This window comes from Bos mutus, chromosome 12, assembly GCF_027580195.1.
Source record: "Bos mutus isolate GX-2022 chromosome 12, NWIPB_WYAK_1.1, whole genome shotgun sequence".
Lineage (NCBI taxonomy): Eukaryota > Metazoa > Chordata > Mammalia > Artiodactyla > Bovidae > Bos > Bos mutus.
In genome coordinates this window covers 1894588-3048020 of record NC_091628.1, presented here as the reverse complement: position 1 = coordinate 3048020, position 1153433 = coordinate 1894588, and the positions used below count along the sequence as shown (strand labels likewise).

Sequence of the window (1153433 nt, the reverse complement as noted above, 5' to 3'; positions counted from 1 at the left end):
TTCTGATATGGATTCCTTTTATTTGTTTTTCTTCTTTGATTGCTGTAGCTAGGACTTCCAAAACTATGTTGAACAATAGTGGTGAAAGTGGACACCCTTGTCTTGTTCCTGATCTTAGCAGGGATGCTTTCAGTTTTTCACCATTGAGAACAATGTTTGCTGTGTGCTTATCATATATGGCTTTTACTATGTTGAGGTCACTTCCTCTATGTCCATTTTTTGAAGAGTTTTAATTATAAATGGGTGCTAAATTTTGTCAAAGGCTTTTTCTGCATCTATTGAGATTATCATATGGTTTTTATCTTTCAATTTGTTAATGTGGTGTATCACATTGATTGATTTGCATATATGGATGTTTTCTATACCCTCGAAATAGTTCATCACTCCTCTGTCACAACACTTGTCACACTCACCTCATTGCTCCATTTACTTGACTGTCTTTTCTCCAGTGTATAGAATAAGCCCATGGATCCCTGACACTTGCAGAACTTAGCCCAAGGCCTGGTATCTGGAAGGTAAACAATAAAAATTGTTGACTCATTCAAGAATAAATAATTGTTACATGGTTAAGAAATCACCAGAACTGGAAAGATTGAAATACTGGTCCATCTAATTTCCAAATCACTCTTCTTTCAATGTACATACTGGCTCCCAGCTAATTGTGGATAAATTGAAAACAAAATTGTCCATTCTGTCATCCTTGAGTTAGAATAGTGGGAGTCAGTCAGTTCAGTTGCTCAGTCATGTCCAACTCTTTGCAACCCCATGGACTGCAGCACCCTAGGCTTCCCTGTCCATCGTCAACTCCCATACTCAAACTCATGTCCATCGAGTCAGTGACACCTTCCAATCATCTCACCCTCTGTCATCCCTTTTTCCTCCTGCCTTCAATCTTTCCCAGCATCAGGGTCTTTTCCAATGAGTCAGTTATTCACATAAGGCAACCAAAGTATTGGATTTTCAGCTTCAGCATCAGTCCTTCCAATGAATATTCAGTACTGATTTCCTTTAGCATTGACTGGTTTGATCACCTTGCTGTCCAAGTGACTCTCAAGAGTCTACTCCAACACCACAGTTCAAAAGCATCAATTCTTCAGTGCTCAGCTTTTTTTATACTCCAACTCTCACATCTATACATAACTACTGGAAAAACCTAGCTTTGACTAGATGGGCCTTTGTTGGCAAAGTAATGTCTCTGCTTTTTAATATGCTGTCTAGGTTGGTCATAGCATTTCTTCCAAGGAGGAAGCGCCTTTTAATTTCATAGCTGCAGTCACCATCTGCAGTGATTTTGGAGCCCACGAAATAAAGTCTGTCACTGTTTCTGTTGTTTCCCCATCTATTTGCCATGAAGTGGTGAGACCAGATGCCATGATCTTAGTTTCCTGAATGTTGAGTTTTAAGCCAGCTTTTTCACTCTCCTCTTTCACTTTCATCAAGAGGCCCTTTAGTTCTTCTTCGCTTTCTGCCATAAGGGTGGTGTCATCTGTATATCTGAGGTTATTGATATTTCTCCCTGCAATGTTGAGTCCAGCTGGCACTTATCCAGCCCAACATTTCTCATGATGTACTCTGCATATAAGTTAAATAAGCAGAATGACAATATACAGCTTTGACGTACTCCTTTCCCAATTTGGAAACAGTCTGTTGTTCCATGTTCATTTATGACTGCTGCTTCTTGACCTGCATACAGATTTTTCAGGACGCAGGTAAGGTGGCCTGCTATTCCCATCCCTTTAAGAATTTTCCACCATTGGTTGTGATCCACACAGTTAAAATTGTTGGCATAGTCAATAAATCAGATGTTTTTCTGGAACTCTCATGCTTTTTCGATGATCCAACAGATGTTGGCAACTTGATCTCTGATTCCTCTGCCTTTTCTAAATCCAGCTTGAACAACTGGAAGTTCACAATTCACTTACTGTTGAAGCCACACTTGGAGAACTTTGAGCATTACTTTGCTAGCGTGTAAGATGAGTGCAATTGTGCAGCAGTTTAAACATTCTTTGGCATTTCCTTTCCTTACCTTGACATTTTCCAATCCTGTGGCCACTGTTGAGTTTTCCATATTTGCTGGCATATTGAGTGCAGCACTTTCTCAGCATCATCTTTTAGGATTTGAAATACCTCAACTGGAATTCCATCACCTCCACTAGCTTTGTTCATTGTGATGCTTCCTAAGGCCCACTTGACTTTGCATTCCAGAATGTCTGGCTCTAGTCCATTGTTCACACCATCATGGTTATCTGAGTCATAAAGGTCTTTTTTCTTCTGTATGTTCTTGCCACCTCTTCTTAATGTCTTCTGCTTCTGTTAGGTCCATACCATTACTGTCCTTTATTGAGCCCATCTTTGCATGAAATGTTCCCTTGGTATCTCTACTTTGCTGGAAGAGGTCTCTAGTCTTTCCCATTCTATTGTTTTCCTCTATTCCTTTGCACTGATCACTGAGGAAGGCTTTCTTATCTCTCCTGTCCTTTGGAACTCTTCATTCAATGGATATATCTTTCTTTTTCTCCTTTGCCTTTAGCTTCTCTTCTTTTCTCAGCTATTTGTAAGGCTTCATCAGACAACCATTTTACCTTTTTGCATTTCTTTTTCTTGGGGATGGTGTTGATCACTGCCTCCTGTTCAATGTCACAATCCTCCATCCATAGTTCTTCAGGCACTCTATCAGATCTAATCCCTTGAATCTATTTCTCACTTCCACTGTATAACCATAACGGATTTGATTTAGGTCATACCTGAATTGTCTAGCGGTTTTCCCTACTTTCTTCAATTTAAGTCTAAATTTCAAATTCAAATTTTAAATAAGACTTCAAATTAAGTCTCATCCAGCATTAAAATCTACTGTTTCTTAAATCTAGCACACAATAGGAGCTCAGTAAAAGTTTATTGAATAAATAAACCTGGTCCTGGCATATGGGTAGCTGCTGGCTCCTCACATAGGTTGACAGTTAGCAACCTATAAAGTGTGTTTTACTCATATTGTGATTCATAGGCCAGTAGGATTGGTATCAGCAGGAAATGTGTCAGAAACACAGAATCCCAGGCCCCACCCCAGACCTACTAAACCATAATTTGCACTTTATCAAGATACCCAAGTGCCCAGTGTACATGGTAAAGTTTCAGAAACACTACTCTAGAATATACAATGTGTATGGAGAGGTGGATCCCACTCAAGGGATTTGCAATTTAAGTTACAGAGAAAAGTTCTCCCAGTCATAAAATACAGTAGAGTAGCACCATGAAAAAACATTAATGCAAAGGAAGAACAGCATTGTTATAAATCAAAAATCATAAGTGAAGTGAGGTCGCTCAGTCGTGTCCGACTCTTTGTGACCTCATGGACTGTAACCTACAAGGCTCCTCTGTCCATGGGATTTTCCAGGCAAGACTATTGGAGTGGGTTGCCATTTCCTTCTCCAGGGGATCTTCCCAACCCAGGGATCAAACCCTGGTCACCCGCATTGCAGGCAGACACTTTACCATCTTAGCCACTAGGGAAGCCCAAAAATCATAGAGAACATAATGCAGTATTTCAAGGAGGCCTTCTTAGGCAGAGGACACAGAGCCATCCATACAGGTGCTGTGTTTAAAAGACTGGTAGTGAGCTCCCTGCCCGGCATACCTGCCTTTAAATCATAATGAAGACAGGCCTCAGAAAATCCATGTTGCTGGCTTCGTATCACAACTCAAGATGAACATTTGTATAATGGATATGAGTCAGGATCTGGAAGTAAACAGCCTACGGTCAAATCCCACCTCAATCACCGACCAGCTCAGTGATCTTGACATTGGACACATTGTTTAAATCTCCGTTCCTTTTTGGAAAATGAGACAATACAGGTACCTAACTCAGAGAGTTGCAATGAGCATGGATGAAACAATCCCTGAAAAGCACTTAGCAGGACGTCTGGCACAAATAAGCACCCAATGAAAACAATTATGTAGTTACATAAATGTAATCATTATTGAAATATGTAGGCAGCTGGCTTAGTTTGGCATGGCTCCCCTGTCCCGACAGGCTGATGGGTGGCCTGGGCTGTCCCATCGCTGCTTCTATCTTCCCACCCCCAAGTGCGGCTATTCGTCTCCTGGTCAGGGATCAAGAACTAGGGCATAGCTGACCTTCTTAAGCTTATGTGAAAATACTATGTGTAGAAATATTTGTGCATGTTTCTTTGAAAATGTTCATAGCTTTTACGAGATTTTCAAAGGCATTGATGGCCTCAGAAATGAGTATTCTAAATGAGGTGGGATGGCACGTCAAAATTGGGTAGCAACCACAGACTTGAATTTGATCCTGACTTCACTAGCTGGGTGACTTTTTTAAAGGTATCTTCTCATCTTTAAAGTGCAGATAATAACCCCACCTTAATGACATCATTTCCTGTGAGAGACTGTGTCAGAGTCTATTGAGATGCTGTATGAAGTGGTACTCCAGTTGTAAAAGGTGTTAGTGACAGACATTATTATTAGTGATTTTTCCAACATCTTCCACTCCAAGGAAACATGCTCTCAGGGAACATCCCCCTTCAAGAGCCACCAGTCAGGTAAGCTTGGTAGGGAGTTTCAGTGCCCACAACCTGCACCCCTGGGATGTTTACAGGGATGCACATGGCTGAGTGGAGAGAGGTAGAAGCAGCAGCAGAGGAGTGGCTCAAAGAACTGTTGCTTGGGCAGGAAGAGGGGATGTGGGGCATCTGGCTCGGCCGTGGGGGGTTGCGATAGTCACGTCTCCGGACAGGTGTCAGGCAGACAGGCCCAGGCGGGGCTGGGTATTTTCTCTTCAGCAACCACATCTCCAGGCAGCCTTGCTATGACATTTCCATTTATCAACAGCAAAAGTGAGTGGAATAGAGAATCCAGGAGTCAAAAGACTACTTCTTTCATTAGAAGAGGTCCGAACAAAGCAGTATAGAGAAAGGAAGGGAAAACAAGCTCCATGAGTCGATCAGGACGTCAGCCTGGCTTTGAACCTAGACATTTCCACACTGTAATCAAGTGCGTTGTCAGGAAGCCATGAGTGTGTGGCTGAGGTGCAAATGAAAATGAGACTGCAAGGGGTGTGATAACAGCTCTACATCCCAACACTTTCATCTCAGAGGACTCTGGTGCAGCAAATGCATTTGCCAGCAGCTTCCCTGCCTTGCAGGCAGGAATCTAGCTGGAAGACCGCAAAACAGAAACTGTCCAGAAGTTAGATTCTGCATACATGCCAGAGGGACAAGAGTGGGCCAGCCCTGCACCAAGCACAAAGATGACTGCAGAGTTTTTAAGGACGTGTTATAGTCTTAATCTTGTTCTTAAACAACTCATTCCAATCAACCAGGCTTTCCCAGCTACCATTCCTTCTGAATTTCAAAGAGGGAAATGTAGGCTTTCTGTGTCTTCCCCTGAATGCTCTCAAGTCAGAAATATGGATATTAAATCAGTTCCTGAAGAAATGACATCGGAGAGCTATTTAAAACTTCCGATTCTTGATAATATGGAAAAATAGATGATGTTGGGTGTTTTCTGTCTCTAGGATTGAATCATGTTTATGTCAGCCCATGTCCACGTAGAGCTGATGTCTATGTTCTGGCGTTTTGTTTGCACTTCTTCTCTCTGAGTTTTACTGCTTGAACAGTGGTAGTAATGAGAAAAAACATATTTGTCTCTCGTAACTGTCAGAGATGACACAGAGAAGCAAAAGGAATGTGGGCGGTGCTGTTTTGTTTCTAATTAATAAGGGTTTTCAAGCATTTATGTATAAAAAAGAAGTTGACTTTCAAAAGGTTGAAATCCATTGCCCTGTTCAATGTTTTTCTTTAAGGGGAAAAAAAGGTAAATTTTTATGTAAAAGAAATATTGTGTGTGCAATTCAATGGAATGATAGGGATGGCTAGAAATAAAATATGAAAAAAATTAAATCACCCAAGTACCATAAAGCAATGCACAGCTGAAGGTACCTTATTACTTTATATTATACCTTCTCATTCTGAATAACTACTGTTATATAATATGAATCATTGATGTTTAATAATAGAAATAACCACAGTCAGATACCAAATCAAGGAGAAAAGATCTGCACTTTGAAAAAAGAACTCTCTTAATGTACATGCCACATAAATGTTCAGGGCTTGAGCTCTGAAAGGGATCCTGTGGTGGGAAGCTATTGAGAAAAGCAGTTCTGAGCTACAGAAGTGGGGGTGGGGGCCGATCCAGTTCCAAGTCTGGCTGTTTCTCAGTTGAAGTAAGTGACACTATGAGAGCACATCTAGCCCAGCTGTGTGTGTGTGTGTGAATACCACCACACACTGACACCCTCTCTGGTTGCCTAGTAGCAGCTGGCAGAATTCAATATGCAATGTGTCCATCCATCAGAAATACCTGCTGAAGTGTCTAATGAGAAGAGAGCTCTGTATTACTCATCTTACGGGAATAAAAAATAACTAGACTTTATGACTCAAAGACACAAAGCAAAACATAGGAATATCGCTAAGAACATCTCTCTACAGGATAGCGTAGCAACAAATAGAAGGTATTCATATTGCAAAATATATCACATTAACAGTGCAAAGTCAGGAAGTAAAAGGGATGTCCAATACAGTGTTTAATAATCATCATAAAAAGAAGAGAATATACTCCTGATGCAGTTGTTGGTTCAAACATTTATTATGTTTTCCTGAAAGAGCAGAGGTTTTAGCAGATGAGAAATGGAAATGTATGAGAATTCACAGGTGAATGGAATATGTTGGTCAAAGTTACCATATCCAGAATTTAATCAGTCACCAGTAGTAACAACAACAAAAAAAAGTTATAGACAGCAATTCAAAGCAATGGGATTCTCTTGTTTCATGTAACAAAAAGCCTAGAGGTAGGCAGCTGCTGGTATTAGTCCTGCAATTTCAGAAGATAAAAGCTGGAATTTCTGTGATTTGGGGGATCTTGTCCAGCTATCACAACATGGCTGCTGCGGTTCCAGTCATCATAACTTCATTCAAGGCAACAACAACAACGCCAACAAGAATGAAAGGAAGACAGAGGATGGGAGGGGAGGAAAGAAGGACTGATTAGTACTTACGGTGTATGCAATATATGTCACTTATACTAGGAAGAAGTAAAAGTTTTCCCTGACTCCCTTCTGGACTTCTGTTTGTATTTTATTGGGTAGAATGGTTTCTCAGAACTACAAAGGGATTCTGACAAGGTGAGTCTTGAGTTTTTCCGGTCTCCAGAATGGCTGGCAGAGAGTTGAGGAATATCTTATGATAGTCTACCAAAAGTTGATGCCTGCCATAACTGGACAGACAAATAAGGGAACACACAGGTGATGGAGATTCACTTGAGGGACTGAAACCATCTAGATGGTATTTTGAGAGGTTTTACAAAGCCCTCCAAAAAAGCACAAAAGTAAATTGTGGGTAGAAATAACATCTAGCATATCTTGCTTACAAAAACATTCACACCCTCATAATACACTTTCACACTTTTATGCACTGGAAAATTTCTACCCATGACAGAAGAGCGGCCATCTCTGAAACAGGATATGGCAATAATTTGCCAGGCTGCACACAGGAATTCTACAACACAGGTTAAGCAAGCAAAGAGAAACCACTTTCCCCAGAGCAAAACTACAAAAAGAGTCATAATACTAGAATATATCTACTTAAAGAATCTCCCACAGAAGTTCCACATTTCACCTTCTCTCTCCTCCCATCTGTTATCAGATAGGTGACATCTGTCTTTTGTAATGCCCAAGCACTTTGTTTGGGGATGTTTTATTTGCTTTCAGGCACATCCTGCTGGGAACCTATGTCCTAAACCTGAAATGAGGGGGAATTGTAGGGGGTTTTGCTCTCTGTTTGCTCCATGTCAGTGAAATCTTTGCGTTGGGAATTTTGAGACTCCTCACAACCTGTGATTTAAAGTATTCCTATCCCAGTTTGAAAGGTGGGCAGCCTGAAGATTAGAGGAGTTAGCTGACTGAGAAGGAATATCATGGAGGAGCGGCCTGGGCACCAAACCAAGCCTGTCAGACCATAGACCCCGCTGCAGTTTCTCCTGAGCACCTGTGACTCCAGAAGTCTAAGAGACTAGCCCAGAAATGCAGCACTAGTAAAACTGCTGGATTATGTTAGATGTTGAATAAGTGGAAGAGACCAGTTCTACTGTGGCCTCAAGATCAGATGAAAGCAGTCACTCAGTGGTGTCCGACTATTTGCAACCCCATGAATTGCAGCACGCCAAGCCTCCCTGTCCATCACCAACTCCCGGAGTTCACTCAGACTCACGTCCATCGAGTCAGTGATGCCATCCAGCCATCTCATCCTCTGTCGTCCCCTTCTCCTCCTGCCCCCAATCCCTCCCAGCATCAGAGTCTTTTCCAATGAGTCTACTCTTCGCATGAGGTGGCCAAACTGCTGGAGTTTCAGCTTTAGCATCATTCCTTCCAAAGAAATCCCAGGGCTGATCTCCTTCAGAATGGACTGGTTGGATTCCTTGCAGTCCAAGGGACTCTCAAGAGTCTTCTCCAACACCACAGTTCAAAAGCATCAATTCTTCGGCGCTCAGCCTTCTTCACAGTCCAACTCTCACATCCATACATGACCACAGGAAAAGCCATAGCCTTGACCAGACGGACCTTTGTTGGCAAACTAATGTCTCTGCTTTTGAATATGCTGTCTAGGTTGGTCATAACTTTCCCTCCAAGGAGTAAGCGTCTTTTAATTCATGGCTGCAGTCACCATCTGTAGTGATTTTGGAGCCCAAAAAAATAAAGTCTGACACTGTTTCCACTGTTTCCCCATCTATTTCCCATGAAGTGATGGGACCAGATGCCATGATCTTCGTTTTCTGAACGTTGAGCTTTAAGCCAACCTTTTCACTCTCCACTTTCACTTTCATCAAGAGGCTTTTGAGTTCCTCTTCACTTTCTGCCATAAGGGTGGTGTCATCTGCATATCTGAGGTTATTGATATTTCTCCCAGCTATCTTGATTCCAGTTTGTGTTTCTTCCAGTCCAGTGTTTCTCATGATGTACTCTGCATATAAGTTAAATAAGCAGGGTGACAATATACAGCCTTGATGTACTCCTTTTCCTGTTTGGAACCAGTCTGTTGTTCCATGTCCAGTTCTAACTGTTGCTTCCTGACCTGCATACAAATTTCTCAAGAGGCAGATCAGGTGGTCTGGTATTCCCATCTCTTTCAGAATTTTCCACAGTTTATTGTGATCCACACAGTCAAAGGCTTTGGCATAGTCAATAAAGCAGAAATAGATGTTTTTCTGAAACTCTCTTGCTTTTTCAGTGATCCAGCGGATGTTAGCAATTTGATCTCTGGTTCCTCTGCCTTTTCTAAAACCAGGTTGAACAACTGGAAGTTCGCGGTTCACATATTACTGAAGCCTGGTTTGGAGAATTTTGAGCATTACTTTACTAGCATGTGAGATGAGTGCAATTGTGTGGTAGCTTGAGCATTCTTTGGCATTGTCTTTCTTTGGGATTGGAATGATAACTGACCTTTTCCAGTCCTGTGGCCACTGCTGAGTTTTCCAAATTTGCTGGCATATTGAATGAAGCACTTTCACAGCATCATCTTTCAGGATTTGGAATAGCTCAACTGGAATTCCATCACCTCCACTAGCTTTGTTCGTAGTGATGCTTTCTAAGGCCCACTTGACTTCACATTCTAGGATGTCTGGCTCTAGGTCAGTGATCACACCATCGTGATTATCTGGGTCGTGGAGATCTTTTTTGTACAGTTCTTCTGTGTATTCTTGCCATCTCTTCTTCATATCTTCTGCTTCTGTTAGGTCCATGCCACTTCTGTCCTTTATCGAGCCCATCTTTGCATGAAATGTTCCTTTGGTATCTCTAATTTTCTTGAAGAGATCTCTAGTCTTTCCCATTCTGTTGTTTTCCTCTATTTCTTTGCATTGATCGCTGAGGAAGGTTTCTTATCTCTTCTTGCTATTCTTTGGAACTCTGCATTCAGATGTTTATATCTTTCCTTTTCTCCTTTGCTTTTCACTTCTCTCCTTTTCACAGCTATTTGTAAGGCCTCCCCAGATAGCCATTTTGCCTTTTTGAATTTCTTTTCCATGGGGATGGTCTTGATCCTTGTCTCCTGTACAATGTCATGAACCTCATTCCATAGTTCATCAGGCATTCTACCTATAAGATCTAGGCCCTTAAATCTAGTTCTCACTTCCACTGTATAATCATAAGGGATTTGGTTTAGGTCATACCTGAATGGTATAGTGGTTTTCCCTACTTTCTTCAATTTCAGTCTGAATTTGGCAATAAGGAGTTCATGGTCTGAGCCACAGTCAGCTCCTGGTCTTGTTTTTGCTGACTGTATAGAGCTTCTCCATCTTTGACTGCAAAGAATATAATCAATCTGATTTCAGTGTTGACCATCTGGTGATGTCCATGTGTAGAGTCTTCTCTTGTGTTGTTGGAAGAGGGTGTTTGTTACGACCAGTGCATTTTCTTGGCAAAACTCTATTAGTCTTTGCCCTGCTTCCTTCCGTATTCCAAGGCCAAATTTGCCTGTTACTCCAGGTGTTTCTTGAGTATTCCAGTCCCCTATAATGAAAAGGACATCTTTTTGGGTGTTAGTTCTAAAAGTTCTTGTAGGTCTTCATAGAACCATTCAACTTCAGCTTCTTCAGTGTTACTGGTTGGGGCGTAGACTTGGATTACTGTGATATTGAATGGTTTCCCTTGGGAACGAACAGAGATCATTCTGTCATTTTTGAGATTGCATCCAAGTACTGCATTTCGGACTCTTTTGTTGACCATGATGGCTACTCCATTTCTTCTGAGGGATTCCTGCCCGCAGTAGTAGATATAATGGTCATCTGAGCTAAATTCACCCATTCCAGTCCATTTGAGCTCACTGATTCCTAGAATGTCGACATTCACTCTTGCCATCTCTTGTTTGACCACTTCCAATTTGCCTTGATTCATGGACCTGACATTCCAGGTTCCTATGCTATATTGCTCTTTACAGCATCAGACCTTGCTTCTATCACCAGTCACATCCACAACTGGGTATTCTTTTTGCTTTGGCTCCATCCCTTCTTTCTTTCTGGAGTTATTTCTCCCCTGATCTCCAGTAGCATATTGGGCACCTACTGACCTGGGGAGTTTCTCTTTCAGTATCCTATCATTTTGCCTTTTCATACTATTCATGGGGTTCTCAAGGCAAGAATACTGAAGTGGTTTGCCATTCCCTTCTCCAGTTGACCACATTCTGTCAGATCTCTCCACCATGACCCACCCATCTTGGGTTGCCCCACGGGCATGGCTTAGTTTCATTGAGTTAGACAAGGCTGTGGTCCTAGTGTGATTAGATTGACTAGTTTTCCATGAGTATGGTTTCAGTGTGTCTGCCCTCTGATGCCCCCTTGCAACACCTACCACCTTACTTGGGTTTCTCTTACCTTGGCCGTGGAGTATCTCTTCACGGCTGCTCCAGCAAAGAGCAGCCATTGCTCTTTACCTTGGACGAGGGGTATCTCCTCACTGCCGCCCTTCCTGACCTTCAACGTGGGATAGCTCCTCTAGGCCCTCCTGCACCTGCACAGCCACGGCTCCTTGGACGTGGGGTTGGTCCTCCCGGCCACCGCCCCTGGCCTCGGGCATGGGTAGCTCCTCCAGGCCGCCACCCCTGACCTCGGACGCGGGGTAACTCCTCTAGTCGCCGCCCCTGACTTCGACGCTGGGTAGCTCCTCTCGGCTGTTCCTGCACCGTCGCAGTCTGGTACTCTTGGCCACTGCCCCTGACCTCGGACATGGGGTAACTCCTCTTGGCTGCCACCCTTCAGGCATAGGGTCCTCCCGGCTTTTAAGGAAAAAGTAAAAATGAATGAAATCTTTTCCGACTTTGAAAACACCAAGCCAGTATGAATCAAGCCATTGTGGTCACCTGAAAACCATTGTGTGCTTCACAGAAAGTAACCAGGCTCTACTATGGACAAACCTAGCCACGCTAGGGAAGTCCCTGACTATTGGCAGGGCATGAGTTAACAGGATCCCATGGAAAGACTGGGGGCTTTAAATAATATGGCCCTGAATGCAGCGCCTCACTCTCTGCATCACCAGTCAACACCCGCAGTTAGTAGCTGAGTTCTCAGTCTTCATCTCCTCTTCTGTGCAGTAGGCTTCCCAGTGTCTACCCAGTTGAGATAATACGTGCAAAGCACCTTCACAGTGCTTGATGCAGACTGCTGATACTCTAGAAGGAGAGCAGGCTTGAATGCTTGAGTCTTCCGGTAGCACAATGGTCTCCACACGGTTTAGCCACAGGCTGAGGACCTTTCAAGGTGAGACCTCAAAGTGGGATGAGGGAAACTGAGTCAGCAAGACAGTTCTCTCCACCTGGCCAGCCCAGGACAGCGCAGTCCAGGGCTCAGTGCTACCTGAACAACACATTACCACGGTGTCAGGAGAGTCTGAGCCCAGAACGTGGTAGAAAGAGCAAAAGATTAAGGCTGTTGAGAGGAGGAGAGGTGAAAGGGAGACTCAAGGGAACATGCTGCTGCTGCTACATTGCTTCAGTCATGTCCAACTCTGTGCGACCCCATAGATGGCAGCCCACCAGGCTCCCCCATCCCTGGGATTCTCCAGGCAAGAACACTGGAGTGGGTTGCCATTTCCTTCTCCAATGCATGAAAGTGAAAAGTGAAAGGGAAGTCGCTCAGTCATGCCCGACTCCTAGCGACCCCATGGACTGGAGCCTACCAGGCTCCTCTGTCCATGGGATTTTCCAGGCAAGAGTACTGGAGTGGGTTGCCATTGTCTTCTCCAGGAACATAAGTCTTGCTAACTGAATTGACCTTTTCCAAGTTACCTTGGTTTGGCTTCCTCGCCTGTAAAATGGGGTTAATGTTAATAATATCGTCCTCATAGAGATGTTTTGAGCATAAAGTGAGTTAGTAAATGTGAAGAAGCACTTAGAACAGTATGCTAAAAAAGAACAAAATAGATAAGCCAGGAAGATCAAATGGTCCCCAAAGAAGATGAGGTGTTAAGATATTTTTAAAGCCTTAGAATCATACAAAGTTATGTTACTCTCAATAGCGGAGTGGGGTGGAATGGAATTGTTAGTGTGAACTAGGAAATGGGTGAACAAGCCGTGGAAACCTGGCAGTTGAAAGCCAGAGATGCTTTAGGATGGATTTAGGGGTAAAGCCAGCTTTTGGAGGGGGTTATTTGGGGTTTTGTTTGTTTGTTTAATTAATTTATTTATTTTAATTGGAGGCTAATTACTTTACAATATTGTGGTGCTTCTTGCCGTACATTGACATGAGTCAGCTATGGGTGTACATGTGTTCCCCATCCTGAATCCCCCCTCCCCATATCCCATCCCTCAGGGTCATCCCAGTGCACCAACCCCAAGCACCCTGTCTCATGCATCAAACCTGAACTGGTGATTTGTTTCACATATGATAATATATACTTTTCAGTGCTATTCTCTCAAACCATCCCACTCTTGCCTGGAGGGGGTTATTTGGCTAAATAATTCTTTGTTGTTGGCTGTTCTGAGCGTTGCAGAATGTTTGGCAGTACCTCTGGCCTCTACTCACTGGATGCCTGTAGCCCTCCCACCTCCAAGTCTTGGCGATCAAAAATGTCTCCACACTTCACCTGCCCTTGGGGTGTGGGGAACAGAGAAAGGAAGGGGCTGCAAAAATCACTCAGTTGAAAAACACTGCTTTCCAATGCAGAGACCAGGGTATGTTTCAAACCACAAAGAAACAAAACATATAAATAGTTTCAATTTCTTGTCACGTCAAGCTTTTCTTTTTCATATCAATATAGAGGAAAAATGCCAAAATTGCAAATGGTAAACAGGAAAAGGAAACATAGCAATGACTGTCAACTTGAAAGGAGGGGAATCAGCAATTCTTTGTTGCTGTTTTTCTGTGCAGTAGTGCGAGTAAAGACAACTGGGGGGAAACCTTGAACTGTACTTTTATTTAATTTCAGAATATGACCAAACTAATAATAAATAGTAATAATCTCTATTTACAGAATAGAAAAATTCATATTAGCTTGAAAGCAAATTTCCAACCAAGAATTGTGAAAAAACTCAGTTGGCTTACAGTAGTGTGGGCAGCAAGAAGAAATGAATACGACAAGAAGTCCCTGATACCTTCAGCTTATCTTTTGTTTTTTCAGATGTGATGCATTTGAGTCTTTCAATTGTTCTTACCTCCTGGTTTGCTTTCAGTATGAAAACTTTAGAATTCAGTCATGAAATACTGCACCCCAGTTGCTCCTATTTTAAAACAGTTTCTGCAGAGTTGATATTAGTATAGTTTAATGTTTTACGCATAAGTTCAAAAAATAAATAATTCAACCCCATATCTTCACTTAGTCACATATTAAAGAAATATAATTTATAATAAACATCTGCTTTCCAGTAATAGTGTAACAGACGGCAAAGAAAATTGGGTGTGAGAAATGACATACACACATGCATATATGTAATTAAACCTTAAAAGAATAGCTAAGTGATTTTTTTTTAATATCAGTCTAGGGATTAATAACATTCAAGTCAGTGTCAGCTCTTATAAAAGCACCATCTTAACTCTATGGCCTAGCCCAGTGACAGCACCTGTTAAGGTCTCTTTCTAGACAGTGCTCTGAAGTACATGCTGAGGGTGCTACATGCAAACAAAACAACTGGTCAGCTCAGATGGAGGGAAATCAATACAATTGATTATTTGGCATTGTGAGCACACTCTCCAAAAACGGTGATCACGTTTAATTTTCACTTTCCAATTGTTCGCTTTAAATTGCTTTGATAAGAACTTACAGGAAATTACTACAGCAATTGCTGTGTTATCTTTATACCAAAATATATGATGCTTATATTTTCTTCTGTCTCTTATCAAATATGCCCCTGAAGAAATAATGGATATTTGAAAAACTAATTGCTGGACTTTCTGGAAAATTCCCCAAAGATAAGGACTTTAATTTTAAAAATATCCATAGGTTAAAACCAATAAACCCTGGTGTAGAGCATGTTGCAAATGAGGTCAGACTCTTGAGTTAATTCTGAAATAAGCTGTTTATTTTGGTTTTGTTCCATGACTATAGATTGCAGCTTCCACCCACGTCAGCCAAATCAAAACCACAGATGTTAGTCCAAGACTGCTCTCTTGGATTAATGAATTAATTCAAGCCCGTGACCATTACTGGAAAAACAACTCAAAATATACCTACCCTAAAACATGACCCAGTAATGGGGAAAAAACCACCCCACAGGCCTTGTTCTTATGATTAATCAATAATGCTGCTGTTGTTTGTTTGAGTAGGGTGGGGGGGAAGCAATATAGTTGCCATTTTAAATTACAATAAAGGAAGGAAAATTCTACATGTGGCTCTAACTCAGCCTCAGATTACTAGTTACAAAGTATCTTTTTTGGTTCAGTCCTGTGAACCCTGTTGTGATCTATGTCCACCAGTATCCACTGTCCCTGGAATTTTCCCAAGAATTGTCCCAAGAATACTGGAGTGGGTTGCCATGCCCTCCTGAAGGGATCTTTCCCACCCAGGCATCGAACCTGTGTCTCCTGAATCTCCTGCTTTGCAGGCAGATTCATCACCAAGCCACAAAATATCTCTGCCTCCCTATAAATCAGCAAGGCCAATCAGCACACACGGCTTATAGAGTCATAGTTAAGTTATAGCCAGCCTCAGTCAGTTGTTTAAAGCCTTTATTAAACAGGATTTGAAATGCCATTTGTTGAGAGATGACTCAGATTATAGAGTTCCAAATGGTAAAAAAGTTATAACAGTGTAGGGAGGTAGAGCATCCATATTCTATAGAATGAAGCTCCAAATGACCAACAAAACCTTTATTGAAAAACAGTGAAAATCAATATTTCATTCTATACCATAAACATACTATAACCATAGATATCTGGCACCCAAACACGTGAGTCTTAAAGCAAACTGACAATACATAATATTTTGAATGCTGCAAAGAGATGATGATAAAAACAGAAAAGAAGCTTTTAGTGTTGATTAGGAAGTATCTTGGAAATGACTTCATCTGTTGGTAATTTTGGAAAAAAAAAAAAAAAAAAACCAGCCATATTATCTCACCTTAGAGGTCGTGCAAGTTGTTCATTCACCACATTACTTTTATGAAAATGAGACTAAATAACAAGAACATGTGCTGGTATTAGGGATTCCTTTTTAAAAACAATCTTATCATCCATACTGTTTCTACCCACTTTCCCAACTTACTGCATTCACATCTTTAATGTTCACCATAATTGATGTTTAAAATATTTAACTCAAGGCACTGTAAGAGTCTGAAAAGTCAATTTGTGTTTAATATGCCTTGTTTATTAAAGCATAAAATTAGAAAATACATTTTCAAAAACGTGTTCAGAAGGTATGATTGCAGCAAAGAAACAGAAGTTGGGATGATAGAGACATAATCAGATGGCTTATATTCAGCCATGCCAGAAAACTGAACAGTGACCAAATATTTATAGTTCTGTGCAGAGCTCTTTTCAGTCAAGCTGCTTAAATTTGCTCTCCATCAATGATTCTCCACCTCAGTGTGCAGGAGGAGACAGGATGTGGGGGCAGGGTAGGGACTAATGAACAGGACATGTCAAATGCCCAACTGCATGCTGCTGCTGCTGCTGCTAAGTCGCTTCAGTCGTGTCCGACTCTGTGTGACCCCATAGACGGCAGCCCACCAGGTTCCCCTTTCCCTGGATTCTCCAGGCAAGAACACTGGAGTGGGGTGCCATTTGCTTCTCCAGTGCATGAAAGTGAAAAGTGAAAGTGAAGTTGCTCAGTTGTATCTGACTCTTAGTGACCCCTTGGACTGCAGCCCACCAGGATCCTCCGTCCATGGGATTTTCCAGGCAAGAGTATTGGGGTGGGGTGCCATTGCCTTCTCCAGCCCATAGCTCCTCTCAAATATATCTGATTCTAAGGCAGAGGGGATCTTGTGTAGACCTGTGTAATGAGTAACCCAAGTGATTCTGCCCATGAATGAAGCTTACATTAAGAAATGCTGTTTGATTTGCATTTATCTGATAATGAGTGATGTTAAGCATCTTTTCATGTGTTAGCCATCTGTATGTCTTCTTTGGAGAAATGTCTGTTTAGTTCTTTGGCCCATTTTTTGATTGGGTCGTTTATTTTTCTGGAATTGAGCTGCAGGAGTTGCTTGTATATTTTTGAGGTTAGTTGTTTGTTAGTTGCTTCATTTGCTATTATTTTCTCCCATTCTGAAGGCTGTCTTTTCACCTTGCTTATAGTTTCTTTTGTTGTGCAGAAGCCAGTCCAGGTTTGATGCAGAATACAGGAAGCTTGGGGCTGGTGCACTGGGATGACCCAGAGGGATGGTATGAGGAGGGAGGCGGGAGGGGGGTTCAGGATGGGGAACCTGTGTACACCCGTGGCGGATGCATGTTGATGTATGGCAAAACCAATACAATATTGTAAAGTAATAAATAAATAAACGAATGAATAAAAAAAATGCTGTTTAGACTTCCCTGGTAGTCTAGTGGTTAAGACTCCGAGCTTCCGCTGCAAGGGGGAGGGGTTTTATCAGTGTTTGGGGAATTAAGATGCTGCAGGCTGCACGGCCAAAAGAGACAAAGATACAAAAGAGAAGGAACTGCTGCAGCATTCTGCCTGACACTCAGGAAGCCTTGCTTACATCCTTAATAACTCTCTACCAAACACTCTCAGGAATGCACATTCCCCTTAAAAGATTCCTCCTTATTTCTTATCATTTCCTCAGGGTATCTTTCCAGTCTCTGCTTCTCGAATCTCCTTGAATCTCTCCCTGCCTCATTTCCTTCAGCTGGACTTGATAGTTTGGACTGTCCTTTACTTCCTGAAACTGAGCTTGCCTGATCTGAAGATTCTAGTTCCCCTGAAAATGCAATTTTCTGCAAGGTACAGACAGTTCTGTTCTTCTTCAGTATAGCTGCTAAGACAAATTTATGACATTATTATTCTGAAAAAGGCAGAGTGGTGTAAGACAAACAACCTGGGGCTGGAGTCAAGTGACTTAAGTTTGCATATTGATGCTTCTAATTCTGACTCAGGATATTGGGAAAGTCATTTTATGCTCTGACCTCGTCTCCTCATCTGTAAAATAAGTCAAATAATGCCTACCTCTTAGGACATTAGTTTGGGTTAAATGAGATACAGTCTGTAAAAACTCCTTTGGAGATTATAATTTCCTATATAGGGCTTCCATCATAGTGCAGTTGGTAAAGAATCCACCTGCAATGCAGGAGACCCCAGTTCGATTCCTGGGTTGGGAAGATCCGCTGGAGAAGGGATAGGCTACCCACTCCAGTATTCTGACTCCAGTATTCTGGCCTGGAGAATTCCAGGGACTATACAATCCATGGAGCCACAAAGAGTCGGACATAACTGAGCAACTTTCACTTTCACATATAGATATTGGAGTATTAGATAAAATTTGAGATATTTTTGCAAAGCAAGACAAAAACCAGCCTATGATAATTTTGAAATCTTCATCTCATATGAAACAAAATATAGAACGTCTAGCTTCTTTTTCATGAAGGGTAAAAAGCATAAGTGTTGAGTGTTAGTTGCTCAGTCGTGTCCAACTCTTTGTGACCTCTGGAGTCGCAGCTTGCCCAGCACGTATGTCCTTGGAATACTCCAGGCAAGAATACTGGAGTGGGTTGTATAATAATTTAGTTCTTTAGACATCAATAATGCTAATCCTTTAGCGACTCAGAGATCAACTGTTCTGGATATGCTTCCTTTTTCCCCCCGCCTTTCTTCCTCTGTGCCCAGAATGTGGTCCATGCCCACCACGCTCCTGGGCTCTCTTGCTGGCCGCCTTCTGAGCAAGGCTGGCTAACAGAGAGACACAGGAGATGGTTGGCGGGAGAAGAAGCTGGCATGTTTCTTCCACATGCATTCTGTTTTCTACGGTGGCAACTGTGTCCGTTCATTCTGACAGCAACCCTCTCCCTGCACAGTCTCAAGGCTCACTGGGGTCTGGTTTACATATTTGCTTTCCTCAGCCTCTGAGTCAGGGCGAGGTAATGACTTCCTGCTTCAGTCCTGAGTGGACCACCTGCTCATCCTTCATTTGTTCTCATTTGATTCCAGCCTGCACATTCCTTTAAGTATTCCCTTTATTAAAGTTTTCTCATTTGAACCATCAGTAATGAATTCTGCAGGGACCCTGATTGATACACCAGTGTAGTCGTAAGCCAACTACATGCTGAAATTTTTGAAGGACATGGATTTAAGTTCAGTTTTATGATCAGGGTTTTTTGTTATTGTGGATTATTTTCCATCTTATTCTTAGTCATAAACAGACATTACTGTTAATATTGAATTGTTTGCCTGGGGCAACATGATAAAAATGTTATTGCCCTAAAGCTAAATAGAAGCAAATTCTCTCTCCTGAAGAATCTCTCTGAAGTTTCTTGTTACCATGGGGTACTCTGGCTTTGGAGTGTTTTTATTTTCTTTGTTGTGTTTAAAGACACATGGAAGTTTTCCAGTGGAGGGGAGGTATTGTTTCCTATTACTAAGGTGGGGTGAGAGATGCTTTCTTCTTTTTAAATAAATGTTTGTAGGTTTTTTAAATGGATTAAGGTCCTTCAATATTTTTATGAGGAAAAAATTTAATGAAGAAGTTATTAACAGTGGAAAATAGGCTTTCTCAATTACAGAGTAACTTTTTCCCAATGGTTTTCTTAATATTTATATATTAACATTATAATGACTCAATAGAAATTATACAACTTGGAGCCATTATTGTGAAAAAAAAAAGAGCCACTAAAATAATATCTCCATCTTACAGACAGACTCAACACGTGGTAATGGCTCACAGGGAGCCAAATTCAAATTCAGGAGAGGCATGAAGTTGTGTCATGGTCTACCAGGCCGGGTAAGGAATATTCATTTCATAAAGAGCCAAGTAAACAGTTACAGAAACAGGAAAAGTCTCTCTAGACTCAGTGTGTGCACAGGCAATTATTAAAATATGGATTATGGAAGACTCTTTTGTTCCTTTTCTCCAGGTTTCCCCTTTTAATAAGAACAAAAGTAAATCAAACGCGTATGCACAAAGACACAGAATATATTCTAATAACTTTGAGGACTCTGTTTTAATCGACTAAAAGGATCTATTTCAGAGTAGAGAAATGACATCTGGAGACCCCTTCATTCTATCTGGGTGTTACAGCTGAGATGGGCCTGTGTCAAGCAAGCTAAGAACAATACGTGCTGTTCTGATGCCTGAATATTAGAGGTGCAGCAATAACAAGCTTGCAGAGCTTCAAGGAGCAGAAGCGATTTCAACCTTAATAACCCCCGTGGCATTTTTCAATTTTCCAGGCTGCCAGTCAAATGAATGCATGTCTGGGGCAGAGAGGAGACAAGAAAGGGGAAAGATTAACCTCTGAGATCCATGATATAAACTCCATTGGCTAAAACTGGTCATGTGTTCGAAAACAAACACAGATAGCAATAACTCTCTCTATACCCTGAGCTCAGATGTTAGAAGAAAGGTTCTAGGAGAGAAACTGGTATCTTCGGGATTGCCTGGCTGAAATAATCTTGGAATATTAATCATTCTTAGTTTCTTCTTCCTCTAGATTGAAAGCAGCTCAGCAGTCTCCTCCTAATCTTCAAGCTAATTAGTTCAAGAGATAATTCTTTAAAAACCATAAACTGTCTTTTCAAATGAGAAAAGTTTGCAGAAAAGGCAGATCTGCCCCTGCCCAAACTGCTGGATCTCACCAAAGTGAGAAAACAGAACTCTTGGTATGGCACCTTCCCCATACACAGCCCTTCCCCTGGCTTCCTTTCTCCGTAGGGAAATTAGAAACTCCCTCAGAAGGTGAAGATCTTGTAATTACAGGTGCTGTAAGAAAGCTAAGATTGCTTCTTTTGCCAAAAGAGCAAAATACAGATTATCTGCAGAATGAACTTGCTCCAAAGAAGGAGCCATTGTGCAGATGTCTCACCACATCTTGACTTACTTACATTTTCTGGTATCAAACACTTTCAAATCTTTCCAAGTGTATCTTGAAGCTCTGCCTTTACTTTCAGTGCTCCTCCCAGAACCTTTGGGCAAGCACTGAGCATTCCGAAAATAAGACAAGGAACCACCCATTTCTGGAGTAAGGTCCTGGCAAGTAAGAGGGAAAACCCTGAGGAAGAGTCTGTTGATTCTGTCAGAAATCACAGGTCCCGGTCCTCAAGCCTGGGACAGTGTCCCACACTCCTGCAAGTCTGAGTTCCCCTTATCTGATCCTTTTTCATTAGTTCATCTATTTGTCTACTAATTTATTCATCTGTGAAATATGTCTGATGAATATGCACATCACCAAAGAGAGTCTGTCCCACCTTCATCTAATTCTTGTCAAGTGATTGTAACAGTGTCCCACCTGGCCTCTTTTGCCCACCCAATTACCCTTCTAATCCATCCACACTGCCCCCATACCAGTGATATTTTCAAACGCAGCTCTGCTGTGTCATCCACTGTCTAAAACCATCACAGCCTTACACTCACTGCAAGATAAAGACCAACACTCTTAAGATGGTGCACAAGGTCCCTGGGACTTTCCATCTTTCTTTCTTCCTTAAATAATCTTTTAATTTGGAATAATCTTAGATATGCAGAGAAGTTGAATAGGTAGTGGAGAGTTTCCATACACAGCCACCTCAGTTTCACTTTCCTCTAATGTCACCATCTTCTGTGACTGTGATGTGTTTCTCAAAACTTAGAAACTGACATTAGTATGTTACTATCAACTAAACTCCATACATTACTTAGATTTCACCAGTTTTTCTACTAACGTCCTTTTTCTGTTCCTGGCTCCAAGCTCCAATCACCCCGCCCTTCCTCTATGTGCTTGCCCCACATACGGCCTTTACTCATGTCACTGCATCACTTAAAACCTTCTCTTACCCTCACTCTCCCCCCAGCCCTCTTCACTATGTGCTTTCTGTCCACTATTCAGATCCCAGTTCAGAAGTCACCTCCTCAGAGGAACCTCTCTGAAGTCTGGGTCTCGGGCTGGTTTCTGTGTATGTATCTTTATACAACCACGTGTCCTCCCTTTATAACACTTTCTCTTTAATGTGATTATTTAATTTTGTCCCTATTTGTCACAAGACTCTAAAGACCATGAAAGCAGAAAGTGGGTCTGTTTTTCTTAATCTTTATATCCCCCTAGATTTAGCATGGTATGTGGCATATCATATGTATTCAAAGGATATGTTGAATTAATAAATGAATAAATGACTGAAAGAGAAAAGTTAAGTGATAATAGGAGGAAACACATTACAGAACATCAAAATGAGTAACCCAGGCAATACAGATGATCACAGAGCTTCAAAAGAGCGAAAGATCTAAGTGAGTTCATTTTAAGCAAGGAAATGGTATGATTGGTGTGACATGTTATAAAAATAATAGAGCAATAGGGGGTATGGGTTGGTTAAGAAGAAGCCAGAAAGTTAAAAAAAAAAAAAAGTTAATAATCTAGCTAAGAAACACTGAGATCTCAAACTAAGACAGAGGTATGCTGCTGCTGCTGCTGCTGCTAAGTCGCTTCAGTCGTGTCCGACTCTGTGTGACCCCATAGACAGCAGCCCACCAGGCTCCCCCGTCCCTGGGATTCTCCAGGCAAGAACACTGGAGTGGGTTGCCATTTCCTTCTCCAAGACAGAGGTATAGAGAAAGGAAATACTGAAGAGGTCAACTCAACAAGCACTTGGCGGTAACATATATTAGAATAAGAAATCCCCAGGGGATTAAACAGCTACAAAAATTAGTTGAGTGAAAAAAAGGCATGGATATCTGGAATACAGTGATAATACTTCCAGGTTGAAATAAAGGGCTCGTGATGGAAGCAATGGAATAAAAACTTGGATAGATAAATTCTGCTTTTGAAAAAGTCAAGGAGATTGGACTTTATTCTATTAGTAATGAGTCATTAAGCAACAGTGACATGATGAAAAGGAGATATAGGATGAAGAGAATTTAGACAAAAGCAGGTTCATTGAGAAACTGATGAAGAAACCTAAGCACGTGCTTTAGAGTGTCAGCATTAGAAATAAAGAGGAAGTGACATACCCACCACATTCTATGAAAGAAGATCGATTTACAGGTGCCTAAATCAGCGTCCAGGTACTATAGGCACAGAGTGTTTTATTCTGAATAGCTTCATTTGACTTACTCTTCTTTCTAGAGAAAGCACCCTGGAAGACTAGTAGGCTTTACATAGCCATAAATATTCATTGAAAACCCTTCATATGACAAGTACATGGAGCATACAAAAAACGTACGTATGTAATTCTCCCTTGGACTTTCAGTTTTAGTCCTGCTTTCAGGAGAAATGCATGCATGTGATATATGTCTGTGGTCATGAACCTCCACGACGACCCCCGCGATCTCCAGTTCACGCTCTCCAGCTCCGCCCAGTTCACGCGCTGCGTAGGCCCCTCCCTGTCGCACTGGGATGGACTGGGAAACCAGTGACCACGGCAGAACTGACGGCTTAGCATTTCCCAGAGGACACATAAAAAACAGCATCTTCCGTTTTGGCTTTCTCTCCTTCCTCAGATGACTCACTCTGGGAGAAACCAGCTGCTGCGTCATGAGTGCGTTCAGGCCACGTGTGAAGAAGTACCTGGGGTAGAAGGGAAGCCTCCGGACAACAGCCAGCGAGGAACTGAGGCCCGCCAACGACCACACCAGTGAGCTTAGAACTGGATTATCTGGTTCCAGACAAGCCCTGCTGCACAGCCGCTGCTGCCAACAGCCTGACTGCAGTTGGAGACTGTGAGCCTGAACCCCCTCCCCGCTTAAGCAGCTCCCTGCTTCCTGCCCCTGAGAAGCTGTGAGAGAGAATAAATGTTCGTTGTTTCAAGCTGCTAAATTTGGGGGTAATTTATTACACAGCAATAGATAACCAAAGCAACTTTATACTACTGAACATTGAAAACTAAGCAAGGGAATCATGTTTCCATTTTTGTCCTAGCTGCTAAGAGATATAAGCCAAATGTTATTTCTGATTGTGGTTGGTTTTCTCAGTCAATACTTGTTGATTTATCTTCTTTTCACCTCCTTTTATTTTTTGTTTCCCATCCACTGTCCACTGGTTTTTATTTTATCCTTCTTACTCATTTATTGTAAAGCTTCTAAAATCTTTTTGGATATAGATGCACAGTAAAACAGCAAAGTAAGAACAGTAGATATTAAGATAGGGTTCCAAGCACTATCAGAGGGATCACAATCTCATTGGAGTGAAAAGTGATCGAGCAATGTGGCACAGTATATTACTAATGTTCAAGCAAAGATTGCTGTTAGAATTCAAAGAAAGGGGATACCAGGAAAGTTATATTTTCAGTCAAGTTCCCCAGGAGCAGACTTTGAGATAGGATGTGCATTATGAAAAAGCTCTCAAAATAAACTGCTAAGGAAATGAGGAAAGTAAGACAGGGAAGAGGAAGAAGCTATTTCAAAGTCTCATTGAAGATGACTCCAACCAGGTCCTGCATGAGAAGGCTGGAACGTGAGAACACTTCAGAAAGAGGCCTGAGCTCCCATGCTTCTCTACTGGTCACCCACCGGCCCAGGGCCTCTAAAGGACAGGGATGCTCCCAGCACACCCCCTCTTAGGGCCCCTTGAACATGCAGGCAAAGGCGCTGCAGCAGCTTGAGGGAAGTCCTCTAGAGACCCAGAAGCTGTCAGTGGTCCAAAGAAAGAGCACGCTGAAACCAAATGAGGACACAGAAACGTTGAAGTGATCTGAGGGCAACTGCCTAGAGGATTGAGGTCTGCTCTGTTAGGGAAAATTCCATTCAAGGAGTGGCTCATGACCTGTAAGGAACCTCATGGAATACACTGAATTGGGATAGACATGAAGGAGAAAGTATTACAGAATCTAAGTGGTAAAATACTTGCTTGGCGACTCAGATGGTAAAGAATCCACTTGCAATGTGCGGCGGGGGGATCAAAGTTCCATCCCTGAGTCGAGATCTCCTGGAGAAGGGAATGGCTACGCACTCCAGTATTCTTGCCTGAGAATTCCATAGACAGAGGAGTTTGGTGGGCTACAGTTCAGTGGGTTGCAAAGAGTTGGATCTAAGTATAACAACTAATCCCAATGACAAAGGAGACAAAAGCTCTCAGGCATTCTAGAATGATTTGGTATTATAACTTAGACTCTTTATTTATTTTTCACCCTATTTTTAATTCCAAGGCGGGATCTTAGGCCTATCTCTTATTTAGGTTATTAAAATACAATCATTTTCTTTAGCAAAAAGGTAGGGAGAGGTTTAAAAAAAAAAATCTCATGCTTCTTCTAAACCTTAGCAATGCTATATTTTCACCCATTCTGTTTCTAAAATACAAATACAGAACAAAGCTCTAAGCTAAATCTTAAACAAAAAGAAAGCCTGGTGGAAGAGGATGAGACTCCCTAAAGTGTTTTAAGACTCCCTCTTCTATTATTATCATTATCCCTGGGCTGCTGAAATTTGGAAACCATTTCAAATACAAGCTGTTTAATAATATGTCTCTCTCTCTCTCTTTTTTTTTTTTTTTTTCAGAATGTATTACATTTACCAACCAGTAAAGTGCTGCAATAGCTTTTCCTTCTATATACACTCTAGGATATAGTCTAACTTTATCTGGAGTTGGGCATGAAGGCATAAATCATTAAGCCCCTGCTTGCCTGATCAAGAGCTTATCTTTCAGAAAAATCAGGCATCCAGGGGCTGCTGTTCACAGAAGCTCTATTTTCTGGCTCTCCATCAGGATTGCAGACACTTCTCCCCAAGGATTCATCAACTGCCAAACAAAGAGGAAGGCAGGTCAATGATACCAAAATCTGCAGCTTCAGCAGCTTCTAAAGCTCCCAACCAGAAAAAAAAATAAAACAAAGAGAAAGACTGAAAAAAACACAGATGCAAAGGAACTATAACAAATGGTCTTAAAATTCATAGGTTGCATTGTGGAAAGGAGACTCTTAGAACCCTACAACAAGCATCTGGTGCTCTAATGATGGACTACCAACCAGCCTAAGGAGATACTGGCCATGATTGTTTTAGTAGCTAAAGTCCAGTTTTGTATGCCATTCTGTCATTTTGACAAAAGAAATTCTTCATGACACCTTTTGTCATGTTATCATGACTTAAATGTGGATGAGCCGTACTGAAAGCGTCACATCTACAGGATGTAGGCACTGCCTTCTGGTTGAATATTTCTCTTTCAATTTGTTCCCAGATACCCTTGCACTTTTGCAACCCCAATTTTTACCCACAAAATGTTAGGATCCTACCCAAAACAGGAACTACTGCATTGAGAGTTGCTACTTATTTTACAGGTGAGAGAGCTGTGACTGAGAGAGGTCAGACAAGCCTGCTCAAGGCCAGTCAAAGCCTGCAGTCACCTGTGTTTCCATCCAGAGCTCTTCCAGCTACACCACAGTTCAACTAAGAAGGTAATAGACAAATTTAAACTGCAAAGTGGTTCTGTGTAAGATGTAAAGAATCTTTTGAAGGTGAGACATAGGCAATGAAACTTGGATCAGTTCAGTTCAGTTCAGTCACTCAGTAGTATCTGACTCTTTGCAACCCCGTGGACTGCAGCACACCAGGCCTCCCTGTCCATCACCAACCCCCGAAGTTTACCCAAACTCATGTCCATTGAGTCGGTGATGCCATCCAACCATCACAGATGAGAGGAAAAGCAAACCCTATCACTTCAGCTCCAAATGACAGAATGCCATGGTCAAGGCCGGTCAGGGCTGGACTGAAGAACCACAACCAGCTGGGGCTGGAGGCAGAAAGTATGGGGTGTGGGGTGACTGAGTGAGTGGGGTGGCTGAGCTAGGTTTCTCAAGCCTCCTGTGGATCAGAGCGAGTGGGGTGGCTGAGCTAGGTTTCTCAAGCCTCCTGTGGATCAGTGAATTTGAATTAACAGGTTCCAGGACATAGGGGCTGCCCTCGTGCCATCTGGCTCTTGGGAAATTAAGGTGGGTGCCTAATAGCCAGGGAAAGCTACCATTTTTTCAGTGGTCATGTAAAGATGTGAGAGCTGAACCATAAAGGAGGCTGAGTGCCAAAGAACTGATACTTTCATATTGTGATGCTGGAAAAGACTCGTGAGAGTCCCTTGGACTCCAAGGAGATCAAACCAGTCAATCCTAATGGGAATAAATCCTGATTATTCATTGGAAAGACTGAGGCTGAAACTGAAGCCCCAGTAATTTGGCCACCTGATACGAAGAGCTAACTCACTGGAAAAGATCCTAATGCAGGGAAAGATTGAGGGCAGGAGGAGAAGGGGACGACAGAGGATGAGATGGTTGGATGGCATCACTGACTCGATGGACATGAGTCTGAGCAAGCTCGGGAAAACAGTGAAGGACAGGGAAGGCTAGGTGCTGCAGTTTGTGCAGTTGCAAGGAATCGGACATGACTTAGGAACTGAACAACAGTAATAATCCTGGAGTGTGGGAGCTCCATAAGGGAAGTAGAATGCAGACGTTACCAATTGTTCTGAGAAGGGAAACTCACCAGCCTTTAACCATGGCCTTAAAGTTGGGTGAGCAAACCATCTCTGAAATATTTGCTACAAGTGGTAATGAAAAAAAGTATTATCCTGCGTCAAAACCACAGGTACCCACAGAAGCAGCTGTGAATAAATGAAAACAACAACACCATCAAGAATCAAAAAGCCTAGGGTTGAGTCTCTGTCACTCATTTGTTATGTGGCCTTAGACAATTCATTTAACTTCCTCTGGACCTCAGGCTCTTCATCTGTGCATTGAGAATTCACATAATTCACCTCATAGGACTGTGGTAGAGATTAAATATAATAATGTATATTTAACAAATACACATATTTCATGCTTACATAAAATATATACTTGTAAACAAATTAATTTTCACCCTATTCACAGATATTATGTAAATGGAATGGTATCAAAATATTTTTAAAGAACCATAGTCTTATCGCTACATATACGCACAATCCTTCTAGCTCTCAGGGAGTGTCTTTTTACTACCAAATAGACAGAGCTATAAATTGTAGATTCTTGATATGATAGATCAGGATAACTCCTTCCAATGTGTTGTGTTCTATTGCCTCAAAATAATAAACTGCCAAGACAATATCATGCATCATATTACTGGCAGATTATTCAGTGAAACTCCCAAGGAAAGGAACTTGCAGCTCACAGACAGATGCTAAGTTTCGTCCTTTGTTAACTCATCCTTCTTTGTAAAGTCCTGAGTTTCACAGAGTAAGAAAAAACTTAAAATAATCAGAAAAAGACATGATTCATGAAAACACTCCAAGTTCTTGGAAACACAAAACTTTAAAGTTATCAGAAGTAAAAGCAAGATAAAAATAAATCAATTTGAACTTAGAAGGACTACGTTGGGGGCAAAGATTTATAAGGGGTATCAAGGAGTGGGAGTCTGACTATAAAACATTCGGAGTTCTTTTCCAGACTTCAGAAGTTCTCAATGATTCTCAGTTCCTTTTTTTCAGGAAGCACCCTGCTTTTGATATCAATAAAAGAGACTCAAATGGGCCCATAACTGAGTCTTTCTCATTAAAATCCCTTCCCTCATCAGAAAGGGCGGTAGAGCAGACCCCCAAGGAAGGAAAAGGTCTGTCAGTTAAAACCCTTGTTCACATTCTCTCAAATGCTGAAAAGGGTTTTCCAGGAAGACCTCAAACGTTTCCAAGAGACAGAGCTTTTCTTTTGTGTCTTTTCTCCACAGAAACAAGACTGGTGAATTCCTCTATTTTTTCAAAGCACCATAGTGTGTACACTTTTTAAATGCTTATAAAGCAGTAGTCTGCATAGCACAGTTCCCGAAGAACTGATACTAATGAAGTCCATCCCAAGCATAAATTTCCACTCCTTACTTACAAATCCCAAATATTTAAGAGTATCCACTTACAAATGCATAAAAGTTGTCATTGTGTGTTTACTTGCCTACTCTGTAACCTTGAAACTCCTGGAAACCTTCCAGTAGCCTAGTCCAAGTGCATGTATTCTCTTACCACTCAGCTGGTTACTCCTCCTATATCAGTGGCCAGATAATAGGAAAGAACAAATCTGACTCCATATTACATCCATTTCTTTTACTTTAACCTTTGTACTATATTGCTTTTACTTTAAGAATATTGACTATATCCTAAAATATACAGGATAGCCCATTCTCAAGCTTCTGACCTTTAAGGGTATGACACTTTTGCATTCATACAGAGATAAAAAATTGCAAAATAGAGAATAACTTTTGTCTTAGTGCAGGTTTACAGGAACCTCATGACCTGACCTACTTGGACAGCTGCAAGAACAAAGAATTCTGACACTAAGAAGTTTGCAATAACAAACCAAACAAACAAACACCATCTCTCTTTAGCATAGAAGAAGCCTGAGTTCTGACTTGGGTAAGATGATTCTCTAGGACACTAGGTGGCCATCTTCTCAGACTTCCAGCTTCCCAAATAAAGTCGCTATTCCTTGCCCCAACACCTCATTTCCTGATTTACTGGCCTGTCGTGGGGCCAGCAGAATGAGCTTGAACTGAGTAATAGTCACACATTCACTTCTGGTGACACATCCAGTCACTGGTGAGGGGCATTAGACTAGCGCACTTGGCTTAGACAAGTCGGGACTTTGTGCTGAATCATGTGTGAAGGGGTTGGCAGGGCACACATTAAGTTTTAAAATGGCCATTGGGTAGGAACCCAGCAGGGTCTGTTAGCAGTGTCATGAGTACTGCACTTAGCATGTTAATACAGGTTTTATTTAATCATCAAATACCCATGAGGTATTTACTACTATTCTCATTTTATACATGAGATGACAGTTGTGGGAAGAATTAGTAATATTCCTAAAAGATCAGTGATATGCCCAATGTTACATCATTTTTCATAGTGGAGCCAGAAACTATACCTAAGTTGGTCTGATTCCAAAACCTTTGCAATTACCTGGTGTGCTGAACTTTGCAGTAAAACCTTCAGCAGATATGGTTTTTGTTGGATCATCATCATGAGTTGCTGTTGAATCATTGATTCGATTTCTTTGGAAGCTCTTAGCAAATAACAGGTGAAAGATACTGATCTTGGACAATTTTCAGTGAATGTGTGTTAGTCACTCAGTTGTGTATGACTCTCTGCGACCCAATGGACTGTAGCTCGCCAGGCTCCTCTGTCCACAAAATTCTCAAGGCAAGAATACTGAAGATTCCCTTCCCCAGAGAATCCTCCTGAATCAGGATCAAACCTGGAGTCTCCTGCATTGCATGTGGTTTCTGTGCCATCTGAGCCACCAGGGGCGCCCCAGACTCTTTTAGTTACTCCTAAACCAATTCAGTCAGATTCACCTATACTGAGACTGTTCAATGAAATGCCTGTATGAAAAAACAAAGAGAACTACAGCCTTGCCATGAGACACTGAGAATAGTAGAGTTATTAGGAGGAAATACCAAAATATCATTGATTCGCGGGAGAAAATGTTCCTGTTCTGATCCTTGCATGCTAATACTACAGATGGACCCAGCTTAGCTGAGGCATGCTCTGTGCTTCAGCTGTTTACTTAAGCAGCACCAGGTTCTCAGAAATAGTTGCTATGCCAACCAGCCCCGGGACTATATATACATTCATGACCAGGGCTTATTCTTTGGGCTTTGTTACCTCTCTTTCAGAAGTTTGAATTGCTTATTGCTAAACTGCTTGCATTCATGCATTACTGCCTCTGATAGTCAGAGAGCTTCCTTTTCTCCAGCAGGAGAAAAGCCCAAGTGGAGGTTTGTAGCCTGTGTAGAGCAACCTTCTGACGTCACAATTTTATAGTCAGGGACCAGACTGCTCTTTTTCCCCAGGTTTCTGAAGATTTGGTATTTAGATGATAAAGGGCAGTGCCTTTGGTCATCTATTATTAACTGTCACATGTATGCATTGCCATGGAGGTTCTCAGAGGGGGAATAAAGTGTGCTTTGAGGTGCCATGATTATCATGCTTTTTTAATTTCTTTGCCACATTTTTAATGGGGCATATTTCAGAACAGCATTAGCCAACAAATTTGTCCAATCAATCCAGCTCAGGTCTCTTGCTACAGCTGTATTTAAATAAACCTGTAATGCTGAAAGCTGAAGAGAGAAAGCTCTTTAATTACCTTTTCTCCTGTTTATGTTACTTTGATGGCTTTTGTTCAAATGCCTCTGAATTTTCAATCTGTTTATTTTCTAATTATTGGATGACTACATGCAGCACTACCATTTCAATTAGATTCTGATGGCTGATAAAGCCATTGTTGACAGGGAGTGCACAAATGAATTTGCTTAAACCAGATTAGTGATGTTTGTGTTGCTGCATTTAAATAAAACCAAATATCCTGGTAGCAATGTGATCAAATGTAGAAAAATTTTTGTAAAGAAAGAAAAAGCAGTTCTGTGAGAAATCAGGTTTTCAACAGAGAAGCTGTTTCCTGTTAAGACATCATTTTAAATCCCCAAGTATGCTGCCAGTTCTTCAAACAGATTACAAACCCAAAAAACAATCATATAATCTCTTCTAACAAGACATTTGCAACTAGATAGATTGCTTTAAAGGAGAAAGAAGTAGAAAGAAAGTCAAGATCTAACTACTGATAATGCATGCTAAATCCATTTGAATTGATAAGGTAGAGAAAGCATGGTGATAAAGCTTAAGGGGTGAAGACTTTATGTTCTGCCCAAGAGATCAATACTTCTGGAAGAAGAAAACTTGGAAACATTTCCATCTCCAGTTTACATCTGAAATATACATGACAGATGAGGCAAAGAAGAAACAGACAGGCTATTTCCCTGGAACCCACCCTGCTCCAGCCCTGCTCAGGCTTGCTTTGTTACTGATGTAACAACTGTGCGAATGACAATCTTGAAGTGTTAAAATATTTGCAAAAAGGAATGAAAATCTGCTGTTTCTCTCAAGTCATTAAAGCAAAGCCAGAGGGCCTAAATAAAACAGAACCATGTGTCAAACTGAACAGAAACTAACATCCGTGCAGAGCGAGTCACCAGCCATCCCAGCGCTCAGCTCCATGTCGTGATACAGCCTCCCAGCTTGGAACTCATCGCCCACCCAGCTGGTCGAGGGCAGAGCTGTGGTAAGGACCCTGGAGTGAGTCCCATGACTGTGCTCTTGCCATCTGGTGATGGCCGGTGATCTAATTTGATTTCATCTTATATTCACTTGCTGAGCTGTGCTGTGCTGAGTCACTCAGTTGTGTCTGATTCCTTGCAACTTATCTGCTATTTTCTTTGCCCTCTTCATTGAGCAGATGCTGAGGTGTTCACCAAGAAAACTCAGCAGAGTTGGAAGTGAGCGAGAAGCACTGCCCACCCTGTACATGTTCACAAACAAAGCCTGGTGTTAGATCTTGGGGACAACAAAGCCCAGAGCGGTTGGCTATGCTTCTCACCTTTCAATCATACATTTTGATATAACAGTAAAACCAGCTAACAGGGGCTTCCCTGGTGGCTCAATGGTAAAGAATTGGCTTGCAATCTAGGAAACGCTGGTTCAGTCTTTCAGTTGGGAAGATCCCCTGGAGAAGGAAACGTCAACCCACTCCAGTATTCTTGGCTGGAAAAACCCATGGATAGAGGAGCCTGGTGGGCTACAGTCCATGGGTTGCAAGAGTTGGACACAACTTAGGGACTAAACCACCACCAGCTAACAACTAGATAGACTTTTCTCTATGTGAGGCACTTTCCTAAGCACTTTACAGACAGCTCATCTAATCATCATCACAAACGTTAGGGGCTCATTTCCACCACCCCCTTCTCACAGATAGGGAACAAGGGACAGAAAGAACTCTCATCTGCTTAGTAAAAGAGCTGGATTCTGACCTAGGCAATCTTGCTCCAGAGTCCACACTGAGCCCGAGTGGGCAGCACGTGACCCTGCATCATGCACGTGTAAGCGGTACTTACATCTAATTGTGTATCTCTGGCCAGTGGAACACTGAAACAAAATTGCTTTTCTATTACTTGTTTTTCATGACTATTGCTGCTGATAGTTGGCCTGATAAAAATGTGTTTCTAATTGTTATAAAGTATAGAATTTACAACATTTCCCTATGCCAAATTTATAGATAATATATTTATACCCTGTTTCACAAGTAAATTGCCTATATACTTTCACACTAAAGGAAAGAACTCTCTGAAAGTAACATCCGCTTGTAATGTATCCTATACCTACTGTTCAAATGTGTAGAGCATTTCATTTGGTCCTCACAGCAAGTTCATGAAGTAACATAGGTGTTATTTTCTCAGAGTGAAAAGCAAAGAACCACGCATGGGAAAATCAAAGACAATAATCAGTCAGATTAGTTCCAAAAAATACAAGAAGGAAAATGACAGATGTAGTGATTGATGAAGTTGGTTTGCCCATAACAACTGTTGAATAAGTCAGACAAACTGCTTAAGATACTAGGGAGAGGTCTGTAAGCCCATTAAGACTATTGTGTTCTGAATACCATTCCATGGGCTGCGCGGGGGTTACATAAGGAGAAACCAAACTCTTTAACCTTCAAAGACTTATAATTTGAAGAGATACACACTTAAGTCCATGTAAAGAAGAAAAATATTTAACACAGCTCCATCTCTCTCTCTTTCTTTTTTCAATACTTCACAGCTTTTGGGATCTTAGTTCCTCAATCGTGTCCCCAGACCTGGAAGCACAGAGTCCTAACCACTGGACTGCCAGGGAATTTCCAACACAGCTCCATTTTATCTCCTGATAAAATACTTGAAAAAAGTGCCTGTCTGCTAATCAAATATCCAAATTATTTACAGGATTATTGTTAAAGTGTTAAAGCTATTATTGAGGGAAGAATAAATAGCGCAGTGAAAGCACTGGGTAAGTTTCTCAAAAGGATGCAGAGGATTTAACATTGACGGGTAGAATGAAGCTGCAGCCAGAGGAGCTGTTGTAACTCGCTTGCTGCTAGAAGTCAGGAGTCACTTTAATAAAAGTTTCTATTGTGTGAACTCAGAACTGAGATCTGAAATGCAGGTAATGATGGATCTTGAGGGTAGGTAGCATGTAGGAAGAGTAAGCACTGAACTCTCTTGATTTCTTGTTCGGCAGTAAGGTTGTGTTGCAGAAAAGGAGTTTTATGATGATAAAAATTCTATACTGTATTTCTAGTTTGAAGGTTACTGCCTTTACCTGTTGTGATCTTAGTTGCACATTTTTGACTGTTGTGCTGTGCTGAGTTGCTCATTGCTCTGACTCTTTGCAACCCCACGGACTGTAGCCCACCAGGCTTCTCTGTCCATGGGGATTCTCCAGGCAAGAATACTGGAGTGTATTGCTGTGCCTTCCTTCAAGGTATCCTCCCAACCCAGGGATTGAATCCAGGCCTCCCACATTGCAGGTGGATTCTTTACCCTCTGAGACACCAGGGAAGCCCATGAATACTGGGATGGGTAACCTATCTCTTCTCTAGGGGATCTTTCCGACTCAGGAATCAAAGCAGGGTCTTCTGTATTGCAGGCTTGCAGAAGATTCTTTACCAACTGAGCTACCAGGGAAGCCCTTGATAGACATAGCTTATTCATCTCTCTTATTTGACCCCTCCCTCCTACCCTCTTACTCACAATACACTTCAAACATTTATGGTAATGAAGTAAAACAAATTCCAGTGGACTGGGTCAAGGTGTACATGTGAGAGCTGACTGAGGAAAAGAAAGAGCCGATTCTTATCAGCGTGTTATGACAGAACCGGGCAGACATACCACACGTACCCAGGAGCTAGACCCAGGGATTATTTCAGAGGTCACACCAAAACAGCTGCATTTCTGCTTTTAATTCCAATTACATATGACAGTTTACCTCAACATAACCTACAGATAAATTCAGAACCTGAGAAGGTGTAATAGTTACACATCTTGTCAGAATTTTGTTTACTACAAACCTTACAGTCTTACTGTTAAGCAGTGTATGGCCTTAAAACACTATGCCAATTTCTCTGAATTTTCTTTATCTGTAAGGGATGGGATTGAACTGGGAAGAGATGTAAACTCCCAAATCAGCTAAAACTGCGATTCTAGGCACTGTGACATGCAGAAATGATCTTTCAATACATTGTGTTACCTTAGCATGCTTCAGCCAGCTCTTCTCTCATTGTGTGATAAAGAGATGCCCTCCAGAAAGCAATACTATTGTTTAATACTTGAACTCACAAACATTTATTTTTGCTGTATCATTACTAGCATTTTATTTATATTTTAATGTTTTTTTTCCTTGTCATCAAATATAGTTGTTTCTTCACATTGAATTCTCAGAAGGAAGAAAGAAAGCTTATATTCTGTTTCAAGTCAGTTTCATCTTTTAAGGCTTGAAATACATGGCATGTTAAGTCTCACATGGATGTATTGATAATCAAAGTATCTAGGGAAAAATCAAGCCACCCCTCTCTTCTCATCTACCCTTCTGTTAGAGGAAATGTAACAAAGGGAGGGGAGGAGAAACAAGGAAAATAGAAAAAACGCTTTTCAAGATTTTGAACTAATCACAATCAAAATAAAGTGCTTACAAACGTCCTTCCCTGTAAACACAGGATGCTGAGAGTCTAGCCTGTCTTGAGAGCGTGTTTCTTGCCCCTCCTGCTCCATGCCGATTGCTCTGTGCAGCTTCACCCCTGCCCTCCTCACCGTGATTGCCTCCCTCAGCTCTGCCTTCCTGGTGCTCTGCCTGCCCTCCACACCTCTGCTCTGATTGCTCTGTCTCCCCGTGGCTCCCTCTAAGCTGCCCTGCTCCTCCGTTATCTTCTTCTACTTCAGTAACCCTTTCCGTGCGCTCCGTTTCTCCCCCTGCCCTCCAATCACTCTTGTGATCTTTCTGGCCCATGAAGCTTTTGCTGTGATCGCTTTCCTTGATTTTTCTCTGATTTCTTTGCCCTCTCTGGCTTTCTCTGCTTACTTTAGAACTCATAAAACCTTTAAAGGTTCAGAGATTAATTTCAGTTTGGATAAGCACCCAAACTTGTGAGTGCTTATGCCAATTCTTTACTAAAACTCTGGATCTAAAAATCTCACTGGGAAGGTGAGCATTATAAAAGTTCAAGTACTTGGAATTTTATCAAGAGAATAATTTCCCCTCAAATACTAGCCTTTCTGCTTCTAATTCTGGGTACAAAGAAAAGAAGATGGCCATTGTTTACTGTGCATAGTGTATCATCTTTCTTTGCATGTGGGCTCTATATAAGATTAGAAAACCTAGGAGGGTGCTGAGAAGGAGCCCAAGCAAGCACTTTTTTAAATTCATTCAGTATAGGTTTATTAAATGCCTACTACATGCTGCTGCTGCTGCTGCTGCTAAGTCGCTTCAGTCGTGTCCGACTCTGTGCGACCCCATAGACGGCAGCCCACCAGGCTCCCCCATCCCTGGGACTCTCCAGGCAAGAATACTGGAGTGGGTTGCCATTTCCTTCTCCAATGCATGAAAGTGAAAAGTGAAAGTGAAGTCGCTTAGTCGTGTCTGACTCTTAGCGACCTCATGGACTGCAGCCTACCAGGCTCCTCTGTCCATGGGCTTTTCCAAGCAAGAGCACTGGAGTGGGGTGCCATTGCCTTCTCCCTACTACATACTAGAAGTGCACAAAGCTATACTTCAATCTCAATGAAATAATCATAGATTGACCTTCCATAAATACATTTTATAAACTGTGTATATTGTAACCATAAATTATATAGGAAATGTAAAAACTATTATACCATGTCTCCCTACCACTCTTATTTCACTGTCCAGAATTTAAAAATTAGATATTGGTATTTACGGGCTTCCCTGATGACTCAGCGGTAAAGAATCTGCCTGCAATGCAGGAGACCACTTAATGCAGGAGACCCGATTCGATCCCTGGGTTGGGAAGAAGCCCTAGAGAAGGAAATGGCAACCCACCCCAGTATTCTTGCCAAGGAAATCCCGTGAACAGAGGAACCCTGCAGCGTACAGCCCATGGGGGGCTCAGGAGTCAGACACAACTTAGTGACCAAACCATCACCACCACTGTTATTTACTTTCTGTTGAGGTAGGAATTGCTAGGTAGTCAGAGTAGGACTCTGAGACCTCGGTCTTATTTTCAGTAAACATCCTGCTCCATTAACTTAAAACTATACCCTTTGTCCCAAATTCCTGGAATGTGTCCTTGGTCTGATAAATGATCAGCGCTCAGATCCAGGGAAGGGCGGTAATTCACTTCTGTTCCATATGCCTGAGGGAAAAACAACTGGTGATCGTTAATCTTAAACCCATACATCTGGTTGATTGTGAAATGAAAAAGGGTGGTGACTTAATCTGAGGATCAAAAGAAGCCATAAAGATATAAAATTAAGCATCTTGACCTTTAAACTGATGGGTTAAAAATGACATATTTTAAGGATAGGAGCCAACCAAAAATGTACAGATTAATATTAGTAAAGATAAAAAACTGCTGCAATCCCTGACTTTTGGGGGACTCTTTACCCCCTCACAGTGTCTATGCTGAGACTTTTGTACCTTCCTTCTCTCTAGTAAATCCTATTCACTTGCTACCATGAGCCTTTGTGTGTCCATGAAGTTCATTCTTCGGCTCCACAAAGAGGAACTTGGATTCCCATGTCACGGTTACCTTAAAATATGTATTTCCATCATCCCTATCACAGAGCAGCTTAGGTACTTTTAAATCTAAAGTTTTCCCTCATTCTGTTACCAAACAAAGTTTGTGTGCCTGACATACTGCTGCTGCTGCTAAGTCACTTCAGTCGTGTCCGACTCTGTGTGACCCCATAGATGGCAGGCCACCAGGCTCCCCTGTCCCTGGGATTCTCTAGGCAAGAACACTGGAGTGGGTTGCCATTTCCTTCTCCAATGGATGAAAATGAAAATGAAAAGTGAAAGTGAAGTCGCTCAGTTGTGTCTTACTCTTTAGCGACCCCATGGACTGCAGCCCACCAGACTCCTCCGTCCATGGGATTTTCCAGGCAAGAGTACTGGACATACAATAAGTCCAAATAATCTGAAACATGGGAATTTAGAGCACAGGAAGGCCTGCTGCTGCTGCTGCTGCTGCTAAGTCACTTCAGTCGTGTCCGACTCTGTGTGACCCCATAATCGGCAGCCTACCAGGCTGCCCCATCCCTGGGATTCTCCAGGCAAGAACACTGGAGTGGGTTGCCATTTCCTTCTCCAATGCATGAAAGTGAAAAGTGAAAGTGAAGTCGCTTAGTCGTGTCCGACTCTTAGCGGCCCCATGGACTGTGGCCCACCAGGCTCCTCCGTCCATGGGATTTTCCAGACAAGAGTACTGGAGTGAGGTGCCGTTGCCTTCTCTGCAGGAAGGCTTACTATGGGGCAAAGCACGGAGAACAAGTAGTTAATGCTCAAAAACACCTACCTCTCTGATGCTTTGTGAGGGAGAAGTTTTTACAGGCAAAATGTGGGGTATGGGGTGCAGAGTGTGTGACTTCCTTCTGATTGGCTGGTGGTGAGGTGATAGAGAAGTATCCCAGGAATCCTGTGCTCAGCCTGAGGTTATCATCCTCCACCTGGATGAGGGCCTTGGGTCTACAAAATAACTCAGAAGTGTTATTATATACTCCCCTGGGTATATATTGTATACTCCCCTGGGTATATATTGTATACTCCCCTGGGTATATATTGTATACTCCCCTGGGTATATATTATATACTCCCTGGGTATATATTGTATACTCCCCTGGGTATATATTGTATACTCCCCTGGGTATATATTATATACTCACCTGGGTATATATTATATACTCCCCTGGGTATATATTGTATACTCCCCTGGGTATATATTGTATACTCGCCTGGGTATATATTATATACTCGCCTGGGTATATATTGTATACTCGCCTGGGTGGCCTCAGAACCCAGCCCAAAGCAGCACTCTTTCTTGACTGCTCCTGCCTTGTCTCTGCATCCCCTCCCTTCCACGATTAATAACTATTTGAACCTGCCCTTTGGAAGTCATGGAAGATCAAGGAAGCCTATTTCCTACAAACAAGAAATGGGACATAGAAAGGATTTGACCCACAAGTTCCACAGGGTCCTGCTTGGTTTCAATTTCTTCCTTTCCTGGTCAAGTCCCTACCACAAAGAATGAGAAATGAATAGGGTGAAATCATAATTCTTTTGCTTGATGCCTCCATCCATTATGTAGTACAATTCTTTGTTTAGCTTTTATTTTTACATTCTGTAGGAAAGTTGGAAAACTGATTTTTTATAGCCAACATTAAGTCAGATTGCATAGTCTGAAAATATCTGAAATGCTAAGCCAAAAAGTAAACTCTATCTTCTGTCCTACTAATATATGGGCATTTGCTCCTGTATCCCTTTGTTATAGGAGTCCCAAACTCATGAGTCACGTCTGTCAAAAGATCTGTTTCACTTGCCTGTAAAATATTTGCGAAATCTGAACGTGAATTCTACAGCAGACTGGTAACTGCCACTTTGCCATTCTCTCCAGTAATATCTAGTCATCTACTGCCCTATTTCACACATAACGCACCTAGTTCCATAGGCATTTGTATTTGTAATTCATAACTGAGTATTAAAAGGGAGGTGAGATGTGGAGGGACATGAACTTTTGATAATAAATAACTCAATACACCCTAACAACAGGTTTGCTTGAAATGTCGTGGGAAAATGTAAACTTTGATTAGGGCTCAGTCTCCCACAACTTCTTCATATGGGTTTCTTGATAAGTCCCAAAAGAGCCTTATGCAGTGTTTGGGATGAGTGGGTCTGCAAAGAATTCTCTTTTAGTTGAAGCTGGCAGGAATAAGAACTTTCTTCCAAACATGGGGATATTGCTTTCCATTGCTAACTTTGGTTTCAGGATCGGGAAAATAATGTTTATAGGAAATCCCTTAAGTAAAATTGCATAGGTTGTCAGGCTCTTTTATGATACGGTGAAGTAATGCCTGAGTATGTAGGGCAGTAAGATTACAATTTGTCCATATCCTTAATTCCAGCAGAATCTTACATAGAAAGTATCACTGACAACTGCAAGTTCCTTCAGAAAATCAAGGGGCCAGAAATAAGTTGAATTTACACTGGCTATGCTGCTTCTGAATTCGCCCTGTGGAGCCACCTTGTTTAATATCAGTATCAAATGGAGAAGGCAATGGCACCCCACTCCAGTACTCTTGCCTGGAAAATCCCATGGACAGAGGAGCCTGGTAGGCTGCAGTCCATGGGGTCACTAAGAGTCAGACACGACTGAGCGACTTCACTTTCACTTTTCACTTTCATGCATTGGAGCAGGAAATGGCAACCCACTCCAGTGTTCTTGCCTGGAGAATCCCAGGGATGGGGCAGCCTGGTGGGCTGCCGTCTACGGGGTCGCACAGAGTTGGACACGACTGAAGCGACTTAGCAGCAGCAGCAACATCAAAAGTATTGTTGCTACTATACTTCCTACTGTTTTGGAAGCAGTCAGAGTGTGGTATACAGGACAGGATTAACTTTGCCCAGATTTAGGTTTGGCCGTTGCCCTCAGCACTGGGAGGTAATTTCTAAACCTTAAGAATGTCCACTGATAAGAGTATCTTTGTTGGGGGTGAGGGCGGGGTGCAGGGCGGTGCTAGATAGTCTACACTAACAAAATGACTTGTGGTGGAGAACCTTGTCCACGTGGCCTCAGCTCAACCCCTGGATGGGCTGGAGACTAAGGTCAGCCACAGGGACGGTCATCTGTCACATAACTGAGCCCCAACAACACTCTGGACGTTAAAGACCGGGTAAGCGTCCCTGTTGGCGAAGCACATGTGTCGAGACACCGTGTTGAGAAAAATAGGCCCTGTCCACATAGCCCCTCTGGGAGAGGACCACTGGACGCCCCAGCTCTTGTGTCCTGGATCCCCCTCTCTGCAGCTCTTCCCTCTGCTGACTGCATCTGCATCCTTCCCTGTGACAAACGCAGACCATGAATATCACAGCTATTCTGACTTCTCCAAGTCTTTCCAGTGAATTGTTGAACCTAAGGACAGTCTTACAGACCCCTGAAATTGCAGGTGGAGAAGGTTGAATGAGAATCTGAGAAGGTTGAATGAGAATCAGAATGAGAATCTGCAATACTTTAGAAATTCTACAGTGACTTTCTCAGTGGTCCAGCCCTACAACGCCAACTGTTGTCAGAAGACAGAGCCCCTCAGACTTTCAGCCTTTATCTAGCTCACAGAAAAGCATCTAGGCATCCAAGCAGAGTAGCCTAAGCTTTCAAGCAACAATACGTGGATTCTTCCTCTTTCCAACTTAAGGCCCACAAAGAGAAAGGAAAGGCAGCCAACTCATCTTTTCTTCATTTTCAACACCTTATTCAATAAGTTTTCCTAAAGCTGCTTCTCAGTATCATCTCATTAAGGAAAAAGATAATTATGATATTAATGCCTTGCTTCCAGTACTGAGTGAAGCCACAGGCATTTAACTTCACACTTCAAAGAAGTGGGTACCAATATAAACCTGACACCTATTATTCAAATGCAAATCTCAGAGTGAGACTGAAAACTCAGTTTCTTTTCATTTCTGACTACAAAGAGCAGATGGCATTTTCAGTGAACTGATCTCAAACTGCCTGTGGGACTGGAGGGAAAACACAAGGATGTGTATAGCTCCACCTTCGAAAGTAACATATTATATTTGGAAAAATATACATCCAGACTAATTCCACCCCTGATACTAATAACATGCTGCCAAACACTGGGAAAGCTTTTACCCCTACCTATCACTTTCCTCCTTAGGATGAAGTTTCAAACCCTAGAACAGAAACACAGAAAGCCTGCTGGTACACACCCAGGCTTTCCTCTCTCCGAGTATATCTTCTACAAAATAATCACAGGGCACAGCCAATGTGGAACCCGGTACAGACACCAGGGCGGCTACGGACGCCTACTCCTGCTACTTATTGAAGTAGTTATCGAGTACCTGTCACTGTGCGGAGCACAGTCGTTACCTCCTTCCATCCTCCCTACAGCCCTGGAGGGAGGAGGTGCTATTCTTCTTATTTTATAGAGATGAGGAATCCAAAGTTTAGAGAGAGTCAAGGACCTCTGCAAGATCACAAATCTAGCAACTGGGAAAATCAGCCTTCCAGCCCCACTCTGTCCACCTCAAAACAGTTTTTTAATTGATGCACATTCGGTGCTTTGGTTAATTAAAGATTCTGATTCTAGCAATTTATCTTCTGGATCCTTAATGGATTGCCAGTTTTCAAAGAATTAAAGTACAGTAAAATATCCTCAAGATTAAAAATACTCAAATTATGCAGAATATAATCAAATTGTTCTTGGATGCTTCAGATGATCCTTTACGTACTGGTAACGTCTCAGGTGCATCAACCAGCAGAAGAGTGATTGTGCTAATGAAGTGTAGGTCAGAAGAATAACATATAGATCAGCTTCCACGTACATATAATCATTACCCTAATTCTCACAAATACTTTTGCAGAGTTCATGATGTAGCAATCTACTAACTTTTATTCAACACAAGTTAACAAATCTTCATCCAGTGCTTTCTGTGTGCCAAATCCCAAGGTAAGCTCTAGGCAGCCATAAGAGTGATATAGTGTCGGTTCTTAAGGAGGACACATTCTGAATTTGGGACAGTGTATTATCCTCCTTGCAACAGAATTACCTTGGGGCTTGCCACAGAATTACCCTGACAATATTTAATTTAATTAACTATGAGGCTTCCCTGGTGGCTCAGACGTAAAGCTTCTGTCTGCAATGCAGGAGACCGGGGTTCTATCCCTGGGTTGGAAAGATCCCCTGGAGAAGGAAATGGCACCCCACTCCAATACTCTTGCCTGGGAAATCCCATGGACATGGAGGAGCCTGGTAGGCTGCAGTCCATGGGGTCGTGAAGAGTCGGACACAACTGAGCGACTTCTCTTTGAGTGGAATAGTAATAGCAGCAGATGTACATTTTTTAAAATGACAATTGGTATGTTCACTGATATTGTAAAGTGACTACTGTTCTCTTTCTTCTCCTCTCCTTTATGTTATCTTTTTCAATGAGCTATAGTTTTTACCTCACACGTCACCCAAGCTCTTTTTGAAACTTTCTCTCTCTCTTACACACACATACATATCTTAGTAAATAAATCATTGTTGGTTGTGTTTATGGTATTATCTAGTATCTATCAGTGTTGCAAAAATCCCTCTTATGACACTTGGGAGGGAAGAGAAGCAGGGAAAAAAAGCAGAAGGAAGAAAGGAAAGAAGCATAACCTTCCCTTTGGCAGATGTCTGGGAAAAGGAGACCCTTTATGAGATCACTGCATCAAAAGGAAGTAAGAAGTTTCCAGGCTGCCAGTCACGAAGCCACCAAAACTCACTTCTAATGAAAAAAGAAACTGTTAACTCCTGCACTGTTGTGAAATACTTACCAAAGACACCTTCCCTGCTAAGTGTCATTCATTTCAGGAGTGAAATGCTGTAACAGAGAAAAACGCCCAGGGCAACTGGGAACCGGGAAGTGTGTGGTTCAATTGTCCCTGTAGGGGAGGGAAAGCGTCTTTCCTTGACAGCTACCCCTACTTAACTACTGTGCAGTCAGCCCTCCCCTGCATCAGAGAAAATTCAGCCTTCCAGCGGATTCCCTGCCATCTGCCTGATGACTATCAGCCTGCAGTCAACACACCTTGAATGCTTAACATCCTCAGCAATCCCAAGGGCTGCCTCTGGGGGGCAATTAGAAGATCCATGGGAAGAAAATCTTTACTTTGCCACTTGGCTTCTGTTTCCAAATTTAGTTGAAATTCTGGAAGACAACATTCAGCTAATTGTTCTTTCCTCATTTTTTTTTCTTCACCTTGATGCTTTTGGGGTATCCATAGCCAACAGCCACGGAAGCTGAGGGGGTGACAAATGGCCATCAGGAAGACTCGAGTCCCCAGAAAATCAGCAGAGGGTAGTAAATTGACAGTGGGGGGGGAGGAGGGTAGGAAGGAATGAAAACAGAACAGAAGAAGCTCAGGTTTTGGCCCCAGAGCTCCACCAGGTATGTGCCAATTTATTCACCCTGAAATCTAAGCGATTCCAGATGGAAACATTTTCGTTTGTTTTTATTATCTCTTTACTTTATTGGGATTTAAGTAGTTAGTATTTGAAAGTTTCCTTGTATAGGGCTAAGAAAGAAGTTAAGACAATTACTCAGAATGTATGGAGGGAAGTAGGGGAGCTTTAATCACTTAGATCACTAGAGTAATCACTTAGATCACTAGAGTATAAGACTCAGTAAAGTCAAGATCTGCTCTTCCAAAATGTATTCTCATGAGAAAGAAAAAAAAAAAAAGGACAATTTTTTTTTTTTTTTTAATACAAAACACATGACTGGTCTTGAGTACAATCGAAACATGTCTCCCTCATCCATTCGGGCCCTAGCAATACCCAAAGCTAAATGACAGTCCACCAGTTCAGTCCAGGGCCTGAAAACTTAGATAATTGCTTGGCACCTTCAAAGTTTGAAAAGTCTTGTGAAAAGTGGTATGGCTGGTAGAAAGAGTTTTTAATTCAGCCATTATTGTCCTCCCTGCTACATTTTTGTCTCCGGGTAATTTCTGTCTAATTCCCGTTGTTGCATGATTTCTGTACATTTGAACTAATAAACCCTTAAAACTCTTCAATTCAGATCCACGTTAAGATTCATAGCCTACTCGCTTTCCTAAGGCACCCACTTAAGGAGGTCATCAGCTCAAACATATATAATGCCTATGAACAATGGCATTTTTCAATACCGTATTTAAAATTACACTAAAGTTGAAACAAAATCTTCCTAGTTAAAATAGGAAGTGGCCTGGTTTCAACAAAATACGTATTCAACCATTCAACCATACTGTACCTATGTTCCAAGGACAGTTTTTTACCTTCTTAAAGACATTTTAAAATGCAGTGGACATTTCCTGTAACATCTTAACATGGTTTTCAATCACTTTCATGCAGAATTAAACTTAGATTGACTTTACAATCAATACTCAGTATCCTTTTTTCCTAGATTTTTTGGAGACAAGAAGTAGTTCTCTACATTGAAAATAAGAGATTTTTTGCATTCAGTTCAGTTCAGTTCAATTCAGTCACTCAGGCATGTCCGACTCTTTGTGACCCCATGAATCACAGCACGCCAGGCCTCCCTGTCCATCACCAACTCCCAGAGTTCACTCAGACTCACGTCCATCGAGTCAGTGATGCCATCCAGCCATCTCATCCTCTGTCATCCCCTTCTCCTCCTACCCCCAATCCCTCCCAGCATCAGAGTCTTTTCCAATGAGTCAACTCTTTGCATGAAGTGGCCAAAGTACTGGAGTTTCAGCTTCAGCATCAGTCCTTCCAATGAACACCCAGGGCTGATCTCCTTCAGAATGGACTGGTTGGATCTCCTTACAGTCCAAGGGACTCTCAAGAGTCTTCTCCAACACCACAGTTCAAAAGCATCAATTCTTTCGTCCTCAGCTTTCTTCACAGTCCAGCTCTCACATCCATACATGACCACAGGAAAAACCATAGCCTTGACTAGACGGACCTTTGTTGGCAAAGTAATGTCTCTGCTTTTCAATATGCTGTCTAGGTTGGTCATAACTTTTCTTCCAAGGAGTAAGCGTCTTTTAATTTCATGGCTGCAGTCACCATCTGCAGTGATTTTGGAGCCCCAAAAAATAAAGTCTGACACTGTTTCCACTGTTTCCCCATCTATTTCCCATGAAGTGATGGGACCAGATGCCATGATCTTCATTTTCTGAATGTTGAGTTTTAAGCCAACTTTTTCACTCTCCTCTTTCACCTTCATCAAGAGAAGAATTTCTGTTTTGAAGATGCAAATACCTATATATGTGGAATCTAAAATCTGACATAAAAGAACCTATCAACAAAGCAGAAACAGACTCACAGACATAGATAACAGACTTGTAGTTGCCAACTGGCAGAAGGTTGGGAGAAAGATGGACTGGGAGGTTGAGGTTAGCAGATGTTAGCTCTTGTATATGGAATGGATAAACAAGATCCTACTGTATAGCTCAGGGATACGTTCAATATTCCATGATACTGGAAATAGCATAACAAAAAGATTATAAATAAGAATGAATGTATATGTGTGTGTTTATGTTTGTGTATCTCCATATACATGCATAACTGAATCTGTTTGCTGTGCAGCAGAAATTAACATTATAAAACAACTCTACTTCAATTTTTAAAAATTTAAAAACAAAAGAATTTCTACCTGTCAGAATCCGAATCAAAAGGAACAAGCATAATAACTTTCTTTTAACTGAAAAGTGAGTGAAAGACCTCAAGAGTATGACTTACACATATCAACTCTCAGGTCAGAGTCCTGGAACAGCAAACAGCCTGTTTCCAGCCTCTAGATCCCAGTTGCATTATTTGAGATTCCCTCGTTAGTAGCTCCTAGAAGCTGGAAGTGAGTTCCAGAGATGTGACTGATGCTTTGAACTCAGTAGGTTTCTGCAGGATGAAATTTTACACCAGGGTTCCAATTAGAACCTAAGGCTGATTACTTACATTCATAGACCTCCTGTCTAAATCCCAGCTTTCCTCATCACTTGATCGATGTTTCTTCACTAGATGATTGACTGTGGGAGCATTTTAGTGATTCTTCCTCAGAGATCTTCTTTCTATTGCTTTTGGGGAAGCTCCAACGGCTTTGCTTTAGCAAACAGAGAAGCTGGTAGTTCTGGAGCCTCCCTGCCTCCATTTATAACCCGACAGAACCACTTTCAGCAGTACCATCTTGAGCAAGTTACTAACCTTCTCAAAGTCTCAGTTTCCTTATACATCAATGTAAATACTTAACACACTGATCTTAAGGAGTCCCTTTGAAAATTAACTGTATAAAATATCATAACTGTATAAAATATTCTAAGAGTAACTGTATAAAATATTATATAAAGTTATATATAATATATAACTGTATCAATATTATAACTGCATAAATGTTTATAAAATACTATAAAATATATAGTACATACTATAGTAAGAACTCAAAATATGAGATACTATAAGCTTTTATTATTGTATTATTACATACATTATATATGTGTTTTATATATTATTAGGTTTTTCTGGTTCACTGGAGTCTCACTGGGGTATAACACAAATTACAGCATAACCTAACACACCCTTGAAAATCTCCCTAAGGTAGTATGAGCACTTTTGAGTACAGAGCTTTGAAAAGACACAGCATTTATAGCAAATGTGGTCAGTGCCCTGTTGATATCCTCTTGTGTGTCTTAAATCACTTACTGCGTGCAAACACCTAGAACTCTCTGCCCAAGGAGTTTCCATCAGTCTGTGATCACACTGAAGAGTTGATGTCAGGTTAGCCACTCTGGAGAGTTAATGTCACTCAGAATTTTCAATCAATGACAATCAAGGAAGTAATAGGTTAATGTCACGTTTTCCTTGGCCGTCAGTTGGAATAAATGAAATATGTTCACACTGACCTCCAGATTCCCCTTAAGGAACTGAGCTCCAGACGTCCTCAGAGATGGATGAAACTGCTCAGAAGACAGATTTAATTGTGTTCATCTTCTTCTCTACTATCCCAGTATTTGCTGGGATGACCTCCTAAACACATCACTTACGCCCAAATCCTTGTCTCTAAGTCAGCTCCCAGGAAACCAAGAAGAGCTCTGGATAAAACCATTATAGTCATGTTTTCATTCAATGAGTGTGGAAATATTATGTTGTCTTTTGCTTGGTGGTTTAGTCACTTAGTCTTAGTCAGACTAAGTTGTGTCTGACTCTTGCAACCCCATGGACTGTAGCCCGCCAGGCTCCTCTGTCCATGGGATTCTCCAGGCAAGAATATTGGAGTGGGCTGCCATTTCCTTCTTCAGGGAATCTTCCTGACCCAGGAATCAAACCAGATAAGATCAGTCGCTCAGTCGTGTCCGACTCTTTGCGACCCCATGAATCACAGCACACCAGGCCTCCCTGTCCATCACCAACTCCCAGAGTTCACTCAGACTCACGTCCATCAAGTCAGTGATGTCATCCAGCCATCTCATCCTCTGTCGTCCCTTTCTCCTCCTGCCCCCAATCCCTCCCAGCATCAGAGTCTTTTCCAATGAGTCAACTCTTCTCATGAGGTGGCCAAAGTACTGGAGTTTCAGCTTTAGCATCATTCCTTCCAAAAAATTCCCAGGGCTGATCTCCTTCAGAATGGACTGGTTGGATCTCCATGCAGTCCAAGGTACTCTCAAGAGTCTTCTCCAACACCACAGTTCAAAAGCATCAATTCTTTGGTGCTCAGCTTTCTTCACAGTCCAGCTCTCACATCCATACATGACCACAGGAAAAACCATAGCCTTGACTAGACGAACCCTTGTTGGCAAGGTAATGTCTCTGCTTTTGAATATGCTATCTAGGTTGGTCATAACTTTCCTTCCAAGGAGTAAGCGTCTTTTAATTTCATGGCTGCAATCACCATCTGCAGTGATTTTGAAGCCCAGAAAAATAAAGTCTGACACTGTTTCCACTGTTTCCCCATCTATTGCCCATGAAGTGATGGGACCGGATGCCATGATCTTCGTTTTCTGAATGCTGAGCTTTAAGCCAACTTTTTCACTCTCCACTTTCACCTTAATTAAGAGGCTTTTTAGTTCCTCTTTACTTTCTGCCATAAGGGTGGTGTCATCTGCATCTCTGAGGTTATTAATATTTCTCCCAGCAATCTTGATTCCAGCCTGTGCTTCATCCAGCCCAGCCTTTCTCATGATGTACTCTGCATATAAGTTAAATAAGCAGGGTGACAATATACAGCCTTGATGTACTCCCTTCCCTATTTGGAACCAGTCTGTTGTTCCATGTCCAGTTCTAACTGTTGCTTCCTGACCTGCATACAAATTTCTCAAGAGACAGGTCAGGTGGTCTGGTATTCCCATCTCTTGAAGAATTTTCCACAGTTTATTGTCATCCACACAGTCAAAGGCTTTGGTGTAGACAATAAAGCAGAAATAGATGTTTTTCTGGAACTCTCTTGCTTTTTCCATGATCCAGCGGATGTTGGCAATTTGATCTCTGGTTCCTCTGCCTTTTCTAAAACCAGCTTGAACATCAGGATGTTCACGGTTCACATATTGCTGAAGCCTGGCTTGGAGAATTTTAAGCTTTACTTTACTAGCATGTGAGATGAGTGATATACCCCACACCCAAGGTAAGAGAAACCCAAGTAAGACAGTAGGTATTGCAAGAGGGCATCAGAGAGCAGACACACTGAAACCATACTCACAGAAAACTAGTCAATCTAATCACACTAGGACCACAGCCTTGTCTAACTCAATGAAACTAAGCCATGCCCTTGGGGCAACCCAAGATGGGCAGGTCATGGTGGAGAGATCTGACAGAATGTGGTCAACTGGAGAAGAGAATGGCAAACGACTTCAGTATTCTTGCCTTGTGAACCCCATGAACAGTTCAAAAAGGCAAAATGATAGGATACTGAAGGAGAAACTCCCCAGTTCAGTAGGTGCCCAATATGCAACTGGAGATCAGGGGAGAAATAACTCCAGAAAGAATGAAGGGATGGAGCCAAAGCAAAAAGAATACCCAGCTGTGGATGTGACTGGTGATAGAAGCAAGGTCCGATGCTGTAAAGAGCAATATTGCATAGGAACCTGGAATGTCAGGTCCATGAATCAAGGCAAATTGGAAGTGGTCAAACAAGAGATGGCAAGAGTGAATGTCAACATTCTAGGAATCAGCAAACTGAAATGGACTGGAATGGGTGAATTTAACTCAGATGACCATTATATCTACTACTGCAGGCAGGAATCCCTCAGAAGAAATGGTGTAGCCATCAAGGTCAACAGAAGAGTCCGAAATGCAGTACTTGGATGCAATCTCAAAAATGACAGAATGATCTCTTTTCGTTTCCAAGGCAAACCATTCAATATCACAGTAATCCAAGTCTATGCCCCAACCAGTAATGCTGAGGAAGCTGAAGTTGAATGGTTCTATGAAGACCTACAAGACCTTTGAGAACTAACACCCAAAAAAGATGTCCTTTTCATTATAGGGGACTGGAATGCAAAAGTAGGAAGTCAAGAAACACCTGGAGTAACAGGCAAATTTGGCCTTGGAATACGGAATGAAGCAGGGCAAAGACTAATAGAGTTTTGCCAAGAAATTGCACTGGTCATAACAAACACCCTCTTCCAACAACACAAGAGAAGACTCTATACATGGACATCACCAGATGGTCAACACCGAAATCAGATTGATTATGTTCTTTGCAGCCAAAGATGGAGAAGCTCTATACAGTCAGCAAAAACAAGACCAGGAGCTGACTGTGGCTCAGACCATGAACTCCTTATTGCCAAATTCAGACTGAAATTGAAGAAAGTAGGGAAAACCACTAGACCATTCAGGTATGACCTAAATCAAATCCCTTATGATTATACAGTGGAAGTGAGAAATAGATTTAAGGGCCTAGATCTGATAGATAGAGTGCCCGATGAGCTATGGAATGAGGTTCGTGACATTGTACAGGAGACAGGGTTCAAGACCATCCCCATGGAAAAGAAATGCAAAAAAGCAAAATGGCTGTCTGGGGAGGCCTTACAAATAGCTGTGAAGAGAAGCAAAAAGCAAAGGAGAAAAGGAAAGATATAAACATCTGAATGCAGAGTTCCAAAGATTAGCAAGAAGAGATAAGAAAGCCTTCTTCAGTGATCAATCAAACCCAGGTCCCCTGCATTACAGGCTGACTCTTTACTGACTGAGCTACAAGGGAAGCCCTGCTTCTTGGTTGAGGACCTAGCAAAGTATTATAACTGACTTGGTTTAGAGGCTATACAGTACTTGCATGTACTTATATTACTCACGTGTATGTGTGCATTCTTGAGACTGTAGTGAGGCTCAACCATGTGGCTCTGCCTTCTCACTCCAACTTCTAGAAGTTGCTCCAGTTTTCTGAGAAAGTCATTTAGTATATGGATCTTAATTCTCCCTCTTCTCTTCCTTTCTTGAAAAACTGACCTCAAATAGTAGCTGGGGCCAAACCAGATACATAGCTTTACATTTCTGGGGAAAGAGGGAAGGCAGCCCAAGGGTATGAGAACTAGGCAGGACGAGGAGAGCTGGAAGTCAGGAAGATGGACTGGAGTGCATGTTTGAACCTAAGTGCTGCATATATACCATAGAGATCAGGGTTTCTAAATAGTATTTTCTACTAAAAGAGACTATTAAATCATATCCTGGCTTCTCAATGATCTTGTGGCTGGAGAAAAAGAAGTCCTCCAGGAATGATGGGGCTGCATCAGAACTATACAGTGGTCATCTTAGCTCTTACTGGTCAAGTCCAGGGCATTTTGAGCATCAATAGAAAATAATATCACAACTAATTATAACCATTGAAGAAAATACAAATCTGTGAGTTCATGCTGATCTCAACTAATGAATTAAATTTGATGAAAAACAGGATATTTACAAAAGCTTGAAGCATCTCCCACACAAAACACTTCTTAATTACAAAAGGAAAGAAGTAACATTACTGTGGAGAATCCTGGCAAACACCACCTAACTCAAGTGTTCAAATTTAATATCACTAATAACAGAACAAGTCAAAATTAGGCACCACCCTGTGATAGGTTGCATAAGAAATTTACTGCTGTGATATTCCTGCTGAAGACACATCACATAACACGAAAATAATCAGAAGGAAATATCAGTAAAACACAGAACAGAAGGACATTGCACAAAATATCTGACATTCACAAATGTTAAGGCCAATAAAAGTTGAGGAAGAACTGAAGAACTTTCCTAAACTGAAGGAGACTAAGAGATACAAAATCAACATAGTAGTCTAGCCTAGATTCTTTCCACAATGGACATTATGGGAAAACTTAAATGGGGTCTGAAAGTTAAGTGCTAGCAATGTTAATTTTCTGATTTTGGTGGCTATGATTTGATTTTATAAGGAAACATCCTTATATATAGGAAATACACGCAGAAGTATCATGTAGACCACTTACTCATAAATGATAGAGAAAAAATTATATATATTCACTATTCTTAAAATTTTTTTCTGTAAATTTGAAAATTTTTCTACTTTGGTAGACAGAGAAAATACCTATAGTTACCAATACTTGGAGAAAGTGAAACAAGTGAAAGCAAAAGTCTGTCAGTCGTGTCCAACTCTTTGCAACCCCATGGCCAGAATACTGGAGTGGGTAGCCTTTCCCTTCTCCAGAAGATCTTGCCAACCCAGGGATCAAACCCAGGTCTCCCACATTGCAGGCAGATTCTTCATTAGCTGGTTCCGCCCCAAAATATCAGTTAACCACTAGAAGACTCTAGTCTAGAAGCTCTACCAACAGTATGCAGGTTTTGTCAGTTTTCAGTGCCTCATACCAAAGCATGAATGATCAACCAAAGATCACTAAACTCTTTAGAAAAGCTTACAACATGCCCAAACAAACCAACAAGGGAAAAGTGATCCAGGCAAAAATATACATAGGAAAAGAGCATTGGTTCGTTTTTTTTGAATAATACCTGTGGAGCCCTCACAAAGTCCACACACTAGAGGAGATGTTTTTTGAATGAGTTCCCCCATTTCCAACACAAGTTTTCAATTTCCCCATGTTCTTTTACATACTCTCCCCAGATAGCTGAAATTTACTAAAGCTATCACTGATTGCTATTTTTAAGAGAGTTGATAAAGCTGCAGATTACTCAAGTAGTAATTACCACATAGGTAACTACTAGATAATTTAGAACACCTAGGTAATTCAGAATCAGACAGACTCGGGTTCCAATCATAATGTGCTAGATTTCCTTCCTGTCTCTTCTCTCCTCATCTGCAAAATGGGGATAATATGGTTGTGAAGAGTAAATGAGATTATATCCACAGCTTAGCCTAGCACATAAAAGGTACTCCTGCAATGATGCTATTGATGGGATTTTTATTATTCACCATTAGCTTTTCATAATCTCAAGATAAGTAGGTCTTTTTGGAAGAGGCCTCAAGCTCATCATGTGTCTCAATCATGTTCTGTCAAAGAACATCCGTGACCCGTGTCTACTGACCACTCTACTCGTGACACCCATTCCACCAATCAGTATCGATGACCCAATTTCCTAGTTATTACAGGAAATTGTTGTAATTTCCTGTTGTCTCTCAGCATCAAACCCGACCTTGTGTACTCTGTTTGGCATCACCAGGGCTGAGACTTGAAGACCTTTTCTCCTCCTTTGCCAGCAGCTCCACGTTATGCTCTCCCACAAGGGGATGCTAGAGGGAAGTTGTTCCTTCCTGTTTGCATCCTGCTTCCATTCTGATTTTCTGTTGTCACGTTACTTTTCTCTGCCATCTCACTCTAACAGCCCTTCTTCACCCTGACGGTTGGTTCCAGTAGAGCTGTTGATTCCACTGTGCAACCCTCAAAGGACCAGCCTCAACACATGACTCAGGGGCAGCTATACAGACCCCCTCTCCAAGCCATTCAATGTTAGTAATCCCAACCTCCTCCCTCCTCCTGCAGTCTGGAGTTGCACTTACTGCTCCCTCTGGGCCTTTTGATTTCGGTAGTACCTATTAACAATAGGTGTTGAACAATTCTTTAAATTCTTTTTATTAAAATAGTGGTTGCATTTTTTACCTCCTGTGTGGACTCAGAGTAGTAAACATGGGTTGTGCATCCTTCTTAGAGTTCCCTTTAGACTCCATCCTAAGGTCCCTTCTGGGAGTAATCTTGAGCCATAAGCTTAGTTCCACACCAACCTGTTCAGTGGAAGTGTTTCTCAAGTAACTTTGATCTCAGTGACTGTTCGGGCGAACCACACCTCCCTCAAGGTAACACTTACCACCCCTTCTAATCTTCCATTCAGGTCCACTGGTCCCTTAGACAAGGCGTGTGTGCTTTACCAGGCTGCCAGTCACTTATTTATAGTCTGCCATTCATAGTCTCCCACTGAGATCACCTGTAAAAGGTTCTTGACTCAGACTAATAACATAGCTGACTGCTAAAACCAAAATTAGTAGACAGAGATGGGCAAATTCATATGTATCATGTTTTTATTCTGCCTCTCTTCCATTTCTCTATCTCCAGGTCACTCCAAAGATGTCACCAGTGTTTTCCCCAAACATCATTTTCATCTTGGCACTCCCTTCCTCAAGCAGGTATGTATGATGACTCCCTATTGCCTTGCAGATCAAGAGTAAACTCCTAAATTAGACCCTGGGTATCATTAGAATGCTCCAACAAATTAGACTGACTACAGTTTCTAGTCTTGAACTGACGTTTCCAGATTGTAGGTCTGATCATTTTTAAAAGAAAGAACTAGTCACAGTCTATAGGTATTCCCACTGGGGGAATAGGGTGCCCAGGAAGTGGGCACAGATCCAGCCAGTCTCAAAGCCAACACTCTGGAATGTGGTGTACGGGGGAGAGGGCAGACAGGATGCCAAGTCTCCACAGTTCAGTTCAGTCACTCAGCCTTGTCCGACTCTTTGCGACCCCATGGACTGCAGCACGCCAGTCCTCCATGTCCATCACCAACTCCTGGATCCTACTCAAACTCATGTCCACTGAGTTGGTGATGCCTCCCAACCATCTCATCCTCTGTCATCCCCTTCTCCTCCTGCCTTCAATCTTTCCCAACATCAGGGTCTTTTCAAATGAGTCAGCTCTTTGCATTGTGGCCAAAGTATTGGAATTTCAGCTTCAACATCAGTCCTTCCACAGAATGTGATAAAGTCTCCATGCTGCTGCTATTGCTAAGTCGCTTCAGTCGTGTCCGACTCTGTGTGACCACATAGATGGCAGCCTACCAGGTTCCCCCATCCCTGGGATTCTCCAGGCAAGAACACTGGAGTGGGTTGCCATTTGCTTCTCCAATAGGTGAAAGTGAAAAGTGAAGTCGCTCAGTCATGTCCAACTGGTAGTGACCCCATGGACTGCAGCCTACGTCCATGGGATTTTCTAGGAAAGAGTACTGGAGTGGCTTGCCATTGCCTTCTCCGAAAGTCTCCATAGAATCTGCATAAAGTCCAAGAGGGAATCCCTCCAGAAATGGTGCAAGCCTCTTGGAAGAGCCTGAAGTTCTTCTGATCTCAGTCACATGCTCTTAGGGGCCAAAGCACATCTTCAGGAGTATTGGTGGCCCAGGAAATCTTTCCCTGACACTGGGAAGGCTGTTATGCCCCTTTATAGAAGGCCATTTGTGTACAGTAAATGAAGTTCTTTACCTACATTAAAAGAACTTGAATATTTTGCCTATCTCAGTGGGCATTTTCATTAGCTAAACATATCTATCAGATAAATTAGTATAAAATGACTTTTTAAAAAATACTTATTAAATATATATATGACGGTCATCTTACATAATAAGCTACAATCTTGAACTGATGAATGGTCACTTTTTAGGTTTTATTGCATTATATGTTACCTACAAGAAATATTATCTGTGCCTAATTCATAAGTCTAAAGATGTTGTTCAAGCTATATCTATATGATGCTAAGTAGCCAGCTAAAACTAGGAAATTCAGTCAAATGTCTGCATTTCTGTTCTACATGATATCAAACACCTAGATATTTAAAGATACCTGGACAATTGACATGTCTTAAAGATCAGCCTAAGGAAGGACATGTAAAATGTATTCACACATTTTTAGTGTTCCTACTGAATTTTTACTTAGCTAATTATAATTTTGCTTTAATGTTAAATATTATGTTTGGGTTTTTCCTTAGAAGTTGACTTTTACTAAATTATCCTTATTTTTGATGTGCCTGTCATGACTTTAAATACATTAGCCATCATTCATTTCAACATTTTTTCTCAGTTACAGTCTTGCCATTTACTCTATTTTAGCTGTTTCATGATTAGGATATGGCATATTTCAACTTTTTCACTCTCTTTATTTCTCAAGGATTTATGTTCTTAGCTTGATTTCTTACTTAATATTACAAACTCCTCTGATTTCGGGAATCTATATAAATACTGAGTGCAAAATGAGGGTTATAATCAAAGGAAAGCTTCTGTTAACCTGATTTCACCAAAAAATGAAGATCTGATGAGCAGGGTGGAGGTGGGCGGTACTGCCTATTTAAATCAGTGGCCCACATTGTAAGCTTCACATGTGCCACACACAAGATACTTTAAAATTTCTACTTCTTTCTGTGAAATAAAATATGTTTACTACACATGTATTACTGAAATGCAGTTTATTCATACTTGAACGTGAAGAATATACTGCTGTTGATGACTTATCTGGAGGTGGTACATGTAAGTAGCAATGTATTTATTTTTGTAAATGTCCTTTAGCCCACACTGCTGGCCAAACTTCAGGTTCAGCTTCATTTTACATGTTTCTTAAAGAAGAATTACTCTTACTTAAAAATAAATAAATTCTTAACAATCAGTAATAATTACTTCTATTTATATTTCCTTGGAACATATCATATATTGTATAACTGAATTTAAATACATTCTCAGATGACTAAAATGCCACTCATTTCAGAAGTCCTCTGGAACATGCCTCCCCCAAGAATATCAAGATGTAATTAAGATAAAATACAAACTCTTTTACCCTTATCGTCAAGGCCCTGCCTGATCTGTCAATTACTCATCAATTACTACTCCCTTGTTCATCAATAATATATCCCAGCCATACCAGTCTTCATTTTACATGCTATTCCCTCTACCGATAAGGGGAACTATAGCTTCCCTGATGGCTTCCCTTCCCTGATAGCTCAGTTGGTAAAGAATCCACCTGCCATGCAGGAGACCCTGGTTCAATTCCTGGGTCAGGAAGAGCTATTGGAGAAGGGATAGGCTACCCACCCAAGTATTCTTGGGCTTCCCTTGTGGCTCAGCTGGTTAAGAATCTGCCTGCAATGCAGAAGACCTGGGTTCGATCCATGAGTTGGGAAGATCCCCTGGAGAAGGGAAAAAGGCTACCCACTCCAGTGTTCTGGCCTGGAGAATTCCATGGACTATATAGTTCACAGAGTCATAAAAAGTCGGACACGACTGAGTGACTTTCACTTTCACTGACAATAAGGCTGTTCCTCCAAGTCTTTGCATGGCCAGTTCCTTCTCTTTTGTCACCTCTTACCTCAAGTGTTACGTCCTTGGAGAGGCTGTCTCTAAAATCCCAGCTGCTCTGGGCTCCATTGCCTTGGGTCCTGACGTTATCTGCATCTGACATCAGGGATATCCTTGCTGCTGCCTTCCGTAGGCTGAGTCCCCGGTTGACCTCACTATTATTATTAGCTTGTGCCTTTTCATCCTTTCTGACCATCCAAGTCTGGTCCTTGGATTCTTTCCAGATTCCTGATTTGTTCTCCCACTCTCTGCTGGGAGAACCTGCCTAAAATTTTGAAACGTTTATCTGTGGCCTTAATGCTTGTCTTCCTCCCACCAACACCTTCTGTCTCAGAACTACATGTGGTTCCCTGTACCCTCTTGCCTTGTTTCCACAAAAAGGCCTTTCTAAAGCTTCTTTTCTTTAAGCTTCACTCACTAGATCAGAATTTTTGGCTTCAACCTAGGAACTGATTGAACACTCACCTCCTTAAGAAACAGGCTGAGCATGAGGACTGTTCTCTTACTTCTCCAACATTCCTTGAGATGGTAAATTCCCTTGACTCTCTAGTTTTCCTTGATATTTTCGGGAACTTCATTTCTAGAAATAAATGGTTTCTTCTGAATTTTATCAGGACACCAAAACATGATTCATGCCACTTAATGCAGGCAAAGCATAGAGTGAAGTGGTCAGTTGCTTGAGTCTGGGTTCAAATCCTGGCTGTGCCACTTGCTAGCCATGTGAACCTGGAGGCATTTGTGATGATCTCTGAGCCTTACTCTCCTAAGCATAAAATGAGGGGAATAAAATAATCTTCCTGAAAATATTGTTGTTAGGATTCCGTAAGATAAAGCAAGTGTTAATATCTATGTCACACATGCTCACACACTACAGAGGTGCAGAATGATACAACCATATGGAGAGGAATTTGCAATATGTAACAAAACCTCATGTGTATTTTACCTTTTAGTACACTGTTACGCCTATAAGTACAGCTCTACAAGTAGAGTACAAGTAAGCACCAGGTTACTTGTCAAGGCTTTGATAGCAAAGTGTTGAAAAAATTTAAATGTGCCACCAGAGAAGGCTGACTAACACAACAGACACCATGCAGTTGTGAACAGAGTAAGAAGTACATCTACGAACTAATATGGAGAGATTTCTATGATATATTAAATGAAAAGCAGAGGAAAAGGATATTATATATATAAAACCTTTACCATAAGACAGAAAACCAGAAATATATGTATCTACACACACACATGGGTTTCCCTGGTGGCTCAGATGGTAAAGAATCTGCCTGCAATATGGAAGACCTCAGTTTGATCCCTGGGTTGGGAAGATTACCTAGAGGAGGGCATGGCAACCCACTCAGTATTCTTGCCTGGAGAATCCCCGTGGTCAGAGGAGTCTGGCTGGCTACAGCCCATGGGGTCACAAAGAGTCGGACACGACTGAGCAACTAAACACAGCATAGTACAGCATACACACACATATAGAGACACTCGTATATACTCACACATATGTGCTACGTGCGCTGTGTGCTTAGTCACTCAGTCATGTCCAACGCTTTGCAACCCTACGGACAATAGCCCACGAGGTTTCTCTGTTAATGGGAATATCCAGGCGAGAATACTGGAGTGGATTGCCATTCCCTCCTCCAGGACATCTTCCCAACTCAGGGATCAAACCCAGGTCTCCTGAATTGCAGGCATATTTTTACCAGCTAAGCCACCAGGGAAGCCCACGAAAACTGGAGTGGGTAGCCTATCCTTTCTCCAGGGGATCTTCCCAGCCAAGAATGGAACCAGGGTTTCCTGCATTGCAGGCAGATTCTTTACCAGCTGAGCTACCAGGGAAGCCCATATCTGGCAATCCACTCTAGTATTCTTGCCTGGGAAATCCCATGGAGAAGCCTGGTGGGCTACAGTCCATGGGGTCACAAAAAGTCAGACATGCTTAATTACTGAGTATGCACACATATATACATACATATACATGTGTGTATATACATACACACATACACAGTACTGTTGGTGGGGCTTTATCAGGTACATCCAAATTGTGGGACTTTCTACTGGGCATCTGTCTTAGAATCTTCAAAAAATATTGATAGCACAATTAACAAATTAGGCAAGGGGAACTGTACTAAGTGAATGGAGACCAAAGAGACAAGATAATGAAATATAATATGGGATCCTTTTTTGGACTTTGAATTCAACAACAAAAAATAGCCATAAAGGACATTATTGGGACAATTGGCGGAAATTTGCCTATGGACTGTATGTTACAATATACCATCATACCAATGCTAAATTTCTTGGATATGACCATGATAGGGTGTTTTTGTTCTAAGAAAATATATGCTAAAGTAGTTAGAGATGAACTCTCATGATTCTACATGAACCTAACTTTTCAACTTTAGGCCAAAAAAAAGAGAGAGGGAAAGCAAATGTGCAAAATGTTCACATTATGCTTTCAGCTATTCTGCAGGTTTGAAATTTTTCAAAATAAAAATTTGGGAGGTAACCTCCCAAACAAACAAACTAAAAAAGATCTGTGCCTGCCAGCTATTACTATCTCTGATTCTCCCAATCTGGGAGGCTGTGAAAAGGAAACCTGGAATAAATACATATGGCTGATAAATAAAAAAGAAATCGTGTACTGGGATCTATTTTCAGCCTACTGAAGCATGTCATTTGATACTTATTCATTTCCCATAAGATTTGCCCAAACAAATAAAATTGCCTCCAACTTTAAAAAAGGAAGTAAGACTTTCTCCAAGCTTCCCTGGAAAGAAGCAGTTAAATCTTATCCTTATTTTACCTCCCTCTTATTTAGTGATGTGTCTTGGCGGAAACTCAAGGCAAGTATATCTCCAGCCAGCCTCTGGAAAAAACGCAGAAAACGCTGCCTCTCGCTCCCATGAGTTATGCTGGGGAACTTGCTGCTTTCCAGCCTGCCCATCTCAATTGGGCTGACAAAGCACCAGGCCAAGAAGCAGACCCCTAGGTAGCTGGGTCTATATTATTTCAGATTTTAAATACTGAAAGCAAGACAGAAAGCCTTTCTCCCAGGTCAAGGAGTGGGAAGTATAATTTGCAATAGATTAAGCTTGCCGTATCTGGGGAGCATTTAAAGGTCTATAGGCCGTTCCTTTTAAATTCCCGGTACACAGCTGACCTAACAAAACACCTTTGCTATGCTATGCTATGCTAAGTCACTTCAGTCGTGTCCGACTCTGTGCAACCCCATAGATGGAAGCCCACCAGGCTCCCCCGTCCCTGGGATTCTCCAGGCAAGAACACTGGAGTGGGTTGCCATTTCTTTCTCCAATGCATGAAAGTGAAAAGTGAAAGTGAAGTCACTCAGTCGTGTCCGACTCTTAGCGACCCCATGGATTGCAGCTTAACAGGCTCCTCCGTCCATGGGATTTTCCAAAACACCTTTAGACACTCCTAAATTACATACTTTTAAAAAATCTTTTTCCCAGATATATAATATTTGCCCCACAAGATGATGAAATGACAATTTGCAACTGGTCTTCTCTTTTCGTTTCTTTCAAGACTTAAAAGCCTGTGTTATTTCTATTGCAGGACTGTGTCCAGGCTTAGAGAGACACCCTTTGTAACTGGTTAAAAGCTCCAGAAGGTCTCTATTGAAACAAAATGTTGCTCATATCCCAATCTATCCCAGGAGGAATAAATCCCACAAAAGCACCTAAAGAAAACCATTTTAGAGTTACTACTGTGTTACATTAGCTGACAAGGGAGAGATGATTACATTTATAGATTTGTTTTTTCCTTTTACAGAGGCAGTCTCTATGCAGCTGAAGAATTGTGTACTTTCACCACTGGAATTTGAATTCAGCTAATGAGAACTAAGAGTAAAATGAAGATGCCTTGCAAGGCTCCTTGGTCTCGGCCCTGTACACTGGCCATAAAATTAGGCTGCCTCCCTTCCCTTTGGGGCTACAGCCCTGCTCTATAAATGCATTTCAAACCTATAAAAATATTAAACTTCCTTAAAGCATTCATCCTAAGCTAATTATGAAGCTGAAGCTATTAATACAGAGAAAATTATAAAATAATATCTTATATTTACATGGTGTTACATACCTCTGTGTTTGAGAGCACAGTCACAGACATTATCTCTTAATCCTGGAAACTCGTGAGGTAGATTGAGCAGTTCATTTTTCCATTAGGCAGTTAAAGCAATGCAGCAAGACATCATGCTCGATGCTGAAACTTTATGTCTACCATTTATCAGAACTGAACAACTCCGACTTGAGAGAGAAAGCAAGCGGAAGAGAGAAGCACCCGATTCTGTCACTGTCTAGCTGTGTGACCCAAAGGAAATGATCCAGCCTCTCTGAGCTTCAGTTTCCTCAGCTGCAAAGTAAGGGAAATAACTATCTCTTAAAAATGGGTAGGTAAATTTTTATGACAGTTAAATCCATTTTTTTACCCTACACTCACAAATGATAACTATTTGGGACTTCCCTGATGGTCCAGTGGTTAAGAATCTGCATTGCTATGCAAGGGACATGGGTTCAATCCCTTGTCAAGGAACTGAGATCCCACATGTCCTGGGGCAACTAAGCCTGTATGCCACAACTGAGAACCCACTCAACCAAATAAATAAATAAATATATTTTTTAAATGATACCTATTTATGTACTAACTCATTCAATGACTTTTAGTGTTTTCCTGAGGATCGTGTAGTACTGAGGATTGTACAGTAGTGTACTATTTATAACTGAGAAAAAAAAAAGCCACATATAAGTGAACTCACACATGTTCAAACCATGTTACTCAAGAAAGTGTTAGTTGCTGAGTTGGGTCCAACTCTTTGTGACCAAATGGACTGTAGCCCTCCAGGCTCCTCTGTCCATGGAGTTCTCCAGGCAAAAATACTGGACTGGATTGCCATGCCCTTCTCCAGAGGATCTTCCCAACCCAGGGATCAAACCCATGTCTCTTGCATGGCAGGCAGATTCTTTACCAGCTGAGCCACCAGGGGAGTCCTCAAGGGTCAATGGTAATCTGTACTTCAAAACAACAAAATACTTTAGTGTAAATGTGTGACTGCTTCGTTAGCATAGCTTCTTCATTTCCCATCAGCCCCTAGTCTCCATTTGGAGATAGTTCTAGAGATTTTCCAAACAGAATGAGGTCCAAAAGCATTATTGATAATGCTGAGGCATCTGTAAAGGGCACACTGTGGCCAGGAGGGAAGACAGGCTTGGAATAAAACTGACACATGGCACACAGATTGCAGTGAGAGAAAGAATCCAGACTCCTGATGACTGTACTGAACCTGCAGGTCGAGACTTATCTGAAGCCCCCCTACCTTGGGATCTTCAGTAATGAACCAATACATAGAACCAATACAATTCTATTTATTTCTTAAACCAGTTGGAGTTTTGCCATCTATTTCTTTCCATCAAAAGATTTTATCTAACACAAGTGCCAGTGAAAGACTCAAAACAAAGAAGTAACATTTCATTAAAATATTACTGACAGCAACTGGGAAAAGAATGTACAGGAAGAGGCCAGAAGTCAATGGAATAGCCTTTCATCAAATTCTAAGCAAAAAGGGAAGACAAAGAATGAGCTGTATATCTTGTTATACAAAAAAATTATTTGTACTTCCCTGGTGGTCTAGTGGTTAAGAATTCGTCTGCAATGCAGGGGGCATGGGTCTGATCCCCAGTCTGGGATGACTCCACGTGCCTTGGGGCACCTAAGCCCATGCACCTCAACTACCAAATCCAGAGTACCCTAGAGCCTCTGCTTTGCAACAAGAGAACCCACCATAGTGACAAGCCTGAGCATGGCCAAGAAGAGTAGCCGCCACTCACCACAACTAGAGAAGGCCTGCACTCAGCAATGAAGACCTAATGCAGCCAACAATAAAACTAATTAATTAAAAAATGGTCAAGTAATATTTTTCAAGGCAAAAACAAGTTGCAAAACAGTATAATATAATCTTGTTTTAATTATTAAAGCCTTCAGTATTTATATGCTTATGTGTCATTTCATATTTTGCTATTATATTCTGTCTGAATTTTTTAATGAGAATTCTTCTGTACAATTTAAAGAAAGAAAATTTAAGCAATAATGACCAGTGACTCAACAATGTGGTCTTGAATGGAAAGGATGAATTGGAAAGACATCTGGAAGTCAGTCTATTTAAAGCCATCCTTATATTCTGTCTGAATTTTTTAATGAGAATTCTTCTGTACAATTTAAAGAAAGAAAATTTAAGCAATAATGACCAGTGACTCAACAATGTGGTCTTGAATGGAAAGGATGAATTGGAAAGACATCTGGAAGTCAGTCTATTTAAAGCCATCCTTTTAAGAAAAGTTGTAGCCCCACCTCCTACATGATTCTTCTCTGGAATACCCCTGTCCAGGATTATTTTTCTCCTTTAACTCCTAATTCTTTCTTTGGATGTTTATTCAGTCTTTCCCACATTCTGCCTTGTGCTGAAGATTACATTTTCATGAATGTATATCTCCAAATGGATATCATCTACAAGAATCTTGGTTTCTGTCATATTAACAGCTCCACCGTGTCTAGCTCTGTGCTTTGTATATAGTAATTATTCACATATTTCCTGGTTTGCTGAGTGCTCTTTTCAGCGCACTACACCACCCACCTTGTTCCCTGTTCCCCAGTCAAACCCCAACTATTCCTCAACCCAACAGTGAAGCAGGCCTGGAAATCTCCTGAGAATGCTTTAGGAGATGCTGTCCTGCAGTGTTAGAACTCTCTCAGTTTCTATCAACAGTTTTCAAACTGCCTCTGTATCACTTTCACGAGTCTCTTTCTATCTGGAGAGGCCAAGATTAAGAATCAAGGTAACTAAGAACCTGTGAGGCACAGATGGAAAAAGTAGGTTGGTGCAGGAAGATGACATTGAAGAAAATACATGAGTCAACTACAAAGTGGAACTTGCCAAGAGCAGTTGCCAGTGACTGAAAAAGCAGTTGCCAGTGACTGCTGCAGCGGCTGACCTTCAGCACTGCCTGAGAAGAGTCAGGGTGGAGAGAGGCAGTCTGTGCTCCAGGGAAACTGGTGGGAAACGTCTTAAGATAATGAGATAGTTTCAGAAACTGACTTCATAATCCCTATCCTTGCATCTTTTCATATCTAGAAAATCGCTAAATCCCTTCATGTGACATCAGCTGTTCATGACTAGCAGAAAACATTTTGTAAAGGAGACACTGAACTTCCTCTTCCCCTTCAATTGATGGCATTGAACTTCCCTTCACCAAAATCTTACATATTGACCTTCCTCTACTCCTTCTTTGGAGAAGTCTCTCAGACCTATTTTAGGTGATGTCTCCTGGGCTGCAGCCTTCATTTTGCCCCCAAATAAAACTTAACTCACAACCCTCACATTGTGCATATTTTTAGTCAACACATGTCTGAAGGAAGATAGTTAAAGTTCATTCTCAAAAAAGTAGAATTGATAAAGACATCCATTTGAGAAAAGCAATAGGACAGAGGACATGACTAGAGGCTTTGTACCAGAAACCGGGATCCAAGTAAATAAACTGTCCTCAAATGACTAGAATAAACATTACAAACAGATCTGATCTGGTTGTGTTTTGTTGTCAAGGTCATTTACTCAATATATTCATTGAGTTTCTATATCTATGAAGCACTGTGATCAGTACTGAGACAGTAGTAAACAAGACAAGCATGATCTTGCCCTCATGAAGCTTTGGTTCTAGTGAAGGATAAAGACAAGTGAACTATTAATTGCAATACAGTATGAAGGTGCAATATTGGGAGGGCAACACTCACATTGTAGTGGGTGTCCTTGGACACTTAAATTTTGCCCTGAAGGGCATTTCATGAACTGCACCACTGGGAGGTGCTCTGGACAAGAAATATAATGGGCATTATGGACTGAATCTGTGGTGTTGGAGAAGACTCTTGAGAGTCCCTTGGCCTGCAAGGAGATTGAACCATCCATACTAAAGGAAATCAACACTGCATATTCATTGGAAGAACTGATGCTAAAGCTGAAGCTCCAATACTTTGGCCACCTGAGGAGAAGAGCTGACTCATTGAAAAAGACACTGGATGCTGAGAAAGATAGAAGGCAGGAGGAGAAGGGGACAACAGAGGACAAGAAAATTGTAAAACTGGAATCCAAGTTCTTGTTAGCTGAGCCAAAGAATGAACTTCATGAATACTCACTCACTCACATTAGCAACTGATAAGGATTTATTAAAGAGAAGGAAAGTACAAAGCCCTCAGCATAGACACTGAGAGGGGGAAAAGAGTCCCCGAAAAGGTAGGCATTACAGTAGTTTTATATCTTTACCAGTAGTAATCTGTACATTTTTGTTTGGCTCTTGTCCTTAAAGTACATTATTATTATTTTTGCTGGATTTTACTTGGTTTTCTTAATATAAATTTATTTATTTTAATTGGAGGCTAATTACTTAACAATATTGTAGCAGTTTTGCCATATATTGACATGGATCTGCCACGGGTGTACATGTATTCCCCATCTGAACTTCTCTCCCACCTCCCTCCCCATCCCATCCTTCTGGGTCATTCCAGTGCACCAGCCCCGAGCACCCTGTCTCATGCATTGAACCTGGACTGGCAATTCATTTCACATATGATAACATACGTGTTCCAATGCCATTCTCCCAAATCATCCCACCCTAGCCCTCTCCCACAGAGTCCAAAAGACTGTTCTATACATCTGTGTCTCTTTTGCTGTCTCACATAAAGGGTTATTATTACCACCTTTCTAAATTCCATATATATGCTTTAGTATACTGTATTGGTGTTTTTCTTTCTGGCTTACTTCACTCTGTATAATAGGCTTCAGTTTCATCCACCTCATTAGAACTGATTCAAATGTATTCTTTTTAATGGCTGAGTATATGTGTATATGGCTCCATTGTGTATATGTACCAAAGCTTTGTTATCCATTAGTCTGCTGCTTTGGGGTACATGTGTCTCTTTCAATTCTGGTTTCCTCGGTGTGTATGCCCAGCAGTGGGATTGCTGGGTCATAAGGCAGTTCTATTTCCAGTTTTTAAGGAATCTCCACACTGTTTTCCATAGGGGCTGTACTAGTTTGCATTCCAGAGGGTTCCCTTTTCTCCACACCCTCTCCAGCATTTATTGCTTGTAGACTTTTGGATCGCAGCCATTCTGACTGGCGTGAAATGGTACCTCATTGTGGTTTTGATTTGCATTTCTCTAATAATGAGTGATGTTGAGCATCTTTTCATGTGTTTGTTAGCCATCTGTATGTCTTCTTTGGAGAAATGTCTGTTTAGTTCTTTGGCCCATTTTTTGATTGGGTCATTTATTTTTCTGGAATTGAGCTGCAGGAGTTGCTTGTATATTTTTTAGATTAATTCTTTGTCGGTTGTTTTGTTTGCTATTATTTTCTCCCATTCTGAAGGCTGTCTTTTCACCTTGCTTATAATTTCCTTCATTGTGCAAAAGCGTTTAAGTTTAATTAGGTCCCATTTGTTTATTTTTGTTTTTATTTCCAAATTTCTGGGAGATGGGTCATAGAGGATCCTGCTGTGATTTATGTCGGAGAGTGTTTTGCCTATGTTTTCCTTTAGGAGTTTTATAGTTTCTGGTCTTACGTTTAGATCTTTAATCCATTTTGAGTTTATTTTTGTGTATGGTGTTAGAAAGTGTTCTAGTTTCATTCTTTTACAAGTGGTTGACCAGTTTTCCCAGCATCACTTGTTAAAAGAGATTGTCTTTTCTCCATTGTATATTCTTGCCTCTTTTGACTTAGATAAGGTGTCCTTAGGTGCATGGGTTTATCTCTGGGCTTTCTATTTTGTTCCATTGATCTATATTTCTGTCTTTGTGCCAGGACCATACTGTCTTGATAACTGTAGCTTTGTAGTAGAGCCTGAAGTCAGGCAGGTTGATTCCTCCAGTTCCATTCTTCTTTCTCAAGATTGCTTTGGCTATTCGAGGTTTTCTGTATTTCCATACAAATTGTGAAATTATTTGTTCTAGCTCTGTGAAAAATACTGTTGGTAGCTTGATAGGGATTGCATTCAATCTATAGATTGCATTGGATAGTATACTCATTTTCACTATATTGATTCTTCCAATCTGTGAACATGGTATATTTCTCCATCTATTTGTGTCATCTTTGATTTCTTTCACCAGTGTTTTATAGTTTTCTATATATAGGTCTTTTGTTTCTTTAGGTAGATATATTCCTAAGTATTTTATTCTTTTTGTTGCAATGGTGAATGGAATTGTTTTTTACTTTCTCTTTCTGTTTTCTCATTGTTAGTGTATAGGAATGCAAGGGACTTCTGTGTGTTAATTTTATATCCTGCAACTTTACTATATTCATTGATTAGCTCTAGTAATTTTCTGGTGGAGTCTTTAGGGTTTTCTATGTAGAGTATCATATTGTCTGCAAACAGTGAGAGTTTTACTTCTTATTTTCCAATCTGAATTCCTTTTATTTCTTTTTCTACTCTGATTGCTGTGGCCAAAACTTCCAAAACTATGTTGAATAGTAGTGGTGAAAGTGGGCACCCTTGTCTTGTTTCTGACTTTAGGAGAAATGCTTTCAATTTTTCACCATTGAGGATAATGTTTGCTGTGGGTTTGTCATATACAGCTTTTATTATGTTGAGGTTGTTCCTTCTATTCCTGCTTTCTGGAGGGTTTTTATCTTAAACGGATGTTGAATTTTGTCAAAGGCTTTCTCTGCATCTATTGAGATAATCATATGGTTTTTATCTTTCAATTTGCTAATGTGGTGTATTACGTTAATTGATTTGTAGATATTGAAGTATCCTTGCATCGCTGAGATAGAGCCCACTTGGTCATGATGTATGATCTTTTTAATATGTTGTTGGATTCTGTCTGCTAGAATTTTGTTAAGGATGTTTACATCTATGTTCATTAGTGATATTGGCCTATAGTTTTCTTTTTTGGTGGCATATCTGTCTTGTTTTGCTATTAGGGTGATGGTGGCCTCATAGAATGAGTTTGGAAGTTTACATTCCTCTGCAATTTTCTGGAAGAGTTTGAGTGGGATAGGTGTTAGCTCTTCTCTAAATTTTTGGTAGAATTCAGCTGTGAAGCCATCTGGTCCTGGGCATTTGTTTGCTGGAAGATTTCTGATTACAGTTTCAATTTCCATGCTTGGGATAGGTCTGTTAAGATTTTCTGTTTCTTCCTGGTTCAGTTTTGGAAAGTTATACTTTGTCCATTTCTTCCAAGTTTTCCATTTTATTGGCATATATTTGCTGCTGGTAGTCTCTTATGATTCTTTGTATTTCTGTTTTGTCTGTTGTGATTTCTCCACTTTCATTTCTAATTTTGTTGATTTGATTTTTCTCCCTTTGTTTCTTGATGAGTCTGTCTAATGGTTTGTCAATTTTATTTATCTTCTCAAAGAACCACCTTTTAGCTTTGTTGATTTTTGCTATGGTCTCTTTTGTTTCTTTTGCATTTATTTCTGCCCTAATTTTTAAGATTTTTTTCCTTCTACTAACCCTGGGGTTCTTCATTTCTTCCTTTTCTAGTTGCTTTGGGTGTGCTGCTGCTGCTGCTAAGTTGCTTCAGTCGTGTCCGACTCTGTGCGACCCCATAGACGGCAGCCCACCAGGCCCCGCCGTCCCTGGGATTCTCCAGGCAAGAACACTGGAGTGGGTTAGGTTATTTGACTTTTTTCTTGTTTCTTGAGGTATGCCTGTACTGCTATGAACCTTCCCCTTAGCATGGCTTTTACAGTGTCCCATAGGTTTGGGGTTGTTGTGTTTTCATTTTCATTCGTTTCTATGCATTATTTAATTTCTTCTGTGATTTGTTCGTTATTCAGCAGCATGTTGTTCAGCCTCCAGATGTTGGAATTTTTAATAGATTTCCTCCTGTAATTGACATCTAATCTTACTGCATTGTGGTCAGAAAAGATGCTTGGAATGATTTCAATTTTTTTGAATTTACCAAAGCTAGATTTAGGGCCCAGGATGTGATCTATCCTGGAGAAGGTTCCATTTGCACTTGAGAAAAAGGTGAAATTCATTGTTTTGGGGTGAAATGTCTTGTAGATATCAATTAGTTCTAACTGGTCTATTGTATCATTTAAAGTTGTGTTTCCTTGTTAATTTTCTGTTTAGTTGATCTATCCATAGGCATGAGTGGGGTGTTAAAGTCTCCCACTATTATTGTGTTATCGTTAATTTCCCCTTTCATACTTGTTAGCATTTGTCTTACATATTGTGGTTTTCCTATGTTGGGTGCATATATATTTATAATTGTTATATCTTCTTCTTGGATTGATCCTTTGATCATTATGTAGTGTCCTTCTTTGTCTGTTTTCACAGCCTTTATTTTAAAGTCTATTTTATCTGATATGAGTATTGCTGCTTATGCTTTCTTTTGGTCTCTATTTGCATGGATATCTTTTTCCAGCCCTTCACTTTCAGTCTGTATGTGTCTCTTGTTTCCAGGTGGGTCTCTTGTAGACAACATATATAGGGGTCTTGTTTTTGTATCCATTCAGCCAGTCTTTGTCTTTTGGTTGGGGCATTCAAACCATTTACATTGAAGGTTATTATTGATAAGTATGATCCCTTTGCCATTTACTTTGTTGTTTTGGGTTCGAGTTCATACACCTTTCTGTGTTTCCTGTCTAGAGAAGATCCTTTAGCATTTATTGGAGCTTTAGCTTGTCTGTAAAGCTTTTGATTTTTCCTTTCATATTTGAATGAGATCCTTGCTGGGTACGGTAATCTGGGCTGTAGGTTTTTCTCTTTCATCATTTTAAGTATGTACTGCCATTCCCTTCTGGCCTGAAGAGTTTCTATTGAAAGATCAGCTGTCATCCTTATGGGAATCCCCTTGAGTGTTATTTGTTGTTTTTCCCTTGCTGCTTTTAATATTTGTTCTTTGTGTTTGATCTTTGTTAATTTGATTAGTATGGTCTTGGGGTGTTTTGCCTTGGGTTTATCCTATTTGGGACTCTCTGGGTTTCTTGGACTTGGGTGACTATTTCCTTCGCCATTTTAGGGAGGTTTTCAAGTATTATCTCCTCAAGTATTTTCTCATGGCCTTTCTTTTTGTCTTTTTCTTCTGCGACTCCTATGATTCAAATGTTGAGGCATCTAACATTGTCCCAGAGGTCTCTGAGGTTGTCCTCATTAAAATTAAAAGAATTCTTTTAATTAAAAGAATTAAAAGAATTCTTTTTTGTTTTTTCCTCTCTGCTTCATTTATTTCTACCATTCTATCTTCTACCTCATATATTCTACCTTCTGCCTCTGTTATTCTACTATTGGTTCCCTCCAGAGTGTTTTTGATCTCATTTATTGCTTGGTAGGCTGCAGTCCACGGGGTCGCTAGGAGTCAGACACAACTGAGTGACTTCACTTTCACTTTTCACTTTCATGCATTGGAGAAGGAAATGGCAACCCACTCCAGTGTTCTTGCCTGGAGAATCCCAGGGATGGGGGAGCCTGGTGGGCTGCCGTCTATGGGGTCACACAGAGTCGGACACGACTGAAGCGACTTAGCAGCATTGCATTATTCATTATATATTGACTCTTTTCTATTTCTTCTAGGTCCTTGTTAAACCTTTCTTGCATCTTGTCAATCCTTGTCTCCAGGCTATTTATCTGTAACTCCACTTTGATTTCAAGATTTTGGATCATTTTCACTATCATTACTTGGAATTCTTTATCATGTAGATTCCCTATCTCTTCCTCTTTTGTTTGGTTTGGTGGGCATTTATCATGTTCCTTTACCTGCTGAGTAAAGGATTTCTCTGCCTTTTCATCTTGTTTATATTGCTGTGTCTGGGGAGGCCTTTGCATATTCTGACAGTTTGTGGTTCCTCTTTATTGTGGAGGTTCTTCCCTGTGGATGGGGTTGTACTGGTGGCTTGTCAAGGTTTCCTGGTTAGGGAAGCTTGTGTCAGTATTCTGATGGGTGGAGCTGGATTTCTTCTCTCTGGGGTGCAATGAAGTGTCCAGTAGTGAGTTTTGCGATGTCAGTGGGTTTGGTGTGACTTTGAGCAGCCTGTATATTGCAGCTCAGGGCTAAGTTCCTGTGTTGCTGGAGAATTTGCATGGTATGTCTTGCTCTGGAACTTGCTGGCCCATGGGTAGTGCTTGGTTTCAGTGTAGGTATGGAGGCTTTTGATGAGCTCTTATCAATTAATGTTCCCTGGAGTCAGGAGTTCTCTGCTGTTCTCAGGTTTTGGACTTAAGCCTCCTGCCTCTGGTTTTCAGTCTTATTCTTACAGTAGCCTCACGACTTCTCCATCTCCTTTCAAAGACAATGGGCTGCCTTTCTGGGTCCCTAATGTCTTCTGCCAGCATTCAGTAGTTGTTTTGTCAAATTTGCTCACTGTTCAAATGTTCTTTCAATGAATTTGTGGGGGAGAAAGTGATCTCCCCATCCTATCCCTCCATCATCTTAGGACCACCCCCAAAGTACATTATTTTTAACCAATCAGTTTAAAGGTAAAAATGGTTTAACAACATCTTTATGGATCCTCTTGATCCTTGAAATAAGTTGCCACCATTTTTCCTGCCCCCTGGCTGTTTTACAATGGATCAGTTGGATGGGCTTAAGATTAGTGAAGTCACTCAGTCATGTCTGACGTTGTGACCCCATTGACTGTAGCCTACCAGACTCTTTGGTCCATGGGATTTTCCAGGCAAGAGTACAGGAGTGGGTTGCCATTTTCTTCTCCAGATTAATGATCACCAATTGTTTTTCCCTCAAGTATATGGAACAGAAGTTAATTACTGCCCTTTCTTGCTGACTGCTTAGCAATTTCTACCTCAATTGGATGGAATCACTGACTCAATGGACATGAGTTTGAGCAAGCTCCAGGAGATGGTGAGGGATAGGAGACCGGGTGTGCACAGTCCATGCAGTCACAAAGAGTCAACTGACTGACTGTTTGTGTCTATCTGAAATTTAGGTAAAGCCCCAGCCCCCAAGGTACCTACATTTAGAGGCAGAGTTTTTATGAATGTAATTAAGTTATTAAGGTAAAATGTTCAGTTCAGTTCAATTCAGTCACTCAGTCATGTCCAACTCTTGCAACCCCATGAATTGCAGCACTCCAGGCCTCCCTGTCCATCACAAACCCCCAGAGTTCACTCAGACTCACGACCATTGAGTCAGTGATGCCATCCAGCCATCTCATCCTCTGTCATCCCTCTCTCCTCCTGCCCCCAATCCCTCCCAGCATCAGAGTCTTTTCCAATGAGTCAACTCTTCTCATGAGGTGGCCAAAGTACTGGAGTTTCAGCTTTAGCATCATTCCTTCCAAAGAAATACCAGGGCTGATCTTCTTCAGAATGGATGGATCTCCTTGCAGTCCAAGGGACTACTCAAGAGTCTTCTCCAACACCACAGTTCAAAAGCATCAATTCTTCGGCACTCAGCCTTCTTTACAGTCCAACTCTCACATCCATACATGACCACTGGAAAAACCATAGCCTTGACTAGATGGAACTTTGTTGGCAACGTAATGTCTCTGCTTTTGAAAATGCTATCTAGGTTGGTCATAACTTTCCTTCCAAGGAGTAAGCGTCTTTTAATTTCATGGCTGCAGTCACCATCTGCAGTGATTTTGGAGCCCCCCAAAATAAAGTCTGACACTCTTTCCACTGTTTCCCCATCTATTTCCCATGAAGTGATGGGACCAGATGCCATGATCTTCGTTTTCTGAATGTTGAGCTTTAAGGCAACTTTTTCACTCTCCTCTTTCACTTTCATCAAGAGGCTTTTTAGTTCCTCTTCGCTTTCTGCCATAAGGGTGGTGTCATCTGCTTATCTGAGGTTATTGATATTTCTCCCAGCAATCTTGATTCCAGCTTGTGCTTCTTCTAGCCCAGCCTTTCTCACGAGGTACTCTGCATATAAGTTAAATAAGCAGGGTGACAATATACAGCCTTGACATACTCCTTTTCCTATTTGGAACCAGTCTATTGTTCCATGTCCAGTTCTAACTGTTGCTTCCTGATCTGCATATAGGTTTCTCAAGAGGCAAGATCTGGTATTTTCATCTCTTTCAGAATTTTCCACAGTTTATTGTGATCCACACAGTCAAAGGCTTTGGCATAGTCAATAAAGCAGAAATAGATGTTTTTTTGGAACTCTCTTGCTTTTTTGATGATCCAGCAGATGTTGGCAATTTGATCTCTGGTTCCTCCTCCTTTCGAAAACCAGCTTGAACATCTGGAAGTTCACGGTTCATGTATTGCTGAAGCCTGGCTTGGAGAATTTTGAGCATTACTTTACTAGTGTGTGAGATGAGTGCAATTGTGCGGTAGTTTGAGCATTCTTTGGCATTGCCTTTCTTTGGGATTGGAATGATAACTGACCTTTTCCAGTCCTGTGGCCACTGCTGAGTTTTCCAAATTTGCCGGCATATTGAGTGCAGCACTTTCACAGCATCATAAGGTATAATGAAGTCATTATTATAACCCAGGTGGCACAGTAATAAAGAATCTGCCTGCCAATGCAGGAGACAAAGGAGACAAGGGTTCCATCCTTGGGTCAGGAAGATCCCCTGGAGAAAGAAATAGCAACCCACTCCAATATTCTTGCCTGGAGAATTCCACAGACAAAGGAGCCTTACAGGCTACAGCCTATGGGATCACAAAAGAGTCGGATATGACTGAGCACACACACACACACACACACACACACACACACACACACACACATGGGTGGAGCCTTCATCTGATGGGATTAGTGTCCTTAGGGAAAGACACTTGAGTGGAGAGAGCTCGTAATCTTGAAAGGGACTATCTACAAGCCAGGAAGAGAGATCCCACCCGAAACCAATCCTGCCAGACTTTTGTCTGGGACTTCCAGCCTCCAGAAAATTTCTGATTTTTAGCCACCTAGCTTGTGGTATTTTGTGATGTCAGCTCTAGCAGAGTAATTCAATGGGGAAATCACAGATCATTATAGGAGCACCAAAGGGTTCATAGAGTCCTCCTAAGAGAAAATGAAATTTAATATTAGATCCCCAGAATGAGTATGAGTTAGCAAGTCAAGAGGAGAGATGGTAGAGGAGCTGAGGGACAGTGTTGTGTGGAAATGCTTCCCAGGCAAACAGAGAAGCACCTGCAGAGAGCAAGACACATTCACAGTCCACCCTAAGTGGGAGAGGTGCAGTTGAGGAAGGACTAGCAGGACACAGTCACACAGGTCTTTTATAAACGTTTGTAAGAAGTTGGATTTTACCCACAGATCATAAAAATGCTATTGCATTCATAATATCATAAAAATTAACAATAACTGGAATCTTTTGTTCTATGTAAAACAATTTGCAATCTGGAAGGAAATTTCACTTTTGCAGTTTTTCAATCATTTGCTCAGTACCACATGGTTGGCCTTCAGTGACATTTGTTTAATAAATGATGGATTTAGGCCTTTTCTGAGGATATCATGATGCTCATCTTACAATTGAATATACCCATGGTTCCAAATCAAAAGGTTTTTTTAATGACCTCTTATCAACATGATAAGGGGGTCTTTCTCTAAAGAGATTCATGTTAAAACTCTGCCCTAAAATTCAGCCTTACAGTTAGTCAGGTTGCCACCTAAAATTCAGCCCTTGCATTATCAGACCAGCCAAACAGTATTGGATTTGTAAAAGTCAGGTTTTAACCATCCACTCTGGCCTCCAGAACAATTCTGTGTATTCTTGCTCCTTCTGTAAGCTGCCGATCCTTGGATAAGTGTGACCATTACAGTTTTACATTTCTCATCCTTCTGGAAAACAATAGCTAAAACATCAGAGTATAAAATAATGTTTTGTTCTGGGGTCTGCCAAGCGTGTCAGGTCAAATTCTCCTTTATTGGCCTTCAAATTGTCTTTTGAACTCCCCTAATAATATTGTACCACATTTGGTCTTCGGGAAAACAGGCTTTGAAGACAAGTGTTGATGGACCCTGACTGCCTGCTCTTTAGCAAGGGAGACAGGTACACTCTCATCTTGGGGTCCCTGGTCCTCCTCCAGTCCGTCCACAGCACTGTGAACTCACAAATGCTAGAAGTCCACTGCCTGCTAGATACACCTCAGTCTCAGCATTTGGGAAAGATGGCTAGCTCTCAGAAATCTTGAAAATATTTTCTTTCATATTGCCCATTTTTTTAATATGTGTCTGATCCACAGGAAGAAGCTCAATATGATAAAACTAAGAATAAGAGCTATGGGATGAGGAACATCACAACCCAAGCCTCAGGTCAAAAATGTGAGCAAACCCCTAGCCCCACCTGGCACCACTGCTGACCGGACTGGCAGTAAGAAGTTATTTGGAGGAAAGGTGTTTCCGTGATCAATAATCTTTGAACATTCTATTCACAAATACCAGGCTTACATCTCAACAAGAGTCTTCCTGAGAAAGCAAGATGTCCAAATTGCTTCAGAAACAGCTGTCATTCAACCCTGATGAAATGCTAGAGAAAGATTGGTGAGTGCAGCTCTCCTGAATTCTTCAGCATTCTGTGTGAAGATCGCTCTGGCCGAGTCACTGGATCCATTTCACATAGAAATGGTGTTACCTACCTTCCCTCCCTGAGTAAACGGCTCTCACCTCAGCGCAGGGTTCTCTCTGCTGGAATCCTGACGGTGCTCTTTCTTTTGGAGCAGCTACCAGCCTTGCCATGAAATTAAAAGACGCTTACTCCTTGGAAGGAAAGTTATGACCAACCTAGATGGTATATTAAAAAGCAGAGACATTACTGTGCCAACAAAGATCCATCTAGTCAAGGCTATGGTTTTTCCAGTGGTCATGTATGGATGTGAGAGTTGGACTGTGAAGAAAGCTGAGTGCCGAAGAATTGATGCTTTTGAACTGTGGTGTTGGAGAAAACTCTTGAGAGTCCCTTAGACTGCAAGGAGATCCAACCAGTCCATTCTAAAAGAGATCAGTCCTGGGTGTTCTTTGGAAGGAATGATGCTAAAGCTGAAACTCCAGTACTTTGGCCACCTCATGCAAAGAGTTGACTCATTGGAAAAGACTCTGATGCTGGGAGGGATTGGGGGCAGGAGGAGAGAGGGATGACAGAGGATGAGATGGCTGGATGGCATCACCGACTCAATGGACGTGAGTTTGAGTGAACTCCGGGAGTTGGTGATGGACAGGGAGGCCTGGCATGCTGCAATTCATGGGGTCACAAGAGTCGGACATGACTGAGCGACTGAACTGAACTGAACTGAACCAGCCTAGCCACCACCAGTCAAGGACAGAATCCCTACTGGCCACCTTTTCATTTTCACTCATCCTTGTCTGCTTGTCTGTCTTGGGTCAGGCTCTCTGGAAACACACCCTGAGATGAGATTTGCACTCAGGTTTATTTGAGGATGCGGTTAGGACTGACGCGTCCACAGGAGTGAAGGATGGAAGTGATGGGAAAGGATGTATGGTAGAGGAAGGCAATGCATTGGGAGATGGTCACACAGGGGTCCATCCTACAGAGACCACTGAAGCTAGCATGGTCCCTCAGAGTTGTCCCAGTTGAGGCAAGGGGGCCAGGGCTTTGGATTTCTAAATTGGCAGGTTCTTAGAGCAGGAGTGCTCCAGGAAGGGGTCATGGTCTCAGGCAAGGTAGTTCCAGCAGACAAAAGTGATTCCTGGGGAGGCACTCAGCTGTGAGCCTTCAGCAGCAGCACCCCCAGAATCTGGGGCCCTGGTGCTTGAAGGGGCACATGGGTGGGGACCCACAGCATTCACTACACTCTCTCACCTGACAATCTGAAGGGCAGCAAGGGGTGGAGGGGGTCTGGCTTAGGGTGATGAAGTCATGTTTTCTCCCCTCTGCATTTCGATGGGCATCCCCTGTTCATTCTTCCTCCCTCCTAAACTCCGGTGGTACATTAGGGAAATGCCCCAAGGGGGTCTTGTTTCGACTTCTTCAAAGTATCAGACTAAGGCAGGCAGCTTAGGCCAAGGGGCTTGTGGTTTTAAGTTCTGCAGTGCTTAGTGAAGTAAAGTCGCTCAGTCGTGTCTGACTCTTTGCAACCCCATGGACTGTAGCCTACAAGGCTCCTCTGTCCATGGAATTTTCCAGGCAAGAGTACTGGAGTAGGTTGCCATTTCCTTCTCCAGGGGATCTTCCCTACCCAGGGATTGAACCCAGCTATCCCACATTGAAGGCAGACGCTTTACCATCTGAGCTACCAGGGAAATCTCTAAGTACTTAGATAGGTTTAAATATATTATGTAATGTTTTTTACAAAATTCTAATGCTTCTAATTTCTCTTGCTAGCTTTTAACTGCAAAATGCATAGGACTTCAGCTACATTCTGGTCCAATCAATTTTTGTCCACCATCCAAGAAGCCTTACAGACATTGTTTCTATGGGAAAATGTATATTGAGTTCCAGCTACTCAGTTCAAAAGAAGTCTTGGAACATTGCCCAGGTGGAGAATGCCACCCAGGTAGTGGCTGAAATGAGCACGCCACAATTGTCAAACCCTTCAAACACACAGAGGGAGACCAACCAGCCCATTAAAAGCCAGAGCTGCTCAGACTGGGGCTGGAGGGCCCAAGTATTGTTCTCGTCAATTTCTCCCCAACAAATAAATGCAGTAACACGCATTCCAAGACAAGGGAGGCTGACTCAGGAGTTCGCTCACTGTCAAGGAATCGCACTTGATCACTGGGACAAGCACACCTTGTCCAAGCAGCTCAACTGTCATTACCAGTTCGGTCTAGTCCCTGCTCCCTCATCTCCAGCACTCTCCCGGTCCCCTGCGAAGGGGACCAGCTCTGAGACAGGATGCGGGCTGCAGAGGCAGCTGGGGAAGGCGGCAGCCTCCACCTGCAACTCGCTCCCTATGGTCTGGGAGCTTGAAATGTCCCTTAACTCTCCTTGGCTCTTTTACCTGTGAAACAGACTGCAAACAGCCTTTTCCAGGAAGACTCAATGTTCAGTCACTAATCAGAGAAAAACCCGCCCTCAAAGGAGACACAGAACTCAGCACAGTCTCTGAGGAGTGCCTTTCTTTCTTCCTCAATGTGCGAGTGCCTGCTAAGTCACTTCAGTGGTGTCTGATTCTTTGCGAACCTAGGGACTGTAGCCCACCAGGCTCCCCTGTCCGGGGATTCTCTAGGTGAGAACAGTGAAGTGGGTCGCCATGCCCTCCTCCAGGGGATCTTTCTGGACTCAGGGGTTGAACCTGCATCTCTTATGTCTCCTGCATTGGCAGGTGGGTTCTTTACCACGAGTGCCACCTGGGAAGCCCTTCCTCCTCAAAGAGGGTCAAGATATCTGCGGTTGGAAGCCCTCTGATTCCTTTGAGCAGTGTTCACAATCGCAGGTGCTCAGCAGGCAGGGCAGCACCACGAAGGAAAGCAGAATTGGGAGATGCTCCCAGAGCAAAGATGCAGGCTAAATAAGTACCATTCATCACCTCCCAACAGTCAAGGAGTTTCAGATCCTGTCAATTCATCCCATGTGAGGGAGATGATGTGATTTACAAGTTCAAGTGCCCCAGTGGTTTGATTTGCATAAGCAAAGACTTTGGGGGCATGGAAACAAAGGATCAGTGTGCAGGACACGAGTATATTAGCATAGAGCATTCTGATTTCCAGACAGCCCAGGCCAGGCAGACAACCCCCACCCTCCCCACACGCGCTGAATTTACAGAATTTGACAATTTCTCATCTATGGTAAGGAGAGAGGGTAGGGAGTTGGGGTGTGGAATGAGGTTTGTGGAAAGCCTCTCTTCTTAAGCACAATAATTAGTCTTCCCTCCCTTCTCCCACTCTTTCTCTTCTGACGTTCATTCCAAGGCAGATATACTCCACCTGATAAAACTGGGAGAGGCGGTCATCACCATTTCAAACACTGGAAAGCACAGGTGGGAGCTCTACCCTCTTCAGTACACACAGACACACACCCACACCCACACCCACACACACGTATTTATTTGTATCCTGTTTTATCATTCATTCATGGAATGTTGATTCTGCTGTGCTGTGTTTAGTCACTCAGTTGTGTCCAACTCTTCAATTCAGTTCAGTTCAGTCACTCAGTCGTGTCCGACTCTTTGCACCCAACTCTTGGAGACCCCATGGAGAGTAGCCCACCAGGCTCCTCTGTCCATGGGGATTCTCCAGGCAAGAATACTGGAGAGGGTCAGTTAGGAAACTTGGAGTCTTGGGTTTAGTCCTGACTTTGCCACATTTGCTCTCTGGGCAGGTCACCTGTGTCCTCTGCATCCCAGTTTTCTCCTCTCTAAAATAGAGACGAAAAATAAATAAATAAATAAAATAGAGATGGACCAGAAAACCTCTAGGCTTCCTTCCATCCTTAACATGAAAGAAATGAGTAAGACAGCCCAGTGCATGGTCATAGCAGACAGGCTCAACCACTGGCCTGTGAGGGCTGAAGACCACGGGGAGTGTCCCAGAAACTCCACCTTAAGCTTGCTGTTACCTGTCACTGTAAGAGTGTGTCACCTACCCTCCCTGAGCGAGTCTCTACTCCTTTGAAAGAAAACTGTCGACAAATGTGTCTTAGGGCTGTTGGGTGAGTTAAATATAGTACTTCTATGTGAACAGCACTTTGCAAATTATAAATGCAATACACTGTTACTAATGTGTTAACTCAGATGAAATTGAAATACCAAGTACTAACAGCAGGATGTTGTGAAGCAGCCCTTTAATCCATTGGTTTTCAGGGGAGTGGAGTTGGGAGTGATTTTACCCCCCAGGAGACATTTGGAGGGTCGTAGAGACGATTTTTTTTTTTTTTTTTTTGTCACACCCAGGGACAGAGGACAGAGTCTATTGGCATCTGCAGGATAGCGGCCAGAGATACTGTTAAATGAGCGTGGAGCACCAACACTTAGATCCCAAAAGCACCATGACAGTGCTCCAGCCAAAAGCAGTTTCCCTGAGAGATTTCATCACCAAGCTCTTAGCTGTAAGATTTTGGATGAAGCTTGTCTTATAACCAAAACACACCATACTTGGAAGGGCAGAAAAATCATGAGCATGAAAATAACTCTGTAAAGGATGTACTTTTTTACTGGGGTCGGGGGAAGAAAGTCAGATCTCTGAAACACATTTATTACATGTAATTTGGCAACAAGAGTTATAGAAAGAATGTATGCAGATTGTACAAGGCATCAGTTAGACTGTGGGCTGAACTCTTTGAGTCAGAATGTATTCCATCCTGTGCAAAAGAGTCACTCATTCTCTCTGGAAATCTGCCAATCTAAAGGTCTGCTGTGACAGACAATGTAAGAGTTTAAAATATCTGCTTTAATTGATATTTTTTTCAGTTACTGTTTAAAAAAATGTTTGGTCACTCGCCAGGTGTTAAGAATTTGAAGGGAGAGTAGTTCCACTGAATGTCTGTTGAGCATTTCTGCTGGAAACATTGCTTTCAACCCAGGCTGAACAGTGAACGTGATTCTGTTGGATCTTTAGTGGGCTGATAGTTTTAGTCTCCAACTGGTTCAACACCTCAGATGGAGAAAAATAAATTCTGAAACCAGAAACTTTTATTTCACATTTAAATAGCAATGTTTTTGTCCCAAAGGAAAAAAATATAACTTTAAACACATTTGAATTATTTCTCACCATAATGACTTAAGGAGGATGGTACCATAAATGCGGGGGAAAAAACTGTAAGGAATAAAAAAGCTTTGAAAATGAGATTAGAACTCACAACTTTTAAGTTATTGAAGCTAATACCAACAATTCTGAAAATACAATAGTTACCCTCCCTACACCTACTCCTTAAACTTGGCATTTTTGTGTTCCATGTTACTCCAATATGTTCTCTGAAAGGTTTTTTGGGTTTGTTTTTTTTTTTTTGAATCACAGTGACTTGGTAGACGAGGGTGTTGCAGTGCTGACCCATTCCCTCTTGACTTGACATGATCAGACCAGATTTGAGGCCTTGGGCCTGGTGTTAAAGTCTCTGACTCCTGACACTCTTGACGGAGCTGAGAGTTCTTTCTTTTCCCTCTTGAAATTGTGTGGGCCCTGGCACGGACCCTGTCCACTGAGATGAAGGGCCTGGCAGTGAAATCGAGTAGTGGAGGTGAAGCCCTTGTGAAACACACTGCAGAAGCTTCATGGCTTTGAGGCGAACAGAGGTCACTGCTCCTGGGAGCTCGGTGAGGAGGCACTGGCCACACCTTAGGAAGCCCTGGTTCCGTAGCGCGCCGGCCACTGTGGGCTCTTCACGAGGAGGCGGCTGATTAACGTATATGCAGGTAACACTCCAGAGTTGTCCTGTGTCTGAATATAAACTTGGCCCTTTTGAAATGGCATGAAATTGTCAAGTCACTGGGGTGCCATTTTTTAAATTCCTTCTACAATGAACTAAGTGGCACCTCCCGAGATTTACCCCATGTTCAAAAAGTGTTCTTATAATTAAAGGATAGACTCTCCTGATAAAACTTTATAATTTAGGTCCCAGAAGAATCCAACTATTGGGGGCTTGCTTTTGTCCCTGTTCTTCCCCTAGGACCTAGGTGAACTCTGAAACTCTCTAATTAACAGTTGATGATAAAAACTTTGTGAAAAAGCATTATTCTACGATTTCCTAACATGCATGCACACATATACATTTTCTTTGTAGAACTCACTTTTGAGGTTTCTGGTTAAAGACAACCCCAGCTTCAAAAAGGCCTTTTGGTTTGAGGCAGCAAGAGAAGAGCTCAGGAGGTGCCTCTCAGAACAGTCAGATTGTTTTCATTCAAGACCGAGATATGGGAACAGCTGAAGGCGGAGGGAAGGAGGTTTATTCTCCACTGACATGCGGATGTTCAAAGTGAAGACCTTCTCAGTGCTGCCTAGGTTGGGAAATAAGTGAAGTGAATGTGTTAGTCACTCAGTTCAGTTCAGTTCAGTCGCTCAGTCGTGTCCAGCTCTTTGCGAACCCATGAATCGCAGCACGCCAGGCCTTCCTGTCCATCACCAACTCCCGGAGTTCACTCAGACTTACATCCATTGAGTCAGTGATGCCATCCAGCCATCTCATCCTCTGTCGTCCCCTTCTCCTCCTGCCCCCAATCCCTCCCAGCATCAGGGTCTTTTCCAATGAGTCAACTCTTCACATGAGGTGGCCAAAGTACTGGAGTTTCAGCTTCAGCATCATTCCTTCCAAAGAAATCCCAGGGCTGATCTCCTTCAGAATGGACTGGTTGGATCTCCTTGCAGTCCAAGGGACTCTCAAGAGTCTTCTCCAACACCACAGTTCAAAAGCATCAATTCTTTGGTGCTCAGCTTTCTTCATAGTCCAACTCTCACATCCATACATGACCACTGGAAAAACCATAGCCTTGACTAGATGGACCTTTGTTGGCAAAGTAATGTCTCTGCTTTTGAATATGCTATCTAGGTTGGTCATAACTTTCCTTCCAAGGAGTAAGCGTCTTTTAATTTCATGGCTGCAGTCACCATCTGCAGTGATTTTGGAGCCCAAAAATATAAAGTCTGACACTGTTTCCACTGTTTCCCCATCTATTTCCCATGATGTGATGGGACCAGATGCCATGATCTTCGTTTTCTGAATGTTGAGCTTTAAGCCAACTTTTTCCCTCTCCATTTTCACTTTCATCAAGAGGCTTTTTAGTTCCTCTTCACTTTCTGCCATAAGGGTGGTGTCATCTGCATCTCTGAGGTTATTGATATTTCTCCCGGCAATCTTGATTCCAGCTTTTTTCTTGATTCTTCCAACCCAGCCTTTCTCATGATGTGCTCTGCATATAAGTTAAATAAGCAAGATGACAATATACAGCCTTGACATACTCCTTTTCCTATTTGGAACCAGTCTGTTGTTCCATGTCCAGTTCTAACTGTTGCTTCCTGACCTGCATACAGATTTCTCAAGAGGCAGATCAGGTGGTCTGGTATTCCCATCTCTTTCAGAATTTTCCACAGTTTATTGTGATCCACACAGTCAAAGGCTTTGGCATAGTCAATAAAACAGAAATAGATGTTTTTCTGGAACTCTCTTGCTTTTTCAATGATTCAGCAGATGTTGGCAATTTGATCTCTGGTTCCTCTGCCTTTTCTAAAACCAGCTTGAACATCAGGAAGTTCACGGTTCACATATTGCTGAAGCCTGGCTTGGAGAATTTTGAGCATTACTTTACTAGTGTGTGAGATGAGTGCAAGTGTGTGGTAGTTTGAGCATTCTTTGGCATTGCCTTTCTTAGGGATTGGAATGAAAACTGACCTTTTCCAGTCCTGTGGCCACTGCTGAGTTTTCCAAATTTGCTGGCATATTGAGTGCAGCACTTTCACAGCATCATCTTTCAGGATTTGGAATAGCTCAACTGGAATTCCATCACCTCCACTAGCTTTGTTCGTAGTGATGCTTTCTAAGTTAGGGGACCTTAAATAAGCAGGGAGGAACTTTCCCTGAGAAAGCAGTACCATCCCTGGTAGGGCCACCTACACAAGCTGGTTTTGTTAGCACAATTGGCACAGAAGCGCCTCAGAACCAAGCCTCTGGGAGAACAATCACCTAGAATAACAAAGAGATACAGGGAGGAAACTCATCTTAGTGAAAATGATGTTTATTCAAAAATACTTCCAGAGGCTATCACACTTCAAAGAGTAAAGATACTTTTTTCTCTCTGCAACAAGGAAATTGAGCCAGTCACACTGTTAGAGCAGTAGTGGCAAAGGAGGCTTGGCCAGACCTAAGAGGTAGGCAGGAGCGTGTAAGACCCTGAGGTGCCGTTCGCGGTCTCTGCTGAGAGTGAGGGATTCTGGGAAAAGAGGCGCAGCAAGCATCCCTACAGTGTCTGCCTCAGAACAGTAAGACAACGTCCTGAGACCAAAGCATACCGGCTCACCCTCGCCTAGGTTTTATATTGAAAATAATTACCAGTATACATCTGACACAGAAGTGCTTTAAAATAGAACGAAATGAGCTTGATAAATATGAAAGGGCAAGAAGGTATACCTAATTATTTCTATTCCCTTTGCTAATAACTTACCCTTTGTGGCTCCCTCTGTTTCTCAAATCTGAAGTTGTTATATGGATCAAAACAAAGTCAATTTTTAAAAAAGACTTTAAATAAATGACTTTACTTTTTAACTTTATTTAAATAAATAAAAAAGACTTTGAGTAAAGGAAGAAAAAGAGTCTGTTTAAAGAAATATATTCTGAGACACATTTGTTTAGTTTCTTCATTCCCTACCCTGATATTAAGCCAATGTTACACACACTCTCCTAGTGAAATGTTTAAGATAAAACAAGATTTAATAAATGTTTCCAGTTTATCTGAGAACAATCACCCTTCTCCCTCTGTCTCTTCATTCACTACATTTTTGCACATAAGGAACGCCATATCTGAACAATCCATTTTAGAAATAAACAAAGTTCTGTGGGTGGCTGATCTCAGATTGGGTCTGAGATTCATCTTCATATCAACACTAATCTGTGTTGTCTTCCAGTCCTGGTGCTTCCTCAGCCTCCAGTGGAAGGCATTCCCCTAGCAAACAGAAGATCCATCTTTCAGTTGTCCCAGAAGGTTCTTTCTCAACATGAATGTTTTCATGAGTACTTTGTATCCTGTTGACTATAACCCTATTACCTCAATTGGGACCAGATGTTGTATGTTGTGAAAAACTAATATTCATCTCAAAAATTTCATTTAGATCATTGTACGTGAAAACTGAGAGATAAATGCAGGGCTAAGGCAATAGAGTGCAAAAACATGGAAAAATTCTGAAATAGCTTATTCTTGCTATGCACTTTATCTTCTGGAAGTAAAAGCAGCAAACTTTGCCAAGAATTGATTAGGAATTAATTATAAAAGTCTCTGATCTAAATCAAATAATAAATAATATGAAAATAGAATTATTTTCATATAATGAAAACTATACTTTCCTGGGTATATCTGTTTTATTACATAGTATTATATACATTCTTAATAGCACTCTATGCTCATCAACATCATTTACTTTATACACATTTTTAGTTCAACTCTACGTCTAATGACACAGGATTCCAAACATGCACAGTTTTAAGGAAAAATCCATCTTTGGTAAACTGCCCAGTAGACACTAATAATGTCAAATATTTTTAAAAGCTTACCAAATAATGGTAGACTTTTTAGTTATGATTAAAGTTTTGAAACAGAATGCCTAATACATATTGACCAACCCAGAGAAATTGTTACAGGATTCCAGAACAGTGAGGTGCTGTTAGGTGGTGCTCTTAGATGTTCACCAAAGGCTGTTCATTACTCAAGATCAGGAAGTAATTGTGAGGCTGCAAAAGAAACGGAGTGTGCCCATTATTCAAAAAGGATATTTGAATTCAGGTGTCAAAAATTTGATTGGCATTAGTTTTAGGATGTCCCACTTTTGCATTCCAATCCCCTATGATGAAAAGGACATCATTTTTTGGTGTTATTTCTTTTTTCAGTGTTAGTTCTTTTTTTAATGTTAGTTCAGATATGCAGATGATACCACTCTAATGGCAGAAAGTGAAGAGGAACTAAAGAGCCTCTTGATGAGGGTGAAAGAGGAGAGTGAAAAACTGGCTTAAAACTCAACATTCAAAAAAGAAAGATAATGGCATCTGGTCCCATCACTTCATGGCAAATAGATGGGGAAACAGTGACAGACTTTATTTTCTTGGGCTGCAAAATCACTGTGGATGATGACTGCAGCCATGAAACTAAAACATGCTTGCTCCTTAGAAGGAAAACTATGACAAACCTAGACAGCATATGAAGAAGGAAATGGCAGCCCACTCCAGTATTCTTGCCTGGAGAATCCTGTGGATGGAGGAGCCTGGTGGGCTGCTGTCCATAGGGTCGCACAGTCAGACACAACTGAGGCGACTTAGCATGCAGGCATATGTGCATGCATTGGAGAAGGAAATGGCAGCCCACTCCAGTGTTCTTGCCTGGAGAATCCCAGGGATGGAGGAGCCTGGTGGGCTGCCGTCTATGGGGTTGCATGGAGTCGGACATGACTGAAGCAACTTAGCAGCAGTAGCAGCAGACAGCATATTAAAAAGCAGAGGCATCACTTTGCCAACAAAAGTCTGTCTAGTCAAAGCTATGGTTTTTCCAGTAGTCACGTATGGATGCGAGAGTTGGACCATAAAGAAGGCTGAGCACTAAAGAACTGATACTTTCAAATTGTGGTACTGGAGAAGACTCTTGAGAATTGTTTGGACTGCAAGGAGATCAAACCAGAAAATCCTAAAGTAAATCAACCCTTAATATTTATTGGAAGGACTGATGCTGAAGCTCCAATACTTTGGCATCTGATGCAAAGAACAGACTCTTTGGGAAAGACTCTGATGCTTGGAAAGAATGAAGGCAAAAGGAGAAGAGAGCAGCAGAGGATGAGATAGTTAGATAGCATCACTGACTCAATGGACATGAATTTGAGCTAACTCTAGGAGATAGGTGTTACAAGAGGGCATCAGAGGGCAGACACACTGAAACCATACTCACAGAAAACCTGTCAATCTAATCATACTAGGACCACAGCCTTGTTTAACTCAATGAAATTAAGCCATGCCCGTGGGGCAACCCAAGATGGGTGGGTCATGGTGGAGAGATCTGGCATAATGTGGTGAACTGGAGAATGGAATGGCAAACCACTTCAGTATTCTTGCCTTGAGAACCCCATGAACAGTATGAAAAGGCAAAATGATAGGATACTGAAAGAGGAACTCCCCAGGTCAGTAGGTGCCCAATATGCTATTGAAGATCAGTGGAGAAATAACTCCAGAAAGAATGAAGGGATGGAACCAAAGCAAAAAGAATACCCAGCTGTGGGTGTGACTGGTAATAGAAGCAGGGTCTGATGCTGTAAAGAGCAATATTACACAGGAATCTGGAATGTCAGGCCCATGAATCAAGGCAAATTGGAAGTGGTCAAACAGGAGATGGCAAGAGTGAATGTCAACATTCTACTAGGAATCAGCAAACTGAAATGGACTGGAATGGGTGAATTTAACTCAAATGACCATTATATCTACTACTGCAGGCAGGAATCCCTCAGAAGAAATGGAGTAGCCATCATGGTCAACAAAAGAGTCCGAAATGCAGTACTTGGATGCAATCTCAAAAATGACAGAATGATCTCTGTTTCCAAGGCAAACCATTCAATATCACAGTAATCCAAGTCTATGCCCCAACCAGTAATGCTGAAGAAGCTGAAGTTGAACAGTTCTATGAAGACCTACAAGACCTTTTAGAACTAACACCCAAAAAAGATGTCCTTTTCATTATAGGGGACTGGAATGCAAAAGTAGGAAGTCAAGAAACACCTGGAGAAACAGGCAAATTTGGCCTTGGAATACGGAATGAAGCAGGGCAAAGACTAATAGAGTTTTGCCAAGAAATTGCACTGGTCATAAAAAACACCCTCTTCCAACAACACAAGAGAAGACTCTATACATGGACATCACCAGATGGTCAACACCAAAATCAGATTGATTATATTCTTTGCAGCCAAAGATGGAGAAGCTCTATACAGTCAGCAAAAACAAGACCAGGAGCTGACTGTGGCTCAGACCATGAACTCCTTATTGCCAAATTCAGACTGAAATTGAAGAAAGTAGGGAAAACCACTAGACCATTCAGGTATGACCTAAATCAAATCCCTTATGATTATACAGTGGAAGTGAGAAATAGATTTAAGGGCCTAAATCTGATAGAGTGCCTGATGAACTATGGAATGAGGTTTGTGACATTGTACAGGAGACAGGAATCAAGACCATTCCCATAGAAAAGAAATGCAAAAAAGCAAAATGGCTGTCTGGGGAGGCCTTACAAATAGCTGTGAAAAGAAGAGAAGCGAAAAGCAAAGGAGAAAAGGAAAGATATAAACATCTGAATGCAGAGTTCCAAAGAATAGCAAGAAGAGATAAGAAAGCCATCTTCAGCGATCAATGAGCGAAGAAATAGAGGAAAACAACAGAATGGGAAAGACTAGAGATCTCTTCAAGAAAATCAGAGATACCAAAGGAACATTTCATGCAAAGATGGGCTCGATAAAGGACAGAAATGGTATGGACCTAACAGAAGCAGAAGATATTAAGAAGAGATGGCAAGAATACACAGAAGAACTATACAAAAAAGAGCTTCACGACCCAGATAATCACGATGGTGTGATCACTGACCTAGAGCCAGACATCCTGGAATGTGAAGTCAAGTGGGCCTTAGAAAGCATCACTACGAACAAAGCTAGTGGGGTGATGGAATTCCAGTTGAGCTATTCCAAATCTCACATGCTAGTAAAGTAATGCTCAAAATTCTCCAAGCCAGGCTTCAGCAATATGTGAACCATGAATTTCCTGATGTTCAAGCTGGTTTTAGAAAAGGCAGAGGAACCAGAGATCAAATTGCCAACATCCATTGGATCATTGAAAAAGCAAGAGAGTTCCAGAAAAACATCTATTTCTGTTTTATTGACTATGCCAAAGCTTTTGACTGTGTGGATCACAATAAACTGTGGAAAATAAGACATGGGAATACCAGACCACCTGATCTGCCTCTCGAGAAATTTGTATGCAGGGCAGGAAGCAACAGTTAGAACTGGACATGGAACAACAGACTGGTTCCAAATAGGAAACGGAGTACGTCAAGGCTGTATATGGTCACCCTGTTTATTTAACTTATATGCAGAGTACATCATGAGAAACACTGGGCTGGAAGAAACACAAGCTGGAATCAAGATTGCCGGGAGAAATATCAATAACCTCAGATATGCAGATGACACCACCCTTATGGCAGAAAGTGAAGAGGAACTCAAAATCCTCTTGATGAAAGTGAAAGTGGAGAGGGAAAAAGTTGGCTTAAAGCTCAACATTCAGAAAACAAAGATCATGGCATCTGGTCCCATCACATCATGGGAAATAGATGGGGAAACAGTGGAAACAGTGTCAGACTTTATATTTTTGGGCTCCAAAATCACTGCAGATGGTGACTGCAGCCATGAAATTAAAAGACGCTTACTCCTTGGAAGGAAAGTTATGACCAACCTAGATAGCATATTCAAAAGCAGAGACATTACGTTGCCAACAAAGTTCCATCTAGTCAAGGCTATGGTTTTTCCAGTGGTCATGTATGGATGTGAGAGTTGGACTGTGAAGAAGGCTGAGTGCCAAAGAATTGATGCTTTTGAACTGTGGTGTTGGAGAAGACTCTTGAGAGTCCTTTGGACTGCAAGGAGATCCAACCAGTCCATTCTGAAGGAGATCAGCCCTGGGATTTCTTTGGAAGGAATGATGCTGAAGCTGAAATTCCAGTACTTTGGCCACCTCATGAGAAGAGTTGACTCATTGGAAAAGACTCTGATGCTGGGAGGGATTGGGGGCAGGAGGAGAAAGGACGACAGAGGATGAGATGGCTGGATGGCATCGCTGACTCAATGGACGTGAGTCTGAGTGAACACTGGGAGTTGGTGATGGACAGGGAGGCCTGGCATGCTGCAATCCATGGAATCTTAAAGAGTCGGACATGACTTAGTGACTGAACAACAGCAACAAAATTTTAGAATATTTGACAAGGGAAATGTCAACTATCTTGATATTTGAGCCCATATAAAAGGAACTTGAAATTTTGGACAGGCATAAAATCATCAAAGAAGACCTCAGCAACTCTTGGTTGGGCTGTCTCAGTTTAGCCATGCTGTTATCTCTATGTGTGCGTGTGTGCTAAGTCATGTTAGTCGTGTCTGACTGTTTGCGACCCTATGGGCCATACGGCCCACAGTCTCCGCTCTCCATGGGATTCTCCAGGCAAGAATACTGGAGTGGGTTGCTCTAGGGGATCTTCCCAACCCAGCAACCGAACCCTCATCTCTTACATCTACCTTCATTGACAGGCAGGTTCTTTACCACTATCACCACACGGGAAGCCCTATTACCACTATGGTATTGTAAAAATTCAAATAAATATTGAAAGTATTTTTCCTCACCTGTTTCTGTCTGGTAAAAATATTCATGAAGAACTTAAGTATTGGAGCCATGCTTAAGTGGTAGAGAATTATGTGATAGAAGTTAATTATTAGAATTAATAGAACTAAGATATCTGATACAATCCCCTCTATTTAACAGATAAAATATTCAAATCTGGAGAAGCTAAATGCTTTTTCTAAGTACACATGGGGACTCAGTGGGAGACTGTTAAACTTGAGGGTGGGGGTCTTTGAAACTGCACTGCGGTGGGCATCCCACATCCACCACTTGGTGACTGTGGAATCATAGTTTTTCCCTTCATTACTCTTTCTTGGGTTTTATTTCAACTTCTTCCTTTGTAAAACAGACATAATAATAGTAGAGTGGAAGCCCTCTTATTTAGCATTACAAAGACAAATGTATCAAAATGTAAGCAGTGATGTGTTAAGAAATCCACACTAAATTGTTTATTTTTCATCTAAAGCATATTTACCCACCTTTCATATAGGGTCAAGGTCTTTTGAGTTCTCTTAACTGGTCTAATAATTAATTGACCAAGACAGATTAACAAGAGAAAAAGACTAATTTAATTCATAGACACAGAGCTCTCATTGAAATAGGACCCCTGAAGTGAACAAAGTAGGCTGTTTGTATATTATTTTTATACAAAGAAAAAAAGTATCTGTGAAAGAGGCTTGTGCTTGGGAAGCAGACTAATGAAGAAGTAATAAAGCCTGTTTATAGCTTTCTTAGCCTTGAATTCCCTAACTTTGTTTATAAGAAATCTCTCTATCCCCCTGGTATAGGAAGGACACTTTCACATGGAAGATTTATTTCCTACTTTCAGGGGAAATGTGGAGGGTAAGAGTGTTTTCTGTATCTTTTTTTACCAACTGCTTCTCAAGTAATTTTAATTCTAAATAATCTCTATGCCATTGAGGTATATGTTGGGGCAGCCTGCCCTTGGCCCTAACACAGGAAATCCATAAATCCTTGTATGTAGATATCATTCTTTCTTCTCTACATTTTTTTTCCACATTGATATTCAAAATTGACTTTGGAAGAAAAAAACAAAATTAACTTTGATTCCCTGTTAAGTTATATTAATAAAAATTACTAGTGGATTACATTATATATCCAGTGTTAGTTACAAGAGTAAAGACTGGTGATTAATTCTAGAATCATGCTAAATACAGTCCCTGTAATATAATAAAACTTTTTTATTTTTTGAGTTAGTCTATAATTTTCTCACAACTAAGATGCATATAGTGTGAGTCAGATACTGTATGCCACTGATTCTAATCTGCACACTTACCCACATTTTAATATCTTGAAGATCTGGATGCTCTCTTACTGCCCATGGCATGTCATAATTACTGTGGACCAGGTGGCAGTCATAACATACAAAGCTGGTGCACATTTACACTCCTTAAACATATCAATATCAAAATTCAGAAGTGACAGTAACTTGAAGAGAATCACAGAATCAATAGATCAGTCATTTGAGGAATCAGTAGCGATCTCAGTGGCCCAGAGCACCATACAACGGTATGGAAAATTACAAGCACCAACAAATCTGACTTGAAGTAATTCAAAAGAATTTGAAGTTTTAGGAAAAATACTCAATTCCTTTCACTTTTATTTTTGTTTTTTGCGTATTCACAAGAAGGTCGTATGATCAAAACTACAGTGTAAAGTGTACAGTTCAGTTCAGTTCAGTTCATTTCAGCTGCTCAGTCGTGTCCGACTCTTTGCAACCCCATGAATCGCAGCACGCCAGGCCTCCCTGTCCATCACCAACTCAGGCACCAATCATATCCGACTCTGTGCGACCCCACAGACTGTGGCCTGCCAGACTCCTCTGTTCTATGGGATTCTCCAGGCAAGGATACTGGAGTGGGTTGCCATTCCCCTCTTCAGAGATCTTCCCGATCCAGGGACTGAACTGGGGTCTCCTGCACTGCAGACAGATTCTTTACTGTCAGAGCCTATATGTTTAACAAATATAAAGAACTGTCATTAATATTATATAAAGATTAAAATGATGCTGACTATAATGCAAAAACTAGTACCAGAGTAGCATTCCGATCATAAACAAGTGTAGTAATGGGTCAGATATAGGAGGCATTTGGGTTTCAGCAATGGATCACAAGCAGTTCAAGGCTGTGCTCCCTGAAAAAGGAACTCACAATGTGAGTCTCATTCATGATAACCCAGCTGTCTGACTGGGGACAAGTTAGGGTTTTTGTTGATTTTATTTTGCCCTCACCAGGAAGCATACAGGGGTCTTTGTTCCCCAACCAGGGATCAAACCTGTGCCCCCTGCACTGGGAGCATTGTGTATTAACCACCAGACCACCAGGGAAATCTTGGAACAACCTCTTGACTGCAGTGTGGTGAGCTGGAGTCCAGGTGGCAATCCATCTGTGCTAAGAAGGCAGAGATCAGAGTTGGAACAGCTGGAATCTATAGGACCAGGACCCCAGAAGCAGAAGATATACACAGTAGGGACTTTAAATGGTGGACAGAAGATTCCTCATATACCACATGACCAAAGGCTGTGCTGTGCACGGTCAAACTGATATCACAGAAGGCTTCCAGAAAGCAGCTGCTGCAGGGTTAAACCTAGAAAAGAGATAATAGTGGTCAATCAGTGCTTGTTAAAATTTCACTAGCACTTTGGATATCCTCCAGGACAACAAAACACTGCCTTTTAGAAGTAAGACCTATGCCTTTTTCCATATCTACCCAAATAAAATCTAAAACCAAACCCTGACAAGATCTCCTGGAAGACAAAGTGCAGAAATTGAGTCCCATCAAGTGAGAGGCTGGAAAACCCCTCCAAACATCTTTCCAAACATTTATCCTAACAAAGCAGATTACTAAGGCCAAGACTATAAAGTCAAAGATGACCAGCCAGTAATTGAACTGCCCACCAAAATAAAATCAACATTTTCCAGAATCTCTACAATGTGCTATCAAAGATGACTACTGAATAACCAAATCCATAAAGAAACAAGAAAACATGAGTCATATTCAGCAAAAAAAAAAAAAAAAAGCCAAAATAATTCATCCCACGCAGATTACTCATGTGTTGGATTTAACAAAGACTTTAAAGCAGCAACTGTAAATATGTTCAAAGAGCTAAAGAAAAGTTGTTTTAAAAGTAAAAGAAAGTATAGTTAGCCATAAGTAAATAAATAGGAAATCTCAGAAGAGAAATAAAAATTGTAAGTATAAATTGTACAACTTCAAGTAAAATGACTAAAATGAGAGAATGGAGGTTAACAGTATCTTAGAGCTGGCATGCGAAAGAATTAGTGATAGTGAAGATATACAAAAAGCAATAATTCAACCTGAAAAGCAGAGAGAAAATATTGAAGAAAAACGTACAGAGCCTCAAGAGGTCTTAATTATTGCAATTGGAAAATGATAGATAGACGATAGATACAGACAGAAGAAAGAAAGGATGCGGGGGAGGGAGTGAGGAAGAGCATGATTTGAAAAGAGAAATGGAGAAACAGACTTATCTCTATTTACAGACCATATAAGTTTCTCTACATAAAATTTCAAAGGAATCTACAAATTTTTTGAAATTGATTAATGAATTTATTAATAGCTAGCAAAAGTTTAACATATAAAAATCAATTACATGTCTATACCCCAGCAAAAAATTGGAAAATTGAATTAATTGAATAAATTTAATTTGAAAAGCACATGATCTCTATACTAAAAACTGCACAGCATTATGGAGAGCCATTGCAGCAGACTAATTGGAGAGAAATATACAGTATTACAAGTCCAAGTTCATAAACTAGAAGGCTTGATATGGTATACATTCTCCTCAAATTTGAATTACAGATTCAAGCAATTTTACTTGAAAGTCATAGTAATAGACATTAGTAAGCTCATTCTAAAATTGATATACAAATAAAAGGACCTAGAATAATGAAAACAATTTCAAAATCAAAGAACAAACTAGAATAATCACACCATCTCATTTTAAGACTTACTAAAAGTCACAATAGTCAAGACAAGATGGTAATGATATAATGGCAGACAAACATCTCATGAAAATAAAATAGAGTCCAAAAACCTATATACATATGTGTGGCCAACTGAATTTTCACAAAAGCCAAAATGTCATCAAATAGAGAAACATATTCACTTCATCAAGAGATGCTGAAACCAATAGATATCTGTATGGAAAAAAAAAAACAACAACAACAAAGAATCTTGACCCCCTAACTCACAACATAAATAAAATTAATTTAATAAAATTCATACTTAAATTTAAAAGTAAAAACAACAAAATTCCTAGAGGAAAATATAGGAGAAAATCTTTGTAAATTTGCTATAGGCAAAGATTTAGTAAACCAAATACAAGTGATGATTGACACGTTGGACTTCACCAAAATTAAAAATTCTGACAGAGGTAGATCAGAGTAAGGCAAGGGCAGCCAAATCATGCATGTTCAGAGTCAGTTTCTGTCTTTTTTAAAAGTTTGATATTTTGCTCATCATGAGCTTTCTATATTGTTTAATTTTTAAAATATTGGATTTTTTTTTTTTTTTTTGAGTACTTAGTTTCCAGCATCCCTTTAACTTCTGTGCCTGAGACAAATGGCTTGTTCTCCTCACCCTTGTCCAGGCCAGATCCTGTCCTTCCTACGTTCTGAACTCTGTATCCTCAAGTCACTGGGACCCACAGGCTGGCCTTTGGTTTTCTCTCCCAGTTATGTAGTCAGAACACCCTTTCCAGTTCATTACCTGGGGCAGTTATAGAAAGCACCTCAGCTCCTTTTCTTCTCCTGGAATCACTCTCCATTTCTCATCTTCCAGTGGGTAAGAATCATTTTTTACATGTTTTATCTAGTTTTCTACTAGCTTAAGAAGGGAAGGTAATTCTGGTCCTCAGCTCCATTATACCTGAAGCAGAAGTACTTACAAGAGTTTTGAAATGTATTTTTATACTTAGTGTTTGTACGGTTTAAGTGAATATGGCAAGCTTCTCAATATACCTCAATTTATACTGGTTTAGAAGAGATAGTTATACAAAAAAAATGTTAAGTATTACTAATCTTTAATTTATATTAATATTTTGCAGGTGGCCTAGTGACCATTAATTTTTATAATGTTGCCTTTTATTAAGCCTAAAAATATGTGGTTATTACTTGCAAGAATGCTGTGGAAAGTACACCAAACTTAAGTTATAGACAACGTTGGAGTGTGTGACATATGACTGTTGGAAAGAACCAGAAGTTTCCGGGTTCCTTGAATGACAATGAAGTTATTTCTGTCTCACATGTGAAGATGTAGTCCATCTGTATGAAGCAGGCTAGAGACACAAAAAATTTGTATTCTTGCCTCTATTGCTATGAAACTTTGAAGATGTCTTATCTTTACTTCCCAATTCAGGGATAAAGAAATAAATTCCAGGAAGGTGGACTAGACTTAGAGGGAAAGGTCGGTTGCTCTCAAACTGCTGGTCTCTGGTCTAGAATCAGGAGATGAGGGTGGGAACTGCCAGGAGGACAAGGAAGCTTCAGGTTCCTGCCTATGAAATGAAGATCAGAGACAGCGGGAGGTTAGAGGCATCAGCTCATATAATCCTCAGACCTGAGAGTGGAAGGAATAGCTTGTGACCCAGCAGCTGCTGCCCACCTGCCCATTCAGTTCAGTTCAGTTCAGTCACTCAGTCATGTCCGACTTTTTGCGACCCCATGAATTGCAGCATGCCAGGCCTCCCTGTCCATCACCAACTCCCAGAATTCACTCAAACTCACGTCCATCAAGTTGGTGATGCCATCCAGCCATCTCATCCTCTGTCGTCCCCTTCTCCTCCTGCCCCAATCCCTCCCAGCATCAGAGTCTTTTCCAATGAGTCAACTCTTCGCATGAGATGGCCAAAGTACTGGACTTTCAGCTTTAGCATCATTCCTTCCAAAGAAATCCCAGGGCTGATCTCCTTCAGAATGGACTGGTTGGATCTCTTTGCAGTCCAAGGGACTCTCAAGAGTCTTCTCCAACACCACAGTTCAAAAGCATCAGTTCTTCGGCACTCAGCTTTCTTCACAGTCCAACTCACATCCATACATGACCACTGGAAAAACCATAGCCTTGACTAGACAGACCTTTATTGGCAAAGTAATGTCTCTGCTTTTGAATACACTGTCTAGGTTGGTCATAACTTTCCTTCCAAGGAGTAAGAGTCTTTTAATTTCATGACTGCAGTTACCATCTACAGTGATTTTGGAGCCAAAAAAAATAAAGTCTAACACTGTTTCCACTGTTTCCCCATCTATTTCCCATGAAGTGATGGGACCAGATGCCATGATCTTTGTTTTCTGAATGTTGAGCTTTAAGCCAACTTTTTCACTCTCCACTTTCACTTTCATCAAGAGGCTCTTTAGTTCTTCTTTACTTTCTGCCATAAGGGTGGTGTCATCTGCTTATCTGAGGTTATTGATATTTCTCCCAGCAATCTTGATTCCAGCTTGTGCTTCCTCCAGCCCAGCGTTTCTTGTGATATACTCTGCATATAAGTTAAAAAAGCAGGGTGACAATATACAGCCTTGACTTACTCCTTTTCCTGTTTGGAACCAGTCTGTTGTTCCATGTCCAGTTCTAACTGTTGCTTCCTGACCTGCATATAGGTTTCTCAAGAGGCAGGTCAGGTGGTCTGGTGTTCCCATCTCTTTCAGAATTTTCCACAGTTTATTGTGATCCACACAGTCAAAGGCTTTGGCATAGTCAATAAAGCAGAAATAGATGTTTTTCTGGAATTCTCTTGCTTTTTCAATGATCCAGCAGATGTTGGCAATTTGATCTCTGGTTCCTGTGCCTTTTCTAAAACCAGCTTGAACACTTTGCTGCTGCTGCTAAGTCGCTTCAGTCGTGTCCGACTCTTCACACCCCATAGACGGCAGCCGGTCAGGCTCCACCGACCCTGGGATTCTCCAGGCAAGAACACTGGAGTGGGTTGCCATTTCCTTCTCCAATGCATGAAAGTAAAAAGTGAAAGTGAAGTCGTTTAGTTGTGTCCGACTCTTCACAACCCCATGGACTGCAGCCTACCAGGCTCCTCCATCCATGGGATTTTCCAGGCAAGAGTACTGGAGTGGGGTGCCATTCCCTTCTCCCAGCAGGCCTTAAATATTTCATCCAGAGGGAGAGGTCATTTCACTCTAGTGTGATCAACAGCATACACTTACTATAGAGAGCAGTAACCATATAACAACAATTAAGAAATTTGTACTCATAAATTTTCTCCCTAAGGAATAAGATATTTAAATTAGTTTAGATTAAGAAAGCTATTTTTTTACTTCCTCTTACTCACCAACCATAGAGCAGGCTTCAGCATCTTCAAGCATTGCAGCAATAGGCTTATTGTAACACAAATATGAAAGAAACTGCCACTCTGCAAGGTGTAAAAGACCCATTCTTTCTTTCTTTTTTTTTTTTTTTAGTAAATTTATTTCTTTAGATAATATTGGTTTGCATCAAGTCACATAGTATTTTTGCTTGGAAAAATAAAGTTGTTAATCTAATAGAAAGTTCCTAATTTCACACTGATAGATGAACATTACTCTAATTAGATCTAACTAAATATACTTGGAGCATAATCTCAACTGTAATTTTCTTTTTACTTATTGAAAAATGCAAAATCTAATTTTTTTTAAACAAATTTACACATCTTATAAAGGCCTTGACATATGGTTTGAGTCTCTGGATTCTCTTTGCTATACAGGAAAAACTAAGACAACATTGTAAAACAACTATACGCCAATAAAAATCAATTTAAAAAATAAAAAAATTTGCCAAATCATGGGTGACTGTGCTAACTGATTAGAAAGTATTTCCAGTGAGGAAATTGGTGGCAGTAAATATGTTCCAATGGTCTTCTGAAAACATGTGATTGTTGAATTAAAGAGGCCAATTCATTCCTAAAATGATTCCATGCTCTCCCTGCTGATGCTGCCAGCCTCCTGCCAGTTGTGATGTATTTTATGATATAGACCAAGGGAGCTGGACAAGGATCACAAATTAATTTCCTTCCCAACAAATGACAAAACATACCATGAAAGCAGTGACCACTGGGTCTTGTCTTCTACCCCAGAGAAAACAGTTTCTCCTCTTTGACAACTGCTTTAAACTTGGAACGAACTCAGCAGTTCTTGCCTCTGTGGCCACAACTGTCTAAGCCAGGTCTGTAAACAGAATGCTTGGAGAAGACCGCACAGCACCTCTGATCCAGACCTCCCAACTTAGACAAACCAATCAACGCCCAGGAAACTGTATGACTTGCACAAAATCAGCATAAATCAAAGACATACAACTCACACACTTATCCAATTATGAGAGTCAGGGGTACCTTTCTTACTTGCCTTATCCTGTCTACACAGCTTAAAGGTAAGTTTGTTGTTGTTCAGTCGGTAAGTTGTGTCCAACTCTTTGCAACCCGTGGACTGTAGCCCACCAGGTTCCTCTGTCCATGGGTTTTCCCAGGGAAGAATGCTGGAGTGGGTCACTATTTCCTCCTCCAGTGCATCTTCCTGGACCAGGGATCAAACCTGTGTCTCCTGCGTTGCAGGCAGATTCTTTACCACTCAGCCACCTGGGAAGCCCCAAAGATAAGTATATTTTTATCCAAATTATGAAACTACCTTGCAAATATGTGATCAGGCTTCTAAGAGAGCCAACTAAAAACTCTAACTTAGTAAACATAAAATTAAATAAATTGAATTTGTAAAAAGATCAAGCCAAGGAAAAAGCAGGTATTAATTCCACCACAAAACACTTGAGTGTTTATAATGGACAAGGGTGGGCTAGGTTGTAAGGAGGCTAAGGGGGAATATGAAAGAAATTTAAGATAACCTTTAGCATCAGCTATATATTGCTGCCAAAACCAAACAAGACAGAAAATGAAGCTGAGCATGTTAAGAACAATTTATCGTTGTTTATTTATCAATTTATCATCAAATATTTCGGGATTTTGGGGGCTAACCACGCAGTTCTTCCAATCTCAACTGGACTCTGTGTCTGCAGCAAGCTGGTGGCTTGACTGGAACAGTGTACCCTGATGACCTGGGCCCTAAGTACGAAAGCCTGAAGTGACAGATGCCTGGGCCTCTCTCCACTTGCTCTTTCATCCTGGGCTTCTTCACTGCGGCCGAGTGCTGCAAAGGAGCAAAAGCTACAGTCTTCTTGAAACCCCCACAGCACTGATTCTATTATGCTCTGTGGGACAATAGAAGGAGAAAAAGTCCAGCTCAGATGTAAGTGAAGAGTATACGTTCTAGTTGGTTATCTATTTTATATACAATAGTGTGTAGGTGTTAGGAGAAGGCAATGGCAACCCACTCCAGTACTCTTGCCTGGAAAATCCCATGGATGGAGGAACCTGGTAGGCTGCAGTCCATGGGGTCACACAGAGTCGGACACGACTGAAGCAACTTAGCAGCAGCAGCAGTGTAAGTGTCAATCCCACACCCCTAATGCGTCTATCCTCCCTTCCCTTTTGGTAACCATAAGTTTGTTTTGTCTATGGGTTTATTTCTGTTTTGTATGTAAGTTCACTCATATTTTCTGAAGGTTCCACATATAAGTGATATCATATGATATTTGTCTTCCTCTGTTTGGCTTGTGTGTGTGTGTGTGTTAGTCGCTCCGTCGTGTCCGACTCTTTGCGACCCCATGGACTGTAGCCCACCAGGCTCTCTGTCCATGGGATTTTCCAGCAAGAATATTAAAGTGGGTTGCCGTTTCCTTCTCCAGGCTGTTCGGCTTACTTCACTTAATATATGATAAGCTCTGAGTCCATTCATGTTACTGCAAATTGCACTATTTCATTCATTTTTATGGCTGAGTAATATTCAGTTGGGTGCTTCCATGTCTTGGCTATTGTAAATAGCATTTCAGTGAACATTGGGATGCATGTATCTTTTCAAATTATGGTTTTCTCTAGATGTATACTTAGAGTGGGATAGCAGGATCATATGACAGCTGCAAGCCAGACTTCAGCAGTATGTGAACCGTGAACTTCCAGATGTTCAAACTGGATTTAGAAAAGGGAGAGGAACCAGAGATCAAATTGCTAACATCCACTGGATCAACGAAAAAGCAAAAGAGTTCCAGAAAAACATCTATTTCTGCTTTATTGACTATGCCAAAGCCTTTGACTGTGTGGATCACAACAAACTGTGGAAAATTCTGAAAGAGATGGGAACACCAGACCACCTGACCTGCCTCTTTGAGAAATCTGTATGCTGGTCAGGAAGCAACAGTTAGAACTGGACATGGAACAACAGACTGGTTCCAAATAGGGAAAGAAATATGTCAAGGCTGTATATTATCACCCTGCTTATTTAACCTATACGCAGAGTACATCATGGGAAATGCTGGGCAGGAGGAAGCACAAGCTGGAATCAAGATTGCTGGAAGAAATATCAATAACGTCAGATATGCAGATGACACCATCCTTATGGCAGAAAGCAAGGAAGAACTAAAGAGCCTCTTGATGAAAGTGAAAGAGAAGAGTGAAAAAGTTGGCTTAAAACTCAACATTCAGAAAACGAAGATCATGGCATCTAGTCCCCATCACTTCATGGCAAATAAATGGAGAAACAGTGGAAACACTGGCAGATTTTGCTTTTTTTGGCTCCAAAATTACAGCAGATGATGATTGCAGCCTTGAAGTTAAAAGACGCTTACTCCTTGGAAGAAAAGTTATGATCAACCTAGACAGCATATTAAAAAGCAGAGACATTACTTTGCTGACAAAGGTCCATGTAGTCAAAGCTATGGTTTTTCCAGTAGTCGTGTATGGATGTGAGAGTTGGACTATAAAGAAAGCTGAGCACCAAAGAATTGAAGCTTTTGAACTGTGGTGTTGGAGAAGACTCTTGAGAGTCCCTTGGACTGCAAGGAGATCCAACCAGTCTATCCTAAAGGAAATCAGTCCTGAATATTCCTTGGAAGGACTGATGCTGAAGCTGAAACTCCAATACTTTGGCCACCTGATGTGAAGAAGTGACTCATTTGAAAATGCCCTGATGCTCAGAAAGATTGAAGGCAGGAGGAGAAGGGGACGACAGAGGATGAGACGGTTGGATGTCATCACCGACTCAATGGACATGAATTTGAGCAAGTTCAGGGAGTTGGTGATGGACAGGGAGGCCTGGCATGCTGCAGTCCGTGGGGTCACAAAGAGTCAGACACGAATGAGCGACTGAACTGACTGATGTTTAGGTCATTAAGGAAGCTCCATACCACTCTCCGTAGGGGCTATACCAATTCACATTCCAAGTAACAGTCTAGGAGGGTTCCCTACTCTCCATACCCTCTCAGCATTTGCTATTTGTAGTTTTGATTTACATTTCTCTAATAATTAGAGATGTTGTGCATCCTTTCATGTGCCTAATGGCCATCTATATGTCTTCTTTGGAGAAATATCTGTTTAATTCTTCTGCCCATTTTTTGATTGGGTTGATTTTTATTTTCTTGATACTGTACTGTATGAACTATTTGTATATTCTGGAGATTAACTGCTTGTTGATGGCATCATTTGCAAATATTTTCTCCCATTCTATAGGTTGTCTACAGTCATATAACCCTAAATGTGTCCAATATCATCTCATCTCAGAAGTTAAGGTGGGTCAGGCCTGGTTAGTACTTGGAAATTCAGTTCAGTTGCTCAATCGTGTCCAAGTCTTTGCAACTTTATGGACTGCAGCACACCAGGCTTCCCTGTCCATCACTAACTCCCAGAGCGTGCTCAAACTCATATCCATTGAGTCAGTGATGCTACCCAACCATCTCATCCTCTGTCATCCCCTTCTCCTCCTGCCTTCAGTCTTTCCCAGCATCAGAGTCATTTCAAATAAGTCAGTTCTTCGCATCAGGTGGCCAAAGTATTGGAGTTTCAGCTTCAGCATCAGCCCTTCCAATGAATATTCAGGGCTGATTTCCTTGAGGATGGACTGGTTGGATCTGCTTACTGTCCAAGGGACTCTGAGGAGTCTTCTCCAACACCACAGTTCAAAAGCATCAATTCTTTAGCACTCAGCTTTCTTTATGGTCCAATTCTCACTAATACATGACAACTGGAAAAACCATAGCTTTAACTAGACGGACCTTTGCTGGCAAAGTTATTTCACTGCTTTTTAATATTCTGTCTAGGTTGGTTATAACCTTCCTTCCAAGGAGCAAGTGTATTTTAATTTCATGGCTGCAGTCACTGTCCGCAGTGATTTTGGGCCCAAGAAAATAAAGTTTCTCACTGTTTCCATTGTTTCCCCATCTATTTGCCATGAAGTGATGGGACTGGACGCCATGATCTTAGTTTTTTGAATGTTGAGTTTTAAGTGAACTCTTTCACTCTCTTCTTTCACTTTCATCAAGAGGCTCTTTAGTTCTTCTTCACCTTCTGCTGTAAGGGTGGTGTCATCTGCATATCTGAGATTATTGATATTTCTCCCGGCAGTCTTGATTCCAGCTTGTGCTTCATCCATCCTGTCATTTCACATGATGTGCTCTGCATATACATTAAATAAGCAGGGTGACAGTAAACAACTTTGACATACTCCATTGCCAATTTGGAACCAGTCTGTTGGCCCATGTCTGGTTCTAACTGTTGCTTCTTGACCTGCATACAGATTTCTCAGAAGGCAAGTAAGGTGGTCTGATATTCCCATCTCTTGAAGAGTTTTCCACAGTTTATTGTGATCCACACAGTCAAAGGCTTAGGTGGAGTCATAAAGAAGAAATAAATGTTTTTCTGGAACTCTCTTGATTTTTCTATGGTCCAATGGATGTTGGCAATTTGATCTCTGTTTCCTCTGCCTTTTCTAAATCCAGCTTGAACATCTGGAAGTTCATGGTTCACATACTGTTGAAGCCTGGAATGGAGAATTTTGAGCATTACTTTGCTAATGTGTGAGATGAGTGCAATTTTGTGGTAGTTTGAACATTCTTTGGCATTGCCTTTCTTTGGGATTGGAATGAAAACTGGAAGTACTTGGAAAAAACTCTTGTTAATATCTGGAAAGAATCTGCTTCCTATTTCACCTGGGTTTTTGAAGGAATTCAGTTTCTAGCACTTGAAGAATTGAACCTTCATTCTCTTGCTGGCTGTCAACTGAGGGCCACTCAACTCCTAGGAGCCTCTCTCTAGTCCTTCCTGGTGGGTCCCTGTATCTCAAAGTCAGAACAGTGCATGAAGTCTTCATCACACCTAGACCCTCTACCTTTTCCTTCTGCTGCATCTCACTGCCTCCTCTCCTGCCCCATCTCTTTGACTACAGCCAGAGAAGGGTCTAAGGGATCATGTGATAAGACTGAGACCACCTGAGTAATACAGGATTCCTCCCTTATTTTAAAGGTCTGTAACTTTAATTATGGCTTCCCTGGTGGTTCAATGGTAAAGAATTCATCTGTCAATGCAGGAGACACAAGTTCAGCCTCTGGGTCACGAAGATCCCCTGGCAAAGGAAATGGCAACCCACTCCAGTATCCTTGCCTGGAGACTTCGATGGAGAGAGGAGCCTGGCGGGCTACAGTCCATGGGGTTGCAGTAGAGTCAGACACAACTATGTGACTAAGCAACAACAACTTTAATTACACTTGCCAAATTTTTATTGCCCCATAGTTTAACACAACACAGATTCCAGGAATTAGAATATAGATATCTTTGTAGGCTATTCTGCCTACCACAGGTACAGAGGTCCGAGGAAAGTGAGACCATGAGGGTTAGGGCTAGCAAGTGTTCAGAGACAGGAAACAGGAGCTGGCTTTTAAGTGATGCAGGAGAGGTGCTCTTTTTGTTGGGGAGGAGGAAGTAAGTGCTCATGGGGGAGGCTATTCCAGTTAGTAACAAGAATTGCACAAGTAAAGACCCACGGAGAACTATAAGGCTTTTGTGGTAAACGACAATGAGGAGAAGGATGGGCTTGTGGAAGCAATTAGTGGGAAGACATTTTAGAATGCAGGTTAAATTTAGCTGGTGGGAAACCATTAATGCCACATAGAGGAATTTGTATTTTATGTTACAGGCAACAGGAAGTCATTACATTTTTTAGAGAGAAGTGAAAATTAAAATGATCTTCTGGAAAAAAAGAATGCCACCAATGTATAGCAAAGACAGGACTGAGGAGGGCAAGAAGAGGGCAGAGTACATTAGGGGACTATGAAAGTCACCCAACTGTGCTGCAATAAGGGGGGATGGGCTTCCCAGGAGGTGCTGGTGATAAAGACCCTGCCTGCCAATGCAGACGTGGGTTGGATCCCTGGGACGGGAAGATCCCCTGGAGGAGGGCATGGCAACCCACTCCGGTATTCTTGCTGGAGAATCCAGTGGACAAGGAGCCTGGCAGGCTACAGTCCATAGGGTCACAAAGAGTTCAACACCACTGAAGTGACTTGGTAACCACGCACTCAAGGGTAGCTAGAAAGGAAGGGAACTTGGCAAGAAATCTCCGGAAGAAGAAACAGCTGGACTCTCAGATTGATTGAAAGTTGCATGTAAGAGGAAACTATGATCTCAGAAAAATGGTGAGGGGTGGGGGGAACCTACTACAAAGAGGAAACTGAGTGCAGCTAAGCACTAAGCGGGGTCCAGGCTGGGGAGAACACTCTGCCCTCACAGGGAGGGCCTGGGCTCAGCGTCCTGCCCAGCCTTCCGGTCCTGCCATCTTCCTGCAGGTTAAGAAAGGCCCGCCTGAGTCCCCCTGACTTCAAAAGCCACATCTCCAGGTGCAGGAAATCAGAGAGACTTTTCCCCTCGAAAAGTTCCTTTTAATATTTGGAGTTATTTTCCAAACAGTGCTTTAATTAGTGTTTTTAATTTCTGCATGTAATGAAAAATTTACAGCTCCATGGTTGCTTCTGAGAATTCTATGTGTTTGTGGGAGAGCTTTTTTCTTTCTTCCTGTTTTTATAATGCAAGATTTTTATAGACTCAAAATCCTCTGAACTTTAATCTTTGGGGGCATCTCTGCATCTCAGAATTGATGTATATAATAATAATAAAAAATATCCCTGCTGTACTAGAGGATGGATTAAGAGATCACTCTTGAAGGCACTTCTTAATAAACATTCTTTGGCAGGCCTGAGATTTACAGGGGCCATCATCAAAGCAGCCATGTAAATGGGGACATATTGACAACTTTCCCCCATAAAGGCAAAGCAAAAAGGATTTACACGCTTCAACCACAGCTCTCTAGGGAACTCAACAAGGGACTTATTTTGTTTCTCTTTTAATAGCTCCTCTTGGGTACTTTATGGACCAGTTCTCTCATCTCAAGTGTCTGATCCCAAGACATAAATTAATTTTAGGTGCACCTTTTATCCACCTTGTCTGCTAAGGCAATATTCACTATTTGTTTTGGTTGCCATGGAGATAATTGACTTCCTGCTGTGGCAGAAGTCTTGTTTGGGGGTATTAAAGGGGTTCGGGTCCAAGGATTCTTTAATATCCACACAGTGAGGAAAGCCATTTCATCAATGGAGTATTTTTATACATCACCCACTTATAATTGGAATAATTTTTTTATCACCTTATGAAATTTCCTTTTTTATTTTCCATCACTTCCTTTTTTAAGGTTTAACCTCTACTCTCCAAGGTGCTGACTAAAACCACAGCAAAGGGCAAACAGTCCATTTATTACTGTTTTGTAAGATGGTTGGACATAGCCTCCCAGCAGAATATTATCTGAAAAAACAGCTGAAAAATCTGAGAAAATGGTGGATTATAGGACCCCATTCAGGCTACATTTTATTAAGGCAAGAAACACTTTGAATACCAATTCATAAAATCAATCTCCCAGTGACCCACTCAGGCTGCTGCAGATTGGGTCCCTCTAGAGTTTATGTACTAGCTCTGATATTTACAAAGGCAATTGTTGGATTCTCCTGTAAACCATTAGAACAGGCAGCCTGAAAGCCTTTTCAACTACTATGAGAAAAATTAAGAAAGTTTTAAAATACTCTCTTTAAGGTAAACAATAAAATGATAAAATATAACATTTTACACATATTCCCTCTCACCATCCACATTTTAACTGCTACTACAGTCATGAACATTTGCATAACAAATTATAAAAAGATCTTTAAAGGCATTTAAAAACATAAATACTAGAAACATACCATATTTGTTGCATTCCACAAAAATGATGTTTGAAAATCATATGAGTTATGGTATTTCTACACATATATTTACAACACCCAAAAAAGTACCTTAACAATTATCCACAGGACTAATATTTTTGCTAAAATAATTTTTTGTTGTAGATCAAAATGCTATTACTGTAAGAAAAAAATTAAATCAATGATCAGGATGAGAATGCTTAGGAGCAGTAATAGTGAACAAAACTCTAAGAACCCACTTCAGTTGTTTTAAGTGCACAGCACAAAATCAATTTGCTATGACCCTGAGAATCAGCCTTCTTCACCACATGACAACAAAAGAAATGGGGATGAAAATAAATTAAAGTAGGTTCTTAAAAGTCTTTTTTGCCTTCCAAAGGTTTCAGGGTCTCTTTGAGCTATGAAACTTTTAAAGGCAGCTCTCTGAATGTTTATCAATATCGTTATATATTCTTACAGTAATAGCTTTTAGGCTGACCCTAGAAATTCATGATTCACTTTCTGATTCCTCTTTCATTCTTATTATTGGCTTATTCCACAAATGTTTTCTGAGGGAGTATCATGAACATAGCACTGTGCTAGGCAAAGGAGGGGAAGAAAAATAATGGACACAGTCCAGACACGCACTCGGTAAGGATAACACAAGGAGGATAATTGAGTGTACACGCCCAGAAGAAAAATTGTCAACAGCACCCAAAGTGGAGGGGCTGCTCCCCTACAGTGTTCCCATATGTAGACTCGTATAAGGCTGCTGATTCTCGGAAAAGGGAGAACCTAGTAGTTCGTCTGATTTACTGATGACAAAGCTATCCTTTAAAAAGGACTTGATAAAGGACAGAGGCTGGATATGCTACTCCAGATCTTTCTGATCCCTAATGCAAGCACTAAACCATTGACCTATATGCTTCCTTAGTGAAAGTTTTATACTTGACTTTAGTGATGGCATTTGTGGGACCAGGAAGGTATTAGACACGTGTAGGAGAGGAAAAGTTATTTCAAAGGAAAAAGCATGTACGTAGGGAGGCCAGGATGCATTGAGGCAGATAATAACTAAGTCTTCCAAGGCACTCATTTGCTGGCGCAACTCTGTTCTGAGTCCATTCTATAGGTTAACTTGTTCCATCTTCACAGTGACACCCTCATTCTTCAAGGAGAGTAAGTACTATTCTCATTCCTTCTGTCTAAATGAGAAAGCTAGGCTGAGACCTAAGTCCTGTCCACAGTCAAAGCTCCTCCGTGGCGGAGAGGACCAGAGAGTCCCACCCAGAGCCGGGCCCACGCCCCAGGGCGTGCCCCACCACCCCGAGACCGCTGGGGGGACCCGGCGAGAGGGCCGGGAGCACGGGAAAGGGAGCGCCGGCCAGGCCAAGGGCGCCACCCCCGCCGCCCTCTCTAGGCCCCAGGAAGTGACATTTTCCTTCCCTTTTTTCTCTTGAGCAGGGATAAGCTAAACTCAGCTTTGTGCCTCAGAAAGATAACCCTTAAACAAAGAGGAGCTTGGATTGAAGGGCATAAAATTTGGAGGACTTTTCCTTCTACAAAAGCATATTTATAAATAATCCTCCTCACACATACACGCCACACACAAATCTCACATAATCTATTGCACATACACACGCATATTCCACATACACTAAACACATACACCAAACACACACATATACACACAAACACACATGACAGGCACACATACATGTACCACACAAACATTCACACACGTCCCACGTGTGCACATAAGAGCAAACACACACACACCTCATGGAACACATCCACTCGCCCACACGCACGGGCCGCATGTAAACCACACACATACACACACATTCACAACACAAGCACACTGATTGCACGCTCACATCCATCCCCTGGCTTCTATTATGAAGTAAATAAGTTCAAAAGGGCAATGCTAAGATTTCTTTATATCACTTATTTTCTCTTCTCTGAACACAGACTGGACATTGTCAGCAATCCTGAGCCCGCAGCAAAGAGATGTTGCAAACCTCCTTTTCCTTCTATTTCGAATGACCTGCCATTGGTGTTCTCCAGATTAACTTGGATACTTTCTGAGCTCAGTAAGCATGCCGGGGGGGGCTACCCTGAAGGACCCCAAAATGGACCTCGGGCAGCACTGTCCTCAGCTATTGCTTATGTCTTAAATTAAGAAAAAAATATAAAACAGAGGAAGGGGACATGGGTGTACCTATGGCTGATTCTTATTGATGTTTGACGGAAAACAACAAAATTCTGTAAAGCAATTATCCTTCAATTAAAAATATATGTAAATTTTAAAAAAGAAAAAAAAACAGTTCATTTGGTTTCCTGAATTTTATCTGGTTTTCTATTTAAAAATTGTCTTGTCTTAAGCCTGGACAAAATCAGTGTATAGAACAGGACAGTGACTCTAGCCTGCCAAGGGACCCTCCCCCACCCATGAAGATATGTGGACTAATTTTTGCAATTTTCTTAATGTCTAATTTTCTACATTTCTTGTATAATTAATCCACAAGTATAATATTCATCATTTAAAATAATAATATTTCCATATTTAAACAAAATAAAAGCATATTTTTACTCAAAATAACTGCCACCTAGATAGTAAACTATATTCCTATTGTGATTCATGCTTGTACACTTCTTTAAGCCTTCAGGAAATTCTGGAAAGCAAAATATTTTTCAGCGCACACAATTTTGGTTTCACTTAGGGACCCTGAAAAACACATCCTTTAGAACACACAGAAGGCACTTACAGTAAATGTGGTCCAGGAGATACAAAACCCCTGTTTAGTCTGAATGGAAGATCACATTTTCATAGGTTAAGGTCAAATTACATCAGTTTCTTTCCAGTAAAAAAAAACAAAGGATAAAAATACAATGTTAATGTATTTAAAACCTCTGAGACACAATATCATGATATCTCAGGATAATTTACTGAAGTGAGACTGATAAGGTGCAGCAGCTGTAAATACCCAGAGTTGTGCTTAGGAGAAAAGGATTTCCAGAATAAACCATTTGCAGGGAAAATTCAATCTAGCATCCTTTATTTTGAGAACCTACATTAAGGGGGAAGGAAAAAACCTCCAATATATATCAGTGCAGAGTCTTCACCCTCTATTATAAGTACGGATAATTTGAGTTGCTGCAGTAATTTAGGATTTATGACCAATATATAACCCTAGGAAATCATTTCATTGAAATAAACAACCAAAGTGATTTCTTTTTGTTTCTTCTCTCTCCTCCCTTTTTCCTCCTTGTCTGTCAACTGTCCAGTATCCAGTGTCTACAACACTGCAACAAAAATATGTTCAAGAAGCATTTCCTGAGCCCCCAATCTGCTAGGTATGAATGAGACATAAAACTGCAGGAAACTTCATATTTGCCCTCAGTGAGGCTGAAGTCCAGCAGGAGAGTTAAGACACCTATGGGAATACCTGAAAACAAAAGCCCACTTACAAGGATGAGCAGGGTGGTACAAACTGCTTTAGCAGAGCTGAAGTCGAGATTTGCCAGACTACAGGCTAAAGAAGATATACGCCCAATGCCAACGATGGCAGATGAAATTCCCATTTCAGGGACATAAAGTTTAAGTCTGTTGAGGGACGTTTTGGCAGCAGCAGCAGATGTTTGAGGCCCTGTGCTAGAAACAGGGACACTTAATGACTACAGGTGGTTATCATACCGAAATGACAAACAGCAATAACAAAAAAAAATCCAAAACAATCAGAGTGGCTTCTGCTAGATGGGCTGGCATATTTTCAAACACTGAAAAAGGTTGATCATCAATTATCTTTCAAGTTGATTTTCTTTTTTCTGTATGTTGGTGAAGTGCTTTAATGAACATCCACACCGTTTTAGTGGAGTTGGGAGTCTGTGCTTTTCAGAAAAGCAAGTGAGGTTGTTGCTAAAGGCCAGCTAAGTGTTTCTGCCTGAGGGGGCACAGCAGAGGACTCAGAAATCTCCTCTGGGTCTGGGATAATAGCAACAACTATCAAAGCAAGAGGGTTTTGGTTCTTGGGGAGTTTTCCAAGTGGGATTTTATGGAAGACTCTATCAGAGCCCTTGAGGCTCTTTCTGAGTTCACAAACATCCCTCCTGCTCCCCTTCGCATCCGCAACCCGATCTTCCTGCACAGAAGCACATCCAGAGCTATAACATAGAAGAGCCAAATTTGATCAGAGACATCCCTCTCTCCCTGACCAATGAGAAAAGCTCCACTATCAATATTTCTGCTGAAGTCTGAGCAGCCCAGAGCCTGTAGGTTAGGTAAACACATTCAGAATCGCCAGCCTCCAGGAGAAATAGCACCCTGACATTTACAAAACACCTATCACATACCAAAGCCTTACATACATTTTTTTTTCTCTAAACAATAATTCTGTTAGAGAAATTAACAGAATTTCCCTAACAATAATTCTGTAGGGTTAACTACTGTTACTCCTTTTTCATAGGCCTCAAAGGCAAAGTAATCTGCCCAAGACAACATGTAGAGCGAGCGGTGAGACTTTCTGACCCCAGACCATTGCTCCTCTCTGTTCTAGGACTGGAAGGAAAATCCACAGGTGAATTATAAATTTCAGTTTTCAGTTCAGTCCAGTTCAGTCACTCAGTCATGTCCAACTCTTTGTGACCCCATGGACTAATGCATGCCAGGCTTCCCTGTCCTGTCCATCACCAACTCCCGGATGCTCAAACTCACGTCCATCGAGTCGGTGATGCCATCCAACCATCTCATCCTCAGTTGTCCCCTTCTCCTGCCTTCAATCTTTCCCAGCATCAGGGTCTTTTCAAATGAATCAGTTCTTCACATCAGGTGGCAAAGTATTGGAGCTCCAGCTTCAACATCAATCCTTCCAATGAATATTCAGGACTGATTTCCTTTAGCATTGACTGGTTTGATCTCCTTGTAATCCAAGGGACTCTCAAGAATCTTCTCCACCCCACCATTCAAAAGCATCAATTCTTCGATGCTTAGCTTTCTTTATAGTCCAACTCTCACATCCATAAGTGACTATTGGAAAAACCATAGCTTTGACTAGATGGGACCTTTGTTGGCAAAGTAATGTTTTTGCTTTTTAAAATGCTGAACAAAAGGTTGGTCATAGCTTTTCTTCCAAGGAGCACGTGTCTTTTAATTTCATAGCTGCAGTCACCATGTGCAGTGATTTTGGAGCCCAAGAAAATAAAGTTTCTCACTGTTTCCATTGTTTCCCCATCTATTTCCCATGAAGTAGTGAGACTGGATGCCATGATCTTAGTTTTCTGAATGTTGAGTTTTAAGCCAACTTTTTCACTCTCCTCTTTCACTTTCATCAAAAGGCTCTTCTTCGCTTTCTGCATAAGCGTGGTGTCATCTGCATATCTAAGGTTATTGATATTTCTCCCGGCAATCTTGATTCCAGCTTGATTCCGGCTTGCTTCATCCATCCTGGCATTTCACATGATGTACTCTGCATATAAGTTAAATAAGCAGTATGACAATATACAGCCTTGACTTACTCCTTTCCCAATTTGAAACCAGTCTGTTCCATGTCCAGTTCTAACTGTTGCTTCCTGACCTGCAAACAGGTTTCTCAGGAGGCAGGTCAGGTGGTCTGGTATTCCCATCTCTTTCAGAATTTTCCACAGTTTGTTGTGATCCACACATTCAAAGGCTGTGGGGTAACTGACACAAATCCCAGTTTAAGCAATGTAAAACCATGGTGCTCCAGTAAGTACCACTGCATTGCGCCAACCCCGAGATAAATTGAACAAAACCCCTGGGGAGCCCAGACCACATTATTCTAGGTTAGAAGAAGCTGAGGAGACAGCTCAGCCTGGGACATCGTAACCTTAACCAGATTAATGATTCCCTGCCCACAGGGTCAGGGTAATGGAGTCTTGCTTCTCCTTTCACAGGCATGAAGTCCTCTCATAACCTCAAACAAGGGCTTGCTGACTGTCTCATTCACACACAGTGCCTACCAAAATGTACTGGGTGGAAACTTGAACCCAGGCAGGTTACAGCTTGTTGACTTTTCCTTATGAGCAGTTAGTCTAAAAACAGATTTCAAGCAAAATATGGACATTCAAAATTGCTGTGCCATCCTTTATGAAATAAATGCTATTTACCCCAGAATTACTGAAATCTCATTGACTTGAAATGGGCTGACCCCAAGACATAGGGATGAATAGAAATGAAAGATGAAAGAATCTGCCCTGAAGAACGATCATCTTATTCTCCTACCACCTGTGATCTGGAATGGACTAGATCCTGGATTAGGCAAATTTCCCAGTACCTCATAGGGAACGTACTCTCACTTTACCTCTTCTTCTGTGCAGCAGTCGTGTTCCGAGTAAGATGGGTGTTGAGGTGTATATGGAATGCAGGGAGATGACAAAGAAGAGGAGGCGATTAATCCTTTCAATCATTCATTTCACAAGTATCTGAGAACCGCACTTGTACAAGCTGGGGATATTAAGCAAAACAGTCGACACTCCCTGCGCTTACGAAGATCACATTCTAGTGAAGGGAAAGATGACAAAAAAGAACAAATAAATATGCAGCATGTTAGACAGTAAGTGCTAAGGAGGAAAAATAAATAGAGGGTCATAAAAAGTCTGGTGGTGCAATTTTACATGAAGTGACACGCTAACCTGGGATCCCATGTAACCCACATAAAGACTCCCAATTGGTGGAACTATCCTAACCTGGTATGGTAGACTTAACGTCAGTTAGTGCGTGAGTTTCCTAAGGCTGCTTTAACAAAGAATTACAAACTGAGTCAAACAACAGAAATGTACTGCTTCATGGGTCTGGAAGCTAGAAGTCTGGGATCCAAGTATCAGCAGGGTTGCATCCTTCTGAAGACTGTGAGAGAGAATTGTTCCGGACCTCTCTCCTGACCTCCTGGGCTCATCAATGGCGTCCTTCCTGTGGCTCCACACTGTCCTCCCTGTCAGCGTCTCTGTGTGTGTGTCTGTCTCTGTCCAAATTTACCCTTTTTCTGAGGACACCAGTTATACTGGATTCAAGCCCACCCTGATGATTTCACCTTACTTTGATGATCTGAAGATCCTGGGCTTCCCAGGGGTGTTAGTGGTAAAGAATCGCCTGCTGATGCAGGAGACCTGAGGGACATGGGTTGGATCCTGGGGTGCAGAGCTGGACATGACTGGCGTGACTGAGCACACATGCACAGGTCCTGGGGCTTAAAAATGTAACGTCTTCTTAGAGGGACGCAGCTCCACCCAGAAAACTGGGTGAGTATGAAATGTAATGTCTTCTTAGAGGGACACAGTTCCGCCCAGAAAACTGGGGGAGTGTGAAAGGTAACGCCTTCTTAGAGGGACACAGTTCCACCCAGAGAACTTGGTGAGTATGAAATGCTTTAAAAAGGAAATTGTAAAGTCCTGACAATAGCACTTGGAGAGAGGAAGCATATAAGGGGTTGACTATACTCATCAGGGAATGGTAATGATGCCTGCTTCTATATTTAATAAAGGCTAATTTCAGCCTACAAACATTTGTAATGAATTATTTAATGTAACTTGGCAAAAATATACCCATTGAACACAGATGTTGTCTTCTGTTGCTATTGGATTTGGCTATAGAATAAGAAACGAATTAGTGATCTCTTAGGGACTAGAGCAGCAGAAAATTGGACAGACATCGGTCTCCCTAGCCCAATCACAGCAACTGAGCACACACTGGGCTAGTACCTGTGCTAGCAGCAGCTCAGCATTGCCTCCTGGGTTCCCTAATAAGCATATTTTCTTTTCACAAAGTGTATAAAATGTTATCAAGCTAAATTTTTCCCTCTGCCAACAAGTTAGGGATAATGTGCACCATGTGAATCAAGCTGATCACATAAATTAAGCCTTTAAAGCACAATATCTGAGCATTTCCCAACTGAACATTACTTTTCTGTATAAATTAAAAATGTCTAAAAGGGGGTTTATTAGAAGGAAACTATCAAAGCTTTTCATGAACATGCTTTCTCTTTTGATCTATATAATTTTCAAAAAGTGTTAGACATATCATGATTTCTAGAACAACTGGAATTTTAAATATAAGAATCAGAAGGAAAAAATGCAAATAGAAAAGACATTATTTTCGAAGCCATGTGTATTTCGCTGCAATTAGTCATTAAGCAGAGGAAATGAATTTCGGTAAAATGCTTGCATTATCTAACACTTTATCAACCAGAAAGCTCCAGAAAAAAAGCATTTCTAATATCCCCCAACACAAATCTTCAATCTGTTAACCACAGGACTACAAGAAGGTTGTTATTTGCTTTCTTACTGGTTTAGGAGGAGAGAGAAAATTACATCTTTGCATCAGTGAGCTTTTTCAAACAATGGTGATTTACATGTCAGTCTCCTGATTATTAAATATTATCTATGTGATTTCCATCCACATCCAATAGAAAAAATTTTAATCACAGATGATATTTTAGAAATACTATGTACTTTGAATTTACATAGAGCCTTGGAGAAGATCAAAGTCCTTCCAAAGTATGCTTGTGGATCACTGAGCCAGAACAGCTCTGAAGTGGTCATTTATTTCCTAGCCGTCTCCTCAAGCACGTCAATATTAAAATATCAAATATTAGCAGACTTTTCAGATTCTAGTCTTAAAGAACTCAGCCCATGTGAGACAAGTTAACAGTGCCTCTTTGGGCTCAGGAAATTACCAAATAATACACACAGTGTTCTTAATATGTCCAGGTGGGTGACCATGAGCAGCAATGGAGAAACAGCTGCTGTCTGAGTGGAAACCAGGGAAAAATAAAGTTCATCTCCTTTGAAAGTTTAACCCATCAAGTTACTGGACCACAGAATATTCAAACGATACAAAGTCAAGTATGTTACTTTGCAAGGACTTCCATAACAAACCACAGAGTGGGTGGCTGAAACAACAGAAGTCTATTTTCTCATAGTTCTGGAGGCTGAAAGTTCAATGTCACGTTCTGGCAGGGTTGGCTTCCTCTGAAGACCATGAGAGAAGAGTGTGTTCTAAGCCTCTCCCCCGATTTGCAGATGGCCCCCTTCTCGTTGTGTCCTCACGTGTCCCTCCTTGCAGGCACACCCCTAGTGTCTCTCTTTCTCTGCATCCGAGTCTTCTAAGGACATGAGCCAGATTTCAAAGGCCCATCCTAACACCCTCATTTTAATTTAACTACCTCTTTAAAGGTCTTATCTTCAGATAAAGTCATCTTTTGAGATATTGGGTAGTAGGACCTCAATGAATGAATTATGAAGTGAAACGACGCTGCCCATAACAGCAAAAGATGGGCATCATCTATTGAGCTCAGCCATCATGACTCCACTGGGCATAAAGCTTTGCATACTCTTCCCACTTGAAGGACGGATGCAGGCACCATCTTATTCAACTGCACAAGCTACGGCTGTGTGATCTGCCTGGCAAGAGAAGACTGAGCACAATATGGACTGTTAACGTAGCATCCCGCCTGCAGCATGTGAGGCTGCCAGTCTCTCCCTTCTACTCTTGAAATGAAGAGGAAATGCAATGTGGACAATGAGAGTTAAGGCTTTAGAAACCTCAAACTAGAATACAGAGTCCATTGGGAGATTTCAAAACTTTGCCTAGCACAGTGTTTGGTACAATCAAGAGCTCCCTGAATTGTATATCTCTAATAGGTTGTCCTCTATCATTCCCCTTGCTTATATCTTTCAGCAGTGACCCCTATCAAAACAGAGATAAATCACATTCACTAGATTTCCCCAGTTTTAGGCATCCATCATACTATTGACCCTGGAGCAACACAGGCATTAGGGCCATTGACTTTCCACACACTAGAAAATCTGTACGTAACTTATAGTTGGCCCCTCTGTATACACCTTTCCCCATATCCACAGTTCCACACCCGTGTACTCAACCAGCTACAGATCATGTAGTTCTGCAATATTTGCTACTGAAAAAGTCCATGACTAAGCGGACTCGTGTACTTCAAACTGTGTTGTTCAAGTGTCAACTCTCATTAGAGCCTGCTGATGAGTGAATATACCTCCTCCTCTAGAGGCAGCTTCAGAGCTACCCCAGTCACAGGTCAAGCAAGTTGCATGCTTCCTAAATCACCACCTTTGGCTTTTCCGAGTGATCTGATTCAAATTGCCTGCCCATTCTTGCTAGGAGACAGGCAGTTTAAGCTTATCACTCACAGGTTTTCACTTTTCTCCCCACTACTCTGTGTTGTCTTATTAACTAGTTGAAGGAGACAACTCTAAACAGGATGGACTTTCCATTGATCAGCTTTGCTTCTGGTTTGATTCATCTGAATACCAATCAAGGAAGGGCCTTCACAGGAGTGCAGCCAGCTGGCAGTAAGGGCTTACGTGCTTTTTCACTTTCTACAGTACAGGGTAAATCTTGTTTCTTCTAACAAAATACCTGACATTTATTACATTTCTCACAAAATGTCCTAATTAGTAGGTGAACATGTGCTCACTTACAATGTAAGTTACACGATTATGACTGAAAGGCAACCATGTCCACATGCATTTTTATTGCTACCATTGCCATGGTTCAGGGGCAAGTATCCACCTGCAATGCAGGAGACACAGGAGATGTGGGTTCAATCCCTGGGGGAAGATACCCTGGAAGGGGAAATGGCGACCAACTCCAGTAGTATTGTCTGAGAAATCCCATGGACAGAGGAGCCTGCAGGGCTACAGTCTGTAGTGTTGCAAAAGAGTTGGACGTGACTGAGCACAGCACAGGAACACATGCAGATGTAAAGTCTGTGTGCCTTCTAGGTCCTGTTTCCTGCTCTTAGGACTGCTGAACTCCCTTCATTTGCTGAGATTCCCAGGGAAGAATCATTAGAGACCTCTCCTAACAGTAAGAGGAATCTCAGTACCAGCTCGGCTCCCCTGGCCCTCCTCTCTCCAGCTTCCTGGAAATGAAGGTTATCCCACTTTGTTGAAAGATCTACTGTCCCTGCCTTGCCCTGTGGGTTACAAGGGAGAGAAGAGAGAATAATCAAAATCAAAGGTTGGATGCTGTTTCCAGAAAGGCATTCTCAGATTACAAATTATCTAAAGGGAAAATTTCACTCAACCAGTGATTCGTTCAGCTCTGTGAAGCTGCAGATGTTCTAAAAGGACTCTTTCCTAAAGATCACCAAACCTTGAATTTTTCCTGCCAGAGAGGAGCTGATCGTCATGGATACCCGTGTTATTACCAGACATTAAGAAGGAAGGTGAACTCTGTTCTTTCCTCATAAAACACATTTTGTACCTTCCCTTCTTCTTTTCCACTGAACCCACTATGGTTACAAGTACAAGCTATGACTCTGGAGATGGAAAAATCTGATACCGTCAGCACAAGTGGAACAAAATGAAAAAGGAAAAAAACATACACCCATCTGGACTTCCATATGCTCTGTAGCCAGGAGGCTAATATAATTCCTTGAATGTTGGTTATAAAGCAATGTGCTATGGATAACTGCTATGCACTGAGCTTATTTAGACAAGTGTTCTTTCTACTCAATAAACCTTTGAAAGGATTAAAGTACAATCAGTCCCAATTATCTACCCGTAAGTCCTTCCCTTCTACCCGAGCTTGGACCATACCCTACAACCGGTCCCTGTTTTCATCCTGGTCTGAGTCCCCATCCACTGAACCAGGTGACAGGGTGTAAGGAGAGACATGAATTCAGGGAAGGTTGAGAAGTTGATCATGACAAGGCTGCTGGGCACATGGCCAGGCAGAGAGCTGCTGACAAGATTTCCCTAACAAGATAGCAGCCAGGCTGCGTATGGATTTTAACTCTGAGCAGCAGGAACCCTTCGGAATATGTGATGATTTTTTTAAAGCAATAATCCTGGTGCCAGTGTGGACAGTGTGCACAAGAAGAGAAAAAGGATGAAGGGACAACTCATCTGATGGGATTGCCATGGTCCAGCAGAGAAATTAGGAGGCCTAAATGAAGGCAACTCCAGGAGGCATGGAAGGGAAAAACCAAATTCAGTGTTGTTCTCAGAGTAATACCTTGGGAAAACACACTCCCTTCTCCTCAAAGAAAGAGAGCAAAAGTTAAACCCCTAATCCTTCGGGAATCTTTGCAGCCCCTGTTATAGAAAGAACAATATTAGGGACTCTTTTAGTGCCTGTTGAAAAATCTGAGGAAAAAAGTAGGGAGAACCTTAAAAATATAAAACTTATCTCTTTATATTATATGAGCAACAGTCATTAATGTTCTAATTTCTCATATTAACCTAAAAATTACTTCATTATTATTTCAAAAAAATCATATTTTTTGTAAATTTTATCCTGTTATGCTGAATATAAAATTGCCCTTGGTTTTTCATTCCTTTTCATTTTGTACTGATGACACCTCAGATTTCCACCTACTTCCAAAAGCTCAGTAACAGCCTTCAATATACTTCATAATAAAATTAAAACTAAATGGATTTCAACAATCTAGCTTAAATGTTTTTATGTCCTCTTTTATATACATCCTTTTGCGACCCCATGGGCTGTAACCTACCAGGCTCTTGCGTCCATGGGATTTTCCAGGCAAGAATACTAGAGTGGGTTGCCATTTCCTTCTCCAGGTTTTATATACATCCTTTAAAGTTGGACTCTACACAGTGGGTTTTGTGTCAATCATTCTTTTAAAAAGGAGGGGATTTTTTAAAGATACTTTTCCCCCTTAAAATTTAACCTTCATGCAAAGAAAGTGGAGTCACTCAGTCATGTCCAACTCTTTGCAACGGCATGGACTGTAGCCTACCAGCATCTTCTGTCCATGGGATTTTCCAGGCAAGACTACTGGAGTGGGTTGCCATTTCCTTCTCCAGGGGATCTTCCCAACCCAGGGATTGAACCCAGGTCTCCTGCATTGCAGACAGGCACTTTACCATCTGAGCCACCTCATGCAAAAATCTAGTCAAAACTATTTTTACAGGAAAGAAATGTAAAGACCAACAATGCAGCATGGGTAAATGAATACTATCATAAAATTATTTACAAAGACAGCACTGTTCTAACCAAACTCTCTGTTGTTCTACACTTGGAATAATGGTGGGTTTCAACGATTTTACCTTTAGAAAGGATAGACCAGCTTAGAAAGGATAGGCTGGCTTAGCTGAACACTACTTTGTAGGTCAGCAGGTTCAAGGTCATCCCTTAGAATCAGCTTCCCAAGCACTCTAGAGTGTGATGTGATTTAGATAACCATACCAACCTCATGCCCAGATGCTCAGGGACCCATGTCCAGGATACAGGAGAGTCTAGTCTTAGACATTAGAGGTGGGTGGGAAGACAGAATTGAGGGACGTATTTTAAAACAAATAACAATTTCAAAAGGGGTGGGGGGAATCGCCTTATGTCCTCACTGAAGCTTCTTGGGAAGCCTGGACACAAACTCACTTCATCAGAGAAGCAGATGTTTCTGATTTCTAAGCTTTTTTCTTGTTATGAAAATAAGCACAGGTTTAAAGAGAGCCGTGTTTGTGAGGCCATGACGTGGAACATGCATCCCGCAGGTACAGCAGCAGAAGCCCTCACCTGTTTTCTGATGGGCTGAGCAGAGAGACAAGCTCTCGGGAAGTAAACAACCTTGTCAGTTCACTAAGAAAGCAGCAGACCAGCTGTCACTCTATTGCACAACACTTAGTTTTTAATTTTATCCCGAAGACACAAAAGCAAGCATCCAATATCACCTCTCCTTTCTCCTAAGTAACACAATGGAACTAAGATTCTCTGAATCTGAAGAGAAAAATGTAATCAGAGTAACTAGAATAGGGAGAAAATTTTTAAATATATATATATATATATACACACACACACATAAGGGAGAAGGAGGCAGCAGCCACTCACTCCGAATGGGATTTTCAGTGGATCTTCCCAATCATGCCTGGAGTCTTTCTAGGCAGCTTCCACTTTCACCAGTATAACCCACATTTCAAAAGCAAATTGGATACCTGCATGAACAAGCAGGCAGTTAGGCAGCTAATTACTGTTTGCAATTCAATTACCTAATTACTGTGGGCAAGTGCAGGGTGTCTGTGAAAGCAAACAGTCCCACCCACAAATACTGCTGATTTGATTAAGGAGGCTTAGGGGCAAAGAACTATGTTCACTGCTAGTGCCTAATAGGCTCAATCATTTTCCCCCTGGGCCCAGGAAGGTCCTGGTTAAACACTCCTGGGAATGGAGTGGGGAAAGACCACCCAAGCAGACCTCACGAGCGTCTCCCCATGTCAGGCTGACACTAAGCTGGAACTCTACCTCACCACTCAAAGAGTGGTTCACGGAGCAGCACCATCAGCATCTTCTGGGAGCTTGTTCGGGAGACAGAACCTCGGGCTCCACCCCAGACCTGCTGAGTTAGAAGCTGCATTATTTTACGATGCCCAGGTGATTCATATGCCCTGTGCATTTAAGAAGCACCACTATAGAGGGCTGCTCAGGAAGCAACGCTGCCCTTGACTCTCATTTTGCAGAGTTAGGTTGGGGAGTGGGGAGCGGTTGAGTGTTGTCCTAAGAAGGCTTCCTTTCAAATGAGATCCAGGATGGTAGAAGGAGGTGACCAGTCATTATTCAGCCACCACGAGCAAGCTTGAAGCTTCAAGAAAAATCCAAAAGTGGCGACTTTTCAGGAACAAAACCTGCAAATGCTAATACTGAAAGTTCTCAGCCCATGCCCTGGGAGGGAGCAAAGGCCATGGAGCCCCTTCCCCCTCCCCAAAGGCTTTCACCCTTCACTCCATGAGCGTCCTCCCCTCGTCTAGGAGCCATTTGATTGGTGACATCTGTCTTCATCTGGGACTACATGTTCAGCTGTAGAATCCTTCTGTGAATGTCCTCAAGCAGGACTTGGAGCCCAGTTAATCAGTGCCATCGGCCTCCCCAGACGGGCACCTAAGAGTGCTCTACCTTGAGGTCTCTGCCATCTCCACAGAGGCGGCCACACTGACGTCTTGACCTGGGTGGTGCTGAGAGCATGGTCGCGCAGCCTCAGGAAGAGGCTTTTCCACTCCCAGATAGACTGCTGCAACCACCTCATCAATCTTGCTCACTCTGCATGGTCCTGGACCCTGAGAGCAAGCCGTTTCAGGTGAAATGGTGCAGTTTGTCTTCATGATCGAAAGGAAAAGCATTGCACAGGAACCAGACACCTGACCCGCCACTTACAGCTGGCAACCTTGGGTTCAGTCTCCTCATCTGGAAAATGAGAGGATGGGACTGGGTGGTCTCCTTAATTCCCTTCCAGCTCCTACAGTAATTTGTCTTCATCCTCCCATACTTGGGCTCACAGCTTCTAAGTCTCCCTCTGGACTCCCCATGGAACGCATGAGACCTTCCATTTCCCAGTGTGGTTTCTCAGCTCTCTCCCAGCTACACTTTCTTGCTATTAATTTCACCCCGTTCAGAGCTTCCTTCACTAACTGTTCCACTGGGCACCTTCCAGGAAGCAGTGCTCTGCAGTACTAGCAGCTAATTTAAACGCGTGAATTTTCCCATGGAGTATTTGGACTTGAAAGGAGACCTCCTGCCTTAGCACAAAGAACTCAGTTTCTAATGATGAAATTTTAAACTTGCTCCCTTGATAAAGAAACTGTGGCGTTTCTACACATAGCCAAGCATTAGGCACGAGGTCACAAAACACAGTCTGGCTCTTTTCATTCCAGCAGCTGAGGCTCTGAGAGATGAGTTCACTTGCCCAAGGAGATACTGCCAGGATTAGAATGAACATTTTCTGAATCCCAACACAGTGAGAAGGTTCATCTTTTTTACTGTTACTGTTATTAAAGCATCTGCAATTCGAGGTATCAGCACTTACCCTGAGATCACTAAATTTGTCTCCCCAAATGTCGATGGAACACCAGATCTCAGGAAGGAAAAGGATGTCATTTTAGGACTTCTTCTGTAAAGGAAACAAGAAAGTAACTTTCACAATAATGCTTTACAGTAGTGATCCAAATGAAAGCTGCGTTTGTGCATCCTCAGTCGCTTCGGTCGTGTCTGACTCTTTGCAACTCCATGGACTGTAACCCACCAGGCTCCTCTGTCCATGGGATTCTCCAGGCAAGAATACTGGAGTGGGTAGTCATTCCCTTCTCCAGGGGATCTTGTCGATCCAGGGATCGAACCCGCATCTCTTATGTGTCCTGCATTGGCAGTTAGGTTCTATACCACTAGCACCACCTGGGAAGCCCAAAGGAAAGCTGCTGCTGCTGCTGCTAAGTCGCTTCAGTCATGTCTGACTCTGTGTGACCCCATAGACGGCAGGCCACCAGGCTCCCCCGTCCCTGGGATTCTCCAGGCAAGAACACTGGAGTGGGTTGCAATTTCCTTCTCCAATGCATGAAAGTGAAAATGAAAAGTGAAGTCCCTCAGTCGTGTCCGACTCTTAGCGACCCCATGGACTGCAGCCCACTAGGCTCCTCCATCCATGGGATTTTCCAGGCAAGAGTACTGGAGTGGGGTGCCATTGCCTTCTCCTAGTGGGCTCTTAAAATCATTCAATAACCCAGTGGGAAAAGGCAATGTTGCTGGAAGTACAGAGATTATCACAAGAGACCAAGACAGAGAAGAGGAGACAGTGAAACCTCAGGGACTCCAACTGTCATCCATTGGAGTTAATGACTTTGCATCTTTGTTTGATGTTGGATTGGATGATCTCAACATTTCTGTCATACTCTGAAAGGTTTTTTGAAGAGTGTAATAGGTAGAAATAATGAAATAATGTAATAGGTAGAAATAATTAATCGACCCCAAAATGAATATTAAAGTAAAAGTAAAGTTAGTTGCTCAGTCGTGTCCAACTCTCTGCGACCCCATGGACTGTAGCCCACCAGGCTCCTCTGTCTATGGAATTTTCCAGGCAAGAATACCATAGTGGGTTGCCATTTCCTTCTCCAGGGGATCTTCCCAACCCAGGGATGGAACCCAGGTCTCCAGCATTGCAGGCAGACTCTTTACTGTCTGAGCCACCAGGGAAGCCCAAAATGAAGATTAGTAGGAATAAATAAATGGTCTGACATGCTGTTGTTGTTCAGTTGCTCAGTCATGTCCTACTCTTTTCAACCCCTTGAACTACAGCACACTGGGCTTCCCTGTCATTCACCATCCCCCAGAGTTTGCTCAAACTCAAGTCCATTGAGTCAATGATGCCATCCAACCATCTCATCCTCTGTCATCCCCTTCTCCTCTTGCTTTCAATCTTTCCCAGCATCAGGGTCTTTTCCAATGAGTCAGTTCTTCATATCAAGTGGCCAAAGTATTGGGGTTTCAGCTTCAGCATCAGTCCTTCCAATGAACATTAGGGTTGATTTCCTTTAAGATTGACTGGTTGGATCTCCTTGCAGTCCAAGGGACTCTCAAGAGTCTTCTCCAGCACCACAGTTTGAAAGCATCAATTCTTTGGTGCTCAGCCTTCCTTATGGTCCAGCTCTCACACCCATAGATGACTACTGGAAAAATCATACCTTTGACTATATAGATTGCTATTGGCAGATTGATGTCTCTGTGTTTTAATATGCTGTCTAGTTTTGTCATAGCTTTTCTTCCAAGGAACAAGCGTTCTTTTAATTTCCTGGCTGTAGTCACCATCTGACATGTGGATCCATATAAATGGCTGTACAAGGACAGGATGAAGTGCAGCCATTGCGTAGAAGCTCTGATTTTTTTTAAATCACTGATTTCAATCAATCTCATATGACTTAGAAAGGATTAATTTGAGTCCAAGCAGAATGAACATGTTTATTTTTACAAAAATTAAGAAAACTTGCAGTCTTATTCTGCATGGTTATGCCACTTCTAGAGTTGCATTTCATTTTGATGCCGTACCTATGTGGATGCAGCATCATCCACATATGGATGTGGACAGGAGAAAGTAGCCAGAATGGTGAAGAGAGTCTGGACTTTGTTTTGTGAGGAATGATAGAAAGATGCAGAATGTTTAGTCTGAGGAAAAAAAGGTTCTGCATGGCTTCATGACTACATGAAGGGCTGTCATTTCAAAGATGGTTGGCACTATTCCGTGCAGCCCCAGCAAGTGGAGTCGGGGCCGGTGCAAAGGAGATGCAGAGCAGGAGGGCTCTGAGCGGTCAGGGGCATCCGAGCACAGAGCGGGCGCTTCAGGGGGTCAATCACCAGAGCAGCCCAAGTGCTTCTGCTTGTTCTCCTTTGGAAAGCATCCAAGCATCAGATGAGTGAATGAACAAGGTGACCCTTTCCAGCTAAGAGTCTGTGAAATGGAGGGAGGAGCTGGACAAAAAGGGAGCAGGGATGAGCACATACCAGGTGTGTATTACTGCTTTAAATGAAGGGAAGAACAGGAAATCATTCATTTTCACAGAGGAGTGTTTTTAGTCTATTTCGCTAACATACATGGAAGGCACTTCTACAGCATTACAATAATTAAGGCACTCTTGATGTCACTGATACAGCAAGGTTATCACCTATTAGTAAGTTTTATTTTTCACTAATGAGATACAAATGTATCTTGTGTTTATAACTAGAAAACTCATTTTTTTCCATACCTAATGTGTGAATTCACTCCACGTGCCATATTTAAAGTTGTCATATCTCATTAGCAAACTTTATTTTTACTTGACTGGTTGAAAACTCATCATGTTAATGGCAACTCTCATTACTTTATGAAGAAGTGTCTATTTGCTCTGTATTCATTCTAAGTTTCTTTGTTGCTGCCAGTGTAACTATAATTTATTAAGATATGACTGTATTCAGTGGTGTCACCATCTGTGTTATTAATATGAAAGCAAAACAAAATCTGCTTCTTTTATCTTATAGCTACCGCTGCCCCCACCCCCAAATCTAATGATCCCCTTGTTTTGACTCACCCTAGAGGCATGAATTGTTTCTTGATTTTAAAAGCTTCCATTTGGAGAGTGTTTGAAGTTCACCACTTCTTTATAGACACAGGAGAAATCACTAAAACTCTGACAAAACACATCACAGTCAAATGTGCAGATGTCTACAACTATTAATTAGCACAGATATTGGAATTATCAGAAAATACCATTCCTCTGCAGTTTGTATCACTATAGTCTATTTTGAAATTGTGCTATATTACACCCCAATAAAATCCTGGAGACAGAGAAGAAAGAGATTCATTAAAAAGTGATTCATTAAAAAGAGATTCATTAAAAAGTGATAATTTTTAATAATTAAAAGAATAAACCACTAATTCTTTTTAAGAAAAGGAAAAAAGGAAGCAGTGATTTTTGGACAGCTAAGGGATAAAATAAGGCCCCTGAATGTTACCAAGAAAGGGAAAAGCACCTACCACAATGTTGGAGAAAGGTCAAAGGGGATGTGAAGACATCAGAGGCCATTTTTACCTGCTTTTTAGTTCATCCTGGGTTATAATGAGGCCAGTAGCATATTGGGCACCTACCGACCTGGGGAGTTCATCTTTCAGTGTCCTATCACTTTGCCTTGTTATACTGTTCATGGGGTTCTCAAGGCAAGAATACTGAAGTGGTTTGCCATTCCCTTCTCCAGTGGACCACATTCTGTCAGAACTCTCCACCATGACTGGTCCGTCTTGGGTAGCCCTACATGGCATGGCTCATAGTTTCATTGAGTTAGACAAGGCTGTGGTCCGTGTGATTAGATTGGTTAGTTTCTGTGATTGTGGTTTCAGTCTGTCTGCCCTCTGATGCCCTCTCTCAGTGCCTACCATCTTACTTGGATTTCTCTTACCTTGGACGTGGGGTAGCTCCTCTTGGCCACTTGCCACTCCAGCACCCTGCAGCCACAGCTACTGACCTTGGATGTAGGGTATCTCCAATATGCTACTGGAGATCAGCGGAGAAATAACTCCAGGAAGAATGAAGAGATGGAGCCAAAGCAAAAACAACACCCAGTTGTGGATGTGACTGGTGATGGAAGCAAAGTCTGATGCTGTAAAGAGCAATATTGCATAGGAACCTGGAATGTTAGGTTCATGAATCACGGCAAATTGAAAGTGGTCAAACAGGAGATGGCAAGAGTGAACGTCGACATTCTAGGAATCAGCGAACTAAAATGGACTGGAAAGGATGAATTTAACTCAGATGACCATTATATCTACTACTGTGGGCAGGAATCCCTTAGAAGAAATGGAGGAGCCATCATAGTCAACAAAAGAGTCCAAAATGCAATACTTAGATGCAATCTCAAAAATGACAGAATGATCTCTGTTTGTTTCCAAAGCAAATCATTCAATATCACGGTAATCCAAGTCTATGCCCTGACCAGTAATGCTGAAGAAGCTGAAGTTGAACAGTTCTGTGGAGACCTACAAGACCTTTTAGAGCTAATACCCAAAAAAGATGTCCTTTTCATTATAGGGGAGTGGAATGCAAAAGTAGGAAGTCAAGAAACACCTGGAGTAACAGGCAAATTTGGCCTTGGAGTACAGAATGAAGCAGGGCAAAGGCTAATAGAGTTTTGCCAAGAGAACACACTGGTCATAGCAAACACCCTCTTCCAACAACACAAGAGAAGACTCTACACGTGGACATCACCAGATGGTCAACACTGAAAGCAGATTGATTATATTCTTTGCAGCCAAAGATGTAGAAGCTCTATACAGTCAGCAAAAACAAGACTGGGAGCTGACTGTGGCTCAGATCATGAACTCCTTATTGCCAAATTCAGACTGAAATTGAAGAAAGTAGGGAAAACCACTAGACCATTCAGGTATGACCTAAATCAAGCCCTTATGATTGTACAGTGGAAGTTACAAATAGATTTAAGGGGCTAGATCTGATAGACAGAGTGTCTGATGATCTATGGACATTCATGACATTGTACAGGAGACAGGAATCAAGACCATCCCCAAGAAAAAGAAATGCAAAAAAGCAATATGGTTGTCTGAGGAGGCCTTACAAATAGCTGCGAAAAGAAGAGAAGCAAAAAGTAAAGGAAAATAGGAAAGATATTCCCGTTTGAATGCAGAGTCCCAAAGAATAGCAAGGAGAGATAAGAAAGTCTTCCTCAGTGATCAATGCAAAGAAATAGATGAAAATAATAGAATGGGAAACATTAGAGATCTCTTCAAGAAAATTAGAGACACCAAAGGAACATTTCATGCAAAGATGGGCACAATAAAGTGCAGAAATGGTATGGACCTAACAGAAGCAGACGATATTAAGAAGAGGTGGCAAGAATACACAGAAGAACTGTACAAAAAAGATCTTCATGACCCATTAACCACCATGGTGTGATCACTCACCTAAAGCCAGACATCCTGGAATGTGAAGTCAAGTGGGCCTTAGGAAGCATCACGATGAACAAACCTAGTGGAGGTGATGGAATTCCACTTGAGTGATTTCAAATCCTAAAAGATGATGCTGTGAAAGTGCTGCATTCAATATGCCAGCAAATTTGGAAAACTCAGCAGTGACCACAGGACTGGAAAAGGTCAGTTTTCATTCCAATCCCAAAGAAAGGCAATGCCAAAGAATGCTCAAACTACCGCACAATTGCATTCATCTCACACACTAGAAAAGTAATGCTCAAAATTCTCCAAGCCAGGCTTCAGCAATACGTGAACCCTAAACTTCCAGATGTTCCAGCTTGTTTTAGAAAATGCAGAGGAACCAGAAATCAAATTGCCAACATCCACTGGGTCATCGAAAAAGCAAGACAGTTTCATAAAAACATCTATTTCTGCTTTATTGATTATGTCAAAGCCTTTTGGAGAAGGCAATGGCACCCCACTCCAGTACTCTTGCCTGGAAAATCCCATGGATGGAGGAGCCTGGTAGGCTGCTGTCCATGGGGTCACTAAGAGTTGGACACGACTGAGGGACTTCACTTTTCATTTTCACTTTCATGCATTGGAGAAGGAAAAGGCAACCCACTCCAGTGTTCTTGCCTGGAGAACCCCAGGGACAGGGGAGCCTGGTGGGCTGCCGTCTATGGGGTCGCACAGAGTTGGACATGACTGAAGTGACTTAGCAGCAGCATCCAAAGCCTTTGACTGTGTGGATCACAAAAAACTGTGGAAAATTCTGAAAGAGATGGGAATACCAGACCACCTGACCTGCCTCTTGAGAAACCTGTATGCAGGTCAGGAAGCAACAGTTAGAACTGGACATGGAACAACAGACTGGTTCCAAATAGGAAAAGGAGTACGTCAAGGCTGTATATTGTCACCCTGTTTATTTAACTTATATGCAGAGTAAGTACATCATGAGAAATCCTGGACTGGATGAAGCACAAGCTGGAATCAAGACTGCCCACAGAAATATCAATAACCTCAGATATGCAGATGACACCACCCTTAAGGCAGAAAGTGAAAGAAGAACTAAAGAGCCTCTTGATGAAGGTGAAAGAGGAGAGTGAAAAAGTTGCCTTAAAGCTCAACATTAAAAAAACTAAGATCATGGCATCTGGTTCCATCACTTCATGGCAAATAGATGGGGAAACAATGGAAACAGTGGCTGACTTCATTTTGGGGGCCTCCAAAATCACTTCAGATGGTGACTGCAGCCATGAAATTAAAAGACATTTACTCCTTGGAAGGAAAGTTATGACCAACTTAGACAGCATATTAAACAGCAGAGACATTACTTTGCCAACAAAGGTCCATCTAATCAAGGCTATGGTTTTTCCATAGTCGTGTATGGATGTGAGAGTTGGACTATAAAGAAAGCTGAGCACTGAAGAATTGATGCTTTTGAATTGTGGTGTTGGAGAAGACTCTTGAGAGTCCCTTGGAGTGCAAGGAGATCCAACCAGTCCATCCTAAAGGAAATCAGTCCTGAATATTCATTGGAAGGACTATGCTGAAGCTGAAACTCCAATACTTTCACCACCTGATGTAAAGAGCTGACTCATTTGAAAAGACCCCGATGCTAGGAAAGGTTGAAGGCAGGAGGAGAAGGGGATGACAGAGAATGAGATGGCTGGATGACATCACCGACTCAATGGAGATGGGTTTGGGTAAACTCTGAAAGTTTGTGATGGACAGGGAGGCCTGGCGTGCTGTGGTCCATGGGGTCGTGAAGAGTCAGACACAACTGAACTGAACTGAACTGAATGAAGCCAATTGCCAAAGAAAATCGTCATGTCAGCTCATATCTGGGCAGACTGACAGAAGAGGGGCCCTGGGTCATCCCAGTGCAATCAGACCCTCTCCCTCATAAAGACCTTTATGCTGAAGAGCTACTCTGTCCCTCAGTAACCCTTCAGAGCCTCTCAAGAAACATTCTTCAAGAGATTATTCTCGGGGAGTTCAGTCCATTTAAATAACCTGAATTTTCAAGCTCATGTCTTTCTCTTGATCACTACCATTTTTACCAAGTTTCTGGCACAGGGGAAGGAGCAAGAAAGTCCAAAGTGAAAGTGGAAGTCACCTAGTCGTGTCTGACTCTTTCCTACCCCATGGACTATACAGCCCATGGAATTCTCCAGGCCAGAAGACTGGAGTGGGTAGCCTTTCCCTTCTTCAGGGGATCTTCCCAACCCAGGGATTGAACCCAGGTCTCCCACACTGCAGGCAGATTCTTTACCAGCTGAGCCACAAGGGAAGCCCAAGAATTTGGAGTGGGTAGCCTATCCCTTCTCCAGCAGATCCTTCCGACCCAGGAATCAAACCAGGGTCTCCTGCACTGCAGGTAGATTCTTTACCAACTGAGCTATCAGGGAAGCCCCAAGAAAGCCCAAAGCCCACAACAAATAGGACAGTCATGTTCCTAACCCTTGGAAGCCACTGACCCTCACTGGACCTCCTCCCCACCAATCACAGCTGCCAGAGAAACACAGCCCCAGTCCAGGTCAGCCTGCTTTGACAGCCCGTGTCAGACAGTTAGTGACCTCTGAGGAAATGAGGAAAGTTACTTGAAACTTTGCTCAGTGCTGTCTAGAGATGGGTAGAGGTGAAGGGGATTATTTTTATATTTTTTATTTCATTTGACTTTCCAGACACAACTGAAAGTTATCAAAGTAAATATCACATTGGTCAATGCACAAAAGAAGAAATCAAGGCAAGAAGAAATTCAGGCTTTTCATAGTTATTGGTGTCACTCAACTCTGGCTAGTAATTCAAAGGTCAGATGGTGATAAACAAAATTAAAATTAGAACTCCGGTGCCCAAATCCCTTATTGAAAGCTCTTCAGCCAAGTCAACTGCTGTCTTTCCAATACTATTTAATTCTCTTCAAAAAAATCTATCAATTCCGCATTAATTCCAGAAACTTCTAAATTCTGATGAATCAGTCAAGTCCACAGAAACTCAATATTTTTAGGTTAGACAGGTCAGTAAATAATTACATGATTTTTTACTGTAGATAATAATAGAAGTTTAAAGAAGATGCTGGAAGAACACAGTAGGAAAAAAAAAAAAAACCTCTTTATTTTGTCTGAGGATGTCAAATGTAGTAATATTTGAACTAGTTCTTAAAATACAAGAGTTCCCAAAGTAGACAAGAGGCAAGAAATGTCCCCGAAGAAAGCACAGGGTAAATAAAGGCAGAAAAATATACAGACCTCAGGTGTTCCGAAGGAATGATCAAGGAATCAGAGCTGCTACATGGGAGCTGGGCTGTCAAGGTGGCTGTTTGCTGGTTAGTCAGCCCCGAGCGCCGAGAAGGACCCTCTAGAGACAGTGAGTAATGACTGTTATCAGCAGCCTGTTCGGAGCAGAGTGCCAGGTTGCAAATCACACTCTATTGACACGCCAGCATGAACTGAGAACAGCAAGGCCCCTTTTGCTTATATTATTACTAACCCTCTTCTCCCAAGCTGACATCATCACTTCACCTCCCCTTCTACATGATCCTGGAGGTCTCCCATGTGCGTAACTGAACATCCACAGCAAGTTCTCTATTTGCAGTGAATGGAGTCATTCATCCCGTTCCAGGATCTTCATTATAATTGCATGACATTCTCACTGTGGGCTGCCTTAGGACAGCCAGCTCAGGGCTGGCATGAGGCAGCGGCTGGTAGAGCCAGCTGCTAATATGTCCAGCTTTGATGCACAAAGTGAATGGGAGTTTAAAAAAAATTTGATGTCCATTGTCATCGCGATTCATCTTCTTCCATCAGCACAAGGACTTCCCAATGATGCTGTCTGACTTTTGGGGAAAAGCCCTATGGTCAAGCTGGAGGGACAGGGCTGTCACTGACAGTCAGGGCTCCTCTGAGGTCCCTGCTTCGGACACTGTGTTCCAAGCTCAGCCGAGCCAAAGTTGGCCTGCACAGGGCTAAGAAAGCTTCCATAAAACAGAACCTGAGGCCTCCTCCTCCCACTAAGAGAAGAAGGAAGCAGTGTAAATGACTGTCATTTTCTTTTTCTGTGGTACCAGAGCATGGAGAAATATCACAAACATGAGGCAGGGGAAACGGGAGATCTTAATCCTGAGCTGCTGAATTCACAGAAGCTGAAAACCACAATAGGTAAGTTCACACCCAACACCGCTTGGCATTTCACCTGGTGTTTTCAAGAATCTTGGGAGCAAGGACTTTGAAAATACAGCCATTTCATCTGCAGACAGGCACAGACTGCCTGAAACCTTGGGATGGAGCTATGGAGCTCTGAGTGCCTGTATCTGTGAGGATCCAATCAGAAAAGCAATGTATTGCTGGGATTTGACTTACAAAATTGAGGGAGCTGGTAAATAGTCTCTGAAAAGCTATTGTCTCTGCATCTAATGCTGGAGCTTGATGTCCAGAGGGCAGGAGGCCCAGAAGGGAAGGTGGATGTAAAGTGGGCAGAGAAGACGAGCTGGCACCGGGTGGAGACACCGGGTGGCACCTCACTGTCCCCCGCAGGAGAAAAATGAATCCTTCTTACAAGGTCGGACACACTCTTGGCTAGGAGTCAGAGAAACTGCAAAAGGACCAGGGGAAGATGGAGCAATCATAGACCAAGGGGTGGACAAGCAGGCGTGAACCTCTGTGCAGAGTGACAGAAGACCCGGTGACCCTGCTCAGCCTTCTGAGCACAAAAACTATCCGGTCGTTGAAATTACAGTTGTGCCCCCTAAAGCTTGCACAAAAGTGTCTCTTGTGCCACCTTGATTAGATGCACACAAGGAGGAGGATTCTGCAACATGGTAGGCAGCCCGGTCAAGCCGAAATGCTGCACAGCAAGCACATACCTTTAGAACTGACTTTGGGACTCGAACTGAAGGTGGATGACGTATAGGTGTTGTGTTACTTTCTTGGTGCTTATAATAAAGTGTCACAACCTGGGCAGCTTGAAACGACAGAAATGTATTTTTTCGCAGTACTGGAGGCTAGAAATCCAGAATTGCAGTGTCAGCAGTGCCATGTCTCCTCCAGAGGCTTTTCCACAGCCCAGAGAAGAACCCTTTCTTGCTTCTAGTTTCTGTGGTTGTCAGCAGTCCTCTGTGTTCCTTGGCTCATGGCGCATAACTCCAGTTAAGCCTCTGTCTTCACTGAGGTCTTCACTGAGGTCCCAGGTTCTCTGTGTGGCTTCTCCTCTTCTCTCAGGGACACCAGCCATGCTGGGTTTAGGGTGCACCCTAATTCAGTCTGACCCGATCAATTGTAAGGTAGCTAATTACATCTGTAGTTGGGCTTCCCTGGTGGTTCATATGGTAAAGAATCTGCCTGCGGTGTTGAAAACCTCGGTTCAATCCCGGGTCAGGAAGATCCCCTGGAGAAAGGGATGGCTACCCACTCCAGTATTCTTCTTGGAGAATTCCATGAGCAGAGGGCCCACCATAATTCAGTCTGTGGTGCACGCATGCTCAGTCGTGTCTGACTCTCTACAACCCTGTGGACTGTTGCTCGCCAGGGTCCTCTGCCCATGGAATTTTCCAGGCAAGAATGCTGGAGTGGGTTGCCATGCTCTAGGGGCTGTTCCCGACCTAGGGAGTGAACCCACATCTCTTGGCGTCTCCTGCATTGGCAGACGGATTCTCTACTTGGAACCTGATTGTAATGTAACTAATTATATCTGTAGAGACCTTTCTAAACTTTCAAATAAGGTCATACTCTAAGTTTCTGCATCAACATGAATTCTGTGGGGGACACTATTTAACATAGTACAGGTATCATAAGGGAAAATCTAGACCAGGAAATAAATGGAAATTTTAAAACAGAGAATTCAACCCAAGAAGAGCAGCCTCATTCCAAAGGATCATGTGTTCAGAAATGCGTCAGGATCCCAGTGGGACCCTAAATCTGTGGACCTTGGAATTCAAACATATCTAGAAGACTGGGAGGCATGCATTTATTGTTATTTATTTCCTCATAGTATATACCTTAGTCTTATTCAAATAAAAAAATCTAGGCTCAGATAGGTTAAATAATATGACCAAGTCTATACAATCAGAAAGGAGTAGGGTAGAATTTGAACTTAGAACTGCTAGCTTCCATAGGATATCTTCTATTATGGACATCTTATAACAATAAATAATACTGAGTGAATATTAACAAACTTTTCCAGACCATCTCTTACTGATTCTTCAATGTTTATATTAAGTATTGCATCCTTTCTGCAGACTCCCCTGACTGCACTTCTTCCACTGACCTCCCACATTTTGATCACAGTTCCAAGAATGCACTGATTCCATTGTTCTGAAGTTAACTATTTTCATACCTGTTTCCTGTCTCCTGCATGAGTACAATTGTTATCATTGCAGTATTCCTGCACCCAGCCCAGTGCCTGGCATATAATACGAGTTCCAACCCTAATTGATTGAAGTTTTTCAGAGAAGAAGCATCACTTTCTAAAAATTTCTGGGAATGTTGTGTCTATATCCTCCCCCGATATACTATTTTCAGACTTTTAGAGACTCTGAACTTCTCTCATATGCCAAATAAAATACTTCTACTGCAATGCAAATTTTTATTTCTCTTCTTTTTTCTGAAAAGATATAACTAGTCTTGAAAACTTCAGAAAAAGTAGCAGGTAATTTTATGTGTCTATTTTTCTTTCTCTGGTTAATAATCTCACTTCCATAACCTAATTTTATGATTTTTTTGAAAACCTGTTACCTGTACTTATGAACACACATAAATGCTTTTCATTTCACTTTTGTTTTTAGATCGTTTCAGAACCTTTAGAAATCCACATTAATCCCAGCCATGCTTTGGTTCTATTTCTCTCATGTATCTTCTCTACTTCTTGCTACTTTGATCATATCTCTAGGAAAAAGCATCTGTGCAAGCTTTCTAGATCAAAGCAATCCTTCATCAGACTCACTCACTTCCCAGGGAAACACATCACCATGAAAACTGCCCCAAAGTAGAGGAAAAAGGCAAGGCGAGATTTACTCAGGACCACCACCTAATTTTAGACTCACTGATTCCCCTGGGCCTTTCAGCAACTCAATTTTATTTTTATTTATCTAGTAGCCTTCAATTTGCTCTTTGTTATCCACAGTAGAGGCTACAAGTCAGATCCATTTATTGTAGCTCATGACCAACTCTCATTTCATTAAATATTTCAGTCCATACCTGGCCATGTCCTAGATCCTGGCAATCAATGTGTATACCACAGGCCAGCATCTCCCAGGAACTTGTCAGAAATGCAGCATGTCTGGCCCCTCCTCAGATCTACTGTGTCAGAATCTGCACTTTGACAAGCTCCCAGTTGATTCATACACAAAAATTTGTATTAATTTTTGAGACCTATATCCCTAGATAATTGGAGGTGACTGTGAGTTAGAGGTAATAAATGTAGATGGCATTGAAAAAAAAAAAAAAACTATTCTGGAATCTCTGAAACCCTGGTTCTTCTGTATTTCTACCTATGTGATCTTTGGAAAAACACACAGCATTTCTGACCCCCAATTTCCTCAACTGTATATAAACACTGTAAAGTAATCCAAGAGCCAGTTGCATCAGAGTCGTAAGTGCTACTCTATAACTACTAAAGCAGAATTTCTCAGAGATTTACACCTTTAACAAGTTTTGAGGTGACTCTAATTGCATGTTAATTTCAGAGGGTCACTGTTACCAATGCATGCAGAGAACTACCTTTTCAATCTTGACATCAATGCTAATGACATGCGGGCCAGTTCTAGTAATGCAGAGGACGGGGATTTAAATAATTCTGACTAAATTGGTGTCTAGACTGTGTTTCATCTTCCTTCTTTAGTCTCCATCATACAAGAAGTGGTAGTGTTTCCTCAAACTGACTCATCGCAGGAGGACTGCTTTACGGAAGAACTCAAAGACTGACAATCATTTGAAAACATTCTGGCAAGACAAAGGCATGTGGTGCCTAGAGAGTTATTATTATCAGTGGCTATTCACTGCTCTTCTGATTTGTCTAAGAATACCGAAAAGGTTTCCAGGGAGATGTAGCTCCCTACTTTCTCCTTCGCAAGATGTTTCTACACCTGGCGGTTAAATAAGATGCCGAAAACCAAGCACTCCCTTCTCACTGCTGTGCAAGCTTTCTGGATCAAAGCAATCCTTTCAGCAGTCCTATGCAATTAAGCAGTTAGAGAGCAAAAGGATGGAAATCAACAGTTGGTGAGCCTCTCCTACATGCCAGGCACTATCCAGTACTAGTTATCCTATGGTTGCAGATACAGAAAAGAAAAAAAAGTATAACCTTAGTAGCCAGGGGTTTATTTACTGCATTTTACAGATAATGATGAAAATTGGCATTGGACACATTATACTTTATTTTCAGGCATACGTTTGATTCTGAGCTTTATTAGCTCATTCACACATGCTCAGTCACTCCTATCCGGCTCTTTGTGACCACATGGAATGTAGTAGCCTGCCTAGGAATTTTCCTAGGTAAGAATGCTGAAGTGGGTTGCCATTTCCTACTCCAGGGGATCTTCCTGACCCAGGGATTGAACCTGCATCTCCTGCATTGGCAGGCAGATTCTCTACCACTGAGCCACCTGGGAAGCCCCAGTCAGGTCATTAGAAAAACCTAAGAACTAATAGTCCAGCAGTGTTCAACTGACAATTCATTCACCATCTAATCCCATTTATAGTTTTCAATCTCATAGCATCATGCAAATTAATTCATGAGATGCTGTTTAGTGCTGGGTCTGCTCTCTGGGCCTTGACAGGCAGGGTGAAGGAGGGTTAATACCAAATGATGATAACACCTAGGAAGACTGCCTCACATCCTGCTCTAAGATGGGGTTGGTACAAACAAATGAGTTGAGACCACACGAGTAAGGAACATGTACTCGGAGACGGACTCTGGAAACTTCCACTGATAACTGGCTGAGGGGGACAGACAAGCACAGGAAGGATCTTAGCCTCCTGAGGTGGAGAGCTGAGCATCACAGGAGAAAGATCAGATAAGCGCAGGACAGACAGCAGGGCAGGTCAAGGTCTAGTCAAGCGAACAGGAGGGCCCCCATTTGGTGGCAGCATAGCAGATATGCAGGGGAGACCTGGGAAGACGGGATATATTGTGGAAAGCCTTGAATGTCAAGCCAAAGAGTGTGTCATATATTCAGGAGGTTTTGGAGCAGCAGAGCATTTGACAAAAGCTACACTTTAAAAATCACTCTGCCAGCTCTGTGTAGGGTTCCTGGAGGAGAAAGAAAGATAGAGCTAAGAAAGGGGGCTGTGAAAGTGTTAGTAACTCAGTCATGTCCAACTGTTTGCGACCCCATGGACTGTAGCCCACCAGGCTCCTCTGTCCATGGGATTCTCCAGGCAAGAAATACTGGAGTGGGTAGTAATTCCCTTCTCCAGGGGATCTTCCCAACCCAGGGATTGAACCCAGGTCTCCTGCATTGCAGGCAGATTCTTTACAGTCTGAGCCACCAGGGAAGCCCCTAGGAAGGGGCCTGTAGCCAAACCAAAGCCCCTGAGTGGGTGAGAGTAGAAAGCGCAGCTGATGGGAGAAACAGAATGTGTGCACCTCGCCGGGGACTGAGTGTCACCAGGAAGGCAGACAGCACTGAGCAGAGGCCACCTGTGACCCTTGACATCAGCTGGATGGCATTTGTATCCCAACTCACTCAGCTACCACACCTCTTTGAATTTGAAAGCTTATTTGTAATGGGGAAAAATTAATTGTACAGAGCTGTGAGAGGAGGAACAGAGCAAACTTGTGAAATGTCTCGTTCCGAGTGCTCTTGATACCATGGCTTCCTCCTCTCCCCATCCTTTTTACTTAAAACACAGGGTGTGTTGGGTGGGGATGGAGTGGGAGGTTGGGGTTAGCAGATGTAAGCTATTTTATATGGGGTAGATAAACAAGGTCTTACTGTATAGCACAAGGAACTATATTCAATATCCTATGATAAACCATAATAGAAAAGAATATTTAAAAAGAACAACCCAATCAAAAAGTGGGAAAAAGACCTAAACAGACATTTGTCCAAAGAAGACATATAGATGGCTAATAAACACATGAAAAGATGCTCAAATTCACTCATTATTAGAGAAATGCAAACCAAAACCACAATGATGTATCATCTCACACTGGTTCGAATGACCATCATCAAAAAGTCTACAAACAATAAATGCTGGAAAGGGTGTAGAGAAAATGGAGCTTTCTTACACTATTGCATACTGGGAATGCAAACTAATACAGCCACTATGGACAACAGTGTGAAGATTCCCTAAAAAACTGGGAATAGAACTGCAATACGACCCAGTAATCCCACTGCTGGGCATACACACTGAGGAATTGAAACCAGAATTGAAAGAAACATGTACCCCAATGTTCATCACAGCACTGTTTACAATAGCCAGGATGTGGAAGCAACCTAGATGTCCAACAGCAGATGAATGGATAAGAAAGCTGTGGTACATATACACAATGGAGTATTCCTCAACTATAAAAAGGAACGAATTTGAATCAGTTCTAATGAGGTGGATGAACCTGGAACCCATTATACAGAGTGAAATCAGAAAGAGTAAGACAAATACTGTATATTAACACATATATATATGGAACTTAGAAAGGTGGTACCAATGATCCTACATGCAGGGCAGCAAAGGAGACACAGATGGAAAGAACAGACTTTGGGACTCAGCAAGAGAAGGTGAGGGTGGGATGATTTGAGAGAATAGCATTTAAACATGTCCATTACCATATGTAAAATAGATGACCAGTGCAATTTTGATGCATGAAGCAGGGCACCCAAAGCTGGTGCTCTAGGACAACCCAGAGGGATGGGTGGGGAAGGAGGTGGGAGCGGGGGTCATTATGGGGGGACACGTGTATACCAGTGGCCGATTCATGTTGATGTGTGACAAAACCCATCACAATATTGTAAAGTAATTATTCTCCAATTAAAATAGGTTAATTAATTTTAAAAGAATGTATGTGTATGTATAGCTGTATCACTTTGCTGTACAGCATAAACTAAATCAACTATATTTGAATTACAAAATGTAGACCCTCATAAATCTGCCTTTTGACATGATCCACAAAGATTTCCATTCACAGTTAAGTCTGAGAAGAATTACCCTATGCTCCCAATCCAAGTTCCCCAGCTTTTCTCTGACTCTTTAGCTTTGACTCCCTGCTTCTTTCCTCTGCCTCCCATCCTCCAAGAAGAAATGGAGAAATGAAGGGAAAAAATACTGTAGAGCCTGGAAGAATGTCCTCTGACTCTAATGTTATAACACTAATTTTTCTCTTTTGTTAAAACTGTCACTAGAAGGCATTTTAAAACATTTCTGAGAAGTAAGTTTCAAAAATGTTTGAAGAAAAATGACTTTTAAAGACAGATTTAGTTGACAGTTTTTCTGCTGTGTTTGTAGGAAGTGGGAACTGTCTCGCTATTTTATTGGCACACCTGCAGCAAAATTTTTAGATTGGCTGATAAAAGGAAAAGACAGGGCTCCAGTGACAGCAGTAATCCAATTTTATAAGGTAACAAGCAGGACCTGTGGCTGAGAGAGGAGAACCTTTGATTTTGTGGATTAAGGATCAAGCTTAGTCCTGAACGCCTGTGCATTTGGCTACCATTCAAACCAAAGCTTTTAGGCTCTTGACGTTGTGAAACAACACAGTAAAGGATCAAAGGACAGAGATTTATTCACAAGTGAGGGTTAGTTCAGGCTCTGGCAATGTAGGTATTCCCTGCATAACATCTGCAAGCATGGGGAAACTGCTAAGCTGGTGAGCCAGAGGCTCAAGGCAGCAAAAACAGACATTCTGACACAAAGCGAGACGACAGCACCATGATCTCCAAGCCTCAGGCTTGTAAAACTGTGTTCATGATGAGAACACAAAAGCCACAAAACAAAGAGCCCTGGATCAACACCTCAGAAATTCACCAACATGGATCCAGGACTCTTCACCAGAACAGTCCTCCAAATACTTTTCAGTAGTAATGGGAAAAACTTCTGGAATCTTCTAACCCTGATGAGAATTTGCAACCAATAAAACATCCCCTGATTTTATTTCAGTCTTAATAAGTGAGGACTCCATGGAATACAAAGTATATGCAGTTGAGTGGGTAGTCTATCACATTTAACATAATTTCATATTAGTGACAGCACAATTACGATAGAGAATGAAGAACTAGGAATGTGATAGTCCAAGTAAATTGAAAGCTACGTTTAAGTAATTGTGTGGTTGTCAATATTGATAATGTTAATTTACATTTATTAAGCAATGGACTGTTCTTACAAAATGTTACTGTAAGAGTAGTAGATAATTTCCACTATACAGATGTTAAAGGGACTCCCTTGGTGACTCGGACAGTAAAGAATCCACCTGCAATGCTGGAGAGCTAGGTTCAATCCCTGGGTCAGGAAGATTCCCTGGAGAAAGGAATGGCCACCCACTCCAGTATTCTTGCCTGGAGAATTCCATGGACAGGGGAGATTGGCGAGCTATAGTCCATGGGGTCACAAAGAGTCAGACACAACTGAGCAACGAACACTTCCCTTCAATTCAGATGTTAAAACTGAGACAGAGAGAGGTTAATATCTTGTCCAACAATACACACAGCTAACAAAAGATGAATCTGCACATTATATTTATATCTTTCTGGCTCCCAACTTCTATCCACTAATTTATATTGTCTCCACTAAGTCATTTCACCTGTGCCTCACTTTCCTTACCTATAAGGAAGTCTTCATACAAGTCTTCATTTTATATGAAGACTATGCAGTATCCCATGTCCTTTTCTACCCTGACATCTTTGGTTCTCTGTGAGGCTAGGTTAGTCAATTTACATAATGCAAGACATTGTGATGGTTAATTTTATGTGTCAATTTGGCTAGGCTATGATATCCAGCTGGTTGGTCAAAACTAGTCCAGATAATGTAAAGAAGGTATTTTTTAGATGTGATTAACATTTATAACCAGTTGCCTTTAAGTAAAAGAGATGATCCTCAATAAGGTAAATGGGACTTATTCAGTCATTTGAAGGCCTTAAGAGAAAAACTGAGACTTTTCACAGAGAGAAAGTATTATGCCCCAAGACTGTAGCATAGAAACTCTGCCTGAGTTTCTAGTCTTCTAACCTACCTTACAGAGAAGGCAATGGCACCCGACTCCAGTACTCTTGCCTGAAAAACCCCATGGATGGAGGAGCCTGATAGGCTGCAGTCCATGGGATCGCTGAGGGTTGGACATAACTGAGCGACTTCACTTTCACTTTTCACTTTCGTGCATTGGAGAAGGAAATGGCAATCCACTCCAGTGTTCTTGCCTGGAGAACCCCAGGGACAGGGGAGCCTGGTGGGCTGCCGTCTATGGGGTTGCACAGAGTCGGACACAACTGAAGTGACTTAGCAACCTACCTTACTGATTTTAGACTCAAGACTGCAGTTCTTACCTGAGTTTTTAGTACAATAACCTGCCAAACAGATTTAAAACTTCCCCCCACAATCCTGTAAGACAGTTTCTTAAAAGAAAAAAACTATATACATAATTTTTATTATAATTATTTTTTTCTGAAGGTTTTAATTCTCTGAAGAACCTTAACTAATATAAGTGATAGGAAATCATTTGTAAATATTAAATACAGTGTTTTTCAATCATTTGGCCTAAATGAGAGTTCTAAACACAATCAAAAGCAGGTATATAGAAGAGTGACATTATTAATATGGAAGAATTGACCTGCCAGGAGATTGATTTTGAACTTCTCAGGCTTCAGAATTGCAAATAAATTCCTATTGTGTATAAGCTACCCAGTCTGTGATATATTTTAATAACAGCCTGAGAAGACTAAGAGAAAAGACTAAAGAACTACAAGACAGAAAAAAACTAACAAAATGGCAATAGTAAGTCTTTTTCTATTAATAATTGCTTTAACTGTAAATGGATTATACTCTCCAATCAAAAGACATAGAATGGTTTAATTAATTTAAAAGCAACCAAAAAAAAAATCTAATTCTGTGCTGTTTACAAATTCTACATTTAAGGACACTCATGGGCTGAAAATGAAAGGATGGAAAACATATTATGTGCAAATGGTAACCAAAAGAAAGCAAGAGTGGGCATAATTATATCAGACAAAATAAACTTTAAGTTGAAAATTGTCTAAAGAGACAAAGATAAAACATCATACAATGATAAAAGATATATTATTATAACATTATACAATGATATATCTTCTTCACAAGACTATATAACAATATATTAACATAACATCAGAGATAACTCAACATCAGAGGTGGATATACATAAATACATAAAACAAACATTGACAGAACTGAAGAGAGACATAGACAGCAGCTCAATAATAGTAGGAGCTGTCCATACCCCACTTTCAATAAGGGATAAAATATCCAAACAGAAGATTAATGAGGAAACAGACTTGAGCAAGGCTAAAGGTCAAATGGGCCTAAAGGAATATACACAATGTTCCAACAAACAGCAACAAAATATATATTCTTCTCAACCACACATGGAGTGCTTCTAGAAGAGATCACATGTTAGGTCACAAAACAAGTCTTAACAAACTTAAGAAGATTGAAATCATAGCAAATATCTTTCCAACCACAATGAAAACCAGTAACAGACAGGAATCTAGAAAATTTATAGTATGTGGAAATTAAGCAACACACTCTTATACATTAGGATAAAGAAGAAATCAAAAGGGAAATTTTTAAATACCTCAAAAAAAATGCAGCATAACAAAATTTATGGGATATGGCAAAAGCAGTACTAAGAAGGAAGTTTATAGGGATAAAGGTATGCAGTAAAAAAGAAACAACAATTTCAAATATATAACCCAATTTTACAACTCAGATAATTATAAGAACAAACTAAGCCTAAAGTTGGCAGAAGGAAAGAAATACCAAAGATTAGAGCAGAAATGGAAAATAGAAAAACAACAGAAGTCAACACAGCTAAGAGTTGTTTAAAAAAAAAACAACAACAAAATTGACAAACTTTTAGCTAAACTGACCCAGAAAAAGAGAAGATTAGAATAAACAAAATCAGAAATGAAAGAAAAGATATAAACTGATGCCACAGAAATAAAAATGATGCTGAGACAACTATAAACAATTACATTCCAACAAATTGGATGACCTTGAAGAAATGGATAAATTTCTAGAAACATGCAATCTACCAAGATTGACTCATGAAGAAATAGAGAATCCAAACACACTCATAACTAGTAAGATTGAATCAGTAATCAAAGAGAAGTCCAAGACCAGATGACTTCACTGCTAAAGTCTACCAAATAAGTAAAGACAAATTAACACCAATTTTTTTCAAATTCTTCAAAATATTGAACAGAGCACACCTAAACTCATTTAACATGAGCAGCTAATGCTGATATTAAGCCAGAAAAGACCCTTTTTGTTGTTATTCAGTCACTAAGTCAAATCCGAATCTTCGCAACCCAATGACCAAATCTTTGCAACCCAATGACCAAATCTTTGCAACCCAATGACCAAATCTTTGCAACCCTATGACCAAATCTTTGCAACCCTATGGACTATAGCATCCCAGGCTTCCCTGTCCTTCACTGTGTCCCAGAGTTTACTCAAACTTATATCCATTGAGTTGGTGATGCTATCTGAGCATCTTATCCTCTGTCATCCCCTTCTCATCCTGCTTTTAATCTTTCCCAGCATCACGATCTTTTCCAATAAGTCAGCTCTTCACATCAGGTGGCCAAAGTATTGGAGCTTCAGCTTCAGCATCAGTCCTACCAATGAACAGTCAAGGTTGATTTCCTTTAGAATTGACTGGTTTGATCTTCTTGCTGTCCAGAGGACTCTCAAGAGTCTTCTCTAGCACTACAAGTCGAAAGCATCTATTTCTCTATAGAAGAAGCAAGAACTACAATCCCACAGCCTCAAACATGAAAACAATAATCACAGAAAACTAACCAAAATGAACACATGGAATACAGCTGTGTAACTCAAGGACGCTATGAGCCATGTTGTGCAGGGCCACCCAAGATGGATGGGTCATTGTGGAGAGTTCTGACAAAACACAGTTCACTGTAGATGGGAATGGCAAACTACTTCAGTATTCTTGCCTCAAGAACCCCATGAACAACATGAAAAGTCAGAAAGATATGACACCAGAAGATGAGTCCTCCAGGTAGGAGGTGTACAAAATACTACTGGGAAAGAGGAGAGAAATAATTCCAGAAAGAATGAAGAGCCTGGGCCAAAGTGGAAACAATGCTCAGTTGTGGGTTTGACTGGTGGTGAAAGTAAAAATCTGATACTGTAAAGAACAATATTGCATAGGAACCTGGAATGATAGGTCCATGAGTCAAGGTAAATTGGATGTGGCCAAGCAGGAGATGGTAAGAATGAACATCAACATTTTAGGAATCAGTGAACTAAAATGGATGAGAATGGGCAAATTTATCTCAGATGACCATTATATCTGCTAGTGTGGGCAACAACCCCTTAGGAGAAATGGAGTAGCTCTCATGGTCAGCAAGAGTCCAAAATGCAGTACTTGGTTACAATCTCAAAAATGACAGAACAATCTCGATTGGTTTCCGAGGAAAACCATTCAACTTCACAGTAATCCAAATCTATGCCCCAACTACTAATGCCAAAGAAAAGATACTTTGAGGCCAATATTCTAATGTATACATATATATTTTTTTAACCCTCAACAAAATACTACCATACCAAATTCAACACACCTTAAAAGGATCATACATTATGACCAAGTAGAATTTATCCCTGGGATGTAAGTATGTTTCAACATATGGAAATGAATCAATGTGAAGGATACATCATATTAACAGAATGAAGACTAAAAATCACATGATTATCTTAATAGATATGGAAAAAACATTTGACAAAATCTGACACTCTTTCATCCTAAAAAGCCTCAACAAACTAAGAATAGAAGGATTAGACCTCAACATTATAAAGGGCATCCATGAAAAATCCGTAACTAACATTATACATAACAGAGAAAACCTCAAAGCTTTTCTTCTAAGATCAGGAGCAAAACAAGGATGCCCACTCTCACTGTTTCTATTCAACATAGTACTAGAAGTCCTAGCCAGATGATTAGTGAAGAAAAACAAATAAAAGGCAGCCATATCGGAAAAGAAGATGTAAAATCATCTCTGTTCACAGATGTTGTTGTTCAGTCACTAAGTCTTGTCTGACTTTTTTTCACAGATGAAATAATGTTACACATAGAAAATCCTAAAGATTACACACACACACACACAAATTAGGACAAATAAATTAATACAGCAAACTGGTAAGCTACAAAATCACTAATCAATTATGTTTCTATAAACTAGCAATAAATAATCCAAAAAGAAATTAGCAAAACTATTCTATTAACAATAACATCAAAATGAATAAAATACTTAGGATGAAACTTAACTAAGGACATGCAAAACCTGTACACTGAAAGCACAAAACATTGCTGAAAGAAATTAAAGAAGACACAAATAAATTGAAGGGCCTCCCGTATCCAATGATTGGAAGACTTAATATTATTAAAATGTCCATACTAACCTAAGTAGTAGTTGATCTACAGATTCAGTTCAATCTCTATCAAAACCCAAGGGTTTTTCCATGGAAATAGTGGGGGGCGGCAGGGTGGGGCGGGGGGAAGAATCCTAAAATGCATATGGAACCACAAAAGACTCTAAATAGCCAAAACAATATTAAGAAAGAGTAAAGCTGAAGGCCTCAAAATTTTTATTTCAAAATATGTCACAAAACTACAGTGATTGAAACTGTATGGTACTAGCCTATAGACAGACATAGATGAATGGAACAGAATAGAGAATCTAGAAATAAACCCATACATATATGATCAACTGATCTTCAACACTGGTGCCAAGAATACACAATATACAATTATTGTAGATAATAATATACAATGCATTATTTTTTTCAAAGGGTGCTGAGAAAAATGGATATTTAAACACAAAAGGATGAAAATGGATCTTTATTTCATACCTTACACAAAAACCAACTCAAATGGATTAAAGACTTAAATGTAAGATCTAAAATTGTAAAATTCCTAGAAGAAAACATAAAGGCAAAGCTTCTTGATGTTGGTCTTGGCAATGGATATGACACCAAAAAGCACAGAAAACAAAATAAAATTAAATAAGTGGGACTATATCAAACACAAAACTCTTCAAAGTAAAGAAAATAATCAAAAAGAGTAAAAGGCAATCTGTATAATTGGAGAAAATTTTTGCAAACTCTATGTCTCCGAAAGGATTAATGACCAAAATATTTGAAGAACTCCTATAACTCATTAGAAAAGAGAAAACAAATAATTGGATTTAAAAATGGGCAAAAGGTTTAAATAGACATTTATCCATAAAAAGGCATACATATAACCAAGTGTATGAAAAGATATTCAATATCACTAATCAGAGAAATGCAAATCAAAACCACAATGAGATATCATTTCATACCTGTTAAGATGGCCATTATAAAAATAAATAAATAAGACATAAAATAACAAATGTGGGTCAGTATGTGGAGAATTTCTATTAGCAATTCCTGTTGCTAATAGGAATGTAAAATGGTACAGCCATGGTGGAGAACAGTATGGATATTCTTCAAAGAGTGAAAAAGAGAACTACTATATGATCCAGTAACCACTTCTGGATATTTTATCCCCCACACACAAAAAAACTGAAATCAGAATCTCCAAGAGATGCATTCACTCCCACGTTTATTACAGCATTGTTTATAATGACCAAGAAGTAGAAACAAGCTAGATGTCCACTGATGAATGAATGAAGATTATATGCATACAATGGAAAATTATTCAGCCTTAAAAAGCAAGGACATCCTGTCATGCACTACAACATGAATGAAATTTGAAGACATTATGCTGATGGAAATAAGCAAATTCCAGAAGGGTAAATACTGCATGATTCCATGCAGAAAGTAGAATGGTGGTTTCAGGGCTGGAGAAGAGGGAAACTGGAAGCTGCTGTTCAGTAAGTGTAACGTTTCAGTCAGGCAAGATAGAAAAACTCTAGTGATCTTCTGCACAACATCGTGCTTATAGTTACTGCAATACTGTAGTGTACAATCAAAAATTTAGGACATTAGATCTCGTGTAATTTTTATTACAATTTTTTTAAAGGTAGGTATATGTTAAAATTGAAAGTAAAATCAAATTAGTGACAGGAATTATAAGAAGTGTAATTTTTGCCTCCAACCTATGGTCAGCCAAAGTCAAACCATGTATAGTTTTTTAAAAATAAATTCCATAATTTTGCACAGAAACTCCCTCCACTGTCCTTAGAAATCCATCTTTAAAATCCTTAACTCTGTTCTGAGATATGCCATTTGATTCTTGTCCTAAGTCTAAAAGTTTTATTCCGTACTCGCCCATGCCCTTAGCGTTCTCTTTATACTTTTTCTTTCTTGTACAATAAAAACGTTTGAATGGCTCTGAGACTTTACCATGCTATAAACCACTAACATTCCTTGGTATTGACCAGCAGATTGATGATCCTTAAACTTCATTATGAAACAACCAATTCAGTCAGCAAGATGGATATGTCATCAGATTTTATTCTCTTGGCTGTGCTTTCATTTTGTTACATAGCTCTTGCCTTTCAAAATGCATAAAATTAGTGTGGGTTTACCTGTGCTAGCCACATGTGGCTAGTTATATTTAAATTTAAATTATGTAAAATTATATAAAATTGAAGATTCTGTTTTCTAGTCATACTAGCCACGTTTCAAGTGCTCAGTGGCCACGTGTGGCTAACCATTGCTGTGTTAAGCAATGCAGATATACACAGGACATTTTTATCACTGCAGAAAGTTCTGTTGGACAGTGCTGCTCTAGATCCTTTTTCCACCCTCCAAAACCCCACCCCTAGTTGGCATATTAGCAGAACACTGAGCCTTTAAATAAATTCCACTTGTTTCATCTGAAAAGTGAGAATAACATTTCTCTGACTCAAGAAAGAGAGCTGACCCAGATTACTTTGAGGTTCCTTACTAGTGTGATAGCCTCATTCCTGCAAATCCACTAAGACTTGACCCTTTGTCAAGAAAATAGCTCCATTATAATAATGCTTCTCTGGAAAAAATCAAAATTGAATTACATCATCTCAGCTCACAGTCTCTTTGCCAAGAATGTAACCTACTTAAGTGTCAAAACTGCATTCCAACTTCACAGATTCCTTAATGGGTCCAATGTGGCAGGTGGTACTTAAACTGTATCTTTTCACACCCCAAGAGGCCTTGAAAACACTGTGATAAGAGAACCAGCCTCTCCATGAAGGGTCACAGTATTCCTACAAGAAGGCATCTGGGAAGCAGAACATTCATTTCAAAATGCAAACTATACAGTCCTGTAAGTAATTAATTGGGGAACATAAGTTATACTTGAACTAAAATGGAACCTTTGATTACACTTAATGTCTGGTGGATGATTAATGTTTAAACTGCTTCTGTTTGCTAAACAAGGGATTTGTCTTTTCTTACCATCTGAAAAATCTTGTTTAAAACACTTAGATTCAGAGATGTGATCATTTCTTTGAAACTTAGTGGACTGTTAAATTGAATTCATGTGTCCTTCCATGTTTCCAACCTATGCAAGAAACATGAAAATGGAAACTGATGGGCAAGGCCTGGACATGTTTCCACAACCACGGTGCTGATGCTTATTAATTCAAGTCAGCCCTGTACAAAGATCTACCACCTGGGCCAAGATAAACAGGGAAAGCAGACTTTGCTGCTTGGGCAACTTCCCTTCCACATCCAAAACAGAAGTTTCCTAACTTGGAATATTATTCACTATAACTGCAAGCTTCACTGAGACCATTATTTTAATAAGTCCCACGTCCCAGTGTCTATGGACTCGGAATGAAATCACGTCACCAACGAAGTTATTCCTTCTACCACTAGAAGAGGCCTGTGGCTGGCCTCAACACAATGACCAGAGCTCTATAAAAAGAAGCAGGACTTTGGATGCTAAAGTCAAGAACCCCTCTCTGGGAATTCCCTTTTTGTCCAGTGGTCAGGACTTGGTGCTCTCACTGCTCAGGACTCAGGTTCAATCCCTGGTCCAGGAAGCAAGGTTTCACAAGCTGGGCAGCACTCCCAAAACCAAACAGCAACAAACAAAGACCGTCTCTCACCCCCAACTTTTAATAGTTGAGATGTGATTAATAAACATGGATGGTGGACTCTAAGTGCTAAAAAAATGGCCAGTGATGTCTGAAATTGATTGCAATAAGACCCACCACTATTTGTTGTGGGGCCAATTTACACACATTCTTCCATTTAATATAAATAATCCTTCCTGTGGGTATGACTTACCCTATCTTGAGATGAGAAAAATGAGGCTCAAATTGGCTAAATATTGCTTGTGTTCAAGATAACAAAGTTAACATGTTACAGTATCAAAAGTAGAGCCCGGGTCACTCTGATTCAAAAAGCTTGTTCATTAATATTGCCCAGCTAGGAATGTCCTCCCATACTCTAGGCAAGGGCCACCAATTCTCCAATCAAGCCCCTGAAAGTGAAAAAGTGACACACCTCATCATTCTTTGGGAAGGACAAAATAAAGCTAATTTTAGAAGTCGATTGAAAAAGGATTAAGGTACTTCCTGTTAGACAGTCAACACAAGCAGCTCTCATTAGTACAAGGAAAAGCCAGTTTGTATGATAGGCAAAGGAAGCAGCCTCAGCTTTCTTTTGTGATTCTCAGCTGGGTTGCCCCTTTAAGAAGCTTAGCCCACGTAGTCACACTCATAGATCCTCCAAATCAAAACCTTTTTCAAAAACCACCCAGGAGAGATTCCTAATTACCGAGGAGTAAGACATATCTTCTCAGGAAAGAACATTGAAGAGGTTTCTCTGAAAGCCAGTGAGTTTCAACTTTTCAAGAGAAACCCATCTAGAGGGGTGATTTCACACAATTTGTGAGCTTTATTCAATTCCAGCAAACTTTTATTGGTACCTGCTCTATGTAGGAATTGTTCAAAATACTGCAGAAGAGGCAGAAATGTGTAGCGTGAGATAGCTGTCCACCAGAGGTTCACAGTTCATAGGGAAGGACAGATACACACCTAATATATATGGTCTGGCAGACAGTAGTAAGTTGCAAAATTGATCTCCGAACAAAATGCAAGAGGAGAGCAGGTCAGGGAAAGAATGATGCTAATGAGTGGGAAGGGTAGAGACAAGCTGAGAAGGGGTTGTAGAGAATGAGAGTTCTTTGGATAAAGAAAGGCAAGTAAGACATGGACGGGGGCTAACATCCCAAAAGCACCAAAGACAGCACATATGCATCCGAGAAATAGGGACAGCCTGGGAAGCTCGAACAGTAGCGTGACTGTGGGGAGCTGGAACGGGAAGGGCAATCAGCCAGGGAAGATACTGGAAGCCTAGTGCACTGCCGTCATCATCAGACTTCTCCTACAGACCCTTGCTGCTCAGGGTGCAGTTGAGGGGATTCCCTGGCGGTCCAGCGGTAGGACTTGGCACTCTCACTGCCCAGGGCCTGGGTTCAATCCATGGATGGGAAACTAAGATCCTGCAAGTCATGTGGTGTTGCCAAAAAAAAAAAAAGAGTGCATTTGAGAGACCAGCAGAAAATTGTTAGATGTTCAGAAGCCCAGGCCCCACCCTAGACAAATCACACCAGGATCTGCAATTTTTTAAGACCCCCCAGGTGAATTTTTGCACATTAAGATTTGAAAAACACTGCCAAGGATTGTGGGGATCCATTGAAAGTTTCTAAAAAAGGGGAGAAGTCTGACCTTAGCTGTGCTTGGTGAATACAACTTTGTGAAGCAACGTGGAGGGCACACAAAATGGCCATTTGATAAGCAGTTATTCAGTGACCACATTCTTCACAAAAATACAACCAGTTGTCTTCTGGAATAATAATTATTAAATGATACCCCAGTAGTCATAGCTCTATCACATTTCACTTTGATGTAACTCGGATATTAATTTTTTAAATGCCATTTATTCATCAAATGGGAAGATGAAGGGAAATCTGCTTGCTGCCAAAAGTAGACGTATTTTTCACTCTAATTAATAGATCTGGAATCTATGTAACCATGCTGTATGATTTTAGATGGTTCAAACCCTTCTAATGCTACCTGAAATCTGACAGCCAAGAACCCTGTAATATGAGATAAAAACTAATCAGGCAAGCCCAAAGCCCTAATTCCAGAATAGTCTGTAGCAACTCACACCCTCCCACATTCCCCAAACACTCATTTTGAGATAGCCAGGATAACCTTCCTCATTTCCTGCCCAGACAGTTGTGGAGTGTTGTAATTCATTGTTAGACAGTTGCAGCCTTCCTCCTTGGAAAAGAATACTTCTTGTCAAGGCTGCAGTCATTCTCAAAGTTTTAGTTTGTTTCTTCAACAGTGATGTACCCACCAGATGTTGAAATAGCCTAGCCCTAGAAACCTCAAAGACAGGCCACAGCTAACATGTGCATCCCTGCTTAGAGGTCAGTACTACAAACACCCTCCCTAGGTTACTTATAATCTCCTCTGCTTCAGCAAACAGTCTAAACCACTCCTGTTGGCAAATCCTGAAAATAACTCCTTACTAGCTGAGCAAACTTTAACCTTCCCCTACAAGCAGATAAGAAAATGCCACACAGCTAGAAGGCGAGGGGTAGCCAATTTTAATCCCCAACTATCTCCTGCCTCCACAAAACAGCCCTGCTATCTTCTGATCTTTACTATGAAACTGCGGAGACGAGAGGAGAGAAAAAGCTGAAAGAAGATAAAATCTCTCCACTCCGCATGTGTGCACGTGCATGTGTGCACACAGTCATGTGGGAGGGGGACAAGGCACAACCACATAAAGACAGAAAATCACCTCAGATGACGACGAGGAGGTGGGACTTGGGAGACTCTGGGGAGCAGAGATGATTAGAGTGAGTGGGCATGTTGGGAGAGGGCTAAGAGGTTAGATTCTGTACTTAGATTATTTGGGAAATGTTGGACTTTGGTCAAGGGAGGTTTGTTACTATGCCATGGTCTGTGATCTAGATATAACAGGTGACAAGTAGGAGGGAAGCATTTATTCTCTAAAACCACTTTTTCTGTGTTCATAATAACCTCTTGTTTGGCACTATTTTCATTTCTTAAGGCACCTTAGTGTTGGCAAAATGGGTCCAGAAGCAATTAGATCCCTCTAATTTCTTCTGTGAAATTGATGTTTAATAGCTATTTGGGGAGTTTCTCCCCAATAAAAATTCCATTTTCCCCCATTTCTATTTCAAGATCTCTGATAGTCATTAAATTTTGTTTGACAAGTAATGCCACAAGTAAAGCCACTTCTTAACTTCTTAAAATCAGTCACAAGCTCTATTCCTTGTGGTAAGAGGAGACAGTCTTTGTTCATTGGCACAGCCCGGAAATCCTCAGAAATCAGACTGCAAACGTCGGCTGGTCTGATGTAGTCAAAACCTCTCTGAATCCCTGTGAGCACCTCCTGCAGAGCAGGGGCTTTGCTAGGGAGAGGCTGCAAGAAGACAAATAAGGCATACAGCCTGTCTCACAAGCTTACATAATGTGAGGGAGACAATCGAAGAAAGGGTCATTTTAATCCAGGTTTATTCTACAAATCAATATAGGGGTGGCTACCCATGAAGGGTCAGAAAAAGCTTCTTGACCTGTTAGGGGGAAATCTGTCCAAAAGTCAGTTCTTAGGAGTTCATTCTGATGGAGAATTTCAGTAGAGCTGGAAATGACCAGGCAGGGTTAATCAGCTCTGAGACCAAAAGACAAATATCATACAATATTAGTTGCATGTGGAATTTTAAAAAAAGAATGATACAAAGGAACTTATTTACAAAACAGAAACAGACAAATAAAAAAAACATGGTTACCAAAACGGATAGCAGGGATGGAGGGGTGTGGGGGGGATAAATTAGGAGTTTGGGGTTAAAACATACACCCTACTATATATAAAATTGGCTTATCTGGTGATTCAGATGATAAAGAATCTACCTGCAATCCTGGAGACCCAGGTTCAATCCCTGGGTCAGGAAGATCCCCTGGAGAAGAGAACGGCAACCCACTCCAGTATTCTTGCCTGGAGAAGCCCATGGACAGAGGCGCCTGGTGGGCTACAGTCGGTGAGGTCGCAAATAGTCAGACACAGCTGAGCAACTAACACTTTCACTAGTTAGTCGGGACGCATCACTGTCTAGTGGTTTAGAATGAGCAAGGCCCACAGAGCTGGATGGACTGTCTGGATCTGAACCTGGCTCCCCATTTACCACATGCTAGACCTTTGACTCAACCTTTCTGTGCCACGGTTTCCTCATCCGGGAAATGGGGATAATCATAACATCTACCTGCCTCCTGAGAAACCTGTATGCAGGTCAGGAAGCAACAGTTAGAACTGGACATAGAACAACAGGCTGGTTCCAAATAGGAAAAGGAGTACATCAAGGCTGTATATTGTCACCCTGCTTATTTAACTTATATGAGGAGTACATCATGAGAAAGGGTGGGCTGGAAGAAGCACAAGCTGGAATCAAGACTGCCCAGAGAAATATCAATAACCTCAGATATGCAGATGACACCACCCTTATGGCAGAAAGTGAAGAGGAACTAAAAAGCCTCTTGATGAAAGTGAAAGAGGAGAGTGAAAAAGTTGGCTTAAAGCTCAACATTCAGAAAACGAAGATCGTGGCATCCGGTCCCGTCACTTCATGGGAAACAAATGGGGAAACAGTGTCAGACTTTATTTTTCTGGGCTCCAAAATCACTGCAGATGGTGATTGCAGCCATGAAATTAAAAGACGCTTACTTCTTGGAAGGAAAGTTATGACCAACCTAGATAGCATATTCAAAAGCAGAGACATTACTTTGCCAACAAAGTCTAGTCAAGGCTATGGCTTTTCCTTTGGTCATGTATGGATGTGAGAATTGGACTGTGAAGAAGGCTGAGCACTGAAGAATTGATGCTTTTGAACTGTGGTGTTGGAGAAGACTCTTGAGAGTCCCTTGGACTGCAAGGAGATCTAAAGGAGATTAGTCCTGGGAGTTCATTGGAAGGACTGATGTTGAAGCTGAAACTCCAGTACTTTGGCCACCTGATGTCAAGAGCTGACTCATTTGAAAAGACCCTGGTGCTGGGAAAGATTGAGAGCAGGAGGAGAAGGGGACGATAGAGGATGAGATGGTTGGATGGCATCACTGACTCAATGGACATGGTTTGGGTGGACTCTGGGAGTTGGTGATGGACAGGGAGGTCTGGCGTGCTATGGTTCATGGGGTCGCAGAGTCAGACACGACTGAGCAACTGAACTGAACTGATAGTTTCTACATCCTAGGATTGTCATGAGGAGTAAGTGAGTTAATATTTGTATGGTCTTTAGAATAGTGCTTAGCCCTTAGTAAATGTTTTAAAAGGTTATGGTAAATAAAAGTCAATATCATGAGCCCCTTCTCCATTCAATATGTATCAAGATAGGGGGTGAACCATAATTTATTCCAGATAATACCTGCTTTTCTATGGATGACATGACCTTTCTCTGGGGGAAAGAGACCATCTGTCTGAAGTAGCCTCGCTCTCTACTAAAAAAGGTCTGCTAGGATTATATTCCAATCAGACAGCTCCATGTTCCCTTCCCATCACTGAGTGAATGGCATTCATTTTCCTAAGATACTGGCCATGGCCATCATCTCCCTCTTGTAGGAAATATATAATCATCCAAAGGTAAGAGGTGGCCTCACTGTATGGGAATAGAGATTCCAGGATAACAAATCCTTAAACTACAGTCCTATATTTTTTTTTATCACTCTTCTCTTAAATTCAACACTGAAATTAATGACATTAATTGGTTTTTTTGTCTAATCTCAGGCTATAAAATTGATCATTTTAAATCTTCTGTTTTTTCTATTGGTCTCTACAAAAGTTAGCAAATAACCTTCCTTCTCTAGATGGAAATTCTTGTAAAAAATCTTTCTTAAAAATTTCACTTAGGCATCCCCATTATCCCCAGACTGACAGACTTCTACAAAACTAATTTCCCCGTGGTCTTATCAGAGGTCTGTACTGAAGCAGCAACCACATGGAAACTATTTATAAGCTGTATGAGGCAAGTAAATGCCAGGAAGCAAAATTGGCTGCCTTTAAGATTTTACACAGATATTCCAAGTCCCAGAGCTATTTCTTTTCCAAAATTTTAATAATTAGTCATTCTCTTAAGCTTCGACCCCAGAAAAAAAGGAAAAGAAGAAAGAACAAAAGCTCTCTTCGGAGGACTTTAGGACTGTATTAGCCTCCTTTGTCAGGCGGCTTAATAAGCTTTCCACTGAGAGGGTCAGGAGCCACAGCCACACACCTCCCGGGCCCACTGCAGATAAAAACTCAACTGACACTCACTGGAGTCCCTGACCTGAAAGTTCACACTCCCTGTGTGTCCAGACGGCCATTCTCCTGAGTGCAGGCTGACAATCCTGTCAAACGAGGCTACCACCAGCCTCATTTTCAATTGTGAGTAAAATCAGGATTTGAAGCCAGGTTTCTGAAGATCAGGCACAATGACATGAACTTGGTCCCCTAATAAATCACCGTGGGCAAGAGACCAAGTGCTCTATGATGCTGCTGGCAAGATGAATTCTATTTCAGCCTCATTCATCCCGTTTCGCCTCAGCTTAAAACTTTCCAAGAAGTTTAATCAGAGTTTTCAAAACTCCATGTTTATCCTTTGTTTAATAGCATTTTTTTGTTGTTGTTCCTTTGGGAAATCATCTTACAGATGGCCTCAGGAGGAAAATTATATATTTGATATTTATTCTGAGGGCTGTGGGTTCTCACAGGAGCAGAGTTTAGAGCAAAAATCTTATGTGGATTTAGGAATTCTGAGTGAAGAAAGAACAAAAATTACATATCAAGCCATTTTTGAGAGAGCAAAAATTATATATCAAGTCGTTTTGAAGTATTTTTAACATTTTACATTTTCTGTCCAGAAATGCTGAAAGTAAATAATAATGCCTGAAAATTACAATTTACCTTCTGAATTTGGCTTCATTGGAGCAGGTAATACTTAAGAAAGCATTGCCAGTAAATATTGAAACATCACGGAAATATTGATGTCTTACTCTGTGCTCTTCTTAGCAATTTTTAAATGGACCTAATGGTATAAACTCACCATTAAACCTGTAGAGTACAAATATTTCTTTCTGATCCTTAAAGGAGAGATGTGTGCTCACAAAGAAAAATCAATTTGTCAACCTTGTGTGTACACGACATTTTTCATTTTCCCGCTCGCTGAGAAGAAATGCAGACAACGCACGCTACTGAATGAAGCGACATTCAGAGAATTGTGATTTTTTTCATCACTGCCTTAGTCACTCTTAAAATTTTTATTTTAAATATTACATGATAATCATTTCCTACCTATTTGAAATCCAACCAGCGAAATTCCTTGCAAGGAAGCAAAATTTTCACCTTCTCAAATCACCCTTTTATGCTTATTGTCAAAATGATACATGTAATGGCATCAAAAAGGCTGAACAAGTAGAAAACTCAGGCTCTTTGGGTGATATTTTACAAATTGTATCCAAGTTTTCACTTGCCCTAAAGTCACTTTTTTTAAACCTTGAACTTGTTCTTTCCAGATGTAGCCCATCCTTAATTTCATGACCATATGATTCAAACTGCTGAACTAGAAGAAGCTAATTTACAGTCTCACATGGCTCAGTGGGTAAAGAATCTGCCTGTATTGCAGGAGATGCAGGAGACACAGGTTCGATCCCTGGGTCAGGAAGATCCCTGGAGTGGGGCATAGCGACCCACTCCAGTATTCTTGGCTGGAAAATCCCATGGACAGAGGAGCCTGGCAGGCTACTGTCCATAGGGTCATAAAGAGTCAGACGCAACCGAAGCAACTGAGCACACATGCACACACATCATGAAAGCAACATGTTTACCTCTTGAAAGAGGTAGTTGATTATTGATGGTTATTGCCTTCTATATTTAGAATATTCTTAGTCACATCTTGCAATGTGAAAAATGATTTGGGGAGAACCCTGCTGTTTTGCCCACTGAGCACCTTTTCCTGAAGTACCTTCATTTTTCTGAGTTTCTCAGCTTCCCTGATGTGGGGCAACAACAGACACCCCAGCCATCCAGCTTCAAGCATGTCATACTCTGGGAAATGAAGGTCTTGTTCAAATCAGGCCAGACCCAGATAATTCTTTCCTTTGTTTCTTGAAACAGAGTGCTGCAGGATCTGGCATCTTATTGCATTTCTAGTTGGAAAAACAGACTCAGAAAGGTCAGAGGAGTTAGGTTCCCTTAGCTATCAAGAATTTGAGTCTAAGTTGTGAAATACATGTAAATCAGTGAAGTTAGAATACACTCTCTCTCACCATATACAAAAATAAACTCAAAATGGCTTAAAGACTTAAACATAAGACATGACACCATAAAACTTCTAGAAGAGAACATAGGCAAGACATTGTCTAACATAATCATATCAATGTTTTCTCAGGTCAGTCACCCAAGGCAATAGAAATAAAAACAAAAATAAACAAATGAAACCTGATCAAACTCACAAGTTTTTGCAGAGCAAAAGAAACCATAAATGAAGCAAATAAATAAATAAATAAAATAACCTAAGGAATAGGAGAAGATATTTGCAAACAATGTGATTGGCAACGTTTTAATTTCCAAAATATGCAAATAGCTCATACAACTCAACAACAACAACAACAAAACCAACCCAAAAATGGGAAGAAGACCTAAGTAGATATTCCTCCAAAGAAGAAATACAGATAACCAATTAAATTAAAAGACACTTGCTCCTGGAAGGAAAGCTTTGACAAACCTGGGCAGCGTATTAAAAAGCAAAGATATTACTTTGCTGACAAAGATCCTATTTGTATAGTCAAAGCTATAGTTTTTGCAGTAGTCATGTACAGACTTGAGAGTTGGACCATAAAGAAGGATAAGCACTGATGAACTGATGCTTTTGAACTGTGGTGTTGCAGAAGACTCTTGAAAGTCCCTTAAACTGCAAGGAGATCAAACCAGTCCATCCTAAAGGAAATCCGTCCTGAATATTCATTGGAAGGACGGATGCTGAAGCTGAAACTCCAATATTTTGTCCATCTGATGTGATGAGCTGATTCCTTAGAAAATACCTTGATGCTGGGAAAGGTTGAAGGCAAAAAGAGAAGGGCTGGCAGAGGATGATTTGGTTAAATAGCATCACCAACTCAATGGACATGAGTTTGAGCAAACTCCGGGAGACAGTGAAGGACAGGGAAGCCTGGTGTGCTGCAGTCCACAGGGTCACAAGGATTCGGACATGACTCAGTGACTGAACAAAAACAGCAAGTCACACTGATGACACTGAGAGAAGAATATCATATGATAAACCAAAATGGGAAAGAATATTTCAAAAAGAATGTGTATATATATATATTATACATATATGTGTGTATATTTTATATATACATATATATGTATATACATACATATACACATATATACATATATGTGTGTATATTATATATATACATATATGTGTGTAATATATATGTATATATGTATAATATATATATATATTATATGTATGCGGCTTCCCAGGTGGCACTAGTGGTAAAGAACCCACCTGCCAATGCAGGAGACATAAGAGACCCAGGTTCAATCCCTGGGTTGGCAAGATCCCCTGGAGGAGGGCATGACAACCCACTCCAGCATTCTTGCCTGGAAAATCCCATGGACAGAGGAACCTGGCAGGCTATAGTCCCTAGGGTCACAAAGAGTCAGACACGACTGAAGCAACTTAGCATGCACACGTGCATATATATGTATAACTGAATCACTTTACTATACAGCAGTAGTTAACACAACATTATAAATCAACTATACTTCAATTTGGAAAAAAATAATTTGCATCTAATTGGTCTGCCCTCAAGGCTTGGATTCCATAAGGAGTTACCTTGCTGCTGCTTCAGACAGCAAACAAAATATAACGGTGAGGGTTTGAAGCTTGTATTCAAATCCCACCTCCGCCCCTTCCCAGTTTGGAAAAGTGAAGTAAGGCTAGAGATGGACAAGGCCCAAAAGACCTTTGGTTGTAAATATTGGAGAGTATGTAAAAAGCACTTGGCACAGTGCTTCCTGTGTAGCAAAGTGTTCAATAAGAAAGGGGCTATCAGAGCACGGCAAGTCCCAACCTGATTTAAGATACTCCACATCATACTGCCTTCAAAACATCTGTAGAGTTAAGATGCAATAGTCGCAGCTAGTTTTTTAGTCAACCAGGGCTTTAATAATCTTAATTAATAAAAGCATCTTTCATTAAAAGCTTACTACAGCCAGGCACCTTGATAAGCACTTTCTACCCAACATCTTCATTGATTCTCACAATCATGCAATGAGCTAGAAATTAAACCTGTTTTATAGCTGACAAGCCAAGGACTTGGAGCGGTTCTGTATACAGCCAGCTAGTTATATGGAGGAGTGGAGCTATAAACACAGGCTTTTACTATAGTTCTGTGAACTACCCTTTGATTATCTCCATAGCAGGATACGTAGTCACCTGTCTAAATGTGCCTGATCTATTTTTTCTTTGCTACATTAAAAAGATGGAATGCAAGCATTTCTACTCACTTCCTAGAAAATGTGACAACTGAGACTTCCCTTCCTTCCAAGAAAGGGAAGAGGCACAGAAACAGCAGCCTCAAGCCCAAAAGTCAGCCTCACCAATGACAGGCTGAGGGCCTGGTTGAAAGGCAGAAGCAGAAGTGATGAAGAGCATCACTTGGAAGCCAGCCTGCCTCGGAGCAAACCCCACTTCCACTGCTGACAAGCTTTGTGACCTTTGACAGGGGCCTTAACCTCTATGCTACTCAAAGCTGCCTCAGTTTTCCCTTCTGTAAAATGGAGGTAATATTAGCATCTACCTTATAGGGTTCTGAGGATGAACTGTTAAGCCACTTAAGAGTGTCTGGCCCAGAGTATATGCTTAGTAAGTGTGGGTTATTATTTATAGAATATTTGCAAGCTTTGGAGTGGGCAGAGCTATGTCACCAGGAGACCAAAATAGGCGACACACATACCCTCTGCTTGCACCAGCAGGTTCTCCTGTCGGGGCTCAGAGAAGCTCATTCCTGAAGGAGGAGGACATCACCAGCAGGTTCTTCTGTTGGGGCTCAGAGAAGCTCATTCTTGAAGGAGGACATCACCAGCAGGTTCTCCTGTTGGGGCTCAGAGAAGCTCATTCCTGAAGGAGGACATCACCAGCAGGTTCTCCTGTTGGGGCTCAGAGAAGCTCATTCCTGAAGGAGGAGGACATTTTCCCTCTACTCTTCCAGGTTCTTGGCTGAGAACTCCCGTGACAGAAGATTAGCAGGAGAAATGCAAACACATATTTAATATCATGTATACTTCTTGTACCGGAGAAGGCAATGGCACCCCACCCCAGTACTCCTGCCTGGAAAATCCCATGGATGGAGGAGCCTGGTGGGCTGCAGTCCATGGGGTCACTACGAGTCGGACACGACTGAGCGACTTCACTTTCACTTTTCACTTTCATGCATTGGAGGAGGAAATGGCAACCCACTCCAATGTTCTTGCCTGGAGAATCCCAGGGATGGGGGAGCCTGGTGGGCTGCCGTCTATGGGCTCGCACAAAGTCGGGCACGACTGAAGTGACTTAGCAGCAGCAGCAGCATACTTCTTGTACACTTGGGAGATATTCAGAGAAACTGAGCAACTCTCCAAAATGACCAAAGACACCACCTTAAAGACCATCTCCAGCTAAAGACAAAAGATGCTGGGGAGTAGGGGGATGGCCAGGTATGGGTGTTTACCAGGTAAAGAGCAGTAAACAGTTTATGCCACTTTGATTCCATGCATTCCCCACTGATAAGATTTTCTAGAGATTTGACCATCCTTCTCCTGGTACAAAGAAAACATACTTAGAAATGCCCTTATGCATGTAAATATCTCTTACAAAAGGGTAACGGCTACTTAGTCTTCAGAGTTTCCCCATGGTCTGCTCTTTCTTTAAAATAATCAGCCTTAAATAATCTTTACACCAAAGAGGAGTATTTGGGGGTAAGAAATCCTGCCCCACCTCCAACCCAATAGTACACCTGCAATCTCCGAGCTGGAATAATTCTGCTCTGCCCCTTTCAAGTGCCATGTGGGCCCACTGGAATTCCGGGGTCAGAAAGTCTAGTAAAGTCAGAGCCCACATGACTCAGAACTGGAAACTCCAGCTCCTGTCTTTCTCTCCCCTTCCCCCACTTCACTCTATTTTACTTAGTTCTTCATCTGTAAAATAAAACCACCACCCATCCCACAAGGCGTTATAAGATATAAGTATTAACTGAGATAATAAATAAAAAGCAACTAGCGTAGTGCCTAACACATAGTAGGTCATTTATGTGTTATGTGAAACGATTCATTTCCTCCCTTCTTTCCTTAAGCACAGGACAGCACTTACTAGACACGAAGGGGTTAATAAAAGGTAAAATCCTAATGGGAAGCAGCAAACCAGCTCTAGCACTAAAACACTACTGCCCATACCGTGCACACTGACTTATTCCTTCCCCAACTGTTTACTTCTCATGATGTTGAAAGGTCAGAGAGAAAAACTTCAATGTAGGAATAAAATGAGGATGTGATCGTAATGATCATTAATAATATCTAACTTCAGATACATTGGAAAAGTGCCTTCTGTTTCTTTAATAGAAACATCTATGCTTTTCTCTTTATGTCCCTAGAAAACTGAATAATAATTTATGCCTGTGTGTTGGGAGATTAGTCCTGCTGAAGTCATTTTGCATGCTCTCTTGCTAAGTCATGTCTGACTCTTCATGACCCCGAGGCTTATAGACCACCAGGCCACTGTCTATGGCTTTTGCAGGTAAGAATGCTGAAATAGATTGTCATTTCCTTCACCAAGGGATCTTCCTGACCCAGGGATTGAATCTGTGTCTCCTGCGTTGCAGCTGAAGTCACTAAACTCATTTAAGTCCACACAGCAGAAGGAGACTTTATGGAGGTCCTCTTTCATCGTGAAATGAGCATACATGTGGCATTGACAGAAGTGAAGGAGATGAAATCACTGAGGAATAAAAGAGAAAAAGCACCAGCATAAAAAATAATCAGATTTTACATATTAGTGGATAGAGACCAGCCATCTGTTTACCACACCCGCCGTGTGCCAACCCGAGGAAGGTCACGAGGAAAACCGCCAGAAGGGCCCCAGTGCATCAGAAACAGAGGCTCATGAAGGACCAGTTACATTGCAACACCTCACTCCTCAGCAGGACAGGTAATTTCTCACGCCAATCAGCCCACTGCTAGAGTGCTGAGGAGGAAAGAATCCCTGCTGCACACTTTCCTGTCTTTCCCCAGATTCTAAATTTTCACACAGAAATCATTTGCAAGCACATTCATCTCTAAGATTCAATGAATTCTCCCTCCCACCTCCCTTTGTTCCTTCAGTCCTGGGGGGATGCTCCAGGTAGACAGGGCCCAGAAGCGTGGCAGCCTGAGTGTGTCCCGTTTCAGGAGGATGAGTGATCCTCAGTCTCCTCCCATTAAACTTACTCGTTCTATCGTAGGATAAAATTTAAAGAGTCCTGGCTTCTTTGGAGTTCACTGCTCTCAGCACAGCCCTCAGGACACAGAGCCTGTAAATGACTTGGTGGTATCCTCTGTGCTCTGAGTATATAATTTCAGCAATCAGGGCTAGCTATTGGTATTTTCATATCATGATTTTTTTAGGCAGGATTCCTTGTTCCCAACCAGTAATATCAATCCCAATCTTGGTTACATTTCAAGAATCTATCTCAACGGTCAAATGCTGGTTAAATAGAGTGGATACAATATATGCATATCACTTTCTAATTAGTTCCCTTTTTTCCTCTTGATTATAAAATGTCATTGAAAGTATCCTTAAAGAAAGAAATGAGAGATATGTGTGTGCTGCTAAGTCGCTTCAGTCATGTCCGACTCTGTGCGACCCCATAGACGGCAGCCCACCAGGCTCCCCCGTTCCTGGGATTCTCCAGGCAAGAACACTGGAATGGGTTGCCATTTCCTTCTCCAATGCATGAAGGTGAAAAGTGAAAGTGAAGTCGCTCAGTCGTGTCCGACTCTTCGAGACCGCATGGACTGCAGCCTACCAGGTTCCTCCATCCATGGGATTTTCCAGGCAAGAGTACTGGAGTGGGGTGCCATTGCCTTCTCCGCAGATATGTGTGTAGTCCACACAAATATCTCTAGGTAGCTGGGTTTCACCCAAATGAACCCAGACACAGAAAATGTATCTGCATTAACTTATAAGAACAACTACTCTTTTCCTCTCTTATTGAAATGGGATTGCAGGCTAGGGAAGTCAGGGATGATTGATGTAGAGAATTTGGGGTTTAAACTGATACCAAGAGCACAAATGTGCCCAGAACTGCCTCTAACCAATACGATAAATGTGGACACATCCCACTCCCGCCTGACCCTGAGCAGAGGCAGTCCTATGAATTTCAGATCACACAGTGACGTCAGTTAGCGTTGTATGTTCCACAGACAGCACAGTCAGGAGAGCCTCCGTGTGCCCAGGGCACATCCTGCAGCAGAGTGAACCTGTGCTGGTAACAGGAACCATCCCAAAGGTAAGTCTTCAAAAAGGTGGCCTCTCCCCTGTCCTTCTGATTATGTGAGTGGAAGTGAAAGTTTCTCCCATGCATGGCAAAAAATCAAGGAAAAAATTACCACCATATGTCTTGCCAACATCGTCTCATGGATGGGGTGAGATTTTGAAGGCAGAGGGAATGATCACCTGGCTCTTTGTATCTGGGGCAAACCAGTTTCTTCTTCCCTGTTGGATTCATGCTTTGGGATACCCAGTGCTGCCATGAGAAGTACCAGTGCACCAAACAGCCCAACACACAAGCAGCTCATGTGGGAATGGCTTTAGCTTGTAATCAGATGTAAGAATTGAATGATCGTACTCTTTAAATACATGGGATACATTTTACCTTTCCAAATAAAAATTCTAACACATTACCTCTCACAAATGAAATAAACAAAAAAGTCATAATCAAGAAAGAAGTGAGAACCCACCCAAATAATTTCTTCTGAATCATCTATCTGCTCCTTTTCTCTTTTCCCCACCTTCCCAGAGTCTGTTGTTGCCCACGAGGAAATATGAATGCTGAAGCAAGAAGAAAAGGAAAACAGAAACATATATTTATGTAAACTTGTATTGATTCAACTAGGAAGAGACCCCACAGCTTTCAAGGTCTGAGTCACAAATCATTATGATCAGAAATGCTGATGTGCTAGGAATACACAAGGACTTTTGCTTGTTACCACGGCTCAGGCCTGTTGCAGAGCTAAAGTTGAGCTAACAAACACTAAATATAGTTTTGAGCCTCCATCTATCAGGTGATATTTTGGGAAGGGGAGAACACGGTGGCCGGCCATGAGCCCAGGCTTGTATATTCTGCTCCCCTGTAGTCACAGACAGATCCTCATTCGGGAAAATCAGAGGGAGGTCACATCACCTTTCCAGACATGAGAAAACTTTGTTCTTTCCCAGATGACCCAAAATGTTCTAATTATTGGTTATTCCCTCTGGTTGGTGATGCAGCCAGCAGGCACATAGAGTGCAGTGAACCCGCACGCGCACAGCTGTTATCTTTGACTTGTGGCCAAAGCAAAAACTGGAACTGAATTTACCCAGACAAGTGTAAAGGCTTCTGTTTAAAGCAGCCATTTTCTAAGCTAGATAAACAGCTTTGAAATGGAGAAGAAATGAATTCTTTTCTAGAACGTCTGAATCAAAGTGAGGTCAACATCTTGAAGACGAGATGTTAACATAGATTACCCACACAGGCTGCACAAGTCTCCAGGAGAAGAATCAGGCTGCTTCCATGCCTCCAGGCTGCCTGTGCGTCTACCTGTTTCATCGACTCGCTTTTTGTGTTTGGAAACAACCTTCTGCATTCAGGAAGGGGGCTATGTTGAGTTAGCTAGCACATGACATAAAGCAGCAAAGGACAGCAAACCACTGTGCTGGAAGCTTCCATGAGCTGGCAGGGGCATAAACCAGTGGCCTCTTTTGCCAGTAGCCCAAGAGTCCTTGTCTGGCAGTCAGAGGGCAGGATGAAACACAGTAGTTTCACTCTGGGCTTGAGTCAGTGATTCTGCCCTGTGAATTTTCACCAAGAGATGACATTAACAAATACCTCGCTTTTTACAGTAAGCAAAGGGACTGGTAAGAAATAGCTGCTGGGAGAAGCAGGGAAAAATCACCTTCCCTGTTCCTTAGACAAACTCCTTGTGCCTGTGCTAATCTGGCAATCCATCTTGCAATCACCAAGCAGAGCCGAGCAAGGCAGCAATTCGCACGGCAACAGTGCTCCTCAGAGCTTTTCATAGCGTGATGCCTATCGCGGCTGCTTATATTGGAGCAGCAGGTGGGTATAAAATAGCAGATTCTGATCCTACAGAAGCAGCGTCCCAGGGTAGAAGAGGAGATGATTTTTTTTTTCCAGTAGAGCAAATATGCATATCAATGTACCTGAATGGAGAGCAGGGTCCTGGTGAGCTGTCATCAGCAGCAAATTCATCTGTACTTCCATCTCAAGTGGTCTATTTTGGCAATAACAAGGCTCATGTAGCAAGGGTTTGAAAAGCCTACTTCTCGATCCCAACGGGGTTGCGGACCACGTCTGCAGTGCAGACAGCCCTCCACCTACTCTCAGCTTTTATGCGTTCCCCAGTTCCCTCTCTAAAATGGCACCAGTTTTCAAGGCCTTTCAGCACGATGCGGCCCAATGTAGTAAGGCACAACCAGGCGTCGTGGCCTGTTCTCAAATGCTCTATCATGAAGGCAGTCAGCTACATAATTGGTGTTGACTTCATAGCCAGTGGGCAGGGACAGTTATCAGAAGTCCATTGAACAAATGGATGGGATGTTTCAAACTTATGAGCATCAAACTTCTCCAAAAATAACAAGAAGTGACAGCTGAAGTCATGCTTAACAGAATTGGTTTTAAAATGTGAAATGGGTTTTAGAAGCAGCCCTGCCTTCACATTGGGTGTGAATGAGGCTTAGTGTGAAATATCACAGGAGGGGAAATCCCTGTCAAGGCCAAGGCTCCTGCTTTGTTCCTGCGGTTGACAAGTAGACATCTCTAGATGACACTTGAAAGGACGACAGCATGTGGGCAGCAGATGGGTGGGTGGCCGAGGCTGTGTGAAACTGCTCCAAGAAAGCCTTCCTGCCAACCTCTCCTTGTAACAGTTCCAGACCTGTTGCTTCTCTGGTAATTCGTTCATCAGAAGTCAGCAACAGAAATTGTGCCTTCACCTTCCTTGGACTGCTGGTTGGTTATCTGGTTCTCTCACCCTTCCACTCAACTCATGGTTTTCTCAGAATTCTCCAACAATCAAGTCAGCAAGCATGCTCTGTGAAAGGGCAGGTGGCGAATATGTTAAAAGTTAGCAGGGCGTACAGTGTCTATCCTGGAGAAGGAAATGGCAACCCACTCCAGTATTCTTACCTGGAAAATTCCATGGGCAAAAAGAGCCTGGTGGGCTACAGTTCATGGGGTTGCAAAGAATAGGACACGACTTGGCAACTGAGCACCCACAGTCTCTATCACAGCTACTTACTCAGCCCTTGTAGCAGGAAGCCAGTTACAACACAGACTAGACACAAATGAGTGAGTGTGGTCGGTTTACAATAAAACTTTATTTACAAAAATAATTTGGAATGGGAAGTTTAAGGAGGAGGGGATATGTGTATACATGTAGCTGACTCACACTGCTCTAGAGCAGAGACTAGCACAGCATTGTAAGCAATTATATTCCAATAAAAAAAGATTGAGGGGGCCAGATTTAGCCCCCAGCCATAGTTTGCAGACCACCTTCTCTAAAACACTGTTATCATAAACAAAACTGACCCTGGGAAATACTGTGAGTTTTCTGTTTCTCACCCACATTTCGGTAACCTGTGATAGATTGTTAAGAGTTAATTCCTGTGCCCCCCATCTGTTCAAGCCTCCCACTAGCCTTGTTTCTGAGCAGTCTCCTGCCATATTGACTGTTACAAGTTGAATTGTGTCTTTTCCAAACCTCAATACCTAGAATGTAATCATATTGGGAGATCAGGCCTCTAGAGGTGACTGAGTTAAAATGATTATGTTAAGGTGGTGCCCTGATCCAAACTGATTGGTTTCCTTTTCTGAAGAAAGGACCCCAGGGGAGCACAGGCAGAGAAAAGACCAAGCGAAGAGGCCACCTGCAAGCCAAGGAGAGAGGCCTCAGAAGAGACCAAGCCTGCCAGCACCTTGACCTTGAAGGTGCAGGTTCCCAAACTGTGAGAACACACATTTCTGTCTTGAAAGCACCCAGTCTGTGGTGCTTTGTGGAGGCAGCCTGAGCAGACTAATATGCTGACTCTGGGCCAAGCATGTGACTCCCTCAGGCCAGTGAGACAGGAAAAATACGACATAAGCAGAGCCTGGAAAAGTGGCTCTTGCTGCTCTCAAGACCTCTGCCAGTGACCCTGTGAGCAAGTCTGTGTTAATCTGCTGGATGGTCAGAAACACATGGCCAGTCCCGTCATCACCCCAGCAAGCAAGTCAACCCCAGAGGCAGCCACCTCCCTGACCAGCAACTACCCAGCAGTGCAGGAGGATGCAGCTGACCTGAGCAGGAGGACCAAGGAGCTGACCATGCTAACCACTGACCCACAGGCAACGGCTGGTGTTTGCAGCCACTAGGTTTGGGGGTAGTTTGTTACACAGACTAGATACCTGCTCTGTCATTAGCACCTTCCATTCTTCTCTACCCCAGCACTCAGACTGACCCCCCTGCTTCTGGCTCACCTGGACTGCTGCAAAGTTGCACTTCCCTCTCCCTCCACAAGCCCCAGTGGTTCAGTCTATGCTCATCCAGCCAGGACCCAGCTCTCTACTCACTGGCTGTATTCATTTCCTATTGCTGTGATGACAAAAACAAATGACCACACACTTAGAAGCTCACAGCCACACACTTTTATTATCTCACAGTTCTGTGGGTCAGAAGCTTGACATGGGGCTCCAGATTCAATCGAGGTGTCAGCAGAGCTGTGCTCATTTATTGGCGCCTCCAGGGGAGACTGTTTTCCAGCTCATTCAGACTGTTGGCAGAATTCAGTTCCTCACTGCTAGAGGAATGACATCTTTGTGGCCTTGCTGACTGTCAGCTAAGGGCCATTCCCAGCTTCTAGAGGCCACCCACATGTCTTAGCTCCTGGCTCCCTTCCTCCATCGTCAAAGCCAGCAAGATGGGTTGAATCCCTCTCAGAGTTAGACTCCACCCTGCATTTTCATCCATCACATTTCTCTGGAAAATTTCCACTCTTTAATGTCCATGGGATGAGATTGGATCCACCCTGATAATCCGAGAAGGACATGGCAACCCACTTCAGTATTCTTGCCTGGAGAATCCCATGGATGGAGGAGGATGGCAGGCTACAGTCCATAGAGTGGCAGTCGGACATGACTGAAGTGATTTAGCACATGTGCACCCAGATCATCCAGGATAATCTCCCATCTCCATAATTTTTATTGCATCTGCAATCACATTTTTATTACATCTGCAATCAATCACATCTGATTGTCCTAATCAAGATGGAGGAGTAGAAGGACATGTGCTCATCTTCTCCTGTGAGAACTCCAAAATTACAATTGGCTGCTGAACAACCATCGACAGGAGAATGTTGGATCCCACCAAAAAAAAAAAAAAAAAAAAAAAAGATACCCCACATACAAGGGCAAAGGAGAATCCCCAGCAAGATGGTAGGAGGGGTGAAATCGCATTTAGAATCAAACCCCATACCTGCCAGAGATGCTCAGAAGGCTCAAACAAAACCTTGTGCACACCAGGAGACCCCAAAGACTGAGCAAGGCCTGCCTTTGAGTGTTTGAGTGTCTCCTGTGGAGGTAAGGGTCAGCAGTGACCTGCGCAGGGACAGGGACACTGGGTGCAGCAGTCATGGGTATGGCATAAGCCTTCTTGGAGGAGGTCATCATTAACCCACCATAGAGCCGCCAGAACTTACACAAGCCAGTGGAAACAGACTCTTGGAGGGCACAAACAGCCTTGTATGCACCAGAACCCAGGAGTAAGGAGCAGTGACCCCACAAGAGACTGACCCAGACTTGCCCGTGTGTGTCCAGGAGTCTCCACTGGAGTTGTGGGTCAGCAGTGGCCTGATGCAGGGTTGGGGGCATTGAGTCAGCAGTGCATGCACAGGACTTTAGAAAGTGAAAGTGAAGTCACTCAGTCGTGTCCGACTCTTTGCAATCGTATGGACTGTAGCCTACCAGGCTCCTCAGTCCATGGAATTTTCCAGGCAAGAGTACTGGAGTGGGTTGCCATTTCCTTCTCCAGGGGATCTTCCCAACCCAGGGATCAAACCCAGGTCTCCTGCACTGCAGGCAGACGCTTTACCATCTGAGCCACCAGGGAAGCCCCAGGACTTTGGAAGAAGGACTTGATCATCTTCATTACCTCCACCATAGTTTGGTCTCAGGTCAAACAACGGGAGGGAACACAGCCCGGCCCATTAACAGAAAATTGGATTAAAGATTTACTGAGCATGACCCTGCCCATCAGAACAAGACCTAATTTCCCCCACAGTCAGTCTCTCCCATCAGGAAGCTTCCATAAGCCTCTTATACCTATCTCTCAGTGTGCAGACAGAATGAAAACCACAATCACAGAAAACTAGTCAAACTGATCCCATGGACCACAGCTTGTCTAACAATGAAACTATGAGCCGTGCCAGGTAGGGCCAACCAAGACGAATGGGTCATGGTGGAGAGTTCTGACAAAATGTGGTCCGCTGAAGAAGGGAATGGCAAACCACTTCAGGATTCTTGCCTTGAGAACCCCATGAACAGTATGAAAAGGCAAAAAGATATGACACTGAAAGATGAACTCCCCTGGTTGGTAGGTGCCCAGTTTGCTACTGGACATCAGTGGAGAAATAACTCCAGAAAGAATGTAGAGACAGAACCAAAGCAAAAACAACTCCTAGTTGTGGATATGACTGGTGATGGAAGTAAAGTCTGATGCTGTACAGAACAATATTGCACAGGAACCTGGAATGTTAGGTCCATGAATCAAGGTAAGCTGGAAGTAATCAAACAGGAGATGGCAAGAGTGAACATCAACATTTTATGAATCAGTGAACTAAAATGAATTGGAATGGATGAATTTAACTCAGATGACCCTTATATTTACTACCGCAGGCAAGAATACCTTAGAAGAAATGGAATAGCCCTTATAGTCAACAGAAGAGTCCAAAATGCAGTACTTGGGTACAGTCTCAAGAATGACAGAATGATCTCTGTTCCTTTCCAAGGCAAACCATTCAATATCACAGTAACCCAAGTCTATGCCCCAACTAGTAATGTTGAAGAAGCTGAAGTTGAATGGTTCTATGAAGACCTACAAGACCTTCTAGAACTAACACCAAAAAAAAAAAAAAAAGAAGAAGAAGAAGAAGAAGAAGATGTCCTTTTCATTATAGGGGACTGGAATGCAAAAGTAGGAAGTCAAGAAATACCTGGTGTAATAGGCAAATTTGGCCTTGGAGTAGAAAATGAAGCAGGGAAGGTGTTAACAGAGTTTTGCCAAGAGGAAAACTGGTCATAGCAAATACCCTCTTCCAACAACACAAGAGAAGACTCTACACATGGACGTCACCAGATGGTCAACACTGAAATCAGATTGATTATATTCTTTGCAACTGAAGATGGAGAAGCTCTATACAGTTAACAAAAACAAGACCTAAAGCTGACTGTGGCTCAGATCATAGACTCCTTAGTGCAAAATTCAGACTTAAATTGAAGAAAGTAGGGAAGACCACTAGAGCATTCTGGTACGATCTAAATTAAATTCCTTATGATTATACAATGGAAATGACAAACAGATTCAAGGGATTAGATCTGATAGAGCACCAGAAGAACTATAGATGGAGGTCTGTGACATTGTAGAGGAGGCAGTTATCAAGACCAACCTCAGGGAAAGGAAATGAAAAAAGGCAATATGGTTGTCTGAGGAGGCCTTACAAATAGCTGAGAAAAGAAGAGAGGCTAAAGGCATAGGAGAAAAGGAAAGATATACCCATTTGAATGCAGAGTTCCAAAGAATAGCAAGGAGAGATAAGAAAGATTTCCTCAGTGATCAATGCAAAGAAATAGAGGAAAACAATAGACTGGGAAAGTCTAGAGACCTCTTCAAGAAAATTAGAGATAACAAGGGGACATTTCATGCAAAGATGGGCACAAAAAAGACGGAAATGGTATGGACCTAATAGAAGCAGAAGATATTAAGAAGAGGTGGTACAATTAATGACCCTGGTAGTTTCACTCACCTATAAGCCATGCTGGAATGAAACATGCTAGAATGCGAAGTCAAGTGGGTCTTAGGAAGCATTACTACAAACAAAGCTAATGGAGGTGATGGAATTCCAGTTGAGCCATTTCAAATCCTAAAAGTCTATGCTGTTAAAGTGCTGCACTCAATATGGCAGCAAATTTGGAAAACTCAGCAGTGACCACAGGACTGGAAAAAGATAGTTTTCATTCCAATCCCGAAGAAAGGCAATGCCAAAGAATGCTCAATTGCACTCATCTCACACAGCAACAAAGTAATGCTCAAACTTCTCCAAGCCAGGCTTCCACATGAACCGTGAACTTCTAGACGTTCAAGCTGGATTTAGAAGAGGCAGAGGAACCAGAGATCAAATTGTCGACTTCTGTTGGATCATCAAAAAAGCAAGAGAGTTCCAGAAAAACATCTGCTTCTGCTTTATTGACTATGCCAAAGCCTTTGACTGTGTGGATCACAACAGATTGTGGAAAATTCTGAAAGAGATGGAAATACCAGACCACCTGACCTGCCTCCTGATAAATCTGTATGCAGGTCAGGAAGTAACAGTTCAAACTGGATATGGAACAACAGACTGGTTCCAAGTAGAAAAAGGAGTACGTCAAGGCTGTATATTGTCACCCTGCTTATTTAACTTATATGCAGAGTACATCACGCAAAATGCCAGGCTGGATGAAGCACAAGCTGGAATCAAGATTGCCAGAAGAAATATCAATAACCTCAGATATGTAGATGACACCACTCTTATGGCAGAAAGTGAAGAAGAACTAAAGAGCCTCTTGATGAAGTGAAAGAGTAGAGTGAAAAAGTTGGCTTAAAGCTCAACATTCAGAAAACGAAGATCATGGCATCCGGTCTCATTACTTCATGGGAAATAGATGGGGAAACAATGGAAACAGTGAGAAACTTTATTTTCTTGGGCTCCAAAATCACTACAGATGGTGACTGCAGCCATGAAATTAAAACATGCTTGCTTCTTAGAAGAAAAGCTATGACCAACCTAGACAGCATATTAAAAAGCAGAGACATTACTTAGCCGACAAAGGTCTGTCTAGTCAAAGCTATGGTTTTTCCATAGTCATGTATGGATGTGAGAGTTGGACTATAAACAAAGCTGAGTGCCGAAGGATTGATGCTTTTGAATGTGGTGTTGGAGAAGACTCTTGAGAGTCTCTTGGACTGCAAGGAGATCCAACCTGTCAATCCTAAAGGAAATCAGTCCTGAATATTCATTGGAAGGACAGATGCTGAAGATGAAACTCCAATACTTTGGCCACCTGATGTAAAGAACGGACTCATTGGAAAAGACCCTGATGCTGGGAAAGATTGAAGGCAAGAGGAGAAGGTGACGACAGAGGATGAGATGGTTGGATGGCATCACTGACTTGATAGACATGAGTTTGAGCAAGTTCCATGAGTTGGTGATGGACAGGGAGGCCTGGTGTGCTGCAGTCCATGGGGTCAGAAAGAGTCAGACACGACTGAACGACTGAACTGACAATCACATCAGCAGAAATTTTTTTTTTGTTCACATAGCATAGATTCTCACAGGTTCCAGGGGTTCAGATGTAGACATCTTGGACAAAAGTAGAGTCTGTTACTCTGCCCACCATGGGCAGCAACTTGTGGCAATGTAATCAGAGACAGTAGTTCTTACCAGCTCTCAGTTACAATGGGAATTTTTGAAAGGCTCACTCCAAACCCTGTGTGGTTACTTTCCCACTTAACCACCATCACTGCTACTCCATCATTCATTTATTCTGGACTAGTCTTCGCCCACATCTATGTACTCCTCCATGTCTGCAGCTCTTATCCATACTTGGTTGGAAATTAGGGTAGGTGGACTATGATTCCCTGAATATGAGGTTTCCAAGAATGGTGTCTGGATTCCCTCATGCCATTGTCTTGGGCAAGAAAGCTCTAACAGGAAGTCTTTTTTCTAGCCAACTGTTTCAAACTCTACTAAACTTACATCGGAGATTGTGTGCAAGAAAAAATGCCCATGTTATAGGCAATGTCACAATTTCCTACCCCTCTCTACTTAAAATTTTGCAGACTGGTTTATTGCAGTTAATTAGAGCTAGCAGAATCCATTCTGTATCAGTTAGGATGACTTCAACTGCAAGTAAAAGAAACCCTGATTTAAACTGGCATACACAATATGAAAAATTACTACTTCACATTACAAAAAGCACAGACACAGATAAGACTTCAGGGTTAGTTAATTCTGTGGCTCAGAAGAATAATTAAGGTTCGAATTTTGTTCTCTCTCTCTTCACCCTGCCATTCTTGGTATTGTCAAACTGGAACAAGATTTCTGCTGCACTTCCTGGCATCACATCCAATTACAACATCCAGAGGAAGGAGAGAGTGCCTCTTCTTGCGTTTGTTGTGAGGAAACATTTTTCTACAGTTTCCCCAGTAGACTTCCCCTGGTTTTATTAGCAGAACTGACGTTATTTTAAAGCAAGACAAGGGAAGGAGAGTGTAAGACGTCATCAAGCCCTTCCCCAAACACCCTTTCAAATAACAACTACTCCCCAGCACTGTCTTCCTGCACTCCCCTTTGGCCCTGCCGAGGCCCCATTCTCCTTAGTTTTCATCACCAAGTGTTTTGTTCTGTTGTTTGTGCATTTCTTTCCACATATACTATGACATCAACTTCATTGTGTAAGGAATCTGGAACTTTCTTACTCAACTAAAATAAGGCTTGGCCCATAATCAAGGCTTGGCCTCTATATTTGTTAAATAAACATGATACCCCTGGTACCAATCAGGCCCTTGGAACTGGAGATACGATCTGCTACCTCCTTGGGCTGCAGTGGGGAGGACCGGCTTCTGAACAAAAGTGGGCTTATGTTAAGGGTAGATGGGGAGAGGGAATGTTAGATAGGCAATAGACAACCTCACTCCAAACCCCATTGGGTTTCTCACCATCATCGCCTTCTAGTGGCCTGAAGAACCGTGAAAAGAGACTTTGGTCACTGCGGCTTTCAGAGGGATTCTCTGGTTTCAGGCACTCTTCCGAGATGAACCCGACTCACAGAAGCTTCTCTTCACAGATCCATTCATCCTAGCATCACTCAGAGTAGAAGGGAAGGTTACTGAGGCTGTCAAGTCCACTGACCTTTATTTAACCCTTTGCTACTTTAATATTTGTAACACTTTATATAATTTACCCATGTAACTCTGAGGATACACTTGTATTTTGGTACCCATCTCTCTGCTTGTATATATCAAAGTCAAGGAATTTATACTGATGCTGATTTCAGGCCAACACCATGGATTTTGTTTTAGCCTTCCCTCTTCCTCCAATAATGAGAAACCTGGTTTATTGCCTACTTTTGTTGTTGTTCAGTCGCTAAGTTGTTTCTGACTCTCTGCAACCCCATGGACTGCAACACACAGGGCTCCCTTATCGTTCACTGTCTCCTGAAATTTGCTCAAACTCACGTCCATTGAGTCAGTGATGCCATCCAACCATCTCTTCCTCTGTTTCTGCCTTCTCCTCCTGACCTCAGTCTTTCCCAGCATCAGGGTCTTTTCCAGTGACCTGACCCCTCACACCAGGTGGCCAAAGTATTGGAGCTTCAGCCTCAGCATCAGTCCTTCCAATGAATATTCAGGCTTGCTTCCCTTTATGATTGAATGGTTTGATCTCCTTGCTGTCCTAGGGACTCTCAAGAGTCTTCTCCAGCATGATAATTCAAAAGCATCATCTTCAGTGTTCAGCTTTCTTTACAGACCAACTGTCACATCCCTACAAGCATACTGAAAAAAATCATAGCTTTGACTTTACAAACCTGTGGCAGCAAAGTGATGTCTCTGCTTTATAATATGTTGTCTAGGCTTGCCATAGCTTTCTTTCCAAGGAGCAATCATCCTTTGATTTTATGGTTGCAGTCACTGTCTGCAGTGATTCTGGAGCCCAAGAAAATAAAATCTGTCACTGCTTCCACTTTTCCGCATTATATTTGCCATGAAATAATGGAACCAGATGCCCTGACCTAAGTTTTTTGAATGTTGAGTTTTAAGCCAGCCTTTTCACTCTCTTCTTTCATACTCATCAAGAAGTTCTTTAGTCCTCTTCACTTTTTGCCATTAGAGTAGTGTCATCTGCATATCTGAAGTTGTTGATACTTCTCCTAGCAATCTTGATTATAGCTTGGGATTCATCCAACCCAGCATTTAGTGTAGTCAATGAAGCAGATATTTTTCTGGAATTTCCTCACTTTCTCTATGATCCAGTGAATACTGGCAAATATGATCTCTGGTTTCTCTGCCTTTTCTAAATCCAGATTGTACATCTGGAAGTTCTCAGTTCATGTACTGCTGGAGCCTAGCTTGAAGGATTTTGAGGATAACCTTACTAGCATGTGAAATGAGAGCAATTGTACAGTAATTTGAACATCTTTTGGCATTTAGGATTGGAAAGAAAACTGACCTTTTCCAGTCCTTGGCCACTACTGAGTTTTCCACGTTTGCTGGCACACTGAGTACAGCACTTGAACAGCGTCAGTTTTTAGAATTTTAAATAGCTCAGCTGGAATTCCATCAACCTCCACTAGCTTTGTTCATAGTAATGCTTCCTAAGGCCCATTTGACTTCACACTCCAGGATGACTGGCTCTAGGGAAATGACCACACCATCTTGGTTATCTGGGTCATTAAGACGTTTTTAGTATAGCTCTGTGTATTTTTCTTCATCTTTTCTTAATCCCTTCTGTTTTTGTTAGATCCTTACCATTTCTGTCTTTTCTCATGCCCACTCTTGCATGAAATATTCCCTTGATAACTCCAATTTCCCTGAAGAGATCTTTGGTCTTTCCTATTCTGTTGTTTTCTTCTACTTCTTTGTATTGTTTATTTAAGAAGGCCTTTTTATCTCTCCTTGCTATTCTCTGGAACTCTGCATTCAGTTAAATATGTCTTTCCCTTTCTTGCTTGCCTTTCCATTCTTTTCTTTTCTCAGCTGTTTGTAAAGCCTCCTCAGACAACCACTTTGTCTTCTTGTCTTTCTTTTTCTTTGAGGTGATTTTGATCACTGTCTTCTGTACAATGTTATAAACCTCTGTCCGTATTTCTTCAGGCACTCTGTCTATCAGATCTAATCCCTTGAATCTATTCACCTTTACTGTATAATCATAATGGATTTTATTTAGGTTTATACCTGAATGGCCTAGTGATTTCCCTACTTTCTTCAATTTAAGTCTGAATTTTGCAATAAGGAGCTGATGATCTGAGCCACAGTTAGCTCTAGGTCTTGTTTTTGTTGACTGTATAAAGCTTTTCCATCTTCAGTTGCAAAGAATATAATCATCCTGATTTCAATATTGACCATTTGGTGATGTCCATGTGTAGAATGGTCTCTCATGTTGTTGCAAGAGGGTGTTTGCTATGACCAGAGTATTCTCTTGACAAAATTCTGTTAGCATTTGCCCTGCTTCATTCTGTACTCCAAGCCCAAAAATGCCTGTTACTCCAGTTATTGCTTGACTTCCTACTTTTGCATTCTAATCCCCTGTGATGAAACAGACATCTTTTTTTGGTGTTAGTTCTAGAAGGTCTTGTAGGTCTTCATAGAATCTTTCAACTTCAGCTTTTTTGGCATCAGTGTTTGGGGGACAGACTTGGATTACTGTGATGCTGAATGATTTTCCTTGGAAACAAATCAAGATCATTCTTTCATTTTTGAGATTACACCCAAGTACTGCATTTTGGACTCTTTTGTTGACTATGAGGACTACTCCATTTCTATTAAGGGATTCTTGCCCACAGTAGTAAATACAATGGTCATCTGAATTTAATTTGTCCATTCCCGTCCATTTTAGTTCACTGATTCCTAAGATGCTGATGTTCACTCTTGCATCTCCTGCTTGAGCAATTTACAATTTACCTTGATTCATGGACCTAACATTCCAGGTTCCTATGCAATATTGCTCTTTACAGCACTGGACTTTACTTTCATCACCAGATACATCCACAACTGAGTGTCATTTTGTTTTGGCTCAGCTGCTTCTTTCTTTCTGCAGCTATTCATAATTGTCCCCCACTCTTCCTCAGGAGCACAATGGACACCTTGAGACTTGGGGGGCTCATCTTCTGGTGTCATCTTTTTGCCTTTCATACTGCTTATGGGGTTCTCATGGCAAGAATACTGGAGTTGGTGCCATTCCCTCCTCCAGTGAGTCATGTTTTGTCAGAACTTTTTACTATGACTCATCAGCCTTGGGCATGGCTCTTGGCTTCATCAGTTCAGTTCAGTTCAGTTCAGTCGCTCAGTCATGTCCAACTCTTTGCAACCCCATGAACTGCAGCACGCCAGGCCTCCCTGTCCATCACCAACTCCCGGAGTCCACTTAAACTCATGTCCATTGAGTCGGTGATGCCATCCAGCCATCTCATCCTCTGTCGTCCCCTTCTCCTCCTGCCCCCAACCCCTCCAAGCATCAGAGTCTTTTCCAGTGAGTCAACTCTTTGCATGAGGTGGCCAAAGTACTGCAGTTTCAGCTTTAGCATCAGTCCTTCCAATGAACCCCCAGGACTGATCTCCTTTAGAATGGACTGGTTGGATCTCCTTGCAGTCCAAGGGACTCTCAAGAGTCTTCTCCAACACCACAGTTCAAAAGCATCAATTCTTTGGTGCTCAGCTTTCTTCATAGTCCAACTCTCACATCCATACATGACCACAGGAAAAACCATAGCCTTGACTAGATGGACCTTTGTTGACAAAGTAATGTCTCTGCTTTTGAATATGCTATCTATGTTGGTCATAGCTTTCCTTCCAAGGAGTAAGTGTCTTTTAATTTCATGGCTGCAATCACCATCTGCAGTGATTTTGGAGCTCAAAAAAATAAAGTCTGACACTGTTTCCACTGTTTCCCCATCTATTTCCCATGATGTGATGGGACCAGATGCCATGATCTTAGTTTTCTGAATGTTGAGCTTTAAGCCAACTTTTTCACTCTCCTCTTTCACTTTCATCAAGAGGTTTTTGAGTTCTCTTCACTTTCTGCCATAAGGGTGGTGTCATCTGCATATCTGAAGTTATTGATATTTCTCCCTGCAATCTTGATTCCAGCTTGTACTTCTTCCAGCCCAGCATTTCTCATGATGTACTCTGCATAGAAGTTAAATGAACAGGGTGACAATATACAGCCTTGACGTACTCCTTTTCTTATTTGGAACCAGTCTGTTGTTCCATGTCCAGTTCTAACTGTTGCTTCTTGGCCTGCATATAGGTTTCTCAAGAGGCAGGTCAGGTGGTCTGGTATTCCCATCTCTTTCTGAATTTTCCACAGTTTATTGTGATCCACACAGTCAAAAGCTTTGGCATAGTCAATAAAGCAGAAATAGATGTTTTTCTGGAACTCTCTTGCTTTTTCAATGATCCAGAAGATGTTGGCAATTTGATCTCTGGTTCCTCTGCCTTTTATAAAACCATCTTGAACAACTGGAAGTTCACGGTTCACGTATTGCTGAAGCCTGGCTTGGAGAATTTTGAGCATTACTTTACTAGCATGTGAGATGAGTGCAATTGTGCGGTAGTTTGAGCATTCTTTGGCATTGCCTTTCTTTGGATTGGAATGAAAACTGACCTTTTCCAGTCCTGTGGCCACTGCTGAGTCTTCCAAATTTGCTGGCATATTGAGTGCAGCACTTTCACAGCATCATCTTTCAGGATTTGAAATAGTTCATAGAGTTAAGTAAATACCTTCACTGCAGCAAGGCTGTGATCTGTGAAGAGGAGTGTCTACTTTATTATTTACCATGTAAGTGGATATGCAGTCTCATTTGTACAACTGTTGGACATGACTGAGCGACTTCACTTTCACTTTTCACTTTCATGCATTGGGGAAGGAAATGGCAACCCATTCCAGTGTTTGTGCCTGGAGAATCCCAGGGATGGGGGAGCCTGGTGCGCTGCTGTCTATGGGGTCGCACAGAGTCGGACACGACTGAAGCAACTTAGCAGCAGCAGCAGCAGTACATAATCAAATGTTTCAGGATTTCTAACACAAACCCTGTGAGAAGCATATTCACTAACTAGATTACAGCATTTATATAGTGTTACTTTGTCTTTGGTCTTACAATATTCAGTCAAAATACTGTTTTGCTAATTTACTGAGGTTCACTCTTTTCTAGCAGCAGGCCTCTTGACCGAAGGCTTATTCAAGCAATATGTGTCCCTTCTCATAGGCATGGGACTACTTTTTTCATATACAGATGACCTTAGAACAATGGGTTTTAACATCATGACCCCTTTCTTCTAATGGGGAGGCACATTTAAACACACTCTTAAGGTCCTACTTTTAGATCCTCAGCCTAAACAAGTGTCAGGTATATGTTGTTCTAGATCTTTAAATGTCTTCTTTATAAGATTAAACCTCTTAATTAAAGAAGGAGAATGGGCTCGAGTCCTGTGTATATTGCATTTATGCTTTATTATTTTTCTATACAATACTTTGGATGCCTGAGATGATCATTATAAATTTCTTTTTATTATTCTAAATTTGTATTATCCCCTTAAGTGGTATATTGGATTGCTACAGTTCACAACCTCCAGCCATAAAATACAAAGCAATAAAATCTTCTAATTAATGCACACATATGCAAAGTTTGTAATTAAATGCAAAGCTATAATTGGACCCAGTGCCCCATCTAACACGAAATAGCAATAGCAATGAACTAGAGTGGGGGAAAGAGCTGGAATATTCAGCATTGAAGTTGAATGATTATTTACAGTAACTTAAACAAAAAACATTATTCCATATTTTAGAAGAAATAGCCATAAAACCAAGAAGGAGAAAATTTGTCTCAACTTATCATTACATAGGAGGATAAGATCTACTATACTCATGACACACCAAGGTGGGGGAAGACTGTAGCAAATTTATAGATGTGGTAGCTAAGAAAATAAGCTCATCTATAGACTATAATCTGCCCACATATACTCCTACATAAGCACACACACACTTTCTCTCTCTTCCATTGGGAGCCTTAAATTCCCACTTCCTTTTGAGTTTTTGTCCTCCATATTTCTAAACATACATTATGCCTCTTGCTATTAATGCAGTTGTTCGTCTTTGACTACATGTTAAGGATGTAGTCAATGATAATTTCAAATGACAATTTCAAAAGATCCACAAATACACTTTTCACAAATACCTTGTTTACAAATTTTAAAAAACTAAAAATAATGATTTAGGAGTTCTGAACTTTATATGAAATGAAAAAAAAAACATTATTGTATTAATCTGGGGCCCTAACAGACCAAAATGGTTTCCCCTTTAGCCTTCTGATTGAACACTAACTGCCACCACCATCGCCACAGTTGCGAAGCAGTGTTCCGGAAATCATCTGTCGCTCCTCACTTTCCCTCTGCCTGAGGCACGTTAATCCATCAGTACGTCCTACTAGTCTGTCTCCAAAATGCAGTGTGAGTTCTCTACTGCCACAGTCCTACTCCAGCCTATTTTTATTGATTAGCTGGGCCACTGAAATTATCCCTTAACTGTTATTACCCAATAATCATTTTTCCCACCTTGGATCTATTCTCTATACTGCAGTGAGTGATCTTTCATAAATATTAACTTATAACTCCTCTCTAAAAGAATGGTAAAGGGTTTTTTTTTTCTTTTTTTTTTTCCCTTCTGAGGGCTCATCTTGACCCACACTTCACCACATTCTCTGAATGCAAGCCCACAACCATCCTTTGGTTCCTTTCTGCTCAGGGCCTTAACCCATTCCTCCCACTCTACACCTAGTGAGTTCCTACCCATCAGTCGCATCTCAACTCAGATGTCACTTCCTCTAAGAATCCTCCCTAACCTCACCAAGTGAGAAAAGAACATCTCACCTGTTCTCAAAACATAATACACTTTTTCTCCTTAACACTGATTATAGCTGAAATGCTACATTTACTTCAAAAATTATTTAATTACTGTCTTTCTATCCCTCCCCAACTGTACTAGTCAGAATTGTGTCCATTTGCATTCCATACAGCATCCTTAGCACCAAGGAGAGGACGCGTCTGGCACGTAGTAGGTGGTCAATAAATATTTATTCAGTGAATCCTGGATAGAAAAGGAATAGCCTGAGTATATGGCACTTCCACTTTTGTCTCCTTTATCAACCATCAACAGCAGGTGAAATAAAAATCCTGTCAGTGCATGTGAATCTCCTATTGTGATACCTGAAGTTCCACTGAGCTTCAGACAGATGGAAGGCCTGCAGCCAGCTCACAGAAGGGCTCTCAGGTTTGACCTGCATACCAAGCAGAGAGCAGGAGAACGCTCCAGGGCGGAGAGCCAGCAGCCTGTTGACATCCCTAAAATCCAAGACCAGCTCTGGCTTTGACCCTCTCACATCCAGTAAAAACATGGTCAAGATGGAGAGCAGGAACAGGCTGATTTCTTGGAATTATTCCAGAAAAGCTGAATATATGACCAATATTTGAATATATGACCATTTATCAGTCACTCTTCTATGACCTAATCATGTGCAATCATCTTTTCAGTCTCAAAAAGCAGGAAACTAACTGTTTCAATGGTAATTTTTCTTCTTTCTGCCATGTCCAGGTGACATATTTCAATAAGATAAAAATGAGGGTAGTGCTTTCCAAGTCTGTCTTTTCTAGCTCCCAGAAAACATCCTGACCTTGGAACATGGAGGCAGGAGAGTAACCAATCTGGAGAGGAGACACAGCACCTCCTAGAAGGAGCCAGGAGCCAAATACTGGGCCCAAGGTGTGCAATGAAGGCTCGCCTTCTATGGAATGGAGTGGCATGCAGGGATCTGGTCCCAGGGGCCTGGCTGGCAAAACAAGGCATCTCCAGGTGGCAGGATTTCTGGGCATCAGATGGTGCCTGAGGTGGACTGTGAAAGATGCAGTGCAAAGAAAAGGGACACTAGGAACCAGGCAAGTGGAATCAAGGTCCACAGCTGAGCAGATGGTCTGTGAATAGGGGAAGGGAGAGAACTGAAAAACAAAGAGGGTAAAGCTGACTGGGCTGACTCCCTCCCTCAGCACACTCACTTGTCCTTGAATCTTACTGAGACTCTATTTGCAGGCTCTTACTGAGTCATCTTGTGATCTTTGTCTCTTGAACGAACCTGCCAGGAAAACCTCCAACCCTGCATCAATTCGCCTATCTATCCTTCCACTCACATACCTGATCAGATATGATCATAGAACTCAGGAGAGAATTCTCGTGTGTAGAATGGCACAGTTCCTAATGAATGACCCCCTCCCTCATCTGAGCCCCCGCACGCCTAGTCACTTTTCACCAGATCCATCCAAAAATGTTAACACGTGAGCAGGCTCTTTTGCACACTCTCTTCTGCCCTCAAATTCTATTTCTAGCTTGACTCTCAGCCAACTGCACCTTCTATTCTACTGGGGAAACTGAAAGTCATAGAGTAAGAAATACCTCAACCTCCTGACCCTACTTGTTGACCTGAAAAGCTGTCTGGATCTTTGCTCTCTTCCTTTCCACCTCAGAAGAGATGGTTCTTCAGCTGCTGGAACCAAACCCCACCTGTGCACTCGGGATCACATTTTATCCAAGTCCTTATAGAACCTACTCCATCAAATGCATCCTCCTTTCATCTCCTGGGTCTTCAACTTCTGTGCGACTCACTGTTAACAGATAAGTCTCTCCCTGTTTAAAATAATTGTTATCCTTTTAACCCTTTCCTTCCCTACTTTCACAGGTGGCTTAAAAGGTTTTTTTATACCTAACGATTTCCACTTTGTCACCTCCTATTCACCTGGCAGGTTTCTGAGCTGGCACTAGTGATAAAGAATCTGCCTGCCAATGCGGGAGACATGAGATGAGGGTTCGATCCCTGGATTGGGAAGATCCCCTGGAGGAGGGCACGGCAACCCACCTCATTACTCTTGCCTGGAGAATCCCATGGGCGGAGGAGTCTGGTGGGCTACAGTCCATAGCGTTACACACAACTGAAGCGACTTAGCATGCAGGCATTCACCTGGCACAACTGAAACAGCTCTCACCAAATCAACAACCCCATGAACATTTTTCTGCCTGTATTTCACTCCCTGCATCTGACACCATGGGCCAACTTCTCTTCTCTCGGTTCCTGTGACTCCAGCCCCCTATCTCTCCATTCCTTTGTGGTCTGTCCTGCTGACTTCTCTTCTGCTCCTTTTCTCTTCTCAGCATTGCGTATTACTTCTAAGATCTCATCCACCGGCCATCACCCAACATTTATACACAGACGAATTTCAAATAACAATCCCAACCTCCTTAGTTCCAGATTCCTCCGTCCAACCTGAAGAACACAATTACTACCCCTATTAATGTTATTTGGGTAAACCAGGCCTGCAAGCTGTTTTGTGACCAGTGCCCTCCACTATTTGTGAACAGTGAACTTCTCGAGTGCCAAACTTCTCTCTTTCCAACTGAACAAAGGTGATTCTGTGTATCTGGGTTTGCGGGAAAAAAATAAAGGGCTGGATAAAGGAAACTTCCTTTGTACAACTATTAGATATGATTAAAAACAAACAAAAAGTACTTAATGTTCCCAAACCTTTCATTGGAGCAGGATGCAGCCACAACTTCTGATATGAAGACCACAAACCACTGCCCAAAAATGGAGAAACATATTTCACTTCAGTAATTATAGCCAGAGAAGTTAAAAGAGAAACTAGCTATTATATTTTAGACATTTTTAGCCTTCTCACACTTTACAGTTCTAGAATTCAGAGAGGATCATGTCATACAATTAAAGTCTCTCCATAAATATATGAAGCAATTATAAGATGTTTAATATGGTGCTTCACACAGAGTACATATAATACATGGTCACTGATGTTGTTATTCGCATTAATTTGATCATTATCTACCATAGTCCACTAGGGATATGATCAGAAAACAGAGCCAATCAGAAGTCTATCTTCTATTTAGGTGATAAAAACATAGACAGATATAGATGAAGGGCTTTTGTAGTCATCACATCACATTCACTTAGGAGCCTTGTGAGGTGGAAAGGTAATGTAATTATCCTAACTTTACATATAAGGAAGGTGACCCCAAAAGCAGATCAGTACCCCCACAGCAATCAGTTGTGAGGCTTGAACATGCAGTTCTGCCTTCAGATTCCTCATTTATTTCTTCTCTTTGAGACTGAGAGAAGGGTGCAAAGGAAACTGGGGGACATGGATGCAAAAGACATCAGGGGATGAGAGAGAGTTATAAGGGTGTTGTTTTCCAGGTTTCCTCTGTCCCTCAAACTGTACAAGGTATCAAGTTGTCAATTTATTAGTGAGTGTGACTCTTGAAATTTATCTCTTTACTTTATCATCCCTGTAAACTGTTTGAAAATAGACGTTAGCCTACATTCATGATTTGTTGCTTCTTGCACCAGCATGAAAAGTCAGGACACAGCACCATATCCTACAAAGGCTCAAACTTCTCTTTGAATTTATAATACTTGTTCTAAAAGGAAAAGTGAGATTCTGACAAGGATGGGTCAATTGCCCATCATGTTCTTGGCTTCCTGGCTGATCAGCTAGACCTTCCACAGTGCCAAGCATACGCTGACTGCCCTGGATCACCCAAGGTATGCTGGAGGCCTTAGGAGACCATATGTTAGGCATCTGACATATGCTTAAAAAGGAGCTGGTCATATTTCCAAAAAGGATTTCCATAATGTATCTTCGGCAATGCTAGAATCAGCCCTGCAGCTCATCATGTTTAATTCATGCTTAATTACATTTGAATTCGTGAACTTTCCCATGAAGCCTTCACAATCACACTCCCACTGTAGTAGTCTTACTTGCTGAATTCTTCTGTGCGTAAGCACAAATGTCAGTACCTTGTGAAGTCTCACAATTATGCTATTCACTGTCATTCCTCATCCAGCCAGGACTCAACATAATTTGATGCTGCTGCTACTGCTGCTAAGTCACTTCAGTCGTGTCCAACTCTGTGCAACCCCAGAGATGGCAGCCCACCAGGCTCCCCCGTCCCTGGGATTCTCCAGGCAAGAACACTGGAGTGGGTTGCCATTTCCTTCTCCAATGCATGAAAGTGAAAAGAGAAAGTAAAGTCACTCAGATGTGTCCGACTCTTAGCGACCCCATGGACTGCAGCCTACCAGGCTCCTCCGTCCATGGGATTTTCCAGGCAAGCATACTGGAGTGGGGTGCCATTGCCTTCTCCTGATAGCTGCACAATTATGAAAATACTATCAAGTAGACATCACACATGTGAACCTAGTGCTAAGCATTATTGTAATGAAGTCAGGGAAAAGTCATGAAATTCCTAGCCAGCCTGAACTTAACAGAACATGAAGTCATTTAACTTAATTGAAGGTATTCACACTGAGTGTTTCTAGTTCAGCAATGGAAATTCCACACAAATTAGAGCTGCTTAGGGAAGGACTGCCTCCAGAGTTGCTTTTCACAGAGACAACAAAATGACCAAATTTACCCTGGCCTTTCCTAGTCACTCTGTCTCCCTCTCTAAGTAGCATTTAATAATCTCCTACCACCATGTTTAAAGCAAGTCCTACAAAGTTCCATATCAGAAAGTCACGGAATCACAGCTGAAAGGAACTTAGCAGATGACCTCATCCTTGACGTTCATTTCACAGATGAGAAACACAGACCCAGAGTCTCCTAATATCACAGCTGCCGAGCAGTAACCTGGACCTGGGACTCAGATTTCCTGACGTCCAAGCCAGGAAATGATTTTCAACATGTACTAGGGCACATCTCCAAAATGGTAGCTGAATGTTACAAGTGAAGTCTGAAGCTTTGTTCCAACCTGACCAATGGGACACCAAGGTTCAAGTTTTGTCTCCTTCCCCACGCAGATGGACCCACCCCCCTAGTCCATTTTTATGCCTGAAATCCTCACCACTAGAAGTTCTTCTTTGTATTTAAACCATTGGGTTCCTAGGGGAATCTTCCTAAATAGAAAGAATGCATTAGACTGCAGAGGCTGGACCCCGAAATGGCCCAAGAAAGCATGGACTTCAAGTCAAGAATCAGGACCTGAATGAATGGCACAGAAGACAGATGATATTCAGAGGTAACAACTAAGGCCAGGGAGGATAACCTGGGCCTGGTGCACAGCCCTGGCAGGGACCTGGAGTCTGAAGGTCTGGGTAGTAAACACGCCTCTGGAGGGGCAGAGTGGGTGCTTATGATAGATGGGGGATGAAGGGACAGAGACTCTAATGAAGAGCACTGAAGCAGGCGCATGACCCATATCCACATACTAGGGCCCATGAAAAGTGACCAGTGACCAGCAGCTCCTTCTCGAGAGAAGCACCACACCTCCTAGCAGCATTTTACTTTTTCATTCCTTTCTCAGAAAAGGGAAGAAAACTTTTGCCTCTCCCTTAGCTACTTTGGCCTGAGGTTTTCTCTAACCGTCTATTAAATACAGGTGCTCATCCCTTAGCTAGAAAGGCCATGGTTTGAGAAAGTCTTCTGAGTTAAGTTCCCAAGCAAATCATCCTCCTCTCATCCTTTTGGTCCAAAGCTTCCTCAAGACAGCTTTGGTCAGTTTTGAAGTCCATCAAATACAGGAAATAAGCTGTAACTGCCTAGCAGCGCCTCTGTCTCCCGCCCCTTTTCTCTGCCTTCGTACCTTATCCATGGGGGCCACACACAGCGCTTACAGTGACACTTAGGTGTTCTGGGACCAGCCCTGCCCTGCTTTAAAATGGTTGAAGATGGAGTGAGTCAGGCAATTCCCGTAGAGGGGTAACCTCCACTGGGGGTGAGATGCTGTATTATGGGTCACTTTCTGGTGTGTATAAGTGAATCCACTGGGGAGGCCCTGTGCCAATCAATGAGAGTGGAGAGAAAAACCCTGGAACACAGGTCCTATTCTCCAGAGCTTCTGATCCAACATAGGAGAGACAGTATATGTGCAGAGATAGCCCACAAAATACCAAGATAGTGAGAGGAAAGGAGAGGGAAAGGGGGTGCATGAGAGGCGTGAGGGAAAAGGAAAATGAAAATGGGTGAGGGAGAAGGGCTGGGGCATGTGTCTCTAGGTAGAGGGTGGCACCAGTTAGGTGAGCACTGTGTTCCTGGCACAGTGCTGTGATTATATTATCTTATCTGATGGTGTTTGTGATTTAAATATAAAATCTCCAGGAAGAAACTGGAATAGTTAGTCGTCTCCTCAGTCTTACCTCTGGGAAATTAGAGGTAAGTCTTACCTCAAGGGAAAGGAAGTGAGCAAAGGTGCACCAGTTACAGATGACAAAGCAAAGCTGGGGCCTGTGGGTTTTGTTTTTTTCTTTGAACTTTGGCTGTGCTGGGTCTTCATTGTGGCTTGAGGGCTCAGCTGTCCTGTGGCGTGTGGGATCTTAGTTCCCCAACCAGGGATCAAACTGTTAGGTAGTCAGAATAGGGAAAAGGAGTCCAGAAAGGCGGTGGTTAAAAAACAAGGAAGGGAAAAGCCCGCGAAAACAGAACAAAGGAAGGTCTGAGGACTGGAGTAAGGACCTCGGGTAGAACAAACAGCACTCCTTGCTGGCCCAATTTACACAGGGCAGGCCCAGGGGGAGAAAAAAAACATGTAAAAAGGGGAACCAAAAGGCCAGGGGGTCTCTCTCTCCCATGCGTGCGCTCTTTCTCTCTTTCTCTTCTCTCCACGTCGGCACGCCCTCACGCCTTGAGGATGTATTTTCCTTTATTTTCGTATTTTCCTTTATTTTCTAAATAAAACTGATTAATAAATTTTATTTATTTTCTAAATAAAACAATGCTATAACATTGTCTGAGAGCAGTGACACGCTAAGGGCTTTAAAGTCCATCATTTCAAATTTTTGTTGAGATGAGACAGAACCAAGGAGATTACGCTCCCTTGACAAAACCTACTTACCTCCCCTGCTTTGGAAGGCAGATTCTTAGCCAATGGACAGTCAGGGAGTCCCAGGCCTGCAGTTTGATAGCAGTGACTCAGTGGCAGAAACTCTGCCTTACAGCACCTTCCTCTGGGAATATTATCTGTCATTCTGTCAGCCTGGCTGTCAGAGTCCCCTCATATCTGGACGGCACAGTTGCCCAATATCTGTATGTGGGTTTGCCTTGAATTGTAACTTCTCCCCTCCTGAGTGACCCTGCATTGTTGTCATTAGTGAGTGACCAAATCCTTACCCTTCAGCTTGTCAGCAATTCAAGTTTCCAGCATGCCGATGGGACAGACCACTGTGGACCTTTGGCCCATCTCTCCCAATACGCTCAGCCATTACAAGTCTCCCTCCTTTTCCTCCACATGCCCACCTGTTCCTCTGAGCACAAAGTCACTCTCAAGTGCCAAGAGCACAGTGGAATTGAGAGATTAGTGATGCAGAGGTGGTGGGAAAGTGGCCGGGAACAAGGGAGCAGGAACACTTCACGCTGAAGACTTTCTCACCCAGAGTCGGCCAGGCCTTTGTGCGCCAGCTTTGAAAGTGCTGGCCACGACCCACCCTGGGCTTGCCAAGATCAGAGATTCTATTGTGGAATGCTCTCTAGGCTAGGGGGAATAATTATTAACTGTGCCTTCCACAGGCTAGGATTATGCCAGGTGGAGAAAACCCTGGACTTTAATCTGCTCCATCTGAAATGTCAAATTGGGCTTAAACACTTCCTAGGGCTCTAAGTGCTGCTGGGAGAGTCAAGCTCTTGATGGCTGAGACCTTCTGTTCTCAGCTCACCCTTTTCTTTTGCATTTCCCCATTAATTAGAATTCTCGGCAAGGGAGAGGATAATCGTTCTGGTTATTATGTACTATCAACAGGCCATTTTCAAGCTTTTACCCAAAATTTAGTGATTAGACCTCAGTCAGCACACTTTCTGGTTATTCTCAGTTGGCCCTTCACACTTGCTGAGTAGACAATTGTCAGTCCTGTGGTTCTGAGATTGAGAAAATGTTAGGCCTCCTTCCACCCTTTATCTCTTTGCCAACAGAGCTCTGAGAGGGGAGGACCAAAGTGCAGGATAACTCACTTCCCTAAAAGAGACAGAGAAAGGCCTCCGGAGGTAAACAGGAAATGAGCTCAAAACAACATCTGGCCACTGGAGACAGCCAAGCACAACCAGGCTGGGAACACGGACCTTCAGAGAGGTGGATTGGTCCTGGTGCAGTTGTTTAGTCCTGTTTGGCGTTAAAACAAGGCCCGGGCTGAGGGGCCCCTCCAGATGGAGACTCGAGGGGGCGCCCGGCGCTGTCAGGCCGGCCTGCCTCGTCATGGCCATCACCGCCATGGGCGCTGGCCCGGTGCCTGGCAGGTTACCAACCCAACAGGAAATGCAGTTACCGCTCAGTCTGTCTCTAAGCTCCATCCACTGCTGGGAAGTCAGATTATTTTCCCAGTGTGACGAAGGCCTGTGTACCCCAAGTTCTGAGGAACAGTCAACACTGTAAAGAGAAGGCGTGCTCCATGCCCCGTCGCCTGAGCCGGCCCCACCCTGGCAAGCCCCTCTGTCGGCGCTCAGTTCAAACCACGCGAGACACGAGCCGCGGTGGGAGGCCGCCCCACCCCTGCCCGCTGCGGCTCTGGCTCCGTAACCAGCCTGAAACATCCCTTCGCTGCTTTCTTAAACCTCCTCCAGACCAGCTTGGGAGCCTGCTTTATTCTTCTCAGAAAGCCTCATTATGTGAGTAATAAGCATTTTCACACCCTCTTGGTGCTGTGTAACGTCATCAAGACCACTGTTGAGGTAGAGGTCCACCCTGGCTTGGTGGATGGATCACAGTACATTGTTCAAAATGCATACAAGCAAATATTTAAAACCTTGACTTGGGGAAATTCTCAATTTGTATTCTTAAGCGTAGAAAGCAATTTGTAAAACAAGGGTTTTGTGACTCCTTTTATACAAAAATAAGTATTTGTATATATGTTTTATCTATAAACTAAAACCTGTTATGGTTGGATGCTCTTGAGCAGGGAAGTGGAGACCAGAAAGGGATTGAAAGGTTATCTTCTTCATTTAATCTGTGCTTACATAGGTTTGGATCATTTATCATAGATGGTATAATGTGGTTCATATATAAGGCACTGCTGCTGCTGCTGCTGCTGCTAAGTCTCTTCAGTCATGTCCGTCTCTGTGCGACCCCATAGACAGCAGCCCAGCAGGCTCCCCCATAGACAGCAGCCCACCAGGCTCCCCCGTCCCTGGGATTCTCCAGGCAAGAACACTGGAGTGGGTTGCCATTTCCTTCTCCAATGCATGAAAGGGAAAAGTGCAAGTGAAGTCGCTCAGTCTGGTCGGACTCTTTAGGACCCCAAGGACTGCAGCCAACCAGGCTCCTCAGTCGGTGGGATTTTCCAGGCAAGAGTACTGAAGTGGGTGGCCATTGCCTTCTCCAATATAAGGCACTACTGAAAATTAAAATAAATTAAAATGTTGAACCTAAAATAATTTTTAAACAAATTTTAAAATATAAATATAAATATAAATAAAATATAAAAGATAAATATATCTTATCTAGATATATATCTTATCTAGATATATATCTTATCTAGATATATATCTTATCTAGATATATATAATAAAATAATATCTAGATATAAACATACAGATGTATAGATATAGATTTGGCCTCAAATGATCAAATCCTTTGATCCAGTCATTTCATTTCTAGTGATTGGTCCTAAGGGAAAAATTAAAGCTGTGCATAGTAATTAAGAACCCCTATTGCATTATTTTGAAAGTTAATTTTTGGTTCCATCGATGGAACACATGCACAGTTTAAACATGAAGCAGGTTATAAGACTTAAGCTGAACGTAGCAGCTCCTGCCTTCGTATTTCCCATCTCAGAGTCCATTCCACAGATTCCATCTCTTTCCACGTTTTTGATAGTTTTCTTCTGTATGCGTAACTCCATATTTTAAAGTAATATGTTTATCCTGCTACCTTTTGATTTATTCATTGTAGACATAACATAATCTTATTATGGTGTCTGAGGGGCTTCCCTGGGGGCTCAGAAGGTAAAGAATCCACCTGCAATGCAGGAGACCCAGGAAGATCCCCTAGAGAAAGAAACGGCAACCCACTCCAGTATTCTTCCCTGGAGAATCCCATGGACCCAGGAGCCTGGTGGGCTACAGTCCATGGGGTCCCAAAGAGTTGGGCGTGACTGAGCAAGTAAGCACACGCACACGCACACACAGACACACACACATATACACGGTGGCTGAGACTTCAACATTGCTGCCTCATCCTCAGCCCCATTCATCCTTGCTTCCCATCCCTTCTTCCTGTCAATATTATCTCATAATTGTTATTTTCTGTTATTATAGCTACACAAATACTGTACTGAGTCAACAAGTGTGCTACAGTTACATTTCCTTTCTTGTACATTATCTTTTCCTAAAGTTAATTGTTTCTCCTTTTCTCTGTAATTGTCCCTAATATTCTTCCAGTTTTTAACTAGATGTCGATCTAGATCAAGTTGTCAGCTCCTCCTCCCAAGCACATCTAAGGCTTTGTTTTCTTCCTTCTTGTTTTAGATTGTTGATGTTGTTATTTTCAGTCACTTAGTCATGTCCGACTCTTTGGGACCCCATGGACTTCAGCACACCAGGCTTCCCTGTCCTTACCAATCTCCTGGAGCTTGCTCAAACTCATGTCCATAGAGTCAGTGATGCCATCCAACCATCTCATCCTCTGTTGTCCCCTTCTCCTCCTGCCTTCAGTCTTTCCCACAGGATCTTTTCCAGTGGGTCAGCTCTTCAAATCAGGTGGCCAAAGTATTGGAGCGTCAGCATCAGTCCTACCAATGAATATTCAAGGTTGATTTCCTTGAGGATGGACTGATTTGATCTCCTTGCTGTTTTCCATGGCTACCCACTTTTCGGGGTCTTTCTCTGTTTACTCTCTATTTGCCTGAGCTCATCTTCCAGCTGCCTCCCAAGAAGGAAAACAGGGAAGATCCTTTTTTTTTTTAAGTATTCTCATGACTGGAAAATCTTTTATTATTTTTCTTATAATTTCCTCATCTTTGTTTTTATGTCTCTCTTACTAGTTTGATATTAGACTTTCTGGATTGATTTTCTAATTTTCTTTTCTTTCTTCTATTTTCTGTCCCCTTTGGTTCTATTTTCTGAGATCCTCAATTTCATCCTCTAGTCCTTTTATTGAATTGTGTATTCTGCTACCATATTTCTAATTTTAAGGGCTCTTTCTAATCCACTGTTTTTTTTTTATAGCCTCTTGTGTTTGTTTTATAGATATAGTATCTTTTATTGCTTTGAAGATATTAAATATAGATTTTTGTTTGTTTTCTTCTGCATTGTCTGTGTTTTATGGGAACTTTTTTACTTGTTTGTTTGTTGTTCACTTTAATGGTGGATGCATTCCTCAAATAAATAGTGATCCTTGGCTGAACATTCACATTTAAGGCTGGCAATTCCAAAGTTGCTGGTTAGAAGTTCAGTGTTCCTGAGTATGACTTGTCTATCAGTGGAGCATGGTGCACACTGGCATGACTTCTCCACCCATGAGCTAAACTGGATGATGTTTAGTTCTGAAGAAAACAAGGCTTTTGGTAAAAGAGAAATGTCAGTAGCTGGAGATCTCTTTATCTGGAAGAGTTATTTCTCAAAAAATTCTCTAATCCCTCACTGAGGGCAAGGGAATTTTGTGAAAGGCACCATAAAACTGGCTATTAGTGTTACCCAACCAAATGAGGGTCCACTCACTGGCACACAGTATAGTCCATCTGTTGATCCTGGTTTATGGCAAAGGAAAGTGCAGTGTTTAAGGCTCCACACAAGGAGTCCAAGACAACTAGTACTCAAAAAGCCCAGACTCCAGGATGGGTTTCAGCAAAGCATTTTTAAAGGCAAGATGAGGGGAGGACATCCCAGGCTATGTGATCGGCTCATACACAATTCTCTGACTGTTTGATGATGATGTCACAGGGATTATCATTATCAGTCCTCAGGCACCAGAAGACCTGGGGCCATGTGCTCATGGTCATCAGTAGAGTAGTTAATTTCTTCCATTTGGTGGGGATTTTAGCATTTGTAAAACAGTTCATTGGAAGGACTGATGTTGAAGCTGAAAATCCAATACTTTGGCCACCTGATGCGAAGAGCTGACTCATTTGAAAAGACCCTGATTCTGGAAAAGATTGAGGGCAGGAGGAGAAGGGGACGACAGAGGATGAGATGGTTGGATGGCATCACCAACTCAATGGACGTGGGTTTGGGTGGACTCCGGGAGTTGGTGATGGACAAGGAGGCCTGGTGTGCTGCAGTTCATGGGGTCGCAAAGAGTTGGACACGACTGAGTGACTGAACTGAACTGAACTGAAAACAGTTCAGGATTTGCACATCAGATACTATTATCTATGTACTTCAGAGAGGAGCTAAAGCAGAGGATATGGGGAAGGGAACTTGGGGGATGCTCCATAGGGTTCTGTTTAGCTGTATTTGCATTCAGAAAAGCAGTGGCAGGGAGGGGGAAGGTGCTGTGAACGTGGACGATTCCCAAAGATTATTGTGTTTTAATGGCCCTGCTTACAGCTCTGTGACCTGCCCCCTGCAAATGCTATGACTCTACTGTTACTAGGAGAGGGATGGACAAATTGACTGAAGAGGCAGGTCGAGTGTAGAGTCGGAAAGAACCAATATGTTACTGGGATGGTGTGCCTTCCTCCTCAGAATGTATGGGGCTGGAGCCTTCAGGAAGGCCAGTATAGTTTATTGACACTCAAGATTTCCTAAAGATGAATCCTACTCTTAGGACTAACTCTGACCAACATAAGGAGATAAAATGTTGTAAGCTGGATAAAAAGTACCAGGCAGCAGCCTCCACAGAGCTATATTGCTAAAATAAATCTTTCTGCTAGCTGGTCTGAAGCTCACTGTTTCTGTGTATTGAATTTCAGCCTATTTTTATAGTCATGCATTCCTATAAAGACGCTTATTACAGAATGCAACGACCTGATTAGGAAGAGTAGCTACAGAAAATGAATTATGCAAAGAAAAGAGCTTGCATTCTTAATAAACACACTTGTTAACAAATATGTAGCAAAGAAACAACAGGCTAAGAGCCACTACCCTAGAAATAAATGCTCGTTATTCTAAGAAGAGTATCATTTAGAAATAAACTGTATCATTTGGCAGACTTAGGTAAATGACATCTTAGGACTCAAGAAGATGAAAAGCAATAGCCCTTGTGCCATCACTGGAGAGAATGAAAAATGTCTTTGCTCTCTTCCTGAACTTTTAGTTCAAGCCATGCTCATGTTAGGATCAAGAAAAAAAATCACTTCCACAGCTTCCTTTCTACCTTGCTCAAAGAGATAAGGAGAAGCTTCCAAAAGAAATGCTCAGAGATGGCTCTGGCATGACCAATGCAAATTTGGGTTCCATAATACTGGTTTCTCCCACCTTGAGGGTAGTGATTTCTTGCTATGGAAAATTGAAATTTTGCTTCACTGAAATTCTCTGTATATGTAAAAAATCTTATATTACTCCAGGGAGGTAGGCTTAGTACAATCTCCAATAGACACTATATAGCAACTCAAATATTTAATAACCATAAAACCACATATCCACCCATGACTACCAATGCCTATATATTATTAGTCACCATAAGTGATTAAATACCTATGAAATGTCCTCAATTCTCTAGACTATAAATAAGTACCCCTACTGTATGCTGACACGTATACTTGCTCAATCCTAGCACTGCTACAGTCGTCTATTGGTATATCTAGTTCCTTCTAGACCCTTAGTTATGAAGGCATGAGTAGAGGAGCTGCTGCTGCTGCTAAGTCGCTTCACTCGTGTCCAACTCTGTGTGACCCCATGGACAGCAGCCCACCAGGCTCCTCTGTCCACAGGATTCTCCAGGCAAGAATACTGGAGTGGGTTACCATTTCCTTCTCCAATGGATAGAGCATCATCCATCATTATATATCCTGCCCAATGCCTAGCACACTGCTGGGTACATAGCAGATGCTCAGAAAATACCTACTGCATGAAAGAGTAGCTTGCTGCTGCTGTTGCTAAGTCACTTCAGTCGTGTCTGACTCTGTGCGACCCCATGGACTGCAGCCTACCAGGCTTCTCTGTCCATGGGATTCTCCAGGCAAGAACACTGGAGTGGGTTGCCATTTCCTTCTCCAACAGTAAGACAATAGTAAGAGTAGCTTACTATGTCTTTATTTAAAGCTCTTCATAAAGGTTGCCTCACTTCTCATTTCAGCCTCTAAATAATTGAGGGATAAGTGTGGAGGTACAAGGGAAGAAAGCATGGATAAGGATCAAATCATCAAATGAATCCAGCTCTTCACATATCTATACTTACTTTTGGATCTCAAATATTGAAAAAAACTCCAAGTATTTAAATGTTTTGAAAGAATGTAAGTTGATGCAATCCCCTTAGCAAGCAATTCAGCACTAGCTTTTAAAGTTGAACTAGTGTAGCCTACAACCCAGCAATCCCATTCCTACCCTCTTTAAGATCTATTGAATAAGTGCACAAGGGGACATGCACCTGAATATTTACTGCAGCTTTGTTCACACCAGAGAAATGGAAACATTTAAGTGTCAGTTGATAAGAGAATGTGGAAGAATGGTGAGTGAGCTGAAATGAACTAAAACTACACAAAACAAGGGGGAATCTTAGAAACATGTGATGGTTGATTTTATATGTCAACTTGGTCAAGCTATGGTGCCTGGTGGTTTCCTCAAACACTAGCCTAGATTTGCTGTGGAGATACTTTTCAGATGTGAGTTAAGATGTATAATCAGTAGACTTTAAGTAAAGCAGATTATCCACCATGATGTGGGTTGTTGTTCAGCCGCTCAGTGGTGTCTGCCTCTTTGTGACCCCATGGACTGCAGCATGCCGGCCTTCCCTGTCCTTCACCATCTCCTGGAGTTTGCTCAAACTCGTGTCTGTTGAGTTGGTGATGCCATCGAATCATCTCTTCCTGTCATCCTCTTCTCCTCTTGCCCTCAATCTTTCCCAGCATCGGGGTCTTTTCCAATGAGTTGGCTCTTCGCATCAGGTGGCCAAAGTATTGGAGTTTCAGCTTCAGCATCAATCCTTCCAATGAATATTCAGGACTGATTTCCTTTAGGATTGGCTGGCTTGATCTCCTTGCTATCCAGGGGACTCTCGAGAGTCTTCTACAACACTGTAGAAAGCATCAATCCTTCAGCACTCAACCTTATTTATGGTCCAACTCTTATATCCATACATGACTACTGGAAAAACCATAGCTTTGACTAGATGGACCTTTGTTGACAAAGTAATGGGCCCATGATGTGGGTCCATGAGTGGCCTGTGATGTGGGTGGGCCACATATAATCAGTTGAAGGTCTTAAGAGCAAAGATTGGCATTTTCCTGAAGAAGAATTCTGCCTCAAGTCTGTGATGTAGAAACTCTGCTGGAGTTTACATCTCCAGCCTGCCAGCTTGGTATACAAATTTCATATTTGCCAGTCCCTATTATCATATGAGTCAATGCCTCAAAATAAATAAAATTAAATATATATCTCCCACAGGATCTGCCTCTGTGGAGAACCTTGACTAATACAAGAAATAAACATCAGTGATAAAAGTATTTAAAACTACATCCAGTGGGACCATGTTACCATATTTATAAAGCTCAAAAAGAGAGAAGACTAACCAATGTAACGCTTTGGGATGTACACATATGTGGAAAAAATATTTTTACAAAGGAAAGGATAAGCCCCACATGTATGACTCCACACACGCTCTGTGCAGGGGGTCGGGGATGGGGCCCAGACTTCCATTCTGCGGGGTGTTGGTGATGTGCTAGTTCCAACATAGAGCAGCAGGCTTGTGAGTATTCATTCTATTATTTTTGTCTTATATTTTGTATGTATTTTAAAGGAAGAGTTTTATGAAGCAAATATTTTATGTTTAAAACTTTTAAAATAATGCGTTTTCTAGGCACCTATGTAAAAGAACATTGTGCTGAGTTCTTTTGGTTGGCTTAGCCACTGTTTTAACATAAAATATTTCTTCCTGGAAGCCTCTCTCTGTTCCTTTTTCTTTAGTAAAACTCTTTCCTCTTTTATCCTTGTCCCACTTATACTTTTCACAGCTTCTAATCCATTAACCACTCTGACATATGGATTTAAATGCCCTTCTTATTACACTCTGTTGGATTCCATTTCTCTGGGTCTGACTTCTCCAACTCTGCTTCATAATCAGTAGCTTTCCATTAACCTTGATTTCCAGCTCCTTCCTCTGGTGGCACTGCCAGCTCCCTCATGCTCACAGGGCCCAGGCTCTGAGCCACGTCCCAGGAGAGTGCAGTGTCTCCTGCTGACTCCTTGGGCTTTGGTTCTCTCTCCTTTGACCTTGTTCTTTTGCTTAAATAATTTCTCTTAGCCAAAAGTCCACACCTGTTCCTGTAAATTTCTTTCCTTCAATTCTCTCTTTGACCTTCTCTAATCCAGCTTTTACCCACTCCACTCCACTGAAGCACAGAACTACCAATTACCTCCTCCTGGGGGCTGAGCCTCTGGGCCAGCTGGGCCCCCTTGACCTCACAGCTGCCTTTGATCTTGTGAATCACTCTCCCTGAGTCCATTGATAACTCCCACAAGGACCAGGCAGAATGTGTTCTTTGCCCAGAAAGCAGAAGAGTAGCGAGCAGCTGGTTCAGGGCATTTTGCTTGCTCCACAGTAGTTCCCAGCTCAGGGAGGGGAGCCCGAACAGGAGAATCCTGTTTCATCTGAAAGGGTTGATTGTGCAGGCTGAAGAAACTTGAGGAAAGAAAAGAGCTGCTGATTATCAGAAATGCAAATCTTTCAAGTAATTTTTCATCAATTTATAAGTGGTTGAATAAACTGAAAATTCTGAGGGAATTTGAACTGGGGCCAGTGTTCACTGTAATAACTTGTCTTCTCTCTCACTTTTTTACCATTTTCTGAGCAGCATTATTTGGGATTTTATTTTATAACTAAATATGTGAGCAGCACATAGGGAATTATTTGTTTGCTTAGTGTTTGTTTAGATTTAGAAAGAGCTAGAAATAATCTTTTTTTCTCTGAAATCATACTTTGAAAAATCTTCCCAACATGGATGGACCTAGAGATTGTCATACTAAACGAAGTAAGTCAGACGGAGAAGGAAAAATATCCTGCGACACTCCTTATATGTGGACTCTAAAAAGAAAATATACAAATGAACTTACAAAACAGAAACAGTCTTCAGACTTAGAGAATGAATTGAGGGCTGTAGGGAAGGGAAAGATAAGGAGAAGGGAGAATTAGGGAGTTTGGGAGTGACATGCACACACTGCCATATTTAAAATGGATAACCAACAAGGACCCACTGTATAGCACAGGGAACTCTACTCAATGTTATGTGGCAGCCTGGATGGGAGGGAAATTTGGGGGAGAATGAATACACGTAGATGCATGGCTGAGTCTCTTCACTGTTCCCCTGAAACTATCACATTGTTAATCGGCTATACCCTTAAAACAAAATTAAAAAAAAATTTTAAATCTTCCTTTACGGTCCTTACAGTAATTTATCACATATGAAGACAGGATGTATTACTTATAATATAATTGTTTGGATTTGAGTTGATAATCTGTACTTGGACATTCAAGATAGACTCACAAATGTATATCCAAATTAGTATTACTAATTTACCTCTATAATTTCGTATACCTCAGGACTCTCTTCTCCCTTTGCCTTTACTATCCTCTTCCATATCTCTGCTCCTGTAAAGTTTTTTTGATTATTGTTTTTGTTTGTTTGTTTCCTGACTTAAAGACCTCCTCGCCCTCTCATTTCCTCTGGTCAAAATTCCTCCCGTTATTTGACCAGCAGTAGTGTTCGGCTTATACCCTCTCTGACCTTATTTTGTTTTGTGTATTTGCTATATTATATCTTTAACTTTTTATTTGGAAATAATTTCAAACTCATAGAAAAGATGCCAAAATAATACAAAGCATAATACCTTTTACACAGAGAAACAAATTTTAACATCTGCAATATTTGTTGCATCTTCTCCTTTCTATGCATGTGTTCTGTCTAATATTTCCTGTCTAAACTTGTTTCAAATAGATAGCATCTATCATGTCCCTTTATCCCTTAACATTTCAGTATAGATTTGGTAAGAATAAAGCTATCATTTTATGCATCATTGGTACAACTTCAGAAAATTTAACATAGATATGCTTTTTATCTAAAGCAGTCCATATTCCGATATTGTCAATTGTTCTAATAAAGTCTTTTATCATTTTTTGGAACCTCCAACACAGGATCCAGCTTAAGATCACATATTCCATTTAGATTGTATTTAATCAAAATCATGTCACTGCTTTGAATTTATCGTTACAACTAATAAGTAATCTGGAGGTAATCATATTAAGAATATATACAAATCCTGCTCTTCATCACACTCTTCCCTCTAGATTTAGTATCCAGTAATGATTCGTGCTCCAAACCAATCTTTTTATGGTAATTGAAAACTGGTGAATTTCTAACTCTACTCTTCCATCCACATTTATCTGTCTGAATTATTCTTTAAGGAAGAACTCTCTCTTTTCTCAATTTTTTACCATCTTATTATTATCAGCATAGGTTCATATATTCCTATTTTATTCAGTGGGTTACTACTCTTGATTACTGTGATGCTTAAAATTGTCTCAGATTTGGCCAGCAGAAGCCTCTTCAAGCTGGCTTGTGTGTGCTTTTGTTATGTCCACACATTTTTCTGGGTCTCTTCTTTACTTCTGCCATAACAAGATGGTCCAGGCTCATCTTGTATCTTCCTATCCTAGCCCTAGAATCAGCCATTTATTTATGCGTATCACAAATGTTACTTTAGTACCTGCATGTACCAAGCATTCTTCTGGGCTTCACAGATGAAGTTAATGAGATGAGACCAACATTAGTATTTCCCCCATATCTCACATGCTTCATCCTATCCCTGTGTGGGGAAGTACATGAATTTCTCACAGGTCAGATTGCTTATGATCTGACTGAGTAAAGTTACTTTCTTAAGTAATTTTCTGGTTATCTCAAAATTTCTCTCTTTGCTAAATCAGGAGCAGGGTGATTGTATGGGTCAGTAAGAAGTAACTGAGTCTAAGGCTGTTTTCAGCCAGCAAGGAGGGTTGCTGCAGGGGTTCCACCGTGGGAGGAGAGCACTCCCCAATGTCCCTGCTGTAGTGCCCACCTGCTGGGGACACTGTTGGATGGGAGAGCCACAATGTTGGCTTTCGCGAGCACAGGGTATGGGATCAATGTTTTAGGGAGGAAGTTATATGGCCAAGTCAGAGATCTGGATCAGTTTAAAGCAGCACGGTATAGTCCATATTTCATTTCCTGTGGAATTGGTTACCCATAGTCTACAGTTGTTTGAAAATATTAAATGGAAAATTCTGGAAATAAATACAATTTCCTGTCTTCTGACTAGCATGATGAAATCTCTGGCCAATCCCACCCAGTCCTTTCCGGACCTAAATCGTCCCTTTGCTGGGTGCGTCTGAGCTGTACACACCACCTGCCCATTAGCATAGGAAGAAACAGTATGCACGGGGCACTGTGATAACCTCGGTTTTAGGCATCGTGAAGGGGTTTTGGAACACACCCTCGCAGGTACAGTGGAGGGCTACCATACTGCTGAAGACCATGTGACTCTCCATCCTGCTCCCTGTGCTTCAGCCACAGAGCCTTTCTTGCCATTCATCAAAAAAGCCAAGCTCTGCAGGCTCTCTGTGTTCCCCACAGTTCCCATCTCTCACCTCCAAGACCCTCCCCTGTTCATTTCTTTAACATTACCTTTGCAAACTGATTAAAAGACATTTGCTCCTTAGAAGGAAAGCTATGACTAAGTTAGACAGTGTATTAAAAAGCAGAGACATCACTTTGCCAACAAAGGTCCGTATAGTCAAAGCTATGGTTTTTCCAGTAGTTATTTATGGATGTGAGAGTTGGACCATAAAGAAGGCTGAGTGCTGAAGAACTGATGGTTTTGAACTGTGATGTTGCAGAGTCTCTTCGACTCTCAAGAGCAAGGAGATCAGACCAGTGAATCCTAATGGAAATCCTGGATATTCATTGAAGGACTGAGGCTGAAGCTGAAGTTCCAATACTTTGGCCACCTGATTGGAAGAACTGACTCATTGGAAAAGGCCGTGGTGCTTGGCAAGACTGAAGGCAGGAGGAGAAGGGGACGACAGCGGATGAGATGGTTGAATGGAATCATCAACTCAGTGGGTTGATGAGTTTGAGCAAATTCTGGGAGCTAATGAAGGACAGGAAAACCTGGCATGCTGCAGTGAGTAAGGTCACAAAGAGCTGCACATGACTTAGCAACTGAACAATTATACACTGCACGAGATTCTTAAAGAACATGGCAAGGAGCTTGGGTTTTCATTCAAGGGCAAGAAACTCTTTACAAAAAAAAAGAACCATCATGATGTTTAAGGTAATTGACTATAGATGTACGTACCCTCTCACTCGAGCTAAGAATTTAACAACCTAGATGAAAATGTTAATACTCTCACCTCTGTAATCTAGAAGACTTCCTTGCAATCTGAAAACCTAGAAATGAACAAATCACTGCATAGAGATTCAGAATACATGAAATGTCCCATGGTGAGGCTTTAAGCAGAATCTCCTGCTTTATTTAGGGGTGCAGCTTCCTTCCTTGGTCATGCTGCTTGAAATTATTAGTGGACTGTTAGGTAGACTTAAGGGACTGTTGACAGTGTAATTTACAACATTTAGTATAGATGAAATGGGAATATTTTTCATACCCAGTTGTGCAAAGCTGAATGCAAAAGGCAAATGACTGAAAAGGTGTGTTTGTGTTAGTAATGTTTCATTTTGAACACCTTTCTCTCTAAAACCCCACTCACTTTTTTTATTTATCTGGAAAGTAGTAGAAAGCAGCAAAATATCCCTGAAGAAATGGAATCCTGGAAGCTTAAATATCTAGATTTTTAGAAATTTAGACTTTGAAAAAATATGTAATTAATCAATCTGATAATTGGATGGCAAAATAATCAGATTGTGATTGCTTTATTCACCAACAGGTAAAATTATTCATAGTCAAGATTGGAGAGATTAGCTAAAAAAAATAGATATGAAGAAACATTGTTATATGTTTTTTAAAATTATTTTTTCTGATTATAGAAGTAACATTCAAAAAGTAGGATGTCTTGAAATAAATGAAATAAGTTTGCTACACTCTCCTCATCCATATATACTATTATTACTTTGATATGTCAGTCAAAGAATTGAGGTCATACTGTAAAGAGAATTTTATATTCTGACTTTCATAATCATTTTCTATTATGAGTATTTCTTCTTATTAAATAATCTTCAATACATGATTTTGAGTGCATACATGTTATTTTGGCATGCATGTAACACCTAATATATTCAACAGCTTCCTTGTCTCAGGAAATTTAGATTGTTTCTGATTTCTAGTTAAAATGAATAATATTTTAAAGTTCTGATTTGAAAAGTGGCAGGTAGACTCCAAGCACTTTAGCCCTCTGCTTTCTCAAACCTGGCTAAAATATCAGTAAAAGGACATTAATCCACAAGGAAAAAAGAGCGTGCAAGAAGAGACCTCAGGAGATTAGAGATTTCAGGACAGTTTTTGGAAGCTAGAAAGTGTATAAACGAGAGTGACTGGCTTAGTGAAGAAGACAAAGAGGAGCCAAAAGGCTGCAGAAGAGGTAGCAGAAAGAAGCCAGCCAGTTGACCCAGCAAATGCTGAGAGGTTCTGCTCTTGGGAATATATTGCTATTAATAGTTCTTCCCTATGGGTACCCTTTTTTAAACATCTGTCTTTCTGCAATACCCGGTCAAGAATGACAGTCATTTTTAACCTTGACCAAGTTAAGGGTCAATGACCTCTCAAAGGGCAAGGTCAGAAGACAGAATTTTTGATCACTGGTTATTCAGGGAGAACCTTTACTTTTAATGTGAAGTAAGAAATAGGGAGTAGGCACACCCTATATTTTGATCTTCCCCTCTGCCCCCAGCTCCATCCCCCTATCCCTCTGTCCAGTTTCTCCTAAGTTCTCATTTGTAAGATAAATAAATATAATATACCTTTATAAGGTAACAACTTGCTTTTTCAGAATATTTAAGCAGTGTACAACTCTAACATTTCATTTCAGTAGACCCCACCTCTAAGCTTTTCCTTGCATGCAATGTAGATTTTATATCTATATATATAGATATACATATATATAATTTTATTCACTGTATATGTTGAAAATCTTTAAACATATACAATTTACTGAGTCATGGAAGAAACTATAAATCTATTTACGTGATTTTGAAAGTAGACCAGCTTGTACCAGGAAACTTAACATAAGCTACTGATGGTAAAATAAATGGGTTCTTATTATGTTCAAATCTGAGTGCTTGGTTTTTGACACTTGCCCTTGATGTTGGTAACACCACACTTGAAGATTTTCCACCTCCATGTGATCATAGCTCTTACATTACTGCATTTATTGCATAGCATTGTAACTATTTACTCAAAGACCTGTCTCACACACTAGCCTAGGAGATCACTGAGGCCAGAAACCATATTTCCACTCCTTCAACACATATTTTTTGAGCATCTGTTATGTATCACTGTGTGGCAGGGACAGGAAATACAAGGAGGAATAAGTAAACATGGTTTATTTCACCAAATGCAACATGGTCTGAACCCCAGACTGGTATGTTAATTAGCTATTTCCACTGTGATGCTCTATCACAAATCACCCAAAACATGGAGGCTTACAACCACAAGTTTGTGTTCTGCCCACAGGTCTCCTAGTTCTCTGTAGTTTGCTTAATCTGGGCCAGGCCTCAGCATACATTGTGCTTCAGGCCAAAGGTTGGCTGGAACTGGATCATTGTTGTGAGTTAGGTTCAGGTCTAAGTCATTTGTGTTCATTCTGCGCCTCAGACTTCTCAGAGCATGCTCTCCTCGAGGGGGATCACTGAAGCACAAAATGTCAAATGCATTAACATCCTCTGCTCCTTGACATCCATTAACTTTCCATTGACCAAAACAATGGAAAATGTCAGCGCAACCTCAATGCCAATGCAACGGAATGTGACCTCTGTGGAAGGGCACTGCCAAGTTCCATAGTCTGGTCATTATGGGGTGGATGTCAAGAATTGCAAGTGGTCTTTCAATCTACTCTACTAGATGACTATTTTGTTACACCAAACCATCCTACCTCCATTCATCACACTTTAAACAATTTGCTCAGTATTGTCTCCCTTTTCATCTGTAAGCGCCATAAAGATGGACATCTGGCCTGTTTTAGTATCTAGTCACTAACTTATCCTATACACAAAGAAAAGGCTCAGTAAATTAGTATTTGAATTGAACTGGTGGTGAGTGTCATGCTAGGGAAGTTCAGAGAATAAGAGATCATATGGAACATACGGTATACCGTATCATATGGTAGCATAGCGTTACCTGCTTAGTAGTATCACCTGAGGAACTTTAAAAACTGTGCCTCACTCAGCAAAGCAGAACATTCTAGTTTTAATCTGTGAAAGCAGAATGTTTCAGATGCATCCCAGGTGATTCTAACATGTAGCTAGGGATAAGAATCACTGATCTGGGAGCAGCTATCTTGGATTTGGGCTGTCAAGGACGAGTCTGTGAAGAAAGCATATTTAAACAGAGACTAAGACTGACGGGGCTTGCCGGGTGGAGCTAGTGGTAAAGAACCCACCTGGCCAACGCAGGAGACATGAGAAACCTGGGTTTGAGCTCTGGTTTGGGAAAATCTCCAGGAGGAGGGCACGGCCACCCACTCCAGTAGAACATTCCATGGACAGGATCCTGGCTGGCTACAGTCCGTAGGGTCACCAAGAATGGGACACGATGGGGGCAAATGCGCACGCACTTTCTGCGCATGCTCGTTGGCACCACAGGACTGCCAGAAGTTCGGTTTGACCCCGGTGGCGGAGGAGATGGCCGTGGAGGGAAGGCGTTTAGCAGAGGGGGTTGTATGCGAGAGGCACGGAGGGAAGAGGGCCTCCACTTGGTGTCTGGATCAGGGTGCAGTGAGGGATGTATGTGGAAACTAACAAATGTCACCCTGGGCAGAATTCTTACACAAAACGACCGGAAACGCTTAGGATTGGGGTTGGGGGCGCCTTCCCAGCCAGGAAGCAGGGGTTTCTCAGGAAGGGTTCTGCCCTGTCTGAGCAACTTCACTCAGCTACTTGCCAAGGTGAGGCTTTTGTTTAGTGCAGCTTTTGCCTGAGCGTATTTTTGTTGCTGCTGTTATGATGCTGAACTCTTTCCAACTTTTCTTTGTTTATGTAGCTCCAAGCGGCCATCTAATTTTGAGAATATGAGAATCTTTCCATGCAACGTTTTTGTCCAAGGTGACTGCTGAGCTACATTTTCATAGTAGGCAAGCAGATTTATTTTTGTTCATGTATCTGTATAAGAAATAATCATACCAAGAACATTTCTGCTTTTGAAAAATTCTCTTTAACATAGACTTCACGCAGCTCAGTAGTCTCCCTCTACAGATCCATATGATGAATCTATTTCAGACTATTTTTTAACCAATAAAAGCTTGTCGCTCTTGTCAAAATGATTTACCTTCTTTCATTCAATAATGAAAAATATTTATCCATCATGTTTTATTTCTTGTCTCAAGAAGCTTAGAGCTAAAATTGCAGAATTCAATATTAGCCCAGGCTTGGAGTATAATTCTCTTCCTGCCTATCACATTTGAATTCTTTCCCTTTATCTTTAGCAATTCTACTCTCCGTGTGTTTTTAGTGGTAATCTACCTTCAGTAGTCTTTTGAAGCAAGATTACAAATTACAGAACTCTTACTAGATGTTATGGCCAAAAAAAAAAAAAAAAGGGCATGTAAGACTCATTCACTGTCCAGGAATCTTCAACCTACTAAATATTCAGAAAGGAATTTCTCTTCCAATAAGTTTATTAATGCTGCTGCTGATGCTAAGTCGCTTCAGTCGTGTCTGACTCTGTGTGACCCCATAGACGTCAGCCCACCAGGCTCCCCCATCCCTGGGATTCTCCAGGCAAGAACACTGGAGTGGGGTGCCATTTCCTTCTCCAATGCATGAAACTGAAAAGTGAAAGTGAAGTCACTCAGTCGTGTCCAAATCTTAGTGACCCCATGGACTGCAGCCCACCAGGCTCCTCCATCCATGGGATTTTCCAGGCAAGAGTACTAGAGTGGGTTGCCATTGCCTTCTCTGGTTCATTAATGAAAGGCTTGTAATTTTCTAGACCTCAAATTATGTTGACAATAGGCCAAAACTAAAATTGTATTTCCTTGCATTCTATCTGAAAAATCAAGGTTATAGCCACTTTTATTCAAAATTCTTCCAATAGCATATACAGAATATTCTTTTCTGCAAAGACATATATGTGTGGATTACACACACCTATGAAAAGGCAGTAGTAGTTGATAGTGACCAATGTATCATTGTGAAGGTTGGCAAATATGAAATGCTTATTTGCAGCAGTTAAGAGTTGGAAGGTATATGGGCACTAATAATGAAATAAATGCATAAATAGTTGCTGCCTGCTGCCTTTTCTGCAGCTTTCCAGAGGAAAAAGGCATCAATTGAAATCAAATAATTTCAAGCCTTGTCATTTGCAACAGAGAATAAAATCTAAGAAAACTGAGTATTCTGTCCCAAGGAAGCAATGAAAATAGGATTCAATAAATCAGCAAATAGAGGCCTTCCAAAGAAAATAGGCCATTCCAGATCCCAACACCAGGGTTGTATTCTAATCTACCTCCTTTGAATAAGAAAAGTAATTTTTTTAAACCCTCTAAAAAATATTCCTTACCACAGTTCTACCTTCCAAATCTAATTAGCAATTTTATTACTTCATTTTATTAACATCTGTTAATCTTGAAAGACATATTAATGGCTTTGTAGTGATCCCTTTCTGTTCTGTATCTTTGAAGAAGAAAACTTATTTCTATTTACCAACGTGAAAGAAAAAGAGATATAAGGCAAGATACTTAGCATAGAAAATGTCATAAACTTCCACCTGAATAAGCAGAAGAGCAGACACGACAAGATTGCTTTGGTAAACAGCACCGTGTCATAGACCAGTCAATACATTTAATGCTAATTGTAATGTACTGTTGTCAAAAACTGTACTTATTCTCAAACTTAATTTCTGATTTATGTCATTTTACATAAAGTAATTCTGAAAAGCTAAAGCTTATTGCATTCAGTTCCTGCTAATGGGAGACTGACATGATGTAAGTATCTTCTATTTTGAGTATTTGAATATCAGGTTTGGTATTCTTTGTGGGTTCAGAGTGGACTGGTGTTTGCTCTGTCAACCTCTACCCACCCTAGACTTCCAGTAACACAGCTCAAAATACCAGTGAATCAAGACTGACAGGTCTTGACCTGAGCCGTATTTATAGAAAGCACTGGTTTGTCTCCAGAGGTAATATCCTTCACAAAGGCCTATAGAAATACTCATAATGCACTGTGGAGTGCCTCGGTCATTTTGTTCAGTAAGAGGTGCATTTCTAAAATAGGAGAATAGAAATTCAGTTTTTTTATTTGATTACAAGTCTCCAGTGAACTGTTGTGTGGTTGTTCCTTACACACCAGTTCCTATTCCTTGGGACAAAGATAGGAACTATAGGATACGGAGCCATAACATGCTGTTCTACAGAAGCTGGAAGGTATCACAGGGCCTTGCTGCTATGGATGTAGAAAAGTCCTGCCTGGTCAGAGAAACTGCATAATGCAAACTTGTGCTGAGCACTGGTTCTTGGTCCAGCCATCCCAATCTCTCTCTCTCTCTCCTCCCTGGCTCCGTTTCTTATTCTATTTAAAACTACCTGGTTCACATTTACCTTTATAGAAATTTCTGACTAGATAATTCACACCCTTTTAAGGGAAAAACATAGCAGAATGCCAGGTTCTATAAGACATTCACAGAAAAGAATCTAATAATTTCCTACAGTTATTCTTCTCAGCATGGTATGGAAATACATTCACTGCGTTAATTTTCTTTTCCTTCTCATTGCCAAAATTATTTGTTGCTGAAAACTGAGGTGTTGTATTATAGTTATTATTTATTTTGATTATTTTAAAAATTCAGTTTGATAGGAATCTTAAGAAGAAAAAAAAATCCCACAAAGTTTAAATGTGGTTACAAAAGGCAGCAGAGGAATTTGAAGAGAACAGATCTGATGAAAAAGAAAAATGGTTTAGCATTTTCAACCAACCTGAGTGGAATCAGTGAAAAGCAGGAAGTCTCAGAAGGAAACAGCAACAAAGTAAAAAGGGTTTATAAAAGAATAAATAGCCACTTCCAGAGTTGTGTTGAAAGGGATAAGGTGATATTTTTTTATCTGAGGCTATAATGAAAAGACCAGAATTACAGATTTGATGCCTCTATGGGAATCAAACTTTTCCAAGACAACAAACAGACTTTCTTCCCTGGCTAAGAATCTTGAAAAGACTTAGAAACATGGGCCTGATAATATAGAGTTGTTGATCACAATCTGTGATGGAAACAACACATAATAAAGGGTCAGGGTGATGATGATAATTGAGAACAGTCCCACAAACTAATCTGAATGGTTTTTAAAGCTGGAGCCTTCTTAGGCGATGACTACCTATAGATTATGAAATGAGTGGATTAGGATGTAGTCTTCACTGTTACTGCTGCTGCTGCTGAGTCACTTCAGTCGTGTCCGACTCTGCTCGACCCCATAGATGGCAGCCCACCAGGCTCCTCTGTCCCTGGGATTCTCCAGGCAAGAACACTGGAGTGGGTTGCCATTTCCTTCTCCAATGCATGAAAGTGAAAAGTGAAAGTGAAGTCGCTCAGTCGTGTCCGACTCTTAGCAACCCCATGGACTTCAGCCTACCAGGCTCCTCCGTCCATGGGATTTTCCAGGCAAGAGTACTGGAGTGGGGTGCCATTGCCTTCTCTGTCACTGTTACTAACTGTGGAGATTGTTCTGCAATCAGTTCTGCCTTGATTATTGTCAGTAGCCCAGGTGGCATGAGCAAATGGTGTGCTGCAGTGGGGAACCCAAGGACTCAAGGTGAGGCCTGAGCCTCTTTTCTCTTCTACTACCCAACCATTTAATGCCCTGTGTGGGGAAGCCCTATACATCCCCTATGTCTTAGTTTCTTCAACTTTCAGATAATAATAATAATACTTGCTAGTATTCACTTATGTATACTCTGCTGGGTTGTTATGAGTATCAAATTATATGAAAGAAGGAAAAAAATCTTAGAAAAGATTTAAACCATTGATAGATTTATTGATCAATGCTACCAGAGGTCATTCGTGCATCTCCTCAAAGCTCAGATTTCATAGCGATTGATAGCATGGATATTAATTTTATCATTTTCTAAACTTTGTCTCTTAACATATTCCTACTTAAAAATAGTAGATGAGATGAATTTTGCAAAGGGGACTTGTCTTTTACTCTTGTTTTATTTTGCTGTAAGTCTGAAAGTCCTATTGTTAGAGACTCGATTTTTAGTACTTGGGAGACTTAGAAAAGAAGTTCAAATTCAGAGACAAGTTTTAAATCCCTTTCACAAGTATTTCTGTGGTGGTGATAACAGTATTAACTGCATTGACAAAGACCTTGACTTCCTCTATGGTTATGTCAAATGCATGCTGTAGTTTGAAAAAGATAGAGCAATACTTTCTGGGAAAAGCCAGCTAGCCTCCGACAGGTTTGCACAGAGCGGGAGATCCTCAGTACAGTCTCCAAGGGTCTGGATCATGGATGCAGGTTGGAAATTCAGTATGTTCCTGAATAACTGGACTCAGGGGCATACTCAAACCAACACAACTCCTGAGTCTGACATAAGACTCCAGACCACCAATCTATTCACTTACAGCAAAACTGTCTCTCTCCATGGGTAAATCTAGGCAGGGCGATGCTCACCAGAAGATTGTCTGATGGGCATGAAATCAAAAGTTTGTGCCTAACCTGAATATCTGCTCTGAGATGCCTGCATGCACAGGCCAGGGCCTTGGGCTCATGGTTCAGGGCACCAGTCTTCTGGACAGGACTGGAGATGGATAGTCCATGCCCTCTTTGACTACCCTATTATTGACCTTTTTGTTGACTTAAGCTTTCAGATTAAGACATTTATTTTTTCCCCTTTGCCATATGAGTACTTTCTATTCCATTTTACCCTAGGAGGCATTCTACCTCTGTGAGGTCATCATATATCTTTGCTCTAATATATTAAGTGTTTGTTTCGTAGAAATACTTGGAAGGTGATTTTTCCAAGTTCCTGGGCCGCGCCTCACTGTGGCCACAGGCAACACTCCAGGTAACTTCTCACATTTCTCCAAACTTGCTCTGGATCTTTGAGCTCAGTTCGATACGGAATATCCACTATATCCTCTGAAATTTCAGTACCACTTTACAAGTTCATTCCTTTGTGCCCACTGGGTAGGGCTAGTGTTCGCTAAGAGAGCTACACCACCCAACTCAGTTAGACTGTAGGGCTTAAGTCATTTTGCTTGCATAGCCCTTCCCTCCAGTGGACAAAAATAGAGAAAGTGAATTATCCTCATTTTGCAAGAGTGACAGTGTTGAAATCAGTCTTCAAGGACTCATTTTGTTTCATGTGCTCCTAGTAGCTATAAGCCTTTCTCTTGACTAGCAAGATTTTATCAAATTAAAAAAAAAAAGTTATCAAAGAAAAATATTGTGTCCTTAATCACTATAATCACTATAAGATTTAAGCAACTACGCCATAACTGAATCACTTTGTTGTGTACCTTAAAATACCACAAATGGTAAAAACCAACTGTACTTAAATTTAGAAAAAACAAGCAACTATTCCAGCCCTAGATTCAATGGATTACATGTGTAATTGCAGCTAATATTTCTTGAGTACTTACTCTGCGCTAGGCTGAGTATTAAGCATTTTCTGTGGATTACTTCATTCAGTTCTTACAATGACCTTATGATATAAACAGTTGTGTGTTTGCATATTAAGTCGATTCAGTCCTGTCCAACTCTTTGCTACCCTATGGACTGTAGCCCACCAGACTCGTCTGTCCATGGAATTCGCCAGGCAAGAATACCATAATGGTTTACCATGCCCTCCTCCTGATCTTCCTGACCCAGGGATCAAACCAACGTCTTCTGCATTGACAGGTGGGTTCTTTACAACTAGTGGCACCTGGGAAGCCCTATAGGTAGTTAAATTATCCCATTTTATGGATGGTGAAATGGAAAGTAAAAACAGACGTAGAAGATGAAGCCAGGACATAAACCTGCTGATGAAATCTGAAGCAGTGTGGTGACAAGAGTGTTCATTTCCAAAAGCCTTTGTTTTTCCCATGGTACTTGTCTCTGAGTTAGCCTGATCCCAATGGCAAAGATAGATCTAGATATTTGCAAGTGCTAATCATCTTGGCAAGACCTGGGTGAATGAAAAGTGAAGTGTAGAAACTTGGGTTTCTTTGTTACAGGAGTTGTGTCAGGCCCTGCTTGGATCAGCTATGGTTCCCAGCAGACAAATTTCTCAGCTGCCACAGAGCCATAAACACAGATCTGGGATCTACCAATCAGTATTCTGAGCTGTTCAGGAGAATGTCATACAACTGAGAAGTACTGAATTAAGATTTGAACTGAGAGGCTTCCCTAATGCTCCAGTGATTGAGACTTCGCCTCCCAAAGCAGGGGGGTACTGGTTTTATCCTTGGTCAGGGAACTAAGATTCCACAAGCCTGGTGGCCAAAAAATCAAAACATGAAACAGACACAATATTGTAACAAATAAAATTACTTTTAAAATGGCCCCCCCACACACACACACAAAAGACTTGAACCAAACAAAGGGGTTTGTGCACTACAAAACCATAACTCAAAAAAATTGTCCAGCGTTTTTGAAGGCTCATAGTTTTCACATAATTTCCAGAACATTAGATATTTGCTGGTTGTGTATATGCACATTTTCTACTTCCAGACCTACGTTACTTGGGGACACAGTTTTCTCCTGAGAGCCCCGTGGAGAGAAACTTATGCCTCACCCAATACTCATAGGATTCAGTTCAGTTCATTTGCTCAGTCGTGTCCAACTCTTTGCGACCCCATGGACTGCAGCACTCCAGGCCTTCCTGTCCATCACCAACTCCCAGAGTTTACTCAAACTCATGTCCATCAAGTCAGTGATGCCATCCAACCGTCTCATCCTCTGACGTCCCCTTCTACTCTAGCATTCAATGTCTCCCAGCATCAGGGTCTTTTCAAATGAGTCAGTTCTTTGCATCACGTGGCCAAAGTATTGGAGTTTCAGCTTCAGCATCAGTCCTTCCAATGAATATTCAGGACTGATCTCCTTTAGGATGGACTGGTTGGATCTCCTTGCAGTCCAAGGGACTCTCAAGAGTCTTCTCCAACACCACAGTTCAAAAACATTAATTCTTTGCTGCTCAGTTTTCTTTATAGTCCAACTCACATCTATATATGACTACTGGAAAAACCATAGCTTTGACTATATAGACCTTTGTTGGCAAAGTATTGTCTCTGCTTTTGAATATACTGTCTAGGTTGGTCATAACTTTTCTTCCAAGGAGTAAGCATCCTTTAATTTCATGGCTACAGTCACCATCTGCAGTGATTTTGGAGCCCAAAAAAATAAAGTTTCTCACTGTTTCCATTGCTTCCCCATCTATATGCCATGAAGTGATGGGACTGGATGCCATGATCTTAGTTTACTAAATGTTGAGTTTTAAGTCAATTTTTTCACTTTCCTCTTTCACTTTCATCAAGAGGCTCTTTAGTTCTTCTTCACTTTCTGCCATAAGGGTGGTGTCATCTGCATATCTGAGGTTATTGATATTTCTCCCAGAAATCTTGATTCCAGCTTGTGCTTCATCCAGCCCAGCATTTCTCATGAAATACTCTGCATATAAGTTAAATAAGCAGGGTGACAAAATACAGCCTTGACGTACTCCTTTTCCTATTTGGAACCAGTCTGTTGTTCCATGTCCAGTTCTAACTGTTGCTTCTTGACCTGCCCTCAGATTTCTCAGCAGCCAGGTCAGGTGGTCTGGTATTCCCACCTCTTGAAGAATTTTCCGCAGTTTATTGTGATCCACACAGTCTAAGGTTTGGCATAAGTCAATAAAGCAGAAGTAGATGTTTTTCTGGTATTTTCTTGCTTCTTCCATGATCCAGCAGATGTTGGCAATTTGATCTCTGGTTCCTCTGCCTTTTCTAAATCCAGCTTGAACATCTGGAAGTTCACAGTTCACTCATAGGGTTAGAGATAGCAATGTATTTTCCTCCTAGAAAACCAGTAAGGACTTCCATCATAAAGGGCCCACAATCCCTGGGTGTACTGCTGCATCTTCAGTCACACTATTTGCTCATCCAGAGGAAGCCATTGTGCAGGCCAATGCCAGCCCCTGTGGGGACTCGGCCAGCAGTGATATCCAAGCACAACTCACCGAGGACTTCTGACCACTCAAACCCGTGAATTTCGCACCCACCATGTGCAGACCACTTTGCTATCAACCTTCAGTGTTTTAAGTTTTATAAAAGTACCCAAATACTGAAAATCATTTAGCCAGTCTGAAAATGTTAGATCCATGCTTCATATGTATATGAAATGTCACTTAGTCAAATAAATTGCGCTCTTGTGTCATTTGGACCAGGAACCATGCCTTTTAGAATCAGAAGGCACTCAACCCTCGAAACCGGTTGTTACAACTCCCTCCCTCATTCATCTTTCCCCCACATCCACATCCATCTCCAAGTCACCTCCTCTCATCCTCTACATACGAACACACACTTCATCAAAACAAACCTGTGGAGCAGCTATTCGCACGGCTACTCCATCATTAAGATCTATCATTTTCCAGCACCTTATGGTTGTAGTAGGATTCCCCCTCCCTTTGATGGATACTTGTTCAACATCTCTCACACTTGCCGACCCAAGAAATTCTTTCCTGGGAGAGGAGACAAAATTATACCTTCTTTTACAGTGAGTCAGCAGAGAAAATGAGATCACCCAACACACTGCAGCTTTTATTCAGTGAAGCCACATGCTCTCTCTTGAGAAACGATGGAAAATGAGCTGCCAGCTAAAAACTCCTAAAGAGTGTCACAATTACAACTTTTCACTGGTGCTCCTAGTGATGGTACTTCTGACCTAAGACAACTGAGACACTCAGACATACTCCTGAGTCTGCTCATTAGCCTAATGAGGATGGAGTCAGGCAAAGAGTTAATTTGACTAATTTAATCAGCATGCCCTTCGGTGTGTCTACTGGGAGAGCACCAAAGTGATGGAGACAAACACAGAAACACAGAGAGGAGAGGGATTTGCTGAACTGTGCTTGTGATTAGGCAAAGCCCTAGTTTGAAAACATAATAGAATCAAAGCTGGAAAAAGTCATAATGATTGCTTAGCCCAGTCATGTCAATTTAATTTTAATGAGGTTAAGAAATCATTATAAAAATAAAACTTATTACAAAATGAGTAATACATGGGAAAGCATTTTCAAAACTGTAAACTGCTATGTGTATGCTTATACAAAATATCATTGAATTGTTTTCCCAAACATTAAAGAAGAACTTAAGCAATGATTACATTATTACATATTTTCATTAAAGAAATACTGTAAATAAATGTCTTCCCTTTACATCCCCAACCTCTAAAAACTTGTTTCTTTAGCTGTGTGAACGCACTTCAGACTCAGTCATCTGATAAGGATATAGTTTGAAATTATTATAAAAAATTTTCTCCAAACTTCCTATTCTTGAAGAGCGCAGATGAATGTTATTTGATGATGAATGTAAATTTTAGTTTTACAAGATTTAGGGATTTTCGGTTAATACCTGGTGTAGGTGATTTATGCTTTTGATTAATGGTTTTTGATTTCTTTAAAGTTCCACCTTAAAATGAGCACTGTAAAATGTCTATTTAATGTTGGCAGTACTCCTGACAATGTGCCTTGATCTTACAATTAGAGATTAAGCCACAATTACTCATCAGATTCAGTAATTCTAAGAGAGTTGATTGAGGGTTTTTTTTCTGGACAATGGAATGTCATTTGCACTGATTATTTCATTATATTAATTTTCTCATCACTTTTCCTTTTTTGTTTTCATTTGAACACTATTAAGCAAGTTTCTTTTTTTTTTTTTTTTCCAAGAGGCTCAAGCCTAAGGGGATGAAAAAAGAAAATGAAGGGATTTCTTCAGTTAAAAAAAAAAGAGGAAAAGAAGAAAGGCTTTATAGGGATATTAAGCCATATAGCCTGTAAACTGGTCCTGTTACCTTTTTTCCTTGATAATAGTTTGTAGAATTAAAACAGAATGGGGAAATTTATACTTTGAGGGTGAATCTTTTAAGAAATTAATCTTCTATAATGTCCTTTCATTACAATTGCACTCATCTCACACACTAGCAAAGTAATGCTCAAAATTCTCCAAGTCAGGCTTCAATAGTACATGAACCATGAATTTCCAAATATTCAAGCTGGATTCAGAAAAGGCAAAGGAATCAGAGATCAAATTGCCAATATCCATCAGATCATCAAAAAAGCAAGAGAGTTCCAGCAAAACATATACTTCTGCTTTATTGACTATGCCAAAGATTTTGACAGCATGGATCACAATAAACTGGAAAATTCTTCAAGAGGTGGGAATACCAGACCACCTGACCTACTTCCTGAGAAATCTGTATGTAGGTCAGGAAGCAATAGTTAGAACTGGACATGGAACAAAAGACTGGTTCTAAATTGGGAAAGGAGTACCTCAAGGCTATATATTGTCACCCTGCTTATTTAACTTATATGCAGAGTATATCATGAGAAATGCTGGGCTGGATGAAGCACAAGCTGGAATCAAGACTGCTGGGAGAAATATCAATCACCTCAGATATGCAGATGGCACCACCCTTATGGCAGAAATCGAAGAAGAACTAAAAGCTTGCTTAAAACTCAACATTCAGGAAACTAAGATATGGCATCCAGTCCCATCACTTCATGGCAAATAGATGGGGAAGCAATGGGAACAGTGAGAAACTTTATTTTCTTGGGCTCCAGAATCACTGCAGATGGTGACTGCAGCCACGAAATTAAAGGACACTTGCTCCCTGGAAAGTTATGACCAACCTAGACAGCGTATTAAAAACAGCAGAGACATTACTCCACCAACAAAGATGTGTCTAGTTAAAGCTATGGTTTTTCTAGTATGTATGGATGTGAGAGTTGGACTATGAAGAAAGCTGAACACCAAAGAATTGATGCTTTTGAACTGTGGTGTTGGAGAAGACTCTTGAGAGTCCCTTGGACTGCAAGGAGATCCAACCAGTCCATCCTAAAGGAGATCAGTCCTGAATATTCATTGGAAGGACTGATGCTGAAGCTGAAATACTCCAATATTTTGAAAAGCTCCAATACTTTGGCCACCTGATGTGAAGAACTGACTCATTTGAAAAGACCCTGATGCTGGGAAAGATTGGAAGCAGGAGGAGAAGGGGAAGACAGAGGATCAGATGGTTGGATGGCATCACCAACTTGATGCACATAAGTTTGAGCAAGCCCCAAGGGTTAGTGATGGACAGGGAAGCCTGGCGTGCTGCAGTCCATGGGGTCTCACGGAGTCAGACACGACTGACTGAACTGAACTGAATGTCCTTCTTATTTGAATGATATTTTCACCATCAGGCCAAGTAATATATAATGTTCCTTTTCTGTAATTCTTAAAAATAATTTTTCTTTACTCAAATTATTGAATTTCCCTGGTGGCTCAGATGGTAAAGAATCTGCCTGCAATGCTGGAGACCCAGGTTTGATCCCTGGGTTGGGAAGATCCCCTGAAGAAGGGAAAAGCTACCCACTCCAGTATTCTTGGCTGGAGAATCCCCATGGACAGAGGAGCCTGGTGTGCTACAGTCCATGGGAGTCACAAAGGGTCAAACACAACTGAGCGATTTTCACTTCACTTCATTCAGTTATTGATACAGGTCCTATTATGTATACTAGGTATAAAGTTTATATTCTTGTGAGGGAGATAGATTTTAAAAATAAGCAAATAAATATGACTGTAAAATAGAAATGCAATAAAGGAAAATAATTGTTTTCATGAGAGAAAAAAGGGGATAAACTTTTTATATGTGAGTGTGTCAAGGATGGCCTCTCTGAGAGAGATAAAAAACAGGTGCAAGGTTAGACTCATCAAGGATGAGAAGAGGGACCAAAGTAATAAAGTATGTAAAAGATCCTGAAGCAAGAAAGACTTTGGTGGGTTCAAGAAATATCACAAAGATCAGTGTAAATGGAATAAATGAGAAAATGGTACAAGATGAGGCTGGAGAGCAGGCCGGTGTCCAGATTGGAATGATTGAAGAGTCAATAGAGAAGCTGAGGTCGACTCAGGTAGAGAAGCTGAGATAGTGAATTGAATGCAGGATTGAATTTCTCCACTTCCTCCTGAAATCCATTGTAAAATGACAAACAGAGAATGACTCTTTTATCAAAGACATAAACCCCCAAGAACAAAGAAAGATGCAAAAATTTTAAAGTCTGAAAGCATGTGAGCAAGTTGTATTTGATTTATCAACTCTGAGAAAGTCTGCAGTGGGGGAAGCCGAGAAATTACCCAATTTACCAAGTCACCTCTAGGCATGGAGTAAAGGTGAGGCTAAAAACAGAAGGACTGGTTGAAAGTCCATCAAGAATCACTGAGATTCTGTACCAGTCAGGAAGTGATTCAATACAGAGAATTAGATGCCTCAAAACTGTTGAGAAAATTAGAACAGCGCAGTTCAGAGAAAGCCGCGGCTACTTTTCAGACTTGCAGTCAGTCCTTTAGAAAACCGAGAAGCTTCAGAAACTTCAGAAAACTGCCAAGGATGATCACAGCTGTCTGAATCACAAAGCAGGTGGTTTTCAAGAAAATACTCCGAGGCAACTATAAAATCTCATGTTTGCTGAAGTCCACAAAATTGCCTGCAACTGCTAGAGGTCAATGATGTGGTTTCTACCTTTCTTATACCTCCCAGTCTTGCAGGCATGTCTCTTATTGGAAGACATGAATCCAGAAGTTGGCCAGCAAATAATTCTAGGAATGTAGTTCCTGGGCTTCTAGTTCCTGCAATACAAGCAAGATTTCAAAAGGGTCATAATGGCAGGGGGAACAAAAGAGTACCAAAGCTGAGTTGCTCCATCTCTTCAACATGGAGCCCCTCCCAGACCCCATTCCCCATGTGTGCAACTGAGCAACCACCCTTCTCTCCTGTAGGCAGAAGATGAAGGCTAGGACAAATGGTCTTTTGCAGCTGATGCTCAGTCACATCCAACTCTTTGCAACGCCACAGACTGTAGTCCACCAGGCTCCTCCGACCATGGGATTTCCCAGGCAAGAATACTGAAGTGGGTTGCCATTTTCTCCATCAGAGGATATTCCTGACCCAGGAACTGAACCCATATCTCTTACGTTGCAGGGTATCCTTTATTGCTGTGCACCAAGGAAGCCTGGTGGTCTCTTGACTGGAGCACTAGACTCAGCTGATGGCTGGGAGATCATTCTTAAGCCTGGAAGGTTAGAAAAAATGAACACATTAAATGTTGAGAACCAATCCCCAGACCTTTTCTCCCATTTAACCCCACGTTTAAGCCCCCAGGCCAGATTTTATAAAAGCCTTCCCTAGAAAACCTGACTAGCCCAAAAGATAAGGCCACAGAAAGCTCATATTAAGAATTTCTCCAGAAAAAGTGCCCCACATAAGCAAACAAAACCATGTAAGACAGAAGTTACAAAGGGAAGAGAAAAGTGTCAGAGACAAAAAGTAGCATCAAGTAGCCTTGGAGAGTAAAGAGGATATAGTTTTTATTGAAAAATATGTTAGCAGATCCAAAAAAGTTCTGCTTTTAGAAGTTTCTTGGTAGAAATTTTAGAAGACAGTTTAAAAAATATCTCAGAAGTTACAGTAAAAAGGCAAAGAGGTTTAAAAAAATAAAAGGAGAGAAAATATAGAGGATGATTCAAATAACAGAGAACTGAAGAAATTTTTTTAAAAAGAGAAGAAATTAGAGTGGGGATAGTTGAAGATAACGTACCAGAAATGAAAGACGCTGTACTTAACACAATGACTGAATACGTGCCGGGATACATCAGAACACTGGGGACAAAATCTTACAAATCTTTAAAGAGGAAACCAACACAGGACTTGGATTGCTAAGCTTCTTCTATAAAGAGTCAGGTAAAAAAATGTTTTAAGACACTGCAGGCCATACAATCTCTGTCAAAACTATGCAACTTTGCAGCTACAGTGTAACAGCAGATATAGACGATATGCAAATAAATATGCATGGCTATGTTTCAATAAAACTGTTAAAAACAAGCAGTATGGGGACATTCCTGGGGGCCCAGCTATTAAAAATCCATGTTTCCACTGCAAGAGGCTCTGGTTCTATCCCTGGTCAGGGAAGCAGGATTCTGAATGCTGCCAAAAAAAAAAGAATCAATAATGAATCAAAAATCAAAATGGCATCAGACTTTGCAATCAATAGATGGAAGACTTTGTTCATTCACTTAGCTATGTCTGACTCTTTGCAATCCCGTGGACTGCAACACACTAGGCTTCCCTGTCCTTTGCCATCTCCTGGAACTTACTCAAACTCATGTCCATTGAGTCAGTGATGCCATCCAGCCATCTCATCCTCTGTCATCCCCTTCTCCTCCTGCCTTCAATCTTTCTCAGCCTCAGAGTCTTTTCCAATGAGTCAGCTCTTCACATCAAGTAGCCAAAGGATTGGAGTTTCAGCTTCAGCATCAGTCCTTCCAATGAATGTTCAGGACTGATTTCCTTTGGGATGGACTTGTTAGATCTCCTTGCAGTCCAACAGGTCCAACTTGTAGTCTCGAGTCTTCTTCAACACCACAGTTCAAAAGCAGCAATCCTTCGGCACTCAGCTTTCTTGAGTAAGTTTGACTAGATGGACCTTTTTTGGCAAAGAAATGTGTTTCTGCTTTATAATACACTGACTAGATTTTTCATAGCTTTTGTTCCAAGGAGCAAGCGTCTTTTAATTTCATGGCTGCAGTCACCGTCCACAGTGATTCTGGAGCCTAAGGAAACAAAGTCTTTCACTATTTCCATTGTTTCCCCATCTATATGCCATGAAGTGATGGGACTGGATGCCATGATCTTAGTTTTTTGAATGTTGAGTTTTAAGCCAGCTTTCTTACTCTCTTCTTTCAAGCTCATCAAGAGGCTCTTTAGTCCCTCTTGGCTTTTTGCCATAAGGATGGTGTCCTCTGCATCTGAAGACTGGATAACAATTTTTCAACGTTGGTAAAATTTTGAAGGAAAAGTATTTTTCATGTAGAATTCTATTTGTAGACAAATTATCAAATAAAGTGAGAGGAGAATAAGGTCTCAAAAATGTTATTTCCCACTGACCACTTATCCAGAAGCTAACCAACAGTGGACTTCATCAAAATGAGAAAGAAAGTCAATAAAGAAAAAGACGTAGGATCCTGAATCCAGGAATTAATTTCTTAGATCTCAAATTATGGTAAGGCAAAATACCAAGCCTGCAAGTCATACAGCACAAAGGGAACCCATTCCAGACTGGAGCAGGTCACAGGTTTTGATAGAAGAAGCTTCACAAAGATGTAATTGAGAGAATATCAATTATGGTTATAAGGACACACCTCACCATAAAACTATCCAAATAAACAAAATGACTTATTAACTCCAAAAGGAACAGAAAGCTGTGCAGGAAGAAATGTAATCATTGATCACTGTATGCTCAAATCTGATTCTCAGAATCTCAGACTCATAATAAGCATTGATCCTATCCAATTATGATAGAGGAAATAAAGGCAAAAATTAAAATACAGCCTAATTAAATTAAAAGCTTTAAACAGCAAAAGAAACCATAGACAAAACAAAAAGACAATCTACTGAATGGGAGAAAATATTTGTAAATTATGTGACTGATAAGAGATTAATATCAACATATATAAACAGTGGATGCAACTCAACATCAAAAAAATAAAATAAAATAAAAACCCAATTAAAAAATGCACAGAACTGAATAGGCATTTTTACAAAGAGAGAATGCAGATGGCCAGCATGCACATGAAAAGATGCTCCACATTGCTAATCATCAGGGAAATGCAAATCAAAAGCACAATGAGATATCACCTCACACCTGTGAGAATGGCCATCATCCAAGAACACAAATAACAAATGTCGAGGATCTGGAGAAAAAGGAACTGTTGTACATTGTTGCTGGGAAGGTAAATTGGTGTAGACACTGTGGAAAATGGCATGGTGGTGTCTCATGAAGCTAAAAATAGACCACCATTGTCCATTTGCTAAATCCTGTCCAACTCTTTGCAACCCCATGGACTACAGCATGCCAGTCTCCTCTGTCCTCATCTGTCTCCTGGAGTTTGTTCAAACTCATGTCCATTGAATCAGAGATGCTATCTAACCATCTCATCCTTTCCTATCCCCTTCTTTTTTTCTTCAGTCTTTGCCAGCATCTGGGTCTTTTCCAATGAGTCAGCTCTTTGCATCAGGTATTGGAGCTTCAGCTTTCATACCAATCCTGACAATGAATATTCAGAACTGATTTCCTTTAGGATTGATTGGTTTCATCTCCTTTCTGTCCTAGAGACTCTCAAGAGTCCTCTAGCACCATAATTCTAAAGCATCAGTTTTTTGACACTCAGCTTTCTTTATGGTTCAGTTCTCACATCCATACATAACTACCAGAAAAATCATAGCTTTGACTATTCAGACCTTCGTTGGCAAAGTGCTGTCTCTGCTTTTTAATATGTTATCTAAGTTAGTTATAGCTTTCCTTCCAAGTAGCAAGTGTCTTTTAATTTCATGGCTACAATCACTGTCTGCAGTGATTTTGGAGCCCAAGAAAAGAAAATCTGTCACTGCTTCCACTTTCCCCCTTTTTATTTGCCATGAAGTAATGAGACCAATGGAGAAGGAAATGGCAACCCACTCCAGTGTTCTTGCCTGGAGAATCCCAGGGATGGGGGAGCCTGGTGGGCTGCCGTCTATGGGGTCACACGGAGTCAGACACGACTGAAGTGACTTAGCAGTAGCAGTGGCAGCAATGAGACCAAATGCCATGATCTTAGTTTTTTGAATGTTGAGTTTCAAAACAGCTTTTTCACTCTCTTCTTTCGCCTTCATCAAGAGGCCCTTTGCTTTCTGCTATTAGGGTAGTATCATCTGCATATCTGAAGCTGTTGATATTTCTCCCGGCAATCTTGATTCCAGCTTGTGCTTCATCCAGCCTGGCATTTCCCATGATGTACTGTGCATATAAGTTAAATAAGCAGAGTGACAATATACAATGATGTGCTCCTTTCCTAGTTTTGAATCAGTCAGTAGTCTGGTTCTGTTGCTTCTTGACTCACATACAGGTTTCCCAGGAGACAGATAAGGTTGTCTGGTATTCATGTCTTTAAGAATTTTGTTGTAATCCACACAGTCAAAGGTTTTAGCATAGTCAGTGAAACAGAAGTGGATATTTTTATGGAATTCCTTTGCTTTCTTCAAGATCCAATGAATGTTGGCAATTTGATCTCTGGTTCCTCTGCCATTTCTATATCTAGTTTGTACCTCTGAAAGTTCTTGGTTCACGTACTACTGAAGCCTAGCTTCAAGGAATTTGAGCATAACCTTGCTAGCATATGAAATGAGTGCAAGTGTACAGTAATTTCAACATTCCTTGGCATTGCCCTTCTTTGGGATTGGAATGAAAACTGATCTTTACGGTCGTGTGGCCACTGCAAATTTTCCAAATTTGCCGATATATCAAGTGCAGCACTTTAACAACATCATCTTTTAGGATTTGAAATAGCTCAACTTAAATTCCATCACCTCCACTAGCTTATATCATAGTAATGGTTCCTAAGGCCCACTTGAATTCACACTCCAGGATCTCTGGCCCTAGTGCATGACCACACCATTGTGTTTATCAAGATCATTAAGACTTTTTTGTCTAACTCTTCTATGTGTTCTTGCCATCTCTTCTTATTCTCTTCTGCTTCTGTAAGATCCTTACCATTTCTGTCCTTTATGTGCCCATCCTTGCATGAAATAGTCCCTTGATGTCTTCAATTTTCTTGGAAATATCTCTAGTCTTTCCTACTTTATTGTCTTCCTCTATTTCTTTGCATTGTTCATTTAAGAAGACCTTCTTATCTGTCCTTTCTATTCTCTAAAATTCTGTATACAGTGAGCTATATGTTTCCCTTTCTGTCTTGATTTTTGTTTCTCTTCTCTTCTCAGATGTTTGTAAAGCCTCCTAAGACAGTCACTTTGCCTTCTTACATTTCTTTTTCTTTGTGATGGTTTTGGTCACTAAATTCTGTACAATTTCACGAACCTCTGTCCATAATTACTCAGGCAGTTTGCCTACCAGATCTAATACCTTGAATCTATTCTTTACCTTCACTCTATAATCATAAGGGATTTTATTTAGGTCACATCTGACTGGCCTAGTGGTTTTACCTGCTTTCTTTAGTTTAAGCCTGAACCTTGCAATGTGGAGATCATGATCTGAGTCAGCCAGCTCTAGGTCTTGCTTTTGCTGACTATATAGAGTATCTCCATCTTTGGCTGCAAAGAGCATAATCAGATTTCAGTATTGACCATTTGGTGATGTCCATGTATAGAGTTGTCTCTCATGTTGTTTTGGAAGAGGGTATTTTCTATGACCAGTGTGTTCTCTTGACAGAATTCTGTTAGCCCTGCTTCATTTTGTACTCCAAGGCCAAACTTGCCTGTTACTCCAGGTATCACTTCTACTTTTGCATTCCAATAGAAGGTCTTATAGGTCTTCATAGAACCAGTCAACTTCAGCTTCTTTGGCATCAATAGTTGGGACATAGATTTGGATTACTGTGATGAGAATCGTTTGCCTTGGAAAAGAACTATTTTCTGTCATTTTTGAAGTTGCAACCAAGTACTACCTGTCAGACTCTTTTGATGACTATGAAGGCTATTCCGTTTCTTCTAAGAGATTCTTGCCCACAGTAGTAGATATAATGGTCATCCGAATTAAATTCACCCATTCCCATCCATTTTTAGCTCACTGATTCCTAAGACTTTGATGTTCAATCTTGCCATCTCCTGCTTGACCATGTCAAATTTGCCCTGATTCATGGACCTAACATTCCAGGTTCCTATGCATTATTGTTCTTTACAAAATTGGACTTTATTTTCACCCCAGGTGGCACAGTGATTAAGAATCCACCTGTCAAAGCATGAGATGCAAGAGACAGGGGTTCAATTCCCTGAGTCGGGAAGATCCTCTGGAGAAGGAAATGGCAAACTGCTCCAGTATTCTTGCCTGGAACACTCCATGAACAGAGGAAACTCATAGGCTACAGTCCATGGGGTCTCAAAAAGTCGGAGAGGACTGACTGTGTGAGCACACACATGCACACACCCTGTGACCCAGCAATTCCACTCTTAAGTGTTTATCAGGAGGATATCAGAACTTTATCAGCATAAGTTCTGCAAAGACTTTACTCAAATATACCGAGCAGCCTTGCTCACAATAGCACCGAAGGGGAAACAACTCAATGTCAACAGATAAATGGACAAACCATGATTTGTTTGACCAGGGGTTCACTGGAGAAAGAGAACAAATCATCACTTCCTTGACATAAGAGAACTACCATATAATCCAGCAATTCCAGTTCTGGGTATATATCTGAAAAAAGACACTAATTTGAAAAAATAAATGTACCCTGATGTTCATAGCAGAATTATTCACAATTGCCAAGATGTGGAAGCAGCCTAAGTAGACACCATCATCAACAGATGAAGTAGACACCTTCATCAATAGATGAAGGGATAAAGAATATGGAGTATATTTGTACTATTTCAGTCATAAAAAGAATAAAATTTTGCCATTTACAGCATCACATGGATGGATTTATAGTTCATTACTCTAAGGGAAATAATGCAAAGCAAGAGAAATACTGTATGAAATCACATGTGGAGAATCTAAAAAAATACAACAAATGTGAATATAGCAAAAAAAAAAAAAAAAAGCAGACTCATAGGTACAGAGGACAAAACAGTGGGAGACAGGGGCAATATAAGGATGGGGGAGTGGGAGGTACAAACTATTGGGTCTAAGATAGGTTCAAGGATGTATTGTACAACACAAGGGGTCTAGCCAATATTTTGCAATGGCTGTAAATGGAAAGTAACCTTTAAAAATAGTATATTTTTTTAATTTTTGATAAACACTTAAATTTTTTTTAAATTATAATAGAACTATGTGTATAGAAGAGATGGAGGAAAGAGACCACAGTGTGTGGGAGAGGTGGGTATTTGTGCAAAAGAGAACTAAAATTGTCTCTCACACTGTAAAATCAAACAATATGTAAAGCTGCAAAAGTTGTGTCACAGTATTCTGCATTAAGGGTGACAAGAGTCATTTAACAATTCTTTTGTAAGGAAATTTGGAAAACTCAGCAGTGGCCACAGGACTGGAAAATGTCAGTTTTCATTCCAATCCCAAAGAAAAGCAATGCCAAAGAACGTTCAAACTACTGCACAATTGCACTCATCTCACACGCTAGCAAAGTAATGTTCAAAATTCTCCAAGTGAGGTTTTAACAGTATGTGAACCGAGAACTCACAGATGTTCAAGTTGGATTTAGAAAAGGCAGAGGAACTAGAAATTAAATTGGCCAGCATCCACTGGATCAGTGAAAAAGCAAGAGAGTGCCAGAAAAACATCTACTTCTGCTTTATTGACTATGCCAAAGCCTTTGACAGTGTGGATCAGAGCAAACTGTGGAAAATTCTTAAAGAGCTGGGAATACCAGACCACCTGATCTGCCTCCTGACAAATCTGTATGCAGGTCAAGAAGCAACAGTTAGAACCAGACATAGAACAATGAACTGGTTCATAATTGGGAAAGGAGTACATTAAGGTTGTATATTGTCACCCTGCTTATTTAACTTATATGCAGAGTATATCATACAAAATGCCAGGCTGGATGAAGCACAAGCTGCAATCAATAACCTCAGATATGCAGATGACACCACCCTTATGGCAGAAAGTGAAGAAGAACTAAAGAGCCTCTTGATGAAAGTGAAAGAGGAGAGTGAAAAAGCTCACTTAAAACTCGACATTCAGAAAACTAAGATCATGGCATTCAATCCCATCACTTCATGGTAAGTAGATGGTGAAACAATGGAAACAGTGAGAAACTGTATTTTCTTGGGCTCCAAAATCAGTGCAGATGGTGACTGCAGCCATGAAATTAAAACATGCTTGCTCCTTGGAAGAAAAGCTATGACCAACCTAGACAGCATATTAAAAAGTAGAGACATTACTTTACCAACAAAGGTTTGTCTAGTCAAAGCTATGGTTTTTCCAGTAGTCATGGATGTGAGAGTTGGACTATAAAGAAAGCTGAGTGTCAAATAATTGATGCTTTTGAGCTGTGGTGTTGGAGAAGACTCTTGAGAGTCTCTTGTACTACAAGGAGATTCAACCAGTCCATCCTAAAGGAAATCAGTCCTGAATATTGATTGGAAGGACAGATGCTGAAGCTGAAACTCCAATACTTTGGCCACCTGATGTGAAGAACTGACTCATTTGAAAAGACCCTGATGCTGGGAAAGATTGAAGGCAGGAGAAGAAGGGGAAGACAGAGGATGCGATGGTTGGATGGAATCACTGACTCAATGGACATGAGTTTGAGCAAGCTCCAGGAGTGGGTGGACCGGGAAGCCTGGCATGCTGCAGTCCATGGGGTTGCAAAGTTGGACACAACTCAGCAACTGAACTGAACTGATGGAACAGTGTGACCCTTTTAAACTCTGAGTGTGTATAAAAATTTGGTTTTCTAAGTTAATGTTGGGGTTTTGCCAGTGGCTCAGACGGTAAAGAATGCACCTGCAGTGCAGGAGACCCAGGTCCAATCCCTGGGTCAGGAAGATCTTCTGGAGATGAGAATGGGAACAGACTCCAGTATTTTTGCCTGGAGAATTGCATGGACAGAAGAGCCTGATGAGCTACAGTTCATGGGGTTGCGAATGATAGAACACAACTGAGCAACTAACACTTTCACTACTTCTTTCAATTTAATTTTTAAGAATAATGGCTGTATTTCATCCATCTTCAGCATTCGCTGGATCAGTCTGAGGAGTGGGTCAGCGCCTTGCAGTGGGGATGCCACAGCCCCAATATCTGCTCGAAGTAAAGAGTTGCTTTATCAAATGCATCTCTTTTATCACAGAGGAAATCTATCTTTACAACCAAAGTAGACATTTCCTTAGGTTGCATTCATCAAGGTGGGGTTACGTGCTCATGACATAAGTACAAATGGTGAAGGAAATGAGAATCTAATCTTTGATGTCTAGAGTGGGAGGCAAATTCTGACACTGGGCAAGTGGGAGTCTGCGTAGGCAATCAGCAGCAAGTCTCACTCACTTTGAGTGGCTCAGTACATCCATCCACCACCATACCCCACAGAGGGCACAGCAGTGCCATTGGACATAGCCATACTAGCAGAAGTAGCAGCAATGCCTACCAAAGATTCAGTTCAGCCACTCAGTCACATCCGACTGTTTGTGACCCCATGGACCACAGCACGCCAGGCCTCCCTGTCCATCACCAGCTTCCAGGGTTTACTCAAACTCATGTCTATTGAGTCAGTGATGCCATCCAACCATCTCATCCTCTGTTGACCCCTTCTCCTCCCATCTTCAATCTTTCCCAGCATCAGGGTCTTTTCCAATGAGTCAGCTCTTCGCATCAGGTGGCCAAAGTATTGGAGTTTCAGCTTCAGCATCAGTCCTTCCAATCAATAATCAGGACCAATTTCCAACTTTCACATCCATGTATGACTATTGGAGAAACCATATCCTTGACTAGATGGACCATTTTTGGCAAAGTAATGGCTCTGCTTTTTAATAAGCTGTCTAGGTTGGTCATCAGAGAAAGCAATGGCAACCCACTCCAGTACTCTTGCCTGGAAAATCCCATGGACGGAGGGGTCTGGTGGGCTGCAGTCCATGGGGTCGCTAGGAGTCGGACACGACTGAGTGACTTCACTTTATTTTTTCACTTTCATGCATTGGAGAAGGAAATGGCAACCCACTCCAGTGTTCTTGCCTGGAGAATCCAGGGACGGGGGAGCCTGGTGGGCTGCTGGCTATGGGGTCGCACAGAGTCGGACACAACTGAAGCGACTTAGCAGTAGCAGCAGCAGGTTGGTCATTACTTTTCTTCCTAGGAGCAAGCGTCTTTTAATTTCATGACTACAGTGACCATCTGAAGTGATTTTGGAGCCCCCCCAAAATAAAGTCTGTCACTGTTTCCACTGTTTCCCCATCTATTTGCCATGAAGTAATGAGACCAGATGCTATGATCTTAGTTTTCTGAATGTTGAGTTTTAAGACAACTTTTTCACTCTCCTCCTTCACTTTCATCAAGAGGCTCTTCAGTTCTTCTTTGCTTTCTGCCATAAGCGTGGTGTCATCTGCCTATCTGAAGTTATTGATATTTCTCCTGGCAATCTTGATTCCAGATCATGCTTCATCCAGTCCAGCATTTCCGGTAACAGTACCCATATCAAAGGTGGTACCAAGTGGAAGCCTCAGTGCTGCCAGCAGACACAATAGTGTCTAACAGAGATTGCCGAGTCCAGCACAGAGACAGTCTACAGTTGCACTGTTTGATATGGTCACCAGGATCCACAAATGGATCTTAAACAAAAATTAATTAAAATTTAAAATTTATCCAGTGATTTGTCAATTACAGATAAAGTTTCCATACCCCAGCAGTTGTGCCTATGGAGGATTTCAGCTCCTGAGTTTCTACTCTTGCTATGGAAATATCTAAACCAAAAGTTCTGGGCCCTAAACTGTGACCTGGGGTGACTTACATCATAGATCTGGGAACACCAGTTAGGAAAGGCACAGCAGTGATAATGGGTCACAATACCCTTACTGAGATCAAGCCCAGAGTCTTTGGAGTGGGAGCACTGACTCCAAGACCCTAGACTGCCAGAGAACTAACCCTAGGAAGTATCAAATAGTGAGAACTCACACAAAGGAAACCACTTGAATACAAGACCTGACATCACCCGACCACCAATAGCACCCTGTGCTGGATGCCTCATCTAAGCAACAAACAAAACAAAAATACATACCCAGTCATCAACAGACAGGATTACCACCTCACTCAGCCTTGCCCATCAGAGGAAAAGCAAACAAACAAAAACTCAGCACAAATCTCACCCTATACGAAACTTACACAAACCACTGGACCAACCTCAGGAGGGCAGAAACCAAAAGGGAGAAAGAATCCAACCTTGAAGCCTGGGAAAGGAGAATGCAAACACAAGAAGTTAAAAAAAAATGAAAAGGCAGAAAAATATTACACAAATGAAGGAACAAACTAAAAACACAGACGTCCCAATAATTGAAGAGGAAATAGGCAACCTACCTGAAAAAGAATTCAGAATAATGATAGTAAAGATGATCAAAAACCTTGAAAACAAAATGGAGAAAATGCAAAAATCAATTAACAAAGACCTAGAAGAATTAAAGAATAAACATACAGAGACAAATGACACAATTACTGAAATTAAAAATACTCTAGAAGGAATCAATAGCAGAATATCTGAAGCAGAAGAACGAATCAGTGAGCTGGAAGAGAAAATGGTGGAAATAACTTCTGAAGAGAAGAATAAAGTAAAAAGATTGAAAAGAACTGAGGATAGTCTTAGAGACCTCTGGGACAATATCAAACACACCAACATTCAAATTATAGGGGTCCCAGAAGAAGAAGAGAAAAAGAAAAGGTATGAGAAAAATTTTGAAGAGATTAGAGTTGAAAATTTCCCCAACATGGAAAAGGAAATAGTCAAGTCCAAGAGGCACAAAGAGTCCCATACAGGATAAACACAAGGAGAACACCAAGACACATGCTAATCAAACTAACAAAGACTAAACACAAAGAAAGAATATTAAAAGCAGTAAGGGAGAAGCAACAAGCAACATACAAAGGAAATCCTATATACTTAAAAGCTGATCTTTCAGCAGAAACTTCACAGGCCAGAAGGGAATGGCAGATATATTTGAAATATTGAAAGGGAAAAATCTACAACCAAGATTAGTGTACCTAGCAAGGATTTCATTCAAAATTGATGGAGAAATCAAAAGCTTTTCAGATAAGCAAAAGTTAAGAGAATTCAGTATGACCAAACCAGCTTTACAACAAATGTTAAAGGGACTTACATAGTCAAGAAATACAAGAGAAGAAAAAAGATCTACAAAGTCAACCCCAAACAATTAAAAAAATGGCAATAGGAACATATATATCAATAATTGCTTTAAGTGTAAATGGATTAAATGCTCCAACCAAAAGACACAGACTGGCTGAATGGATACAAAAGCAAGACCCATACCTATGCTGTCTACAAGAAACCCACTTCAGACCTAAAGACATCTATAGTCTGAAAGTGAAAAGATGGAAAAATGTATTCCATGTAAATGGGAAGAGAAAGAAAGCTGGAGTAGCAATCCTCATATCAGTCAAAATAGACCTTAAAATAAAGATTACAAGATATAAGGAAGGACACTACATAGGATCAAGCAATCAATCCAAGAGGAAGACATAACAATTGTAAACATCTAGGCACCCAACATAGGAGCACCTCAAATCTAAGAAAAATACTAACAGACATAAAAGGAGAAATTGACAGTAACACAATAATAGTAGTAGACTTTAACACCCACTCACACCAATGGACAGATTACCAAAACAGAAAATTAATAAAGAAACACAAGTCTTAAATGATGCATTTGATGAGATGGATCTCATTGATATCTTCAGGACATTCCATCCAAATGCAGAAGAATATACCTTCTCAAGTGCACATGGAATGTTCTCCAGGATAGACCACATCTTGGGTCACAAATCAAACCTCAGTAAATTTAAGAAAATTAAAATCGTATCAAGCATCTTCTCCAACCACAATACTATGAGACTAGATATCAATTACAAGAAGAAAAAAACCTGTAAGAAACACAAACACAAAATTAGTAGAAGGAAAGAAATTATAAAGATCCGAGCAGAAATACATGAAAAAGAAATGAAAGAAACAACAGTAAAGATTAATAAAAATAAAAGCCGATTCTTTGAGAAGATAAACAAAATTGACAAGTCTTTAGCCAGACTCATCAAGAAAAAAAGAAGAATCAAATCAACAAAAGTAGAGATGAAAAAGGAGAGGTTACAACAAACAATGCAGAAATACAAAGGATTATAAGAGACTATTATGAACAAGTCTATGGAAATAAAATGGGTAACCTGGAAGAAATGGACAGATTCTTAGAAAAGTTCAATCTCCCAAGACTGAACCAGGAAGAATTAGAAATTATGAACAACCCAATTATAAGCACTGAAATTGAAGCTGTGATTAAAAAAAAAAAAAATCTCCCCAAAACAAAAGCCCAGGACCAGACGGCTTCACAGGAGAATTCTATCAAACATTTAGAAAAGAGCTAATGCCTATCCTGCTAAAACTCTTTCAAAAAATTAGAGGAAGGAATACTTCCAAACTCATTCTACAAGGCCACCATCACCCTGATACCAAAACCAGACAAAAACAACACACAAAAAAAGAAAACTACAAACCAGTATCACTGATGAACATAGATGCAAAAATCCTCAACAAAATTTAGCAGACAGAATTCAGCAACACATCAAAAATCTCATACACCATGATCAAGTTGGGTTTATTCTAGGAATGCAAGAATTCTTCAATATATACAAATCAATGTGATACACTATATTAACAAATTGAAAGATAAAAAACATATGATCATCTCAATAGATGCAGGAAAAGCCTTTGGAAAAACTCAGCACTCCTTTATGATTAAAGCTCTTCAAAAAAATGGGCCTAGAAGGAAACTAGCTTAACATAGTAAAGCCCATATATGATAAGCCTACAGCAAACATTATTCTCAATGGTGAAAAACTGAAAGCATCCCCCCTAAGATCAGGAACAAGACAAAGGTATCCACTTTCACCACTATTATTCATAGTTCTGGAAGTCCTAGTTAACAGCAATCAGAGAAGAAAAAGAAATAAAAGGAATCCAGATCAGAAAAGAAGAGGTAAAGCTCTCATTATTTGCAGATGACATGATACTCTACATAGAAAACCCTAAAGATAGTATCAGAAAATTACTAGAGCTAATCAGTGAATTTAGCAAAGTTGCAGGATTCAAAATCAATACACAGAAGTCACTTGCATTTCTCTATACTAACAATGAAAAATCAGAAAGAGAAATTAACGAATCAACCTCATTCACCATTGCAAGAAAGATAATTAAATATCTGGGAATAAACTTACCTAAGGAGACAAAAGAACTGTACACAGAAAATTATAAGACACTAATGAAAGAAAGATGACATAAACAGATGGAGAGAGATTCCATGTTCCTGGGTAGGAAGAATCAATATTGTGAAAATGACTATCCTACCAAATGCAATCTATAGATTCAATGCAATCCCTATCAAATTGCCAATGGTATTTTTCACAGAACTAGAACTAAAAATTTCATAGTTTATATGGAAATACAAAAGACCCCAAATAGCCAAAGCAGTCTTGAGAAAGAAAAATGGAACTGGACTCCATTCTTCCTGACTTCAGATTATACTACAAAGCTCCAGTCATCAAGACAGTATGGTACTGCACAAAAACAGAAATATAGACCAATGGAACAAGATACAAAGCCGAGAAATAAGCCCATGCACCTATGGGTAACTTATTTTTGACAAAGGAGGCAAGAATATACAATGTGGCAAAGACAGCCTCTTCAATAAATGGTGCTGGGAAAACTGAACAGTTACATATAAAAGAATGAAATTAGGACACTTCCTAACACCTACACCTACACAAGGATTGACTCAAAATGGATTAAAGACCTAAATGTAAGATCAGAAACTAGAAAACTCTTAGAGGAAAACATAGGCAGAACACTTGATGACATAAATCACAGCAAGATCCTCTATGACCCACCTCCTAGAGTAACAGAAATAAAAACAAAAGTAAACAAGTGGGACCTGATTAAACTTAAAAGCTTTTGCACAGCAAAGGAAACTATAAGCAAGATGAAAAGACAACCCTCGGAATGGGAAAAAATAATAGTAAATGAAACAACTGACAAAGAATTAATTTCCAAAATATACAAGCAGCTCATACAACTCAATACCAGAAATGCAAACAACCCAATCAAAAAGTGGGAAAAAGACCTAAACAGACATTTCTCCAAAGAAGACATACAGATGGCTAATAAACACATGAAAAGATGCTCAACATAACTCATGATTAGAGAAAGGCAAATCAAAACTACAGTGAGATATTACCTCACACCTATCAGAACGGCCGTCCTCAAAAAGTCTACAAACAATAAATGCTGAAGAGGGTGTGGAGAAAATGGAACCCTCTTGCACTGTTTGTGGGAATGTAAATTGATACAGCCACTATAGAAGACAATATGGAAATTCCTTTAAAAACTTGGAATAAAACCACCATATGACCCAGCAAACTAAAATTGAAAAAGACACATGTATCCCATTGTTCACTGCGTCACTATTTACAATAGCTAGAACACGGGAGCAACGTAGATGTCCATCGACAGATGAATGGATAAAGAAGTTGTGCTGTATTACTCAGCCAAAAAAAGGAATGCGTTTGAGTCAGTTCTGATGATGTGGGTGAACCTAGAACCTATTATACAGAGTGAAGAAAGTCAGAAAGAAAGATAAATATTGTATTCTAACACACATATATGGAATCTATAAAAATGGTTCTAAAGAATTTCCTTACAGGGCAACAATGGAGAAACAGACATAAGAGAACAGACCTATGGATATGGGGAGAGGGGAGGAGAGGCTGAGATGTGTGGAGAGAGTAACATGGAAACTTACATTACTGTGTGTGAAATAGATAGCCAACAGGAATTTGCTGTATGGCTCAGGAAACTCAAACAGGGGCTCTGTATCAACCTAGAGGGGTAGGGTGGGGAGGGACGTGGGAGGGAGCTTCAGAAGGGAGGGGATACATATACAGCTATGGCTGATTTGTGTTGAGGTTTGACAGAAAACAGCAAAATTCTTAAAGCAATTATCCTTCAATAAAAAATAAATTAAAAAAAATTAAAAATAAAATTCAGTTCCTTGGTCACACTAGTCATATTTTAAGTGTGGGGTCGTGAAGAGTCAGACATGACTGAGCGACTTCACTTTCACTTTTCACTTTCCTGCATTGGAGAAGGAAATGGCAACCCACTCCAGTGTTCTTGCCTGGAGAATCCCAGGGATGGGGAGCCTGGTGGCTGCCATCTATGGGGTCACACATAGTTGGACACGACTGAAGTGACTTAGCAGCAGCAGCAGCAGCCACTAGTTGCTACTGTACTGGTCATCATAAATCAAGGAAATTTCCATCTTTATAGAAAGTTTATTGTTTGAGCACTGGGCTAGAGCAAGGGAGAACTTCTTAAGTGATAAATCCACATTTTGTTGCAATGAGATGTATTTGTAGCTCATCTGCAGGCATCTCCAGGGATTCCTGGAGCTATGGTACAGACCCTTGGCCGAGATAGCAAAGAAATGTTCTAGCTAATGATTTATGGTACGCTGTTTAAAGCCCAAAATTGTCCTGGAGATACCCAGTGCCAGCTCGTCTGCCTTGTTTAATGACAGTGTATAGATTGATGGTTCCTCACCTGGTTTACTTGGTCACTCAGACTGATTTTGGCTGTGTCATCAGTGAGGCATGAAAGACCTCCAAGAAGACTTGTGCCTTGTCTTCCTGGAACAGATTACCTCATGTGACATTGGTGGCCCATGATCCTGAGACAGAACATATTCTTCACAACTGAGAAAAGGACTCTGAAAGCTGTGCCTAGGTGTTCCAGGCTCCCATACTGTTGCTTTGTGTTTTCTGGATCTTGGTACCATGGAGCCTTTGCTTGTCATAAATCATTCATGAGCATACCTTATTAGAGTCCTTCGAGTCCTTTCAATTATCTGACCCCAAGTAATTGGTGCAACCCATGGGCGCCAGTCAAATTTGGTCATTAACACATATAAAACATCCTCTGGACACTGCTAGAAATAACTAGACTGAACTTTACAAGGCTCTGGAGCTCGCACTCTAGCAGGTGTGAATAAGAAACGCCATGATACATAAAGATTTTGCTGTTTTCTTCACTCTTACATGTCAAACGGGAGTCATCAATGAAGTAATGTATTTTGACATGAATAATCAAAGAGATTATTTATGTTCAAATTCTTGGAAAGATCATTTTACCCCCTATACCTCAATTTTCTTTTCTGTAAGATGGAAACTTACAGAATTCATATCATAGAACTGTTTGAGGGTTGATTTGTATGACATGTAGTAAGTAAAATGCTGAGCATAAAGTAAAAACTCCAGAAATGTGAGCTTTTGCTATTTCTCTCTCAAACAAAGAGATCTCTTAATAATTAACATTCATAATAAACAGAGTAATACATCTCCTTAAAGATCTTATTGTCTGTCTTGGATCCTTTTTTTTTTTTTTTTTAATCCGGTAGCATTGTTTCAATTACCATACATCTGTTTTGTTTTCTTTTAAATATTTCACACAAACACATACTGTATCTGAGTAGAGTGCTACATCATCCAAACCCAAATATCATATTTGCATGTGCTCTGTTGATGAGCTTAGTTTTTATTAAAAAGCTATATTTTTATTCCATGCATGACACTTGCTCAGTGGGAAAATTATGAATGTAATTGTTAGGCCCCTAACTCAAAATTTTTCCCCTGGTGGTTAATCATGGTTTCTAATTCCAGTGGCATAAATGGCTTTCTAGCAATCTGCTGGTGTAATCTTCTCACTTTATAGTGAGATCTCACAGCTAATAAATGATAGAACTGGGACTCAAATCCAATCAGAACCATATAAATGCTGAAGTTATAAGAATATATACATGAAAAGATACATTTTGGGAGAGGGTATCATTAATGACAGAAATAAGAGATTGTGAAGAGATAAAAAATATTTTAGGAAATTGCTTGAACCAACTTATAGGATAAAGTTGCAGGAGAGAAAACAAAGTATAGGGTATTGTTCCTACTATTAAGGAACTCAGACCCCTGATTGGACTTGTCCTCTTCAAGCTTCTTTAAATCACGTGAAAGGGAACTAAAATAAAATTGTGATTCATTGTAAGGCTATCTCAAAGAAGAAAAGGAAATACAGCTGAGCCTCATGTAAAATATGTTGGAAATCAGAACGGTGCTAGGAATTAAGGCAGGTGCTTAATTAAGAGGTGCTCCCTCTCTTGATGATGAGTTCTCTAAACTCTACCTTTCATAAATCCTTCGCTCTGAGTTATTTGCTGTCTTTCCTGGTTTCCACTGCTCACATATCTGAACATGGCCCAATGCAGCCTGACTCTGAGCTCTAGGGTCCATCACCTCATTGAACAGCACTATGGTTGTCATTTCTGCCGGGCAGCATTCTCCTCACCGTTATAGTCACTCTGCATTGCCTGCCCTTAGCTCAGAAGCTCATCTGTTTATCAGTTTGGCTGGAGATTTGTGAGCACCTAGAGCTTTATGGGCCTGTGGAAAGTAAGCACCTCCAAATATATCCTTTATACATATAAATACACACACAATTGTTCAAGAACCACTTGAGGGCAATCGTTTAGGGTTAACCTAGTAGTGCCATATAAGGTATACAACGAATATGTAATGAAAAGGGACGTGCTCCAACATTCGCATGGTAATAGATATCCATGTGGGTGGAAGCTCTGGAAAGCCTGTATAGAGGAGGCGAATAGTAAGGGGTATCTTGAAGAATGAACATATAATGACATGGAAAGATGGTAAAAGGGGTGTTCCATTCAAGTAAAAGGGCATGAATGCATAAAATATTAAGTCTCATTCAAGTAACAGAATATTTGAACTGGAGCAAAGTATTCATATACAAATTTAATCAAAAAATATATTTGTGGGTGGTCCTAAGATGGCAGAGGAATAAGACGGTGAGACCACTTTCTCCCCCACAAATTCATCAAAAGAACATTTGAACGCTGAGAAAATTCCACAAAACAACTTCTGAATGCTGGCAGAGGACATCAGGCACCCAGAAAAGCAGTCCATTGTATTCAAAAGGAGGCAGGAAAAAATATAAAAGATGAGAGACAAAAGAGGTAGGGACAGATATCCTTCCCGGTAAGGGAGTCTTAAAAAAGAGAGAAGTTGGGGGGAGGAGCCAAGATGGCAGAGGAGTAGGACGGGGAGAACACTTTCTCCCCCACAAATTCATCAAAAGAGCATTTAAACGTCGAGTAAATTCCACAAAACAACTTCTGAATGCCGGCAGAGGACATCAGGCACCCAGAAAAGCAATCCAACTCTTGAAAGGAGGTAGGAAAAAAATATAAAAGACAAAAAAAGAGACAAAAGAGGGAGGGACGGAGTTCCGTCCCGGGAAGGGAGTCTTAAAAAGAGAGAAGTTTCCAAACACCAGGAAACCTTCTCACTGCCGAATCTGTGCCGAGCTTTGGAAGCACAGAGGGCAACATAACGGGGAGAAAAAATAAATAAACAATTACAACTCGAAGATTGCGAGTCCTACGGTAACTCCCCCAGCGGAGAAGCAGCGCAGACGCCTGCACTCGCCATTAGAAAGCGGGGACTGGGCAGGGAGGTGCAGCACGGGCTGCATCACTTAGAGTAAGAATCTGGCCTGAATACCCTGAGCACTATCTGAGCGAAATAATTTGGGCTAGCAAACCAGACTGTGGGATATCTACCACGCGAAAAGCCAGCCCCAGCCTAAGACACCGCTAGGCCCGCGCACGGAACAAAGAACTGAACAGAGATAGCTGGCTGCAGACCTTCCCCCTCCGGTGACAGGCAGCCAGAGCCGGAAGGGGGCAATCGCAGCCCCAGAGAGACATTATCTATAAAACTGTGAGCAGGCTTCTTTGCTAACTAAAACTTCTTGGGGGTCTGGACAGTCAACATCTGCCTGAGAAGGTGCGCCAGTTTTACACCCAGATAACCAAGTGGCGGGGAGGCGATAAGTCGCAGCATTGGCGCTCGCCAAACACCTCATCACTTGAGCTGCTCGGACCTGGGAAGAACACAAAACTCAGGCCCAACTGAGTCTGCGCCTCTGAGGACTGCCCGAGTGCCTGAACCTGAGCGGCTTGGACCTGGGAGGTACTTGCAGCCCAGGGCCAGCCTCGGATTGTTCCCGGCGGAACAACCTAGAGCCCGAGCAGTGTGGGCAGGGAGGCTACACGCGCCGTGAGCGGGGGCAGACCCAGTGTGGCTGAGGCACTGTGAGCGCACGCCAGTGTTATTTGTTTGCAGCATCCCTCCCTCCCTCCCCACAGCGCGACTGAACAAAGAGAAGAAATACAGCTCCACCCATCAGAACACCGACACAAGCTTCCCTAACCAGGAAACCTTGACAAGCCACCTGTACAAACCCACACACAGCGAGGAAAAGCCACAATAAAGAGAACTCCACAAACTGCCAGAATACAGAAAGGACACCCCAAACTCAGCAGTTTAAACAAGATGAAGAGACAGAGGAATATCCAGCAGATAAAGGAACAGGATAAATGCCCACCAAACCAAACAAAAGAGGAAGAGATAGGGAATCTACCTGATAAAGAATTCCGAATAATGATAGTGAAATTGATCCAAAATCTTGAAATTAAAATGGAATCACAGATAAATAGCATGGAGACAAGGATTGAGAAGATGCAAGAAAGGTTTAACAAGGACCTAGAAGAAATAAAAAGAGTCAATATACAATGCATAATGCAATAAATGAAATTAAAAACACTCTGGAGGCAACAAATAGTAGAATAACAGAGGCAGAAGATAGGATTAGTGAATTAGAAGATAGAATGGTAGAAATAAATGAATCAGAGAGAATAAAAGAAAAACGAATTAAAAGAAATGAGGACAATCTCAGAGACCTCCAGGACAATATTAAACGCTACAACATTCAATCATAGGGGTTCCAGAAGAAGAAGACAAAAAGAAAGACCATGAGAAAATACTTGAGGAGATAATAGTTGAAAACTTCCCTAAACTGGGGAAGGAAATAATCACCCAAGTCCAAGAAACCCGGAGAATCCCAAACAGGATAAACCCAAGGCGAAACACACCAAAGACACATATTAATCAAATTAACAAAGATCAAACACAAAGAACAAATATTAAAAGCAGCAAGGGAAAAACAACAAATAACACACAAGGGAATTCCCATAAGGATAACAGCTGATCTTTCAATAGAAACTCTTCAAGCCAGGAGGGAATGGCAAGACATACTTAAAATGATGAAAGAAAATAACCTACAGCCCAGATTATTGTACCCAGCAAGGATTTCATTCAAGTATGAAGGAGAAATCAAAAGCTTCTCAAACAAGCAAAAGCTGAGAGAATTATGCACCACCAAACCAGCTCTCCAACAAATACTAAAGGATATTCTCTAGACAGGAAACACAAAAATGGTGTATAAATTCGAACCCAAAACAATAAAGTAAATGGCAACAGGATCATACTTATCAATAATTACCTTAAACGTAAATGGGTTGAATGCCCCAACCAAAAGACAAAGACTGGCTGAATGGATACAAAAACAAGACCCCTACATATGTTGTCTACAGGAGACCCACCTCAAAACAGGGGACACATACAGACTGAAAGTGAAGGGCTGGAAAAAGATTTTCCATGCAAATAGGGACCAAAAGAAAGCAGGAGTAGCAATACTCATATCAGATAAAATAGACTTTAAAACAAAGGCTGTGAAAAGAGACAAAGAAGGTCACTACATAATGATCAAAGGATCAATCCAAGAAGAAGATATAACAATTATAAATATATATGCACCCAACACAGGAGCACCGCAGTATGTAAGACAAATGCTAACAAGTATGAAAGGAGAAATTAACAATAACACAATAATAGTGGGAGACTTTAATACCCCACACACACCTATGGATAGGTCAACTAAACAGAAAATTAACAAGGAAACACAAACTTTAAACGATACAATAGACCAGTTAGACCTAATTGATATCTATAGGACATTTCATCCCAAAACAACGAATTTCACCTTTTTCTCAAGCGCACATGGAACCTTCTCCAGGATAGATCACATCCTGGGCCATAAAGCTAGCCTTGGTAAATTCAAAAAAATAGAAATCATTCCAAGCATCTTTTCTGACCATAATGCAGTAAGATTAGATCTCAATTACAGGAGAAAAACTATTAAAAATTCCAACATATGGAGGCTGAACAACACGCTGCTGAATAACCAACAAATCACAGAAGAAATCAAAAAAGAAATCAAAATTTGCATAGAAACGAATGAAAATGAAAACACAACAACCCAAAACCTGTGGGACACAGTAAAAGCAGTCCTAAGGGGAAAGTTCATAGCAATACAGGCACACCTCAAGAAACAAGAAAAAAGTCAAATAAATAACCTAACTCTACACCTAAAGCAACTAGAAAAGGAAGAAATGAAGAACCCCAGGGTTAGTAGAAGGAAAGAAATCTTAAAAATTAGAGCAGAAATAAATGCAAAAGAAACAAAAGAGACCATAGCAAAAATCAACAAAGCCAAAAAGCTGGTTCTTTGAAAGGATAAATAAAATCGACAAACCATTAGCCAGACTCATCAAGAAACAAAGGAGAAAAATCAAATCAATAAAATTAGAAACGAAAATGGAGAGATCACAACAGACAACACAGAAATACAAAGGATCATAAGAGACTATTATCAACAATTATATGCTAATAAAATGGACAACGAGGAAGAAATGGACAAATTCTTAGAAAAGTACAACTTTCCAAAACTCGACCAGGAAGAAATAGAAAACCTTAACAGACCCATCACAAGCACGGAAATTGAAACTGTAATCAAAAATCTTCCAGCAAACAAAAGCCCAGGTCCAGACGGCTTCACAGCTGAATTCTACCAAAATTTAGAGAAGAGCTAACACCTATCCTGCTCAAACTCTTCCAGAAAATTGCAGAGGAAGGTAAACTTCCAAACTCATTCTATGAGGCCACCATCACCCTAATACCAAAACCTGACAAAGATCCCACAAAAAAAGAAAACTACAGGCCAATATCACTGATGAACATAGATGCAAAAATCCTAAACAAAATTCTAGCAATCAGAATCCAAAAACACATTAAAAGATCATACACCATGACCAAGTGGGCTTTATCCCAGGGATGCAAGGATTCTTCAATATCCGCAAATCAATCAATGTAATACACCACATTAACAAATTGAAAAATAAAAACCATATGATTATCTCAATAGATGCAGAGAAAGCCTTTGACAAAATTCAACACCCATTTATGATAAAAACTCTCCAGAAAGCAGGAATAGAAGGAACATACCTCAACATAATAAAAGCTATATATGACAAACCCACAGCAAACATTATCCTCAATGGTGAAAAATTGAAAGCATTTCCTCTAAAGTCAGGAACAAGACAAGGGTGCCCACTTTCACCATTACTATTCAACATAGTTTTGGAAGTTTTGGCCACAGCAATCAGAGCAGAAAAAGAAATAAAAGGAATCCAAATTGGAAAAGAAGAAGTAAAACTCTCACTATTTGCAGATGACATGATCCTCTACATAGAAAACCCTAAAGACTCCACCAGAAAATTACTAGAACTAATCAATGATTATAGTAAAGTTGCAGGATATAAAATCAACACACAGAAATCCCTTGCATTCCTATACACTAATAATGAGAAAACAGAAAGAGAAATTAAGGAAACAATTCCATTCACCATTGCAACGAAAAGAATAAAATACTTAGGAATATATCTACCTAAAGAAACTAAAGACCTATATATAGAAAATTATAAAACACTGGTGAAAGAAATCAAAGAGGACACTAATAGATGGAGAAATATACCATGTTCATGGATTGGAAGAATCAATATAGTGAAAATGAGTATACTAGCCAAAGCAATTTATAGATTCAATGCAATCCCTATCAAGCTACCGACAGTATTCTTTACAGAGCTAGAACAAATAATTTCACAATTTGTATGGAAATACAAAAAACCTCGAATAGCCAAAGCGATCTTGAGAAAGAAAAATGGAACTGGAGGAATCAACCTACCTGACTTCAGGCTCTACTACAAAGCCACAGTTATCAAGACAGTATGGTACTGGCACAAAGACAGAAATATAGATCAATGGAACAAAATAGAAAGCCCAGAGATAAATCCACGCACATATGGACACCTTATCTTTGACAAAGGAGGCAAGAATATACAGTGGATTAAAGACAATCTCTTTAACAAGTGGTGCTGGGAAATCTGGTCAACCACTGTAAAAGAATGAAACTAGAACACTTTCTAACACCATATACAAAAATAAACTCAAAATGGATTAAAGATCTCAACGTAAGACCAGAAACTATAAAACTCCTAGAGGAGAACATAGGCAAAACACTCTCTGACATACATCACAGCAGGATCCTCTATGACCCACCTCCCAGAATATTGGAAATAAAAGCAAAAATAAACAAATGGGACCTAATTAAACTTAAAAGCTTCTGCACATCAAAGGAAACTATTAGCAAGGTGAAAAGACAGCCTTCAGAATGGGAGAAAATAATAGCAAATGAAGCAACCGACAAACAACTAATCTCAAAAATATACAAGCAACTCCTACAGCTCAACTCCAGAAAAATAAATGACCCAATCAAAAAATGGGCCAAAGATCTAAATAGACATTTCTCCAAAGAAGACATACAGATGGCTAACAAACACATGAAAAGATGCTCAACATCACTCATTATCAGAGAAATGCAAATCAAAACCACTATGAGGTACCATTTCACACCAGTCAGAACGGCTGCAATCCAAAAGTCTACAAATAATAAATGCTGGAGAGGGTGTGGAGAAAAGGGAACCCTCTTACACTGCTGGTGGGAATGCAAACTAGTACAGCCACTATGGAGAACAGTGTGGAGATTCCTTAAAAAACTGGAAATAGAACTGCCTTATGATCCAGCAATCCCACTGCTGGGCATACACACTGAGGAAACCAGAAGGGAAAGAGACACGTGTACCCCAATGTTCATCGCAGCACTGTTTATAATAGCCAGGACATGGAAGCAACCTAGATGTCCATCAGCAGATGAATGGATAAGAAAGCTGTGGTACATATACACAATGGAGTATTACTCAGCCATTAAAAAGAATACATTTGAATCAGTTCTAATGAGGTGGATGAAACTGGAGCCTATTATACAGAGTGAAGTAAGCCAGAAGGAAAAACACCAATACAGTATACTAACGCATATATATGGAATTTAGAAAGATGGTAACGATAACCCTGTATACGAGACAGCAAAAGAGACACTGATGTATAGAACAGTCTTATGGACTCTGTGGGAGAGGGAGAGGGTGGGAAGATTTGGGAGAATGGCATTGAAACATGTAAAATATCATGTATGAAACGAGATGCCAATCCAGGTTCAATGCACGATACTGGATGCTTGGGGCTGGTGCACTGGGACGACCCAGAGGGATGGTATGGGGAGGGAGGAGGAGGAGAGGGTTCAGGATGGGGAACATGTATACCTGTGGTGGATTCATTTTGATATTTGGCAAAACTAATACAATTATGTAAAGTTTAAAAATAAAATAAAATTAATTAAAAAAAAAGAACTTAAAAAAAAAAAAAAAAACAAAATAAAATATAAAAGTTTAATTACAAAAAAAAAAAAAAAAAAGAGAAGTTTCCAAACACCAGGAAACACTCACTGCTGAGTCTGTGGTGAGCCTTGGAACCACAGAGGGCAACATAACCGGGAGGAAAAATAAATAAATAATTAAAACCCACAGATTATGTGCCCAACGGTAACTTCCAGCGGAGAAGCAGCACAGATGCCTGCATCCGCCACTAGCAAGCAGGGGCTGGGCAGGGAGGCACTGGGCTGCATTACTTAGAGTAAGGACCAGGCCTGAATGCCCCAAGGGCAATCTGAGGGAACTAAGGATAGCAAACCAGACTGTGGGATAGCTACCACGTGAAAAGCCCTAACCTAAGACACCGCCAGGCCTGCTCACAGAACAAAGGACTGACTAGAGCTACGCGGAAAGCCCTAACCTAAGACACCATCAGGCCCACACACAGAAAAAGGACTGAGCAGAGCTAGCTGGCTGCAGGCCGGCCTATCCCCCTCCAGTGCAGGCAAGGGCACCCAGAGCCAGAAGAGGGCAATCGTGGCCCCAGAGAGGCATTATCTACCAAACTGCAATCAGGCTTTGTTGCTAAACAGAACTTCTTGGGATTCTGGACAGTCAACATCTGCCTGAGAAGGTGCACTGGTTGTACACCCAGAAAACCAAACAGCAGGGACAGGGGAGGTAATAAGTTGCAGCGACTGCACTCACCAAACACCTGGTCACCTGAGCTGCTCGGACCTGGGAAGGGCACAAAACGCAGGCCCAACCAAGTCTGCATCTCTGAGGAGTACCTGAGTACCTGAACCTGAGCGGCTTAGACCTGGGAAGTGCATACAACCCAGGACTGGCCTCACACAGTTCCTGGCAGAGCAACCTAGAGCCTAAGCAGTGTAGACAGGGAAACCACACACACCATGAGCGGGGCAAACGCAGTGTGGCCGAGACACTGTGAGCACATGCCATTGTTACTTATTTGCACGACTGAGCAAGTGAGCCTAAAAAAGTGTCCACCACCGCCCCCTTGTGTCAGGGCGGAAATTAGACACTGAAGAGACCAGCAAACAGAAGAAGCTAAAACAGAGGGAACCGCCTCAAAAGTGACAGGTGCAATAGATTAAAACCCTGTAGTTAGTACCAAATACATAGGAAGGGGCCTATAGATCTTGAGAAATATAAGCCGGATCAAGGAACTATCCAAAAATGAACTGACCCCACACTGCCCACAACAACACCAGAGAAAGTCCTGGATATATTTTTACTGTTTTTACTATCATTTTTTATTTTTTTTTATTTTTAAGTCCTCTATTACTTCTTTAATTTTCATTTTTGTAATCTACTATTACTTTGCCAAAAAAAGAGACCCCATTTTTTAAACTTTTGTGAGTTTGTTTTTTTTTTTTCTTTAATATTGTATTTTTGAAAATCCAACTCTAGATTTTTAATCTTTGCTTTTCGGTATTTGTTATCAATTTTGTACCTTTAAGAACCCAATCTTCAGTACCTATTTTTACATGGGAATGAGATTACTGGCTTGACTGCTCTCTCCCGCTTTGGACTCTCCTTTTCCCCCACCAGGTCACCTCTATCTCCTCCCTCCCCCTTCTCTTCTCTACCCAACTCTGTGAATCTCTTTGTGTGTTCTGGACGGTGGAGAACACTTAGGGAACTGATTACTGGCTGGATCTGTCTCTCTCCTTTTGATTCCCCTCACCCCCTTATCCTGCTGGCCACCTCTGTCTCCTTCCTCCCTCTTCTCTTCTCTGTATAACTCCGTGAACATCTCTGAGCGGTCCAGACTGTGGAGCGCACATAAGGAAGTGATTACTGGCTAGCTTTCTCTCTCCTCTTTTGATTCCACCTCATCCCATCCTGGTCACCTCTATCTCCCTCCTCCCTCTTCTCTTCTCCATGTAACTCTGTGAACCTCTCCGAGTGTACCTCACTGTGGAGAAACTTTTCCTCTTTAACCTAGATGTTTTATCAATGGTGCTGTATAGATGGAGAAGTCTTGAGCCTACTGTAAAAATAAGACTGAAAACCAGAAGTAGGAGGCTTAAGTCCAAATCCTGAGAACACCAGAGAACTCCTGAATACAGGGAACATTAATCAACAGGAGCTCATCAAATGGCTCCATACCTACACTGAAACCAAGCACCACCCAAGGGCCAACAAGTTCCAGAGAAAGACATACTATGCAAGTTCTCCAGCAACACAGGAACACAGCCCTGAGCTTCAATATACAGGCTGCCCAAAGTCACTCCAAACCCACTGACATCTCATAACTCATTACTGGAAACTTCATTGCACTCCAGAGATAAGAAATCCAGGTCCACCCACCAGAACTCCGACACAAGCTTCCCTAACCAGGAAACCTTGACAAGCACCTGTACAACCCCACCCACAGTGAGGAAACTCCACAATAAAGTGAACTCCACAAACTCCCAGAGTACAGAAAGGCTACCCGAAACACAGCAATATAAACAAGATGAAGAGACAGAGGAATACTCAGCAGGTAAAGGAACAGGATAAATGCCCACCAAACCAAACAAAAGAGGAAGAGATAGGGAATCTACCTGATAAAGAATTCCGAATAATGACACTGAAAATGATCCAAAATATTGAAAAAAAAAATGGAATTACAGATAAATAGCCTGGAGACAAGGATTGAGAAGATGCAAGAAAGGTTTTAACAAGGACCTAGAAGAAATAAAAATAGAGTCAATATATAATGAATAATGCAATAAATGATTTCAAAAACACTCTGGAGGGAACCAATAGTAGAATAATGGAGGCAGAATATAGGATATGTGAGGTAGAAGATAGAATGGTAGAAATAAATGAATGAGAGAGGAAAAAAGAAAAACTAATTAAAAGAAATGAGGACAATCTCAGAGACCTCTGGGACAATGTTAAATGCCCCCACATTCGAATCATAGGGGTCCCAGAAGAAGAAAACAAAAAGAAAGACCATGAGAAAACACTTAAGGAGATAATAGTTGAGAACTTCCCTAAAATGGGGAAGGAAATAATTACCCAAGTCCAAGAAAACAGAGAATCCCAAACAGGATAAACCCAAGGTGAAACACCCCAAGACACATATTAATCAAATTAACAAAGATCAAGCACAAAGAACAAATATTAAAAGCAGCAAGGGAAAAACAACAAATAACACACAAGGGGATTCCCATAAGGATAACAGCTGATATTTCAATAGAAACTCTTCAGGCCAGGAGGGAATGGCAGGACATACTTAAAGTAATGAAAGAAAATAACCTACAACCCAGATTACTGTACCCAGCAAGGATCTCATTCAAATATGAGGGAGAAATCAAAAGCTTTACAGACAAGCAAAAGCTGAGAGAATTCAGCACCAGCAAACCAGCTCTCCAACAAATGCTACAGGATCTTCTCTAGACGGGAAACACAAAAAGGGTGTATAAACTCGAACCCAAAACAATAAAGTAAATGGCAGTGGAATCATACTTATCAATAATTACCTTAAACGTAAATGGGTTGAATGCCCCAACCAAAAGACAAAGACTGGCTGAATGGATACAAAAACAAGACCCCTACATATGTTGTCTACAAGAGACCCACCTCAAAACAAGGGACACATACAGACTGAAAGTGAAGAGCTGGAAAAAGATATTTCATGCAAATAGAGACCAAAAGAAAGCATGAGTAGCAATACTCATATCAGATAAAATAGACTTTAAAACAAATGCTGTGAAAAGAGACAAAGAAGAACACTACATAATGATCAAAGGATCAATCCAAAAAGGTGATATAACAATTATAAATATATATGCACCCAACATAGGAGCACCGCAATATGTAAGACAAATGCTAACAAGTATGCAAAGGGAAATTAACGATAACACAATAATAGTGGGGGACTTTAATACCCTACTCACGCCTATGGATAGATCAACTAAACAGAAAATTAACAAGGAAACACGAACTTTAAATGATACAATAGACCAGTTAGACCTAATTGATATCTATAGGACATTTCACCCCAAAACAATGAATTTCACCTTTTTCTCAAGCGCACATGGAACCTTCTCCAGGACAGATGACATTCTGGGCCATAAATCTAGCCTTGATAAATTCAAAAAAATTGAAATCATTCCAAGCATCTTTTCTGACCACAATGCAGTAAGATTAGATATCAATTACAGGAGAAAAACTATTAAAAATTCCAACATATGGAGGCTGAACAACATGCTGCTGAATAACCAACAAATCACAGAAGAAATCAAAAAAGAAATCAAAATATGCATAGAAAGGAATGAAAATGAAAACACAGCAACCCAAAACCTGTGGGACACTGTAAAAGCAGTACTGAGGGGAAGGTTCATAGCAATACAGGCATACCCCAAGAAACAAGAAAAAAGTCAAATAAATAACCTAACTCTACACCTAAAGCAACTAGAAAAGGAAGAAATGAAGAACCCCAGAATTAGTAGAAGGAAAGAAATCTTAAAAATTAGGGCAGAAATAAATGCAAAGGAAACAAAAGAGACCATAGCAAAAATCAACAAAGCCAAAAGCTGGTTCTTTGAGAGGATAAATAAAATTGACAAACCATTAGCCAGACTTATCAAGAAACAAAAGGAGAAAAATCAAATCAATAAAATTAGAAATGAAAATGGAGAGATCACAGCTTTCCAAAACTGAACATGGAAGAAATAGAAAATCTTAACAGACCCATCACAAGCACAGAAATTGAAACTGTAATCAAAAATCTTCCAGCAAACAAAAGCCCAGGTCCAGATGGCTTCACAGCTGAATTCTACCAAAAATTTAGAGAAGAGCTAACACCTATCCTACTCAAACTCTTCCAGAAAATTGCAGAGGAAGATAAACTTCCAAACTCATTCTACGAGGCCACCAGCACCCTAATACCAAAACCTGACAAAGATGCCACAAATAAAGAAAACTACAGGCCTATATCACTGATGAACATAGATGCAAAAATCCTTAACAAAATTCTAGCAATCAGAATCCAACAACACAGTAAAAAGATCATATACCATGACCAAGTGGGCTTTATCCCAGGGATGCAAGGATTCTTCAATATCCGCAAATCAATCAATGTAATACACCACATTAACAAATTGAAAAATAAAAACCATATGATTATCTCAATAGATGCAAAGAAAGCCTTTGACAAAATTCAACATCCATTTATGATAAAAGCTCTCCAGAAAGCAGGAATAGAAGGAATATATTTCAACATAATAAAAGCTATATATGACAAACCCACAGCAAACATTATCCTCAATGGTGAAAAATTGAAAGCATTTCCCCTAAAGTCAGGAACAAGACAAGGGTGCCCACTCTCACCATTACTATTCAACATAGTTTTGGAAGTTTTGGCCACAGCAATCAGAGCAGAAAAGAAATGAAAGGAATCCACATTGGAAAAGAAGAAGTAAAACTCTCACTGTTTGCAGATGACATGATCCTCTAACATAGAAAACCCTAAAGACTCCACCAGAAAATTACTAGAACTAATCAATGAATATAGTAAAGTTGCAGGATATAAAATCAACACACAGAAATCCTTTGCATTCCTATACACTAATAATGAGAAAATAGAGAAATTAAGGAAACAATTCCATTCATCATTACAATGAAAAGAATAAAATACTTAGGAATATATTTACCTAAAGAAATTAAAGACCTATATATAGAAAACTATAAAAGACTGGTGAAAGAAATCAAAGAGGACACTAATGGAGATGGAAAAATATATCATGTTCATGGATCAGAAGAATCAATATAGTGAAAATGAGTATACTACCCAAAGCAATCTATAGATTCAATGCAATCCCTATGAAGCTACCAACGGTATTTTTCACAGAGCTAGAACAAATAATTTCACAATTTGTATGGAAATACAAAAAACCTTGAATAGCCAAAGCAATCTTGAGAAAGAAGAATGGAACTGGAGGAATCAACCTGCCTGACTTCAGTCTATACTACAAAGCCATAGTCATCAGGACAGTATGGTCCTGGCACAAAGACAGAAATATAGACCAATGGAACAAAAATTGAAAGCCCAGAGATAAACCCACACACCTATGGACACCTTATCTTTGACAAAAGAGGCAAGAATATACAATGGAGAAAAGACAATCTCTTTAACAAGTGGTGCTGGGAAAACTGGTCAACCACTTGTAAAAGAATGAACTAGAACACTTTCTAACACCATACACAAAAATAAACTCAAAATGGATTAAAGATCTAAATGTAAGACCAAAAACTATAAAACTCCTAGAGGAGAACATAGGCAAAACACTCTCTGACATAAATCAGAGCAGGATCCTCTATGACCCGTCTCCCAGAATACTGGATATAAAAGCAAAAATAAACAAATGGGACCTAATTAAAATCAAAAGCTTCTGCACAACAAAGGAAACTATAAGCAAGGTGAAAAGACAGCCTTCAGAATGGGAGAAAATAATAGCAAACAAAACAACTGACAAAGAATTAATCTCAAAAATATACAAGCAACTCCTGCAGCTCATTTCCAGAAAATAAACGACCCAATCAAAAAATGGGCCAAAGAACTAAACAGACATTTCTCCAAAGAAGATGTACAGATGGCTAACAAATACATGAAAAGATGCTCAACATCACTCATTATCAGAGAAATGCAAATCAAAACCACAATGAGGTACCATTTCACGCCAGTCAGAATGGCTGTGATCCAAAAGTCTACAAGCAATAAATGCTGGAGAGGGTGTGGAGAAAAGGGAACCCTCTTACACTGTTGGTGGGAATGCAAACTAGTACAGCCACCATGGAGAACAGTGTGGAGATTCCTTAAAAAACTGGAAATAGAACTGCCATACAACCCAGCAATCCCAGTGCTGTGCATACACACCGAGAAAACCAGAATTGAAAGAGACATGTGTACCCCAATGTTCATCATAGCACTGTTTATAATAGCCAGGATATGGAAGCAACCTAGACGTCCATCAGCAGATGAATGGATAAGAAAGCTGTGGTACATATACACAATGGAGTATTGCTCAGCCATTAAAAAGAACACATCTGAATCAGTTCTAATGAGATGGATGAAACTGGAGCCTATTATACAGAGTGAAGTAAGCCAGGAAGAAAAACACCAATACAGTATACTAACGCATATATATGGAATTTAGAAAGATGGTAACGATAACCCTGTATGCGAGACAGCAAAAGAGACACAGATGCATAGAACAGTCTTTTGGAGTCTGTGGGAGAGGGCGAGGGTGGGATGATTTGGGAGAATGGCACTGAAACATATATGTTACCATATGTGAAACGAATCACCAGTCCAGGTTCAATGCATGATACAGGATTCTAGGGTCTGGTGCACTGGGATGACCCAGAGGGATGGGATAGAGAGGGAGGTGGGAGGGAGGCTCAGGATGGGGAACACGTGTACACCCATGGTGGATTCATGTCAATGTATGGCAAAACCAATACAATATTGTAAAAATAAATAAATAAGAAACAAAATTAAAAAAAAAAGAACGAGAAAAACTAATACCGTGTATTGATGCATATATATGGAATCTAGAAGGATGGTACTGATAAACCTGTTCACAGAGCAGCAATGGAGACGCAGACATAGAGAACAGACTTATGCACAAGGGTGGGGGAGAAGAGGGAGAGGGTGAGATAAACGGAGAGAGTAGTATGGATGCATTTATACTAACATATGTAAATCGATAGCCAATGGGAATTTGCTGCATGACTCAGGGAACTCAAATGGGGGCTCTGTAATAACCTAGAGGGGTGGCAATGAGCAGGAAGTGGGAGAAATTCAAGAGGGCAGCGGCATATGTACACCTATACCTACAGTTAATTCAGGCTGATGTATGACAGAAATCAAACCAATACTGTAAATAATGATCAGTCAATGATAAATATTTTTTAAAAGCTAAAAAAAGGTTATTTAGAAATTATCTAAAACGTCACACTTGAGAGAAAAAATAAAAAACTTAATATGCAGTCAAAATAAATAAATAAATTTGTAAAAGGTAAATCATAATTAAGGAGATTCCAGAACTTTATATTATAGAAAATGAATTTCATTTTAGAAGCAAATTTGGATAAAACATCTTTCAAAATTTTTTTTTTTGGAGATACATAGGGCGAAGGTTTGGTATTAGGACTGTTTGAAGATTGTCTTGGATGGTCCAGGACTGGAAAAAAGAGGAAAATTGATATCTACATCACATATTCTACTTCTAAGACACCAACCTTAGGAAATTATAAAAGAGAAAGACCAAGATTTATGTGCCAAAATATTCATGGCAGCACTACAAATAACCTAAAAGCCTGGAAATGATTTAAATACCTAACAACATGAGGTTCATTAATAAATTATGCATATCCAGATGTCATGTCATTAAAAAGAATGTTTCTGAAGAATATTTGGTGATGTGGGGGGAGGGGAGGTAGAGCTCCTCATTATATATTAAACATAAAATTCAAGGACAAAAATAATGTTTATGCATATGGTATGTTTAAAACTTAAACATCCAATCTTCAGAATTTTTATAATTCACTCTCTACTTCTCAAACAGAGGATGTTAACATTATTGTTTACATGTTTGATAACAGATGCAGCAAGCAAATATTGGTATCTTCTATATATGTTGAAGTAAATGTTAAGTTCCTGTAACAAAAAGTCACTAAAAATAGAAAGGCTTTCATAAGACAGAGGTTTATTTCTCTCCTGTAATTGTGTGGATAGTGTAGCCTTGTTGAGTAGCTTCTTTTTGAAAAGTCACTCAGGAAACCAGATTTCTTCTGTCTTGGTTCTTCAACTTCTTCTGGATTATCTTTTTTCTTGCATGATCAAAGCTGGGTCAATGCCACGTCTCTGTTCTAGCCTAAAGGAAGGAGCAAAGGGAACAGGTCCAATCGACTTTATTTTTAAGGATGTGCAGCAAAGTGGCTTCTGCTCGTTTCTCAGCAGCCAAAATGTGGTCACATGATCACAGCTAACTGTAAGGGAGTCTGGGAAATACAGTGGGAGGTGGTGTACCCTGTCACTTGAAGGAAGGACAGACGCTTGGGGACAATAAACTCTTCCACACCTGCCACTTCCCCAGGGATCCTTGATGAACTGTTCCCTCCAAATCAAAGGATTTTATTTTCTTTATGTCAGTAGTGTGAACCCTCTGTGACTTTCAGTAAACCAGTTATCCACTTTAGTTTACTACTCACCAGGCAAGTAGATAATCAAATAGAGCAAAGAGAACTCTAAGACCACAACTTAGGTGGGAAAAAGCATTTTTACTGTTTTATTTAAATCTCTTTAACTCCAAGATCCATGCCATTTGGCTGACAAGAAATAGCACTCTTTGGTGTCACTGGTCTCTTCTCCCCAGGTTGTGTCAAGGTTCCCCTGAGTTCCTGTGGTCATCAGTTGTCAGTGCACACCAGATGTAGGTTTCCTCCAAGTGCCTCTTTCTCACTGCTCACAGAGCCCAGGAGTATTTCTGTGGCCACATGTGCCTAAGACTCTGGAATCTTTCAGCATCAGTTCCTACCCCCTCCCCCAGCCCTACAGGGATCAGATCCCAGGACTGCTGCAGGCAAGGCCTTCAGTTCTGCTTTGACCTTCCCAGTCTTGTGTAAACCTTTCTCCTCTCTTGCAGTAACATTTGCAGAAATATTGTGAAAGCCTGAAGTCCAGACTGACATCACAAATGACAGAGACAGCTCTAGCTCTTCAGCAGGCTCTGCTTCCCACCCTGCATAATTTCTACCTGCTTAGAAAGGAAGAGGAGGGAAACAGCAAACACACACAAAGAATCACCAATCTGGCCACCAGCTTGCTGGAATTGTGTATATAATCAGAACCAATGAATTGCAGTATATGGACTATCTGTTTTGATTTGGCAATTTCTTTTCTGCTTGGGTCCTAAGTCAGATTTTGTCAGATTTTGGAGAGTTGGGGAGGTCAGTCAACCTGCACCTAAGTGATGATCCATGTCTGAGTTTCGGGAGGAGAAAAGGAGAGTGATGACAGGACATGTGAAAGAGGAAAGGTTTTTCAATGGCTGCACCTAAAGTTTGCCCCAGTCTAAGATGAAGAGGCTGTCATACAGCTTGGAGGGCATGTATTCATTATCCAAACATAGGCTGGCAGACAGATGTGGACAGTGTAAGGAGCCCTGAGCAGATCAGAGAAAAGGGAAAGATGGAAATACATAAATTTCACCCAAAACACACCTGGGGACAGGTAAATGAGTTCCTTTCTTTAGGCTTGTTTTTTATCTATATCCACCTCCTGAGATAATAGAATTCTTTGGCTTAAATGTTATTCCTCAGTTCTTTGCCTATCTGACTTCCCAAATATCAACATTTCAAATTTTTAGAAATACTTGACATTTTTTCCTGTTGATTTAACAAAAATCAGTGATTTTTTTTAATTTAAGAAAACTCATTTTAACACAGTGAAAACATGACAAGAAGCAGCATGCAGCCAAGTCCCTGTTAGCGGAAGGGCCACCATCTCAGCAGACACTTGGGAGGGCCTCAGACACCAATAAAACAAGGAGAGGAGCTCAATATTTTATGTCAGGAAACACTTCCTCTACATCCTCTGTGGGGAGCGAGCTCCGCCCGTGGCAAAGGTCATGAGGAAGGAGGCTTGACATACGCAAAGGCGGGATCAAGCCTCAGGAGTCTCCCTGGAAATTCTCGAGCAATCTACCCCCAAAACCAGAGTCTGCCTACTTTCTGCTTTGTGCTTTCACCTACACCTCTGACTTTATGGGGGGCTGTCCCCCACTACCTCTCTGAAAAAAGAGTTAGCTTACAGCTCCAGTTAATAATTCCTGGGTGTGACAGTGTTTAACCTACAAACTCCTTTGGAAATCCTCTAGCCTGCCTGAATAGGTTTTTCCGGCCACATGTGATTGTTCAGAGCCTCCCAACTGTGAGAGGCAGGAGATGTTCTAAACTGTCTAAATACAGATTCCTTTGAGCAGTTAAAAGATTGATTAGAAATTGTATTGGTGAAGGGATTTTCACTTGTTGGGCCAATGTTTGCTGCTAAGTTTCCATATCCCTTACCTGCTGTGTCCCTGGCAGTGTATTGATTAATATAGTTGGTGTAAATAGTAGCTTTAATGTTTGTAACCTGGGACCCTTGAGTTAATTCTTTTTCTTGTTATAGCCCACCACACCTTTGCTCTGTAGGAATGCAACTTTATCTAATGCTTTTTGGAGGCTGGCGCCTGACTTTAGAATAATCACCTTTAGAGAAAAAGGCCTCTGGGCCAGAAGATGATGCAAATCACCTAAACTTTTGCATATGATAAGTTTGCAGGAAGAAAGCCTGGCTTACTACATGACTCTACCCCTTCCCCCATTATCTTCTATGCATAACTTAAGGTATAAAAACTACTTTGGAAAATAAAGTGCGGGCCTTGTTCACCGAAACTTGGTCTCACCATGTCGTTCTTTCTCTTACCTTCAGGCTGAATTATTCAGCCTCTTTTCTCCACTGAATTTCCTCACTGAGCTATCCTTATTTCAGCCTCTTTTCTCCACTGAATTTCTTCACTGAGCTATCCTCATTCTATTACTCTTTATATCCTTAATTAACGTTTAATTAAGCAGTTGTTTCCTGATCCTCGCCGACGCCGTCCCCGCTTCGAATACCCTGGATCAGCTGGGGCTGGTCCCCGGCAATCCTCCCCTTTTCCTAAAAGTGAAGTTGTAGCAACTTTCCAAGATGCTTATGGCTGACATCTTTATTAATGATCTAGCAGAGACAGCAAATGGTACTTTAATGAAGTTTGCAGATGACACTACATTGAGAGCTGTTGCTAATAACAGTGAAGACAACACAGTAATAAATAAACCTGCAGTGGTTAAAAATACAAAGAAGGAAAAAAGGAAGAGATACAGAATATGTAATACATATATGACAGCAATCATAGAATATGCACATCTTATGATGTTACATGAAAGCTGCCATTTCCCAGCCCAAAAGGAGACCTATCTTGGGTTAAATACAAAACTATTGCCTTATGCAGAGAGGAAATCCCATGTCCCTTCATTCCAACTCTAATGGATCTGAACTTAGAATAGAATGTCTAATTTGGAGCCCTGTATTCAACTTGAGAAGGTTAAACAGCATCACTGGCTCAGTGGACATGAGCAAACTCCAGGTGAAGGACAGGGAAGCTTGGCATGCTGCCGGGCATGGGGTCACAAAGGGTCGAACATGATTTAGTGACTGTACAATAACAACATTCTATTTGAAAAAAAAATCAGAGAATAGAAAACAAAGCTGAACTGAGAATCACCAAGTATGGTGCAAATAAAAAGGTTAATGGGGATAAATATTTATAATTGCAAGACTAAAGAAATGTCTGCAATTATTTGGAAGGTACAAACACTACAAACAGCATTTATTTAGCCTGGAGAAAGTCTTAGAAATAATGAAGTTAAGTATCACATTATTTAAGAAATATCAGGAAACTTTTTTCTAATCCACAAAAGCTATTACATCTAAGCAATAGGTGCAAAGAACAGTTTTCCAGAACTTTCATTCTGTGGGGAAGAGGAGAAGTACTGGAAAGAATAGCAAGGTAGTTTAAGAGAAAAGAGCAAAGACAGGGAAATTAAGAGATCAAAGAGCAGGGAAATCAAGGCCTAAGAGCTCGGTAGCACCAACAAAGGCCCCTGAGGGCTTTGAGGTGGGGAGCTCTGAGCCAGATTACACAGCTAAGGGAATGCATTACAACACAATGAGGAAGATTCCTGATTTCCAGAACGCCTCCTTCCAGTCCTAGAAAGGAAGAGCAGAAAAGCTTCCATTCACATATTATGGGAAATGCTTAGAAGAGATTTCTGAACCATATTCCTGGTGTCCTCTACAATTTCTCCTGTGATGGCAAGTGACTTACTCATCAGAGCAGCAGGTGTACTGAAAACAGACAAAGCTTTCAAGACAATATTGATACTCTCTGACAACAATGAACTCAGAGTGCAGTCGTGACACTCTCAGGTCTGACAATTTCTCCTCCCATCCCGTCCAGATAGTTAAAAGAATCACAGGATAGAGCAACACACTACTGGCAGGCCTCAGACCTGCCACCTATTAAGTTACTTGACTCTTGTGAGCCTCAGTTTTCCCATCTATAAAAATGGATATTGTAATAATATCTAGAAACTGCCATTTGCCTACAAAATCCAAGAATCTTCCTAATCACCTAGATGAATGTTTCATAAACTATTGTGTGTGTGTTAGTCACTCAGTCATGCCCAATTCTTTATGATCCCATGGACTATAGCCTGCCAAGCTCCTCTTGGCCCATGGATTCTCCAGGCAAGAATACTGGAGTGGTTACCATATCCTTCTCAAGGGGATCTTCCCAACCCAGGGATCAAACCAGGGTCTCCTGCATTGCAGGCTGATTTTGTACCATCCAAGCCCCCAGGGAAGCCCCTCATAAACTATTAGTTTTATAAGTATTAGTTTTGTAAGTTAGGAAGTGGGCAATGGATAATATCAGACAGAGCTCTTGATCACATACAACAAAGCCAACTCTGTTGGTGATGAAACAGAGGAGTTTTCAAAAGGGATATTTAACAAGGACAAAGATGCTATGGGAAAATTGAATATTCACCTGCAAAAGAATAAGCCTAAATGCTTCTCTTATACTGCTCACAAAAAGATTAACTCAAAACAGATTTCAGACTTAAATGTAAGGCCTGACACCATAAAACTCTTAGAAGAAAACACAGGGAAAAGCTCCTCCGCATGAGTCCTGGCAATGATTCTTTTAAATAAATTTAATGAAAGAAATGAAAAAATGCAGAAACAAAGAAAGGCAGTCAAACAGGATGAAATAATAACAGTTAACTTATTAAACAAAGTCAAAGACATTTAGTTCCTCCTCAACAGCTATAGATAAATATTCTGTGTCATATCCTCTGAGCTATTCTGCAGACACTGAAACCCCTACCCAGGTGGAAGAAGTTACCAACATGATGACTAGACTATAGCTTTGACATTAGTTGCTCCATCTTATACAATTGCAAGAACTGGCCTCAAAGAAATGGGAACAAATTGATCCTGGAACTGAAGATTAGCTCTACTTATAACAATCAAGATGACACTGACCAGACCACTGCAGAACTAATTTCAAGGTAATCGTCAGAGCTGACTGTGCTGTTTTGCACATAGCTCCCTTGCTCTGCTTATACCCCCATAAAACTCCCCTTTAAAAGGTCTTGCCCCCAGTCGGCAGTGGGGAGTTGACTTTTGGACATTAGTCCACCTTCTCCTCAAGTTGCTGACCTCCTGAATAAAGCAATTCCACTCCTACCAACACTTGTCTCTCAAGTATTGTCTTTGGAGTGGCAAGCACCAGAACTTGAGTTCAGTAACACAAGGATAAATAAAAACTGTTAAGGATATTTGGTGATAATAATGAGATATGCCACACTTCTTTGGTGTCAGGACTCCTGTGTTCTGGCTGTGGAAAAAACAGCACCAGATATTGGTCACTGGCTCAGGTTGAATCCACGTCTTGTAGAATAACATACAGGCTGCAACCCAACCAGAGTGGTAACTGAGTCTTCATGGACCATCCCACTGAGCTACCAAGCCAGCTGTTTCTGGATGTCAGGGTACACAATAGGGCCGGTGAATCCCATGGCATGGGCACATTGGCTCAAGGCTTTTGATTTGAAATAAATTCTCTCTTCTGTAAATTCTGGTCCCAGCTAAGACCTTGTGAAAAGGCAATCTTCTTACACTGCACAAATGCATAACTACTGGGACCTTGCCTCCGAGAAGTTCTCTCCTGATCCTTTACCAGGCAGTGTAGAGGGCCAGGGAACACAATTCTCAAGATTCTTCAGAATCGCACACAGCAATCACAAGTAAGGCATTCCAGCCCAGCAGTCTTGTATCTCCTATCTCCCTATCTCCTCCTCCTTCCTCCTCCGCTCCTCTTTTTTTCCTTCCCGTTTTACTCCCTCCTCTTTCTTTTAGCCTCTTTGTTGTTATTCTTTTTCATTCTTCCTCTACCTTTTCTTATTCCTCCCCATTTTTCCTAATTCTTTCTTCTCCTTCTTCACTTTACACACTCTTTATCATTTTTGGAGTTTCAATCACTTACACTCTTTTCCAAACAGGGAGAAGCCCAATTCTTACCTAAATTTCCCAGGGCAATATTTATTCCATTCAATTCCCAAGCATACTGTAACTTAGAACATACAGGGGAGGAAAAAAAAAAAAACCTTTGAGACTATTACACTAAATTATTCTCTCTAGCATACAAACATTTCTCATTTGTCTTTATTTGAAAAGTTCAAGCTTTAATTCTTTCACTTAAAAAATTAGTTATTTAGATATGAGAGAAAGTGTTTTCAAATTCCTTAATACAATCTTCACAAATTTTCTCAATTTCTATCCAAGATAATCTTTCTTTCAAATAAAATCTTCTTTCACATCCATGGTCTCATTAGATAACTGTGTTTTAAATTGAGCATTTGATAGGCTTTTTTTTGGGGGGGGGGGGGATTCAGTATTTATTTATTTTTTAGCTCTTTTTATTTATTTATTTTTTAATTAATTTCTTTATTTTAATTGGAGGCTAATTACTTTACAATATTGTGGTGGGTTTTGCCATACATTGACATGAATCAGCTATGGGTGTACATGTATTCCCCATCCTGAACCCCCCTCCCACCTCCCTCCCCATCCCATCTCTCAGGGTCATCCCAGTGCACTAGCCCTGAGCATCCTGTCTCATGCATCAAACCTGGACTGGCGATCCGCTTCACATATGATAATATACATGTTTCAATGCTATTCTCTCAAATCATCCCACCCTCACCTTCTCCCTCAGAGTCCAAAAGACTGTTCTTTACATCTGTGTCTCTTTTGCTGTCTTGCACATAGGGTCATCATTACCATTTGATAGGCTTTTAATCTGTCTACATATTTCTGTGTTTGTTTACTGTGTCTGACTTAAGTACATATTTTCAAGAACAATACTTTCCTCTTAAGATATTTTCTTATATCTGTGTTGCTATTGTTATTGTTGTTTTACCTTTTTCTAACTTGTGCCAACAAATTTTACTTTGTGACTTTGATCTTTAGTAATACATCTATGATAAAAGTAATCATTATTTCTGTAATCTGACATCTTTCAAAAGCTTTGAAGCCCAAGTTTAAACATTCTCTGTTGATTGTCAGACATCTGTTTGTACTAATAATATGGTTTTATGCAAAAAGATAAAGAATTGCTTAAAATTTCAGCAAAGATTTTTCAATTGAGGCATAAATGTGAATGTTTGAAAGAAAAGGCAATTTATTACAAATAGAATATGAGTAGAAATGGTCTAAAATGGAAGGAAATTTTCTAAGAATAAGAAAAGGTAGCTGGAATGTGCACACATGCACACACACACACACACAAAGATATACATACACTCTCCTCTTAATCCTTCTGGGTTTTGAATTCCTTTGAGGCTATAAATAAAGCTATAGACTTCATCCCCAGAAAGAAATACACTGATACATGATATCCATGGACCCTAACTTAAAAACCCATCAAACCATCTCTAAGGAGTAATATTAGATAATTAGTCTAAGTCATAATACTCTCTTGCTCTCCTTCTGCCCCAAAGCCCCACTTGGGGCTGGTGCACTGGGATGACCCAGAGGGATGGTGCGGGGAAGGTGGAGGAGGGGGTTGAGGATGGGGAACTCATGTATACCTGTGGCGGATTCATGTTGATGTATGGCAAAACCAATACAATATTGTAAAGTAATTAACCTTCAATTAAAATAAATAAATTTATATTTAAAAAAATTTAGCACAATAGTTCCTTGGTACCCATGGGGTTTGGTTCCAAGACCTTTGTGGATACAAAATTTGTGAATACTAAGTCATTTGTATAAACTTCTATAGTATTTGTATATAATCTAAGCACAGCCTCCCATACAGTTTATTTATTCATTTTGTTTGTGTTTGTAATCGACATACAGCACTGTATAATTTTAAGGGGTATAGTACAGTATAATGATTTGAATTACATAACACTATGAAATGATTACCATGATAAATTTAGTGAACATCCATAATCCCATATAGATACAAAACAAAAGAAGTAGAAAAAATTTCTCCCCTTTGATGAGAACTCTTAGGATTTACTCTCTTAACAACTTTCATATATAACATACAGCAGTGTTAATTATATTAATCATGTTAATTATATTAATCATTACATCTCTAGTACTTATTTATCTTATAACTGGAAGATTGTACTTTTTGACTAATTTCATCTAATCTCCCTTCCCCTAATCCCCTAATACAAATCTGACCTGTTTTTCAAGAGTTTGTTTAGTTTTGAAGTACAACAAACCTAGAATATTATTTCAGTTCTTGATGCACAATATAATAATTCAAAATTTCTATACATTTCAAAATAATCACGATAATACATCTAGTATCATTTGTCACTATACAAATACATGACATAATTATTGACTATATTCCTGACATTGTACATTTCATATTCATGACTCATTTATTTTGTAACTGGAAAATAGTACAGCTTAAATCCCCTCTCCTGTTTCTCTCATGTCCTACCCCCACCCCGACAACCACCAGTTTGTTCTCTGTACTTATGACTCTGTTTCTGTTTAGTTAGGTTTTTTGTTGTTTGTTTTTTTAGAATCCACATGGAAAAGAAATCATAGTGTTTGTCTTTCTCTCTCTGACTTATTTCACTTAGCATAAACCCTTTACATCCCTCTTGTTGCAAATGGTAAGATTCTGTTCTTTTTTATGACTCGTAATCTATATATCTATATATACATGATAGAATATATATATATATATGTGTGTGTGTGTATGTATGTATCACATATTCTTTACCCATTCCTCTATTGGTGAGGACTTGGGCTGCTTCCACATCTTGGCTGTTGTAAATAATACTGCAATGAGCATAGCAGTGTGTATATCCTTCCTCTATAGAGTTTAAATCATTTCTAAAATGCCTCATACAATGTAAATGCTATATACAGTTTTAGCTACAATGTAAATGCTATGTAAACAGTTGCTAGTGTGCAGAAAATTCAAGTTTTGCTTCTTAGAATTTTCTGGTGTTTTTTCCCAAATATTTCAATCCAAGGTTGGTTGAATCTAAGGATGCAGAATCTGTAGATACATAGGGCCAACTGTATTCATCCTGACATAAAAGTAAGGTCACTAAAACCTATGGCTTAACCTTCTATCCATGACAACTGAGCAGTAAAATAAAGAAAGAATGAGTAAATGAGTGAATGAAACAAGCACAACTCAATATGGGTGTGACCATGTGAAAATACTGTGGGCTCTGGTTTGGAGAAAGTCATTCCAAGCAGACAGAGGTCCATCTAGTCAAAGTTATGGTGTCTCCAGTAGTCATGTATGGATGTGAGAGTTGGACTATGAAGAAAGCTGAACACCAAAGAATTGATGCTTCTGAACTGTGGTGTTGGAGAAGACTCTTGAGAGTCCCTTGGACTGCAAGGAGGTCAAACCAGTCAATCTAAAGGAAATAAGTCCTAAATATTTATTGTAAAAAGTGATGTTGAAGCTGAAGCTCCAATACTTTGACCACCTGATGTGAAAAGCCAACTCATTGGAAAAGCCCCTGATGCTGGGAAAGATTGAGGGCAGGAGAAGAAGGGGATGACAGAGGATGAGATGGTTGGATGGCATCACAGACTTGATGGACATGAGTTTGAGTAAGCTCTGGGAGATGGTGAAAGACAGGAAAGCCTGTTGTGCTGCAGTCCATGGGGTCACAAAGAGTCGGACATGATTGAGCGACTGAAGAACAAAACTCTAAGCAGAAGAGATCCTTCTGGGCGGAGGAAGAGGTGGTGGCATGAAGTGCCATGCTCTGTGTGGCCGTCACCAGTGTGAGGGGCAGTGGAGGAGATGGGGTCACTCAAGGTGATGGGGACGGAAGCAAAGCATGTAATGATTGCCATCTAGAATTTGCTCTGTGGAGAAAGGGCTTTACACAGTAGATTTTAACTGCTCAGTTTTGAATGCCAGACTGTGGAGAGTGCATTTGAGGAGGATAAGACCAGATATTGGAGGGAAAGACACCATTGGGAGATGGTTGCTGAAGTCCAAGACAAAGAAGATGAGAGACTGAACTAAGGCAGTGATGGTAGATATAGCAAGAAGAGGTGAAAACAAATTTTTTAAACATACAGTGAATAAAAAACACAGGACTTGGTAATGAAGTAGAGATTGGAAGTGATGGAAAAGTCAGTATACCTTCCTTCTTAGGGGCACTGGTGTTTCACAGAGGATTTAAATTGTAGAATAAACAGCTTTAGCATCCCAGAACCAGTCCATTGAGGACTTCAGGTGGTCTCATACTGAGTACACAGCCTCATCACATGACATTCTCCTTCTATGATGTGACAGTCAGACTGAAGTTAAGAAGCAGAAAAATTAAGGGGGATGAAATAAAGAAAGGAGGCTCACAAAGAGGTTGATACATCTATAAATGTCCTTGTAGTCTTTCATGTTACACTCACACACACAGACATACACACTGAGCCCCACAAATGCAGAGCGTCCCCATCAAAGTCATATGCCTACAGTTTGTTTGGCCAGGATTTCTGTGCTACATAAAATGCACTGTCATTGAGTGCCTAAAGTATGTTTTCTTTGATTTTCAAAATATGTTCTTTCATATTGACAAATTGCTCCCATAAGTGCTTACCCTAGTAAAATCACAGTTATGATTCATATGCCTGATTCTACTTCACTGAATTTTAACTCTATTTATAACTGATATATTTGGGGGATATTCTCTAATTTCTGGTAAATTCCCTCTTTTTCTCTTCTTTAAGTCACTGGCCAATTGAAAAATAGAGGAACCAGAAAGAAAAAGCAAAGAATGTGTGTATAAGAGTAATCTGAACCTGTATTAACTCTTGATGGTTATCACAGAGCCCTTCACCCAACTGCCTTCTCTCCATCAAGCACAGCACAGAAGGTGGCTACTGAGAGGATTTTGGCCCCCAGTAATATCCATTAGTGCTTCCCTTAAGCAATCCATATATAGAAATATATATAGTTAAAACAATGATTTTGTTTTTATTTGCTAATCCAATTACAAGCCTCCAAAGTTCCCACCTCCAACCAACTTGCTGTTCCTAAGCTCTTTCCATTAGGTTGAACCACACTAAATAACCTTTTTTAACATCAAGAATGATTGCATGTCAGCAATTTCATGTAGCTGAACTTAATGTTGTAGAAATTCTGGAGCCACTGATGTGTTCCTTCCTGAGATTGTAAGGAAGAAAAACATTCTGAGCCGCTCTCTCTATGAATGTACCTGTTGCAACACCTATGTGAATCCCTTGTTCCTCCTACACCACTTGAGGATCTTCCCTTTTGAAAAATTTGTCTGGAGTTGAAGGAGTAATGACAGATAGTCTGAAAAACTTAAGAGTTTGCTTGGAAAAGACCAAAGAAAAGCCCTCTGCAGCCTAACTTGTGACAGAGTCGGTGCAATAGTGCAGAATTCTCCTGCAGCTTCCCAGGACAACCCAGCAAGGCCTACAGCAGTCTTGTGCTGAGGACATGGTGCCCAGAATGCAGCAGTACGAGAATCCATTCCCTTTCACTAGACCCGAAGCACTGCCCTGGCCTCTAAGAAAGATTCTGCCCTCCTGCATGTAAAAAGAAAAAATATAGGTTTTTTAAAGATGTGGCTACCAAGAGAAAAATAAAGAATCCAAACTCTGAAGACCCTGATGGAAAAATTCACATCTGAGTTTAATAATCAATAGCGTAGGCTGCCATGCAGCTATCTTAACACACACTGTATGCTTGCAGGCTGTAATACAATCAACCTTTCATTTATATTTATGTGACCAGGAGGACTTTGTATTTGATGATTTTAAAAGATGCATGGACTCAGCTCTGTTTAATTCTGATGCATTGGTCTATTATCCACAAGAGGCCATTGGCTAAATTGTACTATTCACATGAGGGTCCATGATGGAAATTTATCAGAATGATAGAGAAATATTCAGATTTCAGTTTCCTTCAACAGCAAAATTTGAAAATATAAGCATATTGTGCTTCCAAATCGCTATCAGAACTAGATTTAAGAGAACTTCATTGTACAACAAATGCATTATTAAAACAGTTTGTTATGCTGCATTAAAAGAGAAGCAGCTTGACAACTGATGGAGCAGGAAAGGCCAGATCCACAGAATTGCAGCAGATGAAACCACAGAGTCAGAGAGTCAAATTCAGCAAGCCTGGAGGAGGCCGCTAACAATGAAGGAAGCTGGCATGTCAAAAAAAGAAAGCAGAGTTATTGAAGTTTTTATTTTGCTTCAATAATGCAAGATGTACTTAATTTTCTCAATGCTAATTCCATCTAGACAAGTCACTCCAGTTATCTAGGCCCTTTCATTCATTCAGCATCTACAGGTTGAGTATGTCAGTGAAGTGAAAGTCACTCAGTTGTGTCTGACTGTTTGCAACCCCATGGACTACACAGTCTATGGAATTCTCCAGGTCAGAATACTGGAGTGGGTAGCCTTTCCCTTCTCCAGGGGATCTTCCCAACCCAGGGATCAAACCCAGGTCTGCCGCATTGCAGGGCAGATTCTCTACCAGCTGAGCAACAAGGGAAGCCCAAGAATACTGGAGTGGGTAGCCTATCCCTTCTCCATTGAATCTTCCCAACCCAGGAATCGAACTGGGGTCTCCTTCATTGCAGGCAGATTCTTTACCAACTGAGCTATCAGCATGATAGTTATTATGATGGACAGAAATTTCAAGTGGACTACTCATAGTCACTGTCCTTAGGAATCTGCTAGCCCAGAGAGAAAATAGAACACCCTAGTTTAGTGTTCCTCTTGAAGGAGGTGAAAAGTAGCAGGAAATTCCTGGTTCCCAGTGGGAATTAGCATCAAAGAAAGGCATTTGGGGGCTGTGAGCCCCAGGGAGCATGTTCCCCTCTCAACATCCTTGTTTAGTGGGGCCTTTACGGGGCAAGATATGTATCTGCCATTGCTTTAAGCAGTGGTGATTGGTTTGCATTTAATCATTTTTGTGTGCAATCAATGACATGCATATTCAGGATGCTAGTCTTGATAAGTTAAAATAATCGACATTATACACAACACAGGGGATTAAAAATGCATTAGGCTTGGGGTCAGAAGGCCTGGCACTGAGTTCCATCTCTGCCACTCCGTGCCTATGCTACCTTGAAAAAAATCACTCCAGTTGCAAGGAAATCACAACTATGAAATGTTGATGGAATACTGAACGTCACTAGAGGCCTAAGTTTCTGTGGCTTAGTGGAACTGAGTCTTTGCCCACCAAGCCTAACCAAACAGCTTTAAACGAAGGCCACTTCGTTTAGAGCATTTTGACTTTGTCCCAGAGTCACATGTAGACTCTTTCCTGCCAAAGGCCACATGATCAAAATGGTGAAGCATATTTTGTTGTCTTGGGACAGTATATATTGAGAACTAAAGACTAAAGATCCGTCCATTCAATGGGGATAAAACATAATCCCTTCCCCTGCCTGCATCAGGCCAGATCAGGAGCCCCACAGAGAGCAGCTTTGAAGGGACAGGCGACTGCAGACACTTGAATCTGCAGGCTTCTTGTCAGGGGCGACTAACAGACTTTGCAAAGCAAACAAAAATTCAAGGTCTCTAAATACTTAAAAACTATCTTATGTTCTGCTCCCCTGCTTATCCATTCTCCATTAAAAATATTATAAACTTTCTTGGTGCTTTACATCAAGGCCATTAAAAGATATCTCCATAAACCCTCCATTTAAAGCCCATCACTACTATGGGCTTACTGAAAAAATCTCCAAAATTAAGTTCAAATGTGCAAACTTACTGATTAGAATCAATTTAATTAACCATAACATATGAAAACAAGCACAGTTTCTTCTTCTGGCATAAACTGTAGTTATCCAAAGGAATTTTTCATGAAGAACCAAACAAAATTGTAAATGGAAGACTGGGAATACTCTAAATAAAAGAAGCAAGTACTCCACCATCCACTTCCTGACTCAGAAGGGTTCCTCCAAGGTAGAGAGAAATAGGGCTCCCCAGGTGGTCCTCCTCGACTGGATACAGAGCCAAGCCGGTGAATGGGCGATGGGTAACTTCAGTGAGGACCACCCTAGCTCTTCACTGCGCAGACTTCACTCCGTATAACTTCCTTCTTGCTGCTGCTACTGCTGCTGCTAAGTCGATTCAGTCCTGTCCGACTCTCTGCGACCCCAGAGACGGCAGCCCACCAGGCTCCCCCGTCCCTGGGATTCTCCAGGCAAGAACACTGGAGTGGGTTGCCACCTCCTTCTCCAAAAGTGAAAGTGAACGTGAAGTCACTCAGTCGTGTCCGACTCTTTGCGACCCCGTGGACTGTAGCCCGCCAGGCTCCTCTGTCTATGGGAATCTCCTTCTTACATCTCCTTAAAATGTTTTGATTAGCTTCTCATCAGACTTTGCAAAGATGGGAAGTGACAAGTTACAAACTAACCACACTGGACCTGAATGAAAGGAGTCAAGGAGGACTGGGAAGCTGATAAAATATAAAATTTCTACCCTATCCTTTAGATGCAATGATAATATCAGTTCATTCTTTTCTACTCAGGGATGTTATGCATCATCAGCTCCCAGTCTCTGAGTTTTACAATTTTAATAATCCCTAACCAATAGATCTTCATTCTAAGTATAAAAATCCTAAGGATTTCTCTAACTGCTGGACAAGCAACTTGTGAGGGTTTTTTTTTTTGTCTCCTTTATGCACAAATGCTAATGTTATCAACAAAAATCAGGCTTGTCTCAGGAGAAAGGGAGCATAGGGCAGTATTTTAGCCCTGAGAGAGCTTCATTGTTTGAATACATTAATCCAATTAGTGACCCTTGTACCCTTCCAGCTAATTTTAAACCTCTATCAATAGGTGATTACCCCATATAATTTTAATGAAAAGAGTCAAAATTTGAGAAATAAGCAAGAGTGCACAAAAACGGAATGTGTGATTATTCTAACCAACATGAAAAAAAGCAATTTTAAGTTTTCAAACTCAGCATGTGTCCTCTCACAACTTTTGTGTCAGGGTTATCACTGAGCACACTGATAATTTAGCAGTTCTTTAAAGAGGCATCTTCCGAGGGCTCTGATACCACATCAGCTCTCTTTTTCCCTCTCACATCCCAAGGTCCATACACCAGACCATTGATCTGAGCAGATAGAGTCAAAGCAGACACTGGTAGCCCTGGGAGGGCTTTCCAAGGACTGTGGGAATTCCTATAGATGTTTGGGCATTCTTTTTTTTTTTTTTTAATGAGATAAAATTGACGTAACCTTACATTAGCTTCAGGTGTACAATGTAAATGATTCAATATGTGTATATACTGCGAGATGATCATCACAATCAGTTCACACCCATTGCCACATATAGGTACAAAATTTCTTTTTCTCTGATGAGATATTTCAAGATCCACTCTCCAAGTTCCTTTCAAACATGCGCTGCAGTGTTATTAACCATCACAGCGTGGCAGGGGCGAGGCGTTAGGACTGGACTGTGTCCCAGCCTCTCCTCCCTGCTTCCACTTGGGCTTTCTCTCCTTCGCCTAATGTGTCGCCAGCTTTTAGGTTTTGTCCAGGAGAATTTGTTCTACATGGAGCTGTAGATCTGGAGTTCCTCTATGTCACCATCCTGAACCAGAATCCCCCCGACAGTTTCTCTTTCTCCTTTTCTTTCTTTTTGGTTGCTCTGGGTCTTCGTGGCTCCCCACGGACTTTCTCTGGCTGTGGCGAGCCAGGGCCGCTCTTGGTTGCGGTGCACAGACTTCTCACTGTGCTGGCCTCTCATCTTGGGGAGCACGGGCTCTAGCAGTTGCAGCTCACGGGCCCTAGAGCCCAGGCTCAGTAGCTGTGGGGCCTGGGCTTAGATGCTCTGCATCATGTAGAATCTTCCTGGACCAGGGATCAAGCCTGTGTCCCCTGCATTGGCAGGCAGATTCTTATCCTCTGTACCATCAGGGAAGTACCCCACTATAGTTTCAAGAAAATAAGTTCCAGGTTCTCAGACTGCATTCATACCTTTTCCTGAGAAGGATTTGCCTGAGAATGTACCTGGATTCACCAATGGCCCCTTTCTCACTTTATGGAAAGTAAGCCAAGGCCTCACTCCCCAGCCCCTTTATAAAGATTATCAGGGGAGAGGACCTTCATTCATGACTCTGCAAGACACTCTAAGTTCTTATGACTTCCAGTCCTTTTTTCTTTTTATGTACTTCTGATAAGAATGAAGGTGGGCATTAAAAATGAAGAGCGCTTTGACCTAGCTCCACGGCCTGCAGAGCATTCAGTATTAGTTCCATTTTAAAAGGAAGACAGTGAGCTCTGAGAGGTAGTGTTCTGATGTCCTGCCTAAGAAAAATTTGCCTTTCCCCGTGTCATGAAGAATTCTGGGAAAAAACTAAAACCCTAAGAGATGTGGTGGTTGCCCCCATTCACAGCACAAGGGTGTCACTGAAAGTGGGCATTTCACAAGATGGCAGAGTAGAAGGACGTTTGCTCATCTTCTCCTGAGAGGAGCTAGATGCTGAGCAACCATCAAGAGGAGGACGCAGGAACCCACCAAAAGAAAGATACCCCATGCCCAAGGACAGGGAGACGCTGCAACAAGGTGGAAGCACGGGAGCAATCACATTTAAAGTCAAAGCTTATACCCTTCAGAGACACTTGGAGGGCACAAACAAATCTTGTGCGCCAGATTCTAATGCACATATACAGTAAGGTGGGGCTGATGATAATAAAAGTAAAATGCAATAACAGGGGAGTAAATTGATTATTTTTGCTTAATGACTTTACTTCTTCTATTTCCTGACTGTTATCAAAGGATTCATGAGGGAGGGGGGATTCATGAGGGAGAATCTGTTGACAGCAAGGTAAAAGAATATCTGTAGGAAATACTGAAGACAAAAAAGCAGTCCCTTCTTTTTATACATTGAAATATAAGCACTTTTTTCAGCTATTCTCGAGGCTCATCCCTAAGACATGTTATAAGCTGGGAAAAACGCAGCTTGCATCAGACAATAAAATGCACTATCAGCCAAAACAGAATGGGTTTGTGACACAGATCTCTTAAACGTTAAGTAGAATGTTTCTTAGGATTCCAAATTTTGCAAGGTGGATTAGATAAAACCCTCACATAAACCCCTATAAGATTTCTTTCAGAAATTGGTGTATATTATTAAATAGTGAAAGGGAAAGTCACTCAGTTGTGTCCAACTCTTTGCGACCCCGTAGACTATACAGTGCATGGAATTCTTCAGGCCAGAATACTGGAGTGGGTAGCCTTTCCCTTCTCCAGGGGATATTTCCAAACCAAGGACCGAACCCAGGTCTCCCACATTGCAGGCAGATTCTTACCAGCTGAGCCACCAGGGAAGTTTAAAACTATTTTATCTAGTCATATTTTAAAATATTTATTCTATCTTCATCTTATGAAAAATTTAATATTGCTACCTGTTAGTAATAAAAAACTATGCTACTGCCGGACTGATTCATTCTCAGAAGTTTATATACCTTTCTCTTTTTTTCATATGTAGAAACTTTGATCATAGTGTTAAACTAAAATGATGGGGTTATTATTTACTTATGTGTGTACCTGAATATAATTTAATTATAGCTAAAACACAGACACCAAAATATGACACATACACACACATACAACATAATGCATGTGCCCACACATTTACCTAAGTAATGCCATGACTATTATAATAATCTCTAATTTTTGTGAAATAATTTTACCTATACATTATACTACAATGTTACAAATTAAGTAATGAGAAACTATATATTGAATTATTTTGTTTGTATATCTTAGTACAAAATAGATAAATTAGACATATTAAATCAAAAAATTTAAATATAGAACTAATATTTTAGTAATCATTTTTATAAGATGAATTTCATACTTTTTCTTCAGAATGTCTGTTATATACTTGAAAAATCTACTTATTGATACATTTATTTAATTTCAAAATAAAGTCAGAGAGATATACAATTCTAGGAAAAGATGGAGTAGACACACTTCTCTATATTCCTCCAACTAAGTACAACTAAAAATTCAAGACATTATATAAAAAGCAAATAAGTAGCCTCTGAAAGGAAGAGAGAAGGCAGACCAGTGAGGGACCTTGCAATCTGTGGAACTGCACAATGATAATTTCCCTAGTTTTTCTGTTTGCCTTCTATATATTCTAGACTGAGCACAAGAGAAACCAGAAACATACAGGTACAGGGTTACAAAACTCCCCCAAACCTGCTTTCTACTCCAGGCAGATACTATGAAAAAAGTTGAGCTAGATCCTCACTCCCAAGATGTACCTCCCTGCTGTCAGGGTGGTGTCAGACAAAGCTAAGCAGGAACCCGTGGTGTTTACCATCACCCAGTGGTAAAAAGAGCTCCCACTGGAGGCAAGATGGGAATCTTAAACACCCACCCCGCCCAACAGCGATGAGGCGCCCTACCCCAGAGTGTTCACGGAACATAGACCTCTGCTGCATCTCACAGGGTATCCACCTTTGCCCACCAGCATGGTGTCAGAGGAGGTCTGCTAAAACAAAATATTTAAATGAAATCCAGCATCTCGAGACACAACACTCAAAATGTACAGAATACATAAAATTCAGTCATCATACCACAAACTAGGAAAGTCTTACCTCAGATGAGTTAATAAAAATCAATATACCCCAACACGAAGATGACACAGGTGGTGGAATTATCTGATAGAGATTCTAAAGCAGCCATGATAAAAGGATTTCAATTAGCAATTACAAACATGATTCAAACTAATTTTAAGAAATAGCAAGTTTCAGCAAAGAAATAGAAGATATAAAAAAGAACCAAATGGAAACTTTAGAACTGAAAAAAACAATAGCTGAGATTTTAAAAGCTCAATGTTGAAAACAGCAGCAAATGACTTGGAGAGGACAGGTGAAAAAATCAGTTGACTAAAACACAAAACAGTAGAAATTACCCAATCTAAATGAAAAATTAACTAATAACAGCACAGCCTTAAAGATTTGTGACTATAACAAACAATCTAACATTTCTGGTTTTGATATGTAAACGTAACCACTGGGAGAAACTGGATGAAGTGTGCCTGAGATCTCTCTCTACTGGTTTTGGAACTTTATGTGAGTCTATAATGACCTAAAAATATTTTAATTTTTTTTTAAAAAATGAAGTTAGACATCTTCTGAGATAAAGTAAGTCTGATTAAGTTCATCAGTTTAACAATGTGCATATGCTCTCTAAGTAAGCCCTATGTTGGTCATTAATGAGCTAAATTTTCTACTCCATGATTTATATGAAAAACTATTTAAGCCACAAGCTAAAACGAAAGTATTTTTGGTAACCTATAAGGGAAAAGAATTTGAAAAAATAAATATATAAGTATACCAAAAAAAGTATTTTATCAAATATATAATGTGGCAAAAGTGAAGTAAAATTAACAATATATTTATTTTCCCTATCCTTTCTGAATGTATATTTGATTTGGATAAATAGGATGCCTATACATTTTAAAGTAGTAAGTAAAATTAATTGTCATTTGATAGAATCTTTTTATACTGTACTTCCTAAAATTGAAAACTTAAGTTCAAGGAGACAAGGAAAATTACAACAAAAGTTTCCAAACTTAAGAGCATAATTATATATATTTAAACTAGTGGATATTCAATCATTATGATAATTAGATTCCACTGGATAATTTAAAAGAGTAATATAGTCATTTTATATTCAAATGTCAATGTTTAGAAAATACTAGAAATTGCACCTTTTTGCAATTAATAACATCTTCGAGGTCATTTTAAAAATGTGTAAAATGGAAAATATGCAAATAATATTTGAGGACTGTATATATAAGCCCAGTATCTCTCAGAACTGTCCTTCTTCCTCACTGGTCCTGCACGACTCTGGGTACTAACCATCTATCTCAACCACATGGCTACATAGCCACTCACAAATAGCCTCTCCTATTTACACTTTTTTCATAGTCACTACTGGACCCTTCCTAGAGTCAGTCTTAGAGTCAAGTGTTCTGAGTGTGGAGATAATATAGTAGACTTTCAATGCAATGCTAATCTAAACAAAAAGTGAAAGAGAGGATTAGCCAAGGAGAAATGCACACTTTTGACCTAGGACTGCTTCCAACCCATTTGATCTTTTTATGCTGGCTTTGTCAACTCTTGATCTCCTTTATAATTTAGTTTATTTTAAGAAAAATTTATAAAAATCTTCTATATACCAAATAGCCTACTTCATGCATACATAGAGGGGTAGGTAGATAATTGGATGGATAGCCTATATATCATCACATATATGTGTTTACATATATGATGGTATAGCCTATATATCATCACATATATGTATTTAAATATATGATATAATATATATATATATATAGCATCACTTGGCTTTTAAGAAGCTTACAGCTAACAGATTTCAGTAGATTTGAAACAATCTGGAGGACAGGTGCAATAACAGAATATACAAAAATAGTTTTTTATCTTATCAAATCTAAGATACTATGAAGTGTAAAAATGTACTATTATGTAAAGACTCATTAAGAAAAACTACTACCATTTAAATTATAATAATGCTTTCTTATCACTTTATAAGCAATATAAATGCTTTCTTATTATAAAAGCTTTATTTTATACTTACTGAAAGGACCTTTAAATGTACCATTTTATATTGCATATACATTGAAAGGAAAATATGAGATAAGTTGATTAATATACTCCTGAAATTTCTTCCAATTCAAAATTTGTCTTTTCAATATCATTTTTTGAGTCAGAGCTTTTCAAGTTTACATCTTTCAATGTAAAATAGAATTTTATTTCAAGTTGCTGATACTCTTTCTGCAAGTATCTGATGCTTTTTTCTTGACTTTATGGAGAAGTTGTCAACAAAAGATTTCAAACAAATAAGATTCATGATCCTTCTTTGAAAGTCTTCTTTAAATAGTGTGTTGACAATGAGGGTTTACAGTTGTCAGTCATGTTTCCATATATAATAACCAACTTTAAGCATGTGCATAAAAAATAACTATGTTATGACTGCTGCCTGCCTGGCCACCAGTGATCATAAGATACCAGCAGTGATAAAGTTCTCCTGATTTCAGAAATGATAGGATGTAGGGGGGGAATTGTTTAGATTGATTTAATATGATAGCATGAAGGAAAGAATCATTAATTTTCTCTGGGATTGTCTGGGTTGATTCTCACAGGTCACACCTGAACATGATTCTGATTCATTTGTTATTTTATTGCTGGATAAACCTCCATTGGAGAAGGCAATGGCAACCCACTCCGGTACTCTTGCCTGGAAAATCCCATGGACGGAGGAGCCGGATAGGCTGCAGTCCATGGGGTCGCTAAGAGTTGGACACGACTGAGCGACTTCACTTTCACTTTTCACTTTCATGCATTGGAGAAGGAAATGGCAACCCACTCCAGTGTTCTTGCCTGGAGAATCCCGGGGACGGGGGAGCCTGGTGGGCTGCAGTCTATGGGGTTGCACAGAGTCAGACACGACTGAAGGGACTTAGCAGCAGCAGCAAACCTCCATCAGACAGACAAGGAAGAGGGAGGAGAAATGTGGAAACATGAAGCAACTGGGGTATTAATGAGTTGGAGGAGATCCAACCAGTCCATTCTGAAGGAGATCAGCCCTGGGAGTTCTTTGGAAGGAATGATGCTAAAGATGAAACTCCAGTACTTTGGCCACCTCATGTGAAGAGTTGACTCATTGGAAAAGACTCTGATGCTGGGAGGGATTGGGGGCAGGAGGAGAAGGGGACGACAGAGGATGAGATGGCTGGATGACATCACTGACTCGATGGACATGAGTCTGAGTGAACTCCAGGAGTGGTGATGGACAGGGAGGCCTGGCGTGCTGCAATTCATAGGGTCGCAAAGAGTCGGACACGACTGAGCGACTGAACTGAACTGAACGGAACTGAGAGCTTAAGATGGTCTAAAAGCTAGAAGGAGCCTAGATCTCAAAATAAGAACATTAGACTTTGTTAGGTCAGCTATTATGAGCCACTGAAATTTTAAAATACCATTCCTATTGCCCAGTAAATGGATGGATTGCCAGAGAGTAAAGAAATCTTCTGACAGCAATAGATCAGAGGTGAGTGGGTGCTAAGACAACTGCAACCTCTCATCAATCCTATAAAGAACCAAAGCAGCACCTACAACATCTACACCCATGATGCATGAAACCCAGCTCCACACATTTCTGAGTAGACAAACTCATAAAGAGAATCTGGTGTTGGGGTGGATCTCTAGTGGTGATCCTTTCCTTTTGACCTTTCAGATCTCAATTAAGTCTAGTAGGCAAGAGAAAAATGCTGCTCATGCCAACCCGTCCCCAATTCAACCCAAGATGCATTAAATCTTTACAACTAAGAAAGGGAGTTTTATAGGTACTCTCCAGTAGGAGGCCAGCCATAAGAACTAGATAAAGTTCTTGTTTTCCAGAAAATATATTAATAACTCAACAAACATTTGCTGAAGTGGGAGGCAGAGAGCAGGGGGCAGAGAGAGGAAGGAAGAGGGGAAGAAAAAGAAGCAGGAGGAAGAAGAGGGAGAAAGAACCTTAAAAAGAGTCAGTATTTCAAATAGGAGATGCTATTTTCATTTTGAAAGCTTAGAACAGTTTTAATAGATAGTAGAGGAAGACATCTAAAAAGAATTTTTTCCTAAAGGGTGAGATTCTGGTAAACTTCTTCATGCCCCCTTCTTTACCCCAGCTATATTTACTCACATGAGGATCAGAATTAGGATTTATTTCATTTCTCCTCTGTATCTGAGCCTTCAGTTTTACTTATGTTAAATTTTTGCATCATTCCATAGGACCCTGAGACTCCATTCAATTTTTTCAATCTTTTTCTATGATTCAGGTTTGATCATTTTTATTAATCTACCTCAAGTTAACTAACTTCCCTCCATCATCTACATTCTATTGCTAAATGCATTCAGTAACATTTCAAAATTTTCAGGCATTGTATTTCATTTCTACAACATCCAAATGATTTTTCCTTCTGCTGAGATTTTTCTATATTTTCATTCATTGAAGACATATTTTTCTTTATATCCTTAAGCATAGTTAAATATTTACTTTAAAATTTTTGCTAATTCTAACATCTAGTTCATCTCAGAGTTTTCCTTTCTCTTAGAAAGGGTTACATGTTTCCAGTTCTTTAAAAGTCAAAATATTTAGGATTGTATCCTTGATATTGTAAGTATTATGTTTTAGAAACTGAATTTTTTCATATTCCTCTGAAGAGTGCAAAATTTTCTATTTTAGCAAGCAATTATTTTGTTGGAGTTGAAACAGGAATCTGAGTTCTTATTCACGGAGCTGAAGAATGAACTTCACGAACATGCTAACTGTTAAGGTAGCAAGCAAATCGGATTTATTAAAGAGAAGGAAAGTACAAAGCCCTCAGCACAGACACTGAGAGGGGGTAAAGAGTCACCAAAAAGTCAGACATTACTAGTAGTTTTCTATCTTTATCAGTATTAATCTGTACATTTTTGGTTGGCTCCTGTCCTTAAAATACATCATTTTTAACCAATAAGTTTAAAGGTCAGGATGCTTAACTTAGTCTTTATGGCTTATCTTGATCCTCAAATTAAGTCACCACCCTTTTCCATGCCTGGCCATTTTACAATGGACCAGTATGGGCTTAATGATGTATGGGCTTGATGATTAGCAGTTGTTTTTCCCTCAGGCATATGGAACACAAGTTAATTGTGTTAATTCCTGGAGCTGAGTACTGATAATTTATCAGACCAAGGACACATTCCAGGAATCTGGGACAAAGGGTATAGATTTAGGTTAATGGGGCGGGATGTTTACTGAAAACAGACAAGGTTTCAGAGTTCTACACTGACTGCCTAGCAATTTCTACCTCAGAGTCAAACTGAAAATACTGCCTTTTGCACAATACCTTAAAATTCAGTTCAGTTCTTTAATATTTTGACTAGAATCTGTCCCATGCATGGTTTGACAGTGAGTCAGACTTGGGCAGATTTTATTAAAAAAAACAAACTTGGGCATTAACGTCACAAACTCTCCAGAATTTCCTCTTTTTTGTCAATAGCTGTTGTTGCATGAATTTGTCCTCTGTTTCTTTAGGCCAGAGTTTTAGTTACATCTCAATGCCAACTTTGGCCTGCCCTCAGACTAAATACTATTGAAATAAGTAATTTGTCCATGTAGTTCCCTTTTTTAAGGTATCTGCTGCTGCTGCTAAGTCACTTCGGTCATGTCTGACTCTGTGTGATCCCATAGGCAGCAGCCCACCAGGCTCCCCCACCCCTGGGATTCTCCAGGCAAGAACATTGGAGTGGGTTGCCATTTCTTTCTCCAATGCATGAAAGTGAAAAGTGAAAGTGAAGTCGCTCAGTCGTGTCCGCCTCTTCGAGACCCCATGGACTGCAGCCTACCAGGCTCCTCCGTCAATGGGATCTTCCAGGCAAGAGTACTGGAGTGGGGTGCTCTTGCCTTCTCCGTTTTTAAGGTATCTAATCCTGTCCAGACCTGCCTGCTTTTGTTCACTCTCTCATGCCTTTAGGTCATTGGTTTTTCAGTTTTGTCCAGAACTTTCAGTTATTATCAACAGGAGGGTGAGGAATATCTCAAGCCACACTGGAAGGGGAAGACAGATTATGACTAATCCTACTTAGGATTTAGAATCACAACAAACTGGAAAATTCTTAAAGAGATGGGAGTACTAGACCACCTTCCCTTCCCTTGAGAAACCTGTATGCAGGCCAAGAAGCAACTGTTAGAACAAAACATGGGACAACTGACTGATTCGAAATTGGGAAAAGAGGACAGCAAGGCTGTATATTGGCACCCTACTTATTGAACTTGTATGCATGAATCTGAGCAAACCCTGGGAGACAGTGGAGGACAGAGGAGCATGGTATGCTGTAGTCCATGGGGTCACAAAGAGTAAGACACAACTTAGTGACTAAGCAAGAACTGAGACTTTGCTCTGGACGGGAACTGTGATAGGTAGATAGATGATAGAAAAATAATTTCATTTAATCGTACAAGAATCCTGGAAGAGAGGAACTGTTGTTGTTTATAGTTTACAGATAAGTAAATGGAAGTTAAGAAAGGCTGGAGGTCACACTCCAGTAACAGATTCAAACCCAACTGTTTTGGAGTCCAAAGCCCAAACTCTTATTTCTTTAAGGCGGAAAAGTAGTTCTCCCAACCAAAAGGTGCCCTGAGGCACCAAAGACTGCCCCAGGCAGGTTTCTTAATCAGAAGCCGGCTTTAAACCAAATAATTGCAGGTGCTTAGAAATTCATTTCCTTATTCACTTAAAGCAGTGTTCCCCAACTTCGCTTAACAGAAGGATCACCGGAGGGGAATCTCTGGCTACAGGTCAGAGACTTTGAATCAGTCTCCAGGGGCAAGGGTTGAAAATCCAAATATTTAACAGGCTCTCCAGATGAGTCAGTGTTTTTGCCAGTTTGAAAGCCCTCACTTAGAGGAATGAGCATCTGCCTGGTACCCAAACACTGTATCCACAACTGTGCTTCCTGGTGTAAATAATGCTGATGGGAGGAATCGCTAATTATCACCCAGAGCTTACCTCCGGCGTGGCAGGTGCTTTTCTAAATATTTTACATGTATTATCTCCTTTTCTTCTCTATAAAGAATCCTTTGTTGAGAATTCTCCCAACAAACCTGTAAGTCACTACCAATTTTATGAGGAAACTTTCCCACAATCATACCAGTAAGTAGAGGAGCAGGGTTAAAGTAGACTGTTTGAACCTCCCTCCCATCTCCCGTCCCATCCCACTGTTCTAGGTTGATACAGAGCCCCTGTTTGAGTTTCCTGAGCCAGACAGCAAATTCCTGTTGGCTATTTCACAAATGGTAATGTAAGCCTCCATGTTACTCTTTCCATACATCTCACCTTCCCTTCAAAAGGGAGGTGATATTTGTATACCTATGGCTGATTCATGGTGAGGTTTGACAGAAAACAATAAAATTCTGTAAAAGCAATTATCCTTCAATAAAAAATTCATTAAAAGAAAAAAAAAAGTAGACTGATTCTAAGACCAGTCTTTTTATTACTGCACTATTTCATTTCCACTTATCCAATCCGTCACAACCACTCCTAAAAAGAAGTCTGGGTAAATATGTGGCCACAATACATGTTTCCCAAGGGCCCAAGAATAAAATTCATAACTCAGCCTAGAAAGAGTCCCTTTTCCTTGTCTGATCCCACTGAAGCTGTGGGTTGTGCCCTGAATAGCATCAAAAGGTCCTGCTTCTTTGATTACTTTCAGCAAGAAGGTTGGAGAAGAGTAGGAAGGAGCCCTGGAAAGCACAGCCAGCTGATTCACAAGTTAGTTATTCCCACACACGTACCACAGCGGCCCCTGCACTAGGTTCCTGTGTATAAGCCAGATGAGGAGTTCACATTCTAAGGAAATAGGAAGACCATAAACAAGATGCCAACTACTACAAACTGACCCATTGACCATATGACAATTCTTAGGCTCTTTTATAGAAAATGCTGGCCACCAAAGAAGCTTCCCTGGTGGCTCAGACAGTAAAGCGTCTGCCTGCAATGTGGGAGACCCAGGTTCAATCCCTGGGTAGGGAAGATCCTCTGGAGAAGGAAATGGCAGCCCACTCCAGTATTCTTGCCTGGAAAATTCCATGGACTGAGGAGCCTGGTAGGCTACAGTCCATGGGGTCACAAAGAGTCGGACACAACTGAGCAAATTCATTTCACTTCACTTCACTTCACTTCAGAGAAGTTTCAGGTAGAGAGAGTCAGCTATTTCCTGACAGTAGGTTATGCGAAAACCAAGTCAGACCAATAGATGTTTATTAACTAAAATTTTGTTAGAAAAGCAAGTATTAGGATAAAATTCATATGACTTCTGTAGATTGAAAAAGGCATCCACTCTCCTCCCTTTGAAATGCTTTAACCACTAGCTACATGCAAGGCTCATTTTGGACAATGCCAAGTTTCAAGAGGCAAGATTCTGTCACCTGGATACCCTGACAGAGTCTAGAGTTCATGGCTACAAACCAGAACTTTAAAGTGCAGTCCCTGAGGGTGCAGTCACAAGATTGCTGGATTTGTATACCCTATTTATGCTGTTTACTAGACATTCATTGTATATTAAATACCTTAATTTCACAACTGACAGTTCATTTTCTAATATCCCCCACAGTAAGCAACAGGCTACATTTTATGCAAATAGAAATCTATTTCTGAATATCAATATGCTAATTAGAAACAATCTGTTGTTGATGGAGATGTGGATAACTGGAGGGCCTATGACAGTTACATCTGGAGTGTGGTCCTTTCTGATACTGTTATCTGACCCTTCAGCTGTATGTAATTAGCATCCTAGCTGACCATATCATGACCAAGCTTTTGAAATTAATCCCTGTATAAGAGCTTCCCTGGTGGCTCAGTGGTAAAGAACCCACCTGCCAATGCTCTTCCTGGGTCCAGAAGAGCCCCTGGAGAAGGAGATGGCAACCCACTCCAGGATTCTTATCTGGGAAATCCCATGGACAGAGGATCCTGGTGGGCAAAAGTGCAAGGGGTTGCAAAAGAGTCAGATGTGCTGTGTTAGTCAGTCAGTCATGTCAGATATGACTTAGCAACTAACCAACAACAATGGGCTTAACCTAAGTTTTACATCTCACAATATCAGACCGTAATGCTAAAGAACTTTGAAGATAATTGCAGATGCTAACAACAAAAAAGAAACTGTATCATAGAAACTATAATATTATATTATAGAGACTATAGTAAGTGCTATAAAGGAAGCCAAATACAAAGTGTGTGACAGTAAGAAGGGAACTCGTTTCCTCTCCCCAGGGCCCCAAGATGGAAGAGGTGGGGAGACTCAGGAGTCAGGAATCATCTTCCTGCTTTTTTTCTCCCCGTCTTACTGCCTCAATTGTCCAGAAGTACAAGCAGGGCAGAGCAGAGGCTGTTTGGAAAGCATAGGTAGTTGGAACCATGAAAGTTAGCCATCAGACACAGGTAACTTGCATGCCTGGAATCAACAGGAAAGCTTCCTGAAAACATCCCAACTCACACCTTCCCCAGCACCCAGCAGAGCTGAAGCTGTCATCTCAGTGGTCCTTAAGTGCCCAGATTCCTTCTTCTCAGAATGCAAACAGTTCTAGGCTCTCAGAGCCCGCGTCTCCCGCAAACTACCTCTAACCCTGTAGTCACTGCAGCTGCCTCCACCATTTCTCCTTAACTCCTTCCTCTATGCAACCTCATCTAACACTTCTCTACAGAAGCCATCTCTGGTCATTCATACCTTTGCAGCACAGTTTCTCCTCTGCTTCCTATTTCCTAAATCACAACAGTGAGCAGATTCTGTTCATTTTTATATCTCCACTAGTAGAGCTTTTTTTTCCACAACAAAAAAGTTATGTTTCATATGCTCATTATACAAAGAAATCAAGCAGTATGCAAAAGAATAAGGAATAAAGCAATAATCACCTTAAGTCCTACCACCCAAAGAAGTGTCAGTAAACTTTCAAATATCTTGCTACAAATAAATACACATAAAATTGTATAATTTTCCATATACAGGAACATATTATACATGTTAATTTTATCATAGCTGTATTTTCTAAACACATATTTTGGCTTGCTTCCACATTCATACATTTTAATATAATCAAACAAACATACATATATATAGCCAAGTTGTCTTTGTTTTTAATGAAAACATGTTATGAATTCTTCCTTTCATCTTGCTTTTATCACTTAACACTGCATTATGAAAAATCCTCCAAGACAATGGTTTAGATTTCTTTTTTTTATGTCCATGTAATATTTCATGACATCAATTACTAGTGTTTAACCATTCCCTTGATGAAAGGTATTCATTTGTTTCCAGATTCTGTTTGTTTGGCTTTTTTTTTGGGCACTATAAACAATGAATGAATACTTCTTTTACATATAACCTTTATATATGGTCACTTTTATTTCTTTGCCTGTATCAGGAAAATCTGCAAGCAATTAGGGATTGCTTTAAAAAATCTTACTACTAATCAATAAGACTACAACAAACATTCTAGATTATATCGCTGATTGTTTCTTAAACTTACTAAAAGTTAAATTAGCAGATTAGTGAGGTGGAATATTTTTACGATTCTTAAAGTACAGTGCCAAGTTTTGCTCCAGAAAGACTGTGGTGGTAGCCTTTTCGATCTTTCTAGCAACGTGTCAGTGTGCCTATCTCACATCTCCATCGCTAGTACAAGCCAGTCTCACTTCTTCACTAATGCTACCTCATAAAAGCAACCCCAATCACAATATCGTTTTGCATGTCCTCCTCTTTCGCCAAGATACTGACCTTTTAACACTCAGCTAGTGCTGAATGTTGAATTTATTTTTTTTAATGTGGCATTCTCTGTGAAGTACTTTTAGTAACTTTCAGAGCAAAAGGAATTCATTTTCCTCTGGAGCAGTTTTCACTATTGCTGATTACAATCTAATTTATATCCCCAAACAGCCAATAATTTTATCTTCCAAAGTAGATCAGCTTTATCCCTTGAGTGTTATAGCAGTGATGGATATAAACTATCATGATGGGGGTTGTCTTCTTGACAAAATACAGATAATATTATGCTGGGAAAGACTTAATGTCTTCCTTTCTTCAAGACTTTTGTTTCTCAAGAATATCTAGAAACAAAATATCCATGAGAATTTATTTATCCCAATGATTCTCAAAGTGAAAGTGCTATTTAGCTCAGTCATAGCTGACTCTTTGTGACCCCACAGACTGTAGCCCTCCAGGCTCCTCTGTCCATGGGATTCTCCAGGCAAGAATACAGGAGTGGGTTGCCATTCCTTTCTCCAGGGTATCATCCCCACCCAGGGATCAAACCCAGGTCTCCTGCATTGCAGGCAGATTCTTTACCATCTGAGCCACCAGGGAAGTCCATAAGGAAGGTTGAGCACCACAGAATTGATGCTTTTGAACTGTGGTGCTGGAGAAGACTCTTGAGAGTCCCTTGGATAGCAAGGAGATTAAACTAGTCAGTCCTAAAGGAAATCAACCCTGAATATTCACTGGAAGCACTGATGCTGAAGCTCCAATAATTTGGCCACCTGATGCAAAGATTCGACTCATAGGAAAAGACCCTGATGCTGGAAAAGATTGAAGGCAGGAGGAGAAGGGGGTGACAGAGGATGAGATAGCTTGGTGGCATCACTGACTCAGTGGATATGAGTTTGAGCAAACTCTGGGAGATAGTGAAGGACAGGGAAGCCTAGCATGCTTCAGTGTATGGGGTCACAAAGAGTCGGACATGACCGGGCGACTGAACAACAACAACAACAACAAATGATTCTCAAGCCTAAAGTCTATCAGAATCACCCAGAGAGCTTGTTAAATGGGCTGTTGCTGAGTCCCAACCACAGAGCTTCTGATTCAGTAGGGCTGGGACCAGGTTCCAGAATTTGCATGTCTAAAAAGTTTTCAGGTGATGCTAATAATGCTGGTTCATTAGCATTACTTGAGAACCACTGATGTCTCCTACCTTCCCCCATCCCATTTTGGTAACAGAGCCAAGTATTAAATAGGCCTTACCATGACGTCCTATTGAGTCTCTATAAAGTATCCTTCTTTTTCTTAGTTCTGTCCTCTGTGACAGTTAAGAGAAGCTGGCCAGTGCCTTCCTCATTATAACCTTTCATATCCTTGAAGGAGAATATTAAGTTTTCTCATTCTCCTTTCATCTGTCTAAAGTCCTGATTCTCTTGGCGTTTCCTCATAATCATATATCCACCTGCTCATCATTTTTATTGCTCTTCCCTGAAGCCCATTTTCAATTTCCCCCCCTTCCCACTCCTGTCCCCACCTCTGTTCCTAAGAGGATGTGAGGGGAAGGGGATGTGCCCGCAGAAACTTTTTGAATGCATAACTTTGACGGCTACTCTCCTAGGTCTTTTATGTAACTTCACAGGAACTGGTAACTTTTTTTTCTCAGTTTTTATTTTAAAAATTATAGTGTTACATGAAAGGGTAGAAAGTATTGGTCACTTTCTTCATATTTATTCAAACATAGTCAACTGCATCCTTTGGTACCAAAAATATTCATTTATTTAGTCCTCAAATATTGATTGAACACCTAGAAAGTGCCAGGCACTGTGAAGACTGTGTCTGGAGGATGTGGAGTTCCCTTTTGTTCAGCTGATTTTATTTAGGCAGGTCCTAATCACTTGAGAATGTGGAAAATGTTTCCACAACTCTACCAACGGTATGGCTGAAAAGATAAAATTTAGCCACTGACATGTGGTTTCTCTGGTGGCTCAGTGTAAAGAATCTGCCTGCTGAAGCAGGGTTCAACGTGGGTTCAATCCTTGGATTGGAAAGATCCCCTGGAAAAGGAAATGGCAACCCACACCAGTGTTCTTGCCTGGAAAATTCCATGGACAGAGAAGCCTGGCAGGTTACAGTCCATGGGGTTGCAAGAGAGTCAGACACGACTTAGCGAGTAAACAACGTCTACCATATTCATATAGAAATTAACCTAGATTATAATCAACTTTCCAGTATCTGAAAGGAGGTAATAATATTTTCTGTTATTCAAGTTGGAACGTTATCCAAAATAATCATTCTGTTTGTCTTTGATGTGTGTTCTGAAACGTGCACGTCACAGGGAGCACTGACTATGTCAGTCACAGATTGTGTCTGAAACCATCTTAGTCCTCAGACGGTGGAAGGAGAGTGACAAGTCTGTGCGGCTCTTTCATAAAAGCATGAATCCCATTCGTGAGGGCTCCACCTCATAACTTAAGCACTTCAAACAAGTCCCACATCCTAATACCATACAACTGGGCATTAGGATCTCAGCATAGGAACTGGGGGTGTGGGAGACACAAGTGCTCTGTTGATGGCAGAAGCATTTTTTAAAAGTTACTAAGTGATTTTCCCCTGCCCTGTACTTTCTGTACTTTGAGACAGCAAAAATGTGCATGGTGAACTGCATTGTGCATTCGTGCTATGCATTCTTGCATCACGCTTGCAGTGCTGGGACACAGGAGGGGGATGGGTACCGGTTAGCTAAGGAGTGTTCTTCCCACCTTACCCTGCGCGGAGTGCTCTGAATATGAATTGTTTAATCCTCTTACTACCAGTTATTCTGGCTTCTGATAAATGGACTTTGACTCCTAATGCCCAACAAAGTGTATGAAAATTAGGGTTCTGAACCTATCTCAAGGAAACAACAACAATAAAACCATCTCATGAAATGGAACAAAACACAAGTTTTATGGTAGCTTGAGTCTCCTTTAAGGAAAAGAATATGGAAAAGGAAAGAAAAATCTGTAGACAATGAGGGATTGGTGCAAATTCTTTGACCTAACAACAGCTGTGAGACGTCATCGCAGCTGATGCCAGTCTGTGGCTTCCGAGAATTTGAATAAAATGAGGACTGATTTCCAATGTGAAATACCAGTCCTGTTTCCTTAGGGGCTATGCTGATCCTTTCCTTTCTGATGTCAGTTCCATCCCTTCCAGGAATACATGGACCACACCCTGAGGGGAAGTGAGGCAGGAAGTGAGCCCAGAGGCAAGCCTCTCAACTTCACACCCTTCAAACTAATTGTGAAACTTTATATGAAAGTTCCAAATACAGTACTAGTGAATTAAGTTCAAGAAAACCTTATAATAATATTTTCATAGTCACCAAGCATAACTTGTTAAGAGTAAATTTGTTAATATATCTTTTCAAAAGTCAAAATCATTAGGAAATGTTATAATAGTACATTCTGAAGACACATTTGATAAAAATTTACTCCCATTCTTAATTTTAAGACTTCTAAAAATTAGGAATAGAAAACTATTTTCCTACAATAAATATCCTTTTCAAACCAAATAAAATACTGTAAGCCTTTCCACTGAAAATTTAGTGAAGCAAGAATGCCTACTATGATAATTGTACCCATATATGCTAAGTCACTTCAGTCATGTCTGCAACCCTATGGACTGTAGCTCACCAGGCTCCTCTGTCCACAGGATTCTCCAGGCAAGAATACTGGAGTGGGTTGCCAAGCCCTCCTCCCGGGGATCTTCCCAAGCCACGGATCAAACCCATGTCTCTTACATCTCCTGCACTGGCAGGCGGATTCTGCCCACCTGGGAAGCCCACTATAATAATTACTACACGAAAATCCCTCTTCTTTATTCAAAAATATATATTAAGCACATTTTTTCTAGGCATTGGGAGTATAACAATGAACAAAAAGAAGTCTGCTGTCTTGAAAGTTCTCACCCAACAAAAAGATATAAAGCTATAGCTATTGGAAAAGCTACACTTTTCACTTTATTGGAAAAGAGAAAGATAATTATTGTTACCTACAAATTATGTAAGTTTATGTACAGCAGTTTATATAGAAAATAGATAATAAACTGAAAATGAACTAGAATTAATAAGTGAAATTAACAACATAAACGCCCCCAAATTAATATTAGGAGGAAATGTTATGCACAAAGTAATAAGATAAAATAACTAGGTACCTTACCAAGGAATATGGAGACACCAGAATGAATGTGAAGAGTACTCCAAAATCATTGCAAACAACAACTGTAGCCATGAAAGTATAAGACATTTGCTGCTTGGAAGAAAAGCTATGACAAACCTAGACAGAATATTAAAAAACAGAGACATCACTTTGCCAACAAAGATTCGTATAGTCAAAGCTGTTTTTCCAGTAGTCATGTATGGATGTGAGAGTTGGACCATAAGAAGGCTGAGTGCCAAAGAACTGATGCTTTCAAACTGTGATGCTGGAGAAAACTCATGAGAGTCCCTTGAACAGCAAGCAGATCAAACCAATCAATCCTAATGGAAATCAACCCTGAATATTCATTGGAAGGACTGATGCTGAAGCTGAAACGCCAATCCTTTGGCCACCTGATGTGAAGAGGCAACTCATTTGAAAAGACCCTGATGCTGGGATAGATTGAAGGCAGGAGGAGAAGGGGGCGACAGAGAAAGAGATGGTTGGATGGCATCATTGAGTCAATGGACATGAGTCTGAGCAAGCTCCAGGAGATGGTGAAGGACAGGGAAGCCTGGTGTTGTGCAGTCCATGGGGTCACAAAGAGTTGGACATGACTGACTGAACAACAGCAATGCATGGTAGAGACCCCAAATGAATAACTCTCCCAAATGGCCAAAACCTTCATCTTAAATGCTATCTTAAAGTGTGTAGGGCTTCCCAGGTGGCACAGCTGGTAAAAAATTCACCTACCAATACAGGCGATACAAGAGATGTGGGTTCAATCCCTGGGTTGGAAAGATCCCTTGGAGTAGGAAATTGTAACCTTTAACTAAAAGCAAAAGTGGGTGTTGTGGGGTAGGGATCTGGGACTTCCAAGGGGAGGAAAACAATTCATGTGGAGAAGGAAAACCAAATGTTTGGTAAACAAATGTCTGCTGTTCCATGCAGAGATGGTGGGGCACAGAGAGGAAATTTAACAAAGAAGCCTTGCTGGGTTCCTCGCTGCCTACCACACCTGGTTAGTTCATAAAATATTTATCTACGTTGATAGCGCCCTTCCTGGAGCAAGTCCTCAATCTACATTCTTTTGGGCAGTTATAGGGAAGCCTGGAGTAAGAAATGGCAACCCATTCCGGTATTCTTGCCTGGAAAATCCCATGGATAGAGGAGTCTGGTGGGCTACAACCTGTGGGGTCATAAAGAGTTGGACTCAACTGAGCACATGTATGCAGACAAGGAAGGTCAAAAGTTCTTCTTTTGGGTCTTAAAAATAATCAGCCTAAATTAATCCTCATGCCTAAAGAATACATTTCAGAGTGGCAAATTTTGCTCTGTACATGTTATACTAAGTCACATATTTTATAAATTAAATGGTTATTTATATACAAAAATATATATGATACATTAAAAATATATAATAAAATATATGTATAAATAGTTTTGTGAATTTCACCTCAATAAAAATGTAAGTATACAAAATTACAGAAAAAAATACGGGTGTATAGCTCAGTTGATAGAGAATCTGCCTGCAATGGAGGAGACCCCAGGTCGATTCCTGGATTGGGAAGATACCCTGGAGAAGGGTTAGGCTACCCACTCCAGTACTCTTGGGTTTCCCTTGGGGCTCAGCTGGTAAAGAATCCACCTATAATGCAGGAGACCTGGGTTCAATCCCTGGGTTGAGAAGATGCCCTGGAGAAGGGAAAGGCTACCCACTCCAGTATTCTGGAGAATTCCATGGACAGAGGATCCTGGCAGGGTACAGTCCATGGGGTTGCAAAGAGTCAGACACAACTGAGAGATTTGCACACACACAACTTCCACTTCTATACATGAAATCATGAAAGAAGTCAAAGGAAAGGATGAACACACTTGAGCAGTGAAAATATGTATAATTTTGTGTGTCAGACTAAATAACAAAACCATACTATATGGATGGGATTCTGGAAGAATTTGAGTCATTATGTCACCAAACTTGTCCTTTTCCATTTGCAACTCTTCTCTGCCTTTCTAACAATTGCTAGAAAAAAGAAAAAAATATCAACTCCACTTGTTAATCTGACCTAGAAGAATATAAGACATATACATAACATTTGTTTCATAGCTTGCAACAGCATGAAATAGGCCTTTAGTATAGGGTTTATAAAGACACTATTTATGCCCACAAAGCATTGAATTTAAAAAGAAACAGTCTATAACAAGATTTGTCATAAGTCTTAGTTTGTTTCACCTATAAACAGATTTTATTAGATATTTATTTAGATACTGTGGCCAGATTGCTTTAGCTTTGAAATTAAGTTTCCAGGTTGGCAGTGGAGTTTTAAATACTTCAATTCTAGAAAGGCAGCAGCTTTTAACCTTTGTATTTCTCTTTTAAAAGCTAATTAGAAAATCAAATCCAAAAGGACTGAATCCATAAAACGTTGGCTTTGTAATACTGATGGAACAATTTAAGTCACCTGCTATTTTGGTGTCATCTCCTGATTAGTCACTGGAATGAGGTATTCAAAAAAATCTTAAAAGATTTTTAAAAATAATTTAGGAGCTCCACCACTTTTGTTAATGTTAGAAGCTTTTATTACTTGGAAAATTAAATCAGAACAGAGAAGTATTTTAGACTTTTTATCACCCCTGCTAAAGGTTTCCTTCATTTATTATGCACTTGATCAGTCGGTAAACTCTGGGGAGAGCTCCTGGCCGTGGTGTCAGCTGGAGCTGCAGAGCCTGCCCATTATCTCTGTGGGCGCCCTGATGCCCCGTGGGCACTCACCACAAACAGCTGGAGTCCACTGAGGGAAGAAAGCAGCACTAAAGCTCTTTTTTTTACCTCCAAAGGTGTTTCCAGCCCGTGAGCACTTGAAATGCTCAGCGACATTCAAAATTCCCCTTTCCTTCAGCAAAATGTCTGTTTACAGCTAGGACCTTCGACCTCCTCCAATGAGTCTAAAGTATCTCCTTTTATCTTAAATATGGCCAGGATCCTATGAAATTCCGGTGTGCAGGGAGACCCAGGCGTGCATGCCTCGGCGATGAGCTTCCCCAGTCAGCATCTCCATTTGAACTTTCCTCCCTTAAATACCAATCGTGTGGAGCATCTTTCTGGTTAATTTAATCCTCAAGAACAAACAGGTCTTTTTTTCTGTTGGACAAATGAAACTCCTGAAAGGGAGTGGGACCCTGTGGGGCCCTCCCAAGGACAAATCCTTTCCATGTCCCTGTTTCTTGTTTGTAAGAAATAGGCTTCCTTCCGGGTCCTTGATTTTCCCTGAGCTCCAAAGGGAAGGTTCAGACAGTTGCTGTGCAGGGATGAGAGGGGGTGCAGAAACAGGGGAGGAGGGAACAGAAAAATACAGTACAGCAACCCGAAACGTGTCCTGGAACCTCCTCAAGGGATGAAACAGTCGATGTGGAGCTGTGAGTCCTTCCACAGGAGCGAGGCCCTCCCCACCCCGGCTGAGGGTGACTACCTCAGGCTGAGCACGGTGAGCCCCAGACCATTGGAACCAGAAGGCTGATGGTTGAGATTCCTGGAATCCCACCACTACCTCGGCACCAACCAATCAGAAGAAAGTCACACACTCCCAACATTTTGCCCATAAAGCTCTTCCCTGAAAACCAAAGGGAAGTTTAGAACTTTAGATGAGCTTAGGAGAGGTGGATGTGCCAGTGTGTAATTTAAACAGTGTGTGCAGATGGCCAATGAGAGGAGGGGAAAGCAGGCTTACTCCTGAAGATGGGCCAGTCTTGGATCTAAATTCCCAGACCTTGAATACGTGCTGATCCTAGTGTGCAGGGCCAGGTTCAGGATATGGGTGGTCGCTGACGCCATGCCCAGAGGGGCCCTCTGTTCTGTGGGCAACAGGGAAGCCACTGAAGCTGGGAGGTTAGTGTGACTGGATCTGAGCCAGACCTTCTAGCAGTGGTGCGCAGAAGTTCTGGGACTGTTCCATTCACCCCAGTAGGGAGGGTGGGAGCCCCGAACTGAGGCCAGACAGGACAGAGAGCAGATTCAAATGTGCTAGGGAAGATAATCTACAGGATTTGGAGCCTGTTTGGACTTGAGGTTGAGAGGCGGAGACATTAAAGAAAACTTGTTCATTCATTCAATTCTGATTTACAGCCTACTAAGTACCAAGCTGAGGACTTCTGAGCCCTGAGGATAAAGCAGTGAATTAGACATTTGGGCCCTCATGAACTTATATTCTAATGAGGAAAAAAAGCAAATGGGTTTAAATGAATTTAGGATTCAATTTGTAGTTAATGCCCTTTCTATTAAATCCGTCTTCTCATATATCAGGCAGCATACAGGAGAAATGGACAAATTTCCAGAAAGTAAAACGAGCTCCTTAATTTAACATTCTGATGGTGATCCATAGACAGAGTATCTGAGTGCTGGAGAGAATTCAGGACTTGTTCTTCAATGCAGTTGGACCCTGTAAGGAAATCAGACATACGGGGGTCAAAGGAGTAACCAGGGCTGTCTCTCATGATCTTTGTGCCACGTGGCCAGCAGGGAGCACGAGGAACATGCTCGAGCCAGAGATGCAGTGACTCGTTCATTGTTCTACAGTTAGGTACACATTTGTTAGTTCAACAAATATCCATCATCTGACTGCTGGGCATATCGCACTGAAAAAGAGAAGGCAGACCCTCAATTCGTGGGACTTGCATTGCCTTAGGGAAGACAGATAGTAAACAGGTAAAGAAACTACATAAGATCAGTATAGAGCTACCTATTGCTGCTGTAATAAAATATCATAGACATAGTGGCTGAAAATGCCACAGATTCATGACCTTACGATTCTGGAGTTCAGAAGTCTGAAAATGGATCTTACCAGCTGAAATCAAGGTGCCAACAAGACTGCATTCGGAGACTCCATTTTCTCGGTGTCTCTAACTCTCAAGGCCCCTGCACGGCTGGCTCACGGCCCCCATCCTGCCCCAGCCTCACTCTGACCTCCGCCTTCTTTGTCTGTGGTCCTCCCTGACCCTGATCCCCCTGCCTCCCTCGTGTAAGGGCTCCTGCCCCACCCAGATAATCCAGCATCATCTCCTCAACTCAACTTGACTTGATCACATCTGCAAAGTCCCTTCTGCTATGCAAAGGGACAAACATATTGACAGGATCTGAGGATAGGATGGGATATCTTTGGGGACTGTTATTCATCCAACCAGGGTTTCCCAGGTGGCGCTAGTCTTAAAAAAAAAAAAAAAGCCTGCCTGCCAACGTAGGAGGTGTAAATGACATGGGTTCGATCCTTGGGTGGGGGAAGATCCCCTGGAGGAAGAAATTGCAACCCACTCCAGTATTCTTGCCTGGCGAGTCACAATTCATGGGGTCACAAAGAGTCAGACACGACTGCAGTGACTTAGTACACAGGCACATTCATCCAGCCACAGTCAAGTTCTGACTTCTATGAAAACGATAAAGCAGGGTAAGCAGACAGAGAGTACGACTGTGGAGAAAAGGAATAAGAGGAGAGGTCAGGTTGGGGGTCTGATTATATAAGGTTTTTAAAGTGTGGTTAGCACTTGGGAATTTATTTTCAGTGTGTGGGGAAAACTCTGGAGGACTGACCGGCTAAGTGTGGCATAATTTGATTTGCAGTTTTGAAGGTTTTCGTTGATGCTGTGTAGAGAAATTCTTAAGGAATTTTCTTCCAAAGAGGAACAGAAAAAAGGGACTGAAGGGCAATGTGTGGTCAAGGGAGGTGTTTTGTTGCTTTTGTTTTGATTCAGCTTTTCACATTGGAGATACACCGGCAAGTGTATGTGCCTGTGGGAATAGTCTAGAAAAGAGGAGAAGTGGGTAACGGGGAAGAGAAGGGGTTAAAAGTAGAGGGAACGTCCTGGGCTGGGCAGAAGGCCGTGGGGTCCAGGGCACAGGTGGTGGGTTAGCGCGCTGTGGGGGCAGAGACCGTTCTTCAAGTGGGGAAGGTGAAGCCTCAGGGAAGAGAGAGGTAGGGAGCCCAGTGCCCCACAACTCTTTCGCTGCTGTGATAAGAATCAAAGGCATCGCTGAGTGTGTGTGGGGGAGGGAGGGTTGGAAGGGGGGTGTTACAGGAGAAAAGTAAGTGTGAAATATTTGAGAGTTAGAGGGTGCACTGACTATGGAACTGTTGTGGGTTCCCTGTGCGATGCTGAGAGCCCCTTGAGGACATTCATTTAAAGCCAGCAGCATTCTGTGCATGCTTTTTTTTTTTCTAACCATTATCAGCTTCTTGGGAATAGTAAAGAAGAATGTGAAAAGTTGGATTTGATCAAGATTAGAGTTTTGAATGTGATCACAATGGAGAGAGAAAGTAAGAAGGGATTTGAGGGTGATGTAAGGGAACAACTATAAATACGGAGTCTGGCATCTAAGTTGTATAACGGAGAGAAGTGAGGATGTAGGACAGTGATGGGCAGCAGAAAGGGGTAGAGTCCAAGGGTGAAGGTCTGTGCTGAGTCACTTCAGTCGTGTCCAGCTGTCTGTGACTGAATGGACAAGAGCCCACCAGGCTCCTCTGTCCATGGGATTCTCCAGGCAAGAATAGTGGAGTGAGTTGCCATGCCCTCCTCCAGGGGATCTTCCCGACCCAGGGATCAAACCTGTCTCCTGTGGCTACTGCATTACAGGTGGACTCTTTACCGCTGAGCCACTGGAGAAGCCCCAGATAGAAGGTCTAAGGGGGTAAAAAAATTATTGATATGGAGGTATTAGAGTGAGATGAAAAAATAGGAGGTAATGATCAGAGAGGGATGCCTCAAATTGAAATTTTGAAAGCGATATATGTAACGGGTAACAAAGCACACCATGGGTTTGGATAACTAAGGTGCAATGGAAGGTAAGCTCATGAGAAGTAAAGACAAACTGTTGGACAAATTATCCCTAGATGTCTATATACATAAAAACACAAAGGATAATGTAATAGTGATAGGGATGCTTCCAGTAATTCTGGGCCTAAATCCTTCAACTAATTAGGCAAAAGATTAGAAAATGGTAAGTCATTATTAAAAAGAGGGTATCAAATAGTATAACTGAAGACATTGTGTGGAATCAGGGAGGCAGGAAGAATGATGGTCTGGATGGTAATGAAAAGTGTCTCCGCTCTAGGTCCCATGGTCCATGGGGTGGTGGAAGGAAGACAGCCATTATTTGAGAGGGCCTCAGCGACCGAAGTGACTTAGCAGCAGCAGCAGCAGTGAAAGCTGGGGTTTCCCAGGTGCCACTCGTGGAAAAGAATCGCCTGCCAGTGCAAGAGATGCAAGAGACCTGGGTTCGCTCCCTGGGTTGGGAAGATCCCCTGGAGGAGGGCATGGCAACCCACTCTAGCACTCTTTGCCGGAGAATCCCATGGATGGAGGAGCCTGGCAGGCTACAGTCCATGAGGTCGCAAAGAGTCAGACATGACTGAGCGATTGCGCAGTCACAAGGGAAAAGGCTGGCCTCAAGGAACAGCTAGGTATCCACAGGAACAAGAAAACGCAAGGCACTTTGAGGCTTAGGATTTAGGGGATTTTGCTGATGACACTGAGTTCTAGAGAACACAGACACCAAGTGTGGAGGCTCAGAGACTAGGAGCTGGGCTTGGAGAGACCTTCATAGACCTGGGCAGGGGTTGATGCTCTGGGCATCCATGGGATCCATCTGATGTTCTGTCCAGGCAGAGGCCAGCATCTTTCTGTAAAGATCCAGATAGCCTTTGTGGAACATAAGCTCTCTGTCAGGATGACCACTCAGCTCTGGCCTTGCGGCCTTAGATTCACAAACATGTGTGGGTGGCCGTTCCAGTAAAACTTCATCAGAAAAAGCAGGCATTCAGCCGACCCCTGCCTGAAGTGGCATTGGCTGAGTGCTGGGGACTGTTATCTGGGTGGCTTCAGGGATAAAGCAGGTGGAGGTCAGAGAGGGATCCTGGGAATAGTATTGTCAAGAGCAGTCCGTGTTATTCTAGGGCCCTGCACCCCACCAGTGGGGTGAGGGCTGGGGTTCTCTGGGGAACCTAACCTCTGTGTGGCCCACCCAGACCCTCTGAGGTCTCCTGGGTCTCGGCTAGACTAACAGCAGGTAAACAGTGTGCCCATCCTACAGGGCACAAGAAATGAGGGACAGCCATTTTTGAGGGAATGTTGAGTACCACTTGCGATGTTGACTTTGAAGTGTCTGTGAGACATCAAAGTAGAAACGACCCAGCAGACTAGGATCTGGAGCTCACAAGATTTCTGCACAGGATGTACAAATGAAGGCGTCCTCCTTGGGTAAAGGATAAATTGAAGTCTCACCCAGGCTCCAATTGAAGGCCATCTCCTTGGGAACATTTAGGGCAGGCAGAGATAGTCAGATTCAGAAATCTCCTCTGAGTCCTGAGGTTTGCAGTTTTATATACTGATAAAATCAAACCCGTGTTTTCTAAATCCCATCCTCATTTTGCGCTGGATGGGCACCAAGATTCTGAAGAATATAAGATGGGAAGTGTCCACTGATCAGATAAATGCACTCCTTGCTTGAGGTTGTGTAACCAAGGAATGAGTGCATGAAAAAAGTCTTGAAACTCCTGCAATTTTTCATAGAGCAGCACTGATTAATGAGTTAAGGGTTGAAATTCCCTCTCTCCTTTGGATGGCTCATTTTTCTGCCCATCATCATCACCTCTAGAAGACGACAAAGAAATGAAATTGTTTAACATTACTACCAATTAACATCTTCTGTGGAGAAGCTAATGGAAACTCTTGCATAAGTGGACGTTTTTAGGTTGTTTCTTTTTGGGCCCTGAGAACCCAGAAAATCAGTATGAGGTCATGGAAATGTGGTTTGTGCAGAGAATCTGAAGACCTGAATTTGAGATGGTTTAGGTACAAACACGGAGAAGGCAATAGCACCCCACTCCAGTACTTTTGCCTGGAGAATCCCATGGACGGAGGAGCCTGGTGGGCTGCAGTTCATGGGGTCGCTGGAGTCGGACACGACTGAGCGACTTCACTTTCACTTTTCACTTTCATGCATTGGAGAACGAAATGGCAACCCACTCCAGTGTTCTTGCCTGGAGAATCCCAGGGACGGGAAGCCGGGTTGGCTGCCGTCTATGGGGTCGCACAGAGTCGGACACGACTGAAGTGACGCAGCAGCAGCAGCAGCAGGTACAAACAAAAGATGTGACCTTGGGATCCTCACTTAACCTCTCTGCCTGCTAGTATTCTGACTTTGCAAGTGCCAACTGCATGCTAAGCATATGCCAGACACTTTGCATACCCCTTGCTTCATTTAATAATTCCTACCTAAAACAAGGTTTCTGTGAGAGCCATGGGAAATGGATACAAAAGCACTTTGTAAACCATAAAGCAATATTCTGGGCTTCCCTGGTGGCTCAGATGGTAAAGGATTGTCCTGCAATGCAGGAGACCTGAGATCAATCCCTGGGTCGGGAAGATCCCCTGGAGAAGGGAATGGCAACCCACTCCAGTATTCTTGCCCGGAGAATTCCATGGACAGAGGAGCCTGGAGGGCTGCAGTCCATGGGCTTGCAAAGAGTCGGACACAACTGAGTGACTAACATAGGCACACACACACACACACACACACAAAGCAGCATACCAGTGTAAGGCATTCTGTAACACTAATCGCTTGTTTTCAGTGGCCCTAATTGCCATAAAAATAACAGTCAATTTGCCCATGCCTGAAAGCCTCATTTTTTGGTTCAGTTTTCTTTGGTGTTGCTGTTTTCCCTCATTGTTCTCAGGTTAAGGAAACATCCCGTTTACTGCTTATGTTTTATACTAAAGTCACCAAATTCAGAAAAAGGGAAGGTGAAGTTCCAGAATTTTTCGGTGATCTGAGCTCCAGTCCTCTTACTAAACGTGCTGTGCCTTCTATAAAGCTCCAGTCTGCCGCCCTTTCTAAAGCTCCCCTTAGCAAAGTAAAGGGTTTGGAAAAGGCATCCACAGGGGTGCTCTTTTCTGGGCGGAGGAGGCACTGCCGTTAGAATATGACGGCATTCTCGCCTTATAATTTACACCTGCATTTCATGCATTTTATTCACTGCCAATAATTATTGAATAATTACTGTGTTCTCCCACTGCGGCCTCTCTTTGTACTCCCAAGTCTTCCTAGGGTTTCAGCTAGATTGTTGCCTTTTGAAAGTTTCTTTCCTTCTGAAAAGGAGGCAGGTGGCTTGTAATTCTTATTTTTGAGCCAAGCATTTAAATAGGCAAGCTACCCAGTAGCCTGTCCTGTCTCCCAGGTTTCTGTGTGTACTGATTACTGGAAGGATAACAGGAAGCAGTTAGTCCTAGGAAGTCACTTCTGCTTAAAGACCTTAAAATTCATGTGTTTGCGACTCCCATGTTACCTATTTTCATGTAGTATCTTCCAAATCTGCTAAGCTGATTTGAATTGAGATAAATTAGATCATTTGCAGCTCAACTTGCCTGCCAAATTCAAACTGGCACTTGAAGCGCTTTATCTGTGTTTGGGGGTTTGTTGGAAGACAAAACCATCAAGACATACACAGTGAAGGAGTTTGTTTGTTTTCCTGTATGGAAAACAAGTAAACTCCTGCTTCTTTTTGTTATTCAGTCCCTCTGCTGAAAAAAAAAGGTCCCAGTCACTTGGTTAGCCTGTTTTCATATACATCCTATAACTCAGAGCTTCCTGTCCTTTTGCCAGGAAAAAAACAACTTCAGAAATAATAGATGAATCTAAAGTACTAGCTGTAATCTGATGGCTTTATCCACGTGATCTTTTAGCTGTCACTTCTCCTGAGGAAATTTTTGTTAAGACCGGAATCTTTACTCATCACTCCTTTCTGTTAAAAACATATAATTACTCTTGGAAGGAACTTAAACTTTTGTTAGTCCCCTTAGAGTGCTTTCTCTGCATCCTAGTGTTCATTGGGGTTTTGCCGTGTACTTTATCACCACAGTGGATCTCAATAGGTGATGGTTTAATAAACAAGCCTCTCTTGAACCTTATTATTGAAAGCTAGTCTAGACTCCAAACCTTTGACTTAGTATTGGGCTGCTTTGTGTATTTATTCAACCTTTGAACTTGTAACCAAAATGACCCGAGCCCTGGTATTACAGGATAATTGAATACTTATTATTAGAAGGCAGCTTTCATTGGATAAATACAGATATTGCTCAAATGGGTGGTATAATGTAACACCCAGCACTTACTAAGGCAAAGCTGTTCACACTCATCTCTCAGTTAATCCTCACATCAAGGTCTCCCTAAAGAAGGCAGGTGGGAAGTAGGAAATAATCTGATGCTCTGTTTTGTATCACAGGAGACGAGCTACTTGAAATCAGTTTGGAAATCTAAGCTTGGGACACTCAGAATATCACCCTGTTCCCAGGAGCCTCCTCAGTATGAAGAGTTTCCAAGTGACTTTCCCATAGGAAAAGAGACAATAGAGTCATAGGCATGTCTGAAACTTCATTTTATGTTGTTGTAAATAGAGCCCTCCTTTAAACCATGTCCCTCTGTAAGCAATTTTGTCATGTCACCCAACCGTCTCTATCATAAAAATCTCAGATTTGGGAGATAACCAATCAGCAACCCAAGGCCCAGATTGCTATAAAATGTTTGATAAAGCTGAACCCTGTGTTCATTGGTCAACTTATTAATAGATACTGCACTAGGGGCTTATTATTAATAGATACTTATTAACTTATTATTAATAGATACTGCACTAGGGGCTGGTAGTAAAACAAATAAAGCTTGGCTCCTGCCCTCCCCAGGACCCTCAGGACTGCTAAAGTAAAACCAGAAACAAAATCTAGGAGATGAGTTAGATGAAGAAATGATAGATTTCAAGAAATAACCTGCACATGGCTAAGATTTTACAACACGAATACACAATCACACTTGCGTTGAGTCAGAGATATTATCTAATCCAAATACAGTAAATGGAAGAAGTTGGAGTAATTCACTGAGTTCACTTACTCATATATCATATATTTATTGTTCACGTACCTTTCTGTGCCCTCATAGAGATTACAGCATTTATTTACCAGTGTCTCTCAGCTTTCCCAGCTGTAAATACATCATCACATCCATTCATTTGCCTTCATCAAATTGTAGAGATCATCCTCAATTCATCTCTTTCCTTCAACCACAAACCTCCCCTGACCTCTCACTCCCAAAACAATTCAGAAACAAACTTGGCCAGCTCCAAAATACTCTGAATGTACCTCTGCCTCACAATCTCCACTCTCCCTGCTCTTGTCCAGCTCCATCGTCTCTTCTCTGGACTTTGGTGGAGTCCTAACTAATCGCCCTTCCTGTATGCTTTCCTCCCAAACCCAACACACACACCTTCCAGTTGTAGCACAGCAGCCAAATTTTTTAAAACAGAAATTGGTTATATATCAATTATATCTCAAATTTTTTTTAAAAGGAAACCAGATTATACTACTTATCAGTGTAAAGTCGCTTCCCTTTAATGGAATAGAATTCAAACTCCTTTTGGGGGGGTGATAAAATCCAATACACTCTAGCCCCTGTTTTTCTCTCCAGGCTAAGCGTCTACTGTTGTGGCCCACTCCAGGCCATTGTGGACTTTCTGTGCCCCAGAGTCACCCACTTCCTTCCCAACTTTGAGCCTGTGTATAGGCTGGTCCTCCTAAATGTGACATGGCTGCTTGGTCCCCTTATCACCCAGATCACACCACAGAGTCACAGCCCCAGTTGTCTTCCTTGAGCTCTTCCTTGACCACCATACCACCTCCAGTTTAATTCTCCACATAGCACTTATCATACTTGGAGGGTCCCCTTATTATTGGCTTTCATGATCTTGTTTGTCTTCTACCATTAAAATTATAGCTCCTGTTTTTCTATCATGTTTCACCGTTGTGCCTAAAACAGTGCCTGAAAATGTATCCAGTGCAATAAATGTTTGTGGAATAAAAGGATGAATGATGTCAGCTGGAAAAGGAGGGAAGAATGAGGAACTGGAGGAAGAGGGGCAGGGAGGAGAGACTGAGAGATGGAAAGATGTGGAGAGAGGCCGACAAAGCAGGAAGAAGAGTGAGAGCTAGAGACAGCGAGAGAAAGTAACTGAGACTCCAAGGACAGAAAGCAGTTTAAATACAGCAGGAGAAAAAAGTGGGGTGTGGAAGAGGCGGGGGGGAGGTGAAGAAGGGGCAATGAGCAGTGGGCAGATCATCAAGACGCCTGAAATCCAGGCAAAGGCATTTGTGTTTGATTCTATGGAACCCAATTAAGGTTGGAGCAGGGGAAGTGACAGGATCAGATTTGTGCTTTAGAAAGATCACTGTGGCTGCCGACAGAATGCATGAATTAGAAGAGAGGAGACAGAAGAAAAATTATGTTAACAGCAAGGAATGGTCAATGTGGCAGTTTAAACAAAGGGGAGTTAGAAAGCAAGGGTTTGGCAGTGTTTTTCTAGCACTGTCAGGGAAGGAGCAGTCAATCTGCGGTTGGAACACTGCGGCGAGTGCAGAGGAAGTATATAATGGTGGCTACGGGCCTGGGTCTGGAGGCAGACAGACCTGGCTTTAACCTCAGATCCATCACTCTGTAGCTCATGAGATCTAGTACAAGTTACCAATTCTAACTGGACAAGTTCCTTTCCTGTAAAGTAGGAATAAAACCTGTGAGCATGTGAACTGTTTAGGTCTCTGCCTATTAGGTCTGGATGCTAAATAAGTATTAGTTTTAACGTGACATAATTAGGTGTGCCATGTTATAGCCGTGAACCCTTCTAGCAAGTTACCCCATGACTGGGATGCACTACCTACACCCCATAGTCTGCACCTCTTTTAATGTGATTCTCTGCAAGTCAGCAGCTTGTTCGTTACTAACTCGACTTCCTACATACCTGACTCATTAGTATCCTGGCTGCCAGTAAAAGCATATTTCCCGATGAATATTAATAAGATAATACCCTGTCTACATTTAGACTCTTGAGTTTGGTTAGCTGGAGTCCTCGCTGGGAAACACCTGACTCAGAGGGGCGCGGCCTCTAAGGCTGTGCTGAGCCGCCCGGGGGAGTGGCCTCCGGCTGCCCTGGACGCGCGCCCCGCTGTGCACGTGGACTCCCCGCTGCTGTGACCAACCACTCTTGCACAGGGTAACTTCCATTGCTGCAAAAGTCTTATTTATCTTCCCCCTCCCTCCCTCCCACCTCCCGTTGAAGATGGATATCCACATGGAATAAGAAATCACCAGGGCTGTTTCACAGTTCCGCGCTTCAAATGGGTCAGGAGTGATGCCCGCCGAGGCATTTGATGTGTTTTTCTTTTCATCTGTCTTTGGGGGAAAGGTCTGTATGTTATAGATTGAACATTTTTAGAAATTTAATAGGCTCATTTAGAGATAAATATTTTAAACGGGCCCACCCATGAGTTGCTTTAACTATACCTTATTGCGGCATTATCACAGAGGCTTCAAACCTCAGGGGCCCAGAAACCTTTTAACACTCTGTTTAGTAAACGATAAACTTGGTTGATGATCTGAGTTCAGTCTCCCTTAGTGCAGATCAGGCTGCCGAGGCGAGTGATACTTGAGTCATTTGAATGTCAGTCTAAAAGCACGAAGGTCTCTGCCACACACCATCAGCGCCCCAGCTCATTTACACTTGTGATTGGCTTACTTCACAGCCCAGGGCCTTCCCCGAGCTGCTGTCATTCTGACCCCGAGGCCGCCCTTCACAGCCTCCTGACTCCAATCCCCACATCCTCTTTCAAGCGGACGCAGAGCAGAAGCTGACCTTGTTCCATCAACCACTTACCCACACAGACCCAGTTAATCTCTGGTTGCCAGTCAGTCTACCTCACTCCCCTCCTTGAATACTGTAGAATCTCCAGAAGGGATGCTTGGGCTGCGTTTGCCTCCACATGGGACGAGCTGTGGCTGAAACAGATGCTGTCTATGGAAGGATTTGAGGGCCCTGGAGACCAAACGCCTCTTCTTGTGGAGTGTCAGGGTGTGGGAACCTCCCTGACTCCTTTCCTTTGCTCCGCAGGGCTGCTTTCCAAGGATAAGAAATTCCTGAGTAATTAATCAATTGCTTCTAACCCAGGAGTCTGCCCTCGGACAAATTCCGCCAAAAATAAGGGGATATGGATGATAATGGGCACCAAGAAGGCATTGTGCATGTCTCAAGAGGGATGAGGGTGCTGGGTGCCTATGCATAGTGAGTGTCCCGGTGAGTTCAACCACGGCCGGATTTGGCTTCAGTCGGGGACACGAAAACATAAACCAGTTGGTGTTTCAACAAATGGAGGACAGAGTTTATAATGAGGACTGAGTTTAGCGGTCAGTGTTGAGAATGTTCAAAATGTATGCAGATCACTCGTAAGATGATAACAATTGTCTCCATGAGAGGCCTGTGTCGGCCCTGACCTGGACTTGATGAACTGCTCACCAATGGGCAGAGTGACACTTGGACTTGGGGAACAAGGTCTGAAAAGAAAGATGGCCTTGCTCATGGAAGGAGAGCCTCGAGCAGGGAGGAAGCTCAGTGGTCCCACACCCCTTCTGACCCCAGGAACAGCATGCCAGGGCGCCATCCCTGGAGTCTGTGAGGCCCACCCATTGTAACAACAGCTGGGAAGATACTTGGATCCTGTGGTAGGCAGAAGAAGGCTCCCACCACTCAATGCATCCATGTCCTATTCCCCGGAAACTTTGAATATGTTAAATCACATGGTAAAGGAGAATTAAAGTTACAGATGGAAAGTTAGGGTCCCAATCAGCTGACTGGGAGATGGGCAAGATTATTCTGGAATATCTGGGTAGCCAAATGCAGTCATAAAAGTCTTCAGAATTAGAAGAGGGACACAGAAGAGGAGGTCAGAGTGATGACTGCAGAAGGACATGGGCTTCCCTGGTGGCTCAGTGGTGAAGAATCTGCCCACCAATGCAGGAGACACAGTTTCAATCCCTGGACCAGGAAGATGCCCCATCGCAAGGAGCAAGTAAGCCCGTGGGCCACAACTATTGAGCCTGTGCTCTAGAGCCCGACCACAACTACTGAGCCGCGAGCCACAGCTTCTGAAGCCTGGACGCCTAGAGACCGTGCTCAGCGGCAAGAAAAGCCCCCTTGGTGAGAAGCCCACACACTGCAAGCAGAGAAAAGCTCACACACCAACGAAAACCCAGCACAGTCAACAACAACAAAAAAGACTGACTTTATTCCTATGGCTGCTTTTGCAGATGGAAGGAGGAGACCACAGAGGCAGGAAGAGTCTGCACTGGATTCTCCCCTGGAGCCACAAGAAGGAACACAGTCCTGTGGATGCCTTGACTGTGACCCATGAGACCCACACTGAACTTAAAACCCATAGAACGTGTAAAATAGTACACGTGTGTTGTTTTCAGCTGCTCAGTTTGTGACCACCTGTTACAGCAGCCACAGAAGACTAGTGCACATCCCTCCCAAGAGGGAGATCCAGATGCCCTCTCACCAGGGATAATTTGTCCAGAGTAGTGAATCATTTTTCAGTCTCTGAGGCAAGCACCTGCTCATCTTTAACCAAAAGCTAAAAGCTTCCCAATCCCACTCTCTCTTTTGGCATGTGGTGTGTAAACCAGCTCCTCCGCGGCTGCAGGCATTCAGCAGCCCTGCGTGGGCAGCTAAGGGAAGAGCATCCTTTATTGGAAGTCAATGTGAAACTTACCTTAGAACTTTTCAGCCTGCTACTTCAAAAGAAGAGCTAAACGCGAAGGGTGTTGTTAGCTATCCAACTGCTCAGCTTTAGGAAAACAAATTCAGAGACAAAACGTGTCCCATATCTCAAGTTTACCTTTATTGTTCCAAAGAATGGCAGGGATCTTAGAAGACTGTCATCTTAAAGCGCCATGTGTGGAGTTAGAGACGGAGTGGCAGTGTTAATGGAATTGCCTTGCTTTAGTAGGGTTAGGGAAAATCCTCAACATTATTTTCCTGCCGTTTTCTAAATTAAATTTATAAGAAATATTATGTATCCTGCTGTGCAGTGTGAAAGCTGTATTCTTGTAAAGGGCTTATAATCATATTAAAAAGCTGGAGGGTGAAGTTTGTTCATGCCATCAAAGTCACAAAGTAAAAAATAGAGTCTCACATTGTGCATTTTTATAATGGTAATACCTTTTGGCGTATAAAACACCACAAAGTGCTTTCCTGATACTGTTCCGTTAATCCTCAGAACATCCCCACTGGGGAGGTATATTTTTATCTCCTCTTTGCATATGGGAAAACTGAGGCACAGCGAGTGTCGGCAGTTTGCCTGGGCCTGCCGGTGGGTTGGCAGCACAGCTGGCATCGAAACTTCAGGCTCTTAGCCGAAGATGACTCACGCCGTTCGTCAGAAGACAGTCCTCTCGCTAATCTGCCTTTCTGCAGGTACAGATGCAGCTCCAGGAGGACTTCGGCATCGCTCAAATTTTATCTTCAGGTTCCTCAAAGGAAAAAGTCCTAGAGATAGATATTTTTGTTAATTCCAATATATCTGCTTAAAATATTCATGAACAGTCAGTAGCTTGGGGTGGAAGGGTTCAGAGCAGGGGCATTTTGCAAAGTGAGTGGGAACGTGGATGCTTGAGGAAACGCTGATGAGGACAGGGTCTGGAGAGCTGGAGCAGGACCGGCGGGGCTGGATGCTCCCACGGCGGCCCTCTAGCCGGGAGCACTGGTTTCCCGCAGACCAGGAGACAGCACTTTCAGGGAGTCACGGGCGGTCAGGAAGCTCCAGGCACAGAGGTCACTCCTCTTTTTCTGCAGACTTAGATTTCAGTCTGGCTCATGACAGCTTGGCATGCTGTCAACTAACTCTCAAGATCCCCAGTCTTGAGCATCTCGAGAGAACACTACAGTAACTTAAAATCTCTAGCTCTGCCCTGTGCCCTTGAAGAAGTGGGAGGGCCCAAATCCCCTTCTTCCTGCTCATTCCCATGGCCATGTGTCCCTGAGAGACAGAAACAAAGGCTTGAGCATCTTACGAACAACAGACTGAGTAAATGACGTTTTAAGCCCTGTCGTGCTGGACTTAGTCACTCAGTCATGTCCGACTCTTTGTGACCCCATGGACTGTAGCCCACCAGGCTCCTCTGTCCATGGGATTCTCCGGGCAAGAATACTGGAGTGGGTTGCCGTGCCCTCCTCCAGGGATCTCCCCAACCCAGGGATGGAACCCAGGTCTTTTGAATTGCAGGCAGATTCTTTACCAGCTGAGTTATGAGGGAAGCCCTTAAGCCATGTGCAGGCATGCATCTCATCATGTCACTCCTTCAGCCTCACTAGAACTAGACTAACCCTGCTGTTACACAAGAGAAGAGTTGTCCACTTAGGTCAAACTACTAGTGAGTGGTGGAGCTCGGATTCCATTCAGGGCTGACAGGACTTTCCTACCTGCTTTGAACCACCACACAGCTCCTTCACTGCTAACGAAGTTGTGTATAGTCAAAGCTACGGTCTTTCCAGTAGTCATGTATGGATGTGAGAGTTGGACCATAAAAAACGCTGAGCACCAAAGAATTGATGCTTGTGAACTGCGGTGTTGGAGAAGACTCTTGAGGGTCCCTTGGACAGCAAGGAGATCCAAACAGTCAATCTTAAAAGAAATCAACTCTGAATATTCATTGGAAGGACTGATGCTGAAGCTAAAGCTCTAATACTTTGGCCACCTGATGTGATGAGCTGACTCATCGGAAATGACCCTGATGCTGGGAAAGATTGAGGTCAGGAGGAGAAGGGGACAACAGAGGATGAGATGGTTGGATGGCATCAACAACACAATGGACATGCTGCTGCTGCTGCTGCTGCTGCTAAGTCGCTTCAGTCGTGTCCAACTCTGTGTGACCCCACAGATGGCAGGCCACCAGGCTCCCCTGTCCCTGGGATTCTCCAGGCAAAAACACTGGCGTGGGTTGCCATTTCCTTTTCCAATGCATGCAAGTGAAAAGTGAAAATGAAGTCGCTAGTCGTCTCCAACTCTTCACAACCCCATGGACTGCAGCTTACCAGGCTCCTCCATCCGCGGGATTTTCCAGGCAAGAGTACTGGAGTGTGTTGCCACTGCTTTTTCCACAATGGACATGAGTTTGAGCAAACTCTGGGAGATGGTGAGGGACAGGGAAGCCTGGAGTGCTGCAGTCCATGGGGTCTCGAAGAGTTGGACACGACTTGGTAAGTGAACAATAGCAACAGCAATTGCTCCCTCTGATATCCTGTGACTCTGCCAACCACAAATAGTGATGTACTCAGCATCATTTGCTATTTGTGTCTTTCTTTGGTGTTCCACCAACAAACCTGGTACACCTGCCGAATCTTGTTAGTTTAAGGACGTTTAATCCTCAACACCCTTTAATAAAAATATCAGGACATTGTCCCTAGGCCTTCTTTCTGAGAACTTATTTAAGACAGAGAGTCAATTCATTTGGACAATTGACACTTTCTATTCCTCTTCTTCCTTTGCCCACATGCTCTATGTGCCACTATCTAGGTTGCAAATGCTCAATTGTTCTGTGAGTTATTTATACAAAGAGTTGATTGACTAGCTGCACAAGAGCACATTTTATTTTATTTTTTTGATTTTTATTGGAGTATAGTTGATTTACGATGTGTTGGTTTCAACTGCGCAGCAAAGTGAATGAGTTATACATCTACGTTTATCCACTCTTAGGTTCTTTTCAGAAGCTAATTTTGGAGCACAGTTTCCATCCCAGGATTAGGATTACCCACAGGGAGATGAGCAGCTTGTTCGCTGGTTCCCTGCTGGAGCGGACTGTCTCCCAGCCCTGCCGGCCGAGCCTGCCATCTCCTCTCATTTGCACCATCCCAGTCTGTGCCAGTGGCTCCATGACGCCAGCACTGGGGCTCTGTCCAAGAGTTCCTGCTGGCCACATGCATGCTCAGCGGGAGAAGGGAATGGGTCAGAGGTGTTGGGGAGTGACATCCCTGGCATAGCCCTAACCAGCTGCGAACTGAGTGGAGCGGATCAGAGTTCCACCTTCGGAGCCTCTCAGGGAGAATGTACCACCTTCCAGAAGCGCTTACAGGATACAACCCAGCTGCCAACAGAAGTGACCTGCCCTCTAACGTACCCTTCAGTTTCCCATCTCCTTTCCCCACTCCTTGTTGGGGGGGCCCCTGGAATAACCTCCCCAATAACCTCAAGGCTGGCTTCTGGGCATCCCCAACCTAACTCACCCATGTTTCCTAGACTTCTGTCTTCCTTTGTCATCTAAAATATCAGCCTATTGAGTTGCACAGGGCCTTGCAAATCATCTAGCTGCTGACAGACCTCTGGAGAGTGGAGGAATGGCAAGCAGGCAGGACTCTGGCCATTTTCTTCAGTTACAGCAGGGGAATTTCTATATGTTTACCACTTACTTGCTTTCCCAGTAATGCCCCAGCTGAACTGAAGGATCTAAACCTTGAAAAAGTTGCTTGAAAACCATGGACCTAGGGAAATAGATTTCACCATAGGGGAACCCCATCAGTATTAGTTTCCTATTGCTGCTGTAACAAATTTCCAGGAACTTAAGACCACAGAAATTCATTCTCTCAGTTCTGGAGACAGAAGTTTGAAATAAAGATGTCAGCTGGGCCACACTGCCTCCAGAGGCTCTGTGGGAGGATCTGTTCTGCCTCCTCCAGTGTCTGATGGCTTCAGACACTCCTTGCTTTGTGACAGCGTCACTCCAGTCTTGGCCTCCATCTCCACACGGCCTTGTCCGCTGGGTTTTCATCTTCTTACTTTTTGATGTCGAAGCTGAAACTCCAATACTTTGGACACCTGATGCGAAGAACTGACTCACTGGAAAAGACCCTGATGCTGGGAAAGATTGAAGGCAGGAAGAGAAGGAGATGACACAGGATGAGACAGTTGGATGGCATCGCCGACTCAATGGTCTTGAGTTTGAGCAAACTCTGGGAGTGTTGGACAGGGAAGCCTGGCGTGCTGCAGTCCATGGGGTTGCAACTGAGCAACTGAACTGACCTGAACTGAACTTTTTGTATTATACAAGGACAGTTCTCATTGGCTTTAAGGCACACCTAGATAATCCAGGATGATCTCAATTTGTTTATATCTGCAGAGACCCTTTTCCAAGTAAGATGTTATTTCCCATAGGTTCTTGATATTAGGATGTGGACAGATCTCCTGGGAGCCGCCATTCAACCCATGACATCATCCACAGTGTCTTTGCCCATCATGGCACAAACCAGGAATGATTAGCCATTCCTTTCATCACAAGGGAGCTGATTCCATCCTTGCTAACCTCATAAAGATAGCCCTTTATGGGCTATCTATTACAAGATAGCCCTTGTAACATGCCAATACCGTGCCCAAATCTGCTCTATATAACTCCCTCCTCTTGTCCTGCTTCTGGAGATACCCAAGGGAAATTCAGTTCCTTTCCAATGAGATTAATATATAAAGTGAAAGTGAAGTCACTCAGTCATGTCTGACTCTTTGGGACCCTGTGGACTGTAGCCTACCAGCCTCCTCCATCCATGGGATTCTCCAGGCAAGAATACTGGAGTGGGTTGCCATTTCCTTCTCTAGGGGATCTTCCCAACCCAGGGATTGAGCCCAGGTCTCCCGCATTGGAGGCAGATGCTTTAACCTCTGAGCCACCAGGGAAGATTGAATGAATAAAGCTGAGCCTAGAAATGTTGGGTCAGAGAAATATGGAAGTTTGTAACTTCAGGGCAATCTGGATAACTAATTCAACTTAATTCATCAGTTATTATGTGTCTATGCATTGCACAGTGGTGGATGGTACAGAAGATTCAAAGGTGGATGAAAGAATCCAGGATCCGCAGAATGTGAGCATCTAGGGGTCTCACAGAAGCAATGACTAGACAAGGGGAAGGGTGATGGAGGTCATAAAGGAGAGTTAACAAAGTGTGCTAGAAGTTAGAGGACAGAGAGGGTACATTTCCATCCTCTCCAAACTATTCTCCACACAGAAGCCAAAACAAGGCTTTTTGTTTGTTTGTTTTGTTCTGTTTTAATCAGAGCATATTCTCTCAGGCTCAAAACTATACAAGTGATTTTTCATGAAAAAAACTTCAAACTCCTATGGGCTCCAAAGCTCCTCCAGACTGGGCTCTGCCTGCCTCTCAGCCTTGCAGTCTGCACATTCTCCCTTGCTCTCTGAGAAGGCACCAGTCACTTGAGTCTGCATCAGTCCCTCAACCTTGTCAAGCTCTGTTCTGCCCCAGGGTCACCTCCCCGGGACTCCTGGAGCCTGGAACCCTTTTAACCCCTGTTTTTTCACCATGTAGTTCTCAGCCTCTCTTGACTCTTTCATTGAAGTTGGGTTTCCTGTCATATTCTCTTCTAGCACCTTGATGTTTCTTTATACCACTTATGAATATGCCATCACATGCCTAGATGTGTGGTTGTTCGATGTGATTCTTCTATTCAGTAGTGAGTTTATCAGGGCCTTTATTTCCACAAGGCCCACATGGCCTATCACAGAACCCGGATGATAGATGCTCAGTAAAGACATTTGCCAAACAAGTGATTCAATGGTCAAGCGATTCAAGAGCAACTGGATAAAAGGTTTATTCCATTGGTGACATTTGAGGAAAATTTTGAAGGGATGGTAGTATTGGGGCAGGAAAAACCTTCCAGGAGAGCGAGGAATATATAAGTGGGAAGTACAGGGCTTAGTGTTTGGAAAGTGGCAAATTACAAAGTTTGGTTTTAATATAAGGATATGTCTAGGACAGGAATCAGCCAAATTTCCTAAGTGGCCAAAAGGCAAGGATGTTAAGCTTTGTGAGCTGAGGTGTCTCTGTGGCAACAATTCAACTCCGCCACCACAGTGTGAAAAGTGACACGGATGGCATGTGAACAGGTGGGTATGCTTGTGTTCTAATACAGCTTCGTTTACAAAACAGGTGATGGACGGAATTTGGCTAATGGGTTGCAGCCTGCTGGGCCAGGGAGTAATGAGAGGGCTAACTTTCTCTTGAGGTGGTGCAGCAGCCCAAAGCCTAAACTGTGATTCAGTGAGTTACTAGACAGGTAATAGGCCCACATACGGCCCACAGAGCCATAGCAAGCTTTTGGATTAAAACAAAGGTACGTGACTAGAGTGATTTTTCAATATGATTAATCTGGCAGCATCCTCCAATGAACTGAACCAGAGAGATTAGAGACACAGAGAGAGGTAGTTGGGTGTCTATTGTAATAACAACAATCTCGGCAAGAGAAGGTAAGAGTCTTACCTAAAAAGATTGAACATGAGGTGATAAGGGAAACTGAGACATTGAGTCTGATGTCTTTATCCTGGGTTAGAAAATGGTGCAAGGAAGTGGCCAGCTGGGTCCCTACGTGTGCAGTCTAAGGTGTGAGAGCACATCAGTGGGGGATCCAGCAGACAGAGAAAGTTTAGCGTTCAAGCGAGGGGTCTGAGCTGTGGCTGAGACCCTACAGGGAGGGAGGGCGTGATGCCCGACACACTGGCCACGCCCTTCCCTGAGGAGGAGGAAGGCGTTGGGAGGTGATCCTGCTGCAGAGGCCCAGGAGGCTGGCGGGGAGGGTTCACAGGAAAGGCAAAATCAGGCCCCAACAAATCTGCCTCCAGAAGCAAACAAAAAGCAAACCTGTCTCTGGAATTATTTTTAAAACTATATTCACAACATGGTGCATTAACCAGAAATGATGCACAAAAATTAGCGGTGTGAGCCTGGCCTTAAGGTTGGCCCTGCCCTAATCCATTCTAGAACGTGCATGGCAAAGAACGTGACACAGAAAAGCGACAGACCTATTTGCTTTCTTTGTCCTAGGCAGCATCGCATACTGCAAATGACCTGAAAACATCCAATAATCTGTTCATTTGCTAGAGTCTCTCTCTGAGACTGCATTGATGGGTGATTTATCAGGGCTGCGGGGGCAGCACAGGGGCGTTCTCTGCGTTTGCTCCGATGCTCTGATGCCAAAGCACATCATCAGGACTGAAGGAAGTGTTTCCATGGAAAACAATGACTCATGGTTAACACCACCCTGTTGGCACATAACGGGGGAGATGACTGGCGCTAATGCGAGAGCTGAGCGTTCACCGCCGCTCCCGTCTGTCCCTCAGTGGAAGCCTGTCCGCTCCGCACGCTCTGGCTGCCGTGCATTCCCAGGAGGAGCGCCGTGTCTGTTCTTACAACAAAGACTTGGCTGAAGGTAAAATCAGGAGGGACAATGTCCGCTGGCAGAGGGCTGACAAAGGCTGATTTCACTGGGTTTTTCACTTCCCACTAAGTGAAAGGCATTTGACCGCAGATTCGTGTGGTTAGGCAGCAGAGAAATTAGTGGTAGGAGAGCAATGATCTCAAATAACCTTTCCTAGAAAGGCCCCAATTTATCCTCACCTGCTGATCCCTGCACACTTTCCAGGTACTCTTGGATGTACACTATTGTTTCTTAGTTTCTCTGGATTCTCTTTGTGAAAAAATGTACCATTCTGCATTTTTGGGGGGAGAAAAATAAACATCTTCGGCGGCATTTCCGGGGCTTTTACAATCAAGAAGTAGAAATCGTTTTTCGAAGTCGAAGCTGATGAGAGCCTGTCCTGTACTAGATGAGATGTGAGGTTCCGTGTCTGCAGAGGGAACAGATGGAGACAGCGCTCTCTGCTCACTGCTGCTCTCCGTCACCAGAAAATTCTCACTCCACCACCTGACAGGAGAGGCTGGCCGCTGGAACGAGCTGTGCTGCAAGTGAAAAACAACTGTTACCAATTCAGGTAACAGTGCATGGAATTTTCACAGTGTCACCCGGCTACAGAATAACGAGTCAGGCACTTCTCTAGAATGACTTTCCACGGAGTCTCTCCGTGAATATCTTTCAAATTTTAACAACACTACAGTGCTGCAAGTGTAAAAGCTACCAGGCCATAAACTGAGCTGTGCTGTCTTTCACCTTTGCCCCTATGCATCCATTTTCCCACCGCCTCTGTGCTGCAGGAGAAGCTTTCCCCGAAGCTCCTCTTTCTCTGGCTTCTGATTACTGCTGCTAAGTCGCTTCAGTCATGTCCGACTCTGTGCGACCCCATAGACGGCAGCCCACCAGGCTCCTCTGTCTCTGGGATTCTCCAGGCAAGAACACTGGAGTGGGTTGCCATTGCCTTCTCCAATGCATGAAAGTGAAAAGTGAAAGTGAAGTCGCTCAGTTGTGTCTGACTCAGCGACCCCATGGACTGCAGCCTACCAGGCTCCTCCGTCCATGGGATTTTCCAGGCAAGAGTACTGGAGTGGGGTGCCGTTGCCTTCTCTGGCCTGTCCAGTGGAAGGCACAATAGGAAACAGAGAAGGGAAGAGGGAGCAGGGTACAGGCCCCTTCCTCTCGGGGGCTGGGGCTCCTGCCCCATCCCCTGCTGGCTTCTTCATGCCTGCCCACACCTCTGGAAGCAGTCCCTTCACTAACTTCTCTTCCGTGAAGCCCTTTAAAGACACGATTACTTTCGTGATTGCTCCCTGAAGGAAACCACAGCAATATTTTAATGATACTCATTGTAAAATATGTAAAGGGGAGTATGGAAATAACTGCATATTTCCTAGTCACAACTTTAACAAGACTATCAGGAAACCTGATAGAATAACTTAATAGAAACTTGATAGACTCATTCTTAACTTCATCTGGAAGAAAAAATATTCAAGAACATGGTTAAAAATTTTCTGAAAAAATATTTAAAAAGCAAAAGTGATGACTGATGTCTCAATTTAGCTGACACTTCAGTTGATTTTAAAACTTCATTAATTGAAACAAATTAACTCTTGTGCAAGAAGACAGATGAGTTAAAGAAAATAGAGCCTAGAAATTCACACAAGAAAATACAGGAATACTATTAATATTCAGGAATATATTTTATGAAAATGGAAGTATTTCCAATCCTTAAGGAAAATAATGATTCCTTAATAAAAGGTGTTAGGGCAACTGGCCACCATTTGTAAAAAATAAAAAGCTGGATTCCCAACTTCATTTCTTATATCACAACTAATTGAAAAGGAATCAATCATTTTAATGAGAAAAAACAACCAATAAAAATACTAGAAGAACACACATTTATAATCTTGAAGCAAATGTGAATAGGTGTTTCTAATTATGTCAAGAAAATATGAAATAATAGTTTTCAGTCTTAATTGTTATGTAAAATACAAAATTCTGTATACTTAAAAAAACCTAATAGGACATATACAAAGAAAAAATATTGACAGAACTTATGGCACTATTGTAGAATACAAAGCCTGAAATTGTTTTCCCCTGAAAAAAATTAACAGTTTTTAAGCTCTTTAAAATGTATTACTGAGCTGGGAAAGGCATAGTAGTTTGCAGAGGTCAAAAGTGGAATTGTAGAACCCTGTGAGATACTTGAGGGCTGAAACAGTTTTCGCTCTGAAGGTGTCTGCCAACCCTAGTGACCCAGATGTCTTTTTTTGTTGCTTGTACCATGAGAAGGGGACAAGGTAACTCAAGGCCCTGCCTGGGACCACTATACCTTTATTGTAAGAGTGAATGAGAACTAAGGCCTGTTGTGTGCCAGGAGAGAGCAAAGAAACTTGCCTGTCACTGCCTTGGCACTGCATGGACAAATCTATTTCCAATGAATGGAAAAATCCTACCCCGAGGATTGGCCAGACCTCCTAGGGTTCTGCAGTCAGAATTCTCATTATCTGGTGCAGTTAGTCCGAAAACACTTCCAGCTGGCAGTAGCCTCAGGCAACTGGCAGAAGCAAGTACAGATCCTCTCTGTAGGCATAAAAATTCAGCCTAAACCTCAAAGAACTCTAGAGAGAAGATTCCAAAGAAAATAAGCTCACATTCAAAAATAAAGGAAATAAAACACCAAAAGGAAGAGCCAGCAGATACAAACTGGCAAGATGTTTAGACAAGAATGATCAGATGCTAACTCTAAAATACTGTGTTTAATGTGTGTAGATAAATAAAGGAGAAGCCTGAAAATATGAGGAAGGAATAAGAGGCTACTAGATGCAACAAAGCAGACCTGAAAAAGAAGTGAACAGCTTTATACAATGAACCATGTAACAGTACATGTTAAAAACAGTGGATGGATTAAACAGAAGATTAGACACAGCTGGAGAGAAATTACTGTTCTGGAAGACAGACTGGAAGAAATTATACAAAGCACAGTTAAGAGACAAAGAAAACTGACAACATCTTGGACATATCTGGGCTTCCCTTGTAGCTCAGTAAAGAGTCTGCCTGCAATGCAGGAGACCTGGGTTCAATTCCTGGGTCAGGAAAATCCCCTGGAGAAGGAAATGGCAACTCACTCCAGTACTCTTGCCTGCAGAATCCCATGGAGAGAGGAGCCTGGCGGGCTGCAGTCTATGGGATATATCTAATAAGAGTTCCCAAAGATGATAGATAGAAGAGAAACAATACTCAATGAGAAAACAGCCATAAATTTTTAGAATTGTGGAGTGACAGCAAAACTCATATTCAGGAAATTAAATGAATCTTGGGGAGACTAAATAAAAACAAAGCCACACCTATATAAGTCATAGTGAAACTGCCTAACCTCAAAGACAAATCTAAAAAGTATTCAGCAAGAAAAGCATTAGATCTAAAAAATTTAGCTCTAAAAGATTAGCTCTAAAGAACAGCAGTTAGACTGACAACCCTCAATAGCAACAATGCAATTTGTGGAATAATATCATCATTGTACTAAAAGAAACTATACAAATGTAAAATCTTTCAGGAATGAGAACAGTATAAAGAGAACTTCTCAAAAACTGAGTTTACTACTGATAAAACTACTTATTTTACTACTTACTTCTCACTGAATGAAATTCTGAAGGCACATGCAAAATGATTCCAGATGAGTTTGAAATAAAACAGAAATGACACTGGTAAATATAAGATAAATTTAAAAATTATGTGAAACATTAATTTATGAAATTAAAGAAAGATTACATGTACTTTTGAAGAGTTTAGCAGATGTTAAAGTACTTAAGGAGTTGTATTATTTGGAAGAAGAGTGAAATACTAGAATATAGATATGTGTGTGTATATATATATATATAAACACACACACTTCTATGTGGCGCTAGTGGTAAAGAACCAGCCTGCCACTGCAGGATATGTAAGAGACACTGGTTTGATCCCTGGGTTGGGAAGATCCCCTACAGGAGGAAATGGCAACCCCCTCCAGTATTCTTGCCTGGAGAATCCCATGGACAGAGGAGCCTGGCAGGCTAGAGTCCATAGAGTCGCACAGAGTTGGACACGAGTGAAGGGACTTAGCATGAGCACGTTATCTGCACGTGGTGCCTGGCACAGAGCCTTGTGATTTTCTGGGTGAGAAGACCACAAAGAACATCCCTTGTTCTAACGTTTAGTCTTTGACCCCATCCCTGATACAAGGCTTGGAAACCCTTGTAAATTCTTAAGTGACAAGAGCACTTGGTATGTTTTGTTCTAATGAGGTGACTCCATGTGTGTTCTTGGATGGAGGCTGTTCACCATAAAGACCGAGCCATGAAGAGAAGCGTGGAATTTGCAGCCTTACCCTACTTTCTTCAGAGAAGGGAGAGAGGCCGGATCCCAGTAGTCGGGAGTTTGGGGAGTTTTCCAGGTTGCTGAACTCATTCACCCTGGGAAGATACCCCAACTCCAGGGCGAGAGAAGGTCCTGTGCTTGGGACCCTCCCAGACCTTGCCTTAGGTACCTTGTCATCTATCATGGAGACTCTGATCTCCAGCTGGTGCACACAAAATTCAGGAAACTCATGGAGATTGGACTCCAAGCGTGGCTACTAGTCTGGGTTCAGTGGAGTCACCAGCAGGATGGACTTGCAAGGACTCCTCAACTGTCTAGAGCAGGACTTGGGGGAGGTGTGTGTAGACTGCTTCTCAGCAACACTTTCAGGAGCTGAAGGAACAATGGTGCAGATGAAAAAGATGCAGATTAAGAGCCCAGAGCCCCGCCCAGTTCGCCTTGCATGTTTCAGCCTGGGGACCTGTGTGACCCCACGGAGGACTGAGAGGGAGCCCTCAGAGCGTCTGTGAGAGAGGCTCCACTGGCTCTACTCATAACATCTGATAGAAAAGTCAAGGAACCAGGTTTTTTTTTTGTCTGAAAACAATATGTAAGAAAAATCATTTCATCCCAAAATGTTAGTGGTGATGATTTTCAGTGAAATTTAAGGTATTTGCCAGTTTCTTCATAATTGCATTTATAATATTTGCATAAAGCCAAGGTATGTATAAAACGAAACTGTTCTGACTATAGGACATTTAAAAGAGAATTTTCTGTGTTTTGCAAAGGCCAGTGTTTGTAATTCCCTAGAGGTTTGTCCTGAGACCTTTTTTTTTTTTTGCAGTTTCTAATGTTTTAACTGAGTTTCCTAAGGTGGACTGTGTTTATGAACAATCAAGCAAACCCCATCTGTGTTGCTGTTGTCCCTGTCTTTCCTCCATAGTGAGTATTTAGCAATCACTCTTCCCTCAGGAGATCATTTTCACATCACAAATGTGTCATCTTATAATGTTTTACAACTGTGTCATCTTTCAACAAAAGACCCTCATATTGTGGGCCCTTCTCTAATGATTAATACATGGAAATGGGGCTTCCCTGGTGGCTCAGTGGTAAATGATCCACCTGTTAATGCAGGGGCCACCTGTTCAATCCCTGGTCCAGAAGATCCCACGTGCCACGGAGCAAGTGAGCTTGTGCACCGCAGCTACTGAGCCCGAGTGCCAGAGCCAGCAGGCCGCAGCTGCTGAAACCTGTGGGCCTAAAGCCCGTACTCGGCAACGAGAGAAGCCATGGCAGGGAGAAGGTCTCACTGCGACTGGGGAACAGCCCCTTTTGCTGCAACAGGAGAAAAGCCCATGCAGCAGCTAAGACTTGGTACAGCCAACATGAAAATAATAATAATACATGAACTTTAAAAATACGTGTAAATAACATTTCTATTATTTTCCCTCTTCTGCTCTGTCCTGTTTATTATTTTCCCCTCATTGCCAGAACTCCTCCACCTTCCACACTTCTCATTCCTCCCCTCAAGCAAACATGCACACCCACACTCGCACACTTCCCAATTCTTTCACTTTTTATCAATGGCACCATCATTGTTTTGATTTCTTGGACCAGGAGCAATGATTTTGCCCCTTTCTTTATACATATTAACTCGTGTGTGTGTGTGTGTGTGTGTTAGTCATGTCTGACTCTTTGTGACCCCGTGGACTGTGGTCCACCAGGCTCCTCTGTCCATGGGTTTTTTCCCAGGCAAGAATAGCAGAGTGGATTGCCATTTCCTTCTCCAGGGGGTTTTCCTGACTCAGGGATTGAGCCTGCATCTCCTACATTGGCAGGCAGATTCTTTACCACTGAGCCACTTGGGAAGCCCAAGATTACTGTTAATTAAAGAGAACTAGACATTTCATGGAGAAGGCAATGGCAACCCACTCCAGTACTCTTGCCTGGAGAATCCCAGGGATGGGAGAGCCTGGAGGGCTGCCGTCTATGGGGTCGCACAGAGTCAGACACGACTGAAGTGACTTAGCAGCAGCAGCAGCAGACATCTCAAGCTAAGGGATTTAGCATTTTTCTATGTATGGGAAGATGCAGGAATCTGGGCTTACTGAAATCAGGGAAGCCCTAGCTGATCAATATTAAATACAAGTACATTTCTCCAGTAAATAATATTCCTAAAGGCAGAAAATAAGATTACGGAGGTGGCTGTGGCAGACAGCGTTCACTTCCCCTCTGTCCTCCCCTCCTTCGGGTTTGCAGCTGCGGTTCAGTCCTCAGCTTCTTCGCAGCAAGGTGATTCACCTCCTGTCCCAGGAACTAGAGACAAATGGTGCCTGCTCCCCCTAAGTCTGGCCAGAATCCACCCCCCATGCCCCCTCCTCTGTGGTCTTTTTCTTTAAGTTGCCTGCTCCCCCCTTTTCCCTCCTCCCCACTGAGAGCCACCCCAAAGCCAGTGCTAAGAAGCACAGTCATCCCCAGCCTGGCTCTGAATGGTTTGTGGGGTATTCTGCCCCCTCTTTGGATGGTCAGCTGAGCAGGAAATTAACTGCCACAGGCTTGAGCCCCAAGTCTGGGTCTCTTTATCTCCAGTGTCTCGCTTGCCCTAGCTCAAATAGTGGCAAATTCTCAAGAGTTGTTCATAATACCCTGAAAAATAACATTTTTTCTTCTAACGACTTTCCGTAAAGTCCTTTTCAGACGAATCCTTAAACACTGTGTGGTTTCACCCATGAATGTCAAATCTACCTCATTAGTTAATTTGATCTCCTGGGTGCACAACTGTTCTCTCTTCACTCAGTGTGACACAGAGGCTTGCTCTGTGGGGTACATCTCAGATGCCGAAAGTGGAGCAGAGAAGTATTCTCCACTAGAACCGTTTGGTTTGTTACAATTACGGATGGAAATGTGAGCTGGAAGCTGAAACTGCACTTCTGGAAGTGCAAAAATAGCAGCAAAAAGTTATATGTTTAGAGGAAACAAAGGTTTAAAATGACAGTTATAACAAAAACCAGACGACATGGGCAGTTCTGGAGTAGGCTGCAAGCATTCACATGAGTTGTCTCCTGTTTGGATAGCTGGGTGTTGCCCAAGTACAGCCCAGCCGTTTATATACATCCCACAAATTTGACTCCGGTTGCCTTAGAAATCATCTGGGTGTTTTTTAAAAGGCCTCAGGAAGGAGAGCTGCAGGGCTGTGTGGTCCACACAGGAAACCGCCTCCGGGGCCTCAGCACCGTCTCACCGGGGGCGTCTCTACTGTCTTCTACCCACTCCTGCTGTCTGCTCTGTTCTTTTCAGTGTAAATCCTGCTACCCTTTTCTACAAATTCCCCAAATATTCCACTCCTCACTCATCACTCTGACCTCCACAGAGAGATCCAAGCAAGAGCATGTGGGTTGGCAGGAAAAAGGATGTGAATTCCTCCACGTTGATTTCTTTTTGTCCCTATCATAATGACATGTGAGTTGTATGGGATTATACTGATCGGATGATTCTTTTCTGTGCTCTTCCCACTCTGGAGGAAGAAGCTCTTGGCACTCCCAGCCCACAGCCCTTAGCTGAATGCAATGGGAGGGCGTTAGGGAAGTGCAAGGCTCGGTGTATGCTGGAATGCTCCGCTGCCAGCTGGGGAGGCTAGTGCTCCAGGTCACCGACAAGTGGTTGGGAACTATTCCGTTTATTCCTATTTCCCCCAGAACTCTCAGTCTAGGGAGGTCCTAAAGTCACAGTTGTGTTAGGATTGTGTGTCCTTATACAATCTTCAAGAACAGGCTGTTTATCTGAAGACTTGGAGAAATAAAGGAACAGGGTCCTTCCTTGTCTGAAAACACAGAGCAAACTGGCAGGTGCGCCTGTCCTGGCCCTCTGCTGGCCATGGTTCAATTCAGATTCTTGTTCTGCAATAGGGAATGGTGGGGTTACCAACACCACCAGTTCCAGCTCCCACAGACCCCGAGGGTTGTGACAGGCTGATTTCCACCAGCCGGTGAGCCCAGACGCACAGGAGACACCTGCCTTTTCTCTGGTCCCAGTCTAATGACAGTCGTGTTCTCAGCGAGGAGTGCCCAGGGCACTTGCCTGGTCTGTAGGACTGAGGGGAGCCCCCGGGGACGCGCCCTCCCATCGCAGGGGCAGGGGGTGGCCCGCGGCCCCTGCGGGTCTCAGGCTCACACGACGCCGTCTGGTGAACGGTCATCCGGGGACCTGAGGAGGAAGCGTCATCGCTCACAGGTGCTGGCAGGATACAGGGCACAGTGTGGGTGAGGTCGCCAGACAGGGAGGGAGCGTCAACCTGGGACCAGCCTTTACTAGGGTCCAAAGGTGGGGTTCAAGGGCTTTACTCTACTGGCAAACTGAAAGCTTCGAGGCACTGGAAGAGAGAGACAGGGTCCCCTAAGTGGTCAGTCATCCAGTTACACGGGGCTTTCTCGACGGGGAACGTCACGGGAGGGGCGGCCTGGCCCCTCACCTGCTCGTGTAGCTGGCAGTGTGCTAACTTGAGGTGAGTGTCTGTGACACGCACACCCCAGCGAGCAAAAGCTTCCCGTCAGGCCCTCAGACGATGCCGACCCCGGTGAAGCCCTTGGAGCTGGGAATCCTGGCGTCAGACGACTCTCTTCATTTTACTGACGGGGTTAAGAGGGTCCCACACTAGAACTCGGGGTCCTAGGAGGTTCAGGTTTCATTTGTCTCACACCCTCCGTGGCTGGTGGTCAGCCGGCACCTCACTCCTGCAGCTTCTGCCTCAAGCTCTGAGCGCAGGGTCCCCGCCTCCCTGACAGACTCACGTTTCCCGCCATCATTACCTTTGTGACCTTTACAGTTGTCAAACGAGCTTATGGTCTTTTTTCCCTCTGGTGCTTCACCCCGAAGTGAAATAAAGCTACACATTAATCAACTTGGGCCCCCAGACACTTTGCTTTGAGTGCCCTCTGTAGTTGTCTGCTGGCCAGGGGAACATGCGTGTAGCAGCAGCGAGGTCGCTCTGCCCTTTCAGCATACACCATGTTCTCTGAGGCAGCGTGACAGAAGCTTCTTCAGATGAAAACGTCAGGCCTGTTTTGGTCGCTTCTGTTTGGCTTATTTGCCTTCTTTGAGATCATGTGGAAGTTTCATGCTTTCTGGGTATGTGACATTAATGAAGCATAAATTAGTTGGCTGATCTATGGATTTTTTGCTCTATTGTGTGAAAATGACTGTCTTTGGGAAGCTCCCTAGTGGATACAACCTTGCCTGCATGGGTCTTTGAGAAAACATCACTGTTAGCATTTGTTAGAAAAGTATGCATCTGTGGAGGAAAAAAAAAATAAGAGTTCTCTGAAAAAGCAAGCAAAACGCTTATTTCTGCATACTCTTATTTTTTCCTCCCTATCATTTCTAAAGAATGTATGTCCCACAGTGGTGTGGGTGATCTAATGGCATGTACCAGTAGTGTTAAAAGTTAGAGAGACATACTGAATCTTAAACCCTATGGCTGTTTTCTAAAATAAACACACGAAAGCATATACTGAAAATGTATTAGTAGGAAGGTGATATGCTTGCCTTAAATACCGAGATAATTTAGTGCAGACTAATTTTTTTACCATAATTAATATAGTAACAGGTGTTCACCTTCAAATACCTTAAATATAAATCTCGATGCATGTAAAATTAATAAAAATTTGAAGTTTCCTAATTTGGTTACATTTTGCTTTTATAAAGATGAAACAAAACTTAAGGATGTTCGATACCATGAGTTAGTTGTTTTCCTTGTGTAGGTGGCTCAGTGAAATTTATTCAACCTCCTGTCAAGTTAAAACAAAGTTTCGGCGGTTCAAGAAAAACATGTCTGTGTGTTATAGAGGAAGCAGGATGCTGGCTTGATTAGCTTCCACTCAACCTCATACCTATTTTGTGCCCCTAAATGAAAATTTCATGCAGTTTAAATCTGCAAAACCTCTGTGGATGTTGTTCCCTCTATCTGGAGCTCTCTCTCTCTGGAGAGGTTTGCCATCCTCTCCACTTGAAGTCACCACCCAGGAGAGCTTCCCCAACCCCTCCATTAGCCCAGTTAGCCTCCCATTATATTCTCCTAAAGCCTGTTTCTTAGCCCAAGCACATCTATCCTGTTCGTCTTCCTTGGTGAATTATACACATCTTAATGGCAGGGGTTCTCCTCCTTAAGCCTTATGTCCCCAGTTCTCAGCAGAGTCCCTGGCATTATTGACTGAGTGGACTTACAGAAGGATTCATATCTGAACAGCTTATGATGGGCCCTTGAAACTAATTGATATTTTATAAACATACAAATCATTAATTATTTTCAACACAGTAGAAGTACATTTTAATGAGCTTTATGGTATCATGCAGGACACTGGAGATACGGTAGTTAACAAAGTATAGAGCTTGTTTTCTATAAGCAAGTAAAAAAAAAAAGACAAAAAATATAAGCAAGTCAGATAATGGATTTGTAAGCCATGAGATTTGTGTGTAAGAATAATGTCAGTAACTTTTAACTTTAGAAGAATTACATTTGAGGACAAAAAAGATAGACAAATAGAAACCTTATATGTTTTAGTAATAACAGGCAAATTTGATTTTCATTAAATTGTCTTTTAAAAATTCAGTTATTTATTTGTTAGTATTGCTAGATACAGAATAGAAAAAAAGCATATATAGGGAGGACAATACTGGTTCAGTTCATCTACAATAAATCTCTTTATCTGCTGTATGAGTGGAACATAAATTGCTGCTCAAATAATGGAATTCAGAAATCTCTCAAAGTATGTTATTCCAAAGTGCACTGCTCAGTACTAATCAAAGATACGAGAAATATCTTGATGAGTGGACCACCTTCTAAAAAATTTACACATTATGAATTTATTTTTAAAACAACCTCAAACTCAAATGTACTCAATTTTCTAGATGTTATTAAAAGGCCTATTTTAAGCAAAAGTGATTGTTTTGGCAAAAAAATGTCTTGTCAAAATTATGACTTACGTATTGTACTTCCACTTCCCCCCATATTCAGAAAGAAAAAAGGAAGCCAAGGGAAAACCAAAAATGATGTACATTGTTATTTTGCTGAGAGGCTAATGGTTTGGGAAGAACTCATCTTTTGTATGTACCATACGAACAGAAATCTCACAAGTCTTCAAAACACAGAGGGCTTGACAAGCTGTTCATCTGTGCAGGAGAAGCATTCCTTGTGGGAGTGGTGTCTGCAAAGTTGACCAACCTCAGAGGACCTGATGTTCCTGTCATTTTGACCAGCAATGGCAACAGATGTTCATGTTTAAACTTAGTTGCCTTATATTTATGTGTGTGATTATTTGACAATACTGTACTCAAAGAGACACATTGATGACAGGAATTCAAATGAGAAAATATTTTATAAAATTATCTCTTTTCATCTTTGGTATATAAGTATAGGAGATTCTGGGAAATCGTAGCATTTCCAAACAAGATAATGAAGCTGAGTGGTGAGTCATCTCTAATGGCAACTATAAAACTGCAAAACAAGGAGCAGGCAGGGTGTTTGAATCTTACCTCTGGTGTTTTTCTAAAAGATATTTTACAATCGCAAAAGGAGACAGGATGGCTTAAGATTTCAGGGTCTGAAGTTTTGGAATGCTTAGATTTTAACTCTGAATTCAGTCTGTATTGACTGGTGACCATGGATAAATTCCTTAACTTCCTTCTCTACTTGTTCACTGGTAAAACGAGCTCTGAGAACAACTCTTCTTCATTAGGCTGTTACACACATAAGTGAGGTAAGACACATGGCACCCCTGGACAGTGTGGAGCCCACATCAGTGTTTTCCACGTGCCAGGGGTGAGCTGCCGTGTGGCTCAGAACAAGGCAGCCTCGTGGCCAAGGTCCTCAGCAGCTCTTTCCCACTAAGCTCTCTGCCTTTCCAGACCGCTTCTTTCCAGGGTTCAGTTCAGTCGCTACTTCTTTCCAGGGTTCAGTTCAGTCGCTCAGTCATGTCTGACTCTTTCTAGGGGTGGAAAGATTTATTTCAGTTGCAAGACCTGGATCAGGTACATGAATAAACCAAGACAGTTACTATGTTCCTCAAAGAGATAAGCAGAGTGTGTGACAGCACAGAGGTGATAAGCCCCAGGCTGGGGGGCCCACTTATGACTCCATACAATCACTGAACCCAGATTCTGAGAGCGATCAAGTCCTGCAGGGCTTGTACATGCCCACCCTCTCCCTGAGTCATAGGCTCCTCTACTCTCTCCCGGTCAGAGGCCAGCCTTCGCTCGCTCTGGTGGCTTGGTGAGGGCGGCTGTGTGAGGAGGGCGGGAGCTCACAGACCAGGAGACGGTCTCCTGGGGTGGGGGGTGGGGGGCCGGCAAGTCCGTTCACCTCAGGTGCGGAACAGGGGTTTGAAGATGACTCAAAGTCCCTCACAAGGTCGTGCCTGAATTCTAAGGCTCGATGACATCCTAACTGTGATGGACAGCCTCTCATCTCTGGGGGCTCTGTGGTTGAAATACTTTTCCAGCTAGGCTGCTGGCACCAGCGCTGTCCTCTGGAGACACACAGGGTAAGCTCGCTATTTTTTCCACACTAATCGTGGAGAGACCAGCAGGCTGCGAGCCTGTCCCGAGTCCTCCCGTGCTCTGAACACAGGCGCACTGTTACTGCGTCTGCATTGCTTCCAGCCCTTGCCTTGGAGAACACCCCGCTTGCACCCTCAGTGAACCTCCTCTGACCTTGGTGGCCTGTTTGGCCCTCCTCCTAACACCCCACACATGTGCAGGCTTCTGACCCACCCACATCCTGCAGTCAGTACACCACCCCAAACACAAATCAACAAAGATGTCAAACCCGGGGTCTGTACAGTGTCAACACGATACAATACAGTTCAAGCAAGGCCTGGCGTCTTATTTCTGAGCTTTAGGCAAGGCTAAAATACCCATGGGTTTCCATAAGGGCTCAGACAGTAAAGATTCTGCCTGTAACACAGGAGACTTGGATTTGATCCCTGGGTTGGGAAGGTCTGGAGAAGGGAATGGCAACCCACTCCAGTGTTCTTGCCTTGGGAATTCCATGGGCAGAGAAGCCTGGCAGGCTATAGTTCACAGGGTTGCAAAGAAGAACACCCCTCACATACCGTGCCCAGACAACCCTGATGAGTGTGTGGGCTGGGACCCTGGAACTGAATCAGTGGCTGCCATTCTGGAGGACACCCGAAGCTGCCACAGGGTGGGTGGCACCTCAGGAATGGGTCACTAGACCCCTCCTACTAGAGGACTGCAGGCCCCAGCTTCTCCTCAAAGTAAGGGGGGACTGCTTGCTATGGAGGATGAGAACTCTTGTTTATTAGCCTGAATGTCCTGATACTTCCTCCTACCTCTATCTGTTCCTCCGCTTTTCTACTCAGAGCTTTGTTAAATGTTTTCAAAATCTCATCTTTGCAGGAGGATGGAGGAAAGGGACTTCTGTCCATGCTTTGACCTCAGTAGTGAAGGGGAAGTGGCTCCCTTGAAGACAAGATGGCAGCGGTGTGAGACGGAAAGAATTAAGGGTAGGGTGGGACGCAGGGTTCCGTTCAGTGTGTGGGGGTGGACTCCCTCACCATGTCTCTTCTCAGTTCTCCTTTAGTAGACCTTCAACTCTTATAGGTCATATGTAAAATGCACGTGCCCTCAATGAAGGGTAACACTGCTGTTGTTCTTTGTTGTTCAGTTGCTAAGTCATATCCATCGCTCTGTGACCCCACAGAATGCAGCATATCAGGCCTCCCTGTCCTTCACTGTCCCCTGGAGCTTGCTCAAATTCATGTCCATGGAGTCGGTGATGCCATCCAACCATCTCATCCTCTGTCGTCCCCTTCTTCACCTGCCCTCAGTCTTTCCCAGCATCAGGGTCTTTTCCAATGAGTCAACTCTTTACATGAGGTGGTCAAAGTATTGGAGCTTCAGGTTTAGCATCAGTCCTTCCAATGAACACTCAGGACTGATCTCCTTTAGGATGGACTGGTTGGATCTCCTTGCAGTCCAAGGGACTCTCAAGAGTCTTCTTCAACACCACAGTTCAAAAGCATCAGTTCTTCAGTGCTCAGCTTTCTTTATGGTCCAGCTCTCACACCCATACATGACCACTGGAAAAACCATAGCCTTGACTTAGACGGACCTTTGTTGGCAGTGGTGTCTCTCCTTTTTAATACGCTGTTTAGGTTGGGCATAGCTTTTCTTCCAAGGAGCAAATGCTGTTGTCATCCACATAAAGAACTCAAAGGAGGTTCAAGTATAGACGAGGAGAAGCCATAAGGATGGAGAAGCTCAACTTATGAGGCGCACTTAGCATCAAACGTTACCTTCCCCATGCTCTGCCTGGGTCAGGCCCAGGGAACACTCATCCTAACCATGGTCGCCCTCCTGAACTGGGTCTGTGGTCTCTATAGGCAGGGATGCTGTCCCCATGAGCCACAAACATCGTTATGCTTAACAGTGTCCTTGAAGTGTGCCTGTTCTTACGTAAGTGTGCTCTCCAGCACATCAGACAGAAGTTGTTAAGCTTCTCTGGAGAGCATAAGGAAAGCCATTAGAACATATCAAAAAAACTCCCTTTGTAAGTGGAATCAGAGAAAGTGCCTGAGAGGCAACTCTCCCAAGTGACTGTCAGGATAAAGGAACTAATCATTGAAGAAGTGGGTGGAAGATTGGTGAACTGGGTGAATACATCATGTTTCTCATAACATCCTGAGACCCCAGAAGTGATTAAGGTGCGAAGCTGGACACCTCTCTCTGAGGTCCTTTAACCTCTAAGAGATCTTCAGGATTCATTTCATAATGTGAGATATACATTTAATCTAATGGAGGCAGTAAATGTTCGGCAGAAAACATATGGAGCGAGTTCCAGGACACTTTAACTGACTTTCTTATAAACTTGAAAAAAACCCAGATTTGTTTTCTTCAGGTCAGCACTCCTTTATTTGGAGGAGAGGCTGCGGAAGGAGGGGAGGGTAACGGATACAAGCTATAATTCAGGAGGGTGATACAAGGAAGGTCAGGCGGGACAGAATGATGTGTGAGATCACGTTAGAAATATCACCAGATTCCTTGGGGACTTATAAAAGCGCCTTAATTCTTGTCCTTGCCAAACATCCTATAAGAGTACGACAAGATTTTATTTATCGTCAGTCAGATTGGACTCGCATGCTCAGACTAGGCTGCAGGCGTGGGATGTCAGTCAGTGCTCTCGCAGGCACCAGAACGGCCCTTGTTAGGTCATGAAGCAAAGGAAGGGAGTCAGGACGCAGCCCTCCAAAAAACGCCATTATTTTCAGCCTAGAGAGGCACCTGTTTGCTTTTATTAGGCACCTGCTTGGTTTTGTATGGAAAAGGTCAAGTATTTGTGCCTGACAGAAGGGAAGGGGAAGAAATGCCTCACCTTAAAATTGAGCTTCCCTCAGAAGTCAGGTACTTTAATTATGAGTTCTAAATTTTGTTGCCAGATTTTGGTATATTTTAACAGAGAATGCTTTACACATACCAAATTTTGAAATTATGACAAAGCATGTAAATAATAATGTACATATTGTTAATGTATCTACACCATCTATAACTTTCCTTTATATGTATTATTAAATATATTGTTAAATATGTATGCTACTAAACATTTCTGGTTAATATACTTTTTTTTTTTTTACATAAACATAGACCTGTTCTGTCAGCATCAGCCATGCTCCTGAAAACAGACACTTCAGGGAAAATTAACTGGACACACTCACCTGAGAACTTGGTCCTCTTCTTAAGAAGTAATTCACCGGATGCTTGATTCAATGTTTATTTTGTTATAGCTTCTTTGTATTTGACCACCAATTACACCCAAACTATATATAAAATATTTAGATTGTCATTGGAGATGCACTTTAAAATAAATTTTTAGTAACCCATAGTTAGAAAACAAGGGAAAAGAAATTAATAGGTTTTTAATCCAAACATAACATGGAATAAAAAATACCAAGAGAAAATGAAAAGTCTCAAACTTTACATACAATTAAAAAAAAAAAAAACACTAAATACATAATAGACTTACATAACAGGGCTTCCCCAGTGGTAGATGGTAAAGAACCTGCCTGCAATGTAGGAGACACAGGTTCAATCCCTGGGAAGATTCCCCATTGAAGGGAATGGCAACTGACTCTAGCATTCTTGATTAGAGAATCCCTATGGACAGGAAACTAAGATCATGGCATCTGGTCCCATCAGTTCACTTCAGTTCAGTCGCTCAGTCATGTTCAACTCTTTGTGATTCCATGAACCGCAGCACGCCAGGCAAGATCCTTGTCCATACCGACTCCCCGAGTCCACCTAAACTCTTGTTCATTGAGGCAGTGATGCCATCCAACCATCTCATCCTCTCTTGTCCCCTTCTCCTCCTGCCCTCAATCTTTCCCAGCATCAGGGTCTTTTCCAATGATCAGCTCTTCGCATCAGGTGGCCAAAGTACTGGAGTTGCAGCTTCAACATCAGTGCTTCCAATGAACACCCAGTACTGATCTCCTTTAGGATGGACTGGTTGGATCTCCTTGCAGTCCAAGGGACTCTCAAGAGCCTTCTCCAACACCACAGTTAAAAAGAATCAATTATTCGTCGCTCAGCTTTCTTTATTGTCCAACTCTCATGTCCATACATGACTACTGGAAAAACCATAGCCTTGACTAAACGGACCTTTGTTGACAAAGTAATGTCTCTGCTTTTGAATATGCTGTTTAGGTTGTTCGTAACTTTCCTTCCAAAGAATAAGTGTCTTTTAATTTCACGGCTGCAATCACCATCTTCAGTGATTCTGGAGCCCCCCAAAATAAAGTCAGCCACTGTTTCCACTATTTCCCCATCTATTTGCCATGAAGTGATGGGACCGGATGCCATGATCTTAGTTTTCTGAATGTTGAGCTTTAAGCCAACTTTTTCACTCTCTTCTTTCACTTTCATCAAGAGACTCTGTGGAAAAAAAAAAAAAGAGACTCTGTGGTTCTTCTTTGCTTTCTGCCATAAGGGTGGTGTCATCTGCATATCTGAGGTTATTGATATTTCTCCCGGCAATCTTGATTCCAGCTTGTGCTTCCTCCAGCCCAGCATTTCTCATGATGCACTCTGCATATAAGTTAAATAAGCAGAGTGACAATATACAGCCTTGACGCTTGTTCGATGATCCAGCAGATGTTGGCAATTTGACCTTTTGTTCCTCTGCCTTTTCTAAAACCAGCTTGAACATCTGGAAGTTCACAGTTCATGTATTGCTGAAGCCTGGCTTGGAGAATTTTGAGCATTACTTTACTAGTGTGTGAGATGAGTGCAAATGTGCGGTAGTTTGAGCATTCTTTGGCATTGCCTTTCTTTGGGATTGGAATGAAAACTGACCTTTTCCAGGCCTGTGGCCACTGCTCAGTTTCCCAAATTTGCTGGCCTTTTGAGTGCAGCACTTTCTCAGCATCATCTTCCAGGATTTGAAATAGCTCAACTGGAATTCCATCACCTCCACGAGCTTTGTTCACAGTGATGCTTCCTAAGGCCCACTTGACTTCACATTCCAGGATGTCTGGCTCTAGGTCAGTGATCACACCATCGTAATTATCTGGGTCGTGAAGATCTTTTTTGTACAGTTCTTCTGTGTATTCTTGCCACCTCTTCTTAATATCATGTGCTTCTGTTAGGTCCCTACCATTTCTGTCCTTTATTGAGCCCATCTTTGCATGAAATGTTCCCTTGGTATCTCTAATTTTCTTGAAGAGCTCTCTTATCTTTCCCATTGTATTCTTTTCTTCTATTTCTTTGCATTGATCACTGAGGTGGCTTTCTTATCTTTCCTTGCTATTCTTTGGAACTCTGCATTCAAATGGGTGTATCTTTCCTTTTCTCCTTTGCTTTTTGCTTCCCTTCTTTTCACAGCTATTTGTAAGGTCTCCTCAGACAGCCATTTTTCTTTTTTTGCATTCTTTTCCTTAGGGATGGTCTTGATTCCTGTCTCCTGTACAATGTCACAAACCTCCGTTCACAGTTCCTCAGGTACTCTGTCTTTCAGATCTAGTCCCCTAAATCTATTTCTCACTTCCACTGTATAGTCATAAGGGATTTGATTTAGGTCATACCTGAATGGTCTAGTGGTTTTCTCCACTTTCTTCAATTTCAGTCTGAATTTGGCAATAAGGAGTTCATGATCTGAGCCACAGTCAGCTCTCAGTCTTGTTTTTGCTGACTGTATGCTACTGCTGCTGCTAAGTCGCTTCAGTCGTATCCGACTCTGTGCGACCCCATAGATGGCAGCCCACCAGGCTCTCCATCCCTGGGATTCTCCAGGCAAGAACACTGGAGTGGGTTGCCATTTCCTTCTCCAATGCATGAAAGTGAAAAGTAAAAGTGAAGTCGCTCAGTCGTGTCCGACTCCTAGCGACCCCATGGACTGCAGCCTACCAGGCCTTTCCGTCCATGGGATTTTCCAGGCAAGAGTACTGGAGTGGGTTGCCATTGCCTTCTCCTGCTGACTGTATAGAGCTTCTCCATCTTCGGCTGCAATCTGATTTCGGCGTTGACCATCTGGGGATGTCCATGTGTAGAGTCTTCTCTTGTGTTGTTGGAAGAGGGTGTTTGCTATGACCAGTATGTTCTCTTGGCAGAATTCTATTAGCCTTTGCCCTGCTTCATTCTGTACTCCAAGGCCAAATTTGCCTGTTACTCCAGGTGTTTCTTGATTTCCTACTTTTGCATTCCAGTCCCCTATAATGAAAAGGACATCTTTTGGGTGTTAGTTCTAGAAGGTCTTGTAGGTCTTCATAGAAATGTTCAATTTCAGCTTTTTCAGCATTACTGGTAGGGGCATAGACTTGGATTACTGTGATATTGAATGGTTTGCCTTGGAAACGAACAGAGATCATTCTGTCGTTTTTGAAATTGCATGCAAGTACTGCATTTCAGACTCTTTTGTTGACTATGATGGCTTCTCCATTTCTTCTAAGGGATTCCTGCCCGCAGTAGTAGATATAATGGTCATCTGAGTTAAATTCACCCATTCTAGTCCATCTTAGTTTGCTGATTCCTAGAATGTCGATGTTCACTCTTGCCATCTCCTGTTTGACCACTTCTAATTTGCCTTGATTCATGGACCTAACATTCCAGGTTCCTACGCAATATTGCTCTTTACAGCATCGAACCTTGCTCCTATCACCAGTCCCATTTGCAACTGGGTGTTGTTTTTGCTTTGGCTGCATTCCTTCATTCTTTCTGGAGTTATTTTTCCACTCATCACCAGTAGCATATTGGGCACCTACTGACCTGGGGAGTTCATCTTTCAGTGTCCTATTATTTTGCCTTTTCTTGCTGTTCATGGGGTTCCCAAGGCAAGAATACGAAGTGGTTTGCCATTCCCTTCTCCAGTGGGCCACATTCTGTCAGACCCACCTGGTCCCATCACTTCATGGCAAATAAATGGGGAAAGAGTGGAAACAGTGGCTGACTTTATTTCCTTTGGGCTCCAAGATCACTGCAGATGGTGGTTGCAGCCATGAAAGTAGAAGACGCTTGCTCCCTGGAAGAAAAGTTATGAGCAACCTAGATAGCATATTAAAAAGAGAGACATTACTTTGCCGACAAAGGTCCGTCTAGTCAAAGCTATGGTTTTTCCAGTAGTTGTGTATGGATGTGAGAGTTGGACTATAAGGAAAGCTGAGTGCTGAAGAATTGATGCTTTTGAGCTGTGGTGTTGGAGAAAACTCTTGAGAGTCCCTTGGACTGCAAGGAGATCAAACCAGTTCATCCTAAAGGAAATCAGTCCTGAATGTTCATTGGAAGGACTGACGCTGAAGCTGAAACTCCAATACTTTGGCCACCTGATGTGAAGAGATGACTCAACCAAAATGACCCTGATGTTGGAAAGGATTGAGGGCAGGAGAAGGATGAGATAGTTGGATGGCATCACCAACTCGATGGACATGAGTCTGAGTAAACTCAAGGAGTTGGTGATGGATAAGGAGGCCTGGCGTACTGCAGTCCATGGGGTTGCAAAGAGTTGGACATGACTGAGCAACTGAACTGAATTGAACCGATAGACAGAGGAGCCTGGCGAGCTACTGTCATGGGGTCAAAAAGAGTCAGATATGACTGAGAGACTAATGCTTTCACTTTGAACCTTAAATAATGCATAATATGTTAAAAGGCTGTTGTAAAGGAAAATGAATAGGCAGTCCTGAAATGATAATCTAATAATTTGGCTTCCAATTTCATCATCAGAATCCCTTTAAAAAATTTAGGTATCAATTAGCATAACATGTATAACAACATAGATCTGTAGGAACCTGGATTTATGTTAATGATATTCACTGGAAGAAGACAATTTCTGGAATTTTCAAAGCATTTTTATACAATGGCTAGAATTTCAAAAGGGATAGTAAAGGGGAAAAAATATCATTTTACGGTTTCCGGAAATAAATTAAGATTCCTTTTAAGCTCCTGTCGTCTTGGAGATGCTGAAAAGAGAGTATGAAGCCAAATGTGACGCTCAAAATCTAACAAGGTGAGTAGCAGGCAAAGAGACCCTCACAGTCAAACTCTAATTAGGGGCATGGCTCACTTTCATTCTACCTCAAACTCCATTCCCACCTTAGCTGTAACCTATTCCCTTACATCCACTTTAAAAGGCAATTGCCTACTTAGGAATAATGAAGTTTTATGGTTTAAGGTTCCATTATTTTCTTTTTATGGGGAGATTTGGATTCAATTCTGAAATGTCATCCAGTTGCTGTGGCTCTTTGGCAGCTCCACGTGTTTTGCTAAACAGTAGCTCTTGAGCATAATGATTGAACAGTTTGGCCCTAGAACCTATTTTAAGAATAGTCATGCCTGGCAAGGGTGTGTAATAGCTACCACTGACCAATTCACCAGACAAAAATAAAGAGTGGGTCACTGATAGCTACAATTCCTGGATCTCAAAATTTTTAATAATTAACATGAAGAAAAAGACAATGAATGCCAGTTTAAAAAATTTTCATTCACATTAGCCGTTTATATATTAAGACCTACAGACAGTAAAGCGTCTGTCTACAATGTGGGAGACCTGGGTTTGATCCCTGGGTCGGGAAGATTCCTGGAGAAGGAAATGGCAACCTACTCCAGTAGTCTTGCCTAGAAAATCCCATGGATGGAGTCAGGCTACTCCGTCCATGGGATCGCAAAGAGTTGGACACGACTGAGCGACTTCACCTCACAACTTTCCAAAAGTTACACTCTGTACAAAAGGTTGCCACAAAACTTACTACCAAAATCCACTGATGCTTATCTATAAAGGAGAGTTTAATAAGATGAAAGATTTGTACATTATAGATTTAGTTTCTAACTAGTAAACTCAGATCTACACTGAATTACATTTTAGGGGGTTCCCTGGTGGCTCAGCAGTAAAGAATCCACCTGCAATGCAGGAGATGCAGAAGACTCAGGTTTGATCCCTGGGTGGGGAAGATCCCCTGGAGAAAGAAATGGCAACTCTCTCCAGTGTTCTTGCCTGGACAATCCCATGGACAGAGGAGCCTGGTGGGCTCAACTGAAGTGGCTGATCATGATATTTTAAAATGAGAATGAATAACCTAAGAAACAATCATTTGTGGCTAAACTAACATTTTGAAATCATTAATAACTCTTGTTTTTGAATAAACACTATTGTAACAACTAAGAATTTTAGATTTACTTAATATAAATAATTGCATTTTTTAGCTTTAGTAGAAGTTTTTTCAGATAAGTTACTGAAATGTTTACTTGCTAACATAAACATTAGCTGTTTGGCATATTTTAACTATTCAAATACATGTTAAGAAAAGGATATATATGTGTATATAGTTAGATTAGATTGCTTTTCTTATTTTTAAATTACTTTAAATATTTTATTGGGAAACTTATGGCTTCCCACAAGCAGGTCTTTGCTTTTGGACCCCTTGATGATCACTTAGTTGTCTGTGTTCTTGCTAAATTCTCTCCTTGACCTGAGAGAAAGGGGAGGGGAATCTATTTTGGGGTGTGTCACTAGCTTGGATGGAGCATCCTTGTCAAGGTACTGACTTTTTATTCACTAATTCAAATAAGCAAAATCTCCTTGCTCAGAAACACAACTGTATCTCAAGGTCTGCCTCCCTATAGTTTTCATCCACAGTTGACTAAAGGAATATTATGACTTTAAAAATCCTAATTATACCTCCTTGCTTATTGTTGGAAGAAACACTTGCATCAGAAACCAGTGTTTCTTGGTTGCCTCTTACCTCTGTCAACTGTCCTGTGCTTCCCCTCATAGCTGCAGCCTCCTGTCCAGGCCTGAGCATGTCCTTCAGCCTCTGCAGACAGATGCCCTGGGGCAGACTGCTCAGTTTCGGGGCTTCCCTGCCTTCCTCCACCCCTGGGAGACTGTGTCAACTTCACTCTCCTTTACTGGCCAGACGGCCTCTCCCCTGTGTCTGCTCCCCAGTCCTAAATTGACACTTACCTGCCATCTGGTGTGTCCAAACTTTTAGGTTGAATTTTAGTTTTGTTTCTGAAAATCTCAAGTCTTCGCAAAATCATGTGAAGACCAGATAATCAGGATTCCTGCATTTAGCTTCCTTCCTTGCTGTTAAGGGCTCCTGTCTGCTTAAATGAGTAAATATCCTTCATCTTTCCTGATTTTTAAGATGTGTTCTCAGGAAAATACGTATTGCAACTGGAGGGTAAAACACACATTTCAGCAACACAGATGAGAACAATTTATTCCCACCTTGACTATGGATCACACTCTGTTCCCCAGTGTCTATAAACAGGGCCTGGTTCATTGTTCTAATTAATTAACTTTATTAACCTGGAGCTGAAAGGAGGTGGCAACTTAAACAAGGAAATAAAAAGCAGTGGACCTCGCCAGACTAGTTCCATATAACTGCTTTTTAACTGAAGGTAAAAGAGCAGTCACTTGCTTACTGCATGTCATAAAGCAAAAGAGATGCTTAGATAGACCGCAGAGCACAGTCTCTTTCCCCCTAATCCACAGAATATGCTAATTACAAAACAAAAAGGTGCAACTTTTTTTATTTAGTGCAAATAACAAAGTTTATTTTCTTTGATATAGAATTAATAGAATTAATGATGCCCCCAATGGGATAAAATTGCAACCTTTACATAGGAAGACTTTCCTTGAAACACTTCAGATTTTTGTTAAAGTTATTGATTGTCAGATCAAAGGAACTGCAATTTCAAGTCTGTTCACAGAAATTAAAAATTCTTAATGTGGAAAGTTTCAAAATGGCAATTTGATCCCAGAATCATCATTATTAGGGGGAAAAAAAATGCTCTCTCCCCTAAGAGTTTCGGCAGCACTATAACATGGCATCCATTTACACAAAGGTATGTGTGTTCTGCAAAGAGAGGACATCTATTCCTATTACATCAGTTTTGGAAATGTGTTCAGTTGCCATATAGTCTCCAACAGGGTCTAATTAACATGAATTCAACAATGATCATAATGAGCTTACCAATCATCTCCTCACAGCTTTATTATATCCAGTTTTATGTTTTCTGTGCTATGTTAATAGCATACAGATCCCAATTAAGGAGGAACCTGGCCCTTTATAAATAACATACACGGACTATACATGGATAAGTAGCAAGACTGGAGGCTGATGATTTGATGTTCACTAATGCTGAAAATAGTAAAGTAAAAATCACAGTGACTTGAAAAGATGGTATTTTCTTAAGGACACACTGTTGAACACCTGGCCACCTACCTGCTCTCTGAAGCATTATGTATAATTCAACCACCAAATATAGAACACACGAACACCAGGAGACAAGAAAAGCATTTAAAGCCCATTACAATCTTGAATAAGCCAAAACTTCAAGTACATAGGAAAAGCACTGCAATCATGTATTTAGCTTTATTTTTCTAATATATATCCTAATTTAAAACTATATAAAGTCACTGATATAAAAAGCACTTTTTTCAAGTGTTACAGCTTACAGCATGGCTTTATATTTGGCTTAATCATTTTTTACCAGTTTAATTTATAAAGCTCGTAATCTTGCCAGCAGGGCTTCAACTTCAGGAATGGGTTCGTTTTTAGAAACAGAGCCAATAAGTCCCATTTCCTTTTCTCTGTTGCTTTCTGCATCACAGGCCTCCTTCTTCTCAACTGCCTTGGTCCTCCCTGTAGACGTGTGAGTGTCTAGATTATAATTAAGCTCCTTGGCGACTGCAGTCCTTGTTGAGCTGCAATTGATATTGTAGTGTGAATGTGGCCCTTCTGTCAACTGCAACTTCTGATTTTCTACAGTAAGGAAGAAAGAAACATTAAACTTATTACTGTGATAAGCAAGGATTGTGCACATTATGAAACACCGAAATAATTATTCTCAACAAACAAGTCCTTTTTGACAGACTAAACTAAAAAATATTCAAGAGTAAGGAAGATTTAAAATAAACACACAGAGGTTAAGAATAAGCTAAAAAATATAAACAGGCAACTATCTCATTAGTATTAATGCTTACTTCCTGCTTCCTTTGTGCCTGAAATGCCCATCACTCAGTTATTAGCAAGGTTGGTCCTGCATTTCATTCAGGTCTCTGCTCAAGTGCTATTGGGAGAGGCCATCTCTGATCATCCATCTAAAACAGCACTCACCTTTTCAGCACTCTGTCTTTTCCTTCACAGAACCTATGACCACGGGACAGATCGTATACTTGCTTACTTGTCTGTTGTCTATGTCTTCACTAGAACATAAGCTCCGCTGAGAGCAAGGACATTGTTCTAAACACTGCTTGTAACACTGGTGCCTAGGATGGCTGTGGAGCAAAGTAGGTGCTCAATAAATACGCAGTGGGCAAATTATTTCTACACCTAAGACAGGCATTAGTTTGAATAATAATGAGATTAATTTCCTTTTGAAAATAAAAAGAAAAAACTAACAGGAAATTAAAAATCAAATTGTCAAAATTTCCTAGCAAATCAAAATAATGTCATAATTTGCCAAATGCATACACATGTATCAATACAGACCTGTAAACTATACACACATGTATGTTCTTTGGTAAGTGACAGCAATCCCAACTTCTCCAGGCTGTGAGGGAAGAGGTATAATAGCTAACAGCTAAATGACTCTAGCCAATTGACTTTCCCAAAGAGCAACAGATTTTCTCCTAATTAATTCTCACATCGTACAACTTTATGAGTAATCTCATGTAGATCTCAAACTCAAAAAAAAACCAAACACAGAACCCTCAATATTCTCATAACCTTGAACGTGGCCTGAAATGGCTTCAACAAACTTGACATGACATTTAAAGTTTTTTGGTTATTCGCTGAGAGATGTTCCATTATCCCAACAGCGATGACTTTGGAGCAGAAGCAGTCACTCATGACAGTGTGTTTTATGTGAGTGCTGAAAATTCCAACTGAAAACAGCTTGTACATTAAAAGGCAGCTGCTGAAGGTATTTACTGCACTGTCATTTCCTGTCCGGGGCTCCCGGTGATGGATGAGTGTTTTACTCACTTTTCTGGACAATCTCAACAAATTTTAGAAGTCTGATCACCTTTTAGCTGTTGGAAGAAAATAAATACACTCTTCCTGTCACCTTCTTTATCAGGTGGGCAATTGTTACTCAAAAGTAAAAATCTACAGAGCAGTGACTTTCTCTTAGAATGTTTATCTCTCTAGTTTATAACATGCGTATCATGTTTGCAGTAAAAAGCACAGCTAACACTGTATTCCTACAGTTCCCAAGACCACACACAAAAGTTTTTTTTTCTAGGATCAACTCTCCTGCCCCAAAGTGTTTGAAAACTGCATTGTAGCTAAGTGCAAATTTTTAGTCTGCTTACTGCTCCTTCCCAAACGTTCCTACCTTTTCTTGTCATTTGAGTTCTTGTAAACAACTCCATCATGATGATATCTCCAACAAACTATAATTTATTTTGCTGCTGGGCAACTCTCATTACATTTTTGATGACAGAGAAGAGATTCGATTGGCTAAAATACAGGTCTATACTGTACACAGGTAAAGTCTTCCACGCCTTTCCCGGCTATGACGTGTCAAGCCCAATCCCACATGTGGCAAAGTGAAAACAGCATGGGATTCTAAGGTACATTGGGGTTGAAGTCCAAGTCCCACCCCTTGGCTTTACAGGTTAGCTCACCTCTGTGAGTCTCAGGTTTCAATAGTCAGACTCCGAGAGCAGGTGTGAGAACTAAAGGGAAGGATGAGGGTGACAGTTCCTTCGAGGTACCTGGCTGTGCCTTCCTCTGCCCAAGCCTTCCAAGTGAGGCTTCTGCCACCCAAGGCTTGTTGTTCAGATGCTCTGACCTTTCTGACTTTCTGGTGACCGTACTCATGAGGGTTGAAATACCATTTTATTAATAGCTTGTATTTATGTAGCACTTTTATTTTTAAAGCATTTGTTGTACTTGAAACATTGCCACTGTCATTTTACAGATTGAGAGGTAAAAGCAAAAAGAGGTTAAATCATTTGCTTAGACTTAGTTACTGAGTAAATCAGTGGCAGGAGCCAAATGCTGTCTCTGGAGATACTAAGGCTGTCTTAAAGAAATTTAAAAAGCTTTTTGCCAAGAAAAAGTGCTAAGTAATTCAAAGCTAAGTTTCATAATAGCAATGTCCTGTACTCATGCTTCAAAATGCTTTCTGACAGACTTCCTGCCCGCATAACTCTGTGGATGGTGTACCTATGTCAGCTACCTCAGTATCTCCAAGGTCACACGCAGACTCCTTTTCTCTCCTGGTACTACCTCAACTCCTGACTCTGAACTTCAGGTACAACCTTTACCCCGACAGGGCCCTGGCACTCCTTGTCCATTCTCCTAGCCCATCCTCTCTCCTTTTGCTCAGCAAACACCCAGCCTGCTCCCCTTCACCTTCACCTCACTCACCACAGAGGGATCAGAAGAGACCCTCCATCAGCTGCTCACTGCAGAATCCACACTCCTTCCCCCCCGTGCTCCCTCTGAGGAACACTCCTCAGGGTGGGCACCTGCCTTCCATCCTGTGGCAGCTGTGCCTTCTTCTCTCCTGCATTTTCAAGGTTTCCTTCTTCAGGCAACCATTTCCCTCAGCATACAGGTACTCTGCAGTAACGACCCCAATCTTTAAAGAAGAAATGTCTCCGTCTCCATATCCTGCTCTATTCCCTTTTCCACTGTTGGCTGCCTTGGTAACAAAACATCTCAGAAGAACTGCTGATACTGCTGCCTCATTTCCTTTCTTCCCTTTTTTTTCTTGAACCCGCTCCAATCATGCCTTTGACCCTTTATGCTCAGACACTCAGTTGTGTCTGACTGTTTGGGACCCTGTGGATTGTAGCCCACCAAGCTCTCTGTCCATGCAATTCTCTAGGCAGGAATGCTGGAGTGGGCTGCCATTCTCTTCTCTGGGGGTCTTCCCTTCTGACCCTTCACTCTTCTGAGACAGCTCTCGTCAAGGCCACTAATAAACTAGTGTTGCTAAAAACAAGGTTGGCTACCCCTTGGATACTTCTGTTCTCCTTTACTTGACCTATATCAGATCCAAGGATGAAACGCCCAGCAGAGGATGGGCTTTTCTTTTACCATCTGCTTCTGCAGAGAATTAGGTGGATAACACTGGGCAGCCAATGCAGGCAAAAGCGTTTCCACCCTATTGAGAAAACTTTAGATAGTTTTGGGCTAGCTTTAGGCACAAAGTGATAAGAAGAAAAACCAAGCTGGCATGTAACTCTTCTGTGGTTTTAGACGGAGAATCTTTCTTGAGAAGCAATAGACAAGACAGAATAACATAAAAAGAGGTCATTCCTGAGACCACTGAAGAAATAAAAAAGAAAGTAGAGAGCTCCTTTTAGAGGCACTTCCCTCCAGCCTGCACCTTTATCTCTCAGCATCCCAACAGCCTCCATCCTGGTTCTCAGCCTTGGGAGGCCCAAGCTGTAGCACTGAGGAAGTCACATCCCAAACTGCAAAGTACGAATGAAGTTAGGTAGGTGAAGGATCCCCTGTCCCACTGCAAACTAGAGAAAATGTTTATGAGTAAAGAAAGCTCCCAAGTTGGAAGTACTCTTTTATACAGACATTTTATTACAATGTTGGTTCAGGTGTCTTTTGCCATTATTATTGACACTATTTTAAAAGTCTGCTATTGGTGGTTTCCTGTGGGCTGAACTGGAGACCCAAATTCCACACAAAAAACATGCACTTAATTTCTAAATGGTTCACTTCAAACATCAGGGCGATACTGCAACTCTGCAAGTTGGCGAAAACTCTATACAGGTGCTCAGAGTTACGAAATAAATCGCAATTTGACGCCGGTAGGCTTGTATCTTTTTTTATGTGAAATTAGTTCCAAATACAAGGTGACACACTTGGACACATGGGCTCTTTAAATGGAGATGAAAGCATCAAGGCAAAGTAGAATGCTTCCTCGGAGAGGGCAGTGGCACCCCACTCCAGCACTCTTGCCTGGAAAATCCATGGACGGAGGAGCCTGGTGGGCTGCAGTCCATGGGGTCCCCAAGAGTCGGACACGACTGAGCGACTTCTTCACTCTTCACTTTCATGCACTGGAGGAGGAAATGGCAACCCACTCCAGTGTTCTTGGCTGGAGAATCCCAGGGACAGGGGAGCCTGGTGGGCTGCTGTCTATGGGGTCGCACAGAGTCGGACACGACTGAAGTGACTTAGCAGCATCAGAATGCTTCCTTAGTTCTCCAAAGACAGGAAACTTCTGCTATTATTTTATGAATCAAATCCAAGGTTTTTTTTTTCACCTTTAAGATATTGTAATTGATGTCTGTGAAAAGAAGTATGATCTATCTAGGACTACTGCTAATATCCAGGCCACTGGTGATTCAAGTACAGATGGGCCAGGGCCAGCTGCTATTTTTAGTGCTAGGCCAGTAAGGAAATCCAATCTACACATCTTGTATTTATGTTTCTGTAGCAATAAACAGGGTGAGAATACATGTCATTATCCTTTAAGATAGGGAAACTCACTTATTTCCATTTAATTCCTTATGTGATTCTTACTGTAGACTTGGTTCTACAGTCCTACACAGTTGTTATTGTTGTTGTTGTTTTCTGAAACTAAATGAAAAGTTGGAAATTGTTGAAAAGTTGAATGGGTCTCAAATACAGAGAATCTGCTAGACCTGAGAGAGAGAGAGAGAGACAGAGAGAGAGAGAGAGAGAGAGAGAGAGAGAGAGAGAGAGAGAATAAAAGCCTTAAACCACAAACTGGGCTGGATCCAACATGACCTTGGCAGAATACATATTTGGATGACAAAGAAAGTTAGAAACAAAAAACCATGCCCAACCCACCCTCCTAAGTTAACTTTTCCATCATTTCTTGAGTAACATAAAAGACGCAAGAACCGGGAAAGTCGCTGAGAAAAAAGAAAATATAAATGTATGTAATCCAGCATCTAAATGAGGAAGTATTTCAGCCAACAGCTGTTATGTTTCCTGAGCTAAGAAGGCAAGGCTAAGGCTCTGGCTGACAGCCCTTGGGGAAAACCCTCTCTGCTACAGGAAATATCAGTTATGGTTCAGAAAGAGGCATTATTTCCTTTAAGTCAGTATTGATCCTCCATCACATTGTGGTTCTAATGGGCACTGGGTTCTTAGAAGTGCCAATTCTCAGATGAAATATGAAATAGAGCTCCTGCCTTTTGTGGTCAATGGTGAGCCTGTGGTAGTTTGACAGGAGGAAGAATAGAGAACTCTGGTGTCCTAAATTGACTGCATCTCTTCAGTCTTCCTGAAATTTGATCTCTCCTTACAGTTCTTTACCTTTTGCTCTTAACTATTACTTTGACCTATTAAGCAGCTGTTTGGTTTACTCAGTAATACCATTTCTTTGGCAGGAGAAAAAATGACCCATAAATATAATTTTAAAGCACTACTGGGCCTACATGATAGTAAAGTGTGTGACAAATATATGTTTTTAATCTATACAATAACTGAAGTTACTGCTGGCCACCTGCAGCCTTTACCCCTGTGGTTTTCCTTACTATTGATTTACTGGTGCTATAAATAATTGTCTTTTCTTTGCTTCATTTTGCTGTTTATTTTACTTTTTGTATTGAAAACATATAAAAAATGATCAAAAAGATAAAAAAAGATAAAAAAGATCAAAAGGGCATTTTGTATATATCTAAAAATCTTTTAGGAGTGTCAAGAAATTCTTATAGAAACCAATTAAGTAGAAACAAAAATGATAAAAAAAGATTACTCCCCCAATTTAAACAAAAGAAAGCAGAGATGACAGATAAAAGCCATTTTGAATAAAGGAGATAACTGACAATTAAATTAGGATTTTTGCATTAACTAGATATATACACTTCTATTCACTGGTCATATCAAACACTCTCTTCCAATAACAGAAGAGATGACTCTACACATGGACATCAGCAGATGGACAATACCAAAATCAAATTGATTATGTTCTTTGCAGTCAAAGACGGAGAAGCTCTATACAGTCAGCAAAAACAAGACTGGGAGCTGACTGTGGCTTAGATCGTGAACTCCTTGGTGCAAAATTCAGACTGAAATTGAAGAAAGTAGGGAAAACCACTAGACCATTCAGGTATGACCTAAATCAAGTCTCTTATGATTATACAGTGGAAGTGACAAATAGATTCAAGGGATTAGATTTGATAGACAGAGTGCCTGAAGAAATATGGACGGAGGTTCGTAACACAGTACAGGAAGTGGTGATAACCATGTTCATGGATTGAAAGAATCAATATAGTGAAAATGAATATACTACCCAAAGCAATTTATAGATTCAATGCAATCCCTATCAAGCTACCAACGGTATTCTTCACAGAGCTAGAACAAATAATTTCACAATTTGTATGGAAATACAAAAAACATTGAATAGCCAAAGCTATCTTGAGGAAGAAGAATAGAACTGGAGGAATCAACCTACCTGACTTCAGGCTCTACTACAAAGCCACAGTTATCAAGACAGTATGGTACTGGCACAAAGACAGAAATATAGATCAATGGAACAAAATAGAAAGCCCAGAGATAAATCCACGCACATATGGACACCTTATCTTTGACAAAGGAGGCAAGAATATACAATGGATTAAAGACAATCTCTTTAACAAGTGGTGCTGGGAAAACTGGTCAACCACTTGTAAAAGAATGAAACTAGAACACTTTCTAACACCATACACAAAAATAAACTCAAAATGGATTAAAGATCTCAACGTAAGACCAGAAACTATAAAACTCCTAGAGGAGAACATAGGCAAAACACTCTCTGACATATATCACAGCAGGATCCTCTATGACCCACCTCCCAGAATATTGGAAATAAAAGCAAAAATAAACAAATGGGACCTAATTAAACTTAAAAGCTTCTGCACAACAAAGGAAACTATTAGCAAGGTGAAAAGGCAGCCTTCAGAATGGGAGAAAATAATAGCAAATGAAGCAATGGACAAACAACTAATCTCAAAAATATACAAGCAACTCCTACAGCTCAACTCCAGAAAAATAAATGACCCAATCAAAAAATGGGCCAAAGAACTAAACAGACATTTCTCCAAAGAAAACATACAAATGGCTAACAAACACATGAAAAGATGCTCAATATCACTCATTATCAGAGAAATGCAAATCAAAACCACTATGAGGTACCATTTCACGCCAGTCAGAATGGCTGCAATCCAAAAGTCTACAAGCAATAAATGCTGGAGAGGGTGTGGAGAAAAGGGAACTCTCTTACACTGTTGGTGGGAATGCAAACTAGTACAGCCACTATGGAGAAGAGTGTGGAGATTCCTTAAAAAACTGGAAATAGAACTGCCATACAACCCAGCAATCCCACTGCTGGGCATACACACTGAGGAAACCAGAATAGAAAGAGACACATGTATCCCAATATTCATTGCAGCACTGTTTATAATAGCCAGGATATGGAAGCAACCTAGATGTCCATCAGCAGATGAATGGATAAGAAAGCTGTGGTACATATACACAATGGAGTATTACTCAGCCATTAAAAAGAATACATTTGAATCAGTTCTAATGAGGTGATGAAACTGGAGCCTATTATACAGAGTGAAGTAAGCCAGAAAGAAAAACACCAATACAGTATACTAACGCATATATATGGAATTTAGAAAGATGGTAACAATAACCATGTTATTGAGACACTGATGTATAGAACAGTCTTACGGACTCTGTGGGAGAGGGAGAGGGTGGGAAGATTTGGGAGAATGGCATTGAAGCATATATAATATCATGTATGAAACGAGTCGCCAGTCCAGGTTCGATGCACGATACTGGATGCTTGGGGCTGGTGCACTGGGACGACCCAGAGGGATGGTATGGGGAGGGAAGAGGGGGGAGGGTTCAGGATGGGGAACACATGTATACCTGTATGGATTCATTTCGATATTTGGCAAAACTAACACAATATTGTAAAGTTTAAAAATAAAATAAAATTAAAAAAAAATTAAAAAAACCCCCAAAAACCAGCTTGAACATCTGGAAGTTCATGGTTCACGTATTGCTGAAGCTTGGCTTGGAGAATTTTAAACATTACTAGCATGTGAGATGAGTGCAATTGTGTGGTAGTTTGAGCATTCTTTGGCATTGCCTTTCTTTGGGACTGGAATGAAAACTGACCTTTTCCAGTCCTGTGGCCACTGCTGAGTTTTCCATATTTGCTGGCATATTGAGTGCAGCACTTTCACAGCGTCATCATCATCAGGAAAATGCAAATCAAAACCACAGTGAAATATCACTTCATACTTGCTAAAATGGTTATTATCAAAAGACAAGTAATAACTGTTGGAGAGGAGGTGCAGCAAAGCGAATCCTTGTGCACTGTTGGTGGGAATGTAAATTTGTGCAGCTACTATGGAAAGCAGCATGGAGGTTCCTCAAAAATTTAAAATAGAGCTGTCATATCATCTAGCAATTCCATTTCTGACTATTTATTTGAGGAAAGTGAAAACACTAATTTGAAAAAAATATGCACACCCATGTTCATTGCAGCCTTATTTACAATAACCAAGATATGGAAACAGCCTAAATGTCCATCAGTGGATGAATGGATAAAGGAGATATAGACGAGAGTCAAAATTTACAGTCTTCCAGTTATAAAATAATTTGTAGGATGTAATGTACAGCATGGAGACTACTGTTAATAATACTATACTGCACATTTGAAAGTTGCTAAAAGACTAGATCTTAAAAATTCTTACACTGAAAAAAATTATGTAACTGTATATGGTGATGAATGTTAACTAGACTTATTGTGGTGAACATTTCACAATATATACAAATATCAAATCATGTTGTACACCTGAAACTAATATAATGTTGTGTGTCAATTATACTTCAATAAAAAATTTTAAATGTCAAAAAAAAAAAAAAAGGAAGTGGTGATAAAAACCATTTTCAAGAAAAAAGAAATGCAAAAAGGCAAAATGGTTATCTGAGGAGGTCTTACAAATGGCTGAGAAAAGAAAAGAAGCTAAAGGCAAGGGAGAAAAGGAAAGATACATTCATCTGAATGTAGAATTCCAAAGAATAGCACAGAGAAAAAAGAAAGCCTTCCTAAGTGACCAATGCAAAGAAATAGAGGAAAACAGTAGAATGGGAAAGACTAGAGATCTCTTCCAGATGATTAGAGCTACCAAAGGAACATTTCATGCAAAGACGGGCACAATAAAGGACAGAAACTGTATGGACCTAACAGAAGCAGATGATATTAAGAAGAGGCGGCAAGAATACACAGAAGAACTGTACAAAAAAGATCTTCATGACCCAGATAACCACGATGGTGTGATCACTCACCTAGAGCCAGACATCCTGGGCCTTAGGAAGCATATCTAGAAACAAAGCTAGTGGAGGTGATGGAATTCCAGTTGAGCTATTTCCAGTCCTAAAAGATGATGCTGTGAAAGTGCTGCCCTCAATATGTCAGCAAATTTGGAAAACTCAGCAGTGGCCAAAGGACTGGAAAAGATCAGTTTTCATTCCATTTCCAAAGAAGGGTAATGCCAAAGAACATTCAAACTATCACACAATTGCACTCAGTTCACATGCTAGTAAAGTAATGTTCAAAATTTTCCAGGTGAGGCTTCAATAGTACATGAACCGAGAACTTCCAGATGTTCAAGTTGGATTTAGAAAAGGCAGAGGAACCTGAGATGGAATTGACAACATCCGCTGAATCACTGAAAAAGGAAAAGAGTTCCAGAAAAACATCTACTTCTGCTTCATTGACTAAGCTAAAGCCTTTGACTATGTGGACCACAAGAAACTGTGCAAAATTCTTCAAGAGATGGGAATAACATATCACCTTCCCTGCTTCCTGAGAAACCTGTATGTGGGGCAAGAAGTAACAGTTAGGATTGGACACAGAACAACTGACTGGTTCCAAATTGGGAAAGGAGTACATCAAGGCTGTATATTGTCACCTTGCTTATTTAACTTATATGCAGAGCACATCATGAGAAACGCCAGGGTGGATAAAGCACAAGCTGGAATCAAGATTGCTGGGAGAAATATCAATTGCCTCAGATATGCAGATGACACCACCCTTATGGCAGAAAGTGAAGAAGAACTAAAAGCCTTTTGATGATGGTGAAAGAGGAGAGTGAAACGCTGGCTTAAAGCTCAACATTCAAAAAACAAAGGTCATGGCATCTGGTCCCATCAGTTCAGTTCAGTTGCTCAGTTGTGTCTTTGCAACCCCATGAATCGCAGCACGCCAGGCCTCCCTGTCCATCACCATTTCCCGGAGTTCACTCAGACTCACGTCCATCGAGTCGGTGATGCCATCCAGCCATCTCATCCTCTATCGTCCCCTTTTCCTCCTGGCCCCAATCCCTCCCAGTATCAGGGTCTTTTCCAATGAATCAACTCTTCGCATGAGGTGGCCAAAGTATTGGAGTTTCAGCTGTAGCATCATTCCTTCCAAAGAAATCGCAGGGCTGATCTCCTTTAGGATGGACTGGTTGGATCTCCTTGCAGTCCAAGGGACTCTCAAGAGTCTTCTCCAACACCACAGTTCAAAAGCGTCAATTCTTCGGCGCTCAGCTTTCTTCATAGTTCAACTCTCCCATCCACACACGACCACTGGAAAAACCATAGCTTTGACTAGACGGACCTTTGTTGGCAAAGTAATATCTCTGCTTTTCAATATGCTATCTAGTCCCATCACGTCATGGCAAATAGATGGGGAAACAGTGACAGACTTTATTTTCTTGGGCTCCAAAATCACTGCACATGGTGACTGCAGCCATGAAATTACAAGATGCAAAAAAAAAAAAAAAAAAAAAAATAAATAAATAAAAGATGCTTGCTCCTTGGAAGACAAGTTATGACCAACCTAGACAGCATATTAAAAAGCAGAGACATTACTTTGCCGATGAAGGTCCACCTAGTTAAAACTATGGTTTTTCCAGTAGTCATGTATGGATGTGAGAGCTGGACCACAAAGAAGGCTCAATGCCAAAGAATTGATGCTTTTGAACTGTGGTGTTGGAGAAGACTCTTGAGAGTCCCTTGGACAGCAAGGAGATCCAGCCAGTCAATCCTAAAGGACATCTGTCCTGAATATTCATTGGAAGGACTGACACTGAAGCTGAAGCTCCAATACTTTGTCCACCTGATGAGAAGAACGGACTCATTGGAAAAGACCCTGATGCTGGGCAAGATTGAAGGCAGGAGGACAAGGGGATGACAGAGGATAAAATGGTTGGATGGAATCACCAACTCATCAATGGACATGAGTTTGAGCAAGCCCTGGGAGATGCTGAAGAACAGGGAAGCCTGGCATGCTGCAGTCCTTTGGGTCTCAAGGAATCTGACATGACTGATGAACTGAACAATAATAACAATAATTCAGTCTTGGTCTATTTCACTGTCCTTTGAATAAAAATTTAAAGACAGCACTGCTGTTTTGCACAATCACAGAACACATTTTCAACTCAAATTTTCATGTGCAAAGCAACTCCCTCTTAACTTTTATATACCAAAACCAACCAAAGCATCTGTTTACTATTACTAGTCTTGCTATCTGTCACTGACAGCTGTCTCAAGCTACCAGGCACTAGTGGTCACCAGTGTGTGGCTTAGCAGCCATTAAGTAAATGGTTTTTAAAGTATGCAATTGCCTGTCAACTGATGGATACCAGATAGTAAATAAATTCATGGGTTGGTCTGGTGGTTTATGAGGAAGAATGTAGGCAAATTATACAGGTATATAGCTTGATATTACAGTTAGTGGATACATAATATATGTTAAGCCTTTTGCTATGCTATGCTAAGTCACTTCAGTTGTGTCTGACTCTGTGTGACCTCATAGATGGTAGCCTACCAGGCTCCCCTGTCCCTGGGATTCTCCAGGCAAGCACACTGGAGTGGGTTGCCATTTCCTTCTCCAATGCATGAAAGTGAAAAGTGAAAGTGAAGTCACTCAGTTGTGTCCGACTCTTAGCAACCCCATGGACTGCAGCCTACCAGGCTCCTCCGTCCATGGGATTTTCCAGGCAAGAGTACTGGAGTGGGGTGCCATTGCCTTCTCCGTGTTAAACCTTTTATGTGTTATTTAAAAATGTTTCCAACAACTCTAAGATAAAAGTATTAACAACTTCTCTGGTCACTCAGACGGTAAAGAATCTGCCTGCAATGTGGTAGACCTGGGTTTGATCCCTGGATTGGGATGATCCCCTGGAGAAGGGAATGGTTACCCACTCTAGTAGTCTTGCCTGGAAAAATCCCATGGACCGAGGAGCCTGGTGGGCTACAGTCCATGGGGTTGCAAAGAGTCGGACATGACTGAGCAACTAACACTTCGACTAACACTTAATAAATGAGGAAACTGAGGTTTAGATAAGTCCATGAACCTCAAGGTCACAGAGACTTCGATATTTGCCTCCAGCAAACATAATTCACATCTTACTCCCCCACAGCTCTGGGGGCAGAGGATGAGGCCATGGCAAAAGACATATTGTGAAAGGAAAAGAGCACTTTACACTTGAGATTTGAGGAGAAGCCTATACCCCATGCTAATGACCAGGAAGCGGTACTGGAAAATAACCAGATGAATACTGTAGGAACTAAATATTTTCCTTAGGCCATTTCTAAGTGGGATCTTATAGTGTGCTTATGTATTTATATTTTGTATATTTCCTAGGTCAACATTTACTAGATACCACAAACGCAGTTTTTTTTTTTTTTTTTCCTAAATGAGTAAGGTATGCTATTTCAATTCCATTTCACTTTCACAGAATCATATAATATCGAGGCCAACCTCAGGTTTGGAAAGACCCTTAGTGAGTTGCCAGAACCATCTATCCAAAGCCTGAATTCCCTTTACTCAGAATCCCATCCAATGGTTGTCCAGTCTAAATCTGAAGACCTCTAGTCATAGTCTCACCATCTCACAAGGCAATATATTCCTCTAATAATTAAATGTTTTAACTTATATTTATCTAGTGTTTGTTCCCCTAAAATCTTAGTCACTAGTCCTACTGATTTTTCCCACTACGGCCGTATTAAGAGAGTCTCAAAAATATACAAGCAACTCCTGCAGCTCAATTCTAGAAATATAAACGACCCAAACAAAAAGTGGGCCAAAGAACTAAACAGACATTTCTCCAAAGAAGACATACAGATGGCTAACAAACACATGGAAAGATGCTCAACATCACTCATTATCAGAGAAATGCAAATCAAAACCACAATGAGGTACCATTTCACGCCAGTCAGAATGGCTGCGATCCAAAAGTCTACAAGTCATAAATGCTGGAGAGGGTGTGGAGAAAAGGGAACTCTCTTACACTGTTGGTGGGAATGCAAACTAGTACAGCCACTATGGAGAACAGTGTGGAGATTCCTTAAAAAACTGGAAATAGAACTGCCTTATGACCCAGCAATCCCACTGCTGGGCATACACACTGAGGAAACCAGAAGGGAAAGAGACACGTGTACCCCAATGTTCTTTGCAGCACTGTTTATAACAGCCAGGATATGGAAGCAACCTACATATCCATCAGCAGACGGATGGATAAGAAAGCTGTGGTACATATACACAATGGAGTATTACTCAGCCATTAAAAAGAAAACATTTGAATCAGTTCTAATGAGGTGATGAAACTGGAGCCTATTATACAGAGTGAAGTAAGCCAGAAAGAAAAACACCAATACAATATACTAACGCATATATATGGAATTTAGAAAGATGGTAACAATAACCCTGTATGTGAGACAGCAAAAGAGACACAGATGCATAGAACAGTCTTTTGGACTCTGTGGGAGAGGGCGAGGGTGGGATGCTTTGGGAAAATGGCATTGAAACATGTATGTTATCATATGTGAAACAAATCGCCAGTCCAGGTTTGATACATGATACAGGACGCTCGGGGCTGGTGCACTGGGATGACCCAGAGGGATGGGATGGGGAGGGAGATCGGAGGGGGGTTCAGGATGGGGAACCCATGTACACCCATGGCGGATCCATGTCAATGTATGGCAAAACCAATACAATATTGTAAAGTAATTAGCCTCCAATTAAAATAAATAAATTTATATTACAAAAAAGAGAGAGTCTAATTCCTCTTCCATTCACCAGTTCTTCAACTATTTAAAGACAGATATCGCAATCCCCAAATCTTTGCCAAGCCAAACAATTTCTTCAACTATTCTTCCAGAGATCATAAGCTGAAGTCATTGTTAAGTTAACTCATTAGTTAACCCGCTGAATACTTATCCACCATGCTAGGTGCTCAGGCCTTGAGACATTCTGGGTCCTGTCATTTCTATTATGAACATGCAAAACCATTATTTAGTTAGTCCAAAATTCTGCAGAAAAAACAAACCCAACTAGTGTACCAGTACCAAAACACACGAGAACTGATGCTCATAGAATCTTTTTGAATATAACCTTATAAACTTGAAGTTGATTTTCAGCCTAATAAAAATCTGCTTAAAACTACCTGTGTTTATTCATTGGAGAATTCAGTCCTGCAATGCATGTAATGAAGATGATTTTAAATGAAATAACTTTAGGTATGACTTTATACATAAAAATGTTCCTTTAGGTCTCCCCAGCCTGTCACCACATATAGAGTCACATTCACTAGCCATATCGAAACAAAAGCAGCATGTTCAAGGAGCAAGAAAAACAAACTCGTATCATCTAATTCTGATCTAACTTGCTAGAATGTAAGCTCCACAAAGGCAACAATCTTTGTTTCATTCACAAAGAATAAATAAAATAGTTCTTAGAATAGTGCCTGCTTTATAACAGGTGTTTAAAACATTATTTCTTGAGTGACAAAACCTAAGCGTGCCATAGTTTTACCACCTGACTTCATATTAATCCTTCCCAAAGAAAACACTTCAGAAGAACACTCTGAGAAACTGATGACATGTCAACTTTTATTTCATGTACACATTTGTGCTTTCTGGCCTCCTGAGGACCTAGCTTCGAGTCTAGAATGGCACTGTCCAATGGAGATACAACAAGCATCATGAAAGTGAGCTACACATGCTACTTAACACTGTCCAGTGGTCACCCTAAAAACTGGGGAAGGAAACCAGGTGTAACTAGTCTGAACAAGGCAGTTTACTTAACCAATGTTAACTTTATCATTTCAACATGTAAGCAAAATAAAAAATATACTAGCGAAATCCTTAATTTTTCTTTTGTACTAAGTCTTCAAAATCAAATATGTATTTTATAGTTATAGTACATATTTTTTCCATATATTTTATTCACATATAAGGACAACAAGGCTTTGTTATATCTAATCTTTTCAGGCTGATATAGAAAACTGGTAATTCCCCCTAAATTCATTAATACAGGTGCAGATTATACTTCCTGTTATTCCTTGAAGCCCCATATGACCAGAAACTAGATGGGGCCACTGAAAGTAAATGAAAGCAACACGTTGAATTTCCCATCTATGTCCTTAAAAGAAAAAAATTTTATTTATTTCTCCTCCACAAAGACTTAGTGTGAGAGGCAGAGTAGCTGTTTCAGAACCCAAGAAGGAGGTTCCATGTCGAGGCCGGCAGCACACAGGACACAATGAAGCAGCAGCCCGCGAGCCTGTGGGAAGCGTTTTGTGCTGTGTATTTTCATAATGCAAAATATTTTTGTATTTTATAATCAATGTTACACTTCGATCTTTGTAATAACATTCTAAGTCCACAATTTAAATTATAATATACATATTTTAGGGCTTCCCTGGTGGCTCAGATGGTAAAGAATCTGCCTGCAATGCAGGAGACCTGGGTACGATCCCTGGGTTGGGAAGATCCCCTGGAGGAGGGCATGGCAACTCACTCCAGTGTTCTTGCCTGGAGAATCCCATGGACAGAGGAGCCTGGCGGGTCACAGTCCATGGAGTCACAGAGTTGGACATGACTGAGCAACTAACATATACACACATACATGTAATAATTCAAAGACAGAGTTAATTCAGAATTCTGTTCTATATGTTATAAATTTGTACTGTATAAGCACACAATTAAATATATATTTTTATAAAAATAAATATATATTTTCAGATAGATAATTTAATGAATAAATAACTGAAAATAGTTTTCTATTCAATAGAGAAATGGTATCTTTTCTGCTATCAGTTTGAATGTTTCCAGGCTTCTTTGTAGCATTTGAGAAAAAGGGAAATAGTCTCAATTTGGAGAAGCCTAAATGTACCATAGCTCTTGAGCCAAACTAGTTACATGGAAGATTGGCAAAGCTCAAATTAATTTAAGTTAAATAAAACATATCTTAGTTTGCTATTGAATTGGAATTAGCTGTTGTCTTTTTCCACATTATTAAATGTTGAAATGACCAATGGTTCTATGCTCCTAGTTCTTCTATTCAGTAGCTATTCTCTTTTATTTTCTATCTATATATACATGTCTCAAATACATATGCACAGCCAAAACTTACTTCCTTCACTCAAAATTCATAGACCCTATTGCAAGCACATCTTAATTCAGACTAGTCACAGTCTGAGAGCTCAAGAGCCACACACAGCTATTGGCTACTGTCCTGACAGCACAGGCCTAGAACCTGGGGTTTCTACCAGTGCTAACACCTGTAAGAGTTTTGAATCAGGTGTCTTTATAGAAAACTCTAGTGATGTTGTGGGAATGCAAACTTAGTACAGCCACCATGGAGAACAGTGTGGAGATTCCTTAAAAAACTGGAAATAGAACTGCCATACGACCCAGCAATCCCAGTGCTGGGCATACACACTGAGGAAACCAGAATTGAAAGAGACACGTGTACCCCAATGTTCATCGCAGCACTGTTTATAATAGCCAGGACATGGAAGCAACCTAGATGTTCATCAGCAGATGAATGGATAAGAAAGCTGTGGTACATACAAACAATGGAATATTACTCAGCCACTAAAAAGAAAACATTTGAATCAGTTCTAATGAGGTGGATGAAACTGGAGCCTATTATACAGAGTGAAGTAAGCCAGGAAGAAAAACACCAATACAGTATACTAATGCATATATATTGAATTTAGAAAGATGGTAACAATAACCCTGTATGTGAGACAGCAAAAGAGACACAGATGCATAGAACAGTCTTTTGGACTCTGTGGGAGAATGTGAGGGTGGGATGATTTGGGAGAATGGCATTGAAACACGTATGTTATCATATGTGAAACGAATCGCTGGTCCAGGTTCGATACACGATATAGGATGCTTGGGGCTGGTGCACTGGGATGACCCAGAGGGATGGGATGGCGAGAGAGGTGGGAGAGGGGTTCAGGATGGGGAACACGAGTACACTCGTGGCAGATTCATGTCGATGTATGGCAAAACCAATACAATATTGAAAGTAATTAGCCTCCAATTAAATATATATTAAAAAAAAAAGAAAACTCCAGTGATGAGTAACTATCTCAGATGGAATTTGTACTATTCACTTCAGTTCAGTCACTCAGTCGTGTCTGACTCTTTGCGAGCCCATGAACCACAGCACACCAGGCCTCCCTGTCCATCACCAGCTCCCGGAGTTTACCCAAACCCATGTCCATCGAGTCAGTGATGCCATCCAAACATCTCATCCTCTGCCGTCCCTTTCTCCTCCTGCCCTCAATCTTTCCCAGCATCAGGGTCTTCCCGATGAGTCAGCTCTTCGCATCAGGTGGCCAAAGTGTTGGAGGTTCAGCTCCAACATCAGTCCTTCCAATGAACACCCAGGACTGATCTCCTTTAGGATGGACTGGTTGGATCTCCTTGCAGTCCAAGGGACTCTCAAGAGTCTTCTCCTACACCACAGTTCAAAAGCATCAATTCTTCGGCGCTCAGCTTTCTTCACAGTCCAACACTCACATCCATACATGACCACTGGAAAAACCATAGCCTTGACTAGATGGACCTTTGTTGGCAAAGTAATGTCTCTGCTTTTGAATATGTTATCTAGGTTGGTCATAACTTTCCTTCCAAGGAGTAAGTGTCTTTTAATTTCATGGCTGCAATCACCATCTGCAGTGATTTTGGAGCCCCCAAAAATGTGTACTATTAGAAAGCTAATAATTAGTATTAACAAAATTTAGGGATTATACCAAAAATAATTTTTAAGCTTTAGTTAAAAGTTCTAATTGATATCCTAGTAGAAATTAATATTGTCCATTTCCCCATATTTGCTAAAAATACTTCTAAATTTATTATGTCACCATATAGGGGGATGTACAGTTCAAAGGGCTGAAGTAAAAGTTATAAAATCAAGATCAGAAGCCCCAGCTTTGTATGGATATGCAGTTTGGAATTTTCCTCCTCAGTATCAGGAATGCATTTAAATCAGCAAGTTATTTCCCTATGTAACTCAGATTAGAAATCTTAGTTTTGTTCTATGGTCACAGATTGTATGACAATAATAATTAGATATCAGGTAAATATGTGCTGTTTGAATTATATAGGGAAATAAATTGCAGATAAAAATACAACCCTAAAACTGAGGGGAAAAAAATTTCCCAAATACATACCTTATTGAGATTAGGTCCATAAGTGAAAGATAAGGTATTAAAGGAATCAGTTACTACAGAAGGAAAACGCTTTTCAAACATTATTTTTTTTAGCTACATGAAAAACATCCAAGTGAAAGAATATAATGTTCCAAAATTTAGCATTTCATTGTGATTTTGTTTTATAAGGAAAGGAAGCCACAGTTGTACATTCCCAGGTAATTTGGATTTATGTAACTTCTGTGAACGGGAAAATAGGCAATGACTAAAGATTCAAAGTGCAGTCGTGAAACTGAATGCTATAATGACATACCTATTGTTTCCACTGTCTCTGCTTTGACGTATGTTTATCCAGCCACCAAGGCACAGGGAGACCAAGTTACCATTCAGATTCTTTTACTTTGCAGTTCTGTAGACGTTTTAGTAAATCAGTGAAAATTAGAAGGATCTAACATACTAAATGTGACTCTCCTTCTTTCCAAAATGAGATTGACCTTTATTTCTTGCCATTCTCCTATTCAAACTGGAACAGGACCTACACTGGGCCAAGGTGCAGAGGCACATGTTAAAGCTGACAGACCTGCCTTTTCTGATTGTTCTGCTCATAGCCCAGCAGCATTACCGTGTACTGGATTGATGGTACCAAGTTTCACTATAAAATCCGAAATGACTAAGATTTTGGTTTCTTGTATTTCTAGAAAATGAGTAAAAAAGATTTTGGCATGACTCACAGTCATTACCTTAGAGAGCAGCTCAGGCTATTATATGACTGCCTCCTGCTGTTGTCTGAGCTAAGTAGGAGGATCTTATTCAACCATATTCTTTTTACAGATTTATAGCTCACTGGCCTTCTTCCTCCAAAGTACAATTCTGCATACTATGCCCTTGGACCAGTAATCTAGGAAGATATGTTGATGGTGTCTCAACATATCTGAGTTCCGTCCCTGTTTAGGCTACGAAATACCTGACAAAAATCCAGGAAACACCCCTAGTATGGATCTTATCTATTGAAAAAGAGGCTGCCTTCAGCAGTAATTCCCATGCACATATCCGAAGGAAAAGGCATGAAAAAATATGTTATTTTGAAATCTTTTAGCAGATTTCTCCTAAAGAAAAATATTAACAAGTATGAGTTAAAATAATATGGTAGGAAACAGAAATGTTTAAAGGCTTTAGATTCTGTTTCTAAAATATGGAAGGCGTACAGGACAATTTAGGGTAAAAACTACTTATTTTTAGAACTAGCATATTTGGATCAATGATTTGGGTGCTGGTTGTAGAGTCCCTTGTGCTCAGCCTGCAATCTGACTTCTGATAGCTTCGGCTGAGTCAAAGAATATCGATCTGCATTTTAAAGGTGAAATTTTTGATCGGCAAAATAAGTCAGGCAAAGAGGATCTTTCTTAGAAGCTGCTCCCTTTTAATGAGGAAACATAAGTCAATGTCACTTCAGTTATTTTCTTGCAATAAAAATCTAAGCTTGGTTCCTATGAAAGCCCAGGGTGCATCGAGATCTTGGAAAAATTGGTTTCTGTAAACAACTAATTCTGAATGCAGCATCGGCTGGGCCTGTGCTTCCTAAGATGCTCTGGACACACAGTCAGGTCTGACTACGTAATTCCCTCTTTCCATTTACTGCTAGATTCCTGCCTCAGGCTTCTCTAGCCAGCAGGGACAGTTTCCTCAAAGACCCGCATCCACCCATCTTCCCAGGGCTTTGGAGCACCTCCTGTCTCCATGGTAACACAAAACACAAGGCGGGAGAAATGTATCACAGAGCAGGCAGAAAAGAAAGATATTATGGTGCAGTACTCTTGGTAAGCTAAAGAAGGTGCTGACTGTAAGAAAGTGGTCACAGGACAAGATGGGGCAATTGTTGGCTGTCCCATTTCTTGTATATTCTCCTAAAAGAGCTACAAGTGTTAGCACAGAAGAAACCTTAAAGTATGTGGAACTTTATAATCCACATTGTACCTGAAATTTAAAAAAAATTACCAGAGACCCACATTAATAATAATCTAGCAATTTATAGTTGATTAAGCTATTGAGATGAAAGGACTCAGTTAGTTGAGATACCAAGTATGAAAAGAAAAAGTTAAATAAATAATCCAGAATGGTTTATGTTAAAGACAAAGGAAAGCGTGTTAATATCACATGGCAGAATGTTCCTCTTTGAATTATTCAGCCTTAGTATTAGTGGCTCAGCTGTGTCTGACTCTTTGCAACCCCATGGACTGTCATGCCCTCCTCCAGGGGATCTTCCTGACCCAGGGATCGAACCCAGGTCTCTTGCATTGCAGGAAGATTCTTTACCGTCTGAGCCACCAGGGAAGATAATGTAAATTTTCCTAGTCTTTTTCAGTTTGGGGCACCAATCTAAATGGAGTATATAAGTCTATTTAGTACAGTGGTTTAGTATTTTCAAATTGTTGGTCAGTTCCAGCCTCTTGCTTGTTTACAAGCAGCATCTATAACTCATGGTGCAGCATATGAGGAATGGTAATGCTTCAATTTGAAGCAGAAGACATTCACACAAACACGTAACATCTACACATTATGAAACACACATTCATGTGGATATTTACCAGATACCGACTCTAAAAATACTTCATGCAAGCCTCTAAAATAATGCTGAACATCAACGCTAGAAGCTTGCTGTGAACTTCAGGACGTCTGTTTGAAACGCTGCACAGAACAGCTGGCTGCGAGGCCTTAGTGCGGCACCTGTGGACGCATTTCAGGCACCGGGACTGAGAGGTCCACAAAGTTGGCTCTGGACTCTGCTCTCTGAGGCAGCACACCCACAGTCAGACCGGCAGAGATTCAGGGAAGCTAAGCATACACCTGTAGAACTCGTAAGAGCTGAGATTTCATCAGTCAGTTACGAGCTACTGCCACCAGAGGTCAGACAGTCACACCGTCACTGGTCATCAAATGAGCACTAGAGCACCGAGAATAATTTATCTTTAGTGACTTAAAAATATGGAACGTAATACATTCTTTTATAACCGCTACAATACAGTAATAATATGTTTGCTAATTAACTATTCTATTTCTAATGACCTTAGATTTCGTCATGGTACCAGCTTTCCATACAGGCTCTCACTTGACTGGAACAGGAAAAAGATCATTTCAAGTAATGGAATCCTGTAACATAAAACAGCCTCTTCTGCAGTAGATCAAAGAAGTTCTGTGTTCTGCAGTTCTACCAAATCCATTTGGTGATCCTAATATTCAGGGCCTTTCCAACACCAATGATTTTATGTTTCTAATGTAATATCTTGTGTCTGTTTTCTTCCGGAATAGGCAAGCCATATCATCTTACATCTTATCCAAGGAAAGAAGTAATCAGTGCTGGGAGCTTGCTGTGAACTTCAGAATGTCTAATTATAATGAGGTGAGTCATTCCTCATTTGTCCAATGAGCTTTATTTACTATGTGTCAAACCAAGAATACTTGGTTAAAAAACAACAAAAATTTCAACTACAACACAATTTGCAAACATGAAATTCAGATTTAGTTCTAACAAAATATAGTCACTTTATCACCATCTGATTATAATGAATAAAATTACAATTAATAAAATACAGCAAGTCCCCTAAACATGAACAAGTTGCAAACTTGCAAAGCTGTGAACGCGTGTGCCATCAGCGTCAGGCGTGGCCACCACGGCAGCCTGTCCCCCGTCTCTCATCTCATCTCTCGGTCCTTGGCTCTCCCGTCCCCAACCCCTCCCTCCTGCATCAGTAACTCCTTTCCTGTCCACTGGATGCCAGTCCCATATGCCAGCTGCTGTATTTGTTGTTCTACTATACTTTTCAAGGTACTATACGGTAAGATTTTAATGATTTCACTTCTTGCATTTGTTTTTTCTGTATTATTTGTGTGACAAACACTGTAAATCTATTAGAGTACAACACTATAGAGCCACCTGTGCTAGGACTGCACCTAGGCTAGCTTTGTTGGACTAACAAGCTGGACTCACAAATGCATTTTCCTAATGGAATATGTTCACATGCAGGGCACTCAGTGCAACTGTACGTTCTCCTCCCAACTTCAGGTTTTGTTTTATAAAAGACTAATAAAAAAACAATATTAATGTGTTTGATACCAAAGAAACATTTCATGCAAAGATGGGCTCAATAAAGGACAGAAATGGTAGGCACCTAACAGAAGCAGATGATATTAAGAAGAGGTGGGAAGAATACACAGAAGAACCGTACAAAAAAGGTCTTCATGACCCAGATAATCATGATGGTGTGATCACTCACCTAGAGCCAGACATCCTGGAATGTGAAGTCAAGTGGGCCTTAGAAAGCATCACTACGAACAAAGCTAGTGGAGGTGACGGAATTCCAGTTGAGCTATTTCAAATCCTGGAAGATGATTCTGAAAAAGTGCTGCACTCAAAAGGCCAGCAAATTTGGAAAACTGAGCAGTGGCCACAGGCCTGGAAAAGGTCAGTTTTCATTCCAATCCCAAAGAAAGGCAATGCCAAAAATGCTCAAACTACCGCACGTTTGCACTCATCTCACATGCCAGTAAAGTAATGCTCAAAATTCTCCAAGCCAGGCTTCAGCAATACATGAACCATGAACTTCCTGATGTTCAAGCTGGTTTTAGAAAAGGCAGAGGAACCAGAGATCAAATTGCCAACATCCGCTGGATCATCAAAAAATCGAGAGACTTTCAGAAAAACATCTAGTTCTATTGACTATGCCAAAGCCTTTGACTGTATGAATCACAACAAACTGTGGAAAATTCTGAAAGAGATGCCTGACCTGCCTCTTGAGAAATCTGTATGCAGGTCAGGAAGCAACAGTTAGAACTGGACATGGAACAACAGACTGGTTCCAAATAGGAAAAGGAGTACGTCAAGGCTGTATATTGTCACCCTGCTTATTTAACTTATATGCAGAGTACATCATGTGAAACGCTGGGCTGGAGGAAGCACAAGCTGGAATCAAGATTGCAGGGAGAAATATTAATAACCTCAGATATGCAGATGACACCACCCTTATGGCAGAAAGTGAAGAGGAACTAAAAAGCCTCTTGATGAAAGTGAAAGAGGAGAGTGAAAAAGTTGGCTTAAAGATGAACATTCAGAAAACTAAGATCATGGCATCTAGTCGCATTACTTCATGGCAAATGGATGGGTAAACAGTTAGAAACAGTGGCTGACTTTATTTTGGGGGCTCCAAAATCACTGCAGATGGTGCCTGCAGCCATGAAATTAAAAGACGCTTGGTCCTTGGAAGGAAAGTTATGACCAACCTAGACAGCGTATTAAAAAGCAGAGACATTACTTTGCCAACAAAGGTCTGTCTGGTCAAGGCTATGGTTTTTCCAGTGGTCATGTATGGGTGTGAGAGTTGATACTATAAAGAAAGTCAGCACTGAAGAACTGAAGCTCTTGAACTGTGGTGCTGGAGAAGACTCTTCAGAGTCCCTTGGACTGCAAGTAGATCCAACCAGTCCATCCTAAAGGAGATCAGTTCTGGGTGTTCATTGGAAGAACTGATGGTAAAGCTGAAACTCCAGTACTTTGGCCACCTGATGCGAAGAGCTGACTCATTGGAAAAGACCCTGATGTTGGGAAAGATTGAGGGCAGGAGAAGGGGATGACAGAGGATGAGATGGCTGGATGGCATCATTGACTCAATGGACATGAATTTGGGTAAACTCCGGGAGCTGGTGATGGACAGGGAGGCCTGGTGTGCTGCAGTGCATGGGGTTGCAAACAGTCAGACACGACTGCGAGACTGAACTGAACTGACTGAACTGAACGTGTGTGAGCACTTACTAAGTGCCCGTCTGCATGAGGTGTTTTAAATGAGTCATCCTACAATCTAATCGAGTGAGATGTTGATTCTCTCCATTTCACAGAGGAGGAAGGGATGAGCTGAGAGGTTAAGAAACTTGCCCAAGGTCAGGAGCAACTTGAGGGTAGAGCTCAAATTCATGCACAATTGGAACCAGATTCAGCTCCAGGCTTCAAACTATAGCACTGTTATTTAACTGGAAAAAAAAAAAAGCTATAAATGCTGAAGGAGAAGTAGACAGTATTCCTGTGTTAGCAGAAGGAACCAAGAGGAACTATGAGACACTTCACTTTTACCGATATTATCTCTGACAAATAATTTAAAAATTTATTGAGCTCTCTAGTTAGACAGAACCAGGAATCTATTTTTCCAGGGTTTTTGCTTGTGTAGTATGAAGTACTGTCTATATTTAAAATTGCAATATAACTAGTTATTCATAGAAGAAGAAAAATTTATGGCCCAGATTCACTAATATGTTAGGAAATACGTAAAGCTAGTTATTTTGACAAATAAACCAGAATCGAGTGGCGAAACCATACACTACTGGGAGCAGGACCTGTGCTTTGCTCACCCCTCGTGGTGTTGAGAGCAGTGCTCTGCATGCAGTACGTTGTACTCCCTGAGCGTTACGCTCAAGGGGGCAGAGGCTATGTTCCATCAATTTCTGGCATGCTGTAGGATCCAAGAGGGACAACATGTGTTCATTCATTGAGTCCAAAAGTATGAACAGTGGGTGCATTATGCTAGGTGTCAGGAGTACAGCAAGAATGAGCAGACACATCTCCTGCCTTCAGGAAGCCTACAACCTAACCACCTTGATATATCTATATTTACCTACATATATCTATATTTCCCTATCATCTATATATGTTGTATCTCTACATCTATATAACAAGGAGAAACAGCAAGAACTGCTTAAAAAGTGTTCTGAGCTGTCAATTATGCCTCTCATTTTGTAAATGCATTATTGAATTTGGTATCTGTTATGATATCTTTTAGCAAAATTAGGATCTGTGCCTCTTAAATAATACACACAAACACTTACGTCCTGTGGGCGTGTTAGATTTCAGAAGAGAATGCTTAGAGGGGAGGGGATGTCCCTTTTGGTAGATGACAAATGAAGGGAACGCAAGCAGAAGGTAACAGGCTCTGGTTAGAGAACGTCTTCTAAGGAGAGCCAATGAATGAGGCCATTTGGGGGACGGATGGAAAGGCAGGAGATGGGAGAGAAGAAAGAGCCTACACAGGAATGCAGGAAAGGACCCAATCAAATTGGGGAGAGCTCATAGCTGGTGAACTGGGCAGGATCTGAGGAGCAACACATGAAGGAGATGGATTTGGACTCAGAATTTCTGAGTCCCAGGCACTTTGGCTCCAGACGCAGATGAGAGCGGTGCTGCCTCCCCCGTTCTTCCCTGCAGTTAAAGCTCTGTTAGTCTCCTTGCAGGCAAGGCTGTGCTCACAGGGCGCAGAGCGACCTGGATCCACTGCTCTACACGGGCCTCTTTTGAGAGACTGGTGTTCCGGTTTCCACTCTCTGTGGTCAGTGTGGAATCAGTCACAGTGTTCCAGCAGGGAGGCCACTCCCCAGGAAGTGCCCCGGCCCGCCTTGTTCATGCTCATTGCATCCTCTTCTTTTCCTCCTGCATTTACCAGAAGCATGATGGGCTTGGGTAACTGACTTTAATGTATGCCTTCTCCACTGCATTCTACCAGACATCTCTCACTGGGTCTCAGTCAAATGGAGACGCTGCTGCTGCTACCATGCACTGTGCCTCTGTGTGCTGGACACAATGAGCGGGCGGCTTCAGTGACTGTCCCACGCCATTGTCTGGGAAGCTGCTGCCGACAGCCCCGTTACACAAGAAAACCAAGGCCCTGAGGTCGGCCACTCCCTGTTAGACCAGGACAACACTCCTGGCTCTGCAACTGTGTCTCCCCCACTAGAGAGGCTGTGACGATTGCCTCAGACGGATTAAAGGCCCTTATGTTGGGGGCAAGGTTAGCTTTACTACCTCTGCTGCCATCTCTACAGATTTGATTTTAGCTGAGCTTACTGCCACAGAACAACCTTTCCATTTATCAAGCTGTAGGCTCACTGATTTGTTTGTTCTTTAGAGTTACATGAAAAAGAACCATCAGCAATTTCCCTGGCTCATCTGGTTAGCTGCAAACTCCACACCTGTGGTGAGTTGGGTCAGAGGGTGTTCACTTACGGGCTGTGGGTGGTGGTGATGAAGTCGCTCAGTTGTGCCCGACTGTTGTGACCCCGTGGACTGCAGCCCACAGGCTCCTCCGTCCATGGGGTTCTCCAGGCAAGAGTACTGGAATGGGTTGCCATGTCTTCCTCCATGGGTCTTCAAACCCAGGAAAGACATATCTTGCTTGATCTCTCCTGTGCTGCAGGCAGTCTCTTGCATTGCAGGGGATCCTTTACTGACTGAGCCACCAGGGAATTACACTTATGGGTTAGTTTATATCTAAAAGGGCCTCCCAGGTGGCGTTAGTGGTTAAAGAATCCAGGAGATGCAAGAGACACGGGTTCAATCCCTGGTTTAGGAAAATATCCTGGAGGAGGGCATGGCAACCCAGTCCAGTATCCTTGCCTGGAGAATCCCACGGCCAGAAGAGCCTGACAGGCTACAGTCCACGGGGTCGCACAGAGTCAGACACAACTGAGCACAGCACAGAAAAAGGAAAAACTGTAAGGGATTCTTCTCAGCACTCTCATTCACTTTTTATACCCTAGAATGATTCTCTTCATCTCTATTTCAGCACCTTTCTTTTTTTACTTGCAAAGATTAAATAAGCCAAACCTTCACAGGATGTTTATGACAAAAACCTGTACGAAAGCTCTCAGATGTGGAGAGACCACCACATTGTATGCCATTATTGGGGTCTACTCATCACAAATCTTGATGTGTTTTGCCCTCTTCTCTGATGGTTACAGCAGGAAGATTAGTAACATGTACTCCTGAGGTCATGTAACTCTGAGTAAAAGCTGAGCCGTAGATGCTTTAACAGAATAATTGATCAAGCAAGATATGTCTTTCAATGTAAAAAACACAAACTCACTTCTAATATTTTCAGTATAACCTATTTCATCAGTGAACTGGCTTATGCTTACATGTAGTATCATTAAATTCATGGTTAAAGTGATAAACAGTCATGCATATTTATGTGTTAACTTTCTGGGAATAGGTGGGTAGATATCCAAATTTTGACTATTATCTGATGAGAATGGCAGCAATACTACTTATGAATTATAGCTCTTTGTCATTTAAAATAATCTCCTTAAAGCATGATAACAGCAATACATTTAAGAATCAAATTTAAGGATCTCAGGGCCTCTATTAATAAATTATGAAAAGCTTTTTTTTAAAGTGGTGTGAGGGAGACACGCTTGGGGTAGAAAGGAGATTTTTCTTCCTTAGAGCCAGAGAAATATTTCACATTTTTGTAAAATGCTGGCACTTTTCTTAGTGACGTCCTTCGACTATCCTGAAAAAGACGTATCTATGGCTTTTTTTTTGAGTAGTAACTAACACATTATGTTCACGAATAAACTGAGAACGAGCAAACAGGCTACGAAGAACCACTGAAACCGCTAATTAAACACAAGCACTCTTGCTCTTGTATTCTTGCCTTTCCCAAGTGTCTTCCTGATTCTCCTTGGCTGTCAAATACAGGTCTCAAAGAAGCAGGTGTGCGCACACATTAGCACACACGGCATTCATTTAATCCCCCTGTGAGGTGGTTACTGCTTATTTCCATTTACCAACAAGGAGATTGAGCCCAGACAGTGAGTGGGTTGCTCCGTGGCCCGGCGAGGAAAGGCAGAGGCAGCACGAACACGCAAGTCCCCGTGCACCACGCGGCGCCCTGCCACTGTCTTCGGGGTCACAGTCGAGCCGATCTGCTGAAGGCGGTGCTCTGTATTGTAGATGTGGCTGGCTACTATGAAGAGAGATGGCAAAGTGGTGCTGGTGTTTGCGTAGGAAAAAAATACAGTGGAGCTGCAGGAGAGCAAAGCAGCTAGGAGCTTAAAGACTTTGTAGGAAAAGAGTCTGAGGGAGAAAAAGGCAAAGTTTTGCTGATCATAACTTTGGCTTTTATGGGGAATATATGTGGGGTCTGATACATTTATTCTGAAATTACCTTGTTTCTCTTTTATTTGCTTTAATCCGAGATGAATGAAAATCTATATTCAAAGTTAACATTTCAGTGACTTAGAACTGAAAATCCCCAAATAAAATGTGCCACTACCTGTGGCTTTCTGTCACCTAGACTCAGCTTTGTCATTCACACGAGGAACACTTTTCTAAGATCCTTTTCCATTCTAAAGTCCTTTGATACAATGAAGAAAATAAAATTACACAAAAAATAATGTGATAGATATTTGTTAGTAGAATCTTCTATAGGAGAAAGAAGTAGATAAACCACAGAAAATGTGACGCTCAGCCTTTCACCCTTTCTTCTGAAACGAAGGAACATGCAGGAGCCTCACTTCAGACACTATGACGACAGAGCATTTCTAAGCTGTCAATCTGCCCATTGCTGCTGGTTGGACTTAGTGCCTTGGAGATGCCGTGTACGCTTCTTATCTTATACAGTAAGAACGACATCACAAAGGCTGTCTAGTCACATTGATGTTCTACTTGAAAAGAAAGACAGTCACAGGTGGTTGCCAGCAGGCGTCCTCACAGGTTCTAACAGAATAAACAGGAAAATGATTAAGCACTTTGGGCTCTTCAGAGAAAAGTTGCTGATTTTAATAAATTCAAGGATCTTTTTTCCCATTGGAATAATGTAAAGAATGCTTTCATTGACAAAACAGGGCATTCACTTTTAACATATTTTTAGACATTTCCTTTGTTGCGCCAAATACAGTGTCCAATAAACCTAGGGCTAGAGGTACAGAAAGTTTTGTAGACCAGGAAGGCTTTTGCCTGCTTGGTGCCAGAGGTTTATCACAGTTAATACACCAGGTGAGCACATTCTAAAGCAGATCCCATCACACACCCTCAGGCAAAACCATGTGCACCAAAGCATTGCAGAAACAGCCTTCAGAAGTAGAACAGAGCGTGGCACAACAATGGAAACACTGCAAAGACCAGAACCTTTCATGATCTTTGACAAGTGATGGTATATAAAACGGAAACAACTTCAGAGCCATGCGGGTGCTGGGGGTTCATGTAAAAGCAGCATCCCTTTCTCTTTGTCTGCTCTTAGTGGAGCCTCTGCATAAAGAGAGTCTAGACCAAAAGGCAATATTAAAAACAAAAGGTTAGAGATCATCATGGGACATTAATTATGCAAAAGAAGGCAAACTGAATTTAATCAGAAGCAGCAGACTCAGGGCAGGAAGAATTTTCTCTTTTTGACAGAAGCAGTTAGGGAAACATTTATGGTAATACCACAGCATCTGCTGATTACAGTCAAAGCTGCAGGACACCAACGTTAAATCACTGAGCCATCCTGACAGCTCCTGGGTACTCAAGTCACATCGAACAGAAATTTACAGTGAAATTCATCCAAGTCTAAAAATCAGCCAACATGTTTAAACCAGAGAGAAGTAACTTAGTTTGGATTAAAAAAAAAAAAAATTTTAAAAGGAAATTACAGCTGATAAAACTTTTCATCTAATATATGTCCTCAATAAGTATATATTTTAAAAGAACACATGAATTTTCAGATCTGTTAATATACTTTGAGATAATAAGGTTTTGAAATTTGGAGAAAGAATTTTATAAGGTCAAAAATATAAGAAGTAGAGTTTTAACTCTTTTTACAAAAAGGACAAAATCTGACATCTCAGTGCTTTGAAATGATATATCTAAAGGATTCAGCATAATTAATTAGAATAATAACTTTTGAACAATTAACTTGGTTGCTAAGCAAATGTAAGTAAAACTAAAAGCTCACAGAAATAATGAACTACAATGCAGTGTAACATTAGGATGATTATTCTATAAAACGCCTATAGAAAAACAGACATTACCGTTACCCATCTGGGAGTTACTAAAATGATAATTAAAAGACTAATGAGCTTCTATAGATATTATTAACTAAAACTGTCATACTTAGGTGTTTCAGTGGTCTTTCTAGTGGTCAAAACCACAAAGATTTAAATTTAAATCTTTGAATGACCCAGAAGCCCAGAGAACAAAACACTGTGTTCAAATCTTCGAGATTAAAATTCACAAAAGTAAATGTCTCATATTTTATCCAAAATCAACAGCAAAGATTTTCTTTCCCCAGTTGCTTTGGGAGTTCATCTAAATATTATTCATAATATGAGAGACTAAGGGAAAAGGAAACAAAATACTTTAAAATGACTATTTTTGAAGGAAGTGATTGAAACCCAAGTCACAAGGGATGCCTCTATTGTTGTTTTTTCCCTCAGCCAGATAAACTGCTTAAAAATATGTTTGCTTCAGTTAATCACTACCACAACATTCATTTGCAATTTCAAAAGCTGAACTTCTTCCTAAATACATTAGAAATGTCTCTAGACCTCTATTTATAGACCTAACCTATTGATGGTAAAAATGCAACTGAGTAGTTGAAAACAGACCAAAAAACCACTAATAACTGAAAAGGTCAAAATATGGAGCCACTGAAAATTTCAGCTTCACAAATAAGCCAATACATAATTGAATAATGAATTAATGAATCTTTTTTGTGCACCTATATGTATGAGCTATAGAGTTACATACCACCAAGAAGTTGGAGGTACTGTTAATGGTCTGAAAGGGATCACGGACAAAATAAGTGCTTATTTGGCTCACTTTTAGTCTCAGGGAAGTACCAGGTGAGTTGTGCACACAACAAATGCACTAGGATTTCAGAGGAGTGAGATCTTCCTGAAGATAGTTTAAGTGAAGGCAGGCTTCACACTGGCAGGGACTCAGTTGAGCTTTGCAGTAATAATGGGACTAAGACACTTCAGAAACAATTTGCAGGGTATCCCTCTTAAGGGGAAATCTACTAAAAACTATTACAAAGGTCCCATCTAGTAGATCTTAAGGTTCAGGACAAGTGACACTCATGTAGATGAACATATGAAGACAATCAAGACAACGTAACATGGGTCATCGAATACTAACTTTTTAAACATCAAATTGTGTCAGGGAAGACACACAGAAAACATTCTTCTAATGGTGCCTAACCCAATAACAGCTGTCTCCCTAGAAGGGGTTACAGACTAGTTGACTCTGAGGCATGGAAGGAAAGCAATGATTGTGCGGGAGGCAAATTTGAATCTCTTGTTACGGATTAAAAGATTTCAAGAATTTAGCAACTTATTTCTTTTGTTTCAGCAAAGTCTCTTCAAAGGACACAAATATTCTGGGAAGTTTAAATATAGGGCAGCAAATTAAGAGGGTTTGAATAGACTGAGGAAAGAGGCATTCAGCCGGTCGGAGAGAAGGGGGTGAGCCTCCAGCATCTTGTCTGGAGGACAGCAGACCCCGCTGATCCACCGCACTCTGTCCCCTCCAGCACCCACACAAGGAAGGAATGAATGAGCTGGGGAAGCGGGAGGCACAGGTGGCATGGTAAAAACAGACGAAGGCACTAAAAGGGGTTGCACTAAAATAAAAAACAAACGGAGCAGTCATCACAGACAGATGGCTGCTGATAGAGAAGAAAGCTGATCAGACAGCTAGCAGCATACTATCTGGTGCTCCAGAATCAATGGAGAAACCTCCCTCTTCCTGGGAAGGAATACAATCCAGGGGAAGGAACGAGAAGAGAGCTCTTCTCTAAGTTTGGGTGGAGACTGCCATGTGACAGAAGTTCACTCCTATGTAGATTTTGACAGCCGAAGTTGGGGAACACGTTGATTTTTAAGGTAGGCATTCTCAGCAGACTAAGGAAACAACTGTATAAAGCAGTAAAGATATAAAGCATGCAAGTGGGGCTTGTGTGAGTCGCTTAGTCGCGTCCAATACTTTGCGGCCCCGTAGACTGTAGCCCACCAGGCTCCTCTGTCCATGGGATTCTCCAGGCAAGAGTAGTGGAGAGGGTTGCCATTTCCTTCTGCAAGTGGGGCTTGGAGCAAACTCATCACAGAAGAGAAAACTGAAGAAACTCAGACCATATTGATTAGCCCCCAGGACATTTTTAATCCCACCAAAGTAACCACTCTTTCCAGATAGTATTAAGTATAGACATTGAGAACTGGAACGTCATCAACTCCAAAGGCATTTTGCCCAAGAGGAAACTAAGGCCCAGGGAGATTGACTCACGGGTCCTAGAACCCATTATGAAAGAAGGGTAACATGATGGTTAAGCAGCTCCCAGCTTTGGGGGCAGGCCAAATGAGGTTTAAACCCTAGATCTTACTCCATTAAATGTTTATAATTCAGTTTAATTTCATTTGTCTGTAGGTACTTTATTCCATGATACACATCCCAGTGTTCTCCCTGTATGTTTCAATGTGTACTTATACTCTGCTCTTTCTTCAGGGAGCAGGCAAGAAATACCAAGTTTGGAGGACACAGATGTACAAAGTTGGGCCAAACGACTTACTAGGCAAGCTAGTGAAAGAAGCTTGGCCTATGTGCAGTTCTTGTTGCTGGGACACAGTACATTTGCCCATTGATGCAATTTCCCCAGTATTGCAATTCTACATAGAAGAGGAATTTATTTACTTAATGGAATGAAAATATGGCACATTTGTACCAGTGTTGGTTTCTGCTATTTTTCATTACAACTGCATGGCGTTTCAGCTACATTATGGGTTAAACAGACTCTTGAGGCTAGCCTGGGAAGGTACCCATCATTTGTAACATTTATAACATTGTTTCTGTGGGAAATTGCTTTGCGAATTTCAAAACAACTGATTTAAAAATTAACTTTGGGAATACAACTGGTTTCAAAGTAGAAGACTGTACCTCCACATTTCATATAATTGGTTACTTAATTCATGCATTGAAGAAACAGTAACAGATTGCCTACTATACACTTACCAGTCATGGTGCTGGGGCTGGGAATGCAAAGGCAAAGAAGGTCCTAAACCTTGAGGCACTCAAGGCACTCAGGAGGAGGACTGCTGGGTCCTAGTAGCTCTAGTTTTAGTTTTGTAAGGAACCTTCATACCGCTGTTCTCTATAGTGGCTGTATCAATTACATTACAGTGTAGGAGGATTCCCTTTTCTCCACTTCCTCTCCAGCATTTACTGTTTGTAGATTTTCTGATGATGGCCATTCTGACTGGTGCAAGGTAATATCTCATTGCAATTTTGATTTGCATTTCTCTAATAATTAGCAATATTGAGTGGCATTCTTTTCACATGCCTCTTGACCATCTGTATGTCTTCTCTGGAGAAATGTCTATTTAGGTATTCTGTCTATGTGTGTGTGTGTTTTATATTGAGTTGCATGAGTTATTTGTAAATTTGGGAGACTAATTCTTCATCATTTGCAAATATTTTCTCCCAGTCTGTGAGCTGTCTTTTTGTTTTGTTTATGGTTTCCTTTGGTGTACAAAAGCTTGTAAGTTTGATTAGGTCCTGTCTATTTTTGTTTTTATTTCCATTACTCTAGTAGATGGCTTGAAAAACATATTGCTGTGATTTATGTCAGAGAGTGTTCTGCCTATCTTTTCTTCTAAGAGTTTTATCGTATTTAGTCTTACATTTAGATATTTAATCTATTCTGAGTTTATTTTTGTGTATGGTATTAAAGAATGTTCTAATTTCATTTTTCTTACATGTAGCTGTCCAGTTTTTCCAGCACCATTTATTGAAGAGACTGTCTTTCCTCCATTGTTTAGTCTTTCCTTCTTTGTTGTAGATTAATTGACTAAAGGTACATGGATGTATTTATGGGCTTTCTCTCCTGTTCCATTGAACTATATTTCTGTTTTTGTGCCAGTACACACTATTTTGATGACTGTAGCTTTGTAGTATAGTTTGAAGTCAGGGAATCTAATTCCTCCAGCTCCACTTTTCTTTCTCAAGATTTCTTTGGCTATTTGTGGTCAGTCTTTTGTGTTCCATACACATTTTAGGATATTTTGTTCTAGTTCTGTGAAAAATGCCACTGGTAATTCAAAAGGGATTGTATTGAATCTGTAGATTGCCTTGCTAGTATAGCCATTTTGACAATATTGATTCTTCTAATCCAAGAACATGGTGTATCTTTTCACCTCTTTGTATCATCTTTGAGTTCTTTTAGCATCTTACAATACAGGTTTTTTGTCTTCTTAGGTAGGTTTACTCTGATGTATTTTATTCTTTATGATGTGATGGTAAAGGGGATTGATTCTTTAATTTCTCTTTCTGATTTTTCATTGTTAGTGTATAGAAATGCAACAGATTTCTGGGTATTAATTTTGTATCCCACAACTTTACCAAATTCATTGTTAAGTTCTAGTAGCTTTCTGATAGCATGGTTAGGAGTTTCTATGTACAGAATCATGTCATCTACATCTTATTTACTTATTTTAGTTTTGGCTGCACTGGGTCTTCATTGCTGTGTGCAGGCTTTCTCCAGCTGCAGAGACTGGGGGTGACTCTCTGCTGTGGCGGCAGGCTTCTCACTGCAGTGGTTTTCTCTTGTTGCAGAACATGGTGTGTGGGCTTTAGGCATGTGGCAGTCAGGCTCAGTCGTTGTGGCACATGGGCTTAGCTGTCCCATGGCATATGGGATCCTCCAGGACCAGGAATCAAACCCATGTCTCCTGCATCGGAAGGCAGATTCTTAACCACTGGACCACCAGAGAAGTGCAACAGTGACAGCTGTACTTCTCCTCTTCCAGCTGCATCCCTTTCACTTCTTTTTCTTCTATGACTGCTGTAGCTGGGACTTTCAAAACGATGCTGAATAAAAGTGATGACACTGGAATCCTTGCCTTGCTCCTGACCTCAGAGGAAACGCTTTCATCTTTTCACCACTGAGTATGATACTAGCTGTAGGTTTGTCATATCTGGCATTACTACATGGAGGTATGTTCCCTCTCTGCCTACTTTCTGAAGTTTTTCTTGTTTTTAATCATAAATGGAGGTTGAATTTTGTCAAAAGCTTTTTCTGCATCTATTGAGATGATGATATAGTTTTATTCTTTAGTTTGTTGATGTGGTTGATTGATTTGCAGATGTTGAAAAATCTTTGCAACAAAAGCTAAAGGAACTTTTCTAAGCAGTAAAGAAAAGGCCATAACTAGAAACAAGAAAATTATAAATGGAAAAGCTCAGTGGTAAAGGTAAATATGGAACAACAGACTGGTTCCAAATAGGAAAAGGAGTACGTCAAGGCTGTATACTGTCACCCTGCTTATTTAACTTCTATGCAGAGTACATCAGGAGGAACGCTGGGCTGGAAGAAGCACAAGCTGGAATCAAGATTGCCAGGAGAAATATCAATAACCTCAGATATGCAGATGACACCACCCTTACGGCAGAAAGTGAAGAGGAACTAAAAAGCCTCTTGATGAAAGTGAAAGAGGAGAGTGAAAACACTGGCTTAAAGCTCAACATTCAGAAAACTCAGATCATGGCATCCGGTCCCATTACTTCATGGGAAATAGGTGGGGAAACAGAAACAGTGTCAGACTTTATTTTTGGGGGCTCCCAAATCACTGCAGATGGTGATTGCAGCCATGAAATTAAAAGATGCTTACTCCTTGGAAGGAAAGTTATGACCAACCTAGATAGCATATTCAAAAGCAGAGACATTACTTTGCCAACAAAGGTCCATCTAGTCAAGGCTATGGTTTTTCCTGTGGTCATGTATGGATGTGAGAGTTGGACTGTGAAGAAGGCTGAGCACCGAAGAATTGATGCTTTTGAACTGTGGTGTTGGAGAAGACTCTTGAGAGTCCCTTGGACTGCAAGGAGATCCAATCAGTCCATTCTGAAGGAGATCAGCCCTGGGATTTCTTTGGAAGGAGTGAAGCTGAAACTCCAGTACTTTGGCCACCTCATGCGAAGAGTTGACTCATTGGAAAAGACTCTGATGCTGGGAGGGATTGGGGCAGGAGGAGAAGGGGACGACAGAGGATGAGATGGCTGGATGGCATCACCAACTTGATGGATGTGAGTTTGAGTGAACTCTGGGAGTTGGTGATGGGCAGGGAGGCCTGGTGTGCTGCAATTCATGTGGTCGCAAAGAGTTGGACACGACTGAGTGACTGAACTGAACTGAAGTGAAAGGTAAATATACAGCGCGAGCTCAGTTGCTTCAGTCTTGTCCAGTTCTCTGCAAAACCGTGGACTATAGTGCACCAGGCTCCTCTGTCCATGGGATTCCCTGGGCAAGAACACTGGAGTGGGTTGCCATGCCCTCTTTCAAGGAATCTTCCCAACCCAGGGATCATGCCCATGTCTCCTGTGTCTCTTGCATTGCAGGCAGATTTTTTTCACCACTGAACCACTGGGGAAGCCCAAACATACAGTAAAGGTAGGAAACCATCTCCACACAAACACGATATCAAAACAGCAATTGTAAGAAGAGGAGAACACAAGTGCAGGATATTGGAAGTGTGTTTGAAATTAAAAGACAGCAACTTAACCAATCTTGTTTATATATAGACTGCTATATCAAAATCTTATAATAACTGTAAACCAAAAATCTACAACAGGTATGCACATAAGAAAGGAAAAGGAAAAACACAACACCGAAGTTAGTTATCAAATCACAAGAGAAGAGAACAAAAGTGGAACAGAAGAAAAACGACCTATAAAAACAAATCCAAAACAATTAACAAAATGGCACTAAGAACAAATATTTCAATCATTACTTAAATGTAAGTAGATTAAGGGTTCCAACCAAAAGACACAGACTGGCTGAATGGATACAAAAACAAGACCCATATATGTTGTCTACAAGAGATCTACTTCAGATCTAGGGACACATACAGACAGAAAGTGAGGGGATGGAAAAATGTATTCTAAGCAAATGGAAATCAAAAGGAATATGGAGTATCAATAACATAGAAGGCAAAATATAGAGTTTAAAGCAGAGACTCTTACGAGGACAAATAAAGACAGCATATAATGAATAAGGGATCAATCTAAGAAGAAGATATAACAGTTGTAAATATATATGCACACACGTAAGAGCACTTTAATATACAGGGCAAATACTAACAGCCATAAACGGAGAACTTGACAGTAACAAAATAATGTTTTGGAAGACTTTAAACCTCACTTACACCAATGGACAGATCGTCCAGATAGAAAATCAATAAGGAAACTCAGGCTTTAAATGAACCATTAGACCCGATGAACTTAATTGACATTTACAGAACACTCCATCCAAAAGCAGCGGAATACACATTCTTCTCAAGCGCACATGGGACATTCTCAGGACTGATCACACGCTGTACCACAAGGTGAACCTTGGCAGATTTAAGAAAACTGAAATCATATCAAACATCTTTTTCCCACCACAAAGCTCTGAGCCTAGAAATCAACTACAAGAAAAAAAAAAAACACAAAAACTGTCAACAACACAAACACATGGAGGCTAGACAATACACTACTAAACAGCTAATGGGTCACCAAAGAAATCAGAGAGGAAATAAAAGATATTAGAGACAAATGACAATGAAAGCGTAAGGATCCGAAACCCATGCATGCTAGGTCGCTTCAGTTGTGTCTGAATCTCTGCAACCCTAAGAACTCCTCTCTCCACGTGATTCTCCAGGCAGGAATATTGAAGTGGGTTGCCATTTCCATCTCCAGGGAATCTTCCCAACTCAGGGATTGAACCCAGGTCTCTTACGTCTCCTACACTGGTGCAATGCAGCAAAAGCAGTTCTAAGAGGGAAGTTGACAGTAATAGAATCTTACCTCAGGAAAACAAGAAAAATCACAAATAACCAACCTTACAACTAAAGAAAGAGAGACAAACAATCCCAAAGAAGGAAAGAAATTAGAAAGATCAGAACAGAAATACATGAAAAAAAAAAAAATGAAGAAATCAATAGAAAAGATCAATGAAAGTAAAAACTAGTTCTTTGAAAAGATAATCAACATTGTCAAAACTGACAAACCTTTAGCCAGACTCATCAAGAAAACAAGGGAGAGAGTTGTTTTTTTTTAATATTGTGTTGTGTGAGCTGTTTGCATATTCTGGAGATCAGTCCCTTGTTGGTTGCATTGCTTGCAAATTTTTCTTATTTTGAAGGTTGTACATTTATAGAATGGAACATTACTCAGACATAATAAAGATGAAACAATGCCATTTGAAGTAACATAGATGAACCTAGAGATTATCATGGAGAAGGAAATGGCACCCCACTCCAGTACTCTTGCCTGGAGAATCCCAGGGATGGGAGAGCCTGGTAGGCTGCAGTCAGTCCATGGGGTCGTGAAGAGTCGGACACGACTGAGCAACTTCACCTTCACTTTTCACTTTAATGCACTGGAGAAGGAAATGGCAACCCACTCCAGTGTTCTTGCCTGGAGAATCCCAGGGACAGGGGAGCCTGGTGGGCTGCTGTCTATGGGGTTGCACAGAGTTGGACACAACTGAAGGGACTTAGCAGCAGCAGCAGCAGAGATTATCATACTGAGTGAAGTAAGCCAAACAGAAAGACAAACATATGATATCACTTATAATATGGATTCTAAAAAAAATGATACAAATGAACTTATATACAAAACTGAAATAGACCCACAGACATAGAAAACAAACTCATGGTTACCAAAGTGGGGAGGGGTGAAGGGGATAAATTAGGAGTTCAGGATTAAAATATGCACATTATATATAAAATAGATGACCAACAAGATCTTTTTCTTGATACCAAGGGGAAAAAAAATATGATAACCTGTGAAATGCAGATTGTAAAATGTACTTAAGGTATACAGGGAATAAGAAAGAAGCTCAAGGAACTATACCTGATATTTTATAATAACCTGTAAGGGAAAATAATCTGAAAAGAAGATTGTATATCTGCATAATGAATCACTTTGTTGTACATATGAAATTAACACAACATTGTAAATCAACTGTGTTGTTGCTCAGTAGCCCGGTCATGTCTGACTCTTTGTGACCCCATGGACTGCAGCACGCCAGGCCTCCCTGTCCCTCACCATCTCCCAAAGTTTGCCCAAGTTCATGTCCATCAACTATACTTCAATATACTTCAACAGAAAAAGAGAAAAAACTTCTTCTTCAGCAAAAGTGAACCCTATCCCACCCCACCCCCCAAAAGGACCACAATTAGTGTATAAGCAAAGTTGGTCCCTTTTGGGGCCTCTGGACTATCTTATCTTCTTGTCTTTTCCAAAGGAAAGAAGATGACTAGATCCAGAAAGTTACAGAGATTCCTGCCCTGCACGGAGAATGGAGATTTCTGCCTCCTTATCTCATTTCATTAGTATTGTTTTTAACTCTGTGTGTTGTATTATTAACCTTCACAAATCTTTTGCTAAATTATATGAAATCAAAGATGATAAGAGCTTGCCCAATGATATTTAGTGTTTTAGGAAATATGATAAAGGATCAGCATGTAAAATAAAAGTTGGCTTATCTTAACAATTTTCTTATGCTTACTTCTGTTAAACTAATGTGCTTTTACATTAGCAAAATTATGATTTTTTTTCACTATAAGAAACCATTTCACTGTAAACACATGCTTCAGGAAATTAAAAATAAAAGTTCATCTGATACTTCAGTGTGTACACAGATCAATTTTAGTTAATGCATGTAGAACTAATAACTAAAAGAGAGGAAACAAAGCTAGAGAAACGGAAAGGAGACAAAAAGGGAAGTGTTTCTGCTCAAGTACATTTTATGTTTACCAGGAATTTTTTTAATATTCAAGTACATATCCATGTGCAGATGGCTGAAGGAGAGTGTTTAGGACTAAGTAAACTATGCTTCTTTCATGTGTAATATAAATAAAAGGACATAGTCCACTGATCCATTATAAGCACTAGTTAAAAATAATCCCGACCCTTCAGCATGAAGCTTATGCAATGTACTCATTAGGACTTCATTCAGCCTAAGGCAAGTCAAAAAGGGTTTTAAAAATCCACACATAAAATTCAGAATATAGGATACCCCAGCTATAGTTGTTAGTATTCTGTTCTATGCTTTTGGTGAATAAAAATGGAATTAAATTTTATGTTTTTCCTATCTTACTTGGTTCAGATTCCTTACAGCTTTGAGAAAAGTGGTTCCCCACCCCCCAAGAAAAGAATGTCAGTTTTCATAGCTATTTTCCTGAATCCTGAGAATTTGTCAATAAAATTTTGGTGAGCAAAAGGAGGGCTGAGGTTTAGGAGTGGGATGCTAAAAAGGGGTGTAAATGATAAATATTGGTAACATGGTAAATTTGGAGCCAAAGAGATTATCAGTTTCTAATTGTGTCCCTCCTCCAGCCCTTCTATACTGCACACCATCCCTCCAAAGCAAGAAGTTCTATACTCTTGGTTGTCTGGAATCCTCAACATGGTTCCCACCTATAACCCACGTTCTAGAAAACAAAGAATGTTAGAGCCCCAGTCTCACTCTATTCTGTTTGAGGCTGACAATATTATAACCACAGAACTTCAGGTTTTCTTTCACAGGAAACTGAAGCTCAGAGTGGTCAAGAGACATGCCTCAAATGAACAGTTAGTGCACACACTTTCCATATAAAAACCACCCACCACCAGCGCCCCTCCTCTATGAGGCCTCTGAAAACTAGTCTACGCACCTCCTCTGCGACACAAAGAGCCTCTCCTGGATTTTATGGTTGGTGGGCTCTGTGTTGCTCCTTGGGAATTATTTTGTTCGAATTTACCTGTCAAAAGTGTGAAATACTGAATATAATAAAGTCTTTCCTCTGACTCCAACTCTTTCTTTAATCATAGAGCTTATGTTCTATTGGGAGAGGCAGGCATTAAACAAATAATCCAACAAATATGTAATTATAACTTGTAAATGCAATGAAGGAAAAGTAAAGGATGCAATTATGAAGTGTAACAGGGGACCTGACTTAAGTTTCAGAGACAAGGCAGTTATAGGAATGCTTCAGTGAGAAAATAATATTTGAGACCAGAAAGATAATTAAAGACTTAGTGATGCAGGTTTAATGGGAGAACATCATTCCAGGCAGAAAACTCTGCATAAAGCCTGTGTGTGGAAGACTCCTGTGGTTAGAAAACGTGACCTAAGGCAAGTGATTCAGTCACTCAGCTGAGACCTGGAGAGGCCTGGGATCTTACTCCAAGAACCACCGGGGGCCACTGACAGATATTAAGCGGGAATGTGACCTGCCGAGATGTGTATCTCTCTGATGGTCCTTGTCATAAAACTCAGTTTTAACTTTTTATTTTATATTGGAGTAAGGCAATGGCACCCTACTCCAGTACTCTTGCCTGGAAAATCCCATGGATGGAGGAGCCTGGTAGGCTGCGGTCCATGGGGTCGCTAAGAGAGCAACTTCACTTTCAGTTTTCACTTTTATACATTGGAGAAGGAAATGGCAACCCACTCCACTGTTCTTGCCTGGAGAATCTCAGCGGCGGAGGTCTGATGGGCTGATGTCTATGGGATCGCACAGAGTGGGACACGACTGAAGCGACTTAGCAGCATAGATGATTAACAATGCTGCGTAAATTTTAAGTGTACAGCAAAGTGATTTAGTAATATATATACACGTATCTCTTCTTTTTCAAATTCTTTTCCCAATTTAAGTTGTTACTTAATATAGAGCAAAATTTCCTGTGCTATACAGTAGGTCCTTGTTAGTCTATACTACTATATTTAAAATGGATAACCTACCTGAACTCAGCTTTTATAGTATATGTCCTGAGTTCAAAGAATGAAGAGAGTTATCAGTGCAAAGTCTTCTCTCTTAGTTGTAAAAACAATTGAAGGCAAGAGCTCTTTTGATAGTCCTTAAGTAGCATCATACAATATTTAGTATCTTAGTACTGTAATCTAAGATGAAAACAAATTGCAGAGCAAAAATAGCATACTTTCCAATCTTAGAGAAAAGTAACAAAGTTCATGCAAAATTCAAAAAGTATGTGCTACCTACAAAATAGTGAAAACTATATAGTGTTTTTTAAATAAAAAGACAAAGGAAATTGTTACAAAATTATATGACAAATTTGAGTACCTCATGCACAAAATTAAAAGATGCTTACTCCTTGGAAGGAAAGTTATGACCAACCTAGACAGCATATTAAAAAGCACAGACATCACTTTGTCAACAAAGGTCAGTCTAGTCAAGACGATGATTTTCCCAGTGGTCATGTATGGATGTGAGAGTTGGACTGTAAAGAAAGCTGAGCATAGAAGAATTGATGCTTTTGAACTGCGGTGTTGGAGAAGACTCTTGAGAGTCCTTTGGACTGCAAGGAGATCCACCCAGTCCATCCTAAAGGAGATCAGTCCTAGGTGTTCATTGGAAGGACTGATGTTGAAGTTGAACCTCCAACACTTTGGCCACCTGATGTGAAGAGCTGACTCATTGGAAAAGACTCTGATGCTGGGAAAGATTGAGGCCAGGAGGAGAAGGGGATGACAGAGGATGAGATGGTTGGTCACCAACTCGATGGACATGGGTTTGGGTGAACTCCGGGAATTGGTGATGGACAGGGAGGCCTGGCGTGCTGCAGTTCATGGGGTCGCAAAGAGTCAGACACAACTGAGTGACTGAACTGAACTGACTGGACTATAGCTGATTTACAATGCTGTGTCAGTTTCACGTGTACAGCAAAGTGATTCAGTTATACATATATCCATTCTTTTTCAGATTTTCCCCCCTATAAGTTATTACAGAATATCGAGTACAATTCCCTGTGCTATATGACAGGTCCTTTTGATTATCTATTTTATATATATTAATAGTGTGTATATGTTAATTCCAATACTTAATTTATCCCTGCCCCAAACTCTTACCCTTTGGTAACCCAAGTTTGTTTTTGAAATCTGAGACTCAAAAATCCCACTCCTGGGCATATATCTAGAGAAAACCATAATTTGCAAGATTACGTGCATCCTTATGTTCATTGCAGCACTATTTACAATAGCCAAGACATGGAAGCTACCTAAAGACCCACTGACAGAGGAATGGATAAAGAAGATGTGGTACATATGTACAGTGGAATACTACTCAGTCATAAAAAAGAATGACACAATGCCATTTGCAGCCATATGCATGGACCTAGAGATTATCATACTGAGTGAGGTAAGTCAGAGATGGACACACGTACGATATCACTTATATGTGGGACCTAAAAAATGATACAAATGAACTTATTTACAAAACAGACTCACAGGCTTTTTTAATCTGAATTTTAAAGGATATTTATAATCCTCTTTTTTAAAAGGCCAAAAGTAAATTTTCAATGAAATACTTTCTGAAATAAACATGAAATGATAATCCTTTTAGCATACAACATTCTAAATTCACCACAAAGAAAAATCCTTTTAGCAATATCCTGAAAAATGTGATTGTTCAAATAAGTTTTATTTTAGTGATTCTGGATTATTCTTGTGGTGCTATTTATAAACCATAGTTGCTAAATACTCCACCTTCATTTGCCTACCATGATATGAGACACTTCTAAATTTCTTGGCCTTGAAATTAATGACCAATAATCAACCTCAATAATACCAAGAAAAATAAGTCTTTGACTAGATCTGATCAAAGTAAAACAAAATCAGAGACTGGCAAAACACTCAGAGAACTGTGCATGACTACCAACCTCTAGAGGACACTGAAGATTTATTTGGTGTAAGAATTAAGAATCTCTTCTTGGGTCAGAGTTTTTATTCCAGGAATAAGTTTATGAGGTTGATACATTTTTATTTTGGTCTAGCTTACTAGAAAGGAAGACATGTCATTTTTCATTTGTAGCACAATTCCTAACTGAAAAATGTAAAGCTCTATATAAACAAGTTACATAATTCATTGGAGGAAAGCATATTTTCATAGTTTCTAAGGTTAAATTTGTTTCTTAGTTGGGTACTTTAACAACCTAAGAGCTGAAAACATTATAAACATTATAAACCAACTAATTTTGATAGCTTCTAAAATATCAGATTGTTACAATAAATAATGCTCTTGGGATGCCACATTTCTACTTAATAAAGGAAATTAGCTTTAACATAGCTTCTTGGTGAACAGAAGACTTTAGTATATATTTGCTTTGCTCCCAATTCTTAGGGAAATGTTATTAAAAACAAAAAAAGAGAATAAAAAAAATACAGTTACAGAATAAAACAAAGTTGTTTAGTCATCTGAAACATCTGGTACTGAATGAGGATTTCTTAATTATTGAGAGGGCCCTGAAATATAAATATTCACAGGTTCAAAAGAGTGCTGCCAGATAGGTTATCAAGCAAAAAAACACGCAACCACCTGGAGAACAAAATCCATCTGTCTGACTGAATTTAGTTGAAAATAATTTTTTAGACTTGTTAGTAAAACCTTCATGTAAAATTTATTTGATTGAATAATTTACCAAGAATATTTCCATAAGCATCATAAAGTGCTGCAGTTGATAAAAATGAACATACCGATCATCTTTCTAACATTGAATCACTGCCACAGCTTCTAATGAATATATTTTGTAGGTTTCTAGTTAGGCTTCATCGTGCCTTATGTCTCAACTTGAAGAACAGGATTGCTGTAGCTATAATGTAGCCTCCCAGGTGGCACAGTGGTAAAGAATCTGGCTGCCAATGCAGGAGATGCAAGAGCCATGGGTTCTATCCCTGGGTTGGGAAGATCCCCTGGAGTAGGAAAGGATAACCCACTGCAGTATTCTTGCCTGGAAAATCCCATGGACAGATGAGCCTGGTAGGGTACAGTCCACGGGGTCACAAGAGTCGGACATGTCTGAGTATGCACACACACATAATGTGGCCAGCTCCATTTACAGGGAAAGGGGGTTAGCAGTAAATACTGCTGGGTGCTGATATTTACTTGAAGCAAGCAAGGATGTCTCTCCCTTAGAGATGAGCACAGTGGGACTTTCCTCATCTTTCTTGGCTCTAGAACTCAGGTGATGGCTAGAGTTAGGATGAAAAAGGCCAGGGGGAGTAATATTAACCTTCTATTATCTCTTGGGACTTGCATTTGCAAATAAACTATGTATTTGGAAATAACCCACTCTTCAATATATTCAAATAATTTCCACTTCAAATATTTACCAGTTAAAAGGAGAATTGTTAAATGAGATAATAGAAGGTATGTAAAGCATTAAATATGGTACTTCTCACGTGAAAGTCGTGACACAAATAGCTCTATCAGCGCCCACTGCCCGTCCTCCTAAGCATCAGAAAAGTGAGCAGCAAAGCTCCTAACAAAGAGAGGTCAGCAATCAGGTAAAAAGGATCTTCTATTAAGTGAACTGTCAAAACCCATTTGGATTCAAGGTTCTGATACTAAAACATGCATTGACTCTTTCCGAAGACTAAAAGATGTACTTAAGAAGTAAGTATTAAACTTTTACAAAAGTAAGAGTATGCTAACAAAAGGACATTAAGTAGTAGGATAAAATGACCCTTATCTAAAAAAAGAATGACAATTCAAGCTGAATCAGGCAATTAAAAAGATATGCACTGGTACACTTTCTTCTAATCTAACAGTAAGGAAAAAAATGACTTAAAACAATTCCTTGTTCCACCACCAAAACCTTTCAGCGTGGTTATCTTTAGAACCAAAATAAAAGTCAGAGACTGAGGTACATTCTCACATCTTTCAAATGGAAGGAAGCGGCAGCTTACTAAATAAATCCTCACTGAAGCCTGAAAGGTAAGGGTGTGGCAACTTTTCTCTTTCATTCAAAAGAAATTCTGTGTAGTCGTATCCAGTCCCATTCATCAGTGTCGGTTCAGATGAAATGGTTACTTGATCTTAGGCTTTTAGCCAGAGATCAACCAAGATAATCCACTAAAATCAAAATGGCACACTATTTAATTAATGATCACTTTTTAGAAATAGCTCATTGGATTTCATATCAGATGAACTGACTTTTAAACATTAAACAACAGATGGTTATTAATGGTATAATATTAGAATATAAAATTTGGGGCGCTCTGAAAACCTGTCAGTTGACATGACTACCATTTGAGAACATGTGGAGTCATTTCTTAGAGACAGTGCCATGTTCCCTGATGTCATAAACTTGTTCCCATGACAGGAAGGACAAACGCCCGCCATGCTGTGCTATGCATCCTGTTACATTGGGTTCATTCATATTTATAATACAATCTGTGATGTAGATGCAGTCACTTTAGATCTCACTGTTATTTCAAACAAATCCATAACTGAGTAAAAAAAGCGGATGTTGACAGGAGTTAATGTGGGTTTTACACTGTTTACAATTGCTTTCTAATCTACCAAATGGCTGTGAAAACTGACGCCCTGCTAGGGGTGCCTTCATACACTAGTACAGATAAAGAGCTGTTGGGCTGCAGCAATCTCTGTAATGCTAAACTGAATTTTCTACAGTGCTTTCTTTATGTTTTCTCTATTTGTATGCGATGAGTAGGCGCCTGATTTTATGCAAACCCTTAATGAAGAAACCAAAAAATCTTCTCATTTTATTAGTTGAGATGTATTAATTGAGATGTATGGGCTTGTAATTCTATCCTGCTGCTGCTGCTAAGTCACTTCAGCCGTGTCCAACTCTGGCGACTCCATAGACGGCAACCCACCAGGCTCCCCTGTCCCTGGGATTCTCCAGGCAAGAACACTGGAGTGGGTTGCCATTTCCTTCTCCAATGCATGGAAGTGAAAAGTGAGTAATTCTACCCTAGTTACTTGTAAAGTACAACTTGAATTGTATTTCAAATAGATTAAGGAATTACATCCCAAGAAATTTGGATTATTTTAAGTCTAAATTTCCAAATGATTTACTTTGACTAGTATGTGGTATATTGAGGGTTACATAACCCAATGATAGCTGTAAAAATTTAGACACATTAATATGAAATATTATTAGTAATACATCCTCAAAGTACTCTACATTTTGACAGTAACAAGCAAGAGGGCAGAAATGCTTTTCAAAGAAGGAATTGAGATTCATGTACCGATATCTATAATTATGTGTGTGTGTTTATATATACATTACAGTGTTTATTTAACTATCACCACAAACAGGCAATGAGTGAATGCACATTAATCATTATAGATACCAGGAGACTGTACTGCCACTTTGGCTGAGACAGACATACTGTAACACGTGACAGACCTAAGAATCACTCCTCCCGTCAGTGACTGAGACTCCTGTTTCAGGCTCACCACTGGAACTATCTGGAATCTGAGGTTCCACTTCCATACAAGCTATGAACAAAGATTACCTTTTGATAAAAGCAATGACAAGTGTTCACAGTATTTAAAAACAACTTTAAATCACCTAGCCATTTGTTTATTACACTAATCTTTTTATATTTAAAGAAAGGGGTTAGGAATAATGAATGATTAGGCTTTCCCTGTCAGATGTTAATTGTGCTTGTAAAATGGTTGCTTCTATATAACATTTTATTTAGAAATAAATAATGCTTCCGGCTGTTTTTTTAACTAATATTTTAAGTACTGGTGGTCAAAGAAAGAAAAATTCTGTTATGTGTTGGTAAGAATTAAACACCTAGGAAAGTTCAATAAAATACCTTTGCCCAAACATGCATAAACTGAAGCATGCTTATTTTATGAGTACTGAAACAGGGGCCTGTCTTTCTTTTTATAGGTATCAATACATTTCATACTCTTACTATTTTTCTCTCTACAAGTTACTGCATTGACATTTAGTAAGTGCATCGTTAAGAAAATTAAATAATTGGTTGTCTGATTACAATTTCATTCTGAGCTTAATATGGGTTTTAAAACCTTTTCCCATCCGCTGCTCCAATTCCCTGTGGTAAAGTGGTCTTTTCAAAGACTTAAAATAACTTAAAATGATGTCTTTCTAATGAAGGAACACAAAACTGTTTTACTGCCTCAAAACAACTAAAAAAAAAAAGGAGAAAAAACCAAAAATACTAACAATGAACCTTCTATGAAAACGTGCTACATCTGGAAATCAGAAACTTAGAACTTAGCAGTTATTGAAGCAACTTGACTGTGAAATTAAATTTAATGATACTAAAGATAACAAAGCACCAGCAAATATTCCTTTCATCTTAAAAATCTGTTTTAAAAATATTATGGAATGAATATGCGAAAAACAGGTGATGTCAAAATGGTGCATAAAAAAGTACTGTAATTGTATATTTTGACAAAAAGAAGCACATAAGCTATATTCCTGTTTCCTTTAAAAATAGGAAGTAAGCAAATATTCTTATTTCCTTAAATCAGCTTGAAGCAATTTATTTCCTATGAACAACACAAATAATACCCAGCAAGGATTAACAGAGCTAAGAGAATTGGGATGGCATGGTGAAGCGGTCCCCAACAGTGCTCCCAAGTGTTCACTGAGACAGAATGACAAAAATGATGACTCCTGAAACTAAATTTATATACATTGAGAATTACCATATGTCCTTTTCTTGGGGGTGTTAAAATATTCTCATTAAAAATGAAATATACATGTAATAAAGACAAATATTACATGATGTCACTTATATGTGAAATCTAAAAAATAATACAAATGAATCTATAGGATATAGAAACAGACACAGACATAGAAAATAAGTTTATGGTTACCAGAGGGGAAGGTAGGGGAGAAGGCTAAATTAGGAATTTGGGATTAACAGATCCAAACTACTATACATAAAACAGATAAGCAACAAGGATTCACTGTATGGCAAATGGAACTATATTCAATATCTTACTATAACCTATAAAGGGAAATAATCTGAAAAATTATATATACATATATATATATATACACATACATATACAACTGAATGACTTTGTTGTAACACATGAAACTAACACAATACTAGAACTCAACTGTATTTCAATAAAAAAAGGAAAAAATAGAATATAGGTGACCACAAAGGACCATTTTTCTATCCACTCATTCATTCAACAGTTACTGAACCCCCATTATCAATCTGGCTTTTTTCTAGAAAGAGCAAACAGAAAAACTGAAAACGTTCCTGCCCTCGTGAGCCTGTGGTCTGGGGGTGAGGCAGGGGAGAGTCACAAGAGACAAATAAAACAAGTAAAGACATCAGACGTTAGAGGGTGGTCAGCGTGGTGGAGAAAAAGGGCAGAGTAAACACGCTGAGGGCTGGAGTCATTACTTTACAAAGGATGGTAAGAGTGAGCCTCTCGGGTCAGGAGAAAACAGAGCAGTGATCGGCAGGAAGACAGGGTCAACATGCATATATTCTGGAAGGAACAGTTTCAGGCAAAAGCAACAGCAGGTGCAGATGAGGGCGTTCTAGGGGTAGCAGGGGGCTGGGGCCGCTGACAAGCCAGCCAAGGCAAAAGCAGCAGAAACGAGGTCAGAAACACGAGCGGGTGGACGATTCAGCCTTGTGGGTCCCTTATCCCACCGGAAGGTTTTCAGATGAAGAGCGCCCAGTCCGACCCACACCTGGGTTTTCTCATCTCCAAACTGGGTGGAAAGACCTACGCTCTATCTTCCTTTTCCTTCCAAACCTCTCGGGATATCCTTGCTGCCCCTACAGTCATATAGCTCCTTCACTTCTACCCTATGATCCTCTGAGCTCCAACCTCACTCCCTCTATATGTCAACCTTAATTGTTGGCACTTTCTTCCAGAGAGCTCACCTGTGCCCATGGTTTCAAGTGTAGGCTTCTGGCTCCAAACTTGACACTTGATGCGAAGCACTTCTCTGAGCTGCAGACCCCAGTTTCTATCTGTGTGCAGGACGCCGTCTTCTCTTTCTTCAAATCCCTCATGTCTAAATTCGACTTCTCTTCCCCCTGGGAGAAACCCCTGCTCTTCTTCCTCCTTACCTTCCCATTTTGTTAGTGGTACCAACAGTGTGCTACTCAGCCCATCACGCTAGTTCTATCCTGGGGAAGGACAAAGAGGCAGGAACAGGAATTCTAACAGCACATTTCTGTACAACAAACCGTCTGCTTCCCTTTTATCCAGCAATCGCTCAGACAGAACTCGATTTCGTTGGTGGGAGTTTCTTGTTTTGGCAAACCCTGGAAAAGAGGGAGGCATGTACGTGTGTGCAGGGGTGCACACACAACTTCCTTAGGCCACCACATGGTTTTGCTGACACTTGTCCACAAAGAATGCAGTACAGAAAGGTGTAGCAGAGATGGCGCTCACCAAGTAGTTCAGGTACCTTCCGATACTCCCTGGCCTGCTCTGCGGTTACGGTGGGGCCTTGTGACTAGTTATGGTCTCTGACTGAGCTGAAGTGACGTGTGTCACATTAAGGATAAGGCAGTTAGCCAAAGTGTCTCCTTCCCTCCAGCAGAGACTGTAGTCTTCTAGAGGGTGTAGATACATGATGGAAGGGGGTCTTCTAACCTATCCTGGACCTCGTGTGAGAGAGAAATTAACCTGCACTGCGTTCAGTCAGTGAGATTCCAGGATTTGTTTGCTATGACAGTTAAGTCATCGTTGTGTGTGTGTGCTAAGTCGCTTCAGTTGTGTCCTATTCTTTGAGACCCTATGGACTGCAGCCTGTCAGACTCCCCTGTCCATGGGATTCTCCAGACAAGAATACTGGAGTGGGCTGCCATGCCCGCCTCCACAGAATCTTCCTGACCCAGGGATCAAAGCCAAGTCTCTTATGTCTCCTACATTGGCAAGTGGTTCTTTACCATTAGTGCCACCTGGGAAGCCCCGACTAATAAAGACTAGCTACCTTTGGTAGTGCTGTGCTCAGTCGCTGAGTTGTGTTTGACTCTTTGCAAGCCCATGAATTGTAGCCCACCAGACTTCTCTGTCCATGGAATTTTTCAAGCAAGAATACTAGAGTGGGTTGCCATTTCCTCCTCCAGGGATCTTCCTGACCCAGGGATGGAACCCGTATCTCTTGCATCTCCTGCAGTGCAGGTGGATTCTTTACTACTAGTGTCACCTGGGAGCCTTAGACGTGAAATAGATTATTTTGGTACTCTTTCTAAAATCTTAATTTCCATTAATACTTGCTTCTAGCATCATCTTTAGGATAATGAGTCCTGAAGTTTATTTACTTAGTAAAGGAAGTTACCCAGGTCAAGCTTCAAGGACAATCTCTTTTATTCTAGTATTGAGGGATTTGGTGAGTAAGTCTTTGCCAACATTACATTGACTCTCACTTAGTTTCTGCCTTCTAGTCCAAAATATCACACACTTAAAAATTGCTCTTGTCCTTCTGTTCATATTACTTGCTTTATTCCACTGCACCTATTATGAGGTATATCAGACCTACAGATATACATATTTGCAATATAGCTATAATAAAGATATCTTTCTAGACTTTTTTGGGTGAAATTTCGATTGAAGGTAACCACTGGATGTCAATTAGATGCTCCCTCATAACCATCTCTGAAATCCCCATTTCACCCCTCAAATATGAATTAGATGCCTCGTGAGGCACTCTCACGGCATTTTAGCAAGGGGGTGGGAACAGTTATCACATTACAGCACAAATGCTTGGTGATCTATCTCCTGCCCAAATTGTAACTTACACAAGGTTACATACCAAGTTTGTCTTTCCAGTACTTTATACAGGGCCAAGATTATAACTGAAGTTCAGTAAATATTTGTTCCCTCAAGGAAAATTATTTTGGACTTTTAAGTTAGTTCAAGACCATCTTGAAACATAACTTCTTGTTATGAGGATTATGAACTTTTCCTTAGGAAAAAGTTTGTAACTTTAATCAGATTTTCAGAGTACTCTTCAAAAAGGAAAACAGCCACTGCTTTTAAGTTGTGCGCACACACACACGACTCTGACCAGCCCTGGGCTGCTGCATTTGCCCATCTCAGCACTCAACCACACTGACCCCCACACCCATGCACAGAACTGCCTAAGCCTCCCTAAGGACCCTCACCAGTGTACTGACTCTTTTCTACTGCAAAGTTTTGCGTTCTCTAAAACCTCTGATATTTGGCCAAGTACTGCCTTTCTTCAGATTATTTGTAAAAGTGTTAAGTAAGCCTAGAGCTAATATCAGTTCCTGAAGAGCCCTAGCCTTTTGTCTCTTTTGTCTGTTCCTTCACCATAATTAGTCCTCTCTTCAACTTCAGCAAGTGAATTTTCATATTTATTTTTCCATCTTGGCTATAGGAATTACATTTTTAAACACTTTTGAGTAGTAAAACAATATATAATACTCATGCACCCTTTGTTTTAATATCTTCATTTCTCAGGTGAAGAAATGCCTTATCTTTTTAACCAGATGATCTTCCTGTCCCCTAATACACAATATACTGAAGAATAAGCTATTTATAATTTTAAAAATGCATGCTTAACTAATTGAATGTGGCTATTTTTAATCTTTAAAATAGAAAAAAAATGTAAGAAATTTGAAATTGAATAACTATTGATTTTCTTGATAAGCTATTACATTCACAGTGTGGAAAAGTTGTTATTTAAAAAAAAACAACTATGCTAATAGAGGGCTTCCCAGGTGGCTCAGTGATAAGGGATTCGCCAATCAAGCAGGAGACATTAATTCAATCCCTAGGTCAGGAAAATCTGGAGAATGGCAGCCCACTCCAATATTCTTGTCAGGGAAATTCCATGAACAGAGAAGTCTGATGGACTACAGTTCACGGGGTCACAAAGAGTCAGACATGAATTAGTAACTAAACAACAACATGTAATCATATCCCAGAGACTAGGGGAAAGGGACTTCTGAAAGTCAATCTCCAAACAAACACACAGCCACCCAGACTCTTCATACTGCATGCTTAGGGGCACACTTCTGATGGCATTGCATGAATTTACTAATCACTCTTAGGAAGTATTCTTTCAATTAACAACAGAAGAAAAACCAAAGCCAATTTTTAAGCCTTAAGATCCCCACTCTTAATACTGTAAAAATGAATAAAGAGAAATCTCAATCAAACTAGAGTTAGGAGGCCAAAGGGGGAGTTCTCACACCATAACAATATCAGCACTCAATAGGAAGAAGACAGACTACCTTTCCTGGAACGTCCCTGGTAGTCCAGAGGTTAAGACGGCTTCCCTGATGGTTCAGTGGGTAAAGAACCTGCTGCAATGCAGGAGACACAGGGGATGCAGCTTCGATCCCTGGGTTAGGAAGATCCCAAGAGGAGGAAACGGCAACCCATAGTATTCTTGCCTGAAAAATCCCATGGACAGCAGAGCCTACTGGGCTACAGCCCAAAGGGTTGCAAAGAGCCGGACAGGAGAGCACACGCACACGCTGTGGCCAGTGGTTAAGAATCTGCTTGCCAGTGCAGGGCACATGGGTTTGATCCCTGGTCCAGGAACTAAGCTCCCAAAGGCCATAGTGCAACTACGCCTGTGTGCCACCAGTACTGAGCCCGAGTACCCAGAGCCTGTACTCTGCGATGTGACCACCCATGGCAATGAAGAGCCTGTGCACCGCAACCAGAGCAGTGCCTGCTGGCCGGAACCAGAGAATGCCAGTGTGGCAGTGAAGAATCTGCATGCCACAGCAGAGACCCAGCACAGCCAGAGAGAGACCGCATTTCTTGCCTGGCAAGGACTCATAATAAGAGACTATCACAAATGAGCCAATGAAAAGCCACTGTTACTTCCAACTCCCAGTTCCTCCCAGAAAATCTTCGCTTACTACAGCCCTCTCAGCGTCCCTTCCCCACTTTGGAAGAGGCTTCTCTCCCTCCTGTGTGGGAACTTGCACCTAGCTTGCCATAGTTGCAAACCCTGAATTACAATTCTTTACTGATTCTGAACAAACTCATTTTTGGTGGAGAAATAACTGGCATTGTTTATTGTAGTTCAATAATATGAAGAGAATAAACAGAACATGAAAAGGCAGAGATAAAGGCATGTGTCGGAAATAGTACGGGTTTGCTTCCAGACTACTGCAGTAAAGCAATAAAGGCTGTCACACAAATTTTTTGGTTTCTCAGTGCATATAAAAATTATGTTTATACTATCCTGTAGTCTATTAAGTGTTTGCAGCATTATGTCTTAAAAATGTACACACTTTAATTTAAAAATACTTCATTGCTAAGAAACTATCATCTGAGCCTTCAGCGAGTGGCAGTAACATCAAAGACCACGGATCACCATAACAAATATAATAATAATGAAGAGTCTGAAATACTGAGAAAACCAGCAAAATGTGACACAGAGACACGACATGAGAAAATACTACTGAAAAAACGGTGCCAAGAGATTTGTTCTATGCACGGTTGGCACAACTTTCATTCGGGTTAAAGCCACCAAAGAGTCTTTGAAGCATAATAAAATGAGGTATGCCTATGTATTCTTTATCTCTAAATAAACTTTAAGAAGTCTATCAAGGCTTTATGTGATCTGGCTCCCCTTTGCTTCTCTGACCTGCTGCTACTGCTAAGTCACTTCAGTCGTGTCTGACTCTGTGCGACCCCATAGACGGCAGCCCACCAGGCTCCCCCGTCCCTGGGATTCTCCAGGCAAGAACACTGGAGTGGGTTGCCATTTCCTTCTCCATGAAAGTGAAAAGTGAAAGTGAAGTTGCTCAGTCATGTCCGATTCCTTGCGACCCCATGGACTGTGGCCTACCAGGCTCCTCCGTCAATCTTCTCATTTCTCTGTTAATCCCTCCATCACATACCACCCCCCTTGATGTTTTTAAAAAAATGCCAGCATATTACTACCTCCGGACACTGCCTTCAATCTTCTTGTCTCCTCCACAGCCAAAGCCACCTATACCTTCATCTCCATGTCTAGCCCTCAGTATTGCCCTTAGAGAGGCCTTCTCTCATTTCTTCCTTTAACGTCATATACTTCATGTTCCAGCTACCAATACTTAGCTGTATTCATCCCCTTTCCTACCTAATCTTCTAAAAAATATTCCTTCTAACTACTTTCTCTCTTCCTTCTGGGGTCCCAACCACATACACGTAGACCTGACCTGCCAAGACGGCAGCCACAGCACATGGAGAGTCTAGACTGAGATGTGGCCAAGTGTAAAACATACTTTGTGTGAGTAAAGGAAAGCAAAGTATCCATAAGAACATTTTCACGTTATTACATGTTGAAATAATATTTTATTTAATACTGGATCAAATAAAATATATAGTTAATTTCAACTCTTTGAGTTACATATGTATCCTACCATCTTACGTCTTTTGGTCAGTGCTAGTGAACATACTCGGGTGTCTCACGTTCATTACATTTTTTTCTTTTTACCCCTCTGTGTTTCTGATTGGATATTTTCTAATGACCTGTCTTCCAGGTCATTAGGAAGTTCATCAGTTTGGTTTTACCTATACTGACATTTTAACATTCATTTTACCCATCAATTTGTTTTCATATGTTGTATTTTTCAACTCTAGAATTTCCATTTACTTCTTTTCACTGCAGATTATGACTGTAGCCATGAAATTAAAAGATGCTTGCTCCTTGGAAGAAAAGTTATGACCAATCTAGACAGCACACTAAAAAGCAGAGATATTACTTTGTCGACAAAGCCCTATCCAGTCAAAGCTATGGTTTTTCCAGTAGTCATTATGGATGTGAGAGTTGGACTATAAAGAAAACTGAGCGCCAAAGAATTGATGCTTTTGAATTGTGGTGTTGGAGAAGACTCTTGAGAGTCCTTTGGACAGCAAGGAGAGCCAAACAGTCTATCCTAAAGGAAAGCAATCCTGAATGTTCATTGGAAGGACTGATGCTGAAGCTGAAACTCCAATACTTTGGCCACCTGATGTGACAAACTTATTCATTTGAAAAGACCCTGATGCTGGGAAAGACTGAAGGCAGAAGGGGACGACAGAGGACGAGATGGTTGGATAGCATCACCGACTCGATGGACATGAGTTTGAGTAAACTCCAGGAGTTGGTGATGGACAGGGAGGCCCGGCATGCTGCAGTCCGTGAGGCTGCAAATAGTCAGATACGACTGAGCAACTGAACTGAACTGCATTCTCCAGTAAAACACTCTTATCTTTTTATCTATTTTATTTTTTAAATTTTATTGAATATTTATTGAGATTGAATATTTCAATCTCATTTAAAGTCCTTGTCCAACATCTAACAAGTTTGATGTCTGGATCATCTGCATATGTATTTCTTGTGTATGTGTGTTCATATGTCCTATCTCTTGACATATATAGAAATGTTTTATTACAATCTAGACATTAAGTATATACTTATTTGTTGTTCAACCACTCAGTCTTTGCGACCCCATGGTGACTGCAACACACCAGGCTTCCCCGTCCTTCACCATCTCCTGGAGTTTGCTCAAACTCCTGTATATACTTGTGCCCGGATAATGGTTCTCCCTAAGGGTTCATACTTTCATCTCCTAGTAAGGGTGAGTGAGTGACTATCTTAGGATTCACTCAATCAGGGACTGAGCTAACCCCAGTCTAAGCTATAGTTTTAGTAAGACTCAGTCTACTCCGATTTGCCCGTTTCCAGGGCATTGCCCTCAAGAGTTTCTAAATGCTTGCCTGACAGGGTGTGATTTCCTCAAAAAGACATTTTCTACTTAGACTTTGAGTCTACTGCCATTCCTGACTCCCCACACCTTTGGAATACAGTAGTAAGCGTCACAGAGGGAAACTGAGTCTGTGTTGAGGCCCCACCAGGCTCGTTTCTGCCAGCCCAGCCCTACACGACTGTCGGAGCTTGGCTGGTTCCGCTGCTCTGAAGCAGCCACCCTCTTCCTGGGGCCACAGCGAGAGCCCCAGCCTTGAGCCTTAGCAGTGCAGGTCTCATCCCACAGGAGCAGGCATTAGTGATAAGCCAGCTCCTCTCCAGGGTTCGTTCCTCTGAACTCACTGCTTCTGTATCTCTTGGATGATCTGTATGTTTTATGTGGCATTCTATTTTTTCCGGCAGGGATGATGACCGGCGGCCAGCTCCACCCTCACCCGGAAGCAAAAGTTTGCTATATTGTTTTTTTCGTAGCAAACTTCACCATCTAACACACTAGGTATTTTATTCATTTAGTTTATCATCTTCTCTCTTCTATAGAATGTATCCTCCAAGAGAAGTTGAGTTTTGTCTATTGTTTTTACACCTGCACCTTCAGGTCTCAAAAACGGTGGAAAGAATAAAAGGATGAATGTGTGATCAATGTATTGGTAAGATAAGAGAAGCCTGAATAATAATTATTCTTAAATAAGATAATTTGTCTTTCCAAGAAATACTTAAAAATTCTACCACCATTTAGTGGGTCCTTATCATGTGCCAAACAGGGTTGTGCATTCAAAAATGAGCAACAGCACAGAGAGTAACTATACACAATGTATATACAAATGTTGAGTCATTATGCTGTACATCTGGAACTAATATAATATTGAATGTCAATTACACTTCAATAAAAAAATAAAACAGCACATTTTGTACACCAAAGACACAGACTGGCAAAAAATTTTTATTATAAAAAAAGTCCTTTCTTGGCATGACAAGAGAGCAACAATGAATTTTTAAACCTATAAGGACCCTAATTAACAATAAGCCCTTCAAAAGTTTCTTTGAAAACTCATATTCTCAGTCCCTGATAGCCCTCAGATTCTGGTCAGAACAATCTGTCATTTTTCTATTTCAGGGCCTGCAGCGTCTTTGTTTTCAATAGTGGCTGGAAAAGTTTCCCCTGGAAAGTAGATATGGCCTTAGGGAAAAAAAAAACAGAATCCCTTTGGAGCGAGGTTTGATAAAAAAGGCAACTCGTAAAATTTCTGATCAATGAGGGAAGACTATGAGGTAAATGGGATTTCTTGTGGGGTTTGTAAATTGGCTCTGAAGGCAATTTCAAGAAACTGGAAAATTACTAAGAGTGAAATATGGCTGAAGTGAGTATTTCAGGATTTCGTTTATAGTCCGACGGTTAACCGTATAATTTTCAAAGTATACAATGTGCACTGGAAAGTGAGAAGTAAGAATACATGGAAGAAGAGTACGTGGAAGTACATGGAAGGTTATGGCAGATGAAATTACTCAGATTTCACAAAGTCTTTTCTAGATTTATCATGGTGATCATTCCACAATGCATGCAAATGTCAAATCACGATGTAGTACACCTGAAACTAACATAATATTGCATATCAACTTTATTTCAACTAAAAAAAGAATTGATTGAGAAAAACAAACAAAACATCCGACAAAAAACCCAAACAAAGCCTGTATCTCTAGGCTTAGAATATAACACTTCTCTGTGCCAATGTCACTAAGCAGGTCTCTAACAATTCTATTCTGTTTCACGGAACTGAACAGTGTCCATACAGTTTATAGGCTTCCTCACTCTTGACTTGCCTGGTGGCTCAGAGGTAAAGTGTCTGCCTACAATGCAGAAGACTCATGTTCGATCCCTGGGTTGGGAAGATCCTCTGGAGAAGGAAATGGCACCCCACTCCAGTACTCTTGCCTGGAAAACCCCATGGATGGAGGAGCATGGTAGGCTACAGTGCATAGGGTTGCAAAGAGTCGGACACGACTGAGTGACTTCACTTCACTTCACTCTTGATACTGCTGTTATCACTTAAGATACATGTATGCATGTAGTTCTTATATCTTATAATTCTTAGACACATTTAAACTTAAACTTAATAATACATAAAATGAAAAAAATAGTAAAGAAATGAAGCCACCTCTTCCTGGCTTCAGTTGAGGACTTACTAGATCAAACAGAGAAGAAGAAATGAGAGTCATTAAGAACATGAGTAGAATACAAACTGTGGAACTGAAAGCTGGCTGCAAATAATGGTGCTTAAGTTACGTCAGTATATTTTCTTAATATACTTTGAAGAATGTTCTGATATTTTGATTTGTAAAGTAAGAGAAGACCTCAAATGAAGAGACACTCAAAGCTGGCCAAAGCCACACATCATCAGTTTAAGAGGTTATTTCTTTTGTTATCTAGATTCTTAAACAAGAATTCTTAAAACAAGCTTTAGCTGTGAAAGATCTCTGTTTACTAACATCAGTAAACAGAGTGGCCCCCAAGAGATAACCTCTCTTCCTTCTCTGTCTTCTCTCTCCTATTAGTCATTCTCAGATGTTGTGGATAATTTAGTTATATGAGCACTTTTGGACAGTAAGAGAATTACATTGCTTTCTTCAAATTGAAACTACCAACAAAAATGTTAATATTTTATATTAATAACATATTTTCTATGGGAATATTTTGATTGAGTAGAATTGACACATACATATAAATGAAGTAATTATGAATTTATTATTAGCAGTTATTGTGGAAATAATTTCAGAAAATGGTTATATCCATCTGTCTGAGAAAACAGACTGTAACACAAAGTGAAATCATATTCATTACATGAAAAAAGTGATTAGAACCTACTAGTAGAGCCAGCTGAATGTGTTTCTCCCAAGCTCCGAGTGTAGGTTTTAATGCATTTTAAAATGTCTCTGGTCTCAAAACATTGAACAGCTGACAATTTCCCCCAAGAGAACAATACCTTGAGGAGAAAGGCAATTAGAATACGGATTGACCAGCAATCAGTAATCATTACTTGGTACATTAAATGTAGTATGTTGGCACCTGGTTAAGTAATTTAGAAACCAGTTAAATATCTGGAAAACAGGGCTTTCTCAAGTTAACTGTGAAAGCTCAGAGAAATAAAATGGACTTTCTCACAGTTACAACATATCAGGAAGAAAAGTGCTGAGTAAGGTTTGAGAAGGTTAAAATTGGGTGAACATATTAGAGGTAATTGGAATCAAAGGGACTGAAGGAGAAAATCTGGTATTTATAGAAAGTTTAAATCCCCCACAGTTTATAAGTTACAAGAGGAGAAGATATATTTCATACCAAGGTTGAATATTTCTGTGAAAGTAGTTTAAATAAACTGTACAATACAGAAAAAGCTTCCCATAAAATTCTTAAAGTAGAAGACAAGAAATGAAGATTACTTACAAACTGGTGAGGCAAGAACTACAAAATCCCTTCACTGTGCCATCCTTCCCCTGCTTCCCTCCCCACAACACCCTGCCTTCCCTCCATCTCCACCATGAACCGGTCCAGCTCTAAGGAGGCCACCCCGTCCTCTGACCCAGACCACACAGCCTCCCATTCAAGGACAAGACTCCTGCGACCCACTCACCATCTTCTTACAGCATCAACTTCTATCTGTGTCCCTGGGTTCTTCTCTTTAGCAAACAAATGCACTTTCATCTTAAAACAAACAAATACCCTTTCCTGAACCTAAATTTTTCCTCAGACTACCAATTCATTCTTCTCCTTCCTCTTATATCAAATTTCCTTGAAAGAATTATCTATAATCTCAGTTTCCAATTCCTCTTATTCCCTTTTGAACCCGTTTCAATCAGGTATTTGTCCTTCCCTTTGCAGAGTCTCCTCCACAATAAGAAAACCAATGGTCCCGTCTCAGTTCTCACCTAACTTGACTCCCTCCGTGGTAGTGAGCCTTGGTGTCACTCACTCGACCTGAGATCGCCCTGCTTGGCTTCCAGGACATCAGAACGCTTGGTCTTCCTCTCAGTGTTCTGTGTGTCTCCTCGCCGTCCTGAGCCCTTAAGTGTTATCACAGCAAGTCCCAGGGCTCAGGCCCTGAGCATTACCTTTCTGCCCACACTTATTTTTGAGGTCAGCCACTCAGTCTAACTGTTTAAGTGACATGTGTCTATTGAGAATTCCCAAATTTGTACCCCACAAGCCTAACCTATATCTGGAATACATTTTCTGAATATTTTAAAGCTGTATTGCTTTTATAATCTCCCCCCACCCCATATACTGTCTTTCTTCTGGACTTAAAAAAAGGGGGGGACTCTCCTTATTGTGGATAGTCAAAAACTAAAAGTTTATTGTTTCAAAAAATCTATATTGACATGTATGATTTTCTTAACTGCTAAGTATGATGGCTATAAAAATGAATAAATCACCTCTTTCCATAAACTACAGATAACTATGTGAGACATATATAAACTTATTAAAATCTATAAAAAATACACAGGATCTATGTCCATTTGAAACAAAATAGCAATTAAAAATGTTTTTAAATGGGCATATATCTTTTTAAACTATTTATTTTAATTGGAGGATACCTTGGGCTGCAAGGAGATCAAACCAGTCAATCATAAAGGAAATCAGTCCTGAATATTCACTGGAAGGACTGATGCTGAAGCTGAAACTCCAATACTTCGGCCACCTGATATGAAGAACTGACTCACTGGAAAAGACCCTGATGCTGGGAGAGACTGAAGGTCAGAGGAGAGGGGGACGATAGAGGATGAGATGGTTGGATGGCATCACCGACTCAATGGACATGAGTTTGAGTAAACTCCAGGAGCTGGTGATGGACAGGGAGGCCTGGCATGCTGCAGTCCATGGGGTCACTAAGAGCCAGACACGACTGAGTGGCTGAACTGAACTGACTTATGGTGTTTGCCATACATCAACATGAATCAGCCATAGGCATGCATGTGTCCCCTCCATCCTGAACCCCGCTCTCACCAGCCTCCCCACCCCATTCCTCCGGCTGTCACAGAGAACCAGCTTTGGGTGCTGAGTCATACATCAAACTCACACTGGCTATCTATTTTACATACGGTAATGTATATGTTTCAGTGCTATTCTCTTGCCCTCTTCTTTTCCCATAGAGTCCAAAACTCTGTTCTTTATAACTGTGTCTCGTTTGCTGCCCTGCATGTAGGACTGTCAATACCATCTTTCTAGATTCCATATATATGCATTATTATATGATATTTGTCTTTCTGAGTTACTTCACTGTATAATAGTCTCTAGATTCATCCACCTCATTAGAACTGACTCAAATGCATTCCTTTTTATGGCTGAGTAATATTCCATTGTGCATATGTACCACAGCTTCCTTATCCATTCATTTGACATCTAGGTTGTTTCCATTTTCTAGCTATTGTAAACAGTGCTGCAGTGAACACTGGGGTACATGTGTCTTTTTCAATTTTGGTTTCCTCCGGGTATAAGCCCAGTAGTGGGATTGTAGTTTTATTCCTAGCTTTTTAAAGGAATCTCTACACTGTTCTCCATAGTGGTTTTATCAGTTTGCATTCCCACCAACAGTGTAAGAGGGTTCCCTTTCCTTCACACTCTCTCCAGCATTTATTGTTTGTAGATTTTTTGATGATGGTCATTCTGACCAGTGTGAGATGATACCTCATTGTGGTTCTGATTTGCATTTCTCTAATAATGACTGATGTTGAGCATCTTTTCATGTATTTATTAGCCATCTCTCTGTCTTCTTTGGATAGAGAAGAAGTTTCTATTTAGTTCTTCTGCTCACTTTTTGACTGGGTTTTTATTTTTCAGGTATTGAGCTGTGTTTTAGCTGCTTGTGTATTTTGGAGATTAATTCTTTGGCAGTTGTTTCATTTGCTATTGTTTTCTCCCATTCTGAGGCTTGTTTTTTCACCTAGCTTATCGTTTCCTTCACTGTGAAAAAGATTTTAAATATAATTAGGTCCCATTTATTTTTGTTTTTATTTTCATTACTCTAAATGTGGGTCATGGAGGATCTTGCTGTGATTTATGTCAGAGAGTGTTCTGCCTATGTTTTCCTCTAAGAGTTTTATAGTTTCTGGTCTTATGTTTAGGTCTTTAATGCCTTTTAAGTTTATTTTTGTGAACAGTGTTAGTGTTCTAGTTTCATTCTTACACACACAGCTGACCAGTTTTGCCAGCACCACTTGTTGAAGAGACTGTCTTTTTTCTACTGTATATTTTTGCCTCCTCTGTCAAAGACAAGGTATCTGAATGAGAACATATCTTTTGTGTTTTTCATATTTTTAATGAATAACTTTTATTTCAGAGTGAGCCTGTAATTTTATAGAATCATTGGTTTTAACATATTTACGTTTATTAAGTTGGTCTTTTTGAAAAATAGCAGATGGATGACAGTTAAGGTAGAAAATTTGGGCTTAGAAAATTACAATATCTGCAAACACTTTTATTTCAAAAATAGTCATTATTTTTATTTCAAATGTACTCTCTACATTTAAAGTTAGTTAAAAAATGACGTAACACACGATAATCAAAACTGCAATTTGAAAAAGGCATGAAATTTACAAGGAAGTAGATTAGGATATATTAATAAAATGATAAAGGACAGAAATGGTATGGACCTAACAGAAGCAGAAGATATTAAGAAGAGGTGGCAGGAATACACAGAACAAGTGACAAAAAAGATCTTCACAACCAAGATAATCACGATGGTGTGATCACTCCCCTAGAGCCAGACATCCTGGAATGTGAAGTCAAATGGGCCTTAGAAAGCATCACTACGAACAAAGCTAGTGGAGGTGATGGAATTCCAGTTGAGCTATTTCAAATCCTGAAAGATGATGCTGTGAAAGTGCTGCACTCAACATGCCAGCAAATTTGGAAAACTCAGCAGTGGCCACGGGACTGGCAAAGGTCAGTTTTCATTCCAATCCAAAGAAAGCTCAACTACCGCACAATTGCACTCATCTCACATGCTAGTAAAGAAATGCTCAAAATTCTTCAAGCCAGGCTTCAGCAATACGTGAACTGTGAACTTCCAGATGTTCAAGCTGGTTTTCGAAAAGGCAGAGGAACCAGAGATCAAATTGCCAACATCCGCCGGATCATGGAAAAAGCAAGAGAGTTCCAGAAAAACATCTATGTCTGCTTTATTGACTATGTCAAAGCCTTTGACTGTGTGGATCACAATAAACTGTGGAAAATTCTGAAAGAGATGGGAATACCAGACCACCTGACCTGCCTCTTGAGAAACCTATATGCAGGTCAGGAAGCAACAGTTAGAACTGGACATGGAACAACAGACTGGTTCCAAATAGGAAAAGGAGTATGTCAAGGCTGTATATTGTCACCCTGCTTATTTAACTTATATGCAGAGTACATCATGAGAAACGCTGGGCTGGAAGAAGCACATGCTGGAATCAAGACTGCCAGGAGAAATATCAATAACCTCAGATATGCAGATGACACCACCCTTATGGCAGAAAGTGAAGAGGAACTAAAAAGCCTGTTGATGAAAGTGAAAGAGGAGAGTGAAAAAGTTGGCTTAAAACTCAACATTCAGAAAACGAAGATCATGGCATCTGGTCCCATCACTTCATGAGAAATAGATGGGGATACAGTGGAAACAATGTCAGACTATTTTTCTGGGCTCCCAAATTACTGCAGATGGTGACTGCAGCCATGAAATTAAAAGACGCTTACTCCTTGGAAGAAGAGTTATGACCAACCTAGATAATATATTGAAAAGCAGAGACATTACTTTGCCAACAAAGGTCCATCTAGTCAAGACTATGGTTTTTCCTGTGGTCATGTATGGATGTGAGAGTTGGACTGTGAAGAAAGCTGAGCGCTGAAGAACTGAAGCTCTTGAACTGTGGTGTTGGAGAAGACTCTTGAGAGTCCCTTGGACTGCAAGGAGATCCAACCAGTCCATTCTGAAGGAGATCAGCCCTGGGATTTCTTTGGAAGGAATGATGCTAAAGCTGAAACTCCAGTACTTTGGCCACCTCATGCGAAGAGTTGACTCATTGGAAAAGACTCTGATGCTGGAAGGGATTGGGGCAGGAGGAGAAGGGGACGACAGAGGATGAGATGGCTGGATGGCATCACTGATTCAATGGACGTGAGTCTGAGTGAACTCCAGGAGTTGGTGATGGACAGGGTGGCCTGGCGTGCTGCGATTCATGGGGTTGCAAAGAGTTGGACACGACTGAGCGACTGAACTGAACTGAACTGAATAAAATGGTGATTCAATGCTCAAAAAAGTATGGAATTCAACTTTCACTGAATTTGAACTCAATCCTTATCCAAACATTGCTAAAGAAACAAAGATAAAGGAATAATAAAGAACTTGTTCAACTAACAACACGGCTAGAAACATGGGACGTGAATGCTGGCTCTTTCTCTTCTGAGTTGTGTGAGTGTGGGACAGTCTAAGTTTTAGTTTCTTTATCTGCAAAACGAAGAGAAGGCTGGCTCTCATCATCTCACGATAGTGATTACTAAATGAGATAACGCATCTTAGCACAGTGCCTGATCTATAAACTAAGAACTTAATAAGTGTTAGCTATTATTATCATTATATTTAATTTCTTAAACTTGTTTACTACATCTTTTTTTGAAGAAATTTTCCTCCACAAAAACTATTCAAAAGAACAAATTAACAAAAATAATTAAAATAAAGAGAGTATTCACACTGAGCTCTGAAGTTTGCCTGAAAGTTTTTAAGCAACACAGTTACAGAGAACAAAGCTCTACTTCGAAATCAGTTTGTTCTGTCAAAAAGACAAAACGCTCAGAGGATGTAATTGAACAACTATAAGGCACCCTGGCCAAGAAGCAGGGCTTTAACGTGCTCTTTAAAATACATGCAAGTGAGCACTGTTCTTTCCATTTTAATACAGATTTTCCACCCCTAAATTGACTTTCTGCAATAGTTAGATAATTGTACACTTTTAAGTCACTTTTTCAGTGTTCTTGAACTGTGAAAGTAATTCAGCATTGAACTCATAAAATACACTCTCCAAGGTCCAAGTTTAAGTGAGCACAGTGATTTGTTTCTTAACAATAGAGCCCAACTAAATTTAAGAACTCCTTTGTACTGGACAGTCCTTGAAGCTTTGAGTGTCTTCTTATTCACAGCCCTTCTGAGGAAAGCAGCCAAGGGTGGTTTGGTTGCCATGGTCAACTACCAGCACGCCTCACCTCATGATCCACCGTCCGCTCTTCCCTCCCTCCGCATCACACTGCCCACAGCCTCAAAGACTTCTTTTCCTGCTCTAACGACATCGCCCTTACCCCTATATTATTTCTCATGATAGATTACTAAGCCCTTGACTTATGCCATGGAATCCTCAGGACAACTCATGAAACGTATTAGAAATAGGGAAGTCAAAGCACAGAGACTGTTAGAATAGTTTTTGGCCTGTGTTCACAGACTTGGTGAATGGGAAAGTCAGAATTTTACATTTTAATAATTGCAAAACACAAGTTCTTTCCATGGTCCAGTGTATCACTGGCATGAATCTAATGCTAAAAAAAATATTTGTTGCATAAACAGATAAATACAAGTCACCACATTTTGGGTCATAAAGCAGTGGTGATGGCTCCCTGGACAACTGGCAGGAGACTCTGACCTACAGGATATTGCAGACTTGCTAAGTATCTAGCTCATCCTGTAAATTCCTCTTGTGGGACAATGAAACCCACAGAAAGTACAGGAACACTGAACTCGAGGGCCAGAGCGAAGGGAGACGGTTAAAGGCGTAGTGAAGACAGCAGTGTAAACATAAGCCACACAGCTCAGAGGTGTTCCATCTGCGGGTGCTGACCACAGAGCAGACGGAGGGAGAGACAGGGACACGTTAACTGGAGGGCCTGGTGCCTCGGGCTGTGCTGTCCGAACAGCATTCTGTCCGGCAACAGCAGTGGCTGACTGATGCAGTAGCTGGCACCACGCTCTCTCAAGTCTTTCTTTCTTCTCTAACCAAGCCCTGATCCGTTTCTCAGGGAACAACAGTCGAATCCACGTGCTCACGTCACAGGTTCATTCCCCACATACGGTTCCTGACTGTGTTCCATGTTCTTTCTGTCCTCTCTGCTTCACTTCTGGTTCCCCTCACCACCATCTCCTGTCTGGGTCCCGACATGTCAGTCAGTCTCCATCTCTTTCCCACACGCCTGGCCTCCGTCCTTACCATCTGCACCTGGCAAGGACCCACTCAGCTCTCATTTAAACACCTTCTTTGGGGAAGCTCACCTGCAGAGTAGGGTTTGTCCTTCTGTTAGTAAGTCTCCTGTCACTCTCTACCTTTCTAACGTTTGTCACACTGACTTACAAATACTTGTTCAATTTAACGTCCTTATTCCTAGATCATAGGCTCCTTGACAGCATTACAGTGTTCGTTTTGTTCAATCCTATACTCCAAGTACAGTGTCTGACCCATAAGAAGTATACCATAAATATTTGCTTAACAAATACTCATGACTATCTTCACATAATACATCATCTGCCGTATCCCGAAGGTCCCTGCTTTTAGAAATCTAAAAAACACATTCAGTGTATGGTCTTAAAGCATTCACCAGTAGGACTAAGACCCAGCCTGACTCCATGCAGGACTGGCGTCATGGATGTGCTGTGCAGGCTGATCTGGGATGGGGAGGGCAGGGAGTAGGTGACTCCCTTCAGTGTCTCAAGGGGAGCCACCAACAATCACTGAGTGTAGAATGACCTGATCAAATCTCTGTTTTCAGTAGAAACATTCTGCCGCAGGGGATGGGATAAAGAAAGTAAAGACGTGAAGAAGGGAGGGCACCGGGCTGCAGCTAGAAGGCTACAGTGAGGGCTCTTCAGTGGCAGAGACGGCCTCTCCACTGGCCATGGTTTAGTCCTGGCAGAGAAGGCAGCTAAACTGCTGGCAAAGAGCTTTCCTTCCTGAAAGCAGAGACTCAAAAGAACAGAGCTGTTCCCTAGACCCATCTGTCTTTGGATGTGGGTGTTTGCTGCTGTGATGTCAGTTACCTTGCAAGCATGAATTGATGAGCCCAGGAAAAAATAGCCACAGAGAGCAAAGAAGAAGTCCAAATCCTTGATGACACTGTTGAAGCCTTTACAAAAGTTAAACTAAAAGTAAAAAAGTTTTACTTAAAAGAAAGATGTCAAAATCTTAAACCTCTTTACCTTTTCTCCTGTCCCTCTTCCTTTAATAAGATGTCATATCCCCAGCTTCACCTTCACAGGGCTCCTTCTCTCAGCCCATTCAAATCAAGATGCTCCAACTTCAAGAGACACATTACTTATTAAAGTGACTTAAACAGGAGGTATATTTATTACCTTATGTATCAAGAAATCTAAGCTTTCTTAGCTTCATGGGATGGCTGACAAGGGCTCTCAGGGAGCTGGCTGGTATATGCAGAGTATGTAGTCCCATTTTCTAGCATACAATATACAGTTCAATTTTATACTAAAAGTGTTTCTGGTATTCTACCCATCTCGCCCGCCCCCACCCCCCAAAAAACTTCCCCATTTTAAATACAATAAGAAATCAGGGAGACAAATGAGGAGGGGCAGCATGAAATAATTTTCTTTTAACCAAAACTTCTTATAAGTTGAGATGTTTATATGCCAGAAGCAGGTCCTATTTCCCCACTTATCTATCTATATGAGGCACATGGTTGTCTTCTTTCCTTTCAGGCATCCATTATTTGTTACTGCTTACCATATAACCATCTATTATCTAGATGTCAATGGTGGTGGTGGTTTAGTCGCTAAGTCGTGTCCAACTCTTGCGACCCCATGGTTCCTCTGTCCATAGGATTCTCCAGGCAAGAATACTGGAGTGGGTTGCCATGCCCTTCTCCAAGATGTTAATGAGCACACATGAATTTATCTGTCCTCAAAAAATTATTCAGAATTCACCTCCAGAAGACGTCACAAATTATCTGCTTAGCAAAGTTCCCAATAACAAGGTAGGCAATCCAATATTTGTTTAACACACCCGTCCTCTAGCATTACCTTTGTGAGGGTCTGAAGCTCTGTGACAGCACTGATAAAGCCTCTGTGACGCGGCGTCTGATTAGAGGGGGGAGGACACGGATCTCCAGAGGGCACGGTCTTGCGTCTCGGGGAGACCTTCACTAGATACAAACCCAGTCGCTCACAGAGACCTGAACTTTTCATAGCATTCCTGTCAAACAACAGTTCCGCCTGAGCTTGAATCTTAAAACTAGGAAAGAGGTCGGCCCGTCCTAAGGGAGTCAGCCTGTCATTGTACCGTCCCAACTGTGAGCATGTTCTTTAGATTGAGACAAAATCTGTTCCCCAGTTAACAGAGGAGAGGAAGTTCCCACAGACTGTCCCAATTATAGCACTTCTGGGCTTCCCTGGTGGCTCAGATGGCAAAGCAATGCAGGAGATCTGGGTTAGATCTCTGGGTTGGGAAGATCCCCTGGAGAAGGGCATGGCAACCCACTCCAGTATTGCCTGGAGAATCCCATGGACAGAGAAGCCTGGTGAGCTACAGTCCATGGGGTCTCAAGGAGTCGGACACGACTGAGTGACTAAACACGGCACGGCACAGCACTTTGAGAAAAACAGTGGCAGTTTAATGGAATTAAGAGTGACCTGGGGATACAGGATCAGGTATTACTTTGAACAAATCCTATAGACTCTCTAAGACTGATGTTTTCTTTATCTAATATGAGAATGATAATCTTCACCTGCACACTTACTGTAAAAAGTAAATAAGATACCTTAAGTGAGCATATACAGTGCTTGCTTCCACGTAAGCATTTTTTAAAGTGTGCATGAAGATAATGACACCACTGAGCACCTCTAAAGATTTGCAAAAGGATGAGAGTGTTTAAAACCTACACTGTAAAGTGGACCAGCCATATTAATATCAATTAGATTTAAAATCTCAATGCACAGATATGTAATTCAACAGATAACCCACAAGCAGTGGGTTACAATGGGTAGAGCCATATTATTCTCTTGATGAAAATTTTTATATTGAAATGCATAAATATTCATGATTTCACTTTTCTTAAATTCATGGCAATAATGCTGGACTTGGACATCCAAGAAACGTTAATTCAAAACTGACGATAATGAAAACGATGTCGGCAACAAAAATACAGGTTCCTCTCAAGGGCAAATGCTCTTTGCCAGGCAACATGCAGACCAAACTCTTGACATCTGAATAGCTTCAAGTACTCATAGAGACCTTTTGAAGTAGATATTATTATCTCCATTTTATAAATATGATACTGAACATAAGATAGCTTAAACAAGTCAAAGAAGGTTTCACTATAAGTGGCTGATGGAAAATGTGAAACCTGATCTTGGAAGTTACATTCCCTCTACTAGCTCCTAAACACATAAAATAAGTGGGTCTAACAGAATCATTATAAAACACATTCACTCATTGAACTCTGTTTTAAAAGAGATGAACTATCTAACCACTAGTGGGATGTACTGTGCTGAGTCGCTCAGTCGTGTCCAGCTCTTTGGAACCCCTTGGACTGTAGCCCACCAGGCTCCTCTGTCCATGGAGAGTCTCCAGGCCAGAATACTGGAGTGGGCTGCCATGCCCTCTTCCAGAGGATCTTCCCAACCCAGGGATTGAACCCAGGTATCCCACATTGTAAGTGGATTCTTTATTGTCTGAGCCACTAGGGAAGCCCAAGAATATTGGAGTGTGTAGCCTATCCCTTCTCAAGGGCATCTTCCCAACCCAGGAATCAAATTGGGGTCTCCTGCATCGCAGGCAGATTTTTTAGCAGCTGAGCTACCAGGGAAGCCCAACAGGGGGATACCTGACTCAAATTATTACCTCATCTCTCCTTTGTGATGATTGTAACTACAGTGACATGGGTGTCTATTAAAAAAATAAAGGTAATAATAATAAATTCTAATTTAATTTAAAAAATTGCACACTGGAGTAACTCTCACAAAATGCACCCAGAAACACAGAACAAATATATTAAAAGACCAACAAGGGCTGGGATAATTTAAGAAAAAAATACTTAGAACTACTCTGAGTTTGTGAAACAATTAAAAACTCTTATGATCATTAAAATGTTAAAAATGCATAATATATTGGTACAATTTTTAAAATGTCAGTTTTTAACCTATATGCATTGATTTAAGCTGTAAGCACTTAGAGCGTCTGTAAGTGCTTCTCAGGGGCTTACTCGACAGTCTGCCCAGAGGGAGCCGTCTGTCGGCCATCCACCTTCAGCGCCACCCAGTGATTCACTGGGACAGAACTTGTGGTCTCTGTTGCTTCGTCTAGTTCCAAGTTCTGCATTAATCTGTCGTCCAAGAGCCCAACGTTCCTGGTCCAGCCAAGGCTTTGGGAGAAGTCTTACTTTTTGGCTATGTATTTACTATTAGGTAATGAATGACCATTATATACTGAAAATACTGCATTTATAGAAAAGCCCCCACAAAGCCCATAACGAGGGACGTCCCTGGTGGTTCAGGGTTAAGGATTCCTGTAAATGCAGAGGCCGTGGATCCAGTCCCTGGTCGAGGAAGATGCCATACGCTGCGGGGCAACTAAGCCCGTGAGCCTGTGCGTCGCAGCCACTAAGCCCATGTGCTCAGAGCTCCCCCCACCCCCGCAACCGGAGAGAGCCCGCACGCATCACAGAACATCCAGAACGGCCAAGATAAACAAATAAGGAAGATCTGTAACGACTACATTACGCTTCCAGTTACCCATGCAACAGAAACAGTGGTGACTTTTCTCTATAGCCATAACCCACCTCAAAATTACTACCATTGAGTTTACAGCAACCAAGAGAATTATGTATAGGAGGATATATCTTCCAAAGTGCTAGCCTCTGAATTCCAAATGTTTAAAAAAAAGACAGTTATTAAATTGGGCAATCCTATATGTCACTAATCATAATGAACTTTTTATCTCTAATCATCGCTGCAGAAATCACTAAACCACAACAGGGAAATTTACCAACAGAAAGAAAGAAAAATCAGTAATTACTGAACTAGCATGAATCAGGTACTAGCCAGATCCTTTATATATTCATTTTTAGACTCATAACAATCTTTTATTGTTGGAGTTACTATTTCAGTGTTACAGTGAGGAAACAGGCTTAAAGGTCAAGGTTATGCTGTTGGCTGCCTTCCTGACATTATGTCACCTGTGGTGAGGAAAAACTCACACTCAACTTTCCTCCCTTTAAAAAGAATAACACTGAACATAAACCACTAAAGATCCTAAACCTTTAGAGAAGGTACTGTGATAAGTCTTGTAATTACAAAGCTAAATTCCTCTTGTTCTAAAGTCTACCTTTGAATAGCTCAAAATCAAATCTGTCTAGCACTTGACAAATCATCCAAATTTTCAAAAATATTGATAGTGTTTTATTTAAGGAAAAACATTATAAATTATAAATACCAGAGTGTTCCTGGCCTAAATAAAACACCCTATCTAATCCTATTCGTAGCTACTGAATGGGAAATGCTCAATGAATTAGCTTAATGTGATAAGCCTGTTAAAATGATACCAGGAAGGAAGGAGATCACCATAAGCAAGTTTGCAAAAGTCAGATGGTACTGTCTGCTAATAATATCTCTTTAAAACAAACTCTTCCACTAAATGCATGTACTATATAGTATGTGTAACTGAGAATTTTTGATAGGGAAATGTTGAGAAAGGTGGGAAAAAGTAGTATCTTTTTTTAAAAAAGTAATTATTTGTGAAATACTTTTGGTAGGCTCTAAGCCAGTACAGTAACCCTTTGAGCTGGTTTTTACTTTTCAGAAAGATTAGAAAGGAAATGAAACTATTATCTCAAGGAGATATTTATACTCTTATGTTCATTACAGGATTATTCATAATAGCCAAGGTATGGAAATAACCTAAGTGTCCATCAAAGAATGAATGGATAAAGAAAATGTGGCATGTGTGTATATATATACACACACACACACATACATATATGTGTATACAATACGTAATGTAGTATTATTCAGTCTGAAAAGGAAGGAAGTGCTTCCATTTCATCCTGACATCATGGATGAATCTGGAGGGCCGTTATGCTAAGCAGAATAAACTAGACAGAAAGTACTGCATGGAGTCACTTCTCTGTGGATCCAAAAAAGAAAAAAACAAAAATGAAACCCAGAAACAGAGATTAGAAAAGTGGTTCCAGTAGTGGGAGGTATGGGTAGGGAAACAGGGAAAGGTAAAAGGGCGCAAACTTTCAGTAATAAAAGGAGTAAGGTCAGAGGATCTAACGTATAATAGGGTGACTACAGTTGATAACACTGTACTGTATAACTATAACCTGCTAAGAAAGCAAACCTTAAATGTTCTTGCCAAAAGAAAGAAAAAAAGAAAAAAAACAGGTTGCTCCTGAACAAAAAGGTGAAATACTATCAGTGAAGCCTGCCTCTGGCTGCTGCTGCCCCTGCTGATGTCCATCCAGGGCACACTTTCGCACCAGCTGCTCATGCCCTATCCACGACAGGCATTTCTTTCACAGGAGTCCCCTGTAATCCGCACTTTTCTCTGCATCTCCTCTTCTTGATGTTGGGGAAAGCTCTATAAAGAGCTAGGACCTTCCGCTCTTATTGACTTCTTTCTCCTCCCTGGAGTAACAGAAATGACACCTAGCACTCCAGGAGCCAAACTGGATGAGGAAGCAGCCTTGAGACTAGAAGCTAAAGGATAAAGACAGTAAGCATAAAGACCGTTAGAGCCAATTCCTCACCTGCATTTCTTCCAACCTGGACCTGGAAGAATGGCTCCTGCAAAGCAGAATGGTGAGAAGGCTTGCCATGAATGAAGGGTGACCGGAGAGCACACCATCAACATTCACAAGCACTTGCACGGACTGGGATTCCAGACGCACGTGCCTGTGAAGGAGGTGGGCACCCCAGACGTGCACAGACACCGGACTCAACAAAGCGGAGCCAAAGGGACAGTGATGGCCCATCCTGGACCCCCGTGCGGTCCTCCAGAAGATGGAAAGAGGATGAAGACTCACCAAACAGACTCTACATGTTGGTTACCGATGTTCTTGTCACCACCTTCAAAAATCTACAGTCAATGTGGATGAGAGCTAACCAATGACGGTCAAAGTTATACAACTGCAAACAAAAAAGACAGGAGTCCAAGTCCCTGATGACACTGTGGAACTTCAGTATAAGCATCAGACCTTTAAATATCTCTCAGTGAAGTATTTAAGTCAATGATATTTGAGTCTTCTCTTATATGCACTTGAATCTAATCTTAACGAATATGCATTTTTGCTGGGAAGGGGGAAACTGGCTGGTTGAAGGACAAGGGGAAGAGGGACTACTCACTGTATTTTCTTTAGAAATTCTCAATTTGAACCATGGGAATGATTTACTTAGTCAAAATTAAGTTAAAACACAGTCTAAAAATTAATAAATAATATCTGAAATATTAGAAACTATTACCATTTAATGAAACCATTTAGGCTTATTATTTGAAAAAATAATATTTTTTTTCATAAAAATCTGGAAATAACTTATTTAATAAAAGTGGAAAATGTGATGTAATGTCAGTAGTTTCTTCTGTAAAACATGGAAGTACAATCAGGTCAGGTAACACTGTGCCACTTTTGTCAGAAAGGTTCTACACGTGGTTGCTCAAAGATGCTGGCTGAATGGATGAAATACCATCAAATACATCACCACTGCAAGTATTCTTCTCTGTACGTGCCTGACTGTTATCTATAAAACTGAATGTATGAGAAAGACCTTAGGCAAACAGAGGAAAATGACTAGAATTTTCAAAGCTTAGCAGAATACACTTATAGACAGTTATTTAAGCTAGTAAGCAAATATTGTAAGGCCATTTATTTATCTGCCCCAATAACTCATTTTCATTGACAGATTAGCATAAACCAAGTGAAAATTTAAGAAGAATTTATGTGGGGTGGGATATACGGTTGCTATTAAAGAAGTATTGTAGGAACTTAGCTTTAATTCCCAAAATTTTTATCCTATTAAAGCAATCCAAAAGAATGCAACTTACTAACTGTATACTTGGCTGAATTTTCATACTGAAAAATTCCATAAATAACTCTTTAACCATCTATATAAGTTGAGAATTTTGATTTATATTTTACATTCTTACTATGATACATCTTTTTTGGTTCTATTTTTAAAAAAGCACCTTTTTCCCAAAAGGATGTATAACAGTTACAACCAATTTATATGAAAATTTGATTAGAAAAGCTCAAATGGAATTTGTAATTAAGGCCTTTTTACTGAATAAATACATGAAATTTGCAAAAGATTGATAGGAATGTATAACTTACTTTGTCAGTTTCATTTTTCATGTCTTGGTAATAAATATTATTTTGATAAATAAAGATGATTTTTATTGCATTTACTGCTCTGTGATTTTCATACAACAATGGTTCCTCAAGTTACATAAAAGGAGGAACCGTACTTTAGTACTCAAACTGTAAACTCGTGGTTCTTTAAAGTTATTGTCAACATACCCACAACTGTGTAAGAATGAAGTGAATTAATGATGTGGGTTTGTCTATTTCCTACAAAATAAAAGTCCTGAGGGAAAAACAGCCCTAAGTGTTTCTGGACCATCACTAATTCTATCCTATTTGCCTCTCAGCATTGCCTTTTCAATTTGGGTCCATTTGAAAAATAATGGCAAAGAGAGAAAAGAAGGTTGTGCTATAAACAGAAGAACCTCTGGGCGGGTCTGAGTATGCCCACTGTCATCAACCCAGCCATAATAGTAGGTGAAAAGGGAAGGAATGCCAGTCCCATCAGGCTACCTGCTCGTGTCTGGAGGAACCAAAGCAGAATCAGTCAAGGCAGATTAGTTCTGAAAAACAGTTTCTGAGCACCATCAAAGTAACAGCTAGAAAGGCACTGGCAGCTTCTGTCCTTTCAGGAGTCAGATTTCACTTGACAACAAAAGCAAGGCAAATGTTTCTGAATAAAGATACAATCACATAAAGAAGGTTTTACATTTGATATAGAACTGTGGTCAAAACATTGTCCGTAAGACATCTCATTATCCCTGTTGGAGAGTTGGTGTTCAAAGTCCTTCGTGTTCAAAGCCCTTAGGAATTTAAAGCGGGGTGGGGGTGGGGTGGGGGGGGGGACGGGGGACTGTTCAAGAATTGTATATTACCTTATAGATGAAAATACTAATGATGTAAGTTACAGAAGGTCCTCAGAAACATTTTCTAAAAAGCATGTGAGAGCCTTGTAACATGGCCTTTATTGATTTTTCCCTTCTGTAGGAGGCAGATTAATTACTAAGATATGCCGATTACTTGTAAACAAGGTTATGTATCCTGGTCATGGAGAACTGACACTCAACATCCATTTTAACCACTTACTGCATTGCCTTCCTGTGTTATACTGGCTGGAAAACTAAGAACCATTTCAAAAATCACATCCAGCTTGGATGTGATTTGGTCTGGCCAGTCTCCGAACTGCTCAAGGTTAGGAAGGTAGAAGTAAAGTAGAGGCCACAGTTTTGCTAATTTTGCTCACAAATGTGACTTTGGACACATTGGTGAGTTCCAAGGATCTGGTCACTAACTTGGTGGGTGCTGAAAGGCATAAAAATCGGGTATCTGCTATGCTGGCATAGACCACGAGGGCACTGGACAGTTCTGAAGCTGAGAGTAACTATGGGGGCCTCCAGATCGTGGGGACTTTATGTCAGGACTGGCAGTGAGGTTCCAGAGCAGCAGCTCCCCAGCTTGGCAGGCAGTTTCGTCTCACAGAGGAGTGAGTGACTGCATTGGTGGCCTGTGGTCTGGTTTTGATGTTATTCAGAAATCTTGATCTAGATTGTCTCTTCATTTCTCCCAATGATACTGTAATGCGTTTAACGTGCCATTATACTTTTCTGCTTAAACTGGATTCTGGTTTCTGCACCCTCTAAACACATGCCAGAACATAAATAATCCCTTCCAAGAAATGGACTTCCAGTTTGTGTGCAGAGAAAGAGCAAGGCAGAGTTTAAAGTCTATAGTGAAAGGACCACTCCAACATAATATTCAGGGACTAATGGATGCTACTCTGTTCTTGGGCACTCAGAATGAAGGTGTGTTCTTAGTGACACTGACATGTGTTCAAGGATGAGGAGAGGCCAATGCTTAAACAGTCCCTTGATGCGAAGTGTTCAGATTGTTAGTCTAAGTACTTTCAGAATAATATCCAGAATTTAAAACCCCAGTATATACAGTGAGACCCTTCTTTCCAGGAGTGTGTTCTGGAAACTGCGGATTTCCACTAGTTCCTGGATGTAAAGGAGCTAAGATAACGCCGCGTCCAGTCCTGCCATGCAGCCATCCAACTTCCCAGAAGACACAATCTCTCTGGCAATTTTATTAATACCTGGAAACTTAATTTAACCATACTCTGGGTACGTGTATAAGTTTGTGTTCTTTCATAGCTCACTTGAAATAACCAGGTCTCTTGATAAAAGTTTCCTTTTTGGTTTGGTTATCATGTAGGATCTAAAGATCCTTTTTAAGCCTCTCTTTGTTAGCAAACAATGGTCTTTCTATTAATGGCCATCAACGTCTCAACCAAAGTTTAAAAAAAAGGAAAAAAAGGATGCTTACTATATAACACAAGGAATTCTACTCAGTAGTCTGTAATGGCCTATATGACAAAAGAATCTAAAAGAGTAGATATATGTACATGTATAACTGAGTTACTTTGCTGTGTACCTGAAGGTAATACAACACTGTAAATCAACTCTTCTTCAATAAAAATTTAAAAAAGAAAGTTTTGGTGATAAAGGAACAATCCCTTATTATAGTTTGTGAGGCTTACTTGCAGGTTGTGGGTAGGGTTGCCAGACTTACCAAAGCAAGAATTTGAATTTCAGATTAACAATTGTTTCAGATAAACCATGAATAATATAAGGGGTATATTTATATTTTTAAAGTATTTATGGGACATACTGATATTAAAAAAAGGATTCATTGTTTACTAGAATTTAAATTTAACTGACCATCTGTGTTTTATCTGTCAATCCTAGACAAAACAGGGGGAAAAGCCCTTGCATGCACTACCACTTCTTATTTTATACCAGCTTAGGAGCTGGTATAAATGGATGTTTAAAAGATTGTCTAAAAGATTTAAGACATTTTCAGATGGAAGGAAAGGGCTCAGTATGGCTAATTCATGGCATTTTAACTAAAGGGGAATACAGAGTAAATTAAACTCTCAACTTGCCCCGGACTCTTGGAATTTCCTGGGTTTTGTTTCCTTGAACCTAGATTCAAACATGCTCTTGCCCAGAGAATTCAGCTCAAGTTTTGTTAGTCTAGAACCCACTCTGCTTCCTTTCTTACATATGGCTGTTAGGAAGCTCAGAAATAAATCACAGTACTGACTTTGCAGTTACTTCTTCATACTTTAAATAGAAAAGTTACCTTAAAATCTTTTAAAAAAAGAGAGGGACCATGAAATGCTGACCAATGAGCTGGCTTTCCTTTATGGTAGTCATGGAGAATCAGTGAAAGAATTAGGTCTAAAAATGACACAGAAAAGTAGTCACCTTCCTAATTTTTCCAACTGTGGGGAATAAAACTTTTTTTTCTAAATAGTTATATGTTAGTATTGAAAGAATATTCTATACTACTGTTGCTGTGATGAAAATACAACCCATGACAGAAAAACTATTCTAGGGTTTCAACTTTTCTTTATATACTAAGGGATGTACTGGATAGCACAAAGAGAGCAGTGTATCAAGCAATTTTCATTTTTATTTGTTAAAAGTGCCCTGCTGCTAAAGTATGAGAAGTGAAAATGTGGTTAAACTTTGAAATGTAATACATATCTGGAAAATAAAATAATCTGTAGCATAGTTAAGTTCTGCTCAAGTCTGGAGAGAGAACATGAAAAATTCTCATACTAGCAATTTGCTGACTAGAAAACCGCTGTATTTTCAATCAGCCTAATATGGCAGCTGTTTCTCATAGACAAAGAAAAGCTAAAGGAGACTTACAGCCTGCAGATATTTGGTCTAGCTTGGCAAAATTTAGCTGCTAGTTTCATCTTATCCTTGTTATACGTTTTCCATATGGGACTTATTATTATAAACGAGAAGAAATAATAGAAGCAAACAGGAGCAAGAGGAAAGGTTCAGACTGGCATGCATTAACTGCTTGTCAACTACGGTTTTCCTAATGAAGTGCCCTGTTGCTCTGTATGTCACTGATTACAGTACAGCAGCTTTCATTAGTCACTGCAAATAAGACTTGGTGCCATCTTATTTACATCCTATTGCAAATAATTAGCATTTCATATTAGAATCGTCCAAGGCACTTCTGAACCTACAGCAAGACTATTTGACATCATCTGATACTTTTTTTTCCATCCTGAACAAGTGAAAACAGATTCTGTGCTTTTTAGTTACAACGGTGTCACCAATGAATTCTACCATGGCTTAAATTCCTGCCAATATTGTGGCTGGGGATATCAAAACGCTGCAGTAATTAGACCTTGCAAGCCTGACTTCCCTAGTGGTAGAACTGTCACGGAAGGGGAGGAATTGATATTCAAGGTTTATAATAATTCAAACCTCTACAATTATTGCTAGAACACGAACACTATCATTTTAAACGCAGAAAATGACTTAAGAAAATGCCTCATTACCACGGTAAGAGATGGAAAAGAAAATATCACCATACACTTTGTTGACCAATGCCTTTTCTCTGCTAAAAATTTACAATCACTTATTAAAACTCAAACCTGATTATTAACTTGGGGAGGAAGTACTTGTTTTGAAAACATAGTTGCCATATTTGATAGATTGCAAGGTCCATTCTATCACATATTTTAGAACTTCAGTTTAGAAGTGCAAGAATTAAATATATAGGTTTACATATGTTATTTCATATAACCAAATTCACAGAAAGAACTTTGTACAAAACCAATTATTTCTACCCCAATATTAATAATATTTTATGTATGTGTATCAACCTCCGTATGTATTTACGTATGTAATTCTTTATATGTAACTGATGTTTTCTCCAGCACACACATACAGTATGACAGGAATCAATGAATCAATTCTGAATTTGTTTGAATATGCTGTTCACAGATACAGCTAGCTAACCTAAACATTAACACCTGGGGAGAGGGTAGCCATCAGCCGCAGGCAGTGAAGGTTCTCATCTCCCGGACCTTTCCCTCGCTGGGCTCTGCACTGTGTGCACAGATCCTGGTATCATGAGATACCTGTAGGCCTCAGGAGATAATTGAGCCCCCTGGTCCAGTTAACCAGCCAAGGAATCCTCAACCCCTTAAGCATTTCTTCCTGTTCCACTGAGGCACAGATCCAGAGGCACAGTCTCCAGATGGCTGATCTTGCAGCCCCTCACTCTTAAGAGGGTTGATCTTTTAGACTCTTCCTGTCTTAGGATTTCAGTTTACAACTGATTGTTAACTATCCTCACTAGATATTTGATGATAATAATAATTTTAAAAATTAGCCTTAGGCACAAAGAAGTAAATATAAACACATTAAAAATGATAATGTATGACTGCTGGCTAACAGCTCTCAGTGAATATATTAAAGATTAGAGGCTAGAAATCAAAGATGATAATAAAATGTACTTAGTTGATAAAGGGGTCTCATACAAACTATCTTTTCTATAAAAAGACTGAAAATTTTCAGAGGGTCTCTTTTTCACATGAAGTGTTTTACTGCTTACTATGCTTCTCAGTGGAGGCAGTGAATTAATTCTGAGAAGCCTCTTCAAAAACAAAGCCAGTCTCTGCGGATGTCCTGCAGGGTCAGTGTGACCTGAAGGAACAAAGGGGTGTTACTTTCCCTCTGGCAACAGCTAGGTGGTCAGATGCCTAGGGGCACTGCGTGTTGTTTAGGAGACTGGGGTAATAATTAGGTCTTAAATCCTTTAGGTCACATAAAACAGAGCAACCATTACTTGATATTCGGAGAAGAGGCCTATTCTAACTTGTCTGGGCTGATACACAGTCACCTCTTTCCCAAATGTCTGCCTGAAATAAACTGGAATTTGGAAATCCTGTCCCATAGGTGTATTTATCCTCACTCATCCATTTCTCTCAAACAAAGGATATGTACAAATGCATGGGTTTGAATCCCACCTGGGACATTTACTAGTTGTTTAACCTTGAGCAAGTTATTTAGCAACTTTCTGTGAAGTTCCTCTTTTAGACACACACACACACATTCACACATAAATACCTATGCCTTATGGGACTTTTGTGACGATGGAATGAGTTACTTATATGTAAGGGCAAAACACTGCCTAGCTACATAGAAGGAGGCAGTGGAGGCAACATCATGCAGTTCCAAGCTATAGTAGGAGCTACATAAATGTTGGCTGCTATTTCTATTATTAGGAAGATGTGATGTAGAGAAAATAAACCATCATGAATTATGGAACTTAAAAAAGGAATTTCTTGTCTGGTCTATTATTAAAGTGGCCTAGTTATGGTCTTATACAGCCAGCCTACAACTATATACAATCATCCCTTAGTATCCATGGGGGATTGGCTGCAGGAATCACAAGGATACCAAAATCCATGGATGCCCATCTCATGCATTAGGTTGGTGCAAAAGTAATTGCAGTTTTGCATTGTTGAACTTTGCCACTTGATATTGGAATGCATTTTTGAATAAATGTTATGTTGTACATAATTTAATGAGCATTTCTTGATTTATATCTTTGCTAATTACTTATTAATTGCTGTTTATTTTATATTTATTTTAGACTACGGGAATGAGGTTAGACAAAACGCAAATTTGAGAAATTTTCTTATTTGAGCTCAAAATGGGTCGTAAAGCAACAGAGACAATTGCAACATCAACAGTGCATTTGGCCCAGGAACTGCGAATGAACTTACTGCGCAGTGGTGATTCAAGAAGTTTTGCAAATGAGATGAGAGTCTTGAAGATGAGGAGGATAGTGGCTGGCCATCAGAAGCTGACAATTACCAATTGAGAGGGTCACTGAACTACATGAGAAGTTGCCAATGAACTCAACATCAATGATTCTATGGTCATTCAGCATTTGAACCAAACTGGAAATGTGAAAAAGTTTGATAAGTGGGTACCTCAGGAGCTGACTGAAAGTCAAAAACATTCTTTTTGAAGTGTTGTTTTCTCTTATTCTACTCAATAACAAGGAACCATTTCTTGATCAGGTTGTGAAATGCGATTAAAAGTGGATTTTACATGACAACCAGTGTTGACCAGCTCAGTCGCTGGACTGAGAAGAAGCTCCAGAGCACTTTTCACGCCAAACTTTACCAAAAGAAGGTCATGATCACTGTTTGGTGGTCTGCTGCCTGTCTGAGCCACTATACCATTCGGAATCCCAGTGAAATCATTACATCTGAGAAGTATGCTCAGCAAATTGATGAGATGCACCGAAAACTGCAATGCCTGCGGCTGGCACTGGTCAACAGAAAGGGCCCAATTCTTCACAACACCTGACTGCACGCTGTACAACCAACACTTCAAAAGCTGAATGAATTGGGATATGAAGTTTTGCCTTATAAAGTCTGTGCTATGTCCTTTTAACACTACCCTGGACTTTTGTTAATGTGTTCCTACATTTTGGCAACAAGATTGGACGTGAAGTTTTGCCTCATCTGACCTCTTGCCAACTGACTACTGTTTCTTCAAACATCTCAACAACTTTTTCTATGGAAAATGTTTCCATAACCAGCAGGAGGCGGAAAATGCTTTCCAAGAGTTCATGGAATCCTAAAGCACAGACTTTTACACTACAGGAATAAACACACTTATTTCTCATTGGCAAAAATATATTGATTCCTATTGGAATCAATCAAACATATTGGTTCCTATTTTGATTAATAAAAATGTGTTTGAGCCTCGTTATAATGATTTAAAATTCACAGTCTGAAACCACAATTACTTTTGTACCAACCTAATAAAATGGCATAGTATTTGCATAACATTTATGTAATCCTAGAACACCCTCCAACACCCTCCTTATATTTATTTTAACTCATCTCTAGATTGCTTAAAACGCCTAACCAATGTAAATGCTATGTAAGCAGTTGTAAATACAATGTAAACACTACATAAATAAATGCCAGTGTGCTGCAAATTCAAGTTTCTGGAATTTTTAAAATATTTTCTTTCTGAAATTTGGTTGAATCTGTGAATATGGAGGGCCAACTGTGCATAAACTGATATGCAGCCATAATGCCCACATTTTGGTTTCTAACAGCCTTTTCTGTTAAAGAAAGTGAGTGCTGTGGAGAGTAGCTGATTCCAAATTTTGCAGCAGGGAAAGTCAATAGTCAAAATGAGCCTGGAACATCTTGTTGCCAAAATGTAGGGACACATTAAGAAAAATCTGGGGTAAGAAACTTGAAGAGGGTTCTTACTGGACAACAAGTCTGACAATTTCGGCATTAAAAACAAAATAGAGAAATTAATTTTTCGTGAGTTGAAATACGTTGTCCAAATATCCTGTTTGTTGCTTTGTGCTATAACATATCTGGTAAGGCTAGAACCCCACTAGCCAGTTTCTCTCTCTTTTTAAAATATTTTTTCTAGTTTTCGCTTCTTTGTTTTTCCATTTGAATTTTATAATTAGCTTATCTATTTCTAAAAAAAATCTGTAGATAATTTTATTGTAAATGACTTAACATTGATATTTTATATGACATGCAGTAATATAAAAACAGGTGAATATCATAAGATATTTAATTTTTTACTAATTTAAAAGAAAATGAAGTCTGTTGTGGTGATGGTTATTGTTGACTCGTGTCTTCAATATCATCACAACTATATCCCAAGGATGGAGGTATGATCTCGATTTGTATGGATGCACAGTTTTTTCATCTGAGATCGTCATTAGTAGGTTGTACACACTTTGTTGAAATGACAAATTTAATGCTCTTAACTAGAAAACATCAATTGTTACAGAAGGGACAAGACTCAGTCAGAATCACCTACACAGTCAAATGGCCTGACTTTCGGTGGTCATGACCAGAGATTCTAAATTCTGCCCCTGATCAAGAATAATACAACAGACTCTCTTCTGAACATTACTGTCAAAGCCAGGACCAGCCACAACAGCACTGACAACAAAAGACCATGTGTCTGAGGTGGGGTGTTGGGGTCATCTTAAATTTCCTGTATATATGATTTATAAACTGGATTTGATCCTTGTTCCATAGAGAAGCAGTGATACTTAGTGAAAAAAGTCAATACACTTATGTAGATGAATTTTTCTCTATCTGTATAAAGAGATATAGGACTTTCCTGGTGGCTCAGACAGTAAAGAATCTGCCTGCAATGGAGATCTAGGTTCCATCCCTGGAGAAGGGAACAGCTACCCGCTCCAGTATTCCTGCCTGGAGAATTCTATGGACAGGGAGCCTGGCGTGTGACAGTCCACGGGGTCATTAGGAATAGATGATGTCACTCTGGATGACATCACTAATCATGACACTCAGAAGGCAAAATAATGCACTTGTCAGAGTAAGTTGGAACCACTTGTGACCAAAACATTCTCGAGGTAAAGAAAACAAGCACCAGATTTCCTGACAAGGTGTCGACTCTAAAAGTCCCATGAATGCAGAATGCTGCTGGAAGAGAAGGTAAACTTCGTAAGGTCTGTCAATAGTAAAACCAGCTAGAGTTCCAGAATCTCTGACAGGTGTTACAGAAGCTATACAATGAACATCTTTCTATTGAGTGAATTCTCAGCTTCAACTCCAAAACACTGATGAAGAAACTCTAGATTCTGTCCAAAAGCGAATCACATTTCAAGCTTAAGTTTTTAACTATGATTAATGTTTCATAAAATTCAAAAGAAAATCCAATCATGTAATTATATTAAAAAGAACACTTGGAACGCTGAGACAAGCAAAGCACAACAACAAAAACGAGTGCCATTTTGATAAATATTAAGCAATCTAATTAGACAGCCACCATACCTTCTTCTGCATAACATTTTTGACCTGCAAATTGCAACTTCACACAATATAGGCAGCCCTGTAATTATACTGATCACCACAGTTAAAAAGCTTAGAAACAGAATGAGCTAGTAAATCAACGTAAAAGACATAATTGCCATATTTGAAGATCGTATAAGGCTGCTTGTTATCTATAGTTCAGTATAATTATTTTTTCTTAAAAAAAGGAAAACAGCCAGAACCAAAAAGTCAGGTTGCTTGGATTTTCACAGCTGAAGTGAAAATGCTTGTACTCAAATTTAGAAAGATATCTAGCTAATTTTCTGCTGGTTTTATTTGAATTTGAAGACTTTTAACATCTAGAGGGTCTTTACTGATCATCTGTCAGAACCCTGGTGTCTATGTCACTGAAAATATTTAAAGCTTATTATTATGAGAACTGATCATTGTGCTAAACTATGCTGAATTTTTGTAGGATATTAGAGTAATTCAGAACCACAACAGTGAGTTAACAATCTCCAACCTTGAGCTTCACTGTTCTGTAAAATTTGATCTGTCATGTTTTGTTTATCTGTATAGAATGCTATTAAAACACCTTCCCTAAACAGTCCTTTTCTGGAGAAAAACAAATTTATCTTTGTCTACTCCTTCAAAATTTAGCTCAAAACCATTTTGTTTATAAAGTTTTTTTAGTCTATCCATATTCTTCTCATTAGTATGATCCAAATATTTATTTGTAATTCTATTTGTTATAAGGTTAAAAAGGTTGGCTGTTAATGATAGAACATATACAGTTATATTTACATTTCAGTCTATAAATTCTGTGATGGCCAGGAGCTCAATTTCTCTCACATCTTAATAGGAGACTGTGAGGTTTGCATTAATTTACAACTAATATTTTTTTCTGTTTCCACAAAGGGTACCTCTCAGTTTTGGTTTTAGTGACTTAATGAATAAACTGAGAAAATAAGTTCAGAATAGTATTTTCTAAAATATCAGGTCTCGATTGTTATTATATTATTTTTAATGAAATACAGTAGATTAGAAAAGAAAATAGACTACATCACAATGAAGTAAAGGTAAAAACTGAACTTACTATTTTCTGACTTTAAGTAGGTGTGTGTGCATGTATGTGCAATGTGTATGCGGGCATACTCAGTCGCTTCAGTCGTGTCCGACTCTCTGTGACCCTGTGGACTGCAGCCCACCAGGCTCCTCCATCCATGGCATTCTCAAGGGAAGAATACTGGAGTGGGTTGCCATTTCCTCCTCCAGGGAATCTTTCCAACCCAGGGATTGAACCCGTATGTCCTGCATCTCCTGCATTGGCAGGCAGCCTCTTTACAACGGAGCCACCTGGGAAGCCTCTAACTAGTGTGTTCTATCATCTAAGTTAAAAAATAAAATATCCTGAAAGATTTCTGGATGAACTATCACCATTGATGAATTCATTACAGATAAAATTTGAAGAATGATATCCAAGATACCAGGGTTTAGGTATATTCAAGTCTTCTGTGCCTGCAGTATCTATGATGTCTTAAATTTCTGATATATATTAATATTTGCTTAGGAAGAGAAAACCCCAAACAAATGTGGATTCTTCCCTTGAGAATGCCATGGACGTGGGCTACAGTCCATAGGGTCAGAGAGCGTTGGACATGACTGAAGTGACTGAGTATGCCCGCATGCACATTGCACATACATGCACACACACCTACTTAAAGTCAGAAAATGTAGTACAAAAGGTGTCATTTTCATAAAGATGTCATAATCAGCATTGAACACAGACATCACTAGATGAGCACGATGTTTTTTCCAACTGAGCCTTTCCCTATGCAATGCTTCGGGAAGCGACTACCAGTCAACAGGCTGTTGAGAGGAAACATTTTCCACATCTGGTCTAAATCAGAATCCACGCATGTGAGAAAACTATGGCAGAGAAAGCAGGTTGTCAACACACATACGCATAAAACACACACATACACACACGCCTGTATGTTTGCTCAACTGACTAATACTTATACACCTAATGAAATGCTTTTATTTAGATGATGAGGCAGATATAGTCAATAATTCAAGCCTTCTACTGTGTTTAGTTCTTGAAGGTGCTTCATTCGAGGAAATTCAATGTATTCATATTCTCCAAAATCAGGAATCAAGGTCATATACGAAGGTAGATATCTGGTCCATATGGTCTCCCTTTCTTTGCTCTCCAGTAAAACTCACATTCCCATCAAATGGCTTAGTAATGGGAGTGACATATAATACATGATGTTCTGCATTAAAGCAAATATAATAAGTGTAATTTATAGACAACAGAGTCATGGGGGGTAAAAAGGAAAATATAAAAGGCTAGTATAACCCAACAAAAAGCACCATAAAGTCTAACTTAAAAACTAGTCATTTTTGTTCATCAACATCATTTCATATCAAAAGTAGAGTTTATGAGTTATTGAATTGGTAGGTAAATTTGCCCCTCTAAATCATCTGACTGCCTCTGAGGGCTCACATCACCTCCTCTTTATGTCAATGTCTTGCATGGTTCAGTGGCCACGATCGGCTCTGGCCACTAAAGCTCAAGTCATTCAGAGCAATCAAATCAATTATAAGAGACCGTTGCTGTCTGACACCGACGACCAGCGATTGATAACAAAACCTGTCTGTTTTCAGTTCTCATCTGACAGCAACAAACCAGTCCTGGCCTGCTCCTACTGGCACTTGTCATAAATCAGTAGCAATTCCACCACGGTGAAAGGCGCTGGAGACTCTCTTTAGTCCACCTGGCCTCATTTTCTTTTCAAGTTTTAAAAATATAACTATTTTTTTTAATTTTAAACTTTACATAATTGTATTAGTTTTGCCAAATATCAAAATGAATCCACCACAGGTATCCACGTGTTCCCCATCCTGAACTATTAAGGTAGATTAATGCCAAAATTTATTTCTTACAGTGTCTAATAGTACAAGCAAGTAATCTCATAATTTAATACCACACAATGTTCCTATTCTTTGATTTTTAAAGTGAATGACTAAAATACTGCTAAAACTTTGAAAGTGGAAATTTTATATTCAAATTCTATGATTTTAGACATAATAGAGAAAAATGACATTTCCTTTTATATTACAGATCTGACATCATGTTTTTAATTGATTATTTAAGAAATATTTTAACAAAATTTCCCTAAATGAGACTTTTTTTTTTTACTATTTCGCACTGTCATTACAAAATGAACTAAACATTTAAATATAATGTAATAAGCAAGTATTAGTCAACAAGCATTGAATATTAACCAAATGTAAAGATTATATTTCACAGATATGAAAATATAATTTTTTCTGAACAAGTTATTACTTATGAAGTAAGGCCAGTACACTTTAAATATTTTGTGGAGTTAAATAACACTAAATCATTTGAAGGAAAAGAAAACAGCCCTGATTAAATTTGCAGAATTCGGAGAACACTTTGAGAATTAGTAACACCTCACTATTCAATTTTCAGCATCAAAAAATAATATAAAATCTGGATACATTTGGCATCATATTAGGTAGAAAACTACTTTAAGTGAGAATGAATAATTCTCACAGGAATCTTACACAATAAAAATAAAATAAAGATCATTCATAATAACACAAAGCATTTCTTTAAGGGGAGAGGAGAAAGGGAAGAAATATTAAGGACCTATTTCACATGCGGCAAAGACAGGGCCTTTACATGTGTGATATCACTGCCTCCTCAAACACCAAGGGTAGACATGTTTATTTCACTTTATAAAGAAGGACACAGGGGCATGTCAAACTGAACTCGAAGTCAGTTCAACTTGATTTCAATGCCTATATTTTTTCTATGTTCATTTATCATTTCCTTACCACTTAGCAAAAACCTGTTATGTGTTTTATGCTAAGCAAAGCATTAGATATAGAAAAACGAATAAAACATAAAACACAGGCAGGTAAACAAGACCGAAACCAACCAAGGAGGCTGAGGAGGTCGTGGATGTAGAGTGCTGCAGTGAGTAAGGCAGTAAGTCCTACCAGCTCCAAACCCCAGCACACACGTATTCACACAGCTTGATTCAAATCTCAGCTCAGCTACTAATAACTGGATGTACGATGCAAGTTGCTCTCTCTTAGTTTGCCTTTTTCTCACCTATAAAAATGGACTTACCTCAAAAAGGTTGATTTGAGTTTGAAATGAATTAACCTGTTCAAGAAAAGGCTGAATTTTCAGTGGACATTTGGTAGTTGCTCATTAAATATTATTTTCACTGCTCCCCTTATACACAAACCCTCACCTTCAAACACCTGATGTTTAGTTGCCAAGCCTCAGAAATGTATGATACCTATCTTCTTCATTTAAAATGTAAAATTACCCATTTTATAGAATTCCCTGACCACAGCTGGTACCCCTGTTAACAATGGTTTGAGGCCAAAAAAGACCTTCGGTAAGAAGACGGCCTGAGAATGGGTGCGGACCACAGCAGTAGGGGCTGATGAACACGATCCTGGCACCTGAAGTGGTTGCTGAAGCCGGGAGGGCTCAGCAGAGCTCTCCCAGAGCGACTGCACTCCAAGCGCTGGCCAGACCCAAAGACACCGGCATGCCAAGCAGTACCTACTGCTGAACACCGGTCAGATTTCCTACGGAGCGCTTCCTCTCCTTCTGCTGGGAAGGGAACGCCCTGTTAGGGCGCCTCCAACTGGAAGAGATTTGCTGGACTGTCAGATACTAAGATTACCAAGGAGAAAACATGCACGAGAGACTATATTCCTCAACATTATACAATTAAAACCTGTAATTCCACTAATCCATGAAGACAGGTATAAGTGGCACCACTTTGAAAAACTTACTCCATATAACAGCATATTGTAGCACCCATAAGGGAATTCTATAAATCAAATCAGTTCTGTCTCTTTTCCAGTAACAGTGACAGATTGACCTAAATGTCTCTTCCTAAATTTAAGGCAGTCAGTTGACCCCTGAACATTATTCCTTGTCTCTCCTTTATACTGAAATATTTTCACCAATATATCGTCTGTTCACAGAAACTTGACTGGGTTTACAATCAATGGCTTTCCCAGTTTTGGAAGGTGTGTGTGTGTGTGTGTGTGTGTTGGTCAAACAGCAATGAAGTAATTCAATTTCACATATTAATAACATTTCAGGGGTGAAGTTTAAACCAATGGCTTTCCCAGTTTTGGAAGGTGTGTGTGTGTGTGTGTGTGTTGGTCGAACAGCAATGAAGTAATTCAATTTCACATATTAAGAACATTTCAGGGATGAAGTTTAAATTCTCTCTTTACTTTCTGTTTCTTTTGACTATGCTGTAAGGATTTATCCCTCATGTTTAGGCCCAAGTTTTGAATTTGCAGTTTATTAAGGTGATCCTCTAGAATAACGTGCTGCATGAAACTAAACTAATGACATTTCATCTGTACTGTGCTTAGTCGCTCAGTTGTGTTCAACTCTTTGCAACCCTATGGACTGTAGCCCGCCAGGTTTCTCTGTCCATGGGATTCTCCAGGCAAGAATACTGGAGTGGGTTGCCATGCACTCCTCCAGGGCATCTTCCCAACTCAAGGACTGGACCCAGGTCTCCCGCACTGCAGGTGGATTGTTTACCATCTGAGCCCCCAGGGAAGCCCAAGAATACCGGAGTGGGTAGCCTACCCCTTCTGCAGGGTATCTTCCCGACCGAGGAATAGCACTGGGGTCTCTTGCACTGCAGGAGGATTCTTTACCAGCTGTGCTGCCAGGGGAACCTGACATTCCATCTACTGATCTATATTTTGAATCTTGAATGCATTTGACATTCTAATATTGAACTACTGGAAGCTACAAGGTATACTAGAAAACCCACATTAGATGTCGCTTCAGTCGTGTCTGACCCTGTGCAACCCTATGGGCTGTAGTCTACCAGGCTCCTCTGTCCATGGGATTCTCCAGGCAAGAATACTGGAATGGATTGCCATTCCCTTCTCCAGGGAATCTTCCTGACCCAGGGATCAAACCGGTGTCTTTTATGTATAAACTGGACTGGCAGGCGGGTTCTTTACCAGCAGTGCCACCCGGGAAGCCCCACATTAGATCCAAGAATCAGAAACTCTTTATTCTGTATTTAGCCACGTGAGATAGTCAGTTAACTACTCTGAGTATGCATTTTCTCATCTGTTAACTGGGAATACTAATATCAACACGTGTGGCTCACAGTGTTATTCAGAGAACTGATGACAATACCACCAGTACGAGTAACATTAGAAATATAACACAATCTATGGTTTTTCATGTCCGTTAAGTATTATTTCACACTAGGCATTCTGTGAAAACCCTTGACACAGAACAATTAAGTTCTAAAATAATTAATTAAGATTAATTAATATACCTACAGCAATCTACAAAATACATTTATTTTATGGACTGTAAAGAAGAGGTATATAAAGAGTAAACATTAAGTAAATATCAAACCAGGTATTTGAACCCTGGTCTGCTTATCACAATGCATATCCTCTTACCACAGTGCTACATTGACTACTGTTAATTTAAGCGCTACAAAAATGCAACTGAAGGCACTGGAAAATACACACGAGTGTACATACTTACATGTCAATCATGAAGGGTTAACAGACATGCACCATTCATGGGGATACTGTGTCTGCACCCTTCTCACCTACCTCTTCAAGGGTAGGTTGCAGAATCATTTCTTAAGATTCTTCCCTTGTATCTTTGGAAAATACCCTCTTGTCTAAGAACAATTAAAGACAGATCTAAAGAGGTAACTATTTTGGAGTCAGAAAGATCCAAGTTCCAATCCCTCCTTACCATACTCCACATATGAGGTCATATGTTAATGATGTCACCTCTCTCTACTGTGGAAATAGAACAGTCTGACTTGCTTCACAGCATCATTACAAGAGTTAAGATAAGTACACAGTACCTGTCACATAGAGAACGCTCAGTAAATGCTATTTTCTAATATTAATTACAAAGATAGTACTAATGACATTTAATTAGCCTGTGTACTGGGATTTCCCACATGCTACGTCTAACACCATGGACCGAGGCCTTCTAGAAACTACAAAATTAGCACACAATGAACATCTAAGAAGGAAATAAAAATGCCATGGAAGAAAGTAAAAGCAAGCAAATTCTAGCTTTGGTATCTTGAGAAAAACTTCATCAAGTAGTATGTAAAGGTTCAAGAAACTTTTAACAACTTTGAATTAGATAACTTGTCTGCCTTTTTAAAATAACTTATATCCATTTGATCTATATTAGAGAAACACTATACTTATTCCTCCCTCATACTCTACACTACAGTAAGGTGGTGAGGAGCAGGGGGTGGCAGAGCAGGAAAATGAGTTGACAAGGTACAGCCTGGAAGCGTGGAGGGCATTTTCTCAGGGCTGGTGAGCAGAGGGGAGCTCTAAGTATCCACACCCAAGGCCAGTGGGGATGGTGAGCACACTGGGGTGAGGTGAAGTGGTGACCGGGAATTACAGGGAAACCAGGGGGCAGGTGTTTCCTGTGGCCCACTCGTATCATTAACAGGTCATTTTTAGTTTAACCAGCCGTCATCCCTGGTAAGACACATATGATCATCTTGAAGAAAAACTTAAAATCAAGCAGGTGTTATTTAAAAGAAAGGGATGGAAAGAAGACACAGGGAAGGTTATTTTCCCCTTGAATTTCTTCCTGTTACAGGGATATTTTAGGAGTTCATGCATGGAAAACAAAAACACAAAGAGAAAATGTCAGTAAATATAAAGGAATAGAAAAAAGTTCCAATACTCCTTATGCTATTGTACTAGTTATTTGAGTTTCTCATTTCTACATAATACTATACATTTACTATTAGAGATGTAAGTGTACTTTAGAAAGAATACCAGTGGAAGGCACTGTGAGTGTAAGAGGACTGTGAAGACTGCTGGCCACAAGAGAAAGGGTTGCAAAAAGAGTTTGGCAATATATTCTACTCTGTAATACTAAATTACTTACATAATCTTAAACAGGTTAAAAATAATTAGGTAGACTGATAAAGATTTCATGTAAGAATAAAATCTATAGCTCAGTTCAAATATAGTTAATATGCCTAAAGTAAAAGCCTAGAAAATAAAATCTTTTACATTTCAAACTTTGACCTATTTGAATATTATTCATTGTAATATGATTTATAAATACAAAAAGAAGTCTGTGGAAATTATTCATAGTTTCTTAATTGATTTTTTGTCAGGAGCATTGCCTTAAATTGACATAAGAATACTTCTCAGCCTCCTTAATGTAATTTCAATAATGCTAAATCATTTAACACAATTTTTAAAAAATGAACAATAAAAAATTTTCAAAATATTTAAGTTTTGCTCTTTTTTGATAGTGTACTTTAAAGTTATGAATTAGGATTTGTAAAAATTTGGGATTAAGAGCTTACAGTATCTTTTTGTACACAGGTCTGGTGCTAACACTGTTACAAGAAAAGTGGAAAGTATTAAAAATATTATTGTATAAAATATATAAATAAGACATGGAGCTAGTGTTTACTGAGTACACAGTTGAGTTAGGGAAGACTGAAAAGTTCTGAAGATCGAGAGTGGGGATAGTTGAACAATAATATGAATGTATTTGATGCCACAGAACTGTACACTTAAAAATGGATAAAATGATAAATTTTGCATCACATATATTTTACCACAGTAAAGTACATGAATATACATATGAAAAAGGATGAAAAATACAAGAGAAAGATATAAATAAAAAGAAACATTAAAGAATTCATATTCTGAACAGTAGCATTAAATATAGAATCTTTTATTTTCAAAAAAGCTTTTAGAAGAAAATAAGAACATATTTATGATGTTGAGAAAGGCAAAGATTTCTTAACCAGGACACTAAAATTGTTAACCATAAAGAAAAGCTCAATTAACTGGACTACGTTAAAAGTAAGATCTTTTTGTTTTAAAAATAAAAAACATCACTGAAAAAGTGAAAAAGCAAGCTACAGAGTGGAAGACAGCTCCATTACATATATCCACCAGAGGACCTGGGTCCAGAGTATACACAGAACTCCTCAAACTAACAGCAAAGAGACAACCTAGCAGAATACTGGACAAGGACTTAATCAAGCACTTCATAAAAGAGGTTACAAATTTAAGGAAATACAAGCTAAAGCCCTAGTGTAATACCAGTGCACACCAACAGAATGGTTAAAATTAAAAAGAACTTTTAAAAAACTGGCAATATTAAACATTGTTGAGCATGTGAAGCAATTGTAATTTAATCACTGCTGACTGAAGGATAAATTAGTAAATTTTCTTTGAAAAATCTACGGGTAGTACTTGTGAAAGGTAAACATTAGCATACACTGTGATCTAGCAACTCTCCTCCTAGGTGCTTACTTGATAGGAATGTCCACATCTGTGCACCAAAATGTATGTTTGAGGATGTTCGTAGTAGCACTATTCAGAACAGCTCCAAGCTGGGAGCCGATCAAAGGTACTTCAACAGCAGAATGGACAAATTATAGGCTAATCAAATAATGGAATATTAGCAATAAGAAATAGGAAACAGTTGCTCTGCGTAATATCACAATTGACTCTAACAGACATGTTGAGGGAAAGAAGGCGAATTCCAAAGAGAACTGACTGTGATACTCTATTTACATGATGTTAAAAACAAGCAACAGTACCCAGCGGTCTTAGCAGCACAGAGTGGTTATCCTTGAGAAGCGGCGGTAGGGCAGGGGTGGCAAGGACTGGGGGGAATGGCAATGGCACTCCTGGGGGTACTGGGGTTGCTCTGTTCCTTGCAGTGAGTGGAGTTACAGGGTATGTTTATCTTGAGAAAATATATTGAGCTATTTACTTGTACAATTTGTACCTTTTTCTGCACATATGTAACATTTCAGTAAAAAGTTCAAAAATGAAATAACACATATATATCAAAACTTAAAGCAGAAAAAGGTTAAATGACAATGTAAAAAACCCCTCAATCTTCAATGACAAAATGGGAAGAATCATAATGCGCTAAAGGCTTGTCTGTGAAACACTGAATCGGAGGATGGATACTGCTGACACATCCCTGCGGATTTTCACCAAACACAAATTCTCTAGGTTTAGGTTTCAGAGTCCTGAACAGCATTTGATTTAACAGCCAAATGAAGAAATGGCTGGGGCAAGGTAGAGACAAGTCAGAAACTACAGCATAGTACAGACTGTGGGCATGAAGGAGAAACAACGGCAACAGGGCACTCTCCCAGCCAAGGGAGTCGGCTCCAGGCAGAGCAGTGATGATACTGGGTTCTGATACAAAAAGCCTGGGACCTAAGAAGCATCACTATGAGCCACAATTATGTGGACACTGACAGGCAAAAGATGACCCAGGGCAATAAGAGAATATTTGAAGAAATTTGAATCTCAGCTTGAAATTACAGGAACTCACTGTCACCACCTACACATTGCAAGCCATCCCTACAGTATTTCCAGCAGTCCACAAATGAGTAGTAATCGAAAAAGACCAGTGGGAGAACCCAATCGCATGTTCAAAGCCATGGAATGGACTTGGAGACATGAAGCATAGCGAAAGTGAGACATTTAATGTCGGTCTTGCAAGATCAGGTGTCTGGCATGCAGGCATACCCACAGCGGTTACAACAAGCAAATTATTCCCAAACACGCAGGTCCCTTCTCACCAGTTCCTCGTTGGCTAAGTACTATGGGCTGTACTGGGAAACTCAGCAGTGGCCACAGGTCTGGAAAAGGTCAGTTTTCATTCCACTCTCAAAGAAAAGCAATGCCAAAGAATGCACAAACTACCACACAATTGCACTCATCTCACATGCTAGCAAAGTAATGCTCAAAATTCTCCAAGCCAGGCTTCAGTAGTACGTGAACTGGAAACTTCCAGATGTACAAGCTGGATTCAGAAAAGGCAGAAGAACAAGAGATCAAACTGCCAATAGCCATTGGATCATCAAAAAAGCAAGAAAACACCAAAAAACATCTACTTTTGCTTTATTGACTCTGCCAAAGCCTTTGACTGTGTGGATCACAATAAACTGTGGAAAATTCTGAAAGAGATGGGAATACCAGACCACCTGATCTGCCTCCTGAGAAATCTGTATGCAGGTCAGGAAGCAACAGTTAGAACTGGACATGGAACAACATACTGGTTCCAAATCGGGAAAGGAGTACATCAAGGCTGTATATTGTCACCCCGCTTATTTAACTTATGTGCAGAGTACATCATGCAAAATGTTGGGTTAGATGAAGCACAAGCTGGAATCAAGATTGCCAGGAGAAATATCAATAACCTCAGATATGCACATGACACCACCCTTATGGCAAAAAGCGAAGACGAACTAAAGAGCCTCTTGATGAAAGTGAAAGAGGAGTGAAAACGTTGGCTTAAAGCTCAACATTCAGAAAACGAAGATCATGGCATCCGGTCCCATCACTTCATGGGAAATAGATGGGGAAACAGTGTCAGACTTTATTTTTTGGGGCTCCAAAATCACTGCAGACGGTGATTGCAGCCATGAAATTAAGACGTTTGCTCTTTGGAAGAAAAGTAATGACCAACCTAGATAGAATATTGAAAAGCAGACATTACTTTCCCAACAAAGGTTCGTCTAGTCAAAGCTATGGTTTTTCCAGTAATCGTGTATGGATGTGAGAGTTGGACTATAAAGAAATCTGAGTGCCGAAGAGTTGATGCTTTTGAACTGTGGTGTTGGAGAAGACTCTTGGGAGTTCTTTGGACTGCAAGGAGATCCAATCAGTCCATCCTAAAGGAAATCAGTCCTGAATATTCATTGGAAGGACTGATGCTGAAGCTGAAGCTCCAGTACTTTGGCCACCTGATGTGAAGAGCTGACTCCTTTGAAAAGACCCTGATGCTGGGAAAGACTGAGGGCAGGAGGAGAAGGGGACAACAAAGGATGAGATGGTTGGATGGCATCACCGACTCGATGGACATGAGTTTGAGTAAGCTCCAGGAGTTGGTGAAGGACAGGGAGGCCTGGTGTGCTGCAGTCCATGGGGTGGCAAAGAATTGGACACAACTGAGCGACTGAACTGAACTGATGGGGTGTACAATCCTCCCGGACGTCACCTAAGCTTCATTATTTCCTTATAGGGTATCCTTCTTTCTCCCTTTCCAACTTATATCTACATTTCTTAACAAAGACTTTCTTGCTAGTTTATCCCGTCTGCTAACATCATATTTGCTTAGATAACCCTCCAGGTGCATGAACTGTCAAGTCTGCAAGCCTTTAGACAAGTTTAGAGCCAGGGCCCAGGCAATGGGTGGGGCCCTATCTTCATTAGGATCCAGTCTGATCTCCCTCCCCCATCCCTAACTTTATCTAAAGAGTTCAGGTCTCAATTTTATCATGTTTGCATGTTTAGCTGTTAGTAATTTTCCACTCAAGAGTTTTTCTCTTGAAAATGGACCACTTCAAGTTTCTATTTCTTACAACCAGCATGTGATCTGAATACAGATACTACTAAAAGGAGAGGAAAAAAAGGGAAAAAGAACAGATGAAGACATGTCTACTCTACACTAGGTCATGTTTCATACTTTACTTCATCACATTTTATGTTTATATTGAAGCAGCTTTGATAGTTCACCCTTCACACATGATGACAAGACTCCTCAGAATTGAAGAGATGATGGACTTTAAGGGTGAGAGTTCTCAGAGTGCGAGTTCACATTTTTAATCTTAATAAAAATTTGAATGTGAAATACCAGAGAATACCAGAGAAACCATTCCTAGAAGACGAAGGAATTAAACAAGTTGAAATGTTTGAGCCATACTGGGAACGGCAAATGGTTTAAGCATAGCCAATGGTAGCGTCTGGTGACAGAGCACAGAAAAGTGCGTCTGGGGTACAGGCAGGGTCACTGTGTGTGTGGGGGGGAGTTACATTCTGAACGGCTGGCATTTGCACGGAGCACGAAAATGTCTGTAATTTTAGATGGTCTCTTCAGTAGCAGGCAACCCACTCCAGTGTTCTTGCCTGGAGAATCCCAGGGACGGGGGAGCCTTGGTGGGCTGCTGTCTATGGAGTCGCACAGAGTCTGACACGACTGGAGCGAATCAGCAGCAGCAGCAGCAGCAGTGCATAGGAGTGAAGTGGAAGGGAGGAAACCTGGAAGGAAGGAGAGTGAAGGGAACCCCACTGATATAATAAAACCAACTGTCTAGGAACCGGGAGGGCAGGGAAGGCAGTGGCACTGAGGGAAGGCCAGCTGTGGCAGCCTCTCAGAGCGGGGAGAAGTCTACTCAGGACCCTGGCCTGTGGTGGTGCTCAGGGCACGGCAGGGGCTTCGGTCGTGGGGATGGTGATAAGGGCGGGGGCGGGGGGCCCGAGTGGCTCCCGAGGCCTGTGTCTGGCTGGGGCTGGGGTGCTGAGGGAGGCCTCCAGGGACGGCGTGCTCTGTCTTCATCTCACCCTCACAGGTCCCTATGACAGCCCGCACTGAGGGCTCTCCAGAGAGAGTGCGGAGTTTCCTGTGCTGAGCATTTTAAGAGAAAGTGGCCAGTTATTTCTCTGTAAGGCTACTCATAGATCCACTGAAGAGTCTCTTCCAGCCTTATGATTCTAAGACAACTGCCCTTTTCAGAGTCATATAGGGATGCTTGGAATTAATGGGATATTTGTAAATCATCTTCATTTCCTTTAAAGTTTTTATTTACAATCCATTTACATACATTTAAATGCTGCTAGAAAAGCATATTTAAATTCAATTTCCTTTGAAATTGTCAAGGGAATGCAAAAAGGAGAATTTAAAAAGCACTTTAACAGAGGGAAAAAGTCTACTTGCCACAGGCATCACTGTCACTTCCTTGTCTAAACACACACACACACACACACACACACACACACAGAATCAAGTAAAATGGTGGCAAATCATTTCCAACACTAACTTCATATCAAGATCAGTCCTGTCCAACTCTTTGCGACCCCATGGACTACAGTCTGCCAGGCTCCTCAGTCCATGAGATTTTCCAGGCAAGAATACTGGAGTGGGGTGCATTTTCTTCTCCATCGGAACTTCCCAACCCAGGCATCGAAGTCAGGTCTCCTGCATTGTGGGCAGACTCTTTACCCTTGGAGCCACAAGGGAATCCCACATACGAAGACCAATTCTTTATTATTCCTGGTAAGCTTCTATATCATTGAAAAACCATATAGATGTTGGTTATATGGCAAGTTCATTTTGAGAACACTGAACTCATGATGTGTACATCAGTCATGCACAAAAACTCAGTCTTCTGCAGTATGTAAAATTTAAAAAAGACTGTAGCAAATAAAAATAAAACCTAATTTTTTTTTTAAACCTAAGTTTTAAAGATGATTAAAAGTGTGATACCACATGAAGATGTAATATCCAATATTTGGATTGTGATACCAGTCAATTACCTGAAAAAATATGATCTAGAGACAAATGAGACAGTTGCAGGGAAGAAGTCAATTCTGATTCCATGTTGAAATTTTTGTTTGACTTGCTTTTCCTTGCTCTTATTATTATAATCGTACTTACTGGCTTGCCTTGAGGACCCTGCCTTCTGCTTGACTATAAACTAAAGTCCCTTCAATAAGCTCCTAGAGAGATAATATGTCGCTACCCACCTGTGAATAGAAGAGATTAACACAGCACTTCCAAAGGCTGGACGTTCCCTTGGAGATGTTTTGCAAGACTGAAGACCCTTTCACTTAACTTCCCCACTGCCTCTCCCTCTCTCCTTTCAATTTTAGTTCCTCATTGCTTCTTTCTCTCTGATCTATAAAAGAACCTGGCATCCAGACCCTGTTAAGATGGTTATTTCGAGGCACTAGCTTGCCATCTTCTCAGTCAGCTGGCTCCCCGATTAAAGTCTCTTCCTGGCCTCAACTCCTTGAGCAGCAAGTAGAGCAAGCTTGGAACCAGTAACAACATTATGGGTAGAAATAATAATAACCACTAAGGTTAGATAGCATCAATAACTCAGTTCAGTTTAGTCGCTCAGTTGTGACCGACCTTTTGTGACCCCAAAAATCGTAGCACGCCAGGCCTCCCTGTCCATCACCAACTCCTGGAGTTCACTCAGACTCACGTCCATCGAGTCAGTGATGCCATCCAGCCATCTCATCCTCTGTCGTCCCCTTCTCCTCCCGCCCCCAATGCCTCCCAGCATCAGAGTCTTTTCCAATGAGTCAACTCTTCGCATGAGGTGGACAAAGTACTGGAGTTTCAGCCTCAGCATCATTCCTTCCAAAGAAATCCTAGGGCTGATCTCCTTCAGAATGGACTGGTTGGATCTCCTTGCAGTCCAAGGGACTCTCAAGAGTCTTCTGCAACACCACAGTTCAAAAGCATCAATTCTTCGGCGCTCAGCTTTCTTCACAGTCCAACTCTCACATCCATACATGACCACAGGAAAAACCATAGCCTTGACTAGATGGACCTTTGATGGCACAGTAATGTCTCTGCTTTTCGATATGCTATCTAGGTTGGTCATAACTTTTCTTCCAAGGAGGAAGCGTCTTTTCATTTCATGGCTGCAGTCACCATCTGCAGTGATTTTGGAGCCCCCAGAAATAAAGTCTGACACTGTTTCCACTGTTTCCTCACCTATTTGCCACGAAGTGATGGGACCAGATGCAATGATCTTCGTTTTCTGAATGTTGAGTTTTAAGACAACTTTTTCACTCTCCTCTTTCACCTTCATCAAGAGGCTTTTTAGTTCCTCTTCACTTTCTGCCATAAGGGTGGTATCATCTACATCTCTGAGGTTATTGATATTTCTCTTGGCAATCTTGATTCCAGTATGTGCTTCTTCCAGCCCAGCGTTTCTCATGATGTACTCTGCATATAAGTTAAAGAAGCAGGGTGACAATATACAGCTTTGACGTACTCCTTTTCCTATTTGGAACCAGTCTGTTGTTCCATGTCCAGTTCTAACTGTTGCTTCCTGACCTGCATACAGGTTTCTCAAGAGGCAGGTCAGGTGGTCTGGTATTCCCATCTCTTTCAGAATTTTCCACAGTTTATTGTGATCCACACAGTCAAAGGTTTTGGCATAGTCAATAAAGCAGAAATAGATGGTTTTCTGGAACTCTCTTGCTTTTTCCATGATCCGGCGGATGTTGGCAATTTGGTCTCCGGTTCCTCTGCCTTTTCGAAAACCAGCTTGAACATCTGGAAGTTCACGGTTCACGTATTGCTGAAGCCTGGCTTGGAGAATTCTGAGCATTACTTTACTGGCGTGTGAGATGAGTGCAATTGTGTGGTAGCTTGAGCATTCTTTGGCATTGCTTTTCTTTGGGACTGGAATGAAAACTGACCTTTTCCAGTCCTGTGGCCACTGCTGAGTTTTCCAAATTTGCTAGCATATTGAGTGCAGCATTTTCACAGCATCATCTTTCAGGATTTGAAAGAGCTCAACCGGAATTCCATCACCTCCACTAGCTTTGTTCATAGTGATGCTTTGTAAGGCCCACTTGCCTTCACATTCCAGGATGTCTGGCTCTAGGTGAGCGATCACACCATTGTGATTATCTGGGTCGTGAAGATCTTTTTTGTACAGTTCTTCTGTGTATTCTTGCCACCTCTTCTTAATATATTCTGCTTCTGTTAGGTCCATACCATTTCTGTCCTTTATCGAGCCCATCTTTGCATGAAATGTTCCCTTGGTATCTCTAATTTTCTTGAAGAGATCTCTAGTCTTTCCCATTCTGTTGTTTTCCTCAATTTCTTTGCATTGATTGCTGAGGAAGGCTTTCTTATCTCTTCTTGCTATTCTTTGGAACTCTGCATTCAGATGCTTATATCTTTCCTTTTCTCCTTTGCTTTTTGCTTCTCTTCTTTTCACAGCTGGATATGAATCTAAGCAAACTCTGGGAGACAGTGCAGGACAGGGAAGCCCTGCATGCTGCAGTCCATGGGGTCGCAAACAGTCATACACAAACTAGCAACTGACCACGACCACCACCAGGACCACTTATACACATTTGCTGGGCACTCTACTAGGTATTAGGGAGTCGGAGATGGAGACAATGACCCCCGCCATCTAGGAGTTCATATTCCAGTAAGAATGACAGTAAGCTTACCAGGTGGAAGGCGGGCAGAATGCACTACAGCAGCACAGAGCCGCAGGGACTTTTTCTTTGACCAGGACTGGGAAGGAATGTAGGCCTGGAAGCTGACATCAAAGGGAGCTTTGAAACCTGCCTGGTGAGGGAGAAGACTCTCAGGGAGTAAGATGTGGAGCCACTAAAGCACTTTACTTCGGGACGGAGAGTCAGTCTAAGGACAACTTACAAAACTCGGGCCTTTTTGGTCCAGAAAGGTTTCTTGTTGTAGTTGCTTTCATAAGACCTAACAACTTTAGCCTGCCTGGAAGGAAGTTATTTTAAAACTTAAGGTACTTTTTTGTCTTTCCTTTTCCTCTGGTTTTAACACACAGCCTGAGGTTTGTCAGCATGTTTAACAAGAACGAAGCAAGAGAATCAAAAAAGCAAGTGAAACAGAAAGAGACAGGACCAAAACCCAACATGGCAGGGCCAGTGCCATCTCAAGTGTGATTACTGTTTAACCTAAGGGTTAGCTATTTATAAGAACAGAATGCCAGAGGTTTTAGGAATTTTTCTGGTATATCTGAAAAGTGATCCTTCCAATACTAGGGGAGAACTTGGAAAAGGTATTTCAGACAAGCAGTTCAAGGGTGTTGAGTTCTCTTAAAATTTGAGTGGGAAAAGAGAAGAAACAGACTCACTAATGGCTGGCATGGCAGGAAACTCAGCATGGGGCTGGTACCGCTAAGTGAGCTCTCTAAGACGGAGGCCAGAGCCACTGAGGAAGTGGAGGTCACACATGTCCCAGCCTGGATGGAACCTGACCTTCTGTTATCATCCCAACTCAGAACACTAGCCAGAAAGTGAAAATACTTATCAAACTCTTACCAAAATCAACTTGGGACAGACATTCCTCAAGGATAAACATTTCCTTTCTTGTGTCAGAATACAGCCTCATGGTTTTGCTTTATAAATTAAATTCTTTCTCTTCCCTGAATTTGTATCTCCCAAATTATAATTCTTAAAACTCTTCTTTTATTTGCTGCCTTACATGTTTTCTTTTCTTTTCTTTTTTTGATGACACTAGTGTGTGCAACAGACAATTTTTGCTCAACTGAGAAATGCCTGCAAGCCAGTGGTTACCAGTTCCCAAGTGTGTGTAATATTATAAGGCAAACTGAGGTTGTACCTACACATAAACATAGGTTAAGTTGTCCCTCATTATAATTCCATGCCCCAGAAGCCCAGACTTTGTTGAAACAGTGACTTGCCATAAGCCAGAGAACTGGAGGCTAGACCTAGAGCTATCCTTCTCAGCTCTAGGTGAACTGTCACCAGCAAACTGACTAAAAATGAATGCATACAATCAATGTACACTTCAGGGTTTCCTAAAAATTATTTTTTAAACAAAGACATTTTCTAATTAAATTTCAGCCAATTATGTCTGCTCTGTTTGTTTGGCAATTTCGCTAATGCTGAAAGTATGTTTCAAACTAGTCTAAGTAAATAGTCTGGAAGGATATGGATTAAAAATGAATCTTTCCAATCTACTGGTTCATGCAGTCCCAATTATTATTATTTTTTTTTTGCACTCTGGGGTGTTCTTTTATAACAACATTTTACACCTTTAAACCAGCAATTGTGTCCATGTTCTATATATTGCTTACATTTTATTTCTAGTTAATAAGATTTACATTAAGAATCCTCCTGCAATGCAGGAGACCCAGGTTCAATCTCTAGGTGGGGAAGATCTGCTTGAGAAGGAAACGGCAACCCACTCCAGGATTCTTACCTGGGAAATCCCATAGACAGAGGAGTCTGGTGGGCTACAGTCCATGGGGTCACGAAGAGTCGGATAGAACTTAATGACTAAACCACACCACCACCTGTGTTTTTTTTTTTTTTTTAAATCCACTACGTATTTAACACCATTTTTATGTACATATCTTTAACAGTCAAATATTTGAAATACTTTCATTTTAGAGAAAAAGAAACAGCAAAAAAGAACAAAAAATAAAAATATGAGCCAGTTAGTTGTATTCCTGGAACCTTGTTTTCACATTGAAACCAGACATCAAAAAGTGAAGAATATCACCCTCAGATCACTGTTTCCAAAATGTTCTTTCTCCCACTAGGGATATCTTAGGGACACAATAATCATCTTAGAACTCTGTTTAAAAACAGTTCCTGAGAACCTACCCCAGAAGCTCTACTTCAGTAGTTCTGGAATGAGGCTTCCCAGTGTTTCTGACACATAGCAAGAAGGTTTGGAATTACCAACAGAGTTGTTCATTATGTATAATTTATAATTTAGAGAGTGATAGTTCCTGGCTTTTGACTAATAATTTTCATGTAATGACAAGGAGAAAAATGAATCGAAGTTTTAAAAATTAAAAACTTGAACTATCATCCAAAGTTATAAACATTAATTCTTAACTAGTTTTCTTAGGAGCAAATTGTTTAATGCTGGGCACAATGAAAAAGAAGGCTAAACTATGAATAAGACATGGTTGACTAAAAATAATTGAGAAATAACTGCAAAAATGAACTAAACTGCAAACCTCAAAACTGCTAAAAAATATCTAACAGGTTGCCAAGGTGACCCACGTTACCAACTACCACTACATGGAAAAAAAACCACCACTGTTATTCAGGACTATCAGTGAGCTGTATGTACTTAGGAAGGGCTTGAGTGTGGCACAGATCACAAGGAACTGAATCTTCTAATAAAGAGCCATATGAGGTACAGATTTTACAGTCAGATTTCTAAGGCAGGCTTCCTCCATCTACGTATTGCGAGAATGGCTCATCAATCTTCCACGGAGAATCATAGTGGGACATAAGCTTCTTCAAGCTTCCTTGACTTAAAAGGAGGGACAAGGAGAGAGTGTTTGAATGGGGGTTAACAAAGAATTTTAAAATTTAGGTCGCTCACTCCCTCATTTTCCCACCAGAGTGGTTCTTCTAAGCCATCAGGTCCCGCCTTCATTGCTGATGGAGTGGAGGGCACCTAATGGGGCGTGCTCATGTGCCTCTCCTAGGTTTCCTGACACACGCCCCAGGAGGTGTCTCTTCTCGAGAGGACAACTGTCTCGGATGTGAATGATCCATCATGTCAGGAAGAGAGTATCCCACCACCCACACCGGACTGAGGCAGGAGAAGCAGCTCGGGCCCCGGACTCCTCCTTCCACGGTCAACTCCTGCTTCCCAGACGGAGCTTGTTGTAAGACTCACTCCTACCAAGCAACCTGATTCTAAATGCCTGCGGGCTGTCACCTTCCCTGGAAGTTGTTTGGGAATGCTTCAGTTTGTTTGGCCCAAGTGAGCCAGGTGCTGGCATGTTACATCATTCAGAGCAAAGTCCTACATATCACCCAACAGGACAAGCTGGGCTGTGGGTTTCCCCAGTGGTTGGCTCTGGACACAAGCAGCAATGGTCTATTTCTGCCCCTGGAAGAAAGCTGTAGGTACCTCAAAGAGCTGGCTTTTTGGATGAGGCTTAATTTCTATGATGTGAGAGCATTACTCATCCCATAATCAGATTTTAGTCTTTTCATCTCTAGCTATTAAGGAAAAGACCCTTGGTTGACTGAGGATGGATGGTCTACTCTGATTTCTCCAGAGGGCTACTGAGGACTGATCATGATGGAAATCTATCTGGCCAGTTATCATCCAGTCCACTGCTAAATGGTGTGTTGACAAAAATTCTCTCTGTGCAGGCTGGTGGTAAGGTTAGACTTCAATCATTCTTGGAACTCTATGGGAGACCTAATCATTTAAGGGGGGCCAGAAGCCATGCTCGGAGAAGGCAATGGCAACCCATTCCAGTACTCTTGCCTGGAAAATCCCATGGACGGAGGAACCTGATAGATAGGCTATAGACCATGGGGTTGTGAAGAGTCGGACACGACTGAACGACTTCACTTTCACTTTTCACTTTCACGCATTGGAGAAGGAAATGGCAACCCACTCCAGTGTTCTTGCCTGGAGAATCCCAGGGACGGCGGAGTCTAGTGGGCTGCCGTCTATGGGGTCACACAGAGTTGGACATGATTGAAGCGACTTAGCAGCAGCAGCAGCAGAAGTCATGCTTGGTGGTAAATTTAACAATAACTTGATTTTTGTAGGCTGAGGAATTAAAGGCATTAATAAATAAATAAGCTCTTTTTTTCATTTATTATACTGAGAACACAGTGTTTTAGAAGTACAACCAAATATTTTAATGTTGAAGATTTAGTAAAAATAATCTTCAAAATAACTCCAAAAAAGTTTATTAAGGAATATTTGTAATATCTTGTATATGAAGTTCACAAGTAAGGTATAGATAATACTCAAAAATACTGTTTATTATATAGTTTACAGATATTTTCTTCTCTTAATTAAAAATTATGAAAAGAAGAAAACTGTGTATTTTAGAAAATTTCAACAAATTTCAAACCTTCTCTCCTTGGAATTTATGGGCTGAATATCTATTTTAAACAATGGAATATGACTAATTTGTTTAGTGTCTGAAGCACACAAATGACTTATTATGATCACTATCATCAGAAACCAATTTCTTTCAGTACACTGAATGATATTCTGGTAGTTGCCTCCCTGTAAAGAGCAAGAAAAGCGATAAAAATATTAAATATACATGCAGTTCTTTTAAGAAAAAAAAAAAAAAAAACACACTGACTTGAAAGACTTCTTTCCCTACGTCCCAGTAAAAAGAGGAATCTGTGGTTATGATGCACTATCCTTATAGCTAATTTGACCATCTCAATACAAACAAAAAAACTATGATGAATAGTTTTGTATAACAAGCCTATGATATCAGTTTCTCTACATTTTAAGGACATTTCAGCCAGGATGTACCTTCAGTCTATTAATACAGAGGCACATATATTAAGAGGCAGATACATTAAATTTATACCTTATAAAAACTACCTTGAAATTTATTAGTATGCTTACACAGAAGCTAGTTTTTAAAAGTCTCATGAACTTGACCAATCTTTATGGGTCAGTACACTTCTAGAGGGAAAATATAATGTAATAGTATAATTGTGCCTCACATGTTTTCTCTTACCATTATAATATTTTTTTTCTTACCCAAGTACCTATAGCAATTAGACCTTACAATGAATTATGAGCTAGGTTAATAGTATTTTCTTGAATTAAAGTAGCATGATAGACCACATAATTGGTAGATATTACTTGGTCATTTATTTTTCAAAAGGAGTCTGTTCTCATTTATGTTGAGATGATTTTCAGTTTCAACTCATTTCTGGCAGCTAAATCATGAGTCTCTAAAAATAAGGGAATATAAAGAGAGGGGGGAGTTACCAATATTAACTGAATCTAATACCTATGTGAATTACAATTGGTTGGTTCCAACCAAATGAATCATTTTACCTTAGGCCACAGTAATGCAGTTTCGGATGGAAATGAAAGGAAGAACCACTGATCTGTCTCCCACAGCCTCTGGGCATTCCAGTACTGCTTTTAGCCTGGATAAACAGTTGTTATGATATGCCTACCTACCTCCGAGGGACTGATGTCAAATTAATCTCCATGTCATCAGCAACTTCTCAACAGGTTTCAAACAGCCTTCTCTTTCCCTCCCAGGCCCAGCTCAACAGTTGTCAGGCCGGAGCCACGCTGTGCTTCTGCCCACACAGCGGCACTGCCTGCACCGGCGGCTGCTCCAGTGATTTTTTAAGCAGAGCAGCCGGTTGCCTTCAGCAGTAATGCTTTTGGGGGCACTCCGTGCTGTTCACCCAGAATCTCTGGCTGCTCTACAACTGTGCTAGTTAAGGGATCGACAGAAGGAACAACAAATGGCTACAATTAGCATTCGCCCTGCTCCCGCAAAAGAATTTCATTGCTATGGCAACGGGAGTTGCCCAGACAACACAGGGCTTTGGCTGAGAACAGTGCACCACATTACACCAAGTACAGATCCAAACAGCCAGAGATCAGGCTCTCGCTTCACAGCACAAAGATCTCTGCCGCCGTCATATTTAAGTGTAATTCATAAGAGCTCATTTCTTAATTTTGGAAGCCAAGGTTCTGGATGCAAATAGCCTGAAACAAAAACCCATTATTGATACATTCTTTTAAAACTCCGGTAAAATAATTAGTGATCACATTAGATGCCTCTTAACTTGGTTTTTCTATTTCCTATTTTAAGAGGCAGCTGTTACTTATATTGCTGCAACAATATACAAACCCATTTTTTCCGCAATCAGTTGCTATATCAGAAATATATACAACCTTTGAAAAATTAACATTGAGCTTCCGTACACCTGGATATTCAACCAAGCTCTAGGTGTTTGCAATTTTATGGAGGAAGGAGCAACAACATCTAAGCAATTTTTATGTGGAGCTAAAATTGTGTAGCTATAGAAAACCATTTAAAATCAAACAGAAGCCTATTTATCACTGCTTTTAAAAGTAAATTTTGAAAGCAGAAAACTGGAAATATCTTGCAATGGGTTTGGTAGTAATACAAGTTAAATGGAAAAATTAATCTAAATGACATAGAAATAAGCTACCTTGGCTACCACTAAATGGCTCTGCAGGCGAGCTACATAATTGGATCAGTGCCACTCACAGTCATGTAAACCACTCTGCGGATCTGATCCAAGAGCACTTAACGAGCCAGGAAGGGCAGGATGTGCAGGCAGCATGGGACAGTGAGGCCTAGTTGCTAGAATTTGGCAGAGGACAATCTTCCTTTCATCTTTGCTAAAATTTTCAAAACTCAAATATTTCCCCTTCTCAACCAACACTCTTGTCAGCATGGAACCAGCTATTATCATCAATAATAACAGTTAACTTTTAATGAGTACACAGTGTTGTGCATGGCTTGTTAAATTCAGTTTTCACAGTCATCCTATAAGGTGGGCATAAATTCTCCTCACTGGCATTAGATGAAACCAAGGTGCAAAGACACTCAGTAACTGCCAGCATATAAGCAGTAAAGCTGAAATTCAAAACCAAGTCTATAACATTCTCTTTACCTCAACTGTGTTGTGCTATACAACTATTATTAGTAATTCAGTAATTCTAAAACTTCAGTTTCCTTTTCCCACAACAACAGTAAGCACAAATTCTAAAATGGAAAAAGTCTAACTGAAAACAAAATTAGTGGTACGTACAGTAAGCATAATGATATTCAATTTACTCAGACTGCTTAAATTATTATCTGGGGATGTGGTGAAGTTGGCGTAGAGAGAGAGAAATGAACTCTCACTGAGCACACTGGCTATGGGTTTTGGTATAAGATGTCTGAACACATACATAATAAACAAGCTGATCAGAAATTATATCCCTTTACTAAAGCACACATTTATTTTCATTTTATAAAGGATTTAAAAAAGTAAACTCTTTATTAGTAGTGAAAGTGAAAGTGTTGGTGACACTATGGACTTTACCTTCTGTACGTGGGATTCTCCAGGCAAGAATACTAGAGTGGATCGCAATTCCTGCTCCAGGGGATCTTCACAATACAGGGATCGAACCTAGGTCTCCTGCACTGTGAGCAGATTATTTACTGTCTGAACCACCATGGAAGTCCTTATTAGTAGTAAGAAGCTGTTATTCGTTATTAGTAGTAAGTATGAAAAGTAAGAATATTTTATTGTCTGCTAGAAATAATCCTATCAGCTTCAAAATGGTATCTCCAGAGTTCAGACTGTACTGTAATACTATTGTATTACTTAGATTTTCAGTTAAGGACAACCAAACCAGGTCAAGAACAAGAACAAATAATCTTAGAGTTAAAAAAATTATTTATATATGCACATAAATAAACCTAACTCACTCTAATTTCAGTTGAGTTCAGTTGTTCAGTTGTGTCCGACTCTTTGCGACCCCATGAATCACAGCACGAGAGGCCTCCCTGTCCATCACCAACTCCCGGAGTTCACTCAAATTCATATCTATCGAGTCAGTGATGCCATCCAGCCATCTCATTCTCTGTCATCCCTTTCTCCTCCTGCCCCTAATCCCTCCCAGCATCAGGGTCTTTTCCAATGAGTCAACCCTTCGCACGAGGTGGCCAAAGTATTGGAGTTTCAGCTTTAGCATCAGTCCTTCCAATGAACACCCAGGACTGATCTCCTTTAAAATGGATTCGTTGGATCTTCTTGCAGTCCAAGAGACTCCCAAGAGTTTTCTCCAAAACCACAGTTTTGGAGAAACTTTTGAACTACAGTTCAAAAGCATCAATTCTTCAGTGCTCAGCTTTCTTCACAGTCCAACTCTCACATCCATAAATGACCACTGAAAAAACCATAGCCTTGACTAGACGGACCTTTGTTGGCAAATGTATCGGCCTTTTACTATGCTATCTAGATTGGTCATAACTTTCCTTCCAAGGTGTATGCATCTTTTATTTTCAGGGAGGCAATCACCATCTGCAGTATTTGGGAGCCCCCAAAAATAAAGTCTCACACTGTTTCCACTGTTTCCCCATCTATTTGCCATAAAGTGATGGGACCAGATGGCATGATCTTAGTTTTCTGAATGTTGAGCTTTAAGCCAACTTTTCACTCTCCTCTTTCACCTTCATCAACAGGCTTTTTAGTTCCTCTTCACTTTCTGCCATAAGGGTGGTGTCATCTGCATATCTGAGGTTATTGATATTTCTCCCAGAAATTTTGATTCCAGCTTGTGTTTCTTCCAGCCCAGCGTTTCTCATGATGTACTCTGCATATAGTTAAATAAGCAGGGTGACAATATACAGCCTTGACGTACTCCTTTTGCTATTTGGAACCAGTCTATTGTTCCATGTCCAGTTCTAACTGTTGCTTCCTGACCTGCATACAAATTTCTCAAGAGGCAGATCAGGTGGTCTGGTATGCCCATCTCTTTCAGAATTGTCCACAGTTTATTGTGATCCACCCAGTCAAAGGTTTGGCATAGTCAATAAAGCAGAAATAGATGGTTTTCTAGAACTCTCCTTGCATTTTCGATGATCCAGCAGATACTGGCAATTTGATCTCTGGCTCCTCTGCCTTTTCTAAAACCAGCTTGAACAACAGGAAGTTCACGGTTCACATATTGTTGAAACCTGGCTTGGAGAATTTTGAGCATTTCTTTACTAGCATGTGAGATGAGTGCAATTGTGCGGTAGTTTGAGCATGCTTTGGCATTGCCTTTCTTTGGGATTGGAAAGCAAACTGACAGTTTCCAGTCCTGTGGCCACTGCTGAGTTTTCCAAATTTGCTGGCATATTGAGTGCAGCACTTTAACAGCATCATCTTCCAGGATTTGAAATAGCTCAACTGGAATTCCGTCACCTCCACTAGCTTTGTTTGTAGTGATGCTTCCTAAGGCCAACTTGACTTCACATTCCAGGATGTCTGGCTCTAGGTGAGTGATGACACCATCATGATTATCCTGGTTGTGAAGATCTTTTTGGTATACATCTCCTGTGTATTCTTGCCACCTCTTCTTAATATCTTCTGCTTCTGTTAGGTCCATACCATTTTTGTCCTTTATCGAGCCTATCTTTGCATGAAACGTTCCCTTGGCATCTCTGATTTTCTTGAAGAGATCTCTAGTCTTTCCCATTCTGTTGTTTTCCTGGATTTCTTTGCATTGATTGCTGAGGAAGGCTTTCTTATGGCTCCCTGCTATTCTTTGGAACTGTGCATTCAGATGCTTATATCTTTCCTTTTCTCCTTTGCTTTTGGCTTCTCTTCTTTTCACAGCTATTTGTAAGGCCTCCCCAGACAGCCATTTTGCTTTTTTGCATTTCTTTTCCATGGGGATGGTCTTGATCCCTGTCTCCTGTACAATGTCACGAACCTCCATCCATAGTTCATCAGGCACTCTATCTATCAGATCTAGTCCCTTAAATCTATTTCTCACTTCCACTGTATAATCATAAGGGATTTGATTTAGGTCATACCTGAATGGTCTAGTGGTTTTTCCTACTTTCTTCAATTTAAGTCTGAATTTGGCAGTAAGGAGTTCATGATCTGAGCCACAGTCAGCTCCTGGTCTTGTTTTTGTTGACTGTATAGAGCTTCTCCATCTTTGGCTGCAAAGAATATAATCAATCTGATTTTGGTGTTGACCATCTGGTGATGTCCATGTTTAGAGTCTTCTCTTGTGTTGTTGGAAGAGGGTGTTTGCTATGACCAGTATGTTCTCTTGGCAAAACTCTATTAGCCTTTGCCCTGCTTCATTCTATATTCCAAGGCCAAATTTGCCTGTTATTCCAGGTGTTTCTTGACTTCCTACTTTTGCATTCCAGTCCCCTATAATAAAAAGGACATTTTTTGGGGGGTGTTAGTTCTAAAAGGTCTTGTAGGTCTGCATAAAATTGTTTAGGTTCAGCTTCTTCAGTGTTACTGGTTGGGGCATAGGCTTGGATTACCGTGATATTGAATGGTTTGCCTTGGAAACGAACAGAGATCTTTCTGTTGTTTTTGAGATTGCCTCCAAGTACTGCATTTTGTTGACCATGATGGCTCCTCCATTTCTTCTAAGGGATTCCTACCCACAATAGTAGATATAATGGTCATCTGAGTTAAATTCACCCATTCCAGTTCATTTTAGTTTGCTGATTCCTAGAGTGTCGACGTTCACTCTTGCCATCTTTTGTTTGACCACTTCCAATTTGCCTTGATTCATGGACCTAACATTCCAGGTTCCTATGCAATACTGCTCTTCACAGCATCGACCCTTGCTTCTATTACCAGTCACATCCACAACTGCACATTGTTTCTGCTTTGGCTCCATCCCTTTAATTTCTTCACCAATCTCCAGTAGCATATTGGGCACCTACCGACCTGGGGAGTTCCTCTTTCAATATCCTATCAATTTGCCTTTTCATACTGTTCATGGGGTTCTCAAGGCAAGAATACTGAAATGGTTTGCCATTCCCTTCTCCCGTGGACCACATTCTGTCAGACCTCTCCGCCATGACCCGCCCGTCTTGGGTGGCCACACACGGCATGGCTTAGTTTCACTGAGTTAGACGAGGCTGTGGTCCGTGAGATCAGATTGACTAGTTTTCTGTGATTATGGTTTCAATGTGTCTGCCCTCTGATTCCCTCTCGCAACACCTACCGTCTTACTTGGGTTTCTCTTACCTTGGATGTGGGGTATCTCTTCACGGCTGCTCCAGTAAAGCACAGCTGCTGCTCCTTATCTTGGACAAGGGGTATCTCCTCACGGCCACCCCTCCTGATCTTGAACGTGGATCTAATTTCAGTCTAATTTAGTCCAACCTAACTGTAAAGGACCACGACCTACGTGCCAGGACCAGGAGAAAGGAGCAAAGACCGCACACAAATCTGACCCAGACTTCCTATGAGTGTCCAGGAGTCTCCGGAGGAGGCGTGGGTTGACAGTGGCCTGCTGCAGGGTTGGGGTACTAAATACAACAGTGCACACACAAGACCTTCTGAAGGAGGTCCCCATTATCTTCCTTACACCCACCATAGTTTGGTCACAGGTCAAAGATCAGGGAGGGAACACACCCTCTCCACCAGCAGAAAATTGGATTAAAAATTTACTGAGCATGGCCCCGCCCACCAGAACAAGACCTAGTTTCCCTCTCAGTCAGTCACTCCCATCAGGAAGCTTCCACATCCTTTTCCATCAGAGGGCACAGGAAAAGAAAACCACAATCACAGAAAACTAATCAAACTGACCAACCGATCACAGCCTTATCTAACTCAATGAAACTATAAGCCACAGCCACCCAAAACGGACTGGATATGGAGAAGAGGTCTGACAAAATGTGGTCCCCTGGAGAAGGGAAGGGCAAAACACTTCAGTATTCTTGCCTTGAGAACCCCATGAACAGTATGAAAATGCAAAATGATATGACACTGAAAGATGAACTCCCCAGGTGGATAGGTGCCCAATATGCTGCTGGAGAAGAGTATAGAAATAACTTCAGAAAGAATGAAGAGACAGAGCCAAAGCAGAAACAACGTGCAGTTGTGGATATAAAAGGTCATGGAAGTAAAGTCAGATGCTGTAATAACAATATTGCATAGGAACCTGGAATGTTAGGTCCGTGCTGCTGCTATTGCTAAGTCGCTTCAGTCGTGTCCAACTCTGTGCAACCCCATAGACGGCAGCCCACCAGGCTCCCCCATCCCTGAGATTCTCCAGGCAAGAACACTGGAGTGGGTTGCCATTTCCTTCTCCAATGCAGGAAAGTGAAAAGTGAAAGTGAAGTCGCTCAGTCGTGTCCGACTTAACGACCCCATGGACTGCAGTCTATCAGGCTCCTCCGTCCATGGGATTTTCCAGGCAAGAGTAGAGTGGGGTGCCATTGCCTTCTACGTTAGGTTCATGAATCAAGGCAAATTGGAAGTGATCAAACAGGAGATGGCAAGAGTGAACACTGACATATTAGGAATCAGTGAACTAAAATGGACTAGAATGGGTGAATTTAACTCAGATGACCATTATATCTATTAGTGTGGGCAGGAATCCCTAAGAAGAAATGGAGGAGCCCTCATAGTCAACAAAAGAGTCCAAAATGCAGTACTTGGGTGCAGTCTCAAAAATGACAGAATGATCTCTGTTCATTTTCAAAGCAAATCATTCAATATCACGGTAATCCAAGTCTATGCCCCAAACACTAAGGACAAAGAAGCTGAAGTTGAACGGTTCTATGAAGATCGACAAGACCTAGAACTAAGTCCCCCAAAAGATGTCCTTTTCTTCACAATGGACTAGAATGTAAAAGTAGGAAGTCAAGAAATACCTGGAGTAACAGGCAAATTTGGCCTTGGAGTACAGAATGAAACAGCAAAGGCTAATAAAGAGTTTTGTGAAGAGAACGCACTGGTGGTAGAAAACACCCGCTTCCAACAACACAAGAGACAACTGTACACACAGACATCACCAGATGGTCAATATCAAATCAGACTGATTGTATTCTCTGCAGCCAAAGATGGAGAAGCTCTATACAGTCAGCAAAAACAAGATTGGGAGCTGACTGTGGCTCAGATCATGAACTCCTTATTGCCAAATTCAGACTTAAATTGAAGAAAGTAGTGAAAATCACTAGACCATTCAGTCCAGTTCACTTCAGCTGAGTTCAGTTTAGTCGCTCAGCTATGTCCAACTCTTTGCGACTCCATGTGGAGAGTTCTGACAAAATGTGGCCCACCGGAGAAGGGAATGGCAAACCACTTCAGTATTCTTGCCTTAAGAACCCTAACAGTATGAAAAGGCAAAAAGACAGATCATTCAGGTATGACCTAAATCAAATCCCTTACAATTATACAGTGGAAGTGACAAATAAGATTCAAGGGATGAGATCTGATAGACAGAGTGCCTGCAAACTATGGATGGAGGTTCATGATACTATACTGGAGGCACTGATCAAGACCATCCCCAAGAGAAAGAAATGCAAAAAAGAAAAATGGTTGTCTGAGGAGGCCTTACAAATAGCTGAGAAAGGAAAAGAAGCTAAAGCAAAGGAGAAAAGAAAGATATACCCATCTGAATGCAGAGTTCCAAAGAATAGGAAGGAGAGATACAAAAGCCTTCCTTAGTGATCAATGCAAAGAAATAGAAGATAACATTAGATTAGGAAAGACTAGAGATTGCTTCAAGAAAACCAGTGATACCAAGCGAACATTTCATGCAAAGGTGGGCATAGTAAAGGAAAGAAACGGTATGGACCAAACAGAAATAGAAGATATTAAGAAGAGGTGGCAAGAATACACAGGAGAACCGTACAAAAAAGAGCTTCACAACCCAGATAACCACGATGGTGTGATCACTCACCTAGAGCTAGACATTCTGGAATGTGAAGTCAAGTGGGCCTTAGGAAGAATCACTATGAACAAAGCTAGTGGAGGTGATGGAATTCCAGTTGAGCTATTTCAATCCTAAAGGATGATGCTATGAAAGTGTTGCACTCAATATGCCAGCAAATTTGGAGAACTCAGCAGCGGCCACGGGACTGGAAAAGGTCAGTTTTCATTCCAACCCCAAGAAAGGCAATGCCAAAGAATGCTCAAACTACCGCACAACTGCACTCATTGCACAGGTTAGTAAAATAATGTTCAAAATTCTCCAAGCCAGGCTTCAGCAATACGTAAACCTTGAACTTCCAGATGTTCAAGCTGGTTTTAGAAAAGGCAGAGGACCAGAGATTAAATATCCAACATCCGCTGGATCATGGAAAGAGCAAGAGAGACCCAGAAAAACATCTACTGCTCCTTCACTGACTATGCCTCAGCCACTGACTGTGTGGATCACAATAAACTGTGGAAAATTCTGAAAGAGATGGGAATACCAGACCACCTGACCTGCCTCTTGAGAAACCTGCATGCAGGTCAGGAAGCAACAGTTAGAACTGGACATGAACAACAGACTGGTTCCAAATAGGAAAAGGAGTACGTCAAGGCTGTATATTGTCACCCTACTTATTTAACTTGTATGCAGAGTATATCATATGAACACTGGGCTGGAAGAAGCACAAGCTGGAATCAAGATTGCCAAGAAAGATCAATAACTTCAGATGTGCAGATGACACCACACTTAAGGCAGAAAGTGAAGAAGAACTAAAGAGCTTCTTGATGAAAGTAAAAGAGGAGAGTGAAAAAAGGTGGCTTACAGCTCAACATTCAGAAAACTAAGATCATGGCTTCTGGTCCCATCACTTCATGGGAAATAGATGGGGAAACAGTGGAAACAGTGTCAAACTTTATTTTTTTTGGGCTCCAAAATCACTGCAGATGGTGATTGCAGCCATGAAATTAAAATTCACTTCGTCCTTGGAAGAAAAGTTATGACCAACCTATAAAGGATATTAAAAAGCAGAGACATTACTTTTTAGACAACAAAGGTCAGTGTAGTTAAGGCTATGGTTTTTTTCCAGTAGTCATGTATGGATGTGAGAATTGGACAATAAAGACAGCTGAGCGCTGAAGAACTGATGCTTTTGAACTGTGTTGTTAGAGAAGACTCTTGAAATCCCTTAGACTGAAAGGAGATCCAACCAGTCCATCCTAAAGGAAATCAGTCCTGAATATTCATTGGAGGGACTGATGCTGAAGCTGAAACTCCAATACTTTGGCCACCAGATGCAAAGAACTGACTCATTTGAAAAGACCCTGATGCTGGTAAAAGTTGAAGGCAGGAGGAGAAGTGGACGACAGAGGATGAGATGGCTGGATGGTAGCACTGACTCAATGGACATGAGTTTGGGTAGACTCCGGGAGTTGGTGATGGACTGGGAGGCCTGGCGTGCTGCAGTCCATGGGGTTGCAAAGAGTTGGACACAAATGAGCGACTGAATTGAACTGAAACTCAAGAGAAAATCCGTCAGTTGCTTTTTCCAATTTACTCTGTCACAAAACAGGAAGTAGACAGTACCTCTGTCTGCACCTTATCTGTCTGCACTCTAAATCATTTCTGAGTGCATCTTCTACTCCAGAAAAAGCAATCTGACTCCATTCAAGGGCAGGCAGTTTATAGAAGTGACTTAGAGAATGGACTGTGCTGCCAACAGATCTGGGTTGAATTCCTAGCTCTGCCGTTTATCCACTTTATGATTTGGGGCAAGGATTACTTAACCTTTTTGAGACTTTGAATGGGACAATATAAACAATGCACTCAAGAATGTTTAACACATAGTATATGGTCAAATATTGGCTTCTTTATTCTTTATGGAATCTTATTCTTTCTAAAAAGATTCTCGCTCACCTTACCCCTCATGTCTGGGGCAATCTCTTCTCTCTGTTGCTACCATTCAGCAATTAGCATCTTGCAGACAGAAGTCCTGAGTTTGAATCCTGGCTCTGCCACTCAGTAGTTACAATTAACTGCATAGAACACTTTCCATGTTAAACAGAACACACTGCAAATGAAAATCTAAACTATCTGCTTACAGAAAAACATGCTTAAACTTGTACGAATGAAAAGTTCCAGAGTAGGACAGGTCCCAGATATCTTAGTGTCAATTATTAATGATCAGTCTTGTCAAACCAAATCTTAAATATTTTCTACTATCAATTGCCCAATTAATTGACTTAATCGTTACTATTTATTTGTACTGTTGCTATGTACTAGGCTCTGTTGAGAATCCTTCATGCACTATCTGATATAAATTTTTACAACAAATCAAGGCAAGAACGATCAAAATCAAATTTTATAGATGAGAAAACTGAGGAACAAGGAGCAAATAACTTGCTGAAGGTTACACAGCTAGTAAAAGGCAGCTGGCACTCTCAGTCTCCGCTCTATGCAGCCACAGTGTGCGTCAGGACATCCACTGACCAGTGAACTAGAGACAGTGCGCAACTTCTGTGTTTATATGCTTATACATCCTGTGCTGTTCACACAGCTCATGCTACAAACATATTCTCCGTAGACTTAAAACCACTAAGAGTCAGATTCAGCACTTACTTTCAACTATTTACAAGTCATGAACTTGACTCAATAACACACAACATTTAAGCACTAAATAAATGTTCACTGATAATGAAGAAAATGTGCATGGCCAGAGCAAAGTCAAGGTAGCATCACATGCATGCTAGGAATAATTTGCAATAAAATTTTAAAACATTAAAACTTAATGAGCACAGTCTCAATTAGGAAATTGAAAATCTGCTCATTAAACTTGCAGATGATACTTATTTGGGCAGGAGTTAAACACTTTAGAAGAAAGAAAGAATTTAAAATGACCTTGATAGATTAGAGAAATAGTTCATCAAAAACAGATGAACTTCAATAAAGAGAAGAACAAAACAGCATATTTAAGAACCAAAAGCATACCACACAGATAAAAATGGGAGTGAGTAGCTGGGCACATTGATGGGGGGCAGGGGGCAAGGCACAGAGGGAACCAGCTGACTATTTGCAGGCGATACAGACTATTCTTCCATCTAAGTATTACAACCCTGGCTGAGCACTCGAACCACCAGGAAAGGTTTCAAAACTATTGTTTCAGGCTCCATCAGGGACCAATTAAATCAGAATCTGTGGAGATAAGCTTCCATATTGGTTACATTTAAAAACTCTCTAGGTGTGTTTAATGTGGCCAGGTTCAAAATAACCAGAAATTATAACCAATCATATCCTTTATATTTATATGAAGAAACTGATGAAAATGATAACACAGCTACTATGTGTGATCAGATAATGAGCTATAAAGAGAAACCATTTAATTAAAAAATCTAATATTAATCAGTGATGGTTCCCAAAACTCAAGAAACAAAAAACAGCCTAACATCTGTGTTTCTCCAAGTATGGTTCCTTGGATGAGCAGCCTCTGGGGATTCATGAGAAATGCAAATTCTCATGCCTACCACAAACCTGAATCCATAACTCTGTGGTGGTCCTAGCAACCTGGGTTTGGGTAAGCCCCTCAAGGGTTTCTGATGGATTCTGAAGTTAAGAATTATAGCTCTAAGCTAAGAGGCCAACTTGTTTCTCTTTTCTTACAGCATCTGTTTTCTGTTATAATTACAGGATTGGTCTGTGCTTTCTTTTCTAAGTCACCTCAAAGTCTTCCTAGAAGTAAGGTATATAAATTATAAATTAAAAAATTAACGTTTTAGCAAAGTAATCATATTCAGAATTGTCTTCATTATTGAAATATCTTTTATTAACTGGATTCATGTAATAAACTCAGTGAAAAATAATCTGTTAAAATTGTGGCCAAAGTTGTCCAGAGGAAAAGTTTGCTGGTTGGCTCAGTTTCTTTACTTTTCAGCAGGCTCTGCTGATATCAAGTAGACCCAGATTAGTCAGAAGAATCTACAGAGATCTATTAGCTGCTGCCTAGTAACCCAAATCCCCCAGGGTAGGATGGGTGAGTATGCCTGAGATCCTAGCTTTCCTTTCACAAGTCACTGCCACTGGGGTTTAGGTTTGTCTGTGATTTCCATCTGTCTCTCTCTACCTCATTGCTCCAATAAAACAGGAGTTGGTTATATGTATTGTTATTAATAACCAAAATGTAAAAATAAAACCTAATCCTGGACTAGCAGCATTGAAAAATCATCACAAACAGTAATAATAATTGCTCCTAGTTGAGAAAAAAAGACAGAAGAGATAACATTAAATTTTATAGTTTTTCCTTAATGGATAACATATTTTGATAAGAAATACTGAGGAAGTTTCTATCCTTCCCCACTGTTTCTGATCTCCCTGTCCCTAATATTTTCTCAAATATAATAAGAAAAAAGAAGAAATAATTTCATTGCTAATTAAATATGCAAAATAATGAGACAGCATTTTGTCTAACTGATGAAAAAATTTTAAATGCATCTAGTGCTGGTGAGGGTTTGAAGAGTGGACAAGTCACTAGATGCTGGTAGGAGTATATATTCATATAATCCCTTCATCCACCCCACATCACTGCGGCAATATGTATACCAAAGCCTTAAAGTTGTGAATGTCTATTAACTTATCCTGAATAAACTGCTATTTATTATAATGATCAGAATTTTGTTAAAGGCAAAACTCTAAAGAAGCTGCTCAAGTATGTATGGCCCATCCTTACTATAGGGGTAGTCCACTATGACATTTCAAGAATAAGGAAGCAGGCTAAGTGATGAACTTAGCAATGCATATTTACTGAACTACATATTTTTCCCCCTTCCATGGATTTGGAAAACGCAGAGGAACCAGAGATCAAGTTGCCAACATCTGCTTGATCATCGAAAAAGCAAGAGAGTTTCAGAAAACCATCTATTTCTACTTTATTGACTATGCCAAAGCCTTTGACTGTGTGGATCACAATAAACTGTGGAAAATTCTGAAAGAGATGGGAATACCAGACCACCTGACCTGCCTCTTGAAAAATATGTATGCAGGTCAAGAAGCAATAGTTAGAACTGGACATGGAACAACAGACTGGTTCCAAATAGGGAAAGGAGTACGTCAAGGCTGTATATTGTCACCCTACTTATTTAACTTATATGCAGAGTACATCATGAGAAATACTGGGCTGGATGAAGCACAAGCTGGAGTCAGGACTACCAGGAGAAATATCAATAACCTCAGATATACAGATGACACCACACTTATGGCAGAAAGTGAAGAAGAACTAAAGACCCTCTTGATGAAAGTGAAAGAGGAGAGTGAAAAGTTGGCTTAACGCTCAACATTCAGAAAACTAAGATCATGACATCTGGTCCCATCACTTCATGGCAAACAGATGGAGAAACAGTAGAACAGTGTCAGACTTTATTTTTTGGGCTCCAAAATCACTGCAGATGGTGACTGCAGCCATGAAATTAAAAGACGCTTGCTCCTTGGAAAGAAAGTTATGACCAAACTAGACAGCATATTAAAAAGCAGAGACATTTTTGCCAACAAAGGTCAGTCTAGTCAAAGCTGTGGTTTTTCCAGTAGTCGTGTATGGATGTGAGAGTTGGACTATAAAGAAAGCTGAGCACTGAAGAACTGATGCTTTTGAACTGTGGTGCTGGAGAAGATTCTTGGAGAGTCCTTTGGAGTGCTAGGAATTCCAACCAGTCCATCCTAAAGGAAATCAGTCCTGGGTGTTCATTGGAAGGACTGATGCTGAAGCTGAAACTCCAATACTTTGACCACCTGATGTGAAGAACTGACTCACTGGAAAAGACCCTGATGCTGGGAAAGATTGAGGGAAGGAGGAGAAGGGGAAGACAGAGGATGAGATGGTTGGATGGCATCACCGACTCAATGGACATGGGTTTGAGTAAACTCCGGGAGTTGGTGATGGACTAGGAGGCCTGGCGTGCTGCAGTCCATGGGGTCACAAAGAGTTGGACACAACCGAGCAACTGAACTGAAAGGTTAGAATCAGCATTCAAAAAATAAGAGTATACATATGTATACCTATGGCTGATTCATACTGATGTTTGGCAGAAACCAACACAATACTGAAAAGCAATTATCTTTCAATTGAAAATAAATAATGTAAAAAAAAAGTAGCTTCTATTTAATATTAAGTTTATTAATTTAAAACTATCTTAATTAATGTGTTGAAATTTGACCTTGCAAGATATACTTTTTTGTGACAAATAAATGAAAATAATGTTCTAGAAGAAATGTATACATTTATTCACTTAATCTGGTTCTAACTCATCAATAATAGAGTCATGTGCATTGCACTGAATTTTTTCTTTGGTAATAGACTATTCAAAAGTATTTTATAAAAAAAGTTACTCAAATTTTATAAAATTAAATCTAAGTGCATTGTAAGTTTGTTACTTTGAGAGTTCACCTCTGATACAGGTTTGTGAGTTACAAGTTGAGGATAATGTTTTATAGCAACAGTTTATACACTTGGCAAGATGCTGCTCTTTTAACATATACTGACCAGACCTGTCATATAAGGTCTCTCATTCAAAGATCTGAGTGATGTGGAATATTATAGTACTATAAAGTAACATAGTCTTGCCTTTAAAGGGCAGTTTGACATAAGTATTATGATGGAGTTCTAAGCTGTATCAAAATCTATTTATTCTCAATATGAAAAACACCTACAAGCCAATAGAAAAATATGCAAAAGACTCAGGTAGACACTTCACACAATGAGATAGTATGTGAAAAATATTATGTAAAAAGCCAAAGGAACATGGAATAGTATTTATGTTACTCATGAGAGAAATGCAAAATGAAACCACAATGAGATATCTCAATTCAACCAGAATTATTGAAATGAATTCTCATACACTGTTGATGAAAGTATAAACTGGCACAATTATTTTGGAAATCTGTTGGGCAGTATTCACTAAAGCTGAACATAGGCTTATTCAGTGAACTACACGCCTACATATATTTCTGACAGATCCAGAAGACACCTACAAGGATGTTCTTAGCAGTACTATTTATAATACCCCAATTCTAGAAACAGTATAAATATCTACCAATAAAAGAACTAACATTCATATATTCAGGGTGGAATACTAAATAATCATTAGAATAAACAAATTATAACCACATACAACAATATGGATACAAAATGTAAGACTGTATTCATAAAAAAAGAGACAGAGTAAGCCTGGTTACTGCTGTCACAGTCAGGACAAGGGTGGGATGTGAGGTTAGGAACTGGAGGAAGGAGCTGGAAGGGGCTCCTTTCCTGATCGAGGTATTGGTTACACAGGTAAGTTCACTTTATGAGCATTCATCAAGCCAGATGCTCAGAAGTGTGTAGTTGTAGTTTTATACACGTTATTCTTCTATATAAAGTATGTATCTAAAATGAGGCAAGAACTCTAAGGCTTACTGGTGAGTCAGCAGGAAAGAATCCAGTTGCAGTGCAGGAGATGTGGGTTCAGTTCCTGGGTTACGGAAGATGCCCTGGAGAAGAAAATGGCAACCCACTCTAGCATTCTTGCCTCAGAAATTCCATGGGCAGAGGAGCCTTCGGGGCTACAGTCCATGGGGTTGCAAAAGTCAGACACAACTAAACCACCAGCACTACCACACCATCACCAAGAGTGTTGCAAGTGTTAGTTGCTCAGTCATATCCAACTCTTTGCAGCCCCATGGACTGTAACCCACCAGGCTCCTCTGTCGATGGGATTCTCCAGGCAAGAATACTGGAGTGGGTTGCCATGCCCTCCAGGGGATCTTCCTGACCCAGGCAGGTCTCCTGCATTGCAGGCAGGTTCTTTACCATTGTGAGCCAGCAGGGAAGCCTACCACCATCAAGAAGTGTAAGAGAATAAGAAAGGTTTAAATAAAACAAAATACTACTTCCCAGTGCAGTGCAATGCACAGTGCCAAGTGCCTTAGTGACACTGAGAGAGGGTTTTGCTGAAGCAACAGTCTGTATATTTACAGTCTTTAATGCCCGATTTGGACGTAAGATCAGATACTATACTTGATCTTAGCAAAAAGGCACAGAAATAATAACTGAATCACTTTACTGTACATCTGAAACCAACACAACATGGTAAACCAACTCTACTCCAATAAAATTGTTAAAATTTTTTTAAATAATAAAAATAATTTTATTAAAAAAAAAAAGAATGTAGAAATAGTACATGGTATTTCTTGAAAGAGGACATGGACAGAGTTAAAGAAGATCTCTACAAAGAGATTCTAGATAGGACTACAGATCTGTCTAGAAGAGGAAGACATGAGGGACCCTGTGGGTCTACAACATGGAAACTAACAAATCACACTTCTCAAAACAGACAGGCACGGACGCAGGAGTACAGAGACCACCACAGCGAGGGTTAGCAGCAGGGCAGGAGAACTCACCACAAATGCTGAAAAACAGCGCCTTCCAAACCTTCCCTTTTCCTGGCTTTAAAATAAAAGAATATGTGGAAGACTGTTACTTTCTAGGAAAATCCCAAGTTTCTACAACATAGTACCCAGTTACTGACTCTGTCTGCTTCATTCTGTTACTGCATATATGTCTCTCTCACCCTGAGCAGATCATGTCTTTTTGTATTTATGTGAGCAAAGGAAATGCGGATCAGTGAACAAAGAGGTAAGAGGTTAACATCAGTAGAGTGGAGAGTAACAGGCCTTGTCCAGTTTCCAGCAAGTGAGTAGCAAACAGGGAGAGCAGTGTTTAGGACATGATGAGAACCCTGAGACGTATTAGAGAGGACAATACTGCCAATGGTGCAAGTGTGGCATGGACCTGGGGCGCTCTCAGGAGAAGGTGCTTTTCTCTGCTTGGAGACTCCACTGGTTACCTCTTCACGCACCATGCCCTTCACTGACTTGTGCCTGCATGTTCAAAAATAGATGATCATCATCATTTGAGAAGTTGCCTCATGACAGGTCATCATGAATTTTAAAAGATCCTTTTCTCTTTTTTCTCCTCCTCTGAGACATGAGAAAGACCAAGAAAAAGGGATGAAATTATACTTTTCATCCAATGATAAAATATACTTTGGATTAAATAAAACTCTGCTCATGGTTTATCAAGCATCAGCTTAAGGACCCCTTAGCCTAACTATATTAACAAGAATAATAAAAGGACTAATAATAAAAGTCTCCTGGTTGTATCTTATATTTGTAGCCTTGATATTCGACACATCTTGAGTTATTAACTTGTCAGAATCAAAGTATAAAATGTTACTAACATTTTAAATGCTCAATCTAAACAGTGTTTATTGGTTTATCTTTCAATGTGGATATATTGGTAAATAAGAATTTTGTTTTTATTTGCATATCATATTAGGACTTTTCTGCTGCATATGTGCTTTAATGGAAAAATATATGCATATCATTTAATAGGCCCAATCATATTTCAAAATAAAAAAAATTGCCAGAATCTTTTAACCTTGATGCTACTATAATGGACTGAGTGAGGGTAAATGAAGCCAATATATAAGGTAAATGGTGATGCACTAACACTTCCTTTAGCATACTTCAGTCTTCCTTTATTTCATTATTCCTCTAGAAATCGGGATTAGGCAGCTCCTCTGACTAATTAACCCAAAGAGGTTTGACTAATACAAGGAGATTGCAAGCATGATTAGTTAAATGATAATGTACATAGCACTTAATGATCATTATCATTTATTCTAATATCAGAGCTAATAAATGGTGAAACTGCTTAAGCCAAATGCTGTCATATTATAATAACTTACATCATGGCTAGCACTAATAATTTCTAATTTACTTGGGAATCGATGGGACATGTAGCTTTCTCAATGCATGTCAATGCTTTCTTAAATAAATTTATAGATGCTTTTAAAGTAGAAAAATATTTATCTCCTTACCTAGACTATGTAACAAGTAGTCATACCACCATTCCCCTCCAAAACACAAACAGTTCTTATAGCTACACTAATGCATCCTTGGCTTTCATGAAGCCAGTATAATGTATTAAGACAACTTATTTACAAACAGTCAATAATAGTAACTAGTATGAATTCCAAATGCAAATCTCATCCCATTCCCTTGCTTTCTGAGGATTCAGTGACTAAAGATTAGACAACAAGTTCTTATGTAGCACTGGAAGGCTACTTTGCTCTGAAAGCCAAACCCACCCACACACACACACACACAGAGTAGAGGGACCTGATTTTGTCTCATGCATTTCAATCATTTTCTCTCACATTAAGAATTGCAAAGGACAAAAATAGTCAGATACATGCTGCAAAATCACTGGTCAGTGTTGTCTACAGGACACAAAAGAAGCAGGAAGATGGCCTGACTCGCATGGAGAAGCACAGTCACTATCCTGAGCCAGAGGGACCCCCGTCACTGACTCATCACTCTGAAAGAACACACAGTGAAAAGTACTTCAGTCTCTGGATCACATAAAAATGAAAAGCTGAGAGCTAGAAGAGAGAGAAGTCCCTTTTATACATAGTATTAGAAGAGAGAAAATGAAAAATAAAAATAAAATCAGTGTATTTTAGTAAAAGAGATAGATAACCAATGACTGTAAGGAGAATTTTGCGCTTCCGGTTATTCTTAACAGAGATAAACTGAGTCACCAGGCATTTGCCCATCCTGACTGCCCATGTTGCCCATTTAGAACTTTAATATTTCTAACCTTAACTTCTAAGAAAGTTAATGGCTACTTTATAAAGAAATCCAAAAGGCCTCCAATAAAATATAAAAGTCCATTGTCCTTGACTCTCTTGCCTTATTGACGCTTTTCCTGTTATTTCTTGATTCATTGACTATAGACATTGATTTCCTGTTGTGAGATTGAAGCTTAATATCCTCACAACTTGGGTCTCTCCATAGGGCTTCTTACAACATAGCTTCCCCCAGAACCGAGAAAGGGGGAGACACAGCACCCCAGAGGAAAACCACAGTATCTTCTGCAACCTAATCTCAGATGTGTGTGTGTGATTCATCTCTCAGTTGTGTCCAACTCTTTGCGACCCTATGGACTGTAGCTCACCAGGCTCCTTTGTCTGTGGGACTTTTCAGGCAAGAATACTGGAGTGGGCTGCCATTTCCCCCTCCAGAGGACCTTCCTGACCCAGGGATCGAAGCCGCATCACCTGTGACACCTGCATTGCAGGCGGATTCTTTGTCCACTGAACCATTGGAGAAGCCCCAATCTCAGAAGAGATATACTATCATTTCTGCCCTATTCAACTAGTTGCAGACTAATCCTAGAAAATGTTGCTGAGGTGAGCTACATAATAAAGAACATTAGGAGGCAAGGATCACTGAGGGCCACCTTGGAATCTGTCTACCAGAGTATTTATTACTATTATGACTATAAAATAGCATATGAGGCCATGTTAAATTCAAGTAGAGTATCCTACCCCTGTACAATATGGGGTTAGGGGATCTGACCTCTGAGCATATGAAAATCTACATATGATTTATAGTCATATGTGAGGTTCCTCCATACATGAGGTTCCTGCCAACTGTGGTTCCACATCCATGGACTCAACCAACAGATGGTGTAGTATTATAATGTTTAATATTTAAAAATTGCACATAGAAGTGGATCCATGTAGTTCAAACCCATGGTGTTTAAGGGTCAACTGTATATCATTTTTTTCTAGAATAACTGTCTCATTTTCCAAGTGCCTATCACTCTTTCCATACTTGTCCTCAAAGCTTTGCAATACAATTATACAATTGTACATCACTTCAATTCAGTTCAGGCGCTCAGTCATGTGCGACTCTTTGCGCCCTAATGAATTGCAGCACGCCAAGCCTCCCTGTCCATCACCAACTCCCGGAGTTCACCCAGACTCATGTCCATCGAGTCAGTGATGCCATCCAGCCATCTCACCTTCTGTCGTCCCCTTCTCCTCCTGCCCCCCAATCCCTCCCAGGATCAGAGTCTTTTCCAATGAGTCAACTCTTTGCATGAGGTGGCCAAAGTACTGGAGTTTCAGCCTTAGCATCATTCCTTCCAAAGAAATCCCAGGGCTGATCTCCTTCAGAATGGACTGGTTGGATCTCCTTGCAGTCCAAGGGACTCTCAAGAGTCTTCTCCAACACCACAGTTCGAAAGCATCAATTCTTCGGCGCTCAGCCTTCTTCACAGTCCAACTCTCACATCCATACATGACCACAGGAAAAACCATAGCCTTGACTAGACGAACCTTTGTTGGCAAAGTAATGTCTCTGCTCTTGAATATGCTATCTAGGTTGGTCATAACTTCCCTTATATACAATTATACAAATATTAATATAACAAAAATTATAAAGTTAGATACATCATATTATTTGTAAATTCTGTCTCTTATTTGTAAATTCTACATTTCCCCCCTTATCTTCCCTATAACCAACTCTGCTTATGCTTTTCCACATACTGTACTATTTTTTTCTGCTACCATATTTTTCATCCAACAGATTTGTTTCTAATCCTTTCATATATATACTGCATATATTATAAATATGACATATCACTGAGATACTTGACATCTTTGCAATTTTTAATTATGGTGCTTTCCTCCACATTTTCTCTGTTCATTAAGAGCTCCTCTGGTTTGTTTTCCCTTGTTGTTTTAGGTTGAATGTTTTCCTCAAGTGTCAGCTAATGAATCCTTGACCCCAGTGAATAGTTCAAAGAAAAAAACTTGTGTGAGTAGGTTTGTTAACCAGTGGGCTTCTCTGTGGAGTACTCTTGTAATAAGCTAGCAGTTTTTGAGGGAAGAGGGTCCAAAACACCAGTATCTGACAGCCTTCTCTCTAGACTGTCGGTTGTCCCCAGGAGAACCCTCTGTCCTGTGCCTGGAGTGTGAGCTGGCTCACACTGAGCGGTGGCTGGGCCCGAACAGGACTGTCCCACTGACATCCCCTCCTCTCCTGGGACCCGCCTCTGTGTTCGGGTAACTCCTGTCTTCACGCACTACCTTGCCTCCGACCGGCACCCCAGCTCTAGAGTCTCCGCCTGAGTTTTCTGGACGCCGTCTGTACTCTTACCTGCTCAGAGAGGAAGAAATGCAGTGCAGCCAGGGGGTCGCAGGTCTGGCTGTGGCGCCTGCTACCTGCGTGGGGCCACTCTGCCCCCCGGCACCCTGCTTCCTGCTGGACGCCCTGCCCCTCCTGTTGGCGCCTCCGGGCACCCATGGCTGCTGAGCCGTTGGGTGCTCCTGTGAGGGCACATGAGTGCTTCTCACTGGGGTCCCTGTTGCTGCGGACTGAACTGTACCACCTGAGACTCATGTCAAAGCCCTAGCACCTGGTGTCTATGAAGGGTACCTGATTTGGAAACAGGGCTTTTGCAGATGCAATCAAGCTAAGGTGGGGGGTGTGTACTCGCAGTCGCTTCAGTCATGTCCAGCTCTTTGTGACCCCATGGACTGTAGCCCACCAGGCTCCTCTGTCCATGGGAGTCTCTAGGCGAGAACACTGGAGCGGGCTGCCATGCCCTTCTCCAGGTTAAGGTGGGGAGCCCTAACCAAAAGATTCAGGTCCATATAAGAAGGTCATGTAAGGCCCTTCCCTGGTGGTCCAGCGGTTAAGACTCTGCGCTTCCACTGCAGGGCGCGTGGGTCTGATCCCTGGTTGGGGAACTAAGATTCCGTATGCCATGCGGTACGGCCAAAAGCAAGAGCACATGAAGACACAGAGACACACTGCGGGGCTACGTGCAGAGTCTGGGATGAGTGTGACGCGGTGCAAGCCGAGGAACCTGGAGAACAGTCACTTCCAGAAGAGAGACGGGGGGACAGGGCCTCCCTCAGAGCCTGCGGGAGGAACCCGCCCTGCCCACACCTTGAGTTTGGACACCCACCTCCAGGATCCCCACAGAGCACTCCCAGGCCCTCAGTTTGGGGAATCTGCTTGGAAGCCGTCAAGCCCCCGGATCCCAGCTTCCTCCTCCCACAGTATTCTCTTTCCTATCTTCACATCTTGCTGTTCCAGGCTGACCATGTCTTGACTTCACAGAATTTGATGCTGGTTTTTGCTGCTCTTTCTCCTTGTGGCTTTGCGGTAACACCCAAGGGGAAAAGGAGGTAAAAACACCTTTATTATTTTATTTTAAAACCAAAGTCTCTATAGACTTTTAATTTTTTTTCTTTTTCTCTTCGAAACTAGTTCATGCCACATCTTAAGTACACTATAGAGACTACCGTATGTAAAAGAATTAATTTCCATCTCTCTAATTAGTACACCATTCTGCATACTACTGCCACTGCACAAGAATTTATACTAACTTTCTACTGACAAATGCATCATGCAGGGTAAGCAGAAAAGGAGAAAAAATGCAGAGGAACTACCAAACACTGCACTTATGGCATATCTACTCAATTGTAGGTACATGCATCATGCAGGGTAGGCAGAAAAGGAGAAAAAATGCAGAGCAACTACCAAACACTGAACTTACGGCATATCTACTCAATTGTAGGTACTCTGACTTCCCAGGTGGCAACAGTGGTAAAGAAAGAACTTGCCCGCCAACGCAGGAGATGAAAGAGGTGAGGTTTCGATCTCAGTCAGGAAGATCCCCTGGAGAAGGGCATGGCAACCCACTCCAGCATTCTTGCCTGGAGAATCCCATGGACGGAGGAGCCTGGCGGGCTACAGTCCATGGGGTCGGAAAAAGTTGGACACGACTGAAGCAACTTAGCACGTCACACAGGTACTTTAGTAGAGTCCTTTCACATGTTTTCACTTAATGTTCTAAACAGTCTAAGAAGCACATAGTATAATTTCTTTTTTTTTACAGCTGAGGAAAAATAAATCCCAAGGTTAAATAAGCGGCTAGGGTCTCCTTTCATTAGATCAAGAAGTCACAGCAAGGCCTAACTGCCCCTGAAGCCAGTGCCTGATTCCACGCTGTTTTCAAGGTCAGACTATTTGGCCAGATCACCCAAGGCTTTTAGAAACGGGATTTAAAAATACGAATACTTTTACAGATAGTGAGTACAAACAGCTATTGCTTTAGTAACTACTATGCCCGACAGGCATTTGGCAAAACGTTTATTTCTGATACTGACCACACTTGGAAAGTGGTTTCTATCTGTGACTACTCCAAACTGACCTTTATTTTTAATGAGGACAAATAAAATAAAATATAAAAACAAATCTAGCAGTCCCTTAGAAACCAGTGTTTAGCACCAAGTGTTGTTGTAGGAAAAGACCTCAGACACATGATGTAGCTGGCACCTGCCTGGAGGAAAACCAGCAGCATGAGGTCACTGCCATCCCTGATAGAATGCCTTCCTCAAATGTAATAGGACACCCAAACCATGCTGAAACATACATGGTACAGCCGTTCCAACAGAGGTACCTCGACTTAATCAGTTAACTGCTACACTGTTGTAACTACTACTACATGGAACACCTTATCCTCTCAAAACCAGGATGACTCTGCCTGGCTGGTACGCTGAAGCTCACTCAGCTGGCCCACTGCCAAACTGATCCCTACGGTTACACTTGGAGATTAACCCTTAGAGTTTTCAGGAAACTGGAGAACCAACTTTGTCACAGGGCCTGGGGAGCACCTCGGCTACTTTTCTTTCCCTCAGGTTTTACAGTCAGTTACTTATACACAAGTAATCTCTCTTTTCAGCTGGACCATTGATGCAAACATTTTCCTGCATCTCCTGAGCAGTAACGTTTCACAATCCATCTAGGAGATGTGCTATTTTCTGCTGCCCTTGCCCCCCTTCCCCACACAGCCTGCCACTTGCAGGAGAAGCCCTTGCATTCCAGTTCTCAAAGAAAAAGGATATCATCAGGTGAGACCCCCAAGCTTCTGACTTAATATTCACGTCTACTTCTCTCCACACACCCTTCCTTTTCACCATCCAGGTGCTCAAACCTGTACTCTCGCATCCCATCCCCAGGAACCTCACCCTCACTACCGCCCCAGCAAACACACATCTTTCCCCACCAGAGTGCCTTCCCTTTAGAATGGGTGGTGAAGCCAATGCCACACAGAAGACAAAGAGTCACGACCCTCTCAATGAACTACAACCTGTTTTTGTTCCAGCTATCTCCCTTCTGTTTCATTCTTTCATACCCAGACTTTTAGAAAGGACAGCCCCCATGATGCCTGCACTCAGCACTGTCTGCTTCAGTTTCTACTGTTCTACCACAAACGCTCTGCCAGAGGTTAGAGGTGTTGTCTGTGCCCTTGGGTCCGCTCTGTGCCCGGTGAGCCTCCATCCGTGATGGACCTGGCTGTTCTCAAGCCTATGGCTTTGCGTACCGCTCTGTCTCTTGGCCCCTCAAGAGACTGTTCCTTCCCAGCTGCAGTCTAGCGAGTCCTGCACATCTTCCTGCCCGGGAGGTCAGCATGACTAATAACCGTCCTCAGTACATGTGATATCGTTCGCTCCCTGCATCCTGAGTGAACCTCCACAGCGGCGCGGGTTCACTGGACCTTAACTGCTTATCCTAAACAGCTAGTCACTAGGATTACAGACTCATCAACCATTTGATATGTTCCTCACATTTGTGACTATGTCAATTAAAGATTAGTTTTCAAATGACAAAAAAATTACATTAAACATCATGAGACTCTTACTGATGCAGTCACAAATGTGGAAAATGCATCATGCATACATGTATAAAAATATAACATGTAGAAACAGAAAATTTGTAACAAACCAATAATCAAACAAGAAAAAAATTATTTTTTTATTCTTTGGGGAATTTGATAAAATCAACAGATCCTTTTAGCAGGGGGTTGTCGGGGCGGGGGTGGGGGAGGGCGTGGAAAAAAAGCCCCAGCACAAAATCTAGAACAAAAACAGAGTTCAAGGAGTTTCTAAAGTCCATCTACTGCTGCTGCTAAGTCACCTCAGTTGTGTCCGACTCTGTGTGACCCCATAGATGGCAGCCCACCAGGCTCCCCTGTCCCTGGGATTCTCCAGGCAAGAACACTGGAGTGGGTTGCCATTGCCTTCTCCAATGCATGAAAGTGAAAAGTGAAAGTGAAGTCGCTCAGTCGTGTCCGACTCTTAGCAGCCCCATGGACTGCAGCCTACCAGGCTCCTCCGTCCATGGGATTTTCCAGGCAAGAGTACTGGAGTGGGGTGCCATTGTCCATCTACTGACTCCTTATAAATCCAGATTCTGACCCTATGCTTTAAGAAAAGGATTCATTTTGATATTTGGCAAAACTAATACAATTATGTAAAGTTTAAAAATAAAATAAAATTAAAAAAAAAAAGAAAGAAAAGGATAGATTTAGAATGGACCAAAAACATTTAAAAGTAACAATTATAGTCCACTAAGTAACACAAACAGATACATACTAACCATAACAACTATTTCAGGGGAAGTCAAGGACATCCCTTTCTTCATACAATGGTCCTTTATCTCCTTTTCACTCAATTTAGTCTCAGCCTTCAGCCTACAACTGTGAATGCTTATTAAATGAAAGGCATTTGTTATTTCTTGCTTAAATGTCCTTTTCAAACAACTTGAGGTCCTCACTACTTGAGAATTTTCTAACCTGTTCACGCTTAAGAGTCTGTCTCATAAGGACTGACCAAAAGGTTGTCCTGCCCTGACTACAAATGGGAAAGGCCTTTCTGTCCACCCACAGGGCATCGGGCCCTGGGCAGGAGCCTAGAGTCTGTTCTCCTGTGCTTGACTGCACAGGAAAGAGGAGAGCCATCAGGCTTGAATAAAATGTAGAATCACCCAAACTGTTTTACATTCCTGGCCTAGAAAAGTCTCTTTAAAAAATATTTAAGTCTTTTGACAGTTAAAGGTAGTATTTAATTCCGCTTGAAAGCCCAAGTGTAAGGGTGTCAAAAACAATTAGTATTTTAATAGTTCCCTTCCTTAGACAGGCACAAATTCATCAGAAAGAGAACAAAAAATAAACTCAAGAAAATAAGCCATATTATTCGTTATGCTTTTCTACTTTAAAATAGGACATTATTATTATTTTGTTTAATGAAAATGGTAGCCCATATTCTACTTTGATAGATAAGGTTTTCTAGACAGAGATTGGTTTGGTATTGTCCTCCCTATTTTCAGAAAAGCCTGAAGGCAGCTCATGCTCAGTAGACACCACTGAAAATCTTACAAATTTCATAATTCTGCCTCAAGACAAATTCTTGCTGCTCATGGAAAAGGTAGGTCAAGAAATAAAGGGACTGAAGGCTGAGTGCAGAAGGGAGGGGGGATGGTTGTGTGTGAAGTTTTAATACATCGACAACAAACCTGTCCTGTGAGCTTCCTTTAGAGTTATTTTGTGAGAAATATGCTAATTCAAAGATACCTAACTAGCTTCACATTTAATTCTGACTTCCAATCCTAGAGTGGCAGAGCAGCTGTGCCTGGAGGCAATACAGTCTTGTTTCTATAAAAATCTCTCAAAGCTCCAGATATAAGTGGAAGACTAAAAACAGATAATCAAATCCAAATTAAGGCTACTAAGAACTGATTTAGTGTAAAGATAATACAGCAAGGTTTTGTTTAGGTTACGGATGTTCACTAAAAATGTGTAATACTTGTTTGCCTAAAATTTTGATTATGTTTTATCTTATTTTGTCACAGTTAAATAGTTTTATCATTAGGGATTTTAATTGCATATAGTTTATAGAATTCTTTCTGATTACTCTATATCCATTTAACTGAAAAAAAAAATTCCACAGTACCACTTAATGAAAAGAGAACCATCTAATGAGATGCAATCAAACTGCTAGCAGATGCTCCATAAGATGTGGTTGAACAATTCCTGTTTGTGAAACCTTTGTCACAAACGTTTTAGAGTCTACAGGGGAAAAGAAGTCCCTGAAGAGAGTAGAAATTACTGTACCCTGAAAAACACTGGTTCCTCAGTTGTAATACCACTAAGTTTTATAAAGATAAAAGGAAAGCAACAACTAAAGAAAAAAAATGGGGTAAACCACATCCTTGAAAATCTTCTTCCAACCTACACTGAAGGTTCCTCTATCATGTGATCTTCCTTTTCATCCATTATCTGCTTCCATCACTGCCTGTGTCCATCTCTAAGGCTCAGTCCTTGTACTCTCTAAGTTAGAGGATTTCCTGCAGATAACTCATCTGCGTATGCAGTTGTGAGCATTTCTCTGTGAGGATCTCAACACAGAGCTCTAGACCTGGCTTCTCTCCTCACACCCTGATAAGCTCTCTGACTTTCTCCATTCCTTGAAGCCAATCTATGGAAATTTCAAAGTGGCTATTAGGTCCTTTCCATTCTTTGTTCTAATATGCGTCATACAAATTGCTCAGACTTGTCATTTTCCTGCTCAAAAGCCTCAAGAGTCCAAGTTCTTGGCCTGGCATCAGACTCTCAATATACTTCTTCCCTATCTGGGCCTTTATTTTTAACCAGGTCAGTTTATTCACTAATACCCAAATATGGTATGATTTTATTAAAATGCATTAATAAATATTTTGATTATCTTGAGTTACTATTTTCTATCAACTGTAGAAAATCTTTAGATTTCAAATGCACTGTGTTGAGTAAAGAAATGAGACAATGCCCTGTACTTATTAGTAGATGCTTTCATTTATTTACTGTTGTTAAACTTTGCTTGATTAAGCAAGGGAAAGAAATCAAATTAATAAGTTACTCCACACTGCTAAGGAGTGAATAATCTAATCAAGATTGAACCTCACCCTTCACATCTGATGCAATAATCTTCAAACCTGTGATGATCAAATATCTCCTTCTGATGACAGATAATATTCTAGGAAGAAGATGAGAAGGAGTTACTTGGTCACAGTTGGGGCTTTAGCAAGTGACATACTAAGGCCTACATATTTGGGTAACAACTGCAGATGTGATTTTGCTCAATGTACATTAATTGTTCTATTCAAGTCTAAGCATAGACATGTCTATATTCATTCAACACATTCTTACTAAAAACATCCATGTGTCAGGCATGAACCCAGCGAACAACTGGGGCTTTAGCAGTTAACAAGGCAGAGACCCTCCTTGCCTGCACCGATAGGACTGAGGAGTGATGAGGCAGACACTGTATGAGAACTCTTTAAGGGAAATGCATGGTGCAAAACGGGAAAAACCAGGGTGCTAGAAAGAGCATACAGGTACTAGTAAGAGCAAATAGTTTTTTTTTTTTTTTTTCAGTTTATTTTTAATTGGAGGATAATTGCTTTATAGTATTGTATTTGTTTCTACCATACAACAATGTGAATTGGCCCTAAGTACACATGTCCACTCCCTCTTCAAATTCCTTCTATCATACCCCACCCATTCCACCCTTCTAGCTTGAGCCCGCTGTGTTATGCAGCGACTTCCAATTAGCTATCTATTCTACATATGGTAATGGAATATTAATCAGCCATAAAAGGGAATGAATTTGAGTCAGTTCCAGTGAGGTGGATGAACCTGTGTGTGCTCAGCTAGGTCTGAATCTTTGTGACCTCATGGACTGTACTGCTCTGTCCGTGGGTTGAACCTGGAGCCTGTTACACAGAGTGAAGTGAGTCAGAAAGAGAGAAACAAATGCTGTCTATTAGCACATGTACATGGAATCTACAAGAATGGGACCGCTGAGCCTACTTGCAAGGCAGGAACAGACACAGACGGGAGCACAGACTGTGGACACAGAGAGGGGAGGAGAGTGGACGAAGGGAGAGAGGAGCACTGCAGGGCACACAGCCTTTCAGGGCTCAGACTGGGAGGGCGCGCACATGCTGCTTCTGCTTTTTGCCTCACTCTTGCCATCAGGGTTTTGCCTCATTTCTGTTTATCCTTCAAAACTCAGCTTTGATTTCAGGTCCCTCTAGAGGCCAAATCTGAACTGTCTCATAAAGTCTGGATTGGTCTTTACTGTATTCCAAAAGCTCTGTGCATTACTGCCATCTTGGCATTAACCAGACACATGAGATCTGTTACTCAGCTGTCTCCTAACTGGCTGGTGGATTCTTAGACGGTATCTCTGCATCTAAAATGTCCAGCAATGCTTAATACATTTTGCTAAACAACTGAGTAAGTGAAGGCTTAACAAAGAAAAACACCACACACCATTTCTTACTAGGTCTTAACAGACAAAGCAAAAGATAAAACAGCTAAAGGTTTTAACCAAAGTATTTTGAGTAGAGGTTTAGCCCAGCACAAGGGCTGGATTATTCAGTGTGTACAACTTCTCTGTTTGTGAGGTTTATAGGAGTTAGAGTGCTTCAGGTCATCTTTTGCCAAAATATATCTTGTGAAACTTTAGTTCCAAGGTCTCAGAGGATACATTATCAGGATTTTCTCATTCTGAAATAAAAAGACTCTTTCTAGTCTACACACACACACAAAGTCTATATTTATAATCTAAAACTTTCATGATCTTTCTAACAGTATAAGTTTATTAAATTAATATAGATATTTTAATAGAGTTTATTAAAAGAAATAAACAATGGTCCTAATTCCAGAAGGTGATTTATTCTTGTGATCCAAGACTCAGATAAAAGTGCTATCTAGTGTTTCTACCTGGGAACAAGGGAGGAGACAGACCAGAGGCTAGAAAATGTCTGAGTGCGTGTGAGAGTGTATCTCAACAGCATGAACTTATGTCACAAGACAAAGAACATGGACATACGTGGCTCATCAGGATGATGAGAAGAGGAAAAAAGTGATTCAAGCTGCTGTGTTCAGACACGACATAGCACAGAGAGGAAGAAGCTGGACTCGGAAGTCAGGCAGACCTCTGTCTGAAACTTGGCCACAGGACCAGAGGCAAACTATGAGAACAATCTTTGGTTATATTTTACTATAAAATAGAGATAAAAACAATGACTATCTGATAGGATTATTAAGAAGATTAAAAAGGATATATATAAAGCATTTCAACATACTGCCTGGCTTCTAACTCAAATAACTCAATAAACAAAGTAATGTAGTAAAAATTAGCCTATTAATACTATTATTACTATTAAGATGCAAAGATAATTAAAATATTGTAGAAAATCTCATAGATCTTTGAAAAATAATAAGATATCAACTACTATATATTTTTAGAAAATGCAAGTGTCAGTTGTTAGTTTTAAGTACATGAAGTGAACTTGCTTCAGTCGTGTCCGACTCCTTGCGACCCCTGTGGACTATAGCCTGCCAGGCTCCTCTGTCCATGGGATTTTCGAGGCAAGAATCCTGGAGTGGGTTGCCATTTCCTTCTCCAAGTACATGAAAGTAAATAAAAAAACAAAAGGGGTTTACATTACATTTCAATCACATAGTTCAGTTGTAAGGTTAATATTTTTAGTGAAAACAAAGTAATTTTTCAAAATAGATTTAAAAATGAATTCTAAAATGTATCTTTTCAAAAAACACTCATGATCCTTGTTGCAATGTTCTTAACCAAATTCTGCATTTTTCAAGGTCTAGTCTAATAAATCTGCCATTATACATGTATCTTTAAAAATCAGTCTGTTCATTTGAATTTTGTTTTTTACTTGGTGAGAAACATAAAGGGAAAACATAAATATCAATGGAAATAAGTTTTTAAAATACCTTAACCCATTACATGTATATTAGAACAGAGAATTTGATCTTTAAGATATATCTCCTTTGACTTGCTATATAATTTACTTGCTTAATTATCACAAAAGCTTTAGACTTAAGATAGTATATCAGCCTTGATAGAAATAGAAGTGCAATTCTTACCTGCTTTTTTCCTCTGGACCAAAAATATCACAATTCATAATTATAGACAAACCTTTGTAGCCTGGACACGTTACTAACATTATAGTCACAAAAGGACTGTTCTTCTCAAGGCCCGTATACAAATTTATCTTAAAAAGTTTTCCCCTTCATAGCAGCCAGAATACTTAATCACAGCATGGGTATCTGTATGCCATTATAATCATATCATATCATGACTGGGTCTTTTCTTTAATAACTTACAGTGGGGGCTGAGTTATTTCACATACTGCATTAATAATAATAATTAAAAAATCTAAGTACACATATGCAATCAAATAAGAAACATGATGGGAATCAACACTAATATTACAGTTGTGTCACTAACTAGCTCTGTACTCTTAAAGTTCTCAGACTGTCTGAGTTTCTCTATTCTCTACACTTTTTGCCAATATTTAGTAAATAATTACCCAAAGCTAGGAATTAATTATCCACAGTGAATTTTTCTGACTTAGTACAATTTTTTCTTCCTATTTCTAGAATAGATAAAAGCAAAACAATAAAAACAAACTGTTGAAAACAGTCAAAAGATCTATTTAAAATTTTGGTGTACATTTTTTTACCTTTTCTTTCATTTATTAAGCATCTATTATGTATACTTCATCTTGATCGGTAAGCATCTACACATCTATTAGAAGATCATTACATTCATGCCCCTTTCTATTTACGTCATATTCTTTTTAGGTTATTCTAGAAATCCGACATAAGTTTTTCTATTCAGTCACACCTTAATACTTCTAGAACGTTAACTCATCTGTACACAAAACAACCCAAATAAAGTCTGTCAAGTATCTTTTCATTTATAAATCTAGTAAACTTTGCTAACACCTCACTGGATAAATGTCAATCACGATGGATGAATTTGATTTTGACTAGGAAAGGGAAGAAGAAACCATAATACACAACAGTGAGAGAAAGGAAGCCAAAGTAAACAAAGCCCAATACACACGAAATGGCGTCTTGAAGACAGAAAGAGGGCTCCATGCACCGGGGGTTCAGGAGCCAGCTGGGGATGTACGAAAGGAGCCAGTCTCAGATAAACATGGGAGACGAAGGCAGCTCGCCTTTCTTAGTGATTCTAGCACACCCTTCCACAGTAATACCACATGAAGCTCATCTGTGTTAAACATGTGGCCGCAGAGCTAGTCACAGTGTCTCACACTGTACTGGCAAACATGGTAGAGTAAGACAGGTAACAATTCAATATTTCAAACTGTATCTTAATGTAAAGCAAATACACTGCTCAAAATAGGATTAAGAGAAAACAATGTTTTTGAAAGGAGACATTGGACAACAATGATTATAAATGTGTGAGGTAACTTCAAATAATAATAATAAAAGCAAACTGTGTACTTGAGACCTGAAAGAAGAATCTTTGACACTACCTCAAGGCACTAATGGAGGGATGGAAAAACATGAGTGTACAATCTCATCACAAATATGTACATCCACACATTTTTACTATTTTAGTCACACTGAAACTCAAGAACATCACAGCAGCCTACTAAAATCTCAGATCAACAGGATAAAAGTAGATGAGAAGAATGTGCAATTTATGAATATGGTTTATTACCATGGTTACAAACTTTCAGAACAGGCCTCCGAGACGCTGGACTGAGACTCTGCCGAATATCTGTTAAAAATACATATATATAAAAGAAACTTAATATAGAGCTCTGTTCACCTCAGGAAGTATAACAATGTTAGACATTTTTCCAAGGTTAAGTATTTCTGGAAGCGATGCAATGCTTCAATACCCTGATATACTTGAAGCAATAATGTTATGACTTTTACTTCTCATTTAATTATGCTACTGTGAACTCCACTGGGATAAGGTACATATGGTCCCTTAGATGAGACCTGTCCCACTAATCAGGCTTTCCCAGGTTCAGCGCATTGATTTGTTAATATGCTAGTGACACTGGCCAACTGGAACGCTTCTCTCTCTGACACCTGTCATTGCAAAGGAAGGATTAAGCGCATTTATAAAACTCCTGAGGAGTTGTTGCCCACAGCACTACATTCTTGACACGCGACTTTAAAAGAATTATAAAAAAGGGGAGTGTTGTTCTTTGTTACAGTTCCCTAGAAAGTAACATGAAAGAAGCATAATGTTCACCTTTTGGCTTCGGTGTCCTTTTCCTTCGGTCGCGGAAGGCAGCCCCCGACTGCAAGGCCTCCAGCAGACTATCCATCACTCCTGTCTCATCACCCTCTGTGAAAAGAGAAGCCGGGAATTCCATCATCCCTCTGGGTTACCATAGCAATGTCAAAGCATGCGCAGGAACTGGTGATGGTATGGTAGGGGGAAGAAGATCAGATGCCAGGACTAAGCCACAATTTCAAAATATGAAAGGACTTTAACTCCCCCAGAAATCAAATGTCTTTTAATGCAATCTGTCTCATTAATGCCTCGGCCACTGTCCACTAAAGAGAACCAAATTCCACTGATTCACTTTAGAGCACTGTTTTTATAGTCTGGTGGCACAATAACTGTAAATGGAATGTGGGTCTAGTCGTATCTGTGTCTCGGGTTATCATAAATCACATTTCCCTTGTAGAAATGGGTTATTTTCAAGGCATCAGAGCTCCTATTCTAAAATCGACCAGGTGTGGGAGAATGTTTCTGTTGTTATAGAGATTCTGCTGTCTAAATTTATTGTACAAAATTATATTTCCAGGCCAACTTCTGTGAACATGCTCCCAACAGCTGATTCTTCATATCAGAGGGTAATTGTCCTCAAACTTTCAGTGACACAGAACAATCACTGCAAACTTTTACAGAAAGTATGAAAAGTTTGTCTTTTTAATGAAAGATAAACCAAAAGAGGCTCTGAAAAATCTGAAGGATAGAAACACATTATGATTAGTTTAAACTGACATTCTACATATAATTGATGAGATTCTGGATATAGAGCCAGCTCTCTGTATTCAGTTATTTTGTAATCTACAGTTGCATATGCCCATGCTAAATGTTTTTTAAAGGAAGCTGTTAAAAAAAAAAAAAAAAAAAAGGTTCAAAGAAACTACTGGTTCAAACTAAATCTACGGAAATGACAAAGATTTTTTTCTTGGTCCCTGAGAGAGTAGTGGCATTCTCTATGAAGTTGTGTGACTGGTATACAGTCATATCTAAAATACTACATAACTATTTTCCTCTGGATTTTTTTCTTCTTTTTTTGAAATGCAATCCTATTCTAGAGAACATATGACAAATGAATGCAGTAGAGTACAAACAACATACTCATTTATGGTTTATAAACAGATATATAAATATGTATCGGCCGTTTGCAACCTGGTTCTGTTTCATTTTTAGAAAAGTACTAAACTTCAAGGTATAATGTGAAAAAAGGTGGGTGAGCAATAGAGTATTTGGAGGTTGTTAACTTACATGTAAATTTAGTTCTAAAGTGGCTTGATGGCTATTTTAATTAAAATACATTAAATATTTCAGATATTTTAATTAGTATCTAGCAATCTTGGAAATTTACACTCAAACTCAAGTACATTTTTCCTAAAAAGAACTGCAGGTAAAGCTAAATATATATCTCATTAGGGTGATATTATCATTAGTGTGACATTAGTTGTGAATATATCTCATTAGTAAAAGGAAACCTTGAACTTTCCACAGTAAGTTTGCTGTTGACAGTAGTATTGATGAAGTGATTGTGAAACTATTACATGAGTATTGTAAGCCTGAGCAGATGGGTAGACACGTTGATGCAGAACATGGAATGCTTGCTGGGAAATACAAATACTGAGTGGGAGAAGGAGAGGAAGAACCATGAAGTGCTGGATTAGACAGAAAGGTATCAGATAAGCTCAAGCTTTGAAAAAAGTACTTTTTCTAGCTTTGTGGTCCCACAGAGCCGAGAAGTAATGACACCACAGGAGCAATGAGCACACTTGGCCCTCAAATCTTGGCTTCTAAATACTATTACTCACTAGTAGGAACTGGAATACGTAGAAAAAGGGCTGATTCTAGGGCTGAGATCAAGGAAGAAAGAAATAAGTCAGGAACAAACAGAAAATGTCTGTGCCAGAAAATAAGAAAGTGCTCAAAGACAGATGGGTGGAGGGGCCAGAATGAAGAATGAAAGCTAATGTGAAAGTGTGAGTAGCTCAGTCATGTCCAGCTCTTTATGACTCCATGGTTTGTCCATGGAATTCTCCAGGCAAGAATACTGGAGTGGGCTGCCATTGTCTTCTCCAGTAGATCTTCCCGACCTAGGGATCAAACCTGGGTCTTCTGTACTGCAGGCAGATTCTTTACCATCTGAGCTAACAGGGAAGCCTTAGCCAACAGGGAAGGAAGAACAGCCTTAGCCAAATTTAGGACAGTCTGACCACTGAATCGGAGAAGGCAATGGTGACCCACTCCAATACTCTTGCCTGGAAAATCCCATGGATGGAGAAGCCTGGTAGGCTGCAGTCCACGGGGTCACTGAGTCGGACACGACTGAGCAACTTCACTTTCACGTGCTGGAGAAGGAAATGGCAACCCACTCCAGTGTTCTTGCCTGGAGAATCCCAGGGACAGGGGAGCCTTGGTGGGCTGCCATCTATGGGGTCCCGCAGAGTCGGACACGACTGAAGCGACTCAGCAGCAGCAGTAGAACACTGAATAGGTAATGATGAGAATGCATTATTATACATTGGAAAAAAAGAATCATGAATCCATACTGACACTAAACATTTTAAATTTTATTTAAAAAGGGGAAGAAAAAGCTGTATTGAAAAAAAAATTCACCATATTACAACTCACACAGTAAGAATTAAGCAGAAATCATCAATGGTTACAAAAACTATTGTATGTGAGGTTATGGAGCAACATGGCATGGAGAAATCTCACAGGTAACACCTTATCCAAATAATCAAATTTGATATCACCAGTAGTGATGGACAACAACTGTCTCCTGAGGTCATGCGCTGAAATGGACACAGTATAACCTGTGAAGAAATATTTAACCTGAATCTAAATGTAAGGAAACAATATTTTGTGAAGCAACTAGTCTAGGTTCTTAAAAGTCATCAATATTGACCAAGAAAGAAAAAAAGAGAAGAAAAGGTTAGAGAAACAGCATTTTATGTTAGAGGAGATTAAAGAGACACGACAACAAAATGCAACACACAATTTCTGATTAGTTCTTGTACTGCAAAAAAGCTACATATGACATTATTGGGATAGCCCAATTTTAAAATGTGTTGGGTATTAAATAATTATATTATACCAATGTTAGTCACTTGAGTGTGATGATTATATTATGGTCAGGTAGGATAATGCCATTGTTCTTAGGAGACAGATGCTGACATGGTCAGGCTCACTAAACAACTACCTACAGTTTCACATCCTCAATTTCATGCCTTTGATCATGCTGTTCTGTCTGCATAGAACATCCTTCCTGCTTTCTTCACCAAGCCATCTCCTTCTCCTTCCAGACAGACAACTAAATATCCTTTCCTGACCTATATATGCTGAACTAGGTGCCTTTCTGTGTCCTAATGGCTTGAAGTACATATTTCAACAAATCCTCTATAATATTGTTTATGTGATCATTTCTACCACGAGACTATGAGTTCACTGAGGGCAAGGATTATGGCTTTCATTTAACATTTAGCAAAGAAGGTGTTTATCAGCGTATGTTGACTCTATCAGCAAATGAAGCAGGGGCGTGGTCAGCTGGAAGGAGTCCCCCCACAGAAGAACAGAAGTCGTGATGGGGGTGGTGAGTGGGAGCACACCCGCGTCACCAGTGTCAACAATGCTGACTGGCTCCCTCCTTCCTCTGGCCACACGTGTCTGTTCAGCACATGCCAGTATCCCAGGAAGTGATCCACTGTTTCCTTTTCTGACTAAACTTAATGTCGGTGGTCTAGAACTGAACTATTTTTCACTTGAAATACTGTATGTGTTGCCTGAAATGATACTGCTTCTCGTTTCTCCCTAATTCAATTCATTCCATACAGCGCTGAAGCAGAATTATGATCCCCTAGTCACAAATTTTCAAAATCACTCACTTGCCACAATATAAAGTCCCAACTCGTTCTCTTGGCCCTGACACTGACACCAATTGCTCTTTAAATCATATCTCTGATTTCCAACATCACAACCTGTTCCTCCACTAAAGGCAACTACCTGTGTTTCTGCACAAACATTTTCTCCCATCCATCAGTCTCTACCTGGAACTTCTGTCCCTGGACTAATTCTCCAGTGTTAACATTTTGCTTGGCTTCCATTCCCCACTCTTATAGTGAAAATTGTATAGCATCAGATTAAGAAGCCCTGCATTCTACTCTGAGCTGTCAACTGGCTACGTAATCATTCCTGACATGTCTAATAGCGATAATACATGTCCATGGTTCAGGAGACGATCAAATGAGATCATACAAATGAAAGCACTTGGTAAATTGCTAAGTGATACAAAAATGTATGGAAATAAATTCATAAATGAACACCATGGTACACTATAGGAAGTTTATGTACTGTTCAATTATGTTCTCAGCATTGTTTCAGATACATTATAAATTAAATAACTCTTTTATAGCATATTTGATTATGCCTTTGAATAACATCATTTCTAAGGGAAGTTCAGATCAGAAATACAAGAAGACTCTTAAAATAGTCCAAAGGGTAAGATGGAGACACAGAATAAAGATGTTTTTCCAAATGCTGAAAATGCATTTGAAATTTTCACTTAACACACGTTTACTGAGGGCTATGATGCACCAGAATATTACTAGGCATTCAAGAATTAACTAGGTCCCAAGAATTAACCAGAGGTGTTTTCAGCTCTCCAGAAGCAGAAAAGTGAGCTCAGTATGGAGGGTTATATTGGATACGTAAGTTTTCCCAGTGAATTAGAACCTGTTAGCAACATGAATGGGCATGGCAGGGACTGGGGAGGGAACAACACATCTGGCAGAAGAAAGGCAGATACAAAGGCAAAAGTTAAAAATAAAAACAGAAGTGAGGTATAACAAAGGATTTTGTTGCTGTTGTTTAGTTGTTCAGTGGTGTCCGACTCTCTGCGACCCCACTGACTATAGCCTGCCAGGCTCCTCTGTCCATGGGATTTCTCAGGCAAGAATACTGAGGTGGATTGCCATTTCCTTCTTAAGGGATCTTCCAGACTCAGAAGAAGTATTTAAAAGACTCATGTTTACATTATTCTAATATAAACCAGAGAAATAAAAATTAGCCATTTTTATTATAGACTAGAATTCAATTTCTTTAACTACAAGTCAATTGATATTCAAAATATTTATAGCCTCTCTCCTGTTGTGAAAACTCTTTTAAATAAATAGACTAACTGCAATAGTCAAAGCTGTGCTTTGTCTGAATAACATATCACCTTGCTTAATTTGTAAATTGTATTTTTAAAAGTCACTTGGCTTCAAGGGAAACAGAGGGAGGGTTAGGGATGAGATACTTCTAAAGAAGAGTCAAGAGGGTATGGGGACAGGCAGAGAGGAGATCTGTTAAGGAGATCACAAGGGGGACAACTAGGTTACAGGAGAGAAAGGGGGCCAAGAAACTAGAAGCAAGTCTGCTGGGGTGGGCCATTTACAAAAATATTCTTTCTTATTTCACAGACCTGTCAGAAAGTTGAAGAGAACAGTGATAGGTATACACAAATACCAAGCAATTTTTGTTAATTACTAGTTAATTACCTAGAAATAATATTGCTGTCCTAGAGGAAGCAATCATGCAATACTAACTAGAGGGGTGAGGAGTATTGAGATCATTGCACTATTATGTATGTATGTCTGCAAACTCAGTTGTGTCCGACTCTTCACAATCCTTTGGACTGTAGCCTGCCAGGCTCCTCCGTCCGTGGGATTCTCCAGGCAGGAATACTGGAGTATCCCCTCCTCCAGGGGATCTTTTCAGCCCCAGGGATCAAACCCAGGTCTTCTGTGTTTCCTGCATTCACTGGCTCTTCTCTGACCATCAAGTATGAAATAGTTAACAATGTGGTGACAGTGGAGGTAAAGGAGAAAGGGTGTAATGAGGACAGTGTAAGTGGGGAGAGGGCACAAAGGAACTAAACTTTTTGCCACTTAGGAACTCAAGGTCTAAAATGAAAAACTGACAATGATAGCCTGTGTTACTAGAAATAAAGAGGAGGCAAATATCAGAAAAAAAAGAGGGACCTAAGAATTAAAAGCGGTTACCTCTGGGAAGTGGGAGTTGAGAGGGTGAAGGGAAGGATCATTTACCATGCTGTAAGCATGCTGTATTCCATTTAAAAATCTGTAGAAATCACATCGTGGATCCCCTCGTGGCTCAGACGGTAAAGTCTGCCTGCAGTGCAGGAGACTCAAGTTTGATCCCTGGGCCAGGAAGATCTCATGGAGAAGGAAATAGCAACCCACTTCAGTAATCTTGCCTAGGAAATTCCCATGGATAGAGAAGCCTGGCAGACTACAAGTCCACAGTGATGGTAAGTACGAAAAATCTAAAAAATTCCCAACAGGATGAAAAAACCAAAAAAGAGAAAGGGAAGAGAAAGAGGTTGCTTCTTGACCTAAATGTACTTTCCTATGACAAGGGAAAGAAGACAGGTAACAAAAGGTCTAATACACAATGGAGAATAAGGCAATGGAGATCACCACCGAGGAAGGACCTCTGGCAGAGGGCAAAGAGAGAGGGGACAACGTTCATAGAAGGCATCCTGGAGACCTAAGACTTAAAGAAGTCATTTGCCAGAGGGCAGGCCCTGCAGAGGGCCCAGGACAGCTGTACAGGGGACATGAAACACAGGGGAGAGCTCCCACGTCCGCAGGAATGGAGGGCAGGGTACCAGTAAGGCTGCTGAGACTGAGGTAGGGGCCAATTCACAAAACACTGAACATGCCAGACTGTGGAGTTTGAGGTTTGCCTTTAAGGGAGCCATTAACTTGTTCTAAGTGAAGAACTAATGAGGTCAAAGTTTTATTTTAAAAAGATCACTCGGAGAAGAGACAAGACAAAGAGCAAGGAAAATAAAGAGAAGGTAGCTTTACTGACTTTAGTTCAGTCATGTCTGACTCTTTGTGAACCCATGGACTGCAGTACGCCAGGCATCCCTGTCCATCACCAACTCCCGGAGCTGCTCAAACCCATGTCCATTAGTCAGTGATGCCATCGAACCATCTCATCTCTGTCATCCCCTTCTCCTCCTGCCTTCATTCTTGCCCAGAATCAGGGTCTTTTCCAATGAGTCAGTTCTTTGCATTAGGTGGCCAAAGTATTGGAGTTTCAGCTTCAGCATCAGTCCTTCCAGTGAATATTCAGGACTGATCTCCTTTAGGATGGACTGGTTGGATCTCCTTGCAGTCCAAGGGACTCAAGAGTCTTCTCCAACACCACAGTTCAAAAGCATCAATTCTGTGCTCAGCTCTCTTTATGGTCTAACTCTCATATCCATATATGACTACTAGAAAAACCACAGCTTTGACTAGACGGACATTTGTTGGCAAAGTAATGTCTCTCTTTTTAATATGCTGTCTAGGTTGGTCATAGCTTTTCTTCGAAGGAGCAAGCGTCTTTATTTTCATGGCTGCAGTTACCATCTGCAGTAATTTTAGAGCCACCTCCCCCAAAATAAAGTCTGTCACTGTTTCCATTGTTTCCCTATCTATTTGCCCTGAAGTAATGGGACTGAATGCCATGATCTTGGTTTCCTGAATGTTGAGTTTTAAGCCAGCTTTTAACCTCTCCTCTTACACTTTCATTAAGAGGCTCTTTAGTTCTTCACTTTCTGCCATAGGGGTGGTGTCATCTGCATATCTGAGGTTTTTTATATTTCTCCCGGCAATCTTGATTCCAGCTTGTGCTTCATCCAGCCCAGCATTTTGCATGATACACTCTGCATATAAGTTAAATAAGCAGGGTGATAGTATACAGCCTTGACATACTCCTTTCTTGATTTGGAACCAGTCTGTTGTTCGATGTCCAGTTCTAACTGTTGCGTCTTGACCTGCATCCAGTTTTCCCAGGAAGCAGGTAAGGCAGTCTGGTATTCCCATCTCTTTAAGAATTTTCCGCAGTTTGCTGTGATCCACAGTCAAAGGCTTTGGTGTAGTCAATAAAGCAGAAGTAGATGGTTTTCTGGAACTCTCTTGCTTTTTCGATGATCCAACGGACGTTGGCAATTTGATCTCCGGTTCCCCTGCCTTTTGTGACTTAAATCCAAGCAAAATGCAATTGCAGGAACCAGATAAAGAGCAAAAGTGTTGAAAAAGGAAAAGAAAAAGGACAAAGAACAGAAAAACCTTGGTTTTTGTGGATGTGTGCATTACAAAGTGAAGTTGAGGCTAATATGCAAGTTTCTGATTCAGCCAATTGAATATAAGTTGGTATTATTCATGAAGTACTGAATTATTTTTGCTTCATGGTACAATGCTCCTGAGCCAAGAGAAGAATTCAGTTTGTATATGTTGAGATGATCATGAGATATCCAACTACAGGTGATTAATAGTGTCTAGAAGGCTTACAGGTTTAAAACTCGGGGCAGAAGAATTGGTTATAGTATTAATAATAGATTGAACTGTAGAAGCATACTGGTCATACTCAAAGACACAGAACAATACATAAACATAGTGAAATGGCAGTGAATACAAGTTTTGAATTTAGACAACTTGAATTTAAATTCTGGCTTTCCAATTAGAAAACTGGTGTGACTGGGAAAAGTACTTAACCTTACTAACCCCCATTCTTTTTTCCTCAACATGTGTGACTAATAATAGCACCTATTTCATAAGATTATTGGGAGGATTAAAGAAGCTAAATCATGTGTAACACTCAACAGAGTTCCTGGCACATTGTAAGAACTTAACAGTTAATCTTTGCCGTGGTCATCATTGGTATTACGACAGAGCATGAGCTCTGTTAGGAAGGGTGTGTGTAGATATAAGAAAAGAGAGCCGAGGGTGAAGCCACAAGGCAAACTAATACACAACTAGTATGTAATGTAAACAGTTCACAACTGTTCGCAACTTGTGAACATCTTTCATTGTGTTCACTTTGAATGTGCATCCAGAGCTTCCACCATCTCTGGCACACCTTGTTTAAGTCTCACCACATATGATATGACTTCAGTAATAATAAAAGATATATTAACCGCCTAGAGTTTGGCATAGGATAGGGAAGAAAAGCTCAGTTTCTGCAAAGAAGTGTTGAAAGTGTGCAACTGAAGTCCAAAATTCAGAGGCTCAGAGTTAAACTTAACTCTTTTTAAAAGAAACACAAGACAGTGGATACAACAAAATTACATTAATTTATTGTTCATGCTGCTAGTTAAGACTGTCTGGGTCACCAAATTCAGTCTTCAGCCTTCTAAAACAAAGCTCAAAATATGACTTAACCCAGATAGCAAAAAGACAGGAATAACTTAAAGTGATGTCTTTAAATGTGTCTTTTTTGCGGGGGGCTGGTGGGGGTATGGAATAGTGGTACTGTACAAGACTCAAAAGTTCCGTGGACAGGAAGGAGATCAAACCAGTCAATCTTAAAGGAAATCAACCCTGAATATTCATTGGAAGGATTAATGCTGAAGCTGAAGCTCCAATACTTTGGCCACCTTATGTTAAACACCAGCTTATTGGAACAGACTCTCATATTGGTAAGGCTTGGGGGCAGGAGGAGAAGGGGGCGACAGAGGATGATGGTTGGGTGGTATCACCGACTCAAAAGACATGTGTTTAAGCAAACTTCAGGAGATAGTGATGGACAGGGAAGCCTGGCTTACTGCAGTTCATGGGGTCACAAAGACACGACTTAATGACCCCAAAACAACAGCATAGTAGGAAAAAATAGCTTTGCTATTATTATATGTATTTTGCTGTTGTTCAATGTATACAATACTATTATCACAATTAGCATTATTATTGTTTTGCCAAGCAAAGGGGGACACAGTATGGTAATGCCCTGAAAACTACGTGCCCTCCAAATGTGTCTTAATCTAGATGTGAAACTGAAAATTTGACTCAGAAGAATTAAAAAGTCAATTTTCGTTGGAATTTAAGGAATAAAACAATAACTAGAACAGTTCTCTCTTATACTATAATTAAATGAGTGGCTTAACCATGAAAGTGGAATTTTATATTTAAAAACCCAATACTTTAGTATTTCTGGTTTTATGCACTATTCTTCATTATTTGCATATCTTAAATATATTTCCTATTACAAGTTAGAAGGAAATGTTTTGTTCTAGTTCTGTGAAAAAATGCTGTTGGTAATTTGATAGGGATTGCACTGAATCTGTAGACTACTTTTGGAAGTATTTCTTCCAACCCAGGAACATGGAATATCCCTCCATCTGCTTATGTCATCTTTGACTTCTTTCATCAGTGTCTTACAGTTTTCTGTATACAGCTCTTTTGTCTCCTTAGGTAGGTTTATTCCTAAGTATTTTATTCTTTCAGTTGCAATGGTAAATGGGATTGATTCGTTAATTTCTCTTTCTGACTTTTCATAATTGATACATAGGAATGTTACAGATGAAGCAGTTTGCAGAGCAGCAGTGGAGATGCAGACATAGAGAACAGCCTGATGGACACGGGTAGGGGAGCAGAGGGAGAGGGTGCGATGAATGGGGAGCAGCGTGGAAGCCTACGCACTAACACATGTAAATAGACGGCCAGGGGGAATTTGCCCTGTGACTCAGGGAACTCCAACGGGGGCTCTACAATAACCTAGGGGGTGGGAATGGGTTGGGGGGTTAGAGAGAGATTCAAGAGGGCGGGAACATACGTACTCCCACGGCTAATTCATGCTGATAACAGAAATCAAACCAATATTGTAAAGCAATCAATTAAAAATACATAAATATTTAAAAAACAAACAAAAAACAAGTTAGAAGGAAAAAATTAGAATCTTTTACAAAGAAGAAAGTTTCTCTTTTTTCCCAAAACAAAAATGAAGTCAAGGAGCCAAACTGCTGCACTTAACTCGTGGCTCTCACCAGCTGTGTGCCTGCCTGAGAGACCGCCTGCGCCTCCCCGTTTCCTCATCTGTTAGACGGGGGTAATAACAGCAACCGCCTCAAAAGGCTGCTGTGAGGATCAGTGGGCTAGTCCATGTAAAGAGCTCAGGATACTGCCTCACACAGCAGGGTTTCAGTCCATATTACTGTTAGTTTTAATATTATGATGACTACTCTTACTCACTAACATGGCACACACTGCTGACCGGCCAACACAACATAGCCATTCCCTATCCTCTCTTGGTCTGCTTCCACTACAGAGGCAGGAAAAGCTAAAACCTCATTTTCCAAAGCTCCCGTGTAGTAAACCTGAGGGTGGCCCTCTGAGGTATAATATATACATCTGATACATATAATATCTGACTGATAAAGCTAAGTGATCACCTGCACAGGGCTGCTAGAAGCAGAAGAGGCAGATGTGATAACCGCCCCCCCACCCCCCTGCTCCTCCTGTGTGGAAGGTCCACTGGCACCGTGACAGCTGTGGTTGCCGTGGCATGAGGCTACCCTTTCCTACTGCGTGGATAAGCCTGGCGCCATGACAGTCATCGTAACTCTGAGCACAGACCACAGGGCCATTCTTTAAGGTGCTCTGGATAAAATATAAGACTATATTTTCAAAGCTTGAGTGAAAAATATTTTGCAGATACATTTGACTGTATAAACTATAATTATTATACTATTTGTTACATTATATTCGATTGGAATCTAAATTTTCATGCCATATTAAAGCTATAGAGGCATTTGTAAAAGAAAGAATTTGTCTTATATGAACTTTCCAGTCTCAAAAAAAAAAAAAAAAAAAAAAAATCCATTACTGGATGTCATGTTTAAAGCATGGTTCTATTTTAATTATATAAACAACCAGGAAAAAGTGGTAATATAAATTTACTGTTATAAATCAAAATGTATTGTTATAAACTTTTAATTTCTAAATTTCTTACGATTTAGATAGTTGTAAGAAAATGACTTTGGCATCATAGTCTTTTAGTTTAATTCATGAAGCTATCTGATTTACCTTCTTCTGGAATTTTTTATGAAAGGTCTTTCATTTCAAAAACTATTAATAATATAAACAACTGATAGGATTTCAGAAAAATCAGTTATCGTCTGCTCATTTAATTCTCCTCTCAAATAAAAAGGGCACAACCACTTTTGGAATATAAACACACATAAGGCACAGGATTTAAAGAAACCATACAATCTATGAATGAGTTTGTTATTACAAAATATTATCAAAAAACTTATTTGTGTTGTATTAAATAGAAAACCAATATATTAAAAAAAAAAAACCCACCAAACACAACTTCAGTAGGTCAGACAGAATGTGTGCCACAGAATATGAGCCTCTGAGAAGTTCTGTGTGTTCATGCATGTTGTGGGGGTGTGGAGGGGTGTGGTGGCTCTGTGGTCATACAGATGTGGAAAATAATACACAGTACATATGGCTCTTGGTAATTCATGCTGAATAAATGAAATTCATGACTGAAGTTTACATTGAATATGAAAACTCAATTCATGATAAATGTGGCATTTCAAATCAGTAGAGAATAAGAGAAGACTCAATAGCCACTGCGATGGTAGTTTACTTGGATCCTACCCTCCTACTAACAGCAAAATAAATCCCAAGTGGATGAGATGTTTCAACACTAAAAAAAAAAAAATTGCAACGAATAGTAGATAATATGGAAAAGTGTATTTTTCATTAGGGCTGAAATGGGAAGATCATCCTAGGAAAAATCTGAATACCCAGATGTCATATGGTCTGTACTATAATACACATCTACAAATCACAAGAATAGTAGAACAAAGTCCGCACTAACATAAACAACAAAAGGAGAAACTAGGGAAAATATTTGAAAACAGGCATTCCCTAAAACTGATTTTCTTGAAATAAAGAACTTTATGACTCAGAAAAAAAAAGCAACAGTTCAATAAAAACAAAAAGCAAAAAATCAGACAAATGATGTATTCAGGAAATGCATCATGAAGACAAACAAACGGGGCTTTTATACAGAGGATAGAATCCTCAGCCTCATTCATAATTAAGGTTTCTCAAGTATGTCAATAAGAGACCATTTTTCACCTATGGGCATGGCAATAACAACTGAGGATAACTGGTGAAGATTCGAAGACAGATCATTTCACACACTGTTAGGGGAAATACAGAACTAATGCAACATCTTTGCAATGCAATTTGTATCAGAAATAAATCGCACATACTACTTGATGAAATAATTTCTTCCTAAGAAAATTATCTTAACTCATACGTGCACAAGGATGTTGTTTATAAATAATAAAAGGAGATTGAAAACAACTTAAATGTCAATTTGCAGGAGACAAACTTAGTAAACTATGACATTCCTACACCAAAGCATACTGAGACAAGAAAAAATAATGAAACATATTTAAATTGTTGATATAGACAAAATCCAAAACATAGTAACTGGAAAAAGCCAATCACTTATTAATCAGTGAAGACACTGAGTAGACCTTTCCATGATCACTCACAAATATTACTTACAAAGCAGAGGATAAATTTCCTGACTTTCTGCTTAGCAATTACTCCACAAGTGACCCACTCTGATTAGCTTGTTCATGGTGACCTATTCTAACAGTTACTAAAGAAAACACATTTAAAATCAGTATTGACTCCCTGACAAAATAATGTTGACAAAGATGTCCTTGTGTGTTATATAGGGTTAAGGGTGCTGAATAGAGGACCTCAGATACAAAAAGCACAGAAAGTCATGGGAAAATAATCTATCTATTGAAATACATATGTCAATGTGAAATGATGATGACATTTAACAAGATGAGACTCTCACACACAATGAACACCCATGACCCTATAATCACACAGTAACCCAGAGAGCAAAAGGTTAATTACATGGCACAACATCACTATTCTAAGTAGAAGCTCACCCACAAGAGCTTCATTGTACTCTGAGAAATAAGTCTGACCGTGTAACTGCTTACTTCCTATTGAAAACATATTATCATATATTTTAAACTTGTTTTTTAATATTTTCATATATTAGAAAATTTGGAAGAAGACTTTTCAATGGTTTTGTTCCTCACAGAGTTTTGGAACAAAAAATGAAATGACTTCAGATAGAGGAAATAAAAATGATTAATTCAATACCAAGAATCCAGGGAAGACTAAGCTAGGGAATAGAAGTGATTTCACAGGAATTTTCCTTCAGAAGAAGCTGGGACAAATGGGCTCGAGGCCGTGGGGGCCCCTCTTCACCAGCAGTGGCTGAGCCAGTGACCAGGGCCCAGAGGGACCCAGCAGTCAGGCTCTGACAGCAGCATATGGTGCCGAGAGGGGGTGAGGGGAGCCGGGCTCAGGCTGGAGAGCTGCCACGGAGGGCTGCTGACAGGTGTGAAAGAATCAAAGTTGGACTTCACTATGATTAAAGCTGGCATAGTGTGAAAATGTCAAGCCTGGGTGACGAGGCAAATGGTGGTATCATTAACCCACAGTGAGAACATAAAAACCAGGTTTTATGTGGAACATGATATGGTAGGTTTTCAATGAACTGATTTTGAGTCAAACTGCTTTGTCCAAGAAGCAGTTGGAAATATAAAACTATAAAGTCTGTAGTTCAATTCAATCCTACAAATATGAAACTAAGGAATATGGGGCAGGCACTGGAACCAGCCCCTGCCCTGTTGTCACGGGACCTAAGAGTCTAAGGGCAATTTCAACACGTAATCCTGACTATCTAAATGAAGAATGCTCCGAGAGAGAAAGCAAAGTGGTATGAAACTGTTTACTACAGAGGCAGTAGGCCAGAGAAACAACCACCGCTGCTCAGTGGTCACTTCAGAGATTGCTCTTTGGTATCTGTACTAACCAAGTGGCTCAACGGTAAACAGTCCGCCTGCCAGTGCAGGTGATCCATGGGTCGGGAAGATTCCCTGGAGAAGGATATGGCAACCCACTGTAGTATTCTTCCCCAGGAAATCCCATGGAAAGAGGAGCCGAGTGGGCTACAGTCTATGGGGTTGCAGGGAGTTGGGCAAGACTTAGCGACTAAACAACAAAAACAATCTGTACTTGTATTTGCACTTACATTTCTGAAGACGGTTTTACTTGTACTGTAAAACACACAACCCTATAGATAGCATGTAAACAGTGAAAATTTGTGTATTAATCTTGTGTGTGCCAAGAAAACTCCTAGTTAAATGCCACCTCACTTCTGCAAATCTTGCCAACACAAAGTAATTTTTACTAGATTCAAGTTTTAGGTTCATTTTAAGTATGAATTTGTGTTTCAAAGTACTAAGTATTCTTTATTTTTTCAGTACATTTCAAATGACAAATACAGATTTATTCTGCACGAGTATTTCTTCTTCAATCAGATGTGGAAATTGTGGCATTAATATTACAAACTAAAGATTTTTAAAAATCTTAATCAGGGTGACAGCACCATATTTTTGAAAGAAAAGAGGTCAGCAAAGACAGTAAGGCCAGTCTGAATGAGTGGAAAGTGAGGAGGAAAAGGAACTGACATATGCTTTGAGAAAGCAAGTAGCACAGAAAAGAAATGAAAATGGGAGACGATGAACTTCTGATGAACTCATTAACAACTGCGAAGAGACTGGAGGCAAAACTGTGCTCAACTCTCAAGGGAACAAAGGAAGATTCTGCCCTGACTACAAAAAGCTGACAAAGGAATACAGAAACCCCCAGATAAAAACTGGTATTACATAAGTTTGAGAACAACTTTATTTAGAAAAGAAAGAATGCATATCAAAATGAACATAAACTAAACGTGAGCTAGGTATATGAGGAGCCATCACTGAGTTCCCATGTACTAGGATCTGTGTGGAGCATTTTACCTAGATTCTCTGCTTTAAGTCTCACTCCAGCCCTGCAGGGCAGCTATTACCAGATGCATTTTAAAGCCAGGGAACCTGAAGCTCTAGGAGGTGAGTAATGCACCAAAAGCGCTGTAACAGGCAGGCAGCAAAGGAGAGGTCTGAACCACTGTCTTTGACCCTAAAGCTGACATGCTTTCCACGACACTGACTTTTCCTGACCCTCTGCATTGTGACCCTCTGACACTATGAGCCTCTTGATACTCTGTCTCTGTGTTGTGTGATAACTGAAAAGTACTCAGATCCTCAGCTTTGCTGAGCTGTACTCAGAGTTGTTTCAGGAAATGCCTCAAGGCAGAAAGAAACAGTGGCTTTCATAGCTGAGAACTCAACAAACAATCACAGATTCGGTTTCCCCAAATTCACTGGAAGCCAGATGCCTTTCTCCAGAACCAGGTGATGAATGAGATACACGTCACTGATGACTATTTCCTCATAGGAAAAGAGCAGAGACATCTTCCTTCTCCGAGGACCAGGAGTATCCAGAAATACCAGAATCAGGCCAGTCTGCAGTGGCCTCCTGGTCCCTCCTACAAGCCACCTACTGGACAATGGCTACAGTTAGATTAAAGTGTTGAGGCCAGTCACACCACTATCACTATCATTCACAGTCACCACATCTAAGAGGCAAGTCCTTTCTGACCCCTCCTTCTTGCAATATTTATTAACATAAGCAACTCTCTACTACCTTGGTGTCTTCAATGAAGACTCCATTGACCGCTACTGTTAAACTGGAGAGATGGTCTCCCTGCCCCTTCTAGAGATGTTGCTCATCCTCTCATATGTCTTTACCATCTGACTTTGTCATCTGATTCAGCCTTCCTCTTCTAGCCAAGTCTTGCCATCATCCTGCATGAATTCAACTCCATATGAACTACCAGTCTAACAGCAAATTAGTTCCTTGACCTCCTGAATCTTCAGGTTATCAATCCCACATTACCCACTCTCACAGCCATAATCTGAGCTTTGCTACCACCCACAACTCTTTTACTTTTATTAACCTGCATTCATGCAAGCCATCTGTCCTTTTCCCTCCCTTTGTTCATCTCCCTCCCCCTCCTCTCCGCATCCTGTCCTTTCTCCAGGAATATGTTCTGCGCCCCGGCCCCACTGTCATCTCCTTGCCTATCTGAGGTTCATCACTTTGACCATGGTTCACAAGCCATTATTTTACTTTCCTCCTCCCGTAGGGTCTTTTTGCAGACTCTTAGTAAAACTTAAATGAACTGAAAATTCTATCTTCTTGGCACTACACACTAGCTGCTGAACAACTGTGGTGAGAAACAGCACTGCAGCATCAGGGCTGGTACATAATCACAGCTGCCAACCTCAACTGCATTCTTCGTGCCATCCAGCACTCCATCTATGTTTACCTGGAGGCTCTCACACCCACTCCCTATACAGGTTGTTTCAGTGCTTCTTTCAAGCCCTTCAACCAGCTACCCTTCCTCAGCAAAGGACTTGCTCTGTATCAGATATAAAATGCAATGACTTGATAAAAAAACCCTTAATCTCCTACCATTAAATCTACAAATGTATCTGCACTGGGTCCAGCTTTTCTGCCTTCTCACCCATTACATTAGCAGAGGTCGTCGCGCCCAAGACAATTTCCTCTGCCTATACCGACACCACATTCTCCTCACTCTGTCCCACTGCCCTCAGGATCTTGCTCTGTTTGAGGATCAGTCTTTCCCCGCCTCCTTTCCCTTCTCATTTCCCTCGATCTACATTTAAACAAATGCAGCACATGCTTCGTGCTCTGTTGATCCTGAACCCCTCTGGTGCCTACCTGACTTAGATCTCAGTCTCCCTTACTCATTCATCAACCCTCTTCCCTGCCCCTCGAGCTGATGTCAATAGGATATTGTCAGTCGGTTTACTCTATGTATCTGGGCAGCATTTGACAATACTGACTAACTCTTCTTTGAAACAGTCTCTCCCCTTGGGCTTCATAATATGAGGATTTCTTCATTCCCTTCCCTCCTCCATGTGACTGCTTCCAAAACTCTCTTCCCACCTCCTCTTCCTCTGTCCACATTTACACCATCCGTCACATGCTCCATCAGCATTTTATTAACTGCTATAGCTCTGCAAACTAAGAACTCTAAGTTTCCACCACCAGCAAAACTTCTACTCCTGAGCTCTGACTACACTGACCGAAGATTAAGGGGTTTCCTGGAATACAGGGATGGGAAAGCCTCAGGCCAACTGGGAGGAGTTGGCTACCATAGACCATAGGCAATCATTCACCAGACATGGGAACTCAGGTGTCCTACAGATACTTCGTCCCCATTTCCCCCAAACTTCATCTCCTCCTGGTGTTCCTTATCTCAGAGAACAGCACTACCTGTTAAAGTCAGATGGCAACTATTGAAGGATACATAAAAGGATCTGTCAAAGCACACAGTTCCCAGTCACTTTTCATACTGGGGAAATATCCAATAAGAGTCTTACAGAACCTGTTGTTGTTGTCATTGTGCTTAGTCACTCAGTCGTGTCCGACTCTTTGAGACCCCACAGACCGTAGCCCTACAGGCTCCTCTGTCCATGGGATTCTCCAGACAAGAGTACTGGGAGTGGGTGGCATGCCCTCCTCCAGGGGATCTTCCCTACCCAGGGATCAATCTCAGGTCTCCTGCATTGCAGGCAGATTGTTTATCGTCTGAGCCACCAGGGAAGCCCAATCAGCACTTACAAACTCTTTCAATGAAACAACAACAAAACTACAGCATCCTTTATGTGAAGAGTTACAGATCTGTTGGATAGCTCCAGTGGTGCAACAGTTCTTTACTCTTCTACATTCTTCTACAATTCATGTTCTACAATTTATAATTTTGACCACCATTTAATCCATTATAAAATTTCTTCTTTAAACATTTTTGGATATTTATAACATGCTGTTGTGGAATGATTAATTTTCCTCTTCAGTAAGATAAAGCACTGTTTCTCGAGTAAGGAAACTCTGGGAAACAACTGATACTAACTTATGAATGCCTCAGCCTAAAGAAATGGTACACATTCTGCAGGTCACTAGGAAGCAAAATGTTTGCCCTTCACATCTTATTCTGTAAATAAACGGTCTGTGGACCTCAACTATCTCCACATGACTCCTGGCTCTGGGTACACTTAAACAATGCCTTTAAACTTTCTGGGACAAGTAAAATACAGTTCATTGCACAAAAGAGAGAATTTCCCAGGTGTCCCTAGTGGTAAAGAACCCACCTGCCAATGCAGGAGACTTAAGAGACTCCTGTTGATCCCTGGGTCTGGAAGAACCCCTGGAGGAGGGCAAGGCAACCCACTCCAGTATTCTTGCCTGAAAATCCCATGGACAGAGGAGCCTGGCAGTCTATACTCCACAGGGTCACAGAGTCGGACATGACTGAAGTGCCTTGGCATGGCATAGCATGGCAGGCATATAGGAGGATGAAAGTTTCAGATTAAAAACCTAGAAGATAAGAGCCAAATCTAAGACTCGTCGAAAGTGAAAGTGAAGTCGTTCAGTGGTGTCCGACTCTTTGCAACCCCACGGACTGCAGCCTATCAGGCTCCTCCATCCAGGGATTTTCCAGGCAAGAACACTGGAGTGGGTTGCCATTTCCTTCTCTAGAAGATCTTCCCAACCCAGGGATTGAACCCAGGTCTCCTGAATTGTAGGCAGACACTTTATTGTCTGAGCCACCAGGGAAGATGAGCCAAAGGAAGATCAGCTTAAAGGAAGACTCTTCAGGCTGAAGAAAATAAGGGAAGTAAATAACTTCATGTGCTCAGGTTATCACACTGACATCTCATCTTCATTCAGCATCAGACAGTGAACAGACTAATACTACAATGAAAACCTGAGATCAAATTACAGAAGGAGTTATTGGAAAAGAAACAATTAACACAGGACCAGACTGCCTACGATACTCTCTTCTTTTCCTGGGAGTTTAGGTATAACACTGTTGACGTGGGAGGCTTGCTGTGCTTTCACAAACTGAAACCTCTTCCTAGACACACAGCTACCAACATGTAGTAATGATTCGCCATGGCTCCATGTACTCGTCTAAGCCTGAGGTCCCTGTTTCCATCCTCTTGCCAGCCATCTTGTGACCATATTTGTACATATTAGTGCTTTCACCAGGGGGTATATGCATCAATAAGAGGAGAAGTTGAAATTAGATTAGTTAATTTGCTACTTCATTAACAGCTGTGGTAAAAAGTCCAAAGAGAAAGGAGCTTGAAACTAGCTAAAATGAGGGGTTTGTATTGTAAGCAAATCTAAATTATCTATGTCCCCTACTCCTGCGGATAACTGGGAGTCAGCTGTGCACACATCTGTGGGTGTTTATAAACATCCACCATCTGTGAGAAGCTTATGGGTTGTAAATGGTGAGCTAATTAGTGAAATGCTAGTCATTCCTAATGACAGTTGTTATGGATAAAGGTTTTATCCAGGTTATATTGATCTCAGATCTTGTTGCTCATGGGAGGCCACTCTACATTTTATTACAAGACTAAGGACCCACACTATGCTGCATAAGTCAGACATTAAAGATACATTATAACTAGATCAGGCTGCTAGTTTATGCATGTTAATGAGCTCTGCTGTTAACAGACTGAAGTGCTGACTGAGTATTGTCAAGGAAAATAAGAAGTTGTCAATCTGTGAAAGGGTCAACCAATTCTATAATCAATGACATTTTCATTTCTGTTCTACACACATACTAAACATATTCCACTCAGAAAATTAAGTTAATATAGAAGCAGACTAGTAATTCTCACGAGACAATTCATTACTGAAAAGATCTGTTCATATATACACACACACATCTGCATACATACATATATTCCCAAGTTCCTCTTATCAGTAACTTTGTCTAAACACATATCTTTCTTTCACTGATCAAAGCATGGGGAAAACATATTAAACAAGTTAACTTTCACATTTGTCCTACAGCCAAATGGAAAGAAAAATAAAACAACACACTGCACATGGGGAGACACTGCTAGTCACTGCCAAATGCAAAAGAGTTTTATCATAAAAGACTTTGTATTTTAATAGAGGACAATGTTACAAAATGAGTTGGAGAGCTAAACACATTTGATTGTTTGCGCTCTAACAGTACATATTTTACTTAAAAATTAATTCGTAGAATATCAATGAGATTTCAGAGTCAAAAGAAACCTTGCTTTATGGATGAGAAGACTTTGTTCTGGGAAGGTAACTGATCTGCTCACTGTCGTGGCCGGGAGAGCTGGGGTTGGAAACCCGGGCATGTGGACCCCGAGGCTGGGGCACTCAGCACTACAGCATGATGCTCACAGTCTGCACAGGGCGAACCTGGGCAAGTTAAAAACATGTCACTCCTTCCCTACTTCCTATCCCCACGACCCTGCTTTATTTTATTCTCTTCAGAACTTACTGACTTCTAACACTACAGTAAATTCATCTTAAACACTGTCTTCTCTGCCAGGATGTAAGCCCGCAAGGGCAGGGATGTTTGCTCGTTTTACAGTGCCATGGCATACTATGTGTTCCATAAGTATCTGTTAGATGAAGGCAACATTTTCACCATGACAGTAATAATCTAATAATTCTATTAAAGAAGGAAGGCACTCCAATGCCAATTTGTGCATTTTTTGGTCAGAAATTTAAAACCACAAGAGTAAATCACACAGAAACCTTAGGGCTGTCTTTTGTTCTGCTGGATAAGGTGTGATTAATGCTTTAAAAAAATCACAAAATGTTAAATCACATCATATATGCCAGATAAATAAATATGAAAACAAATTTCTACACTGAGAATCCCAGAGCGTTGGCACTGAAATCTGAGCTGATATCAGCTAAGGTGGGAGGAGGAGGAGTGACCCAGTTCCCTTCAAAGAGGATGACGGGACACGCAGTCTGTGTTACTTGACCCACGTCCCAAGCCTCAGTCAGACTCCAGCGGGGAGCTGCCCCGAGCTTATATTCTCATGAGCTAACAGGATTTGCTCTTAAGTGGCCTTGGTTACTGTACTTACTAAAATGCCTAAGACAACTAAACTGTCTTTGTTAACAAAGAAATTTATTTCCTTCCCCTAAGAAAAAAGCTAACATCTATGTGCAGTTGTTGTGCCATAACCTTATGCCAGGTCCGTTCAGGCCTTAGCGTGCCTGCTCAGTCACAGACATACCGGACTCTTTGCAACACCATAGGGTATAGCCCACCAGGCTCCTGTGTCCATGAGATTCTCCAGAAAAAAATAATGAATTGGGTTGCTGTCTCCTCCTCCAGGGTTCTTCCCGACCCAAGGATGGGACCTTGTCTCTTGTATCTCTTGACCCTTGACCACTAGCACCACCTGGGAAGCTCAATTGCCATCCAAATAAAAAGGCTTGAAAGTAGAGATCCAAACTCAATGTGTCCTAAAGCTATATAGACATCATCCACCCTGTCATGTAAGTTTCTCCAGGCTCTGAAAACCCAATCAACAACAAAAGCCTATTGCTACTACCTCTAACTGCCTTTCCAATCCATCCAGTCTTCCTGTTTTGAGTACATCCTAGTTCAGGCATTTGCAATTTAACTCTTGCAAAATTACAAGTCTCCTAATTTCTCTCAGTCTTTCTACTGCCCACCATTTTCTAATCGATATGCTTTTTTGCTATCAGAACCCTCTCTCTATGAAGACGCTACCACTGGTCTGCACAATGCCCTTGAAGTGTGCCTACAGGATGAAGGAAAAATCCAAAACACAGCAGCATACTCTCCCATCTTCCAATTTAGCTTCCTCTTTTATTACAGCTAAGTCACTTCAGTCATGTCCGACTCTATGTGACCCCATAGATGGCAGCCCACCAGGCTCCCCCGTCCCTGGGATTCTCCGGGCAAGAACACTGGAGTGGGTTGCCATTTACAGCTGTACTAAACACTCACCTGCTACTTTGGTTTTTGCTATGAAAATACGGATTTCATGCCTCTGTGACTTAACTCACTCAGGCCAGTAGATTCCCAGGCATGGAAGCCCTGACTTACATCACTATGCGTTCATTCAGTATCCACCTACTTCAGGATTCTGGAATTCTACAGAACAGCAGAGGCGTCAGGACAGCTGCTCAGACGGCAGCCCAACCTCCCTTCTTCCATAAAGTGGAAGCGTAAAGAACCATTCGAATACAGGAGCTCTCCACATAGGAGAGAACACACACCACATACCTGGGTTATAGACGGAAAAACCTCCATCTGGTGGGAGACTAGAAAACACGGAGAGTCCACACAGGGTGGGACCCCGGCACACTGCCCCTCATTCCAGAGGAAATGGGACCACACGCAGAATCCCCCATGGAGTCATGGAGAGTGGGATAAAGAGTGGAAGCGCCTTGTGCCCAACAAGCAGATCCAGGAAGCATCAGGCACGTGCACTGTGTGCCTAGATCTGGCCCAGGAGCAAGCGGGTTGCAGAACACCCCTTACCCCAGGACCTGAGAGCTGCAGGAGGAGCAAGAAACCCCCATGGACCCTGGCTGGGGAGACAAGCAGGCTAGAAAGCCCCATCAAAGAACTCAGATACACGTCTCAGCATCGCAAACCTAGACGGCAAGATAAAAACCAGAAACATCACTTAGCAAACAAAGGTCCGTCTAGTCAAAGCTATGGTTTCTCCACTAGTCACGTAAGGATGTGAGAGTTGGACCATAAAAAAGGCTGAGTGCTGGAGAATTGATGTTTTTGAACTGTGGTGTTGAGAAGACTCTTGAGAGTCCCTTGGACTGCAAGGAGAATGAACCATTCAATCTTAAAGGAAATCAACCCTAAGTATTCACTGGTAGGACTGATGTTGAAGCTGAAGCTCCCATATTTGGGCCACCTGATGAGAAGAGTCAACTCATTGGAAAAGACCCTGATGTTGGGAAAGACTGAGGGCAGGAGGAGCAGGGATTGATACAGAATGAGATGGTTGAATGGCATGATCAAATCAATGGACATTAGTCTGAGCAAACTCCAGGAGATACTGAAGGACAGAGAAACCTCGTGTGCTGCAATTCATGGGGTCGCAAAGAGTCATCCACGAATTAGCAACTGAACAACAAGAACAAATGTCAGGGAGCAAAGGAGGTATCTAAGAGCAACCCATCAGATCTCATGGGTCATGATTCAAGAGCAAAGCAGACATCATTTTTACCAAAAGCAGGCAGAAGAAATTATATCTAAGCAGGGAGGGTGTTTGGTGTCCAGACAGAACTCAGTCAAGAAGAATACACAACCTTAGAAGTGTACCCCAAGCTGACTTTCAAGCTTGGAGTTCCTTTAGGGAGAGACCTTGGCAGGGAATTTCAAACATCAATAACTGGATTCTACACTAGAATTACTGAGCTAAAACACACAGAGAATTACCTAAGTTCTTTACCAATAGGCAGGCTGGTGGTTCAGAGTTACAAATTAAACTCTATTTATAGAAATACTGTATCTTTGCAGACCTGAATTTGTTCTCTTGACTGAAATACCTATTCGATATCAATGCTATAGGAGCAACAAACTTGACAGATGTCATATCTTGTAATGGGATTGGGTCAGTTTAAGTCAGTCAGACAGTTCAGTCACTCACTCGTGTCCGACTCTTTGAGACCCCGTGGACTGCAGCATGCCAGGCCTCCCTGTGCATCACCAACTCCCAGAGTTTACCCAAACTCATCTCCATTGAGTCAGTGATGCCATCCAACCATCTCATCCTCTGTCGTTCCCTTCTCCTCCTGCCCCCAATCCCTCCCAGCATCAGGGTCTTTCCAATGAGTCAGCTCTTCGCATCAGGTGGCCAAAGTACTGGAGTTTCAGCTTCAGCATCATTCCTTCCAAAGAAATCCCAGGGCTGATCTCCTTCAGAATGGACTGGTTGGATCTCCTTGCAGTCCAAGGGACTCTCAAGAGTCTTCTCCAACACCACAGTTTAAAAGCATCAATTCTTCGGTGCTCAGCTCTCTTTATAGTCCAACTCTTACATCCATACATGACGACTGGAAAAATCATAGCTTTGACTAGACAAATCTTTGTTGGCAAAGTAATGTCTCTGCTTTTTAATATGCTGTCTGGGTTGGTCATAGCTTTTCTTCCAAGGAGCAAGCGTCTTTTAATTTCATGGCTGCAGTCACCATCTGCAGTGATTTTGAAGTGAGTCTACTCAAATAGAATGTGCACAATTGAGGGATTTTTGTCCTACAGACATGAATTTCATTAATATTTTAAAAGTGCTTATTGAACACCTGCTATGGAAAGATACTGTATTAAAACAGAACTCACTTTGAAAGGTTTATTTTTTTAAAATGTGACTATTTTTGTATGAAAGAATTTTAGTTTGTAAATTTCTTAAGAAATTTGAGTATGTTTAATTTTCACGTATAAAGCAGCTAAATCAGAACATTAATTGAAGTGTCAAAGTAACTGTAGTAAATGTTTTGTGTCATTTTCTTCTTTTTTCATATTTTATAGAAGAGACATATCATCTAACTAATGAAATGAGAGAAACTTTTTACTCCAAAGAGGGCTCTGATAAGTTTTTAGGGACAGTACACCAAATTCTTGAAACATTTGCTTTTTATTTTCATAATTAGTTGACCTCTAATTGAAGCAGGGTAAAAGCAATCACACACACACACACACACACGCCTCCCTTAGCTAAGCTGTACCACTGGGTAATTTCTCTACCTGATTCTAACAATGCTAAACACTGTTGTGGATACGTCTCCCTTCTCTTCTTGGTGTTCCCTTTTTATAGTCGATAGATGGCAATGAGTTTGTATTCTATTTCTAGTCCATCAAGGTGCACTGCTTTAGGAATAGGATGGTGCAAAACATAAAATTGAAATTTCCTCTTGGGGAGGAGGAAAATTGGAACACCAACTCTCCTTCCCAAGTTTTCCCCCATGATGTGAGTGCAGTAGTTCTGAACAAAGCTTGCCATCATTTGGGCTCTTCTAACTTTCCAGGCACAGAAGAGACAGTTCATAAATTCTCCACTATGCCTCTAAGTGTATCATGAGGCCATTCTATGTTCAATCTCAGCAGATACCCCCCATGATTCAGGAAACATCACTGTCTCAGATTGCAACACTGGGCACAGCAAAGTGCTGAAATAGGAGAATCAGTTAGAACACCAAGTTCCTTGAGCATCCCATGGAACAGTTCTCCAAAGGCTGCAGTCTGTGGGGAAGGTGAGCAAACAGTAGGGCCTTTCTGCAAGGATCAAAGGTGCTTCCCATGATCACAGTGATACTTTCATCTACCAAAGCTGAAATCAGAGGATAACAGACAGAGACACACACTTAACAGATTTATTTACTTACTGATTTAACCTCAATCTAATAAAAATACTCCATGCAATGAAGAAATAGTGACTAACTACTATCAACAATTACTATGCTTTTTTGAGACCTCAACATTGCTCCATATTAAAATAAATAATGGAGGGCAAAGAAAGAGAAAAGTAAGTACTTTTATTTACCTGTGAAAACATAATCTAATTAGCATGGAGAATATCTATTGGAAACAAGTGATCATAATTTCAATTCAATCAATACTTACACATTTTAAGTGCAATAGAAAACCTGCCTTTTTCTTAATTCTTGGCTTTTAAATAAAGAATTCCTTTTGTTCACCAATCTTCTTGACTTTATGACATTTGAAGAATATTCTGCAGTTGAGCTAAAAGGAGGAAATGTTGCACACGGGAAGCCTGGAACTAACGGCAGTGGAGAGGGAATGGTTTTGGAGGGCACTGCAGGCTCCTCCTGCAATGATCCTTTACACAACTCTCCTGAAAGCTGGTGATGGAGCCTCTAACTCAACACTAATTTTGACAGAAATGTTTCTGCTTTGCAAGAGTTCCTTCATGAATACCACTAATAGTTTAAAAATGAACATTCAAAGGATTCTATTAAACTAAAATTACTGTCACTTTTACCCATTAATGATAATTATTGGTGAAAGTTCGATGGTGACATAATTCACTCTAGCTGGCAATGTCTCTCGAGAATTGCTTGTTCCAAAAACAGTCAGTCATCTATTTTCTGTATTACAGCAGTCTGTCAAATTCTTCCTGCCTTAGGGCATCCTCGCCTGTGTAAAGGCTGTCCTCAGTGTTAACTTCATTAATATTACACTGCTTCTAATTTTCTAGAAGAACACTGGCTATCTCAGGAAGGAAGCTATCCAGGAAACAATATTTTAAAATCCTATTACAAAATAATGTCTAATTTCATCTAAGCACTAATGCCTATTTATACCTTTTTCAAGTAACACATAAATATTCAATTTCTCTGGTTAATTTTCCCAGTCTGCCTAAGGGTATACTTAGTCATCATCAAAGGCCAAACACTACTGAGTTTCTTTTTACTCAGCAAGATAATCACTTCAGACTTGGAGCAACTTTCTTGACCAAGTTCAATACCACTGAATGCATTTTCTTCAATTTTAGGGATTTAATGTCAAAATGACCAAAAATCGGAAGAGAAGAGAGACGCCCTATTAATAAGGAAATAAACACCTGGCTCCCCATACCTTTTTGACACATTGATATTTTCATATCAAAAGACACACAAACAATAGCACAGAAATGCTGTGGACAAAGCGCGGATGAAAGGGTAGGAGGACAGTGGCCGTGCTGGCTGGATCGGGACCAACTGGCAGTCCCGGCTTTCGCTGCACGTCAGAAGTTCAACTGCACAACTCTCCGTTCCAAACGAACAGAACCTAAAAAAGTCAGGTAATCTGCTGCTGGAAATGCATATCAATATTTTTTACTGATTTAACCACCAGATCCTCAGTTTGCAATGCAGATGAGCCAGTCTGCAAATGCACGCTTTGGCCACAGGAAGATTAAAAAAAAAGTTAATAGAACAGTTTTCATTTTAACTCAGTGTTACCCAACTGAAAGAACAGTATCTATAGATTACTGACATATATTAGGAGTTGGAGATTTTTTCTCAAAAAACCAGTAGCAAATACGAGACAAACGGTGTGTGTCCTACTCACTCAGTTCTGCACTTGTACCACAGAGGCAGCCATAGACAATATGTAAAGATATGAGTGTGGCTATCTTCCAGCAAATATTATTTACAAAAATAAGTGCAGGCTGACTTGGCTCAAGAGCTGTAGCTTGATCTACATTTTTACTTTCCATGTAAATAACAATATGCTCAACTGAACACAAAAGGAAAGAGATGTCTTTCAACCAGCTAACTATGTATCAATTTTTTGGCAAATCTTCTAAGTGTCTTTCTGGGTATTTACTATGTGCACACAGTGTGCTAGGTCCTATAAAAAGAAGAATGCATAAGGCCATGCTCTTGAAAAATGCACAACCTATTAGAAGCATAAGACTAAAGCAAATAAAATGAGCATAACCAAATATTCAATACATAATTAATATGGCAAGATTATATTAGTTTATAAAAAAGAGACTGTCTACAATCAAGGGCAAATTTTCAGAGAAGACTTTTTGGAGAATATAAGAATTGTTAAATCACATTTTGTAAGATTCAGTCAGTTAAGAATTAGGAAAAAAGTACTGATGGCAGAAAGAACATCTGACATAAACTCAGAGAAGTAGTCATGACTAGGCCAGAGGTGGAGTGGATGGTATAACCAGTTCAACAGAGAGGAGGAGAGTCACTGAGAAGTTCAAGGTTACAGTCTCTTATCTGTAAGCTCTGCAGTCAGCTATTTCAGAACTGAAGTCTTGCAGACTGCGGAAAGGTCAAAAGGTGTACACATTGTAAAATCACAACAAACCCGGAGCAACTTAGAGCTGCATCCTCTAATTAAAAATCGTATTATTTCTGCAGCACGAATATTCACATTGGATGGAGCCGCCTATCAATTCAAGTCAGGTTTGGCATTAAATCAGTTTGGACACAAAAGTTTTTGATTTTCAGAGCACCATACATTTTTGAGTTGTAAAAGGGGTTGTAGATATATTTACTGTTCAAATGACCTAAACAATTCTGTGTTGGTTGAAATTTTCTCTGATTGGCTGCCCTGCACAAATATATATATATATATATATATGTATATACATACACACACACACACATATATATAATAGTTGAAAAAAAGGTGAAATTTATATCATCCCTGATATGTGTGTATACATATGTATAAATAGTGTAAAGTGATAGATTGGATAAAGTAACAGTCGGGTTCAAAAGTCTATACCCTCTGGATCTAAAGCAACTGAAGGTTTATGGAGGCCTCTGTTTCTCAGGGTAAATGCTAAAAAAAGAGATTTATGTAACGTTTAAAGAGAATGCATTAGACTATGGAAATGAGATAAGTTTTTTAAAAGACAGAGGTTTGTGATCATGACTGAAAACAATACAATATTCAACATCTATCTCTGAAATTAAGGATAACAACTTTCCATCAAATACAAATAATAATTCCACTCAGAACTGGCAATCTGACATGGAAGGGCTCATGGTGACAATAACGCACTGTTTGGAAAGTGTACAGTGTATTAATAACTACTGATTAGGGAGACGTTATCTAAGGAGTACTCAAGATTATACATAAGGATGATGCTATTGTGATCGAGTCCTCAACTACATACAATAAACACAGCTGATGTTATTAAAGTTATAGCATCTTTGCACTGTAATAAGATCAAAATTATTGACTCAGCGACTGAACTGAACTGAACTGAATATTATATAATTCTCAGAAGAAGGGCAATGCAAGTGATTTTTAAATACTGGATAAGCCATAAACCAATTAGTGTGAAGATGTACCATAATGATGTTTAACAAAGAAGGACACATTTAAAGTAAAAAAAAAAAAAAAGAATCAAGGTTTCAAGGTTCATGGTGCTAGAGAAGTTTGCGAGCCTCCTCTCCTAATTTCTCTTTTCTGGGCCTTTTTCAAGGAGACAAAATGGCACGTGAGCACTGCGCAGCCACACAGAGAAGACATCTGTGAGGCACACAAAAGCTGCTCTCTGACTGAGTTTCCACAATTGAAGCTGTGCTTTCCAGTGAGAGACTTCTGCACACAAATGAAAACCTGCATTGTACTGGTGAGACTCTAGGAAAAGTCTCCCACCAGACAACCCTTGATTCTACTTCATGGGGTCTCAGTCTCAATACACTCAGGAAAAACAAACGGTCACAGAGTAGAGCTGGGGGTGGGGTGTCTCAGGTCACTTGAGCTCCAGTAAAGCACACAAAGGTATCTGTGCCCTTCCAAAAACACGGCACAGTGAGTCCCTGGGTCCCTAACCTCCAACCTGGGTCAAGCAGTGAAAATCCTGGTGACATTTTTGCTCCCTTCAGAGCTACTGAGCCATGGGCTCAGAACTATCCAGACCACTGAAAAATCCCTCCTCCAAATCTTCGAACGAGCAGAAGACTCAAAGAAGCATCAGGGAAGCACTCCTAATTTGGCAGTCCTCTCAGAACTTCCGAGGACAAAGGGAAGCGCCTCTCAAAGGTTTTCAGAGAGGACAATTCTCCACATAGGTATAGTCCAGTGCCTGTCACCAATTACTAAGGTTGTTTTGGTCCCGTTTTTCTCTATAATGGTTAAGTCGTCACCAGTAAAGGAATAACAAAATATGCAACCTTTGGGTTATTAACCTTATATCATACTAAATGAAGTAAGTCAGACAGAGAGAGACAAATACTATGTGATATTACTTATATGTGAAATCTAAAGAAATAATACAGATCTCCTTATTTACAAAACAGAAACAGACTCACAGACATAGAAAACAAACATCATTACCAAAGAGGACAGGAGGAGGGGAGGGATAAATTAGGAGCATGGAATTAACAGATACACACCACTATATATAACATAAACAACAAGGATTTACTGTACAGCACAAGGAACTATATTCAATATCCTGTAATAACCTATGTGCGCATGCTGAGTCACTTCAGTCACGTCTGACTCTTTGTGACCCTATCGACTGTAGCCCACCAGGCTACTCTGCCCATGGGATTCTCCAGCCAAATACTGGAGAGGGTTGTCATTTTCTCCTCCAGGGAATCTTCCCAACCCCAGGATCGAATCTGCATCTCTTAAAGGGTAATAACCTATAATGGAAAATAATCTAAAGCTGTAAACTTGAAATAATACAGTACTGTAAATCAACTATAGGCCAATTTAAAAATTTTTAAGAAATAAAAATAGAAATATGAACTCTGGTCAGAAAACATGAGTGCTGGCTTGCTAAATTTGTGACTGTGTACAAAAGGAATTAATTGACTCTGATAAAAACAGTCTCCCAAGATCATTGCAACTATTACATGCAGTAATGAACATATTCAGAGCCTGGAAAACAATATGTGATCTATAAAATGGTTGTGGGTAGTAGTAATAATAACAGTAATATTGGATGTTATTGCTTTTATTACTAGTATCATTAGTATTATTTCATAAAATCTGAAGGTAAGAAAAAAAGCAATACCAATTTATTATATTCTTCTAAGTAGAGAAATAAATTACTGTCTCTCATGCATCATCAATAGCCAAAAGATGCTACAAAACTGACAGCACCAGGAAAGAGAAAGTCTATAAAACTAGGCTATATGCAATTATGGAAAATAATCTAAGTTTTATATATATGTAGAGGAAAGGGTAAATGTCAGTCCTTTGTAAAAGCAAGTACACACATTAACTGCATCTCTGTTAAGACTGGCAGAGACATTCCCAAGCAGTATTTCTGTAATATGCATTTCCTCTAAAATGGAGGCCTAATTGCTTAGTTATTCTAAATTGCAAAATAGAAAACAAAGGAGCAGTTTTGGCCATGTGGGTAAACAACAGATTTCTAAAAGCTAATTATCTCTTTATTTAATAGACTGAAGTTGTACCAAATGAGACATTTAAGTCTAATAAATAATAAACAAATTGCAACCTAAAGACTAAAATGTAGAAACTGCTCATATAGTTTTTATTGCTCCATTAAATAAGCTCTTATTTACTTCCTCCACAAAACATAATTATATAACACTGGGTCCATTTCAAGACCATTCTGATGCACAATTTAAAAATTAAGTGAATCAACTTACATACTTGGGAAATCTTAAAGCATAATACTTGAATTCTATTATCAAACACCCTATTCTTTCCCATGATTAAGAAATCGAAGTGCAGTTTTGAAAAAGTCATACATAATCACATAAATTCACTATTGGTCTCACTAGAAATGATCACATATAATGATAGCTATGCACTTTAAATAAATTTTAGTGTCTATACTTACAAATTTCTACATCAGATATTTAATACTTTCAGTATCTTGCAAATTAAAATAACTCAAATTTAAACATCAACCTTAGAAAATGTATTCAAAATTCAACCAATTAAACAAAGACATCTTGAAAATGCAGTTGTTTGTTTGTTTTATGTAATATCAAACCATTCAACAGAAATAACCACAAACTGCACATGTGAATATTTAAGAGACCTCCAGGCTCATCATTTTCAAAGAGAACGAAAATGAGACAAACAGCCTTTTAATCCCATCACATGATAACACGAGATGTGGTGCTGCTTAGTCTTGCTGCTCTAAAGGGTTTTTAATGCTGCATTTTTCTTCTCAGTAAAACTTAGCGCACTATTCAGTGTTTATTTTCATTCTACTAACAAAAATAACATTCTGAAATGATAGTGATAATAAATAGTAGACTTGAAAATAGTTGTTTGCTCTCTTGCCAAGGGCAATAGTGATTTACGATGGATAAGAAAGAGCAGGAATTAAATTTACTCCACTACCTCAGGTGGTGATGCAAGAATTTGTACCTCTGTGAAAATATAGTTGTTATTTGCATGATGAAAATACTACAGTCATAAAAATAGGTGGAAGGTAGCTCCCTGTGTATTTAGGGCAGGGCTGGGTTGAAGATTTTTCTCCCCTCTATCATTCAGGGGTATGTGTTCTACACACAAAAAGAAGACAAAACAAACAGTTCCTGATCCAGAGAGGTGACAAACACAACTGTAAATTAAACAATGTGCCCTTCTATTTTCTTTAGATAAAAGGAAAGTCAGGCTGGTAACTTCTACAAAAATTACAGTAATAGTATGTTCTCTATGAAAACAAGAACACCCAGAAAGAAATACATGAAATTTTAGATGATCTTCACAATAAGATGTTTAAAAAGTTCACAATATTAGCATATATAGGATAGTAAATCTCATGAGCCTATTTATCCTAACAGTTTATAAGGAGTTTTGTAACCAATACTTTAAATTAGTAAGTCTGCTATCTTAATATTCTCCTTTCTGAGTTCTGAGGACCAAAATTCATCAAGTGCACTCACCAACACGGCCAGTCTCCATTTCTATCTCATTATCTTGTCTTACTTTACTTCACATAACCTTTTTATAATCTGAAATTATCTTATATATGTGGTTATGTATAAGAGGTATAAGATAATTACAAATATAAGATAATGACCCTCCTATTAGAATTTTAAACTTCATTACAACAGAAATCTTATTTGTCCTTATTTATCACTGCAATTCTAGCACACTGAGGAGGGAAAAAAACTGTCTGAATAAAAGAAACAAAAGTGGCATAGCTATTACTTTTTTCTGTACCAGTAAAATAATAATGGAAGACCTCAGCCCTTATATTTTTCATAACAATATAATATCCAATGACAAAAAGCATGTTCTACGTCTAATATGGAAAGAATAAGGTTTCTTCATATTTGTACTGTTTTTAAATATGAAGAAAGGTATCAACAAATCAGTAATAATATATTTGATACTTAAATGACTTACTTGGTTATAACAGCTACAATAATATTGAGACTGAATACCTTGTTTTTCTATGCTAATAATCATGGTATGTTTAAAGCAAAATTAAAGACCATTCAGAATAATCATTATTTACTGGGATTTCAGAAGAGGTCTTTTACTTTAGTGAGAAAATTATATGTTTATGTACCATAAAATTTGGGATATAGCCCTAGATTCTAGATTCTTTAAAATCCTATAGTCTATAAGAAAAAACTTGAGTTCCAAAATTTTCAAATGTTTACAAAAGAACTACATCAAAGCTTTCTGTTGTACCAAAAGTTGTATCATCTTTTATCAAAAGGCTTTGATTAAACCTTTTAAAAGTCACACATAATACATAATATTTTTAAGATGTATTAAAGTATTTATTTAATAGTTTATGTAAGTCAATGTCAGCCAGAATATCCTTTAAAGAATTCTCTCCTGGAAAATGACGAATGTATGGCATAAATGGGCCTCAGCATCTAAAGGTTTTGGAAATTCCTATCAAGTGAGATGGAGAAGGAAATGGCAACCCACTCCAGTGTTTTTGCCTGGAGAATCCCAGGGATGGGGGAGCCTGGTGGGCTGCCGTCTATGGGGTCGCACAGAGTCGGACACGACTGAAGCGACTTAGCAGCAGCAGCAGCAGCATCAAGTGAGAGCCTTACATTTATTTGAGACTCATCCATGATACTTTTCACACCATGATGGGGGAAGAATAGTATGAAAAATGTTCTATAAAATAATCCAGTAGGTCATAATTAGCAAAGGATGCAACAGAAAACTTTAATTTATTTTAAAATAAAAATATTCAATTTATTTTAATAATTAAGAATAGAAAAGTAACAACCTTAACACAATATAAACAAACTATTGGCCATAAATGATGGTTAAAAATAGAACAGTTTTGACAGAACTCAGAAACAGATTCTAGCATATTAAAAATTACATGTCAAATATATAATAACCAAGAAAGAATTACAAATAAATGGAGAAAATAGTATTACAAATAACTTAAACTGAAAAAAAAATTGAAGTAGAATAAGAAATTATCAAAGGAACGATTTTCTAAACTTAGCTATGATAGGAAAAAATCACAAAAGCAAAGATTACAATAAAATATTACATAAAAAGGAAGCAATTTACATGTGGAATCTAGAAAGATGGTACTGATGAACCTATCTGCAAGGCACATGGAGACGAAGGCAGAGACTGATGGGCACAGAGGGGAAAAGAGAGGGTTGGAAGAACTGAGAGAGTAGCACTGAAACATATGCATTACGGTATGTAAAATGATTAGGTTGGTGCAAAAGTAATTTTGGTTTTGCATTGTTGGGCTTTGCCATTTGATACAGTAATACATGGTTATGTTATCTAAAAAAAAAGTAATAAAAAATTTTAAATGTAAATATTGATACATAATGAATACATAAATCTATGAGAAAAATAAGACAACGCCACTCACAAAGGAAGAAATACAAATGCACTGTAGACATTTGGAAAAAAGTTCAGTTTCAGTAGTATTCACAGAAATGCAAGTTAAGATAATAAAATACAACTTTTTAACCTATTAGGTTAACAAAAACCTTACAAAATGAGAAATATCAAACCAAGGCACATTCATAAACTAAATATTAAAAGTTGGTGAAAGTAGAAAAATATTTCTGGAAATCAGTTTGGTAGCATGCACCAAGAATCTTAACACTATTTAACCTTTTTTCTTTCATATTCTAATAATTACAAACACTTTTCAATTACTTATGCATTAGGTATGCATAAATAACTATCACACAGAAAAGTTGAAAATAAATATTGCTCTATGACCTCATACTGACAAATATAAAATTAACTGCAAGTTAAATGAGACATGATACTTCCAATGGATGCAATAACATAGATATTAAAAGTTACAAATTAAAAATCACAATTTACATAAAATGAAGCATTCTGGAAATTCAGGAAGTAATGTGAGACACTAAACTGTCTGTTGGCTAGAATCATGTAACTACTGTTAAAAGATAGAAGCTTTTAGAATTGAAAGAAAAACGGGTCAAGATACTAACAGTGATTCTTTGGATTATGGTCTTTTGATTCAAATACTTTTTAGGTATCTTCTATAACATGAAATTACTGTTTTCAAATTGGAAAATAAAATAAACTTAGGGCTTCTCTGGTGGCTCATAAAGTAAAGAATCCACCTGCAATTCAGGAGACCCAGGTTCGGTCCCTGGGTCAGGAAGATCCCCTGGAGACGGGAATGGCCACCCATTTGTCTTCTACAACATGAAAATATTATTTTCAAATTGAAAAATAAAATAAACATAGTTATCTTTAAAAATGGAAGCTTCCTTCAAAAGAAAAAGAAATTTAAATGAAAATATTATTAAGATTACATTGGATACGAGGTTCATTAAAATTTTTGCTTCCTATCAGGTTTCAACTTTCCAGGTTGATTGCTAAGAGGCTTTGTATGACAGACCCTTAGGTAAAATCCCCATACAATACACAGTCAATCTGCCATCAAGCAACCCATCCAGATGACTTGTTAACCAAAACTCAATGAACTAATAATGTACAAACACCTGAATGTCTGGTAAACTAGACAGTAATATATTATTTTAAAAGGTTTCCAGAAGCATCTTTTAAAAATCAATGCTAAATTGTCCTGATCTACATTATGTTAACACTTTAAGATATTTCTGAGAAGACTTTATGAATTTCAAGTGTACTCTTATAAAAAGAAATTGTGCTTGGACGATTTTTTAACCCCTGGGAAAAACTTGTGCAATATATTATGGTACTCAGCTTGCTTTATTAAAGACAAAATACGTCTCTAAAAATGGAAGTGAAGAAGGAAAAAAAGGCATCTTGGTCTTTACCCCCAGGGAAACTTCAGCTGAATTTGCAGCCCTAAGTTGTAAACTATGGTAATTTAGCAGCGAGGCTGATAGATTTTAATTAGTCTTCCAGTCCTCGGTGGCTTGAAGGTGGAAGAGCCAGGATTTTGAGGGGGCAAAAATATAACTATATTTTACCTCTTTTGCCTCTAAGTTAATGATACCTTTTAAATTTAGAAAATACACATATATGTTTCTGCAAAACAATAATTTTTATACTTTTCTTTTCAATTTTTTCTAAAAACTTTTTATTAAAGAAAATTTCAAAATAGAGAATTTCAAAATTTCAAAGTAGAGAAAATGGTATCGTGAACATAGCCTACCCTCCAAGTACCCATCACTCAACTTTACTATTATTTGTAGTCAATCTTGTGTCATCTATACACATGCCTATTCCAGTCATGTAAGGCTATTTTGACTGAAATCTAAGACATTACATCTCTTCATCTTTAAAACTTCACCATGAGTCTCTAAAAGACACTTTAAAACATATTCACAACAATGTTCTAATAATGTCTACAAGAAAAACTAAAGCATTCAAATTTTTCAGACTACGTTTTTCTACATTTGTTTGGACTGCAGTATACATGAGTTCCATTTATAACAGCTGGTTGATACGTCTCTTAATCATTAAGTGTCCCTTCCATCATTTTCTCCCCCTTCTTTAAGAGTATTTTGTTAAAGAAAATAGGTTACCTGTCCTGTAGAGTTTCTCACAGTTTCCTATAGTTGTTAATTTATTCACTGAAATAAATTACTGCAGACTAGTTATTTAAGTAGTAGCCAAAGAAATGCTCATATAATGGAACTACAGCAAAACTACTCATGACCAATGTCAGAATGAAAACACTACTTGTTATTAATCTGAAGTGGGGAAAGCCCATAAAAGAAAGAATTGCTCTACTGTTTAACTACAGACATAAGTGAACACGTCTTCTTTTTTCACAGAAGGATATTAAACTGCCGATTAATCTTGGTACACAATATAAATAGCAAATTTGATAGTACTCACCAGTCTTCATCTCTAATAAGCGCTTTTTCTTTTGTTGGCGTTCAAATCTTTCCTTCTCTGCCAATTCTTTGGCTATCCTGGCACGTTTTTCTTTTTCCTCTTCTTCTCTTTTTTTGACATTCTCCTTCATTGCTTGCTGTTATAAACAAATTTTGGAAAATGATCAATTTTAAATACAATGATTAAACAAAGAAAATGTAAAATTATTCACCTGTAAAACTGTAGTTAAATATCTTTTAGGTAATGGTTACTTCTTTAATTAGTAACACAGTCTTTTAAAAGATTAGCACATGAACCCTTGTTAAATGTATTATGTATCTAAAAATACAACTGTTACGTTTAAAGCACCTGCATCTTAGTGAAATCAACTAAGAGAAGGAAGACAGAAACTAAAAATAAAAAAGGACTTAATTTACAAATCAAAACTGTTTTCCTATATGTACTTCCAAAAGAGTGCCTAGCAAATGTATTACTCTCCCATACCTCCTTTAGTAAGTAAACCACTGAGTACAAGAAAAATAACTGATGAAAAAATGATGAAGAGCAGAAATATTGTAATGGTTACCTTATATGATAATCTATGTTTAACAATTTCTTTCATACAGATAGAAGTATCACAAGGATGACTAAAGAAATACATGGCATTTCAAAGTCAGGGCCTCTGACTGTTCATCAAAACCAATAATGACAAGTGAAACATAAGATCTCAATAGATATGAGATTAGTTATTTTTGTACTTTTTATAAGCTTTATGCAAATCAAGAAATGCCATTCCTGTGGCATTTGTAGGAATCAGCAGGTAAACATGAATTTTTCAAAGTGCCAACAAACAGCATGTCATCATATTACCATCTCCTGTGGAGACTCAGGCTTCTCAGTACCGATGAAGCCAAAGAGGTTACTAACTGCTAATTTATCACTAATAGAATTAAGTAGAAAAGTGTATAATTAAACAAGTATGTGCCATGTTATTTTGGTGAGGCTTTAATCTTCTTGACTATAATATTTTTTTTTTAAACCCAAGAGATGGGGCAAGTCCTTCATTAGAAATCAAATAATAAAGTTTGGTATTACTGATCAAAACAATTAAAAGGAAAACTACAAGGGAAAAAAGGAGAAACAAAAAGAATAGAATAGAGGGAGTATTAACTCATCCATGCAAAGAACATTTACTGAGAGACTGAGTTGTAAATGCATACATGCGAGCATGCTCAGTCTCTCAGTTGTGTCCAGCTCTTTCCAAGCCCCTAGACGGTAGCCCTCTAGGCTCCTCTGTCTCTGGGATTTTCTAGGCAAGAATACTAGAATGGGTTGCCCAGCTCTCCTCCAGGGGATCTTCCTGACCCAGGGATTGAGTCTGAGTATCCTGCGTCTACAGCACTGCACGCAGATTCTTGACCACTGTGTTACCTGGGAAGCCCTAACAGTAAGTGGTACTGTGTTAAAGACTTGAGATACATATTAATAGATCTAAAACAAGTTTACATTCTGTGTGATAGGCTGGGTCCGGAGGCAAAGACAGATTATAAACAATTAAAATCTCTAACAAGTATAGTACTACAAAAAAAGGAGGGATGTGATAGAATTCCTAGAGAGTTATTTTATCTTAGTTGGTCAGATAAGGCTTCCCACTTAGTATTAGTGAAGTGACGTGAAGTTGCTCAGTCGTGTCCGACTCTTTGCAACCCCATGGACAGTAGCCTACTGGGCTCCTCTGTCCATGGGATTTTCCAGGCAAGAATACTGGAGTGGGCTGCCATTTCCTTCTCCAGGGGAACTTCCCGACCCAGGGATCGAACCTGGGTCTCCTGCATTGTAGACAGACGCTTTACCGTCTGAGCCACAAAAAAGTCAAGGAGCTATCTAGGTAATGATCTGCTGCTGCTGCTGCTAAGTCATTTCAGTCCGACTCTGTGCGACCCCAGAGACGGCAGCCCACCAGGCTCCACCATCCCTGGGATTCTCCAGGTAAAAACACTGGAGTGGGTTGCCATTTCCTTTTCCAGTGCATGAAAGTGAAAAGTGAAAGTGAAGTTGCTCAGTCATGTCCGACTCTTAGCGACCCCATGGACTGCAGCCTACCAGGCTCCTCCATCCATGGGATTTTCCAGGCAAGAGTACTGGAGTGGGGTGCCATTGCCTTCTTCAGGTAATGATCTAGGGAGAGCCAAATGCAAACGCTTTTGGTGGGCTGTCAAGAGAAGAGGCCAGTACGGTGGTGTTAAATGAGGTCAGGAGGTATGCAGGGACCCGATCATTTAGGATATTCAAGAACAAGATGAGGAGTTACAGTTTCCTTCAAGGGAACTAGGAAACAACAAAAGATTTTCAAGTAAGAGAGTAAAACTAAGATGCAAGCCTAATGAAGCATTTTTGTTCCAAACTACCTTTTCAAAGATATGAACAGTCTTAGAAAACAGAGGCAGTTTTCCCCTCTTAAGTGGATTTGTTTCCTGTCCAGAATGATAAACTGGGGCAACGGTCAAATAGTCTTAATTCTGAAAGAAGACTGGGTTTTCAGGATTTCCCTCCAGTGATACAAAGCCCTGTGAGTGCAGGTATTAAACCCAGCCCTTTTCACATCGCCTTGTGGGAATTCTGAGCTCAGAAATCCACAAATCTGTTTACTTTGGCGACTATTTTTGCTATAATAAGCTATTCTTCGTTTCTGACCCATGGTCTTTTGGCTTCTACCAACATTGATGAAATTATGGAAATCAAGAAACTTTGGTAAATTCTCAGAAACTTCACAGATCATGACATATATTAACATTAAATGCTATTGGTAAGCTATGAAATTCCAGCTCCAAAAATACACATTTTAATATGCAATTAATTGTTTCCTCAAAATGGAATCTGCATCCTCTATTCTGGCTCAGAATAATTCTGTTCTAGTTCACTACAATGAAAGCACTAAGAGGCAGGCGCAATACCTGAAAGCTGCTTACAGTTTCTGTTTTCTCTGCTCTGTGCCTTCATATTGATGTAGTATACGTTAAGCACCAGGTATAGGACGACAACTGCTATAAAAGCCAACGTAGGCTAGGAAAGGAGAAGGCAACCCCAAAGTAGAAAATAAGTGTGCTCTTAAAGGCAAGTGTGTATGCCTCTGTGTGTGTGTGCACCCATGTAGGTATATGCAAGATGGGAAAGGAAACCTGAACAGTGGTAGAGAAAAGGACAGGCAAATACATGGGGATCAAACTTGTTTCTTGTTTGAGGGAGGAGTAAGAGGACCAGGTAATAGGTAAAAATATCGTGTAGCTTTTCTTTGAAACTTATTAAAGTATACAATTTCCAGATGTGAATTTTCTACTTTAATGACTAGATACATTTCAATGAGAACATCAAATAGGTAACCTATTACTAGATATAATTGTCACACCTTTTTAGTACTCTTTGGGTAATAAAAAGTCAAAATTACTTCTCGGGATCTATAGAAATAATGTTTACCTTGAGAAATAAGGTCTGAAGGAGTCCTTAAAGCTATATTGTTCTATGGAAAATGCACTATCGATTTCCATTTAAAAGACTATTTCATTTAAAAATACCTTATTCTGACATTAGAAGAATTATAGCTGGAAAAATACCAACAGACAGCACAGAAATAGGCATTTAGTCTGAAAATACTATCTCAGTTCAAGTGGTAATTTGGGGTTTTTTTTAATGCTAAATTTTGAGAAGTAAAAGTAGCCTAAAACAGAAAAGTTGGTCCTAAAACCACATTATTCTAGATATAATTGCCTATTAGTTTCTTCAATTCCAAAATTTGAAGCCAGAAAGGAAGTTGAGGGTGAGTCATATATGAAGGTAAGAGCTTCTCAGGTGTTACAGAGGTAAAGAATCTGCCTGCCAATGCAGGAGACACAAGAAAGGTGGGTTTGATCCCTGGGTTGGGAAGATCCCTAGAGTAGGAAATGTCAACCCACTCCAATGTTCTTAACTGAAAAATTCCATGGACAGAGGAGCCTGGCAGGCTACAGTCAGTGGGGTCGCAGAGTTGGGCATGACTGAGGGACTGAGCACACACATGCACATACATGAAGACAGTTAGCTATCAATTTCTCTAAATCATCCTATGCTTTACCTGGTTTACTACATAGTCAGTTGGCAAATAAAGTGCACTGCCCCCAGCTGTCATCTATGTAATAGCAAAAGAAATCCTGCGTGCTTGCAGAACTTGCAGATACAACCTGGTGCGTGCTTTTGTCTGAAAGATCCATGGACTTACCAGTCTAGAGCAACAACAGAGGGCTTTCAACCTTCAGACACATCTGGACTATTCATGGTGAAGGCATAACCAATAATCCACCTCCGTTCCTAAGGCTCATGTACTTTTAATAATAACAAAAGACTCTAAAATATCTATAAAAATACAGTAATAAAAATATACACGAATACTAATGAATGTATGTATGCTGCTAAGTCGCTTCAGTCGTGTCCGACTCTGTGCGACCCCATGGACTGCAGCCCACCAGGCTTCTCTGTCCATGGGATTCTCCAGGCAAGAACACTGGAGTGGGTTGCCATTTTCTTCTCCAATGCATGAAAGTGGAAAGTGAAAGTGAAGTCGCTCAGTCGTGTCCAACTCTTAGCGACCCCATGGACTGCAGCCTACCAGGCTCCTCCGTCCATAGGATTTTCCAGGCAACAGTACTGGAGTGGGGTGCCATTGCCTATACATGTATGTTAACAAACAGATCCACTGGAGGAGGGCATGGCAACCCACTCTAGTATTCTCGCCTAGAGAATCCCATGGACAAAGGAGCCTGGCGGGCTACAGCCCATGGGGTCACAAAGAGCTGGACGCGACTGAAGAACTATACATACACACATGCCACGTACGCACATGTATGGGTGCATGTGTGTGTACTCTGGAAGGAAATAAAATACACCAGTTCACAATTGGTTTACTATAATATATGCTTTCTACATAACTAAATGCAATAACAAGAACTTCATCACAACTACTTTAAATATACGTTACAGCATTATACAACATATTTTCTCTCAGAGAAACCAAAATAACCTAAAGCCAGTAAAATTAAATGGATGTGTAGGAATGTAAAATTTAGAAGTCTGGCGCTGTAATCTTTTATAAGATGTGCCTACTGTAATCATTTTTTTTTCTTTAGTTTTTTTGATATTTGCTGTATCCTAATAAGTAAACTACTATGATTTGTTTTCTTCACTCAACATTATATTTCTAAGATTCATCCATATGTTTATGTATAAATTGTGCTTGCTTGTCACTGTTATAAAATTAAATTGGGTATTATTGTTTACTCTTCTGTCAGTGGGATGTGGGTTGTTTCCAATTCTTGACCTATGATGAATCATGCAGTTACAGACATTCTTGTACATTTCCCTGTGTATATATGTAAGAGCTTTCTTTTTTTTTTTTTTGTAAATGGCAGGTCTCATTGATTCTTAGATTTGTTTAAAAACTGCTGACAGATATTCTTTAAGTGAAAGAGCACACTCCTTCATTAGAGAACATAACATTTTAGAACATAAGGACTGATATTAATGTTTGTCTCAATTCTAAAAAACACATAATACAAAAGTTTTAGGTTCCATTGTGGGTGAGGACAAAACAGTTTGAAATTCACTGCTTTCTAGGATAGGAGCACAACTGATGAACAAAAGAAGAGGTTCATCTTCCGTTTTTCTACTAAATGAGGTCAAAATGCTTTCAAAGTGACCGAGTATACTCCCACCATCAATACATAATCATAGCCAACATACTCACTAATACTGTTATCAGTCTCCTATCTATACAGCAGGTATATAATAGTATTACATCATGTTTTTAACCTGTGTATCTATGGTTACTAATTCAAATACAAATTCAAATTTTCTCACCCGTTTACAAAACATTTGCATTTCCTATTCTAATGAAATGCCTCTTCATATCTCTTATCCACTGTTTTATTATATTATCATTTTCTTAATGATTTACAGCTCTTTAAATATTCTGGATACTATGTTTTGTTAACTTTATGCTTTTTAAAGCATAAATATCCAGCATGTAATTTCCTGGCTTTTACATATCATTGTGCATTATTTATGTTGCCTTTTTGTAAACAGAAGTTCTCAAATTTACATAGTAGCCAAAAACCTCTTTTCCTTCATTGTTCATACCTTTAATACATTATTTAAGAAATCCTTCTGTACATGAAAGACAACGATATTCTTCCATGTTTTCTCCTCAAATTCTTAAATGATGTTGTTCATATTTCAGCACCTATGTTATTTAACTGGGATCAACATTTATGAATACATTTATGAATAAAATGAGGTATGATTCCTCATATTATTTAATTTTTTCACATGAAAAATGAGTTGATCCATAATGATTTCACAAATAGCCTATCCTTTCCATCACTGACTTAACAAAGCCACTTATCTGGATTTTAAGTGTTGATGCTTTGGAGCTGTTTCAGTCCATTTGATCATTGTATCCATGTCTGCACCAATACCATGCATGTGTGCATGGTAAGTTGCTTCAGTATGTCCAACTCTTTGCGACCCTGAGGACTGTAGCCTGCCAGGCTCACTGAGCATGGGATTCTCCAGGTATAAATACTAGAGTGGGTTTCCACGCCCTCCTCCATGGGATCTTGCTGACACGGAATCAAACCCACGTCTCTTTTGTCTCCTACAAAGGCAGGCGGGTTCTTTACCAGTAGTGCCATCCATTCTGTTTTAATTCTTATAGTGTATTAAGGTGAGCCCTCTTCACCAAATGATGGAAATTTAACTCTTAACTAATACAGTACAGTACTCAAGAATGAAAAATATAAAAACTGGAGAAGAAGCTAATTACTTCTTACGTTATCTATGAATAATTCAAAAAGGAACCAACAGGAAAATTATTAATAAGAGACTTTATCAATGGAATATATAGAATGAACTACTTTATACACTAGTTATAAAATATTGGAAATTGTAATTTTTTAGAAAGTAATCATTTGTAATGAAATAATAAATGATAAAAAGAGAAGACACAGATAACAAAATATTTTTTTTCTTCTTCTTTAGAAATGACTTCACTATTCTCAGGCCTTTGCTTTGTCATCTATAGTTCAAAACAGACTTATTAAAGTTGTTGAAAATGCCTATTACGATTCTGAACAGAACTACTGATTCTGTAGTTAATACAGAATTTATATCTCTATATTAGTGTTTAATCTCTACACGTATGAACATGATATGGCTCTCCATTCAGTTCTGTCTTTTAAGAAAGTGAAGGTGAAAGTCACTCAGTCATGTCTGATTCTTTGTGACCCCATGGACTATACAGTCCATGGAATTCTCCAGGCCAGAATACTGGAGTGGGTAGCCTTTCCCTTCTCCACAGGAACTTCTCAACCAGGAATCAAACCCAGGTCTCCCACATTGTAGGCAGATTCTTTACCAGCTGAGCTACAAGGGAAGCCCAAGAATACTGGAGTGGGTAGCCTATCCCTTCCCCAACAGATCTTCCCAGTACAGGAATCAAACCGCAGTCTCCTGCATTGCAGGCAGATTCTTACCAACAGAGCTACTGTCTTTTTAAAGTCTACTGAAAAAAACTTAGAATTTACACCATTCAGGTCTTTTGTTATTTGTATCTTCTTTTTGTTGCCATTTATTATTCCATTGTAAGTGATATCTTTCTAAAAAAATATAATTTCTAATATTTTGTAACTAATGTATAAAATGTAGTTCATTCCATATATTTCATTTATAAAGTCTCTTATTTTTAACAATTTTCCTGTAGGTTCCTTTTTGAACTATTTATAGATAACATAAGAAGTAATGGGCTTCTTCTTTTCCAGTTTTTATATTTTTCTTTCTTGACTACGTACTGTATTAGCTAAGAGTTAAAATTTCATTAGGTGATGGAAATTCACATTGCAAGATAGAAGTTTCAACTAGATTATTTCCTTTGTTTTAAAAACTGAAAAAGGGTTGGATTTTATTAAGCGTTTTCTCAATGTATTGAAACTATTAATGTAGTGATGTAAATAGTCTAACAAAACACACACTTCCATTTCTGAGATAAACTCAACTTGGACATGGAGAATGTATCCTTTTGAACATTTGGTCATAATTTTTTTTACACTCTATTAGTTTAGAATAATCATTTAAAAATTGAGAAACCTCATCTATAAAACTTTTCAGGCCAAGTATTTAATTTTTTGGCAGATTTGAAAAGTCATTAAATTAAAATTATTTTGGAGAAAACTCTTGAGAGTCCCTTGCACTGCAAGGAGATCCAACCAGTCCATCCTAAGGGAGAACAGTCCTGGGTATTCATTGGAAGGACTGATGTTGAAGCTGAAACTCCAATACTTTGGCCACCTGGTGTGAAGAGCTGACTTATTGGAAAAGACCCCAATGCTGGGAAAGATTGAGGGCAGGAGGAGAAGGGGACGAGAGAGGATGGGATGGTTGGATGGCATCACCAACTCGATGGACATAGGTTTGGGTGGACTCTGGGAGTTGGTGATGGACAGGGAGGGCTGGCGTGCTACGGTTCATGGGGTCGCAAAGAGTTGGACACAACTGAGCGACTGAACTGAACAGACCTATTCAAGCTTTCTATTTCCTTTAAAGTCAGTTTCAATATGAAATCTTTTTCCTTATGAACTTATCTATCTCATCAATCTTTCCAATTCTGGCCTGCAAATTTCTTATACTATGCTTCTCTTTTTAGTATCTTTTACATCTAGAGTTATATTCCTTCTTATAGTCTCATTACTTTTTTTTTTTTCTTTAATCAGTCTCTTCAGAAGTTTAACTTGTCTTTCCAAAATAACCACATTTTGGTTTTTCAAAATTCTCTAAAGTCACTTTTCTCCCTTCATTTCCTTCTGTTTTTTTTTTCTGGATTGTATAACTGTTTATAAATTTCTCAAGTCAGATGCTTAGTTTATTAACTTTGCCTTTCTGGTATTTTATTTTTTTTTAATTTACTCATTTTTTAATTGAAGGATAATTGCTTTACAGGATAATGTTTTCTGTCAAACTTCAACATGAATCAGCCATAGGTATACATACATCCCCTCCCTTCTGAACCTCCCTCTCATCTCCCTCCCCACCCCTCCCCTCTAGGTTGATACAGAGCCCCTGTTTGAGTTTCCTGAGACATACAGCAAATTCCCATTGGCTATCTATTTTACATATGGTAATGTAAGTTTTGCTGAGGCTGAAACTCCAATACTTTGGCCACCTCATGTGAAGAGGTGACTCATTGGAAAAGACCCTGGTGCTGGGAGGGATTGGGGGCAGGAGGTAAAGGGGACAACACAGGATGAGATGGCTGGATGGCATCACTGACTTAATGCACATGAGTTTGGGTGAACTCCGGGAGTTGGTGATGGACAGGGAGGCCTGGCGTGCTGCAATTCATGGGGTTGCAAAGAGTAGGACACGACTGAGTGACTGAACTGAATTGAACTGAATGTAAGTTTCCATGTTACTCTCTCCATTTAATACAAAGAATAGCATATAAATTTCTTTATATCACTATTTCTGTGCCCCACAAATTCTGATTTATTTTAAATATTGTTCTGGTCTATTTTTTTCTATGATTTCTTCCTTGATACATGAGCTACCTAGTATGTTTTTAGATTTTTTTCTAAGCGGTTTTAAAACATCACCCTTTTAAATTTTATTTCACATTTCATATTATTGTGGTCAATGAATAAAGCTGAAATTTGAAAATTTATTAAAATTTATTTCAAATCTATTGGATAAGGAAATGGCAACCCACTCCAGTATTCTTGCTGGAGAATTCCATGGACAGAGGAGCCTGGTTGGCTGCAGTCCATAGGGTCAGAGACAGTCAGATCCAACTAAAACGACTCAGCACACACACATTTCAGATCTCTAGTATATGATAAACTTGATAAAAGATCCACCTGTGATTGAGAAGAATAAGTGTTCTTTAATTGCTGGGTGGGGTTCCATATACATGTATAATTGAATTGTTTAAAGCTCCCATGTCTTTAGTAATATGTTTATGCTCGACTCATCTGTAAGTCTATGGGGTCACACAGAGTCAGACACGACTGAAGCAACTTAGCACCAGCAGCAGCATCTGTAAGTTAGAGAATTTTGTTGTTGTCCAACATAATGCTATATCTGTCAACTTATTCCTATAGTTTATCATATTTTACATGTCTGCCTTGGTATGTTATAATGCACATTCAAGTTTTTGAACTGTATCATTCTGGTGAATTAAGCTTTTTATCATCATGAAGTAATATTCCCTTAAGTCTATTTTATGTTTTTCAGATCTTACACTATTCCTTCTATTTGTCCTCCTTTATCTATGCTCCTTTTAGACATTTTTGTGTGCTTGTTTTACTTCATATATCTTTCTTAATCCATTTCTCCTCTTCCAGTTTGGAACTTACACTATTTTTTACTGGCTATACATGTAATTTTATCACACAAATTAACAAAGTTTCAAGTTAATTGATATTTTGACCTCCCTTCTTCCTCTTTGAACAATACAGGGAATATAAATAGCTGAACTCCAAACAACATCTCTTTCAAATTACTTAACAATTTGTCCAGTAGTTAAGCTCTATCCCATTCACTGCAAAAGGAACTACACATTGTTTTATTGTATACTTTATTGCTAATTTTTTTCTTAAAAAGAAAACTGCTTCTTGAAATGTCTCCTTCAGAGCAGGGGTAAGCAAACTACAATTCTTGGATTAGTTACATATTTTTATGAATACAGTCTTACTGGAACATAGTCACACACATTCATTTATCTACTGCCCATGGCTGTGTTTGTAAGCTATAGCAGAGCTGAGTAGTTGCAACAGAGACTCTAAGACCTGCATGTATTTACTATCGGATCATCAAAAAGGCTGCCAAACTCTCCTCTAGAAAGTCTTTTAACAAAGGGGTATTCACAGGAAACACCTTTATTATTAGTTAATTTGTAATTGGTTTAGTTTTGTCCTTGTTCTATAAAGAGCTTATGCTGAATATCCCATTTTAAAAGAACTTTTTTTTCTTAACACTTGAAAATACCTCAGTTGTCTATTTGTTCCCATTTTTGCTAACAGAAAGTTATTTGCATTTAATTGTTGATGCACACCGATCATGTGTTTTCTTTCTGTCTACATTTAAGATCTTGTATTTTACTATTCTAAAGTTTCACTACAATATTTTCTTCAAGTGAATTTCATTTTATTCATCTGGCTTGGCATAGGTTGTGCTTCCTATTCTGTAGATATTTGATATGGAAAACTCACAGCCATCATTTTGAATGTTGTCTTTCATTCATTCCTTTGAGTATCTATTTGAGACGTTTCATTGTAAAGGATGAAGGCCTTCTACACACTGTCTTCCATGTTTCTTAACTGTCTTATACACTTCTAATCTTAGTCTCTCCTTGGATTGTATTCTGGACAATTTCCTTAGAGCTAGTGTCTAATTCAGCATTTCTTTCTTCAGCAGAGTATAGTTTGCTGTCTTGGTGTTGTAGTTCAGTCACTCAGTCGTATCAGACTCTGCGACCCCATGAACTTCAGCCCGCCAGGTTTCTCTGACCTTCACTATTTCTTGGACATTGCTCAAATTCATGTCCACTGAGTCGGTGATGCCATCCAATCATCTCATCCTCTGTTGACTCCTTCTCCTCTTGTCCTCAATCTTTCCCAGCACCAGGGTCTTTTCCATTGAGCCAGCTCTTGGTATCAGGTGGCCAAACTATTGGAGCTTCAGCTTCAGCATCAGTTCTTCCAATGAATTTTCAGGGTTGATTGCTAATGAATATTCAGGTTGACTTCCAATGAATATTCAGGTGGACAGTGACTGTAGTCATCATCCACAGTGATTTTGGAGCCCAAGAAAAGAACGTTTGCCACAGTTTTCATTGTTCCCCCACCTATTTGCCATGAAGTGATGGGACCGGATGCCTTGATCTTGGTTTTGTGAACACTGAGTTTTCAGCCAGCTTTTTCACTCTAATATTTCACCTTCATCAAGAGGCTCTTCAGTTCCTCTTCACTTTCTGCCATAAGGCTCGTGACATCTGCATATCTGAGGTTATTGATATTTCTCCCCGCAATCTTGATTTCAGCCTGTGCTTCATCCAGCCTGGCGTTTCTCATGATGTACTCTGCATATAAGTTAAATAAGCAGGATGACAGTATACAGCCTTGACGTACTCCTTTCCCAATTTGGAACACCATGTCTGGTTCTGTTGTTTCTTAAGAATTCAGCATACAGATTTCTCAGGAGGCAGCTAAGGAGGTCTGGTATTCCCATTTCTTTAAGAATTTTCCAGTTTGTGGTGATCCACACAGTCAAAGGCTTTAGCGTAGTCAGTGAAGCAGAAGCAGATGTTTTTCTGGAACTCTCTTGCTTTTTCTATGATCCACCTGATGTTTGCAATTTGATCTTTGGTTCCTTTGCCTTTTCTAAATCCAGCTTGTATATGTTGAACTTCTCGTCTCATGTACTACTGAAGCCTAGGTTGAAGGATTTTGAGCATAAACTTGATAGTATGTGAAACGTGTGTCTGCTGTTTAATGCATGTTTAATTTCAACCATCATACTTAGATTTTCTTAAATTATATTTGGTTCTTTTGAAAACCTACTTGGTCATCTTTGGTAATCTTCAGTTTCTCTCTTTAATTTCATCTGCTATTTCCTTTAACATTTCACAAATTGTAATTCAATATGTAGAGTCTCAGGGTTCTTACAGATCATTTTACCATACAACCCCTTGTTTCTCTGTGTGTTTGTTGATTGTGATTAAGTGTTCTTATTTGATTAAATTTAATTTGTGAGAATTTTAAGGATCTAAATTATAACTGCCGCCTGCACAGACCTTTTAATTTGCTTCTATAAATAATCAGGTATCATTTGTAACCTGTACAAGTTTAATTTCCTTTTGTCCTTTGACCATAAAGAAAGCTGAGCGCCAAAGAATTGATGCTTTTTAACTGTGGTGTTGGAGAAGACTCTTGACAGTCCCTTGGACTGCAAGGAGATCCAACCAGTCCATTCTGAAGGAGATCAGCCCTGGGATTTCTTTGGAAGGAGTGATGCTAAAACTGAAACTGCAGTCCTTTGGCCACCTCATGCGAAGAGTTGACTCACTGGAAAAGACTCTGATGCTGGGAGGGGTTGGGGGCAGGAGGAGAAGGGGACGACAGAGGATGAGATGGCTGGATGGCATCACTGACTCGATGGACGTGAGTCTCAGTGAACTCCGGGAGTTGGTGATGGACAGGGAGGCCTAGCGTGCTGCGATTCATGGGGTCGCAAAGAGTCGGACACGACTGAGCAACTGATCTGATAGAGAGCATACTGGTTAGAAGGAACAAATCTTAAGTCATACTGTCTTTGTTTTAAACTCCACCTGGCACTAAATAGCTGGGTGACTTGTAGATCAGTTTCCTCTTCAGTAAAATGGGCAAAATAATACTTACTTTATCAGGATATTGTAAGAATTACATAAATTAGTACATGAAAATGGCTCACAGAAGTGCCTGACACACAGTAGCCCTTATATAAATGTTAGTGCCTATTCCTACTATTATTAGTAATATTATATTACTACAAACTTATAAAATTATTTTCATTATTACTATATCATTAACCAAATACCTCAAATACACATTTATCCAGCAACAAATCAAGGAAGAGCCACTTTCCAGCTTACGTCGTTTATGTATTTCTATCAAAAAATGGGCTAATGCCAGTTTTCACAGATCTTATGAGAATTATAAATTCCTTCCATCCAGAGACGTTGGAATATGATTGGACATGGAGTTGATAGGAAGCACTATTAAAGCATGCATACAACACAGTTGGATTACTTGGCAGGGAAAATAAAGAGTTGAATTAAACATGGAAGTTAGATGTATTCCTGACTTCAAGTCTAGCTATTTAGCACTAAAGACTTAATTCTTATATATATGAATTGCACTTACACATATACTTTATGGGGATACTGTAATAATTAAATGAATTAATACATTTAAAGGGCTTACAGAAGTGCCCAGCATACACACACACAGACGCTCACATTGTTTTTAAAAATCTAATATACTTTATGAGACTTTTTTTTTCTTCCTGGAAGAGTTTAGTTTTCTGTGCTTTCCCAAAAAATTCCTCACTTGAAATTTGGCATTTTTGATAAATTAACTTAAAACATTGCCCAATGATACAATTAATAATTGCTTTATTTTCCCCTCAAAGTAAAATTTTTTAAATTTATTTTTAGTTGGAGAGTAATTGCTTTACAATATTATGTTGGTTTCTACCTTACATCAACATAATCAGCCATAGGTATACATATGTGCCGTCCGTTTTGAACTTCCCTCCCACCTCTCACCTCAGTCCACCCCTCTAGGTTGTCACAGAGCTCCGGTTTGAGTTTCCTGTATAAATTTTAAAAAATCAATGTGCCTATCACCCTCTCCTCAAAAAGCCTAAGAAATAGTGTATATTTCAGGAAAAAAAAAAAGAAAAAAATCAATGTGCCTATCACCCTCTCCTCAAAAAGCCTAAGAAATAGTATATATTTCAGGAAAAAAAAAAAGAAAAAGAAATAGTGTATATTCCAAATAGGCCTTTACTTGACAAACATATGTCGTATTTATAAGATAAAATTGTACTAAAATATAAAATTTTGAGTACACAAGTAGACTTGCACAGATCCTGACTTTCTGATTTTATTTCTCTATTTGATTGTTGCCTATTTAAATAGTTTAATCTGCCCACCTCAACACTGTTCAACACAAGATAATTTCTTGTATATTTCTATAACAGAAAATTCATGGCAATTTTATTAAATAAAAAAAGTTATAAATATCTCCTTGTCCAGAGTTACATGCTTGTCAACATTAACGGATATTTAAGCTATGTAAGCCAAGAAATTCTTAGTACAGTTTTTACTAAACTCAAAAATCTTCTCTTCTTGCCTAAGTGGTCAATTTTGTCTCAAGTCCTTGAAATGAGATAAGACAAAGTGAATTTAAATCTGCATGCTTTTCAGAGAGATGGGTATTAGGACTATGAAGACACAGGCTAATTTTCTCAAAGTAAACAATCATAGAGGAGTCTAGCACATTCCCACTAAATGCTTATTAGGACTTTACTGCTACTGATGCTGCTAAGTCACTTTAGTCGTGTCTGACTCTGTGCGACCCCATAGACGGCAGCCCACCAGGCTCCCCCATCCCTGGGATTCTCCAGGCAAGAACACTGGAGTGGGTTGCCATTTCCTTCTCCAGTGCATGAAAGTGAAAAGTGAAAGTGAAGTCGCTCAGTCGTGTCCGACTCTTAGCGACCCCATGGACTGCAGCCTACCAGGCTCCTCCGTCCATGGGATTTTCCAGGCAAGAGTACTGGGGTGGGGTGCCATTGCCTTCTCCAGTTAGGACTTTACTTAACCTTAAAAAGAGGCAATACTCAGCTTTATTGCATGACTGCTTCCTAGAAATTCTTCACAACTACCTTAAAAATGCATTCCTGTACTCCTACTTATATGGAACATGAAAGAAAAAAATTAGATAATTACTACCAGTCAAAAAGCCTCTAAGGATATAAAAGGTAGATCTGATCTATGTATCAGCTTTCCATCAAAATTATTTTTTAACTAAATATAACTACTTCATGAAAAACAAATTTATTCTTAGAAACCTCTATTTGCAATAATTACAAGGTAGATGCTTTAGAAAGGCATCTAGAATGACAGTAAAAATTAATCAAGTTATGTCCTCTGGTATTACCAAATCCAATTTAAAAATGCTATCAATGAGAACTGCGAAGCATGATATCCTGGCACCAAAATTTCATCACCTTAACATTCACGACAAGGTGTTATTAGTTGAACTCTCCACGACCTGTGAAACTTATGAAAACAGAAAACTATCCTTTGAGAATGTCCCAAAGGATGCACAGGTGCTTATGATTAAACAGTTTTAGCTTCAAGTTGCTCTTTACCAAATTACATATTAACTCATTAGGGACTTAATGTTACTGGCCTTTCATGATCATGTTATGAGTTTGTTTGCAATTCCTTCAAGAACTTTCTAAAATTTTCAAATAAATGAGACTTTTCAAACTATTCAACAACGTATTTAACAAATACAGTATGAAATGTTCATAACTAAGATTTTCCCGAAGTAGAACTTGATTTTTCCATTAAATATGTTTTCTTCACTTGTATTTGGAAGTGATATACTATAAATATTTTCTTTTTATATCCCAATCCAAAGGGTAAATAAAGGCACGACTAGAGACAAGACAGCAACCATGAGGAAGAGTGCTTAGAGACAGGCCTGTTGACAGGACAGCCTTTTTTTTAACTATTGTTAATCAGTTCTTCAGGGAAATTATCCAGTCAAAACCCAGCAACCTTCATGTAAACCTGGTAATGTTTAAACATAACACAAAAAGTAGCCTTAACTCAGGTGTTTTTTTTCCCTCCTTCTCTCTCTTTGCTCAGAACATGGAAGACCAGTATATTTAATGTACAAAGAATATGCCATTTTATTCACTTTCATTTGTGGTATGCTATTTAAGTGCTATCTTTTCAATTATGTGAATTAATATACTTACTATGATCTATCAGCTACTTAGTTGAGTTCTTTTTTCTCCATTATCAATTGCCATGCTTATTACTGTATTAAATTAATCTAGTCTTTCCAGATAAAGAAGATGCAGTACATATATAAAAAGGAATATTACTCAGCCCTTAAAAAGAAGGAAATAATGCCATTTATAGAAACATGGATGGACCTAGACTGTGGCACAAAGTAAGTCAGAAGGAGGAGAAATATCATATGACATCCCTTATATGTGGAATCAGGAATGATATAAATCAACTTACTTACAAAACAGAGACACACAGACGTAGAAAACAACTTATGGTTTCAATGGGAAAGGGAGAGTTAAGAGGTCTGGGAAGGTCATGTACACACTGCTATATTCATAATGGATGAACAAGGCCCTATTGTATAGCACATGGAACTCTATTCAGTGTTATTGCCAGCCTGGATGGGAGGGGTCTGGTGGGAGAATGGATGCACATATATGTATGACTGAGATCCTTCGCTCTTTACCTGAAACTACAATAACACTGTTAATCGGCTATACCCCAATATAAAATATTAGGTTGGTGCAAAAGCAATTTCAGTTTTGCATTGTTGTACTTTGCTGTTTGATATTAGAATACATTCTTAAATAAATGTGATTACATTATTTTAAAAAATTATCTAGTCTTTACTTTGTGAGATATTATTTCAGTAAACAAAATATTTAAAATGTAAGAAATACATTAATACAAATCACCAGTAATTTATTCATGCAAAATCTGTCAGTCAAATGCATTTATTATCCCACTGAGCAATGCATAGTAAGAAGAAATCTTTTAGGAAAAGAGAAAAGTTAAGCCAATTAATCTAGGTGTAATCGAGAAAAAACATTAGAAGAACCTAACAGAATTCATTTTCAAGTTGCAAACCCAAATTTATTCAGCACCTGGAACCGATGTAATTCTTTAAATAAACAGACACTAAAGGATAAAAATTAAAGAAGATCCAATAGAATATTTATTTTGTTCTAGGTTTGGAGCTTTATACTTCTAAGTATGATCTCGGAATAACAATAGTTCCAGTGAAGGTAATTTTCAAATTGTATCCCCAACAAAATCAGGATAGAAGACACTCCCCATTAGAAATATATAAGCTGGCTTGACAACCAATCCCAGGAACTTTACATGATTTTCTTCTCTCTGATAAACTACAGTAAGCCCATCTTCAAAATTTCAGGAACACATAGAAGATGCTTAGTGCCCTTGGAGTTCCTGCTGGTCACCTACTTGGTCTATACAGTAATCATCACAAATGTTGACAAAAATCAATTTTGGGTAATTTAAATGACTTGGCAAATGAGATTTGTGCTAGCTGCCCTATATACAAAAATTTTACACTAAAAATATCTTCTCATTGGATGATTTCATTTTTATTCAGCAAATCACTAGTTTTAGTATTCATTGGAAAGATAAGTTGTATTTAATCGACAAAAGCAGCAGGACAAAATGAGTTACAACTGATTTTATATTTGCTTACTACACAGTATCTTTCAATCACATGAAACAAAATTCAACTTAAAGTCCGCAAACATAAAAGATAAATCTTTAACTAGATGAAACATAACTTTTACAAAACTGTAGACATAATTTAAAGAAGAGCTATTGATTGAAAATAGGTAGCTATTTATTTCCAAGTATTGTATAAAGAAGCATAAACGAGATAAAGTATTTAAACTATCAAGCTTACTATAATGAAATGGAAAAGTTGAAAATTACTTGTATTCTCCATAAAGAACTCACTTATTTTGAGGGTAAACGAACATTATGTCATCTGATCTTCAAACTGTAAAATCCCTAAGAAACGCAAGCTGTTATTAACAGGGAGCTGGGGCTCAGTAAATTAGGTAACCTGCCAAAGTCACACCACCCAAGGCACTCGAAAGACAGAGCCTGCACTGCCAGCCAGGAGTGTCTCCCTGCTGTCTCACCAGTCGTGACAAGGAGAGCAAAACGTCACTATTACAAACAAACAAAGCTGAGGCTTATCACAGCGAGAATTCAGCAATCAGTTAAAATGTGAAGAAATCGAAGGGGATTCTTTTTCTTGATTGTAATCAAACGTAATTCAGATGGGAGGTATATATGTGAGAAACAAAATTGAGGGAGTAACAAACTGGACTTTATGGACTGGAAAATAATAATTGGAATGTTCAGCACATACATCGAAACCCAAAGCACACACACACAAGAAAATGACAGTGCTCCTCCAACTTTTGTGTATCCAACAGTAATCCCTTTTAAAAGGCAGGGATTGCTTTCTGCTGACCTCAAAACCCTAACCCTAAACTGAGGTGTCCAGATATATACGGTCTTTGAACTTCTTTATAAAGCAGGATGCCTAGTGATTTTTCCCAGTACCTCAACATCCCAACAGACAATGTGCATGTGACCAGGATAAAAGCTACATGAACCAAAAAGTCTGGCTTCTTTAAGTGTAAGCACATCAGTTCTATACATGAATATATAATACGGTAAACGTAAAAAGTCTACATAGTTCAGTTGACTTCAGTCACTCAGTCGTGTCAGACTCTTTGTGACCCCACGGACTGCAGCTAGCCAGGCCTCCCTGTCCATCACCAAATCCCAGAGCATACTAAAACTCATGTCCAGCGTATCAATAATGCCATCCAACCATCTCATCCTCTGTCATCCCCTTCTCCTCCTGCCTTCAATCTTTCCCAGGATCAGGGTCTTTTCAAATGAGTCAGTTTTTCACATCACGTGGTCAAAATATTGGCTATTCAACTTCAGCATCAGTCCTTCCAATGAATATTCAGGACTGATTTCCTTTAGGATGGACTGGATGTATCTCCTTGCAGTCCAAAGGATCTCAAGAGTCTTCTCCAACACCAGAGTTAAAAACCATCAATTCTTTGGTGCTCAGCTTTCTTTATGGTCCAATTCTCAGATCCATACATGACTACTGGAAAAACCATAGCTTTGACTAGACAAACCTTTGTTGGCAACGTAATGTCTCTGCTTTTTAACAGACTGCCTAGGTTTGTCATAGCTTTTCTTCCAAGGAGCAAGTGTCCTTTAATTTAACGGTTGCAGCCATTATTTTCTTGGAGCCCAAGAAAATAAAGTCTGTCGCTGTTTCCATTGTTTCTCCATCTATTAGCCAAGAAGTGATGGGACTGGATGCCATGATCTTCGTTTTCTGGATGTTGAGTTTTAAGCCAACTTTTTCACTCTCCTCTCTCACTTTCATCAAGAGGCTTTTTAGTTCCTCTTCACTTTCTGCCATAAGGGTGGTGTCATCTGCGTATCTGAGGTTATTGTTATTTCTCCTGGCAATCTTGATTCCAGCTTGTGCTTCTTCCAGCCCAGCGTTTCTCATGATGTACTCTGCATATAAGTTAAATAAGCAGGGTGACCATATACATTCTCGGCGTAATCCTTTTCCAATTTGGAAGCAGTCTGTTCATGTCTGGTTCTAAATGTTTGTTCTTAACCATATAGATTTCTCAGGAGTCAGGTAAGGTGGTCTAGTAGTCCCATCATGTAAAGAATGTTCCACAGCTTGTTGTGATCCACACAGTCAAAGGCTTTAGCATAGTCAATAAAGAAAAAGTAGATGCTTTCCTGGAATTCTCTTGCTTTTTCTATAATACAACCCATGTTGGCAATTTGATCTCTGCTTCCTCTGCCTTTTCTAAATCGAGCTTGAACATCTGGAAGTTCTCAGTTCATGTACTGTTGAAGCATAGCTTGGAAAATTTTCAGCATTACTTTGCTAGTACGTTCAGATCAGATCAGATCAGTCACTCAGTCATGTCCGACTCTTTGTAATCCCATGAATCCCAGCACGCTAGGCCTCCCTGTCCATCACCAACTCCTGGAGTTCACTCAGACTCACGTCCATCGAGTCAGTGATGCCATCCAGCCATCTCATCCTCTGTCATCCCCTTCTCCTCCTGCCCCCAATCCCTTCCAGCATCAGAGTCTTTTCCAATGAGTCAACTCTTCACGTGAGGTGGCCAAAGGACTGCAGTTTCAGCTTTAGCATCATTCCTTCCAAAGAAATCCCAGAGCTGATCTCCTTCAGAATGGACTGGTTGTATCTCCTTGCAGTCCAAGGGACTCTCAAGAGTCTTCTCCAACACCACAGTTCAAAAGCATCAATTCTTCGGCACTCAGCCTTCTTCACAGTCCAACTCTCACATCCATACATGACCACAGGAAAAACCATAGCCTTGACTAGACAAACCTTTGTTGGCAAAGTAATGTCTCTGCGATGAGTGCAATTGTAAGGTAGTTTGAACATTCTTTGGCATTGCCTTTCTTTGAGATTGGGATGAAAACTTTCCTTTTCCAGTGTGGCCACTGCTGACTTTTCCAAATTTGTTGGCATATTGAGTGAAGCGCTTTCATGCCATCATCTTTTAGGATTTGAAATAGCTCAGCTGGAATTCCATCACCTCCACTAGCTTTGTTTGTAGTGATGCTTCCTAAGGCCCACTTGACTTAGCACTCAGATGTCTGGCTCTAGCTGAGTGATCACACCACTGTGGTTATCTGGGTCATGAAGATCTTTTTTGTATAGTTCTCCTGTGTATTCTTGCCACCTCCTCTTACTATCTTTTGCTTCTGTTAGGTCCATATCATTTCTGTCCTTTACTGTGCCCAGCTTTGCATGAAAAGTCCCCTTGGTGTTTCTAATTTTCTTGAAGAGATCTCTAGACTTTCCCATTCCATTGTCCTCTAATTTTTTGCACTGATCACTGAGGAAGGGTTTCATATCTCTACTTTGCTATTCTTTGGAATTCTGCATTCAGATGGGTATATCTTTCCTTTTCTCCTTTGCCTTCAGCTCCTCTTCCTTTCTCAGCTATCTGGTAGGCCTCCTCAGACAACCATTTTGCCTTTTTGCATTTCTTTATTCTTGGGGATGGTTTTAATCATCGCCTCCTATACAATGTCACAAACCACTGTCCATAGTTCTTCAGGCGCTCTGTCTATCAGATCTAATCCCTTGAATCTGTTTGTCATTTCCACTGTATAATCATAAGGGATTTGATCAGGTCATATCTGAATGGACTAGTGGTTTTCCCTACTTTCTCAATTTAAGTCTGAATTTTGCAATAAGGAGTTCATGATCTGAGCCACAGTCAGCTTGTGTTCTTGTTTTTGCTGACTGTATAGAGCTTCTCCATCTTCTGCTGAGAAAAATTTAATCAATCTGAATTCAGTATTGCCCATCTGATGATGTTCACGTGTAGAGTCGTCTCTTGGGTTGTTGGAAGAGTGTGTTGGCTATGACCAGTGTGTTGTCTTGGCAAATTTCTGTTAGTACTTCATTCTGTACTCCAAGGCCAAAATTGACTGTTAGTCCAGGTATCTCTTGACTTCCTACTTTTGCATTCCAGTCCCCTATCATGAAAAGGACATCTTTTTTGGTGTTGTTTCTAGAGGTCATCATAGAACCGTTCGACTTCAGCTTCTTTTGCATTATTGGTTGGTGCATAAACTTGGATTACTGTGTATTGAATGGTTTGCCTCGGATATAGAGAAGATTCTGTCATTTTTGAGATCGCACCCAAGTACTGCATTTCAGACTCTTGTTCACTATGAGGGCTACTCCATTTTTTCTATGGGATTCATCACCTACAACAGTAGATATAATGGTCACCTGAATTCTGTTCACCATTCTGGTCCATTATAGTTCTCTGATTTCTAAAATGTCGATGTTCACTCTTGCCATTTCCTGTTTGACCACTTCCAATTTGCCTTGATTCATGGACCTAGCACTCCAGGTTCCTGTGCAATATTGTTCTTACAGCATCGGACTTTACTTCCATCACCAGTCACATCCACAACTGGGCACTGTTTTCGGTTTGGCTCCAGCTCTTCATTCTTTCTGTACCTATTTCTCCACTCTTCTGCGGTTGCATATTGGGCACCTACCGACCTGGGGAGTTCATTTTTCAGTGGCCTTTCTTTTTGCCTTTTCATACTGTTCATGGGGTTCTCAAGGCAAGAATGTTGAAGTGGTTTGCATTCCCTTCTCCAGTGGACCACGTTTTGTGAGAACTCTCCACCATGACCCATCCATCTTGGGTGGCCCTACACGGCATGGTTCATATCATTGAGTTAGACAAGGCTGTGGTTCATGTCATCAGTTTGGTTAGTTTTCCCTAAGTGTGGTTTTCTTTCTGTCTGTTGTCTGATGGACAAGGATAAGAGGCTTGTGGAAGTTTCCTGATGGAAGGGAATGTTTGTTGGGGAATATCTACATAGTTAGATATGTCTAATTAAAACAGAAAAATATTATATTCTTCAAAATAAAATTTATTAGAAATTTTGTTTTTAAACATGCTACTTATAAGACGGCAAATAACAAAGGAATTCTAAGAAGTAAAAGCACTTAGATGTATCTGTCAAAGATGCAATGTTTAGCAATATAAATGAGGTATACGGTGAAATTCGCTCAAGGAGTTAAGAGTGTTGTTTCAATGTGCTACTAATTCTGGTTAAAGAAAGAAAGTAGCAAAAGACCTTTCAATGATAAAGAACCTAAGCATTATCAGGATAAGAGGTGAGAGTCTTGACAAAGAAACCATGTAATTTGAGCCTAAGGATGTAAAAGCAGTTTGAACAAAATTCTGTAACGTGAAGATGAGTGGGAAGTGGGACCAGGACAAACATATTCTTCAAAGTCACAGTGACCAATGAGAGAAACTAAGATTAGTCTTAACCTCTAACAACAAACACAAGCATGCTACAGCTGTTGGATAAAATAAAGACGGACAAAAGGGTTCTTTTAAGATCCGACAAAAATTCATCAGTTCATCCTGGAGAAGCATTTTATCCCTATTCATAACAGGTCCATTGGTAATGGCATATAACAATGAGTTTAAAACCAGACCAAAGTGGAAAGCAATCATTGTTATGGAATAGTACGTGACTGAAGGCACAAATTTTGGTGAAGTCTCATGCCTGGTGGGCCACCAATTCCCTCAGCCTACAGTGTGAGGTCTGACATTCCACCTAGTGCCTCCAATTTGAACTTTATTCCCCACATCAGTCTTACAGGAAATAAAAATCCATTACAGAGAGGTACTGACTCTCTACCCCTCCCCTTAACCCTCACCTCACCACAAGGGTTTGTATTAATAGGCCTCTAATTTTAAAAGTGAACATTTTAGGCTTTGAAACAGAACCAGACCTGCAAACATTTTTCTATCATGCACTCGTCAATGTAAACAGAAAATTATTCTATGAAGGGGTGAGGAAATGAAGAATGCTTTGTGATGATTCCCTCTAGTAAGTTATCAAAAATACCCTTAGAAATTACATTTGGACTTTTCTTACAAACTCTCTGACGAACAATGTAGTTAGAAATGGTATTAAAAATGAGAAAAATACAGGGTGTGGAGTAAGGCAGCCCTCCGTCTGACCCCGTGCATGGCAATTCTGAAGCAGCTCTGCTAAGGCATGGACTGTTATCCTCCGGCCCATAGTTTCCTCCAGGTAACATTCTGTACCTCACTAAAATGCTGTGCAGAAAGTGGGATGACACATGAAGAGCATCTAGGACAGGGTCCTAGCAACTCCATCAGTGGCAACTGTATTTGGCTGAAGATAATAAGAAAAATAAAGCTAAAACATTACAATGGAAGCTTACTCCCTAATTCTTGGTAGCTGATCAATAGTTCTAAACAGATACCATTCCCAATGAGCACACCGCCCACAACAGATTGCTAAAACAACAATAATAAATTGATTCCTAGTTGAGAATCCCCAACTAGAAAAGATTGGGGCAAAACTGCTGTCACAATGAACAGCTGTTTCTCAGAGGAAGCCACAAGATCATGAAAGCCTCCCTGTTAAAACAGACGAGAATACACGTTCCTTTGTTAACTAATGCAAAAAGGGTCTGAGAGAGGAAAAAGGAAGGAAGGAAGGAAGAGGCGAGGGAGAGAAGAAGGGAAGGACAGAGGGAGAGAGAAAGAAAAGAAGCTGAACAGCTCTTCCTATACACATTAGATGGGAGATTCTAGTAACACTGGGAAGACTCCCTGGACTAGCATCTCCATTTGGTCACCTGTTAGCTGTGTAACAATGGGCAAGTCACTATCTCTCTAAGCCTCAGTTTCCTCATCTGTAAAATGGGAATAATCACAGTACACATACCACATCTATTTGTTGTTATAAGGATTAAATGATAGAATAGCACCTGGCATTTGACTGACAGTAGATGTGTTAGCTATGAGAGAATGTCACCCACTGTAGTTGGGGGCATCTGATACTAGATGAAGAAAAGTCTCAGCAGAGATCAGAAAGGTGAGCACAATAAACAAGCCAGGCAAAATATGGAGGGAGTGCACCGGGCACTGGGAAAAATAAGCAGAATGGCCTGAACTCCAGAGCAAACACTCCACAGAAAGCTGCTGTAGTAGAGGGCAGGTGTAGAATGAGTGCTCCAACTTCTTATGTGCAATACCAGACAGATCTCTACTTTCTGGAGAATTTCCTGCTCATTCATGACCTGGGTCACTAATGCCTGTGAATGATGTAACAATGTGAACATATTTTAACATATTCAGCATTTTAACAATGTAAACATATCTTAATAGAAACTTAAAGAGAAAATATGTCTTTGTCTAGTGTATTTTTAAAAAATTTTATATTGCAAGATATTTGCTTCCTAATATTGTACTGGTTTCTGCCATACATCAACATGAATCAGCCTTCCCTCCCGAACCCCCTCCGCCACCTCCCACCCCAGACCGCCCCGCTAGTCGCCACCGAGCACTGGGCTGAGCTCTCCGTGTCACACGGCAAATTCCCACTGGGTATTTCTTTTACATATGGTAGTGTACGTGTTTCCATGCTCCTCTCTGAATTCGTCCCACCCTCTCCTTCCCCCACTGGGTCCACAAGACTGTTCTTTGTGTCTGTGTCTCCACTGCGGCCCAGAACATAGGCTCATCAGGATCATCTTTCTAGATTCTATACACATCCATTAATATACAAGCAGCTCAATACCAGAAAAACAAACAACCCGATAAAAAAATGGGCAGAAGACCTAAACAGACATTTCTCCAAAGACATATGGCCACAAAACACAAGAAATGATGCTCAACATTGCTTATTATTAGAGAAATGCAAATCAAAGTTACAATGAAGTATCACCTCACACTAGTCAGAATTGCCATCATTTAAAATTCTATGAACAATAAATGCTGGAGAGGATATGGAGAAAAGGGAACCCTCTTGCACTGTTGGTGAGAATGTAAATTTACACAGCCACTATGGAGAACAGTATGTATATTCCTTAAAAAACAAGGACTATGACCCAGGAACCCCATTACCATATGACCCAGCAATCCCACTGCTAAGTCACTTCAGTCGTGTCTGACTCTGTGGGACCCCATAGACCTAAGCACCCCACCAGGCTCCCCCGTCCCTGGGATTCTCCAGGCAAGAACACTGGAGTGGGTTGTCATTTCCTTCTCCAATGCATGAAAGTGAAAAGTGAAAGCGAAGTCGCTCAGTTGTGTCCGATCTTTAGCATGGACTGCAGCCTACCAAGCTCCTCCGTCCATGAGTTTTCCAGGCAAAAGTACTGGAGTGGGGTGCCATTGCCTTCTCCAAGCAATCCCACTACTGGGCATATACTCTGAGAAAACCACACCTGAAGGAGACACATGTACTTCAATACTCCAATGTTCACTGCAGCACTTTTTACAACAGCTAGGAAATGGAAGCAGCCTAGATGTCTATTGTATTAATGTGACTTTCCAGAACAACCTTCAACATATGAAAGTTCCACATCTATCCCTAATATTTTCATACTAACTCACTGAAATTAGCATAGTTTCTGAAGTTGAATAGTATGGAATTAAACAGCAACCTAAGAGATCAGAAGACAATGACAAACAGACATTTATTTCTCAGTAATTTCTATTAGTCTTGACACTGTGGTCTTTCTAAACGTCTACTGTACAGCACTTTTCTCCCAATTAAAAAAAAAAAAAAAAAAAGGACACAATCTCTAAAATTCAAGGACTATAACCATAAAAAAAGGAAGAAAAAATCTGTCTGCAAAATTGTACTTCCCTTATAGTCTTCTTTATGCTTAATTTTATTCTAAAGAAAATTCCCTCTCCAAATTATTTATTCAAATACAGTATTTTATACTTAGCTCTAATGATTTTAATTTAGTACAACATGAATATGAGCGAGTGTGTGCATGTCTGTGTATGTAGGAAGTGTGTGGTAGCAGGTACTTCCAGGAGCCATGTGAACTCTGAAACAAACTATAGCTCTCACCTTATCACCCTCCACCTTGAACCTTTCTCCACTCAAACACTTTTCCCTCTGCCCACCGCCTACTAAGGATGCTAAGTTACCCACAGAAATCCTACCAGATCTAAGGCAGATGTGGAATTAGATGTGATTCAAAACCATACAATATGGACTTGGTCTCTTTCTTCATTTGCTCAAGTGGGGAACAGAAACAGCAAAAGGATGCAGAGTTATCAGGAAGACTGGCTGATACGTGTAAGGCATTTGGAAAACTATCTTGTTCATAGAAAATATTCAGTATCTGATGGGTATTATTATTTTGTAATTTTATGTCATGGATCCTCAAGACCACCCTTAGGTTTGATAATTTGTTGGAAGGAGCCACAGAACTCAGAAACTTTGTTATACTCGCTGTTACAGCTTCTTACAGGGAAAAGATACAGAGTAAAATCAGAGTTGTCTTCTCCCAGTAGAGTTTCATTATTCCAGCAAGGACACGTCACAACACATGTGATATGATGTACTGCCAAGAAGGGAAGTTCAACCAAGCCTTGATACCAAGAGTTATTGAGGAGGTCAGTCATGCAGACCAGAATGTAGACCACCACCACCATGAATGACCTTGGCCCCTCAGTCTTCAACACCACACAAAGGATGAGGCGACACAGTGTGGCCCCAGGCCCCAGGTGAACAAAAACAAGTGTTCATAATAAACCACATTTTTTTGCATAACTATCTAGCTTGGCCCAAGGTCCCGGGTATACAAAAACTACTTTATTGGGCAGGATATTCCAAGAGTTTACAGTTGTTCTCCCCAGAGCCAGCCAAGGACCAGCAATTTCTTTGAAATGTGCAGGGTTTGAGTACCTCAAGTTTACTGAGTTAACCCGTCACGGCATAATAATTAAGCAACTACCATGTACCAAGAGCTGTGATACTTAATACTTATCTCATTTAGTATTTAAATACTACCCTCAGAGAAGAATTAACATTTCCTTTTACAAATATGGAAACTGAGGCTCAAAAATGTTATAAGTATTTATAGTCATATAACTAGTGTGGAATCCAAACCCTGTTCTCTCAAACTGTAAAGCCTTTGCTATTTCTACTAAACCATGTTGACTCATAAAACATAAAAATTAAAGTAGCATATTATGCAGTACATCACACATATGGGCACATAAGTATATCTAATAGTCAAAGTTTTTTCTGCTAGTGAAAAAATAATTTTGAAAAACACTGTGAATTTATGGAGGAAGTAAACTAGACTTGTGAACCAATTTTCATTTAAAATATTGACTTTTTATTGAAAGGCTATCTAGTCATAATCAGGTGATTATAACTAAGTCCAATAAATTCAGCAATAAAGCTTTCCTGAAATTAAAAATAAATTCAACCTTCTTTAAATTCAATCTTTTTTTTTCTTTATACCTCAAAAGTTTTTAATCCCCAAAAACATTTGCTGAAACACAAAAGTGACTCACCCATCTATTACGAACAATGTAATTTTTCATCGTAGAAATGAAAATGTATCACCAGTTTCCCTAGGGAGACAACAATGCTTGCTCACTTTAATATGTGTGTGGGTTTTTTCCCCCATTTAATCAGCTAATACTTTTCAAAAGATCTTTTTAATGCCTAAATGAAAGGATTCCACATCAGAGACCTGACCTCCCTATTAAAGCATCTAAAGGAAACCCTAGGAACTTAAAATCCATTCAAAGGCAAATCGCAGGTAGCTTATTGTACAATGCATTAAGAAAAGAAAAGGGAAAAAAAAGCTTCATAAAAACCGTACAGAATTTGGTGAAATTATACCACAAAAATAAAAATTTATCTTAAGCATAAAGAAACAAATTCAGAGTCAAAAACTTATTATAAAAGTGCTTTGTAATCAGCCAGGAGGGGAGTCTTTATGAAAAACTTCAGAATTTGTCACTTTTTCAATCAAAATTTCTGATTACAACTTAATGTTGGGAAGGCCCAAAAAAGAACAAAACACACATTTTTCAATAGATTTAAAAATCTAAAATTTTTACAGCTAAATTTCAACATCTGAAAACGTAAGTTTTACTACAGACAACAGGAGTAGAATGAATTACTAAACAGTAAATGAAGTAATATAGATATGAATACTTTTTAAAAACAAATTAAGATTTTTAACATACCATAAACATGTTTCTGAAGTTATTCAAATCAGTCAAGAAGTCTTCTACGGACACCTTCTTCACGTCGATGGCATAGTACGCCATTATATTCTGGTATAACTTGTCCATGTTTCCATGTAATTTTGAAAGTTTCTCATATTGTTCTTTTGCACTGATAACAAAGCTGTATATTATAGTTAAGGTACTCTGAAATTTACAAAAAAATGTTTTAGGGAAAAAGAAATCCTTAAGTAATATGTTTTAATTGTTAGCCATTATTACACATCTCCAAAATGCCAAAACTATTAGAGTTAACCATTCTTACAATTCAATCCATACTGTACAGTGATGAAATCTTCACTGTGATTCCTAATTAACAGTGGTAAAACAATCAGAAAAGTTAAATATTTAACATTTTGCTTTTACGATTGGGTTCAAGGATATTTTTCTTCTAATTTGCCTATCTTATCAGACCCCATAATATGATTTAAAATCATAGTTCAGTAGTTTCAATAATATTCAAATGTCTCTTTATACTTTCTAAAAATCTAGATCAAAATAGTACTAGCGGGCAATGCATTTATATCTAGTATCATTTTTAATCCTTGAATGAACAAGATTCTGTACCTAAAATCAAAAAATCGTAAGCAATTCTAATAATACATACATGTATCTCCATATACTGTCTTGTGAAACAACCATATTTGTGAAATGCTATAGGTGAAGTGAATTTATGTAAATAGAAATCACATTTCAAATGCATTCAGAAATTATCATTACATGGAACTTTTGCTGATTCATTTGTAATGTACAGTAAGCATCCCTTTATTTACCTACCAAGTTCAGAAATCAATGTTGGTTCATTTATTCAATCTATGAACTAAAATTTATGTCCCAAATACAGACTACATCCACACAGATCATTTATATAGCCTTAGTGAAGTCACTCAGTCATGTCCGACTCTTTGTGACCCCATGGACTGTAGCCTATCAGGCTCTTCCATCCATGGGATTTTCCAGGCAAGAGTACTGGAGTGAGTTGCCATTTCCTTCTCCAGGAGATCTTCCCTGACCCAGGAACTGAACCCGGGTCTCCCACATTGTGGGCAGATGCTTTACCATCTGAGCTGCCTTAACTCTCATTTAAAAGAGGAATCATTTTCTGCCTTTGCTTGTCCAAACCTATCATTCTAAGCTTAGTTCAATTCTTCCTCTTCCATGAAGCCCCCTTGTCTAATCTCTGCGGCTAAGAGTGATTACTTGTTCCACTGAGTACACAGCACTTGCAGTCCACTGTACTCTGTGCAATGAAGTTCTTTGTCCTTCTAGTTCAATCCCTTAGACGTGCTTTGTTCTTGCTTCCCTGGTGGCTCAGATGGTAAAGCGTCTGCCTGCAATGTGGGAGACCCAGTTCAATCCCTGTGTTAGGAAGATCCCCTCAAGAAGGACATGGCAACCCGTTCCAGTATTCTTGCCTGGAAAATCCTATAGACGGAGGAGCCTGGCAGGCTACAGTCCATGGGGTCACAAAGACTCAGACACGACTAAGCAACTTGCCACATTTGGGGGGCTAATCACCTGTGACTGTCTGCCCTTTCTCTAGATGTTGTATTAAGTCAAATCATTTGCAACTGTATTGGTGGCGATGACTAATTTCACTCTACTGTCATCACTCTTAAATTGTGGTAGGAAAAATAAGAAGTCTCAAAAGTCTGATGTGAGAGGATATATAGATATATATATATGACTAATTCAAAGCTGTATGGAAGAAATCAACGCAACATTGTAAAGCAATTTTCCTCCAATTACAAAATAAATTTTTTAAAAGCCTAATATAAATCATGGAACTCTCTTCATAAAATCGTGCATATATACATTCATACACAAACACATACAATTTGGATGTAATGTTATGAGCTAACAGAGTTCCTAAAAAGTAGTTGCCCTGGACAACAGGTTGTACTACATGGTGGGTATTCCTAATTGTATGTTCTACAGGTACTCATATTTTGCCTCAACATGACTTATAAGGCTTTCAGGTTTTTGTTTATTTATTTGTAATTGTAGGATAACTGTTTTATAATATTGAGTTTGTTTCTGCCATACACCAACATGAATCACTCCACAAATACTAATAATTTTTTTCTAATACCTAGGAATATGCCCATTCACAGGAATCAGATCAGATCAGATCAGTCACTCCGTCGTGTCCGACTCTTTGCGATCTCATGAACTGCAACACGCCAGGCCTCCCTGTCCATCACCAACTCCCGGAGTTCACTGAGACTCACGTCCATCGAGTCAGTGATGCCATCCAGCCATCTCATCCTCTGTCGTCCCCTTCTCCTCCTGCCCCCAATCCCTCCCAGTATCAGACTCTTTTCCAATAAGTCAACTCTTCGCATGAGGTGGCCAAAGGACTGCAGTTTCAGCTTTAGCATCATTCCTTCCAAAGAAATCCCAGGGCTGATCTCCAGAATGGACTGGTTGGATCTCCTTGCAGTCCAAGGGACTCTCAAGAGTCTTCTCCAACACCACAGTTCAAAAGCATCAATTCTTCGGTGCTCAGCCTTCTTTCACAGGAATAGGCTTGGTAAATAAGTTAAAATAAAGCCCTATTATTCAATAACACTTCTTAGATTTTCAGGTAAGAATCAAGAGTTAATAAAATGTCAGAAATATGCCCGGACATACTTAATAAAAATAGCAAAATTCCATTAAATGATATGATGTGAAAGAGGATCAAGAGCCAAAACCATGGAAATTACATGGTCTTTTTCAAACAGCTAGAGTTTTAAATATTCTTATCATTGTTATCTGACGGAGGAGCCTGGTGGGCTGCAGTCCTTGGGGTTGCTAAGAGTCAGACATGACTGAGCGATTTCACTTTCACTTTTTACTTTAATGCATTGGAGAAGGAAATGGCAACCCACTCCAGTGTTCTTGCCTGGACAATCCCAGGGACAGGGGAGCCTGGTGGGCTGCTGTCTATGGGGTCACACAGAGTCCGACACGACTGAAGTGACTTAGCAGCAGCGGCGGCGGCAGCATCATTGTTATCTGTATAACAATTTGCTCCCAAAGGAAATGAAGTACAACTTTAAATAGTGGAATTACTGACAAAAAATGCTAAGATTGTGATTGAATTGCAATGATGTTGGAAATAGCCAAATAAATTCTCAGAAGTATAAATGACTATCTGATAGAATGGAATAAAGGGCCACTTTAATGAGGCTAGTGATGGGTACTATCTCATTAAGAGATAGCAGAACCTTCAGATTAAAAAAAAAAAATCATCATCATTTGAAAGAAAAAGCAAACACAGGTGTTCTCATGCCAATTGTTGAACTTCAGTTAGAAATTAATGCCCATAATTGTAGTAGTAACAAGGCTTTATTTTTTCCCCAGCACAAGTCCTATATTTATAAAAAGCTTTACAGAAAGGCAGGCTATTCAACAAAAGTTTGATAAAATTCATTACAGAAACATTGATATATATCCAATTACATGACACTTTTGTGAAATCTATTTTCTTTTCCTTTATCAAGACTAAGGCAATATTCTGATGAACTTCTACTTGACCCAGTGGAATTTCCCCATTTGAAAGGTACAAGAGAACCAGATCTGTGTTCACACACGCTGGACAACATATGTTTAGTTTTGGCCAACTGAGTAGTCAGACTGAGATTTGGGATTTAAACAAATTCTGTTCATTCGCAAGCAATACAGCACAAGTAGATTCTACTGTTATTGGCATATCATTGCACCTCCCCACCTAAGACACCTTTTACTTCCATTAATCACGTTACAAGGATCAGCTTCAACCGGTGCTACACATCTAACACCTTTAAAAGATCTTCTCAATGACCCGGGACCCAGACGGCCAGGCAGTCAGCTAATCTACAAGTATTCACGAAGCCCCACTGAGAACATCTCTTCTAGACACAATGGAAAACCCTGGCTAACAAGGTAGCAAAGTCCCCATTTCCATGAAACGTGCATTCTAGAGAGTGGTGACAGACAGTAAATAGATGAATGAGATATTCAGACAAGAATAGGGTGATAAAACAAACGTTTGTTCGTGATATTGTACAGGGCGACAGAGCCTAACTTATGCAGAGTAGTGAGGGAACTCCTGGCTGAGAAAGTGACAGTGACCGGTGCATGCCTGTCAAGCCCAACACGGTGAATGTACCAAGACCTCTGCGAAGGAAGAGATCACTGTAGACCTGAGGCTGTACAGAGGATGAAGAGCAGCATATTTTAACCCAAGTCTTTAAAGTTTGTTGACAATGTGTTAAATGGAAAACAAGTGAGGGAAAGCAAGGGGAAAAAAAGGAGGAAAGACTAATTTAAGAGAAAAAATCTGCTCTTACAAGTCACTCGATTACCTAACTCCCCACTCTTGCAAGTGGACCGTGTATTGTGCAAGTTTACATTTCCCTCAGTCCACACTTCCATTTTACTTCCTAATCACACTTAAATTAAATTAAAATGTACCAAGTTGCGTTACCAGAAAACTTCTGTGCTTCATGCAGTGTGAAATATAGATACAAGTAATACGCAAGTCTTCCTCTCAAGGAATTTATTGGGACAGTTTTAGCATCTACCTAGTAATTTCTGGAGTGTCCAAAATATTGTTATACAGCGGGATAGCAAAAAGGAAAATGTGAAAATAAACTGTGATCACAAAGAAGAAATTTGAGGACTAAAAAATTGAAAAGTGACAAATAACTTGTCATGTAAGTTCTATGGCAAATACAAAAATATCAAGTAAAATGATTTTTTCTACGAGACTTGGGAGACAGTGGGACATGGAGAAAAGAGAAATGCAAAGGCCTGTGTAAGGAGAATTCTGAGGGTGATGTGCTAGGATCTATTTGTTATTTTTCCTCAAGATATATTCCAGAATGTAAAGGTCAAAAGAAAGGAATAAGCATCGCATGACACTAATCCTGGCATTTTCCCAGTTTCTCATGGACAAAGAATTTTAAAAGTATGTACACCTAACAATACTGGTGACCCTACCACAAATCACATAACAAATATTTCAGGCAAATACTTACAGTGAAATTACTCTAATTACACTTCTCACCAGACTTATTAGCAACTGAAAAGTAGGGTAATTATTACTAAAAAGTTAATGTGATAATGAAATAACTGTGTATGCCTTTTAAAGAATATAATTTTGTATTTTTTAATATTAAGATGTGCATGTAAAGAAAACAAGTACTGCTAGAATAAAAATACAATATACTATAATTGAGTGCTACTCATGAAATTTCATGAAATTACAATAAAATTGTATCACTATAATATAAAACAATTAACAAATTATTTAATAGTTCAGTAAATCATGATTGTTCAATCTAGATATCTATTTGCATAAATGAACCATTAATAACTTTGATAACACATTTCTTTCAGAATTAACTGATGAACCAAACGTTTGATATGTCTTTCAACTAATAAGCACTAATACCTAAAACATAAACAAACTGCCAGAGTTAACAACCCCAACTTTAGTTAAACACAGGTTTATTTATTGTGCATTTAGTCCCCAAATTCTTCCATTTTCTAAGATGTAAGAAGCTCACAATTTTCCATTTTAATAAAATCTGTATAAATGTATTTAATATTCAAAATCTGACTTGTTGTCAGTCCTAATTAAAGTAAACAAAGCTTTGCAATGAATGAATTTAATTACTTAGAAACTAGTATGTTTAAAATGAAAAGCAAACGAGTGCAATCTAATCTCAGCAAAGAATATTTATGATTACAAGCTTTGTCAATAGCAAAGTGCACCAACTGTTCATATATCTGACTTCCAAGAGATACATGAATGCTAATCAGTTCATTAGAGGCATCTAGGTTGTGATATTTAGCGACAGGATGTAGGAGCTTTCTTGTCCATGGAGTATAATTGTACTCAGAATGAAAAATTGTTTCCAACAAAGCTTCATCCTTCCTGTTTCTGATTTCCTGCTGGCTGCTTTTTATGAGCTGCATACCTTTCAATAAGCCAACATCATTCAGCTTCTGTGTCATATGAACACAAATATGGATAGGTCCTGAATTGTCTGCTGAGCAGGATTCTACTAACCTTATTCTAATCTCAAGAATTTATTTCAGGTCCTATGTTCCAGATAACTGAGATTCATAATTAGTACATGCACAATGTGTTACTGGAAATTGTATGCAAGCAAAACCTTTTCAAAAATGCTTCCTATCTATAGGGAACAATAAAAAGTGCCTCAATGAACAGTTCTTAATGATCACAATATTGTCACATATGAATATTGTAACATCATAAAATGGTGGGTGGGGGGAGTTAAGAATGATGCAACATGTAATTCTAGAATAATAAATAAGGCTTAACCATACTTTGCCAAAGGAGAAGGTGTGGCAAACACCTTGGATAAACACAGATTTCATCTTCAGTTTTCAAAACATAACCTTCTCAAATGTAGTGATAAAGATATCCTGCCTAATAAAAGAAGAAACTGTGTCGATAGGAAACATATGAAAGGAAACAAACACATTAGCCTGAATTGATTATTGCTCGAGTGAATTTTTATGATATTTCCCAAAAGAGATGGTGCAGAAAGCTAAAATTGAACTAATTCACAATTAAGCTGAAAGTATACAGGACAATAAAGTCTATGACAAGCCAAATAATAATTTTGTGATTTGCCAAATCTCAGGGAAGAAGAAATGAAAAGAGGAAAAGTAGTTATTTTAAGTATCTCAGTTTAACATAAAATATTAGGAGTATCTACTTATAAGTGCTTGTTTAGAAGTGGGTTATCCTTTCACATGGAATTCTGAAGCCCATATGGGATTTTAAAAATGTACAGTTGTAATATTTTATTATAAGACAAAAGATATGTCTCTAATTTCACAGAATGGTTTGGAAAGCAACTCAACATTAGTTTCTGGAAATAAAAAAAAAAAGTTTATTACTTCAATTACTCATTACAGATGAGTTCACTGACAAAGTGGGGCTTCCCTGATAGCTCAGTTGGTAAAGAATCTGTCTGCAATGCAGGAGACCCAGGTTTGATTCCTGGGTCGGGAAGATGCCCTGGAGAAGGGATAGGCTACCCACTCCAGTATTCTTGGGCTTCCCTTGTGGCTCAAGTGGTAAAGAATCCGCCTACAATGCGGGAGACCTGGGTTTGATTCCTGGGTTTGAAAGAACCCCTGGAGAAGGGAAAGGCTGCCCACTCCAGTGTATAGTCCATGGGGTAGCAAAGAGTCAGACATGACTGAGCGACTTTCACTTCCCACTGACAAAGTTAGTGCAACCAAAGATAATGAAATTCAAAGAACCTTAAATTAAGCAGGACACTCCTAATGTTATTAGTTTTTATGTATATATGCATATCTACAGACATACATACACACATGTATTGGTCCATTTAACTTGGGTCAGGAAAATACCTATACCAGTAAGACTGTGTAAGTTCAGTTTTGCTTTTTGGAACAGTGTAGTATTTCTAAAGGAAATTTTAAAGTTTCTCGAATATGCGTTAATTTTTGATATGTAAAAATTCATTGTTGAAATTAAGCTGACAGGCACACCAGTTTATAAAGTCTTCTTCTGCTTCAAAAGTATTGGTCCATTTCAAAAGTATCTATATCACAGCATGATATTAAATTCAAACTTCCTCAAATTGAGTCTTTCTATCCTTTCAATTTACCATGAACATCAGAAGGAAATAGGGCATATGGAAGAAAAATGAGGAGAGAATGTATTAGATTAATAAAAAGGAAAAAAAGGAATAAAATTAACAGAATAAATCTCTGTATTATTCACTACAGGCAAAACCCTTGATAAATTTCCTTGCAAGAAGGTAAAGGATAAATTTTCTGTAATTGGGCATTATACAGTGATTTCTGGTTATGCAAGTACACTTAAAAGGTTAAGTAAATTGTATTCCTAATTGACTAGTCATTTAAAGTTATTTAGATATCAAAGGATATGGACATCTTTGTCACAAACTTATCATGCAAGTCTTCAGGAGGGGGAAAGATTTTCAAATCTTTCTCAAGCTGTTGAAGTTGTCTTCCCATCTGCTTCAAGTTCTTTTCCAGGGTTTCTACAGAAACTAAAAGAGAGAATATTATATGCCTTAAAAGGACAAAATCATAATATAAAAAAGTAAAATATTCTAGAAACAAAACACATGAAAAACCTTACAATAACAATGAAAAATCCACAAAAATAAAGGAAAGGCGAATTTCAGTTAAAGTTTTAAAAACCTTTTAAATTTTAAATCCAGAAATGAAGAAAACAAAAGATTTTTAAAAACAGGAAAATTTTGGTAAAGCTCACATACACAAACCACATTTAAGAAATATCTTTTGTTGAAAATCAAAGTCCTTGACCTGCATAAACAATACAAAATAATCAGTCAATTAAGAAAAAGACGGCATAGATCAGTCTTATGGACTTCTGTGGGAGAGGGAGAGGGTGGGGGGATTTGGGATAACGGCATTGAAACATGTATAATATCATGTATGAAACGAGTCGCCAGTCCAGGTTTGATGCAGGATACTGGATGCTTGGGGCTGGTGCACTGGGACAACCCAGAAGGAGGGTATGGGGAGGGAGGAGGGAGGAGGGTTCAGGAGGGGAACACAGGTATACCTGTGGTGGATTCATTTTGATATTTGGCAAAACTAATACAATATTGTAAAGTTTAAAAATAAAATAAAATTAAAAAAAAAAGAAAAAGATGGCAAAGAAAGAGTATGTTTTTAAAATTAAATCTATTTCAACACAATTTGAGCACTTTTCAAAATGATGGTCTTTTGAGAGGGGAAAAATGTACAAAGAAAAGATGGGGAAACTCTGCTCTCTTGTCCAAGGTCACCTACATCAAGAATGAAAAGATATCAGGGGTTCTTTGAGTACATGGGAAACAAATTTCAAACTTTCTTTACTGTTACTCTGAGAACAAGTAAACTCAGTTTATTAAATAATAAAGTGTTTTTGTGTATACATCCTTGCCTAGTAAAAGTCACAAGTAATCCACATAAAGCTAAACCCAGGGGAATATACTTAAGTATTCTGTGGATAGATGGATGGTTGGAAGACAAATAAACTGTATTTTTAATTAACATTTAAATTAAATGTATTAACACATTATTGAACAAAATCACATACTTAAAATATTATGATTAAATCACTGATCACATTTTACTACACACAGACAAACATCAAATCTGGCAGATAGATATCTAGAGAAAAGACAAATAAGTCTGAGGGACTTCCATGTAACAAAAAGCACAAGGCAAACACTGGGAAGGAACATAAGTGGATTATTTGTTTTTATCTGATGTCTAATACATCATTCTAACACCATCCACTTCTCCAGTACCTACTGGTGTCTCCCAATTCACTGACACTCATTGCCTGGAGTTAGCCCAGAACCCACATGTTTAAGGACTCAGTCCCATAAAGACTGCCCTTATTTGAGAGGGCAAGTTATGGGGATCACCTGTACTTCTAACCAATGATAAATTCAGGGGTTCTCATGCACTCCCCGCACCCCTTTTATTTTCTATAATTTACTGGGATGCCTCACAGAACTTGCAGAAGTACTGTACCTGCTACTACAGCTTTTATTGTAAAGGATCGAACTTAGGAATAGCCAAATGAAGACATGTACAGGGCAAGAACACGGAAGGAGGGCTGCACGAGGCCCCACGTTCTCTGGGTGCAGTGCATGCATGGCCTCCCGGAGCACCCACGTGTTCACTGTAACATAAGGCCTCTGTGCCTCTTCATCTCAGCGTCTCAGCAAAGCCTCACAGCACAGCTGCGATTAACCTGATCGTGGGCTCTCTTGCCTGACCTGGAGGCGAGAGGGAGGGCTGAAACGTGTGTCCCTCTGACCTCCTGGTTGGTACTTCTGTCAACCAGTGCCCCATCCTGAAGTTCCCCAAGCTGGCCCTGCTCCCACCTGCCCTGAGTCATCTCGTTGGCATACAAAGACACTCATCATGTAACAAGGATATTAGGAACCAGGACATAAGTCAAATGCATAGTTTTTCCTCTGTCCCATGGACACGGCAGTGTGTGTCTGGTCAGCAGGCGGGACCCCAGTGCCTGCAGGCAGGCTGAGAGGGGCGCACTTCTGATCCACGAGCTGTCCTCAGAGCTGCCTGGCGGCCAGGCCTGTGCTCAGCGGGGGCCGGCGGCTCGTGACTGGAGACAGAGCGCGAGCTCCTCAGGGGTGGGAGAAGGGCTTCAGGCAAAGGCTTCCAGGGGATCCTGGGAGCCCTTCCCAACTCATGGGCAGCCAGCTGGGTCAGGGATGATGTTCTATCACCACATGAGCAAAAGAGGAAGAATGTCACCTCATATTTTACCTCACTGATATTTCATAAATATCAACTGCTGTAATATAGGATGAAGAATTGTAAAGTTTAAAAATAAAATAAAATTTAAAAAAAAAAAAAAATAAAAATAAAATGGATTATGAGATGTTAATCTTATTCGGAGAACTCAGTAAGACTCAGTGAATGCCTTAAAGACTAAAGCAATACTAAAATCAAAGGAAACAAACAAAGAAACAAAATCACCACAACCATCATCATTGCCAGGAAAAGTGCTGTAGAAAGAAAAGTTGCTAATTTTAACAGTAAAATGTTTGGGATGTTAGGAAACTCTAGGGCATATTCAAACATCTAAGGTTGGTATCATAAGGAGAAAAAAGTTGTCTCACAAAATGGTTCTGTGGCTACTTAACAGATAAGCTAAGCAAAGTCGCTTCAGTCGTGTCCGACTCTGTGTGACCCCATAGACGGCAGCCCACCAGGCTCCCCGGTCCCTGGGATTCTCCAGGCAAGAACACTGGAGTGGGTTGCCATTTCCTTCTCCAATGCATGAAAGTGAAAAAGTGAAAGTGAAGTCGTTCAGTCGTGTACGACTCTTCACAACCCCATGGACTGCAGCCTACCAGGCTCCTCCGTCCATGGGAGTTTCCAGGCAAGAGTACTGGAGTGGGGTGCCATTGCCTTCTCCACTTAACAGATAGAAACCCCATTAAGCCGTTATCTAAGCTTCATCAGTTCTACTTGATTACATTATTTGTGCATTATAGTTAAGGTAATTTAACTGTAATTGATCAACTTTTCACTGCTGGTTTTTAAATAAAGACGAAACCACAGTCAGAAGAAAGAAAGGTGCATGCAAGTTCTATGTGAATAAAATACAACTGAATGCTCAGGGCCATCTGATGTATAAACTAAAGAGCATCTAAGAATGTCCTTGGTGCTCTTCAGTAATTATATATATGAAGACAGTACCCACATACATCTTTGGACACAGTTTAACCACATAGCTTAACTTGAACGTGTCTCAAGTTCTTTGAGGTCAGTGATGATAATTTTTGCTATTAGAAGTCCCAACGGGAACAGAGAATTTTAAACTGCACTCCTTGAAAGTGTTAATTTATTGGTATCTCTGTATGTGATGTGTATGGATTTTATCTTTCAATTATGTCACATTTCTTGACCAATAAGTTAATCTTATCTTTTTATTCCTTTTCATTATTTAGAAGTAACAAAATAGTCATCATAAAACAGAGTTGACTAGATATTTTTAAGGCACTTTCAACTTCTGCATTATACTGTTTTCAGTCAGATGGGATATCCCTGAGTCACCTCAGACACTGTGTGTTTCTGCTCCCAGCCAACCGCCCATCTGCAATATCCATATGACTGTGGGCAGTAAAACCATAATGCTGTCTTCTGTGCTGGAGACCTGCTAGTCTTGACCCTTCCTCCCTTGAACTCTCAGATCCAAAGGATTGTGACATCCCTCACATGGTACTTGACAAATAAAACCTACTTGCTTGCTAAGTTGAAAACCACTCAAGGGATCTGGAACACTAACCTCTTTTTTGACCTCTGGTCTCCTACTGTTTCTCTCAGAGCCATATCCAAACTGTACATGGAAGTTTTCAGACAAACATTAGTTTCAAGATACTCTGCTGCTGTTGCTGCCAAGTTGCTTCAGTCATGTCCAACTCTGTGTGGCCCCATAGATGGCAGCCCACCAGGCTCCCCTGTCCCTGGGATTCTCCAGGCAAGAACATTGGAGTGGGTTGCCATTGCCTTCTCCAATGCATGAAAGTGAAAAGTGAGAGGGAAGTCTCTCAGTCGTGTCCGACTCTTAGCGACTCCATGGACCGCAGCCTACCAGGCTCCTCCGTCCATGGGATTTTCCAGCCAAGAGTACTAGAGTGGGGTGCCACTGCCCTCTCCGAAAGATACTCTACCTCTGCTTAAAAACCAGACAAGAAACTCCTTACACAGCAACATCAGAGTTCCACCAACAGCGCAGTCCTATTTCCTAACCTGCCACACTTCATACCCCAATCAACTCCTAGTTTGATTCCACCCAATGCCCTTCATCTATTCCGTACCTGATGCCGGAAACAGTGTTGTCTATCTGCTTTGCCCACTCCAACCAAGTCACTCCTGTTCATACTTTTAGAGTAAGAGGCCAAAACGCCAATCTGGTCCTGGTGATGCCCCCTCCCACCTGTCAGGCCTAGCAATCATATCTATCTTTGCAAGGATGACACCCATTATTTTTAGCATGTGTCTTCCTCTCCGAACTGCCCAGGGATTCCTGAGGAGAGAGACCTATATTTTATGCATCTTTGCACCTTGGTTTACATAACACAGGGCAGATACTCAAATATTTGTTCAAAGAATGAATTTTGGGTTTAACTTTAACCTCTCAAGAGGTTAAAACACTAAAAAGGGAAAACATAATAGATTAAATATCTAAAACTTTAAAAGCTAAGACACAGACTTTTCTCCAAGTGGCTAGTCATTATGATAATTATACACTAGAGGTGTTAGAAAAGCTCTGAATAAAAGTTAAAATCACAACTATAAATATTTAGATTCAGAAATCATGATACAGAAATCATGTATATAGGTTCTCTGCAATATGATGTCCTCTATGATTTACCACATTAAGATTTCAAATAAAAATGGAGAAATTGCATACATTTATGTAATCTCTGTAATTAAATACTAATCATCTATGAATATCTCCTGGAGGTGTTGGTCCTTATTTCATAACAAGCTTACTAAGAAATGTCACACTCATTTTTACATACCATGATACACTACTGAGGAGTTGATGTCATTGAAGAATGCTTTAAAAGCAACATATTACCAAAAAACAATGTAAACACGCAAACTAAATTACCCTTCCTATTCTAAACACAATTGTTCTATGAGACAAACTAAAGCCTATAGCATTTAAAGCTCCAAACATATGATTTTTCCTAGACAACTGTAATAATAAAGCTTTAAGAGTATTTCACAATACGCACGTCAAAAATAATACACTGGATGGACATGATGGACAAAAACCTCAGTAGCATTAAAAAAATCTTTAATATTAAGTAGGCTGAAGACAAAATCTAAGTTCTAGAGTATCATTATAAAATGCATTATGTTGACAGAAAGTATAAAACTAAAATAAGATGGTACAACAGCACAAACTCAAAATAAATTGCAGTTTGGTTCATAACAAGCAAACGTGTAAACTTAAAAATGCAATGCTTCTTTTAGCATTATCGGCCGATAACGACTATCGGCCATGACTGGCCGATAATCCTCAGCTTGCCTCCTTCTGCTCAGTTTTTCCTTTTTTTCATTGTCTTGATTCTTGCATGCATAGGAGCGTGCTCAGTCGCTCAGTCCTGTCCAACTCTGTGGGACCCCATGGATTGTCGTCTGCCGGGCTGCTCTGTCCATGGGATTTTCGAGGCAAGAATACTGGAGTGGGGTGTCATTTCCTCTCCCAGGAGATCTTCTCAAGCCAGGGAGCAAATGTGCATCCCTGGTGTCTCCTGCCTTAGCAGGTGGATTCTTTACCACTGGGCCACCTGGGAAGCCCTGTTCTGATTCTTGTTGTTGTTCTCGTTCAGTCGCTCAGTCCTGTCTGAGTCTTTGTGACCCCATGGACTGCAGCACGCCAGGCTTCCCTGTCCATCACCCTGTCTGATTCTTGAGGGGATCCCATATAATAATACATTTTATAATTTGCATTAGGTATTAATTTGCTTATGTTCCACTTAGGATTTTTCAACTTTATGATGGTGAGGAAAGCGATATGCTTTCAACAGAAAGCATACTTTAGACCTTGAATGTTGCTCTTTCTCTGGGCTAGCAATGTTTGGGACATGCTCTCATGATGATGGAGAGCAAGCTGCAGCTCCCAGTCATCCCATGTGGGTGAAGAATTAATATACTTACGATCTGTACCCATACAACTACTCTGGTTTTCACTTTCAGGACAGTAATCAATAAACAGTATAAGACATTCAACACCTTCTTATAAATTAGGCTGTTAGATGATTTTGCCCAACTAGAGGTGAATATGAGTGTTCTAAACATGGTTAGGCTAGGGTAAGCTGTGATCTTTGGTTAGGAAGATGTATTCAATGAGTTTTCAACTTAGTTTCAACTTGTGAGGGTTTATCTGAGTGTAACATCATCATAAGTCAAGGAAGATCTGTTCAGACAATGAGGGTTTTGTTACATTTTTCTACACATCACACTGCAAGGGAACCACCTCTCTCTCTGGTGGAGTCTGGAGGAAGGGAAGGCAGAGGAGAGGAGGCGCACAGCGGTGGTGGGCTCTGGTCGGCCCTGCGGAGCCGCGTCACCCACGCCAGGGCGAGAGCAACAGCCCTGCCCTCCCCCACCAGGAGGAGGGGTGAAAAGACACAAGACTGTTAGAAGAGAAAGCAGTACTGATGGGAGAAATCTATCTAATGGAAAACCATATTTACCTAAGAAGCTGAAAACTACTTTCTACCAATAAGATGTTCAAGACTATGGTAAATACTATACAAAACAGACCAATAATAGAGATGTTTGTAACATTATTCAAAATGTTACCTCAAGATAATGATTTTGTGCACGTGTGTGTGGGAGGGAGGCTCAGATGGTAAAGAACCCATGTGCAGTGCAGGAGACCCAGGTTCCATCCCTGGTTCGGGAAGATCTCATGGAGAAGGGAATGCAACCCACTCCAGTATTCTTGCCTGGAGAATTCCATGGACACAGGAGCCTGGCAGGCTACTTTATGGGGTTGCAGAGTTGGACATGACTGACTAAAAACACACGCACATGGTAAATATTAAGAATAGACTGATTTGCAAATTGTGCAATGAGTTTTCATGTATGGCTACAGGAGACCATGCAGGCTTACAAGTCCTGGACTGTGTATCTCTCAACTTGATACATGACAATTATTTTTGTGCTGCTTAGATCTTTGCCCCGAACTCCAATTTGCTGGTTGAATATCTTTCCTTAATGTTTAACAGGCATCTTAAACTCACATTTTCAAACTGGAACTTATCTTCCTCCTGGACTATGCTCCTGCATCTCAGTAAATGATTGGTGTTATGACTCCCCTCTTTCCCTCATACCCCACACATCCAGTCCCAGGATAAATCCAGTTGGTTCTACCTTCAACGTAGATGCTTTGCTTAAACACTCTCACCTCCCTTGCTACCTCTTCCTGGTCCCAGCCAACATTCTTTCTCCCTGGGATTATTATTACAGCATCAAGTGGTTTCACTGCTTCCGTCACTGTTCCCCATGTTTTCCTAACAGAGCAGCCAAAGCAATCCTTTGAAAATGCAAGTCAGCTGTCACTCTTTTGCTCAAAACCCTTCCGATGGCTCCCCATCTCAGAGCAAAATTAAAGTCCTTACAATGACCAGCAAGTCCCATGGGATGTCACCTCTCTGATCGTATCACCTGATACACCCTTCTCCACCCCCAATCCCGGGTCACACCTGTATCTAGGGCTTAGGCTCCTGTGCGCCCCTCTTGTTATGTGCTTCTCTCACAGACCTTGTCTTACCTCCTCACACTTTATCAGGTTTTCATGCAAAGGTCTTCTCTGATCTCTTAAATTCCAAAAAAAATAGTATGTGGCCTAGAATTCCACAGCTAACCACCCAACATGATATACACTGACTTCTCTCTGGTCTGTATAAATTTCCAGAGACCAGAGACTTCTTTTGTGTTCATGTACTCTATCCAGTGGGCTTCCCTGGTGGCTTACGGTAAAGAATTCACCAGCCAATGCAGGAGCAGTGGGTTCAGTCCCTGGGTCGGGAAGATCCCCTGGAGAAGGAGATGGCAGTGCACTCAGTGTTCTTTTCTGAAGATCCCATGGACAGCGGAGCCTGTGGGCTATATAGTCCATGGGGTCACAGAAGAGGGGAACATGCCTTACAAGTTAAACAACAACAACAACTCTCTCCAGTACCCCGAATGGCACCTGAGATACAAGATATATTCAAAAAACAATTCATCAAACACTGACTGAGTGAATGCATCATATATGAGCCGCTGTCACCTTTTTTTCTGTCACTCAACGTCAGTCTAAGACTTATTCTTTTTTGTTTGGTTGATTTTGTTTTCTGTTAGTCTAATCCTTATTAGTATAAGTGCCTAGGACAGTGTTTCCTAGGCAGTGAGAGTTCAATAAACATTTTGAAAAGAATCCTTTCAAAACACATCAAAAACTATTAATGAACACTATTTCTTTTTTTCAGAGAATATGTAGTTTGATAGACAGCTGCTGAGAAGCTGACATGATGGTGACAGACATTTATATGCCACATGGGTCTACCAACTGATCAATTTTAAATCTCTGCTTCTGAGAAGAGAGGGGAAGGTTATCTAAGAAGACATTTTCTTCAGGTTTTCCTATGAATGTGAATAAAATCTTTTTGAATGTTTCTATTATTTTTATCATTTATGATCAGTATTAGTTCATATTTCCATATGGCATTTCTCAATAATCCTGGGCTAATAAACTTAATCTCACATAACATGCAAACATCTGCAGGAAAAAAGAACTGTAAGTCATTGAAGACCTGCTGGAGACTACTTGGTTTCAAAGGCTATTTAGTAGTAGAAACCTTTTTTTTCAAAAGAAATCTTCTACCAAACTTCAAAATACGAAATAAAACTCTAGTGTCAGGCTGCAGCACAGAGGGTAAAGAGAATCCATTTTCCAAATTCCACTCCCTATGCTGATGTATCCAACTGGTGAAAATGCACTGGGCTATACATTTATGATTTGTGCAAATTCTTTTATGTATGTTATTCTATAATTTTTAGAAAAGTACAAAAGTCTTTTAACAACATAAATCTACAAAATTCTTGGTCCTGTACGCTAAAGCTTCCATATATTTCAGGCAAGATGCAGCTGGAAACCGTTCAAACAACTTTGAGAATATACATTAAAATTAATAATACATATTTACAGAGATCCATGTTTACTGCATCATTAATAACAGCATAGGAAGATATGTGTAAATAAGAAATTATTACTGAAAAGCAACAGCAACTACAACTACTACAAAAGCAGAGAATATTACACAGTGCTTACTAGGTCCTATATACAATTTTATAAATATTTACACACAGAAACCTATGGAGTCCTCACATCAAAGCTCTAAATTAAATACTAGTATCATCCCCAGTTTCGATGTAAGAAAACAGGGCCCAGCGAGGATGAGAAATGGGCAGTCGGGAGTTTAAACCCCATCTGTCTAGTCTCAGAGTCTATGATGGTAACAACAGCCTCTCCCTTAATATAAGGTAGAACTATTCTGAAAGAGATGGGAATACCAGATCACCTGACCTGCCTCGAGAAACCTATATGCAGGTCAGGAAGCAACAGTTAGAACTGGACATGGAACAACAGACTGGTTCCAAATAGGAAAAGGAATATGTCAAGGCTGTATATTGTCACCCTGCTTATTTAACTTATATTCAGAGTACATCATGAGAAACGCTGGGCTGGAAGTAGCACAAGCTGGAATCAAGATTGCCGGGAGAAATATCAATAACTTCAGATATGCAGATGACACCACCCTTATGGCAGAAAGTGAAGAGGAACTAAAAAGCCTCTTGATGAAAGTGAAAGAGGAGAGTGAAAAAGTTGGCTTAAAGCTCAACATTCAGAAAACGAAGATCATGGCATTCGGTCCCATCACTTCATGGGAAACAGAGGGGGAAACAGTGGAAACAGTGTCAGACTTTATATTTTTGGGCTCCAAAATCACTGCAGATGGTGACTGCAGCCATGAAATTAAAAGACGCTTACTCCCTGGAAGGAAAGTTATGACCAACCTAGACAGCATATTAAAAAGCAGAGACATCACTTTGCCAACAAAGGTCCATCTAGTTAAGGCTATGGTTTTCCAGTGGTCATGTATGGATGTGAGAGTTGGACTGTGAAGAAAGCTGAGTGCCGAAGAATTGATGCTTTTGAACTGTGGTGTTGGAGAAGACTCTTGAGAGTCCCTTGGACTGCAAGGAGATCTAACCAGTCCATTCTAAAGGAGATCAGTCCTGGGTGTTCATTGGAAGGACTGATGCTAAAGCTGAAACTCCAATACTTTGGCCACCTCATGCGAAGAGTTGACTCATTGGAAAAGACTCTGATGCTGGGAGGGATGAGGGGCAGGAGGATTAGGAGACGACAGAGGATGAGATGTCTGGATGGCATCACCAACTCGATGGACATGAGTTTGAGTGAACTCCGGGAGTTGGTGATGGACAGGGAGGCCTGGCGTGCTGCGATTCATGAGGTTGCAAAAAGTCGGACACGACTGAGCGACTGAACTGAACTGATCACGTTTTTATTTCACTCACTGAAGTCATTTATTAGAACTATTGAAATCATCACTACCTGTCAATAAAACCTCCTTAAATTCAGAGGCATGTTAATAAATTTCAGTTTTAATTGCTTCACAAGCTCATCAACAATAACCCTTAAATGCCCAAACATTTCACAACATAATATAAATGTGTTCCATATATAAACCTAACAGTGTACTCTTATTTTATAATTAGTTTTTATAATTAATTTTAGTATTATTTTATAATACTCAGAGATGATGGTGCTGCCTCCATGCACTTATGGGAGTTATAACAAGGATGGCAGGATTCGGTTGAGTAGTGTCTCCCAAGCTCCACATCCGCCCAGCTCAGAATGTGACTTATTTTCAAACAGGATCTTTGTAAAGAGTTAAGGATCTCAAGATGAAATCATCCTGGTGGGACCTAAATCAAATGACTGATGTCTTTGTAGTGAGAAGTGAGAACACAGGGGCACAGAGAAGAAAGCACTATGAAAACAGGGCAGACCAATGCAAGACTTGGTGACAGCCACCAGGAGCTGAGAGACAGGCACTGGATGGCCCCTCCCCAGAGGCTCCAGAAGAACCCAATCCTACCAACACCTGGATTTCTGTATTCTAAACAGCTAGGTACTAAATTTATGCTGTTTAAAGCGACCGGAGTGTAGTGATAGCTCATGGCAGCCCTAGGAAACTAATACAACTACTAATTCAAGACTCTGTAAGCTGTATGAACAGTCTGGTTCTGGGAAGCAGTTAGCAGTTCTACCTTCAGCATCTTTTCAGCTCCACGACTCTTCACCCAGTTGGTTACATGTCAACCTTGTGAGTAATGAAATTTAGCAGCCAGCCAGAACTGTGTTTGCTCCATCCACTGCATAGGCGTCTTTATAGTACATAGATTTGTTATATTTAAGCTATCCTTCAGAACACCCCGGAGTTTTATCTACCTGGTTTGTAATTTCCCACTTCATGTTGCAAAACTGAAGTGCAGTAAATACTGCTTTCTACCCAGAAGCCTAAGAGAGCTCCAAGACCTTGGCTGTCCCTGTTGCCCCTGGCCTGTTACTTGACGCTAGCTCTGGCTCATAGGTGATGCTGACAGAACTGTTCAAGTAGCTATTGCAAATCTGCAGGAGGACAAAAATCTGCAAACACTGTAAACTGCTAGTTTCTCAAAAAGATTAACACTGTATTGATGCCACTTTCAGTCTGCTAACCTCCAAAAAGATATAGAGGTCTTCCTGATGCAGTTTTCTTCTTCATCATCATCTATCAGCCCGAGCAGCAGCCAATTCAGGAAATGTTCCCAGCTCCATATCTCAGAAAGCAATCTTTAACTGCAAGTAGTTCCTTCATGCCAGTGTATTTCAATGTCAGTCTACAGAGTCCTTAATCCTTCTAGAGATTTTGGCCATAATCTTTCTGTATTCCTTTCTGCTGCCTTCCAAAACAGTTTACATTTGTATTATAAAATAGTGTAATATTTACAACCTCATATGCAAGTCGCCAATTTCAACTTTAGATGCCAAATTTACATAGACAGTCCGTGGAAATAAACTGGCAAGATTTAAGTAAAATCCTGCTCACCAAACAACTTGAACCTATTGGTTCTTTACCAGTACACCACATTCCCAGTGCACTATAAATATTTTTCATAAATGCTGCAATTACCTTGTGAATGGTTCATTTGTATTTCATCATACCCTTTTATGTTAAAAGTGTTAACTTGTTGAATGTAAAATTTTACATAAACGGCTCTTTTAGTAAGTATATGCAAACCTACATGTGACTTGCCTTTTTAAAATAAATTTATTTTAAATTATATTTAGTTTGTAGTAATATTAAAATTGTTTTACAATTCCTGAGTATACGTATTAGATGGCTAGAGATGGTCAAAATAGATCATTGAGACATAACTAAACAGGAGTCACAGACTAGCTTTTTGACATAGCTTCTTACTCTCCATCCATATGTAGAATAATATTTTCACTATTTCCACATGCTAATAAAAAAAAGGGTAAAACCATCTATTCATATCTCAATTTTGGAAAAGTGTCAATAGATAATTCAGAGTTCAACTAGTCTTTGTTGGCTACTTGCTTACCAGAAAAATTCAAATATTATATAGTAGCAAAACAGAGAGAGTGGTAAAGAAATATATGCAGATGTAGTGAGCAAAGACATGATGAAACGAAACTAAAATTTGTAAATTTAGCTCAATGTAAATGAATGCATTCAAAAATAAAATCCAGGAGATGTAAGAATGCATTCTGAAAATTAAATGTAAACACTCATGAATATATTTATTTAGAATGCCTCAATATTTCCTCATACATATACTAATTTATGTGTCATACCTATAGTCAAGAAAGAATTGATGCATACTTGTAATAATTATTTAAAATCATGTGATAATTCATGGTTTGTATAAGAACCTTTGCTATTCCTAAACTGATTACTAGTGAACACCCAACACTGCAGGTCTATAACTGTTTCTTCAAATTATCTGATAAAGTAAAAATCATGCAGTATAGGCCACTCTGGGTTTCCTAGGGGACTTAGTGGTAAAGAATCCACCTGCCAAGCAAGAGATGCAGGTTCAGTCCCTGGATCTGAAAGATCCCTTGGAGAAGGAAATGGCAACCCATTCCAGTATTCTTGTTTGGGAAATTCCATGCACAGAGAAGCCTGGCGGGCTACAGTTCATGGGGGTCACAAGAGAGTCGGACACAACTTAGCAACAACAACAAAAAATAGGCCATTCTAATGCCAAAAAACTAAGCAAGAAAAATGTTTCAAGTTATTATATTAATTCGTAAGCTTGATTTCTTCTGAAGCACCTCTCCTTGGCTCTTACTCTCTCTTGTGCACTCACAGGGCTGGTCTTTGTATGCTCAGCCATGATGTCTCCTCTGTGTATTCAAATTGCCTTTTCTTATAAGGACACAAGTCAGACTGTATTAGCGCCCACCCTAAGGGTCCCATTTTAACTTAATCACCAGTTTAAGGGCCCTATCTCCATATACAGTCACATTCTGAGGTACTAGGTTCAACATAGGAAGAGGTTCAACATATGAAGGGCTCCAACATACGGGGACAGAATTCAGCCCACAACAATATAGTTTTTGCTCTTTATTGACAATTCAGTTAAAGTGATATCCTACATGGTTGTTTTTTCTTTTAAGTAAATTATATTATAAATGCCACCCCCCCCCCCACTAATGTGTCCTGTCAAATTATTTCATTGTATTGGCGGACATACACACAAATGTGTATATTCCTAAAACTCTAGTATTTTACAGTTGATCTGAAATACCAAAATAATTATTTATCCTGCAAAACTATGAGACTCCAACGTTAGTCTTCATGACACAATGGTTCCAAAAATTATGTTAGCTGTGCTGTTAATTTTGTTGTACAATAAATACTTTTATATATTTACAATATACACTTAAAATATAAAATGAAGCTGAAATAATAAATAATACTGAATATCTAAAATACATATCCAACTTGCTAATACATTTTTAATTGTCATTTTTGGAAGTCTATAACATAAAGAGGTTAATGGAAGACTTTGAAAATGCTTTCTGCTTGTTACAGCAGATGAATTGGAAATTTTCATACACTGTGCATTTCCAGGTGGCAGCCACCTGGAAATTAAGCGCTCTAAGTGCTCACAGTAGGTGAACAAAAGACAAACATTTGGTATTTAGTAAGGCATTTATCATAAAATGTTGGAAAGTCATGAGGAATTGAAAACCAGGAGATGTATTTGACTGACAAATATTTGGGTCAGACCAAGGAATTACTAGCTGAAAGCAAACAAACAGTCTTAAAAGCAGAGAGGTCTATAAAATGGAGCAAACAAAAACTCAAATATAAAACATCAAATAATGCTCCTGAAAGCTGAAAATGTAGAAATGGAAAAAGTTAAAAAAAAAATAAGAAACAGGCAATCATTAAACCCACTCTGAAAACACACTTATTATTGCCCTCTCTCTGGAAGCTACTTCCTTTCTCAGCACTTCCAGGAATAGTGTCTAACACAGAGTAGTAGTCCTTAAATAGTGGTCTAAGACCTTCTGGAAAATCTAAAAATTTACTCTTAAATACAGACTGGAATACACAGACACTTAGGTGAGGCTCCCAGCAAGCACCAGGAAGAAGCACCAAAGGAAAGGACATTTCCTGTCAGGTTCCTGACACAGGAGAGAGTGAGAGGCCCTTCCAGCACAGCAGCCACTCCCCATGGAAACTACCACACATTCTCAGTTGAGGTGCTAAGGGCTGCAAAGGGTCACGGAAATGAGAAAAAGGAAATCAGAAGAAAGTGGACAAAGAAGGATTTTTTCAAGTAAATCAAATTTGGAGAAGAGACAGTAAGGGAGTTGTAATCAAGAGCCACATTTACAGCAAAGGGTGATCTATACATTGCAACATAGCTAGAGATTGAAAAGTAAGCTGTTAGATATACAAGTGTGGGGCTTAGAAGGAAGTCTAGAAAAAAATTTGTAAGTCATTAATTTAATGATTCTATTTAAGCCCTTGGGGACTAAAGAGATCACCTAAGGAGAAGCTACAGGGAGAAAAAAAGGGAAGGACTCAGTATCAGACCAGCAATAACAGCACTACTGAAAAGATGTATAGAAGAAGGAGAAGAAGTCAAATATGTGAGAGGAAAAGGGAGGAGTCAGTTGGGACAGAAGTCAGATGAGAGTAAAGTAACTGGGGCTACGCCAAGACACAGAAACCACACCTTGGACCAGCAGCAAGACAGTCCACAGTAGTCACACAGCATGCGCTTGTTAAATGAATGAATAAGTGAGTTACAAAGCACGTTAGCATGGCACCTCGAGAATTCAGGGTTAACTATCTAGAGAAAAATGGAAATATCTGGAAGAGCTATAGTAGTAGTAGTAATAGTAGTGTTAGTCACTCAGTCGTGTCCAACTCTGGGACCCCATGGACTGTAGCCCGTCAGGCTCCTCTGTCCATGGAATGCTCCAGTCAGTATTGGAGTGGGTTGCCTTTCCCTTCTCCAGAAGATCTTCCTACCCAGGGATCGAACCCAGGTCTCCTGCATTGCAGGCAGATTCTTTACCATCTGAGCCACCAGGGAAGAGCTATAATACCCTAAAAAGACATGGGTTCAACAAGGTGAAATTGTAAATTTACCTTGGTATTATTTTAATACATTCCAAAATCCCCAAAGTTTGGTCATATTTTCTAATCATTAGTAAAATACCATTCCAATTTAATGATGAAATTATTGTGAAATAATCAGTAACACCATCATGGATTAGAGTTCATTAATTTCAACTGTTTAGACCAGGGGAAAATGTATCCAACCCTTCAAAATCCATAAAGGAAAGAAATATTACAATGGTATACAGAAATATAATAATGACCCAAAATATTTTCACTGAAATACAACAGAAAAGCTGTAAGCCATTATCTTTTAGCAGAGAAGCAGCCCTAATGAAGTAGATTCTTGAAAATTGTCATATGGGTAAGCTCATTAGTTGTAATGAAAGTTCTCCCTGCTGATCCAGGAGTACCTAATGGCCAGGATTTGTTGTGTCTCAAAAACAAAGACACTTTTTAATTCATGTGATAGCTCATTGAGGAGACTTCAAATCTGGAAACTTTCAAATGATGATATAAAATACAAAAGCACTAAAACTTTCCAAAGCAAACATAGACTTATTTTATCTAAAACATTAAATTTGTTCCTCTAAAATCTCATCCATCAATAAGGTAATACAATCATAAAAAGAAATTAGGTTCAACAATCACCTACACTATAAAAAAAATTCTCTCAGTGATGGCTTTTCTATTTCAAATATGAAGTCGGCTGCTCCCTGTGAAACTTGTTCACGGTATCTGCTGACCCATACACACATGCACGCCTCTACTGTAACAGATGGAAACTAAAACCTCCAAGGCCCCAGAATGCCCCCACAGAAACACCGAAAGAGAAAGCAGAAGAATCTCATTACCGAGTTACAACTCTGCAAGCAAGCCCTTATGAAAGTTAAACATTTCTCAAAAGCAAAATACAATGTTTATACTGGATTTTTAGCACAATCAAATGAGTCAAAATAGATAAATGATATTTTGAAAACTTAATTCATAGCAAAAACTGTTAGAAAATAAGTTTTACCATAAAAAAATGCATCTGAGAACTCACATGGTGGCACAATGGATAAGTATCAGCCTGTCAATGCAGGGGACACAGGCTAGATTCTGTTCTGGGAAAGTTCCGCAGGCCTCAGGGGCAATGAAGCCTGCACACCTAGAGCCTGTGTTCCACAACAAGAGAAGGCAGCTCAGGGAGAGGCCCGCACACTGCGACCAGAAGCAGTCCCGGCCTGCCACAGCTAGAGAAAGCCCAGGTGCAGCAAAGGAGACCCAGCGCAACCCCAATAAAGACGTTAAGTAAAAACTTTATTTTTAAAAAAGGACATCTGAAAAAGAAGCATATTCCAGCTTACTGTTCGGTTTTAGAACTAGTAGAAAAGATGGTGAAATGATCAGAAATCCAAGCTGCTATTATCAGAAAAGGCCCACACTCATTTAATTCTTTTTAAAGACATAATGCTGGTATAAGCTGTTATAATAACTACTCAACAATCTTTTCCACAGGAAAAGAAATTCCTCCATATTTCAAGGCACTCGGTAACACTTTTTCCTCTGTTACTTATCAAGCTTAACGTTCATCAAGAAAACCCACTTTCAATTCTTTTTCATCCTGTATAGTCAAATTTTATTCCAAAATGTAAGAAAATTCGTTTTAAGAATGTTATCATCCTTGTATTAATGAACTTAATCACTGAAAAGCTATTTTGAGTATCGGTGAGTCATTTTTAATGTTTTTCTTTTCTTCTCTGTGCTCTTTTGCTCAATCTCACATTGCTAATTATGAGAAAATTATTTGGATTATTTTCCCTTTTTAAATTCCCTTAAAACATTTACACTTAGACATACAGACATTATCTTCTTATGCTAAGAACATTTTATGGAAGCACAAGTGCAAACTAAGGAGTAATCCAATGTCATTAGAACATTAGACTGCAAGAGAGAATGTTTAAAAGTTTAGTTTATGTCTTAAAAAAACATTGTTTCCAACTTTTTTTTTTTTGCAACAGCTGTACAAGATATACACTTGAAAGAAACATATATCTCAGGAAAAAATGTGAAAGAATTTCTCATGCAGTCACATGTCTCTCTGCAAAATACGTGCTATAAACCCCACTTTATAGAAGAAATAAGTTTCATAGGAGTATAAAATGATACAAGTGATTTTTAAAAGAAATATTCAGTATAATGCAGGAAAAAAGTATTCTTCTTTAAGTTGATAAATAACCAGTGGCCTACACATAAAGGATACAGATATTCTCCTGGTCCAAATGAAGTATCATCCAAAATATATATCCATACATTTGTATATATTCATACACAAGTGTACTCATAAATTCATTTTTTGAGTCAAGTTTTTTCCCACAGAACTGATTTGATATACAACCTAGATTCTTCAGATGATCAAAAAATTGCCTAAGTCATATTCAAGGCGAATATAAATAATATCAATAAGGCCTATCCTGTCTCTAATCCTTTGTATAACCAGACATAAATCCACAGTGGGGATAAGAAGGTTAGAACCTGGGGCTTTAGGGAGGAGTGACTGGAATCTCTGGCAGTTTGGTACCTGCTGAGGCAAAGGAAGCACACTCTACGTGCAAGGCGGGTGGATGGAGATTCGGAATTCAGGCCAAGGGGATGCTGCCTACGGCGCTTGGCTCAGACTCACACTCGTCCCAGGTGTTCGGAAGTGACCCCCGTGCAGGGAGCACCGTGCAGGCCACAGCGCGGGGCTTGGCAGAGCTGGGCTGCAGGGGTCCACGGGGCCGAGACTGCAGAGCTCCCAGCTTCTGAACGGAGGGTCTCATTACCCAGTCAAACAAACTAAACTCACAGCTGCAGAAATGACAATTCATAAAGCAAATTTCCAGTGACTTTCTAATTTTAAAATGATGCATTCAGTATGAAAACACTGTGACAAAGAGGCAAGTACGTTCAAATAAAAGGCATTATTTTCTATACCAACTTAAGACCCAGAATATGAAAATGTTTTCTATAAAAGCACAAACCTTTACTAGCTTTGTCCAAATGTCCCAAATCATGCACAAAATTCAGGATATCAGGATGCTTTTCTTCACATGTTTCCACAAGAAAATGAAGAAGTGTTGTTTTCTGATCTGCTGATTTTGTGTCCTTTAGCTAAACAGAAGGAGAGGGAGAAAAAATTACAGAGAATCAAAAATATTTTGATAATCTTTTTATTTAAATAACGTTAATCCTGTTTTTTTACAGATAAGAAATAAATCAGTTCTAAAACTAGTTAATGCTGTATTTGAAAAGCCAATGTTTAAACACTTGAAAAGCTACTTATCATATACTGTTCTTTGGTCTAAATCATTAATATTTCCCATAAAGAAAGAATAAGCTTAATTCAATCTAGTATGCAATATTTCATGGGGGGAAAATATATGGTAAAATGCTCAGGAAAACAGGACACCCTAAGAATCTATACAATATTAGCACTTAAAGCAGCCTCACACACTTGTTCATTTTTTCATTTGGCACATATTTATAGAATGCCTGCTAGATACTACAGGATTTGGAGATTCAGCAACAAATAAGCTGTTCCTCAGGAAGCCGTTTAGTGTAAAAAAAGGAAAATATACATTTCTTCCTATGTGACGAAGAGTATGGTAAAAATAATCACACAGTGTGCCTAGGAGGACAGGGTACCTGAACTGAACAGCAGTAGACAGGAAGTGGTATGTGGCTGCAGAAGCAAAGCAAAAACCTCAAAGGCACAGTAGCAGAGCATTTGAATAAGACCGAAGATGACGAAGAAAGTGGCACTTGAGAGGAGTCTAAGTGACTCCAGAATAAAAGTGTATGTTGGGGGGAGGGGGAAGTAGAGAGAGTAGAAAGAAATCTGAGAAGGAAAAAGCCAGAAAATTAAAATAAAGGCAGACCATTCTGCGGATAAAAAATTCTGATCCCTAAGAACCGGGAGGTTTTTAACTAGATGAGAGATAATCAGGCGTACATTTTAGAAAGATCCTTCTAGCACAATGTGGATAAAAGATTAGAACAAGGGTAAGCACAGACCAGGAAGAATGATTTTTAAAGCTGCAGTAATAATCCAGGCAGTGGAAGAAAACAGACTGCACTGCGGTAAGGCCTCTGGCATGAGATAAGGGGACGAGGTGGGCACGGACCGGCACGTGACGCCATTCACAGAAGCTGAACAGGGAGGGCGAGGAGAAAGGCCTGGCAGGGCAGAGGGAAAGGAATTGCTTCAGTTTCGGACAAGGGAGCTTGAAGCTTCTACTCAACATCTAAATGCAGACATTGGGAAAGGATGGAGATGTATGTAAGTGTATATTATATTTCATTTCTTAACTTATTTTTCATTATTGCTGACTAAGTTTTTCAGGCATGTTTTTCCTACTCATTTGTAAATATGAAATTTAAAAATGATACATACACTGTATATCTGTTTCTGTACTGCATGGACATCTATGCTTTACACAAAAAGACTGTAAGACAGGAAAGACAATTTTGCTCCCTAAGAACCAACTTTTTATCCCTTGAGGGTGATAAACTGTAGAGAGAATACTTAGAATTTAGGATTATGGCATCTGGTTCTATCACTTCATGGCAAAAAGATGGCGAAAATGTGGTAACAGTGTCAGATTTCCTTTTCTTGGGTTCCAAAATAAATGCAGACAGTGATTGCAGCCATAAAATTAAAGGATGCCTGCTCCTTGGACGAATAGCTATTACAAACCTAGACAGAGTATTAAAAAGCAAAGACATTTTTAATACCTTTGCCGACAAAGGTCCATATAGTCAAAGCTATGGTTTTTCCAGTAGTCATGTACAGATGTGAGAGTTGGACTATAAACAAAGCTGAGTGCCAAAAAATTGATGTTTTTGAATTGTGTGTTGGAGAAGACTCTTGAGATCCCTTGGACAGCAAGGAGATTAAAACAGTCAGTCCTACATGAAATCCGTCCTGAATATTTATTGGAAGGACTGATGCTGAAGCTGAACCTCCAATACTTTGCCCACCTGGTGTGAAGAAACTCATTGGAAAAGACCCTGATGCTTGGGAAGACTGAAGGCAGGAGGAGAAGGGGACGACAGAGGATGAGGTGGTTGGATGGCATCACCAACTTGATGGACATGAGTGTGAGCAAACTCAGGAAGATAGTGATAGACAAAGAAGCCTGTCATGTGATGGGGTCACAAAGAGTGGAACACGACTTAGCAACTGAACAACAACAACAATACTGAATTCTTCTATTCCCCACCTCCCTCTTTAAAGCGATGGCTGGAGAACACTCCTCCTCCTATGAACTTCCGGCTCTTGACTGTCACCAGTGTACTGCCTTCCTCATGCTCCATTCACGTGAGTCCAGACACATGGTCTGTGTGGAATGCTGATTAAAACAAGTGCCTGCAAGAGCTTCTAGCTCTGTTTGTGATGTAACTAAATGGCCAGCTATTTCAAGGATTGAAATATATCAAGAAATGTCTATGATCCAACAATAAGCAACTGGATCATTTTGATCTTTCCTCAAGAGTGATAAGATTTCAGAATTAGAATTCTGGTACATACTATAGGTTATGGCATCTACAAATTTAATAAATGTTAAGGATGTAGGCCAAATAGAGATTCAAATATATAGAGACAATCATAAAGACAACACACTGAGGGAGGAGGGTTCTATCCTGGCTGTACGGTTGACATCAGCAGGTTAGCAACTCCCATACAGGTCACCATCTATCATTTGAAAATATACTCACTGAATAATAAATAAGTAAAAGTCTCCCATTCCTCCAAAATCTGTATTTAACAATTATGAGCTTAAAAAAATACTCAAATTCCAAATTAGATTTGAAAATATACCTAATAAAAGATAAGAAGTTAAGAAACACAGATAAGTGACAATTTGTTCATAATGGATGAACTTAATAAACTACTAGTTGCTCGAAATTCCAGGACAGAGATTGTTCATTCAGTTCCTAACATTCTCAGGAAAAAGTGCACAATGCTGAGAAGGTATTCTTACTGCCTCAATTACTCTATTCCCTTCCTTCCTTCCCCCAAATCACGTAAAGAAAAAAAAAAAAGAAATCAAAAAACAAAAATATCCTTCCAGAAAGCATGTGAAAATGTATGAAAGCACAACAAAATACATGTATCACAGTCTTCACTTATGTGATCAATATTTTTTTTTACCTTTTGATAAACATTAAAAACAAAAAGGGCACACTCTATTTCTACTAATTATCCATCATACATGATCAGCAATTGAGCTAGAACAAGGAAAGCTTGAGAGACGATGCTAATTTTGTTAAAGAGAAAAACACAACTTGAACATAGTCTTTCCCTTGTAAAGAAAACGAAGCTAAAATATCTGCTTTAAAACGTTATTCTTAAGTTTAAGAAATATGCTTTATTTAAATTGTCACTAACATTGCTTGACAGGATTCCTTTGGTATCACTGTCAAGAAATTATCTTACTGATGAGTAATCATTACTGTTAAGGAGAATTTCTTATTTATATATTGCTTCTTAAAGGTACATTTAATGTGCTGTAGATGTCAAATAAACAAAAAGATGGATGGAGTTTCTTTAACCACTCTGTTCATTCCAAACAAAATAATGTTAAAAAGAGATCCTGTAATAAATCATGGCCTGGTTGTCAGTTGGGATAGAACACCTTTGTAGCTACAATGAAAGGTTTTGGAATATTTTTAAGGTATTCAGCACATATTTGGATGACATTTAAAAAACATTTCATTGTTTTAGTCACAAGGAAGAAAATACTCCAAATTAAAACTAAGCATCTTCTCGGTAATTTTCAGAATCCAAAGAACTACAACCCCTTATAATCCGAATAATGAAACTTTTATCTTAAGAATACTGTCAGATTTGTAACTGTTTCTCATTATATATGTTCCTGTACTCTAATTACATTATCAAGCTGGCACTGACTCTTGAGATGTTGTAGACATTGCTGAACACCAGGAAAATGAAAAAATTATGAGGGTCTGTAATGACTCCGCAAACATTCTAGAAGACCCTACCTTGTGAATAATGCAAACACTGAGGACAACAGCGGCCACTCTTGTTTGTGTGGCACTTACTAGGAGACAGGACTAGCCAAATACTGTAACACCAGTTAAGTGCTTACAACACACAACATCCCTATGAGGAAGCAGCTGGTATTATACTCATTATTAAGAGAGTACGAGAGACTGGAAAGATCACGCAGCACATCCCAGAACACACAGCTAATATGCAATAGAACCAAGATTTATTTGAACCCAATTCTATGTGAACCCAAAGCTCTTAGCCACTATAAAATACAGCTCTTCTACAAAATATTTAATCTAGATTACAGTCCATGGGGTTGCAAAGAGTTGGACACAAATGAACAACTAAGCACACACACACATACACAAACACGCACACAAACAATGCATCAAAAGAATCAAAATTCTCAGAAACACAGTGGTTAAAAATAGTAAGACAATAAAAGAACGCTAATGAATGCGACTTAAAATACGGAAACTCTGTAATATGTTAATTCTAGCCTGGAAAGCCTCTATACCTCTACCTTGAAATCTCTTCTAGTTCTGAAAGCATGGAATTCTTTCTACTGATCCATCTATAAAATTAATAAAATGCTACCTGAATTTTACCTCAAATGCAGAAGTGAAAAAAGTGAAAGTGTTAGTCACTCAGTTATGTCCAACTTGTTGAGACCATATGGATTTTACCCTGCCAGGCTCCTCTGTCCATGGAATTCTTCAGGCAAGATTACTGGAGTGGGTAGCCATTCCCTTCTCCATGGGATCTTTCCAACTCAGGGACTGAACTAGTGCGTCCTGCACTGCAGGCAGATTCTTTGCCATCTGAGCCACCAGGAAAGCTCAAAGTCTTTCCATATTGCTAACAGGATCAGTGCTATCAAAACACGATACCAACATGTGTGAATGAAACTATGAAGTTTCATATTTGAGAGACCTAGCCAAGTATATTTACTAACATCACATTCCGTCTTAAATCACCTGCAGAATAAAGTCCTTAGTATATCTTTGAAACAACACCTCTATACGTAAGTTCCATGTACCCACAAGTAAATGGATGTCTGAATATGAACTGCCAATGAATAGATCATAACTGCTCAGATATGAAGTTAAAAAAGTCAATGTCTAGGCCCACAATTACTAGGGAAACCAACTACAACTACAGAATGAACTATTCCCTGACATGTTTAAATGCACATTTAAAGAACAATCACTGTGTTGATTACACTTTTCAAAAATACTGTGTATCTCTCCAAAATAAATGGATATTTAAAATCTTAACATAAACAAGATGCTTTGGATCTTCTATGCCACTGCCACAACCATTAACACATGTAACAAAACTTTCATAATGATTTTAAAGAAGGTAAAGATAAACTATATTAGGTAAAACAGTTATTAAATTTATGGGCATTCACATATAAAAATAACTTATACCAATGATTGGTTTTCATTTTTAAATGACAAGAATTAAAACATTAAATAAGGAAGAAAATGCTTTCAATAATGTCAACTTCTATAATTAAACTAAATTTTTGCCATACCCTCACAGACACACTATCTCTTAATTATGTTTTAAACATACTTCTATTGGATTTTAGTGAGCATGAAAACCATTTTTGCATTTTAGTAAAATTTTATCTTGTTGGACTATTATATTGTTCGATCTTCTATTTACACTATCCCCTTATTCCACAATGAGATTCTAAAGAGATCAGTGTTCTTTAGTTAACATAAATGGATCAAATACATTAATTTTAAATGGGTTTTATCATGATTAATTTATTAACAGACTTTATATTTTAGAGCAGTTTCAGCTTTAAGACAAATTGAGGAAAACATACAGATTTTCCATATACTCTCTCCTCTACACATACAAATTCCTTTATCAATAACATTTTCCAGTAGTGATACATTTGTTAAATTGTATGTACCAATACTGATATTATTGATACATTATTATTAAGAATCAAACTTTATTTTGGACTCATTCTGTCTGTCAAAGTTGTATGGGTTTTGCCAAATGTATAATGTCACATATCTACCATTACAGAGTCACAGGGAATACTTTTACCACCCTGAAAAATTTCCTGTCCTCCACCTATTCATCCCTTCCTTCTTTCTCCTCCCACACAGCCCCTAGGAAATGCTGACCTTTTTACTATCTCCATAATTTTGTCTTTTCCAGAATGTCAGAGTTGGGGATAAGAGTATATAGGCTATTCAGATTAAGTTCTTTTATTTAATATTATACATTTATCCATGTTTTTTCTTGGATTAAGAGAATACTTTCTTTCAGATTTATTTATTTAATTTTCATTTTTTGGAAATAAAGCCTGTCACTGTTTCCACTTTTTCCATATCTTTTTGCCATGAAGTGATGGGACTGGATGCCATGATCTTAGTTTTCTGAATGCTGAGTTTTTAAGCCAGCTTTTTCACTCTTCTCTATTACCCTCCAAGAGGCTCTTTAGTTCTTCTTCACTTTCTGCCATAAGGGTGGTGTTATCTGCATATGTGAGGTTATTAATACTCAAGCCAGCAATCTTGATTCTAGCTTGTGCTTCCTCCAGCCCAGCGTTTCTCATGATGTACTCTGCATGTAAGTTAAATAAGCAGAGTGACAAATATACAGCCTTGACATACTCCTTTTCCTATTTGGAACCAGTCTGTTGTTCCATGTCCAGTTCTAACTGTTGCTTCCTGACTTGCATACAGATTTCTCAAGCGGCAGGTCAGGTGGTCTGGTATTCCCACTTCTTGAAGAATTTTCCACAGTTTGTTGGGATCCACACAGTCAAAGGCTTTGGTATAGTCAATAAAACAGAAGTAGATGTTTTTTTGGAACTCTCTTGCTTTTTGGATGATCCAGCAGATGTTGGCAATTTGATCTCTGGTTTCTTTGCCTTTTCTAAATCCAGGTTGAACATCTGGAAGTTCACGGTTCACGTGCTGTTGAAACCTGGCTTGGAGTATTTTGAGCATTATTTTACTAGTGTGTGAGATGAGTGCAATTGTGCACTACTTTGAGCATTCTTTGGCATTGCCTTTCTTTGGCATATGAATGAAAACTGATGTTTTCCAGTCCTGTGGCCACTGCTGAGTTTTCCAAATTTGCTGGCATATTGAGTGCAACACTTTCACAGCATCATCATTTAGGATCTGAAATAGCTCAACTGGAATTCCATCACCTCCACTAGCTTTGTTCACAGTGATGCTTCCTAAGGCCCACTTGACTTCGCATTCCAGAATGTCTGGCTCTAGCTGAGTGATCACACCATCGTGATTATCTGGGTCATTAAGATCTTTTCTTTTTTTTTTTTTTTTTTTATCTCTAAGCACAGTGGAGGAATCTGAGGCTGTCAGCTTCAGAGACAGGGAGTTTGACAGAACAGGAATTCTGGTTTTGAAAGCGGGGAGAGGACAGCACATGAGCAGCACATTGACTCTTCATGAACAAAGCCACCTGGGTTTTATAATTCTAATAAAGGGAATATTCTAATTTTAAGAGCAACTGAGAAAACAAAGGTAATATGAATAATTTATCAGAAACACTATTTAGTAAAGCTAATTAATTATTTCTTGGAAAATGCTATAGATTAAATATGTTAATGAGTAACTCCGATAGAGTTAAGCAGTCTAAGGAATTTCACACTGCTTTGGAAGTCAGATTTTTCACAGACTTAATTGGCTGGATGTGTGGCATTTGTTATCTTCAAGTCTTTGGCCAGAAACTGCTTTATTTTCAAAGGATGCCAAAACTTACTGGGGTGGCTTTCCAATCCGATAGCAAATAAATATTCTTCTAAAATCCTTCTGAAAAACCAAATGCCGTTGGAACAATGGGTTTGTTTGACAAAGGTCTTTCTTAAAAATAACTTCAGATAGTAAAGGAAAAGGTGATATATACAAGAATTAAGATTTCACAAAAAAAGATGGTGAGTGGTAACCTGTGTGACTATGACAAGCTTGCAGAATATAAACCACATGTAACAGGTAGAGGGATTTGCTTCCTGCTCTTCATAATCATTGAAACTCTGCTTTCTAAGATCAAGTCCTGAAAAATAACTCAGGATACTGACCATCAACTTATTTCAGTTGCACCGTGTCACTGAGCTTCATACTCCTTTCACTCATTTTCTTCACTTTCAGAAGAGTGTTCAGCGTGGCACCAAAGAAAAGCATCAGTTTTGGGGAATATTTTCACCACTCATCCTTAAGTGAGGAAATAGAGTTGTTTCGTTTTTGTTTTGCTCTCATATTGGTTAGGTTTAGCTTTTGCATGTTTGTTGGATGGTTGGTTCCAGGCCACCTATAAGGGATTGTTCATTCTGGGGTAAGTCGGGCAGAAGACAGATAAAATGATTCTCGGTTCAGTCTGAACATTAAAGATCACCTGTGGGATCTTTTTGAAGATGCCACTCATCAGGATCCGCATCCACGCCTGCTGAAGTACCTGATCTGACGCGAGGCTGACACATTGCTAATTGTAAAGGGCGCTGTGGGGTGAGAACTGAAGCCCTGAAGGAGCTGTGCACAGAGATCACTTCAAGAGATCACTCACAACAGCTGGCAAAGGCACCAAAGAATGAAGAGACTAAACACATTTCTAAAAACTCTCCCCATCACAGCTTTGGTGAAATTATCCGACTTTTGGTTAGTCTATGCTTATAAAAGAAACATACAGACCAAATAAGAATTTCACGCACTTGAAAAGGTAACAGACAAAATTCAAACTGGCCTGCCACCATTGCATTTAATATCTAACTCCCGATACCAACCATCCCATTATTACATATGCTTTGATAGCTTCACCTCTGAAATGAATTAATTGAACATTCTACTGCCACTGATAATAGGAAATTTCCTATAAGTGACAATATGGATAAATTTATAGATAAATCAACAGTGATGTTTTTCTGTAATCCCTCCCCTCCAACTAACAACACTACATAAACTGATATAACTTCTTATAACCAGTAAACTCTTCCAAAACTTATATTTACTATCCCAGTACAGGTAGTCAGTTTAGCTACCTAGAACAACAGCTCCATCATTCAATTGTACTGATTAGGATGATTCATTATTTAGAAATCAAACATTTTAGCAGACATCAGTAATATATACAAGCATGTTATAATCATTGTTTCTGAATTGACAACATCTTTTCAAAAACAAGTTAAAATCATCTCATATATTTGATATGGTGTTGAGTTTGATGGTTGAGTCAACCCCCTTTTTCTAGAATACTGACTTACCTGGCTCCACACAGATTCTCTAAAATTACTAATTTTAGCACCAACAACATATACATATTTCTAGGTGGGCATTTTGGTCAGACAAGCACCTACCTGATTGCTGATTGGATTTCTAAGGATACAAATTTGCATTTAGTCAAGAGCAGGTCCGGATAAAAGAATGTAATCTCAAACTGCTTATTAACAGATGATACATCTGTACTTTTCAGTTATAGTAATGCTATCCCTAGTTTAAGCAAAATGGTATAAGTGCCTTGCTTTCTGATGGCTTGGCTTTTTAAAAGGATAAACATCAGACTATATAGAAGAATGGAGAGAGTGCTTGTCATTCGTAAAATCCTCCAAAGATATTACTTAAATTTGGATAATAAGCAGTTTGAGATTATTATATTTTATTCAGGACCTGCAGTACTCTTGCTTCGGAAATTCCATGGACAGAAGTGCATGGCAGGCTACAGTCCACAGGGTCTCAAAGAGTCGAACATGACTGTAACTAAATAGCAGCAGAAGCAGCATCTCACTATCAGGGCTCTCTTAGAGTGTTACCCTGTAACACGCTCTGAGTACATATTTGCAAGGGAAGGGGGTGGCTGATGGGGGGGAGATGTTTCTAAAAGAAAGATCTTCATGACATTGATTTTTTTCATTTGCTATTTAAAAGAACACTGCTCGACATCCTATGTTCCATTTATAATGAAATTCAGGCAAAATTTCGCATGAAGTGCAGCCTTGGCTAATAAGAGAAATTAAAATATTTAGTTCACAAAGTCTCATGACCATGTTCTGCACTTCACTTTTTCCATCAGAAAGCCTCAAGCCTACCACCTACTTTAATTTACACTTACATCTTAATACATTCTAGTCTATGGTTACTTTATGTCTCAAATTTTATCTTTATATTTATCACAGACCCTATCAAATCTTTGGGTAAAAGAAAGTAAAATCTTTTCTTTCTGAACTCATTTATTATGGTTCAGTTCAGTTGCTCAGTTGTGTCCAAATCTCTGTGACCCATGAACTGTAGCACTCCAGGCTTCCCTGTCCATTACCATCTTCCAGAGACTGCTCAAACCCATGTCCATTGAGTCACTGATGTTATAGTTTTATTGTAATATAGTTTATCATAATATAAATTATAATATAGTTCATTAGTCATCTCAATCAAAGATATAAAAGAAGATAATATAGTCCCTAAAACCAAATTACAATGCATATAGAATTCACTATTCATGTATTTATCTCTGAACAATGCAAAGTTAACAATTTAACTTTCCACACACTTAAGCTAAATTTATAAAGCACACTTAAAAGTAAAGACTTTGGATATAGAATATTAAATGGCATATAATTACCCAGCATGTTTGAACAGATTAAAATATTACCCTGTCTTTCTACTGTCAAATAAATATGGAATTCCTTGTATGGGGCTTATCATCAAAGCAAATGCTTCATGCTCAGTGTGAAAATTCAATCACAATTGTCAAAGATCAAGCTGCTACTTCTGATAACAAACATGATGAGATACCATCTTGTTCAATATATGCTTTCAACTTGACATGTAGGCTAATAAAAAATATGAAGTTGTAGTATTTATTTTGTTTCTTGTACAACAGAAGGCTCCTAACAGGGAAGATCAAAATATCCAGTAACACTGACTGAAAATATAGTCAACCCTATTATCTGGAGACAGATTAACAGGTTTATAGCTTGACTACAGTAAAATATTAGCAGCAGGCACTGTATTTGCAAAGGGTTTTAAATCATTATGCATCAGCAACTGTGTATCAATATGAGAGGATATCTGTTTTCAACCACATAACAACACTGTCTTTACATAACACTGAATGTACTGCTTTGTGCACTGCTATCCATTCAACAGCTATTTATTCAGCATTTACTACGGACCAAGCACTACACGAGGCACTTCCTCTTCGTTAATCAGACCTAACCTCTTGTCTCCACCTCTCTTTGAAGGAAGGCATGAGGGAAGGCATGTGGTCAGCTTCTTGTGAGCTGGTCATTGTTCCGAGATACACAATCTGAAGCCAGAACAGACGCTCAGCAGTTTGAAGCAAACTCCAGTAGTTTCCACGTGTGGACTCAACTTCTCTGCCATCTCACCCCCAGCCCTATTTTACTTCCTTTCTTCTCAGGGGAAGCTTGAACTGGCAATCTTGCTTGCCTCCTTGCCCTTCAGACTCCAAACTCATAATCACCATGCCTTCCCAATTCCTAGATGTTCCTTAAACATGGACACTTCCCGCCATCCCCTCTACCCCTTTGCAACTACCTTAGTCAGACCTCCATCATCTCAGAGCACAGTGACCATTTCATAGTGGACCCTCAAATATATGTAAAATATATAAAGAAGGCAGCTTCAAGCAGATGCCTTTTAAGACACTGAGGTAACAGAGACTGTTGTTTGTGGTTTAGTCACTGAGTCGTATCTGATTTTTGCAACCCCAAGAACTGTAGCCCACCAAGCTCCTCTCTCCATGGGATCTCCCAGCCAGGAATACAGGAGTGGGTCACCATCGCCTACTCTAGAAACTAGAGATAGGAAACACCAAAATCAGCCTGAACTCATCTCTCTTTTGAGCAACAGTTTCAAACACGTCAGTAGCAAGGAATTATCTTTGAATCCTCCCTTTTTCCTCTTCCATCCCCAGCTATCCTCTCAGCTCCATTTCCCCTGGTGCCCTCATAGGTTATGTGACACAGGTCAGCCAATCACTGAGTCTCTCCCCACTATAATCCCCTAACCCAACGCTGTCCAATACAATAGTGATGGAAACGTGCTATACTTACGCTGTCTGCATGTATGGACACTGACTCACTTGAAACATGCTAAGTGTGACTGAGGAACTAAAAATTTTTAAGTTTACTTAAATAGTAATTGACTGAAATTTGAAAAGTCATATATGGCTAATGGTGACAGTACTGGAAGGTGCAGCTTGCCTTTCTTCCATCCTGCTGCTACAATTATCTTCCTGGAAGACAGATGATAACATCACTTGATCTACAGAACATGCCTTCATAAAGCCTTTACCATACGGCATGACACCTAAGCTCTTCATCATTGAGACCAGCTTATTATTTCATTTCTATTTTCTCCACTCCTCCTCCATCCAAAAGGGAAAGTGTGAGTCGCTCAGTCATGTCTGACTCTTAGCAACCCCATGGACTGTAGTCCACCAGGCTCCTCTGTCCATGGAATTCTCCAGGCAAGTATACTGGAGTGGGTTGCCATTTCGCTCTTCAGGGGATCTTCCTGATCCAGGGATCGACCCCAAATCCCCAGCATTGCAGGCAGATTCTTTACCATCTGAGCTACCAGTGAAGCCCCTTCAACAATAACTGATCACTTGGTATACTCACACATGCCATGATATAACCCTTTATATGAACTGTTGATGCTTTTTTAGAATGCTTTTTCCTCTCAGGGAACACCCACTCATCCTTCCAGATCCAGCTCAAATTCCTGCTCCTTTCCGACTGAGTAACTGCCCTCCCTTAGTCTAGCTAGCCGTTCTCTCTTAACTCTGCTACCATAACTTTAGTATACAGGTCCACTGAAATATTTAAGTATGCTTAATGGCTTACATATGAAAAATATGAATTCCATGTATCCCAGGTAAATATTAATCATATACACAAAATGAAATGATGAGGACAAGTGTTTTACACAGGAGTAAGCACTCTATAAATATGCAGTCTTTAACACATGTCTTATGAATCCCATCTTAATTCTTGCTAGGGATCTTCACTGAACATAGCAGGCTAAGAAAACACGGAGAGAAGAGTGAAAAGATGGATATGGGAGAGGAGAAAAGTTCACAAGGCACTGCTACCAAAAGGAGGCATAAGCCAGGGGAATCGTGCAAGAAAAGCCAGGAAAGCACCAAGAGACTAACCATTCAGTAACCCACAGCTAAAGCTGAGCGTGTTTCTCACCTCCCCTATCAAACTGGCAATAACAATAATCAAATTCCTTAATCAGGGAGTGTAGATGTGACCAGGTCAAGAATAAGAGAAAGCTTTTCTTGTGCTGTGTAACTGAGAAGAATTTGGTGTAAGCAGATCAATAAAGCACTATTACTATGGCCCGCTTCTTAGAGCTCTGCTATATAAAACACTGAATGGATTTGCTCTAAGAAAATTTAACCTACAGAAAAAACTGAAGGGAAAAAAACCTCTAAACTTACTAAATTTTCATCTCCTCCAACATTATATTTAAATAGAAATATCTCAAAATCATTAATGACTTCTGAGTTATGTTTATTCCTAATATGACTTTCCTTTTATATAAAGCAGTCTCAATTTACTTTCCCTTTCGTCAGCTTTCAAAAAAGAAAAATGCAAAGAAATATTTAAATAGCCAAAGGTAAAAATTTTAGTGGCAATCACAAGCAATTCTCAATATATATACTGTTATATGCAGGTATTTATATTGAATGAATATTAGGCTTAAATAATATTTTGATGTTCCATTTCATTCAGTTTGAGAAGCCATAGATTTACAACACAATCTTGCTATTAAACAAAAATCCTTCATTTGAATTTGCAGATCAGAGATAAGTAATATTTGGATTTAGTTCAGAGGTTGAGTAAATTAGCTCAGTTCACTCTGGGTTTGGGTTGATGGTTCAGTTTAAGTTATTGACAATGAGCATATCAAATTAAAGAATAAATAATGCAGTCAGGGCTGACATTTAAGAATAAGTGTTCAGAGGGAGGTGATATATATGTATAATTATGGCTGATTTGAGCTGTTGTATTGCAGAAACCAATACCACATTGTAAAGCAATTTTCCTCCAATTAAGAAATAAATTGGAAAAACAAATAACAAACTCACTTTACAGAGAGAGCTAAGGTTAAATCCAAAGGTTTGTGCATTCCGGGAGCCAGCATTCATGTAGTTTCCCATTAGCAACACCAGTTCCAGCAACTTGCTGAAGCCCCTGCTCTTCTTGATCTCTTCACAGGCAGCACTGACAGCCATGATGTCAGGTTTGATGTTGTTCACCTGCTCTTCAAACTGAAGCTTAAAGAGAATAGCACTGAGCCGTGGCCGTAGTCTCTTCACATTGCTCATCTGATTAAAGAGAAAATAGCAGATTTCCTTTAAAATGCATGGTATACTTTAGTACTGTGTGGCTGCAAGTAATCTGGGATGATTTATTGGTATGACAGTACGGAAGAAGCAATATGTCCCCTAAAACTGATAGCGGGAAGAGAGAAAAACCCTGCATGTTTTTGTGAAGAATCCAGAGTCATCCCTCAAAGAAAAAATTAACAATTTAAATGCTTGTTGAAAAGAAAGCTTCAGTTAAGTGACAAAGTTTAACTGAGAAATAAAGTACACATAATTTTTTAAAAAACAATTTTTAAAAGGTAACAGGATACAGATGCAACAAATTACAGAGCATTCATACATAGCACTGCTTTAATTTTTGTTCAATACTGAAAATGCTGGGTATGACCAGCATTTATTTAACAGATTAATTTAACAGATTCAGACAGGTCTAAAGAGGGTTTGTTTTCTTCAAAGAGCAACTGTTGTCTGCAAGAACCGTGCTGACTAACAGTGTGTGTTAGATCGAGGGACAGTAAATAGGTCTCAATTTGTGCTAAACTGACTTCCTTCAGAAACACAGGGCTGCAGAGTGACACCCACCACGGGCTTGGGGCAGTTAGAGCTGGGAAGCGCGCAGAGCAGGAGCCCAGCGGCGGCCACAGTCGGCCACGCACACGAGAGGCGCAGTCGGACTCGGGCTCCTGTCCTGGGTGTGAGAGAGGCTGAGAGCATCGCAAAGAACAAGGGGCTAGAGGGCCAGCAAGCTCCGGCCTTCAATCTACCCCCAAACCACATCCAAGCAACACACGAGGAAGGAGCCGGAGGACTTGGGATGTACATTGTTTAAGTTACATGTGAATTCTTTGACCAAACATATTAGAAATTTGAGACAAAGCAGATTGATGGTGCAGCAGTACCAAAACCAGTGAACTTCAATAACAATCATAAACATCAGTATTTTGAGGCAAGGTCAAGGAAAAAACAGTGACAGAATATAAGATTAAAATAGGAAAGAGTTGTGTTTGTCACAGACCCTAAAGGAAAAGCTAAAAAAAAAAAAAAAAAAAAGTCATGTGAAGCTTATAGGATTTCATTAAGGAGACAGAAAGCTATCTGCTCATAATATAATGACTGTTATTTAAAATAAAATATACCGTACAAAAGCCTGAACTTATTAGACTCCAACAGGACACTACAGATACCACCTTACTAACACAGAAAGATAACCCAGTTAACTCATCTAACAAAACTGGAGCAATAAAGAGTTCTCAGGAGATACCTCTGAGAGAGTATCTTCAGATGAACCGAACTCTCAGAGTTACTACTTTCTCAGCAAATAATTTAAATATCTAATGTACATATAGTATTCTCCCACCCATTTGACCTGTTAAATGTTTACGTGTATACAATCAAGATTCTAAAACCTAAACTAATACAGTTATTAAGAAGTCCCTCTACAAAGTACTCTAAGGAATGTCTTAAAATTCCTTGATTCCAAGCAATGTCTTCAAGTTCCCATATAGAGAAAATATTTTCTCCTAGAAGGATAGAAATTGTAAGCTCAAAAGGGACATTTTTTTAAAGTATGGGAAATATTACTAATTATAGAATGACTCTAGTAATAAAAATAAATTTTAGAAAGACAAAGTGAGGCCTTCTTAGGATACTCATTCTTAGTGGGCACAAATCATTGTTTGGATGTTGTATGCCTTAGCACAGAAAGTAGATATAAGCTGTGATTACTTCTCATAAAGTCATTTCATTTGTTATACAATGTTTCCAAATGGACTTACTTACCTGGAATTTGTATCCTTATTTAAATATTACAAATTTACTATTTGTACATAACTATATTGTACTGGACCATTCTGTATGATACTCTATTCAGTCAGTTCAGAACACTTCAGTCACTCAGTCGTGTCCGACTCTTTGAGACCCATGAATCGCAGCACTCCCTGTCCATCACCAACTCCCGGAATTCACTCAGACTCACATCCATCGAGTCAGTGATGCCATCCAGCCATATCATCCTCTGTCGTCCCCTTCTCCTCCTGCCTCCAATCCCTCCCAGCATTAGAGTCTTTTCCAGTGAGTCAACTCTTCGCATGAGGTGGCCAAAGTATTGGAGTTTCAGCTTTAGCATCATTCCTTCCAAAGAAATCCCAGGGCTGATCTCCTTCAGAATGGACTGGTTGGATCTCCCTGCAGTCCAAAGGACTCTCAAGAATCTTCTCCAACACCACAGTTCAAAAGCATCAATTCTTTGGCCCTCAGCCTTCTTCACAGTCCAACTCTCACATCCATACGTGACCACTGGAAAAACCTTAGCCTTGACTACATGGACCTTTGTTGGCAAAGTAATGTCTCTGCTTTTGAATATGCTGTCTAGGTTGGTCATAACTTTCCTTCCAAGGAGTAAGCGTCTTTTAATTTCATGGCTGCAGTCACCATCTGCAGTGATTTTGGAGCCCAAAAAAATAAAGTCTGACACTGTTTCCCCATCTATTTCCCATGAAGTGATGGGACCAGATGCCATGATCTTCGTTTTCTGAATGTTGAGTTTTAAGCCAACTTTTTCACTCTCCTCTTTCACCTTCATCAACAGGCTTTTTAGTTCCTCTTCACCTTCTGCCATAAGGGTGGTGTCATCTGCATATCTGGGGTTATTGATATTTCTCCCGGCAATCTTGATTCCAGATTGTGCTACTTTTAATTTAGTCTTCAGAACAATAAGACATACAAGGGAGCAGTCACACGCACACATATGGTTATAGCCATTCAGAAGGGGTATTATGGACCCACAGCCATCTCTGCTTTCAGCCTATGCCCTCAGTAATGATTATAAAGTCAGGTATTTGGTACTTTGCTGTAAATAAGAACCATGAAACTAAAAGACACTTGCTCCATGGAGGAAAAGCTATGACCAACCTAGAAAACGTATTAAAAAGCAGAGAAATCGCTTTTCCAACAAAGGTCCATCTAGTCAAACTATGGTTTCTCCAGTAGTCATGTACAGACATAAGAGTTGGACTTTAAAGAAAGCTGAGATCTGAAGAACTGATGCTTTTGAACTGTGGTATTGGAGAAGACTCTTAATGCTGAAGCTCCAATACTTTGGCCACCTGATGTGAAGAACTGACTCACTGGAAAAGACCCAGAGGTGGGAAAGATTGAGGGCGGGAGAAAAAGGGGACGACAGAGGATGAGAGATGGTTAGATGCAATCACTGAGCTGCTGTTTATGGGGTTACAAAGAGTAGGACATGACTTAAGAGACTGAACATGAACAAAAACAACAATAAACAAGGAAAGAATTCTTTAATACCTGATGCAAAATATTATTTTTGCAAAATTTTATATATATATTAATTTTAACATATATTAATATACTACCTCATGTGCAAATAGAAAAAAGACTACCTAAAAGCCTATATTAAACTACCCCAAAGTTTGTTAAAGCTTTCCTGCTGACAAGCTCACCATATGTAGCCAGTACAAAGTAATTAATTTTCCTAGAAAAATATAACCTAGATTTATATGAGTAATGAGTCTACCTGGCACTAGGGACAGGTTCCTTGAAAAAATAAAGTCTGTGATGTAATGCAGGGAAAAGTGCTATGAGTTTATGGAAAGTCCCAACAAAGCAAAGTCAGGAAGAATAATGTAAACAGATCTTTTAACACTTTTTGTAATTAGATGTCTTTTTCATATTGTTTTTTTCCTCCCAAATTTGAAAAGTTAGTATCTTGACTGAAAATAAACAAATGCATTTTAGTGAACAAAATTACCATATTGGAAAGGCACTTGAGAAATCACCAGAACTTGAGCCTGTTTATAGTCTACCGTTCAGCCTACACTGATGCCCCAGACCAAATGGCTTTCCCTTTTATTTAAAAGAAAGAAAAGACCTCAATGAAACCTAATGTTGTAAGACCTAAATCTTGTGATCTACAAAGATAACAGCAGTTATTTTTCTTATTGGTCAAATCAAAGTCTAGTTCTTCAGATGGGATCAAAGAAAAAGGTTAAAAATTTAAAAATAAATTTTTTTTAAATCCTGAGGGTTTCTTCAGCCCTTCAAACTGGACATCTGCACTCTGGTTTTCTTCCTCAAAAATTTATCTGCCAAAGACTAGACTGGATGGAGAAATGGAGAGCTATGATGCTCAAAAAATATTCTCAAAGCTAACAGAAAGTCATTAAAAAAAAGGAAAGACTATTATAAAACTTAACTATAAGACAGCAAATAATTAGAAGGTTAGAACAAATTAGAATTCATTTTTTCCAGAGGCATCCTTTACATTTTTTACTACAGGGTCTTAGCAATGTAAACTCACAGCACCAAAATCTGATAACACTGAGTTATACTTTGGAGATCAAACTAAAGGCATAAAAAAGAAAGTAAAAATGTTTTGATTTTACTACTATTTTTTGAAGGCAGGGAGCAGTGCTCTGGCAACCACCCCATCACATGACCATAGACGTCACATACCAGAATGAAAACACCTAAGAACAGAGACTGGATAAAATCGAAAGCAATATCCAGAAAACAAAGAGTAATTTTTATTTCAAGATTTTGTTCACTGCAACATTTGTATGGTTGGAGCAGGTACAAAGTAAGACAAAAAGACCTTTAGAAAATCAATGAACCAACAAGCATTGACTGGGTGCCCACTCAGTGCTGTGAGCGGCACAGAAGTCGTGGTTGCTGCCCTTGTGTCATCAAATTCTTGCCATCTGTCTGAAAGGGCAAAAAGGAGGAAAAGTCTTCCAGGAGATATAATCTCCCATAATCTCATTATGGTTATGTTTTTCACATATAATTTTAATTTTATCTATTATTTCATGGGGGAGAAAAACAGAATCTATTTGACATTTTTATACCAACTACATTTAACACCATATCTGGTCCTCTTTATTCAGTTTCTTTTACAAACATGGTATTTCAGGAGCAAACTTTTTCAAAACTTGTTGGGTTTTCCCACTTCTTGCCTGCAGCCTTGCACAGGCACACCTCACAAGAAGTTTGAGAACACACTCCATATCTTGTTGTAAGTTGTTGTAAGACTAATTAATCATTCATTTAACTTTCTAACATAAGCAACGTGCTGACTGAAAAGCTACTAGCTTGAGTCTGAATTAATTTATCAATACTGCTTTAAACCTTTACTTTAGACACTTTCTAAATACATAATTATAAGGAACAATGGGACAGTGTTTCTGGAAAGTTAAATGACTCCTGCAAGGTCACAGGGCCAGAGGGCATGAGTCTAGAGCTAACTTGCTGTCAACTAACTGTGCAAGACACTCAGAGCATCATAACATGAAAGTTAACAACTGCAACTTAAAAGCCATCTGATACTCAAACTACTTCTACCGTATTTTCCTACGGACAAGAACACACTTTAATTTCCCCATAGCAGTTATTAGATAAAACACTATGGAGACGAGATACCCTGTTGTGAGCTCTGCCTGCTACTCTTCACATTCCATTCTTTCCTTCTGGGTATACCCAACTACCCTATATATTTTCAGATCCACTTTTACTGTCCCGATACTGCACTGGCCACTCACATTTTCACACTAGCTAAGTCTTCCACTCCCTGTAAGACAGGTGTGAGAAGTAAGGAGAAGGTGAAAAAAACAAGTGGATCTTTGCGAAAGACAAGACTATAAAAAACGACACAGGGATGGGAGGAAAGTGCCATCTGAGAAGGAAGAAGGTCTAACAAGAGACTAAGATCCTTCAGAAGGGGTTTAGAACTTGATTTTCCTAAGCAAACTATATGAAAAATATCTACCTTTTACTGTTTAGCTGGCCAATATTTTCATGATCTCCAGAATCCTCAGAATAAAAAAAAAAAAAAAAGTTCATTGCACTTCAGGAAAGGCATCAAAAACATAGCTATTCAAGTGCCTTATTCCTGGATAGTGCTCAGACTATCAAGACTGTTCTTTTTTTTTTTTTTTTTTCCTTCTCTAATTTTATTTTATTTTTAAACTTTACATAATTGTATTAGTTTTGCCAAATATCAAAATGAATCTGCCACAGGTATACATGTGTTCCCCATCCCGAACCCTCCTCCCTCCTCCCTCCCCATACCATCCCTCTGGGCCGTCCCAGTGCACCAGCCCCAAGCATCCAGCATCATGCATCGAACCTGGACTGGCAACTCGTTTCCTACATGATATTTTACATGTTTCATTGCCATTCTCCCAAATCTTCCCACCCTCTCCCTCTCCCACAGAGTCCATAAATATTGGAAATAAAAGCAAAAATAAACAAATGGGACCTAATTAACCTTAAAAGCTTCTGCACATCAAAGGAAACTATTAGCAAGGTGAAAAGACAGCCTTCAGAATGGGAGAAAATAATAGCAAATGAAGCAACCGACAAACAACTAATCTCAAAAATATACAAGCAACTCCTACAGCTCAACTCCAGAAAAATAAATGACCCAATCAAAAAATGGGCCAAAGAACTAAATAGACATTTCTCCAAAAAAGACATACAGATGGCTAACAAACACATGAAAAGATGCTCAACATCACTCATTATCAGAGAAATGCAAATCAAAACCACTATGAGGTACCATTTCACACCAGTCAGAATGGCTGCGATCCAAAAGTCTACAACTAATAAATGCTGGAGAGGGTGGAGAAAAGGGAACCCTTTACACTGTTGGTGGGAATGCAAACTAGTACAGCCACTATGGAGAACAGTGTGGAGATTCCTTAAAAACTGGAAATAGAACTGCCTTATGATCCAGCAACCCCACTGCTGGGCATACACACTGAGGAAACCAGAAGGGAAAGAGACACGTGTACCCCAATGTTCATCACAGCACTGTTTATAATAGCCAAGACATGGAAGCAACCTAGATGTCCATCAGCAGATGAATGGATAAGAAAGCTGTGGTACATATACACAATGGAGTATTACTCAGCCATTAAAAAGAATACATTTGAATCAGTTCTAATGAGGTGGATGAAACTGGAGCCTATTATACAGAGTGAAGTAAGCCAGAAGGAAAAACATAAATACAGTATACTAACGCATATATATGGAATTTAGAAAGATGGTAACAAGACTGTTCTTTTAAATAAATGTGCCCTTATGGTAATAAAACTGATAAGCTAAAGTTATTTTTTAAACTATACAACAGCAAAGTACACATGGCATTTTTTTTTACATTTTGCCATAGGAACAAGATAAAGCCAAGAATTATACAAAAAATATTAAAAGGATAAAACGTATATTCCTTCAGCTCATCAAGAAATAGACAATTGCTATAGACATCAGATATGCTTTCTCTTTTTGTACAAATGCTTATCAATTCTGGACCACTAAGGATTTCACAGCAGGTCCAAACGAGTTCTGCAGATACTCAGGATCTGCAAGTTGTGAAGTTAAGAGAGCGAGAGGTTTCTTATTTAATTTGGCAGTCTTAGCAAAACCCTCTTCACACATAAGTTTCATATCTGATGAATTAAAAAGCTGGCATAACACCCAGAACCATTCTGGTATCTTAAATTCATTCACGTCTGCTTCCAGACAATTCGCACGCTAACACAAAAACCAATGTTTTCACTGCTATCATTATAACTAAGTTTTGCCTGTTCTTGAAATTTATATAAAGGAAACTTTCAGTAAGCACTTTTGTATCTGATTTCTTTCACTCAATAAAATGGCTTCGAGATTTGCATACACGTAGTATGACTGAGTATTAAAGACCTCCAGGTGAGACCATGCAGGATTTAGGGTGATCCCTGAATCTAATGCCACGCCATTTTAAGGGAAAGGAGAGAGAGACACACACACAGGAGAAGGAAACGTGAAGAATGGGAAGGAGCAAAGAATGGCATGTTGTTCCAAGTCAAGAAATACCAAAGGCTACCAGGTGCTAGGAGAGAGGCAGAATACAGATTCTTCCTCAGAGTCTCCAGAAGGCACCAACCCTGCCAAGAGTGCCATGCGGGACCAAAGGTCTCCACAAGTGTGACAGAATAAATGACTGCTGTTTCAAGCCCCTGACACTGTGGACCTCTGCTGTGGCAGCCCAGGGACACTCACACAGGATACTATGAAAACTCTTGTCTGAGTCTTCATTTCTATTAAATATCTAAAAGGGAGAGTGTAAATGTATACTTAACCGAACAAAAATTGTCAACCTTTTTACAAAGTGGTTTATACCACTTACTCCTGTCTGCCAATGTTAGGCTTTATTCTGGAAGCCTTATCTTTTCATGTGTAGGTCTGTAGTCCCCCCTTCATTGACTAGTCTGTATGGTATGATGAGGGCTTCCCAGGTGGCGCTGGTGGTGGTTTACTCTTGCAACCCCATGGACCATAGCCCCACCAGGCTCCTCTGTCCATGGGATTCTCCAGGCAAGAATACTGGAGTAGGTTGCCATTTCCTTCTAATGCAGGAAATGTTAAGAGACGCAGGTTCTAGCTCTGGGCCATGAAGATCCCCTGGAGGAGGGCATGGCAACCCACTCCAGTATTCATGCCTGGAGAATCCCATGGAAAGAGGAGCCTGGTGGGCTACAGTCCACAGGGCTGCAGAGTCGGTCACGACTGAAGTGACTTAGCATGCACACATGGTATGATGAAGGACTTTTCACAGCACCATTTGGTACAAAGAAGTTCCTTTCTCTACTCGCTAGCCTTCAAGTCTTTGTTGAAAATCAACTGATGGTATCTTTGTGAGTCTTTAAACTCTAAACTTTTAAGAAAAAAGTTTATATATCTTTAAGAGAAAACATTACTGTCTTGATAACAAATCAGTACTCTAGGTCCTTCAAATTTGTCTTTCTCAAAATTGATTTTGTCCATTCCAAGTCCTTTGCATGACATATGAATTTTTGTACAATCTTGTCAGTTACTATTGTAAGACCTGCTGGGACTGATTGAGACTGAATATATTAGGAATCTATAGATCATTTGAGGGAAAAATGTAATTTTAACAAATTTAGTCTTCCACTCTAGAAGCATGGTATATATATCACCATTTATTTACAACTTCTATAAGTTCTCTCAGCAATAACTTGGTAGTTGTAGTATAGAAAATTTGCACATGTTTAGTGAAATGTGTCCTTATATACTTTACATTTTTGATGCTACTGTAAATAGTACTATTTTTAATTTGTTTTCCAATATATCATTGCTTATATAGAAAAATACAACTGATTTTCATATAGCAACTATTTTGTGACCTTCTAAGTTTCCTATAGATTCCTTATCTATTCACATAGATAATAAGTTCACTTACATCATTTCCAAAATACAGGCCTTTTATCTCATTTTCTTATTACACAAGTTAGAATATATATTATAATGCATAAAGGTGATAAGAATAGATTTCCTTGTCTGGTTTCCAAATTATAAATGACAAAGAATTTAATCTTTTGCAACTAAGCATGAGGACAGTCCCATGTTTTCCACAGATGTCCTTTATCAGGTTGAAAAAGTTTTCTTCTATTTTTACTTGCTAGGAGTTCTTACATATCATAAACAAGATAGAATTCTGTCAAATGCTTTTATTTTGTATATAGATAATTGTATGATTTTTCTCCTTATTGTTTTATAATATGGTCAACTACATTAATTAATTTTCAAGTGTTAAACTAACCTTGTACAAATTGGTAACAATACACTCTCCTTTTTATGCACTACTTGATACAAAAATATCTTATTGACAATTTTTACATGTATGTTTATATATGATATGGGTCTGTAGTAGATTATTTTGGCCCTTCTTTGATTACTGATTGAAATTTGAGAATTGTTTTATTTTTTCAGTGCTTTCATTTTCATGAATTTCAAAATAATTTCTTCTTTGACCCACAAACAATTTAATACTATGTTATCCAATTTTCAAACAGTGAGAGATGTTCTATTATTGTTTTTGTCCAATTTAATTCCAATTTAGACAGAAAGCATACTCTAAAAGATTTCAATCTTTGGAAAATTACTGAGACTTATTTTATGTTTCCATATGGTCTACCTTGGTGAATGTTCCATGTGTATTTGAAAAGAATGTATATTTTGCAGTTACATGGGAAATTTTCTATAAATACCAATTAGAACAATCTGGTTGATAGAACAGTTTTGTTTCTCAAATATTTACTGTCTTCTTTTTTGATATACTTTTACTAGAATTAAATGAAAGAGGGGCATTAAAATCTCATTATGATTGGGAAGCTATCTATTTCTCCATTTAATTCTACAGGTTTTGTTTCATGAATTTTAATGCTCTTTATTAGGTACATACACATTTAAGATGATTGTTTCTTGTAAATTAGTCCTTGTATCCTTGTGTAATGCCACTATCTCTTAAAAGATGATTTGTCTTGAAATATGCATTCTCTGAAATATACATAGCTATGCTACTTTTCTTACTGCTTATTATGTGTTTTGTATTTGTCCTGTCTGCCCTTTACATCTCTGTTCTCCTTTCCCGCTTTTGTGTTTATCAAGCAATTTTTAGTACTCCATTTTTTTTCTTCTGATTTTTCCTGGTTCCTGTAGGACGAACAGTATGCATCTTTATGTAGTCTATTTAGAGTGACTGTTAAGTCAATATTATGCTTTTTTACGGTTTTCATTTCCTGACTCCCCCCTTTAGCATTTCAGTCACACTTCACACTCTGATTCATTTCATGTGTGTCATAATGTTACAACAGTGCAATTCCATCCATCCTACCCAACCATTTGTGCAACTACCATCACAGCTTTTGCTTCTACACAAACACTACCTTGCAATGTCATTATTTAATTATTAGGTTTCTGTTAAGTAAATTATGAGAAGAAAAAAAGCACAGTTCATTTATTATTTCACATGGTACTGATTCCTTTTTGTGGATACCAGTTTTCATCTAGTATCACTTTCATTTGGCCTGCAAGGCAACTTTAGCTTTTCTGGTAGGACAGCTGTGATGGGCACAAACTCTTTGCTTTCACATAATTAAAAGTGTATTCACTTTACCCTATTTTGGAAGGGTATCTACTAAATAGAGAATTTTGAGTTTACAGAGTTTGTTTACTTCAGCATTTTAAATACACCATTCTGTTGACTCCTGCTTTTGATTATTTCTAGAAAATCAGCTATATCCATCTCCTTAATTTTTCATGTTTCCTTTAGCCTCAAATTACTTTCTCGTCTTTGTCTATAAGCAGTTTCACTAGAATGTGCCAAAGTGTCTTTTTCTTTATATTTATCCTGAATGTAGTTTACTGAGATTCTTGAACCATAAGTTTATTTTTTCCACTCAATTTGACATTTCTTTGCCCTTATTTCTTCAAATATTTTGCCAGCCACAATCTCACTCTCTTGTCCTGTTGGGACTACAATTACAGGTGTTTTAGATTGTCTATTTCCAATATACTTAACCTACAAATTGAATATTTTAATTCAGTTACTGAACTTTTCAGTTTTGCTTTCCTTTAATTCTCAAAGATAATTTCCTTTAGTTCGTTAAACATATTTATAATATCCACATTAAAGTCTTTACATTTGAAATCTAAAATCAGGCCCCTCTTGTTGATTTGACTGCTTTTTCCTTTGACTATACATTCTATTTTATTAACTGTGAAAGTGAAAGTTGGTCAGTTCTGTCCAACTCTTTGCGACCCCATGGACTATACAGTCCACGGAATTCTCTAGGCTAGAATACTGGAGTGGGTATATTTTCCCTTCTCCAGGGGATCTTCCCAACCCAGGGATCAAACCCAGGTCTCCTGCTTTGTAGGCAGATTCTTTACCAGCTGAGCCACAAGGGAAGCCCGAGAATGAGTGGGTAGACTTTCCCTTCTCCAGTGGATCTTCCTGACCCAGAAATTTAATTAGGGTCTCCTGCATTGCAAGCAGATTCTTTACCAGCTGAGCTACAACTTCTTAAATAATAAAATGCCATAATAACTACTGAGGTATAATACTACTTTGAAGAATGTTCCTTCTTGATTTAGCAGGCAAATCAATCATTGGGTAATCACCTTTAAGTTTCTCCATAGGCTTATTTATAGTCTTAAAAGGCTTAGTCTCACATTCTGTGGAAAGCGGGAGGTGTTTCCCTGGCCCCTCTAACTTGTTAGGACTCATTCTTCCCAGAGAAGACTGTAGATTTAATTTTGCTAGGGTCAGTTTAGTGTAGGTACTCCTTTAGGATGTTGGTCATGTTTCCTGAGGTGCAACCTTACTAGTTGTTTGAGTGAATGCCAAGTATGTTAGTGAGAGTTACCTCTACTCTGGTAGGGCCAGAACTCCAATGACTCCTAGGAATGATGGACCCCTGGTATCTCTGTCCTACTCTCACTGTGCAACAGGTGCCATATGGCAAATCTTGCTCCACATATGCACAGCCCAGCCTCCAGGGAGACCCCCACAGATTTTTAAAAATTTGTTCCTAAGTATTTTATGGTTTTATTACTGTAAATGGAATGTTAAAATGCTTTTATTACAAGTTTAGTTTCAAAAATACAAAAAACTCTTTACCTAGATTAACCAAATATTTCCATTTTGTATCATTTGCTTCATCATATTTTCTCTCTTCCTCTTCATATATATGTATACTAAAGGAAAAATATATGTGTACATATATTATAATAATACGTAATATTTAGCTAAGGTGATGTCCATCAGTTTTTCCAATGTAAAGTTACAATACTTTCTTATATAATGTTATTTATAGCAAGATGATTTAAGACTATATAAATAGTATGGATACAAACTATTTTCATCCAATGTTCACCTTTGTGTTAAAGGGGACAGCCATTAAATATAGAATATTGGTTATAGTATTCACTCAACTTCACTAAAAATGTACGTTTATAGAGCTTTCCAGATGGCTTCAAGAATAAGATATAAAATAAACAAGTCAATATCTATTGTAATTACACCTTAAGCCACCAGCACAATAAAATTGTCTAACTCTATACTAACTTAGTTCCATAAGTCCAGTCTCCCATTTTCCATTATGTTTCCAAAACAGTCTTAGAAGACAGAATCTAGACCTATATAATGAGATTTGCAGAATACAGGAAATGATTCTCAGGCACTAGATAATACTCAAATCTAAAAATCAACCTTAAAACAATGTTGTCTGCAAAGTGAGGACCCATAAGAGACCTTTTTGCTTATAACTACAAAATCCTTTAGACTTGTTTTCAAATGAATGATTCATGGCTAATAATTAGTATGTGACTATAATGTTTTGTTTTGTTTTTGCAAACGAAACACATTAAGTGGATTGTGCCATAAAATTTCAATACTACATAGATGGTCTAACAAGAAACAATCGTGTTTCTATACCAAAAAAAACAACCATTAATTCTTATTATGGACTCAAATGCCCCACTTCTTAGTTGTCTATTTAGAAGATTTAAAATACCAAAGTATAAAAAGTAGCAACTTGACAAAATTCCCCGAAATTAATTTTAAATTCAACAGCTCAATAATTTAAACTCCTCCATAAACATACTAAGTAATTTGTATTTATCATTAACTCAAGTCAATCTTTAAATATTAAAAATAAATTTGCTCCAGTGATGAAGCATACAGAAACCAGGGCTAAAAGCAAATTCAAGTACAGGGGGAACCTACAGCAAACACATAAGAGTGACTGCCACCATAAAAAAAAGGAGGCTGTCCTTCAGCATCATAAAAGTATGGTTCACAGCTGAGCTGTACTAGTTACTAGATGGATGAACAAGCTGCCTCAGCAATGAAAAGTTAATGACTACTTCTGGAGTTATATGACAGACAGATAAAATTACTCATTCATTTATATATCGAATTATTTACTGCATATATATTATGTGCCAAAGAATCCTATTGAATATAAGATGACAGGGACCTGGTCCAAATGGATGTACTAAAGTAAACAGATAAAGAAAGGGAAAGAAAAGGAGAAACAATAATATAAATAGGTAAGATCATTTTAGATAAGGATAATTGCTCTTGAATATGCAGGATAACACAGAGAATGGTGGGAGGCATCAAGATGATGAGTCCTGCCACAGGGAAGGGGTATCTGGGCCAAGGCAGAGCGAGTGGCAGGCGTACAGTAAACCTGAGCAGGGAACAGAAAATGAATGCAGCTGAAACCAGTGGACAAAGAAGGGAGTGGTGACATCTGAAAGTTGCTCAGTTGTGTCGGACTCTTCATGACCCCATGGACCTCGAGCCTGCAGGGATCCTCTGACGGTGGGATTCTCCAGGCAAGAACACTTGAGTGGGTACATTCCTTTCTCCAGAGGATCTTCCCAACCCAGGGATGGAACCTGGGTCTCCTGCACTGGCTAAAAAACAGATACTAGATCATTTTACAAATTGAAATGGATTTAGAAATCATTAGAACAATCAGAGAGAAATTCCCCTTCGGGCCAAAAATGGAAAAACAGGGACTGCATTTATCTCCCTTCGCCTCCACACCCAGAGGTAACAGCTTTCAGACAATGAGACATCGAGAAACGGGAAAGAGGTGCATTCCATGACTGCTCCAGCTTGCTGTCTGAAAAGGAGCCCAGGGGGAGCCAGGAGGTGTCACAACCCAGACAGAGGTAAGAGCTGGGAATGCCAACCCAGCTGAGTTCTCAGGACAGAGTACCAGACAGGAAACAGTAATGCAGACAGAAAGCTCCAGCATTCTCAAGAGGTTCCGCTTATGTCTTTAACTGTAGTATACACCACACGCATGTGAGAAACTACTGAAGACTGAGGAAAGAATCAGTCAGAAGCACTGGAGGGAACCGCACCCAACTCTCAGTAAAGATGGGGACAGTACTTGCTCTCAGGAGGCAAAATGGAAAACTCGTAATTCATGGGATATTGAATGAGACAGGAAACTTTAAAGTTACCATAACTCATGTGCTTAACAAGGCTGAGAAAAGATTAAGGATTTTAAGCAGAGACATGAAAGATGTTTTTTCAAAAATACCTGCACTGAATTTCAACAATAGAAAGCTTTGCTATCTGAGCTGACTGAATAGAAAAACATCAAATAGCATAAAAGAAAAGATTAGTGAACTGAAATACATGTCCAAAATGAAAAAAAGAGGGAAAAAAATAAAAAGGGCACCAATGAGCTGTGTAACAACTTTGAGAAACCTTACATGTATGTAATAATATAATATATATGCAACTTAAGTTTCAGAAATAGAGGAGAGGAGATGCAGAAAGATATCTGACAAACACAATGGCTATAAAACTTTCAACTTTAAAGGGAACTACAAACCCAGTATCCACAGATTCAATTCAGTGAAACCCAAGGACAAAACATGAAGAAAACTATACACCCAAACTACATTACAATCAAATTAATCAAGCGAAGGAGAAATCTTCAAAACAACCAGAGAAAAAGAGAAACATGTACAGAGAAACAAAGTTATGAGTTATGGCAAATTTCCTGCCCCAATAATTCAAAAAAGAAGACAGTGTAGTAACATGTTTAAAACTATGAAAGGAAAAATGATCACCTTGGAATTCCATACCGATGGAAATACTTCAAAATGAGGTAGAAAAGACTTCTACATATATAGAAAAACTGAAAGAATTCATTAGCGCTGAAAGAAATGTTATGGCAGTTTTTCATGTGGAAGAAAGCTGATTCCAGATGGAAGTCAAGATTTACACAACAGAGTTAAGAATGCTGGAGTGTGTAGATAAAAAAGACAACTGCTTTGTTGAAAGTAAAAATCACAACATGGTAAGAGTTTTAAACATAACCCAAGGTATGTTACATGTGATAACAAATGCACAAAGCCCCAACAGGAGCATATTATAGTGAGGCTTCTATACCACATGTAGAGTGACATCATATCATGTGAAGGAACTTAAAAATGTATCCTGTAAACCCTAATGCAATGACACACAAAACATAATAACAAACCAAGCAAGAGAAAGATAAAGTCATTAAAATACTCAACCCAATAGTAAAATAATACCAAAGAATAGATGAAGAAAATAGAAAATAAATAACAAGATGTGAGATTCAAATCCTACTAGATTAACAACCACATTAAAAGAAAATGACCACTCTACTTAAAAAGGCAAAATCATTACACTAGACTTGAAACAAAAATGCAATATTCAACAAATACGCTGCCTATAACAACAATAGGTTAAAAGGAAAAGGACAAAAAATGGCTTCATTAATATAACAAGGTAAATTTGAGACCATTAGTGTATTCTAAGCTTAGAAGTGACATAATCACAATTATTTTTACACTAAAAGATCTCCAGCTGCTATGTGCAAAAGGACAGAATGTTCCACATGTGAGCTATAGGACCTGAAATACAACAGGTTATCAACAAATGGAAAATACAAAATATATACAGTTGTGACAGGCTGACCCACCATTATCACCCTTTAGAGTTTCTTATATCTCAAGCACATTATTCTAAAATGAATACCCATAATTTATTCCTCTTTATATTTGTCTTGCTATTGTTATTCATTCAAAGTTCAGTTCAGTCGCTCCATCGTGTCCGACTCTTTGCGACCCCATGGAGCGCAGCACGCCAGGCCTCCCTGTATATCACCAACTCCCAGAGTTTACTCAAACTCATCTCCATTGAGTTGGTGATGCCATTCAACCACCTCATTCTCTGCCATCCCATTCTCTGCCTGCCCGCAATCTTTCCCAGCATCAGGGTCTTTGGAAATGAGTCAGTTCTTCACATCAGGTGGCCAAATTATTGGAGTTTCAGCTTCAGCATGAGTCCTTCCAATGAAGACCCTGGACTGATCTCCTTTAGAATGGACTGGTGGGATCCCCTTGCAGTCCAAGGGATTCTCAAGACACTTCTCCAATACCACAGTTCCAAAGCATCAATTCTTTGGTGCTCAGCTTTCTTTATAGTCCAAATCTCATATCCATTCATGACCCATGACCACTGGAAAAACCATAGCCTTGACTAGATGCACCTCTGTTGCTGAAGTAATGCCTCTGCTTTCTAATATGCTATCTAGGTTGGTCATAACTTTTCTTCTAAGGAGCAAGCGTCTTTTAATTTCATGGCCACAGTCACCATCTGCAGTAATTTTGGAGCCCCCAAAATTAAAGTCTGCCACAGCAGCCATGAAATTAAAAGACCAATATAATATTGTAAAGTAAAAAAAATAAAATAAAATAAAAAAACTTGCTACTCGAGAAAAAAATTAAATAAAAGACGCTTACTCCTTGGAAGGAAAGTTATGACCAACCTAAATAGCATATTGAAAAGTAGAGACATTACTTTGCCAACAAAGGTCCGTCTAGTCAAGGCTATGGTTTTTCCAGGGTTATGGGTCATGAACGGATGTTGAGAGTTGGACTGTAAAGAAAGCTGAGCACCAAATAATTGATACTTTTGAACTTTGGTGTTGGAGAAGGCTCTAGAGAGTCCCTCAGACTGCGAGGAGATCCAACCAGTCCATTCTAAACGAGATCAGCCCTGGGTGTTCTTTGGAAGGAATGATGCTAAAGCTGAAACTCCAGTACTCTGGCCACCTCATGCGAAGAGTTGACTCACTGGAAAAGATTCTGATACTAGGACAGATTGGGGGCAGGAGGAAAAGGGGAAGACAGAGGATGAGATGGCTGGATGTCATCACTGACTTGATGGACGTGAGTTTGAGTGAACTCCAGGAGATGGTGATGGACAGGGAGGCCGGGCATACTGCAATTAATGGGGTCACAAAGAGTCGGACACAACTGAGCGACTGAACTGAACTGAACTGTTTCCCCATCTATTTGATATGAAGGGATGGGGCCAGATGCCATGATCTTAGTTTTCTGAATGTTGAGATTTAAGCCAACTTAATCACTTTCCAGTGTACATCATGAGAAACGCTGGGCTGGAAGAAGAACAAGCTGGAATCATAACCTCAGATATGCAGATGACACTGCCCCTATGTTAGAAAGTGAAGAGGAACTAAAAAGCCTCTTGATGAAAGTGAGAGAGGAGAGTGAAAAAGTTGGTTTAAAACTCAACATTCAGAAAATGAAGATCATGGCATCTGGTCCCATCACTTCATGGCAAATAGATGGGGAACAGGGGAAACAGTGTGGGGAAACAGTGGAAACAGTGTCAGACTTTATTTTTTGGGGCTCCAAACTCAATGTAGATGGTGACTGCAGCCATGAAATTAAAAGACACTTACTCCTTAGAAGAAAAGTTATGACCAACCTAGATAGCATATCGAAAAGCAGAGACATTACTTCGCCAACAAAGGTCCGTCTAGTCAAGGCTATGGTTTTTCCTGTGGTCATGTATGGATGTGAGAGTTGGACTGTGAAGAAGGCTGAGCGCCGAAGAATTGATGCTTTTGAACTGTGGTGTTGGAGAAGACTCTTGAAAGTCCCTTGGACTGCAAAGAGATACAACCAGTCCATTCTAAAGGAGATCAGTCCTGGGTGTTCTTTGGAAGGACCGATGCTAAAGCTCAAACTCCAATACTTTGGCCACCTCATGCGAAGAGTTGACTTAATGGAAAAGACACTGATGCTGGGAGGGATTGGGGGCAGGAGGAGAAGGGGACCATAGAGGATGAGATGGCTGGATGGCATCACTGACTCTATGGACATGAGTTTGAGTGAACTCCGGGAGCTGGTAATGGACAGGGAGGCCTGGCATGCTGCGATTCATGGGGTCACGAAGATTCGGACACAACTGAGCGACTGAACTGAACTGAATCACTCGCCTCTATCACTTTCATCAAGAGGCTCCTTAGTTCCTCTTCACTTTCTGCCATAAGGGTGGTGTCATCTGCATATCTGAGGTTATTGATATTTCTCTCAGCAATCTTGTTGCCAGCTTGTGCTTCATCAAGCACAGCAGTTCTCAAGATGTACTCTACATGTAAGTTAAATAAACAGGGTGACAATAGACAGCCTTGACGTACACCTTTCCCGATCTGGAGCCAGTCTGTTGTTTCATGTCCAGTTCTAATAGTTGATTCCTGACCTGCATACAGATTTCTCAGGAGGCAGGTCAGGACGTCTGATATACCCATCTCTTGAAGAATTTTCCAGAGTTTGTTGTGGTCCACAGATGGTGACTGCAGCCATGAAATTAAAAGATGCTTACTCCTTGGAAGGGAAGTTATGACCAATTTAGATAGCATATTCAAAAGAGACATTACTTCGCCAACAAAGGTCCGTCTAATCAAGGCTATGGTTTTTCCAGTGGTCATGTATGGATGTGAGAGTTGGACTGTGAAGAAAGCTGAGTGCCAAAGAATTGATGCTTTTGAACTGTGGTGTTGGAGAAGACTCTTGAGAGTCCCTTGGACTGCAAGGAGATCCAACCAGGCCATTCTGAAGGAGATCAGCCCTGGGATTTCTTTGGAAAGAATGATGCTAAAGCTGAAACTCCAGTACATTGGCCACCTCATGCAAAGAGTTGACTCATGGAAAAGACTCTGATGCTGGGAGGGATTGGGGTCAGGAGGAGAAGGGGATGACAGAGGATAAGATGGCTGGATGGCATCACTGACTCAATGGATGTGAGTTTGAGTAAACTCCGGGAGTTGGTGATGGACAGGGAGGCCTGGTGTGCTGTAATTCATGGGGTCACAAAGAGTCGGACACAACTGAGCGACTGAACTGAACTGACACTGTCAAAGGCTTTGGCATAGTCAAAAGCAGTTGTAGATGTTTATCGGAAACTCTCTAGCTTTTTCGATGATCCAACTGATGTTGGCAATTTGATCTCTGGTTCCTCTGCCTTTTCTAAATCCAGCGGGAACATCAGAACTCACAGTTCACGTGGTATGGAAGACTGGCTGGAGTGTTTTGAGCATTATTTTACTAGTGTGTGAGATGAGTACAATTGTGTGGTACTTTCAGTATTCTTTGGCATTGCCTTTCTTTGGGATTGGAATGAAAACTGACCTTTTCCAGTCCAGTGGCCACTGCTGAGTTTTCCAAATTTGCTGGCAGATTGAGTGCAGCATTTTCACAGCATCATCGTTCAGGATTTGAAATAGCTCAACTGGAATTCCATCACCTCCACTAACTTTGCTCGAAGTGATGCTTCCTAAGGCCCACTTGACTTCACATTTCAGGATGTCTGGCTCTAGGCAAGTGATCACACCATCGTGATTATCTAGATTGTGAAGATCTTTTTTGTGCAGTTCTTCTGTGTATTCTTACTACCTCTTCTTAATATCTTCTGCTTCTGTTAGGTCCATACCATTTCTGCCCTTGATTGTGCCCATCTTTGCATGAAATGGTCCCTTGGTATCTCCAATTTTCTTGAAGAGATCTCTAGTCTTTCCCCTTCTATTGTTTTCCTCTATTTCTTTGTATTGATCACTGAGGAAGGCTTTCTTATGTCTCCTTGCTGTTCTTTGGAACTCTGCATTCAAATGGGTATATCTTTCCTTTTCCTCTTTGCCTTTCACTTCTCTTCTATTTACAGCTATTTCTAAGGCCTCATTTGACAACCATTTTGCCTTCTTGGACTTCCCTGGTAGCTCAAATGGTAAAAGCGTCTGCCTACAATGCGGGAGACCCAGGTTAGATTTCTGGGCAGGAAGATCCCCTGGAGAAGGAATTGGCAACCCACTCCGGTACTCTTGCCTGGAAAATCCTGTGAATGGATGGAGGAGCCAGCCAGGCTACAGTCCATGGGGTCGCAAAGAGTCAGACATGACTGAGTGACTTCACTTTCTTTCTTTTTCTTTTTTGCCTTTTTGCCTTTCTTCTCCTTGGGGATGGCCTTGATTACCGCCTTCTGTACAGTGTCACGAACTTCCATCCATAGTTCTTCAGGCACGCTATCAGATTTAATCATTTGAATCTCTTTGTCACTTCCACTGTAAATTATAAGGGATTTGATTTAGGTCATACCTGAATGGTCTAGTCCTTTTCCTACTTTCTCAATTTAAGTCTGAATTTGGCAATAAGGAGTTCATGATCTGAACCACAGTCAGCTCCCGGTCTTGTTTTTGCTGACTGTATAGAGCTTCTCCATCTTTGGCTGCAAAGAATATAATCAATCTGATTTCAGTACTGACCATCTGGTGATGTCCATGTGTAGAGTCTTCTCTTGATTTGTTGGAAGAGGGTTGCTATGACCAGTGCATAAAGCACCTTAGGTATGGCAATCTTAGGTATGCCTCACTTTCAGAATTTCACTTAACAAAAGAGGGATTCTCAGAAGTCTTTAAAATATCATAATCAATATGCTAACATTCAAGAGCCACTTTACCTAAATCCTATAGATTCACAATTGGTTAACTTATTACATATTCAAGATTAATCAGTGGTCCAGGTAAAGGTCAGTCATAGAGTAAAAAGGCAAATTGGAGCTGGATATCAAAAAACAGAACTCAGACTCTTGGACATAATGGTAGCCAGCTGACCCTTTCTTCGCTTCCTCCAGCAGCTGACCTCACTGACAGACACTGAAGTTTGGGGTGCACTTCAGGGAGGCAGGGTCAGGGTGGTGGGCATAAGAGAAAGTGACACAGGAGAAACTGTGCTGTAGATTAGTTTATTCAGAAGTAATAAAAGAAGTTTCTCACTCCCTGGCTATCTTGACGGCTGCTCGTTCTTGGGGGCATCCCACACCTAAGGCAGGAAGATGGTGGCCACATAAAAGATGAAAAACTCACTGTAGTTGATCAAATCTAGGCTCCAACTGGTTATGAAAAGTACAAGTGGCCTCTGAAAATGATCAGACAAAGGCCAGCCTTGAGGAAATCTGAAGCAGAGCTCTGTGCCATGCTGGCCGAGACTGGTGTCCATCGCTCCAGTGACAGCAGTGCTGACCTGGGCACAGCGCATGTAGAACACGACCGAGCATGCGCATGGCCCCACAGATCCAGGTGATTCCCCTACCATCAGACACACGCCAGAACAGACGGGTGAGAAGTAAATCATGTACAATTTTTCTTTAAAAAACTGGCCAGATTTTGGTTTTTTAAAAGAGTAATATAGAGGACCTTTTCCTATAACATTTGCTGAGTCATATTTTAAAATAATAACTCTCCCTAAAATACTCTTAAATGGCTGATTTCTTTATCTATTTTTCCTATGCCATTTTATAAATATTTGCTCTTTTTCTAATGCCAGAATATTAATGGCAAAGGTGTTTCTGCATTTATTCCAAGCAGAAACCCATTAAAAATGACACCTTGCTGCGTTTCTTAGTATTGATTGTTCACAGTTTTTATTCTGTTTCTACATTAGGACAAATAAAATTAATTCAAGGGCTTCTAAAAATAAATCAATGGCATTTCAGAAATTCATTCAGTATTTGGGATCATGTTTCAGCTCAAGCCATTGACTTGGTAGGTGTGTTTTGGGAGCATTCAAATTAAACCGCTGTGATACCTTTTTCAGGTGATTCCTCCGCCCTTCAGTAATAAAGGATGTCTATTGCTTTGTCTGCAGATGCCAGAGGCCGAGTCTGATGTGCTTTCCGGCAGCACGGGAGAACTGCATGGCTCTCACTAAGGTGCACCAAGACACAGCGAAGGCTGACGGCAGGGTTTAGACAAGGGGCATAACTAATTAAGGATTAGGCTATAGTTAAGACCCATGATTAGGAAAAAATAGGTAGAACCTGAATTTTGGGGTGGTTAAAGTTGGTTGAGGGAGTAGTCTTCAACTGGCAAGAGAGGTTATTACTAAAATTAACAGTAGATAGGAATACAGACAGTTTCAGAGGAGGTTATAAAAATCCACTAAGAAATTAAAGGCTAAGAAGAAGAAAAGCAAAACTAGGCAAAAAAAAAAAAAATGTGTAAAGTAACAGAATCAGAACTGAATAGCAAACAGACAACTAAGCAATAAAGGAAAGGCCTGTCGTGAAGCTAACCAAACTAGCTTCCTCTTAATTACATTCAAAATATAGAATGCCTCAAAAAATTCTGGCTCAGAAATTAAGAAAACCATAAATAAAGACAGTGTCATGGAAAGTCACAATACAAAGCCAGTAGAACCTGAAATCCTTTCAGAGTACACTGGCGTTCAACTGATCAGAACGACTGAGGTGCTGCCTTGTGGCTAGCAGTTCCGGGGGAGGCACTTACAAAATAAACATTGATAAACAGGACCGAAGACACTGCTTGCCCACAGCATAAAATTTCAGTGCTGTCACATAGTTTTCTACAGGAAGAAACACACAATGTGACCCCAATGACCAAAACATCAACAGAATACTAGTCCAGTCAGTTTCAAAATAAAACTCCAAACCATGAGAACTCAAACATACTAAAATTTAGACTAAAGTGAATAATAACTTTAATGTCAGCCAATGGTGATCAATAATGGAAGTCAATAAGTGATACACACACACACACACATACACACAGAGAATTAGATTTTTCTAGCAGATGGAGAAGGCAATGGCTCCCCACTCCAGTACTCTTGCCTGGCAAATCCCATGGACAGAGGAGCCTGGTAGGCTGCAGTCCATGGGGTCGCAAAGAGTCAGACACGACTGAGCGACTTCACTTTCACTTTTCACTTTCATGCATTGGAGAAGGGAATGGCAACCCACTCCAGTGTTCTTGCCTGGAGAATCACATGGACGGCGGAGCCTGGTGGGCTGCCGTCTATGGGGTCGCACAGAGTCGGACACGACTAAAGCGACTTACCAGCAGCAGCAGATGGGAATTTGGACAAAAATAAAAGTCAAATGATTTGGCACTAGTGATACTGGTGTAATAAAGTTAATGTTAGCTTTTCACTAAAGAGGAGAAAAGCTACTTTGTTCCCTATCAGTCCTTAAATAAATATGTCACCTTGGATATAAAATTGGCATTCTTGGTAAAGAATGAAAAATAGCACTAATAATGGATAATAGCTGAGTTGCAGGACAGGAAACTTGACCCAATGTTAGAGAAAAGAAAACAGTTGCATTTATTCTTTCAAAAAAGCCAAGCCTGGTGTGGAAGATAAGGATGTCTAATGAAACATACAATAACAAAATAAAAATATAAGCAAAGAAGGAAAAGAACAAATAAACAACAACAAAAAATTTTTTTAACCAGATAAGTACCATAAAGAACCAACGGACTGAAACTTCCCCACAAACACTCCGTGCCAGGAGCCACAGTGCAAACTAGGTTGAGTAAAACGTAAGCAATTGAGATTCTGAGCATCTAAAGGAGTTTCCAAAGGCTCTTACTCTGGGCCTCAAAGCACCAGTTCCCTGTCAACCCAGGGACAGAAAATGAGGGGAAGGCTTCTCAAGCAAAGCGAGTAGTCAGAGAGTAATAAGCCGGACAAGGCAGTTGACATGCCAGCTCCTTAAGGAAGAAGAGCATTTATTTCCCTCCCATATGGGCTCTGAGTTTCTAAAGAAAAAAAACAGTTAGCTTTTAGTTTCTGCAAAGAAAAGCAGAGGCGGGACTAGTTCAAGCAGAATTGCAATGCAGGCTAAAGACTACCTTGAAAAACTTTCCCTTTGCATTCATTTGCCTTTTCCTACCTCTTGTATACATACAAGACTGTGCCAATAGATCGAGAGTCTTGTTTCTAGAACCAAAGAAGTAGAAACTCTATATGGTATAGAAATGTGGAGTCAGAAATCTCGAGTTTGAATCCTTCTCTTCTGTTTGTGAGGTGTGGGATTTCTTGGTTAAATTACATATTCTAAATGAGTTTCAGTTCTTATAAGCCTAAGGGACTGTTGTCTCAGAAGGATATATGCATCAGATACATGTATATAAATATACCTTGTGAACTGTACCTCACTTGCCTGGTGGCTCAGATGGTTAAGAATCTGCCTACAATGTGGGAGACCTGCGTTCTGTCTGTAGACTGGGAATATCCCCTGGAGAAGGGGATACCCACTGCAGTATTCTTGCCTGGAGAATTCCATGGACAGAAAAGCCTGGTGGGCTATAATCCATGGGTTGCAAAGAGTCAGACACGAGTGAGCAACTATACCTTGCACTTTCAAATTCAAGTACTATAACTGTCATGCACTTACCTGAGTGTCCTATAATTGCTAATTTGATACAATACATATGTCATTGACCTGAAACTCCAAAATTAATCTCCCTCTTTGTTCCTATTATCCACACTCTCATCTTCTAAGTGTTAACAAGTCTCAGATGCTATATAAAAAAAAATTATCAGACTAAACTAATGTAGAGTAAGGTTTTAATCTCCTCCAGCTTTCCTACTGCATGACACGATTTACAGCAAAGGCTAACTTGCTGCTTTATAATATCTGAGACAGTCAAAATGAATTTGGAGTATTTTTTGTTCTTAGCACACTTTCTATAATAACTATGAAGCTATTATTGTATGCAACTGGATGATTTTTATTTCAGGAGATTCCTAAGGCTAAGATCCTCAGTTGGATATACCTAGTCAGAGAGCTAGAGGTAGAAAGCTTTTAGCTCATATTTCTGGCTCCAACACATGCAACTAATATGAGATGTTCATTCTAATCAGTTTCTCGGTAATTTCAATTGTTCCCCTGAAAACTGTTCCCATGAATAGAATATAAATACTCTACCACCATAACTTATCATGAGACCTGGAAGTCATGGCAGCTGATCAGAACTGAGATGGCTCATGAGTCAGTACTGGCCTTTATGTTATACTCCTAACTGATGCCCTTTGCCACTTTGTGACATTAAATTGTGTATGTTTAAAAGTTAAAGTACAAAAAGACTGGGAGCTCTAAAAAAAATAGTCAAGAGTTATTAGAAAACAATTGTGGAGTGAATAAAACCCTTGAGAAAGAGGAAGGTACGAAAAGAGAGCAGAGGGAAGACTCTGAGCAACATGCTCACTGACGTGTAAGAAGAGGTAGAAAAGAGCCAGGATGGCGTCAGAAAGGCAGCACCAGGGAGGGAGAGGAGAGGACAGAACAAGAGAGCAGACTCGGCCGATAGGGTGAGATGCTGATCACAGGTCAAGCGCACACACGACGAGAGACAAAGGGTGCGTGCTGGACCTGAAACTATGTGGCTGTGCATACCCTAGGAGAGTATTCTTAAGACAGTGATGAGGCAAAAGTACAAACATAAAACATGCTAGAAAATAACAGGGTGAGAGAGAAAATTCTAAATGTAAAGTAAAAACCAGCTTTAAAGAAAGAAAGTAGGTCCTGAACTGGATCATTACAGATGAAAAGAAAAACATTCAAAATAAACTTATAATGAGGACAACAGCAGCTAACAGAATTGAGCACTCACTATTCACTATTGACTCCAAACATGCACTCTCTCCTTTAATCACTACAATCTAGAGAGATAGGCCCTAAATTCACGCACATTTTATAAAGAGAATTACACCGAGGGGTATTAATAAACTTACCCAATATTTCAAAGCTAGTAAATGGTAAACTAAGAATTCAAACCCAGGTCTGTCTAATTAGACTAGAAATGCAATGAGGGATATTTGCAGGAATCTCAAATACCAAGGTGAAGTTGTTTTAACCCAGATTTTGTGTTCCAGTGCTACGAACATGCTGCATTCAAGCCTCAGTAAGATAAGACTAAATAGTTGTAGTTTTTCAGTATCTAAAATTAACTATCAAGCATCATAGGGATAGTTATTTATTCATCTATCAGATACCTATTATGCTTATTACATGCCAGATATTGTTCAAGATACTAGAAATTCACTAACATATGTCTAAGAGAATGATTCGTGTTGTGACCATGACCATTCTTATCATAAACTAATAGACAGGTTAATGGACAGAATACCATATAGTAAATGAGAAGGTGATGAGAGCTTGGGAGAAAAATAAAGTAGGGAAAAGAACAAGAAGTGATATGAGCAACTGGGCATGCAATTTCAAACGGGGTGCTCAGAGAAGACCTCCAAAAGTTGACTGAGGAAGAAATATCAAAAGGATATGAGGCAGCAAGCCTCATATATATAGAAAATAAGTCCAAGGAGACCATACACCCAATAGGACAGTATGGAGGCCACATGGTTAAAGCTGAGTTAGCCAGAGGAGAGTGGTGGAAAATGAGGCACAAAACATTGGGGCCGTGTTACATATGCAGAAACTTGTCACCTATAGCAAAGACTTGGCTCCTCCTCCAAGGTGGAAGCCAGAATAAGGTTACAGGGAGAGACAAAGCATTCTCCACCTTATGTCACTGCCTGCTTACACGTGTGCTCAGTCGTGCCTGACTCTTTGCAACCCCGTGGACTGTGGCCCACCAGCTCCTCTGTCCACCGCATTTCCCAGACAGGAACACTAGAGTGGGTTGCCATTTCCTTATGTCACTAGCTGCTATGTTAAGAACAGACTGCAGTGAAGATGAGTTGACATAGATATCACTTCTTAGTATTATCAAATTATTTCACAACATTTTACATTTTTACATGCCTGTAAGATAGAACATAAACAATACAATGTACCTTTTGCTAACACATGAAAAAGTGGTTAGACCAATATACATCACACTTGAAAATTCAAACTTTTTGAGAAACTCACGAGAGTTAGCAACTCAATGAAATAGCATATTGTTCTGATCATGCTGTGTTTTTATTAGTTTTCATAAATTAAAGAATTGCAGAGTTATTTAACATAGCTGACATTCTACTAATTCCAGGGGAATATGGGTAACAAATGCTTCTAAGAGAATTCACTCAGAGTTCAATTCCACTTACCTTCCCACTCTACAGAGAACACAATCGGTAGTAGAAGAGTGATTTTTCCCATTAATGACAGGATTTGGTATTACTATTTTGATGTAGATTTGAACTAAATGAACTCTATCCCTTGAATAAACGAGAGTTACTGTATCACAGAATATGTCCGCACACTTCTGGCATTTTAACATTATCTTAGTTCATAACATAGGCACTATACATTTTTTACTATATCAGAAATGATTCCATTTTCCTTCACAAGAGCAAGATCTGCAGGCAAAAGTAGTTTTTTCTTTCTTTTCACAGATACATATTCCATGACCACTGTTCTCATGACCACCAGCTTCTTTCCAAAAGTCCCTGATGAATTTTATCCCACAAATGCCAAACAGCCCTCTCACCCTGCCTCATGCCTAGCTTTTGAAACAAACTGCAATAGTGTCATATCAAAAAATCACCTTGTACAATTCCCTAGACCCGGGATTGCAGTTTTCCTCAGAGAGGTGGTAACCAGCAGCAAAAACAAATAAACCCTTGCAGATGGTGAGTCCCTCTCCAGGGAGAAGACTGAGATAAACAGTCAGGTTTGCATATTTTGTTGTGCCCTCATGGCCTCCTGTGTTACATTTCTGATTCACACCCTGGGTGATCTCATCTAGTGCCAGAGCTTTAAATTCCACAAGTATGTGACTAGCTCCCGAATTTATGCCTTCAGCCCTGACTTCCAGCTTACATCCCAGCTGCTTTCTGTATAGGTCCACTCACACAGATGTTTCAAGTGATCTTCCCTCCCTGAGTCTGCTTCTCTCTCTTAAGTCTTCTCCTATTCTCTGGAAATAGGATCTCCTATCTATCTAATTGTACAGGGCAAGCACCTTGGGGTCATCCTGGACTTTTCTTATTCCCTAAATCCAACCTATTGGATACCCTGGCTTCCTTTATTTTGAAATATTATATGGCCCTTCGTACCATGGACACTGCCATCAAGCCACCACCCTTTCTCACCTTCATCATTGTTATAGCATGTTAAGTGGCCATTGGCTTCAATTTATGCCCCTACCCCACCACCTGTTCCTCACACAGCTGACAGAATCATCAACCTGACCTAAACCTAAAGCACAGACCAGATAACTTCACTTCTCCATATAAAGATCTCCAGTGATTTCCTAGCATGACGGCCATGGGCCCCACACCCTGCAGGCACGGTCCTGGGGCCTCCCTCTCCTTTCTCCTGCTGCCCGCCCCTCCACTCGCTCTGCATCAGCCAGGCTTCCCTGTGCCAAGCCCCACTGTCCCCAAAGCCCGGTGCTCCGCGGCCTCTGTCTGTGGGCAGTCCCCCGAGCCAGTCACTCTGGTGCTTGCTCAGAGGGCAGAGGCCCTCCCCAGGCATTTGATCACACACATGTACCCGCCTCGTACCACCATGGGCTGAGAAGTACTGAGGGTCACCTGACCCAGAGCTTTCATTTCTTATCTATTGTCACTATATGCGACTACAATGTAAAACCAAGGAGGAGTAAGAGACGTATTCCCTGCAACAAATTCAGAATCCAGAAAAAGGCCAAGCACAGAGGAGGTGTCCAATAAATATTTGTCAAATAAATGTACAAATGAGTGAATCACTGCTGAACCAAGAGGACAGGTACTGAAATGAAACACATGAGATAGTGGTTTCGTTACCAATATAATCTCAAGGTCTAAATTCATCCATACAAGTCTGGTAATTCAGACCCACTAACCAAAGGCTAGTGGACATGGAGCCACTTTCTCAGAATCATCTAAATGAGAACTCAAATTAATATCAGAAATGAAAAAAAAAAAAAAAAAAAAAATATCAGAAATGTTCTTAAATATACTCAATCTACCAACAGTGAAGCCATGTTAAGTTCAACCATAAAAAAAAGTCTCTAATTTTCTGTATATTTCAGTATATTTGCCTAAATCAATAAATCTGTTATACATTATTTTATACTACCAAAAATCATGTAAAGAAAAGGTGTAAATGGCCTTTTAAGAGTTTTGTCAACATGTACCTCCACCATGTCATATGTAGGCAGAATTAAGATGAAATCTGTGAGAGAAAAAAAATCTTCAGAGAAAATACTAGGATGGGTGAAACAGAAATTTCTCTTACCTGACAACTGATGTTTAACTACTTAAACCTACAAAATTTCTGTAAGTTTTGCTAAAAATTCAAACGGCATTGTGATCATTTTGACTTGGACCACTGACTGAGATGAAAAGCAGAAATCAGATTATAAGGAAAATGACAGCAGCATGACATGTCTCAAGAATTTCAGGCTACAGACCAATGACAACTGAAAGCAAGCTAAATTAATAAGCTTTAAACTAGGTGGAAGAAAAGCCATCTGTGCTAGAGAGCCTATATTAAGTACTGGATCCTGGTAGAAACATGTCAAGAAGGTTGCAAAGCAAAGAGACAAGAATAACTGAACAACAGCTGAATGTTTATGATCTTAAGAGAAGCAGACCTTTAAGATTTAAATAGCTATGGACAGAGTTATAACAGTTTACTATTCTAAACAAACATCCTCCTGGATGGTGAAAGATCTGCAAATGAGGTTGCCAAAGTGCTGTCTAGAGCATACTGAAATGTGAAGGACCTGGGACAAAGGCCGTAACTGAAGACAAACAGGGCTCCTGTCTTCCAGGAGGAGAGACTGGAGAGATTTATGTCACTGACAGACAAGACTGAAGAAGAATACTAAGGAGAAAAGGAAACAGTAATTACAAGAAGCCAAAATGGATTCTGAAAAGAAGAAACCGATAATTCCGTGAAACATGAACGATTTTGAATCTGGACATTTGCAAAGCACTCCAAATAATCAACACCTGAATGAAAGAGACGTGGATATGTTAAGTCTGGGAAAGCGATGACTCAGTGGACATATTCTTTCAGGTTCCACACCAACTCTGGTCAGTCTCTTCTGAAGCTGTTTCAATAAGCCATGATTCTTAAACCAAACCAGAATTTCCTCAATACCTTTGAAAATATTCAACTTCTTTTGAGTACCCAAAGCAGCACTGTATAAGGCAGGTACCCGAGGGTTTCAGTCCCCCAGACTGAAACAGCACGGCCTCAGGAGTAAAAGGATCAGGGAAAGCCCAGCATAGGTGTGGCGCCACGAGCAAAGTGGAGTAAGGCTACAAACGGACTGATCTACAAAGTGACAAGTTTACAAAGTAGGTGGCAGAATCATATAGGGTGGTTATCTTCCGTTTTGAATACAAGTATAAATTGAGACTTTTACGCTCAAAATTGTTGGCTACTTGATATACTTTTAAATTAACCCCTTCTTACCAAAGAAATAATTGGCCAGAGACTCATTTTAACAAAACTTAAAATCACTATCTCAAAAGTACACAACATTTTCATTTCAAAATGTAATTTTTAAAAACAACTATCTGTATCGTACCATAATGATGGACACACATCATTATCAGTTCAGTTCAGTCGCTCAGTCGAGTCCAACTCTTTGAGACCCCATGAAACGCAGTACACCAGGCCTCCCTGTCCATCACCAACTCCTGGAATTCACCCAAACTCATGTGCATCGACCCGGTCATGCCATCCAGCCATCTCATCCTGTCGTCCCCTTCTCCTCCTGCCCCCAATCCCTCCCAGCATCAGTGTCTTTTCCAATGAGTCAACTCTTTGCATGAGGTAGCCAAAGTACTGGAGTTTCAGCATCACCATCAGTCCTTCCAATGAACACCCAGGAGTGATACATATTTGTCCTAATCCACTGAACATACAACACCAAGAATGAACCCTAAGGTAATCGATGGACATTGAGCAATTATGATGTGTTTGTGTAGGTTCATGAAGTATGATAAATGTATCATTCTACTGGAAGATATTGATAAAGGGGGAGGCTATGCATGTGCATACAGAAAATCTCTGTAACTTGCCCCCAATTTTTCTGTGAACCTTTTTTCTAATAATTGTTGATAATTTCAAAGTATTACAAATTATTATAGTCAGAAAACAAATTAAAAAGTAAAATATCAAAAACAATTCTTAACTTCATTTTTATTTTACTATCCTTGCTATATATACTTTCCCTCCTTTCTCTTCCTCTCTTTCGTTTTCACATATTCACTTAGCCTGTATGGGGTAGCCACCGTGTAGCTCAAGATGGACCATGGGTCAGGAATATAAAGATGAGTTCATATACTTCAGCTTGTTCAAAAGTGCCAAGCATAAATGAAATCTGTGGCATACTTCAGGGAAATAAGAACCATCTACAGAAAGTACCCAGCATTATGATAACAAAGAGGAAGGATCCTGAATTGTGCAAGGAATAACAGAAGTGCTAGAGAAAGAATTCCAGAGAGCGTTTCCCAAAGCAGAGAATAGGGACAGCAGGCTTTGGACGGGCCTGGGCACGGGCCCTGAGAACAGGGTAAGTGGTCTGGGAGATAAAGCACAGGGCAGGCGAGACAAGGGGCGGAAGGAGTGGCTGTGGCTGCTCCTCAGAGACCTAACGCTGGTGCCTGAGCGGGCAGGAAGGAGAGGCTCATGGAGAAGTCTGAGAAAGCACTCGGGGTTGATGAGCATGTTCATTATCTTGATTATGATGATGGTTTCACAAGTGCACTTATATCAAAATGAATCAAATTCTACAAGTTTTAAATATATGCATTTTTACTGTGTACCATTTATACTTCAATGAAGATTTTTTGTTACTTTGTTTTTAAGGGATATTATTTTAAGAATTTTAGACATCCATGTAAAAGTTATAGGAAGCAAGCGAAGTAGCTTAGGGAGACAGTGAGGGACAGTAAGTGGCATTTCACTCATTCTATAACTTTACAGGATGTTCCACACCATCCAAAGAAGACTTAATCAACTGCTATTTACACGTACTTATAAAACCACTAGACCATTCAGGTAAGACACAAATCAAATCCCTTATAATTATACAGTGGAAGTGAGAAATAGATTTAAGGGACTAGATGTGATAGACAGAGTGTCTGATGAAATATGGATGGAGGTTAATGACATTGTACAGGAGACACAAATCAAGACCATCCCCAGAAAAAAAGAAATACAAAAGACCAAAATGCTTGTCTGAGGAGGTTTTACAAATAGCTGTGAAAAGAGAAGCAAAAAGCAAAGGAGAAAAGGAAAGATATTCCCATTTGAATGCAGAGTTCTAAAGAATAGCAAGGAGAGATGAAAAGCCTTTCTCAGCGATCAATGCAAAGAAATAGTGGAAAACAACAGAATGGAAAGACTAGAGATCTCGTCAAGATTATTAGAGATACCAAGGAAACATTTCATGCAAAGATGGGCTCGATAAAGGACAGAAACGGCATGGACCTAACAGTAGCAGAAGATATTAAGATGAGGTGGCAAGAATACACAGAAGACATGTACAAAAAAGATCTTCACAACCCAGATAATCATGATGGAGTGATCACTCACCTAGAGGCAGACATCCTGGAATGTGAAATCAAGTGGCCCTTAGAAAGCATCACTACAAACAAAGCCAGTGGAGGTGCTGGAATTCCAGTTGAGCTCTTTCAAATCCTGAAAGATGATGCTGTGAAAGTGCTGCACTCAATATGCTAGCAAATTTGGAAAACTCAGCAGTGGCCACAGGGCTGGAAAACATCAGTTTTCATTCCAATCTCAAAGAAAGGCAATGGCAAAGAATGCTCAAACTACCGCACAATTGCACTCATCTCACACACTAGTAAAGTGATGATCAAAATTCTCCAAGCCAGGCTTCGGCAATACATGAACAGTGAACTTCCAGATGTTCAAGCTGGTTTTCGAAAAGGCAGAGGAACCAGAGATCAAATTGCCAACATCCACTGGACCATCGAAAGAGCAAGAGAGTTCCAGAAAAACATCTATTTCTGCTTTATTGACTATGCCAAAGTCTTTGACTGTGTGGATCACAATAAACTGTGGAAAATTCTGAAGGAGATGGGAGTACGAGATCACCTGATCTGCCTCTTGAGAAATCTGTATGCAGGTCAGGAAGCAACAGTTAGAACTGGACATGGAACAACAGATTGGTTCCAAATAGGAAAAGGAGTACATCAAGGCTGTATATTGTCACCATGCTTATTTAACTTATATGCACAGTACATCATGAGAAACGCTGGGCTGGAGGAATCACAAGCTGGAATCGAGATTGCTGGGAGAAATATCAATAGCCTCAGATATGCAGATGACACTGCCCTTATGGAAGAAAGTGAAGAGGAACTAAAAAGCCTCTTGATGAAAGTGAAAGAGGAGACTGAAAAAGCTGGCTTAAAGCTCAACATTCAGAAAACTAAGATCATGGCATCTGGTCCCATCACTTCACGGGAAATAGATGGAGAAACAGTGGAAATAGTGTCAGACTTTATTTCTGGGGGCTCGAAAATCACTGCAGATGGTGATTGTAGCCATGAAATTAAAAGATGCTTACTCTTTGGAAGTAAAGTTATGACCAATCTATACAGCATATTAAAAATCAGAGACATTACTTTGCCAATGAAGGTCCATCTAGTCAAGGCTTTGGTTTTTTCAGTGGTCATGTATGGATGTGAGAATTGGACTGTGAAGAAAGCTGAGTGCCGAAGAATTGATGCTTTTGAACTGTGGTGTTGGAGAAGACTCTTGAGAGTCCCTTGGACTGCAAGAAGATCCAACCAGTTCATTCTAAAGGAGATCAGTCCTGGGTGTTCATTGGAAGGACTGATGCTGAGGCTGAAACTCCAATACTTTGGCCACCTCATGTGAAGAGTTGACTCATTGGAAAAGACTCTGATGCTGGAAAGAATTGGGGGCAGGAGGAAAAGGGGACAACAGAGGATGAGATGGCTGGATGGCATCACCAACTCGATGCACACGAGTCTGGGTGAACTCCAGGAGTTGGTGATGGACAGGGAGCCCTGGCGTGCTTCGATTCATGGGGTCGCAAAGAGTTAACATGACTGAGCGACTGATATGGATTATGTGCAAAGGACTGAGCTTGTCCTAAAACACAGAATACGCCTTGAGTGAGGAACATGACTCTTCAATTCATTTTCATAATCAAACTTCGAAAACGTAGGATACAGAAGACATCATAAATAAACATGGAAGGACAAGTGAGAGGCGATAGGAAAATCTGTAAATATTTACAAAGGAATAACACATAGGTTATATAAGGAGCTTCTACAAACTATAAGGAAAGAAAGATAATATAGTAAGAAAGTGAATCCAGGAAGAAGTATAAATAACCAATAAATATATAATAAACTGTGTCAATCTCATTCGGTAGCCTGGAAATATAGAGTGAAGAATAAAATCACAAGTGGAATAAAAAGGTCATATTAAGTACTAGTGATGGTGCAAGACAAAAATCCTCATGTATATTGTTCGTAAAAATATAAATTGACATAATTTCTAGAAGGTTAACTTGGCAGGAATGACCAAGATTAACAGAAGTTTTCACCTAGGAATTCAAATTCTGCAACTTTTACAAAGAAATAATAATATTAATCACAAAAGCTAACCCTTAGAAGAGTTTGGATTACAAGCTGATTTACACGTATCAGTTCAGTTCAGTTCAGTCGCTCAGTCGTGCCCGACTCTTTGCGGCCCCATGAATCGCAGTACGCCAGGCCTCCCTGTCCATCACCAACTCTCGGAGTTCACTCAAACTCGCGGCCATCTAGTCGGTGATGCCATCCAGCCATCTTATCCTCTGCCATCCCCTTCTCCTTCTGCCCCCAATCCCTCCCAGCATCAGAAGTATTAAATAGACATGACCACTGGCCTGTAGTAGTGGAGGCAGACACGACCACTGGCCTGAGGCTGGCAGAATCGTGATTCCCCCAAATCGGGTCACAGACTAATCCCCAAAACTTCTGAATATGTTAACTTACATGGCAGAAGGGACATTGTGGATGTGATTAAATTAAGACTCTTGATTATTCTAGATTAGCGAATATAAACACAATGTCCTTATGAAAGCTGAGGAGACAGCCAAGGAAGGAGATGACAAAAGGAGAAGGGAGTGGGATGGCAGACGGTAAGCCAGGAGTGTGGCAGCCGCCAAATGCAGGGAGGGCCAGGAGGAAATCCTTTCCAGAGCTCTCAGAGGAACACAGTATTAACGACCCATTCCAGACTTCTGACCTCCAGGATTCTAAGACAATAAATGTATTTCGTTTCAAGCCACTAAGTCTGTGGTACTTTGTTATAGTAGCAACAGGAAACTAATGTAAGTTTCACAAATACGGAAAGTGAGGTACAGGAAAATGAACAACTACCCAAGATCACAAAGCTTGTAAGGTTGATATAGGATTTAAACCCAGAGTTCATGCACATAACCTCTATAAAACACTCCCTCCCAACACATACACAAACAAGGCATGCAGAATTTTTTTTTTAAAACCTGGGGGAATACAAAAACTAACCATCCTTCATTGAGGAAATAGTTATAGAAAAAGTCAAAATATCAGTAGGTGGCACAGTGGTAAAGAATCCGCCAACCAGTGCAGGAGACTTAGGAAACAAGGGTTCAGCCCTCGGGTCAGGAAGGCCCCCTGAAGTGAAAAATGGCAACCTCCTCCAGTATTTTTGCCTGGAAAATTTCATGGAAAAAGAGGCTGGCAGGCTATAGTCCATGAGGCTACAAAGAGTCAGACAAGACTGAGCACAGCATGAAATACCATATAGGAATTTCAAAATATCACATCATAAAAACAAAGTCTCCAAAACATTTCACGGTGAAGTTTTAGAACAATGTGCAAATGAGTATGCACACATTTGTAAATACAAAGAAATAGGATTGGAAAGCCAGCAAAACATTTAAAAAGATCATTTATATGGAATGCAGTGGGTAGTGAGATACAAGGAAACTTCTACATTGTATTCAATATTTTTATACGTTATTTAAATGTTTTATAACAAGAATATTTAGGTATATTTTAAAATGAGGCATTTTTAATGGAAGAAAATTTGCATGAACTTCTTGCAACATGTTTTGGTTAAAAATAAAAAAGTCTCTACTGCACAAAGTTTAAAAGCCCTGCCCTACAGTGACACCAAATGGTGATAGATCAAAATACAGTACACAAACAAAACATTTGTTCAATTCAATTTCCTATAAACACTACAATTGCTTTGAAGAATTGGCAGCTTAAAAGAACTAAATAATGTGGATACAAATACTCAAAAGCTTAGAATTTTTAATCAAAGAAATTCTAGTATACCGAGTTTCAAATGCAAATTTTAGGCCTCTTTCTAAGCTTCAGCTAAATCTTGTGATCCCATTGAATATTTACGTATCTTACTTCTCACACAGTTAACCAACCGTACCACTGTGAGCACAGTGATTTTGCCTAATGGCTTATTGATCAAAAGATGACTGCAAATATAAAAAAATACAGTCATACAACTAAAATCAGGTTCTTTCAACAGAAACCAGCCTTTGATGAGCAGGCAGTATTTGAGGGAAATAAACAAGGAGATAGTAAGGCTGAGAGGAAAAATAAGGAATCCAAGAAAAAAGACAGCTAACTGATCCAATGAGAGTTTCTAAGCAGTATATTTTCCTTTTGTAATATTACTGATAGAAAATTAAGCTGAATAAAGCATGAGACTAGGGCATTCCAAATATGAAACAATTTCTCAACAAAGAGTTTTATACTGGACTGTCTAGGGAAAACAATGTTTCAAATTTAGCACATTGGTTAGTATTCAATGTCTTCTGCCCAAAACCTAGAAAGTAAAACTAGCTCAGTCGTGACTGGACTCTTTGCGACCCCATGGACTATAAACAGTCCACGAAATTCTCTAGGCCAGAATACTGGAGTGGGTAGCCTTCCCCTTTTCCAGGGGATCTTCCCAAACCAGGGATCGAACCCAAGTCTCCAGCATTGCAAGTGGATTCCTTACCAACTGAGCTATCAGGGGAGCCCAAAACCTAAATCAACAAATAAAACTCACTGTAAATTGTCTCATTCATTTCACAGTACACAAAACGATATAAAGATGGACCACTTCTCAGAACCCATCTCTAAAATAACAAAATATCATTTGAATAGAACACTTGGTCTGAGAATTAAATGACAGCTTGTTCAGACTATTTGACGTGTTCTTTTTTCCTTATGCCAAAATTTCCTGGAAAGCATAGCTATCAGCCACAAAACAAGTCAATAATATCAATAAACTCCTAGGTCCTGAATTCGTAGCACTGGGTTATCAGTTCTAAAAGGTACCAGCTATCACCATGTCAACAGCACTACTAGACTACAAGCATCAGCAGGGCCACCTCCCACACCTGGGGACTGTCCTGCTCAAACTTGCCAAGGCTTCAGCTAGAAGGGCTGCAAGAATAAGTTCAGGGACGCAACTTAAGATTCTGAATTACTGGGAAAAAACATAAATAAGATGAGCAATTAAACGTTTAGTACCATAAAAGTACCGAGATACAGCTCGCCTGCATTAAGACTATTTTTTAAAGAATAGAGATAATATCAGGATTAAAGAACTTTGCTTCAACTTCAAGGGAGAAATAAATAAAAGTGGATATGTAAACTGTATTATAGGAAATGTGGAGAGAATATAGACATAGTAAACGGTTTAGTGTTTCAAAGAAAACATACTGCTACTGCTAAGGCGCCTCAGTCGTGTCCAACTCTGTGTGACCCCACAGACGGCAGCCCACCAGGCTCCACCATCCCTGGGATTCTCCAGGCAAGGATACTGGAGTGGGTTGCCATTTCCTTCTCCAAAAGTGAAAAGTGAAAGTGAAGTCCCTCAGTCATGTCCGACTCTTAGCAATCCCATGGACTGCAGCCTACCAGGCTCCTCCATCCATGGGATTTTCCAGGCAAGAGTATTGGAGTGGGGTGCCATTGCCTTCTCCAAGAAAACATAAGGGACATACAATTTAATGGATATTCACACATTTCTGAATAGTATATATGAATATCATACTCGATAGACCACTCAGTTCAGTTCAGTTCAGTCATTCAGTCGTGTCTGACTCTTTACGACCCCATGAATCACAGCACGCCAGGTCTCCCTGCCCATCACCAACTCTCAGAGCTCACTCACACTCATGTCCATCAAGTCGGTGATGCCATCCAGCCATCTCATCCTCTGTCATCCCCTTTTCCTCCTGTCTCCAATCCCTCCCAGCATCAGAGTCTTTTCCAATGAGTCAACTCTTCGCATGAGGTGTGCAAAGTACTGGAGTATCAGCTTTAGCATCAGTCCTTGCAAAGAACACCCAGGACTGATCTCCTTTAGAATGGACTGGTTGTATCTCCTTGCAGTCCAAGGGACTCTCAGGAGTCTTCTCCAACACCACAATTCAAAAGCATCAATTCTTTGGCACTCAGCTTTCTTCACAGTCCAGCTCTCACATCCATACATGACCACTGAAAAAACCATAGCCTTGACTAGACGGACCTTTGTTGGCAAAGTAATGTCTCTGCTTTTTAATATACTGTCTAGGCCGGTCATAACTTTCCTTCCAAGGAGTAAGCATCTTTTAATTTCATGGCTGCAATCACCATCTACGGTGATTGTGGAGCCCAAAAAACTAAAGTCTGACACTGTTTCTACTGTTTCCCCATCTACTTCCCATGAAGTGATGGGATAAGATGCCATGATCTTCGTTTTCTGTTAAGCCAACTTTTTCACTCTCCTCTTTCAACTTCATCAACAGGCTTTTTAGATCCTCTTCACTTTCTGCCATAAGGGTGGTGTCATCTGCATATCTGAGGTTATTGGTATTTCTCCTGGCAATCTTGATTCCAGCTTGGGATTCTTCCAGCCCAGCATTTCTCATGATGTACTCTGCATATAAGTTAAATAAGCATGGTGACAATATACAGCCTTGACGTACTCCTTTTCCTATTTGGAACCAGTCTGTTGTTCCATGTCCAGTTCTAACTGCTGCTTCCTAACCTGCATATAGGTTTCTGAAGAGGCTGGTCAGGTGGTCTGGTATTCCGATCTCTTTCAGAATTTTCCACAGTTTATTGTGATCCATACAGTCAAAGGCTTTGGCATAGTCAAGAAAGCAGAAATAGATGTTTTTCTGGAACTCTCTTGCTTTTTCCATGACCCAGATACTTGTATGTAAGTAATATATGACAAAAGTAGAACATACTTCTAATTTACATGTTGTGTTTTATATATTTGGTATTTTGGGACACACCACAGAACATGTAGGACCTTAGTTACCTGAGAGGGGATCAAATCCACGCCCCCTGTATTGGAAGGTTGGAGTCTTAACCACTAGATGGCCAAGGAAGTAGCTTCTATTTGGCCTTTAATTGACATTGATTACCAGCAGTTTGGATGTGTTACTTTCACAAACCACCTTTCTATGAAACAGAAATAATAGAGACAAACACTGACTTCCAGGTAAGCTGGATTTTGTTTGTTTGCTGTTTTACATAATTCTTGTGTGGAATTAAAGCAGATTATATAATGCAAACAACTTTAGTAACTTTATCCACTGTATCAAATTTGAGTGTTTATTTAAATAGACTACATCTGTAATTCATATGAATCAAATTAATGAATTTACATAATGGGATAAAACAAAAATGTAAACTGGCAACGAAAATAACTGCAGGGTTTTAACTGATTTCTATAAAAATGAAAACAATGTTAGAAATGACAGTATCAGTGCACAGAACCTGAAGATGAAACAGTTAACACCAGTCTATCTACGATAAAAACAAGTAAAAAGGCAAGTTTCGATCCTATTTGGGGTGGAATGACCACCTCTGACTCTTTCTTGTTTGTGACTCTGAAGATTTTTCAGCCAGAAATGATTAGCACTTTAAATATAGGTTTAGTCAATAAGTAAAGGTTTTTCTATGAGAGCAAAGTCTTGTAGGAATCTGCAGTTTAGTTTACCTCTAGTTAACAGCCCATCTTCAATATATATACAAGTATACTAAGCTTATTACTTTAAAAATGAAACAGCATTATGAGAATCTTTAAAAAATACACGTGGTAATTATAATCAATTTCTTAAAACCAAATTATGGTATAATTTATATAATGTTGATAAGCTGAAAAGACATCACTCTTTAATCAATTAGTGAACTCACTGAGTTTTTAAATTAGAAAGAATAGAAAACATCAGGCATCACATGTGGTTCATCATTTTGGGGGTAACTCTCAACTGTATAGAACTTTACGAAAGTTTTCCTGTCTTTTGGGTGATGCGTGGGGGTTTGAGAAGTAGAGAGCCAGACTGAAAATGGTGAAAAACTGGAATGGAAAAAAAGATGAAGTGAAGAATATTACTATTTGCTACCCACTTCCCCCAAAAAACTTCATATAAAACTTCACATTTTTCTTCAACTGTCTTTCTTTCTTCATCAAAACAAATATATTCTAAGATATTCAGTTTAGTTCAGTCGCTCAGTTGTGTCTGACTCTTTGTGACCCCATGAATCGCAGCACGCCAGGCCTCCCTGTCCATCACCAATTTCCGGAATTCACTCAGACTCACGTCCATAGAGTCAGTGATGCCATCCAGCCATCTCATCCTCTGGCGTCCCCTTCTCCCCTGCCCCCAATCCCTCCCAGCGTCAGAGTTTTTTCCCAATGAATCAACTCTTTGCATGAGGTGGCCAAAGTACTGCAGTTTCAGCTTTAGCATCATTCCTTCCAAAGAAATCCCAGTGCTGATCTACTTCAGAATGGACTGGTTGGATCTCCTTGCAGTCCAAGGGACTCTAAAGAGTCTTCTCTAACACCACAGTTCAAAAGCATCAATTCTTCGGCACTCAGCCTTCTTCACAGTCTAACTCTCACATCCATACATGACCACAGGAAAAACCATAGCCTTGACTAGACGGACCTTTGTTGGCAAAGTAATGTCTCTGCTTTTCAATATGCTGTCTAGGTCGGTCATAACTTTCCTTCCAAGGAGTAAGCGTCTTTTAATTTCATGGCTATAGTCACCATCTGCAGTGATTTTGGAGCCCAAAAAGGTAAAGTCTGACACTGCTTCCTCTGTTTCCCTATCTATCTGCCCTGAAGTGATGGGACCGAATGCCATGATCTTCCTTTTCTGAATGTTGAGCTTTAAGCCAACTTTTTCACTTTCCACTTTCACTTTCATCAAGAGGCTTTTGAGTTCCTCTTCACTTTCTGCCATAAGGGTGGTGTCATCTGCATATCTGAGGTTATTGATATTTCTCCCGGCAATCTTGATTCCAGCTTGTGTTTCCTCCAGTCCAGCGTTTCTCATGATGTACTCTGCATATAAGTTAAATAAGCATGGTGACAATATACAGCCTTGACATACTCCTTTTCCTATTTCGAACCAGTCTGTTGTTCCATGTCCAGTTCTAAGATGTTAGTGTAACACAAACCAGAACTTGAAATAGTATTTTTAGAAATGTTCATAATCAACAGATAATAGCAGATGGTTTTCAACAGTATCACTCTTGTTCTCTTTATATTCCATTTGTAGTCAGTTATGATCAGCACAGAATGTGTAGAGTCAAGGTCAAGTTTGCATTGACATGTGCTGAAACTATTTCTGTCTTAAAATCAAAATTACCATGTCTAAAGCCCTGGTATCTGGGAATATACTTATTTTAACTTTCTGACCCCTCTAAGTACAACACTTGTAAGTCATGCCTCTTTGACGGGAATCCTCATTTTTCAAAGGCAGCCATAACCTGGCTATTTAAATAAACCTAAAACATCTCCAAGTTAGAGTTCATTCTTCTGTGACAATCACCAGGAAAAACATGAGAATAGTTTTAAATCTCTGTGATGATATGCAACATAAAGAGTTTCTTGGTAAGCAGATATTTTCATATAAGTTTGTGTTTCATATTTAACATGGATAGGAATATTTTAAAATTGTAATTTTACATGCTATGATTTTCATTCAAGAGTCAAAAAGGACGAACAAACATCAAAAATCTAAGCAGCTTGTGGTTAAAAATGTAACGCAAATTCTCTCTTGTCTTATATGGAAGATATTGTGTCACAGGGATCAAGAGAAAGACTGATCAGGTGACAGAAAATAAACAAGAAAATAAAGAAAGAGAGAGAGAGAGACAAGAGGATAAAAGAGCTCTCTGGAGAGACTCGGGTTAAAAAAATAGCATTTGTTTAAAAGTTTTATAATAAAAATTACAGGGCTATGAAGAGGAAAAACCTGCCTTTTTTTTCTTTCTAATCTGAGTCTGTGAACTTTGGGGGCAGGAGAGTCACTGCAGAGAGAGCTGAGTAGATTGGATTTATGAAGAGACAGGAAGAAGTTTAAAATCAAGTGTCAATAACATGACAAATAATAGTATGTAAACACAGTCCTTTAGTAATCCAATCCAAGCTTTCAGAATTATAGAAATATAATACTACCACGTCCCTGGAGGTTGGTAATAATATAGCTGAAGACTCTAGGGAAAAAAAATCTTATATATTAGAAAAAAATGAAATAGTACTTTAAACATCATCATGATGGCTGAGGTACCCAATGTCAACATGATAATTTAATGGTAGAAGGTAAGAGCAGGAGAAAAGAAAACTTGATAAAAATCTTAAATTCATGTTGCAATAGAGCTAACATATAACATTGGAAAGTCTTTTTTCATCTCTTTAGATCCCAACTTCTATAAAATTGGAGGCTGGAAGTCTTGAAGATTTTATAAAATGCATTCATTTTTTCATCCTCATTGCCAAAAAGAAATTGTATTTCTAATTTTAGAGTTTAAAACATGAGAGGAACTGAAGTGATTGAGTAGAATGAGAAAGTGAAGCTACTCTTGCGATATGTTAGAACACACTGCTCAAGAATAAAGCACAATCCACTCTAGTCGTAGGAGTGCAGGTTTCATTTTACATTTTCACATTAAATAGAAAAGATAAAAAATCACGTTTGTACTTTTGAAAGAACTCCTTAGATTTCATTTATGGTTAGAATTTCAACATGCATTTTAAAATCAAGATAATTTTCCATAAATATCCTCAGGTTAAGAAGAAAAGCAAGGTGGACGTTGAATGCTTGTGAATAGTACTCACGTGAAAAGCCTCACATTCTGTTTCCTCTGTGCACAGCACAGACGTCCCCTCCAGAGAGCTGACAGGGTACTCACCACGACAGCAAACTGCTCGGGTTCACATAGGTTGCTATATTCACTCTGGTACTGAGACAGTGAATTCAACTGTTCTTGATCGGGAAGATGCTTTATTAAGTTCTAAAAGTAAAACCAAAAGAAAATATCTTCATTAATGTGCTTCTTAAATTCTAGGAAAATTTATTAATAAACTGTGAGAAGGAAATCATTGACCAAGTTAATCTTCAGTTTTATTTCTAGTTAAATTCCCAAATATTAAGCCTTAAGCTTTCGTCTCTGTATCTTGAAAGCAACTAATTTTCCTCTTCTCTATCCAGGATTATTACATATTCAAATCAAGCACTACTCAATGTTTATTTGATTAGCTATATAATTGAGAAAGGAGAATTCAATCTATACCAAAGGAACAGCTTTCTCACCTGGATAAATGTGATCAATTACATTTCAGCTATTGGCAATTAAATGTCAGAAAATTTCAGGCAAAACCAAACATTTTTTAGCACTTCACTCAGGGGGACAAAAGATATCATATTGCTTCTAACAGGCAAGAGAAAGAATAGAAACGAAATCAAGGGAATTCTAATGACAGCACTTGCAAGATTTAACTAATATGATTACAGTTTTAATAATAAAAATGAAGATATCTAAACAAGACAACCTAACTTTTCTGATGTGAAAGAAAACTTGAAAAGGCATTGAAGACACAGGATGATGAACCTTGCAGATAAAAGAATACAGAGAGAACTTAAGTGCCATGGCTGTCAATGGTCCTTTGCCTCAATCATCTTCAGCTCAGAAAGGGAATACATATAATTATGCTTCCTTGTTAGAACTTAAATGATTAAACCATCCCTTTGACAAAGTCTATATAGATCCTCTGTATCAAAATATGATTGACAATAATAGTATTATAGCAAATTAGTATACTGACATTAAAATTAAGAAAAAAATAATGGTTGGTGCTCACAATTCCAAATTACAGCATAAGCAAACTCTGTACAAGCCCAAAGTCAAATTCAAATTATAATTAAGCCTATACCATGTGAGGCTTTAATATATATATTTTAGGAAATATATTTAAGGAAAAAAAATATATAAGGAAATATATTTAAGGAAAAAAAAATCCCAATGGTGTTATTAGTTAAAAAATAATGTTAGAGAATGTTATGTATCAAAGAGTTAGATCAAAGAACAAGTTTTTCACTCACTATGTACCTTTGGACAAAAACTTGATTGACTAGCCAAAAACAAAAAAGTGGCAATTTAAGATTATCTCTAAAAAAATATTCAACATTAATACTACCAAACTGAATAAAAACAATAAAAAAATATGATTTTCCCTTATAAATAGAAGTTTCTCTCAGAAAAACTGCCTAAGACCAGAAGACTCGGTTATTAATAAAAGACTCGGTTTTTTTTAATCTTTCTAGTTGATAGCTGACCTATTTATTACACTGAATTTCTTCAGCATCTTTTTAGATAACCATAAAATCATCTTAGTTAATATTTTTAGTGAATATTTTTAGTTAATACATACTTAAATTTTAATCTTTCATCACAAATTCATTACTTTTTTTACTTCATTATTTTTGTTTTCTAAAGTAATAAAACTATTAGATTTGTAAAATTACAGGCCCAACATTTCTTTGTGTTCCCCTTATCATATTTCCCATCCTAAGTTCCTTTCAAAATAAAGTCTTCAAAGTTGCCCCACACAGCTTTTCTCTCACAGGATCCTTCTGCTGGAAGGACTAATGCTGAAGCTGAGACTCCAATACTTTGGCCACCTGATGTGAAGAGCTGACGCATTTGAAAAGACCCTGATGCTGGGAAAGACTGAGGGCAGGAGGAGAAGGGGATGACAGAGGATGAGATGGTTGGATGGCATCACCGATTCGTTGGACATGAGTTTGAGTAAGCTCCGGGAGTTGGTGATGGACAGGGAGGCCTGGCGTGCTACAGTCCCTGGGGTTGCAAAGAGTCAGACACGACTGAGTGACTGAACTGAACTGAACTAATTTCAACCTTTAGGGACCTTTACACACACATTCAGGCTTCCCTGGTGGCTCAGACAATAAAGAACCTGTCTGCAATGCGGGAGACCTGAGTTTGATCCCTGGGTCAGGAAAATCCCCTGGAGAAGAGAACAGCAACCCACTCTGTATTCTTGCCTGGAGAATCCCATGAACAGAGGAGCCTGGCGGGCTACTATCCATGGGGTCGCAGACTTGGACATGACTGAGCAACTAACACATACACACACTCACACACATTCACATACCTCACATATTATCTAGGTCTAACAATCTCAATACAGCCAGGTTTACCTTGTATTATAATCATATATATGCATATATATGTGTGTGTGTGTGTGTATATATATATATATATATATATATATATATAATAAATGCCATCTCCCTTGCCACACTATAAACTCTACAAAGGTAAAGTTTGTGTCTGATCAAGCCTATACCTGAGTGAGCCTAACACCATTCCTTTATATGGTAGACACTATAAAATATGTGCTAAATTAATTAATGATTATTAACAAAGTACTGCTTTTTCTATGCTCTGTTCAAAATAGGCAAGTTCTTCACTGTACAATTAGAAAGTATTTTTAAAATTAAAAATAAGACTTCAAACAGCATGAAATTCTTATTTTTTAATGAATATATAAAGATTTTGCATATGTCCACAGTAAATTTTTAGATTTTCAATTCATAAGACTGGATTTATATTTACCAAGTGTGGTAAGCAGAATGATGACCCAACCCCACTAAGAGCTCTTCATTTAATTCCCTGAACTTATTAAATATTAACTTACACAACAAAGGGAACCAAGGTTTAAAATGGAATTAAGTTGCTATCAGCTCACCCTAAACCAGAGAGATTATCCTGGATTATCCGGATGTGCCCAATATAACCACAAAGGTCATAAAAAGTGGAAGAGGGAGAGCACAATAGTAAGAGGAAGATGTGAACAGAGGCCACCTCTACAAGGTTTCTGTGAACAGAGGAACAGAGCTTCAAAGACACTGGCTGAGAAAAAATGAAGGAGTGTGTCCACCAGCCAAGGAATGCGGGCAGTCACAGGGGCTGGAAAACAAAAACAGCTTGAAGCCTCCAGAGAGGAATGCAAGTCGGCTAACACCTGGACTCTGGCACAGTAAGGCCACACCAGACTTCTGTGCTACAAAAATGCAATATATTTGTTTTATAGTAAGCCACTAAATTTGTGGTAAATTGTTAAAACAGTAATAAAGAAGTAATATGTTAATAAATTATGTGGAACTGAATATTCTTCGGACATGAATTTTAAAATCCAAACGTTTTTCCACTCAAACAAGAAGACATGATCGTGCAAAATATTTATATAATCAAGTTAAAAGCTACTGTCTAAATATAAATATTTATATATTTATAATACTTACAAATGCATTATAAAAACTACATATGCATTAAGTAGAAACATTTTAGTGGAAGAACTTGGAAATCTAATCCCAGGAATAAAGCACATACACAATCAAAAGGAATAAAGACAAAAACTATGAGAAACTGCTGGAAGAAAAACAAGCTTGAACAAAGGTTGTTGAGTTAAGTAGTTTAAAGAGTCTGAGACTTAGCAAAAGTCACTGATGGGATTATATATTTACACCACATTTAGAAGACAGGACGGAAAAAACCAAGAAGTTCCAGCCTTCTGAATGACTGAGAATACTATGCAAACAATTTCTAGTATTCATGGAAACACAAATGACTCAAGTAAGGGTTGTTAGTAACAGTAATTCTAAATAAAGAGAAAACTCCCTCAATCTTCTTTACCAAACAAAAATACAACTTTATAAGTCATACAAGCCCAAGTCATGTATGACTTTATAAGTCATACAAACAAATTTAAATTAGCATATTATTAGACTTAACTGTAAAAAAAAATACATATATGTAAAAGTAAACAATCTGCCTTTCAGAAACAGTCATTTAAAATAACTGAAATGTAATCATTTGATAGCATTATATTTAGTTTGCAGTTACAAGAACATGCAAAGCTCTATCTCCTGGCAACGCAGAACTTATGCTAAAAGTAATTATGCAGCGAAGATTTTCCAGTTGAATGATTTGGTTTAATAATTTTGCTTCACTTACAGATTTCTGCTTAATGAGAAGCCTGCAATGAAATATAGGAATTTAAGCTGTCTGTTTGTTTACCTGAATCATAGACTCTGCCAACTGTGTTTCATCCACTTCCAATATCATCATTTTGATTTCCTCGTATGGCACCCGGAAAGAGCTCAGGAAGATTGCTAAGAGGAGGGGAAAAAAAAGAGCCATAGTAAAGAAGGTAAGAAAAGAATATTTTTTTAATTTATTTATTTTTAATTGAAGGATAACTGCTTTACAGATGTAAGAAAAGAATCTGAGATGTACTTCTAAATATAAAATAAAAAATGATTCATAAAAAGAGAAATTTTAAATACTCAATATAACTACTGTGGAGGAATCTTTCAGTAACACATTTCTTACTCTTCCTCAGTTTTAGAACTACATTTAAACAACAGTTCTATATTATTATGTTGGTTCTGAGGATGATTTTTAATCCTTAGTTACTAGCCTAATATAGGAATGTGCCAATTTTGATATGATTTTTTAAAAACTGAAATGGATTAGTACACTATAGAGGTATCATATTGTAATGAAAAGAACCATAAAACCCCAATATGTACACATAATATTTATCTAGACGTGTGTGTTATTAGTCTACATAATATCTTCTGCCCTTACTAAATAGTTTTAAAAAGTTTTGTTTTTTTTTTTTCAGAAAATTGCTTAACATATGACCCAGCAACCCCACTACTGGGCATATACCCTCATGGAACCATAATGGAAAAAGACACATGTACCCCAATGTTCACCACAGCACTATTTACAGTAGCCAGGACATGGAAGCAACTTACATGTCCACTGACAGATGAATGTATAAAGAAGTTGTGGTACATATGCACAATGGAATATTCCTCAGCTATAAAAAGAAATGCATTTCAGTCAGTTCTAATTAGACGGCTGAACCTATAGCCTATTATACAGAGTGAAGTAAGTCAGATGGAGAATGACAAATATTAATGCATATCTATGGAATCTAGAAAGCTGGTACTGATGATCCTATTTTCAGGGAAACAAAGGAGATGCAGGCATAAAGGACAGACTTTTGTACACAGTGGGGCAAGGAAAGGGTGAGACGATTTGAGAGAGTAACATTGAAACAAACATTTTCAGATATAATAAATAGCCAGTGGGAATCTGCTGTATGATTCAGGGAGCCCAAAGTCAGTGCTCCGTGAGAACCTAGAGGGGTGGGGTGGGAGGGAGGCAGAGGGAGGTTCAGGAGGGAGGGGACACATGTACACAAATGGCTGATTCATGCTGACGTATGGCGGAAACAATCACGATATTGTAAAGCAATCATCCTCCAATTAAAACAAAAAAACTGCTAAGCAGTGCACAACACTTTTACAAGTCATAAGAGCACCCTCATGTTCAGACAATATGCCAGAGAAATACATTCTGCATAGAACTAAAGCTTAAATATGCAATATTAGAACACAAATTTTAATGGAAACTATCCAAATGGACTAGAAGGGATAAAATGGTATTATTGAGAATTCAACATTATTTACATTTTTTATACCTCACATGGGCTTCCCTGTGGCTCAGATGATAATCTGACTGCAATGCAGGAGACCTGGGTTTGATCTCTAGGTGGAGAAGATCTCCTGGAAAAGGGATCTGGCGCCTCTGTCCGTGGAATTCTCCAGGCAAGAATACCAGCAGCTAGCCACTATTCTTCCACTATCCACTGCCATATACATCCACTAATTCCATGGACAGAGGAGCCTGGTGGGTTACAGTCCATGGGGTCAGAAAGAATCAGACACACTGATCAACTAACTCACGCCTACCTCATACATCGTTACATACATACATGTTCAAACCCAATGATCTTCTCAAAAGTTACTGAAGTGTATAAGAATATTTTCAGAGCATTAGATTTAATGTTTTACTGGTTCCCCCTTATTCTACTACTATTGTTTCTTTTCTCCAGTGATAGATGTTACTTCTTGAACACACTCAGACCTCATTACCACTACCCACTACTTTTATATACCAAACTTGTTATCATTTATTTGTAGGTATTTTCATATAAAAACACTATTTTTCATGAAATTGAGAAAACATGATGCTTCTTTCTTGGAGTAAGACTATATTCCTGAGGATTCCATGGGTCAACTAGAGATGAATAATAAGAACATCATTTGTGTTCTTATCATCAGCTTCATTCACACATATTGAACTCAACAGTTATAAATGTGGGATATGCTGCCAGAAATAATAATATGTATAATCTTCAATAATGCAAGAACAAGAAGGAACAAATGAGCTAAATGATACTGCAAAAGAGATTTCTGGAATTACTAAAGGATAACCCATTAGTAGACACCAGAAAGCACAAAAATATTATATGATCTTAAAGAGATAATTAATGAATAACCGAGAGGGAATAAAATCTAAATCTATACATCATGAATAAAGCAAGTTGCATATGATCCTAGGATTAAATGTAAACATTAATATGAAATGAAGTGAAGGTCGCCCAGTTGTGTCCGACTCTTTGTGACCCAGGCCAGAATTCTCCAGGCCAGAATACTAGAGTGGGTAGCCGTTCCCTTATCCAGGGGATGTTTCCAACCCAGGGATCAAACCCACGTCTGCCACATTGCAGGAGGATGGATTCTTTACCAGCTGAGCCACAAGAGAAGTCCAAACATTAACATACGAATACTAAAAGAAATTGAACATGGAAAATTAGCTCATTTATGATTATAGGATTTACTCATAATAATCAATGAAAAAACATATGAAAAGACTTATATCTGACAAAATAAAAAGAAAACACTCATGTCAAATCACCTAAAACAATGGGATGAATGTGCCTCAAAATTCAGAAGGCTTTTCCCCAGTTCATTCAGAATACAGTGAGGTCCAAATGAGAAAAATGTATGATAACTCAAAACAGCAAGAAAAAATGACCAACGAATAATATGTAGTTTGTTAAACATCAGAAATAAGCAAACTGAGAAGGTAAATTGCTAAGATATTATCTGGATTGCAAGTTTAGAAGGATTAGTAAGATTAATCACAATCCTTAAAACTCCCTTTGAGAAACAATAAATTCTATTTGAAACCTAACTATGGACACAATAACAAATTGTAGAAAAGGTTTTAATATTAAATAAAAAGATTAAAAGGATCAACAGATAAACAGATAAGGAAGTTGTGGTTCAGTTCAGTTCAGCTCAGTTGCTCAGTTGTGTGACTCTGTGACCCCACGAACTGCAGCACGCCAGGCCTCCCTGTCTATCACCAACTCCCAGAGTCCACCCAAACCCATGTCCATGGAGGGATGAATCTGAGTCAGTTGCAGGGAGGTAGATAAACCTAGAGCCTGTTATACAGAGTGAAATAAGTCAGAAAAGGAAAAACAAATATTGTATATTAATGCATAATATGGAATCTAGAAAAACACTACTATTTACAGAGAAGAAATGGAGAAGCATTCATAGAGAATGGTCTGGTGGCTACAGTGGGGAAAAGGGCGGGTAGAAAAACTAAGAAAGTAGCATTACCATATATACACTCCTATCTAGTAAAATGGATAACTAGAAGGAAGCTGCTATATAACAGAGGGAGCTCAGCCTGGCGCTCTATGATGACCTAGAGGCGTGGAATTGAGAGAGGCTCAAGAGGGAGTTTTTTATTTTATATGTGTCTGATTCTTTCTGACCCCATGGACTATAGCCTGCTAGGCTCCTCTGTCCATGGAATTCTCCAGAAAAGAATACTGAGGCTTGCCTGGAGAATCCCATGGAGAATTCCATGGACAGAGCAGACAGATCCCTTCTCCAGGGGATATTCTGAACGCAGAGATCGAACCTGGGTCTCCTGCACTGAAAGCAGAGTCTTTACCATCTGAGTCACCAGGGAAGCCCATACCAGGTATAAAAAATGTAAAAAATGTTGAATTCTCAATAATACTTTTAAATTTCATAATAAAAAACTCTGTATTTTATATATATATAAAATTGTGACTGACTTGTGATGATGTACAGCAGAGACTACCACAAAATTGTAAAGCAATTATCCTCCAATAAAAAATAAAGAGTATCTTTAAAAAAAGATTAAAAGGAAAGAATTACATGGAAGCATAACATAATAATTGAGGGAGAAATAAATCATAGTTTTTATTTCAGGCGGCATGGCAAAGTGGAGAGAACTTTGAAATGTTTTTTAAAAGTTATTTTTACTTTAATCTTTAAATCCTTTTCTGATCTATCCCAAAAGAAAGGAAATTAGAAAACCTGGAGAAAATGAAAAAAATACTTAAAGAAATGAAACAAAAGTTTGAAACATTGAGTAGGAAACAAAAGAACTGTATTATAAAGAAACAAGTATTTGAGGGAGAAAAAAAAATCTTTAAAAATATGCATATCTAGCTACTGAAGTAGAAAATTCATATGGATTAGACATCAGATAAAGAGAAAACAGGTAACATAAGCAGAGATGTTCTCCAAACCACAAAGACAAGGAGATGGAAAAATACTAAGTTAAGAGACATGGAATATGAGTATGGACACCTACAAATGTCGTCTTGGAGTTCTGGAAGGAACACACACACACACACCAGGGACGAAGCGTATTTAAAAAGAAAATGTCACTTTCCAAAATTTTAGAGACAGACAAATCATCAGAACAATGAAGCTAAACAAGTCCTAAACACGGTATTTTTTTTTCTTTAAAGCTACACTAGCTTCTTGTAAAACTCCAAGTATTAGAGGGGTGGTAGAATGGGAACATTGAAAAGCTCTGATATTGGAAGAGAAAACTGGTACAAATGCAGAACCGGTATATACTTATAGTAGCAGTTGTTGTTGTTCAGTTGCTAGGTCATGTCCAATAGACTACAGCCTGCCAGGCTCCTGTGCCCATGAGATTTCCCAGGCAAATTTCCTTCTCCAGGGGATCTTCCCAACCCAGGGATGGAACCCATGTCTCCTGTATTAGCAAGCAAATTCTTTACCACTCCAGGGAAGCGCTATACTCAAAGTAGAGGTTACCAAACTTTTTCTATAAATGACCACATTGGTAAATATTTTAGGTTTTATGAGCCTACACAATCTGTCACAGCTACTCAATTCTACTACTGCAGCCCCAAAGCGGCCATGCTGCTGCTGCTGCTACGTCGCTTCAGTCGTGTCCGACTCTGTGCGACCCCCCAGAGGGCAGCCTACCAGGCTCCCATAGTAGTAATGAAAGTGTTAGCAGCTCAGTCACGTCCAACCCTTTGCAATCTCATGAACTGTAGCCCACCATGCCCCTCTATCCGTGGAATTCTCCAGGCCAGAATACGGGAGTGGGTTGCTATTCCCTTCTCCAGGGGATCTTCCCAACCCAGGAATCTAACCCAGGTCTCCTGTAGGCAGATTCTTACTGTGTGGCAAACGATTAAGTTTACCCAAGTGAGGTCTGGCTCCTATGAGGTACTCTGTAAGCCCTTGGAATGTCCTACTTAGTAAGAGTGTCTGTTTACTAGGAGCTTTGGGCCACAGAGTATTAGCCTGAACTGTGGAGGGTCTGGAAACTAAGGTCAAACATATGGGGGAATCAGCTATATCAAGACCCAGTGCAAACTAAATACCAAGGCTTGGGTCCCTGCTGGCAATAACCTGTGAGAAGTGTCCCCCATCACTGCTGGGAGAAGCCATTGCTGTCCTTGTCACCAGTGGGAGAGGACAACTGCAACACCATGCTTACAGCTCTCCTGGACTCGGCCCCACGGGCCTCTTCCCTCTTGCCGTTTGCCCCACGGGCCTTTCCCTCTGTATCACTTTGCTGTAATAACCATGAGTAAAACAGCGGTCAGTCAATTCTATGAGTCCTTCAAACAAATCATCAACCTTAAGAGTGGTCCTGGGGACCCCTGAACTTGCCACTGGTTTCAGTAGCGACAGCAGCCCTGGGAAGCCCCTAACTTTGCGGATGAAACACCTCTATGATCTCACTTACACAGTTATCTAATCATATAAATATAAGCAACATTAGTTACCCATGCTATTTATAACTAATAATACATGTTTAACAATAATATATGAAAGACAAGTTAAATTTGAATAGAAAAATCAACTTTGCAGATAGATATAACTTACTTAACTTTCTTCTATATTTGTAATTCATCCACTACTTTCAGGTATTATTCCATGATTAAAATAACATATATTTATAAAGACTGAAATATGGGGGGGGTTTTGCTTATGAATAACCTTTTGGGAAAACATTTGCCATAACTAAGGGCAAGAATGGTAGAATGGATATGAGTTTGGGTAAACTCCAGTAGTTGGTGATAGACAGGGAGGCCTGCCCTGTTGCAGTTCATGGGATCGCAAAGAGTCGGACACGACTGAGCGACTGAACTGAACTGAACAGCAAGTAAATTACACAAGAGTTGAAAATGAACTAATGCATAACACACAAATCAAAAGAGAAGCACAGATCTTTAAAACACTGTATTTAAAAGTTATGGAGAATAATATAAGATGTTTATTTAAAGCATCCAAAATACACATTAAACTGAATATTTTTACTAACATGCATCTTATCCCTTAAAATGTGATTATATTGATCCCAGTCGGAAGTTCTGAGTGCAGTAAAGGAGTGTAGAATGTGCAGGTATTAGAACCAGTCATACATGTTTTCTGCAAGGGAACTTATAAATATTTAAACCTTTATACTAATTTCTAGGTTCCAGGTTTCCCCCCTTAACAGCTCTAATATCCACTCCAAAAAAAATCTAGTAAAGCATAGAAACTTGTAAAACTCCCAAGCCATCTCTTCATCCTCGAATGGCTAGAATTCTTTTACCCTGAACCCAGACTCGGACAAACTTCAGAAACCCAAAATATACCCACTCCAGTACTCTTGCTGGAGAATTCCATTGACAGAGGAGCCTGGCAGACTGCAGTCCACGGGTCCCAAAGAGTTGGACATAACTGAGAGACTAACACACACAACCCATTTTTAAACAAATAGGTAAATAAATCAATAGATTTTAGATCCTTCCCCAAAACTCTGTGAAATGTTTCAGTTACGAGAAATTTAAGAGAAAGTACCTTAGGCTTCTAAGTGATAAGACAGAGTCTTGTCACCATCATGTGACTCTTCTCAGAATTCAGTATCTCAGAAGACTGAATTTCATAGACAAAAACCAGCTGTGAATCAGACTATAATTACAGTAAAGATTATAGGCTGCTAAAGCCTCTTAAAGCTTAAATCATAACACTTGCTACACTCAGAGAGGGTAAGAATGATTCGAGATGGATTCCATCATAATATGATGACCTGGTATAAATTCTGACCTTTTGATCTTATACTTTAAAACGTGTCTAATAATTAAATGAATGGATTCACATGCTCAGCTACAGCAACCCAAACAGTATCCATCTTTATTTTGTATTCTCTAAACAGCCATTTTCAAAATCAGCAATCTTTTTCAAGTCACTCAACTGCCATGCTACCAACAACATACATACACTGTCAACAGAACTACCGACAAGGAGACTCTGCAGTAAAGACTAAACAGGCACATCCTGAACCAGCACGTCAACTACTGCACTTGAACCTGGAATCCTGTTTAGTATATGTGTGTAATGCATAACTAATACTAAAGAACACTGCTCAAAAGACCAATCATTCAACTTTCAGACGGCTATTTAGGCTATCTTACCACAGCTAACCCACCTAAAAAGAATCATATTCAAGATAATATTTCTTTAGGACCCCGAACAAGACAATTTGTAATGGAGGCCATTAACAGTTTTCAAGACAAAAAACATTCTTAAAATCACAAAGTACAGAACGTTTTGACATTATTTAAGTTACTAATTATAGGGGACTGGAATGCAAAAGTAGGAAGTCAAGAAACACCTGGAGTAACAGGCAAATTTGGCCCTGTAGTACGGAATGAAGCAGGGCAAAGACTAATAGAGTTTTGCCAAGAAAATGCAATGGTCATAGCAAACACCCTCTTCCAACAACACAAGAGAAGACTCTACACATGGACATCACCAGATGGTCAACACCGAAATCAGATTGATTATACTCTTTGCAGCCAAAGATGGAGCAGCTCTATACAGTCAGTAAAAACAAGACCAAGAGCTGACTGTGGCTCAGACCATGAACTCCTTATTGCCAAATTCAGACTGAAATTGAAGAAAGTAGGGAAAACCACTAGACCATTCAGGTATGACCTAAATCAAATCCCTTATGATTATACAGTGGAAGTGAGAAATAGGTTTAAGGGCCTAGATCTGATAGATAGAGTGCCTGATGAACTATGGAATGAGGTTCATGACATTGTACAGGAGACAGGGATCAAGACCATCGCCATGGAAAAGAAATGCAAAAAAGCAAAATGGCTGTCTGGGGAGGCCTTACAAATAGCTGTGAAAAGAAGAGAAGTGTAAACCAAAGGAGAAAAGGAAAGATATAAACATCTGAATGAAGAGTTCCAAAAAATAGCAAGAAGAGATAAGAAAGGCTTCCTCAGCAATTAATGCAAAGAAATAGAGGGAAACAACAGAATGGGAAAGACTAGAGATCTCTTCAAGAAAATTAGAGATACCAAGAGAACATTTCATGCAAAGATGGGCTCGATAAAGGACAGAAATGGTATGGACCTAACAGAAGCAGAAGATATTAAGATGTGGCAAGAATACACAGAAGAACTGTACAAAAAAGATCTTCACGACCCAGATAATCATGATGGTGTGATCACTCATCTACAGCCAGACACCCAGGAATGTGAAGACAAGTGGGTCTTAGAAAGCATCACTACGAACAAAGCTAGTGGAGGTGATGGAATTCCAGTTGAGCTATTCCAAATCCTGAAAGATGATGCTGTGAAAGTGCTGTACTAAATATGCCAGCAAATTTGGAAAACTCAGCAGTGGATACAGGACTGGAAAATGTCAGTTTTCATTCCAATCCCAAAGAAAGGCAATGCCAAAGATTGCTCAAACTACCGCACAATTGCACTCATCTCAGACGCTAGTAAAGTAATGCTCAAAATTCTCCAAGCCAGGCTTCAGCAATACGTGAACCGTGAACTTCCTGATGTTCAAGCTGGTTTAAGAAAAGGCAGAGGAACCAGAGATCAAATTGCCAACGTCCGCTGGATCATGGAAAAAGCAAGAGAGTTCCAGGAAAACATCTATTTCTGCTTTATTGACTATGTCAAAGCCTTTGACTGTGTGGATCACAATAAACTGTGGAAAATTCTGAAAGAGATGGGAATACCAGACCACCTGATCTGCCTCTTGAGAAATTTGTATGCAGGTCAGGAAGCAACAGTTAGAACTGGACATGGAACAACAGACTGGTTCCAAATAGGAAAAGGGGTATATATATATATATATCAATAACCTCAGATATGCAGATGACATCACCCTTATGGCAGACAGTGAAGAGGAACTAAAAAGCCTCTTGATGAAAGTGAAAGTGGAGAGTGAAAAAGTTGGCTTAAAGCTCAACATTCAGAAAAGGAAGATCATGGCATCCAGTCCCATCACTTCATGGGAAATAGATGGGGAAACAGTGGAAACAGTGTCAGACTTTATTTTTTGGCCTCAAAATCACTGCAGATTGTGAATGCAGCCATGAAATTAAAAGACTCTTACTCCTTGGAAGGAAAGTTATGACCAACCTAGATAGCATATTCAAAAGCAGAGACATTAGTTTGCCAACAAAGGTTCATCTAGTCAAGGCTATGGTTTTTCCTGTGGTCATGTATGGATGTGGGAGTTGGACTGTGAAGAAGGCTGAGCACTGAAGAATTGATGCTTTTGAACTGTGGTGTTGGAGAAGACTCTTGAGAGTCCCTTGGACTGCAAGGAGATCCAACCAGTCCATTCTGAAAGAGATCAGCCCTGGGTGTTCTTTGGAAGGAATGATGCTAAAGCTGAAACTCCAGTACTTTGGCCACCTCATGCGAAGAGTTGACTCATTGGAAAAGAGTCTGATGCTGGGAGGGATTGAGGGCAGGAGGAGAAGGGGACGGCAGAGGATGAGATGGCTGGATGGCATCACTGACTCGATGGACATGAGTCTGAATGAACTCTGGGAGTTGGTGATGGACAGGGAGACCTGGCGTGCTGCGATTCATGGGGTCGCAAAGAGTAGGACACGACTGAGCGACTGATCTGAACTGAACTGACTGAAGTTAGTAATGCTTTTCCTTTCCTTTAAGAGGGAAGTTTCCTGAAACAACAAATACCAAAATTTCACTGGTCTAACCTCCCAGCCCCAGTACCTTTCTACTTTAGACCACATGTTCAGCAGACAACAGGAACACAGGCCCCCTGCCTTACAGTTCTCACGTTGGGAGGACAATGCCCTGAGTGCAGGCAGAGCGCCCTGGAGCTGCTCCCACAGCAGGCAAGTCCTCCACGCCGCATCCCTGCTGGCACCTTCCTGGGCCCAACCAAGCCACATGGCTCCACTGCAAAGCGGCAGCTATGCACAATCAGCAGGTGCCCAGAAACGAAAACACTGCTTTTGCCAGAACACTAATTTCTTCACACTGTCCATAGGACCTTGTCAAGCTTATATCCTGTCAGGCGTACACTGCAGAAAAAGAGACAGCTCTCTGCCAAAAGTGAGCAGGGTAAGAAGAGGCTTCCAGAGCTTTCACAAAGGAGTGTCAACCCCGCCTTCTCCGGACACTGCTCTAACTCCCTCCTGCATCAACAGCATGGAGGCTCATCCTCTCGCCAAGGACTGTTTTGTCCAAGTGATTGCGAAAAGCTCACTTGAAGCACTTAATAACTGAATGGCAGACTACGTTAGCTCTTCTTGCCTCTAAATTCTCCACATTTTATCCATCTTGTAGCATCAAAAAGTAATATATCCAGATTACATTATCTCAGTTCCAAACAGAAGTGTCTTTGACGCATTTAAGATGCAGCTGAAATGAGTCAGAAGCAAACCCATTTGCCCTCTTCTCCCACAGCAATTCAGCCAGGAAGACAATTCAATACTAAGTATTTAGCTCCTGTAACAGTAATTAAATCTAAAATATTTCAAGGCAGTACTTTTGAGGAAAGGCTTTGAACTGCTCAGATGGGATAACAGAATTCATTTTAATCACCATCCTTATTCCCATTAATATTCCAAACTCCTCTGTGTCTGATCAAGTATCACAAATAACAGTTTCAGAGGTACAAAAGAAAAAATCCACTACCAATTTTTTTTCCCAAAATATGATGTCATCACCTAAATTCCATAATTCTTTATTGTTATATTTAAAAGAAAGACTTTAAAGGGTAGGTCTATTTTCAGTAATGGGAAATATATTTTTATTTTAAATCCCTTTCCTAGCTTTATTTTCTAATATGCATTAATCTTTTGAAGAACTTAACTTATAATTCCTTCAGGAATTATGAGTCAAAGGAAAGCAAAGTTAACTCTTAATCTAAGTGGTAATAATAAAATTAACAGAAAATGAAAAAAGTCAAAAAGAAAATGACATAATTTAAAGGAACCAGTGTGTTCAATGGTGTGTTTTTCTAATTTAATTATATTGAAATCTGATACTTACAAAGGTTCTGGGCAGTTTTGGAATCTAGAAATTTAAGTTCCTTAATTCGTTTCTTAATAGCTTTCTTCTCTTCAAAATCTTCCTCTTCTCTTTTCTCTGTAAAACCAAGGATAGATCCATGTTAGGCACTGAACTGTCAGAAGATATAAACTTTGTCATGAAATAATCCTAAAAAACACATAAACAGTTTAAATCAGTTAGAAAAAGAATAGTAGACATCCCAAGACCCAAACTATTTCATATAGGGTCTGGAAGTTCTTTCCCTAAAAAACAACTAAGAGTAAATATTTAAAAGTCTAACAGAAAAAACATAAACAAAGTTGTTGTTCACTATGGAAACCAAAGCCATCAGGTGAAGAATAAGCACAGTGAGTTCATCTCAACAATATACAGTACATGATCATAAAAATAAATGTACTGACACTTGGGATAGGTTAAGGAGCTAGCTCTAAGAGTGTTAAGCAAACACTCAGAGGTTTTGTGTTTGAAATACCTTATTTATTTAAAAAGACATATAAAACTGGACAGTAGAATGTTTATAATTTGTTTTCCAAATACTTGAAAAATACTCAAATTTTAATATTCAGCCTACTTTATCTGAGCTTTTAAAAATCAGCAAATGGATTTAACCTCTCTGTCCTTGCTAAAAAATAAGTAAGAGAATAAATACATCCTGCTGAACAATATATGGACTGTGATTACAGCACAGTACATGACAGTCAAGGTTAACAGCTGTTAACCAGTAAAGTGATCCTGTCCTGGTTCCTCTCCTTTGTACACATGGACAGCACTTCTGACGAAAGTCATTCATCTAGACAAAATCAGGATCTCGAAAACAAAAAACGGACCAAATCGTTTAGCTAGATGTGTATAAATAAATCACTAATGTTGAAGAAACTTCAAAAACAATCTTCATATATAAGATAGCACATTATAATTAGATTTTTGTATATCAGAAAAGCATTATAATTACATGTTTGGGTCCATAGTGTGAAACAGGGATCAAATTTTATGTTTTTCAAAATGTTTATTAACTAATTATCTCTATCATTTTATGAATAATCAACCATCTTTCTCAACTGATTTTACATTACACTTTTAGTCTATATTTGCTTTCCTGGACGTCTAATTCTGCTCCACGGTTCCACATACTACTCTTGGGCTACTATCATCCCGCCTTCAGCACTGTAGGATTTATGATATATCTTACTAATTGGCTGTTCAAATTATTTTTCTTTTTAAACATTCTTCACTTTTTTCATTTATTTTCCACATGAACCTAAGAGCAATCCAAAGTTCTAAAAATAAAATCCATTTGAATTGTATTTGAATTGTAAGGCATTCGTGAACAGATTGAGGTAAATCTGATATGTTGACAATTTCCAAACTTCCTAATCATGAACATGACATCTGTCTATAATTTTTCAACTTAACACAGCATTCTGCATAGGCATCCTGCATACTTATTGTTAATGTCAGGTGCCCTAAGTATTACACTCCTAGGTCTCTGGACATACTGATTAACTCAAACTTTCCCCACTATACTTTGTTACTAGTTACTGGTAGAATATAGAAATTTTGTTGAATTTTGCATGTATGTTTTATAGTCATTCACTTTACTTATTTATTCTTTCATTCAAATAAGTATCTACTAAGCACCAACTAAAAAAGAACATGCTAGACAAAATGGACATGTCTTGGCCTCAAAAAATTTAAGAACCAATCCAATTAAAGTACATACGTAGATATATCTACAGTGTTTGGGTAAGAACCACAGGAGACTAAAGAAGATTAACTCATACTTTTAAGGGGTAGTCTCTATGGAATGAATGATATCTAAACAAAAGCTAGAAAGAGAAAAGGAATTAGGCAAGTGAGAAATGTTTGGGGTGGGAGAAGGAAGGACACAGATTATGGAAGGATAGTGATTCAGGTTCTGCGAGGGCACAGAAACAAGTAAGATAATAAGAACAAAGAAATAAATGGGTGGAAATAAATGGCACCAGAATATGTGAGACCTTTTAAGCATTACTTTGTCAACAAAGGTCCGTCTAGTCAAAGCTACTGTTTTTCCAGTAGTCATGTATGGATGTGAGAGTTGGACTATAAAGAAAGCTGAGAGCAGAATTGATGCTTTTGAACTGTGGTGTTGGAGAAGACTCTTGAGAGTCCCTTGGACTGCAAGGAGATCCAACCAGTCCATCGTAAAAGAGATCAGTCGTGGGTGTTCACTGGAAGGACTGATGCTGAAACTCTAATACTTTGGCCACCTGATGCAAAGAGCTGACTCATTGGAAAAGACCCTGATGCTGGGAAACATTGAAGGCAGGAGGAGAAGGGGATGACAGAGGATGAGATGGTTGGATGGCATCACCAACTCAATGGACATGAGTCTGGGTAAACTCTTGGAGTTGGTGATGGACAGGGAGGCCTGGCATGCTGCAGTCCATGGGGTCTCAAAGAGTCGGATACGACTGATCAACTGACACGACTGAGCGACTAAACTGACTGACTGAAGAATTCTGGCTTTTCTTAGAGCAACGTGAAGCCACTGAAGTCTTAAGCATGAGAGAGACATCAAAAGAACTATATTTTAGAAAACAACGCAGCCCACTGCCGGTGAATTGAAAGCCTGGCACAAAGTAACGGTAGAAGGGCAAGACAGAGGGGAGTGGTAGCAATCCACGAGAAATGGGAACACTCTTATTGCGACTGCTCAAGTCACAAAGCTTAAAGTCACCCTTCTTTTCACCAACCCCTAACTACATCTAGACCAAGAGTGAATCCTGTCAATTCTAACTCAAAATATTCACTAAAATAAGCACCCCTTACTGGATCCCTGGCTACTACATTCCCCCACACTGCTTGTAGCTACTATCCTTTCTCACCTGTATCACAACTGCTTTCTAACTAGTCTCCCCACTTCCAAGTCTGACCAGCTGCAGTCTCTTCAGGACACAGAGCGAAAGACTCCTGTTAAACCCCAGCAGCACAGGTGTGCTCCCTCACACAGACCAGCACGTGTTCCCGCCTGCTGTGCCCCATCACCAGCGCTCTGCCTGGTTCCTCCTCTGAAGCCCTTACTCCCACATAACATGAATTTGATATCGTCTCTCTCCCTGCATGAGAAAGCAAGCTGTTAGAGGCAGTTACTTTGTTCACCAGTGTATACTTAACCCCAAGCCTGGAACACAGCAGGACCTCAGTAAAGCTCTGTTGTATGTATATGCGCATGTACCTGTGTACCTGCAGACTAATGGAGAAAGAAAGGGACCCTCAGGTTTAAGCAATCAGGCAGATGATGACTGAGCAACAAATGAGGAACATTTTTGACCCAGTCCAATTTTAAACATGTGCAGTTTGAGGAGCTCTTGTACTTCCACATGTCAAGAGGTAAAATGTATCCATCCTAGTAATTATTTTACTGGTTGTCATAGGTTATCCAGGTATCAGCAAATAACCACATTCATCTCCTTATTCCTAGTATAGAAGTCTTTTCCTTGTCTTTTTGTATTGGTTAACATTTTCAGATGAAGGATAGTAAAAATTTTATTAGTGGAGTGCCTTTCCTTAACCTCAACCAATGATAATCCTTTACTTTTTAGAAAATGTATACATTTTATCTTCCTACCTTGATCCTCAACTAAAAGGCTTGTCTCTACATTTTTAAAAATCAATTTATTTCTCAACAGCAGTAACCTATCACATTCTGAAATATCTTCTGGTCTACATAAAGAAAAAAGTCAAATAACCTTAAATTTTAAATAATATTGACTGAATATCTGCTAGGCATTACACTGAACAATTCCTGATGCACTTGCTTATATAACTTACATAAGAGTAATACTACTTCTGTGACTATTGTCATCATCATCATAATCATTGTGAGAAAAATAATGCTTGAGGTAAGTATCTTTAAGCAACAGACCTAATGAAAGAATGAAGGTCACTACACTTTGACTCAACCTTTCTACTAGTTGCAAAATATGTTAGATGTCACATTAAAAAAAGTTTATCTAGCACTCTTCACTACTTCAACCTGCAAATCAGAAACCAAGGCCACTTCAATTTTTTTTTTTTAATAAAAACAATAAATTAAACTCTTGTGGAGTTTAATGTATCAGCATACGCCATGCAATGGACACCATGGCTTTCTCCTCTCTTCTCTGCTACCAGATAGTTAAAGGACGGCTGGGGAAAGATGGAATGGAAACAGAGTAAAGAGACAGGAAGAAAATGAGTTTCTAAACTAAAAAGAAATTCATAAAAAAAAAAAAATAGGATTAAAAAAAAGATACAAACCCACTTACATAGTTATGAAACCAGATAATCAAGTCTATTATCCAAACAGACTGATTTGGTTAAAATCTTTCATGCTGAGAAATAATGAGAAGTACTGCTGTGGGGGAAAAAAAAACACACACAGCCATATCATGAACTGCCTCAAATGAGAGTAAAACCAGTGAAAATGTTTATGCAAAGGTCACTGATAAAGCAGGATATACATGTTGCCAACAATAAGGATGCGTTAAAGAGAAATATGGGATCACAAAGAGTCAGGCACGACTGAGCGACTAACATACAAAGACAAATAAGAATAAAGGAGGCTATTAGTAAGAATGAAAATTTTCACAAAATCCAGTTACCCATGCTGATGGTAACTCTGTCAAATACTAGCCAGGAGAGTGCAGGGTTCTGCAGGGAACTTGAGCTAGGGATCCCAGTGCCAGAATCTGAAACCTGGCCCCTGAGGGCCAGACAAGAAGCCCACTGTGGCTTACATCCCTGCCCCACGGGCACTGTCCTCTAAGGACTTGTGAGAATGAAGGGAAATAATCATTACCTTCCCGAAACCATCCCCTAACCCCTGCAGTGACAGAGAAATGAGGGGCAAGAAACAGAGTGCCTGACCACAGCTCAGGAGCCCAGAGGAGAGCACCTTTAGACACTCCCCGCCCACTGCTGGCGCGCCTTCTGAAGCCAGGACCAACACCCTTTCTCTAAAAGACTGGCTTTCCTCAAGCATGAGTCAGGATGTCAGATTATTAGTGCCATCTATATTTGTGATGTCGCTTTTTTGCCATTACAAGTCTGTGTTTGATCTCATTTCCTAGAGATGTCGAGTAAAGCTGCATTTTTCCGAGAAGATTAATCCTGTTCACGAATGGTTCTGATCACTAACACAACCTACGCCACCTTTCATAAGGGTTTATGTCAGAATTAAGTCAAAGACGACAAAGCTTTCTTTGTTGCCGAGAGCCATGAACTGAAAAAGTCTTTTTTAATTATATTTTCTCTTTATTCTTTTTTTATTTTCAAAGTTTCAAAAATAGCTGCAAAATTATATAAAGAATCTCCTTTCAAAATCTCTTCTTTCATACTACATTTTCCGTTAAAAATCATAGTTCCATGGTACATGGTTATACAATTTATTCTAGTTCATTTTACATTATGTTCTAATCAGATTGATTAAAAATGTGACCTTTTTCTTTATGTGAAGTAAGATTCCACATAAATTTTAAGGTTCATTTATTTAAGGTATAATTTAAGGACTGCAGAAAATTCTAGAATATGCAGTTATAAATGTGTAAGTAGCTAGTAGAGGCACAAAATGTAACAGTTTTCTACTTCTATAATTGAATATTTTAAACAATAAATGCTACTAATAATGTTTTATTCTATATATACATATAATTTTTTTATTTGTTAGTGCTTTCTGGTTATTGTATCTTATGACAATATGTCTTTAAAGTACTAAGCATTTTAATTTTTTTCTAGTTTTCATTTGCTGCTAAGTCACTTCAGTCGTGTCCAACTCTGTGCGACCTCAGAGACGGCAGCCCACCAGGCTCCCCTGTCCCTGGGATTCTCCAGGCAAGAATACTGGAGTGGGTTGCCATTGCCTTCTCCAATGCATGAAAGTGAAAAGTGAAAGTGAAGTCGCTCAGTTGTGTCTGACTCCTAGCGACCCCATGGACTGCAGCCTACCAGGCTCCTCCATCCATGGGATTTTCCAGGCAAGCGTACTGGAGTGGGGTGCCATTGCCTTCTCCGAGTTTTCACTTAGCACAACTGCTATTAAAGTTTACGTTATATGTTTAAATTACCTTTTTTTTGTTCATTAGATTATCATAACATTAGCCTTCAGAGGATAAAAGGAAGTGCACCCGATTGAATAACCATTCTCGGTGACACTGAGAGAAGCCAGTAAGAATCATCTCAACTACAGAAATAAAGTGAACGTAAAGTATATGACCACTGAAGCCGACCACAGCCTTCAGGCGGGGTGGAAGGTGGGGGCAGACAGCTATAAACTAGACATCATCTGCATAACTGTGGTTGCTTTTCTTTCCAGCTTCGCTAACTACTGGCGTTCTAAGACTCCAATAAAGAGTATCAAAAATTTACAGCATCCACATTTATAGGCTTTTGAATATGAAGTTTAACCATCTCATTATATGAGGAAACATGTATCAAGCCCAGGTTTTTCTGTGTCAAGTACAGAAAATATGAGTTACTTGCCCGAGGTCACAAAAAGGCCTCAGTTGTCACCAGATCCCAGACAAGAACCCTGGTCCCACACCACAGGCCCAGATCAGCTCTGGGGCAGGGGACCTGAAGCCGGAGAATAGTCTGCACCGGCTGAGCATGGGGTCCCCTCCAGGCTTCACGGTTCCAGGTGATGGGAGACATGCAGTGGAAGTGGACCGGGGAAGGAGGAGAAATGCTTGGTCTCTTGAAAACAATGAGCAGGATTAGGGCCATGGGAAAAACTATATAGTTCCAAAGGGAGAATCAAGAGTTCACTCATCACTACTCTCACATGGCGGCTCCCTTAGGGGGAGGCTCAGTTATTCAGCCAAAAGGGGGGAATGGAATGGATCAGTGAGACTCAGGGGTGTGAACTGAGAACAGATGAAAAGCTGAGAAAAGAAAGCAGATTTCTGAAAGTTACTAACATTGGAGACTGTGATAAGACGATATGGTTTCAAAGAAGACAGGCAGCTCAGAGGCAGAAGATACAGAATACATAGAAAAAAGTGAAAACCTGGAATAAATTAGTTATTTTTTCATTGGCAATATCCCCTTGGCAAAATATCAAAGTAAACACTTTGGTACTGAAAACTATAATTGTATAAATAGCTTCAGTCACACCTGATCTGTCAAACCCAGTTTTAATATTTCTAGGCACAAAGATAAATGGCTATGTATCTAAATACAAAGAAAATAAATAGGGGAGAAACAGGTTATTTTTCTATTCAAATATTAATATGACTGCCATAACTAATAAGAGCATTTTACTAGCAAAAAGCTGTCTATCTGGTAATTCAAGGCTAAGAATTATATAAGAGAGTAGCTTAAGCACTAAATAAAACCTTATAGAATGAATGATTCAACAACAGCAACCATCAAAAGTATAGCGAGTAAATACATTTCTCTTTATGTGATTAGAAGACAAGGACATAAAACAAATTTTCTTGAAGGACTTCTCTCTGCAACTCAAGTCCTATATGGATACGGAGAAAGATTTCACTATTTATCAAGCCTTTAACTAGAGTCATAGCTAGACTTTTTTTTAAACCATGTACAAAAGGATTATTAAGGCACTGGGAATACACTTTATAAGGAATTTAATGCCTATACTTCAAAATACTTATGATTTCTACCCACTTAACTAAAAGCACTTGTCTTCCCCATCTCTTTTTCCTATATGAAAATATAAACTTTTCAAAATAAATGTTACAGAAGTGCTTGATCCTGAGGACCTCTGCAATCACAGAAATGAGCTATTTTGCTCATCTGAAAAGTATTGCCATTGTAAACTAAAAGAACCACTTCCTGTAAGTTCCCTTGTTGTAAACACCCCTTCATGACCAAAGTCTTAGCAGAAAAACAAGAGTTCAAACCAAATAAAACATCAAGTCCTTCTAAATCACATATTCAACAGCTTTTTTAAATTAAATAAGCTGTGCTACGGAGAAAAATAACCCTCTTCCCTCATAGTTCAGTTGATAAAGAATCCACCTGCAATGTAGGAGACCCTGGTTCAATTCCTGGGTCAGGAAGATCCACTGAAGAAGGGATAGGCTACCCACTCAAATATTCTTGGGCTTCCTTTGTAGCTCAACTGGTAAAGAATCTGCCTGCAATGCAGGAGACCTGGGTTTGACCCCTGGGTTGGGAAGATCCCTTGGCGAAAAGAAAGGTTACCCACTCCAGTATTCTGGCCTGGAGAATTCCATGGACTGTATAGTCCACAGGGTAGCAAAGAGTCAGACACAACTGAGCGACTTTCACTTTCAAGACAGTCCAGCCTATGTATCAGGTTATGTCTTAATGTTAACTGTTTTAATTAAATTAATTACAAATTGAGATGACTTCTGACTGAATAAACCATAGGTTATGAGGGAAAAAAATAAAAAGAATCATGAAAAAGTCAAACACTCAGCTACAAGACAACCGAAGTTCATCCTCACACAATCTTTCTTGGCTCCATCACGACTTCTCATAAAAACATCCCTAAATTGTATCCTCAAAATCTCCCCACTACAAGGAATCTTTCTAGTCCTTACCCCTATGAATTCCTTCTGAATTTTGTTGTTTCCCAGTCATGGATTATTACATGTATTCATGAAAAATATTTTTTCTAACTATTGTTTTTGCCAGTACAAGCTACTCCCATATATCCTCTGATGATATTAGAAAGTAGAAATATATTTCTGCTAAAGAAATCACACAACAAAGACTAAAAGTTAATGCTTGACATGCTAGTGCATAAGAAGAAAATCTACTGAAGGGGAAAAAAAACAACCTATTATGAAAAGAATGAGAACTTGGTGTACATTCCTAATTTAAAAGAAGGATTAAATCCAAATGAGGACAGAGGTAATTCTGGATATCTAGCGTGGTGTAGAATGGAGAGACTTAATAAGCCAACTTATTAGTATTTGTTTACACAATGCTAAGCAACCTGGGAATAGAAAAAGTAATGATAAATTATATTAACTAAAGATAAAAAGCAATGCCATATTAAATAGAGAACAGGTCATCCCTGATGTATCAGTGTGCAGGGAAAACATGACACAGAGTTTCATCAAAATGGTCTGCAAGACTACAAAACTCAGTAGAAATGTGATCAGACATAAAAGCGATTACTCCAAAATACTGAGAAAGAATTTCAGGTTTAAGAAGCAGAATTTTACAATGAACATAATTCTATTCAGTAACAGCATGCTTACATTCTTTAGGATCTAGCAATTTTGCAAAAACACTAATCAGAGTATAGAGCATCAACATGAATTTCACATTTCAGTGTTAGAAAAATGAAGCTCTGGTACTTTATCACAAAAACCTTGGACTTGTCTCCAACTATGGACTTGGCATTGTCCTAGGAAAGGGGTATAGGTGTCATCCCTGATCAGAAAAATGCGTGTGTGTGTGTGTCTGTGTACATGTGCATACACAGAAGCCAGTTATGGGGAAGAAGAGATGGAGATAGTACCTGGATGTTGATTCGGTTCAATTCAACCTTAATTACACAGCCTTTCTGATAGGTAATTACGCTGTCCTAATTGTATATACCCATCTCTGATAGCTCAGTTGAAAATTCAAGTTATTTCCTTGATTTCTCAGTTACTGCATTTTATTCCTCTATGTTCCAGGATGCTGCCAAGGTTCCAGATCATACTGGCCTCCAGTTACCCTATCTAAATGGAACTCCATTATTTGTCCTGTTTTCTAGAATCAACTATTATGTGCTAATTGCCTTCCCATAACCACCCGAACTTTGGACTATTATTTTTTAATCTGGACTTTAGATAGTTGTGTACCTATGATATTGTCCTTTCAGGCTCGATCTCACACTGTGTAAATCCAACACAGCCATGTAAACCTCTAGCGCGTGTACACATCACTGCCCTAGTTGCAGCTCAAAGGTCCCACACGCACCGTCCCACTAAACGGAAGTGTTTAACGGAGCCCCAGGAAGGAACATGCTATACTGTGACTGCGGGAACGTTTCAAAACATGATTTCTACTTAGAGAGACAAGAAAATGGGGGGTTAGTGCTTAATGGGTACAGAGTGTCAGATGAGGAAGATGAAAAAGTTCTAGAGCTGCATGGCAGTAATGGCCATGAAACAATGTGAATGTATTTAATACCACAGAACTATACACTTTGAAATAAGTTTCATTGTAAAATTCTGTTATGTAAATTAACCACAATTTTTTAAAATAGGAAAAATTATTCAGGCTGGATTTCAAATCCTTGTTTTTCTTAAAATGTTAATTTGACCACTTCTTGATTTGAAGATGTATGTAGGAATGATTACAGTCTAAACATTTTTTTTTTTTTTGCTATTTTAATGAAGGGACAGAAATCTAAGTGATTTCCAAACTCTTGAACTAGATAGATCAGGCTGGGACCACTTATAACACAGATTGTTCCTCCCCGTTTCCCAAGAACTGGTGAGGCCACGATCGCGCTCCTGCCTGCACAGTGCCCCACAGGTGTGATGGTGTAACTCCTGTCCTCCCGCACAGTGCCCCACAGGCATGACGGCCCACCTCGTCTCCAGCTGACGCAGAAAAACTGCTACCAAACAGTCCTTCCCCTCTCACCCCCACTCTGTATTCTCTCTCCTAATTGGACAAGGAACTTAATTCTTGGGTGTTTTAAGTACCTAATCACATTTCTGTTTTCTTCAACGTCACAACCCAGCTCTCAGATATCTAAAAATATGGTAGCCTGTTATCAACTACTTTGTAATCAGAGATAATAGGTAAAAAAGCACGGGCAGCTTTTTATACAAAAGGAGATCTAATGGCTCTCCTTCCTTCCTTCTATCCCTCCACTCTAAGAGATGAGGCACAGACTGTAATCTTCTCACTTGTTAACCCCTCCCTTGCTAAAGAGCCTACAGCAGGTAGGAGGGTCGGGTACTTCCTAGAAAAAGTATCAACCCTCTCATCTGCTTGGTCACTGCTCCATCTAGACAGCTGCTGTGTGGGTCTTCAGCCTCAGACCACTACCTGAGATTCACAGTCCTGTTCATGCACTCAGACAGAAGTCACTATAAAAAAATGGTCTCATCCTTCTGTGCTGTGTGTCCCTATGCGGGTATCGTATCAAGGAAAAAGGAGAGCTGAGTCAAAACTGAATTCGGAACCCCTTATGCTTTATAATTGCCAATGTCCAACAAAAATTTCTTAGAATTTGTCTTCCAGCCTGCCTCCCAAAAAAACATCTTACCTTTAGCAGACTAACCAAATGTGCTATTAAAACGAAAAAAAGAAGACAGTACTTAACAGAACCATTCTGTGAAGGGGAAGGGAAGAAACCTTTCATTAACGGAAATGCAGTGGCTTAAATCTATTAGAGAATCTCGCTATAAACTCAATTACTTCACAATTATGTTGGGCCACCTGACAATTCAGAAGAGAAGCATTAACATCTTAGTTGAGAAGAATCTTTACAGGGACTGAAATATAACTTACTATAAACTATCTAACCTTACTAATTAGAAACTATTTCCAGATTAAATGCTTCATGAAAATGTCACAGTAAAAGTTACTGATCAAAGGACATATACCAGCAAGGCAATGCAGAACAGGAAATGAAATACTAAACAGAACAACACTTCTGACACCTAGGAACACCTACTAATTGTGACTCTCTGGTGCATGTCAAATTTCCTAATCTTTAAAATGTTTAAATAAATCGTATTTCTATTCTTAAGACAACTTAACTTCATGCTCAAAACATCAAATCCATATATCAAATGATTACTTGAATTTCTGAAAGTTTCAAACCCTTTTTCTCCCAATTAAAATGGATAGTAAAAAGCCATGTAATAGAAAATCTCAATTAATAACAAAAAACTAAGGCAGAGGAAGTTAAGAATCTGGTGAGTACACATCAGGCTTCTGAACTCCTGTTCTTGTGCATATTCCACTCAGGAAATTTTTCTGTCCTGGCCACTTCGAGCCTATCTAGTCTGCCCATCAGTGGAAACTGCAAATGTGATGATAATTAAACAGAATTAAAGGTGGAGAGTCATTCTACTCTGCAGAGAAAGTACAGTCCGATAGTAATTGGAGATGATTACTGAAGATTAATTTCTTTCTTTCCTGAGATTTTTCCCAGAGACTTGTCATTTCAGGATCAATGGCATTTATTTCCTCTGGGGGGAAAGATAACACTTAGAATAGGAGGCCATCCTTCAACTCTGAGCATAAAATTAGATTACTGTTAATACCAACAGTGAGACAAAAGTCTTAAAAGCTTTGTGGTTCAACTGCAAGAACTGAGTACTTAGAAAATAATTTAATGGATTTATAGAATTTTCTTTAGCTGTGTAAAACTAAGGACAAGATCCCACTATCAGCAGCTGAAAAGAAAGATGCAGAATTTAAGGGAAGCACAAAGTCTTATTGTGTTGTGGTTGTTCAGTCACTCAATTGTGTCCAACTCTTTGTGACCCATTAGGCTCCTCTATCCATGGGATTTCCCAGTCAAGAATACTGGAGTGGGTTGCCATCCTTCTCCAGGGGATCTTCCTGGCGTGATCGAACCTGGGTTTCCTGCTCTGCAGGCAGATTATTTACCACTGAGCGACAATACAATATGAAATACAATGTGAAAGTGAAAGAAAGTGAAGTCACTCAGTGGTGTCCGACTCTTTGCGACCCCATGGACTGCAGCCTACCAGGCTCCTCCGTCCATGGGATTTTCCAGGTAAGAACACTGGAGTGGGGTGCCATTGCCTTCTCCAGGAGATCTTCCCGACCCAGGGACTGAACCCAAGTCTTCTGCTTTGTAGGCAGATGCTTTACCATCTGAGCCACCAGGGAAATACAATACTAGACCTCAAAATTCTCAAATTTAAAATCTTATCTCAATACATAGTCCTCCTAGTTTACTTGAATATACACAATTCTTTCACAGGTTTTCACAAGCTGCTCCTTCCAAGCCTGAGAAGTGAAGTGAATTCTCTCAGTTGTGTCCAACTCTTTGCGACCCCGTGGACTGTGGCCTACGAGGCTACTCAGTCCATGGAATTTTTCAGGTGAGAGTACTGGAGTAGGTTGCCATTTCCTTCTTCAGGGGATCTTCCTGACCCAAGGATCAAACCCAGGTCTCCCACATTGCAGGCAGACCCTTTACCGTCTGAGCCACCAAGGAAGCCAAGCCTGAGAAAGATACATGCAACTTTTCACTTCATCAATTACGGCTGTCCTCACACTTGAGCAAACATTCTTCAGGAACAACCATTACACAGATCCCCTCTATTACAAATGAGTGTCCCTTTTGATCACTGGCACCATTTGGAATAATTAACTATCAAATATATTGCTTTCTTAATGCAGTTTACTGAATTAATGGAACCTTGCTTATGTTATATATTTGACAAAAATTTCTTTCACTTCAGAAAGCTAAGGTGATTCCTGTTTAAAAATAAAACAAATGACCTATATATATCTTGTTACAATTTGGGGGATTCATTTATGTTGAGTAAGATAAGTCACTGTTTTACTTTCCAGTTAAACAACACACATATAAAATATATAAGAACTAAAAAAAAAGAAAAGAAAAGAAAAACTAAACATACTATTCCAGCTAATTGCCCATTTATTCTGGAATTCTTCTCTAGGAAAAATAAATTTTAAAAATTCATTATAAGGCAATTCAAACAGTATAAAAGTACAAAAAGTGAAGGCTGCTTTACCTTACTACATGTTACTACAAACATTCCCCAAAGAAAACCAGTACTGGTGATAATAACTAGTAACAAAAAACTGCCACTAGTTGTCTTCTAAAAGGCTACATATAAAATGTGTCTGAGTATAAACACAGACAGATGTATACACATACATACAAAAATATACTTTAGAATTCTTTTTTCCTTTTTAACTGAATTAGATTTTACCCCATGTTTTACATTTCACTTATTTCACAAAGCAATAATCCTTTAATACTTTTTAATATTGGTATTTATGGATTGACCACATTCTTTTTAAAAGCTTCATAGTATACTCCTAGGTACAGTAATTCAACAATATCCTAATTTAACTATTTTCCTTACTGGTGAGTCTTTAAGTTGTTTATAAACTTCTACTATCGAAAATCTCATTACAATGAACATCCTTATACATATATAAGATTTGTTGTGTCTACTTTTAATTGTGCCAAGTGATCATCTATTCCCTTACGAGGAAAAAAAAAAATGTTTGATCAGTTTACCACTATTAGCACAGTTCTAGTTCTAGTAACTAGAACTAGATAAAATTCTAATTCCAGATAAAATTATAATCTGATTATTATTATTATTTAAAACCAGATGATTTTAAAAATTTATTTTGGTAATTTATGAATGTTAAACTAAAATGAACTCTGGTTTTGTTGATATGTAACTATGGTTAGGAGAACTGACCTCTTCAAGGCCAACAACTACTAATGGCAGATTCAGGACAGGAATCCAGCTTGACCCCAGGCCATTCTCACTGTTACCACCCTCCACTTCCTGCAGGAGGACACCCAGGGAAGAGAGCCCGTTAGAGCAGTGCCAACAATGAGACCTGTGACAGACGTCAGGGTGCAGCTCCCCAGGGACACCTGTCACTAGAAAGAAAATCTGAAGTCTCACTCACTCACTCACTCAGAAGGCACTGAGGCTATCCACAGGACACAGAAAATAAAACACTCCCTCTCCTTAAAGAATTTTAAAGTTTTGGCAGTAAGATGCACAGAGATAAAATATAGAATGATATAATCATTTATATCAAGTGAAAAGTTTTAGAGAAGCACCATTTGATACATGTCCAATAAAAAGCCTAGTAAAAGAGTTTATTAAAAAATGAGTAAAATTTTGAATGACTAAAGGAAATGAGGTCTATCAAGAAAAAGATGCATGAAGGTTCACATGAGCAAAACAAACAAACAAAAATAACATATGGCTAGACTGATAACGGAAGTCTTCATAAAGGGTATCACAGACATGGGCCTTAAAAAATGGACAGACAACACAAGACTTGAATGCATTCTGTTTCTCTCATCTCCATGAAAAGTCACTTTCTGTATATATATAAATATATATATTTGTATACACACACATTATAGTAAAATAATAGTTCTCACTAAGTTTTCTATAGAATGCAGAAGGAAAGCTGAGTAAAAACCAAATCCAAAGGGCAAGAGCTTCAATCATTTCATCTTATTCCACTTAAGGCAGCTGAAGAACAGGAGGGTTTAATTTACGAATAATCATCACACATGAATTCACTGTGAATCTCAGGAGAGAAACCAACCCTTAAAGGGAAGCTGAATTAAATGATGGACACCCATGATTTGGATTCAGTGGGATTTTTGATTATTTATTTATTCAAATATATTCATTTCTTAATGCATAGTTGAGTAAAAGAACTAGTTTATTTCAAAAAAGCTTTTCTGTGTGTTAGAAATAAAGGGGCTATAGACTCTTTTACCTCTTTTTTAGAGAAGCAAGTTCTTTAAAAAGAATTTTCCATTGGCATCAGTCTTTCTAGGCTGGAAGCAGGTCACACCCTAGCTCTGTAACACCACCCACCCCCTCACCTGGCCATCAGCGCCATCATCACCATCATGGATCTTCCTACGCCCTAAGGCAGAAGGCAGCTCAACAGTGTGTCAGCTTTTCCTCTGCCCCCACCATTCCTTCTTCAGGATTAGTCTCATGCTTCCTCCTTGCTTTCAAAAAGCACAGCCACCCTCCAGAACAGCTCAGATTTTCCAGAGAAGGCTTCAGACTTCATATTCTGCCATTTTCCCCTTCACATAATACGCTCAAGCCACACTGAACTTGACAGATCCTGGGTACCAGACTCTTTCCAACCTGAGCAGTTCTGAACATGCAGCTTCCTTTACCTGGAGACCTTGCACCTCGATCCCTTGGCGGGCAAATTTCTACTTCTTTTTGAGTCTCCCTTTAAACGTCACGACCTCAGAGCCTTTCCATGACCATCCTCTCCAATCCAACACCATCACAACTTGCTCATTACTTTCAGAGCACATTCCAACACCACAGTTATTTTTCCTTATCTACCTATTCATTTTCTATCTTCTCCATTTGAAAATATATTATGTCAAAGCACAATTTATATCTGTCTTGCTCAGCACCACATCCCAGGACATAGGACACTACCTTTCATAGGGGAGGCATCCAGTATTATTTGTTGTTTGGCTGACTGGCTGGTCAGCTAAGTTCCATGATGTGCCGTGATTTATTCAATAACCAAAACCAGAGCCTCTGCTGCTGATGGCAGATAACTGCAATCCTAGGCATAGTATTAAGAAGTAGCTAGCCTTGAGGGAGTATGATTTGTATATCCAGTTTCACTCACTGACAGAAAAAAAGCCACAGGAGCATGAAAACTTCAGCACTTAATACAATAGGGATTACAGAGCTCTGAGGAGAAATAGTCCTTAAGCACAAAGCTGCTGGGCTAGGAGATAAGGCCCTCTTCTTCAGAGGAGGATCGATCCACAGAATAGATGTGGGAACCATTGCCAAAGGTGTGGGTGGGTGTTCCAGTCCTATTTCCTTCAGAACTCAGGGTGCATGCATAAGTGTTTTCTATAATAATCATGAATTAACTTTACTGAAAAAAACTTTAAACTATAAATTAAATTTTTAAAAGCAAGCTTCACTTATTAAAATGTATCTATATAAAAATTAAGAATAACACTATGGGTTATTATTAAAAACTCTTACATTAAATAGACAATGAATTACAGGGTATTGTCTCTATAAGGCACATAAAAAGGAAAGAAAACATTTCTCGATGGTCAGCAAATAACCCAAATGCATTCAATGATGGTTCATTTGACAAACAGTTTAAGTCAACTCTGCTTAGCTATCAAATTTTCACCTATCAAATGATAAAATGATCACTATAGACCCTATTAACTTTCTAATTTAAAGTTCCCTTAACAAACATTCCCACTTTTTCTATTTGTTACAAGATGCAAAGCACTGTGATCCTTATGGATTGTCCTTTCAACTAAAAAGGTTAAAAACAAATATCTGTGTAACATTTTACACTTTACAAAGCATAAAAGCTGAAAACCAAGTTCTGGTTTATTAATTATGAAGAAAATAAGAAAGCCTTATCAACACCACTTAATACTGTTCCATGCAGTCATTTCTTTAAAAAAAAAAAGGCTGTATTTTAAGTTTTTGGTCAATATATAGCATGTGAAATGCAATGTTCACAAAAATCAACTCAAAGGATTCCTAGGGAATATATACACAGCTAATTTTAATTAGCATACAAATAAATGCTAAAAATTATTTCAGTCATCATTTCAAAATATGTGCAAACTGACACAAAGAGAAAGAACATGTGCTGATGAATACTGGCCCATGCTTATCAACATGAACAGCTACTGGATACAATAATTTGATCATACTTAAAATTGCAGCTATTAGTCTAAAAAACATAAGTACCTAATGCTGCTGCTGGTAAGTCGCTTCAGTCGTGTCTGATTCTGTGTGACCCCATAGACAGCAGCCCACTAGGCTCCCCTGTCCCTAGAATTCTCCAGGCAAGAACACTGGAGTGGGTTGCCATTTCCTTCTCCAATGCATGAAAGTGAAAAGTCAAAGAGAAGTCGCTCAGTCGTGTCTGACTCTTCGTGACCCCATGGACTGCAGCCTACCAGGCTCCTCCGTCCAGTACTGGAGTGGGGTGCCATCGTCTTCTCCGAATACACATATTAAAAAAAAAAAATTTAAATGACACCACCACTGCCAGGCACATCTTTCAAATAATGTGTAATATAAAATGAGAGAATGTGAAAATCTCGTACAATAGAAAAAAATGAAAACTGTAAAACAAAACTGATGCTGAAGTGTGGTGCTGCACTGGGGGTCAACAACACTGTGTCTATTGTTGAGCTGAAACACAGAATCTGCCTTTAGATACCATTTTAATGTTCAATCAAAAACTGTCAATCAGCACCATTTGTTTGTAATCCCTCATCAGAACCCATTGCCTCAGTCTGATCATTCACAGGAAAGCATGCAGAGAGCGTATCTGCAACCACTTAACCTTCATCAACCAACATTCATGCACACTCATTAACATTTTTTTTATCCCACTTTCGAGCATGACACAGCTCATACCGGAATAATAACTTGCTGATAATTGTTCAAGACAACAGCTGGACAGGCAGAGTGCAGAGGTGAACACTCTCATAGATTATGGGGTACAGTAATGCATTACAATTAGTATAAAGACTCATATGCTCATTTTCAATAGTTTTCAAAAAAAGTTAAGAAAATGTCATTAGCAAAAGCAGCAAGTCTAGCTTTAACTCTGCATAGCTCACTCCCTGATTCTTTTAACACTTTACGGTTTTGAAATAAACTGATGGCAAGCATTGACCCTAGTTACTGTGCCACTTCATCAATAGAAGCAATAATTCTGATGCAGCAACATCAGACACTGGAGAAGGAAATGGCAACCCACTCCAGTGTTCTTGCCTGGAGAATCCCAGGGACGGGGGACCCTGGTGGGCTGCCATCTATGGGGTTGCACAGAGTCGGACACGACTGAAGCGACTTAGCAGCAGCAGCAGCAGCAGTAGCAGCAATGATCTAATTTAAAGACTACCAAGAGAAAGGGACAGTTTCACAACATTCTAATAACATTTTTTATAATAAATCTCATAAGATTGTAATTATTCAAAAGAGTGGGACTAAATCCTATGCTTTAAATATGGGAAGTCAGAGAAATAAACTAGTTATCACTGAAGAAACGTGGAATTATATTAATAAAAAAGGACTCTTAGATATAGAAGAGAATGTCATTGGAATATCCAGTCCAATTCCCAGTCATTAAAGCTTCGACAGCTATTCTACTTCTTTGCCATGATGCAATACAAATAAAATGAAACTAATATGATAATGATAAAAACGTTGCCATTTTTGAAGTAATGGGAATCAGGTTTCATGCTAGGCATTCAATAGACACAATCTCATAATAATCCTTTCAGTAGCTATTAACTCTGTTTTTCAAACAAGAAAATTAAAGTTAATCTGAAAAATATTGTGAAAATTTATCCAAAGTCGAGAAAAATCTGGGAGACGGAATTCCTTCCAACCAGGCAATCTGATTCCAAAGCTGAAGCTTTTCACTGTTAATTTCTACCTTAGAATCTTGCGTCTGTTTCCCCTATTTCATTCTAACATTCTGGTTGCACAATTGTTAGAATAAGAACTATCTCTGCAAGGTTATTATTCCAAGATGTAGTACTTCAAATTCCACAGTTTTCTACTCTTTTCATGTTCAAGAAACTTGCTCTTAACATTCATAAACTCTCAGGACACCCCTGGCAGTCCAGTGGTTAGGACTCCGTGCATGCACTGCAGGGGGCACACGCTTGATCCCTGATCAGGGAACTAAGATCCTGCAAGATGCATGACACAGCCAGAAAAGAAAAAAATGATAAAATCTCTACACCTGTACTTCTACCGAGTTTCCTGCTGACACCCAACCAATCTTTATTTCTCTCACCACCCAGCTTAGATTTTCTGATCAAACTTCTTAAGGTAGCTCCTATCATATTGTTTCTCTGTCTTACTTATTCGACATTTAATCACAAATGTCTGGGAGGTGGATTTATTTCACATTTAAATACAATGTCCATTTCGCTAGTCCTATTTCCAGTTAGTGATCACTGCTGAAGGATATCACATAACCTTCACTGGGATCCACTATGCATTAATGATACAATCTGAAATAAAACCTCAATAACATAACCCAGGGGTCAGAAAACTACAGCCCCATGGGCTAAGGCCTATCTGCCACCTGTTTTGTACACAAAGAACTAACTGGAACAGAGCCATCCATGACTACTAGTAAATACAGAGTCTGTGGCTACTTTTGTACTATAATAGCACAGCTGCATAACTATGACAGTTGCTCTACAGCCCATAAAGACTAAATAATTATTCTTGCCTTTTACAGAAAAGCTTTCCCATACTATGCTGGAGATCCATAATAGCATCCCAAGCCAACTGGATAAAAACGAGTTTGTCTTCAGCCAAAAAATCTATAAACATCAACCTAACTCATGCTATAAACCTAAATCACCTCATGGCTCTGCACTTCTTTCAAAAGTCCATCAGCCAATAATTACCTAAACCTGGTTTACTATAATCCACAAATCTCTCCCATCTATGCATTCCCATGGAAGTATTATAGATTCAGAACTTCGTCACTAATCCCCCATTAATTATATTAGTGTCTTAACTGATATCCCAGCCTATGGACTTTCTACTATGACACAGACCAGCACAACACTAAATTTTCATGCTAAAGCATAGATTATATCATGCTATACTTCTATTCAAAACATTCCAACCTTTGTGACAGAATTTAATATGTTTAATATTTTAAATTAACTTATATATAAACAAGAGACAGACCAAAATTTAAATCCTTAAATTTGCACATAAAGGCCTCCATAATATAAACACAACTCTCTGTACATTCATCTTCCAATGACACTGTCCCATCCCTCTCCCCATCTCCAGAGACTAAAGTTCACTCCATCAGCACGTGAACCTCCAAGCCCACATATTTGCCAAACATGCCCAGCAAACATGTTCACAGTCTCAGCTCCACCACCCTCTGTATTCATTTGCTCATCCATCCAACTGGCTTATTAAGCTCAATTAATATAAGACACTGACCTGAGTAAAGGGAAAACAGAGGGGAGAAGACATAATTCTGCCCTACGTGTAAAGATTACAATCAAATATGAAAAGCAAATATTAAAAAAAAAATACAAATTTTGTTTGAATCACAAGCCAGTGTTATGAATGAAAAACAACGAGCAATATGAGATTGAATTACAAACCTAATTTGGAAAGTCATAGAAAGCATTTCTCTAAGAAAAGGACACTAAAGCCAAAAGACGAATTATGTATGGGGTCAGTAAGGTGAAGCTACCTCCTTTATAAAGTCTTTTCTAATTACTCCGGTGTAAACCAACAGATTTTAAAATGTCTAATAGTTGTGATATAATGATTTGATGTAATATGGTCAATCAAGATATGATAAAAGCTACTTAGCAGAGAAACCATGTGTGAAAGCAACAAAAAATTATACTACATATACAAATATTAAAAGGATAAAAGGAAATATACTCAAGTCTTATGATTAATTCAAGAAGGGTAGTGGTATTTAGGATGGTATTCTTTTCTTCCATTCACTTCTAAATTTTCCGTAACTTAGTTGTTTTATAATGAATAAATGTTAGCAGTTTAAATAGTCAAGAGTAATTATCTTTATACAGTTTTAATAAAGACATAAGTAATATTTTGTTACTTATTAACACATATGTACTACTTCATAGTTATAATACAAAATAACCCACAAAACATTTATCTTTCATGTAAAATCTCAAGCTTCCCAGTTATAACCATTTGAATCTTATACTACACTTCACTCAATAAATTTGTTATAACTAAATTTTATTTGTATCCTGAGGTTTCTCTATGTAATTAAAGCTTTCATTAGCCTCTATAAAAAAAGAAGTTAACATCCTTGACTTTCTTTTCTGTGCCCGAATCTTTATAAAAGGACAGTTCTCAGTAAACTCTTAATATTTTTACAACTCAAAATCAATCAGATCAGATCAGATCAGTTGCTCAGTCATGTCCGACTCTTTGCAACCCCATGAATCGCAGCACGCCAGGCCTCCCTGTCCATCATACTTATCAATAAAAAATGAAAATAAATGTTGGAAGGATATGGATAAACTGGAATCCATGTACATTATTGGTATGAATGTAAAGCAATTCAGCTGCTTTGGAAAGCTGTTGGATGTTATTCAAAAATGCCAAAATGAGCCGAAAACCTATACTCAAACAAATATATGTACACAAATGTTCATAGTAGCACTATTCACAATAGCCAAAAGGAGGAAAGAGCACAAATCAAGTAAAGAACAGGTAAACAAATCATAACACGTTTTTGCTGTTCAGTTGCTAAATCGTGTCCGACTCTTCACAATCTCATGGCCTGCAGCGCACCAGGCTTCCTTCCCTGTCCTTCACTTATCTCCTGGAGTTTGCTCAAACTCACATCTGTGGAGTCAGTGATGCTATTCAAGCAACCCATCCTCTCTGTCAGCCCTTTCTCCTCGTACACTCAATCTTTCCCAGCATCAGGCTCTTTTCCAATGAGTTGGCTCTTTTCCAATGAGTTAGCTCTTCACATAAAGTGGCCAAAGTATTGGAGCTTCAGCTTCAGCACGAGTCCTTCCAATGCATATTCAGGGATGATTTCCTTTAAGATTGTCTGGTTAGATCTCTTTGCAGACCAGGGGGCTCTTAAGAGTCTTCTCCAGCACCACAATTCAAAGGCATCAATTCTTCGGTGCTCAACCTTCTTTATCCATACATAACTACTGGAAAAACCATAGCTTTAACTATATGGACTTTTGTTGGCAAAGTGAAGTCTCTGCTTTTTAATATGCTGTCTAGGTTTGCCACAGCTTTCCTTGGAGGAAAGGAGGACATTATTCAGCCACTAAAAGAAATCTATTTCTCTCAGTGGTGCAGTCGGTTAGTGCATCTGGCCGTCACAAAAGGCTGCTGGTTTGAGCCCACCCCGGGGCGGAAACTCAACGTTCTGGGTTTCCTTGATGGCTCAGTAGTAAAGAATCCACCTGCCAATTCAGGAGACACTAGTTCGATCCTGAGTTGGGAAGATGCCCTGGAGAAGGAAATAGCAATCCACTCCAGTATTGCTGCCAGGGAAATCCCAACGACAGAGGAGCCCGGTGGGCTACAGCTCCAGGGGTCACAAAAGAGAAGGATACAACTTAGCAACCAAGCAACGACAAAAGGAATTTAATATTGATACACCCTACAATGTGGATGATCCTCAAAACTATCATGCTGGAGGACGCCAGATTAAAAAAGTCACACATTGCATAACCCCATTTAAATGAAACATCCAGCTAAGATCACTTGAGACACAGAAAACAGACTGGTGGTTGCCAGGATGAAGAGGAAGAGACAACGGGGAGAAACTGCTGAGTGAGACAGGGTTTGACTTGATGGAAGTCATCTGTAACTAGACAGAGGCGGTGATTGCACAACACTGTAAGTGTACTGTAAATGTACTAAATGCTGCTGAAAAGCATACTTTAAATCGGTTTATTTCACACGACGTGAATTGTACCCCAATTAACAACAACTAAAAAATCAACATCCAACAAAGGAGCAATTTTCAGGAAAAATAAATGAAAAAATAAATAAATGAATTGTTACAATCTGCTTGCTAACAGTTGTTCTTGGGGCTGTTGATTCAAATCAAGGTTCATCCAACAATAACAGCATTTACCTAAACTCTTTCAACCACCTTCTATTCTCCTAATTTTTTACCTGATTTACAAAAGAGTCTATCACTCAGCAGAGCTAAAGTCATCAGTGGTAGAGTTAACTGGAATCTAGATCATTTAACCAACTCTACTCTCTTTGCAAAATTCCCCATGGTTCACTAGGTAAAGAATCTGCCTACAATGCAGGAGACCTGGATCGATCCCCAGGTTCGATTCAACCTGGGTCTGGAAGATCCCCTGGAAAAGGAAATGGCAACACACTCCAATGTTCCTGCCTGGAGAATCCCATGGACAGAGGAGCCTGGCAGGCTACAGTCCATGGGGTTGTAAGAGTCGGACACGACTTAGAAATCTATTGATCCAAAATTCCTATTTATTTAAAATTTAAAAAGACAATTTGCTTGAGGAAGTTGAAATTATTATATGTCTTCTTTAAAGGAATGAAAAACCGTTCATTTCAGCCAAAATTAATCTGGTGCCCACTAGGTGCCAGGTGGCAGAGGATGAGATGATTAGATAGCACCACCGACTCAGTGGACATGAACTTGAGAGAGTTTCAGGAGACAGTGAAGGACAGGGGAGCCTGGCATGATGTAGTCCATGGGGTCACAGAGTCAGACACAACTTAGCGACCGAACAGGTGCCAGGCAAGTCTCCTAGGTGCTTAAGACACATTAGTAAATGAAACAAAGCGCTCTCCTAAAGGATTTAATTTCCAGTGAGGGCACAGAGAGAAAATGATAAATATATACCTCAAAAATAAGTAATAATTAAGATGTTAAAAGGTGATGAGTGGGGAAAAAAATGAAAAATAAAAGGGAGAATTGGATTGAGGAGGTCACGGAGGAACACACAGGCTGACAGTACTAAACTGGGAGGTAAGCATAAGAAACTCACTGAGAAGGTGACATTTGAGTCAAGACATGGAGGCAGTGGGGGCTGACCCAAGCAGTTACCTGAAATAAGAGCATTCCAAGTAGGAAAGAGCCCATGCAGGAGTGCCCCCGGCATTTCTGGGGTGTACCCCAGAGGCTCTGCAGTGCGGCTGAAGTGGAAGAACTGAGACGAAGGTGGGAGCAGAGGGAGTGAGAAAGCTAGGGGGCAGGAGCGAGGCCTCCAGAGCTCTGGTGCATTCCGAGTAGAAAGGGCTGGCTGGTCCCTGTGATGGCAGGCGCAGCACTGCACGGAGGAGGCCAGGAGGGCTCTCCAGTGCTAACCTGTCAATGACACGCTGGCAAGAAGGCGGCAGCAGCTCCCATGGGGAATTTTCCTAGAAGCCAAAGAATGGGTAGGGACTGCAAATTAAAAAGTGCAGAGTAAGTGATGAGGACCCAGAGAGGGGCAATGAAACGCACAGCCAAATTTAATGGAAAAGTAGATCAAATGTACTGGAGTGTGGTGCACAGAGCAGAAAAACAGGGAGAAGTATACAGCTAGAAGTAAGTTTAAACCTGAATGCAGAAAGCTACAAATGTGAGACAGGGAAGGCCGTTTTCTTTGAATCCCTTAGAATGTGTACACACATGGGAGATGATTAATGTGACATCTCTGCTGCTGCTAAGTCGCTTCAGTAATGTCCGACTCTGTGCGACCCCACAGACGGCAGCCCACCGGGCTCCCCCGTCCCTGGGATTCTCCAGGCAAGAACACTGGAGTGGGTTGCCATTTCCTTCTCCAATGCGTGAAAGTGAAAAGTCAAAGTGAAGTCGCTCAGTTGTGTCCAACTCTTAGCGACCCCATGGACTGCAGCCTACCAGGCTCCTCCGCCCATGGGATTTGCCAGGCAAGGGTACTGGAGTGGGGTGCCATTGCTTTCCCCAGTGATATCTCTAGAGATGATAAATCTGAAGATAGTTTACATTACTGTGTTGAGAATAGAAAGACTATGAGAAAACAATATGAAAAAAAAAAAAAAAACTGTAAGAAGGTGACTAATGAATGAAACAGCTACCACGGCTTCTAAGGCTGACAGGACTGAATTACGCTATTATGTGCCATTATGCCGCACTGCAGTCAGGGAATGGGTCTCGGGTCACCGCGACGCCTGTGTGCAGGGACTGCCAGCCAGGCCCTCAGCGTGCTCACTTCCAAGCCCATGTGCAGGGACTGCCAGCCAGGCCCCCAGCATGCTCACTTCCACGTCCGTGTGCAGGGACTGCCAGCCAGGCCCCCAGCATGCTCACTTCCACGTCCATGTGCAGGGACTGCCAGCCAGGCCCCCAGCATGCTCACTTCCACGTCCGTGTGCAGGGACTGCCAGCCAGGCCCCCAGCATGCTCCCTCACCTTCCTCTCCCACCTTTCCTTCAGAGTCAGCAGGAGAGAGAGGCGTGAGCTCCAGGCATGAAGTCAAGAAGAAATGAACCCCTGACTTTCAACGCCTTTCTAAAGATGCAACCTGGAGACTTAGATTTCTAACTGCTCAGGGCCTAAGCCTCTCACATGAACAGACAAAGGCCGGACTCTTACGATGTGAGGCCTGGGCCCACTCAGGAGCTGAGCAAGCACCTATTTCCCCTTTTCTTGTAAGTCAGCTCCTTTCTCTCACTTCTTTCTGATTCTAGCAGCTGTGAGGCCTTCTTACATTCCTAGTATAATGAAGAATAATGAGAAATTGTGATTTATTGAGGTTGTAGGTTATGCCTATTCATCATGAACACATTCACGAAAATAGCTCTTTTGATAAAGCACACCTCAGAGGTACAAAAGTGGGCTTGGGACCATGATATCCATTGCCTAATCTGCACTCAACAATCTAGCTGAGGAAAAAAGATGGTTCAAAAAAACAAAAACTAATCCACTGATTAGTCATTTTTGGACTGACTAGTCTATGGAACAATATACTTTCAGATATATACACACGTGTGTATATATACATATACATGCATATACGGTAAATCTATCACAAAAGTACTATTACCACATTGAACCTGACACAGACTGCTGTTTTCCTTCCTATTGGTATTGAAAACACTGCTAAATCTGCTTAAGTCTAATGGAAATACAAATGAGTGGTCAATTTTTAAAGTTCACATTCACTTTTATATAGCTAGATAAGATTTTAAGTGAAGCTAAATAAAACTCAGGAAAGTTAAAAAGTATTCAAAACATGAATAATTGTTAAACAGAAAAAAACATGAATAATTGTTAAACAGAAAAACACAAAAGCTCTAAAAACAAATGTCCCTTATTCAAAAACAAACACAATGATCCCACTGGCTATTTCAACTCTTCTGGATTGAATCTTACAGTAACAGGACCAAGAGCGCCAAGTTCTCCCACTGAGACCTGAGAAACCCTGAAAAATAATTGGCTCTCTAATTGAAGAAGAAAAGAAGATTAAAGAAGGGAGAAGAGCCCTACTTCAGGAGGAATGAGTCTAAGGCAATATGATGACAGAAGAGGACACTGGCAAGTAACTAAGAGACAACAATTAAATTAAAATAAATTGCTTTTTCTGTGTGAAATGCAGCTGTATTAGATCTTTTGATAAATGTGATTTCTCTCAGTGATGAAATTTCCCCAATTAAACTTTTTTTATATATTATATTTTAAATTATCTAGTGAAATATGCAATTATAATCATTTATATGTTCATATCCATTTGTAGATGCATATTAGGTTTGAACATTATATAAATATTCTTCAGATAAAAATACTGTTGTGAAATGTCATAAAACAAACTGTACTTTAAAATATAACTAAACTTCAAAGTGAGAGAATTAAGTTTTTCAAGAAGGCAATACAGAAACAGTTATCTCCCAACAAAAGTTTATAAGTTAAACAATATAACACATTTCTTTTTCTAAATTAGAAAATAATTAAATAATAATAATTAAATGATAACAACTGAAAGTCAAGAACCAATTTGCTTATAGATATCAGTGGCTCTTTACTGCAGCTTTCTGAAGGGTATTTCTGAATTGGGAAAAAAAAATAAATATATATATATGCAGAATTTATTAATATCTTAGAAAAAAATGAAATTAATTGTATATATTACAAACTGGAAAATATACAGTAGGATATGGTATCTGTTGCACATTAATTAAATATAGTATATTTAAATAAAGAAGAGGCAAATTAATGCCTGGCTCTTAGACACGATATGACGATTTTGCCTAAGGCTTTGGAAAGGCACTTAACTATGGTAACAAAACCATGTTAGTGTGATTAGTAAAGATCCACAGATCAATAAATATTTAGTGAACAGAACAAATGATTTAAATAATTAAGTCAAAATGCCCCTGGACCCAAAAATAGCATTCCTATTAAGGGAACGCAGGGCTAAAAGGAAACATATAATTTTAATGAGCAGAATCAACAGGGTCAAGTATCTTGTGAAATGTTGTAATTTACGGCCTCCTCAGCCCTGTTCCTATGGTTGCGTATGGATGTGAGAGTTGGACTGTGAAGAAGGCTGAGCGCCGAAGAATTGATGCTTTTGAACTGTGGTGTTGGAGAAGACTCTTGAGAGTCCCTTGGACTGCAAGGACATCCAACCAGTCCATTCTGAAGGAGATCAGCCTGGGATTTCTTTGGAAGGAATGATGTTGAAGGTGAAACTCCGGTACTTTGGCCACCTCATGCGAAGAGCTGACTCAGTGGAAAAAACTCTGATGCTGGGAGGGACTGGGGGCAGGAGGGGAAGGGGACGACAGAGGATGAGATGGCTGGATGGCATCACTGACTCGATGGATGTGAGTCTGAGTGAACTCCAGGAGTTGGTGATGGACAGGGAGGCCTGGCATGCTGCGATTCATGGGGTCGCAAAGAGTCGGACACGACTGAGCGACTGAACTGAACTGAACTGAAGCCCTGTTCTTCTCTGTCAAAGATTTCCAAATCCTAATTCTTGGAGCCTGTTTTATACGTCACCTTACAAAGAAAAGAGAACTTTGATGATGTGGTTAAGGTTAAAAACCTTAAGATTAGGAGAGTCTCCCTGATTATCCAGATGGGCCCAATTTAATCACTAGTCTTTAAAAAACTTTCCTGATTTAGGTCAGAGTCTGAGAAATATGTACTCAAGGATATCAGGTGAGGGAGGCTCAGCTCACTGCTACTGGCTTTGAGGAACTGAAGAGGAAGCCACAAACTGAAGAATGTGGGAAGCCTCTGGAAGCTGGAAAGCAGGGGACAGACTCTCCCTAAGAGCCTCCAGAATGCAGCCCTTGATTTTAGCCCAATGAGACCCACACAGGACTCTAACCTACAGAACCACAAGACAGTAAATTTACGTGGTTTAACCTACTAAATTTGGAGAAATTTGTTAGAGCATCAATAAAAAACTAATACAAAGCCCCATCTGTGAGCATGAGCATAATGATTTCCTCCCGCTTTGCCAGCTGGGCTATGCTGAAACTGGGGTGAAAGACAGGAAACAGAGGAGAAGTTAATCTAATGTCACTGGATACTGAATTTACCACCCCTGGGACAAACCCCCAGGCTTCTTTTAGTTAAAATCACTTTTAACTGAGTACTATTTCCTGCAGGCAAACTTTCTTTTCTGTATTCATCAGAAAAGACTAATTTACATACACTAATGCAGCATGTAAATTTCCAAGTTCATCTGCCAGTCTCATGTTTCCAGGCTGTAAATCATTCAGAGATAAACACTTTTCAGAGTTTTGCCTCCCCTATTATTACTAGACAGGCTATTGGAGAAGAAGAAATACAATAGCCATTTTCAATTACATTCTAAAGACATTTCTTTATGTATTTCTTCAATTTGTCACCTGTTTAGGAAATAAGAGTTAGGCTAAATGATATGTATAAAAGACAGTGTTATACAATTGACCTAAATAATTTCTTTAGGTTACATCACAGAGCTGGAAAAGAAGAAGAGGAGGAGCCTGTTCTTGAGAAATGATCACTCCTCTGGACCTTCTGCTAGCGCTCTATGAAACTAAGAAAATGAACAGTTCTCATCTTTCCTGCAAACCCTGCAGGGATTTAGGCCAAAAGCTCTACTTGGCACTCTGATTTGCCTATCAACTAAAGGCTCCTTTTGCCTTAAAGAGGGGTCTCCAACCTCCGGGCTGTAGACGAGTACCTCCTGTCAGATCAGTGGTGGCATTAGGTCAGAAATAAAGTGCACAATAAATCTAATAAATCTGGTCCACGGAAAAACTGTTTTCCACAAAATTGATCCCTGGTGCCAACAAGGTTGGGGACTGGGACCTTAACGCATCCCAGTTCCATAAAGACATTAAGCCATTCATATCACCCTCATTAGGCTGAAACTATAAATAACCATCAAGCATAATGAATTACTAACAAGATCCAGTAAGGTTTTATAAAGAACTGAATGAGCTTTCCAAGATCATTTTCATCAGCTCAATAATCTAAAACAGAACCACACCAAGAAAACCAAAGTTAAAATTTTCAGTTATTAAAATTATACATCGTCGGGCACCAGCTCCATTAATCACTCAAAAACTGAAAGAAAAAAAATACAGAAAAATTTTTAAAAATAGGGAAATAAAGGTCTTTACATTGATTCAACAGATCCTTCTCCACAGAATCTTAATAAAGTATTTGACAGTTGAAGATGTATACAAAAATGAAAGAAACAAGATATACCGACTGGTATTCTAGAAGTCTTCATACGTAACTACTACCAGAGGTCCATTAACAGAGCAGTTTAGAAAGCTTCACTGGAAAGTGAGGTCAAGGTGAAGGGAGGTCATTTAACTTGTTACTATTGTAGAAGATTCAGAGATGATACACAAAACAAGGCAAGTAAAGATGAGCCTGCGTTCTCAGAATTTAAGTTCAGCTAATATTTCTTGAGCAACTACAATGAACTGGGCATTGCAAAAGATGTCCTAAAATATTCATTATACAATCCTCAAAATAACCTTATGAGCTGGATCTTATCTCCTACATTTTAGAGAGGAAAGACCTACAGCTGTAACGGCTGGGGTCACACACTTGTAGCTGAACTCCAGTCTCTCACTTCTTCCACACACTCCACAGCGTGATGTTAGTATTTACAGCTCAAATACTTACAGAAGTGAAAAAAGGTACTGAATGATGAAAGATGGTCTTAATAAAAAACGGCAGGTTTTTAAAGCCTTTAATATAAATCGTGGGATGAGGATGAACTGCTGTGGGGCAGTGGTAAGGTGGCAGGAGATGAGAGGAAAATTATTTTAAATCAAAGAAGAGCACTTTAAATAAAACATAATAGGATTTCTTTTAATCAGAGAAGCAGCATGGCATAGAAGAAGGAGCAATGACTTTACACTCAGATCTGTATTCCATTCAGAGTGGCAGCTCCTTTTAGCTGAACTTCACTTGAAGAGCACAACTTTTTCTTAAAGATAAAATGTATGGAACATTTACCTGGGGTGCTTCACAGGATTGCTTTGGGGAGCAAATAAAATGACATAAATGAAATAAACATTACTTTTAAAAAGGACACATTATTAATATTGTTGCTTTCTTATTGTCTAATTAGGGAGTAAGTTTTATATTTGTTCCACATTTGATACATGTTTGTATTAACAAATGCATTATTTAATAAATGGATGTCCAGATGTTGGAACCATCATAAAAATTACTCTAAGTTGGATGAAATATCTCATTACAAATAACACACTGGGCCCTTCAATTACAAAACAAGCAAGCCCAAAAGCCACGTACATGTGAAGAGGTGGCAGGTGAGGGCAGGCCCCTGACCTCAGTCTCACCTGTACAGTAGGGCCTGCAACATCTGCGGGCACGGACCCGTACTGCGATCAGAGAGGTAGACCCCTTCTCTTGATTTTAAATGCATAAAAAGTACATACTAGTTCTAAGGGAGTAAACTGTTCTCAAATGCAGTTATTAAAACACACTGAATGCCAGTTTGTGGACCAGTCACACATCTGACAACCATGGAGATGGGATGCTCAGATCTCCCTTCAGAAAAGAACTTTCCAGTCAGCTACAGAAAGAGCACCCTGAGCTCACAGGCTACGAGCCACGAGCCCTCCCGGCCCCTCCACAGCTGGAGCCCCAGCCAAGGCCCGAGTGTGGCAGGAGTGCCCAGGCCGGCCAGCAGGCTCCAATCCGGGACCACCCCCCGTCCCGCCCCAACACGCATCCTGGGCTCCAGGGCTGAGAACTTCTCAGATTTGCAGGACAGTCCTGGTTCTTCCTGCCCAGTCCTGCTCTCACCATCTTTTACCCTTCACATCCATTACCCACTGCTTAACTCTTAAAAATCCCTCCTGTACTTCAACATCTCAGCATTTGTTTCCAGGAGAACCCAACTGACAAAATAATATTTTTTATTCAAGTCTTAAGTAACAAAGTCTAGCTGACAGTCTAAAAATTTATATGCTAATGTTGAAGTAGTGATGAGTTTCAGTGATATTTCAATGTACCTGAAACAATTCTCACGTGATATAAAAGTACACGGACTTCCCCGATGGCTTGGCAGTAGAGAATCTGCCTACAATGCAGGAGGTACAGGAAACACAGGTTCGATATCAGGATTAGGAAATGCCCTGGAGGAGGAAATGGCTACCCACTGCAGTATTCTTCTCAGGAGAATCCCATGGACAGAGGAGCCTCACAGGCTTCAATCCATGGGGTCACAAAGAGTCGGATGTGACAGAGTGAATGCACCCACGCAAGATGCAAAGTACACACAAATACATTACATAATGTAATGTATTCCATTACAGATAGAAATGGAATAGCTTCTGCTCTGTTTATTGTTTATAACTGAAGGAAAAACTAAATATTGATTAGAGGTTAGTGAAAGTAATGATGTTACTTTTATTTTTCTTATCAAAGTTCATAGACTCCAAGTTAAGAACTCCTGGGATACAGCGTGTCTAACTTTGAAATATCCACTCTTTTAAGGCACAGACATGCACTTGGACAAGTCAGACCTGTGATAAACAAAGGTCTCTAAACTAGCATTCTCCTCAGATGCCATGACATTCATGAAAGCTTATTCTATACATAGAATATGTTCAAAGTTTGAAAGTATATGCCCAAATGACCTGAAGTATATGCCCAAATGAAGGGCAGCGGGGGGAACACCCAGCTTAACTAAACACACAAATACATAATCCAAATCTAACTTAGAAAATTCAAGGTTACATAATTATAATAAAGTTATCTCCATGAGAAATTTTCTTTTTTTTTTTTTCCTCTTACAAATAAACTTAATACACTGTTTCTTATCGAATTCCTATAGCTTGGAATTCAGCAAGGAGCACCCATCTCCTATGACTCTCCTACCACGAGCCCACTCCCTGCCTGTGCTCCAGAGATGGATCAGGTACAGTGCTAACTCCACATGAGTCTCGGTCTTCAAAGCCTGGCAAGTGGTGTGTGTGGAGGTGGGCCCAGGGATGAGAAGGGGCAGGAAAGAGCAGAGAAGAGGGGAAGTGGTGAATGGCCAGATTTACAAAATATTGCTTTAGATTAAAATAACACACTCAGAAGGAAGAGCCTCGTTTTTATTTTCTGGAGAATAATACTGTGCACTAATTATGTGGGAATCCTGAGCAATAGAACATACTGCAGACAAGGCAATTGCAAAGTGTACATTGAGTAATCAGACGGTAACAAGAGATGCCAGTGTAAATGAGGAAGAAGGCAGAAGATGCAGGAAATGGACGAGAAATCCTAAGAGAAAAAATCCTAACAGATGATGACAGAATGTAACAAATTTACAATTCTGTTAAGGTGCACCACAGAAAACTGCTACCAGAAATAAAATACCAAGATGAATTACTTGTAAAACAGGAGACGGCACTGCCCAATCTACTGCTAGTCAAATGACTCTAGTCGAATCCAATGCCCTGATACCATTCCGTTCTCTGATGGAAGAAGAAACAAAACAGAGAAAAAAGGAAAGGGGGAAAAAGCCGCGTTTATGGGCACACACTCCCCAATACTATATAAGCAAATCCAACCCTCCTCCCTTTCTGTTTACAGCATCACCACAGTATATAAGAAAACATGTCTACTTACAGGGACTTTTAAAGCTTCTATCACAACATGCCAAAGGTATGCTGGGTAACTAAGCACGTGACTGACGCATTCTGTGGACCTGAAAATTGCCTGTAGCTCTAACCTAAACAACCCCTTTCTATACCCTCTCTCTCTAGGTTTACCTCACTAAAGCTTTCAGAATAAATTCTGGTTTCTTTTGCAATACAACAGAGAATACAATTGGTAACAATGAGATACTCCCTAATGGTGAAACAAGCATGACATTCCTGACCTACCTCATAATTTCCTTAAAGTTGTTTTCAGATTCAGTCACACAGACAAAAACCAAAATAGATCCCTAGAAAAATATTTAATTCTCCACAAACTTCCTCCCCAATCTTCCTAAATTAGTGTTTGTCAAATGTCTTCAGAAATCTGCAAGATATTGAAGATATGTTCATTTTGGCATCATTTCTATATTAACATGCCCTCAAGAACCATATTTCTCTGTTAGAAATTATATTGTTCATCTTAATGCAGGCTTCGGAGGTAGTTCAGGATTTTTATACACTTTGGCTTGTACAGAGTAATAAACTGTGTTTCAAACACAAAGACACATCCTGAACACAGCCAAGTCACTGGGATAATCCATGGTTTATCACTCTCTACCTCAATACTTTGTCCACTGAACTATGATGTCAGAAATCTAAGCTTGATTTGTTTTTAAGTACATAATCCATTAACTGTTTCCATATGCCATAACTGTTCAGTTGAGAAATTATTTATAAACCAGTTTATTGACTCTATCTGGCAAAGAGGACACACCTGTTATAAAATGTGATTACTTCAGAAAGCTAACAATTGTGGAATCACATTTTCATAATTAATCAGTCTAAACGAATTAGACTATTCATATACTTTCAGAAAGCCCTTTAATCCCTATTAAGTTAACAGTTTGTGAATAATGAACGTAATTAATATTAATTTTACTTGATAAATCCAACACCAATAACCTGTTAGTATACGTTAATCCATTTGCCAACAGCCTGTAAAAATTAACCACCAGATGCTTCCAATCTGGTAAAAAATACACAGGTCATTAGCATTATTTTGATGATGCCAAATGTTCAGTATATGAATATTGTGATTAAATTTCTGAGAGATATATAAACAATGCTCTTTCATAACCTTGTTAAGTCTTAGCAGAAGCCTGAAACAGTAAAACATAGTCGTCTTTTCTATAATCAAGATGAGCACTGGTTATCTCACTCCTGGTTGTTACACTTCAGCTGCGAACTTGAGTGCACAGCACCGAGGCCACAAGGCCGTGTGATCCTAGGGCCAAGTCTACCTCCTCACCACAGTGTCCCCCGTGCCAAACACAAGTCTTCACATACGATATGTCCCCTGTAAATACTTGAGGTGAACAACTGTAGATAAACAGGATAGAGAAAAAGCAGGAGAAATTAATGAGGCAGATGAAAAAAAAAAATATATGATTAGGAAAAATGCCAACATGTTATTTTCAAAAGAATCTAAACTATAGAAAACTAAGATTCATCTCAAAAGTTTAGGATGGAGAGAACCAAGAAAACTAAAGTGAGATACTTACAAGGGAAATAAAGTATAAAAAAGAAAATGATATAACTGAATCAGAAAAAAATATTGATTTCATAGGAAAGGACTTAGGAGTTTCTGTACTCCTTATGACACAAAACACGTTCCTATTGAAGCAATGGTATAAAAGTCATAGGAAGGAGATTAGTTTAAAAAGCAAAATAAGTAAAATCTAACTGGAAAAAAGAGAAGAAAAATAATAAAGAGCAACATGAGTTAAGAGGAAAGGCTCAACTCTCTCAAGAACATCTTGCTCCATCTGTGAGTTGATGGGGCAGGGTGGTACTGTGTGGTTACAATTGTTTCAATCAGCAGACCAAGAGAAAAACCTCAGAAGAGATGCAGTAAAGATTAAACAAGGTCACATGAAGAAGACCCAGTTCAGGGCTGGTATAGCACAAGTGCTCAACAGGAATGATTAGTTCCTCTTCCTTTTCTGGGTATGAGCCCTCTGAAACCCAGTTATCTTAACCTAAATGCCTCATAAACCTAAAGCATTATAAGACAAAGAACCATACTTGGTAACAAAAAAAAAATAAAGAACATGAGGGAGAATTCCAAGGTTCTTTTTAAATTACTGGCTTCAGTTCTGTTTTGTTTTTGTTTTTGTTTTTTTTCTTTTTCCTTTCTGCCAATTTCAAATGCACAAAGACTGGTGTCTACCATTTAAAATGCCTGGAATGGAACATTCACCTTTGTAATCAGAGAAAGAGCCTTGGTTCTTAGTCCAAAGAGGTACTACAAGTTTAAAAAAAAAAAACAAGCAAAACACACCTTTTCTCTAAAAATCCGTTAATTTTTCAGTAATCTGAATCCTGTGTCCTTCCTGCCAAACTGTGATGCAAGCTAACAATCAATCAACCCATGTTCATGCCTCTATCGCCCCCTGCCTGCTAGAGAGGGGAGAGCAACTGCATTTCCATTCTGAATTCTGCAGAAATGACAAAACTGATTCAAAGAAAAGTTTGGCATCATGGGAAACAGGCAAAAGTTGCAGCCAGGCCATGAATAAAGGAACAAGGAGCAACCTATCCAACACCCCTGTGTCTTGTCTAAGTTCTCCAGGCACCTTGGTCTTGCCTTCCTTTCTTGTCTTTCCTATATCTACACAAAGTCCTGTCCTGAAAGCAGTAACAAATGATCTTTTCTAATAAAATACTAATCAGGCCAAAAAGCACACTTAAGGCTCCTCAACTAATGCTTTCTAGGAATTATTCTTTAAAATCCTGACCAAAAAAACAGTCGCCCTCACAGCTTGCCTCCTGTTGGCATTGTAAGATGTTGGCATTGCCCAGCATTATGACCGTGGGCTTCCTCATTTTTCCAATGATCATTTATATAATGTCACAGAAAAGAGGAAGCTGCATTTGAGTTGAAAGAAAAGATGTCGTAGACCTCTGCCAGCCTCTAAGTCAAACTGAAGAGAGATTTGGGGCACTGGGGATACACACAGAGTCAGAAAGATACTGAAATATGGAATATTCAAAAAAGGATCATCATTTCCTCACCTTAACCTTTACAACTGATATTAGATTGAGCTAATGTCTATTTTTTTCAACCTTAAATCATAAGGCTAAAGTTAGATGACTTAAGAATTTTTTAAAGGTCCAATTATTTCATTTAAGGCTACACTACAGCTAAATTGAAGGCATGCTAACAAGTTTCCCTTTTGAGCCTCATTAATTAAGAAAGTAATCAGAGTACAGAGAGGAAAAAAAAGAGTAGCTGGATGGCAGTATTACTTAAACAGCTTTTAGATATCACCCTTTCCACCTACAAGAAAAGCAAAGGGAAAACTAATCAATTCCAGATTATGAAATCTGAAATTCTGAAGTGTTTTACATGCAAATACACATTTTAACTGCCATACATTTTCCTTGATTGCCTGAAGAGTGCACTAATCTTTTTTAAAGAAAATTTTGATTCTCCATAATCAAAAGGTAAAATTAAGATCTGCTTACTTCACAAGTTTTACTAGGGTTAGCTTACTAAGAAATTCCCCTGCTTTTCAAAGATCAAAATATATTATTTTTACTATTTTAGTCAGGAAAAATGGTGTTTCAAAATATCTGATAAAGGCTTTGGATTTAAAACAAATTCTAGAAATCTAATTTACAATTAACCTGTTAGAGTTTCTAACATATTATTTTTTAGAAACAGTTTCCAATTTTAATTTAGAAAGCATTTCAAAGGAATGCAAATGATGTTTTTGGTATCTGCCAGCACCCCTTGGTTGCTGTGATGATCAAGTTAAATCAGATACATAAAGCCTCTGGCATGGTACCTAGCGTGCAGCAGGCACTTTAAGAAGTCAGCACTTCAGTCTACACAAGGCATTCCCAGCTCTGTCCAATGCAATCTCTCCCTACCACCTCTCTGTTTGATGAGCTCAGGGATATAAGTGGCATAAGTCTGTTAAAAGGTTCCTTTCTGAAAAATAAAAGATAATGCCTGATGTGAAGGGTTTGTACTACAAATCTAGAAGGTATTACTCAAAAATGAAATAAACAGTATATGTGAGTATCAACCCTGAAACATAAATGGTAGGCCCATAACAAAATCAAATTTCAGACAAGAGTAATTCCTAAATATAATTGTTAAAAAGAGAAAATTCACAGTGCATAGGTAAAAGCTATCTGTGGGTAGCTCTTGAAAATGAATTTCATTGTTCATAATGAAAAGATGATATAATCTACTCACAGACTCTATTTCAAGCTACCTTTCAAGATAATCTATAAATCTGATAATTTCTATCCCATATGAGCCATACTAATTAATTACATGGTAGTCACTGCAACATTAAAGAGTGGGAAAATTATGACTAGAGGAAGACTCACACTTTGATTTTGTTTTTCTATTTCTCATTGACTAGAGGGAATTTTCGGGAGAAGGCAATGGCACCCCACTCCAGTACTGTTGCCCAGAAAATCCCATGGATGGAGGAGCCTGGTAGGCTGCAGTCCATGGGGTCGCGAAGAGTCAGACACGACTGAGCGACTTCACTTTCACTTTCCACTTTCATGCACTGGAGAAGGAAATGGCAACCCACTCCAGTGTTCTTGCCTGGAGAATCCCATGGATGGAGAAGCCTGGTAGGCAGCAGTCCATGGGGTCGCAAAGAGTTAGACACGACTGAAGCGACTTAGCAGCAGAGGGAATTTTCATATCAAAATTTTCTCTGAAAATATCCTCCTTTATGAAAGTCTAACTGAGAATATCTTCAAAGAAGGTATCGTGTAGAAATTTTTTAACTCTGGTATTAATCATTTGCATTTTAAAAATTGCTTGGTTGATCCTCTACATAAAAAAACTAACTTCATTTATCCATTATTAATGTAAAAACATCATTTATAGGATACAAATAATACTATTGAAAGCATCTAAAGAGTTGCAATATTAAAATACTAAAAGTAACAAATAAGCAAGGTATTAAACTTACCTTTTGGTTGGCAACAAAACGTATTCTCAAGTTTACAAAGCAAATCCACACTTTCATACTTATTTTCATTTGCTTTTACCCAGAAACAGTCTTCAGTCATTTCCTGAGGTCTGATCTGCAGTCAGAGAGAAGACAGATTCACAAACGGTTGAGTGTATCATCTGTTCCCTACCCAGTCACCATCTACACACCCAGTATCCCAGAGCTGCCAGCAGATATTTATGGAGTAATCTCCATAATATTTTTTACAAAGTGTATTCAATGAAATACAAGTTCTGTAGAAAGTTAAGGTGTTATTAGGGAAAATGATTAAAAAAAAAAAGGTTCCACTCTCAAATAGTTGGGGACTGAAGCTGAATGCAATGAAGTTTGTTCTTTCTCAGTTATACTTCTCCTAATCTTTAACAATGCTCAGTTTATGTGATCCGTGAAACCATCTTTCTGCAGGATTCTGAATTCCTGTGTCTCTACTAAATATCCACCTTAGCCAGCAAGTAATAATTTTTGCAATAGCTACCAACATAAAAAAGTTCCTAAGAATACTAACTTTTCTGTATTTTTTAAAACATTTCAAAATACATGGTATAATCATGATAATATTAAATTATGTAATGTATGTATTTAAATGTTATGTATGCATTTGATTATAAACCAAATCCCAGTCAATTATCATAGACTCCTACACAATTTATAAACTAGAAAGCTTCAGTCAACAGTAAAGGGCTTTAAACTCAACACTTTTCTTAAAAGAATTCCTGTTTATTTAATACCATTTTGCATAAGGTTCCCATAGGAAATTATATACCAGTAAATACAAATTTAAGCTTTAATCTAAGAAATAGTATTATTTCTCTACTTGTTTCTGTTATACCTTTAACCAATTTAATCTTCTCATGCTGGTTTCCAGTTTAAATTCTTTCTTTGGTTTTAACCCAAAAGGCAGGATCTGTGGAGGTGGAGCGGTCTGTCCAGTGAGAAGTCCCAGCGGAGGGGGCGGGGGCACAGGCCCTCCGCCAAGCGGTAAGGGCAGCCCCGGGAGCGGGGGTGGGAGCGGCGGTGGGGGCGGCGGGGGCGGCGGGGGCGGCGGTGGGGGCAGGGCTGGAGGGCCGGTTCCGTTTCCATCTGAAGGAGGCAAACAGGTACCGGGTGGCAAGGCACCAAACTACAGGGGAAAAACAATAAGAACCATGACAAAGAGCTCTCTACAAGGCAGGTTCAAGCATACGTTTCTCAAAAATTTTGTTTGAAACCAAAAGTTTCTCAAAAATTTTGTTTGAAACCAAAAACAACTGAATTTCAGTAATGCCATGTGGTTTAACCTACAAACAAAATTTCAACAAATTTTTTTCCCAATTTAAGAGTATTATTATAGCTTTTGTTTTCTTAAAAATGTAACTGCCAGAAAGATTACTCCCCATTTTAAGGTAGTTATGGTCATGTGGGTGGAAATGTCCAAGAGGCGAATAGTGACCCGGGTCTAAAAGATCTGCAAGTCAGCAGTCTCAAGAGGACAACTGAAGAAGCCATTTGTGCAGGTAAGTTCACCCAGAGGACGGAGCATGAGGAAAGGTTTATATACAGAATTCTGTGGGACACCAGCATTTAAGTTAGTAAAAATTAAAAAAAAAAAAATAAGATCCAGAAAAAGAGAGGGAAATAATATTGCCACATTGCCCTTGAGGAAAAATTAACTAAGATTCTTAGTAAGACCTGCAAAAGCAAGACACGACCTGGTTACCAGGCACTTCTATCCTTATGCTTCTGTTGCTTAATAAAAATAGATGCATTTTTACTACCATGAAGGTGATAGGAGTTGATAAATAATTTTTGTGATGATGATTTCCTGAAACTAACTTCAACTCTAAGCCATATAGCTATATAAGTATTAATAAATCATTTAAAAATTTTATGGTAAAATTATGGAAAGTAGATTATGCACAAAGGCCTGAAATCAACATCCAAAATCAGCAAAAAAAAAAAAAAGAAAGAAAAAGTATTTAAGAGAAATTGAGAACACAATCAGAAAACATGCCTTATCAAAAACATTACATATAAAGAAAGAATCACTTTAGTGTTGGGCTGGGTTGCTGTGATAATGGATACCACAGCCCTTTGAACGTTAAGGATGTATGTACATCGTACTCACATTCAATAGGCATTTATAGTTAACAATTAATGTCTTAAAACAAAGGTATAGCTGCCTTTCTGCTCTAGACTTTGATGAGTGTGATTGAGAATGTCACTGCTGAGGCCAGACACTATTATCACCGTGCCCCCAGTCTGTGCCCAGCGTCTAACAGTGCTTGGCTGTTAAGTGACACAAGGAATGAAATCATGGATAACAGAACACATTTTATTCATAACCTTTATAATCAGCACAGCTTTGATCAAAGAGAAATATATTAAGACAAATGCAAATATTCCATGAGAAATACAAACTAATCCAAAGAAAGGATTTGTCATTTGTTCTTCAAAACTGAGTATGTGGTCAATGTCAAGTCTCTAATAACAGGCTTTCTTCTGATAGACATAAACAGAGGTTATCACTGTACACAATCTAAAACAACATAGGAGACCGCTTGATTTAATCTGTTTCAAAATGTAAATATATTCCCATTTTATATAAAATCATATGCAGCAACAACATATTCAAACACAGTGAATATGTTTTCTATAAACTAAAATTTTCTAGCATAGATTTACAAGAAATGCTTCAATTAGGAAAAATTAAAGGAAAGTCTAAATTTATACTAGCCTGGACCAGGAAAAAATTGTCATGAATATTTCAGTGTCTAAAGCTCAATGTGAAATATAGAAAACACAGCCGAATGTTTCTTTAATATGAGGGAGAGGGAACCACATAAGAAAGATGAAAACTTTCAACAAACTGTGGTACCTTCTCTTGCAGCACTAGAGAAAGACGATCACTGAGAATTTTCTTATAGAAAGATTCTATTTTTTCCCCCCAAATTGAACACTAACAGATAATTCCTAGAGTATCTTCAGACAGACTCTGCAACAAAACTATACACTAAGTAAAAAAGAGAACAAAATTGCAAATAACATAGGGAAAAGTATGCCTAACATTATTTCAACATAACCATAAATTAGGATGAAAGGAAGATAGCAAAACTATACTTACTGCTCATCATCTTGCATGTAAATCTACATGAAGGAATTTAGCTATGAATTTTCTACTTCCTTACTTTCATCCATGTAAAACATGTAGATAATGTATTTCTTGCTACCTAACTGTTTTGTGTGCAGAGAGTATATGTGAGCTATCTACTTCATAATCCAGACTTGCTCCCTTTTTTGTTGTGTTTTAAATGTTTACTTTTGGAAATTGAAAAATTATCAGAAAATGTTCTCATTCAGCTAGAGGTTATCTTTCACTGCAAGGTACCCATAGGTTGAAGGTTTTGAAAAATAAATAGCTTGAGCAACAATTTTCTGTAGTGGGATAAAGATCAGTGATGAATGACAAATCTAATAATAAAAGACTTTCTTACCCTTAGTGCTTAATTATCTAGCAAACACATGACATCAGGAACAAAACCCAAATGAAACACAAGGAAGAGATTAAACATTTTAAAAAATGCAAATTAAAAAAACAAAAAAGGCAAAATAACTTAAAAAATTTAAACACAGCAGAATAGAAATATATATAAACAAAAATATGAAAACATACAAGAAAAATTAAAGTTTCAAAATTTTGATGCTGTGAAGACATGATACAACCTTTGTTACCCTGTAAGTTTTCAATACCCAAATTCACTCCAGGTAGATAGTATTTTACCTGTGATTTAAAAGCTTGTAACTCTGCTTGAAGCTCATTAATCTCTGCCTCTTTTTTCTGCAGTTGAGCCTGAGTTTCTTGGTGGTCGGTAAACTCTTTTTCAAACTGGAAAAAAAAAAAAAAAAAGAAACATACAAGACACAGAGAAAGATGAAAATAAAAAGCACTATTCTTCATAAAGAAATTTGACTCTAATGCTCTGTTAGTGGCACATAACTTTTCTGAAAGGAGTGGTGGTAGCTTTCTGCTAAGTCGCCCACAGCTTTTCTCTAGGTCTCTCAGGGTCCCACCAAAATCATTCATTTGCAAAGGAGCAGACAAAGCCAGAAATGAAATCTGTGACCTTCTCCTCTCTTCAGAACAAACTGGGCTTACAGTTTTACAGAACGCTGGCATTTTTCTTAAGGGTCCCCAAGTATCATTGCAACTTTGTGTAAAATAATAGAGAGCAAGGCACTGTACTGAATTCCCTGACCCTTACCTGTGAAAACGTATACTTGAAACTTCCCAACTTTATCAACATGATTTAAAAGAATTCCATTTCAATATTTTTTTATTAATAAATAACTCCACTTTGCAAATGCATCAATTATTTCCTATTTTTGTAAAATAACATCAGAAACTTAAGAACCCAATATAGGTTCTAACCTTCATAAAAGTTTAAGAGGATAAACTCCATCTTCTTCATCATTAATCTTTAGAAAATTAATGATAAATTAATCTTTCAAAGACCTTAGTGCCACACTTTGAAGGAAGAAGGCAAATGATAAAATTTGGTAAATCCAATGAGTCTTCTAATTGATATAGGCACTTGTCACAAGTCACCATCCTGCACTGAAAACAGTTTCACCTGGCCATCATCTTCACTAAAATCCCACTACTAGCAGAGATGAACATGAGTTCTGTCTCATGATCAAGAACACGTACTTGACTCCCTTTTAAAAAGGAAGAAAGTAATCACTAAAAAATACAAATAGTTCACAAATGTAGCCTTGAGACTTTAAAATACAGTCAAATGAGGGTTAGGCTTTGGATTAGGAATAGGGTCTCCATACACTGGTGGCTTCCAAGTTCCCATCACCAGCTCCAGATTCACAACTGCATTCCAGACTGCAAACCAGTCTATAAATATATTTCCAACCTAAGGAAGGTTTTTCAAGAGTAAGGAAGCATTCCAGTATTTTCAAAACCAATACTGTCTTTCTCTCTACAAACTTTGTTTTTTTAATACTGCTGTTCCATCCAAAAGATAGCTCACATATCATGACTCCTTTGTCTTAAATCTTTAGTGGCTTCATTATAAAAACCACACTTATTAACCTAATACCTAAGAACCACCTGATATCTGGTCCCATTCCACCTCTTTCCTTTATTCAACAAATATCCAACAGCGTGACTATTACGTGTTTCTCAGAGTGGCAGGGACTAGGGGTACAGAGTTTAAAAGAATATGATCATTGTGTTTAGTAAGCATAGTGTCTGGTGGCAAAATCAAAACAAACTAACCATCCAAAATCTATGAAAATTATTCACAATAGAGAAAGGACAGGAGGCATGTGTGTCATTCCTGGAGCAATGATGCTTGATCTAAGGTTTGAAGAACTTAAGTCATTAGCTGAGAAGCGTAGCTTGCATTTCAGATAGTGACTAGTACAGTGCATACATGAATGACAAGCCATCCCTTGTAAGGGCCACAAAATGAAGTCTGAGAACAAACTGCAGAGGATGAAGCTAGAGATACACCAGAGCGAAACTATGGAAAGGAAGTTTACAATAAACCAAAAAGCTTTTTTCTTTTCCCTAATAACTACAGACAATTTTTAGAGTATTTATCACAGGAAAGCAATGTAATCAGATCTGCACTTTGGAAAACCCAACGAGCAGCAGCACGGACAATGGACTGAAGATAGACTAGAGTCACAGAAACGAGGCGCTGCAGCTATCCAAGCAAGGATGCAAGCCCTGCTGGAGCACATCAGAGAACAGGACAAGAAAACAGGGAAAGAAAGGGGGGGGAATATATACATAACAGAATCGAAAATTAGCATCTGACTGAACAGAGGAAATGAGCGAAGGGACTATAACTAAGATAACTACGTTGTTCTGTTGCTTTGCAAGCTGGCAAAAAAACGATTATAATTTGAGGGAATGACATTTTTAGAGACAAGAATAAAGAATTTGGTTTTGAAGATGTTAAGCTTGATATAAGAAATTCAAAATAAATGTACTTATGCCTCCTCCTCAGATAGTCACTTTGCTGCCTCCCACTATCCAGCAGGGCTCACATTAGCCATCACTTCCTAGGGCAAGTGTTCCCTGGCCACCTGAGATCCTTCCTACAGGCTTACACACCACACAGGGTTTTCCTAAAACATCAATTATCATCCTGTATTATAAAACTATCAAAATGTAGTATCATACACCTCAGTAATGCTCACCAACCTGGAAGCTCACTAATAATGAGATTTTTCTGCTTTATTCATCACCTTTCCAAAAGCTTTATATTTATAAATTAAACTCATTTGTTGAGTGAAATCATCAGCCAATTCCTGTCAAACTTTCCTTTATATGTTGAATAACCATGTCAATATCATAAAGGTCCTCAATCTCCCAGTCTCAAAAATCTCTATGAGGTCATTTTCGCTATTCTCCTCTTTATGACTGCTCAGTCGATGTTTACTGCTGCTTAGCAAGAAATAGAAAACTAAATTCTTATGAGAGTAAGAATGAAGCCGCCTTTCTCATAATATCAATATGTACACTGTCCTGTCTTAGGTCTTAGAATAAGATGCAGAAGGAAAAAGAATTATTTATCAGAACAAAAATAAAACTATCAAAACAACCAGAATCATAGTTACTATACTCAAAGAAAGCTTACTAAATTAACTTTATCATACTGAGAGTATCTGTATTACTTACAAGAGAGAGAAATTTCTACATCCTCCCCTATAAAAGGATCAGACAAAATATAAACTTTGCTTTAGCATTTTTATAATATCCATAGTCAAATCACAGTAGCCTTGAGGATAAAATGAATCTCCATTAAAGATGCACTTTACAAAAACTGAAATGATAGGCTTCCTCTCCGAAAGGAGTCAGTAGAGCAATATTACGCTTACAAAATTACATGCAAAAATGTCAAGAAACGCAGTTAAGGTTCAGGCTCTACTTAATTTCATTCCCTCAGGTAAGTGAATTAGTGCATCTATACAAGAAGGTTGATAACTCAATACTCTCTATGTACTTTCTGACATTTCTAGTCTTCATTTTTCAAATTTATGCATTAAAATAAAGAATGTGTCTAGCAACCATGATAGCTTCCTGCCTAAAGCAAAGTATTTACATGTGTCCTTATAAAGCTATCAGAAAAAATTCTTGCTGACACATACAAAATGGTATGGCAATAGAAATCTTTTATGGAATGAACAATATTTTCTGAGTATACCTAAGACACATAACTGCTGACTAAAAGAAGACAACTAACCTTGAACAAGGTCTTTCTTCTATTTACATTAAAAGCTTACAATTTTAAAACAGTGTTTTGAGAAAGTTATCATATTCAAATACTGTAAACCAAAAAAAAAAATGATTATAAAAGCCAATTTAAACTATCTGAGATTCATTCAAACCAAATAACTTGAAAGCGTGCTACTCCCTTCCTACAGTGAGTGGAAGTATTATTTACTGAGCTTGGAACACAGAGTCAGTGGGTGAGAGGTCACCATACAACACAAACATCTATCAACTAGAACATTTATGACACGTAATTTAAAGTATCTATTACTTTGTTTCCCCCATTAACTAAGTCACTTTGCAAAAACAGCGATCTTAATATCCTCAGCTGTAATCTGAGCCTGCAGCCAAAGGCCTGGGAGATAATATTCTCTAAGTATTTGGCGAAACTTAGGATGTCTTAGGGCACTTACAAAGTTCTCCATGTGAAAGTGAAAGTCAGTCAGTCATGTACAACTCTTTGCAATCCCGTGGACTATACAGTCCATGGAATTCTTTTTTTTTTTTTTCCATGGAATTCTCTAGACCAGAATACTGGAGTGGGTAGCCTTTTGCTTCTCCAGGAAATCTTCCCAACCCAGGGATGGAACTCAGGTCTCACACAATAGGCAGATTCTTTACCGGCTAAGCCACAAGGGGAAGCCCAAGAATACTGGAGTGGGTAGCTTATCCCTTCTCCAGTGGATCTTCCTGACCCAGGAATTGAACTGGCCTCTCCTGCATTGCAGGTGGATTCTTTACCAACTGAACTGTTAGGGAAGCCCTAACATGTTCTAAAGTGTCTTCCTGCAATGAGGGAGACCTGGGTTCGATCCCTGGCTCGGGAAGATCCCCTGGAGAAGGAAATGGCAACCCACTCCAGTATTCTTGCCTGGAGAATCCCATGGACAGAGGAGCCCGGTGGGCTACAGTCCACGGGGTCACAAAGAGTCGGACACAACTGAGTGACTTCACTCACTCTTTCACTCAAGATGTTCTATCTTAAAAGTCTATTAAAAATGTACAATTCTCTCAAGGTTCATTTAGGGCTTGACACATCAAAAATGTAGACTCACTAGCATGGTGCCTAACTCAGTCTAAATGTTCCTTGAGTACAATGTTCATTGAAGCAGTGGTAGCAGTTACTGCCATGATTCCTCCAATGAAAGGAACCAGCCCCAAGAATTCAAAATCAGAATAAACTACTTAAAATGTGAAGAATCCAACAACAAAAGATAATAAAATTTAAAAATAAAATTTTAAGATCAAAGAACAAGTGTAATAGGTACCCACTAAGTAGAGACAAAAGCATAATACACTAACTTAAAGAAAAGGGGGGATGCCTGGATGGTCAACAACACTCCTGGGACAGAAACACATGAAACTGCTAACATCCAATACTTATGACTTATGAAAAAGACAACTTTAAATGGTTCTGCTTAGTCTTATGAAGCAACTTTAATCGAAACCAAAACCAAGTTAAACTTTCTCTTAAAATTTTTAGATATAATTTCAATCTTAAGGACCTAAATTATCTGAGGCCTTGAGAAATACTCCAACCTTAAAATTCTGATTCTATATACTGTCAATCATTTATTTATTCACTCATTCAAAAAATATGTTTAGTTTTCAGTCCAGGAATTGTTTTAGGTGCCATGATAATGAATAAAGCTAACAAAAATCCTTCATAAATTTTATTACAGAGGGAGAAACAGACAAGACATTTGCATATACTCACACAGATACATAAATGATGTAGCACATCAAATGGTGATAAATACAACAGTAGAAAAACAAGGACAGAAGCATAGGGAAGGTCAGAGTTGGGAGTAAGGAGTTTAAATGTTTAAATAGGAAGTCCTCAGAGGATGGCATTTGTGCAAACACCCAAAGGAAGTAAAGAAGGAAACTGGAAGAACACAGAGTCCCCGAGGCAGAAATACAGCTGCAGGAGCCCCTGTAGTCTTGCAAAGTTAGTCAAACTACTTACTTTCTTGTTAAGTTCTGATGCTTTCTCTTCAAACCCTTCTAGTTTTGCTTCATCTATGCAAATATCTAAAATTGCAATGACAAAATTTTTCTTAAATTCACTGTTACTTTAAAAGTTTACAGAGAAAAAAAATTACAGAGAAAAATTAGAAATAATGTCAGTAATAAACAAAATGGAGAAATATATAATGTTGGAATGGAGAATGATTTTCTAAGCATGATACCAAGGTCATAAAACATAAGAGGAAAGATAAACCCAACTACAATTTTAACCTTGTGTTAAGCAAAAGGAAGAGAGAGTTCAACTGTATATAGAACACCCAAAGGTTGCTATCCTCAGTTCATATTTTGAAGGAAAAGGAGAAGATGATAACCAATACAAATGGGGAAAATGTAAAATAGCAATAAGCATAAAATTAGGAATAAAAATCTAAAAATTGATAAGTCATAAGAACAGATAACTGAATTTTCCTAATAATATGAAAACATAAAAATATTTAATTAGAAATAAACAAAGATTAAATAATCCCTAATGCCAAGTACTGGAGATAGCATGGGGAACCCAACTCTCCTAAAAGCAGCTGGAAGTATAATTAAGGAACTTTGCTAATAAGAAACTACGCAATATGTACAAAAACTTAAATACTTTCTTTCACCCAGTAATCCTATTTTTAGGACTCTGCTTTTAAGTAAGAATATTCATTAAAATACTGTTAGCAAAAAACTGTAAATAACTTAAATATCCACTAATAATAGATTAAAAGGCTCTGATAGGAATCCACCTGACGGGATACTTCACAGGAGAAGTAATTCATACGGATGTCTCATGATTTACTATATCCCTTCTTTCTTTTTTAATGAAAGTAATAATGAACATTGTTTAATAAAACATACTACAAAACAACTTATGAGAAACAAGAATCAACCAAATCACTACATCCAAAACTAGTCCCGCTTCCTAAGTGGGACCACTCACAGCTCTTTCTATATTAGATTACTTTGGTGGTTAGCTTCTTAACTCTAAATACAGTATGTACACAATTATTTCTTGATTTAACTATGTAGGGCATTATGGATAACTTCCTAAGAAAACACTTTCCTGTATAATCCCAATTCTCTATAATTTTTTGTTCATTTGGCTGGCTCTGTAGCACTAAATTAATACTTAATCCTCTGATTCTTGTTACACAGAGAGCATCTCTTGAATCCCCCTTAGTATGTTATCTGTGCCCTATACTTTCCAACATCTGTCTCCCATCTGAACATGTTAACACAGTGACACTCATTGTGTCTATAAGTTTATTTGAAACTTTTATAATCAATAAACAATAAATTTCTTTAACTATGTAACTAATTTCACTTATATAGCCAATAAGTATTCAAAGATTTTATTTCCTTCTCAAGAATTCAATGTCAAAACCTCTCACCTACTCAAGAAAAATATTCCTAATGTCCAGGTAGAAAAACTTTCTCTTCAGACACTATTCAAAATCATTCCATATTTTAGTTTGCTACCTATTTAGAGAATATTTCCCTTTATTTCTATGTCCCTCCCACCCCCAGGAACTTCTAATGTCTTCTCTCTTAGGGAGAGAAACAAGTATTTGCTTTTTCAGTATCATTAGTATTATCTACTACTTTCTCATTCTATACATCCCACACTTCTTCCTGAACTCAAATATTTTATGAGGAAAAAATCAACTTCATGCAAATAATACTCTTTGAATATTAAATCAAGATTTGACATATGGTAACTTCTTAAACATTAGTTACCATGTGGAATCACATATCATTTCAAAGACTGTTTTGCACTCTGTTACTTTTAAATCATTTAGACACATCAAGCCCTGGTCATATGGGAAAGAGTGGTTTACAGAGTCATACAGATCCTTCAGATGGTGATACATCTCATGATACAATGTCAAAATAATCATATAGGGTAATATCACCACTAATCTCATCAGAAAAAAAATTTAGCACTGCAAAGCTGACAAGATGACAGTAGCAAATCCAAGTTTTCCAAACGCAAATTTTTATATAAATGCTTGGATTTTATATAGTCTATCATCTTCATTTGATTTTTAGGAAAGTGTGTGCCAAACACTCACATCTAAGTAGCCACAATTTGTATAACAATCATTTTTTCAAAGATTAAAAGAAAAAAAAAAAGCAGGCATCTCAGCTGGCAACTCAGACAATTATACAAGTACTTCCTTGTGGTCTCCGGTTTGCAGCACAAGTGACTCACAAATACAATATATTGAATTTTGAATATATTCACACAGAATATATTCACACAGTATACACAAAAGTAAATGTCTAATAAAATTATTATTTTTTAATTCTTTATCAAGGACATTCTTAAGTAAAAAATAGCAGTTTCGTTTCATTTCTTTTGTTTTACCAAAGAACCCCAGGGCTACTGGGGTTTGGTGCCACTGCCTTGCTTCACAACAACGTGCCAGCAGTTTTCTCAACATTACTCTGCAAATATCAAGACAGTGAAAAAGGCAAATAAGGTTTCAGTACTATTGTGAAAATAGATTTGACTAGTAGGACCTTCTGAAAGGGTATCCAGGACCCTCCAGAGTCCACATTGCAAGAAACAACGCTCTAGCGCTAACCCATGGGTAAGGGACAGAAGGTATTTCCATTTTAATAACAGAGACACACTCACCAACAAACTGACTTAAATCTAAATCTAGTCTTTTTCGATATGTGAAGTCTGGATCCATCCCATCTCTATGCAGTACAATCTGAGATACACACTCATCAATTAATTTGAAGTACTGTTGCCTAGAACCAAGGAAAAGAATAAAGGTACACTCAATTTATCAGTGTAACTTTACATCAAAACAAAGCTATTTCATTCAGTAGCTTGATTTCCAGTTCAATAATATACTACTGCACAGTTTTAACAGTTGATATAACAGACTTAACATGGGAGTGAGAGTAAATACAAATGTCACTTTCCTTCTAATTATTTTAACACATTAATGTTTTCATAATCTTTTAGTTACAAATACAGTGTGTTAAAGATCATCTTCTTATGAAAGTCAGAACCTTGACTTAATTAGTAGGCAGTGAAAAAGAGAATATTCAAATGAAGTGATACTGATACATGCTTAAACACAGTCCTCTGCAGAGATCATCAGCCTATCACTATACTGTACTAAAAGGGTTACCATTAACTCATTTTATTTTACAAATCAGAAGACATATTTTCTAAAAAATTATCTGGAAGTTTCTTAAAACCATACAGTTCACTGTGTTTCTACATTTTTGGAATACTGTGTATTATAAATAGTATCAAAAGAATATTTTTTACTTAAAAGAAAGCTAGAAAAATTCAGTTTAACAATTTTTCTCCAATGTTTAAATTTAATTAAAATCCTCAAGCAGGCTTCATTTGTAGCTACAATTAAGTTCAGTCCACCTGTATGAGTAACAAGTTAAAGAACATCCTTTGAAACAACTCAAGCCAACAAATGCAAAAAAAGTCTCCAGAAGATTCTACAAACAAAACCAAACTACAGTTATGGGCAGGGGCAGGGGGCACAGGCCTCCATCCCAACCACCCAGGAAGACTTACTTCTTCTCAATGACATTTTGCACAGTTTTTCCTCTCCACCTCCTTCTCACTATGTGATGGCACCTCAGCAACTTCAGCTTTCCATCCATATAACCTATGATCTGCTGCTCTGGACCTACTTACTTACACCCAATAAACCATTTATTACACTGAATAAAATAAACTACAGTTCAACATTAGCAAATAAGAAAATGTTCATTAACTGTCATAGAGTAACAGTATTCAAGAGAGTATCCTTAAGTACAGATCAAGGCAAGAAGGCCTAATCATTGCTTTCCTCAATTTTCTCAACTTCTTTCAAAGAAATAATCTCCTAGCTAATATCTTAGCTATAACAACCACATTTACACTTGAGGTATTAATATATAAATTGCACACATTTCTATCACATTTAAAAATTGAGATGACACATTCTGTCCCTTTTTTACTCTTATTTAATGTCATCTTGATGCTATTTTAATAAAACATTTCTTATATTAACACAAGTTATTTTGTGTCATTTTTTTAAAACCATAATTTCATTAAATGCTTTCTCAGTTCCACCATTCTAAATTATGAGCTCATTTATAATGCAGATGAAAACTGATACAGAAACTCTTTCAGCAAGGCAGTACAAGTAAAGAACAATATACTTATGGATTCCATAAACGTAAATCTAGAAAATAATCTCGATGTGAGATATTAGTAAGGTAGTGAATATGTCAGAGGAATATGTAAACAACCTAATTAAGGAATAAATATAAAATGTCATTTTTGTTGGAGAATATTTTGAAGTCACCTTCACTTTCTCTGCAGTTTTTTTACCAAAATCAGAAATTATCTCCATGCACATTCAATTCACACGCTATTTTGCACACAATAAGCCATCAATAATTTGCTACAGAATTGAATTTGATCTTCTATTCACCTTCCAATTATCTTGCTGCATTTGATTTTTCGTGGGGCCTTTGCTGTTTACTTTCCAACTGAGTTCCATTTCAGTAAAATTTCCTTTTGTCCCAAAAGCAAAATTGAGCAAAGATTTAAATTCATAGATTGGATTCTTTTAAGTGAGAATATTTTGCAGTCTACAATGAAAAATAACTTATTAAAAGCTTTAAAAATTTTATTAATTATCAATATTAATTCTAAATGTTCAAGTGAAAATGTCCAGAAAACTGAAGACCTATGAAAGGTAAAATCCAGGTCCATTTGAGATAGCAAAACCAAAAAAATGAAGAGGTAAACCCAAAAGAACAAGGTACATAGGACTGCACAACAAAAAGTAAAATTTACTGTATGTGAACTAAAAGGTAAATAACAAAAAAAAATTTTAAAGAATATATAGCAAAAGTATTATGTAAATGACCATAATTCTGACTCTATCCTGTAATAAGTATATTCCCACTATAAGAATAAACAACCTAGGGGGTAAGATGAGGAGGGAGATGGGAGGGAAATTCAAAAGGCAGGGGGTATATGTACACCTATGGCTGATTCTTGTTGAGGTTTAATGGAAAACAACAAAATTCTGTAAAGCCCATGGGGAGGGAGGAGGGAGGAGGGTTCAGGATGGGAACACATGTATAATTTTTTTAATTAAAATTGAATAAAAAAAATAATAATAAAAAAATAAAATAAAATAAATAATTTTTAAAAGAAGAATAAACAACAACAAATAGTAATAAATAAGTGAGAATTTTGGTCCATGGGAAAGAACCAATGGGATCTTTACTAAACAGTCACAAGAAGAACTCTGCCTTCATAGCAACCACATCTGGAATGAATACCAAGGGCCTTGGGCTGAAAGAGCCAAGGAAGAAGGGAACACAGATGATTATCCAACTTCAAAGGTGATACTGAAAAACTGAGGAAAGGAGGGGAACTTCTATGGCTCACTAATATAACTTTGATAATGGTACTATGACAGAGAACAGTGAGGGCAGCCCTTAGCATGGAGCTGTTGCTGGGCAACAGTACTCTGCCCGTTACTTGGCAACAGGTCCCACTCAGTCATTGGTTGGTGCTACAGTGGGCCCCGCCCACAGGCGACCACCTGTCAGGAAGCCACGGTGGGTGGAGTGGTCAACCAAGAGTGGGGCGCGGCCATGACGGGGAGTCAGGGAGAGCAGACCCTGGCCTCCGCCAGGGCCCTCCCACCCGTTCCCTGGCCTGGGACCAGAGGGTGAGCTGGGCACCCAGGGAGGAGGCCGGAGGTGCGTCACGGAGGCTCCGGAGACCTCCCCACGGCCACCCACGAGCCGGGGCCTTGAGGCCCTGGGGAACCGCTCTGCAACCTCTGTCTCTGTGAGCGGAGAGCGGCGGCCGTCCGGCTGGGCCGCAGACTATGGGCCCTGCCTCCTGCCCCCTTTTGGGGGCCTGAGGAATGGAGGGCCAGCTGGATCCTGGGCACCGGGCTCCTCAGCGATGACGTCTGGATTGAGTCTGGGAACCTGACCCTGAGGGAGCTGCCAACCGAGGTGGGCCTCCTCTTGGCCAGGACCTGGGCTTTGGAGGGTGAGAGCTGTGCCCTAGGACTTGGTGCTTGTTTTCAGGACAGAGAAGAACATTTGTTTGGTAGAGATTTACAGGAACATCGTCACCTGAATGTGACCTGACTTCAAGAACAAGGATTTCACACCAGGAAGTCTGTACCAACTAACCACGTCCCTACCCACCTTTCCTATAAAAGGGCTTTGTTGAAAGCTTTGGGGGAATTTGGGATTTTTAAAGCATGAACTACCCATCTTCTTGGCTGGCTCTGCAGTAAACTTTTCTCTGTTCCAAACTCCATGTCTTAGTGTTATTTGGCCTCACTGTGAGTCAGACACACAGACTTGTATTTTCAGTAACACTACAATGTAATATTTCTCTAGACAGTTGATTCTACTAAAGTGATAGGCTTGCCTGAGCATTCCCCACAAGAGTTGTGCTTTTTAATCTGTTCTGAGGTTTAAAAACCACATGTCCCCTAGAGCACAGATATAAGGGACTAGGATCCTAAGTAAGAAATAACCTCCTTCGCAGCACTATGCGTGTGTGCTAAGTCGCTTCAGGGATAGTCCAACTCTTTGCGACCCTGTGGACTGTAGTCTGCCAGGCTCCCATGCATGGAATTCTCCAGCCAAGAATATTGAGGTGGGTTGCCAAGCCCTCCTCCAAGGGATCTTCCCGACCCAGGGATCAAACCCACATCTTGTGAGGCTCCTGCATTGCTGGCAGATTCTTTACCACTAAGCCACCAGAGAAGCCCTTTTCCACACTATAGACACATTCAAACCTTCAAAAGCAATGAACAGTCTTAAATTCTTGGAAAATACAGAGATCAAGAAAAGGATGGGGTTACTTTAGAATGAGTAAAACTTTCAAGTTTACTTTTAAATTTTCAGAAGAGTACAATGAAATGGCAACCCACTCCAGTACTCTTGCCTAGAGAATCCCATGGACAGAGGAGCCTGGTGGGCTGCTGTCCATGGGGTCGCACAGAGTCAGACACGACTGAAGCGACTTAGCATGCATGCATGCATTGGAGAAGGAAATGGCAACCCACTCCAGTATTCTTGCCTGCAGAATCCCAGGGACAGGGGAACCTAGTGGGCTGCCATCTATGGGGTCACACAGAGTCGGACACGACTGAAGCGACTTAGCAGCAGCAGCAGCATGATTCTCAAAAATCTTATTTAATCAAGTATTAGTATTTTTTATCTAGCATTTATAGAGTGGTTCAATAAACTGTCTTATTTTAATAAAGTATGAGAAACAAGCAAATGAAGCCTCAAACAGGTTCCTGACTCATATTTTAAAAGACCTTGGGATTTACCGATTCTACAAAGGAATGAGGTAGGGCAGGTGGTCATACTCATCTCAACCTAAAGTTTTACCTTGTTTAGATTTCTGTTCACTTGTTAGGTACATCAAAAACCTAAATTACTCCCTCTGACATCACCCAGAGGACACAGCCTGAATGAAACTAACAACTCCTACTTGAAATCAGAGTAAGACAAGACATACTATCCACTGTATTTGAGAAAAAAATTTCAGCAAAGTTAAAGGTGGCCAAAATGGCTTCATACTCAAAAGATCTTAGCTTCCTTCATAAAACAGTAATAAAAAAGGAAAGAGGGTATAGAGAATATTTATTGAGCATACACCATATCTGGCTAGGAGTCTCACTCATATTACCATTTCAATCTTCTTAACAATAGAGCAGCTTCAGTGCTGCTATCCATATATAACTACAGATGGTGGTGCTCAGTCACTCAGTCGTGTCTGACTCTGTGACCCCATGGACATGCATGTAGCCAGCTAAGCTCCTCTGACCATGGAGTTTTCCAAGCAAGATACTGGAGTGGGTTGCCATTTCCTATGCCAGGATCAAACCATGGATCAAACCTACATCTCTTGAGTCTCCTGCATTGACAGGTGGATTCTTTACCACTGATCCAACTGGGAAACCCATACAACTACAGGCAGATATGGATAACAGTTAATTTCTTTAAACAATTTGTTGAGCTTAAGATGTCTAAGGTATAATCAAATGACTTCAAAAGTTATTGGTCTAGCTTTCTGATACATTAGCAACATTAAACTTAACTGTACTATTAAGGAACTTTCTAGCTACTTGAAAGTGAAGTCGCTCAGTCGTGTCCGACTCTTTGTGACCCCATGGACTGTAGCCTATGAGGCTTCTCCATCCATGGGATTCTCCAGGCAAGAATACTGGAGTGGGTTACCATTTCCTTTTCCAGGGGATCTTCCCGACCCAGGGATCGAACCCAGGTCTCCCACATTGGAGGCAGAAGCTTTAACCTCTGAGCCACCAGGGAAGCCCTACTTAAACACTAATAAAAGTGATGTTTTAATATCTTTTTTATAACTTATGAAAAGAAACTTATCAACACCATTCCTACTGCCTAAGGACTAACCAGAAAATATTATCCATCATGCAATAAATTAGTAATAAGTAAATTTGTTGCCAGTTCTTATTTTTATTCAGATGAAAAGTTGTAACCAAGAATCTGCTAGAGCTTAAAAAGTAATAGTAGTATCATTTTATACCATCATCTATCTAAATATATGCCCATAGGAAACACTGCATACTATGAATTAATACTATGAAAGAAAGAAATCTTAAAAATATGTGCATGCTCAAATCAAACAGCTGGTGAATTTCACAATATAATTTTATTAGTGAAAGAAAATATTAGAATATAGCTTCCTCTTACCTTATAAAATAATCATTTCGAATCAGCAAAAGATGCTGCAGAATTGAAATGAAATATCCCTCTGCTCTGGTTTCCTTAACTGTGTTCCACACCATGTTGTAAAGATCATTCACTTCAGTAAATTGATTAAGGAATATGTGGATTTATTTATTCTCTACACCAAATAACTACAGTAATGTGACACGGAATCTGCTGTGTAAGGCCTCAAAAGATTACTGTCTTACTCTAAAATAGGTATCGTATAGACTAAGCATATAATAAAATACAGAGGGAAACTGTGCAAATGATAACTTCACCTGATACTTTCTGGCTTCTCCTCCACAGTCGACTCTAACCAATCTTACTCTCTTGAGCCAAGACGCTCTGGCAGAAAGTGGCGGAGAGCTGGTCACAAAGGCTGCACTGGGTTCTGGGGCAGCCATGACCGAGAGAGCTGGTGCCAGGCATTACCTACCGTGGCGCTCCCCCGTGGAGGACAGATATGTGGCTCATTTCTGGACAAACACAGACATCTGCAGATGCACACAGCCAGCAAAGGCCCCTAAGAAAATACACGCAAGGTACAGGGCAGAAATAACCAGCAGGCTAAGGGGCCTCCTCCTAAGGCGGGAAAGCAATGGGCAAGGGGGCTCCAAACAGAAAGAACAGACTGTGCAGGTACACATTAAGAGGCCTACAGCATCCAGATTTCAGGTGCCACATTCAGTTATATAAGCATGTTTTCATAAAAACACATAGAAACTAATAAAAAGGTTTACACAAACATCCCTCTGATTCAATAAAGTTTTGATTTTATAGCGTTTACCTAGAAATGGCTTCTGAAGTTTAATATTTTAGGGCTAGGGGCTGACTGTTTAAGATTTAGCAGTAATTATTAGTAATTAATACATATTTGATTGGACATCACACAAAAGGATATTCAAATTCAGCTCTAATATCTTCGAGGCGATGGGAGAACTCCATCAAATCTTCTTCCTTATGCTCATCAAAGACTTTAAGTTGGATATCCAAGCCATCATTCTTAATATGTTTTAAATTCTACAGATATTAAATAGAAATTATAAGGAACTGTTGGTTTTAATAATACACAAAATTAATGAAAAATATAAACAATAAATGAACCACTCAACTTGATTTATAGCATTCAAAGACTTAAAGTGTTAACTAATACTCAAAACTTATCGTCTGTATTTCAAAAACAGATTTTATACTCAAGCCTTTTTTCCCATAGATAAATTATTCTTGAAAGTAATTTATCTAAATTTCCCCCTACTCAAGTACTTCTCTAATTTAAATATTAATAAGGAGACTGCAGGGCACTTACTGGCAATATCTCTTTCAATCCACAACGCATAAATTCATTTCTGATGTGAAGCCTGAAGTCCAAGTCATCAGGAGATGTAACGAGGGCATTGATGAGCTGCATACACGCTACCTGTAATAAATTACACAGCAAGACTTAGACTTGGATCAGACATTGAAAAAGGAGTACTAGAACTGAGACATCAAGGCTGTGTTCCAAGTATTTTCAAATATCTTCCTTCACAGGTGAGTCTATTAAAACGATAATTTGAATGTAAAATACTTTAGTCAATTATAAATTATGCAAGAAATATATTTTCAGAGGAGTTTTTAATTCACTCCAACCAAAAGTTAAGTTCTTGTCCAAAAATATCATTCCATGCACACAAGACATAAACTGAACACACATTAGTTGAAAAACTATAAATATCCTTAGATAACACTTACCTAAACTAGGATAATAAAATAACTTCCTATTCATCAAGAGAAACTCAAAGACTTTAAGTCAATAAGAATTAACTAAGGCATAAATTTAGTTAATGTGGTTGCTATAACCAAAAACTGTATTATGAACATTGTAAGGCTAATTACTGGTTTGATCCCTGGGTTGGGAAGATCCCCTGGAGAAGGAAATGGCAACCCACTCCAGTATCCTTGCCTGGAAAATCATATGGACAGAGGAGCCTGGTGGGCTGTAGTCCATGGGGTCGCAAAGAGTAGAGCACGACTGAGTGACTAACACTTACTTACTTCCTTAACTGACCAGGCACTGGTCCCTGCACTTTGACAAAAATTCAGACCTACTGTATGTTATGTTTATTAAGAAGACATAAAGAAATAACATGGCCAACTGAGCTAAAATATTAAAAACTCATTTTTTTCTCAACTTTTACCCTGGAACTCCAACTTTCAACTTGGATATCGTTTTTTGTTTTTGTTTTTTTAAATCACTGGTTGAATTGTATCTTTCATTATCAAAAATCTATATAATGAAAACAAAGGAGGTAGTTTCTAGGGAAGCAAAGAATTCTTCGTTGTTGTTGATGGTTATTTTTCTAAGTCTGCATTCTACCAAAAGCCAACAAGAAAGACTAGCCTACTGATCAATATGTTTAACCTCATGCTGTTCTCTAAATTGTCCTTTCTCCATCCCTTAAGGCAAGGTTTATATGAATTTAAAATGCCATTTTGGGATTAAAACACCAACAGGGGTCTGAGTTCCAGCTGGTTGAAATATATTGTAATTGTTCTGTTTGATATCTAAACACTAAAATCTAGCCAGCATGCCTCTACTGTCAAAACCTGAAAGAGAGGGAAAAGAAAAACATATTTAGAAAAAAAAGAAAAGAAAAACTTAAAACAGAGTCTATCTTTCAGTACATGTTCACTCAGCTGTAAACAGTTCATGTCAAAAAGTCAAGTTTAAAAAGCTTTCTTTGCACTTCCTTGCCAGTCATTACCTAGTAACCACAAATTTTTTTCAGCATTATAAAAGATCTCAAACAGCGTACGAATCATGTTTCTCTACGTACAGAGAAATTAAATTAGCATTAGTCACCAGGTTTCCAGAAAAGATGCAAATTATAGACAACCCAAAGAAAGCAGCAAAAATAAACCTAAAAATTAGCAGCAAATATCACCTAAATGGAAAGTCAATATGTATAGAACAATATTAGCACAAAATTGAGGAGAAAGAAAGGGAAAGGATCATCCAAATTGCTTCCAGGAAACACTTCAAAGGCAATTTCCCGTAAAAGGAAAAATAGGAAATTGACAAACTGAAATAATGAATTTAATTCTTTAAGATCCCTTCCCAATTCTAATGGTAATTTACCATTATCATGACCTATACCCACTCTTTGATTAATTTATATCCTGTAAATATATGTCTACATACAGTAAAATGTATTGATTTATTTTCTTACAGATGAAAAACTCTATAATCAAGGTAAAGACCAAAGAGTTTCTTCTAGGTTTTTAATACATACATTGAGGTATTTGGACCTGTTTTACCACATGATTTCACACTGATACAGCATACCAGCATATAAATAAATTTCTATAGACAGCAGAAAAGGCTCAGGAACTCAAAAGGCACATGTTGGCTACCCTAGTGAAGATAAGTAGGTACAATAACATAAATTCACTCTAACAGATTTATGAGAATATACCATGTGAGCATATGGAGACAGTAACAAAAACAAGGACAGCTGAGGAACAGAACTGACTCTCAAGGATTAATCGGAAGACAAGCAGCCAGATGAAGAGGAAGACCAAGGTGTTCAAATATAAGAGTTAACATATTCAAAGCCCTGGGGCGTTCTGTTGAATCACAAGGAATTCAGATTTTCTGAGCAGTCTGTAAAGGTAGGAAGTGGGAGTGCAGGGGAAGGACTCATTAAAGATGAGGCCAGACAGATGAAGCACAGCCTCCTAGGCCAAATCAGAGAGTGCTGGTTCAGCTGGAAATAGGGAGAATCATAAAGGATTTCATGCAGAGGAGAGGAAATAACAGAGGTAACAGAGTAAGTGAAGAAGTGATCTTAGAATTCCCCTAACGGTCCAATGGTTGAGATACAGAGCTTCCAAGACAAGGGCCACAGGTTCAATCCCTGGTCATGGAACTAAGATCCCACATGCCACATAGCATGGCAGGGAAATAAAGCTATCATAGTGGTAACCTCAGTGAGCAATGAGGAGGTCTTGAACAACCTTTCTAAAACATGTGATGGCTGGGTGAACATGTGGTTGAGACCAAAGAAAAGAATTCGCAAGTTCTCCCACCTTTCTTTCTCAACAAGATAGGAGGTAGGAGTATTAAGACACATGAAATGCAAGGAGAGAAAGAAATTTCACAGGACTCTAGAATAAATTCTGCTTTTAAAAATGAAATGTACATTAAGAATCACACATTCATTTAAAAAATTAGTTATTGAATGCTAGGATATTAACAGAAACTCCAGGAAATAATGAAATTGTGATATTCATCATAAGGAATTAATCATCATGTTCTGATCGATGTTCCAATTACATAGCATATATGATCTCCATTAATTTGCATTAACTATGCCATACTAACAGTTTCAAAGGCAGACAAAAGCTACCTCACCCCAGAACTGATAACTGAAGAGGGTAAGAAAACAGGAGTTTCTGCCCTCCTCCTAGGAGCATCCTAAGTTAAATAAAGGCTCTATCTTTGGGCATCAGACCCTCTCTGTTCATTAGGTTATGCATTTCATTCCTTCCAAGCCTGTTAGTGATGTCTACTAAGGACTTGCTGGTACTGGGGACACAACTATGAAAAGACAAGACAGAAATCACTACTAAAGAAAGGGAGGAGGCGAGACTGACTCCATGACTTCTGACCAGGCAATTGAAAAGCTGACAGTCATTTATTAAGATGGAAAATAAATAAGGATAAACAGAGGAAACAGGTTTGGGAAGAAAGATCAGGAGTTCAGTTTTAGAGATGTTAAGTTGGAAATATCTATTATTGATCCTTATCCAAAGAAGTAGAAAAGGAAATTGGATATAGGAGACCCTAGATCAAGAAAGAGATTACCATAGCAATTGCATGTAAAAAACAAATCTCAGATGATCATCAAGAGAAGAGAAGAGAGAGAGAGAGAAGAGGTCCAAGAACTGGCTGTGACATTTCAGTTTCATCAATTTCAACTTTAGGTTTTGATTTGCAGGTTGGGGAAATGAGTTAAAGAAAAGTAGAAAGCTATAATGTGGTACAAAACAAACAAGGAGAAGTCTGAAAAGTATGGGAGGAAAGTGTGTCAACAGAGAGAGTGATCAACTGTGTCAAATAAGATCATTACCACTGCATTTGGCAAACTGGTGACAACGAGCAGTTTCTACAAAGGGACAGAACTGCTCTTCCACATGGAAAACTCTGTCTCTTATGTCCCATCAACAACCAGTACATGAAAGCATACGATTAAACTGACCCTCAAATACTCTCCTCCTTATTGCAAACACGTGTTTAGAAACACTTTATTAACACTTTATAACACTTTAGAAACACTGCTTATTGACCTTTGGTTCAAACAAGGTTTCTAACTAAGACATCTTTTAGGTGTTAGATCATGGACTCCATTTTAATGATTTAGAAAGTAAATGCTATAAACTTAATTGTTACTCTTGCCCCAATTATGAAAAAGGAAACTTACATGAGAAAAGCTACTTTTAACACAACTTCTAGCTATAAAGACATGTCTGCACACATGCGCACAGGCCTGCCAGCTAGAATTCAGGATAGCTCAGGATTTCCTCAAGAGTAGCAACAAACTGAAAATGCACTGCAAAAACTGAGACCAGCAAAACCCACACAGCCAAGGATGAGGAAAATAAGTAGCCAAAACCGTAATCACAAATAGTGGGGAAAGTATCAGCAAGGACATAAACTAGAAAGGGGGACAAATAAACTGTAAGCAAAACTCGCAAGGATATTTAATAAGAGGGACAGAGATTGTCAAAGGCAATCTTAGAACAAGGTAAATGATCAAAGGAAACTCACTGGAAGTAGAAAGAAGTTAAACAGCAAGACAAAGACACACACAGGAATTAACATCACTTAATCAGCAAAGTAATTTTCCACCCTTGAAAATGAAGTGAGGAGGTTTCTTCATATGTAAATACATATTACCTAAATTTCCTCTACCACATAATTTAATGTAATGCTATCTATCACTATGTGCAAAACAAAAGGAAAAAAACATTAACATTTTATGTATCTTTAACTTTCGGTTCCCAACCCTTTTTCGACTAACAAATTTGAGCACAAAATTCCAGGCGCACTAAGAGAGAGCTGTGATGCTTAAGACCAACCACGGGATTGTTCGGGTTATGCCGAGGCCAACAACACAGATGCTTTCTCCAAGATTATGCCAAAGGAACTGAAAAGGTATCCAACAAACAGCGAAAGAAAGTGTTCTTTAGAAAGCTCACAATTGGGCAACAGGTTCATCCTGAATATGAGGAGATGTTTCCATATGTAAAATGATGGCGATACTACACTGAACACATATCAGCTTCACAAGCTGAATGCAGACTGCAAACCAGCACCAGTAAAGTACTTAAGTAACAATTCTATCAGAATCTGTGAATACCTGCTATCTGTGCCTGGAAGAAACAGGTTATACAGCTATTCATCTTCTTAGCTCCACAGCAGAAATCATCTGTCTCTCTTTGCACAATCAAATTCCACATTTATCAAGCTAAAATGAGTAAATGATGCTTATAGACAAATATCTTGCCTCCAGTGCAACAAAAGAAATACCCAGGAATTTTAAAATCTCAAGCATTAATCGAGAAGATAAACAACCTGACTACTACATTACGAAGACAAACTCAAAAAAGGTTGGATTATGTCAGCAAATGTAAAGTCCTATACTTTACTTATATTTCTAATAAAATTGCTATAAATGATAGACAAAGTAAGAGGACAAGTCAGAGCTTGTGGTAACTGCATATATCTCATACAAATTCAGGCAAATAAATTACAGGATCAAGAGGCTCTAATTTACATGAATATGGACAGTTGAATTCAAGACAGAACAAGGATTTTTAAGGATTTATTCTGACACTCCCCCTGAGATATCCATGAATTCTTTCTGTGTTCTTCCATTTTGTTGAGATTCTAGTATCGCAATATTCATATGAAATATTAGCAAGCTCTGAATTCCTGAGTATCAGTTTCTTAAGAACTTAAGGAGTGTATTTCATTCATCTTTATTGTTCTAATATCTAGCAAAACCCAGCACAGCAATCACTGAATAATTAATTGACTGGTTAATTATGAAACTTTGCAGTTACCTTGAGTCATGAGTTACCTTCATCTTTCTGGTGGTCTCTTATAGCATAAGTGAAAAAACTGCATTACATAGATTCAGAAAATTGGCAGTATACTCTAGGATAAAAATGTTACCCACTACTTTACTATACTGAGGTGTGTACTCCAAATGACAATGAGTTTACATTAGAATATTATTTTACTCTTGCTTCTTTAATGTTTATTAGCTTAATGGCATATTATTTACTTGTTCATTGAATATATTAACCTTTTGATTCATACAGATACAGTAACCATACTGTTGCAAGCCTCAGTAAAAGTAGTAATCAAAAACAGAGAGGAATTAAAATAATTTGATCTCTGCATCCTTTTGGAAGGCCCCAACAGTGGTCTTAAAAAATAAAATGTCCACGACAGCAAAAGAGACACTGATGTATAGAACAGGCTTATGGACTCTGTAAAAAAAAAATAAATAAATAAAATAAAATATGAAAAAATAAAAAATAAAAAAATAAAAAAATAAAATAAAATAAAATAAAATGTCCAACTATACCCTGTAGTCTTCATTTGGGCCTTCAATAAATGTGAGAATGACTTACTTGATGTTAAAAGTAACTTTACTTATCATTTACTTTTTTGAGGGGGTAGGAGATACTTGAAACAAAAAGAAACAGTCAATCAAGTTATAGGAAGTTATATGACGATTCCTTATAGGAAGACCTTTGTTTGGTTGTGGGCAAAATTAAACTCGGGTACATTTTGAGCCTAAGGGCCTTAAGAGTCTTAACCATGAGGGAAATAAACAAAAGCTAATAAATTTGGCTAAATTCAAACCGGCATTGTAACATTTTCTTCAATGTCATATCTGTCAATTATTGCCCAATGCTGGAAGAAATATCATTAACCTCAGATATGCAGATGACACCACCCTTATGGCAGAAAGTGAAGAGGAACTAAAAAGCCTCTTGCTAAAAGTGAAAGAGGAGAGTGAAAAAGTTGGCTTAAAGTTAAACATTCAGAAAACTAAGATCATGACATCTGGTCCCATCACTTCATGGGAAATAGATGGGGAAACAGTGTCAGACTTTGTTTTTCTGGGCTCCAAAATCACTGCAGATGGTGATTGCAGCCATGAAATTAAAAGACGCTTACTCCTTGGAAGGAAAGTTATGACCAACCTAGACAGCATATTGAAAAGTAGAGACATTACTTTGCCAACAAAGGTCCGTCTAGTCAAGGCTATGGTTTTTCCAGTGGTCAGGTATGGATTTGAGAGTTGGACTGTAAAGAAAGCTAAGCACTGAAGAATTGATGCTTTTGAACTGTGGTGTTGGAGAAGACTCTTGAGAGTCCCTTGGACTGCAAGGAGATCCAACCAGTCCATTCTAAAGGAGATCAGTCCTGGGTGTTCACTGGAAGGACTGATGCTAAAGCTGAAACTCCAGTACTTTGGCCACCTCATGCGAAGAGTCGACTCATTTGAAAACCCTGATGCTGGGAGGGATTGAGGGCAGGAGGAGAAGGGGACGACAGAGGATGAGATGGCTGGATGGCATCACCGACTTGATCGACATGAATTTGAGTAAACTCCGGGAGTTGGTGATGGACAGGGAGGCCTGGCTTGCTGTGATTCATGGGGTCGCAAAGAGTTAGACACGACTGAACTGAACATATTTCAAAGCACAGTGATAGCTGAATTGAAGGTCACTTTTCCTGCTCTGGTTCTAACACTTTAGTGAACGGAAACCAGTTATCCAACAGGTAAGCATCTTTCTAGGGGCTGGCTGTGCTGTGCAGTCTGTGGGGTCTTAGTCTCCTGACCGCGGGCTGAACCTGCACTCCCTGCACTGGAAGCGTGGCATCTTCACCAACGGGCCACTAGGGAAGCCCCTCAATTTTTTACATTAAAAAAAAGGAAAAACTTCCTTTTTTTTTTTTTAGTATAATGGAAAAATTTGATCCAATCAAATTTGCAAAGACCTATTCTGTAATTGAACTCAATGAAATCCATAGAGACTGATAAACCTTTTATTTTCCTTTTTTTTTTTTAAGTTAAGAAACCTCTGTCACAGACCTATTCTGTAATTGAAGTCAACAAAATCCACAGAGACTGAAGAAGCTCCCCCCCGCTTTTTTTTTAAGTTAAGAAACCTCTGTCTTTATAGCAGCCGTGAACATGTACTTTTAATCTTTGACTGCAGTGAGTATAAACAACCAACAGCCCCGGCTGCAGCCCTGGGACACCCATCACAACAGGTGTGACAGAGCTGCATTTCCCATGGGCTCCACCAGCCAACCCAGATGAACAGTCTTGGTTCCACAAGGCAAGCTGCAGCAAGAGTATTATTTTCAAATTATCTAATTTAATGTTATGTATATTTTACCACAATTAAAAAAAGAGAAAGAAGTAGAATATTGGCTATGTGCTTCAATAATGGGTGAAGAGAAATTATAAGATTTGGGTTATTAGTAAAAACTATGTAGTCCAGACTTCCCTGGTGGCCTAATGGTTAAGAATCAGCCTTGCAATGCAGGGGATGCGGGTTCAATTCCTGGCCAGGGAACTAGGATGCCATGTGCCATGAGTACGGAGCCTGTACACTCCAGAGCCCGAGCGCCAGACTACAGAGTTCCTGCCCTGTGTCAAAGGACCCCGCAACAGAGCGCAGATCCATGCACCGCAACCAACACCCAAAACAGCCAAATGAACAAAAAAACAGTAAAAAATAAGAGTGGTCCACAGAAATACAGCAAAGATCCAGCTAACTGTAAGTATCTAAGAATACTAAGTCAAATTTTGAGAAACCTGGAGGCAATTACGGATTTAAGTTTATTTAAAGTATGTATGCACGTGTGCGTGTGTTAGTTGCTCAGTTGTATCTGACTCTTTGAACCCGCCAGGCTCCTCTGTCCATGGGATTCTCCAGGCAAGAAGAGTAGAGTGAGTTGCCATTCCCTTCTCCAGGGGATCTTCCTGACCTAGGGATCGAATCTGATCCCTTGCATTGCAGGTGGATTCTTCACCATCTGAGCTACCAGGGAAGCCCATATTTAAAGTATGTTTATATTTAAATATATTCTGATCAAGCTCAGAAACTAAAGCTGCTACAGGTTGGCATCAGCACATCGAAGACCAGAGAACCAGAACTTTACCCCTCTGAGCCGTGCGGCCCCACAGGCCCTCACTCACATCTGCTTTCTGATGGGGCTCGTTCTCCTCCTCTCTGATGAGAAACTCTAGAAAACACATTTCCCTTTAAACAGCAGTTAGTGTACTGTCACACGAACCAAAATGAGTGAAGGCTTTGTTCCATGCACGTGACATCAAGGCACAGCAAGTGTACAGAAACACCACCAAGAGCATCAGACTGAGGGAAAAGAAGCCACGCAGGAGACGGGCAGAGGGGCAGGGCTGTGCTCGCCGCCGCCAGGAAACGCTGCGTGGGGCTCTCAGGGGTCTGAAAGCACTGCAAGTAGAGGTGGAGACCACTTTTCTTCTGCAAGACTTTTACCAGGCTGTCTTTACAACAAACCACCTTGGAAGACAGAGACTGCATCCACCCTCCAGCCAAAGGGCAGGCAGACCCAAGCCCATTCTGAAAGATCTGTGCTCCCCAAGCTGAAAATTCCTCTCCTGTGACTCAGCTGCCGTCTCTGCCAGGCCATCACACAGCCCCTTCAAAAACAAAGACTGGACTCAATGTTCTGACCAGCCAGCTGGGAGGCCTCACTGAAAGCACTGTCACCCAGCAGCTTTCCAACTGACAGAGATCCCAACTGGGGGATCCCGAGAACTACAGACAACATGTCCCACCCAGGAGCACCTGCACCTTCAAAAGCCAGGTGTTTACTTGCCTCTCAGTGCAAAACACGGACGTGCACCTCAGAGGCACGCATAAGAGGTGTTTATCTGTCTGAGGAATCAGGACCTGTACACGTACAGCCTTAGATAGCTGTGGTCATCTTTCTACCCTGAGGCAACTCTGGTTCCTCTGGAAAGTTTCCTGGAGAGAAAGTACATACGTGCCCCAGCAGACAGATCCCTACCATGAGACACTAAGGGAACAGGCCCTGAGAAACATGGCCCTGGCTTTGCCTGGAGTGGTCAATGACATGGCGTCAGCCCCAGAAGGCACTCATCAGCTTCAACTCACCTTCAGGGCTGTCATGGATGAAAGAGTTGCCCCGATGTCCACCTTGCTGAACAAAATCTGTGCAATCATTCAAACCTAAGCTTCAGTGAAACTGCAACAGAAGAAACTAAGAAAGCTTTCTGAAGTCCTAACATAAGACTCTGAAGAAGGCAATGGCATCTCACTCCAGCACTCTTGCCCGGAAAATCCCATGGATGGAGGAGCCTGGTAGGCTGCAGTCCGTGGGGTTGCTAAGAGTCAGACACGACTGAGCGACTTCACTCTCACTTTTCACTTTCCTGCATTGGAGAAGGAAATGGCAACCCACTCCAGTGTTCTTGCCTGGAGAATCCCATGGACGGAGAAGCCTGGTAGGCTGCAGTCCATGGGGTTGCACGGAGTCGGACATGACTGAAGCGACTTAGCAACAGCAGCAGCAGCAGCAACATAGACTCTAGTGGTTTATGTCTGGCTGGCAGGATCTGCGATCTGAGAGGCAGGGCTAAGGTCAGTAGCGCAGAGCAGCCTCAACCTGCTGCTTGAAGCACTGCTGACCAGCAGGCTTCATCGAATACTCAAGAAGACAAACTGAACGAATCTCATCACAGCCTGTACTGGTCAGAGTAACTGCTGCCCAGAGTGTCTTTGCTCTAACGTGACCCCTCCATTTGGAATCTGGGGCTCGAGCTACTGCTATACCTGTGAGTAAAGGGAGTCCTTTGTTTTAGACCTAGGAGTCCGTGTCTTTGGACAGCAGCACCCCTACAAGGGTGGCAGACAAACACAGCAGGTTATGAGTGGCAAGAAATCACAGATCCTTTGTGCTCTTGACCCTCCCAGCCACAAGTCCAGGAACACTGGATCAGGAAGACACCGTAGGAAGGGAAGGTGCAGCATGCTATCACTGAGGACACAGGCGCAGAGGAAAAGTAAAACAGCCCCCCAAAAACACTCCAGGATTCCCACACTTTGATTCCATTCCTTACAAAAATATACCACAATTCCATCAACCCTGTGCCCCAAAACACAGGTTTGAACAAGAGAAGAGAGAAAACACACATAGAAAAATTAACTACAGGAGAGAAATGAAAATCAAACTGTGACAGACACTAGAGACTGGCCCATCCACCTTATTCCAACCCGCGTCTCCAGAAGACACAGGGACCACAAGAGGCTAATCACACAAAGGAAGGCTGAACTCTGTGAGAGAAGCTGTGGGGTGTAGCTGAAGCTCTCCCAGCAGCGTGGCAGAGCCCCCCAGTGCCACCCAGGGCAGGGATTATGAGTGCTGTTTCTCCTGGGACACTCCTGGATGTGGTCTGCTCTCTCCTCTTCTGCATTCCTGCTGCTACATATATCCACACATGGGCCACAGCCTACTAGAAATTCTGTAAGGTACTCAGCCCCATTTCCTGCTTAAATTAACCAGAGAGAATTACTTTCCTTGAAGATGAAAATCTCTGTATGACACAATTGAGAAAAGAAAGTAATGTACATTTAAGTGCATATTTACATTTATACTTTCTTTTCTGATATAAGACTATAAGGTCTGAAATGGAAAAGTAGGAAGTCCAGAAACACCTGGAATAACAGGCAAATTTGGCCTTGAAGTACAGAATGAAGCAGGGCAAAGGCTAATAGAGTTCTGCCAAGAGAACGCATCGGTCATAGCAAACACCCTCTTCCAACAACACAAGAGAAGACTCTACACACAGACATCACCAGATGGTCAACACTGAAATATGACTGATTATATTCTTTGCAGCCAAAGATGGAGAAGCTCTATACAGTCAGCAAAAACAAGACCGGGAGCTGACTGTGGCTCAGATCATGGACTCCTTATTGCCAAATTCAGACTGAAATTGAAGAAAGTGGAGAAAACCACTAGATCATTCAGGTATGACTAAATCAAATCCCTTAAGACTATACAGTGGAAGTGAGAAATAGCTTTAAGGGACTAGATCTGATAGACAGAGTGCCTGATGAACTATGGACAGAGGTTCCTGACATTGTATAGGAGACAGGAATCAAGACCATCCCCAAGAAAACAAATCCAAAAAAGCAAAATGGCTGTCTGAGGAGGCATTACAAATAACTTTGAAAAGAAGGGAAGTGAAAAGCAAAGGAGAAAAGGAAAGATATAAGCATTTGAATACACAGTTCCAACAAACAGCAAGGAGAGATAAGAAAGCCTTCCTCAGCGATCAATGGAAAAAAAAAAATAGAGGAAAAACAACAGAATGGGAAAGACTAGAGATCTCTTCAAGAAAATTAGAGATACCAAGGGAATATTTCATGCAAAGATCGGTACAATCAAGGCCAGAAATGGTATGGACCTAACAGAAGCAGAAGATATTAAAAAGAGGTGGCAAGAATACACAGAAGAACTGTACAAAAAAGAGCTTCATGACCCAGATAATCACGATGGTGTGATCACTCACCTAGAGCCAGATATCTTGGAATGTGAAGTCAAGTGGGCCTTAGGAACCATCACTACGAACAAAGCTAGTGGAGGTGATGGAATTCCAGCTGAGCTATCTCAAATCCTGAAAGATGATGCTGTGAAAGTGCTGCACTCAGTATGTCAGCAAATTTAGAAAACTCAGCAGTGGCCACAGGACTGGAAAAGGTCAGTTTTCATTCCAATCCCAAAGAAACGCAATGCCAAAGAATGCTCAAACTACCACACACTTGCACTGATCTCACACTCTAGTAAAGTAATGCTTAAAATTCTCCAAGCCAGGCTTCAGCAATACATGAACCATGAACTTCCAGATGTTCAAGCTAGTTTTAGAGAAGGCAGAGGAACCAGAGATCAAATTACCAACATCTGCTGGATCATCAAAAAAAGCAAGAGAGTTCCAGAAAAACATCTATTTCTGCTTTACTGACTATGCCAAAGACTTCGACTGTGTGGATCACAGTAAACCGTGGAAAATTCTTAAAAAGATGGGAATACCAGGCCACCTGACCTACCCCTTGAGAAACCTGTATGCAGGTCAGAAACAACAGTTAGAACTGGATATGGAACAACAGACTGGTTACAAATAGGAAAAGGAGTACGTCAAGGCTGTATATTGTCACCCTGCTTACTTAACTTATGTGCAAAGCACATCATGAGAAACGCTAGGCTAGATGAAGCATAAGCTGGAATCAAGATTGCCGGGAGAAATATCAATAACCTGAGATATGCAGATGACACCACCCTTCTGGCAGAAAGTGAAGAGGAACTAAAAAACCTCTTAAAGAATATGAAAGAGGCAAGTGAAAATTTTGGCTTTAAAGCTCAACATTCAGAAAACTAAGATCATGGCATCCGGTTCCATCACTTCATGGCAAATAGATGTGGAAACAGTGGCTGACTTTATTTTTCTGGGCTCCAAAGTAACTGAAATTAAAAGACGCTTAATCCTTGGAAGGAAAGTTATGACCAATCTAGATAGCATATTAAAAAGCAAAGACATTACTTTGTTAACAAATGTCCGTCTAGTCAGGGCTATGGTTTTTCCAGTAGTCATGTATGGATGTGAGAGTTGGACTATAAAGAAAGCTGAGCGCCAACGAACTGATGCTTTTGAACTGTGGTGTTGGAGAAGACTCTTGAGAGTCCCTTGGACTGCAAGGAAATCCAACCAGTCCATCCTAAAGGAAATCAGTCCTGAATATTCACTGGAAGGACTGATGTTGAAGTTGAACTCCAATATTTTGCCCACCTGATGCAAAGAGCTGACTCCTTTGAAAAGACCCTGATGCTGAGAAAGATTGAGGGCAGGAGGAGAAGCGGATGACAGAGGATGAGAAGGTTGGATGGCATCATCGACTCAATGGACATGGGTTTCGGTGGATTCCGGGTGTTGATGATGGACAGGGAGGCCTGGAGTAGTGCGGTTCATGGAATTGCAAAGAGTCGGACACAACTGCGTGACTGAACTGAACTGAACTGAAATCCTGAAATAATTTTAAGTTATTGATGGTACTCAATTTGGCACTTTCTTACTATACTATTTGGAGAAAGGGGTGGAAGTCTGCTCAATTCTATCAAAATCAGAAGCAGTCACATTATCTTCATAATTACTATTACCAGACTCAAGAAAATGTAACAATCGTCCTTTAAAAAGTACTTTGGAATAAATATATTTTGCAATAAAAAAACAATGAGGATTTTTTTAAATGTTACCATCTCCCATTTTCTCCAATTTAAAGGCAAACAACTGGTTTCTACCTCATTCAGAGACAAAGTTTATTTTTTATTTGATTTGCTAGTATCACTCCTGTCTAGTACATTTTAATAAGTGCAACTTATATAGCTAATGGAATAAAATGGGTGCTTAGAGCCTTATTGGAAAACTGATAACTGGCCAGTGCTAAAATATTTTTTATTTGTATTTAATTGAGAAACACCCAAAAAGAAAAGATATTTAGCTATTACTACTACAGTATTGTTTGACGATTTCAAAGGAAATAGAGCACAAGCAATCCCAGAAAAAGAATTTAGTTATCTCCCCCTAAGTTAGCCATCTGGAAAATAATATCTTTACTTTTAACTTCTTACCTGTGAGCTATTTCATATATTTGGCTTTATAAGAAGAAACGTCCATTAGTGTAAAAACTCTCAACCAAACTATTCAGTAGGGATATTAGAATTTAGCAAAATTCTTCCCATTGTCTGTTCTTAATCAAGACCACACAAATTTAACCTGAACTTATCAGAAAAACAACAAAGAAATTTAAATGATGCTAATGACCTTTACTTCTCAATGAAAATTAAACTTTAAAAATTTTATCAAGAAACTTCAGTGTTTATAGGACTTAAAAAAATAATATTACTAAGCATAACAGAAAATATAATTAATAAGGCAATTGGTTTCATAAAAGCAAATATAATCAGCCTCCTGCATCCTGGTAACAATTTCTCAAGTGAACTGACTGCATGGTTTCACAGCTGTCCAGGAAGTGGCTGCTGCAGGCCCCTCCTCTCTACCCTTAACACCCGAACACTAAGGCAAATTATCAGCTGTTTAAAAATATCATCTCCACAAATATTCACAGTAGCATTATAATAACCAAAAAGTATAAACCACCTAGGGCTTCTCAGGTGGCTCAGTGGTAAAGAGTCTGCCTGCCAAGCAGGAGACCCAGGTCCGGTCCCTGGGCAGGGAAGAGTCCCTGCAGGAGGAAACAGCAGTCTGCTCCACTGACCCTCCTGGGAAGTCCCATGACAGAGGAGCCTGGAGGGCTACAGTCCACGGGGTCACAAAGAGTTGGACACAATTTAGTGACTAAACAACAACAACAAAGGTCAAACTTCCCATTTAATGAGCCAACGCTGTAACGTGCCTAGGCAGAACTTGGCTTAGGTCTTAGCAAGCCCTTCATAGCTTTTCCCTCACACCTTTCAAATATCAAATGATGTAATAATGATGCAAAAAAAAAGTTGGAAGCTCAATTTTATCAAGATTTAAACCTTTTATTTTGACGTAATTACAGGTTCATGGCAAGTTTGGGAAAAAAAATACATATTAGTCCTCAGTACTCCTCACACAATTCCTCCCATTGGTAACATCCTGCATCAGTATAGTACAATACTGAAACCAAGAAGCTGAAATTGCTACTATCCACAGAGATTTTTCAGATTTTACCAGCTTTACACTCAACTGTGGATGCATGTACAGTTCTACACAATTTCATCACATGTACAGATTTCTATAACCATGTGCACAATTAAGATACAGAACAGCTTTAATCACACAACATTCCTCCCTGCTATTATCTGTAGACATGTCCAGCACTTTTCCAGACCCCATGACAAGCTTTTGAAAACCAGTAAAGCAGTAACTTGTTCTTAGAGAACTGCTCTCTATAATTTAGTTTGATTCCAGGAATGGAATCACATTCCATTTGATTTCAAGAATGGAATCACACAGTGTGTAACCTTTTAGGACTAGCATTTTTCAATCTGGATAATTCTCTCAAGATCCATGCAAGTTATATAAATCAGTAGTTCATCCTTTCTAATGTCGAAGGGTATTCTAAGTACAGGTGTACCACAGTGTAACCACCCACCTGTTGAGGGACATCGGGTTGTTCACAGTGTGGAGCTATGACAAATAAAACCACTATAAAAATTTGTGCATGCATTCATGTGTGAATATAAATTTTTTTTAATAAATTTTCATTAAATGTTGCATAGTTAAGTACCAATTTTAATATCAGCACTGGTAATGTTTGCTTAAAAAATGGAAGATCACATTTAATCTCCACGGACTTTGTCTTTTCAATTTACTAAAATACTTTTCAAAACCAGCATTTAGTGAATGCTTCTGTTAATGAACTAAGCAGTGTACTAAGCATTTGAATTCATATCCTATGTAATCCTTGCATCAACAATGAGCTAGGTACTGAGATTATCGCATCTTGAAACTGAGAAAACTGAGGTATAGAAAAGATTGAGGAAGAGATCTAGAATCTCATAAAGGAAGGATGTGAAAAGCTGGATTCAGATTCAAGTCTGGCTGATTCAAAATTCTATTCATTTTATCATTCCTGTATATGTGTGTCATTAAATATGAAAAGCATGTATTAGAACAAAATGATGTTTACTTAAACTTTACATGTAACTATCACATTTTATACTGAGATTTTTTTAAATTAGAGATAATTTCTAATATGCTGCAGAAATTACCAAAATTAATCTAATAACCTACTAGGATTTGCACAAATACTATACAAGTTAAAGGTACAAGAGTCTTAGAGGAAAATTCAGATGAAGTGATTGCTCAGCTTTTCTCTACACAGGTTCTTTCAGGTTCACTCTTCATTAGAACTGTGGTGAACAAGAAATCCGGGGCCAATGAGAAAGGAGGGAAGGGGAAAAAAGGGTAAAGGTATATGAATGAACAGGCCCCAGCCCACAAGCAAACAAGGATCAGGACTGAAGTCAGGAGCAGACATACAGCCCAGCCTCCACTCCCACATGAGGAAGGACGGGCTCATTTCCAGAAGCTCCAGGGACTGGACTCATGTAAGAGTGACCACACTGGACTCAGACCTTCAAAGCTGCCTACTTCCCAGAGACACCAATCACACAGGGCTCATCACTGCCATCAGCAAATGCTGCCATCAGAAGGAGATTCACAAACACCATCCTCAGAAAGGTTATAAAAAATCATTAATTAGGCAATACCTTACTTTCTGGCCTTGGAGTACAAAATGAAGCTGGACAAAGGGTACTAGTTTTGCCAAGAGAAGGCACTGGTCATAGCAAACACCTTCCAACAACACAGGAGAACACTCTACACATGGACATCACCAGATGGTCAATACCTAAGTCAGACTGATTATATTCTTTGCAGCCAAACATGGAGCAGCTCTATACAGTCAACAAAAACAAGACCGGGAGCTGCCTGTGGCTCAGATCATGAACTCCTTACTGCCAAATTCAGACTGAAATTGAAGAAAGTAGGGAAAAGCACGAGACCATTCAGGAATGACCTAAATCAAAGCCCTTACAATTATACAGTAGAAGTGACAAATAGATTCAAGGGATTAGATCTGATAGACAGTGAAGAACTATAGATGGAGGTTCATGACATTGTATAGGAGACAGTGATCAAGACCATCCCCATGAAAAAGAAATGCAAAGAGTAAAAATGGTTGTCTGAGGAGACCTTACAAATAGCTGAAAAAAAGAAGAGAAGAGAAAGGCAAAGGAGAAAGGAAAGATATACCCATTTGAATGCAGAGCTCCAAAGAATAACATAGAGAGATAAGAAAGCCTTCCTCAGTGATCAATGCAAAGAAACAGAGGAAAACAACAGAATGGGAAAGACTAGAGATCTCTTCAAAAAAATTAGAGATACCAAGGGAACATTCATGGAAAGACGGGCTCAATAAAGGACAGAAAGAGTATGAACCTAATAGAAGCAGAAGATATTAAAAAGAGATGGCAAGAATACACAGAGGAACTATACAAAAAAAGACCTTAATGATCCAGATAACCACGATGCTGTGATCACTCACCTAGAGCCAGACGTCCTGGAATGTGAAGTCAAGTGGGCCTTAGGAACCACCACTACGAACAAAGCTCGTGGAGGTGATGGGACTCCAGGCGAGTCAGTTCAAATCCTAAAAGATAATGCTGTGAAAGTGCTGCATTCAATATATCAGCAAATTTAGAAAATTCAGCAGTGGCCACAGGACTGGAAAAGGTCAGTTTTCATTCAAATTCCAAAGAAAGGAAATGTCAAAGTATGTTCAAACTACCGCACGATTGCACTCATCTCACACGCTAGCAAAGTAATGCTCAAAATTCTCCAAGCAAGGCTTCAACAGTATGTGAACCGAGAACTCCCAGATGTTCAAGCTGGATTTAGAAAAGGCAGAGGAACCAGAGACCAAATGAAAAACATCACTGGATCACAGAAAAAGCAACAGTTACAGAAAAACATCTAATTCTGCTTTATTAACTTCACCAAACCTTTCACTGTGTGGATCACTAAAAACCGTGGAAAATTCTTAAAGAGACGGGAACAGCAGACCACCTGACCTGCCTCCTGAGAAATCTGTATTGCAGGTCAAGAAGCAACAGTTAGAACCAGAGATGGAACAACAGGCTGGTTTCAAATTGGGAAAGGAGTACATTAAGGCTGTATATTATCACCCTGCTTATTTAACTTCTATACAGAGCACATCATGTGAAATGCTGGGCTGGATGAAGCACAAGCTAGAATCAAGATTGCTGGGAGAAATATCAATAACCTCAGATACACAGATGACACCACATTTATGGCAGAAAGTGAAGAGGAACTAAAAAGCCTCTTGATGAAAGTGAAAGAGGAGAGTGAAAAGGCTGGCTTAAAACTCAACATTCAAAAAAGGAAGATCATGGCATCTGACTGCATCACGTCATTGCAAATAGATGGGGAAACAATGGAAATAGTGACAGACTTTCCTTTCCTGAGCTCCAAAGTGACTGCCGATGGTGACCGCAGCCATGAAATCAAGACACTTGCTCCTTGGAAGAAAAGCTATGACCAACCTAGATAGCATATTAAAAGGCAGAGACATTACTTTGCCAACAAAGGTCTATCTAGTCAAAGCTAAGGTTTTCCAGTAGTCATGTATGGATGTGAGAGTTGGACTATAAAGAAAGCTGAGAGCCAAAGAATTGATGCTTTTGAACTGTAGTGTTGGAGAAGACTCTTGGAGAAGAAGAGTCCCCTGGACTGCAAGGAGATCCAACCAGTCCATCCTAAAGGAAATCAGTCCTGAATATTCATTGGAAGGACTGATGCTGAAGCTGAAGCTCCAATACTTTGGCCACCTGATACAAACAGCAGGTCCTCTGAAAAGACCCTGATGCTGGGAAACATTGAAGGTAGTCAGAAAAGGAGGTGACAGAGGATGAGATGGTTGGATGGCATCACCAACTCGATGGACATGAGTTTGAGGAAGCTCAGTGAGTTGGTGATGGACAGGGAAACCTGGCAAGCTGGCAAGAGTCACACACAACCGAGCGATTGAACTAACTGAACGTTTCTGATTTGTCATCAAATATCGTGCTCATTTTTATTAATTTAACACTAAGATCTGGCTATTCTACTCCTACCAAGTTGAGAACAATTAAATGGCTAAGGTATACAGTTTTAAAATAAAATTTAAAACTATAATGTCTAAGTGTAAAACAGATTTACTTCATATCTATTAGCAACCTCAGTTTCCAAATTTTATTATGCATTAAAATCATCTGAGGATCTTTAAAAATTCTCTATAGCCAGGTCCCAACCACACCAATTAGATTTTTTAAAACTTGAAGATAGAAATCAGGCTACAATAATTCTTTAAAGATACTCATGTTTGATTAGCAATGGCTATAACAAAAATTATAGCAATAAAATTATTGTGTCAAGAAAGAAAAATTAAATGAATATTAGATAGGTAACTTGGGTACTATAATGTTTCAATCTAACATGATGTTTTGGGAGCACTTAAAATATCTGAACATCTCTATGTATACCTCAGTCTCTTTACTCATGAAAACTCTCAATTTTTCAGATAGGAGGACTGATACTGAAGCTGAAACTCCAATACTTTGGCCACCTCATGCAAAGAGTCGACTCACTGGAAAAGACCCTGATGCTGGGAGGGATTGGGGGCAGGAGGAGAAGGGGATGACAGAGGATGAGATGGCTCGATGGCATCACCAACTCGATGGACATGAGTTTGAGTGAACTCTGTGAGTTGGTGATGGACAGGGAGGCCTGGCATGCTGCAATTCATGGGGTCGCAAAGAGTTGGACATGACTGAGTGACTGAACTGAACTGATCTGAACAGTTTTACATGTTATTATTAAATATAAGTCAGTCAGTAAACATTTACAAAATATATTAATGATAAACATGAAACCTACTTGCAACTGAACTGAATTGTGCCGAAGACCTTCCACGATAGAAGAAAATCTGTCAATTCTTCTTTCTTCTCCAGCTGATGTTAAAGCTTCTAAGACTTCTTCAAGGCTATTGGAAAATTACAAATTAAACTGCAAACAGCAAATAACCCAAGTAACTCAAAATTAGTAGCTTAACCTACTACGCTCCAGAGTCACTACTTCTAGGCAAGCAGTAACATTTTATAAGTGTCTTACTGATTACATAGCACATATCAAGCACAAACCATGTTACATATTCATTTATTCCTCATAATAACCCTATGATCATATTTATTTGTCAAACATTTATATAGTGCTTACTACACATCAGGTACTATATAAACTGTTATAAATATTAATATTAGCTAGTTTTAATGTACGTCATTCTATAAAGTAGGTATTATTCCTATTCTATTCTGTAAGTTAGGAAACTGAAGCAGAAAAGGGTTAAGCAATTTGTCTAAGGTCTCACATCTACTAAATGGTAGAGTGCTAGAGCAAGGATGAGGATCCAGACTGCTTTTAATCACTACAACTCTACTCTGCCTTGAGTGTAAGTAAATGAACTTCTGGTGGCCAAACACATACAGCAGTAAGTAATTATAGTCAAATATAAAGCATGGGGGTTATGTAAGAAATATACTTGCTATTTCTTTAAAGAATACTTATGCTAACAGTACCCGGTATACTGTAAAATCTCAGTTTGTGGACATAGACACTTTAGTCCTAACAGTTCTTTACATCATTTAAACAATCTATCTGAAGTCAAGAAATAATAAAAGTAATATGGAAGTGAAGGAAAAAGAGTAGAAGAGGAAGGAGGAAAAGGAGAAAGAGGATAAAGGAAGAGAAGGACAAGAAGGGAAGAAGGAAGAGAAAAGAGAAGGCACAGGACGCAGGGGAGGAGGGGGAAGAGGAAGAAGACACAGGGAGCAGAGAGAAAGAGAGGCGAGGGGAGCACAGAGGAGGCACACCATGCTTCTACATTAAATTCACCCTTGGGTGGCCTTCTTAAAACGGGAGAGTGCTAAAGCTGCACGCATGGCTTTGCAGCTGGGACTGCAGCAGACTTGGCCTCATCCAGGGAGGGGCACCAGCCACGTGGTGCCTGCTGCCTCCCCAGCAAAGTCCAGCTGAGCAGGGCTCCAGTCAGCGGACCCACAGGCCCCCCATGGACAAGTTTCCAATGTGTGCTGGGGGTTTCACTCACAGGGCTCTGCCCACACTTAGGAGGTCAGAAGGCCATTTCTGTTTGCTCTGTTGGTTGTTCAGTTTGAATATCTTTACCGTATATAAAAGGCATTTTAAGTAATTTTTAAATGCTCTCTTGTAATAAGAACACTAATCTTCCTTAAAAAGACAAAAGGTTTATCTTTATCTTTCAATACATGTAATGGCTTTTTAGTTACAGCTTTAGAAATTGTAGATAACGTCTTTAAAGTTTAAACTTTACGATACACTTTATGGTCAACACATTCTACCCTCAACCATTACAGTATCAATTATTCACTAATACTTCTATCTGAAAAAAATCATAAGAAACAGAACCAATCTGTATATTTTTCAAAGTCTTCATTTAGACTGTTTATTCAGGGTCTGAGTTCAAAACAGTTTAAAAATAATAAAGAAATCCATTTTTCATAGAAACATGTCAGTCCTTAACTACTGTATCAATTAAGAGAAAAAAATTTTTCATTTCTGTTCAGCCAATATGAATCTAAATAAGCTGCTTAAGTATACTTCATTTATTTAAAATAAATTCTAGACTAAAATAGAATAATGAAAACATTATTGAATCACACTGTATTAAATTACTGTGTAACGAGAGAAACAAGTTGAGACTTACATGCTTTCCTCCCCTACGATGCACACTGCAGAAAGGAGCTTAACCACATCCATCATCGTGCCAGGCTGCTCAGGATCAATGGCTCTGGCTAGCAAAGAAAGACTCCTCTCTTCACTCATAATTCTTTCCAAGCCATACTACAGCATTTGGAGAAAAAGGGGTAAATTTTAGTGGTAAGAAAATGCAGTTATTAAAAGAATGTTTATAAGAAACTATACTCGTACATGTAGTAAAGTGAGAAAATATAAAGAATGTATAACATTCTAAAAAAAATTCATATAACTATTCCCTTTACATTAAAAACTAAAAAAATCAATCAAATACAGATGACCGCTCACAGGTAATTTTCAGCAACATAACTGACAATTATTAGATAGGCAGGTGGCCAACTAGAGAAAGGGAAAAGCAGTGAGGAATACTGAGATCCCCAACAGGCACACACAAAATGCACAGGAGGAACTCTCCTGTGGGAAGGAAGGCTGGTAGGAGGTACAGGACCACAGAGCACTGTCCGAGAATTACAGTGTGAACCCCTGGCACTACGTAAAATGCCAAGCAAAAAGTAAAACTCAATTTAATAGAAGCGTTTCAATACATCCAAAAGGTCACCATTTCAACATGTAATCACTACAAAGCATTTACTGATGAGATATTTTCACTTTTTCTTTTCTCCTAAGTATTCAAAATCCAATGTGTATTCCACACTCAGAGCACATCTCAGTTCAGAGTGGTCACATCTCAAGGGCTCAGGAGCCGCACGTGATAACCGCATTCCACAGTGCAGGCCTAGACAGTAACACTTGGTTCATAAATGGGCAGAAGCTGAAGGGTGATTTGGGCTGATACCATGTAGAAACTACTGCAGAATATATGTATTCTGATCAGAATGATATTTTGTCATCAGAAAGACAACACATAATATTAATATAAATGGGATGATTTTGAATGTAAACAAGGTTTGTTTGCTACTGCTAGGATGTCACATCCTACTGGAAGATAAGGAATTATATTAACGACTCAGTATTTTGATTTAAAGATGTATACCTCTCTTAGGGCCCACTTACAATCTATGGGAGATAAGTATCAAATAACAGAGGATGAATGAAAGCAATACAACAGTACTATTTATTCACGCTACATCCCAGAGGATCCTTTTAAAGAGTGAGAAATTAGTTAAATAGAATTACTATTAATACCAAGCTCTAAAAAGGACCTTAATCCCAATTAAACTCAAAATTAGCATTAGATATCAGTATCACCAGGCTTCCCTGGTGGCTCAGAGGTTAAAGCTTCTGCCTCCAATGCAGGAGACCTGGGTTCGATCCCTGGGTTGGGAAGATCCCCTGGAGAAGGAAATGGTAACCCACTCCAGTATTCATGCCTGGAGAATCCCATGGACAGAGAAGCCTGGTAGGCTACAGTCCACGGGGTCGCAAAGAGTCGGACACAACTGAGCGACTTCACTCACTCATTCACTCATCAGTATCAAAGTTAAATCTGTAACAATCTTAGATCCAAATGCTTTGAGTGCTATGAAATCTTATTTATCTTTCCTATCTTGTAAATGGCATTTATTTAAAGAAGCTTCACACTGTAGTGAAATATTGCACTCACTTCAAACCACTGTCTAAGGAACACAGGTAAAAAGAAGGAAGTACAAACAGAAGGGCCAAGGGCCCCAGGGTATGATTTCTGAAGTGACTTCTCTATCCTGTTGGCCACAAGGAAATGTTTACAAAGAAGCAGCCAAGAAATGCTCACTTTTGTGATATCCGAAGCTGTTTCATACCTGGAAACAAAGAAAAGCAGGCATGGAGCCAGAGACTATAACATGCCTTGACAATCATTCCAGGGAATTGTCAGAGGTTTGTAAATTATCACTGAGACCCAATTCAAAAAGTCAATCAGCCACTGATTACCAAGTACCAAAAGGCTGGCTCTGTCCTAATAACCTGAGGCTAGCACTTCCCTGCCCTTCCCAAACACTGGGCTGGCCTGGGCCAGCACCTGCCCTTCCCGCATCAGAATGGGAGCATTCCCTGATCTCCTGGTTCCCACCAGCGTCCTGTGAACTCAAAGCTTCTTCACAGGCAATATTCTCTTGACTTTGCCAATAGAATATTGGACGGTGCTTGTTTTGAGACTGGAAGGAGGCCAGATTACCACAAATGAGTATCTAAAGCTAAAGACTGAACTGCTTCATACTTCTATAGAATTTTTCTCATTCGATTATTTAAAAAAATAATAATAATAAAACAAAACCCAAGGACTGTGAGAGAAACAGTCAACTTACCAGCACTGGCATTCAAAGTGCATTAAATAAAGGCTACTATAAGGTTAGAGAGATGATGGCAAATTGCGGAAGGTCTGAGAATGTCTCTCCACTTAATGTCAAGGATCCACTTCAGATTATAGGAAAACACACGCGTTCTAAACTGAGAACCAGTGCCAGGTTCCATTTGCATTCTACTTGAGGCCTATTATTACTTAAGAGATGGAATTTCGGGCCACTGAAGTTGTGTTCGATGGGGGAAGGTGAATCCCCTAAATCCTGTGTAGCATGCCTAACACACGAACACTAGTGCTGAATAACTATCCACAATGAGTTAATCCCAGCAGCAAAGAGGAAGAAACGGGCTTCAGGAACAAGGCGAGCTAGCTGAGTGCCATAAGAAACACACCAAAAGCTATCTTGGTTTTTATTTTCTCATAAATAATCAAAATTTTCTTCTAGTTAAAAACTACTATAAACTTCTATTTAGTATTCTATTGCATGCAATGCTATTAGATTTGCTCATAATAGGTATCATACTTGTTTTTTCTCTTAAAGACTATATTTTTCATCATTCAATTAACTTTTATACAGATTTGACAGTAGGTACGGGAAAAAAAATTAACCAAAAAATCCCACATACAATTAACTTTACAATTCAGACATTAAAATACTAATTCCAAGTACCAGTAAAGTTTTTTAGTAATTTTTTATTTGTATCAGCATGAGTGGTAGCAATAAATGCAAATGATAATATATTTAATGTATATACATAAACTATATATAAACTCCATATACATAAACTAGAAACAAAATGATCCACTACTATAACAATTAAATCACATTATATTAATTAGAATATAAACACATAAAGTTTACTCTCTTTCCAATTTGATCTCAAACCAAGTAAGAATATTACCTCCTATATAACCCCTCACTTTAACCATGACATTCTTCTCAAATTCAAATTATGATTCAAATACTCCTTTGGTTTTTAAAAAACATTCCTGAGTTTTTTTTACTCAGCTTTCACCACTGATATTCCCAATTCATATTCCTACTTTAGGCGGTCCCACCCCCACCCCAACTGCCGCCACAGCAAGTATTACAGGCTCAGTTGGGAAACCCCTTATTAACAGTCTGATTCCTTTATTCACTAAGTTACATAATATATCTAAAATCAAACTGTCACAGAACAATCAGTTCAACATAGAATGGGGTTGTGATTTCTATAACAAAAATTTTCCCTGAAATTATATCTGATTAGAGAAAGCATGGAGGTTAAAAATATTTCATTGGCTAAAAACAGAAATTTAGGCTTCAGAAAATGATGAAAAATTCATAAATAGTCCAGTAAGAAAAATAATTAGAAAATGTAACTTTTTGCTGCATTTAATCAATAGAAAAGTAAATGTTAATAATTTAACAAGTACTTAAGTATGAAGTTCTCTAAGGATTTATTTTTAAAATGAATTTTTAAAAATTATCAGAACTATACAGTTTTGCCATAAAACACACATCATCTACCATAGGTAAAATTTCCTCTCCCACTGTCTAATGAAAGAAAACACTTATCATTTTTGCACACGATCAGGAGGTAGATGCATTTATATGTTAGAGCTGGAGACACATCCTGGAACAGAGCTAACTTCTGCAGTTAACAGTATGAAAGAAAAGAAACACTGTTAGAGAAACCGAACTTCAGTACAGGGCAAAACCATTTCTCTCTTCTAATGTATGCTCCTTAAATATTCAAACTGCAGATTCGCCATATTATATTTGGTTTCAATATTACAGCTGACTCTTGCACATCACAGGCACTACGGGCACCAACTCCTCAGGCAGTCAAAAATCTGAGTATAATACTTGATTCCCCAAAAACTTACTTACTTAGCCTACTCTTGACTCCTTACCAATAACAAAAACAGTTGATTAATATATTTTATATGTCAAATGCATTATATACTATATTTTTAAAATAAGGTAGAGAAAAGAAAATGTTATTGAAAAAAACCATAAGGAAGACAAAATACTTTTACAGTACAAATATGTATTTATTTAAAAAATCCTCAAGTACGTGGATCAGTGAAGTTCAAACATGCATTGTTTAAGCATTAGCTGCACTTGCATTAAGTATCATTGCTCCACCTCTGGGATCTGTTCATATCTGTTCACATTAATTTCATTAAAGATTTAAATTCCTAGATTATAAAAACTAAGTTTTTCCAACTTAATTCTTTGGTAATAAGTATTACTGAAGATCATATTTAATAATCATGTATGACTTCCAAGCTGATTCATGCTATACTTTTGAAAATTAAAAAGGAAGGAAGGGAAGAAGAAAGAGGAGCCAAAACGCAGACAGACAGGGAGGTACTGAGGTAGGGAGGAAGGACAGGAGGAAAAGAGAATTAATCTGTGTACAAAGAATGAAACAGCAGAAGAGGGTCTATTTATCCCCAAGTATCTCCTGTTGATACACAGTTCATTTGACACAAAACCAGAACAACACAATTCAATATTTTTCCATTATAAACTGAAGAGCTTACCAAAGCAATACATTACTTTGGTGCAAATTCTGTATTACATAACTCCACTTCATAAAAATTTCTGTAAGAACTAATAAAGAACAATACAGCTACCTATGTGCATACCTGGGTATTCATCAAGGCCTTCAGACACTGTATGACTTTGTGCTGATTCTTCTTCACAATTGTTTCTTGTCTGCATGAAAGATATCAGTGTTGGAATCATCCATGGACATGCAAATGTAGCTTAACTGGAAATAATGATTAGCAATACTTACATTTTGCCACTAATCAGCTTTTCCAAGATGTCCAGTAATAATCCAAGCCCCTCATGTCCAAAGCTTTCCACCCAACTGAAAAACAGAAAAACCGACAGTCTTATATTAAGTCAGTATTGGAGTTTTATCATGATAATGACATATACTCACAAATATTCTGCACTTGTGATAATCTAGTCATAACTACAACAAAAGAATAACACTATAATATAAAGGTATTCATGATTCACAATCTTAGTTGTGAAAGCAGCAGCAATGATGGGACAGCCAATGGGATGCGGACCCCAGCTTGCACTCAGCTTTGAGAGAGCTTCGCATGCCCAGAGCGCCCCTACCCCATGTCCACTGACATCACATGAGCAGTTAAAACCTGCCATGTTGGAAGTACTGACACGACAGAAGCAGCTGACGCTGCTGGTCAGAGCACCACCTCACCCAGAGAGCTGGCGGTTAAACATTCACCAGCTCACCACTGGGCAAGCCCCAGTCTAGACTGTTCTGAAGAGCAGACACTGGGCAAGGTAGCAACATTTGAAGAGACAGGACTCTGGTCTACATAAAGAAAAAGATTACTGAAAAATGTAGTCAAAATACTGTAAAAAGCATGTTCTATGAGAATTTTCCAAATCACTAAAATACATCCTTATACATGTTAACAATTTCTTAAAATTTCAAACTTCATCTGTATTTTTCAAAAAAGCTTCATTATTATTTTTAAATGAGTATTTCCATCTTGACACAACCACCTCCATTCTGTAAACCCATTAATATAATCAGAGTATGTATGTAACTGGGATTTCCACTGGTGGCTCAGTGGTAAAGAATCCACTTGGCAATGAAGGAGGTATGGGTTCGATCCCTGGGTCAGGAGGATTCCCTGGAGAATGAAACGGCCACCTACTACAGTATTCTTGTCTAGAAAATCCCTCAGACAGAGGAGCCTATGGTCCATGGGGTTGCAAAGAGTCAGACACGAATGAGCGACTTCACTTTCACCTTCCCTTAGCAACTAAAGAACAACATGTAAGTAATTAGGACAACTCTGCCAACAGACAACAGCTCACACCTATTATAGTAAAACTACCCTAGGAGAATCAGCAGTGATCTGAAAAACCTAGCACAATAAATAAAATAATGGTAACAATTTATCTTATAAAAAGTGGGGGAAAGGCAGGTAAGGTAGTCTGGTATTCCCATATCTTTCAGAATTTTCCACAGTTTGTTGTGATCCACACAGTCAAAGGCTTTAGCATGGTCAATAATGCAGAAATAGATGTTTTTCTGGAACTCTCTTGCTTTTTCGATGATCCATCGGATATTGGCAATTTGATCTCTGGTTCCTCTGCCTTTTCTAAAACCAGCTTGATTTTAACCTCCACCCAAAAAAGAATCTGCCATTTAGATTGACAGACTCTTCTCAAACCATTTTACTCATCTCTTATCCATAAGAATAATTCAAGAATGCACTTAACAAATTACCTGTAGTCATTTCAAATCTACTTTTACGTTTCATGAAAACACCTATAACATCCCACTTAACTCCTTGATGACATCCTATTCTGTACTTATTCTAATTTCACTTGCAGCAGGGAAGCTTGAAATCAAACACACAAGAAGTAATTAGAGGGTTTTTTGAGAGCTGGCACTAAGATATGTGGACAGACTCTGCTCATCAGGCCCTCCTGTCTTAGTACTTCACAGTAAAAGTTAGTGAATTTCAACAATCTCTGTTTTCAAAAGTATACCCATAAAAAATATTCTAAAGCTAATATAAAGATCATTCATACTTACATCACTTTCAATCGTTATGCAAAACAAACTTGCTACTCCTAAAACTGCCTTATAACAAAATACACAGATACTTTAAAATTATACTAATGGAAAAAGAAGATGCTACTGCACATAATTCCCAGGTGCTGCCAGTGGTAAAGAACCCAGCTGCCAATGCAGGAGATTTGAGACACGGGCTTGATCCCTGAGTCGAGAAGATCCTCTGGAGGAGGGTATGGCAACCCACTTCAGTATGCTTGCCTAGAGAATCCCATGGACAGAGAAGCCTGGCGGGCTACAGTCCGTAAGGTCACACAGAGTCGGACACAACTGAAGCAACTTAGCACACACACACGCATGCACGTAGTATGTTCATGTTGAAGCCCACTATAAAATTTAGGAAGCATATCAATCCAGGTAAATCAAGTCTGACTAATAAATAATATTAATAGAACAGAGCTATTTCAAAAATTTATCATTACTAATATAACAACTAATAATAGAATACTGAGATCCACAGAAGTTCTCAAATCAACTATTTCTGGACAAACTAAATAACTGTTTTCTACAAAGCAGAATATGAGTCATTACAGTAAAAATCACACCCAGTCATGCATATTCAGTTCAGTTCAGTCACTCAGTCGTGTCCAGCTCTTTGCAACCCCATGGACTGCAGCACACCAGGCTTCCCTGTCCATCACCAACTCCTGGAGTTTACTCAAACTCATGCCCATTGCATCGGTGATGCCATTCAACCTTCTCATCCTCTGTCATCCCCTTCTCTTCCCACCTTCCATCTTTCCCACCATCAGGGTCTTTTCAAATGAGTCGGTTCCTCGCATCAGGTGGCCAAAGTATTACGCATGAACTAATTCTCTATAAAAGCTGAATGTAAAGAAGCACTATACCCTGTTACTTTACACGATAAGCCTTTAACTCATGGTGGGAATTGATTTATCAACAACAATAAAATCAGAGAGGCTGGCAACAGCCTCCTGAAAGCCAGACTACACTTTACATTTTGTAAAACATACCAAAAACAGGGCAAGTCAGACAGGATGCAGGAAGAGGAAGCTAAGATGCTTGATAACAAAAGAAGCACTAATATTTAAACATAAAATGAAAGCTGGTGAATGCAATTACTGAATATGTAATGGTTTAAAACAAAATAAATGCATAAAAAGGTTTCTTGTTTTTCTTAAAAATTTGCAAGACCAACATATTGTATTAAGAAGTTATCACTCACAAACTCATTGTCCCAAAAGCTTTGCCCTCAGCCCTACAAATTTCAGCAGTTATTTTTAAGAGTAGGGGCAAATATCATCTCCTATCTTTCCTGGAAAAGATGTTCAAGATAAAAAAGTGATATTGAGTAGGTAGGTTTGCAGTCCTGACAGAGGTTTATTAAAATCCATAGCTTTCTACAGAAGTGAATAATTTCTCATCATCAATGTAAGAAGCAACCTGGAAAAAAAAATTATCAACTGATCTATAGACAATGAATCTTCAGGAAACAAAATCTGTGCTATGTATTCTGTGCCTGTCAGCACAGCGTCATAGGGCACCACGGGTTTAACTAAAATTTGCACTCATGAATGAAGAAGCTCTGTGCAACTGTTTTTTATTCATGAATAGAAATGACAGAGATTAGTATGACATTTGTAATGGAAAAAAAATTGCTTTAAAACAGCAAAAAGTAACATGCTAAGTACTAATTTAACACAAAAGCTACCTCTTAAAATTATACGACAGGAAATACCAAACTCTTCTCTTTTAATTGCTTCAAGATTCTAAGTGTATTACCATTTAGCACTTCCTAGAAGGGTCTCAATGCAGAAGAAAAAAAAGAGGTGAAATACTAACAGAAGAAGAAAGGAAAAAAAAAAAAGAGGAGGCAGAGGGGCAGCTGGTCTTGGATTAAATGTTCAAACCACCTTTAAATGTTCAAAGAAGCTTAGGCTTTGAAAACTGTTACTTCTTCCAGACACAGGATGACATCAAAAGTGCAAAGTGGTTTCTGGTGTATTTTTGGCTTTATGAAACAAATACAGTCACCTCAAAAAGCAAAAATGGTAATCGGGTCTCAAATTTACTTCCTGGCCAAAGAAAAGCACTATCTGTTTCCTACAGACAAAAGTTATTACCTCTCTTCCCAAGTGTGCTCTAAAGAAGAAAAAGACAAACGCATCACAGATTGTCAGAGGTGGAATAAACCTACCAGATAGGGACCATTGCTTATTTGTATTTAAATCACCTGGCACAGACTAAGTCTGGCACAGACTCAAATGGTTTTAGAACGAAGCTGAAGAACCTCCCACGCTGATCCTTGAACAACACAGCTTAAGGTCACTGACCCCCCACTTGGTCAAAAATCAGTGTATGACTATAGTCAGCTCTCCATATCCATATCTGGGGTTCCTCCATATCTGCAGATTTAAGCAAGCTCTGATTGTGCAGTATAATAGTATTCACAACCGAAAAAAATCCACTTAGAAGTGGACTCATGTGGTTCAAATCCATCCTGTTCAAGGGTCAACTGTATAGGTAACAGGTCACCTTAAGAGAAGCTAAGGTCGCTTGAAACAGCATCTAGGTCTGCCAATGCCCAGGCTCCTGCCCGGAACTTTATACATGTAGCAAAAGGCACCAAGTGATGACATGCTCCATGCAGCATCACCGAGCCTGTCTCAGCCTTCGAAACAGAAACATCGATCGTGATCCCAGAACTAGTTCTTGTCCATCCTGAACCAAGGATGATGAACCTGAGTCCCTGTCCTACATCACACTTTAGGACTTGACTGCTGCTCGAAGGTTGACGTTTCACCACTACTAAAACAACCATTCATTAATCAAGTCAGTCAGCCGTTAGTAGGGGTTCACTGTGTGCTTCATACTGCACTCAGTTCAGTTCAGTTCAGTCGCTCAGTCCTGCCCGACTCTTTGCGACCCCATGGACTCCAGAACAGGCCTCCCTGTCCATCACCAACTCCCGGAGTCCACCCAAACCCATGCCCATTGAGTCGGTGATGCCTTCCAACCATCTCATCCGCTGTTGTCCCCTTCTCCTCCTGCCCTCAATCTTTCCTACCATCAGGGTCTTTTCAAATGAGTCAGCTCTTCGCATCAGGTAGCCAGAGTTTCAGCTTCAACATCAGTCCTGCCAATGAACACCCAGGACTGATCTCTCCTTGGATCTCCTTGCAGTCCAAGGGACTCTCAAGAATCTTCTCCAACACCACAGTTCAAAAGCATCAATTCTTCGGTGTTTAGCTTTCTTCACAGTCCAACTCTCACATCTATACGTGACCACTGTAAAAACCATAGCCTTGACTAGACAGACCCTTGTTGACAAAATAACGTCTCTTGCTTTTTAATATGCTGTCTAGGTTCCTTCCAAAGAGTAAGCGTCTTTTAATTTTATGGATGCAATCACCATCTGCAGTTATTTTGGAGCCCAAAAAACTAAAGTCAGCCACTCTTTCCACTGTTTCCCCATCTATTTGCCATGAAGAGATGGGACCAGATGAATGAGAAATACAAAGCTGAAAAAACACGTTCTCTGCCCTTAAAGAAAATGCACAGACTATCAGTTAAAAGAAATGTCAAGCAAAATTATTTCCATAATGTAAGTAGCACTATAATCATGGCAACAAAGGAACTGAAGGTGCAGCAGCATCGACCCCTCCAGGGGCCAAACAGGCTGATGTCTGCCTTGAGTCTTAACAGATCAGTGGCAGAAAGAAATAGAAGTCGCTAAGCCAGAGGGAACACGTGCAAAACCATTAAATACGAAAGGTAAGGCCTATGCCAAGCACAAGTAGCTGGATCAGGACCTTGTAATAAACACATAACAAGGACCTTGTGTAAAACCTATGCACAGTCAGCACTTCATATCCACCAGTTCAACAAACTGCAGAACGAGAACATTTGAAAAAACAAAAATTCCAAAAAGTTCCAAAAGGCAAAGGATGAACTTGCCACATACCAGCAACTATTTACATAGCCTTTCTGTTGTATTAACACCAATTTGCCTAGCCTAATTTACATTGTATTGTGTATTATAAGCAATCTAGAGATGATTTAAGGTATACATGAGAACGCATATAGATTATATGCAAACACTACTTTATGTAAGAGACTTACACATCACCTGATTTTGGTGCTGACCACGCAAATGAAGGAATGACTGAACAATGCCACGGGCACTGACAGGCCACGGCAGGGGAGGCAGCCACCACTGGGTGCACATGTGCCAGGCAGAGCAACCCCACTCCCGTCCCACTAAGACGGTCACGTCCTAACAGCAGAAGCTAGGAAGGCATTGCCTTGCACGAGAAATGGGAAATTAATTACAGAGTTATGACTACTATCATATGACTTTAAAATAGAGAAACTAGATTATCCAGAAGAGCCAAATATAATTACATAATTCACTAAAGCTGAGACCCTTCCCCAGCTGGGTTAGAGAGATGATACGGAAAAGAGATTCACAGCTTGAGATGGACACAACGTGCCGTCAGAGGCTGTAAAGATGGAGGAAGGGGCTATGAGCCCCAAGGAATGCCCGGGGAATCTAAAAGGTTGAGACAAGTATAAACTGACAGCAAGCAAGGAAACCCGGATGCCAGTCCCAGGACTGTGGGAACTGAATTCTGCTAATAACCCAAAAAATCAAGCAAACAGGGCTGGGTCTTCTCATTCTTGAACACAGGATATCTCTTCATTTATTTAGACCTTCTCTGATTTCCTTCATCATAATTTTGTAGGTTTCAGCATATAAATCCTATAGATAATTTGTTAAATTTACAATAGAGTTTTTTTGGAGGAGTGAAAAAGTGTCGTTTTCCAAAAGTAATTCCTAGCATACAGAAATACAATGTATCACTTTGTTCAGGTGAAAAAAAAAAAAAACAGAAAATAAAAATATACCCTCTGAGGAAGCTCTATACAGTCAGCAAATACATGACAGGGAGCTGACTGTGGCAGAGTCAGACTTAAATTGAAGAAAGTAAGGAAAACAACTAGACCATTCAGGAATGACCTAACTCAAATCACTTACAATTATATAGTGGAAGTGACCGATCCAAGGGATTAGATCTGACAGCCAGAGTGCCTGATGAACTATGGATAGAGGTTCGTGACATGTACAGGAGGCAGTAATCAGGACCATCCCCAAGAAAAAGAAATGCAAAAAAGCAAAATAGCTGTCTGAGGAGGCCTTACAAATACCTGTGAAAAGAAGAGAAAGAAAAAGCAAAGGAGAAAGGGCAAGATATGCCCATCTGAATGCAGAGTGCCAAAGAATACCAAGGAGATATAAGAAAGCCTTCCTCAGTGATCAATGCAAAGAAGTAGAGGAAAACAAAAGAATGGGAAAGACGAGAAATCTCTTCAAGAAAATCAGAGATACCAAGGGAACATTTCATGCAAAGATGGGATCAATAAAGGACAGAAACAGTATGGACCTAACACAAGCAGAAAATATTAAGAAGAGGCGTAAAGAATATACAGAAGAACTGCACAAAAAAGATCTTCATGACCCAGATAACCACGATGGTGTGATCATTCACCTAAAGCCAGACACCCTGGAATGTGAAGTCAAGTGGGCCTTAGGAAGCATCATTACGAACAAAGCTAGTGGTAGAGATGGAATTCCAGCTCAGCTACTTAAAATCCTAGAAGATGATGCTGTTAAAGTGCTGCATTCAATATGCCAGCAAACTTGGACAACTCAAAAGTGGCCACAGGACTGGAAAAGTCAGTTTTCATTCCAAATCCAAACAAGGGTAATGCAAAAGAATGTTCAAACTACCGCAAAACTGCACTCATTTCACATGCTAGCAAGGAAATGCTCAAATCGTTCAGCTAGGCTTTAACAGTGCGTGAACCAAGAACTTTCAGATGTTCAGTTCAGTTCTCTCACTCAGTCGTGTCCGACTCTTTGCAAACCCATGAACTGCAGCACTCCAGGCCTCCCTGTCCATCACCAACTGCTGGAGTTCACTCATGTCCATCGAGTCGGCAATGCCATCCAGCCATCTCATCCTCTCTTGTCCCCTTCTCCTCCTGCCCCCAATCCCTCCCAGCATCAGAGTCTTTTCCAATGAGTCAACTCTTCGCATGAGGTGGCCAAAGTACTGGAGTTTCAGCTTAACATCAGTCCTTCCAAACAACACCCAGGACTGATCTCCCTTAGAATGAACTGGTTGGATCTCCTTGCAGTCCAAGGGACTCTCAAGAGTCTTCTCCAACACCACAGTTCAAAAGCATCAATTCTTCAGCGCTCAGCCTTCTTCACAGTCCAACTCTCACATCCATACATGACCACAGGAAAAACCATAGCCTTGACTAGACGAACCTTTGTTGGCAAAGTAATGTCTCTGCTTTTGAATATGCTATCTAGGTTGGTCATAACTTTCCTTCCAAGGAGTAAGCGTCTTTTAATTTCATGGCTGCAGTCACCATCTGCAATGATTTTGGAGACCCAAAAAACAACGTCTGACACTGTTTCCACTGTTTCCCCATCTATTTCCCATGAAGTGGTGGGACCGGATGCCATGATCTTAGTTTTCTGAATGTTGAGCTTTAAGCCAACTTTTTCACTCTCCTCTTTCACTTTCATCAAGAGGCTCTTTAGTTCCTCTTCACTTTCTGCCATAAGGGTGGTGTCATCTGCATATCTAAGGTTACTGATATTTCTCCCGGCAATCTTTATTCCAGCTTATGCTTCTTCCAATCCAGCGTTTCTCATGATGTACTCTGCATAGAAGTTAAATAAGCAGGGTGATAATATACAGCCTTGACGTACTCCTTTTCCTATTTGGAACCAGTCTGTTGTTCCATGTCCAGTTCTAACTGTTGCTTCCTGACCTGCATACAAATTTCTCAAGAGGCAGGTGGTCTGGTATTCCCATCTCTTTCAGAATTTTCCACAGTTTGTTGTGATCCACACAGTCAAAGGCTTTGGCATAGTCAAGAAAGCAGAAATAGATGTTTTTCTGGAACTCTCTTGCTTTTTTGATGATCCAGCAGATGTGGGCAATTTGATCTCTGGTTCCTCTGCCTTTTCTAAAACCAGCTTGAACATCAGGAATTTCATGGTTCACATGTTGCTGAAGCCTGGCTTGGAGAATTTTGAGCGTTATTTTACTAGCGTGTGAGATGAATGCAATTGTGTGGTAGTTTGAGTATTCTTTGGCATTGCCTTTCTTTGGGATTGGAATGAAAACTGACCTTTTCCAGTCCTGTATCCACTGCTGAGTTTTCCAAATTTGCTGGCACATTGAGTGCAGCACTTTCACAGCATCAACTTTCAGGATTGAAATAGCTCAACTGGAATTCTATCACCTCCACTAGCTTTGTTTGTAGTGATGCTTTCTAAGGCCCACTTGACTTCCAATTCCAGGATGTGTGGCTCTAGGTGAATGATCACACAATCATGATTATCTGGGTCGTACAAGCTGGATTTAGGAAAGGCAGAGGGACCAGTGATCAAATTGCCAACATCCTTTGGATCACAGAAAAAGCAAGAGAATTCCAGAAAAACATCTTCTGCTTCATTAACTATGCTAAAGCCTCTGACTTTGTGGCTCACAATAAACTGTGGGAAATTCTTAGAATAGAATACCAGACTACCTTGCCTGCCTCCTGAGAAAACTGTATGCAGGTCAAGAAGCAACAGTTAGAACCAGACATGGAACAATGGACTGGTTCAAAGCTGGGAAAGGAGTACATCAAGGCTGTATATTGTCACCCTGCTTATTTAACTTAGATGCAGAATACATCATGCCAAACGCTGGGCTGGATGAAGGACAAGCTGGAATCAAGACTGCCGGGAGAAATATCAATAACCTGAGATAGGCAGATGACAATAGCCTTATGGCAGAAAGTGAAGAAGAACTAAAGAGCCTCTTGATGAAGATCTAAGAGGTGAAAAAGCTGGCTTAAAACTCAACGTTCAAAAAATAAGATCAAGGCATCTATCTTATGCCATCGGTTCAGTTCAGTTCAGTTCAGTCGCTCAGTCATGTCCGACTCTTTGCAACCCCATGAATCGCAGCATGCCAGGCCTCCCTGTCCATCACCATCTCCCGAAGTTCGCTCAAACTCACGTCCATCGAGTCAGTGATGCCATCCAGCCATCTCATCCTCTGTCGTGCCCTTCTCCTCCTGCCCCCAATTCCTCCCAGCATCAGAGTCTTTTCCAATGAGTCAACTCTTTGCATGAGATAGCCAAAGTACTGGAGTTTCAGCTTTAGCATCATTCCTTCCAAAGAACACCCAGGGCTGATCTCCTTTCACTTTATGGCAAATAGATGGGGAAACAGTGAAAGACTTTCTTTTCTTGGGCTCCAAAATCACTGCATATGGTAACCGCAGTCATGAAATTAAAAAAAAATTTGTCCTTGGAAGAAAAGCTATGACATACCTAGAGATTGTATTAAAAAGCAGACGCATTACTTTGCTTACAAAGTTCCACATAGTCACAGTGACGGTCTTTCCAGTAGTCACATATGGATCGGAGAGTTGAACCATAAAAGAAGCTAAGCACCGAAGATTGATCCTTTTGAACTGTCGTGTTGGAGAAGACCGTTCAGAGTCCCTTGGACTGCAAGGAGATCAAAGCAGTCAATCGTAAAGGAAATCAGTCCTGGATATTCATTGGAAGGGCAGATGCTGAAGCTGAAGCTCCAATACTTTGGTCACCTGACGAGAAGAGCCAACTCATTGGAAAAGATCCCTGATTTGGGGAAAGACTGAAGGCAGGATGAGAAGGGGGCGATGGAGGATGAGATAGTTTGATGGCATCACTGACTCAATGGACATAAGTTGAGCAAACTTCAGGAGATGGTGAAGGACAGGGAAGCCTGGCATGCCGAAGTCCATGGGGTTGAACAGAGTTGGACACAACTGAGTGACTGAACAACAACTCTCAGAATGTTTAGGTGCCTAGTACTCTACTGTCAACTGCACGCCCACAGTTGTACAGCAGAGCTCTAAAACTTTCCTCTTGCAAAACACACTGATTTTTATCTTGAATCCTGTAATCTTGCTGAACTCAGTTCAAATTAGTTCTTGAACTTTGTGTAAATAATTATGTCATCTCCAAAATGGACAATTTTATTTCTTCTTTTCTGATTCATATGTATTCTATTTCATTTGTGGCCTCACTGCTCTGGCTAGAACTTCTAGTTGATTAAGAGTGTAAGAGGGAATGTCCCTACTTTGCACCAAATCACAGGGAAAATCATTCAGTTTTTCACCATTAAATACGACAGTATTGATAGCTCTAAGCCTTTTTTGTAGACTCATGTTATCAAGTTAAAGTACCCCTATGCACTAGTTTCCTACGATTGCTATAACAAAGTGCCACACAGTGGGTGACTTAAAATAACAAATTATTCTCATAGTTCTGGAGGATGGACGCTCAAAATTAAACTGTCAGAGAAGAATCAGACTCCCTCTGAGGCTATGGCGAGAATTCTCCCTGCCTCCTCTTAGCTTCTGGTGTAACTGTTAATCTAGGCCCATCCTGTCATCACATTGTGTGCTCTCTGTGTCTCTTGTTTTCTTATAAGGACACCACTTATATGGGATTAAAAAGTAGAAGTGCTAGTCGCTCAGTCGTGTCTAACTCTTTGTGACCCCATGGACACCCACCAGGCTCCTCTGTCCATGGGATTTCACAGGAACGAACGCTGGGGTGGGTGGCCATTCCCTTCTCCAGGAGATGCTCCCAACTCAGGGATCAAACCCACATCTCCTACATTGCAGGCGGATTCTTTACTGTCTTAGCTGATTACCAGGGAAGCCAATAAAAGACTACATCTGCAATAAAGTCACATTCTAAGGCGTCAATTAGAATTTAAACACATCTTTCTGGGAAACACAATCCAATCCATAACACCTGTTCTTATTTTACTGAGAGTTTTTATCATGAAATAGGTGTTGGGTTTTGTCAAATGGCTTTGTCAGCATTGATTGATATGATCATGTGACTCTTTTTCTCTAACTTTATATAGTATATTACAAAAAGGATTTGTGTGTCTCTATTCATGATGGACACTGCTATGTAAAAGTAGGGGGTTTCTTTTTGTTTTGTCTTATTGTCTTTTTCTTTTTGCTATCTGTGCAAACTTTATAAAACAAATTGCAAACTGTTTCCTGCTTTTGTATTTTCTGCAAGAAACTGTAGAAATAATACTATTTTCTTCAAATGTTTGGTAGAATTCTCCAGCGAAATCATCTGTACTTGCTCTTTCAAGGAATTTTAAATTAGTAATTCAGTTTCCTTAATAGAGGTCTATTCAGATTTTCTGTCTCATCTTGGGTATGCTGTAGTACTTCATGTTTTTCAAAGAATCAGTCTTTTTCATCTTAACTAGTCAAATTTGTGTGTTTACAGTTGTTTGTAGCATTCCCCTATTACCTTCTTGATGTACGGCCTGTAGTGATACTCTGCTTCACTGCTGGTATTAGTAATTTGTCTTCTCTTTGTTCCCTCATTAATATTAATAAAGGCTTGTCAATTTTATCAATCTCTCCAAAAATCTAGCTCCTTCTTTCACTGACTTACTCTATTGTTTTTCTGTTTTCAATTTAATTGATTTCTACTATTTATTATTTCCCTCCTTTTGCTTACTTTGAGCTTATGTGGTCCTTTATTTATTTATTTATTTGGCCTTGCGGCAAAGTTTATGGGATTTTAGTTCCCCAACTAGGAATTAAATTCACACTCTCAGCAGATTCCTAACCGGTGCACCACCAGGGAATTTTCATTTTGTTGGGGTTTTTTTGATTCTTAAGGTGTTACCTAAAATTACTGATTTGAGGCTTCTCCTTGTTTCTAATGTATGTGTTCAGTGCTATAAATTTCTGTCTCAGTACTACTTTAGATGTGTCCCACAAAATTTTTAATGTTGCATTTTCATGTTGTATGCAGATCAGATCAGTCGCTCAGTCGTGTCCGACTCTTTGCGACCCCATGAATCGCAGCACGCCACGCCTCCCTGTCCATCACCAACTCTGAGTTCACTCAGACCCACATCCATCGAGTCAGTGATGCCATCCAGCCATCTCATCCTCTGTCGTCCCCTTCTCCTCCTGCCCCCAATCCCTCCCAGCATCAGAGTCTTTTCCAATGAGTCAACTCTTCGCATGAGGTGGCCAAAGTACTGGAGTTTCAGCTTTAGCATCATTCCTTCCAAAGAAATCCCAGGGCTGATCTCCTTCAGAATGGACTGGTTAGATCTCCTTGCAGTCCAAGGGACTCTCAAGAGTCTTCTCCAACACCACAGTTCAAAAGCGTCAATTCTTCAGTGCTCAGCCTTCTTCACAGTCCAACTCTCACATCCATACATGACCACAGGAAAAACCATAGCCTTGACTAGACGAACCTTTGTTGGCAAAGTAATGTCTCTGCTTTTGGATATGCTATCTAGGTTGGTCATAACTTTGCTTCCAAGGAGTAAGCGTCTTTTAATTTCATGGCTGCAGTCACCATCTGTAGTGATTTTGGAGCCCAGAAAAATAAAGTCTGACACTGTTTCCACTGTTTCCCCATCTATTTCCCATGAAGTGGTGGGACCGGATGCCATGATCTTAGTTTTCTGAATGTTGAGCTTTAAGCCAATTTTTTCACTCTCTACTTTCACTTTCATCAAGAGGCTTTTTAGTTCCTTTTCACTTTCTGCCATAAGGGTGGTGTCATCTGCATATCTGAGGTTATTGATATTTCTCCCGGCAATCTTGATTCCAGCTTGTGTTTCTTCCAGTCCAGCGTTTCTCATGATGTACTTTGCATATAAGTTAAATAAACAGGGTGACAATATACAGCCTTGACGTACTCCTTTTCGTATTTGGAACCAGTCTGTTGTTCCATGTATGCAGATAACACCACTCTAATGGCAGAAAGTGAAGAGGAACTAAGGAGCCTCTTGATGAAGGTAAAAGAAGAGAATGAAAAAGCTAGTTTAAAACTCAATATTCAAAAAACTAAGATTATGGCACCTGCCCCCATCACTTCCTGGCAAATAGAAGGGGGAAAATTGGAAGCAGTGTCAGATTTTATTTTCTTGGGCTCCAGAACCACTGAGGATGCAAAATTTAAAAGATGCTTGCTCCTCAGAAGGAAAGACATAACAAACCTAGCTCTAAGTATACTCAGTTGGTCAGTCATGTCTGACTCCGTGACGCAATGGACCGTAGCCCATCAGGCTCCAGTCCACGGGGTTTTCTAGGCAAGAATACTACAGTGGGTTACTATTTCCCTCTCCAGGGGATCTTTCCAACCCAGAGATCAAATTCATGTCTCCTGCATCTCCTGCACTGGCAGGCAGATTCTTTACCACTGAGGCACCTTTAAAGCCCACATGATAAATGTAGACAGTGTATTAAAAAGCAGAGACATCACCTTGCTGACAAAGGTCTGTTTAGTCAAAGCTATGGTTTTTCCAGAAGTCATGTACAGATATGAGAATTGGATCATAAAGAAGGCTAAAGTAATAAAGAATCCGATGATTTCAAATTATAATGCTGGAGAAGATCCTTGAGAGTCCCCTGGACTACAAGATCAAACCAATCCATCCCAAAGGAAATCAACCCTGAATATTCATTGGAAGGACTCCTGCTGAAGCTGAAGTTCCAATATTTTGGCCACCTGATGCCAACAGCCAACTCACTGGAAAAGACCCTGATGCTGGACTGAATGCAAAAGGAGAAAGGGGTAGCAGAGGATGAGATGGCTAGATGGCATCACTGACTGAACAGACACAAATTGGAGCAAACTCTGGGAGATAGTGAAGGACAGAGGAGCCTGGCATGCTACAGTCCATGGGGTCACAAAGAGTCGGACACAACTTAGTGATCAAACAACAACAACAATTCTCATTTTCATTAAGTTTGGTATATATTTTTAATTTCCTTTAAGACATCTTCTTTGACCCAAGAACTATATGGAAGTGTATTACTTGCTATTGTTGTTTACTTTCCAGATGTTCAGAGATCTTCGTGTTATCTTTCTAATTTGAGACCATTTTGGTGAGAAAACACATTTGATATGATTTCACTTTTTTTTAAATGTGATGAGGTTTGTTTGCTCTCTAGCCCAAGACATGGTCTGTCTTGGTATATGTTCAGTGATAATAAGAAGGAATTCTGCTACCATTGGATGGAGTCTCCTATAAATATATACTTTTGCTTGATGGCGGTGTTGAGTTTCTTATATACCCTCAGTGGTTTTCTGTTCATGTGTTGTATCAATTGTTAACTGAATTGTGAAGTCTCCAAATCTAATTGTGGATTTATCCATTTTTCCTTTCAGTTCTTCCTTTTTCTTCTTGCTTCTTGTGTTTTACACATCTGTGATTTGACACATACATGTTTAGGATTGCGCTTTTGGTGGTATGACTCATTATATACAATCAATCTCTTTTATTTCTTTACTCTGAGGTCTAAATTATATTAAAATAGCCACAAGTGCTTTTTTATTAATATTTATATATATATATATGTATAATATTTTTTACTTTCCATTTGCCTATATAAATATATTTGTAGTAAATTTCTGATAGAAAATATATAACTAGTGATATTTTTAATCAACTCTGCAAATCTCCTTTAATTAGCATATAACCATTTACACATAATATAATTGTTGATGTGTTAGTGCTTCATTCTACCATTTCTTGGCTTTTGTTTGTTCACTTTATCTTCCTTTTCCTGCTTTCCCACAGTTTATTTGCATGTGTTCACATTCCATTTTGATTTACCTACTGTGTTTTTATGTATATCTCTTTGTATTGCCCTTTGAAGTGACTGCTCTAGATGTTACGTCATAATGTAATCACATTTTTTCTTGGTGTCATCACTTCACAAGTCTGAATGAATTATAGAAATCTTCCCTACTGTTACGGATGGAAAAGTGAAAGTGAAGTCCCTCAGTTGTGTCCGACTCTTTGCAACCCCATGGACTGTAATCTACCAGGCTCCACCCTCCATGGGATTCTCCAGGCAAGAGTACTGGAGTGGGTTGCCATTTCCTTCTCCAGGGGATCTTCCTGACCCAGGGTTTGAGCCCAGGTTTCCTGCATTGCAGGCAGACGCTTTATCTGAGCCACCAGGGAAGACCACCACAGATGGAAAAGTGTCCCTCAAAACTCATACGCTGAAGCCCAAAACCACAATGTGATTCCATTTGGAGATACAGTCTTTTAAGGAGTAATTAAACAAGGTCATAAGGGGAGGGCCCTAATCCAGTATGACTAGTGTCCTTCTAAGAGGAGGAGACACCAAGGATGCAGAGGAAGGGCCAAGTACAGACGCGGTAAGACAGCAGGCATCCACAGGTCAAGGAAAGGGGCCTCAGGAGAAACCAACCCTGTTGGCTGCTAGCCCCCAGAACTGTGAGAAAATAAATGTGTTGTTTAAGCCACCCAGTCTGCAGTTTCCTCCCTTTACTTTTCCCATTATAGATTATAGATTTTTTAAGTATTTCTTCCTCACAAATTTAGAATGGCATCAGACAGTGTTATAAATTTGGCTTCTACTATCAACTTTATAAACATCAAGAGAAGGAAAGTATATTGTATTGACTGTTACCTTTACTTACAGTTTTCTTTTCTTCTACCTAATATCCCAAGGCTCCTTCTTCTAGTTTTTCCTTTCTATGTAGAAAACATACTTTGCTCATTTTCTTAGGCTAAGTTTGCTGGCTAAAGATTCTCTTGGTTTTCTTCCCTTTGAGTATGTCTTGATTTTCCTTCACTACTGAAGGATATTTTCACAGCATGTAAGATTCTGAGCTGATTGTTATTTCCTTTCTTCACACAAAACTTTCACCACTTGTTTTTGGCCTTCACAGTTTAATGAGAAATCCAAAGTCATTGAAATTGTTTTTTCCCATAACTAAAGTGTAATTTCTTGCTGCTTTCAAGACTTTTTTCTCTGCCCTTAGTTTTCAGAAGTTTCACTATGATGTGTCTTAGTGTGAATTTCTTTGGGTTTATCCCACTTCTGGCTCATTCAATTTCTTTAATCTTTAAGTTGATGTCTTTTGCCAAATTTGAGGAGTATACAGTCACCGTTTCTTCAAGCAATTTTTTTTATCCTGCTCTCTTTCTCAAATCCTTCCAGGACTCTGAAGACAGAAAATTTAGACCTTTGATAATAGTACCATAGGCCCCTACGACTCTGTTCTTTTCATCTATTTATTTATTTTTCTCTTTATTATTTAGATTAGGTAATTTTTAATTTTAAGTATTCTACACTGCAGTTCACCAATTCTTTCCCCTCATCCCTAAATTTTGCTATTGAGCCCCCTCCAGTAAACTATTTTTTCTTTAATTTCAATCACTGTATTTTTCACTTACACAGTTTCCATTTGGATCTTCAAAGAAGAATAAAGTTTCTATTTCTTTGCTGAGACTTTTCATTTTTTTCGTTTGTTTCAGCATGTGTATAATTGCTAACTAGAATAGTTTTATGATGGCTGCTTTAAAAATCCTTGTCAGATAATTCCAGTATTTATGTCACCTCAGTGCTGGTATCTACAAACTGTCTTTTTTCATTCAGTCTGAGATCTTACTTCTTGGGATGACGATTTTATACTGAATCTGAGAAACTTGGGTATCAAGCTAGGAGATTTTGACCTCTTTAATCCTCTTGTTTCCAGGCTGGCTCCCTGTGACACTGCTCCAGTAGAGGACGGAGAGGCGGCACACCAACTCTGCCGGCTGGGAACTGAGCCCAGGCTCCGCGCCTGGCCTCCACTCAGGGGAGAGGTGCTTGACCAGGTGGGAGCGTGGGTTCCCCACCTGCCCTCCGTGGCACCTCTCTGGCAGGGAGAGACAGGACTGCCTCTTCATGCTCTGCACGTAACTTCCACCGGCACCAACATGGGAGGTGGAGAGGAGAGCGAGCTTGTGACTACTGGACTGTGGAGACAGTTCTGACTCTCCGTGACATCCTATGGCGCCCCCACAGTGGGGAGAGACGAGCTCCGCGTTCCTGCGGCCTGGGGCTCTGAGTCCAGGGCTCTAGCAGGCTCTGATGGAGGGCTGGGTGAGGCAAGGGTTGTCCTCTGTGGTCCTCAGAAGGCCTGCACCGGTTAGTATCATAGCTTTCTATCTTGCCGGCTGCCTTTTCATGGCCCTTTGGCTTAAGAGTAAACAGCAGCCTTTTATCGGAATTCTGTCTGTGCTTACTGGTGTTTCTAGCTTGCTGACTTCTTTAGGTCCAAAGTTGGGGTAGAAGAGGCAAAAGAAAATCCAGAGAGCTCACCTTCATGTTATCTCTTGGGTCCCAAGATTCCTAGCCTATATGTCACTAGGGATTTATTTCACATACAATGTCTTATTCTTTTAGTTATGCCTAGTGGGAGGAATAGGTAAAAGTGTACCTACTCTGTCTTCTTAGAAACACAAGTCTGAAGCATCTACAGTTAACATGTGAGAATACAAAGAAACTCTCCACCAAGGCACCTGAGAAAAGACAGTGAAGATGACCTAATAAATCCTAAGGAACACACCAGAAACTAACACAACATTGTAAAGCAACTATACTTCAATAAAAAATATTTTTAAAAAATACAAATCATGTGGAAAGAGAAAATAGATAAGAGGCAGGGATCAACTGCTCAAGTGAGCTCAAACAAAAACCAAAAAGAACCATTAAAAAGCTCAATTCAAGACCAGTTTATAAATAACTCTGAACAGTAAAACAGTGATTGCAGAAGAATTAAAAAAGAAAAAGGGTGATAAGAGTAGACAAAATAAACATAACAGGGGACAAAGATTTGATGGCAGAAATTTGAAGGAAAAACAATTAAAATAAGCTTTAGGACAAACATAAAAAAAAGGATGCTAAAGCAGCAGGTAAGATAACTACTGAACATGGCATGGGCTAGGAAAAAATCCTTAATCAAAGAAACTTTTATGCCTACAAACTTGCTATGGAAATATGCTAACATATGTGAAGTTTAAAAAGTAGATATGGTAATATGGTATTTTACCATATGGTAATATGATATTTTCTACTTTTTTTTCAAAAGTACATGTTCTTGTTCATATTTTGGAAATGAGTCATGTATGCAGAGCCACACAAACACATTGTTAATTATCTCCTACCCAATCAGCTCACTTACTTACCTACTGGCTTCCTCTTCATGTCTGAAATACAGGCTAACATCCATGGCAAAATGAACACTCCCTACATCCACAGACTTCTGCTCCCACTAAGAATCAGTTGGATTTGTTTCCAAACCCATTTTTGCAAGTTGCACTTCTTATTATATAATCTAAATTACACAGACAACAAATCATTGGGAAGAGTTGCTGTTTCTATGAAAACTAAGTCTAATGCTTTGCAAACACTTTTTAAAAGATGACATTTAAAAAGTGCCATAGAAGTAGGTGTAGACACAAGTGTAAACTTACTGGGAGAGATCAAAGAGAAGTTTTCTTTAAGAGTAAGGACTGTATACTCAGGTTGCTCTGCAGAGCCCTCACAGTTCTGCTCCACAGACAACACCGCCACAAGGACAACGACACAGCTGTGGCTCGGGCAGGCAGCCTGTGTCCCCGCAAGAAGAGCTCTGGGCTCCACGCCTCATGTCCAGGAGCAAAATGCAGGCTGATGTTGTGAATCAAAAAAAACCCCACTAAGGGTATACATGAATCATTCAGTTTATGGTTCCCTACTTTACCAACACTTTTAAATGAGCCCCACGGCAGTAAACAAGGGCGCTTCCTTACCCACCCCCACTTCCACCCAGCAGTTACAGTGTCTTTGCACACAGGTGATGCTGTTCATTTCTCTTTCATTTTGCTTTCGTGTACTGTTTATTTTCCAGGCAAGAATTTATACTTTTTGCTCTAAGACACTATGTTTTACTTACCAAAAATAATAATTTTCCACTAATGCCTAGGGAAATACAAAATTATTTTGCTAAAAATCAATATAAGGAGTTCTTGAAAGAGGAAAAAATATATTACTGGCCACATGTAACAAAGAAACAAATTTCAGATCTTAAACTTAGAAGGTCAGTTTTAATACGTATAATATCCAGATCCAATTTATATTCCTCTGTCAGAGCACTATATCACCAATGCTGAATATAATTATAGCTTATTTTAAGCTTTCATTCTCACCCACTCTTAGCAAGGTGACTAAATATTAACACTTAAGATGAAGAGTTCTAGGGGAGAGTACAAGGCAATTAACATGCCCAGCAGGGCAAAACAAACACACCCACATCCCATTCAATAGTCTATCCACAAAATTTACACTATATTATACAGGCAGACAGGGAATTCAGGAACTAAATAATGCTCTGACTGTAAAACATACCAAACTTCAAAATACAAACAATTAATATGCATATTTTCTAGGAATTAACTTTTAAAGAAATTATGTACTTAAAACTATTCACCCCCCTCTAATATTAGATGAGATAATGAAGAAACAAAGTGAATAACCCATTCTCATAGTTATTTTAGCTACAATATATTAAAGGGGATAAAATGCTCAGAGAAAGTATTACAGATAAACTTAAAAGAAAAGCAGACTAACTGCAATGATGAAAAAATGAACCACCTTATACAAGAAACATGAGTTCTTTATCTTTAGATGAAACCGCAGGAAGAGAACTATGGATTTAAAATAATATATACCATTGGGTGAGCTTCCCAGGTGGTGCAGTGGCAAAGAATCCACCCGCTAATGCAGGAGACATAAAAGACACTTCCATCTCTGGATCAGGAAGATCCCTTGGAGTAGGAAATGGCAACCCACTCTAGTAGTCTTCCCTGGAAAATCCTATGGACAGAGTAACTGGTGGGCTACAGCTCAGGGGGTCACAAAGAGTTGGACGTGACTGAGCGACTGAACACATACACACATACCACTATGCACTCCATTCAAAACTTGTCAACCATTAAAAGAAACAGACTGCAGAAAATGAAATAGCTTAAAACTATCAGATAGTTTAAGTGTTAGTAAGTAAATTTCTTAGTATCAAACGTATTTTTCTTTAGGAAAGCATTAACTAAATTATTCATTTCAAGTACAAACTAATTTGACAGCCAACATACATGGAAAGAAAAACTGTTACCACATTTCAGACCTTCCATTATTTGCTCCCATTCTAAATACTCGCCACTACTGCTCAATACTTCTCCACTACATCAGATCAATTCATAAACTTAATTATTAAGTTCATAATCTGCCCTTGATTCTATCAAGGTCATTCCTAGCTTCACTCACAAGGCTCCCCTCTACAGAACTGCCTCTTCTGTAACAAATGGAATGATCTCATCTTTCGAGGATCAATTCAAGTTTCCTTCTTGGTTCAGTTCAGTTCAGTTCAGTCGCTCAGTCGTGTCCGACTCTTTGTGACCCCATGAATTGCAGCACGCCAGGCCTCCCTGTCCATCACCAACTCCCGGAGTTCACCCAAACTCATGTGCATCGAGTCGGTGATGCCATCGGTGATGCCATCCAGCTGTCTCATCCTCTGTCATCCCCTTATTCTTCTGCCCCCAATCCCTCCCAGTAGCATCCTTCTTGTTTGAACTCTGGCTAATTTAAGTTTCTCCATTGGCTCAAAGAAGCAACAGTTAGACCCAGACAAGGGACTGGTTCAAAACTGGGAAAGGAGTATGACAAGGCTGTATATTGTTATGCTTCTTATTTAACTTATATGCAGAGTACATCATGCAAAATGCTGGGCTAGAGGAATCATAAGCTGGAATCAAGATTGTCAGGAGAAGTATCAACAATCTCAGATATGCAGATGATATCACCCTAATGGCAGAAAACGAAGAAGAACTAAAGAGCTTCTTGATAAAGGTGAAAGAGGACATCATGGCATCCTCATGATCATGAAGATCATGGCATCCAGTCCCATTACTTCATGGCAAATAGATGGGGAAAAAATGGATATAGTGATGGACTTTATTTTCTTGGGCTGCAAAATCACTGCAGACAGTGACTGCAGCCATGAAATTAAAAGATGCTTGTTCCTTAGAAGATGGGTATGACAAACCTAGACAGCATATTAAAAAGGAGAGACATCACGTTGCCAAGAAAGGTCTGTACAGTCAAAGCTATGGTTTTTTCAGCAGTCATGTTCAGATGTGAGAGTTGGACCATAAAGAAGTCTGAGCACTGAAGAACTGATGCTTTTGAACTGTGGTGTTGGAGAAGACTCCTGAGAGTCCCTTGGACTGCAAGGAGATCAAACCAGTCAATCCTTAAGGAGATCAGTCCTGAATATTCATTGGAAGGACAAATGCTAAGGCTGAAACTCCAATACTTTGGCCACCTAACATGAAGAGTCAACTCATTGGAAAAGACCCTGATGCTGAGAAAGGTTGAAGGCAGGAGGCGAAGGGGATGACAGATGAGATGGTTGGATGGCATCACAGACTATAGAGTCTGACCAGCTTCCACCTAAAAGTTTCACTGTGGGTCCCTTATTTTTTCTGGACTGATGACCTCTTTTGTTTCATTAACTTCTATTCTCTACGTCCTTCCCCAGTATGCCTCTTGGTACTGTGGGACCTCACCCAGGTAGATTAATACACCCTCTGCTGTACTCTAGGGGCATGTTATCCATACCACATACCTAAGAACTTACTGAGATCACACCTGATGGTACCATTTACTCTTTAATGTTTGTTAAGACATTCCTCTCCAGACGGACTCTCAGCAGTGTGAGAACCAGGAGAAGCACCTGCATCTCTTCTAGCTTTGTAACAGGAAGGTCCACAGAAACACGCAAATACCTGCCCTCGATCCTGAAGAACGAGCAAGCCAGGCTCATGTCACTTCCTTTCACGCTTGAATCTCCCTGTTCTTTCATCACTATGCAGGTTTGTTTAACCTGCCTCTGATCTTCTCCTCTGAGCCCCACATTAAGGCTCTACAACAGTGGAACAGTTTGCCCACCTCGGAACTTCACAGCATGACAAAGGGAGCGCCATATCCACACGTAAGAGTGCAGAGGCTCAAAACAAGAGCAGCGGTAAAATTATATGAGTTTCGGATCTCTACAAGAGTGCTGTCCAACAGGGTAACCACAAGTAACAAGTGGATATTTAAATTTAAATTAATCAAAATTCAATGTTTCTTTTCTAAATTTTAACAAAATATTTTCTTTTGTAATTATACATCTTTATAATTTTATAATTTTCTTTTATAAATTTTAACACACAAAGGATGTTCAACATATGAAAAGTATACCTGTTTCTTTCTGATGTACATTACCCTTTGTAATAAAAAAACTAGAAATATGCAGCAATATAAAACTGCATTTACTCTATATGGTTTTCTGAATCATGAAAATTGAAACTTCTTTCTCTTGCCTTTCTTTATGTACAATTACATATTTCTTTATGTACAGATATGTCAGGGAATACCAACACAAGGATCATCATACTTTAAATCCTTTACTTAATGCACACAGCAATATATTTTAACACATAGTAACAAGGCCAAAAAATTAGTCTCAGAACTAAACTATTTAATTTTCTTGTATGTAGGATACTAAGTAACTAGAAGCTTTAGTGCCTACAATATAATAATTTCCCACTAAAAATATTTATCTTTACCAAAGAAACCAAAGTATTCAGTAAATAACATCATACTGATAGCTGTTACAGATTTGAGACAGAAGGTTTACATTCTCTGAAAATGGAGACAGTTATCATGGGAAAGAAGTAATTTTCTTATATTTTGTCTCTAGATACATGAGAAATTGTTTCAGATTAATAGCAGTATTTTTCCCAAATTGTTATGGCATAAAACTTTTTGTAGTCTTCTAAACAGTAACCTGGAGAAGGCAATGGCACCCCACTCCAGTACTCTTGCCTGGAAAATCCCATGGATGGAGGAGCCTGGTGGGCTGCAGTCCATGGGGTCCTGAAGAGTCGGACAGGACTGAGCGACTTCACTTTCACTTTTCACTTTTCTGCATTGGAGAAAGAAATGGCAACCCACTCCAGTGTTCTTGCCTGGAGAATCCCAGGGACAGGAAGCCTGGTGGGCTGCTGTCTATGGGGTCGCACAGAGTCGGACACGACTGAAGTGACTTAGCAAAGAGCAACCTGATTTTACAAATAATTAGTTTTCATTCATACATTATTCCTTTTATGCCTAAATATCAAATTACTCTATTTTAAAAGCAAAATTTGAGACCCTATGTTATACTGTAACTGACTTAATATTTGAATAGGATTTTTTAAATTAATCTTGGCAATTCAAACAGCAATTTATATTTTATTTTAAAAAGACTGGGAGACATATTTTAAAATACATTGGCAGCACTTTATAATTCTAGGACTTTTCAGCTCATGTATAAATTGAGCTATATATGCTCTATTCACCTTGTGCAGAAAATACGTATTTCTCTGTTAAAAGCAATTACTCTATTTTCAACGTACTCTACTTTTATTGTTAACCTTGCCTTCAAAGTCAAAGCTTTAAGTACAGGCAAAGTTAACTTCACAACCAAATAATTATAATACATTTTAATATATCAATAAGCCAAAATCAAGCCACAGTATGAATGACAATACACAAAGGACAAAGTCTCCCAACCACGGGGGAACACTGAGTCTTCCAGAGAGGCTCTCAGAAAAATGACACCAGCTTTGGACGGGCTGTGAATGCACTGGGAAGTAATAGCTTGCCCTTCAAAAATATCAAGTTAGTATGCACCTGAAAACATTAATAGCTATTTTCTTCCAGGGCATTTTTCATTAATATTTCATTCATTTCAACCACTTCAGAAAGAACAGCAAAATGGCCTAAAATTAGAGGTCATTTTCAACAAATATTTCTTTAATAAGCAATATTATCATAAAAGTTATGAATCCTGAATGATCATTTACACAAAATAATAAAAGACATATCCTAACATATATGGCAGTACCTAAAGAGGTAAAGAACAGTAACATCCTACCTTTCACTTTGACTTCTTATTGGAAAACAACCTGGAAAAATTGCTTCTAAGAGGTAAATGTATGCACATCTGTGAGGAAAATTCCGTTTAAAAGAAACATGCACCTCACTAATATGTTCAACCTACCAAAGAGGATGTTTCCATGACTTCCAGGATGTGCCGTATTGGTGATTCCCTCATCCTGACTACAGGCAGCCCCAGTAAAGCTACCACAGACCACAGCTACAGCACGGCCTGTCACCCCAGCCTCTCCCTTCCTTTCTGGCTCTGGACATTGCTATGAAGCCCACTCCCTTAGCCATATACTGCTAAGGCAGTAGTCCCTGTGTAGGCAGCCTCCCTTAGGTCAGGGTCCCCAGCCAGCACCAGCAGAAGGTAAGCAGTGGGAGAGCCAGCAAGGCTTCATCTGTCTTTACAGCCACTCCCCAGGGCTCGAGTTACCACCTGAGCTCAGGGCTCCCACTGACTCTGTATTACAGTGAGCTGTTTAATCTTCTCACTACATACCACAATATAAGAATAATAGAAATAAACTGCACAACACATGTAATCATGTGAATCATGAATCATCCCCAAACCACTGCCTTCCCTCCATCCGTGGAAAAACTGTCTTCCATGACCAGTCCCTGGTGCCAAAAACGTTGAAGACCGCTGCCTTATATCACTCTTTGATTCTCTTTACATGAATATTCATTCATCCTTGGAGGTTTTAAAAAATACCCTTTAATCTTTCAGACTTTAATTCCTTATGTATTTTCACAGTCCTGAACATAACTTTGAGAACATAGCAACCATGTAATAAACATATCAAAGAAATGTTTGATATCTTTATGTATATATACAAAAACTCAGAAAAACCAAAGCATTTAAGCAGCACTATCTAGTAAAATACAACAGAAGCAGTACATACGTGTTGTCCAACATGGAAGTCATTAGCCACATGTGCCTCCTGAGCACTTGAAATGTTGCCTTTTTTCATTAAATTTTAATTAATAGCCATAAGATAGCTACTGTAGTGAACAGCATAGGAAAGAAAACACAGAGTCACCTGCATTGCATATCTTCCTGACGTAACTATGGAAGAGAAAGAGAGAAAAGGCAGGAAAAGGCAAGACAGGAAGACTACAAGAATGTACATCTCCAAGGAAAACGTTTACTTCTCTTGCCCATTTCAGAAATTATCACTGTGACTATCACTGTAAATCTGCACAATTTGCTGATTTTTCTAAGGCTGGTTTTTTTCTTAAGAAACTTTATATTTCACGTCTTAATTTAAAATTCTGAAACATCATGAGAATGAAAACAAACTAGAGCATGTTATTAATAAGAATATTATCCACCCTCCCTCACTTCTACAGGGGGAGAGGTCTTCTTCTATATTTCCCAGAAAACAACATTAAGGCTTACTTCTGGCCACTCCTTTCATCTCCTTATTAGAATATTCCCCAAGAAGAACTGATTTATCAACCTGATGAAGTACACAAAACACACACGCACAGGACTCTGGCCGGCAGCTTCCTGGTCTTTCTAGCTACGGCAACACGGTAAATGATTCAGTGGAAAGAAGTTAAGAAGTACATTTCACCTTCAAGTCCCAGTTTTGTTTTTCACTCTATTTTCCAGCAGTACAGCTGATTTTGTTCCTTGCTCTTTTTCTGTATCTATTTTTTTTAACATAGTTCAGAAAACAAAAGTAAAAATGAAGTGTAATTAGTATTGCCGTAAAACCCAGTATTTTGCACATGTCAAAGAGGACAGCAGCTGCATTACAGGAAACTGAATAAATGGTAAAAGGTCTCTTTTTTGTGGGATTTAGGGATGAGTCATAAAGAAGGTTCTTGAGAGGCCAAACAAAAGAAAGATACTAAAAAAGGACTAAAGTAAATGCAGGACCTGAGAGAATGAAAAAAATTTTGACAGGAAAGCCTGCCTCAAACTTCATTTGCTCTGGGGCCAACATAAAGCCCTGGAAACCCAACATCTCCTTTGTGGGAGCTGAGCAGAGCGAATGAGACAAGAATTACAGCCTCAAGCCACCATCAAGCCTGAGACACACAAGGCTCTCAGAAGGCCACACCTTCAGTAGGAAAGAGACCAGCAATAGACAATCCAATAAAGAGGGACATCAAGGCAAATGTCTTCTGATAATTCATAACCCAACCTTGCATATGTATATGGAGGGAAAAAGAAATCAATTTATTTTAAGGCAGCCCTCGGTCACTATGCACTCAGTAATAGAAAAACAAAAATTTCATTAGACTAATCATTTAGATTAATTCAAAATATCTTCAAAATAAATCTCAAAGAAGAAGCTCCAAGGAATAGGAGGACACATTCTAAACTTAAAAACACACAGACAATCGAGAAACAAGTAAAGCAGGAAAAAAAAAACCTCCAGGAGTAGGCCTAGGAAACCTTTATTTGCTGGAATTACAGTCAAAGAATATAAAATGTGTAATATATTTAGAGAAATAATAAATAGGACAAAAGTAACAAAGCAAAAATTATGAATAAAGATACAGTTTACAGTTCAGTTCAGCTGCGCAGTCATGTCCGATTCTTTGTGAGCCCCATGGACTGCAGCATGCCAGGCCTCCCTGTCCATCATCAACTCCCAGAGTTTACTCAAACTCATGTCCATTGAGTCAGAGAGGCCATCCAACCATCTATCTCATCCTCTGTCGTCACCTTTTCCACCCTCCTTCAATCTTTCCCAGCATCAGGGTCTTTTCCAATGAGTCAGTTATTCGCATCAGGTGGCCAAAGTATTAGGCATTTTAGCTTCAGCATTAGTCCTTCCAGTGAATATTCAGGACTGATCTCCTTTAGAAAGGACTGGTTGGATCTCCTTACAGTCCAAAGGATTCTCAAGAGTCTTCTCCAACATCACAGTTCAAAAGCAACAATTCTTCGGCACTTAGCTTTCTTTACAGTCCAACTCTCACATCCATAGATGACTACTGGAAAAACCATAGCTTTGACTAGACGGACCTTTGTTGGCCAAGTAAAGTCTCTGCTTTTTAATATGCTGTCTAGGTTGGTCATTGCTTTTCTTCCAAGGAGCAAGCGTCTAGGGATGAAATTATAATGGAGTGGAAATTTAATATACAACATACAAATTAAACAGCAGATTAGACAATGGAAAAGAAAATAATTAAGAAACTAGAATATATTAACAGTACAGAGAAACAAACAGACAAAACTTCAAAGAGGTTAGGAAATAACACTACATGGAGTAAGAACGTAGAAAACATACAAAATGGGGAGGGCAGTCAATACTCAAAGAGTCAATGACTGATATTTTCACAGAATTTATTAAAGACACCATTCAACCCAGGAAACCCAAAAAAATCCCTAGTAAAAATAAAGAAGAAAAAAATCCACCTTGACACACAGGACAAACTAGAGAACATCAAAAACAAGATATAATAAAGCCAGAGAGAAAAGGCAGATTACCTAGAACAGAACGAGTTTTAGAGAAAGAACCTGCCTCTCAAAAAAGCAATGTAACAAAGAAGAAAAACGGTATCAATATCTTCAATTGACTAAGAAAAGGTCAAATAATTTCATGCCCTTAGGAAAACTATTGTTCAAACAAGTAAAGGCAAAGAAATTCACTTTCAAACAAAAGAAAGCTTTACCACTGAAGTACTCTCACTAGGGAAATATAATGATATATTTGAAACAAAAATAAAGTTAGAAAAAAAGAATGATGAACCAAAACCAAATGATAAGTATGTGTATATAAACACATATAAATATTTATCTGCAGCATATATTAGTGGTGCGTGTGTGCATGCTACGTCTCTTCAGTTGTGTACAACTCTGTGGGATCCCTCGGACTATAGCCCGCTAGGCTCCTCTGCCTGTAGGATTCTCCAGGCAAGAATACTGGAGTGGGTTGCCATGCCCTCATCCAGGGGATGTTCCAGAAGCAGGGATCGAACCCGTGTCTCTTGCACTGGCAGGCAGGTTCTTTACCAGTAGCATCACCTGGGAAGTATCTCAGTAGAAAAGACAGCTAATTTACAATATGAAAAAAGAAAAAATTAAAACATCACACAGAACTAGCATACAAATTAAGAGAAGATGATTGGTGTTGATGTATTTTAGGTTCAGAAGAAAAGATATTGCTTTCTTCTGTTCCTTAAAGTACATGCAAGCAGTTTCCTTTCTAAGTATGTGGATGTTAAACTTCTCTTCTATTTAAGATCAAAAAGAAAGTCTTCCAAATTAGTAAAAGAAGAAAAATAAAACGAGAAATTTTAAATCTATTAAAAGAATCTGAGCAAGAAGAAGAAAAAAAATACAGAGAAGAATAGGAGAATTACGAACAGAAGGAGGAAGAAGAGGACCACGGAAAAAGCAGCATAAGCTGAAATTCTGAAGGGAAACATCATATAAATTCCAATATATTTCTAAACTGATATGAATTACAAAGTCAACACAGGATTATCAGACAAGATTTTTTTTTAAAAAGTATTCATATACTACTTAAAGGAATGCTTTAAATAGAAATAGTAAAGGAAAGATTATACCCATTTGAAATCAGAGTTCCAAAGAACAGCAAGGAGAGATAAGAAAGCCTTCCTCAGCTATCAGTGAAAGAAACACAGGAAAACAACAGACTGGGGAAGACCAGAGATTTCTTCAAGGAAATCAGAGATACCAAGGGAACTTTCCATGCAAAGATGGGCTCGATAAAGGACAGAAATGGTATGGACCTGACAGAAGCAGAAGATATTAAGAAGAGGTGGCAAGAATACACAGAAGAACTATACAAAAAAGATCTTTATGACCCAGATAATCATGGTGTGATCACTCACCTAGAGCCGGAAATCCTGGAATGAGAAGCCAAGTGGGCCTTAGGAAGCATCATTACAAACAAAGCTAGTGGATATGAAATTCTAGTTGAGCTGTTTCAAATCCTAAAAGATAATGCTGTGAAAGTGCTGCACTCAATGCCAGCAAACTAGGAAAATTCAGCAATGGCCACAGGACTGGGAAAGGTCAGTTTTCATTCCAATCCCAAAGAAAGGCAATGCCAGAGAATGCTCAAACTACTGCACAATTGCACTCATCTCACACTCGTAAAGTAATGTTCAAAGTTCTCCAAGCCAGGCTTCAACAATGTGAACCATGAACTTCCAGAAGTTCAAGCTGGATTTAGAAAAGGCAGACGAATCAAAGATGAAATTGCCAGCATCCACTGGATCATCAAAAAAGCAACAGAGTTCCAGAAAAACATCTACTTCTGCTTTACTGACTATGCCAACGCCTTTGACTGTGTGGATCACAACATACTGTGGAAAATTCTTCAAGAGATGGGACTAACAGACCACCTGATCTGTCTCCTCAGAAATGTGCATGCAGGTCAAAACCAACAGTTAGAACTGGACTGGTTCTAACAGACTAGAACAGGCTGGTTCCAAATCCGGAAAGGAGTATTGTCAAGGCTGTATATTGTCACCCTGCTTATTTAATTTATATGCAGAGTACATCATGAGAAAAACTGGGCTGGATGAAGCACAAGCTGGAATTAAGATTGCTGGGAGAAAAATGTCAATAACCTCAGATATGCCGATGATACCACCCTATGGCATAAAGTGAAGAACTAGAGAGCCTCTTGCTGAAAGTGAAAGAGGAGAGTGAAAAAGTTGGCTTAAAGCTCAACATTCAGAAAACTAAGGTCAAGGCATCTGGTCCCAACACTTCATGGCAAATAGATGGGGAAACACTAGAAACAGTGACAGACTTTATTTGGGGAGGCTCCAAAATCAATGCAGATGCTGGCTGCAGCCATGAAATAAAAGATGCTTGCTCTTTGGAAGAAAACTTATGACCAACCTAGACAGCATATTAAAAAGCAGAGACATTACTTTGCCAACAAAGGTCCATCTAATTAAAGCTATGGTTTTTCCAGCAGTTATGTATGGATGTGAGAGTTGGACTATAAAGAAAGCTGAGCACCAAAGAATTGATGCTTTTGAACTGTGGTGTTGGGAAGACCTGGTCTGAAGGAGATCCAACCAATCCATCCTAAAGGAGATCAGTCCTGCGTGTTCATTGGAAGGACTGAAACTCCAATACTTTGGCCACCTGACGCGAAGAACTGAGTCATTGGAAAAGGCCCTGAAGGTGGGAAAGATTGAAGGTGGGAGAAGGGGACGACCAAGGATGAGACGATTGGATGGCATCACCGACTCAATGGACATGGGTTTGGGTAGACTCTGGGAGTTGGCAATGGACAGGGAGGCCTGGTGTGCTGTGGTCCACAGGGTCACAAAGAGTCAGACACGATAGAGCAACTGAACTGAACTGATAGCATTTAAAATATAAGAAAAAGGTATGAAAAATGCTTGTTATGAAATGTGAGTAGCTGTACACAACAGCTATAAATACATAAAAACTGAGAGGAAAATGAAAGTCTTCAAAGAAAACACAGAAGATGATGCCATTTAAGTACTTAATTTTAGATCATTTTAGATCAAAAGATCTAAAAACCAAGAAGAATATCAGGGACACATACATGATTATCTACAATGCAAAGAAAGAAATGATAAATCCAAAATTCAAGTGATCTGAATTGAGGAGGGGGGCATGGAAGCTTCAAAGTCATAGGCAACATTCTGCAGGTTAGCCTCATCAGTAGCCTCATCAGTGAAAAGTGGGTATTTGTGTCACTGTAGCCTTTCTAATGTTAAACATTTTATACAAATAATTTTTATAGTAAGTCAAGCTATCAGTAACTTCAAATTTGGGTCTTGACTTCTTTTCTTCAGATCAGGCTGACAAGAAGGAATATAGTGATCTCATCACTCACCACAAGCTCTTCCATCTCTGTTCTCACACATGCGGCGCACGGCACGAAACATTCAGCAATTCCAAAAGTGAGTTCTCCTACCAGTTTTGTGTTTTCAAGCCCAGAAATGCAGAAAACCTACATTCCAAACATACTGATTAAATGGAATAATGACACACACAGACTGCTTACCTGCTTTTCAGTAAACATGTGCTTACTCACTCAGTCATCTGACTCTTTGCAACCCCATGGACTGCAGCCCGCCAGGCTCCTCTGTCCATGGGATTCTCCAGGCAAGAACACTGGAGTGGGTTGCCATGCCCTCCTCCAGGGGATCTTCCCAACCCAGGGATCAAACCAGGTCTCCCTCATTGCTGGCAGATTCTTTACCAGCTGAGCTACCAACTTACATCTTATGAAAAAATTTCCTAAAGTGATTTTCTCAAAGTTTCAGTTATTAACTTAATCAAACCTAGTTCCAAAATCTTGTTACAAATCTTCTAACCAAATGGTATCTTGTAAAATAGTAACAGTAAACTTCAAAATGTACACATTAACTGTGAATAAAAGAAACTAATGCCTAAAAGTCACAAAACACAAAGATCCAAGAAGACTGCTGTTCCTGAGACAGAAGTCTTTTTCTTGACAGGCACGTCAAACTGGGCAAATGAAGATGCATTCTATAATTTGCTACTTGCAAAGATGAGTACGGACTAAAATGCACATCAATCATAATGATACTAGTATCTACTTTTTACATCTTTACATCCATATATTTGAAAGTGTAAAGATAGTTGTTGACTCATCTTTTAGTGGACATCAACTAAAACGTTACAAAGGAACTGTCTTTAAGCTCAAAATTGTACTTAAGAATGTTGAATAATCAATAAAACTTCAAACAGAAGAACTATGTGATCTTCAAATCAACTCTTCATAAAACAAAGCAAATAATTTGGTATTTTAAACACTAGTTTACACTTAATTCCCTATCCAGATAGTCAAAGGATAACATATTTCATAATCACTAGGCAGAGTTTCAGAGGTTGATGAATGGCTCTAAAATATTGCATATCAGGGATGGGGCGCCAGGGTGGGGTGGGGGGTTTGCTCCTAATTTTTCCTTGATTTTTGATTTAAATAAATCTTGACCCAAAACCATTATTAATCAGTTCACTTGCTTACTTTACTTTTCAACTGTATTCACAGACATTAAAAAATTTAACTCTGATTTTCTCAGTAATACTACAGATCTAATAATAATCTCAAAAGCTTACAAAAAGTTAGAATTCCTTCTCTCTTGAAATTTAATCACATAATGTATTAAAAAGAAAATATGAAAAATTGATTTTAACGGCTAACTGCATCATAACTGCAAAGTCCAAAGATTTGATCAGAGACACAGATTCACATTTCACATGTTCAACTCAGTTTCTCCTCTCATTGGAGCACTGGGCACAGAAATGTTCCTGAGTACCTCAGTTTCCTTCTACATGAAGCACCATGATTTCAGAAACATTTCCCTAATAATATGGTTTTCTATTCTTTCCAGTCAAAAATACTATTTCATAGGAAACAAATACTTGTGACTTCCTGATAATACATTCTAGAACTGGCCAGTCTCAAGGAAATAATTCCACAAACTTTTATTTTTGAAACAAGATTCAAATGAAACATACAGCATCATCTCCCAGTGCCTTTAGGTAGAATCACAGGAAATACTAAATCCATTGTAATATGCTTGAATTCACACAGACAGTCCTCTCACAGCTTTTTTCTCTAACATGTTCAAATACTCAAAATAAGAAGATGAGGTAATGGCAGAGTCTACTTCTAATTACATTGAAATTCTGTGATTATCTCCAGTGTCAGGTGGCTGGAGATAAACTGAAAATGAGTATAGCTCCTCAGTTGACCCCAACATATCCTTTTCCTACATTTAAACTCTACAAAAACAGGGCCTGGACCTACTCTGCTGTTTATTCAAGCCACACATCTAAGATGGTACTTAGAAAACAGCAGGTGCTCATCAACATTTTTTAAATGAAAACATTTAACAGTACAGATTAAACTGGAAACCAGAACTCTTCATATATGACTACACCTGTCAAATAAATATTAAGACATGAAGTCCCTGGTCTCACGCCCACCATTAATTTACACCCTAGCTGCTGCTGCTGCTGCTAAGTCGCTTCAGTCATGTCCGACCCTGTGTGACCCCATAGAGGGCAGCCCCCCAGGCTCCTCTGTCCACAGGATTCCCCAGGCAAGAGTACTGGAGTGGGTTGCCATTTCCTTCTCCTTATACCCTAGAGAATAGACTAAAATGGTAAAATATGGAAAAATAAAGATAAAGTTGAAATAATAGAGATTCTTTGCTCACTCTTCATACTCCTTAGTTAAACCTCACTCTCATGTCTCTCAGCAGGTAGGGTCTTTTTATTTTAAAAATTATACTGTCAAGGATTTTTATCTTACTGTAGCCAAAATTAAGAAATATCCAGAATATCAGAATATCAAAAAAATTATTTTACATATCATTAACCTCCAAATATAGTTTGTCATTCTGGCCCTCTGGCCCTTTATCTACATTTTATACACACATACACATATATATGCATATAGAGAGAAGACTAGAATATATTTTATATATATATATATATATTTACATAGAAATAAGCATTCATTTATTATACAAATAAGAAATCAAAACTAACCTACCTTCAACTCTTACAGCTTGGAAATTCTATGACTGCTCATTTTATAACAACCCCTATTTAAAATTTTTCAAGACTATGCTGGGCTAAAAAGTCTAAAAATTGGTTTATCAAGGAACCTACTGTAGTATGGCTAGATACAGGGCACCTAGTGAAATCTGGATTTCTGAAAATAACAAATAATTTCTTAGTGTAAGTATGTCTAAAATCCAGATTTTGCCAGGCATCCTATATATTTATTTGCTAAACTTCACAACACTAACCTATGGGCTCCTATAAAGATACCCCTTCCAATAAAAGAAAAAAAACAGTTATTGGCATTTCTTGCTATGTCAAACAGGAATGAGCCAGTATATACACAATGCCAAAATTCAGAGTGAAACTCAACCACATTAAATCAATAGTTTCTGATCATGATTAATTCTCTTTTGAAAAATAGCTTAAGTTTTTTAAAATTCTAAGGGAAAAAAGGCATGATTTTTTTAAAGCTATATATTACTCAGTAATAAACACAATAAGTATATTGAGACTATATTTCCACACGCATATAAATATTATGTATTCAATTGTTGCCTTGAGAAATTGTTGAGATAGACCAGCTATTTATTCACAGGCACCATGAAGTATAAAAGTGACAAATCATAGCATCTGTTTAATTCAGTAACATGCCCTCATGTTCAGATAGACAAATTACCTCACAGGATTACTTGTCAAAGACACGCGGAGGGACTCCAGGTACGTGAAGAGTCTCTCATCCGCAGACCCCATCTTCAGTTCATAGATGAATTCCTGAGGTGAGATCTGTCGATTACTCTTAAGACTTCCCTGAAAAATAAGTTAAAAAAACTGAATTCATGCTGTGTGAAGATTATTAAAATAGTTACAACTGCATTAATGGCACCTTTCACATTAACAGCAATATTTCGAGAGAATGATTTCCTTACTTCTGCCCATAAATCTATAAATTCATAATCCATGGTATCCATGAAACATAGCAACATATCATCAACAGGTTTTCAAATTATAAAATAATGGCCTTGTCAAATCCAGACTATCACAGAAAACAAAGGAAATATCCAAAAATATACCAATGTGTTTTAGGAACATGCAAAATAAAACCAAACCTCAATATAAGAATAACTCCATTAAAATAAATATTCTAAGCAATACAGAAAAAGTTGTAAATCATTAAGCACCTAGTTCAAGGCATTACAGACACAGAGATTATCAATACCTAAGTCTGGAAGGAGAAACCCAAGCAAAAAAAAAAAAAACAGTACTTTTCAGTGCAGTCTAATTCCTCTAGCGCTAATTCACGTCTAACTCTGCAACCCCATGGACTCCTCCCACCAGTCTCCTCTGTCCATGGAAATCTCCAGGCAAGAACACTGGACTGAGTAGCCATTCCCTTCTCTAGGGGATTCTTCCTGACCCAGGAATCAAACCTGGATCTCCTGCACTGCAGGCAGATTCTTTACCATCTGAGCCACAAGGGAAGCTCCTAATTTCTCTAACATGACACCAAAGGTTCAAAGGAAGAAGAGCCAACTTGGCAGAGAGAAAAGGGAAGAAGCAAAGGGAAAAGTAAAGAAGAGTTAAGGAGGCAAAAACTTAGTCAAGAATACCTTTCAGACAAAAATATAACACATGAGCACACCCCCAAAAAATATACGAAAGCACATACAATTGAAAATGAGAGGCCAGGTCGTAGAGCAGTAGAGCACAACTCCACAAACAGCTCATCACACCAGCAGCAGTATGAAACTCAGATGAGAAGAGCTGGTGTTCACTCATTATTCAACACACGTTAATTCCCTAGTAAGTGCCAGTCAATGTCCTAAGTGCTGAAAAAAGACCAGTGAACAAGAGACAAAAATCGCTACCTGCACAGAACTTTACTCTCCACAGGGAAGGGTAAAGAAAGACAGACAGTAACTGAAAAGTAATTATAATACATCCAAATGTAGATAGTGTTAAGTGCTACAGAGGAAAAAAAAAGTAATAGGAGGAATAAGCAGCATAGGAAGTGGGGTGAATTTCAAACAGGGTGGTCAAAGAAGTCTCCCAGAGAAGACTCTTAAGGACTCAAACTTGAATGTTAGAATCAAAGTCTGAAGGATGTGAGAGCTTGAACCTTATAGAAGTCTGGAAAGAGATCTGTGATGGAGAGGACTGTAGGCCTTATAGGCCACCAAAGAACTTGGACTTCCACTCTGAGATCCGAAGCATCAGAAGCAGAAAGACCTGTTGAACAGGTGTACGTGTATGGTCCAGATGGACCACATGAGAATGTCCATCTAACAGATGGACGTCTAAACATGAGGATGTCCAACCAACAATAAACTTCAGAATTCTATTTAAATTACAGATTATAAATCCAAGGGGAAGGAAAGGATCTGTACATGTCCAAAAGTAGATTCGTTGGGATGGTAGGAAATTAGATGTATTTTTCCCATTTCTTTTTCATTTTTTTGCTACACTGTTGCACAAGGAAACATTCCCATAAAGCAAAACAAATTAGCCCTGGTAAACAGGTGATTTTCATAGTCAGCAAGTCCTAATTTACTAAAGAAAATTTCAGGGCAAAATCTCAAAGAACAAATGATAAAATAAAAATGAAATGGTGAGAAAACTGAAAATATCAGATTTTTAAATTAGTGACTATGCTATCTCTCATTAAAAAGAGAATATATTCAACTTGTACCAGTATATCATTTATCCATCTCTTTGCTTTAAATTATGAATCTGCTTCTTATTCAACACAGAAAATTTGGAAAACAGAAAAACAAAGAAAAAGTGTCTAAAAATAACTATTAGTTTGATATTTCTATGTCTTAAGTATTTTTTCTCCTACATTATATATAATATATAAACTTTCATACTTATAAAAATATGATATTTTATCAGTGAGTAATATTTAAAGAACATAGTCCAGTATTAACACTTAATTCCCAAAGAAAATTATTTTCTTTCTGCCTACAGACTGTTATTAACACGCTGTGCTGTGTGCTGTGCTTAGCTGCTCAGTTGCATCCGACTCTTTGTGACCCCACGGACTGTCATCTGCCAGGCTCCTCTGTCCATGGGGATTCTCCAGGCAAGAATACTGGAGTGGACTGCCATGCCTTTTTCCATGATTAACATTCTACCACTTACCTAATTTACACCATTATTAATGAGCATTTAGTTTGATTGTATCGTAAATTTTTTCAAGGTTCTGATGTAGGCTGCCAGGCCAATAATTTTATCCAAATATATATCAATAGAGGTTAAACTAGATAATCTTTTGTAGTCCTTTCTGAATTTATTATTGAAAAGAATTACAACTTTGGTAGAATCAAAATAAACCAAGACTGAATAGATGAATGGTTTCCTTCAACAATACTTAGGTAAACCCCAGTATTTAAAGAAAATACTTCTAAAATATAAGAATAACAGCAATAAGTGCATTTGGATTAAAAGTGATATAAAGGTATTTTTAAAATAAGTAAAAAGCCACCTGCCCACCTCTTAATCCTATCTCACAAAGACAGCCACTTTTAAGTCCCTGAACAGTTTCTTCTGAGAGCTACTTAATATATGTAAATTATGTGCTTATTCTGATATATTTAAACTTGTAACCTTTCAATATTACCTTGGACTTCTGTTATAAAATATATAAAATATAAAGACTTAAAAATATAAAGACTTATAAAAACATTAGAATTTCTACTCTCCCTCCCTCTGGCTGGAGAAAGCAATGGCACCCCACTCCAGTACTCTTGCCTGGAAAATCCCATGGACAGAGGAGCCTGGTAGGCTGCAGTCCATGGGGTCACAAAGAGTCGGACACGACTGAGCGACTTCACTTTCACTTTTCACTTTCATGCACTGGAGAAGGAAATGGCAACCCACTCCAGTGTTCTTGCCTGGAGAATCCCAGGGACAGGGGAGCCTGGTGGGCTGCCATCTATGGGGTCGCACAGAGTCAGACGCAACTGAAGCGACTTAGCAGCAGCTCCCTCTGGCTACAGTTATAAGTAAATTAAATTGAACCAAATGATGCCAATCCATGAAATGAGAGCTAGCTGAATTCACATTCTATGGGATCCTCACAACAAAGTTCCTAGAGAGATGAGCACAGGCATCCAAAAACCTTAACAATGCTTTAATTTGCTTTAGGGACACAGAATAGGGCACTCAATGAACAGAATGTCTCCATTCATAAAGTCTTCCAACTACTATAATTTCCTGTTAGCCAAATCAACAAGTTGGCTGCCCCTAAAACTGGGAATATGAGAAGCAATGTCGGCTCCCATCATTCTATTCAGGAACATAGCAAGGTCAATAATAACAACAGCACACACACAGATTAGAAAGGAAGAGTAGACCTGTCTATAAGCAAACAAGATGATTATCTACAGGAATTTACCAAAGTCATAGAACAAAACTCAACATAGAAAAATAATTCTTATTTCTAAATACTATCAGCAATTGGAAAACAAAACTTTTAAATAAACCATTTCTAATAACATCAAAAAATACAAAATCATTAAGAAAAATTTTAACAGAAGAAGAGAACTATCTATACATTAAAAACTATAACACTGTGGAGACAAGATGACCTAAATAAATGAAAATGTTATACCATGTTCATGGATCAGATGACTCAATCTCCAGAAATCCATTAAGAAAAACAGCTTTTGAAAAATAATCTACAAAGTCAATATAATAACCATCAACATCCCAGCAAGCTTTTTTGAAGAAATTGAGAAGCAGTTTCTAAAATTAATATGGACATGCAGGGAACCTACAACAGAGTAATTTTGAAAAAAATAAAGTTGGGGACATTTCATCTGATTTCAAGATTTACTGAAATGCTACAGTAATCAAAGTAGAATTAACAGAAAGAAGTATAGAAATATACTTGAATCTATGTAATGAATGATTCTCACAAAGATCTCAATGCAATTCAATTGGGTATTAACAATCTTTTCAATAATTGGTGCTGGAATAACCGAACATCCATATGAAAGAATGTGAGCCTAAAAAAGCTAAAATTAAAAAATGTCTAGAAGAAAACATAGTGAAAACCTTCACTATCCTGGGGAAAGCAAAGATTCCTTAGCATACAAAAGGCACTAACTATAAAATTGGATTTCATCAAAATGTAAATCTTCCACTTCTCAAAAGACTCTTTTATTAAGACAGTTTCATTAAAAGGAAATGTAAGCCACAGATTGAGAAAACACTGCAATACATGGCAAGAACTATGCAGAGTCTAATATTCTACTCTATATACGAGCTAAATTAGCCTGTTACTGCTTCACGAGTACTGAGAGAAAACTTAAGACTTCTGAGTTAGTGACAAAAGGACTCTGTCACACATGTTGGTTCCCCAACCCAAACGAAGTCCCAAACAGATGATGCAGAGATCGCTGATGATGGATGTCTACACATGCAAGGGATCGTATTCAATATCACAAGAGAAGAACCCTGAGCTTAGGGTAATCACCACTTCTACAGTGAACAAGCCCATTAATTATCCACAGAGATATAACTTCATCTCTAAGGTTGTAAAAGTGAAAGTTGCTCAGGCCGACTCTTTGAGACCCAGTGGATTATACAGTCCATGGAATTCTCCAGGCCAGAATACTGAAGTGGGTAGACTTTCCCTTCTCCAGGGTATCCTCCCAACCCAGAGATCAAACCCAGGTCTCCCACATTGCAGACGGATTCTTTACCAGATGAGCCACAAGGGAAATCCTCTCTAAGGTGATCTCTAAGGTTGATTCACTGTAAACACAATCCTGAAAAATGATCTGGATAAACAATCCTCAGGCCTTGCACTGCTGGCATAACCAGAAAGAATATACAGGAATATCTAGGGTCCACAGGAGACTTCATCTCCTAATATAAATATATCTCATAAAAGATTTCTATTCAGACCATTTAATAAACTCCTACAACTCAACAGTAATAAGAAAAGCAGTCCAATTAAAAACATGAATAAAAGACTTCACAAGAGACGATATATGAATGGGCAATAAGCACAAGAAATAGTATTCAGGATCATTTGTAATCGGAATTGCAAAACAAAACAAGAAGCAAAATAATCCTACACCCCTCCTAGAATGGTGAGGGTGTGAAGCACCTGGAATGCTTCCACACAACTAGTGGGGACGTGAAATGGCACCAGCACTTTACAAAACAGTTAGAGATTTCTTTTAAAGTTAAATACATACTGACTCAGCAAGTAGACAGTGAGTTATTAAGCAGGAGAGGAAAAAATTCCCTGTGACATTCAGAACAGCTTTATTCACAAAAGCCAAAGACTGGGAACAATGCAAATACTCATCAGCAAGGTGTTGTATAGCCATACAGTGGAGTGTGTGCAAGCATGCTCAGTATCGGACTCTGCGACCCCACGGACTGTATCCCACCCGGGTCCTCTGTGCATGGGATTCTCCAGGCAAAAATACTGGAGTGGGTTGCTATGCCCTCCTCCAGGGAATCTTCTTGACCCCGGGATTGAACCCGCATCGCCTGCGTCTCCTGCACTGAGGCAGATTTTCTGTGGGTACAGAGCCACCTGGGAAGCCCATACACTGGAATACTATGAAACAGTAAAAAAAAAGTTCACTACATAGTGCAACAAGATAGATGAACACAAAAACTATGCTGAGTTAAAGAAGTCAAACAAACAAACAAATAGAACACAGTGTATGTTTCCCTTTATAGGAAAGACCAAGAGCAACCTGTCAGTGTTTCCTCTGGGGCCACGGTGACTGAAGACAAGAAAGCAGAGCTGTTCACTATCACCAGTGCGCCTGGGTAGAGAACGAGGGGTTACAGACAGCATCTGAAACGGAGCAGTACACAGGCTTTTCCAACAGACGCTGGCCAAAAGAGAATAAACTTACTGGCAAAAGAGAATTCTCTATTTGAACCACGTCCAGTCTGTCCAGTCTGAACCCTCCGCTTCCGCACTGTCGTAAGGCACTCCCCGCCTCAGCGCGCTCACCTCGACACCACACTGCGCGCCTGCACGGGCTCCCCCGGCATCAGTAGCACCTCGCCGAAACTACCGTACCAGGACCCGGCTTCTCTAAGCCACGCAAACTGAGTCCTTGCCCTTATCTATGGATTTCTTTTTCAAAACACTCACCACTCTGTACTAAACTAACTTTCAGTTCAGTTCAGTTCAGTCACTCAGTTGTGTCCGACTCTTTGCGACCCCATGAATCACAGCACGCCAGGCCTCCCTGTCCATCACCATCTCCAGGAGTTCACTCAAACTCACGTCCATCATGTCGGTGATGCCATCCAGCCATCTCATCCTCTGTCGTCCCCTTTTCCTCCTGCCCCCAGTCAATCCCTCCCAGCATCAGAGTCTTTTCCAATGAGTCAACTCTTCGCATGAGGTAGACAAAGTACTGGGGTTTCCAGCTTTAGCATCATTCCTTCCAAAGAACACCCAGGGCTGATCTCCTTCAGAATGGACTGGCTGGATCTCCTTGCAGTCCAAGGAACTCTCAAGAGTCTTCTCCAACACCACAGTTCAAAAGCATCAATTTTTCGGAGCTCAGCTTTCTTCACAGTCCAACTCTCACATCCATATATGACCACTGGGAAAACCATAGCCATGACTAGACGGACTTTAGGGGCTTCCAACTGCCCCCAGGCACCGAGGCACCGGACACCAGCCAGCAGACGACCCTGAGCTCCCCAGGGTGGGTGCGTCCTACGCCAGCCAAGCCCAGCAGGTCACCCTCTACTGCCACGCCATTCAGCACACTGCACGCAGCACACCACCAGGTGCCACAGGGTTTTAGTGGGTGTCACTCCTGCCTTTCTCTGCACAAGCCTTCCTGGACCAGAAGATGCCCCAGGCAAAAAAAAGAACCAGCGGCCTTGGCGTGGGAAGAGGGGAGACTGAATTCCTTAAGATTTGCCAATTCTGTGACCTTGGGTACGTCATCTATTTTCTTAGACTATTCCCTCCTTTCTTTAAAAAACACTGTAGAGACTTCTAGACAGGGGGTTGCAAAGATGAAGAGCCAAGTGGAGTGTGTTACAGGCGAGAGAAAGCCGCCTGAGAGCTATGATTTCCGTTTTTCGAGCGTGAGTGCAGAGACTGTGGCCCTCTACAAAGCTCACTCAGAAGCCCTGGAGAGCCCAGAGCAGAATCTGGTCGTCCTGACTCTGCCACACTGCACCTCCACTCTGGCCAAGCTGTGAGCTCAGTGACGCAGAATGGCATCTGTCTGCGTAGAAGCTCTCATGAGATTTCAGAGGAGAACATGCCTGAGGTTGGAAATCTATCTCAGAATGCCACTGTATCAGATCAGAATAAAGGTTTTCCCAAACCTGTTTTACCAAGAAGGAAACAGCAGCCCACTGCAGTATTCCTGCCTGGAGAATCGCATGGACAGAGGAGCCTGGTGGGCTGCAGTCCAGGGGGCTGCAAAGACTCAGACACAACTGCAACTAGGATGCGCATACAAGCCCATTCGCCCTAATTCTGTGGAACATCCGCTCTCCCTTTTGCAGATCCCATCCCTGCCCTCTGCTCTGCTCTGTCCTGTCCCTGCACGACACAGCTTCCCAGGCTTCCAGAGCATCTGCCTTCAGGTGTGGGTTTGGCCAACGGGAGTCAAAGGCAGGAGACTGGAGGTAGAAGGGAGGGAAAAGCTGGGTGCTTTCTCTTTCCCTGTCCTGTGTGAGCTCTGGCACGTCTCCAGAAGCACACAGGCTCCCCTGCAGCCCCAGCTCCTATAGGATATGCTGCACGGTTCCAGCTCCCACAGGATGCTGCTTCCCCAGGCTCCATTAACGTCACCTCCTCCATCTGTCCCTCCAGATTAGGAGTGTGGGCAGCTCCTTGTTTCTGCTAACCTCTAGGTTGTCTCATTGTCCTCTCTTGGGTTTCCCAGTCCTTTCATCACCTCTGTCACAGTGTCACCAACACCCAGCATTAAATTCTGTGCTTTACATACTTGGAGAGGTTCTTCTTTGCCTGGCTGGACCCCAAGTGATGCACTAGAATTATATATAATACACCAGTATTACACCAGGCAGTTTGTAGACATTATTTCTTACACCTCAGAAGTCTTAGGTGATAGGCTGCATTGTTTCCATTTTCAAGAGCAGGAAGTTGAGCCTTAAGTCTAAGGTAATACAGCATGGATCCTATTTCATCAAATCTAGCATGAGCACTTTCCCCTATATTTTAATATCTTTGAAGCAGAGGTGCTTTTTTTTTCTAATAGACATCAATGTGAAGTTTTAGGACTATCAAGAAAGTATAAGATGGCCCTTCTGATACTCAGATAGTGATGATACTAGCAGAACATAAACCATTGCTGGTTTTTTTAAAAAAAAACAGGAGAAGAAACAGACCCAAAATGGAGTCTCTGCCCCCAGGACAGCAAACCAAGACTTGATTGCAGTTTCAATCTTTCCAGGGATGTGACCTATAAACAGGCAAATCTGAAATTTCCTGATAAGCACTAGTGAGGCAATCTGCCCAGAAGACCCGCTTCTGTCCCCTTTCCCCTGAAAAGAAGAGATGACTGGGACTGAAAAAGTTCTTTCTTTTGCTGAAAACTTCCCTACACACCACTCCTTCCTTCTGTAAACACCTTCCATTTTGTACAGTTCCTCGGAGTGCTTTTCTATTTATTAGATGGGATGCTGAATTAATGAATAAAGCCAAATAAATCTTTTTAAAAACTAACTTTAACTACTATTTATTACTTAAACGATATATTGAGTACCTACTATGTACCATACATTGTTTGTATCATGTGGATACAGTGGTGAAATAAAAGTCAACAATGACTCCCAGATACTAGGCATGAGCCAACTGTAGTGCTAACTACCTAGATGGGGAAGACAGAAGAAAAAGAATGAGTAGTAGGGGAAACAGCTATTTAAGAATCATAGGTCTGAGCAAATGACATTTTTTTCTTTCTAAGAAAATAAAACCTAGGGACTCCCTTGGTAGTCCAGTGGTTAAGAGTCTACCTTGCAACTCAGGGGATGCGGATTCAATCCCTGGTCAGAGAACTAAGCTTCCACATGCCACAGAGCAACGAAGCCTGTATGCCGCAACTAGAGAAACCTAGTGGTGCAACAAAAATCCAAAGTGCCACAGCTGAGATTCAATGCAGCCAAATAACTAAATAAATATTTTTTTTAAAAGAAGAAGAAAAGAAAATCTGAGAAGAGAGCAAAATGAAGAAAGGAAAGGAGCACAGGCATTCTGGGAGAAGGGTCCTTCAAACAAACAGAAGAGCAAATTAAAGCACTAAGGCAGGAGGGAACTTGGCATATCTAAAGGACAGCAAGGAAATTCATCTGAATCCCAGTCAGGGTGGCAAAGACTTATAGATGACAGGGACAGATAAAACAGGCACGGGATTGACAAAACACACCCCACAGCCAAATGTTTTCATATGATTTCAACGAAGAATGGTTTTCACGTTTCTAAAAGCTTGCAATACAGAAGAGGAAGAGGAAGATAAGACAGAAGAAGAGCAGCAGCAGAAGCCACTGGAGACCATACATAACACACAAGCCTGAACTGTTTCAGATCTGGCCTCTTAAGAAAGCTTCCTGGTCCCAGACAGTCTTATAAACCATGGTAGAGACTTTAGGTTTTATTCAGAATAGACGGAAAAACATTTGAGAGTACCAGGAATAGAAATTGTGAGACGTAATAAACATTTTTAGAAGATTATTCTAGCTACAGTGTGGCACACAGAGGCAAAACATGAAACAAGGAAACGAATTAGAATCTGTCTTTTCCATCCTCTGGTCAAGAGTTGAAAGCAGCCTAGTATCCAGTGCCAGTGATGGAAGGCATAGATTTGCTCAGTATGAAGGAAGATCAGATTAGAATTACAGGCAGTCTGAATGGGAGGGGTGAGGTGTGAAAGAATGAAAACACAAAGATGATGAGAAAGCTATAGGTGTCAACAACTAAGTGAATGGTGTCACCACCTACTGATAACTGTCATCTTGATAAGAGCAGCTTCGGTGGTGGACTAGAGATAAGCCAGATCAGAAGTTCAAGGGACAAAGCAAGAAGAATGGGAAACTTTTCTGAGAAGATTCTGTAAATTAGAGCAAAGAATCAGGAAAACTAGCTAGAAGGGAACCCCTGTGGCGTGATACCGGGGATGAGGGGAAAACCACATCCTGTTTGCATACTGATGGGAATAACCCAAGCAGACAGGAAGAAACTGGTAGATGCAAAGGATAGGTACTGATGCAGGAAGACAAAAAAGTAAACAATAACAACCAAAATCCTTAAGAAGGTTTTTCAAGATGTGACCTACCTACAAGAGGAAGGATTGACCTTACGCAGTAGCAAGGAAACTGCACTCTAAAAAGAGCAAAAGCAAAACCAAAGGGAACACATTGAGGTAGATTGTCAGATCTGCTGATTAGGAAGTAAGGTAGGGCAGTTCTATTCTGATTACATCGACAGTCTCAGTGACAGAAGCAGCAATACAATCAGCTAAAAGTCAGGGTGCAGAGCTGCAGGTATGAGAGAAGATAAGAGACCGTTTTGAGAAAGCAAAACAGGACACTGACAAGGGTCGTGTGGTAGAATACCTGTAAAAGGCTCGCTCTGTCATCTGTGGTCGTTAGAAAACACTAGTCGGGGTGGCTGCATGCTTCCTCCCAGACGCATGCTTCAAATGGGTGTATCGTTCCTTTTCTCCTTTGCTTTTTGGTTCTCTTTTATTCCCAGCTATTTGTAAGGCCTACTCAGACAACCATTTTGCCTTTTTGCATTTCTTTTTCTTCGAGATTGTCTTGATCACTGCTTCCTGTACAATATCACAAACCTCTGTCCAGAGCTCATTAGACACTCTATCAGATCTAATCCCTTGAATCTATTTGTCACTTCCACTGTATAATGCTAAGGGATTTGGTTTAGGTCATATCAGAATGGTCTAGTGGTTTTCCGTACTTTCTTGAATTTAAGTCTGAATTTGGCAATAAGGAGTTCATGATCTGAGCCACCGTAGGCTCTGGGTCTTGCTTTTGATAACTACAGCACTTCTCCATCTTTGGCTGCAAAGAATATAACCAATTTGATTTTGGTATTGACCATCTAGTGATATCCATGTGCAGAGTCTTCTGTGTTGTTGGAAGAAGGTGTTTGCTATGACCAGTGCGTTCTCTTGGCAAAACTCTATTAGCCTTTGCCCTGCTTCATTCTGTACTCCAACACCAAATTTGTCTGTTACCCCAGGTATCCCTTGATTTCCTACTTTTGCATTCCAGTCCCCTATAATGAAAAGGGCATCTTTTGGGGGAGTTAGTTCTAGAAGGTCTTGTAGTCCTCAAAGAAACATTAAACTTCAGCTTCTTCAGCATTACTGGTCGGGGCATAAACTTGGATTACTGTGATATGAATGGCTTGCCTTGGAAAGAAACAGAGATCATTCTGTCGTTTTTGAAACTGCATGCAAGTACTGCATTTCGGACTCTTTTGGTGACTATGATGGCTACTCCATTTGTTTTAAGGGATTCCTGCCCACAGTAGTAGATATAATGGTCACCTGAGTTAAATTCACCCATTCAAGTCCATGTTAGTTCACTGATTCCTAAAATGTCAATGTTCAGTCTTGCCATCTCCTGTTTGAGCACTTCCAATTTTCCTTGATTCATGGACCTAACATTCCAGGTTTCTATGTAATATTGCTCTTTGTAGCATCAGACTTTACTTCCATCACTGGTCACATCCGCAACTGGGTGTTCTTTTTGCTTTGGCTCCATCTCTTCATTCTATCTAGAGTTATTTCTCCACTCTTCTCCAGTAACATATTGAGCACCTACGGACCTGGGAGTTCATCTATCACTGTCCTATCTTTTTGCCTTTTCAAACTGTTCATGCGGTTCTCAAGGCAAGAGTACTGAAGTGGTTTGCCATTCCCTTCTCCACTGGACCACATTTTGTAACAACTCTCCACCGTGACCCATCCATCTTGGGTGGTCCTATCTGGCATGGCTCATAGTTCCATTGAGTCAGACAAGGCTGTGGTCCATGTGATCACATTTGAATGCCCAGCTGCAAAGAATAGCAAGGAGAGATAAGAAAGCCTTCCTCAGTGATCAATGCAAAGAAACAGAGGAAAACAATAGAAGGGGAAAGACTAGAGATCTCTTCAAGAAAATCAGAGGTACCAAGGGAATATCTCATGCAAAGACGGGCACAATAAAGGACTGAAATGGTATGGACCTAACAGAAGCAGAACATATTAAGAAAGGGTGACAAGAATATACAGAAGAACTATACAAAAAAGATCTTTATGACCCAGACAATAATGATGCTGTGATCACTCACCTAGAGCCAGACATCCTGGAATATGAAGTCAAGTGGGCCTTAGGAAGCATCACTATGAACAAAGCTAGTGGAGGTGATGGAATTCCAGTTGAGCTCTTTCAAATCCTAAAAGACAATGCTGTGAAAGTGCTGCACTCAATATGCCAGCAAATTTGGAAAACTCAGCAATGGCTACAGGAATGGAAAACATCAGTTTTCATTGCAATCCCAAAGAAAGGCAATGCCAAAGGATGTTCAAACTACTGCACAATTGTACTCATCTCACACTAGTAAAGTAATGCTCAAAATTCTCCAAGCCAGGCTTCAACAGTATGTGAACCGTAAACTTCCAGATGTTCAAGCTGGTTTTAGAAAAGGCAGAGGAACAAGAGATAAAATTGCCAACATCTGCTGGATCACTGAAAAAGCAAGAGCATTCCAGAAAAACATCTACTTCTTCTTTATTGACTATGCCAAAGCCTTTGACTGTGTGGACCACAACAAACTCTGGAAAATTCTTAAAGAGATGGGAATACCAGAACATCTGACCTGCCTCTTGAGAAATCTGTATGCACATCAGGAAGCAACAGTTAGAGCTGGACATGGAACAACAGACTGGTTCCAAATTGGGAAAGGAGTACGTCAAGGCTGTATATTGTCACTCTGCTTATTTAATTCATATGCAGAGTACATTATGAGAAACGCTGGACTGGGTGAAGCACAAGCTGGAATCAAGACTGCCACAGGAGAAACATCAATAACTTCATATATGCAGATGACACCACCCTTATGGCAGAAAGTGAAGAACTAAAGAGCCTCTTGATGAAAGTGAAAGAGGAGAGTGAAAAAGTTGGCCTAAAACTCAAACTTCAGAAAACTAAGATCATGGCATCTGGTCCCATCACTTCATGGCAAATACATGAGGAAACAGTGGAAACAGTGACAGAATTTATTTTGGGGGGCTCCAAAATCACTGCAGATGGTGACTGCAGCAATGAAATTTAAAGACGCTTGTTCGTTGAAAGAAAAGTTATGACCAATCTAGAAGGCATATTAAAAAGCAGATATGTTACTTTGCCAACAAAGGTCCATCTAGTCAAAGCTATGGTTTTTCCAGTAGTCATGTATGGATGTGAGAGCACCAAAGAACTGATGCTTTTGAACTGTGGTGTTGGAGAAGACCCTTGAGAGTCCCTTGGACTGCAAGGAAATCTAACCAGTACATCCTAAAGGAGATCAGTCCTGGGTATTCATTAAGGGCTGATGTTGAAGCTGAAACTCCAATAATTTGGCCACATGATGCAAAGAACTGACTCATTTGAAAAGACCCTGATGCTGGGAAAGATTGAAGGCATGGGGAGAAGGGGTCAACAGAGGATGAGATGGTTGGATGGCATCAGTGACTCAATGGACATGAGTTTGAGTAAATTCTGGGAGTTGGCAATGGACAGGGAGGCCTGGCGTGCTGCCGTCCGTGGGGTAGCGAAGCGTCGGACAGAACTGAGCAACTGAACTGAACTGAGATGTATGCTAGGCTGACATGAAAACACAGAGCAAGCAGGTAGTTCCATTAACCAACGGCAGAGTGTATGTGAACAGAGAGGCAAACGCACTGAATATTTATGAAAGAGAACAAAGGACTGTGCATCTACGGTCAAAAAGATAAGAACAGGATGAAAATGACAAGGTGATGGACATGAAAAAACTGTAGAGTCAGTAGATTGTGGTTGTTATTGTTTAGTTGCTAAGTCGTGTCCTAAGGATTTCCCTGGCAAGAATATTGAAGCGGGCTGACATTTCTTTTGCCAGTGAATCTTCCTGACCCAGGGACTGAACCCAAATCTCCTGCATTGGCAGGCAGGTTCTTTTCCACTGAGCAACCAAGGAAGTCCAGTTCTTAAAGGGTGACAGAATTCTTAGAGTGGGAATATTAAGTAAGTATGAGGTTAGATAATGCTCAGGAAAGGAAGTTTGCAACCATATTTAGAGGTGGTATATTACTATCCAAGGTAATGGGAGGTTGAGACTGGGTAGAAAAACAGAGATTTTTGGAAGTGATAAAGTCAAGGAAATGACAGCATGAGATGTTAAACTGACCATCTACAAGAACGATCAATGCAGGAAGGATGACGACAGTGGTGGAGCAGAAGAAAAGCAATGAGCTCGGTGGGCAAAACTTCTAGGAACATCACAACCTCTGTGTGCTGCCATCTCCTCCACTAGAACACAGGTATTAGGGCAGCATCTGCCTCATGGGAACTGAATTCAATACTGCGTCACCAGTGCCTTGAAAAGTACCTAGTGTTCAGTGAATGAATGAGGTTGTTAAACGGAAGCCATACAGAGACTACGGATAACAAGAATGGACAAACAGGTAAGTCACACACAAAAAACACTCTTACGAATGAATGCTTAGTTTGATAGGAATATTTCAATTTAAATAGGAAATAGGAGATTGGTTCAAGATGGCAGAGTAGAAGATCCTGCATTCACCTCCTCCTTTGACAGCACCAAAATCACAACTAGCTGTTCAACAACCATCGAAAAGAGGACTCTGGAACCCATCAAAAAAAGACAGCCCACATCCAAAGGCAAAGGAGAAGCCACAATTAAGACAGTAGGAGGGGCGCAAGCCGAGTGGGCAACCCACAGACTGGAGAACAACAGTATCAATGAAGCAGTCCCACTGTTATAAAGGTTCTGAGCCCCACGTCAGGCATCCCAGCCTGGGATCCAGGAAAGAGACTAGGAGGCCCCAGGGAATCTGAGGAACAGAGACTCCATTCTTGGAGGGCACAAACAAAATCGTGTGCATACCAGGACCCAGGGGAATGCAGCAGTGAGCCCATAGGAGACTGAACCAGAACTACATGCTAGTGTTGGAGGTCTCCTGTGGAGGATGGGTAGGCAGTGGATTCACTACAGGGACAGGGCACTGGCAGCAGCAATCCTGGGAGACACCCCTTGGCATGTGCCTACAATAGAGCCTGCAGACTCCAAGGCTGGGAATCCTCAGGTCAAACACTACCTGGAAGGGAATGCAGCTCCACCCATCAGCAGACAACTGGCATGAGGCATGGCCCTGCCCAGCGTTTCTCATGATGTACTCTGCATATAAGTTAAATAAGCAGGGTAACAATATACAGCCTTGACATACTCCTTTTCCTATTTGGAACCAGTCGGTTGTTCCATGTCCAGTTCTCACTGTTGCTTCCTGACCTGCATATAGGTTTCTCAAGAGGCAGGTCAGGTGGTTTGGTATTCCCATCTCTTGCAGAATTTTCCACAGTTCATTGTGATCCACACAGTCAAAGGCTTTGGCATAGTCAAGAAAGCAGAAATAGATGTTTTTCTGGAACTCTCTTGCTTTTTCCATGATCCAGAGAGTGTTGGAAATTTGATCTCTGGTTCTTCTGCCTTTTCTAAAACCAGCTTGAACATCAGGAAGTTCACGGTTCACGTATTGCTGAAGCCTGGCTTGGAGAATTTTGAGCATTACTTTACTAGCGTGTGGGATGAGTGCAATTGTGCGGTAGTTTGAGCATTCTTTGGCATTGCCTTTCTTTGGGATTGGAATGAAAACTGACGTTTTCCAGTCCTGTAGCCACTGCTGAGTATTCTAAGTTTGCTGACATATTGAGTGCAGCACTTTCACAGCATCATCTTTCAGGATTTGAAAGAGCTCTACTGGAATTCCATCACCTCCACTAGGTTTATTTGTAGTGATGCTTTCTAAGGCCCACTTGACTTCACATTCAAGGATGTCTGGCTCTAGGTCAGTGATCACACCATCATGATTATCTGGGTCATGAAGATCTTTTTTGTACAGTTCTTCTGTGTATTCTTGCTACATCTTCTTAATATGTTCTGCTTCTGTTAGGTTCATACCATTTCTGTCCTTTATCGAGCCCATCTTTGCATGAAATGTTCCCTTGGTATCTCTAATTTTCTTGAAGAGATCTCTAGTCTTTCCCATTCTGTTGTTTTCCTCTATTTCTTTGCACTGATCGCTGAGGAAGGCTTTCTTATCTCTCCTTGCTATTTTTTGGAATTCTGCATTCAGACGCTTATACCTTTCCTGTTCTCCTTTGCTTTTCATTTCTCTTCTTTTCACAGCTATTTGTAAGATCTCTTCAGACAGCCATTTTGCTTTTTTGCATTTCTTTTCCATGGGAATGGTCTTGATCCCTGTCTCCTGTACAATGTCACGAACCTCCATCCATAGTTCATCAGGCACTCTATCAGATCTAGTCCCTTAAATCTATTTCTCACTTCCACTGTATAATCATAAGGGATTTGATTTAGGTCATACCTGAATGGTCTCATGCTTTTCCCTACTTTCTTCAATTTCAGTCTGAATTTGGCAATAAGGAGTTCATGATCTGAGCCACAGTCAGCTCCTGGTCTTGTTTTTGCTGACTGTATAGAGCTTCTCCATCTTTGGCTGCAAAGAATATGATCTGATTTCAGTGTTGACCATCTGGTGATGTTCATGTGTAGAGTCTTATATCCAGAGTACATCATGAGAAACGCTGGGCTGGAAGAAGCACAAGCTGGAAACAAGATTGCTGGGAGAAATATCAATAACCTCAGAGATGCAGATGACACTATCCTAATGGCAGAAAGTGAAGAGGAACTAAAAAGCCTCTTGATGAAAGTGAAAGAGGAGAGTGAAAAAGTTGGCTTAAAGCTCAACATTCAGAAAACGAAGATCATGGCATCTGGTTCCATCACTTCATGGGAAATAGATGAGGAAACAGTGGAAACAGCAGCTGACTTTATTTTGGGGGGCTCCAAAAATCCCTGCAGATGGTGATTGCAGCCATGAAATTAAAAGACGCTTACTTCTTGGAAGGAAAGCTATGACCAACCTAGATAGCATATTCAAAAGCAGAGACATTACTTTGCCAACAAAGGTCCATCTAGTCAAGGCTACAGGTTTTCCAGTGGTCATGTATGGATGTGAGAGTTGGACTGTGAAGAAAGCTGAGCACCGAAGAATTGCTGCTTTTGAACTGTGGTGTTGGAAAAGACTTGAGATTCCCTTGGACTGCAAGGAGATCCAATCAATCCATTCTAAAGGAGAATGGGTGTTCAATGGTAGGACTGATGCTGAAGCTGAAACTCCAATACTTTGGCCACCTCATGTGAAGAGTTGACTCATTGGAAAAGACCCTGATGCTGGGAGGGATTGGGTGCAGGAGGAGAAGGGGATGAGAGAGGATGAGATGGCTGGATGGCATCACCGACTTGACAGACATGAGTTTGGGTAAACTCCGGCAGATGGTGATGGACAGGGAGGCCTGGCATGCTGTGATTCATGGGGTTGCAAAGAGTCAGACACAACTGAGCAACTGAATTAACTAAACAATGGCCCTGCCCGTCAGAGCAAGACTCAATTTTTTTCCACTGCTAGTCCCTCCCATCCACTTGGACACATCCACTAGAGGGCAGACAGAAGAAGCAAGAATGAGCAAGAACGACAGTCTTTCTTCAACCAGAAGGAAAATTCACATCATAGGAAGTTAATCAAAATGAAAATGTAGAGGATTATATCCCAGATGAAAGGATAAAATAAAATCCCAGAAAAACAACTAAATAAAGTGCAGATAGGGCAACTTCTAGAAAAAGAATTCAGAATAGCGATAGTGAAGCTGATCCAAGATCTCAGCAAAAGAATGGAAAAGATGCAAGAAATGCTTACTAAAGACCTAGAACTAAAAAACAAACAAACAGAAATGAACCATACACTAGAAGGAATCAAAACCAGAATAACTGAGGCAAAAGAAAAGATAAATGACCTGGAAGAAAGAATGGCGGAAATCACTGAGGCAAAACCAAATAAAGAAAAAAATAATTGAATAAAAAAGAAGAAGACAGCCTAGGAGACCGCTGGGACATTAAATGCACCAATGTTTGATTATAGGGGTGCCAAAAGGAGAAGAGGGAAAGGACCCAAGAAAATATCTGAAGAGCTAGTAGCTTTAAACTTCTCAAATATGGAAAAAGAAACAGTCAACCAAATCCAGGAAGCACAGAAAGTCCCAGGCAGGATAAACCCAAGAAGGAACGCACCAAGACACACAGTAATCAAACTGACAAAAATTAATCAAAGATAAAATATTTAAAGCAAAAAGAGAAAAATGAAAAATAACATACAAAGGAACTCTCATACGGTTATCAATTAACTTCTAAACAGAAACTCTAAAAGTCAGAAGGGAATGGCATGATATATTTAAAGTAATGAAAGGAAACAACCTACAACCAGCCAGATTCTCATTCAAATTTGACAAATCAAAAGCTTTCCAGACAAGCAAAAGTAAGGAGAATTCAGCACCACCAAACCAACTTTACAACAAATCCTAAAGGAACTTCTTTAGGGAGGAAATGCAAGAGAAGGAAAAGACCTACAAAAAATAAATCCAAAACAAGAAAATGGTAATAGGATCATAATGTCAATAATCACCTTCAATGTAAATGGATTAAATGAGCCAAGCAAAGGACACAGACTGGCTGGGTGGATGAAAACATGTGAATGCATGCACTTTCATTTACCACATCACTCTATTTAATCCCTCAAATAGTATGCAACTATTTTATATTAGGTTAATCATGTTTCCATTATGGCTTGCAATTGTAATTATCTTTTATTTTTTGACTGGCTATTGATTGTGAAAACTGAAATATCTTTACAAAGTGATTATTAACTACTATTCCTTTTATTATCATTGTATCATGATTGATCAACAGAAAATAATAGAACTCTCTATCACTAAAATTACCTTTTATAGGAAAAACCTATAATCACTTTTTAAAATTCAGATGCACATTAGAATTATCTTGGAAATTTTTGAAAAATATAAATGCCCAGGTATTGTTTTTTCCTCCAAAGCTCTACATATGATTCTAGTGAACCTATGTGCTCAGTTGTGTCCAACACTTTGCAACCCCATAGAAATATGGCCTGCCAGTCTCCTCTGTACATGGAATTTTTGAGGCAGGAATACTGGAATGGGTTGCCATTTCTTACTCCAGGGGATCTTTCCAACCTAGGGATTGAACCCATGTCTCTTGTCTGCTTGATTCTTTACCACTGAGCCACCTGGGAAACCTATGTGTATACACACCTACATATATATATATACACACATATATATGTGTATATATATATATATATATAGCATGTATATAAAATAAATACCATGTATAATAAAATATAGATATTTTAGAAAACTTACAAATTTTATGAAAAATCTATAACATTTTTGCTCCCAGTTGTTTGACTAAGTATGAACAGAGTGCTAGATTTCTAATTTATATTCAATAAAAACTTTGATATAGTTCCATTTACTCTGGCAACTAATATTACTCCTAAAGTCTAGAAAGCTTATTATTTTAGTTATTTTTTTAATTTGAATGAGGCTTGAAACTTCTAATCCAATTCTGAGAATATTAAGAAACACCATGTATCCAAACAAAATAAAACCTAGGAAATTAATATGTGATATAGTATTACCAACTAAAGCACAGATTTTGTTCAAATTTCACAAAATTTATGCTAGTGTCCATTATTTTTGTTTTCATACCTTATTCACGATTCCACATTGTATTTAGTTGCATTGAGTAGCTTCAGCTGCATGCAACATATTCTGAAAATTTCTCTTTTCATTTTTATTCTGTTACAAATATTTTCTAATTTTCCTTCTTAGATAAATCCATCATTTAAAAGTAAACACTTAACTTCCAATACATGGGTTTTTTTTTTAAGTATCTTTGATATTAATTCCTTACCTTGAAATTAATTTCTGACGTAAATGCTTTCTGCTCTGCAATTACCCTCCATGCTTTATCAGTCTTTTAACTTTATTGAGGCCTTCAACCACTAAGTCAAAGGTCTCTCTTGGTAAATGTCACATTGCACTTGAAAATATGTGGGTTATTTTATCTTGTGATATTTATTTCTTACTTAATTCCACAGTGATAAGAAGACTGTATGATTTCAATACCTTCATATCATAAAATTTTTGCACCTTGTTTTATGTCCCTGGATATGCTCCAGTATCTCTTGGTTTACAGTGTCTGGGAAGTTGAACAGAATCTGTATTATGCTGTTGTGTGAAAATTGTATAAATCTTAATTATGTCAAATTGGTCCATAGTGTTTTTTGGATCTACTATACCCATCTACCTTTCTGTCTATTCATTCTAGTAATTTTTCAGAGCTTGATACTGAAACTCCAACTAAAAATCTTAATTTATCTACTTAAAAAATAATTTCAATGTATACTGGATCTATATTTAACTTTGCTCTGTATTTTCCCAGTCTTCTATAAATGTGTTATCACGCTTTTATAATTTAAAAAATAGAAAACTTTAAAAATAAAGACATAGGAAATAAAGATAAACAAAAGATTAGTTTTCAGCACCACTTCTCCCCTATTATATTACTATCAAAATACATGTACAAAAGAAAAGAAATTCAGGGGAGAACATACTATGTTACATGAATAATCAGAACTATGCCTTTTACACACGGCCCTTCTTGTGTTTCTTTCATTTCACATAACTTCAAAGGAAGCAGGCAGCCAGGGAGGGAGGAGGATACTCATGCCTGCATGTTTCTAAGTCCATTAGCCACAAAGATGAAAATACTTAGAAAGCTTTATCCCCTGTGGTATCGAAACACATTAGTGAGATAAGGCTGTCTGCCTGACATCACAAAAATTAGAAGGGTATTTATCCAACACAGTTTTTAAATCTTTTTTAATCCCTTAGTAAATTCTATTCTAAAATACCACATGCAGGATAGACAGAAAAGTACATACATTATTCTTGTCATATTTTTTTATTAAAAGTATTCTAAAGTACAAAAAGTAATATATTTTCAGTACTTATTTCCCTTACCATTTCTATTTTTCTAAAATCAACATTCTTTCTTTTGCTATTGAATTTTAAAGAAAATAGCAACCACTTCCTTTGACCTCTTAGAACAGATTCATCTGTACCTGCCTCAATGCCTGCATTTCATCTCAGTTCAGGTGTAAGATTTATCAGCATATGTTTTTTCATTATTCTGTCTCATTTGTTTATTAGCAGTCATTTGGAATACCATTTCTATGACAAATTAAAAATATGTTATATTTCCAAGGTACTAGTGAAAAGTCGGAGAAGGCAACGGCACCCCACTCCAGTACTGGAGAATCCCATGGACAGAGGAGCCTGGTGGGCTGCAGTCCATGGGGTCGCTAAGAGTCAGACACGACTGAGCGACTTCACTTTCACTTTTCACTTTCATGCATTGGAGAAGGAAATGGCAACCCACTCCAGTACTCTTGCCTGGAGAATCCCAGGGATGGGGGAGCCTGGTGGGCTGCCGTCTATGAGGTCGCACAGAGTCGGACACGACTGAAGCGACTTAGCAGCAGCAGCAGCCGCTGTTAACGGGAGAAGGCAATGGCACCCCACTCCAGTACTCTTGCCTGGAAAATCCCATGGACCGAGGGCCTGGTGGGCTGTAGTCCATGGGGTCGCTAAGAGTGAGACATGACTGAGCGACTTCACTTTCACTTTCCTTTCAGAGTGTCTAATTGCAGTAGAAAATGGCAACCCACTCCAGGATTCTTGCCTGGAAAATTCCATGCACAGAGGAGTCTGGTGGGCCACAGTCCATGGGGTCACAAAGAGTGGATCACAACTGAGCACACGCATACACACACAGTGTCTAAAACATGGTAGTTGCTTTAAGCAAAACTCTGCCCACTTTATCTGAGATATCACAGAAGGCAGACACTACATTCTTAACACATTACTCCAATCACTGTAAAATATCACTCCGCTTGCTAAATCGGAAGTAATTCCTCTCAGAAAGTAGGTACTCGACACCAAAACTCACCATGCAGCATCCCCAACTGCAGGCAATTTGTTAGTTTTGTAATTACACATAAATCCATCAAGAAAAATCAGCATTTTTTAACATGAAGATCCAAAGTACAGCCTCTAGAGATTACAAACTTAAAATATTGGGGGACTGTAAAAATAGATTGGAATTTTAAGTGCTTTTTTGTATGAAAAGTTACTCGACGCAGGACCATTCTCCATGGCATTCACTTTGTAATTTTCAGCAGGTTAACTGCAGAAAATAGAAAAATTTCATCAATATAAAGCCAAAATAGTCAAAACACCTAAGCTCACAGAGTAAAGAGAGGGTGTGTACTCTTGCATGAGTGTGTATATGTCTCTATGCTTGTCTATTTATGTCAGTAACTATTAAATTAACTGTCTCATTTCACTAGCATTGCCAATTCCCCAATTCTTGATACTTATTCAGGTGATGAGACTTGAGAAGATAAATAAAATGATAAAAAATGTGAAGACTATTTAAAGAAATAGTTTGCATTGATAATAACAACATTTTTAAAAAACAACAGAGTCAGCACTGTACAAAAAGGGGTAAGCACAGTTGGTGCCAAGAAGGTCATTATAACCTAAATTACTATCATGGATATTGCTATTAAAATGCACTGGGACAATTTCCTTGCATTTTTCAAATGATTTTTAGCATCTCTAATGTTACTTATCAAAAGAAATACTAAGCTGTCACTGCAGTATGAATTACTTGTTTCCAGAACATTTACAACCCCAATAGATCTCCATTGCCAATAAAATCTGCTATTCAGAGATGATATCATGCAAACTCGCAGTAGAAACAATGAGTGATGAAAAGCACTACAGAAAGGAGCATTCACTAACAAAACTAAGTTTAGCACAGAGCTCTCATAAAGAGTTAAGGTTATTTTTCTTCACAAGCATTTGAAGAACACGATTATGTGCCAAGAATTCTTCCTATAACTTTAGAAGTTGCCTTAGCATACAGTAAAAATAGCATATGTTAAAAGGTTAGAATTACTACCAAGTACATTTTACAAAGAAACATGATAAAATACAGAAAATCTGCTGCTCTTCTCCCACTGTTTGTAAAACATCTTTACAAAGAAAAAAAAAAAATTTGATCCCACATTAATTTTAGTCTCTAAGATATTAGCTTGAATAAATTATAGAAGACATTCAACATGCTATGTTTCTTGTATTATCTACCTATACCTAACTAGCATCAATTACCCTTCCATTCACAAGAAAGCTTTCCTTTGCTGGCCCACTTGAATATTTAGACTATTTTTACTTAAGAAGTGTTGCTCCAACCATTGAATGCATAATAACTTTTCCACCTACTTAACCATGATTAGAATTGAGGTGTTCTTTAGCTTTTAAGCCTCAAAAGGGGACTGCGATAGCAGTTAACAGTCAGTTGCTTCTACCAAAGGCTAGAGGATAGTTACTGAATAAACCCCAGTGAGCCACAACCCACAAACACACTGCACCACACACACAAAGAACCAAGTAGAGATGAGAGAATGGGACAGCAAGTGACAATTCTCTGAATATACCTTTTTGTATAATTCAGATTTTTAGTACTATGTTGATGTTTCATATACTCAGAAAGAAAAAATAATTAAGAACAATGGAAAGACAATCTTAAAATTAACTCAAATCAAATAAACCTAATTGCATTTTAAGTGATCAATAACGTCAGAAAAATAAGCTAGAGTATAAAATTTGAAGGTGTGGTTTTGACAGAGAGAGAGGTGCATTTGAATGGATAAATACATAAAGACAGGAAAAGAAACACATGCAAAGATGGTAAAAAATATATTTAAGATGGGTGTCTGTATACATGTGATTTTCACATATGGATGTACATATATTTTATATGTATTCATTATACATATACATATGTAATATCCAAATATGAACACATGTATATAAATGTGTCATATACCTTCATGCACAGCATATATATATGTCTGTGAACATACACATACATATACATATTCGTGTCCTAAATTTGTCTACAGGGCGTAGAAGTTTAAGACATCCTATTAGAAGACCTAGCACTCATGATTTTTAAATTGCATTCTCCACAAAAAGGACAGGCTAGGACAGCACAAGATGACCCTGGAAGATTTCATGCTGGATGGAGAGTGACGAAGTGCTCAAAGAAGGAAGGGGGTGTGCTGAAGGATAGACGAACCAGTTTTGAAGAGGCTTCTACAGGTCAAATATACAGGAAGTAGGGGGCGGGGAGTGGCTGCTGAAAGGGCACGCAGTCTCCCCTGGTGTTAATGAAAATGTTCTAGAACTAGATGGTGGCAATGGGTGCACAACACTGCAAAGATAATAAATGCCAATAAGTTGTATACTTTATGATGGCTAAAATGATGAATTGTATGCCACCACAATAAACTTTTTAAAAAATATTTATAAAACAGAAAAAAAAAATCTGTAGTGTGAGATGTCACAGGAGAGGAATTATCTGAGGAGGAGGGTGGGCAGGGACCAGGACACTGGGGCTGCCAGTGCTGCCAAGTCCCCAGTGAAGCCGTGGTCATGTGGGCGCACTTATTCTGACGTAGTTTGCCCAACACACACTAAAGATAGGCGGACTCAATGCCTGTAAAGTGCTAGAATGCCATTTCCAAATATACTGGTTTTGATGCTTTATGCTATTTCTAAGGTTAGATAGGTACATGCAAATTGAATTCCTTTTAAATGTTTAATTTACATTTTAAAACATGGCATTTAAAGTATTTTATATAAAATTTTGTATATTTTCTTGCTAAAAAGTTACACTATGTCAAATAAGGACACTTCTTTTTATTCGGCACCCTCAAGTTTTATTTTTTGGAATTGGGGAGGTGGAGTCCAAAGTCAGGGTGGAGAGAACTGATTAAATAAACATGGATATTCTAATTTGCCAGTCTCTATTTGATGGTTCAGTGAAGGATAAAGATCTGGCACATCTGAAGAAAAAAATGTGCTGATGCTCTTAGTCATTGGTTCATTTTCTTCTTTATTGTGTTGATTATGTTTATGTAGAAAGAAAAACACAACAAAACTTCATTGGGAATTTACCAAAAAATGTTGGGGGAGTGCTGTCAAAACCACCAGCTGTTCCAGCCTTTAAAATGAAGCAATTTGTTTTTCTATCCCTCCAGCTAATTACACAATTATTTGCCTCCACAATTCTGAGTAGTACTTTCAAGTGTCACTGTTAACATTTATAGTGAAAGCCCGTCTTCCTTTGTTTCTTCTTTTCCTTGATTTACAGAAGAAAATCACCCTGCCTCTTCACATACACAAGGTACCCTACAGATGTAATCTGTTCGTGTTAGTAAAAAGCTCAAAAACATATAACAGCATAAAAGCTAATCTGTATCTCAGATTATTCTTCTTATAAACGACAGGGCTTCCCTGATAGCTCAGTTGGTAAAGAATCCACCTGCAATGCAGGAGACCCCCGGTTTGATTCCTGGGTCGGGAAGATGCCCTGGAGAAGGGATAGGCTACCCACTCCAGTATTCTTGGGCTTCCCTTGTGGCTCAGCTAGTAAAGAATCCGCCTGCAATGTGAGAGACCTGGATTCGATCCCTTAGAGAAGGGAAAGGCTACCCACTCCAGTATTCTGGCCTGGAGAATTCCACGTTGCAAAGAGTCAGACATGACTGAGTGACTTTCACTTTCACAGCTAAATATGGGACAAAATAATTAGCAGAGAGGAAGAAACAAGATCTTTGCATCAGAATTACATCCCACTCTGATCTCTGGTTTCCTCGGTGTAAAATATTTACAGTGTTAATGGAGTGGATGAAGCTGTAAAAACTGAAATATGCTTGAAACATACCTTATCTGATTTGTTATAACAAGCATATATTCCCTTCTTTTAAATTAGATTGTAAGGGACTTCCCTGGCAGTGCAGTTGCTAAGATTCCACCTTCCAAAGGAGGGGACACAAGTTCGATCCCTGGTTGGAGAGCTAAGATTCCAACATGCTGCAGAGCAACTGAGCCCAGACACCATACTAGTGAGCCCGAGTACTCAGGAGCCCGTGCACCACCACTGGAGCTCTGGCGTGCCACCACTGGAGAAGCCCACGTGCTGCACAAAAGGCACACAGCACCCGTGTCCCTGCGTCGGCAGGTGGGTTCTTGTCCACTGTACCTCCAGAAGTCCTGATGTTTGCTCCTACAGTTTCAAGGTTCCCCTTTCTGGAAGAAGCTGATCTGTAGTCAGAAGACATCAGTGTTCAGAGGCCAAAGGACAAGGGGAGAGATGGTCCTGGTATGAGCTCTTCATCCTAGCCACACCCTTCTCTTCCAGGGAAGAATCAATCAACTGCCTTTATTGCTCTAGTTAGTTTAAGTTGGGCTTCTATAACTGACAACTAAAAGAGATTTGGTTAGTATGCAATGCTGTTTCCCACATGAATTGCTAAGTTTGATACACTACGGCTTTGACGCTAGTACTAGAAAATCGGTACTGTACAAATCATTTCCTATTCTCACTACCCATGTCAATGTTTCTAAGTCTCCACATGTTTATACAGAGAAAATATCACTACATGGTTTAAGAAAAATGAATCTAATTATTTCTTAATGCACAATAGCTAAAGCTTTTGAAATTTAAGTATAATTGACAGTATTATTTAAATTACCCCTAAGAACGATGGTAATAATACACTTAGAGTTTCCATTTGACAAATGTGTCTTTTGCTCAGCATACAATTTCACAGAATTTTTATCCTTTGAATTTTCTATCTTTTTATACCATAAGTGATGTAAGCTTCATTTCCAGATACTGGGCTAGAAAGTTATGGATATAATAGCTAATCCTTAATTTTAGAAAGTACTTACAATTTTACATTTTAAAACCCAGATTCCTGAAGGCTTTGTTTCTGTATATATAATTCTACCATTCTTTTTCTTAACAATTAGAGAAGATGAGTTCGTCTACATAATAACCATTTGATAACAACCACAGACGGCAAAATTTCTGGCCATATTTTCTGCCCCAAAACCTGGTGCTGAGCTCCTCTCATGCTGGCAGGAAAGGAATGAGGATTCAGACCCACAGGCTCAGCACCCAGGGGAGCAAAAGCAGCTCTGACTCAGGAGGGACAGGAGCTCTCAATCAGGCAAAAACAGCCCCCAGAATGCCTCTCTAAGAAGTTTTACTAAAGCTCATTCTGGATTTACCCAACGCGACAGGCTGCCACAGTGCCTTCCCGGAGCTTTGGAAGACTGTATGGAGGTGGCAGCGGCGCGGACTCAGGGAAGCATCGCACGCTGTTTATAGCACTCACATGATGGGATCCCAAAGAAGGTTCCTGACACTCACTCCCAGCAGCAACCATGAGTCAATCCAGGAGCAAAACACTTCTCTTTAGTCCCACACTTCATTCCCAACACACACACCACATCATCTAACCACTCCCAGAGGGCCAGTCACGTGATATTAACCTCATCTGTTACACTGCTTCTGTACATCTCTTGACTTCCAGACTCCAAGGAAGCACATGCTTAACATGAAGTTCTCAGATCCACATGTTGCTTCTTCCTTTGGCTGATTTCCTAGAATATATTCTAGCTCCTTATCTGACCTTCTGCTATTCACTTGCTCCTCAACCTGGCCTTAATCCCCGAGTCACTTAAACTGGTGCTATTTGTCCAATCTAGACTGTCCTGGTCTATTCGTAGTTAAACAGAAGATGACATCATAGTTCCAATTTATCACCTTCTTTTTCTGTGCCTCCTACTTGTCCCCATCAGGACAGGCCATGTGAATCTCTACTACATACCCTTCCAGGCTTCGGTAGACACGGCTAGAGTTGACCACAAGGGCATTAACCACAGGCTCTCCAGAGACGTGACGGGGGAGTGGGGAGGGAGCTACATAAGACTATATTTTCACAAACGCTTCATATCACACTAAAAAGAATTTTCATTAGTATTTGTTCATATCTTCCAACCTCAAATGGGCTTTCCAGAGAATTTTCAGATGTTTTTACTCATATTCCATTCCTTCAACACCGGTTTAACACCCATCAGCTCAGTTCTATCCCTACCTTTGCCTGACTATTAGAACAAAGACTCAGAACAGTGAACAGTTATCTTTCATCTTCCATCAAGGAAACCAGTTTCTTCCATCTTTACAAGACTCCCTACACAGAGAAACATGTGTGCTCCTTTATTTTTATGACTTTTAACATTAAACAGTCAGTCTAATCCTAGCCCCTACTTCCCTTTCTCTGTATAGTGATTCCATTTCTACAAACCTTTCAACCAGACACACCCTCACTCAAACCTCCCTCAATTATTCTGCTTCCCCTCAGGTTACTAATTCATTTCTTTCTTTTCTATCACCACTAAAAACTGACAAGTACGCTGTGTATTCACTGTCCCTCCTTCTTCAATATACTCACTGCTTAAGCCTTCACAGACATGCCCTCACCAGCTCTCTCCCAGAGTTTCTCTTACAAATGACCAACAGAAAACTCCTAATCCATGTCTCTTCTCAGTGCCCCTCTGCCAATCTTCCTGAGGCGAAACATTTTTTTTTCCACCTGAGCCCTCCTCTCCCTAGAATATACCATTTAATTCTTCTCGAACTCTCTGTATCATATCTACAGTTGAAGAGAAAGCTGCAGTACCGCCTCAGAATTTTTTATTGGTGTTCTCTCCCTCTATTCCTTTAACAGAGGTTTTCCAAAATGGCTCCATCATTTCCCTGTTCTTGCTAAGTTAACTTCATTAAGAAGTTTTCAATCATGTCCTTATACCAGTGAACATGAAAACTAATCTCTGGCATGCCACGACTGATTTCTGACATACTGTGACCAACTTCATGAATTTCAGGGAAAAAAATATACTCATTGATACTCTCCAAAGACAAGTATTTGATCAGACTGAATTTTTATATATACAAACACTAAAGTTTTGTTTGAAATGGAGCATTGTGAAAGTCAATCAGTCGTGTCCGAATCTTTGCAACCCCATGGACTATACAGTCCCTGGAATTCTCCAGGACAGAATACTGGAGTGGGTAGCTAGCTGTTCCCTTCTCCAGGGGATCTTCCCAACCCAGGGATCAAATCCAGGTCTCCGCATTGCAGGCAGATTCTTTACCATCTGAGCTTGGATAATATCAAAATACATTTACATGACAAATGTACTTTTTACAAACAGTATCCTATACTACTTATAAGGTTACAGTCACTAAGGGTCTCTAATAAGTATCAGAATAAGAAGAGTTAGAACATAATGAAGACACTGCTAAAACAAAAAAGGAAAAACAAAAATCAGAAATAAGGCTGAAACTGTAAAAATAATGTTCCTTTCATTAGTACTATGAGATGCTTTACCTAACATATGTGCCAGACACCATACGTGCAGTCATAATACACAGTATTTCATACTACCTCTTGAGCTGATAGTCTCAGCCTCATTTTCCATACTGAATAAAAGTAACCAAAAATGTTTAAAAACAGTTATCTCTGGTGAAGAAATTGTGGATGGCTACTTTTTTTTCTTTTTGGTTTATATGTTGTCGGCAATGTGTTATCTGCAATGATATACATTCAGATCAAATCAGATCAGTTGCTCAGTTGTGTCCGACTCTTTGCAACCCCATGAATCGCAGCACGCCAGGCCACCCTGTCCATCACCAACTCCTGGAGTTCACTCAGACTCACGTCCATCGAGTCGGTGATGTCATCCAGCCATCTCATCCTCTGTCGTCCCCTTCTCCTCCTGCCCCCAATCCCTCTCAGCATCAGGGTCTTTTCCAATGAGTCAACTCTTCGCATGAGGTGGCCAAAGTACTGGAGTTTCAGCTTTAGCATCATTCCTTCCAAAGAAATCCCAGGGCTGATCTCCTTCAGAATGGATTGGTTGGATCTCCTTGCAGTCCAAGGGAATCTCAAGAGTCTTCTCCAACACCACAGTTCAAAAGCATCAATTCTTCGGCGCTCAGCCTTCTTCACAGTCCAACTCTCACATCCATACATGACCACAGGAAAAACCATAGCCTTGACTAGACGGACCTTTGTTGGCAAAGTAATGTCTCTGCTTTTGAATATGCTGTCTAGGTTGGTCATAACTTTCCTTCCAAGGAGTAAGCGTCTTTTAATTTCATGGCTGCAGTCACCATCTGTAGTGATTTTGGAGCCCAGAAAAATAAAGTCTGACACTGTTTCCACTGTTTCCCCATCTATTTCCCATGAAGATGCCATGATCTTTGTTTTCTGAATGTTGAGCTTTAAGCCAACTTTTTCACTCTCCACTTTCACTTTCATCAAGAGGCTTTTGAGTTCCTCTTCACTTTCTGCCATAAGGGTGGTATCATCTGCATATCTGAGGTTATTGATAAAATGATATACATTACTTTTTGAAAATATATTAAGATAAAAACATCAAGTTTTTGAAAGCAGGGAATAATACATGAGAAGCATTTCCTGGTAAAGGGAGGAAACAAAGAATTTTCAAAAATGAAAAGTAATTTAGATGTTATCAGATCTAGCGCCCTAATTATTTCATATTGATTACAGTAATACTAAATAAATTCTAAGGCAAACAGAAAAAAAATCACAAGAAATACTTCAAATATAAATAATTCTTTTCATACATTTTTAATGTGCTAATACAACTCTTATGAGTCAAGTCTCCAAGGTTTCCTATATTTTTCATTTATTATGGTTTTTACATCATCCAGCATTGTCACGCATAGGTAAATGCTTAATAAACACTATTTGGCAATGATCACAAACTAAACATTTAAATTAGCCATAGATTTATCCAGATGTTTCCAAAACTTAAGTTCTAGTAAATAAAAGTGATTATTAAATGAGTGCCAATTTACTACAAAAATGTAAAATGAATTTGTGTGCTATTCCAAGTTGTATTTAAAAGCTTTGCAAACAGCATACTATTAACTCTGCTGATTTGTTTTTATTTTCCTAATTGAAATGTGGTCCGTGTTATCAGGCCATCTGCACTATGGCAAAATGACTTGGTAAACAAGACAAAAATGGTATTTTATATTAGCAACAACATCAGATTTTGATTCTGCTAAGAAAATATTATTCTAAAAAGACAGTTTCTGGTACCAATACTGAAAACTTGTATAAAGGAAGCTGCAGTAGGAGCGGCCCACTGACCTGCTTAGGGCACCAGCCAGGTGACTGGGGAGAGTCCAGGGTCTCCCCATGAGCCCCCCCCAAGAAAGAACATGAGGCATTCTCAACACAGCTGCAGGCAACAATCCAGCACCTTACTATCCACTTAGGGCCCACGGATCCCATTGTACTGATTCCATCTGCTGACACATGTTGTCTCTACCAAACTGTGAGCTCCTTGACATACTTGAGACCTTGTCTTACATTAGCTTCCCAAAGTTTCTTGCATGTGGTAGAAGCAAGACCGGCTTACTGCAGCCTGAAATAAAGAAGCAGGCACCTAGCCGCACGCAAAAGTCTGATGTAATCTGGTCAGTGACCATTCTGCTCTTCACTCCACATCATCCTCTTTGCTCTTTGTCAAAAAAAAAAAAAAAAAACTCTTTACATCTTGAGAAATACACAAAAACATCAAAAAGTAGATCATACATAATCCCAGGACTCCTTTTATTTAAGGATGAGACAAAAATTGAAATTCTTGCCTCAATTTCTCCAATTCTAGCCCCAAATGACAGACATCTGCAAGTGCTTTTAACTAGTTTGGTTAGAGTATATCAATAGTTTTCCTTAAAATTGATAAATATACACAGGCACCAACTCATTCACATATACATGTATGTCTTCACAAAACAACTTTCTTTAAACAAAATTTGGTTTGTGCTATACACATGCTTCTCTATCATTTTCTGTATCAGCTAACTTTCCAAATCATAAATTCATTCATTTTAATAGCTGTATTACTGATCACAGCATGAATGTGCTGTAAATTACTTAACCATTTCTCCACTGATGGATACTTTAGTTATTTTAAATTCCTTTGCTATTTTACCAGTACTACAATGAACAATCTCTTACATCTTTTATCTTCAAGGTATTGTGATAAAAATAGATTTAAAGTAGTGGGATTGTTAGATAAGCAAGCGATGCAAGTTTTTTATTTTGAAAAATACTGCCAATTGGACTCCAAAAAGGCTGCACTACTTCATATTCCTACACTCTCACCAAACACGCACTGTCGGCACTCTTTGAGCTTTCTATTGTGACAGATGAAAAATGCTCTCTATATCTATTTTAATTTACATATTGAGATTGAACATCTTTTCAAGTGGCTGTTTGCCATTTGTATTTTTCTTAGGTAAATTGCTTACTCATATTAAGTAAAGAATTTCCTATTGGGTTATTCATCTTTTTCCTAATGATTTGTAGGTGTTCTTTACACATTAGTAACATGCAGCAACTATTTCTTCCATTTTTTTATTTCTTCTAATTTGGTTTACTCCCTCCCTCTCCCTGTCACTGCCCATACAGAAACCTTAAGTTGTTACATTAACAAATGTACAGACTTCCCTGGTGGCCCAATGGTTAAGAATCCACCTTGAAATGCAGTAGGCTTGAGTTTGATCCCTGGTAGGGGAACTAATAGAGAAGGAAATGGCAACCCACTCCAGTGTTCTTGCCTGGAGGATCCCAGGGACAGGGGAGCCTGGTGGGCTGCCATCCATGGGGTCACACAGAGTCGGACACGACTGAAGCGACTTAGCAGCAGCAGCAGCAGGGGAACTAAGATCCCACATGCCACAAAACAAGTAAGCCTGCGCGTGGTATCTCCTGAGCCCACCCCCACAACTAGAGAGTTTGTGCATCAGAACCAAAGATCCCGCGTGATACAACGAAGATCTCAAGAGCTGCAACTGAGACCCAAAGCAGCCAAATAAAAGTTTTTTTTTAATGTACCTACCTTTTCCTTTACATTTTCTGGATTTAAACTTCCTTAAGAACACTCTCACTCCAAGATTATTTTTAGTCATATCACCCCTGAGTAATACTCTATACATCATATAACATACCCAGCCTAGCAAGGCTGTGTTTTCCTTACTGAACAGATAGGCCTAATATTAAAACCTCAAGCTTCACTAACTTAAAGTTCCTCCCATTCCTCAGCGTGGCCTCACTGAGATTAGGAAATCTATAATGTTGAACATGGCTGAGAAGCTTCACTGTTTTCCCACCTTGTCCTTCAATTCCATCATCCCTACTCATCGGATTTCCTCCAACACCTTTGGGGCTAAAGAGAATAGGGAGGAAAGAAAGCTAAGGCATGGAAACTACTATAATCAGGTGTCACTGCCACACCGTCCTCTGTCCTGGCTGGCAGGCAGATGCTGCAAATGTGGGTGACTCAGAGCCTCCCTCGCTGAGATCTGGCAGTCCAGCCCATACAGGCCTTCTCTGTGGGGTCACTGCATGTGCAGGTGGGCCCCTTGGACAAAATTCCTTCCAAGACAACTCAAAGTCAACTCCCTTCTAAGAGGCCATATCTAGTCACTGTTCTGATAAAAGCCCAAGTTGTTCCAACACCAGGTCTAATCCTGTCTTCTTGCTTTGACACCAAAGCAGCTCACATAGCCGCTTGCCTCAGAAATATCATTCACAGACAAGAGTCAGTTTCCAGTTCCTATGTCCTTAAACTGAAAAGAATACAGTCAGCTCCTGAGTGGGTCTCTCGATTGTCTACTCATCTGGTTCCCATTCCCTCAAAAGGTGCTAGAGATAATGTCATAGCTGACACCTGTACCTCCAGAGAAAGCCTCTCTTTCAATTTTCTATTTTTTAATATTTGTAAGCTATTGTTAGCTTAAAATATTGAGCTAATGTTAGGTCATTCACAACCCACTTCAGTCTCTTTTCAAGGCCACACTGTTCCGGTATCTTCTTAGGCAGAAGCCCAAAGGCTAAGGATAGCAAGTGGGCTAAGGATTCAGTTCAGTTCAGTCGCTCAGTCGTGTGCGACTCTTTGCGACCCCATGAACGGCAGCACACCAGGCCTCCCTGCCCATCACCAACTCCCGGAGTTTACTCAAACTCATCTCTATTGAGTCGGTGATGCCATCCAACCATCTCATCCTCTTTCATCCCCTTCTCCTCCAGCCTTCAATCTTTCCCAGCATAAGGATCTTTTCCAATGAGTTAGATCTTTGCATCAGGTGGCCAAAGTATTGGAGTTTCAGCTTCAGCATTACAGTCCAGAAGGACTCAATGGACATGAGTTTGGGTGGACTCCAGGAGTTGGTGATGGGCAGGGAGGCCTGGCTTGCTGCCGTTCATGGGGTGGCAAAGAGTCGGACACGACTGAGCGACTGAACTGAACTGAATCTTTAGCCCATTTGCTATCCTTAGCCGTTGGACTTCTGCCGAATTGCTGACACAGAAGGAAATGTCACATTTAATATTTCTACTATTGAAACCTTAGTTTTATTGTTATAATAATTCCTCTTTAAATTCTTTTATTCTTTTTTAGACTGTATCTTGGGTTGATAGATTTTCTTTCCTTCTTTATGATGTCATATTTTCTAAACTTTCTGTAACAATGGAAGTATTTTTGAAATAAGAAAAAAAATGTTAAAATTGTTAGTTTTAGTACCTTTATTCAGTGCATTCCCCATTAGTCACATTAAAGCTTTATACAAAACTAAATAATTACTTACAGCCATTTATTTATTTTTAATTTTCATATTAAGATGATATTTGAATTCTGATCATATCTCATAAAAAAACATACCTCTACAGAACTTTTAATGTGAAAAGTATTGAAAAATCATATTCCTTTCTCAGTAAGGAATAACAGACAAAAGCAGTAGAATAGTTAAGAAATTATTCCACATTGGTTGAAGACCACCTCATTAAGTAATACTCTTATCTTTTTAAGATGTATCTTTGATTTTAATAATTTAAAATTTGAGTATCTGAATAAATGAATGACACTAGAATGTTACTTGATTACAAAATAAGTTGATCTCAGAATTTCTAATCATTTTGATCATTTAAACAGCCTTCGTGTCTTAAGGAAATTTATTTTAAATGACAGGGGGAAATGTATAAAGATCACAAGCTATAAAAATAAAAATACTTAGTGAAAGAGTAAATGAGGACAACAGCTCCTGTCACATCCTCCTCTAGAAGGACTTAACAAGTGAACCTCAAGGGAGGTGCATTTTGCCAACTGTTACAATGCCCTCATCCCTTAAATTACAGTTGACTTCAGATGATGAATTAGTAAAAATCAAAATATAACAGATAATAAGGCTCCTATTAAAATGACCCAAGAATTTACACATGTGCACCAAGACCAAGTGTAACCTCAAGATAAAATGAATTTATTTTAATTACAGTATAAAGTATGACCTCAGGAATTCGGGGGTACTCTAACAGTAGGGAGTATATGCTACATGAGGAGGCAGTCTGCGGGGCTACTTGCACACATATCCAGAGACCCAAAGTTCTTCAGAGTTCCACGGACACTCCCCCGGAAAAGGGGCGCCAACGATCTCATTTCTGCTGCATTAGGAATTCCCTGTCCACATGGAGCTTCTCAATTAACTCAAGGAATTAACTCATTAACTTTTCATTAACTCAATTAAGGTAATTCATACATGAAGTATGATGACAGTGAAGACAGGGAAAGCACATGATGCTATAGCACACACCCCAATATCTTCACAGTGACTCATCCAACAAACCAAGTAAGCAACTTCCTGTCATGTGACATTTTATATACACCAGCTGACAAAGAGAGAAGACAATACAAGAATTTTCTCCTCAATAATAGTATTTCTGATTGTGTAATGTTAAAATAATATTTGGATTTTAATACATTAGATTAGATTGTATACCTGCCCACAAAATACATACATACATCTTAGAATGTTGAACATCCAAGTTTGTCAGGCTTCAAAATCTGTCACATGTAGACAGTCATAAGTTCACAAAGATAATACTGTCACAAAGGAATCTATGTTGTCCAGATGACACATGACCTTGACGCATGTCTTTCTTTTTCCTCCAGGTACTATACAAAAAGGCCCGGGTACACGTACCTCCTCAGGACCCTCAAACACTAACCAATGAGCAAAGAGAAAGCTCATTCATGCTTGTGCTCAGTCGTGCCCCATGCTCTGGGGCCCCACGGACTAAAGCCTGCCAGGCTCCTCTGCCATGGGACGTCCGAGGCAAGAATACTGCAGTGGGTGGCCACTTCCTCCTCAAGGAGATCTTCTCAATCCAGGGATCAAATTCACTTCTCCTGCATCGCCTGCACCAGCAGAAAGACTACCACCAAGCCACCTGGGAAGTTTAACACCTAACTAAATTAGCAAGGAGAGTGGCAGTGCTGAGATCAAAACAGCACAAATTAGATCTTTAATAAATGTGGCTAAGTGGAGCTATTTCAAATCCTAAAAGAGGATGCTGTGAAAGTGCTGTACTCAATATGCCAGCAAATTTGGAAAACTGAGCAGTGGCCACAGGACTGTAAAACGTCAGTTTTCATTCCAATCCCAAAGAAAGGCAATGCCAAAGAATGCTCAAACTACTGCACAATTGCACTCATCTCACACGTTAGTAAAGTCATGCTGAAAATTCTCCAAGCAAGGCTTCAGCAATACGTGAACCGTGAACTTCCTGATGTTCAAGCTGGTCTTAGGAAAGGCAGAGGAACCAGAGACCAATTGCCAACATCCGCTGGATCATCGAAAAAGCAAGAGAGTTCCAGAAAAACATCTACTTCTGCTTTACTGACTATGCCAAACCTTTGACTGTGTGGATCACAATCAACTGTGGAAAATTCTGAAAGAGATAGGAACACCAGACCACCTGATCTGCCTCGTGAGAAACCTGTATGCAGGTCAGGAAGCAGCAGTTAGAACTGGACATGGAACAACAGACTGGTTCCAAATACGAAAAGGAGTACGTCAAGGTTGCATATTGTCACCCTGCTTATTTAACTTATATGCAGAGTACATCATGAGAAACGCTGGACTGGAAGAAACACAAGCTGGAATCAAGACTGCCGGGAGAAATATCAATAACCTCAGAGATGCAGCTGACAACACCCTTATGGCAGAAAGTGAAGAGGAACTAAAAAGCCTCTTGATGAAAGTGAAAGTGGAGAGTGAAAAAGTTGGCTTAAAGCTCAACATTCAGAAAACGAAGATCATGGCATCGGGTCCCATCACTTCATGGGAAATAGATGGGGAAGCAGTGGAAACAGTGTCAGACTTTATTTTTGGGGGCTCCAAAATCACTGCAGACGGTGACTGCAGCCATGAAATTAAAAGACGCTTACTCCTTGGAAGAAAAGTTATGACCAACCTAAATAGCATATTGAAAACCAGAGACATTACCTTGTCAACAAAGGTCCGTCTAGTCCAGGCTATGGTTTTTCCAGTGGTCATGTATGGATGTGAGAGTTGGACTGTGAAGAAAGCTGAGTGCTGAAGAACTGATGCTTTTGAACTGTGGTGTTGGAGAAGACTCTTGAGAGTCCCTTGGACTGCAAGGAGATCCAACCAGTCCATTCTGAAGGAGATCAGCCCTGGGTGTTCTTTGGAAGGAATGATGCTAAAGCTGAAACTCCAGTACTTTGGCCACCTCATGCAAAGAGTTGATTCATTGGAAAAAACTCTGATGCTGGGAGGGATTGGGGGCAGGAGGAAAAGGGGATGACAGAGCATGAGATGGCTGGATGGCATCACCAACTCGATGTACGTGAGTTTGAGTGAACTCCGGGAGATGGTGATAGACAGGGAGGCCTGGCGTACTGCGATTCATGACGTTGCAAAGAGTCGGACATGACTGAGCGATTGAACTGAACTGAACTGAACTGAAGTGGAGGATGGGAGCTAATTACTGGTACAAAGACAGAGGAACCAGAAAGGGTTGATGTGGACAAGATGGAAGTCAACAGCAACTTCAAGGAACAAAATTCTCCCCCATTAACAAAGGTTACAGCACGCTTGTGTGTGCTCCCAGAACATTCCTGAATGGGTATGACAGATTCTGTCCTAAGAAGATAAAAATAATGGGTAATTAAAGTTAAAAGGGGATTTAAAATTGAGGGTTAGAGTACAATTTTTAGAAGAAAACTAGTAAAAAATAAGTTAAAAATTTACTTTTAAAAAGGTATCAAGCCCATAAAACTGTATAGTTCTTAAAAATAACAGATCAGATCACATCAGTCGCTCAGTCATGTCTGACTCTTTGCGACCCCATGAATCGCAGCACGCCAGGCCTCCCTGTCCATCACCAACTCCCGGAGTTCACTCAGACTCACATCCATCGAGTCGGTGACGCCATCCAGCCATCTCATCCTCTGTCGTCCCCTTCTCCTCCTGCCCCCAATCCCTCCTAGCATCAGAGTCTTTACCAATGAGTCAACTCTTCACATGAGATGGCCAAAGTACTGGAGTTTCAGCTTCCGCATCATTCCTTCCAAAGAAATCCCAGGGCTGATCTCCTTCAGAATGGATTGGTTGGATCTCCTTGCAGTCCAAGGGACTCTCAAGAGTCTTCTCCAACACCACAGTTCAAAAGCGTCAATTCTTTGGCGCTCAGCCTTCTTCACAGTCCAACTCTCACATCCATACATGACTACTGGAAAAACCATAGCCTTGACTAGATGAACCTTTGTTGGCAAAGTAATGTCTCTGCTTTTGAATATGCTACCTAGGTTGGTCATAACTTTCCTTCCAAGGAGTAAGCGTCTTTTAATTTCATGGCTGCAGTCACCGTCTGCAGTGATTTTGGAGCCCCCAAAAATAAAGTCTGACACTGTTTCCACTGCTTCCCCATCTATTTCCCATGAAGTGATGGGACCAGATGCCATGATCTTCGTTTTCTGAATGTTGAGCTTTAAGCCAACTTTTTCACTCTCCACTTTCACTTTCATCAAGAGGCTTTTTAGTTCCTCTTCACTTTCTGCCATAAGGGTGTTGTCAGCTGCATCTCTGAGGTTATTGATATTTCTCCCAGCAATCTTGATTACAGCTTGTGTTTCTTCCAGTCCAGCATTTCTCATGATGTACTCTGCATATAAGTTAAATAAACAGGGTGACAATATGCAACCTTGACGTACTCCTTTTCGTATTTGGAACCAGTCTGTTGTTCCATGTCCAGTTCTAACTGTTGCTTCCTGACCTGCATACAAATTGCTCAAATTTGGCCTCGGAATACAGAATGAAGCAGGGCAAAGACTAATAGAGTTTTGCCAAGCAAATACACTGGTCATAACAAACACCCTCTTCCAACAACACAAGAGACGACTCTATACATGGACATCACCAGATGGTCAACACCGAAATCAGACTTATTATATTCTTTGCAGCCGAAGATGGACAAGCTCTATACAGTCAGCAAAAACAAGACCAGGAGCTGACTGTGGCTCAGACCATGAACTCCTTATTGCCAAATTCAGACTGAAATTGAAGAAAGTAGGGAAAACCACTAGACCATTCATGTATGACCTAAATCAAATCCCTTATGATTATACAGTGGAAGTGAGAAATAGATTTAAGGGCCTAGATCTGATTAGAGTGCCTGATGAACTATGGAATGAGGTTCATGACATTGTACAGGAGACAGGGATCAAGACCATCCCCATGGAAAAGAAATGCAAAAAAGCAAAATGCCTTTCTGGGAAGGCCTTACAAATAGCTGTGAAAAGAAGAGAAGCGAAAAGCAAAGGAGAAAAGGAAAGACATAAACATCTGAATGCAGAGTTCCAAAGAACAGCAAGAAGAGATAAGAAAGCCTTCTTCAGCGATCAATGCAAAGAAATAGAGGAAAACAACAGACTGGGAAAGACTAGGGATCTCTTCAAGAAAATCAGAGATACCAAAGGAACATTTCATGCAAAGATGGGCTCGATAAAGGACAGAAATGGTATGGACCTACATAAGCAGAAGATATTAAGAAGAGATGGCAAGAATACACAGAAGAACTGTACAAAAAAGATCTTCACGACCCAGATAATCATGATGGTGTGATCACTGACCTAGAGCCAGACATCCTGGAATGTGAAGTCAAGTGGGCCTTAGAAAGCATCACTATGAACAAAGCTAGTGGAGGTAAAGGAATTCCAGTTGAGCTATTCCAAATCCTGAAAGACGATGCTGTGAAAGTGCTGCACTCAAAAAGCCAGCAAGTTTGGAAAACTCAGCAGTGGCCACGGGACTGTAAAACGTCAGTTTTCATTCCAATCCCAAAGAAAGGCAATGCCAAAGAATGCTCAAACTACAGCACAATTGCACTCATCTCACACGCTAGTAAAGTAATGCTCAAAATTCTCCAAGCCAGGCTTCAGCAATATGTGAACCGTGAATTTCCTGATGTTCAAGCTGGTTTTAGACAAGGCAGAGGAACCAGAGATCAAATTTCCAACATCCGCTGGATTATGGAAAAAGCAAGCGAGTTCCAGAAAAGCATCTATTTCTGCTTTATTGACTATGCCAAAGCCTTTGATGGTGTGGATCACAATCAACTGTGGAAAATTCTGAAAGAGATGGGAATACCAGACCACCTGACCTGCCTCTTGAGAAACTTGTATGCAGGTCAGGAAGCAACAGTTAGAACTGAAAATAACAAGTCATCAGTAATTTGTACGTTGTATAAAAATATATGAGTAGGGGAAAAAGAGATATTTATCTGTTTGTCATGAATCTAACATACCTAAAGTGTGATGAAAAACTACAAAAAAAAAAAAAGAATTTGTGAATAAGACAAAAATATTGTCTAATTAATTATTAGTACTTTGATTTATATTTTAATATCCTCAATTCATTTATATATTACAGATAAAACATTAATATATTAATTTATATATGAAGTATTAATATAATGGATATGTTTATAATAAACATTTATTGGCTTATTAGCATAAGAGCTTCCCATGTGGCTCAGTGGTATACAGAGATGCAAGAGTCATGGGTTCAGTCCCCGGGTTGGGAAGATTCCCTGGAGAAGGGAATGTCAACCCACTCCAGTATTCTTGCCTAGAGAATCCCATGGACAGAGGAGCCTGGTGGGCTGCTGTCCATAGGGTCGCACAGGGTCAGGCACAACTGAAGCGACTTAGCATGCATGCATGGGGAAAGGAAATGGTAACCCACTCCCACTCCAGTACTCTTTCCTAGAGAATCCCAGGGATGGAGGAGCCTGGTGGGCTTCCACCTATGGCGTCGCACACAGTCGGACACAACTGAAGTGACGCAGCAGCAGCAGCAGCAGCAGCAGCAGCAGCAGCCAGTATCCATGCCTAGGAAATCCCATGGACAGAGAGGCAGGCTACAGTCCAGGGGGTCACAAACAGTTAGACACGACTGAGCAACTAACACTTTCTTCTTTCCAGTACTCTTGCCTACAGAGTCCCATGGACAGAGGAGCCTGAAAGGCTACAGTCCACAAGGTCACAAAGAGTCGGACACAACTGAGAGACTGAGCATAGTACACAGCACTGCACACACATATGATCAGTTGTTTTTCTTTTAATTGATAGGGTAAGTGATCAAAAATTTTGAGTCTGCTAACCTAAAATACAGAAACTTAAGCTTCTATAAACCATCTAGATACAGCATGGAAAGAACCTACATGAATAAAGACAAGACATGGCAAAATAGTACTAAGAGATACAAAAGACACAGTCCTTATGTCACTTGAGAATCCAGATCCAGGCCTCTCTGAAGCCAGCATAGCTCAAGGCTTCTCAGATGCAGGAGCCAGTATCTTCCTGTTTTTCTGACCCCATTGGAGAAAGGAAAGAAAAAAATAAAGTTCACCAGTGTGTGACTTCTTTAACATGCTAGAGACAGACATCCAGTATCGGGCTTTCCACCAAACTGTGTAACACAGAGTGATCAAAGCCCAAAGTATGCTGTAGGCCATACTCCTAGGAATCGAAATCTGTAAACACCAAGAGCTGATTTTTTAAAATAAACCCCAGACTGTTTATGAAGTATGATAATTTTGTTCTTGTTAATGTAATAATATATGAAAATGAAAATGGTTGCTTCTGTGACAAATTAATGCTTAGAAAAATCAAGATTAGGATGACCTGCTTTTGAAAAAAATTAATTTTATATTAGGATGATCAAGATAACTGAAAAGATCTCACTATAAAAATCATACAAATCTTGTAAAGCTGACCTTAGACTGTTTTTACAAGTATAAATTCTTGGTTGAATTAAAATACACAAGTGGTGATCATGGATGATGCTTCATGCTTTATGTAGAAAAAAGTAGGAGAAACTCCTACTCAAAGCAAAGGGCTTGGCTCTAGATTCAGTACTAGCAGATGAATATATAATTTTATCTTCTATGTAAAAAAAAAGACTATGTATTTTTAACAATGACCAGTTTTAATAATTTGTATTCAATTTTTTATTCCAGTATAATCAGATTTAAGAATGCTTCATCTACAGCATTCACCCAGTCCCATTTTATACTTTACTGTAAACTTCAGTAAGATGACTTAGCAAGAGACTTAAAGATAACATGAGACTTTAATCATTGCCCTATGTCTCATCCCATCATTCTCATACAAACACTCCTAAATTTTATTGTTCAGTAAACTAAGTCTTTAAGAGGTATAATGAATGTTCTGGAATCACAAAGCTAGAAATAACAAAGTAATTCTCAACCTCTGAAGACAAAGTACATTCTGTGTGATGAGTAAAATAAGCTTTTATAAAATATTATAGAACAGAGCTTTAATCCACACCATCCAGAAAAAGTATAAGGTATTCTTTGTTCCTATTTCAAATCACTAGTGTTACTATACTATTTCAGTAATTTTCTTAGTATTTAAAAATAGTTTCTAAATATAATTACTCACCATTTTTGTAATTTATTTTACTACAGTATACATAATAAAGTCCTAATGTCCATAACATTTTACAATGTGTTGCAAAAACTGATGAGTTTAATTACTTAATGTGTACAAATCAATCTGAAATAAATTGAAAATGAGCACACTGTACACTCTAATCTTGTTAAGACAGTCATTCAGAATTCACTTTCTAATTTGCAAGTCAGTATGTTATATTTTAAAATAATAAATAGAAAATTTTCTTTTACATCTCAGCAGTTTAAAGCCAAAGCAATTAAAGGAGAGGGAATTCCCTGGCAGTTGAGTGGTTAGGACTTAAGGGTGCGAGTTCAATCCTCGGTTTGGTTCAGCAACTAAGATCCCACAAGCCACTGGGCTCTACCTATAGACTAATTTTCAAATGAATTATAGGCACAAAAGTAGACTAATTAGTAGGCAAATGAAATAACGAGGGAAAATATTCATTCAAAGTCAATTCTAGTTGGTTAGAGATATACAGAACCACATCCTTAAGATGAGTAACACATTTTCATTTAAGTAATACAGGTATACGCGTAAGGGGTCACACATCACTTTTTACGGTGCTGAACCATCTTAAAGCACAAGGTGACAGAAACTCTCAGATACCTATGAACTCCATTTACATGGAGTACATCTCTATAATTTTTAAAATATATTCATATTCAAATCTGAGAAACATGATTCTGAGCTCATCAGGCCTGCTTAATTGCACCAACATCTGCAATCAATTTAAATTCTTTAAGATAGTCTTTCAGCACTTGAAGTGATTTCATGCTGAGATAGATTTAACACACTCACTAATTTATAGACACACACAAGCAGATGAGACCTGTTTTTCCAGGGTGGGGTAGAGTATTGAAGGGCAGTCTGAATTTCCCAATGATCAATGGGATATAAATCACAATGCATTCTGCATAACTTATTTAAATTATATTACATGATAGCACTGCACAAATATAATATAGAAATTAAGACTAAAGTTAGTGCTTTATTTAATTATACTTGTAGGTCATGAACCATTAAAAGGTTTGATGACAGTTTATGAATGAAACAAGCAGCAAAACCTTGTGCTATCAGTTGACATTACATAGGAAAATGTTATGCATTAATATACCATTTTCTCCCCTGAAAGTCAAGACTGGGTGGGGCAAGCAAGAGGAAGAATACTAACAATTCAGAAACAGTTTTTAACCAAAGACATAAACTGACCAAAAATAAGGAAAAGAACACGAGACTCAAAAATCAGAAGACTAGAGGATCTGGGTAGGTGACAGCAACAGTATAGTTTTTGGATCTCCACAGAAAAACAAACAAAACAACTAAACAGCAAAACCTAACAATACTGAGCAATAAGGTATCTCCATGATCCTCAAAATCCAATCATTTGGAGAGAAACCACTTAACAGTCACAAAATCTTCACAGCATCATGGTCTGATGTAAAGAAGCAGAGAAAGCAACAAGACATCTGAAGATGTGAAAACATATCAGAAACAGCCCAGAGCTATTCTTAAACAGCGTGAGAACAGCAGCTGGAACCAGGAGGGGTGTGGCCCACCCCAGCTCTGGGTGCAGGTCAGAGGTAGGAAGATCTGCAGATCCTGGAGTCGCCGGTGTCCCCGTGAGGACACTGTCCCAGCACTGCGGTCAGGGCTCCCTCCAGGATCCCCGCTGTGGAGAGAGTGCTGAGAGGGAGACCAACACGGGGCTGAGCAACCCTACTGACAACAAAACACAACCGGAAACGTGGCAAACTGCAACTCACCATTTCAAAATGAACTAAGAGAGATGAATATATACATGTTAAAAATAAATGAGACAAACACAGAAAGCAGAATTATTAGGTGGATGCAAAACTAAGTGTGGTTTTGCACTGTTGAACTTTGTCATTTGATATTAGAATACATTCTTAAATAAATGTAGGTATACATCATTTTAATGCACATTTCTCACTCTATGTTTTTTTGCTAATGACTTATTATTTGCTATATAGTTTATATTTATTTTCAATTCAGTTCAGTCACTCAGTCGTGTCCAACTCTTTGTAATTCCATGGACTGCATCATGCCAGGCTTCCCTGACCATCACCAACTGCCGGAGCTTGCTCAAACTCATTTCCATCAACTTGGTGATGCATCCAACCATCTCATCTCTGTTGTCCCCTTCTCCTTCCACCTTTAATCTTTCCCAGCTCCAGGGTCTTTTCAAATGAGTCAGTTCTTCGCATCAGGTGGCCAAAGAATTGGAGTTTCAGCTTCAGTATCAGTCCTTCCAATGAATATTCAGGACTGATTTCCTTTAGGATGGACTGGTTGGATTTCCTTGCAGTCCAAGGGACTCTCGAGAGTCTTCTCCAACACCACAGTTCAAAAGCATCAATTCTTCGGTGATCAGAAACTCTTACATCCATACATAACTACTGGAAAAACCATAGCTTTGAGTAGATGGAGCTTTGTTGGCCAAGTAATGTCTCTGCTTTTTAATATGCTGTCTAGGTTGGTCATAACTTTCCTTCCAAGGAGTAAGCGTCTTTTAATTTAATGGCTGCAATCACCGTCTGCAGTGATTTTGGAGCCCAGAAAAATAAAGTCAGCCACTGTTTCCACTGTTTCCCCATCTATTTGCCATAAAATGATGGGACTGGATGCCATGATCTTAGTTTTCTGAATGTTGAGCTTTAAGCCAACTTTTTCACTCTCCTCTTTCACTTTCATCAAAAGGCTCTTTAGTTCTTCTTCATGTATTTATTTTAGACTATGGAAATTATATGACTTCCCTGGTAGCTCAGACGGTAAAGTGTCTGTCTACAATGCGGGAAACCTGGGTTCGATCCCTGGGTCGGGAAAAGCGAATTCAGCAATTTTCTTATTCAATTTCAAAATGGGTCATAAAACAGCAGAGACAGTTCACAATAATCAACAACACATCTGGCCTAGATATTACTAATGAATGTACATTGTGGGCGGTGGTTCAAGAAGTTTTGTGAAGGAGATGATAGCCTTGACGATGAGGGGCAGAGTAGTCAGCCACTGGAATTGACAACAACCAACTGAGAGAAATCACTGAAGTTGATCCTCTACAGTCACACAAGAAGTTGCCACAGAACTCAATGCTGACCAATGGTCATTCGGCCTTTGAAGCCAATTGAAAGGTGAAAAAGCTTGATAAGTGGATTTCTCAAGAGCTGAGCAAATATCAAAAAAAAAAAAAAACTGTTGTTCTGAAGTGTCATGTTCTCTTATTCTATGCAACAACAAAACATTTCTCAATGAGATTGTGACATGCAACAAAAGGTGGATTTTATACGACAACCGGAGACAACCAGCTCAGTGGCTGGACTGAAAAGAAGCTCCAAAGCACTTCCCAAAGCCAAATTTGAACCAAAAAAGGTCACGGTCACTGTTTGGTGGTCCGCTGCCAGTCTGACCCACTACAGCTTTCTGAATTCCAGCGCAACCATCACATCTGAGAAGTATGCTCAGCAAATCAAAGAGACGCACTGAAAACTGCAACACCTGCAGCCAACACTGGTCACCAGAGAGGGCCCAGTTCTCTTCCACGACAACGTGTGCCCGCATGTGACACAACCAACCAGCGCTCGGGTTACGAGGTTCTGCCTCATCCACTGTACTCACCTGACCTCTCGCCCGTCGGCTACCTCTTCAAGCATCGCAACAACTGTTTGCAGGGAAAACGCTTCCACAAGCAGCAGAAGCAGAAAATGGTTTCCAGGAGGTCACTGAATTCCACAACATGGATTTTTTTTTGCTAGAACTAAACACTTATTCCTTTTTGGCAAAAAATGTGTTGATTGTAATGGTTCCTATTTTGATTAATAGAGATGTGTTTGAGCCTAGTTATAATGATTTAAAATTCAGGGTCCAAAACCACTGTTCCTTTTGTACCAATCTAATAGTAAAGGCTAAAAGAATATAAAATGTAATGGCTATACACTCCATGTAAATATAGTATAACAACAAAAACAGTTGGAGATGTGGACAGTAAATGTAAAAGAAAAAACTTTTAAACACATACACATTTATTTTTTTCCTTTGCTATCTCTCCACTGAAAAGGCCTACAAACCGTAATTAACCCACTAGCAATAAGTATCATTGACAACCAGACTGTTCTTGAAGTATTATTTCCCACCAAAAGAAATGACCGATTCCAGGTCTAGTGTGGGAAAAGAGGGGAGTGCAGGTCATCTTATCCCACCAGATAGAAATGAAACTATGTAGAACAGCAGGGTCACCTCAAAATGACTAGAGGCCAGCTAGACAAGATCCCACTGGTTGAAGATGGGAAAATTTGAGCTTCATTAATAATACCAAAAATAAAGGATCACCTTTTTTATAGGATGATAGGGAACCAATTCAGTATCTTGAAAACTGGCAAAAAGAATCAAGGATTTATCCTAAATTTCCTATATCACACGGTAATCAGTATTTGAGAGAAAATGCCTCTTTATAAATATATTCCAACTAATAAATGAAATCAAAATTACAGAAATCAAAATTACAGAACTATAAAGTATATATAAAGTAACCTCTGATACAGAACATACTCCTATGGTCCTACCAAAGGGATCAAACCTGAGTCTGATCTAGCCTCTGAACTAGCTGCCATTTTGCAGGAAATAAAAAAGAAAGAGAAAGAGAAACATTAATGTCATCACAAGGATGCAATCAGTAAAATCCAGACTGCCTCAGATAAAATAAAGGGAAGGAGAGGAACTTGAATATTTAAAATATTTTAAAATATCTTTAAGATATTCCAAATATCAAAACATAAGCAACAACAAATGGTATCTGGTAATACAATTTTCAGTGATAAAATTAAAGAAAATCAAGGAAATAATTCCCATAAAATTCAAGGTAGTGATTTAAGGATAAAAAAGCAAAGTTTGACAGGGTTTATGATGGAGTTTCTAAGATGGCTGCCAAGGTTCTGTTTATTGATATCATGATATTCTTATAAATCATTAAGCTACATATTTATTAGTATTTTCTATAACTGTGTTTTACTTTACAATAAAAAGGTTTAGAAAATCAGAAACCCTAGTTTCTGGTCCTAGTTACTATCTGGAGGTTCTCACATACTTCATTTGAAAAATGTTGAAATGCTCTAAGATAATTTCAGACCTAATATAAGTAAAAGACCACCTGAGTAAATTAAAAGATCTCCACCATATGAAAGAGAATAACAAAACTATCCTTAACAAAAACAAACAAAAACAGCAAAATTATTTTTAACTCACTGATCAATGCAATACAGCTTTCCCAAAGGCTACCAAAAAAAAAAAAAAACTAGTTTAACAGCAATTGTATACAAGGAATAGACAAAACCTTCCCTGGTGGCTCTAGTGGTAAAGAACCTGCCTGCCAATACAGGAGGCATAAGAGATGTGGATTCAACCCCTGGGTGAGGAAGATCCCCTGGAAGAGGAAATGACAACCCACTCCAGTATTCGTGCCTGGACCACCCCATGGACAGAGGAGCCTGGCAGTCTATAGACCATGGGGTCGCAAAGAGTCAGACACAACTGCAGCAACTTAGCACACATGCATGCAGACAAAAAGATTGTCTGAATTTACTTTTGGACAATTTCATACCTCACAGAAACCCAGGGACAGAATACTGTACCAGTGAGGAAATGGTAGTGTATCAGGGAAGCACGAAATTGGGAAGGAATGCCTTCTGTACACAAGATGGTCAACCCACTTTTAAGCATGGATAGGATTTACTCTCTTTAGGAGTAAGTAAGAACTGAAAGTATGTCTATTAAGTATTAATACAAACCAAAATTAAGAGGAGTTTAAATTTATTGGCACCACTGAAACTTGAAAACCAGGTACACCCTCTCCCTCCTTGCTGGGCATCCTTTTCCAAAAAAAGACCAAGTTCTTCCATCTGTTATAGTAGATAACCTTCCCCTACTTTGATGATTTTTCACAAGAGGCCAAGTGTCAGAGAATTTCTTTGTAGTTACAGCATGCCTTTGAACATTCATTTTCACTTACACACAGGCAAACTAGCCCAGAACCCACAGTTGCTTAATAACGGCTTCATGAGTAAATGTTCACCATGCTCAGCCTTTCAATCCTATTAACTTCTAGTCTTTGGCTGAACTAAGGTTACATGAAGGCACCTAGTGACAAGGTTCACCCTGTCCAGTCCAGTAGTTCTCACCCTTGACTGTACTCTGGAATCACCAGGAGAGCATTACTAAACACTGATCCCTGGGTCCCACCTGACTTAATTGAAAATGACAGAACCCAGACATCAAGATTTTTAAAGCTCCCAAATGACTCTAATGGATATATCAAGGTTGAACACCACTGTTCCTCAAATAAAATTCTTTTCTATTCTTTATTATAGATTGTTTGTTATTTCCACTGACATACTTTTCCCTTTCATTCACTGAAAAACAATCATACATACACAGCATTTTTCTCAATTTTTCACTTATTCTTTAGAACCGTTCCTGCTTTCAGAAGGTCCATTCCATACAAATACCTGCTCTTCCCTTTCATCTACATCATAATCACAGGCCTCTTCTTTCTGGCACTTGCAAAGTTTTCACTCCTTTTGCAGTTATCAGACATAAGATTAATTATATTCATAAAATCTAAAAAGTAATCACAAACACAGCAAAATATCATAGATCAAACAACAACTCAATAAGCAAGATGAAAACAATCTCAGATGACCTCTAATGCCACAACTGTTTACCGGTAAAAGCACCACTGACCCTGTCAGGCTCTAAAATTCTAGTCAATTTTACCAATAACTAACAGTGTTTCTGTATCTGATGAATCTTTTTTAAAGTGCTATAATAAAAGAAAAAATGTCTTAACTAACAGTAAGATTTTAAAAAAACCAAAAATATACGATTCTAGTTTGAATCCAATATAATTTCTTCCTATTAAAAAAGAAAAGATCACCGTCACCTTTATATTCATCTCCTGCCTAAACAAAAACGCAATACGGTAACAACAGAGAATACAATATACCACTGGTGCTGCTCAGAACAACTCATAAGAAAGCTGGATGAATTTGAGCTGTTGAAAGATAATTTTAGTTGTACATAAATAAAACCTGCCCTGCTGCTAAGTCGTTTCAGTCGTGTCCAACTCTGTGCAACCCCATAGATGGCAGCCCACCAGGCTTCCCCATCCCTGGGATTCTCCAGGCAAGAACACTGGAGTGGGTTGCCATTTCCTTCTCCAGTGCATGAAAGTGAAAGGTGAAAGTGAAGTCGCTCAGTCGTGTCCGACTCTTCGAAACCCCATGGACTGCAGCCCACTAGGCTCCTCCGTCCGTGGAATATTCTAGGCAAAAGTACTGGAGAGGGGTGCCATTGCCTTCTCCAAAAACCTGCCCTATAAAGGCACAAATGAAAATGAAAATGCCAGATAGATTAGGAAATACTCTCAACAAGAAATTGGTCCATTGCTCTGAGGCTCTGAAATTTTCTCTCTTCAAGACCTGGAGACAAACAGGCAAAGTATCCCAAGAGCACTGATGATAAGTGTCTAACACCAAGTACCAGCACACCCTTAACCAAGCTTTTATGTTACAGGGGTGCTTTGATCAAATCCAAAACCTGAAATATAAGCCAGAAAAACCCATGCTAACTCTACCAAGAATGTGTAACTAATTATGATTCATCTAAGTTTCTATGTTTAAATAACCATAATGACAAAAAGTGAGGAAATAAAACAGAGACAACAACTTGATTGACCTATATCTGACTATGTTTCCAAAATTAACATATGAAACTGAACTCTAAAAAATAAAATGCATATTAAAAGGTATGAAAATACCATCACTGATATTAAATATTAACAAATCAAGTCTAAGATTTTCTACCTAGAGAAAAAGCACACATACAAATGAGCATACAACTAATATTTCCTCAAAGTGGTTCTTTCCTGGTCAAAATATGCCTAGAAGGCTGATAATGCAGAAAACCACGTCCTCCGTGTTTGAGAATACCACGTCCTACTGAGCTATAACAAGTGCTAATACCTTTCAAAAAGACTTTTGAACACTACATATACTCACCTATATACATACATACATGTATGTATATATATATACATATATGAAAGTCTATAATCCTACATTTAAGAACTCAATATACGCTCAGTCATTTCATCACACTTTTTGAAAAAATTTTGTTTGAGTCTTCTATGTATCTTTTAAAATTATGTTCTTAATAGTTGCCATTTATATTTCTTACTAAAGAAGACTAAAGAAGAAATAATATTTAAGAAAGAATTCAAAGAGTAAAGTTAAATGCCATCCAAACTTCTCTAACAGAGGAACACTTGAAGCCACTTGATTCCACTCGACCTGATAACCTAGGAAAGAAAAAAACTAGAAACAAAGTCAAAGGAAGCTAGTAAACTTCCAGGCGCATTTATAAAAGAGGGTTTATGCTTCATTCCTTGGATAAAGAAATCAAATAGGAAAAATCAAGACACAAACAGGGAATGAAGGATGGATGCTTTCATTAGGCACTTTAGAAATGTGAGATTGGGTCTTTTCATGAAGCCCACCTAAAATGAGCTTGTTACCTGTAGCAGGGACAGATTCCAAAGACATATGGATGGGAGGGCAGGGGGAGGGAGGCACGGGCTGGGGAGCCTGTAAAAACTTTTGATTCCAAGCTAGCACAATCCTCAGGAACTAGAAGTATACATTTTGAAGAAAGATCTTTAAAGCATTATATCTACAACCAAAAAAGACTATATGCTGACAGGTGTCTGGCTGTAGTCTGTATAGAAGTGAACTTGCCTGGACAGTGTCATCATCTCAGTATATAAAAATAAATTAGGGAAAAAGAAAAAGAAGATGAATGGTCCTTCTTAGAGACACAGTGGTTCTTAAAGACATAATAAAGGTGTTTCACTATATAGGGTAAAACACAATGTCTTTCCAAACCCTTCAAATGTCTCTCCCTCTCTCCCCTGAAACCCCACGTCCCCAGGGCACCAGACGCCCCTCCACCCTGTCCCTTCTCTCCAGACCCCCAATTTCCCCCTCATCCCCACACCAGATGCCCCTCTGCCCCATCCCTTCTCTCCAGACCCCCGATTCCCCCCTCTTCCCCACACCAGACGCCCCTCCGGCCCGTCCCTTCTCTCCTGGCCAGGATGACTCCTCTCCTCACTCCCTCTCACAGCTCTGACCGTCTTCTTCTTCCACAGGGTTTGCTTTCACTTTCTAAGATACAGGTTTTGGCCTCTCAGGTTGTCTCCATTTTGAATCACCACAAATTACCCTGAAAAAGCCTAAAAGTGGAACAGCAAATTCTTTCTTCTCAACAGATGGGAAAGAGATTTTTACTAATCCTCTGCAACAGGCTGGGCTTCCCAGTGGCTCAGCAGTAAAAAATCCATCTGCAACGCAGAAGACAAACAAACAGGAGATGCCAGTTCGATCCCCGAGTCAGGAAGATTCCATGGAGTAGGAAATGGCAAGTGATGTGTGCTCAGTCGTGTCCAACACTTTTTTTATATGTAAATTTATTTATTTTAATTACTCTTTGAGATTTATGGATTGTAGCCAACCAGGCTCCTCTGTCCATGGAATTTTCCAGGCAAGAGTACTGGAGCGGGTTGCCATTTCCTACACCAAGGGATCTTCCTGACCCAGGGATTGAACCCGCATCTCTTCCATCTCCTGTATTGGCAGGCGGATTCTTTACCACTAGTGCCACTGTCTTTTTGAAAGAAGTGTTCTCCAGTAATTCCCAGATGGTGCGAGTGGTAAAGAACTTTCCTGCCAATGAGGGAGACATAAGAGACATGGGTTCAATCCCTGAGTCAGGAAGATCCCTTGGAGAATATGGCAACCCACTCCAGTATTCTTGCTTGGAGAATCCCATGGACATAGGAGCCTGGAGGGCTACAGTCCATAGTGTTGCAAAGAGTTGGATATGACTGAAGCGACTAAGGATGCATGCATGCATTTTCCAATAGGTTTAGTCACTAAGTCATGTCCGACTCTTGTGACCCATGGACTGTAGCCTGCCAGGCTCCTCTGTCTATGGGATTCTCCAGGCAAGAATACTGGAGTAGGTTGCCATTTCCTTCTCCAATTTTCCAACAAACTTGCTGCTAATCATCTAAAGCAAGTCATTTACCAAGAAATGGCCACCAAGCCTTGCAGTGACTCCAAAGATCTTTTAGATACTTCTTTGGATAGCAAGGCGATCAGTCCTGGGTGTTCTTTGGAAGGAATGATGCTAAAGCTGAAATTCCAATACTTTGACCGCCTCATGAGAAGAGTTGACTCATTGGAAAAGACTCTGAAGCTGGGAGGGATTGGGGGCAGGAGGAAAAGGGGACGACAGAGGATGAGATGGCTGGATGGCATCACTGACTCGATGGACTTGAGTGTGAGTGAACTCCGGGAGGTGGTAATGGACAGGGAGGCCTGGTGTGCTGCAGTTCATGGGGCCGCAAGGAGTCGGACACGACTGAGCAACTGAACTGAACTGACTTGGTTAGAAAGAGAAATTTCCAGAGGGAATTAAAGAGACACTCCACATACCCAAAAGGACACCTGGATGGCCTACAGGATGTTTACAGCAGCAAAGCAAAACCCAGCTCCAGGCAGCTTAAATAACAGCAGACACCACCTCACGTCACAGCACAGTCTGGCACAGGCCTGCACCGAGGCAGAGCAGCAGCTCCAGGGCGTCAGTTGCCGAGCACCGCATACCCAGCCCAACCACGACCAGCAGGAAAGGCAGCCTGCCCACTCTGGTCCAGGGAGAGCATTCTCGGAAGCCTCACCAGAGCCAGCCATCAGACTGCACAGGCCAAAAGGCCCTAGGAAGTTAGAAACATGTGAGTATGGCATTTTTAGCTTCTAAATATGACATTTGCTTAGTACATTTTAATAATATTTCCTAACTGAAGAAATTCAGTTGTAGTATTCAGCCACCTAAACCAAAACTTGTAAGATCTTGAAAACAATCTAGTTTGATTGATGGCTTTTTTTAGTGTTCCCCTCCCCCCTATTTTAAAGTCAAGCTGATCTACTTCAGGGCTAATTTAAGGGTTAACATTGCTAAAGTGTTATCAAATCATCAATATACTGTCTTCCAAAAAAGAATATTAATGCTTACCCACAAAAGAGAATCTCAAAGCAGATTCTAAGGCTAAAATGGTAACATCTGACACAAACTTGCCACATTCTCCCTAGAACAACCTATCTATGAACTCATTGCCTTTCTCAGAGAAATTTTTTCAGTACTCATTAACCTAAATATACTGGCATAACAAAGTCCACATCCTATACTTAATGAATGTGTTTTTACTTCCACAGCAAAAGTAGATGACTGGTCAGCTTGAACTCTCTACAATGTTAACCATTTGCCAAATTATTCAGAACCCTTCTAGGAGAGTCATGACCCTTCACACACCAATTAAAAGCTTTACTCATACTTCAGATAGTTAATCTATTTCAATTCTGATAATCTAATTATCTAATTCGGGGAGTCCAAAATAATTAGAGGATTAAAGTTTAAAATCAGTGAATGTGAACTGAAACAGATCCACTGTGTAGAAGTTCAGAATGTTCTGTTCTATTAAAAAGTTTATCTGAAATCCCAGAATTAAACTGCACTACTATGCCAAGGTTTTCTAAACCAGTTCTAACTAATGTATTATCTCCTGTAATTATATTAAGTGAATTCATGCTTGTTGGATTTAAAATTCTCTAACAGGAGACTCTGGAGAAGGTAATGGCACCCCACTCCAGTACTCCTGCCCGGAAAATCCCATGGACAGAGCCTGGTAGGCTGCACTCCCTGGGGTCGCTAGGACTCGGACACGACTGAGCGACTTCACTTTCACTTTTCACTTTCATGCATTGGAGAAAGAAATGGCAACCCACTCCAGTGTTCTTGCCTGGAGAATCCCAGGGTCGGGGGAGCCTGGTGGGCTGCCATCTCTGGGGTAGCACAGGGTCGGACACGACTGAAGCAACTTAGCAGCAGCAAAAGCAGCAACAGGAGACTCTGCCCGATGACTCTACAGAAACCAGTTACACCATCCCCACTCCCCCTGCTTTCCCCCCACGTCACATTTGACCTCCCATGACATGCTTGTGTGTTTCTGTCATGTGTGTCCCATGTTGCTCCATACAACACAATGACACACTATTCTGGCGCTCAATCACTAGGCCCTTAAGTAGTGCCTTACGTACAGACACTTTATGTTTAGTGAATGTCTTAGAAATGCAGACTAATGAGAAACTTGTATTTTACTAAGATACATTTACTTATATTTTTAATTGTGTTTTGCAGTATAATGATTTCAACAGTAAGAATAATAAATCACAAAGAAAAATAAAAAGTAAACAACTGCTACTACAACCTCTGCTACCACAAGAGGCAACCAACCAGTTAAAAATCTGTTATGTTCTAATCACAGTTAATTTAATTCTGACAACAAGCATATGGTGAAGTTAGTATTAGCTCCATCTTATGTAGAAGGAGACTGAGGATCAAAAAGACAAAATTAGATGTCCAAGATCAAACAGAAGATAGTCAGTCTAAAACACAGTCTAAAGCCCCACTGCTAATTTCAGTGGCAGGATGCAGGGCCCATCTATAGAAAGAGCTGGGAAAAACACAGTACTCAGTGAATTCCACATCTGAACATCAGGCTGCCAAAAAATGAGACATGCTTAAAAATTAAACATCACTTGAGTCTTTCTTCCAAAAGAAATACCTGAGTCACTGACTGGCCTAAGTAGATAAATGGAGTCACAGTATAAATAACTCATATTCTTGTAAACTGGCCATAGGTTAAAGTATCCCGTGAAAACAACAGTGTGTTTAGTTATTTTTCTCCAGTTCAGTTCTATTTTATGTTCAGCCAAAAGCATTCTCTATTGTCTTTTTACTGAGCCTTGCTTCCTCATTAGCTTCCACTGTATATTTTTCATCCAATCCATTTAGTCACAATTCTATGACTGGTCAAGCTCATTTGTTGTTCCATGAAATAAATTCTATGTGCCAGTCGTGTTTCTCAGACATTTAGTCATTACTTCCACCCACATACTTCATGTTTCCCTAGAAAAGCAGCAGCCATGTGGAGACGTAAGGCTCCTCTCAGTGTCTACATTTACAATTTGTTACAAGCTAATTTTATCCACAGGGAAACTCACATTAAACATATGCCTCTAAGCCACGATTATGCATTCTGAGTTAGGTAGTTAGAGTCAAATCAGTCTCACTTTTCTAAAATACAAATATTATCCTAATTTATAAGTGACATGAGAGATCAATACCCATCTTAATTCACTAACAAGGAGAGATGACCTAAAGTGAGCAGATCAAGCAACCACAGTGTTTCTTAACACTGTGAATGGCTAAAAAATAAAAGTTTAAAAGCCACAAGGTAAGAAATACTTGTAAATTAAACAAACTTACTATAATACTTGTACCTTTAATTATACATTTAAAAGCTCTCTGACTACAGCTGCCCGCAAACTTAGGTGCTCCATTAGACACATGCATTGTTCGCTGTACTACGACATGTTTCAGCAGTATTTCTCAACTTGACAGCTTTACTTACTGTCTTGGAAGCAGTATTAATGTACTGCATCACCATTTCTTTTTTGATACTGAAGTCCTTTTCCCGCAATGGTGCCTTTTTATCTTCATTTAAATTCATATCTTCCTGGAAAACACAATTAAAAAGCCTTGTTTTAGAATCTAAGTAGAGCAGCAATTCTACATACACAATGAACAGAAAATCAATAATTTGTGACTAAAGCAGCAGTAATTGTTTTGGAATGATTTCCATGTAGCTCTGCCTGGAGGAAAAAAGAAAGAAAGAAACTTTGAGATACAGAGAAGAGTATTCTAGATCATTTCAGCAGGTAAAATACTTACCAGAAAAACTTAAAATTCACAACAGGCTAGTAAAATTACACTGACATCATTATAGATAATTAGACAGTTGAAGATTTCTGCCTCCCATAAATATATTAGGAGTCACAATTTATACATATTTGTGAAATATATATTATATAAAAATATATAAGCTTTTTTTTTTTACAACAGTTGCACCTAAAGCCATCTTGCACCATTCTGAAAGCACCGTTTCACATATCGTAAAAAGTAAAAAATAAGCCAATCCCTTTCCAGGTTCTGATAAGCTGCAAGCATATCAATTCAGTTCATTTCAGTTCAGTCACTCAGTTGTGTCTGACTCTTTGCGACCCCATGAATCGCAGCACGCCAGGCCTCCCTGTCCATCACCAACTCCCAGAGTTCACTCAGACTCACGTCCATCGAGTCAGTGATGCCATCCAGCCATCTCATCCTCTGTTGTCCCCTTCTCCTCCTGCCCCCAATCCCTCTCAGCATCAGAGTCTTTTCCAATGAGTCAACTCTTCGCATGAGGTGGACAAAGTACTGGAGTTTCAGCTTTAGCATCATTCCTTCCAAAGAAATCCCAGGGCTGATCGCCTTCAGAATGGACCAGTTGGATCTCCTTGCAGTCCAAGGGACTCTCAAGAGTCTTCTCCAACACCACAGTTAAAAGCATCAATTCTTCGGCGCTCAGCCTTCTTCACAGTCCAACTCTCACATCCATACATGACCACAGGAAAAACCATAGCCTTGACCAGACGGGCCTTTGTTGGCAAAGTAATGTCTCTGCTTTTGAATATGCTATCTAGGTTGGTCATAACTTTCCTTCCAAGGAGTAAGCGTCTTTTAATTTCATGGCTGCAGTCACCATCTGCAGTGATTTTGGAGCCCCCAAAAACAAAGTCTGACACTGTTTCCCCATCTGTTTCCCACATGTACCAAATACCTAATACTGATCCCAACAAAAGGCAAAGAATTTTACAGTTTGAACTGTCACTTCTTTACCCAGCAAAGAAATGAAGTGTTAAGTGCTCACTTGTGCCCAACTCTGCAGCCCTATGGACTGTAGCCTACCAGGCTCCTCTGTCCATGGAATTCTCCAGGGAAGAATACTGCAGTGGGTTGCCATTCCCTTCTCCAAAGGATCTTCCTGACTCAGTGATCAAACCCAGGTCTCCCACATTGCTGACAGATTATTTATTTACTGTTTGAGATATCCAGGAAACCTATCCCTATCAAAAACATACATTAATTAATTTATTGAATATTCTAAATCACATAAAAGTTGCTCTCATGAAAAGAGGTACCACCTAAAAACCTAACATTTCTTAACAGCACCATTCAAAATAAGGGTTTATGTAACCTAGATCCAGCTATAGGTCTAACTGTGACTAAAAAATACAAGTCATGAATATCCAGATAAAGATATGAAATGCAACCAGAATCTATCAATTAATCTGCTTAAGGAAAAGGTTATTCTGACAAAGGAAGGGAGGCTGAGGTAAGACAAAAGTGGCTGAAGGAAAGAGCAGTTCAAATGGACTTCCTTCTGATCTTAGCCTTGGGTCATTTGTGTGCAATGCTAAGACATTTGAATGTATATAAACTCCATATACACTCAGAACTGGGCCCATAAAAATCAGGGCTTTGGATCACCTAGGGAGGCTGAAAGCTAAATTTTTTTCTAAGTTTTATAAGGCTGCTACAATTCAGACGCTACAGTTTATGCCTTTAGCTGACTCAGGTTTTGGCTACCAAACCTCTGAAGCACTTAAAAGTCAAAATTCCCTTCATTTCACCTTGACATAAAATTTCAGATCTTAGAAGTTGTTGCATTTGAAATTCCAATAAAAGGTAGTAATTAGTAATGTCACTCTTGGCTGTTCAGGTTAGAAACATCCTATTATGTGAATAATTATTTATTTTCTTATTTTCTCTCTAAGCCAGTGATTTTCAACAGGCCTTAACACTACTTAGGAAGCGTTTTGGAAATGTCTCAGGGCATTTCAGTTGTCATGGTGACTGAGGTGATGCTACCAGTATTTACAGGGGAAAGGTATGCTAGACATCCTGCGACACATGGACTAGTCCTGCACAAGGAATTATCCTGTCTCCCACTGAGAGATGCACAAACAGAGAGGGAAAATCATAATTACCTAAGCCTAGACTCCAATTCCATAAAATTAGACATACAATGGAATTAATAGGTAAGTTGTTACCTATTTAATACTTTATATTATATATCTTTAATATATATTGAATTTTCCAAAAATCCAACTACTGTGTAAATTATAGTTCCAGTTTTCGTTTTAAGCTGCACCATCATTTGTGCTTCATTTCTGAAATTCAGGTATCCCAGAACAATACTGCTTATGATATCTGAATCAACAGAACAGAACAATACCTATATCAACCTACATTGTAGCTGTTGTATTCACAGTGGCATGAGGCAAAGATTCCAGGATGTGACTTTATTGCACCTTTTTGAGTAGTCAATGGCCAATTGTTTATATTATTCCCCGGTGGCTCTGCTACTAAAGAATCCTCCTGCTCAAGCAGGATACACAGGAGATGCAGGTTTGATACCTTGGTCAGGAAGATCCCCTGGAGAAGGAAATGGCAACGCACTCCAATATTGCATGGAAAATTCCATGGACAGAGGAGCCTGGCAGGCTACAGTTCATGGGGATCACAGAGTTGGATACAATTGAACACACATACACACACACACACACACACACAGGATTTCTTTGGAAGGAATGATGCTAAAGCTGAAACTCTAGTACTTTGGCCACCTCGTGCGAAGAGTTGTCTCATTGGAAAAGACTCTGACTGGGAGGAGGATTGGGGCAGGAGGAGAAGGGGACGACAGAGGATGAGATGGCTGGATGGCATCACTGACTCGATGGACGTGAGTCTGAGTGAACTCCGGGAGTTGGTGATGGACAGGGAGGCCTGGCGTGCTGCGATTCATGGGGTCGCAAAGAGTCGGACACCACTGAGCGACTGAACTGAACTAAACAGTAAAGTAATAAATTGATTTTTTAATTATGAGTGAAGACAGCTTATATGATCTATAAACAATATTTAAGGAAAAGTGGTGAGGAAGTTAAGAAACAATTGTTACAAAAGGTAGGACTGGGTACATAAGAACATGTGTTTTAAATTATTCACTATGTTTTTTAGTTTCCATCTAATGGCCAAACATGATACAGCCTCTTTAACCTGCAAATTAAAATACTTAATAGATACAGAAAACTAAAAAACAGAAAGCCCATTACTGTGACTGAAATCAAAACAAAATTGTAAGACGGAGACTTGTAAGAAAGAAAAGACCACTGCTTTCTTTCGTGAAATGCCTTTTCAAGATGACATGAGCTTATGCATAAACGTTGTACATGTGGACTTAAGGAAGAAACCCAGAACTGCCATAAATAAATTAAATTATATATATATTAAAAAGCAGCTGCATCTGGATTCTCACTTGAGCCTGCAATGCAGTGGGTAGTAGTAGTCCCTAGATGGAGAGACAAGCTTGACACCACCCGAGTCAGTCAGCCACTGTCTGCAGGAACACAGCTCCCTGAAGCCACGGCTCTGGATTAAGACGGCAGCTGTGAGCCACCAGGAGTCAACACGCACACCCACGTGTGCCTGTACCAGCCATGCAAAGGGGGTCTTAGAGGGGCAGCAACGGCATCCAGGACACCATTTGAGTACAACGTACTTAGTGTTATAGCAAGGTTACTTTCTAAGCAGAACTGAATAATACAGAGGGCCTCGAGTATGGCTGATACAAGCAACATAAACTTATGCATGTTTACCAATTCTTCCATTCAAGCATAGGTCAATCAATACGTCTACATATTGTATGGACAGAGAAGGACACCGTAGTTACGGATTTTATAAAAGCCCTAAAAAACAGTTTATTTCCAAATATGCAAACATTGATATATAATTCATTAAATACCTATAATAAATAAAATAATGAACAAATGATGCATAGAATACATAACTGTACAAGGTCTGAGGAATACTCTGAATGAGACTAATACTTCCATGGATATAAGATAAATATCGATTTCCTTAATTGGAAAAACCTTATCAGTTGGCTATTTAACAGAATATATCTCATTCAAAAATATTTTTTGAGCAGTCATCAATCAAAACTTCAGTTTTGATCAGTCTAAAGAGTAATTATCAGTTTTGTTGCTAAAGTACTACTAATGCCTTAGTAACATACATTATAAATTAATTCATTTATAGCACTACCTTCATATACATGTTTAAACACAACCTTTTTGCCTGGGGAAATTGGGAGTTGCAACACCAAAAAGTAATTTTCCTCTAGTTAATTACTTTCTAATTAAAAGCTACACCTAAATTGAATCACTGTGCTGTTTTACTATGTGAGTCTGACTAGCACTAGGGACAGATTTCAAAAATACAGGGAAGAAATACTGAAGGAAAAAATACTGAGGGGCATGATACAAAATAAGCAGGATTGTTGGAAAGTGTCAAGATCATCAGAGATGAAGAAGTACCACTGATGAGGAGACGAAAGAGACATGGCAAACCAAACACAAGATGGGATGCTGGGCTGGATCTCAGAAAAGGAAAAGCACTTCAGTGGGAAAACTGCCAACATCTAAATCAAGTCCGTGGTTTAGTAAGAACCAATGATGGTTGGTTAGAAACTAATTAATTAGAAACTAATTAATTTCTTAGTATTAATAACAGCACTAAAGTTATATAAGACGTTGGCATTCTAGGAAGTTGGGTGCAGGGTATAAAAGAATCCTCCATACCGTTTTTGCAACTCTTCTAAGATTATTTCAAAATAAAGTTCTTAAGAACTAAATTAAAATACTCATAAAAATTCTGCTATATAAAATAACTTGAAAAGAACAAGAAAAATTGAACATCCCACATTTTTTAAAAATACAGTAATTTGGGGGGAATTCCCTGGCAACCCAGGGGTTAGGACTGTGCACTCTCACTGCCAAGGGCTGGGCTTCAACCCCTGGTCAGGGAACTAAGATCCCACAAGCTGCACAGTGAGGCTAAAAACAAACAAAAAATATATATAGCAATTTTTTAAAAGTCCATTAAATGAAAGGAGTACATTTGTAGTGTATTTGGTTACAGTAAATACACACAAACTTGATAGAGGACAGGGAAGTAAAGGAACCACTATCGATAAATCTGAATCAGACACACGTTAACAGAAGTCCATTAGAAACCTAAAGGTCAGGTATCTTTTGGAATTTTCCAAAACACAAAGTTCAAGTTGTTCACATGTCCTCCCATACCCATTCCAAAGGTGCTCTGTGAACCACCCTTCTCACTCACTCTCCTAGCATCCCTTGCTACATCTTTTCACAAGGACCATGTTTCTAATCTTAAACAATGGTTAAATTCAAGCCAGGCACTGTGCTACAACACTCAGAAGCACCATTTGTTTAATACTCAGTAAAAACCCTTTAAGTTATGTACTGTCTCTTCTTTACTGATTAGAGAAGTGAGACGGAAGGAAGTTCTGTAAGCTGACCGTAAGCCTTGCAGCTCAGCTTTGTGCGTCCATTCTTATCTCCATATTATGTATCTCTACTATCTGCAGCCCCCTTCCTTTGGGGCTAAGGCCATCTCACACCCTTGGGAGCGGATTCCCCCTACTGCCCATGCTGTGACACCCCTCCTGCCTTCCCCACAACCAGCAACCCTCATTTCCACTTTCCTCACCCGTGGTCTTCATGACCACACCTGGGCCTTTTATCTAAAAACCGTCCTACCTCGAGTACCATCATCATGTCCAAGATCCTCCTCTCTGATCACAATCTTCCATCTTTTCACTTCTCCCACTTCCAAGCCACCTATTTCTCGACCTCAGTGAAACCTCAGTGTTATGACCTACTCCATTATCTCCCAAGCAGGCTAACTTTGTGATCTACTGTTCCTCTAACATTGATGGGAAATCACAGGAATCTCTCCTCACATTTCCTAAAGTACTTATTTCAAACTGGCCATTCGCCAGAAGCTACGAAACCATCATGTCTACCTATTATTTTCAGTAAGCACATTTTAATTTTCTCCAGGAAAAGGAACACACCATCAATTTCCTGTTTGCTCTATTACCAATTTATCTGCACACTCATTCTCCTGTACCAACTCCTGTATCGATTCAAAGATAATCCCACTCATTTATCCTCTGGATCCTCTTTCCTCTCCCCTCCTAAAAGGGCACTGCACATCAATTACCTTGCTTCCATCCCATTTCACTAAATTCTTCTAGCTTGTTGGGTCTCATTACATAAAGATGATAATCCCTAATGGGTTAAAAATTCAAAGAAAAAAGCCTCCCCTCAACCCTAGTTCTCCTTTATATATGCTTTTGTTTTTCCTCCATCACAGATAATTTTTAAAAGATTTTTTTTCTACACTTGCTGTGTCATTCACAATGCATATACTCTTTAGATATCTATCAAATGAGACATCAAAAAAACTCCCAAATAGAATTTGCTGAACTTCTTTGGGACAAACATGAAACGTAGGTAGTTTTCTGGGAGATGGAGCTGGAGCCAGAGCCAGAGATAATAATCAGAGTCTGAGACTAGAACAATGACGGAAACCAGGTCCAGCTCCAGAGGCAGGGTCTCCAGGCGGTGGTGCCAGCACTGGCCACGCTAAAAGTCTGTCACGTCTTCAGGGAGCACGAGCAGAACCACACGCAGCCACTCACCTAGATCAGCCTACGCCTACACAGCAGCCCCTGCTTGAGATGCGAATAAGGCTGAGATACCGCCAAGACAGAGGGGGTGACTCTGTGCGGTGCTGCATCCTCTTAGAGGAAAGAAGGGGCACACATTTTCCTAACCTGCACAAGAACACCAAATGGGGAGCTGTGGCCCTCACCTGGAAGCCAGGTCAATGACATGGAGTCAAGCCAGCAGCTTTTAAGATGCTCCAGAGAACTCTTCCTGTGTGTCAGATGGGGCTGGAAGTTCCCACAAACCAGGATAATTCAAGTTTGCTATTATCTTTACATACCTTGACTCCATCCTAGGCTGATAAAACACTGACACAAAATATATACCTCCCACATTTTCTTTGGCAAAACTGAGAAAGGGAAAAAGATGTAATCTTAATTATCACGCGCATACACGCAACTAGTGAGCACCGAGGAGTAATCAAGCAGAGAATGGCAAACAGAGAGTGGACACTTTTTCAACTGAACTACAAACATTAGACTATTTTCATTCATGAATGTGGATTTTACAGGACAGCATGCTCATTAAATTTACATACATCAAGTTGAGTGGGATAGTTAATGCCATGGAGAGAATAAATTTAAAATGATTGACTATTTGGAGAATTAAGCAAATATACAAGCAGCAAGTTGAAGATGGTCAGGTGCAAGGAAATTCACCCACAGTGGAAAAACACTACAGACAAGCAGAAGCATGACTAGAGTTATAAAATAGGTGCTAGAAAAACAGCACAACAGTGGATCAAAACATCCATATGGATGAATAAGCAAAATACTAAAATGTAAAAACCGGAAGCAGAGCAATACCAAAATCAAGCATTCTTACTAAGTCAACAGTTATCATCTGATTTCAATAGTGTTCAATGCTTTATTCCATGGGTTAAAGCCAAAATAATTGTTCTTGGTAGCAGTTTTGCTAAATTTTTTTCCAGTACAGCCACAAATTGGTTAAGCATTTTAAGAAGTCCACCCTGATCCCCTAATTACTTCTGAGACCTCAGAGCTCAACATACTATAAGCACAATTTTACCCATATTTCTTCTAGAAGTGTGATTCTATGCTTCCCCTCACTGGAATTCAGCTTCCCCATCACACAGTGTCAAAGGTCTTACCGATGCTTAGCCCTACTGAGCTGTGTTCTCACCACCAGGAACAGTGTAGTGCCAAATGCAAAATCGAAGGCTTCATGATCTCATTCCAGGTAATCACATACTCTCAAACAGTACACGATAACTGAATCTCACATAGCTCAGCAATTTAATAAACTCCATTCTTAGATTAAGCCTAAGTAAAATCAGGAAACCTGTAAAAGATAAGTACAACCAAAACCCTGGAACTTGGAATTAACTTTATATTACTACTTTATATTCAAGATGCCCATAAATGTGCTAAAGCTATAACACAGCTTTTCTTTCTTTGTCCATCACGTTTACTATGTCCTTAAATAAGTGTTAGTTGCTCAGTCGTGTCCAACTCTTTGCAACCCCATGGACCACAGCCTTCCAGGCTCCTCTGTCCATGGGATTCTTCAGGCAAGAATACTGGAGTGGGTTACATTTCCTTCTCCAGAAGATCTTCCCAACCCAGGGATCAAACCTGGGTCTCCAGCATTGTAGGCAGACTCTACCGTCTGAGCCACCAGGGAAGCTCATGTTCTTATATAAACCTTTATAATAATCCTTTCATTTTTATACAGAACTATGATTATGAAGTGGAGAAGGCAATGGCACCCCACTCCAGTACTCTTGCCTGGAAAATCCCATGGATGGAGGAGCCTGGTGGGCTGCAGTCCATGAGGTCTCTAAGAGTCGGACACGACTGAGTGACTTCACTTTCACTTTTTCACTTTCATGCATTGGAGAAGGAAATGGCAAACCACTCCAGTGTTCTTGCCTGGAGAATCCCAGGGGCAGGAGAGCCTGGTGGGCTGACGTCTATGGGGTCACGCAGAGTCGGACACGACTGAAGTGACTTAGCAGCATGATTATGAAGAGTCAGTTTTTTGGTTTCACCAATAGTGGGGTTAGATTCACTATTCTATTCTCAATGTCCTTACTCAATCCAATTAAAATTAATGGGAAATCAGATGGCTAGCTCAGTAACAGGACTGCAGCCAGAAAACAGCACTTATCCAGAGGTTGACAGTGAACTCATAAAATTCTTATTCAACCAAATATTCTAATTGGAGCTTGCACAAAGAGTTCAAACTATCTCCATTTGAAACCAAATTTCAATTTAATCTAAAGCCAGTATCAGAGACTAAACAAACACACAAGAAACTTAAGTATCATTTTTCACATACTATAAATTTCAGCAGAACAGACAAGAAATGAGAGTAACACTCAGCAAGCTGCTCAACTCTAATTTATTTTGGAATAATCTGGTTGGAACTGTTCAAGCTTATGCATAAGCACCTACAATCACAGCTGTTACATAGTCCAGCAGAAAAGAACAGTGCTACTTATAAAAGGGGTTTAACTCACTTATTTGCTCTCCACAAATGGCCAATTCTTCATAAATTACATAAAGGATAATAAAATGGTCATCTGACAAAACACAAAGGCCGACTTCCCTAGAGAAGAAAATCAGACTGAAAAAAAAAAACCTTCACCATTGGAAAAGGCTCTACTTACACACTTCCTAATTAGCGACAGCAGAATCTTAAACATTAGCATAACCTTTATCCTTTGAAAACTCCCCTTTCTAATCATTTGACTGGGTCAACAAACTCCCATCAGGCAAAATCCAATGCTCCTAAATCATTTATTTTCTCATTTATCTGGATCTAGAAGAAACAACGCAGCACTGACATCACTCCCCTGACAAACACAGCCCATGAATCAACTTGACAATCGCCTTACACTTCCACCCTCTCTTTCTCCTCCTCCTCCTTTTTGGATTATTATTTGGATTGCTTTTAAACAACCTTTCCCCAAATTTTTCAATTTCTACCTAAAGGAGAGGGAGAAACGTGACAACTAATAGATCAGAACAAAGCATTACCATAGGACCTCTCTCATTTTATCTCGCCAGCCCAAAATATACTTTTATAGTTTTTAAGAAATAAAAAAACCCACAATACAGAAAAAGTAGATTTGTAAAAACTGCTAATGCTTGAAATCAACAAAGTGCTAGTAGGAATCTACAGCAGCCAATAAGCACTTAGGGAACTAACACAAAGGAGTCCTCCTTGGCTTCTGTTCCTTCAGACTCCTGGTGGCCCTTAAGACACCACTTACACATCAAACACAACAGGGATTCATTCATTTGTCTGACTGAAGAAATAGCTAAGCATAAATCCTTAACACCAACTATGAAAAAGGAAAAGAAAAGATTAAAAAAGAAAAATTATCTTTAGCATGTGCCCAAAGAGTGACAACAATGAATACAGACAGTGAGATGAACTCTGCTCCCAGCAACCGTACCAAAAAGTATCAATTCGATTTCACTAGTTCACCTGAGCTCTTCTTTTTTTCCTCTGGACCCTACATTTCAAAGATATCTGAACTGACTACAAAGCTGAGAACACAAAGCTACTTCACTATTTAACTCTATATGTACTTATCTCTTCTTGCTTAGACATGGTATTCACCAGAGCAGAAGAAACAAAGCAACTCATTCAACAATTCATGCAGTATACTCGTGAAAGCATAAAGGGAACAAAGGGAAACAGTTCAATGTTCAAAGCCCATTAAAATACAGTTCTTATGAAAGTACTAGAAAACTGATCTAATGAAATAATGAATAAAAACAGTCACTCATTTGATCAGTAACGGATGATATACTCAACTCAAAGGATAAAAATTAGCAGAGCCATGCGTCTACCCTATCAGAAGAAGATTCTAGTGAAGGGCTGGCCAACTTTATTCACATAACTGAAATGGAAAATGAAGAAAAACAAAATTCTTTACTAAATACTTTAGGAACAGAGGGAAAAAAAACATATGAACTCTTTTCTGGGGTTTTCTACTCAGTGCAACAAAAGGAAAAAGAAAGGAATAAGAACAGAAAAAGATGTAAAAGTTAGCCACAGATATCCTGATTATATACATAGAAAAATATGAGGAACTCTACAAATAATAAAAACTGAGAATTCAGTAAGATTACTGAATGTTAAAAGGCAATACACAAATTAATAATCTTACTAAAAATTTTAAGTTTTTAAAAATATTAGTTACATTTTAGAAACAAACCAAGGTATAAATCTTATAAAAGATACACACAACCTCTAAGGGGAAATTATAAATGTTACAGTTTAGGAACAGAAAAATCTCTAAATAAATAGATAGATATAATGTATCCAATGTTCACAGGAAAATTTAATATCACAAAGGTATTTATTCTATCTAAATCAATAAATTTATTGCAATTCCAATCAAGATCCAAACAAGATTTATAATTAAACTTAATTGACTGTAAAATTAATACAAAATCACAAAGTGGCCAAGAACAGTCAGGATAATTTTGAAGAGAGGAAGTCCTAGATATCAAGGCTTATTATAAAGTAATTAAGACAATGGATATAACTGCAGAGCCAGACAAATAGAACAATGAATCAAATCAGACCTCAAAAACAAACACAGATACGAGTAATAACTTGATATATAACAGTGGAGATATTACAAATGATGGACAAGAATGCTTATTTAATATAATATTCTATTATTTAATAATGATATTAATATAATAGAAAAACTAGTTACCCATGTAGGAAAAATACTGTCTCATATCAGATTTTAGGAATATAGTAAGAACAGACCTATGATGTCAGGATAGAGAATTTCTTGAAAAATATACTGATGATATATTTAAGACTATTTAAAAATCAAAATGGAGTAACTATGGTTCAGGCATCCAAAGGGAGCCAGACCATTATAGATGTGGTTTTAGACACATTCCTGCTTCACTGAGAATGTGAATTTTCTCTCAACTTTAACAAACTCAAGAACACAACCAACCACTTCAAAATAGTATCTGCTAGCTGCACCCTTGTAGTTTTCTAACAAAGAACAAACCTGACTGCATTCTGGATCGATTCCTTTAGCTCTAACCTTTGTGCTCTGTTGCCTTGCTTAGTCATGCTGCCTCTGTATCTTTGTAAAAAATGTTGCCTATAGCCTGAAATATACTTGGTAGCCTATTCTTAAGGCTCTACCTTCCAGGTTTAACCCTTAAATGTATAGCACTTTACTCACTGGGCTTTCCTGGTGGCTCAGCCGGTAAAGAATCTGCCTGCAGCCCAGGAGACCTGGGTTCAGTCCCCGTGTTGGGAAGACTCCCTGAAGAAGGGAATTGCTCCTCACTCCAGTATTCTTGCCTGGAGAATTCCACGGACAGAGGGATTAAATATTTAGTCCTTAAATGTATAACATTTTCATTTATATAGAGAAAAAATGTTGAGGAGCAGAAATAATATTTGTGTTGTTGAAGACTTACAGGAACCATGTGGACAATGGCAAGAACAAAGAATTTCTGCACCAAGAAGTCTGCAACAACCTCCACCTGTATAAAAGCAGCCTGAACTCTAACTCAGATAGGATGGTTCTCTGGGGAACCTAGTCCACCATCTTCTAGACCTGCTGGCTTTCTGAAAAAATTATCCCCTGCCCCAACAGCTTGTCTCTCCACTTATTGAGAAGCAAGAAGCAAGTACCAGCTTGGACTGGGTTAACAGGTTCAAAGTCCGTCCCCTTCACAGCTGTGGAATCATTTCAGACCCCAGCCTATCCCTGCTCAACAAGTACCCTTACTTCTTTCCAACTGCAGTTCTACTAACCTTGCAGGGCTTTTTGTCTTCCTAAGCCTCCCCCAATTTGTAGGCCAAAGGAACACAACTCAAGTGCTCCTTGAATCTGTATCTCCTGGGCTACAGTCCTAACAAACCCCAATCTTTATTCAGTCAGGTCCCTGTTTCTCTGAAATTTTGGTTAACAACACAAAAAGAAAGATGGAATTGAAAGGAGTACACCAGGTATTTCAATTAATTACATGTGTTCTATTCTTTTTTGTATACCTCAAAAAGGAGGCTGGGATTGCAAAAGCCCACCAAGTAGTCCAATTAATTATATAGCTTCTACTGTTTTTGTGTACCTCAAATACCCTATTTAAAAACAACGCCATTGAACAAAGTAGATTCAACTTTATAATACATCTGAAAATTGTTTCAAAATTAAATTTTGAATGGCTTCAGTATTATCTGTACTATGTTTCCTCACACTAAAGCTAAAATATGTATTAAACAGCAGGTCATCTAAGCTCTTAATGCCAATGGACACTTCAAACACACGCTGAAGAGACAATACTAATGGCAATCGATAAATGCACTCTCTCCTACATTACAACAGAGCCTGGGAAACATATTCTCAAGAAAAGATTAGAGCATTACTATTCATACTTAAGTACTCTGTGCAATTTTATTAGATCATTTCTTCCATGCTTACAAGTGATGACAGGAAGTCCAGAATTTAAATAATTTTTTTCAAAGTAATTCTGTCATCACTGGCACTCATTTAACGCCTGTTGATGATCACAGCTTGATAGATGACCTTGCAGCTTTTGTTCTCTCAACATACAGTGAAAGTGAAAAGACAAAAAAGGTATGAATATATGAAACTTCTCTTCCTATTCATTATTTTAACATTTTTAAGTTATCCAGCAAACCAAAATTTGATAAAGTTCAGTTCAGTTCAGTTCATTTGCTCAGTCGTGTCCGACTCTTTGCGACCCCATGAATTGCAGCACGCCAGGCCTCCCTGTCCATCTGTCCATCGAGTCGGTGATGCCATCCAGCCATCTCATCCTGTCATCCCCTTCTCCTCTTGCCCCCAATCCCTCCCAGCATCAGAGTCTTTTCCAATGAGTCAACTCTTCACATGAGGTGGCCGAAGTACTGGAGTTTCAGCTTTAGCATCATTCCTTCCAAAGAACACACAGGACTGATTTCCTTCAGAATGGACCGGTTGGATCTCCTTGCAGTCCAAGGGACTCTCAAGAGTCTTCTCCAACACCACAGTTCAAAAGCATCAATTCTTCAGCTCTCAGTCTTTACAGTCCAACTCTCACCTCCATACATGACCACTGGAAAAACCTTAGCCTTGACTAGACAGACCTTTGTTGGCAAAGTAATGTCTCTGCTTTTCAATATGCTATCTAGGTTAGTCATAACTTTCCTTCCAAGGAGAAAGCGTCTTTTAATTTCATGGCTGCAATCACCATCTGCCATGATTTTGGAGCCCAAAAAAATAAAGTCTGACACTGTTTCCACTCTTTCCCCATCTATTTCCCATGAAGTGATGGGACCAGATACCGTGATCTTAAAGTTCACCACCACCAAAACATAGAGTTGAAGGTGAAAATAAACATCAAATCTTAAACATCTTAAAAGTTAGAAAGATACACTTAATTCAACAGGCAGTTGAGATGATAAACCAGCTGGATAATGTTGCATGGACTTAATCTAGCATAGAGTCATATCAAAACTATAAATAAAGGATAAAATTACACAAGGAACTTACACACAAGCTCTGAGGAGCGAACAATCTGGACACTCATCACTGTTAGTCACTGATGAAGAAAACTACAAAAAACACAAATAAATAGAAAAATATCCTGTGTTCATGGGTTGGAAGAATTAGCATAATTAAAATGTCCATCCTATTCAGAGCCATCGATATATTCAATGCAATGCTATCAAGATTCCAATGGTATTCTTTATAGAAAAAAAGAAACAGAACCACCAAAGACTATGAATAACCAAAACAATCTTGAAACAGAACAAAGTTGAAGACATGACACATCTCAATTTTGAACTATATTACAAAGTTACAGAAATTAAAACAATACGGCACTGGTATGAAAACAAACCCAGAGAACAACAGAACAGAATCAAGAGTACAGAAATAAACCTACACTATATGATTGACTAATATTTAAAATGGGAGCCAACTATACTCAATGGGGAGAAATAGTCTCCTTAATAAAGAAGGAAAAACTGGATAATCACATGCAAATAAAAAAGAAAGAAAAGAAAAAACTGGACCCCACCTTATAGCACTCACAAAAATTAACTCAAAATGTATTAAAGACTTAAATGTAAGACATGAAACTCTAAAACTCCTAGAAGAAAACATAAAGGAAAAGCTTTTCCATGTTGGTTTTGGCAATGAGCTTTTTGAACATGACACCAAAAGCACAAGCTACAAAAACAAAAATAAATGTGAAGGATTTTATCAAATTAAATAGCTTCTTCACAGCAAAAAAAAAAAAAAAAATTAATCAACAAAATTAAATAGCAACTTGTGAAATAGAGAAAATATTTGCAAGCTACATATCTGATAAGAGGTTACTATCCAAAATACATAAAGAACTCATACAACTCAAAAGCAAAGAAATATTATCTGATTAAAATTGGAAAGAACTAAAAAAACATTTTTCAAAAAAAGTTAAACAAATGGCCAACAGGTACATGAAAAGAGACACAACATCACTAATTATTAGGGAAATGCAAATCAGAATCACAACGATATATCACCTCACACAGTTAGTGAAGTGAAGTCGCTCAGTCGTGTCCAACTCTTTGCAACCCCGTGGACTGTAGCCTACCAGGCTCTTCCGTCCATGGGATTCTCCAGGCAAGAATACTGGAGTGGTCACATAGTTAGAATGGTGTAAAAAAGAAGTATCTAGTGCTGGGGAGAATGTGAAAAAAAATGCACTCCTGGTGGAATGAAAATTGTTACAATCACTATGGAAAGTAGTATGGATGTTCCTCAAAAAATTAAAAATAGAAGTATATGATCCAACAATTCCACTTCTGGGTATTTATCCGAAGAAAGTAAAAACACTTGAAAAGATATCTTCATGCCCCTATTCAATGCAGCATTACTTACAATAGCCAATATAAAGAAACAAATATCTGTTGAGAAATAAATGGATAAAGAAACTGGTGTGGGTGTGGGTGTGGGGGGGTAGACGGGGTACAATGGAGTACTATTCAGCCATTAAAAAGGAAATCTAGCCACCTGTGGCAACACAGATGGGCCCTGAGAACACTATGCCAAGTGAAATAAATCAGGTAGAGAAAGACAAATGTGTATGCTATCACTGAAATGTGGAATCTAAAAATACCAAACTCATAGAAACAGCATTGACTGGTGGTTGCCAGGGGCTGAGGGGTGGAGAAATGATCAATAGGTACAAATTTACAGTTATAAAATGAATCAAATCTTAGGATGTAATGAACAGTATGGTAACACTAGTTAAAAAAAAATCATACTTGAAAGATTTGAAGAGAGTAAATCTTAACGTTCTCACCACAGGGGAAAAAATGATAATTATGTGAGGTGATGGATGTGTTAACTGACCTTATTGTGGCAATCATTTTAAAAAATATACATCTATCAAATCATCACATTGTGTACTTTAAGTTTACACAATATTAAATGTCAATTGTAACTCAGTAACACTGGGAAAAAATAAAAAAATGAATTGAGGTTTAACATCTTTTAAAGAGCTCTCAATTATAGCTGCTCTTTGTAAAAGGCACAGCAGAGTGTCAGAATATATGGGATATTCTACAAAATGAAAGGGCTCCAATTCCCCAGAAGGGGTGTATAGTGAACCAAGGTAGACAAAGACGAAACAAAAGCAACAGACGCAACACTCAGAGGAAATAAAAGGACAGACAGAGGAAGAAACATGGAAAGTAAACCAGTATGAACTGGCCAGAGGAGGAAACTCAGGAGAAGGAAGAAGTGTCCTGACACCCAAAGGAAACGAGAAACATAAGAGGCCAGCTATGCAGTGTGACACAGTGCAAGCAGGGGCTGACAGCTGGGCAGCCACCTGCAGCTAGAGGGGCACACATCTGCAACAAAACAATCCCCAAAGGAAAAGCTGTGAGCAGAAAGCGCCAGAGTCAACTATGCTTTGTGGAGGCCAGGCTCTGAATGGAACAAGACAGGGGCTGGGGCACAGCACACACTAGCTTCCCACGGAGGATATGGATCCTGGAGAGGAGCAGGCCTGGCCGGCTCAGAGGCACTGCACCCCAAGGGGACCCACGAGAGGAACGGGCTCGTGGGAGGCAGGGGGAGAAGGTTCCTCTGATGTTCAAAGGAGACGCCACCAGCACAAAGGTTACACCGTGATCAGGAGAGCCACAGAGATCCACAGGAGAAAGGTGTTTGTAATCACGTCTGTAATCTCTCATACTGCTAGCAGGGGCTTCCCAGGTGGCTCAGTGGGAAAGAATCTGCCTGTCAAGGCAGGAGACACAGGTTTGATCCCTGGGTCAGGAAGATCCCCTGGAGAAGGAAACGGCGACCCACTCCAGTATCCGTGCCTGGGAAATCCCATGGAGAGAGGAGCCTGGTGGGCTACAGTCCTTGGGGTTGCAAAAGTCAGACACGACTTAGTGACTAAACGACAACAATACCTGTGGCAGGCAAAATGGTCCCCCAGAGGTATCCATGCCCTAAACCCTGGCTTCTGCAAATATGTTAAATCACATGGCAAAAGGGGCTTTTTCATTGTACTTAAGGTTACAAACTTTAAATCAGTGGAAGTATTTTGGATTTTCTGGGTGAGCCCAATCTAATACACAAACCCTTAAAAGCAGAGAACTTTCTCCACATGAAGGCAAGAGATGCCACAGAAGGGGGATTCAGAGAAATTCTAAGCGTGAGATGGATTTGATGTGTCTGAGACGTGAGGACCCATGTGAAGGAGAGGAAAGGGGCCTCTCAAGGCTAAGGCAGCCCCAGATGACAGTCGGCGAGGAAACTGGGACCTTAGACCTGCAACACCTGGGCACTGCATTTTGTCAACAACATGAACTCGGAAGAAAGACTGTTCCCCAAAATCTCTGTAGAAGAGTCCACCCATCCAACACTGACTTAAGCTTTGTCACCCTAGAGAAACCAGCTGAGTCATCCTGGGCTTCAGCCTACAGAACTACAAGGCGCTGATACACTGGTGTGGTTTCAAGCCATCAAACCTGGGGCAATAAGCTACAAGCAGCAGTAAAACACCAACACGACACTCCATGACACCAGGGCCAGACTATAAACCCCTGGCCGGCAGAGTACCCTTGCTCTCCTCCCTTCACCTCCAAGCTCACCCTGCAGGAGACAGACTGGGTCTGAAGAGCAGGGGGAGGAGAAACACAGGGCGGGGAACGGAGCAGGGCCCCCCACAGCCCCACCGAGAGCGCGGCAGGCTCTGAGCGGAGAAGCCCTGAACGGGCAAGGGAGAGGCTTTCTCGGATAGAGGTTAACTTATTTAAATTAAACTAGGGTTGCGTTATCTTAAAAGCAAATGGATACCTCCTGGGCCTGTGGTGAAAGCTATCTGGCAGCAGGCAGGAATAAGTTGAAAGGGCTGGTTGAAAGAGGCACTGAGTGGAACAACGGGTCACTTCCAATCTGTACCTGCCATGTTCACCTTGGTCAAAAAGCCAGCTACACAGACCCACCGTGAGTTCAAGAGCAACCACTGAAATCTGACATCCAGAAATCAAAGTTGTGTATATAGCGATGCTCATACAACTATTTCATGTATCTAAGATCCACAGAGGAAGCAAAATGAGCTTTCAGATCAAAATTCTCCTTTCACTAGATGACAACAGGGGGGAAAAGCCTTTAAGTAGCAGAACTAAAAACTCATCATTACTTTTTAAAAATTCACTAAAACTGTTACCCAGAGACCAACTAAATCATTTTCTAAGTAAAAGTGAAATAAGTACGAATGTTGAAGGATGACACAGTACTTCGCACTAAGCAATCAAGTCAGCACACTGTCTCTCAAAGGACCATCGTGAGGAGGAAAAAGAGAGGAAAGGAAATGGAAAAACCTTTCTCTGTTTCGTTCTTTAAAACAAAGTTTTTACTTCAATGCAAAAAAAATCAGATATCTAAGTACCTCTGAGAACGTAAGTTTTTTAAACTGTACAATGCCAAGACAAAGAATCTAGACACTACTTTTAAATGAAATCTCATTTTAGCAAATGCCAAAAAACAAAAACGGGAGAGTATTCAACATTGCCTCCTCTGAAGGATTTTAATTAATAAAAATGGTACAGATAGGCAAAGCCAAAAATAAACCCCAACTTAAATCTAGCATTCTCCCCAGACCTAGAAATAGCTTTAAATGTGTCAGAGATGTGGCACTCTGCTTGACAAGCCTGAGAAACACCAGTTGAGTCCATATTTATAGGAGGAGAAAGGCCCTTCTCAGCTTCAGCTTGGAGAACTTTTCTCCAAGTTCTCCCTGCAATGTATTGTGATACGGTCAAGGTATCAGAAAGGAAAAGAAGAACCCAGTCCTTATTTCTTTTAAAGCCTTTAGTTGTGACAAACTCACCATTAGCAAACTGGCAGTCCTAAGAAAGCAATAATTCACTTTACTTCTGCTGAGTAAAGTGAGTTGACTGCAAAAGATCTTCTGCCAACAGGGAGACTTGTTTAAGATTTAAAAAGTGATCTGGTCCAGTTATTAAACATATAAACACTTCAAAGATGCCAATATCCATCTGCCTTGTTCATATAAATAAAACTAATACTCTTAGCTAGGAGAAGGGTAAGACTAACAGAAAAATACTTCTAAAGTCATCATATTCAGAACAGAAAACCATCGACTGTGTTCTGTACTTCCTATGTGGTTATACTTTAACAGCTGGTGGTATGCCTTCGCAAATGCCTATCACTGGCCTACTTGCTCTACTTACTCAGATGACACCAGCAACTATGACACAAGGGAGAAAACTGTCTTAATAGGTGAACCAAAACAGTACCATTCCAGAATATCACAGACAATTTAGGCAGTGGTTCAAACACACGATGCATGAAGAAGGGGGCAGTTTACTATTTTGAGTCCTCAAAGGCAGTGTTGAATAAATCTGCCTTATACAAGTCTCATAAACAGATGCAAAGGCTAGCAAAAAAAAAAAAAGGGTTATATTCTTTTTCTTCTAGACTGAAATTATATTAACTCATGGTTAATGAATCAAGGCAAATTGGAAGTGGTCAAACAAGAGATGGCAGGAGTGAATGTCGACATTCTAGGAATCCGCCAACTAAAATGGACTGGAATGGGTGAATTTAACTCAGATGACCATTATATCTACTACTGCAGGCAGGAATTCCTCAGAAGAAATGGAGTAGCCATCATGGTCAACAAAACAGTCTGAAATGCAGTACTTGGATGCAATCTCAAAAACGACAGAATGATCTCTGTTCGTTTCCAAGGCAAACCATTCAATATCACAGTAATCAAAGTCTATGCCCCAACCAGTAATGCTGAAGAAGGTGAAGTTGAACGGTTCTATGAAGACCTACAAGACCTTTTAGAACTAACATCCAAAAAGATGTCCTTTTCATTATAGGGGACTGGAATGCAAAAGTAGGAAGTCAAGAAACACCTGAAGTAACAGGCAAATTTGGCCTTGGAATACACAATGAAGCAGGGCAAAGGCTAATAGAGTTTTGCCAAGCAAATGCACTGGTCATAACAAACACCCTCTTCCAACAACACAAGAGAAGACTCTATACATGGACATCACCAGATGGTCAACACCGAAATCAGATTGATTATATTCTTTGCAGCCAAAGATGGAGAAGCTCTATACAGTCAGCAAAAATAAGACCAAGAGCTGACTGTGGCTCAGACCATGAACTCCTTATTGCCAAATTCAGACTTAAATTGAAGAAAGTAGGGAAAACCACTAGACCATTCAGGTATGACCTAAATCAAATCCCTTATGATTATACAGTGGAAGTGAGAAATAGATTTAAGGGCCTAGATCTGATAGATAGAGTGCCTGATGAGCTATGGAATGAGGTTCGTGACATTATACAGGAAACAGGGATCAAGACCATTCCCGTGGGAAAGAAATGCAAAAAAGCAAAATGGCTGTCTGGGGAGGCCTTACAAATAGCTGTGAAAAGAAGAGAAGTGAAAAGCAAAGGAGAAAAGGAAAGATATAAACATGTGAATGAAGAGTTCCAAAGAATAGCAAGAAGAGATAAGAAAGCCTTCTTCAGCAATCAATGCAAAGAAATAGAGGAAAACAACAGACTGGGAAAGACTAGAGATCTCTTCAAGAAAATCAGAGATACCAAAGGAACATTTCATGCAAAGATGGGCTCGATAAAGGACAGAAGTGGTATGGACCTAACAGAAGCAGAAGATATTAAGAAGAGATGGCAAGAATACACAGAAGAACTGTACAAAAAAGATCTTCATGACCCAGATAATCATGATGGTGTGATCACTGACCTAGAGCCAGACATCCTGGAATGTGAAGTCAAGTGGGCCTTAGAAAGCATCACTACGAACAAAGCTAGTGAAGGTGATAGAATTCCAGTTGAGCTATCCACATCCTGAAAGATGATGCTGTGAAAGTGCTGCACTCAGTATGCCAGCAAATTTGGAAAACTCAGCAGTGGCCACAGGACTGGAAAAGGTCAGTTTTCATTCCAATCCCAAAGAAAGGCAATGCCAAAGAATGCTCAAACTACCGCACAATTGCACTCATCCCACACGCTAGTAAAGTAATGCTCAAAATTCTCCAAGCCAGGCTTCAGCAATATGTGAACCATGAACTTCCTGATGTTCAAGCTGGTTTTAGAAGAGGCAGAGGAACCAGAGATCAAATTGCCAACATCTGCTGGATTATGGAAAAAGCAAGCGAGTTCCAGAAAAGCAGCTATTTCTGCTTTATTGACTATGTCAAAGCCTTTGACAGTGTGGATCACAATAAACTGTGGAAAATTCTGAAAGAGATGGGAATACCAGACCACCTGATCTGCCTCTTGAGAAATCTGTATGCAGGTCAGGAAGCAACAGTTAGAACTGGACACGGAACAACAGACTGGTTCCAAATAGGAAAAGGAGTACGTCAAGGCTTTATATTATCACCCTGTTTATTTAACTTATATGCAGAGTACATCATGAGAAACGCTGGACTGGAAGAAACACAAGCTGGAATCAAGATTGCTGGGAGAAATATCAATAACCTCAGATATGCAGATGACACCACCCTTATGGCAAAAAGTGAAGAGGAACTAAAAAGCCTCTTGATGAAAGTGAAAGTGGAGAGTGAAAAAGTTGGCTTAAAGCTCAACATTCAGAAAACGAAGATCATGGCATCCGGTCCCACCACTTCATGGGAAATAGATGGGGAAACAGTGGAAACAGTGTTAGACTTTATTTTTCTGGGCTCCAAAATCACTACAGATGGTGACTGCAGCCATGAAATTAAAAGACGCTTACTCCTTGGAAGGAAAGTTATGACCAACCTAGGAGGCATATTCAAAAGCAGAGACATTACTTTGCCAACAAAGGTTCGTCTAGTCAAGGCTATGGTTTTTCCTGTGGTCATGTATGGATGTGAAATTTGGACTGTGAAGAACGCTGAGCACCGAAGAATTGATGCTTTTGAACTGTCGTGTTGGAGAAGACTCTTGAGAGTCCCTTGGACTGCAAGGAGATCCAACCAGTCCATTCTAAAGGAGATCAGCCCTGGGATTTCTTTGGAAGGAAAGATGCTAAAGCTGAAACTCCAGTACTTTGGCCACCTCATGTGAAGAGCTGACTCATTGGAAAAGACTCTGATGCTGGGAGGGATTGGGGGCAAGAGGAGAAGGGGACGACAGAGGATGAGATGGCTGGATGGCATCACTGACTCGATGGACGGCATCACTGACTCGATGGACATGAGTCTGAGTGAACTCTGGGAGTTGGTGATGGACAGGGAGGCCTGGCGTGCTGCGATTCATGGGGTTGCAAAGAGTCGGACACGACTGAGCGACTGATCTGATCTGATCTGATCTGATCGAAGAGTTATGGAGAAGGCAATGGCACCCCACTCCAGTACTCTTGCCTGGAAAATCCCATGGACGGAGGAGCCTGGTAGGCTGCAGTCCATGGGGTCGCTAAGAGCCGGACACAACTGAGTGACTTCACTTTCCCTTTTCACTGTCATGCATTGGAGAAGGAAATGCCAACCCACTCCAGTGTTATTGCCTGGAGAATCCCAGGGACGGGGGAGCCTGGTGGGCTGCCGTCTATGGGGTCGCAGAGTCGGACATGAATCACTGAGGTGACTTAGCATAGAAGAGTTATAAATGTACACCCCAAAGCAAGTGAGTTCAAGTGTCTGCAGACTTAACTGTTGCAGGACTATGCAAACATGGTTATTGTGAGAACTAAGAGCTTAAACAAGGTCCAAAAATCAGCATACTTAACAACACACACAGCAAAGCACTATGACTGTCATTCTCAAATGCAACTGAGCCAGACATAGCACTTAGATAATCTATTCAAGATAAAAGTATATCTGATACTTTAGAGGGTTTATGTTTTATGTACTTCTGTGTAAAACAACTGGTATGACACTTTTCTTCAGATTCTTATTTTTGTAATCCTAAACCTCTCTATGCCTTGAGTGCTAGCTATCTCAATGATATCAGAAATCACCTATGGAACCTAAGTTTCATACACATTTAGTTCCATGAACATAAGCCAAAGCTAAGGCTTTTACATCAAAAATTTTATAATGAATCAAAATTCTTACCATCATCTTTTCAAAAAGCTCTAAGATTTCCTTCTCTGACAGTGGTTTTGGAATGTTTTCATTCATTTCTGAAGAGCAATCATTGTTTGAAAATGCAGTCCTCAGGTTGGAAAGTGGAGGCCTCTCTTTTTTGCTCCTGGAATTCTTATGCTGGCAAATCTATCCATCTATGAAGAAAGATAAAATAAAAAGCACACATGTAAGTAATCCCTTCTCAACAATACTTATTTAATTTCCAAAATGAAAAAACAGGGTCAGTTGTATCATCATTGTGATTTCATCAGGAGGCATTCAATTTAGCATGTAAATTTTAAGATTAAAAGAAATAATAAATATAAAAATAAGTGAAGAGTCTTCATAATTATCCTGTCTGAAGGCAGGAGAGAGAAAAAAACTCAAAAGATTCCTTCCAATCTTAAGATTATAGAATGAAGACTCTAATGATAAATGACCTTTGCTACAGAGTAACAAATTAAGCATTTTTACAAAGGTAATTTAGCTAATTTGGTGGTTTAGTCACTAAATCCTGTCTGACTCTTAACAACCCCATGGACTGTAGCCCGCCAGGCCCCCTCTATCCATGGGGTTCTCCAGGCAAGAACACTGGAGTGAGTTGCCATGCCCTACTCCAGGGATCCTCCCATCCCAGGAATTGAACCCTGATCTCCTGCACTGCAAGTAGACTCTTTACCAACTGAGCCACGAGGAAGCCCAGCTAATTTGGTGGCTGGCAATCACACTGGTACTCAGAGTTCACCCTCGAGCCCTCTCCTCCAGCGTCCTTTTCATAGCACATACTACACTAGGACTGGGAGGGGATGGGAAGATGTGATTTAGGCACTTTGAGAACTGAATTTTACTTATATCTCCATAGCTTGGCCTGAGAGACATCACATTTCTCTTTACTCAGATCAGTCTGTATTTGAACTTTATGAATAACTACAGAGTAGACTTGGAGAAGGAAATGGCAACCCACTCCAGTATTCTTGCCTGGAGAATCCCATGGACAGAGGAACCTGGTGGGCTCACAAGTCCACGGGGTTGCAAAAGTCAGATAAGACTTAGCGACTAAACCACCACCACCACCACCACCACAGAGTAGACTGAAGCCTCAAGAAATAAAACTGGATTTTTATTGCAATGAGATTTCTTCTACAATTGTATCAACAAATAGTCCACGGATATTTGAAAATGCATAGATTATTTTACAAAGCTAATTGTTCATTCATTGAAAATAGCGTGTACTTATCAAGTTCTATTCCTCACAGAGAATCCAGACACACACAGTGTTTCAAGTGGTAACCATCAAAAAGGGAAAGAAGGGTACTTAAAAAACACTATGATTCTGGAACTGTTCAGCATAACTGTGCACACATTAAGCTACTGTTTTCACCATATATATGTGTAGTACATAAACCTGTACTATTCACTGTGGTAGCCATTAATTACATGTGGTTATTCAAATATAAATTAAATTTTAAAACTCAGTTCCTTTGCTGCCCTAGTCACATACCAAGTGTTCAAGAACCACAAGAGACTAGTGGTGCCCATATTGGGCAAAACATAAAGTATACTTCTATCATGACAGAGGTTCTACTGACTAGAGCTACTAGGGCCCATTAAAGAAATATAACACTTAAATTCTCTATTTAAAAAGATAGTAAGTCACAGTATTGATTATTCACTTCACTAAAGAAATAGGATTTTTTGCAAATAATAATGTTCTGTGCTTGGTTGCCAAGCCATGCCCAACTCTTTGCGACCCCCATGGACTGCAGCAAGCCAGGCTCCTCTGTCCATGGAGATTCTCCAAGCAAGAATGTCCAAGTGGGTTGCCATGCCCTCCTCCCCCGGATCTTCCCAACCCAGGGATTGAACCCAGAGCTCACACACTGTAGGATTCTTTACCAGCTGAGCCACAAAGGAAGCCTTCAAATAATAATATGCAAAGATAATAAGACTTGTCTTTCAAAACAGGCCTTTAAATTCACTTTGAAGATAATCCTAAGGAAAAATACCATGTAATACATATACTCACACATGGCCCATCTAACACAAACTAAATGTTAAAGTACTAACAACACAACAGCTTCTGGCAGGATTACAGAGTAGTCCACAACACCACTGCTCTCATCCTAACAACCAAAAGAAGCCAGACACCCTACAGAATTCTTCTCGCTGTTGTTTTCAACCCATCAGGAAGCTGAGGACACAAGGAAACCGGTACTGACTAAATACTGGGAGGAAACAGACTGCTCTTATCCCTGACAGCAGCTGAAGAAGAAAAATAAATTCAGTACAGGTAAAGAAAAACCAGCCAAGTTTTTTAACGAACTACTGACAGCCACATGAGCGCTGGCATGACTTCCAGGCCCTGGGTCATGAAGTCCCAGCCATGGAGCGAGTCTGCACCCTCCGATCAACTCTTTCCCTCAATCTTCACACACTGCATGGGGTAGATGCCTGTGGCCAGGGTTAGAGAAGGAAAGCCGAATATGGGGATGCTCCGAGGCAGGAGAGGCCTCTCCCAGTGCAAAGCAGCTGCCTGCCAAAGCCTCTGGACCAGCCAGGAGACCTGAGAGAAACCCAGACCTTCAGAGCACACACGCCAGCTGCTATCTGAAGGCTGGGGGCAGGATACCAAGTCTCTGAAGAAAGAGAGTCAGCAATGGAACTGAAAACAAAAAAAGAACACTACAGAAATCCTAAAAATGGGCATCAAGACTTTAAAGCAGAAAGAGATATTCCATGGTTTCCAAAGCCAAAGTTCAAGTGTTAATGCCAAAAAGCAAATTGCCAGAATCTCATTAGCAGTCAGATCCCAAGTCCACAAAGCATTTGAGGCCACAGACAAGCTGAATAAAACTCTAGCAGCAGGAAGACCAAACCCAGCTCAACTAGCAATCACAGAGACACAGCCCCCATTTCAAGAGTCTGAAAGAAGGGCATGCCCTCCCTTGGAAGCAAATATTATTTAACTTCTACTGTAATTAAATAAAATGTCCACCATACAATCAAATGTTGCAAGACACAAAGGAGCAAGAAATGTGGCTCATGGTCAAAAGAAGTGACCGAGAGATGGCCTAGACGGCAGAATTACTAGACAGACTATTTAAAAGAAGATTCATAAAAATAATGCTAAAGGGTATAATGAAACTACGACCATCATTTGGGGACTTTCAGTAGCAAATCATGGACACTATTTTTTTAATCTATTAGAATGAAAAGTGTATCAGAAACGAAGAATTCATTAGATGGGCTTAAAAAGAACCTGAACACTGCTGAGGAAAGAACTGGTGAACCTAAACACAGATCAATAGAAAGTACTCAAACTGAAACAAACAAACAAACAAACTAGAATAACCAATATTCATGATACACTATGAAATGTTGTGACACAAGTGTGGCTAGGGTCCCCAGCAGAAGAGAAAAGAGTATTATAAATACAGATATAGACATATGCGTCTATCAATTCACAGATCCAAGAAGCTCAGCAATCCCCAGAAAAAATACAAAACAAGCAAACAAAACACCCATACGTAGGAACCTCACAGTCAAACTACTGAAAATTAAAAATAAAGAGCAAACCATAAAAAGAAGACATTAAATACCGAACAAAAATGATACAAATTTCTCACCAGAAACAATGCCAGCAAAAGACAACCGAATGGCATCCTTGAGAAACTGAAAGAAAAATACCTTCATCCTAGAATTCAATGTCTAGTAAAACTACTTTTCATAAACAGAAGCAAAATAAAGACATTTCCAGACAAGCAAAAGCTGAGAGAATCTGTCTACAGCAGACCTCCACTACAAAAAGTGTCAAAAGAGGTTTTTCATGCAGAATTGATGGAAACGGAATACCAAATACACAAAAAGAAATAAAGAGCAAGTCAGTGATACAAAAATAAATGAGCTATGTGAATGTAAATAACTAACAATCAGGTGGAGGAGACAAGCACATAAACAGGTAATTACATGGCTATGTAGAAAATGTAATAGGAAGTATATACAATGTAGCAAAAGAAAAAGGGCAGCTAAGTCACCAACATAAAACCTCCCTGCTGTGAAACAGCTCAGAAATATGAAATTATTTCACATGAATATATGTCCACAAGTTATCTCTATGGACATCAGTACTTCAATTCTTGATACTTGTTTTAAAACACTAGGGACATTGAACAGTTAAGAAACGGGGTTGGTTCCTCAGTCTTTTGAATCACTACTTCATTGCCATTGAGTCTATACATGTAACATCAACCCTTGAGTGTAGAAACTATACTGACTCCTCTTCACACCACACACACAAAGTGCATTAATAACTTATAAGGAAGCGAAATTAAGCAAAACACTATTAATGCAACATCAATATTATAAACGTAAACATGTCAATAAATGGGAGGAGTAAGCTTAAGCAATTCACAAGCTAATTTATGAATACTTAGCTTCCAACAGTGGTAGAAGAAATCAAAATTTTAGTTTTCACCAAAAATCAAAATGCTTTAAAATAAAAATCTCTAAAAGTCATAAAAATAACAATAATTATTAGTTGAGCCCCTTCTATATCTACACACTGTACTAAGAGACTGAAATGAACCATCAAATTCAATGCATTTGTTTAATTCTTCAATGAGGAAACTACTTGTTTAAATAACAACAAACAAGCTCCAACACACTTTTATACATAAAAATGTCATGCTATTTAGACTACAGTGACAGACTTTATTTTCTTGTGCTCCAAAATCACTGTGGACAGTGACTGCAGCCATGAAACGAAAAGACACTTGCTCCTTGGAAGAAAAGCTATTACAAACCTAGACAGTATATTAAAAAGCAGAGACGTCACTTTGTCAAGAAAGGTCCATAGAGACAAAACTATGGTTTTTGCAGTAGTCATGTATGGATGTGAGAGTTGGACCCTAAAGAAGGCTGACCCTAAAGAAGCATCAGAACTGATGCTTTCAAACTGTGGTGCTGGAGAAGACTCTATAGAGATTCCCTTGAACAGCAAGGAGATCAAACTAGTCAATATGAAAGGAAATCAACCGTGAATATTCACTGGAAGGACTGAAGCTGAACCTCCATTACTTTGGCCACTGAGGTGAAGAGCCAATTCATTGAAAAAGACCCTGATGCTGGGAAAGATTGAAGGCAGGAGGAGAAGGGGACAACAGAGGGTGAGATGGTTGGATGGCATCATCAACTCAATGGACATGAGTTTGAGCAAGCTCTGGGAGTTGGTGATGGACAGGGAGGACTGGCGTGCTGCAGTCGATGGGGTCGCAAAGAGTTGGACACAACTGAACAACAAATTTAGAGTACAAAATAGCACAAAGAAAATTTTAAAACTCAATGCATTATGATTTTAGACATAGAACTACATTAGTATCAATAAATAATACTACAATTTGTACAATAATAATACAGAATTAGCACATCTCCACCATATGCTTAGCACCTGAACTCTAGGCGAGGGTTGGCTTTTATCCAAGTGTTGAAAAAAATGTGCACCAGATCTCTAGCCTAGCTAGCTAATGACAAGATAGGAAAAATTAGCACATCCCCCTTCTGACTCCTAAATCTATAAAGATGCAAAAAAAAAAAATCAGTGTTTCATAATTTCAATGCTTTCATTTTCCTAGATCAGAAAGGAATGAAAGACAAAATAAGGAAGGAGCCACAGGAGAAAAATAAATCCAACCCTTCCTCCTATACTAGAACAAACAGTAAACTGAATTTGTTGAAGACCTGAGGGTTAAAGTGAAAACATTTCCAGGTATGTGATGCTCTATCGAGGGCTACAAGAAGATTCCAAATACTGTGAGCATGATTACAAAGCCAGGTACAGAGTGAACATTATTATCAAATCAGTGTAAATGTTCTAAGGAAGTTTTATCTTTTTTAAAGGGATGATTCTATGACTTTACTCATAAATAGGGGGAAAAATCACTCCTAATTCATCTTTCATGGAATTACACACACAATTTGCTTAAAGCAAGGCACAAGAGAACATAAAAGCAAACTTTTAAAACAGTTTTGTATATAAAAACATGACAGAAATCACCATCGTACTGTGTTCATCACTTGTTGTTTACATTTGGCAATTTGACTGCAACTGTATGTATTTTACAATGTGCACTTGGATGGCTACTCTTAATTTCATGTGAAATTCTCTTAAAGTTGAGATAGAAACACAACCCAAGTAGGCAAAGTATACAGTTTGCCTTTGTTGACGAGCTGGTTAAATATACAGAACACTGAGGGAATCCCATTATAATGCTATTTGGAGGTGGTACACACACTTAATTAATATGGCTTCAGCTGTGTCTGGGGTGTACTGGATTTTATAAATTAATATCACTTATCTTCAGGGGAAGTTAAATGAGCACCCTACTGAGTATTATCTAACAGTGATAATCAGTAATGACAGTTTAAAAAATTAATTAAACCAAAAACAGGCTCTAAAAAACTATCTGGATGCTTAGCTATTTTATAACACTGTAAGAGTGGAAACACACTTTTTACTGTTACAATGTTTTTCAATACTAACAGAGTAGTGATTTTTTTACATTTAAAACAAAAGGAAGATATGTAATTATTAGTCATTTTAAAACCTGAAAAGATGGAAAAACTATGTGTGATCATAAACACACATTCTTAGAATCCAGAAGGGAGAAGATATTTTCATGCAATCCAGGAGAATATTAAACAAATAAAGGTTTATTTTAATTATTGAATTAATTCTATTTCAACACATACCTGAAATAAAAAAAAAAACCACTCAAAATTATCAATCGCAATCTTGCACTACATTGAAGAGGAGGAAAAAAACCTAACAGTTAAAATAACCTGGCTTTTTAATTTATTACTAACCAAGCAACTTGCTGATTAAAAATAGAACTCCAGAGTCTGACTCCTGAATCCTGCCCAGCCCCTCACTTACTGGGTTACCCTAAGCAAACCCCTCAAATTTCCACAATAGCATCTTTGTTGAAGAACTGGTTACATTCACAGAAGACTTGAGGGAGTGCCATTATAATGCTATCTGGAGGAGGGACGCCATGCTTAATTAATATGGCTGCTGCTGCTGCTAAGTCACTTCAGTCGTGTCTGACTCTGTGTGACCCCATAAACGGCAGCCCACTAGGCTCCCCCGTCCCTGGGATTCTCCAGGCAAGAACACTGGAGTGGGTTGCCATTTCCTTCTCCAAAGCATGAAAGTGAAAAGTGAAAGTGAAAGTCGCTCAGTCGTGTCTGACTCCCAGCGACCCCATGGACTGCAGCCTACCAGGCTCCTCCGTCCATGGGATTTTCGAGGCAAGAGTACTGGAGTGGGGTGCCATCGCCTTCTCCGAATTAATATGGCAGTGAGCCATATTAATTAATAGAAATAGTTAATAGAAATAAAAGTACCTCTCACCTCTCAGCGTCAGGTTAAAAGGCAGACCACTCCATCTAAAGTAGTATATGAGCCCACTCACGTTCCCGTCTATCACAGCACACGGTTAATTTCCTTCATCTGTGCTGAGTATGACTTAAGAAAGCTTGTCATTTTCTTCTGTGTTGAACTCTGCCTCTCTCCCACTAAAATGTAAGTGCCGCGCTAGACAAATCTTCAGCTGTCTCAGCTGTGCTGGCCATTCTCAAGGACAGTCCTCAGGGATCTCCTGACTTGTATAAGCAACAGCACACTATGAAAATTATGGAGTGTCATTTCCAAGACTAGGTCACAAAAGACATTACAGCTTTTGTCTTGCTCCTTCTTGGATGACTCACTCTAGGATATGCCTGCTGCCAGATCACGACACTCAAGAAGACCTAGGGGAAGGCCCATGTGGCAAAGAACTGAGCTAACGAAGCTAGAGAAGCAGGGAGACATCCTGCCGACAGCCACGTGTGTGAGCCATCCCAGAAGCCCCAAACGTTCAGCTGATGAGAGCTCTAGCCAACATCTTCACTGCAACCTCATGAGACACGAAGCCACAACCACCCAGCCAAGCAACTTCCAAACTCCTGACCCGCAGAAACAATATGACATAATAAATGTTTGCTGATTTGGCTTAATTTGTTACACAGCAGCAGACAACTGATAGGCACCATTGTGTGTTTAGCCTACAAAATAGTAGCTGGCAGTCATACCTGAAGGTATGACTAAGCAATTACTGGATGATAAAATATACAAAAAATAGTGCCATCCCACAGATGATTACCACTTGGGGAAAAAAATAATACAGTAACAAATTACAAATAAAGGTAAAAAATACTGTAAACGTCCTCGAGTAAATTAGCAACAGATAGAGACCAGTGATTAATTCTGGGGTGGAGAAGGAACCTCAAAAGAGTCTTTGGAAAGGGATGCAAAGAACATCAGGTGAGGCTAAATCAGAATTACAGGAGATGGTGCATGTGAACAGCTAACGAGTCCCATGCTCTTTAAAATGCTAGTGACATCACTGTCACAGAGACATCTTTCTGGGGAGGAAAACTGGCCATTCACTGTTTCAAGTGGATAAGCTAAGCATCTCAGTCATAGGTACAATCTTATCACCTGGTAACAATTCCCACCAACCTACCAACTACTACACCCTACCTTCAATGCTCCTAAAATGGCCATTTCCCACTCTTAAATTGTATTACTGAAATTTATAAAAAGTTCTTTAACCAGAGGATCCTTTGAAAAGATGAAAATGTATCACCACCTCCCCAAAATTACTTACTTACAATGATTTGTTCACATTTAGATTTTATACAGTGTTTTAATATCATTAAGTGAGAAATACGCTTAACAGTTATAATCTTGAAATTCCTTTAAATTGCTTGAAAATAAGTTATGCCATGAAATTAAAAGACACTTGCTCCTTGGAAGAAAAGCCATGACAAAACTAGACAGGATATTCAAAAGCAGAGACATTACTTGGCCAACAAAAGTCCGTCTAGTCAAAGCTATGGTTTTTCCAGTAGTCATGTACAGATGTGAGAGTTGGACCATAAAGAAGGCTGAGCGTTGAAGAACTGATGCTTTTGAACTGTGGTGTTGGAGAAGACTCTTTGAGAGTTTCCTGGACTGCAAGGAAATACAAACAGTCCATCTTAAAGGAAATCAGTCCTGAATATTCATTGGAAGGACTGATGCTGAAGCTGAAGCTCCAATACTTTGACCACCTGATGCGAAGAGTCAACTCACTGGAAAGGACCCTGATGCTGGGAAAGACTGAAGGCAGGAGGATAAGGGGACAACAGAGGATGAGATGGTTGGATGGCATCACCAACTCGATGGACATGAGTTTGAGCAAACTCCGGGAGTTGGTGATGGACAGCCTGGCATGCTGCAGTCCATGGGTTCAAAGAGTCGGACAAGACTGAGCAACTGAACTGAACTGAATATGCAATATGTATTCCACAGCCAAGTGCCATATGCAGACTAGCCAGTGGAAATGCCCACATAGGAAAGAGGCTTTCTTTATCTGTGATAAAGTCACAGGCCCAAACCTACTGTTCCTATGTTTAGCTGGTCATTTGGTTTTTTGCCTTGCTTATGTGTATAATTTTTTTAAATACTAAATTTTACTTAAAGCTTAATTTAAAAGATTTAATCCTTTTCCCATTAAGTTCAATTATACCATGAATTCTACCACAGACCCCTTGGGGGACCATAGACCCCAGAGTAAGTGTCCCTGGTAGGTACGAATGGAAAAATAACATAAATAGTGGTGTAAAAGAGAGGAACTTAAGTTCTAATGCTTGCAATGAATCAATGGGAGGGATGAGATGACCCACAGTTGAGACTAACATGGAGAAATGCAATAGAAATGCTCAAGAAGAGCTGGAAGCCTTTGAAGGAAAAAGCTAACAGGAAAATAAAGTCTTCAAATAACCCCTAGGTTTCAAGTACTGCAACAAGGAAAGCAAACATTCAAAGATGACAGACTTTGAGTTCCAAAGGGCAAAGTAGGAGGGTTTTTGAAGGCTTCAGAAGTTGGGCGATACTGTCAGATTAGAAAAATACACGGCCCTGGACTGGGGGAGAAGCATACAGACGCATACTGAAGATGTGGACTCCTGAGGTTGTCTCCAGTCAGCAGAAAAGTGATTTGAACTATAATAACTTTAATGAAAATTAACTAGGAAACATAAATCAAACCAAGTGAACCGTATCTTAAGTCATCTTGCCTCTGCCCTCTGCCGCTACCACTGCTGCCCTATTTCAGGCCACCTGGACAACTGGTATAGCCTCCTAACTTGCTCCAGTGTCTCCACTGGCCCCTGCCCCTACCACTCCCCAAACTAATCTCTGCGCAGATCTTACTGAAATCCAAACCAAATCATGTCCCTCACTGCTGTACTTCAAACCTTTCAGCATCTGTAATCCCGCGGCTCAGAGGATGACACTCAAATATCTTACCATGGCTCAAAGGCCCACTTTGACCTTAATCTTACTTCCTCTTAAGAAAATCTCTTCGTGACCCCACCACCATTAGACTATATCATCTAGACATAATGAATAACCTAGAAACTTCTACACATGCACAAGATATTTCTTGTGCCTAGAACCTATCCATTTATCTGGATAATTTCAATTCAGGCTTCAGTTTGCACAACGTCTCATGCAGTAGCCTTTCTGACACCTCAAGACTGGATTAGATGCCCATACACCTAGCGCTTCCCCATTATATAGTATACCACATGTTAGTATATGTGTACCACTCTAAGTCAAAAAGACAGGACACTGAAAGTTGAACTCCTCAGGTCGGAAGATGCCCAATATGCTACTGGAGATCAGTGGAGAAATAACTCCAGAAAGAATGAAGTCAAAGCAAAAGCAACACCCAGTTGTTGATGTGACAGGTGATGGAAGTCAAGTCCGATGCTGTAAAGAGCAACATTGCATAGGAACCTGGAATGTTAGGTCCATGAATCAAGGCAAATTGGAAGTGGTCAAACAGGAGATGGCAAGAGTGAACGTCAACATTCTAGGACTCAACGAACTAAAATGGCCTGGAATGGGTGAATTTAACTCAGATGACCATTATATCTACTTCCATGGGCAAGAATCCCTTAGAAGAAATAGAGGAGCCATCATAGTCAACAAAAGAGTCCAAAATGCAGTACTTGGATGCCATCTCAAAAACGACAGAATTATCTCTGTTCGTTTCTAAGGCAAACCATTCAATATGATAGTACTCCAAGTCTATGCCCCGACCAGTAATGCTGAAGAAGCTGAAGGTGAACAGTTCAATGAAGACCTACAAGACCTTCTAGAACTAACACACAAAGAAGATGCCCTTTTCATTATAGGGGACTGGAATGCAAAAGTAGGAAGTCAGGAAATACCTGAAGTAATCAGCAAATTTGGCCTTGGAAACAGAATGAAACAGGGCAAAGGCTAATAGAGTTCTGCCAAGAGAATACACTGGTCATAGCAAACACCCTCTTCCAACAACACAAGACAAGACTCTACACGTGGACAACACCAGATGGTCAATGCCGAAATCAGATTGATGATATTCTTTGCAGCCAAAGATAGAGAAGCCCTATACAGTCAGCAAAAATAAGATCAGGAGCTGACTGTGGCTCAGATCATAAACTGCTTATTGCCAAATTCCGGTTCAAACTGAAGAAAGTAGGGAAAACCACTAGACTATTCAGGTATGATCTAAACCAAATCACTTATGATTATACAGTGGAAGTGACAAATAGATTCAAAGGATTAGATCCAAAAGAGTGTCTGAAGAACTATGGACAGAGATTTGTGACACTGTACAGGAGGCGGTGATCAAGACCATCCCAAACAAAAGAAATGGAAAAAGGCAAAATGGTTGTCTGAGAAGGCCTTACAAATAGCTGAGAAAAGAGAAGAGAAAGGCAAAGGAGAAAAGGAAAGATACATTCATCTGAATGCAGAGTTCCAAAGAATAGCAAGGAAAGATAAGAAAGCCTTCCTCAGAGATCAATGCAAAGAAATAGAGGAAAATAATAGAATGGAAAAGACTAGAGATCTCCTCAAGAAAATCAGAGATACCAAGGGAACATTTCATGCAAAGATCGGCACAATACAAGACAGAAATGGTATGGACCCAACAGAAGTGGAAGATACCAAGAACAGGTGGCAAGAATAAACAGAAAAATTATACAAAAAAGGCCATCAAGACCCAGATAACCACGATCGTGTGATCACTCACCTAGAGCCAGACATCCTGAAAAGCAAAGTCACGTGGCTCTTAGGAAGCATCGCTACAAACAAAGCTAGTGGAGGTGATGGAATTCCAGTGGAGCTCTTTCAAATCCTGAAAGATGATGCTGTGCAAGTGCTGCACTCAATATGCTAGCAAATTTGGAAAATTCAGCAGTGGCCACAGGACTGGAAAACATCAGTTTTCATTCCAATCCCAAAGAAAGGCAATGCCAAAGAATGCTCAAACTACTGCACAATTGTACTCATCTCACATGCTAGTAAAGTAATGCTCAAAATTCTCCAAGGCAGGCTTCAACAGTATGTGAACCGTGAACTTCCAGATGTTCAAGCTGGATTTAGAAAAGCCAGACGAACCAGAGATCAAATTGCCAACATCTGCTGCATCATTGAAAAAGCAAGAGAGTTCCAGAAAAACATCTATTTCTGCTTTCTTGACTATGCCAAAGCCTTTGACTGTGTGGATCACAAGAAACTGTGGAAAATTCTGAAAGAGATGGGAATACCAGACCACCTGATCTGCCTGCTGAGAAATCTGCATGCAGGTCAGGAAGCAACAATTAGAACTGGACACAGAACAACAGACTGGTTCCAAATCGGTAAAGGAATACGTCAAGTCTGTATATTGTCACCCTGCTTATTTAACTTATATGCAGAGTACATCATGAGAAATGCTGGACTGGAGGAAGCACAAGCTGGAATCAAGACTGCCAGGAGAAATATTAATAACCTCAGATATGCAGATGACACCACACTTATGGCAGAAAGCAAAGAGAAACTAACGAGCCTCTTGATGAAAGTGAAAGAGGAGAGTGAAAAAGCTGGCTTAAAACTCAAGATTCAAAAAAGAAAGATCATGGCATCTGGTCCCATCACTTCATGGCAAATAGATGAGGAAACAATGGAAACAGTGACAGACTTTATTTTCTTGGGCTCCAAAGTCACTGCAGATGGTTGACTGCAGCCATGACATTCAAAGACGCTTGCCCCTTGGAAGAAAAGTTATAACAACCTAGACAGCATATTACAAAGCAAAGACATTATTTGGCCAACAAAGGTCCGTCTAGCCAAAGCTATGGTTTTTCCAGTAGTCATGTATGGATGTGAGAGTTGGACTATAAAGAAAGTTTTTCGCTGAAGAATTGCTGCTTTTGAACTTTGGTGTTGGAGAAGATTCTTGAGAGTCCCTTAGACAGCAAGGAGATCCAACCAGTCCATTCTAAAAGAAATCAATCCTGAATATTCATTGGAAGGACTTATGCTGAAGCTGAAGCTCCAACATTTTGGCCACCTGATGTGAAGAACTGACTCATTTGAAAAGACCCTGATGCTGGGAAAGACTGAAGGCAAGAGGAGAAGGGGACAACAGAGGATGAGATTGTTGGATGGCATTACTGACTCAATGGACATGAGTTTTGTAAACTCCTGTTGTTGGTGATGGACAGGGAGGCCTGGCGTGCTGCAGTCCAAGAGGTCGCAAAGAGTTGGACATGACTGAGCGACTGAACTGAGTTGAACTGAATATTCCAAATATCTCAAAGTTATATTTATCCACATCTACTTAAAGTACAATTTCTAATTACATATATTCAAATATTATACTACTATATGCTTGAAAGGAAATATAAATTAGTTCTATAAATGTTACATTTTTTTCAAGACCTAGACCAATCATACCCAAAAATTACCTGAAGATATCAACAATTGCTTTCTACCTGCCAACCTGACATAGGCACTGTAATCCATTCCACTGATATCCACGAGTAAAATCATTAGAAAGAAAAAAAAAAATTACTACCACTCCTGCCAGTCTGTATTCCAACCTGTCCTTTGAAACAGCTGAAAAGTCACCTTCTCTATGAAGTTTTCTCCAAGACCAAAATTGACCTTACCATTCACCATTCCAGCCCACTTCAACTGCATACTGGTTTTGTACACAAGTTTTTTTCCTCACTGTTCCCAGAGGGCAGAGACATATTATTCATCTTTGCCATGTCTATAACAGTACCAAGCCCTCAATAAAGGCTCCATGAATTAATGGATAAAAGGATGAATAAACAAGTCTGCATACCTTACTGCATCTTAGCATACTCAGCTCTGAGAACTCTTGATCTTATTTCCAAGTTCCTACTGATTTGAGGAGGAGCTCTCTAAACCAGCCCATAAATATTTAAAAATCCAAGATAGCACTGAAGTGTTAACTACTGAAAATCTAAATACAGGAAGTGCTAATTAACTCATATTAATGTGCTCTGAAAGGCCCACCAAACTGAGTGAATAGCTGAAGTTTTTTACGACTTATTTTCAGGTATATTCAGTTGTCCCGCTGGTGCACCTCCTTTATTCCCTTATTGGTTGATTCTTGGCTGCGCTGGGCCTTCGCTGCTGTGTGCCAGCTTCTCAGTGCGGGGACTTCCCCTGCTGCAGAGCGCAGGCTCGAGGCCCGCAGGCTGCCCCTGGGACCTGGAATCCTCCCGGACGAAGGCTCAAACCCACTCCACTGCACTGGTAGAAGGATTCTTAACCACTGCACCACCGGGTAAGTTCCTGGTATATTGAATTTCCACAGACTATTTTGAATATATAATTTTGCAGGACAGCTGTGGAATATATTATGATACATTTTGCTTTATCATTTGTTTTTAACTTTAAAAGGAAAAATAAATTAATAAAAATGCAAAATAAACTTAAATTCAATACAGAAAGCTTTAAATCTTACTAGGCCCAATGGCAGCCCACTCCAATACTCTGGCCTGGAGAATCCCATGGATAGAGGAGCCTGGTGGGCTGCAGTCCATGGGGTCGAGAAGAGTTGGACACGACTAAGCGACTTCACTTTCACTTTTCACTTTCATGCACTGGAGAAGGAAATGGCAACCCACTCCAGTGTTCTTGCCTGGAGAATCCCAGGGACGGGGGGAGCCTGGTGGGCTGCCATCTATGGGGTCGCACAGAGTCGGACACGACTGAAGCGACTTAGCAACAGTAGCAGCAGGCCCATATGATAAAATTATTTTAAATTATTCTTTTCCATTGAACTTTAAAAAGAAAAAGTTAATGATTTAGGTTCCATGACCAGACTTCGGAGTTAGGCACAAATTCAGATAATCAAAATCATTTTATTTTCTTTCATAACTGTGATGTTTAATTTATATATATTCCACAAGACACCACACATCCAGGTAGGTACAGGCACAGCATGCTGCTACTGCTGCTAAGTCGCTTCAGTCGTGTCCGACTCTGTGCGACCCATAGACGGCAGCCCACCAGGCTCCCCCGTCCCTGGGACTCTCCAGGCAAGAACACTGGAGAGTTGCCATTTCCTTCTCCAATGCATGGAAGTGAAAAGGGAAAGTGAAGTCGCTCAGTTGTGTCCAACTCCTAGCGACTCCATGGACTGCAGGCTACCAGGCTCCTCCATCCATGGGATTTGCCAGGCAAGAGTACTGGAGTGGGTTGCCATTGCCTTCTCCACAGGCACAGCATGCAGGTAGACAAATCGGAGGCTGGGCAGGCACACTCGCCTGAGCTCTCAGCCTGCAGTGCCCAGCAGCAGAAGGAAAAACACCCGGGAACGCAGCAGAGTCAAGTACACCGAGCGGGTCTGCAGGCCCACGGAGCACAGGGGGAGCTTCTCACAGATCCCCCTGCATGCACGCCCAGACCACAAAACCACACGCAGTCTGGAGTCCCTTCCAGGAGGACCTGGGAGGGGCACCTAGAAAGCCTACCTGTACACCTGGGGGCAAGCTGCCACTGCTGCAAGATTGTGGTTTCCAGACAGAAGTTTTTCTATGTTCTTTGCAATTAAGAAAACATATCCTTTACCTGTTGCTATTTCTCAGTCACACACATCACTACTCCTTTGAGACGACTTTTCCAGTTTTGTTTACTTACTAGAAATACTCAAAACAGTTCATTTCTTATCACAGAAAACTCCTTAAATACAATATGTCTTTACTATTATAATTTCTTAGGATTAAGATCAATGGCTAGAATACAACTTTTCCTGGTCAGTTTCAAGGTCAGAAGACTCATTCCAATGACTGCAGGAGAAAAGCAGAAAATAAGGAAACACTTTCAGATTTTACACTGAGACAGGGACAGAGCTTAAGTGGCAGTGTAAGTCTCGTGGCAAAGATCATGCTCCCTGGGGCCAATCTGTCAGTTTTCCTGGCTGCTTCACATGACTTTACACAAGTTACTCGTACTCTCTCTTGCCTCAGTTTCTTCATCTTTGAAAAATGGAATAGTAACAAGGCCTACTCAGAGGCTTGTTGTGGAAACTAAATGTGTTCATAAAGCTAATATTTGGAATGCTACTTGGCACACAGCTAATAAACAGTCCTCATTATCACTTAACACACCTTTTTCCAAGCAGCAGCTGTTTTTTCACATTCCCTGAGTAAATTCTCCAGCAACTTACTTGACTCCTGCTTGCTGACTGAGAGACGTATATCAAGTTAGAGAAGCGGGGTCCTACCACGGAGGCCTATGTGCCACAGCAAAAAGCTTTAGGCTTGACCTATAGGTAAAGGTGCAACTACGCAGTTACAAACAGGGCAAAGTACTGTCAGGCATGCAATTCAGATAGGTCATTCTGGTTGCGGTGCACGAGGCTGGCTTTTTTTTTTTTCAGTTTTTTTTTTTTTCCCCGACATGGTGGACCTTAGTTCCCTGAACCAGGGATCAAACCCATGTGCTCTGCATGGCAAGTGCAGAGTCTTAACCACTGTACCACCAGGGAAGTACCCCCAAGAAGCTGGCTTCTTAGGAAGCAACAGAAAGTTGTGAGTCCTAACGAAACATTAGAAGGGTGAAGTTACCTTCTATGAAAATACAGGACAGAAATATGCTTAAGAGGGAAGTGACAAATTTAATTCAGGACACAAAGAGTTTCACATAAAAATGAGACATCGATCTGAAGGTATTCAATAGGCCAACGCATGGATGCCTCAGCTTGAGGAAAAGTCAAGACAGATACACACAGAGGTGATCACCCAAGCCAAGCACCAGAGACAAAGAAGAGAAGAGTGGCTGCAGGAGAGCAGGCTGAGAGATGACAACAGTCTACAAGATGTGTAAGGTTAAAGGCAGAGGAGACACACACACAGCAGAGACAGAGAAGGAACAGTCCAAGGGGTATGAAACCTATAAAGTGTGGGCCACAGAAGCCAAGTCTTTGTTCTTCAAAAGGGAAGGAGATAACTGTATCAGGCAGAGCAGAGAAATCCATTAAATGTGCAAAGACTAAAAAGTAATGAATATTACTGAGATAAAAAGGATCATTTCATAATGATAAATTGAAACAATACAAAATGTATATGCACTTAATTGCAGAGCTTCATAAAACATGAAGCAAAAGTTGAAAGAACTAAGAAGAAAAATTTAAGAATCCAAAATTACAGTTGGAGACTTCAACACTCCTCAGTAATTGTTAGAAAAAGCAACAGAAAATCAGAATATAGAAGACGTGAACAAAACTATCAACCACCTTGGCATATTTACTACTTATAGACCAATTCTAACACAAACAGAATACACATGGAGTATCCACCAAGACCGCCCACATTCTGGGGCAGAAAGCAAGCCTCAAACTGAAAAGACTGAAATCACACAAAGTACGAAACCACTGGTCACAAGGGACTTAAATTACAAATCAGCAACATAAAGATACCGGGAAATCCTCAAATATTTGAAACTTAAACAAGATATATCTAAATAATCAATGGGGAAAAGAAGAAATCAATAGGAAACTTAAAACTATTTCAAATATTCAGAAGATTAACAGCTAAAGTAGTTCTCAGAAGGAAATTTACAGCATAAAATTCTCATTGAAAAACTAAAGTTCTCAAATAAATTATTTAAGCTTCCACCCAAAGAAGCTGTTAAAAGAATAAAGCAAAAGTATAGAAATAATAAAGATAAAACAATTAAATGAAAATAAAAGAACAATAAAGAAAATGAGTGAGACCAAAAGCCAGTCCTCTGAAATAATCAATAAAACTGTAGACTATTCGGCGTCATGAAGCCCACTTAGTGGACTGGATCACCTTTCTTTTTTTTCATGGGATGGATAGGAGTAAAAGGAGTAGAAAGGAAGGGAAAGAAAAAGATCAGAGTTCATTAGGCTTTGTTGTTGTTGTTCCGTCGCTAAGTCGTGTCCGACTCTTTGCGACCCCATGGACTGCAGCATGCAGGCTTCCCTGTCCTTCACCATCTCCTGGAGTTTGCTCAAATTCATGTCTATTGAGCCAGTGATGCCATCTAACCTTCTCACCCCCTGTCATCCCCTTCTCCTCTCGCCTTCAATCTTTCCCAGCATCAGGGTCTTTTACAAAGAGTCGGCTCTTCGCATCAGGTGGCTAAAGTACTGGCGCTTCAGCGTCAGCGTCAGTCCTTCCAATGAATGTTTGGGGTTGATTTCCTTTAGGATGGGCTGGTTTGATCTGGTTTAACCATTACGCTTAGAAACATTAAATATAGGTTCCTAAAAACTTTTGTTTCAACAGAGAGAATCTGTGTTTGTTGTGCTGGGCTACAAACTAAAGTGTACTTCTTACTGTGGATCCTAGTCAAAGAAGCTTGAAAACCATTGCTGCAGGCCACACAAGGGATTACAATAGTAATGCTGGCTATAGTGAGATAAAAGGAGAGAGGAAGATCAGCAGGAGGACTGCACTTTAGACAAATGGTTCTGAAGGACAAGGGAGAAAAAAGCAGGTCAAAAATAACCCCTTCCCCACAAAAACACCCAGGGGACACTTTGATGGAAAACTTAGCATGGTGACACGCACATTCAATTTCATCCAGCTTACCTTTCACACTTGGCCCTGACTGTCCTCCTCCCAACCTTTTTGTCTCTACAAGGAAACCTTTCTTTTCAACCCAGGTATAAACAAAAGAGTGTTTTAAGCTAAATTACTTTTTTCACCTTTATATTACCCTAGCACCTTGAACAGCATTTTACACACAGCAGATGCCCAGATATTCATAGGACGAACACTGTTTAAAGTATATTAATTCTGCCTATGGACCTCAAGGCTACAGTAATACTCCGTTCTCTTAATCCAACAGTGTCCTATGAAATTTAATTCTGACAGTAATTTAAGAAACTACCTTGAAATGTGAAGTGCTTTTGCAGGCCTTTAACAAAAAGCAACCTAAGATTAGTTTCTAACATTAGTGTTTCCCAAGATGTCTCGACTAATGTTTTTAAAATATTGTTATTCAAACACATGACTACAGCAGACATCATTCCTATATGCCTTGTCCCAAGTCCTGCCCCAAAAAAGTCTATTCACATCAGGAAGTTCTATATTAAAGGCATACATGCAGCACATGTTGCAGTGGTGGGAAAGTTTAATTAGAAAACACATTGCTGCTACTGCTGCTGCTAAGTCGTTTCAGTCGTGTCTGACTCTGTGAGACCCCACAGACAGAAGCCCACCAGGCTCCCCGTCTCTGGGATTCTCCAGGCAAGAACACTGGAGTGGGTTGCCATTTCCTTCTCCGATGCATGAAAGTGAAAGGTGAAAGTGAAGTCGCTCAGTCATGTCCGACTCTTCACGACCCCATGGACTGCAGCCTACCAGGCTCCTCCATCCATGGGATTCTCCAGGCAAGAGTACTGGAGTGGGGTGCCACTGCCTTCTCCAAAACACACTGCTAGCACACATCAAACATCAGTGGCAAATGCTTCCATGTGCTGCAACTCATCAGAAACAGTTTAAAGAGCCCTCAAAGTATCCAGCTTTCCTTTCTCTCCTCAAATCTGTACACGATCTATCACACACACACCCCCTGTAAGACTCAACTGCAGATGAATCGGTCACACCACCCCTCTGTCCACACCGGGAAGTATCTTTTAAAGCTTGTAAATAGGGACAGAACTGAATGCAGCAGCTCAACATACTTGAGCTTAAATGAGATTCACCAAAACCCTAAGAGGAAAGCAGAAAAGGTATAAGATTAGTCCTGCTTTATGTGTAAGTGAACCATCTAAGAGATCTACCACGGTCACAGAGCAGAGAAGTGGTGAAGTTCTGTCTCCCAACGAGAAACTCCTGATTCCGCGTCCACTGCTCTTTCCACAGGGCAGCGTCAGCAGTGGCCAAGAAGGGGCTGACTCAGGATCTCCTGCTCAAGACAGCCATGCTTATTCTCTGGCCTCCAGAACCCTGGGCCAGCTGCCCAGACTAGCCTGCCTGCTCAAGCCTCCCCTGGGAGAGAAGGGGAACATGGAACCATCTAAGCTGAAGGCAGGCAACAGTCAGTGACCCAGGCAGGTGGTCGGAAAGGCTGAGAGCAGGTCCTTGTCAAAGCTGCTCCACCCTGTGGAGAGCCAAGATCCATCTCTGGAAAGCCTGTCAGGGCTATGCCAGGACCAGATGCAAGACAAACACAATACCAGGTTAGCAAAACCGAGACTCACTCTTTCATTTGTTCAACAAACTGATGAAAATGCTTAACATGTGCCAGACAACTTGTCTGGAAGTATTAATAACAACATACTGTCTCAGTCTTCAAAAGATTTAAACTAGTGAGAAAGACGGATCATAAATCATATACTGCTTTGACAAAAATATGCACAGGGTGTGGTAGAGCCCAAAAGTTCTGACCAAGGGACAAGGAGAAGGAGAAAGGTGAGGAAAAGAGGCGGGAGGGAGAAAGTCTTCCCTGAGAAGGAGCCCATTAACTAACAGAAAATCAAAGCACACTGGTTTCCAGCGCAGTAGGCTGCAGCCACTCTAGAACGTGGGGTAGACTGAGGGGTGGCAAAGCAAAAAAAATAAAAGAGTAACAAAACAAAGATAAGGGTGGGATCTGAATGAAAAGAGGGAAAAAAACATAGAGTGCCCATAAAATACGAACAAGCCTCAAGAATATCATCACACAGAAAGCACTCAGCAACAGAAGGAAGCAATGACACAGGCCACGACATGGATGCACCTTGAAAACACGATGTCCAGTGAAAGAACTCAGTCACGAAAGAGCAACCGATTCCATTTACATGCAATGTCCAGAAAATGCAAATTTACAGACAGAAAATAGACTGGCCATTGCCTAGGGCTAGGTGAGTTGGGAATAAATTGGGAGTGACTGTTTATAGGTATGAGGTTTCTTTTTAGGTGATGAAAATGTTCTAAAATTGATTGTGGTGATGGTTTTACAGTTCTGCAAATATATTAATACTAAAAAACCACTGAACTGTCCATTTTAAATAGGTGAACTACATGCTATATGAATTATATCTCAATGAGGCTTTACAAATATACCACTGTAAATTCTCATAAAAGATCACACATAATAATCGCACATGGTTTTACTATCGGCCTTAAGAAATCATCTGAAAGCTAAGTCAGCACAGCAAGCGTGTGGGTTTGGAGCAAGGAGGAACAGGACTTCAGCCACAGCTACACCACTGCCAGCCGTGCACATGCGGGCGAGCCACCTACTTCAGTTGCCTGAGCCCCGCTGCGCTCAGCACTAAATAAGGACATCACCCACCTGGCAGGGTGAGAAGCTATACCCAAAATCTGCATTACTGCTCAATATTACCACCGTTTCTGAATATTATCCTATTAAAAAAATGTTATCCAGAGAAGCTTATATAAATATCCTTTCCTTAGATTCTACCAGAGAAGTAAAATGTAGAATTCTAATTCAGTTTTTTAAATCGTGCATGTCCAGATCTATGTCTCATTCATCTTTGTATGCCCCCTGAACCACGTGCCTAAGATGGTACTTTGGATAGCGAGGTGCTGAAGTTTTTGAGTGCTCACTGTATTTTAGGTACTGTTTCACATTTGACATAAAGTGAAGCTGAATTCAAATCCTCGTTATCAGAGTGCTGTGTTTGGCCCTTTATCATGCTTCTGTATTATTTATGTTATTGTTTATCTGGGTCTTGTCATCCTTTACCAATAACCTAGTGTTACATTCAAAAATATATTTCTCAGAAAAATTTATTTGAATATATAAAAATCTATAATGGTTCTATGAAGTTTTAAGTACTTATAAGAGCTTATTATTTTCAGCATGCACAATACAGGGTAAGGCATATCTAGTTCTCTCGTTTTTAAACAAACCTTTAAGAATATATCAGTGATGTTTTAGTCTGGCTTACTTTAATTAGTAACTACGTATTTTTGAAAAGCTGACATGTCTTTAACTATTTTTTGTACCTCTTTTTGCAGTGTGCAATTCATCCCCAAAGAAAGAGAAATGATTTGAATGATTCCAAGTTGACTAACAACTTGTGATTAAACAAAAATTTTAAATGAACATATTGACTAGTCCCTTTTATTTTCAAAAGCAACAATATATTTCACCAGTTCAATCTTTACTTTAGCACAATAAAGAGTCCATTTTCAAAACATGCAGTTTGTAGCAATCTTAAAGGTGTTAGTGGAGCACACCATCAACATAAGAGGGTTAGTTAAGATTTATAACAAAGGAAACCTCAAGGATCATCTTACCATATCATCTGTCAGTGTCCTGATATTCAAATGCTGCAAATGAAAGAAATCAATCATATCAGTAATTTATAACAGCTTTTTTTAATTTTAGTTAATAGAGTACATTTAAAATTCTACTAAATTAATTAACTAAATTAGAATTTAGTAAATCACTACAAACTGGAAACTACAAAGTTGAATATAATTAAATTCCTGAGAGTCTAATAAAAATGCATTATATATTGTTTTAATCACTTTCTCAAAAAGATGGACAAAAGTTACCTTGAATGTGATTAGTCTCCTAAAATTTCTTGGCTTTGTAAACCTCACAAACTAGAAACCTCACTGTGGTACAATAAATATATTCTCCCAAATAACAGTATTAGTTACCATTAAGTATACAGACTTAGATGGCAATGGATGTAGGAATTTAGATAAGATTTTCAGAAAATTTTTCAAATGATAAAAGTGAAACTTTAAATCTGCCATTAGCATGCAGCATAATAGATAATGAAGTACTTTGCTAGCTTAATTAACTTAAACAATTCCAATAGCAGAGAAGAGAGTACTGGAATGACTATTTGCATCTTTAACATCAGTTTGATTTATCACCAGTGGTGACAGTAGACACTTTTCAATTTCATTGCTACTTCTTTGAGAACCCTTTTGCTGATTTCCTTGCTAGACAAACACTAGGCCACTTTAGAAAGTGAATAAATTGGTTTCCTGCAAAGTAGAGTTCAAGAGCAAAATTAAGCATTTGGGGGAAAAACAATCCAAGTTTTTATAAATTCTGGAGTTGGGGGAGATTTGTACTCAAGTAGCTGAAGTCAGTTTTCACTTCTCCTTATTATTCATTGTAGCGTTAGACCTTTAAAATGGTAGAGAAAGGATCGAGCACCATTTCCTAAGGAGGAAATGAGGTCAAGTCTACGATTAGTATAAAAGGACATAGGTTAGCAGTGAACATCTAATCCTGGAGCTAGAAATGGCAACCCACTCCAGTATTCTCGCCTGGAAAATCCCATGGACAGAGGAGCCTGGTCGGTTACAGTCCATGAGGTAGCAAAGAGTTGGACACGACTGACCAACTAACACTTCATCATCTAATGGAATAAGTGGCACGTAGGTAAACTCAACATTTATCGACAGAATGAAATTTATCATTCACACTTGTACATAGTGGAATTCACTGTTACACTCATGAATCTATTCTCAATGACAATCCAGATTGAAAATCTGTACAGCATAAATCACTACCCTAGACTCTTCTCCCTTTCAGAGATGCTCTTCCTCATAGAGCAGGAGAAACGGGGATGGAAGGGGCCCAGCATGAGCTGAGTGTACACCAGAGAGAACGTAGCAGGACAGGTGAGCACGCCACTAGGCTCCAGACTGAACTGCCGGATCAGCAGACTACATACTCTCAACTAGGAGCAAACTAGCAGTAATACTGGATTAATGAAAGAGTAATGTTGAAGCCTGGGCTGTAGAATTTAGTTAATCACTACAAACTTCAGCACTGAAATTAACAAGTACACACAGGGGCCCGTGAGAGCGGGAGTGGCCCTGAGGCGCGAAGAGGCCAGTCTCGGCCCAGAGACTGGGACTAGAATTAAACCTAGGTCCACCTTGCTCCTGAGTTTGCAGAGAAAGGAGCAGAGGCAAGCCTGTGTGGGGTCCCCTCCTCTAACTGCCAGCTGTGTGTGTGCCCTCCCGCCAGCAGAGGCTTCCAGCACTTGGTTAACCACGTGTGTGTGTCATCAGTAGCTTCAGTTGTGTCCGACTCTTTGCGATCCTATGGACCACAGCCCGCCGGGCTTCTCTGTGCATTAGATTCTCCAGGCAAGAACGCTGGAGTGGGCTGCCATGCTCTCCTGCAGGGGATCTTCCCATAGGAGGAATCCAACCCATGTCTTTTATGTCTCCTGCATTGGCAGCAGGGTTCTTTACAACTAGCGCCACCTGGTTAAACACACAGCTCTCTTATTCTCCAACTAGAAGTATCAGCCCAATCGCAACTCACATCACACCTGAAATGGATCATTTCAAGTTCATCTGAGAAGAAAAAAGGAATAGAGCCAACTTCTGATACACAGCATTCTAAGCGGCCTAAGGCTTGAAAAGGGAGACTAATGAAAAAGCATCATGCTGAAGTCCTACTTGGGAGAGTATGTCTTAAGACAGTGAAAAACTGTTACTGACACAAATGAATAATCCCAAAATGCCAGTTTGAGTTGTCTGAGGAAAATGCCATAAAGTGATGTTAAAGGAGAGAGAAAAAACAACAGAAGCATACAAACAATTTTAAGAGAAACGAGACTAGAACCTATGCAAGATTTATGAACTAAAAACAGCACAGAAAATGTAGAGAATATAGGTTACACGATGTAAAATTCAGAACATGTAAATAAACAAGAGGAATATTTTTATCTACCTTCAAAGACCTAAAAATAGGACAGCCTTTTAAACTAGAGTTGGACTCATAACTTTCAGAAAAATAGTCGCTCTTGAGTAGAAACAAGACACATAAGGATTCATTTTTGGGTAATAGTTTTTTTTAATGTCGTTAAACTACTTCATTGAGGGTCTAGCAACTCAATCAATTTGTTAAATGCTTGGCCTGTTCTTCAGAAACTATACAAGCATGCATGTAAGTCCAATTACAAACTACATTATTATAGACAATCTTTCACAAAAAAGAACATGTGATGTATTACAACAGAATTGTAAGGCTTACACAGAAAAGTGAGAAAAGTCAAAGCATGGGAAGGGGTAGCTTAACAGTCTGAGAGACGAGCAAGAAGTTCAGGTCGGGTTCACAATTCCGTCTCTCCTGGAACACACTGATCTATCCGTTCTCCCTCCAGCAGAAGCCAATAGGCACAACGGCAGCAAGTTCCAGGGCCCATGGCAGGACGAGAGATGCTGACTTAAAGAAAACGCATCTGAAAGTGTTGGTTGCTACATCAAAACAGTAAAGATAGAATAAGCTCTACTTCAAGATTCAGCTTACAGCAAACAGAGATTATATAGCTATTTGTTCAGCCAACACGCAATCTAAAACAAACCACTAAAGACAAACTAGCTCTAAAAAAATCTGAGTAGATAGAAAGGTGAGTAATTTCTCCTAAAAACTTAATTGTCTAATCACAGTCCATTTCAAACATGATAGGGGGTGGGGGAGGAGAAATACTAAATATTTAGTGAAAAAAAGTACAGGTTAGATCAAGCGGCATCTTTTGTAGGATCTCTGAAAATCAATTATTAATTCAAATTTATTATAAAATTTAGGTTATGTCAAAGTCCTACCTGTTTAGATTACAGACTTCTAAAAAAAGTTGAGACAGAATGACATAGAAGCCTCAGATAACTGTGGAGTTCTGGCCTTGCTTCTGTAGATACAAAACTATAAGGGTGACACCCTTAATTTAAAAAAAAAAAAACTTTACTATATTATTGGTCTTATACTAGTACATAAAATACTGTTTAAATGTCTGGTTAACCAAGACACTTAAAGAAATGAAGAAGTATTTCTGTTTCATAGCTACCAGCATGCCCCTGACTACGTTGTCTGGTGGCGAAAACAGGAATGGCCCCATCAATCCAGTTTATGAGCAGAATTTGCTGACATCCACACCAGAAAGGAAACAGAAACATAAAACCACTAGTAAATGAAATCAAATAGGAACACTTTTAAAAATAACAACCTGATAGCAACATTAGGGTTGTATCTGCGGCAGTGGGGGAATAAAGTTAAAAGCACAGAATGTTAGACCTATTAAAGCATTTACACCTAGATGTGGCTTTATGACCTTTAGTTCCATTATCTGGCCTATGATTCTATAAGTGTCAATGCTTTATAACCATGGGATAAAAACAAAAGTGGTGATAATATCAAAATACCAATAACTCTGAAACCAGGACCACTGGTAACTGGTTAAGGTGTGGTACTTGCACACTGGGAGTCTCTTCCTCAGCAAAACCTCACCCATCTTTCTGCGGTCTGATGTATCTCAAATTGCTAATTCTATTTCTCCCTAAAAAGCAAGCAGCTCTGCATATAGACAGGCCTTCTACTAACGACAGCTCCTAGGATGAATGGTCAACAGGATCACTCTGAAATTGAAAGACAAAACAAGTCTTTAAATATTTTTCTTCAAAAGAACATAAGAATCAAAAAGCTGGGGCGGGGCGGGGTGAGGACACAGAAACACAGAACACAGGCTTCTATATTCCCATTTAAGCAAGGCATCAAAACCTTTATTGAAGACAGCACATGCTGTCAAAAACCAGATCTACAGCTTTCAGAGTACTGTGCAAAACGCTGTCAATATCAAGAGGTATGAAGAACAGTCCTTCTCCCACCAACTTAGTTAACAAGTAACAAAGACCAAATAAATTATATAATACAAAGCAACATACAAACCTCTGAGGTTCATATGCAATGAGAAAAAGATTCTAAACTGTAGCCCAAGCCTCTTAGCAAATTTTACCTTTTCTTTCATTGGTTGGCACTTGTGGGTTAGCAGGGAGCAAGGGATCTGTCTACTGATGTCCTCAGACACATGAAGGCCCACCAGGCATCAAGCTAGCAGGCTCGGATCACTGTCAGCAGAGTCAGAGCGTGGAAATATTTCAGAACAATTGCAACAAGCTGTTGCAATTAGTTCTATTAAGTTTATACCGCTTACTTGGCTCATTATGAGAAATTACCAACAAGAGGAAAACTGTAAGACTGAAGTCTTCAAACACAAGTGACTCAGACCCAATTCTGATCAACTCGACCGTCCAGACCAGCTGGTTTTCAGCTTGTTAGTGTGCACAAGAAACACACCAAGACTTGCTTTGTAAAAGCAGGTGACAGGCCTCAGCTTCTGAAGGTCCTGGTACAGCAGGTCTAGGGTGGGGCCTGGGATCCTGCACACTTTGGGGCCCAAGAGAACTCTGCTGCAGTGAGCCCAGGACCCCACTCCACCACCATCAGCATTAAACATCCCCGGGACGGCATCCAGACCAACACCGGTCCCACGGCCCATTTAAAACCCATGTCCCTGAAACAAACAAACAGAAGGCTGCAGAGAAGAAGCAGATGATTTCAGAGAAGTGAGAGACAGGGAGTCAGTAGTTGGGGACAGTCCCTGAAGGCACCCATTAGCACTGATTTAAGGGAATTCAACAATCTCTGGGTGCAGGATGAACTGCCAATTGCATTGTTTATTCAAATGCTTAATCTCTTTCTAAGGTAATATTCAGTCTCATAAGCATATATTTAGTACCTAAGTATCAAAGATTGTTTATTATATCAAACCACAACATGACACTATTTGCTTGATAAAATGAGTGACAGGTTCTGACCAACACAACAAAGTTACACCTTGAGGGCAAAGGGCCCGACTCAACCCTCTCTTAATCACAATCTGCTCAAATTTTTTTTTTTAAGTCCAGATTATTCCCTTCCACTAAAGCAGTAATGAATATGTATTTTAACCTAGTAACATTTCTGGCCCACACACACACCTGTCTTTATTTTGATATCAATGCTAATTATAAAGAGTATAGAAATGGGAAACGCTACCACTAGCAACCGTGACACTAGACACACCTGTGGATAAATCTAAGGGTCATCTCCCAGGAACCACACGATACACCTGGAAAATACTGTTCTTCAAGGGCTCCAATATCTCAGAAGGGTTCAAAAATAACACTGACGCTTCCCCAGCCCTGAGGACTAGAGCAGAGCTGGCTCTTCGATACTACAAAGTAAAGCTTTTTTCAGTCGCCTCACTGTTCATGTGGTCATTTTTGTAGTTTGAGGTAGAAGAAAGTGAGTGAGGTGATGTTAGAACAAGTGAGAAGCAGAAAAAGCTCACCAGCACCTTCATCTGTTCCTTTACTCAAAACTGTAATCCTGCCTATTTCAGGACAATAAACACCTGTCCATTGTCCATTATCTATGGCTTCAGCACTCCTACCCTCTAGGAAGCCAGACCTGCCTTCTCCATAACTCCTTCTTTATAAAAGACCATCTTTCAGGAGGAGGCATCATTCAACCATTTACACATGTGAAAAGAAAAGATTCATTTCTAAGAGGGCACAAGGTTTTCAAAAGGATCAAAAGTCTGCCACGTAACTGCGAGAAAACAACTACCTCTCCAGAAAAAGCAATTCTCAAATCGCTGCTTGGCACTCTCACCTGGATTACACATCACAGGGGCTGAACACCTTACAAGTCATGTTTTATTCTAGCAGAATTCTAGTGTTCCTCTTCCTTCAAAGGGAAAACCTAATGACTAATCCTAGGAACACAGGTTTCGTATCTATTTTAAGATATTCTCTTCAGCTGTTCCAATTTCTTTCACCTAAACTGCCCAATCAGAAACTCTTCTCTAATGGGTCCAGGAAAAGACAATTCACACCCCTGAGCCCCTTTACAAGTAAGTCGTGTTCCAGGTCATGAGAACCGAAAACCTTTTTCATCACCCGAAGAAGGCTGGGTATTGGCTGTAGGAAGATTTTAAATGGTCCCAGAGATTCCAGCATCAGCCTGAAGCTTATCCAACTACTAGGTTATTTTTGAGACTGCCTCATCTCTTAGATGTCACGCATAAGACACAAAGTTAGACTGGATATTCCTGAGGCTCATATGGTACCAAGCATCAGTGCATCTATTATTTGAGAAGGATTTTGTTTGTTTACATTCTAGCATCACCATAAAGAAAATAAATTTGGTTAAACCTTAGAGAACAATTTTGGTGAAATAAATCCAATGTTCAAACTAAGAATTCTACTAGTAATTATTCTTTAACCTAGTAATTCTATTTCTAGAATCTACAGAAAGAATAAGAAATACAATCAAGTATTCTTATATACAAACATATATATATATCACTACACTGTTATTTTAGATAACCAGAATTGCAATCAACCTAAAACTCAGAATATGGGAAACAGTAAATAGATTACAGTTCTGCCATAGGGAAAATGCTTATAATATAATGTTATATGAAACAAAGTTGAAGTAAAATTGCATTTGCAATATAATTCTAACTTTGTTAATATATACACTTATAGGAAAAAATCAGACAGGAACCATTGTTAATTTTATCTATCTGAATTGTGGGATTTGGAACTTTTTTTATTTTTACATTTTTTTTCTGTATTTCTTCAGTTGTCTAGAATGAGCATATTTATTTTTTAATGAGGAAAGGTTTTTAATTACTATGGATAATACTTTTCACACCAAGCAGAAAATACAGATTAGTTCCTTTTTAAATAAAAATGTTATATATGAGACAGTAAAAGAAGTAAGAATAAAAATCTAATAAATACTGTGAACAGCCTTTTTAATAGGCTGAGTTTCTTGGTGCATATTTTCAAATATGTCAGAATACATTAAGCACATTATTCATTTGTTTTCTAATCCACATATATAAATTAACCTATCTCAAAAGGCTCCTTGGTTTTGTGAATTATTGATGCTGTCACCTGCTAGAGACTTAATTTCAAGAAAAATATACGAATCACTACATCACAAGCACAAATCCTTTTGACATAAATTCAATTTCTGTGGCAACAATAATATATTGACTTAGCTTTATTTTTCTACTTTATGACACTTATTAATGTCAGAAATAAAAGAAATCTATCTTTGTTCCTTATTGTAAATGTAAGTGATCCCATGCCATCCTGAGAAAGCTAAGGTAAATACCACTCACTTGATAACCCCTTAATGCAAATGAAGACAAGATAACAAAGTATAAGAAATAAGACATGATTTTTCAATTTAGTCCCGTAATCCTTATTTTGGCTACTACACAATACAATTAGGCTCCCAAAATGTGCAAGACACTCGGTAAATATAAAGAGGACCCAAGCCCTGCCCTTACAAGTTTACAACCAAAGGATGAGCATGACAAGTGAATGAATAACCAAATGCAAGGCAGTGGGACAAGCACCATAACAGAAGTGTTTAACGCTGACAGGGAGAAAAGGCAGAGTCTCTGCTGTATGCTAATTATATTTGCTAATTATATACTAATTACATTTGCGTAAATACTTGCTAATTAACATGCAAATATTTAATAATGATCTAAAACTAAAGCAGAAATAAGTTTTAGCCATGATTTAGGGAAAACTAGTAGGGCAAAATTTACCCTCACAGAATGAGATTCCTAAAACATTCATTCATTCAACATTATTTATTAAATATTACTACATTACTGGCAAGGGATCCATCAGTAAAACAAAAATTTCTGTCCTAGAGAAGCTCACCTTCCACTGGGGAAACAGACAACAAACACAGTAAGCTACAGAAGATGTTAGAAGGTGATGAGAGCTCTGTTAAAAATGAAAAGTTCTTCAAAGGAAGGCAGGCCCGGAAAGCAGAGTGGGAGGGTTTGCAGGATGCAGTTTTAAAAGGAGGAACTGGGGTGAGCATAAGACTGACTGAGAAGGCAGCAACTGAGCAGACTGAAGTGGACTAAGGAGGTAGCTACGTGGACAAGCGGGGAAAGTACTGTAGATAAAAGAGCAGCCAGAACAAAGGCGATTAGGAGAGAGCCCATCTAGTGTTCAAAGGAGAGAGCCAGCGCAGCTGCAGTGACAGGAATCAAATCAGAGAAGAGGAAGAGGGGCAGATCCGAACCAGGCCATCTAGAGAATGAGGGCCTTCATTCTCCGAACGCAACAGTTACAAATGCTTACGTATAACAACACGCTAAAAGTATCAACATAAACGCTAAGTGACAGTTGACTCCACTTTATCAGCAACTCTGCTTCTGTTGTTGTCAGTCCCTCAGGTGTGTCCAACTACTTGTGACCCCATGGACTGCAGCATGCCAGGCTCCCCTGTCCTTCACCACCTCCTGGAGCTAGCTCACACTCATGTCCACTGAGTCGATGAAGACATCCAACCATCTCTTCCTCTGTGGTCCCCTTCTCCTCCTTTCCAACGAATCAGCTCTTCGCATCAGGTGGCCAAGGAGTGGACCTTCAACTTCAGCATCAGTCCTTCCAATGAATATTCAGGACTGATTTCCTTTAGGACAGACTGGTTGGATCTCCTTGCAGGCCAAGGAACTCTCAGGAGTCTTCTCCAACACCACAGTTCAAAAGCATCAATTCTTTGGTGCTCAGCTTTCTTTATAGTCCAACTCTCACATCCATACATGACTATGGAAAAACCATAGCTTTGACTAGATGTACGTCTGTTGGCAAAGTGATGTCTCTGCTTTTTAACATGCTGTCTAGGTTGGTCATAGCTTTTCTTCCAGGGAGCAAGTGTCTTTTAATTTCATGAGTGCAGTCACCATCCGCAGTGATTTTGGAGCCCAGGAAAATAAAGTCTGTCACTGCTTCCATTGTTTCCCCATCAATTTGCCATGAAGTGATGGGAACAGATGCCATGATCTTCATCTTCTGAATGTTGAGTTTTAAGCCAGCTTTTTCATCCTCCTCTTTCACCTACATCAAAAGGCTCTTCAGTTCCTCTTCGCTTTCTACCATAAGGGTGGTGTCATCTGCATATCTGAGGTTATTGATATTTCTCCCAGCAATCTTGATTCCAGCTTGTGCTTCATCCAGCCTGGCATTTCGCATGATGTACTCTGCATATGAGTTAAATAAGCAGGGTGACAATATACAGCCTTGACACACTCTTTTCCCAATGTGGAACCAGTCCACTGTTCCATGTCTGGTCCTAACTGTTGCTTCTTGACCTGCACAAAGGTTTCTCAGGTTTTGCTGAGTGTCAGTGGTATTCAACCACCCTCCTTTCAGCTGCTGGCATCTCTCACATGCTGCCATTTTTCTTTGGGGCTGAGAATTCCAATCAGCAGCAGTTTCTCAGCACCATCCCTAAAGCCAGCATGCTGCCTGGGCCTCAGGACATCGACAGCTTCAGAGGAGAATAAGATGTGAGGGAAGCAAACAGACCGAGTAGGTAATGCACATATACATTTACAGTACGCGTGGGTGAACCGTCAGTATTGTCAGGAAATGGTGACTCTACCTCTGTTGTCCATGGCTCTTTCATTTACAATCACTATCTGGCAGATCACGTGTATATCTTTTTTCTCTTTTCTTAAACATATCAGGAACCTTGTTTCCCTTATCTTTGAACTAGACATACCACAGTGAGAGGAACATATTAAGCCAATGGTTTAGAATTTTTGTTTTCTTTTCCTAATACAAATGCCTGAGTAATATCCCAAAGCAACTGAATCAAAATACCCAAAGATAGGGCCTGTCATAAGTACTTGAGCTCCTCCTGGTGACTCTAGTATATAACCATTGCCCACTAAATTGGGCAAACTATTACGAACTCTGTCTTTCAGTGCCTAGCATCAGGGAATCTGCAAAGTCCCACAGGTGCAGCTAAAGCAGACATCTATTGCTTTATGTGTCTCAAGCACACAATCCCTTCTTGCTATCAGAGGGGGGACTGGCAGTCCTCCTGTTCTTTGAAAGCCAGCCCTGCCACAGCTGAGTAAGCAGAGCTCAAGCAAAGCCAATCAAACCCTCAGTCTCCCAGAAATCAGGACTTGGGATTCAGATATGAGAATTAGGACCGAGAGCGTTACATACACCTAGGACTGTGAGGCTCTGGGATTAGCTGTGTGAAAATCAAAGCAGTAGAAGCAACACAATGCAGACATACAAGAGTGGAGCAGATGCCTCTTAGGAGGCAACAGGAGACAGTGTGATCCCAGCAAAGGGAAGCTGCCAGCTTTCAGCTCTCAGCTCCAGACCAAGAGAGGAACAGCTAAACTTGCTGTTCTTGATGCCAGGGACAGCCCCATGCCTCTTTACAATTGCTCTTTCTAAGCTTAAACTACATCATGTATGTGCCTTTAAGCCCAAAAAAGGCCTTGACTGAGACAGAAACCAAGACTGAAAAATGAAGGCCATATGATATAGCCCACTGCACATCACCATTCCTAGCAACACTTAGTGAGCCTTATTGTAACTACTAACACACCCAACAATCTTACAAATTAGCCATTATCCCACCTTGGTTTAGTCACTAAGTCGTGTCTGATTCTTTGTGACCCCATGGACTGTAGCCCGCCAGGCTCCTCTGTCCATGGGATTTCCCAAGCAAGAAAATTGGAGTGGGTTGCCATTTCCTACCCCACAGGATCTTCCCAATCAAGGCATCGAACCTGTGTCTCCTGCATTGCAGGCAGATTCTTTTACCACTGAGTCACCAGGGAATCCCCATCTCACTGATCAGGAAACTGACTGTCACACAAGTGATCTACCAGAGTGGCCAGTCTGAGAACGGAGTCTTGGTCAATGAGACTCAAACCCAGGCTCAGACCCCTCCCTTTCCCTTCCCTCAGTCTTCGCCGTCCCAAACCTAGGGAGGAAGACCCACAGCAGAAATAAAGCAGTTTCTGAGTTGTTTATGAGGCAAAGAAATTGAAGATAAAATCTTAGCAAGAAACACAAGCGTAATTCCAACTGGACTGTTATTAAGTGTTATAATACTGACTAAAAAGTTTTATCTTGAAAGTTGAGGTGAGTGAATATAAGAAGCCAGGAGGATTGTAACTTCTGAAAATTGACTAAATTTTATGTTTAGTCAATTTTATATGTTTATAACATATATATGCAAAAATATATGTTTTGCTAGGGAGTTTCCCTTTTATTTTTTAAAGTTGCTTAAGTGTAAAATAGAAATGTAATGAATATTTTTTGTTATTCACAGAATTTACAGTTTAGTACATGCCTTATATACCACGTGCTTCCAAATAAGACTAAACATAAGCCACAAAAATATCCACATTTCAAAATATCATTAAAATACATACATACACAAGTCTAATTAAAGAAAATTTCTTTTAAATTATTGATAAGTTTGAACTTTTTTAAATAACATTTTAAATCACCACTAAGTTTTCTTGCATAATTTGATTACTACTTTTTATTACTACTTCTAAATTGGTTTGTTACTTAAAATGAGTTAAAAAGATTATTGTATATTTACAAATTTGACGTCTGAAGAAGGGAGAAAAAGAGCACAATTCCAGCTCTTACATACAGTCCCAGTACTATACATAAAATGTGGTTACACTTGACACTTCTTTTAGAAATGCTAACCAAGCAAGATATCATTATTGAGCATCTAAGATAGCAAGGGGTTTCCCACACAGCACTAGTGGTAAAGAACCTGCCTGCCAATGCTGGAGATCTAAGAGATGCAGGTTCAGAAGACCTCCTGAAGGAAGACATGGCAGCCCCTCCAGTACTCTTGTCTGGAGAATCCCATGGACAGAGGAGCCTGGCGGGCCATGGTCCACAGGGTCGCAAAGAGTCAGACATGACTGAAGTGACTCAGCATGAATGCAAGCTAGCAAGACATCATGTCTGGTCTGGTATATAAATACCTATAAAACAGAGCATCTGCCCTCAAAGGAGTTTACAATTCAATAGGTTTCAGAGGAAAAAATAAATAACCTAGGTCACTTATTTCCCTTTTCCACTATTCAAAAAATAATATAAGTAACTATCTTTCCAGTGCTACACGTGCTGAAACACATGGGTTCCTCACCTTAATATTCTTCATTGCACTTCTTATCCAAAGACATTTGAGATACTTGGAGACAGAAATGCATGAATGAGATTAGATACAGAGCAGTCCAATACTGTATCAAACTTACACTGTGTTACATGATGACACAGCCACATTCCAACACATAACATTCTATGTCACAATTTGGGTTTTGAACACAACAATTTCTATAGTCAAGCTGCAAGATCAAGCAACTGCAGCCTAAACTGCCCTTGGCAATCCTCCAACAAAGCCAAGGAGACTTTAGTGATGACTCTCTAGTAATAACCCAAGTATATTTGTAAAGACTTCTGAAAGCACATAGTTTTATATTGATTACCACACCATTCAAGCACACTAACAAGTCAGCAAGGGTTATGGGGGAGTCAGCAGCTGACAGCCACAGGCACGGAAGTCTCTCAGTGATCATAATAACCTAGAGCAAATGACTGATTACTGTCGCTCCTGTGAGGATATGAAGATAAATCTACTGTACCTGCTTTTTTTTTTATATTATGGAGATATAATTTACATATAATATTGTGTAACTTTAAGGTATACAACATGTTGACTGATACATTTATGTTTTGCAATATGACTGCCACAGTAGTTTTAGCTAACACTTTTATCACATCACATAATTATCATCTTTTTAATGCTGAGAACATTAAGATCTAATCTCTGAGCAACTCTGATTTTATGATACACCGTTGTTGACTATAATCACTGTGCTGTACGTTAGATTTCCAGAACTTATCTTCTAATTATAAGTTTATACCCTTTAATTCATCTCTCCAAAGTTGATCTCCTTTAACACATTCCCCTACCCTGCTTTTTCAGATTCTACATATAGGTAATATCATACAGTATTTGTCTTTCTCCCTCAGGCTTTTCTCACTTAGCATAATGCCCTCAAGGTCCAACCACGTTGTCACAAACAGCAGCATGTCTTTCTCCCGGATGAATTTAATCCCACTGTATATATTCAGTGTGTACCGTATCTTCTTTATCCGTTCACCTGGGGATGGGCACTGAGGTTGCTTCCGTATCTTGGCTCCTGTGAATAATGCTGCAATAAACATGGGAATCCAGGTAGCTTCACTTTTGGCTGCACCAGGTTTTGTTGCTCCATGCGGGTTTTTCACTAACTGAGGCAAGTGGGGGCTACTCCCTAGTTGCAGTGCATGGATTTCTCACTCCAGTGGGCTTCTCTTGGGGAGCGTGGGTTCTAGGCACACAGGTTTATTAGCTGTACTTCACAAGTTTGAGAGCAAGGGTGCAGTAGTTGTGGCCCCGGGCTCAGCTGATCCGTGGCATGTAGAACCTTCCCAGGTCAGGGATCGAATCCATGTCCCCTGCATTGGCAAGCAGATTCTTGACCAATCTAGACCAGGGAAGCATCACAGATACCTTTTCGAGGTTCAGTTTTCATTTATTTTAGATATATACCCACAGCTGGGATTGATGAGTCATATAATAGTTCTATTTTTACCTTCTGAAAAACCTCCATACTGTTTTCCTTAGAGGCTGAAGCAGCTTACATTCCCTGCAACAGTGCGCAAGGGCTCCCTTTCCTCCACATCCTCACCAACACTTGCTCTCTCTCCCCTTGATGACAGCCGTTCTAACAGATGTGATCCCAAGCCTGTTTCTGTTATCACTGATGGCGTTTCACTAAAAACCCATAGCTGAGGGTAGCTTCAGAGGCTGTGAAAGTGCATCATCTTTGCCTGAACAAGATGTGCAAGTTATCCAGTAGGAACAAACCATCACATTGCTGAAAGGCAGTCTGACCTACAAATAAAGACTCTGAGGCCACAGGCAGTCCCTGAATGTGGGTCAAAGTATGGCATTAGCCATTAGTCACATATGGCTATTTCAAAAGTTAATTCCAACTAAATCAAATTAAAAATCAGCCCTCTAATAGCATTAGCCACATATGACTGGTGAATATCAAACTGGACACAGCAGAACAGAAAGCTCCATCATCACTGAAAGCTGTACGGAACAGCACTGACACAGGTAGACTCCTGTATCACTAGGTAGCTAGTGAAATGAATGAATCCATGCTGGAAGGACATCTTAAGTCAAAAAAAGTAAAAGGTCAAAAAGATAGTACTTAGAACACCAAGAGGGCAGGAAGATAGATAAGCAAACATTAGAAGAGAAGAACAAGTTAGAGCAAACATGTGAAGAAATGATGGGTCATACTCTGAAGTCTAGTAAGATGAAGCTCCAATACTTCGGCCACCTGATGCAAGGAACTGACTCATTTGAAAAGACCCTGATGCTGGGAAAGATTGAAGGCAGAAGAAGAAGGGGACAACAGAGGATGAGATGGTTGGATGGCATCACTGACTCCATGGACATGAGTTTGGGTAAACTCCGGGAGTTGGTGAAGGACAGGGAGGCCTGGTGTGCTGCAGTCCATGGGGCTGCAAAGGGTCGAACATGACTAAGCAACTGAACTGAACTGAACTGAAGATGAAGACCAGCCACTGGGTTGGCAGTTGTTGACCTGTCAAATTTTAGTGGAAAGACAGAAGCAAAAGTTGAGAAGCCTGTGGGAGGTGTCTGAATCCTCCCTTTATGAGCGCTCTCTACCCTTGGCTAATGCCATCATGACAGGAGCAATGAGCTGAGAGCTGTTAGTACTTACGTGTTAACCCCCAATGTAACATTGAAACACCATGTCTAACTGTAATTCAGGTACTACTGTTCCCACCTCATAGATGAATAAACAAACAACAACAGTTACAAAAGTAATTTCCCAAGGTCACAGAACTACCAATTTCAGAGCCAGGACTTAAACCCAGGTTAACTTCAGAGTCTGAGTTCTTAAAAATGACACAACATGGGTTCCCTGGTAATACTGCCCACCGTCTCCCAGACTGAGCGCAAGCCTCCTGAAGTCAGGGACCAAACTGTACCCAACTGTGCCCTTCAAACATTTATAGAATAAATGAAAACAATGAATTCACAGAATTCGGCTATCAGGGAAGGAAACAGAGCATGGTACAGAGAGGTGTCTGGGTCATGGGAAAGTTGGGAGAGGAAGGCTGTTTGGTTTTGCTCCTGCTTTTTCTTTCAGGGTAGAAGATATCTGAGCATTTTAATAAGACGGGACCTGTGGAGAGTGAAACAACCTCTTGCAATGGAACTGGATCAAGATCAGGGGCCAAAGGGTTAACCTGACACTTCTACAGATACTGGAGGAGAAAGGAGGAAGAGCTACAGATATAGATTGTTGGTGCAACAGCAGGAAATTAAGCCGGTTCAAGCAATATGGCCTTTATCTTCTCTCTGAAGAAGGTGTCAAGGCTGAGTGTGGAGAGGCAGGAGAAACGATCTCTACGACAGTTTCAACGAATGCTATCCCGGGGCAGCTCCAAGAGGGAGCTACACATACACACGGAGTATCAGTAAAGCATCCAAGTGAAAATAATGAAAGTCATCACTGTTTCTGTGTGGGGAAATCTCAACTGGGATGTAAGGGAGTCAGTGAATTTCACTCTGAACTCTTATACTGTTGGGCTTTTTAAGAGGTTCATACGTTACCTTTTCAATTTAAAAAACTGTTAACAACAAAAAGGAATCAGACCCATAGAGAAGGTAAAAAGAGTGAATAGTCTCAACACAAACGCTGAGAGAAGTAAAAAAGGATGTAACCAGAAAGTGGGGCTTTCCAGTGGCTCGGCAGTCAAATCCTGCTGATGCAGGCGTGCGATGCAGGAGACATAGGCAGGAGATGTGGGTTCGATCCCTGGGTCAGGAAGATCCCCTGGAGAAAGGAAATGGCAACCCACACCAGTATTCTTGCCTGGAAAAATCTCAATCCATGGGGTCGAAAAAGAATCAGACACAATGGGGCAACTAAGCAACAGGAGCAGCCAGAAAGCTAGCTCAAAGCCCGGGCCCTGGCCCATCTGGCTGCGTGCCACCCACAGGCTCCGTCCCCAGCCACACCTTGGGACGGCCCACACCTCTCTCCTCACCTCAGTCCCATCAAGCGTAACACCAGGGTCGTGAGAGTCCTGCTTCAAAGCACTGTGGTAAGTGATTAAAGGAGTGTACAGTCCACCAGAGAGCAGAGTAAGTGCAGTGCCAGTGATAATGCCTGTGACCGACAGGCTGAAGGCCCTGCCAGTCAGTAGGTCCACAGAGTCCCGATGTCTAAGGTGCAGTCTGCAGGGCTGGCGGGGTCTCCCCCCAGGCCACAGAGCATGGGTCCATCACGAGCCTGTCAGGTCGCTCCAGGCTTGGAGACAGGAAGCAAGTGGACATAGAGGCCAGTGCTCTTTTATTTATTGATATTCCATGTTCTATCAGGTTTGAAGAGGCAAAGAATGTGAAGGCATCCTAATTCAAAAAGAGTCCTGGGTTACTTCTGTACGGTGTGGAGCAAATGCTGTCAGCAGGAGGCTGACAGAAAGAAAGAGAGGCAAGGGCAGAAGATGAAGGTCTAGATGAAACAGAAAGGAGCGGAATGCATCCAGGGACCAAGCTCTTTATGTGTACCCACTGGAATTGAGGTCGGGTCCCTGGACACAAGAACAGGGCCCTGGACACCAGGAATGGGGGAAGGAGGGTGGAGGGAGGTGAGCAGCGGAAGGAGAAAGGTCAAGACGCCGTCAGTAACTGAGATCTGGTCACCTGCCCTTCAGGATGTCCGACACTGCAGAGGCAGATATCTCCCCCACTCTGGGGTCTGGGAAAGACTCAAAGGAATACAACTACAGTCTCCCATCTAGAAAGGGGTGACTTTACGATGACGCAAAACCTATACTTACTCACTAGACACTGTACTCCAGATGTTAAATTCTGGCCCTTCCTAGGCTAGCAACACGTACAGGGTCCTCTCCTGATGCTGGGCAGGGAGGCGCCTATAGCCCCGTCAGCCACGTGGTCACGGCGGAAGCAACCGCTCCAGACAGGACGACCAGCCTGTCTACCACCTTCAGAACAGTGTTCAATTCATGACAAGAGACATTCAACACTTCATCACAGAACAGGCTTTCTGCTAGAAGAGTTTGCTTGACTATAAGCCAAAGTAATGTTCCAAGCACGTTTAAAGTAGCCTAAGCTAAGCTATGATGTTCAGCAGGTAAGGCATGGTCCATGCACTTTTGACTTATGATATTTTTAACTTTCAACTAGTTTCACTTCAGTTCAGTTCAGTCGCTCAGTCGTGTCCAACTCTTTGTGACCCCATGAATCACAGCACGCCAGGCCTCCCTGTCCATCACCAACTCCCGGAGTTCACTCAGACTCACGTCCATCGAGTCAGTGATGCCATCCAGCCATCTCATCCTCTGTCGTCCCCTTCTCCTCTTGCCCCCAATCCCTCCCAGCATCAGAGTCTTTTCCAATGAGTCAACTCTTCACATGAGGTGGCCAAAGTACTGGAGTTTCAGCTTTAGCATCATTCCTTCCAAAGAAATCCCAGGGCTGATCTCCTTCAGAATGGACTGGTTGGATCTCCCTGCAGTCCAAGGGACTCTCAAGAGTCTTCTCCAACACCACAGTTCAAAAGCATCAATTCTTCAGCACTCAGCCTTCCTCACAGTCCAACTCTCACATCCATACATGACCACAGGAAAAACCATAGCCTTGACTAGATGAACCTTTGTTGGCAAAGTAACGTCTCTGCTTTTGAATGTGCTATCTAGGTTGGTCATAACTTTCCTTCCAAGGAGTAAGCGTCTTTTAATTTCATGGCTGCAGTCACCATCTGCAGTGATTTTGGAGCCCAAAAAAATAAAGTCTGACACTGTTTCCCCATCTATTTCCCATGAAGTGATGGGACCAGATGCCATGATCTTCGTTTTCTGAATGTTGAGCTTTAAGCCAACTTTTTCACTCTCCACTTTCACTTTCATCAAGAGGCTTTTGAGTTCCTTTTCACTTTCTGCCATAAGGGTGGTGTAATATGCCTATCTGAGGTTATTGATATTTCTCCCGGCAATCTTGATTCCAGCTTGTGTTTCTTCCAGTCCAGTGTTTCTCATGATGTACTCTGCATATAAGTTAAATAAGCAGGGTGACAATATACAGCCTTGATGTACTCCTTTTCCTATTTGGAACCAGTCTGTTGTTCCATGTCCAGTTCTAACTGTTGCTTCCTGATCTGCATACAAATTTCTCAAGAGGCAGATCAGGTGGTCTGGTATTCCCATCTCTTTCAGAATTTTCCACTATTTTTCAATGAGTTTATCGGACCCTAATCCCATGGCAATTCCAGAAAGAGCTGTAATAACAGCTGTCATGTATTAACTGCTAGTTTTGTGCCCAAGCTATTATCATAACAAGCATTACCTCGACTAATCCTCACAATACTATGACTATCTATTCCATTTTACAGACAGGGTAACTGAGGCACAGAAGCTAATTCACCCAAGGACATATAACCCTAGCCTCTCTAGCACAGCGGTTAGGGGAGGGAGGTAGGTTCTAAGCCACGCTGCCAGGCCTCTGGAGGACCTGAGTCAGCAGGCTCAGTCCTCCAATGACCCAGATGTGTCTCTGCATGCCCTCCCAGGTGGTGTTAGCGGTAATGAATCCACCTGCAAAGGGGACATGGATTCAATCCCTGGTCAAGAAGATCCTCTCGTGTAGGAAATGGCAATCCACTCTGGAACTCCTGCCTGGAAAATCTCATGGACAGAGGGGCCTGGTGGGCTATAATCCATGAGGTCGCAAAGAATCAGACACAACCAAGCGACTAAGCACACACTTACATGCCCTCACTGCCCCCCAACTGCAATCTTTTAGAGAAAAGAAAATAGACATTAAAGGTATATTGATAACATTTAAATGTAAATTAATCATGAATAGATTAGTGAATCAGGTGGTGTAAGATTACAAGAACAGTTTTGCATAGATTTTCAATTAACCAAGTGTTCACATTGTAAGCTTAAGCCTATATCAGGCACCACCAAGAGAAAATGACTTTCAAAGCTTACAAACATATGCACATAGCAACTAGAGCAGGCTGGAGATAACATATCAATAAGAGCAAAATAATACCCTCAGAAGAGAGGTGAGTGCAGTGAGAACATGGTTTTAATGGAAACCATCACTTTTTATAAAGAAATGAAACTGTCACATTGGATTTCTGAATATAGATTATGTGCATTCTATTTTTCATGTTCATTTCTCAGGCTGTCAAATTTTTCATTAGAAATGAATTGTAATTGTCATTTGAATTGCATTCCATCCAAAGTTTTGGTAAACAGCAACAGTTTAATACCATAGCACAATCCATAATTAATGCCACCAATTTGCAAATCCTGTTTAAAGACTGAATGTTAACAAAGTTTCATTTTTATGACACCCAAATAAACAGCCTACCTCAGCAAAATGCAGTGACTACAGGAAAAATCCCCCACATCCTGTAAAGATACCTCACAATAAATTGGAAAAATAAATGTAACATTATGTATCTTACAATTAGATCAATCCACATATCAATATCTTACTGAGAGTTTTAAGAAATTCTACACCAGAAAATTATCTCCAAAAAAAGCATATACTTTTTTTTTTTTTAACATCTATAATAGCCTAGAATTAGCAATAATTTCTTTGATGAGTTTTGGACAGGTTACTTAGCTATCTTTTCCTTGAAGGTCTGACACAGACCACAGCTATCTGGGAATATCCCAAGGCCCTTAGCACACAGGGAAGTCTATTTCCCATTAAGTGATGGGATAAGATGCCATGATCTTCGTTTTCTGAATGTTGAGCTTTAAGCCAACTTTTTCACTCTCCACTTTCACTTTCATCAAGAGGCTTTTTAGTTCCTCTTCACTTTCTGCCATAAGGGTGGTGTGATCTGCATATCTGAGGTTATTGATATTTCTCCCGGCAATCTTGATTCCAGCTTGTGTTTCCTCCAGTCCAGCGTTTCTCATGCTGTACTCTGCATATAAGTTAAACAAGCGGGGTGACAATATACAGTCTTGACATACTCCTTTTCCTATTTGGAACCAGTCTGTTGTTCCATGTCCAGTTCTAACTGTTGCTTCCTGACCTGCATATAGGTTTCTCAAGAGGCAGGTCAGGTGCTCTGGTAGGTCTATTTTTAGGGAAAAAGAGATATATATAAATTGGAAACCCCCTCACCAAAAAAAATTAAAATGGAAAAAAAGTTTAAATCACATAAGCCCTTATTTCAAAGAAATGAAAAGCAAAGATAATAAGGAGACACAGACAGAAGGGGAAGAAATGAACATTTCAGTAGGATTTATGATGTTTCACTTCTGAAGCTCACTGGTGAGCAGTACATGGTGTTCTGTACCACTTTTGTAAGATAAAATGTATTTTTTAAAGACTGCAAGGGAAATGCTGACCCTCAGAAAACCATTTAGAGGTAGACTGTTTTAAAGCACATTATATACAATCCTTGGAGAAGGAAATGGCAACCCACTCCAGTACTCTTGCCTGGAAAATTCCATGAACTGAGGAGCCTGATAGGCTACAGTCCATGGGGTCGCAAAGAGTCAGGACATGACTGAGCGACTTTACTTTCACTACTGATAAATACTAATCACTTCTGGTCCGCTACTGATAAATACTTACTAATCACTTTTAGTTCATCACAAAATGAAACACTAAACAAAGGGACAAACTTTTGCTTGTTCGGGGACTCTCCTAACTTCTTAAGTCATCTCCAAGTTCCTCAAACTGAGGTCTGCAGGGCCCTTCTACAGACTCTCCAATTCTATCAGAATTTTAAAACTTTCTATTTTTTTAAGATTATATTAAACATTAGAAATAAAGCAAGCCCATTCTGGTGAAGAAGGAAATGGCAACCCACTCCAATATTCTCACCCGGGAGATCCCAGGGACAGAGGAGTCTGGCAGGCTACAGTCCACGGGGTCACAAGAGTCGGACACAACTTAGTGACTAAACCATCACCACCAAGCACGTCCTGGACAATCTGAAAGTGAAAGCTGCTACAGTCCATGGAATTCTCCAGGCCAGGATACTGGAATGGGTAGCCGTTCCCTTCTGCAGGGGATCTTCCCAGCCCAGGGCTCTAACCCAGGTCTCCCACATTGCAGGTGGATTCTTTACCAGCTGAGCCACCAGGGAAGCTCTCTCAACCACATTCCCTCAGGCACTTTCGGTGAACACGCCTGCATTTATGTGCACTACCAACATGGTGTCAGCAGGCCCAACAACATGGACAGCATACCAAGGTTTCACAACTCCTACACTTTGGAAGAATTCAGGTCCAAAAAGCGGTATAATTCGAAAATGACACTATTCAAGGAACAATAAACCTACAGCTACAGAAAGTTAAGAAAAAATGAATACAGGGTCTGGTGGCCTTGGCTCCAATTCTGTCTGCTCTTTTTCAACAGTTTCATATAATTTACTTAAAAAAAATTACATATGGCTCTTTTTTATCATAAACACATTACAAGAGTTCACTACTTCAGCCAGAAGAGCCAGTGAGACTGTTCACTTTAGACCCTCAAGCCCAGGCCTCATGAGAAGGACAAAGGTGTTCGGTGACAGGACTCCACCCACCATGTGGAGCTGGACCTTTGGATGTTCCGGTCTGTGCTGAGCCTCCTCAGCTCTGGAATTCCACTTCTGCCCCAAGAGCAAAGGTGACAAAAGGAACCCAGCAAACCACACACATCTTTCCACTATTAAATCTAATAATGAGGATGCAGTTTCAACAAAAATCATCAATTACATTAAATCAGTGTTACCAACTTAAACTTTATTGGTTTTTTATAGTTTTCTTTTGGATTTTATATATAAATCTGTTTTGTAAAAGAGCCAAAAGCATAAAGATTTATACTTAACTTTTTATATATACATATGTAAGTAACATTATTTTTACTATCATTCAATTCACAATGGAGTGTCACAAGAATTTTTTCCCTAAATTTGAGGTTGTTTCCTTTGCAAGTTCCTTTTTGTAAGCTTCATTGGTACTCAAGTTTCATAGTTGCATGAAACTCGTTTTACAAATAAAAACATTCCCCTCCCAAGGATTCAGAAACTTGCTCTGACCTTTCAGTGGTAAGAATCAGAAGTCTCCATCACTGTGCATGTCAGCTAATGTCAGGGTAAAACTAGGGAACAGAATGCTTCCATCTCATCTGAGGAAAAAGTATGGCCCAATTAAGATTTCCCAATATAAGTTATTCAAATATGCACTGTAATGTTCCCAATGCCCTAAAGCCTACACAAAAATTGTACTACCACTACTACTATTACTACCAATGATGACAACAACAAAACTATAAATCGTAAATATTTAGATAGAGGCTAAAGGCTGTTACAGGTACCTCACAACCCATCACATTTAATTTCTAATCTTCCCAACAGCTTCCTTTTACACATGAGGAAACGGGCACAGAGTGAGGTTAAACAACTCGCCTGAGTTCACACAGCTAATAAGTGACTCAGCGGGAACCCAAGCCCTAAAAGTGATACAAGTCACTGCCCAGAAAAATTATTCATAATGTCTCTTCTACAGAAAATTTGTGAGAAAGGATGGCAGTGGATCGTTTGAAGAACAAAATCTACGGCAAGCATTTCCAAGTAGTTTTCATTAGACGGTACTCTGAATACTCCAGCATCAAAACTTAACTTACTGAATCTCTTAAATTCTCCCCTAAGTTAACAGTCATTATGTGATTTGCTATTTGCGAAAATTACTCTCAGCGCTAAGGGGTTTCAACGCCACCCTGCTGCTATTGAGAGAGAGTTACCTTTGTAGATCCTGTTCAAAGAAAGCTCATGCTTTGATCCTTAATATCCCATGAAGTAAAAGGTTATGCTTAATCTATATTTTATAGATCTAAAAGTCAAATTAGTTTCTGCGATAAACAAGCAGAGTGTGATGGTAAGCACATTCTGCAGCATTCATTTCATTCCAAGTTTGGAGACAGTATACTATGTGCTGAGTTAAAGACAACTGCATTAGTGTAAGACAAAGCAGTTTTGTCTTGTATTATTCTGTAAGCATAAACAAGTTATACACATGTTAATTTACATTCCATATAAAAAGCCAATTTTAAATCCAATTTATAAGGCAATAAATATATAAAGATTCTAGGACACAGCAATAAAGTTATGCCATAAAGCAGAGTTAATTTAAGACAACAATAATAAAAGCATGACAAATTTTAGCATTCTACCAACTGCACAAAGGTGTTTCAGGTAACATCTGTTCAGAAGCAATTGCTGCAAGACAGACTAGATGAGATGCAAGGTTTCACAGTGCAATAAATGTATGTCAGTTTGCTGCTTCATAATTAAAGACATGAGTCTTTGAAAAAAGCAATTAAGCCCTTCTCTAAAACAATCATCCCTGCTCCCACCCCTTCTTACTCACAAAGATCCATATGATCCAGAAGTGTATGTACCATCTATCATCTATTTTCAGCAGCTAATATACTCCCCAAAAGCCACTGGATATATTTTGTTTCTTTTAATAAGTCATATTAACAAACAAAAGTAAACATTTTTTTCTATTGGAAGGATAGAAAGAAAAGAAAGCCTGAGATGATTCAGAGCAATTTACATTCAACCTTCTATTATCTGCAGGTTCCAAGTCCGAGTAGTCAACCAACCACACATCAAAAATATTTGGGGAAAAAAGCTTCAGAAAGTTCCAAAAAGCAAAACTTGAATTTGCCACAGGATAATCCATGGGGTCTCAAAGAGTCGGACACAACTAAGCGACTAACACACTGTGCATAGGTTATATGCAAATGCTATGCCATTTTATGCAGGGGACTTGAGCATCCATGGATTTTAGCATCTAAGGAGGGTCCTGGAGCCAATCCCCTGTGGATACCGAAAGACAACTCTGCTTAGAAGACTGGGCTGAATAAAGCGATTTTACTTTAAATAGGTTTCTGTGCCTGCTGGGTTAGGTGGAGTTTTGATATGAATAAAATCCAGATGCCTAAAGCCTTCAGCTAAGAACATAATCTCCAATTCTTGACAGTACAAATCTAGGACAACTGAAAGCATCACTTTTCTGAGGACTCAATGAAGAAATTAATTCAAAAAAAAGCACACAGAAATCGCCTGTACCATTATCATAGTCGCTTTATGAGAAAGATACAGCACAGCAAGATGAATGAAGGTTCTAGTCTTTCCAGGAAACCAAACTGTGGTCATCTTTTCACTCAGATCACAAATCTAAAATAAATGATAGCACAAGAAGAGATTTAAATGATCTGATGGTTCTCCTAAAGCATACACTTACAAGTTGTGAAGCCAACTTTCAATGTGGTCAACCTCATAACCACACCTGCCGTTAGTTTCCTGTGGTGGCAGTAACAAATTATTAATACCACAACCTGATGGCTTAAAACAACAGAAATGTTTTCAACTGGGCTAAAATCAAGGTGTCAGGAGGGCCGATCTCCCAGGAAGCTCTATGAGGAGCAGCCCCTTGCCTCTCCCAGCCTCTGATGACTGCAGCATTCTTTAGTGTGTCACTGGATCTCCCTTGCAGTCACCTCACCTTCTTCCTTTCTGTAGTCAAATCTCCCTTTACCTCCTCTCCTAAGTAAATGTGTTTGCATGTAGGGCCCACCCAGATAACGCAGAATATCTCCATTTTTTTAAACTTAATTATGCATGCAATGTCGTTTTTTGTCATAAGGTAACCAGGCTCCAGAAATTAAGATGTGATGTTTTTGAACTGTGGTGTTGGAAAAGACCCTTGAGAGTCCCTTGGACAGCAAGGAGATCAAACCAGTCCATCCTAAAGGAAATCAGTCCTGAATATTCATTGGAAGGACTGACGCTAAACCTGAAGCTCCAATACTTTGGCCACCTGATGTGAAGAAGTGACTCATTGGAAAAGACCCTGATGCTGGGAAAGATTGAATGCAGGAAGAGAAGGGGACGACAGAGGATGAGATGGTTGGATGGCATCACGGACTCGATGAACATGAGTTTGAGTAAGCTTTGGGAGTTGATGGACAGGAAGGCCTGGTGTGCTGCAGTCTATGGGGTCGCAAAAAGTTGGACACAACTGAGGGACAGAATTGAGCTGAATCTTTGGGGGGGGATCATTATTCAGCCAACCACTTCTACCTCCAAAGAAGCCCAAGGAAATGAGGTGGGCAGACAGGATTCTCACCAAGCCCACCCCAATTCCAGTTCTCAAGTTCCCAGTACAATAAGCAAAAGTCCTCCAACCTAACACCTCTTCCCATCTCACAACATGCTTACAATCAGGAAATCACTAAATCTATATCGCTTAAAGACATTACTAACTAGTGTTAATGGTTCCTGAATGAAAAACACAGCTGCTGCTGCTGCTGCCAAGTCACTTCAGTCATGTCCGACTCTGTGAGACCCCACAGACGGCAGCCCACCAGGCTCCCCCGTCCCTGGGATTCTCCAGGCAAGAACACTGGAGTGGGTTGCCATTTCCTTCTCCAATGCAGGAAAGTGAAAAGTGAAAGTGAAGTCGCTCAGTCCTGTCTGACTCCTAGCGACCCCACGGACTGCAGCCCACCAGGCTCCTCCATCCATGGGATTTGCCAGGCAAGAGTACTGGAGTGGGGTGCCATTGTCTTCTCTGAAAAACGCAGCAGTAACGAGTAAAACTCCCACTAGCATGGGAGAGTAACACAGGACAGGGACTAAGGATGTGTCCTCTGGAGCCAGCCTCCCTGGAGTCAAATCCCAGCTTCGCCCCCAGGCAACAATGCAAGCAAAGGCAGTTTAACCTCTGTACCTCAGTTTCCCCTTCTAGCAAACAAGGCTAATTCATAGTATCTACCTCACTGGGTTGTTAAACAGATTACAGGAGCTGAAATCTATGACACACCTAAAACAGTGCTTGGCTCATTATGGTTAACTATTATCACTAACAATGATCAACCACAGTAGACATACAGATGTTAATGGATCTGGTGAAAAAGCTCTCATTTCAAAACTGAGGATACTGTAATGACAGAACTAGATACTGTAATAACAATCTATACAATGGAAACCATAAGATGAGATATGAAATTTACACTGAAGTCTTTGAGAACTCTTAAAGGATATCCTAACTGAAAAAGATGAGCTACTTTGCCAGCTTGGATCACAGAATTTACAGGCCCCCTTTCAAAGGGGGACCCACATCCTGGAGATGGAGACCACCTGAAGCCACACGTCCTGCTCTCGCTTTGGATCTGGGAGCGTCCCCATCTCTACTGTGCATTTCTAGTAATGGGAGGTAAGAATTAAACACCTAGTGTCACTGAAGAATTTTCACAATGAGTAGGAAACCGTTTTGTTTTGTTCTAGAAGGGAAATAGAACTTGGGTCCAGGTACGAATGGTGTGACCTAGGGCAAGTACCAGTTTAATGATCCTACTGAATTCTCTTCACCTTCACGAAGTCTTCACCCAGGCTCCTGCCTTGTCCTTCCAGCCTCCACTGGTGGCACGCTGTCCCCAGTAACTATCCCCAGGACCTTCTCACACTCACACACACACACACACACACACGCTGCTTGCCACATCCCTTGCTGAAACCAAGTGGGTGAGTTCACAAGCAGCCCAAAAGAAGCTGATTTATTGTGCAGCCAAACTATCCTATGTTTACAACAGACAAATCTCTAGTATTTTCATACATCTATGGGGAGAAGGTCTATGGTACAGACATGTATACACAATTCAAAACTAACTAGAGGCCCACAACTATACAAGTAACAGAAAACAAGGACTCGTCTGCTTTATCTAGGTTCAAAGTACAAGAGAAATTCAGTGGGGACCAGAGCTCCTACCTTCTTACACTAAGGAGCCAGTGGCCAGTTTACCCGCAGTTCCACACAAGCTTGCAGCTCTGCGGCTTGCAAACACCAGTCACGCACATTATCACCAACCTGCATGACTTGTTACAGTCAAAAGCAACCAGGTGACCTAATGACTATGTGACCCGGAGGGATTCAGACTAGCTAGCATCTTCATTCCAAATCAAGAGAAAGCCAAAAACGGACTTGAGGTCCAGCAGTACAGCAGACTGAACGACAGAACAATCACTATTTGGGGCACTGCTGAGATCTCATGAGGAAGGAGTAGTGTCCAAAATCACCCTTCAACCGATTAGCAAGTGTCACTGAAGTGGGACTGAGAACAGCGAGAAGCAGGCGGGCTGGGAACGCCTGCTCAGAAGGTAACCTTGATACTGGGATACTGAGCCTAGGCTAGAGAGTTAGAGTTGACCCTGGAACTCCAGGCCCTCTAAGAGTCCAATCCAACGGAGAGATGGCTCTTTCAGGCTCCTGGTAGACATAGACTCAGATCATGCCCAAAGAAAACTCTCCCCAGTTAGGCCTCCTAGAAGACAGGTTAAGACTAAGCATTGAAATTATCAATACAAAATTTAACAAGCACAGAGGGAGAGACCACTCTACCACGGGTGCAAGTCAGTGTACGTAGTCCAAAGGTGCACATACCATAAATGCCAAATATAGAAGAAAAAGAGTAAGTAAGCAGTGTCAATGGCAAGCCACTCCAGTACTCTTGCCTAGAAAATCCCATGGATGGAGGAGCCTGGTAGGCTGCAGTCCATGGGGTCGCAAAGAGTCGGACACGACTGAGCGACTGAACTGAACTAACTGAACTGATGGCCAACTTTATACTTAATTTTGCATCATTAATCCATGTTGTCCTTCATTTTCAATATTCTGATACATCTCAGGCTCTGCTCTGTTTTATTCATGTATCATTTTTGACTGTTATATGTAGCTACTCACTCCTCCTCCACAAGCCTTCATCCCTTAATTTGTGTATCTTGACTCATATTTCTAACAATGTTCACAGAAGGAACAAGCTGTACTCTAAAATTTCACCTACGACTAAAATGTTTTTCTGTATTCCTAAGTAAAATGGAGGGGTATTAAATTTTCAATTCTGTCTCACTCCAAATGTATCAACCCTCTATGTAATTTGCTTGTGGTTTATTTACACAGACAACAAAACAATCTTCTCTGTCTGTTCTTTCACTAGTTAGTGCCAATACAAAGATTTACAAGGCGCTAATCACGACACTTCTTTGACCGTTAAAGTGAGTAAGAGAAGCAACCGGAATAGCAGGTTTCAAATACTCAGACTTCTTTCCAAGCTAAACATAACATTCTTTAGCGGTGACTGCATGACCCGCCAAGTTTTAAAAAAAAAGCCGTTTCAATTCGTAAAGTTATAAAGAGTTGACTCATTGGAAAAGACTCTGATGCTGGGACGGATTGGTGGCAGGAGGAAAAGGGGACGACAGAGGATGAGATGGCTGGATGGCATCACCGACTCGATGGATGTTTGAGTGAACTCCAGGAGTTGGTGATGGACAGGGAGCCCTGGCGTGCTGCAATTCATGGGGTCGCAAAGAGTCGGACACGAATGAGCGACTGAACTGAAAGGAACTGAATCTACTTTTAAAAACTTCTTCTTGGGAATTAAAACATGAAGCAGAAAAAGCAATCCTATCAAGTAAAGATCACTTCCATATATCTCATACTCTAAGATGCTATGGGAAAAAGGAAAAGTTTAACTTAAAAATGCAAAGTGCACGAGAGACATCAGGACTTATACTTGAAGCTGCTTCTCACGACAGCCTTAGGAAGTTGGGGCAGTGATCAGGTGTTTGTCAAAGGATCCAAATAGAACTGGGCCTGCCGTCGTAACCCGTTTAGAGACCGCAACTCTTGACGATCTAGAATAAAGCGTAGCTCACGGCTACGCCCAGGGAACCCGCCCACGCTGTCGGCCACGCTGGAGCTGAGGAAAGGAGCTGAGGAAAACCGAGGGACCTATCACCGGGTCGCAGCCCGCCCGGACCAAGGCCCAACTTACAAACTTGGGGCGCTTCTCCGCAGGCGCCGCGGGGCCGCGGGGGGCCGGAGGGCGCTGCAGGCCCTTCCGGCGCGGCGCCTCGCTGTCCCGGCGGCTGCGGCCCAGGGAGGACGCAGGGTAGGCGGCCCCGACAGCCGAGCGCTGCGCCTGGGCACGCAGACGCGGCCGGTGCCGGTCCATGCTTCCGCGGCTCCGGGAAGGCGAGGGGGGAGAAGGCCGCAGCTCTGCAAGCCACTGGCGGGAGCCCGGCGTCCGCGGCGCGCGCGTCCCTAGTCCCGCCGCCGACGGCGCCTGCCCGGATCAGTCCAACCGCTGCCTCCGGGACGCCACCAACACATCCGAAAAGTCCCGCCGCCGACGAGTACCTGGGCCCAGCCAATCCGGGGCCGCCGCCGAGCCAGGGCCCAGCCAATCCGAAGCTGCGCTCGGAGTGAAGCGCCCTGGGCACCGCCCCTTCCGGGCAAGAAGAAGCGTGATTGGCGGGCCCGCCGTTCTCTGCGGCGCTTGAGCCTCTGGGGTCCCAGGCGGCCCAAGTTGAAGGTGCGGCCTTGGAAATGTGGGAAGCGTACCGGGAAGTGACTAGTCTGGGTGTGTTCGGAATTCGGAGAATGGGTTCCGGCTGTCCTGGGAACCAGGCGGAACCCGCCCAGCGCAGCCACTTGAGCAGAGCTTGGAGGCGAAGTCATCTGCTTCCCGTTTCCGCACGTCTCAGGAGGCCCCGGGGTGACGGCCACTGGGAAAAGTAGTTCCTCTGGGATCTGTAGTTGAAGGGCCGCTAAGCAGGAGAGGACCGCAGCTCCCAGGACGCCCCGGAGGACGCTTTCTCCACAGACTGAGCACCTGTTGAGAGCTGGGAGCCCGCTCAAGGGTGGCAGAGGCAGCCACCAAAAACCAGACAGCGCTTCCTAGAGGAGCTCACAGTCTAATAATATGCTTCACAAATCCTTCCTCAGATGAAATAACATAAATGTTATAGCAGTTAATTTAAAAGTTCTTGAGAATAAAAAAAATGTATTAAATCTGAAGGAGAGGATTTGGAAAGAAGAAAGGAAGGATGCAAAGACTTTCTTAGGACAGAAAAGAGTGGCGTGACTTTCAGCAAAAAGACGTTCCAGGCAGGGGCAAGGTCTAGAGGAGTCATAGTCAGAACATCAGAACAACCTAGATGTCCATCTACTGATGAATGGATAAAGAAAATGTAGTACATAGGTACAATGGGATATTACTCAGCCTTAAAAAGGAATGAAATTGGGTTATTCGTAGGGATGTGGATAGATTTAGAGTCTGTCAAACAGTGATGTAAGTCAGGAAAAGAAAAACAAACATTGTATATAAATGCATATAAGTGGAATCTAGAAAAATGGTACAGTTCAATTCACTTTAGTCACTCAGTCACTCTTTGTGAGCCATAGACCACAGCACGCCAGGCCTCCCTGTCCATCAGCAACTCCCAGTTTACCCAAACTCCTGTCCGTTGAGTCCATGATGCCATCCAACCGTCTCATCCTTTCTCGTCCCCTTCTCCTCCTGCCTTCAATCTTTCCCAGCATCAGGGTCTTTTCCAATGAGTCAGCTCTTCACATTAGGTGGCCAAAGTATTGGAGTTTCAGCTTCAACATCAGTCCTTCCAGTGAACACTCAGGACTGCTTTCCTTTAGGATGGACTGGTTTGATCTTGCTGTCCAAGGGACTCAAGGGTCTTCAGCACCACAGTTCAAAAGCATCAATTCTTCGGTGCTCAGCTTTCTTTATAGTCCAACTCTCACATCCATACGCGACTACTGGAAAAACCATAGCCTTGACTAGACGGACCTTTGTTGGCAAAGTAATGTATGTTTTTTAATACGCTGTCTAGGTTGGTCATAACTTTCCTTCCAAGAAGTATGCGTCTTTTAATTTCATGGCTGCAGTCACCATCTGCACGGATTTTGGAGCCCCCAGAAGTAAAGTCAACCCCTGTTACCACTGTTTCCCCATCTATTTGCCATGAAGTGATGGACCAGATGCCATAGATCTTAGTTTTCTGAATGTTGAGCTTTAAGCCAAATTTTTCACTCTCCTCTTTAACTTTCATCAAAAGCTTCTTTAGTTCTTCTTCACTTACTGCTGTAAGGGTGGTGTCACCTGCATGAGTGAAATTGCTCAGTCATGTCCGACTCTTTGCGATCCCATGGACTGTTGCCTACCAGGCTCCACCATCCATGGAATTTTCCAGGCAAGAGTACTGGGGTGGGTTGCCATTTTCTTCTCCAGGGGATCTTCCCAACCCAGGATCGAACCTAGGTCTCCCAGCATTGGAGGCAGACGCTTTACCATCTGAGCTACCAGGGAAGCCCGTCATCTGCATTTCTGAGGTTATTGATTTCAGTCCAGCTTGTGCTTCATCCAGAGAAGTGGTACAGATGAACCTATTTCCATAACGGGAATAGAGACATAGAGAGAGAGAACAGACATATGGACACTGTGAGGAAGAGAAGGGTGGGACAAACTGGGAGATGAGGACTAACGTATATACACTACCTTGTGTAAAATAGATAGCCAGTGGGAACCTGCTGATTAGCACAGGTTCCTCTGTGATGTCCTAACTGGATGGGATGTGGGCTAGCACAGAGGTTGAGAAAATGGGCCTTGTTCAAGTAAAGTCTTCACACTACAGTTGGGCAGGGGAGGGAGGGAGGATTGTTTATTTGTTTTATTTGTATTTGTTATTATGTTTATTTATTTGTAGGAAGCTTCTGTGCCAGTCTCTATACTCAGAAAGTACCTAATCTTTAGGGGAAAGTTCAGGAGAACAGAAAGGTCAGGAGAACTGCAAGTATGTAGTAACTACCTATGCGTGATCATTGGACCCATATGCACATTTTACTCCTGTTATTTACTAGCTATGTGATGTTGAAGGTGATGTTAAAATTTCTTTCCTTTGCTTTTTCAAATGCAGTAGGGGGTAATAACAATACCTAACAATCAGAATTGTCAGCCTTAAATGAGACAGCATATGTAAAGTTCTTAGAAATGTCTGTGAAAGCCCCTCCCAGCAAAGACTACCAGGAAGGAGTAACGCATGTAGTTGAACCACTGGAATTTTATTACTCATAAAGAATGAGAACATGCACTTTGGGATGGGGTTGCTCAGTAAGAGGTGCTAGAAAGGCCTGAAAGGATTTGGACTTTGGTTAGGTGATTTTGGAAGGCTCTTCAGAAGCAGAATGAGAAGGGTTACTCTGAATTTCAGTGCTGTCCGGGACTGGGGACTGTTTGAAGATTCGGTAACAGTAAATCTTATCTGGTTGGATGGCAGGCTAAAGAATGAGGCTAAAGCCATAATTGACAAAGGAGGACAGTCACTGATAGTCTCGGAAAGTTTAGTAGTGACTTCCCACCAACCGTATTCTGTAAAACTGGTTGTGTCCTTGAGAAGAACAATAAGGCCTATCTGTGAATGTCAGGCCAGCTTCCAAAAACACCAAGGCCCACCTCATGTCCTGGGCATAGAGAAGGTACTAAATATAAATAAGCAGGAACTATTATTATAATTGATTTTCAAGCTTTATATAGAGCACCTTTACATTTTTCTCATGGAAATTCTTTGTAACTATAATGCACCTATGAAAATATCTTTGTCTATTAATAAACTTCACATTTTTAAAGTACATTTTATATATGTTTATTACTGAAACACCACAGCAGCATGCACTGCCCCTCATTCTGATGCCCCAACAAGAAGTATATGATGAACCCCCGAGTCAGCAATTTTGGAAGCGCTACCTTGTGCCGGCCTCCATGCCCAGGACTGGAACAAAGTTGAATGAAGCAAAAAGCAGACCTGGAGAAGATTGGAATCTAGGAATGTGTTTCTTGGCTTTATCATTTCTGTTCAGTCTAAACGTCCAAACAATTAGTAATGCAATCCTTATGAGGGTTCACTCTTAATGATTGTATAAGCAAGTTGTGAAAAGTTGCGGGAAGGGATGGATCATTTCCATTCAATATTTTTTTTAATGACAATTCTATGAGATACCATTTTACCCTCATCAGACTGGCAAAATGACAAAGTTCCATGTCACCGAGTTTTCACCTATGTGTAGGGATTTCTGCATAGATGATAGGAGTGCAAAACTAGTAAAGCCAGTGTAGGCAGCAACTTGGAAATGGTAAAGGTGCATGTACTTATGACCCAGCAATTCCATGTCTCATGTCTCCCTGGAGAAGCTCAAAGATGTTGTGCAAATATATTTCCTGAACATTTATAAGAACTGAAAAGGGTAAAGCATTTAAATATCCTGCAGTCAGGGAGAGAATAAAATACAGAGAGGCTTGTTATGCAGTAGACTTCTACACTGCATTTAAAACAAATAACTAGACCTACATATGGATAAATCTCAAAAATAGAGAAATTAAGTGTCTACATACATTTATATATAGCATAATATATATAAATGTAATGTGTATGTGTGATAGCACTGCAAAAACATGAGGGAAATAAACACAATGATGTCGTCTAGTTCCAAAGAAGAAAGGAAGAATAAGGAAGGAACTAAGCTGAAATGTTATCGCTAAAGTTTCTGTAAATGTTTTTATCTATTAAAAGGAAAAGATCCTGGAATAAACAAACCTTGTCCAGCATATTGAATTCTGCACTCTGCTATTCCTTGATACATAGAAGACACACCAAGACCATTTCCCTGATGGTGGTATAAAAACCTGATTGTCTGCACCATCTACTGCAAATCTGTGGCAGCTAGTGGTTTTATAAACCATACATTCAAATGTCTTTTTGCAGATATTAAAGTTTTATTGTAGGGTCAATTTAATATCCACATGTATGTTAACTCTTTGCATACTGTAATTAAATTAATTTCTTGTGATGGTGGTGGTGACTAATGCTCACTTAAAATCCACCCAAGCACTTATTTCCCTCTTCTTAACTGAAACTCATACTTCGGAGGTATGGTACCCATGATCCACAGTGTAGTCATGAGTCAAATTCATATTTTGTGTATCTGGCTATAAATTTTACACAGTATTTAGTTTGATACTATAAATCTATTTGATTTTAATATAGTGGTGTGTGTGTATGTGGTGTGCACGCACTTTAGTTTCATGAGCCTTGGGAAACTGATTCCACAAATATCATAAATAGATATAAATCTATAAGGCTTATTTTTCTGGCAAAGCAATCAGTACATTCCTCTTATTTATTGAATCACTGACTTTGGTGTTATGTAGAGATATTTGTAAACCAATTTCAGAACAGAATTAAAATATTATGAGAATTACAGCTTTAAAAAAAGGGAAAGATCCACAGTAAATCTGGCAGAATGGTAGCACATATTTAATCTCAGTAAGTGGGAATATTTGTGTCTATTTTTTGGTAATTTTCTATTTATTGGAAATGTTTCATATTAAGGGGTTTTTTGGTGTGAAAATAAGTTTTTTTAATATCAAATCTTTAACAAAATACATAAACTGACAGAAATAAAGGAACTTTAGATATAGCTCCCTTAACTCTTCCAATTTCTTCAGAAAATTTTAATTTGTTGGCATTGAGCTAACATGTAAGGAAGTTCATTTTAATTAAAGTAATTATTAATTAAAATAATTAAAGTAATTATTTCATTTTTCCTTAAGTTCATGTAAAGAAAAGTGAAGTAATTAATTCCCTTTTAGGATGACGTTGATTTTTTTTAATTTTGAGTAATCAAACAGATATCCTTCTCCACCTGCCTTCCCATTTTTTTCTATTCTCTCCTCTCAAATGCATTCTCTCACTTAAATTAGTACAGAGCAAACAAGGAAAATCACTATATTTTCCTCTTTCAGTTAAATTACAAATTCTACTCTTTGCCAGGAATACTTTCCAAGTGGTCAGTGTATTAAAATACAAACCATTAAGAAATGGCAACCACTCCAGTATTCTTGCCTGGAGAATTCCACGGACAGAGGAGCCTGGCAAGATTCATGGGATCACAGATACGACTTTAACCACACTCACTAATTCAAACCTAGTGAAATTTAATATTACCATTTTCACCATTGCTTTAACACCTGACTCCAGTGGAGGAATGCCTCACTATCCATAAATTCTGTAGCATTTTGTGCTTAATGACAGGGTATTCAAATAATTGTCCGGCCATTAGTAATGACTTTGTACTTTCCTTCCAAATCCTTGATGGCAAGATAAAGCAGTGCTGCCTCCAGGACTGGATATGAGTCATGGCTTCTACCACTCTTTCTACATGTTTATCTGTCTTGGTTAAAATCGCTGCTGTTTTACAATAGAATGTTAGGTTAGAAAAGTCAAATCACATTCACAGAATTATCACTGACACATCATGCATGGGTCTATACAAGGTTTCTCAACTCAGCACTATTAATTTCTGGAGCTGGATGTTACAGGAGGGACCATCCTATACAGTGTAGTAGCATTCCTGACTTTAACTACTCGCTTTCCCCAAACATTGCCAAGAATCCCTGAAGGACTGAGATACAATGGGTTGGCCGAAATGTTCATTCGGTTTTTTCCATAAAATGGCTGTAGCAGCGCTTAGTTGTCTTTAACTTAATTAGAAACAATTTTTTAGATTGTGTGTGACAGCTGTCTTCTCAGTTGCATTTCAAAGAAAAACAAACAAACATTAAAATTGGTGAATTTTTGTATAGCCATTTTAACAGCGAAAATGGAGGAAAGCAATCAACATTGTCAGTGTACTGTGCTTTATTATTTCAAGAAAGGTATAAACATAGCCAAAACACACAAAAAGAATTGTGCAGTGTATCGAGAAAGTGCTATTACTGATCCAACATGTCAAAAGTGGTTTGCAAAGTTTCATGCTGGAGATTTCTCACTTGATGATGTTCCACAGTTGGGTAGACCAATTGAAATTGATAACAATCAAATCGAGATATTAATTGAGAACAATCAATGCTATACCATGCAGGAGATAACCAACATACTCAAGATATACAAATCAAGTGTTGAAAATTATTTGCACCAGCTTGATTATGTTATTAATAATCACTTTAATATTTGGGTTTCACATAAGTTAAGCAAAAATCACCTTCTTGATCACAATTCCTCATGTGATTCTCTATTGAAACATAATGAAAATGTTCCATTTTTATAACAAATAGTGACAAGCAATGAAAAGTGGATACTGTACAATAATGTGAAAGGGAAGAGATCATGGGGCAAAGTGAAATGAACCACCACCAACCATACCAAAGGCTGGTCTTCATCCAAAGAAGGTGATTGTTGTAGGTATGGTTGGATTGGAAGGGAGTCCTCTCTTATGAGCTCCTTCGAGAAACCCAGACGATTAATTCTAACAAGTATTGCTCCCAATTAGACCAGCTGAAAGTATCACTCAATGAAAACTATCTCACTGACTGAAAACTCATAATCTTCCATCCAGGTTACACAAGCCCACATGTTTCTTTGATGACCGGCCAAAAACTGTGACAGCTTGCCTGGGAATTTCTGGTTCATCTGCCATATTCGCCAGACAATGGAACTTCAGATTTCCATTTATTTCAGTCTTCACAAAATTCTTTTAATGGAAAAAATTTCAATTCCCTGGAAGACTTTTAAAGGCACCTGGAAGAATTCTTTGCTCAAAAAGATAAAAAGTTTTGGGGAAAAAAAGTTTTAAAGAAGATGGAATTATGAAGTTGCTTGAAAAATGGGAGAAGATAGTAGAACAAAACGATGAGTATATTGTTCAATAAAATTTTTGATGAAAGTGAAAAATGTCTTTTTACTTAAAAAACCAAGGGAAGGTTTTGGCCAACACAATATTTCGCTGTATGGGTATAGCACATAACACATTTTGTTTATCCACTCATCAATTAATGGTCATTTGGATTTTTTTCTTTCTTTTCACTATTATGAATAATGCTACTATAAATATTCATGTATGACTTTTTGTGTGGCTTTAAGTGTCTCTTTCTCTTGGATACATGCACAGAAGGGGTATTACTGGCTCATATGCTAACTGTTTAAAGGAACTGTCATATCTTTCCAAAGTGGCTGCACCATCGTCCATTCCCATCAGCAGAGATGGTTCCAATTTCTGCACATCCTTGCCAAAAAAATTTTTTTTCCCTGACTTTTTAAATTTAGCCATGGTAGTGTGTGTCAAGAGGCACCTCACTGTAATTTTTATATGCTGCTTATTTTTTGTAAAGAAAATGTAATTGCAATAGAGCTATGCCTATTCTTTTATGTATTGTCTATAGCTGCTTTTGCTCTGTAACTGTAGCATACTTGGGATAGATACACTGGCCTGAAAAATCTAAAATGTTTGCTATCTGACCCTTTATAGAAAAATATTTTCTGACTCCTGATAAATTCTTTTCCCCCTTGGTGTATCACAATTAGTTTTATCTGGTTTTTTCCTCAATGAGAGCAATATTCTAGTAAGAAGAAAATATTAACTTTGAACAAATGTTCATGATAGAACCAAGCTCTTCCCTTTGCTATATTATACAATCACAGAGGCTTTAACATTTAAAAAAATAATCTATTTAACAAGGTCAAGAAGATCATGCTACCATAATGAATCATTGTGGAGAACAGTTGATTTAAGGTATGAAAAACAAAATTATTATATAGTATGCTATTCTTCTTAAAACATATTTAAGTAATTTGTGCTCTGCTAAGTTTTCTCCAGGGTCTTATGCTGTAAGTTCAAATAGAAATTTTTCATAGGGAATGTAATTAGTATAGCATAGTTTAATGTCATGCTTAATAGTTTCCTATGATGCTGTTATTAGAAAAATAATCTGCCCAAGTTTGTAGATGATAGAGCTGTTTAAAAGGAAACAGGAGCATTCCTTAAATATTAATTAACTTACATTAGCTAATATTAACACTTAGCTAAGTTTCAGTTGGAGTTTCCCTGGTGGCTCAGACAGTAAAGACTCTGCCTTCAATGCAGGACACCTGTGTTCAATCCCTGGGTTGGGAAGATGCCTTGGAGAAAGGAATGGCAACCCACTCCAGTATTCTTGTCTGGAGAATTCCATGGACAGAGGAGCCTGGCGGGCCACAGTCCACAAGGTCGCAAAGAGTTGGACACGACTGAGGGAAGGCAATGGCACCCCACTCCAGTACTCTTGCCTGGAAAATCCCACGGACAGAGGAGCCTGGTAGGCTGCAGTCCATGGGGTCGCTAGAATCGGACACGACTGAGCGACTTCACTTTCACTTTTCACTTTCATGCATTGGAGAAGGAAATGGCAACCCACTCCAGTGTTCTTGCCTGGAGAATCCCAGGGATGGGGGATCCTGGTGGGCTGCCATCTATGGGGTCCCACAGAGTCGGACACGGCTGAAGCAACTTAGCAGCAGCAGCAGAGGGACTAACACTTTCAAGGTTCAGCTGAAACTGTTAAATGTTACTACCAGATCACACTCCCAATATTTGAAATAAATAGCAAAAAGAAATTAAGAAATCATTAAGACTATGATAAGATTGCAGTTTAATTCCTTCATATTAAAACACAATTACTAACACATAGATATAATTTGTTGAGTCACTTGGATGATAATTAGTCTAACAATAACAAATAGTAACTATATCACTCAAAGCTAAAAAATACATGTAAAATTAGCTAGAATTCTGTGGTACCCTACAGAGATTTTCATATATTCTTTTACTTTCATTAATATCTCTTTCTCATCACCATATATGTTTCTCTTTTTTTTAATCTTAGATGAATTGTTGTATTCTGGGCATTCTATAAAATCTAATATAAATCTAATAAAGCCTTTCTTTACTGAGGTCTCTTCTAAAGGCATTCTTTTGTATGCACAATTTGCATTGGTTCTAATTCTTTAGCTGAGCTCATCCTAATACAGTAGACTGACAATGATTTTGTTAATTTGCTGTGACTAACCTATTGATGTCTCTATCTTGTCATGAAAGCGTATTGTATAATTAGTTGCGATGCCTAGCAAAGTTAGCATCCCTAGGTTTTTTGCCTACATGTCTGAAATATTTACAATTTCCAATGAAATCAGGATCTGGCTGCACATTACTCTGAAACTGCAGCCACATGTGATCAGATAATTTTATGTCAGATCTCAATCCTTGATCACCTCTCCATTTGCTGCCATTGATAAAGTATCGTTCTTTTTTTTTTAGTTGACATGTAACATTGTATTACTTTTAGGTATACAACAAAATAATTTTATATTTGTACACATATAGGTATATATGACCTTATCTACCAGACGGCAGACAGAATGGAAATCAAAATTACAAAAACTAACCAAACTGATCACTTGGATCACACCTTTGTCTAATTCAATGAAACTAAGAGCCATGCCATGTAGGGCCAACCAACACAGAAGGGTCATGGTGGAGAGTTCTAACAAAACGTGGTCCACTGGAGAAGGAATGGCAAACCACCTCAGCATTCTTGCCTTGAGAACCCCATGAACAGTATGAAACGACAAAAAGATAGGACAATGAAAGATGAACTCCTCAGGTTGGTAGATGCCCAATATGCTATTAGAGATCAGTGGAGAGATAACTCCAGAAAGAATGAAGTGATGGAGCCAAAGCAAAAAGAACACACAGTTGTGGATGTGACCAGTGATGGAAATAAAGTCTGATGCTACAAAGAGCAATATTAAACAGGAACCTGGAATGTTAGGTCCATGAATCAAGGCAAATTGGAAGTGGTCAAACAGGAGATGGCAAGAGTGAACGTCGACATTTTAGGAATCAGTGAAATAAAAGAGACCAGAATGGGTGAATTTAGATCAGATGACCATTATATCTACTTCTGTGGGCAAGAATCCCTTAGAAGAAATGGAGTAGCCATCGTAGTCAACAGAAGAGTCTGAAATGCAGTTCTTGGGTTCAATCTCAAAAATGACAGAATGATTTCTGTTCATTTCCAAGGCAAACCATTCAATATCACAATAATCCCAGTCTATGCCCCAACCAGTAATGCTGAAGAAGCTGAAGTTGAACAGTTCTATGATGACCTACAAAACCTTCTTTAACTAACACCAAAAAAAATGTCCTTTTCATCATAGGGAACTGGAATTCCCTAGGAAGTCAAGAGATACCTGGAGTAACAGGAAAGTTTAGCCTAGGAGTACAACATGAAGCAGGGCAAAGGCTAACAGAGTTTTTCCAAGAGAACATACTAGTGATAGCAAACAACCTCTTCCAACAACATGAGAGAAGACCCTACACATGGGCATGACCAGGTGGTCAATACTGAAATCAGATTGATTATATTCTTTGCAGTCGAAGATGGAGAAGCTCTATACAAACAGCAAAATCAAGAACTAGGGCTGACTGTGGCTCAGACCATGAACTCCTAATTGCAAAATTCAGACTTAAATTGAAGAAAGTAGGAAAAACCACTAGACCATTCAGGCATGACCTAAATCAAATTCTTTATGATTACACAGTGGAAGTGACAAATAGATTCAAGGGATTATATCTGATAGACAGTGTGCCTGAAGAACTATGGACAGAAGTTCGTAACATTGTACAGGAGGTGATGATCAAATCCATCCCTAAGAAAAAGAAATGGAAAAAGGCAAAATGGTTGTCTGGGGAGGCCTTACAGATAGCTGAGAAAAGAAGAGAAGCAAAAGGCAAAGGAGAAAGAAAAGATATATCCATCTGAATGCAGAGCTCCAAAGAATAGCAAGGAGAGTTAAGAAAGCCTTCCTAAGTGATGGATGCCAAGAAATAGAGAAAAACAATAGAATGGGAAAGACTAGAGATCTTGTCAAGAAAATTAGAGATACCAAGGGAACATTTCATGCAAAGATGGGCACAATGCAGGACAGAAATGGTATGGATCTAACAGAAGCAGGAGATATTAAGAAGAGATGGCAAGAATACATAGAAGAACTATACAAAAAAGATCTTAATGACCCAGATAACCACCATGGTGTGATCACTCACCTAGAGCCAGACATCCTGGAGTGTGAAGTCAAGTTGAACTTACAAAGCATCAATACAAACAAAGCTAGTGTAGGTGATGGAATTCCAGTTGAGCTATTTCAAATCCTAAAAGATGATGCTGTGAAAGTGCTGCACTCAATATGCTAGCAAATTAGGAAAACTCAGCAGTGGCCACAGGACTGGAAAAGGTAAGTTTTTATTCCCATCTCAAAGAAAGGCAATGCCAAAAAATGTTTAAACTATGGCACAATTACACTCATCTCACATGCTAGAAAGGTAATGCTTAGAATTCTCCAAGCTAGGTTTCCACAGTATGCAAACTGAGAACTTCCAGATGTTCAAGCTGGTTTTAGAAAAGGCAGAGGAACCAGAGATCAAATTGCCAACATCCAGTGGACATAGAAAATGCAAGAGAATTCCAGAAAAATAGTTACTTCTGCTTAATTGACTACCTCAAAGCCTTTGACTGTGTGGATCACAAGAAACTGTGGAAAATTCTGAAAGAGATGGGAATACCAGACCATCTTACCTGCCTCCTGAGCAATCTGTATGCAGGTCAAGAAGCAACAGTTAGAACCAGACATAGAACAATGGATTGGTTCCAATTTGGGAAAGTACTAGGTCAGGGCTGTATATTGTTACCATGCTTATTTAACTTCTATGCAGAGTACATTATGTGAAGTGCCAGACTGGATGAAATACAAGTTGAAATCAAGATTGCCAAGAGACATATCAATAACTTCAGATACGGAGATGACATTACCCTTATGGCAGAAAACAAAGAGGAACTGAAGAGCCTCTTGATAGGTGAAAGAGGAGAGTGAAAAAGCTGATCAAAACTCAACATTCAAACAGTGAAGACCATGGCATCTGGTCCCATCACTTCGTGCCAAATAGATGGGGAAACAATGGAAACAGTGGCTGATTTTATTTTGGGGGGCTCTAAAATCTCTGCAGATGGTGACTGCAGCCATGAAATGAAAAGATGCTTACTCCTTGGAGGAAAGCTATGACCAACCTAGACAGCATATTGAAAAGCAGTGACGTTACTTTGCCGACAAAGGTCGGTATAGTCAAAGCCATGGTTTTTCCAGTAGTCATGTTTGGATGTGAGAGTTGGACTATAAAGAAAGCTGAGCGGCGAAGAATTGATGCTTTTGAACTGTGGTGTTGGAGAAGACTCTTGAGAGTCCCTTGGACTGCAAGGAGGTCAAATCAGTCAGCCCTAAAGGAAATCAACCCTGAATATTCATTGGAAGAACTGATGCTGAATCTGAAGCTCCAATTCTTTGGCCACCTGATGCAAATAACTGACTCCTTAGAAAAGACCCTGATGCTGGGAAAGATTGAAGGCAGAAGGAGAAGGGGATGACAGAGGATGAGTTGGTTGGATGGCATCACCGACTCGATGGACAAGAGTTTGAGTAAACTCTGGGAGCTGATGATGGGCAGGGAGGCCTGGCATGCTGCAGTCCATGGAGTCACAAAGAGTTGGACATGGCTGAGCAACTGAACTGAACTGATGTTCGTATGTGTGTGTGTATATATATATATATTTTTTTTTTTTTTTTCTTGGCTGTGCCTCTCGGCTTGTGGGATCATAATTCTCCAACCAAGGATAGAGCCTGGGCCCTTGGCAGTGAGAATATAGAGTCCTAACCACTGACTGCCAGGGAATACCTTGTACATATTTTGAAATGATTCCACAATAATTCTACTTAACACATGTCACCTTATATAATTACAAAAAAAATTTTTTTTCTTGTGACGAGTATCCTCTCAAACATCTCTACTTGCTTATTTCTCTTGATGTCTCTCTAAACGGTCTTTCCCTGACCTTTGCTGGGTATAACATCTCACCCTGCAGTATGCCTCAAGGTAGAAAATCTGGTTCAGTTCCACTTTTTACATGGCTTTCAAGTAACAAAATGACTAGAGGAGTTCATGATTCTATGATACAAGAACGTATCAGTTTTCTTATCTGCAAAATTAAGAGGTTAAATTGTTCTTCAGATATTCCAGCTAAGATGCTCAGAGCTCTAATCTTTCATATCAGTCCTTCCAAGGCCACTACAGACAGGGAGGGAAAAGGAAATGGAATGATTCTGGGCCCTCTTCCAAGGGATATTTAACACTGCTTTTACTTATAGTACATATAATTCTTCAACACAAGGTTTCATGTGAAACAAAAAAGGATTTGGAAAAATAGAGTAAAAAAATTATTAAATAACATGAGATCTAAATCAGCTTTTCTCAATTTTGTTTTTTATACTATCACACCCTTAAAGAGTCTTCATAGACGTTTCTCCTAATTGCCCCCTTGTACATTTTTAATAGTTTGGATACACTGTCTATTGTACTTATTTATCAGTGCTTCATACATAAAAAGAGAACTTTTTTTGCCACCTAAGAACCAGCTTTCATACTTTTGGCATGAGATTAAAAAAAGTGAAAGTTGCTCAGTCCTGTCTGACTCTTTGCAACAGACAGGCTCCTCTACCCATGGAATTCTCCAGACCAGAATACCGGAATGTATAACTGTTTCCTTCTCCAGGGGATCTTCCCAACCCAGGGATGGAACACGGGTATCATGTACTGCAGATACCCGTGCAATACACGGGTGTCTTTACCATCTGAGCCACCAGGCGTGAGATACCAGCAGTGATATCAGCTCACTTCTCATCCTCTAAATGCTGTAAAATATTCACTATATAACTAACTAACTGGGTGACTTGAGCTACTTACTCATCCTCTGAGAATCTCTATTTCCATTTACAAAACAGGAGAAATAATTTACAAGCATATTTTCAAGATTAACTGAAGTAACATATACAAAATGGTTCTGGGCTTCCCCAGTGGTGTTAGTGGTAAGTCCAGCCTGCCAATGCAGGAAATATAAGAGATGATGATCCCTGAGTCAGGAAGATTCCCTGGAGGAAGGCGTGGTAACCTATTCCAGGATTCTTCCCTGTAGTCTCCCATGGACAGAGGAGCCTGGAGGTCTCCAGTCCATAGGGTCGCAAAGGGTCAGACATTACTGAAGCGACTTAGCACACATACGAAAGGGTTCCAGCAAAGTGCTGGGTACACATCAGGTGTTCAGTGTTATTCTTCCTTCTCCTTGAAAGTCCCATCCAGGCTGACATTTTATGATATCACAATTCTAGTATTTTCCCAATTTAAACATTTAACAAAACTGAACCTCTCACAATCTCCATCCCAATTGCTAAAAGGAGTACGTCAAGGCTGTATATTGTCACCCTGTTTATTTAACTTATATGCAGAGTACATCATGAGAAACACTGGACTGGAAGAAACACAAGCTGGAATCGAGATTGCCGGGAGAAATATCAATAACCTCAGAGATGCAGCTGACAACACCCTTATGGCAGAAAGTGAAGAGGAACTAAAAAGCCTCTTGATGAAAGTGAAAGTGAGAGTGAAAAAGTTGGCTTAAAGCTCAACATTCAGAAAACAAAGATCAAGGCATCCGGTCCCATCACTTCATGGGAAATAGATGGGAAACAGTGTCAGACTTTATTTTTCTGGGCTCCAAAATCACTGCAGATGGTGACTGCAGCCATGAAATTAAAAGACACTTACTCCTTGGAAGGAAAGTTATGACCAACCTAGGTAGCATATTCAAAAGCAAAGACATTACTTTGCCAACAAAGGTTCATCTAGTCAAGGCTATGGTTTTTCCTGTGGTCATGTATGGATGTGAGAGTTGGACCGTGAGGAAGGCTGAGCGCCGAAGAATTGATGCTTTTGAACTGTGGTGTTGGAGAAGACTCTTGAGAGTACCTTGGACTGCAAGGAGATCCAACCAGTCCATTCTGAAGGAGATCAGCCCTGGGATTTCTTTGGAAGGAAAGATGCTAAAGCTGAAACTCCAGTACTTTGGGCACCTCATGTGAAGAGTTGACTCACTGGAAAAGACCCTCATGCTGGGAGGGATTGGGGGCAGGAGGAGAAGGGGACAACAGAGGATGAGATGGCTGGATGGCATCACTGACTCGATGGACGTAAGTCTGGGTGAACTCTGGGAGTTGGTGATGGACAGGGAGGCCTGGCGTGCTGCGATTCATGGGGTCACAAAGAGTCAGACACGACTGAGAGACTGATCTGATCTGACCACCATAGTTCTTCAGCATTCCAGGCAGAAATCCTGAAAGTTATTTTTGACATTTCTTGCCTTTGACAACTTATACCCACGTCAAGGTGGTACAGGGTGAACAGTGAGCACCAGCCCAAAGTATGAAAAGGAGGAATGTTTGCCCCTCTGAGAATCAGATAATTAAAGCTGTTGGGTTTTTTCCTAGGTTAAAGGGCTGATAACTTTGACATCAAGAGTACATTAATCTTTGTTAAGAAAAATATTCATCAGAAGGCTGGCAGTCAGAACTGGAGAGGAGAAAAAAAAAGATCATCCCGCAGACACCTAAATCCAACACACACAAAAGTGAGATCAACATCTTTCTGCCTCTCACTCAGTCACCTCAGCAGACAGCAACATGGCCGACCCAGTTACCTATGCAGAAACCTGCACCGTTTCACATTCAGCCTCTAAATCCTGTCAATCCTCAATACACCTCAAATCCGTTCTCTCCACACCACTGCCCTGCCCCAGGCCCTGTTCTCCTGCAAGGCTGAACCGACCTCCCACCCAGCGCACTGTACAGACAGGGGCCATAGAGCACTCTGAAAGGTTATCGATTGCCTACTTTCTCCTCAGGTTTAAAATCCAGCTCCTCCAGCTACCACAACTCCCTGATCCCTCTCAAGAAGAAGAGGGGAAACCTCTCAGGCAGAAACTGCCATAAACCAACGTGTCCTGCAGGTTGCCTTAACTGGAGAATAGGCAGCCGAAAAGCATTCAGACTAGTTCCCTGAAGTCAGGAAATATATACCTTTTGTTGACTTAAAAGAAAACGGCCTAACCTGGAGAATGGAATGATTTTAGCAAGGCGTTTAGCAAGCTCTTAATATGTTTAGGTGGTCACCACACTGCGGAGACTTCTCTCTACACTGTCTCTGCTTTTCCTCCTGGACATGAAGAAGAGATCTGCATTTTAATAAGCAGAGAATTCACTAAGTTTATCTTCAGTGTCAAATGGTTTGGGTTAGTTTTATAAATAATTTCTTTGGGATCTCTCTTCAATTTCTCAGTACTATTCTATTCTTTCTATCGTTAGGAAGCCTGATTCATAGTGTTGTTTAAATGACTGTTTTTCCTTTTTTCATCTTTCTAGTTTCAATTTTACTTTACTGTAAAATGTCTTCAAGAGTCTGCAATTTAGACCCTAATGTCATCTCTCTTTCTTCTATTTTCCAGTAAATCCTTTCCTTGACCTCAGGTTACATCTTCATAAATAAGTTTCCAAGATTTTCCTTTTCTTAAAGGCAAATGCTGGAGCCTAATTACTATCTCACCATATGGTTTCTCCTCTCTTCTTTATTCCTCAAAACAATCACGCAGTTCTCCTGCGATTGCTATCGAAATTCATCTGACCTCTTCCCATTATATTTGTACACCTCTAAACTTACCATCTGTTGTTGTCTTTCAGATGGTTACTAAATCCTGAATTCATTTTAAGGTCCTGCCATTGCTCTAACTCTATTTTCCCCTCTCTCAGTTATGTGATTCCCTAAACCTAATTTTCATTTCTTACTACCAGGAGGCAGTGAACTGTTGTAAACAAAATAAAACATCCTCTCTTCATTTACACCATGACAAGGAAAAGCTGCACTTCACCCGTTTCCTGAAAAGTGGTGCTGACCAAGGACAAACTAGTCTGGCCAAGGAAGAAATGAGCATTCAGGAGGAGGCTGAACAGACAGCCGGGTACATGAGGCCCTGTTCAAGTCTTCAGGGGGACGGACACCCAGGACACTCAGGCCCAGATTTTTTTTCCTAATTCTTGTATTTTTGACAGACAGAACCACAAGGCGATGAAAACACGTGTTAGCCCTCCACCAAAACTTTGTTAAACCTTAGTGTTCAGTCTTAATCTATTTATTGATACTTTTAGTAGCCACATGTTCCTCTGTCCTTAATAAATTTGCTCAAATGCTTTTAGAAATTAAGTACTACATTTAGTTTAACCTAACTTTCTAAAGAAAGCTGAGTGCCAAAGAATTAATGCTTTTGCACTGTGGTGTTGGAGAAGACTCTAGAGAGTCCCTTGGACTGCAAGGGGATCCAACCAGTCCATTCTGAAGGAGATCAGTCCTGAATATTCATTGGAAGGACTGATGCTAAAGCTGAAACTCCAATACTTTGGCCACCTGATGTGAAGAACTGACTCATTGGAAAAGACCCTGATGCTAGGAAATATTGAAGGCGGGAGAAGAAGGGGACGACAGAGGATGAGATGGTTGGATGGCATCACTGACTCAATGGACATGAGTTTAAGTAAACTCTGGGAGTTGGTGATGGACAGGGAGGTCTGGCATGCTGCAGTCTATGGGGTCACAAAGAGTTGGACACGAGTGAGCGACTGAACTGAACTTTCTAAACAGATTTTAGTGCTGCTTATAGCAATATGTTTGGAGAAGACAATGGCACCCCTACTCGAGTACTCTTGCCTGGAAAATCCCATGGATGGAGGGGCCTGGAAGGCTGCAGTCTATGGGTCGCTGAGGGTCGGACACGACTGAGCGACTTCACTTTCACTTTTCACTTTCATGCATTGGAGAAGGAAATGGCAACCCACTCCAGTGTTCTTGCCTGGAGAATCCCAGGGACGGGGGCGCCTGGTGGGCTGCCGCCTATGGGGTCGCACAGAGTCAGACCCGACTGAAGTGACTTAGCAGCTTAGCAGCATAGCAATATGTTGTATATATAAACATTTTATAAACTGAAAATCATTCTAAAGTATGTATATAATTTTCCCTGGCATGCATTTGCTGCCTGCTATATAGGTATCATATATGCTTTTTTTAAATTTATATTTTATTTTAAGTATTTACATTTTATTTAAATGCAACATACATATTTTTTGGAGTTGTTAACATTAGTTTTCATTCCATGGACGATCTAACTGATGTTGTGAAGTTGGCTGAAAGCATGACAGATGGCAGGAAAACAGCATTTAGTGTTAAAACTGTGGCATAAATCATTCATAAGTGAATAACTTATCCTTCCATATGATCAAGGGTTGATGTTTTCACCTGAAGACTGAAGACTGATAGAAAGTGCAGGTTTGAAGATATGCTTGTCACAAGTGTTTCCATTGCAAGTCACAAATTCTCAACTCAAACTAGCTTAAGCAGAAAAGGGCATGTCTTTTTAAATAACAGAAAAATATAATAATAAAAAGAACTAGATCTCAGAAGCTGGACCCAGGGTTTGGGATTGGTTATATAATTTGCATAATGAAAAAACAAGATGCCTTGTTTAAAATTTAATAAGGTATTCATGATGGCTACAGCAGAGCATTGAACTTTCTGTGTGAGGCCCTTCCAAGTTCAAACTCCTGTGCGACGTGCACGTTGCATGGCCGTGAGAATGGTGCGCTAGATCAAGTCAACCGGGACCTTTCCTCTCTTTCTCCCTGACATCTCTCACATCCACTTTTTCTCTCCTACTGAAATGGTTTAGCTGGTCTTCACTAATTCAAGCAAATAAAGTTTAAGGAGGGCTCTGATTGATCACATCTGAGTGAAATGCCTAGGTTTGTTGAGGGGAAGCAATGGGGCAGAGGAGAAGTCACACAAGGGAGAGAATGAGGTGGGCAGGTGCATTCAAATCATGAGGAATTGCTGTGGAATTCCTAAAAGGAGACTGGGATGCTTGCATCAATCAAGGTGAGATGGAACAGTATCCTTACCAGGCAAAACTGAGATATCCACACAAAACCCGTGGGGTTTGACTGGTCATCTTTATTGTTTGCAGTTTTTTAATCTTTCTGATCCACAGTGTAAAGATTAAATGAGATGAATAATATTACAGTATGAACATTCAATAAAGATTAGTTTCTTATACATTCTCTAATGCTAGTGTGCATCCAAGGTTATAAAAAATGTCATCATTAAATTGGGATTATGGTAAAGTTTTTGGATTTTTATATAAAAGATAAACTGGAGAAGGCAATGGCACCCCACTCCAGTACTCTTGCCTGGAAAATCCCATGGACGGAGGAGCCTGGTAGGCTGCAGTCCATGGGGTCGCTAAGAGTCGGACAGGACTGAGCGACTTCACTTTCACTTTTCACTTTCATGCATTGGAGAAGGAAATGGCAACCCACTCCAGTGTTCTTGCCTGGAGAATCCCAGGGATGGCAGAGCCTGGTGGGCTGCCATCTACGGGGTCGCACAGAGTTGGACACAACTGAAGCGATTTAGCAGCAGCATAGCATAAAAGATAAACAGCACAGTTAGTCTTGCTGGCCCTAACCCTTTTCTGCAAAACTCACACATGATGTGACTGAGAGGACCAATGGACGGACAGTGACAGGAAACGTGTGTTTACAGTGTGAAGACCAGGGCTCTTCTCCAGGGCAGGTTTTCATAAGCAGAGCCAGTGCACATTATCTATAAGGATTTGACCTCTCTCACAATTCCCCTCAGTGTATATGGGCAGTCTGCCATGATATACAAGGCTCGTCTGAAGATTCAGAAATAACAAGAGGGAATTTTAAACATTTACCAGGTGTAACTTTCCTAACAATCCTAAGAATCCCTTTTATACATTCCTTACCTGCCATTACCTATTCAGGTATCCAGACTATTTTATTTCTTTGCTTTTCTCATTCAACTTTTGAACTATATTCTAGAGTTTCCTTTCTTCTATATGTGGGTTTACTGACTACGCCTTGGCCCATGCATTATTGAAAGTTTATTGAAGAGTAGAAAGAGGCTCTTCATACTCTCAGAGAGAAAGGAATTAAGTTTAATTTTTAGGAAGAGCTCAATTGGGAATGTATTGCAGACTGAATTGGTTAAAAAAAAAAGCATAAAGATAGAATCAACATTTTGCTTTTGTTACCCGGAGTAACAAGGAGAATTGCCCAATCACTAATGTGAATTGCCAGTCATCTTAAATGCTAAACATTTTGAAAGTTATTGGTTTGATTACTCAATTCTTTTCACAGCTTTATTTTTGTTAATATGGACTATATCTTGAGGACTAAATTGAGAAGTAAAAAGAAATTTTAATCATGGTAGGTGATTAGTAGGTTTGAGTGTGTGGTTACAAAATAAAGCACGTAAATTGAAAATACAGAGATTTTGTATACACTGATTCATGGAAACTCCTCTGTACATTTTCATGAAGAAATCATGCTAATGTTAATAAATGACTATCTTACCCTCTCTTTGTCTCTCTCTCTCTTAAACTCTGAAGAGTCAATGCTTTTGTAAAAGTCCTGGAAATGGCTTCAAGAGGAGTTTTCATATGGATTTGGAGATAGCTGGGATCAAGCAAATAGTCTACTTGCCTTAAATGCCATGTATAAGACTGAACAACAGATATTTTCTTACATGTGGCTTGCTAATTTATTTCATTCTTTCTGTCTCTTTACATGATCCATTCTGAAAATTTGAATTGAGAAAGTGTAATTGAATCTTCTGCTCCTCCTGAAAAACAAAATCTAATTTCTCCCATTAATATGTTATCTTTCAATGCCAAAACTTCGAGAGAAGAATGCCTGTTACCAACCACAGCTTTACATTATGTGCAAATAAAAAGTCCACACCTTCCTTTAGCTTTATCCAAAAATACCAACACACTCTTCTAAGAACAGCAGCAGGAGAGCAAACACAGCTATCACACTATCATGCTTTCCAAGGTATTTAACATCTATAAAAGGTTATCATTGTTACTTATAAATTCTGGCAATTCAATCACTCTCCTCCTGCCATATTTATGCACATTCACACATTCTCTGGAAGTCACAAATTTGCCCACAATTATTTTTAAAGCCATAATTTAGATGTGACTGGTTTTAAAGGAAATGAATGACTTCTAAAATTACTCAACATCAAGCATGTTTTAGAAAACTTCTTAGATCAAGATCCATTTTTCTATTATGTCTGCCTAATAGTAATCCTAAAGTGCCTTGATTCACTTAAGGAGGAAACTGACATGGTTTTTCATTATATAGTAGAGCTGACCATAGAATATTTAAATTGGTTTCAAATTTTAGGTTAATGTTCTCACTGCTGTCCTGTTACTTACCTTCATTCATCTTAGTATTTTACGGTGTTAGACACTACCTTCTGCATAATGATCACAGAAGTTTTAGTGCAGGCCTCCTCTCTCCTCATTAATGCTACTACTAAACTTCACTTCTTAAGGAAAAATGATTATATTATATGCATATTTCAAAACAGATAATTATGCTGTAGAATGATTACTGCCCTATGTAGTACTTTAATTCTTATGTGGTGTGAAACTTGATTGTAAGCACCCAGAGAATATGTACTAAGTTTACCATTTTTCAAGTTATAAAAATAAAATAAATATGGTAATAAAAAATCCAATTTATAGAAGATTATAAAACACAAAGCAAAAATCTCCCATTCTTTACTCCTAGTACTATTTAGCAGAGATAACTACATTTACCTGTTTTTATTTCAAGTTCCTTTGGTTATTACTTGTGTAATACTGAATATTATACTTATGTCCTGTTTTCTCAGTTTAATAGTATTCAACAGTATCAACTGACTGTATTATGAAAGATGAGAAAATTAGCTTACCCCTACCTCTTCTGCTATCTTTCCCTTTCAAAGTTTGCTAATTGAACTTTTATTTCTGTTTAATGTTACCTTTATTTTTATTTACATATATACACAAATATTTGCACACGCTTATCATAAATACATAAATTTGATAATACGGTATATGTTTTTATCTTAACGCAGTTCTTTCTTTCTTTCTTTCCTTTTTGCCTAATTTTCCCTCTGTTAATTCCCATTTCAAAAATGTTTGTTGCTGTTGTTCAGTCACCAAATTGTGTCAGACTCTTCATAGCCCTACGGACTGCTGCATCATGCCAGGCTTCCCTGTTCCTCACTGTCTCCCGAAGTTTGCCCAAGTTCATGTCCATTAAATTCATGATGCCATCCATCCATCTCACTCTTTGTCGCTCTCTTCTCCTTCTGCCTTCAAGCTTTCCCAGCATCAGGGTCTTTTCCTATGAGTTGCCTCTTCATATCAGTTGGCCAAAGTATTGTAGCTTCAGCTTCAGGATCAGTCCTTGTAATGAATATTCAGGGCTGATTTCCTTTAGGTTTGACTGGTTTGCTCTCCTTTCTGTCCAAGGGACTCTCAGGAGTCTTCTCCAGCACCACAGTTTGAAAACATCAACTCTTCAGTGCTCTGCCATCTCTATGGTCCAGCTCTCACATCCATACATGACTACTGGAAAGACCATAGCCTTGACTATGCAGACCTTTGTTGGCAAAGAGATACGTTTACTTTTTGACACACTGTCTAGGTTTGTCATAGCTTTCCTGCCTATTAAACAGCCAATTAAACCTTTTGATGTTTCTTCATGTGGTGCTAGAGAAGACTCTTGAGAGTTCCTTGGACAACAAGGATATCAAACCAGTCCATCCTAAAGGAAATCAACCTTGAATCTGCATGGGAAAGACTGATGCTGAAACTGAAGCTCCAATACTTTGGCCACCTGATCCAAAGAGCCGACTCATTGGAAAAGATGCTCATGCTAGGAAAGGTTGAAGGCAGGAGTAGAAGGGTGTGACAGAGGGTGAGATGGTTGGATGGCATCATCAATTTAGTGAACATGAACTTGAGCAAATGCTGGGAGATAGTTAAAGACAGGGAAGCCTGGCGTGCTGCAGACATGAGGTCGCATGATTAAAACATACACATCGCTCAATGGATGAAGAGCTTCAGTTTTGCAAGATGAAAAATTTATGGAGATCTATTGTACAACAATGTGGACATACTTAACATTACTGAACTACATACTTAAAATGGTTAAAATGAGTAAATCTATAGCAAATTTTCACTTTGCGCAGTTACTACGTAAACAGATTTTTCTGACCACAGCTCAGTGAAGTAACACCAGTCTTCTAAGAACGTGGTTTGAATTTCAGTTGCCACAATATATTAACTGTGAATGCACGTATAAAGTACAAACTTCACTGCCAACTTGTTAGTCTACAAGTCACCTTGTAAATAACAAATATACATTATGATCATGACCAATCATGACACTTTTTTCAAAATCTGTTAGTGACTGATCACTGCCTATTTTTTTATTCAGTGTGTTGACAGCAAAGCATGTAGTATATTGTTTCCTTGTCTCCCAATGGTAAAACTATGTAACATTTTGCGAAATGAATAATCAAAACTGAAAGTATACAACAAAGAGGAAAGTGCAGGAAAAAAATGGAAAGTCACAATGCTGAAGTGAAACTCCAACTGAACATGAAAATACTGGCCATGGGGATGCTGACACTACTGCCCTTTGAGAGACTCCAGCTACGCAGCCAGAGGGACCGAGTGATGGTGAACTTACCAACATCAGTAAAGAACGTGATTGTGATGGGAGAACGGGTCCCTGAGGAAGTGACGCAAATAAAAAAGAAAACTTCACATTAAGTTGTTTCTAGAGATATTTTGCAATATTAAAAGGATAAAACATCAGAAGCTGAGTCAGTCTTTAAAAGAAGAATGACGGGAGTCCCTGGTGGCCTAGCCGTTAGGATCCTGGGCTTTCACTGCCACAGCCAGCATTCAAACTCTGGCTGGGAGCTGAGACTGGCCCAGAAGCATGGCATGGCCAAACACAGAGAAGGAGAGCAACGTTTGCCAAGGCACAGAAAAGAGACTTGGTCCGCTATAGTGAGTTACCCAGTGGAGAAGGCAGTACTCTTCCAATCATCCTTGGTAAGTTTGTTTTAATAGGTTTTTTACAGTGAAATAAAATCATTTAATTCTTAATGATCCCAACATTTGAACTTAAAGTGTACTAAATATATCATTTTACATTTGATAATTTCTCTATACTTTTATACCTAATTCTATATAATTGGGGCTTCCCAGGTGGCCCTAGTGGTAAAGAACCAGCCTGCCAGTATAAGAGACTTGAGACACGAGTTCAGTCCCTGGGTTGGGAATATCCCCTGGAGGAGGGCATGTCAACCCACACCAGTATTCTTGCCTGGAGAATCCTATGGACAGGGGAGCCTGGCGGGCTATAGTCTGTAGTGTCACACAGAGCTGGACACTACTGAAGCGACTTAGCATGTATATGTAGCATGTATATGTGTAATTGACACTAAGAGAACTAAAGTATTGACTAAATTTGTTAAGGGTTTCAGAACAATCATAGTTTTCTCTACTGATTTAATAAAAATCAATGTGCAAGGTTTCAGTTGACACAGTCATTTTTTATGATCTTATTCTACATGCAAAGAGATGATACTCATAGTTTTTTTGCTCATTAGTTATTTTACAAAATTGAGATCGTGTTACCAACACTTTACTGCATTTTCCTCTTCTTGCTCATTTAGTATAGTTATGAGACACCTTTTAAACAGTTGAAGATTTCATAATATACATGTACTATGATTTCTTGAATATACTTTTATTAATGGCATGAAAAATGTTTTTGGCTTTGTGCCACAATGATCACTGCTACAATAAACATTCTATAGTGTATTCTTAGGTGCTATTTATCCCTGGTGGCTGACCAATATAGAATTTACCTGCAATGCAGTAGACACGGGAAATGTGAGTTTGATACCTGGATTGGGAAGATCCCCTGGAGGAGAAACTGCCACCCGCTCCAACATTCTTGTCAGGAATACCCATGGACAGAGGAGCCTGGTGGATTGCAGTCCATAGGGTTGCAAAGAGTCAGATACGTCTCACTGACTGAGACAAATGAGTATTCTTCAGTTCAGTTCAGTTCAGTTGCTCATTCGTGTCCAACTCTTTGCGACCCATGAATCGTAGCACGCCAGGCCTCCCTGTCCATCACCAGCTCCCGGAGTTCATTCAGACTCACGTCCATCGAGTTGGTGATGCCATCCAGCCATCTCATCCTCTGTCATCCCCTTCTCCTCCTGCCCCAATCCCTCCCAGCATCAGTCTTTTCCAGTGAGTCAATTCTTCACATGAGGTGGCCAAAGTACTGGAGTTTCAGCTTTAGCATCATTCCTTCCAAGGAACACCCAAGGCTGATCTCCTTCAGAATGGACAGGTTGGATCTCCTTGCAGTCCAAGGGACTCTCAAGAGTTTTCTCCAACACCACAGTTCAAAAGCATCAATTCTTTGGCACTCAGCTTTCTTCACAGTCCAACTCTCACATCCATACATGACCACTGGAAAAACCATAGCTTTGACTAGATGGACCTTTGTTGGCAAAGTAATGTCTCTGCTTTTCAATATGCTATCTAGGTTGGTCATAATTTTTCTTCCAAGGAGTAAGTGTCTTTTAATTTCACAGCTGCAGTCACCATCTGCAGTGATTTTGGAGACCAAAAAATAAAGTGTGACACTGTTTCCACTGTTTCCCCATCTATTTCCCATGAAGTGATGGGAACAGATGCCATGATCTGGTGTCATGTTCAAGCTCGTTTTAGAAAAGGCAGAGGAACCAGAGATCAAATTGCCAACATCCACTGAATCATCGAAAAAGCAGGAGAGTTCCAGAAAAACATCTTTTCCTGCCTTATTGACTATGCCAAAGCCTTTGACTGTGTGGATCACAATAAACTGTGGAAAATTCTTCAAGAAATGGGAATACCAGACCACCTGACCTGCCTCTTGAGAAACCTATATGCAGGTCAGAAAGCAACAGTTAGAACTGGACATGGAACAACAGACTGGTTCCAAATAGGAAAAGGAGTACATCAAGGCTGTATATTGTCACCCTGCTTATTTACCTTATATGCAGAGTACATCATGAGAAACGCTGGGCTGGAAGAAGCACAAGCTGGAATCAAGATTTGCTGGGAGAAATATCAATAACCTGAGATATGCAGATGACACCACCCTTATGGCAGAAAGTGAAGAGGAACTAAAAAGCCTTTTGATGAAAGTGAAAGAGGAGAGTGAAAAAGTTGGCTTAAAGCTCAACATTCGGAAAATGAAGATCATGAGTATTCTTCAGTGCTATTTATTTCTATGGTACAGATTCCCATGAGTGGAACTCCTAGGTGTGACCTATGACTCATTTTTCCAATGAGTCAGTTCTTCATATCAGGTGGCCAAAGTATTGGAGCTTCAGTGCCAGCATCAGTCCTTCCAATGAATATTCAGGACTGATTTCCTTTAGGATCAACTGGTTTGATCTCCTTGTAGTCCAAGGGACTTCTCAAGAGTCTTTTCCAACACCACAGTTCAAAAGCATCAATTCTTTGGTGCTCAGCTTTCTTTATGGTCCAACTCTCATAACCATACGTGACTACTGGAAAAACCATAGCTTTGACTATATGGACCTTTGTTGGCAAAGTAATATCTCTGTTTTTTAACATGCTGTACAGGTTGGTCATAGCTTTTCTTCCAAGGAGCAAGTGTCTTTTAATGTCATGGCTGTAGTCACCATCTTCAGTGATTTTGGAGCCCAAGAAAATAAAGTCTGTCACTGTTTCCATTGTTTCTCCACCTATTTGCCATGAAGTGATGAGACCAGATGCCATGATCTTCATTTTTTAAATGTTGTTTTAAGGCAGTTTTTTCACTCTCTTCTTTCATTTTCATTAAGAGGCTCTTCAGTTCTTCTTCACTTTCTGCCCTGAGGGCGGTGTCATCTGCATATCTGAGGTTATTGATATTTCTCCCAACATCTTGATTCCAGCTTGTGCTTCATCTAGCCTGGCATTTCGCATGATATACTTTGCATATAAGTTAAATAAGCAGGGTGACAATATACTGGTTCCCAATTTGGAACCAGTCTGTTGTTCCATGTCCAGTTATAACTGTTGCTTCTTGATCTGGATACAGATTTATCAGGAAGCAGGTAAGGTGGTCTGGTATTCCCATCTCTTGAAGAATTTTCCACAGTTTCTTGTGATCCACACAGTCAAAGGCTTTAGAATAATCAATGAAGCAGAAGTAGATGTCCTCCTGGAATTCTCTTGCTTTTTCTATGATCCAGTGGATGTTGGCAATATGATCTCTGGTTCCTCTGCCTTTTCTAAATCCAGCTTTAACATCTGGAAGTTCTCAGTTCATGTACTATAGAAGCCTAGCTTGGAGAATATTGAGCATTATTTGTTAGTGTGTGAGATGAGTGCAATTGTGCAGTAGTTTGAGCATTCTTTGGCCTTGCCTTTCTTTGGGATTGGAATGAAAACTGATCTTTTCCAGTCCTTAGACCACTGTTGAGTTTTCCAAATTTGCTGGCATATTGAGTGCAGCACTCTCAAAGCATCATCTTTTCGAATTTGAACTAGTTCAGCTGGAATTTCATCACCTACACTAGCTTTGTTTGTAGTGATGCTTCCTAAGGCCTACTTGACTTCACACTCCAGGATGTCTGGCTCTAGGTGAGTGATCACACCATCATGGTTATTTGGGTCATTAAGATCTTTTTTGTACAGTTCTTTTGTGTATTCTTGCCACCTCTTCTTAATATCTTCTTTTTCTATTAGGTTTATACAGCACAATGCAAATTTCACTCCCTTGCCATTAAGGTAAGTATTCTTTTACTTTGCATTCTCACTGGAAATAGAAACTTGAACTCTCAAATTTTTGCCAGTTAGATAGGGTAAGGTTATATATCTTGTTGTTAATTTGTGTGTGCTGAGTCACTTCAGTCGTGCTTGACTCTTTGCAACCCCATGGACTGTAGCCCCCAGGCTCCACTGTTCATGGGATTCTCTAGGCCAGAATACTGCAGTGGGTAGCCATTCCCTTCTCCAGGGAATCTTCTCAATGCAGGGATCAAACCCATGTATCTGGCACTGCAGGCAGATTCTTTACTGTCTGAGCCACTAGGGAAGCCATTGTTAATTTAATAGATTGTTACTGCATATTGGAGAGTTTTATGTTTGTCAGTCATTTGAATTTGCTTTTTTGGGCAAATAACATTTTTTTGGTCAATTAAAAAATTGATGTGTCTTTTTCTTATTCATCTTGAGCTCTTTGTACATTGTAGTTTAAGTAGCCAGTAAAAGTAGAAATGAAAAGCTATTCGGATGGGGTCACAGCTTTTGTTAGTAAGCAGCTAGAGCATGCATCAGCACATCCATAAGCTGTTGGTATAGGAAGAGGCAAGTGGGTCTGTAGAACAGAATAGCCTTCAGAGACAAATCCACTTACATATGACAATTCATTAAATTTATTTTATTTGTTTACAAAAGTAGGAAAATGATGGATTATTTAATAAATTTTTTGGTAAAATTGACTAGGCATACAGGAAAAGTCTAATTGGACCCTCTTCTGGCCAGAAAGTAAACGTCACATGAATTAAAATTATAGCTGTAAAATTTTAAAAAACATCCTTACACAAAACAGACATTGATAACAGACACGTGGACACAGTGGGGGAAGTAAAGGGTGGGACAAATTGGGAGCACAGCCCAGAAACATATATATTATCATATGCAAAAGAGATAATGGGAATTTGCTGTGTGACACAGGGAGTTCAACCTGATGCTCTGCGACAACCTAGAGGGATGGGAGGGGGGTTCAGGAGGGAGGGGACATAGGTATAACCTGTGGCTGATTCATGTTGATGTATGGCAGAAACCAACACAATATTGTAAAGCAATTATCCTTCAAAAAAAATCTAGCATACTCTATGTATAATTTATAGATAGGAAAATGTTAATTTATGGAAAAATGATGAGATACATTTGAATAAAAAATGTTTAATTTTATACAGCAAAATCTATTTACAAAATCAATAAAAATGATGTGTGGATTATATGTAAAAATGTATACAAATTTGTATATTCATTACTGCTGCATAAAAACTACCCATGTAATAGGTGTATAATAATAAATAATATAACAATAGCAGTTACTCTCTCACAGTTTCCTTGGTGAGGAATCTGGTGTGACTTAGCTCAGTGCCTCTGACTTAAGATTTCTCCTGAGATTGCAGTCGAATTACCAACCAGGATTTTGGTCTCATCTGAAGGCTCACCGATAGGGAAAGGATCACTTGCTGGCCTTCCTGGTTCACAATGCAAGGAAGCACTCAGGCTTAAAGTCTCAGTCTTCTCTTAATCACCTAATCTCAAATTGATAGCCCCTCATTTCTGCTGTGTTCTGTTTCCTAGAAGTTAATCAATAACCCGAGCCCACACTCAAGGTGAGGTGATGGCACAAAGACATGAATGCTGGAAGTAGGGATAACTGTGGGCTACTTAGAGACTGCCCACCACGATAAGTTACCTCACAGTGGTTTTAAATAATATGCATACTTGAATCTTCTTTCTTAGATCTCAATCGGGCTAAAACTACGGTGTAATAGCCCATTCCTTTCAGCATCTTTAGATGAAATCTCTCAACTAGCATAAAAGGAGGAAATTAATTCCTTCCACTTCTCTCAGCAGTTCCCCCTGCCATGTCTATCATTCACATTGTCAGTGTTTATAACATTTGCCTGGCAAATATAATGAAATCTATTGATTATCTTCACCTGAAGGGAAGGACTAGACAGGACATCCTCTTCTCTCCCATCTTGCAGTCTGAAGGAGGCTCATTCTGGTAGATAATCCCCACTCTAGATCCTTAGCCTTCTCTGGCAGTTTACCTCGTTTGTTTTTAATCTAGAGATGCTGATGAGGAAAATTGCACAGCTGATCTTTAGACTTTGCTTCACATAATCACCTTGATTTCCATCTCATTCTATTTTAAAACCATCCAATACAGATTCTGAAGTCTCCCAGGGCTTGGCAGGAAATAACTGTACTTCTAACAATTCTTTGGCCACCTGATGCAAAGAGCTTTCTCATTAGAAAAGACCCTGATGCTGGGAATGATTGAAGGTGGGAGGAGAAGGGGACAACAGAGGTTGGATGGCATCATTGACTCAATGAACATGAGTTTGAGCAAACTCCGGGACTTGGTGATGGACAGGGAGGCCTGGTGTGCTGCAGTCCATGAGGTTGCAAAGAGTCAGACACGACTGAGTGACTGAACTGAACTGACTCTCCCTGTTAACTTTCTTGTGTAGGTTTTGATCTGTACGTTCTTCCAATCCGGGTTACTCACAAATATGCTGCCAACTACTCTGTATCTTCCCAGGTGGCACTAGTGGTAAAGAACTTGCCTGCCAATGCAGGAGACATGAGAGACAAGGGTTCGCTCCCTGGGTGAGGAAGATCCCCTGGAGGAGGGCAAGGCAACCCACTCTGGGATTCTTGCCTGGAGAATCCATGGACAGAGGAACTTGGGCTACAGTCCATAGGTTTGCAAAGAGTCGGACACGACTGAAGTGACTTAGCATGCACACATTCTCTGTCTTCCACAAATTCATTAAAATCTCTTGTTTGTTGATGTTTCCACTCTTGTTTTTGACTCTTTAGTCAATGTATTCTCCTATTTGCTTCTATGCTAATAATATAATTCTGAGAAGAACGGGAGCTGAATCCCTTCACTCAGTTGGTCACAGTGGAACAGAACCAACCCTATATATCTATAAGAGAGTTAATGGATGATAGAATAAATTAATTAGTATATTAACAGTTGGAGGTGAATGTGATTGTATTAGTTTTCTATTGTTGTCATACAAATTACCAAAAACTAAGCTTAAAACAGGGCTTCCCAGGTGATAAAGAACTTGCCTGTCAATGCAGGAGATGTGGATTCAGTCCCTGGGTTGTGAAGATCCTCTAGGGGAGGGAATGACAACCCACTCCAGTATTCTTGCCTGAAGAATCCCATGGACAGAGGAGCCTGGCAGGCTACAGTTTATAGGGCTGCAAAGAGTCAGACACCACTGAAGAAACTTAGCACGCACTTAGAAGCTTAAAACAACAGAAACATTTTGTTATCTTATAATTCTGGAAGTCAGTTCAAAATAGGTCTCAACCAGGCTAAAACTAAGGTGTAATAGGGCCGATTCTTTTCTGGAGGCTCTAGGGGAGAATGCATGTTTAGACTCATGCAAGATTTTGGCAGAATCCACATCGTACTGTTGTAGACTGAGATTCCCATTTATTGCTGACTGTCAGCTGAAGGCTCATTCCAGCTTCTACAGACCACTCACATGCATCAGCTGATGGTCCTCTCCTTCCATATTAAAGTAACTTCAGAGCAAGTCCTACTCAAGCTTCAAATCTCACCTGCCTCTTCATGTTATCATCACACCTCTACTGACTCTTTAGGCTTCTCCTCTGTTTTTAAGGCTCCACCCAAGTGATTAAGTATAATCTCATTATTTTAAGATTAGCAACTTTAATTCCATCTGCACCCTGACTTTTCTTTTGCTTTGTAAGGTAACGTATTTACAGATTCCAGAGATTAGAACACAGACTTCTTTGTGGGGCCATTATTCCGCCTTCCACAGTGGTCAATGCATGAGTGCTAAGTAGATTCAGTCTTGTCTGACTCTTTGTGACTGATGGACTGTAGCCCACCAGGCTCCTCTGTCCATGGGATTCTCCAGGCAAGAATTTTGGAGTGGGCTGCCATTCCCACCTCCAGGGGATCTTCCCAACCCAGGAATTGAACCTGCATCTCTGCGTTGGCATTCTGGTTCTTGACCACTAGCACCACTTGGGAAGCCCACAGTGGTCAATGTCTATTGCCATTTACTATGAAGGCAATTGCACAATTCTATGGTTTTGGAAAAAGTTTAAGGAACAGTGATAGGACTTCGGTAAGGCTGGGAAGAAGGTAAGGAATATACTTGACCAAGAAGAGCAAGCTATTATGTAGGTGGCAGTGAAAAAGAAAGCATGAAACATTAATTCTTGAGCATACAGGTAGAATAAATAATTGTGGACAGGGTGTCCTATGTCTCAGTGTATTCTACTTATAAGTAACTAAAATATTCTTATAGCAGAACTTATATATTTGCTTCATTTACAAATTAAGGCAAAGGGGTGGTTACTTCAAACAAATGTATACTACTAGGGCTAAAAGTTGGATGAAGTGGTTGGATGCCATCACCAACTCAACAGACATAAGTTTGAGCAAGCTCTGGGAGTTGGTGATGGACAGGGAAGCCTGGCATGCTGCAGTTCATCAGGTTGCAGAGAATCGGACATAACTGAGTGACTGAACTGAATTGAGGACTAAAAACAGGAATGGAAAAATTAATTTGCTAAGATTTGCAGAGATATTTCTGGGTAAACTGAATATATGAACCCTGAGATTTCAAATAGGTTCCCTTAGAGAGACAACATATGTATGAAGATAGTGAAAATAACAGTTTGCTGGAATATATTGAAAATGATAATTTTGTTATACAAAATTTAATCTTCCCCTAAAATCATAAAATCCTTATTCCCATATTTGCAGTATAATAAAGCCAAGTGTCACATTCTGGGAAGTAGTAAATATCATTTTCTCCATTATAAAGAAAAAAGACATTTTTTTTCACAGAAAAATACCTCTATTAACAAATTTTGAGAATTTAATTGCTAATGCATACAGCCTAGAAAGGAAAGAACCTTGACAAATGAAAAAAGTTAATTTTTCATAATGATGAATTTTTCTATTTTACATGGTATAAGAAAAAATATACTTTTAAAATGTCCATTTATTGTTGTTATACTATCATTTATATTAGTAAGTTTGCAGTTATATTACATATTTCCAAATTTGTCTCAATTGTTTTACTCAATTCTTGCTTCTAATGCCAGATAAAGTAAATCTAAAAGATGGGTTCAGACTTTCATTTAGAAATTGATTATACTACTGTACTATGAAGGCAAAAACAAATAAATAAAAATGTTCTATATTTTACTGATGAATATATTGGTGAATTCACATATTGGTAGTGCTAAGTTCAAGAAGGCAATGGCACCCCACTCCAGTACTCTTGCCTGGAAAATCCCATGGGTGGAGGAGCCGGGTAGCCTGCAGTCCATGGGGTCGCTAAGAGTCGGACACAACTGAACGACTTCACTTTCACTTTTCACTTTCATGCATTGGAGAAGGAAATGGCAACACTCCAGTGTTCTTGCCTGGAGAATCCCAGGGACGGGAAGCCTGGTTGGCTGGCGTCTACGGGGTCGCACAGAGTCAGACACGACTGAAGCGACGCAGCAGCAGCAGCAGCAGCAGCAGTGCTAAGTTCACTATCCTTAGTGCCTATTGAGTTGTCATGTTGCTAAGAAATGTATCTTTACCATGTTTAAATATTCATATAAACATGTTATATTCATATAAACATTGAAAGCTGATCTGAATATACATTTGCTAGTATTTCCTACAAATTGCAGAACTCAATATGTGATCAAAATAAAAAGTGATTGTACATCACCAGGTTGAAATATGTACTTAATGTTCTTATTTGTAGTTCACAATCACAAAAGTTACAAAGTAGATTGCAAATATCTTTAGGAATGTTAATTTTATTTAATAAAATTCCTCTACATAATTTCTTTGTTCAGATGGAATTTCTAGGTAATATTATTTTTTAATGACTATAATATCATCCTGACATCAAGTGATGGTTGTGGGTTTATGAGCATTTTTATAATGCCAGAATTTTAATATTTTAATTGTGAATTCTTAATAACATGAATTCATTCTTCTGTGCTAGCTCTGACGTCTTTTCTTTTACAAGCGAATACATAATTTTATTTTAAGCAGAACAGATCAGTATTTATTCTCTTAAAATTACCATTTGTTTCATTTTTGTGCCTTTTATAAAGAGTATTAGATAAATTGAGAAAACTCAGTTTGTTTCAGGGCTTTATCAGAAAAGAATAATGACTATGTCACTCCTTTATTCTTTCTAATTGTGCATATTTGAAGACTTCTCTATGTGCCATCTAAAAGGGTAACAAAATGAAAATCCTGTGAGAAATATATTTCTTCTATGTTTTATAACCATAGATGTTCAATTATTGTGCACCCTTACTATATCTTTGCAAATTTCTTTTTTTCTAAAAACCACCACAATGCATAATTTGTGCCCTAAAATGAAGAGACAGCTCACTGTACACAAATGTTTTGTGTTTATGAGTCACTTCATGGATGGTCCTGAAAGTTGCTAAGCACAAGGCTGATTTAAATATAATGTGGGTTGATAAGCTAGCTTTACTTACTTGCTAAGGGACAGCTACCTTGTAAGACAAAGAATAAAAATAATACCCACAGAAAAATGGCAAACTATTATATAATATGAAAATTTGGGGTTTACTAATAATTAGTGATAAGAGAAAAAAGTCCCATGTGTGAATGCTTGAGAATTATTTACCAGGTATAATTTTCCAGTGTGAATGTTTGTAACTGTTTGTAAAATCTAAAGGGAAGTCAAGTGAAATGTGAAAGAATTAAGTGGAAGCTTTCAGGAAATAGTTGAGAAATTTGGGTCAAAGAAATGTTGCAGTATAATGTGATATGCCAGGAAGTCTATTAGAAATTGGACACAAGTTTTAATTCTTCCACATCACGTCTTAAGTCTCATTAATCCTTTCATGAAATGAAAAGTTGTACTCAACAGTTTTGGACTACATCCCTGGCAGAAGCTTAATGAACTAAGAACCCACTAAGACAGCAGCAGGAGAGTGTCAATCCTTGCATGAGATTAAGGATTCATGCTTTAAATATTGGAAAAGAACTAGGTCTTAAGATATCCCAGCCATTGCTGTTAGTTTGGCTTTTGTGTTAAGCTCTCTTTTTATCAATCTGATTGCCTGTCTGCTCTGTCTTCTTTAGAACACACCTCCTCTGACTTTTGACTTTGCCTGTTCTCCAAGCCACCCGACATGGAAGATGTATTTCATGGCTACTGGCATATTTTCTGTGTTGATATCTTCTGTTTAACCATACGGGTCCACTCTTCACCCTCTCCACCCAGCCCTGTGCCTTAGGAGGGTGGTCTGTATAGACTGCATTGGCGAGCTCCTCGTCTCCATGGCTTTCAGATATTTTCAGCTACAGAGAAACTTACCATGAGAATGGACGGAGGGGAAAGAAGAAGCTGAAGCACAAATTCTCCACAGAGGCAATAATAACCTTGCAGAAGGTGAAAATTGGTACATAAGGACAATGAAATTTAGCTCGTTGCAATGGTTTGTGGCTATATAAAGGGCCACAGTGAAGAAACAAACTAAACCTGCACTATTAAACTTTCAGGAGGGAGTGGTGACTAGGTAGAAATCTCTGTAAAGGATCTCTGAGACAGAGATAGGGACCCACCTTACACAGTCCTTGCAGTGGCTGCATTCTCCAGCTCTAGGAACAGCTGTTCTGAGACACAGGGTAGGTAGAAAAGAGAGATAGTGCGAGAGATTAGAGGAGCTCTCAACTTTAACTACTCAGAAGAAAAACAAGAAAGAATTAAGTCTTCAAAAGAAGAATAAGAAGGCCTCTCTTTTTCTTTGTTTCTCTAACATCAAGAACTCCACCTAATCTTATTTTAATGTATACACTTTCCCCCAGGTCAAACCTTTACCCTTAAATCAATTAACATCATGTTTCTTGATCCCTTACATAAATAAGGGAGTCTCAATAAAACTTAATTTATGTAGTGTTTTACAACTTACATAGCTCTTTCAATAATGTGTTTATTTTATTCTCAAAATTACTTCATATTAACACCTACAGATGAGGACTAGACACAGATCACTTAGGTAACCCAATCAAGATCATAGTTAGTAAACTGCAGTACCAGGACTCAAGCATTTCCTAAAACAGATTTGGTGAATTTCCCATTTCAACAAGTTAATCACTATATTCTTAAATTAGTTCTTTATTTAAGAAGAACTTAATTACTCAAATCACTATCTGGAGGGCCACAGAACGCCAAAAAAAGGAAAGAGGCCTGTGACTACAAACCTAACCAGTGTTTCTGGGATGAAAAAAAACGGGAGGGGTGCAGACAAATTCAAATTTATTTCAGTTTCTTACCGTCACTTAGTGCTTAACCCTTTTGAATTTGGCTTCTCCCTCCACTACTCAACGTACCTCTTACTCTTATTAGAGATGCTGTTTTCTCAGGCCTCATCTTTCCATTTTAGTAGCATTTGCCACTTTTAATTCACTCTCTGTGGAGCTTTTCTTCCTCTTGGGTCCTTTTTCTTCTCTTAACCATAAAGGTGTACTACTCTCCTTTCTCTTATTTTTGGGGCATCTCGTCTTCTGTCATGACTTGAACTATCCTCTTGGGTTAAATCCTACATTTTTATTTGGCACTAATCTTAAATTCTGTGCTATGTAGTCAGGGTAACTACAACCAATTTTCTCCAAATTCCAGCAACACTCTGTCCAAAATAGAACTGATAATCTTGCACACTCTCTACAACGACCCTTGAACAATGCAGATTTGAACTGTAGGGGTACTCTATTTAAATAGGCAGGTATGCCTATTTTAAAAATAAACACTACAGGACTATATGATCTCTGGTTATTTGAATCTGTGGTTGTAGAATCAGAATCATGGATGCTGACTGTAAAGTTATCCCCCCACTCTCAACTCTGGAGGAGTGGAGCCCCTAACTCTGATTGTTGAATAGTCAACTGTACTTGCCTCCTCCTCTGACTTTCTTATTCCTTTAAAAGGCACTGCATCTGCTCAGCCACTTGAGCTGGAAACCACAGCTTCATCTCTAGTTCTGCCTTCTCCCTTTCCCCACATATCCAGTCCATAAATTCAGAATATTCTGTCTTAAACACAATCTCCTGAAGTGTTCTCTCCATTCCCGTTCATGTTCCTGTATTATTGCTGTATTCTCTCACCTGGTCTCCTTTTTTTCTAACCATTTTTGCTGCTCCTTAATTTTATCTTTCCAAAGCATTGGTTTTACGTCTTACTACTACTTGTTTCTGCAAAAGGAAATGGCAACCCACTCCAGTCTTCTTGCCTGGAGAATTCCATGGACAGAAGAGCCTGATGGGCTACAGTCCATGGGGTGACAAAGAGTCAGACACATTTGAGTGACTTACACATTTTAAATGTTAGATTCTTAAGATGTTGCGGAAGAGATAGAAGACAATGCCTCTCTTTTTTAGGAAATTTTAAGATCTTTTTTTGTTGAAATATAAATTAGTATTTTATAGAACATAATGGGCTTCCCTTGTGACTCAGCTGGTAAAGAATCAACCCGCAATGTGGGAGACCTGGGTTTGATCCCTGGATTGGGAAGATCCCCTGGAGAAGGGAACGGCTGCCCACTCCAGTATTCTGGCCTGGAGAATTTCATGGACTGTATAGTCCATGGGGTCGCAAAGAGTCGGACACAACTGAGGGATTTTCACTCACACTCACATAGATATAAAAGCAGATATTGGTAGAGAAAATTAATGTCTCCAGTATAACAGGCTCCATTATAACCCTCACCAGTCTCCTCTGTCCATGGGATTTTCCAGTCAAGAATACTGGAGTGGGTTGCCATTTCCTTCTCCAGGGGATCTTTCCCACCCAGGAATTGAACCTGTGTCTCCTGCATTGCAGGCAGATCCTTTACTGACTGAGCCACCATGGAAGCCCAGTATTTTCTAGAACATTATGGATATAAAAGCAGATATAGGTAGAGAAAATTAATGACTCCAGTATAACATTAGAGACTTGACTATATAATAATTCATGAAAAAAAATACACAGTTAATCCAAGTGCAGAATAAAAATGTTAAATCAAGAGGTGTGAAGGAATTAGGATTTTAATGCAAACCCAGCATAGCTTTAATTCCTTAAAGAAATGAAAACTCTATAGAACAAGTGACTTGAGCACATACCACCAAAAGATTTTGATGAATAAAATCTATTTGGGAAATAAGAAGATGACAAGGAAGTAAACACATCAGATAAGGGGTAACTTTAGTTGAAAAGACATATATATTTGCAAGTAAGCAAAATATTCTATTAATATAAAGGATTAACACTAATCAGCAGAGTGTTAACAAATATATCAGGGGAAGAAATTACAAAGAAAGAAAGCAAACTTACTAATAAATAAGGGTAAGTACTAAATTAATTATGTCCTTTGATACTGGAATTTTTAAAAAAAATTTTCTATAACAAGAAAAACGAAGAGATGTTTTTACTAGTTAGAAATAGCAAAGATCTTGAAAAGGAACAATTGATAACAAGCATGATAAGGAATTTAGGTATTCTGGACACATAAATCTGCAGCCAAAAGTGACTAGCTGGTCAGAGGTGAAAAGCAATTAGGGAGTTTGTTCGGTTCCTTGTTAAAAGCTAGTAGATATCTTTGGAAAGAATTTGTAGAAAAGAATTTCGTGCTGCTGAAGAGAAAGGTCAAGGAAGCAATGCAGAGGAAATGACCATCTGGGAAATATATTGTTAACTATTAGCAAAATAATGGTTTCTCCACTACAGGAGAAAAACTGTATCGGAAAAAAGTGGTTCCAAGAAAAATGAATAACAGCACATTATCAAGATAAAAGAATCCTATTCAGAATTATCTTTTCTATAAAATTATCTAGAAAATGTCTGGTATTTCAACATTCATAGTATTTTCATGCAGTCTTCCTGAACTTTTTATGGGACAAAAATGAATTTGATTTAGATAGAATGTGGTCAAGAGAAATCAAAGCTTTCTGACTGTAGTAAAGATTTTAAGGTGAAAATATGTCAGATACTTTTTGTACAAGCTACTTGAATTTATCAGCGAAAAAACATAATACTCAACTTTTAACCAAGCTGTTTTAGTAAAATTAAAGATTCCTAGATTGAAGATATCTGACATTTAGAAATATTCAATACAACAATTTTTAAGTCACAGCTGTTAATTTTTTTTTAAGTAAGTGCATTGGTTTTGGTTCCATTTGTAGCTTGCCAATTCTTGAATAGGTTTGTTTGCTGACTGAAGTAAGTTTCAATTGTCAGACAAATGTGAGGGGAAAATTATAAACACTATGAATTTTAAATTTATGTTTGTTCTTTTTAATAGCTATGTCGTATTCCACAGCAGTGAACCCTAGCCTTTTTGCCACCAGGGATTGATTCCGTGGAGGACAATTTTTCCATGACCAAGGGATGGGGGGGATGGTTTCAGGATGATTTGAGAATTTATTGCATACTTTATTGCTATTATTATTACATCAGCTCTATCTCAGATCACCAGGCATTAGATCCCAGCATCTGGGGACCCCTGTTTTACAGTATCACTTACTTAGTTATTTTAAGTGGAGACATGTAGGTTATCTGGAACATAACCATAATAGTATTTGTTTAGATAATTCTTCATTTATATCAGTTTATCAAGAATGTCTCTGCAGGAGTTGTTGATACTTGAAAAAAACCCCATGTTAAGCACTTTTACCTATAAAACAATTACATACATGAATTTCTCTCTTTACTACTTACAACTTCTCAATATACACATGAACACAAACACACACACACACACTCAGGCACACACACCTCACAGAGAACCAAGGGCAACACTGTGTTTAAATATCAAGGCTATGAAAATTATTTTAATTTAAAATCACTGGTTAGTTCCTTAATTTCACACACAAAAAACTGCTTGCTTTACTATCAGTTAAATAGCCTGACTAAACTGACTGTTCATTTTAGTTAAAATATTTGATCTGGTAGTCTAATATAAACACTGCCCTGAGGTTCCCCATTGGTGATTTTAGAGGATTCATTTATTTTGGAGATGCAACTTATATGCCTACCTAACAAAGCAGACAGAGCTCTCTGGGGAGGCAATTCTGGTGTGCCCAACAGTGATTCAACTCCAGTCACCTAAGTATACACTGAAAGAAACTATCTAGAGACTAATGTTCCAAACCATCTCAAAAATTCAAATAATTCTGCAAAGAACAGACATGGCAGAAAGAAATCTCAGATAAATGGATTTTAGAGTTTATTAATTTGTAGAAGAAAAAGATGCTAAGTGTGACACCTAGTGGAATCACAAATATTAAGTGACTGTGCTTTCTTTGGGACAAACTGTTATAAACATTACTGGATAACTTCAGAAAGTTATTCAGCTGACAGTTTTTAAAGACCCTTACTCTTCAGTTGGCATCCCTGGTAGCTCAGTGGTAAATAATCCGCCTGCCAATGCAGGAGACACGGGTTCAGTCCCTGAGTTGGGAAGATCCTCTGGAGAAGGAAGTGGCAACTCACGCCAGTATTCCTGCCTGGTAAATCCCATGGACAGAGGAGCCTGGTGGGCTACAGTCCATGCAGTTACAAAAGGATCAGACACAACTTAGTAAAAACAACAAATCTTCAGGTAAACAAAGTACACCTATTTATTTATTATAAAATTAAGCCGGGTGATGTGTCAAGGAAATGTCTATTTGTAACTATGTTTGCATTGTTTATTTGTATAATATGGCCAAGATTTTGGAGAAGGAAGAACTTGACTGAGCTCCCCTCCTCCCATGGGCACACCAAAATTACAACTATCTATCGTGCAACTATCTACAAGAACAACCCGAAGACTAGCAGGGGAGGTTTTCCACAGATGGAGGTATAAGAAACAACAGTTAGAAGAGGGGCGCAGGCTTGGTATGGTTGTGACCCAGATCCTCAGATAGGCAGCACATAAATGGGAGGATAATCCCAACTGTAGAGGTCCTCCTAAAGGAGCAAGTGCTACAAGCCCCACGCTGGACTCCCCAAGCCAGGGGTCCTGCTTCAGGAAGATGAGCCCCTGGAAGAACTGGCTTTACAGACTAGTGGGGCTTGGATACAGGAGAGCTGGGGAAAACATAGACTCCACTCTTAAAGAGTACAAGCGAAATCTCACACTCAGTGCAAAAGCAGTAAGTTGAAAGGGTTCTGGGTCAGAGCCACTTGCTGATCTTGAGAGCCTCCTGAAGAGGCAGGAGACAACTGGGATTCCCCACAGGGGCATAAATGCTGGTGGCTGCTGTTTTTGGAAGCTTGCTCTACAAAGAAGGTATTGACGCTCTGTAAGCAAGTGGCATTTTGAAATCCCCCTTTTAGCCCATTAACACAGGGAGCTTACCTGCCCACCAGCATGGACTGCCCTTGGACCTGACCCCACCTACCACCAGCAGGCTGACGCCAGCTTCGGGGTCCCCCTGGTCCCACAGGTAGATCCTGCCACACAGCAGTGGGTCGGCAGCCACCACATGAGGCAGGGCCTAGCAGTCCCCTGCGCCATAGGCCAGCCCTGCCTACTAGTATACCCACCGTGGCCAGGCCTGCCACAACAGAAATGCCCAAGCAGCTCAGATAGGAGATAATCCTGGAGCATATATATCTGATGACCTGAGGGGAGTATGCAGCTGGGGCCCGTTGATGTCTCCTCCATAAGACCACTACTCCAAACTGGGATACATAACTAACCTACCTAACACGTAAAACTAAACACAGAAAATTAGTCAAAGTGAGGTGAGAGAGGACTATGTTCCAGATTAAAGGATAAGATAAAAACCTCAGAAAAAATACTAAGCAAAGTAGAGCTAAACAAACTACCTGATAAAGGGTTTAATGGAATGATTATAAAGATGCTCAATAAACTAAGGAGAAGAATGGATGAACACAGTGAACAGTTTGCAAAGAGTTTCAAAACATAAAGAATTAGACTGAAAGACTGCAATAACTGAAATAAAAAAATACACTAGAAGAAATCGATAGCAGCTTAGATAATACAAAGGAATGGATCAGTGAACTAGAGCACAGAGTGGTGGAAATAATCAAAATTGAACAGAAAAAGAAAAAAAAAGTTTTAAAATTGAGGATAGTTCAGGAGATGTCTGGAGCAACATCAAGCATACTAGCATCCACATTATAGGACCCCAGAAAGATAAAAGAAAGAGAAAGGGTCAGAGGATCTATTTGAAGAAATAATAGCTGAAAACTTCCCTACAGGACCAGAAAGCACAGAGAGTCCCAAACAAAGGAAATTCAAAGAAGCCCACACCAAGACACTAATTAAAATGGCAAAAGTTAAAGATCAAGAGAGAATCTTAAAAGGAGCAGGGATAAGCAACTATTTTGGTAGAGTGAAACTCCCATAAAACTATCAGCTGACTTTTCAGCAGAAACTTTGCAGGCAAGAAGAGAGTGGCAAAATATGTTCAAAGAGATGAAAGAAAAACAAACAAAAAAAACTATAACAAGAATGCTGTACACAGAAAGTCCATTCAGATCTGAAGGAAGAGGAAGAATTTTACAGACAAACAAAAGAGTTCAGCTCCATTAAACTGGATTGACAAGAGGTTAATCACAGAGGATGAACACAGTGAAAAGTTCGCAAAGAGTTTCAAAAGATAAAGAACTAGATTGAAAGACTGCAATAACTGAAATTAAAAAATACACTAGAAGAAATCAACAGCAGATTAGATAATACAAAGGAATGGATCAGTGAACTAGAGCACAGAAAGAGACTTCTGTAAGCAAAAGACTGCAACTAGAAATATGTAAATTATGAAAGGAAAATAATCTCATTGGTAAAGGCAAACATACAGCAAAGGTAGTAGACCAATCATTTTTTAAGCTAGTAGGAAAGTTAAAAGACAAAGTATTAATAGCAAAATCATCTACACCCACAATAAGTAGTTAAGGGATATACAAAACAGTAATAGAAAATAAAACAACATTAAACATAGGGAAGTAGAGAGTAAAAATGCAAGGCTGTTCCAATGTGTTCAAACTTAAGAAACTGGACTTCCCTGGTGGTACAGTAATTGGGAGTTAACCTGCCAATGTAGGTGACATGAGTTCGATCCCTGGTCCAGGAAAACTGCACACACCGCAGGGCAACTAAGCCCGTGTGCCACAGCTTCTGAGTCCACACTCCACAACTACCGAAACCCACGCCCCCTAGAGCCTACGCTCTGCAACGAGAGAAGCTTGTGCACCATGAGTGACCGGATGAAAATTAAGTACATACCCATGAACAATTAGTTAAGAGATATTGATCAAATCTATAGATTGCTTTGGGGAGTATGGTCATTTTAACAAAATTCATTCTTTCAATCCATGAACACATTATGCTTTTCCATTTGTACTGTTTTCAATTTCTTTTTTCAGTATCTTATGGTTTTCTAAGTATAAGCTTTTACCCCCTTGTTTAGATTTATCCCTGGGTATTTTATTGTTTTTATGCAATATGGCAGAAAGTGAAGAGGAACTCAAAAGCCTCTTGATGAAAGTGAAAGTGGAGAGTGAAAAAGTTGGCTTAAAGCTCAACATTCAGAAAATGAAGATCATGGCATCTGGTCCCATCACTTCATGGGAAATAGATGGGGAAACAGTGGAAACAGTGTCAGACTTTATTTTTCTGGGCTCCAAAATCACTACAGATGGTGACTGCAGCCATGAAATTAAAAGACGCTTAATCCTTGGAAGGAAAGTTATGACCAACCTAGATAGCATATTCAAAAGCAGAGACATTACTTTGCCAACAAAGGTTCGTCTAGTCAAGGCTATGGTTTTTCCTGTGGTCATGTATGGATGTGAGAGTTGGACTGTGAAGAAAGCTGAGCACTGAAGAATTGATGCTTTTGAACTGTAGTGTTGGAGAAGACTCTTGAGAGTCCCTTGGACTGCAAGGAGATCCAACCAGTCCATTCTGAAGGAGATCAGCCCTGGGATTTCTTTGGAAGGAATGATGCTAAAGCTGAGACTCCAGTACTTTGGCCACCTCATGCGAAGAGTTGACTCATTGGAAAAGACTCTGATGCTGGGAGGGATTGGGGGCAGGAGGAGAAGGGGACGACAGAGGATGAGATGGCTGGATGGCATCACTGACTCGATGGACGTGAGTCTGAGTGGACTCCGGGAGTTGGTGATGGACAGGGAGGCCTGGCATGCTGAGATTCATGGGGTCGCAGAGTCGGACATGGCTGAGCGACTGATCTGATCTGATCTGAAATAGGATTGTTTTCTTAATTTTTCTTTCTGATAATTTATTGTTAGTGTATAGAAATGCAACAGATTTCTGTATGTAATTTTTTATCTTGAAACTTTGCTGAATTTATTTATTAGTTCTAATACTTTTTGGTGGTGTCTTTAGGATTTTATATATATAGTATCACATCATCTGCAACCATATATATATATATGAAACATTCTATCATATATGTGGAGCTATATATAATAAATAAATAATATTCCATTATATATAATATTTCACTCAGCATAAAAAAGAATGAAATCTTGTCATTTGCAACAACATGAGTGGACATAGAGGATATTATTCTAAGTGCGATGTCAGACAAAGACAAATACCATACGATTTCACTTCTATGTGGAATTTAAAAAGCAAAACAAGTGAACACACAAATCAAAACAGAACCAGACTCACAGATATAGAGAACAAACTGCCAGAGGGGAGAAGGGTAAAGGGTTGAGTGAAATAAATGAGGGATATTAACAGGGACAAATTTCCAACTATAAAATAAATAAATCATGAGGATACAATATATAGCATAGGGAATATAGTCAACAATATTGTAATAACTGTATTATAATGGTAACCAGCCAGTAACTTGTTATACTTGGTAACAAGTTTCCAAGTGTGACATGGTAACTGGACAGTAATGTGGGGATCATTTTATAAAGACATGAAGATATCAAATCACAAAATATCACAATAACACTAATATAAAATTGTATGTTAAAAAGAAAGAAAATAATAGTAAGATTGGAGACCTAAATGCAACCATATCAATTAAATAAATAAATACTTTGGGGGGAGAAAAGTAGAAGGTTTTATTTTTAAATGTTCCTGCTTAATCCAAACATTCAGATATCACATTCTGCAAATCACCAACAGTACTAAAATTAAAGGCAGGAGTGCTAGCTAAATCAGAACATTTAAAGGAATGATTGACATACTTGACAATCTAATGGAGGCAGAGAAACCATAGAATTAAATAAAAGAAAAAAGATAAGTGACAAGCATAGGGAAAAATGTTGTGATGGCATGAAAAAGCTTGTATGAAGAAGGCAATGTAAAAACAAAATGGACTGAGGATATGACTGATGAATCTAGAGAAGGTCTTTGCCGCCCCATGGACTGTAGCCCGCCAGGTTCCTCTGTCCATGGGATTCTCCAGGCAAGAATACTAGAGTGGGTTGCCATGCCCTCCACCAGGGGATCTTCCCAACCCAGGGATCGAACCCGGGCCTCCTGCATTGCTGGCAGATTCTTTACAGTTTGAGCTACCCTAAAAATGACCAGTAAACATTTAATCCAATAGTCAAAGGCATACAAAATAAAATACCAATTCAATATTATTGTTGATCCATTGTGGATAAAGAAAAATTGCTAACTCCTCTGATTGGACAGAGTGTGGATAAAGGGGACTCTCATACACTGGACTATACACAAAAGAAAAACTGGTACTTCCAGCATAAGAGAAAATCAGCTTGGTAACAAGTTTCCAAGTGTAAAATGTGCATACACTTTGAACTAGAATATCTGTTCCAAGGGTTTTTTTTTTTTTAAAGAAATGATGTCACAACTGATCAAAATTCATTTCTGCACTTTTTAAACTTAGAATCATGTAGGTCTTTATTTTTCATTGGCGTATAATTGCTTTACAATGCTGTGTTAGTTTCTGTGGAACAACAAAATGAATCAACTCTGTGTATACATATCCCCTTCCTCTTTGACTTCCTTCCCACTCCACCCCCATCCCATCCGTCTAGGTCATCACAGAGCACTGAGCCGAGCTTCCTGTTCTTTATAGTAGGTTCCCCCCAGCTATCTATTTTATGCCTGGTATGGCACCCCACTCCAGGACTCTTGCCTGGAAAATCCCATGGGTGGAGGAGTCTGGTAGGCTACAGTCCATGCGGTCGCTAGGAGTTGGACACGACTGAGTGACTTCACTTTCACTTTTCACTTTCATGCTTTGGAGAAGGAAATGGCAACCCGCTCCAGTGTTCTTGCCTGGAGAATCCCAGGGACAGGGGAGCCTGGTGGGCTGCCGTTTCTGGGGTCGCACAGAGTTGGACACGACTAAAGTGACTTAGCAGCGCTAATTTCCCAATCTGTCCCACCCTCCCTTTCCACTCCATGTCTACACTATATTAGCAAAAACTTGGCAATCAAAATGTCCATCAGAAGGGAATTAGGTAAATATATTCTGGAGTCACCATATAGTAGAATATTTTATAATCATTAAAAATGTTGGTGGATGACAGATGGATGAATTGTATATTGTATACATATGCAATGGAATGGAATAATGCTATTTGCAGCAACAAGGGTGCAATTAGATATTATCATATTAATAAGCAGAAAAAGAAAGACAAATGCCATATGATATCGCTTATATGTAGAATCTAAAATATGACACAAATGAAGCTACGTTTGTTAACAGGAACAGAATCGCAGACTTAGAGAACACACTGGGGATTGCCAAGCAGGCAGGGTTTGGGGGAGGGATGGAGTGAGAAGTTGGGGTCAGCAGACGTAAGCTTTTATATATTAAAATGGATAAACATGAAATTCATAGTGCATAACACAGCAAACTATGTTCAATATCCTATGATAAACCATAATGAAAAAGAGTATTTTTTAAAATATATATATTATATATATATAATTCAATCACTTTGCTGAACAGTAATAATTAACACAACATTGTAAATCAACTGTACTTCAATAAAAACTGTTGATGGAGGTTTATATGAACAGAGATAAATTGTGGTGATATTAACCCAGGTTCTCTCTCCACCTATCACTAAATCAATGCGTTTATTGGCTCAGGAAAAGAACAAATTAAACTTAATACGTATGTATGTGACTGAAATTTTAAACTTAAAATTAGAAAGCTTAGGCTTAAAGAGCTGACTTTGTGAGAGAAAGATGTTTAGTTTGAAAAGTTTGGTTGTTCGTATTAGAAGTCGAAGTCTTAAAGTGTTAAAACAAGTGATACATTTGGAAGAGTAACTGTCTAGTGAGTTTTTCTCCTTTCTGGGCAAAGAAGCAGCTTTATTTTTCACAGAGAGAGAGTAGAGTAACAAACCTGAACGCCATCAGTGTTCTCTGAAAAGGAATATAATTCTCTGCGTTCGTGTTGACCAAGCTTTGGCAGTGGGGTGAGTGGGGAGAATAGGAACCCAATTTCAATTAAGGCGTACCCGTGAAGAGGGTGCCTATGCTTTACTTCTCTAGGTACTGCCTTTAAAGAAGCTCTATGTTTGGTATGTGTATTAGTTTCAAATTGCTGCTATAACAAATTACCACAAGTTGGTGACTTAATACAATTTATTACCTCATAATCCTAGAGGTCAGAGGCACAAGATCAGTCTCAGTGTGTTAAAATCAAGGTTGTTGTGGACTCTACATTCCTTCTGAAGGCTTTAGGGGAGAATGTATTCCTTGCCTCTTTCAGCTTCTAGAGATTTCCTTCGCCCATAACCCTTTTCTCATTTCTAATGCCAGCAGTGTAGCATCTTCCAGCATCTCCCTCTCTCTGTTTATCTCCTTTGCAGCTTCTGATCTTCGTACTTCCCTTTTCAATAAGGCTCTTACGATTATGTTGGGCCTACCAAGATAATATGATATAATCTATATCAAGATCTTTAACTTAATCACATCTGCAAAGTCCCTTTTCCTACGTAAAGTATCATACTCGTAATTTCTGACCATGAGAATGCACATCTCTGAGGGCCACAGTGGCATGGTACCCGAGCAGTGGGATAGCAATGCCTGTGTTAGGTGTCTCAGCGGTAGTCCCAAGGCTGATCTCAGCTTGGCATCGGGAGGTGACTGAGAGGGTGCAGATGATGTAATACACCGGATGCTTGTGTCCCTCACAATTCACCTATGACATCCTGACCCTGAAAAGTGACAGTGTTAGGAGGTGTGGCTTTTGGGAGGTGATTTGGTAATGAGGGTGGAGCCCTCATAAATGGTGTTAGTGCCCTTATGAAGGAGGCTCCAGAAAGCTCCCTGGCCCCTTCTACCATGTGAGGACATGGTTAGAAGACAGTTGTCTACAAACCAAGAAGTAGGCTCTTAACAGACACTGAATCTGCTGACACCTTGATCTTGGACTTCCCAGCCTCCAGAACCGTGAAACAGAAATGTCTATTGTGTAAGCCACACAGTCTATGGTATACTTAGTTTTAACAGACTAAGGCAGATGGGTTGGTGGTAAGACTTGAAGAGACCTTGTGTTTGGGATAAAGTGGATGCAGAATACACAATCTGACAACCAGCTGTCAGGGAATGATTCCAACTCTCTTACCAGACATAGCAAGAATGAAACCTGCTGCCTAAAGGGCAGATAAAAGGCAGCATAAGACAGAGGAGCATCATTAAGGGTCTAACCTTGTTCTTTCTGCTGCCCAGATGATTCATAGCCCTTGACCATTAACTGAAAAACTCACCATGGGTGAAGTGATTGAGAAAGAGAGAAAAAATCCCAAAGTGCTGTGACTATGTCAAACCATAAGTAACCAAGAAAACAGTGAACTAACAGAGTCCACCATGAATTGCCCAGATGGACTTTTCTACTAGTTGTGGTCTTAAGATAAATTAAGCAGTATAACTGTAAGTTTTGTGCACTTTAGTAAATATTTTAAAATTTATAACTAAAACCTATATTTATTAATATGTAAAGATGTCTAATTTATTTTATAAAAAATGCACTATAAAATGATATGTGTTATCCTATTTTAATTGTTACATTGTTTGTTTGGGGTTTTTTGGGAAGCCATAGCTATTTGTTTAAATTTTATTTATTTAGTTTTGGCTGCGCTGTGTCTTCATTGCTCTGTGGGCTTTTCTGCAGTTGTGGCGAGCAGGGACTGCTCGCTTGTTGCTGTGTGCTGGGCTCTCATTTCAGTAGTTTCTCTTGCTGTGGAGCACAGGCTCTAGGGCGTGTGGGCTTCAGTAGCTGTGGCTCCTGGGCTCTAGAGCACAGGCTCTGTAGCTGTGGCACACGGGCTTACTCGCTCCATGGCATGTGGGATCTTCCTGGACCAGGGATCGAACCCATATCTCCTGCATTGTCAGGTGGATTCTTTACCGCTGAGTCACCAGGGAAACCCTGTTATATTGTATTTACATTTGTTTATGCATAGAAAAATGTCTTAAAGATGATGCTTCTAATTAAACATGGGTATTTCTAGGTGATTGGATAATGTGATTTTTCTGTACTTTTTTCTTTACATCTCTCCAATCTGTGCAGTTATTTATACAATGAGCATGTTTTGTTTAAATAATCAGTAAAAACAATAAAGCTATTTCCACTTAGCAAAAGTTATGATAAAGGATGTATGCTTGCTAAGTTGCCTCAGTTTTGTCTGTCACTTTGTGATCCTAAGGACTGTATCCTCCTCTGTCTGTGGAATTCTCCAGGCAAGAATATTGGAGTGGGTTGCCGTGTCTTCCTCATTTATTTTAGATAGTAAGAAGTTGTGGAAAGAACACTGAACCTGCTGCTGGCAAAATAAGATCAGGTGTCACTTTTTAGTGTACTGATCATGTGACTTTGGACAAGCCACCTACAGTTTCTGGGCCCCATCTGAAAACTGAGGACAATGATTCTAGCTATTCTACCTCACAGTGGTACCATGTAGAATGCATCGGGCTTGACATTTAACGTGTTCAGATCAGATCAGATCAGTCACTTAGTCGTGTCCAACTCTTTGCGACCCCATGAATCACAGGACGCCAGGCCTCCCTGTCCATCACCAACTCCCGGAGTTCACTCAGACTCACGTCCATCGAGTCGGTGATGCCATCCAGCCATCTCATCCTCTGTCGTCCCCTTCTCCTCTTGCCCCCAATCCCTCCCAGCATCAGAGTCTTTTCCAATGAGTCAACTCTTCGCATGAGATGGCCAAAATACTGGAGTTTCAGCTTTAGCATCATTCCTTCCAAAGAAATTCCAGGGCTGATCTCCTTCAGAATGGACTGGTTGGATCTCCTTGCAGTCCAACAGACTCTCAAGAGTCTTCTCCAACACCACAGTACAAAAGCATCAATTCTTCAGTGCTCAGCTTTCTTCACAGTCCAACTCTCACATCCATACATGACCACAGGAAAAACCATAGCCTTGACTAGATGAACCTTTGTTGGCAAAGTAATGTCTCTGCTTTTGAATATGCTATCTAGGTTAGTCATAACTTTTCTTCCAAGGAGTAAGCGTCTTTTAATTTCATGGCCGCAGTCACCATCTGCAGTGATTTTGGAGCCCAGAAAAATAAAGTCAGTCACTGTTTCCACTGTTTCCCCATCTATTTCCCATGAAGTGATGGGACCAGATGCCATGATCTTAGTTTTCTGAATGTTGAACTTTAAACCAACCTTTTCACTCTCCACCTTCACTTTCATCAAGGGGCTCTTTAGTTCCTCTTCACTTTCTGCCATAAGGGTGGTGTCATCTGCATATCTCAGGTTATTGATATTTCTCCCAGCAATCTTGATTCCAGCTTGTGTTTCTTCCAGTCAAGCGTTTCTCACGATGTACTCTGCATATAAGTTAAATAAACAGGGTGACAATATACAGCCTTGACGTACTCCTTTTCCTATTTGGAACCAGTCTGTTGTTCCATGTCCAGTTCTAACTGTTGCTTCCTGACTTGCATACAAATTTCTCAACAGGCAGATCAGGTGGTCTGGTATTCCCATCTCTTCCAGAATTTTTCACAGTTTATTGTGATCCACACAGTCAAAGGCTTTGGCATAGTCAATAAAGCAGAAATAGATGTTTTTCTGGAACTCTCTTGCTTTTTCCTTTAACGTGTTATCTAACCCTCAAAACAACTCTTGGGGTGGCTATTATTAACAGCCTCATTATACAAAACCAAATACAGAGAATATGTATTACAGTTCTTTGAAAAATAGAAACCTAAGCTCTTCTTGCAATATCTTCAAGAAGAAACTCTTGCAGTGCTCTCTGTGTTTGTGGGTGTCACATACAAGCTCTTTAAACAGTTTACATATAAATTGATTCCCAGCATGATGATCAACTTCCTTTAAGATATTCAGCAATTTGAAGAGAGATCTGAGAGTTCCCCTCGTGAAGACAGCCTCTTTAAAACTAGGCTTTTCAGTGATATTCCTTCTGTTACTGCCAGCACACTTGATTTAAACTTTGCTCCTGAGAAATAGGTTGTTGAATGAAAGTATCAGTTATATGCCTGTGTTTACTAAATTTGAGGTGGTTCCCAAAGCAGTTCTCTGTGTGTATTTGTGTCACATAAACATATAGGTTTTATATACGTATACATACATATATTCAAATTAAGTGCTCAGCTATCATGAATTACCTAGTACTTCAGTTAAGATGAGATATATTATGGCATGGATATAAATGAGGAAACTAGAGTCAGGAATATGGACCAAGTATATTACCATATGAAATTAAAGTGGCTAGACTAATTCTATATAACCTAATTAGAAAAATGAGTACAAATTAACTTTTTTACCTAAAACCTTTGAGGCTACAAACATTTTAGAATTCAGAGATTTTTGAATTTCAGAAAGATAATCAAATGCATATAACTTATGTAATGTGCTGATGTATAATATAATGTTCCCAACAGGTCTTTGCCCTGTAATCAAGCACATTGTTATTTCTGCAGAGAAATGAATGAATATTCATGCTAACTAGGGTAAATAGTCTTTAAACAGTTGTATATCAGTTCACACTTTGCTGCCAAGTGAGTTTGCCACAAACTTAGCTAGAACTTTTCAGTTCAATTAAATGGGGTGCTTCTGTTTCCAACATGTTTTCAGGTTTTCATTTACTCATTTTCCTGCTCTTGCAATGTGCTGAGAGGGGTTCACAGTTGTAGAAAGAGATAATGTGAAGGTGCCACGTTGACTCCTATCTGAAGCATGATCACTAATGGCAGTAAGAAAGTTGTCTACAGGAAAGAAGTGCTTGCTTCATAGCATCAATGTGTATATGCTCCCAGGATGAATAAAGAGTATCCGTGTCACTGCATGGAAAGAGCTGGTAAACAATTTCCCATGTTAAAGCTTTTAGAAGCCTTTCACTTGTGTGAACTTCTAACTCTCGACCTCTGCTCTATGGGCTCTTGCTGATGGTAATGCTTGTTAGCTATTTCAAGTTCTGATGACCCAGTTACAGTTACTGGCAATGTTGATACACTTAGGACTGTAGATATTTTCATAATTTGATGATTATGTGAGTAAGGTGTGTAAAGGCTGTATTTTTCCTGGATTTGGTAGAACATTTCCATTAGCAATAGGTCAAACATAAAGACTGACATGAGGTTGGAAAAAAGTTTTCCAGCAATGATGCTGCTGTTCAGTTGCTAAGTCGTGTCCAACCCTGGGACCCCATGGGCTGCAGCACACAAGGCTCCTCTGTTCTCTACTATCTCCTAGAGCTTGTTGAAATTTATGTTTATTGAGTTGGTGATGCTATCTAACCATCCCATCCTCTGCTACCCTCTTCTTTTGCCCTCAGTCTTTCCCAATCAAAGCATCAAGGTCTTTCCCAATGAGTCAGCTCTTCATATCAGGTGGCCAAAGTATTGGAGCTTCCACTTCAGCATCAGTCCTTCCAATGAATATTCAGGGTTGATTTCCTTTAAGATTGACTGATTTTCTTTCAGTCCAAGGGACTCTCATGAATCTTCTCCAGCACCAGCTGCGACTCACACTTTTGTCTACTTCAAAAGAAACCACATGTATAAGTGTTGATGTCAGTGCTTAGGATCTAATAATGGATAGTATATCCATGAAGATATAATGAGGAGAAAGTTTACAGAAATAGTCCTCTCTCTACCTACCCCTCCTCCGCAAATCTTCCAACTATTCTGTTAAACTAGATCCAACTGTGATTGAAGAGAATAGGCGTCTGGTATTTTTTTTGTCTCAAAGAAGGAGCCTCACAATGGCAGGTTAATGTAGAAAAGTCAATCTGGGCAATTCATGGTGGACTCAGTCAGTCCAGTGTTTCCTTACTTACCCATGATTTAACATAGTTACAGAACTTCAAGGCCTTTCTGTCTCTTTTCTCCTTCCCTTCACTCAGGGTGATTTTTCAGCTAAAGGGCAAGGATTTTGAGTCATCTGGGCAGCAGAGAGGACAGGATTTGGTGCTTGATGATGCTCCTTGATCCTATGCTGCCTTTTATTTGTTCAGTGGCCTCTATTCTTGTTACATCTGCTAAGATGGCTGGAGCAAAGGTTTGGTAGAATCTCTCAACAATCTTGAAAGAGCTATCATCCTACTAGGAATGGGGTAACAGACCAGAAAGTTTAGGTACATTTTGCAAGGATCATGTAGGCATACATTGTCTATTAAGCTTCTAGAGATACTTATGCTTTATTAAATTACACATAAAAATATGTAGGGATACTTCTTAAAATCCCTTTCATGGATCGCAGCCTTGTTGTGGCAATGGGACTTGTATAACTCAGTGACTCTATGAGCCATATCATGCAGGGCCACAATACAGACTGGGTCATAGTGAACAGTTCTGATGAAACACGGTCCACTGGAGGAGGAAGTGGCCGACCACTCCTGTATTCTTGCTGAGAGAACCCCATGAACAGTATGAGAAGGCAAAAAGAAATGACACTGGAAGATGAGCCCCATATCTTCCATATGACTGGGGAAGAGCAGAGGGCAATTATGAATAGCTCCAGAAAGAATGAAGCGGCTGGGCCAAAGCAGAAACAATGCTCAGTTGTGGATGTGTCTGGTGGTGAAAGTAAAGTCTGATGCTTTAAAGAACAATATTGCATAGGAATCTGGAATGTTGGGTCCAAGAATCAAGGTGAATTGGACATGGTCAAGCGGGAGATGGCAAGAGTGAACATCGACATCTTAGGAATCAATGAACTAAAATGGATGGGAATGGGTGAGTTTAATTCAGATGACCCTTATATATACTACTGTGGGCAAGAATCCCTAGGAGAAATGGAGTCAACAGAAGAGAATGATGTCAGTTTGTTTCCAAGCCAATCAACATCACAATAATCCAAGTCTATGCTCCAACCACTAAAGACAAAGAAGCTGAAATTGAATGATTCTATGAAGATCTACAAGACCTTTTAGAACTAACATTAAAAAAAAAGTCCTTTTCATCATTGGAACACAAAAGTAGGGAGTCAAAAGATCCCCGGAGTAACAGGAAGTTTGGCCTTGGACTACAAAATGAAGCAGGACAAAGGCTAACCGAATTTTACCAAAAGAACATACTGGTCATAACAAGCATACTTTTCCAACAACACATAAGAATACTCTATACATGACCATCACCAAATAGTCAATACTGAAATCAGATTGATTATATTCTTTGCAGCCGAAGATGGAGAAGCTCTATACAGTCAGCAAAATCTGGACCTGATTGTGGCTGAGCTCATGAGCTCCTTATTGAAAATTCAGGCTCAATTAAAGGAAGTAGGGAAAACCACAAGGCCATTCAGCTATGACCTAAATCAAATCACTTATGATTATGCAGTGGAGGTGATGAATAGATTCAAGGGATTAGATCTGGCAGACAGAATGTCTGAAGAACTATGGATGGAGGTTTGTAACATTGTTCAGGAGGCAGTGAATGAAATCATACCAAAGAAAAATAAAGGCAAAAAGGCAAAGAGGTTGTCTGAGAAAGCTTTACAAACAGTTGACAAAAGAAAAGTGAAACAGAAGGTGCCAGGAGCCAGCATATTGCATATTGAGTGCATATTGCATACTGAGTGCAGCACTTTCCACAGCATCATCTTTCAGGATCTGGAATAGCTCAACTGGAATTCTATCACTGCTGGGAGCCAGCGTGAGGAACTCCGCCCATGACAAAGGTCATGAGGAAGGAGGCTCGGCATACGCAAAGGCGGGATCGAGCCTCAGGGGTCCCCCTGGAAATTCTCGAGTATCTACCCCCAAAACCAGAGTGTGCCTACTTTCTGCTTTGTGCTTTCACCTACACCTCTGACTTTACGGGGAGCTGTCCCCCACTACCTCTCTCTGAAAAAAGAGTTAGCTTACAGCTCCAGTTAATAAGTCCTGGGTGTGACAGTGTTTCAACCTACAAACTCCTTTGGAAGTCCTCTAGCCTGCCTGAATAGGTTTTTCCGGCCACATGTGATTGTTCAGAGCCTCCCAACTGTGAGAGGCAGGAGATGTTCTAAACTGTCTAAACACAGATTCTTTTGAGTAGTTAAAAGATTGATTAGAAACTGTATTGGTGAAGGGTTTTTCACTTATTGGGCCAATGTTTGCTGCTAAGTCTCCATATCCCTTACCTGCTGTGTCCCTGGCAGTGTATTGATTAATATGATTGGTGTAAGTAGTAGCTTTAATGTTTGTAACCTTGGACCCTTGAGTTAATTCTTTTCTTGATTGAGCCCACCTCACCTTTGCCTTATAGGAGTGCAGCTTTGTCCAATGCTTTTTGGAGGCTGGTGCCTGACTTTGGAATAATCACCTTTAGAGAAAAATAAGTTTCTTAAAATGTTAACAGGCCTCCTGGCCAGAAGATGATGTAAATCACCTGAACTTTTGCATATGATAAGTTTGAAAGTCTGGCTTCGATTAGGACCAGGAGCTGCTGTCCTTGCATGACTCCACCCCTTCCCCCATTATCCTCTATGCATAACTTAAGGTATAAAAACTACTTTGGAAAATAAAGTGCGGGCCTTGTTCACCGAAACTTGGTCTCCCCATGTCACTCTCTCTCTCAAATTCTGGCTGAGTCTTCATCTGGAGCGCGGAACCCGCCATGCTTGCTAATTATGCCTGGGCTTCTAAGATCCGACCGGGGAGGCCTCAGTGTCTCCTCTCCTTCGGGAGAACGGAAGGACGCCTGCGGCCTACGTAAGTGGTGCAAACTTCTTGTCTTGAAGTTTTATTGGTCTCCCGTGTAAACCAAGCTACCCAGCCTCTTTTCTCCACTGAATTTTCCTACTGAGCTATCCTCATTCTATTACTCTTTATATCTTTGATAAATATTTAAATAAATAGGTTGCCTATGCCGTCTCTCCTTCGAATAACCTGGATCAGCCGGGGCTGGACCCCAGCAAGAAGGGAGAAAAGGAAAGATATACCCAACTGAATGCAGAGTTCTAGAGAGTAATGAGTAGAGATAAGAAGACCTTCTTCAATGAATAATGCACAGAATAGAGCAAAACAATAGAATGGGAAAGACTAGAAATCTCAAGAAAATTGGAGACATCAAGAGAACATTTCATGCAAGTATGGGCTCAATGAAGGACAGAAATGGTAAGGACCTAACAGAAGCAGAAGAGATTAAGAAGTGGCAAGAACGCACAGAAGGACTATATATAAAAGGTCTTAAAGACGCAGATAATCATGATGGTGTGGTCTCTTACCTACAGCCAGACATCCTGGAGTATGAAGTCAAGTAGGCCTAAGTGAGCATCACTATGAACAGAGCTAGTGGAGGTGATGGAATTCCAGCTGAGTTATTTAAAATCCTAAAAGATAATGCTGTTCAAGTGCTGCACTCAACATGTCAGCAAATTTGGAAAACTCAGCAGTGGCCATAGGACTGGAAAAGGTCAATTTCCATTTCAATCCAAAGGAAAGTCAACAACAAAGAATGGTCAAACTACTGTAAAATTGCATTACACATGCTAGCAATGTCATGTTTAAAGTCCTTCAAGCGAGGCTTCAGGAGAACATGAACTGAGAACTTCCAGACGTACAAGGCGGGTTTAGAAAAGGCAGAGGAACCAGAGATCAAATTGCCAACATGTGTTGGATCATGGAGAAAGCAAGGGAGTTTCAGAAAAAACAGCTACTTTAGCTTCATTGACTATACTAAAGCCTTTCACTGTGTGGATCACAAAAAACTGTGGAAAATTCTTCAAGAGATGGGAATACCAGACCACCTTACTTGCCTCCTGAGAAACCTGTATGTGGGTCAAGAAGCAACAGTTAGAACTCGACATGGAACAGCAGACTTGTTCCAAATTGGGAAAGGAGTACATCAAGGCTGTATATTGTCACCCTGCTTATTTATCTTATATGCAGAATACATCACGTGAAACGCTGAGCTGGATGAAGCACAAGCTGGAATCAAGATTGCCAGAAGAAATAGCAAAAACCTCAGATATGCAGATGATAGCACTCTAACAGGAGAAAGTGAAACGGAACTGAATAACCTCTTGATGAGGGTGAAAGAGGAGAGTGCAAAAGCTGGCTTGAAACTCAGCATTCAAAAAACTAAGATCATGGCATCCAGTCCTATCACTTCATGGCAAATAGGCCAGGGATAAGTCGAAACAGTGACAGATTTTATTTCTTGGGCCCCAAAATCACTGTGGACAGTGACTGCAGCCTTGAAATTGAGAGACACTTGCTCCTTGGAAGAAAAGCTATGACAAACCAAGACAATGTTTTAAAAAGAAGAGACATCACTTTTGCCAACAATGTTTCATACACTCAAAGCTACGGTTTTTTCCATTAGTCATGAACAGGTGTGAGAATTGGAGTATAATGAAAGCTGAGCTTGGAAGAACTGATGCTTTTGAACTGTGGTTCTGGAGAAAACTCTTAAGAGTCCCTTGACCTGCAAGGAGATCAAACCAGTTAATCCTAAAAGAAATAAGACAGGGGAGCCTGGCATGATGCAACCTATATGGTGGCAAAGAGTCTGACATGACTTAGACTAAACAACAACTTCTTAAAGGAATAAAATGTACAAAATAGGCTCAATTTATGATTAGGAGAAATAGACTAAAGAAGAATGAAAAACACAAGAATAATTAAAACACCTTCCATATAGTCAACATGTATATTATTCCTATAGGTTTGGTATGAGAAAAATTGTATAACTGTGTGTGTACTCATCTAAAGTGACAAGAGACTAGGAGATAAAAATCTCCTAAACATAAACAGCTGTTTTGTTTCCAGTGACAGTGCAAAGAGCCAGGGAAAAATCTATACTAGGTAGTTTAAATTACTTTATTGAGGCTGACTTTGAGTGATTTGGCTCTTATTGTGTACTAGCAAAAATGCCTCTGTGGAATATTAAATTGTGAGAAATTTAAGAAAGTAAATAAAATTTTATTTAAAAAATTATGGAATTAAAAAAAAACTATGTGTTTTACTTCCTTTTCTTTCATTTAAACTCACACACCCACAGTCCACTCACCTTCACTCACCTTCACACACATAACCCACACAAAATATATATGGGATAAGTCTTTTCCAAATCTAATCACAAATAACACATTTTCTAACAAGGGTTGTCCAGGCATTGTTATAGGCTTGTAGGGAATAACATTTTAGTTTAAAATCCTCTAAGCAGACCATATGCCAATTGGTCTTATTAAACCAATGTTGTCCCTATAGAAGACTCAAGTCCTCTTCATTAGCTTTTCATTAAAATGGTGAACTGAATGAATTTTTCAAGATACATACTAGTTAAATGGCTTGTTTTCCATTTTGATGTTTCCTTTGGGCTTCCCTGGTGGCTCAGAGGGTAAAGCATCTGCCTGTGATGTGGAAGACCCAGGTTCGATCCTTGGGTCAGGAAGATCCTCTGGAGAAGGAAATGGCAACCCACTCCAGTATTCTTGCCTGGAGAATCCCATGGACAGAGGAGCCTGGTGGGCTACAGTCCATGGGGTCACAAAGAGTTGGACACGACTGAGCGACTACACTAACACTTAACACTTTGTGTAAAAAAGTTGGGGGAAGTTGAATTAGATGTTGTGTTGAGCTGAGCATGTAGGCATGGCACTCAGCAAGTTTGACTCCCTAAATGGAACCATCAGCAGGGACTCAGAGGGAGGATATTACCTTACGGATTAGGTATGTCTGATATATATGTGTGTGTGTGTGTGTGTGTGTGTGTGTGTGTGCACATGTGTGTGTATGCCTGGATTGACAGTGAAAACGTTTTCACTCCAATTCCAAAGAAAGGCAATGCCAAAGAATGCTCAAACTACTGCATAACTGCACTCATCTCACACGCTAGTAAAGTGATGCTCAAAATTCTCCAAGCCAGGCTTCAGCAATACGTGAACTGTGAACTTCTAGATGTTCAAGTTGGTTTTAGAAAAGGCAGAGGAACCAGAGATCAAATTGCCAACATCTGCTAGATCATGGTAAAAGCAAGAGAGTTCCAGAAAAACATCTATTTCTGCTTTATTGACTATGACAAGGCCTTTGACTGTGTGGATCACAATAAACTGTGGAAAATTCTGAAAGAGATGGGAATACCAGACCACCTGACCTGCCTCTTGAGAAACCTATATGCAGGTCAGGAAGCAACAGTTAGAACTGGACATGGAACAACAGACTGGTTCCAAATAGGAAAAGGAGTATGTCAAGGCTGTATATTGTCACCCTGCTTATTTAACTTCTATGCAGAGTACATCATGAGAAACGCTGGGCTGGAGGAAGCACAAGCTGGAATCAAAATTTCCAGGAGAAATATCAATAACCTCAGATATGCAGATGACACCACCCTTATGGCAGAAAGTGAAGAGCTAAAGAGCCTCTTGATGAAAGTGAAAGTGGAGAGTGAAAAAGTTGGCTTAAAGCTCAACATTCAGAAATCTAAGATCATGGCATCTGGTCCCACCACTTCATGGGAAATAGATGGGGAAACAGTGGAAACAGTGACTGACTTTATTTTTCTGTGCTCCAAAATCACTGCAGATGGTGACTACAGCCACAAAATTAAAAGATGCTTACTCTTTGGAAAGAAAGTTATGACCAACCTAGATAGCATATTAAAAAGCAGAGACATTACTTTGCCAACAAAGGTCCATCTAGTCAAGGCTATGGTTTTTCCAGTGGTCAGGTATGGATGTGAGAATTGGACAATGAAGAAAGCTGAGCGTGGATGAATTGATGCTTTTGAACTGTGGTGTTGAAGAAGACTCTTGAGAGTCCCTTGGACTGCAAGGAGATCCAACCAGTCCATCCTTAAGGACATCAGTCCTAGGTGTTCATTGGAAGGACTGATGTTGAAGCTGAAACTCTTAATACTTTGGCTACCTGATGCAAAGAGCTGATTTATTTGAAAAGACTCTGATGCTGGGAAAGATTGAGGGCAGGAGGAGAAGGGGACGACAGAGGATGAGATGGTTGGATGGCATCACTGACTCAATGGACATGGGTTTGGGTGGACTCCGGGAGTTGGTGATGGACAGGGAGGCCTGGCGTGCTGCGGTTCATGGGGTTGCAAAAAGTCGGACACGACTGAGCGACTGAACTGGACTCTAAAAGGCTCATTAAACTTGATAAGAAAAACATTGAGACCCCAATATAAAAAAGAAGAAAGGATATGAACAAACAATACATACCAACAGAGATAATTAATAAGGAAACATACGGGAAGATGTTTAACCTTGCTAGTTATCAAAGAAATACAAGCTAAAACAGCACTGTGTTAATACCATACCATTTAAATGTGTAAAGGAAATTATATCCTGATGATTTCTACCACACATTTAAAGGAGAATTGACATCAGTCCTTTGCAAACTCTTCTAAAAAATAGAAGAGGGAACACTTTCTTCTTTTGTTGTCACTGGAAATTAACTTTATTGAGATTCCGCCAGTTGTACAGTCTATTCCGATACTAAGCCCCTTCTTCCTTTGCAATTCAGTCCTTCTTAAGTGGTCCCATGAACCCTTTCTTCTCTCCCACAATCTGGAAGCAGCCATAGCCAAATTTGGAGGTGGTGTCAATAAACTTGAAGTTAACTTACTGTAGGGTCTGCTGTTTGGTCCGCATCAGCAAAGACTTGCACAGGCTGAGTACTCTCTTCTTGGTTCCTACCAAACAGTCTTTGAGCATAACAAAGTCGTTGGTCACTTTACCACAGTGGATACAGCCACCCAAAGGGCTGATGCTTTTGGGTGTAATCAGTAGAGGCATTGTTCTTGATTATTTTGCCATTCTCGATGAGGTAGCCCTGGCCAATCTTATAGATCTTCTTGTTGATCTTGTACAGTGATGGCAGCCTTTCTGCCTAGCCCAAGCCACAGAAAGACCATCCAGGCAAGATGACACACCCAAATACAGGCAGCCTCGTGAAACTCTTGGTGGGTTTTCCAGGGTACCTTCTTGGTGTACCAATGGCTGCTGATCCCTTTGTAGTGTTTGCCCTTGGTCGTCCCAATGACAAATAATCGTCTCACCCTACTCAAATATGTGGTTCACAGGGACCTGCTGCTCTAGTTTCTTATGGGCCCAGTCCAATTTTTTTGGCCACAGGGCCTCTGTTCACCTGGCTCTCCGTTAGGTGGGCCTTCTTCTGGCATAGAGGAAGCAGGCACATCTGGGTGAGGGCTGAAGTTCCTCTCCAGCTGCTTCTTGCTTTCTACATACTGTCACTTCTTACAGTATTTGGTGAGGCGTTTGTCTTATATTTAATCCCAGTTCTAATAGAAACACCTTTTGCACTCATTGCTGATATGCTTGGCAAAGACGGACTTAAAGGTCTGGAGGCCCCATATGGTTTCCGTGCAGCCCACAGTGCCCACAGTCATAAAGGGCATAGTCTCCACTATGGTCACAACCTCCACAACTTCTTTCTTATGCACTTTGGGCCCTGGTCTATCAACCTTTCTCACAACATGGGTCATGCCAGCCTGGTAGCCAAGGAAAGCTGAGAGGTACACGGGCTTGGAAGAGCCATCCTTGGGGAAGCCTGTCACCTTCCCCTGGTGCTGGCTGCTGCACTTCTAAGGCAGGAAGCCCAGGAACCAATGCCTGGGAGACATCCTGCCATCAGATGCTGCCTGTAGAAGTCCAAGAATCCTTTCTGACTCATTCTGTGAAGCCAGTATGACCCTGATACCAAAGCCAGACAAAGACATCACAAGAAAACTACAGACCAATATCTTATAAATATAGATGCAAAAATCTTCAACAAAATACTAGCAAAGTAAATACTAGCAACATATAAAAATATAATACACCATAACCAAGTAGGATTTATCCGCTCAAAGCATGGGTAATCCAATACACAAAAATCATTCAATATAATATACCACATTAATGCAGTGAAGAGAAAAAAACAACATGATCGTCTCAACAGACACAGAAAAAGCATTTGGCAAAATCTAATATCCTTTCATGAAAAAAAAAAAAAAACTCAATAAACTGAAAGTAGAATGCCCTCTGCCTAATACAGGCCATGTCTAAAAATCCACAACTAACATCATTCTTAAAGAAGGAAAACTAGATCCTCCAAGGTTAGGAATAATACAAGAATATCTGCTCTTATCACATCTATTCAGTGTTATACTAGAGGTACTAGTTAGAGCAATTAGGCAAGAAAATGAAATAAAAGACATCCAGATTGGAAAGACTCTCTTACATTCTATTTATCTGTGTACCTGTTTTAATGCCTATATGATATGACTATATCTTTTAAATTATTTGTATGTACAGACAAGGATGGACAAAGAACGTGGACACAGGAAACCAAGTGATCAGTTAGCATGCTATAATCATTGGGATCACACTCCTTCATTTCCTTCATTAATTATTAAGATTATGAATCGAACACAATATTCTTTGGTATTGTGATGCTGTTATATTTAAAATATTTTAAAAATACTTGAAGGAAAATTTCTGAGTGTTCTTTTGGATTTTCCTGGCATAGCCATAAAGATGTGTGTGTACTCTGGATATCTAGAAGATAATTCTGACCAGGAGAAAACAGCAGGTGATCATAACAGCACTGGAAGATGCAGCCCAGTGGAGGCAGATGGGAGCCCACATCCTCTGCAGAGCAGCCTGGCTAACATTGTCTCCTGGAAGAGCAACCAGGCTGGTGGGGGTAAACATAGGCTTCCTCACTGATCAAGGCTAGGACAACAGACTCTGTGCACCATGAAGAAGAAATTTATAGTTACAGTAATGGTGATCTTGAGGAATAAAAGGCAAAGTGGCTCAGTCATTTCTGACTCTTTGTGACCCCATGGATTATACAGTCCATGGAATTCTCCAGACCAGAATATTGGGGTGGGTTGTTTTTCGCTTCTTTGGGGGATCACCCCAACCCAGGGACTGAACCCAGGTCTCCCTCATTGCAGGCAGATTCTTTACCAGCTGAGCCAAAAGGGAAACCTGACCTTGAGGAATGCTTCTTATATAAATCACATCAAGAACATCACTGGATCTTGAAACAAAAGTTAAAAAAAAAAAGATATATTTCTAAAGCAGAATACATGCATATTTACATATCATAATGTACACAATTCACGTTTACACTAGGTGAGTACTTATATAAGGTATTTTTGCCGCTACCCACATCAAGACACTACTTTTCTAGCGTCACCAGCAGGTTCTTGATGCCCACTGATGGCTGATACCCCAGCCAAAGGCAACCACTCTCTGACCTGTATAACCATAGACTTAGGTTTGTTGACTTTGAACTTGACAAATATGGGATTGCTCAGCATGTTCTCTTTGTGTCCCATTTCTCTTGCTAAGCATTACGCTGGGAGATTCCTCCGTGATGCACATGTGCATTCTGTTTCAGTGCTGTGTAGTACAGGATTTACAATTCTTATCATCTGCCTCCTGTAGAACATAGAAAGGCTAGCAAATTTCCTTTTATTTAAATTTCACTCTGATGTTAAACAAATGCAGGATTATATAAACTATCTTAAGAGGAAAAAGTTTAAAATAATAATAATAAAATAATTTCCCTAAGAGCATTTGGCCCTGATAGGAGGACAAACAGAGTCAGCTGGAGAACTGTTGCTTCTAAACAAATAAAATGGGCAGATGCTTGGGAAAAATCTGTACCACTGTATGGCAATCCTGTGGAGAGGGTAGGTGAAGTAGAAGGACCAATCAAGTGGCAGAAGTGGCAAACAAGGGAAATTCACAAGCCTGGGAGGGTTTGCAGGGAGCACACAGTGGTCACACGACCCTTGCAGTGTGAGTCTGTCCTATTGTAAAGCTATCTTGCCTGTTTCAGGCAGAAGATCAGGTTAGGTTCAGATGAGGAAAAGCTTTCATTTTGGTCATAGTTGTCAGAAAGCGACTTTTTTCAAACACCAGGTTTCTAGACAACAGCAAACAACCTTTGGTTGTAAAAGGAGAATCTGTTCCTAAGAGCTATAAACCTCATTCCAGAACTTGCTCTGGGAGGACATCAGAGGTTATATTATGTTAAATAGTAATAGTAGTAATAATATTAGTGTAAGTGTTCTTATTTAATGGGGAGGTTGGGGCACGAGTTTTCTCTATTTATAGCTGGTGACCTTCTCAGTGGTTCTTCTCCTTCTTAGAGACTGGTGTACGAATCTTTATTTCCTAGAAAGGAAAACTAATTATTAACTTGTGAATATCTACAGAAGTTGGCAGGTAAGCTTGTTGGCTGCTCATTAATCCAGCTTTCTATTGACAGAGAAAATTTCTTTGTTTGTCATAACTAAACAAATTAAAATGTATAGAACATGTTTTGAGCAGTTAAATAGTTTCAGTTTCTCTATAATTAAGGTAAAATAAGCTGGCAGTCACTAAGGTCTGTGTGACCTTGGGGAAATTAGTTCTTGGAGTCTGGGTTTCCTCAACTGTAAAACTATGACTTTAAATTGAGAATTCTAAAGTGCATTTTTAAATGCTAATATAATAAATTTCTAATTCAAGTCATGTAGAAAATCTAAAAAAAATTCCCCTTAAATGTTAGGCTTAGCCTTACATCAGCATTGACTCCAGGAACCCAACATTTGATTTTGAATGACTTTGAATTATATTCTGCTTGAATCTGGGTGCTACATTTAGAGCTCACAGTGTACCCCATTGAAGCAGCAGGGAGGCACCAGGAGGCAAAAGAACAATTACTTCTTGAAAAAGAGTGATGAGACCCTGACAATAGAGTGGTCTTTTCAGTTTAGATAGAGAAAGTGCCAAATGACAGATAACATTAGATTAATTTGAGATCCAGAGAACATTTAGGTCAGGCTAACAAATTTATCTTTATTTGTGCTCTTAGCAACCTGTGTACCAAGTGTTTATTACTCTTGGACAGGTGCCTTCTGTTTATCTGGGAAGAGCTCATTGAGACATGAGTGTCCATTACATAGGTGTGACATTAAGTGATAGGGAGTTGCGTGTCAAGCCCATGTTGTAAGAGACTGTGTTCTATGAGGAGGAAATGTTTATGATTAAGAATTTCTTAGATAAAATGTAGGTTTAGGCTAGATTTAAATTATCCTGAATTATAAGATGATTGCCAGGGAAAACATATGGTCATACTCCATGGATTTGTGCTTATTTCAGGCAAAATCATTCCTGACACCCATTCCTCCTTTTACTGCCCAATATTCAGCTGTCAAGTGCTGATGCAAGGCACGGAAATTCCATTTTTCTTTTCTCCTGCAGAAAGCACAAAGATCCTCCCATGCAATCTTCTAGGCTATTGTCATATGGTATGATTTATGTATTTCTTGTATGCTTCTTTCTTTTTAAAACTGGAAGTATATTCTTCTGTTTTATTGGACTATTTATTCTCTTGACACCCTTGGATGTGAGTTAATGGAACCATGATAAAAGGATAGAGAAGTAGAACAAACAAGCCTGATGGTATAGATTCAGGACTGCCTGACAGATTAAAGATGGCAAGGATAGGAACAAAAGATAAAAATCACCCGACTCATGTGTACTAGGATGGTCCCAATAAACCAGTGCTTGAAGGTTTTGCTACACTGACTCTGAAAAATAAATGCAGAAAAGACTGAATTATGACTGTAGGGATTAAGGAAACATGTTTGCTTTCCTTAAAAAGTTTAATTTTGATACATTAAATGTAAATGCTTAATCTAATAGCCTAGCACAATACTTTGCACTAAATGAGCTTTTAATAGATATTTGTCAAATAAAGTCAGGGAAAGGAGTTGGTACATGTGAGGTCAAGGAGATGGAATAGGCAGACACCTATTAGTTTGTCTGCCACCAGCTGACAGGTCCTGCTGGTTGTGATTGGTGTAGGGATGGACACCCAAACTGAAACAATCCTGGTACCTTCTCTCCACAGTGATGGCCCAGAGAAGTGCCTTAAACAAAATCCAAGCCAACTGGAAGGCCTCCCCAGTACTTTTAAAATTGTAAACATGGAAACTCATGATAAAGCTGGGAAAATGTAAGCGTGAAGACTGCTGGTTGTCTCTCTTCCATCAGGTTAGTTCAGTCACTCAGTTGTGTCTGGCTCTTTGTGACCCCATGGACCACAGATCAGGAGGAAGTAAGCCTGATGTGGAGAAGTTAACCCACAGACAGAGACAAGAAAGGGAGAAAAGTCCTGGCCACATTTATCCCTGGCTCCAGCTGTTCCCCCAGCCCAGTTTTATCCTTGCCTCTTGTGAGATTTGATCACTTGAGCCAACCCTACCTCCTTCACAAAAGCTTAAAAAGTCCTCACTAATACAAGGGACACTTAAAGTAGAAGTAGAACTGGGCTGATTTGAAAGCAACTAGACTCTTCCCACGTGGCGCTAGCGGTTAAAGTATCTACCTGCCTGCCAATGCAGAGGAGGTAAGAGACATGGGTTTGATCCCTGAGAAGGGAAGATTCCCTGCAGGAGTGCATGGCAGCCCGCTCCAGTATTCTTGCCTGGAGAATCTCATGGACAGAGGAGCCTGGAGGGCTACAGTCCACGGGGTTGCAAAGAGTCGGACAGGGCTGAGCAAGCATGCACAGACTCTAAGCACTGTGAGGATCATGTCTTTTGTCTTTCATTCACAGTGCTTGGTGCAGGTGGTAATCGATAACTGTAGAGTCAATCCAAATATATTTATTAAGTATCCAGGAAACATGCTAAGTCCTGGGAATAAAACAGTGAGCAAGACAAATGCAGCCCTTGCCCTTGAGAAGCTTTAAGTCAAGAAAGAGCACAGACATAACTGGCAGTGGTGATAAAAAGTGAGGCTTTCTTGACAGAGGAGTATTTAATTAGGGTTATTGGCTGACAGATAGATAGCCTAGATAATCTAGGCTATCTAAGCAAAGAAGGAATTATTAACTAACGGGCTGTTTCAGAGAACCCGAGGGAGAGAATGCAGCCTAACCTTAGAGAGGACAGAGAGAGGGACTGGAGAGACACTGTCCACCAGAAGTGTTCTTTCTGACTCTCCTCTCTGCTTCTCTTCATCTGTTCCCCAAGATGGTTCACCAGTCTGAGTGCTATTCTAAAGCACTGGTCACAGCTCCCAAGAACAAAGCTATCTAAGGAAAATAAATTGCCTAGGATTCCTGTGAAGAGGAATACCTAGTTTGAAGTAATCCTCGGATGAGTTGGTGGGCTGAGTGGGTGAGCCCTGAGGACATGCTCAAATTGCACAAGCTGAGTGCTACAAAATCTACACATAAACCAAGAAGAGTGAGTGTGACTGAGGAGGGACAAGGTTAGAAAGGACAGGGAGGAGGGAAGAAACTGCATGACTACCCTTCTCCTCATTAACAACAGATTACAGAAGTTGAAAGATATTTGATGACCAGATATTTGTAATGATAATGGTGATAGCGAACTGAGTTCTGTCTGGGTTGGAACAAATGAGACAGTCCATGGCAAGAAGGAAGGCAGCCTTCTTATACAAGTTAGAAACCCAGCTACCTGGATAGGCTCATTCTCTCAATGCTGCCAGAGGAGGAACTCTGATCGGCTGGTCTTGGGACTGGTCTGTTTGACAGGTGAGTGGGATCATGTACAAAATGACAAGGAGGTAGACGAATAGTTAAAGGGGATTCTTGTGAACTGGTCAGATGTTCTGAAAAGTCTTCAATACAGGGAGGAAATGGGTGTCCAGGAAACATACAAGAGAAGTGTCTCATGCTAAATATTCTTCAAATAAAAGAATGAGTTAAACCAGATTTTCTCGTATGATTTGTCAAAAGCTGTGATATATACAGGAGGGAAAAAAAAAAAAAAAAACTATGAGATAGTTGAAGTCAAGAGTAAGAAAATGCCATGAGGCAGAAAGAGTAAGTAGAATCTGTGATCGTGAGTGAAGCAGAAGCTGAGGCAGAGGCGGACTTCTCTGACGTGGGGAGGGCCAACAGCAACCTTGTGAGCCGCTGAATGCTGTTCTCAGTGTCCTTGAGGTCCTACTCAGAACAGAGAGCTATTATTCCCAAGACCTGGTGGTTTAAATGCTGGACTTTTCCTTGTTTTTCTTATTTCCTTATTTTCTCCAGTATTCTTATAACTACCGTGGTTGAGCTGTCCTGAACATATTTATGTTTCTGAGAATCTGAAAGAGCTTAATAACCAAACAAGCAAAGAAAGAGAGAAAAGAGGGAGGTAGGAAGGGGCAGAGTGTGAGAGAGGAGGGAAAGAAGGAGAAAGAGAAAAAGAAGTGAGAAGGCTCCAGGCTAGCATGTGAATTTTTATAATTGACTTAAGAATTAAGTTCTACCTTTAGACAATGGAATTTTTGCACCTTGTTTTATGTCCATGGATATGTTCCAGTGTCTCCTAGTTTACAGTCTATGGGAACTTGAATAGAATTTGTATCTTATTGTTATGTGAAAATTGTATAAATCTTAATTACGTTGAATTGGTTCACAGTAATTTTCAGGTCTACTATATCCTTCAACTTCTCTGTGTATTCATTCTATTGATTTTTGAGAGTTTGATATTGAAACTCCAACTAAAAATCTACCCAAAATTTATTTATGTAAAAAATAATTGTAAGATAGTGGAACTATATGTAACCTTGTTTTGTATTTTCCAGGTTTCCTGTAAATATGTTATCATGTGCTGTGTGCGCCCAGTCACTTCAGTCTTGTCTGATTCTGTGACTCTATGGACTGTAGCCCGCCAGGCTCCTTTGTCCATGGGATTCTCCAGGTAAGAATACTGGAGTGGGTTGCCTTGCCCTCCTCCAGGGATCAAACCCACATCTCCTGCGTCTTCTGCATTGCAGGTGGATTCTTTAATGCTGAGCCACTGGGGAAGCTCAAAATATATCATACTTTCATAATTAAAAAAAATTTTTTTTAAAGAGTCAAATTCTCCCCTTCAACTGGGTTCCTTTCTCAGAGTTTCTGTTTGCCTCTCCATACCTGCTTTTTTATTCCCTATAATCCTTTTTCTCTCAGACTCCATGTAAAAAACCTATCCTACCAGTCTTTCTCATTTCCCTTTCTATTTAGTTACAGATAGTGATGTGCAGATGCTAACCGGGTTATTTAACACTTGACTTATGCAAATTTGACCTTATACAAATTATTACATAAGGCTCATAATAAAATTTTAGAGATGTAGACAATTTTGCATTATGTATGGAAACAAAAAGTATTCTAGTGTGTAGATGAATGCTAAGAAGCAAGGCCTAAAATAGCCCTTACGAGGAAAAGGACAATTGCTCCTGACCTTTGCTGTCTCTCCATCCCTGCATTGACGGGTTCCTTCACCTCCACTGTGGTAGGATCTGCAGTGAAATGCTCAGGCCTGGGGTCCCACTGCTGGGCGAGTCACACCCTTTTTCTATCATTTGCTGGCTGAGTGACCTTGGGTAAATCATATAATATCTCTAAACCTCAATTACCTAACCTACACAGTAGAGATAATAAGGTTTCATTCCTTGGAGTTGCTATAAGAAATAATCGGATAGTGTTAGTATAATGCCCAGCCTGTAGTGAATATCCTTGCCAAGAAACTGAGAGCCTGATACTACTTACCCTAATGATAAGATTCTTTCTTTCCTGACTGACTAGTTAAGCCCTTTTCAACTTTTGAGTCATGAAAAAACAAGGGATCAACGGCACATACTGGAGAGCATCAGTAGTAGAAATGTAGTCCTCCGGGGCTTCAGATCAAAAACTATTCCTTTTTTCAGATGTGAATTGGATGGATCTGAATTCGTATGAAGTGAATTGCATGTTCTTCTTAAATGCTTTTCCAGGTGTTTGGCAGGGCTCTCAATTTCCTCTTTCCAGATTCCTTTCTTTCATTCCAGGCTCTCTTGCATAAATAGATGTGAGGGGAAAAGCACTTAAATTGAGTTTAGAGGAAGAGAAGGAGGGTTCAAGGTTTGTAACCTAAATAGTCTCCCTATTAAAAACAACTTCCTGCAGAAACTCAGGTCACATGCCTTTAAACTACAGTACAGTGGAATAAAACACTCCTCAGCTCTCATTGAATGGGGAATTTATCAGGTTGCCTTTTTAAAAATCTCCTTTTGTGGAACCAGTGAGAGTCTCGGGAACCATGTTCATATCCATAATAATGAAGCCAGATAAGGGTGCACGACTCAGATTCTGCCCATCAAAAAATGAACTATCCAAGCACCATGTGAAAAGCTTTGATAAGGCTCTGGGAAGACAGTTTATGCAGTCCATTTGTCATTGAATATGGTCTCATCCTTAGCACAACATTTTTAAACAGCTTGATTTTTTAAAAAATCAATAGTCCTTGAGTAAGAATGATATCAGGACAACAATCTTCAATTTAATATTGAGGGCTTTTTTCACATCTCTTTTAGCTTTAAACCAACTGGCTTGTATCAAAGTATAAATTCCAACAATGATGTTCCAATGCTTCCAGATTAATCCTTTCTTACTTTTGTCATGTAACACAGGTACAGACTCTTTTCTCTCTTACCAGTGGTTTCTGAACTTGACTTTTGAGCTGGGGAAACTCTTTTATCAAATAAAATCTGACTCAGAAGTCAACAGCAGAGAGGAACAGTTTAGGAAGTTCTCCTATCAGGAAGATTGTTGGAAAACCACCGCCCTATGCCAGGAATGCCTTGTCTGACTGGCAGACTTCATAGCCAGAATAGAGAAGCAATCAACATGCAATTTGCTCAAAGGATGACAATTTATTAAGTAGCACACAAATAGAAAATAATAATATATAATAGCTACATTCATGAAAAAGTTGCTTTACAGTATTCTGCTTTGCCACTAGGCATAGAAACGGCTGCAGGTTCAAGACTGCATTTTCAGGTCTGCATTCTCTGCTTTCGCCAAGGTGTGACAGGCTGGAGTTCTGGAGCAACCCATAATAAGCAGTTGGCTTTCTTGCCTCTCTCCAGAATGAGCTTCCCCTCAGTAATTAGTTTGCACACATCCTAAGTCCAGGCCTTTCAATTCTGGGGACTGATCACTGGAAATGTGGGTCCAGACCATGGCCCACCCAAAGATGGTACAAAGACATTCTCCCAAACTGCTCTGACTTTGACATAAGACTGGAGAGAATGGAATGTTTCCTCCAACCCAAGCATGATACATTTTTTTTAAAAAGGATCCTAGAGGCATTATTTTATAATAACAACCCCTTGTATTATTTTTGAGAAGACTAACCATCCTTACAATGAGCCCCATTTTCTAACTCCAGAGTGAAATCCTGGTTTTTTGTAAACCTAGAAAGGAAAAGCTTTTCAAGTTTCTAAACAAAAAGTTACCCAGCAGACCAGTGGAGTAGGGCAAATACAGTAGCATGGTCTTACTTGTATAGCACAAAACTAGGTATATCAATGCATCAGGAATTTTTCAGAGGGTAAGACAGTCGTGATTGTGCATTTTCCTTTTGAACCCTTGCATTGAAAAGTTCCTTTTGTTCTGTCTCCCAGTTTCTCTGCCATTGTTCCTTCCATGCAGGCCTGCACCATTCCCCTGAGCTGCTGCTAGTCTTATCAATAAGGAGGTTTATGCTTCATGTCTGTCTCCTTATAACCGACTCCTTTTCACTAAGGGTAGTAAGGAGTAAGGCTGTCCTGGAGCTCTGTCACACAGGCTCCTTATGATTGTTAAATTTTCAAAAATGTTGCAAGCCACTCCTAAAAATTGAATTGTGTAAACTTAGAACTAAGCTAATTTTTTAAAAATAATAAACACTCAAAATTCGTCACTTCTTTGCTATTTTACAACTGCCTGCATTTATTGTGTTTATGGCAGAAATTTCATAGAAGGTTATGCTATTCTGTGACTTCTTTCCATTCTACATTCAGTGATATCAGGTTGGCAACTTGAAATCAATCATTGCAAGAGCATTTACGCTATGGAAATTGTTCAATACAAAAAAGTTAGGGCTTTTTTATTTTCTGGAGAGCTAGTTGTTAAATGTTTACCATCACATTCTTGGCAAAGACAGTGTCAATGGATGTCTATTTCTTTGTGGATGCCTGACCAAACCCTGACTTAAGTTTCCACGACTGGTTTGTGGGACAGTTTCCCATCAACTAGCTATTTTCTAATAATGCTGTGAACTCTGATGGTCACAAGTGGTTTCCCTTGTTCTTCAGTGATCACTAGTGAACACTGAAAATCAGTAGTAATGAAGAATTGAGTTGCTGCTGCTACTGCTGCTAAGTCGCTTCAGTCGTGTCCCACTCTGTGCGACCCCATAGATGGCAGCCCACCAGGCTCCCCCGTCTCTGGGAGTCTCCAGGTAAGAACACTGGAGTGGGTTGCCATTTCCTTCTCCAATGCATGAAAGTGAAAAGTGAAAGTGAAGTCGTTCAGTCATGTCTGACTCTTAGCAACCCCAGGGACTGCAGCCCACCAGGCTCCTCCATCCATGGGATTTTCCAGGCAAGAGTACTTAGGTTTCAACAAAAAATAAAAACACTGTGTCAATCAACTGTGTGGGTAACACCTTACATTGTTAGAAAAGCAGCAAAGATATGGAACTCATAAATCGATTGCATAAACATATCGGACAGAGATAGAGAAGAAGCTGTCCCAAGAGGAAGGACATAAATTGAGTTAGGTGAAAAGAAAGGAATGTATGTAACGAGAAAATGCATTGAATGGGTCCACAATTGGGGGATATGTGAACTTATTAGCTAGAGTCTGGGATATTTTTGCTAGGCAATAGTTTGTCATTGGTAGAAAGAAGATTTTACTAAAGTTAGAGGGTTAGATCATAGAAGAATGAGTTAGTGAACATCTAATGGTGATTATCATATGTGCTCATGCTCAAGGCCAGGCCTACCTGTGTGTGGGAGGGATGTGTTCCTTGCTGGTGCCTTTCTGTATTGTGGCCTTTTAGGGATGCCATTGAATGTGTCTGCTTTCCTGGAACTCGGGACCTTTACATCTCTGAATACAGGCAGTGTTCATCTCTGCCTAAGTCGCTAATGTACCTCTAGTCTCCAGTGCTTTTCTAGCATTAGCCTCTCTCCTTGATGATTAATCCTAACAAAATTTTCATTGATAGATAAGGTGTGTCTGTTTCAAATAGGGCTGGGACTAGGGTGATTGTTTCTGGCGCAAAGTTTAAAGGACAAAAACTTCATAATCAAGATAAATACTTTAATGCAATGTTTCAAGATAGCAAAATTAATGTAAAAATCCACAATTTTTTTATTAAATATTCCAAAAACTTGGATGAAATATTCACATTTTAAATAACAACAGCATCATAGTTTAGTAAGAAGAGTGAGAGTTCTTATTTGTAAACCAGTCTTCCAAATGAACTGCTTTCTTTCCATTCTCTCCTTTCTTGTGAGCGTTTACCCAGTTATTTCCTCTCTCTCTTAGACCTTTAGATTCCTCTCAGGGACGACTTGGTCCCCAAAGGCTACAAACTGCTTAAGCATCAGCTAGCTTTAAAACAAAACATAGACTGCCTCACCTCAATTGCCTTGACTTCCTTCCAGCTGTCGACTCTCTGATCTTCCCTTTACATGTTTCCAGTTTCTTGAAAAAAAAAAAAGAGTCCACGTTCAGTATCTTTGTGTTCTCACTTCCCATTGGTGTTTTCTCACTGGACAATATTGATTATTCCTGATGTGCTGTTTTTTTCTTTTTTTCCATACTCCATGGCTTGTGGGATCTTAGTTCCCCAACCAGGGACTGAACCCAGATCTACAGCAGTGATACCCATGTCTTAACCACTGGACGGCCAGAGAAGTCCTCATCCCTGTCTTCTTGAGGAATCTCTTCTCTTTTGACTTCTATGATGCCACGTTTCTCCTGCTCCCCAACTTTCCTCCTCAGACTTTTTGCAGGCTTGTTTATTCTTGCCCTGTCTAAAATGTCGGTAATTCCCCTGAGCTGACGTTAGTCCTCTTCTCCTCTCTTTCCTCCTTTGGTGACCGCGTACCTCCCCACAGCTCACTGTCACCAAGGAGCACATGACTCTTATCCACTTCCAAGTCTTTCCTGAGCTACAGATTCCTACATAAACCATCCCCCTTGGCCCTCCCTTAGGAAACTCAAATTCAACATATCCAAACGGCCATCATTTGCCACCGCCTCAGTCTGCTTTTCCCAAACTGTTCAGGTGGCCCTGGGAAGCCAACAAAGAAGACACTTGAGTCTTCCCTTTCAACGGCCTAGGGCTCAGGAGCCCCGAATGCCCTTGGAGATGCCACCTCCGCCATGGAAGGAGCTGCCAGTGGAGGCCCCAGGGCCCCTTTCAGTATCTGTGCACTCCCCTGGGACACAGAGCTCCTGGAGGCCGTCCTCCCATGGTCTGCTCAGGGCATCCGTCCCACTCTTCCTTTCTGCCACCCCACTGCCTTTCTGCCCTCCCTCCCTCTGTGCAGAAATACGAGCCTTCTTGTTTCCTCTGGACCTTTCATCTCCCCACCTTCCTTCCTTCAGTTAAAGCTTCAGAAAGACCATCCCCAGCCACTTGACATAAAATCAGCAGCCCACTCCCCTGCTGCCCCTCGTGCCCTCATCTGCTTCACTTTTGTGCACATCGCTTATATGCATCTGACTTAGATCAATATTTATTTGACTGTTTATTGTCCTTTCCCATCAGTATGTATACATTTCCTGAAAACAGACTCTATTTTATAAACTCTGTAAAATCATTACCTAAAACAATGTCTGACATTTAGTAGATGTATAATAAATGATTGTTAAATGAATGAACGATGATTTCCTGTCACATCCACTCTAACATGTATCATCTCTATTAGTGTCCTCTTTCACACATTCAATACATGTTGCCCTCGACCCTTGGCTGAGCCCTGCACAGAGCTGGGGCCCGCCTGCTGCTTCAGATTGCCCTGTCTCCAGCCAATACTTTTGGAACTGGTCTCCATGTTTTCAGTCAAGCTTCCCTTTTACCTCTTCATCATGCTGTGCAAGATTCTCTTTCCAACTTAGCTCAAATTGATAGTTTTTCTCTGACATTTTTTTCAACAACTTCAGGGGAATTGTTGGACGTTCCCTGAGTCCCAGTGTATCTTGTAGAAGTAGTTACCACAGCTCATATACCATGGCACTTTGCTACACTTACTTACACAGCTATTATACTCTATTTGAATGCAAGCCCATTGAGGGCAGATGCTACCATTTATTTGCCCCGGATGGAGGAGCCTGGTGGGCTGCAGTCCATGGGGTCGCTATGAGTCGGACATGACTGAGCGACTTCACTTTCATTTTTCACTTTCATGCATTGGAGAAGGAAATGGCAACCCACTCCACTGTTCTTGCCTGGAGAATCCCAGGGACGTGGGAGCCTGGTGGGCTGCCGTCTATGGGGTCGCACAGAGTCGGACACGACTGAAGTGACTTAGCAGCAGCAGCAGCAAGTCTTATTTACCCTTACTACTAATACAATGCCAGGGTATCATGAAGGCTCGATAAATATTTGTTGAATAAGTGAAGTCATAGTATATTCAATGAGTTATTTACCCTTATGCTAGAGTTCAAAGCTCTTATTAAAAAGTCACAGAGTGTTTGTCTAACTTTAAGAAATAGTATGACTACATAGCTCTATATAATATGTAAAAGGCAGGTAGGGTTATCTCCCTCTAACAGAAGGAACACTGGATTTATATCTGTATCCTAAGATTAGTTGGCACCCAAAACTGGCTTGATAGTATCAAGTCCAGTGTGCAGATTATTAAACTAGATGCTAAGGGATTATCAAAGAAAAGTATAAACATTCTCTGCCTTCAAAGATTATGTTAAATCAAGGAGAGGACAACATGCATAGAAAATAGGGCTTCATCAGACTCTTTTTAACAACCATGAAAGAGGACCACCCAAATACAGGACAGAAAAAGACATTTTCCAACCAAGCTGAAACTTCCTCCACGGGAAATCAGCGTCTTTGTTCAGATGACAGCTGCTTACCCGGCGAGCTGAACTCCAAGGAGAGGACAGGCGCCTCTGGCAGGCCTGCAGTGCTCTCTAACGGCCAGCTGTCCAGGGCAGGCAGCAGGATCGTGTGTTCTGAGGCTCCAGTCTCAGCATCACTTCCAGAACGCACCTGGAGGTAAGAAGCAGCCGGGGCAGAATTCATGGGGAAATGGTGAATTTCTCAAGACTATTCTAGGCTAACAATCACTGACAAGTCAATAGGCAGATGCTTCCATTTTGAAGGAGGTTGCTAAAAAAAAAAAAAAAATAGTAAGATCATGTTTCTAAAACTAAATCAAAACTCCACAGTCATTTCACTTCAAAATTGTGATATTCTGGCTTTCTAGGAAATGATTGTGCAAAAAGAAAATGAGGCAGGAAAGTAAATTACATATGTCCCCTCCTTCCTGAACCTCCCTCCCACCTCCCACCTTTCCTGTCCCTCTAGGTAGGAAAGTAAATTAATTTGTAGACACCTTTCATGTAGTTTGAATTGCACTTTCAAACCCTTTCTCTTAATTAATCCTCATAACAATATTGCAAGATAAATATTTCTAGTCTTACTGTTATAGAAGAAGATACTGTGGGGGAAAAAGTTTCACATAAAAGTATTAATGATTTATTTCTCTCAGTATGAATCATGGAATTTTATTTCATTCTATAGGTTATATCCTATTAGTCTCATTATTAATATTGTTTCTTTCCCCAGCGTTAGCCAGGGAAGCTCCTTCAAGTGAACTTTTGTGTTTTTCACATGTCCTCATCATTTCCTTACTCTCTGACACCACAATACATTTCAGATTCCTCTCGCATTTTTCTTGCCTCAGTTCTGGAATCAGCCAAGAATATACTCCTTTTATTGGATAATGATTTAAAACCAAAATCTGAGTGCCAGGTGGGCTCAATGCTGAAATGTCACTGTTTCTAGGCTCCAGTAAGGACAAAATATAAGAAATATTAGTATAATGTATGTCTAACACATACATTCCGCATACACTCTTCCCTCTCTCTCTGAATATATTAAAGACTGTGAATTCATACTGATACCTCTGATTCCAAATTTCCACCCCGTGGTTTGTTCTAGCCTGCCTCATTCTTTCTCCAGCAGTGGGAAGCCAAACTCTCATGATTTGCAATATATTTATTTACTTAATCCATTCTGGAATACACATAATGAAGTTACTAAATTGTGAGTGAAAACCCAGTGAAGAACACAGTGAAAAGCAAGTTTAGTAACGATATTGGGTACAGTTCTTTGTCTTTAGCCTTATAATATATGGTCCCAACACTCTTTTCCAAATTTGTTGCCTGGAGTGTTTTGAGTTTCCTATACTTCCTGATTCATTTTAACTATTTTACATTCTTGCAACCATGTATGAGAGTTCCTATTCCCCCACAGCCTGGTCAACAGAATATATTGTCATACTTCTTAATATCACCAATTACATAAAGAGAACTTGTATCTCAGTGTTGTTTTAATTAGAATTTCTCTAATTATGTGTGAAACATTTAATTAATTGATATTTATAATATATTTTTATTGAAAATATTTTCATATACTGTGGACTATTTTTATACCTTTTTGGTGAGCTGTGTTTATGTCTTTTCTCCATTTTTTCCATGAAATTCCTAGTCCTTTATCCTTCAATTTTCAAAGAGGACATTTAGGCATCTTTCTATGGATCTGTCATTTGAAATTCTGTACAGATTCTGATGCTTATATGGTAAATTCTCATTTATCTTACATGGTTGTGTTTAACTTCTATAACCAATTTCATTCCTTAGAAAGAATTTAGAGCAGCACTTCACATCTTTTTTGTAGTTATCCTGTTTGCATTTTACAAACACACATTTTAATCACAATGTGGCTAAATGGCAGCAGCAGAATCAAAAAACAAATTCATGCATAAACTCCTTCATGCAACTCTTCCATGAAATATTTACTTTCAGGAGAACAAACAAATATTTTTAAGAAAAGAAGTATATCAACTTGTCCATCCCATAATTCTGATACTCATTCTTACAAAAAGCAAGAAGTAGCTTTATAAGTAATTGCACTCAAGATAATAAGTAAAATAAGTGCAAAGAATGAAGGAATGGTGAAAAGTACTGAAATGGAGATGTACCTAGAGATTAAGCAGCTTCACTAAGATCACATACAGTGCCACAGACTCAGCTGTGCAAATTCTGGTTACCATTTAGAAGGTTTCATTTCATATTCTCATTAGTTCTTTGAGAGAACGAATAATTTATTAAACTTTGCAGATGGTACTAAATGAGGTGTTTTCAACAGAGGAAAGAATAGAAACATGGTACACATGGAACTAACAAGGTTAGAAATATGCAGTAGACAATCATGACACATGATTAATCTTGGGAAAATACCAACTACGGTGCACTGGGAGAAAACGCTGGTATTCCAAGTTAAAAGAAATCCAAGAGGATAAAACTCTATAGGGCGTGATAAATAGACCTATTAATAACTAAGACATTAAAATCACTGATATTTAATTTGAAAAAGCTTGAGAAACAAATGAATAATAATAATAATCAGCTGCATGAAGGAGCATTCACCATCCATACAATAGCTCACAGGTTGTTGTGTCTGGTCAGATTCAATCATCAGGTTTTGTTGAATCTGTGACATTTTTTAGAAATCTGCATTTGAACTCACAGACATCCTGCCACTCATTCCCTCTTGTTTTACATTTGGTGAATTTTATGAATTTGTGTGTGTTAATTCTCTTGTGTACTATAATACCCCTTTCCTCTTTTCAGTGCTGGGGTGGAATGTGAAACATTCTGGATCTGGCTGATTGCATCATCGTGGTACCATTTTTGATTTGATCTTATATATACTGTATTTCCCGAAAATTCTAAGATAGATCAGAGTAACGGTTGGCCAACTTTTTCTGGAAATGGTCAGATAGTAAATGTTTTAGGGTTTATGGGCTACAAAGCTCTGTCACAACTACTTAACCCTGCCATTGGAGCCAAAAGGCAGCTGTAGACAATGTTTGAAAGAATGGGCATGGCTGTGTTTCATTACAGTTTGAATTTTCAAAACCCAATGACACAGTGTCAGCTGGGGCAGAAGGAGTAGCAAGTGTGAAAACCTGGACACCAGTGAGAATGTGTCTTTGTTCTTTTCAAATTTCGGTCTGCCTTGAATCTTTGTGGAGCACCCCTCTAGGGCTGGAAATACTGTCTCCTCAGTCACCCCTCACAGTATTAGCAGTAAGTCTGGCCAAGAGTCCCCGGTCCTGCAGGCGACAGGCCTCTGCTTTTCTCCTGTTTCACTGCTGTCAGAGGTTCAGCTCTCCCAAAGAGTTGCTCTCCTCAGGACCCCACTACCTATGGAGGAAGTGTTTGTCTCTTTCCTACTTTTGGTTTTCTTCAGAGATCTCTAACCTACATGTCTTTCTTGGGATTTAGACAGCGCTGTCCTAGGACATAGCAAAGCTGGGAACATCTTTGATTCTGGTCACTCATGAGGTCCATTAGTCACTTTTGAGGCCCCATCACTGAGGTAACCAGTGCAGAAATGAAAAAGAATCCTCCTGGTAAAGACCTAGATGCAGAAACAGTCTGTAAACAGAAGGGCACGACCGGGGCGCCTCGCCGCCTCCTCCTCCCAGCAGCCCCTCTCGCACCCCCTGCAGCCTCTGCCCCATCTCCACCTCTCCTCCCTTTCTCAGAGCAACTCTAAAGATGATTGCATCTGCTTCTCTCTGGGTGCCAGTGCTAGAGGTATGGGAATTAACTTTTTGCTCCAAGGTTCTCCCTCATCCGAAGAGATCACTCGGTAACAAACTTTCCCAACGAGCTGCTTCCCACACGCTTTTTCAAACACTGCACCAGCCTTGGCTTCTGCCGGCAGCTGTTTCTGGAACGGCTTTCCATGCCTTCTCTTCCTGGAGAGCTCCACCTCAGCTGATGCTTCCTTTGTCACCGTGTCGCAGCCCCTCTCTCCCGGAACCTCAGCAGGATGAGTTCACCCTCCCCCTGCTCCTGCAGCTCCCTGCGGAGGTGATGACCGCATTTCCCATGCTATGCTGTCATCAGATGTCTGCCTCTCTGTGTCTCTGACTAGACCTTGACAGTCTGAGGTCTGGCATGTTATGTCTTACTCCCTTTTCTGCTTCCAGGGCCTTGCAGTATCTCCTGAGTAATGTTTAAATGATTTCATGAACTATACTACTTTGTCTCACATGAATATTTAGCATAGATAACAAAAAAGTACAATTCTCAAGAGATTTCACACATTCTGTTAAAGCAAAGTGGGAAACTAAAGCCCAGTAGTTAAGTGAGAAGCTTCTGTTTTTCAGGTGCGTCCCCACCTGAAATGAAGAGGGGCAGTGAATGAAATGCACAGCTGAGGAAGTCCCACACTTTATTAGTCCACCTTTGGCCTGGGCCCTAGGGTTTTATAATGGCAAGGAAGGGTTGGCATCTGGGACATCACTTCCTCTTCCAGGGGGGAAACATCTCTAGTAATTTCCATCTTATTGGACTGCATCTCAACTATGGTGGTGGTTTAGTTGCTAAGTCATGTCTGACTCATGTGACATCACCAGGCTCCTCCGTCCATGGGATTTTCCAGGCAAGAATACTGGAGTGGGTTGCATTTCCTTCTCCAGGGGATCTTCCTCACCCAGAAATTGAACACATGTCTCTCCAGGAATTGAACACATTGCAGGTGGATTCTTTACCAACTGAGCAACCAAGGAAGCCCATCTCAACCCTGCAGCTAGCTATGAGTGTAACCTTTCAGTTACCAAAACTCTGCTGACCTAGGATTCCTCAGGATCCTCAGACTAAAAAAACAGCATGTCTCAGGAGAGAGAATTTTTTAAATAATAAAAATAAAACAAAGGTAATATGACACCTAGCTATGTTGGTGTCTTTCTAAACTACTAACACCATAATCAGGCTTTCGGCTTCTGTTTCATTATGTGACAACCGGAGACGGTAAACACTGTCAGTGGCAGAGAAAATAGTGTCTAGAAACAAACAAGGAAAACTAAAGATGAAACTGGGAATGTGTGCAGAGCTTATTCTTTGGTATTCTGTGGTCATGACAGCGTTTGCTCTTATGAAAGTACTGTGTGTGGTGTTCTTTTTCTCTGTAATGATTTCTAAAACTATGTGACTTGTGGAATTTGCCTTGAAAAAATGCAGTGAGTGTTTAATCGTTCCGGGTGTGAGCAACCACATTCTGTTCAAGTGTGCTTCTAGCCCTCGCTTTGCTCCTTATCAGCGACAGTACTCCAAACACTTGTCTCAATTTTAAGATCAAAGCTGATGAAAAACAGACCTCTAAAGGGTTGAATTGCCTTCTGCATTTTTGTGCATCAGAAGAAAATACCTATACCACTTGAAAGGGCTGAAATTTGTTAGTACCTCATCTTCAGACTGTGAATTCTGCTTTGCTTATTTCTTACTCTGTCAATGTCATCTGCTTCATGAAATGTATCTTTTAATTAATTATTCTTGTCTCAAATTGTCTTCTGTGGCTCACTATCAGGGCAAGAATTCATATTAATAAAATAAGATCTGTCACTAAAGGGAAATATCTTGGCTTATTTCAGGGTGCAATTAACCTCATTTAAAATCACCTTAATTGATTTTTTTTTCAGAAAAATCTTTTTGTTGTTTATATATATATTTGAAGTTGCTTATAGCATGGCTTTTCTACAAAGGAGCAGTTCAGAAACATGGAAACATTAAATTATAGAAGAGCTGAGAAGTCTGAGAAAGCATTTGAAGAGAATCCTAAAGCTAGAAGCCAAATCAACAACAAAAATACAGCAACAACAACTCTATTTACATTCTGTTCTATGGGGAATCTTCAAAGAGCATCTCCCCAAAATGCATTATAAAATATGAGTAGTTTAGATTCTACAATGGTCTGCATTTTTATTAAAACAATGGAAACAACTATAAATAATAGGGAAAGGGTGTATAATGCAAGTGAAGGTAAAAGTTAAAACAAATTAAAACAAAATCAGTGCTAAAATAACTAGATAACATTTTCCCAAAGACAACCTTAAAAACACTGATAGAATCATTTTCAAAGGTAAAATACTTACCAAAGCAAACTTTCTTATGCTTTGGAAAATCGGAATTTACTATGCTTTGGAGAATCTGAGGATTTACATAGATTCCCACACTGTTTTCAATATACTCCTTCAGGAGTGAATATGTAGTCCTTCTTAAGAATGAGGATGAAGGTCACCGTTCTTTTAGTCTAGATACCAGGAACACTATGATAATGTCATTAAGACCGACTACATGGTAAAGAAATACCACTGGACTAGAAATGAAAAAAAACTGTAGTATCTTGTCCCAGATGCACCATTAACTGGTTTTGGGACCTTGGGAAAATCAATGATTTTGATGTTGCTTAAGTATCTGAATACTATGCACAATGTTGGAAATATTTTGGTAAAAGAAAAGAATCCTTGATTTCCAGGTTCTTTCCCCATAATAAAGAGAGACTGACTGTAAAAATAATCAGAGTATAGAATTATAATGCAACAATAAGAAGTAAATGGGATGGGCATTGGGGCAAGAGGAGACATTTCAGGAACTTGAAGCCTTTCGTCTTGCTGTATTTGAGGGGTGGGGTGAAGATAAATCTGGAGTCATAGACAGGAAACAAATTGTGGAGTGGTTTTAAAGTAAAATAGGGTTGGAATTTTATCATGTTATGAAATGAGTTTCAAATTTTGGTATGCAACAGAATTACATGGGGAGCTTGTTAAAGACACACATCTGCCTTTATGATGGTGTCAGAATCTCCAGTGGCAGGACCAGGACACTGTTTCTGCCAAGCCCCTCAGGTTCATCTAACATACACAAAGTCTGAGACTAACTGGTATGGTCATTGGGCATTCACCGAAGGCCCCAAAGTAAGGGAATGACACCAGATTTGTATTTTAGAAAGATCACTCTATCATGTATGTAGAGAATGGACTAAAGGAGTGTGAACTTGGAGACAGGGAGACTGATTGAAAGATTATCTTCCCTGTGATCCATGACCCAGTGTCATTTCTTGGGTATATGTCTGAGAAAGCCTCCAATATTTGGACCGTGGGAGACAAGCACAAGAATGTTCATAGTTGTGATGAGTATGGTAGCAAAAAACAGGAACACTCCAGATATCCTCTAACAAGAGAATGGTTAAATTGTGGTATCTTTCAAGAAAATAGAATATTCTACAACAGTAAAAATAAGTATTGATTCAATTCAGTTCAGTTCAGTCACCCAGTCGTGTGTGACTCTTTGTGACCCCATGGACCACAGCACACCAGGCCTCCCTGTCCATCACCAACTTTCGGAGTTCACCCAAGTTCATGTCCATTGAGTTGGTGATGCCATCCAACCATCTCATCCTCTGTCGTCCTCTTCTCCTCCAGCCTTCAATCTTTCCCAGCATCAGAGTCTTGTCAAATGAGTCAGCTCTTCGCATCAAGTGGCCAAAGTACTGGAGTTTCAGCTTCAGCATCAGTCCTTCCAATGAACACCCAGGACTGATTTCCTTTAGGATGGACTGGTTGGATCTTCTTATAGTCCAAGGGACTCTCAAGAGTCTTCTCCAACACCACAGTTCAAAAGCATCTATGCTGTCTAAGTTGGTCATAACTTTTCTTCCCAGGAGTAAGCGTCTTTTTATTTCATGGGTGCTGTCACCATCTGCAATGTTTTTGGAGCCCCCCAAAATAAAGTATAAAGTCTGTCACTGTTTCCATTGTTTCCCCATCTATTTTTCATGAAGTGATGGGACCGGATGCCATGATCTTAGTTTTCTGAATGTTGAGCTTTACGACAACTTTTTCACTCTCCTCTTTCACTTTCATCAAGAGGTTCTTTGGTTCTTCACTTTCTGCCATAAGGGTGGTGTCATCTGCATATCTGAGGTTATTGATATTTCTCCCTGCAATCTTGATTTCAGTTTGTGCTTCATCCAGCCCAGCATTTCTCATGATGTACTCTGCATAGAAGTTAAAAAAGCGGGGTGACAATATACAGCCTTGATGTACTGCTTTTCCTATTTCAAACCAGTCTGTTGTTCCATGTCCAGTTCTAACTGTTGCTTACATACAGCAGAATAGGTGAAACTTACAAATAGAGTTTTGAGAATAAAAAAAGCAAGTAACTGAAGACTACACATTGTTTGATACCATTCCAGTAGTTTTAAAATGAGCACAATTAAACAACTTGTACACATACAGACACTGTTTCATTTTTTTCCTTTTTTTTTTTAAACAAAGCAAGAGAATAAAAACACACAATTCAGGATAGTATTTACAACTTGTAGAGGGAAGGGTTAAGAGGAAACACAATATCTTCAGTGGTGTTAGTAATGTTTTACTTCTTTATTGAAGGGTGGCTTGATGGCTATTGGTGCTTTAATTATGCATCTTAACTTGTATTTAGTAATCAGTCTACAAAGTTGGACTTTCAATGGGATGTTGGACACTTCCCAGTATTCATGCTCTTGTATAATCCCCTCCCACAGTGAAACTGGTAGAAGTAGCACTATGTGATTTATAAGCCTAAATGGTAAGAAACTCTGTATCTGCCTTCTTGGCCTCTTAGAACACACACACTGGGAAAGCAAGCAGAACAGCATGTTGTGCGGAAGCCCAAGTTAGCCACAGGAGAGGCTGCACAGACACACGGTGATGCCTGAACAGCTATCCCAGCTGAGGCCCCAGATGTATGAGTGAGTGAGTCATCATGCATGTCTAGCACATGAGAGTTTGCAGATTTGACATCAGCCCCAGCCACCACCTGACTGCAACTACCTGTGGAAACCCAAGTGGGAACTACCCTACTGAGCTGCATCAATGCTCAGAACTGTGAGCAGTAGTAATAAACTGGTGTTTTTTATTGTTGTTGTTAAGTCAACATTTTATTAAAAACCACACAAACACATACACAATGGGAACAACAGGAAAGGAGCTGTGAGACCTCCTAGTTGGGGACCGACTGACCGCATGGCGCTCCCATTAAGACTCAATGGACATGAGTTTGGGTAAACTCTGGGAGTTGGTGATGGACAGGGAGGCCTGGCTGCTGCAGTCCATGCGGTCTCAAAGTCTGAGTTCCCAAACTGAACTGAAGAAAGGGTACTTTCAAGACCTGATTTCCAAGCGAAATAAATTAGGAGATGGCTGTGTTTTCATAACAGAATTTAAAGCAATGCCCCTCCTGAGGGCTGGGGAGAGGGACAGAACCTCAGAACCGCCCTCACCCGAGCTCCTTAAGTGGGGTGTGGGGGTGTGGGGGGGGCATCAGTCCTCGAGCGTGTTCTGAAGCTTGAGGAAGAGATGGATTTTCCTGGAGGCTGCTTTATTTTTTTTTTTTTCCCAGACAGGGAGGAATACTCTCTGATGAAGTGTCGAAGGCTGGAGGGAGAGGCTGGACCCGCTCGGGGCAGAAGGAAGGGTCCGTCCCGCACCCGCTGGCCTCACGGGGGCCCTGGGAGAGGACCCAGACGCTGCGGTCTCTTCTGGGGTCGGAGCTCATGAGAGTCCATCCGCGGGGTCACCCCCCCTGCGGGGCCTCGCACAGGGCCGGGGGCACCTTCATCCGTGGACCGAGTCCCCCAGGAGACCTCGCAGGGCGGCCACCTGCCCCCAGGGCAGAGGACTCTAGCCGGGAAAGCGAAGGCTGCTGCCGCCACCGGTCGGCTTGGGCTGTCAGCCTTGGAAGCTGCTCCATGGAGGGCGGTGAGCGGCGCAGGGCGCTGAGCAAACTGCGGGTTCCGGCGGCCCAGTGGCCTAAACGGCTGTTTTCAGCCACATGGTTTGAGATAAATAACTGGAATATTATGCATATGTCACAGATATTCTCCTGTGTCTATCATATAGTCAATTACTTTTCAAAAATGAGATGACTAAAATAGCCTGTTGGAATCATGTAATTCTGGCTTCACAGCCTGGCCTTGCGACTCATGCTGTGTGGCCCTGGATACACCACTGAACCTTTCTAGGGAGCATTTTTCTCATCTGAGAAATGGGGAAAATAATAGCTCCTCATTCATAATGACGTTGAGACTCTTAGGAAATACAGACTCTACATCCTTAACAAAGTATAAGGACCAGGCCACACTACACAGACCTGGCTTCTTCTGTATCTAAGGAGGAAAGAGAAAAAACTTTTGTAAACGAAGAATGGATTATTGTTAAAGAACTGTGAATATTCATGGTGAACAGAGTTCAGCCAGAAAAAGTGATTCTAAAGTCTTTTCCCACTCTGTGGTTTTATGAAGATTCATTGATTTCCTGTGGTTTATTTCAGGTATAAAACATTTGAATCCCAATTTTCCAGGGACAGATTTCCCCAGTCATTCCACTGTCTTTAGCATTATCTCTGGTTTTGGCTTCCCTCTCCTGTGGTGTTCTCCACATTGGGTCCTCATCTCCTATTAGGTGACAGCCAAAAATGTGGGGGTAATTCAGTCCGTCCACTTGATGGGTCCATTTTACAGGGGGCTGGGTAAGGAAGGGGGAGCAGGGGACTGAGTGCATGTCCCTTTTGCAGGGCATGTGAAGTCCGGGAGGAAACGTTGGACAGGTGACTCGAAGAAGCAATCTTGTGTGAAAGGTGATTACACGGTGGGAAGGGGTGAAATATGACCATTGTGTGTCCCATAGATATCCTTGGAGTCTAATGAAAGGCAGTTTCTGCCCTTTTGGATTTAGCTTGGTCCACAGGCCACATGGTTCAGGAGGATTAACACCCCCAGCTGGGAGGAAGCATTGCTGCCCGTGGAGCTTGTGAATCACGGAACATCAACATCCACGTTGGCTGGAGGATCCGCAGGGAAGCAGGCCTGGCCGTACAGGGACGGGCTCTCTGCGGCAGACCACCGAGCTCGCAGGATCAGAGGATGACTTCTATCTCTTTTCTTACCAGGGCAGAGCAAAGGGATGGGGGTGGTGGTGGTGGTTATAACCCAGCAGGAGGTATTTGGGTCAGATAAGCTCCAGAGGTCTCTTTAAGGTCTAATTCAATGAACAGTATGTTTTTCTTATCTCTGATAAGAGGCAGCATTCTACAAAAACTGAGTGTACTTCTGAAAAAAAGTGTACTTGTGAAATATTTGTTGGAACTTCATAAATGTCTGTACTTAAAAAGCGGTTTTTTAAACTGCAAATGCATAAATGTTCAAACTTGCTGCGGAAGTTTATTTATTTATATATATATTTCTCTAGATTTCTTCCACTGAATTTTGAGAAGGAAATAAAAGTAATTTCCTTTATTGGAAGTCCCTCTACTCCCAGCAATCCTAAATGTTAGAGGACAAGGTTAGGTCACTGAGGGAGCCTCAAGGTAGCATTTTTGATATCTACAAATTCTGTATAGTTTAGCCATATCTAGTACCTAGAGAGCCGTTATTGTTCTTGCTTTCCTTGGGGGAAAATATGTAGATTCACATCTCCATCTCACTGAGCTTTCTAATAAACTCCAGTGCATTGCATTAAAAAATTTTTTTTTAACTTATTGAAAAATTGTGAATACAGAACACAGATTTTTTTTTGAACCATTGAGATTAAGATGTGAACCCCATAATCCCCCAAATACTTTAGGGATTATGTTCCTGTATAACCCAAAGTACCCAAATCAGGTGATCAAAATTGATATTTTATTACCATCTAGTCCTCAGATTCTGTTCAAGTTTTGCCAACTGTCCCATTGACATCCTTTATAGAAAAAGGATCTGGTATGAGGTGTGGCATTTAGTTGTAATGTATCTGTGGTTTCCTTTTGTTTAGAACAGTTTCTCAGTCTTTCCTTGACTTTCCTGATCCTGAGACTTATGAAGATTACAAGCCAGTTCCTTTTAATGAAGGATCTCATTTAGAAAACAAGATTTGGTTTCCAAGTGTGCTCATTGCTCTTGGGGTATTGCTGCTCCCAGCCCTCTCAGCTCTTAAACTCTTTGTACTTTGAGAGATTATCCATTTGTCAACATGTGGCAAGTAAGCTTTTCTCAGTTTGAGGTTTTTCTTTTGACTTTATTTATGGTTATGATAGATAGAGTGCCTGATGAACTATGGACTGAGGTTCGTGACATTGTACAGGAGACAGGGATCAAGACCATCCCCATGGAAAAGAAATGCAAAAAAGCAAAATGGCTATCTGGGGAGTCCTTACAATTAGCTGTGAAAAGAAGAGAAGCGAAAAGCAAAGGAGAAAAGGAAAGATATAAGCATCTGAATGCAGAGTTCCAAAGAATAGCAAAAAGAGATAAGAAAGCCTTCTTCAGCGATTAATGCAAAGAAATAGAGGAAAACAACAGACTGGGAAAGACTACAGATCTCTTCAAGAAAATTAGAGATACCAAGGGAACATTTCATGCAAAGATGGGCTCGATAAAGGACAGAAATGGTATGGACCTAACAGAAGCAGAAGATATTAAGAAGAGGTGGCAGGAATACACAGAAGAACTGTACAAAAAAGATCTTCATGACCCAGATAATCACGATGGTGTGATCACTGACTTAGAGCCAGACATCCTGGAATGTGAAGTCAAGTGGGCCTTAGAAAGCATCACTATGAACAAAGCTAGTGGACGTGATGGAATTCCGGTTGAGCTATTCCAAATTCTGAAAGATGATGCTGTGAAGGTGCTGCACTCAATATGCCAGCAAATTTGGAAAACTCAGCAGTGGCCACAAGACTGGAAAAGGTCAGTTTTTATTCCAATCCCAAATAAAGACAATGCCAAAGAATGCTCAAACTACTGCATAATTGGACTTATCTCACACACTAGTAAAGTAATGCTCAAAATTCTCCAAGCCAGGCATCAGCAATACGTGAACTGTGAACTTCCAGATGTTCAAGCTGGTTTTAAAAAAGGCAGAGGAACCAGAGATCAAATTGCCAACATCCGCTGGATCATTGAAAAAACAAGAGAGTTCCAGAAAAGCATCTATCTCTGTGTTATTGACTATGCCAAAGCCTTTGACTGTGTGGATCACAATAAACTGTGGAAAATTCTGAAAGAGATGAGAATACCAGACCACCTGACCTGCCTCTTGAGAAACCTATATGCAGGTCAGGAAGCAACACTTAGAACTGGTCATGGAACAACAGGCTGTTCCAAATAGGAAAAGGAGTACGTCAAGGCTGTATACTGTCACCCTGCTTATTTAACTTCTATGCAGAGTACATCATGAGAAACGCTGGGCTGGAAGAAGCACAAGCTGGAATCAAGATTGACGGGAGAAGTATCAATACCTGAGATATGCAGATGACACCACCTTTATGGCAGAAAGTGAAGAGGAACTAAAAAGCCTCTTGATGAAAGTGAAAGTGGAGAGTGAAAAAGTTGGCTTAAAGCTTAACATTCAGAAAACGAAGATCATAGCATCTGGTCCCATCACTTCATGGGAAATAGGTGGGGAAACAGTGGAAACAGTGTCAGACTTTATTTTTTTGGGCTCCAAAATCACTGCAGATGGTGACTGCAGCTGTGAAATTAAAAGAGGCTTACTCCTTGGAAGGAAAGTTATGACCAACCTAGATAGCATATTCAAAAGCAGAGACATTACTTTGCCAACAAAGGTCCATCTAGTCCAGGCTATGGTTTTTCCCGTGGTCATGTATGGATGTGAGAGTTGGACTGTGAAGAAAGCTGAGCACTGAAGAATTGATGCTTTTGAACTGTGGGGTTGGAGAAGACTCTTGAGAGTCCTTTGGACTGCAAGGACATCCAACCAGTCCATTCTGAAGGAGATCAGCCCTAGATGTTCTTTGGAAAGACTGATGCTGAAGCTGAAACTGCAATACTTTGGCCACCTCATGCGAAGAGTTGACTCATTGGAAAAGACTCTGATGCTGGGAGGGATTGGGGGCAGGAGGAAAAGGGGACGACAGAGGATGAGATGGCTGGATGGCATCACCAACTCGATGGACGTGAGTTTGAGTGAACTCCGAGAGATGATGATGGACAGGGAGGCCTGGCGTGCTGCAATTCATGGGGTTGCAAAGAGTTGGACACAACTGAGCGACTGAACTGAACTGATGGTTATTTTGCCTATGCAAAAATAATTGCTCATATTGTAGCCTAATTTATCTTTTTTGTTGTTGTTGTCTTGGCTTCTGGGATTTACGTCTAACTCAGGCGTTTTACATTTCAGCATTACAAACATTTCTCTCCATTTTTGTTTTTTTCCTAGTACTTTCATAGAAAAAGTTTGTTTAAAAATCTTGAAGTGGAGAAGGAAGTGGCAACCTACTCCAGTATTCTTGCCTGGAGAATCCCATGGACAGAGGAGCCTGGCAGGTTGCAAGGGTTGGACACAACTTAGCAGCTAAACCACCACCCACATCTTGGTAAGAAATTTGTGTTTCATTGAGAGAGCAAGCTCACTGCCACAGACTGACACAGCATTTGAGAAAAATGAAGGCCGAATCCAATATTTTAGATATGTAGACATTCTGTGATCTTGTATCTAAACTATTGGTTTTCTACCCTCGTTCACCATTATCATTACCTTTGAAGCTTTTATAAAGCAGACTGGTACCTAGTATCTACCGTACAAAGCAATTGAATCAGACCTCTGGGGAATTCTGGATCAAGATTTTTCTTTTTTAAATCTCTGAAAGTGATCTAAAGTGCTGCCAAGACTGAGAACCACTGATCTATTCCTACATCTTCACAGTTGCCTCAAGTTCTATCCCCAGCAATTGCTTCCTTTGGATTAAACAATTCCTCTTTGAATATCTCTTTTTAAAACATAAGTGTTTTTCAAGATTTAAAACTCAAGTTTCAAACTGAGTTAAATTTACAGTGATGAGTTTAGCAGACAAGACAAAAAATTAAAATTACTTATGTGAAGAAATGACATGAGCCGTAACCCAGTCCCCTGGGTTGGTCTCACTGAGGGCAGCAGTCATCTAGATAAAGGAGATACAGTGTGAAAACAGGCGGGAGACTTGCCATCACAGTGATCTCAAGAGGAACCTTAAAGATAGTTCTGGGCTTCTTGAAAACAAGAGCAACCTGGGAAGAATGTAATATTTAAAATATGATTCATTATCTGTGTGATCATGGGTAAGTTACTTAACTTTTCAAAACCTCAGTTCCCTTATTGACAAAAAATGAGACTAGTATAAATGCCTATTTGTAGGATTATTGTGCTAATTATATCAGATTATAAAGCTCAAGTTCGTTCCACATATCTGACACTTAACAAATACTCAGTAAATTTTTGCCTCAAATTAGGAAGAGCTACTCTTACTCCTAAAGTAGTACCACTTCTAACAGAAGACCGCTTCTGCATGAGTCAAGTTGTAAACTGTTAGGCTTTAATTGACTTCTTGAGAGTCTTATGTGTAATAGTAATATCCAATAATATTATTATTTAACACTAATCTTAGCATAAGAGCTGGGACAAGATTTTAAGTAATGAGCATACTAAGAAAAAGTCAGTAAAAGAAAAACTACTCTAAAAGAAATTAGTTTTTAAGTAGCTAAATTACTCATCTAATTGTATTGAGGTGGCAAATGAATCCAAAGTGTTAAATATGCTATAATTGTTTATTGGACTGAAATCCAATGCTGTAACTTTTGCCATATCTTGTGTAAGTATCATACATTCTGAAAAAAGTGATGTTAGAACATGAGTTGGTCATGGATAATACTGAATATAGGAATTTATTATGGAATTTACATTAGTATGTATGTACATATTTCTTGTTTTACCTGATGCATGTTAAGAATCAAATGACCTTGTGACAGTTTGAAATGATAGTCAAAGCAATTCAGAAGTAAGCTCAGAATTATGTAGCCCGAGAATGCACAATTTCCTGTAGTGTCAAGTAAAATGAATATGAAGTGCATCCTTAATAAGCAGAAACAGAAACTGATAGCTCTAACAAAGGAGAAATCCCCTTAAGCTTTTATATACATACATATGAGAAATCTACTAACACAGTTCTTTTATTTAAAGGAAATTGATGGCTGAAGTAAACTGTAGTTATATAGTCATCAATTCTCTTTATAAAGAGCTTCAACAGCGAAAGTTTTGCACCTGTTAATCGGTTCCAAGACATGGTCAGTTGAGGGAGTTGTATTGGTGCCTAAACCAGGTCACAGGTTGGATGAGTGGAAAGACTATCAGGTCGGTTTTCTTTCAGGTAGTGAATTTTATTAATTAAACATTCAAGATGAGCTATCTCTGTGTCAGGGACTGAGGTTAACTCAGGGTTTGTATAATCAAATATGGGATACATGAAATATTACTGAGAAAAATGAAAAAAATTTTTTACTAAACTAAAGAGAGATATGCGTATAGGTTAAAGCAGAGAAGGCTTTGCAAGATAGCACTTGACTTGGGTCTTAGAAGTGTTTGGACAGTTGAAGATGGAGGAGAGAGAAGGAGACATTCTAGGAAGGACGATTGGAGGATGTAATCAAAGAGGTGGGAGTAAGCATGGGTGTGTGGAGGCTACACTCCTTAGCTGTTCCTTATGTACAAATCACCTCACAACCTAAAGCTATTTGCTGCTGTCTGTTGCTCTACAGATCTGCACCAGGTTGAGTGGACCTCAACTGAGCTTTTTGTCAGTTGTGCTGTGGTCAGCTAAAAGGGCAACTAACGACTGACTCATCCAGAGTAACTCACAAACTAGGCTGGCTGGCCTTTGGCTAAAGGGCTGCAGCTGACCTTATATGCTGGCTGGCTGGTTGGTGCCACCCATCAGGGGCACAGGGGAGAAGAGCAGAGGCGTGCCAAGACTTCCTGAGGCCCAGGCTTACACCTGGCACACTGTCATTTCTGCCACATTCTGTTGGTCAACTCAGATCACAATGCCAGACTAAGATGGTGGGGGATTACACTCTTCCTCCTAATGGGCGGAGCAGAAAAATCACTGGTCAGAGCGTGGGCCACAGGCAGGGGCCATTTTTGTGAACAGTCTTCCACGTGGGTCAACCTCACTGAGCTACAGAAGTTGTGAAAAGATAAAGAAACCATGGAAATATATTTTTAGAAAGATTAGCTTGACAGGAGCACATGCTCCAATCTGAGAAGTCCCGGAAGAGGCTGAAGGAGATAAGGGGCTCCATGAATAATCCAAGTAAAAGGTGTAGGGTCACGTCTTGATCTGTTCAAGCTGCTGTAACAAAGCTCTGCAGACTGGGTGGCTTCTAAATGACAGAAACTGATACCTCACGGCTCTGGAGGCACCTGCTCAGTCGCGTTCTGGTGAAGGCCCTCTTCCTTGCTGTAGCCGGGGCCTCTTGTTGTGTCCCAACACGGTGGAAGGGAGCTGGGGACTCTGTGGTATGTCTTTTACAACAGTCTTAGTCCCATTTATAAGGACTTCACCTCATGACTTAAGCACCTCCCAAAGGCCCTACCTTCTAGTACTATCATATTTGGAAGTTGAGATTGCAGCATATGAGTTTCAGACGGGGTTAAAACAGATTAGACCATTCACTCAGGCCAAGGATAGAGGCAGTATTTTGAGGATTTTTATTTGTTTCTTAAAAGGAACCATGAAATGAATGCTTCTATCCTGTTGGAAGTATTTGGGGGCCCTTTTGAATTGGTCTTGGCTCATAGCTGTGTGCCTCTGAACTGTGTCTTTGGCTGTCCCTATCAGCCTGTCCTTTGACTCTGATAGGTCATGAGTGCATGGTATTGTGCTGCCTCTCCCAACTGGGACCGTATCCAGCAAGTCTGCCGGTGTGAGCACTTCGGGTACACATTCATCAGCATTCAGCTGAAAGATTTTTTTTTTTTTGTATGGTCTTTGCACTCTCTGTAGCTGAAAGAGCTTCCCCAGGAGACTTGAAGCAAATTCCAGTCTTGGTTTCTCAGCTCCTATTTGCAATCTCAAGTATGCTTCCTTTAAAACTGGGCCTTTGAAGCACCTTGCTTCATTCTTTTGCTTTGGGGACCATCCTACCATGATGTCATAAACTATGATCTGCCAAACATCATTATGTATAAACTTTCGCTCTACTTAGAGCAATAACAATGGTGCTCTTGCTTCTAGCAACCCTAAACTTTGCATCATGTTAAAAAAGAGAAGTAGTTTTTATAAATATCCTAAAACTTATATGATACCTAACTTCTATTAAGATTCTGGGCTTCCCTGGTGGCTCAGATGGTAAAGATTCTGCTTGCAAAGCAGGAGACCCAGGTTTGATCCCTGGGTTGAGAAGATCCCCTGGAGAACGGAATGTTACCCTCTCCAGTATTCTTGCCTGGAGAATTCCATGGACAGAGGAGCCTGGCAGGCTATAGCTGATGGGGTTGCAAAGAGTCGGACATGACTGAGCCACTAACACTTTCACTGGTGGTCTGGAGGTTAAGACTCCTTGTTTCCACTGCAGGGGGCATGAGTTCAACCCCTGGTCTGGAAACTAAAATCCCTGCATGCCAGAAGGCACAACCAAAAAGAAAAAAAGAATTATACAAAATAAAACAAATACCATAATGACTATGTTGAGGTAACATCGGTTTATAACATTATGAGTTTCGTGTGTCCCACACTATATTTGACTTCTGAATACACTGCAGCAAGCATGCTCACCACCAGCAGTCTAGCTTTCATCCATCACTGTACAATTGACCTCCTTTACCTATTTTGCCCTCCGCCCATATCCCTCCCCCTCAGATAGCTACTACTGTGTACCATGCTGATTTTCAAAAGTACTTTATTTCTTTGGAAAGTCTGAGTAAAAAAAATAATTGAGTTAAGTCTTGAAGAAAGCTTAAGAGGTCAGTCTGAGAATGATTCTTATGAGAGAAAAATCATTTAATACCAAGTAAAGATTTTGGATACTCATCATACTTCCCAAATTGATTAAAAAATTTATTGCTTTAATAACTCAAAGTTCAATTGTTATTACCTACCCTGATACTCTTTTTAAATGGCCACATTGTTTTGTTCTAATGATTTTGCTTTTCCAAAGACTTGTAAATCTTCTATGCAAAGATTTAATTGCTTCCTATGAAGCAAGGAGGAGAGGATGAAAATGCCTGGTGTGAGGCTCTAGAAAAACAAAGCATTTATCTCTATTTCTGTCTGTTGAGATGGTTTAAGGTTAATAATTGGGAATTGCTCATTTTAAAGCCACATTGTATTAAAAAAAGACACATGCTTCCTGCTGATAGGATTTTCAGACTGCTTAGAATTTATTATAATTTTATGAGAGAAAAATCTTAATAGCTCAGCAATCAAATACATTATAAAATAATTTTGAAATCCTAAGTATTTATAATTTTTCTAATTGTTCCTTGTAAATTTCACTTTCCCCTCTTGTACAGTTATGTTATCAGGATTTGGAATTTTAATTTGCAGCTTTCATTCATTTTACAACAGTATGATGAACGTTTTATCTTCTCTGGGAATTATTATTTCCAGAGATAATAAGAACAGTCATCTGTTATATGGTCTGCATTTCTTGAGTTGTTTTCTGTGATTTTGTTGTCAGCCTAGCAAAATTAATTAGATTAATTCCCCAAATTCTAAAGAATATTTTTAGATATCAATTAAGCATTCAGAAATGGATATTTTATATACTAGTTTATAGACTAATTTTAAAAGAAAGTAAACCCATCTAGATTCACATATTTTAATGCTTAGTCTTCATAATATACCCTAATATCTATTAATGTGATCATTAGTTTTATAAGAATTCTAGTAAAAAGTTATTATATGTACTTTGAATAAAATATTAGCTGATCTTAAGCTTTTCTCCCTGTTTGTTTCTTTAGCTATATTTTTCAAATAGGGTTAAATACTCGTATATCTTCAAAAACAAAATAAAACAAAACTTTGTAAAAGAAAATCATATACCCAAAACAGATTGGCTGCTAGTTCTATTTTATGCTTTTTTTATTTTTTGAAATAATTTTTAAAAAGCCAACATGCACACATTTTAACCATCAAGTATGATATCAATACTTCCTTGGCTCACTTCTCAGCTTTACATACTCAACAGAGATACTGGCTTCAAACCCAGCTCTTTTTAAAATTTTGGTAGACATATTTCCCAGTCTCTCTTGCAGTTAGTTACAGTCAAGTTTTGAGTTCAGGTCAATGGAAACTGAGCAAAAGTGATGTAAACCATTTTCCAGGCCCATCAAAATCTCCTGTGTAGCAAGAAGCTGCTATATAACCTAGGGAACCCAGTCTGGCGCTGACCTGGAGGGGTGGAAGGGGGAAAGGAGGCTCGAGAGGGAGGGGGTGTATATATATAATTATGACTGATTGGCACTGATGTACGACAGAGACCATCACAACTCTGTAAATAAAAATAAAGAATCTCCCGTGTACTATTCTCAACCTTTAGCTGAGTGGTGTTGACCTGGGGACCTATAAGATGGGGAGTCCTTCCTTGAGTCACTATTGGTATTCTGTGTGTTGGTTAGCGTCTGTTTTTCATGTTCATTTTTGGTGGTGGGATATATCAGAAAGATCAAGCCACTCCCCAGTGTGTGACTTTTTGTCTCTGCTATTATGTAAGAAGATGCAAAAGTGGTTTCTAAAAATGTAACATCAAATTTAGTAAAATTTTGCTCCAGGATGACAATTACATGTTTTTAAGTGTGGCTGAAAAATATTATAGTCTTTCTCCATGGAAATGCTTTGTTTTGAAAAGTCCTGTTTCATGAATATCCCAAGGTTTCACGAATATCCCAAGGAACAATCTACAGTCATAGTGGGGTTAATTGTTAATTATTAATATTTGTAGATGTAAAAAATACTGCAAATAGTCTTATTCATAATTTAGATTTATTTTTTTTAACAAACTTGGAATTAGATCTTGGAATCATTGTTTTGATGTCACTATGTAGCTACCAAGACCTCATTCCAAGAGTAGCAGAAATTGCCACTTGATTGTTCACTTTGTATTATATTCCTAACGTAATTCAAGTTGTTAACATTAGATAATAGAATCCAGAAACCCACTGAATAATGTTATAATTGCAGTATGTGGCTATAAATTGAAATTTGACATAGGAGAAAAGGTGCCACTGTCAACTCCTCCACGTTACAGAATGTCTACCCCTCCTGCAGGACACCTTATGTATGACACACGCCAACTGCCCAGGAGACAGAATGAGTGAAGGTGCCAGATTTGATCTGTATACTACTGCATAACATTTAATTTCCTACATTTTTGATAAAGACTCTCTCCAGTATTCTTGCCTGGAGAATACCATGGACAGGGGAGCCTGGCAGGCTATAGTCCATGGGGTTGCAAGAGTCGGACATGACTAAAGCGATTTAGCATGCTCACATAGATATAAGCCCTAACATTTCCTTCCCTAACTACTGTCCATGTCCACTCTGGAGACTAGAGCATTCTAAACCTTTAATGTTCATCGTGCGGTTTATGGACCCGGAGACTCAGCATCGCTCGGGGAGTCTGTTAGATATGCAGCATCTCAGGCCCATCCTCAAACCTACTGTATCAGAGTGCTTTTCAGCAAGATCCTCTAGAGGATGACGTGTAGGCTGAAGTCTGAGTGAACCTCTGTCTTTGGTGGAAGAGGGTAGAGGCTGGCGTTCTGCATGGCCGCCCACCTTCCTTTGTGCGGGTTAATGCCCTTGCTTTTAGTTCTGTGACTCACTCTCCTCGGGGTCTCTCTTCAGTGTCCCCAGAGTCCCCAGCTTCATCAATGGCTCCAGAAATAGAATTTTTGAGGCATCATAGGCTTCAAGCCTCAGTGTTTCACACAGATTCCTTCTCCTTTCCTGTGTCTCAAATTTCTTTCCCAATCCTTCCCTCTCACGTTTGTACTTTCAAGACCCAGTCTGGTGGTGTGATCTCAGCAACCTTTTCTCTGGCCTGCTCTCTCTCCACCCCTCCACTGCTGTGAACCCTCAGATCACAGAAGTGCCTCCTTGGGGGCGCCCACCCCACCGGTGCTTCCCTCCATCTTTTCACAGTGCTGGTCGGGGCTGCCTTATCCCTCCCTTCAACTGAACCATGTAAGCACTTAAATAGCCTTTGCTTCCTCAGTGCTAGCACAAAGCCCAGCACATACAGAGATTCCTAAAAAGATGCTGAGTAGATGTGTCTGAACTGACCCAAAACTTTAGAAGCTCTCTAACCTGTAGTGAAAACACAGACACCCTGAATGAACATCTTCAGTTTCGCCCCAGTGGTGTGGACAGTGTCTCCAGGCTTCTTCTGTATGGAAGGAATAGCAAGCTCTGGGATATGGTGAAGGACAGGGAAGCCTGGCACACTGCAGTCAGTGGGGTCGCAAAGGGTCGGACGTGACCTAGTGACTGAACAATAACATACTGTGAGAATAGGTCATCTTTTCTGTTTTATTTTGTATTGTTTTGATGTGTATAGTTTCTCTTTGCTTTTGCCAGATTAACACAGTGTTTGTATAACCTTGTGTTTCTTTAAAATGTTATTTTGTGGAGAATGGGAAATTGTTGTTTCACTCTCTCAAAGTCTGGCCCCAGGCCACGAGCCTGTGATAGAATTTTTGTCTACAAGCTTTTTGCGGATTATAAGAAACGTGCCTGAGATTTTTGCATTGTTCCAGATAGTTTCACTAGGTGACCCTATAGTTGCTATTTTCAACCTGAGGTAAATATGCAAGAATTTACCAGTCTGAATATAGTCTATTAATTTTCAACTTAGTGACCTATTTCTACTTCAGTCATAAATGCTAAAAATGTATTAGCTTAAATTAACCTTTGTGTCTTATTTATTTATTTTTTTTATACATCAGTGTCTCTTTTGCTGTCTCATACACAGGGTTATTGTTACCATCTTTCTAAATTCCATATATATGTGTTAGTATACTGTATTGGTGTTTTTCCTTCTGGCTTACTTCACTCTATATAATAGGCTCCAGTTTCATCCACCTCATTAGGACTGATTCAAATGTATTCTTTTTAATGGCTGAGTAATACTCCATTGTGTATATGTACCACAGCTTTCTTATCCATTCATCTGCTGATGGGCATCTAGGTTGCTTCCATGTCCTGGCTATTATAAACAGTGCTGCGATGAACATTGGGGTACATGTGTCTCTTTCCCTTCTGGTTTCCTCAGTGTGTATGCCCAGCAGTGGGATGGCTGGATCATAAGGCAGTTCTATTTCCAGTTTTTTAAGGAATCTCCACACTGTTCTCCATAGTGGCTGTACTAGTTTGCATTCCCACCAACAGTGTAAGAGGGTTGCCTTTTCTCCACACCCTCTCCAGCATATATTGCTTGTAGACTTTTGGATCGCAGCCATTCTGACTGGCTGTGTCTTATGTTTACACGTCTATGTATTTACACTTGTTCAACTAGAATGATAACTGAATGAGAATCTCTCAGAATCTCTCATATAACTTCTCTGAGAAGTTATATGAGAGACTACCCTGCTACCTTCTTTTTTTACGTCAAACTTTTATTTTGAGATAATTGTAAATTCACATGCAGTTATAAATAAATACATATATATTTCCACAAAAAATTTTTGTGATAATTTTCATAGGAATTGTGCCAAGTCTGTACATCAGTTTAGGGAAAATTGATATCTTTACTATGTTGACTCTTCTAGTCCATAAACATCCACTTATTTAAATCCTTAATGTCTTATATCATCGTGTGGTTTTAACATACAACTCCTATATAGGTCTTGTTAGGTTGACATGTAAGGATTTTTTTAAGCTCCTGTATTAGTATTATGTTTTTCCGTATTCTCATGTTCATTGTTAGTAACAATCTATGAAAATACAATCGAGTTTCAGATGTAGATCTTGTATCCTGTCACACTGTGTGCATCCACCTATCGGTTTTAGGAGATGTTTTTGGTAGAATTTGAAAGTTTCTGCATAGGCAATCATGTCTTCTGTCATAGGGACAGTTATATTTCTTCTTTTCTGACCTATATGCTTTTATTTCCTTTTCTTGCTTTATTGCACTGGTTAGAAATTTCAGCCCTGTGTTGAAGAACATCAGTGAAAGCAGGTATACTTGCAGTGTACCATTAAGTATAATGTTAGTTGTAGGGCTTTTTGTAGATGATCTTTGTCAAATTATGTTAAATTACCCTCTACTCCTATTTTTCATGAGTTTTGTTGAATGCTCTGCACTGATTGATTTGATCATGTTATTTCTTCTTTTTTAAATATAGTGGATTATGTCAAATTGATTACATTGAATGATTTTTTTTTTGATGTTTTTTTTTTTCCTTTAATTTTATTTTATTTTTAAACTTTACATAATTGTATTAGTTTTGCCAAATATCAAAATGAATCTGCCACAGGTATACATGTGTTCCCCATCCCGAACCCTCCTCCCTCCTCCCTCCCCATACCATCCCTCTGGGCCGTCCCAGTGCACCAGCCCCAAGCATCCAGCATCATGCATCGAACCTGGACTGGCAACTCGTTTCCTACATGATATTTTACATGTTTCATTAACTATAAGAACTCTCTCATATCCCTGGAATAACTCTCATTTGCTCATGGTATATAATTCTTTTTAAAATATACTGCTGAATGCTATTTGCTAATATTTTGTTAAAGACTTTGCATCCATATTCATGAGGCATATTGGGTATACAGTTTTCTTGTTTGTTCTGTCTTTGTCTGGCTTTGGTATCAGAGTAACACTAGTTTATAAAATGAATTGGGAACTGTCCTTTGCTATTCTATTTTCTTGAAGAGCTTGTATGTAGAATAGGTGATACTTCTTTTTTAAGCATTTGGTAGAATTCTCCAGTAGAATCATCTAAGGTCACATAATTATTTTCCGTAGTTTAACAAAATATGGATCCAATATCCTTAGTAGCTTTAGGGCTATTAACATTACCTATTTCTTATTGGGTGACTTGTAGTAAGTTGTGTTTTTGAGGATTTGGTCCATTTCTTCTACGTTGTAAAGTTTATTTGTATAGAGTTGTTTTTGGTACATTTGATCCATGAACAACATGTGGATTAGGGACACCAGCTCTTCACATAGTAAAAAATTCACATATAGCCTGTAGTTGACCTTCCATGTCTATGACTCCATATCACAATATTCAACCAATTGTGTATTGTATAGTACTGTAGCAAACTGTTTTTTTTGGATAAATGTTTATTTATTTTTGTTTTTACTTTTTTTTAATTGATTGAGGTATAGTTGGTTTATAATATTATATGCTTCAGGTGTAAAACATAGTGATTCATATGTTAAATAGTTATTTAAATATATCTATAATTAAAATATTAATAATAAATACAAGGGAAGCCTTTTAAAAATATTTATAGTTATTATAAATTATTAGCTATATTCCTAGTGCTGTATAATATATCCTTATAGCTTGTTTATTTTTACATAGCAACTTGCACCTCTTAGTCTCCTCAGTTCATTTCAGTCACTCAGTCATGTCCAACTCTCTGTGACCCCAAGGACTGCAGCACACCAGTCTTCCCTGTCCATCACCAATTCCCGGAGCTTAAACTCATGTCCATTGAGTTGGTGATGCCATCCAACCATCTCATCCTCTGTCATCCCCTTCTCCTCCTACCTTCAATCTTTCCCAGCATCAGAATCTTTTCAAATGAGTCAGTTCTTCGCATCAGGTGGCCAAACTATTGGAGTTTCAGCTTCAGCATAAGTCCTTCCAATGAACACTCAGGACTGATTGCCTTTAGAATGGACTGGTTGGATCTCCTTGCAGCCCAAGAGTCTTCTCCAATATCACAGTTCAAAAGCATCAATTCTTTGGCGCTCAGCTTTCTTTATAGTCCAACTCTCATATCCATACATGACTACTGGAAAAAACACAGCTTTGACTAGACGGGCCTTTGTTGGCAAATTAATGTCTCTGTGTTTTAATATGCTCTCTAGGTTGGTCATATTTTTCTTCCAAGGAGAAAGTGTCTTTTAATTTCATGGCTGCAGTCACCATCTGCAGTGATTTTGGAGCCCAAAAAGATAGTCTCTCACTGTTTCCACTGTTTCCCCATCTATTTGCCATGAAGCGATGGGACCAGAGGCCATGGTCTTGGTTTTCTGAATATTGAGTTTCAAGCCAGCTTTGTCACTCTCCATAAGTGGTATCACACAGTATTCATCTTTGTCTGACTTATTTCATTAAGCATAATACCCTCCATGTTGTTGCAAATGACAGCATTCCATTCTTTTCAATCACTGAATAATAGTCCATAGTATGTATATGCCACATCTTCTTTATCCATTCATTTGTTGAAGGAGAGTCAGTTATTATCTTTTGATGCCTGTAGGGATTTTAGTGATAGCTTCTGTTTCATTCCTGATATTGATGATTTGTCTTCTCTCTCTCTTTCTTTGTCAGTCATACTAAAGTTTCATCAACGTTATTGATTTTCTAAAGAATCAACTCTTTGCTCCATTGATTTTCTGTGTTGTTTTCTGTTTTGAATTTCACCAACTTCTGTTCTTTATTATTTCCTTCCTTCTGCTTGCCTAGGTTTACTTTGTTCTTTTTATTCCAGGTTCATGAGGTGGAATGTTAAATGACTGATTTGAGAATGTTCTTCCTTGTTAACAGAGATTTTAGTGTTATAAATTTCCTCTTAGCATTGCTTTAGCGTATAATGCCAAATTTTTATGTTGTGTTTTTAGTTTCATTCGGTTCAATATATTTTTTGATTTCCATTTCCCTCTGACTTGCATGATTTCTGCTGAGCATTCCACTGTCATTGAATTATTTTTCCCTCACTGCAAGTATGTCATTTTACCTGGCTGCTTTTAGGATTTTGTCTTTGTCTTTTGCTTTCAGAAGTTTAATGATGATGTGTCTTGTGACGGATTTCATTGAGTTTTTCCCTGCTTGGGCTACACTAAGTTCCTTCAGTCTGTGGTTTTATGTCTCTTGCCAAATTTAGGCAGTTTTCAATCATTATTTCTTTGTGTATTTTTTAAATGTCATTGTTTTCTCCTCTCCTCCAGGACTTGAATGACTCAAACATTAGATCTTTTGTTATAGTACCCCAGATTTCTGAGGCTCTTATCATTTTATTTTTTAGTTTACTTCCTCTCTTTTTGCTCAAATTGAGTAATTTTTATTGTTCTATCTTCTAGTTCATTAATTCTTTACTCTTGTCACTTCCATTCTGCTGTTGTGTCTACTTTATTTCAGTGATTGATTGCATTTGCAGTTCTAAAAGTTTCCATTTGGCTCTTTTTTTATAGATTCGAATTCTTTGCTGAGGTTTTCTGTTTTTCAAAAGTTTCAAGAGTTTGTAATTGTTCATTGAAGCATTTTTTTTTAGCAATTTCTTTTCTTCTTATTTATTTATTTTTGACTGTGCTGGGTCTTTGTTGCTGCACACAGGCTTTTTCTAGTCACAGTGAGTGGGGTACACAGGGCTTCTCATTGAGGCTTCTCTTGTTGAGGATCACAGGCTATAGGGCACATGGCCTTTAGTAGCAGCAGCGTGCAGGCTCAGTAGCTGTGGCACACGGGCTCAGTGCCCCAAGGTACATGGGATCCTCTAAACCGGGGATCAAACTGGTGTCCCCTGAATTGCAAGGCAGATTCCAAACCATGGGACCACCAGGGAAGTCCCTCACTGAAGCATACTTAATTGCTACTTAAAAATTTTTGTCAGATAATTCTAACATCTCTACCATTTCAGTGTTCACATCTATCAATCTGCTAAGTCACTTCAGTCGTTTTTGACTCTGTGTGACCCCATAGATGGCAGCCCACCAGGCTCCCCTGTCCCTGGGATTCTCCAGGCAAGAGCACTGGAGTGGGTTGCCATTTCCTTCTCCAGTGCATGAAAGTGAAAAGTGAAAGTGAAGTCGCTCAGTTGTATCTGACTCTTAGTGACCCCATGGACTGCAGCCTACCAGGCTCCTCCATCCATGGGATTTTCCAGGCAAGAGTACTGGAGTGGGATGTCATTGCCTTCTCCGCACATCTATCAATAGTCTTTTCAAATTCATTTTGAGATCTTCCCTGTTCTTATTATGATGAGTAATTTTCAATGCAAACCTGATTATTTCTGCATTTTGTTTTAAGACTGTGGATCGCCATTTATTTTAACTGTCTTTCTCTGACACTTGTTCTTTTGGGGAAAGAGGAGGGCACTTCCTCGTTACTGCCAAGTAAAGGTCACCTCTGTGGCCATCCAGCCTCTGTTGACACCCAGTGGGAGGAATCTTCATTAGGGCTGGATGAGTATCTTTCAGCACAGCTGTGGTCTCCACTGACACCACAGTAGAGGTGGCCTTGTTCTTGCTGGTTGACGGTGAAAGTACCAACTGTTCCTTAGACTTTGTCTGACACTACCTCAACAGGGAAGGGGAGGGAGGTCTCCCTAGTGCTGGATGGGGGTGGAACTACAGACTCTCATGTGGCCTCCAATAACACTGCATAAGAAAGGGGATTCACTACTGGTCAGCAGGAGTGAGTGCTCCATCCTCTCACGTGGTCTTCTCAGACATCACCTTAGGAGGGCTGCTGGGGCACTCTGCTATAGTGTGTCTGAGTGTAAGTACTCCACTCAGCTTTTGCCAGCATGAGTGGGGTAGCTCCATGGTCTTTTCTCTGATGCTTGGCTTTTATTTTCCCAAAGTTTCTGTCCTAATGGGCTGCCCATTTTTTATTTCTTGTCTAGAAAGAGCAGATTTTTTTTTTTTTTGTTTTTCCTTGCTCCCATTGGCATTCCCATATCATTGGCTTTTTCAGCTCCAAGTCTGGATATATGAGGCTAAAAGAAAGCTTAGAGAACTCACCACCATGTTTTTTTTCATGTTCCAAAGTCTCTTGTTTGCCTGCCTTCTTCTCTCCACCTTTCAGTGGCTTCTTGTGTGTTTTATATATATGTTTGGTGTTTTAAAGTTTTATTTTATATGACAAACAGGGAAATGATGTGTACTTTATGTTCCCATGAACAGAACTCTTATACATTCAATTTTAAAATGAGGAAATTGAAGTCTTGGATAAGGACCCACAGCTAGCAGTGGCATGACTGAATTAGATTCCTGCTCACTCAACTCTTTGTTCAGTGCTCTCACCATTGTAACAGTGAAATGTAGGCATCTGCCTTGATCTATGATGCTGTAGAGACAGTGTTATGAGAACCCTGTACCCGTACCCTGTACTCACTGCCTCCCAGTCACATGTTTTACTTTGTGTTCCTTCAGAATCTTTGCATAGTCTAGCTACCTCATTACATTGTCATCTCCACTGGTAGATCCAGAGTCCTGAAATATGAGCAGCTTAGAAGCAGCAATGTGAATTTAAGGGAGAGCTGAGGAATTAAACCCTAACAAATGCTCTCTTTTTACTTAAAAATATGTTATTGGAGGTGAATGGTGGATAATGGATGGAAATCCTGCTAAGTTGCTTCAGTCGTGTCCGACTCTGTGCGACCCCATAGACGGCAGCCCACCAGGCTCCCTTGTCCCTGGGATTCTCCAGACAAGAACACTGGAGTGGGTTGCCATTTCCTTCTCCAATGCATGAAAGTGAAAAGTGAAAGTGAAGTAGTTCAGCTGTGTCCGACTCTTAGTGACCCCATGGACTGTAACCCACCAGGCTCCTCCATCCACGGGGTTTTCCAGGCAAGAGTACTGGAGTGGGGTGCCATTGCCTTCTCTGAAATGGATGGAAATAGGAGGTGCTAAATAGTCACAAGCCATCCAAACACTGCCTGCTTTATATTAAATTCCAATGATGACAATACTCTGATAAGGCTGCCTCTATTGGTTTTAATTAATTAATTTAGGACAATGGTGGGATGCTTTATTTTATATGAATCTGAGGTTATCTCTGGCATTGGAAGATTAAAGAAGACCTTAATAAACAAATTTGCTTATTTTCCCCCTACTGTTGGCATTAGGTAAACATCTACATCCACATAAAAACAGAATCTATCATTTCTGAGTTCTACTTATCCTTGCATAAGTCTCCAGTATCAAAATTGATTTTTAAAAATGTTCACTTGAAAATTAGCATAGATAAGATTCAAGGATGCTTGCTCTTACAGAAGAATTTTTTATTAAGGGGAAGACTTGTCCTTTGAAAATTATTATCGTAATTATCACTAAGAAACCAATTCTATATTTCTTATTAAGGCAAAATCCCTATTGAGGCAAACACAAGAAGGATGTTGATTGCAGTGGGATATCTGTCTGAATAGGACTAAGTAATCAGCTTTGAAATGTCACTCAAAGGAATCAGCAGGGCAGAGGCTATTCCCTGGTAGGTTGCAAAACATTTTTTTTTTGGGGGGGGGATTGCCAAGGGTTTTACAATATCCTTGCATAAGTAATTATTTTAGATAATTACAGAAGCAATATTTAAAACTCAAGGAAAATTTATACTGGAACAGAGAAAATAGTATAGAAGTCCAAGGAGCCATATCAACTCATTAAATATGTTGAGAGTCATAGAATCACATACTCTCAGAGGCATTTGGTCTCAACCCACAGTGGTGAGTAATTCTACTCCAGAGTCACCTTGCTATGGTATTTATCTGTCTCCCACCAGGAAAATTGGAGACTTGCACAGACAGCCCACTTCAGTCTCTGTGTGCTGTCCCTGTCATTTGTTGGACCTGACTATTTTTTCAGGCTGTGCATGTATTTTGTGAGTAAATAAAGAGAATGCAATTCAGCTTAAATCTTTTGAAAAATTTAAAAACCTCAATACAATAGGCACTTGATGTTTTGAAAGGCTACATTCTAAAACTTTTAATATTCTCCAGACTTGAAAATATTGCTGTAGATCATAATTTCTTCCTGAAAGAAATTATGTATGAAGTTGTATCAAGTTTTCAGGTAGCAAACTACAGCCATTTACCACTCAGTTTTTAGATAATTAGCAGCTGACTAGTTTCTTTCACTCATGAAAAACTTTGTAGGAAACCTCCTCCTGTATTGCCCTCAGCTCATTCATTTACTCTTCCTTAACTCTACAAATATTTATTGAAGGCCTAGGATGTGACAGGCACTGTACGAAGCTCTTTAGATAATAAAACAAATATAATCCCTGTCCTTAGGGTATTAACAATCTAGTAGAAGAGGCTGTTACTGGACAAGTAAAAAAGAAAAAAAAAAAGACATAAAAATTATGATCATTGCTTTGAAGGAAACAAACAGGTTAAAATGAAACATGGTACACTGCAGAAGAGGGCTCACTCAGAACTGCTGGGCAGGGAAGACCTCTCTGAGAGAGTGCCATTTAAGCTGAGAACTGAGTCAGTTTCATAAAAGCAGGGGCAGGGTATTCTCAATAAAGGGACAACACATGCAAAGTCTCTGAGACTGGAAAAAGCACAGAACAGTTGAAGGGCTGAAAGGCCAGTGAAGCTGAAGGAAAATGAGGAAGGTGGAGGGGGCAAGAGATTAATTTTGCAAGATAAGCAAGGGGTAATTTGTCAGATCACCTGGGGTCTTTGTAGACCACTTGTCTTAGTCCATTTGGGCTGTTGTAACAGAACACTGTGGACTGGGTGGCTTAAATGACAAACATTTATTTCTCATGGATCTGGAGGCCGGGAAGACCAAGATCAAGGTACCAGAATATTTAGTATCTGGTGAGGGTCAGCTTCTTGGATCACAGATGGCCATCTTCTTGCTGTGTCTTCAGACGGTAGAAGGGGGTGAGGAAGCTCTCTGAGGTCACTTCATGTTGCAGAAGTGGGTGAGGAAGCTCTCCAGGGTCTCTTTTAGAAGGGCACTAACCCCACTCGTGAGGGCACCACCCTCATGACCTAAACCTCCTAATATCATCACATTAGGGTTTAGGATTTCAATATATGAATTTTATGGGGGACACAAACAATCAGTATATAATACCCTTGTCAGGAGTTGATATTTTACTCTTATGTAATAGAACGCCACTGACAGGGTTTTAATATAAAACTGACATGTTCATAGACCAGGTCAGACTTGTGACAACTCAGAGTAGCCATTTTGCAATTAGCTATAGAATCTGCTTAACCAAGGAATTCTAAGGAAATTCTAAGTCAATTCTAAGGAAAGGTAGCTGGTAATAATGAATGACATACAAAGATTACTTTCTTGTTATTGTAGGAAAAACTGGTTGGAGGAGAAATGTGTGTCAGTAGCAGGCAGGAAAGCCAACATGTGGGGTGGTGGCTTAGACTAAGGTGACAACAGAGTAAAAGAAGACAGTGAAAAGATTTGACATGCTTTTCCCATGACACGACAGAGAAAGAATGTTGATATCAAGCAGTTAGAGTGCGTGGACGTGATGCTAATTGCTGAAGTGGAGAAGTTTGGGGAGACATGAATGGTGAGCCACATCGAGAGTACAGTTTTGGGCTGACTTCTTGCATTTGAGATGCTGACAGACATCTGAGAGGAGGGGGCTGACAAACATCTGCTAACCAGGACTCAGAAGATAGGTTTGGGAATATAAATTTGGTATTTGGGGCATAGAGATAGAATTTGAAGCCATGGAAACTGAAGAGATCACTGAGAAAAAGGGGGATAAGTGAAAATAAAGGAGGGCTGAGGACTGAATTAGAGGTCATCAATAGATATCAAAGAGAGAAAGAAAGATCTACATAAGAGTCTGAAGGAGAATTGGCAAAGAGACAGAGGAAAATCAAGAGAGCAAGGAATTGAGGGGAGGAAGGGGAAGAGAAAGATGAAGGGTCTGCTGTACGGAATGCTGATTAAGAGACTGGTTCCTGATTTCACAAAGTGTGAACATCAAATCAAAGTTAAGATGTATTTAGCATCTTAGTTACTGCACGTGTTATACCTGCTAGCATGTTTTTCCTGCTCACCTGCAGAAGTAACAACTGCTGAGTCATAACACTGTCAAATCACATTATTTAAAGAAGAGGCTTCCATCTTTCTTTCTTTATGAATTTTGATTCTCCTTGTATTCTCTGGATAACTTCAATAATTCTCTCCATATGGCTATCATATCTAGAATCTTCAAAAATTTCCATTTTCCAAATGTAGAACTAGTTTAGATGCAGTTTATTATCTTTTTGAAAATGATCCATGTTAATTTTAAAACATATTAGCTCTTCACCTTCAATGTATTTGAATTGTTATGCTGCTGGAGCCTTGAAATATCAAGCTTATCAAAAAGTTAGGATAAGTTTTCCCTAGAGGGCGGTGAACAGTTTTAAATTCAAAGTGGGGGGAAAAAAAGTCCGTATCTTAAAATAGAAGCAAATTTTTTCTCTGTTTCACATTTTCTCAAGATATCCGCAATCCTTTTAAACTCTCTATTTATTATTAAATACAAGCAATTTAGCTCCTTTGTAAGGTTATGCAAATAACTCATCCAGAATTAGCATTTAACATGCAGTTCTTATATCCACACAAATGTTTTGTATAAAGTTGTTTTAAAAAGATTCAAATCTTTATAATTAGGAAGGGAAAATATATTAATAGGAATAAAGGGATACTCTGCTAATCTCCCATATGTAAATTAGCTTATAATTTTCCATCATTTACTTTAGAAGCAACTGAACAATGGAACTTTTCTCCTTCAATATTGCTGTCTTTCTCCTTCTCCCGCTAGAAAGTATGTGCTTATACACGTGTATCTAAAGGAAAATGACAAAGAATGTTAAAAACTTCAGTTTTATGGGAAAGCGATGGCTGGTAACTTGTGAGTGGGATTGAAGTTGATACTCTGACCTTTGGCCTCCAAAGGGATGCACTGCAACACAGACGGCCTTGGGTTCCTATTTCGGGGGCTGTTTGTCCTTGTCCTCTTTGCTAGGAGGCACATCCACCTTTGCCACCTGACCTTTCCTCCACAGTCTACCCACGCTCCCCAGTCTTTACATAAAGGACAGTATTGTGCAATACATGGGCAAGTGGTTCACCTCCCCGGGGCACTTTCTTTTTGCTTTAGTCTCTAGGTTGGCCCTTGGAGAAAAGAATCATGCAGGTTGCATGTGGACAGTGGTCCATGAGACAGTGCTGGGTGGTCTCCAGTCTCACTTACCTTCTGGAGCTTGGCTTTTCTCCTCCAAGTTCCCTGTAGTGTGATGCCCAGTCCTAGGAGTTCTGCCTACTTAGGTGAACTAGGATGGTGAAGGATTCAAAACCAAGTCAGACACCACAGAACCATTGAAAGGATTAGATTGCTGAAACTGGAAGAGGAAAGGGGAGCTCTGAAGAGACTTTAAATACAAAACTGTTAGGGGTAACATTAACTGAAACCACCTACCCTGGCCAGGCACCATAGTAACAATTTGTGTGAGTTATTTTACAACTGTAGGTCCTGATAAGGAACGCAGAACTAATAAGTCACCACCAACCTCAAGAGTTTGGGAAAAGTCAAAAGGAGATGCCACGTGTTCGACCACCTCCCAGAATCCTTCTCACTGGCATCCATCTTGCCTGACCAATGCGTGAGCCACCAGGAAGGACCCTGAATGATTGGCCAAAGACAACGCAGAAACTAATCACGTCACCAAAAACCTGAGGCTGTGAGCCACGTGGCAGAGCAGTCCTCCCCGCTTCCCTTACCCTCCTGCTCTCTGCCTGGGCGCCCCTTCCCAATAAAGTCTCTTGCTTTGTCAGCACGTGTGTCTCCTTGTACAATTCATTTCTGAGTGTTAGACAAAAGCCCACTTGTCTAACACTTTCCAGGCCCTGGAAAATGTCCCCCTTGCTGCAACAACACAGGTTTAAATATATTCCTTACTGTTGCCAAGTAGCAGAACTGGAAGAATGGGTGGAATGTATAAGGGAGAAAACATTTCTCCTTCAACAAATATCTAAGAAATTACCATGAGCCAAGCAGAGAACTGGCAGACTGGACACAAGATGAAAATGAAAAACAAACAAACAAACATGTATTCACCTCAAGGAAGTTTACTGTCCAGTGGAGAAATAGGCATGCAAGCAAACAATTATAATCTGCTATGATAAACGCAACCACAGAGAGATGTATAGTATTCAGAAAGACGTTTAGTATTCATAGAGAGTAGAGAAAGGCCGCCTGTTTCTGCTTGGGGGTGCCAAGGAAATTCTGCATAACAGCCGACTTTTCTCCAAACCCACGGCTACCGCCTCATCTAAACCCCCAGGGTCTCTCATCTAAACACCTCCAGCTGACTCAGGGCTGGTCTTTCTGCCTCCAGTTTTCTGCATCCTCTTGTTTATCCATGTTGCAGCCAATTTTCCAAAAAGGAAAACTGATGGTGTCATTTCCCTCCTAACAAGTCTCAGTGACTCCCCATTACCATGTACTAAAGTCCAAACCCTCAATCTGGCCTCTTAGGCATAACTGGCCATTGCTTTCACATCTCATCTCACCTCTCACTGTTTCCCACTTTAAGTTTCTGGTACAATGACCCTACTTGCTATTTTCCCAACTCACCATTGCTCTCTCTGCCCCAGACCTCTGCACATGTGCATTCTCTTCTTGAAACTAACTACCCTGCCCTCACACCACACATAGAGAGAGATATACTGGGCAGGCAGGAGATGGGACCCTGGCTCAGAGGCCAGTTTAAGCACTGGTTCAATAGAGGGCATCTGGAGCCAAATCCCACTAGGGAAACTCTGCAACCCCAGGCAGAACATGTGCCTTAATGATATCCCACCTGAGGGGCAGTTGTAGACCGGCTCTGGTCAGCCTTTGCTTGAGGTTCAAGAGAAAAGTCAATTCCCTGATCTTTCCAGACTGCCTGATGGACAGTTGCTTACACTGCCTGCTAAAAAGAATTGTACCCTTTCTCATTAGGAGGAAACAGACAGAACAGGCTCCATCTTGAAAGCAGGACTCCATCTTGGGCTGGACTGTGGACTTTGAGCTATATGCCCAGTATCTATGGAAAGGACATACCAACTGGAAAACCAGACCCACCCCTCCTGATGGAAGAGCCCAGGGCTCATACCTAGACTCTCTGTCTCCTAAAAGAATACCCTTATTATCTGTGTAATTTAATAGAATCATAAATTCTATTATGCTTATTGGGATATGACCACAGGCCTATTGATAATTGTCCACTGTTAACTACCTAGGCTTAAGGCATATGAATCACCGGTTAACTTTGATTTGATCTTTCTTTTCCTTTGTTCAGACTAGTTTCAGGGAATTTGGGGAGGTGGGTTTGGGCACGTACACTTAGGGTATATAAGGTTTTCACAAAAACGGGTCAGGGTCTTTGGCTAAGAGGAGACTCTGCCTTAGGCCTGCCGGTGTAATAAACTGCACTCCACTGTCTGCATTGTCCTTCTGAGTGGGTTTGTTTCCTGGAACGCATGGCTACAACACTCATACTCATGCATCTTTCAAATTTGATCAGGTAAGAATATTAGAGAGTCTGAGCTGACTGTGACAGTATTTCCATACATATCTGCAACCTTGGATGTTATCGAATGGCAATTAAAGCCCACATTTGCAAAGCTCTTAACAGAAAAATATTCCTTCCCATCCCCCAGCTTATACCCGGGAGAGCGAATAGGGCTCCAAAACCTGTGGAGATGTCAGCGTCAAATCCCAGACCTCGGCTTTTCGAGCTGGGGTCTCCGTTTTCATCTAAGCCATCACCCAGTTTCCCCTGGTGAAGCTGAGACCCAGAAAGTGAGGTGAAGCGCCCTCAGCTCTCACCTCAGCGCTCTGTCCACCCCCCCACCACCTCAGAGATGAGGCTGGGTGAGGCCACTGGAGTTTCCCTCTGTCCTCTTAACTCTGATCATTTGAGACCAGATTTTCCCTGAGAGAACGAGCTCCCAGTGGGCAGCCCACGTGAATCGCAGGAAATCTGTAGTGTCGAGGTCTCCAAGAGACATTGTGGAATCTTTCTTCTACACTCAGATACCCAAGAGAGGCCGCAAGATGTGCTCCTATCTAGAAAACCAGGTTTCATAGTGTCAATGTGGGTGTGTCTTCTGGAGAAAGAAATATCAACCCACTCCAGTATTCTTGCCTGGGAAATCCTGTGGACAGAAAGAAGAGCCTGAGATCACAGAGTCAGACACGACTGAGCAACTGAGCACCAGCAGAGTGGTCCAGGACAGGACCCTTCCCCCAGGCCCTCAGGCATTAGTTACTCTGAAGTCTCAGGGTTCCTGTGGCTGCTGTTGTCACAGCCATGCTAACCCCCAGGGTCCCTCAGCCTCATCAGACAAAGAGGTGTTAATTAGGATTTGCCTCAGGAATGCAATGACTGTCGTTAAGTGTATGATTCAAACTCTGGTCAGTCCTGTGATTCCAAGAGTCCTCCATCAGAAGATAAGGGTTCTTTAGTTAATTTCCAGGCTTTACCTGGAAGCTTCCAAAGCTATTTGCATGCCCCCTTCTGTTAGTCCTAAGCAAAGAATTCGGGTCACTTCAGTTAACAAGAAAGGCAGGGAATGAGGACACTGAGTATTTCAGGGAATTAGGAAGAGGTTTACAGCATGGTCTCAGGGAGACAGTTTGTATCCTGGTATTTTGTAATTAACATGACTTCACTTCTCTCTCTTGATGTTTCTGAGGAATTTCTCTCCGATGCCCATTTTCTGCTTTATGACTCTGGCGTTATTAGAGCTTCTGCTCGTTTATAACCTTTACTGCCTGGTAGCCTCGGCAAACAGCCTGCTCTGTGTATCCTTTCACCTCCAACCCCTCTGCTAATTGCTCAATTCTGGGTTTTGGTCTTTTCGCTTTCAAATTTCTGAGAGAAAAATGTCATCGCCCTGCCTGATCAACATTACCCCTTTCTGGACAAAGCTGCTGTGCCAAACCATCTAATAAACCTCCGGAGAGCCCATGTATTTGCTGGCCTTCCACTACTTGCTCTCAGAGACGGTGTGCTGCATAAAATGTCATAGAAAATGCTGAAGGGGCCATGAAGACCTGCCTCCCATGACCAGCTGCTGGGTGAGTGGGCAGAGGATCCTAGCAGAGCAGTGACTGGGGCCTGTCTCCTCCCTGAATCCGAGACCTGTGTGGGCGTGGCGATGACGCGCCCCCTCCTCAGGAGACGTCACTCTCAACTGCGTTCACGCGTAGAACAGAGAGCGCTGCGGCTTCCACCAAATAACAAGCGTGCTGCTCCCCCAACCACTCCCCCAAAGATTCCAGAACCCTGTTGAAAGAAACTCTGATGGACTAAAGGGGGGGACGTGCATAGCATCCTGTGTGCCCAACTTTATTTCACTTAGTAACATAGACAACAAAGAAAAATGGACCGTGGGCCTCATTGGAACCAAACCTTAAATGCATTTTGTTCATGATTTCAGAAGTGACCACTGACCAAAAACCCCACCTCATGATAGTTTGGATATTGAAAGGGATGCATTTGTGTTGTGGCTACTTTCTGGATGAACGGGCTTCCAAGTTACAGATGATTCATTCATTCCTCACTATAGAGAGCACTTGGCATTACTAAATGAAGATTAAAGGAGAGACACTATACCTTACATGTGGAAAAAAATTTGCATTTTAACATCTCCAGAATGCCATTAAACATCTGAGAAAGGTCCATAAAGGAAAGTGTGTCCTAGAGCTTGAAATAGAAAGTGATTGGAAAAAGTAGAAATAGAGTTCCTATTTTTCAGAAAAGAGACATATTATCCCATAAATCTTTGAAAAGAAGTTTTCTTGGGCTCTGCTCTAAGCATTCAAATGCTTCCCAGGAGCACCTTGACCTTAAATTAACATTTATAGAGTTTAGCTGACATCAAGCTTTGAGTTTAATGGAAGGTATAAAGTTGAAAAAGGTAAGTAGTCTAAATTGGTATTGTATATTAAGTTCCAAATAAGGATGCATTTCCACAACTACCACCGTTTTCATTTATTTCCCCCTCTAGAACAATAATAACAATTGGCAAAATATATGAAATGCATTTTCTTTCATGAATAATACATTTTTATATGTTAACCTCATGGAAACGGTTCAACAGTAGCAGCAGCATAACGCTGTCATCTGAAGAAAGGGTGTATGTGACAATATCTGCACTGTCTGACCTTGATAATCATGTTTTCAGTAGAATCTGTGATATAAATATAGGTGTAAGAAATATTAAGCCAGCATTAAAATAACAAAGAGGTATCTTTTAAAGATGAAAATATACAGTGTTACCTATAGATTGTGTTACGGATCAAATGAAAGTGAGATACATTCCATTCTGTTTAAACCAGAAGTATCTTCTAAGTGTAATGTGAATGTATGGAGAGTAATATATAAAACATGAAGATGGTGTTTTAATACTGCTAGTGAGTTGTTCCTTTGTTACACTGCACATAAAAATCAGGTCCTGATAAACATATACATACATACATATATATATATATATATATATATATATATTATTTCTGTCCTGCATTAAGCCCAATTTATAAACGCTTGGCCTTAGCATGTTACCAAAAGAATGTAGGGTCCAGATTGCCACTCAAAAGCCAATAAACAGGACAGGTCGGTGGAAAGGAAAGTTTGCTTTATTTCAGATGCTGGCAACTGGGTTGGGGGAGGAGGGTGGACCTCTGACCAAAGGCTGACTCCCCACCGCAGGCACCTCACGGGGCAAGAGCACTTAGGGAAAGGAGGAGGGGCCACACACAGAAGCAGCACAGGCAGCTCCAACGGTCCTCTTCACGGCGGTCTCTGGTGCTCTGACCAGCATCATCTTGGTTATTTTAGGTACAGTTAGTCTTCAGTTCCAGGGTCCGTTTGTTTCCATTTCGTTGAGGCCAATTCTCAGAATTGTGGCAGCTGATGTCAGAAGTACAGTCTGGTCATCCTGTAGTTAATTTCTTTACCCTGATGTGAAATAGCTTAGCTGGAATCACCTCCACTAGCTTTGTTCGTAGTGATGCTTTCTAAGGCCCACTTGACTTTGCATTCCAGGATGTCTGGCTCTAGGTCAGTGATCACACCATCGTGATTATCTGGGTCATGAAGACCTTTTTTTGTATAGTTCTTCTGTGGATTCTTGCCACCTCTTCTTAATATCTTCTGCTTCTATTAGGTCCATATGATTTCTGTCCTTTATTGAGCCCAGCTTTGCATGAAACGTTCCCTTGGTATCTGTAATTTTCTTGAAGAGACCTCTAGTCTTTCCAATTCTATTATTTTCCTCTATTTCTTTGCACAGATCACCAAGGAAGGCTTTCTTATGTCTCCTTGTTATTCTTTGGAACTCTGCATTCAAATGGGTATAACTTTCCTTTTCTCCTTTGCTTTTCCCTTCTCTTCTTTTCTCAGCTATTTGTAAGGCCTCCTCAGACAACCATTTTGCCTTTTGGCATTTCTTTTTCTTGGGGATGGTCTTGATCTGTGTCTCCTGTAAAATGTCACAAACCTCCATCCATACTTCATCAGGCACTCTATCGGATCTAATCCCTTGAATCTATTTGTCACTTCCACTGAAAAATTGTAAGGGATTTGATTTAGATCATACCTGAATGGTCTAGTGGTTTTCCCTACTTTCTTCAATTTAAGTCTGAATTTGGCAATAAGGAGTTCATGATCTGAGCCACAGTCAGCTCCTGGTCTTGTTTTTGCTGACTGTATAGAGGTTCTCCACCTTTGGCTGCAAACAATATGATTAATCTGATTTCAGTGTTGACCATCTGGTGACGTCCATGATATTTTAGTATCTATAGGACAGCTCACAGGATGTGGCTCAGAATATTGTCTACAGCCGTTGAGGAAGAACTGAAGGTCCCAGACTATGTTTAATGATGACATTATTATTATCTGGTCTCCTTTAATTGTTTTCCTTTATTTCTGTACTTCTCATTTCTCTGATTAAACTTAATCTTTGACTGAAGTTCTCTACAGGCAGAAGGCAAGCAGAGGACATGAGGGGAGGGGAGGGAAGGAGCACAGGCTCCCGCTCCACTTCAGGCTCACCAAGGAGAAGTCCATTCCTCCAAGTGTTTAGGCTGCCAGAGTAACAGTGATTAGGTCACAAGAAAGCATATGTTGAAAAACCAGGTGTCCAGGAGAACCCTGTGCTGAGACCCTCACAGAAAGCTCTGGACCTTGGGCCGGGGTTGCCAGCTCTCTGCTCCCCTCCCCTGTGGGTGGAGCGCCTCTGCAAACCCTTGCAGCCCCCTCCGGTGGGCAGCCAGCCCAGTAAGGTGGCCTGCCCCAGCCTCAGGTGTGGAGGCCACATGCTCTGTGAAGCTCCTGGACCCACACTGGTAGCTTGCCTGGAACCCTGCGGTTGGTTGCCCATACTTGGAGGGCAGCCCCTTGAACAAATTGTTCTTGCAAAAAGTCTTTCTGTCAGAGCAATGTATGGGCCACCAGAACATACTGGGGACCAGACTGACTCTATATAACTCAAATTGTTTATTGTCTGGGCTTCCCTGATGGCTCAGATGGTAAAGAATCTGCCTTCAGTGAGTAAGACTGGGGTTCAATCCCTGGGGCAGGAAGATCCCCTGAAAAGGAAACAGCTACCCACTCCAGTACTTCTTGCCTGGAGAATTCCACAGACAGAGGAGCCTGGCTGGCTACAGTCCATGGGATCACAAAGAGCTGGACACAACTGAGCAAATAACACAAGTTGCTTATATGGACAGTTGCTCTTTGAAAAAATATTTGTCTCCCCTCACCCCAAGGTAGGGATGGCTCTGTGAGTAGTTACGGTGTACAGCAAGAATTAAAACCCTAGCCACATTAAAAGACAAGAACGTTTACCTTTCTTCAAAGTTGGTGAGATATCACTTACACAGGAGCCAAGAAATTAATTTTTAGTAGTAAAACATCCGGGAAAATAAAATGTTTTACAAAAATAAGAAAATATAGGGCGATTTAGTTCCCTGGCGATTCAGTGGTTAAGACTCTGCGCTCTTACTGCTGAGGGCAGAGGTTCAATCCCTGATCAGGGAACTAAAATCCCACAAGCTGCGGTGCAGCTAAAAAAACGAAAGAGAGGAAGTATAAACCAGAATGTAGTGAAAGGTACTTGCAGTGAAAATGCTGACGGCAGCCTAAGGCTGAACTCTCTTTTGTAGCAGACTCCCTTGGTCCTATCAGAGCCCTGCCCTAGGTCCTCTGTCTTGCTTCCTGTTGAGGCTGTGGCTACCGTGGACAGGTCTGCACATCTCCTGCTGAAAGTGCTGCTTCTCTCACCTGCCTGGGCTCCCTGCCTGTGGTGGGGGACACCTGCAGCCTCAGGAATAGGAGAGAGTTAACACCTAGTGGGCGGTTCTTCACCAGAGGAGCTCCAAGGGGGATCCTGGAGCCTGTGGATTGGGCCTCTCCCTGTGGTTCTTAGGGCGGACCGCTCCTCTCAGCACTAGGAGGTGCCCGCAGGGTGGAACTCCGGAACCGTGACCAACTCAGCACTGCATACTCCATTTGCCCTCTCCTCCTTCCTGCTTTCACTCTCCCTGCTCCTTCACACTTGATCCCTAGGATCAGTTTCCAACATAAACTACCTGCACAAAAGCCTAGGGCTCAGGCTTTTTTTGGGGGAGGAACTTGCGTTAAAACAACAGACTACATAGACTATGCAGATCACTGTGACTATTCCCCTAAGTTCCACACAGCTTCTCTTCCATGAATTATCTATCACTTAAGCATGGGTCAGTGCAGCCAAACAGCCCTTTGCATGTGTGTGTATCTACAAAGTTTCCCACACTGATACAAAAACACATGATGACCCCATCACTGCCTGCCAAAGACTACTGATTAAGAAAGCAGGACCTCTATCTTCTGTCCCTTTGGTACTTCTACTATAAATAGCATCCCAAATGTCCTGCATTTACTGGATAGTTCGTGGTGTTGGGCCACTGGTAACTTGCAGAAAGTGGCCATATAAACAGAACCGTGGACCTCACTCAGTTTGATTGATGTGAATGAAGACAAAACACACACACACACACAAATTTTCCTTTAACAGGAATATTTTGAAGAATGAGTATTGTATTTTTGAAGATGTCTAACTGGTTTTATAAAAATGCAGTCATTTATTTATTGTCTACCTACTTACCAAGTGTCATTGAAGTGGTATAAAAATCACTAACTGCTGTGTTTGTATAAAATAAAATGACTGTCAGAATATTCATAAATCTCAACTTTCCTAGGAGTCTATATTTTAGGAAAAACATTCCCAGTTGTGCATAGTATAATTTAAATGACTGAAGCCAGGCTGCCAAAATATTCAGGTTTCCTAAAGACTTAAGAACACTCAGGATGTATAGAAAAGTGGACCTGTATTTGTTAAAAATAAACAGGCAAGTCAGAAATAGAGCAATGGGAGTTATACACAGTCACCTACAGAGACCCACATGTGATCAACGAGGCGGCATCTGCAAGCAACAATTTTCCACTGTCCCAAAGGGAGAGTGAGATGATTAGTGTTTCCTCTTGGATGGGCACCGTTGCTTTTTAAAAAGGAGAAAACTCTAGTTAACATCTGGTTGAGGTACATTATTGAAATACATTCCAGAGATTGCTTCTTTTGATCAAGAGCGGGAATCTTTTTTAAAAAATAATTTTGTTCTTTAACTTCCTCTGGTTGGGAAAAAAGGAAGCACAAATGGCAGGGAAGTACACTCTTTCATGAGCACCTGTTCTGTTCCAACCATGCGGTATAATGTCTTGCATATGAAATTTCTAGTAGAGTCACTGAGAAATGCACAGTCGATAAGCTGTATCTGAAAAGGTGCAATCACACTGCATGCATTTGTTGTTATATATTATATAATCCATATTTTTATTGTCATAATAAGCTATATCAGCTAGCTTTTAGTCAGGAGAACAGAAGCCAGAATAGGTATTTCATGCAGGGTATTATTTACATGACTTTGAAGCCTGAAAGAGCCGAGAGGAACTTGTCAAGTAGCCCCAGGGTTAGTAACTTTTGGAAGCAACTTCTACCTCAGGGGGGCTCTACTTCACCCCATAGCTGGTGTGGGGGCCAAAGGTGCTGAGAGTTTTCAAAGAGCCTGAAGCTGGACTGTTGGAGCAAGAGAACAAGACAGAAACACCGTCTATCTTCCTCCTGCCTTCCATTAGCCAACCTAACAGAACGGGGGCCCACAGGGAGCCTGGGAAACACTGTTCATAGAATCTCAGCCCCAGCACCACAGAGCAGGTCACAAAAAGGCGGCTTTGGAGCTGAGACACAATATGCAAATCATCAATCCAGAGCTCTGCAATAACCACTATGCATATAGTAATGCTTTGTTTAGATTTCTGTACAGAGCAGACAAAATTTACTTTAGGACTCTTTAAAACCACTTGCAGTTGTTTTATGGCTTGGAGCTTTGTCATCAAAAGTATACAGAGTAAGTTTGAGTGCCATCATTTGAAATGCTCCTAAAAGATTATTATGAGATGAAAATGCTATATTAACATTATATATAGTGTTATATGTATATTATATATAAATTAGTCTATATATAGCTATGTGATCATCGCTCAGTCATGTCTGACTCTTCGTGACCCATGCACTGTAACCTGCCAGGATCCTCTGTCCATGGAATTCTGTAAGCAAGAATATTGGAGTGGGTAGTCATTCCCTTTTCCAGGGGAACTTCCCGACCGATCTGGAACATCCTGACTGGAGTTCGACTGGATCGGACTCCAGTCTCCTGCAGTGTAGGCAGATTCTTTACCGTCTGAGCCACCAGGGAAACCCCACCGTATAGCTATAATTAAGTAATAATATGGGCTTCCTAGGTGGCCTCAGTGGTAAAGAATCTGCCTGCCAACCTGCCAACACAGGAGACATAAAAGAACTGGGTTCAATCCCTGGATCAGGAAGATTCCCTGGAGTAGGACATGGCACCCCACTCCAGTATTTTTGCCTGGGAAATCCCATGGACAGAGGAGCCTGGCGGGCTACTGTCCATGGGGTCACAAAGAGTTGAATATGACTATGCGACCTAACACTGGACTTCCCAGGTGGCTTCCCTGCCTGCCAATGCAGGCAGATGTAAGAGACACAGGTTCGATCCCTGGGTCAGGAAGATCCCCGGGTCAGGAGGATCACTGGGAGGAGGGCACTTGCAATCCACTGCAGTAGTCTTGTCTGGAGAATCTCATGGACAGAGAAGCCTGGTGGGCTGCAGTACATAGGGCCTCAGAACTGGACACAGCTGAAGCGACTCAGCACACACGCACGCACTGCTCACCTGTGCAATGCACGATGCTCAGCAGCAGCCCTGGCGTCTCCTTACCAGATGCCAGTACAGCCCTCTGATCTTGTGACAACCCAAGACGTTCCCAAGCATTGGTAAATCTGCTCCCTCACTTTAGAACCACTGCTCTAGAGTGTTTCCTCATCAAGTTATAGTTTCCACTTCACCTTAGTGGTAAGGGTCAGACAGATGTTGGACAAGTATCAGTGGTCCTAACATGGGCTCAGATTAAGCACATTGGGACACAACTGATAAAATGGGGGGTAAATGTTACCTCTTGGAGGAAATTAAGATGTGTTAGACTCTGGGGACTTGCTGCTAAAAATGTGGTCAGATTAACATTGCTTGGGATATTTAATCCTGCATTTAAAAGCTGGATATTCTGTTCATCATGGGTTTTGGGGTAAAATTTGTATTTTTCAAAATGTTGCATTAAATATCAACATTACATTATTATTTATATAAACGTGTATTATAATAATTATTAACAAATATTACTATAATTTAATAAACAGCAAGGTAATTTAATTTTAATAAATATATTTCAAATATTGCATTAAATACTATTACTGTTGCATTAAAATTGCATTCATCTTGATTGCTAAGTTTTCTGTCACTCCCCTGAATTTTGTGCCTAGACCCGCCCCTGAGATGCAGGCCCAGGCCAGTCTTACTAAATCAGAATTGGCATTAAGTGTGTGGAGAGGGGCCGGCACGGGAGGACAGCCCCAGACAGCTTCAGGTCCGGGGTCCTCAAGCGCCCGTGGAGCCGCGTTCAGGCGGGGTTAGAAGAGAGGGGCAAAGCCGTGGGAGCCGCGTTCAGGCGGGTAGGGAGACGGGGCGCTCTGGGCGCCCGCGGATGGAGTGATACAGCGGTGCGCGAACCCTCCGCGCTGACCGGCGGGCGGGTCCGGAAACCGCGGAGCGCGTCCCCTGGTGGAGAAGAGCGGCGCAGGCGCGGCAGGACAAGGCTAGTCTCCCCAGGTCCCACGCTCCTTACGTGCTGCGAGGGCAGGACCCCTGTTACCATGGTAACGCAGCTGGTAGTTAGAAACTGGAGAGAGGGAGGAAAACTCAAGTTGCATTCTCTTTAATTTGTCCTGACTGAAATTTTGAGGGTCTCTTCTGCCCCTGAGCATGGGGGTGGGGGTAAACAGTCGAAATGCGTATCATTAGTCGTCAGCAAACGTTATTAATTATGTAAATAAGTGAATCCTGAACTCTCGACTTGCCCACATGGACACTCTTCTCTACATGAGCACATTACAGAACAGAAATAGTTTTGCATATTATAGCCCTACACTAGTGGCTCTTAAACCTGTGCAACTCAGTTGTTTTGAAGGACCAGCAAATTTTTATGCGTGCCAAAATTGTATTTGGCATGCACAAAAATAGCTGTGAAAATAAGAGAAGCAAAAAGCAGAGGAGAAAAGGAAAGATAAACCCACTTGAATACAGAGTTCCAAAGAATAGCAAGGAGACATAAGAAAGCCTTCCTCAGTGATTAGTGCAAAGAAATAGAGGAAAACAATAGAATAGGAAAGACTAGAGATCTCGTCAAGAAAATTAGAGATATCAAGGGAACATTTCATGCAAAGATGGGCTCAATAAAGGACAAAAATCATATGGACCTAACAGAAGTAGAAGATATTAACAAGATGTGGCAAGAAGAACTGTACAAAAAAGGTCTTCATGACACAGATAATCACGATGGTGTGATCACTCACCTAGAGCCAGACATCCTGGAATGTGAAGTCAAGTGGGCCTTACAAACAATCACTACGACCAAAGCTAGTGGAGATGATGGAATTCCAGTTGAGCTATTTCAAATCCTAAAAGATGATGCTGTGAAAGTGCTGCACTCAATATGCCAGCAAATTTGGAAAACTCAGCAGTGGGCATAGAACTGGAAAAGGTCAGTTTTCATTCTAGTCCCTAAGAAAGGCAATGCTAAAGAATGCTCAAACTACCGCACAATTGCACTCATCTCACACGCTAGTAAAGTAATGCTCAGCATTCTCCAAGCCAGGCTTCAACAGTACATGAACCATGAACTTCCAGATGTTCAAGCTGGTTTTAGAAAAGGCAGAGGAACCAGAGATCAAACTGCCAATATCCACTGGATCATCGAAAAAGCAATAGAGTTCCAGAAAAACATCTATTTCTGCTCTATTGACTATGCCAAAACCTTTGACTGTGTGGATCACAATAAACTGTGGAAAATTCTGTGGGGAAAAAAGAGACGGGAATACCAGACCACCTGACCTGCCTCCTGAGAAACCTGTATGCAGGTCAGGAAGCAACAGTTAGAACTGGACATGAAACAACAGACTGGTTCCAAATAGGAAAAGGGGTATGTCAAGGCTGTATATTGTCACCCTGCTTATTTAACTTTTATGCAGAGTACATCATGAGAAACGCTGGGCTGGAAGAAGCACAAGCTGGAATCAAGATAGCCGGGAGAAATATCAATAACCTCAGATATGGAGATGACACTACCCTTATGGCAGAAAGTGAAGAAGAGCTAAAGAGCCTCTTGATGAAAGTGAAAGAAGAGAGTGAAAAAGGTGGCTTAAAGCTCAACATTCATAAAACTAAGATCATGGCATCTGGTTCCATCACTTCATGGCAAATAGATGGAGAAACAGCAGTGGCAGACTTTATTTTTTTGGGCTCCAAAATCACTGCAGATGGTGATTGCAGCCATGAAATTAAAAGACGCTTACTCCTTGGGAGAAAAGTTATGACCAACCTAGACAGCATGTTAAAAAGCAGAGACGTTGATTTGCCAACAACAAAGGTCTGTCTAGTCAAGGATATGGTTTTTCTAGTAGTCATGTATGGATGTGAGAGTTGGACTATAAAGAAAGCTGAGTGCTTAAGAATTGATGCTTTTGAACTGTGGTGTCTGAGAAGACTCTTGAGATTCCCTTGGACTGCAAGAAGATCCAACCAGTCCATCCTAAAGGAAATCAGTCCTGAATATTCATTGAAAGGACTGATGTTGAAGTTGAAACTCCAATATTTTGGTCACCTGATGTGAAGAACTGACTCATTAGAAAAGACCCTGATGCTGGAAGGGATTGGGGGCAGGAGGAGAAGGGGACGACAGGGGATGAGATGGTTGGATGGCATGACCGACTCAATGGACATGAGTTTGAGCAAGCTTTGGGAGTTGGTGATGGACAGGGTGGCCTCACATGCTGCAGTCCATGAGGTTGCAAAGAGTCGGAAATGACTGAGCAACTGAACTGAATGAAAATTGTATTTATACTTAAAAGTCTTGTGTGTGTGTGTGTGTGTGTGTGTAAAATGATTTTTTGTTAGGTCATTTTCTCCTGGTTTTATTTTTGCTTGCTGAGTACGTGTGGCAAAGAGGACTGAGCCCCAAAACAAGAGAGTCTAGAGCACAAAATTCTGATATGGGCTTTTGAGACTGTACATTTTTTAATCTGGACAAAACTTTAATTGCTTAGATGGTCCTCATCTGCTAAATATGATAATAAAAGTAAAGTCCACACTTTAGGGTTTTTAACATTTTAAGCGTAAGATATCCTTTAAAAATAAAACCAAACAATATATGTACACTTAATATAATTTTAATATGTGTGTGTAAAAAATAAGGTTTTGTTGAGATGATTTAAAAATGTTCAGTGTTAAAAGCACACATCAGAATTTTGCACTCCAAACTGTTGTTCTCTGGCCCAGTCTTCTCTGCCACTTTCACTGGGCAGACAAAAAGTAAACTATGAGAAAGCAAAGTATTTTAACTATGAAAGGTGACCTAAAGAAAAATCATTTCAAGACCAAGTTGGTCGCAGCAAAATTCATTAGCCTCCTCCAGTATGAAAGCTGCGTCTGGGTGACATTCCAAGGTTACTAATGCTCGTCAGTCCAACAACTTGCAGACTCTACGTGATAGGGAATCTTTGGGGTTTGGCATCAAAGGAGAAAGGATGTAAAAATGGCCCTGATGGATGTTCTGAGGTTGTTTGATCTAAATCCAGAGAAAATAGCAGCTATCACAGCTGATGGAGTACCTGCTATGACTGGGAAGATGAATAGAATGAAGGAAAAAAAATTACAGTCAGAAAAGCTGGTGCCAGACATTTTATCATTATCTTTTTATTTTATTTTTTACAAACCAAGCTTGACAACTTAGAAATCCCTTTGTGCAGTTTATAAAATAATGAATTCTAAATGAAGGTCTGTATTCACCAACAGACCAAGCAATTATGTAAACAATTTCTGTTCCCCAATATGGCTCTCTGTCATTGCATTTTCAAGTCAAATCACTTTCGTGAGGTGGAACAGTAATACACATGATGCATATCTTTGAAGCGTCAGCTATCAGACAAGGGAGGATGCCAGTTACTCGACATCCCAATGACAAGAAAGGTATCCTGTGTTATATTTCCACTTCTGATTTACACTCGAGAAGAGTCAACTGAAAGACAAAAGTACTACAGGATAATTGGTATTCTTGTATCATTTCTCCTGTGTTCAGTGGTTTATTCTCTGATTTCATTACCAGGACTGTATCTTACTTTCAGTCCTGAAAACACTGAAAAGCTCCTTTTAAACACACCCACCCACCCATGCACATACTCTCTCTCATTCACTCACACATGGCTCTTTTAAGTTGCAATTAGTCATATGCTTTATGCATGTTTCCTCATGTTAATGCTTGTCCTTTCTTTGGATCCCAAGCTCCTGGAGAACAAGCAAGGAGTGTATTATGCCTTTCGTGTTCTCCCCACACAGTGAGTGTTCAATAAAGACTATTGACTGACTGACACATCACCCCCTTTTCTCTTTGTCTCTGACACCTCTGCTTTCTTTCAGAAATGTTATTTTTTAAGTGGCAGTATTTCCCCACTCTGGACTTACAAGAAGCTCATCTCGTCCTCTAACTTTTTCTTTATGTAAGGTTTTCAACAATAGACAAAATACAGGTGGAAGGAAACCAATATTCTACTACCCCTTGACAATAAATATGTTTTTAATTGGAGAGTGACAGGCATCTTAGAGAATGGAAGCTTTTTGCCCATGAAGAAGGCTCACATGTACATCTCTGTTAAAGTAGCCATTAAGAAATAATAATACCTCCTGCCTGGCCTGCACTCCAACTACTCCTGAATTCAAGGAAGGTATTAATGGATGGCCCAGCTTTATTTTTCTTCTATGGTACAGCAGGTCAGAGACACTGTCTATATTTGGGGTCTCTGTTGTCCTCACACAGAACTTAAATAGCAGTTTGTTCTCCTTTTGAAATAGGAGCCTAAACCACAATTATTTTTTTAACCTTACCTTAGGAAAAGCCTTGGTAGTTCAGCGATATCCAGAAACACGGACTTTTCAGGAGACATCAAAATGTAGCCTCCATCAATCTGAGCATTGTTTGATCTCACAGAGGCGAGGTAATGTGTCTTTATTACAGTTGCTTTCTCTATCACAGCTGTTATGGATTGTGCAGCCGTGGTAGATGGTTGTTACAGGGACCCTGCTCTCGCGTCACATCGTCCTGCTGGTGTCAGCCTCCTGGAAAAGTACAGGTGAGGGAATCTCAACCTGACACAGCATCTGTTCTGCGCAGCCTGTCTCTGCGGACAGCAGTTAGAGCAGAAAGCAGGGTTCTCTCGGTACTCTTTCTATCTCCTGTTTCTTTCCTTTACATACTCCTAGTTGAAAGCCTCTTGGAACAAAAGAATATTCAGGAAGAGAGTAGTTGACAAATAAAAGTAATGAAGATTAGCATGGCCTGCCAGTGTTTAGGGTCATTTTCCACTTGGTTCACCGGCTCACAGGTGCCTGCTGACAGTGTCTAACACCCAAAGGTATGCAACCACCGGCGTTCCTTAACCCTTTTCACACTCCAGTGACAGCAGCAGAAGACACCAACTGAGTGTCTTAGTCTGGGTTTGCCCAGAAGACCCTGAGACAAGGATTCTAATGCAAATCCCCCCCGAAAAAAAAACCAGGGGAGAAGACTTGAGTTTCCCTAGTGGCGAGGCACACGGAGTCGGCACAGGGCTCAGGGCCGTTCGCTCCACTTTCTGCCTGGGGCTGGATCTATCTATCTCCCCTGCTTGAAAGCAGAGCAACCTGGTGGGAAAACAGCACACAGCAGGCCACAGGGCGGCGCTGTGGGCCCGGCCCGCCGTCAGGTCTGCAGGTGGAGACGGCGTCGGGGAGGAACACCCCTGGGCCCTGATTCAGCAGCCAGGATGAGGAGGCTCCAGTAGACGAGTTCCCCTTCTGGGGACCTACCTGGAGGTCCAGTGGTTAAGACTCTCGCTTCCACTGCAGGGGACATGGCTTTGGTCCCTGTCAGAAGGCGAAGATCCTCGCATGCTGCAGTACGGCCAAAAATAAGTAAGTAAATAGAGAAATGAAATGTGGAATCCAACAACTGGAGTTAAAAACAACTCATCCATTGGACATTAAAAAAAAAAAATCCCCTTTCTCATTTTTGAAGCAGAGAGAGGATGAACTGAGGCCAGAACAACCTTGGATCCTTAATTTACTCTCTCAACATGGCCCTAGACTAGGGCCAGGAAGACAAAAACAACTTCCTTGGTGGCTCAGACAGGAAAGAATCCACCTGCAATGCGGGAAACCTGGGTGCGATCCCTGGGTTGGGAAGATCCCCTGGAGGAGGGTGTGATAACCCACTCCAGTATTCTGACCTGGAGATCCCCACGGACAGCGGAGCCTGCTGGGCTGTGGTCCATTGGGTTGCAAAGACTCGGATACGACTGAGCAACCAAGCCCAGCAAGCATGGCAGCTGTAGGACACAGGGCCGGCCCTGGTCTGTGAGGCGGCCACATTTTACAGAGAAAAGCTGAAGCACAGAGAGATTAAGTAACCTACCCAAGGCCACACGGCTGGGAGGTAGAAGGGCCAGGAACTGAACCTCGGCAGACTTTCCCTCACAGTCTGTCCTTGTGACCCCAGCACAGGCTGTCATGGGAAAATAATATCTCTTTGCATCTGTGTTCATTTTCACTTCTTGACTTTTTCCCAACAAGAAGGAAGAAGTGAGGGACCGGTGTCTGCGGAGCTGTGTGGCTTCCTTTGAGGGGATTCTTAGATTTAGGCCTCATGTCTGAGGCCGTCAGTGCTCACTCCCTTGCTTGCTTCATATGACTGGTTTCTGGAAGTAAAACCTGACTTCCCAGAGGATGCAGGCTCAGAGTAGTATCCTTAGAATATCACAGACTCGGGATTCTAAGTCTGGGATTTAGAGTCCCAGTGTGTTTGGGATTCTAAATTCTCTGATCATCTCTTACCTCTCATATGACTTTCTATTCCAATTTTCACTTTCACATACTTATTTTCCCAATCCAGATGATCCAAGTACAGAAGTGGAAACCATTCTTCTCTTCAAGGCAGTGATGATGGAACTTAAGGGAAATCTAGGCATCATAATCCTTCAATATTTCTGGTGGAAAAATGTGGTGGGTGTGATCATCATCTTTCATGCAATTTTTCCCTCCCAGGACAGGCAATTATTTTGACAGCTTATTTCACTCTTACAGATAGTTTACATTGTCAATTAATGGGAATACACCAGGTAATAGTCATGAGCTCTTGGGGGATATTCTCGAGGCTGTTTCCAAATATCCTTTATGGCAGCATATGGTCATATCCTCCACTTCATCACCAGGTCAATCTGCAGTTGCTCTATGGTATGTTCTTCATGCACCAATGCAATTTCCAAGCTCCATCACATTTGTTTTTTCCCCCATGGTGCTTGAAAGTTGCTTAAGCCGCTGATTATTGCCTTGCCATGAGCGCTGATCACTCTTCTGGATAGTAGGCATTCAGATGTCATCTTTAATTTGCGATATTAATATTGAACTCCATCACCGTTCAGTGGTTTTAGTGAAGTATTTACATATAGACTAGCAAAGCGTTTGAGCAGTGCATTGAAAACTGTCCTTTCCTAATTGGAACCGTAAAGTTTACCACAGCATCTGCATGACATGGATATGATTTCTGGTTATAAAGCAGCCTTGGAGGTTTGCCTTCAAAAACAAATGAGATGTGTTTTCTCAGCTCTGTATTTCCTCACCCATTCAGACCATTAATGATTGGTGGTGACAGTGCTCAGGGAACTGTTTTTTATAACCTCACACACTTTTAAGAAGGATTAACTGTCTCAATGAGTATTTTTTTTAAAACTGGAATCACATTTAAAATTAATGAACTAATTAGTTAAGAAATGTATTACTTTATTATGGAAAGAGAAACCCTCCACTATAATGATGGTGTGAAATGCATGAAAAGTCCTTTTATTTTATGACATTAGAGCAAGGAGGATTGTTCAGGAACATTTGGACTGCTATTATTAATTATCTGATTTGAAGATCACCTCACCCTGTGAGAAACATGGATATCAATCAGTATCTGAGAGAAGTGAAAGAATGAAAGAGAAAAAAAGGGAACATCTTCCTTCTTGTATTGTTAGATGACCTCGTGCCCTGGTATGTTTAAATTGCTTACTTCCTATAACTCTATAAACTTCTGTGTTTTCATTTGCCGGATTAGATTGAAGTGTCAAGTATATTTGATGAATGGCATTGGTAATATATGTTCATGTTCGTCTTTGCTCTTTTTCTGCTTTAATTTATATACAGTCAGTATAATTTATTTCTCCTGAAAAAGCTTTCAGCAAAAAAGATTTTTTAAAGTACAAATACTTTTTAACAGGGTTCTGGGGTTTGTGATGATCAAATCACTCATCTTTCCTTCTTCTTTCTAGCTTTTTTTTTTCCTTCCTTACATTTCTTTTGAAACTAGTGACTAAAAAAGGCTTCCCTGGTGGCTCAGATGGTAAAGAATCTGCCTGCAATATAGAAGACTTCAGTTTGATCCCTGGGTTAGGAAGAGCCCCTGGAAGAAGGGATGGCTACCCACTCCAGTGTTCTTGCCTGGGAAATCCCATGGACAGAGGAGCCTAGTGGGCTACAGTCCATGGGGTCACAAAGATTCGGACATGACTGGTCAATAAAAGGAATATAGGGAACCTCAGTGGTTGCAACTAAGCAGAATGAAAAGTTAGCATTCAGACAAGCCCTTAGCTTAGTTGATGCGTATATCAGCTGAAGCTGCTAATAGGGTAATGATATGAAGAATTGTGTAATTACCTGGATAATTTAATTTAAAAATACCAGTCTGAAGCTTTCTGTATTCAAACACATTTTATTCACAGATAGCAGCCCAAGCATGAGATTTCAGATTTATTGTAGTTCTCACTGATGAGGGGGAGCCTATCCCTTCCTCAGGAGGTTAGGAAGGAACCCTTGGTGATCTTGAGGTTAAAATGGAGTATGCTGTTAATTGTATAATCAGCTCTTCACTTTGGATTTTTGCTTAGATCAAAATGTTATGTTTAGGTAAATAGGCAAACATATCTGTTCCTAAGTTCTCTGAGGATTATTATCAATAGAAGGAAAATAATTAGATGGACAGAAATCACAAAACCAGACTAGTCAGAATCTGAAAACTACTTAGCAAAGTAGTGGCTAGGACATGAGATGCAGCAAAACACTGAAGAAAATGTAATAAACCCAAAGTTGGATTTGGAGGAGTCCTTGGTTCATTTCTCCCCTCCCTCCTTCCCATACTTCCTTCCTTTTCTTTAAAAAAAAAATTCTATCTTTATCCTTAACTGCATCCTTCCCTCATTCCTCTCTTCATTCTTTTTGCCATCTAAGAATTTTTCCTGCTAATTGAAATCCAAGGTTCTTTTATTGTTTACCTAAAGGCTGTTGAAACAAGTGAAAAATGTGATAAAATGTCCAAGTTGAATCAATTGAATCACAGAAGTAATGACATAAATGTAACTGTATTTCTGCTTCACACATCCATTTGTCTCTGACCCACAGGTTTGAGGGTTACTATGACCCACTGCCCTGGGGTCAGCATAGATTGTGTTCTGAGTGGCCTCAGATCCTGATTTCTCTGGGATGCTGTGAAATGAAAGGGGTGATGTACATGCTTTGGAACTCTGGATACATTTGTTCTGACACCAGAGACTCGAATAAGCTGACTTTAAAATAAAGAGAACATGAGTAGCAAATTATACTTCTGCATGACTGAATGCTAGATATAAGCTCATGAATTGAAAAAAAAAATTAAAAACGAACCAGATTTTATTTCTCTCAAGTACATGTGGATAAACTGGGATCAATAGTTTTCAATTTTCATACTTTTGTTAGAGCAGATGACTTTGGAAGGGAAATCAACAGTAGCCAGAGTGGAGGAATGTGTCTACTTTTTTTTTTTAAATACAAAAAATTCCAAATTATGTGATTAATATGAAAAACCAGTCAGTTCAGTCACTCAGTCATGTCCGACTCTTTGTGACCCCATGGACTGCAGCACGCCAGGCCTCCCTGTCCATCACCAACTCCCAGAGTTTACTCAAACTCATGTCCATTGAGTCGGAGATGCCATCCAACCATCTCATCCTCTCTCATCGCCTTCTCCTCTCGCCTTCAATCTTTCCCAGCATCAGAGTCTTTTCCAATGAGTCAGCATTTCGCATCAGGTGGCCAAAGTATTGGAGTTTCAGCTTCAACATCAGTCCTTCCAATGAACAATGAATATTCAGGACTGATTTCCTTTAGGATGGACTGGTTGGATCTCCTTGCAGTTCAAGGGACTCTCAAGAGTCTTCTCCAACACCAAAGTTTAAAAGCATCAATTCTTCAGTGCTCAGCTTTCTTTATAGTCCAACTCTCACATCCATACATGACTACTAGAAAAACCATAGCTTTGCCTAGATGAAAAATAAGTTAGATCAAATTCTACCTTTGCTTATTCTTGTGTAACACTCTTTGTGGTTAGTTGTTATAATTCCTATTCATTTGGGAAAATAATATGTTAATATAAGGGCTAATTAATTTTAAACCTCCAGATATTTATATAACCACATAAGCAATCATTAGCAGGGTCTTAAAAATTATAAATATATGAAAATGTTTATGCACTTGGCTTTGGAATGAATATTATCATTTTGTAATTGTGGGTTATTCTATCTAGGTTAGTGGGTCCCCTCAAAAAAGAAACAGGCATGGTTTTCCTAACATAAGAGAAGTCAATTTTGGCCTAAGTCATTTTGTGGTCTAAGTCTGCCTCAGTGCTTGCCCTTGAATGCTAAGTCACGTCAATGGTGTCTGACTCTGTGCGACCCCATAGATGGCAGCCCACCAGGCTCCTCCATACCTGGGATTCTCTAGGCAAGAATACTGGAGTGGGTTGCCATTTCCTTCTCCAATGCATGCATGTATGCTAAGTCAGTTCAGTCGTGTCTGAGCTGCTGCTGCAAAGTCGCTTCAGTGGTGTCCGATTCTGTGTGACCCATAGACAGAAGCCCACCAGGCTCCCCCGTCCCTGGGATTTTCCAGGCAAGAACACTGGAGTGGGTGGCCATTTCCTTCTCCAATGCATGAAAGTGAAAAGTGAAAGTGAAGTCGCTCAGTCATGTCCAACTCTTTGCGACCCAAGGACTGTAGCCTACCAGGCTCCTGTGTCCATGAGATTTTCCAGGCAAGAGTACTGGAAATTACTACTAGAAATTAGTACTGGAAAGAGTACTGCCATTGCCTTCTACGTGCCCTTGAATAGGTCTCAGGAAGGAATGATGCTAAAGCTGAAACTCCAGTACTTTGGCCACCTCACGCGAAGAGTTGACTCATTGGAAAAGACTCTGATGCTGAGAGGGATTGGGGGCAGGAGGAGAAAGGGACGACAGAGGATGAGATGGCTGGATGGCATCACTGACTTGATGGATGTGAGTCTGAGTGAACTCTGGGAGTTGATGATGGACAGGGAGGCCTGGCGTGCTGCGATTCATGGGGTTGCAAAGAGTCGGACACTACTGTGCGACTGAACTGAACTGAATTAATGATTTAAGAGAATGCAGGAACAAAGGAGAAGCAGTCAAGAAACAATGGTTGAGTGATATAAAATAGAGTTCTAGTTCCTCCTCAAAGGAACACCTCAAAGGAACATCATAATCTAACACACGTCTTTGAGTTCTGTCAGAACGAAGGCCCCCACCCAGGTGGAGGACGGTAGCTTTTTGCTGAGACCCCAGACCAATTGGAACCTAAGGATCAATTATGTTGACCTTTCTGACCCTTGTGACTTCATACATCTAAAGCTTGAACTCTGTTGACCTTTGCCCCAATTCTATGCTGACTTTTCCTCTGCCTGAGGCCCTTCATGAATATGCAGGCACCCTTAGCTTAAGCCTTCTCCAGCTTTGCTGTTCAGGGAAACACTGCTTTGGGAAAATCCTACTGCCCACCCTCCCCCACTCCCACAACATTCTCCTTACTTGCTATAAGTAATCCATCTTTCCCTCTCCCCATCTTTGCTTGGTTGTGTCTTTTGGCTTGGTTGTGTCATTTACCTAGAGGCAAACCCAGATTTCAGGTAACAATATTATGATCCTCATGAAACTGAGAAGGACACTGTTGGTACAGTGGAGTCCTTTTCATGTTTCTTTCTTTCTTTTTTTTTTTTAAATAGCAAATAGGCTTCATTCAACCTTCTTGATCTTCCCTCAGTTCCAAAGGACTAGTTCAAGCAGTTGCTAATTAGGGGAGAGGATCCAGAAATAAGGGAAGAGTCAACAAACAAAAGTCCAACCTTGGGGCAGGGTCAGAGTTCTTCCTCCAAGGTCTCCACCCAGGTGGAGCAGGGTGACTTTCGGCTGAGCAGAAGATTTCTGAAGCACTGCCCTATTACCTCACAGTCAGCCATTCAGAAGAAAGTCATATACCCTGTAGCCCTCATCCCAAATTTTGCTTATAAAAACTTTCCCCAGAAACCTATTTGGGAATTTGAGGTTTCTGTTAGGTAGGTAGAATAGGGAAAAGGAGTCCAAAATGGCGGTGGCTAAAAGACAAGGGAGGTCCGAGGACCAGAGTGAAGACTTCAGGCAGAACAAACAGCACTCCTGGCTAAGCCCAATTTGCATAGGGCAGGCCCAGGTGGAGGAAAAAAAACATATAAAAGGAGGAGCCAAAGCGCTTTCTCTCGAACTCTCTCTCCCGCGTGCGTGTGCTCTTTTCTCTCTCTCTCTTTCTCTCTCTCTCTCCCTCTCTCTCTCCCTCCCCCCCCCACCTCTCTCTCTCACTCTCCTGCTATCTTTTAAATAAAATAGAGCTGTAACACTGATTTGCCTAAGAGCTGTAGCACAGTTTGTCCAAGACCCAAGAGCTGTGACGCGCCGAGGGCTTAAATGTCCGTTGCTCCAAATCTTTGTTGTGACGAGACAAAGAACCGAGGAACATACACTCGCGTGACATTTCCATTCTCCTTGCTTTCCCCTGCAATAAGCGTTTCTCTGCTCCAAACCTGGACATTTTGGTTTTTTTTGGCTTCACTGTGTTGGGCATAAGAATGAGTGTTCAGCAACATTTAGATACGTAATAGATGTCTCCAATTTGACACAACTAAACTGAACTCTTCATAGCTTATCTCCCCTCAAGCTTCCAAAACTACTTCTGAAACATGGGGGGAGGGGACAAGGTACAACCTTTAAAATAATGACATACATTCAGAATATAACATAGACTGGTTAGAACAAACTGAGTTGAAGATGGCCACAAATTTGACTTCTGAGTTGACCTTGAGCCTCATTATATGCTCACTGTGGTACATTAGTGTGCTAAATTACATGCCTGTAGGTACCATGACAATTCCAAGACCAACCACAAACAGCCAACAACTGGCAATGGCCCAATTCCTGGAAATCTTCATCTCTTCCCCCAAATAGTTGGAATAATCCTCCTACTCATTAGCCTATGTAATTACAAAGCCTACAAAACTAACTAGCTCACATTTGGGGTCTCTCATGTTCTGAGATGACCACACTCTGTCTCTGGAGTGTATCTCCCTCAATAAGTTTCACGGTTTTTTTTTTTTGTAAGATCTTACTGATATTTCTTAACAATCACTTTGCCTTGCTGAATTCCTTCTGTGAGGACACATGAAGGACTGAGCTTCATTAAGTCCTAAGACCTAATATGTGACTTCAGTTAAAAGACAGTGGGTTCAAGTCCCATCTGAGGTGTGCAGTTTCACTTTTATGGCAGTTTTCTGCTCCTTACTCTTTCAATTTTCCATGCTTTTGAAACCAAGTAGGACCCTGTGTGGCTCCTGGGCATTAAAGCCTTTCTGTGTCCCCCATTTTTTGTTTGAAGGGAATAGGCTTCAACCTGCATGGTCTTATCAGAGTTCCACAGGGCAGGTTCAAACAGTTGCTAATGAGAAAAAGGGAGAGGATATAGAATCAAGGGAGGAGCAGCCAAAAAATAATGGCACAGGGACTTCCCTGGTGGTACAGTGGACAAGAATCCACCTGCCAATGCAGGGGACACAGGTTCAATCCCTGGTCCAGAAAAATTCCACATGCCACGGAGCAACTTAGCCCATGTGCCACAACTACTGAGCCCGTGTGCTGCAATTACTGAAGCCTGTGTGCCTAGAGCCTGTGCTTCATAATAAGAGAAGTCACCTCAATGAGAAGTCCATGCACTGCAACTAGAGAGTTACGTCTACTCACTGCAATTAGAGATAGCTGGCATGCAGCAAAAAAGACCCAGCACAACCAATAACTAAATAATTTTTATAAAATAATAGCACAAGCTTGGGGCAGGGTTCTGGTTCCCTTGCAAGGAATACACATACCAATATCTTTGAGCTCTTCTGGAGAAATAATCCCCCACCTGCCATTATGGAAGGTGTTAACTACTTGATGAAATATTCTTCATTCCACAGAGAAGGCCACAATTTGATAACCCCGAGAACTACAGAGGCTCTTTAGGCGACAACCTGAGGCCTTAGTCAGTCTCTTCCATCAGGAAGCTTCCACAAGGCTCTTATCATTTTCCATTAGAGGGCAGATAGAATGAAAACCACAGTCACAGAAAACTAACCAATCTGGTCACATGAAACACAGCCTTGTCTAACTCAATGAAAATATAAGCCATGCTGTGTAGGGCCACCCAAGACAGATGGGTCATGGTGGAGAGTTCTGACAAAATATGGTGCACTGGAGAAGGGAATGGCAAACCACTTCAGCATTATTGCCTTGAGAACACCATGAACAGTATGAAAAGGCAAAAAAAAAAAAAAAAAAAAAAATAGGACACTGAAAGATGCAGGTTGGTAGGTGCCCAATAGGCTACTAGAGGTCAGTGGAGAAATAACTCCATAAATAATGAACAGACAGAGTCAAAGCAAAACTGACAACCAGTTGTGGATGTGACTGGTGATGAAAGTAAAGTTTGATGCTGTAAAGAGCAATATTGCATAGGAACCTGGAATGTTAGGTCCATGAATCAAGGCAAATTGAAGTGGTCAAACAGGAGATGGCAAGAATGAACATCAAATTTTTAGGAATCAGCAAACTAAAATAGACTGGAATGGGTGAATTTAATTCAGATGACCATTATATCTACTATTGTGGGCAAGAATCCCTTAGAAGAAATGGAGAAACCATCATAGTCAAAATGCAGTACTCAGATGCAATCTCAAAAACAACAGAATGATCTCTGTTCATTTCCAAGGCAAACCATTCAATATCATGGTAATCCAAGTCTATGCCCCGACCAGTAATGCTGAAGAAGCTAAAGTTGAATGATTCTATGAAGACCTACAAGACCTTCTAGAACTAACACCCCCAAAAGATGTCCTTTTCATTATAGGGGACTGGGATGCAAAAGTAGGAAGTCAAGAAACACCTGGAGTAACAGGCAAATTTGACCTTGGAGTACAAAACGAAGCAGGTCAAAGGCTAACAGTTTTGCCATAGGAACGCAATGGTCATAGCAAACACCTTCTTCCAACAACACAAGGGAAGACTCTACATATGGACATCAGCAGATGGTCATACCAAAATCAGATTGATTATATTCTTTGCAGGCAAAGATAGGGAAGCTCTATACAGTCAGCAAAAACAAGACTGGGAGCTGACTATGGTTCAGATCATAAACTCCTTATTGCCAAATACAGACTTAAATTGAAGAAAGTAGGGAAAACAGCTAGACCAATTCAGGTATGACCTGAATCAAATCCCTTACGATTATACAGTGGAAGTGACAAATAGATTCAAGGGATTAGATCTGATAGACAGAGTGTCTGAAGAACTATGGATGGAGATTTGTGACATTGTACAAGAGGCAGAGATCAAGACCATCCCCAAGAATAAGAAATGCAAAAAGGCAAAATGGTTGTCTGAGGAGGCCTTAAAAATAACCAAGAAAAGACGAGAAGTGAAAGGCAAAGGAGAAAGGAAGGATATACCATTTGAATGCAGAGTTCCAAAGAATAGCAAGGAGAGATAAGAAAGCAGTCTTCAGTGATCAATGCAAAGAAATAGGGGAAAATAATAAAATGGGAAAGACTAGAGATCTCTTCAAGAAAATTAGAGATACCAAGGGAACATTTCATGCAAAGATAGGCACAATAAAGTACAGAAACAGTACAGACCTAACAGAAGCAGAAGATATTAAGAAGAGATGGCAAGAATACACAGAAGAACTGTACAAAAAAGGTCTTCATGACCCAGAAAACCACGATGGTGTGATCACTCACCTAGTGATCACAGACACAGACTCACCTAGTGATCAGACACCCTGGAATGTGAAGTCAAATGGGCCTTAGGAAGCATCACTAGGAACAGAGCTAGTGGAGGTGATGGAATTCCAGATGAGCTGTTTCAAATCCTAAAAGATGATGCTGTGAAAGTGCTGCACTCAATATGCCAGCAAATTTGGAAAACTCAGCAGTGGCCACAGGACTGGAAAATGTCAGTTTTCATTCCAACCGCAAAGAAAGGCAATGCCAAAGAATGCTCAAACTACCACACAATTGCACTCATCCCACACGCTAGCAAAGTAATGCTCAAAATTTTCCAAGCCAGGCTTCAACAGTATGTGAACCGTGAACTTCCAGATGTTCAAGCTGAATTTAGAAGAGGCAGAGGACCAGCGATCAAATTGCCAACATCCTCTGGATCATCAAAAAAAAAGAGAGTTCCAGAAAAAACATCTATTTCAGCTTTATTGACTATGCCAAAGCCTTTGATTGTGTGGATCACAACAAACTGTGTTAAATTCTTAAAGAAATGGGACTACCAGATCACCTGACCTACCTCCTGAGAAATCTGTATGCAGGTCAAGAAGCAACAGTTAGAACTGGACATGGAACAACAGACTGGTTCCAAATTCAGAAAGGAGTAGGTCAAGGCTGTATATTGTCACCCTGTTTATTTAACTTATATGCAGAGTACATCATGCAAAATGCTGTACTGGATGAAGCACTAGCTGGAATCAAGATTGCCGGGAGAAATATCAATAACATCAGATATGCAGATGACACTACCCTTATGGCAGAAAGCGAAGAAGAATTAAAGAGCTTCTTGATGAAAGTGAAAGAGGAGAGTGAAAATGTTGGCTTAAAACTCAACATTCAGAACACTAAGATCATGGCATCTAGTCCCATCACTTAATGGCAAATAGAGGGAGAAACAATGGAACCAGTGAGAGACTTTATTTTCTTGGGCTCCAAAATCACTGAGATGGTGACTGCAGTCATGAAATTAAAAGATGCTTGCTGCCTGGAAGAAAAGCTATGGCCAACCTAAACAGCGTATTACAAAGCAGAGACATTACTTTATCCACAAAGGTCTGTCTAGTCAAAGCTATGGTTTTTCCAGAAGTCACGTATGGATGTGAGAGTTGGACTATAAAGAAAGCTGTGGGCCAAAGAATTGATGCTTTTGAACTGTGGTGTTGGAGAGGACTCTTGAGAGTCCCTTGGACTGCAAGGAGATCCAACCAGTCCATCCTAAAGGAAATCAGTCCTGAATATTCATTGTTCATTGGAAGGACTGATGTTGAAGCTGAAACTCCAATACTTTGGCCACCTGATGCGAAGAGCTGACTCATTCGAAAAGACCCTGATGCTGGGAAAGATTGATGGTGGGAGGAGAAAGGGACGACAGAGGATAAGATGATTGGATGGCATCACCAACTCAATGGACATGAGTTTAAGTAAGCTCCCGGAGTCCATGGGGGTGACAAAGAGTCGGACATGACTGAATGACTGAACTGAACGGAAGTGAGGCCAAATTAAAGTAATGAAGGCTCTGCACATATCCTGGTCCTTATCAGTGACCTACACTTGAATCATCACCATAAAGCTCCTTGTCATATTCTCATGGGTTGAACACAGAATTTTGAGGGGCATGAGCCCGCTATGTCTCCCTTTGCCTGGCAAACAATAAAACTGTTCTTTTCTACCTGACCCAAAACTCTGAGTCTCAGATTTGATCTGGAACTGCTGCACAGAGAGGGAGTTTTGGTATCACTTTCAGTTGTTCGGACCAAAAACTTCAGTCTTCCTTCATTCCTTTTTTTCTGACATCCCATGCCCAATCTTACAGTAAACACTACTCATTCAATCCTCAAAATATGCCTCAAGCCTGACCACTACCTCTCACTCTCTCCCCTGAATCACCAGAACAGTTTCCATGTCCTCTTCTCACTCACACCCTTATACTTAGAGAGTCTCTTCAACAGAACAGCCAGAATTCTTTTAAAATATAAATCAGAGCGTAGTTCTCTTCTGCTCAAAATTATCCAATGGCTCCCTCGTTACTCAGAGCAACAGACAAAGTTTGATAATGCCTGGAAAGGCAGGCTCCCTTTTACTTCTTTGAACGCACTTACATTACTCTACCCTTCACTCATTGCACTGGAGTCACCTTGATGTTTTTGCTGTTCCCTCCTCCGAAAGTTCTTCTTCCAAATATCCCCATGGTTTATTCCATTATCTCCTTTAGATCGTTCCTCAAAGGTCAGCTTATGAATAAAGTGATTCTTAATCACTATATTTACGATTGCATACTGTTGGGTAACCTATCACTCTGTATCTTCCTTTCCTGTTTATTTTTCTTTATAGTACATATTACTATCAAAACCAAGCAGGACCCTGTAGGACTCCTTGTTGTGGAAGCCTTTTTATCCTCCATGATAAAAGGGTTCCAGCCTCCATGTCTTGCCCTGATTTCCAAAGGGCAGATTCAATTAGTTGCTAGTTAGGGAAGGGAAGGGATTAAAAGACAAAGGAGGGGTAGCCAGGAAACAATAATGCAGTCTTGGGGCAGGGTCCTGCTTCAAAGAATACACGTAATTATGTCTTTAAACTCTATAAGATGTCAGCATTCTTCATAGCAGAGAAAAGACCACCTGAGGCTACATTAAAGGAACCAGAGAAGGTCATTAAGATTACCTGAGACCAGATTAGAGGAGCAGAGGTTGTTCACTTCAGTTCAGCCACTCAGTCGTGTCCAACTCTTGCGACCCCATGGACTGCAGCATGCCAGGCCTCCCTGTCCTTCACCAACCCCTGGAGCTTGCTCAAACTCATGTCCATTGAGTTGGTGATGCCATCCAACCATCTCACCCTCTGTCATCCCCTTCTCCTCCTGCCTTCAATCTTTCCCAGCATCAAGGTCTTTTCAAATGAGTCCCTGATGCAGAGCAGAGGTTGTACACACACTCTAATCTTGTCATCAATCCTACCCTCGAACCTTTGAACTCCTTGTCAAAGCCTCCTAGGTTGGAACTTAAGTTTTCAAGGCTGGGACCAACTGTTTCCCTCTTTGCCTGGCAAAAAAATAAAGCTATTCTTTTCTACTTCACCCAAAACTCTTTCTCCAAGATTGAATTTGGCACTGGTGCACAGATGTCAAGCTTTTGGCATCACTATCTGATAATGTGTATACATACATGTACATAAACATATTGATATGTTTATTACATATAATGTTAGAGTATATCATTGCTTGTGATAGATAGCAATACTACGTAGTTGGGCTGCACTCTTCAGGCCAAAAGGCCTGTGCTTTCCCAGCCTCAAGACCAAAGAAAGAAACCAGAGTTGTTGGCAGAGCCATCAGTGGTTTAATGGATAAGGGATCTTATACGTCTGAAGCAAGATCCTGGAGCAACACCCTACTAAGTGTGGTGCATGATGGGCAGGCTTCATGCCCAGGGGGATGGGGAGATTGCCAGTTATAGGCAGAATAAGCATCATGTTGGCTCATCAGTTACCAGGGAAAACTGTGGTGGGGCACTGTCTTCACTGCCCCTTTGATAAGAACAACCATCACCTGATGACTGGGGCAAGATACAGAAGTTCAGGTGAGTAGGGTGCAGGCGAGTCAAGCACTGGCCATGCAGGGGATGTATAGAGAGCAAGAGAACAGTCGTTTTGAGTGGCCTGACCATACGTATGTATACGCATATATTGCTAACACATTATATTGCATATTTGATGCTTTTGAGTGTGTATATTGATATATGTGTATAGTTTGTTTATTGAATGTCTTTCTTTACCAGAGGGTAGAGATATTTGGCTGTCCTACTTGCTACTGACTCCCAGCACCTGGAATGTTACCTGGCACATAGTAGTATCTCAGTAAATCATTGTCAAATGAATGACAAAGTGAATGAGCTATTCAATGATATGAATGAGCTATTCAATGATATGAAATAGCTTATTTATTTCTTGAAGCATATCTTAATTGAGACCATAGAAGCATCTTTTTATTAGGCTGAACACTGAAATTGCTGATATTTTGTTTTTGACCTACACAAATGGCTATTTCATATGGTTCAACTTTATATTCTGTTTCTTATCTTTTGCCTCCTTCTGTTCTCTCACATCTGATATCATCTCTGGCTTGTATTCCTCACACATACCCAACACTTTCCAATACCATTGCCACAGTGAAGAATTGGCTTGATCAGTGTATTTAATGATACTTTCTTCCAATGCTTTACTCATAATCTTTCTGAGATCTTTCCCACATCAGCCACATATAGTAGCCAAGTAATAAAATTATTGTGGGACTCAGGCATACAGAGATGGAAGACCGCTACCTCTACTATTAATCTCTTCTATATCTTCCTGGAGACTTGGGACCAGTGTCTAAACTGGCCAAGCTTCATAGTCAGCTAACCAGGACAATGTTAATGCTTTCCTCTACATATCTTTGATGAATTAATCATGTGTACCAGCTGATCCAAGCAGCTGTGGTACAGTCATTTCAAATGCAACAGCAACCAACAGGATAGGCCAAATTTAAAAATAGAAAAGGAGCAGCTAGACCCTGACTAATAACAGGGCCTGGCTGGCTTCCCTGGTGGCTCACTGGTAAAGAATTCACCTGCCAATGCAGGTTCTGGGAAGATCCCACATGCCATGGAGCAACTAAGCCCATGCACCACAGCTATCGAGCCTGTGCTCTAGATCTCAGGAACCACAACTACCGAGCTCATGCACCACAACTATTAAGCCCACATGGCCTAGAGCCCGTGCTCAGAAATGAAAGAAGTCACTGCAGTGAGAAGCCTGCACACCACAGCTGGAGCATGGCCTCTGCTTGCTGCAACTAGAGAAAACCCACACACAGTAATGAAGACCCAGCCCAGCCCAAAATAAGTAAATAAAATTATATATTTTAAAAGGGAGGGGCCCTGGCTTTGTCAGGGTGGGAAATTGGAGAAGGGCTTGGCCATGGGGTGGGTCTGGAGTACTGAGCAATGGGGATTCTATGGGAGCCTAACGAGTCTGCATTATCCAGTCAGAGAAGGACATTTCCTTGCCAGCCTTTAGGCAATGAGGTGAGTTCTGTGGTGGTTTTGTCTAGCTGGGAGAGTTGAGAGTGGGTGTTCAGGGAGGATGGGACACAAATGGTAAAAGTAGAAGGGCTGGTGAATTGCCTTCCCTGTCTGCTTGACCCTGGAGAGGGATCTGGTCACTGGGGTGTGACATGTACTGGATGCTCAGTCTGGCCCCTGTTCTACTGTTTCCTCATAAACCATGGCCTTTGTGAACTCTGTTCCCCCACAGAAGACAAATGCCCAAAACCCTAATACATTTCTGCCCCAAAGCTGCACCAGAATAGACCAGGCGTTCTCCACACACCTCCTTTATGTCATCTCAAGGCGATGAGTAAGGTTCCTCTGCTAAAAATACAGATAATCTTGACTAGAGATGTCTTCAAGAAAATTAGAGATACCAAGGTAACATTTCATGCAAAGATGGGCACAATAAAGGACAGAAATGGTAAAGACCTAAGAGAAACAGAAGATATTAAGAAGAGGTGGCAAGAATACATGGACGAACTGTACAAAATAGGTCTCAATGACCTGGATAACTACGATGATGTAATAACTCACCTAAAGTCAGACATCCTGGACTGTGAAGTCAAGTGGGCCTTAGGAAGCTTAGTATGAACAAAGCTAGTGGAGGTGACGGACTTCCAGCTGAGCCATTTCAATCCTAAAAGATGATGCCATGAAAGTGCTGCACTCAGTATGCCAGCAAATGTGAAAAACTCAGCAGTGGCCACAGGACTGGAAAATGTCAGTTTTCATTCCAGTTCCGAAGAAGGGACTGGGTAATGTCAAAGAATGTTCCAACTTCTACACAACCGTTTCACACACTAGCAAGGTAATCCTCAAAATCCTTCAAGTCAGGCTTCATCAGTACATGAACTGAGAACTTCCAAACGTTCAGGCTGGATTTAGAAAAGGCAGAGGAACCAGAGATCAAATTGCCAACATCTGTTGCATCACACAAAATGCAAGAGAATTCCAGAAAAACATCTATTTCTGTTTCATTAACTACACTAAAGCTTTTGAATGTGTGGATCACAGCAAACTTTGGAAAATTCTTAAAGGAATGGGAATACCAGACCACCTCACCTAACTCCCGAGAAACCTGTATGTAGGTTCAGGAAGGAACAGTTAGAACTGGACATGGAAAGACGGATGGGTTCCAAATAGGAAAAGGAGTACGTCAAGGCTGTATATTGTCACCCTGCTTATTTAACTTATATGCAGAGTACATCATGAGAAACGCTGGGCTGGATGAAACTCAAGTGGAATCAAGATTTCAGGGAGAAATATCAATAACCTCAGACATGCAGATGACACCTTCCTTATGGCAGAAAGAGGCAGAAAGCAAAGAGGAACTAAAGAGTCTCTTAATGAAAGTGAAAGAGAAAAGTGAAAAAGCTGGCTTAAAACTCAACATTCAAAAAACAAAGACCGTGCTATTTGGTATCATCATTTTATGGCAAATAGATGGAAAATAGATGAACAAAAAGTGGAAGCAGTGACAGACTTTATTTTCTTGGGTTACAAAATTACTGCAGACAGTGATTGAAGTTATGAAATTAAAAGACACTTGCTCTTTGGAAGAAAAGCTATGACAAACTTAGACAGCATATTAAAAAGCAAAGACAGAACTTTGCTGACAAAGTGCATGTAGTCAGAACTATGGTTTTTCCAGAGCTATGTTTGTTTCCAAGGCAAACCATTCAGTATCATGGTAATCAAAGTCTATGCACCAACCACTAATGCCGAAGAAGCTGAAGTTGAACGGTTCTATGGAGACCTAGATGACCTAGAAATAACACCAAAAAAAGATGTCCTTTTCATCATAGGGAACTGGAATGCAAAAGTAGGAAGTCAAGGGATACATGGAGTAACAGGCAAGCTTGGCCTTGCAGTACAAAATGAAGCACGTAAAAGGCTAACAGAGTTTTGCCAAGAGAACTCACTGCTCATAGCAAACACCCTCTTCCAACAACACAAGAGACGACTCTACACATGGACATCACCAGATGGTCAATATTTAAGTCAGACTGATGATAATCTTTGCAGCCAAAGATGGAGATGCTCTATAGAATTAGCAAAAAGGAGGCTTAGAGTTGACTGTGGCTCACATCATGAACTCCTTATTGCAAAATTCAAACTTAAATTGAAAAAAGACGGGAGAACCACTAGACCATTCAGGTATGACCTAAATCAAATCCCTTACAATTATACAGTGAAAGTGAAAATTGATTCAAATGATTAGATCTGATATACTTAGTGCCTGAAGAACTATGAACAGAGGTTCGTGAGATTGTACAGAATGCGGTGATCAAAACTATCCCCAGGAAAAAGAAATGCAAAAAGGCAAAATGTCTGAAGTGCCTTACAAATAGCTGAGAAAGAAGAGAAGCAAAAGGCAAAGGAGAAAAGAAAAGATATACAAATCTGAATGCAGAGTACCAAAGAATAGCAAGGACAGAGAAGAAAGCCTTCCTCAGCTATCAGTGTAGAGGAAAATAGATCAAAATAGAGGAAAACAACAGAATGGGAAAGACTAGAGATCTCTTCAAGAAAATTAGAGTTACTGAGGGAACATTTCATGCAAAGATGGGCTCAATAAAGGAGAGAAACAGTATGGACCTAACAGAAGCATGAGGTATTAAGAAAGGTGACAAGAATACACAGATGAACTGTACAAAAAAGATCTTCATGACTCAGATAACCACGATGGTGTGCTCTATCTCACCTAGAGCCAGACACCCTGGAAAGCGAAGTCATGTGTACCATAGGAAGCCTCACTACGAACAAATCTAGTGGAGGTGATGGAATTCCAATTGAGCTATTTCAAATCCTAAAAGATGATGTTGTGAAAGTACTGTACTCAATATGCCAGCAAATTTGGAAAACTCAGCAGTGGTCACAGGACTGGAAAAGATCAGTTATCAGTCCAGTCCCCAGGAAAGGCAATGTCAAAGAATGTTCAGACTACAACATAATTGCACTCACTTCACAAGCCAGCAAAGTAATGCTCAACATTCTCCAACTAGGCTTTAGAGGTACATGAACTGGGAACTTCCACATATTCAAGCTGGATTTAGAAAAGGCAGAGGAACCAGAGATCAAATTGCTAACATCCATTGGATTATAGAAAAGCAACAGAATTCCAGAAAAGCATTTACTTCTGCTTCATTGACTAAGCTAAAGCCTTTGACTGTGTGCATCACAACAAACTGTGGAAAATTCTTAAAGAGATGGGAATACCAAACCACCTTACCTGCTCCTGAGAAACCTGTATGTGGGTCAAGAAGCAACAGTTTGAACCAGAAATGGAACAAACGACTGGTTCCAAATTGGAAAAGGAGTAGGTCAAGGCTATGTATTGTCACCTTGCTTGTTTAACTTAGGTGCAGAGTACATCATGGGAAATGCTGGGCTGGATGAAGCACAAGCTGGAATCAAGATTGCCGGGAGAAATATCAAGCACCTCAGATATGCATTTGACACCACCTTTATGGCAGAAAGCAAAGAAGAACTAAAGAGCCTCTTGATGAAAGTGAAAGAGAAGAGTGAAAAAATTGGCTTAAAGCTCAACATTCAGAAAACAAAGATCATGGCATCCGGTCCCATCACTTCACGGCAAATAGATGGGGAAACAATGGAAACAGTGACAAACTATTTTCTTGGGTTCCAAAATCACTGCAGATGGTGACTGCAGCCATGAAATTAAAAGAGTCTTGCTCCTTGGGAATAAAGCTATGACAAACTTAGTATATTGAAAAGCAGAGACATTACTTTGCCCACAAATGTCCGTCTAGTAAAAGCTATGTTTTTCCAGCAGTCATGTATGAATGTGAGAGTTGGACATAAAGAAGGCTGAACACCAAAGAATTAATGCATTTGAACTGTAATGTTAGAAAATACTCTTGAGAATCCTTTGGACTGAAAAGAGATCCAATCAGTCAATTCTAAAGAAAATCAGTCCTGAATATTCATTGGGAGGACTGATGCTGAAGCTGAAGCTCCTGTACTTTGGCCACCTGATGCTAAGAGCTAACTCATTAGAAAAGACTCTGATGCTTGGAAAGATTGAAGGCAGAAGGAGAGGGGAAGACAGAGGATGAGATGGTTTGATGGCATCAGCAACTCAATGGACATGAGTCCTTGCGAGGTCTGGGAGATGGTAAAGGATAGGGAAGCCTGGCATGCTGCAGTCTGTGGGGTCACAAAACGTTGGACATGACTGAGTGAGTGAACAACAATCTTTTCTGACAAATTGGGGGCAGATTGAGACAAATTGGTCTGCAGAAAGATCTTTTTGTTTGGATTGGTTGATTTTTAAAATTTTTTATTCAAGACTCATAAGAAATTGGAGAAGAATTTCTGTGTATCCTCCACCCACCTTTCCACAGCAATAGCATTTTTTATAACCATAATATATTATTAGAATCAAGAAACTGATACTGATATACCACTATTAACAGAGAGAGGATCTTATTTTACAAAAACAGAGGAAAGATGTCCTTTTGTAGATTACACTTGTTTTTGCCTAGGATAAAACAAAGTCCTCAAAGTTGCAGGGCTTTTCTACATTTTCTTCTAGAACACTCAAAGAGGAGCAAAATGAAGTGATATGATTGGGTTTAAGCACATTTGCTAAACTTATCTTCCAACAATCCAAATGTTAATAATTTGTTAAGAGAGGAATATTCAACTCCTGGGTTGGGAAGATCTGCTGGAGAAGGGATAGCCTACCCACTCCAGTATGCTTGGGTTCCCTTGTTGCTCAGATGGTAAAGAATCTGCCTGCAATGCAGAAGACCTGGGTTTGATCCCTGGGTTGGGAAGATCCTCTGCAGAAGGGAAGATCCTCTGGAGAAGGGAAAGGCTACCCACTCCAGTATTCTGACCTAGAGAATTCCATGGACTGTATAGTCCATGGGGTTGCAAAAAGTTAGACAGGACTTTCACTTTCACCTTTTTGCTGATCTCCAAGATTCCTGAGAAAAGAAAGAAGCTAAAGGTAAAGCAGAAAAGATACACCCATCTGAATGCAGAGTCCCACAGAATAGCAAGGAGATATAAGAAAGCCCTCCTCAGTGGTCAGTGCAAAGAAATAGAGGAAAACAATAGAGTGGGAAAGACTAGAGGTCTCTTCAAGAAAATTAGAGATACCAAGGGAACATTTCATGCAAAGATGGGCTCAATAAGGACAGAAATGGTATGGACCTAACACAAGCAGTAGATATTAAGAAGAGGTGGCAAGAATACACAGAAGAACTATACAGAAAAGATCTTCATGACTCAGATAACCATGATGGTGTGATCACTCACTTAGAGCCAGACATCATAGATTGTGAAGTCAAGTGGGCCTTAGGAAGCATCACTATGAACAAAGCTAGTGGAGGTGATGGAATTCCAGTTGAGCTATTTCAAACCCTAAAAGATGATGCTGTGAAAGTGCTGCACTCAATATGCCAGCAAATTTGGAAAACCAGCAGTGGCCAAAGGACTGGAAATGGTCAGTTTTCATTCCAATCCCAAAGAAAGGCAATGCCAAAGAATGCTCAAACTACCACACAATTGCACTCATCTCACATGCTGGTAAAGTAATGTTCATAATTCTCCAAGCTAGGTTTCAACAATATGTGAACTGTGAGCTTCCAGATGTTCAAACTGGTTTTAGAAAAGGCAGAGGAACCAGAGATCAAATTGCCAACATCCGCTGGATCATCGAAAAAGCAAGAGAGTTCCAGAAAAAACATCTATCTCTGTGTTATTGACTATGCCAAAGCCTTTGACTGTGTGGATCACAATAAACTGTGGAAAATTCTGAAAGAGATGGGAATACCAGACCACCTGACCTGCCTCTTGAGAAATCTGTATGCAGGTCATGAAGCAACAGTTAAAACTGGACATGGAACAGCAGACTGGTTCCAAATAGGAAAAGGAGTATGTCAAGGCTGTATATTGTCACCCTGCTTATTTACCTTATATGCAGAGTACATCATTAGAGACACTGGGCTGGATAAAGCACAAGCTGGAATCAAGATTGCTGGGAGAAATGTCAATAACCTCAGATAGGCAGATGACACCATCTTTATGGCAGAAAGTGAAGAAAAACTAAAGAGCCTCTTGATGAAAATCAAAGAGGAGAGTGAAAAATGTGGCGTAAAGTTCAACATTCAGAAAGGTAAGATCATGGCATCTGGTCCCATCACTTCATGGCAAATAGATGGGGAAGCAGCAGAAACAGTGGCTGAATTTATTTTTTAGGGCTCCAAAATCACTGCAGGTGGTGACTTCAGCCATGATATTAAATAATGCTTACTCCTTGGAAGGAAAGTTGTGACCATCCTAGACAGCATATTGAAAAGCAGAGACATTACTTTGTCAACAAAGGTCCTTTCTAGCAAGACTATGATTTTTCCAGTAGTCATTTATGGATGTGAGAGTTGGAATATAAAGAAAGCTGAGCACCGAAGAATTGATGCTTTTGAACTGTGGTGTTGAAGAAGACTCTTGAGAGCCCCTTGGACTGCAAGGAGATCCAATCAGTCCATCCTAAAGGAAATAAGCCCTGAATATTCATTGGAAGGACTGATCTTGAAGCTGAAATTTTAATACTTTGGCAACCTAATGCAAAGAGCTGACTCATTTGAAAAGACCCTGATGCTGGGAAAGATTGAAGGCAGGAGGAGAAGGAGACAACAGAGGATGAGATGGTTGGATGGCATCACTGACTCAATGAACATGAGTTTGGGTAAACTCTGGGAGTTGGTGATGGACAGGGAGGCCTGGCATGCTGTGGTCCATGGGGTTGCAAAGAGTCAGACATGACTGAGTGCTGCACTGCACTGAACTGAACTGATTTGACTTTCAAATCAGTACTCACTATCAAAGCACAGAGTCCCAGGCTCAGACACATGTTGGACTAGCCACAACAAGAGCCTTTTGTGGGCTGATTGTTAGTAGACAAACTGTGCTCTAAGTAACAGAGCTTCCATTGAATCATTTGAATCATTTGAATCAGCCCTGACTATTTCTAGGGCATCATGCAGCTTCATCATTTTCTTTCTCCTAGCCATGCATCTAAGTTTATGGTTGCAGTCTATACAACACAAAAGTTTGATTTCCATGTGAATTGGCTATAGAGGGAGGTGAGTGATGAACTTGTATTTTCAGTATGGTTTGGCTCAGATGGTACGTATTCTCTTGTTTTCTTCACATATGTAATAATATTCAAGTTTAATAGTTTCACATACTTTCCAGTGCCTGGAGTCCAAAAGTTTTCTTGAACCAGCTGTTTTGAACAACTCTTCAAGGACTTCATGAAGATTAAGCAGAGACTCAAAGAGGCTCCCTTTGGAAGTGGCACCTTCTTTCCTGGAGGGTCCCACATCTTGTTTGCCTTGAATGTAGCCATAAACTGATAGAAATATCCTCAGCTCAGTTGCACAGTTGTGTCCAACTCTTTGCCACCCCATGGACTGCCTCATGTCAGGCTTCCCTGTCCATCACCAATTCCCGAAGCCTACTCAAACTCATGTCCATCGAGTCATCTCATCCTCTGTCATCCCCTTCTCCTCCTGCCTTCAATCTTTCCCAGCATCAGGGTCTTTTCCAATGAGTCAGTTCTTCACATCAGGGTGGCCAGAGAATAGGAGTTTCAGCTTCAGCATCAGTCCTTGCAATGAATATTCAGGACTGATTTCCTTTAGGATTCATTGGTTGGATCTCCTTGTAGTCCAATGGACTCTCAAGAGTCTTCTCTAACACTGTAGTTCAAAAGCATCAATTCTTTGCCTCTCAGCTTTCTTTATAGTCCAACTCTTACATCCATGCGTGACTACTGGAAAAACCATAACTTTGACTAGACAGACCTTTGTTGGGAAAGTAGTGTCTCTGCTTTTTTAATATGCTGTCTAGGTTGGTCATAGCTTTTCTTCCAGGGAGCAAGTATCTTTTAATTTCATGACTGCAGTCACCATCTCAGTGATTTTGGAGCGCCCCAAAATAAAGTCAGTCACTGTTTCCAATGCTTATCTATCCATTTGTTATGAAGTGATGGGACTAGATGCCATGATCTTAGTGTTCTGAATGTTGAGTTTTAGCCAACGTTTTCACTCTCCTTTTTCACTTTCATCAAGAGGCTCTTTAGTTCTTCTTCGCTTTCTGCCATAAGGGTGGTGTTATTTGCATATCTGAGATTATCGACATCCCTCCCAGCAATCTTGATTCCAGCTTGTGTTTCATTCAGCCTGGCATTTGGCATGATGTACTCTGCATATAAGGTAAATAAGCAGGGTGACAATATACAGCCTTGACCTACTCCTTTCCCAATTTGGAACCAGTCTGTTGTTCCATGTTCAGTTCTAAATATTGCTTCTTGACCAGCATACAGATTTCCCAAGAGGCAGGTCAGGTGATCTGGTACTCCCATCTCTTTAAGAATTTACTACAATTTCCTGTGATCCACACAATCAAAGGCTTTGGCATAATCAATAAAGCAGAAATAGGTGTTTTTCTGGAACTCTCTTTCTTTTTCAATGATCCGGAAGATATTGGCAGTTTGACCTCTGGTTCCTTTGCCTTTTTATTTATTTATTTTTTAAAATTTATTTATTTTAATTAGAGGCTAATTACTTTACAGTATTGTATTGGTTTTGCCATATATCAACATGAATCCGCCATGGGTATACATGTGTTCCCAATCCTGAACCCCCATCCCACCTCCCTCCCCATACCATCCCTCTGGGTCATCCCAGTGCACCAGCCCCAAGCATCCTGTATCTTGCATCAAACCTGGACTGGCAATTCGTTTCTTATATGATATTATACTTGTTTCAATGCCATTCTCCCAAATCATCCCCCCCTCCCCCCGCAAAGAGTCCAAAAGGCTGTTCTATACATCTGTGTCTCTTTTGCTGTCTCGCATACAGGGTTATCGTTACCATCTTTCTAAATTCCATATCTATGCGTTAGTATACTGTATTGGTGTTTTTCTTTCTGGCCTACTTCACTCTGTATAATCGGCTCCAGTTTCAACCATCTCATTAGAACTGATTCAAATGTATTCTTTTTAATGTTTAAGTAATACTCCATTGTGTATATGTACCACAGCTTTCTTATCCATTCATCTGCTGATGGACATCTAGGTTTCTTCCATGTCCTGGCTATTATAAACAGTGTGGAGATTCCTTAAAAAACTGGAAATAGAACTGCCATACGACCCAGCAATCCCACTGCTGGGCATACATATCGAGGAAACCAGAATTGAAAGAGACACGTGTACCCCAGTGTTCATCCTTTGTCTTTTTAAATCCAACTTGTACATCTGGAAGTTTATGGTTCACGTACTGTTGAGGCCTGGCTTGGAGAATTTTAAGCATTACTTTGGTGGCGTGTGAGATGAGTGCAATTGTGCAGCAGTTTGAACATTTTTTGGCATTGCCTTTCTTTGGGATTGGAATGAAAACTGATTTTTCTAGTCCTGTGGCCACTGCTGTGTTTTCCTAATTTGTTGGCATATTGAGTGCAGCACTTTCACAGCATCATCTTTTAGGATTTGAAATAGCTCAACTGAAATTCCATCACCTCCATTAGCTTTGTTCGTAGTGATTCTTCCTAAGGCCCACTTGGGTTCACATTCCGGGGTGTCTGGCTCTAGGTGAGTGATCATACCATCGAGATTATCTGGGTCATGAAGATCTTTTTTTGTATAGTTCTTCTGTGTATTCTTGCCACCTCTTGTTAATATTTTCTGCGTCTGTTAGGTCCATACCATTTCTGTCCTTTATTGAGCCCATCTTTGCATGAAATTTTCCCTTGGTGTCTCTAATTTTCTTGAAAAGATCTCTAGTCTTTCCCGATCTATCTTTTTCCTCTATTTTTTTCACTGATCACTGAGGAAGGCTTTCTTATGTCTCCTTGCTATTCTTTGGAACTCTGTATTCAATTTATCTTTTGTTTCTCCTTTGCCTTTCACTTCTTTTCTTTTCTCAGCTATTTGTAAGGCCTCCTCGGACAACCATTTTGCCTTTTTGCATTTCTTTTTCTTGGGGATGCTCTTGATCACTGCCTCTTGTACAGTCATGAACCTCCATCCATAGTTCTTCATGCACTCTATCAGCTCTAATCCCTTGAATCTATTTGTCCCTGTCATTGTATAATCATAAGGGATTTGATTTAGGTCATGCCTGAATGGCTTAGTGGTTTTCCCTACTTTCTTCAATTTAAGTCTGAATTTTGTAATAAGGAGTTTATGATCTGAGCCACAGTCAGCTCCCAGTCTTGTTATTGTTGCCGTTAGAGCTTCTCTGGAGAAGGCAATGGCACCCTACTCTGGTACTCTTGCCTGGAAGATCCCATCGCTGAAGGAGTCTGGTGGGCTGCAGTCCATGGGGTCTCAAAGAGTCAGACGTGACTGAGTGACTTCACTTTCACTTTTCACTTTCACGCATTGGAGAAGGCAATGGCAACCCACTCCAGTGTTCTTGCCTGGAGAATCCCGGGAATGGGGGAGCCTGGTGGGCTGCTGTCTATGGGATCACACAGAGTCGGACATGACTGAAGCAACTTAGCAGCAGCAGCAGAGCTTCTCCATCTTTGGCTGCAAAGAATATAATCAATCTGATTTTGGTATTGACTGTCTGGTGATGTCCACATGTAGAGTCTTCTCTTGTGTTGTTAGAAGAGGGTGTTTGCTATGACCAGTGCGTTCTCTTGGCAAAACTCTTTTAGCCTTTTACCTGCTTTGTTTTGTACTCCAAGGTCAAATTTGCCTTTTACTCCAGGTATCTCTTGACTTTCTACTTTTGCATTCCAGGCCTCTGTAAGGAAATGGACATCTTTTTTGGTTTTTAATTCTCTAAGGTCTTCGTAGAACCATTCAGCTTCAGTTTCTTCAGTATTACTGGTTGGGGCATAGACTTGCATTACTGTGATAATGAATGGTTTGCCTTGGAAACGAGCAGAGGTCATTCTGTTGTTTTTTAGGTTGCATCCGAGTACTGAATTTCAGAATCTTTTGTTGACCATGATGGCTCCTCCATTTCTTCTAAGGGATTCCTGCCCACAGTGGTAGATACAATGGTCATCAGAGTTAAGTTCACCCTTCGGGTCTACTATAGTTCACTGATTCCTAAAATGTCAATGTTCACTCTTGGCATGTCCTATTTGACCACTTCCAATTTGCCTTGATTCATGGACCTGACATTCCAGGTTCCTATGCATTATTGTTCATACAGCATCAGTCTTTATTTCAATCACCAGTCACATCCACAACAAGGTGTTGTTTTTGCTTTGGCATAAAACAACAGAAGTAATAGAAAATAGAAATATCTTGGATCCATACACCTAAAGGACTTGTCCTCAGTTCAGTTCAGTCGTGTCCGACTCTTTGTGACCCCATGGACTGCAGCATGCCAGGCTTCCCTGTCCATCACCAACTCCCAGAGTTCACCCAAACTCATGTCCATTGAGTCGGTGATGTCATCCAACCATCTCATCCTCTGTTGTCCCCTTCCCATCCACCTTCAATCTTTCCTAGCATCAGGGTCTTTTCCAGTAAGCCAGTAAGCCAAAATATTGGAGTTTCTGCCTCAGCATCTGTCCTTCCAGTGATTTGTCCTAAAGTAAGACAATTATTTCAGCTGGTATCACAGTATCATGGGACCCACTTCACTGTGGTTTGACCAGTTTATGTGAGGACTGAGGCTTGGGTCACTTGGTTTTGTTCTTTGGCCATGTCACTCAGCTGTGAGTTCTTAGTTCCCATTCCCATGCCCCCTGCATTAGAAATCTGGAGCCTTAGCCACTAGACCAACAGGGAAGTCCCTTGGGTCACCTTTCTAAATCCACATTTAATTGTTGATGTTGAAGAAAAACATTGATGACACTAAAGAATGTTAAGTCAGACTTGATTCAGGGGGACTACTGTGATAGACGCAGGGAGCTCTGAGCTGGGGTCTTGCGGGGGCAGGCGGAGAGAAATTGCCTCGACTCCAAATACAACAACAAAGAATGGGAATTTAGAGTCAAGGAGGAGGGTGGAGTCAGTGAGTAGAAAATTGCTACCGGAAAACCTCAGAAGAAAAGAAGAATCTTGGCTAAACCAACCTAGCAGGATTCTTGCTGAAGGAACCTCAGGGTGATCAGACATCACCCCAGAGGTGGTGGAGGATGAGATTAGATATTGAGTCTGATCAGACACGGAGAGTGAGGGATTCTGTCTAAACTTGGACTAAGGAGAATTCTTGCTAAAACTAGACACGGCAGAGATGAACAGAGAAGTCTAAAAGTCGAAACCTAGTTGAAATAGAGCTCAGAGGTGCCTGATTAGAATTTGGTCAAGGAGAGGAACTTTGTCAATGTTTGAGGGGTGAAATGATGCTTGTTATAACTGGTGTGACAATTGTTGCTATGCTTTGCTCAGTCATGTCCGACTGTTAGCAACCCCATGGACTGTTACCTGCCATGTTCCTCTGTCCATGGAATTTTTCAGGCAAGAAAACGGGAATGGGTTGCCATTTCCTATTCCAGGGGATCTTCCTGACCCAGGAATTGAACCCACACTTCTTGCATTGGCAGGTTAATTCTTTACCAACTGCACCAACTGAAAAGATGCTTATTATTGCTAAATAAACAGGAAATTTTGTAGGCAGGATAATTAAAACTTCTCTTTATCTGACTTTTTTTTTTTTTTAATAAAAATGGAAGGCATGAGATCCTTAAGTTGTTTCCTGGCAGACTGAAAAAGGAGAGCAATTGACTTCAAACGGAGCTTCCTTCGGAGCACTGTAGCAATTAGAGTAGAAATTGCAGGCATTTCCCCCAGAATATTACCTTCAGGGACTAAGACATTCAGTAGGAACCAAGGTTTGATAATGATGTGATTGCTGGGAAACAGCTTCATGCATATATGAGGCCCTGAGAATGACCTCTCCTATCAATCTGAGGTGAACAACTTTTGCAAGAGTGGATAACCTGGCAGAACTGGAGATGAATGCATTGGTTTTTAAACCAGAACCAGATACAAACTATGTATATCTCTAGCAGTTTAGTGAGGAATATATCTGAGACCCAGTATGCAAAATCTGCATAGATAGTTAAAGGATAATCTGATGGCTACGTAAAAGAATTAGTTGAGATTGTAATCTTTCGCATATTTGCAACAAAAGTTTAACATTTCTTGGGGTTAATCTCATCTCTGGATCTACGACAACTACTGATGCTTCGTTTGGTTTTGCTTTTGGTTTTAGCCTTCCCCACTTGCCCCTGCCTGCTCCACTCTCAAAAGACAATCTTGCCTCCCAATTAATCAAGAAAATTGAGGCCATTGAGCGTGACCTTTCTTAAACCCTGACCTGCTGTCTATAAACTATTTGCATTCACACCTGCACTCAGGTCCTTTCAGCCTGTCTCACGGGCTACTGTGCGTCCTTGTCCTTTTTAAAGGCCAGGCCCACCACCTGCCTCTTGAGCCAGTCACTTACTGCCTCTTTCAGGACCTTGTTCCATCTTTAAATGCCCTTCCTGGGATTCAAAAGCTATGCAGAAATCTCTATGCTAAACTCAAGGTTCTGGAAGAAAATTTTTTCCATCTATTTTGGTTAGCATTTTCCCATCTATTATTCTATACTAGATTGATATTTAAATTCTCTTTCTTAGTCAGAGCCAAATTTATATCCAGAGTGGCTGAAATGCATACAAAATGTTCACAATCGCATTGATAACTTCTTTTTGAAACATTTTAATAAAATGCACAAATTTGGTGCATTTCTACCTATGGAGAAAGCAATTAGAAACAATCTTTTCTATATATGAAAAGCACAACTCAAGTTCAATCCTCTTACAATTCAGGAGGCAGTTTTATCTTATTTAAACACCTGGTTTTTGTAATAGGGACCATATACTCTTATATGTTAGTATTTTGATAATTTATGGTAATTACACTGGACTAATTTCTCTTTGAAGCATTTTTTAATGTGCAACTTTCCTCTTTTATATTAAAAGTATGGTTATTAAATAAAAACATAACATTTAACTTAAAAATTCTGTAAGAAAAAAGCAAGCTTGAGTTTTTTTTTTTTTTTGTATTATGTTATGTCAACACCAAATAGGCTTATATATTCGGCTATAACCTCTTTTTACCCTTTCCATGTTATTTGACTGAGGCATACTGGTAACATGACCATTTATGGCAAATAATACTAGTGACAGCAAGCTTAATAGTGATTAAACAAGTTGCAGGGTGCATCTTGACATTATCTCACCATCATTTCAGTGACAATCGACATTCGTTTATGCAAGTATCATCTGCTCCTCTCCACAGACAGGAAAACCGAGACTTAGGAATATTAGGAACACAACTGAAAAGAAACAAGGTTGTATGTAAGAACATATCATCTGATGTTTAAAACAGTAATTATAGACAAAACACTCGGCTTGACACCAATATTTGTACAAAAATGTAAATAAATACTTTTGAAGGGGTTGTGAGGAGGTAGAACTGTTTTTGGTATAATTCAAATAGTTAAATATGCTCCTCAGTTTACACATTAGTTAATAAATGTGGGATGTGATAATAAATGATTTCTAATGGAACTTTAATTGGTTATTTTCTTCCCAACATTTACTGTGTGCTATTTGTTCACATTTTCCCAAATACAGGGTCGGTGTTGGGGAAAGGCTCTAAGTTCTTCTGTTTTAGTTTCTAACAGTTAACAACTGCATCTCCGTGGAACTTCTAGAACAGAAACTCCGGCCAGCCACAATATATTCCGGCTTGCAGGGACTAATTTTCTATTTTTCAGTTAAAATGAGACTGTGGTTTTCTGAAATTGTTTCTTCTGAGAATATTCTGAACCACAACACCTGTTCACCTTTGCTATCTGCACATTTGAACACGAAGCCTAAAAATTCACTTATGCTTTTGATAATGCTCCTGCTTTTAACACCTCTTTCTGGCTTTTCTCACATGCCCATCCTGCCTCCTCCAGTGAGCTTGTATTCCATCATCTTCCATTTTCATATTTGCGAGCAGACCCTTTATTCAGTTCTCAGCTTTTGCTTTCTTTCTCATTGTGCAGTGTTTTTAAGTTCAGGCTGTAAACTTTGTCATCTTCTCTCTCTGTGCTTTATCGTGTACCTCTGATACTCCTGTTATCCTTATCTCTGATTACTTCCCTCATGGCCTATTCACTCACCATGGCCCCTTTCCACTCCTGGCACCTAACTGTTAGATCATTCACAGAACCTTGGGATAGCTAGTAATTGCTTCCAGCATACTTCCATTTCCTTTTCCCATTTGCTCTCTTATCCTTCTCTATTGTACTCAACATGGTCTCTATAGTTTTTCAAATTGCTTTTCTCCTTTTTTCAGATTAACTTACCCTAATCATCAAAATTATTTGAAATAACAGTATCATACCATCTCTATAACTCAGACCCAATATGTGGACTTTTTTAGTCCTCCTTTTGTATTTAAGAATTGCTCTACATCTTTTATTCTGATACAGTTCTTTGTTTTGGTGCTACAAACATTTAAACCTTACTCAGATTTTTTTTTTTTTTTGACCACAGACCAAAGACAGTCTGAAAATTTCCTTTGCATTACTCTCTGAAAATGAGCCATATGAGCAAAACTTTAATGAAATAAGATGAAGGGAGACAAAACGGCAGAGGACTAAGTTAGGAGTTTTGGATTAACAGATACATACTGTTACATATAAAATAAACAAGATCCTACTGCAGAGCACAGGGAACTATGTTTAATATTTTGTAGTAACCTACAATGGAAAAGAACCTGAAAAATAATATATGTATTATATATTCTTATAGTATCTATCTGCCTATCAATCTGAATCCCTTTGCTGTACACCTGAGGGAGCGATTTCAACTTCTTGAATTATGCTATACATTTGATAATAAGTATGCAATCTAATAAACATAAATGAATTATCTATTATCTACCACAAAAATAAATTAGGACTTTATTGCATAATTGATTAAATAGTATAAAATTTAAGAACATATCTGCTATTTATATTTCACTCATTTAAAAAAAGCTTCTCCTAAATTTGCTTTAGAGAGGGTTTGCTTTTCTTTGACTATGTCTTTCTATGGAAGAGTTTTGTTGATAATATACTTGCTATTGGACTTACTTTTCTCCTCTGTTTCCTGACCTTACTACATGTTCATTTACTTCGGTTCTGACTGTCCAGTGCCTCCTGTCCATATTTTTCTGAGCTATAATTTAAATTTCAGTGGCTTTGAGTTTTTGTTCTTTAACATTTTTCTGAAAGATTTTCTTTCTTTCATTTTTTGGAGATGAAATTCATACACCATAACATTATTTAAAGTGAACATTTCAGTGATATTTAGAACACACACAATACTGTGAAACCTAGTTCCAAAACAATTTTATTACATTGTACCCAGTTAAGCAACTGCTCACCCATTTCCAGCCCTTGGCACCCACCCAGTCTGCATGTGTCTTTATGGATTTACCTCTTCTGGATATTTCACATACATGGAATCAGACAATATGTGACCTTTTGTGTCTAGCTTCTTCTTCTTCTTCTTCTTTTTTTTTTTTTTGCATAATGATTTTAAGGTTCATCCACACCATGGCAGGTAACAATACTTCACTCCTTTTTATGTCTGGGTAATATAGCACTGTGTTTATATACCACAATTTGTTTATCCATTCATTCCATTGATGGATGGAAGCTGTTTCCGCCTTCTAGCTGTTAGGACTAGTACTAATATGAAGATGCAGATACATGTATTTGCTGGAGTATTTGTTTTCAATTCTTTTGAATATACTCTGAGGAGTGGAATCTTATGTGATACATTAATTCTATGTTTAATTTTTTGAGAAACTGCCAAATTGTTTTCTTCTTTAAACTTTTAAGATTCTATTCAACATAAAAAGTTAAGTTTTAGACACTATAACCCTGAAAGTCAGTATTTGTGAATTGCATCCAGATTTTTGGAATCAACTCATTATTTAATTAACTATATTTGTTTCTTTGAGTGAAACAAACTTATAGAAAGACATCCTTACATTAAATATGATTCTATAATAGTTTTCCCTGATATGTTGGGCACTAGTGAAAAGAAAGTTACTGATGATTCTGGTCATTAAAAAGGAATACCTAAATGTAAATTAAAACCACAATGACATACCACTTCACACCTGTCAGAATGGCTATCATAAAAGAAGACCCAAAAAACAAATGTTGGCAAGGGTATAGAGAAAAGGGAACCCTGGTGAACTATTGGTGGGAATGTAAATTATTGTAGCCACTGTGTAAACAGTATGACTGCTTCTCCAAAAACTAAAAATAGAGCTATCATTCCACTCCTGGGTATTTGTCTGAAAAAAATGAAAACATTCAAAAAGATATATGCTTCCCAATATTCATAGCAGCATTACTTACAATAGGCAAGACATGCAAACAACCTTGTTGTTGTTCTGTTTCAGTCATGTCAGACTGTTTTTGACCCCATGGACTGCAGAAACCTAAGTAACTATTAACAGATGAATGAATAAAGATGTGATATTCAGACAGACAGACAGACACACACATAATGGAATACTACTCAGCCACAAAAAAGAATGAAATTATGTCAGTTGTAGCAACATAGCTGGCCTTGGAGGGTATTGTGCTAAATGTAATAGACAGAGAAAGACAAATACTGTATGATATAATTTATATGTGGAACCTAAAAAATATAACAAACTGCTGCTGCTGCTGCTGCTAAGTCGCTTCAATTGTGTCCGACTCTGTGTGACCCCATAGACAGCAGCCCACCAGGCTCCCCCGTCCCTGGGATTCTCCAGGCAAGAACACTGGAGTGGGTTGCCATTTCCTTCTCCAATGCATGAAAGTGAAAAGTGAAAGTGAAGTCGCTCAGTCGTGTCCGACTCCTAGCGACCCCATGGACTGCAACCCACCAGGCTCCTCCGTCCATGGGATTTTCCAGGCAAGAGTACTGGAGTGGGGTGCCATTGCCTTCTCCGTATAACAAACTAGTGAAGTAACAAAAAAGGAACAGACTCACAGATATAAATAAAAAATTAGTGGTTACCAGCGGGAGAGGGGGGAGGGGAGTGACAATATAGTGTTAGAAGAATAACTACAAACTGCTATGCATAAAATAAGCTACGAGGATATTTCGTACAAAGCAGAGAATATAGCCAATATTTTATAATAACTATAAATTTAAAAATCGTGAATCACTGCATTATATACCTGATACATACTGTTGTACATCAACTATATCTCATTTTAAAATAAAATGCCTAGCATCTACCTGGGTCAGCATAAAACTCACTCAGCTACACTGTAACACAAGAAGATTCTACAGTCTTCATAGCATGTCATGGTGGAAGTCTTTAGTTTCAGGTAACATTTCTATTTTATTTACTTCCTTTGTATGTTTTTAATACAATTAATTTAAATCCTACTTTAAAAATAGCAAGAAAGGAATGCAAGAAGGAAAATAGAGAGGAGGAAGAAGAAAGGAGAAAAAACAGATAAAAAACTCAATGCCACATTAAGAAAATGTTTTTTAAAAACAGCTTTGGCAGTCATTTGCTTCAAGGTTGCAATTAACCCCATGGATTATTTATAAGAAGAACCATTTTTAATAGAATACTTGTATGCTGGTTCAGTTCTTTTTATTTTTCACAATTAATATTTATGTCTTTCCTGTTGGACTTGCCTTCATTATAGAGAATTTAAATATCCAAATGAAAGACCCTAAAATAATTTTAAAAGAAAAAACTTAGCCATTTCTTCTCTTAACTATTTATATGTTAATTTGGTATTGTAAATTAATGTATAGATAAACCATAGATGGGTTTTCATATTTGTGTATTCTACTATTGTTTCTTACTGGCAGGGAAAATGCTGATGAAATTAATATCATTCCAGGTGAGAATATTTATTTTCATCTAACTCCTTGTATTTTCTGTAATGTTTTAAGGAAAATTAAATAACCCTTGAGAATGGAAATGCAAGGATGAAATTACATATTACTATGGCCATGCTATGTCGCATTTTCTTTTATTAAAAATGAATACATCAGTTAGATTTATTTGACAATGGTTTATGCCTTTGGAGTCCAAGCTTTAAAGGTTCATTCTGTACAGTAATTCTTCAGCAAGATACATCTCCCTTGTCTGCAGGATCTCATTTATAAGCTAGGCTCACCTTCTGCTTCCTGCAATAATAAACGTTCTTGCCAGCAAGATTTTAGATGAGATATTGTGTTCCCCCTTATCCCCTTTTCAACCTATTGCCCTGTGAGAAGGTTGTTTCTTTTTTGTAGCCTTTAGAGGGAAAAAATTCACTCGACTCATTTTTCCAAAGCAGCTCTTTTAATGTGCTTGGAATTGCTTTCTGAATACTGTCTCTCATGTTACTGTTGAGGTGTCTTGTTATATGTGAGATAGAAAAAAAGAAAAACCCCTTAGATGAAACGGTGACAGACTTCATTTTTGGGGCTCCAAAATCACTGCAGATGGTGACTGCGGCCATGAAATTAAAAGATATTTACTCCTTGGAAGAAAAGTTATATTAAAAAGCAAAGCCATTACTTTGCCAACAAAGATCCATCTAGTCAAGGCTATGGTTTTTCCTATAGTCATGTATGGATGATAGAGTTGGACTATAAAGAAAGCTGAGGGCCAAAGAATTGATGCTTTTGAACTGTGGTGTTGGAGAAGACTCTTGAGAGTCCCTTGGGCAGCAAGGAGATCCAATCAGTCCATCCTAAAGGAGATCAGTTCTAAATATTCACTGGAAGGACTGATGTTGAAGCTGAAACTCCAATACTTTGGCCACCTGATGGGAAGATCTGACTGATTTGAAAAGGCACTGATGCTAGGAAAGATTGAGGGCAGGAGGAGAAGGGGATATCAGAAGATGAGTGGTTGGATGGTATCACCGACTCAATGGACATGAGTTTGAGTAAACTCTGGGAGTTGGTGATGAACAGGGAGGCCTGGCGAGCTGCAGTCCATGGGGTCGCAAAGAGTCAGACACGACTGAGGGACTGAACTAAACTGAACTGAACTGAAAATAGGAAAAGCCCCTTAAATGACTGCTTTCTTGATTTAAAAAAATATATAGCTTCAATTCAATAAAAAATATTTTTCTTTGGACTTTATGTTTTGCAGGCTTTTGATGTTTAAACAACTTTTGCTGACAACTGGAGAAAAAAATGTCTTTAAATATGCATAGAAAGCAATGTAAAAAATCTACCACCCAACCACTTTAAAACAAACTTTCTCAGATTTATAAAATAGAAGATAATATATGCTCTCAGAGCATGGTTACCTATGTGTGCAGGGCAGAAAGTCCTTCTTTGTTTTTCCAGAGACTCTCCTTCTCAGGAGAGTTTACTGGTTTAGAAGGCAGAGGAAGCCCTAGCAGGACTTTGAATAAGAGTGGTCCATTTCCCTGCCATGTTTCCGCCAGGCCATCTCTTCCCCAGCAATCTGTGCAGCTCTGTTCCCTAAGGAAGAGGCTTTCTGAGACCACACAAGTTTCAAAATATTGTAGAACATTTGCACATAGAGGATGGCCAAGCAAATGGGCATCTCCTCAGTGATATTGCCAGGTGGAGGTGTGCAGTAGCATCTAAGAACATGAGCATTGGACAAGGAAGAGCTGTCACCTGAAAACTGTGCCCTGGAAGAGGCCAGTGAAGAGCTTGAATCTCTGTTTTCTCATCTATGAAATGGGGACAATAATATCTGCATTGGATCTGGTTATAAGGTTAAAAGGATTATTGGATGATTAATAAGTAGTATTTAATATTATTACTTTATTTAAAATATGTAAAGTATACAAACTACCATTTAAAATCAATTCAATTTCACAGAATACACAGAATCGAAAAGTTTTTTTGGAGTTAAAATTCCCAAATTCCTCATCTTCCAACCTTAGCAAACCAAACAATAGACATAGCAAAGGCCTCCTAGAGAACTTTTAGAAATCTCCATTTGAAGCATGGAGCATGAAGCTAAGGGAACCATATTTTTATTTCCACCTCAATTAATCTGTCTATGCTTCATTCCTATTTTTCCAGCTCTATGCAGTTATATGGTATCTAGAGGCCTTTATAACATTTTTGTTTGATTTTTTCTGAAACGATAAATACTTCCGCATGACCGATATGTGAATATTGAAAGACTGGAAATGGCAGATAAAGCCTGGCCCTCCAAGGTGTAACTGGAGGAAATAGTCTGAGCTCTATGTCCCCTAGTTATATTTGGTTTAACTGTACAATTTAATTACATTGCAATAAAAAGGACAATATGAAAGTAACCAGGCCAGGGGCCACATAAAAAGAGAGCACACAAACATTTTCACTTATTGTGTTGTGTAAGGGAATAATTCCAAAATGATTTCCTACAACAGAAAATAAAATATGTATCAATGGATATGAAAATTCAGCATCTCCTACTAAATAGTAGGTGTTGTATTAGATGGAGTGTTATAGATGTTTCATAGACACACTAGTCCCTGCTTTCCAGAGCTGATGGGAGAGAAGTAAAACACTTTCACAAATATCAAAACTATAAATCATGTGAGAAGAACAAAGAAAGTAAAAATAAAGAAAAGGCTTTATGGGGACAAAAAATAATGGAAGGGAACATACTTCCTGCTGAGACCTTTAGGAAGGCTTTGTGGAGTGGTGGCGTTTAAACTGGAGGGGATTTCAACAGAAAGGACAGATCAGGTTAGGGTGATCCAGAAGAAAAACTGAACAAAGGCATTGAACAGCAAAAGATCTAGCGTGGCTGAATACAAAGGAGCAGTGAGAGAGGAGGCCCACACATCACAGTATGGGTCACCTGGAGGGCACATGTTTTAGGGATATTGACAGGACAGGAAAGATGGATGATGGAGGAGGAGGAAGAGGGGACTGATCTCAGAGCATAGGAAGACCTAATGCCAGTGAAAACAGAAAGGGAAACCGTTTCCTACTGGGGCTGGGAGAAGGCAATGTAAGCAAAGGGATAAAGCAAAAAACAATTGATGACCTATGCTGCTACTCTTCTCTGGACACGTGGAGGTTATGTGGAAAGAGAGGAGGTGTAAGAAGGACCACCCAGGAGAGCAACAGCCTTCAACCTGCAGCTTAAACATGAGTTCTGTCCTCTCTACTTTTGTCTAAATCCTGTTACCAAGTTCATAGGGAGCCTAACAGGAAATAGGTGGCACACGAATCAGAAAACTGATGAGCTAAACAAAATGATTCAACAGGTGCCCCTCAGGATTCCTGGACAGTGAGGAATGCCAGACAGTAGTGAGGGAGCTGTGACCATAGCTAGGCCTAGGTGACAAGGGAAAGAAGGGATTCCCAGAACCCAAAGAGAGCAACTGCTGCCTGCCAGGGTCAGCCTGGGAGGGGGTTTGGGAGGCAGTTACCCTGACCTTGATCCCTTTCTGCTTGCCCATATCCTCTTGAACCAAAGGAAAGCCAGAGAGCAAGGAATCCAAAGAGGTCAGCCTCCCAGGGCAGAGCAGAGATGGAATGTTATCAAATTGGTCAGTTAGACCTCCGCTGGGGTGCTAGCCAAGCCAAGACCCTTATCTCAGCCAGGGAGATTCTTTTTCTGGTCAGATTCACATAACCAGTAACAAAACTGAGACTGGAACAGCACAAGCTTTATTCAGTAGCCAAAGAATTGAGAATCGATAATCTAGTTTGCAAATCAACTTCTCAACCCATTTGGGTGGTGACTTCAAATATATAGGAGAGTTGAAGTGAAAGGAAGAGAATTGGAAAAAGTGGAAGGAATATTCATGAATCATCTCAGAACAAGAATGTGGTTTAGACCTGGAACTGGTGAAAAATTCCTTATCAGTCCTTACCTAGGCTTTTCTGGTTGTTGTCCGGGCAATTGTCAATTGTCATGGCACTGGTGAGTTTCTCACTTAGCTAATGTATTACAATGGTTTTTAATGAGGCACAAGGTCGACTGGAAGTGAAATCTGCCACCATCTCAGGCCTAATTGGTTTTAACCAATTCTTGTTTCTCTCATTTGCAACTGCCTCCTGAAACCTCAGTTCAGTTCAGTCCGTCAGTTGTGTCTGACTCTTTGTGACCCCATGGACTGCAGCATGCCAGGCTTCCCTGTTAATCACCAACTCCTGGAGCTTACTCAAATTCGTGTCCATTGGGTTGGGGATGCCATCCAACCATCTCATCTTCTGTCATCCCCTTCTCCTCCCACCTTCAATCTTTCCCAGCATCAGGGTCTTTTCCAATGAGTCAGTTCTTTGTAAAGAATTGGAGCTTCAGCTTTAGCATCAGTCCTTCCAATGAATATTAAGGACTGATTTCCTTTAGGATGGACTAGTTGGATCTCCTTGTAGTCCAAGGGACTCTCAAGAGTCTTCTCCAATACCACAGTTTAAACACATCAATTCTTCAGCATTCAGCTTTCTTTATGGTCCAAGTCTCACATCCATACATGACTACTGGATAAAACATAGCTTTGATTATAAGCACATTTGTCAGCAAAGTAATGTCTCTGCTTTTTACTAAGCTGTCCAGGTTGGTCATAACTTTTCTTCCAAGGAGCAAGTGTCTTTTAATTTCATGGCAGCAGTGATTTTGGAGCCCAAGAAAATAAAGTCTGTCACTGGTTCCATTTTCCCCCCATCTATTTGCCATGAAGTGATGGGACCAGATGCCATGATCTTAGTGTTCTGAATGTTGTTTTAAGTCAACTTTTTCACTCTCCTCTTTCACTTTCATCAAGAGGCTCTTTAATTCTTCTTCACTTTCTGCCATAAGGGTGGTGTCATTTGCATATCTGAGGTTATTGATAACATCCCAGTAATCTTGATTCCAGCTTGTGTTTCATCCAGCCCAGCATTTCACATGATGTACACCACATATAAGTTAAATAAGCAGGGTGACAATATACAGCCTTGACGTACACCTTTCCCAATTTGGAACCAGTCTGTTGTTCCATGTCCAGTTTTAACTATTCCTTCTTGCCCAGCATACAGTTTTCTCAGGAGGCAGGTCAGGTGATGTGGTATTCCCATCTCTTTAAGAATTTTCCACAGTTTGTCACGATCCCTCATAGCTCAGTTGGTAAAGAATCCATCTACAATGCAGGAGACCCTGGTTCAATTCCTGGGTCAGGAAGATCCACTGGAGAAGGGATAGGCTACTCACTCCAGTATTCTTGGGCTTCTCTTGTGGCTCAGCTGGTAAAGAATCCACCTGCAATGTGGGAGACCTGGGTTTGATCCCTGGGTTGATCACTTGGTTGAGAAGATCCCCTGGAAAAGGGAAAGGCTACCCACTCCAGTATTCTGGCCTGGAAAATTCCATGGACTATAGAGTCCATGGAATCGCAAAGAGTTGGACATGACTGAGCAACTTTCACTTTCACTCAGTCAAAGGCTTTGGTGTAGTCAATAAAGCAGAAGTAGATGTTTTTTGGGAACTCTATTGCTTTTTTGATGACCCAACATCATGTTGGGTTTTGATCTCTGGTTCCTCTGCCTTTTCTAAATCCAGCTTGAACAGCTGGAAGTTCATGATTTAGGTACTATTGAAGCCTGGCTTGGAGAATTTTGAACATTACTTTACCAGCGTGTGAGATGAATGCAATTGTGTGGTAGTTTGAGCATTCTTTGGCATTGCCTTTCTTCAGGATTGGAATGAAAATGACCATTTCCAGTCCTGTGGCCACTGCTGAGTTTTCCAAATTTGCTGGCATATTGAGTGCAACACTTTCACAGCATCCTTTTTTAGCATTTGAAATAGCTCAACTGGAATTCCATCACCTCCACTAGCTTTGGTCATAGTGATTCTTCATAAGGCCCACTTGACTTCACATTCCAGGATGTCTGGCTCTAGGTGAGTGACCATCATGATTATCTGGGTCATGAAGATTTTTTTGTATAGTTCTTCTGTGTATTCTTTCCACCTCTTTTTAATATCTTCTGCTTCTGTTAGGTCTATACTGTTTCTGTCTTTTATTGAGCCTATCTTTGCATGAAATGTTCCCTTGGTATCTTTTCTTGAAGAGATCTCTAGTGTTTCCCATTCTATTGTTTTTCTCTATTTTTTTTTACTGATCACCGAGGAAAGCTTTCTTATCTCTCCTTGCTATTCTTTGGAACTCTGCATTCAAATGGGTATATCTTTTCTTTTCTCCTTTGTCTTTCACTTCTTTTCTTTTCTCAGCTATTTGTAAGGCCTCATCAGACAACCATTTTGCTTTTTTGCATTTCTTTTTCTTGGGGATGCTCTTGATCCGTGTCTCCTGTACAATGTCATGAACCTCCAACCATAGTTCACCAGGCATTCTGTCTATCAGATCTAATCCCTTGAATCTATTTGTCACTTCCACTGTATGATCGTAAGGGATTTGATTTAGGTCATACCTGAATGGTCTAGCTGTTTTCCCTACTTTGTTCAATTTAAGTCTAAATTTGGTAATAAGGAGTTCATGACCTGGGCCACAGTCAGCTCCCAGTCTTGTTTTTGCCAACTCTATAGAGCTTCTCCATCTTTGGCTGCAAAGAATATAATCAATCTGATTTTGGTATTGATCACCTGGTGACATCCATGTGTAGAGTCTTCTCTTATTGGAAGAGGGTGTTTGCTATGACCAGTGCATTCCTTTGACAAAACTCTTTTACTGCTTTGTTTTCTACTCCAAGGCCAAATTTGCTTGTTACTCCAGGTGTTTCTTGACTTCCTACTTTTGCATTCCAGTCCCCTATAATGAAAAGGACATCTTTTTTGGGTTTTAGTTCTAGAAGGTCTTCATAGAACCGTTCAGCTTCAGCTTCTTCAGCATTACTGGTCGGGGCATAGACTAGGATTATTGTGATAATGAATAGCTTGCTTTGGAAATGAACAGAGATCATTCTATCCTTTTTGAGATTGCATCTGAGCACTGCATTTTGGACTCTTTCATTGACTATGATGGCTCCTCCATTTCTTCTGAGGGATTCTTGCCCACAGTAGTAGATATAATGGTCATCTGAGTTAAATTCACCCATTCTGGTCCACTTTAGTTTACTGATTCCTAAAATGTCGATGTTCACTCTTGTCATCTCCTGTTTGACCACTTCCAATTTGCCTTGATATATGGACCCATTTCAGTTTCCTATTCAATATTGCTCTTTACAGCATCAGACTTTACTTCCATCACCACTCACACCCACAACTAGGTGTTGTTTTTGCTTTGGGTCCATCTCTTTATTCTTTCTGGAGTTATTTCTCCACTGATTTCCAGTAGCATATTGGGCACCTACTGACCTGAGGCGTTCATCTTTCAGTGTCCTATCTTTTTGCCTTTTCATACTGTTCATGGGGTTCTCAAGGCAAGAGTACTGAAGTGGTTTGCCATTCCACTCTCCAGTGGACCACGTTTTGTCAGAAATATCCACCAACTCTCCTGAAACCTAGATAAGAGTAATAGGTTTCTATTAAAAAGAGGGGCATGGGTATGACTCTGAGGCAACAGCAGTGGTAACAAAGAGAGGACACATATGAAAGGCAAAGTTTGTCCACTCTGTGTGTGGTCATAATTTTCTTGTTTCTCATTTCTAGCAGTTGTCACAATTATAACTAAAAAATGAATTGCATAATTGTTCAGTATCTGCCTTTCTATTGGAATGTAATCTCCTTGATTGCAGATACTCTTTAGATCTTTTTCTCTGCTGTATTTCTGATACCTGGCTCAGTGCCTGACACATAGAAACTCTCAATAAACAGTGATTGAATGTATGGCCATCTGATGAGAAGAGTCAACTCATTGGAAAAAAGACCCTGATGCTGGGAAAGACTGAAGGCAGGAGAAAAGGGGAAACAGAGGCTAAGATGGTTGAATGGCTTCACCGACTCAATGGATATGAGTTTGAGCAAACTCCAGGAGATGGTGAAGGACAGGAAAGCCTTGTGTGCTACAGTCCATGGGGTTGCAAAGAGTTGGACACGGTTGAGTGACTGAACAACAATGACTGAATGAATGAAAACAATAAAGCTTAACAGTTATATTCTGTAATATATATTGTAGGTATTTTGAAAAAATTAAAGTTCAAAAGAACTCAAATGTACTTTTCACTGAGTTTTGGCTTAATTTTAAGCTATATCTATGTTAAGAAAGCAAAATTAAACTCAGTTAGTTTAGAAATCTAATTGACTTCTTTAACGATTCCTGAATCCAACAGCATCCCAGTGAACAACTGGAAGGGCAATCTAAGAAGTAGTAAAAATGGAAGATTTTTAAAGGAAGAAGGGTGACCCCAAGGGTGCTTTTAGTGAAAGAAAAGAAAGGATTGTTTTTAGGCCAGGACATCTTCTTTTGCAGGAAAAGGGAATGACAAGTGTTATATCATGCAGATTGCCTCTTCTTCCTCTGGGGGATGGAGAGGGCCCACATGACTGATTACCTTATTGGTGCTTGACCAGAAAATTTCAGCCTGGTCGATTAAGATTACATTTCTGAGAGAGCTTGAAACTGCAATTAGATCAGGCATTAAATCTAGGTTTGGTATCCTGGGCTTTCAGCACGAGTGATGCCATTTTGGGCTTGTGGTTTTCTTTGCCTAGAAGAAAAACTGTCAAGCTGAAAGTTTTTACTTGTAGTTGTGACTATAGTTTTCTTTTTTTCACTGATTCTCTTTCCTGGATGTAGGCCCTTGGGATAGATCTTCGTGTGATTAGCAACATAGCCTGAAGGTCTCAAATATTTGTCACCATTTCACATGTAATTATGTCAACTGGAACTACAGCAGAAAATTTCCTCATGGAACCCTTCACATCTCCAGTTTTCTACAGACTGCAAAAACTTCTTTCTTCTGTTATTTGCCTTATGGTCAACAAATAAATGTCAATAAATCTATATTGACTAAACATTCACTTACATCGGTAACAGGATTCTTTATCATGTGAGTGAAAGTGTTAGGTAGTTAGAATAGGAAAAAGGAGTCCAGAATGGTGGGGGCTAAAAAACAAGGAAGGGAAAAGCCTGTGAAAATAGAACAGAGGAAGATCCGAGGACCAGAATGAGGACCTCAGGTAGAACAAACAGCCCTCCTGGCTGGCCCAATTTACATAGGACAGCCTCAGGGGGAGGAGAAAAAGCATAAAAAGAGGAGCCAAGGTGCCGGGGCCCTTGGTCTCGCGTGCTCTCTCTCTGTCTCTCTCTTCTTTTTGTGTCTTTTGGGTCAGCATGCTTTCACGCCTCGAAGCTGTCTTTTCCTTTAATTTCTAAATAAAACTGAGCTGTAACACTGATCTGTCTGAAAGCTGAGACATGCCAAGAGCTTTAACATCTGTAGCTTCAAATTTTTGTTGTGAGGAGACAGAACTGAGGAAATGACACACTCCTTCGACATCTATGGTGCCATTTCTCGGATTTAACCTGGCTGAAACAACCTTGGTGTGGCCCCCACAAGTTGGAGGCCAAGCACAGTAGAAGCCCAACTCGGTGAAAGCTCCTGTGGTGCAAGGTGAACACAAGGAAAGCCCAGCGCAGGGGAAGTGACAAGAGGCCCATGCTGCTGGAAACCAGGACAGTGAAAAACGAGCTCAGCAGAAAGCTCCTGTGGCTCAGTCTCAGATTCCAGAAGACGTCTAGTTAAGGTAGGAGGTCCTCGCTCCTATGGCTGGAGGGACATATGCCTAACAAAATCTTAATTCCTTTACAATCTCTTGTTTCTTGTTTCCTCGAACTCCCCGGGAACAGGTGAGCAGCAGTGGGTGCAGTTGAGGGACTCTGGAGAGCCTACTCCCCAGTGTGCCCCCAAAGGCCCCACTATCTGCTGGGCCCCAGTAGCTATTACCCAAGCCAGTGGGGGTTCTTCTGTCCTTAATCTTCTTTGTGCCAAGGATCAGGTCAATGAAAACTGTGAGCACAGGTCAGGTATTTAGCATATTTTCTGGCAGGTTAGGAAGGGGATTCCTCAGCACGTTTTTCCCATTGCTTTTTCCTCCTGTCCTTTAGCTCCTCTCTCCTGGGACTTAAACCCAGCCAAAACCCAGGATGCCTGGCTTCAGGACCTAATGAAGCTCAGGCTCTGATGTCTCATTGCAAAAATTCAGGTAAGAGGTGGATTTGTTCGGATTCAGGGAGAAGTGTATTCCACAGGGTGTGGGCCATCACAGAGGGCAAGTGCTGAGGCCATGGAATGTGGTCTGGCTAGTTTTTGCGAGCTAGGTGAATTCATGTGCTAATGAGTGGGAGGATTATCCCAACCATTGGGGAGCCACCCACTCCTCCATCTTTGGTGACTTGGAGCTGTCCTGCCACCTGGATGTGTCATTTAGCTTACAGATTGGGGATCAAGGTTTAGTTGAATTTGACTTCTCATCTTGGACCCATTTGATTTTAATTGGCTTATGTCATGCCCTTGTGCTATGGCATTCTTTCAAAAGTTGTGCTTTGCCCACTTCCCTCATGTTTCATGCTGTTTTCCTGAGCCCCATCCAGACCCACAATGTTGCCACTACAATCTTCTGGAGGGATAACCAGAAAATACTTGGTCCTTGGGAGGGAAATTCTGTATAATATCCACTCCCTCTAGATATTCAGGCCTTCATCTTCCATGTTTCCTACAACATGTGCAACATCAGCGTCTCTCAGTGAACCCACTAGGGTGGGAGACAGGCACACAATGCCTGCTGGAAGATCTGTTGGCATCCCTTCAAAGGCAATTGGGCTTCCAGGGATAAGGTTTGACAATTTGGGAGTTAGCCCTGCAGGCTGTTTGGGCTCAAACGCTTACCACCCTTCTCCTAAAGTTACAAACATATCCCAGGATCAAATCTCCACTCCACATTTATGGAATATCTGTTTTGTTGCCTCTTATCAATTTGTTCTTAAGCCAATTACTAACTCCTACAACCAGGACCCTGCCCCGTTGTGGGCAATATTGCTCCATCCAGCCTATTATTAAAATACTTTAATGCCCCTAACAGGGCCAGATAACCCACTCCTTTGTCATTACTTCTGTTATTACCTAAAGTGGGTCTATGACAATGAAATGTTTACCATTGGAAACACCCTAGCTGCTCTTATGGAGGACTAGGGGAGGAAATCAGTGACCTACCTTCCCTTAGAGCAGTAAGAGGATAAGGCTTATGGCTATTTCACCAGATTCCCAGTCTCAGGGTACAGGCTTGGATTGCTTTCAGTTCAGTTCAGTTCAGTTGCTCAGTATGCTCAGTTGCGACCACATGAATCGTAGCACTCCAGGCCTCCCTGTCCATCACCAACTCCCGGACTTCACTCAGACTCATGTCCATCGAGTCAGTGATGCCATCCAGCCATCTCATCCTCTGTCGTCCCCTTCTCCTCCTGTCCCCAATCCCTCCCAGCATCAGGCTCTTTTCCGATGAGTCAACTCTTCGCATGAGGTGGCCAAGTACTGGAGTTTCAGCTTTAGCATCATTCCTTCCAAAGAAATCCCAGGGCTGATCTCCTTCAGAATGGACTGGTTGGATCTCCTTGCAGTCCAAGGGACTCTCAAGAGTCTTCTCCAACACCACAGTTCAAAAGCAGCAATTCTTCAGCGCTCAGCTTTCTTTCCAGTCCAACTCTTACATCCATACATGACCACAGGAAAAACCATAGCCTTGACTAGACGGACCTTTGTTGGCAAAGTAATGTCTCTGCTTTTGAATATGCTATCTAGGTTAGTCATAACTTTTCTTCCAAGGAGCAAGCGTCTTTTAATCTCATGGCTGCAGTCACCATCTGCAGTGATTTTGGAGCCCCTCAAAGTAAAGTCTGACACTGTTTCCACATCTATTTCCCATGAAGTGATGGGACCAAATGCCATGCTCATCGTTTTCTAAATGTTGAGCTTTAAGCCAACTTTTTCACTCTCCACTTTCACTTTCATCAGGAGGCTTTTTAGTTCCTCTTCACTTTCTGCCAGAAGGGTGGTGTCATCTGCATATCTGAGGTTATTGGTATTTCTCCCGGCAATCTTGATTCCAGCTTGTGTTTCTTCCAGTCCAGCGTTTCTCATGATGTACTCTGAATATAAGTTAAATAAGCAGGGTGACAATATACAGCCTTGACGTACTCCTTTTCCTATTTGGAACCAGTCTGTTGTTTCATGTCCAGTTCTAACTGTTGCTTCCTGAGCATACTAGGGTCTTAAAGGAAGCCCAAAGGTATGCAAAAGGCTTCATATGTCAAAAGATAAATACCCAATAGGGGAAAACTGCAGTCCCCTCCTCGGATCCTAATTGGAATTATAACGACCCTGAGCACATCTGGGAAACAGATCATTTTCTGATCTGTGTGAAGGCGGGACTGAAAGCCCAGCAAAAAGTAATCAGTTATGCCCTTGTCTCAGCAGTTACTCAGGAGCCCAGCGAGAATCCCATTGACTTTCTGGAAAGGCTAAAAGAGGCCCTCCAAAAGTTTACCAATCTGGACTTAGACTCTTATGAGGACAGGTGATTTTAAAGGACAAATTCCTGTGCCTATGTACATCAGACATCAGGATAAAGTTACAAACAACAGCTATAGTAGCAGAACCCTGCTGCCTCTTTAGATGAGACCGTCCAGACAGCCACCAATACCTTTTTATAAGAGAGAACAGGAGAAGGAGGGCAAGGCCAAAGACAGGGAGAGAAGGAAAGAGACAAGGCATGCCCAGATGCTGGCCACCCTCCAGGGAAGTCCTATGGCAAACCCCGAGTCCTTGAAGGACAAGGCACCAGGCAAATGCCTAATCTGTAGACAGGCAGGGCATTGGGCCAAAGAGTATCCAAACCATGACAAGTCTCCTAAAATGGCTTGCTACAAATGCCATCAACTGGGACATTGGGTGGCACTCTGCCCTGGGGACCCAAAAGCCAGAAGGTCAAGTGCCAAGCCCAGCCAGCCAGCCTGTCACAGATAGTCATCACGGGGCTGGAGCCAAGGGTGCAACTGGATGTGGCAGGTAAGTCTGAGAATTTCTTGGTTGACACAGGAGCTACTACTCTGTCCTGACCTCACCTCCTACTCCGGAGCCTTCTTCTCATACACCTGTACCATTTTGGGTGATACTGGAAAAACAATTACAAAAGATTCACCAGAGCACTTTGTTGCTGGGATAGACAAATATTTTCCCATCAGTTTCTAGTGGTTCCTGACTATCCTTCTTCCTTAATGGGAAGAAATCTCTCTTTGCCTTTGAAACCTTGCAGTTATTGCAGTACTGATACAAGATGCTTTAAAACTCTTTTGGGGACAAACTTTTTACTAGCCACCAAGTAAAACAACTCCTGAATGGGAGAGGCCATTTATGGATGTCTGATCAAAGGATCCTCAAATATCAAGCAGTGCTGATGGAAAATCCAGGCCTCACTATATCCCCTTGTGAGGTTCTTAACCCAGCCACCCTCCTGCCTACCCCTGAGGACTCTCTCCTGTTTCACTCTTGCCTAGAAACTTTGGATCACTGGACAAAACCCCAAGAGGGATTGTTGGAAGATCCTCTAACCAATTCTGAAGAATTCTGGTATACTGATGGAAGTAGCTTTGTCTTGGATGGAAAAAGAAGAGCTGGCTATGAAGTCGTCTCCAATTTTGAGACCATAGGGGCTAAGCCTTTGCCACCAGGTACTTCAGCCCAATTAGCTGAACTCATGGCCCTGACTCGAGCCTTACAGCTGGGAAAAGGAAAAAAAGTAGTCATTTACACTGACTTCAAGTATGCCCTTCTGGTGCTACATGCACATGCTGCTATTTGGAAGAAAGAGGCCACTTGACCACCCAAGGGTCCCCAATCAAATATGGTGATCAAATCCTTAGGCTCTTGGAGGCAGTCCATCTGCCCGCTGAGGTTTCAGTCTCCCACTGTAAAGGACATCAAAAAGGGAGCACGGAAGTGGTACTAGGGAACCAAGCAACTGATCAGTCAGCTAAAAGAGCAGGATTGGTCCACAGACTAATTTACAGAAACTCCATATACTGAAGGTGAGACTCTTAAAGCTAAGAGTGAGGGCTTTCAAGAAGATCATATGGGGTGGTTCCAAAAGGAGGGACTCCTTTTTCTGCCTGGGAACCTCCAATGGAAGTTGGTTAACTCCTTACATGCCACCAGCCATTTAGGGGAAAAGGCCCTCTAAAGATTACTAGAAAGGTCCTTCAGAGGAGCAGACCTCCAAACAATATCCAAGGTCTCGTCTTGTCCCACTTGCCAATTAAACAATCCCCAAGGAACTTGAAGACCCCAGCTGGCCCAGTCTGTCCAACAATGTGGGACCTACCTGGGAGAAGACTGGCAGATGGACTTCACCCAGATGCCAGTTTCTCAAGGGTATAAATACCTATTAGTCACGATAGATACATTCACAGGATGGATTGAAGTCTTTTCCACCCTGACTGAGAAGGCTGAGGAGGTGGTAAAAACAAACAAACAAACAAACCAAAAAAAACTGTTCCATGAAATCATTCTGAGATTTGGTCTGCCCAGGTCATTACAAAGTGACAATGGGACATCATTTCCTTTTAAGGTCACCCAAGGGATCTCTAAAGTATTGGGCATTACTTATTATCTCCATTTTGCCTGGAGGCCTCAGTTTTCAGGAAAAGTAGAAAAGGCCAACCAATTCTTAAAATAAGTAATAAAAAAGATAACTCAGGAGACCTCCCTGGGAAGGAAGGAGGCTTTACCAATAGCTCCCCTCCACACCAGTATTGCCCCTAAAGAACAGGTTGGTCTTAGTCCTTATGAGATGCTGTACAGGAGACCTTTTGTTTATGTCAATGACCTCTTCCTAGATCCAGAGGCTCAGATCTTGCAGTCTTATACGATGGTCATTGGTCAATTCCAACAAGATATACACTTGTGGGGTGTGAACCAGGACCCAAAAGATTCTAAGGAGTCACCACTACATGGTCCAGGGACTCAAGTCCTAATTAAAGTCCGGAAAGATGTGTCCCCAAAGGCTCAACTCTAGCCCACATGGAAGGGCCCCTACCTTTTAATACTTTCTACCTGCAAAGCAGTCAAGGTACCAGGACATGACTCCTGGATTCACTACTCATGAGTCAAGCCATGGAAGAAAGCAGAAGAGGACACTCAATACACCTGTGAGCCCCTGGGAGATCTCAGATACCTATTCAGGACTACAAATGAGTGCCATTCTAATGAACACCCCCAAAATCTAGTTTCTGGGGATAAGATTTCTCAGGACAGCTCTAAAGAGCCAACACAGCTTGGCAGGGGTTGTACTCCAAAACAGACAGAAGATAGATCTTCTGATCCCTGAAGAAGGAGGGACTTGAGCCATCCTGGCAATGGGAATTTGGAGTTGGCTAATGCCCCTACTAGTCTCTGTCATCACCATATTGATGCTATTTGTGATTCCTCCAGGTATTACCAATTGTCTAACCCATTTTGTCTCTGCCCACGTCAACAAGCTACAACATGCAGTGCCAGTTCAACAAGGATATATAAAACTACAGCCAACCACAGAAAATATTACTCACCTTTAGATGGACATGGCTATAAGGACTCTGAGGCCTGAGAGTAGCAAGGGGAGGCCCAATGCCCCCTTGCTGTCCCAGTTCAGCAGGAAGTAGCCAGAGAGACTTTGATGCCCCTACTCCCAAAGAATTGGGCCTCCCATCTCTTGAGAGGGAAATGTTAGGTAGTTAGAAAAAAAGAGTCCAGAATGGCGGTGGGTGAAAGACAAGGAAGGGAAAAGCCTGAAAAAATAGAACAAACGAAGGTCTGAGGACTGAAGAGAGGACCTCAGGTAGAATAAACTGCACTCCTGGCTTGCCCAATTAACATAGGTCAGGCCCAGTGGGAGGAGAAAAAAAAAAAACATAAAAAAGAGGAGCCAAAGGGCTGGGGGTCTCTCTCTCACGTGTGTGCTCTCTCTCACTCTCCTCTTTGTGTCTTTTGGGTCTACATGCCCTCACTGCAGTCCCTGGGGTCGCTAAGAGTTGGCACGACTGAGCAGCTTCACTTTCACTTTTCACTTTCACGCATTGGAGAAGGAAATGGCAACCCACTCCAATGTTCTTGCCTGGAGAATCCCAGGGATGGGGAAGCCTGGTGAGCTGCCGTCTATGGGGTCGCACAGAGTTGGACACGACTGAAGTGACAGCAGCAGCAGCAGCCCTCACTCCTTGAGGATGTATTTCCATTTATTTTCTAAATAAAATGGAGCTGTAACACTGCTCTTTCCGAGACCTGAGACACAGTCTGTCTGAGAGCTGTGACACACCAAGGGCTTCAACGTCCATCGCTTCAAATTTTTGTTGTGATGAGACAGAACCGAGGAAATTACACACTCCCCTGAAAAAGCCAAGCAGGACTCTGGGGGTACAAAAGCTTTTCTTGTCCCCCATTTCTTATTTGTAGTACAAGGCTTTATGGTATTCTAGGCCTTCCTGTGGTTCTGAAGAGCCGTTTCAAGTGGTCACTAGTTAGGAAACAGAGAAGGCAATGGCACCTCACTCCAGTACTCTTGCCTGGAAAATCCCATGGATGGAGGAGCCTGGTGGGCTGCAGTCCATGGGGTCGCTGAGGGTCGGGCACGTCTGAGCGACTTCACTTTCACTTTTCACTTTCATACACTGGAGAAGGAAATGGCAACCTACTCCAGTGTTCTTGCCTGGAGAATCCCAGGGATGGGGGAGCCTGGTGGGCTGCTGTCTATGGGGTCGCACAGAGTTGGACACGACTGAAGTGACTTAGCAGCAGCAGTTAGGAAATGCAGAAACAAAGAACAAACAGTTAAGAAACAATAGTTCAGTGATAAGAGAGTCCTAGTTTTTCTTCAAAGGTTATATGTGTGTATGTAACAATATGATATACCATCTCTGAGTTGTTTTGCAGAAACTAAGGCCACCACCCCAGAGAAGGCAATGGCACCCCACTCCAGTACTCTTGCCTGGAAAATCCCATGGATGGAGGAGCCTGGTGGGCTGCAGTCCATGGGGTCGTGAAGAGTCAGACACTACTGGGCGACTTCACTTTCACTTTTCACTTTCATGCTTTGGAGAAGGACATGGCAACCCACTCCAGTTTCTTGCCTGGAGAATCCCAGGGATGGGAGAGCCTGGTGGGCTGCTGTTTATGGGGTCACACAGAGTTGGACACCACTGAAGCAACTTAGCAGCAGCAAGGCCACCACCCAGGCAAAAGATGGTAGCAATCAGTACATGCTGAGACCCCAGACTGGTTGGAACCAGAAGGTTGATGAATGACATTCCTGGAATTCCACCCTGTTACCTCACCACCAACCAATCAGAAGAAAGTCATGTACCCTGCAGCCCTTCCCAAAAGTTGCCTTTAAAAACTCTTCCACAAGAGGGAGGGGACATGTGTATATCCATGATTGATTCATGTTGAGGTTTGACAGAAAACAACAAAATTCTGTAAAGCAGTTATCCTTCAATTAAAGAATAAATAAATTTTAAAAAATGAGGAGTTTGGGTTTTTTTTTGAGCAGGAGCCACCTGTTCTTTTTGGTTGGCCCTGCAATAAATCTTCCTCTGCTCCAAACTCTGATGTTTTGGTTTGTTTGACCTCTCAAGTCAGGCACATGAACTTGGTGTCAGCAAAAAAAAAAAAAAAAAAAAATCTAAGAGACAAATAGAAGATTTGAGCCATACTAAGTGTTACAACCCAGGAACAGACTCTCAGAAAATTCCGAGAACTTTTTACCCATCATTGGTCAAAGACAGTTACATGAGTTTTTGAGTCAAGAGTCACACTAAGTGACATTGACAGTTTGTACAACCCAGGTTTACACGTACAAAGCAAGTAGTGGGTCATGTGTCTTCATGGACCCTTACAAGATTGGGAAGGAAGGTTATTTCCTAAGATGGATGCATAACACATTCTAAAGGGGAAGGCAGAGGCCCAAATGGGCAGAGAAAAATTTTACGTTTAAAATGTTCTTGTCTTGCCATAAAATACAAATTTTACTCCATCATTGGGTTAGAAAACATGGGGAGCAGGACCAATCAGAGTGATGTTATGGGTGGTTAAAGGGAAGAGACATACATAGTAGGGTAGGAATATTTATATATTCATATTTTTTATTATCATAACAAACTGTGGAAAGTTTAAATAGATGGGAATACCAGATCATTTTACCTGTCTCCTGAGAAACCTTTATGCAGGTCAAGAAGCAACAGTTAGAACCCTGTATGGAACAACTGATTGGTTCAGGATTGAGAAAGGAGTACGACAGGGCTGTCTGCTGTCTTCTGTTTATTTAACCTATATGCTGAGCACATCATGAGAAAAGTTGTGCTAGATGAGTTACAAGCTGGGATTAAGATAGGTGGGAGAAGCATCAACAACCTCAGATATGTGTGTGATACTAGTCTAATGCCAGAACGTGAACAGGAACTAAAGAACCTCTTGATGAGGGTGAAAAAGGAGAGTGAATGAGCTAACTTAAAAACTAAATAGTCCATGCAGTCCATGGGGTCTCAAAGAGTCAGACACAACTGACTGACTGAATTGAACTGAAAACTAAATATGAAACAAATAGAAACAAAACTAAGATCGTGGCATCTGGCCCCATTGCTTCATTGCAAATAGAAGAGGAAAGGTGGACGTAGTGATAGATTTTCTCATCTGGGGCTCTAAAATCACCACAGACAGTAACTGCAGCCATGAAATCAAAAGACATTTGCTTCTTGGCAGGAAAGCCATGACAAACCCAAATGTGTGTTGAAAAGCAGAAACGGTACTCTGCTGACAAAGATCCATATAGTCAAGGCTATGGTCTTCCCAGTGGTCACATATGTTTGTGAGAGCTGGACTGTAAAGAAGGCAGAGCATCAGAGAAGTGATGCCTTTGAATGGTGGTGCTGGAGAAGATGCCTGAGAGTCCCTTGGACAGCAAGGAGGGCAAACCAGTCAATCTTAAGGGAAATCAACCCTGAATACTCATTGGAAGGACTGATGCTGCAGTTGAAGCTTCAAATCTTTGGCCACCTGATGTGACCAACTGGCTCACTGATAAAGTCCCCAATATTGGGGAAGATTAAGGGCAGAAGGAGAAGAGAGTGTCAGAGGATGAGATGGCTGAATGGCATCACTGATGCAATAAACATGAACTTGGATAAACTTCTGGAGATGGTGAGGGACAGGGAGGCCTGGCATGCTGCAGTCCATGGGGTTGCAAAGAGTTGGACAGAACTGGGTGACTGAAGAACAACAACATTCTAATTATTTACCAAGGGCATACTGTCTGCTAGACAATGTGCTGCTGCTGCTGCTAAGTCGCTTCAGTCGTGTCCGACTCTGTGCGACCCCATAGATGAAAGCCCACCAGGCTCCCCTGTCCCTGGGATTCTCCAGGCAAGAACACTGGAGTGGGTTGCCATTTCCTTCTCCAATGCATGAAAATGAAAAGTGAAAGAGAAGTTTCTCAGTCGTGTCCGACTCCTAGTGACCCCATGGACTGCAGCTTGCCAGGCTCCTCCATCCATGGGATTTTCCAGGCAAGAGTACTGGAGTGGAGTGCCATTGCCTTCTCCAGACAATGTGCTAAAAACTTTCAATGTAATCATGAGCACAATAAGCGTATTCCCAGCGCTAAAAGAATTTGCAGCATGTGAGAGGCAGAAAAGAAGGAAAGATGATGGGATAGAGCTATGGGGGGAAGGCAGACTGTTCTGTGGCTCTGGGAGGGACAACTGGTTCAGCCCTGGGGTGGAATGAAAGAAGACAGATCTGGAGAAAGTGACATCTGGGCTGTGCCCTGAGGGAAGAGTAAGAGGTAAGATTTGGAATGTACTGTGTGTGTATAATGGGTGCCATTAAAGGCTGTGCTAAAAGATTCAATTTGCATTTAAACAGATCACTCCTCTTGGCTGCTTTGTGCAAAATGGATTGAAGAAGTGGAAGAGTAGATATTTAAGCCCATTTAGGGAAGCATTATCCTGGAGGATAGAGGCAATTGTAAATAGGAAGAGGAAATTATCCTGGAAGATAGAGGCAATTGTAAATAGGAAGAGGAAATTATCCTGGAGGATAGAGGCAATTGTAAATAGGAAGAGGAAATTATCCTGGAGGATAGAGGCAATTGTAAATAGGAAGAGGAAATTATCCTGGAGGATAGAGGCAATTGTAAATAGGAAGGGGAAATTATCCTGGAGGATAGAGGCAATTGTAAATAGGAAGGGGAATCAGAAGATTCTAGATATATTTTGAGGAAGAAATGACAGGATTTACTAATGGATTGGACTAAGGAGGAGGAAACAGGATGAAGCAAAAGGTCCTTTAGATTTCTGGGTTGATCATCTGGGCAGATGGTGGTTCCACTGTCTGCTGCTACTGCTGCTGCTAAGTCGCTTCAGTCGTGTCCAACTCTATGCGACCCCATAGACGACAGCCCACCAGGCTCCCCATCCCTGGGATTCTCCAGGCAAGAACACTGGAGTGGGTTGCCATTTCCTTCTCCAATGCATGAAAGTGAAAAGTGAAAGTGAAGTCTCTCAGTCGTGTCTGACTCTTCTCGACCCCAAGGACTGCAGCCCACCAGGCTCCCCAATCCATGGGATTTTCCAGGCAAGGATACTGGATTGGGTTGCCATTCCCTTCTCCGTCCACTGTCTGACCTGTGGAAAACTGGAAGGTAGATAATTTCATGGGGGTGGGGAATGCTTTGAACAAGTTGAGTTTTAGATGTACGCTAGACATTGAAGTAGAAAGAATGATGAAAACAGAAGCCAGAGTGAAATTATTTCAAGAGAAAATGAAGATGAAGGAAGTGTAGAGCCTGTCTGGGGATGTTTTGCAGTGAAAAGCAAAAGAGAAATAAGGAGAAAGCTGGAGAGATACGTTGGATAAAGGAAGGTTGAGGTTTTAAAGAGGATACACCAGAGCATATCTGTTGTGCTGACGGGAATGAGCCAGGAGAGAGGGAGAGACTAAGGACACTGCAGTGAGAGGACATAGTTACAGGAGCAAAGTCTCAGAGAGATGGTGGCTAAGACGCATGAGGAAGTTAGGAACAGGAGGAGAAAACAGGGAGGCAGAGAATGTAAGAGGTAAGTAGGCTTTCTATTTGTTAAAGGAAGAAGAAAGTGTTTTTGATTCTGTTTTATCTATGAAATGAGGAATGACCATCAGCTGGAGTGAGGGAGTAATAAAATGTGGTAAGAGAGGGGAAGGTGTGAATTAAAGAGCAGATTCAGATATCTGCCTGCAATGCAGGAGACCTAGGTTCGATCCCTGGTTGGGAAGATCCCCTGGAGAAGGGATAGGCTCCCCACTCCAATATTCCTGGGCTTCCTTTGTAGCTTAGCTGGTAAAGAATCTGCCTGCAATGTAGGAGACCTGGGTTTGACCCCTGAGTTGGGAAGATCCCCTGGAGAAGGGAAAGGCTACCCACTCCAGTATTCTGGCCTAGAGAATTCCTTGGACTGTATAGTCCATGGGGTTGCAATGAGTCAGACACGACTCAGCAGCTTTCACTTCCACTTCACTTCAGATATCCAGGCAGCAAACTCACCGGGGAAATGTAGTAGCATTGTTGGATGCAGTCTGATGCCTGTTTAGGATGTTAAAATATGATTCACTGCTGAGTAGTATTCCACTGTATATATTACCACAGCTTCTTTATTCATTCATCTGTCAATGGGCATCTAGGTTGCTTCCATACAGGGTGAAGTAAGTCAGAAAGAGAAAAACAAATATCAGATATTAATGCATATATATGGGATCTAGAAAGACATACTGATGAACCTATCTGCAAGGCAGCAGTGGAGAAGCAGACAAAGAGAACAGGCTCATGGACAAAGGCAAGAGAGGAAGGAGAGGGTGCGATGAACGGGGAGAGCAGCATGGAAACATACACACTATCATACGTAAATAGGCAGCCAAGGGGAATTTGCTGTGTGACCAGAGAACTCCAACTGGGGCTCTGCAACAGCCTGGAGGAGTTGGGGAAGGTGGGAGGTGGGAGGCGGGAGGGAGCTTCAAGAGGAGGAGACATATGTACACCTATGGTTCATTCATGTTGATGTATGACAGAAATCAAACCAATACTGTAAATCAACCATAGATCAATCAAAAATAAATAAATGCAATTAAAAATGATTTTAAAAGACAATTTAGGTGATGCAAGCAGACTATTAAACACTTGATGATATGGAAAAATCTCCTTTGGAAGACCTGCAAAATAGGGTGGAAGGCAGGAAGCTTGTACAGGATAAAGAATAAAGACGAAGGAAGAGACAAATGAAATATCTGATTGTGTGGGCCCACATGGTCAGCTTGGGGTGAGAAGGCTGGGAGTCAGCTCTGTGTCTGGGGGCTGACTGACTGAGTAGACTGTGTTTCTGGTCGGGGGTGCAGCTACAGGGACACAACGTGATCTGAGTTTCGGCCTGCTGATGTGCACCCCAGGCAGAAACAGCTCCATCTTGGATCTAAAAAATTATTTCACATGGGTTTGTAATCCTGATTTGAATGCCACCAGTCACTGCATAGGTCCTCTGAAACATTTTCCTGGCTGCCATTAGCAATGCTGGTGCTGATATGTGTTTAAGCAGGTCAGAGTTTCAACAGGTGAATGTGATGGAAGAAGGAAGGGCAAGTGTGTGCAGGGAAGTTGTTAGGAATGATGAACCATGAGAACAGAAGAGGAACAATTATTACAGTGTATGCAGTGGACAGTGACCTGGAAACATGGGAGACTGTATTTGAGAAGAAGCATATTCTAGTTTGATTTCAGATGCCATTACTGTGATGACAAGCACTAGACTCTGACTTTGGGTGTGGGTCTCTGAAGTCGGTGAAGGAAATGCTTACTGGAGTTGGGGGGTGGGGGGCAAGGCCAGAAAGGCCAGGATGTGTCATCCTTGTGGGTGTCAAGTGTCAGTGAGAATGGTGACGACTGTAAGTGTGGAGATACAGCAAGCAAACATCTTCAAAGAGAAGAGCCCAGGAAAGGGGTAGATGACAGCAAAAGAGAGGGAAAAAATGTGGCAAAAAGGAAAGAAGGAGAATGAAAGGATTTGGGCTTTGAAAGAAGAGAAAATCTCTGGTATGGAAATGGGGAACAGTCCACACTTTACCTCCAGCCCTGAGGTAAAGTGAGTGTTGCAGGAGTGGTGTCCTCAGTGAACAACCAGGTTTCAGTTAGACCAGAAGTGCAAGGGACAGTCAAGAAACTAGAGGCAGGAGTTTGCTGAGCTTGGACCTATAATTCTTCAAGGCACAAGAAGGGCTGAGAGAGAACGGGAAAGGTGAAGGATTGGGCAAGATCTGCGCTGTGTGAGAGAGAGGGTCTGGAAGAAGGATGGAGAATAAGAGCAGGGGATGAGGTATGAAATGGAGGGGAGATAGCTTTGTGACGATAGAGGAAACCGGGCCCCTGGGAACTGTGAACAGAGCTTAGGGGGAGGGCTGCTTCTTCTGAGGTCCCCACCCCATGTGCCATTGCTCTGAAACAGACGCTGGCTCTCTTATAAGGGGGGACGAGGGTGCCAGAAGAGGAGAAAGGGAACAGATAATGAAGGGAAGAGAAGAAACATTTCTTTTGGTCATTTGCAAAGCAGAGGGTTTTTTTTTTCCTGATCAAAATGCTATTAATTATCTTTCCCAACAATTTGCAAAGGATGGAAATTTTAAGAAACAGCAATCCCTTAATTTCTCCACTAGAGAATACCATTACTAGTATTTTTTTTTTTTTTCAAAATTCTTGCCTGCCTCTCCCAACACACATACATTTTAATCTTCACTGAGATGATATAGATATTGAGAATCACAGCAGAGAGTAGAAAAGGTGAAAAAGCTCGTTTTCTAGAGACCTGACTTCTCCAAAAAGAGCTGATAATAGCAGCAGAAGTAGAAGGAGTAGGGAGACTTGGGAGTCAAGGACAGTTGTCACTATCCCCAGTGGCTGCAATGCTGACATCAACAGGAAATCAACATGGGATGCTATGTACTGACCAACACTGTAAATAACTGAATTCTGCCAGTATCCCCCCAAATCCCCCCAAAAGCAGGTAGTCCACTAGCTTCCTACCCTCAAATTAGGAAAAACATCATTGAGAGCATCATTCATTCTAGAATATTCCTAGCAATGTTTGAAAGATTGCATCAGCCAAACTGAGTTTCAAATTCCTCCCTGTAACAGCTAACAAATGTCACTGCTGGATACCATAGGATGACTCTCCTTCTCTCCCTAAGTGTTGGCATAAGAAATCAAAGAATAGAAGAAACAAAATGAAATAGAAGGCTTTTAATTCAGATCTTGACACATATTAAAAAAAAAAAAAAAGGGAATTATTCTTAAAAGAATACGTTGGTCAACTTACTTTGTCAGACACCACACAGTGAGATTAGAGGAGGCCTGACTCCCTATGAAAAGTGAGGTCACTCTGTATTCACCCCAAACTAGGTAACATGATTGGAACTTATGTAAAACTTTATATTTTTCTAAGAGAGTGTATTCTTTCAAATGCATTCTAAAAGAATTATTTTCTTAAACAAATTCTCCACATTTCGAGAAAATTATCCATCCCTCAGAATAATGGAAATAAAAACAAATGTGATCTACTTTTATTTTTCCCCTAAATCTCATCTAGATCCCTAGCAGACAGGGAGTTGGGGAAATATGGTTTTATGCTTCCCCAGTCTCTGTGATCCAGAGAGGGGCCTACTTAAACTCAAAAGCCTTTGCACAGCAAAGGAAGCAATAAGTAAAGCAAAAATACAACCCATACTGAGAGAAAATATTTGCAAATGATGTGACCGACAAGTGATTAGTCTCCAAAATTTACAAACAGTTCATGATGCTTAACAGCATCAAAGCAAACAACTCAATCAAAAAACGGGTAGTGGCATATGCACTGAGGAAACCAGAATTGAAAGAGACATCTGTACCCCAGTGTTCATTGCAGCACTGTTTATAATAGCCAGGACATGGAAGCAACCTAGATGTCCATCAGCAGACAAATGGATAAGAAAGCTGTGGTACATATACACAATGGAATATTACTCAGCCATTAAAAAGAATACATTTGAATCAGTTCTAATGAGGTGGATGAAACTGGAGCCTATTATACAGAGTGAAGTAAGCCAGAAAGAAAAACACCAATACAATATACTAATGCATGTATATGGAATTTAGAAAGATGGTAACAATAACCCTGTATGTGAGACAGCAAAAGAGACACAGATGTATAGTATAGTCTTTTGGACTCTGTGGGAGAGGGCGAGGGTGGGATGATTTGGGAGAATGGCATTGAAACACGTAAATTATCACATATGAAATGAATCGCCAGTCCAGGTTCAATGCATGATACAGGGTGCTTGGGGCTGATGCACTGGGATGACCCAGAGGGATGGGATGGGGAGGGAGGTGGAAGCGGGGTTCAGGATGGGAACACATGTACACCCATGGCTGATTCATGTCAATGTATGGCAAAACCAATACAATATTGTAAAGTAAAAAAAAAAATTAATTAAAAAAAAGTAGGTCTAAATAGACATTTCTCCAAAGAAGATATACAGATGATCAAGAGGCACATGAAAACATGTTCAACATTGGTAATTATTAGAGAAATAGAAACCAAAACTACAATGAGATATCACCTCACACCATCTAGAATGACTATCATAAAAAAATCTACAAACAATAAATGCTGGAGAGGCTATGGAGAGAAGGAAACCCTCCTATACTGTCGATGGGAATGTAAATTGGTATAGCCACTATGGGGAACAGTATGGAGATTCCTTAAAAATTAAAAATAGAGCTACCATATGATCCTGCAATCCCACTCCTGGGCATATATCCAGAGGAAAAACATGATCTGAAAGGATACATGCCCCTCCATGTTCATGGCAGCACTGTTTACAGTAGACAAAACATGGAAGCCAAGACATGTCCATTGACAGAGGAATGGATTAAGAGGATATGGTACATAGATACAATGGAATAGTACTCAGCTATTTAAAAGAATGAAACAGTGCCATTTGCAGCAACATGGATGCACCTAGATGTTGTCACACTGAGTGAAGTAAGCCAGACAGAGAAGGAGAAATATCATATGACATCCTTATATGTGGAATCTAGAAGTGAATGATACAAATGAACTTACGGAAAAGAAACAGACTCACAGGCTTAGAGAATGATATTATGGCTGCTGGGGGTGGGGGGAAGGATAGGGGTAAAGGATAATTTGAGTTTGGAATGGATACATACACACTGCTATATTTAAAATAGATAACCAACAAAGACCTACTCTATGACACATGGAACCCTGCTCAGTGTTATGCGGCAGCCTGGATGGGAGGGGAGTTTGGGGGAGAATGGATACATGGCTATGGATGGCTGAGTCCCTTTGCTGTCCACCTGAAATTATCACAACACTGGTAATATACTATACCCCAATACGAAATAAAAAGTTAAAAAAAGAGAAACTGATGTGCTATATATGTGTATATATATTAAAAAGAAACCCAGTTTTTCTTTCATACATGTTGTATGTAATACAACTTCCATAATTCTGCTACTATGAAGAGTCTTCGTCTCCAAGGTCATGATTCTTGCTTTTATTTTCTCCTGACAGCACCATGGCCCAAGGGGGCAGCAGGTGCACACAGCCACTGACCAGGAGGGCAGAGCAGGGGACACGCAGAGGGACGCAGTGGGGCCAGAGCGGACCAGCCAGGGGCAGGCGATGGCAGGAGACCAGGGCAGGGGAGGGTGCATGCAGGGCTCGGGCGCTGGGGGCCTGAGGGCCCTGACCAGAGGCAGAGGCTGGGGAGAACTGGTGCCCAAGGATAGGACCGGGCAGCTGCGGGTGCAGAAGAGGCTCTCGCTGTGTCAGTGAAGCTCTATCCGTGGAAAATAACGTCCTGCCTGCCTTGCTTCTCAGTGTTTCTCAAACCAAGGTGGCCATGGGCTAAATAAGCAACACAGACACACGACTGAGGTGAGGGCCTTTTTTATTAGATGCAGCTTGAAAAAGAAATGCATATCAAATCCTCAGAAATCTTTTCCCTTAAGGTTTTGAGTTTGAGATAAAAATTCTCCTGGGTTTGTTCTTATAGAATGGATAAGGCTCCCAGTGAACAGATTTTTCTTTTTTTTAAACCAAGCAATTGTATTCCTATCCTTTATAAAGAGGACTCTCAAAGGATACCTTCTGTCCGTGGAGTTTTAAGTCCTTCAAAACCCAAAGGTGTCCTTTTATCTCACTGTATAAAGAGACAGGGACAAAGGAGGAAAACACAGTCAAACCAGCACCCATGACTTTATTTTCTTTCCCCTCATTCTGATTCTTCAGTGCCTTCCCTTTTTCAGTTCAACTCTAGAGTTTCTGCAAAGTTCTCCTCTTAGTCAGCATTCCTGTGTATTTATAGCTGATAGCTAAGTCTGAGAATAAAGATAGCTACCTTTAGAAAAGTGCCCCATAAGGAGTAAGTAGTCAATAAATAATCAACTGAATTAATTTGTGATTGTCATTATTAGTTAGCTGAATAAACACTTACTACTTATCAGACTCTGCATTTAACATTCATTATTTTAATGTATCATCAAAATTGAGATTGATATTTTTCTCCCACTTTACAGAAAGGAAAGCTGAGCCACAGAAAGGGCATCCTGCCTCTTTCAGCATGTACCTATAACATGCACAGTTAGTGGGGGGGGGGAGGGGGGGGCGGGGGGGCAGCATTGGAACTGTTAACAGTTTGGACCAGACCATATTCTCGACCACTAGGGTTTTAAGTCCATATGGTCAGTGCTGTGACCTAAGGTGGAACAGGGAAAACAAAAGCAGATATACATAATCTAGAAGATTTTAATGATATTTTGTAAAAATTCTTTTAAAGTTTTTATTATTAATAATTCAAATGAACAAAAATAAAGAGAATGGTATAATGAGCATTCACATGTCATTACTCAGGCTCAAAAATTATCAATCTTGTTTCATGTAAACTTGCAGTCTCCACCAATGCCCTAAATCACTTGAAGTACTTCCCAGACATTGTATCGTTTCATCTGTAAGTATTATATCTATCTTTAAAAGATCTGACCCTATAAAAAGTCCCTCAATGTTATTAATTCAGCTAAAAGATGAAATATAAAATTAAAAAATAAGACTGTTCTGATTCTTTAAGTACTTTTAAAAGTATCAAATATGATCCCATAAAGTGGAGTGAAATGGGAGAAAGCTATTCTCAGGTGTCTATGGATATTCTTGAAACATAGAAAGCCTAGTTAACTCTTTTATTGGGAGATAGAGTGTTGAAGGTAAGGTGAAGTGGTACATATAAGGAAAGAAATTTAGTGTTCGGATATTCATTGTAATTCAATTATTGAGATTTTTGTCCTTTTGTCTTTGAATATCATGCTGGGGAAAATTGGCCTTACTATAAATACTATGGGCTTCCCAGATGATGCTAGTGGTAAAGAACCCACCTGCAGGAGATGTAAGAGTCACAGGTTCAATTCCTGGGTCTGAAAGATCCCCTGGAGGGGGGCACGGCAACCCACTTCAATATTCTTGCCTGGAGAATCCCATGGATAAAGGACCTGGTGGGCTATAGTCCATGGGGTTGCAAAGAGCTGGACAAAACTGAAGCAACTTAGCAGGCATACCTCTTATCCCCCCACCCGACCACCAGGGTTGTCATCCACCAACCTTCAGTGCTACTGGTTTCCAAGGATGCCACATTCTCCACAAATTGCTCCCTACTGAAGTGAGGCTCACTTTTCCTGTGTAATCCAGAGAGCCTTCAGCCCTACATCTCTGGTATTTTTTTAAACTGTATATCTTCTAGAACACAAGCAATCTGAAAACAGTAGGGTTTTCTGAATTACACACATTTTAAATTTGTATGTTTATATGAATTGGAGAGGTTCAATTTTAGAGGGTTGTTTATAGAAATTGGGGAGTGACTTTTGAGTATATTTAGCTTCTTTAAATGACACTAGATTCCCCATTAGACAAGCCAGCAATATTGTTTAACATTGCACAGTTTCTTGTGTCTCTCAAAACATATAGAAATAATGTTAAGAAAAAAAACAAAACTCAATATACCAGAAAATTTGGAAAACTCAGCAGTGCCACAGGACTGGAAAAGGTCAGTTTTCATTTCAATTCCATAGAAGAGTAAGGCCAAGAATGTTCCAACAACTGCACAATTGCAATCATTTCACATGCTAGCAAAGTAATATCCAAATTCTCCAAGCCAGGCTTCAACCATTTGTGAACTGAGAACTTCCAGATATTCAAGCTGGATTTAGAAAAGGTAGAGGACCAGAGATCAAATATGAGCCAACATCCACTGGATCATAAAAATATCTACTTCTGCTGCATTGACTATGCTAAAGCCTTTGACTGTGTGGATCACAATAAACTGTGGAAAATTTTTAAATAAATGGAAATATTAGACCATGTTACCTGCCTCCTGAGAAATCTGTATGCAGGTCAAGAAGCAACAGTTAGAACCAGACTTGGAACAAAATCGGGAAAGGAGTATGACAAGGCTTTGTATTGTCATCCTGCTTACTTAACTTCTGTGTCGAGTGCATCATGCAAAATGCCATATTGGATAAAGCACAGGCTGGAATCAAGATTGCAGGGAGAAATATCAATAACCTCAGATATGCAGATGGTACCACCCTTACAGCAGAAAGTGAAGAGGAACTAAAGAGCTTTTTGAGGAAGGTGAAAGAAGAGACTGGAAAAAGTTGGCTTAGAACTCGATATTCAAAAAATGACATCATGGCATTCAGTCCCATCACTTCATGGCAAATAGGTGGGGAAACAATGGAAATAGTGACAGATTTTATTTTATTGGGCCCCAAAATCACTGTGGACAGTGATTGCAGCCATGAAATTAAAAGACTCTTGCTCCTTGGAAGAAAAGCTATGACAAACTTCAGTTCAGTTCAGTTCAGTTGCTCAGTTGTATCCGACTTTTTGCGACTCCACGGACTGTTTTACGCCAGGATTCTCTCTCCATCACCAACTCCCTGAGCTTGCTAAAACTCATGTCCGTTGAGTTGGTGATGCTGTCCAACCATCTCATCCTCTGTCGTCCCCTTCTCCTCCTGCCAATCTTTCCCAGCATCAGGGTCTTTTCAAATGAGTCAGTTCTTCACATCAAGTGGCCAAAGTATTGGAGTTTCAGCTTCAGCCATCAGTCCTTTCAATGAATATTCAGGACTGATCTCCTTTAGGATGGACTGGTTGGATCTCCTTGCAGTCCAAGGGCCTCTCAAGTGTCTTCTCCAACAACACAGTTCAAGAGCATCAAAGTCTTCGGTGCTCAGCAACTCTCACATCCATACATGACTAATGGAAAAACCATAGCTTTGACTAGACGGACCTTTGTTGGCAAAGTAATGTCTCTGCTTTTTAATATGCTGTCTAGGTTGGTCATAGCTTTTCTTCCAAAGAGCAAGTGTCTTTTAATTTTTAATTTCAGGACTTCAGTCACTGTCTGCAAGTGATTTTGGAGCCCCCCAAAATAAAGTCTCTATTTCCATGTTTCCTCATCTATTTGCCATGAAGAGATGGGCCCAGATGCCATGATCTTAGTTTTCTGAATGTTGAGTTTTAAGCCAACTTTTTCACTCTCCTCTTTCACTTTTGTCAAGAGGTTCTTTAGTTCTTCTTTGCTTCCTGCCATAAGGATGGTGTCATCTGTTTATCTGAGGTTATTGATATTTCTCCTGGCAACCTTGATTCCAGCTTGTTCCTCATCCAGCCCAGTATTTCACATGATGTACTCTGCATATAAGTTAAATAAGCAGGGTGACAACATACAGCCTTCAGACCTACTCCTTTCCCAATTTGGACCCAGTCTGTTGTTCCATGTCTGGTTCTAATTGCTGCTTCTTGACCTGCATACAGATTTCTTAGGAGGCAGGTCAGGTGGTCTGTCATTTCCATCTCTTAAAGAATTTTTCACATTTTATTGTGATCCACCCAGTCAGAGGCTTTGACATAGTCAATAAAGCAGAAGTAGATGTTTTTTTGGAACTCTCTTTCTTTTTTCAATGAGCCAACGGATGTTGGCATTTTGATCTCTGGTTCATCTGCCTTTTCTAAATCTGTCTTGAACATCTGGAAGTTCACGGTTCACATACTGTTGAAGCCTGGCTTGGAGAATTTTGAACATTACTTTGCTAGTGTGTGTGATGAGTGCAATTGTGTGGGTATTTGACCATAATTTGGCATTGCTTTTCTTTGGAACTGGAATGAAAACTGACCTTTTCTAGTTTTCATTCCAATTGACAAAACTAGACATCATATTAAAAAGCAGACATTACTTTGCCAACGAAAGTCCATATAGTCAAAGCTATGATTTTTCCAGTAGGCATGTATGGATCTGAACATTGGACCATAAAAGAAGGCTGAACATGGAAGAATTGATGCTTTTGAGCTATGGTGTTGGAGAGTCCCTCCGACTGCAAGGAGATCAAACCAGTCTATCCTAAAGTAAAACAATCCTAAATATTCATTTGAGAGACTGATGCTGAGGCTGAAACTCCAATACTTTGGTCACCTGATGCAAAAAGCCAACTCATTGCAAAAGGCCCTGATACTGGAAAAGATTGACAGCAGAAGGAGAAGGGGATACAGAGGATTAAATGGTGGATGACATCACCAAATCAACAGGCATGAGTTTGATCAAACTCCGGGAGATGATCAAGGACAAGGGAGCCTGGCGTGTTGTGACTGAGAGACTGAATAACAACTATGATTAAGTACCGTGTTCGATTTGAACATAAAATAGTGAATAAAAAAAGACATAGTCTCAGCCCTCTCAGAAGAGACAGGCATTAAAGATATAGTACTCCTAAATAAAGTTAGAAACTGCAAAGAAAAAGACTAAGATGCTATAAAAAATAAAAATGAAAGAGTCTCCTTTGGTTAGAAGAAGCAGGTGACAGAAGCACAGACTAAGAAAGTGATGTATGCCACGACCTGAAGGGTGGTTGGAGTCAGAGAGGGGAAGTGTTTGAGGAAGAGAAAAGAGAGTCTGCAAAGCCTTGAGGCACACAAGAACTCAGGTACAAGGACTCAAGCTGATTAAAAAGGCAGAGGGAAAAGCTGAAGTTGGAAAGATAGGCAGAGCCTCGTAGGTCATACTGAAATATTTGAATCATGACTATATAAAATGAGAAAACATTGGAAGGTGTGAAAGCTGGAGCATGATTGGTCTTTTGAAATATTTTAAGGATCACCTTGGTAGCTGTATGGACGCTTCATGGGAAGAACTTAAAGAGGAACAGGGCAGACCAATTAGGAGACTATCACTGCCATTCATGCAGGAGAACATGTCTGAGGAGAGAGGAAGAAACCTACAGATGAAGGTAATGAATATTAGATCCCATGAATATTCACAGTATTCATGGGATCTAATGATGGATTGTTGCTCCAGCTGCCAGCATAGGTCAACATTAATGTTCATCCAAGCTCTTGGGTGTTGTACACACAAATTCTTTCTAAATATTTTTGGCTTTGTCACTTGTATGGCCTCATAGCAATAACAATTGATAATGTGGAAAATTCTTCAAGAGATGGGAATACCAGACCACCTTTCCTGCCTCCTAAGAAATCTGTATGCAGGTCAAGATGCAACAGTTAGAACCATATATGGAACAACAGACTGGGTCCAAATTGGGACAGGAGTAGGTCTCAAGGCTGTATATTGTCACCCTGCTTATTTAACTTATATGCAGAATACATCATGAGAAATGCTGAGCTGGATGAAGCACAAACTGGAACCAAGATTGCAGGGAGAAATATCAATAACCTCAGATGTGCAGATGACACCATCCTTATGGCAGAAGGCAAAGAAGAACTAAAGAGCCTCTTGATGAAAGTGAAAGAGGAGAGTGAAAAAAGTTGGCTTAAAACTCAACATTCAGAAAACTAAGATCATGGCATCTGGGCCCATCATTTAATGGCAAATAGATGGGGAAACAATGGAAACAGTGACATACTTTATTTTTCCTGACTCCAAAATTATTGCAGATGGTGATTGCAGCCATGAAATTAAAAGACACTTGCTCCTTGGAAGAAAAGCTATGACAGCATATTAAAAAGCAGAGACATTACTTTGCTAACAAAGGTCCATCTAGTCAAGGCTATGGTTTTCTCAGTAGTCATGTATAGATGTGAGAGTTGGACTATAAAGAAAACTGAGTGCCGAAGAATTGATGCTTTTGAACTGTGTTGTTGGAGAAGACTCTTGAGAGTCCCTTGGCCTACAGGGAGATCCAACCAGTCCATCTATAGGAGATCAGTCCTGAATATTCATTGGAAAGACTGATGCTGAAGTTGCACAGGACCAAAGAAGGAGTAAATGAAACATTAAAGTAGAGCACTTAGCACAGTACTCGGCACCTACTAGGTGCCAGTAATTAATATTATCAATTGCTATTGCTATGAGACCATACAAGTGACAAAGCCAAAAATATATAGAAAGGATTTGTGTGTGAAAAGCCCAAGAGCTTGGATGATGCTAATGTGACCTATGTTGGCAGCTGGAGCAACAATCCATCATTAGATCCCGTGAATACTATGTCCAAAAATATACCTTCATCTGTAGGTTTCTTTCTTTCTCCTCAGACAGGTTCTGTGTGGTGTTGAAGACTCTTGAGAGTCCCTTGGACTGCAAGGAGATTCAACCAGTCCATCCTAAAGGAAATAAGTCCTGAATATTCACCGGAAGGACTGATGTTGAAGCTGAAACTCCAATACTTTGGCCACCTGATGCGAAGAACTGACTCACTGGAAAAGACCCCGATGCTGGGAAAGATTGAAGGTGGGAGGAGAAGGGGATGACAGAGGATGAGATGGTTGGATGGCATCACAGACTCAATGGACATGAGTTTGAGCTAGCTCTGGGAGTTGGTGATGGACAGGGAAGCCTGGCGTGCTGCAGTCCATGGGGTCACAAAGAGTTGGACCTGACTGAGTGACTGAACTGAACTGAGTGTTACAATTTTTAGAAATTTGAAAATGAAAATTTGCACAGGTCAAATTTGCAGATATGTCCAGTCACATGGCTCATAAATAACACATTTGAGACTCAATTTCTTCTCTCCAGCTTCAAAGTTTATGCTCTTCTGTGTAATATGACAACGCTTCAGCATACTTAAAGTGATAATGGTGTGGTAAATCTACCACCTCAGTGGTTGTTGTTTCCGAAGTGGTCCCACATTCACTGCCTCCTGGTGTTCACTCCCGAATGTAATCCCCTCCCCTTGGGTATAAGAAGGGGCTAGTGACTGACTTTTAACACATAAGATATGGCAACAATGATGGGATGCCACTCTGACGTTACATTATGCAAGGTTGTGACTTCAGTCTTAATAGCACTCTTGCCTGCTGGCACTCTTTCCTACCCCTTTGCTCATGTGCTCTGATGGAGCAAGCTGCCATGTGGTGAGCTATGCTGTGGAGAGACCCACAGCAGCACAGAAAACTGAGGGTGGCCTCTGACTGGCAGCTCATGTGGAGCTGAACCCCACCATCAACCGTATTAGTGAGCACGGAAGTGGTTCTTTCCCTACGTGAGCCTTGAGTTTGCTGCAAACCAATTGACACCTTGATTACAGCTTGTGAGAGACTCTGAGCAGGAGAACTAGTTAAGTCATGACCGGATTCCTGACCTTCAGAGACTATGAGCTCGTAAGGATTGTTTTAAGTGCCAAGTTTGAGGAATAATTTGTCACACAGCAGTTGATAACTCATACATATAGTAATGTTAACATTAATAACATTAATAACCATCATAACTTAATGCATTTGTGTAATGTTTCAAACTTTCCCAAAGAAAAATCAAGTTTCAAAATCATAAAATATGAAAAGTACATTGTTATTATCTTCCCCTAAAACATAGCAGCTGCACTGGAAAGTACCACCTGCCTTTTTAACGAGAAAAATTGGTTTATTCACCTGGTTTCCATTACCTTAATTCCCATCTCTAAAACCATTTGAAACATGCTATCTAGCTAGGGAGTTATTTTCTTCTTTGTACCAAGTTATTAATAAAGAGGCATGTTTAAACCATCTGGCCTGGGTGTTCTGCTGGACTTCAAATTTGTAGCAGCCGGTGGATTTCTAACCCTGTGCTGGGGTTTCATAATCCTGTATCAATTCCTGCTCCAAGAAAGGGACATGGATTTTAAGCTGTCAATCAGTATTTGTGCCAGTTGAGATGAAATATAAGGGGCAAAAAAAAAAAAAAAAAATTAACATAAGACCAGTGCTCAAATTGGGCAAGACCACAAAGAATTTTTCTAAAAACTTTTCCCAGAAGGAGCTAATTACTGTGGGAGGAAGTAGTCTTCATGTTTGGCTTGAATAACCACAGAAACAACAAAAGGCAAATATTTTTTAAATGATGGTAAAATTAAAAGAAGAAAAACTTTTGGTTTTGTTCTCATGGGGTCTTACTTTTTTTTAAAACAGTGAGTCTATGTATAAATGTGTATATTCACATATATAGAAATATAAGGAATATACTAAAAATTCATTCATTTCACAAATTGTTATTGAGCATCTAATTTGTGCCAGACAAGTTGTGAATGTAAGAGATACACTTCAGAATAAAACAAGCACAATCTCTGCACTGATAAAGCCAAAATTCTCAAGGGAGAGACAGAGAGCTAAAAGCTAAAGCAATAAATCAATAAATAATTATGGGCTGTGATAGTGATTGAAAGTAAAAAGGAAGAATTATTTACATTGGATGTTTAGAACAGGCTTGTCTGAGACCTAAAGGAAGGATGAGGTCAACTACAACAGGAGTTAGGGAGAACTTCATAGACAAAGGGAATAACAAATATTAAAAACCCAGAAATAAAGCATGGAATATTCTAGAAACTGTCAAAGGTCTGTGAGCCTGGTGGACTCTGGGGGCAATGAGGTTGAGTGTAGTCATGGACCAGATCGTTTAGGGCTTTGCAGACACTGGAAAGGAGAGGAATTTTACTCTAAATTCAAAGGGATCCCACCTAAGGCATTTAGCATTAGAATGACATGATCAGATTTATGTTTTCAAAGATCACTCTCACTCTCATGGCTGTGTTAAGGACAGCAAGCCAGGATGTCAGAAGCTGAGTATAACCGGTTGCAACATTTCTGATTAGAGATGATACTGGCTTGTGGCAGAGACATGGCAAGAGACATGGAGAAGAATCCATAGATTTTGGAGGTAAGATGAAAAGAACTTGAAGGTAACTTGGTGTGGGACTGAAGGAAACTATGAATCAAGGAAGCCTCTTAAGTTTCATGCTTGAATTAAGTGAAAATGGTGGCGTGTACCCTTATGAGAAATCCCTATAGGGATCTGTCTATTGAAAGACTCAGGAGATGGACTTTGAATATGCAAAGTTGGAAATTCCTATGAGATATTCAAGCAAAGATGTAGTTTAGGAGCAACAATATGTAAGTTTGAGTTAGATTTAAGTGTAAAGCCAATTGTATCCTCAATAGTAATGGAGTGGGCTGCCATTTCCTTCTCCAGGGGATCTTCCAGACCCAGGGATCGAACCTGGGTCTCCCGCATTGTAGACAGACACTTTACCGCCTGAGCCACAAGGGGGGAAGCAATTACGTCCTAAGATTAATCTAAGTACTTACAGCATGAAGGTTTAAACTTGGTGATTTAATTGTTCAACTTTTAAGGAACTGAAATAAATCTCAGATCCCTTTCCCTTGTTTTCCACTTTTAATTATAGTCCAAACACACACTACTAAAACTTTTTCCTGTTTCATGCTTTCTAAGTCTTAATAGTCTCATTTTCCTCTATAAAAAAGGTTTTTCATTTAGTTACAGAAAGAGAGAGAGGTCTATAATTTATAACACAATTATTGTAAAACAGGCAGGGACAACATTACATTATTTCACTCAAATTCATAGCAATCTTCTAATATTTTCTTTCTGCAAGTAAGGAAACTGAGGTTCAGAATATTTAAGTAATTTGCCCAATGAGGGACGCCATCAGGATTCAAAGCCAAGTTCAAGTTTTCTTTTGGCGCTAAAAGCTATGTCCCATCTTTACAGAGCACAGAGTTTTTCCTTCTGTTTCTCCTTTGGTTTCCATATTTCTTTGCACTGATTTTGCATTTTTTAATTGTTTGACTCAATTGAATTAAAAAAGAAAACACTTAGAGCATCCTCGACATTTGCATTGCTATTGACTGCACTTCCACTGAGATTTGAACATGCTCCATTCCTCATCTCCACCGTTGGATGGTATCCTGCTTATTGTCTCAGCTACTTAATAAAAAGAAATTCTAAATATCCTTTCTTCTCGGTATGTCTTAAATAGCTGCTGTTGCCTGGGCAATTTCCTGGACCTCTGCATCCAGTGAGGGTTGGTTGTTACCTAAACTGTTCATTTTCTTCTGGCCACATTCCAAAGAAAATCAGATTTATTAACTCGGAAGCTTGCTTAATGAAACAAACAGCTGGATTTTCTTCCTCTTTTCTTTTTGTTCCTCCATAATATGTTTTCTTCTTATTATGTAGGAGTATGTTTTCTCATTCTGCTCTTTCACTTTTCCTTCTTTCTTTTCTTTTTTTGGTCCAGTGTTCAATATTATAATTTATTGGTTCCTAATAATACATTGTATAATATTAAAACATTTATTTATCCTATTGTGGTTTTTAATTGATGTGTGGTTGATTTACAGTGTTGTGTTAATTATTACTATATAGCAAAGTGATTCAGTTATACTTAAATATACATTCTTTTTAAAAATATTATTTTATGTTGCTTTAAAATAACTCAATGTCCTTTTCCAGTCTCAGCTGTCCCCCCTGCATTTCTATTTTTTGGAAATAGTACTATTTGAACCTTTTAGTAGTTATTTATTCATTTATTTAAACAAACTAATAGCCCTGGCACAGGACTTGACCATTCTGTTTCAGAAACAAACAAGCTACACAAACAGTATTTGTTGTTGAGAAATATGTTTATCTTAATTAGATACACTAGTGAAAAGGATTCACATGTTATTTTTAAAAAAACACATTCTCATAGTAATTTCTATGTGCCAGTCACTATTATAAGCCATGAATTATCCAATAATCCTCCAAGCCACTGTATGAGATAGATACTATTATTATCAGCATGTTACTCTGTAGCTCAAATGATAAAAGAATCTGTCTGCAATAAAGGAGACCAGGGTTCGATCCTGGTTGGGAAGATCCTCTGGAGAAGAACATGGCAATCCACTCCAGTATTCTTGTCTGGAGAATCCCATGGACAGAGAAGCCTGGTGGGCTACAGTCTGTGGGGTTGCAAAGAGTCGGACATGACTGAGCAACTAACACACACACACAGGTGAAGAAGCCACCAGGAAAATAAACAGGTACTCCAGATGGAAAATCTATATCTGTTGTCACACATGGAAATAGAATCTAGTCCTAATCATCTGACTGAAGTGCATATTTAGAGTACTGTGTGATAGGAAAAGGGATAGAACCAGGAAATGGGGTCTCATGCATGTTCCTAGAAGAAGGGAGTGGAGTTTCAGATGGAAAATGCTGAAGAAGGGGGCATGACCTGTTCTGGAAGAAGGAGAGGCAGGATGTGAAGGAAAATTGACTTCCTTGTGAAGTTAGACATCTATGGTGCCCTTCCCTTTGATATCAAAATTAAAATGTTGTGTTAGCTAGAAACTGTTAGTGCTCCAGTAGAGAAATTTTGTAAATACTTGCACAGTGTGATGTACTTGACTGAAGAGACCAAATGAAAAACCATGGTGGCCTCAAGCAAGATGATATCAGCCTATTGAGTGGACTTGGGTCAGAGTTCCAAGTGATGATTAGCAGTGCTGTTGAGCAGTCCCCATGGGAGCAGGCTTAGCAGAGCATTCTAGAGAAATGTAAGCCCACATGTTTATATTTCACAACTCACATGAACTACTCACACTTTAGAAGAATGCAACTTTGACACCATATTTAAGCTTATGTAATTATATGTATTTTTATGACACCATGATATCATTTATAAATTTTAAAAAAGGACAAGCCCAATAGTAACTTATCATCATTCAAGTATTCTTATATTAACAACTTTTGGTGAGAGGTACTTCTTTATCAGTAGCCATATGGTGGCATTCTATTTGAAACAGTGCACACATGAACTAAAGCCTAGTATCTGAAAAATTATAGCTCAAATGAAAACAAGCCTACACTGTAAGCTTAACCAAAGAATGCAAAACAAATTAAATTGATAATGATGAAGTCAACAGTCCTGAGAGGCATACCTTGCTTTATTGTGCTTACTTATCATTGATATTGTATTTTTAACAAATTGAAGGTTTGAGATAATCCTATGTGGAAAAAGTCTTTTGCTGCCATTTTTAACAACAACATTTGCTCACTTCATGTCTCTGTGTCACAATTTTCTAATTATCTCAATATTTCAAGCTTTGTCATTATTATTATATTTGTTATGGTTTTTGAACTTTGGTGTCAGAGAAGACTCTTGAGAGTCCCTTGGACTGCAAGGAGATCCAACCAGTCCATCCTAAAAGAGATCAGTCCTGGGTGTTCATTGGAAGGACTGATGTTGAAGCTGAAACTCCAATACTTTGGCCACCTGATGTGAAGAGCTGACTCATTTGAAAAGATCCTGATGATGGGAAAGACTGAAGGTGGGTGAAGACGGGATGACAGAGGATGAGATGGTTGGATGTCATCACCAACTCAATGGACATGAGTTTGAGTAAACTCCGGGAGTTGGTGATGGACAGGGAGGCCTGGCATGCTGTGGTTCATGGGGTCTCAAAGAGTCGGACACAACTGAGCTGATCTGATGGTGATCTGTGATCAGTGACCTTTGATGTTACTATTGTAATTTTTCTGGGATGCTATGAACTATGTCTCTATAAGATGGTGAGCTTACTGGATAAATATATGTGTTCTGACTGCTCCACCAACCAGCAGTTTCCTTTCCCCCTACTCCTCATCTTGCTCCCTCTTGTTGGGCTTCCATATTCTCTGAGACACAACAAAAGTGAAATTAGGCTATGGGGTCACACAGAGTCGGACACGACTGAAGTGACTTAGCAGCAGCAGCAGCAGCATAACTGTACAATGGCCTCTGAGTGTTCTAGTGAAAGGAAGACTTACATGTCTCTCACTTTAAACCAAAGCTAAAAATGATTAAGCTTAGTGAGGAAGGCACGTAGGAAGGCAAGATAGGCTGAAAGCTAGGCTTCTAGGACCAAACAGTTAGCCAAGCTATCAACACACAGGAAAAGTTCTTGAAGGAAATTAAAAAGTGCTACTCTAGTGAACACATGAATGATAAGAAAATGAAATAGCCTTATTGCTGATATGGAGAAAATTTAGTAGTTTGGAAAGAAAATCAAACCAGCCACAACTTTCCCTTAAGCCAATTTAGAACAAGGTCCTAACTAACTCTCTTCAATTCTATGAAAGCTGAGCGAGGTGAGAAACTGCAGAAGAAAAGTTTGAAGCCAGCATAGGCTGGCTCATGAATGTGAAGGAAAGAAGCATCTCCATAACAAAAGGATAAGGAAAAGCAGTATGTGCTGATGTAGAAGCCACACAAGTTATCCAGAAGATACAGCTAAGATAATGAATGAAGGTGGCTGTTCTAAACAACAAATTTCCAATGAAATTGTATTGGAAGAAGATGCCATCTAGGACTGTCATAGCTAGAAAGAAGTCAATGTCTGGCCTCAAAGTTTAAAAGGACAGGTTGACTGTCTTGTTAGACGCTAATGAAGCTGGTGACTTTAAGTTGAAGCCAATGTTCACTGGCTGAGTGGTGAAGAATTGATGGTTTCGAATTGTGGGGCTGGGGAAGACTCCTGAGAGACTGTTGGACAGTAAGGCAAGTAAACCAATCAATCCTAAAGGAAATCAACTCTGACTATTCATTGGAAGGACTGATGTTGAAGCTGAAGCTCCAATATTTTGGCCACCTGATGTGAAGAACTGACTCACTGGAAAAGACCCTGATGCTGGGAAAGACGGAGGGCAGGAGAAGAAGGGGATGACAGAGGATAAGATGGTTGGATGGCATCACCAACTCCATGGTCATGAGTTTGAGTAAACTCCAGGAGATAGTGAAGGACAGGGAAACCTGGTGTGCTACAGTCCATGGGGTCACAAAGAGTCAGACACAGCTTAGCAATTGAACAACAATGCTCATTTACCATCCCCAAATCCTAGGGCCCTTAAGAATTGTGGTAAACCTACTCTGCTTGTTCTTTATAAATGGAACAAAGCCTGAATAATAATAATAATATCTGTTTACAACATGGTTTAGTGAATATTTTAAGCCCACTGTTGAGTACTACTACTTAGGGAAAAAAAAAAAAAAGATTTCTTTCAAAATATTACTGCTCATAGATAATGTTTTGGGTTAGCCAAAAAATTCATTTGGGTTTTTTGGTAACATCTTAGGGAATGACTTAGCAGTAGCAGCAGCAGGGAAAAACTGGAATGAAATTTTTAGCCAAACCCAATACCTGGTCACCCAAGGGCTCTGATGGAGATGCACCATGAGATGAGTGTTGTTTTCAGGCCTGATAACACACATGGGTTCACAGCATATGGATCAGGAGTAATTTTGAATTTAGTCATATTACAAAGTGCATTTCTAGCTGCTGTAGATAATGACTCCCTTGATGGACCTGGGCAAAATCAATGGAAAACCTCTTGGAAAAGATTCATCATTTTAGATGCCATTAAGAATATTTGTGATTCATGGGAAGAGGTCAAAATATGAACATTAGCATAACTGCGGAAGAACATGGCTCCACCTCTCACATGACTTTGAGGGGGTCAGGAATTCAGTGCAAAAGTAATTGCAGATGGTGTAAAAATAGTACAAAAGCTAGAATTAGAAGTGGAGCCTGAAGATGTGACTGAGTTGCTGCAATCTCACGATAAAACTTTAATGGAAGAGGAGCTTCTTCCTATATATGAGCAGAGAGTGGTTTCTTAAGATGGAATCTACTACAAATGAAGATGCTATGAAAATTGCTGAAATGCAACAAAGGATTGAGAAGATTACACAAACTCAGTTGATCAAGCAGAGACAGGATTTGAGAGGACTGACTCCAATTTTAAAGAAGTTAGATTATGGTAAAAATGTTATCAAACAGCACCATATGATGTAGAGAAATCATTCATGAAAGGAAATGTCAATTGATGTGGCAAACTTCATTGTTGTCTTGTTTAATCAATCACCAACCTGACCAGTCAGCAACCATCAACATCTAGGCAAAACCCTCCACCAGAAAAAAGGTTATGACTTTCTGAAGCCTTAGATGATGGTTAGCATTTTTTAGCAATACATTTTTTTAAAAATTAAATATGTGTACATTGTTTTTTGGGCTTCCCAGGTAGCACTAGTAGTAAAGAACTTTCTTGCCAGTGCAGGAGATGTAAGAGATGCAAGTTTGATCCCTGGGTCAGGAATATCCCCTGGAGGAGGGCATGGCAACCCACTCTAGTATTCTTGCATGGAGAATCCCATGTATCCCTAGTGGGCTAAAGTCCATGGGGTTGCAAAGAGTCAGACACGACTGAAGTGACTGAGCACACAGCACGCACATTGTTTTTTTAGACATAACACTTTTGCACACTTAATAGACTACAGTATATTGTAAACAAAGGGTTGCAAAGAGTCAGACACCACTGAAGCAACTTAGCACGCATGCACGCACATAGTGTAAACATAACTTTTACATGTACTGGGAAACCAAAACTTTTGTGTGACTCACCTTATTGTAACATGCACTTTATTGCAGTGGTCTGGAACCAAACCTGTGATATCCCCAAGATGTGACTGTAATTAAAGAGTAAGGTGGTAGTGAAGGCGACCTGGGACGAACCCGCCATCGCACAGTTGGCACACTGAAGAGAAGACAGTTCCAGAAAGCAGGAGGAATTTCAAGCATCTGCAACACACTTTGCAAAGTTGAGAGCCACTAGAATACTGATTTAGAGTACTTAGCAAATTCTAGATTAAGTCTAATTTAGTTTATGAATACCACATTTTAGTAATTCTTAATAACTAGCTGTTAAGGGAAAGCTTTGGACTGCAAGTTACAGAAAACTCCAGCTTAAATTGGAGTTAAGATTAAGTGGCTTAAGTCATAGGATATTGCTTATGCAATGCCAACCTGGATGCATATGGTTTGGGGATTAGATCAGCAGCTTCAGATTTTAGGGCAGCGGGTTGATGTGTCTTTCCTGTAGCACCAGCATCGTGTCCCCAGGCCTCAGAACTAAGAAGCAAAGGTGTGGCCAAGGTGGTGAGAGAGCTCCCCCACATGCCTGTCGACTTCTGCCAGGGAGGAAACTCTTTCCTAGAAGTCTGCCCCTGAGACCTCCACTCACGTCCCTTTGACCAGCACTGGGTCCTTGCACATGTGAGCTGCAAGAGAGAACAGGAACATGGATATACAGGGGTTTTTTCATCTTCTAGAGACAGAGAGAGATGGGCAAGGAAGTAGGAAATCGGGAATGGTTGTTGGTTAGTTTTTTAATAAGTATTGCCTGTATTCCTCCTTGAATGAGATTCTTTACATTCACCACATGAGGTCGACTCCTCATATGGCAAGGTGTCTCATGAACAGGCCTCCTCTGTCCACCTCTCTAGCCTCACCTGCTATCTTGTTTCACAGGTGATTTGGCTTCAGATCACAGTGAATCAATTGCAGCTTCTATACCTCAGTGCCCTGTCCTATGCCTCTATGTTTTAGCTTTTCTATAAAGACATATCTCTGAAGTTTTTTCCAGCCTTCTCAATGACCCCAAGGAAAAGTCATTCTCTCCTCTAAGTTCCTACGGCATGCAGTACTCTGCTAAAGCACTTGATTACAGTGTTTTCTGCCTGCTTGTTTATTTATCAATTTTCTCCACTAACCCTGAAAGACAGGGATTTTATTATGCTCATCTTTGTGCAGCACCTTGCACAGTGTCAGATACGTAATGAAAGTGAAAGTGAAAGCCGCTCAGTCGTGTCCGACTCATTGCGACCCCATGGACTATACAGTCCTTGGAATTCTCCAGGCCAGAATACTGGAGTGGGTAGCCATTTCCTTCTCACAGGGATTGAACCCAGGTCTCTTGCATTGCAGGGAAGATTCTTTACCAGCTGAGCCACCAGGAAAACCATGTAATAACACATGTAATAATAGCTCCATAAAAACTTGCTGAGTGAAGAAATGAATGGTTGGGTGAAAGGAATCATTGAGTATTACCTAACCCTTGATGTCCTGGGTGTACCTGTTCTGGATACAGGCTTAATTTTCTTTTTCTCTTTCCTCCAGCAGCCTTGCCCTCCTGCATGGTTTCTCCTGGACACTCGCCTCCCAGTGTCGCACAGAACGCAGGGGCTACTGCTGCTCTCTGCACCTGCATCCCTTTGCAGGCTACTTCCTCAGCCTCAGGCTCAGCTTGGCACCTTGCTGCAGTTCCTCTCCCTGCATTTACAAAGAGTCTCTCTGTGTTGTCTATTTCTGATACCAAGGCTGTACAATCTCAACAGGCCTCAAAAAGACCCTGTCTACTTAAGTAAGCCAACTTCATCACTTTGTTACTGACTGATTTCACTAATCACATTTTCCTCCCTCTATTCTTTAACTAGAGAGAATGCTTATCACCATGAGAAAATACTGTTATAAAAGGATAGACTGATGTCCTATCTGAAGATCTTTATCACATCCTCCCTTGCCTGGCTCAGTGAAGCCTGGAAAAGGGTGGGGATGGGGTTTAGAGGAAACAGCTACTCCTTTCAGCTTGTTATTTACTCATGATTATGAAAATGCTCTTGCAAAATATTCTCACTGACTTTCAAGTGGTTTAAATACTGATCCCCTCAGACTTTGGACCAGATGAATCTGAGGCTGAATTTCTAGGTGCAAACAGTGTGGAAGAGGTTGAAGGGCTCTGACTTGGGGCTCAAAATTAAGACAAGCTGAAGGATTTATTGTCAATGGACAGGGGAACAGAAACAGCACAGAGATAGGAAGTGTACAAACCTCTCAACTACACCTTGAGTTTTCATAATTTGAATTGATTTCAATATGATTGATTGATGATTGATTAATTAGAGATAAATATATAAATATATATATATAAATTTATATTTATATATTGCAACAGCTATAACTGGGCTGAGACTGGGAATTAGCATCAAACAAAACTGGTTGCAGCCAGCATTGTTTAAATGCTTAGGTGATAAGGGAATGAATGATGGTGATAAGAACATGTCTTTAGATAAGCACTGTGCTGATGGTAGCTCTGGAAAAGAAAACCAACTAGTCCTGTGATACAGTGAAACTGGTTCTCCAAAAATAAGGGGGAAATTTTAGTTGTCAGAATAACTGGTGGTGTGAGAGAATTCCTGGCAGTTAGTGAGTGGAGACCAGGGATGCTAAACCCCCTGCAACGCACAGGACAGACCCTATATAAAAAGAATTAGTTTGCTTCAAATTTAAAACACCAGGAGTTACATGTTTCCTAGCTATTCTTGCCCGAAGTATAGACTTGGCAGCTGGATAAAAAGCAATGCGTTGGGTTTGCAGCTATCAAATTCGACAGAAGTGGGCAGGGCACAACTTAATGAATGACATAGCCTGAGGACACGACATAAGCTGATCAGAACCAAGTAGGTCCAAGACGGAAGACAAGTAGACCTTGAGCCTCAGTATCGTTTTGTTGTCCAGTCACTAAGTTGTGTCTGACCCTTTGCGACTCCATGGACTACAGCGTGCCAGACTTCCCTATCCTTCACTATCTCCTGGAGCCTCAGTATACACTCATTGTAACACCTCAGCAAGTAAAATGACACACTTAGAGACACCATGACAGTTCCAATGCCTACTATCAAAGACCAAAAATTGGGTGGTGGCCCAATTCCTGGAAATCTTCACTGCTTCCCCAAAACAGTTGGAATAATTCTCTCACTCATTAGCCTATGAAATTACCCAGCCCATAAAAGCTAAGTGAAAATCACTCAGTCATGTCTGACTCGGTAGCCCACCAGGCTCCTCTGTCTATGGGATTTCCCAGCCAAGTGGGAGTGGTAGCCATTCTCCTCTCCAGGGGATCTTCCCAGCCCAGGGATCAAACCTGGGTCTTCTGCATTGCAGGCAGATTCTTTACTGTCTGAGTGAGCTAATACAAACTTTTTACCACACCACACTTACCACACCACACTTGCCCTCTGCGGTAGCCCGCACACTCTGTCTGTGGTGTGTGTTTCTGTCTAAATAAATGCACTTCTTACCTAGTACTTTGTTTCTTACTGAATTATTTCTGCAGCGAGACATCAAGACTCTGAGCCCCTTTGGGTTCACACATGAGATGTGTAATCTCGGAAGACTGTGGGGTTTGGCCAGATTTGAGTCCTGGCCATGTGGGATCCAGTCCCAAGCAGGATTTTGGCTGAGTTCGAGTCCCCACATGTGAGTTCAAGTCCCAATCTGAGGTGAACAGCTTCAGCTATACACAAAATTCTTCAAGGAAAAACTTTATTGCTGACATTTTGAAGTCTGAAAATCTATGGCCCTCTAACCCTTTTTCTTACTGAAACAAACAAACAAAAAATCTTTATTTTTCACTCATGTAACACGAGATTTCTTAAGGAGGCAAAGAACAACCTCTTTTAGCTGGACAGACAATACACAGTCCCTTAACCACAAATAGCTTTACTGTATGTCCTTGTCAGTTATCTCTACTTTGGGCAAGTTTTCCACTGAAAAGAAAACCATGGTTGTGCAAGAGGAAAACGTTGGTCAATTTCTATTTCTTTTGCTGTTGTTGTTCAGTTGCCCAGTCAAGCCCGACTCTTTGTGAATGCACCATGGACTGCAGCACACCAGGCCCCTCTGTCCTTCTCGATCTCCTGAAGTTTGCCCAGGTTCATGTCCAATGCTTTGGTGATGCCATCTAGCCATCTCATCCTTTGACACTCTCTTTTCCTCTGCCCTCAATCCTTCCCAGCATCAGGGTCTTTTCCATTGAGTTGGCTGTTCGTATCAGGTGACCAAATACTGGAGTTTCAGCTTCAGCATTAGTCCTTCCAACAAATATTCAGGGTTGATTTCCCTTAAGACTGATTGGTTGGATCTCCTTGCTGTCCAAGGGACTCTCAGTAGTCTTCTCCAGCACCATAGTTCAAAGGCATCAATTCTTCAGCCCTCTGCCTTCTTTACAATCCAGCTCTCACAACCATGCATGACCACTGGGAAAACCCTAGCCTTGATTACATAGACCCTTGTTGGCAGAGTAACGTCTCTGCTTTTCAGCACACTGTGTAGGTTTGTCATAGCTTTCCCGCCAAGAAGCAAACGTCTTCTGATTTCATGGCTGCAGTCGTTGTCCGCAGTGATTTTAGAGCCCAAGAAGAGGAAATCTGTCACTCCTTCCACATTTTACCCCTCTGTTTGCCCTGAAGTAATGGGGCTGGATGCCATGATCTTAGGTTATTTTATATTTAGTTTTAAGCCAGTTCTTTCACTCTCCTCTTCATCCTTATCAAGGGACTTTAGTTTCTCTTTGTTTTCTGCCATTAGAATGGTATCATTCGCATATCTGAGGTTGTTGACGTTTCTCTCGCCTATCTTGATTTCAGTTTGTAACTCATCCAGCCTGACATTTCTCGTGATGTGCTCAGCATATAGATTAAACAAACAGGGTGACAGCAGACAGCCCTGTTGTACTCCTTTTTCAATCTTGAACCAATCAGTTTTTCCATATAACGTTCTAACCAATATTTCTTGACCATACAGGTTTCCCAGGAGACAGGTAAGATGGTCTGGTATTCCTATCTCTTTAAGAGCTTTTCACAGTTTATTATGGTCCACACAGTCAAAGACTTTGGCATAGTCGATGAAGCAGAGGTAGATGTTTTTCTGGAATTCCCTAGCTTTCTCTATGATGCAGTGTATGTTGGCAACTTGATCTCTGGTTCCTTTGCCTTTTCTAAATTCAGCTTGGACATCTGGAAGTTCTTGGTTCGCATATTGCTGAAGCCTAGCACGCAAGATTTTAAGCATAACCTTACTAGTATGGGTGATAAGTGCAACTGTCCAGTGGTTAGCACATTCTTTAGTACTACCCTTCTTGGGAATTGGAATGAGGATTGACCTTTTCCAGTCCTGTGGCCACTTCTGGGTCCTCCAGATTTCTTGACATAGTGAATGCAACACCTTGATGGCATCATCCTTTAGGGTTTTGAATAGTTCTACTGGAGTTCCATAGCATCCACTAGCTTTATTAATAACAGTGCTTCCTCTTCCTAAGAGGAGAAGGCGACGACAGAGGATGAGATGATTGGATGGCATCACCGACTCAGTGGGCATCAGTTTGAGTAAACTCCAGGAGCTGGTGTTGGACAAGGGAGGCCTGGTGTGTTGCAGTCCATGGGGTTGCAGAGAGTCGGACATGACTGAGTGACTGAACTGAACTGATGGTCTAGTGGTTTTCCCTACTTTCTTCAACTAAAGTCTGAATTTTGCAATAAGCAGTTCATGATTTTAGCCTCAGTCATCTCTAGTTCTTGTTTTTACTGACTGTATGGAGCTTCTCCATCTTCAGTTGCAGAGAATATAATCAACCTGATTTTAGTATTGACCACCTGATGATGTCCATGTGTAGAGTCATCCAATGTGTTGTTAGAAGAGGGGGTTTGCTATGACCAGTGGCAAGACTGTGTTAGCCTTTGCCCTGCTTCATTCTGTACTCTAAGGCCAAATTTGCTGTTACTCCAGATATCTCTTGACTTCCTACTTTTGCATTCTAGTCCCCTATGATGAAAAGGCGGAGAAGGCAATGGCACCCCACTCCAGTACTCTTGCCTGGAAAATCCCATGGATGGAGGAACCTGGAAGGCTGCAGTCCATGGGGTCACTGAGAGTCGGATACGACTGAGCGACTTCACTTTCACTTTTCACTTGCATGCATTGGAGAAGGAAATGGCAACCCACTCCAGTGTTCTTGCCTGGAGAATCCCAGGGACAGGGGAGCCTGGTGGGCTGCTGTCCATGAGGTCACACAGAGTCGGACACGACTGAAGTGACTTAGCAGTAGCAGTATGATGAAAAGGATATCTTTTTTTGGTGTTAGTTCTAGAAGGTCATGTTGGTCTTCATAGAACCTTTCAACTTCAGCTTCTTCAGCATTAGTGGTTGGGGCATAGACTTGGATTACTGTAATACTGAATGGCTTGGCCTGGAAATGAACAGAGATCATTCCATCATTTTTGAGACTGCACCCAAGTACTGCATTTTGGGCTCTTTTTGACTATGAGGGCTACTCCATTTCTTCTAAAGGATTGTGGCACACAGTAGTAGATATGATAGTCATCTGAATTCAATTCACCGTTCCTGTCCATTTTAGTTCACTGATTCCTAAAATGTTGATGTTTTGCCAACTTTTACCATCTCCTATTTGACTACTTCCAATTTACCTTGATTCATGGAGCTAACATTCCAAGTTACTATGCAATATTGTTCTTGCAGCCACAGACTTTGCTTTTAGCAGCAGACACATCCACAACTGGGTGTCGTTTCTGCTGTGGCTCAGCCTCTTCATTCCTTCTGGAGCTATTTCTCTGCTCTTCTCCAGTGGTGATATTGGACACCTACTGACCTGCAGGGGTTTATCTTTCAATGTCATATCTTTTTGCCTTATATATACATAAATATATATATTCTTTCTTTTTGAATATTTTAAACTTGCCCAGAGTCCCCTTTAGATTTCTTTATTATAGTGGTGAAATCTACGGTTTGGTGGGGCTTTGAGTTCTCCACTTTGGGTTCTTGTTTTGGCCTCCAAGTTTTCTTGTAACTTCTGCTTACTAAGTTCATCTTCCTTAAGACTTATTTTTTTCCAGGCAGTTTCACATGGGCCTAGAAAGGGGTGGTTTCGTATTACCTGGACTGATGTTCTGAGCTAATTGTCATGTTTTTTAGTTTCAAATTTTTGCATATTGTGGGTACAGGGAATTTAGATCCTTTCACTCGAGCACACTTTTGATTCCCTGTGTGGACTAGTTCTTCCTCATCCCCAGGGAGACGATTGTCGCTGGGGCGGGGCAGCCCCAGGGCAGGAAAATTCTTTCTCACCTTCCAGATTTAGGTAAGAAATGGAATTCTTGCTGTGCAAGGATCTGCACCTTGAGTCTCACGTCCAATGAAGACCTGATTACGGTATCCTGGTGCCTAGTGGACAGTGCAATTTTATTTCTTTTTACATGAATCTTTAAATTCCTTCTGTATTCATGTAGCCTGGAGTTTTTTTTCCCTAGTGTTGAGGTTGGCTACATACTATCAAAACAATGCAAAATGTTTTATTGAGATGTCTGCACTTTTGTTGTTTTTATTGAAGAAATAGAGGGGTTCTTCTCCTCTATGTAGCCTACCATTTTAACTGGATGTCATTCCAGGCCCCCCCCTTTTTTTTAACCCCCAAATGTTTTTTACTCTGAGAGATATTCAGTGTGCAAGAAATGGTCGATGAATTGATCTATAATTAAAATATGCACTGTATTCTGGCCAATTTGAACCTTGAATAAACGAACTTCAAATAAACATGAAAAACACATGGAGCAAAAAACCAACACTGATTTTGGTAGTGTGTCAATTTGCTTATTCATTTTGTGGTGGAGTTTCTTCTCTTTTCACCACTTAATTGGCTGTTAGGCTTATCTGAGAAATTGATTCTTTATAGTTCTGTAATTAAGTGAAGGAGTCTTAGGTTTTGATCTCAGTAGATTCTGGGTTTAACTCAAACTGTGCTGTGTTCAAATGTTTAAGCCGCATAGTAGCCACTCAGTAATCACTTGTTGAAAGAAGAAATGAATGAATGTATGATCCTACTGAGTATTAGTTTGTCCTAGTTAAGATATGGATAATAATAGTAACAACCTCATAGGGCTTGGAGAATCAAGGGAGCTCATCCATGTAAAGAATTCAGCATAGTGTTTAGCAGAGAATAAGAACTCAATAAATGTTCTCTGTTATTACCGCATAAAATTACATGAAATGCACACTTCAGGGCACAGACATAGAAGAATTTAAGTAGTTATGCCTTCTTTATTTTTTTCTTTTATTTCTCCTATCACTTGCATTATCTATATCTTCTTTTGAAAAATGTCTACTCTTTGCAAGGTTGTGCTTATAGATGGTAATAAGATCTAAATTTGAATTGATGGTTCTGATTTCTCCCTAGCCTAAATTTCTGGGGAAAAAATCTGACACTTTTAATGACAATGGAACTCCAGATAAGAACTTATTACATTATTAGAAAAATTGAATTAAAAAAGTAGAAACTAGAGCTTTAGCATCTCTGTATCAGTGAAAATACCATGTCATATTACTGTATTGCACATGGAATTCTACTCAATGTTATGTGGCAGCCTGAATGGGAGGGGAGTTACGGGGAGAATGTTGTTTAGTCATTCATTTGTGTCCTGTCTGACTTTTTGTGACCCCGTGGACTGCAGCATGCCAGGTTTCCATGTCCTTCACTATCTACCAGAGGTTGCTCAAACTCATGTCCATTGAGTCGGTGATGCCATCCAACCATCTCATCCTCTCTTTTCCCCTTCTCCTCCTTCCCTCAATCTTTCCCAGCACAAGTGTCTTTTCCATTGAGTAGGCTCTTTGCATCAGGTAATCAAAATGTTGGAGCTTCACATCAATCCTTCCAATAAATATTCAGGACGGATTTCCTTTAGGATTGATTGGTTTGAGCTCTTTGCTGTCCAAAGGATATTGGGGGAGAATGGATACATATATATGTATATGTATGGTTGAGTCCCTTCACTGTTCCCCTGAAACTATCACATCATTGTTTGTTAATTGGCTATACCCCAACACAAATTTAAAAAGTTAAAGAAAATCACCCATCAATACAACCAAAAATAAAACAAAACAACAAAGGAGAAGTTTATTTTTTAAAAAAGTTGAGTTTGTTCTGATTTTCACTGATTACTTTTTTAAAGGGAGTTAAAATATTTAAAGAAAATTAGATCATCATGTAGTTGTATGCCATTATATTCTCTTTAATATTCAACTATAACTTATGTAATTTAAACTATAAATTTTAGAATTGTATTTTATTTCCTTGCTCAGTAAGAAATACAGAAAGTTGCAGTGCCATCTTGTGAAAATGATGCAGAACTACATTGTGCTACCTTATTTGAATAAACTTAAATAGGCAGAGAAAGGGCTGTACAGCTAAAGAGTTGTGTATAATAGAGATTAATTAGCACATTTCCGTTAACTTAGCTAGACTTAATGTAAAAAGAAATAGAATATAGGTGGGTTTTCCACCCTCCCAGATTTTTCTGCAGCATGGAAAACAGCCAAAAAGGCAATGTTAACATACTGAATTGAAACCATGCAAGAGGAATTACCGAATTTCAGACCATTTTGATTCCAAAGTGAGAAAGAAGGAGAGAAATAAATTATGCCTGATACTCTGAATTGCAAAGCCGTGTACATGACTGAATCCAGGTTGTTGCTAAGCACAACTGAGAGAGGAGAGAATTGCCCTGGATAAACGCCTGCACCGTGTACTCACCAGAGGCTGTATGAGGCAGGGGCACCCTCTGGTTGTCATAGAAAAGAAACTGGGGGAGCCGACAGAGGTTATTGTCACTTACAGAAAAGAGTTATCCCCTAGGAGTAAAAGTGACTCCAGAATATTTACTTTACTTTCTTATAGCAAGAGGCAAGAAATATTTGCTTTTAGGCTCAATATGAAGCACATGAACTTCCAGGCCCTTTGAATGATCTGATGCAACAGACAAAAACTGCTACTTGCCCACTGATTCTGGAGTGCTGTCCTTGCCTGCTTGTATCAGAACCCCCTCCACATGTATGCACGTTGAAACAGCTGGACATTGTCATCTGGGTGGTGCAGTGAGCTCATGAAGGATTTGAATTTGAGGTTCATTAGGGGACTAAATGGAAAGAACAAAGAAAGATTGTGTTGTTAAATCAGGTCTGGCTGCTTGCCGTTCAAAGATCAATGCTTGAGAGAGGCAAAGGTTGGTAGAAAGGAAAATTGCTTTTAATTAGAATGTTGGCAGTATGGGAGATGGTAGACTCAGTGTTTCCCCAAAAACACCTCTGAAGATTCTGCTCAGCCATGAAAGCTTTAAAGGGAACCAGGGAGTGGTTTCAGTTGATCACTGAGATGGGGTTCAGAGTTGTCACCATCCCCATTGTGTGCAGGTTGCTGTGCAGGCTTATTGGCTTGTTATTTTCCTTTATTTGCTATCTTGTTCAAGCAGTTTATTTGTGAGATCACTGATGGGGAAGCTAAGGAAGAGATCTGGTCACCTGTCAGCTACTTGGTCTTCACTTCTACTTTTCTGAGCTGTGGAGAGAACCAACAGGTTAGGCAAGGTATTGTGTGACCATAACATTGGAGCAGACTGCTGGCCTGAAATGAGCAGAGGGTGGGGGTGCCTGGTTTAAGGGAAATAACAAAACAAAGGGGCCTGTAGTGAGCCCTCTCCTGCCAAAAGCAGCTCACAGTTGTTTTCAGGACTGAGCAACAGACAAAAAGAAATGAAGATGAGAAGGCAGAATCCGGGAAGCAGTGAGGGCCGTGGGTAGGAGGTGATTAGGTCAGGTAGGGGTGGTAATGGCAACCGAAATGGAATCTCACTTTTGTGGTACCACTTTTATGGCCAAAAGATAGCTTCTGGGAAGTATGTTGAAGAAAATACCAAGGACAAAGAAAATACTAAGGATGAGAAAACAGTAGCAATGAAAGGTTCCATTTGAAAAAAAAAAAAAATTGTATTATTCCTTTCTGATCCTGCTTCTATTACCAATATTTTGAGTTCCTTCACTGATTTAAAGTTCCATGGGAGTTGTCAGCCTAAGAATTTCATTGCCTCTACTCCGTCCTAATGTTTAAGGAAGTGGTCCTGCACATGCAGTGAGGCATGAAACTGAAGGAATTTTATTCCTAAAACCTTGCTTTGAATTTTCTTGCCTTCGTGGATTTAACTTAGATCCTTTAATGCTATAATAATTTGGTTTCATATTGAATGTCCTTTGGGCTTTCATTGTCATTTATTTTTTTAAGAAGTTTTCCTTGAGTTCAAAATAATCTTTTTGGTGAAAAGGCAATTCAATTTATAGAGACAGCATGAAAGGAACCCAGCATGATACAATTCTCTAGTGAGATCAGATTTTCTGTTAAATCCAGATGATTTTATAAAATGAAGATTTGTATTTGCATTTTTGAGACACTTGACTAAAAGACTTGATCAGAACCTAAAGTATCAAATAAAAGTGAGTCTCTCATCTGTATAAGGCAGAACTGAATTAAGAGTTTAACTGACTCATGTAGAGCTGTAAGTTGCCATGACACAGCCATTTAACCAGATTTGAAAGCACATTTGATAGACACCATATCTTCTCCTACTCCCAGATGGAGAAAATGTCTGATTCCGTCCCTATCATGGAGGAGACTTCCCACGCCACAGAAATGGCTAGCACATCTTCCCAAACTTACACAACAGTGAATAGATTTAGGTGTAATTAGTTTCATTTTAAATGGCACCATTCTTTGAAGATATAACTTTCAAACTGGTTAATGGCAATGTGATTTCAATGTCTCTGTCTCAGTTTTATTCAAATGGGATAATATCAGTGCCAATCTCACAGACTTTTATGATATTATAGTGCTTGGCATATTTTAAGCTCTTCATATATGTTAACTATTGTTATGATTATATACAAAGAATCAACATATAAATGTATAACATGTATATGTTTATATACTACTAGTGTTCATACGGAGAAGGCAATGGCACCCCACTCCAGTACTCTTGCCTGGAGAATCCCATGGACGGAGGAGTCTGGTAGGCTACAGTCCATGGGATCGAGAAGAGTCGGACACGACTGAGCGACTTCACTTTGACTTTTCACTTTCATGCACTGGAGAAGGAAATGGCAACCCATTCCAGTATTCTTGCCTGGAGAATCCCAGGGACAGAGGAGCCTGTTGGGCTGCCGTCTATGGGGTCCCACAGAGTCGGACACGACTGACGCGACTTAGCAGCAGCAGCAGCAGCAGCAGTGTTCATAAGGCTGAGATCATAGGATCTGGCATTGTATGCCTGGAAAGTTGAATTTCCTGAGGGGTAATTGATAACCACAGATAAGAAATTAGAAGCCAAGATGGGGGAATTCTGTAAACATTTAAGGAAAACAAAGGAGAAGTATGAAGGAATTAGTGATGCAGAAAGATGCTTTTGTAAGTATAGGAGAATATTAGCTGGAGTAGGTGTGTATCAAATATTTAGAGTAGGAGTAGATGGCAGAGGTTTAAAGCAGGACCTGAAATACTGAAATAAATCAGGAGCAGTCTAGGGAGGTTACTGAGGAAGCAGTGCAGCCCAGAGAAGTTTGAGAAACCTCTTTCCGTTCTCGGCTTCTCACATATTTATCATAGGATCTATACCTCTTTCTTATTTGTTTATATTTCCATCTTCCTCGAGGGCTATTCACAATGGACTCACCCAGGAGCCTTTTAGAAATGCAGAATCTCAACCCCACCTCTGACCTAATGCATCTGCAGTGGGGCATTAACCAATACCCAGATGTTTCCCATGCAGTCAGAGTTTGAGAAGCAGCGCTTTCCTAGACTTTAAGCTTCTAGTGTGGTGCCTGGCACGTAGTCAGCGTTTAATGGAAGTAATTGAATAAATTAAGTTAAATTCCTGGAGGCCACTGAATAGTTTCAGGTGGAGATGGAAAAAGTAATTTTAATCCCAAACCAAAACCTTCACCTAGAGCTAAACTTCTGACAACAGAAAAATCATCTGCTTTGTCCAAGGGATAGAAATAAGGTTCTGTGGGAAAACAGAGGCTTGGAGCTAGTGTGCAGGTGACTCTGTGAAGGAAGCCCGGGAAACAGCCTACAGAGATTCCGTGAATATAGTTCCTATCACAAGACTCCTCCCACAGCACTACATGTATTGTGTTCTCAAAACAAATGACGCCTTGTGTCCTGCGCTGAGGAAGCATAGGATCTGGCATTGTATGCCTGGAAAATTGAATTTCCTGAGGGGTGGTTGATAACCACAGATGAGAAATTAGAAGCCAAAATGTGTCGCTGAGGGAGGGAGAAGTGTGTGGCTGTGGCAGAGGCCTGGGGGTGGGGAGGCAAGTGTGGGTTTGTTTAGAGAATTACCTCAAGGATCTTAAGCTGCAAAAGGATTGAGTGGACGAGGCCCCTCCTCATTGCTCCTGGGACACATTTTTAGATGCACGTATGAACTGCCACTTAAACAAAATGATTCACCTTGATATCTGCTTTTGGAGTTTACCCTAACTTATTGGGTGTGCTGACAAGGATTTTGAAGTATTTTCTCAAAATATAAATTTAAAATATTCATTTTCCAGACTTTCTTTTAAAAAATAGTATCCCTAATTAGAAATTTTGGAGTAACATATACACACTATTATATTTAAACAACAAGGACATAAAGGACCTACTTAGAGCACAGGGAACTATACTCAACATTTTGTAATAATCTATATGGGAAATGCTATTTCATCCTGAAAGATGATGCTGTGAAAGTGCTGCACTCAATATGCCAGCAAATTTGGAAAACTCAGCAGTGGCCACAGGACTGGAAAAGGTCAGTTTTCATTCCAATCCCTAAGAAAGGCAATGCCAAAGAATGCTCAAACTACCACACAATTGCACTCGTCTCACACGCTAGTAAAGTAATGCTCAAAATTCTCCAAGCCAGGCTTCAGCAACATGTGAACCGTGAACTTCCTGATGTTCAAGCTGGTTTTAGAAAAGGCAGAGGAATCAGAAATCAAATTGCCAACATCCGCTGGATCCTGGAAAAAGCAAGAGAGTTCCAGAAAAACATCTATTTCTGCTTTATTGACTATGCCAAAGCCTTTGACTGTGAGGATCACAATAAACTGTGGAAAATTTTGAAAGAGAAGGGAATACCTGACCACCTGATCTGCCTCTTGAGAAATCTGTATGCAGATCAGGAAGCAACAGTTAGAATTGGACATGGAACAACAGACTGGTTCCAAATAGGAAAAGGAGTATGTCAAGGTTATATATTGTCACCCTGCTTATTTAACTTATATTCAGAGTACATCATGAGAAACGCTGGACTGGAAGAAACACAAGCTGGAATCAAGATTGCCGGGAGAAATATCATAACCTCAGATATGCAGATGACACCACCACCCTTATGGCAGAAAGTGAAGAGGAACTAAAAAGCCTCTTGATGAAAGTGAAAGTGGAGAGTGAAAAAGTTGGCTGAAAGCTCAACATTCAGAAAACTAAGATCATGGCATCCGGTCCCATCACTTCATGGGAAATAGATGGGGAAACAGTGGAAACAGTGTCACACTTTATTTTTTTGGGCTCTAAAATCACTGCAGATGGTGATTGTAGCCATGAAATTAAAAGACACTTACTCCTTGGAAAGAAAGTTATGACCAATCTAGATAGCATATTCAAAAGCAGAGACATTACTTTGCCAACAAAGGTCCATCTAGTCAAGGCTATGGTTTTTCTTGTGGTCATGTATGGATGTGAGAGTTGGACTGTGAAGAAAGCTGAGCGCCAAAGAATTGATGCTTTTGAGCTGTGGTGTTGGAGAAGACTCTTGAGAGTCCCTTGGACTGCAAGGAGATCCAACCAGTCCATTCTAAAGGAGATCAGCCCTGGGATTTCTTTGGAGGGAATGATGCTGAAGCTGAAACTCCAGTACGTTGGCCACCTCATGGGAAGGGCTGACTCACTGGAAAAGACTCTGATGCTGGGAGGGATTGGGGGCAGGAGGAGAAGGGGATGACAGGGGATGAGATGGCTGGATGGCATCACTGACTCGATGGACATGAGTCTGAGTGAACTCCAGGAGTTTGTGATGGACAGGGAGCCCTGGTGTGCTGCGGTTCATGGGGTCGCAAAGAGTCGGACACGACTGAGCAACTGAACTGAACTAATATGGGAAAACAACCTGAAAAAGGATATCTATATCTGTATATCTATGTATATATCTGAATCAATTTGCTGTACACCTGAAATTAACACACATTGAAAATCAACTATACTTCAAAAAAAAAAACAAAAACACAAAAAACAACAACATAGTATCTGTGTGCTTTAACTCAGCTTTGAAAAACCAGAATCACCTTTCGTCCTTTCCCCTAACATAAAATCTGCCCTTAATCCTCATCTAACCTCTGTCTTGTGTAAGTTCCTCCTTTTATATTTCTAGAGCCACTCCTCTGATTCAGAAGTCTGGAGTAGTCTCATCGCTGGAGATCTGGCAACAAGGTTGTATCTCTGAAATCAGGTAGAACTGGCCTTGACTTTCTGCTCCATTCCTTGTTATATACATGACCTTAAATTACTTATCCTCTCTGCTTCAGTTTCTTCACTTGAAAAAAATGGCTATAATGGTGGCTTTTTCCCTCATAAGATCTTCACATAAAAGTAGGATAGTGTTTGCATGTAAATTAACCGCATACGAATAGCTCGGAGCAGAGTCTGGAGCTGGACTTCTTGGGTGAATGCTTCACTAATGCTAGCTAGCTCTGTGTCCTTGGGGAAACTGTATCACTAATCTCTGACTCAGTTTTCTTATTTGAAAAGTGGGGATAAAGACAGTATTTACCTCACAGAGATTTAGTGAGAAATGAGCAAAGTGCTTCATAGCGTCTGGTGCATTGTAAGTGCTGTACATGTGTTTCTTAATTTCAAAAATGCACACAAGACATGCTCAGTAATTGTTTTCCTACTGGTTATCCTTATTTTCATACTGCATCAGTTCATCCCATCGATCTCTTATGAATCTTCCTAACACACGCTCTCAGGATTAGTTTGAATGATGTGGCCACAAAGAACAAGCCACTAACCAACAGCAGCTTAACCTACAGTGTATCTACTATTTGCTTAACTGGTCGTCTGGGAATAGGCAGTCCTGGAATTGACTCCGCAGTTCAATAATGTCGTCAAAGACCCAGGCTTCTTGAATCTTATCACTTAACCATCATCTGTGAGTGTGAGAGATCATTTTTCAAGATTGCCACTGAAGCTCTAAACACTGTCTGTATCTGTACACAACAGAACTCACAGGGTGAGTTCAGCAAGGGGAACCAATGAGGGAGAGAGTATAATGATTTTCCCTTTGTATATCTTTCTCTTTAAAAAAACTTATTTTCCTGGCTGTTGCTGCTGCTAAGTCATTTCAGTCGTGTCCGACTCTGTGTGACCCCATAGACAGCAGCCCACCAGGCTCCCCCATCCCTGGGATTCTCCAGGCAAGAACACTGGAGTGGGTTGCCATTTCCTTCTCCAATGCATGAAAGTGAAAAGTGAAAGTGAAGTCGCTCAGTCGTTTTCCTGGAGCACTCAGTAAATCTTCCTTACAAATCATTGCTCAGATTTCAGTTACATTGTCAGAGCTGGTGGTCTTCATCCCTTAAAACTGGGCAAACCAAAGGAAGGATGGCTGTGGAAGGACATTAACAGTGTCTGGCCACACTTTAATCACGTCACTTTCTTGTCCTGCTTTAAATATTTTCATGGCACCTCATTGCCTGCCAAAAAAGCCAGAGCCTTCCTAGTTAGTTATTGAAACTCCTCCTCCATGAGAGGTAGCACTTTCCACGGGCTTACCTCGACAGGCCTCTTTCTTAAGTCTGTACTGGTGCTAAGCCATTCTACCAGCCATGAGCTATATGGCCTTATATTTTCCTGTCCTCCTCTTCCTAGGTTTTATTGTCTGTAATGTTTGTTAGTTCTCCCTTTCCAACCACCGTGGCATACATTCTTCACTGCTCATCTCTGCATGTGAACATGCAACCTTTCATTAAAGATACAGACCAAATGTCTTCTCCTCTACTAAAACCTTGTCTTATCTTCCAAAGCAGAAACACTTTTCTTTCCTTCACATTCTTCATGTTGTTTTATGTTATTTCAATATTCAGATATTAAGGCATTTTTGTTATGGAAAGGGGCTATATATTTTTCACCTTTGTGTCCCATTTCCCTTAGCCATACTTAGTCATTATAATAACAAATATAAAACTATTTATTATTTACTACTTAATGGGCATGTAGGACATTGAGCACTTTACATGTATCCTCTCATCACACTAACCTTTTAAAAGTGTGATTATTTCCTTTTGAAGAGGGATAAACTGAAGTTAACGTTTCTCAGGTAGCACTAGTGTTAAAGAACCTGCCTGCCAATACGGGAAACATAAGAGACTTTAACCTAGGGTTAATCCCTAGGTCAGGAAGATCCCCTGGAGGAGGGCATGGCAACCCACTCCGGTATTCTTGCCTGGAGAACCCCATGGACAGATGAGCCTGGCAGGCTACAGTTCATTGGGTCGCAGAGTCAGGCATGAGTGAAGTGACTTAGCATACACACATGCAAATTGAAGTTAACGGAGATTTAGTAACTTACTTTACGGCACCAGATTTTGAGTGGCTGTGTTTAAGTATTCCGTGACCTATATTTTCAAACAATATACTGTGTGCCTCCTTAATGTAATACTTCTTGAAGTAGTAAGTCTTCATTACATTTTTATTTAATGAAAAAATATTTGTATAAATTGGTTAATAAATATCACCAGGCAATATAATATGTACCCTGTTCCTACTTTTCCCTCCCTTAGATTAATCCCCCCCCCAAAATTGTATTTTTAATGTAGATTAAATTCCCTGGATACCTTCCCCATTCTTTCTCACATTGCTTTAGCTATGTAGTTTTTTTATTCATTCAACAAAAACAAATACCTGTATTAACTGAACACAAGTTGCTTGCCTGTGTCAAGCAGTGTACTAAGTCATAATACTTTTGGCTTAATCTAGCCACTGCAACAGAAAACAGCTTAAACACATAGTTGTCTTTATTTATGTCCCTTAACATTTGGTAGGTATTTGCTAGGTGTGTGCAGCAGCTTATTGATGTTGGATCTCAGGATTGATATCTTTGCAGTTTGCTAGAACTATCCCTCCTGGTTGCAGTCTGGATACTGTAACTCCAGATATCACATCCTCATACAACATACAGAAGATATTCCACATTTCTCATTATATCTTAAGGGTGGAATTGAATTACAAGCCTCCTCCTAGATAGCTAGTTCCATCTTCCCTGAGATCAAGAACCTCCTGATACCTGAGCTAAATTAGTGTCTGCTATGTAAGAGGAGAAGAGAAATAGTTTTCAGTCACCAACAAAAATTTTTTCCAAATGAGTAATACAGAAATGAATAAGAGGAGCATAACTCCTGTCTTGATGAAGCTGACTCCTAGCAAGGGAGATAGTAATTTAAAAAAACAAAGCTAAACTGAAATTATATGTTGCTATGTGTGATGTTGTTGTTCTTGTTAGGTCACTAAGTCCTGTCAGATGATTTGTGATCTCATGGGTTGCAGTATGACAGGCTCCTCTACCCTCCACTATCTCCTTGAGTTTGCTCAAATTCACATCCATTGAGTCAGTGATGCTATCTAACCATCTCATCCTCTGCTGCCCCTTTTCTTTTTGTCTTCAGTCTTTCTGAGCATCATGGTCTTTTCTAGCGGGTTGACTCTCTACTATATGGCCAAAGTACTAGAGCTTCAGTTTCAGCATTAGTCCATCCAATGAATATTGAAGGTTCATTTCCTTTAGGATGGACTTGTTGGATCTCCTTGCAGTCCAAGGGACTCTCAAGAGTCTTATCCAGCACCACAATTTGAAAACATCAGTTTTTCAGCTCTCAGCCTTCTTTATGGTCCAACTCTTACATCCATGCATGACTACTGGAAAAACCATAGCTTTGACTATATGCATCTTTGTTGGCAATGTGATGACTCTACTTTTTAATACGCTGTCTAGGTTGGTCATAATTTTTCTTCCAAGGAGCAAGCATCTTTTAATTTCATGGCTGCAGTCACCATCTACAGTGATTTTGGAGCCGAAGAAAATAAAGTCAGCCACTGCTTCCACTTTCCCCCTTCTATTTGCATGAAGTTGTGGGACTGGATGCCATGATCTTAGTTTTTTGAATGTGGAGGTTTGTTTTCTTTTTCAGCTTTAAACCAACTTTGTGATTTTTATTGATGGGCAACAACTGTATACTCCTAGCTATCGCTAACTGTGTACATTAGAAACGTGGCATCATAGAAGAGCAGACAGCAGAATAAGACAGCAGCCGGAGGGAAATACCAATCTTCATTGTTTTGCTCCTTTTTCATTATGTGTACACAGAAGCATGAATGCACTTTGAAATCTTTTAATGGCAATAAAATTACAATCACCTTTCTATGTGACTGACATTGTAACTTCAAATATTTGATCTGCCATGTGTATGTAAGCAGCTTCTCCTTGCACAATTATTAAAATGTATTTTTCCTGTTAGGAACCAGCAACTTTTTTTGTGTTTGTTTATCTTTTGAGGAACTATTTCTTCTCTGGTAACTGGCTTGTTTTTGTTATTGATCAAAAACTAAAGGGTGAGGGATGAAAGTGTGATGGATTTAAAAATTTATCTTTTTTAAGGAAAGATAAAATTCATTTTCACAAATTTACAATTGTTGTTGCTGGTGCAGGACTTACTCTACTATGTAATTAGACCGGGAATCAAACGCAAGTTACCCTTCTTACTCAGAAATCACTATTATTTCAGAAATGGATTTCTCATGTATTTTCTTGAATCAAGCGACAGTCTGTTTCACCAGATGATTTTGATTTGGAAGCTAGAAGTCAGTGGAAGCTATGCTGTGCACAAACCACAAGGCGTCTCCTTTCACTCTAGCCCATTTTTGCGATAAGGATAAAGAGTCTGTCCTTTAAGAGCCACTAAAGAGAAGAGGGGAGGTGGTGAGAGCGGAGCCTACAAGCAGCCTAGGCGCGGCTACAGCAGGTCCACACAACTGTGGCGCGCGGAGGTGGGCTGCGAGCTCTGCGGTGGGCGTCGCTCCTGCTGCTGGCTGATGGCCTTGACGGTCCGGCTGATCACCGTGACCATCTGGCTGATCATCCTGACAGTTGGGCTGATCACCGTCACAGTCTGCTCGTCAGTGTGCCGCCAGCCCTTGAGCCTGATCTGGGAGATGTCCTGTGGCAGCCCGTGGCGCTGCCGCAGTGGTGGTAGACCACTGCAAACAGCCTATAGGCTCTGTGGCATTTAAAGTTCTTATTTTTAAGCCCCGGAGAGAGCAGTCTTAGTTACTCATTTCCAAGTCCGCAGGATATTCAGCATTTCTGATGCGCTTCTGACAGCCCCCAGTCTTGTACACGAACCGCTGAGGTGCAGCAGGAGCATAAGACGGAGCTTTTCCAGAGTCACTCTCCAGCTGATCTCCACCTCTTGTTCAGTTTTGGTGGTGTCACCCTGGACAGACTCTCTGGCCACCAGGCTCCCCAGTGCATTCTGGACAGTGCATATCTTGTTGGACTGGATTTCCAGATGCAGATTGAAGAACAGCTGCCCAGTGGCAGACTCTTGAACTCTGCTGGTAAACCACAGACCTGATGTGTCTACCAAAAAATGCCAGCGATGGGGGTCTGAACAAAGGCCACCTGATGAGTGACTGTGGTCTTGTTTCCGGGGCCTGCTTACTCCCACTTGTCCTCACTTCCTTCTTCTGGTTCTTCCTGCTCCTCTTTGTTCACTGAGTGGCTTTTGGGTCCACTGGAAACAGTAAGGTTTTCATTATTTGGTGATAGAAGTTTCTTTTGGTTCTGCATTTCCTCATGGAGTCCATTTAGAATGAAACCTGAGTACTCCTCAGCATCTTCTTGCCCATCCTCTTCAGACAGGCTCCACTTGATCACCGTCAGGAGTCTACAAATATAAGTGGGTTCAAAGGCAGCTCTGGGGCAGATATCCCTCATGATTTTATCCCTAAGACCTTGTCTGGGTTTTGGAGGTACTGGCATATTAGTAAACTCATTCATTAGCTAAACAAAGCTGTCTGTCATGGGTGTGGATGTATAAGGGCTTTGCACTTTTAAATACAGGGGAATGAACTTCATCAGGTGATATATTGGTGGGCAAGCTACCAACGCCTGCAGTGTGGCTTTGATGTAGCACCAATTTCCTGTGTAGATCAGCTCACAGGGTTGCAACGACACTGGTTTATGAATCAGGGTGGTGTTCTCCAGGAACTCTGCAATCTTTATGGCTTCGGGATCCTCTGAAACTGGAACCAGCCCTTCCTTGACTTCTGCCTGCTTTTCAGAGATGAAGGGAGATGTGGTGGAAGGGGAATTCTTAGTTTCCACAGAAACCACAGGCAAGGAGGAAGAATAGAGTTAGAATCATGAAAAAGACTGGCCCATGACTTGGTGGGCTGACTGGTGGGCACCGTGCCCACTGCAGAGGCTGGGGCATCCACAGGAGGTGGGGTGCTCTAGGCCTTGCTGGGGCCGAGTTCGAGCTCTCCATGGTGTGCAACTCCACCCCACTGGCAGCTGTGCCCTCAACCAAGGATTCAAGTATTTGTCCCTTAGCGACTCCAAGGCTCTCAGTAGTCTCAGTCCCCATGGAAGGCTGAGCCACAGCTGTCCTCAACAGGGTGTTCCTGCTGGGAGTCAGCCCTGGGGCAGCCCTCAAGCTGCTCTGCAGTCCTGGCCCCGCCGTCCAGGGCTCGGGGAAAGCCTCAGTGAGGTGCGGCATCACTGACAAAGTCTGTGGTGTCCTGAGAGCTGCCCCAAGTCCGGGGGTGGGGGCGCTGAGGGCACATTCCCCATCAAGTCTGCATCCTTGGCGCCTACACTGTTGCAGATTGCTGGGCCAGGTGACCACCGACCAGGCCTTCTGCCGAAGGCCTGCCCTCGGCACTTTCAAGTGACTGTGATATCCAGGAGGAGGTTTTTTCTTCTTTTTGCACTCCCTTTCTCCTGCACAGTTGCACTTATCTCATATGCTAGCAAAGTAATTTAGGATTTCTATTTCTTATAGCTGGACACAGCTTATCTGATACAGTGATATATGAAGGCTATTTCTATTTTTAATTGTCAGAAAGTCTCTGATTTATCACAAATTCTCAAGAAAGATTATTTGTATGACGTATTGTTCAACGAATGTTGTAAAGTACTTTTCTAATGAAAGGAAATCTGCAATCTAATCTTATAAAACAACAGCAAAAAAAATCAGTTTAGGAATAATGTATTAAGTATTTTACTTATCTTAGAATGATATATATTTCCTATTAATGTATTCTTCTACAATTCAAGTTATATATTAATATTAAAACCTCAATGGAATTAATTTTTTGAACTCTCATTTGACAGAAAAAATGCAAATTTTGAAAGTTTATGTCCTATCCTTCCTTTAACTTTGAGTCATTGTATGGACTGAAAATTAGGTCTAGGAAAAGAAGAACTAAAATGGACTGGAATGGGTGAATTTAACTCAGATGACCATTATATCTACTACTGTGGGCAGGAATCCCTTAGATAAGGTAAGAAGAGGTTAATTATCTTTCTGAGACTACACACCTGGTGGGAGGGAAGGAACTAATACAAAAAGCTCCTGATTTCTAGATTAGCATTCTTATATTCTTCGTACCACCTCCTCTAGTGTTCCAGTAGTAAATAAAATTAATTTGAAGTATTAACTTTCATTGTATTGTAATACATCAGTTTTCTCAATTATATTAAGATATCAATAGCATATTCAAAAGCAGAGACATTACTTTGCCAACAAAGGTCCGTCTAGTCAAGGCTATGGTTTTTCCTGTGGTCATGTATGGATGTGAGAGTTGGATTGTGAAGAAGGCTGAGCACAGAAGAATTGATGCTTTTGAACTGTGGTGTTGGAGAAGACTCTTTAGAGTCCCTTGGACTGCAAGGAGATCCAACCAGTCCATTCTGAAGGAGATAAGCCCTGGGATTTCTTTGGAGGGAATGATGCTGAAGCTGAAACTCCAGTACAACCAGAAGGAGATCAGCCCTGGAATTTCTTTGGAGGGAATGATGCTAAAACTGAAACTCCAATACTTTGGCCACCTCATGCGAAGAGCTGACTCATTGGAAAAGACTGATGCTGGGAGGGATTGGGGGCAGGAGGAGAAGGGGACAACAGAGGATGAGATGGTTGGATGGCATCACTGACTCGATGGACGTGAATCTGAGTTAACTCCGGGAGTTGGTGATGGACAGGGAGGCCTGGTGTGCTGTGATTCATGGGGTTGCAAAGAGTTGGACACGACTGAGCAACTGAAATGAACTGAACTGAACTGAATATTTATTCCATTGTACATATGCACTACAAATTCCTTATCCATTTGTCTGTTGATGGACATCTAAGTTGCTTCCATGTACTAGCTATTGTAAACAGTGATGCAATGAATATTGTGTCTCAGGAGGGGCAGCAGTGAGGAGATACCCCTCGTCCAAAGTAAGGAGCAGTGGCTGCACTTTGCTGGAGCAGCCGTGAAGAGATACCCCACATCCAAGGTAAGAGAAACCCAGTCAATAATTTTGTCATACTTTGTTATGCAGCAGTAAATAACCAATACAGTGCCCCTTCCTCGAAATCATGACACAAGCTCTTTTTAGATCAAGGTTGGGAGTTGTTATGTATGACTGTGTTCTAAACTGCTCTCAAAAAGTATCTGTTCTTGGGCTTGCCTGGTGGTGCATTGGATAGGTGTTTGCCTGCCAATGCAAGGGACATGGGTTCGATCCTTGGTCCAGAAGAATTCCACAGGTTGCAGAGCAACTAAGCCTGTGCGCCACAACTATTGAGCCTGTGCTCTGTGTCCCGGGAGCCACAACTACTGAGCCCACAGGCTGCAGCTACTGAAACCCATGTGACTAGAGCCCATGCTCCACAACAGGAGAAGTCACACCCAAACACTGCAACAAAGAGCAGCCCCCTGCTCACTGCGATGCCCTCCAATCAGACATCACGCTCTGTCCATTTCCATATTAATGTGATGTCAATTCCTGTTTCTGTCTTAGGCTCTTTCAAGATGGTCTTGATGACTCCTCACATCTCTGCAGTGCTTCAAAATTAAATAAGATGATATTGAACCTGCATATCAGTTTTTTCATCCAAAGAATCAGTAGAATGTGAAATATTTAAGCCAGAGATAGAGTTGGTGAATGAGCCCGTGAATCCTTTAGGAGACCCTCTAAGTAACTGCAGGTAAAGCTGCCCAGCTGGCTTATTCTGCTTGGGTTTCTAAGATTCGTATGTCCTGGCCAACACCTCCCGCACATGGATACCCACTCACATGCTCAGTTTGACTCACCCTGGTCAGAGCCCTGGGTCCCCATGCAGGGTCTCTCACCAGCACCGGGATCTGTCTGTTACCTCACTCCGGCCAGACCTGCTCCAGGAGACTGGACCCAGCCCGCCCTCTCTTGAGTCCTGACACTGGTAACATAAGTTATAGCAGATAGTACCTGCTTCATCTCTCTCATGTAACCAAAGGGTCAGCCAGGGCTTCCTCCCTCTCAGACAGTGGGAATTCCTACCCACAGGCCAGTGCCTATCTGGACCCTCCCTTTGGTTCCCCACAGCCTCTACTCTTCTCAGAAGGTTTAACATCCATCTCTCCCTTTACACCAGTTTCTACAAGAAATCCAACCAAATGAAATAGGCTGTGATGGTCTGTGGATTTTTACTTCATGCTGGGAGGGTCTGGAAACATGAGGGTCTCCATGCAGCTGTCACTGTCTGGGCCCCTCTGCCTTTTCACCGCCTGGTGTCCTCTCAGGGGACCCGATGTGCTGAGCACACTCCAGTCTGCCCTGGTACTCACAGCAGTGCCTCTGCCAGGAGTTCTGGGTTATGAAGTTTCCTCTTTCTCATTATACTTGCTTTGGATACAGTTTCTAGAATGATCCGGTCTGATATCTTATAAGTTCCTCTTCTCACCTATTCAGCTGCCTTCCCCCAGTAGCAAAAAGTAACACACTGGTTTCCTTGGTGTGTGTGCCCAGAAGTGGAATTGCTGTGTTGTATGACAGTTGTATTTAAGTTTTTTAAGGAATGTTCACACTATTCTCCAGAGTGGCTGTACCAGTATGCATTCCCACCAACAAAAAGATTCCCCTTTCTCTACACCTTCTCCAGCATTTACTGTTTGCAGACTTTTTGATGGCAGCCATTCTGACCAACATGAGATGATATCTTATTGTGGTTCTGATTTGTATTTCTCTAATAATGAGTGATGTTGAGCATCTTTATATGTGTTTATTATAAAGGCTCATTTCTATAAACATGTTCTATGTAATCTACTCTACTTATAATTCCAAATTGGTAACTGTTTTTGATTTGTAATAGTCTCTTTCAAATATTTCTATTTCAAATTATTTACTAGGATCAGGTAGAAAGCTTCCATATGGATGAGTTTTAATTAAAATACCCGTGTGCCATGCACCGGAAAAGCATATTTTAAAGAGAAGTGCAAACAGACTATCACAATGAAAAAAATTCCATCTTTCTGGTGGCTAGAAACAGGACTAAGATGAAGCATGATTCTAAAACCAGCAATGTTTTTCATAAATCATGAGATTATCATTAACAACATTCTTATTACAAATGCCACTGTGATGTTCTTGCTTGTAGTGTGATAAGGGCTGCATCAGCAGGGTTGGTTTTGTGGCGTGAAGTGCTTAGTGTTCCATTTGCCCTGCAGGGTCTTCTGTGACAAACATGCTTCATCCATCCAATAACCAAAGTCAGCCATATGCAAATGTGGGCAACACTGATGATTTTCTACATATGTTTCCGAATATTAATAGATAAATGTTATATTTATTTCCTTTAATCTATTGTTGGTTACTTTTAGCTCTTTTTTCATCTCCTCCACAACAAAAACATATACTGTAAATGACTATTAATTTGGGGCATTTTTTAGTAAATTCTTTGTCTTCTCTAATGTTAAAAGGCAATAGTAGCACTTAACCTTTGGCTTAAAAAAACATGATTCAATCGAGTTAAACTGCTGTTCTCCCAGAACTTAAAAAGTAAAATACCAATATAAATATGTGGTAATTATCACCAGAACTGTTCATTTTTAACTATTAAATTTAAACAAAGAGCAATTGCTGTTTGTTCATGCAAAACAAACAGTGCCTGCTTAAGATCTTTTTGATTAATTTGTCTCTCTGTGTGCAGATCCAAGAGAAAGCATCACCTTGGCCTCAGCACACACATCTATGAAATGGAAAAAACTTTGCTGTCCCAGTCAATTGTTAGGATTTTCCCAAAGCAGGGGTTTAGTGGTAAACAATGGAGTGGGGGAAGTCCAAATCCTGGTGAACAGGCCAACATACCCAGGGTCTGGCAAATGCAGCCTAGTTCTAGGACCAGCATCAGGAAAAAGGAGGTGCTTTGCTATTGGTCTTCCCTAGTGACTCAGTTGGTAAAGAATCTGCCTGCAATGCAAGAGACCTGGGTTTGATCCCTGGGTCAGGAAGATCCTCTGGAAAAGGAAATGGCAACCCACTCTAGTACTCTTGCCTGGAGAATTCCATGGACAGAGGAGGCTGGCAGGCTATGGTCCATGGGATCACAAAGAGTCAGACATGACTTTAAGACTAACTTTTACTTTTTGCTATTGCGGGAAGGCAGCTGAATAGGTGAGAAGAGGAACTTATAAGATATCAGACCGGATCATTCTAGAAACTGTATCCAAAGCAAGTATAATGAGAAAGAGGAAACTTCATAACCCAGAACTCCTGGCAGAGGCACTGCTGTGAGTACCAGGGCAGACTGGAGTGTGCTCAGCACATCGGGTCCCCTGAGAGGACACCAGGTGGTGAAAAGGCAGAGGGGCCCAGACAGTGACAGCTGCATGGAGACCCTCGTGTTTCCAGACCCTCCCAGCATGAAGTAAAAATCCACAGACCATCACAGCCTATTTCATTTGGTTGGATTTCTTGTAGAAACTGGTGTAAAGGGAGAGATGGATGTTAAACCTTCTGAGAAGAGTAGAGGCTGTGGGGAACCAAAGGGAGGGTCCAGATAGGCACTGGCCTGTGGGTAGGAATTCCCACTGTCTGAGAGGGAGGAAGCCCTGGCTGACCCTTTGGTTACATGAGAGAGATGAAGCAGGTACTATCTGCTATAACTTATGTTACCAGTGTCAGGACTCAAGAGAGGGCGGGCTGGGTCCAGTCTCCTGGAGCAGGTCTGGCTGGAGTGAGGTAACAGACAGATCCCAGAGCTGGTGGGAGACCCTGCATGGGGACCCAGGGCTCTGACCAGGGTGAGTCAAACTGAGCATGTGAGTGGGTATCCATGTGTGGGAGGTGTTGGCCAGGACATAGGAATCTTAGAAACCCAAGCAGAATAAGCCAGCTGGGCAGCTTTACCTGCAGTTACTTAGAGGGTTCTCCTAAAGGATTCACGGGCTCATTCACCAACTCTGTCTCTGGCTTAAATATTTCACATTCTACTGATTCTTTGGATGAAAAAACTGATATGCAGGTTCAATATCATCTTATTTAATTTTGAAGCACTGCAGAGACGTGAGGAGTCATCAAGACCATCTTGAAAGAGCCTAAGACAGAAACAGGAATGAAAGAGCCTAAGACAGAAACAGGAATTGACATCACATCAATACGGAAATGGACAGAGCGTGATGTCTGATTGGAGGGCATCGCAGTGAGCAGGGGGCTGCTCTTTGTTGCAGTGTTTGGGCTTCTCATTGTGGTGACTTCTCCTGTTGTGGAGCATGGGCTCTAGTCACATGGGTTTCAGTAGTTGCGGCCTGTGGGCTCAGTAGTTGTGGCTCCCAGGACACAGAGCACAGGCTCAATAGTTGTGGCGCACAGGCTTAGTTGCTCTGCAACCTGTGGAATTCTCCCGGACCAAGGATCGAACCCATGTCCCTTGCATTGGCAGGCAAACACCTATCCAATGCACCACCAGGCAAGCCCAAGAACAGATACTTTTTGAGAGCAGTTTAGAACACAGTCATACATAACAACTCCCAACCTTGATCTAAAAAGAGCTTGTGTCATGATTTCGAGGAAGGGGCACTGTATTGGTTATTTACTGCTGCATAACAAAGTATGACAAAATTATTGACTTAAAACAATATTTATTATTTCACAGTTTGTATGGATCAGAAACCTGGACATGGCTTACTTAATTGAGGCCTCTGTTTCAAGGTTTGCAATCAAGGTACCAGCTGGGCTGCAGAACTCTCAAGGCTCAGCTGGTGAATATCCAGTTCCATATTCACTCAGTTGATATTGACAAGATTCAGTTTCTTGTGGATTGTTGGCCAGAGGAAGCCCTCAATTTCTTGCAATGTGGGCCTCTTCCTAGGGCAACTGACAACATGGTGTCTAGCATTTATCAGAATGAGGAAGAGAGAGCAAGAGGAGACAAGCAAATCAAAAATTGGAGTCTTTTATAACCTAGCCTTGGAAATGGCATTCCATCATTTGCTAGCACAGGTCACAGGTCCAGCCAACTCTCAAGAGTCCAGCCCACCCTCACACACACATAGGTGGAGAGTTGGGGATCAGTTTATAAGCTGTTTAGCACAAGCAGTAAAACACAGAACAATGAGCTCCATTAAAAATCTTTCAATCTGGGGAAACATCAAAGGTGGGTTCTGAAGTTGTAGGCAAAGGGGAGCGTGAAAGCCTGGGTAAAAGGAGATTCCTTCTGTTTAGGCATCAACAGTGAGGGAATGAGAACATATTCCAGAAGGTGGCAAAATAGAAACACTGGTGGGATTTCTCAAGAAACATGTGAGACATCTGCTGGGCAAAGAATTATAAGATTAAAATCCACTTTGCTGTTAATGGTTCATTAATCAGAATTCTTTTGCATCTTGAAAATCTAGGGGGTTAGAAGTCACAGCTGGATGCAGGCTCTCTCCACAAGGATCTTATATACAGCTTCTGATAGTTTCCAACTCTCATCCTCCTGTTTAATAATCCCCCAATATTTCTGTCTGTAACATACACCCAAGCCACAAAAGGATTGGTTGTCCTAACTTCTGTTACATGCCCACTACACAGCACCATCACTTTTCTGACAAAGGTCTGTACAATCAAAGTTATGATTTTTCCAGTAGTTATGCATGGATGTGAGAGTTGAACCATAAAGAAGGCTGAAGTGAAGTGAAATGAAAGTAGCTCATTTATATTTAACTCTTTGTGATCCCATGGACAATTATACAGTCCATGGAATTCTCCAGGCCAGAATACTGGAGCAGGTAGCCATTTCCTTCTCCAGGGGATCTTCCCAACCCAGGGATCGAACCCAGGTCTCCCGCATTGCAGGCGGATTCTTTACCAGCTGAGTCACAAGGGAAGCCCAAGAATACTGGAGTGGGTAGCTATCCCTTCTCCAGCAGATCTTCCCAACTCAGTAATCAATCAGGGTCTCCTGCATTGAAGGCAGATTTTTAAGAACTAGGCTGAACACTGAAGAACTGATGCTTTTGAACTGTGGTGTTGGAGAAGACCCTTGAGAGTCCCTTGGACTGCAAGGCGATCAAACCAGTCCATCCTAAAGGAAATCAATCTTGAATATTCATTGGAAGGACAGATGTTGAAGCTGAAGCTCCAATATTTCAGTCACCTGTTGTGAAGAGCTGACTCATTAGAAAAGACCCTGTTGCAGGGAAAGATTGAAGGCAAGAAGAGACAGGGACAACAGAGGATGAGATGGCATCACCAACTCAATGGACCTGAGTTTGAGCAAGCTCTGGGAGATGGTGATGAACAGGGAAGCCTGGAGTGCTACAGTCCATGTGGTCACAAAGAGTCGGACAGGACTGAGTGACTGAACAACAACAACAACAGCAGAGCCAATCATTGTGTCCAGGAGGGTGCAGTGTCATGACTGGCCTACCTGGAGACTCATCTTACTTGTAGAACTAAAGGCTGAGGTCACTGCTTGCAGTCATTCATACAGCCCCAGATATTTCCACTTTCCTTCCAAGCACACAGTAGGGTTGCAATTCTCTTTCATTGGGATAACTCATGACCATGTGACTTTGACCAATGAAAGGGAGCAGAAGGGATGGATGTCACTTAAAAAAATAACATTCTTATTGAGATGTAATTCACAAACCATAAAATACACTCTCTTCAATTGTACAGTTCTGTGGTTTTCAGTATATTCACAGAGTTGTTCATTTATCTTCTCCATCTGGTTCTGGGAAGTTTTCATCACTCCAAAGTGAAACCTAATGTTCAGCAGCAGTTGCTCTATCACCAGCCCCTGTCCAATGCTAATTTATTTTCTGTCTCTACAGACTTGCCTATTCCAGATGCTTCATACAATGTGTGGCCATTCATGACTGGCTTCTTTCAATGAACATAATGATTCCAAGGTCATCCCAGTTGTAGTATGATCAGTATTTCACTCCTTTCTATGGTGGAGTAATATTTCAGTGTATGGATTTACTGCATTTTGTTTATCCGTTCATTCACTGATGGACATTTTGGTTGTCTCCACTGTTAGCTGTCATGAATAATGCCGCTATGAACATTTGTTTACAGGTTTTTGTTCTTTTCATTTCTTTTGCATATATACTCAGGAGTGAGATTGCTGGGTAATGTGGTAACTCTATGTTTATCTTTTTGAGGAACTGCTAAGCTGTTTTCTAAAGCAGCTGAACTATTTTACATCCCCACCAGCAGTGTATAAGTGTTTCAGTTTCTCCACCAACACTTATAATTTTCTGTCTTTTAAATTTAACTATCCTTGTGGGCACCTTGTTGCGATTTTGGTTTGCATTTCTTTAATGACTAAAGATGTTGAATATCTTTTCATGTGCCTGTTGGTCATTTATACATTTCTTTGGAGAAATGTCTTTTTAAATCATTTGCCCATTTTTAACTGGATTGTCTTTTTATTGTTGAGTGTTGAGTTCTTTATATATTCTGGATACAGGTCCCTTGTCAGACATACTGTCTGCATATATGTTCTCACATTGCTTCATTGTCTTTTTACTTTCTTGAAGATCAAAGTTTTTCATTTTAATGAAGTCTAATTTTATTTATTTTTTTTTCTTTTGTGTCATAAAGAAGGAAACATTTTTGTTAGTGTCATACATACCTGAGATCATGAAAATTTAATCCCATTTTAAGAGTTTTATAATATTAGATTTTTCATTTAATTTTGCATGTTACTTTTACATTTTTATTTTATATTTTACATTTAGTTTACATTTAGGTCTATGATCCATTTTGGATTAATTTTTCTATACAATATGAGGTAGTTATTCAACTTTATTCTTTTTTATGTGAGTATGTAATTATCTCAACACCATGTTAAAAAGACCATTTTTCAAATTGATAATAAGTGTAAAGATTTAATTCTGGGTTCTCAATTCAGTTTTATTGATGTTTAGCCTTCTGCTAGTAAATATGTGTACTTCCTTAGTAAGTTTTTCAAAGAATAATTTTTAAGTAATTTTATTTATTTATTTGTTTTTGGTTGCACTGAGTCTCTGCTGTGTTGCACAGTCTTTCTCTAGTTACAGGGAAGGGGCTACTCTTTGTGTGGTGAGCTGGCTTCTCACTGCAGTGGCTTTTCTCTTTGGAGCACAGGCTCTAGGCGTGAGGGCTTCAGTAGTTGCGGCGTGCAAGCTCAGCAGTTGTGGCACACCAGCTTGGTTTTCCCACAGCATGGGGAATCTTCCTGGCCAGGGACTGGGCCCATGTTCCCTGCATTGGCAGGTTGATTCTACCCACTGTGCCACCAGGGAAGTCCATCCTTAGCAAGTTTGAAATCAGTGCACATTTGCCACACTTTATTTCTCTGCTTCTTCATTGCTCCAGATAAGGGCTGAAATAGTAGCCTGAGTTCCAGAGGAAGGAGAATGTGGAGAAAAGCTTGGAACCAAAGCACTCCAGACACGGTGTGAGTGAGAATTCAACTTTTGCTTGAATTTACTAATATCCAGGATTATGTGCAGGCCTGTTCTGAAAAATTCAACACTAAAATTGACACTCCACATAGAGGGAGGGTGAAGACCCCAGAAAAGTCTGAAGAAAGAAAATGAGGAAGCATGCTGGTCAAGCGAAACTTCAGCTATAGTTTTAAACCCCAAAGGCTATGAACTTGAAATAAGTGTGTTTTGTATTTTTTGATGTAACCTGGGAAAATCTCAGTTATCTTACCAATATTAACACTAAAAACTGATTACTATGTCCTGGGTACTGGGGTAATAGGGACTCGGTGTGTAATATGGCATTTCTACCCTCAGGATCTTACATTCTAATTGGGAAGGTTGAATGTATACAAAGAAGCATACAAGCTACATAATAAGTGATGGTAGAGAGATTTAAGAAGAAAATCTTGGATGATTAAGAAAGATTTCATTGTGTTATGATTTAAGTTGTTCCTGCAGGGAAAAGAAGGATTTAGACCATCAAGAAGGAAGGTGTATAAAAAGTGAGCAGAGGGGCATACAAAGTAGTGCCAACTTACTTGGGAGACAATTAATAAATGTATCAGTTTACCTGGAAAAACAAAATCTTTTGAGAAGTAATCGGAGAAGAGTTTGGAGGGAAAATTGAAGAGTCTGTGAATGACGAGTCTAAGTTTTATTCTGAGGTAGCGGAAAAGCATAAAAACATTTTTGGAAGAAAAATTACGTTTTTGTGAAATTAATCTTATGGCACTGACATTAGAAACAGAAAAGGTACATCTACTTCATCACCTCTGAAATGACTGTAGACCAAGGCCACTCTTTAATGTATAGAGTAAATTCATCATTACAGTCTTGCAGAGATTTGGAAGTGTCAATTGCTTAACTATTGTTGTCTAAGCTAGAAATATTTCAGGCTACTGTAACAGACTGCCATAAACTGAAATTTTGGAATTGGAGTCTCTCAGTCATGACATCACCAGATGGTCAATATGGAAATCAGATTGATTATATTCTTTGCAGCCAAAGATGGAGAAGCTCTATACAGTCAACAAAAACAAGACCGGGAGCTGACTGTGGCTCAGATCATGAACTCCTTATTGCCAAATTCAGACTTAAATGGAAGAAAGTAGGGAAAACCACTAGACCATTCAGGTATGACCTAAATCAAATCCCTTATGATTATACAGTGGAAGTGAGAAATAGATTTAAGGGACTAGATCTCACAGACAGAGTGCCTTATGGACTATGGACGGAGGTTCATGACATTGTACAGGAGATAGGGATCAAGACCATCCCCATAAAAAAGAAATGCAAAAAAGCAAAATGGCTGTCTGAGGAGGCCTTACAAATAGCTGTGAAGAGAAGAGAAGTGAAAAGCAAAGGAGAAAAGGAAGATATAAGCATCTGAATGCAGAGTTCCAAAGAATAGCAAGGAGAGATAAGAAAGCCTTCTTCAGCTATCAATGTAGAGGAAAATAGATCAAAATAGAGGAAAACAACAGAATGGGAAAGACTAGAGATCTCTTCAAGAAAATTAGAGATACCAAGGGAACATTTCATACAAAGATGGGCTCGATAAAGGACAGAAATTCTATGGACCTAACAGAAGCAGAAGATGTTAAGAAGAGGTGGCAAGAATACACAGAAGAACTGTACAAAAAAGATCTTCATGACCCAGATAATCACAATGGTGTGATCACTGACCTAGAGCCAGACATCCTGGAATGTGAAGTCAAGTGGGCCTTAGAAGCATCACTACGAACAAAGCTGGTGGAGGTGATGGAATTCCAGTTGAGCTATTTCAAATCCTGAAAGATGATGCCGTGAAAGTGCTGCACTCAGTATGCCAGCAAATCTGGAAACTCAGCAGTGGCCACAGGACTGGAAAAGGTCAGTTTTCATTCCAATCCCAAAGAAAGGCAATGCCAAAGAATGCTCAAACTACCGCACAATTGCACTCATCTCACACGCTAGTAAAATAATGCTCAAAATTCTCCAAGCCAGGCTTCAGCAATATGTGAACCGTGAACTTCCAGATGTTCAAGCTGGATTTAGAAAAAGCAGAGGAACCAGAGATCAAATTGCCAACACCTGGTGGATCATGGAAAAAGCAAGAGAGTTCCAGAAAAACATCTAGTTCTGCTTTATTGGCTATGCCAAAGACTTTGACTGTGTGGATCACAGTAAACTGTGGAAAATTCTGAAAGAGATGGGAATACCAGACCACCTGACCTGCCTCTTGAGAAACCTATATGCAGGGCAGGAAGCAACAGTTAGAACTGGACATGGAACAACAGACTGGTTCCAAATAGGAAAAGGAGTACGTCAAGGCTGTATATTGTCACCCTGCTTATTTAACTTCTATGCAGAGTACATCATGAGAAATGCTGGGCTGGAAGAAGCACAAGCTGGAATCAACATTGTCAGGAGAAATATCAATAACCTCAGGTATGCAGATGACACCACCCTTATGGCAGAAAGTGAAGAGGAACTAAAAAGCCTCTTGATGAAAGTGAAAGAGGAGAGTGAAAAAGTTGGCTTAAAGCTCAGCATTCAGAAAATGAAGATCGTGGCAAATGGTCCCATCACTTCATGGGAAATAGATGGGGAAACAGTGTCAGATGTTATTTTTTTGGGCTCCCAAATCACTGCGGATGGTGATTGCAGCCATGAAATTAAAAGATGCTGACTCCTTGGAAGGACAGTTATGACCAATCTAGTTAGCATATTCAAAAGCAGAGACATTACTTTGCCCACAAAGGTCTGTCTAGTCAAGGCTATGGTTTTTCCAGTGGTCATGTACAGATGTGAGAGTTGGACTGTGAAGAAAGCTGAGCACTGAATAATTGATGCTTTTGAACTGTGGTTTGGAGAAGACTCTTGAGAGTCCCTTGGACTGCAAGGAGATCCAACCAATCCATTCTAAAGGTGATTAGTCCTGGGTGTTCATTGGAAGGACTGATGCTGAAGCTGAAACTGCAATACTTTGGCCACCTCATTGAAGAGTTGACTCATTGGAAAAGACTCTGATGCTGGGATGGATTGGGAGCAGGAGGAGAAGGGGACGACAGAGGATGAGATGGCTGGATGGCATCACCGACTCGATGGACATGAGTTTGAGTGATCTCCGGGAGTTGGATAGGGACAGGGAGTCCTGGCGTGCTGCAATTCATGGGGTCGCAAAGAGTTGGACATGACTGAGCGACTGAACTGAACTGGACTGAACTGAACTCTTTGTAACCCTGTGGATTGTAGCCTACCAGGCACCTCCATCCATAGGGTTTTCCTGGCAAGACTACTGGAGTGGGCTGCCATTTCCTTCTTCAGCAGATCTTCCCAACCCAGGGATCGAACCCGGCTCTCCTGCACTGCAGACAGGCACTTTACCGTTTGAGCCACCAGGGAAGCCCATAGACTGGGTAGCTAATAAACAACAGAAACTGATTTCTCACTGTTCTAGAGGCTGGGTAGTTCAAGATCAGGGTGCCAGGATATTCAGTGCCTGATGAGAGCTCAGATCCTGGTTCATAGATGATGCCTTCCCACATGGCAGAAGCAGAGAGAAGGGGTCTGGAGCCTTTTTTATGAGGACAGTAATCCCATTATGAAGGTTTCACCCTCATGACCTAATCACTTCCCAGGGGCTCCAACTTCAAATACCATCACATTGGAATTAGGATCCAACATATGACTTTTGCAGCAAAACAAACTTTCTGTCCATAGTGATTACTGTCTAATAAAGAAATTTTCTGTATTGGATAGTATAGTCCAGTGCCTGAATGATAATATGTATCAAAATGGTTTTAAAAAGTACATGCAGAGTGTGAGGCTTTAAATTTTTGGATCCATCAGGCCTTGCAACTGATTCTAGAGACAAATAGTAAACTTTAATAGTGAAGGAAATCAAAGACTCAACCATCTGACGTGGCATTTCTGAGCCATTTTGAGTGAGAATTGGCAAATATTTTCCCAACTGTCAAGTCTAAGAAACATGCAGATTCTGTGTAAGTGAATACAGCAGTGAACCTGTGTCTCTGTTAAAGATAAATAAAATAAGCTGATTTTAAATTTCTAAAGGGAACTTAAACCACCTGCTAAGTTGTAGAATTTAATTTGCAGGATGAATACTTGGCAATGTGACACTTCTTTCATAGCTTATTTTCTGTTTTAATGAAAATGTTCACAATGCTTTGGTTCCATCTGTTAGAGAGAGTGAAAACAACTAACCGCTTTTCAAACAACAACAACAAAAAATACAGCTTTCTAGAAAACTATATCTAGTGCTACCAAAATGTAGAGTTATTTGTAAATTTTAAACTTCTGCCTCACTACTAAAAAATGTTGTAATTCCATTGCATCTTGGACTGAACATATAAATAATTTATGCAAAAATTTTAAATTTAAATTATTCCCCCACACTCCAAATGCAAACAAATGCTTTCAAAGTTATTGTGACCATGAATCTTATTGCAGCAGATTTCAGATTTTCATTATAACAATTTGTAAGCAAATATTTGGTTATTTTTATAAGCCACAAATCTGGCTGGGGGAGAAAATGATATGTAATAAATAAAAACTGTGCATACCACAAAGTATGTTTGTTGTTACATTTCCAGATTGGAGATAACAATAAGCTATAATACAACAGCCTCCCTACTTTACTGATTAAATTTCCATAGCTTTTTTCCTCGGAGTAGATCAAAGTTTTATAACATTTCAACAAGAGTTATTTCTCAGTCGTAACTCCAACATTTACCATTGTGTTGGCATGTGGTAGGCACAAAGTACACGTTGGTTGAATCAAAGACATGCAACAGTTGTCAATGTTATATCAAGGAAAGGCAATGAGGGTGAGACACAGAGGGGAGAACAAAATGGAAGGAAAAGAAAAGAAGCAGAGGGTCCCCCAGTCTCTGTCCCATGGAATCACCTCGGACTTTGGCTTGGGTTTTTTTTTTTTTTTTAATTTTAACTTCGAAATGTTCCCTGTTGTGCCAGGTGGAGGACTAAGGTTGAGAATGACCCATTGGTGACAGCATGGGGGTGTGCGTCCATTAGCTCTGTTATACTTGCAAAAATGTAGAGTTAGGAAAGTCTCATTTTGTGAGTCAGTCTTGCATTTGATTCAAGATGTCCTGGTTTTGTTTCAGTTCAGTACGTGTTGAGAATTAGTCTCACTGAATACCAGTTTTAGATATTTGAGTTTAAGCCTAGGCACTATAAAAGTCAAGACTCTGAGACCCATGAAGTTGAATAACCAGCTAATTATCCACTGAACAGGAAATATATTTTATTAATGTAAACTAAGGAACTACTTACTTTAGAACATCCCAAATTCTATATAATTTTAAAGTTCAAATAAGAAGAAAATAAACAATAAATTTACTCTTTTACTGAGTCAGTTCCTAATGATAACAAAAGTTATGTCTCATTGCCAAGAGGTAAATACTTGGTAGTGATGTCTAGGGTTGAGGACTAGGTTCTAATCACTTAATGCTTGGAAACATTTTACAATCTGTTTGATCTCAAATATCCTCCTCTGAAAAATGGGTATAATAATTATCCTATCTGGTTCGTAGAATTCTGATAGGATGAAGATAAAAATAAGAGCATGGGTCAAATTGTGAGCATGGGTCAAAGTGTTTTGTCAATTGTATGCTGTTAAAGTAACGTATCTTTGGCAGTGTTGTTGCTGTGGTTTTAGTTGCAACACTCTGAACCTTTCCATAGGAATCAACTGCAGAGAAATCTCACTCATTGAAACTGTTGATCAGAAAAAGAAACGTATACAAAATTGACTAAAAGATACTATGGAAAAAAGATAAAAGTGATTCTTGATATAAGAACAGAATGCTTTCCAAAAATAATGTCACAGAATAGTTGATACCTGGTAGTAAGCACTTCATGGTGAATATTTTTTAATTGTAAAAGAAATAATTATTTCTGTGAAATACACCACAAAGAAATTAATAGCTTACAGTGAACGATGTCAGATCCATGATCTTGGAAGAAGATTTGGCTTTGGGACCAGGGACCAGGCTTGATCACTCAAGAGCTTTTGTGTAGCAGAGTTTTATTAAAGTGAACAAGGGATAGAGAAAGCTTCTGATGTATACATCAGAAGGGGGATGGAGAGTGCCCTCCAATCTTAGCAAGGGAGTTACATATTTTTTCAATTGGTTATTACAGTAAATCAAAAGAATGTCTCAAGGTTGTAAGAGTCTTACCAGATCCACTCCCACAATATACATTTTAAGATAACAGGATTAATCAGAAGGGTCTTAAGAAGGAGAAATATTTCCTCAAGCAGAATACACAGTTGTTATATAACCCTTAGTACAGAGTATAAGATGAGTTGTTTTGTTGTGTAATCATCAGTTCTGGGCTTAAAGAAAAAAACATTTTATGTGATTAAGATGAAGGAATGTAGAAACAAAGTTTGTCCTTTTCTCCTTCTCAGGAGTCCCAGATCCCTTTCTCCTCCTCAGGGACCCCAGATTTCTTATCAACCTACTTAAGAACTGACTCTCTCAAAATGAACTTAGTTGAGTACAAAGATCTTGAGCTCACCTCCATCCATGAGTACATCAAAATTACAACTATTTATAGAGCAACTGTGTGATCAGATTGGCTAGTTTTCTCTGATTATGGTTTCAGTGTGTCTGACCTCTGATGCCCTCTTGTAACATCTACCATCTTACTTGGGTTTCTCTTCCCTTGGACGTGGGGTATCTCTTCACAGCTGCTCCAGCAAAGCGCAGCCACTGCTCCTTACCTTGGACGAGGGGTATCTCCTCACAACCGCCCCTCCTGACCTTGGATGCAGAGTAGCTCCTTTTGGCCCTCCCCGCCCAGCTACCGTTCCTTGGACGTGGGGTTGCTCTTCTCGGCCACTGCCCCTGAACTCAGACGTGGGGTAGCTCCTCTCGGCTGCTCCTGTTCTGCAGCCTGGCACTTTCAGTCACCGCCCCTGACCTTGGGTGAGGCGTAGCTGTTCTTGGCCACGCTTCTGTGTGGTCCATTGCAGCCGGCAGTCCACAGAAAACTAGCCAATCTGATCACACAGACCACAGCCTTGTCTAACTCAATGAAACTAAGCCATGCCCTGTGGGGCCACCCAAGATGGGAGGGTCATGGTGGAGAGGTCTGACAGAATGTGGTCCACTGGAGAAGGGAATGGTAAACCACTTCAGTATTCTTGCCTTGAGAACTCCATGAACAGTATGAAAAGGCAAAATGATAGGATACTGAAAGGGGAACTCCCCGGGATGGTAGATGCCTAATATGTTACTGGAGATCAGTGGAGAAATAACGCCAGAAAGAATGAAGGGATGGAGACAAAGCAAAAACAATACCCAGTTGTGGATGGGACTGGTGATAGAAGCAAGGTCCGATGCTGTAAAGAGCAATATTGCATAGGAACCTGGAATGTCAGGTCCATGAATCAAGGCAAACTGGAAGTGGTCAAGCAGGAGATGGCAAGAGTGGACATTGACATTCTAGGAATCAGCAAACTAAAATGGACTGGAATGGGTGAATTTAACTCAGATGACCATTATATTTACTACTGCGGGCAGGAATCCCTTATAAGAAATGGAGTAGCCATAATGGTCAGCCAGAGTCTGAAATTCAGTACTTGGATGAAATCTCAAAAACGACAGAATGATCTCTGTTCATTTCCCAGGCAAACCATTCAATATCACAGTAATCCAAGTCTATGCCCCAACCAGTAATGCTGAAGAAGCTGAAGTTGAATGGTTCTATGGAGACCTCCAAGACCTTTTAGAACTAACACCCCAAAAGATGTCCTTTTCATTATGGGGGACTGGAATGCAAAAGTAGGAAGTCAAGAAATGCCTGGAGTAACAGGCAAATTTGGCCTTGGAATACGGAATGAAACAGGGCAAATGCTAACAGAGTTTTGCCAAGAGAATGCAGTGGTCATAACAAACACTCTCTTCCAACAACATTGAAAAGACTCTACACATGGACATCACCAGCTGGTCAACACCGAAATCAGATTGATTATATTCTTTGCAGCCAAAAATGGAGAAGCTCTATACAGTCAGCAAAAACAAGACCGGAAGCTGACTGTGGATCAGATCATGAACTCCTTATTGCCAAATTCAGACTTAAATTGAGGAAAGTGGGGAAAACCACTAGACCATTCAGGTATGACCTAAATCAAATCCCTTATGATTATACAGTGGAAGTGAGAAATAAATTTATGTGACTAGATCTGACAGATATAGTGCCTGATGAACTATGGACGGAGGTTCGTGACATTGTACAGGAGACAAGGATCAAGACCATCCCCACAGAAAAGAAATGCAAAAAAGCAAAATGGCTGTCTGAGGAGGCCTTACAAATAGCTGTGAAAAGAAGAGAAGAGAAAAGCAAAGGAGAAAAGGAAGATATAAGCATCTGAATGCAGAGTTCCAAAGAATAGCAAGGAGAGATAAGAAAGCCTTCCTCAGCTATCAATGTAGAGGAAAATAGATCAAAATAGAGGAAAACAACAGAATGGGAAAGACTAGAGATCTCTTCAAGAAAATTAGAGATACCAAGGGAACATTTCATGCAAAGATGGGCTCGATAAAGGACAGAAATGGTATGGACCTGACAGAAGCAGAAGATATTAAGAAGAGGTGGCAAGAATATACAGAAGCACTATACAAAAAAGATCTTCATGACCCAGATAATCACGATGGTGTGATCACTCAGCTAGAGCCAGACATCCTGGAATGTGAAGTCAAGTCGGCCTTAGAAAGCATCACTATGAACAAAGCTAGTGGAGGTGATGGAATTCCAGTTGAGCTATTTCAAATCCTGAAAGATGATGCTGTGAAAGTGCTGCACACAATATGCCAGCAAATCTGGAAACTCAGCAGAGGTCACAGGACTGGAAAAGGTCAGTTTTCATTCCAATCCCAAAGAAAGGTAATGCCAAAGAATGCTCAAACTACTGCACAATTGCACTCATCTCACACACTGGTAAAGTAATGCTCAAAATTCTCCAAGCCAGGCTTCAGCAACGTAAACAGTAAACTTCCAGATGTTCAAACTGGTTTTAGAAAAGGCAGAGGAACCAGAGATCAAATTGCCAACATCCGCTGGATCATCGAAAAAGCAAGAGAGTTCCAGAAAAGCATCTATTTCTGCTCTATTGACTATACCAAAGCCTTTGGCTGTGTGGATCACAATAAACTGTGGAAATTTCTGAAAAGGATGGGAATACCAGACCACCTGACCTGCCTCTTGAGAAACTTATATGCAGGTCAGGAAGTAACAGTTAGAACTGGACATGGAACAACAGACTGGTTCCAAATAGGAAAAGGAGTATATCAAGGCTGTATATTGTCACCCTGCTTATTTAACTTCTATGCAGAGTACATCATGAGAAACGCTGGGCTGGAAGGAGCACAAGCTGGAATCAAGATTGCTGGGAGAAATATCAATAACCTCAGATATGCAGGTGACACCATCCTTATGGCAGAAAGTGAAGAGGAATTAAAAAGCCTCTTGGTGAAAGTGAAAGAGGAGAGTGAAAAATTTGGCTTAAAGCTCAAGTCAGGAAACTAAGATCGTGGCATCTGGTCCCATCACTTCATGGCAAACAGATGGTGAAACAGTGGAAACAATGTCAGACTTTAATTTTTTTGGCTCCAAAATCAATGCAGATGGTGATTGCAGCCATGGAATTAAAATATGGTTACTCCTTAGAAGGAAAGTTATGACCAGCCTAGATAACATATTGAAAAGCAGAGACATTACTTTGCCCACAAAGGTCTGTCTAGTCAAGGCTATGGTTTTTCCAGTGGTCATGTATGGATGTGAGAGTTGGACTGTGAAGAAAGCTGAGCGCTGAATAATTGATGCTTTTGAACTGTGGTGTTGAAGAAGACTTTTGAGAGTCCCTTGGACTGCAAGGAGATCCAATCAGTCCATCCTAAAGGAGATCAGTCCTGGGTGTTCATTGGAAGGACTGATGCTGAAGCTGAACTCCAATACTTTGGCCGCCTCATGTGAAGAGTTGACTCATTGGAAAAGACCCTGATGCTGGAAGGGACTGGGGGCAGGAGGAGAAGGGGACAGCAGAGGATGAGATGGCTGGATGGCATCATCGACTCCTTGGACATGAGTTTGAGTGAACTCCAGGAGTTGGTGATGGACAGGGAGGCCTGGCGTGCTGTGATTCAAGGGGTCACAAAGTGTCAGACACGACTGAGTGACTGAACTGAAATGAACTGATAGAGCAACTATTGATGAGAAAGATGGAAATCTATCAGAAAAGATATTCAACGAAAGATATAAAGAAGGAATCATAACGGGACACATAGGAAGGGTGGAAATGCAGTATGTGTACCATGATGTAAAAATTGGTCCAGCTACGTCTGACATTTTGCGACTGCATGAACTGTAGCCCACCAGGTTCCTCTGTCCGTGGGATTCTCTAGGCAAGAATACTGGAGTGGGTAGCCATTTCTTTCTCCAGGGGATCTTCCAGACGCAGGGATCAAAGCTATGTCTCTTATATCTCCTGCATTGGCAGGTGGATTCTTTACCATGTGCATTACCTGGGAAGCTCATCACACTACAGTCAGCATCTATACTCCTAAGAGGGCAACCCACAATGAGAGGATAATTACAATTGCAGAGGATCTCCCAAAGGAAAAGTGGGTCCAAGTTCCACATGAGATTCTCCAGTCTGAGGGTCCTGAACCAGGAAAAATGATCCCCCAGAACATTTAGCTTTGATGGCCAGGAGAGCTTACTTTCAGGAGAGCCATAGGTTGTTGGAAATAGAGACTTCACTCTTAACGGGTACACACAAATCCTTGAGTGCTCTGGGAGCCAGAGTAGAAGCATTGGTGGTTTGAAAGGGTCAGATACCTGCTAATCTTGCACAGTCTCCCATAGATGCAGGAAGGAAAGGGAGCTAACCTAGGGAAAAGTTGTTGGAGGCAGCCATTTTGAGAGCTTGTTCACCACAGAGACCCTGGTGCTGGCAAGGGCCATTTTGGAATCCTCCCTCTACCTTAGGAGCACTGGGACCCAGCCCCTTCCAGCAGCTTCTTGGCTCAAGCACTGTAAATGCTTCAGGTCAGGCAAATTGCTGGGTGGAGACAGTACCAACTACACGAGGCAGGGTGACCTAAGACTCTCTAAGCTCACGACCACGCCAGGACACCACGCTGTCCACCACAGTGGCCAGGATCTGACTACACACGCAACAGCATGAACGAATCTGGAATATTATGCTTAATGAGATAATTCATACAGAGAAACACAAATAGCCTATGTTATCACATATATGTGGGATTTGAAAAGTAAAACAAAAGGATTAATATCTCAAAATAGAAACCGATTCACAGATACAAGGAACAAAGCAGTGGTTACCACTGGGAGAGAGAAGGGAGAGGATCAAGATGTGAGAAGAGAATTAAGAGGATAAAGCTATTATGTGTGAAACATAAGCCACAAAGATATATTATACAGGACAAGGAACACAGCTAATATTTTATAATAACTTTAAATGGAGTATAATCTATAAAAATTGTGAATCACTATGCTGTACACTTAAAACTTTTACAATATCTTAAGTCAACTATAATAACAGAGAAACCACGAAGGAGCACTATATGTGAGTATTTTTAAGGTAAAATAAAAAATGCAGGATGATATGGCAGTGCTTTAAAAAAAGAAAATAGAAAAAGTAATAAAAAATAAAAAGGGTAATAAGCAATAAAACATATCCAATGGATCACTGAAGAAATAAAAGAAGAAATCAATAAATATATAGAGACAAATGACAATGAAAACACGATGACCCAAAACCTATGGGACACAGGAAAAGCATTTCTAAGAGGGACATTTATAGCAATACAATCTTACCTCAGGAAATAAGAAAAATCTCAAGTAGACAACCTAACCCTAAACCTAAAGTAACTAGAGAAAGAAGAACAAACAAAACCAAAATTAGTAGAAGAAAATAATTCATAAAGAACAGAAGAAATAAATATAGATAAAACACACACACGCACACACACAAAACAATAGCAAAGATCATTAAAACTAAAAGCTGGTTCTTTGAACATTTAGTTGCTTCCATGTCCTCAGTTCAGTTCAGTCGCTCAGTCATGTCCGAATCTTTGGGACTTCATGAATTGCAGCAAGCCAGGCCTCCCTGTCCATCACCAACTCCCAGAGTTCACTCAAACTCACGTCCATCGAGTCGGTGATGCCATCCAGCCATCTCATCCTCTGTCATCCCCTTCCCATCCCGCCTTCAATCTTTCTCAGCATCAGGACCTTTTCAAATAAATCAGTTCTTAGCATCAGGTGGCCAAAGGATTGGAGTTTCAGCTTCAACATCAGTCCTTCCAATGAACATTCAGGACTGATTTCCTTTGGTATGGACTGGTTGGATCTGCTTGCAGTCCAAGGGACTCTCAAAAGTCTTCTCCAACACCACAGTTCAAAAGCATCAACTCTTCGGCGCTCAGCTTTCTTCACAGTCCAACTCTCACATCCATACATGACCACAGGAAAAACCATAGCCTTGACTAGATGGACCGTTGTGGGCAAAGTAATGTCTCTGCTTTTTAATATGCTATCTAGGTTGGTTATAGCTTTTCTTTCAAGGAGCAATTGTCTTTTAATTTTATGACTGCAGTCACCATCTGTAGTGATTTTGGAGCCCCCTAAAATAAAGTCTGTCACTGTTTACACTGTTTCCCCATCTATTTCCCATGAAGTGATGGGACCAGATGCCACCATTTTAGTTTTCTGAATGTTGAACTTTAAGCCAAATTTTTCACTCTCCTCTTTCACTTTCACCAAGAGGCTCCTTAGTTCCTCTTCACTTTCTGCCATAAGGGTGGTGTCATCTTCATATCTGAGGTTACTGATATTTCTCCTGGCAATCTTGATTCCAGCTTGTCCTTCATCCAACCCAGTATTTCTCATGATATACTTTGCATATAAGTTAAATAAGCAGGGTGACAATATACAGCCTTGACGTACTCCTTTCCCTATTTGGAATCAGTCTGTTGTTCCATGTCCAGTTCTAACTAGTGCTTCTTTACCTGCATACAGATTTCTAAAGAAGCAGATTGGTGGTCTGGTATTTCCATCTCTAGCGCAATTTTCCAGTTTGTGGTGATCCACAAAGTCAAAGGTTTTGGCATAGTTGATAAAGCAGAAATAGATGTTTTTCTGGAACTCTCTTGCTTTTTGGATGATCCAGTGGATGTTGAAATTAGGTCTCTGGTTCTTCTGCCTTTTCTAAAACCAGCTTAAATGTTTGGAAGTTCATGGTTCATGTACTGTTGAAGCCCGGCTTGGAGAATTTTGAGGATTACTTTGCCAGCGTGTGAGATGAGTGCAACTGTATGGTAGTTTTAATATTCTTTGGCATTGCCTTTCTTTGGGATTGGAATGAAAACTGACTTTTTCCACTCCTGTGGACACTGCTAAGTTTTCCTAATTTGCTGGCATATTGAGTGCAGCCCTTTGACAGCATCATCTTTTAGGATTTGAAATAGCTCAACTGGAATTTCATCACCTCCACTAGCTTTATTCTTAGTGATGCTTCCTAAGGCTCGCTTGACTTCACATTCCAAGATGTCTGGTTCTAGGTGAGTGATCACACCATCGTGGTTATCTAGGTTATGAAGATTTTTCATACAGTTCTTCTGTGTATTCTTGCCACCTCTTCTTAATATCTTCTTTTCTGTTAGGTCCATACAGTTTTTGTCTTTTATTGTACCCATCTTGGCATGAAATGTTCCCTTGATATCTCTAATTTTCTTGAAGAGATCTCTAGTCTTTCCCATTCTGTTGTTTTCCTCTATTTCTTTGCATTGGTCACTGAGGAAGGCTTTCTTGTCTTTCCTTGCTATTCTTTGGAACTCTGCATTCAAATGGGCATATCTTTCATTTTCTCCTTTCACTTCTTTTCTTTTCACAGCTATTTATAAGGCCTCCTTAGACAACCATTTTGCCTTTTTGCATTTCTTTTTCTTGGGAATGGTCTTGATCACAGCCTTCTGTACAATGTCACAAACCTCTGTCCATAGCTCTTCAGTCTATCAGGTCTAAGCCCATAAATCTATTTGTCACTTCCAATGTATAATCATAAGGGATTTGATTTAGGTCATACCTAAATGGTCTAGTGGTTTTCCCTACTTTGTTCAATTTAAGTCTGAATTTGGCAATAGGGAGTTCATGATCTGAGCCACAGTCAACTCCTGATGCTGTTTTTGCTGACTGTATAGAGCTTCTCCATCTTTGGCTGCATAGAATATAATCAATCTAATTTCGGTGTTGACCATCTGGTGATGTCCATGAGTAGAGTCTTCTCTTGTGTTGTTGGAAGAGGGTGTTTGCGATCACCAGTGTGTTCTCTTGGCAAAACTCTATTAGCCTTTGCCCTGATTCATTCCGTATTCCAAGGTCAAATTTGCCTGTTACTCCAGGTGTTTCTTGACTTCCTACTTTTGCATTCCAGTCCCCTATAATGAAAAAGACATATTTTGGGGTGTTAGTTCTAGCAAGTCTCGTAGGTCTTCATAGAACCATTCAGTTTCAGCTTCTTCAGAATTACTGGTCGGGGCATAGACTTGGATTACTGTGATATTGAATGGTTTGCCTGGGAAATGAACAGAGATCATTCTGTCGTTTTTCAGATTGCATCCAAGTACTGCATTCCAGACTCTTTTGTTGACTATGATGGCTACTCCGTTTCTTCTAAGGGATTCTTGCCCACAGTAGTAGATACAACGGCCATCTGAGTTAAATTCACCCATTCCAGTCCATTTTAGTTTGCTGATTCTTAAAATGTCAACGTTCACTCTTGTCATCTGCTGTTTGACCACTTCCAATTTGCCTTGATTCATGGACTTAACATTCCAGGTTCCTATTCAATATTGCTCTTTACAGCATAGAATCTTGCTTCTATCACCAGTCCCATCCACAACTGGGTGTTGGTTAAGGTTTGGCTCTGCCTCTTCATTCTTTCTGGAGTTATTTCTCCACTGACGTCCAGTAGCCTAAGGGACACCTACCGACGTGGGGAGTTCATCTTTCAGTGTCCTATCTTTTTGCCTTTTCATACCATTCATGGGGTTCTGAAGGCAAGAATACTGACATGGTTTGTTATTTCCTTCTCCAGTGGACACGTTTTGCTTCCATGTCCTAGTTATTGTAAATAGTGTTGCAATGAATATTGAGGTGCATGTCCCTTTTGAATTATGGTTTTCTCAAGGTATAAGCCGAGTAGTAGATTTACTGGGTCATGTAGTAGCTCTGTTTTTAATTTTTGAAGGAACTTCCATGCTATTGTCCATAATGGCTGCATCTGTTTACATTCCCATCAACAATGAGATAGAGGGAGTGGAAGGGAAATCCTAGAAAGGGAGTGTGTGTGTGTGTGTGTGTGTGTGTATATACACACACACACATACACATATACAAACAGCCAATTCACCTCATTGTACAGCAGAAACCAACACAGTATTGTAAAGTAACTACAATCCAATTTTTAAAAAAAATAAAACTGATTCTTTGAAAAGATAGACAAAATTGATAAACCTTTAGCCAGACTTAACAAGGAAGAAAAGGGAGAGGGTTTAAATCAATAAAATTAGAAATAAAAAAGAGAAGTGACAACAAACAACAGAAATAAAAGGATCATAAAAGACTACTATAAAGCAACTCTGTGCCAATTAAATGGACAACCTAGAATAGATAAATTCTTAGAAAGCTAAAACCTTTCAAAACTGAATCAGGAAGAAATAGAAAAAAAATGAATAGACCAATCACAAGCACTGACATTGAAACTGTGATTTAAAAATGCCCACAAACAAAAGTCTAGGACCAGATGACTTCAGAGGCAAATTCTATCAAATGTTTAGAAAAGAACTAACACCTATCCTTCTCAAACTCTTCTTAAAAGTTACAGAGGAAAAAATACTCCTAAGCTCATTCAACAAGGCCACCATCACCAAAACCAAACAAAGATGACTCAAAAAAGTGAAAATTATAGGCCAATATCACTGATGAACATAGACAAAAAATTCTCAATAAAATACTAGAAAATCAAATTCAACAACATATTAAAAGGATTCTACACCATGATCGAGTGGGATTTATCCCAAGAATACAAGGATTTTTCAGTCTATACAAATCAATCTTTGTAGTATGCCACATTAACAAATTTAAGAACAAAAGCCATATGGTCATCTCAATAGATGCAGGAAAAGTTTTTGACAAAATTCAACACCCATTTATGATAAAAACTCTCCAGAAAGTGAGCATAGAAGGTACCTCCCTCAACATAATAAAGGCCATATATGACAAACCCACAGCTAATAACCTTCTCAATGATGAAAAATTGGAACAATTTTCTCTAAGATCAGGAACAAGACAAGTATGTCCACTTGCACATACTTTTATTCAACATAGTTTTGGAAGCCCTAGCTATGGCAATCAGAGAATAAAAGAAATAAAAGGAACACAAATTGGAGCAGAAGTAAAACTGTCACTGTTTGCGGATGACATATTATACATAGTAGATCCTAAAGGTGTCACCAGACAACTACTAGAAGTCGTCAAGGAATTCAGTAAAGTTGCAGGACACAAAGTCAACCCAGAAAATCCTCTTGCATTTATATATAGTAACAAAGAAAGGTCAGAAAGAGCAACTAAGGAGACAATCCCATCTGTCATCACTTCAAAAAGAATAAAATACTTAGGAATAAACCTACTTAAGGAGGTAAAAGGTATGTATTCAGAAAACTGTAAGATGCTAATGAAAGAAATGAATGATGACACAAACACATGGAAATATACACTGTGTTCTTGAATTGAAAGAATCAATATTGTCAAAATGACTACTACACAAAACAATCCATAGATTCAGTGCAATACCTATCAAATCACCAATGTCATTTTTCACATATATAGAACAAAAAAATTTAACATTTTTATGGAGACACAAAATACCCCAAATAGCCAAAGTGATCTTGAGAAAGAAAAACAGAACTGGAGGAATCATGTTCTCTATACTGCAGAGTTTCAGGAATCAAAACAGTACGGTACTAGCATGAAAACAAAAATATAGATCAATAGAATAGGATAGAAAATCCAGAAATAAAATCTTTCACCTATGGTCAACTAATCTCTGACAAAGGAGGCAAGAATATACAGTGGAGAAAAGACAGGCTCCTCAGTAAGTGGTGGTGGGAAAACTGGACAGTTACACATAAAAGAATGAAATTAGAGCACTTTCTAACATCACACATAAAAGTAAACTCAAAGTGGATTAAAGACCTAAGTGTAAGGGTAGATACTAGAAAACTCCTAGAAGAAAACAGGCAGAACACTCTGACATAAATCGCAACAGTATGTTTTTGGATCCACCTCCTAGAATAATGAAAATAAAAACAAAAATAAGCAAATGAGACCTACTTAAACTTGAAGGCTCTTGCACTGAAGAGGAAACTATAAACAAAGTGAAAAGAAAACTCTCAGAATGGGAGAAAATATTTGCAAATGAAGTGACAGATAAGGGGTTAATCTCCTAAATATACAAACAGCTCATGCAGCTCAATCAAAAAAGGGAATAACTCAATCAAAAAGTGAGCAGAAGATCTAAATAGACATTTCTCTAAAGAAGGTATACAGATGGTCAAAAAGCACTTGCAAAGATGCTCAACATAGCTAATTATTAAAGAAATGCAAATAAAATCTGCAATGAGGTGTCACCTCACAATGGTCAAATGGCCATCAACAAAAAATCTATAACCTATGAATGCTGGAGAGGGTGTGTGTTGAGAAGGGAGCCCCCCTATAATGTTGGTGGGAATGTGAGTTGGTACAACCACTATGGGGAGCAGTATGGAGGTTTTTTAATAAACTAAAAACTGACATACTGTATGACCCAGTAATCCCACTCCTAGACATATTTACAAAGAAACCATAGGTAGAAAAGATACTTACATCCCAATATTCATTGCAGCACAATTTTTTTCCAGTAGCCAGGACATGGAGGCAACCTAAATGTCCATCAACAGGGGTATGGATAAAGAAGACGTGGTACATATATACAAGTGAATATTACTCAATCATAAAAACAAAATTAATGTCATTTGCATCAACATGGATGGACCTGGAGATTATTATACGAAAGGAAGTAAACTAGACAAAGAAAGACAACTGTTATATGGTATCACTTACATGTGGCATCTAATAAAAATGAAACAAATGAACTTTTTTTTTTTTTTTCAAAAAAGAACCAAATTTACAGACCTCAAAATCAAATTTATGGTTACCAAAGGGGAAACACAGAGGCAAGCGATAGGCTTTCCAGGCGGCTCAGTAGTAAAGAATATGCCTGCCAGTGCAGGAGAATGCAGGAGACACAAGAGATGCAGGTTCAATCCCTGAGTCAGGAAGATTCCCCTGGAGCAGGAAAGGACAACCCACTCCAGTATTCTTGCTGGAAAATTTCATGGACAGAGAAGCCTAGCCTGGAAGGCTACAGCCCATAGGGTTACAAAGAGTCAGACAGGACTGAACACACACACATGCACCAGGGCAAGTGATAAATTAGGAGACTGAGATTAACATATACATACTACTATTCATAAAAAAGATGGTAACAAAGGTGTACTGTATAGCACAGGAACTCTACTCAATATTCTGTAGTAATCCATATGGGAAATAAATCTGAAGAAGAATGGAGATATATATATGTGTGTGTGTGTGTGTGTGTGCATGCTAAGTCACTTTAGTTGTGTCTGACTCTTTGCAAACCCAGTGGGCTATAGCCCACCAGGCTATTCTTCAGGTAAGAATACTAGAGTGGGTTGCCATGCCCTCTTCCAGGGGATCTTACTGACCCAGGGATCAAACCTGGGTCTCCGGTGTTACAGGCAGATTCTTTAACATCTGAGCCACTAGGAATATATATATGGCCGTATATATATGGCCCTTATTGAGAAAATTATTGGAGATTGACTTTATCAGTTTAGAATGACTAGGGAAACAATAGCATAAGAACTTGGAATGAGAATGAAATATTTTAACCATTGAACTAATAATGAGACTAAAACAAATAAGGAGTCCTGGGAGACAGAAAATAGATCTAAATTGTATTTTCTCACAGTTTAGAAATAAAGAAGCTAAGGAGATACACTTAAATCCAGTATAATATGAGAGTTGAGCTGAGATCCGAATGGCCTGGGCAAGTGATGATTTGAAGACGTTTCTAGGCAAAACTGGGGGCTTCCCAGGTGGCACTAGTGGTAAAGAACCCTACCTCCCAATGCAGGAGACATAAGAAACTCAAATTTGATCCCTGGATTGGGAAGAACCCCTGGAGGAGGGCATGGCAACCCACTCCAGTGTTCTTGCCTGGAGAATCCCATGGACAGAGGAGCCTGGCGGGCTACAGTCCATGGGGTTGCAAAGAGTCGGACATGACTGAGTGACTGAGCACATATAATACCTCTAAGCCACCGGATATTATTTCAAGTTGACAGGCAAATACTGAAAGTAAAAGAAAATTTAACAAACAGTAAGAAATATAATTGTATTGACATAGTGGGGGACAAAGGGATGAAAGGAAACAAGATTAGAAAATACTATTATATTCTCATCATTCCTCATAGAGAATTAATACTGTTTTTAAAATGGTAAACAGAGAAGTAAAAAGCAGGTCTTCTTAAACCAAAAAATTCTTCACAATAGTAAACAAATTACATTGGAAAGACTTAGAAACAGCCATCATCAAATACAGAGAAACAATGAGAGAGCTAAGCGGACCACATCTGTCATGTGCTCACAGGTGAACTCACGACTGAAAGAAAAACACTTTCAGATAAAACAGCAAAACTTAACTTTCCACTGTATGTAGAAGACATATGTAAAATTTACAAAAGAATTGAAATTAAGTCTTGCAATGTCAATACCAAGTAAAATAAAAGTCAAGATAGACAGCGTAATATAAAGTGTTCTTTTTTATGCCAAAGAGAACAATTGACAATGAACATAAAAAAGTTATGAAAATCTATGCACTAATCAAGTTAGCAGTAACATTCATGAGGCACAAATGATAGAAATTACAAAAAGAAATGTCCAAAAATACACTACTATAGGATCCTAAGATCTTAAAAAACCTAAACAACATTATTTAAAAAGTCCAATTTATCCATTTTGAAGTCTGTCCATGAAAAAAACTACATTTTGTTTTCAAATGCCTATGGAGCAGTCATGAATATTGTTTACAATTAGACAGTAGCGTGCTCATCAATCAATGTATTTGATCACCATAAAATAAAGCTAGAAACAAAAAAATGAAATGGTTCTCGCTTCTGATAATATAAATAATTCTTAACAATCTGAGTCATGGGTCAAATAACAGCTACCCATTGAAACTGAAGAATTTCTAAAATGCAAAGATAAGGATAATGAAAACCATATGTAAGTGCTCAAAAAAGGCATAGCCTTAAATACTCACAGTACTTTAAAAAAGGAATAAAAATAAATGAACTAAGCTATCAACTTAAAAAGTTAGAAAAGGAAAAACAATATAAACTTAAGAAACACAGAGGGATATATTAGTAGAATTTAAAAAACAGAAAATTAAAGTGATAAATAAATCCAAACCTCAGTATTTGTGGAAA

General features: G+C 40.2%; 1 protein-coding gene, 1 long non-coding RNA gene, 1 other non-coding gene and 2 pseudogenes across 3 annotated transcripts; 2 read left to right on the top strand and 3 right to left on the bottom strand.

Moving 5' to 3' along the window:
* The first annotated feature begins 23619 nt into the window (after positions 1-23619).
* On the top strand, positions 23620-63061 carry LOC138990247 (uncharacterized). Its single transcript, XR_011466365.1, has 4 exons — positions 23620-23828; positions 26378-26494; positions 54130-54200; positions 60920-63061. It is a non-coding gene; the product is annotated as an uncharacterized lncRNA (long non-coding RNA).
* A 270542-nt stretch (positions 63062-333603) lies between these two features.
* On the bottom strand, positions 333604-895568 carry DIAPH3 (diaphanous related formin 3). Its single transcript, XM_070380219.1, is given in 29 exon segments — positions 333604-335044; positions 475042-475101; positions 475588-475683; positions 512983-513118; positions 542029-542194; positions 549995-550118; positions 568880-569009; positions 583024-583263; positions 626920-627021; positions 631111-631205; positions 642605-642700; positions 680997-681111; positions 681868-682158; positions 684796-684900; positions 690278-690342; positions 692954-693072; positions 699073-699189; positions 699992-700110; positions 700397-700507; positions 720717-720822; positions 722581-722717; positions 727507-727576; positions 727659-727733; positions 762599-762729; positions 819572-819676; positions 843213-843346; positions 843349-843379; positions 865884-865916; positions 895252-895568. Coding segments are annotated over 29 exon segments (3552 nt in total). The 5' UTR covers positions 895432-895568; the 3' UTR covers positions 333604-334781.
* Positions 723846-723917, top strand: TRNAW-CCA (transfer RNA tryptophan (anticodon CCA)). The gene has a single exon. It is a non-coding gene; the product is annotated as a tRNA-Trp (tRNA).
* Positions 895569-956706: 61138 nt separating the features above from the next.
* On the bottom strand, positions 956707-957854 carry LOC102266693 (large ribosomal subunit protein uL3-like; annotated as a pseudogene).
* A 162930-nt stretch (positions 957855-1120784) lies between these two features.
* On the bottom strand, positions 1120785-1125160 carry LOC102266398 (ubiquitin carboxyl-terminal hydrolase 10-like; annotated as a pseudogene).
* Between the last annotated feature and the right edge of the window lie 28273 nt (positions 1125161-1153433).